Below are 1,040,856 nucleotides of genomic sequence, written 5' to 3'. Positions count from 1 at the left end.
AGTCGTGTAATAATTGATATTACAGTAAAATCGATTTCTCGTCTTTCTCGAAACTCATTTCGTCTTCTATCATTACTCATCCCTTAGGGCTACCAGTTTGCGCCACCTTGAACATTCGATCGTTTTTACCGCGACGATGGCGAGGTGGATGATTATTAATTTGTACTAGGAAAACAAAAAACAAAACTATAGTAATAGAGAACAAAAACAGGGAGAAAAGTGGAAAAACGTAATGAGGGGGATAATACAGAAGAATAGAAAGAAAGGAACGCGTCAAGAATATGCGTCGAGAAACGAGATAAAGAAATTATTGTATTGTACGCTTCGGTGCGACCTTTTCGTTGAAATTTTCTTATCTCGATATCTCGGTCGAACGATGATCCAGCATTGCAAGGAAATCCGATCAAAACCGTGACGAGTTGACCTTAATATAACTTAATTCCCAACAAATTCGATTAACTTTGGTCTTTGCTTTTCCCTAAAACTTACGTGAAAATTAGAAATTATTAAGTATCGAACGTTCCTTCCGGACAACAACTAGAAACACGCTCAACTCGTCATGGTTCCGAAACAAGCACGATTCGTCGCGGAATCGGACAACTTTGGTCTCGGTAATGTTACTCGATTTAAAAATCGACGAGAGGTTCAATACTGGATCAACACCGACACCGATAGTTGGTCGAGTATTCGGAATACCGTGACCCTCTTGGAGGGTCGTTAGGCGTCTATTTCCCCTAATTTCTCGCGATTGAACGATCAACGCGAGAGAAATCGTCGCGGTTTGTCCGGGCTTGCCTCTCACGTTCTCGCGTCTCGTCTTTCCAACGAGCCGTTATCGGACGACAGTCGGTACGTGATGATTGGATCAACAGAGGATTAGCAAGTCTCGGCGATTTCTGATCCCTGGATCTTGTTATAGGCCGTGAATCACCACTTGGTTCGTCGTAGTCCTTTGAAATCGATCGCTACGAACGTGATCGACGAAAAGAATTCAAGATTGGTAGATCGACTTCGAAGGAATACAATCCAACAGTCCGTTTGTACGATATAGCTTTGTAATCGTTTCGGTAATAACTGAAAGTAGCGCTCGTATGCCTTGTGCAATACAGTTTATGTCTACCGATTAAGTCATTTTTGACATTCGGATTTGGCAATCGTGTCTATGACGCAAAGTGCAGTTTTAATAACAGCATATTTATATTTGTATTAAAAAAATAGATTCAGAATTACTAATTAAACTTGTAGATCAAAGCTATATACGATAAATAAAAAGAATGTTTTCCGTATTAAAAAAGAAATATAGGAAATGTAAATAGCAGAACGAATTAATAAACAAAGTAAACTGTGCGAACGTTGCTTTCAGTTATTATTGATTCGATAAAATGACAAAATCGGTGAACGGACTATAATCCAGGGTTCCTCTGAAACCGTTTAACCGAAAATCTAGTCTAGTCCGAAATCGTGGAAGACGTAAATAAGAGAGGGTGATCGGTGAAGCCCGGTTTACTTAAAGCGCTCTCTAAGATGACGACGTTCTGTCGCAGTCTGTCGCAAAGTCGGTCGTCATCTGTTCAGTCCAAGTCTTCTCTCCTGTAATCGCGGCTGATCGTCTTCGATTCGTTTAGAGGAGAGTTTACGCGTCGAGGGACGATCAACAATTTGCTACCTTAAACACCTAGTAATGTCAGTAAAGCTCTCGTTGCCGACGAAGGTCGAATCCTCGTCGTGGCCCGTAGCGATCGACCTTCCCCTAAAGTTTTGTCTAAAACACGGAAAGCCTCTCTTCGGCTGATCCTTCGTCGTTCCCAATCTCCGCGAAGCTCCTTCGACCGAAGATGCCCGAAACTTTTCATCCAAGAATCGTCTCTTCGAGTTTCCTTTGCCCTCTGAAGCTTCGATAAATCAACCGGAACCGAAGGGCGTAACCTATTTCCGTAGGCCAACGTTTACGTTCACGTTCGGCCCTACCGTTTCTTGAATTGCACTTTAAAGGTCATCTCGGGCAACGCCAGGTTCCCGATGGGGATCGTGTAGTCCTCTTTCTCCAGAGGGACTATCGTGTAATTTTTCAACAACGTGGCCAGGATCGAGAAGCTCAAGTACTGGACCAGCTTGTAACCCATGCAGGATCTTCGTCCGCCGCCGAACGGCAGAAAGTGCTCGGGCTTCAGTAGCCTTCCGTTCTGCACGAATCTCTCGGGCACGAAGTCTTCCGGCGACGTCCAGAGATCCGTGGACATGTTCAGGTCGTAGTTGTTCAGGAAGATGAACGTGTCCTTCTTGATTCTGTAACCTGAAGAGGAAATCGCGGGATTAGCGCAATTGTACTTCCCGTGCTAAGCTTCGTCTAGTCTTTCAAACTTTCTCAAACTTACCAGCGATGGAGCTGTCCTGATTAGCCACGTGAGGAACGATAGGGCTGGCAATTATCCTAACTGTTTCCAGAATGATCGCCTCGACGTACGGCAGCGATCTCCTGTTCTCCAATCCGACAAAGTTCCCAGCGATGCCTACCGCGTCGAGCTCCTCTTGGGCAGCTTTCTGGACGTGTGGTCGCGTGGCGAGGAATCCAAGAACCTTCACCAGGAGATTTCCGATCGCCGAATGTCCGCCGATTATGTCTTCCATGACGAACAGCGCGGTGTTCCAGGACATCTGCGGCTCAGCGTCAGTCTTTACGTGATTTACCAGGCAATCGAGGTAATCGTTCTCCGGCATCAGTCCGTTCCACTTGTTTACTCTCTCGGAGATGATGTTGTCGATGACGAATTTGCGGATCTCGTGGCTCCAGTGCGCCATTCTCGCCATGTTCCAGTGATGAAGCGGCATCAGGAAGGGCAAGAAGTCGGCGGCGTAGCCTTGGTTCACCTCGAAGAACACTTTGTCAAAGTTCTCGACCATGTTGCGAAAGCCCGCGTGCTCCAGATGAAAGCTCTTCGAGCAGAGATAGGTGATGAAGATGTTGGCGCAACTGTGGAGGATCAACGGTTTCGTGTGCACGTCGGTGTTCGAGAGGGAGTCCAGATGGTTCAGCAGGGATTCCATCTGGTTGCCGATTATCCCGTTCAGCTCGTTGTACCGCGTGGAAAAGGCGCGAGGGAACGTGTACGCTCGCAGCATTTCTCTTCGATTTTTCTGTACGTCGGACCAGTTGCAGAACGCCAACGCTGTAACAGAAAGGAAATGGGATCCTTTAATCCACTTGGGATTCACGAAGGAAGAATATCAATGTAATACGACGAAGAAAAAAGAACTCTGAATCAACGAGGAAACTCTTATTTTGATAGTTCTCGGTATCGAACGGATTTAAGCGAACGTGGTTATACAAAGATGTCCGTTCGTGACACGCGAACAACAGGAAGAGATAAATCGATCGTCGGATTCGACGATTTCCATTGATGCCGGGCGTCAAGGTGGAATAAATACGCCGGCGCGTTAAACTTGATCGTGGAACGGCATTTCGTGACGCGATAACGCGCGTAGGAAATGCGTTTCGAAATATCGTTGTCAGGCGAAAAAGGGAAAAATTCGTCGACGCGTGTTCTTTCTCCTCTCCCTTTCCGTTCTCGCGCCGCCTGATCGCCGTCTCTTTCTCGCGTCGGGGAACGCGCCACGCGGAAATGCAAGCCGGCGGATGCCGATCGCGCGTACTCGGCAGAAAATCGATTCATTGGCGCGCGAGCAGCCGGCTCGATTTGAAAACGAAGCGGTTGCGAGCGGACCAGAACAGGAAGTGACCTGGTTTCTGCCCCGTGCAGGATTTCCACGCGAATCGCCGATCTTAAAACATTATCCGCACGATTCTGTTACAATTACGCAATAGCTTTGATTTACGATAGGATCGATAACGAGGATTATTCGTTAACCGTCGAGTAATAGCCGGGGCGAGCGATTCTCGCGATCTAAGCGCGAAATTGCCGATAGGACGAGGCGGACGTAGAGAAAGGGAGAAGGAAAATCGTGGTAGCTCGGGTGTCGGAATCGCCTCCGGTGGATCAGCCTTGATCCTGTTTGCCGGCTGCCAGGTGAGCCAGGAACGCGTGAAAGTGGTACCGTGACCTTTCCGGCTGCACTTGGTACCGCTTCGACGTTGACCTTAGCACGAGTTTCGGCGTTGGCTGAACGAACGAAAGCACGAGCCACGCGAAAAATAAACGGGCTGCGACTGTGTAGGACGGGCCGCTCACGTGTCGCGCGCGATGGCAAGGTCATTAGCATGGGGAACGAGTTTTCAGCGGCCGTAACGAGGTGTCGACGAATTCGATTCTCGCGTCGAAGCCTAATCGGTCGAGCCCGTATCCGAGAAACGCCGACACCGACCAACGAGGAAATTGATTTTTTTTTCTTTTCTTACACGATCGCGGCGCGGATCGTTTTAGGTTTTAGGCGCGCTCGAACGAATTCGACGACCGTTCCCGTGGCTCGGGTGGGGGATTTGTTGTGCACGGTGTTACGTAAGGCCGGTAGACGTCGCCGCTTTGAATAATTAAAAACGAAGATCGACCAGATAGTTTGTTACGGGGAAACGAGTTGTCTCGACGGGACGTCGAATTAATTCCGATCGTTCGGAACGGTTAAAACCTCGAATCTGCTGCCCGATGCAAAATCGACCGATCTATGATTTTCAAGAAAACGCGTGCTCGAACGAAATTCACCCCTTGTTCAGCGAACGATTCGATAATAAAAAGGGAGATAAAAGAAAGTTCCTTACAGTTTTCCTTGTTTCCACCGAAGAGCAGATGGTATCTGGTGAAGTTGGGCCTGGAATCGAAGTGATGTCCCTTGGTGGTAAGCACTTCCCTGATGTTCTCCAGACCGTTGACGACCGCGCAAGGCATAGATCCCATCCTGAGCTTGATCACCTGACAGTCGTAGTCTCTGACAAGGTCAGCGAAAGCTTTGTAAGGGACATCGTAGCGCCCCAGTATATGAAGGGAGCCCAGAATCGGCCAGGGTTTTGGTCCAGGTGGTTCCGGTAGGATGTCGCTCCCAATGATCTTTTTCGAGGTTTTCTTGGACCGTAGATGATCCAGCAGGATCAGAGCGAGGGCCAAGAACGTGACAGCGACGAGGAAACACGTGGTGGCTGTCAGAGGGATCATCGTTGGATGTTGTTGCTCCTCGATGCACTCACAACGTTCGTCACAGCGTGGCCTTTGTGCGTCTAGAGAAGAGCTGGTGGTACCCCGACCTACGGTACCTGGGTCACGAGGAAATCTCGGTCGCCTGGAGGAGCGGTATGTACGAAGCCCGGAAATCTAATCGCTCGCGTGCCGCGATGTCACGCGGAATCGACCGACGACGAACGCGACTAGTTTCTTTCGAAAATGTACGGACCAAGGAGCCAGGGTGTGCGCTCGGCTAGAGCGATACGAAAGCTCGAAACCGAAAATACGAATGTATCACTTTCTCCTCGGGCTGGGATCGAACGAATTACTTCGGACTGGCGTCCGACTGGAAACGAGTGTAATCCTAAAATCGGGTGTTCGCGGTCCCGTGAACGAAATGGATGTGTCGTGTCTGTATCGGTAGATCGGTTCGTTGGTCCGTCTGTGAACGGTCTGCCGATCTGGCTCGGTCTGTGGGGATAGGATGGTTGGCCGGCTATCTTATATAGGTGGTGGCGTAATATAGTCAGCACATTTGCGTCGCTGTGCGCCAACCCCATACATATGGATTCGTGTTGAGACGAGGGCAGAAGGGGGAGGAGGTGGTCTCTCTGTCGTACTCTGTCGTAAGTGTATACAACCCGGTGTGTTGCTTGTGTTGCTGGTGCTGCTACTGCTGGTAGAGAGACGAATTTCAAGAAAGCACCGAGAGAGCCAACTCTCCAACTCGCGTTCGTGTGTGGAACGGGAGAGCCCGAAGAAGAAGGGCTGGAAAGGTGGAGGGAGCGGACGGAGGGATGATAGAAGGTGTGGAGGGGAAGGAGGGAGATCCAGAAAGGTGAAGGGGCTGGAGGAGCAGGGGATTCTACAAGAGATACAGAAGAGGTATGGGGAGGGGGTGGACGCGGGCTGGAGTGGGGTCCAAGTAGGGCCCAAGCTGGGCCAGACTGGGTAACGAAGGGACGCTTCTTGCCCTTGACTTCTCTCCTTAAGGTGCCATCGGGTTTTCTGGCAGCATGGTGGTGTGCCTCCAGTCCAGCGAGTACCTCGTGAGACCGGCTGCGCTCCCATCCAGACACGCTTTATTCCGCCTTTATTTCGATGTACTTGACGTTTATCGATTCGGGACGCTACTACGGTTCATCATGCTTCCAAAGTGGCCCTTCGCTCGCGGCACCGGCTCCCGAAAATCATTCGTTTTTCCCGGGGAGACGTGCTCCCGCGTTCACGTACGTGGCTGCCTGTGGTCTTTTCGATGGGCCTTTTAGGGCCATTGGGGTGCCTGAGGGACGCGAGACGAGAAAAACCTACGCGACGCGAGCCGAGCTCGCCTTTTACGACGGAATTTCGCCAACTGGAAAACTGGAGTAAGCTACGCTTTCGCCTTCTGTATCTTCGATCCTATTTACTTTCCGGCCTACCTTTAACCTACTCGACGCATCTCCGACCTCGATGGAAAACTATTCTTTCTTGTTTAAACATTTTCCATTTGAAATAATACGAGAACCGGAAAATCGAACGATTCCGTCCTTCGTGACTCACTGTTTTTACACTGGACGCCGTTTAGGTCTGCAAAATTATACGCCGTCATCGATGCGACATTTCTATCGTCGACCATCGAGAAAATCGATCGATCTTGAATCTGAAATTTCCTTCTGCAGGATGTTGAATGCAAGTTACGTAACACTGTGACGAGCACTTTCCGCCGAATGCGTTCGACGCGATCGTTGAAAAAGGAGAAAAGAATGCTTTCACTAACGTTTCGTATGATGCAACCACGCAGAATTCAGACCGAATCTGTGAGTGACGTTTGAAACGTAGCAGGTATAAATATTAGGTGACAAACCGACCTTATTGAAAATAAAAGGAAACTCGTGCTCCGTCGTAGCACGGAATAAGTGCGAACGAAATTTATCACGGTTAATGTCATAACTTTCTCGCCGAACGGCAACAATCTATTATGACGTTTCAGCGGAATATTACAACGTTCGAGATTCTAAAAAGAAAAAAATATTAGAGTGATTCGCAACGAGTGAGGATATCGGATTCGATTGCCAGTCAGCTGAATCGATCGGTTGAATTATTGCAAACGCGTAGCCGTTGTTACAATGTCTCCGAAACGAATATAAATTTTGTTAATCGCACATTTTCTATCACGTGACGCGTTATTAATTTTGGTCTCGTTTGGTGTTTAAATCGACAAAGTTTCACGGTGAAAAATCGAGCGAATGGACAGCATAAGACGAACGAAACAATGCCAAGTTTCGATTTCGAATGTGCGAGAAACAGTCTGGATCGTACAACGACCAGATACGAGCGTTTTATTCGCTCGAATGTCTTAGAAATGTTGCATATTTTCTAGCAAGTTCGAGAGACATTCGCGAGTCGACCGTCAACATTGGACGCGGCGATCATAGTAGGTCAGGTCAGTAGAATCGAATTTAAGTCAGACGCAATTACTCGAGACGTTGAATCTACCTGATCCACTTTGCTATTCGAGAACATTCCTCGGAACAGCCCGAATTGCCAAACAGTTTTTGAGAATCCGTAAAAAAATACATGGCAGCGAGACATTTGTATATCAACGAAAATCTGTCTTCTCGTCGTTTCAAAAATCGCTCGCAAACGTTTCACTCTCTGCGAACAAAATAATAAAAAATGTGAAAAAATGGTACAGTACTGGTATAACTTTTTTAAATATTTTCGTGACACGTATAATACAAATGTAAATTCACGGATGCGTATGTTATAGATCGAAGAAGAAATGTTATTGCTCTGTTTCTTTAGAAAATTGTTTACGAGGCTTACGATTCTTAAATGCATTTAAAATGTAATGCTTCTCAAAGAATTATAAGGGCCTTGAAGAGGTTTCTAAACGAAAATGGGACAAAACGTATATATTAACGGGTTTATTCGACTCGAAAAATTGTATAGACTTGTAGATTTAACCCTTAAATGCATGATTTTTCCTTTTTAAATACAATAAATTGAAACAGGTAGATAATTAAACATAGATTAAGGGAAAAATAAAGAAAAATTTTTTTTTTCTAAAAAGTATATTTTTATAAAGAAAACTTACTGATGTAGATCTACATCAGTATGCATTACAGTTACTATTAATAATGTACCCTAAGTACTATTCTATTATACGATTGTCTTCGAATTAGGCTTACTGCAGTGAATGACTTTTTGCACGTAATAATACTATTTAGTATCCACTAAAATGAAATTACAATTTCACCGCCAAAGTGTGTATTTGAAAGTGTTGCGCCAAACTGCCAAATTTTGTCAGTTAAAAAAGTGAACTGCCATATCATGAAAGTTTGCGTTCAAAAACTAACATAGATATTTTTAGCACCTATTAAAAGTAAAAAATACTGTGTTTGAATTACCGTTTAGAAATTATGTAAGGAAGAAAACACTGATGTACATATACATCATCATGCATTTAAGGGTTAACGATGTTCGATCATTTGCCTGAGTTTTTAAAAATATAATTAAAATTTAGAAAAGTGTAAGGTATTTTTTAACCCTTAAATGCATGATGATGTATATGTACATCAGTGTTTTCTTCCTTACATAATTTCTAAACGGTAATTCAAACACAGTATTTTTTACTTTTAATAGGTGCTAAAAATATCTATCTTAGTTTTTGAACGCAAACTTTCATGATATGGCAGTTCACTTTTTTAACTGACAAAATTTGGCAGTTTGGCGCAACACTTTCAAATACACACTTTGGCGGTGAAATTGTAATTTCATTTTAGTGGATACTAAATAGTATTATTACGTGCAAAAAGTCATTCACTGCAGTAAGCCTAATTCGAAGACAATCGTATAATAGAATAGTACTTAGGGTACATTATTAATAGTAACTGTAATGCATACTGATGTAGATCTACATCAGTAAGTTTTCTTTATAAAAATATACTTTTTAGAAAAAAAAAATTTTTCTTTATTTTTCCCTTAATCTATGTTTAATTATCTACCTGTTTCAATTTATTGTATTTAAAAAGGAAAAATCATGCATTTAAGGGTTAAAACTGAAGATGGTTTTATTTGTATGGGTCTCGATGTGGTGAAATAGGGAGGAAGCCCTGCAAGCTCGATCGGGAGAAGGACATCGTCGCGTTATCGGTCCGCGATGGCGATGAGGAAGCGCGCGATGAGGAGTACACCTCGAATTCGTTTAACCGATGAATAAAACATGAGCCGGTGGTGTTGGTTATATGTGCGACTTCCCCCCCTCCGGTGGACGTCGATTCCCCACCCTCTGTCGCGGGGCAGTCTTTTTTCCCCTCTCGCGCGGTGCGACAGTAGGAGATTGCTTCATCCGTATCGAGAGGCATTATCGAGCGTCGATTTCTGGGAAGCTAGCGGTACCGGGCTCTGGCCGGCAGCTCGAAATCAGCTTAGAGAGGAGGCGCATAACGGGAAAGCTCTCGACTCTCCTGCTCGACCCGAAGCTCCTTTTTGCCGGCCATCTCCTCTCCCCGCGCGCCGCGAAATTTTTCATTTCGCTTTCGATCGACCGTGCAAGTCGAAAGCGGCGACTCCCTTCCGCGCACCAGTCTCGATCCTCTCTTTCTCTCTGCCAGCCTCGAATAACGCGCGATTTTTCGCTAGCCGACAGACACGTGCTCGGATCGCGACGCCCGGAGATCGTCGTTTCCAAGGGGAACGCCTAACGACTTTCGAAACAGTACCAATTGGATGAAAATGAAATTTACCGCCGCGAAAGCAACGCGCCCGGCCGGGGCCCTCGTCAGCTGCACGCGAAATAAAATTGCTCGCTATTATCTATTCAAATATCCCGAGTCACGCGAGAACCGACGCGCTTCGTGCGAACATGCTCCCTCGGCGACTACCCGCGAAAGTGCCAAAAACGTGTGCAAGAAAATTTTTATCTCAGACAAGTGCCCCCTTCCACGATCAAAAAGAAAGACGAGCCGCTTTCAAGGTTCTCAAACGCGACCAAAGATTATCGATCCAGGTCGATTTCCGACGCGCAGTGGGGCGTTTACCCCGAAAACGCGGTAAAAGTTATTTTACACCCGAATCGTTCTTTTGATATCATGTACATTCGATTACATTATACGTAAAATACATTATCGTCTGAGTGACTCTTTTACTTTATAGTACTATTACTGGGTCACCCATTTTAAAAGAATATAACTTTGATTCAATATTTTTATTATAATTAATTACATAGAAATCTTTCCAAGATTTTGGAAGAAATCGCTGAAAGGCGTTTGTGATTTTCTCGTGATTCCTAAATCGTCTTCCTCTAAGAAAAGTGTCAAGTGAACGGAAAAAGTGAAAATCAGGTGATAAGTCTGCCATTGGAAGGGTTAATTTTTTGTTGGCAAAAGATAGGTGTATTTTATAGATGAATTTGAATCGTTGTTGTAATCGTGAATAATCGTGATTTGAAACAGACATTGAGGAGCTGCGATAGAAAATTGTTACTAGACTGTGGATCTTTATACAAATTCATATTTTTATTAATAGAATTAATGAAATGGGAGCTTCGTAGAGGGTTGTCTCAGCCCCTAAATATAATAATTCGTATCTTATTTTAAGTATTTCTTATATTTTTGCATATTAAGTGCATACTGTAGTTTTTTGAAGATTAAAATTTCCCACGAATACATAAACATCCGCAGTCTAGTGATAAATCAGGGGAATGTGGGGGATGAGGTAAAACATTGACACCTAAATAATGTAATTTTCGTACTATTCTGTTTGCTATGTGCGGTCTGGTATTGTCGTGTTGCATTTTCAATTTTTGGTAGACCATTTCCCATTTGTGACTATAGTGATTCCTCGTTAACGTTCGCTGGCTCTATTCTCGGAATTCTCAGCTGTTATCTCTGATCGACTCGATTTCGGGGGTATGTCTATTCACTAAAAATGATTGTAATTGACCCCCGGAGCCAAAAATAATTATTTTAAAACGATTTGAAATTTTTTTTTCTCGTCGAAAAATTTCACACCTTCTCGAATTTTTTTCTCCAATCTGGGTAGGATTTCCGGGGTATATCTATTCACCAAAAATGATTGTAATTGACCCCCGCAACCGAAAATAATTTTTTCAGAATTAATTAAAAATTTTTTTTTTCGTCGAAAAATTTAAGCACCTACCCCCTGTCGATTTTTCTTAAAAATTACTTTTTCATTTTTAGTAATTTTGTTTGACGTCCTACAGAAAAGTTGCCTAATACTTTTATGTAGGTACCCATGAGCTCTACTTCAGAAAAAAGTTTCATTGAAATATATTCACTATTGTAGAAGTTACGGATGTTTGAAAATTGGACCATTTTTATGGGGTTTTTCTCATTTTGCGGGGTCAGGGACCAATTTTTCGAAAATTTTTGCGATTTGTACATATTCTACACTAAAATACGCGTAGTTTGCTTTTTCAAACATTAAAATCGTCCAATCCGTTCAGAAGTTATGACGTTTTAAAGATTCGCATGAATATTCGGGCAGACATTTCTAGCCAGAAATTAGATTTTCGGTAAGGAATTTTTTTCTCGAAAGCGCGTAGGATTTCGAGGGTATGTGTAATGACCAAAAATGCTTGCAATTGATCCCTGCAGCTAAAAATAATTTTTCCAAGGCGATTCGAAAGTCTCTTTTTTTCACCCAAAACTTTCAGCACTTACTCGAATTTTTTTTTCGAAAGTGGGTAGGATTTCGGAGGTATGTGTAATGACTAAAAATGATTGTAATTAACCACCGCAACTGAAAATAATTTAATTGTTAATAACTTTTTAACGAAGCCTCCATCAAGAAATTGGTATTCTTGATTTTCGTCTTATTTTGGCCTCTAGAATCCTCCATTAAAATTTTTCCCAGGGGTGGCCAAACACCCTGTATAATTACGCTAATCATACGTTTTCAATTAATACTTTGGGTTACTATAATACAAAATTAGGAGTATAACTAGAATACTGGACCGAAAACGATCGTTTTTACGATTAGTTTCCTTTGGTAACTTTTTTCTTCTTCCTAATCTATCGAAATAGACAAATTTATTCTTCGAGGAATAAAATAGACATATTAGGTCGTATCATGTGTTCGTGCCGAGTTTTCTACTACAACTTAAAGCAATATTTTAAACAGAAACTCTTCTCGTTTGACACCTTCCTACCCTTCTATTGGTAAAGCCATTTTATTGTCGTTACAAAACTTCTTTGACTTTGTATTAAAATGTAGTTTCAACCCTTTTCATTAAAACGTTGACATTTTCAAATTGTTTTCCCACTAATAGGCCTAGCGATTGTTCTATTTTATTTATTATAAGGTTCGGTTTTATTATACGCTAACGAAAATATTCAAGCAATCAGGTTCAAGCACGATCAAGAAAATTTCGTTCCGCAAGCCAGTGTGGATTCCAAACTTCGAGCTTTGACATAATATCTATTTATTTCAAATGTCTGAATTGTTGATGTTAGGTATGTATAAAATTTCAGAAATCCCTCGAACTGACAAATTTTGTTTTGTTTTTGTTGTAATGGATTTGTTGAAGATTCTAAATTAGAAAACTCTCTTCACCTCTTCAAGGATGCTGACACATATATGTACGCCTAATATTTAAAATAATTTAAAATAATTTAAATATTATATATCATAATAGTAACGACTAAGAAAATTTCGTTCCGTAAGCCAGTGTGGATTCCGAATTTCGAGCTTTGACACAGTATCTCCTGAGAAAGAAATCTCCTGAACTGACAAATTTTGTTTTGTTTCTGTTGTAATCGATTTGTTGAAGGTTCTAAATTAGAAAACTCCCTTAACCTCTTCAAGGATGCTGACACATATATGTACGCCTAATATTTAAATTATTTTAAATATTATATCATAATAGTGACGATCAAAAGTGTGGATTCCAAACTTCGAGCTTTGACACAATATCTATTTATTTCAAATGTCTGAATTGTTAATGTTAGGTACGTGTAAAATTTCAGAAATCCCCCGAACTGACAAATTTTGTTTTGTTTCTGTTGTAATGGATTTGTTGAAGATTCTAAATTAGAAAACTCTCTTCACCTCTTCAAGGATGCTGACACATATATGTACGCCTAATATTTAAATTATTTCAAATATTATATCATAATAGTAACGACTAAGAAAATTTCGTTCCGTAAGCCAGTGTGGATTCCAAACTTCGAGCTTTGACACAATATCTATTTATTTCAAATGTCTGAATTGTTGATGTTAGGTACGTGTAAAATTTCAGAAATCCTCCGAACTGACAAATTTTGTTTTGTTTCTGTTGTAATGGATTTGTTGAAGATTCTAAATTAGAAAACTCCCTTAACCTCTTCAAGGATGCTGACACATATGTGTACGCCTAATATTTAAATTATTTCAAATATTATATCATAATAGTAACGACTAAGAAAATTTCGTTCCGTAAGCCAGTGTGGATTCCGAATTTCGAGCTTTGACACAGTATCTCCTGAACTGACAAATTTTGTTTTGTTTCTGTTATAATCGATTTGTTGAAGGTTCTAAATTAGAAAACTCCCTTAACCTCTTCAAGAATTCTGACACATATGTGTACGCCTAATATTTAAATTATTTCAAATATTATATCATAATAGTGACGATGAAAAGTGTGGATTCCAAACTTTGAGCTTTGACACGAATTCTCGAAGCTGACCACCAAATTGTTAGCATGGCCCTGCTTGGTAATAACAGAAAATGTAAAAAAAATGAGGAAAACATTTGTTTGATTATTTTGAAAGGAGAGAGGCCTGTTGGGAAACGAGAAAGTAACGAATGAAAACGAAGAGTAAGAGAACGGAGAGAAGGGGCAGTTGGTTTCGCACGATGGAGATTCGGTCCAGCACGTGGCTGGGTCGGAATTAACTGGAATCGTCGGTTGGATTCGCAGAATACGGCCGTGTTTTCTCGCGATCCTGCCTCGATCTTGATCCCACGCAGCGGAACGCCTTGGGCACACGGAATCTCAAGATCGCGGCGCGTCCGCGAAATGTGAATCGGCGACGACTCGGGGAGGGTCGAGAGGTGAGACGGATCGATTCGATCTGTTCCCAACGAAGGTCCCGCGTCGGCCAAAATCAAGGCTCCGCTTCGTCCAACAACGAAACGATACCGGATGTCTTGACTTATCCTTTATGCCGTGCCGCCGACGATTGGATTTACGTAGTGAACGAGCAGGTTTTATTTTCGCCGATCGCGCGAAAATGCGCCGATTTACGTCCGAGCCCGTAATTACCCGGAATTTTACGCGCGTCTCTTCTTTATGGCGCAAATCGAATACCGATGCTGTTCCTCGCAGAAAGAAAACAGAAATCGAGTATAAACTTCCGAATATTAGAAGTCTAGGTTAGAATTTGTCGATTAAAAATAAAATGGACACTTGGATATTCGAATATCTGGATTTTTTGGGAATTCTTCGATTATTCGGATAGGTCTAGATCTAATAGATAGAACAGAAATATTCTGCATCGTCAGTTTCCCTTTTTAAGGCTGTGATAAATTGAGGGTCCTGAAATTATGGCTAAACTCCAGTGAAGGGCTGGGCTCTTCGTATAACACGAACCGTGGGACTGGAGCATTGGAAAATCGAAAAATTTCGTAAATAAAAATTTGTTTTTTATAACATACTGCATTTGTTTAGTTTTCTTAGCTGTTTCATATTAGATATCACTTTCTCAAACTACCGAGCGTTGGAAAATCGGAAAATTTTATAAATAAATATTCGTTTTTACTATCAAACTGAGTTTGTTTAGTTTTCTTAGCTGTTTCATATTAGATATCACTTTTCAAACTACCGAGCATTGGAAAATCGGAAAATTTCGTAAATATATATTAGTTTTTTATAATAAACTGAGTTTATTTAGTTTTTTTAGTTGTTGCATATTAGATATCACTTTCTCAAATTATTGAACAATGGAAAATCGGAAAATTTCGTAAATAAATATTCGTTTTTTATAATAAACTGAGTTTATTTAGTTTTTTTAGTTGTTGTATATTAGATATCACTTTCTCAAATTATTGAACAATGGAAAATCGGAAAATTTCGTAAATAAATATTCGTTTTTTATAATAAACTGAGTTTATTTAGGTTTCTTACCTGCTCCATATTAGATATCACTTTTCAAATTACCGAGCATTGGAAAATCGGAAAATTTCTTAAATAAATATTAGTTTTTTATAATAAACTGAGTTTATTTAGGTTTCTTAGCTGTTTCATATTAGATATCACTTTCTCAAACTACCGAGCATTGGAAAATCGGAAAATTTCGTAAATAAAAATTTGTTTTCTCCAATAAACTGAGTTTATTTAGTTTTTTTTAGTTGTTCCATATTAGATATCACTTTCTCAAACTACCGAGCATTGGAAAATCGGAAAATTTCGTAAATAAAAATTCGTTTTTTCTATCAAACTGAGTTTATTTTGTTTTTTTTATTATTCCATATTAAATATCACTTTCTCAAACTACCGAGCATTGGAAAATCGGAAAATTTTATAAATAAATATTCGTTTTTACTATCAAACTGAGTTTGTTTAGTTTTCTTAGTTGTTCCATATTAGATATCACTTTCTCAAACTACCGAGCATTGGAAAATCGGAAAATTTCGTAAATAAAAATTCGTTTTTTCTATCAAACTGAGTTTATTTTGTTTTTTTTATTATTCCATATTAAATATCACTTTCTCAAACTACCGAGCATTGGAAAATCGGAAAATTTTATAAATAAATATTCGTTTTTACTATCAAACTGAGTTTAATTAGTTTTTTTAGTTGTTCCATATTAGATATCACTTTCTCAAATTACTGAACATTGGAAAATCGGGAAATTTCATAAATAAATATTCGTTTTTTATAACATACTGAGTTTGTTTAGTTTTTTTAGCTGCTCCATATTAGATATCACTTTCTCAAACTACCGAGCGTTGGAAAATCGGAAAATTTCGTAAATAGAAATTCGTTTTTTCTATCAAGCTGAGTTTCTTTAGTTTTTTTTATTATTCCATATTAAATATCACTTTCTCAAACTACCGAGCATTGGAAAATCGGAAAATTTCGTAAATAAAAATTCGTTTTTTCTATCAAACTGAGTTTAATTAGTTTTTTTAGTTGTTCCATATTAGATATCACTTTCTCAAATTACTGAACATTGGAAAATCGGGAAATTTCATAAATAAATATTCGTTTTTTATAACATACTGAGTTTGTTTAGTTTTTTTAGCTGCTCCATATTAGATATCACTTTCTCAAACTACCGAGCGTTGGAAAATCGGAAAATTTCGTAAATAGAAATTCGTTTTTTCTATCAAGCTGAGTTTCTTTAGTTTTTTTTATTATTCCATATTAAATATCACTTTCTCAAACTACCGAGCATTGGAAAATCGGAAAATTTCGTAAATAAAAATTCGTTTTTTCTATCAAACTGAGTTTATTTAGTTTTTTTAGCTGCTCCATATTAAATATCACTTTCTCAAACTACTGAGCGTTGGAAAATCGGAAAATTTCATAAATAAATATTTGTTTCCTCCAATGAACTGAGTTTATTTAGTTTTTTTTAGTTGTTCCATATTAAATATCACTTTCTCAAACTACCGAGCATTGGAAAATCGGAAAATTTCGTAAATAAAAATTCGTTTTTTCTATCAAACTGAGTTTATTTTGTTTTTTTTATTGTTCCATATTAAATATCACTTTCTCAAACTACCGAGCATTGGAAAATCGGAAAATTTCGTAAATAAATATTCGTTTTTTCTATCAAACTGAGTTTATTTAGTTTTTTTAGCATATTAGATCACTTTCTCAAACTACCGATTTTTTCCTCTGTTATATATTTTAAATATGATTCCTTATTAGTCTTCTCGTCTTCTCGCGTTGATTTCATTACTCTGTTTTTGACAAACTTTTAATATCGAGTGTTCCATATCAGCTGCCTTGTCTCTAAAATTTCACAAATATAAACAATAATATATGTAGGTACCTATATTATGTATACGTATACAGTCGTAAAACTCTCAATGAATCTCACGATATACATATATTGACAACGCATCCAAGACTGTTAACGAGAAAATTATTAGTCAGAAAAACTTAACCGAACAGTCGATATAAAGATGGAGTTTAAAGAGACTAATAATATCGAAACTGGCATCGATTGTTCTGGAAAGAACAGCAAAGCTCGGTGGGATACTTTTCATAAAACCCAACAACAACGATGACCGATCCTCAGAGATGCAATTAAATTTCCTTCTGGTCCTCAGGTGACTACTAGAATCGAACAAATATTCAATGATTATTATTGAACAAGGAGACAGTCCAGGTGCATATTTTCAGCGCTTCCTTCGTTCGAAGGTGCCAAGGTGTCGGGGAAATAAAAAATTTTAGACCAAAAGGGGGTCTCCATGCTTCTTCTTTTTTGGGAGATTTGAATGATGGCACCGTCGTCGCTGTCGTAGATAGATGGTCAAGATAAGGGGCACGTTTGGTATTCGTATTCCTTGATACGAAGGCGACCAATGTCGAAAATCAAGGCTGGCCGGATTAGCAATGAATAAAACCGGCAGACGGTGCTCTTCTGCTTCGCGCTAGACTGTGAAGCAGCCCTCGTCCTTTCGTCAAGGCTTTTGGGGCAACAGAAACTGGGATATCGGTACGTTTTGAATGTCGGATAATCCGACACTAGCAAACGGGAGCGAATTTACCAATGGCGGATCCAGCAGAAAAGTGATATGAGAGATCGTTCTCCTGAGAGTTATGAAATCTTAAGAAAATATCTTTATTGTTCATTTTAGATTGCATTTGAGCAGGCATTTGAATTTAAATGAAGCATAATCATAAACTATGGACTATGATCGCAGTTCTGTGGTAAGTTTTCTGTACTCGATTAAAATACCTCGATTAGATGCGAAAGTTGATCTAATGAGCGAGGTTGTCGGAAAATTGGTGACATTTTGTTTTAAATAAATTTGCTTTAAGTCTCTATTCAACGACAACAATGTCACTGTTATGTAAATTTATATAATATATCATAATATCGTTTCTAGGAAATAATCAATTATGTAATTTACATTTGTTTCTTTTCGTTTGCCAAAAATTCGCGAATCTTATTTGTCGACTTTCTGACGCGTCGAAAAGTTTTTAATACATTAAAAAATTAATGAAAATCAAGTTCTGTGGTATAATTACTTATCAGTGGAGTTTTTGCTATTGTACATTGGATTTCAAATGCCTTATATTTAGTTTGTATTTTGTCACATTTAATAAAACACATGATGAAATAGATTTATCAGATATTCTACTTTATGAACTATCTTTTATAACATTCATATCGGAGAATAATGACTCGCAAGCATACATAGAAGCGAAACAAATTTGGAGACGATTTAATCTACATCTTAATGTTACAAAACAATCATTTCAGGCATGCTAGAAAATATTTATAAAAACAAAAATTTCCTTTTACATATTATAAAAAGAAAAGAATTGACTGGAGGGTGTAAACCCTACTGGTGCAACTCATTAATATTTTCGGAAAGTTAGGTCATCCAGAATTCATTGTGCCTACTATGGAATATTAAGTTTTTATAACACTACTGTAAAAAAGCAATTAAAGTAATGGTTACGTAGAATTATTTACAGGGCAATTTATTTTAATCTAAAAATATATTGAACTAAAAAACCTTATTTTTGAAAGACATATTACGTCAATCTCAATATTAGGAGTACGATCTAGACCCAGAGGGGGGCAATTTGTAATATTTTAGGGAGAATTATAAAATTATATTACATTCGTTGTCTTCATGATATAGTCAAAAAATGACCATTGTTTTCTACGTTAGGAGACGTTTCATTTAATCAGAAGAAACATATTGAAGTTGAAAATTTTACTTTCTTCCATACATCTTACATCAATCTCAATATTAGAAGTGCAATCTAGACCCAGAGGGGGGCAATTTGTAATATTTTAGGGAGAATTATAAAATTATATTACATTCGTTGTCTTCGTGATATAGCCAAAAAAGACCATTTTTTCTACGTTAGGAGACGCTTCATTTAATCAGGAAAAATATATTAAACTACAAAATTTTACTTTTGAGAAGTTATGTTGAAGACATTTTACGTCAATCTCAATATTAGGGGTGCGATCTAGACCCAGAGGGGAGCAATTTGTAATATTTTAAAGAGAATTATAAAATTATATTACTTTCGTTGTCTTCATGGTATAGTCAAAAAATTACCATTGTTTTCTACGTGAGGAAACATCGGGAAAAATATATTAAACTACAAAATTTTACTTTTGAGAAGTTATGTTTAAGACATCTTACATTAATCACAATATTAGAAGTGCAATCTAGACCCAGAGGGAGGCAATTAGTAACATTTTAAGGACAATTATAAAATTATATTACATTCGTTGTCTTCATGGTATAGTCAAAAAATGACCATTGTTCTCTACATTAGGAGACGTTTCATTTAATCAGAAGAAACATATTGAACTAGAAAATTTTCCTTTGTTCAAGACATCTTACATCAATCTCAATATTAGGAGTGCAATCTAGACCCAGAGGGGGGCAATTAGTAACATTTTAAGGACAATTATAAAATTATATTACATTCGTTGTCTTCATGGTATAGTCAAAAAATGACCATTGTTCTCTACATTAGGAGACGTTTCATTTCATCAGAAGAAACATATTGAAGTTGAAAATTTTACTTTCTTCCATACGTCTTACATGAATCTCAATATTAGAAGTGCGATCTAGACCCAGAGGGGAGCAATTTGTAATATTTTAGGGACAATTAGAAAATTACATTCGTTGTCTTCGTGATATAGTCAAAAAATGACCATTGTTTTCTACGTTAGGAGACGTTTCATTTAATCAGAAGAAACATATTGAACTAGAAAATTTTCCTTTGTTCAAGACATCTTACATGAATCTCAATATTAGAAGTGTGATCTAGACCCAGAGGGAAGCAATTAGTAATATTTTAGGTACAATTATAAAATTATATTCGTTGTCTTCGTGATATAGTCAAAAAATGACCATTTTTTCTACGTTAGGAGACGTTTCGTTTTCATACCATCGTTATCCAAAAAAAGGTTGAGAAATACTGATTTAGTAAGACAGATCAGCCGAAATGCTTGGGAATATTCCACTGTCCTGGATAGAGTCTGGTTCCGGCTACTGGGTTACGAGTTATGTAAGAAATTATTGAAAATGTAACACTCTGTCCCCCTCTTCCTTGCTCCTTATCTCTCCTCTCCTGCATCGGGAAAGAGCTCGTCCCGATGACGTTGATTTGCAAGCAGCGATCGTGCGTTACGCGCTAACGGTCAGAGGCGGCTGATACATAAGCGCATACGGTCGCTCGACCATTTGTTGCAAGCATCTGTATATCTCAACAAATTTTTTGTATCGTCGATTCACGACCATCCTAATCTTCGCGAATAGTAGGAATTATTTAGTTGTTTCGGTGTAACGCGTTGCCGCGACCTACAAATTAAGGATCGTATATTCCGCGACAATGTAGCTCGCGAATACATTTCCTTCGAGTCGTGAAACATGAATTAAAAGAAAATTAAAATAAAAAGAGTCCGGACAAATAGTATCATTTAATTATTTCTTCGATTGCATAGCATTTTAACATAAAAACGAACCGAATATCAGAAAATATTATGTATTTAATAAAATTTTTAACGAATGTTATAATTGATGTAATATCGGTCAACAGATTCGAGTTAGGCGATCCTCCAATTACACTGTTCTACAAATAAAATTTTTTTTTCTGTTTTTCAATATTCACTAGGTAATTCTTATAGAGCTTAGCTCCCTAAACACGAATCTGGAAACGGAATTGCTGTATCACCCTCAGTTTTCGAATAACACGAGTTTTTGTAAAAACGTCCAATTTTGGGCAAAAACGAGGTATTACGCGAAAATTAAAAACATCAGAAATTTCCACTTTGTCTTAAAAGATAGAGGAGAGATTCCTGAATATGCTAACATCAATAGTTATAATATTTTGTGCTTTTGAATCGTTGTAAATGATCGCCAAAATTTAAAAATGTGTCAAAGTACATACTTTATACACAATACTTTTGCATATTTACGAAAAGTTCTTTATCTGACACGAAAACTATACACAGGATCTGATTCTGCAAACATTTCTGAGGAAGAAACTGTCCAACAGAGGTGTAGAAGCCGTCCTGAATTGTCACAAGTCGAGAAAATGTTCGTCGGCAACGCGTGCACGGCGTTTTGCCGCCACATGACCATCGCTAGCCTACCAGCGCCGTAGCTACGCATAATCGATGCAACACTGATAATATATTAGGTTCCCAATCCCTGTATATGTTCATCATGTTTAATTTTTTAATCTGTTTGTGGATTTGTAAAAAACATTTTCCGATCATTTCCATTTCTAAACAATTTCGATGTTCATTGTATGTATATGATCTTTCTTAGAAAAGCGTACATGTTCGAGTGATTCCATTGATGGATTTACATGAATTTTGAAAATATAATTCAGTGATTAGTATCATACAGTGTACAACAATATTAAGCAATAAAAGTTAGAAAAATAAAATGAAATATATTATGTACAGAGTGCATACCCTATTGTACCATTACACCAGTTTCGCTTGTAGGTAGCTACGGCACTGCCGCGCCGAGATAGGCAAGCGATGGTCGCGTGGCGGTAAAACATCGTGCACGCGTTGCCAATGAACATTTTTTCGACCTCTGACAATTGAAAACGGCTTCTACACTTCTGTTGGACAGTTTCTTCTTCAGAAATGTCTGCTGAATCAAATCCTGTGTATAGTTTTCATGTCAGGTAAAGAACTTTTCGTAAATATGCAAAAGTATTGTGCATAAAGTGCGTACTTGGACACTTTTTCAAACTTTGGCGATCATTTACAACCGTTCAAAAGCACAAAATATTATAACTATTGATGTTAGCACATTCAGGAATCTCTCCTCTATCTTTTAAGACTAAGTGGAACTTTCTGATGTTTTTAATTTTCACGTAATACCTCGTTTTTGCTAAAAATTGAGCGTTTTTACATAAACTCGTGTTTTTCGAAAACTGAGGGTGATACAGCAATTCCATTTTCAGATTCGTGTTTAGGAAACAGGGCTCTACAAGAATCACCTAGTGGTTATAAGAAAACAAAATTCGTGTTAAACAGTGTTATTTTCAGCAGCACGAATTCCTACTGGTCCGTAACTGCATCCATAACGCAACGGGCTAAACGGGGGCAGATATTCCAAACGGTGGAAATGCATGCTTGCAAAATTCGCGATGGATATATTTATTAAGCCTTGGGTTCTATTGCTCAGATCGCGACTGAATTACCAAAATCCAATGGTATTTCAGTTCGGATTGCAATCCGTCGGCAAGTGTGACTGATTCGATTTTACTGAACTTCAAACTCGAACACTAAATGGAGATTTTGGAAAGATGGAAACTTCAGATTTTGGTCAAATTTTAGGATCACGTAGTTTTTAGCAGTATCTAAACATATCTCGAAGGATTTTTCAAAATTTTGAAAATTGTAGATTCTACAGTTGTTTGAAGAATAGAGCCTTTTGTTCAAAAAATTATAGTTGCCAAACTGGCAAACGGACAGGATTAAGATTTTAGGAGCTTATATTGAAAACATTGGAGTATTAAATAGAAGCTACGTCAGCTTAAACAAAAATTGTTTACCTCTTTTTACAATTGTTTTAAGCAACTGTTACGTTTTTATCGTGGGGACAATTTTAAAAATTTAAAAAAATTCCAGAATATAGTTCTATTTGTTTAATTATCGTGTTTTAAAAATGGTGTCATTTTTGGCCGTGTGAAAATTATTTGAAGTTAACGCTGCATTGAGAAGTTTATTCTTACAGCCAAAAGCCTGAAATTCTGATTTAATTTAATATTATAATTGGTTATTCTTTTAATTAGACACTCGTGAATATTGTAGAATACTCTTTGTCCTTTAACCCCATCTTATCACATTTTATCTTAAAATACTTTATCCTATTCTGATGGAAGAATACTCAACACCTTTTGGTGGTTTCCATTAAACAGTGACAGCTTGAATGTTTCCAATAAAAAATGCCATTGACGAACAGTGAGTTCTCTAAGAATTTTTTTCCAAATTTTTAAATTTGTCCCAACTATTAAAAAATGTATGCACCTCGCCTCAAGTATAGGTACGATGCATGGTAACTTGAAATAATTTTGGTTCTATTTTAAAATGACACTATTTTTAAAAGTACGATAATTAAAGGTGACAAATAGGGCTATATTCTCACATTTTTCTAGGTTTTTAAAATTGTTCCCGCGATAACAACATGGCATTTCAAACAATCGTAGAAAAAGATAAAACAATTTTGTTTTAAGCTGAAGTAATTTTGATAAAAACCACAGAATGTGCTTAATATGTAAAAATATAAGAAACACTCAAAGTAAGATACGAATTATTATATTTAGAGGTTGAGACAAATCTCTACAAATTCTCCATTTCGTTAACTCTATTAATAAAAACATGAATTTGCATAAAGATCCGCAGTCTATTTATAAATATTATAAAATTTATAAGCTCCTAAAATCTCACTCCTGTCCGTTTGCCAGTTTAGCAGCTATAATCTTTTGAACAAAATGTAGCATTATTTTTCAAGTAGCAATAGAACTGACAATTTTCGAAATTTTGAAAAATCCTTCGAGATATGTTTAAATACTGCTAAAGGCTACATCATATTGAAATTTCACCAAAATCGAAAATGCTGCTTCATTGAATGGCCTTATTGTTAAAACTAATGCTAATCGAATCGCAGACCTTTTCATTTTATTCTTGCTACATATGAGATTGATTAGTTCTGGCTGTTAGTAATTCTTATAAAAGCATTTGCGAGTCAAACGATAGAGATGAAAATAAAATACATAATATTGTTTCTGTCCTTCCTATCGAACACACCTGTCACAATTCATAATTCTTAAAAATTCGGATTCAGACAATTATTAGGTTAAATGCTATTTTATATCTTTTCTTATAGCATAAACACTACCGCTGATTCTATCTGCCTAAACCAACGCACGTCAGATGAAACCAAACCGATTTGGTCTCGTTGGAGTGGAATCCACGGAAAGTTGACTAAAAATTTGGCACGTACGCTACTATAAGTTTCGTGTCAGTTCGTTTGCGATCTCAATTTTTGGTTTTCGCCTTCATTCCGGCGGAATTTCTACATAGAAACCGTGTTTATCGTTTGAAATCACTCGATCCGGTGACATGGACGATCTCGCGATAGAAACCATAGCTTTAGCCGGCCGCTACCGATCCGTCGTTGTGACATATGCATTCGATGGATCATTTTATTCTTGCTACATATGAAATTGATTAGTTCTGGCTGTTAATAATTCTTATAAAAGCATTTATAAATCAAATGACAGAGATGAAAATAAAATACATAATATTGTTTCTGTCCTTCCTATCGAACACACCTGTCACAATTCATAATTCTTAAAAATTCGGATTCAGACAATTATTAGGTTAAATGCTATTTAATATCTTTTCTTACAGCATAAACACTATCGCTGATTCTATCTGCCTAAACCAACGCACGTCAGATGAAACCAAACCGATTTGGTCTCGTTGGAGTGGGATTCACGGAAAGTTGACTAAAAATTTGGCACGTACACTACTATAAGTTTCGTGTCAGTTCGTTTGCGATCTCAATTTTTGGTTTTCGCCTTCATTCCGGCGGAATTTCTTCATAGAAACCGTGTCTACCGTCTGAAATCACTCGTTCCGGTGATATGGACGATCTCGCGATAGAAACCATAGGTTTAGCCGGCCGCTACCGATCCGTCGTTGCGACTTTTGCAATCGATGGATCATTTTATTCTTGCTAGATATAGAATTGATTAGTTCTAGCTGTTAGTAATTCTTATAAAAGCATTTCTAAGTCAAATGACAGAGATGAAAATAAAATACATAATATTGTTTCTGTCCTTCCTATCGAACACACCTGTCACAATTCATAATTCTTAAAAATTCGGATTCAGACAATTATTAGGTTAAATGCTATTTTATATCTTTTCTTATAGCATAAACACTTGCAACGCACATCAGATGGAACCAAACCGATTTGGTCTCGTTGGAGTGGGATCCACGGAAAGTTGACTAAAAATTTGGCACGTACGCTACAATAAGGTTCGTGTCAGTTCGTTCGCGATCCCAATTTTTGGTTTTCGCCTTCATTCCGGCGGAATTTCTACATAGAAACCATGTCTACCGTCTGAAATCACTCGTTCCGGTGACATGGACGATCTCGCGATAGAAACCATAGGTTTAGCCGGCTGCGACCGATCCGTCGTTGCGGCTTATGCAATCGATGGATCATTTTATTCTTGCTAGATATAGAATTGATTAGTTCTAGCTGTTAGTAATTCTTATAAAAGCACTTCTAAGTCAAATGACAGAGATGAAAATAAAATACATAATATTTTTTCTGTCCTTCCTATCGAACACACCTATCACAATTCATAATTCTTAAAAATTCGGATTCAGACAATTATTAGGTTAAATGCTATTTTATATCTCTTCTTACAGAATAAACACTATCGCTGATTCTATCTGCTTAAACCAACGCACGTCAGATGGAACCAAACCGATTTAGTCTCGTTGGAGTGGGATCCACGGAAAGTTGACTAAAAATTTGACACGTACGCTACAATAAGGTTCGTGTCAGTTCGTCTGCGATCTCAATTTTTGGTTTTCGTCTTCATTCCGGCGGAATTTCTTCATAGAAACCATGTCTATCGTTTGAAATCACTCGTTCCGGTGACATGGACGATCTCGCGATAGAAACCATAGGTTTAGCCGGCCGCTACCGATCCGTCGTTGCGACTTATGCAATCGATGGATCATTTTATTCTTGCTACATATGAGATTGATTAGTTCTGGCTGTTAGTAATTCTTATAAAAGCATTTGCGAGTCAAACGATAGAGATGAAAATAAAATAAATAATATCTTTTCTGCCCTTCCTATCGAACACACCTGTCACAATTCATAATTCTTAAAAATTCGGATTCAGACAATTATTAGGTTAAATGCTATTTTATATCTTTTCTTATAGCATAAACACTTGCAACGCACATCAGATGGAACCAAACCGATTTGGTCTCGTTGGAGTGGGATCCACGGAAAGTTGACTAAAAATTTGGCACGTACACTACTATAAGTTTCGTGTCAGTTCGTTTGCGATTTCAATTTTTGATTTTCGCCTTCATTCCGGCGGAATTTCTTCATAGAAACCGTGTCTATCGTTTGAAATCACTCGTTCCGGTGATATGGACGATCTCGCGATAGAAACCATAGGTTTAGCTAGCCGCTACCGATCCGTCGTTGCGACTTATGCAATCGATGGATCATTTTATTCTTGCTACATATGAGATTGATTAGTTCTGGCTGTTAGTAATTCTTATAAAAGCATTTCTAAGTCAAATGACAGAGATGAAAATAAAATACATAATATTTTTTCTGTCCTTTCTATCGAACACACCTGTCACAATTCATAATTCTTAAAAATTCGGATTCAGACAATTATTAGGTTAAATGCTATTTTATATCTTTTCTTACAGAATAAACACTACCGCTGATTCTATCTGCTTAAACCAACGCACGTCAGATGAAACCAAACCGATTTGGTCTCGTCGGAGTGGGATCCACGGAAAGTTGACTAAAAATTTGACACGTACACTACTATAAGGTTCGTGTCAGTTCGTTCGCGATCTCAATTTTTGTTTTTCGCCTTCATTCCGGCGGAATTTCTTCATAGAAACCGTGTCTATCGTTTGAAATCACTCGTTCCGGTGACATGGACGATCTCGCGATAGAAACCATAGGTTTAGCCGGCCGCTACCGATCTGTCGTTGCGGCTTATGCAATCGATGGTTCATTTTATTCTTGCTACATATAGAATTGATTAGTTCTGGCTGTTAATAATTCTTATAAAAGCATTTCTAAGTCAAATGACAGAGATGAAAATAAAATACATAATATTTTTTCTGTCCTTCCTATCGAACATACCTGTCACAATTCATAATTCTTAAAAATTCGGATTCAGACAATTATTAGGTTAAATGCTATTTTATATCTCTTCTTACAGAATAAACACTATCGCTGATTCTATCTGCTTAAACCAACGCACGTCAGATGAAATCAAACCGATTTGGTCTCGTTGGAGTGGAATCCACGGAAAGTTGACTAAAAATTTGGCACGTACACTACTATAAGTTTCGTGTCAGTTCGTTTGCGATCTCAATTTTTGGTTTTCGCCTTCATTCCGGCGGAATTTCTTCATAGAAACCATGTCTATCGTTTGAAATCACTCGTTCCGGTGATATGGACGATCTCGCGATAGAAACCATAGGTTTAGCCGGCCGCTACCGATCCGTCGTTGCGGTTTATGCAATCGATGGATCGTTACGGTTACGTGAGCCATGCTAATGTCGATCGAAGGTAAAAGTTTTTTCTGTCTCGCGACCGGGATACAGGAAGTCTTCCACGTTTCACGGCGTGTGGAATTGGGACGTTGCGTAACACGGCGCCGAGCAGCACCGAGATCGCGTTTGCACCGGTAAATCGATCATTAGAATCTATCGAGGTTGCCGAGTCCGTGATCGCCTCTCCCTTGAAATCGTTGCATCGCTGCCGATGTTCGAGCGTCTCGATGCACATCGTTGCAACTCCAACCGAACGCATCGAGCACTTTCCGTACATTGATTACCGATATCGAAACGATCTATGAATCGTAAACATTTCTTTTTTAAATTTCAATTAATATCGGGGTAAATTTTGAAAAATCTATTTCCATTTTGGCGAACGATTAGGTGAATCGAGTGAATCGTTGCGTCCTTGCAGCTCGTAATGGACGAGATGCAGATGTATTTGGTTCTAGATCGAAAATTACCATCGTCCGTAACGGGGACTCGAGCTCGTTCGGCTTGAAGGGAATCGACAAAATTGGGAGCAAGAAAAAGCGACAACGGTAAAAAGTAGTCCGTGCATCTTTGCTCGCGGTGTGTGCATCGGCCCCCCCCCTTTTTATCGAAGCTGCATCATCTTCTCCTTCATTATCGAACCGCTGGATGAAATCCTGTTGCTCGCAAGGCTGATACGGGCCCTCTGATATTGAAGGACGTGATTCTCCGCAATCTTAAGATCTCGAAAAGAATCCAAAACGAGAGAGGAAGAGGATGGTCAAGTTTTTCAAGCGACGTTCGTTCGAGGAATTAGATTCTAGCCGGATTCGAATGGTCGATTTTGAAAAGCGTGTACAGTAATGAAGTTTAAATGGAAATGTTTAAAAAAATGTCACGTTCGAAACCAAGGTCTCGACGAGGTTTCGAGAAGAGATGTTTTTATTCGAAACAGGGTTAGAGAATTGAACTAGGGGGCAACGAAATTTCAAATAAAATTCCACGATGATATTGAGAAAATATATTTGACGCGAATATGCTTGCACGATCGGTGAATAAATCAGGTATACCAAGGGGGGAAAGAAGAAGAAACGGAGGAAAAGGGAGAAAGAGAGCATAACGCTGTTGCACCTGCGTCACCCACCACGTGGGGTACCACGGTACCCCGGCCCCGATTACGACACTCTTCCGTGTCGATTTATCTCTGAGCCGACCGGCCGGCTGCCCACGGGAGCGACAAAGACGAACAGAGCGCCTCGAAACCGGTTTTCGGGGCCTCTTTCATTTGAATGTCGCGCCGTTTAATTTCACCCGGGGACGAACTTTCGCGATGAGCGTCCAATTACTCCGGCCGCTCGATAAAAGGGAAATTAGTTTGGGTCAGTTTGGTACCATTCGAGCAGCTTCTGTCGAAAATCGAAAGTACCAATCGCGGAATGGTCTACGATCGAACCGGGAATCGGTCGATTTCGGCGGCCGTTTATATTTGGGCCACGACCGTTCCAAACAAACAAGAATATTCTGTCGATATTTAATATTCATTGACAGTTTTTTACAACGACCTTTTCTATTTCATTTACAAATATCAATACAATACTTTTAATCGGGGTAGAATCTACGAGCTTGGAGGAGGGGACGAAATATGTAAAAAGTGTATTCCTGAATCTTCTATCAAGTTTATTTATTTCTACTAATGCATACTCAGCAATGATCATAGAATCAAATGTAAAATAATCAATGTTTTTATCTATATTTGCCTTGAATAATGTGAACAAATGCATTAATAATTCTTTATAAACCAACTTTTTCCGGAAGAATGATGACTGGTATTGTAAAATTTGATCGAATCCATCCAGAAAGAATCACTTCTTCTAGAAAAAACACTATTTAATTTTTGCATTAATTCGAAATTTCAAATTCTGGACTTATTATTATTAAAGTTTATCGGAGAGATGATTATGCTTTCGAAGTAGAAATTCTGGAGAATCTTTTCAATTAACTATATTCGTTCCTATTAATCTTTGCCTTCAATTTTTGATTAGCATTATTCATTTAATCGTTCGTAGTTTGGTAAATATAATAAGATCGTAACGATCAAAAGAAATATTTAATATTTTACTAATACAAATATTTAAACCAGAATTATATGCTTTGAAAACTATCAATTAATTAATATAAATATCTTGATGTTAAACAAAGTTAGGCGTTGTTGTATTACAATTAAGTAAGGCAAACAAATATTTAGATACGTTCCGGGGTTTGGACACTGTTGCAAGTCAAATTATTATATTTAATTTATATTTTATAGTATGCAAAAATTTAATCTTTCGAACTCGTCAAATTACGCAATTTAAGTATTCCTTTTATTTGATTTCCCAATCGACGTTGAATTTTCTTGAATGAATATTATTAATAATATTTAATTCCTGATGAATTTTTTTTTATCACCAATCTAATATTATTGAAACTTCGCGAAATCATATTACGACCAATATTTGCAACATTTTTAGTCTTTAGTTCTCGTGCAATATACCCTGCAGTTTTTCGAACGTCCATCATGAATTTTCTTTATATAAAATTAGCTATTCGAACTGTGGTTTTCCACGGTCTTCCAAATTTTGGTAAATTTTTCGTAACAAGACCAGGATTAAGTTTCTTGATTATTTTATTAACTGTGTTTTTTCCAATGTATAACCTGAGTACTGTTTTACGCAATCGCATATTTGTATAACGAGCCATCATAAAACAAAAGATTAGCGAGAGGTTACTAGGAAACCAAGTCAAACTTGGCCCGATACTTTTGCACGCATAAATTTTACATTGTTACAAAAATCAGTCGTTACGATGTTGTTAAAAATATTTAACTCAGACAATAATGCTTCAATATCAAGAATTATTTGCATGTTAAGGAACTTAAAATACAACTTTGCACTTAGGATATATGTATTACGAAAAAATGACGTGATTCGATACTTTTGCACGCCACTGTAGAATTCAAAACGTTAATGTCGGATGATTTGATGATCGATACAATACCTTAGTCATTCGGAATGTCAATTTTCGCACGTGCATTCCCTTCTATAAGTCATCAGACACTCAACGAAAGTAGAATAGAAACAAATCAATACCGAAGCGTTAAAAATGATAAAATTCAATGTATTTATTCATTGAAGGAAATGTAATTTATATTGTATGTCATGAATTTCCTAAAATGTTAAATAACCATTCATAATTTTCATTTTACGATGATCGTTCAAATTAATGGTAAAATTATATCGACAATTACTTTTTAGAATTTTTTGTATTAGAATCATTCAACCTTTCTGTGATATTACGAGTAATTATTATAATACGAGCCCTTCTTCAATTTGAACGCGTTTATCTTCAAAATTTGCCTCCTCGTACAATTTTGCTTGTTGCGTATTTATCTTAATTTCATACGAATGTTATAAAATTTATTTTACAATAGTAATTTAAAATGACTAAATGTAAGAAAGCGAGACAATAAAATCGAATCCGTATTTTAATTTGCATTTTCCAAGTCGGACGAGCAAATTTGAACTTGACAATTGAATCTAGGCGAATTGTTACATGTCATTCTTATTCAGCTTGATTAACAATTCATTTGTTAATCTTTATATGTTATATTCACACAAGGACATTTAAATTCTCACGCATATTTCTCCTTGATGTCAATAGATCCAGATTTGGAGCGGTAGATCCACTCAATCGTCTCTGTCTGATCGTAAACTCTTATTCTACCATCTTGGATTTTTTTACCAACATTATTGCACCATTCGAAAACTGTGTATTTTTAATAATCTGTCTTTACGTTGCTTACCTAATTCGCATTAAAATTATCTTTGTAACTAAATCGTCTCTGTCTGATCGCAAACTCTTATTCTACCATCTTGGATTTTTTTACCAACATTATTGCATCATTTGAAAGCTGTGTATTTAAACAATTTTAACAATTTATCTTTACGTTGCTTACCTAATTCGCATTAAAATTATCTTTGTAACTCAATGGTCTCTGATCGCAAACTCTTATTCTACCATCTTGGATTTTTTTACGGACACTACTGCACCATTCGAAAACTGTGTATTTTTAACAATCTGTCTTTACGTTGCTTACCAAATTTGCATTAAAATTATCTTTGTAACTCAATCCTCTCTGTCTGATCGCAAACTCTTATTCTACCATCTTGGATTTTTTTACGGACACTATTGCACCATTCGAAAACTGTGTATTTAAACAATTTTAAGAATCTGTCTTTTTGTTGCTTACCTAATTCGCATTAAAATTACCTTTGTAACTCAATCCTCTCTGTCTGATCGCAAACTCTTATTCTACCATCTTGAATTTTTTTACGGACACTATTGCACCATTCGAAAACTGTGTATTTTTAATAATCTGTCTTTACGTTGCTTACCTAATTCGCATTAAAATTACCTTTGTAACTCAATCCTCTCTGTCTGATCGCAAACTCTTATTCTACCATTTTGAATTTTTTTACGGACACTATTGCACCATTCGAAAGCTGTGTATTTAAACAATTTTAACAATTTATCTTTACGTTGCTTACCTAATTCGCATTAAAATTATCTTTATAACTCAATGGTCTCTGATCGCAAACTCTTATTCTACCATCTTGGATTTTTTTACTGACACTATTGCACCATTCGAAAACTGTGTATTTTTAACAATCTGTCTTTACGTTGCTTACCTAATTCGCATTAAAATTATCTTTGTAACTCAATCCTCTCTGTCTGATCGCAAACTCTTATTCTACCATTTTGAATTTTTTTACGGACACTATTGCACCATTCGAAAACTGTGTATTTTTAACAATCTGTCTTTACGTTGCTTACCTAATTCGCATTAAAATTATCTTTGTAACTAAATCGTCTCTGTCTGATCGCAAACTCTTTTTCTTCCATCTTGAATTTTTTTACGGACACTATTGCACCATTCGAAAACTGTGTATTTTTAATAATCTGTCTTTACATTTCTTACCTAATTCGCATTAAAATTATCTTTGTAACTCAATCCTCTCTGTCTGATCGCAAACTCTTATTCTACCATCTTGAATTTTTTTACAGACACTATTGCACCATTCGAAAACTGTGTATTTAAACAATTTTAAGAATCTGTCCTTACGTTGCTTACCTAATTCGCATTAAAATTATCTCTGTAACTCAATCCTCTCTGTCTGATCGCAAACTCTTATTCTACCATTTTGAATTTTTTTACAGACACTATTGCACCATTCGAAAACTGTGTATTTAAACAATTTTAAGAATCTGTCCTTACGTTGCTTACCTAATTCGCATTAAAATTACCTTTGTAACTCAATCCTCTCTGTCTGATCGCAAACTCTTATTCTACCATCTTGAATTTTTTTACAGACACTATTGCACCATTCGAAAACTGTGTATTTTTAACAATTTGTCTTTACGTTGCTTACCTAATTCGCATTAAAATTATCTTTGTAACTAAATCGTCTCTGTCTGATCGCAAACTCTTATTCTACCATTTTGAATTTTTTTACAGACACTATTGCACCATTCGAAAACTGTGTATTTTTAACAATCTGTCTTTACGTTGCTTACCTAATTCGCATTAAAATTACCTTTGTAACTCAATCCTCTCTGTCTGATCGCAAACTCTTATTCTACCATTTTGAATTTTTTTACAGACACTATTGCACCATTCGAAAACTGTGTATTTAAACAATTTTAAGAATCTGTCCTTACGTTGCTTACCTAATTTGCATTAAAATTATCTTTGTAACTCAACCGTCTCTGTCTGATCGCAAAACTCTTATTCTACCATCTTGAATTTTTTTACGAACACTATTGCACCATTCGAAAGCTGTGTATTTTTAACAATCTGTCTTTACGTTGTTCATCTAATTCGCATTAAAATTACCTTTGTAACCTTATTTTGATTATCATATTCTACTACTTTGTACGCTACTGGGGTACCGTTTATTGACTAAATAAAATAAAATGAAAACATCCGTTGATTTACGGACAGTAGGGTACGTTCGTTCCATCGTTGTTTCTAGTATGCGTAATTTTTGATCGTCCGTGTACAGGTACAATGACAATAATTCGCTTTCTAAGCCAGGCGCTCTTCGACGTCGAACAAGTTCACGTGGATTTGCGTCAAGGTAGTCGAGTTTGCCTCCGGAACCTAGGACAAGAAAGCAGTACTCCGTGCTCGTCTATCGACCAATCCGAGGTCACGACCAAGTGCTTGGACTAAGCTAGTCGGCCGTTTACTATCCACTGGATCTACAAGAAGCGCTAGGGGATTCACTAGAGCGTTCAGGTTAAACTAGTCCCTGGCTGTCGAACGTCGAAACTCGTCGAGTATCAGCTAACGACGAGCTTTTCCGATGGATAAGCGTATGATCCCGTTTCAAGGTGACCGCGACCCTTTTTGCAGAATCAAGGCCGGACAAAAATAGCGATCGCTTATTACGAGATATCGGCCGACGATGTCGTGAAATCCATTTTCGTCGATCGACGATACCATCATTCATCCGTTTCTCCGAAGATGGTCCCCGTTTCCTCGGAAAACCTACGACAAACGACATTTGCATCGTCTGGTACTGTTTGTTCGGCAAACGGCGAGCTGAGGTTAAACGATCTGCTGTGAGCGTCGAGTAGACCAGGAATATTAGCATAACGTTGCTCGCGAGAGTGGACCAGATCCAGCCTGGGATCGTCCATCATTTTCACGCTCGAGGCGATCCGACGATCCGGAATCCAACGAGGGCCGAAAAACAACGGACAGGGACGAAGAAAAAGAGAGAAATAAATGTATTCGCCGGCCGACAACCGGTGATTTTGATGCAGCAACGCTGATTTGGATTTCAAATCGTTGGCCCGGGTGCATCTGCCTAACTTTCGGGGGTCTAGCCGCGATCATGTCACATTGGACCAGCCGCGCTGCATCCGAAAGATATTCCGATTTCGACTTCCAGCCATTCGGGAATATATCGAACTTGCAAAATTCCCCAAACGTGTCTACTGAATATTTCCTGCGAAAAGATTTATTTTTATTGGTTCGAACGACAAGTTCTAGCGTTCGATTATTTCTACAGAAATTTTTACACCGAATCGGTCATACAGGGTGTTCCGTAAAGCGTAGTGCAGTGATCGTTAACGTTCGTTGGCTTGGCGTACTATTGAATCGTCGATCGTTACCTTTTGAAGTGGGAAACACTAACAATGTGTATAATAGAGAGAATGTTTATTTACTTTACAGATTTTAAAATCGTTTAAAAACCAAAATACGTACGTAGTTTTTTTTATAAATTGCATGATTTTTGTATAGTAGCGCAGCTTTAAAATGGTAAAGACTGAATTGTTAATAACGTTGCACCTTTTAACACATTCACCATCGCATTTTTAGTGCGTTCAACATCCAGTGCTTATTAATTTCTTCTTTCATATTTTCAAGGAAGTTTGGTTAGTCCTACATATAAATATTTGCAACATTCGAGGATGATTTTAACTGCCGAATTTCGTTAGTCTGTTATGTGGGTTTAAATAAGAACAAAATATTATGTAAACATATACAGTCACGTCGGAAAGTTTATCAGCCATACTCGCGAATAAAATTTGCCCAACTCTCGACAAAAAAGGATATTCTATATTAAATCGAAATGAAAACGCCTTCGATGAGAGATTTCTGTCGAGTCTGTGGAAAACACAGCAGCCCGAGATAAATTTAGATCGTTTGAGAAAAACAGAAATACAGAATGGTAGGAAGCGACCTCGTTAAACCAATAACTGTTGTTCGATGTTCTTTATTTTGTGAAAAACCGAGGCTCGAACTCGTTCTTGCTCGATATAAACCTTCGCTGCTTAACCCGTATTCCAATTACATCTTGACGAGTAATCAGCCGCGTTGAACTGCATCTCGTCTGAAAAATTACGGCACCCAGATACCACGCCTTATTCGAGATCAAGTTAACGACGCGGCCGTAGCTATGCTATAATCAGGACTGTAGCGCTGTAAACTCCGCAATATGTCCGCTGATTAAATTATGCATTAGGTAAGTGTTACTCGGGAGAAAACTCAATTAAGCGTTCGCGTTCCGCTATCACTTTTCCTCGAAGAAAGCGATTTCGTTTTTTTTTTCCACCATCTTCCGATAATAGCGTTGGACCTCCGATCGTCAGAAAATCTCTTTCTAAGAAAACTGGATCTTGAACTCTGCCTCGCATTTCTCGAATTTTGCACTCGCTGTAACTTCTATTGGCAAAATTTTAAGTAACGATCGGTAGATTAAAACGTGCGATGTGAAGCTGTTAGCTCGTAGTAGAGGTGGAAAAAACTCTTATCTGAACACCAAATTTCAAATAACAGATAAAAGATTACGTTCGATACGTTATTTGTCGAGTGAAAATTGTAATTTGAATTCTACAACCAAAACAAATTTCAAGTTGATCAAATACCCGAATAAATCGTTATATTTCTATTTGATCACCTTTGACTGTAGATATACAATGTCTCGTTGCAAACAATTTATGCAAATAATTATTAAGATATATAATTTGCTAAAGATATTAAAAACATCTGGATGATTTGTTTATTCTGTAATTTAATTTATAAGTGCTTACAAAAAGTGTACTGGTCATTTGTTGAAAGTTCCAAAGAGACAAGAAGAATATTAGCAAAGGGCGGTTATTAAAAAATGTTATTTATTTTTGTGATCGAAGCAAATTTACATTTGAAAGAGCAATGGGTTTTCAGACAAGATATAATAGAGCTTCGATTGTTGCACGAGCGCCTCGTTCATTGCACGATGTCGACAAATGGAGGGGATTGTTAAACCTCCAGTAATTCGAATAAGATTTTTTGCAATAATCGAGGTCCTGTAATGTCATTATCTGGTGAAACTTCACCATCGTGATAGCCTTTATTGAGTTTAGAGATCGTTATTCGTCGTATTCGTATAGTTATCCTTAAAAGACTATCAAATTCTGTTCAACGACCGCAAGAAAGTTTCAAGTTCCAAGTCAAGAGTGTTCTTGGTAGGCAATAATGAACCAACCATGGCATGGAAAGTAATTCGATACCTTCGAATAAAGATACAAAAATCTTTACTTACTCGTCAAATAAATTTACTTAAAATACATCATTTTATCAGTACTCGAATTAATTTATTTCGAATGAATATTAGATATTTTTTAATTTCAATTTTAGTAAATATTTTTAAACGATAATCGTCGAATAAAGATGAAGATAAAGTATTTAGATAATGCCCACCTCTGATCAAAGGTGATCCAATTTCGCCATATGAAGGTTATGTTTTTAACTTTGTTCTTATGTTTTTTTAAATTATTCATTTCAAATTATAGATCTCGATAGAAAGAAAGAAAGAACGTTGAAAATAAAACTATTGAATTTCTTGTGAGTTTTCTAAGTTTCCAGATTCAGATTCAAATCAATTTTTCCTTTTTTCTGCAATATAAAATTTCGTAGCGTATCACGTTTAATTACATTTTATATACGTCAATAAAATATTCCAATAATAATTGTGATTATTGAGACTATATAAACGTCTCAATAATCAAATAAGTACGTTTTTGGGAATTGGAATAATTTAACGAGTCACGAAAAATCTAATTTGACGAAGAAATTGGACGATATCGAGGAAGGGGTAAAAAATAAAATGAACATTGCAGGATTTAAACGCGAAAAGGTTTCGGTTAGCGCACGTGGAATTGAAATCCAAAGATCCTACGAAAGTAAGTGACAGGATCTCCTGGGTAGAAACGTCCCACGCTTGTGTGATCTCCTTTTTCGTTAACAGGTCACAGCCAGGTCAGATTGTTTGGTTAAAATTCGAAGGAGGCTCGACGTGTTTCCGGATCTGCGATGCGATTCGATCCTGCGATTCGGAGTCAGCTGTCCACGCAGCAGGATCCCTAGTGGATTTATGTGCATTTTAATGCGTAACTGATGTGCCGTGGGCGTACCAAATCCACCTAAACGCACTTACATGCACGTATTTCGGTATTGAGTTCAACATACGTTGCATATCGACGGTTTCTATCGAGTATCCGCGTTACTTGAAAGTGTCCTTCGATCGTGCTCGATATTCAACTAGACGGTCGCGTAAAATCGTCCGCAAGAGGAACCGGACTCTCGTTAGAATGTTACAAAGTCGACAAGATTTCGTCGGACACACCGTTTAAAATAAATTCAATCGATATTCTAAAAGCTGAACATTCAATAAAAATCTAATAATCCAAGCTCATGTAAAATAATGTAAGATATACTATAATGAAACCATATTCGAAAATAAAGAGAAAATTTCCAACTTTCTATAATTTATTCAAAATGATCGCCTCTAGGTTTATGAAAAAACATTTCTAACAATTTGGTATACTTTGTATTCGATAATATCCAATTTCGGAAGTTTAATTTTTAAGTTTAACGAATGTCGAAATGTAGGTTTTCAATCAAAGATGATAACGATAAACTGGAAAGATAAAACAAGTGCTTTTTTTATAAAAATGTAGAGTACGAAGCATTGTAACAGATTTTAGAATATTAGCTGCTTTTTATTTGTCGAAGATTAGATTAATAACAATATACCGTGCTTTTGTATTAAAATTTACACCTCTATTTATAATTTACTCTTTTCAGACAATTCTAATTTCAGAATGTTTATCAATTTGGTACTATAAAAACGTATTATTATTTCTTTTAATATCTAAATAATATATTTAAAAATTTGTTCTATCGTTATGATTTTAAAAATAGTTTGATTCTGCAATAAAAGGTTTTACATACGATCATAAATAATTTTGAAATATTAACTTGTTTTGTGCTACAACTTAAAGCAGTATTTTAAACATATAATGGAATTTTATGAAAAACAGTAAATCTCTTCTCGTTTGACAACTCCCTTTCCTTTGGCAAAGCTATTGTCGTTAGAAAACTTGTTTGATTTTTTAATTAAAATGCAATTCAACGCTTTTGACATTTTCAAATTTATATATTTTATATTTATATAAAATCTTTATATAATAATATTTTTTTATATATATAAAAATATATATAATATAAAATCTTTATATAATATTTAAATAAAGTATTTTATATTATATATTTATATTATTTTATTTCTTATAAGGTTCGGTTTTATTATATATTAACAAAAATATTCATGCAATTAGGTTCAATTACGATCAAGAAAATTTCGTTTCGTAAGTCAGTGTGAATTTCAAACTTCAAGCTTTGACACAATATCTGTTTTTGTACGAATTCTTGATGTTAGTTTAAAATTTCAGAAATTCTCTGAACTGAGAAATTTTGTTTGTTTTCTATTAAATTACAAATTTTATACTCGTCAATTTTCTCAATATTTTCGAGAGAGCATACTTTGAGAAAGTAAAATAAGAAAGAGATGAATTTCTTTAAAATTCTAAGTTAGAAAACTCTCTTAACCTCTTCAAGGATACTGACACATATATGTACGCCTAATATTTAAATTATTTTAAATATTATATCATAATAGTGACGATCAAAAGAATTTTGTTCCGTAAGCCAGTGTGGATTCCAAACTTCAAGCTTCGACACAATATCTATTTGTTTTTATATGAATTCTTGATGATAGTTTGAAATTTCAGAAATTCCCTGAACTTAGAAATTCTGTTTGTTTTCTATTAAATTACAAATTTTATCCTCGTCAATTTTCCCAATATTTTCGAGAGAGCATACTTTGAGAAAGTGAAATAAGAAAGAGATGAATTTTTTGAAGGTTCTAAATTAAAAAACCCCCTTAACCTCTTCAAGGATACTGACACATATATGTACGCCTAATATTTAAATTATTTTAAATATTATATCATAATAGTGACGATCAAAAGAATTTTGTTCCATAAGCCAGTGTGGATTCCAAACTTCGAGCTTTGACATATTATCTATTTATTTCAAATGTCTGAATTGTTGATGTTAGGTATGTATAAAATTTCAGAAATCCCTCGAACTGACAAATTTTGTTTTGCTTTTATTGTAATGAATTTGTTGAAGGTTCTAAGTTAGAAAACCCCCTTAACCTCTTCAAGGATACTGACACATATGTGTACACCTAGTATTTAAATTATTTTAAATATTATATCATAATAGTGACGATCAAAAGAATTTTGTTCCGTAAGCCAGTGTGGATTCCAAACTTCGAGCTTTGACATAATATCTATTTATTTCAAATGTTTGAATTGTTGATATTAGGTACGTGTAAAATTTCAGAAATCCCTCGAACTGACAAATTTTGTTTTGTTTTTGTTGTAATGGATTTGTTGAAGGTTCTAAGTTAGAAAACCCCCTTAACCTCTTCAAGGATACTGACACATATATGTACGCCTAATATTTAAATTATTTTAAATATTATATCATAATAGTGACGATTAAAAGAATTTTGTTCCATAAACCAGTGTGGATTCCAAACTTCGAGCTTTGACATAATATCTATTTATTTCAAATGTTTGAATTGTTGATGTTAGGTACGTGTAAAATTTCAGAAATCCCTCGAACTGACAAATTTTGTTTTGCTTTTGTTATAATGGATTTGTTGAAGGTTCTAAATTAGAAAACTCTCTTCACCTCTTCAAGGATACTGACACATATATGTACGCCTAATATTTAAATTATTTTAAATTATTTTAAATATTATATCATAATAGTAACGATCAAAAGAATTTTGTTCCATAAGTCAGTGTGGATTCCAAACTTCGAGCTTTGACATATTATCTATTTATTTCAAATGTCTGAATTATTAATGTTAGGTACGTGTAAAATTTCAGAAATCCCCCGAACTGACAAATTTTGTTTTGTTTTTGTTGTAATGGATTTGTTGAAGATTCTAAGTTAGAAAAGCCCCTTAACTTCTTCAAGGATACTGACACATATATGTACGCCTAATATTTAAATTATTTTAAATATTATAGCATAATAGTAACCACTAGAGTTACGAATGAATATTGTTTATAGTTAAATTTTCCAATGGCATGACACGGCAGCATTGCCACGAAATCGATGAATGTCATGGCTGAATATCAATTTGCATTTTTGTTTATCAGGAACAAAATAATTTGATCCCGAAGAGGTTAACGAGTTCCCTGATAAAATGTATTGAATCCAGGGAGAATAAACGATGAAATTCCTCGAGATAGAGCGTGCTAAGGTTGAGATTAGTCCCGCGCATCAAGCGGAGGATCGCCAATCAGAAATTGCGCGCAGATAGAACGGACGTCGATTGCCTTAAGGAGGAGGACTTTTATTTTCCCTGCTCGAGGGATTCCTGACGAAGCGGTGTGCTTAGAAGCCTGGCTTCTATACGCTAGCTGAATGCACTGACTAGGAATCCGGTCTCTAAGCAGCAGTGCTAGTGCTAGATACGACGTACTAAAACCTGTAAGCACAGGTACTAGCACTAGACCCTACGATAGTCCACCACAAAGACACCGAGTTCTTCTACATCGCACACACGAGTGTTTCTAAGCAGGGATTCGTGACTGCGAGCAAAATCAACGCCTAGTTTCTCTATCGTGGATGATGGAATCCTGCCTGGACAGTACCCGGCAAAACTCTGAAGATTCTGACGAACGAAACTTTACTTCGTATCGTCCGTTAAAGCAACAAGGTATAACGACTCTCTCGTGACGCACGTATGTAGATTTACTTTTTCTCTGAAAAACTTTCCACCACGCGTCCGGGTTAATTGTCCTGTTCCCCGGAGCAAAGGCGAAGAGAAACCGATTATGTAACGTGGAATCAAGGGGTCGAGAATCTTCTAAAATGAAGTTCAACGAACTGCAACTGGTTCGGTTCTCCTACAAATGGTAAGGTATTCCTATGACGTCGATCGTCGAACATGATGCATTTACCAAATCCTTGTCCATATCGTTAACCTTTCCAGCGATGTAGCTGCAGTATCGGTGGCACGATACCGACGTAAACCGGGCCTACGTTTCTAATCTAGCCTAAAAGTAGCATCATTGGCAGAGTTCAACGGACTGCTCATTCGTGTTCTAACTACGAAATCGTCATCGATCAAAACAAATCGTGACTAATCCGATTGCTTCGTAAATTGTCGAAAACGTCTTCGAATCGAAGTTTCTCGTGCTCGCCGCCGAGGTACGAATACCGAGTCGACGGCGTATGTTACGATTCCGAGAAACCATGGATATTATCACGAATCACGCGTTCCCTAACTTCCTGGTCTCGAGAACCTCCGATACGTGAATTCCTAACTCGAAACTTTCCACGACGTACGACTATTTCATCGAAAGAGGAAGGGTAATTGGATCTGCGTGGCGAGCGTCCCCGAGATCGGCGGGGTTTTGGCGATTGCCTGTCATGGTACCGTTTATGGTCGGTTTTCTACGCGCAGGCGGAGGAGAACGTCCACGACGATGCCCTCCGACGATCGAAATGCCGATTGCGTCATTGGTGTAACAGAGATTCCACGGAGGTGCGATGAATCACTGCCGGGTTCCCTTTCTAGTCGACCGCACCTGGAATGTTTGACCACTGTTAACGTAACAGTTCATCCACGGTGGAATCTTGGAGCGACGTTTCCAATTTTTATCAGACGATCCTTCTTACGAGTCGAGACTGCTCGAGAGGGAGCTAGGTGAAATTTCATTTTGTACGCATCGAGGACGAGAGTGACAACCTGACAGGGAATACTGTTACTCCGAAGCAGCGTCTCTTTTTTTTACATCTTGACACACTTGGGGAGGCTAACGTTTACACGGCACAGTTTAATTTGAAAATTTAGTTTTCGATCGAGTTTACGCTTTGTCTCGAACGCGCCCCAGCGTTATCAACATCGATGTCACCTTTCTCGAGGCGTTTCTTTTTCGTCGGATGTGCGATCGAAGCCGAACCCACGAGAGCGCTTCCGGGGTAATGGCCGCCGGCCAATGGGAACGAGGATGCTGGCCTTGACATTCACCGGCTCCTGCACGAGCATCGGAGGAAACAAATTAACGACTACCCAGAACCTCGACGTTCCGGATTATTTATGGGGCAACGTCGTCCAAGAACCGGGGGCAATATTTGATCAAAATATCGTCCTTTATAATATATTTTAAAATTAACAAAATTCACAACGAGAGGCATCAGCTTCACCCTAAATTCTTGTAATGTATTAACTTTTACCGTTGTGAATATTTTACATAGGCGACTATACACGCTGTTTGGATATTCGAGGTTCATATAATAAAGCTTCTACTGTAATTAGATACAAAGGGTCTAGCCGAATAAGCATGGTAAAAGTGCCCCCAAACCAAATGGAACGGGGTTAATACCACTCGATAGGTGGTTCGAAGAAACCCCTTTTCCCAAAGTTTCAATCCGGTATCTCTACTACAGGGGTAGTTACGGGGTGAAAATCATTTTTTGGTTTATCCTTAATATCTCCCGTTCTACTCAATTAAAGATTATGAAAAAAATCATGGTTATTCTATCGATTGATGTACATGTTTGAGAATTTTTTCAGAATTTTTGGATGCAAATTCGATTTTTAAAAAATTCGAAAATATTTTAACCATCGATTTTTTGTCGAAGTTATCAAGTGACCACATTTGTTTTTATACAGTATATTGCTCTCGAAAGAATTAGTAATCCCTAATTTTTTCAGATTTTTCGAAGGGGTGGAACGTAGTGAAAAAAATAAAAAATGATTAAAAAATAGTGAAAAAGCTTTATATTGTCTTAATTACTTACGTGACCATGCTCATATTTTTACAGCTATAGCGTAACATTATGACTATTATTGCGTAATTTTTTCAGATTTTTTGGAAAAGTGCATTATTGTTAGATAAATATGAATTCATATTTCGTACGTTTTCATACCAAAAAAGGCCGCACATGCCTTTAAAATAGATATAATTAAAATATATTTGTTTACATACTTTGTTAACTGGTCGCTAGATGTAATTTCAAATATGTACGTGTGATACTGGACTCCTGTTGCGCGATGCGCTGATCATTTTGGTACAGCATCCTTGTGTATATAATATATAAAATTAATATTATAATATATATAATATACATATATTATATACATGAAGTTTTTTAAATATTCCTTAAATATTTGTGCTTTAATTAAAATAAATGATCTAAACAAGGTTTACCTGCTATTATTTTTATTGCCAGCATTAATAACTCGGTTTGTTCTTCAATCTTCATCGCTGTCATCATTTATTACAGGATTTACTATTTCACTTTCAAGTAATTTACTCAGTATTTCTGCAGGTTTTATTATTTTTGAATTGTATCTGGCATGCGATAGATAATAAATTATCGCAGCTATATGGGAGCAGCATCCAATTGTCCTGTTACCACTTGCACATTCGCAAAAATATCGTCTAATTCCCGAGTAGCCCGTTGAATTTGATGTATAGTCTATGTAGCACTTGTACAGTTTTTTATTAATATGTCGTGATTGCACTTTGAACTGAACTATATTTTCGTTTTGTTTTAGATAACTGAGGTTTATTTCATTTTGTTCATTCATTATTTCGGCAAGATAGGATATTGCTTGGGAAAATTGATACGATCCCGTAAAAAATATTTTTAGATCTTGTTCGGTCATTTTTGGGAAGTCGAGTAAATCGGTTAATAATAATAGCAGGTAAACCTTGTTTAGATCATTTATTTTAATTAAAGCAAAAATATTTAAGGAATATTTAAAAAACTTCATGTATATAATATATGTATATTATATATATTATAATATTAATTTTATATATTATATACACAAGGATGCTGTACCAAAATGATCAGCGCATCGCGCAACAGGAGTCCAGTATCACACGTACATATTTGAAATTACATCTAGCGACCAGTTAACAAAGTATGTAAACAAATATATTTTAATTATATCTATTTTAAAAGCATGTGCGGCCTTTTTTGGTATGAAGAAGTAGGAAATATGAATTCATATTTATTTAACAATAATGCACTTTTCCAAAAAATCTAAAAAAATTACGCATTAATAGTCATAATGTTACGCTATAGCTGTAAAAATATGAGCATGGTCACGTAAGTAATTAAGACAATATAAAGCTTTTTCACTATTTTTTAATCATTTTTTATTTTTTTCACTACGTTCCACCCCTTCGAAAAATCTGAAAAAATTAGGGATTACTAATTCTTTTGAGAGCTTTATACTGTATAAAAACAAATGTGGTCACTTGATAACTTCGACAAAAAATCGATGGTTAAAATATTTTCGAATTTTTTAAAAATCGAATTTGCATCAAAAAATTCTGAAAAAATTCTCAAATATGTACATCAATCGATAGAATAACCATGATTTTTTTCATAATCTTTAATTGAGTAGAACGGGAGATATTAAGGATAAACCAAAAAATGATTTTCACCCCGTAACTACCCCTGTAGTAGAGATACCGGATTGAAACTTTGGGAAAAGGGGTTTCTTCGAACCACCTATCGAGTGGTATTAACCCCGTTCCATTTGGTTTGGGGGCACTTTTACCATGCTTATTCGGCTAGACCCTTTGATCTTTTCGAATAACATCCAACGAAATAAAATATATTGTTCTAAAATAGCACACAAGTATATTCTAAAACCCCCAAAAGAAAAGAAAGTACAGTGAAAAGATACAAAATAATATAAAGCAAATGCAATTACGATATATCGTAATTATAAAAGGTGAGATTCGGCAAAATACGTTCAATAATCAATGTTTCGAGTAAAAATTCGATCCTAAAATATGCGTTTATGAAGTTGGCGTTCAATCCTGTGGGCTGTATACAATTTTTATTGGTCTTTTATTTGGACCATTTTTCTCGTATTTTCTCAGGGATCATGGTATTCGCCGAGGATGGTCCTTGGATACAATAACGTATTCTTCGTCTGTCTCTTTCTGTATCCGTGCCGCGGAGGTATGCACATTTAATACGAACGTACACGCCCATACGTTTTTGCGAGATAAGTGAATGAAACTGAGCGCAAAAAGAACTAATAAGATGCGGGAGATGATGTTGGCCTTGACCGACCAGGAAGGAAGGGTAGGGATGAACGAGTCCCGATCGTCTGGGTCAGGTAGTACTTCAGAAACTTCCTTGCTCAAGTTTTACACGAAGATAAACACTGTAACATTTTGTTTAACCAACTCCCTGTCCATTTGCATATCGATTTCTCCTTTTTTATGGATCACCCTCAATTGGCAACCTTTCTCCTTAAATTATCTAGTCGCATTCCTCGTGATCGTTCGCACGTAAATTCTACCAGAAACTGAGGACTCGGTTGGATAACGACAATCCTTCGAAGAAATATTAGTTTATCGATCGTCGCGTTAAGGAAAGATTTTACATAGTATAGCAGGTTCAAAAAATAGAAGAACACGATATTTTAAGAATACGTTCTAAAAATAATGCCGAAATTATAGAAGGCAAAAGTAAGTCTGTGTACCAATTCGAACGTGTTGAAGATGATTTATTAGAAAAATGTTTAGATGGATATATGCACTTACGCAGAATCTCAACCAAAATTTCAACTCTCGAACTCAACACAGGGTTTCTGATCGAGTCGTTAATTTTCCAAGCCTTATTGTTACTTATTAAAAACTAAAACTTCAAGGCTCCGAAAGTTAAGGCTTTGAAAAATCATGAGTCAGTAGAGTCATAATTGTTCGAGAATAGATTTCCTCATTTGCAAAGCAGAGTTCATTTAAGAATAAGGTTATGAAACTTGACAACTTTTTTTCAAACTACGCGTTGAAACGTCAGCTTTCAGAATACATGTATATTTTATAAGAACGGCGCTTCTCGTAGAAAAAACAAAAAAATTATGTCCATTTTAAAAATTCGACCCAGACCTAACAGATAATTAGCGCGGTGAAGGAAGAATGACGATTCAGCCCCTTCGATCGTGAATCGTCTTCTGATTAAAAGATCCGGTAACTCGGTCCGAATTAGAGTCCCTTTTGCGCGATGAAAACGTGTCAACGATTGCGGCTTTCGATACAACCGGTCTCCTGAAACTCTATCACACATCATTTAATCCGGAATGACCTAATCGTTCAGTACTTCGTCGACTGGATCGCACGTAATTAAACGACGCAAAAATCAGCGATCTGACAGGCTGGTACGGGACTTGTGGGTTTCCACACACTTCTCTGCTTGTGCACAGACTGATTCTAGAAACTGGGACAAGCTGTAGCTCTTTGCCAAGCGAAAATAAAAGCAATTTCACGGAGAAAAATGTCGGGTACTCCCACGCGGAGCCATATTTCGACGACACATTTTTATCAGCCAACATTTCCACTTGTTTTTCAAATCGAACTATGCATTTTTCTCACAAATCGATTCTCTTCATCGTTTTGCAAGACAAAAGTGTTATGACCATTAAAAAGGCAATACTTTACAAGATACATTGTATTTTATGTCATAATATTATTTCGATTCGAGCATTCCACTGTGAACGTTTCAACGTGTTTTACTCGCTTCCTTACACTTTTCGTCGTGTCATCGAACGAAAGAATAGTTTGTTTTTTAATTCTACGCGTTTAGAGGCGTCTATAATTTGTTTCGATTATATTCCTCTAGAATCATCCGGTATAGTGTTTACGCACGTAGGCCACGTCAAAGGGTAAATAACTGGGTCTCCGTGACAGTAACGGGGAGGTGAATCAGTGGACACTTTCGAAAACAACACGTCAGATAGATCGACGATTGCACCGACGATTCCCAGAACAAAACGGTAATCTGGGACTCGTGTGCCGTTCCTCGATTCGCGAATCGAAATGTTTGCATACGTTTCGCAGAAAACGCAAACGAAACGTTTGCCTTTCCGTTATTATTGAACGCTCGTTGTCATGAGCTAGTTTTAACGACAAATAATGCGCAGGTACAGCCACGCGTTACAATCAAAGTTGGACGACATTTTGTTCGGATAACGGATAACGGATAAAAATGAGAAATAAATATATTTATCCGAAAATTTACTCGAATAACTCGTTCGAATACAAAATTTACATTATAGACGAAGTAATGTTTAATTTTCCAAACTTCATCTTTGAAATTTTATCATGTTGGTTTTTATAATTAATTTTCGTTCAACCGTTGAATCACACAGTTTTTATTTATAATTATTCATAGATATAATTGTGTATAGATGCTTTAAAAATCACTTGAACCATGTCTTTGTACGACTAATTTATTCGAAGAAATAGAGAACAATTTGTTACGTTCGACTAAAAGGAATTTATTCGAAATAGTTCGAATAATGCCCAACTTTGGTCTGAATCAATAGAAATATAACTCTATCGGATTGCAAGATACGATAATAATAAATACAATAAATTGGTATGCTTTCTAATTTATAGTAATGACATTTGATGTATTTTATAATTCAATAACACATATGTATAAATTTTTGAAATTAAAAATTTGCAACGTAGGAAGACGTTAGATGTTGTTGAATTTGAAATGAATTTTTATTTTGCAATATAATAATGAACGTATCTTGTATTTTAAAAATACTTAAAATTTATGCGTGGCCCAGAGTCGCATTAGGATTAGGATTAAAAAAAGAGGACCATTGGAAGTCGTTGGAATTCTTCCTTAAATTGACGATGATTTCGGAACTTTAGATTGTACAAGAATTTGGACCAACGTATCGACACGTGATATTATGATCCCTTGAACCTAGTCTTTCTGCGCTTGACCGATGCTGACCTTATTCGAGCGGAACAGTCGGTCGTGTCCGATGATTTTCGAGAATCATTAGCCCCGAAAGAATCTTTCGAGCTCCTCTTGTCGCTTCTTTTCGATGTGTTTCAATGCTTACTCTGCCTATCGAAAGAAAAATAATAAATTGTTCCAAATAATTGGAGTATCCGCAAGCTATAGGTGTGTCAATCGTCATATCCGCCATGTTTGTTATTTAGTACTCAATAGTGGTTTACAAGTAATTGTAGAGAGAAATTATTGAAATTATAAAAATTCTTGCTCGATTCCAGCTACGTTTCGTGCATTTGGTTCGATTTATGGCCAAAAAAATCGATTAAATTCTCAGAATTCGTCGTTTAGTGGAAAAATTCGAAGCCACTGGTTCGGTTATCGATCAACACATTCCAACGCGTCTACGTAGCGCAAGAAGCGAGGAGAATGTTGCTGAGAATCCAAATTTATCTATTCCATGACGTTTTTCAGAATTAGGCATTCCTCGGCGAATTTGCGCGTCTTCGTCCTTACAAGACCTAGTTGACTCAAGAATCGAAGCCCGCTGATAAAATGAATGGCTCTGTCGATAAGCAAAACTGTCAAATTTGGGTGGTACCTTTAAGCCCTTCTACCAGCAAACATTTTATTTCAATACAAGTTAGAATTTATCGAGAAACGCGATCCCTAGAATATTTGGAGCAGCGTAGAAAAAATTGTTTCGTTTGGTTCGCCGGGGCGTTTCGAGGAGGCCAAAGATGCCCTTTTCGGGGTTAGGTTTATTACGTGTTTCGCGATAACTGGACGATCGTTATTTTCTTCCGCGAACGGAACGGAAAGTAGTAAAAGCCGAGGATCTGGGTTCGTTGGACCCCAGGTCGATCTGACGTAATTTGCTTCCAGGTCGTCCACGGGTGGATTTCCTCTCTGTTCAACGCGCGTGTTGTCGGACGAACGTTGTGTTGGTTCGAATTTCACCGAAACCTGTTATGCCACCGATGAGACGGGTTTACAACTGCAGTGGAATCCTCTGGATCTGGGTGTCGTCGACTTTTGCTGCTTCAATTTGCATGGTGACACAGAAGACTGGCCCTTTTTGCCCTTCACTTTGCCCATTGCTGCGGCTTCCGTGGCGTCTTGCGCCTCTCGATTCGCCGATTTTACTCTCGCACCTCGTATCACGATCCAACGTTTCTACTCTGCCCTACATCTACAATTCTGCTTCTACGAATCCATCGATCGATCGATCCGGGGACAGTTTAATGGAATCGGTGCGTTCTACGTGAATAAACTTTCGATTGAGAATTCTGTTCTGATTGTTGAGCAGGTGACAGTCTCTCGTGACGTGTCTCGTAGCCTGAAACAACATTTCGATCACGTTTGACCGACTGTTCTTACGTCAACGGACGTCACCAGGCGTGTTTGTCGTTCTTATTTACGTCGCTCTCGCGCGCGATTACCAATTGAACGGAACGTCGACGCGTCGAGCTTGGACTATACAGGGTGTTCGACCACTCCCGGGAAAAATTTTAATTGGGGATTTTAGAGGCCAAAATAAGACGAAAATCAACAATACCAATTTCTTGATCGAGACTTCGTTAAAAAATTATTAACGTTTAAAGTTCCGCCCATAATGAATTTTTTTCTAGAAAATGCGCAACATTTCGAGGGTATGTGTAATGACCAAAAATTATTGTAATTGACCCCTGCAACTAAAAATATTTTTTACAAAACGATTTGGAATTTTTTTTTTCCGTCGAAAAATTTCACACATTCTCGAATTTTTTTCTCGAAAGTGGGTAGAATTCCGGGGGTATGTCTAATGACCAAAAATTATTGTAATTGACCCCTGCAACTAAAAATATTTTTTCCAGAACGTTTTGAAATTTTTTTTCTTCGTCGAAAAATTTAGGCGCCAAATTAGATTTTCGGTAAGGAATTTTTTTCTCGATAGTGCGTAGGATTTCGAGGGTACGTATAATGACCAAAAATGATTGTAATTGACCCCCGCAACCGAAAATAATTTTTTTAGAACGATTTGAAAAATTTTGTTTTCGTCGAAAAACTTCAACACCTTCTCGAATTTTTTTCTCGAAAGTGGATAGGATTTCGGGGGTATATGTAATGACCAAAAATGATTATAATTGACACCTACAGCTAACAATATTTTTTTCAGAACGATTTGGAATTTTTTTTTTCCGTCGAAAAACTTCAACACCTTCTCCAATTTTTTTCTCGAAAGTGGATAGAATTCCGGAGGTTTGTCTAATGACCAAAAATTATTGTAATTGACCCCTGCAACTAAAAATATTTTTTCCAGAACGTTTTGAAATTTTTTTTCTTCGTCGAAAAATTTAGGCGCCAAATTAGATTTTCGGTAAGGAATTTTTTTCTCGATAGTGCGTAGGATTTCGAGGGTACGTATAATGACCAAAAATGATTGTAATTGACCCCCGCAACCGAAAATAATTTTTTTAGAACGATTTGAAAAATTTTTTTTTCGTCGAAAAACTTCAACACCTCCTCCAATTTTTTTCTCGAAAGTGGATAGGATTTCGGGGGTATATGTAATGACCAAAAATTATTGTAATTGACCCCTGCAACTAAAAATATTTTTTCCAGAACGTTTTGAAATTTTTTTTCTTCGTCGAAAAATTTAGGCGCCAAATTAGATTTTCGGTAAGGAATTTTTTTCTCGATAGTGCGTAGGATTTCGAGGGTACGTATAATGACCAAAAATGATTGTAATTGACCCCCGCAATCGAAAATAATTTTTTTAGAACGATTTGAAAAATTTCTTTTTCGTCGAAGAACTTCAACACCTTCTCGAATTTTTTTCTCGAAAGTGGATAGGATTTCGGGGGTATATGTAATGACCAAAAATGATTATAATTGACACCTACAGCTAACAATATTTTTTTCAGAACGATTTGGAATTTTTTTTTCTTTCGAAAAACTTCAACACCTTCTCCAATTTTTTTCTCGAAAGTGGATAGAATTCCGGAGGTTTGTCTAATGACCAAAAATTATTGTAATTGACCCCTGCAACTAAAAATATTTTTTCCAGAACGTTATGAAATTTTTTTTCTTCGTCGAAAAATTTAGGCGCCAAATTAGATTTTCGGTAAGGAATTTTTTTCTCGATAGTGCGTAGGATTTCGAGGGTACGTATAATGACCAAAAATGATTGTAATTGACCTCCGCAACCGAAAATAATTTTTTTAGAACGATTTGAAAAATTTTTTTTTCGTCGAAGAACTTCAACACCTTCTCGAATTTTTTTCTCGAAAGTGGATAGGATTTCGGGGGTATATGTAATGACCAAAAATGATTGTAATTGACCCCTGCAACTAAAAATATTTTTTCCAGAACGTTTTGAAATTTTTTTTCTTCGTCGAAAAATTTAGGCGCCAAATTAGATTTTCGGTAAGGAATTTTTTTCTCGATAGTGCGTAGGATTTCGAGGGTACGTATAATGACCAGAAATGATTGTAATTGACCCCCGCAACCGAAAATAATTTTTTTAGAACGATTTGAAAAATTTTTTTTTTCGTCGAGAAACTTCAACACCTTCTCGAATTTTTTTCTCGAAAGTGGATAGGATTTCGGGGGTATATGTAATGACCAAAAATGATTGTAATTGACCCCTGCAACTAAAAATATTTTTTCCAGAACGTTTTGAAATTTTTTTTCTTCGTCGAGAAATTTAGGCGCCAAATTAGATTTTCGGTAAGGAATTTTTTTCTCGATAGTGCGTAGGATTTCGAGGGTACGTATGATGACCAAAAATGATTGTAATTGACCCCCGCAACCGAAAATAATTTTTTTAGAACGATTTGAAAAATTTTTTTTTCGTCGAAAAACTTCAACACCTTCTCGAATTTTTTTCTCGAAAGTGGATAGGATTTCGGGGGTATATGTAATGACCAAAAATGATTATAATTGACACCAACAGCTAACAATATTTTTTACAAAACGATTTGGAATTTTTTTTTTCCGTCGAAAAATTTCACACATTCTCGAATTTTTTTCTCGAAAGTGGGTAGAATTCCGGGGGTATGTCTAATGACCAAAAATTATTGTAATTGACCCCTGCAACTAAAAATATTTTTTCCAGAACGTTTTGAAATTTTTTTTCTTCGTCCAAAAATTTAGGCGCCAAATTAGATTTTCGGTAAGGAATTTTTTTCTCGATAGTGCGTAGGATTTCGAGGGTACGTATAATGACCAAAAATGATTGAAATTGACCCCCGCAACCGAAAATAATTTTTTTAGAACGATTTGAAAAATTTTTTTTTCGTCGAAGAACTTCAACACCTTCTCGAATTTTTTTCTCGAAAGTGGGTAGAATTCCGGGGGTATGTCTAATGACCAAAAATTATTGTAATTGACCCCTGCAACTAAAAATATTTTTTCCAGAACGTTTTGAAAATTTTTTTCTTCGTCGAAAAATTTAGGCGCCAAATTAGATTTTCGGTGAGGAATTTTTTTCTCGATAGTGCGTAGGATTTCGAGGGTACGTATAATGACCAAAAATGATTGTAATTGACCCCCGCAACTAAAAATATTTTTTCCAGAACGTTTTGAAATTTTTTTTCTTCGTCGAAAAATTTAGGCGCCAAATTAGATTTTCGGTAAGGAATTTTTTTCTCGATAGTGCGTAGGATTTCGAGGGTACGTATAATGACCAAAAATGATTGTAATTGACCCCCGCAACCGAAAATAATTTTTTTAGAACGATTTGAAAAATTTTTTTTTCGTCGAAGAACTTCAACACTTTCTCGAATTTTTTTCTCGAAAGTGGGTAGAATTCCGGGGGTATGTCTAATGACCAAAAATTATTGTAATTGACCCCTGCAACTAAAAATATTTTTTCCAGAACGTTTTGAAATTTTTTTTCTTCGTCGAGAAATTTAGGCGCCAAATTATTTTTTCGGTAAGGAATTTTTTTCTCGATAGTGCGTAGGATTTCGAGGGTACGTATAATGACCAAAAATGATTGTAATTGACCCCCGCAACCGAAAATAATTTTTTTAGAACGATTTGAAAAATTTTTTTTTTCGTCGAAAAACTTCAATACCTTCTCGAATTTTTTTCTCGAAAGTGGATAGGATTTCGGGGGTATATGTAATGACCAAAAATGATTTTAATTGACCCCTGCATTGAAAATAATTTTTTCAGAACGATTTGAAATTGTTGAATTTAATTGTTAATAACTTTTTAACGAAGCCTCCATCAACAAATTTGTATTCTTGATTTTCGTCTTATTTTGGCCTCTAGAATCCCTCATTAAAATTTTTCCCAAGGGTGGCCGAACACCCTGTATAAGAAGAAAATCGAGAGGTTGGCCGTGAACAATTCGAACAGGAAGGAAGAGCCTCTTCCGTTGGAGAGGAAACGGATGCAAATGAGTCGTCGCTTTGGCCTCTGGCTTACGCGTGAATTCACCGCCGAAGTAGGAAATAAAGACCTGTTCCCGAACGATATCCGCTACGTCCAGTTTGTTTCTCTTATTGCTCGTCGAAGATGAATACTTTGCGACGACGATATTCGCATAATATGAATACATCTTCGTGTCCCCGGTAAGTATTATGCAGGCGCTATTCAACACGAATGAAGAAACCCTGGTAGCCCATTGACAGGCTTTTCCTGTCGCCGTTAAAGTTGAATGGATAATTCACGATCAATGATAGCGACCTTACCCCACATATTCTCTATCAATTCCTGCCTCGTCGAAAACAATGAAAATGGTACCCTTGAAAATATTAATTTATAACTTGGGTGAATTTATCATCGCCGCGTGGGTATAGTTTTATGAGAATGCATACATGCAGAAACGATCGAACATCGGAATATCTAGGTGATTACGTTCGCCTAGATGACTTCGATACTGGTCTTTGCCTAGAAATTGTTCTTAAAACCTCAACATATCTAGACATTGGCATGCTAGACATTAATAGACGGAGTCAACCGATACGTCTAAGTAACAGTATATTCATTAGTGTAATTTACTAGTAACCCCTTTAACTAGTAGTCCACGAAATAGGATATCTAGGAGTCAGAATACCTAACCCAGACACACTGGGGCACTAATGTCACTAGGCATCGGTATCCTTAGGAATTGGTTTACTTTATTGAATCGACTAGCCATCCTCGATAACTCGAAATTATAAATTTTAAACAGATGCGTACGATAAATCTGTTCATTACAGAATAATCAATTTTAACACCTTCACGAACGATTTAAGTTTTTTTTAAACTATCTAAGGAAAAAGTTTACTCTAAGAGAAGTCAAATAAAAAAATATAATTATTATCTGTACTGAAAATGTCGAATTTGTTCCAAGTTATCGAGACAAATGACAAGACAGAAAATGTGGTGGGATTAAATACGCATGACAGTTAACACTTTGACGGCTACTATCGTATATACGTGATTTTACCAGCCAATCTAATCAACTTATTACGTTCGTTTAGGTCATATATTGTATGTTTATTATAATGCATCTTCCTGTGCCTCACTTTGTTCTACGATGTCAGTATAGAAAGTTATCTCAAGCTGTACATATCAAATCAATCGTCTTTGAAAGTAGTTGATAGTTCATACAGTTAAATTGACACGGAAATTGTTTATAATGAAAATTTCTAAGGATAACGAAGCTACGTGAATTAATAAAATTGATACTCGTATGTTTATTTATCGATAAAACTATGTAAGGATAATATTTAAGTATTTATAAAATATTGAATTTAAAAATTTTGCGTAGAAGGACAGTTAGGAAGCTTTCATTATACTACTGTTAAATTTTACAGACATTAATACAAGCGTCCAAGTGAAATATAAGACACAAACGCAAGTGTCTAAGAATTAAGTGAACGATAGATTAACAAAATTCTCATCCAATGGATGCGTTCTTCAGGAATCTTCAAAATTGCTTTTCTGGAAAACAAATCTTCGTAAGTGGTGGCATTCTCCTTTGGTGGCTGTGGCACCTTGTATACGCCAGTTTGTTATAAGAAAGAGGAGACGTTTAGTACAGGAAGGAGTTGCAGATCAAGGGATGATAGGGATTAGATGCTTCATCCTGATTATACTGACCACAGTGACCAACAAAAAAGGAGTTATCCAAAAAACCCTGAATCGATTTCAATATATGCTGATGTTAGATTGAAGCATGATCTGAGGTCAATCCATGCATAATGAAATTCTGCCTTGCATACACATCCATCTGACGATTATGCTTACGCGTAGTCGAAGCAGGTTCACACGCATCTACGTGCTCCACCAAACGTAACGATACTTACACTTTGCTTCGTTACGCGAAAGAAGGTCACGGAGTCTTTATACGTTATTTGGAATTCTTACCTGTAATAATATCGAATATCTAGCAGTCCTAAATAACCTGTTATTTGAATTACAGTTGTTGACTCGTTTCATTTTTAGATCTTCGCGAATATACTCGTTACTTTTGTACCACGAAACTCGAGTGATTATCAGCAGTACTTTATTTTGGAACCTTCGAAGTATTTTTCTATTTGCTCGTGCATCTCTGTAATCGTATAAGAATTTAGAGTCGTATCCATCTTGTTCTATGTCGGATGTCGGAACGAAACGGTCGAAAACATTGGCTGGCTCTTTTCTCGCGGTACGGAGCGTACGTAGGAAGAAGAATGCAGTTTCTTCCTAGCAGCTGCATCAAAGCCGACTCGAGATTCCTCTTCCTTTTCTGTGCTCGTCGGACGCGCTGGAGATGGCTTCGCAACGGGAGGATCGATCTGCGTCCTTGAATACAGAATTACTGGAGCCCTGGGAAGGGCGAGTGTTTACTTTGTAACAATCTCGGGACTCGGTCTCTCGGTCGGCTGCATTTGTATGCGTCTGCATTAGCCTTAATCGCTATATTATGAGCAACAGGTGGTCCCGAGTCAGATGGATTTCAAGGGTGAACCAGCATTTCACGTTTCTTCTTGGACGTTTTTCTCTTTGTCTTCCCCGAGGATGGCTACTACGCTCGGTCGGCTTGCAGCCAGTCCCGCCGTTCGTACCTTCCCACACCCTTGACCTAGCCAGACGTATTTGAATATTCAGGAGGTGACCGATCTCCACTTGGTACACTTTGTTGCATTTGAACCGCGGTCTCTGCTACCGTCAGCGCAGTGTCTCGTTCCTTTTTCCCTTTAGACGGCCGAAACGATACTGACAAAAAGAACAAACCAGACGTGAAAATTGGTGGTCACCTTGAGACCAAAAGAGCATTCGTGAGCAGCTTGTCGATTTATTCATACGTACCTCTAGGACAGTGCTTCCCAACCTTTCTCGAGTCGCAACCCCCTTACACAGGATTTCCCAATGAGAGCCATACAACTTTCAATTTAAAGAAAATTAAACATTACAAAAGATAATCCAGTTAATATAACCCTTACGACCCTAACGGGACACATACATCCCATCAATGGTTTCTGACCGTCTTCTAGGACATTTTTCATTGTTTCAGTCTACTACTACTTTTGATCGATGATCATGACAATAAGAAACGTAGTAAAATGTATGAAACCTTGTTTCTTACAAATTACAATTCAATTTCTAATATAAAGTGACCATTTTGTTCAAATTTGTTTTTATTCGTGTTATGGACCATAGAAGTATCTGAGCTTTCCTTGGATTACACATGTTACATTAGGTTTTTCATTTCTATTTCCAAAATAGATTTACTTCATTATTATTAGGCGTAACGAAAAATATTTCAAGTAAAGTTGAATGGTTTCGAGAGGATAGCATTTTGATGATACTAGTTTTTTTGTAGGTGGACGTGTAGAGGACACATGAAGGATATTAACACATTACCGACGGGAAACGAGTATTCTCGTTATACGATAAGTTTGTGTTTTTTTAGTAATGTCTCATATAGCTCCTGAAAATTTTAATAAACCATATTAATTACAAAAATACTTATCACATTTTTAGTATACACATGTTGAAGGAATTCTATTTCATTAAAATCATCGTATAGGAACGTTTTAAGAAAAATTCCCCGTCGTTAATGTGTTAACATTTTTTTAAATGGAATCATATAGTTATTATCGTATCAGTTGATGCACCTTGACATTTTTGACAAAAAATCATTAGTTTAGGAGACATTTTAATTTTAGTATTGTTAGGAAATATTATGAATTGAATGCACGTTACACGACACTTTCTGCAACGATAAGACTTACCCTCATACTTAATGCTAGCATTATTTTATTCAATGGTGTTACGAAATGTAAACATTTGAGAATAGTTCAACTCGAAAAATAAGGTGTATGCTAACACTACAATGCCAAATATGAGAGATCGTATTAACACTGAGTGTAATAAAATAACACCATACACATTACACAATGTGAGTAAATCGTTAATCTAACGGTTTAGAAAATGTCGTAATGTAAATGGTCGTCGCATTGAATCTGTTCTGTAAATAAAATCATGACAATATTAACAAAAGAGTCATGCATACATTAAAATTAAAATATGTCTCAAACTAATGGTATTTTAACATAAACAGGTGAATGTTTTTGTAAATATCAAGGTGCAATATAAAATATATAATTCAATTTAAATCGTGTGTCCTTTACACGTTCATCTACAAGAGAACTATCATCAGAATGTACCCCTTTCGAAACCATACAAAGTATTTGCATAAATCTAGATGGTAATATGTGGTAACCCACTCTGCATAGTAAAAATTAGATAAAATAAAGAAAGAGCCAAAGCACTACTGAATTCAAACGTCACGTGACTCGAATACGTGGTGTAACAAATATGGCGGCTATGACATTGAAAGTTCTATCGCTTTTATTGGAAAACCGTATATTAGATCATCCCATAAAGAATATTTTTTCTGATGCTGAAGAAATTAATACTTACGTTTATCATTCTATGACCTCATTCAATCTATCAATTTTAATTTTTGAATTACACTTTCAAACAATTTCATACTGATTTTCTATGTTCACAATTCTTAAAATTTGTACCAGTTAGATAGTGGTTTGGCACTGATCGAAATATGTAGGTGCAAATTGCTTGGTCTAAGGTCAATTTAACGCGATGGTTGCACGAGTTTCAGAATTCGCGATTGAGTATTCGTCGAAACCAATCTTGCGTCGTAATGAACGCCGACGTGACTTTTAATATTTTTTAAATATTTCCTTCCTTTCAATTAGCAACAAATGATATTTTCTGTAAAAATAATTTTCGCGATCTCCGTGGGATTGCGATTCACAGGTTGGGAACCAGTGCTCTAGGACGATCAAAATGCAGAACGTATACTATTGATCTTCCTGCCGCTGGCTCGATACGGAGATTCAGAATTAGATAACCCTCGATCGAAGACGCTTAAACGTATCGTAATTACGGCATATTAAATCCCTATATTGTATAATTCCGATTTGTTTATGTTAAATGTATTAGCATACTTCGGGTACCGGTGTATCCAGGTCATAATGTATTTAGACATTTATTGGTAACAATTTAATGTAAACTTTAATATATCTAGATTGTAATAGATTTATTATCTTCGTTAAATAACATCTATTATTCATAGAAACATATAGAGACAGGTTTAAGTTCTTGCCGTCCTGCAATGAAAGGAAAGAGTAGGGGGAGGAGGATCATACAAACTTAAAATGCTAGATCTGAAAGTATTTTTTGTGAAAATTTCTCGTTTTAAATTTTATAGTATGTAAAATTTATTATTTCGATTTTTCCCCCTGCCTTCCTAGGCTATAACCTAGTATTCAGTCTTGCAACAAAACAATGATCCCAACCACAAGGTATTATAAAAATAACAACGAAATTTGGGCTGGCCTCCACAAAGCTCAGATTTAAACGAAAGAACTAATAAAACAATTTTTATTAATGCATTGTATATGAGGAATGGAATAATATTGGTCCAGATATAATTAAAAAATTAATTCAAAGCATACCAAACCGTCTGCAAATCGTTATAGATGCAAAAGGTTATCATACAAAATATTAAGATATGATTTATTGTAAAATATTAAACAAAGTAAGGTACGTTAACTTTCTTTCCGACTCTATCATTGTAGTTACATTGCATATATTATTTCTCCTTTCCTTAATTGTAAAATATTATGTTATTACTCTGAGATCATTCGTTCACTATATAACTCTACTAAATATATGTACATCTCTAAGAATCAACTCATCAAACATATTATCTCATTCATTTCTTCAATTTTTATGCACGACGCGGCTCTAACTCTGAAGTTACATATCTATTATTTACATTCTTAAAGTATGATTTAATCTTATTCTTAATATGTATGAATTGTGGTTTTTGAATTAATAGTATGGTTGATAAGAAATTGGTATATATCAAGTATTTTAAAATAGTCTCACACTAGGGTGCAATTGAATATTTGGTATTGCTTTTATCTTTCAATTTGCATCTCGTTATCACTGTTTGTCAATGGTCTTATCGTGCAATTTTTTAATAATCTATTATTTACATTCTTAAAGTCTGATTTAATCTTATTCTTAATATGTATAAATTGTAGTTTTGTATCAGTAGTATGGCTGATAAGATATTGGTACATATCAAGTATTTTAAAATGTCTCACGCTAGGGTACAATCGAATATTTGATCTTGTTTTTTTTTTTCAATTTGCATCTCGTTCTCACTGTATGTCAATGGTCGTATCGTGCAATTTTTTAATCATCTATTATTTACATTCTTAAAGTCTGATTTAATCCTATTTTTAATATGTATAAATTGTGGTTTTGAAACAGTAGTATAGCTGATATGAAGTTGGTATATATCAAGTATTTTTAAATGCCTCACACAATCGAATATTTGATCTTGCTTTTATCTTTCAATTTGTATCTCGATATTAGTGTTTGTCAATGGTCGTATCGTGTTATTTTTTAATCATCTATTATTTACATTCTTAAAGTCTGATTTAATTTTATTCTTAATATGTATAAATTGTAGTTTTGAATCAGTAGTATGGCTGATATGAAATTGGTACATATCAATTATTTTAAAATAGTCTCACAGTAGGGTACAATCGAATATTTGATCTTGCTTTTATCTTTCAATTTGCATCTCGTTATCACTGTTTGTCAATGGTCGTATCGTGCAATTTTTTAATAATTTATTATTTACATTCTTAAAGTCTGATTTAATCCTATTCTTAATATGTATGAATTGTGGTTTTTGAATTAATAGTATGGTTGATAAGATATTGGTATATATCAAGTATTTTAAAATGTCTCACGCTAGGGTGCAATCGAATATTTGGTCTTGTTTTTATCTTTCAATTTGCATCTCGTTATCAGTGTTTGTCAGTGGTCTTATCGTATCATTTTTTATCATCTATTATTTACATTCTTAAAGTCTGATTTAATCCTATTCTTAATATGTATAAATTGTGGTTTTGAATCAGTAGTATGGCTGATAAGAAATTGGTATATATCAAGTATTTTAAAATAGTCTCACACTAGGGTGCAATCGAATATTTGGTCTTGTTTTTATCTTTCAATTTGCATCTCGTTATCAGTGTTTGTCAATGGTCTTATCGTGCAATTTTTTAATAATCTATTATTTACATTTTTAAAGTCTGATTTAATTTTATTCTTAATATGTATAAATTGTAGTTTTGAATCAGTAGTATGGCTCATAAGAAATTGGTACATATCTATTATTTTAAAATGTCTCACGCTAGGGTACAATCGAATATTTGATCTTGTTCTTTTTTATCAATTTGTATCTCGTTATCAGTGTTTGTCAATGGTCTTATCGTATCATTTTTTATCATCTATTATTTACATTCTTAAAGTCTGATTTAATTCTATTTTTAATATGTATAAATTGTGGTTTTTGAATTAATAGAATGGCTGATAAGAAATTGATACATATCAATTATTTTAAAATAGTCTCACACTAGGGTACAATCGAATATTTGGTATGGCTTTTATCTTTCAATTTGCATTTCGTTATCACTGTTTGTCAATGGTCGTATCGTGTCATTTTTTAATCATCTATTATTTACATTCTTAAAGTATGATTTAATCCTATTCTTAATATGTATGAATTGTGGTTTTTGAATTAATAGTATGGCTGATAGGATATTGGTACATATCAATTATTTTAAAATGCCTCACACTAGAGTACAATCGAATATTTCGTCTTGTTTTTGTCTTTCAATTTGCATCTCGTTATCAATGTTTGTCAATGGTCTTATCGTATCATTTTTTATCATGTATTATTTACATTCTTAAAGTCTGATTTAATCCTATTTTTAATATGTATAAATTGTGGTTTTGAATCAACAGTATGGCTGATAAGAAATTGATGCATATCAACTATTTTTAAATATCTCACACTACAGTACAATCGAATATTTGATCTTGTTTTTATCTTTCAATTCATATCCCGTTATCACTGTTTGTCAATGATGATGTCATGTAATTTTGTTCAGTAGCCTAACATAATTTTCGTTATAGAGGGTAAATTGGCAGTTCGGTAAGTAACGTTAAAGGAAAAATAGCATTGGGTTTGAATGATGTGTAGGTGTAGTCAGGTGGCACTGCGTTTAGAATTCAATGTGCCTGATATTATTAGATTAATAGAACGTGTCGGGTCGTGCGGCAAACTGGGTCTCGGGGTCTCGGTTTCGCACATAACCGAGCGATCTAAGTCGCGCTGGTAGCCACGACGTCACCGGAGAACGCGGTGGACCGGGTGAAAGTCTCAGCTTGCGGAAAATGTGCGGTCGCAACGATCGCGGTTGCGCGAGACTCGGCGTCGATTGCAAGAGAACTCGAAATTGCCGATCGGGGCCACCTGTTCTGTGCCACCTAGACGACCGGATTAGCGACGACTTTTTATTCTCCGTGCAAGAAATGCCCTGGTTCCAATGGTGTCTCGAAACTGACTAACGTTCCCGTGTTCGAGTCTAGAACGGTCGCGTGTCTAACTGGAAGCTGAATTCGAACTACACAGTGACTGGTAAACGTTACCACGGGAAATATATTTGGTAGAAACTGCATAGACCATGTTAAACTCTTTTCTTCACTGAACACCAACTCATACTCTCTCAGGACTTCTCAAACTTTGCTGGCCCGAGATACACTTGTAATGAATATTACAACGTTAGATCTATCAAGAGAAAGTTACTTCTTCTGTCGTTTTTATCTAATAATAGTTAGCCATTTTTAGTACATTTTGTTTTCGAAAATTTTTCATGACTCTTACTGGCGTACACTACCATAAGTATTAGGACACTTAATTGAAACGTTGTCGTATTTGAACTATTGCAACTTTGTGAAAAGAAGTAGTACAACAATCTACTTGGAGCCTTTCTACAGGTCGAACTATCTACTTTCACGCCCCTAAGTTGAAGTTTTAATGGTTTTAATCTGAAAACATTTTTTATGCAATTAAAACTAGCATACATTTAAAACCTCCCTTTTATAGCGATTCCCTTAAAAGTTGATATTTTAGATTATTTTCTTTTCCATTTTGAAAGAGAAATGTACTGTCATTCATTTTAACGAAACTCTATATTTAAATTCTACATTTCCCTTTTATAACGACTCCCTTAAAAGTTGATACTTTAGATTATTTTCTTTTCCATTTTGAACGAGAAATATGCTATCATTCATTTTAACGAAACTCTATATTTAAATTCTACATTTCCCTTTTATAACAACTCCCTTAAAAGTTGATATTTTAGATTATTTTCATTTCATTTTGAAAGAGAAATATGCTGTCATTCATTTTAACGAAACTCTATATTTAAATTCTACATTTCCCTTTTATAACGACTCCCTTAAAAATTGATATTTCAGATTATTTTCTTTTCCATTTTGAAAGAGAAACGTGCTGTCATTCATTTTAACGAAACTCTATATTTAAATTCTACATTTCCCTTTTATAACGACTCCCTTAAAAGTTGATATTTTAGATTATTTTCTTTTCCATTTTGAAAGAGAAACGTGCTGTCATTCATTTTAACGAAACTTTATATTTAAATTCTACATTTCCCTTTTATAACACCTCCCTTAAAAGTTGATACTTTAGATTATTTTCTTTTCCATTTTGAACGAGAAATGTGCTGTCATTCATTTTAACGAAACTCTATATTTAAATTCTACATTTCCCTTTTATAACACCTCCCTTAAAAATTGATATTTCAGATTATTTTCTTTTCCATTTTGAAAGAGAAATATGCTATCATTCATTTTAACGAGACTTTATATTTAAATTCTACATTTCTCTTTTATAACACCTCCCTTAAAAGTTGATATTTTAGATTATTTTCTTTTCCATTTTGAACGAGAAACGTGCTGTCATTCATTTTAACGAAACTTTATATTTAAATTCTACATTTCCCTTTTATAACAACTCCCTTAAAAGTTGATATTTTAGATTATTTTCTTTATCATTTTGAAAGAGAAATGTGCTATCATTCATTTTAACGCAACTCTATATTTAAATTCTACATTTCCCTTTTATAACAACTCCCTTAAAAATTGATATTTCAGATTATTTTCTTTTCTATTTTGAACGAGAAACGTGCTGTCATTCATTTTAACGAAACTCTATATTTAAATTCTACATTTCCCTTTTATAACGACTACCTTAAAAGTTGATACTTTAGATTATTTTCTTCTCCATTTTGAAAGAGAAATGTGCTGTCATTCATTTTAACGAAACTTTATATTTAAATTCTACATTTCCCTTTTATAACAACTCCTTTAAAAGTTGATACTTTAGATTATTTTCTTCTCCATTTTGAACGAGAAACGTGCTGTCATTCATTTTAATGAAACTCTATATTTAAATTCTACATTCCCCTTTTATAACGACTCCCTTAAAAATTGATATTTCAGATTATTTTCTTTTTCATTTTGAAAGAGAAATGTACTGTCATTCATTTTAACGAAACTTTATATTTAAATTCTACATTTCCCTTTTATAACGACTCCCTTAAAAATTGATATTTTAGATTATTTTCTTTTCCATTTTGAAAGAGAAATGTGCTGTCGTTCATTTTAACGAAACTCTATATTTAAATTCTACATTCCCCTTTTATAACAACTCCCTTAAAAGTTGATATTTTAGATTATTTTCTTTATCATTTTGAAAGAGAAATGTACTGTCATTCATTTTAACGAAACTTTATATTTAAATTCTACATTTCCCTTTTATAACACCTCCCTTAAAAGTTGATATTTTAGATTATTTTCTTTATTATTTTGAAAGAGAAATATGCTATCATTCATTTTAACGAAACTCTATATTTAAATTCTACATTTCCCTTTTATAACGACTCCCTTAAAAGTTGATATTTCAGATTATTTTCTTTTTCATTTTGAAAGAGAAATGTGCTGTCATTCATTTTAACGAAACTCTATATTTAAGTTCTACATTTCCCTTTTATAACGACTCCCTTAAAAGTTGATATTTCAGATTATTTTCTTTTTCATTTTGAAAGAGAAATGTACTGTCATTCATTTTAACGAAACTCTATATTTAAATCCTACATTTCCCTTTTATAACGACTCCCTTAAAAGTTGATATTTCAGATTATTTTCTTTTTCATTTTGAAAGAGAAATGTACTGTCATTCATTTTAACGAAACTCTATATTTAAATTCTACATTTCCCTTTTATAACGACTCCCTTAAAAGTTGATATTTTAGATTATTTTCATTTCATTTTGAAAGAGAAATGTGCCGTCATTCATTTTAACAAAACCTCACATTCAAACTCTATATTTCCATCTTGAGATTTGATCAAATTTTGTGCAAAATAATAATTTTATTGTTTCAGTTTCTCTGACGTGTCTGTAATAATTATTTTCAACTAAAATAATATTAAATCAACGTAATAGAGACACATTAGTTTCCATTAATTATTTTAACAGTCAAGACGCGATCAAGGGGTTTCGAAATATGTTTTTCCACAAGAAAAATTATCCCGATTACTTTGTTTCCGCGCAGATCGGAAGGTAAAGAAGTTCGTATCGGTTTCTCGTTCGAAAAATAAAATAATGAGCGGCTTAACGAAGAATCTGCGGAGAAACGAAATTCGCGAACGGCAGTGAATCGGTGATGTGGGTCACAGAGTTCGTAACGAGAGGCAGCCGTAAAACGATTCGAACGAACGAGAGGCGATTTAAAAAAAAGTGGAACGTGCCGCCGATTAGATCGAGCACGTTTCGCTGTGACACTTTCTCCTTCGTTTCTGGATTGCGAACGATAATTTACTTCCTTAGAAAGCTCACTCCTCCAGGCTTACGCTCAAGAAACTTCATTCCGCCAGTCATTCTCACCCCCCGTCGAGCATGCGTTTTAACTTCGTCACACTTTGCACAATCTTTGCAGACAGCGAAGTTGTCGGTCGGTTTTACTTTCTCTTTCATTTCGTGCACGGTGATTGGCTCCTACAGAAGTTTATGCATTTTTCATCGGTTCTTAGAAGAGGGAAAAATTTTATTCGTTTCTTCGGCGATATTTCCTTTTATTCGTCCGCTTTCACAAAATCTGTGCATACGAATCGAGACGTGGCGTAAAATATCTCAGGTATAATGCGACTTTTAATCAGAAACTACAGTCGAATAACTGCGAAAAACACGAAATCTTGCAGTTATAGAAGCATGGTTAATTTTCAATTTCCAGAAAAGCACAACTTTTGTTTGTAAAAAAGGACAGCAAAAGAAGGATAATTAAGAATAACACAATGTGAAACTTTTTTATTTTTTGTTAATGGGACCTTTACTAATATATTTCTGAGGTTTTCCTGATTTAAGGTAAGAACAAACATGATATAACTTGGATCGTATTTGCGTATTTAATGAGTTCGTATTTAATCGTATTTAACACGAATTCACACTCTATTAGAAGTAAGTTAAAAACGAATTATATCGTGTTTGGTCTTATTTTAATCGGAAAACTCTCACAAATACATTGGTAAAAGTATTATAAAAAAAAACACAAAAATAAAAAAAGTTTCATTTTTGCATTATGTACTATGTAAACAGAGTGTTCGGCTACCCCTGGGAAAAATTTTAATGGAAGATTCTAGAGGCCAAAATAAGACGAAAATCAAGAATACCAATTTCTTGATGGAGGCTTCGTTAAAAAGTTATTAACGTTTAAAGTTCCGACCATACTGAATTCTTTTCTCGAAAATGCGCAAGATTTCGAGGGTATATCTATTGACCAAAAATGATTGTAATTGACCCCCGTAACCGAAAATAATTTTTCCAAAACGATTTGAAATTTTTTTTTTTTCCGTTGAAAAATTTCACACCTTCTCGAATTTTTTTCTAGAAAGTGGGTAGGATTTCGGGGGTATATCTATTCACCAAAAATTATTGCAATTGACCCCCGCAACCGAAAATAATTTTTTCAGAATTAATTAAAAATTTTTTTTTTCGTCGAAAAATTTAGGCACCTACCCCCTGTCGATTTTTCTTAAAAATTCCTTTAATTTTTGTTTGACGCCCTACAGAAAAGTTGTCTAATACTTTTCTGTAGGTACCCATGAGCTCTACTTCAGAAAAAAGTTTCATTGAAATATATTCACTATTATAGGAGTTATGGCTGTTTGAAAATTGGACCATTTTTATGGGGTTTTTCTAATTTTAGGGGTTCAAAGACCAACTTTTCGAATATTTTTGCGATTTGTACATCTTCTCCGCCAAAATACGCGTAGTTTGCTTTTTTAAACATTAAAATCGTCCAATCCGTTCAGAAGTTATGACGTTTTAAAGATTCGCATGAAAATTCGGGCAGACATATCTGGCCAGAAATTACATTTTCGGTAAGGAATTTTTTTCTCGAAACTGAGTAGGATTTCGGGGGTATGTCTGTGGACTAAAAATGCTTGCAATTGACCCCTGTAACTAAAAATAATTTTTCCAGAACACTTTGAATTTTTTTTTTTGGTGGAAAAATTTCAGCACGTGCCCGATTTTTTTCTCGAAAGTGGATAGGATTTCGAAGATATGTGTATACACCAAAAATAATTGTAATTGATCCCCGCAACCGAAAATAATTTTTAATACCGGAACACGTAGGCATTCCAGGAAATGAAAAAGCCGACCAGGTAGCAAAACTAGTAGCCAACTCACCAACTAGCTACCAAAATATCCCCACCAAAGAGGACTTAATTAAAGAAATCAGAATCAAGTTAATATGTCAGTGGGAATCTGAGTGGAAAAACACAGCTCCATCACACACCAAAAACATAGATGACTACTTTTCTACAGAAAACAAAACAACTACTTTAACTAGAAAAGAGCAAATTGCTATAACCCGAATAAGAATTGGACACTGCAAAATCTTCCATTCATACTTATTATCAAAGGAACCCACCCCAATATGCGAACACTGCAACACAACAATTACAACGGACCACCTAATCCTTGACTGCCCATATAAACATATTATATTATATTACATCGTGTCACAAGTTGTCAGCAGTGGTCAGCAGTGGTCAGTGGTGGTCAGCTGACGTCGGAAGATGCTGGCAGAGGTCAGCAGAGGGTGGCAGTAGCAAGTAGTAATCGTTGTACGTTGGCAGAAATATAAACGGTGGTCAGCAGTGGTCAGCAGCGGTCAGTAGAGGCAAGTAGAGTCCAGCAGGGGCAGGCAGTAGCAAGTTGTAATCGTTATACGTTGTCAGAAATTCCAGGAGTGGTCAGCAGTGGTCAGTAGTGGTCAGTGGTGGTCAGCTGACGTCGGAAGATGCTGGCAGAGGTCAGCAGAGGGTGGCAGTAGCAAGTAGTAATCGTTGTACGTTGCCAGAAATATAAATGGTGGTCAGCAGTGGTCAGCAGCGGTCAGTAGAGGCAAGTAGAGTCCAGCAGGGGCAGGCAGTAGCAAGTTGTAATCGTTATACGTTGTCGGAAGCATCAGGGGTGGTCAGCTGTGGTCAGCAGAGGCTAGCAGTGGCAAGCAGAGGCTAGCAGAGGCTGGGAGAGGCTAACAGTAGCCAGTCGTAATCGTTATACGTTGTCAGAAGTATCACGAGTGGTCAGTAACGGTCAGCAGAGTCCAGCGGAGGCAGGCAGAAGTCAGTCGTAATCGTTATACGTTGTCAGAAATTCCAGGAGTGGTCAGCAGTGGTCAGCAGAGGCCAGTGGAGACCTGTTGACGGGAGGTCGGATATTAGTTGTTCAAGAGCGAGAAGGGAAGTGTGAGTCTTTCTCTCTCGACTCCCACGAGACGGTCCAAAATTACTTTGGGCAACTTCGGAGAATCGAGAAAGAGGGCACGCGTCATTTTGCCTTTGTCAGGTTTTTGAAACGCCATGAGTTCACGTACACGTGATCTGACATAGTGTGAGAGAGCACCTTCGGTGCCTTTCTGGTATCTCTGCAATGACACGCGTTTGCAGGCGCACCTATAGCTATGGCGCCGGTAGCACGTGGTCGAAGCACACACGTGCTGCCGATGGGAGCTTAACTTCGCGCTGATTCTAAATTTACCGTCGGAGAAGAGGCTAAGCCAGTCATCCCGGTGTCTTCTTTCATCTGCCTCGTTCGCGATTTTGCAAAAAACTGCATCGCGAGTCGACCCGGGGCAAGTTTCGAGGCCCTCGAGGAAGGACTCTTTGTTCGACTCGATCTGGACGCCATAATGGCGGTGGTCGCAGGTGATCTGGCGCCATAGAGACGATTTCGCAAATCTCGCGAGATCGCTTGCTACGTTGACCAAACTTGGGGATCGTTCGCGTTTGAAATACTGCGGTTAGAACATTCTCTCATTCACAAATACATATGTCTCGAGAGCTAGGAGTGTTTCAGGTAGAGATCACTTTTGGGTGAAAAATATATAATGTTTCCTTCAATGAAAAGATATTAAAACAAATTCAAATCATAGTTTAATATCATCTCTGTATAATACCAACAAACATCACGTTTGAAAATATTTTAAAAATGTTTTTAAAAGTTTTCCAATTTTCAATGTTTGCACATTTTATTTGAATCGTTAACTCGATAAAAAGTATTTTTAAGTACGATTTGAGGCTTTATGTTTAAACACTGTGAGTCAAAATTGATATGAGAATATTTGGGTGATGAAGTCACAACGTATCAAATACGTGTACACACATTTTTAGGAGACATGCCCATCGTAAGAAGAAAGAAAAATTTAATCAAAATATAATATATTAAAATAAAAAAGAAAAATTCGTGCAATAAAGTATCTTCGATAACTCGGAACGAACAAACAGACAAACAGAGAAAAATGTTGAAAACGAAATCGCCTGAAGGGTTTTAAAATTACAAACAATGTTACAATTTTATTTATATGGATTCATTTGTACTCAATCTACATTCGCGTGATTCTTTTTATATAGATAAATTGGACATTTGCAAAAAATGTTTCTATTAGAAACATTGATTGAAATGTGAAAATAAAGAGAAGATTTGAAACTGCATTGTACGTAATGTCGCCAAATAATAGATGGTGCCAGTTTTCAGCACAGGTGCTGAAGGCTTCGCGGCCTAGAGAGATGAATTCGCACTCTAACGCATTGAAATCTGCATACGCAAACAATTATGCGACCTTGGTAAATAATACGACGAATATACGAATATCATGTCACACCAAACGGGTTTAGAGTTCCATCCTTGAACTAAAAAGGAGGGTCTGAGGTATCGAGTCCCAAAGTACACTTTTTCCTCTCGTATTTTGTACATTTACTTCATTGCTAAGGAAGAAAATGCGTCGATCGAAGAGACAGCTCGTAATAATAACAGCACAGCTAATTGACAGAAATTCTTCGCGTAGTGACTGTTATCACTCGATCGCGATCAGTCGAAGCGGGAAAGTTATGTCACCAATGGCGTAATGAGACCGCGTTTGCCAGCATTTGCGTCTACTTGAATGTACGATCGTCTGTAATTTGAATTTTCAGGTCGAAAAATCGCTCGATACGCTATGGAGATCTAAGGATCTGGGCCTTCGGATTCTTCAAAATGTGAGATCGACGCGTAGGGCTCTGAAAAAGTTTCCCGGCCAAAATTCAATTTTTCAACTTTAATATAAAATTTTAAATGTACGTATAACGCAAGATAATAAAAATCGTTTAAATAAAACAAATTTTGCAACATCTTTGGTAGTATTTATCTCATTAATTTTTTGGCATAATATTTAATAGAAGTTTTATTGCGTTACCACCACTTTTAAAGAGACAATCTAGTTCAGGAACACTTTATGTATTAGAAGTAATTGCTGTAGCTTCTACTAATCTATACAAATAGTTATCCAGGACTTATCAAACGAGTGAATTCACTGGAACGAGAACGAAGTTTTTGCAAAGAATAGTGCAACGTTGTGTCCGATCCCCTCCGCAGAAAAAGGTTCTAACGTCCGTCGGTACCATTTTTAAATCACCGATATTAAGGTCGACGGGTGTTGTTTACGTTCTCGTTTTTCGAGTTGCGCGCGGGAGAGTTCTACGGTGCTCCAATTTTCCAGAAGTTACGGTTTTCAACGGCTGTTGAATTCGACGTAAAAAGGCATTACCGATACAGAAGGAGCTGTTGATAAGGATCACGGAGGCCGAAGAATAGCGGTACTTTCCTTTTGCTCCACTGACATCGCCCAACGTGCGCAGGGCGCGCGTGAATAACGACACAGATTTTGTTTTGACACCACGGACGTCACCGATTTGCAGTTTACGAGCTCAACGACAAAAACAATCGAAAAATACAGAGGGAATCAGGATAGACTGCCAGAATCGCACTTCATCCGCGACAGAGGACGTCGAATCAATTTCACTCTGGTCTTAAAAAAGAAACGGATTGCAATTATCTAAAGATGTCCTCGATATTTGTGAAACTCGGAAATATTCGATGATTCGGTATACCTGTTATTTTACATTCTTAACTAATTAGCGTTATTTACAATTGTACGAGAAGTAGGATTCTTTCATTGTAATCAATATTGTACGTTTTAAGTTCAAAGTGCTGGTCACCAGCGACCACCATGGCAATTAACAGTGTTGACACAATACGAACATTTGTATCTTATTTGTTACAAAAGCTACGACTTTGTTTTTATCGAAAAATAGGAGACGTTTTTTATAACTTGGAAACCTAAAAATATTGGTGCAATATTTCAAAAGCAAACAAAAACAATTTCTTGCAACGTTGAGGATTGAATATGGTACTTTTTTAGGGTATACGCAAACTATTATTGAAAAATGGTAAATTTATATTTTATGAAATCAAAAAAACTAAGAATTGTATTATAGTTTATGTTCGTTACTGTTGGTTCACCGAAACACGAGGATAAATTTATATTCCAAAATTTTAGTGACAACATTGATCGATTGCTTTTGTTATAATAAATGAAATTAAAAAATGGTAAAACCGTTCGTGAACAGATGTGGGATTTTATAAAAAGTAAAATTTCATAATCTAATAGCGTTTTCCGTTGGCCTAACAAGATGTAATTTATTTAAAATCATGCCTTATAATATCGAGTCAGACTCGTGGCCCATATTTCTAACCAATTATAGTCCTAAAATGACAAAAAACGAGTCATATTTTTATTCTGTATACAGTGCTTACAATTTGATGTTTTTTTAAGAGTTAATGTTTCTTTCGACGCGTAAGAAATTCAGTGCCTGATTATGATACATGCAATCATAAATTAAATCGTAAGGGAAGAGATCAATAATGGATGAAAACGATGGACTATATTCTTATCGAGATAAAAATTTCGAATGACGTATAAAATGAACGTTTTTCTATTACAACAAAAATTCGATTTATCTATAGTATGGAAAATTTCACAATGAATGAATAAAAATTTAACTGTTCGATCGAATAGACGTCAGAAATAAATTACGTTCTAATAAAATTCTATTTGTCTCTGCTTCGAACTAGAAATGTAAGGAAAAAAATATTGTTTCGGAACTAGATAGTTATTTCTTTTGTGTGTTTCCCCGAATTGAACTAGGAAAAAGTGAAGAACAGGAAACGGAAAGTGAGCACCGCACGAATCTTCGATCTTAACATTCAAACGGCACCGACGATAAGTCCACAGCCTTTGATCCAACAAAATAAAAGTTTCGTCTCGTCGCAAAAAGTTGTCGGCCTTACTCGGCGTACAGGTGTATTCAAAACCTTCTCCGTACGAATTGTAGCTAATGTCGATATGAATATAGAATGTCCAAGGCCGTGGTTCTGAAGGCAGCCTCGAGGAAGCACACGAGATTCCCTGTGACTTAAACCGATCGTCGAAACTGTTCATCTAGATCCAAATCGTGCGATCACCCACACTCGAAAACCTCGAATCACAGTTAACGGTTTAATAAAAGATGACTCGATTTTACAAAATAATTAAAGGGAAGTAATTCTTTGCATTCAAAGACTTTTCTCCGATCATTTGCCAACATCTCGACCGCCGTATAGCGTTAGAATTATTTTTATTTTAAAAAAATTGAACTTTTATATTTTTCTTTGTAGTCTTTCACCTGGAATTTTTCTATTTGAAAATATCCTTATCGCTACCTCCCGTTACAAAGAAGATTTTGTTTAATTTATAGGGGACATTCGAATGCAAAGAGTCGAATTTCATTGAAGGAATGAATTTGAAAATTTTCCAAACGTACTAGTATTATTGGTTTTAGTAGTACGTGGGAATTCCAAGAGGATCGCGGGAACGGAATACCGTAATTTTTCATCGAGTTCTGGGAGACGAGTGGTGTTCCGCTGGTACGAAGAATTCGAGCAAAACATAACGGGAAATTACGAAGACAATGACGAAACGTGGAGGCCAAAAGTTTAGGAAAAAACCCAGAAGAGAATCACGAGCGGTTTTGCACGTATGCTAATCCTTTTCCGACAAATCGTTGGATCGATTTTGTTTTGGTGACCTGATTCCGGGAGATCTGGCTCGTGCCAGGACGAGATTCACGATGTCCTGAGTGGCGAACCGCCGCGCCGGAACTCTCGCGAAACAACAGTTTTCACATCGATGATTTATACATTCTGTATTCGCCACGGCAATCGAAACGGAAAGAATTTTACGATGCTCCACGCGCGATCAAGGTATCGATCGTTCGAATGAAATTGAGGAAGTATTGCTATCTAGGCTGTCATATCTTCGGCCTTCTTTGTGATTTTTTTTTTAACAACAGGTAGGTTGTTTTGTAGTGACATTTTGCAGATATACTAATTTGTCTTATAGGTATGTACACTATTTTTTTCATGAAAAAATATTAAAAATTGCGAGAGTTATAGCTTTTTGTTTGAAAAAACGCATTTAAACTGGCTTACATGATATTTCAAGATTTAGTAAACTGATCGACTTCAAATTTGGAGAGAATATTCAGCAGACACACCTTTATAGCTGGAACTAGAGATTTTAAAAAATATTGAGTTTTACTATTTTTTTTGATACGCTAAAGACAAGAGAACGATTAACAAATAGAAATTCGAAACTTGAAGCGTCGCCATTTCTTTATTTATCAGGATTTTGACTTCTCCCTGGTTCCTGCTGTACCTACAACCTTCCTTATGAAGATACTTGAACCCCCTCTGTTTCAAATTATCTGGAATCTTGGAAGCCATTGTAGCACCTTTTCCAAAAGAGCCATTAAATAAGAAGTTATAATTCCCAGGATTTTTAATATTTTTCCATGAAAAAAATATTGTACATGCTTAGAAGATGAATAAATATATCTACAAAGTCTCAGTACAAAACAGCCTATCTATTATTAGAAAAAAAAACACAAAAAGTGCAGTGAAATTGACATACCTCCTTAAGGGAGTATTACTGTCTAGGCTGTCATTTCTTCGGCCTTTCTTTGTGATTTTTTTTTTAACGACAGGTAGGTTGTTTTGTAGTGACATTTTGCAGATATATTTATTTATCTCATAGGTATGTATTGTATTTTTTTCATCAAAAAATATTAAAAATTGCGAGAGTTATAGCTTCTTGTTTAAAAAAACGCATTTAAACTGGCTTACATTATATTTCAAGATCTAGCAGACCGATTGACTCCAAATTTGGAGAGAATATTCAGCAGACACAACTTTATAGCTGGAACTAGAGATTTAAAAAAATATTGAGTTTTACTATTTTTTTTGATGCGCTAAAGACAAAAGAACGATTAACAAATAGAAATTCGAATGAAGATACTTTAACCCCCTCTGTTTCAAATTATCTGGAATCCTGGAAGCCATTGTATCACCTTTTCCAAAAGGTTATAATTCCCATGATTTTTAATATTTTTCCATGAAAAAAATATTGTACACGCTTAGAAGATGAATAAATGTATCTACAAAGTCTCAGTACAAAACAGCCTATCTATCATTAGAAAAAAAATCACAAAAAGTGCCGTGAAATTGACATACCTCCTTAAGGGAGTATTACTGTCTAGGCTGTCATTTCTTCGACCTCTTTTTGTGATTTTTTTTTTAACGACAGGTAGGTTGTTTTGTAGTGACATTTTGCAGATATATTTATTTATCTCATGGGTATGTATTGTATTTTTTTCATCAAAAAATATTAAAAATTGCGAGAGTTATAGCTTCTTGTTTAAGAAAACGCATTTAAACTGGCTTACATGATATTTCAAGATCTAGCAGACCGATTGACTCCAAATTTGGAGAGAATATTCAGCAGACACGCCTTTATAGCTGGAACTAGAGATTTTAAAAAATATTGTGTTTTACTATTTTTTTTGATACGCTAAAGACAAAAGAACAATTAACAAATAGAAATTCGAATGAAGATACTTTAACCCCCTCTGTTTCAAATTATCTGGAATCTTGGAAGCCATTGGAGCACCTTTTCCAAAAGGTTATAATTCCCAGGATTTTTAATATTTTTCCATGAAAAAAATATTGTACATACTTATAAGATGAATAAATATATCTACAAAGTCTCAGTGCAAAACAACCTATCTATCATTAAAAAAAAAATCACAAAAAGGGCCGTGAAATTGGCAGTCTAGACAGCAATGCCTCCTTAAGGCGGAATACGGTTGTTTCGAAATTCTACGAGCAACAAAATTCCATCGATAATTAGAAACATCGGCGTTAGGGTTATCGTTAGGGGAGACGACGTCAAATTGTTGAACGTACGTCGAAGACTTCCTTGGAAACTTCACACGTGTGAAATCGATTGCTGATGTTTTAAGATACGGTAACACTGACAGCAATTGCAATTCCAGCACGTAAGTGATCCTTACTGAGAAAACGGGTATCGCGTTTGTCGCTGCATAAACTCATAGATCGCGAAGAAAGAGAAATGGCAGGAGAAAAGAGAAGAAGGGGCTCGCGATTGAGATGGTGGGGACCTGCAAAGGTGATTCACGTGCTTCCTCTTACATTTGATACGTAAATCCGACGTGCACCGTTCAAATCGTACATCTCTAGATAGTAAACAACAATCCAGCTGACAGTTTCTCGTCTAGCTTTCCAGGAACATTAATAATTATACTTCCGGATGTTTATGTCAATAAAATAGGTCCAAAAATATGTAAGTGACATGTGTCAAATATATATCAATAATATGCTAAAATATAGTTTTATTACTTAAACGTAATAATAATCAATTATAATTTAAATTACAATATGTTACGAGTATTTTTCAATATTGTTGTTGAAATATGTCTGGACAGAGTCTTGAAAAAAGTAACTGATATATTTTAACACAGAGGAACGATACAGAACAATAAAATCATGGTTACATCGCGACGGTCAGAACAAGAAGAAGGGTCTGTTATACAAACGACGAGCAGATCGCCCATAAAGACGAAATAAACAACTGAACTATTTACAATAGGAATACCACAGATATCGCGATTAGTAATCAACAATTGTCAAGAGTTAGTTGATGATGTTTATCGCTTAAAGTAAATTTATAAGCTGAGAACAAACGCTCAACATTGCAAGATGTGATTGGGGCATATTTGAATTTGCTGAAGTAGCGAGCTTTAATTGTTTTAGGTTCTTTAAGAATCTGATCTCATAAAATTAAAACTATTCGTAACATCTATGAACTGTTACCACTAATGATTCACTATAGGTAAACACGAAACGTATAAATAGCTATGTTCTCATTTCTGCCATGACTATCGTATACGAATGTTAAATTAGTAGACTGAAATACATGTTCGGAAGAATTAATCCAGAACCGTCACTTTAACTCGTTTACTCGTCAGTCGATAACCAAATTGAGACCGAATTAAATTTAAGAACATGAAAGCATCAAACTAGTTGTCGATATCCAATTAATCGAATGCTATACCAGTCTAATTAAACAGTAAATGTTTTGTAATGAAAAACAAATTGGTCGTATACGTAGATAATAAAATTTTAATGGAAGATTCTAGAAGCCAAAAGAAGACTAAAATCAAGAATACCAATTTGTTGATGGAGGCCTCGTTAAAAAGTTGTTAACGTTTAAAGTTCCATATCGACCGGAAAATTTTTCGGCGACAAAAATAGTTTCAAATTGTTCTGGAAAAAATATTTTTGGCTGCAAGGGTCAATTATAATCATTTTTGGTGAACACACATACTTTCGAAATCCTACCCACTTTCGAGAAAAAAATTCATTACTGAAAATATTATATGTGGCCAGAAATGTTGCCCTGAATTTTCATGCGAATCTTTAAAACGTCATAACTTCTGAACGGATTGGACGATTTTAATGTTTAAAAAAGCAAATTACGCGTATTTTGGTGGAGAAGATGTACAAATCGCAAAAATATTCGAAAAGTTGGTCCTTGACCTCGCAAAATGAGAAAAATCCCATAAAAATGGTCCAATTTTCAAACAGTCATAACTCCTACAATTGTGAATATATTTCAGTGAAACTTTTTTCTGAAGTAGAGCTCATGGGTACCTACAAAAAAGTATTAAACAACTTTTCTGTAGGGCGTTAAACAAAATTACTAAAAATGAAAAAGGAATTTTTAAGAAAAATCGACAGGGGGTAGGTGCCTAAATTTTTCGACGAAAAAAAAAATTCAAAGTGTTCTGGAAAAATTATTTTTAGTTACAGGGGTCAATTGCAAGCATTTTTAGTCCACAGACATACCCCCGAAATCCTACTCAGTTTCGAGAAAAAAATTCCTTACCGAAAATATAATTTTTAGCCAGAAATGTCTGCCCGAATTTTCATGCGAATCTTTAAAACGTCATAACTTCTGAACGGATTGGACGATTTTAATGTTTAAAAAAGCAAACTACGCGTATTTTGGTGGAGAAGATGTACAAATCGCAAAAATATTCGAAAAGTTGGTCCTTGACCTCGCAAAATGAGAAAAATCCCATAAAAATGGTCCAATTTTCAAACAGTCATAACTCCTACAATTGTGAATATATTTCAATGAAACTTTTTTCTGAAGTAGAGCTCATGGGTACCTACAAAAAAGTATTAGACAACTTTTCTGTAGGGCGTCAAACAAAAATTAAAGGAATTTTTAAGAAAAATCGACAGGGGGTAGGAGTCTAAATTTTTCGTCGAAAAAAAAAATTTTTAATTAATTCTGAAAAAATTATTTTCGGTTGCGGGGGTCAATTACAATCATTTTTGGTGAATACACATACTTTCGAAATCCTACCCACTTTCGAGAAAAAAATTCCTTACCGAAAATATAATTTCTAGCCAGAAATGTCGGCCTGAATTTTCATGCGAATCTTTAAAATGTCATAACTCCTGAACGGATTGAAAGATTTTAATGTTTCAAACGAGAAACAACGCGTATCTTGGTGAAGAATATGTAGGAATTCTAACAATATTAAAAAAGTTGTTCCTTAACCCTGTGAAGTGAGAAAAACCCCATAAAAATGGTCCAATTTTCAAACGGCTATAACTCCTACAATAGTGAATATATTTCAATGAAATTTTTTTCTAAAGTAGAGTTCATAGGTATCTACAGAAAAGTATTAGACAACTTTTCTGTAGGGCGTCAAACAAAAATTAAAGGAATTTTTAAGAAAAATCGACAGGGGGTAGGTGTCTAAATTTTTCGTCGAAAAAAAAAATTTTTAATTAATTCTGAAAAAATTATTTTCGGTTGCGGGGGTCAATTACAATCATTTTTGGTGAACACACATACCCCCGAAATCCTACCCACTTTCTAGAAAAAAATTCGAGAAGGTGTGAATTTTTTCGACGGAAAAAAAAATTTCAAATCGTTTTGGAAAAATTATTTTCAGTTGCGGGGGTCAATTACAATCATTTTTGGTGAATAGACATACCCCCTAAATCTTGCGGATTTTCGAGAAAAAAATTCAGTATGGTCGGAACTTTAAACGTTAATAACTGTTTAACGAAGCCTCCATCAAGAAATTGGTATTCTTGATTTTCGTCTTATTTTGGCCTCTAGAATCTCTCATTAAAATTTTTCCCAGGGTGGCCGAACACCCTGTATACAGGGTGGGGCGATAACTATGTCCACCTTGAATATCTCCGTTAAAAATAAAAATGTACCATTAAACATTCGTCAATTGATGTGATTACAGCATGACGGATACCCAGCACATTATGCTAGGAGAGTAAGAGATTCACTTATCGAAGTTTACCCAAATCGATGCATAGAACGTGGAGGATTAGATTCTTGGCCAGCTCGCTCTCTAAACTTAACTTCGTTAGATTTTTTGCTCTGAGGAACATTGAGAAATGTTTATCAAGAAGTGCCCACTACACCAAAAAATATGAAACAACGGAGAATTGCAGCATTGCAGAATTGCAGTACTAAAATAAGTTCAGAGACGATAAGACAGGCACATGATGCAGCGATACGAAGATTGCAACTTTGCATTGACGCTAACGGTCACCATTTCGAACATCTTCTGTAATGTAAGAATTAATAAGTATTTTACTACCACATTTGACCTTGCATGACCTTCAGGGATAGCTTGACTCAACACCCGCTGTCACATCGCAATAGCATTCCTTTTAAAAAAATGAAGATGACCTTGAAATCTCCTGTATGCCTTCACCCACACGAAAAATGTTTATATCACAATGTATCCCCCCTGTACCGTGCATAATATGTATAAGTATTATTACAAATAACGGAGATATTCAAGGTGGACGTAGTTATCGCCCCTGTATACATGTGTTTATGTTTGTTCCAGAATTACCAGAAAAAGTTTAAATAAAATTGATGATCCTACAAATGCGTCTTCTTCTTGTAAACCCTATTCACGAGTACGAGTTATCAACCCTACCACCAACCGAAATAACCGTTCCGATACCATGTCAAGACCTCATAAACCACATAAAAAAAACCACAAAAGAAGAATGGAACAGAATTTGGACCAATACAAAATTTCTACCAACCAATCCCTATCTGCAATTTAAATAGAAAAGAAAAGGCCATAATGTCTCGACTAAGGTCAGGCCATACAAAGATAACACATGAACATATAATAAAAAAGGCCGATGAACCTTACTGCAACTACTGCCCCACTGAAATTCTCACAGTAGACCACATCCTATACCAGTGCAGAAGAACCGAACTACAAAGACAGAAATATTCTATAAAACCGGACACAGCCCTTACAGCTCAGAACAGCATAAGAGACACCATAAAATTCCTCAAAGAAACAAACATATACAACAAAATATAACGCTGAAGTACGCATCCGCCGCCAAGGACCTCGCAGTCGACGCGGCGTAAAAAACATCCATGAAGAAGAAGAAGAAGAGTACGAGTTATCGTTCAGTTTAACAATGCCAGAATTTCAAATTGTAGAGTTTATGGAATGAAAGTGACGGTTCTGACATAAAGGGAACGATATTTGTTGACCTTAGACAAACCGAAACAAAGACTACGATCGAACGGACTGTAATGCCTGAAAAAAAATGAAATTCTTTTTGCATAAACACGTAGGTCACGAAGAAAGAGAAATGGCAAGATACCTGATAGAGAGGGGCTGTCGCGAGCAAGAGGGGGCCAAAACGGAGAGATGGAGTGGTGGCAAAAGGTGATCCACGTGTTTTGCAGATTTTTCTCCGCGATCGACTTTCAAATCTGCTCAACTCGATGCGCCGCAGAATTTCGTCCAGGAGAGCCTATTAGAATGCGAAACGGGACGACGATTTCTGACCGTTTCCGCGTGATTTTGGCGTACTGTTTCAACTTTCCAAACACGTTTTCCAGGAACCACGGTCCGGCTCGAATCGAATAACGAAACTACAGCCAAACGCGACGACCGGACGTTGCACTTTTTACTTTCCGACCTATCAGCAAACAAACCGAAGCGTTCCGATCGTACAACAAATTCTGGAAAATACTTCTTTTACCAAAAAAAATTCTCGAATCACATTATGATTGTTAATTCTTCGAGTATGACAAGTACAACGCATCAGCCCACAAACTTTCGTTATTTTATTACCTAAAGACCGTTTAGTAGATGCCATATTTGCCTATATTTTAACCCTTTGCACTCCACTGGCGACGCTATGGCGACAAACATAATACGTACCATAGCTCGATTGAAGTTTCATTTATGATGACACAAACTGAATTTAGAAAATATATAAATAAAATTTAAGTTATAGGTATTCATATACATGTTTATGGAAAGAAGAATGTTTTTTTATTTTTAGAAATCACATCACAAGATTTAATTTGGTATTGCTAATCGTTCATATTAATAAATACTCTCGGAGTGCAAAGGATTAAATAACTTTTCTATCATGTAACTCCTTCAAGAACCATTAAAATTTTAATGACAAACTTTATCGTATTGTTTGCGATTGAAAGTTGCGCCGTACTTCAGAGGTTAAAGAACAATTTTCATTAGCAATAATCTCAGTTTTCGAAGTATTTCGACTGTAATTTTTCAATGAATAATTTTTCTTGAGATATGAATCTATCGACCTGCCCAACTTCATTGAAATCGATAAGAGTTAACCCTTTAAGCGTATGATTTACAAAATTTTGCACACTTTTTGTCATCCTTGTTTCTTCATAGTTTTAAAATACAGAAAGTTGTAATAAAGAAATCAAGACTCGGTAATAAACTATAATGTATACAATTCTGAACATTGTTTCTCTCAGTTTTAACAATAACTAATGCCCATTTACATCTTGCTTTTGCTCATTTTATCTCAGAACGATGTGTGCAATAATTTATGAAAAATATAGTCTGATTTCTTTAAACTAAAGGAACACTGAAGGGAGTATTTTACTGTAAAACGTGTATATTTTAGCTCCACTTCAACTATACAACTTTTTTTAACGAAATATCTCACACATATTTATTGATATCTGTAAAATATTTACAAATTTTTCAAAGTAAAATATTAATAGTTGGCCATTCTGCATGTTCTAAAACGTAGTTAAACAAAAGAAACATTGTCTTATGCTTTCCATGATTCCATGAAAAATGAAAATGGATTCTTAATTAAAATGAGTTTTATGATAGCACAAATTAGAGTAAAAGTAAAGAAATTATCAATTTTTTAATATTCTATCACTTTTGCGGATTGAAAAAAATATGAAAAGAACGAGACATTCGATTGATTTTAATGCGAACTAGAATGATACATGTGTCGAAGATTTACATATACTAAATCTTGTACCAATCGGTTAAGTAAATGATGAGATATCATGGAAACTAGTTTAAACAATATAGTTTTGCCGAAAACGAGCTTAAGGTTTTTTTATTATTTTCATTGATTAAAAAATAGGGATGAAACGAAGAGTTTGGACATTGGATTTTACACATATCGAAGGTTTGCAGTAAAATAAACAGTATAGTAGTATACCTCTTTAAGGATTAATAACATTACTATATTTATGACAATATCGAATTGTTTGAATAATTATTTTCTGTTAACTTTTTTGATCGTGCTTCCGCGACGAAGCATATTATAATTCGAGCACGACGTTAGAGGTATCTTGCTCATCAAAACAGCGTGTTGAAAACTTTGAGTCACTTGATATACTCGCTTTCAGTTTATAAACAGCACGAGGAAAGGAAAACTACCCCAAAGAAAACCGATACGCGGCGATCGGAGATCTTCTTACTTGCTGACTTTAAGCGAGGAACGTGTTCGAGAAAGAAAGAAACTTTTCTACGAATTTGGACTTTGATTCACAGGCAATTCGTTATTAGATACGTGTTTAGCAGATATTATATCAAAATGTCCTCTTGGATAAAACCAAACGTATTTTATACATATTATTTGACAATAGAATTTATATTTTATACATATTATTTGAATTAGAAGACTCGAAGTTAAGAAAAATTGATTTTAAAGCAGCATTGCAACGAAAGACATTAATTCTTTCAGGCTGATTATGGCTTGTTTAAATAGATATTTTGCCAAGATACGATGATATGTCTTTATCTACTTTCATATTTGGAAATATTCTAGAGTATATCCAGATTATGTGTTAACACCTACATGAAAGTAATTAAACGATAGGTAATGGCTAGAGTTAGCATTAGATTTAGGTCAGGCTAGTTTCTTTCGACACCATGCCAGTTTTTGCTAATATTTTGAAAACTAAGATCGATCGACACTAAATGGAAGGTGACAAAATTGCAAAAATTGCAACAAGGACGCCTCTGATAATATATTTTAAGCTCATTTGAACCCGTTTTAATCGCATTGGAAATAGTACCAAACACGGCCATATTTGTTCTCACGGGTAAGAATTAGGAAAAAAATGCAAAATAAATTATATACGTTTTATGATAGTAAGGTGAGAAATACCAACCAAAGTAAGAAGAAAGTAGTACAACTTTCACTATAATGCAAGTATAAAAAAATGTTTATATATAAAAAATACATAATATTTTTGATAATAATAATCTATTAAAACCTTGAAAGAAACTATTGAGAATAGAAAATGTAGAAAATGAAATGAAAAAATTCACAAAATAATGTAGAGAATAGAATAGAGTAGAATCTCACAAGTCTGACCATTAAATGTTCAAATATATGACTATTAAAAATGGAAAAGAAGAAATGCATAATATGTTAAACGCGCTAAAAATTAGAAAAGGAATGCAAAATAAATTATATACTCTTTACGATAGTAATGTAAGTAAACTAAGAAATACCAATAAAAGTAGTACTATAATGCAAATATGATAAATTGATTATATTACAGGGTGTTCGGCAAATCGATTTTAGAGGCAATTTCTTGACTGAGGCTTCGTTAAAAAGTTATTTAAAAAATTTGAAATCATTGTGAAAAAATTATTTTCGGTTTCAAAGGCCGATTTCAATCATTTTTGGTCATTAGACATACCCTCAAAATCCTATCCACTTTCGAGAAAAAAATTCGGGCAAGTGTTGAAATTTTTCGGCAAAAAAAAATTTTTCAAATTGTTCTGAAACAATTATTCTTGGTTACGAAGGTCGATTTCAATCATTTTTGGTCATTACACGTACTCCCAAATTCCCACGCATTTTCGAGAAAAAATTCCTGACCGAAAATCAAATGTGAGGCCAGAAATGCACCCCCGAAATTTCATGCGAATCTTTAAAATATCATACCTCCTGAACGGATTGAAAGATTTTAATGTTTCAAACGAGAAACAACGCGTATCTGGGTGAAGAATATGTAGGAATTCTAACAATATTAAAAAAGTTGTTCCTTAACCCTGTGAAGTGAGAAAAACCCCATAAAAATGGTCCAATTTTCAAATGGCTATAACTCCTATAATAGTGAATATATTTGAATGAAATTTTTTTCTAAAGTACAGTTCATAGGTATCTACAAAAAAGTATTAAACAACTTTTCTGTACAGCGCCAACCAAATTTATTAAAAATGGAAAACAAATTTTTAAGAAAAATCGACAGGGGGGAGGTGCCTAAATTTTTCGGCAAAGAAAAAATTTTTCAAATTGTTCTGAAACAATTATTCTTGGTTACGAAGGTCGATTTCAATCACTTTTGGTCATTACACGTACCCCCAAATTCCTACGCATTTTCGAGAAAAAAATTCCTGACCGAAAATCAAATGTGAGGCCAGAAATGCACTCCCGAAATTTCATGCGAATCTTTAAAATGTCATAACTCCTGAACGGATTGAAAGATTTTAATGGTTCGAACGAGAAACAACGCGTATCTTGGTGAAGAATATGTAGGAATTCTAACAATATTAAAAAAGTTGTTCCTTAACCCTGTGAAGTGAGAAAAACCCCATAAAAATGGTCCAATTTTCAAACGGCTATAACTCCTACAATAGTGAATATATTTCAATGAAATTTTTTTCTAAAGTAGAGTCCAAAGGTATCTACAAAAAAGTATTAAACAACTTTTCTGTACAGCGCCAACCAAATTTATTAAAAATGGAAAACAAAGTTTTAAGAAAAATCGACAGGGGGTAGGTGTCTAAATTTTTCGGCGAAAAAAAAAATTTCAAATCGTTCTGGAAAAATTATTTTCGGTTGCGGGGGTCAATTGCAATCATATTTGGTGAATAAATATACCCCCGAAATCCTGCGCATTTTCGAGAAAAAGATTAAAAACTGGCGAAACTTTAAACGTTAATAACTTTTTAACGAAGCCTCCATCAACAAATTGGTATTCTCGAGTTTCGTCCTATTTTGGCCTCTAGAATCTTCTATTACAATTTTTCTATTTACAAGTTTTAATATAACATTATTTTTATTAATAATGATCTATTAAAATCCTAAAAGAAGCTCTTATTCTCTTATACAATATGAAAATCATGTAATTCGTAAAAAGGGCTACATATTTTAACTTCTGAATGATTTTCGACCCTGTAGTGTAAACAAACATTGAACATTTTTCTCTATTTCACTCGTTTTCAGTGTTTTCCACTTTCGTCTGCAATATGACCGAGCCTTACAGTTAGCAATTAGCAAGTACCTCCCTCGATAACGTTCACTGGCTCGATTCAAATGGCTGGCAATTATGTCCAAAAATAGTTACAATGATATAAAATACATACATTTGTATATTTTTAAAGTAATAACAAATTGTGAGCCAATTAAAGATAATAGTTGGCTACTCCCTTTCTAATGTTCGCGTCGCGGAACCAAGTCAGCGAACGTTACAGAGGAATTAATGTACCTACCTTGAAACGTACGCGTGAATTTTTTTTTTAATTCTGAGGGGTTGTAAGACCCTCTTAACCGTCGTGGTACGCGGGTTCCTAGGCCGTCGCTCGCCAAATTAATATTGAGCGACTACTTAATTGTGCCGGAAGCTGTCTTTTGCGACACGATTGCTATGTCCTTTATGATGATCGAACAACGAATGGTTCACGAGACGATTGAACTTTCTGAGTTGCGATTTCTTCGAAGATCGAATGACGAGTGTCCTCCGTTTCCTCCTCAGCGCGAACCCCCTTCGAAACGCGATTTTGAGGGTTTGTCAATCGATTCGCGTTGATTAGCCATCGACTTGGAGGAGGAGGATCAATTTTCCTGCCCCGTTGGACAGAGAACTCATCCCTCACACCCGATCGTGGTGCAGGAAAAGTCCCAGGTCACCCTGGACGAGGGTGATCGAGATCATTTCCCCAAGTCGAAAGCCCCGTTAATTTTGTCGAGGAAAAAACGAAACTCCGGATTAAGACGCGTAGCTGCACGTGCATTGCAGCCGTTTTATGGTTGTATTGTTCCACGAGTTGGCGATGGCCGTTGTAAAGGACTGTACCCCCGCGGAACAATACAGCCCTTCGTTGGTCAACTCGGGTCTATCACTTTTGGATCGCTAAAGTGCTTGATCGCTTTACAGTGAAATTTGCTAGATGTGGAATATTCAGACTTTTTCGACAAAGTCACGTTTCCGCATCTGACAACATACCTCATCGAGTTTATAAAAAAAACTTCGACAAAGCAATATTTAACGAGCTCTAAAACATTCAAAAGGGTGATTTTTAGAATTATTTTGTTTGGTAAATGCAAGAAATTAATTTTCGCTACTAATAAAAATTATTTAATTTCCGATGGCTAGGATTATTCACCCTCTGCTTAGAATTGAAGGGTGCAGGTGCTCAGGACCGTTACGAGGTAATAATTATTCACAGTTCGGTTGTCCGCATCTCGGCCAGAGCGTGTCAGAAGGTGGAAAGAAAGGAAGGGGAACCGGTCGTTGAAGAAAAGCGCATTAAAATCGATTCGTCAAACTAGAACGAGACACCGAGAGTCTGTGATAATGAACTAGAGAAAGAGACACGAAACAACTACGAGTAATAGATACAAGAAGGATAATAGTATGCGGGATTCGCCTGAATAAGAATGCAGAATCCTTCCTTCTAAGGGCGAGGTCACCGTGACGGGCTTATCGTTGCTCGCATTGTCGTCCGTCTCGCTGGTGGGGGGCCACGCGGTAGCGCAGGAAGTGAAAAATGTTATTCAAATTTATGGAAAACCCGCAGCCGATGCAATTTATAGTTGCCTATATCGCGGTGGAATCAGCGAAAATCTATAAAACAATAAACGAATCGGAAGTCTCGGGGACGCGCTGCAATCTCGTCGCCTGCCTCCTCGTTTCGTATCAATTATTTATGAATTTTCCATGACGCGATAACGTTCGTTCGTCTCATAAAAGCAGACTTTTCCGACTTCGTATTCGTCTCCGATCGCTTCAACGAACTTCCGATATTTCCTGACAACTCGTTCGCGCGATACGGTCTTTTCACCGAATCGTTGATACTCGAAAACACCATTCACGCGGTTCCACATCGCCATTGAAAATGTCATTTTCACGCGAGTGTATGCCTATTTCCTTTGTTATTTTAATTTTTAGGAAATGGTAGAGAGAAATTACCGCCGTCGTCGTCCAATTTCTCGAAAACTTCTTTCAGTATGGGATAAAGGAGGATATTAAAAAGTGTCCATTCTTGACATCGCCTGGAAATGAAAACTTCATTCAGAATCTTTCAGAGTGGCGTTCGCAGAACAAAAACTGTCCTCTGCTCTAAAAAACGATGGGAAAGGGATGAAAAATGAGTCGAAAGTATAAATTACCTATATGTTATGTTTTAAATGTTTTAAGAACTGTAAGAACTTCCTTGGCAGATAAAGCAACTCTTGAAAACTTCTCGAAAACTTCTTTCAGTATGGAATAAAGGAGGATATTAAAAAGTGTCCATTCTTGACATCGCCTGGAAATGAAAACTTCATTTAGAATCTTTCAGAGTGGCGTTCGCAGAACAAAAACTGTCCTCTGCTCTAAAAAACGATGGGAAAGGGATGAAAAATGAGCCGAAAGTATAAATTGCCTATATGTTATGTTTTAAATGTTTTAAGAACTGTAAGAACTTCCTTGGCAGATAAAGCAACTCTTGAAAACTTCTCGAAAACTTCTTTCAGTATGGAATAAAGGAGGATATTAAAAAGTGTCCATTTTTGACATCGCCTGGAAATGAAAACTTCATTCAGAATCTTTCAGAGTGGCGTTCGCAGAACAAAAACTGTCCTCTGCTCTAAAAAACGATGGGAAAGGGATGAAAAATGAGCCGAAAGTATAAATTGCCTATATGTTATGTTTTAAATGTTTTAAGAACTGTAAGAACTTCCTTGGCAGATAAAGCAACTCTTAAAAACTTCTCGAAAACTTCTTTCAGTATGGAATAAAGGAGGATATTAAAAAATGTCCATTCTTGACATCGCCTGGAAATGAAAACTTCATTCAGAATCTTTCAGAGTGGCGTTCGCAGAACAAAAACTGTCCTCTGCTCTAAAAAACGATGGGAAAGGGATGAAAAATGAGCCGAAAGTATAAATTGCCTATATGTTATGTTTTAAATGTTTTAAGAACTGTAAGAACTTCCTTGGCAGATAAAGCAACTCTTGAAAACTTCTCGAAAACTTCTTTCAGTATGGGATAAAGGAGGTTATTAAAAAGTGTCCATTCTTGACATCGCCTGGAAATGAAAACTTCATTCAGAATCTTTCAGAGTGGCGTTCGCAGAACAAAAACTGTCCTCTGCTCTAAGAAACGATGGGAAAGGGATGAAAAATGAGTCGAAAGTATAAATATGACGGTCGAAATTACCTATATGTTATGTTTTAAATGTTTTAAGAACTGTAAGAACTTCCTTGGCAGATAAAGCAACTCTTGAATCATGTGGAATTAGAAAATTGCTATTCTCTCCACATCTACAACGACCATATGTATTATTTGGGACAAAAAGATCTTTTTCTATATCTATATTAAGATACTCTTCTTTACTTAACTTTTAAAAAATGCACTTACTGAAGATGACTCACAAATGAATTCTCTGTAACACTTTGTCCTACATTAGAGTTTCCTTCAATATTTTTTTCAAAGCTGACACGTTGCGTCGATGAATTAGAATGAACTAGGATGATTCACCACTGTTTGTCAGACACGCAAATCTTATTCATTTTTTCGTTACTATTTGCACAAAATTTTTAACAGGATTCCGAGCAATTTAATCCTTGCTCTGTTTAAAGCTACGATTCAAACTAATGCAACGAGACCTCAAACTCTCTGGTTTCAAATTCAATATTAATCGTATTACGAGATTCTCGACATAAACAAATCTTTGAGTGCGAGAAAATGAAATAATTATACGATAACGAACATCAGACCTTACAGCTAGCGCAGAAGACACTTGTGATTGTTCTAGTTTTTTTATACTATTTTGTACTACTTTAAAAATATGCAAATGTACGTATTTTATATCATTTTAACTATTTTTGGACAGAATATTACAGTAATCCCTTGCTAATTGCTACTATTATTTGTATCAGGCAAAGTGAAAAACACTGAGAATCAGTGAAATAGAGAAAAATATTCAACGTTTGTTTATTCTGAAATAGTTCAGAAATCAGGATTCTCGTATGGTAGTTTAATTTAAAAATAGTAAAGGTTGATTTGTTAATAACGTTACGCCATTTAACACATTCAACAGCAATCGTCAATCTACTTTGTGTCGTATTTTTAGCTGCGTTCAATATTTCCTTATGTATTTCTTCCTCATTTTAAAATTTCGTTTTCCTTGTTCTCGAGGAAGTATGGCTAGTCTTATGAACATTTAATGACCAGACTCGCAACATTCACCTCGTCGATACAATTCCAGAAGAGGGACTACTGTATTGGGTACCCGAAAAATGTTCGTGTTGTTTTCTATCAGTGTTGAATTCGCTACTATCTACTTTCCCAATTGATTTCCAATTGATTTTAAATTCTCTATAAAAAGATAAAGGTGACGAGCAGAAACATAAAAAGCCTTTTCGCTCCACGAATTGGAATTTAGTAATTCAGTCTCCAGTCAAAACAAGACAAACTTGTAGTGTTTGCAAGGAAGATTAAATAAACGAAAGGACAGTACAAAAATAATTGAAACGATTTTTAAAAAAGTAATAAAATGCTAGGAAACGAGTCACTTTCAATGCGTCCACTCGTTATCAGTGATGGAATAATTAGACGAAGGATGACGGGTGCAGTTTTACCACATTTTCCCTATAGTTTAAATCTCTCTTTTTGCGACTATCACCTGTTTTTGTCAATTACAAACTTTCTAACAAATAAGCATTTCAAAAATAATGATAATATCAAAATAGCCTTTACCTAATTTTTCGCAAAAAGAACTCAAAATTTGTACAATATTGAAATGTGAAAACTTGCGGAACATTGAAAAAAGATTGCAATATTAAACAATGAATATTTTGTTGAATAAAATTATATTGCAAGAAAGTTGTGATTGTTTGAAATTTTCTCAGACAAGAGTAAAAATATTTGGGGTTCAAATAAACGAAAATTAGTATATACAAAATAAGGAAAATCTTTGAAGCACAAAAATATTAAATCAACAGTTAAATATGGTGGAAGTGGACTCGAAAACTTGCATTTCATCGGTGAAATATTGGAAAAATAGATATACAAAATTATTTAAAAGCAATCTATTACTTAAAATTTTTAATAATTCATTAATTATTCCTCCAACTCCATTAAATATTAATATTTTATGAAATTTTCTCAGACAAGAGTAAAAATATTTGGGGTTCAAATAAACGAAAATTAGTGTATACAAAATAAGGAAAATCTTTGAAGCACAAAAATATTAAATCTACAGTTAAATATGATGGAAGTGGACTCGAAAACTTGCATTTCATCGGTGAAATATTGGAAAAATAAATATACAAAATTATTTAAAAGCAATCTATTACTTAAAATTTTTAATAATTCATTAATTATTCCTCCAACTCCATTAAATATTAATATTTTATGAAATTTTCTCAGATAAGAGTAAAAATATTTGGGGTTCAAATAAACGAAAATTAGTGTATACAAAATAAGGAAAATCTTTGAAGCACAAAAATATTAAATCAACAGTTAAATATGGTGGAAGTGGACTCGAAAACTTGCATTTCATCGGTGAAATATTGGAAAAATAAATATATAAAATTATTTAAAAGTAATCTATTACTTAAAATTTTTAATAATTCATTAATTATTCCTCCAACTCCATTAAATATTAATATTTTATGAAATTTTGGTTGTAGACAAATATAAATATTTTTATTGGTTGATCTGTCATAATCTGTCACTTTCATTTTTCAGAAAGGAATATATGTATACTTTGCGTTCGAGTTCGTATATTCTTATCGATCTTCCGCACGCGCAATGATTCACTGATCTTTTCCGCGTCAAGTTCGCAAATGTTATGCAATATTGTGCAGTCGGTATCAGACCGATTTCTTTCGCCTCGCTACCCGGTCATGCCATTCTTTCTATCACTTCAGACATCTCGATGACCGAGACAACTCTGCTGTGTTCCATTACAAAGTAGTTCGACATTATACATGGAACGTTTATAGCTAATAGACTTGCCGATCGATCGTCAAGCCTAGATACGAAATTACGTGGGCAAATATATCGGTATATGATATAAATGCTCAAAACTACTAAACAAATTGATTTTAAGAAAATCTGTTGACATAAAGAAGCAATAATATAAATAAAGTACATTTTATGAGTGAACGAAAGTATTGGCATAATTAATTAACACAAATATTATGTCATTTCTACAGAAGAACCGTTTTTAATCCGATTTTATTTGCTACATTGTATTCCCTAATTCTTTTTTCAATTCCACCTGTTTTCGACATACGTGTGAGGTTCCTACTGAAAATAAAAATCCCTGAGTAGATTTAATTTTCTAGCACTCCTCGAAAGATCTTCTTTCATTGCATTTAAATACATACATACATAAATAAAGTACATTTTATGGGTGCACGAAAATATTGGCACGGTAGAATAATAATAGTTATAATTATTCGTCAAGCCTAGATACGAAATTACGTGGGCAAATATATCGGTATATGATATGAATGCTCAAAACTACTAAACAAATTGATTTTAAGAAAATCTGTTGACATAAAGAAGCAATAATATAAATAAAGTACATTTTATGGGTGAACGAAAGTATTGGCATAATTATTTAACACAAATGTTATGTCATTTTTACAGAAGAACCGTTTTTAATCCAGTTTTATTTGCTACATTGTATTCCCTAATTCTTTTTTCAATTCCACCTGTTTTCGACATACGTGTGAGGTTCCTACTGAAAATAAAAATCCCTGAGTAGATTTAATTTTCTAGCACTCCTCGAAAGATCTTCTTTCATTGTATTTAAATACATACATACATAGATAAAGTACATTTTATGGGTGCACGAAAATATTGGCACGGTAGAATAATAATAGTTATAATTATTTAACACAAATGTTATGTCATTTCTACAGAAGAACCGTTTTTAATCCAGTTTTATTTGCTATATTGTATACCTTAATTCTTTTTTCAATTCCACCTGTTTTCGCCATACATGTGAGGCTCCTACTGAAAATAAAAATACCTGAGTAGATTTAATTATCTAGCACTCTTCGAAAGATCTTCTTTCATTACATTTAAATATATATATTTATCCATAATATCGTTAGTAAATACGAGCTCTCCTACATTCAATGGCGCCATATACCTATCAACACAAGTGCTTTAAATATACAGGGTGTTCGGACACTCCTGGGGAAGAATTTTAATAGGGGATTCTAGAGACCAAAATAACACGAAAATCAAGAATACCAACTTGTTGATGGACGGTTCGTTAAAAAATTATTAACAGTTAAATTCAAAAATTTCAAATCGTTCTGGAAAAATTATTTTCGGTTGCGAGGGTCAATTACAATCATTTTTGGTGAATAGACATACCTTCGAAATACTATCCACTTTCGAGAAAAACATTCGAGTAAGTGTTGAAAGTTTTGGGTGAAAAAAAAGACTTTCGAATCGTCTTGGAAAAATTATTTATACTTGCGGGGGTCAATTGCAAGCATTTTTGGTCAACAGACATAACCCCGAAATCCTACTCAGTTTCGAGCCAAAAATTCCTTAACGAAAATCTAATTTCTGGCCAAAAATGTCTGCTCGAATTTTCATGCGAATCTTTAAAACGTCGTAACTTCTGAACGGATTGGACGATTTTAATGTTTAAAAAAACAAACTACGCGTATTTTGCAGGAGAATATGTACAAATCGCAAAAATATTCGAAAAGTTGGTCCTTGACCACGCGAAATAAGAAAAACCCTATAAAAGTGGTTCAATTTTCAAACAGCCATAACTCCTATAATAGTGAATAGATTTCAATGAAACTTTTTTCTGAAGTAGAGCTCATGGGTACCTACAGAAAAGTATTAGATAACTTTTCTGTAGGTCGTCAAACAAAAATTAAAGGAATTTTTAAGAAAAATCGACAGGGGGTAGGTGTCTAAATTTTTCGTCGAAAAAAAAAATTTTTAATTAATTCTGAAAAAATTATTTTCAGTTGCGGGGGTCAATTACAATCATTTTTGGTGAATAGATATACCCCCGAAATCCTACCCACTTTCTAGAAAAAAATTCGGGAAGGTGTGAAATTTTTCAACGAAATTAAAATATTTCAAATCGTTCTGGAAAAAATATTGTTAGCTGTGGAGGTCAATTACAATCATTTTTGGTGAATAGATATACCCCCGAAATCCTACCCACTTTCTAGAAAAAAATTCGGGAAGGTGTGAAATTTTTCAACGAAATTAAAATATTTCAAATCGTTCTGAAAAAAATATTGTTAGCTGTGGGGGTCAATTACAATCATTTTTGTTGAATAGACGTACCTTCGAAATCCTACCCATTTTCTAGAAAAAAATTCGAGAAGGTGTGAAATTTTTCGGCGAAATTAAAATATTTCAAATCGTTCTGAAAAAAATATTGTTAGCTGTGGGGGTCAATTACAATCATTTTTGGTGAATAGACGTACCTTCGAAATCCTACCCATTTTCTAGAAAAAAATTCGAGAAGGTGTGAAATTTTTCGGCGAAATTAAAATATTTCAAATCGTTCTGAAAAAAATATTGTTAGCTATGGGGGTCAATTACAATCATTTTTGGTGAATAGATATACCCCCGAAATCCTACCCACTTTCTAGAAAAAAATTCGAGGTGTGAAATTTTTCAACGAAATTAAAATATTTCAAATCGTTCTAAAAAAAATATTGTTAGCTGTGGGGGTCAATTACAATCATTTTTGGTGAATAGACGAACCCCCGAAATCCTACCCATTTTCTAGAAAAAAATTCAAGAAGGTGTGAAATTTTTCGGCGAAATTAAAATATTTCAAATCGTTCTGAAAAAAATATTGTTAGCTGTGGGGGTCAATTACAATCATTTTTGGTGAATAGACGTACCTCCGAAATCCTACCCACTTTCTAGAAAAAAATTCGAGAAAGTGTGAAATTTTTCAACGAAATTAAAATATTTCAAATCGTTCTGAAAAAAATATTGTTAGCTGTGGGGGTCAATTACAATCATTTTTGGTGAATAGACGTACCCCCGAAATCCTGCCCATTTTCGAGAAAAAAATTCAGTTCGGGTGAAACTTTAAACGTTAATAACTTTTCAATGAAGCCTCAATCAACAAATGGGTTTTCTTGATTTTCGTCTTATTTTGGCCTCTAGAACCCCCCATTAAAATTTTTCCTAGGGGTGGCCGAACACCTAGTATATGACCTTTGGAAATTAATTCTTGTCTAATGGCTAATTACTTACGGAACAAAATTTTCGGAAATTTTCTTTATTATGCTTGAGCCTGATTGCACGAATATTCTTATTAACATATAATAAAACCGAACCCTTTAACGAATAAAATACAATAATCTCCAGGCCTATTAGTGGGTAAACAATTTAAAAATGTCAACGTTTTAATGAAAAACGTTGAAATACATTTGAATAAAAAGTGAAACAAGTTTTATAGCGACGATACAATGGCTTTGCCAAAGAAAGGGTTGTCGAATTAGAAGATGTTTACTGTTTTTCATAAAATTCCAATATCCGTTCAAAATATTGTTTTAAGTATAGTTGAAAACTCGACACCAACATATGGGATGACCTACTATTGAAAAGGGAAATCTCCCTGATCGATTGAGAACGCGTTAAGATAATATTCTCGTGTTTGAATACGTTTTATCAGTGGCCTCAGAATATCGATAAATCGTCCACGATTTTCTGTCGTAATCCACGCCCAGCCACGCAAAATTTTCGTCCCTTCGAATCTGTAATTCGTTTCGACACACAGGGCTTCCCTTGGCCTACAAAGTAGACGAATTTCGATTCGGATGACACATTGTCATAGGTCGGCTGATCGTTCATTATACTTGCTGATATCGTTGGTCTGATCGTGATCCGACGTTCGTGGATGTTCGATAATTTATACAAAATTACGCCATGCCCTTTGAATGATGACAGGGCTACGTTGTCATAGGTCAGCCGACGACTGATTATAATTGCTAATTGCCCTTTTTCGTTTTCTTTTCATCGGCGCTCCTTCAGGATTCTCGATATAGTTGTCTTCGGAACACGTGTACGCCTCGGAGCTTTTCGATTCACCGTGAAACTTCCCATGAAATTTCGTTGCACAAGATCGTGGCGAAAGGAAACGGCTTACTTCGACCAAGTTATCTCGCGGCAACGAAGATGGAATTGCTCAATTGGTCGTTGCAAAATAGATAACTAGAGTCGCCTAATGGTTTACCAATCCGGCGTGCTCGGTCTCGATTATTTATTTCATTCATAAACTGGACGAATCCCGTTGTACAATAAAATTAACATGCACAAAGGGCATGTTACAATTTAATATAGAACACTATTTAAATACTGAATATTTGTATTCTTTGCAACATAATTTGAACTCCAGGACATCCTTAGATAAGAAAAACTGACGTCAACGTGTTAAGAATTCTAAAGCCAGAGTAGGTTAAAATCTGACTGCGGCGTTTGCTGGGTCAACCTTGCTGACGAATCCATCAGCATTATCTGGACAAAACGCCAATTTGTGTTCTTATAAACTTTTATTTGCCGCTCTCAAGCATGGAACTAATTATTGAATGTATTTAATGCACAATCGTGCTTCTAGAATTTTTTATGCAAATTTCGGAAGTATATTCGCGTTTTATAGCCGTTACACTTTCAATTTTTATCTATCGCTGATCGTGTATAATATGTTTCAATAAGGAACTACCAGCTATTTGTAGTTATTCTTGTGTCATTTTTAAACATTTCGACGTAAATTTGTTTAAAAACTCAGTGTTAGAGTAAAGAAAAAATAGAACATCCTTTATCTATGTTCATTCTAAGAAAATTACATAAATATTAGTAAACTTGACCAACGGCTGAGGCATTTTCTTAGTCAAATTGAAAGTTTTATCTAAGTATTTACTTTGTCATAGCTGAAAAATTTTACATTAAATCGGACCTCTATAACACATAAGGTGTCATTTAATAGAGAACTTTGCTAGTTTAAAACTTTATAATCTACTTTATGACCAATATTTTCGCAAAGTAAGTAACTTATTTTTCCTATTTAGTAACCGATCAGTCAAAAATAGGAATTATAGGGGAATTACAAACACACAGATTTTAAATGTGGGTAGGTATCTGCAGTGTCGGTATATAGAATTTGGTGGCGCTATCTGGCATCAGGAATGGGAACTATTTCGTTACATATTTGAACATCACAAACACACCGATTTTGAATTTTATATTAACAATGTTGCTTGACTTTCGCCATTTTCTGTTTAGAATTAATCAAGTTGGCTAGAAATAGGTGAATTTTGAATTGACTAAAATAAACGTAATAACAATTTTTTCTCGTATACCCTAATAATGATTTAATGAACATCAGTCCGGTAGATTTTGAGTTAACCAGGAACGAGCGAACAAACAGAGAAATAAGTCTAAAAGATTTACAATTTTATTTATTTGCATAAGGCAAGTATAATTTAAAAAATATATTCTATGACACGTTTTTGTACGTTTGGAATTGTTAATTTGCATATAAAAATTTTAAGATCGGCTGTGTTTAAAATTATCGTTGCAATAATCGATAAGAAGCTTCCGAATGGATGGAGTAACGTCGCGGGTATATGTCAAATAATCAGCTAACAGAGAAATTACACTTTAAAATGAGCCGGTAGTATGGTCGATTGACAAGCGAGGATGGATCTCGTGGCTCTTTAAATCGACGAATTTCGTGCGTTCGGAAACTGCTCATGGCCGATCGCAGATTTAAACTACATTCAAATACGATTCCGCCTCCCGCGCTTTAGCCTCGTGAGCCTTAATTCTCAAGGAGAAGAAGCTGCCCACCCACGGTTACTTTGCTTTTCAAAAGCACGAACGAGACTAGAGCCAAGCCGGAGGGGGAAAGGGGAAATCGTCAATTACATAATGTATTCGAATCGTGATCCATGCAAACGGTCCGATCGAACGTCTCGATCTTGCTGCGTATAGGTACACAAAACGGGATGTGTCGGTGTGCGTGATGGGCGATCCTCGAGGTCACGGTCACCAGGCGTCTCGCGGAGAATGAATTTAATCGCGTCCAAAAATTTCGGCTGTTCCTTCTGTCAAACAATTTGCAGCTGCCTGGACTCCTTTTTCAAATCATTACTTTGCAACGTTTAATCACTAAATCATTCGAAATATAACAAAAAGAAATCAAGGTAGGTACTCTTGTAACTTGTATTAGCGTACGGACACCATTTCTTAATTTTTGCAGAAGTTTAACGTATAAGTTTGAGTCGTTATAAAATATCGAATAATAATAATGAAAGAAATTGATTCGGTTGATTACAGCGATATTTTTAATTTCAGAGTTGGTGATACAGATTAGATATTTTATTAAAATTTACTGGATTTGTAGGCTAACTTTTCGTAACTTTTTCAAAATATTTATCTATACTGTAAAATAATAAGTACACCATTGATATATTGAATGATTCTAATATTAACATAATAATTTGAACAAATATGGAGGATAACCCAAACAAGACTGTTCTAAATTTAATAGTGATCGAGGTCACGATAAATTTCACAGCGTGAATGAATTTCTTCAACTTCGCAAGTATCGATTAATCAAATTAACTTTTCGTTACGAAGACTTCGGTTAATCTTCGATGGTTTGGCATGCGGAGATCGGCGATACTTCTATACTGTAAAATAATAAGTACACCATTTATATATTGAATAATTCTAATATTATCATAATAATTTGAACAAATATTGAGGATAATCCAAACAAGACTGTTCTAAATTTAATAGTGATCGAGGTCACGATAAATTTCACAGCGTGAATGAATTTCTTCAACTTCACAAGCATCGATCGATCAAATTAACTTTCCGTTATGAAGACTTCGGTTAATCTTCGATGGTTTAGCATGCGGAGATCGGCGATACTTCTATACTGTAAAATAATAAGTACACCATTGATATATTGAATGATTCTAATATTAACATAATAATTTGAACAAATATGGAGGATAACCCAAACAAGACTGTTCTAAATTTAATAGTGATCGAGGTCACGATAAATTTCACAGCGTGAATGAATTTCTTCAACTTCGCAAGTATCGATCAATCAAATTAACTTTCCGTTACGAAGACTTCGGTTAATCTTCGATGGTTTAGCATGCGAAGATCGGCGATACTTCCGAAGGACCTTCAAAGAAACTGATCTTCGAAATCAAGGTCGCGCGATATCCATCGAGAAGTAAATTTAGCCGGAGTTGAATATTTGTCTCGCTTCGCCTCTTGAAATTCTAATATCTCTAGTCTTTTAATCCTCCTAGTTCCCCCAGCGAGCACTTCAATAATTCAACGCCGAAAGGTTTCGTGACAAATTACTTGTCCGTTACTTCGCGCGCTAATCGTTCCTCGCGAAGGTCGAAGGTTCGAAATGATCGACACGAAAGAAGCTCCCCGGAGGATCTGCGACTGGAAAAGATTTGTTTTTCCGGTTCCAGGAGCTCGACGCCATTATCGGTTTTTGTCGAGTAACACGGATGCAGGACTGGAATCGACAAGACGTCGGAAAAAAGTAATTGAAAGCGGGGTGAAGTCTGTTTAGAGGCGCGAGACGCTGATCGTCGAGGTCATGGTCACGCGCCAGCTCATGAAAACTAAGAGACGCGATTCGAAATTATTTTCTAGTCATTGAATCGCTTTACCCTAACAAAAATCCTTCCCCTCGCTTCAAGTGTCTTACCATCTCATCTCGTTCGAATTTTCCAATGTCCATGTATTTCCTTCTGTACGGTTATTTTTATTTAAATTTAATTTTTAGTATTTATATTCACGAGGATTACGAGAGCTCGAGCTTCCTCTCGTTCACCAAGAAAATCGGCGTATTTCAATCGAATGGACTTGCATTAGCCACAATCCACGAAAAATGTGAAAGTCAATTTGGACGTTGTACAAACTCAGACCAGTGGCTAGAATAAAATTATTTTCTTGATAGAGACGGGATTCCTGAATTCTTCGAACAATTTTTAATTAGTAATTAATTATAACATACGATCCCATATACAGAGTGTTCGGCCACCCCTGGGAAAAATTCTAACGAGAGATTCTAAAGGCCAAAATAAGACGAAAACCAAGAATACTAATTTGTTAATGGAGGCTTCGTTAAAAAGTTATTAACATTTAAAGTTCCGACCATACTGAATTTTTTTCTCGAAAATGCGCAAGATTTAGGTGGTATGTCTATTGACCAATAATGATTGTAACTGACCTCTACAATTTGACATTTGACAAACGATTTGACATTTTTTAATTTTGTCGAAAAATTTCACACCTTCTAGAATTTTTTTCAAAAAAGTGGGTAGGATTTCGAAGCTATGTCTATTGACCAAAAACGATTGTAATTGACCCCCGTAACCGAAAATAATTTTTCCAAAACGATTTGAAATTTTTGTTTTTTCCGTTGAAAAATTTCACACCTTCTCGAATTTTTTTCTAGAAAGTGGCTAGGATTTCGGGGGTATATCTATTCACCAAAAATTATTGCAATTGACCCCCGCAACCGAAAATAATTTTTTCAGAATTAATTAAAAATTTTTTTTTTCGTCGAAAAGTTTAGGCACCTACCCCCTGTCGATTTTTCTTAAAAATTCCTTTAATTTTTGTTTGACGCCCTACAGAAAAGTTGTCTAATACTTTTCTGTAGGTACCCATGAGCTCTACTTCAGAAAAAAGTTTCATTGAAATATACTCACTATTATAGGAGTTATGGCTGTTTCAAAATTGGACCACTTTTATAGGGTTTTTCTTATTTCGCGGGTTCAAGGACCAACTTTTCGAATATTTTTGCGATTTGTATATATTCTCCTACAAAATACGCCTAGTTTGCTTTTTTAAGCATTAAAATCGTCCAATCCGTTCAGAAGTTATGGTGTTTTAAAGATTCGCATGAAAATTCGGGCAAACATTTCTGGCCAGAAATTATATTTTCGGTAAGGAATTTTTTTCTCGAAACTGAGTAGGATTTCGGGGGTATGTCTGTTGACCAAAAATGCTTACAATTGGCCCATGCAACTAAAAATAATTTTTCCAAGACGATTCGAAAGTCTTTTTTTTCACCCAAAACTTTCAGCACTTACTCGAATTTTTTTCTCGAAAGTGGGTAGGATTTCGGAAGTATGTGTATTCACCAAAAGTGATCGTAATTGACTCCCACAGATAAAAATAATTTTTTAGAGCGATTTGAAACTTTTCAATTTCGCCGAAAAATTCAGGCATCTACCCCTTGTCGATTTTTTTTTAAAATTCGTTTACGATTTTTAGTAATTTTTTTTGACGCTCTATGGGGAAGTTGTCTAATACATTTTTGTCGGTATCCACGAGCTCTACTTCAGAAAAAGGTTTCATTAAAATATATGCACTAGTGTAGGAGTTATGGCCGTTTGAATATTGAACCATTTTTATTGGGTTTTTCTCAGTTTACGGGGTCAAGCAACAATTTTTTAATGTTATTAGAATTCCTACATATTCTTCACCAAAATACACGTTATTTGCATTTTGAAACATCAAAATTCTCCAATCCATTCAGAAGTTATTCGTTAATTATAACATACGACTCCATATATGCTTAACAAGAGGACAAAAATAATTGTAGCTTGGTTGGGATGTTTTACCACAACTCGTCTATTTTTATTTTCTTCGTACATTTAGAAATTTTCCAAATTACAAATCGTTCAAACACACCAAAGGAATAAATATACATGAATTTGAATATTTTAATAATTAATGAGTTTTACTGTGAAGAAATCAAGTAAGTTCTATGTAAAATTCAATATTCTAATAAAGAAACTCGAACGTACTTATTACGCGACCCAATAAATCGACTGCTCGTCGAATCGAACTTTCGTCAATTATAACATACGACCCCATATATGTTTAACAAGAGGACAAAAATAATTGTAGCTTGGTTGAGATATTTCACCTCAACTCGTCTGTTTTTATTTTCTTCGTACATTTAGAAATTTTCCAAATTACAAATCATTCAAACACACTCAAGAAACAAATACCCGCGTATCTGAATTTTTTAATAATGAATGCAATGAATTTTACTGTGAAGAAATCAAGTAAGCTCTATATAAAATTCAATATTCTAATAAAGAAACTCGATCGTACTTATTACGCAACCTAATAAATCGACTGCTCGTCAAATCGAACTTTCGTTAATTATAACATACGACCCCATATATGTTTAACAAGAGGACAAAAATAATTGTAGCTTGGTTGAGATGTTTTACCTCAATTCGTCTATTTTTATTTTCTTCGTACATTGAAAAATTCTCCAAATGAAAAATCATTCAAACACACCAAAGGAATAAATATACATGAATTTGAATATTTTAATAATTAATGAGTTTTACTGTGAAGAAATCAAGTAAGCTCTATATAAAATTCAATATTCTAATAAAAAAACTCGAACGTACTTATTACGCGACCTAATAAATCGACTGTTCGTCGAATCGAACTTTCGTTAATTATAACATACGACCCCATATATGTTTAACAAGAGGACAAAAATAATTGTAGCTTGGTTGGGATGTTTTACTTCAATTCGTCTGTTTTTATTTTCTTCGTACATTTAGAAATTTTCCAAATTACAAATCGTTCAAACACACCAAAGGAATAAATATACATGAATTTGAATATTTTAATAATTAATGAGTTTTACTGTGAAGAAATCAAGTAAGCTCTATGTAAAATTCAATATTCGAATATAGAAACTCGATCGTACTTATTATGCGACCTAATAAATCGACTGCTCGTCGAATCGTACTTTCAGTTGCTAGGAAAGTCAGAGTTGCGCAATATTAACGCACGAAAAGCTTCGGTATCGCTCACGTTGCTATCATCGGAGGGAAAAGTATCTTATTACGCGGTGTCAAGTACACGTGTAACTTCCTTGTAATCTTCTCCCCTTTCCGTGTCAGCAGACCTCAAACGTTCCAGAAATATTATCTGCTAGAGGTGCATTGTCACTAACGGCGATCGGAATTTTGTCACGCGTATCAGAATTTTCGGATAGTCGACCATAATAGTAATACGATCGTCGATTTTTGCGAAACGCATTTCGGGGGGCCATGCATGTTCCCGCGAATATTATTTTCCAAATTAATAAACACACGTTTAGTCGCCTGAATTAGTTATTACTAAATAATAATTTGCACGTTTAATTCTCCAAAATTTGTATCCGATAGATAAATATAATTATTTTATATAAAATTCTGTGGCGTTTGAACGCAGATCCTCAACCTACCTCTATTACATAAAGATTCTATCAAAGATGCAGACCTAGTCAAGGATGAAACCGTTAATTTTGGAAATTCTCCTTCGAAAGACAGTGATTTAACTAATTTTTAAGAACATTATTCTGAGGAACAGTGCATAGAAAGGGTCTATGAACTCCATTAGACTACCAAGAGGGTTCTGTGGAAGAAAAAGATTAAAAACAACTGGAATAAACTACCCAAAGTATCTCGAAATGAACAAGCATACATTCCAACAAGTTTCTATGCAAATTAAGTGATCTTTAGTTCCTTTTAAACGAGTATAAGGCTGCATATCAAAGTTTGGAACTTTGGCGATTGGAATGACACTACTGAAAGGCAATGACCAGTGACTCAACAAACGCTATGTCTATGTCTCGTATTTATTGGAATAAATAGAGATCCTTAACGCGCCACGTATAGGCGGCATGATCTTAATTTTATTAACGCTAGGTTTACGGTACGCGTAAATTTGACGCATTCAGATTCTAAACTTAACGTTATAGGACTCATAAATATTATTTGTTAGCAATTTATGTCGAATTGAACTGATGTAACGATATGGATGTATACTCTAATTAAAAGAAATAATCGTACTTTAAGGTAATCGTCAACGTAGCGAATTCTAATAAAAATATGCGCAACGAGTGTCCGTAAAGCTAGTGTTAAACACGTTGCTCTAATTTTTCCGACAGAAAATCATAACGAGTCTCGTTGTTTTCCTGTAAAGTTCGAGGACAGACGTCACTGGCTCAATTGCATGCTACCACCGGGTATCTAATTTCCACACGGTTTGAGATAGCGACGCGGAGAGAAGAAAAGTGCGCAGGAAGAATCGTCTGAGAAAAAAGGAGGGACGCCTCGAATATGGAGCTGTGGTGCAATTTCCCGTTTCCGTCGACCCTGTGGCGAGTTGTCTACTTGCATCCGCAAGAATGAAATCTCGTATGCGATAATACGGTCGTAATTTATTTTAATTCTGGCCACCTGATATTTTGCATCGTGCCCCGATGAATAAAACAAAAGGACAACCAGAGGGAAACCGTGCAAGATTCATATTTTATTTTTCGTTTCCTTTCCTCCGGTTCTTCTACCGACGCTTCCTCTTGGAACCTTGGCTTGATTATCCCGACACGGTAACACAGAGTCCTTCGACCGAAGAGAAAGGAGACGTGGAATGGGGAAGAATTAAGAGTAAATAGGGTTGAATAATTCCAATACCTAAGCGAACCACTAAAAAATTCTTTAATAAATTAAACAGAAGATGCAAGTTTCTTCGTAACAGAATCGAGATGGAACTGAGATAGAAAAATAAGACGACAGGTGCCTTGAAAAACTGTAGACAAATGATCAAAGGATCGTGCATTTCGAGAGTGAACTTAAAAGTATTAGTAGCTCATAACGATACTTTAAAATTGAATAAATCATTTATAACTCTAACAGAAGCTATTTAATTTAAAGAGTTGTAAGTTTAGCGAAAGAAAATTGATAATAAAGTATCGAATTATGTGCTACGCATTTGTATACTTTTATAGAGGAGACAGAAGTTTAATTTACAAATTACGAAACAATTAAAATAATAAATTATTGATATGAAATGTCTCTAATTTCTATGTCGTATTTAAATTTTGCACATTCGCGATAGATGCTAGATGTCTTTTATAATATTGTTTATTTAACGAGTCCCCTATGTTTTCAAGATTGAACGATATTAAACTGCTTAAAATCTTTATCCAAAATATTATATTTACCCTGCATAACTAATGGTAATTATTGTAATATTTAGCTCGATGCATTGTGCTATGTCATGGAAAAAAATGTACGTATCATTCTGTTAACTTCGTAAGGTCGAGGTTTTTTTTCGCCATTTCAGCAATAATGCCGACCCTCTGGAATTCTCTACTCTCCTATGTTTACTTTCTTTCCTTACCAACGTGTGCGTCGAAGCAGATTTGTTACGAACGTCTGCTTTTCATAAATTTCGTATCTATTACTTTCTAGCGAGTTGTTAACCAAGTTGAATGTTTATTATAAAAACTCGATACAATTTCTGACGGCTTTCATCCCAAAGAAAATAGTGGCCTTTGACATTACGCGACTCAAATATTGCAAAATTATAAGCAAATAATTTATGTCTATAATAGATTTAACTATCACCGATAACAAGTATAATCGTTTGTAATGCATCGAATACGTCAAACGTTCGAAGTACAGTAGAACCTCGATTAATGAATGACAGTTTGATTCATTACATAGCGTCGACGAGTGGAGGGAATGGTCGCTAAGCAACAAGTAAGTTAGGAAACACCACGTACGAGCCATAAGTGGGGATATAGGGTATGGGGCTACTCATTGAATTTAGTTTTGTTTTAATGGTATTTCCTACTTAACGCTCGTTTAACGAAGAGACGAAAGTCACTCATTCTTTAATTAAAACTGTTATTAAATACTGAAATAGTCACTTTTTTTTGTTGGGGGAGGGGGGTTAAAAGTAGTCTTCCAAGCTTGTGACAAATTGGCAAGTTATTGCAATAGATTTGGTTTGTCACTTTACTTTTTAACCGAATTTGTTTGGTAACTTTGCACGATAAATACTGAAAAACGAAATCATTTGTCACCATTATGGCCGACTCATGAACCTGGATGTGTTGCTGGTAAATTATGGACTCAACCGGAACGAAAAAACCCCAAGAGAAAATGTCTTTACGTACAATTGTGTTTGGAATTAAGATGAGTGGCTCGTGTACCCTTTTTCGATGATATGGGAAGCAGATGGGGAGGGCAGATAATTCTGGGTTGTGGCAGCAGGTGTGGTGCAGCCAAGGGGTAGATTTCCTGCTCGAGATCTTCGAAACGTGGTGGCAGAGACGGACCAACCCGAAATGTACTAAAAGCGTCGAGACGCGAGGCAACACTGTCATCATCGGGGTGAAAAGACGAGGGAGGGGAGGCGAAGACGGGTAGCTGCGCAGAAAGATGCGTCTTGGCAAGCAAACGACCGGAGATCGCCTTGAGGGAAAAAGGAGGATGCGGGTCGACTCGCTGAAAGCAACGAATCCGTCGATCTCGATTCGTCGCGACGCCTGCGAATCGGTGCTGAGCTTTTTCCGCTGAATTATGTTGATAGCATTCATTCACGAACATCATCGTCGGTTCAGGCTGAAACCGAGTGGAAAAACAAATGCCATCGGGGGGCACCCAGACGCAACGAAAGCAAAGCGAAGTACCCGAGGAATAGATACGAGACAAGATACCCTATAAACAAAATAACAAAGTCTAGCCCCCTGGCAATCAGGTGTTTCTTATTTCCGAGTTCCAAATGGCGACGAATTCGTCCATGTTTCTTTGGGGGTAGATGCTGTTTAGCTAAAACATTTGTAAAACATTCGATAAATTACTATACAAATTGATAGAGTGGAAGTTTAAATTTACCCCTCGTTTTACGTCGCGTTTAATCGTATTAATTTTAATTTCAATGACCCGTTCCCATTCAGCAATTGTCCAGTTTTTATTATATAGGGCCCAGAAATGGCGTTGATATCATACTTAGGTTACAAAATTATGATCAACCGAAAGATTACAATCAAATTTCGTTTGATTAATTCAAGTTTATATTTCTTCTGTGTATATTTGTATCTTCCCTTAATAATTCTGCAGCCACATTGCTACTCGAAGTTTCATCGGACACGACAAAACGTACGTAATATTTTTTCCTCCAACATTTAATACTAAAGTACAATATTTTTTTTCTTATTCTTTAAACTGTTGATTCACTAGCACTGGATTTTTTCACAAGAGGCGTGATTTTTTTTAAGTGGTTTAACAAAATTAGCTTTATATTTATTTTTATTTTACTTGCTTACCTTTTTGTTCGACTGATTGCGAGCAGCTGAGTATTACGACATATAATAACATTATGAAGAAACGGAACTCTTAGATGTAAATATATTGCTAAAATATTTGGTGTAAATGTCTTTGTTACAAGTCGATGCAGAAGCGATACATTTTTGTATATTACCAGAAATAATAAAAATATTATATACAGGGTGGGGCAGTAACTATTAGCACCTCAGATATCTTGGAAACTATAAGTTTCACAGAAATGTTTGCTAAAGTAAATTGCACAGTACGAAGGGCGCTATTGGGTGGCGATAATAGTTTTTTTGCAGGTGGAGGTACTTCGGACATTTCAAGGTCACATCCATTTTTTTAAATGGATCGGTATGTTTTTGCTTCCGTATCACGATAGAGGATCTTAAAACGAGTTCAACGACCTATTACACAAGGTCATCGAAGGTCATAGAAAGTAGAGAAAGGCGATAATACTTACGGTTTTGGTAGTAAATGAAACATGTTTATAGTAGGTGTTCGAAATGATGACCATCACTGTCAATGCACCGTTGGATTCTTTTTACGATTCATTGACTTGCAAGTCTTACAGCGTCAGAACTTATTGATGCACAGGCTGCAATAATTCGCTGTTGCATATCGTCAGATGTAGTTGCTACTTCTTTGTACACTTTCTCTTTCAGTGTTCCCCACAGAAAGAAATCTAAAGGTGTTATGTCTGGTGAACGAGCTGGCCACGATATTAGATTCGAAATTTTTCATCGAGTTCCCTTCGCGCAATCGATGAATAATGTGCTGGGCATCCATCATGTTGATACCACATGGTTCGTCGTGTCAATAAAGGTAACTCTTCTAGCAAAAGACCCAATGTATCCTTAATAAAATTAGCATAGACGTTGCCATTGAAATTTCCATTGATAAAATAAGGTCCAATAATTTGATCACCTATGATACCGCACCATACATTCGCAGACCATTGTTTTTGATGTTCAACCTGTCGCAGCCAATGTGGATTTTCCGCTGCCCATAAATGCACGTTATGCAAATTAACATTCCCGTGATTTGTGAATGTTGCTTCATCAGTAAATAAGACGGTATTAAAAAAAAGCTCATTGTTTTGAATCTGACGTATAGCCCATCGAGAAAACTCAACGCGATTCATGAAGTCGTTCCCATGCAATTCTTGGTGAAGACTAACGTGATGTGAGGGTGCAAAATGCGAAGTACGCTCCTCCTACTAATGCCAGATTCGCGTTCAATTTGTCGCCAAATAATATGAGAATTTCTAGAGCACACCGATTTCCATTTCTTCGTTAATTACTCGTTTCTGGCGTTCACTTTTACGAACACTTAAACTACCGGTTTGCCTAAGTTTATCATACACATTTTTAAATGTTTGACGCGAAGGCTGAGACCGATGTGGATATCGTTCAGCATACAAGTTTTTCGCACTTACAGAATTTTGTTGGCATTCGTCATAAATAAGAAGCATAAAAACCTGCTCTTCAAACGGATACATAGTGCCGGATTGACCGATTTATCGATACTAATCTTATGATGTTCATCTTACTCTGCAAACTATTAAAGTGTCCTTCAAGCAGTGTTTATTCTCAGTGAAGTAAACGGTAAGCATTACGCATTCCTCTACTGTTGACAATACGTATGTTTCATTTACTACCAAAACCGTAAGTATTATCGCCTTTCTCTACTTTCTATGACCTTCGATGACCTTGTGTAATAGGTCGTTGAACTCGTTTTAAGATCCTCTATCGTGATACGGAAGCAAAAACATACCGATCCATTTAAAAAAATGGATGTGACCTTCAAATGTTCGAAGTACCTTCACCTGCAAAAAAACTATTATCGCCACCCAATAGCGCCCTTCGTACTGTGCAATTTACTTTAGCAAACATTTCTGTGATACTTATAGTTTCCAAGATATCTGAGGTGCTAATAGTTACTGCCCCACCCTGTATATTTACGATAAAAAAACACACCCTGTCTTTCGCAGTTAAAGGGCTAAAAATCACAGGAACTCGAAAATATCCACCTGAATGAAATTAAAAGAACGAAATCGAAATTTGCCGCAAAGTATAAAGTGTCATATCGTTCTGCAAATATCGATCAAACGAAATCTGCGCAACGCACCCCGCCATTACGAGCATCTTGTGTTTTCAGCTGGCGGCCGTGGCGAAATATATTTTTCCTGAAATTTTAATAAACCGAAGAGTCGCAGAAAGTTTAATTCCAATATCGTGTAATTATTGTTGGGAGATAGCTAGTTTTTGTTAAAATGGAGAAGGACTGTAATTTTCAATCCAACTTCATCGAGGAGAAACTTTCGTCGGAGACCAAGCTCGATGTTTTCGTTAGCAATGTCTCCTTATCTGAAACACAGGTAAGTAAATTGCTTAGAATCTGTCGTTATAGTCAGTTTTTTAATAAGTCGTCACTTTTTCGGAGAAAAAGTTAAGAAATAAGATCAATACTTCACGAATTATGTATGGAATTTAACCCTATTGTTAACACGAAAGAAAATTCTGTTTCCTTCGTATAACGAAAATATTAAGAATTTGTACTATGGTTATTATAGTCCAGTAGAAATCGAATAGTTTCGTACGAAGTATTTTTTATTTTGTCGTTAAGAAATTTAACATTTCACAATCTTAAATATGCGTTTTGCACGAAATTATCGAAACAAAGAAGAGTCAGGAATAAATTATTCTTTCTAAACGATTTCGAATAATTTCGATCGATCATTAAACCCAAAGAAACGTATTTTACTAAAAAAAAGACACGAAATTATTAAACGATTCGGAAAACTTTATCTTTGTCTTTATTTTTAAAGGCGCTTAAGGAATCGTCGGTGGACCTTGATGTACTGGCGTCCCTGTCGATGGAGATTTTCACAAGGATGGAAACAGAGTTGCAAAAGAAAGAGTACTCGTTCGACGACCGAGTGTCGAACAGTAAATCAATATCAAAATCGATACCGGAAGTCGACAACGTAGACAACCCTAACTCGTTGTCCTACTCGGACTACGACACGATGTTCGACGTTACTTGCGAAAATCTGTCCTACTATAATTCGACAACGGCGGAGAAAGACAGCGACAGCGATTCGGACAACACGTTGATCTTCGACGATGCGGAGGATGGAGAAACTTCGGTCCAAGACGAAAACGCAACACAGAGCTGTTGTAACAATTCGTGCTACGAACAAAGTATCGAACAAACCTGTGAAGACTTGGATTCCTTGGACCAAGCGACGAACGACGCTTCGATCGTCTCGAAACTTTCCACAATCGAGATAATAAGCGTCGACCCTGACAACACGGCCAAGAATCAAGATGACAATGCGATGGCAAACGATCGTTGCTCGAAAGATGGCGAAGAAGAGCAACCGTTGCCAAACTTCGACCATGAAATGGAAAATCTGATTTATTCCTCGCCCAATGCGAGCATCTCCAACTACATCAAATTCAGGGAGACTATTAAAGAGCCAGAGTTGGAAGCAATTTTGAATCGGTCGGACGTATTAAAGCTTTCCATCGAAAAAGTGTGCGAGACCGAGCAAACGTCATCAGACAATTACGCGAGTGATTGCAACGCAACGGAAAACGAGGACGAAGATAACTGTGTAGCAAAGTCGAAGGTAACGTCTCCGGAAAATTACCTGGAGAAGTTAGCAGAGATTACAGAATCGAACTGCCCCAAATCGGAAGAAGAGATTCGCGAAACGTTGAAGATGATCGCCGAAGGGAAGGCGAAAATAGAGGACAGGAAGAACGAAGCGCTGAAGAATCTCTCGATGGAGTTCAACGAGGTGGAAAGGCTCGTTGCGGAACAAAGAGTTTTCGAGGAAAGCTCGTCGCCTGGCGTGAAATCCATCAACGGGGATAACGAATCCGACGAAAGCATGGACGAAACGAACGCAGAAACAGATAATTTCGAAATGCCTCTGACGAAGGACGAGGTAGCTGAGAGTTTCAAGATCAAAACTATGCGAAAGGATGTTATAGACGAGGAACAGTGTCGCGCAGAGTTGTTGTTAGAATGTTTGCAAGTCATCCCGAAGACGGACAAAACCGAGGAGCCTGTTCGAAACGAAGTAGCAGTCGATCCTGAAATGAACGTCGAAGAAGAGAAAAGCAAGGTTGCTCGTATTTTCGCGACAATTTCATCGGAAATAGCCAAAGAGAATCTGGAATCTGACGAACCGGAAAAAACTGATTCTTCGAAACCGACGGAACCGGTGATCAGCAGCATCGTCGAGGACATTATCGCTGATACCGAAGACTCCTTGTTTTGGAAGACGTGGAAGGAACCGGAGAGAACGTACATCAAAGGAAAAGTTTACGATTTTGACAAGAAGAAACACGGCGTGAGGTAGAATTAAAAGCCCATTGACGCGTAGCAACGACTATCTGACAACATTTTCACGATGTAACAACTTTATGTTTGGTAAAGTAAATGCTGTCTGATTCTAGGATGACGGAGAACTTGATCAAGAACCATTGCAAATTGGAAAAGCTTTATCAGACACCGTATCTGAACAACGTGCTGTATCTTCACTGCAAAGGTTAACCTCAAAAATAAGGATTTCTTGCTCTAAGAAGCAGACCACCTAAAAAGGCCATTAAAAAGTCTTTTAGGTATTTAGTATACAGGGTGGGGCAGTAACTATTAGCACCTCAGATATCTTGGAAACTATAAGTTTCACAGAAATGTTTGCTAAAGTAAATTGCACAGTACGAAGGGCGCTATTGGGTGGCGATAATAGTTTTTTTGCAGGTGGAGGTACTTCGGACATTTCAAGGTCACATCCATTTTTTTAAATGGATCGGTATGTTATTGCTTCCGTATCACGATAGAGGATCTTAAAACGAGTTCAACGACCTATTACACAAGGTCATCGAAGGTCATAGAAAGTAGAGAAAGGCGATAATACTTACGGTTTTGGTAGTAAATGAAGCATACGTATTGTCAACAGTAGAGGAATGCGTAATGCTTACCGTTTACTTCACTGAGAATAAACACTGCTTGAAGGACACTTTAATAGTTTGCAGAGTAAGATAAACATCATAAGATTAGTATCGATAAATCGGTCAATCCGGCACGATGTATCCGTTTCAAGAGCAGCTTGATATGCTTCTTATTTATGGCGAATGCCAACAAAATTCTGTAAGGGCTACAAACTTGTATGCTGAACGATATCCACATCGGTCTCAGCCTTCGCGTCAAACATTTAAAAATGTGTATGATAAACTTAGGCAAACCGGTAGTTTAAGTGTTCGTAAAAGTGAACGCCAGAAACGAGTAATTAACGAAGAAATGGAAATCGGTGTGCTCTAGAAATTCTCATATTAGTTGGCGACAAATTGAACGCGAATCTGGCATTAGTAGGAGAAGCGTACTTCGCATTTTGCACCGTCACATCACGTTAGTCTTCACCAAGAATTGCATGGGAACGACTTCATGAATCGCGTTGAGTTTTCTCGATGGGCTATACGTCAGATTCAAAACAATGTCTTATTTACTGATGAAGCAACATTCACAAATCACGGGAATGTTAATTTGCATAATGTGCATTTATGGGCAGCGGAAAATCCACATTGGCTGCGACAGGTTGAACATCAAAAACAATGGTCTGTGAATGTATGGTGCGGTATCATAGGTGATCAAATTATTGGACCTTATTTTATCAATGGAAATTTCAATGGCAACGTCTATGCTAATTTTATTAAGGATACATTGGGTCTTTTGCTAGAAGAGTTACCTTTATTTACACGACAAACCATGTGGTATCAACATGATGGATGCCCAGCACATTATTCATCGATTGCGCCAAGGGAACTCGATGAAAAATTTCGAATCCAATATCGTGGGCAGCTCGTTCACCAGACATAACACCTTTAGATTTCTTTCTGTGGGGAACACTGAAAGAGAAAGTGTACAAAGAAGTACCAACTACATCTGACGATATGCAACAGCGAATTATTGCAGCCTGTGCATCAATAAGTTCTGACGCTGTAAGACTTGCAAGTCAATCAATCGTAAAAAGAATCCAACGGTGCATTGACAGTGATGGTCATCATTTCGAACACCTACTATAAACATGTTTCATTTACTACCAAAACCGTAAGTATTATCGCCTTTCTCTACTTTCTATGACCTTCGATGACCTTGTGTAATAGGTCGTTGAACTCGTTTTAAGATCCTCTATCGTTATACGGAAGCAAAAACATACCGATCCATTTAAAAAAATGGATGTGACCTTCAAATGTTCGAAGTACCTCCACCTGCAAAAAAACTATTATCGCCACCCAATAGCGCCCTTCGTACTGTGCAATTTACTTTAGCAAACATTTCTGTGAAACTTATAGTTTCCAAGATATCTGAGGTGCTAATAGTTACTGCCCCACCCTGTATAGTGTACACGCGTCTAGAATTTTGAAAAGACATAGGGCAATACGTCGTTTTTTATTTTGATTAATTCGATAGCTGATAATTCTCGGAAAGATGTGATCGTAATCTTTCGGTTGGTCATAATTTTGTAGCCTATAAGTTTGCGAGTATGACATCGACGCCATTTTGGAGCCCCATTGAAAACATCGACGAAGTACACTCGATTCTCAAACTGTTAAATAGTCACGTGTCTGGTAGATGGAACGTGGGTTAAAAAAAAGATGCGTGTTGCAGGTTTCTCCTTCATCGAGAACCTCGAGAAGTATACGGGTTTGTCGTGTCTATGGCTGCAGAACAACGGGATCCGTGAGATCGCCAATTTGGAGAATCAGAGCAACCTGCGATGCTTGTACCTTCATAACAACCTGATCGGCAAAATCGAGAATCTCGAGCACCTGACCAAGCTCGATACTCTGAACCTCTCGCACAACACTATACGGCGAATCGAGAATCTTGGTGATTCGAGTCGACGGTGTGTATCTTCGGTGACCTTGACCTTGACGTGCCTTTGCTTTCAGATAGCCTGAAGTTCCTGAATACTCTAAACCTGTCGCACAACTACCTACAAGAAACCGCTGACATTGAGCATCTCCGATTGCTGGACAGTCTCTCGATACTGGATATTTCTCACAACAGGATAGACACCGACGAAGTCGTTAATGTGAGTCCGTTATGTTTCCTTAATCGTATGCCTCTGGCGTCTCTTCGACGGCTACCTCGGGTGCTCGGGACGCGAGTGATGTAATTTAAAACTTTTACGAAAGCGGTCGTTACATTTTATAACGAGACGCGTCACGCATTTAGCGCTCGAACCGCCTCTTAACTACGAGCTTCTAATATTATTCAATTGATCGTTAAACGTGGAAATTTTACGAATAATTGTTTTACCAAAGATTTACCGGAGGCCTTGGTGTAAATGTTAGAAAATAAGGGAACTTCATTTTGGAAATAATCATCGTGACAATTCCTAAATTCATTCACATTTTCAGCGACGTCGACGATTTAAGTCTATCGTTCCTTTCATATTTTGTTTATATTATATTGAAATCTGGCCAGAAAAAATGAGGTTAACCCTTATGTCAATAGCCAGATACCAGGGTACCCTTTTCCATATTTCGTTTAAAAAATTTCAATGTTCTTGACAATTCTAATTTCTCTTATTATCAGTATCATATCCAAACTAGGTTGACCCTCGACTGGTTCGGATAAATGGAGTTCTATTGTAGTTTTAAACGCTTGAATTTAACGTGTACATTTGTTAAAATTTGCAAATATGTTTTTTTGTGTTTATCGAACGCAGTGTTAAATAAATAAAATTATAGGTCATGGGAGATATGAAAGGATTGTGCGTGTTGTCTTTGATGGGAAACCCAGTTCTAAGGAGAATACAGCTGTATCGAAAGACAATGATCCTGAAATGCAAGAACCTAAAATATTTGGACGACAGACCAGTGTTCCCGCGGGATCGTGCTTGCGCAGAAGCTTGGTAAATCATAGTTCATTTTGACAATCGACAAGTGTGGATATTTCCCTTATCGAATCATGCTCTAAACCAGGGGTGCACAACTTAAATATCGACTGTATTAATAATTAAGCAGGATGCAGTTTCTAGAATTTGAATATTAAACAAAAATATCCCCATCTCTGTTTAGAATTATTCAGTGATATGTATAAAAGAATATTGTATTTCTATAGTAGATTTACTTTTAATATCAATAGACGAATATTTCTGTTTTTTTTTTTAAATTGCCTGTATTCGAAGTAAATTTGTTTTTTCTTTTCATTCATATTTAAGGGTAAATTATCTACAACGCATGAAATAGTTGTAGGAATTACTCTAAAAACTGGCGAATTACATTTCTAGGGCCGTTTTACGTAAACATGAAATTTTTGTGACTGTTTTATATAAATATGGAATAACTCGTTTTTTAAATACGAGTGGCATCCATTTGTCTAATTGTGAACAGTAGTTATGCAGTGGAAGTTTCTAATAAAGTATTAACTTAATAGTTTCTGTTGTCAAAAGTCTGTTCCTAAGATAGTTGTTAATATAAACAATTTCATAAATTTGATGGGTGATCTGGTGATCCAACTTTTGTCACGGCAGATTTAACGGAGTTATTTTTTTTATTGAAAACAGGTCGTCGGCCATATTAAATCAATGCGGCGCGCCGTATGTTGTGCATCTCTGCTTTAAACAGCGTTAACACCCTTCGATTTCTAAGAAACCACGAACAACTTGAACGTCGAAAAATTTACATATTGCCTTAGCTGAAACGTGAAATATAAGATACCGACGTGAAACTGAAATGATTAATATTAACAAAAATGTCACCAAGACAGGATGCGCGGAGGACCAGACGAAGAAGTAGCCGAGAGGAGGCGTTGGATCGAGGCGGAGCAGAAGAAAATCAACGATAGCGTGCAAGGTAAGTAAAAATCGAAAGTTTCGACGATCCTCTATCTTTATTCCCCCAAGTATACAGGGTGATTCTAAACAAACATCGCAAAATTTACAGGCGTGCACTCTGGATCTAAGAAAAAAGTTCTATGAAATATGAGTTTGAAACCTTTTATTTCCGAAATATATCGATTTTGTTTTAGCTCATCCTAACGCAATTAGTCGTTGCAGGAGATGTTCAAAATGGCGTCCAATGCGAAAGGCCATCCTCATAATATTCAGATCTCAAATGGACCTACAAATAGATATCCAGGAAGTTTAAATCAAACAGCTAGTTAATTGGTTCGTCGCGACCTGTCTACCTTTTATGAAATTTACGATCGAGATATTCTCTAGTCAAAATATTGAAACGTGTAACCACGTGTTCACTTTTCTTTCTGATAGAACATCTTCTACTAGGACGTTTTCTATCAAAATGTCCAACACCTCGCAGTGCAGAGATCCTCTGTCGGATCCAGTTATCCATCTTCAAGGTTTGAGGTTTGATTCTGATATCGTGATTAGGTTTAAACATGCGCGTTATGGTAATTGACAATAATTGTAAACAGCACATAACGGAGAAAGAAAGAATTCTTTACACATTTATTCAACCATCAGTGGCAAAATAATAGTGTACTAGTATCCAGTAATGGAAACAAAGGTCCTTCCTTATCGATTACAAGAAATATATTATCTGAATTTTAATCACTTTGAGCTGATGTCTGTCCGTTGACAAATGTTGTATAAGACTTTAATATTTCCATTTATAACTTCTAGGGGTTGAATTCTCGAATTTTAGAAACCTTAAACTTTTTTGCAATTTTTTGTTAGCTCTTTCCACCCATTTTTTGAGCTTATCTCGATTCACCACTGCTGGTATTAGGTTCTAATAAAGCTTGTACGCTTCGTAAGTATCAGGGATGCAATCTATTTCCACGTCCGGAAATACTTTTATTTGTTGAAATTCTTCAGGAACTTCGAAACGAAACCGTGAACCCAAGCTTTTGTAGCTATGTTTATCAGAACGCTTTTCTCAGATTGTAGGTGCAGAGTACACCTGCAAATCGTATAACGTTTGTTTAGAATCACTGTGTATATCGCGACGAGTCCTAGAGAAATGATAAATCAACCTAATCTATCATCCGTTCGATCTATCTCTGTTTACCCGTGGACCTGCGTCCGCCCTCGAAAGCCCTGATAAACAAAAGGAAGCTGTACAAACCGGTCGGGACGTCCGAAAAGGAGGCGGAGGGTAAGAAGAAGACGAAGGAGGACGAAGAAGTAGCCAAGCTTGTATGCACGAGCAAAGAACTGGTAAGAACTAGTTTTGTCAAGGTCTGGTACAGAATTCGTGCTTCGAATAATATCACCCATCGGCCCCATCGACTATTTGATCATTCACCACGTGAAACCCCTCGTGCCGGCTTGATGAACCTTCAAGCTCAACCTGGAGAGGAAGAAAAAGTCGGACGTCTCATCCTCCTGCAGTTCCTCCGCGTCCTCGTCATCGGACGAAGAGGTGGAGAACGATGGAACGGGGCAAAAAGGAGCTGAGAAAAGTGACGGAAGGAGGCCAATGGCGGAGGAAGAAAGGAAAGCCTACACCGAGATCGTTCCCGAGCTTTTGTTACCCCGGAGAACAGAGGTATTTTGGTGTTTCTCGCACTGGTGCTTTCAACCACAAACTAAGTTTCCATTTAAACCAGACCAAACTTGCTTTTCACTTGGAATTTCGACATAGCAAACCTAAAAAACGAAGCCCTAAAGCTTCGATAATTTCTTTCCTCTTATTAAACATTTATGCTTGTCACGTTATGCATTTCTATTGCAATGTTCTCATTGAACAATCTTCAAGATCTTGACATTATTTCCTCGTACGTACTATGCTTTGTGGAACATTTGAAAATTACATTAGTTAGAGGTACTATGTTTTAAATTTTATGGTTCCCAGACAATGACAAGTAGGATACACAAATACCTGCGATAGTCACATGATCATCGAGGTAACTTAAGTGCGACGTCTGTGAATAATTCAACATTAATAGAATTTTATAGCAGTGTTTCAGTACTTTGTACTTTCGCCATTAACAAATATTAATTCGAATACTCTATTTGGTAAAGTGTCATCAATAAATACTTTTTATTAGAGATACAAAAACAAATTGCACTTTTTAAGAACATGCTTCACAGTTTGTCACACTTTCAAATCACATTTTTCATTTGCCCACAGAAACATAGTTACACGCTAGACAAAAGCTTTGGTTACCCTAATCTTTGTAGACACCATGTTATACAGGGTGTTCGGCCACCCCTGGGAAAAATTTTAATAGGAGATTCTAGAGGTCAAAATAAGACGAAAATCAAGAATACTAATTTCTTGATGGAGGCTTTGTTACAAAGTTATTAACGTTTAAAGTTCCGCCCGTACTGAATTTTTTTCTCGAAAATGCGCAAGATTTCGGGGGTACGTCTATTCACCAAAAATGATTGTAATTAACCCCCACAGCTAACGATATTTTTTTCAGAACGATTTGAAATATTTTAATTTCGTTGAAAAATTTCACACCTTCTCGAATTTTTTTCTAGAAAGTAGGTAGGATTTCGGGGGTATGTCTATTCACCAAAAATGATTGTAATTGACCCCCACAGCTAACAATATTTTTTTCAGAACGATTTGAAATATTTTAATTTGGTCGAAAAATTTTACACATTTTTCGAATTTTTTTCTAGAAAGTGGGTAGGATTTCGGGGGTACGTCTATTCACCAAAAATGATTGCAATTAACCCCCACAGCTAACAATATTTTTTTCAGAACGATTTGAAATATTTTAATTTCGTTGAAAAATTTCACACCTTCTCGAATTTTTTTCTAGAAAGTGGGGAGGATTTCGGGGGTATGTCTATCCACCAAAAGTGATTGTAATTGACCCCTGCAACAGAAAATAATTTTTTCAAAACGATTAAAAATTTGTTTTTTCGTCGAAAAATTAGGTACCTAATTAGATTTTCGGTAAGGAATTTTTTTCTCGAAAGAGCGTAGGATTTCGAGGGTATGTGTAATGACAAAGAATGATTGTAATTGACCCCCACAACCGAAAATAATTTTTTCAGAACGATTTGAAATATTTTAATTTCGTCGAAAAATTTTACACCTTTTCGAATTTTTTTCTAGAAAGTGGGTAGGATTTCGGGGGTATGTCTATTCACCAAAAGTGATTGTAATTGACCCCCACAGCTAACAATATTTTTTTCAGAACGATTTGAAATATTTTAATTTTGTCGAAAAATTTCATATTTTCTCGAATTTTTTTCTAAAGAGTGGGTAGGATTTCGGGGGTACGTCTATTCACCAAAAATGATTGTAATTGACCCCTACAACCGAAAATAATTTTTGCAGAACGATTAAAAATTTGTTTTTTTTCGTTGAAAAATTTCACATCTTCTCGAATTTTTTTTTAAAAAGTGGGTAGGATTTCGTGGGTATGTCTATCCACCAAAAATGATTGTAATTGACCTCCGCAACCGACAATAATTTTTCCAGGACGATTTAAAATTGTTGAATTTAATTGTTAATAACTTTTTAACAAAGCCTCAATCAACAAATTCTTGATTTTCGTCTTATTTTGGCCTCTAGAATCCCGTATTAAAATTTTTCCCAGGGGTGGCCGAACACCCTGTATGTTACAATTACTAATATTGTGTATTAGTGAAAATGTTGAAACCCTTTTGTTTTGCGTATATCAAACCGCGTTTGGTCGATGCTGAGTCCCGTTTCTTTTTCTAAGATATTGGAGACACCAGCAAAGTTGATAGAAGAAATAACGGAGACGAAGGAATACGCGGTGGGAGACGTTGATCCGGAGAGACAAGGAAAGAAAATTTTGGACGAGCGAAGAAGCATCAACGATCCACCAGGTGGTTATGCTCTGGGAAGAGAACTGGCCCATTACGAGAAACTTGTCCTGGGGACGACCAACGAGACCGAAATTGCGCCTGGATCTTGCATGACTGACCAGAACAAGGACGACGATAGTAAATTACATACCATTTCCGAATACGATTATTACAAGAAAAACTTCGTTACGGCTCACGGAATATTTCGGGCGTTACAGAAACGCTTCGTGCTGTTCTTATTTGGTAATCGAGCAGTCGGCTCAGCTAATAGTACTTTTTTATTTCAGCGAACGGTCGAACGAAGCTTTTTAAAAGTTCGTCCGTTTCCCGCGACGATTTGGACTGTAATGGCAGCGTGAAAAAAAAGGAAATGAAAATGATGGAGAATCAAGGCTCGTGCAACGATTATCAAAGAAAGAACGATAGACATCCTTTGAGCAGTCAGTTGAGCGGAATACGAAAGGACATGAAAGAGTTCTGTGCCGACATGGACAAGTTCGTCGAGGAGCATAAAATCTGCTTTAAAAATGGCGACGTTGAAGGATTCTGGGGCGAGAAAGGGTACGGTAATTCTCAATCTGCGCCCGATACGAACGACAAACAGGAAGAGAAACAATCTTCGATGTCGATAAAGGGAGAGGATGATTTTAAATGGTGGAACACGAAGGAAAGAAAGTCGAAGGTTGTGGAAATTATGAAACGAAGAGAAGAAGAAGCGAAGAAGGAAACGGAGGTTACAGTGATTACCGAAGAATTGCATAACGTCAGAAAAACTGACATCGTTGAAGATGTTCTAGAAAAAGTTTCGGTCGAACGAGCTTCGCAGGATGAAGGAGCCGAAGAAAAGAAGAGGGAAGTTTCATCCTCGCAAGGAGTTTACGACATGCTAAATTTAAAGGTGTGTTCCAAGCTTATTATGCAGGATATAAAAACTTACGCCGAAAATGAAGATAATTCCACGTTGTGTAAATCGCCAACGGAAGAAGAAAAAGGAGAAGCAACTACGGCCGTGTTTCATTCTCTGTTTCACGAGCTGGATCATAAAAATTTAAAAAACACTAAATTCGAGAGGATGCTGAAATCGCACAGCTCTCACGAATTATTTGCTATAGAAGAAACCGAGGAGACTGCCGAAGAAATTGCACGAGATCCCAGTAGTGTAAGAAGATGCGTTTCTACCGGCACGATTCTCTCAAACACAAATAGTTTAAAGACAGAAAACGAACGATGCGCGGTTAAAAAAGAACCTGTTCAAACTGATATATCGAAAGTGAATTCTGACGAGGCCACATTTGTGAATTCAACCGACGACGACGATTCGGATAACGAATCCGTGAAAACTGTGATCGATCTTCACGAGAGATCTGTTAAGAAATTAGGTGTTGTTGGAAATGCACTAGAAAAGAAGGAGTCTTCGATGAATGTTCAGGTTGAAAAAAATGAGGAAAAAGGTCAGAGTTCTGATATTCAGGCTTTAAATGCGCTGATAAGTTCGTTCCACGCGGATAAGTCGAATCACGTTTCAAAATCTTGTAAAAGAGCACACGATTGTGAGTATTTAGACGTGGCTAGCAAAAAGTCGCATTTAATCGAAGAAGTGGATTCTGAAACAAATCCGAGCGATCGAGATAATGGCAGAGACACGGCTAATAAATGTAAAAAGCATTTAAAGAGAGAGGCGAGAAAGTTTATAAAAAAGGAATTGTCGTTGATCGACAAATGCATAGAGAACTTGATAACGAACAAAGCTCAGGGAAATTGGAAATCCACCGACTGCGATCAGACAGATTTTTTAACGAGTACAGCAGTCGGTTTAACTTCAACGAAATGTTCTTCTCTCGATATTTCAGAAAATTCTAAAAAATCTATTTCATCCAACGAACGATCCCAAGGAGAAGAATCCGTACGGAGCGACAAGGGTAAGTACAAAATAAAATAATAATATGGTAGCACGTTTGTTAATTTGCAAATTTTTATTTATTTATTAATCTTTACCTGTAAGTACGAGGGTTCGTTGATAACTAAGGCCTTCGAAGAGGGATTAATGAAAATGATCTCAAAATAAAGTTTCGTTGCATCGGAGACCTTACTTATTAATCAACCCCCGTACTAATATGTTAATATAAAATAAAATTCGCTTTTAAAGTTCAAAAATTTTAGAATACTTCGACGAAAGTTTTATTTCAGACATACAATCGATCGCGCAGCTTCTGAAAGAGTCCGAAATTGCCGAAAAACAAGATTCGTTGATAACGAACGGTCTAGATTTCTATCAAGAATTTTGTCAGCACTTGGAGAAATTAAAGAGCGGCAGGAAGTTACTGATCGAACCAGATTTCACGAAGGGTAGCAAAATAGATCTCGAGGAAAAAAAACGCGACGTTCTATCGCCAAGGGAGACCAAACAGTCGAAGAAGAAACAAACAAAGCCATTGATCGAGGAGATTTCACAGAATCCAACAAACGTAGACGACATCGAAGGGCCTGAAGAACCACTTGTCCATCCTGAAGATTCTACGATGGACGCGGTGTTAAAAGATAGAATATTAAAGAGTATAAGTGCTCCAAAAAGCGAGGAACAAATGGAGAAGGCCAGAAAATCGGCTGAAAAGTTGATGAAAATTTCCAGGGACGCCATGGCCGTAAGAAAATCGTTCCTTCAGCAATCATCCACCACCTGCAATCAGGAACTTGTTAGTACTTGAAATTTTTACCATTAATCTTTATTTCTTTTATTTTGGTTTTAACACTTTTATGGCCGCGGTCACATGTACATGATTTAACTTTTTCGATCACTAAATCAACATCAACTCGACTAATTCAGTTTGACTTAGATTTCAGTCTTGCATTCATTATGATATCTACATTTACGGTTCCTTATAATCATATTAGTAGCATTCTCGTGTGCTTTATTTTTGTGTACAAAATTTTAATTCTTTAATTTTTTCAATTTTTAAAATATTTTTGGGATAACGAGAAAAAATAATATTTCCAAACGAATAATATTTGTTTAATTTTATTTAATTGTTATAGTATGTAGTGAAAATATTTGAGTATTCATAAAACGGTAAATTAACATTTTTTGGAACAGCAAACAGTTTGGAAGTTTTTATTATAACGTGCGACCGTCAAGGCGTTAACGTTTGCATCGATATTGTAGAGATATTTGTAATTTGTTGATTATGCTTACCAGATTGCCAATTTTATCGATGGTCTTAATATTCGCTATTGGTTTTAGCAATTCGACGATAGTAGAAAATTCTTCATGAATCTGATGCGGGAGGATCCTGCACAGGACATCAACAGCGCCAACGAAAAGAATGAATTGAACGCGGGAACTGAAAAAGTTGTAGAAATTTCGGATAAGGACCCAGAGACAGATGGAATACCGGAAGAATTACCGATCGACGATATCGGTAAGCAGGAAAACGAAATTTCAGACACGAAAGTCGGGAAAACGAGGAAAAGTTTGGAGATGCAGGTCGTTCAAGAAAAATGAAAGGAATTTGAAAGTATGATACGGTTCTTAAGAAATGTTCAAACTTAGAAACCAACTTGTGCACGTTAAAATTGATGAAAAATAAAAAACCATAAAAAAACGATCAATTTTGTATATTGTAAGAAATGATTTCTTGCAGATAATTATCGTAGGTTTTATAAGTCAAGCTGTACCCGAAACTCTGTGCTTCTTTTTTTGCGTTTTGAAATAAAACTGTTATCTTCTAATTTCCTGTGCGTTGAAACTACAAAAAAAAGAAAAAAAATAGATTTTAAAAAACTTTCTATCATCGAATAAAAATTGTAGACCCTTTAAAATATGTTTATTCTTCGTAAAGGTGAAATTTAATCGACGAAATCGAAAGAAAAAAACAAAAACGTCCGTAGAAGAATTAACCCAAACGACGGATGGCAAAGTAGATGGAGCTTCTACTACGTACACTTTATTTTTTTTCTTTTTGTCCACACTCACATCAATTATATAATAATAATAACGATGATGGCGATGATCTGGTGAACTGTAATTAATAGTAAGAATAATTAATCCGTAATTATGTGTAATGACGATCGGTTGCTTGCAAACGAAACAATAGTCTCCGACGTTCTTACGTTTTTCGTCGTTTCTCGAGGACAACGGATGGGAATTCTGCTCGAATCGTCCGCGTCCTCGCAAAAGCTTGGCAAAAAGCTCATGATAACTTTATACGTTTATATAGGATGATATCGGAACGAAATTTTTTTCCGTCGCATCATTTTCCTCCGTTTTTTATTTCCTCCTATCGGCGGTCGTTCTTTTTGTTTCTATTCGACCATTTCCCTTTCCGTTCGTTTAACTCGTTTAACTTCGTAATATACGTTATACGATTTTTTTTTTCATTTCGCGTGCTCTTAAGAACTACGTTACTGCTTTCTGGCTCACCGCAGGAAGTAAAGAAACGTACAGATACATTATGCTCCACTGTCTCTATAATTATTACAATAATAGATTTATAAATGTCCAATCTCCCTCTCTTTCTCTCACTCAATCGCTCTGTCTTTCACGCCAACTGACATTAATCGAACGTGCACACTCAGTCGCAGAATTCTTCGTACAGCGTTTTTTGCTTTCATACACGCCACGTATTCGGTTGCTCCCTAATTGTAACTTATTTTCTGAACTATACCGAGCGTCGAGAAGTATCCCGATCGACGATCAGAAACGAGACGCGCGGAAAGTTTGCCCGACCGGTTCGATTTCGAGATCGGTTACCGACATTTCGACTCGGCTTGATCGTCGATCGAAACTTGACGGGCTGCATCGTGTATACGTCTCTTTGGGCTTATTTTCGCTTATTATCGTATTGTAATAGTGGTGGTTGCCTTTACTTTAGTCGCAATTAATTCATTATGTGATGCATGACAGCCCTTACACGTTACGTTACAGAGAGAGTACCTTAACGCCTATGCTTTCAGTATTAAAGAGTTTCCTCGAATCGCTGTAAAAGTTTCGGGAAGCTCGCCGCTCTGAATTCTGTACCTTCTCCCTCCCGGGGGGGGGAAAGTTATCAATTTCTTTTCGCGATCCAGAAGTGTGACGGCGACTTCGCGGTGGGGATAAAGGACGATTAAAAATCGAACAGCGCGAATGGAACTGTGTGAGTGTGCGATGGACCTGCGTACGTCAAAAACGCGAGCAATCCGTCCAATTTGCAATCATGTCGGGAGGAAACGAACGGAAAAACCTCGTCGGGAACATCTTGCGAAAATTTCGAACACCCATCGTTCGAGCGCTTGTCAGTCTTCTTTATTCTAGTCCGTGAAAAATAACGTCGTTCTCGTTGATTCTTCGCGTACTCTTGATCCCTATTTTTAGACGAGCCTTTGCGCGTCGGTCCGCCTTTATTGTGCAAAGATAATGCAAGCAGCTCGTGCACTTTTCTTCCAGTCGAGTGCAACGAGCTTCTCACGGTCCCCGTGAAAATTGCTCGTCTTTGTACTACGATCGTTACGTTTTTTTTTTTTTCATTTATTTTTTTTTAAGGAGGATTGTCATCGTGCGTTGGTGTTCTCGCGTCGCTGCGTGCGCAAGGTTCAACGAAATATTCCGGAAACGATGCATCGAGATGCGTAATACAATATAAATGCTTTCCAAAGATATGTTACGACGTACCGTTCGATCGTATTTTGAAAACGTTTTCGTGCCGCGGATTAAAATTTTTTTCCAATTTCAAATAAAACTTGCAACCAACGGCGAAACATTCCCTCGACAAAGTTCAACGACACGTAAAACAATATCGAAACGTTTGGAATTGTTTTACACCGTTACCGAACGAACAACGATTCTATCCGACAATTGCAATGAAAAATTATATCCAAAGTTCCGATGCCAAATCGCAATGTGGCATTAGAAAAAGAAATTTAAATGCAGAAAACAACACGGATTCGTCGTGATCCTTGTGTGACGATGATTTCTCGGTATCATCGACATGATTGCAAATTCGAACGAGTATGGCGGAAAAAATAAAATTCACGCTGTGCTATGTATACGACTCGCAACGCGTTGAAAAGTGTCTCCTCAAACAATGACGATCTACGGATAAAAATCTAATTCTCGAAAAGACAATTTTCTTGTCCCATGCCTACGATCATTGTAAAACATTTCGAGAGAAAAGAAAATTTCAACAATTTCGATGAAACGCGTCGTTCTCATTGTGCGAAGCAACCAATTCGCAAAGTCCGCATCGAATAAAAAAATCACCGTACATTCGCGCACGAGTTCCCTTGAAATTGCTTAAAAGAATATTCAATTTCATTGAACATCGTGTAGAAATCTTCGTATTTCTTGTCTCTTTGGCATTCTCCTCTCGTGAGTTTTTCTTTGCTCTGTAAATCGGCCCTAAATTTTCCAAAATTAAAGCCAAAGCGCCGTTCTTCCGCGAGGCTCTCGAACGAAATCATTATACAAAGTGTACTCGCCGTAGAGTGTCTACAAAAGATGTACGAGAACGATTATTATGAAAAAACGTTATCTTGTAAACAGTGTTAAAATCTTAAGATAAACAATGTAAGACTATTCGCAACAGTATTGATAGAAATGGATCTGACTAATAGGATGCGCGATACTTGTGTTAATTGGCCCGTCGATGTCTTCTTCGGTCGTCTTCGAATTTAATATTTCACGAACGAGATCGTTCAAGGATCGATCGAATTCGTTATTAAATTTGACAACGATCGCCTTATCTCTGTTCGCTGTATCGAGGGGGAAAAATTGAATCTTCGCTCGACGAGCACGCAAATTATTCTAAGCGAAAGTTCCAACATTTCTCTTCCCTCTGATTATCAAAAAAATTATCGCTCTGACGCGCTAAATTAGATAATCGGCCATCGTTTATAATCGAAGCGGCGTTCCTCGTTTGTGCACGTTCCCTGGAAATTTCACGACTAATTCTAATTTCTCGAGCGTCTGTGCGTAGTTCGACAACTTGAAAAACATTCCTGTGGAAGTATAATCATCCCATACTGTTCAAAAAAAGAAGAATAACGACGAAATTGTTTCGTCAATTAACATTTAAAAAAAATTGGAACATAATGGTCGTAAGAATGTACGGATACGTTTGGAACAGCGTTCTCCCAGCATGAAACTATTTTCCAAGTTGTCAAATTCTATCATCGAATCGATAGAATGCGGGATGTGTCACCGTATACGTTTCTCGTGACAATCAGACACCTCGATACGTTCGCGTGTACACGCAGCAGGGAAAAAAGGGAACATAAAGAATAATAGTCTCCGGTGATTCTGATCTCGGTCTCGCATAGAAATCATCCAGCATCGCGGTGGATCGCTCTGATCGAATGTATTGGTCGATTCGTGTTTCGTATTTCATGGATTTCTACGCACGATTTCCCTGAAAAAAGCACGTGGCGATATACAGATACAGCTAGGGCGATACCTAAGTGTACGGAGAAACATTCATCGGGCGACGATATCCTTAACGGCGGTTTCGGAACAAACGCGCTGCGCCGCGCATTTTTTCTCTAACTTGTTTAGCTACTTAATGGCGCGAATGGCCTCCGGAATGTGCTGACCTCCAAAGGATCGTTTCGAGACCATATTCCACTCTTCCTTTCCAACTTTTCATTCGGCTTTCGTCGTGGCGACGAAGGACTACCTCGGAACTCGGGCCACGCTGCGTTGTCCGCGTGTTATTCTTCGAGTTCGGAGCGCTCCACGTAGCACCTGTCGTACTTTTGTTGCTCCCAAGGGTATGTCTTCTTCCTTCCCTCGTTTCGTTTTATTCCAATCCGTGGAAAAGATTTCCTCCCACGGCGTGTCGCATGAGTGACGATGACGATGACAGGAACACCCACGAGACTTAAAACGTATCGCGACAAGGACCAAGGACCATTGTCGTCGAATTCATGAGAAATTTAACGCTTTCCTGGAGAACACGGACTATAGTTTCTACGTTCACAAGGACAGTAAAAACACGGGAATTGCCGTCTTCGCACCCTGTGAAAGCAACGACCGCGAAAGATGATACTCGAATGAGCTAGTCTAACCGTCGATAATAATTTATCATTATTATTGTTGTTATTATCATTATATGTATGTATATGTATATATACATATATACTTTTATATATAAAAAAGTGATGAAATTCTTGTAACTATCTATCATTTAACAGTGATTTCGTATGTCTCTCGGTTGTCTTTTGTTGGTTTTCGGGCGTACATATCGATCCTCTTCTTGCAGTTACGTTTCAACTTTCATCGTCCTCCGTGTTACTTGGACGCGTCTTGGCGTTCAGCTTAACAGCATATAACGCGTTATTTATACGTCTCTTTGTGTATATGACACACGTTTACTACATGTATATTATGTGTATCGTACTTTGTATTCGCTCGTAACTCAAAAGAGGCAGTTTTCCTGATGGCTTCTTGTCGTCCATCGTAAGTGACTCTTGTCGGCATCTTTCCTTCTTTCCCTTCGTTTCTAGTCTCACGCCGCGCGTCCAACGATTTTCACGTTGAAATAGAACCCAAGAGAACTCCCTCGATCTCTCTCCGACCGATCGGAACGGAAATCAACGCGGACGGAAGCCGAAAAAATTAGGCGGAGTCGAGTGTATCGTTCAGAAGATGTCGGGGTGATAACGAAAGCTGAGCAGCGGTAAAAAAATAACTAAAACGCCACGTTTCATTTTTCCAAGTACTTTTATTCACCTTTATGCTCTTACGATTTATAAAAAAAAAAAAAAAAAAAAAAAAAAATTAAAAAAAATTAAAAAAAAAAATTAAAAAAAAAATTAAAAGACTGATTCTTTCGTTTACTTAACGCCGCTAATGCGTCACAATAGATTCGATAATAAACGTGTGTTCCCATGCACTCGACAAATTAAATGGTTAAAAACAGTTCTCGCATTCTTGTTCGTGGACGAGGAGACTATTTCGATAAAAATCAAATGAAAGGAAAAACTTAAAAGAACGACAATGTGTTCTGCTCACAAACTTCTGTCTCTCCTTCCTATTTTCCATTTTTTGCATTCCCTTGCGCGTGCCGTTACTATGACTAGAGACTTAAGAAATCGTTAATTTTGCATGCTATTCGTCGACAGTATATGCATGTATATATATACACACACATATACATATGTATACTTGTATTCGTAAAAAGAATAAGAAACCATATTGCTTCTGTGGCTCGAGGCTTCGAAATACAAAAACGGGAAGCCTCTTCCGAGAGGCCACGGAGTCGCGAAATACAAAAAGCACAAATCTATTTCCATATTTCCCCCAAAGTATGCTTCTTCCTTCGTCTTGAACTCTCTTAATGTTCCGTAGATTGATTAGCGGTCACTATGTCTTTTCATTGTTCTTGTTTTGAAACGGTGGGCCGAATTTATCATCGTAACGTCCGAAGGAAGAAGGCTCTCTTTTTTTGGTTGATGCAGAGAAAAGATCGTTTTCTTTTGCCTAATTGGTCGCTAGAAGATACAGAGGCGTGTGACACAAGCGAGATTAGTCGAAAAAAGTTATATTAAAAAACCGATTATAAACGTTACTGTTCAAGAGAGAGAAGTTTCTCTTCATCTCGTAACATGTAGTAGAGTTAACGTCTTTAGATTCTCGTCAGAGATTTCTTGGTTCTGCTCTTAACGGTTCTTAGTCAGATTACGTACTTGTTCTGTTAGGAAAACAATTGTTGCTATTCGCGTTCCGAAAGCCACGCTTCTCTTTGCTCGCGATTCAGCTCTTTTTTCCAACAATCAACAGCCAGAATATTTTACACGTTTTACTTAAAGTTATCTAAGAGCGTAATAAACGCTCGTCCAAATAAAAACCTTGTATTGTTCACTTCGCGAATATCAAAGACCGATACGATACGATAAAATATACAAAAAGAGCAACACTGTTAGAAAACCGAAGAACAGTTTATTAATAATAATAATAATAATAATTAAAAAAAAAGAAAAAAAAAAGATGGCGAGATAGCGTGGTCGCCGGAAAGCGATTGGGCCATAAGTCTACGGTACTGAACAAGTGGATCCATCGCTATCTCCTTAGATACTTATATATTAAATATTAATAATTATAAATTACAATCATCATTAATATTAATATTAAACATTATCATTAATATTATTACTTTAAATGCATACACAGTTTAAACACCTATTTTTTTGTTTCGACAGAAAGGGGACAGAGAAGGTGAAAAGGGGGATGACGAGGGAGTAAAGATAGATGAACGAGGAAAGTCGACGGTACAAGTAAAAACACAATCGTACGAAAGAATCGGCGAAAAAATAAAACTTCTAAGGAGAGGAGCTAAAGACAGAAAAGAAGAGAAGAATACGACGAGGGTGAGAGAGAGAGAGTTTAGTCTCGCGGTCCATAGCTTCGATTCGTTATTCTTTGGGTCCTATTTCAAAGGAACTTCTGGGACGACATTTTCGTCGAGAACACGTGCCTTCCTCGCAGGTTCGAGGACTCTTCGGTGTTGGACCGATACTGGAGAAAGATCTGGGACTCTGCTTTGGCGAGAGTATAAGAGGAACTCTTCTCGGTCTCGCTGTTTCTATATAGAGGAATAGGGAATAGAGGCTACAAACTAAACGATTACACGTTACATTAAATATTCCCTTCTCTTCGTACTTTATGCTGGTCCCTCGCGTGTGTACGTAGACTCACGACGAGGCGAAGTACATAGAATTTAGGATATCTCCGTTTCAACTGGCCTTATCGCGACATTTTCTTTTCAACGATGTGTCCTTTCATGCATGACGATCCAAATTACGACGAAAGGTGTGTAACAATCGACCGGAGGAACAACTTAGGAGTATCATCATTATTTGTTTTTGTCTCTCTCGTTTGGATTCTCATTTTGATTGGCAATGGGCCACGCCTTCGAGATCTTTCGCTCATTCTTGCACATCCGAACTCGTTCACTCTCGAACAATATTTCTTAACTCGAACATTCACTCAACTTTTCAAAACAAAAGAAGAAAACAAGAACGTATAGGGTGGTCTATATAGCAGAGGTCTATACAAAATAAATAATGATACATCTATAAAAATTAATCAAAGGTATTAATGCAAACTCGGCGGATACAGATACAAGAAACGATGCAATCTTCGCCAATCCTTTATCCTCCGTTTCTGTTCTTTAATTTACGTCTGACTTAGCCCCTCAAAAGAGGATGAGATTTACGAAAGAGATCGAAATTTAAAGAATAAGACAAAAGAAATAGCAAAAAGAAAAATTTAACGTGATCAAGAAATAGTGACTTATACGTCGGGGCTCGTGGATGACCAACTCTGTATACTTAATGGCAGATGCCTTTTGTTTACGATACTTCGCGTTTCTGTGCAAATGTATGTATGTAGTTTCCTATGTACGTATTAATACACGTGCGTACGGTGTGCGTGTAGGTTGAATGCAATATGCGAGATTATCGTAACCTTGGCTGCTCGTCGTCGACATACGTATATGTATATATAGTTTTCATGATCGCGTTTGCTTTTGTGCAGTGCACGAGCGACTGTTTTCGTTCCTTCATCGTGTGACTTGGTACGACTTGCTTCGTGCGTGTCGAAAAGAACATAAAATCTACCGCCGGAGCAGCCATGTCGGCGCTTCATCGGCAGTGAACGCTCGGAACCTTTTGTTCGAATAAAACGCTTCCAACGACACCCGACCCGCGGCGGTGCCATCATCGATTTCTTGTCTCGACCCTCGAGGCAGGAAAAGGTCTTCGAGGAGAAGCTATCAAGGTGTGAAACAGCACGTGCTCTTCGGAGGTTCGCCGAGTGATTCTTGAGAAAGGGGAGGAGAAAAAGGAAGCGTGTACACGACACCAGAGAGATTTGGCTGTCAGCCTTGGTGCTCCTCTCCGTTCTGTCGATCTTCCTTTCGCCATGCTTCTTTCTCAATCATCGTTATATACGTTCGAGTGTCAAATGTACGATATTCATACTAGAAGCGTTGATATTCGCGAGTGATTTTATCGCCGACTTTGCCACGTCGCCAGCTCAAATCGACGACGCGCCTCCGGTAGTCTTTTTTACCACCACAACCCAAAACGTTTTTAAATTCGGTGCTGCTGCTGCTGCTGCTGCTGCCGACGCTATCGCCTTTCTTACTGCTTTTCTTCTTGCTGTTGCTGCTGTCTATCGGATGTTGAAACTTTCTGATCAACGTCAACTCTGGTGAACCTGGCGAGTAGTTCGACTCCATCGAGGATACGGGCACGCCGACTTCGGTGGTCAAGTGGTGGTACTTAATGCTTATACTGTATGCTGATTGGCTGCAGTTGGTTCTTTGGAGGAACGTATTGGGATGAACCCCAAGTTAGTTCCAAATACGCAGGAACGAGTCCCAGGAGCCCGTCGCTATCGCCATACCATCCTCCGTAACGCCCAGGCAAGACACGCGATTATCGTGGCCAGCAAGGATTCCTACAAAATAAAAACGAAACACTTCGCAAAGATCTATATCTCGACACATCGAATCGGTGCAGGTTGTGCCTGGAATGCAAAGTGCCGTATACATATAAATAAGGTAATACGAAGATAATCAAATTTCTGTAAACATTAGAGAAAAAGGAAAGAAGAGCATCATTCTGCAAGAGTGCAATTTCAGAGACACGGTAAGAAGTTAACGAAAAATCCAATAACAGAAAAATGAACAGAGAGAGAAGGGCTTGAAAGAAAATTTCTCTTCTCTCCTGAAATGTATTTTATCAATCGAAGCAAAAACGCACCAGCTCGTTCGGCTTTCATAGAATCCCAAACGTTGCAATTGAAGTCGTCATATCCGGCCAATAATAATCTACCGCTCTTGCTGAACGCTACACTCGTGATACCGCAGATAATATTGTCGTGGCTGTACATCGCCAGTTCTTGATCCGCCCTAATGTCGAAGAGTCTGCAAGTAGCGTCATCCGAACCCGTCGCGAAAGCGTATCCATTCGGGAAGAACTACACATGATAAAATGTTTCACATTGAACATTGTGTCGAATTTAAAAAATTTATCTTCCAGCACGAAGGGTGTATTCTCTTGTCGCCTGGGTCAAAGGTAACAACCAAAATATTGAACGTGACGAGAAGCTCGATATTAAAAAAGTCAAGCTCTTACCGTAACAGCGTTTATATCGCTCTCATGGCCTGGGAAGGTTTGTTTACAAGATCCCTCGCGAATGTCCCAGAGTTTTGCACTAGCGTCACACGCGCCAGATACGAATGTACGCGTGTCTGGTGCCAACGAAAGAGACATTACATCGCCCGTGTGCCCGATGAAGGAGGTACACTGTTGACCAGTTTCTATGTCCCACAGGGCACTGATTGAAAACAAAAAATATGCCATTGCGACGCGGTTCAAACATTTTTCCGAGCGACATAATTACCGATAGGAGAAGGAATACCCGTGGGAACCGAGGGAAAGGGTGAATACTCGGAGTATACTTTTCTCATACATTCACTGTAACCTTTGTTACTACGTTGCAGAGAAATTCCCTAAACTGAATAAAATTGTTCTCGTTGTTTTAATGCCTAGTCAAATTTCTATGTAGATAATAGGAATTGTAAGTAGTAACTTTTTACTCGATGGAGATATGAAAAATGGTTCTTACCAAGTCATGTCGCCGGAACTAGTGACAATCTGGTTGTCATCATAGAATCGGCAGCAGGATAAGTATCCAGAGTGACCTGGGAGTTCTCTGCTAACTCTTACATTTCCTTCTCTAGTTTTAAGACTATAGATAGAGCAAATGTTATCTAGCCCACCGCAAGCCACATAACTACCCGATGGTGCGTACGCGCAGGTCATTACCCATGACGAGCGTAAGGGAATCGCATGAACTTTGTTAGTGGTGTAACTGTCCCAAACTATCAGTTTTCCATCTTGCGACGCTGATACTAAATTTCTATAAATCAAACAAAATAAAAACGATGTCTTTATTTAAAGTTCTGGCTAGTGAAGTTTCTATTGAAATCGGGTCTCATAGGTCAAGTTACCTTGAGTCACTGCCCCAGTGCATCGCATAAATCTTGGCTAAGTGACCACGAAGCGTGCGTCTCGTCCGCATCTGTATCCGGCCAATAGGCTCCATGCCCGACGTGGCCTGGACCAACGTCGTGTCGCATGCTGCTTTTCTGGCATCCTGCATTAACAGAAAAAAGAACAAATTAATCAAATAACCGAATTTCATAAAATAGGAAAAGCTTAGTTGTCATGTACTTTTGCAATGAGAATGACGGTGCAGTCCAGATGCTACTAACATCGGCATGTTATTTTTTAGGTGTACACCAATTGAGTTGGTTAATGAGTTTCACGTGAAAATTTCGCTCAAGCACATGGTGCGCGTGCACAAATTTAGCCGACGAAAGGTCAAATGTCGTATTCGAACGAGTTACGTCAATGAAACAAGCAAAATGTCGAAAATTCCATAAATTACTGGGATTCAATAAAGAAATTCATGACCTGGAGAAAACGAATTTTAGAGAGTCAATGGTACTTTGGATCGACCTTTCGAAGTAACACAGAATGCAACAAGCGTGTTCGTAGATTGCGTTTACAATCTGCTTGAAGAGACTGAATTGACAGTGTTTCTCATCGATACGAGAAACGAACGTTTCCAGCAGAATGCTTATGACTATTTTTCTACGAGGTTGCGTTTCATCGTATCGAATTGGAAAGTAAATGCCAATAAATAGGAGAAACGCGCGAATCGTTGAAATATTGTCGCGAGATGTTAAAAACGTTCATTCTATTTATCGCAGCCGCATATTACCGTGCACGCCTGACGATGCGTGTAACTTCACGCACGCTAGAAAAAGGGAGAAAGAGCGAAACATGCGGAGAGAAGAAACAAGACAGAAAGCGCGCGCGAGAGAGAGAGGAATGGTGGCGTATTGATCAGAGAGAAGCGACGGTTATGCCGCGCCCTACCACCACCACACACCACACCACTACCACCTCTGGCTTCTACGTTTCCACCATACAGGGAACCCACCGATTGCCATCGATGAGGATATTCCACCAGCAAGAACTTCTAATTCGCGCTAAATCCTAACCGCCATGCTCGACAATAGCCGGCTGATGACTATGACGACAGTGATAAAACAAATTGATCGAAAATTGCCGGTTTTAAAAACAGTTTTATGGTTAATATATGGGGATGAAAGTTCTAGCGCGAATTACTCTTTTGAACGAAGTATAAAGGAATAGCATTGTTCGGATCATACATGCTTGAATAGGATAAGTGCCACGCGGCCCAATTTTAAGGAGATTTTAAGGGGGTAGAGCAGACGATCTCATAATACTATTTATAAAGGGATTCTGTCGTGATAGCGAATATTGATTTTAAGAGTTCGAAGAAATGAACATACCCGACCAACACATCACACACGTGTAACAAGTATAATATGATGTAAGTAAGAGAATAAGAATTTCGAATAAATAAAACCGACATCAGTGAGATGGATACGAAAATTGCGTTGAAAAGAATTGAAAAGTACCAGCAAAAAATATGTGCCAAAATTAATTTTTTTTAAATAATGTTTACGATTTTATTGAAACCCCTTAGGGTCGAGCACGGTGGAAAATAAAAAATCGCTGACTCGTTAGGAGGAGAATAGGGGTCGGTTGTTTAATGCCAAGTGCACTTCGAGCCGAGAGACGCCCTAGACTTTTTTCTTTTAAGACAATACACCGCTGTTGCATGGAGAACTGTTGCTTTGTCCTCGATGTTGCATAGATTGCCAGCAAACATGGAGAATGTGTGAAACTGTCGGCCGATTTTCAGCAACGGACCACCGTGTCTGGTAACAATGAGTGAACGAAATTATTAGAAAATCGATGTGATTCCGAAATCGTGCAAAAATGCTGGAGATTAAAATCGAATGAATCACTGCTTAATGCTATCAGAAGTCACTATCGCTTATGGTTTAGAGATAATTCGTTGACAGGAAACTGCCGCGATATGAAAGCCCGCTCCACAATAAATACAAGGCAGTTGCGTGGCTCAGAAAACTAAGAAAACTCCCAAAACCTCATTTTATAAATTAAACTACTATAGACGATAAGAAATCACCTGATCGAACAACTTTATCGCTTCAACATATTAAATGCCATGTTATCGATACTTTTCACTAAGAAGCTAAAAACGTCAAGTCTCAAAATGAGGTATTTAAAAAACTATATCTAGATAGGGCTCATCAAGTTATGACGAGGTAACAGAAATAAGTACTACGGCAGATTTTTAGTTATATAGTCTCCAACCGTTTAAAAATAAAATTTTGGCCTCGTAGAAGATTTCACCGGTATTTGTTTAGCAGTCAACGCGTTAAACGTTCAAGGAAAATATTATACAGGGTGTCTCAGCGTCGGTGGTACAACCGGAGAGGGGGTGATTCTACATGAAAAAACAAATTGAAAATAAACAATAACAATAACATATTTTTATTTGAGGTTTCGTTGTCGAGAAAACGAACTCTGAATATTTCACGAGGTCGCGCGCATTTAACTATGTTTTTTGCATTTTTACACACTCGTATTGACACGATCCCCTCAGCACGTATCACAATTTTATTTATTGTCTTAATATGTTATTATCTTATGGGATTACGTTAAAATAAAAGAGTATAAGAAGAATATTTTAAGCCTTCAATTGAAAATAAGAATCATTTGGCACTTGAAGAATTAGAGACACAGAATATCTTCTACAAATCTAATTCAGAGAGTACAGTTGCCTATGCAGCAAAATAGACAATTTTCAACAATTTTTGATTAAATTACATGCCCTATTTTCATTTAAATCCACTCTAAATTCATGAGCAAAGGTAACACAGCACATCATGTTGCTAGTAATGGTATTAGTGCTATTTGTATCACGATCCATCCATCTAATCCCATAGTTATATTTTATTTTTTATTTGTTTTTTTTCATGTAGAATCACCACACCGCTAGTTGTACCATCGATGCTGAGACACCCTGTATATTCGTTTGGATCTGACTCTCTCAAATTCATTTTTGTAACGCACGCTCCAGAGAATTAAAGGATCACTCGATCAACGCAACATTATCGTACAAAACATTAAAAGCTTCGCTACAAGTTACATATATTCAATGGTGTTTCATTCATCCCTGGTGCTTGGTTCGTTCTTTCAAATTATCAAGTGATCCCCTAATTGTTTTCAGCATTGTCGACGTATTGTAAATGCTGAAAATAGCTGAAAATAGCTTGAACATCCAACAAAGTATATAGCAACAATCAACTTCTTTTACGGAATAAGGAAGGCCAACTTACTCGTATGGCATTCTTCAACGCGTCCGCCTCCTGACGAAGGTTTTCGAGCTCGCTCATGATGCCTGTCTAGCGATACGCCAATCGTGTGAGCACCCGGTTAAGGGTGAAAAGGGTGTCTCGTGAGAAGCAGGAGGTGGAGAAGGAAACGATGCACTCCCAACGAAGCTTAAAACGTAGTTCTTGAGGGATGAGTGGCTCCTTATTTCGCTTGCCTTCTCACACGAAGGTGGTCGGGGCCCAGTGTCACGCCGCCGACGCTTCTTCCGGTGGCCAACGGAGGTTCTCGAGCTTTCCACCACCGGGAACGGGAATAAGAGGAAGAAAAACGAGAAGAGGAAGATCGAATCTCCACCTCCAGCAAGTTCCAACGGCCTTTCCCAGTCCTCTCTGATCTGCTGCTGTCGCGGCTTCCGTTTCCGCCGCTACCACCGGAACCAGAGCCAGGCCACCGCTGACTCTCCCGCCCCTCGCGCCAGCTTCGACACCTCCTAGCGAGACCGTTGCCACCCCTAATAACAAATTCAGAACAATTATTTGCTTAAATGTTCCGGTTCTTGTGTACAGTTTTCGCTTCCGCAGGAATAGGGATTCAAACGTAACCTGCTCGAAAAATGAGCCATGCAGATTTCTCTCCGAGTTAAATATTTGACAATGGCCGCAATCTACACCTCTATTTTTAAGCGTTTGATTGATTTGGTACAGCCACAAACTGCGCTACAATAAAACGAGAAATTTTATAGATTTAAATTGCAAGCAACGAATGTAGAATACTCGATAAATCAACAATAATATACTGGTTGATGTATATTAATTTTTATGAGCATTCGTTCTTTGGGTAAAGAACTAGTAACATTATTAACATTTTGTAAAAATGCTATAATTACTAGTACAGCTAACTCGTTTTTACAGTTCTATTTTCATCCACCTTGGCACATTCGTATCACGGAGAACATATTTTTTCGTTTATACAGTACTAGAGTGTCATTAATCATTCATTGCTGGATAAAATCAAATAGCATATTGCTTTCAGTTTCTACCAATATTAACCCTTGCCTATCTATTCTGAACTTCCAAATTCACTCGGCTTACTCTACAAAAAGAGAAAAAAATGTGTTCGAAATGTGTGCACGAGAATATCGTGCTAAACGTTTGCCAGCTATTTTTAACTAACGACTGCGTCCAAACCACGGTTAATCTATGAAGTTTCCGGAAACTTATTCAACGAACGTAGTCGTCCGACGCTCTGAGAAAACCGAACTCACCATCTTCCTTTCGATATTGAACAACATATTTTTCACAATTTGTTATCAACTTATGGGAACACGCTGTTCACTCTACCGAGTGAGTAGCTTCTTCCCAATCGGTTAATTTTTCAGCCTGCATCGGAATTCGGTGGCAACGAGCGTCCTTCACCTCCAAAAGGTCTCACAACCCGGGGAATCCGAGGGTTGTCGATCTAACGCAAGGTGTTCTCATTTTCCGGAACCAACAGAATCGCTCGGCGCATGAGCAATCACGAAACCGAGTATAATACCGGGTGTCCCGATACTAAAAACCCCGTCACCCTCGGAAACTGATAATATCCTCTGCCTCGAGGGTTTCTAACAAAAACCAATCGAACGAACCATTTTAACCAACTCCCGAAATATTTGGATTAATATCGCAACGTAGAATGCCCGACAGCTTTGGCGGAGCACACGCGAGAGAATTTGAACGAATCGAAGGGAGTAACGAAAAGCCAACACTTACACGCTCCGTCCGTCTTGCACTCTTGTCAGAGCGTCATGGATCTCGAGCGAACATAACCTCTCTGCGTGGAACGTTCGTACGGAGGGGCGAAGAGCAACCTCTCTGAACCCGACTTCTACCGCCAGATCGCGCCGTCGATGGAACGCCGGAAATTCCCGCGAAGATGTTCCGTCAGAAAGCCGAAAAGAGGAGCACTTCTCTACCACGGTAGGTCCACACGTATACACACGTACGAGGACCGGTGAAACGCGCCCATTGGTGCGAGTTCTCTTTTCATGCCGCGTTCACAGAACCGTCGAAGCAAAGAATCGATGAACAGTCGTGGCTCGCCCCACTCGTCTGTCTCTCTCGTGCTTTCACCCTCTCCTCTCTCTCGCTGTGTCTCGCTCTGACGCTAGTACTCTACCCTACTCTCTCTCTTCGTCTGTTGCACGTTACCCTCTCGGTAAGGGCACGCGCCAGCGAATCGGCGTACACGTTCGTCACCACGTTCGAGGCGGACACGTTTGAATTTATTCGAACAAGACACGAAACACACGACTTTAAAATCGTACACGATCTTCGGACGCGGTTTCGAACCACACCCAGGGAGGACGTGGTTTCGAGAGAAGACCGCCTGGGCGGATGAAATCAAGAGGGAAGGGATAAGCGACACTGGCGCCACGGCGCCCGCGTACCGGCTGACTACCGGCGTCGGCAGGACGCCATTGTCGAGCGTGTGACAGGTTGCCGTTGGCGGCACACCGTCCTGATACTACGATAACCGTTCCGAGTTCGAAAGCTTGGAACAGGAATCGACTTAAAACGGATACACAGCTCAAACGTCGGGCTGGGTTTACAAATCTTTCACCCCTCGGTTTTACAATAGAAACGAAGAGTCGGGCGTTGTTTGATCTATTTCTTGAAATAATGCAAGAATTATTCACATGGATATTATAACATCCTATGCTGATTTTAATAATACTGAATTCCACACGTAGCAAAGTTCTTTTTACACTCTATGAGATCGCCTATCACCGTTTTACAATCAAGAGGAAATACAGCATATTTGAAATACTGGTTTGGTTAGGATGAATATAAAATTACAGTAGGGGATAGAAATAAATAAAATTGCATAATATCATAAAGGGGCGACTTTTTAAAGATGCATTTGGAATAATGATACTCCAAATAACCTTAATAAAATTAAAAACCTAAGTAGATAATAAAATTAAGTCCTAAAATTTATTTCCGGTAGTCAAAAGTGTAACTTTCAAAGTCATAACCAGCCCATTTACAATGTACCCACATTTCACACAGCACTCATTTTTCTCCTATTTTGTCTTTACTGTAATTCACGTTGCAGGAAAGCATTGCTATGTTTTGGAATATTTCTAATTACATTCATCTTCGGTATTCTGAATTCGCAACACGCCATTGACATTTAATATTTCATATTACATTTTGTATTCTCGAAATGATCACAAAATTGACACCAAACCATAAAATTAAACTGTAAACAGATTAAATAATTTACTCTAGAATTTTATACATATATTAATCATGATGCAACGATTGAATACTTGCTGAAAAATATTTATACACTGACATTTTTTTATTTCGAAGACTGAGTCGAAAATGTCAAAATTACATGTCACGAGCGTGATTTGTTAACTGGTCACTCGCCCCTCTTATTTGGGATATTACAAATTAGATAACATTAGTAGTTCTTTAGATACTTTACTATACTATTACTTCACAAAGAACATTGTATAAAAAGAAGAAAAAAATTGGGCAAAATCAGATATTAATTATGACAAAATAGAGGATATATGCCATTTATAGCTTTATAAAATAAAAATAAAAAAAAATGACTATTTATAAAACCAAAGAACATGTAAGGTTTTAACATATGTATATATTTAACTGTACTTGGATAAAATTCTTTCCGAATTTCTAATCAAAATTAAATTTGGAATTAAATATATTTCAAAGAGTTGAAAATCGAATATAAATAAAAAAGTAGACTCTGTAGCTGTACACATTTCAAAAGGTAGAAAATAGAATGCAACTATTATTTGTCACTTAAAAATAAACGCGTATGTTTGTGAAAAGCTGGCCTAAAAACACTGTCATCGCTAGAAATACCTAGCACATTAGATCAACTCGTATCCAATGGAGACTTTCGTTCAATATTAACTCGAACGGGATTAGATGCACTAGTTTCTGGAATTTCCTGCAATGTTATTTTTCTTTGCTTAAAAGATTAGTTATTAGCTGTTGCGATTTTCACTTAATTAGTTTTTTCTATAATCCTCGATAAACAGCCTGTACCATCGAAAATTGTTCACCGAATCTTACACGATAATATAAGGGTTATAATCAAAGAACAAAATTAAAAAAACCTAACATTTCTAAAACAAAATCCATTAAAATACTTAGAATTTGCATAAAAAAATATATAAATTATTTTCCATGTTTCTGAAACAGTGTAATGTTTTTTGGTAAAGTAAAAGTTAATTTATTTAATCCGAATAATAAAAGTATTATATGGATGAAAGACAAATATAAAATACAATAAAAATAAAACAGTTTTAACGATAAAGCATCGATACTGAGGAGGTTGTATAGTAATTAATGAAGATAACAATATGGAATTTATCGATATAATTATAACAAAATTAAGTATCTTAATATTTTACAAAATAAACTTGCAGTTTTCTACTGAAAAGTGGCAACTGTTCAGTGTATATTATTTTCTGTACAACAAAACTGAGCATCTGAAGTAATCAAAAACAAAATAAAACTGTTTGTAATTAGTAAAAAAATTTTGTCATTAACAATAAGAAATTAGTAGCAGCTATACTCAAACGTTAAAAAATTGTTGTTTACCAAAGGATATACTATTTCTTGTAATGCAGTATTTTGTGTTCTCGTTTGAGCAACGAAAGAAATATTTTATATCTTTGGGAAAAAGCACTTAACGTTTTGACTGTCCTTCGCAATCCTCTTCAGACATCTAATACCTACATGGTGTAATGTATACAATGTGTTTACCCACTGGTGGTAAATATTTTAGGAGATCAAAAACATGACCGTATAGGTCAAAATAAGAAGAAAATCGAGAATAATGAAATTGCGTTGAGGCTTTTTTACTTTCCACTTTATAAAGAAAGTATCGTGCTTAAGAAAAACTTCGAGAAAATTTTGTTTACGGGTAAACACTATGTAAGGCTCCCTGATCATGTTTCGACTAATACAAACAGAAAATATTTTTTATATGTACGTATGTACGCATGATTGCACGGCTGTTAATTTGATTATGTTTAAACAGCTGAATGTGTTTAAATGAAACTTATATTTAAATGTTATATTGTATATATTAATGATAATTGCCCCTTGTATGTAATTTATTTTAAAATATTTTTAAAAATATTTAAAAACACATTAAAGAGAATTACATTTTACATAAAAAGGTAAAATAAATTTTTTGAAAGAAATCGTAATTTTTTCGCGTATTATCAGTAATTAATAATTCGGAAATAAAGCCTGAAATATTTCTTATTTTTCTCTGTCGAATCATTTCTTAAAATATTTACCATTAGCAAGTAAACAACCGCCATATATACAAATTTAGAAGAAACTCATAATACAAATGAAGTAAAAATGTAAAACTCAAAACTCACAGTAATAAAAATTCACGAGACGCAATTGTTTTATCTGTACGTACTAGTAGTATATACTTTCCTGACAATTTTTTGTATAGATAATAATAATTGGACACGTGTCCGTGACTATGACAAGTTAAAACTGGAAATAACTAATTTTATACTATTTAGGTTACGGTAAAAATTATGACAATAGACAAAGAAGGAAATAAATTTTGTTGTAATTTCAAAGCCACTATTTTTATTTACACTATGAAATTTCAAACACAGTGACTATGGAGAATATTTGTGGATATGATGCTAAATGTGCAGTATTCGACAAGTGGGAAGTTATATTAGATATTATGTGATTGTTATAAATAAACTTGAAGGCAGTAGCAAATAATGTTGATAAAATGATTAATGATATTTGAATTGTTCTTATATTGTGCATTGTCTGGCAGTTATTCAACAATTGTAGTTAGTAGACAGAAACATATATTAAATTTAAAACATCGTTTACCATTTTACCAACATTATGTACTATCCGAATGAAATATGTTCTAACCAAAAATGAAATGACATTTAACTTTCTACTTACGAGTAATAGGGATAAAACAACAAGAACTTCTAATAAAGGATTAAATATTTTTGAACAATATTCGATTAATTTTGTAGATAAAATTTTGAAATTATTTTGAGCAGAGTATCATCGTCCTTCGCATGTCGGTTCAAAATTAGAATCAATTTTGAGCGGTTCTTCGATGTGTTACTTGGAATTAGGGATATCATCGCTTGTTGCGGCCCATCAGGCGCTTCTAAAATTCTATTAATTTCTGAGCGACTGGTATTGTGTATCGACCACCCTTGCAAAGAAACAATCTCGGAACAATTTAGTTACGGAAAACTAACATATCTTCTGAAAAGAAATAATAACGTTGTTAGAGAACTTTACCAGCATTAATTCAGAAAGCATACAATTTTCTTGCTTTTAATATTCCAAACTTTTAATCAAAAATTTAGGACCACAGAAGAAAAAGGATGAAAATTAATTTCTTGCTTTTGAATTTGTGTACACACGACCGTATTTTTCTATTTTATAGTTTATTTTTACTTTTAGAGAAATCTCTCGGTTATTGTCATTTCAAAAATACTTTTGTATTTGTTTTGCATTTAGTGAATTTCTCTCGTCGAGTACTAAGCTCTTAAAGACTTGGATATTTTTTCTATATCGAATTTTCTGAATATTTGATGAACTATTTTGTATCAAAATATTCATAAATGAGAAATAACGGAATTGGAGGGTTGATAGCAATACTTCTCCTTCTTTTTTTTACTGAAAATATACTAGCAACAAATGACGATTACTATTTAATGTAAATATTATTATATTTCAAAATAATATAGTAAATATAACAAAAAATATATAAAAACTCTCTGTCTCTCCATTCACCTTAGAATTCGCATAATTCTTTCGCCGTTGTTGGTTCGATTTCTTGTTACCGGCAGATGTCTTAAAAGTACTTTCAAACACGATTCCTTCAAATATTTTTGATCGAAAGTAACATAGAATATAAAAGAGAATTTCGCGATATCATCCATATAAATGAAATATTTCGATTAGAAAAGTTATGCAAATATGAATACTGAAACAAAACGAAAGAACTTATGGATCACCGTAGTGTTCGATAATAGAGGAGAAAATAAAATACACAAACAAACCCCGATAGTGTCTCTAACAAGGGGAGGTCACGACCTGTCAACCTGGGATTTGAACGAAATTTGGCAGAGTTGTAGGGGCTGGTGTCCAAACGCAATCTGTAAAATACTAGACGTTTATGGCCAGCCGTTTGTTTAAAAAATGGCTGTAAAGTGTAAAGTTTCGAAGTCGTCGGATCAACGTTTTTTTTTTAAAAAAAAAATTGTAGGTCTCAACGAGGGGAACACAAAAGTCCAATACATTTTTGCCGTAACATCAATAGTTTAAACAAAAATTTAAGTTTTTGTAACGAAACAAAAATTGCATATGTACCGTGTAGTTTGACCGTGCTTTCAACAGCCGTAGAGTTAGCGTCGAGGAATTCGGCCCGGAAAACTCGGGTTCGGTCCCCGGAATTTTAGAGCATTTTGTTTTGTTCCTTTTTTCGCTTATTTTTGAATTTTTATTTATTTTTAATTTCAATTTTTAATATTATGAAAAAAGTTGGCTGTTACAAATAAATAAAATACTGTTATGGTTATAAATGTTTATTTTCACACATATTTACATCTCACGTATTAATAAATACAAAAATTAAATAAGTATTTCATACGAGTTTTTTGTATGTTTTCCACACGACCTAAAAAATAAAAAATGCTGTACAGAACAAGCATTTATAACATGCCCTTGCTGTATGAAACCATTTTGTTTTTCTTGTTTTCGTGATAAAAATCATACAATGCCTTGTAAAACTCGTATGAAATACTTATCTAATTTTTGTATTTATTTATACGTGAGATGAAAATATGTGTGAAAATAAACATTTATAACCATAACAGTATTTTATTTATTTGTAACAGCCAACTTTTTTCATAATATTAAAAATTGAAATTAAAAATAAATAAAAATTCAAAAATAAGCGAAAAAAAGAACAAAACAAAATGCTCTAAAATTCCGGGGACCGAACCCGAGTTTTCTGGGCCGAATTCCTCGACGTTAACTCTACGGCTGTCATGGCTGTTGAAAGCACGGTTAAACTACACGGTACATATGCAATTTTTGTTTCGTTACAAAAACTTAAATTTTTGTTTAAACTATTGATGTTACGGCAAAAATGTATTGGACTTTTGCGTTCCCCTCGTTGAGACCTACAATTTAAAAAAAAAAAAACGTCGATCCGACGACTTCGAAACTTTACACTTTACAGCCATTTTTTAAACAAACGGCTGGCCATAAACGTCTAGTATTTTACAGATTGCGTTTGGACACCAGCCCCTACAACTCTGCCAAATTTCGTTCAAATCCCAGGTTGACAAGTCGTGACCTCCCCTTGTAAGTAGTGCATAGAAATCTGCAAACGTATATTCTTGACACTCAATCTTCATAGGCAGAAAAGAATCCGAGGAATGTGTAATTAACGAAGTAGAACGCGTTTACGAGATTCAACATAGAAAAACTTCATCCTAACGCGTTCGACCTAGATTCCGCTTATCACCCTTATCAAGGAAAACGCAGAGAACGATTCTCATGTAATATCTGCACGAATCGTGGACCCATCTAACAGAGGACTTCTCTATCATCGGGATCCCTAGGCCTTCCTACACGCGTTCCCGGATGCACGAATGGGAGCAACAGTTGAACCACGCGGGTCAACGTCCAATACGATCTCTCTCTCTCTCTCTCACAGTGCCTCTGTCTTTCTCTATCTATCTATCTATCTCTCGCACTTCCCATCTGTCTCGAGCCGGGTGTATACAACCGCGAGGCTGCCAAGTACCTCACACCAAGTGTGTACTTCGACCAAGTCCCTGGCACGGCCCAACGGTCTTTACAGCTGCGTGAAAGAATGGGAGAAGCCACCAAAGGTCTACCTAATATACAACGTGCCGACGGTTGTCGTTGGACGCCTGTTGGAGAGCTGCACCTGCCAAGAATCGGTTCCAACGAGTAGGTCAACTATATCCCTGTTTTTGCTATAAGCCTCTGTTTACCTATCCACCGTGTTTCGATATCTCGAGGAGTTTTCCCTTTCGAGAGAACTGCTCCTGGGTATTGGAGAAACGGCACTTCGACAGTCTTTGTGTTCCACCGATCCGGCCATTGTTCCCATACTTCTTCTCTACGAGACAAGTTAATCGTTGCACTTTAACTAACGACGATAGCATCAATGTCTGTACTCTCATTCTTTGCGAACGCTGTTTTTCAAATGCACAGAAATATTGATACGAAATCGAGTTTCTTACGATTGATATGGTAATTCTCGAATAGAAAAATGACCCCCTCTTTCTGTTGTACATTCCAAAATTATCACACTTGGTGAGAAAATAATTCTTACTAAATTCTAGACTGATTGGATAATGAAAACGTTAACTTATTAGTGACTATTTATTAATCCTTTGCGGACGGAACTTTAAGTTAGCTCACGTTTTTTACTGTACATTATGTCGTCCATAACACTTCAAGGTGCCAAATTCTGGATATGTATACAGAAACCCATGCATTTCAGGTGTTTAAATGTTTTTCAAATTTGTTACTAGTGAATTGTAGTATTTTATCCTGTATGAAATTCAGGTTTAATAATACTGTGTTCATAGTTATAATTTCTGCTAACAGTTGCTTACGTGATTATTAGAAAATAAGATGTAATCAAGTTTTGTATATGGCACAGCCAATGCGTGAATAAGTGAATGCATACATTCACTACTTTCACCGGTTAAAGCACACATGCGCATAAGTAACAATACTTTCACTAGTGAACGTATACACTGACTGTTTACAAAATGTAAAAGTATACATATATCATCGCATTTAATAACTCTCATCGTTTTGGTGGAATATTATTCACACAAATGAGCAAAATTTTATTCGAATGTGCAACGAACAAATTCCAACGCGCAGCAATTTATTTACATTCGTTACTCGAAATATATTCCAAGTCTAACCTTGATTTAGTTTTTAACCATTTATCGAATATATTCGTCTTTTCATTCATGATAAAGAATTAAGGTAGGTATTAATTAATGGCGTTGATTCACTATAACTCTGACCAGGAATGAAAACATGATAAAAACGGTTAAAATCTAGTGGTCTGTTTTGGTTCTCTAAATGTAAAAAGAACACTTACGAAACTATATATAATTACTATGAAATTCATAAATTTGTACGAATTATCTATTAATATTTATGTGTAGGTAAAGCTGCATACTTAGTATACATATATTCACTAGTATACAGGGTGTTCGGCCACACCTGGCAAAAATTTTAATGGGAGATTCTAGAAGCCAAAATAAGACAAAAATCAAGAACACTAATTTGTTAATGGAGGCTTCGTTCAAAAGTTAACGTTTAAAGTTTCGCCCATACTGAATTTTTTTCTAGAAAATGGGTAGGATTTCAGGGGTAGGTCTATTCACCAAAAATTATTGTAATTGATTCCCGCAACCGAAAATAATTTTTCCAGAACGATTGCAAATTTTTTTTTTCGCCGAAAAATTTAGGCAGCCTCCTGTCGATTTTTCTTAGAAATTTGATTTTCATTTTTAATAAATTTGTTTGACACTCTACAGAAAAGTTGTCTAATACTTTTTTGTAGGTACCCATGAGCTCTACTTCAGAAAAAAATTTCATTGAAATATATTCACTATTGTAGGAGTTATGGCTGTTTAAAAATTGGACCATTTTTATTGGGTTTTTCTCAGTTTACGGGGTCAAGGATCAACTTTCCGAATATTTTTGCAATTTCTACATATTCTTCATCTAAATACGCGTAGTTTGCTTCTTTAAACATTAAAATCGTTCAATCCGTTCAGGAGTTATGACGTTTTAAAGATTTGCATGAAATGTTGGGGAACCATTTTGGCCTCAAATTAGATTTTCGGTAAGGAATTTTTTTCTCTAAACTGAGTAGGATTTCGGGGGTATGTCTGTTGATCAAAAATGCTTACAATTGGCCCCTGCAACTAAAAATAATTTTTCCAAGACGATTCGAAAGTCTTTTTTTTTCACCCAAAACTTTCAGCACTTACTCGAATTTTTTTCTCGAAAGTGCGTAGGATTTCGGAAGTATGTGTATTCACCAAAAGTGATCGTAATTGACTCCCACAGATAAAAATAATTTTTTCGAGCCATTTGAAACTTTTCAATTTCGCCGAAAAATTCAGGCATCTACCCCTTGTCGATTTTTTTTTTAAATTCGTTTACGATTTTTAGTAATTTTTGTTGACACTCTTTGGGGAAGTTGTCTAATACATTTTTGTAGGTATCCACGAGCTCTACTTCAGAAAAAGGTTTCATTAAAATATATTCACTATTGTAGGAGTTATGGCTGTTTAAAAATTGGACCATTTTTATTGGGTTTTTCTCAGTTTACGGGGTCAAGGATCAACTTTCCGAATATTTTTGCAATTTCTACATATTCTTCATCTAAATACGCGTAGTTTGCTTTTTTAAACATTAAAATCGTCCAATCCGTTCAGGAGTTATGACGTTTTAAAGATTTGCATGAAATGTTGGGGAACCATTTTTGGCCTCAAATTAGATTTTCGGTAAGGAATTTTTTTCTCTAAACTGAGTAGGATTTCAGGGGTATGTCTGTTGACCAAAAATGCTTACAATTGGCCCCTGCAACTAAAAATAATTTTTCCAAGACGATTCGAAAGTCTTTTTTTTCACCCAAAACTTTCAGCACTTACTCGAATTTTTTTTTCGAAAATGCGTAGAATTTCGGGGGTATGTGTAATGACCAAATGTGATTGCGATCGGCTCTTGCAACCGAAAATAATTTTTTTAAAACGATTTGAAAAATTTTTTTTTCTGCCAAAAAATTTCAACACCTACCCGATTTTTTTTCTCTAAACTGAGTAGGATTTCGGGGGTATGTCTGTTGACCAAAAATGCTTACAATTGGCCCCTGCAACTAAAAATAATTTTTCCAAGACGATTCGAAAGTCTTTTTTTTCACCCAAAACTTTCAACACTTACTCGAATTTTTTTCTCGAAAGTGCGTAGGATTTCGGGGGTATGTCTATTCACCAAAGATGCTTGTAATTGATCCCTGTAACTAAATATAATTTTTTTTAGCATGATTTGAAATTTTTTAACTTCGTCTAAAAATTTCAGTGTCTACTCGAATTTTTTTCTCGAAAATGAGTAGAATTTCAGGGATATGTGTATTCACCAAAAATGATTGTAATTGATCCCCACATCCAAAAATAATTATTTCAAAATGATTTGAAATTTTTTAATAACTTATTAATAAAGCCTCAGTCAAGAAGTTAATATTCTTGATTTTCGTCTTATTTTGGCCTCTAGAATCTCCCATTGAATTTTTCCCAGGAGGGTCCGTACACCCTGTATAGTTAAAGTTGGATTACATGTGTCAGTGTTTACTTTGACTAAAATCCTCAGTAAATGTATACATTTACTACAGTATTCTAACTGTAACATACATAAGAAGTGTTTTAGTCTGATTCACGTTACAGTACACAGAGGTATAGTCCGGGCCACGATATAGCGAGGTCGTAAACTCAAGTAGGTGTCAAAGTTTACACGTTTCAGCTCCCGAAACAAGTGATTTGACAGAAATACGAGCAGCTAAGGGCCCTAGACCATAGTCAGGGCCGTACGAAGAAATGTTTTATCTAGTGTCGCCATTTTTAGAGGTATCGTAACAGGTAAAGATCTTACTCGAGTCTTTAATATCTTAATTTACCTGCTTATAATATATGCATGTAGAAAATGAAAAAAGGTAGTGCAATTACGAACACAGAAAGACATTCAGAAAGGCACCCTCAAGCAAGATGTCATGTAGTCGGTCTCAACCCTCAAGAGTTTAATTTAAAAAAGTCATACACAAATGTTGATGTTATACATCTAAGGAATTATGCTTTTATTAATAAATATTTATTGATACTTCTGTAATAGTGAAACACATTTATGTTCGAAACGTGAAACCAATAAAAGTTAACAACTTTAACTCAAATGCTGCACGGGTTCTTATCCAATCGTACTGAAATTTTGCACGTCTTATTTTCTCATCAAGCGTCACAGTTTCGAGAAACATGAAAAGAAAAAGAAAAAAAAAATCACCTGCTGAACGTATTTCGGATTTCAATTAACGTTGTAGAATACCATTTTGGAAAATATAACATCGTTCGAATATTTCAACTAATTCTAAAAATGTTCGATCGCACGCGTGACGGATAATTGAATACAAAAGATGATCGAATGGATACTAACGATATTAATTACAAAGTATTCTTAGATAAAGCTACTTCGTTACTGTGTGCTGGTTCTGTCTAAAGAATGATATACTAGTATTACAGCTGATGACTGCAATTCACATCACCACGACCTACTTTTGAAACGCGTAGAATCGGAGAGGATCAGCTTCCAGTAGTAATACGAAGTGCCTAGCTTTTAGTCGTGTTAATAAACGTCTTGCCAATTTGAGCAAGATCAGCAAAAGTAAAGGCTGAGAACTGCTTCTGATCGCACCAACAAATTCCACGATCGGTTACGATCGGCACTTGCAGTCCCGAATTGCGAAATCCACCACGCGGATATTCGACATTTCTAAGGAAACACTCTCCATGCGAGTCTTGGACTTTTGGCACACACTCTCGGAATAGGACGCGTATAAAGAACACGTTCGCCTCAAATAAGCCGTGACGCAAAGCCGATCGATCTATCAATCAATCTGCAAACTGCACCGCAAAGAGAAACACTTGTTCGTTTTGTTCGACGCCTTTTCCCTTTGAAAGCATCGATTGCAAAGACGGACATAAATTGTACTCGCCATCATGGCAAGCCCATGAAACGAAACTAATCTTGCCGCGTTTCACGCGTGTCCACTAAGAATCAGTATTAAGTAAATGCAGCTAGAGTTGAAACTGTATTGTCACTGCGAAAAAGAAACTCGATCGACTTCTATGGTCTTCTACTCCCAAGTATTTGCAAAGGCACTTCTTTCTGAATGTTTTATTCAAATATTATTGGCAACAGCTTCCTGAAATTTTGCATATTTCAAGGAAACGTATATTTTTTCATAATGAAGTATTAATTTATTGAAAAAATATATTATTACAGGTGCTTCAGAGAAAAAAGCACACTATCTTTGTGCCCCTAGGTTTTAAAATTTAATTAGTGTGCAAAGAAATACCACAGCCATTGATGGTTACCTCTTGTAGTTTTTTGGTTTCCTAAAAATAAATTTTAGAGGGGAAAAAGTTAATTTTACATAGAAAAAATGTGATTAAGACACACACTTGGTTTCTAGGTGTGCTAAAGGGTATAGCCGAATAAGGGGGTCAAATGTGCCCCCAAACCGAATTGAACGAATGATGGGTCATTCGATAGCTCATCAAAAAAAAACCATGTGTGCAAATTTTTAACTTGAAATCTCGACCGTGGGGGTAGTAATGGGGTGAAAACGAAAATCATGTTTTTGAACAATTTCTCTTAACCTATTGAGTAAAAAAATGTAAAAAAATTCAGAGACACTTCGGGTACTGGGATACATATTTTGGGAGATTTTCAGATTTTTTGATCGAAGAACCAGGTAGTAAAAAATAAAAAACCGCAAAAAATGCCGAAAAATGCCAATTACGTATTGAAGGAGGCCCGGAACTACTTTTATACTTTTACAGTAAACACGTATTGCTATTACTATTATTCTCAATTTTTTTCAGATTTTTCATTTTGGTGCGCCGCAGTGAAAAAAAATAAAAACCGATTTTTTCCTCATTTTCTGCGTATTAGAGTAACTTACACGTTGAATTTTTATGCATTCTTCAATATACGAGTGTTTTGTACACTGTTTAATGTTTCTACACTAAGCAAAATTACATAACAATTGAAAGTAATAAAATAAACCAATCGTTGAGCGCAACATATCCTAAAAAATTAACGATGTTTTCAACAGGGTCGTTGGCGCAGCGTTAAAGTGTCCGACTGTGGAACCGCTGGAAGTTTTTTTATCGTAGGTTCGAGTCTCTCTTTGGGACTTAGAATTTTTTTTCCCAAATTCTAACTATATAACAATGGTTTATATTTATTTATAAATATTCTAAAGGCATTTTACAAATATTTTAACCTGAAATATGTATAAATATAATTTTGGAGCGATTTTTGCGTAGGATGATTTTCTTATCTCCACATCATTTAAAAATAACTTCAAAAAAATTAAGGATACATATTGTTAAACTATAGCAATATTTAATATACTGTTAAAATCCAAAGTGATTTGAGAATTCGGTTTATGACACAGTTTTCTGGTACATTGTAGTTATTAGGAATCGTTTTTTTCGTAAGATTATTTTTCGTTATTAGTCACTCTTTAGCAAGTTACTCTGTAGCAAACATTCATATTTATCAAAGAAAAAGAAAAAAAAGGAAAGATCTGCTTGATCGAAGGGGGAGAAGAAGTAATAGTAAGCCAGTATAGAATCTTCTGTTCTAATCCATTCACAATAGTCAAAGGTAAGAGATTTGAAAACTAACATTTCACATTAAGTTCAGTTTAAGAGATGTTAAACAATAATCGTGGTTGACAAAAAAAATAAGGACGCAAAGACGCTCCAAAATTATATTTATACATATTTCAGGTTAAAATATTTGTAAAATGCCTTTAGAATATTTATAAATAAATATAAACCATTGTTATATAGTCAGAATTTGAAAAAAAAATACTAAGTCCCAAAGAGAGACTCGAACCTACGGTAAAAAAACTTCCAGCGGTTCCACAGTCGAACACTCTAACGTTGCGCCAACGACGCCGTTGAAAATATCGTTGATTTTTTAGGATACGTTGCGCTCAACGGTTGGTTTATTTTATTTCTTTCAATTGTTATGTAATTTTGCTTAGTGTAGAAACATTAAACAGTGTACAAAACACTCGCATATTGAAGAATGCATAAAAATTCAACGTGTAAGTTACTCTAATACGCAGAAAATGAGGAAAAAATCGGTTTTTATTTTTTTTCACTGCGGCGCACCAAAATGAAAAATCTGAAAAAAATTGAGAATAATAGTAATAGCAATACGTGTTTACTGTAAAAGTATAAAAGTAGTTCCGGGCCTCCTTCGATACGTAATTGGCATTTTTCGGCATTTTTTGCGGTTTTTTATTTTTTACTACCTGGTTCTTCGATCAAAAAATCTGAAAATCTCCCAAAATATGTATCCCAGTACCCGAAGTGTCTCTGAATTTTTTTACATTTTTTTACTCAATAGGTTAAGAGAAATTGTTCAGAAACATGATTTTCGTTTTCACCCCATTACTACCCCCACGGTCGAGATTTCAAGTTAAAAATTTGCACATATGGTTTTTTTTGGATAAGCTATCGAATGACCCATCATTCGTTCAATTCGGTTTGGAGGCACATTTGACCCCCTTATTCGGCTATACCCTTTCATGAAGATTGGTTCACTAGTGTTGGGAGTTTTTAAGGACGCCAGCTTGGACTGAGAAGTTTTGAGAAAAGCGACGTTAAAGTTGGGCACCGCGGCAAGCAACGGTTTCATTCGCGCAAGCAATTGTATATACTGCAATAAAGTTCGCTACTCAAATTCAGTGATTAGTTTGATCGCAGCACGACCTTCGCTGAATGCGACGAAGGATACCAAAAAATAAACCACGCCACTTTACTGTTAAATCTTTAAGCAAGCTCTTTCGATTACATTTCAATTCCCATAACTTCGTAAATTTTTTCGAATTACAATTTAGAAACATATTTTCAACGCATAGAGCTTCCGAGAAATGCAAAGGAAAAAGGCAATTTTCTTGAAAGTTGAAATAGAAAAACTCACTTAACCCATTTCCTGTGTACATACCAGTCCTCAAGCTTTAAAAAGATGCAATAATTAGACGTAGATGTTTTATAACGTTAATGAGTGTACATAGATACGAATTTCGCGTATTTCAGTGTGTAGAAACGAGTTTACAAGACATAACAAAAAATAAATAAGAGAACATTTTCACAAACTCTGTATATATCTCCAAAGCTATGCAGAATTTCGCAAAAAGGTGAAGTAATTTTTTTGTAATTATTTTTCTACGAAAAAATGAGAACCTGCGGAATTCTCTATGACGAAAAGAGCCGGAGATATAGTGTATCAAAGTTTAACTAAAAAAGTGAAAAAATCAGATTCGACGACGCAACTTATAAAAATGAGGTTTTTAAATGTAATTTTTGCACTTTCTCCATCAAATTTTGAAACTCTACAGCTCGTTTCATTAATACATTCTACTCCAAAATTACAAATGTTTAATAACGATTCTAATTCCAACGAAACATCAATGTTTGTGGAAGCTTAGGTCGACCGAGTGAAAAAATTGACGACAGAAAATATGTTTGTTTCTTTTGTAACAGAAGAAACAGCGTAACGATCATTTTCGCGATTAATTTGCCTAAGATCGATGCTACTGTCGTAATCAAGCGAATCAAATCGTAACCAACTAATTAACGTTTAATTATAAACAAGGATCACAGAAATAGAATTCTTACTTAAAGGTTATCAAGTTTATGACACAACTTTTTTATGAGACGTAGAATTTCGATGCTTCTGTAACTTGATATAAATTTTTACTAATTTTTTTTATTATTATATTTGTTGTTTAAAGTCGCATCAACCGCTAAGGGTTATTAGCGACTCGGAGAATACATTATTAAAGCTTGTTGTACAATTTAGTCGTTTTGAGGTACTGTAGTAAATTTTGGGTCGATGTGTTGTCCTTCAGATTGTCCTTTAAGGTTGGTTTTATTTATCATTATATATTTAAAAGAAAAAAATGAAAAAGAACAATAACGATTGAATAAATAGCTATACATTAGTGTTTTTTTATGTGCATAAAGTTCAGTGCCGCGTCGATTACACCTCAATAATTATTAACGGCGATTATTTATTACTCTAGACGAAGTAATATTAATTTAATACTGTTTAGACGGAGTAGTATAAATTATTATATGTACCATTTACACGGAGTGACATAAATTAAATACTATTTTTATCTGCTGTGTGCAAAAATCGATCGCTATAGAAGAGAGTGTAAAGACACAAATCGACTTTGATAGAAGAAATCACCTTTGAAAGCTGAAGTCATTTGTCCCCTACAGCAAGGGGCGAGGGGATATATATCTGGTGGAGGGGTAACGCGTATTCGATCGATGCTTTCTCTTAAGAAAAATATTATCCCCGGTATACATACAGGGTGTTCGGCCAACCCTGGGAAAAATTCTAACGGGAGACTCTAGAAACCAAAATAGCACGAAAATCAAGAATATCAATTTCTTGACTGAGGCTTCGTTAAAAAGTTATTAAAAAATTTCAAATCATTCTGAAAAAATTACGTTTCGTTGCAGAGATCAATTAGAATCATTTTTGATGAATACACATACCCCCGAAATCCTACGCACTTTTTAGAAAAAAATTCTATTAGGTCGTCCCATAAGTTCGTTCCGTTCGATATTCTGAAATTGACGAGGATAAAATTTGTAATTTAATAGAAAACAAACAAAATGTGCAAGTTCAGAGGATTTCTGAAATTTTAAACATACTAATATCAACAATTCATAGAAATTTGAAACAAACAGCTATAGTATCAAAGCTCAACTTATGGAATCCACGCTGGCTTATGGAACAAAATTTTTTTGATTGTGCTTGGGTCCAATTGTATAAATATTTTTGTTAGAATATAATAAAACCAAACCTCATAAGAAATAAAATAAAACAATCTCCAGACTTATTAGTGAGTAAACAATTTGAAAATATGAACACTTTAATAAAAAGCATTGAACTACATTTCAATAAACAATCAAAGAAGTTTTCTGACGACGATACAATGGCTTTGTCAAAATAAGAGGGAGCTGTCGAATAAGAAGAGATTTACTGTTTTTCATAAAATTCCATTATGTATCTAAAATATTGCTTTAAGTTGTAGTACAAAACTCGGCACGAACATACTGGACGACCCAATAGAAGGTGCTGAAATTTTTCTACGAAAAAAGAAATTTTCACATCGTTCTAAAAAAATTATGTTCAGTTGCAAGGGTCGATTACAATCATTTTTGGTCATTACACATACCACCGAAATCCTACCCACTTTCGAGAAAAAAAATTCAAATAGGTGCTGAAATTTTTCGGCGAAAAAAAAAATTTTTCAAATCGTTCTGAAAAAATTATGTTCAGTTGCAAGGGCCGATTACAATCATTTTTGGTCACTACACATACCCCCGAAATCCTACGCACTTTCGAGAAAAAAATTCAGGAAGGTGGACAAACTTTTCGACGAAAAAGAGAAATTTTAAAACATTTTGAAAAAATTATTTTCGGTTGCGGGGATCAATTACAATCATTTTTGGTCATTACACATACCCCCGAAATCCTACGCACTTTCGAGAAAAAAAATTCAAATAGGTGCTGAAATTTTTCGGCGAAAAAAAATTTTTTCAAATCGTTCTAAAAAAATTATGTTCAGTTGCAAGTGTCAATTACAATCATTTTTGGTCATTACACATACCCCCGAAATCCTACGCACTTTCGAGAAAAAAAATTCAAATAGGTGCTGAAATTTTTCGACGAACTTAAAATTTTTCAAATCGTTCTAAAAAAATTATGTTCAGTTGCAAGGGTCGATTACAATCATTTTTGGTCATTACACATACCCTCGAAATCCTACCCACTTTCGAGAAAAAAATTCAGGAAAGTGGACAAATTTTTCGGCGAAAAAAAATTTTTTCAAATCGTTCTAAAAAAATTATGTTCAGTTGCAAGGGTCAATTGCAATCATTTTTGGTCATTACACATACCCCCGAAATCCTACGCACTTTCGAGAAAAAAAATTCAAATAGGTGCTGAAATTTTTCGACGAACTTAAAATTTTTCAAATCGTTCTAAAAAAAATATGTTCAGTTGCAAGGGTCGATTACAATCATTTTTGGTCATTACACATACCCTCGAAATCCTACCCACTTTCGAGAAAAAAATTCAGGAAAGTGGACAAATTTTTCGGCGAAAAAAAATTTTTTCAAATCGTTCTAAAAAAATTATGTTCAGTTGCAAGGGTCAATTGCAATCATTTTTGGTCATTACACATACCCCCGAAATCCTACCCACTTTCGAGAAAAAAAATTCAAATAGGTGCTGAAATTTTTCGACGAAATTAAAATTTTTCAAATCGTTCTAAAAAAATTATGTTCGTTTGCAAGGGTCGATTGCAATCATTTTTGGTCATTACACATACCCCCGAAATCCTACCCACTTTCGAGAAAAAAAATTGAAATAGGTGCTGAAATTTTTCGACGAAATTAAAATTTTTCAAATCGTTCTAAAATAATTATGTTCAGTTGCAAGGGTCGATTGCAATCATTTTTGGTCATTACACATACCCCCGAAATCCTACGCACTTTCGAGAAAAAAAATTCAAATAGGTGCTGAAATTTTTCGACGAAATTAAAATTTTTCAAATCGTTCTAAAAAAATTATGTTCGTTTGCAAGGGTCGATTGCAATCATTTTTGGTCATTACACATACCCCCGAAATCCTACGCACTTTCGAGAAAAAAAATTCAAATAGGTGCTGAAATTTTTCGACGAAATTAAAATTTTTCAAATCGTTCTAAAAAAATTATGTTCGTTTGCAAGGGTCGATTGCAATCATTTTTGGTCATTACACATACCCCCGAAATCCTACCCACTTTCGAGAAAAAAAATTCAAATAGGTGGACAAACTTTTCGACGAAAAAGAAAAATTTTAAAACATTTTGAAAAAATTATTTTCGGTTGCGGGGATCAATTACAATAATCTTTGGTGAATAGACACACCCCTGCAATCCTGCGCACTTTCGAGAAAAAAATTCAGAAAGGGCGGAACTTGAAACGTTAATAACTTTTTAACGAAGCCTCCATCAAGAAATTGGTGTTCTTGATTTTCCTTTTATTTTGGCCTCTAGAATCTGCCTTTAAAATTTTTCCCAGGAGTGGCCAAACATCCTGTATACGGATCTTCGCCCACTAATATGGACGCGTGCGCGTGCCTATAGATCAAGACGATCAAGATTCCCTAGAGCTGAAACACGACCACTCAGGGTAACGAAGCAACCCAAAATTCGTGCATTCCCCTTAGTCTCTAACATATACTCACGGTGAGATATTAGGATGAAAGGATAGAGAGGCGAAGAGAGGTCGAATAGGGTTGACGAATTCCAAGCGAGGCAGAGTGGGACGGCCGATACATTGCGGAGAGACGACGGCAGGTGAATGACGTCAGAAGGCGTATCGTGACGTCAAAAAGTAACCTGAATACGGGACTTCTCCTATTGGGATTTTCTTCCCATGATCTGCACAATTTCAACAATATCTCGTCGATAGATTCCCCTTCTATGATACGTATTTAGCTCGTTATTAAATATCGCCAATTTACAATTAGTTTTTAAGGAAATATTTGTTGGGGTTTAGCGTCTGCTTGAACGCGCAATTCTTGGTACGGTGTTAAATTTGACCCTTTGCGCTTCACTGCACCACAATTCCGGTTAAGTTTTATTTATAGAAACACAAATTGAATTAACGAATAAAATTCTAATTACAAGCATTTATACAGTTTGGGGAGGGGGGCTGAAGATACCATAAAATTGCCTTAAAATTGTTGGTCGTTTATATTGAAAAAAATCTGAGAGCGCAAAGGATTGACGACTAATCAACGACAGTCGAGAGAGCAGAAAATGTATCGTGGAACAAATTCGATTTCGATGGCATCGACGGTATCACGAGGATGCAGGACCGTGTTAAGAAATTAAGCCGCGAACAGACCGTTTCGCTATTTTTACGAATCATTGTGACGTCAGGGGAAGGGAGCGAAGCGAGCACTTGAATGTTTGGATTATCCAAGAATCCAGAAGGCTCGTGGACCAACTTAGAGGAAATTAGATTCTTGTAAAAAGAGATATGGTTGCTCGATCGTCCTAAATCCGGTCACTATCGCTGCTTTGGCTGTTATATTCCACTTAATTTCGCTGTTAATGCTTGCAAATTAATGGCAAATTGACTTCTTAATTTTCACATTCAATTAAAGCCTTGTACCGATTCAAACTACTGTATTCTTTCAGCGATCAAATTTCTTCGCATCCTCACGGGCCACCGACAAAATTTACAAGAAAATAGTTGCGTTAACGATCCAGAAACTCGAGAAACAAACTCTTTAAACCTTCCAAGAATAATTCAACAACTTGGTAACTTCGTCGCCTGGAGTTCAACTTGAACTCGAGCAGTCGACGCTACTTGTGCCTTTAAAATCAACAACCCTTTCTCTCGCTGGCTCGTTTCCTACTAGCTGGTAGAATTGAACAAGCAGAAGAAGGGACAACCTATGGCGAACGAGGGGAACGTGTAACAGGACGTGACCCCACAAATGGAGAGGAGGGTTGGAAGGTGACAGGAAGGAAGGGAACAGGGGTTTGCTAGTGGAATACATCATTGGCATTGCTTTCGCGTTGGCTAAGTAGCTGGCGACCTACTAACCGTCCTATGAAACGCGATCATCATTAGAGATCGTGTTTTCCATCGAAAAGACGTCTCACCTACGCAACGCACGCTGTTATCACCGAGGATTTTGACTAGCCCGAACGCAAGATAAGCATTATTTGCACACAGTGAATTCTACAGTATTTGCTGAGCATTATCACAGTTGCGAATTACGTTTGCGCCTATCGTTTAAGAAAACAAAGTGCATACTTCGCAATATTACTCAGAACATGTTCGGCACTCCTGCTCAACGTTAAATAAATTTTATCGAATTTTTCCCCCAGTAAATGAGAAAAACGAGACCGATATATATCAAATATTATACAAGGGTACTACGTTGAAATTTTAACAACTAATTTACAAGCGGCTAATTCTGTAATTACACTTGTTAAACCACTAAACAAATGTAGGTTTTTATTAAAATTGTTAATGGAATCGATATATCTAAATCTAGAGTAATCACGGTTTTAACAAAAGAAAAGGTTTTGCTGATCGTCTAGGACCATTTAAAAAATTATACAGAGTTATATACACGAAAAGGAAATTTTTTTGAACTAATCAAAAGTACAGTTCTCAATTAAGAAAAAAAGATTACGCAATAGTATATTTTGGATTGTTGAAATGACCCTCGATTTCATCCATCGATCGTTAATGATACTCTTTTTGCCCTCCACGATTTCGCGGCTATCTGCTAAATCTGTGAGTCACTTGCGGTCGAACGCAATCGATTTCTGCCCAATCAAAGGTGCAGGCATCGATAAAAGATACTATCGTCGGCGCATCTCTCGAGTGGAACGTCGGCAATCGAGCAGAAGACACCACTTGTCTTCGAGACTGCGACGACTTTATATTTCGAACCAATTAAAGACGATTAAGACAGCTGCCGCGGCAATTGGTCGGCCAATCGCGACGCGGAGCTCGTCGTGCTCTGGCTAGCCGTCTTTTTTCTACTTTGTCAGTATTCGAACCGACACGATCGCATTGTTTTATCTGCATAGCAGCCAACCCTTTCTCCGGGTTAATCGATTTCATGAGAAATCACCGGAGCTCGATCGTTCGAGACAATTACGTATCTTGGTACTTCTATGAAATGTCAAAGAACATTCGACTCCACGCAATGCTATACCGTACTGTTTACAAATAGCCAGATAGATAAATATAGAATGTTGCTGCGGATGCGCTGGGCTGGACATCAGGTTTAATTTTGGTTCGCGAAGCAGAACCAATTATAGAACAAAAGAAAATTATAAATGTATAAAAACTGCAATGGCGATTATTTTACGAACACGTCAATGCCTGGTATCGCAGCATTTTCGAAGCAGAACATTTTATTAAGAATCATTGGCTAAGTCGTTGGGTAACGCTGGAAGATCCAGCGTTGTACTCGGCTGTTTCATTGCCTTTGTCGTACATTTTCTCTGTGTGACTCATTGACAAAGTAAATAATGTAGCCGCAGAAGTCCATGAAGAGTACCGCAACGATAACGAAAGCAGACACATTACGTGCAATTCTGGTCGTTTGCATCCCTTTCGCTATCGATCGCTTTTAAATTGACTCCAGGACCGGAACATTGTTTTCGTGGTTCTCAAGAACTCGACACTCTGTACACTAGTAATTTCCAATCGTTTCGAAAGGTGCCCACGCCCCTAAAAAAAAGAATTTTTGCGTACAAGATTTAAAGACAAAATATATTCGTTACGGTTAAATTAATATTACGAATCATTTTGAAAGAGCATTAATAAATAAATTATATAGTGATACGGAACAAAAAATCATAAAAATGCAAGTAATATATTTCTATAATATAAGTGTAAAAATGGAAGTACTTATTAAATGAGATATAATAAAATTTTCTTTCGCGATCCTTTTGGATTGTAAGACTCCTCCCCCAAGGTTGCGCCTTTTACTTTGAAAAGACCGGTGTACACGGTAAACCTTGAATTACAATGCTTGTAATTTTATTGCAACTCTTCGGAACGTTACATATTTTTGTAATAAAAATATGAGAGCGAGGGTATATTTGGGCGCACGATTAATAATCGTCAACCAAAGTCATCGGTGGTCGTCCGATACGTAGCCCCGAGCAATAATTATGAAACGTACCCGATGATGAAAGTGTCATATTTTTGGAGAACACGTGTACTAGATGTACAAAGAGGCTCGGCGGTATTTTTATCCGGCGGATTCACGTTTTTGCAAAAGCGGCGCGGCGCCGCGCTGCCGATACCGATGGTTTGTTTTCGCGCAAATTTCGGCCTCGTCGCATATTATGCAAGACACCTTTTATTGCACTCGCCGTGTCGTGAGATAACTCAACACAGACACGCTCGTAGTTGGATAAACGACAACAACACCGTGTCACGGTAAAATTATTTCCCGACATCTTGTCGTTAATTTCAGGCCGCGAGTCACGTCAATTTAGCAGAATTCTTTGGAATAATTAAGAATCGTGACAAGTGATGCCGATACGTGACCTAAAATGAAAAATTAAACATAGTCATAGTTAGAAGCACGAAATATGTATATAATATAATACTTTTAAAGATTTTATAACGATCGTACTATGTACTTTCGTTATTTCGGTGAGTACATAGTATTATTAAAATGTTGTTATATAAAATACGCGGTAGGATATTAATAATCAATCTCTTGTTTGTTCTTAACGTTCTGTTAAAAAATCACGTAAATATTTAAGAGGCTATTAATAGAAAGATACGATAAAATTGTTGTCCTCGATGCGTATTTACCATATCGTGTATGTAATGCGATTTATACCATTCGAGCTCACAATGAAAATCACTCGAACATGTTGATTATTCATGTAGTATAAGAGAAAATGATAAACAGCACGTTTGGAATCTCTTGCTATGTAGTATATAGTATACGACGATATATGAGAATTTAACAGTTAAAAGATCGTTTATTCTACGCTATCGTGAACAGGAAAATTGTAACTTCGGAAAACCGACACTTGGCGAGCACCAAGCTAATAAATACGAAACGCAGGCGAGCATTAACAGATAATGAAATACCGACGCTCGCACCGTGAATTAATGGCTATTGATCCCCTATGTAAATTTGCAGTAATCTTAGATATCACCAGCCAACCAGAGCTTCTGTTAAAAGGCGGTTCGCCGCGCAATAATTCTGTGACCGCTTGCTACGCTCGTTAACAGCTTCCATCTCTCGGTTCCTTTTACGTCGTGAAAATTCTTGAACGAGGAAAGTCCAGCTTAAGCAGGAAGAATCTCATTACCGTCATGTTCTGACTCACGAATGGAGTCGATAAAATGTTCGATCTTCGAGATACCTCGCATCCGTGCTGAAAATATTTCCAACCGGAACACTGTCAAATATTATCGTGGGACAACCAATCGGGTGAAATACAGTCTCGGGTGTTAAAATAACCGCGATGACGGAACAGGAAAATTTGACAGCGTAGCCTAGGTGGCCGCCATGTTTGCTGCTCGTATCGAGTCGAAGGGCCGACCAGGGCCGCCGCTATAAAGGCGTTTTATGCCCGAACGAAAATGCAACAAGGGCGAAATATCGTCGATGAAACTGAAACGATCGTTATCGTACCTGGAGCTCCCTAACGGAGCTACGATTGCCAAAATTCCCGGCTCGATGTATCGGCCTCTCTGTTCCACGAACGGCACCTCTCTCGCTCTCTCCCTCCTGCTGCGGCGGGCCTTCTTCCTAGCCTCGATCTCTCACATCGATGACTGTGCACTTTCCTTTTCACACGTCTCCGTCTCGAAACACCGTCTCGACGAACAGAGCGAAAACTCACTCGACGACGACAATGACGACGCCTAACGACCGAGACGAGTCTCTTTCCACCACGGGACTATCTCACGACACCACCGCAACCGTCACTTCTTTTAAGGTTAACCTAGTCACTGCGTGCTATCGAAGGACACGAACACGGGCACAACGTATCCGGCGTTACGTTACGACCAGTCGAACGACACCGGCGTTCAGGCGATTGTTTTCATGAATAAAAACTACTACACGAAGCGAGCGGAGCTGCTGTTGCTGCTACTGCTGCTGCTTCACGGCTCTGGCGGGCGGCAGGGCGGGGCTCCGTGCTTCGAGTCCCGTAGACCCCGTACACCCCGTAAGAAGTCGCCGGTTCACGAACAAACCCGAACACCGGTGGCGCTTCGTTCGTCTACTCCCGCACGCCGCCATTTTCGAAATATGGCCGGTCTTCGGTTTCTAGTAACGCCAATTATCACTCTACCAGTAACAACGTTAAACTTCTATATAAAGAAATCTACGAAAGCTGACACGTTGCCTAAACATCAGAGAAGTAGCAATGTTAGTGATATCTCGATACACAAGAATTCGAAAGAGATAAACACCCAACGATCGAATCCAATATGTTGAATAAACATTTATCAGTTTCATATTTAGCGTAGAATTTAGTGTTATCGGAATCAGCGTTCATTTTACATCAGTGTAGACAGAGAGCAATCACAGGGTATCAAAATTTCAACATTTATTTTCGGGATTATACGTATGTAACGACGTCATTAACGAATTACAGGTATCAAAAAAAGGTTATGGATCAAGATCAAGATCGACAAGTATACGTAAACATGATTTAAACTTTAGCATTTAACGGAAGACTGTCACATGACTCGATGTGCCTCAGAGTTATATACAATGTGACAGAACATACACATCTGTACTGGAGCCCTCTTACCGTAGCAATGTTGAATACAACGTTATCGAATCAGAGTAGAATATAAAACTTGTATTATTAGCGATTAAGATTGAAACGAACAGTTTCAGAAAATAGTTTGCGATTAAGCTTTAAGTGTAGTTTGTGCAATCACCGCTAGATGCCTATACCATTTCAATGTACGTTTCCTTTGTAAATAGGTTATCAATTTAAGCATTAAACTATTATCGTAGGCAATGTATAGGATAGCCATTAAATGGACTTTCTGACTCTTTATCGTTTTGGTGACACATCCAAAGTTATCGATTCAGAATGGAATAAGATAGCAGTGCTATCAGCTATGAGAATTCAAACTAAATGTTGCGAGAATTACGATTTGAAAAACTATATGGCATTTTATAGTGTTTTGCATTAATTTCAGAAAAAAAAACATTAGTGATTTACATAGGAAGTTACATTACAGTTATTAATAAAAATAATAGATTATACACATTTACATAAATAATTTATTCTCTTACTGATGATATTAAATTCAATAATTCTTATTTTAAGGCTATTATAAAGTTAAGGAATTTTTAAAAATATTTATTTACTCTACTTGTGAATACTGTAAATATTGAACTTGAGGATATAGTAGAAATTAATAAGAATTATAGAATAAATTCGAGTTCGTACATTAAACGGAATTAATTAATTATAATTATGAATATTTAAGCACAAAAATGTTTTTAAAATGGTGTGTAGACTATCCACTCATGAATTGTCTTCACTGTCCAACTATTGGATAGTAAAATAATTGTATAAGTTATACTTTTCTAATTGCAGTTAATACTGCCTAATAGCTATATGTATTGTGAAATGAAAAGATTTATCTATTAATGTTTTCCATTCACACAAAATTATTATTGGTTTAAACAACGAAATATTGAAAATATTAATTTTAAAAGACGAAGATACCTTGTTACACGCATATTTATAAAGCAGAATAAAATTGTGACTTTGTAATTTTACTCTTTATTTTATAATTTAAATCAATGGAACAAGTGTTATATTGGAATTATCAATAATATTTCTGCGACTTACAGTTAGTTATTTTTGCACTTGGCTTTCAAAACATAAAGTATGAACTTTTAAAAATTTTGTTTTATCATTTTCACTTTCGAAGCCTGACGTTAGCTTCCTCGTTTTGATGGAATTTTTTTTTGTTCTTGTATAACGAACAGTTCTGCTTTCTAAACTCGTGTTCCATGTCGACACGCTACAATGTGTTTTGTGAGAGCTCACCGATCGATGATATGTCGTGTACAATAATCCGCATTCAAGTTGTACCGGATATGATCCTGGACTTTCTTGTAAGAAGTTGTAAGTTTCTCAAGTCGCGAACCCGACTTGCTCGTTCGGCAAATTAATGTCGGCGGAGCAGATTTCGAATAAGTAATGCAATGAGACAGCGGTTTCGTGTGTTCTTTATTTTTGTTGCTCAGGTTGACTTTGCAGAGGAAAGAGTGACATTTTCGACGGTGCTCGCGGTTTACATAATCTCGTGTAAGAAAACGCTTAAAAAGTAGTACAATGATAATATCGTTATGTCGCTGAGTAATGTAATTGTTAATTAAAAACTAAATAATATGAGCAAATTGGCTGCGATCCATCTTGCATGGGTCATCATAAATATAGAGCTTTTTCCCTAGATTAGTTTTGATTTTCCTAGTTGGTAGCGCTGTTGTCTTATTCCATTCTGAATCGATAACGATGGACTGGACATCGAAATGATAGAAAGATTCTAGAGTATTGTCACAATCCAGATATGAGATAAATTCAAAGAGTGTTAAATTCGAATTCCAGTGTGAACTGTTAAAAAAAAGCAATGCATGCAACCACAGACGAGGTGTACGAGTAAATTTTACACCACAGACGAGGTATACGAGCAGACCTTTCACCACAGACGAGCTATACAAGTAGACCTTACACCTTATGGACTTTCGCTGCCGGATTTGACTGCCATACCGACTTGAAAATTCGGAGGTGATTTTAGCGGCCTCTTCTCATAGATGGCGGTCAGTTGACAAACTATTCACTGAATTAGCATTGATAGGTAAACAGCTGTAGTGTTTGCGTAAATACATGAGAGTTGACTATGGAAGGTATTGAAATTCATTTCTAAATCCGATGGTAACGTTGTGAGTGACACGAAAATGGTAATAGGGTATCACCACAGACGATGTATACGAGTAGACCTTTCACAACAGACTAGATATACGAATAGATTTTTCACCTTATGGACTTTCGTGGCCCAATCTGACTGCCATACCGACGTGAAAATTCGGAGGTGATTTTAGCGCCCTCTTGTCATGAATGGCGGTCAGTTGACAAACTATTCACTGAATTAGCATTGATAGGTAAACAGCTGTAGTGTTTGAGTAAATACATGTGAGTTGACTATGGAAGGGATTGAAATTCACTTCTGAATCTGTTGGTAACGTTGTAAATGACACGAAAATGGTAATAGGGTATCACTACAGACGATGTATACGAGTAGACCTTTCACAACAGACTAGATATACGAATAGATTTTTCACCTTATGGACTTTCGTGGCCCAATCTGACTGCCATACCGACGTGAAAATTCGGAGGTGATTTTAGCGCCCTCTTGTCATGAATGGCGGTCAGTTGACAAACTATTCACTGAATTAGCATTGATAGGTAAACAGCTGTAGTGTTTGAGTAAATACATGTGAGTTGACTATGGAAGGGATTGAAATTCACTTCTGAATCTGTTGGTAACGTTGTAAATGACACGAAAATGGAAGTAGGGTTTCGAAACCCCATAAAAATGAGCTGAAAAAATACATTGGGTGAAAGATCTACTCGTATACCTCGTCGGTGCTTTCACCTAATGTATTTTTTCGGCCCGTTTCTCTGGGGCTCTAGAACCCCATTATCATTTCCGTGCCACTCGCAACGTTACCAACAGATTTAGAAATGATCACAAGAGGAAGTGAGACAGAAAACTAAATTACAGAAATTTTATTATTTTTTAACGGAATCAAAGCTGTATGGTTCATAATTTGACATTAATCGATTAATTTCATTGGAGTAATCAATCGATTAAGATTATTTAAAAATTTCAAGATTATTAAAATACCTAAGGATGTATCTCATTGATACGTATACCGCAATTCACATGTATTTATGCATGGACAGCTTCGAGAATTCAAGAAAGAAGGCGAATGGGAGTCTTGATTTCTTGCTTTCGAAACAGCTGAAATCCGAGGTAAAGAATAGACCTATCGTTAGTGGGATGAACGCTATCGCTGTACCACGAGTGTCTTATAACATAAGATACTCTCCTCCAAAGTGGAACAAAATGTTAAAAAGACCATGCATCAAATTGTAAGGGGATCCTCGTAAGAAGGCTTTAATCTTCGTAATGGTTTTAATGGGTCACTAACTTATGGTCACTGGTGGTCAACAGTGAGGTGGACATCAAGGTCAGCGGTCCAGTGAAGATTCAAAAATGGTCAAGAGGTGGGACCAATCGAAATAGTTTGTTCTCTAGACCAAGCGGTTCTTAACTCTTCACGTTGATATTGTCTCCCCACTCTTCGACTTCCCCACTCGAAGACTACCGCTGGACAAATTCTTCAGTACCCCTGGAGCATCCAGGGGAATCGGGTCTCGCGGGCCAAAGTCAGGCCATTCGTGGAGCGCTGACCACTGGGGGGACCAGGACTGACCAGGACTGACCAGGACTGACCAGAACTGACCACCTACTGACCAGTGCTGACCAGTGCAGATCCGAATACTGACCACTACTGACCACTACTGACCAGTGCCGGACCGTGATGACCACTGGTAAGAATTATTTAAAATTGCTCTCCCCACTTCTATTTTGTCGTTTGATCCCAATTGAACGTTATGGAACTGTTCATCGCTTTTGCTAAATTACGAATCGTTTCTTATGTTACAGCTGGACCTTTGGTGCTTCCTTGGTAATGGTAACTAATGCTCAACAAGTAGTAAGTTCAGTAAGTTCTTATTTATGTTATTATCACAAAATTGACCAGTTTATTTTATTTGTTTGGTCATAATTCAATGTTGTTTGACTGTCCGGTTTTATCTCATTATTATGTTTTCCTCCTCTATTTCTTCTGTTGTCTTATTTTTTAAATTGGCAAGATTGTGGTGAATCATATACCATTTTTGTTTGCATATTATTTTATGAATTTTGTTGACCCATGTATAATTTTTCTTTGCATACTATTTTATGGATTTTAATGTCACTAATTAGAATAAGATTTTTATTCTTGTTCTATTTCGCTAAGACATTTTGTTTAATTCTTGGGTATTTCCACTCTTCCATTTCATCGTTGGATTTTCAATTCTGCTCAATCTTCTCTGTTTCTGTTCGTCTTCGTTTCTATGATTCTTCAGATAATTTTTGTGATCGTTTGCTATTTTACTTCGACATTACACCATGACTTGTTATCTCTCGTTACGCAGGTATAGGTAGGATGCTTTGTTTGTATCATGTGTAAATTTTGTACATTTTCTTAGGTAGGTCTAACATCGAGAATCTTATAGATTCTCACTCTTAGCTACATCAGCACGACAAATTATTCCATCGCTTCGTCTAGTTTGCATGGTGTTTATTAAATTTCCTTTCGTATGCCACTAATATGGGTATCAATTTTAGTTTCAGATTATTCGCAGGGACATCGAGGGAAGACGCCACAACCGCCGAGGGACATTTAATTCTAAGTCGATTAGATTTAAGCGTCGTCGCGAATCTTAAAATTAACGTCGAAGATTTCTTTATTGTACATATTTCCGCGTCCTACCAAGCAATTATTAAACAAGTAGCTTCTCGTTTTCTCGTTCCCTCGTTCCTAGCTTCGGTCACCGCTGTTTCATCGATTGAAACATGTGATCGGCCGTGTATCTGGTCCTACAGATCTAATCGCCTTCCCTTGGTAAGCTTGATTGAGGGAAAACGGCACTTCGCTGGAAGGTGTGGAGTTTCCGTATTCTGCGGAAACGCATACCTTCCAGCGGAAGTCGACTCTGTCTCAGGTACTCTCTCTTTGTCAGACAGCCTAAGTCGGGTCCTTCGGGCTCCCGGCGGGTTGCGTTGGAGAAATGGAGACCTCGATTCGGAGTTGCAGTTCTCTGTTTTCTTGTTGAGATCGAGTTAGCCAGGGCAGTAGGTTCGATCCTCGGATCCGCTGCACGGTTCAGCCTCGCGTCGCGTCGCGTATCCCACGATTTAGCTTCATCCCTCTTTTTAACCACATAATTGCTTGGTACAAGGAACTTTGTTTCCTTCTATCGTCCGAATTTTAGCTTCAACTTGACTAGACTTGAGCTTCGACGTTAATTTTAAGTCCCTATTGCATGCGTCTCCCAATAATGCCAAGTAATTATTTAACAAGTAGCTTCTCTCGACTCGTTCTCTCGTTTCTTGCTTCGGTCACCACTGTTTCGTCGAACGAAACATGTGATCGGCCGTCCAGTTTGTCCGAAAGATCTAGTCGCCTGCCAATGATAGATCGATTTCTAGAAATAGAAATCAATCTACCAAGGGTAGTGTTGATTCGATCCTCGGGATCTGCTGCACGGTTCAGCATCGCGTCGCGTCGCGTCTCCCATAATTTAGCTTCATCCCTTTTTAAACAAAATAATTACTTGGCATGACTAATCTAGTTTCTAAGGATGTAAAAGGGAGATCGATGGAACTTGGATTCCATCTATCTCCCTTCGGGTCTCCATTCGCAGCAACCTCCTCGTGGTGAGACCTGGGTAATATTATTTACCGTTTAATTAATAATTGCATCACTCTTAGCTGGGTAATGCAATTATTAATTAAAAACTAAATAATATTAGCAAATTGGCTGCGATCCGCTTTGCATAGGTCACCATAAATATAGAGCTTCTTTTAAAAAATCAAAAATCAAAAATTCTAGAGTATTGTCAGAGACGAGGTATACAAGTAGATCTTTCACCCAATGTATTTTTTCGGCCCATTTTTATGGGGTCTCGAAACCCCATTACCATTTTCGTGTCATTCGAACGTTACCAACAGATTTAGAAATGAATTTCAATGCCTGCATAGTCAACTCACATGGATGTATGCACACACTACAGCTGTCAGCCCATCAATACTAATTCAGTGAATAGTTTGTCAACTGGCCACCATCCATGAGAGGAGGGCGTTAAAATCACCCCTGAATTTTCCGGTCGGTATGGCAGTCAGATTGGGCCACGAAAGTCCATAAGGTGTGAGGTCTATTCGTATACATCGTCTGTGGTGAAAGGTCTATTCGTATACCTCGTCTGTGCTTACACCTTATGGACTCCCGAGGCCTAATCTAACTGCCATACCGACCTGAAAATTCAGAGGTGATTTTAGCGTCCTCTTCTCATGGATGGCGGTCAGTTGAGAAACTATTCACTGAATTTGTGGGTGGCAAACAGCTATAGTGTGCGTAAATACACGGGAGTTGATTATAGGAAGGATTGAAAAACGTAATCTAGTGTTATCAGAGGATAGATCAGTACCCAAAGAAACCTGCCCTTCCACTTACATACAGTAATGCATAGCCACTTTGTATATGAGTTCTGGCGCTTCGTATAGCTTCGGGAATCTTCCCTTCTTGATGTTAATACAATTAAAATCCGATCCTAGCATGTATAATATGTATATGTATATAGCACACTGTCATCTTGGTATGGAAAGTCAACGAATCTTCAAAAAGCGCCCATGTCTGCTTTCGAGAAATGTAAGCGACGTCTTCTTCTTTCTTTACTCCTTAAAACAGTCCAAAGTGCCGCGTTCAGTTTAGGTAATTTCGAAGAGTCCCAAATTTCATAGAAATACCCTAGATGACTGAGCATTTGTTTGCCCTTAAAGACAACAAATTCTTCCTAGTGCACCATTAAACGTCCACCAAAGTATCTTTACGGCACAAAATCATTACAAATTTTCGTAACAAACAAAACATCAGTAATGGAAACAATGTTTAAACATTATTCGTACGCATATTTGCCGTTTCTAATGTGACTTTATTTACGACAAACGATTGTAATTGATTGTGTGGCGCTGCTTCGCTGCGGTGTGGGTCTCGTGAGAATCGTAGGAGGACAGAAAAGGAGAGGGGGCACTAGTGGACTCATCAGTAAGGCTTTCTAGCAGGCCCTGCCTTAGATGACTGGGATATTGAGAAGTCATTCGAGGAGTGTAAACATATACAGGGTGTTCGGCCACCCTTGGGAAAAATTTTAATGAGGGATTCTAGAGGCCAAAATAAGACGAAAATCAAGAATACAAATTTGTTGATGGAGGCTTCGTTAAAAAGTTATTAACAATTAAATTCAACAATTTCAAATCGTTCTGAAAAAATTATTTTCAGCTGCGGGGGTCAATTACAATCATTTTTGGTCATTACATATACCCCCGAAATCCTATCCACTTTCGAGAAAAAAATTCGAGAAGGTGTTGAAGTTTTTCGACGAAAAAAAAATTTTTCAAATCGTTCTAAAAAAATTATTTTCGGTTGCGGGGGTCAATTACAATCATTTTTGGTCATTATACGTACCCTCGAAATCCTACCCACTTTCGAGAAAAAAAATTCAAATAGGTGCAGAAATTTTTTTAAAACTCCATAACTTCTGAACGGATTGGACGATTTTAATGTTCAAAAAGCCAAACGCCGCGTATTTTAGTGTAGAATATGTAGCAAGTATAAAAATATTCGAAAAGTTGTTCCTTGACCCAGCAAAATGAGAAAAACCCCATAAAAATGGTCCAATCTTCAAACAGCCATAACTCCTATAATAGTGAATATATTTCAATGAAACTTTTTTCTGAAGTAGAGCCCATAGGTACCTACAAAAAAGAATTAGACAACTTTTCTGTAGGGCGTCAAACAAATTTATTAAAAATGAAAAACTCATTTTTAAGGAAAATCGACAGGGGGATAGGTGTCTAAATTTTTCGGCAAAATTGAAAATTTTCAAATCGTTCTGGAAAAATTATTTTCGGTTGCGGGGGTCAATTACAATCATTTTTGGTCATTATACGTACCCTCGAAATCCTACGCACTATCGAGAAAAAAATTCCTTACCGAAAATCTAATTTGGAGCCTAAATTTTTCGACGAAAAAAAAAAATTTCAAAACGTTCTGGAAAAAATATTTTTAGTTGCAGGGGTCAATTACAATAATTTTTGGTCATTACATATACCCCCGAAATCCTATCCACTTTCGAGAAAAAAATTCGAGAAGGTGTTGAAGTTTTTCGACGAAAAAAAAATTTTTCAAATCGTTCTAAAAAAATTATTTTCGGTTGCGGGGGTCAATTACAATCATTTTTGGTCATTATACGTACCCTCGAAATCCTACACACTATCGAGAAAAAAATTCCTTACCGAAAATCTAATTTGGCGCCTAAATTTTTCGACGAAAAAAAAAAATTTCAAAACGTTCTGGAAAAAATATTTTTAGTTGCAGGGGTCAATTACAATAATTTTTGGTCATTAGACATACCCCCGGAATTCTACCCACTTTCGAGAAAAAAATTCGAGAATGTGTGAAATTTTTCGACGGAAAAAGAAAATTCCAAATCGTTTTGTAAAAAATATTTTTAGTTGCAGGGGTCAATTACAATAATTTTTGGTCATTACACATACCCTCGAAATCTTGCGCATTTTCTAGAAAAAAATTCATTATGGGCGGAACTTTAAACGTTAATGATTTTTTAACGAAGCCTCGATCAACAAATTGGTATTCTTGATTTTCGTCTTATTTTGGCCTCTAAAATCCCCAATTAAAATTTTTCCCAGGAGTGGTCGAACACCCTGTATAGCAACGGAGGGGTCGGTCGAGCACTTGTGAGAGCGCAGCCCCTCTGGTGGCGAGCATGGGAGGCGACGCCACAATTGTATATCTGCAGTGATCTGTTCAGTTTGTATCGTATTTGAAAAACATTATTAAAGTCCAAATGCTGCACTAGTTGCACGATAACGCGTGTAGTTAGTTTAGAAATAAAATGCAGACATGTATTCAATCGTAAAAGCTTACTGCTGTTTTTGGGCGAAGTGCGACCGCGGAAGGCTATTGTGCTACCCATAAACGAATTCGTTTAATCAATACGCCAATCGACTCGACGTTTTCAGTGAAAAATGTGAGTTCTGTCGTCTTGCATTTGTTTTATTTCTTATTTTACAGGCACCGAAAATTAAAGTTAGAAGTAACGTTATGTTTTGCCAATATTAGTGTGTTTCTTTTGTACGTACATGCATCGTATCAGACATGTACCGTTACGTAATATAATAGAAATATACATTATTTTTGTCGACATTTCGGATTTCTTCGATTTTTAATTCATTATTTCGGATGGGTTTGAAATAACTACGATTTATCATGGAAGGCTGCATCACGGTAAAATGGCTCCACGCCAATACCGGCCGTAGTTTCTTGGAATTCGTATTTCTTCATATTCGAACGGTTCCTGTGAGATACGATGTTTCAACGGAAGGTGTCGAAATGGTCGACGTTGACACAACGCTATCGATAGACGATATCGATAATGTGTCGGGGATCTCGGAAATCGCGTTAGACGCATAGTTGTAACGCATAATTGTTGGTGCAGCTATCAGTGCTATCAAGAACAGAAAAGGAGAGAAAAATAATATCCATAGATGTTCACGAATATTTGGTAAATTGATATAATCGTGTTCGTTTGGAGATGGTTATTTTCAGATTGTACACTTTTGCTCCGTAGAATTCACCAATTAACCTGGTTGATCTGCAAAATGGCAGCCAACGCGAATACTGTAACCGTTTGTCTCGGCGACAGTTAATTTACGCTTGTGCGCGCGTTCTTTGTTGGAATGCGATCGTTCGCAACGATTTATAATTAACCTTTATTCATGCAAGAAGTACAACAAAACGTAGGCGCGACGGTTGAATGAAAAGAGACGATACGGTGCACAAGAACTGCAACAGAGACCGGAAATCTGCGAGCTAATTGAAATAAAGTAAACAATAAAGCTTTCGCGGCTAGCAATTTCATTGGCACTGAAATATTAAACTGCCCGTCTAATCGCTTCTTTCTCGCACAGATCGAACGATCTTTCACCGATGTGTACACACGTACAGGGTGGCTTAGAAATAACGCGAACCTAGGATCGAGATTTTAATTTTATTCAAAAATTGTATTATTAGTTCGGTAATTTTTACTTTCTGAAAAAAGTTTCTCTGGTAAAAAAACGCGTTTCTAAATCTTGTAATCATGCTTCGAGTATCGAACGAAATTTTTTGTTAGTTTACGTATATGCGTTGGGATATACAGAAAATCAAGAATACCAATTTGTTGATGGAGGCTTCGTTAAAAAGTTATTAACAATTAAATTCAAAAATTTCAAATCGTTCTGGAAAAATTATTTTCGGTTGCAAGGGTCAATTACAATCATTTTTTAAGAATACACATGTCTTCGAAATCCTATCCACTTTCGAGAAAAAAAATTGGATAGGTGCTGAAATTTTTCGGCGGAAAAAAAATTTTTCAAATCGTTATAAAAAAATTATTTTCGGTTGCAGAGGTCAATTACAATCATTTTTGGTCATTATACATACCCTCGAAATCCTACGCACTTTTGAGAAAAAAATTCCTTACCGAAAATCTAATTAGGTGCCTAAATTATTCGATGAAAAAATAAATTTCAAATCGTTCTGGAAAAATTATTTTCGGTTGCAGAGGTCAATTACAATCATTTTTGGTCATTACACATACCTCCGAAATCCTACGCACTTTTGAGAAAAAAATTCCTTACCGAAAATCTAATTAGGTGCCTAAATTATTCGATGAAAAAAAAATTTCAAATCGTTCTGGAAAAATTATTTTCGGTTGCAGAGGTCAATTATAATCATTTTTGGTCAATAGACATACCCTCGAAATCCTATCCAGTTTCGAAGAAAAAATTCCTTACCGAAGATATAATTTTAGGCCAAAAATGCTTTCCGTGAGTTTTATGCGAATCTTTAAAACGTCATAACTTCTGAACGGATTGGACGATTTTAATGTTTAAAAAAGCAAACTACGCGCATTTTAGTGTAGAATATGTACAAATCCTAAAAATATACGAAAAGTTGTTCTCTGACCCCCTAAAATGAGAAAAACCTCACAAAAGTGGTTCAATTTTCAAACAGCCATAACTCCAACGATAGTGAATATATTTCAATGAAACTTTTTTCTGAAGTAGAGCTCATGGGTATCTACAAAAAAGTATTAGACAACTTTTCTGTAGGGCGTCAAATAAAATTATTAAAAATCAAAAACGAATTTTTAAGAAAAATCGACAGGCGGTAGGTGTTGAAATTTTTCGGCCAAAAACAATTTTTTCAAATCGTTATAAAAAAATTATTTTCGGTTGCAGAGGTCAATTACAATCATTTTTGGTCATTACACATACCCTCGAAATCCTACGTACTTTTGAGAAAAAAATTCCTTACCGAAAATGTAATTAGGTACCTAAATTATTCGATGAAAAAAAAAATTTCAAATCGTTCTGGAAAAATTATTTTCGGTTGCAGAGGTCAATTACAATCATTTTTGGTCATTACACATACCCTCGAAATCCTACGCACTTTTGAGAAGAAAATTCCTTACCGAAAATCTAATTAGGTGCTTGAATTATTCGATGAAAAAAAATTTCAAATCGTTCTGGAAAAATTATTTTCGGTTGCAGAGGTCAATTACAATCATTTTTGGTCATTACACATACCCTCGAAATCTTACGCACTTTTGAGAAAAAAATTCCTTACCGAAAACCTAATTAGGTGCCTAAATTATTCGATGAAAAAAAAAATTTCAAATCGTTCTGGAAAAATTATTTTCGGTTGCGGGGGTCAATGACAATCATTTTTGGTGAATAGACATACCCCCGAAATCTTGCGCATTTTCGAGAAAAAAATTCAGTACGAGTGGAATTTTAAACGTTAATAACTTTTTAACGAAGCCTCCATCAACAAATTGGTATCTTTGATTTTCGTCTTATTTTGGCCTCTAGAATCCCCCATTAAAATTTTTCCCAGGGGTAGCCGAACACCCTGTATGTATATCTGTCAATAGTATTGCATTTAAACGGCTGAATGAATTCCAACCAAGTTTTATATTTAAGTGCAATGTTTTTAGTAAACTCGGTACATATGTTCGTTATTAGTAAGAATGACAAATGAAATTTTGAATTGAAAAGTTAAACGAACGCTTTCTCTATTATGTGAAATGTTATTCGTTTCACAGTAAAACCACGTTAATAAAACGCACCGTAAATATCGTTCGATCGAAATAGAATTAATGTGAATTTTGACTCCGGTTATTACGCGATGAATGGGCGAATTCGAAAACGTTATCGACGGGGACGTATCCTGTTATTTGCTGTTTCTAATATCGTGATCTTCGACAGGCACCCGGTCATAATTCAGTCACCGTTGGAGCGTCAGACTAGGAAGAAAGCGCGAACAAACTGGCGCAATAATTAAAGCGATAATTTCCCCCATTCTTTGCCAAGAATCCACATTATCCGCGACTTGCCAGTGGCCGTGCATCCGGCTGGATTCCAGCGGAACGAGGACGACACGGTGCAGAAAGGGACGCGGGACCTTATCAATATTATCACTGGCTGGCGAGGGGGTATGAAAGGGCGGCGTAATCGGGTGGTGAGTGACGGTGGTGGGGAGGGGCGTACGACGCAGGCGCCGCGAACGACCCCCCTAACGTACCGTCGTCGCCGGCGTCGTCCTCGTCGTCGTCGTCGTCGCCGTCGCCGAGAGAGACGTCGGCCCGTCGTGCCTCCTCGTATTTTCAGTACCGACCGAACGACGGCGACTAACGAAACCACGGAAAATCCCTCCCAGAAGAAGCCACTGTTCGCGTCCCTCGGCTGGTTCGCTCGGCACGCGGGTTTGTGACGCCTCTGGACGCCGGTAAACGCATCCGATTAAACGTGGGAGCACGCGGGAAAGCAACAGTGTTTAGCCAGCTAGCCCGAGTTGCCAGTGCCGGGTTGAATGGGACTCTTCTCCGACGGAACGTCGCGATACCCTCGAGGACGATCGGACGGGCAGTGACGCAGGAACGTCGATTTCGGTCTGATCCGCGAGGCGTGGTGCAAGGATACACGTTCGAGAACGAGGATCGCGACCAGGAGGTTTCCCGGAAAAGGGTGGAGCAGCTTTTTCATCGTTTTTTATCGTCGATGGTCCCGATTGGATCCGGAAGAGAAGTACGCAGCAGGAACGAACGGAAAGTCGAGAGTGGTGAAAGGTGGGCAGTGTCAGTGGCCGTCGCCAACAGGTTACACGAACCCGATGAGTATTTCGAGAATTATCGGCGAGAACAAGTCGTAAGAGTCGCGCTCGCGCTGCCAAGTTATTGTCGCGGAGAATGAAGAAGAAGTATAAAAATAACTGTCCCTGAGCTCGAGCTGAAATGCACAACCGGCTGACCCCCGCGAAGCAGGACATTCGATTCAAGGGAGCGTGCGTTACAGCGTATCGTAGCGACCGGGGTTCGTCGCAGTGAATCTCACGGATCACGGCTCGTCGTTACGGATAAACGCGACCGCATATCCACCACGTGCCTTTTCTCGTCGTGATCGAGATCCACCATTATTCTCTCGTCCACTGTTTTTCTCCCCCACCGACACGAACGGCCATGACACTCGCAATTTTTTACCATCTCGCGGTCGAGAAACAGGTGACCACGTTCGGAACCTCGGTGGCGTGTCGTCGTTGAACTCGTGAAACGCACCGCAAAGCACGTTTACCAGTTACTCACCCCGCCCACCTCTCCCCGTACCCTTCCTCTTCCTCCCCCTTGAGCCCCTCGGTTCGTGGAAATGTCCGCACAATGCGCGTCTCTGAGACGTCCGGACGTGGACAAGTTTGACTTGGAGCCGACGAGGTCGAATCTCTGCGAGGCGTCCGTCGCCGACGAGGTGCGGCCACTCTGGCCGAAATCTACGAGACAGCTCTCCAATTTCTGCGAACACGTCGAACCGTCGTCGCGGTGCTCGCGATACCTCGTCCTTTGGTCCTGGCAATAGATCAGAGGGGAACGGCAGGTGTAGATCGTGCGTGCAGTGTAATTCGGATTCGAGGATAAGAAAGGGTGTCGCAAAGCAAGCTCGAGTGACGATTCGTCGGTACCTTGTTCTGAAATTTGTGGGAACACCGTGTGGCGCAGGGTACATCGACTATAAATAGATGTTTTCTCGCGTGGATCGTACGTCTTCGGCCGGGGCAGAGAGATACGTACAGTGGGGCCTCGTGACACGCACGTCGCGAGACGACGCGATACCGACCTTCTCTGTGTCCTTGGATCAACGGGTAGGAATGAACCATAAGTCACCGCTGCTGCAGCCTGCTCTGATCTTTAGATATATCTAGGATAGACGAGAACCGGGTCCAAAGGAAGTCGAACCAAAGACATCCAGCCTTTTTCAAAGGGGCGTAAGCGCGCTGACTCTGTCCAGAACTGTATGCCCGAATTTTCTACTATCGAAACACCACGAAACAACGATCGTCTCGCGTAGAAGAAGCAATTTAGGGGATGTTCCTCGAACCGAGAGCCAAAGGCACCACGCGTCACCGTTAACTCGAACTTCCTTGGTGGCCACTTCTCCTCCTCCTTTACTATCCAACTCCTTTTGTACGTACGTAACAAGTCTAAAAGCTGAACGAAAAGGAATACCGTCGTCCGACTAGCAACGAATCTTCTTCTTCTTGTTCGTTTTTTCGTTTCTCGCCTGTCGTTCCTTCGCCAAGAACACACAGGGCACAGAAACGAACTGTGACGAGCGTCGCCGTTATTAGCTGGTGCTTCTCTCTGTCCTCGATAATCATTATGCTCAACTCGTGCTGTGCTTTTTTCTACCGTGCTTGTACGCATGCTGCGAGTGTTTTCTCAGTGCTCTAGTGTTACGCGTTAATTATCACACCGGGCTTAACGAGCCCTCGATCGAACGCCAAACGTCTCGTCGGCCCAGGTACCTGGGAATATTCCTGAGATGCCTGTTCGACGAGGTCACGTGGCGCCTAGGACAACGATCATCGAAACCATCATCAGAAAGTTCGACACCCACGGTGAGTTCTTAAACTTACTGCTTTCGCGTGCAGTTTGTCGAATTTAAATAAATAAAGTCCAACAGACTGCTCGGACAAATATCAATTTCCGTAGAATTACACCGGTAGTCGCTCAAACCAATTTAATATAACGTTCTTGATCCTCTTTTAGTACATTTTAATACGATTAAAATACTCTCAGAGTAAATAAATAAACAGATTCTGGACTGACGTTAAAATATAGAACGTTTAATTCAAGTAGAAAAGGATAACCAACCAACTATGTATCAAATAAATTATGTACAGTAGATTCTTTCGACGATAACAATGTCCTTCTGGCAAATTGTGATAAGTGTAATTGAAATATGTAAGTAAGTCCATAATCGTGAGAAATTAGAAACATTGATAAGAAAAGTGGAGCACAATAAATACGGTATTAAACACGGCGATAAATTTAAAAACACAACAAACGTTTAGTGTATTCCTTCGTCGTAGATAATGTATCCCAGATAACTTTTGAAACTTCTGTAACGCGAAGGATAAGAAGCAACAGTAAATTACATTATACAATTCCGCAAAATTAGCTTGAAGAACGGACTAGAGTTTTGCTATACTTTTTACGAACTTTTAGCAATTGTAGAATGAAGGAATTCTAGCTCATCTTCTTCACTTCTATAAAAGTTACGAAACCTTACAATTCACTTCTAAACTGAGACTGGTTGTCCTTGATTCGTTTCAGTTTTATAACTTTCTATCATTTGTTATTGTACTTGAGCTGTTGAGTAATGTAACGATTCACGAAAGTACATGTCTCCATTAGCTTCAATGCAGTCATCTTTTTTCCAATACGTGTCTGTTTAAGTAATGAGAGATAGCTTCGTACGTCTTTCGTCTGCGACAACAGAAACGTATTATGAGGATAGAGAAAGATTAATTCTGGGTTAAGGGAAATGTGCTACCAACGTTCATCTTTCTTTCTACAATAACTGTTTGTACACGTGATGAATTAACTTGTAACCAAGTTCTCAATTAATTCATCACGTGTTGTTTACACGCAATCGTATAATAAAATTTTATTTAAATGCGGACGATCAATTTTACGGTTCAACGTCCAACTCGCGCATCCTCGTCTTTCTATTTTAATTTACAAAATTTATTTGCTTTTTTGCTCGATGTAAAAATACTTCAACTACCCTGTTACTTGTAAAGTGATTGATATATGCCGGAATGTAGGGGAAAATAACTAAAAGTTGCTCGTTTGTAACGTTTGTTAATTTTCTGAACAGAAATATCTGCTGTCAATCGTTCAGTTCATTTTTAAAAGATGCAAACTACAATGACATGGAATGGAAACTATTGATTTTTCATCGTAAGCAAGGAAAATCTTAACGCGCAGCTGCAAAAATCGAATCTAAATAATCGAAACGCAGAATTCAGTGTAATGGATATTGTCTGTTGAACTAAAAATCAGGTTTCAGCGATATTGCATATTAAACAAAGAATATATATAAAAAAACTGTTATCTGCAGAGTGAGCATGCAGTAAATATATTAAAAATTCAGTAAAATCGATTGACAGTCATTCTAAACGAGTGGACAATACAAAAGATATTCTATAAAAGGTTTGGTCTATATTTTTCTAAAATTAACATTTATATTTTTAACGTAATGAACCGTACGCGATTTCTATTGCGTGATTTTTTATTTATTAGGTCATTCCATAAGTTTGTGCTGAATTTTGAGCTAAAATCCATAATAATCCCTACTTATTTTTTTCTATTAAAATGTTACTCAATACTGTTTTCAGTAGAATAGTAGTTTTTGCTTCATGTTGTCTAGCATTGGTAAAATATTACTTTGTTTCTAGTGAATAATCTTTCAACTTTTACACGTAGTCATTTTGGTAACTTTTCTGATCGGTCAATGTTTATACTAGACAGAATAATTTCATTATTTGGTCTCAAAATAGAAACTGCTTTTATGATTTCACCAAACACGTATAAAAATTTTACGAGGACGTAAACCTAACTTGGAATATCGTGATCGTTCTTATTTAACAATGTTTTTATCGAGGAATGTCGTATAAAATCCATCTATCTAGTTTCTAGATACCTTGGAAAATGTTCCTTTTTATTAGATGCGAGCAAAGATGTGCAAGCTGTTACGCGATTAAATAGGTTTCACTCCATAAGCTAGTGCGAAACCCGTACTTTGAGCTTCGACACCACCGCCATTTCTCCCCAAATCTCTACAATTATTCACGTTGAAAGAAATATCGTAAATTTTATTTTCTCCTACTATGTTACGAAGCTAATATACAGGGTGTTCGGCCACCCTTGGGAAAAATTTTAATGAGGGATTCTAGAGGCCACAATAAGACGAAAATCAAGAATACAAATTTGTTGATGGAGGCTTCGTTAAAAAGTTATTAACAATTAAATTCAACAATTTCAAATCGTTCTGAAAAAATTATTTTCAACTGCGGGGGTCAATTACAATCATTTTTGGTCATTACATATACTCCCGAAATCCTATCCACTTTCGAGAAAAAAATTCGAGAAGGTGTTGAAGTTTTTCGACGAAAAAAAAATTTTTCAAATCGTTCTAAAAAAATTATTTTCGGTTGCGGGGGTCAATTATAATCATTTTTGGTCATTATACGTACCCTCGAAATCCTACCCACTTTCGAGAAAAAAAATTCAAATAGGTGCTGAAATTTTTTTAAAACTCCATAACTTCTGAACGGATTGGACGATTTTAATGTTCAAAAAGCCAAACGCCGCGTATTTTAGTGTAGAATATGTAGCAAGTATAAAAATATTCGAAAAGTTGTTCCTTGACCCCGCAAAATGAGAAAAACCCCATAAAAATGGTCCAATCTTCAAACAGCCATAACTCCTATAATAGTGAATATATTTCAATGAAACTTTTTTCTGAAGTAGAGCCCATAGGTACCTACAAAAAAGAATTAGACAACTTTTCTGTAGGGCGTCAAACAAATTTATTAAAAATGAAAAACTCATTTTTAAGGAAAATCGACAGGGGGATAGGTGTCTAAATTTTTCGGCAAAATTGAAAATTTTCAAATCGTTCTGGAAAAATTATTTTCGGTTGCGGGGGTCAATTACAATCATTTTTGGTCATTATACGTACCCCCGAAATCCTACCCACTTTCGAGAAAAAAAATTCAAATAGGTGCTGAAATTTTTTTAAAACTCCATAACTTCTGAACGGATTGGACGATTTTAATGTTCAAAAAGCCAAACGCCGCGTATTTTAGTGTAGAATATGTAGCAAGTATAAAAATATTCGAAAAGTTGTTCCTTGACCCCGCAAAATGAGAAAACCCCCATAAAAATGGTCCAATCTTCAAACAGCCATAACTCCTATAATAGTGAATATATTTCAATGAAACTTTTTTCTGAAGTAGAGCCCATAGGTACCTACAAAAAAGTATTAAACAATTTTTCTGTAGAATGTCAAACGAAATTATTAAAAATCAAAAACGAATTTTTAAGGAAAATCGACAGGGGGTAGGTGCCTATATTTTTCGGCAAAATTGAAAATTTTCAAATCGTTCTGGAAAAATTATTTTCGGTTGCGGGGGTCATTTACAATCATTTTTGGTCATTATACGTACCCTCGAAATCCTACGCACTATCGAGAAAAAAATTCCTTACCGAAAATCTAATTTGGCGCCTAAATTTTTCGACGAAAAAAAAAAATTTCATAACGTTCTGGAAAAAATATTTTTAGTTGCAGGGGTCAATTACAATAATTTTTGGTCATTAGACATACCCCCGGAATTCTACCCACTTTCGAGACAAAAATTCGAGAATGTGTGAAATTTTTCGACGGAAAAAAAGAATTCCAAATCGTTTTGTAAAAAATATTTTTAGTTGCAGGGGTCAATTACAATAATTTTTGGTCATTACACATACCCTCGAAATCTTGCGCATTTTCTAGAAAAAAATTCATTATGGGCGGAACTTTAAACGTTAATAATTTTTTAACGAAGCCTCGATCAACAAATTGGTATTCTTGATTTTCGTCTTATTTTGGCCTCTAAAATCCCCAATTAAAATTTTTCCCAGGAGTGGTCGAACACCCTGTATTTACAGATATATAAACGTTGTGCTTTAGTAATTATTCCAAAAAATTTGGCATATTTCCGTTATATCGTGTAAAAATCATCATCGAACGGTTCCGTGTTGATTACAGACATGTTTTTATCCATATGCGACGCATTATTCAGTGAAAAATACGCAAAAGAGACTGGTGGACGATTTTCAGCGCGAGCGACTGTTTGTTGATTGAATTAACGCGACGTTCGTGCAACAAATCTAATAAAGTAAAATTGATTCCACCGTTTATCCTCGAGAGTGCATTGACGCTTCTTTTCATAATATCCGGGGCCGCGCAAAGTTTAATGAAAGTTTCTCAAGTGGCGGCGGCGTTCCTTTCCCGCGGAAGATTAAAATAAAGTTAGTTGCTTCGGAGGATTGTCGTTCTGGGCAGCTCGATATAATCGAAGTTTTTAGAAGTGCTCCACCTGGGATATGGAACGAGCAGGCATCGAGCCAGAACTCCGTTTTCAATATTATTTAAAACATCTCGACGGAGGCGAGGCTGTATGGTAGGGGAGGGTTCGGTTAAATGGAGGAAAGGGGTAGTTCTGTTTCACAATGGGACAATGCATGTCACTGGCAATATCACTCGAGGCATGCTCGAAGTCCTTGCAAGGGAGCAGACCTGGAGAAAACCGACAGGGTTGGGGTTTAGATTGATTGTGGAGGAAAGAAGGAGAGCCGGCGATTTCTTTCGCATTGTCGTGATTCACTGACGTCAGTTTTCTCAAGGAAGATTAGTCGTTGGGAAAATTCTAACCCGAACTTGAGAATCGCATTCTCGCTCGAAAGCGTCGTCCGTTTATCGTCTTTGTTAAGAGCAGCGTTGACGAAGGGTTCCCCGCGTTTCATTGTCTTTAAATTAAATACAGGGTAAACAAAGTAAATGTTTAATTAACGAACATTCTCGCAACAGAGGCGAATTTACGTTTATATCCGATCTCTGAAATGAATTCTGTGAATTTAACTTTTCCTGCTATATCGAATCAAGTAAAAACATTTAATCCTCGGAATAATCCCTTTAGAATTTCTCTGGTAGTTTCGGAACCATTGTTTCCATTCAAGTGGAAAAGTTCAATTCGCGACAGCCACGCGTTCGAACGACGGAAATAAATAAAAAAAGAACGCAATATTTGATGGAACGTTTTCTCGTCGAACAAAGTCGCGAAGGAATTGAATTAGAAACGAGAGAGCAGAGAAACGCGGGAGCAACGATTCTATTTCATAGATTATTACGTCGCGTTTGACGTATCGCGGATTTAAAAGGACAGAGCAATTGAAACGTTCGCTTTGCATTCTCGTTGATTAGTTCTCTTTCTGCGTCGAGCAATGTACATACAAGGAAGCACGGATCCGTCAATAACAAGACGGATGGTCCTTGTTCGTGCCTTAGCACGGAAGAAAGTTAAACTAATGGCATCTGGATAAAAAGGCCATCTGAAAAATCTTGCCCCGGTGGCGTGGTTTTGTTGCATGCCCGAGAAAAACAGTGTGCGCCGAAGAATTTGCGTGGCGGTGACGTGCTAACAAAGGCCATAAGTCGATGATAAAGTGCCGAACTCTCATTTTTACGTTCGTGTCTTACGCCCTTAAACGTACTCCCGAGTTCTCTCTTCTTCGATCGGTCCAACTTTTTGTCGTTCGAGCACTGGCCACGGAAATGCAAAATAAATTGGGACTAAACTCGTTCGTTCGTCGTGAAACGCACTCGGTGAAACCGCTCTTTGGATTCTGATTTTCATAAATGTAAATTCAATAGTGTCGCTATAAGTTTGGGGAGAAAGTGTAATCGCAAACGAGTCTGTGTGGATATCGTCCAAGTTTAAAAACTATCGAATAACTGCTTATTCATTAAAAAAATTTTTAAACATAATTTAATGTGAAAGAATAAAGGTTAATCAACGGAGATCGCAACTCGTTAGAGGAATAAGGTTAGAGGGTACAAAGGCTTTTTTAGCCGATTGTAAATTTAAAGTTTCCTTTAATGTAATTGTATGGCACGCTCGATATTTCAGTTTGCATAATGTCCGAGTCAGGGTTTTAAATTGAAATTAATTTCCATCACCGTCAACAACGTATACATATTCGCTAAGTCGTTGAGATACGAGTGCATTCATAGTTGAGCTTGCGCGGATTAAGTGCTTAAAAGAGCCCGTAATTCTTTGCATAAAGCAAGCGTGGTGCCAAAAGATGCGATTCCCAGCAAAACATTTTGTCGCTTCAACGAGTCCGCTCGTTGAAGCGTCCAAATTCGGGAAAGGAAGATCGTGACCTACTTCGTGCGAATTTCGATATCTGTTTATTATTACAATAAATTCATTACTCACTTACTGCAACTGTGATCGTGATGTCGGTAATAAGAAGAGCAGTCGTAAAATTATCATAGCATAAATAATCTCCGATAGTCCGCTTTGTTCCTGCTGAAACGTCACCATCCTAATTAACGATTTCCATTTACGCAGAGAACAATTTATACGGTAGACGCACGATTATTCGAACGTCGTCTATCCGAATGTTGGGTTATCCAAACACTAGTCGATCGTTTGATTATCCAAACTTCGATTCACCGAACAATGTTATTTAGGAAAGGAAAACAAGCATTCTGTTTTACACTTCGTACCTCGTATATTTTGAAAATTGTACGAAATAAAGGAAATGTTCGCAATTTTACGCAACATGCCGCAGCGTAGAAATTGTAACCAGAGTGATGTAAGTGAATGGATGGGAAAACAGTCGGATCGATAATTCCTCTAATATTCGTACACGCTTCTAAGCATTTGCTGCATTAGAAATAGTTTTGGAAAAGTATTCGACCCAAATGGAAGAAATATTCCATCGAAGCAACGATGTTGAAAAGAATATGTCAGATGAGAACAATTGGGAAATGGGGACGACGAACGTGAGAAATTGCTACATTTTATCTTGCCTTGAAATTAGAATACACTGTTTCTCTGTGTAAAAATATAACTATCAGTTTATGAAAAAAGAGAAAAAAATTGATTATCCGAATATCGTGGACTCGATTAGTTCGGATAACCGAGGTTCTACGGTATTTCATCACGAACTGCCTTGTTTGCTTGCTCTTTTCTGTTCCAATTTGCCCCTCATCTTCCACGAGAAGATTCAGGAAGTGTTTAACAGAAAAACAAGTTGATGAGGTTGAGTATCATCGTTCGTTGACAAAAGCTGCGGCTGTCGTACAGAAGGGCGCACGGTAATAGGCATTAACACGATAAATTCTTGGGAAACCTTTGGAACGCCAATTTATATAATAAAAAATATGTATGCCAGCCCCTTCAGGGTGGGCTTTTGTCCCAGTGGCATTGCTGTCCGTCAAGCCTTGGCTTCTAATCTGACGTCCTCTCTATAGCACAGTACATCCAACCGCGTTCACTCATTTTTTTCCCTTCCACCTTTCTCCGCTCCTTCCTCATCAGCCAGCCATCTTTTCGATACTCTTCAGCTGTCCTCTTGTATCGTAATCGAATACGACGTTGGAGGGCAATCTATCTCGCACGCAAATACCGACAAATTGCATCCGAGGGCCTTGAAAAAGCTAAATAGTTCCTAACGACGACTGCGTAATCGATGAAGCGTCTGTAACGCCAGGATTTCTTTCGCCGAATGACAAATGAGTTTCGTTGACGACTTCTCTTTCGACTATTCCAGACGTTTAACCATAAAACGGTGATCTTTGTCGCGTTTGCGAGCGAAATTTAGAAAAGAGTTCGCCTCCGCTCCGATCGCTTTCGAGTTAAATTTATCATCATCTGTGCATCTGTGTATCAACGTTATAGAATTTTATTTTCATTTTATGCTTATTCTCGAGTTGTTATATAATTTTGCTTGGTATGGGCTTAAATCCAAAACATTGCAGAGAATAAAATAATTCTTCTAAATAATTTCATATCTTATTCGTTCAATTGTTATTGATCGAAGAAAAGAAAACTATGCGGTTCTTTATGATTGTTACATTTTAATGAAAGAACAGTTGAACAAGCCTTATTAATTTGGATACTTTTACACAACAATTTAATATGAAAATAGTATTCCTCTTTATTTCGTTACTTTTTTGAAACAACATTTTAATACTGTTATGAACGAGAGTTAATTGAAGCTTTCAACATTTTATTCTTGTTGCAAACTCCCTTCAGGAAATATTACATAGTTAAAATGAATAATAAAATTACCATATACAAAAGGTATCAACATACAAAGGTATGATGATCACGATATAGACTGGTATGTAATGCATATTTTAAAAGACAAGTTGGTTGAATAAGAAATATCACTTTACCAAATTTAAATTAATATTTAAAAAAATGAATAATAATATTTAATTGAAAATCTATGATCTAAAATATTAATGGAAATATGTAAGTTGCGATCTGCTAATATGGATTTTTTACTTTTCGAACAAAAACTTCGATCGACGAATCTTGTACCACGTGTCTGCAAATTAATAAGATGAAACTTTCCGGTTTCGCGATAGTTACGGAGGACGAATCGTAAAATTCCGAGGAATTTTAAAATGACATTTGAACGAACTTCAATTTAAACAGAAGTGTCGCATGAAATACGGTCGGTTCAGGACGCTAAGATTAGGGATAATCGTGGTATTAATCATGTTTAGGGGGTTATTCGTGTCAAGGACAGGTGGTTCGTTAAGCCCGCCCTGAATTGTGTTCACGCGTACACGACTCGGTCGAAAATGTGACACCAGGAACCTGGCACGAGCTTTCGTTTTCGTGTACGAAGCTATTAAAAGTCAACAATTGGTACCAGCGGTGCTTTAAATTGTACTTCGCGGCAGGAAGCTGATATAGTTGTTGTTGCTTATAAATTTTAGCTTATCTGAGAACAATTTAATTCCTTTCTTTTTCGTGGCTATAAAGGCGCGTTCAATTTTTGACGAAATTGTCAGAGGACAGTAAATCCTTGCGTGATTTCTCAAAGTCTCGATAGATTTGTTAGCGGGCCAGACTATAGCTCTAATTTAAGTTGGAACAAAATCGCAGAGGGAAACTTTGTATAGTTTGTAATCGACTACCACACAAAACAAAACAGTTGTTATAGACTTGTCAACTTTATTTTTTGGGCAATTTTGTTAGATAGTGTATCGATGCAAACTGAGCGCCTGAGTGATGTAGAAGATTCCAGTGTTTTGCTTCGAAGAAATATATACAGGGTGCTTGGCCAGAATGATTGAAAATCAAGAATACTAATTTATTGATAGAGGCTTCGTTAAAAAGTTATTAACGTTTAAAGTTCCGCCTGTACTGAATTTTTTTCTCGAAAATGCGCAAGATTTCAGGGGTATGTCTCTTCACTAAAAATGATTGTAATTGACCTTCACAGCTAACAATATTTTTTTTAGAACGATTTGAAATATTTTAATTTCATTGAAAAATTTCACATATTATCGAATTTTTTTCTAGAAAGTGAGTAGGATTTTGGAGGTAAGTCTATTCACCAAATATGACTGTAATTGACTCCCACAGCTAACAATATTTTTTTCAGAACGATTTGAAAAATTTCACACATTCTCGAATTTTTTTCTAGAAAGTGAGTAGCATTTCGGAGGTACGTCTATTCACCAAATATGATTGTAATTGACCTCCACAGCTAACAATATTTTTTTCAGAACGATTTGAAATATTTTAATTTCGTCGAAAATTTAGACAGCTACCCCCTTTGTCGATTTCTTTTAAAAATACATTTCTCATTTTTAGTAACTTCGTTTGATGCTCTAGAGAAAAGTTGTGTAATACTTTTTTGTAGATATCCATGAACTCTACTTTCCCCCAAAATTTCAATGAAATATATTCACTATTGTAAGAGTTATGGTCGTTTGAAAATTAGACCATTTTTAGGGGGTTTTCCTCACTTTACGGGGTCAAGGAACAACATTTTCATTATTGTTAGAATTTCTACATAATCTCTACTAAAATACGCGTTGTTTGCTTTTTTAAACATTAAAATCGTCCAATTATTTCAAAAGTTATGACGTTTTAAAGATACGCACGAAATTTTGGAGTGACATTTCCGACCTGAAATTATATTTTCGGTAAGGAATTTTTTTTTTTTAAAGTGCGTAGGATTACGGGGGTATGTTTAATGACCAAAAATGATTGTAATTGATCTCCGCAATCAGAAATAATTTTTTCAGAATGATTTGATATTTTTTAATTTAAGTTTTTAATAACTTTTTAACGAAGCCTCAGTCGAGAAATTGATATTCTTTCGTCTTATTTTGGCCTCTAGAATCTCCCATTAAAATTTTTCCCAGGGATGGCCGAACACCCTGTATGTATAAATTTGCTTTTCGACCTATTCTATCAACCCCCGTACTTCCCCAATCTTCCTACATCCCTATATATACATATATATATTTTTATATAAAAAACTTTTTATAAAACTGTCAGATATTTGTACAGATGAAAATTTATGCGTAGACATGGATGGGTATATTACAGGTTTAATGATCTCTATTATCCTATAATACGACTTTTTTCCCAAGAATATCGGTGCACTTTTTTGTAAACATTTTAGAGTTAATTTCCACTCTTTAAAGTGAATTTTCGTAGTAAAGAATTGCATAATACATATTCACCTACCTATATATTTTCAAAGTTGCAAAATTTGTTGAGTTTCCGGGTCGTGGGATTATTCCTTATTAAAACAAAGTTCTGATCGAGAATCACTCTGTAGAAGATTATCACGTAACATTCTGCACGCGCGAGTTTATCAAAAATTCCCTATTTTCTCCTGTATTCAAGATGGTCCTTGAAAGACAATCCTCTTTCGAAATCGTTTAAATCAACTTACCAAATTCACGAGAATTAGACTCCCTAAATTTACAGTCGATTTCTGGCGTCAGGGGTGGCAAAACTTGAGGATATCAGTCTCCAGCTCGATCGTTCACTCGACGACGTCGAAACGCTCGTTCCCGTAGAGCAAACAGTCCGACGCGTTCAAATCCATAAATTCCAATCGGATCGGTGATTCATCGACGACGATGGACCATAGCTGGTTAGATCGGGATCTCGAAGAAGCTCTCTGACCCACTTATCCCGTTGCTCGATCTCGAAAATCGTGCGACGAGGGGAGGAAGAAATGGCTTTGTGTACGTCACACGACTTTGACCGTCTTGCGAGAGGTTTCTTTCGGACGTTATCGCTGGAAACCAACTTGTATAAACGGAATTCACGGAAATTACAATGAACCGGACAGCAGGCTACCGCGTCCGCGTTTCTGATTTCCTTTCTGTTCTTCGACTTTTCTTTCCTCGCCGTTCACGTGCGCCGTACGTGTACATAATAACGAGGATACGTGTGCTCTGCCACGCGATAAATTCGACCAGAAACTTTGGGCTGTTGCCAGGATGGATATTTAAAATTCTCCGCGGTCCTCCACGAACCCCCTGGTTTTTTCTCCTCAGTGGAGGCACAAGAGGAGGAGGTATCGCAATCTATGGATCTATAGATGCTAATGGATCGGCTCATCAAGGCGGTTGCCAATCGAACCGATTGCTATAATTACTCCGGGTTGGAATGCATTAGCCACGGTTACCTGTCGCCGGGACGATTATGAATAATTTTATAACACACTGCTTTTTAACCGTGAAAATGTCTGATGTTATCGCTGGTATAGTCCGGACCACAATATAGCGAGGTCGTAAACTCGAGTGGGTGTCAAAGTTTACACGTTTCAGCTCCCGAAACAAATGAATTGACATAAATACGAGCAACTAAGGGTCTTAGACCATAGTCAGGGCTATACGAAGAAATATTTTATCTAGTGTCGCCATTTTTAGAGGTATCGTAACAGGTAAAGGTCTTACTTAAGTCTTCAATATCTTAATGTACCTGTTTATAATACAGGATGTTCGACCACCCCTGAGAAAAATTTGAATGAGAAATTTTAGAGGCCAATATAAGACGAAAATCAAGAATACCAATTTCTTGATGGAGGCTTCGTTAAAAAGTTGTTAACAATTAAATTACAAAGTTTCAAATCGTTCTGGAAAAATTATTTTCGGTTGCGGGGGTCAATTATAATCATTTTTGGTCAATAGACATACCCTCGAAATCCTATCCAGTTTCGAAGAAAAAATTCCTTACCGAAAATCTAATGTGAGGTCAGAAATACTTCCCTGAAATCTCATGCGAATCTTTAAAACATTATAATTTCTGAACGGATTGGACGATTTTAATGTTTAAAAAAGCAAACTACGCGCATTTTAGTGTAGAATATGTACAAATCCTAAAAATATTGGAAAAGTTGGTCCTTGACTCCGTAAATTGAGAAAAACCACATGAAAATGGTCCAATTTTCAAACAGCCATAACTCCTACGATAGTGAATGTATTTCAATGAAACTTTTTTCTGAAGCAGAGCCCGTGGGTACCTACAAAAAAGCATTAAACAATTTTTCTGTAGGACGTCAATAAAAATTATTAAAAATCAAAAACGAATTTTTAAGAAAAATCGACAGGGGGTAGGTGTTGAAATTTTTCGGTCAAAAACAATTTTTTCAAATCGTTCTAAAAAAATTATTTTCGGTTGCGGGGGTCAATTACAATCATTTTTGGTCAATAGACATACCCCCGAGATCCTACCCATTTTCTAAAAAAAAATTCGAAAGGTGTGAGATTTTTCGACAAAATTAAAAAATTTCAAATCATTCTAAAAAACTTATTTTCGGTTGCAAGGGTCAATTACAATCACATTTGGTCATTATACGTACCTCCGAAATCCTACACATTTTCGAGAAAAAAATTCTTTACCGAAAATCTAATTTGAGGCCAGAAATGGTTCCTCGAAATTTCATGCAAATCTTTAAAACGTCATAACTCCTGAACGGATTGGATGATTTTAATGTTTAAAAAAGCAAACTACGCATATTTTGGTGGAGAATATGTACAAATCGCAAAAATATTAGAAAAGTTGATTCTTGACCCCGAAAAACGAGAAAAGCCCCATAAAAATGGTCCAATTTTCAAACAGCCATAACTCCTATAATAGTGAATATATTTCAATGAAACTTTTTTCTGAAGTAGAGCTCATGAGTACCTACAAAAAAATTTTTAGACAACTTTTCTCTAGGGCGTCAAATAAAATCATCAAAAATAAAAAACTAATTTTTAGGAAAAATCGACGGGGAGTAGGTGCCTAAATTTTTCGGCGAAAAAAAAAGATTTCAAATCGTTCTAAAAAAATTATTTTCAGTTACGTGGGTCAAATACAAACATTTTTGGTGTATAGACATACCCTCGAAACCCTGCGCATTTTCGAAAAAAAAATTCGAGAATGTGAGAAATTTGTCGACAAAATTAAAAAAATTCAAATCGTTCTAAAAAAATTATTTTCGGTTGCGGGGGCCAAGTGCAATTATTTTTGGTCATTACACATACCCTCGAAATCCTACCCAGTTTCGAGAAAAAAATTCTTTACCGAAAATCTAATTTGAGGCCAGAAATGGTTCCCCTAAATTTCATGCAAATCATTAAAACGTCATAACTCCTGAACGGATTGGACGATTTTAATGTTTAAAAAATCAAACGACGCGTATTTTAGTGTAGAATAAGTAGAGATTCTAAAAATATACGAAAAGTTGTTCCTCGACCCCCTAAAATGAGAAAAACCTCACAAAAATGGTCCAATTTTTAAACAGCCATAACTTCTATAATAGTGAATATATTTCAATGAAACTTTTTTCTGAAGTAGAACCCATTTGTACCTTCAAAAAAGTATTAAACAATTTTTCTGTAGAATGTCAAACGAAATTATTAAAAATCAAAAACGAATTTTTAAGGAAAATCGACAGGGAGTAGGTGCCTATATTTTTCGGCGAAATTGAAAATTTTCAAATCGTTCTGGAAAAATTATTTTCGATTGTGGAGGTCAATTATAATCATTTTTGGTGAACAGACATACTTCCGAAATCTTACCCACTTTCGAGAAAAAAATTCAGTACTGGCGGAACTTTAAACGTTAATAACTTCTTAACGAATCCACCATCAAGAAATTGGTATTCTTGATTTTTGTCTTATTTTGGCCTCCAGAATCCCCCATTACAATTTTTCCCAGGGGTGGCCGAACACCCTGTATATGCATCTAGAAAATGAAGAAAGGTAGTGCAGTTACGGACACAGAAAAACATTCAGAAAGGCACCCTCAAGCAAGATACCATGTACGGCCCTAAGTGCCGCAGCAATAGTCGGTCCCAACCCTCAAGAGTTTAATTTACGACCTCGTTATATTTTGGCCCGGACTATACCTGTTGTTGGTTATTCTTTGTCGTTCAAAACGTTAGAAAGATCACAAGCTCTTAATATTGACAGACTTTATTGACTTCGATTTTAAATTTTTACGTCGTTATTTCACGCAACGTCTCAGACTGAAACGTTCGTAAACAATTGTCTGGAAGCTGTTGAGGTGTATAAGAAACGTCTGTAAAGGGTCGTTTTAAATGTCTTCTACTTACAAATTGCACAATACTTGCAGGTTTTGCCTTTGCGTAATGTGTACTCGTATTTACTTTCTCTCGGCTGACTCTCGACTGTCTTTTAACGAAATGCATACTCTCGCTCGTTTTTCCATATAAACAAAACGACCCTTTAACATAACTCGAGACTAATTAAGGCTGGGGCTGTCGAATAAATATTTTTATAAGTCAGGTTTCGTGGAGGTTCCTTTCCAACGACAGATGGCCTAGACCGCCAAACGTGAAATCTCGCGATGCTACTACGAATCCCGTAACCAGAACTCGGAAAAACGCCGCCAAAAATAATACAAGCCGAGTCGAAGCAGGAAACATTTACGAAATAATTGCTTTTCCAGTATTCAATACTAGATTTACGGATATTAATTGCACATATTTTCATTAAAACCTGCCACGTTTACGGGTAATTTAAAATGCAGCATTTCTTTTAGGACATATGTTCGTATTGTTGCATTAAAAAAGACAAAAACGAAATGATTGTTCATTGGATACTTCGGTCAATGTTTTCTGCAAAGATGCCTTACAACACCAAAAAAATGTTCGACAATATGGTGCATATTGTGTTAAGAAAAGAATCTACGCAAAAAACCCCATTTTGTGTTATGTAACATCAACCAACTACATAATTAGTATCTACTGTTAAGAGATTTCGTAAATCGACCTTTCTCCGAATAGAACTGTTATCCTGGTGAAACGGCGCGGAAGATACAATGATCCCTCGTTATTGTTCGCTAGCCCAGGTTTGCGACACGAATGTTATCGAAGGAGGTACTATTGAATTGTCGACTATTACTTCTGTTAGGCTTGATCGTGAGGCGAAAGTGAAAAACACTGAGAATGACTGAAACAGAGAGAAACATCCAATGTTTGTTTATTCTACAGATACTAAATTCGTTGAAAAATCAAAGTACATATCTAACTTTTTTAAAAATTGTATGGCTGATTTGTTAACGTTACACCGTTTAACGCATTCACTAATCATCAATTTATTTTGTATCGTATTTTTAATTGTTTAATGCTTATTTTTAAACTTTGTTTTCCATGTTTAGTTTTATCTGTTCCCTTCTCTAAAAAACGATGGGAAAGGGATGAAAAATGAGTCGAAAGTATAAATATGATGGACGAAACTATCTATATGTTATGTTTTAAATGTTTCAAAAATTATAAGAACTTCCTTGGCAGATAAAGCGACTCTTGAATCAGGTGGAATTAGAAAACCACTTTTCTCTTCATATCTACAACAACCACATGTATTATTTGGGACAAAAATATATTTCTCTATACATATATATACAGGGTGTTCGACCATCCCTGGGGAAATTTTAATGAGAGATTCTAGAGGTCAAAATAAGACGAAAATCAAGAATACTAATTTGTTGATGGAGGCTTTGTTAAAAAGTTATTAACGTTTAAAGTTTCGCCGGTACTGAATTTTTTTCTTGAAAGTGAATCGGATTTCGGGGGTAGGTCTATTCACCAAAAATTATTGTAATTGTCTCCCGCAACCGAAAATAATTTTTCCAAAACGATTTGAAAAATTTTGTTTTCGTCAAAAAATTTAGGCACCTACTCCCCGTCGATTTTTCCTAAAAATTAGTTTTTCATTTTTGATAATTTTATTTGACGCCCTAGAGAAAAGTTGTCTAATACTTTTTTGTAGGTATCCATGGGCTCTACTTCAGAAAAAAGTTTCATTGAAATATATTCACTACTGTAGGAGTTATGGCTGTTTGAAAATTGGACCATTTTTATTGGGTTTTTCTCATTTTGCGGAGTCAAGGATCAATTTTTCCAATATTTTTACGATTTGTACATATTCTACACTAAAATGCGCGTAGTTTGCTTTTTCAAACATTAAGATCGTCCCATCTGGTCAGAAGTTACGACGTTTTAAAGATTCGCACGAAATTTCGGGGTAACATTTCTGGCCAGAAATGATATTTTTGGTAAGGAATTTTTTTCTCGAAATTGGTTAGGATTTCGAGGGTATGTCTATTGACCAAAAACAATTGTAATTGTCTCCCGCAACCGAAAATAATTTTTCCAAAACGATTTGAAACTTTTCTATTTCGTCAAAAAATTTAGGCACCTACTCCCCGTCGATTCTTCCTAAAAATTAGTTTTTCATTTTTGATAATTTTATTTGACGCCTTAGAGAAAAGTTGTCTAATACTTTGTTTGTAGGTACTCATGAGATCTACGTTAGAAAAAAGTTTCATTGAAATATATTCACTACTGTAGGAGTTATGGCTGTTTGAAAATTGGACCATTTTTATGGGGTTTTTCTTATTTTCCGGGGTCAAGGAACAACTTCTCGAATATTTTTATACTTGCTACATATTCTACACTAAAATATGCGACGTTTGGCGTTTTGAACATTAAAATCGTCCAATTCATTCAGAAGTTATGACGTTTTAAAGATTCGCACGAAATTTCGGGGTAACATTTCTGGCCAGAAATGATATTTTTGGTAAGGAATTTTTTTCTCGAAATTGGTTAGGATTTCGAGGATATGTCTATTGACCAAAAACGATTGTAATTGACCCCCGCAACCGAAAATAATTTTTCCAAAACGATTTGAAAAATTTTGTTTTCGTCAAAAAATTTACGCACCTACTCCCCGTCGATTTTTCCTAAAAATTAGTTTTTCATTTTTGATAATTTTATTTGACGCCCCAGAGAAAAGTTGTCTAATACTTTTTTGTAGGTACTCATGAGCTCTACTTCAGAAAAAAGTTTCATTGAAATATATTCACTACTGTAGGAGTTATGGCTGTTTGAAAATTGGACCATTTTTATTGGGTTTTTCTCAATTTACGGAGTCAAGGACCAACTTTTCCAATATTTTTAGAATCTCTACATATTCTACACTAAAATACGCGTAGTTTGCTTTTTTAAATATTAAGATCGTCCCATCTGGTCAGAAGTTACGACGTTTTAAAGATTCGCACGAAATTTCGGGGTAACATTTCTGGCCAGAAATGATATTTTTGGTAAGGAATTTTTTTCTCGAAATTGGTTAGGATTCCGAGGGTATGTCTATTGACCAAAAACGATTGTAATTGACCCCCGCAACCGAAAATAATTTTTCCAAAACGATTTGAAACTTTTCTATTTCGTCAAAAAATTTAGACACCTACTCCTCATCAATTTTTCCTAAAAATTAGTTTTTCATTTTTGATAATTTTATTTGACGCCCTAGAGAAAAGTTGTCTAATACTTTTTTGTAGGTACCCATGGGCTCTACTTCAGAAAAAAGTTTCATTGAAATATATTCACTACTTTAGAAGTTATGGCTGTTTGAAAAATTTTGTTTTCGTCAAAAAATTTAGACACCTACTCCCCGTCGATTCTTCCTAAAAATTAGTTTTTCATTTTTGATAATTTTATTTCACGCCCTAGAGAAAAGTTGTCTAATACTTTTTTGTAGGTATCCATGGGCTCTACTTCAGAAAAAAGTTTCATTGAAATATATTCACTACTGTAGGAGTTATGGCTGTTTGAAGATTGGACCATTTTTATTGGGTTTTTCTCAAATTTTCACTTGCTTTCGAGAAAGTATGGCTAGTCTTATGTATGAACATTTAACGACCAGGCTTGCAACGTTCATCTCGTCGATACAATTCCGGAAATTGGTGGGGATCACTCCGCGAACAATATCGAGGGAAATGGCGAACGTTAGCGAGGGACTACTACTGTATTTCGTTCGTGGCGACGCACGAACGACATTGCGGTGCGAGATATCTCGTCCATAGTTACGTAGCGATTTTAAAGGTAATTTCGACTGAACGTATGAACCCATTTTATTACTCTGAAGCACGATAGAATGACGTTTACAATCGCGATCGCTCAGACTTTTCAAAATCTCGCCGTCCGACAGCACTTTTCTCAACTGAGATTGTCCGTAACCTGTGTTTCATTTACTCCTCGAATCCCGTGCTCGCGTATTTATTTCGTTTAAGCTATTTTTAACCGTTTCGAAATATACAGGTGCAATTCGCGCGGTTTCTTTTCCTTTCCTTGAAGTAAGTCGTCAAATTTTCGACATATTCTCTCGTTCTCGCGTTCCGACGCAGATTACGCGATCGAGCTTAACGTCTGCGAGAACTTTGGTAGAATCGAGGGATCCGTGGACGTGGAAATAGAAGCTGAAATTGTTCTAGCTAAATCGGGACCACCCGGTCCGTCAATTTATCGCGGAATCAATTGGCGCCTCTGATTTTTGTTTCTTTTGCGCGGCGACGACGCGCTCCAACATCAGATGAATCGGTTTTGTTTGTTTTGCTGGATAGTTCGAGTGACGGGTAAGAGATCATTAATTTTGGAACGCTTTCCCCCGCCAGGAAAGATTCGCTGGCTTTGAAGATCGCATCGCGCAGTGCGTTGACACGCGTGGAAAAAACGGCAAGTTTTCTGGAAATTTATACGATTGAATAAATGTGAAGGGTGAATTCCTACGCTTTCAGATTGTTTACACTTCCCGAACGATGGTCAACCAATAAAATCGAACTGCGAATTTGGACAACGTTCAGCGGAGTCGAGTTAATTTTATTTATGAACAACCGATAAAAATTTTTAATTTATTCGAATTGTACAATGATATATCAGCCGTTATACGAATGCCATTTTGTCTATCTCTGATCTGTAGAGGTCCTTGATTTGTAGTCCGTGAAGTCCATGCCTTAATTCGGACCCGACTGTCATATCGACTAAACTGTTTAGTCGAGTCGAGTACCATTTTATTACTCCAGTAGAAATTGAGTTTGCTGCGCATACTAGCAATTGAGAATCATTCGATGCCTTCTGCAGTAGCATCTCTCATTTGTGCATTGATTTACCGATAAAATAAACAAAAAGAAAATACGTCTCTGTGTTCATTCTGTCTACAGAGACGGTTTATTGAAAATATGTTTCGTTTGCTACATTCTAAATCGTTGTATTATTCGCGAAAATTCTTTCATTATTATCGTACGAGCATATCGAGTTCTAAATATTATCCATCTGTAACTACTGAATGCCAATTTTAATATCTGGAATTGATATTTACCCAACACGATCGTTCGTATTCGTAAGTGGACATCATTTTATTATCTATTTGCTTTTCTTCTTGATTTTATAAAGCGAAAGTAAATTGGAATTCTGTTATTGCAAATTGCCTGCACAATCGGTACTTTATTTCATTCTTGGATATTACACAGCTTTAATTTCGCTACGATATTATGCGGTATTATTTATATTTTATTCATCTTAAACAAAAATATGTTTCTAAACCGCATCTTCATCAATGTCGATAAGCATAGTAAACTAATCTTTTTTTGTTTCTTTGAAAATTTCGAGTATAATGATTTCTCGTCTTTCTCTGGCCTAAAACAACTTCGTCTAATTTAATTTTAATATAGTTTTCCCTGTAAATAGATAAAAATAAATATTTAGTTTTCATACAGCTTTTTTTTATCAAGAATTAACGCACTTCGACTTAAATTTTTCTTAAATGCATCTTCATCAATGTCGATAAGCATAGTAAATTTCGAGCATAATGATTTCTCGTTTTTCTCTGTCCTAAAACAACTTCATCTAATTTAATTTTAATATAGTTTTCCCTGTAAATAGATAAAAATAAATATTTAGCTTTCATACAGCTTTTTTTTTATCAAGAATTAACGCACTTCGACTTAAATTTTTCTTAAATGCATCTTCATCAATGTCGATAAGTATATTAAAATCTAATCATTTTTTGTTTCTTTGAAAATTTCGAGCATAATAGATAATACAGATAATACAGATTTTCTTTTATCAAGAATTATTCGAACGCACTTCGACTTAAATTTTCTTAAATGCATCTTCATCAATGTCGATAAGCATAGTAAATTTCTAATCTTTTTTCGTTTCTTTGAAAATTTCGAGCATAATGATTTCTCGTCTTCCTCAGGCCTAAAACAACTTCATCTAATTTAATTTTAATTTAGTTTTCCCTGTAAATAGATAAAAATAAATGTTTAGCTTTCATACAGCCATTTTTTTTATCAAGAATTATACGAACGCACTTTGACTTAAATTTTTCTTAAATGCATCTTCATCAATGTCGATAAGTATAGTAAAATTCTAATCATTTTTTGTTTCTTTGAAAATTTCGAGCATAATGATTTTACGTCTTTCTCTGTCCTAAAACAACTTCATCTAATTTCATTTTAATTTAGTTTTCCCTGTAAATAGATAAAAATAAATGTTTAGCTTTCATACAACTTTTTTTTATGAAGAATTAGTCGAACGCACTTTGACTTAAATTTTTCTTAAATGCATCTTCATCAATGTCGATATGCATAGTAAATTTCGAGCATAATGATTTCTCGTCTTTCTCTGGCCTAAAACAACTTCATCTAATTTCATTTTAATTTAGTTTTCCCTGTAAATAGATAAAAATAAATGTTTAGCTTTCATACAGCCATTTTTTTTATCAAGAATTATACGAACGCACTTTGACTTAAATTTTTCTTAAATGCATCTTCATTAATGTCGATAAGCATAGTAAATTTCTAATCTTTCTTCGTTTCTTTGAAAATTTCGAGCATAATGATTTCTCGTCTTTCTCTGTCCTAAAACAACTTCATCTAATTTAATTTTAATATAGTTTTCCCTGTAAATGAATAAAAATAAATGTTTAGCTTTCATACAGCTTTTTTTTATCAAGAATTAGTCAAATCAATGTCGATAAGCATAGTAAATTACTAATCTTTTTTCGTTTCTTTGAAAATTTCAATCCTAATGATTTCTCGTCCTTCTCTGTCCTAAAACAACTTCATCTAATTTAATTTTAATTTAGTTTTCCCTCTAAATGAATAAAAATAAATGTTTAGCTTTCATACAGCTTTTTTTTATCAAGAATTAGTCAAATCAATGTCGATAAGCCTAGTAAATTACTAATCTTTTTTCGTTTCTTTGAAAATTTCGAGCATTAATGATTTCTCGTCTTTCTCTGTCCTAAAACAACTTGATCTAATTTAATTTTAATATAATTTTCCCTGTAAATGAATAAAAATAAATGTTTAGCTTTCATACAACTTTTTTTTTTATTAAGAATTAGTCAAATGCACTTCGACTTAAATTTTTCTTAAATGCATCTTCATCAATGTCGATAAGTATAGTAAATTTCTAATCTTTCTTCGTTTCTTTGAAAATTTCGAGCATAATGATTTCTCGTCTTTCTCTGTCCTAAAACAACTTCATCTAATTTAATTTTAATTTAGTTTTCCCTGTAAATAGATAAAAATAAATATTTAGCTTTCATACAGCTTTTTTTTTATCAAGAATTAGCCAAATCAATGTCGATAAGCATAGTAAATTACTAATCTTTTTTCGTTTCTTTGAAAATTTCGATCATAATGATTTCACGTCTTTTTCTGTCCTAAAACAACTTCATCTAATTTCATTTTAATATAGTTTTCCCTGTAAATGAATAAAAATAAATGTTTAGCTTTCATACAACTTTTTTTTTTATTAAGAATTAGTCAAACGCACTTCGACTTAAATTTTTCTTAAATGCATCTTCATCAATGTCGATAAGTATAGTAAATTTCTAATCTTTCTTCGTTTCTTTGAAAATTTCGAGCATAATGATTTCTCGTCTTTCTCTGTCCTAAAACAACTTCATCTAATTTAATTTTAATTTAGTTTTCCCTGTAAATGAATAAAAATAAATATTTAGCTTTCATACAGCTTTTTTTTATCAAGAATTAGTCAAATCAATGTCGATAAGCATAGTAAATTACTAATCTTTTTCGTTTCTTTGAAAATTTCGATCATAATGATTTCACGTCTTTTTCTGTCCTAAAACAACTTCGTCTAATTTAATTGTAATTTAGTTTTCCCTGTAAATAGATAAAAATAAATATTTGGCTTTCATACAACTTTTTTTTTTGAAGAATTAGTCGAACGCACTTCGACTATTCCGTCTAGTCGTGAAGGAGCGCGCAAGTACGCGTACTTCCATGTAGGTCCACGTCTTTTACCACGTTGACTAAATTGTCGTGTGACAGAAAGTCGATAGTATGCGCTTAGCCTAAATGTCGTCGGGTCGGGCGCAAAATCCGCGTTCACGGCGCGTGATTTAACGTAGACCACATGTGTCGCAGAAATATCTTTCGAAATTGAGTACTGGCCTAGGCACCATTCAAATTAGCGTTATAAATATGCGCGATACGTCGCTGGAACGATTTTCACGCGAGTCTCCCGAATTCTTTCGTCTCGAAAAACAGTGCAGACTTATTTAAGCAACGCGGAAACGATTAATTTGATCACTCGACGGTTAAAGAAATTAAAGAAATTTGAAATGTTTGCGAACGCGACTCGTATTCTGTTGGGTTTGAAATTTTTCGAGCACTTGGTAATTGTAATCGACTAATTAGCCCGTTTTGTGGAATTTTCGTCCATCCGGTGGTTCTCTTTGAGCGTCCAGCTGCGCGGTTTATTATTTTCCATTCTCTCGATGCTCCGCAGTCGATTTACAGCTCTTTGAAGATCCCTCCCTTCGTTCGTGCAGTGCACTTCTCGGTGCATTTGCAACACCACATGGTAACAATCGTTCAAAGCGTTGGTTCGCGCATTGGGGTCATGAAACCAGATGAATCCGCGGCTTTATTGGCGATCAGCTTTGGAAGAATCACCGATAAGCTTATTTTTCTTGAAACGAAAATTTGCTATCGAAGAATACCATCGTACTCGATAGTACGGTCGTTATTCGCGATTCTATGAGATGAAAATAAACCACGTTGAATGTGAAGCTTCCCAGAAATCTCTATTCAGTGATGTCTTGGCGTTCAACGTTCAAATATCAACTCTGCTTCAAAATCGTTACAATTTTCCTCTATTGTTTGCGTCTTGTTCCAAATCATTTCCCCCTTTCTTTCACTAGATACGTTTTATAATAAATATATTATTCGTATAATTTTGCATCGATATACATTACAGATATTTAATAATCTTTATTAAGTTTACAATTTATAAATATATTTAAAACTGATAAAGAATTCTCGAAGAACATTAAAAGAGAGTCAAAATGAAATTAGTCCGGAAATAGGGGAAAATCGTCAAAATTATTCCATTTAAAATATTTTAACTCATACTTCTTATTCGATACTAAATTGCATTCAAATTAATATTGAAAATTTAAGCTTGATTTAGCTTTCGCGCCAATTTTGGACATTACTGTACTCCGCTATTATAGAAAAGTTTTAGTATACAGGGTGTTCGGCCACCCTTGGGAAAAATTTTAATGAGGGATTCTAGAGGCCAAAATAAGACGAAAATCAAGAATACAAATTTGTTGATGGAGGCTTCGTTAAAAAGTTATTAACAATTAAATTCAACAATTTCAAATCGTTCTGAAAAAATTATTTTCAGTTGCAGGGGTCAATTCCAATAATTTTTGGTCATTACATATACCCCCGAAATCCTATCCACTTTCGAGAAAAAAAAGTCGAGAAGGTGTTGAAGTTTTTCGACGAAAAAAAAATTTTTCAAATCGTTCTAAAAAAATTATTTTCGGTTGCGGGGGTCAATTACAATCATTTTTGGTCATTATACGTACCCCCGAAATCCTACCCACTTTCGAGAAAAAAAATTCAAATAGGTGCTGAAATTTTTTTAAAACTCCATAACTTCTGAACGGATTGGACGATTTTAATGTTCAAAAAGCCAAACGCCGCGTATTTTAGTGTAGAATATGTAGCAAGTATAAAAATATTCGAAAAGTTGTTCCTTGACACCGCAAAATGAGAAAAACCCCATAAAAATGGTCCAATCTTCAAACAGCCATAACTCCTATAATAGTGAATATATTTCAATGAAACTTTTTTCTGAAGTAGAGCCCATAGGTACCTACAAAAAAGAATTAGACAACTTTTCTGTAGGGCGTCAAACAAATTTATTAAAAATGAAAAACTCATTTTTGAGGAAAATCGACAGGGGGATAGGTGTCTAAATTTTTCGGCAAAATTGAAAATTTTCAAATCGTTCTGGAAAAATTATTTTCGGTTGCGGGGGTCAATTACAATCATTTTTGGTCATTATACGTACCCTCGAAATCCTACGCACTATCGAGAAAAAAATTCCTTACCGAAAATCTAATTTGGCGCCTAAATTTTTCGACGAAAAAAAGAAATTTCAAAACGTTCTGGAAAAAATATTTTTAGTTGCAGGGGTCAATTACAATAATTTTTGGTCATTAGACATACCCCCGGAATTCTACCCACTTTCGAGAAAAAAATTCGAGAATGTGTGAAATTTTTCGACGGAAAAAAAAAATTCCAAATCGTTTTGTAAAAAATATTTTTAGTTGCAGGGGTCAATTACAATAATTTTTGGTCATTACACATACCCTCGAAATCTTGCGCATTTTCTAGAAAAAAATTCATTATGGGCGGAACTTTAAACGTTAATAATTTTTTAACGAAGCCTCGATCAACAAATTGGTATTCTTGATTTTCGTCTTATTTTGGCCTCTAAAATCCCCAATTAAAATTTTTCCCAGGAGTGGTCGAACACCCTGTATAATAACATTCGTTTGAGTAGAAAATTAGGTCACTTTTTAATTAAAAAAAATTGAAACGATCATCTGGGTAATTATTAACAAGAAATATTGTTAAAAATTGACGCGTGCAGGCACATTCGACATACATTTCGATACGGAGTTTCCATCGGAATCACTTATTGAAGTCTCGCAGAGGTAATCTTTCGTGATACGAATAGATTTCGATTAATCTCGGTTCACCGATGGGATCGATCGACTCGAATGTACGGCCGGTTTAACATGCTGTGACGCAGTCCCTCGAAATATTCCGATGCGTTGAGTTACGAGTCGCGGATCTTAAAACTGTCGTTCTTTCGTAGAACTTCTATTTTCTTCGGCGACACAGGCGCACCGCAAGTGCGTTCTTGGCACGGAAAGCTTGCTGCACACTTGAACGAAGTCCCCGTGGACACCGGTTTAAAGAAACTGCAACACGACGATGACTAACGTTACCGCGGGAGGAAGAAAAAGCAACATGGAAGGAAAGTTACTGGACCCCATTCACATCCCGCGATTCCAATAGCTTCTATGATTGCCAACAGGAGACGCCATTTTTCGTGTTTTCGTTTCTGTTTTCTTCCGTTGCTGTAAACTTCAACCTTTCATGCATACCGTACTAAAATATTCAGCTGGAATTTAAAATACTAAAGACCAAGCTTTCAGTTATCATATCCCAACGATAAGCAACTGATTTTTAAGATGATAGTTGTGATTCTGTTAAGGATAACTGAAATCGATACGGTAGTACGCGATCTACGTACGAAATAAACAGACGCGTGACATCTATTGTTCAAATATATCTACCATGTATGTTTGTATGTATGTATTGTATCAGTAACAAAGTAATTTACTTGTCGTCTAAAATAATAAAAACCTAAAGATAAAAATTAACAGATTCTTTGGCGAAAATTTTTTTCCATAGAAAGGATAATTCGGATCCTTATAGTATATCTATAGTCTAAATTAGAATAACATTTTTATATTTGCCCCGTTTCTTTTGATCGAACCACCCAATTTGAAAAAATACAAATAAATATATATACAATGTCTTAAACGAATGTGTTCGATAGTTTTTTTTTTTAAATTAGACAGACTCTTTAAGTTAGTATTTTAAAGACTACTATTGGGGGAATCCTATAATTCTAAGGGTTCGCGAGGGAATACTTCTAATATCGAAAGGTGCAGATAACTTTTTTGTAAGGGGAGCTTTCCAAAAAGTTGAAAAACCACTGCCTTAAGTAGTGCACCTCAATAATACTCATCGCTACTATGTAAACAACGTGTTAACTGAAACGTGTGAACATCCGTACAAGACGTAATTGCTTTATCAATTTAAGCGTGATAATTCTTTTCATGTTCCAGCGTGTGTGTTTCATGACAGTCCTATTTTTGAACTTCGTTGTTTTTGGGTTGTCCAGTTTTATTCTTGGCAAGGTACCTAACGCGATGCGGTGGATGCATCCAAGGGGTAGGATACGATACTTTAAGGGAGTATTCTACTCCAAAACGCAATTTTTTGATGGTACTTTGAAAGTTTTTGGCGGAAAAGGTAAAATATTCTCGTGTCAAGTTCGAACACATATGTTGTTAGATGTGTGTTTGAAAAATGTGCACAATTTTTTTCATATTAGCAAAGGTCCTTTAAAAAAAGATACCTCCATGGTTGCCACAGTTCTGATTGTTCTGCTCATTGAAAATGGAAAAGTTAAAAAAGTATATTACTCAGTATAAACGTGGTTATAACTGAAACATATTAAAAAATAGGCATTTGGCAACACTTTGAAGTCAAAAAATCCACTCTCTGTGTCTTTTTTTATATTTAATGTGCTAAATAGAATAGCAAAAAACATCGGATTTGGAAAAGTATATTATTCAAACTGAAACATATTAAAAAATAGGCATTTGGCAACACTTTGAAGTCAACAAATCTACCCTCTATGCTTCTTTTTATATTTAATGTGTTAAAAAGCATAGCAAAAAGTATCGAATTTGGAAAATTATAGTTGAGACGATAGAAACACGTGTGCTGAAGATTCCCTTCAAATTTATTACCAGTCAGTACAATAGAACTTGAGATATCATTGCATCCATTTCGGAAAATATGGTTTCGAGAAAATTGCATTCAAAGTTTTACACTACTGTGCATATAACTCCGTTATTTTTCTGAATCATGAATATTATCGAGGATATATACTTTCGGAAAGTAATATAAAAAGTTTAAAGTAGAAATATAAAAATGCTCGTTGTGACTATACAGGGTGTTCGACTACTCCTGGAAAAAATTTTAATGGGAGATTTTGGAGGCCAAAATAAGAGGAAAATCAAGAATATTCATTAAAAAGTTAATAAAAAATTTAAAATCATTTATGGAAAAATTATTTTCGATTGCGGGGGTCAATTACAATCATTTTTGGTGAATAGACACACCCCCGAAATCTTACGTACTTTCGAGAAAAAAATTCTTTACCGAAAATATACTTGATTCCGTATTCTTGATTTTCGTCTAATTTTGGTCTGAAAAATCTCATTAAAATTTTTTTCCAAGGGTGGTCGAACACCCTGTATATTAAGATTATAGTTATTGATAAAATGACGGTGTTAGGCGTAATCGTTTTATGAATTTCAACCGTGAAAACTTTTTTATCGTTTCGTAAATGATAACTGAGGGTACACGAATGGCGAGCGTTTCTGTTTCGATCCTTGAACTACTTTTAATATCTTATCGCAAAACCAGTTAAGAAATTGAGCTGATTATGCGAATTTTTGATAAAAAATTTCTTACCTTTGACTCGTACCTTGTACGCTCGTGTACATACCTATTCAATTCTGACGAACTATTGCGTTCCCATGGTGGCTAGCGAAATTCCGGGCTCTTTCAATTTTTGGTCCCTAAAGCGATGGAAACAAAAAGTGAACAAAAGGCCCGCGCCATAGTTTCACGTGCAAACACGTTAGCCTCGTCCGGGCGACATTGTGATTCAGCTACCCTCTTCGTTGTAGCACAATATCGACAGGTTAGAGGCGTTCCGTCTTTCTTTTTCTCTTTCCTTTGGCCTCCATCGCGGTATCGGGAACCCCTTCTACCTGGGTCACAGTCGGATCACGGGCCAGTTCTATGTTTATATATAGGATGTTTAAACCGAACCGCGTGCGCGGAGTTAACTTTAAAGCGACGACAAGGTCGCTTCCAGCTTGTCACAACACTGCTGGTCGCTAGCGTGACTCCATCGTATTTTCGGGTTTTCGGTAAGACGAATCAACCACTCGTTTGTCGTTCAAGGACGCCCGTAGGGATAAACCGAGTATCGACGACGACGATCTGCCATATGCAAAGTGTAACCCCGGCTGAGTTTAATTGAACTGGACGATCGTTTGTAAATGCGCCGCGAAAGAATTTCGTGGCTGAAAGCGTCTGGAAGATCTCATTGTCAGTTCCAGCGTTGAATCGGAACGCGTAGCACCTTTTGCCGTAGTTGCAACGAAACTCGGAATTCATTGCGAAAGGAAAACATTTATTTTAGCTCTTCGCACTTATTTATTTGTTTTAAAACGTGCGCGTTTAATACATTTTTCGATGCTTTATTTGCGTGAAAAATTTTGTAGAAATTACCAGTTGGATTATAGCTTTGTACACAAAAATTGTTATTTAAATAAAGAATTTTATATAATCAATATGAGATAAATGTCCTTTAATCTGTTACTCGTTTAAGAAAAATTACGGTCTCGATAAAAGCTTATCCGTATAATTGTTCGATGGAATAAATATTGCAAATAAATTGCTGTATTAAGACTTTTTATCGGTAGTATATTATTCGAATAAAATTATAGCGCACTCTGATATTTATAGAATATAAGTTACGCGTAAAACTCCGGAATGAACTAATCTCGTAAGTCGAGGACATATTGTAGTTTAGTTCAGAAAACCTGCTTAGGTTGAAGAGGAAATGCGAAGTGGATTTGAAGATAGGAGAAATTATATACAGTGGGGGACTAAAGTATTCGTACACTTGGAATATAGAAGTAAAAACAACAATATTTTCTATATTGTTAATTATATTCAAACATATGTTACTGTGTATCATACATAACACTTATAACAACAAATGAGTAAAAAAATAAAGGCAATAACATCATTTAGTAACTTAATATGAATTGACATTCACACGACGGTCAGAAATCGCTGGGACAAAAGTATTCATACATTTAATTTTCTAAATTAATATTTTGTAGGATAGCCCTTCTGGCGAATTACTTCTTGTAATCTATTAGGCATTGACAACACTAAACTTTTTACGAAGTCTGGTTCTATATTATTCCATTCTTTTTTTAATATTTCTTTTAAGTGTTCTTTACTTGTTATATCATGTTTTCGTACATTTTTTTCAAGTTTCGCCCATACGTGCTCGATGGGATTTAAATCAGGCGATTGTGGAGGAGTTGTTAACATGTGGGGAGTATTATATAACAACCACTGATGCACTATACAGGGTGTTCGGCCACCCCTGGGAAAAATTTTAATAGAGGATTCTAGAGACCAAAATAAGACGAAAATCAAGAATACCAATTTGTTGATGGTGGCTTCGTTAAGAAGTTATTAACAATTAAATTCAAAAATTTCAAATCGTTCTGGAAAAATTATTTTTTGTTGCAGGGGTCAATTATAAGTATTTTTGGTGAATACACATACCCCCGAAATCCTACCCATTTTCTAGAAAAAAATTCAAGAAGGTGTGAAATTTTACGACGGAAAAAAAAATTTTTCAAATCGTTCTAAAAAAATTATTTTCGAATCTCGGAGTCAATTACAATCATTTTTGGTGAATATACATACCCCCAAAATCCTACTCAGTTTCGAGAAAAAAATTCCTTACCAAAAATATAATTTCTGGTCAGAAATGTCTTCCCGAATTTCCATACGAATCTTTAAAACGTCATAACTTCTGAACGGATTGGACGATTTTAATGTTTAAAAAAGCAAACTACGCGTATTTTGATGGAGAATATACACAAATCGCAAAAATATTCGAAAAGTTGGTCCTTGACCCCGCAAAATGAGGAAACCCCCATAAAAGTGGTTCAATTTTCAAACAGCCATAACTCCTACACTAGTGAATATATTTCAATGAAACTTTTTTCTGAAGCAGAGCTCATGGGTACCTACAAGAAAGTATTAGACAACTTTTCTGTAGGATGTCAAACAAAATTACTAAAAATCAAAAACTAATTTTTAAGAAAAATCGACTGGGGGTAGCTGCTTAAATATTTCGACGAAAATGAAAAAAGTTTCAAATCATTCTGAAAAAAATATTTTCGAATCTCGGAGTCAATTACAATCATTTTTGGTGAATATACATACCCCCGAAATCTTACTCAGTTTCGAAAAAAAAATTCCTTACCAAAAATATAATTTCTGGTCAGAAATGTCTGCCCGAATTTCCATACGAATCTTTAAAACGTCATAACTTCTGAACGGATTGGACGATTTTAATGTTTAAAAAAGCAAACTACGCGTATTTTGATGGAGAATATATACAAATCGCAAAAATATTCGAAAAGTTGGTCCTTGACCTTGCAAAATGAGAAAAACAGCATAGAAATGGTCAAAACTTCAAACGACCATAACTCCTACAATAGTGAATATATTTCAATGAAACTTTTTTCTGAAGCAGAGCTCATGGGTACCTACAAAAAAGTATTAGACAACTTTTCTGTAGGGCGTCAAACAAAATTACTAAAAATGAAAAAGGAATTTTTAAGAAAAATCGACAGGGGTAGGTGCCTAAATTTTTCGACGAAAATGAAAAGTTTCAAATCATTCTGAAAAAAATATTTTTGACTGTAGGGGTCAATTACAATCATTTTTGGTGAAGAGTCATATCCCCGAAATACTACTCATTTCCTAGAAAAAAATTCGAGGTGTGAAATTTTTCGACGGAAGAAAAAAATTTCAAATCATTTTGGAAAAATTATTTTCGGTTGCGGGGGTTAATTACAATCATTTTTGGTGAATAGACATACCCCCGAAATCCTACCCACTTTCTAGATAAAAATTCAGTATGGTCGGAACTTTAAACGTTAATAACTGTTTAACGAAGCCTTCATCAACAAATTGGTATTCTTGATTTTCATCTTATTTTGCCATCTAGAATCCCGCATTAAAATTTTTCCCAGGGGTGGCTGAACACCCTGTATACGCTGTATGTTTCGGGTCACAGTCTTGCTGAAAGTAAAATGTTCTGCCAATACCTAATTTATCTGCACTATCTTGCAAATTTTCTTTTAAAATGTTTAAATATAAATGTTTATCCATTATCCTATCTATTATCGCTAATTTACCGACCCCAGAAGCAGCAATACATCCCCACACCATCACACTTCCACCTCCGTGTTTCGTCGTCGGTTGCATATTATATTTTTGGGATCCAATTCCGTATTAGTTCTCCGCCACACTTTTTTTATTACCATCCGACTAAAAAATATTAAATTTTGACTCGTCGGAAAATATTCTATTCTTCCAGAAGTCGTCACTAGCATTTATATATTCTTTTGCAAATTCTAATCTCTTTTTTTTATTTACTTTATTGATAAGGGGTTTCCTCCTCGCAACTCCGCTGTTGTATCCTGCCCGATGCAGCACTCTTCGTACTGTTTTCGGATGTACTTCCTTGTGCATATATTGCCGAAGGTTTGATGCAATTTCCGATGCACTGGTATTCGGATTTTGTTTAATAATTCGTACAATTTTACGCTCTTCTCTAATATTTAGTTTTCGGGGTCTTCCAGTTCTTTCTTTATTTCGTAATGTTCCGTCTTCTTTATATTTATTTATTATACCTTGTACGGTGGATCGACTTCTTTTTAATATTTCTGAGAATATTTTTAATATCTCTTGGTATAACCGAATAACTAGTTTTCTTTCTTCTAACGTTGTTTCACTACCTTTTCTCCCCATATTGCAAGTATCTGATATTAATGTTTACTCGTCACGACTAGTACTAACCCAAACCAACGTGAAATCTACTAATGTAATATTTACGTTAATCGGAATGTCCTGATTTCATCGTAACTATCATATTTATCAACATAAATGATAATGTATGAATACTTTTGTCCCAGCAATTTCTGACCGTCGTGTGAATGTCAATTCATATTAAGTTACTAAATGATGTTATTGCCTTTATTTCTTTACTCATTTGTTGTTATAAGTGTTATGTATGATACACAGTAACATATGTTTGAATATAATTAACAATATAGAAAATATTGTTGTTTTTACTTGTATATTCCAAGTGTACGAATACTTTAGTCCCCCACTGTACATAACCATAAAAACTCTGTACATAAATCAGCCTTATCATTTAACTCGTGACATCAATTAATCATCGGTCGAGAAATACATAAGGTATACCAGGAGCCTCGTTATTGTGGAAAATTGAGGAACAACATGAATGAAAAGGAAACTAATTTCTGGGTTCAAAGAAGGTCACACTTAATAGCGCAATGAGGAACATTGTTCCGTCGGTTCGTCGAGTATAAATTTCACAGGCGTTACGACCTGTTGGTAATTGAAATATTGTTAGTTTAATAGTCGAAGACTTAAACAAAAACTACCTCGAGGGGACGATAAATTCCGTCCGCTTATAACATGAAAGACATTAAAGGCCTCCGTTATATTACCGTCCCCGAAAGATAATAGGAACGTAATTCTGTCGGTTGTAAATATGAAGTATTGATTTGGAAGTGCCAGATTGTATAATTTAATACACGTCATCTACGTCATTCGCCGCAACTCTAAGTTCTCGTATTGTCGCGGCAGGAAACGAAGTTCGTTGTAAGTTGCGATTCTACGTATTTATAACTGACCAAGTGGCAAAATAAACTCGGGACGTCGTTCGTTACGATACAAATGGCACGCGTAACCAATTCGTGTCTCGCGAATTCGTAGAAAATCTATAAACGTCGTTTGCATCCGATGCATTTCAAAAAATAACAAGAATACTTTACAAGTTGCCATCTTCACTTATCTAGATGGTTATTTTTTGATAATTCTGATGTACAAAAAAGGATCTATCTATAAACCATCGAGAATTTACACAAATACTCGAGTTTCTATTAATTATTGGCACGTAATTATTCGAATCAACTGATTCAAATTATGTGTATGGTAATATCGTCTGAAGTGAAGTGTATAAATGGTTTATCTTGCTGACTTTTTGCAACCATTAGATTTTCTTTTAACGCAAATATTGTAAAGCACAGTTCAAAAATAAAATACCCACGATATGGCTAATTATTTCATTTTTGATCATTTCTGCGTCGGACTCGGTTTCGATTTCACCATTTATGTCGTTTATATAAATTATACTTACCTTGTCCATCTCTTTTAAAATGATTCGTCCGTTCCGATCCTTCCGTACCGGAAATTGTATGCTTTCAAAGATTGAACCATGATTTGACGATAGTCTCGTCCGAATTTCCCGATTACTTGACTTTTATTTATTTCTTTCGGATAGAAAGACGTCGTCCAACTTGCTTGCAAAATGTTTTTCGCGAATGTCAGCCGTTAACGACGGTATCTTTTTGCGTTCCCAGAATCTGGTAGATTAAGGGTCTGTGGTTTAGCGACTCGGAAAGATAAGAGCTCAGGCGGTCAGTATTCTGGAACGGCACGGATAGCAAAGTAGTTCTCGCGTCTAAGTGACATCCTTGGCAAAGGGCCCAGCCCTGCGAAGCTGTCGAGGCTGTCTCCGATGCGAACTCGGCAAAATCTATTTCTAGTTCGGCCGATAAACTCGGCCCAAGATTCGTGAAAAGAACTGCGTCGGGTTCCTCGTCATCGTCTCGCTTTCTGTATTTGTTTTCCACGCGTCTTCGTTTCGTGACTTTGGCCAAACTTGGGCAAATTTTCTTCCAAAATAGCGAATAAAAATTTTAGATTCGTTTAAAAGTTGTCTGCTGCGATTTTTTTTCGGCCACGATGTTATTAAATTCTTGAAAGAGGACCATATTTTTATTTTCGTCAGAAGTTTTAATTGTTGAAAAACGAGAAAATTTGAAACGTTGAAATAACGTTGCTAGTGTTTCAGTTAGAATTTCGAGAATCTGATCTTTATCTGACATTCATCCACCATCATCTGCAGTGTCATATTCGAATCGATAGGGATGATTCCATGTACTTTCTGCACGAGTTCATCGCTGTTCGTCGACTTCGGTCGACATGGTCGTTTGACGTCGTTTAAATTCCCTCGGTAGTTTATGAAGCATCCATGCCACGCAATTACTTCGTACGGGACGTACAATTATCGCCATAAACTTCCCTCAAGCATTTGGCCGATCATTTTCCAAAATTTGATGGTGCAAAATTTAATACTTGCTCTGTGCTCGTTCGAAATATCAATAACGTTTAGACGTTTAGTTCATTTTATATGCATGTATTTGGAAAATACTTCCCCAGTTGCAGTAAAATTGTCTTAGGATTTAATTGTATGTTTATTGCAATACGCATTCGACTTATAAATTTTTATGTTGTTTTTCTTAACGTAACGCGATGACACCAAATAACTCGTAAATTATGGCTGTCTGTAAACCTGTTTAAATAAAAATTGCATAATTTTTTCATCACAATATGAAGATCATCTTCAATTTGTTTAATGGAATGTCGAATATTTTTTCTTAAATTTCAATAAAGCGTCAAACTCTACGTAAAAATGTATTTTATTACATGTGATCTAAAATTAATGGGTACTGGGTTATTATTAAAATAAGCTATGAATTCTTATTGAACTTTTATTGAACTTACTTACTTTTACTTTTATTGAACTTAATAAGTATTTCATGATGATAATGTCTAACGTCTAACAAGGGCTGTGTTTACAAACATAATTTATCTTTGTAAATAAAATTAATTTACGTTGTGTTTTTCAATGAGATATTTTAATAATATCTCAATAATCATTCGTTTTAACTCGTACGTGGTACGATACTTTTATACGTAAAATTGTATGCTTTTTCTAAACCTCAAAAGAAATATTGGGAATTTACTTAAAAAATTAGAGTTGACCTTCGTATCTCGATAAAAAAAGCAAAATAATACAAATCTGAACATTGTGCTGTGTCTTCCAGAAAATTATGCAACTTTTATTTGATACATTTTTTGATAAAGTAAATACTTTATAAATGTTTTAAAATCGTCGCGTTACGATCCTGTATATTCTATTTGTAAAAATATTGTAAGAGTCAAACAAATATTTTATTCATTGTATAATTATTCATTGTATTGTTTTGACACATTTATGCACCGCATATAATTTAGTTTATACGTTAATGAAAATATTGTTTCTTTTTAAGAAATATTCTTTTCAATTAAGGTAGTATTAAAGGGATGAGTCGAAATGTTTACTGTTAATTTGAAGTTCAATTTATGTAAATAAACGTCGTGTTATATTTAGGATGATCTGGTACTTCTTTATGACGAATAAGATATGTTTTTTTTAAATAAACGTAAATGAATAAGCAACGCTTGAGAACGCTTTTTTAGAGTTTCAGACCATTTAATCTTTCGAAATTTCATTTGAAATTCCTCTGTTACGAGATATTTCAAAGGAAACGTGTGTCTTTAAAGACGAAAAAAAGATTTGAAAATTGGAAAATGAAATCTCGACGGAAATTGCTAAGAATATGGCACTTTGCGCCGTTTTTTAAATCTTCGAGTATGGAACCGTTTTTAAACAAATAATTAGAACAATTGGTATGTGAAATTCTGAAATTCAGATTTCAATCGAGCCCATGCTCGTTGTGGAATCGTTGACAAATATTCGACCCTAAAGACTGATATACTTGTGCCCTGAATATGGCAGTCTCGTAATGGAGGAAGAAATTTGTTGCTCCAGGTGCGATCTTGAGTGATTGATTTTGCGTCGATTTCGCAATGTAAGCGTCAAAAATTGCTGGTAATTAATCTCTGCCGAACGAAGGGAAACGATGCTTCGTTTCTATTCTAACTATGGTCGAATAACAGAGAGGAGTATTAATCATGGTTAAACCACTGAACGTAACGCTGTCGTGTCCAGCACCGTTTAGAATTAGTCTGTAATTACCATCGATCAGTCGTTATTACAGAATAAACCGACGTCGAGTTTATTACGGAATGATCGTCGGTAAAATTGGAAAATCAAAATAAATTATATCGTTTCGCTGCTTGAACTCCGCGACTGCGTACTTATTTCCGAAGGAATGTTCGATATCCGTTCTGGTAATTAAACGAGCTCGCGTAGAAACAAATTGGAATTCTCTTACAGAGTAAAACATTCGATACTGTATACAGCAGCAACGTCGACGAAACTTTTGATCGCTGTTGCGATGACGTACCGAGTTATGCGAAACTTTTGCGATAAATATTTGCAGAGGTTGTTTACAAGTCGGGGGGTTAATTAGCTAAAGAAACACGCGGCGTACTGTTATCGTACTTTCGAAACTGTTCTTGCGATCGTTGCTCTCCGCAATTGCGAGCATTTTAGCTGAAACGATGCCGGAAAATCTAATATCTGGGGAACAAAAAGAGCAGAGGAAGCGAGAGGGAGCGCGAGAAAATGAAAACGAGAAGCAGGAATTTATGACTTAACGAGGAAGATTAAATTATTCCTACGGTTAGGCGAAAGCGCCGTTTTAATTCTTTCGCGGTACGAAATATTCGATTGTCCCCGCATTAAAAACAAAATGCACGCGAAACAGTGAACACCGTGTTCTATTTCTCGTGTTGCAGTTTCGAATTTACAACCGTCGAATAAATTAAATTCGTCTCTAGAAACGTGAACGCGTCGTGAAAACGTCGAAGACAAGCTTGTCAGCTCGACCGGAACTTTTCCTTTTTTTCAATCTTTCCATTCAATTTTCCGCGACGTTCTATCAAAACAATCATTTGCACTCCTCGTTTCGTATATTTGGGCCAATACAATATTTCTTTACGACGAGAGAGATACAGTTTCTTGACGTGTGTCGTGGTTTTCGTAATTACCGCGGCAAGTGTTGTATTTATTTTTATGAAGATGGCGTGCGTAGACGTTTGCGCGAGTTGTTGGACAATTCATAAAGTTAGGTTAGTTCGACCGGAAACGTGTAAGCGTGGAGTGAGTGTGCAGTGCATCAATTAATAAAAGAAGGATATTTGATTCTGATTTGTGAGTGAAGACTATTTGCTTCGCCTGATACAATTAACAACGTGAATGTAAGTGGTAAAACAACATTTGAATAAGTTATTGTCAATAGCGTTCGAGTAACAAATTCAAGAAGGTATGCTTGTTTGAACGTTCCAGACTATTTAGATTAATATGTTAGTTCGTCCGGAAAATTCGTGTCGTTTCCATGTTAGTATCTTTAAATTACATCCTGCGTGTAACTTCTGTCCAAGTTAGTCGTGAATTTTTGAAAGGAAGGTTCATTTTCACGACATCGTGTGACAAAGATTGTATTCTTCGTTTTCGACTTATTTTTCCCCGAAGAATCGTCTACCGTTATTGTAGAAGCACTCTATATACAACTCTATTAACAAAAATTTTAATAGAGGATTCTAGAGGCCAAAATAAGACGAAAATCAAGAGTACCAATTTATCGATGGAGGCTTCGTTAAAAAGTTATTAACGATTAAATTCAAAAACTTCAAATCATTCTAAAAAAATTATTTTCGGTTGCGGTGGTCAATTATAATCATTTTTCGTCAATAGACATACCCCCGAAATCGTACCCACTTTCTAAAAAAAAAATTCGAGGTGTGAAATTTTTCGACAAAATTAAAAAATTTCATAATCGTTCTAAAAAAATTATTTCCGGTTGCAGGGGTCAATTACAATCACTTTTGGTCATTACACATACCCCTGAAATCCTACGCATTTTCAAGAAAAAAATTCTTTACCGAAAACATAATTTCTGGCCAGAAATGGTTCCCCGAATTTTCATGCGAATCTTTGAAACGTCATAACTCCTGAATGGATTGGACGATTTTAATGTTTAAAAAAGCAAACTACGCGCATTTTAGTGTAGAATATGTACAAATCGTAAAAATATTGGAAAAGTTGGCCCTTGACTCCGCAAAATGAGAACAACCCCATAAAAATGGTCCAATTTTCAAACAGCCATAACTCCTACAATAGTGAATATATTTCAATGAAACTTTTTTCTAAAGTAGAGCTCATGGGTACCTAAAAAAAAGTATTAGACAACTTTTCTCAAGGGCGTCAAATAAAATCATCAAAAATGGAAAACTAATTTTTAGGAAAAATCGACAGGGGGTAGCTGAAATTTTTCGGCCAAAAACAAGTTTTTGAAATCGTTCTAAAAAAATTATTTTCGGTTGCGGTGGTCAATTATAATCATTTTTGGTCAATAGACATACCCCTGAAATCGTACGCATTTTCGAGAAAAAAGTTTCTTTCCGAAAATCTAATTTCAGGCCAGAAATGGTTCCCCGAAATTTCATGCAAATATTTAAAACGTCATAACTCCTGAACGGATAGGACAATTTTAATGTTTAAAAAAGCAAATTACGCGCATTTTAGTGTAGAATATGTACAAATCGTAAAAATATTGGAAAAGTTGATCCTTGACTCCGCAAAATGAGAACAACCACAAAAAAATGGTCCAATTTTCAAACAGCCATAACTCCTACAATTGTGAATATATTACAATGAAACTTTTTTCTCAAGTAGAGCTCATGGGTACCTAAAAAAAAGTATTAGACAACTTTTCTCTAGAGAGTGAAATAAAATCATCAAAAATGAAAAACTAATTTTTAGGAAAAATCGACGGGGAGTAGGTGCCTAAATTTTTTGACGAAAACAAAATTCTTCTAATCGTTCTGGAAAAATTATTTCCGGTTGCAGGGGTCAATTACAATCACTTTTGGTCATTACACATACCCCTGAAATCGTACGCATTTTCGAGAAAAAAAGTTCCTTTCCGAAAATCTAATTTCAGGCCAGAAATGGTTCCCCGAATTTTCATGCGAATCTTTAAAACGTCATAACTTCTGAACGGATTGGACAATTTTAATGTTTAAAAAAGCAAACTACGCGCATTTTAGTGTAGAATATGTACAAATCGTAAAAATATCCGAAAAGTTGATTCTTGACCCCGAAAAGCGAGAAAAACTCCATAAAAATGGTCCAATTTTCAAACAGCCATAACTCCTGCTATTGTGAATATATTTCAATGAAACTTTTTTCTAAACTAGAGCTCATGAGTACCTACAAAAAAGTATGAGACAACTTTTCTCAAGGGCGTCAAATAAAATCATAAAAAATGGAAAACTAATTTTTAGGAAAAATCGACAGGGGGTAGCTGAAATTTTTCGGCCAAAAACAAGTTTTTCAAATCGTTCTAAAAAAATTATTTTCGGTTGCGGTGGTCAATTATAATCATTTTTGGTCAATAGACATACCCCCGAAATCGTACCCACTTTCTATAAAAAAAATTCGAGGTGTGAAATTTTTCGACAAAATTAAAAAATTTCATAATCGTTCTAAAAAATTATTTCCGGTTGCAGGGGTCAATTACAATCACTTTTGGTCATTACACATACCCCTGAAATCGTACGCATTTTCGAGAAAAAAATTCCTTTCCGAAAATATAATTTCAGGCCAGAAATGGTTCCCCGAAATTTCATGCAAATATTTAAAACGTCATAACTCCTGAACGGATTGGACAATTTTAATGTTTAAAAAAGCAAACTACACGCATTTTAGTGTAGAATATGTACAAATCGTAAAAATATCCGAAAAGTTGATTCTTGACCCCGAAAAACGAGAACAACCCCATAAAAATGGTCCAATTTTCAAACAGCCATAACTCCTACTATTGTGAATATATTTCAATGAAACTTTTTTCTGAAGTAGAGCTCATGGGTACCTACAAAAAAGTATTAGACAACTTTTCTCTAGGGCGTCAAATAAAATCATGAAAAATGTAAAACTAATTTTTAGGAAAATCGACGGGGAATAGGTGTCTAAATTTTTCGACGGAAAAAAAAAATTTCAAATCGTTCTAAAAAAAATATTTTTGCCTGCAGGGGTCAATTACAATCATTTTTGGTGAATAGTCATACCCCCGAAATCCTACCCATTTTCTAGAAAAAAATTCGAGGTGTGAAATTTTCCGACGGAAAAAAAAAATTTGAAATCGTTTTGGAAAAATTACTTTCGGTTGCAGGGGTCAATTACAATCATTTTTGGTAAATACACATACCCCCGAAATCTTGCGCATTTTCGAGAAAAAAATTCGGTACGGTCGGAACTTTAAGCGTTAATAATTGTTTAACGAAGCCTTCATCAACAAATTTGTATTCTCGATTTTCGTCTTATTTTGTCCTCTAGAATCCCCCATTAAAATTGTTCCCAGGGGTGGCCGAACACCCTGCATAATGAAAAAGGAGAATCAGGTAGTAGATATACAGGTTCGAATAAAAATAGTCTCCCCTGAAACGTCACTTGTATACAAATAGATGTTCTAAAATTTACAAGGTACAGAACATGGTGGAGAAGGAAGCGTGTTATTCCAGGCGCGATTTTTATCGATTGATTTCTATTTTTGTATCTCGTTTTGATGGGTATAAGAAATATTACGTTTCCAACAATATGGATAGAAGAGAAGATGACATACTGTCATGGTATTCTGAAGTCGTTCGATCACGCGTATCGGCGTTGTCATCCTTCGCGTGCACGTTCCGATTCGACTCGATTCGTAAAGAGGTATTCTCCGTGAGCACGGTGTATCGAATCGACGATTTTGCGTCCCTAAACGGTCGAGCTAACCGGTCACGTAATATTCCGCGATAATTTCACCCGGCACGTTCGCGTAATGTTGATCAACAATAGGCACGGGCCGCGCGTTCCTCCGCATTTTCAATTTCCCTTCATTAAACGCGTTTGTCCTTCGCAGAATGTTTAGGGATTAGTGGGGGTAGACCGATGGTAGCCGTGGCACGCGGCGCAATTCGATGTGCACGAGACTGACATTTCTCTCGGATTCTGGTACGACGACGGTACTCTTGCAACGCACTTGAAAATCGTCCTCGAATTAGCGCGTGCGGACTCGTCGTTTGTTAGAAATTTCAGTCATCCTCCGATCGGTAAGTCTCATGCGAGAGAAACATACAGTGGTGGATTAAAGTATTCGTACACTTGGAATATAGAAGTAAAAACAACAATATTTTCTATATTGTTAATTATATTCAAACATATGTTACTATATATCATACATAACACTTATAACGACAAATGAGCAAAAAAATAAAGGCAATAACATCATTTAGTAACTTAATATGAATTGACATTCACACGACGGTCAGAAATCGCTGGGACAAAAGTATTCATACATTTAATTTTCTAAATTAATATTTTGTAGGATAGCCCTTCTGGCGAATTACTTCTTGTAATCTATTAGGCATTGACAACACTAAACTTTTTACGAAGTCTGGTTCTATATCATTCCATTCTTTTTTTAATATTTCTTTTAAGTGTTCTTTACTTGTTATATCATGTTTTCGTACATTTTTTTCAAGTTTCGCCCATACGTACTCAATGGGATTTAAATCAGGCGATTGTGGAGGAGTTGTTAACATGTGGGGAGTATTATATAACAACCACTGATGCACTATACAGGGTGTTCGGCCACCCCTGGGAAAAATTTTAATAGAGGATTCTAGAGGCCAAAATAACACGAAAATCAAGAATATCAATTTGTTGATGGTGGCTTCGTTAAGAAGTTATTAACAATTAAATTCAAAAATTTCAAATCGTTCTGGAAAAATTATTTCTTGTTGCAGGGGTCAATTATAAGTATTTTTGGTGAATACACATACCCCCGAAATCCTACCCATTTTCTAGAAAAAAATTCAAGAAGGTGTGAAATTTTACGACGGAAAAAAAAATTTTTCAAATCGTTCTAAAAAAATTATTTTCGAATCTAGGAGTCAATTACAATCATTTTTGGTGAATATACATACCCCCGAAATCCTACTCAGTTTCGAGAAAAAAATTCCTTACCAAAAATATAATTTCTGGTCAGAAATGTCTGCCCGAATTTCCATACGAATCTTTAAAACGTCATAACTTCTGAACGGATTGGACGATTTTAATGTTTAAAAAAGGAAATTACGCGAATTTTGATGGAGAATATTTACAAATCACAAAAATTTTCGAAAAGTTGGTCCTTGACCCTGTAAAATGAGAAAAACCCCATAAAAATGGTCCAATTTTCAAACGACCATAACTCCTACAGTAGTGAATATATTTCAATGAAACTTTTTTCTGGAGTAGTGCCCATGGGTACCTACAAAAAAGTATTAGACAACTTTTCTGTAGGGTGTCAAACAAAATTACTAAAAATCAAAAAGTAATTTTTAAGAAAAATCGACTGGGTAGCTGCTTAAATTTTTCGACGAAAATGAAAAGTTTCAAATCATTCTGAAAAAATTATCTTCGAATCTAGGAGTCAATTCCAATCATTTTTGGTGAATACACATACCCCCGAAATCCTACTCAGTTTCGAGAAAAAAATTCCTTACCAAAAATATAATTTCTGGTCAGAAATGTCTACCCGAATTTCCATACGAATCTTTAAAACGTCATAACTTCTGAACGGATTGGACTATTTTAATGTTTAAAAAAGGAAACTACGCGAATTTTGATGGAGAATATTTACAAATCACAAAAATTTTCGAAAAGTTGGTCCTTGATCCTGCAAAATGAGAAAAACCCCATAAAAATGGTCCAATTTTCAAACGACCATAACTCCTACAATAGTGAATATATTTCAATGAAACTTTTTTCTGAAGCAGAGCTCATGGGTACCTACAAAAAAGTATTAGACAACTTTTCTGTAGGGCGTCAAACAAAATCACTAAAAATGAAAAAGGAATTTTTATGAAAAATCGGCAGGGGGTAGGTGCCTAAATTTTTCGACGAAAATGAAAAGTTTCAAATCATTCTGAAAAAAATATTTTTGACTGTAGGGGTCAATTACAATCATTTTTGGTGAAGAGTCATATCCCCGAAATACTACTCATTTCCTAGAAAAAAATTCGAGGTGTGAAATTTTTCGACGGAAGAAAAAAATTTCAAATCATTTTGGAAAAATTATTTTCGGTTGCGGGGGTCAATTACAATCATTTTTGGTGAATAGACATACCCCCGAAATCTTGCGCATTTTCAAGAAAAAAATTCAGTACGGTCGGAACTTTAAACGTTAATAACTGTTTAACGAAGCCTTCATCAACAAATTGGTATTCTTGATTTTCGTCTTATTTTGACCTCTAGAATTCCCCATAAAAATTTTTCCCAGGGGTGGCCGAACACCCTGTATACGCTGTATGTTTCGGGTCACAGTCTTGTTGAAAGTAAAATGTTCTGCCAATACCTAATTTATCTGCACTATCTTGCAAATTTTCTTTTAAAATGTTTAAATATAAATGTTTATCCATTATCCTATCTATTATCGCTAATTTACCGACCCCAGAAGCAGCAATACATCCCCACACCATCACACTTCCACCTCCGTGTTTCGTCGTCGGTTGCATATTATATTTTTGGGATCCAATTCCGTATTAGTTCTCCGCCATACTGTTTTATTACCATCCGACTAAAAAATATTAAATTTTGACTCGTCGGAAAATATTCTATTCTTCCAGAAGTCGTCACTAGCATTTATATATTCTTTTGCAAATTCTAATCTCTTTTTTTTATTTACTTTACCGATAAGGGATTTCCTCCTCGCAACTCTGCTGTTGTATTCTGCCCGATGCAGCACTTTTCGTACTGTTTTCGGATGTACTTCCTTGTGCATATATTGCCGAAGGTTTGATGCAATTTCCGATGCACTGGTATTCGGATTTTGTTTAATAATTCGTACAATTTTACGCTCTTCTCTAGTATTTAGTTTTCGGGGTCTTCCAGTTCTTTCTTTATTTCGTAATGTTCCGTCTTCTTTATATTTATTTATTATACCTTGTACGGTGGATCGACTTCTTTTTAATATTTCTGAGAATATTTTTAATATCTCTTGGTATAACCGAATAACAAGTTTTCTTTCTTCTAACGTTGTTTCACTACCTTTTCTCCCCATATTGCAAATATCTAATATTAATGTTTACTCGTCGCGACTAGTACTAACCCAAACCAACGTGAAATCTACTAATGTAATATTTACATTAATCGGAATGTCCTGATTTCATCGTAACTATCATATTTATCAACATAAATGATAATGTATGAATACTTTTGTCCCAGCGATTTCTGATCGTCGTGTGAATTTCAATTCATATTAAGTTACTAAATGATGTTATTGCCTTTATTTCTTTACTCATTTGTTGTTATAAGTGTTATGTATGGTATACAGTAACATATGTTTAAATATAATTAATAATTTAGAAAATATTGTTGTTTTTACTTCTATATTCCAAGTGTACGAATACTTTAGTCCCCCACTGTACAGTGCTGGACATAAGTATTGGCACAGCATGGTTCTTGTACAAATGCTTATAACTACTAAACGAATTAATTTTAAGGAGAAACTTTTTTACATATTCATTTACTATCTATTTTAGTTTATTACATAACAAAAGCAATAGTATACAGTGAGTAACTTTAATATTCGGACACTATACAATTGTTACATTATCGCGCTGTAATTTTATTCGCGACGAAGAAAAAAAGTATTGAATCCAAAATTACATTGCTACATAAGGTCTAATTAATAAAAGTATAAGTTTTATTTATTTACAAATACAGATTGGTATTGTTGATTTTCGTCTTATTTTGGTCTCTAGAATCCCCCATTAAAATTTTTCCCAGGGGTGGCCAAACACCCTGTATAAAAAATGTTTCAGGTAAAACTTAAGTGGTTTCAAGAGTCACGTAGAATTGGACGTTTTTACAAAAACTCGTGTTTTTCGAAAACTGAGGGTGACAGCAATTCTGTTTCTAAGCTCTATAAGAATTACCTAATAGATATTTGTTGAGATTTTACTGCACAGTATATTATTTTAATTGCATATGTTTTATTTATAACAACTAATAAGAAGACAATAGGCGGTACGACACGTGTTACAGTACATTACAGACTGATCGAAAAATCAATACATGATCCAACAGGTGGCGATCGATTACCTGCTCTACTTTATCGACGCAAGTGAGATTTACGATTAAGTTTTGTCTTGGCACTCCTGACAATATTGAAAAACAGAAAAAAAAATTTTATTTGTAGAACAGTGTAATTTGATCAACTTTGTTTTTTTTTTAATACATTGACTGGCATGGTGGTCACTGGTGACCGTAAATGTGTGTTATTGGTACAACCCATCGTTCCCTACGTGAAGTATAATGAAAACGCTTTAGTTTAGAAGATATTTCAATTGTAATATTGTTGCTGGTGGCATTACAAGTATTAGAATTGAAATATCTTCGAAATTATTGATTTAATTTCAGTTGATCAACTTGGAACGAACAGTGGTATGGTATTTTGAACTTTACGTTCGGTATGACGGTATGCTACGAGAAGTCTTGGGTTCATTGAACATCCGAGAGTCGAAAACACCTGGTAAACTTCTCTAACGACCCTCATCAAATTTGCTCAGTTTGTCCGCGTGTGATATCGCAGACGTCCACTCACAGCTTCCACCGCAGTTGTTTCGAATAATGTGTGCAGTCTGTAAATACTTCGGATCAACGAAACGTAAGGAAACCTCCGCAATTAGGTTTGTCAACAGGGAATAAAGTTTTCTTACGGAGGATGCTTCGTGCACTAGAAACAAGCTTCTCGTTCTTCGTGACATTGATTCAGAGGTTTTGGTCATCAGCTTTTAATGCTATCGCTATATTTACAAAATTTATTTCTCAATAAATAGTTGGAAAATTATTCGTAAAATATTTTACGACTCTCGCATATACATGTATCGCAATTCTTATACCGAATGTGAAATAATTCGTATATCATATGTATTTATATAGCAATAAAATGTTAAATATGTCAAATTAGCTCAGTCCGTAAATATAGTGTTAAACAGATACACATAATCAGGATTTCTAAACACGGTTCTCTTTTACTTTTCGGGAAACGTAGTCATAGAGAACTTGTATTTCCGATCAGATAGGGCTCCGTCTCATAATTCGAGAAACGTTTAAAGACTTTTAAACAACACGTTCGACGATGAATGGATAGGAACAAGCAGACCTGTGAAATGGCCGCATTGCCGTTAATTTCGTTTCTCGTAAAAGTCTTCGAAATACTGAGAGCGACGGAGAATAACGAAACTGCTCCGATAGGGCAACAGGAATAAAGTGTCTCGCGTATCGAGTTGTGTGGCAATAAGAGGTTCTGAAATAGCAAAATCGCGAAATTTCGCGTTCCCATTGCGACCTTCGTCCTAAATTCGGCATCAGCATTTACAGTGCACACCATAAAATATTTTGGTACCAAGCCGTTAAGCTTGTCTGCTGCAGACGTCGTAAGCCTCGGTTAATTCGCCTCGTTTCACACGGCGGCGACACTTTTGGACATTTTTTACGACACGTGTCAAAGAAGCTCCCTGCCGTGTGAAGTATACACGCGTAATACTAAAGTCGACAAGCACTGACACGCTTGCATCCGCTTCAGCTAGAGAGAGACTAATATCGCGACTGGTAAGGCGGTTGTTTATTTCACGCGTTAACTGCCAGACCAAATCCGTGACATTTTCTACGAAATGAAAATTTGTTTTCACAAAATTTCAAACTACTTAATCAAAAATTTATTTTCTCCGACGCTTTGCATTATGAATTAATTTTGTCGTCTGTATACAGGGTGTTCGGCCACCCCTGGGAAAAATTTTAATGGGAAATTCTAGAGGCCAAAATAAGACGACAATCAAGAATACTAATTTATTGATGGAGGCTTCGTTAAAAAGTTATTAACATTTAAAGTTCTGCCAATACTGAATTTTTTTCTCGAAAGTGGGTAAGATTTCGGGAGTATGTCTATTCACCGAAAATGATTATAATTGACCCCCGCAACCGAAAATAATTTTTCCAAAACGATTTGAAGCTTTTCAATTTCATCGAAAAATTTAGGATTCTACCCCCCGTCGATTTTCCTTAAAATTGAGTTTTTCATTTTTAATAAATTTGTTTGACGCCCTACAGAAAAGTTGTCTAATACTTTTTTGTAGGTACCTATGGGCTCTACTTCAGAAAAAAGTTACATTGAAATATATTCACTATTATAGGAGTTATGGCTGTTTGAAGATTGGACCATTTTTATGGGGTTTTTCTCATTTTGCGGGGTCAAGGAACAACTTTTCGAATATTTTTATACTTGCTACATAATCTACACTAAAGTACGCGGCGTTTGGCTTTTTGAACATTAAAATCGTCCAATCTGTTCAGAAGTTATGACGTTTTAGAAACTCGCATGAAAATTTGGGCAGACATTTCTGGCCAGAAATTATATTATCGGTACGGAATTTTTTTCTCGAAAGTGCGTAGGATTTCGGGGGTATGTGTAATGACCACAAATGATTATAATTGACCCCCGCAACCGAAAATAATTTTTCCAGAACGATTTGAAACTTTTCAATTTCGCCGAAAAATTTAGGCATCAACCCCTCGTCGATTTTCCTTAAAAGTTCGTTTTTATTTTTAATAATTTCGTTTGACGTCCTACAGAAAAGTTGTATAATACTTTTTTGTAGGTACCTATGGGCTCTACTTCAGAAAAAAGTTACATTGAAATATATTCACTATTATAGGAGTTATGGCTGTTTGAAGATTGGACCATTTTTATGGGGTTTTTCTCATTTTGCGTGGTCAAGGAACAACTTTTCGAATATTTTTATACTTGCTATATATTCTACAATAAAATACGCGACGTTTGGCTTTTTGAACATTAAAAACGTCCAATCTGTTCAGAAATTATGACGTTTTAGAAACTCGCATGAAAATTTGGGCAGACATTTTTGGCCTGAAATTAGATTTTCGGTAAGGAATTTTTTTCTCGAAAGTGAGTAAGATTTCGGGAGTATATCTATTCACCAAAAATGATTATAATTGACCCCCGCAACCGAAAATAATTTTTCCAAAACGATTTGAAACTTTTCAATTTCGCCGAAAAATTTAGGCATCTACCCCCCGTCGATTTTCCTTAAAAATTCGTTTTTGATTTTTAATAATTTCGTTTGACGTCCTACAGAAAAGTTGTTTAATACTTTTTTGTAGGTACCTATGGGCTCTACTTCAGAAAAAAGTTACATTGAAATATATTCACTATTATAGGAGTTATGGCTGTTTGAAGATTGGACCATTTTTATGGGGTTTTTCTTATTTTACGGGGTCAAGGAACAACTTTTCGAATATTTTTATACTTGCTACATATTCTACACTAAAATACGTGGCGTTTGGCTTTTTGAACATTAAAATCGTCCAATCCGTTCAGAAGTTATGACGTTTTATAGATTTGCATGAAATGTTGGGGAACCATTTTTGGCCTGAAATTAGATTTTCGGTAAGGAATTTTTTTCTCGAAAGTGAGTAAGATTTCGGGAGTATATCTATTCACCAAAAATGATTATAATTGACCCCCGCAACCGAAAATAATTTTTCCAAAACGATTTGAAGCTTTTCAATTTCATCGAAAAATTTAGGATTCTACCCCCCGTCGATTTTCCTTAAAAATGAGTTTTTCATTTTTAATAAATTTGTTTGACGCCCTACAGAAAAGTTGTCTAATACTTTTTTGTAGGTACCTATGGGCTCTACTTCAGAAAAAAGTTTCATTGAAATATATTCACTATTATAGGAGTTATGGCTGTTTGAAGATTGGACCATTTTTATGGAGTTTTTCTCATTTTGCGGGGTCAAGGAACAACTTTCCGAATATTTTTATACTTGCTACATATTCTACACTAAAATACGCGGCGTTTGGCTTTTTGAACATTAAAATCGCCCAATCCGTTCAGAAGTTATGACGTTTTATAGATTTGCATGAAATGTTGGGGAACCATTTTTGGCCTGAAATTAGATTTTCGGTAAGGAATTTTTTTCTCGAAAGTGCGTAGGATTTCGGGAGTATGTCTATTCACCGAAAATGATTATAATTGACCCCCGCAACCGAAAATAATTTTTCCAGAACGATTTGAAACTTTTCAATTTCGTCGAAAAATTTAGGCATCTTACCCCCCGTCGATTTTCCTTAAAAGTTCGTTTTTATTTTTAATAATTTCGTTTGACGTCCTACGGAAAAGTTGTGTAATACTTTTTTGTAGGTACCTATGGGCTCTACTTCAGAAAAAAGTTACATTGAAATATATTCACTATTATAGGAGTTATGGCTGTTTGAAGATTGGACCATTTATATGGAGTTTTTCTCATTTTGCGGGGTCAAGCAACAACTTTTCGAATATTTTTATACTTGCTACATATTCTACACTAAAATACGCGACGTTTGGCGTTTTGAACATTAAAATCGTCCAATTCGTTCAGAAGTTATGACGTTTTATAGATACACACGAAATTTTGCAGTGACATTACCAGCCTGAAATTATATTTTCGGTAAGGAATTTTTTTTCTCGAAAGTGCGTAGGATTTCGGGGGTATGTGTAATGACCAAAAATGATTATAATTGACCCCCGCAACCGAAAATAATTTTTCCAGAACGATTTGGAATTTTTGAATTTAATTGTTAATAACTTTTTAACGAAGCCTCCATCAACAAATTGGTATTCTTGATTTTCGTCTTATTTTGACCTCTAGAATCTCCCATTAAAATTGTTCCTAGGGATAGCCGAACACTCTGTATATAAAACTTAAATATTATTTTTTAAATACATGTGTTGGTTTTTAGTTATGTAATGAAATATATGTATACTGACCTCTCCATTTCGCATTGTCGAATCTGGTATACTTATTTTTACGGTTATGAGCCAATTTGACTCATAAAATGATTCAACAGTTAATTCTCTTAAACACATGTATGATTTACATGAAGAAAGTTTTTATCAGAATTCTAAAAACACCTAATGCGTAAACATTCATGTTCAATTTTGTCAATTTATTAGTTAGTTGAGACCGAAGAAAGCTCTTTCAGAGCTTTTCACAATACTCAGAGTATTTTTAGTGCAATAATATAATTTTATAAAATCAATTTTTTGTCAAATAATTTGATCCACCAAGGTAATTTCGATATTTATTTGTAAAAGGTATTTCGATTGATATTTATTTTACATCTAATTACGTAGAGTTGCCATCGTTGGAAAAAATCAGAAAAAATTTCTTTTGCTAATCGTATTTTGAAAACAGAGTGTATATGTAAAAATTGTTTTTAATGAAATTTTTAATAATAAGTCTTTCATTTAAATTGATTAGGAACTATTGTTTTTGCAAACAACTTGAATTTTGTTGTACGAGTCAGACTGGCTCACTTCAGTAAAAATAGGTATATAATCAACATCCGTAAATCTAGTGTTAATATTTCGTCAAAATTCCGTTCCATTAGTATTTCAAGGAGGTTTCGTTTCTAAGGAAACGTTTAATCGCGGTTCTTGATTTTTGTTTCCTTTCGACGAAAATCGTCGCGTTTTCCGACTGCTTCCCACGCGATTCGCCCCCGTCTCAATTTTGAAGAATCGTCGATCTATAAATACTTGAACGTCCAGAACCGTTCGTTCCCGTTAACTTGTCCATCTCTACGTCGCGTTTAACGAGAAAAGTTAATTTCGGATATACTCAGAAGGCATGCCAACTACGCGCGCTAATGAGCCGATGAAAATTCACTGTTGCCGAGGTTCTCTCTGTTCTCTGTCCTTCTGAACATTCCAGCGATTCCAGATTTATTTTGACGCTCTACGCTCGTTCGACAAATATACACTCGCCCTCTTAACAAACATTTGAAATTTGCGACACAGAAGCGAGTCTCGCGAAGACTGGAGTAGTTAAGGAAGATAGCTTTTCAAAACTGCGTGTCCTAAACAATACCTTCTTGGCCTCCCGCTCTTCAGAAACTTCTTTCTTGAGTCTTGAACCAGGGACGAAGTAAAATAATTACAATTCCTCTTTTATAAAAATCACTTGACTGTTATGCAAGGAATCGAATCGACTGCGTTGTCATTTAAAAATTTTGTCAGATTTGATCGAACCACCGATCGTTCGAGCTAATCGATTGCTGTGTTTTCGTTTGCAGATCGAAGTTTTTTAGTGGTCAACGCTCAACACGGACTATGTCACATAATATACTGCTCGGACAGTTTCTGCCGGTTGACGGGCTTCTCGAGGGCGGAAGTGATGCAGAGACCGGCAATCTGCGAGTTCCTTCATGGGCCAATGACGTCGCCCCATGCGGTCGCGGCCCTTCGCGACGCCCTCGCCGCTGGCGTCGAAAAGCATTTCGAGATCCTCTACTACAGGAAAGACGGTGAGTCTTATGCATCTTTCATTTCTTAAATATCCAATTGCATCTTGGAAAGGGTCTAGCCGAATAAGCATGGTAAAAGTGCCCCCAAACCAAATGGAACGGGGTTAATACCACTCGATAGGTGGTTCGAAGAAACCCCTTTTCCCAAAGTATCAACCCGGTATCTCTACTACAGGGGTAGTTTCGGGGTGAAAATCATTTTTTGGTTTATCCTTAATATCTCCCGTTCTACTCAATTAAAGATTATGAAAAAAATCATGGTTATTCTATCGATTGATGTACATGTTTGAGAATTTTTTCAGAATTTTTGGATGCAAATTCGATTTTTAAAAAATTCGAAAATATTTTAACCATCGAATTTTTGTCGAAGTTATCAAGTGACCACATTTCTTTTTATACAGTATAAAGCTCTCAAAAGAATTAGTAATTCCTAATTTTTTCAGATTTTTCGAAAGGGTGGAACGTAGTGAAAAAAATAGTGAAAAAGCTTTATATTGTCTTAATTACTTACGTGACCATGCTCATATTTTTACAGCTATAGCGTAACATTATGACTATTATTGCGTAATTTTTTCAGATTTTTTGGAAAAGTGCATTATTGTTAAATAAATATGAATTCATATTTCCTACTTCTTCATACCAAAAAAGGCCGCACATGCTTTTAAAATAGATACAATTAAAATATATTTGTTTACATACTTTGTTAACTGGTCGCTAGATGTAATTTCAAATATGTACGTGTGATACTGGACTCGTGTTGATTAGAACCACTACGGCGCCGCGCGATGCGCTGATCATTTCGATAAATCATGCGCGACATTGCCAACATTTTGTCTGAATCTGAATAATATTATGTACTGATAAACATAAAGATGAGGATGAGACTAACGCAAACAATATTATAAATATAATATTTTATTATATTAAAAAGCACATAGACGCACACAGCGTGGTTACAACACATAGCTATATACAGGGTGTTCGGCCACCCCTGGGAAAAATTTTAATGGGGGATTTTAGAGGCCAAAATAAGACGAAAATCAAGAATACCAATTTGTTGATGAAGGCTTTGTTAAACAGTTATTAACGTTTAAAGTTCCGACCGTACTGAATTTTTTTGTCGAAAATGCGCAAGATTTCGAGGGTATGTCTATTCACCAAAAATGATTGTAATTGACCCTTGCAACTGAAAATAATTGTATCTATTTTAAAAGCATGTGCGGCCTTTTTTCGTATGAAGAAGTAGGAAATATGAATTCATATTTATCTAACAATAATGCACTTTTCCAAAAAATCTGAAAAAATTACGCATTAATAGTCATAATGTTACGCTATAGCTGTAAAAATATGAGCATGGTCACGTAAGTAATTAAGACAATATAAAGCTTTTTCACTATTTTTTAATCATTTTTTATTTTTTTCACTACGTTCCACCCCTTCGAAAAATCTGAAAAAATTAGGGATTACTAATTCTTTTGAGAGCTTTATACTCTATAAAAACAAATGTGGTCACTTGATAACTTCGACAAAAAATCGAAGGTTAAAATATTTTCGAATTTTTTAAAAATCGAATTTGCATCCAAAAATTCTGAAAAAATTCTCAAACATGTACATCAATCGATAGAATAACCATGATTTTTTTCATAATCTTTAATTGAGTAGAACGGGAGATATTGAGGATAAACCAAAAAATGATTTTCACCCCGTAATTACCCCTGTAGTAGAGATACCGGGTTGAAACTTTGGGAAAAGGGGTTTCTTCGAACCACCTATCGAGTGGTATTAACCCTATTCAATTTGGTTTGGGGGCACTTTTACCATGCTTATTCGGCTAGACCCTTTATACCCGACATTTTGTGACAGTGACCCAAAATTCATACAAATAGGGAAATATTCAATAAGTAATTGCATTAATATTCTTCCATAATACGTTATTTTCATCACTTTTCTTTATTAATTACATTCTAGAATTCTCTATAATGCTGTAATTGCTGAAATTAATGTGATTAATTTTAATATTATTACAAGTGAAAAGGGTTAAACTGCCACAGTGATCAAGTTATCAAATACAACACATTTCAATTATGATTATTATTTTATATTATTATATGAACATCGTCATTTTTAACAAAATGAAAATGTTTCTATTCGCTTTGCTACCTAATTATTGGAGTACAAATTGGTATAATTTTTTGTGAACATTTATAATTTGTCTTCTAGCAGGTTCTGATAATATTTCACATAGTTTAGTTTCTTACGTTAAAGTACATACACAGACAAATATTCGTTAATTAATTTTTTCAATTATTCTACATACTATTAGTAAGTTACTCATAATAGTATTACAAGTATAGTTTACTTTACACCTGATGTAATTGGGTTTAAAATTATTAACAGTTTCTTCAATAAACGAACTTTATTTTTTTGCTTTCACTGATTTGTATTGTCTAGATATTGTAATCATGGAAATTAGATTACGATTAGTTATTTGCCAATTAATTCTTTGAAAGATTATTTTACTAATGCATTACCATCGAAAGAGGTCTACGAAGATTAACAAGTTGTATTTTTTACAACTTTTTATTCAGTTCCGAACTCTCGAGTATTCGAAAACAAATAGTTACAACTAAATTCATAAACAAGTATAAATCCAGCGAACCTTTCTAGAAGCACGTACCAGCAATAAACTCATACGTCATTCGATGTAGCAGCAGTCACCCTTCAAAATTATTTCCGAGAATTTATCGAAATCTTTCTCTTTTACGATTTAACGAACCTATGATTTTATTGCTTACGTCTCTACCGATGCCCACCATCTGGCTTCGATCTTATCGACGACGACGTAGGGTCAACCCTTGGTAAGGTTCGCGTCACTCAGGTTTATAGTTAGAACATCTGTTTGTAATTAGCTAGTTGAGCGTTGAAAATCGACGAATTGTTCTTTGTTATTCGCACACCCTTCGATTCTCTGTTGTCGATTATTGGCCTGGGACTCGTTACGTCTGGGTTTTTCTTGAAAACCGTCAGCAGCAGCGCATCAATAGAAACCTCCCTAAATCCTGATTGGTCGATTGCCACCCTCCAGAAACCATACTTAAAAAGAGGAATTTGTACTTTACGCATCAGAAAGTGAATAGAAATACACCAAGCAACAACTTTGGTCTGATCATTTGAACATTGGCAGCATTTTACGCGCGACTTTTTCAAAAACTTGAAGATCATCACAAACCCAATCAATTCTTGTATCGACAATCTCCTCCCATACACTAAGTGATAGTCTGAAAGCGGATCCTCCGTTTTACGAAGTTACACTCCCATTTTTGCTTCCTTTTTCCTCAAATCAACAGTGTTTAAATAATCAATATCAACTCCAAATCGACAGTTAGAAATCAATTACGGAAAATCTAATACATTTCAATTCTTTCATGCTGTGACATAACAATTTTTAGTCGGATTAACAACTTGTGATTATAACAAATGCTTAAGAATCGCCTTTGTATACAGGGTGTTCAACCACCCCTAGGAAAAATTTTAATGGGTGATTCTAGAGGAGAGAGAAGACAAATTTGTTGATGGAGGCTTCGTTAAAAAGTTATTAACGTTTAAAGTTCCACCCGTATTGAATTTTTTTCTTGAAAATGCGCAAGATTTCGGGGGTATGTCTATTCACCAAAAATGATTGCAAATGACCCCCACAACCGAAAATAATTTTTGCAAAACAATTTGAAATTTTTTTTTCCCGTTGAAAAATTTCACACATTTTCGAATTTTTTTCTAGAAAGTAGGTAGGATTTCGTGGGTATGTCTATTCACCAAAAATAATTGTAATTGACCCCTGCAGGCAAAAATATTTTTTTTAGAACGATTTGAAATTTTTTTTTTCCTTCGAAAAATTTAGACACCTATTCCCCGTCGATTTTTCCTGAAAATTAGTTTTCCATTTTTGATGATTTTATTTGACGCCCTAGAGAAAAGTTGTCTAATACTGTCTTGAGGGTACTCATGAGCTCTACTTCAGAAAAAAGTTTCATTGAAATATATTCACAATAGTAGGAGTTATGGCTGTTTGAAAATTGGACCATTTTTATGGAGTTTTTCTCGTTTTTCGGGGTCAAGAATCAACTTTTCGGATATTTTTAGAATTTCTACTTATTCTACACTAAAATACGCGTCGTTTGCTTTTTTAAACATTAAAATTGTCCAATACGTTCAGAAGTTATAATGTTTTAAAGATTCGCATGAAAATTCGGGCAGACATTTCTGGCCAGAAATTATGTTTTCGGTAAAGAATTTTTTTCTTGAAAATGCGTAGGATTTCAGGGGTATGTGTAATGACCAAAAGTGATTGTAATTGACCCCTGCAACCGAAAATAATTTTTCCAGAACGATTTGAAATTTTTTTTTTTTCGTCGAAAAATTTAGGCACCTAATTAGATTTTCAGTAATTAATTTTTTTCTCGAAAGTGCGTAGGATTTCAGGGATATGTGTATTCACCAAAAATGATTGCAAGCGACCCCCACAACCGAAAATAATTTTTGCAAAACAATTTGAAATTTTTTTTTCCCGTTGAAAAATTTCACACATTCTCGAATTTTTTTCTAGAAAGTGGGTAGGATTTCGGGGGTATGTCTATTCACCAAAAATAATTGTAATTGGCCCCTGCAACCGAAAATAATTTTTCCAGAACGATTTCAAATTTTTTTTTTTTCGTCGAAAAATTTAGGCACCTAATTAGATTTTCAGTAATTAATTTTTTTCTCGAAAGTGCGTAGGATTTCAGGGATATGTGTATTCACCAAAAATGATTGCAAGCGACCCCCACAACCGAAAATAATTTTTGTAAAACAATTTGAAATTTTTTTTTCCCGTTGAAAAATTTCACACCTTTTCGAATTTTTTTCTCGAAAGTGGATAGGATTTCAAAGGTATGTCTATTCACCAAAAATAATTGTAATTGACCCCTGCAACCGAAAATAATTTTTCCAGAACGATTTCAAATTTTTTTTTTTCCGTCGAAAAATTTAGGCACCTAATTAGATTTTCAGTAATTAATTTTTTTCTCGAAAGTGCGTAGGATTTCAGGGATATGTGTATTCACCAAAAATGATTGCAAGCGACCCCCACAACCGAAAATAATTTTTGTAAAACAATTTGAAATTTTTTTTTCCCGTTGAAAAATTTCACACCTTTTCGAATTTTTTTCTCGAAAGTGGATAGGATTTCAAAGGTATGTCTATTCACCAAAAATAATTGTAATTGACCCCTGCAACCGAAAATAATTTTTCCAGAACGATTTCAAATTTTTTTTTTTTTCGTCGAAGAATTTAGGCACCTAATTAGATTTTCAGTAATTAATTTTTTTCTCGAAAGTGCGTAGGATTTCGGGGGTATGTGCATTCACCAAAAATGATTATAATCGACTCCTACAACCGAAAATAATTTTTTTAGAACGATTGTAACATTTTTTTTTTCGCCAAAAAATTTCAGCGCATACACTAATTTTTTTCTCGAAAGTGGATAGGATTTCAAAGGTATGTCTATTAGCCAAAAATGATTACAATTGACTCCTATAACCGAAAATAATTTTTTCAGGACGATTTGAAATTTTTCAATTTTCAGGGTACCAAACAGTTATAATCAGACATTCTATTTTCAGTAACGAATTTTTTTCTCGAAAATGCTTACGATTTCGTGGGTATGTCTATTCACCAAAAATAATTGTAATTGACCCCTGCAACCGAAAATAATTTTTCCAGAACGATTTGAAATTTTTTCTTTTTCGTCGAAAAATTTAGGCACCTAATTAGATTTTCAGTAATTAATTTTTTTCTCGAAAGTGCGTAGGATTTCGGAGGTATATGTAATGACCAAAAATGATTGTATTTAACCCCTGTAACTAAATGTAATTTTTTTAGTATGATTTGAAATTTTTTAATTTTGTCTAAAAATTTCAGTATCTACTCGAATTTTTTTCTCGAAAATGGGTAGGATTTTAGGGATATGTGTATTCACCAAAAGTGATTGTAATTGACCCCTACAGACGAAAATAATTTTTAATAACTTTTTAACGAAGCCTTTATCCACAAATTGGTATTCTTGATTTGACCTCTAGAATCCCCCATTAAAATTTTTCCCAGGGGTGGCCGAACACCCCGTATAGTTTACACTTAATTTATTTTTGCATAAACAGAATTAGATTGTATAAAAAGTGTTGATATAATCATCGTCGCGGATTCGCGGGGTGATCTTGCAAATCACTCAATTTTAGAATTGCAATAAACAGGACTGTTCACATTCCCATAGTTTTCAGGGTAAATACTTGTGTATTTCTACCTTTCTTTTACCTATTTGTTATCGTTGCGTTCATTTTTATTCGATCGATGCTCATTTTCCCCAAGCCCTAAAGTTCCATTTGCAACGAGAAATTTAATCTGTTTTGTATGATTCATAGAAATATATTTTCGTCGGGCAATCTCGAACGCGGATCAAAAACGTAACACATTCACAGGGAACGAAAGCCAAAAATTTGGAACGCAAACTGGCAAGACTACTGGCCGAAGTGTTCGTACGTAACGGGAAACCGGACATCCCGAATTCCGATCCAGTGTGTCGACTAATCCCGTCTTGGCAAGCCCTTTTAGCTTTCTAGGGACATTGTTTCTCGGATTCTCGAGAATAGACAAAGCGGTTTGTACTTCTGCCAAGCGCTCTCTTAGAAACCTCTTGCCGTTTTCGCGATTCTTCGTCGACGTGTATTCCAAATCAATATTTATTCCGAGCGATTATCCAACTGGGGGGCGTGAAAACTTGTACACATCTACGAAAACAGAAAGCACGAATGTTTTTTTAAATTCGCGGATTGCATTATTTCAGAGAACATTATTGTTTCGTTAGCAAATTGTAATTACACTTCTTCGTATCGAAATACTCTTGTGTTTCTTCGTTCAATTTATTTAGTTTAGACTTAGAGCGTGAATGAATATACAGGGTGTTCGGCCACCCCTGGGAAATATTTTAATGGGTGATTCCAGAAGCCAAAATAAGACGAAAATCAACAATACCAATTTGTTGATGGAGGCTTCGTTAAAAAGTTATTAACATTTAAAGTTACGATCATACTGAATTTTTTTCTCGAAAGTGGGTAAGATTTCGGGGGTATGTCTATTCACCGAAAATAATTATTATTGACCCCTGCAACTAAAAATAATTTTTTAAAAACGATTTGAAAATTTTTAATTTTGTCGAAGAATTTGACTACACTCCTGAATTTTTTTCTAGAAAGTGGGTAAGATTTCGAGAATATATCTAATGACCAAAAATGATTGTAATTGACCCCTGCAACCGAAAATAATTTTTCCAGAACGATTTGAAATTTTTTTTTTTTGCCGAAAAATTCAGGCGTCAAATTAGATTTTCGGTAAAGAATTTTTTTCTCGAAAGTGCGCAGGATTTCGGGGGTATGTGTAATGACAAAAAATGATTGTAATTCACCCCCGCAACCGAAAATAATTTTTTTAGAACGATTTGACAAATTTTTTTTTCGCCGAAAAATTTCAACACCTATCCGATTTTTTTTCTCGAAAGTGGATAGGATTTCGAAGGTATGTGTAATGACCAAAAATGATTGTAACTGACCTCTGCAACTGATAATAATTTTTCCAGAACGATTTGAAATTTTTGACATTAATTGTTAATAACTTTTTAACGAAGCCTCCATCGACAAATTGTTATTCTTGATTTTCGTCTTATTTTGGCCTCTAGAGTTACCCATTAAAATTTTTCCCTGGGTTGGCAGAACACCCTGTATATCGAATGCTCGATCGAATGTTTATTTAAACGCGCTTCACGTTAGCAGTTGCAAAGTTCTTTATAAAGTACTTTGCAGTCCTAGAAACACTCATTGGTTTTAAAATGCTTCTACCACTGGCATAGTTTCCAACGATCTTTACATCGCTGCTATACCTGGTCTTATAATTTCTTCTGCAAAGTTTATCGTTTTAAATAATTCCTTTCGCCCATGTGTTTCTGCGAATGCGTGGAAAATTCAATGACATCAATTTACCTACGTCATTTAAATAATGAATAGCTGTGGTCGCTGCTTTTTGCACTTGCATATTTTTCAATTCGGAACGAACCATGATTTTAGGGACAACATAATTCTTCGAGTAATTATTTTTTAATATCAATTAGCGAGGAATTGATACTTTCATCAAATGTAAATAAATAGTTTCGATAAAAAATTTTATATTCTGTATAATTTGAAATCCTTATAATTAACTCACTCGATCCTAATATTTGAAACTCAAGGCAATGTAAAATTGTCCAAAGAATGAAAATTCAAAATTTGGCGGTATTACAAGAACGTTAACGTTCTTTTAATGAAATATGGAGAATGGTACTTTAGTAAGTTTGCGTGTAATCTGGAGTAGGAATTTCTTTAAGAACTCAAATTCATTCTACTGTGTTTTAGAAAATGGAAGTGTTGTAGTATCGGCGGAGTTTTCGATAATAAGACTTCCTTCGCATTTCGACGCCGACATCTTTGATTCTTCTTAAGTGAGATTTAAAGTAGCTTTCCAAGACAACTTTATCGGCACGCAATAACCCTGAATTTACATATTCCAGTGGTGATCGTGATTTTCCGGACACAAGTCGCCGGTAGAGCTCTCGAGGGTTTGTAAGAACCGTTACGTTATTTAGAGCGGGAAAATTGAATTTATTCGCGGGCCGATGGTTGGCTCGGACTCGATTTTGCCGTAGTGTCTGACCTTAGGCGCGGTGAGATCAATAGTCACTACTGTATAATTTATCATAGTCATAGCTCGAGGCCTCTTGGCCCACCTGAGTTCCTAGTTCGGTTCCCCTCAACTTTAGACACAGACTTTTATGTGCAAATACTGCTTTATTAAAATTTCTTCGGATCATTTCGTAAATATTTTTTCTTCTCTCTGGCTTCATAAGGTAAAATACCAAGTATGGTTGAGGTTTACAAAAAATATATTTTAGGTTATTCTTTGTTGTAAAAGAATCTTGGTAAAACGTGAAGAACACATTAAAATAGTATCATTCGGATAACGAAATTGTTTCTCTATTTTGACTATTGACGATTGAAAATACTCTGAAAATGGTATTATATTTTAATAAAAATTTTATTCTTTGCTCTTTGCTAATGTCATATAACATAATCTGAAAACTTGAGATATTTATACTTTTTAATAAATGATTTTTTAAAAAGAATAAGTGCACCCATATTAATCTTTTAATTTCTTCTAATTGTATTGTATAATTTTATGTACATACATGGAAGCAAGATTGATAGGTTATTTTCAGAGACGGGAAAAATTCTTAATTAACGTTTATTCGTTACTCGTTGAATGAAAGTAAAAATTTAAAAATAAATCGAACAAATAAATATATAACAATATAAGTATAAAAAATAGATAAATTTAATTGTATTTAACTTTCGTTACACTGGGTATTGAAAACAACAATTTTATAGTTTTCTGCGTTTCAAAATATTGTAATTGGGGACATTAAGTATTACAGATTCAAGCTTTGCAATTAAATAATAATCCATAACTGTTATCCATAATTAGTACACTATTCTATCTAGTGTAATTGTTTTCAGTTATTTCAGTAACTGAACATGCATATTAATAAGCAGTGGCTGCATTTAAACGAAATTCAACTAGATACGGGAAATTTAATAACAAGAGTTCTCGAGATTCATCAAATTTCTCGTAGATTGCTAAATGTGTCAACTTATTATTAAGAGAACCGACGTGAAAATGGGATGTACACGTAATTAAAGATAGTTATAGGATTAAGATGTTTTCGTATTATCGACATTTATGTTTAATATAATTACTTCGTTCTAAGGAATGTCTTCAAAAGATTTAGGACTTCAAGTTTGATTCCAGTTTAATCGTTTTCACAGTTTAAGAAATGAAATAAGCGACGGTAGCACATGACAATCGATCGTTTTTGAATGATTCAACATACTCAACTATGATAAATTTATCAGATTCTGATCTTGGTATGTTATTAATTATGCTTGATCTATAGACCGATTAGTAATGATACGTTTTTTCTTTTACTCGACAATTCCCAAGCGGTTAACAAATAAAGTGAGTAATCCTTTTGGTCAATAAAGCAAGACATTTTTCTCGAAAAATTTATTTTTCAATATAAATGTCACTGCTTTATATTCTCTTATTATTATATGTATATGTTACATTAAATTTTCCAAAGTGAAAACCACTTTTATTTGTAAACAAAGATTTAATAATTTAAAAGCCAATTACTGGAATTATTGTATAACATTATAGTAATTATTTAAAAAAATTATTTTTTCTACTATTTTATCATTAAGTTTTCTTTATTTTTCATGAGTAATAAAAATGATGGCTGTAATACATAAAAAATAATTAGAAACGATTATCTAGATCAACGTTTCGTAACTATTGAAAATATGAAATGAAATAAGTAAGTTTTAATATTAATTTTTTTTCAGTTACGGATTAAGTCGTCTTCGAGTTATAAAAGTTTTGTTTTATCGAGGTTTCGACTTATGGTCGTATCAAAGAAAAATTAATAGAATTACAACTACTGCAATGAGCACAAATTAGTAGAACCAATTGTTCTTAAGTTTAATGATTAATGATTTAGATTATCTTGGTTGTTCTAGATTTTATCAACTAAATTTTTAAATGTCATTCCAAATCTTTAAAGAAATTCAGTACCAATATACAGGGTGTTCGGCCACTCCTGGGAAAAATTTTAATGGGAGATTCTAGAGGCCAAAATAACACGAAAATCAAGAATACCAATTAAAAAGTTATTAACAATTAAATTCAAAAATTTCAAATAGTTCTGGAAAAATTATTTTCAGCTGCGGGGGTCAATTACAATCATTTTTGGTCATTACACATACCTTCGAAATTCTATTCACTTTCGAGAAAAAAATTCGAGAAATTCGAGAGTGAAATTTTACAAAAAAAAAAAAAAAAATTCAAATCGCTTTGGAAAAATTATTTTCGGCTGCGGGGGTCAATTACAATCATTTTTGGTCATTACACATACCTTCGAAATTCTATCCACTTTCGAGAAAAAAATTCGAGAAATTCGAGAGTGAAATTTTACAAAAAAAAAAAAATTTCAAATCGCTTTGGAAAAATTATTTTTGGCTGCGGGGGTCAATTACAATCATTTTTGGTCATTACACATACCTTCGAAATTCTATCCACTTTCGAGAAAAAAATTCGAGAAATTCGAGAGTGAAATTTTACAAAAAAAAAAAAGATTCAAATCGCTTTGGAAAAATTATTTTCGGCTGCGGGGGTCAATTACAATCATTTTTGGTGAATAGACATACCCCCGAAATCCTGCGCATTTTCGAGAAAAAAAATTCAGTAGAGGCCGAACTTTAAACGTTAATAACTTTTTAACAAGGCCTCCATCAAGAAATTGGTATTCTTGATTTTCGTCTTATTTTGGCCTCTAGAATCCCCCATTAAAATTTTTCCCAGGGGTAGTCGAACATTCTGTATATCACATTAATTGATAAAAGTGAAATTTTATTCTACTTTAATGTACTATATTTATACCGAGGCAGAGAATTGAAACGAGAAACGAAACATAGTGAAAGATAAATGTAGAGGAAACAGAAACAAATTACAGTCGTGTTATAAGCCGGCGAAATATATTTCGATTTGTGGAAGTCAATTTATATAAATTCGATTTGTAGTTGTCAAGTGTGTGCTGCGTAGCTTCGAGTTAACTTTTATTTATTTGAGTTATCGAAGCCTTACGAAGAGAAAGGAATAAAGCTTTGACTTACAAAGGGCTATCGACTTATAGAGTTTCGTTGTAAGAAAGTTCGAGTTATCGAGGAACGACAATATTAGTATACCGATAGACAGTAATAATTGAACAGACCGTATAATCATTGTTCCTTTTCAAATATTGCAATTGATGCTGCTCAGGTATGTGGATATGCATATTTTTGTATAGATTAAAATTAAAATTTTCAATTGATCTTATCATTTACACATGTATACACTACTGTTTATAAATATGCAAACACTTGGCCAAAACGTTAATCTTCGGATTATTATAACTCCAAGGAAAGAGGTCTTCTAATAATCTTCCTAAAGTTATTTTAAAGGTCGATCTTCATTTCATATTTTTAAGTTGAACTTCCTTAGAGAGCATTTAACATTAGAAAACGAGCAAGAAAGTGGAAAACTAAAATTATTTAAATTTTTTACCCATTTAAAACTATCGTGTCTGTTAAAATAACACGGTAAAATCAAATTTATTACTTCGCTCTGTAATGTATCTTAAATTAGACATCTTTTTCTTAATAATTGCGGTTCTTGGTCTTTTTTCAGAAGCGTAACTATTAAATGTAATACTGAAATATTCACCTATCTCCCCTCCTCCCATAAGCGACTTAACAAATTTCAAAAAAATTGTTCGTCCACGGTCAAAATTCCAAATGATTTGAACGGAAATTGTAACATGAAGCGTGTGCGGCACTTCCCGCAGTCGCCAGCAGAGGGCTACGTGCAACTTATCTCTCTCACAAGTATTCGACCGACTTCCTATTTTGTCCATTGAATGGTCCGGCGCCTAAAACAGGGCCAGGACTAGGGATGGCTAGAACTGCTACTTTAGAATCACTCGTGATTGGATCACGTTCATTCCCAATCACAGTGATTTTTCACAGTGATCCGTGATTCTTCGTGATCGCTTTTGATTGGTAGGGAGGGAACCAGTGATGGACATTCGTGGGAATTTGGGCATGCGCACTGGAACGCATGATCACTACAGTATACACTTAACTAGAATTTAGAGTACCGTTGGATCCCGGTAAGGAACAAAATTTAAGGAAGTTACAGGGAAAGAGACAAAAACAAAAAATTTTCTCTTAATCTACATGAGTATAGCTAGAGAAATACGTAGGGGATCTTCGATAAGTTAATTTTTGTGTGATTGGCGAACATTTGAAGTAGAAAGTTCAAATACAAAACATGGGAATTCCCAACATGCACCTCTTTTTGCGCTAAAGATACATCTATGGCATACAGAATCCCACGAGGGAAAATTCCAGTGCGCATGACCAAAGTTCCCACGAATGTCCATCACTGTTACGGATACTTGATATTTGTTATTGATTAATAATTCGATTTTCAAAATTATTAGCGACAATAATATTAATGTTTTCATATGAATGAACATAAGAATTTTCATTACTGATGATTTATACTTTTTCTTATTTTTAAAGCGAGTGTTAACACCTAAGCAATACTTTTTCTTCGTAACAACAAACTTATCATTTATTTAAATAATCGACTCTAACAATTAGACATTTGAAATTTACAAAATATGCAATTAAGCAGCCTTTTTCATTGCTTAGACTACATTACTATACAATTTAAAGGGTATAGCCGAATAAGGGGGTCAAATGTGCCCCCAAACCGAATTGAACGAATGATAGGTCATTCGATAGCTTATCCAAAAAAAACCATGTGTGCAAATTTTTAACTTGAAATCTCGACCGTGGGGGTAGTAATGGGGTGAAAACGAAAATCATGTTTTTGAACAATTTCTCTTAACCTGTTGAGTAAAAAAATGTAAAAAAATTCAGAGACACTTCGGGTACTGGGATACATATTTTGGGAGATTTTCAAATTTTTTGATCAAAGAACCAGTTAGTAAAAAATAAAAAACCGCAAAAAATGCCGAAAAATGCCAATTACGTATCGAAGGAGGCCCGGAACTACTTTTATACTTTTACAGTAAACACGTATTGCTATTACTATTATTCTCAATTTTTTTCAGATTTTTCATTTTGGTGCGCCGCAGTGAAAAAAAATAAAAACCGATTTTTTCCTCATTTTCTGCGTATTAGAGTAAGTTACACGTTGAATTTTTATGCATTCTTCAATATACGAGTGTTTTGTACACTGTTTAATGTCTCTACACTAAGCAGAATTACATAACAATTGAAAGAAACAAAATAAACCAACCGTTGAGCGCAACATATCCTAAAAAATCAACGATGTTTTCAACGACGTCGTTGGCGCAGCGTTAAAGTGTCCGACTGTGGAACCGCTGGAAGTTTTTTTACCGTAGGTTCGGGTCTCTCTTTGGGACTTAGAATTTTTTTTTATTCGTTATTTTTTTTTCAAATTCTAACTATATAACAATGGTTTATATTTATTTATAAATATTCTAAAGGCATTTTACAAATATTTTAACCTGAGATATGTATAAATATAATTTTGGAGCGATTTTTGCATAGGATGATTTTCTTATCTCCACATCATTTAAAAATAACTTCAAAAAAATTAAGGATACATATTGTTAAACTATAGCAATATTTAATATACTGTTAAAATCCAAAGTGATTTGAGAATTCGGTTTATGACACAGTTTTCTGGTACATTGTAGTTATTAGGAATCGTTTTTTTCGTAAGATTATTTTTCGTTATTAGTCACTCTTTAGCAAGTTACTCTGTAGCAAACATTCATATTTATCAAAGAAAGAGAAAAAAAGGAAAGATCTGCTAGCTCGAAGGGGGAGAAGAAGTAATAGTAAGCCAGTATAGAATCTTCTGTTCTAATCCATTCGCAATAGTCAAAGGTAAGAGATTTGAAAACTAACATTTCACATTAATTTCAGTTCAAGAGATGTTAAACAATAATCGTGGTTGACAAAAAAAATAAGGACGCAAAGACGCTCCAAAATTATATTTATACATATTTCAGGTTAAAATATTTGTAAAATGCCTTTAGAATATATATAAATAAATATAAACCATTGTTATATAGTTAGAATTTGAAAAAAAAAATAACGAATAAAAAAAAATTCTAAGTCCCACAGAGAGACCGAACCTACGGTAAAACAACTTCCAGCGGTTCCACAGTCGGACACTCTAACGCTGCAGCAACGACACGGTTGAAAACGTTGTTAATTTTTTAGGGTACGTTACCCTCAACGGTTACGTTATTTTATTTCTTTCAATTGTTATGTAATTCTGCTTAGTGTAGAAACATTAAACAGTGTACAAAACACTCGTATATTGAAGAATGCATAAAAATTCAACGTGTAACTTACTCTAATACGCAGAAAATGAGGAAAAAATCGGTTTTTATTTTTTTTCACTGCGGCGCACCAAAATGAAAAATCTGAAAAAATTGAGAATAATAGTAATAGCAATACGTGTTTACTGTAAAAGTATAAAAGTAGTTCCGGGCCTCCTTCGATACGTAATTGGCATTTTTCGGCATTTCTTGCGGTTTTTTATTTTTTACTACCTGGTTCTTCGATCAAAAAATCTGAAAATCTCCCAAAATATGTGTCCCAGTACCCGAAGTGTCTCTGAATTTTTTTACATTTTTTTACTCAATAGGTTAAGAGAAATTGTTCATAAACATGATTTTCGTTTTCACCCCATTACTACCCCCACGGTCGAGATTTCAAGTTAAAAATTTGCACACATGGTTTTTTTTGGATAAGCTATCGAATGACCTATCATTCGTTCAATTCGGTTTGGGGGCACATTTGACCCTCTTATTCGGCTATACCCTTTGGCGCATTTTTACTTCCTTGAATGCCCACTAAGGGGAGTTAGCGGAACACTAGAATCACAGTTAACGTGAACTGCTACTAAGACGCCATCATTCGGATCACGGTCGTGAATGGAGTTAATCACGAGCGTGATCGTGATTTTGTGATCACTGTGATAAATCACAGTTAGTGATTTTGCACGCCATCTCTAGCCAGGACGAAATGCTCTCCTCTCCTTTCCTTTTCTTTCCTCCTGCTATCTCGCGTATTCACTTCCGCCACAGTAGTTATTCGAGTAATCCAGACTCATTGCAATGAAATATTTCTATGGTAACTTTATCGAGGTTACTTGTTAAAAGCGTAGAGACATTACAAGAAATATAAATAAATCGTATTTAATATCAGTGGCGATTTTTTGAGATAGCTGTTTGATAAGACAATGCTCTGGAATTGACGGAAGTATCAAGTAGTAATGAGAATGCCATTGGATTGGCGTCATCACTAGCCACGTGTGACGAGCACAAAGGGATAGAAAGGGGGCCCGCGTGAAAGAGTTTGAAAAGCGGAAAGTAGTCTGCTCCGACCACCTGCAGCCGTTTCTAGACGGTCTGGCACAGTACGTCGCGTTTCCACTGAATCCGCACGGGCATATTACACGTCACGGATTTTCCCACTTTGACGGGACGAACTCTCATTGTTCCCTCTCATATCTGTTCGGCGAGAGGGACGTTGGAGAAATTGATCGCTGGGGGGATGAAACGCATCCTAGCACTTTGCAATTCTCATTGGGGGGTTGCGGCGAAACATTGACCGCTGCGGGAAACAGTTGATTTCGGCCTCGTTTTTCCACTTGCTGTTTCCGGCCTACTGTTCAACGTCAATTCGATGCTCGTGTCCGTTGTTTCTACTACGGGAGTGGCGGACGTGCACCCTTGGGGACGGCTATCGAAATGTCAAAGGTCACGGAACCAGGAAATTCTGCCCGCGTTGATTACAGACGTTTCGTAGCTGTCTACTCTTCGTCGATGCGAAGGAAATTAATGCCTATCGACGTTGTTGGGACTGTGAAATGTCAGGCTTTTATTACGTGCTTCCGCGCGCAGTATGTACACGCATTGGCGCGAGTGTAAAGTTTCGCTGAACTGACCTTGAGCCTCGATTTACAACTCTGAAAGATTCCGAGAGTATGGAAAATTGATCGTTGAAGCGCGGAGTTTGAAACTATGACTGGCTGCGTCGAGTGGACGGGCTAATTACGCCGGGGTTGGATTAAAGGGACCCTGATAGACTGCCGTTCAAAATATTAATGGATTTCTGTCGCTTAGAATCGAGTTTGCGTAGTCGATACCGTTTAACGGAGGAAAATTTTCCTCCTTTTTTGGATTTTCGGACGCGATCGTTCGCAGCATGGTCCCTCGTATTTCTTTCCAATTTCATCTCTGCGAATATACTTTGGATTTGATTACGCGTTCGCGGTACGAATATTCGATTCTACAGAGATAAAAGAGCGGTTTGCAATTGCAATAACTTCCACCGACGCAGCACCTAAATATTCTGTTATAAAAAGCCTGGCACAGTGAGAATCAACGATTTCGTTCGAGAGTATCGATATCTCTTTTCATCGGCCCCATCAGCAGCTGTGGCCATTTCGCGAAGACCTCCTCGAGAGTGCTCTTTCGCGTTGTTACGCAACCGTACGAGCGCGAGGACGCTGTTTCAACCGGCCAAGAATAGTCGTGCTCGTGTTCCACCCCCTTCTCTTCTTCCTGAAACGCCCAGCATTCTCCCCCCTTCTTGCGTCGATTGTACCCCTTTTCGTGTTTTCCCATCAGGCACAGCGCGTAGTCAATGACATCACTGTAAGGCACTTGGCCACCCCTTCCTGCGCCATTCGCCCACCACGGTGTCGGCACGTGACGTCACTCTCGACGCTCTCTTTTTCGCTGCTTCTGTGCTTCTGTGCGTCACTTTTCTTCTTCGACGGTGTTCGGTAAATAGCTGCACCGAGGATAAGCTCCAAAACAGATGGTTCTTTCGTTTCTACTTTCCGACCTACAACGAACTATCGTAATCGAGCAAAATGTTGAAAAACATTTTTTTTACGGAGAAATATGCTTTAAGATTTATTCATTACGATTTGACTACTAAACAAAAATTTATTAGTCATCCCATAAGTTCGTGCTGTGACAGATATTTTTTAAATATCAACGTAAACGATTGTAGAGATTTGGAAAAAATGGGGGTTGTATCGAAACTTATTTATCTTTGATTGTATGAAATAAAAGAATTTTTTACTTATTATAATGGGAGCCAGATGTATCTAAAATTTGGGGATTCTAGAGGCCAAAATAAGACGAAAATCAAGAATATCAATTTCTTGATGGAGGCTTCGTTAAAAAGTTAATAAAAAACTTAAAATCATTCACGGAAAAATTATTTTCGGTTGTGGAAGTCTATTATAGTCATTTTTTATCAATACATATACCCTCGAAATCCTACGCACTTTCGAGAAAAAAATTATTTACCGAAAATATAATTTATGGCCCAGAAATGCCTCCTCGAAATTTCATGCAAATGTTTAAAATATCATAACTTCTGAACGGATTGGACGATTTTAATGTTTAAAAAAGCAAACGACGCGTATTTTAGTGTAGAATAAGTAGAAATTCTAAAAATATTCGAAAAGTTGTTCCTTGACCCCGCAAAATGAGAAAAAACCCCATAAAAATGGTCCAATTTTCAAACAGCCATAACTCTTATCATAGTGAACATACTTCAATGAAACTTTTTTCTGAAGTAGAACCCATAGGTACCTACAAAATAGTATTAAACAACTTTTCTGTAGGGTGTCAAACAAAATTACTAAAAATGAAAAAGTAATTTTTAAGAAAAATCGACAGGGGTAGGTGTCTAAATTTTTCGGTGAAATTGAAAAGTTTCAAATCGTTCTGGAAAAATTATTTTCGGTTGTGAGGGTCAATTACAATCATTTTTGGTCATTACACATACCCCCGAAATCCTACGTGCTTTCGAGAAAAAAATTCCTTACCAAAAATGTAATTTCTGGTGAGCAATGTCTGCTCCAATTTTCATACGAATCTTTAAAATGTCATAACTTCTGAACGGATTGGACGATTTTAATGTTCAAAAAGCCGAACGTCGCGTATTTTGCTAGAGAATATGTAGCAATTATAAAAATATTCGAAAAGTTGTTCCTTGACCCCGCAAAATGAGAAAAACCCCATAAAAATGGTCCAATTTTCAAACAGCCATAACTCTTATCATAGTGAATATATTTCAATGAAACTTTTTTCTGAAGTAGAGCCCATAGGTACCTACAAAATAGTATTAAACAACTTTTCTGTAGGGTGTCAAACAAAATTACTAAAAATGAAAAAGTAATTTTTAAGAAAAATCGACAGGGGTAGTCTAAATTTTTCGGCGAAATTGAAAAGTTTCAAATCGTTCTGGAAAAATTATTTTCGGTTGTGAGGGTCAATTACAATCATTTTTGGTCATTATACGTACCCTCGAAATCCTACGCACTATCGAGAAAAAAATTCCTTACCGAAAATCTAATTTGGCGCCTAAATTTTTCGACGAAAAAAAAAAATTTCAAAACGTTCTGGAAAAAATATTTTTAGTTGCAGGGGTCAATTACAATAATTTTTGGTCATTAGACATACCCCCGGAATTCTACCCACTTTCGAGACAAAAATTCGAGAAGGTGTGAAATTTTTCGACGGGAAAAAAAAATTCCAAATCGTTTTGTAAAAAGTATTTTTAGTTGCAGGGGTCAATTACAATAATTTTTGGTCATTACACATACCCTCGAAATCTTGCGCATTTTCTAGAAAAAAATTCATTATGGGCGGAACTTTAAACGTTAATAATTTTTTAACGAAGCCTCGATCAACAAATTGGTATTCTTGATTTTCGTCTTATTTTGGCCTCTAAAATCCCCAATTAAAATTTTTCCCAGGAGTGGTCGAACACCCTGTATATTGTTAAACTTAACACAAGATATTGGTATTATTAATTATTTATGTTCTTCATGGGGCAGTGTTTTGAAATATTCATGATGCACAGGAGGTATATAAGGTAATACCTTATATTTTTCGTATGTAATAGGCTTGGTATCGTGATACAAAGGCGCCAGGGCGATTTTTTCAAATTTTAGCGGTCTTCCCCGACATGTAGCTGATAAATTTAGAGTCTTAAATTCTGTGTCCTCCATTGATGTTTTATATGAAATAGTATACGGTGCAGTTTTGCAGAATCTCATCCAACATATTTCCAACCAATTTACTTTTCCTCCATTAGTGTTTCTTCTTATCTGTTTTTTAATTGCGTTTCGTAGATTTTTTGTTGAAACGAAATTCTCTCGTTTCATTTCGTGTAAAATAAATTTCTTATGTCGCCTACATTGGTTTATAACGTCATAATAATCCTGTGGTGTGTCCAGGAAATTCTTTTTCGGTAATAAATACCAAAATCTGCATCGTTTGGAAGATACGAATGTCCGGAGAGTAAAAATTTATGATCAATTACCTCAATGTTATTTTCCAAAGACTGGACAACCCTCAACCACATCAACGCCATTTGTAAATTTCAATTTTGCCCAGTACACGTATCACTATATGCAATAACATAATCAATGGTTACGTAATTTCTTTTACTGTCAAATTTTAAATTGAACAAAGCATTAGCATTTTTTAAGATATTAAATACTAACTAGTTATAAACAAAAAGTTTACACTGAATTAAGCATAAATCACATCATATCTCATTTTTTTTAAAAAAAGGACTTACACCACTTTCAAAATAAACGGTCCATATATTGTTTGTATTTGGTGGGGATTGGACATTTAACCCTTAGTCCTAGGATGACTAACGTAGCTATCTCTAGGAGTTTAAACTATGAGTAACGAAAACAAGAGTGACTCAGTCGTCAAAGTCGCTGGGTTGAGATTATCAGTAACTAAAGGATCAGGAAGTTAGTCATCCAACAGAAGGTATTGTACCCTTTTCCAGACAACATGTCCTTTACATCTCCCTTTTCTCAGAATACGCACCCTCGCCCCACCAAAGGGGTTTTCCAGCCCCTTAAATAGGAGCTCCACACAAGAACCGGACCACTCTTAGTTGCAACTCCGTCAAGTGCGGGACATACTCGTACAATTGTTAAAATAAGTCTTAAGAAAACTTCAGCGTAGTCTTACGACAATAGCAAGACGGTTAGGAAATCCAACATATTTAAATTGTATAAAATGGTGTCGCGCCCAAATGGATGAAAAAAAGATTTGTGGGATGGCAGAGACCGTTGGATTTGAAAATAAATATTTAGCTGTTTGCACACCCGTGCGGTTTTGCACGAGCAAACCGTCGCACAGTGGTCCCAAATGCCGAAAAGATGGCCAAAATATGAAGGAGTTCTTCGATTTAGCTAAAAATTTGTGGATAGCTGTTATCGAGGTCGCTGATTAAGAATCAAAAGTCATAATTAGAAAAAACATAATGGCGTCTCCAATAGACCTCACGCATATGCGAAGGAAATGTAGGAATCACGTGAAATTTGGTACATAAGTGTTATCGAGGTCGCTGATTACGAATCAAAAGTCATAATTGGAAAAAACAAAATGGCGTCACCAATAGAGCTCACGCGTATGCGAAAAAAATGTAGGAATCACGTGAAATTTGGTACATAGGTGTTATCGAGGTCGCTGATTATGAATCAAAAGTCATAATTGGAAAAAACAAAATGGCGTCTCCAATAGAGCTCACGCGTATGCGAAGGAAATGTAGGAATCACGTGAAAATTACAATATATAATTATACATAAGTTATAATATATTTAAAACACACTGTTCAAGAATTAAAGCAAAGGTCTTAAGATTATTGATTGTACGCTATTTTTTGCTCGCTCTCTATTGGTTTGCTATACAGGGTGTTCGGCCACCTCTGGGAAAAATCATAATGGGAGATTCCAGAGACCAAAATAAAACGAAAATCAAGAATACAAATTTGTTGATGGAGACTTCGTTAAAAAGTTATTAGCGTTTGAAGTACCGCCCGTACTGAATTTTTTTCTAGAAAATAGGTAGGATTTCAAGGGTATGTGTATTGACCAAAAATTATTGTAAATGACGCCCGCAACCAAAAATAATTTTTTCAGAATGATTTGAAATTTTTTAAATTAATTTGTTAATAACTTTTTAATGAAACCTAAGTCAAGAAATTGATACTCTTCATTTTCGTCTTGTTTTGGCCTCTAGAATCTCCCATTAAAATTTTTACCAGGGGTTGCCGAACACTCTGTATAAGTAAAAAATCTACATGAAAACGAAAGAAAGAGAAAACAGATATTTCGTGACCGTCATAAAGTAAGGCAGGTATAAGGTACAATTTACAACTTGCAGCAAGGCCTTCGTATTTTTTGATTCTTAGTGCTTTTACATGACAAATGCGAAAAAATGTTGTAGTTAGGAATTCTCAAATTTTATTAATTGTTTTCGAAATAAATAATTTTTCATCTAATTAGTTTAATACAGATTTATAGTCAATAATGAGCTAAATCAACTGGTTCATTAAAAAATATACAATTTTTAATAATAAAAAGTTATTTATGCATTAGTTTCAAGATTTATTAAAGCTAATAATAAGTCCACCCAAAATTATAAATTATTTATTTGAAAAAATTTGTTGCATCTGCCACAGTTTCCAAGAAAAAACCGCTTGATTTAGTAACGCAGCCACCCTGCATTATAAAATAGGGCTGTACGATCAAAAGGGGCAAAAAGTGGCAGCTAATTTTTGCAAATTCTATAAGATCAATGTATCAAATACAAGTCTGAAGAGGAATTGTACCGTGATATTGTGGGATATGCAACTTTTTGCTTACATGTTTGCGATGCATGCATGAAATTTCACGTTCTATTTACAGTATTAAATATACCGGTTTACAAACTTACTGGATAACAATTTTCAATATATCACTACTCAGAAATGTTGTACCTACTTCCAGGAACAGCATCCATTTTGCAGAATTGATATTGATGTCTTCTAAAAAAACTTATTCACTTTTCACTTGGTCGCAAGTATTCACGCTTACGCTTTCGCCAAACGACTGACTAAAGAAGCCGAAGTTTGGATCGCAATTGCCATCTAGCTAGAAAAATATGACACATTTCATTTTCCCTACCCTAAAGGGACATCATTAAACTAACGATTCCGACAGGTCAAACCTCCCGTAGCGAAAAATTATTTTTGGGGTTTTGGCCACGATTTCACGATTTGGGACCACTGTGCGACGGTTAGGAAATCCAACATATTTAAATTGTATAAAATGGTGTCGCGCCCAAACGGATGAAAAGAAGATTTGTGGGATGGCAGGGACCGTTGGATTTGAAAATAAATATTTAACTGTTTGCATACCCGTGCGGTTTTGCACGAGCAAACCGTCGGTGAGGGTAATCAATCATTTTTATCCGTGCAAGTAATTTGCGGCGCAGCGGCGAACGTAGATTCGCGAGCACGCTGGCAAACGCTGTCTGTCGAATTTCGAAAGCTCCGCCAGGGGACCAGAGCGCTAAGATACCGCCTAAGGTGCTTGCAGTCTCCCCGACGACGGCGAGCCGAGTTTAGTGTCGCTCCATCGTCCACGGTTTCGTCGAATCGTCGTCGTCGTCGCGCGAGTTCTCGCGCCGTGACTCCTTCCGCGATAAATTCTCGTCTTCCCTCCTCGGATCTTCTCGGAGTTTGGTGCGGTCGAAACGGTCGGATATATACCGGGTGTGCACGCGAGTTAAAATAAACGGGCGGGAATTTGCGTGGCCGCGCGGAGGAAATGCGGGTGCCCGATCGTCGCCGGAGCGATTATTCGGAAACGTAAATACGCGGATGTGCGCTCGGGGTGAGATTAAAACGAACGCTCCGGATATTACCTGTTGAGCTATAACGGTGCCCGTCAATTTCTGAGCCTCCGTCGCTAGCGCCGCGGCGCACTCGTGGAAATTCCGCTTTCACGGAAACGATTCGTTGCATGAGAAGCGGCCGGGATGCGAGAGAAAGCGATGAGCTGCGTCGTCGAGAGCCCGGAAGAACAGCGCGAATGGATCCCCATGAAATTGTAGGTTAATTTTACTTGCTCCCGTGATTTCTCGGTCTCCCTCCCTTGTTCTGGCACCGAGGCTCCAAGTTCCCTCATTAAGAACGCTATTAGCCTGTGGGGAACACTGCTGGATGTTCATCGCGAAACACGGACCGGCCACGACCGACGGAACTTTTATGAATTTTTCCTCTGTTCCCTTTGCGCCACTGCGCTACGTTGTTGCTTGTCTTATTGTTTCGCGAGTGCAACAAGACACGTGGAACCGTGCACTATCCGCGCAAGAAACAAACGATCCGAGCTCTCGTTGAAATTACGATTAATTGCGACACGGTTGCTCCAAGCACCAACAAATTTTAGTTATTTTTCGCCAGACGTGCCAAGTGGTTCGCGAGAAAAAGGGAAATGTCAAGTTTTAACGTTTCTCGCGAAACAAACATTCACTTCTCGATTTAATGTCGCGGCTATATTTTTATAGAAATATTTAACCTCGTTTTATTTTGTATCGTTCTAAGCTTTTATTTTGAATTTTATTTCTACCTCTGTTTATTTCACGTACACCTCAATTTCTTATAATTGTTAAACTCATAGCCAGTGATATAAATCGTACGTAAAAGCGTTAAATATGTTTAGCTCGGAATTCGTTAAAATTGATATTCCTCCATTTTTCCTGTAGACTCTCCAAGTGTGTTATATTTCAGAAAGTGGGTCAATTTTTACACGTAGTCTGTTTCTGTCACCGAATGTTAGAAGATTGAATTTGTTTTATAATTGTGGCTTTTGTCATCAAAGAACGCATGCACCAAAAGCAGTACTTTTATTCAAAAGGGGCCATTAAATGGCTTCGAATTAGTTTCTTGCAGAAAAAGAAGAATTTTTACAAACAAGCAGTAACGGAGCTGTCCGAAAGATAAAGATAGATTATAAGTTACAACGGAAAATTCATTATTGAATAAAGACACCAATCCTATCATAAAAGAATTACTTTCTATCTTGGCCAATCTAATACAAAAATAATTAATGCGATATATTATAGTTTTTTCAATATCAACCAGGAAATTAGAAATTATAGTTTTCAAATACATCTGCTTCACTACGTATGTCCAATAGTTTTTAACTTTTTCCTTAAATTAAAGAATAACGTAGATATTTCAATTTCCAAATCAATTGCTAATTATAAAGTTAAAAAATCTACTTTCAAATTCCGCAAGCAATTTTTTTTATGCATGGTGAAAGTTTCGTAATTCTAATTTTCTTTTTCAGTTCATTATTTGAAAAGAATTTATAACGTGCTGACAAATATACCACTTCGCCATTTTATAACTGTGACATAAATAATTAGATTTACGTTTAAAGCTCTCAAGTGCTGAAACATATTAGTAAAATTGATTATGTCTTTGCAACTATCGCATTTGTTATTTATTTAAGAAATAAATTTGTCAAAATGTCTTTTTATATTATACTAATATTTGAACTAGTTTTTGCCACGCATTTTACAAACTATATTACTCTAGAGTTATTCCTAGCTTTCAAGTACCATCTGTCTTTTTTCAATCGTAGTAATTTAGATAACTAAATGCAAATTCTATTGTTGGAAATTCTTGAGTTGAATCTAATTGTAGTAAGGCACTGAGTTAGCGACGGCTTTCGCATAATTCTAAATAGGAACACACGATGTCAGTGTCGAAAACCTCCAGATATAGAATTTCGGTACAGTCGAATAAAATTAGATTTTGTGACCCATCGAGACAGTACGAGACCTCTTTCAAGCCATATATTTGGTCCTTATTAACATTTTTCATGATTTTTCTATTATTCTTGGCTGCCCAAGAAATCTCGTACCATATGTCAACGGTCTAATTCAAGGATCTTGTCATAAAAATTTATTTTTAAATTCTTTAAAACAATATTTGCATGCCTATTCCTTTTTAAATTATCTATGTTTAGAATCTATCTTCCTCTTCTTTCTATTCATATTTAAGGATAAATTATTTGCAACACGAGAAACTTTTTTAAAAATTACAGTCAAAATTGATCAATTTAATTTCATATAAACCAATCTGGAAAAATGTAGAATTACTGTAGAATATTCACCGAGGCTGGAAATCACGATTACGTTTTTCTTTAAACGGTTGCAATACGTTTCTTTCGTTGCTTCAATAAATAATTTTATTTATTACGCGGAATAGTAAACAGAATTTTCAATCAAATCAGGACGTATCTACATAAGATTATTATTAACGTTTCAGTCGAGTATAATTATATAACTTTGTTTTGAAGAAAATGATACTCAACATGGTCGAAACGTTGCTCTAACGTCCAATAAGCGATTGTTTGAACGAAACAAGATACAACATGTTTCTGGTGTTATACGACACTTGTGAAATAGTTTGTCTTTAAATAATCGCAAACCGTGCTTGCTGGTTGACTATCTTTGTCCGTTCTTCATCAGTAATTATTTAAACCGTATAAACGATCCTTCCAGGAATAACTTTGAATTCGAGTTCGTTGAGGGAACGTTTTTGTCGATAAAGATCGAATAATGAGCGAAAGCTCGAGCCATTGTTAAGCTTCGACGGTGTCGTGTTTCGCTTTCCAATGAAGAATGGCCAAAACTGCCAAGCGTCTCGCGACGGAGACTCTTACGACCTGACAATCGTCGATGATATTTCTGAATTTGATGACCAGGCGGCTTTCAAAGACTATCGCCATCTTCGTGGGCACCTGAAGAGGACTCCTCGAAGGACGAGAAACGAGACAAGGGAAGCGAAAAGGTCAGGCGACGACCAGGCTCTTTTCGTAACAAAGGGTGGTTCCTTTGCAGAAGGGGAAGGTCGAATTCACGGCAGTCCGTTCGATATAATCCAGTCTCTGTTACACGGAGGGACGAGGAAGAATCGCGTAGATAAGGAACATTGTCGGGGGCAAACGTCCACTTTTCGCGATAGACTGGCTCGACGGCTATTCGAGATCGTAGACCTCGTGTTTGGAGAACCTTGAACGATTTCCGTGCGATTTAACGCGCGTACTTCTCGAGCTACCTTGACTTCGTACAAACAGACTCTGTTCCATTTTCCTACGTCCGATCTGGAATTACGGGATAAAAAATAACGTTAGATCGTTGAAAGTGATACAAACTGACCGTATCACGGGAGTACAAATTCGATGCTTCGGACGTTGCCAAAGGGTTTCAATTTCGTGGGAACGAGCGTCGTTTTCTCGATCACGATACTAAAGATAGGCAAGTTCGACGAAGGTAAATTGGATCGTTTTTGGAGATCGTTGAACTCCAATTCGAGAAACCTTGGGAGATTTCGTCCTCGAGAGCCGATATACGTATTCCCACGGCGCATTGACTTCGCGAAAATAGATGGCTCCTGTCCATCTCTCGTCATCCCGATCGGGTCTGCGTTATAGTCGCGCGTAATTAGGGTCATCCGGAGTAAACCAGGTGAACGTCTCCCTTCCCGTTGCCTCTTTTCGGACGCTTGACATTTTCCTGGGACGGTCACGTGGCCGTTTTTGGCAAGTACACCGGACGGACGGGGTTCTCGCGATTCGCAAGCCCGAAAGCACACTTCGAAAAGGGAGCGAACCTGAGAGAGAAGGAGGGACAGAGAGACACGAAGGAAGGAGAGGAAAGCGCATGCTATTTCTGTGCACTGCTTGGCCTGCAGCACACGTTGCCACGTCACAGGGGCATTGCACTCGGTGACGTCACGAGGGCACAGCGTCATCGACCAATTGGAGGGAGCCGTTAACCCATTAACCACTCGGCTGTTCGTTCCACTGCGGTATCGTGACCTCCTCACTATCCGCCAATCGTTTCGCCAGGTACCGGGACCTCATCACGTGATAATTGACAGATATTACTCGATTATTCCAATTCCTATTTTTAATGCTACCTTCCGTCGTGTCAATCGCACACAAAACTTTGCACAATTTTTATTCCAATTCGTTCCAATTTCCAAGGTTTTGCACACTTGTATGGTTATACAGGGTGGGGCAGTAACTATTAGCACCTCAGATATCTTGGAAACTATAAGTTCCACAGAAATGTTTGCTAAAGTAAATTGCACAGTACGAAGGGCGCTATTGGGTGGCGATAATAGTTTTTTTGCAGCTGGAGGTACTTCGGACATTTCAAGGTCACATGCATTTTTTTAAATGGATCGGTATGTTTTTGCTTCCGTATCACGATAGAGGATCTTAAAACGAGTTCAACGACCTATTACACAAGGTCATCGAAGGTCATAGAAAGTAGAGAAAGGCGATAATACTTACGGTTTTGGTAGTAAATGAAACATACGTATTGTCAACAGTAGAGGAATGCGTAATGCTTACCGTTTACTTCACTGAGAATAAACACTGCTTGAAGGACACTTTAATAGTTTGCAGAGTAAGATAAACATCATAAGATTAGTATCGATAAATCGGTCAATCCGGCACGATGTATCCGTTTGAAGAGCAGCTTGATATGCTTCTAATTTATGGCAAATGCCAACAAAATTCTGTAAGGGCTACAAACTTGTATGCTGAACGATATCCACATCGGTCTCAGCCTTCGCGTCAAACATTTAAAAATGTGTATGATAAACTTAGGCAAACCGGTAGTTTAAGTGTTCGTAAAAGTGAACGCCATAAACGAGTAATTAACGAAGAAATGGAAATCGGTGTGCTCTAGAAATTCTCATATTAGTTGGCGACAAATTGAACGCGAATCTGGCATTAGTAGGAGGAGCGTACTTCGCATTTTGCACCCTCACATCACGTTAGTCTTCACCAAGAATTGCATGGGAACGACTTCATGAATCGCGTTGAGTTTTCTCGATGGGCTATACGTCAGATTCAAAACAATGTCTTATTTACTGATGAAGCAACATTCACAAATCACGGGAATGTTAATTTGCATAACATGCATTTATGGGAAATCCACATTGGCTGCGACAGGTTGAACATCAAAAACAATGCTCTGTGAATGTATGGCGCGGTATCATAGGTGATCAAATTATTGGACCTTATTTTATCAATGGAAATTTCAATGGCAACGTCTATGCTAATTTTATTAAGGATACATTGGGTCTTTTTCTAGAAGAGTTACCTTTATTTACACGAGAAACCATGTGGTATCAACATGATGGATGCCCAGCACATTATTCATCGATTGCGCGAAGGGAACTCGATGAAAAATTTCGAATCCAATATCGTGGCCAGCTCGTTCACCAGACATAACACCTTTAGATTTCTTTCTGTGGGGAACACTGAAAAAGAAAGTGTACAAAGAAGTAGCAACTACATCTGACGATATGCAACAGCGAATTATTGCAGCCTGTGCATCAATAAGTTCTGACGCTGTAAGACTTGCAAGTCAATCAATCGTAAAAAGAATCCAACGGTGCATTGACAGTGATGGTCATCATTTCGAACACCTACTATAAACATGTTTCATTTACTACCAAAACCGTAAGTATTATCGCCTTTCTCTACTTTCTATGACCTTCGATGACCTTGTGTAATAGGTCGTTGAACTCGTTTTAAGATCCTCTATCGTGATACGGAAGCAAAAACATACCGATCCATTTAAACAAATGGATGTGACCTTGAAATGTCCGAAGTACCTCCACCTGCAAAAAAACTATTATCGCCACCCAATAGCACCCTTCGTACTGTACAATTTACTTTAGCAAATATTTCTGTGAAATTTATAGTTTCCAAGATATCTGAGGTGCTAATAGTTACTGCCCCACCCTGTATACAGGGTACTCCACATTTTCCCGTACACGCTTCAGCAGTGTGTTCTACAAGTAAAACTAAGTGTTAAGGCGCGCAATAACCATGGCGATTTCGTCTGTATTGCATAAAGCCATCGGATGTATGGGTCTTGTCACCCATATACATATATTTAGACATTTCGTGTGTGCAGTATTCGAGTCACTCGCTACCTGTGAACACACTATGCTTTCTTACGCGTTCAATATATATTTTTACTTATTCTAAAGTTTTCGTTTTTATATTGCCTATCTTCTTAAAGGTCTTTTCCCTTACTTTCTTATGTGGAATTCCTGTTTATTATTATTCGTTTCGCCAGCCGATTGAAGTACTTGAAATCCTCTTCTGAGGCTATTAGTCGTTGAGGGGAATCCCTGTTTATTCCGATTTATTCGTATCCGTGTTCTTCATATTCCAAGCATTCGAAGATATGCATTGTGCTGTTTCTCTTCCTGTATTACACGCGGGGCATTTTATGTTGTCAACTGCTCCCCTGTCAAAGAGTGAACCATTAATGGGGCCATACCCCGACATCAGGTACACGCACTCTCTGCCCAGAAATAACCATTGGTTTTCTCTTTTAAAAGATACGTGTCCTATGAAAGAGAATGGTGTCCATCGGAGCCACTTTTCGGTTGGGTGTGCCTCTATTCTGATTGTTTCTTCTTTATATCAGCTGGGTTACTTGAATAGTTAGCTAACTTCGCCCATAATAATAATAATATTTCTCCCCCACCTCCCGCGAGTAGGCGTCCTTACAGATCCGTCGTAGCACGCAGACATAGTCTATTGTGTCTCTTCCGTAGCTCGTCGCCCACCTTCCTCCAAAAGAGGAGCAGCTGATCTGTTCCAGGTTCCAGAAATCCAGATCCCAACACTAACTCCACCCATAGATTCTTTAAATCTTTTCGTTCGTTACATGGGCGAAATGTTTATTTGGATTTCATTCCAAATTGCAAGGCTTTTGAGATTTACTTGGCTAGATAAATTCGCTATTAGTTCCTCCAAATGCTGGGGTATTCAGCTGCATAGAAGCCTGCTACCGTTTCAACCCTGGGTGGAGTTTTATAGAATTTTTATTTCAAGTTAACTTCCAGTTGCAAGCCGTTTGAGATCTGTTTGGTTAGGCAACTCTAGCGATACTCTCCTAATATCCTTTCAAAGTGGAAGTATGATGCTTCAACTTCAGGTGAATCTTTAAAGAATTTTTCTTTAAATTTAATTACAAGCTGCGAGGTTTTTAGGATCTACCTGGTTAGGTCGATTCAGTAATAGCGTCGTTAAATACTTACATGTTGGGACACAAATCGAACCAGTAAAATAATGTTATATTAATTTGACTTGTTTTAATCAGAAAAAAATGAACGCCCTTTCCTTTTGAAAATGGTCATGAGGTCAAGTAGAAGCATTTTTCCAATTGTTTTTGTCTACAGAGCTAGTGGCTAGTAAAATACGTGATTTTTTATTTCGCTTTACATCTAAACTTGACTTCTCTCCACATATTTAAGCTATTGTTGCAGAAGTTAATAAAACTTCTTGGCTCTATCAAGTGGTTTTTATCAACTCTTACTGTTTACTTGTGAGGTCATGGTTTGAATATGATCGATCAAACATAAACGGATAATAGAAAGTATACAATATTTATTCCACTTAAAATAGGACAAGCCATGCCTATAATTGATCGTAATTATGATCTGAGCTCGATTTCGAACCTTCGAACATTTCTTTCTAATTTAATCAGAAGAGATATAAGATGCCAGTCTCTCTTAAAGTCACTAAATTTCTATCCACCTCAGAGATCTTTTCACGCGTATTTTTATGCCATAGATTTACATTTTTAAATATGAAAATTCCGATCCAATAACTGAATTCACCGAGCCAATTCAGAAAAAACTTGTTAGCATTATTACAAACCATATTATTTGTAATTCTTATCGTTTTATTTTTCTGTACTGTGTTATATTTATACTCAAATGGGGTTAGTTGTACAATAAATTATCATTATTATTCAAATAAACGTTATATATAAATTTGGGTCTAAAAAGAGCTAGTGCAAGGCTTAAATGTTTTCGCGTTTGATCTATTCAGCTGCACAGGAATCTCTCGACGCTTTGACTGCAAGTGGATTGTCACGGAATTTTTATTTGAATTCAATTTCAAGTTGCGAAACTTTTGAGATCTATCGGATTAAGTAAATCCAGTGTTAGACTCCTCGAGTGCTTTCATGTACGGGATATTCATCTTCATAGGAATTTCATAACGCTTCAACTTCAAGTGGACTTTTACGCAAAGGTAGCCACAACTCTTATCTGAATAAACGATTGAATAACGAATAACAACTATTTTTAATTATAGAATGAAATATTTCGTAATTAATAGATAATATCTTAAATATTATACAGGGTGTCCGGCCATTCCTGGGGAAAATTTTAATGCGAGATTCTAGAGGCCAAAATAAGACGAAAATCAAGAATACAAATTTGTTGATGGAGGCTTTGTTAAAAAGTTATTAACGTTTAAAGTTCCGACTGTACTGAATTTTTTTCTAGGAACTGGGTAGGATTTCGGGGGTATGTCTATTCACCAAAAATGATTGTAATTGACCCCCACAACCGAAAATAATTTTTCCAGAACGATTTGAAATTTTTCAATTTTGTCGAAAAATTTAGGCAATAAGATTTTCGGTAAGGAATTTTTTTCTCGAAAGTGCGTAGGATTTCGAGGGTATGTGTAATGACCAAAAATTATTGTAATTGACCCCCTTAACGGAAAATAATTTTTTTAGAACGATTTGAAATTTTTTAATTTTGTCGAAAAATTTGTCCACCTTCCTGAATTTTTTTCTCGAAAATGCGCAGGATTTCGATGGTATGACTCATGACCAAAAATGATTGTAATTGACCCCTGCAACCGAAAATAATTTTTCCAGAACGATTTGAAATTTTTTAATTTCGCCAAAAAATTTCAACACCTACCACCTATCGATTTTTCTTAAATATTCGTTTTTTATTTTTAGTAATTTGGTTTGAGGTCCTACAGAAAAGTTGTCTAATACTAAAAGTTTCATTGAAATATATTCAATACTGTAGAAGTATTGGCTGTTTGAAAATTGGACCATTTTTATGGGGTTTTTCTCATTTTACGGGGTCAAAGAACAACTTTTTTAATATTGTTAGAATTTCTACATATTCTACACCAAAATACGCGTCGTTTGCGTTTTTGAAAATTAAAATCGTCCAATCCGTTCAGGAGTTATGGTGTTTTAAAGATTCGCATGAAATTTCGGGGAACGATCTCGCCTGAAATTAGATTTTCGGTAAGGAATTTTTTTCTCGAAAGTGCGTAGGATTTCGATGATATGACTTATGACCAAAAATGATTGTAATTGACCCCCTTAACAGAAAATAATTTTTTTAGAACAATTTGAAATTTTTTAATTTCGCCGAAAAATTTCAACACTTACTCGAATTTTTTTCTCGAAAGTGGGTAGGATTTCGATGATATGACTCATGACCAAAAATGATTGTAATTGACCCCCTTAACAGAAAATAATTTTTTTAGAACGATTTGAAATTTTTTAATTTTGTCGAAAAATTTGTCCACCTTCCTGAATTTTTTTTCTCGAAAATGCGCAGGATTTCGATGGTATGACTCATGACCAAAAATGATTGTAATTGACCCCTGCAACCGAAAATAATTTTGCCAGAACGATTTGAAATTATTTAATTTCGCCGAAAAATTTCAACACTTACTCGAATTTTTTTCTCGAAAGTGGGTAGGATTTCGATGATATGACTCATGACCAAAAATGATTGTAATTGACCCCCTTAACAGAAAATAATTTTTTTAGAACGATTTCAAATTTTTTAATTTTGTCGAAAAATTTGTCCACCTTCCTGAATTTTTTTCTCGAAAATGCGCAGGATTTCGATGGTATGACTCATGACCAAAAATGATTGTAATTGACCCCTGCAACCGAAAATAATTTTTCCGGAACGATTTGAAATTTTTTAATTTCGCCGAAAAATTTCAACACTTACTCGAATTTTTTTCTCGAAAGTGGGTAGGATTTCGATGATATGACTCATGACCAAAAATGATTGTAATTGACCCCTGCAACTGAAAATAATTTTTCCAGAACGATTTGAAATTTTTTTTTTCCGTCGAAAAATTTAGACACCTAATTAAATTTTCGGTAAGGAATTTTTTTTTTCGAAAGTGCGTTGGATTTTGGGGGTATGTGTAATGACCAAAAATTATTGTAATTGACCCCCGCAACTGAAAATAATTTTTCCAGAACGATTTGAAGTTTTTGAATTTAATTGTTAATAACTTTTTAACGAAGCTTCCATGAACAAATTGGTATTCTTGATTTTCGACTTATTTTGGCCTCTAGAATTCCCCAGTAAAATTTTTCCCAGGGTTGGTCGAACCTTGTATATTGCTATACGATAGTTTTGTTGGTTACCTATTGTTCGGATAAAGTTTTGCCAAACTCTGCTTTTATGACATTTTCATTAGAATTTTACCCCAAATTGCGTGGCTTTTGATATGTGTCTGGTAAAAGCCAGCGCTAGACTCCTCGAGTGCTTCCAAGTTCGGTGTACTCAGCTGCACGGGAACCTTCTGAAGCTTTTAATTCCAGGTGGTCTTTTCCTGAATTTTTATTTCGATTTCATTCCAAATTGCGAAGCTTTTGAAGTCCACTTCGTTGAATAAATTCGGAATTGGATTCTTTTAGTGGTTTAAGTTTGAAGTACTCGACTGCACAAAAACTCTACTGAGTGCGTTAGATGTATTAATGCTCGAATAAGGAACAATCAATTTCGTAATTCTGTCAGTACGAGGTAATTGTTTTTTTCGATAACTTCAAAATTTAATTCAGAAACGAAGATTTATTGGCCTACGACTGATGGTCTTCTTTCTGAACAGTAAATCACATAAACATGAGCACTGATCTAAACAATTCATTAACAAAGTGAAGTACTGATTTAATATTTATTTAATCCTTGCTTAGTGCGCTTAGGATGACTTTCAGTTTACATGTTTACTTTTTCTATATAATAAGCTATAATTATCCATAACCCTTTCATAGAAATAATTCATTACGTTAAAATAAAATTCATACACTAGATAAAGTAGTTTCCAGATGTACGTTAGTTTTCTACATTTTCTTGATGTTCGTGTTTCAACGTGTCTATTCGCTAGGCGTCAATACACTAAAAGCAACAAAAGTAGGGAAAAATATAGATGAAAAATACTGGGTGTTCGGCCACACCTGGGAAAAATTTTAATGAGGGATTCTAGAGGCCAAACTAAGACGAAAACCAATTTGTCGATGGAGGCTTCGTTAAACCTAACCCAGACCTAAAACTATAAATCAATATTTTTTTATTCATTTATAGATATAAATATGTGTATACAAGGTGATCGGCCACCCCTGGGAAAAATTTTAATGGGGGATTCTAGAGGCTAAAATAAAACGAAAATCAAGAATACCAATTTGTTGATGGAGGCTTCGTTAAAAAGTTATTAACTATTAAATTCAAAACTTTCAAATCGTTCTGGAAAAATCATTTTCAGTTCCGGGGGTCAATTGCAATCATTTTTGGTGAAACACATACTTCCGAAATCCTACCCACTTTCGAGAAAAAAATTCGAGTAAGTGTTGAAAGTTTTGGGTGAAAAAAAGACTTTCGAATCGTCTTGGTAAAATTATTTTTAGTTGCAGGGGTCAATTGCAAGCATTTTTGGACAACAGACATACCCCCGAAATCCTACTCAGTTTAGAGAAAAAAATTCCTTACCGAAAATCTAATTTGAGGCCAAAAATGGTTCCCCAACATTTCATGCAAATCTTTAAAACATCATAACTCCGGTACGGATTGGACGATTTTAATGTTTAAAAAAGTAAACTACGCGTATTTAGATGAAGAATATGTAGCAGTTATAAAAATATTCGGAAAGATGATCCTTGACTCCGTAAACTGAGAAATACCCCATTAAAATGGTCCAATTTTCAAGCAGCTATAACTTCTACAATTGCGAATATATTTCAATGAAACTTTTTTCTGAAGTAGAGCTCATGGGTACCTACAAAACAGTATTAGACAATTTTTCTGTAGAGTGTCAAACAAATTTATTAAAAATCAAAAACCAATTTTTAAGAAAAATCGACAGGGGGTAGGTGCCTAAATTTTTTGATGAAATAAAAAATTTTGAATTAATTCTGAAAAAATTATTTTCAGTTGCGGGGGTCAATTACAATCATTTTTGGTGAATAGATATACTCCCGAAATCTTACTCACTTTCGAGAAAAAAATTCCTTACCAAAAATCTAATTTCTGGCTAGAATTGTCCGCCCGAATTTTCATGCGAATCTTTAAAACGTCATAACTTCTGAACGGATTGGACGATTGTAATGTTCAAAAAGCCAAACGTCGCGTACTTTAGTGTAGAATATGTAGCAATTATAAAAATATTCGGAAAGTTGTTTCTTGGCCCCGCAAAATGAGGAGAACCCCATAAAAATGGTCCAATTTTCAAACAGTCATAACTCCTATAATAGTGAATATATTTCAATGAAACTTTTCTCTGAAGTAGAACCCATATGTAGCTACAAAAAAGTATTAAACAACTTTTCTGTACAGCAGCAAACAAAATTATTAAAAATCAAAAACCAATTTTTAAGGAAAATCGACAGGGGGTAGGTGCCTAAATTTTGCAGTGAAATTAAAAATTTTTAATTAATTCTGAAAAAATTATTTTCGGTTGCGGAGGTCAATTACAAGCATTTTTGGGGAATAGATATACTCCCGAAATCTTACTCACTTTCGAGAAAAAAATTCCTTACCAAAAATCTAATTTCTGGCTAGAATTGTCTGCCGGAATTTTCATGCGAATCTTTATAACGTCATAACTTCTGAACGGATTGGACGATTTTAATGTTCAAAAAGCCAAACGCCGCGTATTTTAGTGTAGAATATGTAGCAATTATAAAAATATTCGAAAAGTTGTTCCTTGGCCCCGCAAAATGAGAAGAACCCCATAAAAATGGTCCAATTTTCAAACAGTCATAACTCCTATAATAGTGAATATATTTCAATGAAACTTTTCTCTGAAGTAGAGCCCATATGTAGCTACAAAAAAGTATTAAACAACGTTTCTGTACAGCGGCAAACAAAATTATTAAAAATCAAAAACCAATTTTTAAGGAAAATCGACAGGGGGTAGGTGCCTAAATTTTGCAGTGAAATTAAAAATTTTTAATTAATTCTGAAAAAATTATTTTCGGTTGCGGAGGTCAATTACAAGCATTTTTGGACAACAGACATACCCCCGGAATCCTACTCAGTTTAGAGAAAAAAATTCCTTACCGAAAATCTAATTTGAGGCCAAAAATGGTTCCCCAACATTTCATGCAAATCTTTAAAACGTCATAACTTCCGAACGGACTGGACGATTTTAATGTTCAAAAAGCTAAACGTCGCGTATTTTATTGTAGAATATGTAGCAGTTATAAAAATATTCGAACAGTTGTTCCTTGACCCCGCAAAATGAGAAAAACCCCATAAAAATGGTCCAATTTTCAAACAGCCATAACACTTATAATAGTGAATATATTTCAATGCAACTTTTTTCTGAAGTAGTGCCCATAGGTACTTACAAGAAAGTATTAGACAACTTTTCTGTAGGGCGTCAAACAAAATTACTAAAAATAAAAAACGAATTTTTAAGGAAAATCGACGGGGGGTAGGTGCCTAAATTTTTCGACGAAAAAAAAAATTTCAAATCGTCTTGGAAAAATTATTTTCGGTTGCGGGGGTCAATTACAATCATTTTTGGTGAATAGATATACTCCCGATATCCTATTCAGTTTCGAGGAAAAAATTCCTTACCAAAAATATAATTTCTGGCCAGAAATGTCTGCTCGAATTGTCATACGAATCTTTAAAACGTCATAACTTCTGAACGGATTGGACAATTGCAAATCGTTTTGGAAAAATTATTTTCGGTTGCGGGGGTCAATTACAATCATTTTTGGTGAATAGACATACCCCTGAAATGCTATCCACTTTCTAGAAAAAAATTCGAGAAGGTGTGAAATTTTTCGACGGAAAAAAAAAATTTCAAATCGTTCTGGAAAAATTATTGTCGGTTGCAAGGGTCGATTGCAATAATTTTTGGTAAATACACATACCCCCGAAATCTTGCGCATTTTCGAGAAAAAAATTCAGTACGGTCGGAACTTTAAACGTTAATAACTTTTTAACGAAGCCTCCATCAAGAAATTGGTATTCTTGATTTTCGTCTTATTTTGGCCTCTAGAATCCCCCAATAAAATTTTCTCAGAGGTGGCCGAACACCCTGTATAATAAGAATAATCATCTAACATACCGAATTAACTATTTTATTTTTTCCTCCCCATTTCTAAGCACTGTACCGTTGACCAGTTTGTTCGATGTGTAAACCTTTGCGGGTAACAGCGACCCTAACTCTAGTTTCGATGTTTCCAAGCGATTTCGAATTCAATCTATTCGTATGCAAAAGGGCTTCGTTTGGAATCCAATTAGAAATCAGTATAGATCGAGTTCCGTAATTTAGTGTTTCTATCGTAAGTGAAACGTGAATTCTTTTCGAAGGTTTCTTAACTCAGGTGTGGCGATTATCAATTTCGGCAGCTCGTGCACAAGGTCAGCGTGCAAACACGCAATAGCTGGATCAGGAAGGGCCATGTGTAAATTAGTCGCACGAATTAGAGTGGACTCGATGTATTTTCGGAGAAGGGGACCACCCCGTGTGGATGCTTATTTATAGTAACCGCTCGGTAGTACGCCGGTGCAATTTTAGAAGTTCATTTGGCTATCTTCGCTCTGATCGTGTTATTATCGATGCCCTAGCCTTCTTTTTCTGTCGATCAGTCGTGACACGAATTTCTTTGATTGTTCGCCAGCCAGGTTGTCCCGTTCGAGCACGCTGTTTCGCGCGTTGCGCGACGAACATCGATTTCCACGTTCCGATTTCAAACTTGCGCTATTCGATTACTGTCGCCCGCGAAATTATACCGTCCCTTTCGGACCTTGAGGCGCGCGATTTTCGTTTAAAAATGTGGCTAAACGTTTCACTTCGTGTCGTGACGTCTAAAAATATAGCAAGACGACCTTCGAGATTGTGCCGGATATTGCAACTGTGTCGAACGAATTCCGAAGGAAGAACCGTTCGCGTAAAATACATGCAAGGGGCAAGTTTCTGTCAAAAGATTCGCGTCACATTGTTTAAATAATTGCGCAAAATTTGCGTCGCTTAGGAATCGTTGACCGATTTGAAATCAGCGTGTCGCAAGTCTAAACAAATGATATCCAACGTGTCAAGAAATGGTATTAAATAATTCCAATTTAAATAAAAAATTTCAAGTTTAGCATATAATTCCAAGGATTATATTTTTCTAATTTTACCTTATTTCATGACACGTTAGCTTTAATCTAAACAAAAAATCATCTCATTATCTCGTTTGTATCAAAAGTTCTACGATATTCAACCTGTCAAGAAGTGGTATTAAATAATTCCAATTTAAATAAAAAATTTCAAATTTAGCATATAATTCCAAGGATTATATTTTTCTACTTTTACCTTATTTCATGACACGTTAGCTTTAATCTAAACAAAAAATCATCTCATTATCTCGTTTGTATCAAAAGTTCTACGATTTTGACGCTAACTTGATCAATTTTTCGATTGATGAGATAAATACACTTGTCTTTTATTTGCATGAATTTAATCCCCCTTTCTCTATACTTGACGTATTTTTATTTTCTGAAATTACTTCTCTATAACGAAAACGTTATAGTAAGAAAATATTATAACAAAATTTATTAAATTTTCGTAGAGGACCACCCGATCGACTTGTACGTTCGTGCAATTACCATTTTGATCGACGAGAGCGGAACGATTAGAAATTTTTCTTTTAACTTTCGTTTGAAGTTTGGGGGAAGCTAGAGTTCGACGAAAGACGAGAGACCGCGGAAGAATTTTTTTCCAGCACGCGTTCCTCGGGTATTACAAAGCACCTTAGAATTCTGCACGTGTGAGAACATTAGAAGTATCAACACGAGTTTATTAGTGTCTGCACATCGCCGAGCCGTCTCGAAATAGATACAGACCATTGGACTCTCTCGAGGGCGTAGTCATCACAAAACTGTTACACGCTCAGGAACTGTTACACTAACATTCGTCATACAGCGGTCCGACGTGCAAGAAGTTATCATCGAGTTCCTAACATCCACCCCAGTTTACCGAACCAATAGTTAAATCTTGCCTTTGTTGCGTCGGAGACGTCATCTCGCGTCGCAAGTTTGTTGCTCTTCCAAGAAAATATCAATCCCTCCGACGAATATTTTCCCCGAACAATTTCAGCTCTAGTATTCGTATTGTGATTTAGAATTCGATAAACGCCTCAAAATTTATCTCCACTAGAAGCACCAGACACCTGTCCACGACGACGAACATCGCTGCAACGTAAAAGCTTAGAAATTGCTTCAGACACCGTCCTATAGTGTTCGCGAGGCTTACAAGCCACCCCTGTATTTCTAACTATGCCGAAAAGGGTTCATCGATTCAGCTAACATTGAAATATGCTACTTCGAGTAACATTTTCGTAGATACAGGGTGTTCGACAACATCTGGGAAAAATTTTAATGGGGGATTCTAGAGGCCAAAATAAGACGAAAATCAACAATACCAATTTGTTCATGGAGGCTTCGTTAAAAAGTTAATAATTAAATTCGAAAATTTCAAATCGCTCTGGAAAAATTATTTTCGGTTGCGGGGGTCAATTATAATCATTTTTGGTGAATACACATATCCCTGAAATCCCAACCATTTTCAAGAAAAAAAATCGAGTAGATACTGAAATTTTGAGACAAAATTAAAAAATTTCAAATCATACTAAAAAAATTACATTTAGTTACAGGGAATAAATACAATCATTTTTGGTCACTACACATACCCCCGAAATCCTACGCACTTTCGAGAAAAATATTCCTTTCCTCAGGCCGGTAATGTTACTGCAAAATTTCGTGCGTATCTATAAAACGTCATAACTTCCAAATGGACTGGACGATTTTAATATTCAAAAAGCCAAACGTCGCGTATTTTATTGTAGAATATGTAGAAATTATAAAATTATTCGAAAAGTTGTTCTTTGACCCCGCAAAATGAGAAAACCCCCATAAAAATGGTCCAATTTTCAAACAGCCATAACTCTTATAATAGTGAATATATTTCAATGTAACTTTTTTCTGAAGCAGAGCCCATAGGTACCTACAAAAAAGTATTAGACAACTTTTCTGTAGGGCGTCAAACGAAATTACTAAAAATGAAAAAGTAATTTTTAAGGAAAATCGACAAGGGTGTAGATGCCTAAATTTTGCAGTGAAATTAAAAAATTTCAAATCATTCTGAAAAAATTATTTTCAGTTGCGGGGGTCAATTATAATCATTTTTGGTGAATAGACATATTCCCGAAATTTTACCCTCCTTCGAGAAAAAAATTCGGGTAGGTGCCTAAATTTTTCGACAAAATTAAAAAATTTCAAATCGTTCTAAAAAAATTATTTTTGATTGCAGGGACCAATTATAATAATTTTTGGTCAATAGACATACCCTCGAAATCCTAACCACTATCGAGAAAAAAATTCCTTACCGAAAATATAATTTCAGGCCGGTAATGTCACTGCAAAATTTCGTGCGTATCTTTAAAACGTCATAACTTTTTAACGAATTGGACGATTTTAATGTTCAAAAAGCCAAACGTCGTGTATTTTATTGTAGAATATGTAGAAATTCTAAAATTATTCGAAAAGTTGTTCCTTGGCCCCGTAATATTAGAAAACCCCCATAAATATGGTCCAATGTTCAAACAGCCATAACTCCTATAATAGTGAATATATTACAATGAAACTTTTTTCTGAAGTAGAGACCATAGGTACCTACAAAAAAGTATTAGACAACTTTTCTGTAGGACGTCAAACAAAATTACTAAAAATAAAAAAGTAATTTTTAAGAAAAATCGACAGGGTGTAGGTGCCTAAATTTTGCAGTGAAATTAACAAATTTCAAATCATTCTGAAAAAATTATTTTCAGTTGCGGCGGTCAATTATAATCATTTTTGGTCATGAGTCATACCATCGAAATCCTGCGCATTTTCGAGAAAAAAAATTCAGGAAGGTGGACAAATTTTTCGACAAAATTAAAAAATTTCAAATCGTTCTAAAAAAATTATTTTCTGTTAAGAGGGTCAATTACAATCATTTTTGGTCATGAGTCATACCATCGAAATCCTACCCACTTTCGAGAAAAAAATTCCTTACCAAAAATATAATTTCTGGCGAGAAATGTCTGCCCCAATTTTCATACGAATCTTTAAAATGTCATAACTTTTGAACGGATTGGACGATTTTAATGTTCAAAAAGCCAAACGTCGCGTATTTTATTGTAGAATATGTAGCAGTTATAAAAATATTCGAAAAGTTGTTCCTTGACCCCGCAAAATGAGAAGAACCCCATAAAAATGGTCCAATTTGTAAACAGCCATAACTCCTATAATAGTGAATATATTTCAATAAAACTTTTTTCTAAAGTAGAGCCCATAGGTACTTACAAAAAAGTATTAGACAACTTTTCTGTAGGACGTCAAACGAAATTACTAAAAATGAAAAAGTAATTTTTAAGAAAAATCGACAGGGGGTAGGTGCCTAAATTTTTTCGACGAAAAAAAAAATTTCTAATTAATTCTGAAAAAATTATTCTCGGTTGCGGGGGTCAATTATAATCATTTTTGGTGAATACACATACTTCCGAAATCCTACCCACTTTCGAGAAAAAAATTCAGTATTGGCGGGACTTTAAACGTTAATAACTTCTTAACGAAGCTACCATCAAGAAATTGGTATTCTTGATTTTCGTCTTATTTTGGCCTCTGGAATCTCCCATTAAAATTTTTCCCCGTGTTGGCCGAACACCCTGTATATCGTTTGGCTTGATTTGTTATTTTTTTATTTACTCTGTTATATTGTTGAATATCAAGATAAAAAATGTGTTTTAATTGTTTCAACCAACTATCAACGATTCTTCAACAGATAAAACTTCTCGAATTATAATATTTTTCTTTTCAACACACGGTGAAATTAAATATAGAGCACTAGAACAACTTTAGCTAAAGTAATTTAAAAAAATCTTTAAGCACGTTTTGTCGAAATTTTGTTAACCCCTCGCACTAGGCTGAAATTCGGAGGAAACCGTGACTAACCCATACGCCCGATTGATCGGAACGAGCCCTAATATCGGAACTTGAAACACGATATGTCGATCGACGGAATATCGATATTTACGAGTTCGTCACGTGATATTCAAGTTTAGCCTAAAATCTTCATCACGAGTCGGACTCGTGAGAATAGCGCAAGGGGTTAAAGGTGTATCGCGATAAAATTGTTTTCTAGCAGACAGCATGTGGACAACGCGACAGATGTGGTACTGGTTATCATAGATGTGAAGCGAGTGATGTATTGTATGCGGGATGAGTGTGATACGGAGTGTATGATCTAAATAGTTTGTATACTTTATGATTGAAGAGTGAAGGAAAGAGCGACGTGTGTGAAACTGGTCACTTGTAAGCGAGCGTTGTGAGAGAGAAGATGTATAGAGCGAAACGTCATTGATTTATGTAATTTGTACAAACAGTTATTCATAATAAATATTCGTTCAGTTTATCCAACCTCAACAGAGACCTCGAGTCATGCCACTAGGCATACGCCGTACCGTAGCTCTCTTAAACGGGCCTTGCGAGAATCGATCGGCAGTGTTTTATCTGCCACACGGACTATTGGTTTTTTTTCGCAAGGAAGAAATCCTCGAGACGATACGTTTGTACTCTCTGCGTCCCTCCGATACTCGTGTTCCTTTTCTTAGGAAGAAAGTTGCGCTGAATGGGCTCCGGGTACGTTCACCCACGTTGGTTGCGCATCCCTTCCGTTTCTCAGGGCCTGCTCTCTTTTTCTCTAGCTTGTCCGGCCCTCCCCCGTCTCGGTTCAACCAGGGTTCCGTTAGCCTCCTCGTCGGTTTGAAAGCTACAGCCACGAGGACGTAACGAGACCGGACTACTCGACCGAAACAAAGCAAGTGTTCTCAACGTCCCCCGGGTAACGCCTCGCGGTCCTTTAAACTACATCTTGGATTTTGATCAACAAAGTCGTTCGCGTGCCGGCTTTTACAGATTTTTCTCCGCGCGGAATTAACGAAGAGGCGTGTACACGAGTCGCGAGAACGAACGCCTCGCTGGAATCGTCGAGCGACTCTCTTGTTCTTCTTTCTTCCTTCGCGCTGACTGGAGGGTGGCTTCAATTAAGTTAGAGTACCACTGGAATTCTCGCTGGTTACTTGTTTCGTTTAGACATTCTCCAAGGTTCAACTTTTCCGCGACCAAGAGGGGAGAAAATAAGGCTACTGAGGACGCGTCGGCTATTCCCTCTGCGAGTTTTCTCGCGGGTCGTTTGGTTTTACTCGCGAATGGTAATCGATCACGCGACGCTGGAACCGTAACCGTGTACTTGGCTCCCGGCAGTCCCTTCGGCGTCACTTTAATTAACATTATTTCGTCATGCTGTTCCTTCCTTCCGCCCTTCGAGCGACCTGTAACTTAAACAACCAGAACCTAATGAAGCCGGAACAAAAGCAAGCGTCCTCGTCTTCTCGGCTGCGCTTACTTCGCTGACTGTAATTGAGATCATCATTAAGGGGAATTTCTACTTTGCCGTCCGGAAAAATAGATAATGTTTGGGACGTTCCAAAAATAACAACCACTCGACACGAAAATCTCAATTTTTATTCACTGATTCTCTTAAACTCGAATAACGCAAATTTCTACAAAATTCTTTAAAGAATTATCTACGACTCGTTAAAAAAGTCAAGAACAAGTCGCAGCAATTCGAAAATCGGATACAAAATGTACGAATCTCATTCGATTAAATGAAGTTGTGATTTGTAGTAAAATTAAGAGAAATTTTTCTTCTTCTTTTGGTTTTCTTTTACATCGCATCGCCATCTGGGTCATTAGCGACGATTAACGGTGCTGTTTCTCACATTTGTATCCTTAAATTTTGTGCCATAGATTTGAGTTACTCTCGAATTTCAAGGTGTCCCTTATACAGGGTGATCACCCCAGGGAAAAATTAGTTTTTCATTTTTAATAAATCTGTTTGGCGCTCTACAGAAAAGTTGTCTAATACTTTTTTGTAGCTACACATGGGCTCTGCTTCAGAATAAAATTTCAATGAGATACCTTCACTATTGTAGGAATTGTGGCCGTTTGAAAATTGGATCAGTTTTAGGGGGTTTTTCTTACTTTACGATGTCAAGGAACAACTTTTCCAATATTGTTAGAATTTCTACATATTCTCCACTAAAATACGCGTTGTCTGCATTTTGAAAAATTAAAATCCTCCAATCCGCTCAGGAGTTATGACATTTTAAAGATTCGCATGAAATTTGAGGGGTGCATTTCTGGCCTCACATTAGATTTTCGGTAAAGAATTTTTTTCTCGAAAATACGTAGGATTTCGGGGGTATGTGTAATGATCAAAAATGATTATGATTGATTCCCGCAACCGAAAATAATTTTTCCAAAACGATTTGAAATATTTTTTTTCCGTCGAAAAATTTCACACCTACACGATTTTTTTTCTCAAAAGTGAATAGGATTTCGAGGGTATGTCTAATGACCATAAATGATTGTAATTGACTCCTGCAACCGAAAATAATTTTTTTGAAACGATTTGAAATGTTTGTTTTGTCGAAAAATTTAGGCACCTACCCCGTGTCGATTTTTCTTAAAAATTGGTTTTTCATTTCTAATAAATCTGTTTGACGATCTACAGAAAAGTTGTCTAATACTTTTTTGTAGCTACACATGGGCTCTGCTTCAGAATAAAATTTCAATGAGATACCTTCACTATTGTAGGAGTTGTGGCCGTTTGAAAATTGGATCAGTTTTAGGGGGTTTTTCTTACTTTACGATGTCAAGGAACAACTTTTCCAATATTGTTAGAATTTCTACATATTCTCCACTAAAATACGCGTTGTCTGCATTTTGAAAAATTAAAATCCTCCATTCCGTTCAGGAGTTATGACATTTTAAAGATTCGCATGAAATTTGAGGGGTGCATTTCTGGCCTCACATTAGATTTTCGGTAAAGAATTTTTTTCTCGAAAATACGTAGGATTTCGGGGGTATGTGTATTCACCAAAAATGATTATGATTGATTCCCGCAACCGAAAATAATTTTTCCAAAACGATTTGAAATATTTTTTTTCCGTCGAAAAATTTCACACCTACACGATTTTTTTTCTCAAAAGTGAATAGGATTTCGAGGGTATGTCTAATGACCATAAATGATTGTAATTGACTCCTGCAACCGAAAATAATTTTTTTGAAACGATTTGAAATGTTTGTTTTGTCGAAAAATTTAGGCACCTACCCCGTGTCGATTTTTCTTAAAAATTGGTTTTTCATTTCTAATAAATCTGTTTGACGATCTACAGAAAAGTTGTCTAATACTTTTTTGTAGCTACACATGGGCTCTGCTTCAGAATAAAATTTCAATGAGATACCTTCACTATTGTAGGAGTTGTGGCCGTTTGAAAATTGGATCAGTTTTAGGGGGTTTTTCTTACTTTGCGATGTCAAGGAACAACTTTTCCAATATTGTTAGAATTTCTACATATTCTCCACTAAAATACGCGTTGTCTGCATTTTGAAAAATTAAAATCCTCCAATCCGTTCAGGAGTTATGACATTTTAAAGATTCGCATGAAATTTGAGGGGTGCATTTCTGGCCTCACATTAGATTTTCGGTAAAGAATTTTTTTCTCGAAAATACGTAGGATTTCGGGGGTATGTCTATTCACCAAAAATGATTATGATTGGCCCTCGCGACGGAAAATAATTTTTTTAGAACGATTCGAAACTTTTCAATTTCGCCGAATTTCAGGGGAATCATCATTGATGGTCAGACATTGTATTTTCGGTAAAGAATTTTTTTCTCGAAAATGAGTAGGATTTCGGGGATATGTCTATTCACCAAAAATGATTGTAATTGACCTCTGTAATCGAAAATAATTTTTTTAGAACGATTTGAAATTTGTAAAAAATTTGTCCACCTTCCTGAATTTTTTTCTCGAAAACGCATAGGATTTCGAAGGTATGTCTATTCACCAAAAATGATTATGATTGACCCTCGCAACGGAAAATAATTTTTTTAGAACGATTTGAAACTTTTCAATTTCGCCGAATTTCAGGGGAATCATCATTGATGGTCAGACATTGTATTTTCGGTAAGGAATTTTTTTCTCGAAAATGAGTAGGATTTCGAGGGTATGTCTATTCACCAAAAATTATTATAATTGACCTCTGTAATCGAAAATAATTTTTTTAGAACAATTTGAAATTTGTAAAAAATTTGTCCATCTTCCTGAATTTTTTTCTCGAAAACGCATAGGATTTCGAAGGTATGTCTATTCACCGAAAATGATTGTAATTGATCCTCGCAAATTTTAATGGGGGATTCTAGAGGCTAAAATAAGACGAAAATTAAGAATACCAATTTTGTTGACGGAGGCTCCGTTAAAAAGTTATTAACAATTATATTCAAAAATTTCAAATCGTTCTGGAAAAATTATTTTCGGTTGCGGGGGTCAATTACAATCATTTTTGGTGAATACACATACTTCTGAAATCCTACTCACTTTCGAAAAAAAAATTCGAGTAAGTGCTGAAAGTTTTGGGTGAAAAAAAAGACTTTTGAATCGTCTTGGAAAAATTATTTTTAGTTGCAGGGGTCAATTGCAAGCATTTTTGGTCAACAGACATACCCCCGAAATCCTACTCAGTTTCGAGAAAAAAATTCCTTACGGAAAATATCATTTCTGGCGAATAATATTTGCCTGGATTTTCATGCGAATCTTTAAAACGTCATAACTTCTGAACGGATTGGACGATTTTAATGTTTAAAAAAGCAAATTACGCGTATTTTGATGGAGAATATGTACAAATCGTAAAAATATTCGAAAAGTTGGTCCTTGACCCCGCAAAATGAGAAAAATCCCATAAAAATGGTCCAATTTTCAAACAGCCATAACTCCTACAATAGCGAATATATTTCAGTGAAACTTTTTTCTGAAGTAGAGCTCATGAGTACCTACAAAAAAGTATCAGACAACTTTTCTGTAGAGCGTCAAACAAAATTATTAAAAATGAAAAACGAATTTTTAAGCAAAATCGACAGGGGGTGCCTAAATTTTTCGACGAAAACAAAAATTTTGAATTAATTCTGAAAAAATTATTTTCGTTTCGGAGGGCAATTAGAATCATTTTTGGTGAATAGACATACCCCCGAAATCCTACCCACTTTCTAGAAAAAAATTCGAGAAGGTGTGAAATTTTTCGACGGAAAAAAAAAATTTGAAATCGTTTTGGAAAAATTATTTTCGGTTGCGGGGGTCAATTAGAATGATTTTTGGTGAATAGACATACCCCCGAAATCTTGCGCATTTTCGAGAAAAAAATTCAGTACGGTCGGAAATTTAAACGTTAATAACTGTTTAAGGAAGTCTTCATCAACAAATTGCTATTCTTGATTTTCGTCTTATTTTGGCCTCTAGAATTCCCCATTAAAATTTTTCCCAGGGGTGGCCGAACACCCTGTATATTGTTTCTCAGTCAATTCTTGGAACTTATTCTGGCATTCTAGTCTGCTGATTTTGGATTTTGATCTATCAACAAGGTCTGTAAGGGTCTCTACCATCCAGGAAGCTATTTTTCCATGGTTTCGTTTTATGGTTAAGAAGGTTTTTGTGTCTTGCAACCATTTGTTTATTTTCACGTAAAGTGGAACAAGTAGTTTCGGCTTCGTTTTGCGTAGGATATTGTATTTATCATCAAATAGACAGTGGTAAGTGGGATTGTCCGGTGTGGGGGCAACTTTTATAGCATACTTTATGGTTAGGTATTTCCTTCGTAGTTCTAGCGGCATTTCTTTCGTCTCGAAGAGGATACTGCTTGTTGGGCATGTACGATGTGCATCTATGCATATTCTTAAGACTATGATGTTTGGCTGAGTTATAAACTAGGGAACCATAGTCGATTTTGGATCGTATCAATGCTTTATATGTTTTCCTGTTGGTTAGTATTTTTCAAAAACTTTTGTTCGGTACAAGTAACGGGAATTATAAGTAAAGGAACAGAAACTCTGAACTGATGTCGTAGAGTTCCGATTAATTAGAAACCTTGGTCGAGGTTCGCTGGAAACGACACAGGGTTCGTCTCTCTGTTCCTTTTTTGCTAAGTTCGTTCCACGGTTCCAACAAGAAACTCTTTCCACTGTCCGCTTTTACAACTCGTTGCGCGTGTATTTTTGAAACATCGACCTCGTAAAGTCAGCTGGTCGCGCTTCTTGTTCCTTTCTTGCACGTGAGTCGACGACGTTCGCAGGAAACCATTCATCCGTTCAGCGGCGAACGACCCCTTGCCTTCTGCCAGAGTGGAAAACGCTGTTTCTGGTAATATCATTTAATACTTCCGGATTACGTGCAGACACCTGTCCGACGATTTATGTATTTCCTATGTTCGCGATCGAAACACCGGTGGTATCGATCAGGTGTCTAGGAAGTTATTCCTCGAAGCAAACACTCGGGGCTAATTCTCGCTTTGATTTCAATTAGCGATTCCAAAGCGTTCGATTCCCCGAATATACGTAAGCGGTTGTTCGAATTATTTTCGATGTCGATCGTCGAGAATAAAACGAAACCCATCGCTGAACGGCAGAACGATAGAACGAACTTTGATCTTTCGAGATCGGGGCTCGCAATACGCTCGAGCGTTTGGAAGATGAACAATTAAATCCTATCCCCGAAGCCTGGAAGTGCCATCAGCTAACGACGAACAGATTGAGTTACTCGAGGGACTTTAAAATTAATCAGCGCGCCGAGCTACGAGAGTTAACTGATAATGGTTAACTGATCAAAGGAACAAAGTGTCGGAAACGTCTCCGAGGCGAGACTCGTCTTCCCAGGTGATTCATCGACGACGTGAAACTTTAATGCGACGGTCGTCGACGAGCTGCGCGAAAAATAGAACGAAAATGGAAGATGCGAAAAGTACAACGATATGGTTCGCTCTTCCAGTGTTTCTTCCTCGCATGCTTGCATTTCAGTCGGATCTAACAAGCCAGCTGTGCGTGACCCGTCTGCGTGCGTAATTCCACCGAGACAAAGAGGAAAGGATGGAAAATGGAAACAGAGAAAGAAAGCTGCCAGCGGATCGATAGGACAGCTTGCTGTGACGTTGCCGAAGAAACCACACGTATTGCACATATTAGCCGCTATCTAGACACGAGGAGCGACCTGGAAGAACAGGGGATGTTCCTCGTTGACCGACCACTCGATTTTATTATCCTCCATCTTCTTTTAACCCTAACACTAACGAAAAGCTAATAAGTGTCCTACACCAAATTTAAATAACCCTAAACTTTCTATGCAGATATATATGCTAATGATATTTTATGTATTATTACATTTTTAAATATATATGGACCGTTTATTTTGAAAGTGGTGCAAGTCCATTTACTTTTGTTTCGAGAAAATTGAATGTTAGCAGATCTGACAATTAAAAAATATAGGTTAATTATGTGAAGTCTGGGAATGTTTGTACTAATTTATCAATATGTAATTTAATTATATAAATTTCTTTTAGGCGAATTTAACTAAAATAATGTACAATTTCCAGGCTGCAAATGGACTTGCACCACTTTCATAATTAGTCAATTGTAAATATCATTTAATTTCAATTTTGAAATAACAAATATCACTTAAAATATATCTCATATTAATCCAATTTTCTTTATAAATAATAACAAGAAATAAAATAGGATTAGCATTTTTTATTTTGAACGTTAATTATATTTCTATATTGTTAAACTTAACACAAGATATTGGTATTATTAATTACGTATGCTCTTCGTGTGGCAGTGTTTTGAAATATTCATGATGCACAGGAGGTATATAAGGTAATACCTTATATTTTTCGTATGTAATAGGCTTGGTATCGCGATACAAAGGCGCCAGTGCGATTTTTTCAAATTTTACCGGTCTTCCCCGACATGTAGCTGATAAATTTAGAGTCTTAAATTCTGTGTCCTCCATTGATGTTTTATATGAAATAGTATACGGTGCAGTTTTGCAGAATCCACAATAACCTTCGGTTTTATAACAATATTCCCCCTTTTCTGCATTGCCACAGTTTCGTTAGAGTGTTTCGTTGATAATAGAAGGACATCACGCTTGTCCTTCCATTTCAGTATTGTCAAACCATCATTGCTTTCCTTAGCGATATATTCATATCGCTGTAATTTTTTTGAAAGTAGGTCTTTTGGAATTCCACGGCGATTTGATCGTATTGTTCCAACCAGATGTGTCTTTTGAGCAACTAACTTTTTGGCTAATTCGATACTTGTGTACCAATTATCGGTACATATTGTACGACCTTTACCCAATATACTTTTGCACAATAATAGAACAACATTGGTAGGCGTTGTTTTCTCTATATCCGTTTTTTTTCCACAATAAATTTTGAAGGCGAGCGTGTATCCCGGTGCTGAACATAATTTGAATATTTTGATACCGTACTTATGTCTTTTTTGTTTTATATATTGTTTGAAGACAATGCGACCTCGAAAAGGAATCAGAGATTCGTCTACACAAACAATTTCGCCTGGGTCAAAATACTTTTCAAAATTTTCATTCAACATATCTATGACTGTTTTAATTTTATACAAGCGGTCGTTTACACTTTCCTTGTCATTGTCGTTAAAATGCAACATTCGTAACAAAATTTCAAACCGATTTCTTGACATTATCGAAGAAGGAAGAGTCAACGAATATGCCGGATCTTTAGACCAATACAAACTTATTTCTGGAAGCTGTACAATTCCCATCCACATAATAAGTCCAAAAAAACGTTTTATCTCGTTTTTGTCTGTTGCTTTCCATTCATCTAATCGAGATGATGTTTGTTTAGATAGACATTGCTGCGCATACCGATTCGTTTCTATAACGACCAGATCGAAGAATTCATCACTCGTAAACAAAAAATAAATATCTTCCGGTTTTTCATAAGTTTGATTAAATATTTTGAAACCCGGTGTACCAACGAAAGGCGTAAGGCGCGGTTGGCTTCCGATGGTATCAGCCCAATCTATATGCGAAGTAGTTATATTGTTTAGAGAACGTTCGGTATCTTCGACTTCACTACTGGATAAAATGCGAGTGCCGCGTGTGGAAAGGCAATGAAAAGGTATGATTTCCTCTGAACTGTCTGAAGAATCTTCAAAAAGGTTTCCTCGTGTAATCCTACGGCGTTTTGTTAGAACTTCTGCGAGTGGCACGTCAGAATCATCATTAGAAAAACTGTTGCTGCGTGATGCCATATCTGCTTATAAGGAGTAATTATTGTAAAATTTGGAAAAAGACTGAGAAAGAAAAGGCGGGAAAAATTGCAAACATTTTTAAATGCAAAATATTCGAATTTATAACACTGAAATAATATGTACGTACCGTATTTCCTTTGTTTAACACACTGAAGTATAACAATCCCAGCTTCAGTGAAGCAGTAAGTATTGTTACAACGACACGCGAATAAATGACTGATCGAAATACAAGAAATGCAGTAAAAACAAGTTATGGTGAAAAAAAATTGCCCATCACGCCGCGTGGGGCGTATACGCCCCACGATTAAATGAAGGCGTCAACAATAGTATTAAGATGCCCATAATTGACTGCATAATGAATTTTTAAAAAATTCTTCATTTTACAGTGATAATACCAAATGGCTTGAACGCATACGCGCCACGCGGCAGGGAACGTGTTAACCAATTATTTGAACTTTCACTTCCGTTACCTTCGATCCCGTGTTTTTGTCACGATTAAAATGCCCTCTGGTAATCATTTTCTCCAAGCGTCTAAAGCACCTTTTGCGATTCACTTTGTGTTCGCTCCAGAGTATGGAAACTCCATCCCTTGAGTTTTAATTTCGTTTCAGAGAGTAAAAGGAAGTCACAAGGGGGCAAATCAGGCGAATATGATGGGGTAACTGTTATGTTGTTCGCTGTAAGAAATGCTCTTCGTCGAAGCACGTTACAATAAAACTTTGCATTTACAAATTCTTTTTGGGCCCTAAAATGAAACTAAAACTCGAGGGATGATGTTTCGATACTCTGGAACAAATACAAAGCGCTTGAAGAAAACGTTGGTATTGGTATAGCGATGCAGAAGGGGGTTACTTTGAAGGTGAAGGAAGCCAAACTTCAAATAATTGTTCGGTTTATTTTTGATGCCATCTTGTATTTACCGAAAATAATGAAGAGGAAATAATGTGGAGGAAAATATTTAGATTCCTCGAGTTTTGTATAGAGTTTCGATCATAGTACAACTAAGAAGGGGTGATTCTATGTAAAAAAATAAGTTGAAAACGTGGAATAGTATTTTTTTTGCGAGGTTTCGTTGTTGAGAATATCGATTTTGAAAGTTCATCGAGGACGTCTGCAGTGGAATACATCAGCGCAAGTAGAAATAGCGAGTATTGGACGGACGAGACGCGGCAGGGAACGTGTTAATACAAAGAATTTTTCTGGAGTTGTCAAAGACCCTGACGCGTCGTTGAGGAGTTAAAACGCTTGTCGATAGGTTTGCACTCTTTCCGACGAAGTGGGTAGGCTCTCGATTCGCAATCTGATCCCGCGTGCGATGCCCATCGTCGCTGACGATCCACGTCGATGACGTTCGGCGTGGAGGGTCCAGGTGGCCAGTGGCACTCTTGGCACGCTTATACGGCCGATTACGCGCCAACAACGTGCCAGGGTGTATTCCATCTGAGCCGATTGCGCAACCAGGCCCGCGTTCGAATCGGGAATCTGAAGGCCTGCGCTTTCGTCCGCGGGACACACTTTCCTTTTGTCGAGCCCTTTTGGATCCGGTCCAAGGTACCTTGACTCGTAAACACGCTGGCTAATTAGTTGCGTCCGTGGAGCCGCGACAAAAGCTGCCTCGTCGTTGTCGTTGTAGTTAATCGTGTTCCCGTAGCTACGGGCTTCCGTGACCTTGACGCTGCCCACAAACGCCGCGAGGATGCTTTTTACAACGGTAGCTCGTATCATATTTGCCGCGGCAGGCGGAAAACGCGAAAGAATTCGGATTCGAGTTCGGCTTTTCCGACGGAACAGCTGCGCAATATCGAATCTCCGGTGTTTTGACATCGTCGATACGTTTACGTTCGAAATCGATATACCGTACGAGGAACGCCTTCGAACGATCATCGAGACACTATTTTAACGTTACCCTTTAAGTTGCATCGAGTTACGCTTGTTTAATTCTATTCAACATCTGTGCTGTGGGAATTTTGGGGATGCAAATGAGCAACACACAGCTAACTTTCGGCAAACACATTTATTTGGCACGAGGTTTTGTTAGAGACAAAAGAAGGTAAGTAAGATTGTCTCTAGGTGGCGCAGAAACAAATGGCGCTTTATTTTCAACATGTGCGTACGAGTCGCCGAGGTTAGGTATTTTTGTGATTTGCTTTCTCCTTGAATGTTGCTTATTTTGATAAGCTAAAGTATTCTTAAAAAAAATTTGGATAAAACTTCGTGTATGTGTAAATATTCTTCTATCTTAAGGGGGGTTTCCACTGTAAAACGCGTTTTGTTTTTGTTTTCTTTGGGATCTTTTTATAAAGAAACTATACAATTTCTTGCATTGGCGTTTTTCATATATATTTGTTGCACTTTCAATAATATTTGTAAATTTTTACAATGTGAAATAGTAAAAATTAGTGGTAATACAGAGTCTCGTATGCAATCGTGTATCGAAAAAGTGTTGCCATGGTTTTCAAGATTCGAGCCGTTCTGTTTGTCTAAAGCAAACAAAAGGGAAAAGATTCTCAATCGCATTAATCAAAACGCATCTGGTTCCAATGTTCAAACAGGTATAGCTCGATCGAGCAATAAGTATACGTTCGTCAATTTTAGGAGTTCGATGATACGCTTTTGCACATACAGGGTGTTCGACCATTTTAAAAATTTTAATGGGAGATTCTAGAGGCCAAAATAAGACGAAAATCAAGAATACCAATTTGTTCATGGAGGCTTCGATAAAAAGTTATTAACAATTAAATTCAAAAAATTCAAATCGTCCTGGAAAAATTATTTTTGATTGCTGGGGTCAATTACAATCATTTTTTGTGAATAGACATACCCCCGAAATCTTACCCACTTTCGAGAAAAAAATTCGGATAGGTGGTGACATTTCTCGGCGAAAAAAAAAATTTTTCAAATCGTTCTAAAAAAATTATTTTCGATTGCAAGGGTCGATTATAATCATTTTTGATGAATAGATATATCCCGGAAATCCTACCCAGTTTGGAGAAAAAAATTCGAGAAGGTGTGAAATTTTTCAACAAAATTAAAAAATTTTAAATCGTTCTAAAAAAATTATTTTTGAATGCAGGGGTCAATTACAATCATTTTTGGTCATGAGTCATACCATCGAAATCCTGCGCATTTTCGAGAAAAAAATTCCTTACCGAAAATCTAATTTCAGGCGAGATCGTTCCCCGAAATTTCATGCGAATCATTAAAACACCATAACTCCTGAACGGATTGGACGATTTTAATTTTCAAAAACGCAAACGACGCGTATTTTGGTGTAGAATATGTAGAAATTCTAACAATATTAAAAAAGTTGTTCTTTGACCCCGTAAAATGAGAAAAACCCCATAAAAATGGTCCAATTTGTAAACAGCCATAACTCCTATAATAGTGAATATATTTCAATGAAACTTTTCTCTGAAGTAGAACCCATAGGTACCTACAAAAAAGTATTAGACAACTTTTCTGTAGGACGTCAAACAAAATTACTAAAAATAAAAAAGTAATTTTTAAGAAAAATCGACAGGGGTAGGTGCCTAAATTTTTCGACGAAATTAAAAAGTTTCAAATCGTCCTGGAAAAATTATTTTCGGTTACGGGGGTCAATTATAATCATTTTCGGTGAATAGACATACCCCCGAAATTCAAACAATTTTCGGGAAAAAAATTCTTTACCGAAAATCTAATGTGAGTCCAGAAATGGTTCCCTGAAATTTCATGCATATCTTTAAAACATCATAACTTCTGAACGGATTGGAGGATTTTGATGTTTCAAAATGCTGACAACGCGTATTTTAGTGGAGAATATGTAGAAATTCTAACAATATTAGAAAAGTTGTTCCTTGACATCGTAAAGTAAGAAAAACCCCTTAAAACTGATCCAATTTTCAAACAGTCATAACTCCTACAATTGTGGATATATTTCAATGAAACTTTTCTCTGAAATAGAGCCCATAGGCACCTACAAAAAAATATTAAACAACTTTTCTGTAAGATGTCAAGCGAAATTATTAAAAATCAAAAACGAATTTTTAAGGAAAATCGACTCGGGGTAGGTGCCTAAACTTTTCGACGAAATTGAAAAGTTTCAAATCGTTCTGGAAAAATTATTTTCCGTTACGGGGGTCAATTATAATCATTTTCGGTGAATAGACATACCCCCGAAATCCAAACAATTTTCGGGAAAAAAATTCTTTTCCGAAAATCTAATGTGAGGCCAGAAATGGTTCCCTGAAATTTCATGCATATCTTTAAAACACCATAACTTCTGATCGGATTGGAGGATTTCGATGTTTCAAAATGTAGACAACGCGTATTTTAGTGGAGAATATGTAGAAATTCTAACAATATTAGAAAAGTTGTTCCTTGACATCGTAAAGTAAGAAAAACCCCTTAAAACTGATCCAATTTTCAAACAGTCATAACTCCTACAATTGTGGATATATTTCAATGAAACTTTTTTCTGAAGTAGTGCTCATGTGTAGCTACAAAAAAGTATTAGACAACTTTTCTGTAGTGCGTCAAACAGATTTATTAGAAATGAAAAACCAATTTTTAAGAAAAATCGAAAGGGGGTAGGTGCCTAAATTTTTCGACAAAACAAACATTTCAAATCGTTTCAAAAAAATTATTTTCGGTTGCAGGAGTCAATTACAATCATTTATGGTCATTAGACATACCCTCGAAATCCTATTCACTTTTGAGAAAAAAAATCGAGAAGGTGTGAAATTTTTCGACAGAAAAAAAATATTTCAAATCGTTTTGGAAAAATTATTTTCGGTTGTGGGAATCAATCACAATCATTTTTGGTGAATAGACATACACCCGAAATCCTGCGCATTTTCGAGAAAAAAATTCAGTAAGGGCGGAACTTAAAACGTTAATAACTTTTTAACGAAACTTCCATCAACATATTGGTAGTCTTGATTTTTGTTCCATTTTGACCTCTAGAATCTTCCATTAAAATTTTTCCCAGGGGTGGTCGAACACCCTGTATATTACTTCGATTTTTGTAATTCGTTATTTTGTATCATTTGTAATATACAGTGTAGTAAATATTTATTTACTGGTGAGAGCGTTTTAACACTATTTCAATACAATCCTTGGGAAGTGATACCTGGCGCTATTCATGAATATGTCATTGTGTTAGTTTCATCACTATCTCTGGTTGATGGAAAACACGAGAGAATTCTGATTGGAGTTCGCTTTTTCGCTTTTTCTCTTTTCGACCCTGTTTCGATCGTGAATAGCACCCTGGTGCGAAAAACCTATTCTTCGTTTTTCGTTTGGTATAACTTTCTGGAGTTTTTGTCCTTCATTTCTTTGGGATTTAGACAGTACTTGAACCTGGGTGTTAAAGGATTGACCCGAGAGACCGTTCGGTTTAAGTTCTTGTATAAATGGTTTCGTTGTTAATCGCTCCAAGTTATTGCGAGTTGTAAAACTAATTTTATTCTGTTAAAAATCTATCGAAATGGTGCGTGAGGTCTGTGTCCATTGTGGTTCGGATTATCTACCATTCAGCTTCGAAATCTTTTGTTTTATTTAAGTTCTCACGTGAAGTGTTCCACTCGGAATAATCACGGTAAATCACTAAAACTTCAGGTGCTATGCTGTTACAAGTAAGTACCACGTAGCGAGTTTCACTTTGTTTTCTCAAGGAATATACAATTATCCACTCCTACTGCGAGCTGAATTTTATACTGTAAGTGTAATATTCTATTGGATTGCCTGAGAAATTTGTGATGCATTTTTAATCGAATAATGAAACTCTATATTTCAATTTAATTGCTTCCTGCTTCTACAAAATACGTGCCATTTTGTTTTACAGTATTTTAGCATCTTTGAGACATTTTAAAATTTCCGTTTTACTTTCCTTCTCATAAAGAAGGAAAGAATTGTTTTTATAATCGGTAAATATTTCAGTTTCAATTACTTTCAGCAATCGGAAAAGTGACAATTTGAACGATTTTCATTATTATTTTTAGTATATCTTTTAAAAGGATTTCCATTTTGAAAGATATAAAGAAAAAGAACCGAAACATATTTTTTATTCGATGAATATAACAGAAATCTCGTGTTTATTGGTTCGGAATATAGAAGTTATGACTAAAATGTCGTGCTGTTTATTGAAAAATTGGCTTTCAATTTCACGGTTATTATTGTCAACATGAGTAATAAAATACGTTTTTGTCAATGATTTCTTTGAGACAAATTTTTAGGATAAATGTTATTTTTAGTTCTTATTTAAAATCGTTAAAAATGGCTGGAATAAATTTATTTTCTCTTTTTATGCGAGTAAATCAGAGTCGAGCAAAATGTAATCTGATAACATTTGCCACGATAAAATCACACGTAATCGTACAATAATTAGATAGCCTTTACACGCTTTGAAGATTTACAAATATAATTACACCGCAATTGGACGGCAATTACTGTGTGATTACATGGAGTCATAGCGTGGTAAGTGTAATCAGATTACATTTTTTCCAACTCTGGTGTAAAATGTCATAAAACCATATTTCCGCTTTTGTGTGACTTCGTATCGTGTAACACGGAACGAATTAACCCTATTATAGGTCGATTGTACAACGAATCAGTTCTCTAAAGATACCTGAATAAATAATCAATTAATTTTTCTTTTGCTTTTTTTGTTTTTATTTAAGGGGGGATTCTCCTGTAACAGCGTCAAAATTAAAGTTTCCTTTATAATATTCTTCGTAAAGAATTAAAAGTTCTAATGCACTCAACTTTTAGGAACATGAAGAGAGACCCTTAAACTATACGAAAATATTTTTTCAAGTCATTTCTGTTGGATGCTACGCGATACACCAACTATGGTTACACTGTTGGATAGAATTAAAAGACTTAATTGGACCGTTTATTTTGAAAGTGGTGCAAGTCCATTTACTTTTGTTTCGAGAAAATTGAATGTTAGCAGATCTGACAATTAAAAAATATAGGTTAATTATGTGAAGTCTGGGAATGTTTGTACTAATTTATCAATATGTAATTTAATTATATAAATTTCTTTTAGGCGAATTTAACTAAAATAATGTACAATTTCCAGGCTGCAAATGGACTTGCACCACTTTCATAATTAGTCAATTGTAAATATCATTTAATTTCAATTTTGAAATAACAAATATCACTTAAAATATATCTCATATTAATCCAATTTTCTTTATAAATAATAACAAGAAATAAAATAGGATTAGCATTTTTTATTTTGAACGTTAATTATATTTCTATATTGTTAAACTTAACACAAGATATTGGTATTATTAATTATGTATGCTCTTCATGTGGCAGTGTTTTGAAATATTCATGATGCACAGGAAGTATATAAGGTAATACCTTATATTTTTCGTATGTAATAGGCTTGATATCGTGATACAAAGGCGCCAGGGCGATTTTTTCAAATTTTACCGGTCTTCCCCGACATGTAGCTGATAAATTTAGAGTCTTAAATTCTGTGTCCTCCATTGATGTTTTATATGAAATAGTATACGGTGCAGTTTTGCAGAATCTCATCCAACATATTTGCAACCAATTTACTTTTCCTCCATTAGTGTTTCTTCTTATCTGTTTTTTAATTGCGTTTCGTAGATTTTTTTGTCGAAACGAAATTCTCTCGTTTCATTTCGTGTAAAATAAATTTCTTATGTCGTCTACATTGGTTTATAACGTCATAATAATCCTGTGGTGTGTCCAGGAAATTCTTTTTTCGTAATAAATACCAAAATCTGCATCGTTTGGAAGATACGAATGTCCGGAGAGTAAAAATTTATGATCAATCACTTCAATGTTATTTTCCAAAGACTGGACAACCCTCAACCACATCAACGCCATTTGTAAATTTTGATTTTGCCCAGTACACGTATCACTATATGCAATAACATAAGTATGGAAATTGGACTTACACCACTTTCATAATCAATGGTTACGTAATTTCTTTTACTGTCAAATTTTAAATTGAACAAAGCATTAGCATCTTTTAAGATATTAAATACTAACTAGTTATAAACAAAAAGTTTACACTAAATTAAGCATAAATCACATCATATCTCATTTTTTTTAAAAAAAGGACTTACACCACTTTCAAAATAAACGGTCCATATTATAAACGGTACCAGACTCTAGGTGCCCAACTCAAACTCACATCACATTCTTGGTAAATTAAAATAAATAACTGTAAAGTTATATGCTACTGATATTTATGTATTATTAAATTATAAAATATATATAACTTGGTGCGTGAAAATTATTATAAATGCGTGTAGATTACTGAAATTGCCTATTTTCTTTCCATATTAAAAGAAATCAGGGTGTGTATACAGGCTGTTCGGTCACCCATGGGAAAAATATTAATGGGGGATTCTAGAGGCCAAAATAAGACGAAAATCAAGAATACCAATTTGTCGATGGAGGTCTCATTAAAAAGTTATTAACAATTAAATTCAAAAATTTCAAATCGTTTTAAAAAAATTATTTTCTGTTAAGGGGGTCAATTACAATAATTTTTGGTCATTACACATACCCCCAAAATCCAACGCACTTTCGAAAAAAAAATTCCTTACCGAAAATTTAATTAGGTGCCTAAATTTTTCGGCGAAATTAAAAAATTTCAAATCGTTCTGGAAAAATTATTTTCGGTTGCGGGGGTCAATTACAATCATTTTTGGTCATGAGTCATATCATCGAAATCCTACCCACTTTCGAGAAAAAAATTCGAGTAAGTGTTGAAATTTTTCGGCGAAATTAAAAAGTTTCAAATCGTTCTGGAAAAATTATTTTCGGTTGCAGGGGTCAATTACAATCATTTTTGGTCATGAGTCATATCATCGAAATCCTACCCACTTTCGAGAAAAAAATTCGAGTAAGTGTTGAAATTTTTCGGCGAAATTAAAAAGTTTCAAATCGTTCTGGAAAAATTATTTTCGGTTGCGGGGGTCAATTACAATCATTTTTGGTCATGAGTCATATCATCGAAATCCTACCCACTTTCGAGAAAAAAATTCGAGTAAGTGTTGAAATTTTTCGGCGAAATTAAAAAGTTTCAAATCGTTCTGGAAAAATTATTTTCGGTTGCGGGAGTCAATTACAATAATTGAACCACATTAACGCCATTTGTAAATTTTGATTTTGCCCTGTACACGTATCACTATATGCAATAACATAAATATGGAAATTGGACTTACACCATTTTCATAATCAATGGTTACGTAATTTCTTTTACCGGCAAATTTTAAATTGAACAAAGCATTAGCATCTTTTAAGATACTAAATACTAACTAGTTATAAACAAAAAGTTTACACTAAATTAAGCATAAATCACGTCATATCTCATTTTTTTTAAAAAAGGACTTACACCACTTTCAAAATAAACGGTCCAATTATTCTTTAATAAAAGATAATAAGAATCTCTTTTCATGTTCCTAAAAATCTAGTACAATAGAACTTTTAATTTTTCACGAACAAAATTAAAAAGGAAACTTTAATTTTAATGCTGTTATACGAGAATCCCCCCTTAACGACTTTACTCTTCAAATTTTGGACAAGTAAATCATTAATTTCCGTCTCATTGCAACGTCTCTTCCGCATCCAGCAACGTGATTTTTCGCCCTTAATAGAAGCGAGGCTTCATGTTTGCGACACGTTGCAGGATCACGACCAAATCGTCGCAAATTCCAAGATCAACGAAGTGACGCAATCGCGCTTACCCCACTTAGTAGTTTACACGGTTATTGCAACAATCTTCGGTTTACGGCTGCACTGCCGTTAACGGCGGTCAGGATAAATATTTGGATCGAATCCAGATGCGTTTTATAGGAAGTCGGTCAGAGTTTTATTGTCGGTTCTTTTATTCGTTGCGCGCGTAGCTTCAAACAAGACGCGCGCGTTTTAACGAGTCTGGTCTAATAGACATCCACTAAACGTCGATTCCGAATATTTATCGCGCCAGATATCCGTGGCCTGTGGCCGTTTAATGCGACCAATAAGAGCGGATTTTCTGTTGTGCGTACCAACGGATCTGTCTGTCTGCATAATTTCTTCGTTTCACACGAAAGATCAATACTTCTTACTCGACGACAGAGACGAGCAAAATTCTTATTTCTTACGACGAACGATTCGGTGGGCCCTTTCGATAAGAAAAGCGGAGGACAGCTGAAGTTATGGACGTTTTTAAAAGGGAAAGCTTCTTCCCATAAATTATTTATCGACACTCTCCTCCGTAAGTCACCGGATGTTTAATTAATGCGGAGCAAAAACGGATTGACACCGTAAGGCGATGCAAATTATAAAATGAAGCTGTCATTTATTCATTACGTTATAAAGCAAACTCGTATTATATATCTTGGATTTTTACATGTGTGGATGTATGCATAATTTTACCACATGACTTAGTATTTTGAATTATACATGGTGTTCGACCACCCCTGAGAAAAATTTTAATGGGGGATTCCAGAGGCCAAAATAAGACGAAAATCAAGAATTTCTCGATGGAGGCTTCGTTAAAAAGTTATTAACGTTTAAAGTTTCGCTCGTACTGAATTTTTTTCTCGAAAATGCGCAAGATTTCGGGGATATGTGTAATAACCAAAAATTATTGTAATTGACCCCCGCAACAGAAAATAATTTCTCCAGAACGATTTGAAATTTTTTTTTTCCGTTGAAAAATTTCAGCACTTATCCGATTTTTTTTCTCGAAAGTGGGTAGGATTTCGGGGGTATGTCTATTCACCAAAAATGATTGTAATTGTCCCCCACATCGAATATAATTTTTTCAGAACGATTTGAAATTTTCGAATTTAATTGTTAATAACTTTTTAACGAAGCCTCCATCGACAAATTCTTGATTTTCGTCTTATTTTGGCCTCTAGAATCCCCCGTTAAAATTTTTCTCAAGGGTGGTCGAACACCCTGTATAATTAAGAAATTTTATTTAGACTTAATAACATCAAGATTTTTTCGTAGATACTACCTTGGAAGTACTATTTATTAATGTATTTTTCTAAAATTATTATACATTGAAAAAAAATCTACCGAAGAAGACCCATATATGGGTAGAAAGCACTATAATAAATGATGAATGTTCAATCGACTATAAATATATTTATGTTTTATTCATAATCGACGAAACTCCCGTCTCTCGCCCATATAGATTTACTTCAAGTTTTGCATATTCGTAGATCTGTGTCAGAGGTCAGCAAACCTTCGGGCAAAATTCCATATGCAACAAAAAAAGCTGGCAACGTTGTTGCAGAAGCTTTCCGATATTATTTTTGAACATCTCCAGTTTTCTCGTTTTTAACAAGCGAAACTATTAACTGTACCTTTTATGGCAAGAAATTCTTCCTTTTCATTTTTAAACTTAATAGCAGTAATGTTCTGTATACAGTAGTCATCGAATAAACTACTACTAAAATACAATGGGGAAAGGGATTAAAATACTTTCAACAAAATAGAATATCTGTCAATATCACTCCACTCTTTCGTCAAATATTTTCAAAAACTGAATATCTTGAATAATTCATTTATAAAAGTTACTAAATTAAATTTCATAACATTGTGATTAAATACTTTCAAGGTACAAAGAAAATTAAATAATAATAAGTTAAAATAATAACATTTCGACCATTATTTTGAGGTCCCCTTTGAATGACACCTATTTCAACAAATAAGTATACTAATGAAACTTATATTCTCTTCGAGTACCTAGGGAATTATTATTGGAAAAATTAATGAAATAACATCGATTCGACAACGCCTTATTTTAGTCTTAAGGGGGGAACCTCATGTAAAATGAGATTTTTGAGCATTTTTTTTGTTTTGGTTAAATTGATAGGAAATTTCCTCAGGAATACGATAAAAAAGTTAGAAACTGATCAGAGATTTCCTTGTACCTTATTTTAAAAATAAAGTAAATAGTTGTATTGGGCGCAGCGCCTCGGGTAGTCGAATGCTCGTCGAACACTTGGTCTTATGGTTGTATAAGCGATCACCGCAGTCGGGCGACGGATGTTTAGGTTTTAGAGATATGAGGTGTCGATTTCGGAAAGAGAAGCGAGCGTTTTGCTGGCGGTCGAATAAAGACTTTTACGAAAGAAGCAGCTCGGAACGCTCAGAACGCTTAGAAACAGACATTGAAGAAATATAGAAGTAACTCCAAGAGACCGTGTAATCAACAGTGAATATGAGTCCATAAGTGCAAAATCATCTGTCTTCAACAAATAAAAAACTGCAGCACGACGACTGTTCTCCTGGTACCGATTCGTGGTGTAAGTGGTGCGTTGCATAGGCCTTGGGACAAGAATTTTACCATCCACCTCCATTACACGAAGATATGCAAAAACATATTTGTCCAATTTACAAAGATTTCTCACGAGATGTTTAGGTGGCCATACACAAAATGCTAACGAGAGCTTTAACGCCATCATTTGGCGTTTAGCTCCTAAGCATTTCAATTGTCGCATAAAAATTATTGAAATAACTGCTTTTTTGGCTGCCGGCATATTCAACGAAGGATTTTCGTTCGTCCTTCAAATAATGCAAGAGCTCAGTATAGTAATTGGACAGCAGAGTAAAACATTCATTGATCGTGAAAATAAACGCCGTATTAAATAGCAGTAGCGCCGCAGTCTTCATTGCACAAAAGAGACTCACGCTTCTCTAAAAAAAGAAAAAATGGCTAAATCACAACTTTTCGAAGAAGAGGAAGATCTGTTTCATGGCCCTGGAATCGTAGATTAGTAAAAAACCACGGTAAATTGAAATGAATTACGAATTTTTCACGATTTTTCTATTACTCAAACTTTAAACGCGTTTTTCTCGAAACGCAAAATTTCGCACGCCGTGCAACAAAGCTCAAAAACTAATCACTCGATCTTTATGAAACTTGGCACAAATATTCTATAAATAATTGGCCTCAGCATGACGAGCTCCGATTTTTTATTTTTGTATTTAAAACACTGATATTAACAATTATTCATAACAAAAAAATCCTTCTTTTCTTCATAACTTCGCCATTTTTGCAATTTTGCAAATTTTAACAAAAGAAAAACGTCATGCTGAGCGTTCTTCCATAAACTAAAGAATCCATCTTAATTTTTTGGTTTCGGATCATTTTTGAAACCTGTACGCTGCACGGCGCATTTACAAAATGCCATTTTCAAGTCGCCATTGTACCGTCCTTATTAACAATTACGGCTTAAAAAAAATACTCATGTTACATTATAATATTAATAAATGATACCTAAAATTTTAAATCAATCTATGCATTAGATTTTTCACAAAAAATTCTTGAAAAACAGGCCATTTACATGAGGTTCCCCCTTAATACTTTTTGCCTAATACTTGCGATGTTTCTTAAGCAGAAAATATTACAAATTATGTGTTTGAAAGATCTAAAGATAAAATTATCTTCAAATTCTTGCTTTACCGAGTAATGTTACATGTGTTTTTATTCAACACCCTCCTTATTCAAAAGTTCTGCGGTGAGATTTGTATGAACGAAATGACACTTTTAAAAGTATTAAAGATGTGCATATGTATGCCGGCAATGTTGGCGGGCTGTGGCCGATGGCGGCAACGTCGCGCGAGGTTCTTCCCCGTTCGACTTGACTTGTTAACATGTGACGATCATGGTTTTGTCGAGACGATGTAACGGACGAACTGTTTTAATAAGCTGTTTTTAATAGGTTATAGGCCCACAAGCCACGTGTTAATTGAAAAAGGTAAATCAGTGAATGTGAACATGGAATCAAAAATAGAACACTTAGGAAGAGATAATTATGAATCGTGGGCGATTCATATGCGTGCAATTCTACGAAAAAAGAAATTACGGGCGTACGTAGAAGACAGTATCAAGGAACCTGTGATTAGTGCCGAACGCAGACAAGAAGAACTTGCAGCGCATAAAACGTGGTTTGAAAAGGATGAAGAGGCTCGATTGGAAATAGAATTGGCTATTTCGTCTGCACAGGTAAATGTGGCAAAGAATTGCAGAACCTCGAGAGACATGTCGACAAAATTGGGTGAGACGTATCAATCTAAAGGGCCTGCTAAAAAGGCAATGCTAATATTACACACTTAATCTTAAATAAAATGTCAGAAAGTGAAAACATCAGAGACTATCTCAAAAAGTTCTTTGATGTAGTTGACCGGTTAAGGGATATGGAAGTTTGAATTCATGAAGATTTGATAGCAGTGATACTGTTGTATAGCTTGCCAGCTGTTTTTGAAAATTTCAGGTGTGCCATAAAATCACACGATGAATTGCCTGATCCTGAGACATTGAGGATAAAAATTATGGAACAGTGCGATATTAAAGGAAGTAATTCAGACAAAGTGTACTTACCTGGTGCTAACGCAGCCTTTCATAAATCAGGTAAGAAACCTATGAAGCCTCAATTCTATAAATCTGATACTACTAAAACTGATGCTACCGCTGCAACAAAATGGGGCACAAGGCAGTTGATTGCAGAGTTAGGATGGATGTTAAAGGACATCCATCATCTTATTCTGGCCACAAGGAGGAAAAGTACACGCTGCTTATGTCGACAAAAGATGGAAATGTGTATAATGCAATAGAGAATAGAAATATTAATAAGAAATCACTGTGGTGTTTAGATAGCGGTTGCACCAGTCATATCTGCAATGATGCTGACAAAATAATGGAAATGAAAACATGCGACGTAGGAAAATTAAATCTGGCAAACAAAGAATCTGTTGAGATCCAAGCCAAAGGAAGGGCACAGTTGAAGACGTTAGATGGTCAGGGTGGTATAAATAATATAACCATCGAAGAAGTACTGTATGTGCCAGATGTAAGGATGAATTTATTATCGGTCAGTAAAATGACCCAAAAAGGTACGAAGGTCGTATTTAATAAAGAAAGAGCCACAGTTTTAAACCAGGAAGGACGAACAGTATTAAGAGCAAATAGGATTGGATTATATTTATATTATTTATGTAATAATTCTGTTTTAGAGGTTAACCAAGTAACCTGTAATCTTAATAATCTAGAGAAGTGGCATCAAACCATGGGACATCTGAATGTAAAGGATATTGCCCAACTGATCCGTCAAGGTATCATACCAGATCTAAATTTCAGGGATTATAAATTGGAATGCGATATATGCTTGAAATATTTCATAACATTTACCGACGATTGTTCAAGGTTCACGGAAATTTACTGCATAAAGAAGAAAAGTGGTGATGCTTTCCAGCAATTTCTGAGGTTCAAGGCCAAGGTGGAAAATCAAATGGGAAAGCGCATTAAATGTTTGCAGAGTGATAATGGGACCGAATATGTAAATCGCGAGTTTGAAGAATACTTAAATAAATCGAGAAGCCACCATTAACAAATTGATATTCTTGATTTTCATCTTATTTTGGCCTCTAGAATCTCCCATTAAAATTTTTGCCATGGATGGTCGAACACCCTGTATAACGTTTATTAATTTAGAAGATTATTTTACATTAAGAAATAATCTTAAAGTTCGCGTATAGAAACCAGACCCAAAGAGGTTAAAGAGATAGAGAGAAAGTTACACTTACAGAGAGGAAATCGGTTTGTTAAATCCGTGGGACACGATATTTATGCAAAGTATCGCAACGCGCATGTATACTAATCGAATTTGCGAATTGTTTGTTGCAGGCACCAAGTTCTTGTGCAGCGAAGTGATAGCACTGATAAGGAGCGAGGTGGACGACGTCTGCTTGCAAATCATAAACTTCGAGGATTTGAGCTCCCAACCACCCCCGCCGCCTGCAATTCCGCCCCCAAGCCAGACCAACAACAGGCTCGTCACACGCTGTAAGTTTCGATTTTGTTCTTTGTCTCCCTTGATGTTTCTCATCTTCCAACGTAACTGTTTCTTTTTCGACGTATTATCCGTAACATGATTCTTGGAAAATTTCGCGTTCGATCCGTGTTCGTGTAACCGTTAGACTCCCCCCTAGAAATCCCCTTGATTTCATTTGTATCATTAACTTGGCGACTAAAGGAACGCGCGTACCAGACTTTTATTCGATTTTTAAATATTCACACATTTATCAGCAACGTCATTCGATCGTTGTACGCTCGACGGTTCTTGATTCGCAATTTACAATATGAATGGGGAACTCGAGGATCGAAAGCAATTCGATTCCAGCAGCGTCGCGAGGATAGATAGGCTCGAACGTGGCCACCGACGAAAGATGTCACTCCCTCGGTTCTGATTGTCCTATTTATTTCCACATACATTCCGTGTGATTTGTTTGTGTGTGTGTGTTTTTATGCTTTGCTTTCGTTGTGCAACGACGGGGACACTAGGTCACGTAGTTAAGTGTTAACACTGGGTGTGTCTGTAGGAGCGTACTTGAAGCGCACTGTGACCTTCCTTGCCACAGACTGATGTACGAAAAGTGCTCGTAAAAATTACCACCGAGTCCGCTTTTTGTCTGGCAGAATGGAACACACGAAATTCTTTTCTCCGCGCGCCTAATGAAATTTCGTCGAACAAATTTGAATCCTTTCGTCGCCGGTGCCCCGGAACGATTAAAAATCTAATTTTACTTAAAACCGGTTAACCCGCTCGACTGAAGCGTTAGACGAAGCTCGCGGATTGATCGGATGAACCGTTAAGCGAATACTAAGTGAATTGCTGGAATTAAGTTTCGCGAACGTAAAAGCGGAATATAGTTGTTAATAAGAGCAATCTAATCCGACGGGTCGTCCCTTGTTAACATTGTCTAAAGAAGATTTATGACGTTTGTTCTACGTTAAAGGGGTCCTTTCTATCCCTAAGCTGTTCTTATTTGCGCGATTAAAAAATGAGCAGCAGATATTGTGGGGAACGCGAGCACTCGGCTCGCCAATTTTTTCGCGGAAACTCTGCTTCGAGTGCAATCTCCCGAGCACCCTTCGCATAATAAAACGAGTTGAAACTACTTAAAATGATTAACCTCGCAGCAGCCGGTGTTTAAGCGTCCCGCGGATTAACTCAAACGTAATATTCAATAGGAAATTAAACAAATAGCTCGGGCAGCTGATTTCAATTACCGATCTATCAACTTTACGTACGCATACCAAAAACATGTTATTGTTTGCTCCGTCAAATAATTATGTAAATGTCATGTTTGGTTAATTGGTGATCTGGGCGCGTATAGAGCGAGAAATGTCCATTTATCGTAGCGCGTATATTGGACTTCTCAATTACGTTTCTACCGTTCGTATTACGGGCCTCTTTGTTTATCAAACACAAATATTTAAACCGAATAAATGAGATTTTTCCAGCGTGAATAATAACGATAATGAAATGAAAGAAGGAAAAAGTAAAAAGAAGAAACTTACTTTTTTATTCCAAGAGTTAACGAAGATGTGATCCTAGTGGTGATTAAATTTGTTAAACTTGACAAAATTTCAAGTTAATGAACTTGAATCTTAAATGTTATGAATTCCTTTTTTGTGTTCATTATTTCTTGAATAAAGGGTGATAAGGTCGACCTCGTGCTTATTCAAAAGCAAGTTTCTTTGTTCCCTTCCTCTTTCTCAGCTATCTTTTCCTCTTATTATCTTCTTACGTCTTTTTAAACAAATAATTTTCTTTTTGTCTTTTTATTATCATTATAGTTTACACTACAAGATCTCATTCATTTATTCCAGATATGAAGATCTGTCGTTTTTGTCTAAACAAGTTAGTATAGGCGGTCAAATCATTGCAATTAAAAAGTCCAATGTACACATTAAGATAAATTGACTTGTATATGAAGTTATCAAGAATATTTAGAATTTTATATATAATTGCACTTTTTTAAATACATCGGCTGACAGTTATTATACTGTTTGAGTTCACTAAAACATTCAAACAGTTCCGTGGACTGTCACCCTCTTTGTAAACAGCAATACGAGGAACATAAACCATGGTATTACAAAATTAGCTCAGCAAACACATTGTGTTTCCCTAAACATTTGTACCAATTTCGAAATTCGTTAGTATAATCGTTATTAACAGCTTTGAAACAACGTTTCCCATATAAAAACATACGACGCTTTAGAAGTGGAACTGATTGTGAGAAAATTTGAAAATTCTAGAAACTTTTTTTCATTCCAGAAAATTCAGATTCAGAGAATATGGAAATTCTAGACCTTTATCGTTTTTCTCTTCCAATTGTTTAAAAATCATAATTTTGAAGAGTTAGTTACGCCTTAATGAGGTATTCACATTGGTAGCCATCGTTTTTAGACAGATAATTGGTATAAAATATTTATTATAATTATAGATGAATAATCTTGAAACTGTGCGTACATATTTGGTCATGTTTAGAGTTAACACAGATAATTTTTTATGCTATTATCCATATTGTTATATAAATAATCGCATATTTTCTTCAATATGGTACTTTAAATTAAACGATTGACGTTGTTGTATTTACTCGAAATAAAACATTCATAAAAGATATTAATCTATAGATCAGTCACTATTATCTGAACCAAAACGAAGCAAAGAAAAATTTTTCTTGACAAAATGGCGGATGTATAAAGTAAAAAATTATAGAATTGTTTACTTCTTTAGATGATAAATAAAAGACTATTACAAATATTAACATAATTTTGATTCACACGATAAAGAAACCTTTATTTAATATGTATGAAAAATTTGAAGATTCATCGATTCGATAGTAATAATTACATGAAAATTGCACCGTGAAGAATAACTAAACTCATGGGAAAAATTTTAAAGTCCTCTATATTTATATGATAATTCTTTATTTTAAAAATTGTTTAAAATCGACGTCTCCAAATGGGAATACCTTGTTAACATTCGTCCGGCGGTCGGTGGGTCTTGTTGGACCCAGATAACACTTATTTTCACTCATTCTTTTCCTCTATTTTCTAAAACGTTAATGTTTCTGGTATTCATTATGCAGCCTATGATTGTTTATATTTCACTGGTATTTTAAGAGCAAGGATCTAATAATATTCTTTTAATAAAACTAAAAACTATTTAGGACAAAATTAAGATCCTTGTGTCTTCTAGCAAGTGGGTAAAACAAATATTCTACATTATTGTAGGTTACAAGTTTAAATACAGGGTGTTCGGCCACCTCTAAGAAAAATTTTAATGAGGGATTCTAGAGGCCAAAATAAGACGAAAATCAAGAATACCAATTTCTTGACTGAAGCTTCATTAAAAAATTATTAATAAATTTAATTAAACAATTTCAAATCATTCTGAAAAAATTATTTTCGGTCGCGGGGGTCAATTGCAATCATTTTAGGTGAATACACATACTTCCGAAATCCTACCCACTTTCGAGAAAAAAATTCGAGTAAGTGCTGAAAGTTTTGGGTGAAAAAAAAAGACTTTCGAATCGTCTTGGAAAAATTATTTTTAGTTGCAGGTGTCAATTGCAAGCATTTTTGGTCAACAGACATACCCCCGAAATCCTACTCAGTTTCGAGAAAAAAATTCCTTACCAAAAATCTAATCTGAAGCCTAAAATGGTCCCCCGAATTTTCATGCGAATCTTTAAAACGTCATAACTTCTGAACGGATTGGACGATTTTAATGTTTAAAAAAGCAAACTACGCGTATTTTAGTGGAGAATATGTACAAAACGCAAAAATATCCGAAAAGTTGATTCTTGACCCCGAAAAACGAGGAAAACTCCATAAAAATGGTCCAATTTTCAAACAGCCATAACTCCTACAATAGTGAATATATTTCAATGAAATTTTTTTCGAAAGTAGAGCCCATAGGTACCTACAAAAAAGTATTAGACAACTTTTCTATACAGCGTTAAACAAAATTGCTAAAAATAAAAAACGAATTTTTAAGAAAAATCGACAGGGTGCTTAAATTTTTCGACGAAAAAAAAAAATTTCAAATCGTTCTGGAAAAATTATTGTCGGTTGCGGGGGTCAATTACAATCATTTTTGGTGAATAGATATACCCTCGAAATCCTACCCACTTTGTAGAAAAAAATTCGAGAAGGTGTGAAATTTTTCGACAGAAAAAAAAAGACTTTCGAATCGTCTTGGAAAAATTATTTTTAGTTGCAGGGGTCAATTGCAAGCATTTTTGGTCAACAGACATACCCCCGAAATCCTACTCAGTTTCGAGAAAAAAATTCCTTACCGAAAATATAATTTCTGGCCAGAAATGTCTGCCCGAATTTTCTATGCGAATCTTCAAAACGTCATAACTTCTGAACGGATTGGATGATTTTAATGTTTAAAAAAGCAAACTACGCGTATTTTAGTGGAGAATATGTACAAAACGCAAAAATATCCGAAAAGTTGATTCTTGACCCCGAAAAACGAGAAAAACTCCATAAAAATGGTCCAATTTTCAAACAGCCATAACTCCTACAACTGTGAATATATTTCAATGAAACTTTTTTCTGAAGTGGAGCTCATGGGTACCTACAAAAAAGTATTAGACAACTTTTCTATACAGCGTCAAACAAAATTACTAAAAATAAAAAACGAATTTTTAAGAAAAATCGACAGGGTGCTTAAATTTTTTCGACAGAAAAAAAAAATTTCAAATCGTTTTGGAAAAATTATTGTCGGTTGCGGGGGTCAATTACAATCATTTTTGGTGAATAGATATACCCTCGAAATCCTACCCACTTTCTAGAAAAAAATTCGAGAAGGTGTGAAATTTTTCGACAGAAAAAAAAAATTTCAAATCGTTTTGGAAAAATTATTGTCGGTTACGGGGGTCAATTGCAATAATTTTTGGTGAATAGACATACCCCCGAAATCATGCGCATTGTCGAGAAAAAAATTCAATACGGGCTGAACTTTAAATCCAAATCCATCAACAAATTGGTGTTCTTGATTTGACCTCTGGAATCCTCTATTAAAATTTTTCCCAGGGGTGGCCGAACACCCTGTATAAGATATGGGTCTAAAGAGACCCAGGGATCGCCGTTCGAGTGTTAAACGATACTTCATCGTTGGTCATTTGTGACAAACGCTGCGCTGAAACTTGCATTAGAAAAGAAAACCGAAGCTACTAAACCGCAGAATTGGCAAAAATGGTAAATGTTGGGCCTGTGAGAGAAAAGGGCCCCGTGCGAGTGTCGATCAGTTGGCAATCGAGTTACAGTGGCCCTCGAGTCCCGTGAAGACGGAACGCACGCTTGACGCTTAACACGATATCCTGGCAAGACGTTTCGTGCCGCGCTCGCATATAGTTTCCTGCGGCTTTTAAGCTGGAGGATCATTATTTTCTGCTGCACCGATCGGTATAAGACAGCGTCGCCGACATTCAGGGCCGGCCCGCTGGCAACTGGGCCATCTAACACACGACGTAGCTCTCATTGTGACGAAGATTATTACAATCGGAGATCGGGGTCAGATTTGTCCGCATAATGAGCCGTGGCAACGATATCCTGCGCCATTCTCGAATTACTCGTTTGCACGTCCTTCCGCGTGTCACGTTCCGGTCGAGCGTGTTCGATCCAAACGCGTCACAAGCCGAACATGTTTCGTTTTATTTTATTCAATTCTGATCGGAACGTGGGCGACGTCGGGCTCTTATGAGCAAAGTTTTTTCTGTTTCCTGTCGAGAGCCCCTGTTCGACACCGAAAGACCGTAATTGATCCACTAGCTTCCCGCGCTTTTCTTTTTCTACCAACTTTCCCGCCGTTCGACGTGTAATTCGGAGCACAGTACGCGTGGATTAAACCTGCTGCAGTCTTTCGGACGTTTTTGTCCTACCGCTTCTTGCATTCAATTTTTCTTTCAGTAATTTTTACTATTATCGATGAATGTATCTAAATTATTACGAATATACTGGTTTACGTTCCTTTGACGTTATATTAAACTCCCATTGTTCTCAATCAAATAGTATGTCGGAGAAACCATTTCATTGGCCATTTCTCTAGGGCGACCAAGACTCTGTCTCGTCGCTCTATGCATATCTTATTTTTTTAACTCTTTAAACTAAATAAATTAATAACTGTTAACTATAACACAAACACTTTAATAACACGAAAGAATGTGCAACGTCAACCGATGAGTCCTTTGCAGGGGTTCTTTTTCTAATTTTTCCCGCACGTCCTTTCAGTCTGGAAACCCTTTTAATTCTGTTCTTTTCTTTTTCGAATATTTTCTGTTAATTCTTCTGACGTGTTGTTTATTAGTTTTTGAATGCCGTCAGAATTTATAGTGCCGTAAAATTTTATTGCCCACTTTACTTGCCATATCCACAATTTCTTCAGTGACTTTCCTGATTAGTTCTGCTACAAATCTTCCAAAGTATTTCATATACATATATTTTCCAACAACCGTCTTTTCCAGCAAAAATTTCGACTACGAAAAATTGCAAGAAAAATAGAATTCACGTGTAATTAGAATCATATTGCTAGAATTTGCGTTGTCGAATAGGCAATACTGCGTTGCTTATAGGCAAGTGGGAAATTAAAATAGAAAACAACAAAGTGACTACAAGTAGATCCTCGATAATTTCAAGAAATGGGAGCTGAAAACTCCTGTAATAATCAAAGTAGCAATTCTTTTCTTATATTTTTTAATGCCCCGAGGACAACAGCAAAATAGCTATTTTAAAAGACTTAAATAGGAAAATAGGATACAAACTTGATATCAATGCTTATTGACTGAATTTATAAAAAGTATTTTGGTTTATAGCCATTTAAATACGCCTCTCTTGTTTTAGAAAAGCTAATTTTCTTGCAGTGTTTAATAGAAACTTACACATTGTTAACTTTTAAAAAAATTCTTCGAATAAAAGTTATAGAAAATTAATTTATAAAGAGATTGGTAGAGAGTGTTACATTGCAATTTACAGATAACAGCAAACGCAAATGCTACTGTTTGTAACTCTTTTGTTGACGCGTTAAATGTATGTTCGAGAAACTGTGCGTTCACTTGTCGTGTTAACGAATTCCGTTACATTTTGCGATTCCAGCGATTAAATATAAATTCCTCTGACCATTTCATTTTGTATGCAGCTCATTATTAAACAAAGGTATGCAGTTAATCTTTTAACTGCTGCGCTCGAGTATTCTGGGGCATGAGTGCACTATTCTAGGCGCTCCAGTTAAAGAAAGCAGTACATATAGGGTGTTCGGCCATCCCTGGGAAAAATTTTAATGGGAGATTCTAGAGGCCAAAATAAGACGAAAATCAAGAATACTAATTTGTTGATGGAGGCTTCGTTAAAAAGTTATTAACATTTAAAGTTACTAACTAAAATTACTTAGAATTTTTTTCTAGAAAGTGGGTAGGATTTCGGGGGTAGGTCTATTCATCAAAAATTATTGTAATTGATCCCTGCAACCGAAAATAATTTTTCCAGAACGATTTGCACATTTTTTAATTTCGCCGAAAAATTTCACACTTTCTCGAATTTTTTTCTAGGAAATGAGTAGGATTTCGGGAATATGACTATTCATCAAAAATGCTTATAATTGACCCCTGCAGCCAAAAATATTTTTTTTTAAATTAATTAAAATTTTGTTTTTTCGTCGAAAAATTCAAGCACCTACCCCCTGTCAATTATTCTTAAAAATTACTTTTTCACTTTTAGTAATTTTGTTTGACGCCCTATAGTAAAGTTGTTTAATACTTTTTTGTAGGTAGCTATGGATTCTACTTCAGAAAAAAGTTTCATTGAAATATATTCAATATTGTAGGAGTATTGGCTATTTGAAAATTGGACCATTTTTATGTGGTTTTTCTCATTTTACAGGGTCAAGGAAACACTTTTCGACTATTTTTATAATTTCTACATATTCTACATTAAAATACGCGTAGTTTGCTTTTTTAAACATTAAAATCGTCCAATCCGTTCAGAAGTTATGGTGTTTTAAAGATACGCATGAAATTTCGGGAAACAAATCTGGCTTGAAATTATATTTTCGGTAAGGAATTTTTTTCTCGAAAATGTGTAGGATTGCGGGGGTATGTATAATGACCAAAAATTATTGTAATCGATTCTTGCAACCGAAAATAATTTTTCCAGAACGATTTGAAATTTTTTAATTTTGTCGACAAATTTCACACCTTCTCGAATTTTTTTCTAGGAAATGAGTAGGATTTCGGGAATATGACTATTAACCAAAAATGATTGTAATTGACCCCTGCAGCCAAAAATATTTTTTTTTAAATTAATTAAAATTTTGTTTTTTCGTCGAAAAATTCAAGCACCTACCCCTGTCAATTATTCATAAAAATTACTTTTCCACTTTTAGTAATTTTGTTTGACGCCCTATAGTAAAGTTGTGTAATACTTTTTTGTAGGTACCCATGAGCTCTACTTTAGAAAAAAGTTTCATTGAAATATATTCAATATTGTAGGAGTTATGGCTATTTGAAAATTGGACCATTTTTATGGGGTTTTTCTCATTTTGCGGGGTCAAGGAAACACTTTTCAAATATTTTTATCATTGCTACACATTCTACATTAAAATACGCGGCGTTTGGCTTTTTGAACATTAAAATCGTCCAATCCATTCAGAAGTTATGGTGTTTTAAAGATTCGCATCGAATTTACGGGAAGCATTTCTGACTTGAAATTATATTTTCCGTAAAGAATTTTTTTCTCGAAAATGGTTAAGATTGCGGGGGCATACCTATTGACCAAAAGTGATTATAATTGATCCCTGCAACCGAAAATAATTTTTCCAGAACGATTTGAAATTTTTTAATTTTGTCGAAAAATTTCACACCTTCTCGAATTGTTTTCTAGGAAATGAGTAGGATTTCGGGAGTATGACTATTCACCAAAAATGATTGTAATTGACCCCTGCAGCCAAAAATATTTTTTTAAAAATTAATTAAAATTTTGTTTTTTCGTTGAAAAATTCAAGCACCTATCCCCTGTCAATTATTCTTAAAAATTACTTTTTCACTTTTAATAATTTTGTTTGACGCCCTATAGTAAAGTTGTGTAATACTTTTTTGTAGGTACCCATGAGCTCTACTTTAGAAAAAAGTTTCATTGAAATATATTCAATATTGTAGGAGTTATGGCTGTTTGAAAATTGGACCATTTTTATGCGGTTTTTCTCGTTTTTCGGGGTCAAGGACCAACTTTCCGAATATTTTTGCGATTTGTACATATTCTCCACCAAAATACGCGTAGTTTGCTTTTTTAAACATTAAAATCGCCCAATCTGTTCAGGAGTTATGGTGTTTTAAAGATACGCATGAAATTTCGGGAAACAAATCTGGCTTGAAATTATATTTTCGGTAAGGAATTTTTTTCTCGAAAATGCGTAGGATTGCGGGGGTATGTATAATGACCAAAAATGATTGTAATCGAGTCTTGCAACCGAAAATAATTTTTCCAGAACGATTTGAAATTTTTTAATTTTGTCGACAAATTTCACACCTTCTCGAATTTTTTTCTAGGAAATGAGTAGGATTTCGGGAATATGACTATTCACCAAAAATGATTGTAATTGACCCCCGCAACCAAAAATAATTTTTCCAGAACGATTTGAAACTTTCCAATTTAATTGTTAACTTTTTAACGAGGCCTCAGTCGAGAAATTGATATTCTTGATTTTCGTCTTATTTTGGCCTCTAGAATCCCCCATTAAAATTTTTCCCAGGGGTGCCCGAACACCCTGTATATCAACTTTTTCACTTTGATAAACAATTCTGAACGATTGTTTGCTTCTTGATCGAATTTTTACGTACATTTACAAACATGAATAACAGAAAATAAATTGTGCAATTTCTTAGACACGAAGGTTGGTACTACCACTGATTAATTCAGCAGTGAAAAGGTTAATCATTGTAGTCGTAAATAGTTCAGTCATTTCCCTATGACGTTGAGCATTCAAAGTTTTGTTTAAGACTCCTAACCTCGACATACATTAGAATGCATGAAATGCCGATCGAAGGGGCTAGTTGTGGTACATTGCTTGGGACATGTTGTGACAATTTCAATACTTACCTCAAACGACAGTTTGTGGAATATGTCGTCTTTTCCTCGGAAACTATAGTTCGAACTTATGAAAGAACAACAGATAGAGGTAAAGCAAGCATAGAAAATTATGAAAATGTCGTTGAGAAAGTACAACTCCGTATACTGCGATATTGTTTCTGTTTGTTATGCTTAATGTTAATGTCTAATACTCGTTTAAGGCTTATTTATCTAATGTTTCGTACTTACATTGTTTAATGTTTTGTGTTCGATACTGTGTTTCACGATTTAATGTTTAATATTTTGTTTCATTCGTGTTAGGTATTTTCTTGACTATGTTTACGGTACTTCCTTTCTCTTTTATACAAAAATCATACATGGTTTGATAATATGATAATTGATGAAAATATTTTTCAATGCGTTACTTTGTTTTTAATTCGTTCAACTAGGAATTAATAATTATGCTTTTGTTAAAAATAAAAATGGAAGTAAAGTGTAATTATTACTGGAAGAGAGCAGAAAAAAATTTACAAAAAGGAAAATAGTATTTTGTAATAAAAGAACCAGGTAAAAAGGTACAAATAGTCACTGTCTATCCTATTTAATGTCGATATGATATGATGTCGTAATTTTTTATTTATAAAATTTGTGTAAAATATATATGCACACACATTGTCACATAAACGAATAAGCGCATTACGAACAAAATTTATAACAGAAAAGAGGAATTAAGTGTTAAATTGTTTAGTTTTTTTTTCTTATAATTGATATAATACACAATGTACTAAGAGAAATATAAGCAAAAGTGCTACATTTATAAAGTTAACAGTTATAATAACAGACTTAATATTGTATCCGAAAAATTAGGCGATTTTATAATTTCTTATCAGCTGTTCACTCACTTACTGGCTGTAGTTCTGCATCTGGGCTGTTCGAAATTGAAAAGAATCAGTAATTTTGTCATTGAATGAAATTACTAAAGATGATTTAAACGATTCTGCTAATGTGAAAATAAAAATGGAAGTTGAGTATTTATTTCATCATGGTGTAAATACCATCCTGTAAAAAGATAGCATTAATATTTCTTCCTTCACGAATTGATTTAATGCAGCATATTTTGCGAGCATTATGTCAATTAAATGCGAAGAATCAAGCCACGGTTCTTGATATTGAATTAAAAAATTTACAGATAGCGACTGGCTGGAAAAAGAATATGGTAGTCTAACAATAAGTCTGTACTATTACGATACCATCACGACACTGGAACTATTGCAAAACTATTTTTGTTCGTGCAATGGGAAATTTACATGTGTAACGGTTGTATGGCCTTGTATTCAATTTAATTGGAAACGTGATATTCGTAGGTGTAAAGATGTATGTAATAGTGGACACAATACACATACAGAGCGAATAGACGTTGTGAAATTAATAAGATTTTGAAGATTGACATTGATTTCAGACTACTATTAAGAAATTGATGTTTCACCTTTGTAATTTCTTTTAAATACCCTCGTTTAAACTGAAAAATATAAGAAAAGACTATAATTAGATAGGATCTAAAAATTACACAACAATGGAAGTTTCCCTCTTGTCTATTAAATTCGCGATTGACGAAGGGACGAGGGAAGGCTAAAATGTTAAAATTGCCAAGAAATTGAAATAAAAGTAATTCATTTGAGCATTTAGTTCTTCGTTGATACTTAACCAGGAAGTGACTTTCCAATATGCAATATTTTGTCGGAGAAATTCAGGGCCGCGAAATATTGCAGTTCCTCGAATAGCTCGGAACGCAATTTTTATCGTCGATGTTTACACTGACCGGGGATTCTTCCAACGATTGCGTGGCGGGACCGTGTGTCTATAATTTGAAATACACGCGTGTAAATACACGCTGCGCACACGCAAAGAGGAAGAGACACGCGTGGTCACGTTTTATATCTGGAGTGTTCGCGAAACTATTTTTAGAATGACGCCGCAGAACAGTCGCTGGACGTGTGTGGCGCGCCTAACAGTTAACCCTGACCCGGTAATAAATGTTCTATCCCCGTATAGGATGCTATAGACACCCCACCTGCGGGTTGATAATCCACCCTCAGCCCCTGCGGACGAATCAGCTGATGGTTACAACGCTGGAAACGAAATTGATTATTAAAATGGACACGGAGCTGTTGGCCGAACGTTCGAGCCACACGTGCGTCTTATTCCTATACACTCTTCGTAATTTTCGCGTGAATTTTATTCCGATTCAATCGCCTACAGACACACTGCGAGTTGCTGCATCGCACGTTAGGCCACAGATTGGCAAACTTTTAGCGACACGTCAGCTTTCGGTCCCTCTTTACAGAATCATTATTAACACGTTCCCTGCCAGACCGTTTTTTGAAGACTTCCCGTTCAGGCTTTACAATTGTATTATTTTGTTTCTGGCGTATGCCTTACAATAATTAAAATAGTGCAAAAATCATAATTATCAAGGAAAGGTTGTATAGTTTAACATGCATAACACAACAAACCAATAAATTTATTTTTCTAGGTATTAGTTCAACAAATACCTGGCTGAACATTACTATGCCAAGCGAGTTGCATTCTCATATATAATTTTTTTTATCATGCCTATATCAGTTTAAAATATAACATTTTAGTTGAATTCAAGTTTGTATGCAATTACAAAGGGATGTTACGATGAACTTTGTTAAAACATGGCAAACATAAGTGTTGTTACCCACACAACTATCGCAGAATGTTGCAACTTTTACAGTACAGTTTCTTGCCGATTGGGAACCTAAATTTTTAACATTTCTTTCGTAACAAATTTTGCAGCGCCTTCTTATCGAATTAAAGTGGCCTTCCTTCTTTTTAATTTCGTGTCGATTCCTTCTTGGTACAATTCGTGAATTATTATTATTATTATTGTTATTATTATTATTGTTACACGACATCAGATTCATTGCTAATTTTTTTCGGAATTCGATGCTTGTTATTTTTCGGTTTGTAAGACTGTTATATATAATCCATGAATTCACTACAGCTGTGTTCAGACAAAGTTCAAATACAATTTTTTTATACCACTTTACTGTTTTTCGTAGAGGACTGCAATATGAAGCCATTTAATCGGAGATATCTACATAAGACTTCCCTTCATTATAATCCACAATAACCTTCGGTTTTATAACAATATTCCCCCTTTTCTGCATTGCCACAGTTTCGTTAGAGTGTTTCGTTGATAATAGAAGGACATCACGCTTGTCCTTCCATTTCAGTATTGTCAAACCATCATTGCTTTCCTTAGCGATATATTCATATCGCTGTAATTTTTTTGAAAGTAGGTCTTTTGGAATTCCACGGCGATTTGATCGTATTGTTCCAACCAGATGTGTCTTTTGAGCAACTAACTTTTTGGCTAATTCGATACTTGTGTACCAATTATCGGTACATATTGTACGACCTTTACCCAATATACTTTTGCACAATGATAGAACAACATTGGTAGGCGTTGTTTTCTCTATATCCGTTTTTTTTCCACAATAAATTTTGAAGGCGAGCGTGTATCCCGGTGCTGAACATAATTTGAATATTTTGATACCGTACTTATGTCTTTTTTGTTTTATATATTGTTTGAAGACAATGCGACCTCGAAAAGGAATCAGAGATTCGTCTACACAAACAATTTCGCCTGGGTCAAAATACTTTTCAAAATTTTCATTCAACATATCTATGACTGTTTGAATTTTATACAAGCGGTCGTTTACACTTTCCTTGTCATTGTCGTTAAAATGCAACATTCGTAACAAAATTTCAAACCGATTTCTTGACATTATCGAAGATGGAAGAGTCAACGAATATGCCGGATCTTTAGACCAATACAAACTTATTTCTGGAAGCTTTACAATTCCCATCCACATAATAAGTCCAAAAAAACGTTTTATCTCGTTTTTGTCTGTTGCTTTCCATTCATCTAATCGAGATGATGTTTGTTTAGATAGACATTGCTGCGCATACCGATTCGTTTCTATAACGACCAGATCGAAGAATTCATCACTCGTAAACAAAAAATAAATATCTTCCGGTTTTTCATAAGTTTGATTAAATATTTTGAAACCCGGTGTACCAACGAAAGGCGTAAGGCGCGGTTGGTTTCCGATGGGATCAGCCCAATCTATATGCGAAGTAGTTATATTGTTTAGAGAACGTTCGGTATCTTCGACTTCACTACTGGATAAAATGCGAGTGCCGCGTGTGGAAAGGCGATGAAAAGGTATGATTTCCTCTGAACTGTCTAAAGAATCTTCAAAAAGGTTTCCTCGTGTAATCCTACGGCGTTTTGTTAGAACTTCTGCGAGTGGCACGTCAGAATCATCATTAGAAAAACTGTTGCTGCGTGATGCCATATCTGCTTATAAGGAGTAATTATTGTAAAATTTGGAAAAAGACTGAGAAAGAAAAGGCGGGAAAAATTGCAAACATTTTTAAATGCAAAATATTCGAATTTATAACACTGAAATAATATGTACGTACCGTATTTCCTTTGTTTAACACACTGAACTATAACAATCCCAGCTTCAGTGAAGCAGTAAGTATTGTTACAACGACACGCGAATAAATGACTGATCGAAATACAAGAAATGCAGTAAAAACAAGTTATGGTGAAAAAAAATTGCCCATCACGCCGCGTGGGGCGTATACGCCCCACGATTAAATGAAGGCGTCAACAATAGTATTAAGATGCTCATAATTGACTGCATAATGAATTTTTAAAAAATTCTTCATTTTACAGTGATAATACCAAATGGCTTGAACGCATACGCGCCACGCGGCAGGGAACGTGTTAACCAATTATTTGAACTTTCACTTCCGTTACCTTCGATCCCGTGTTTTTGTCACGATTAAAATGCCCTCTGGTAATCATTTTCTCCAAGCGTCTAAAGCACCTTTTGCGATTCACTTTGTGTTCGCTCCAGAGTATCGAAACTCCGTCCCTCGAGTTTTAATTTCGTTTCAGAGAGTAAAAGGAAGTCACAAGAGGGCAAATCAGGCGAATATGATGGGGTAACTGTCATGTTGTTCGCTGTAAGAAATGCTCTTCGTCGAAGCACGTTACAATAAAACTTTGCATTTACAAATTCTTTTTGGCCCCTAAAATGAAACTAAAACTCGAGGGATGATGTTTCGATACTCTGGAACAAATACAAAAAGCTTGAAGAAAACGTTGGTATTGGTATAGCGATGCAGAAGGGGGTTACTTTGAAGGTGAAGGAAGCCAAACTTCAAATAATTGTTCGGTTTATTTTTGATGCCATCTTGTATTTACCCAAAATAATGAAGAGGAAATAATGTGGAGGAAAATATTTAGATTCCTCGAGTTTTGTATAGAGTTTCGATCATAGTACAACTAAGAAGGGGTGATTCTATGTAAAAGAATAAGTTGAAAACGTGGAATAGTATTTTTTTTGCGAGGTTTCGTTTTTGAGAATATCGATTTTGAAAGTTCATCGAGGACGTCTGCAGTGGAATACATCAGCGCAAGTAGAAATAGCGAGTATTGGACGGACGAGACATCAAATTTTCAAATTCAATTATCTCGAAAACGAACAAATTTCGCTCTACTTTTTTGACCTATTTTTTCACGTGTAATCATCACTTTTCGATTATACTGATTACTGGGGCTGCATCTAAATCAGATACATTATATATAGGGTGGGGCGCCTAAAACAGGCTACTTGAATAGCTCGCCTACTTTTCGTGATAGAAAAAATGCTTTAAAAAAAGGTCATTTTTTGAAGATTTCAAAGTTAAAAGTAATTGAAAGTCAGTAACGAAAATAATTTTACATCAAGAAACCGAACATTTTAATGAGTTATTTATTTATATACAGGGTGCCCCCCCCCCCCTAGAGGGGAAAATTTTAATGAGAAATTCTAGAGACCAAAGTAAGACGAAAATCAAGAATATCAATTTCTCGACTGAGGCCTCGTTAAAAAGTTAATTAAATTCAAAAGTTTCAAATCGTTCTGGAAAAATTATTTTTGGTTGTAGGGGTCAATTATAAGCATTTTTGGTGAATAGACATATCCCTCAAATCCTACTCATTTTCGAGAAAAAAAATCGGGCAGGTGGCGAAATTTTTTTGGCAAAAAAGAAATTTTTCAAATCGTTCTAAAAAAATTATTTTCGGTTGCAAGAATCGATTACAATCATTTTTTGTCATTACACATACCCCCGCAATCCTGCGCATTTTCGAGACAAAAATTCCTTACCGAAAATATAATTTCAAGCCAGATTTGTTTCCCGAAATTTCATGCGTATCTTTAAAACACCATAACTCCTGAACGGATTGGGCGATTTCAATGTTTAAAAAAGCAAACGACGCGTATTTTGGTGTAAACTATGTAGAAATTATAAAAATGTTCGAAAAGTTGTTCCTTGACCCAGTAAAATGAGAAAAACCCCATAAAAATGGTCCAATTTTCAAACCGCCAATACTCCTACAATATTGAATATATTTCAATGAAACTTTTTTCTAAAGTAGAGCTCATGGGTTCCTATAAAAAAGTATTAGACAACTTTTCTGTAGGGCGTCAAAAAAAAATTACTAAAAATCAAAAACGAATTTTTAAGAAAAATCGACAGGTGCCTTTTTTCAGCGAAGTTAAAACGTTCCAAATCACTTTGGAAAAATTATTTTCGGTCGTGGGTGTCAATTATAATCATTTTTGGTCAATATACATACCCTCGAAATCCTACCCACTTTCGTGAAAAAAATTTAGGAAGGTGGACAAATTTTTCGATAAATTTAAAAAATTTCAAATCGTTCTGGGAAAATTATTTTCGGTTGTGGGGGTCAATTATAATCATTTTTGGTCAATACACATACCCTCGAAATCCTACGTACTTTCGAGAAAAAAATTCTTTACCGAAAATATACTGTGTGACCGGAAATGTTTCTATAACTTTGTAACGAACCCTCAATCAACAAATTAGTATCCTTGATTTTCGTCTTATTTTGGCTTCTAGAATCTCCCATTATAATTTTTCCCAAGGGTGGCCGAACACCCTGTATTCACTACTGATACGACTGTTAAAAATAGCGATTTGGAATATCGATGCTTCATCTAAAGCGATTTTGTATAGATTATACTGTTCTTCATATACACTCTTCCGTATCTTCTCTAATTGTTGGTATCTTGTTGTTTACTTTTTTCAATTTTCCTCAAAATCAAAAGCTCGAAGATGTCAAGTCCCGTGAACATAGAGGCCATTCTTGATTTCCTTCTCAACTAGTTTAGTAGTCTTCAAAGTTCCTCTTGTAATGGCCTGTGAACAGGATATTCTTCTTACTGGTACCATATTAATTGTTGTGTGTATAATGGAGTATGTCCTAACTCTTGTAGCGGAATTTCTATTAAAATCTATTTTCTGTCAATTTCCTATTGACAAGTAGTGCATGTTACGAAGATTAACTTGTCCATGATTTTTGTAAACGTCGCTTCGTTCGTGAATAAAATTTTGGGCAAGAACACTTCATCATTGTACAATTTCTAAGCAATTTTAAGACTCATTTCCGTGTAATTCTTGAAAAGCTGAAATGTGGATAGAACGGAGTATTTGCAAGACACTTCGTCGATTAGTGCCACTCTTACGTTAAAACGGTCCTGAACTGACATGTGGATTTTATGCTACAGCTGCTAAAATGTTCTTTTTTTATCTACGCTTTCGGATTCTTAAAAATGTTCTATTATTTTTGAAAATAAAAATCTGGAGGATTTCAGACGCACTACTTATTTTGTAATTTGGCAAGATTCGCCATGAATGAAAATCGTATTAACTTTCTTCTGTTCAATACGAAGCATTTTGGTTGATAACATATCGCAGATTAATAATAATATTCATAGATATAAATAAACATGAAGTATACAACCTGTCAACAAAATGATCGTTCAGTTCCTCGAAGTAAAATTATTTTCCATTACCACGCTTTATTAGACGTGAAAAAACATTATTTTATTTAAACAAACGAAATTGGCTTGGTAATCCCAAAAATAACTTTGAGAAAATGTTTTGCGAATAATATTAGGTATCCCTCCGAACCAAACAATATTGATCTGATATATTTTTTTAGGTAACCTGTTTAGGTGTCCCAGTTTGTTTTTAACCGAACCAAACTCAAATATTACTTAAAATTACCGAAAATTTTGAATTTTGTTCTATCGTTTCTTCATTTTATAAAATCAAATTCAAAGTTGCCCGATCTAATTTACGTACGAAAACGTCTGTTCACACGTAAGGGTGAATCACTTAAATTTACAACCTTATCTATTACTGTCAAATCAACTATTATACAGGGTGTTTGACTAACTCTGAGAAAAATTTTAATGGGGGATTCTAGAGGCCAAAATAAAACGAAAATTAAGAATATCAATTTCTCGACTGAGTCCTCGTTAAAAAGTTAACAATTAAATTCAAAAGTTTCAAATCGTTCTGGAAAAATTATTTTTAGTTGCAGGGGTCAATTGCAAGCATTTTTGGTCAACAGACATACCCCCAAAATCCTACTCAGTTTTGAGAAAAAAATTCCTTACCGAAAATCTAATTTCTGGCCAGAAATGTCTGCCCGAATTTTCATGCGAATGTTTAAAATGTCATAACTTCTGAACGGATTGGACGATTTTAATGTTTAAAAAGCCAAACGACGCGTATTTTGCTAGAGAATATGTAGAAATTGTAAAAATATTGGAAAAATTGCTCCTTGATCCCGTAAAATGTGAAAAATCCCATAAAAGTGGTCCAATTTTCAAACAGCCATAACTCCTACAATAGTGGATATATTTCAATGAAACTTTTTTCTAAAATAGAGCCCATAGGTACCTACAAAAAAGTATTAGACAACTTTTCTATACAGCGTCAAACAAAATTACTAAAAATGGAAAAGTAATTTTTAAGAAAAATCGACAGGGTGCCTAAATTTTTCGCCGAAGAAAAAAATTTTTAATTAATTCTGAAAAAATTGTTTTCGGTTGCGAGAGTCAATTGCAATTATTTTTGGTCATTACACATACCCCCGAAATCCTACTCACTTTCTAGAAAAAAATTCGAGAATGTGTGAAATTTTTCGACGGAAAAAAAAATTTCAAATCGTTTTGGAAAAATTATTTTCGGTTGCGAGAGTCAATTGCAATCAGTTTTGGTGAATAGACATACCCCCGAAATCTTGCGCATTTTCGAGAAAAAAATTCATTACGGTCGGAACTTTAATTGTTAATAACTGTTTAACGAAGCCTTCATCAACAAATTGGTATTCTTGATTTTCGTCTTATTTTGGCCTCTAGAATATAAATATGTATATAAAACGTTTTCATATAAAATTTGCATTGTATTAAGGAGGACATATAATGTATGAATGCCTTTTTTTGTTATCTTACTCTTTTAGTTATCAAGATCATGCTCAACTTTTCAAATGAAATATTCAACTTATTAATCCTCCATAATAGAGTTTAATTTAAAAAGTTTCCCATACAAAGACTGTCGATGAACGACACAGTGAAAAATCATTGGATTATCTGATTCTAAAACAGTTTGTCTGTGGAGGGTTAATGTAAGTTTTGGTTTTTTCACGCAAATTTTGCTCCTTTCGTTTCATTGGTTCATCGTCCTATTTACGAGTCAGATTCATTTCAGCCTCTTTTTTCTCCTCTCAGCGTCACAACGACCGGCTACGACGATATCGAGAGAAACCATCCTCGATCTCTCGGCGTGTCCTGTTAGAAGGACATTTCGGAGACACGATCCAATCAATTTTCAGACTTCGATTTCTAAGGAAATGCTATTTCGATGGACACCGTGCAGGACGAAGCCCTGGTTCTTTCGATATTTAATAACGATCGACGATGGCACGCACTAAAGAAAATTACTACCATCATTTTCGAACACCGATATCGCGCATCTCGTGTCTTTTTATTAATCTTTGCTTTCCACGATTCTCATCATTATAAGTTCGTTTTATGCGCAGTTTGCATCCCCTCCAATGCAGTCCTATTATAGGGTGATTCTTGAAACTGGAGCAAGCTATAGCTATTTTCTAAGCGATAATACCACAAATTGATGCCGGACGAAGTTGAATTACTCGGTATAAACTAGTTTCTAACAATATCATTTTTATTTTCGCTACTTCCACTTACCATACATCTTTGCTCACTTAAGTCGATTCTTTCCAATAGTCCGCATATTAAAATATTAAGGTATGATCGTTAAAAAAGTTCTCGTGATACTTTACGGAATATTTCATGTTTTACGTTACGAAACTTCTTTACTCCAATCGATATTCAAAGGTGTCACTATAAACACTTAAACGTTTTATTAGTTACTTCCTTACATTTTATTTAAAAGTGTAGTAATTGTATATTTGTAATTAGTTTTAATTGTATTCTGTATAACATTGATTTAAATACAGGGTGTTGGGCCACTTCTGAGAAAAATTTTAATGGAAGATTCTAGAGGTCAAAATAAGACGAAAATCAAGGATACTAATTTATTGATTGAGGCTTCGTTAAAATGTTACAAAAACATTTCTGGTCACACAGTATATTTTCGGTAAAAATTTTTTTTCTCGAAAGTACGTAGGATTTCGGGGGTATGTGTATTCACCAAAAATGATTGTAATTAACCCCCTTAACTAAAAATAATTTTTTTAGAACGATTTGAAATTTTTTAATTTTGCCGAAAAATTTGTCCACCTTCTCGAATTTTTTTCTCGAAAGTGGATAGGATTTCGCGGGTATGTCTAATGACCATAAATAATTGTAATTGACCCCTGCAACCGAAAATAATTTTTTCAAAACGATTTGAAATTTTTTTCCCGCCGATCAAATTTAGATACCTACCCTGTCGATTTTTCTTAAACATTAGTTTTTCATTTTTAATTTTGTTTGACGCTCTACAGAGAAGTTGTCTAATACTTTTTTGTAGCTACACATGTGCTCTATTTCAGAGTAAAATTTCAATGAGATACCTTTACTATTGTAGGAGTTATGGCCGTTTGAAAATTGGATCAGTTTTAGGGGGTTTTTCTTATTTTACGATGTCAAGGAACAACTTCTCTAATATTGTTGCAATTTTTACATGTTCTCCACTAAAATACGCGGCGTTTGGCTTTTTGAACATTAAAATCGTCCAATCCGTTCAGAAGTTATGACGTTTTAAAGATACGCAAAAAATTTTGGAAGGACATTTCTGGCCTGAAATTATATTTTCGGTAGGGAATTTTTTTCACGAAAATGGTTGGGATTTCGAGGATATGTGTATTCACCAAAAATGTTTGTAATTAACCCCCTTAACTAAAAATAATTTTTCCAGAACAATTTGAAATTTTTTAATTTTGCCAAAAAATTTGTCCACCTTCTCGAATTTTTTTCTCGAAAGTGGATAGGATTTCGCGGGTATGTCGAATGACCATAAATGATTGTAATTGACTCCTGCAACCGAAAATAATTTTTTCAGAACGATTTGAAATTTTTTTCCCGCCGATCAAATTTAGATACCTACCCTGTCGATTTTTCTTAAACATTAGTTTTTCATTTTTAATAAATTTGTTTGACACTCTACAGAGAAGTTGTCTAATACTTTTTTGTAGCTACACATGGGCTCTATTTCAGAGTAAAATTTCAATGAGATACCTTCACTATTGCAGGAGTTATGGCTGTTTGAAAATTGGATCAGTTTTAGGGGGTTTTTCTTATTTTACGATGTCAAGGAACAACTTTTCTAATATTGTTAGAATTTCTACATATTCTCCACTAAAATACGCGGCGTTTGGCTTTTTGAACATTAAAATCGTCCAATCCGTTCAAGAGTTATGACATTTTAAAGATTCGCATGAAATTTGAGAGGTGCATTTCTGGCCTCACATTAGATTTTCGGTAAAGAATTTTTTTCTCGAAAATACGTAGGATTTCGGGAGTATGTGTATTCACCAAAAATGATTATGATTGACCCTCGTAACGGAAAATAATTTTTTTAGAACGATTTGAAACTTTTCAATTTCGTCGAATTTCAGGGGAATCATCATTGATGGTCAGACATTGTATTTTCGGTAAGGAATTTTTTTCTCGAAAATGAATAGGATTTTGAGGGTATGTCTATTCACCAAAAATTATTATAATTGGTCCCTGCAGTCAAAAATAATTTTTTTAGAACAATTTGAAATTTGTAAAAAATTTGTCCACTTTTCTGAATTTTTTTCTCGAAATCGCATAGGATTTCGAAGGTATGTCTATTCGAAAGTGGATAGGATTTCGCGGGTATGTCTAATGACCATAAATAATTGTAATTGACCCCTGCAACCGAAAATAATTTTTTCAGAAAGATTTAAAATTTTTTGATTTAATATTTAATAACTTTTTAACAAAGCCTCAATCAAGAAATTGATAGTCTTGATTTTTGTCTTATTTTGTCCTCTAGAATCTTCTGCCCAACCTGCTTTGTTTTTTAAAAAAAGCTAGTATTTAAAAAAAGTACAGTATATTTCGCAAATTTCTGATTAAATCGATGAAGTTAAGATTAAACTCAATTATATGCATAACAATGTAACGAGAAATGTGAAGGAAATGAAAAAATGATAATACGCTTGAGTACTTATTGGAATAAAGTAACGTTCAGAAGTGAAATATGAAATATCTGCCAAAGTATTACGTTTCGAATGGCCATGCTTTAATACTTTTATATGCAGAACGGCGAGAAGAATCGATTTATGCCAACAAAAAAGAAATGGTTCCATTTAAAGAATAAGTGCAAATGCACATTGGAGAAACAACAGATTGTGCCATGAAAAGATGGTCTCCATTACGGGATTCAAGTTTTTCCTGTATCATTTGTATCCATGTTTGGAAATGGGCAACAGCTTGTCCCAGTTTCTCGAATCATCCTGTATGCTATCTATAGTTGCGTATCTCTATTGCCGAAATCAATACTTATTGTATTCGCGGAATTAGATTATATTTCCCACTTTAAACCGGGCAAATTTCACGAAATTTCGGTCACAGAATTCCACTAGATTCCTCATCGTCGATTTTTCTTTTTCAACTCCCGCCAGTACGTACCTCGTTGCCAGGCCCCAAAATCAACGACATTGTATTCTCGCGCTCGAAGTTCAACAACTCGGGTTTGGCGCAAAATCAAAGAACTTTACTACGATCGTACGGAATCGTCGAATTCTCGTGCCAACGATTCAATCATCCGTACGATAATAAATGAAAAATGTCACGGTGACTTCCGTCTAAGATGTCACCAGAAATCGGCGTTTCTTAAATCGTAGCTCTGCGCCTTCTATCTTGGACATTTTTTATTCATATTCCGCATACCCAAAGCGACAATTTCCCGAACAAAATCGTCGTCCGTGTCCTCGTGCTCCCAGGTGTCCAGACGCAACGCGATTCATGTTCCAATTTCCCTGCACTCCGGCGAAAGTTTGTTTAATTCAACCGGTGACTAACTTCGTTTACGTGTAACTCATTCCAAGTCCCTTGCTCGCCGAGAAAAATATATTGCGTAAAGTCACACGTATAGAATGCCACGGTGGCGCACGAAAAGTTTCTCGCGGAACGTTACACGATGTAGAACGCAACGAACTCGAGAATCTGCTCAAACAGTTCTAATAGGACGGAGTTTAACGGAAAAATTAAAAAAGTCTGACGAGAATCGGAATATATATATATATATTTGCTTTCGAGCGTGGAATTGAAATCGATTCGACGAAGATGACTGTTTTCCGCGAGAAACGAGCAGCCTGTGTGATCGACGATACGGTAAATTTCCGCAATATATTTTCTCTGGTGTATAGTTAGCAGTTTTTACTAACAATCACTAATAAGATTCAATGACGTTGACTCGAGCAGTCGACTGGGCAAGGGCGTCCTTTCGTGCTGGCCTCTCCAGGACCGGTGTCGTTGGTCCACCGAGGGTCAGGAATCGACCGAGAAACACGACCAACTTACCTCATCGACTTGCTGACGGGACCATCCTCGACGAGGACGCTTCTGAGAACTGGTGAGTCTTGAAACTTTCCTTAAACATGCTCTGAAACTTCGCTTATCGAATCACGGTTGAAGCCACGGTACTTGATAAATAGTCCGTAATGCCATTTGCACTCGTATTATTATTTTCTTTTTTTTCCTGGAGAAAGTGCTTGGTTTCTGACGCCTTGGCTCGTAATTAAACGGGAGCCAGTGATGTCAACGGCGGTACTACTCAATATAACGATCGACAACGAAGCGTTTCGTTTATCGAATTGTAATCGAAGTTATGAAGGTTGATAGTCATCTATTGGAAAGTTTCTAGATACGTATCACCTTATTTTATTTACGAGCTTCGCGAGGGTAGAGAATATCAGGCTCACGACGAAGTTTTGGCTTGCAACTAACTAAAAATAGCCGACTTTAAGTTTAAGGGGAAAGAACTTTAGCTCGTAGAAACAATTCTCGAGTACCTGGGACAGAAACAAGTTGCGTTAGTTCAAAGTTTTGAATATCTGATATAATTAGAAGTACACAAGAAAAACAGGACTTGTGCTAGCGAGGATATACGCGTGATCAAATTAATGCGATCGTGCAAGGAAATTTATATTTATAAAATAGGTTGGTATTTCGTAAATGGACATTAGAAAAGTAGAATCAATATTTTGGGTATATTGCTTACAGTGTTAATTAAACATTCTATTATCAGTACTATTTCTTATTAATATTAGGAGTAGTATTTTCTTTATATCTATTGTATACATAGTTATCGTGTAAGAGAAAGTTTTTAATTTTTAAATCTTATATTTATTCCGTAATAAAACCCTTATTCATAAAACCTAGCTTCAAAAAAGGACTGCTACAAAATTAGTTATTTAGACAAAGTTTAAAATATCTGTACTTCCATGCAATTTTCGACATTGAATTGAAATTTCGTGACGATAAATTTGAAAAATGAATTTTCTCCGTTATTTCGAAAACAAATAATTGGACTCTAAAGCCAAAAGCTTCGTGTTTACTCGCAAATCATGCGTGAAAATGGTCCACAATAGCGAGCATTAAGTAATTCCAATACTAACTCGTTTAATTATTAATTATTTATTTAATTTTTTGAAAACTTTACGTTGGACGTTCCCTATTCTAATCGTGCAAGTCGTTTATAGATTTGCAGGGTTAGTTAAAAAGTGAGTAATCACTGTATACAAGCTGCCCCGTAAAATGTGGAATTCACTTCAGAGATAGATTCTACACAAGAAAACGATAACAAAAGTTCGTATAAACATGTGTGTTATTTGACTTTGTTTTTAAGTTATAGCAAGTTTCTTCTTGAAAGCGTTTTACCTATTTATCTTAACAATAGGTATTCAAAATGTCCTCCTAGCATCTAAACATAAGTCTGGAGACGTTCTACCATTGGCTGGTTTACCCTCTCTGTTTCTCAAGATATTATTTATAATAATAAATCCAGACTCAAGATATATTCATCAGACAAACTTTCCATTTTCACACACGACGTACTTTAACAATCTGACACCTAGTACTCTAATGTTCACAGGAAATATTTACAAGATAATTGAGTGAAACTAGTTAAACCATCCTTACTTTTCAAAAGAGTTATTCCAACAGAACTCGCTATAACTTGAAAACAGGGTCAAATAGAACACACATTTGTACGAACTTTGTTATTGTTTTCTTGTGTACATCTGTATATTGTTAAAATTCGCATTTGGTTGTTTCACTTTCGATGAGCTTAGTTTTTTAAGCGTTCAAAAAATTGAATTGCAATTTCAAGACATAAAGTTAACCTTCGTTTGACCTTGATGTTTCCAGTTGAGGTTAAACGTTGTGCTTTATCGAATTAAAAAATTGGCAGCGCAATTTATTTTCACTCTACGTATTATTTTACGATCAATACAAGAATGGAAAATATTTGTTTTTAAGTTATAGCAAGTTTCTTCTTGAAAGCGTTTTACCTATTTATCTTAACAATAGGTATGCAAAATGTCCATCTAACATCTAAACACAAGTCTGGAGACGTCCTACCATTGGCTGGTTTACCCTCTGTTTGTCAAGGTATAATTTATAATAATAAATCCAGACCCAAGATATATTCATCAGACAAACTTTCCATTTTCACAGACGACGTACTTTAACAATCTGACACCTAGTACTCTAATGTTCACAGGAAATATTTACAAGATAATTGAATGAAATTCAGCCATCCTTATTTTTCAAAAGAATTATTCCAACACAGAACTTGCTATAACTTGAAAACAAGGTCAAATAGAACACACATTTGTACGAACTTTGTTATTGTTTTCTCGTGTACATCTCTATATTGTTAAAATTTGCATTTGGTTGTTTGACTTTCGATGAGCTTAGTTTTTTAAGCGTTCAAAAAATTGAATTGCAATTTTAAGAGATAAAGTTGACCTTGATACTTCCATTCAAGGTTAAACGTTGTGCTTTATCAAATTAAAAAATTGGTAGTGCAATTTACTTTGACTCCACGTATTATTTTACGATCAATACAAGAATGGAAAATATTTGTTTTTAAGTTATAGCAAGTTTCTTCTTGAAAGTGTTTTACATATTTATCTTAACAATAGGTATGCAAAATGTCCTCCTAGCATCTAAACATAAGTCTGGAGACGCCCCACCATTGGCTGGTTTATCCTCTCTGTTTCTCAAGGTATTATTTATAATAATAAATCCAGACTCAAGATATATTCATCAGACAAACTTTCCATTTTCACACACGACGTACTTTAACAATCTGACACCTAGTACTCCAATGTTCACAAGAAATATTTCCAAAATAATTGAATGAAATTCAACCATCCTTACTTTTCAAAAGAGTTATTCCAACAGAACTCGCTATAACTTGAAAACAGGGTCAAATAGAACACACATTTGTACGAACTTTGTTATTATTTTCTTGTGTACATCTCTATATTGTTAAACTTTGCATTTGGTTGTTTCACTTTCGATGAGCTTAGTATTTTAAGCGCTCAAAAAATTGGATTACAATTTTGAAAGATGAAGTTGACCTTTGTTTGACCTTGATGCCTTTATTCAGGGTTAAACGTGTTGCTTTAACTAATTATATCCTCCTCGATACCATACGATCCAGTTGAAACAGGATTTCGATGACTCGCATAGTTCCAGAGAAATTCCATTGCATTGGTTAAAATGGGACACCCTGTACGTGTTTGGCGCAGGAAAAGAGTGAACACCCATCTTGCGCATCGTGCAATATAGAAATGCAGTCTTCTTCGTTGACATTTATATCGTGTATCTGAAGAAGTAGAACGATATCTTCGCATCGAACGTCTAAACGAATTTTATATTATTGAATTCTAAGCTGAATAGTTTGCAATTCTTTTAGTTTATGATGTTAGTGATATTTACTTTAAATCGAATAACGTGAAATAATTGGAGTTTTTCAATTATATTTTAAAACCATTTTTTTCTCGCAAGTTACGTATACTTAATATTGGACATTTATTTTTTTTAATAATTTAAGAATGAAGCTTCATTTAGCTGAAATGTCCTGAACACCCTTTTATAGATTTATAGATTTTGGGATCAAATTATTGTTTCTTAAAATTTTTGTTAAATGGCGAAGAGAATTGTTTTCTTTTTACGTGAAAGTATAATTTTTCAAAATTTTGTCTCAGTAAGCATCTGGATTTGGTAGCTGATTTTTGTCGCAGTGTCCGACCTTCGATAACCGCTCATTTTCTGTAGGATTCATGTCAGAATTGTTTCTAGGCCATGGCAGTATATTATGAAGCATCGAATGTTTCTCTTGGTTACGTTATAATTTGAAAAAATGTCGAGCATATCCCGAAACAGAGAAAACTGATGTGGTAATAGAAAATACAAGCGAATGTCGATAGTCGATCACCGGAGAATAGAACACGTCAGACTCGCTTCAAACGTGGATCGTGAACGTGAAAACGATCGTATGGAAACCATTGTCTGTAAAAACATATTGGACAATATGAACATCCAGGCGAAAGGAGGAGCGATACAATTAGCAAAATATTCACCCTCCGTTTGCATTCTTCGAGATAAGCTGCAACACAATCTGAGAGTTCGGGTCGACCCACTTCTTTTCCATATAAAAGCAAAAACATGTTCAACTAAAATCTTAACACCGGCGTGAAGCATACTCGATGCAAAATATTGAAACGAACGCCGGCGTGGATATCGATCGCCGACGAACGAAGGAAACTCGCGTTGATTTTCGATGTAATTCGTCTTACAAGGGGAGGTCACGACCTGTCAACCTGGGATTTGAACGAAATTTGGCAGAGTTGTAGGGGCTGGTATCCAAACGCAATCTGTAAAATACTAGACGTTTATGGCCAGCCGTTTGTTTAAAAAATGGCTGTAAAGTGTAATGTTTCGAAGTCGTCGGATCGACGTTTTTTTTTTTTTAAATTGTAGGTCTCAACGAGGGGAACGCAAAAGTCCAATACATTTTTGCCGTAACATCAATAGTTTAAACAAAAATTTAAGTTTTTGTAACGAAACAAAAATTGCATATGTACCGTGTAGTTTGACTGTGCTTTCAACAGCCGTAGAGTTAGCGTCGAGGAATTCGGCCCGGAAAACTGGAGTTCGGTCCCCGGAATTTTAGAGCATTTTGTTTTGTTCTTTTTTTCGCTTATTTTTGAATTTTTATTTATTTTTAATTTCAATTTTTAATATTATGAAAAAAGTTGGCTGTTACAAATAAATAAAATACTGTTATGGTTATAAATGTTTATTTTCACACATATTTACATCTCACGTATAAATAAATACAAAAATTAGATAAGTATTTCATACGAGTTTCACAAGGCATTGTATGATTTTTATCACGAAAACAAGAAAAACAAAATGGTTTCATACAGCAAGGGCATGTTATAAATGCTTGTTCTGTACAGCATTTTTTATTTTTTAGGTCGTGTGGAAAACATACAAAAAACTCGTATGAAATACTTATTTAATTTTTGTATTTATTTATACGTGAGATGTAAATATGTGTGAAAATAAACATTTATAACCATAACAGTATTTTATTTATTTGTAACAGCCAACTTTTTTCATAATATTAAAAATTGAAATTAAAAATAAATAAAAATTCAAAAATAAGCGAAAAAAGGAACAAAACAAAATGCTCTAAAATTCCGGGGACCGAACCCGAGTTTTCCGGGCCGAATTCCTCGACGCTAACTCTACGGCTGTTGAAAGCACGGTCAAACTACACGGTACATATGCAATTTTTGTTTCGTTACAAAAACTTAAATTTTTGTTTAAACTATTGATGTTACGGCAAAAATGTATTGGACTTTTGTGTTCCACTCGTTGAGACCTACAATTTTTTTTAAAAAAAACGTCGATCCGACGACTTCGAAACATTACACTTTACAGCCATTTTTTAAACAAACGGCTGGCCATAAACGTCTAGTATTTTACAGATTGCGTTTGGACACCAGCCCCTACAACTCTGCCAAATTTCGTTCAAATCCCAGGTTGACAGGTCGTGACCTCCCCTTGTTAGTTCGCGTACGAGTTTTCTCGATTTGGAAGTTGGTCGCGTCCTCCCGCCGGTGGGCGTTTTCGTCGTACTGCGGTGTTGCACAGAAGCCAATTAAGAAACTGACGAAGCTGACCTAACTAAGTGCACTCGGCTCGTTAATGATACACTGCATTGTTCTGTGCGCGTTCGCAGCATCTCGACAACGATGCTGGCATTCGGCATGGACCTCCGCGAACTCCAAATGGCCATTTCGATACCCTCGTTAACCCCTTCCCGCGGTTTCCTTCGGTGTAATCGATTTCCGGATAAGGTGGCCAACAACTCGCGGCAGGGTTCCCAATCGTTTTACGCGACGTTTCGTCCAATTGAAATTCACCGACATCGCGAATCTTTTTCGCGGCAATAATTTTCAATACGTCGCGCCGCCGCGGATTCATCGTAACTTTTCTCGGCTATTCGATGGCGCAACATGTTTTTTTATACAGGATGTTCGGCCACCCCTGGGAAAAATTTTAATAGAGGATTCTAGAGGCCAAAATAAGACGAAAATCAAGAATACTAATTTCTTGATGGAGGCTTCGTTAAAAAGTTATTACCAATTTAAAAATTTCAATTCGTTCTGGAAAAATTATTTTCGGTTGCGGGGGTCAACCACAATCATTCTTGGTGAATACACATATCTCTAAAATCCTACCCACTTTCTAGAAAAAAATTCGAGAATGTGTGAAATTTTTCGACGGAAAAAAAAAATTTCAAATCGTTTTGGAAAAATTATGTTCGGTTGCGGGGGTCAATTGCAAGCATTTTTGGTCAATATACATACCCCCGAAATCCTAATCAGTACCGAGAAAAAAATTCCTTACCGAAAATATAATTTCTGGCTAGAAATGTCTGCCTGAATTTTCATACGAGTCTTTAAAACGTCATAACTTCTGAACGGATTGGACGATTTTAATGTTTGAAAAAGCAAACTACGCGTATTTAGATGAAGAATATGTAGAAATTGCAAAAATATTCGAAAAGTTGTTCCTTCACCGCGTACTGTTAGAAAACCCCCATAAAAATGGTCCAATTTTCAAGCAGCCATAACTCCTACAATTGTGAATATATTTCAATGAAACTTTTTTCTGAAGTAGAGCTCATGGGTACCTACAGACAAGTATTAGACAACTTATCTATAGGGCGGCAAACAAAATTGCTAAAAATGAAAAATTAATTTTTAAGAAAAATCGACAGGGGGTAGGTGCTTGAATTTTTCGACGAAAAAAAAAATTTTGAATTAATTCTGAAAAAATTATTTTCGGATGCGGGGGTCAATTAGAACCATTTTTGGTCAACAGACATACCCCCGAAATCCTACTCAGTTTCGAGAAAAAAATTCCTTACCGAAAATATAATTTCAGGGCAGAAATCGTTCCCCGAAATTTCATGCGAATCTTTAAAACATCATAACTTCTGAACAGATTGGACGATTTTAATGTTTAAAAAAGCAAACTACGCGTATTTTGATGGAGAATATGTACAAATCGCAAAAATATTCGAAAAGTTGGTCCTTGACCCCGCAAAATGAGAAAAACTCCATAAAAATGGTCCAATTTTCAAACAGCCATAACTCCTACAATTGTGAATATATTTCAATGACACTTTTTTCTGAAGTAGAGCTCATGGGTACCTACAGAAAAGTATTAGACAACTTATCTATAGGGCGTCAAACAAAATTACTAAAAATGAAAAAGTAATTTTTAAGAAAAATCGACAGGGGGTAGGTGCTTGAATTTTCCGACGAAAAAAAAAATTTTGAATTAATTCTGAAAAAATTATTTTCGGATGCGGGGGTCAATTAGAACCATTTTTGGCCAACAGACATACCCCCGAAATTCTACTCAGTTCCGAGAAAAAAATTCCTTACCGAAAATCTAATTTCTGACCAGAAATGTCTGCCCGAATTTTCATCCAATTCTTTAAAACGTCATAACTTCAGAACGGATTGGACGATTTTAATGTTTAAAAAAGCGAACTACGCGTATTTTGGTGGAGAATATGTACAAATCGCAAAAATATTCGAAAAGTTGGTCCTTGACCCCGCAAAATGAGAAAAACCCCATAAAAATGGTCCAATTTTCAAACAGCCATAACTCCTACAATTGTGAATATATTTCAATGAAACTTTTTTCTGAAGTAGAGCTAATGGGTACCTACAGAAAAGTATTAGACAACTTATCTATGGGGCATCAAACAAAATTGCTAAAAATGAAAAATTAAAAAGCTATCAAAAGAAGTCACCGATAAATCAGTACTTTTAAAATTATTAAGAATTTAATAATAAAAAAATATCAGTAACAACAAACTGTCTTGACGTAGACTTTATTAAGTAAAGAACGATACAGTACAATTTGACAGTTGCAAAATGAAATTACAGATTTAGAAAAGAATGAAACTCACCTTTTAAACAGAAATCAATTCTCTGAGACAATTCATCTCAAAACAAAAAGTACCAGATGAAGTCGCCGGTAACTCAGTACTTTCAGAATTTTTAACAAGAAATTATTATCGGAATTAAGGGGTTTAGAATTTTAAATTTGGTGACATCTTTGTTTGCTTTAATCGCTGCACGGTATAATGTTGACGTAGATTTTATTAAATTCTCATTCAAATTTTATCCAGTAGGCTGCTCCAAATATTAAGTAGTCCTTTGAAACGTAATTCGGAAATTATTAATACTTCATTAAACTAATTGATTATCCATTTCGGAGCACATTGGAAATACTTCTCTCGTTTCATTATTCAAATTGGAATTTAAATGTTGGTTGAAAATTGTCGTGTACGTCGCGTCAACGTTGAAATGGTTGGCTCACGACGAAGTATAAAATGCTGGTTGTTTTCTAAAATAATTTATTAGTGAAGCGCGATTGATTTAGTCCACGACGAGGACCTTTACAATAATCTATCTCGGATTTTTAGAATAATCTATTTCCAATAATCAAGAATACCAATTTGTTGATTGAAGCTTCGTTATTAATGTTTAAAGTTGAGGCCGAATTTCAAAATTGGACCAAAAAGGAAAAAGCAATTTATGAGGCAACAGGAGAAATAAAAGTATAAATAAAATAGATTTTAGGAAATTTTCGTTTCCTTTTCGATTTATTTTTCTATTTATTTCTACTGTTATGATCTACCTTATATTGTTTGTTTTTTAGTATATAAAATCGAAGAAAATAATTGACAAAGCATTGTAATGCTTGTCGTCTGAGAATATGGTCATCTTTAATTACATTCTAATATCCCTAAAATCAATTACAAAATAATGATGTTCGTTGATAATTTCATTTAGAATATGCAAACGTTTGCTTGTAATCTAATAGTATGTTAATTTATGTTGAAAAATAGTTTTAACGTCTGCAAACGGAAACGAAACTGTGAACGAAACGACAGAGATGAAATTTTGAAAGGAGCTTACCCGGGAAAAGGGACTCCTGGCACCGTGAATCGTCTCGCTGAAAAAATTCTGAATTAAATTGAAAGTTGATACGCGAGTGTGCAATTGAGCTGCAGCGGAATAGAAATATTTCGTCGTACGGATTTCTGTTTGCCAACGTAGGAAAAACACGACACTCAAGCTGGAACGATCGAAACCAAACGTGAGACCAAATATTGGCAGTCGCTCGGGTAAACAGTAGCTCCGTTTGGTACCATCGAATTGATTAAGGGTTTCGTAAACAACCCTCGTCGATAAGCAATCGCGCGATATCTTCCGCATGAATGGGTCACGCATCGATGAACGAATTCCTTTCGTGTTGATCGCTATCACCGGAGAAATGATTTGTACGTTCTTCGTGTCGCGAGGCGATTAATCCGAATGCCGAATGTCTCTCGAATAGTGTATCTCGACCTTTGGCGGATCATAAATCATAACAAGTTATCGTTAAGACAGAAAAAATCTGTAGCTTCCGTGGGTCCCGGAAATATCTGTTCGTTATATTATTAGAACTTTTCAACGCTTTCTTTCGACGAAGATACACCTCTAGTTTATATTTATTCATTTTTCAAGGGGTACGTTTGTGAACAAGAAGCTCCACGTGTCACTTTAGGAATTCCTTATAAGATCTAGCAATTTTCCTAAAATTCGTGTCTAAATGTTTCAGTTTAAAATTTTTGGTCTATATCATTTTTTTCTGGTTTTTGTCCATAGATCAAACTAGAAAAAATTGACATGAACAGAATTTTATTCGAGTAATAGATGAATAGAAACTCTAACTATTTATTTGCAACGTTTATTCAATGACCAGTTTAAAATTTTTAGTCTATATCATTTTTTTCTGGTTTTTGTCCATAGATCAAACTAGAGAAAATTGACATGAACAGAATTTTATTCGAGTAATAGATGAATAGAAAATGTAACTATTTATTTGCAACGTTTATTCAATGACCAGTTTAAAATTTTTAGTCTACATCATATTTTTCTCATTTTTGTCCATAGATCAAACTAGAAAAAATTGACGTGGACAGAATTTTATTCGAGTAATAGATGAATAGAAAATGTAACTATTTATTTGCAACGTTTATTCAATGACCAGTTTAAAATTTTTAGTCTACATCATGTTTTTCTGGTTTTTGTCCATAGATCGAACTAGAAAAAATTGACGTGGACAGAATTTTTATTCGAATAATAGATGAATAGAAACTCTAACTATTTATTTGCAACGTTTATTCAATGATCAGTTTAAAATTTTTAGTCTACATCATATTTTTCTGGTTTTTGTCCGTAGATCAAACTAGAGAAAATTGACGTGGACAGAATTTTATTCGAATAATAGATGAATAGAAAATCTAACTATATATTTGCAACGTTTATTCAATGACCAATTTAACATTTTTAGTCTACATCATGTTTTTCTCGTTTTTGTCCATAGATCAAACTAGAGAAAATTGACGTGGACAGAATTTTATTCGAATAATAGATGAATAGAAACTCTAACTATATATTTGCAACGTTTACTCAATGACCAGTTTAAAATTTTTAGTCCATATCATGTTTTTCTGGTTGTTGTCCATAGATCAAACTAGAAAAAATTGACGTGGACAGAATTTTATTCGAGTAACAGATGAATAGAAACTCTAACTATTTATTTGCAACGTTTATTCAATGACCAGTTCAAAATTTTTAGTCTACATCATATTTTTCTCATTTTTGTCCATAGATTAAACTAGAAAACATTGACGTGGACAGAATTTTATTCGAATAATAGATGAATAGAAACTCTAACTATTTATTTGCAACTTTTATTCAATGATCAGTTTAAAATTTAAAAGTCCATATCATTTTTTTCTCATTTTTGTCCATAGATCAAACTAAAGAAAATTGACATGAACAGAATTTTATTCGAGTAATAGATGAATAGAAAATCTAACTATTTGTTTGCAACGTTTATTCAATGACCAGTTTAAAATTTTTAGTCCATATCATTTCTTTCTCATTTTTGTCCATAGATCAAACTAGAGAAAATTGACATGAACAGAATTTTATTCGAGTAATAGATGAATAGAAATGTAACTATTTATTTGCAACGTTTATTCAATGACCAGTTTAAAATTTTTTGTCTATATCATTTTTTTCTGGTTTTTGTCCATAGATCAAACTAGAGAAAATTGACATGAACAGAATTTTATTCGAGTAACAGATGAATAGAAACTCTAACTATTTATTTGCAACGTTTATTCAATGACCAGTGTAAAATTTTTAGTCTACATCATTTTTTTCTCATTTTTGTCCATAGATCAAACTAGAAAAAATTGACGTGGACAGAATTTTATTCGAGTAACAGATGAATAGAAACTCTAACTATTTATTTGCAACGTTTATTCAATGACCAGTTAAAAATTTTTAGTCTACATCATATTTTTCTGGTTTTTGTCCATAGATCAAACTAGAAAACATTGACATGAACAGAATTTTATTCGAGTAATAGATGAATAGAAAATGTAACTACTTATTTGCAACGTTTATTCAATGACCAGTTTAAAATTTTTAGTCCATATCATTTTTTTCTCATTTTTGTCCATAGATCAAACTAGAGAAAATTGACATGAACAGAATTTTATTCGAGTAATAGATGAATAGAAAATCTAACTATATATTTGCAACGTTTATTCAATGACCAGTTTAAAATTTTTAGTCCATATCATTTTTTTCTCATTTTTGTCCATAGATCAAACTAGAGAAAATTGACATGAACAGAATTTTATTCGAGTAACAGATGAATAGAAACTCTAACTATTTATTTGCAACGTTTATTCAATGACCAGTTTAAAATTTTTAGTCTACATCATATTTTTCTCATTTTTGTCCATAGATCAAACTAGAGAAAATTGACATGAACAGAATTTTATTCGTGTCAGGAGTAACAAGACAAAACTTAATCGTAAATCTCACTTGCGTCGATAAAGTAGAGCAGGTAATCGATCGCCACCTGTTGGATGATGTATTGATTTGTCGATCAGTCTGTAATGTACTGTAACACGTGTCGTACCGCCTATTGTCATCTCATTAGTTTTTATAAATAAAACATATACAATTAAAATAATATACTGTGCAGTAAAATCTCAACAGGTTATGGGCCCAGTGGCATAAAAAGTAAAATCTAAAATAATTAAAAAAGTGATAGATTAATCGGATTTCGTAATACAGTAAAACGTGGTCGTAGAACAATGGAAAAATGGTCGTGTGTGAAAGTGAACAGCATGCTCAGATAGAAAAATTAAAAGATGAATCGAATTTCCAAATATGGAAATTTCAAATTTCTATCATATTTAAAGCAACAGGTGCCGGAGAAATAATAAGTAAAGGAAATGTAGGAAAAGTCTTCGACTGGGAAACTAAAGATGCAAAAGCACAGTGATTAATAATTGCCACAGTAGAAAGAAAACCTCAGATGCATCTCTTAAATTGCAAAACAGCGAAAGATATGTTAGATAAATTAAATACTATATACGGTCAATATACAGAGCAACAAAAATGCACTCTTCTACAAGAGTTCTTCTCCTACACCTATAAAAAAAAAAGGTGATATTTCAACCCACGTAAGTACACTAGAAAACTTCGCATATCGCTTAAACGCACTTAGTCAACCAACGATACTATGATAATGACGAAAATTTTGGTCACCTTACCTAGCCAATATGGTCATTTCGTCAGTGCATGGGAATCAACTCCCACTGAAAACAAAACTTTAACTAATCTAATAGCTAGGTTGAAACTTGAAGAGCTAAGAATTAATCAGACTGACACAAAGGAAGAGCAGGTAGCCTTCAGATCATCTACAAAAAAATGCTATAAATGTAACAACCTAGGACACTTAGCAAGGTATTGTAAGAACAATTTTCCTAGACAAAACAACTTCAAGTATGTTCAAAGGGCACAATCCAGTAGCAACATAAGAAATTATCCATCGCAAAATAGATGTTCCATTTGCAGTAAAACAAATCACCTAGAGAAGGACTGCTACTTTAGAAAGGCCAGAAATACAACAGAGAGATACCAAAAGGACAAGGTATGTTTTTTGACTACAAATATAAACAAAAACTCATGGGTAGTTGACTCTGGTGCTTCCAGTCACATGGTCAATGATATCAATCTTTTTAAAAAAGCAACACCAACTAATATGGAAATAGTTACAGCCAAAAATTCAGTAACAATGAAAGGAGAAGCTCTGGGTAAAATTGAAACTGAAAACTTTATTTTGAATGAAGTAATATTAATTCCAGAATTAACTAAAAATTTGTTGTCAGTAAATGCCATAACAGAAAACGATGGTGAAGTGAGATTCACTAAAGAAAAAGTTAAAATACTAAAAAATGACACGACGATTATGGAAGGAACACGAAGTAAAAATGGACTGTATCTTGTGAATATTAAAATGCCAAAACGAATGGAAAGTCTACTAGCAAGAAAACCAGATGTGATGGACTGGCATAGAAAACTGGGACATCTAGAATTTTCAAATATGGAAAAATTAACGAAATTAAGTAAAGGTATGAACTTATAGAGCCTAATACATGGGATGACATGAAGTATTTTATTACGTTTTTAGACGATTACACACACTTTGCGGCAGTATTTTTATTAAGAGGAAAATATGAGGTAGCAGACACCGTAAAAATGTACATCAAACAATGCGAAGTAAAATGGAACATGAAAGTATCACGACTAAGGTGCGACAATGGAAGAGAATATGCAAACGAAAAGTTAAAAAACTGGTGTACAAATAATGGAACCATCCTTGATTTTACAGTACCTTATACGCCACAATTAAACGGCAAAGCCGAAAGGCTCAATCGCAGTATTCTAGATAGATCGAGAGCCTTGCTTCTAGACTCCAAACTCAATAAAAAAATGTGGGGTGAAGCAGTACGCACAGCTGTGTATCTGCTGAATAGGAGCCCTACAGTAACAAGCAGCAAAACACCAGCTGAAAACTGGTATGGTAAAAGTCCTGATCTTTCCAATCTTCAGTTTTTTGGGTGTGAAGCCTATGCCAAAGTGCTCTTACAAACAAAGAAATTAGAAGAAAGAAGTAGAAAATACATATTTGTTGGGTATTCTACATGTGGATATCGACTCTGGGATGGCCGTAACAAAATAATAATCGCAAGGGACGTCATTTTCCAATGCACACCTGAAATTGATCATCAAGATCTAGGCAAAGTAAAACATTATGAAACTATAAATATAACAGATCAAGGAACCGAGGTTGATAACCCCAATATACCTGAAACAGAAAGCTCCGAGAATACACAAGACACCGAAGAAACAGAAAGCTCCGAGAATACAAAAGACATCGAAGAAACAGAAACAAACGTACAAAATGTATCTGAAGCTAAAGAATCTGCTAGAAGAGGAACACGAGAAAGAAGACTAACTAATAGATACGGAAACTATTATGTTCACTTAACTTATAAAGAAGCAGTAACTGGCCCAGATTCTGAAAACTGGATAGAAGCAATAAAAGAAGAAAAAGACTCTTTAGTGACAAATCAAACTTGGATTGAAATAGATCCAACTGAAGCAAAAAATAAGAAGATATTGAGCACAAGATGGGTTTTCAAAGTGAAAGATGATGGAAGATTCAAAGCTCGCCTCGTAGCAAGAGGTTGTGAACAAGTAGAAGGGATTGACTACTTGGAAACATATAGTCCAGTACTGAATTTTAGCATTCTTAGGTTAATAATGTCTCTGTATGCAAAAGAAAATTATAAAATAGTCAAATTCGATATTAAAACTGCATTCCTATACGGAAACGTAAACGAAGATCTTTACATAAAACTACCAGAAGGTTTCGATAACCCGGATAAAATATATAAGTTGAAACGAGCCATTTACGAACTAAAACAGGCTCCAATAATGTGGAATCAACGATTTAAACTCTTTCTAAAACAGAATGGTCTTGAACCAATTCCCTCTGACTTATGTACATTCAGGTCAAAGAATGGATTTACAGTTCTATTACTATATGTAGATGACGGTATAATCTTATGTAAAAGCACAAAGGAATTAGAATACATTAAGAGTCAGTTATCTAATGAATTCGAAGTAAAAATTTTTAATAATTTAGAGTCCTTTTTAGGTATCGATATAAAATTAACCAGCAACCATGTCGAATTAAACCAATCAAACTACATTAAAGGTATGCTACAAAAATTTAGAATGGAAAATTCAAATAAGGTCGAAACACCGATTGTAAGTACAACTAAAGTTGTAGATGAAATTAGTAGTAACTTTAAAACAATTTTTCCGTATAGAGAAGCTGTTGGTAGCCTTCAATATTTAGCTGCTAAAACACGACCAGATATTTGTTTTGCGGTCAACTATATTAGCAGATTTATGGAAAATCCTACAGAACTAGATATAACTAATATAAAGCATATTTTTAGATATTTGCAGGGCACTATAAATCAAGGACTTAAGTACATTAGAAACTCTTGTCGCACAGAACACGAACTTGTGGGATACAGTGACTCGGATTTTGCCGGAGATGTAGTAACAAGAAAAAGTACCACAGGGTACATAATCTTTTATAACAAAAATCCGATCAGTTGGTCCTCCCGAAAACAGCCTATTGTATCCCTGTAAACAACTGAGGCGGAATTCATAGCCGCAGCTGAATGCTGCAAAGAATTGTTATATTTAAAAAATGTAGCAGAAACAATATTACACGAGAAGGTAAAAGCCAAATTATTGATAGATAATCAGAGTGCCATTAGTTTTATCAAAAACGGTATTATACATCGAAGAAGTAAACACATAGATGTAAGGTATCAATTCATATGTGACAAACATAATGAAGGACTAATAGAAATAGAACACTGTCCTACTAATGAGCAAATTGCTGACATTCTCACGAAACCGACAGGCAGTGTTAAATTCAAATATCTACGAAACAAAATGTTAAATATAGAATAAATAATTATCTTCATTGTAAAACCTAGATATTATAAACTTAAAACAAAAGGAGATTTACGATTACAGGGGAGTGTCAGGAGTAACAAGACGAAACTTAATCGTAAATCTCACTTGCGTCGATAAAGTAGAGCAGGTAATCGATCGCCACCTGTTGGATGATGTATTGATTTTTCGATCAGTCTGTAATGTACTGTAACACGTGTCGTACCGCCTATTGTCTTCTCATTAGTTTTTATAAATAAAACATATACAATTAAAATAATATACTGTGCAGTAAAATCTCAACAATTCGAATAATAGATGAATAGAAAATCTAATTATATATTTGCAACGTTTATTCAATGACCAGTTTAAAACTTTTAGTCTACATCATATTTTTCTGGTTTTTGTCCATAGATCAAACTAGAAAACATTGACGTGGATAGAATTTTATTCGAGTAATAGATGAATAGAAACTCTAACTATTTATTTGTAACGTTTATTCAATGACCAGTTTAAAACTTTTAGTCTATATCATATTTTTCTGGTTTTTGTGGATAGATCAAACTAGAAAACATTGACATGGACAGAATTTTATTCGAGTAATAGACGAATAGAAACTCTAACTATTTATTTGCAACGTTTTTCATATAAGCTGTTATATGTTCAACGAAAAACACACTTTGTCCAATTCAGTTTGTAATCTTTATGAAAGGAATAAGAGGTCAAACTTGCTTATATGTTTATCTTTTATTTGTTATTCGAAATTTTTCATCGACATGTGTAAATAGATCGATAAGAAATTGTGTGCTTTGTGGTTTTATCGAGTAATAAAAGTTCTCTTCAGGCGTAGTATGGGGAAGAAAAATGCAAAACGATGAACAGAATAATTGAAGAAGAGACGTTGCAATCGTCAGAAATAAAGAAATTACTTTTTGCAGTCAATTAAAGGAAAAAATTTCGTTTTATACGAAATACTTTTAATTTAATCCGATGTAAGACATTCAAGTATTGTTGATGTTTTTATAATTGCAGTACGGCCTTTCTGTATAAAATTTCTAAGTTACAATGTTCTTTGAAAAGTCTAAATGTGACAAGATGAAACGCCCATTATGAGGCTGTTCCAGTTAAAAACGTTTAAATCTGTTTCTGAAGAGAGCGAAGAAAAAACTGAATATAAACGAGAAGCTTGTATTCGATAAATTAAATTAATTAACTAATTTTGCTATAATTTAGCTACGTATTTTATAACGATTTAATAATAAATTGTAGATATTGCGACCTTAACTACATTTGTTAAAATTCTCAGAGAAAATTCTGACAAGAATTGTAGCAATATAAATAAATGAGAGAAAATTTTATTCAGATAGCGAAAAAGGCACAGATTTTCTAGAAGCCAAGGCCACGTTTCGTGTAGAAGTCGTAAACGTTTTATTTGATGCATTAATCATCGAATTTAACAAAAGAGGTCAAGTGTATGAGAAATTAAACGAAGGTTTTGTTTTCTCATGGACCTTGGAAATAATCGTATTACAGATATTGACACCAATAGCCTTAATTTAACTATTCTCTATTATAACGGCGATCAAAATTCAAAACTTATTAATAAACGTATGGAATTTAAAAAATATCTGAAAATAACAGATACTATTTTTACAAAATACGTTGAGAATCGTGTCTAAATCCTGTTTATGGATTCTCTAACATCTTAGAAATTCCTTCAAAGCGTACACTACGGTGAGTGAAATGCTAAATTCTTAGTTTTAGAAATTAGAGAACCACTCATAATCGCATATTAGAAAGTGTAATTTATCGATTTGTTAAAAATATGTGGTAAATTTTGTGAACGTAAGGGCGAAATATCGTGAAACTCTCCTATGCCAATGTGTTAAGGATATTTCATAACATTGCCTATAACACATTGCACAATTGAAGTTGTTTATTAAATATTGGTAGTGCAATTTACTTTGACTCCACGTATTATTTTACGATCGATACAAGAATGGAAAATATTTGTATTTAAGTTAGAGCAAGTTATTATTTTCTTGTGTACATCTGTATATTGTTAAAATTCGCATTTGGTTGTTTCACTTTCGATGAGCTTAGTTTTTTAAGCGTTCAAAAAATTGAATTGCAATTTTAAGAGATAAAGTTGACTTTGATGCTTCTAGTCAAGGTTAAACGTTGTGCTTTATCGAATTAAAAAATTGGCAGCGCAATTTATTTTCATTCTACGTATTATTTTACGATCGATACAAGAATGGAAAATATTTGTTTTTAAGTTATAGCAAGTTTCTTCTTGAAAGCGTATTACCTATTTATCTTAACAATATGTATGCAAAATGTCCACCTAACATCTACACACAACTCTGTTTCTCAAGGTATTATTTATAATAATAAGTCCAGACTCAAGATTTATTCATCAGACAAACTTTCCATTTTCACACACGACGTACTTAACAATTTGACACCTAGTACTGTAATGTTCACAGGAAATATTTACAAGATAATTGAATGAAATTCAGCCATCCTTATTTTTCAAAAGAATTATTCCAACACAGAACTCGCTATAACTTGAAAACAAGATCAAATAGAACACACATTTGTACGAACTTTGTTATTGTTTTCTTGTGTATATCTGTATATTGTTAAAATTCGCATTTGGTTGTTTTACTTTCGATGAGCTTAGTTTTTTAAGCGTTCAAAAAATTGAATTGCAATTTTAAGAGATAAAGTTGACCTTGATGCTTTTAGTCAAGGTTAAACGTTGTGCTTTATCGAATTAAAAAATTGGCAGCGCAATTTATTTTCACTCTACGTATTATTTTACGATCGGTACAAGAATGGAAAATATTTGTTTTTAAGTTATAGCAAGTTTCTTCTTGAAAGCGTATTACCTATTTATCTTAACAATATGTATGCAAAATGTCCACCTAACATCTACACACAACTCTGTTTATCAAGGTATTATTTATAGTAATAAGTCCAGACTCAAGATTTATATTTGCCATTTGTTGACTAGACAAACTTTCTACTTTCACACACGACGTACTTTAACAATCTGATACCTAGTACTCTAATGTTCACAGGAAATATTTACAAGATAATTGAGTGAAACTAGTTAAACCATCCTTACTTTTCAAAAGAATTATTCCAACACAGAACTCGCTATAACTTGAAAACAGGATCAAATAGAACACACATTTGTACGAACTTTGTTATTATTTTCTTGTGTACATCTGTATATTGTTAAAATTCGCATTTGATTGTTTCACTTTCGATGAGCTTAGTTTTTTAAGCGTTCAAAAAATTGAATTGCAATTTTAAAAGATAAAGTTGACCTTGATGCTTCTAGTCAAGGTTAAACGTTGTGCTTTATCGAATTAAAAAATTGGCAGCGCAATTTATTTTGACTAGATCATAAAATATTTGTAGAAGCGGCTCCGATAGACTGCTAGCCCGTTAAGTATCGATGAAAGAGTCCCCCGAGAAGAAATTATTTTCACTAGTTTAAAAATGAATCGCGACTCGTAACTAATGGATTCCGTCGAGTCAAACGGTGGTCGAGGAAGGAAAGAAACGTCGACAGAGGATAAATTACGAAGGAACAAGATCCTTTGGCTGGTTTTTTCGGTGCACCGAGACTCGACTCGATTTCGCTATATTTCCTGTTCCGCGTTCTTCATCGTAGCTTGTTTCCTCGCTTTCGTAGTCGACGATCGATTGGATATCCCTAGCTAGAAGCGATTCCGGCCTTGGCAATTGTATCGCAACAATTGCTATCGTCGACGCCAGCAATCTCACGACCGATCTCTCGACAGCGTTATCTTACGGATCGCTTTTATCACCGGACGCTTCTTAAACTTTCCACGTACCTTTTCCCGTTCCGTTGATCATTGCAAGTTTCACGCTAAGGGAAGCAACTTCTATTTTCAGCCGTAGTCCGGGCAATAAATCCGTTAGCGTGAATTCTAGTGGATCTTCTCGAAACGATATTTCATTCCGTTCCGCGGACTGCGGAAGGAGGCTCGCTAATACTCCCAAGAACTTTCCACCGAATTAAGGATCGTTACAGTCGAACGTCGACTACGAGTTGTATCGTTGCATGAAACCGCTATCTAAGCCAGTTTCGTAATTCGAATCTCACATGCATTCTTCGATTCAATGAATCAGGCACTTCAACGTACTTACAAGCTAATTAAGGTCACGTCTTATCAAAAGACAATGCGGGACACTTAACATTTTTTTCACCTTGAACCTGTCTGCACGATCTAGTAGGGAATAACCTCCGGACTTGTTCCTCCTTCCTTCTTGTTGCGAGTATCAAAGATAAATGAGAATGTTCCACGCGAAAGACTGTTTATAATGATTTATATTCACGTTCAATTTGAACCTTTTGTCTCGAGTACTAGTTCAACGTAAAAACGATGTAAGAAAATTAAAAACAAACTTGTTACTGTAAATAATGATAGAAGAAGAAGAGGAAGTTCGAGCAAAATTAAATTTATACGTTACAAACTGTTATTACAGAATCGAGTTTTTCTTAACGTGTACAAAAAACTTTTTCTTGTCTGATATTGCTGTCTAGACTGTCAATTTCACTGCCCCTTTTGTGATTTTTTTTTTTAACGATAGATAGGCTGTTTTGTACTGAGACTTTGTAGATATATTTATCCATCTTCTAAGCATGTACGATATTTTTTTCATGGAAAAATATTAAAAATCGTGGGAATTATAACCTTTTGGAAAAGGTGCTCCAATGGCTTCCAGGATTCCAGATAATTTGAAACAGGGGGTTAAAGTATCTTCATGAGGAAGGTTGTAGTTATAGCAGGAACTAGGGAGAAGTCAAGTTTCGAATTTCTATTTGTTAATCGTTCTTTTGACTTTAGCGTTTCCCTCCAAATTTGAAGTAAATCGGTTTGCTAGATCTTGAAATATCATGTAAGCCAGTTTAAGTGCGTTTTTTTAAACAAGAAGCTATAACTCTCGCAATTTTTAATATTTTTTGATGAAAAAAATACTGTAGATACCTATAAGACAAATTAATATATCTGCAAAATATCACTACAAAACAAGCTACCTGTCGTTAAAAAAAAAATCACAAAAAAAGATCGAAGAAATGACAGCCTAGACAGTAATACTCCCTTAAGGAGGTATGTCAATTTCACGGCACTTTTTGTGATTTTTTTTCTAATGATAGATAGGCTGTTTTGTACTGAGACTTTGTATATATATTTATTCATCTTCTAAGCATGTACGATATTTTTTTCATGGAAAAATATTAAAAATCCTGGGAATTGTAACCTTTTGGAAAAGGTGCTCCAATGGCTTCCAGGATTCCAGATAATTTGAAACAGAGGGGGTTCAAGTATCTTCATAAGGAAGGTTGTAGTTATAACAGGAACTATGGAGAAGTCAAGTTTCGAATTTCTATTTGTTAATCGTTCTTTTGACTTTAGCGTTTCTCTCCAAATTTGAAGTAAATCGGTTTCCTAGATCTTGAAATATCATGTAAGCCATATTTAAATGCGCTTTTTTAAACAAGAAGCTATAGCTCTCGCAATTTTTAATATTTTTTGATGAAAAAAATACTGTACATACCTATAAGACGAATTAATATATCTGCAAAATATCACTACAAAACAACCTACCTGTCGTTAAAAAAAAAATCACAAAAAAAGGCCGAAGAAATGACTGCCTAGACAGCAATACTCCCTTAAAGTAGATTATGTAGGCAGACGTAAACGGAACATTAAAATGTAACGTATTGCTAACAAATAAGATCTATATAGAAAGGTTTGCAGTAAGTATTAATAAAGTAGAATGTGTAATTCATACTCGACATTGCATGATGCTAAAGCAATTTCTCAGTGTAGTATCGACCGACGATCGAAACTGTTAGATATTACAATGCTACCTTCGATACACGCAACAGCAGAAAAGAAAAAACGACTAGTAAGCTCATTCCTTACTTTGCGATGTAACACAAGTTCAAGGAAACAAAACTGTTTAGCCCCTTAACGTTCATGCCCGAGTCTGACTGCTTTGAAAAACGATATTTGTTTATTCCAACGGTTTAAGGGATGGTAATATTTGTTTTCCTTCAAATTATACGTTAGATACAACATTGTAATTAACAAAAACTGCATTTTTAGAAAGAAATCCAATAAAGAAAACTGATCATTCTTGGTTAACCCGAAAAATATGAGCGTTAAGTATCCTCTACTGTATTTTGATGTGACGCGACCTTAATAATCAGTCGAGTGTGTTGAAATACCTGATAAATTGAATCGAAGAATGCACGTGAAATTACAATTCCTTCTAACGTTCTTCGAATTTTAACAATTCCCTCTATTCAGTGCATCTTTTTGGCTAAAATTCTGTTCTACGATGTCCAATAAGTAGACTGCGGATGTTTACTTAATATGCAAAAATGTAATTATATTTAAGGGTTGCAACAACCCTCTACAAAACTCCCGTTTCAATAATTCTATCAATAATAATATGAATTTGCATAAAGTTCTGCGCTCTACTAATAAGAAACTGCATAACATAGCACTGCTAATTCGCTTTTATTGTACAAATTTTATAAACAATTATGAAGAAAGGTATAAATTTAGGTAGAAAGACGAGGTATATTATTAACTAAACCTTGACGTTTAAATGAAATAATTTAATATTAACGCGAGACTATGATCGTACGTATTTACACCGATTAAATTGTGGATTACCGATTAAATTTTTTCTCGACTCTGTTAAACGATACGTCGAAGGAACGAGCGTGAATTCAGTTTCTGGGCTGCAGAAAAGTTTCTCGTATTTGTCAACGTTGTAGACTGAAGTTATGTTTACTATGACCCGGACCGATAGCTCTAAGAAAAATATGTTTTCGACGGTATTTCCGATAAAAGGCACCTGACCCAGTCGCAGTTCCCCGTCGAGCTTGAATTTCGAAGACAAACGCGATTTATAATTCTGGACAACTATCGCGAAAGGAACGTCATAAGCAACCGGAATGTTCAGGATCATCCGTTTCTCGTTGGCACGTTCAGCTTTAGCGCCGTGCGAAGTTCGAGGGGACCAATAAGGGGTGGGACTATTGTAAATTCGATCTCCATTAACCCAATTCTTGAAGGGGATGATCTAGCGAGATTTTCCTTTGACGTAAAAGAATCTTCCTGTTACATAGCATAATCCTTTGCAGACGCATCGGACTCGTAAATATGTATAGCTCTAGTGCATCGGAGCGTAATATCCGCGGAAAATAATTGAAGCATTGGATAAAAAAAGGGCACATACTACTGTGTCCAAAAACTAAGGTGACATTTGTTATAAAATGCTAAATCTTTATTTATTCTTACAAATCAATTTCATCCCCTTCAAAGTAATCCCCATTCGTTTTTCCCCATTCCTCGAAACAGCTGAAAAAGTCCTCTTCTGGAATGGCCTTTGAAGCGCGCAGCGATTCACGTTGAATCTCTTCGATAGTCTCAAATCGGTATCCCCGGAGTAATCTTTTGAGTTTACTAAATAGCCAGAAGTCGCGTGGTGCTAAATCAGGCGAATACGCTGCCTGTGGAACGATATGAGTTGAAGTTTTGGCCAAATGATCACGAATAATCAACGCAGTGTAAGACGGCGCGTTATCATCGTGCAAAAACCAACAGTTGCTTCGCCACAATTCCGGCCTCTTTTTGCGAATAGCTTCACGCAAACGACGCATAACGCTTAAATAATATTCCTTATTAACAGTTTGACTCGACGGGAGGAATTCATGGTGCACCACACCACGATAATCGAAAAAAACTGTTAACATGACTTTGATTTTTCAACGACTTTGGCGCGAGTTTTTCGGTCTTTCTTCGCCTTTAGCACGATATTCGCTCGATTGGTCAGCTGTTTCCGGGTCGTAGGCATAGATCCAAGTCTCATCTCCCGTAATGATGCGTTTCGTGACTGATTCATAGTCGGAAATCATCTGTTTACAGATGTTAATACGACGCTCTTTTTCGAACAAATTCAGTCGAGACTTGACACGTTTCAAGCCCAAAACATCTTTCAAAATGGTATTCACTGACCCTTTTGAAATGCCAACAGTGTCTGAAAGGTCTCTTATTGTTAGTCGACGATTTTGTAGCACTAGTTTCTTGATTTCATCGACGTGGCTTTGATCGGTAGACGTTGATGGCCGTTCTTGGCGCTCTTTGTCTTCAACGCTTTCTCGGCCATCTTGGAACTCTTTATAGCACTTGTAAACATTTCTTTTCGACATAGCCTGGTCTCCGAAGGGTTTTCAGACAAAATTTAATGCAAACTTTTTGCTCGACAAAAATATTCATTATGAAAATCGCCGAATGCACTTTTACTGTTGTGGATAAACAAGCGTATCTCAAAAACAACTGAAGAAAATGACGTGAAATTTGAAATAGACGACAGTAACAGAGCTACCAAGCTATAGAAAAAAAAGTTTATTAGTTTGAATAAAGCCGCGAAGTTTAAATTGAAAAGTCACCTTACTTTTTGGACACAGTAGTATTTCATTTCGATAAAATCAATATCAAAGTTTTCGTTAAAGATCGAATTTTTTAACAACGTAGTAGTATACTTTTAACACGTTAAGACCAAACCTCTCAAATTGTCCACGAGAATGAAACTTTATTTTTAAACGGTTGGAAACTAGCGTAGCCAAAATTTATCATTGAACTAGTATTGTTTTCATTAACATCTAATCTTGAGAATTAATTTTGTTAGCTTCTTAGTGAAATCATGTAATCCATATATGGATGAAACGTGAAGTAAAAATAATGTCATATTTATCACAAATTCTTCAAAGTATTATTTTGAAAATAAAGTAAAATTAAATGAAGAAATCATAATATAAATTAATTTTCGTTAGATTCGTTTGGTGCAGTTTTCTGCTGTCCTTTTCTTTATTAGCTTTCAAACCAAATGATTCGACTCGCCTTAATTGAATATTTTTCTGGTCTTTATTGTACATTTTTTTCCAGAATTTGGAAGGTGGAATTACATAGATAGAATCACATAAAGAACGTAGTTACAAACGTCTCAATTATTATGTATGATAATTCCAAGTCGACATAGTCAATATAGATGATTTCCATCCAATCGTTACCAGCATTGCCAGTAAGCCCAAACAATAACTTTCCATTAATTTTTCGCAGTATTTACGTTCTTAGGAGTAGGAACAAACATTGTGGAGGTGTAATGAATATGCAACGCGTGTCCCATGTATATCATTTAACGGGAATCGCGTACACGTGCACACCATTGCAGAACACGTCGATCTAATCGAGTACGATTCAAATGGATAGCATCGACCTGACGCCGACCATATTCACGCTATTTCGGTTTTAATGGTTTTATGGTCGAAATCGTATCTGTCATTTAAGAATTATTGTAAACCAATGAGGATCAAACGTGACAGTTTTATCAACATACGGTCGAAACGAATAATTCCATTTGTAACGTAATTTAAAAGCGGTCATGGACAAATTATTTTTATCAATGATGCAAATAGATACCGATGCCTGTCGTCACACGTGACATGTGCGATCGAAACACGCGTAGCATAATTCATATTGTTTTGTTGTACCATGTGCAGTGGAAATAACTTTAAACGAAGATAAATTATAAACTAATATTACAAAAGGATTTATTATTCTTTTATACAAAAAATCGTTAATTAGGGATGTATTTATTTTTTCTTGTTGATTAAATTTAAGTTAATTTAAGATTTAATTCTATATTTAATTTAATACTTGACAATATATTGACTTTTTCTTTTCATCGCAAGGTCGTATCAAGTACAATAATCGATAGAAAGATTTTGAGAGTTTACTTTTATGATTATTTCTTAAAATATAGATTATAATAGAAAGAAACATTTTTCTAATTCGATATTTTCACAAATGAAACTATATTATAGGGTGTTCGACCACCCCTGGGAAAAATTTCAATGCGAGATTCTAGAGGCCAAAATAAGACGAAAATCAAGAATATCAATTTGTTGATGGAGGTTCCGTTGAAAAGTTATTAACAATTAAATTCAGAAATTTCACATCGTTCTGAAAAAATTATTTTCGGTTGCGGGGATCAATTACAATCATTTTTGGTGAATACACATACCTTCGAAATCCTAACCACTTTCGAGAAAAAAATTCGGGAAGGTGTTGAAATTTTTTGGGAGAAAAAAAATTTTTCAAATCGTTCTAAAAAAATTATTTCCGATTGCAAGGGTCGATTATAATCATTTTTAATGAATAGATATACCCCGGAAATCCTACCCAGTTTGGAGAATAAAATTCGAGAAGGTGTGAAATTTTTCAATAAAATTAAAAAATTTTAAATCGTTCTAAAAAAATTATTTTTCATTGCAGGGACCAATTATAATAATTTTAGGTCAATAGACATACCCTCGAAATCCTATCGACTTTCGAGAAAAAAATTCATTTGCGAAAATATAATTTCTGGCCAGAAATCTTCCCTGAAATTTCATGCGAATTTGTAAAACACCATAACTTCTAAACGGATTGGACGATTTTAATGTTCAAAAAGCCAAACGACGCGTATTTTGCTAGAGATTATTTAGAAATTATAAAAATATTCGAAAAGTTGTTGCTTGACTCCGTAATGTTAGAAAAACCCCATAAAAATGGTCCAATTTTCAAACAGCCATAACTCCTATAATAGTGAATATATTTCAATGAAACTTTTTTCTGAAGTAGAGCTCATAGGTACCTACAAAAAAGTATTAAACAACTTTTCTGTAGGGCGTAAAATAAAATTACTAAAAATCAAAAACGAATTTTTAAGAAAAATCGACAGGGCGTAGCTGCTGAAATTTTTCGACAAAATGAAAAAATTGCAAATCGTTTTGGAAAAATTATTCTCGGTTGTGGTGGTCAGTTACAATCATTTTTGGTCATTACATATACCCCCGCAATCCAACGCACTTTCGAGAAAAAAATTCCTTACTGAAAATCTAATTAAGTGCCTAAATTTTTCGACGAAAAAAAGAAATTTTAAATCGATCTGAAAAAATTATTTTCGGTTGCGGGGGTTAATTATAATTATTTTTTGTGAATAGACATACCCCCGAAATCCTACCCACTTTCTAGAAAAAAATTCGAGAAGGTGTGAAATTTTTCAACAAAATTAAAAAATTTCAAATCGTTCTAAAAAAATTATTTTTGATTGCAGGGACCAATTATAATAATTTTTGGTCAATAGACATACCCCCGAAATCCTACCCCCTTTCGAGAAAAAAATTCAGTACAGGCAGAACTTTAAACGTTAATAACTTTTTAACGAAGCCACCATCAAAAATTGGTATTCTTGATTTTCGTCTTATTTTGGCCTCTAGAATATCTCATTAAAATTTTCCCCAGGGGTGGTTGAACACCCTGTATACTTTTATTATTATAGCTCAATAGTGGAGGTCAAGACCAATCGAATGATATTTATATGTGCTCCAGCACTTCAAATATTTCCGGTTAGAAATATTATTTTAAACAAAATAATAGGAATGAAATTGCTCTGAATGTCTGTTTAAAAATATTTCAAAGTCATTAACGTGTTTTAAAATAGAAATTCTCTACTCTCTTGTCTACGTTTTTATAAAGAATACAAAGACAGATTTAACGACTGTAATAACATTCTATTCCGATCATCTAAGCTGATAATGTTTTAATATGAACATAATTAATATTTCCTAAAGGTACACGTGACGTATCGTGATCATATCGCGGTCACCGTGACGCTATCAAGATTTCTCAAAACGTAATGAACTTACAGACTTAAAACTTACATAGTTCATTCTCAAATATAATATATCATTCGATTCGAAATACGAAAAAAATTACAAATATAAAATCTTTTTTTATTGTGAAAAAATCAAAATTCCAATTTATCCGTATTTTGTACATGGATGTGTAGTTTCTCTGTACAAATGGAGAAAAAAAAATCATTAATATCCAACGAGAAAAATAAAAAAATGTGCTATTTTTTAACATATTGTTTAAAGAAATAAAAGTTTTGCAAATCTCTTTACACCATCAAATTCGCCGTTTAAAAACATAAATTTCATCCATTTGAAGCACACCCCTATCTCTAATAGTTTCCGAGATATTCAACAAAGTATGTTTCGAACCCCTAACTTTGAGGGCTGATTTCAACGCCTTAAAGTGAATATTAGCAGCTGCAAAAAAATACGTGTCTAATAGATTTATGAGAACCACATAATTGCGAAGTTTCATCAAAATTGGAGATATGTATTTCGGGATGGTCCCTTGTTAGTATATCTGTGTTTCAATCATAGATTTTCTTGTAAATTAACCTTGAACGAATTTAAAAATGCACAAATGTAAAATTGACACAAAACAATAGAATCTAAAAAAGTTCTGCAAATTGAGTCGGCAACATTAAAATTACGGTTCGTCCACAAATGTCATTGATTAAGGGGGGAACCTCATGTAAATGGCCTGTTTTTCAAGAATTTTTTGTGAAAAATGTAATGCATAGATTGATTTAAAATTTTAGGTATCATTTATTAATATTATAATGTAACATGAGTATTTTTTTTAAGCCGTAATTGTTAATAAGGACGGTACAATGGCGGCTTGAAAATGGCATTTTGTAAATGCGCCGTGCAGCGTACAGGTTTCAAAAATGATCCGAAACCAAAAAATTAAGATGGATTCTTTAGTTTATGGAAGAACGCTCAGCATGACGTTTTTCTTTTGTTAAAATTTGCAAAATTGCAAAAATGGCGAAGTTATGAAGAAAAGAAGGATTTTTTTGTTATGAATAATTGTTAATATCAGTGTTTTAAATACAAAAATAAAAAATCGGAGCTCGTCATGCTGAGGCCAATTATTTATAGAATATTTGTGCCAAGTTTCATAAAGATCGAGTGATTAGTTTTTGAGCTTTGTTGCACGGCGTGCGAAATTTTGCGTTTCGAGAAAAACGCGTTTAAAGTTTGAGTAATAGAAAAATCGTGAAAAATTCGTAATTCATTTCAATTTACCGTGGTTTTTTACTAATCTACGATTCCAGGGCCATGGAACAGATCTTCCTCTTCTTCGAAAAGTTGTGATTTAGCCATTTTTTCTTTTTTTAGAGAAGCGAGAGCCTCTTTTGTGCAATGAAGACTGCGGCGCTACTGCTGTTTAATACGGCGTTTATTTTCACGATCAATGAATGTTTTACTCTGCTGTCCAATTACTATACTGAGCTCTTGCATTATTTGAAGGACGAACGAAAATCCTTCGTTGAATATGCCGGCAGCCAAAAAAGCAGTTATTTCAATAATTTTTATGCGACAATTGAAATGCTTAGGAGCTAAACGCCAAATGATGGCGTTAAAGCTCTCGTTAGCATTTTGTGTATGGCCACCTAAACATCTCTCCAACAAATCATCTCGTGAGAAATCTTTGTAAATTGGACAAATATGTTTTTGCATATCTTCGTGTAATGGAGGTGGATGGTGAAATTCTTGTCCCAAGGCCTATGCAACGCACCACTTACACCACGAATCGGTACCAGGAGAACAGTCGTCGTGCTGCAGTTTTTCATTTGTTGAACACAGATGATTTTGCACTTATCGACTCATTTTCACTGTTGATTACACGGTCTCTTGGAGTTACTTTTATATTTCTTCAATGTCTGTTTCTAAGCGTTCTGAGCGTTCCGAGCTGCTTCTTTCGTAAAAGTCTTTATTCGACCGCCAGCAAAACGCTCGCTTCTCTTTCCGAAATCGACACCTCATATCTCTAAAACCTAAACATCCGTCGCCCGACTGCGGTGATCGCTTATACAACCATAAGACCAAGTGTTCGACGAGCATTCGACTACTCGAGGCGCTGCGCCCAATACAACTATTTACTTTATTTTTAAAATAAGGTACAAGGAAATCTCTGATCAGTTTCTAACTTTTTTATCGTATTCCTGAGGAAATTTCCTATCAATTTAAGCAAAAAAAAAAAAAAAATGCTCAAAAATTTCATTTTACATGAGGTTCCCCCCTTAACAGGCCATTCGTTCCCAGTATTTGCAGCGTTAAAAATTAGATAACAATAGTAGGTTTTTAGATGCTTCAAATATTCTGCACTTGGTTTTTGGTTATGAAAGAATGTCGTTGTCTTTTTGAGATTGTTTGGTATCGCTGATTCGAAGTGGAAAGAAAGAGTTTTGGCCAGCCGTTGGGGATTTGGTGGCTGGAAATATCTAGGGATCGTTTCGGAGGTGCGACGTTTATAGCCTAAAGCTCGGTTCGCACGCGAGAGGAACCGTGCGACATAAACAACCCCTGGAACCGGGAAGCACGAGGAACGACAGAGAATAATGCGATCGTGACTACGACCTTGGGATTCGGACAGGAACTAGCGGAGACAGTGCGCATGGTGGGGTTCCTCTCTTCAAGGTGAACTCGGTGTACGATCAACACGCGACCAAACGGGGAACGATCAGAAAGTTGCGCGACGATGACGGATACCTTGGAAATTCTGACGAATAACCAAAGGAAAAGTTTCTAGCCAGGCAACGGGACACGCGACGGTAATTTCCGTGGCGACGATACGGATCTGACGGAAGAAAAAGGGCCGACGAATTTCGAACCGGGCGCTGGTCGTCCAGAGTTTCGTACAGGACCGTGACAACGCAGAAACAGAAAGGCCAGGTACCCCTGGCCGCCATCTTACAAAACCATCGACCACCAATTACGGTTCTAGAAGCCTTGCAGACGACGAAATATGTAAAATTATATTTTTGAATATCTTCTATCGCATTAATTCCTTTGGGCCCATGCCAGGCAACAGGCACACGAATTGATTTATTGCTTTGTAATTCGACTGTATTGTTTTTATAGAAGATTATTTATTCAATCAGTAACATAATATTTTTAATTCCATTTTCGTAAATTTTTTCATTTATTAAGTTTATTGATTTGTAGGGTCAAGAAAAACAAAAGTTATACAGGGTGTTCAGCTAACCCTGGGAGAAATTTTAATGGGAGATTCTAGAGGCCAAAATAAGATGAAAATCAAGAATACTAATTTGTTGATGGAGATTTTGTTAAAAAGTTATTAACGTTTAAAGTTCCGCCCGTACTGAATTTTTTTCTAGAAAGTGGGTAGGATTTCGGTGGTATATCTATTCACCAAAAATGATTGAAATTGACCCCTGCAATGGAAAATAATTTTTTCATAACGATTTGAAATATATTTTTTTCGTCGAAAAATTTCAACACCTACCCCTTGTCGATTTTTCTGAAAAATTCGTTTTTCATTTTTAATAAATTTGTTTGACGCCCTATAGAAAAGTTATCTAATACTTTTATGTAGGCATCCATCAACTCTACTTCAGAAAAAAGTTTCATTGAAATATATTCACAATTGTAGGAGTTATGGTCGTTTGAAAATTAGACCATTTTCAGGGGGTTTTTCTCATTTTACGGGGTTAAGAAACAACTTCTCGAATAGTCTTACAATTTCTACATATTCTTCATCTAAATACGCGTCGTTTGCGTCTTTGAAAATTAAAATCGTCCAATCCGTTCAGAAGTTATGATGTTTTAAAGATTCGCATGAAATTTCAGGGAAGCATTTCTAGCCTCACATTAGATTTTCGGTAAAGAATTTTTTTCTCGAAAATGCGTAGGATTTCGGGGGTATGTGTAATGACCAAATGTGATTGCGATCGGCTCTTGCAACCGAAAATAATTTTTTTAAAACGATTTGAAAAATTTTTTTTTCTGCCATAAAATTTCAACACCTACCCGATTTTTTTTCTCGAAAGTGAATAGGATTTCGGGGGCAGGTCTATTCACCAAAAATGCTTATAATTGACCCCTGCAACCGAAAATAATTTTTCCAGAACGATTTGAAACTTTTGAATTTAATTGTTAATAATTTTCGTCTTATTTTGGCCTCTAGAATCCCTCATTGAAATTTTCTCCAGGAGTGGCTGAACATCCTGTATAAAGAAAATATCGCTTACAAAATTTTGAAAATAATTAATGTACAATACGCTGTAAGAATAGTTTTAGACTTCTTAGTGATTTATATCTGTTTTCACGTGTATGGAGTCAGCATAAATAATTTATACAATTTTGAAATCAATATGTTGAGCAGTAGTTTACAGAATAACCACTTCGTAAGTTTCGAAGTTTTTCCCTTCGCATAATTTTTTAACAGCTCTGAAGAGGTGATTATTACGACGGGATAAAATTAGGGGAGTATGAGGGAGTTTTATAATTTTCCAATTTAAGTCTTCAATTTTGTTTTGAATCATAACGCTCTCATTATCCTGATGGAACGCAATTGCTTTTCTATCGACGAGATATAGACGATTTATCGTTAAGTATTTGTTCACCCCTTACAATTATAGACAGAAAACTTCAGAATTAATGGTCTGGTTCGATGGCAAAAGTTTATAACAAATTACTCCTTTCGTGTCGAATGATTCATTTTTCATTATGGGTCGTTACCGATTCCAATTTGTTTAGAAGGTTGAATTACAATGCAAATTCTGCAGTCGTAACTCAACGATTTAAAGTTAATACAATTTCCATTAACGCTTCATTTCATTTCATGGTTATTTCACTTTAGAAATACCTCTTGGAAATAATTATTCGCGCTTACAAGAAATTCTCTAGGCCAGAGGCAAAAGAAATAACATTGCGACGAAACATATTTTCAGTCAAAGCTAAACATGAAAAATCCTTAAACATTATCAAACTGTCAAATGATCGATCGATTATCTGTTATTCGATGTGTACGAAGATACAGACACGTTTGTTTTCTTGTAACTTTGGGATAAGTTTGAGACGGAGGGGTTTATTGTACAGCTCCGTGGAAATCTGTAAAAGAAACTGTAGTCGGAGCTACTGATTAAACTCGAAGCTTCATTAAAGCCGCAGCTTTACGGTGACAAAGAGAAATGTCCCGGTTTTACTGCGCACTTCAAGGTGAGGCACGTTAACACGCAACGTCGCGGCACGGGGATTGAGAAACGGCCAGGTGAATGCGACAAGGCTACTCAGAAAGAACAGAAACGCGTTTTGCTCCTCCGTGTTTCGAACGTTCCACTATTCCAGACATCGTTCGTTTGAACTTTGACTGAAAGCGTTTCCGTGCTCGCGTTAATGAGCAAGAATTCTTTTCGGTTTCCTTGAGTTCATTCTTCAAGAGTAATACTTTTCTCTCGTACGCGTCTCTAAAAGTGAAGCTCGCTCTATAAAAATAATTCGAAGAGCCGTTTCATACAAAGCGTCGTTTTCCTTAGGGTATTCAGTTTTCAAAATACGTAAACTCGCTCTATATTTAACCCACGCGACTTGTTTATTTATTTATGGACTCTTTAGCATGTACAGTGAGGCAACGTATAATAGTTCCTTAGTAACGAAACGAATAATAGCGTTGTTGATTTCTTTTAATAATAAAACTGACTCTGATAATCCACAGAGTAAGTGGATTCTTTCTCTAGAAATAAAAGAGACATTTTATTCTATCTGTATTTCAAATTATACAGGGTGGGGCAGTAACTATTAGCACCTCAGATATCTTGGAAACTATAAGTTTCACAGAAATATTTGCTAAAGTAAATTGTACAGTACGAAGGGCGCTATTGGGTGGCGATAATAGTTTTTTTGCAGGTGGAGGTACTTCGGACATTTCAAGGTCACATGCATTTTTTTAAATGGATCGGTATGTTTTTGCTTCCGTATCACGATAGAGGATCTTAAAACGAGTTCAACGACCTATTACACAAGGTCATCGAAGGTCATAGAAAGTAGAGAAAGGCGATAATACTTACGGTTTTGGTAGTAAATGAAACATACGTATTGTCAACAGTAGAGGAATGCGTAATGCTTACCGTTTACTTCACTGAGAATAAACACTGCTTGAAGGACACTTTAATAGTTTGCAGAGTAAGATAAACATCATAAGATTAGTATCGATAAATCGGTCAATCCGGCACGATGTATCCGTTTGAAGAGCAGCTTGATATGCTTCTAATTTATGGCAAATGCCAACAAAATTCTGTAAGGGCTACAAACTTGTATGCTGAACGATATCCACATCGGTCTCAGCCTTCGCGTCAAATATTTAAAAATGTGTATGATAAACTTAGGCAAACCGGTAGTTTAAGTGTTCGTAAAAGTGAACGCCAGAAACGAGTAATTAACGAAGAAATGGAAATCGGTGTGTCTAGAAATTCTCATATTAGTTGGCGACAAATTGAACGCGAATCTGGCATTAGTAGGAGGAGCGTACTTCGCATTTTGCACCCTCACATCACGTTAGTCTTCACCAAGAATTGCATGGGAACGACTTCATGAATCGCGTTGAATTTTGTCGATGGGCTATACGTCAGATTCAAAACAATGTCTTATTTACTGATGAAGCAACATTCACAAATCACGGGAATGTTAATTTGCATAACGTGCATTTATGGGCAGCGGAAAATCCACATTGGCTGCGACAGGTTGAACATCAAAAACAATGGTCTGCGAATGTATGGTGCGGTATCATAGGTGATCAAATTATTGGACCTTATTTTATCAATGGAAATTTCAATGGCAACGTCTATGCTAATTTTATTAAGGATACATTGGGTCTTTTTCTAGAAGAGTTACCTTTATTTACACGACAAACCATGTGGTATCAACATGATGGATGCCCAGCACATTATTCATCGATTGCGCGAAGGGAACTCGATGAAAAATTTCGAATCCAATATCGTGGCCAGCTCGTTCACCAGACATAACACCTTTAGATTTCTTTCTGTGGGGAACACTGAAAGAGAAAGTGTACAAAGAAGTACCAACTACATCTGACGATATGCAACAGCGAATTATTGCAGCCTGTGCATCAATAAGTTCTGACGCTGTAAGACTTGCAAGTCAATCAATCGTAAAAAGAATCCAACGGTGCATTGCCAGTGATGGTCATCATTTCGAACACCTACTATAAACATGTTTCATTTACTACCAAAACCGTAAGTATTATCGCCTTTCTCTACTTTCTATGACCTTCGATGACCTTGTGTAATAGGTCGTTGAACTCGTTTTAAGATCCTCTATCGTGATACGGAAGCAAAAACATACCGATCCATTTAAAAAAATGCATGTGACCTTGAAATGTCCGAAGTACCTCCACCTGCAAAAAAACTATTATCGCCACCCAATAGCACCCTTCGTACTGTACAATTTACTTTAGCAAATATTTCTGTGAAATTTATAGTTTCCAAGATATCTGAGGTGCTAATAGTTACTGCCCCACCCTGTATAATAAAATGCTGAGGTCGAAAATACTTAAATTGATAAAATCTTGAAAATCGTAGGATCCTTGTAGGGCACATAATCGTTCGTCTTACGATGTTTTCGTAAGTACAGTCTTGATTTTGAACGACCCCAAATGCTATTTAAAACCAATGGAACCAAATCGTGAACGATCTACAAACGCTTGGTCCTTTGAATGGACATATACGTTACAGAATCTCGGCTCCTTTGACCGAGTCGATCCAACAACCAACAGTAGCAATCTACTTAACCAAACCGCCGTAAGGAAATCGGGACCTGATCACCATAAATTCCTTGAAGAAACTGCTCCTCAAAACTAGGCTGAAAGGAGTTGGTTACGTATATAGGCCGGTTCTTTCAGCGATCGTGAAAAGACAGGGACCTCGTGTGAATAAATAGGTCTGTGAATGAACTGGCTGAATAAAAAAAAAAGGAAAAAAAAAAAGAAAGGCACGGGAGGAGGATGAATGAAGGCGTTCGTCCGAGCCTGAAGATTTTATCTCGCATCAGAGAACGTGCGTGACCATGATGCAAGTCGAAAGCTGCATTAAAGTGTTTGCCTAGTTTGGTGCCCTAAAAATTGGGTGACATTTCAAATTCCTTTTTCGATTAAAGCTAGAACTGTAACAATTTCTTACTTTGCACGTATATTTATTAGCGTATTGTCGAATCATAGGAATTTTGCCAAGCTTAAATAACTGATTTTGTCGGTATAATATATGGTTGCACACAGTGTATTCGTGGAAGCTTATACTTCTTAAAAGTTTGAAAGATACTTTGACCTTTACGAAAATGGATTCTTATTTTACGTATACAGGGTGTTTGGCCACCCATGGGAAAAATTTTAATGGGAGATTCTAGAGGCCAAAATAAGACGAAAATCAAGAATACCAATTTATTGATGGAGGCTTCGTTATTTTTCAACAAAAATAACAAATTTTAAATCGTTCTAAAAAAATTATTTTTCATTGCAGGGACCAATTATAATAATTTTTGGTCAATAGACATACCCTCGAAATCGTAACCATTTTCGAGAAAATCGACAGGGGGTAGCTGCCTAAATTTTTCGACGAAAAAAAAAAAATTCAAATCGTTCTAAAAAAATTATTTTCAGTTACGGGGGTCAATTACAATCATTTTTGGTCAATATATATAATCTCGAAATCCTGCGCATTTTTGAGAAAAAAATTCAGTATTGACGGAACTTTAAACGTTAATAACTTCTTAGCAAATCCACCATCAACAAATTGGTATTCTTGATTTCCATCTTATTTTGGCCTCTAGAATCCCCCATTAAAATTTTTCCCAGGGGTGGCCGAACACCCTGTATACTAGTTTCTTTGAAAATTATGCTCCTTTATATAGAATGGACATTAAGTGATATAATGTAAGATGAAAATTGCATATCATAATTATACTTTCAAATAATGATAAAAGTTTACGTATTGTTCTTTGAAGAAAGTTAATTTGTAAGTATCACTTTTTCTATTGTTCTGATTAGTGTTGTTAACACTAGGTTTACAGTACACTACAATTTGATACGTTCAGATTCTAAACTTAACGTTATGGGACTCATAAATATTATTTGTTAGCAATTTATGTTAAATTGAATTGATGTAATGATATGAATATACATTCTAATTAAAAAAAAAAAAATTGCATTTTAATGTAACTGTCAACGTAGCAAATTATAATAAAAATATGCGCAACGAGTGTCCGTAAACCTAGTGTTAATGGACATATCGGTCTATAATTTCTAGAATTTTATTTATTCTTTCCTGACTTTGGAAAATTAGTGTACTTGATAATTGCATTCATAATATTCGCTAAAAATAAAAAAAAAAAAACTGTTTACAGTAATTCCATACGCAACGAGAATTAAGAACAATTCAACAAAAACTAAGAGTAATCGAACGAATCGATTCTTTTACAAAAATGTCGACCTTTGACCGTTCACGGGACTCGATTCTTCTATTTTCATTCAATATCCGCTCGCGTATCGGTTGGTCCTAACAATATGTCAACTAGACTATTGCTGTCTTTGATCAAGTTTTTACTAAAATATGTTATATTCTACCATTACCAGAGACTTTTTGTACACTCAATATTTTAATTATTTGCCATATTTTCTGAGACGATGAACATACATATTTGATTTATTTTTAGATTGAATTTCTTCGTATAAAAAATCTCGCACTAGTTGCATCACATTGTGATGCTTTCCATTAAAATGTTGACATTTTCAAATTGTTTACCCACTAATAAGTCTGAAGATAGTTGTATTTGATTTCTTACAAGGTTCGATTTTATTATATGCTAACAAAAATATTTACGCAATCAAGCTCAAACACGATCAAGAAAATTTTGTGGACTCCAAACTTCGAGCTTTGACACAATATTTATTTGTTTTCTATGAATTCTTAATGTTAGCTTAAAATTTTAGAAATCCTCTGAACTGACGAATTTTGTTTATTTTCTATTAAATTACAAATTTTATCCTCGTCAATTTCAGAATATCGAACGGTACGAACTAATATTATTCGTTAAATTTTAGTATGTTAATAAATTGAAATGAAAAAAATTATAGAGCACGCATGTATCTTTTTTAGCTACGGTATTTCAAATTTAAAGGGTGAAACCACCCTCCTAAGTGCTAATCCAGAAACGGTTGGAGATAGAAAAGGAGTCTACGATCTAATATTACTAGTTGAACCTACGTTATAAATTCTTTCCATTTCGTTTGCAACCATATTTACTTTATCTCGAACCGTTACTGCTATTTCACGCGAAATTAGACATTGTGAATTATTATTAGGGTGGTATTCTCTCTTGAGTTCGCAATCACGTAGACGGGAAGCAATGCTTCGGCATTCAACGCGCGTGTCGATTCCGGCAGAATGTTGCTGGACCGGAAACGGCAACGAGCGTCGATTAATACACATTTCGAAGCGATTCCGGCAAGCACGCGACGCACGCCGTGAAAGTAAATGGAGAATGGCTCGTTAGCTCGAGACCATCGCGATTACTCGCGACGTTAGAGAAACGGTCCGAGCGAAACGGAGCTTTAACCTACCTCCCATAACTGGACAACTAATTTCATCCGACGAAACTAACAAACAGTCCAAATGGCTGGAGTTCGACGACACGAGGGTGTATCGGCGGCAAACTTAGCTTTTTAGATTTCGAGAACATGGAAGTTCGGGGAAGTTTCTGATTTTCAGACTGACACGCTCTTTCGGTATACTTTCTTACTGATTTCGAAGAATCGATCAAAGGAGTTCGAAAGTTTGATCCGTTACTGTTGTTTTCGAATTTGAACAAACGCAGTTGAAAGAACAGTCGTGAATTTAATTCTTTGGGAGATCGAAATTATCGTACTGATTTCGAAGAATCGATCGAAGGAGTTTGAAAATCTGATTTGATACTGTTGTTTTCGAATATGAAGAAACGCAGTTGAAAGAACAGTCGTGAATTTGATTCTTTGAAAGATCCAAACTATCGTACTGATTTCGAAGAATCGATCGAAGGAATTTGAAAGTCTGATCTGTTACTGTTGTTTTCGAATTTGAACAAACGCAGTTGAAAGAACAGTCGTGAATTTAATTCTTTGGGAGATCGAAAGTATCGTACTAATTTCGAAGAATCGATCGAAGGAGTTCGAAACTTTGATCCGTTACTGTTGTTTTCGAATTTGAACAAATACAGTTCAAAGAACAGTCGGGAATTTGATTCTTTGGAAGATCGAAATTATCGTACTAATTTCGAAGAATCGATCGAAGGAGTTTGAAAGTCTGATCTGTTGTTTTTGAATTTGAACAAACGCAGTTCAAAGAACAGTCGTGAATTTAATTCTTTGGGTGATCGAAATTATCGTACTAATTTCGAAGAATCGATCGAAGGAGTTTGAAAGTCTGATCTGTTGTTTTTGAATTTGAACAAACACAGTTGAAAGAACAATCGTGAATTTAATTCTTTAGAAAATCGAAACTATCGTACTGATTTCGAAGAATCGATCGAAGGAGTTTGAAAGTCTGATCTGTTGTTTTTGAATTTGAACAAACACAGTTCAAAGAACAGTCGTGAATTTAATTCTTTGGGTGATCGAAATTATCGTACTAATTTCGAAGAATCGATCGAAGGAGTTTGAAAGTCTGATCTGTTGTTTTTGAATTTGAACAAACACAGTTGAAAGAACAATCGTGAATTTAATTCTTTAGAAAATCGAAACTATCGTACTGATTTCGAAGAATCGATCGAAAGAGTTCGAAAGTTTGATCTGTTATGTTGTTTTCGAATTTGAACAAACACAGTTGAAAGAACAGTCGTAAATTTGATTCTTTGCGAGATCGAAACTATCGTATTTCGAAGAATCGATCGAAGGAGTTTGAAAGTCTGTTCCGTTACTGTTGTTTTCGAATTTGAACACACGAAGTTGAAAGAACAGTCGTGAATTTGATTCTTTGGGAGATCGAAACTATCGTCGTGCAGTGTACGCGGCTATTCATTTGGAAGTTGGAACAATGAGGAATGTTTAACATAGTTGCAGGTGTAATATGCCTGGCGAGGGAGTTCCAGATGGCTAGTTTCGAGAGAGTATTACTGTATCGTGACAAGTGGGTTCGATATAGTCCGAAACCGAAGCCATTTGCGGGCAGGCTTTATTGAATGGTTTAGAGCCGAGGCGAACTGGCTACAGACCTCATTCATCTCACTGTTCGACCAGAAATTGCAGTTTAATAATTCCAAGACTACTGGAAATTATGAATCCTGAAATTCGATCGGGAGATTTGAATTCTACTTCTCTGTTGATCAGAAAAAATCAAAATTCCAATTTATCCATATTTTGTACATGGATGTGTAGTTTCTCTGTACAACAGGAGAAAGAAGAATCATTAATATCCAACGAGAAAAATAAAAAATGTGCTATTTTTTAACATATTGTTTAAAGAAATAAAAATTTTGCAAATCTCTTTACACCATCAAATTCGCCGTTTAAAAACATAAATTTCATCCATTTGAAGCACACCCCTATCTCTAATAGTTTCCGAAATATTCAACAAAGTATGTTTCGAACCCCCAACTTTGAGGGCTGATTTCAACCCCTTAAAGTGAATATTAGCAGCTACAAAAAAATACGTGTGTAATAGATTTATGAGAACTACATAATTGCGAAGTTTTATCAAAATTGGAGATTTACACCTCCAAAAAGCATGCATTTGGCAAAGCGCACGTTTTTTAAAAAAGAAATTCTACTATTTTTTTTTTTAATTTCAACCGTCCGTCGTGCTGGATGAAAGATTATACTAGTTAAAAGCAACACGAACAAAATCTTTAAACGTTTCCAAAGCATATGCCCGATGAAACAGGCGATTTGGCTTTCCTGTGACTTTTTAATTGCTTGAGGAAAGAAGTGAAGTTAGAACCTTCGAGGATTTTAAAATGATTGATAGGTCGACAGTGATTAACAGTTGGACAATGGATGCGTGTAAGACCGGAAACGGAGTGGAACCTCTGCAGCGCATTTCAAGGCAACGCTGACTATTTCAGGGTGAGCTTTGCATGCACGCGACCACTGCGTTTCAGAATTTCAGACACGAGTGACAAAGGAGAAAGCTCCGAGCGAAGCTCGGAAGCTCGCGATGCGCGCTATTTATTGAAACGCGACGTCGTGTAGATTTTCCCGAAAGTAAGCCGCGATAAATTGCCACGATAGGTCCACAGAACATTTCGAAAGCTCGCGTCGCCGGAAAATCGTGCGAACGAAACGTATTTGGAGCATTCGGTTGTTTCGGAGTAATGTATTGTCCACGTATGCAATTCAGAAATGTTTCGACGCGTAAACAGTCCGCTACAGAACATTGAAAATGAACGGGTCATGCGTCCGCAATTAAATATAACGTCACTGCAATCGGAACTGGGTAAAACTGCTAGCGAAATCTGCAGAGCGAAACTGAAAAGTACCTCCAAACTTTGGGGAAATATCAACCGTCGAACGCGTTAATGTTCTTTCGTATACAGGGTGTTCGGCTATCCATGGGAAAAATTACAATGGAGGATTCTAGAGGCCAAAATAAGATGAAAATCAAAACTACAAATTTGTCGATGGGGGCTTAATTAAAAAGTTGTTAATGTTTAAGGTTCCGCCAATACTGAATTTTTTTCTCGAAAGTGGGTAAGATTTCGGGAGTATGTCTATTCACCAAAAATGATTGTATTTGACCCCCGTAACTGAAAATAATTTTTTTAGAACGATTTGAAAACATTCTTTTTCGCCGAAAAATTTAGGCACCTACCCCCTGTCGATTTTCCTTAAAAATTAGTTTTTGATTTTTAATAATTTCGCTTGACGTCTTACAGAAAAGTTGTTTAATACTTTTTTGTAGATACCCATGAGCTATACTTCAGAAAAAAGTTTCAATAAGATACCTTTACTATTGTAGGAGTTATGGCTGTTTGAAAATTGGACCATTTATATGGGGGTTTTCTAACATTACGGGGTCAAGCAACAACATTTCGAATATTTTTATAATTGCTACATATACTACACTAAAATACGCGTCGTTTGGGTTTTTGAACATTAAAATCGTCCAATCCGTTCAGAAGTTATGACGTTTTAAAGATTCAAATGAAAATTCGGGCAGACATTTCTGGCCAAAAATTATGTTTTCGGTAAGGAATTTTTTTCTCGAAACTGAGTAGGATTTCGGGGGTATGTCTGTTCATCAAAAATGATTGAAATTGACCCCCACAGATAAAAATAATTTTTTAGAGCGATTTGAAACTTTTTAATTTCGTCGAAAAATTTAGGCAGCTACCCCCTGTCGATTTTTCTTAAAAATTCGTTTTTTATTTTTAATAATTTTGATTGGCGTTGTACAGAAAAATTGTTTAATACTTTTTTGTAGGTATTCATGAACTCTACTACCCTCCAAAATTTCAATGAAATATATTCACTATTGTATGAGTTATAGCTATTTGAAAATTGGACCACTTTTATGGTGTCTTTCTAACATTACGGGGTCAAGCAACAACTTTTCGATTATTTTTGCGATTCCTACATATTCTCTAGCAAAATACGCGTCGTTTGGCTTTTTGAACATTAAAATCGTCCAATCCGTTCAGAAGTTATGATATTTTAAAGATTCGCATGAAATTTCCGGGGAATATTTCTGGCCAGACATTATATTTTTGGTAAACTTTTTTTTTCTCGAAAATGCGTAGGATTTCAGGGGTATGTGTATTCACGAAAAATGATGGTAATTCAGCCCCGTAAACGGAAATAATTTTTTCAGAACGATTTCAAAACTTTTTTTTTCGCCGAAAAATTTAGGCACCTACCCCTTGTCGATTTTCCTTAAAAATTGGTTTTTGATTTTTAATAATTTTGTTTGCCGCTGTACAGAAAAGTTGTTTAATACTGTTTCGTAGGTACCCATGAGCTCTACTTCAGAAAAAAGTTTCATTGAAATATATTCACTATTATAGGAGTTATGGCTGTTTGAAAATTGGGCCATTTTTATAGGGTTTTTTAAACATTACGGGGCCAAGGAACAACCTTTCCAATATTTTTATAATTGTTACCTATTCTACACTAAAATACGCGTAGTTTGGCTTTTTGAACATTAAAATCGTTCAATCCGTTCAGAAGTTATGGTGTTTTAAAGATTCGCATGCAATTTACGGGAAGCATTTTTGCCCAGAAATTATATTTTCGGTAATGAATTTTTTTCTCGAAAGTCGATAGGATTTCGGGGGTATATTTATTGACCAAAAATGATTGTAATTGAGCCCTGCAACCGAAAATAATTTTTCCAGAAAGGTTTGAAATTTTTCAATTTTGTCGAAAAGTTTGACACCGTTCCGAATTTTTTTCTAGAAAGTGGATAGGATTTCGGGGGTATGTCTATTCACCGAAAATGATTATAATTGACCCCCGAAACCGAAAATAATTTTTCCAGAACGTTTAGAAACTTTTCAATTTCGCCGAAAAATGTAGACACCTACCCCCTGTCGATTTTTCTTAAAAATTCTTTTTTGATTTCTAGTAATTTAGTTTGACGTCTTACAGAAAAGTTGTTTAATACTTTTTTGTAGGTACAAATGGGTTCTACTTCAGAAAAAAGTTTCAATGAGATACCTTTACTATTGTAAGAGTTATGGCCGTTTACAAATTGGACCACTTTTATGGGGTTTTTCACATTTTACGTGATCAAGGAGCAACTGTTCCAATATTTTTAGAATGTCTATATATTCTCTACTAAAATACGCGTCGTTTGCCTTTTTGAACATTAAAATCGTCCAATCCGTTCAGAAGTTATGGTGTTTTAAAAATTCGCATGAAATTTCAGGGAAGATTTCTGGCCAAAAATTATATTTTCGCAAATGAATTTTTTTCTCGAAAGTCGATAGGATTTCGAGAGTATGTCTATTGACCTAAAATTATTATAATTGGTCCCTGCAATCAAAAATAATTTTTTTAGAACGATTTGAAATTTTTTTTTTTCGCCGAAAACTTAGGCACCTACTCCCTGTCGATTTTCCTTAAAAATTCGTTTTTGATTTTTAATGATTTCGCTTGACGTCCTACAGAAAAGTTGTTTAATACTTTGTTGTAGGTACCTATGGGCACTACTTCAAAAAAAAGTTTCATTGAAATATATTCACTATTATAGGAGTTATGGCTGTTTGAAAATTGGGCCATTTTTATAGGGTTTTTTAAACATTACAGGGCCAAGGAACAACCTTTCCAATATTTTTATAATTTCTACATATTCTCTACTAAAATACGCGTCGTTTGCCTTTTTGAACATTAAAATCGTCCAATCCGTTCAGAAGTTATGGTGTTTTAAAGATTTAAAAATTTACGGGAAGCATTTCTGGCCAGCAATTATATTTTCGGTAAGGAATTTTTTTCTCGAAAATGGTTAGGATTTCGATGGTATGTCTATTGACCAAAAATTATTATAATTGGACCCTGCAATCAAAAATAATTTTTTTAGAACGATCAGAGATGTTTGAATTTAATTGTTAATAACTTTGTAATGAAGTCGCCATCAAGAAATTGGTATTCTTGATTTTCGTCTCATTTTGGCCTCTAGAATCCCCCATTAAAACTTTTCCCAGGGGTGGTCGAACACCCTGTATAAGTTTGTTACACGTACATACTATTCTCCTATTTACTTTCATCCTTTATATTCGTATACTTTTTATTTATTCTCGTACATTGGTTTATATTATATTCATAATTAGCTGGTAACCACGGCTTCGCGTATCGAAAATTTTTATACGACAGAAAAGATTTGAAATTTAATTTCCGACAAATTATTTCATAAATGCTTTTGTTGCGGAAGCAAGTATACGCGAGATATCATACATTCTATAGTCGGTGTCTCCGATAACCGATATTTTAAATTGTTCTACTTCAGGGATACGGTCTAAATTCTATTCTTCCAATTATTTTAATGTAACGCGGTAGGAAACTGACAGCTGTAGCTTCTCGAAATAATCTTATCATTGAACTTCGATCTCAATAAAGCGATCGTTTTATCTTGTTAAAATCACGACTGAAATAAATCAAATTTGCGAACATAGAAGCTAATGACTTTACCAGTCAAAAAGCCACACCAAACGAAAACTTTATGGGTACAACGGTTGCTTGATTATTGACCGAGGATTAACAACTCCCCCAATTCGGCAATTTTATTTATTGACGAAGCCATCTATCCAAATGTGAGCTTCATCGCCGAATATGATTGTTTTGGCAAAATCAGGATCAGGTTCGATCTACTCTAGAGTCCAATCAGCAAACTCACGACGCGTATGATTGTCAGCATGCTTCGATTCTCGTATTAACTAGATCTTGTAAGGATGAACACTTTACGCAGAAGTCTGAAAAATGCCTAATTGTCTAATTTTTGAGGACACTTTGAAATGCGTTGATCATTAGTCGAATTTTTCTATTAAACGACGAATTGCCTACTCTGTCGGCCATAAATCAAACGAAGTACACGAAACATTGGAATCGAACGAGAATTTTAATAATAAACTTGAATAATTACAACGCGTCTCGCCACGATAATTTGTAAAGCACTGCTGAATACGAATGTAGCGAACAACAAACATGGCAGTCGTGACGATCGAAAGTTCTATCGCTCTTATTGGAAAACCATACACAAGCTGTCCCGAAATTAGACAACTATGACGACGATAGGTTTGCCGCGAAACGGAACGTGCTAGTTTCCTATCGAGCTGCATCGTTGTAGTTGTTTCCAGAGGCCTTCGCGTGCGAACACGCACTCGTCGATTCGAAGGTGCAAAAGTATTCCGTTTGGTCTGCAATTAGCAAGAAATTGCAAAGCAAATCTACCAGGTCAAAGTAATATTTATCGACGGTGCGGACGACATCAAAACAATATTGAAATATTAACATTTTCGAAATCACGATCCACAAATTCTGTGCTACTTCGTTCCTTCTCCAAATTAATCGTGAACTTAACATCAGCGCGAAAAATATTTTTCTTTCTGTTGATATATTAAAACGAAAAGCGGTAAAGATAGCATATTTTAATCTAAACTTACGAAAACATTTCTATATTTCTAACTATTTACACAATTTCCTTTTACATTGAAAGTGAAAGACAGTAATGATTTTTAAAATGAACACCAGACGTGATTCGTAAATTGAACATTTCTATTCCCTCCAACTGGGGGGAATTTCCTTTTAATTTGCTCATCCGTTTTATTTTAGATTATTTCTTTCACCTATAGTAATGGTTCTTAAAATGAACACCAGACGTGATTCGTAAATTGAACATTTCTATTCCTCCCAACTGGGGGAAATTTCCTTTTAATTTCCTTTTAAATTGTTTTATTTTAGATTATTTATTTCACCTATAGTAATGGTTCTTAAAGTGAACACCAGACATGATTCGTAAGTTGAACAATTCTATTCCCTCCAACTGGGGGGAATTTCCTTTTAATTTGCTCATCCGTTTTATTTTAGATTATTTATTTCACCTATAGTAATGGTTCTTAAAATGAACACCACACATGATTCGTAAGTTGAACATTTCTATTCCTCCCAACTGGGGGGAATTTCCTTTTAATTTGCTCATCCGTTTTATTTTAGATTATTTATTTCACCTATAGTAATGATTCTTAAAGTGAACACCAGACATGATTCATAAGTTGAACATTTCTATTCCCTCCAACTGGGGGGAATTTCCTTTTAATTTGCTCATCCGTTTCTTTTAGATTATTTATTTCACCTATAGTAATGGTTCTTAAAGTGAACACCAGACGTGATTCGTAAATTGAATATTTCTATTCCTCCCAACTGGGGGGAATTTCCTTTTAATTTGCTCATCCGTTTTATTTTAGATTATTTATTTCACCTATAGTAATGATTCTTAAAATAAACACCAGACGTGATTCGTAAGTTGAACAATTCTATTCCCTCCAACTGGGGGGAATTTTCTTTTAATTTGCTCATCCGTTTCTTTTAGATTATTTATTTCACCTATAGTAATGATTCTTAAAGTGAACACCAGACATGATTCGTAAATTGAACATTCCTATTCCTCCCAACTGAGGGGAATTATCTTTTAATTTGCTCATCCGTTTCTTTTAGATTATTTATTTCACCTATAGTAATGATTCTTAAAATGAACACCAGACGTAATTCGTAAATTGAACATTTATATCTCTTCCAACTGGGAGGGGGGGGGGGATCCCTCTCGGAATAAGTGTGACGTCATTTAAGACACGATAAGAGCATGAGTACTGACGACGATTTGTACTTAAAGACAACGCTGTACGAAAGATGAACAGACCAACCTCGGAGCAATGTCCATTTTAAGAATCATTACTGTAGCAGAAGGAAAAGAATCAAGTCCTACCTTCGAATATACAGGGTGTTCGGCCACCCCTGGGAAAAATTTTAATGAGGGATTCTAGAGGCCAAAATAAGACGAAAATCAAGAATATCAATTTCTTGATCGAGGCTTCGTTAAAAAGTTATTAACGTTTAAAGTTCCGTCAATACTGAATTTTTTTCTCGAAAACGCATAGGATTTTGGGGGTATGTCTATTCACCAAAAATGATTGTAATTGACCCATTCAACTAAAAATAATTTTTTTAGGACGATTTGAAACTTTTCAATTTTGTTGAGAAATTTGTCTACCTACTCGAATTTTTTTCTCGAAAACGCGTAGGATTTCGGGGATATGTCTATTCACCAAAAATTATTGTAATTGACCCCCGCAACCGAAAATAATTTTTTCAGAATTAATTAAAAATTTTCAATTTCGCCGAAAAATTTAGGCACCTACCCCCTGTCGATTTTCCTTAAAATTTCGTTTTTCATTTTTAATAATTTCGTTTCACGTTCTACAGAAAAGTTGTTTAATACATTTTTTGTAGGTACATATGGGCCCTACTTCAGAAAAAAGTTTCATTGAAATATATTCACTATTATAGGAGTTATGGCTGTTTGAAAATTGGACCATTTTTATGGGGTTTTTCTCATTTTGCAGGGTCAAGGACCAACTTTTCGAAAACTTTTGCAATTTCTACTTATTCTTCATCTAAATACGCGTAGTTTGCTTTTTTGAAAATTAAAATCGTCCAATCCGTTCAAAAGTTATGACATTTTAAAGATTCGCATGAAATATCGGGGAAGCATTTTTGGCCTGAAATTATATTTTCGGTAAGGAATTTTTTTCTCGAAAATGGTTAGGATTTCGAGGGTATGTCTATTGACCAAAAATTATTATAATTGGTCCCTGCAATGAAAAATAATTTTTTTAGAACGATTTAAAATTTTTTAATTTTGTTGAAAAATTTCACACCTTCTCGAATTTTTTTCTCCAAACTGGGTAGGATTTCCGGGGTATATCTATTCATTAAAAGTGATTATAATCGACCCTTGCAATCGGAAATAATTTTTTTAGAACGATTTGAAATTTTTTTTTTTTCGCCAAAAAATTTCACCACCCACCTGAATTTTTTTCTCGAAAGAGGGTAGGATTTCGGGGATATGTGTATTCACCAAAAATGCTTATAATTAACCCCTGCAACTAAAAATAATTTTTCCAGAACGATTTGAAACTTTTGAATTTAATTGTTAATAACTTTTTAACGAAGCCTCCATCAAGAAATTGGTATTCTTGATTTTCGTCTTATTTTGGCCTCTAGAATCCCCCATTAAAATTTTTCCCAGGGGTGGCCGAACACCCTGTATAGGATTTGGTGGTCGGTCGAGTACTTGTGAGAGACCGTAGCCCTCTGTTAGCTAGTGCAGAAAGTATCGTCATAATGTTGTAGAATTTCTTTACAAACTTCATTCTGAGTAAAAATTGTGTTGTCTTTTGAAAGGTTTCCTTGCTGTCTTCCCTAAGTAATAGAGATTATAATATTGTTTCGATTTCTTGAACGGGACAAAGTATTATATGTAGAATCGACCGTAAGAAAATCCAAGAGCAGCTGAAGAAAATTTCAGCTGGGTTTGATAAAAATAATAAAAGTTCTAATTAATAGGTATCTAAAGTATTAGTGCATAGAATTAGATCGCGCTGTCTAATGTTTCGAATGAGAATTATTTTACTACAAACTTAATTGTTTTGTTGTTGAGAATTTTAACCATAGGTTTGAGACTATTAGTTTTACGTTAATATTATAGTAATTATAGGTAATAATTCTTCAAATTAAGTAGCCCATACTTTCCACGTCAGAATAATACAAAACCACTAAATCAAATTTCATCTGTTTGTAGTAGGACGCTAGAAAAATCACAAACACACAGATTTTGAATGTGAATTTGTATCTGGAGTGTCAGTATGTGGCCACCATTCGTAACTTTGGCGCTCCAACATTAATACAGTCATGCCTCTAGTGGCCAAATAATAGAAACAGTTTCACCATCAAGATCACACAGTCACTCTATACACTCTCTCTCAGTTCTTCTCGAACCTTACACAAGGACACACGCCACAGCTGTAGCTACATACACAAGTATCTGTTGAGTTTCGCCACGTTTTTTAATCATCAAGTTTATGTAACGTTTTCATTTGTGTTTTATTAAATTAATAAATAAATATACGTTTAATTCAATTCACCTCGTTCACTAGTATATTTGAATATAGCCACAAGCGCTATAAGTATACGTTTGGTGGCGCTATCTAGTGTCGAAAGTAGAAACTATTTCGCTAGAACCTTGATTAACCATTGATTTAAGGTCATTCATTTTGTATTATTTAATATAATAACAATTAACCTAATATTTTTAAGAACAGGTAGTAAACATAAACAGGAAGTAAAATTTCATCATTCTGGATCGGACAAAAGTAACAGAAGATATAGGGCGATTAAAAACGCACAGATTTCGTATTTTATATTCATAATTTTTAAGAAATGCAGCGAACGCAAATTTTGAAAAAGGTTGTGTGTTGGAAGAATGCACACGCAAATAGCGTTGGATCCCGTGTAAATAATTTGAACGCGTTAGCGTGCGAAAGTAGAGTAGCCAGAACGGAGCGTAGTAACGCGGCAAAAAAGTTGTGATTCATTAGCTATTCTCCTAACAAAACACCGCAGGCTGATTAAAATTATGAATATTTAACGGTGACTACTGCGATCCGCAAAATGCGATTAAAGTTGCGGGAAAAATTGTACGAACGCTCGTGCAACCTTCGATGGAAAACGTTTAAACGGTTTTCTGAACTTTTTCTCGACGGAGCTTTTGATTGAAATTTTATTTAAATTCTGTTGAATTTTCGCGGCGTCGAATCGATTCTCGATCAGCGAGGAACTTTCTTTTCTATCCTGAAGGAACGAGAAGGAAAGTCTTCGCGATACTTTTACGAGACGATGGTAAACTCACGTTTGACTGAAAGGTGTACGCGCAAGGATCGCAATAATGAATCATATTAAACCAGCAGCTATGCAAATGTACGACAGCAATTTACCAGTTTTTAGACATGTAAATTCCTTGAACCCACCCAACAATAGCGTGCAACGGTGCAAGGTAACGTTGCCCCGCTGAAAGGAGGGCGGGAAACGGCTACCAAGAGGGGGTTGTGACGAAGAAAAAAGCGGCAGTCCATTATGTGGATCTATTTGTATTACGAAATCATTCTGTCAACACGGCGGCCGACGAATCGATGTCAGGGTTGTCTAGCCGTAAACGTCGATAAATCCACCGCGTTTTCGATGCGATCTCGATCACAACCAGCGAGAAAGTTCAATCTCTCGAACTGTGTGGCGATTCGGAAGTCTAGAAGAAACCGGAAATGAGACGAAACGAGGCAGAAAAGGAAGATCTTTCGCTTCATTCTTTATCGGTTCTTTCATAGAAATATATTGAGTTCTTCCTTAACACGTTCGCTGCCGGATCGGACCGGAGAAATTTTTTACGAAGACAAAATTTTACTCGTTCACAATTGTAAACTACGTAACTTAACATTTGTCGCGATACTTATTTGCGAAATTTCTTTTCTTTAGCATCCCACCTCGGGAATTTTGTTGAGTGCAAGGCTTTCGTATCACCGATTAAACTGAAACTTTGTGCATCTTTATTATAGATTTCGACACACTCTTCACGAAAATATACCATTACAGGATCAGAAACTCATTATTTATTTAGTTATTTGTTATTAAAGTTGTCAGTAGCTTCAAGAACTTTGTCCATTAAAATAATCAGTAATTAGTATTGTATACAGGAAGTTCGGCCAACCCTGGGAAAAATTTTAATGGGAGACTCTAGAAGTCAAAATAAGACGAAAATCAAGAATACCAATTTGTCGATGGAGGCTTCGTTAAGAAATTATTAACATTTAAAGTTCCGCTCGTAATGAATTCATTTCTCGAAAGTGCGTCAGATTTCGGGGGTATATTTATTCATCAAAAATGATTGTAATTGACCCCCGCAACAGAATATAATTTGAATTTTTTTTCTTCGACGAAAACTTTAGGCACCTACCCCCGTCGATTTTTCTTAAGAATTCGTTTTTCATTTTTAGTAATTTTGTTTGACGCCCTATAGAAAAGTTATCTAATACTCTTTTGTAGGCACCCATGAACTCTACTGCACATAAAAAATTCATTGAAATATATCCACTATTGTAGGAGTTATGGTCGTTTGAAACTTGGACCATTTTCATGGGGTTTTTCTCATTTTACGGGGTTAAGAAACAACTTCTCGAATAGTCTTACAATTTCTACATATTCTTCGTCTAAATATGCGTTGTTTGCATTTTGAAACATTAAAATCCCCCAATCCGTTCAGGAGTTACGACATTTTAAAGATTCACATGAAATTTCGGGGAACCATTTTAGGCTTCAGATTAGATTTTCGGTAAGGAACTTTTATCTCGAAAATGTGCAGAATTTCGGGGGTATGTCTGTTCACCAAAAATGATTGAAATTGACCCCCACAGATAAAAATAATTTTTTAGAGCGATTTGAAACTTTTCAATTTCGCCGAAAAATTCAGGCACCCTGTCGATTTTTCTTAAAAATTCGTTTTTCATTTTTAGTAATTTTGTTTGACGCCCTATAGAAAAGTTATCTAATACTTTTTTGTAGGCACCCATGAACTCTACTGCACATAAAAAATTCATTGAAACATATCCACTATTGTAGGAGTTATGGTCGTTTGAAACTTGGACCATTTTCATGGGGTTTTTCTCATTTTGCGGAGTCAAGGACCAACTTTTCGAATATTTTTATAATTTCTACACATTCTACACAAAAATACGCGTAGTTTGCTTTTTTAGATATTAAAATCGTCCAATCCGTTCAGAAGTTATGACATTTTAAAGATTCACATGAAATTTCGGGGAACCATTTTAGGCTTCAGATTAGATTTTCGGTATGGAATTTTTTTTCACGAAAATGCGTAGAATTTCGGGGTTATGTGTAATGACCAAAAATGATTGTAATCGATTCTTTCAACCGAAAATAATTTTTTTAAAATAATTTGAAATTTTTTTTCTGTCGAAAAATTTAAGCACCCATCTCCAGTCGATTTTTCTTAAAAATTCGTTTTTCAGTTTTAGTAATTTTGTTTGACGCCCTATAGAAAAGTTATCTAATACTTTTTTGTAGGCACTCATGAACTTTACTTCAGAAAAAAGTTCCATTCAAATATATTCACTATTGTAGGAGTTATGGTCGTTTGAAAATTGGACCATTTTTATGTGGTTTTTCTCACTTTACGGGGTCAAGGAACAACTTTTCGAATATTCTTGGAACATCTACATATTCTACACCAAAATATGCGTTACTTGCTTTTTGAATTATTAAAATCGTCCAATCCCTTCAGATCACATTAGATTTTCGGTATGGAATTTTTTTTCACGAAAATGCGTAGGATTTTGAGGTGTAATGACCAAAAATGATTGTAATCGACCCCTGCAACTAAAAGTAATTTTTTTAGAACGATTTGAAACACGTGAAATTTCAGGAAAATCATTCATTCATTATATTTTTGGTAATGAATTTTTTTCTCGAAACTGAGTTAGATCTGGGTTAGGGGATATTTTGGGGATATGTGTATTCATCAAAAATGCTTATAATTAACCCCTGTAACCAAAAATAATTTTTCCAGAACGATTTGAAACTTATGAATTTAATTGTTAATAACTTTTTAACGAGGCCTCAATCAATAAATTGATATTCTTGATTTTCGTCTTATTTTGCCCTGTAGAATCTCCCATTAAAATTTTTCCCAGGGGTGGTCGAACACCCTGTATAAACGTTGTTCATTACTTTTATTTTTATGTGTTTTTCACTTTCATTTCAAATTTTTATATAATTTTTATATAAATCCGAAATAAATCCTTTAGAATAATTTTTCTTTTAAAATTTTACGATTATTGAAATCAAATGTGTGTTTCTTTTTTTAACAATTCATAGTATTGTTACATGTTTCTTAATTTTTCTGAATAGGAATATCCCTAGTCAGTCCATATAAATTCCTTCGCAAGTATTGTTGAAATTAGTAAATCGTTGTCAATACTTTAAAGAACTTTGTCGATTAAAATAATCAGTAATTAGTGTCGTAATCTCAACAATAGCTTTTTCTTAATTTTTTTTTACATGTAGCGAAGCATGAACATCATTGTAATATAATTAAAAAGAGAGTGAATTATAAGGGCAAATTCTTACGTAATTAAATATAAGACTAGATACGAAACAAATTTGTTGGCAGTATTTAATAAATTGTGGAACGTACAAAAACCAAAAAAAGTATCGTCTTGTCAAAGGAAACAAACTCAATAAAGTTGGAAATGTTCAAGGATTAAAATTGGAGCCAGACAAGTTACATCATGCAACCTTTAAATCTTAAGAATAATTGATAAAATAAATTAAACGAAGAATATTTTAAATTGTATACGGATAATTAAATAATTACAATTAATTGGAGCTAATAATTGGTAAAATAAATTAAGTAATACATTATAAATAATAAATTATAAAGAAATAAATTAAACGAAGAATATTTTAAATTGTATACGGATAATTAAATAATTACAATTAATTGGAGCTAATAATTGATAAAATAAATTAAGTAATAAATTATAAAGAAATAAATTAAACGAAGAATATTTTAAATTGTATACGGATAATTAAATAATTACAATTAATTGGAGCTATACCATGAAGTGTAAATATGTTATTTATAGCATCAACTTAGAAAGAATAATTGGAAAAGTATTTGACTAGAACAACACGGTTAAAATTGAGCGAAGATTGAAAAGGTATTTACCGATTAATGAAGTGAAATAAAATTCAAAGAAAATTCGTGCCAAGCAAATGGTACGAGTATTGTGCAAGAACAATGGCATCATTAAGGAGGCGGGAGCCATTTGGAACAGTAGTAATAAATATTGAATTTGGCGAGAAATTGGATTGTACGTACTTTCCTAATTGTTATCGATGTTAATAATAACGTGGTACGTACTACGTACTAAGTGATATTTTTGTAAATTTCCTCTCTTCTTCAGCCTTCTCTTTCATCATTCATATTATTGTACTTTATTATTGAAGGTTGATTCAAAGAAGATCAATGTTTTTTTACTCAAAGAATCGGTGTTAATAAATTGTTAAAATTGTTTAACCCCGTAATTATCTTAAAAGACCATTCTGACGGTTTCAAAAAATCGAATATTTTGTACATTTTATTATTATTCATTTATTAACGGCAATAAAATCATTAGTAGAAAAGATGTAATATGTAAGGAACTACAAATGTGGATTTTACATAGTCAAACATTATCGCTTATAAAATTTTAACAAAATAAATTAATTTATAATAGGTTGCGAGGATTTTTTTAAAAGTATCAGTGTAGAAATTGAACCACATAGGGAAACGCCTCGTGTCGTAGATTTATAGTGCTCTTGGCAACGAGCAAAGTCGAGCAATGTCTTGAAGGACTATAACCACAAAAATCCTCTTTCTCAAGCTGTTCAAGTTGCGATTCATTCGATTTACGAGGACTTCAACTCGGTCGAGCTTTTAAGAAGCGAAGATAAAGTCGCACAAAATCGTAACGAGAACTCAAATTCTAAAAATTACAATATCGCGTTAAGGATCGCCACTATTGGAAGAAATAGTTTCTTCCATAAGCGTCGACCGAATAAAGCTGAAGAAGTGTACTAAAACAGGTCGACAACTGCTTAGAGCTACTGAAAAAGAGTCATCCGTCAGTTTTCTGAGGCATATTACGCTGTGTGGATCCGGAACAGTTGATTGAAAACTGTTATTTTAAAGCATTCTTCTACGTTTCTATAAAACCGTAAGTCGAGGAATCTGATAAAGAATTTTGTTCAATTGTTCTACGTAACATTTTTCTTTTGCAAACTGCAGTCATTATAATTATTAGATTACGCTACATCAAAGGTAATAGATTCTTAGTTACGAATCCAAATTCTTTATTTCTGAAAGTGAATAACTCCGTCAGTTTTCTGAGGCATATTACGCTATGTGGATCCGGAACAGTTGATTGAAAACTGTTATTTTAAAGCATTCTTCTACGTTTCTATAAAACCGTAAGTCAAGGAATTTTGTTCAATTATTCTACGTAACATTTTTCTTTCGCAAACTGCAGTCATTATAATTATTAGATTACGCACCATCGAAGGTAATAGATTCTTAGTTACGAATCCAAATTCTTTATTTCTGAAAGTGAATGACTCCGTCAGTTTTCTGAGGCATATTACGCTGTGTGGATCCGGAACAGTTGATTGAAAGCTGTTATTTTAAAGCATTCTTCTACGTTTCTATAAAACCGTAAGTCAAGGAATCTTAGAAAGAATTTTGTTCAATTATTCTACGTAACATTTTTCTTTCGCAAACTGCAGTCATTAGAATTATTAGATTCTGTGAAAAAGAAGCTACATCGAAGGTAATAGATTCTTGGTTACGAATCCAAATTCTTTATTTCTGAAAGTGAATAACTCCGTCAGTTTTCTGAGGCATATTACGCTATGTGGATCCGGAACAGTTGATTGAAAGCTGTTATTTTAAATCATTCTTCTACGTTTCTATGAAACCGTAAGTCAAGGAATTTTGTTCAATTATTCTACGTAACATTTTTCTTTCGCAAACTACAGTCATTATAATTATTAGATTCTGTGAAAAAACATACGCTACATCGAAGGTAATAGATTCTTAGTTACGAATCCAAATTCTTCATTTCTGAAAGTGAATAACTCCGTCGCTTTGAAACGTTCTTGCTTTCTAGAAATTGGAAAATACAGTTAAAAGTTACTTTAACATCTTCTGGAAAGAATTTTTGAAACTCTTAGAAAAAAGAAACGTTTCCTACAAGAAAAATTCGCTACAAGCATTACCTATTTCAAGACACATCGGGTCAGTGTCCAGCCTTAAGATGTTTCCTTTTATTCGAATTTTTTCTTCGTTCCGTGAGTATGCGATAAATTGTCGCGACACAAAGACTCGCGACTTGACCTAACGAAATTACGAGCAGTTCCCTCGTTCCAATCCCTCGATGCATACAAATAGCTGTTCAGAGACAGACCGGCGCGGCTCCGAAAGTAGAGAAAGGTCGTCGAATGGGGTTGATTCGTTCCTCCCTTGATATATGTGCGCCGATGGACATATCGTAACGAGAGTCCCGGGCGGCGCGCGGGAAATTCTCATTTCGCGTTCGAAATGGTTGGAAATGTTCCAAACGAAACTACCCTGAACTTGTCTCCGCCCTAACAGCGCCGATACAAGTTTTCCCGTGTTCCTTCGTACGGGGGTGGCGCGGTATGAAATTTTTCCAGGCCTCCGCGGCGTCAGCCTGGCCGATCCCGCGCGCCAGAATTTCCGCGAAATTAACCAAACCCCTTTCACCATTTCCAGGTTAACGCCGCTGCCGTTCCCATAGCGCGGTTTTTATGCCCAATTACCGAATACGCTTCATCTTCCGGTGACGTTCCGTGGCAAATGTTCCAGAAAACGTCAGCAATGCGTCAAAATCTTGTGAAAAATTACACGCGTGTGCTTGATATTTTTCCCCCCCGCGCAGTTCGTACTCCTGAATTTTACGTCCAAGTGATTTTAGAAATTTTATGGACAAAATCCAGTTTTTAGAAAATGTTAAGGTGTGAATTAAATTTTTTCAGCGACGTCACTTTCAGCAGGAACTATTGTTTTATTGTTCTATAATTATGTATACAAGGTGTTTGGCAACTACTGGGAAAAATTTTAATGAGAGATTCTAAAGACCAAAATAAGACGAAAATCAAGAATACCAATTTGTTGATGGAGGCTTGGTCAAAAAGTTATTAACAATTAAATTCAAAAATTTCAAATCGTTCTGGAAAAATTATTTTCGGTTGCAGGGGTCAATTGCAAGCATTTTTGGTGAATAGACATACCCCCGAAATCCTACCCATTTTCGAGAAAAAAATTCCTTACCGAAAATATAATTTCAGGCCAGAAATGCTTCCCGTAAATTTCATGCGAATCTTTAAAACGCCATAACTTCTGAATGGATTGGACGATTTTAATGTTCGAAAAGCCAAACGTCGCGTATTTTAGTGGAGAATATGTAGCAATTATAAAAATATTCGAAAAGTTGGTCCCTGACCTCGCAAAATGAGAAAAACCCCCATAAAAAGGGTCCAATTTTCAAACAGTCATAACTCCCACAATTGTGAATATATTTCAATGAAACTTTTTTCTGAAGTAGAGTTCACGGGTACCTACAGAAAAGTATTAGACAACTTTTCTGTAGGGCCTCAAACAAAATTACTAAAAATGAAAAACGTATTTTTAAGAAAAATCGACAGGGGGTAGGTGCCTAAATTTTTCGGCGAAATTGAGAAGTTTCAAATCATTCTGGAAAAATCATTTTCAGTTTCGAGGGTCAATTATAATCATTTTCGGTGAATATACCTACCCCCGAAATCCTACGCATTTTCGAGAAAAAAATTACGTACCGGTAATCTAATGTGTGGCCAGTAATGCTACTCTGAAATTTCATGCGTATCTTTAAAATGTTATAATTTCTGAACGGATTGAAGGATTTTAATGTTTCGAACGGCAAAACAATGCGTATTTTAGTGAAAAATATGTAGGAATTGTAACAATATTGAAAAAGTTGTTCTTTGATCTCGTAAAGTTAGAAGAATCCCATAATAATGGTTCAATTTTCAAACGGTCATAACTCCTACAATTGTGAATATATTTCAATGAAATTTTGGGAGGAAGTAGAGCTTATGGATACCTGCAAAAAAGTATTAGACAAAATTTCTGTAGAGCGTCAAACACATTTATTAAAAATGAAAAACGTATTTTTAAGAAAAATCGACAGGGGGTAGATGCCTAAATTTTTCGACGAAAAAAAAAGTTTGTAATTAATTCTAAAAAAATTATTTTCGATTCCGGGGGTCAATTACAATCATTTTTGGTCAATACATATACTCCCGAATTCCTACCCACTTTCGAGAAAAAAATTCGAGTAAGTGCTGAAAGTTTTGGGTGAAAAAAAAAGACTTTCGAATTGTCTTGGAAAAATTATTTTTAGTTGCAGGGGTCAATTGCAAGCATTTTTGGTCAACAGACATACCCCCGAAATCCTACTCAGGTACGAGAAAAAAATTCCTTACCGAAAATATAATTTCTGGCCAGAAATGTCTGCCCGAATTTTCATGCGAATCTTTAAAACGTCATAACTTCTGAATGGATTGGATGATTTTAATGTTCAAAAAGCCAAACGTCGCGTATTTTAGTGGGGAATATGTAGCAATTATAAAAATATTCGAAAAGTTGGTCCCTGACCTCGCAAAATGAGAGAAACCCTATAAAAATGGTCCAATTTTCAAACTACCATAATTCCTACAATAGTGAATATATTTCAATGAAACTTTTTTCTAAAGTAGAGCTCGCGGGTACCTACAGAAAAGTATTAGACAAAATTTCTGCAGAGTGTCAAACAAATTTATTAAAAATGAAAAACGTATTTTTAAGCAAAATCGACAGGGGGTAAGGTGCCTAAATTTTTCGGCGAAGTTGAAAAGTTTCAAATGGTTCTGAAAAAATTATTTTCAGTTGCCAGATTCAATTACAATAATTTTTGGTGAATAGACATACCCCAAAAATCCTGCGCATTTTCGAGAAAAAAAATTCAATTTAAACTTTAAACATTAATAACTTTTTAACGAAGCCTCAATCAAGAAATTGGTATTCTTGATTTTCGTCTTATTTTGGCCTCTAGAATCTCCCATTGAAATTTTTCCCAGGGGTGGCCGAACACCCTGTATATGGAATAATAGGACAAGTGTTCGCAAATAAAATGTATCGGAATTTCCGGCGGTTGACAGAGGTATTGAAATCTCCGTGAAAGGGGTTGTCGTATATTTGAAAATCGTCGAGAAATTTCCGCGGAAAACAGGAACTTGGAAATTCCGGAATAAACAACCGCCTCCTCGCGACCATTTCTCACTTGCTCCCCAGAAATGTCCATTTCGCTTTGAGGTTCGCAAACTCCTCGCGGAAACTCGTCTATAAAACACCAGGCCGGTCGTTCGTTCGCTTCGAAGGAGGGGTGGGGTAGGATGGTCGGAGGGTGCACAAGTGCATCGGTTGGAGGTTAACAAAACAAAGTCCAACCCCGTTTACATTACGGTTCACACGCACAGACCGTTTCTCTGTATCGCGTTGCGGCCCGTCAGCTTCTGTATCGATTGGCAAGTCTGACCTAACACTGACACACTTCACTCGCCAAGTCTGACCTCTGTTCCGTATCGACCATTGCCATAATCTTAGGGTTTCCACGATTTATCGCGGAACACTTTTCCCGAGCATTTTCGGGATTAAAGTCACGCGTCGTTGCGCTGTGCCATCGACTTCGATTATCGACGAGACGATTCGCCCGTCCAGACGCATTTCCTTGATGGAACGGAGGCGTCATCGTCGAGCGTTCGGTTGCAGCGGCGTGTTACGGTCAATGTTATTGAATAAAGCAACGGCCACACCGCGATAAAAGCGGGATTTCGAGGCTGTAGCGAGCAACGTCGTTGAATGTTTCAGTGCAGCGGAGGGAGATATCAATATTGATTTTTTTCAAGGAAGAATCGTCCACCGAGAACTACGTGCCACGAATTCCTGCGATGATGTTGATGATATCTCCCTATACAGGGTGTTCGGCCACTGTTTCTGGGAAAAATTTTAATGCAAGATTCTAGAGGCCAAAATAAGACGAAAATCAAGAATACCAATTTCTTCATGAAGGCTTTGTTAAGAAGTTATTAACGTTTAAAGTTCCGCCAGTTTTGAATTTTTTTCTCGGAAATGCGCAGGATTTCGGGGATATGTCTATTCACCAAAAATGATTGTAATTAACCCCCGGAACCGAAAATAATTTTTCCAGTACGATTTGAAATTTTTTTTTTTCACCCAAAACTTTTAGCACTTACTCGAATTTTTTTCTCGAAACTGAATAGGATTTCGGGGGTATGTCTATTCATCAAAAATAATTGTAATTAACCCCCGGAACCGAAAATAATTTTTTCAGAATTAATTAAAAATTTTCTGAAAACATTTCTGGCCTCACATTAGATTTTCGGTTAAGGAATTTTTTTCTCGAAAATGGTTAACATTTCGGGGGTATGTCTATTCACCAAAAATGCTTGTAATTAACCCCTGTAACTAAATATAATTTTTTTAGTATGATTTGAAATTTTTTAATTTCGTCTAAAAATTTCAGTACCTACTCGAATTTTTTTCTCGAAAGTGAGTAAGATTTCAGTGATGTATTCACCAAAAATGCTTGTAACTAACCCCTGTAACTAAATATAATTTTGTTAGTATGATTTGAAATTTTTTAATTTCGTCTAAAAATCTCAGTACTTACTCGAATTTTTTTCTCGAAACTGAATAGGATTTCGAAGGTATGTCTATTCACCAAAAATAATTGTAATTAACCCCCGAAACCGAAAATAATTTTTCCAGTACGATTTGAAATTTTTTTTTTTTCATCCAAAACTTTTAGCACTCACTCGAATTTTTTTCTCGAAACTGAATAGGATTTCGAAGGTATATCTATTCACCAAAAATAATTGTAATTAACCCCCGGAACCGAAAATAATTTTTTCAGAATTAATTAAAAATTATCTGAAAACATTTCTGGCCTCACATTAGATTTTCGGTAAAGGAATTTTTTTCTCGAAAATGGTTAACATTTCGGGGGTATGTCTATTCACCAAAAATGCTTGTAATTAACCCCTGTAACTAAATATAATTTTTTTAGTATGATTTGAAATTTTTTAATTTCGTCTAAAAATTTCAGTACCTACTCGAATTTTTTTCTCGAAAGTGAGTAAGATTTCAGTGATATGTGTATTCACCAAAAATACTTGTAACTAACCCCTGTAACTAAATATAATTTTTTTAGTATGATTTGAAATTTTTTAATTTCGTCTAAAAATTTCAGTACCTACTCGAATTTTTTTCTCGAAAGTGAGTAAGATTTCAGTAATATGTGTATTCACCAAAAATGCTTGTAACTAACCCCTGTAACTAAATATAATTTTTTTAGTATGATTTGAAATTTTTTAATTTCGTCTAAAAATTTCAGTACCTACTCGAATTTTTTTCTCGAAAGTGAGTAAGATTTCAGTGATATGTGTATTCACCAAAAATGCTTGTAACTAACCCCTGTAACTAAATATAATTTTTTTAGTATGATTTGAAATTTTTTAATTTTGTCTAAAAATCTCAGTACTTACTCGAATTTTTTTCTCGAAACTGAATAGAATTTCGAAGGTATGTCTATTCATAAAAAATAATTGTAATTAACCCCCGGAACCGAAAATAATTTTTCCAGTACGATTTGAAATTTTGTAATTTAACTTGTTAATAAATTTTTAACGAAGCCGCAAGAAATTGATATTTTTGATTTCCATCTTACTTTGGTCTCTAGAATCTCGCATTAAAATTTCTCCGAACACCCTATACAGGGCGAATCACTTTACTCGATCACTTAAAATTATAGAAGACAATAGAAACTGTTAGGAAACGAATTTATAATCCGTGCCGCTTAATTGCATCAAGTGAAGTAATTTCATTAGTAACCAAAGTGTTAATGATGATTGATTGTCTGTTATTATTCTAATTGACATGATTTACATGATTTGTATTAATATATAATATTTATTTAACTCTAAAAGAAGCAAATGTACGATATTTAAGGGGTATTCCAATATGAAGTGCGTTTCTTTAAACTTTCTTAGAGAATTTTTTGTAACTAAACTATAACACCTTTTGCAATTAAATTTTACAAGGTCCATTTATACATATTTTAGTGTCATTTAAACATTTTTTTTGGATGAAAGATAGTTAAAATTGGTGACAGTGCACACTCTCAAACATAGTTGCTTTTACAAAACGTCGTCTTGCGGCGTCCATGATTCCAGCCATTTTGTTCGTTTGAAATGAAACAACATGAAAGTTGACTGCAGCGGGTACTAGAACAAACTGCAAAAGTTGATAATTAAAATGATGTAAACATTTTGAAGTTTTATTATTTTTTTTTAAATTTCTAGAGCTTAGAGAAAGATAAAAAATAAAAATTTTGGGTTCATTCTGGTACGAACTATGGCCATACATGTACTGAATATACATCTAAAATTTTAAGCCATTTGGTTAAATAAATTTTGAGATATCATGAACACCGTTCTGGTAAACATAGTTTCGAGAAAAACGTTTTTAAAATTTTGTATCCCTATAACAATAATGTTAACCATCATGCCCTTTAAACAGCCTAATAACTTCGATAATTTTAGATGTTCGGAAAATGTAAAAAAAGGAAATCGATTTTTTCAAAGGTTCACACTAGAATACCCCCTTTAGCGGACTTTTTTCTTATATTATTTGTTTTCTGAGACACCAAGGTCGCCTTGAGTTTTTTTTAATTTGATCGTGCAATTTAAATAATAAATTAATGATCCTGGGGCGGTCGATGAATTGAGAGTTACAGGGGTGGCCGACCTTGGATCCTTTATGAATTACTGTACCAAGGTGTAGTAGGCATTTATTACTTTCTGTCGTTTGCGTTTCATGCTGAAATTATACGGAATTGTCGCTGTCAGTTCAAATATTCTTTTGCGTACACATTGGGATTATTTCTCATTTCTTATTATTACTGAATTCCATCGATTCACCATGTTTAGATTTATGGTGAAATTAATATTAATTTACGTATAAATGCTCCACTCATAGTAACCATGTTAATAAACACTCCGTTTTTTAATCACCTTTACTGAAAAATATTTTCGTAATTAATTATAATTTTTTTACTCATTTTTCACATTGCTTGATAAAATGTAAAAATGCAAAATAATAAAAACGAATTATTAACTGCACGCCGTCCTTGATACTGTATGCATTTAATTTTTAATATTTCTTCATACGATAAAGAGTTTATAAGTAATTTGAGGCGGCCAAGTTAGTTGATTCATTCTATAGAAAGGATTCATAATTTCGGAGATTCATAAATTACATTTTCCATTCTTATCTCGACAAGCATTGAACACTGAGAATGTATTGCGATGACAGTACAATATTTTTGTCATAAATCTGATACTTTTGAGATACGAGCTGTGTGGATATCGCTGCATCGTTGTATCGATTTTTCATAAATTTCTGTCTTAATCTCTGCTACCTTGTTTTTTCCCTTTTTTTTCAAATCTCGAATCGCCTGATATGCGAACAAGAATACATTTTTCTACGATAAACTTCAAAACTTCAACGAATATCTGAACTATATTGTTATTCAAAAATCAACGATTTAAACGGTACTAAATCAATTTTTATTCGAAATCGTACTATTTCGACAAATATATTCATGTTTTTTTTCGATACATAGTACAATAGAATCTCCATAATCCGTGTTGAAAACTCTTTCAGTGATTTTAACTAATTACAACTACGTGAATATAGGAATGTATTTTTATAGAAATTATTGGATACGAAATTTTTAACTTTTTAATGTACACTTTATTCATATTTAAATATATTATACAAATTTCTTATAATTATGTTATATTTATTTATTTATCTTTTAATATAATGTCAACTCATTTTCTCATATATAGGGTGTTCGGTCACATTTGGGAAAAATTTTAATGGGGCATTTTAGAGACCAAAGTAAGACGAAAATCAAGAATACTAATTTCTTGATGGAGGCTTCGTTAAAAAGTTATTAACGTTTAAAGTTTCGCCCGTACTGAATTTTTTTCTCGAAAATGCGCAAGATTTCGGGGGTATGTCTATTCACCAAAAATTATTGTAATTGACTCTCGCAACTGAAAATAATTTTTTCAGAACGATTTCAAATTCTTTTTTTTCCGTCGAAAAATTTCACACCTTCTCGAATTTTTTTCTAGAAATTGGGTAGAATTTCGGGGGTATGTCTAATGACCAAAAATGATTGTAACTGACCCCCACAACCGAAAATAATTTTTTCAGAACGATTTGAAATTTTTTAAATTTATCGAAAAATTTGTCCACATTCCTGAATTTTTTTCTCGAAAGTGGGTAGGATTTCGAGGGTATGTGTATTGACCAAAAATGATTGTAATTGACCCCCGCAACCGAAAATATTTTTTCCAGAACGATTTGAAATTTTTTAATTTAATTATTAATAAGTTTTTGTGGAAGCCTCCTTCAACAAATTGGTATTCTTGATTTTCGTCTTATTTTGGCCTCTAGAATCCCCCATTAAAATTTTTCCCAGGGGTGGCTGAACACCCTGTATAGCAAGGGAAGGGTCGGTCGAGCACTTGTGAGAGCGCGATCCCTCTGGTGGCGAGCATGGGAGGCGATGCCACATTTCTTTCGTCTAAAAGTGTACAATTATCGAAATCAAATGTGTGTTTCTTTTTTAAATAATGTATACCTATTGTATTCGTCGTCGTAACGAATTTTGGATTAATAGTATTGTTACATGTTTCTTAATTTTTCTGAATAGGAATATCCCTAGTCTGTCCAATATAAATTCCTTTGCAAGTTATCGATGATAAATACCTCAACCTGATATGGGCAGAACCGAATAATAGTAGGTTAAGGGGGGAATCTCATGTAAATGGCCTGTTTTTCAAGAATTTTTTGTGAAAAATGTAATGCACAGATTGATTTAAAATTTTAGGTATCATTTATTAATATTATAATGTAACATGAGTATTTTTTTTAAGCCGTAATTGTTAATAAGGACGGTACAATGGCGGCTTGAAAATGGCATTTTGTAAATGCGCCGTGCAGCGTGCAGGTTTCAAAAATGATCCGAAACCAAAAAATTAAGATGGATTCTTTAGTTTATGGAAGAACGCTCAGCATGACGTTTTTCTTTTGTTAAAATTTGCAAAATTGCAAAAATGGCGAAGTTTTGAAGAAAAGAAGGATTTTTTTTTTAGGAACAATTGTTAATATCAGTGTTTTAAATACAAAAATAAAAAATCGGAGCTCGTCATGCTGAGGCCAATTATTTATAGAATATTTGTGCCAAGTTTCATAAAGATCGAGTGATTAGTTTTTGAGCTTTGTTGCACGGCGTGCGAAATTTTGCGTTTCGAGAAAAACGCGTTTAAAGTTTGAGTAATAGAAAAATCGTGAAAAATTCGTAATTCATTTCAATTTACCGTGGTTTTTTACTAATCTACGATTCCAGGGCCATGGAACAGATCTTCCTCTTCTTCGAAAAGTTGTGATTTAGCCATTTTTTCTTCTTTTAGAGAAGCGTGAGCCTCTTTTGTGCAATGAAGACTGCGGCGCTACTGCTATTTAATACGGCGTTTATTTTCACGATCAATGAATGTTTTACTCTGCTGTCCAATTACTATACCGAGCTCTTGCATTATTTGAAGGACGAACGAAAATCCTTCGTTGAATATGCCGGCAGCCAAAAAAGCAGTTATTTCAATAATTTTTATGCGACAATTGAAATGCTTAGGAGCTAAACGCCAAATGATGGCGTTAAAGCTCTCGTTAGCATTTTGTGTATGGCCACCTAAACATCTCTCCAACAAATCATCTCGTGAGAAATCTTTGTAAATTGGACGAATATGTTTTTGCATATCTTCGTGTAATGGAGGTGGATGGTGAAATTCTTGTCCCAAGGCCTATGCAACGCACCACTTACACCACGAATCGGTACCAGGAGAACAGTCGTCGTGCTGCAGTTTTCCATTTGTTGAACACAGATGATTTTGCACTTATCGACTCATTTTCACTGTTGATTACACGGTCTCTTGGAGTTACTTCTATATTTCTTCAATGTCTGTTTCTAAGCGTTCTGAGCGTTCCGAGCTGCTTCTTTCGTAAAAGTCTTTATTCGACCGCCAGCAGAACGCTCGCTTCTCTTTCCGAAATCGACACCTCATATCTCTAAAACCTAAACATCCGTCGCCCGACTGCGGTGATCGCTTATACAACCATAAGACCAAGTGTTCGACGAGCATTCGATTACCCGAGGCGCTGCGCCCAATACAACTATTTACTTTATTTTTAAAATAAGGTACAAGGAAATCTCTGATCAGTTTCCAAATTTTTTATCGTATTCCTGAGGAAATTTCCTATCAATTTAAGCAAAAAAAAAAAAATGCTCAAAAATTTCATTTTACATGAGGTTTCCCCCTTAATTAAAATCGATTCAATACATTTTGAGTTATCCCAAAACGAACAAACAGACAGACGTAGAATAAAAAATTACTAAAACTGTGAAATTCGGTTTAGATACTCTATAAACTATTTGTCTAAGTCAAGGTGGCCTAAAAATTGTACAACTACAAAGTTACAATTTTATTTACATAAATATGTTTCTCCAGTTGTAGAAAAGTGTTTCAATAGGAGGACCGATATTTTACAAGAACGTGTTCTGTTTAAGCAATCGAACGTTCGAATAGGAGATTCTTGAGATGGCAAAGCATTAGAGTAACGATGGTTCGAGTAAAAAAGATTCTACTGCATTTGAAATATCGTTTATTCTTGGTACCCGGTCGACCACGGACGTCTGCTTGCATCTAATGGAATCGATTTCTATATTTTCCAGCCCACTAACATGTGGTTCGCCCACAATGATGGAATCTTGGGGTCCTGGAAGGACTGGCACACCCCCGCCCGCTCTTCCACCCCCGCCAGCTGGGAGCAACAATGGTGGTGCAGCGTTTGCAGTAACCGCAAACGTTGCACAGCCCAGCACCACAGCGCCGATTGCCAGTCCCGAGGGGGTGAGCGACGTAAGTAACAAGAACAGACTTGAAACTAAATGGCTATAAGAAAAAAGAATGTTACGAAACACTTTTAAAAAACATCGAATCGAATTCAATCGAACCTGTTACCGATTGTGAAATATTTTTATCGTGAGAATTTTTACATTCTTTATGGTCTTCGCTTTAAGTTTTATTACTTTATTTCAAGTTAAATTTATTATTATAATTCTTTCTACGTACTGGACTATCGGAATATTTTTATCGACTGAAAGCAACGTTATCGTATTAATTTTATTATCTTTTCCTTTTGTGTATTTGTTGCAAAAGTTATTGCAATAATGGAGATTTATTATTTAAGCTGTCGTGGACTGAAACGTTGTCAAAATTGAATACAATCCCCTGTATTCGAAAAGAAAATTGTTTCATGTTGCGTAAAATTATCAATATTTCGGTCCAGCGTGTGCAAGGATAACTTTCGGTGTAGAGATTCTGGTAAAATGCAAGGTTATGGTATCGTAAAAAGCTCGATCTAATAGCGCGCAGCTAAGTTATACAATTGGAGCGCACGTATAGCCGTTTAGAGTATCGGGGATGAAACCACCCCTCGCGCTTACTGCTTCCATCCGTTTCAATTTCACAAGCATCCCCGATGGTCGAACGTAATGGACGTCGGTTGCGTTATCGAGCCGAGCTAATAGAATCAGCGGCAGATATCCGGAATTGTCCATTCCCGCGAGAATCGTCGAATTTTAAAGATTCCCATGTGCCTCCGCCAGTGTCAACGTCACACTAAGGATACCGTTTCCACCTCCATTATCCCAAGCATTTTCCTTCTTTTCGTCCATCGTTATACAGAGTGCTCTATGCAACTTGTGCATCTCTATAACTTCCAAAGTATGCGTTACTCAAAAAAATTTTCTACAAAAAAGTTGCATTGTGTGTTAGAAATAAAGCGGCATTTACTGCGCCATCTACAGTCCTCCCGACTTGCTATTACTACTATCTTTTATGTCTGTAACGAACCCTCGTATAACTATTACTAATTGTAAGAGAAAATCGCATTGTGCTCAATTGAACCCCCAAAGGGTATAGCCGAATAAGGGGGGTCAAATGTGCGCCCAAACCGAATTGAACGAATGATGGGTCATTCGATAGCTTATCCAAAAAAAACCAAGTGTGCAAATTTTTAACTTGAAATCTCGACCGTGGGGGTAGTAATGGGGTGAAAACGAAAATCATGTTTTTGAACAATTTCTCTTAACCTATTGAGTAAAAAAATGTAAAAAAATTCAGAGACACTTCGGGTACTGGGACACATATTTTGGGAGATTTTCAGATTTTTTGATCGAAGAACCAGGTAGTAAAAAATAAAAAACCGCAAAAAATGCCGAAAAATGCCAATTACGTATCGAAGGAGGCCCGGAACTACTTTTATACTTTTACAGTAAACACGTATTACTATTACTATTATTCTCAATTTTTTTCAGATTTTTCATTTTGGTGCGCCGCAGTGAAAAAAAATAAAAACCGATTTTTTCCTCATTTTCTGCGTATTAGAGTAACTTACACGTTGAATTTTTATGCATTCTTCAATATACGAGTGTTTTGTACACTGTTTAATGTTTCTACACTAAGCAGAATTACATAACAATTGAAAGAAATAAAATAAACCAACCGTTGAGCGTAACGTATCCTAAAAAATCAACGATATTTTCAACGGCATCGGTGGCGCAACGTTAGAGTGTTCGACTGTGGAACCGCTGGAAGTTTTTTTACCGTAGGTTCGAGTCTGTCTCTCTTTGGGACTTAGAATTTTTTTTTTTCAAATTCTAACTATATAACAATGGTTTATATTTATTTATAAATATTCTAAAGGCATTTTACAAATATTTTAACCTGAAATATGTATAAATATAATTTTGGAGCGTCTTTGCGTCCTTATTTTTTTTGTCAACCACGATTATTGTTTAACATCTCTTAAACTGAAATTAATGTGAAATGTTAGTTTTCAAATCTCTTACCTTTGACTATTGTGAGTGGATCAGAGCAAAAGATTGTATATTGGCTTACTATAACTTCTTTTCCCCCTTCGATCAGGCAGATCTTTCCTTTTTTTTCTCTTTCTTTGATAAATATGAATGTTTGCTACAGAGTAACTTGCTAAAAAGTGACTAATAACGAAAAATAATCTTACGAAAAAAACGATTCCTAATAACTACAATGTACCAGAAAACTGTGTCATAAACCGAATTCTCAAATCACTTTTGATTTTAACAGTATATTAAATATTGCAATAGTTTAACAATATGTATCCTTAATTTTTTTGAAGTTATTTTTAAATGATGTGGAGATAAGAAAATCATCCTACGCAAAAATCGCTCCAAAATTATATTTATACATATTTCAGGTTAAAATATTTGTAAAATGCCTTTAGAATATTTATAAATAAATATAAACCATTGTTATATAGTTAGAATTTGAAAAAAAAAATAACGAATAAAAAAAAATTCTAAGTCCCAAAGAGAGACTCGGACCTACGGTAAAAAAACTTCCAGCGGTTCCACAGTCGAACACTCTAACGTTGCGCCAACGACGCCGTTGAAAATATCGTTGATTTTTTAGGATACGTTGCGCTCAACGGTTGGTTTATTTTATTTCTTTCAATTGTTATGTAATTCTGCTTAGTGTAGAAACATTAAACAGTGTACAAAACACTCGTATATTGAAGAATGCATAAAAATTCAACGTGTAAGTTACTCTAATACGCAGAAAATGAGGAAAAAATCGGTTTTTATTTTTTTTCACTGCGGCGCACCAAAATGAAAAATCTGAAAAAAATTGAGAATAATAGTAATAGCAATACGTGTTTACTGTAAAAGTATAAAAGTAGTTCCGGGCCTCCTTCGATACGTAATTGGCATTTTTCGGCATTTTTTGCGGTTTTTTATTTTTTACTACCTGGTTCTTCGATCAAAAAATCTGAAAATCTCCCAAAATATGTGTCCCAGTACCCGAAGTGTCTCTGAATTTTTTTACATTTTTTTACTCAATAGGTTAAGAGAAATTGTTCAAAAACATGATTTTCGTTTTCACCCCATTACTACCCCCACGGTCCACATTTCAAGTTAAAAATTTGCACACTTGGTTTTTTATGGATAAGCTATCGAATGACCTATCATTCGTTCAATTCGGTTTGGGGGCACATTTGACCCCCTTATTCGGCTATACCCTTCCCACAGTTCGAAGGGATACATTATGCAGTGCATTTATCTTTTCTATAGATGAAGGCGTTTCGAGGATTTCAAGGTCAAACACTATACTTTTTATAGAAAAATTAGGAAGAACATCAAATTCTGAGTAAAAACGTGTTGATCTCTATTAGCCCTAAAGCTAATAACTAACGAGTAATTTCACTTTATTTCTTGACAATTTTCACTGTTCTGCAGAAATCTGTAATATGGTTGAGTCTCCAATTTGATATTACGCGAAGAAAATTTTCAAGAAATAAAATAAAAGTACTCGTTAGCTATTAGGTACAGCGCTAATATAGGTCAATACTTTTTTACTCAAAATTAGATATTCTTCCACAGTTTGGTACAGAAAGTATAGTATTCACTTTAAAAAAATAAAGTTGACCTTCAAATCTCCAAAACGCCACCTATAAAAAAGACAAATGTCCTACATAGTGTACCCCTTCGAATTATGCAACTTTTTTATATTTTGGAAATTATAGAAGAGCACACTATATTATCTTGTACTCGTACTAAAAACATTATAAGACTACGTAGTGATTCGCTACATCCTGCAATACGCGCATGCAACAAAGCATAACATTTCGATCGATGCAAGGTTAACATTTTGCGTTCGATCGAAGTACAAAATTGACGTTGGCGTCTCGTTCCACTTTTATTGCTTTACTGGCTGTTATTGGATTTAACACAGCCAAGTATTTTTGCTGTTTGACAAAATTTAACATCCCCCGCATTTTTCACCGTTCAATTTAGCGTCGAAAATTACGCAAGAGTGGAAATTTTCAATAACTACTGGCAGCTGATATAACTTTGTAACGGGCGTGTGCGCACTAGTTTTACGACCAAGTCACTTTTTTTTACAATTTTCTTTTCCCTGAAAGAGCCAGTTGGCTTGTCGTTTATTTTTGTTCCCGGAACAAATTTTCCCCTACAGAATAATCTGGATTACAGAATAAATTTCGAAAAGTAAGACGAAAATTCCATTAAAAAATCATAAACGTCATATTTATGTTTTTACATACTTTCCATATGCATAGTTACTGTCCGACCCCACTTTCGGGTACAGTTATACTCTGAACTTATACTAATTAGTTTCAGAATAGCTCACGTAAGTCGAGGTAAACACTACCGTCCATAAATCACCGGACATTTTGCTCGTTCGTCTTGGAAAATGTAAATTAAGATACATACACAATTTTCCAAAGCGACCTCATTATCTCGCTATCTCACATTTTAAGTTACTATTTTACTATAAATATTATAACGCTGAATGAAATTAAAATGAATGGAATAAGTAGAATTGTTCAAGGAAGCAAATTTTTAAGATTTTAAATATATTACAGAAAGGTTTGAATGGTATTAATGATACTTAAAAATAATTGTTGATAGAATCGTACCATTAATTTGAAGGATCGTTATCAATGAGGCTGATACACTCATACAACGAAAATTTGGATTGTTCGCTAACATTTTGGTAATAATCCATGACATACGATATGAGTTGCGTTCTCTTTATAATGCTGTGGCGACACTTTCCACACTTGCCAGCAGAGGGCCAGGCGCAACTTATCTCTCTCACAAGTACTCGACCGATCATCCTATTTCTATAGGAGGTTTTAGAGGCCAAAATATGACGAAAATCAAGATTTTTTTCTCGAAAGTGGGTAGGATTTCGGGGCTGTGTCTATTCACCAAAAATGATTATAATTGACCCCCGCAGCCGAAAATAATTTTTTCATAAAGATTTGAAACTTTTCAATTTCGACGAAAAATTTAGGCACCTACCCCCTGTCGATTTTTCTTAAAAATTCGTTTTTTATTTTTAATAATTTTGTTTGACGCCCTACAGAAAAGTTATCTAATACTTTTTTGTAGGAACCCCTGAGCTCTACTTCAGAAAAAAGTTTCATTGAAATATACTCACAATTGTAGGAGTTATGGCTGTTTGAAAATTGGACCATTTTTATGGGGTTTTTCTAACATTACGGGGTCAAGCAACAACTTTTCGAATATTTTTACAATTCCTACATATTCTCTAGCAAAATACGCGTCGTTTGGCTTTTTGAACATTAAAATCGTCCAATCCGTTCAGAAGTTATGACGGTTTAAAGATTCGCATGAAAATTCGGGCAAACATTTCTGGCCAGAAATTACATCTTCGGTAAGGAATTTTTTTCTCGAAACTGAGTAGAATTTCGGGGGTATGTCTGTTCACCAAAAATGATTGAAATTGACCCCCACAGATAAAAATAATTTTTTAGAGCGATTTGAAACTTTTCAATTTCGCCGAAAAATTCAGGCAGCTACCCCCTGTCACTTTTCTTAAAAATTCGTTTTTTATTTTTAATAATTTTGATTGGCGTTGTACAGAAAAATTGTTTAATACTTTTTTGTAGGTATTCATGAACTCTACTACCCTCCAAAATTTCAATGAAACATATTCACTATTGTATGAGTTATAGCTATTTGAAAATTGGACCACTTTTATGGTGTCTTTCTAACATTACGGGGTCAAGCAACAACTTTTCGATTATTTTTGCGATTCCTACATATTCTCTAGCAAAATACGCGTCGTTTGGCTTTTTGAACATTAAAATCGTCCAATCCGTTCAGAAGTTATGACGTTTTAAAGATTCGCATGAAAATTCGGGCAGACATTTCTGGCCAAAAATTGTTTTCGGTAAGGAATTTTTTTCTCGAAAATAGTTAGGATTTCGGGGGTTTATCTATTGATCAAAAATGATTATAATCGATCACTGCAATCAAAAATAATTTTTTTGGAACGATTTGGAATTTTTTAATATTGATGGAAAATTTCACACCTTCTCGAATTTTTTTCTCCAAACTGGGTAGGATTTCGGGGGTATATCTATTGATCAAAAATGATTATAATCGATCACTGCAATCAAAAATAATTTTTTTAGAACGATTTGAAATTTTTTAATTTTGATGAAAAATTTCACACCTTCTCGAATTTTTTTCTCATAACTGGGTAGGATTTCGGGGGTATATCTATTCATCAAAAATGATTATAATTGACCCCCGCAACTGAAAATAATTTTTCCAGAACGATTTGAAATTTTTTAATTTAATTGTTAATAACTTTTTCACGAATCCTCCATCAACAAATTGGTATTCTTGATTTTCGTCTTATTTTGGCCTCTAGAATCCCTAATTAAAATTTTTCCCAGGTATGGCCGCACACCCTGTATACAGGGTGAGTCATTTAACTCTTTTACCTTAATTTTTCTTATGAACTGCACGTTGTATAAAAAAATGTTTCAAACGAAAGTTGTTTGGTATAAAGAGGGGCACATACACGGCAACAATGAATTTTTTGCTATTTTCCTTTTTTATCAAAATATGAAGGTCACCTTTTTTAAATATAATGTGCAACATTTAATCATGCAATTCGAAAGTCTATTGAATATAGAATAAAACAATTATTAAGATGCATAGAGTCAGAAATAAAGGATGGTGAAACTCAATGTTTACAAACATGTAGAATCTTCTAATGTTATTGCTGCATGAGTCAATTCCACAGTGATAAATCATCAGCAGACGCGAACGTGATGAATATCTCCGTCATAAAGAAATTTAGTAATATTAAAAAGCGGGATGTGGGTCTCGCTTATGGTGCCTCTGAGTGAAACTCTGTCAAAGCAAAACGTTTGTATGCAGAAAAATTTAATGAAAAAGGAAAATAGCAAAAAATTCATTGTTACCGTGTATGCACCTCTTTATACCAAACAACTTTCGTTCGACACGTGTTTTGTACAACATGTGGTTTGCAAAAAAAATTAAGGTGAAACAGTTAAATGACTCACCTCGAGTGAACATTGTTTCTCGAGTGACCATTGAATGTCTGCTAGGGTTTGTCTTAGTGATGAATGCACTAGCAGGCCCTTTATTTTTCTTTCCTCCTGCTATCTGGCTTACTCACTTCCTTCATACAGCAAGTTGCCATAATATAATGGATGAATAAATGTTTTCTCATATTTTAATTTACATTGATAGAGTATTAATTCGTTTTTATTCGACGGTCGTCAAGTGTCCGGAGACTTATGGACGGAAGCATTTTTGCCACCCTTGAGAAAAATTTTAATGAGAATCTAGAGGCAAAAATAAGACGAAAATCAAGGATATCAATTTGTTGATTGAGGATTCATTAAAGAGTTATTAACGTTTAAAGGTCCACTTGTAGAACTCACAAAACTGTATGGCTGTCGACACGTCAGGCGGAAATTTAAACGTTAATAACTTTTTAACGAATTCTCAATCAAGAAATTGGTTATTAAAGAATTAAATTAAAAAATTTCAAATCATTCTGAAAAAATTATGTTTGGTAGCGGAGATCAATTATACTCATTTTTGGTGAAATCCTACCTACTTTCGAGGAAAAAATTTGGGTATGTGCTGAAATTTTTCGGCGAAAAAAAGGTTTCGTAATTATTTACTTTAGCGATTCCTCGCCAGTTTCGATAACCTTGAAGTGTGTTGTCAAGGTCACTGTTACGAAGATTCTTTCTCTATACATATAACCGCCGCTCGACCTTAGTTTCCGAGATTTTTCATCAAAAAGATTGCTGCTACTACAATGAATTCTGTCTATAGGTACGTGACTGTGGCATCGTGTGTGTAAGCGTTGAATCGCCGATTGTTTATTGTTGTAATGGATGCGTATAACGGATTTGAAAACCCGTTTGAGTAGACCAGTTTGACCCAGACCTAACTTATTCTACCTAGTAATTAACACTAGGTTTACGGACACTCGTTGCGCATATTTTTATTATTGTTGCATTAAAATGCAGTTTTTTCTTTTAATTAGAGTATACATCCATATCATTACATCAATTTAATTCAACATAAATTGCTAACAAATAATATTTATGAGTTCTATAACGTTAAGTTTAGAATCTGAATGCGTCAAATTTACGCGTACCGTAAACCTAGTAATTAATATAATGGATTAGGTTCAGGTTAGATTTTCTTACACCGGCCACCACAAGGCCACGCATTCATCTTCTATTTCAATTTTCTTTATTGATATTATCCGATAATAGCTTGACACAGTATACATTATTTATCGTTGGTCGTCAGGATTTTAATACAAGAATTATCTGCAGTTTTTGATACAATGGCAGACGTTTCTCCAATTTCTGTTAATAATAACAATAACAATAATAATATTGGCAACAGTAAGAATAACAACAATAATAGCAATAACCATAACAACAATAATAACATGGACAACGATAATAATAATAATAAAGAATAAAGTTTAATATTTTATCTCGAACTCAACCCGAGGCAAATTCAGACATAAAACTATTTTTGCGAATATCTCAAAAACGAAGGGCCAGCGGCGGTAACATGCATAAAGGGAAAATCATCGTAACAATGACCTTGACAACATACTTCAAGGACATCGAAATTGGCGAGGAATCACTACAGTAAATAATTGCCAAAAGTTTTTCAAATCGTTCTAAAAAAATTATTTTTGGTTGCGAGGGTTATTTACAATCATTTTTCGTGAATAGATATACCCCCGAAATCCTCCCCAGTTTCGAGAAAAAAATTCGTTACCGAAAATATAATGTCTGATCATGAATGAATGATTCTTCAGAAATTTCACGTGTTCAAATCGTTCTAAAAAAAATTGTTTTTAGTTGCAGGGATCGATTACAATCATTTTTGGTCATTACACATATCCCCGAAATCCTACGCACTTTCGAGAAAAAAATTCCTTATCGAAAATGTACTGTGAGCTAGAAATACTTCCCTGAAATTTCATGCGAATCTTTAAAATGCCATAACTCCTGAACGGATTGGACGATTTTAATGTTTCAAAAGGCAAACAACGCGTATAGTACTGTAGAATATGTAGATATTCCAAGAATATTTGAAAAGTTGTTCCTTGACCCCGTAAATTGAGAAAAATCCCCAGAAAATGGTCCAATTTTTAAACAGTCATAACTCCTACAATAGTGAATATATTTCAATGAAATTTTGGGTGGAAGTAGAGCTTATGGATACCTACATAAAAGTATTAGACAACTTTTCTATAGGGCGTCAAACAAAATTACTAAAAATCAAAAACGCATTTTTAAAAAAAATCGACAGGGGGTAAGTAAGTAGTAGGTGTTGAAATTTTTCGAGAAAATTAAAAAATTTCAAATCTTTCTAAAAAAATCATTTTCGGTTATGGGAGTCAATTACAATCAGTTTTGGTCATTACACATAGCCCCGAAATCCTACGCACTTTCGAGAAAAAAATTCCTTATCGAAAATGTACTGTGAGCTAGAAATACTTCCCTAAAATTTCATGCGAATCTTTAAAATGTCATAACTCCTGAACGGATTGGACGATTTTAATGTTTCAAAAGGCAAACAACGCGTATAGTACTGTAGAATATGTAGATATTCCAAGAATATTTGAAAAGTTGTTCCTTGACCCCGTAAATTGAGAAAAATCCCCGGAAAATGGTCCAATTTTCAAACGACCATACCTCCTACAATAGTGAATATATTTCAGTGAAATTTTGGGAGGAAGTAGAGCTTATGGATACCTACATAAAAGTATTAGACAACTTTTCTATAGGGCGTCAAACAAAATTACTAAAAATCGAAAACGCATTTTTAAGAAAAATGGACAGGGGGTAAGTAAGTAGTCCCCGAAATTTCATGCGAATCTTTAAAATGTCATAACTCCTGAATGGATTGGACGATTTTAATGTTTCAAAAGGCAAACAACGCGTATTTTAGTAGAGAATATGTAGAAATTCCAAGAATATTTGAAAAGTTGTTCCTTGACCCCGTAAATTGAGAAAAATCCCCGGAAAATGGTCCAATTTTCAAACGACCATACCTCCTACAATAGTGAATATATTTCAGTGAAATTTTGGGAGGAAGTAGAGCTTATGGATACCTACATAAAAGTATTAGACAAAATTTCCGTACAGCATCAAACAAATTTATTAAAATTGAAAAACGAATATTTAAGAAAAATCGACAGGCGGTAGATGCCTAAAGGTGAACAAAAAAAATATCGTATCATTCTAAAAAAATTATTTCTAGGTTCTAGGGTCAAATGCAACTATTTTTGGTGAATACACATACCCCCGAAATGCTACGCACTTTCGAGAAAAATATTCATGAAGGTGGACAAATTTTACGACGAAAAAGGAAAATTTCAAATCGTTCTGAAAAAATTATTTCTAGGTTCTGGGGCCAAATGCAACCATTTTTGGCGAATACACATACCCTCGAAATAAAATAGTACTCGTTAGCTATTAGGTACAGCGCTAATATAGGTCAATACTTTTTTACTCAAAATTAGATATTCTTCCACAGTTTGGTACAAAAAGTATAGTATTCACTTTAAAAAAATAAAGTTGACCTTCAAATCTCCAGAACGCCACCTATAAAAAAGACAAATGCCCTACATAGTGTACCCACATAAAAGTATTAGACAACTTTTCTATAGGGCGTCGAACAAAATTGCTAAAAATCAAAAACGCATTTTGAAGAAAAATGGACAGGGGGTAAGTAAGTAGTAGATGCTGAAATTTTTCGAGAAAATTAAAAAATTTCAAATCTTTCTAAAAAAATCATTTTCGGTTATGGGAGTCAATTACAATCATTTTTGGTCATTACACATAGTCCCGAAATCCTACGCACTTTCGAGAAAAAAGTTCCTTATCGAAAATGTAATGTGAGGCTAGAAATACTTCCCTGAAATTTCATGCGAATCTTTAAAATGTCATAACTCCTGAACGGATTGGACGATTTGAATGTTTCAAAAGGCAAACAACGCGTATAGTACTGTAGAATATGGAGATATTCCAAGAATATTTGAAAAGTTGTTCCTTGACCCCGTAAATTGAGAAAAATCCCCGGAAAATGGTCCAATTTTCAAACGACCATACCTCCTACAATAGTGAATATATTTCAGTGAAATTTTGGGAGGAAGTAGAGCTTATGGATTCCTACATAAAAGTATTAGACAAAATTTCCGTACAGCATCAAACAAATTTATTAAAATTTAAAAACGAATTTTTAAGAAAAATCGACAGGCGGTAGGTGCCTAAAGGCAAACAAAAAAAATATCGTATCGTTCTAAAAAAATTATTTCTAGGTTCTAGGGTCAAATGCAACCATTTTTGGCGAATACACATACCCCCGAAATGCTACGCACTTTCGAGAAAAATATTCATGAAGGTGGACAAATTTTACGACGAAAAAGAAAAATTTCAAATCGTTCTGAAAAAATTATTTCTAGGTTCTGGGGCCAAATGCAACCATTTTTGGCGAATACACATACCCCTGAAATCGTCAAACGTTAATGAAACTTTTTAACGAAGCCTCCATCAACAAATAGGTATTCTTGATTTTCGTCTTACTTTGGCCTCTAGAATCTTGCCAGAGGTGGCCAGCACTCTGTAGGAATTTTCGTTCTTTAGTAAAAGCGACTAGGGTGATAAAGTTTATCGTACAAGACAAGTGCGAAACGACGTAAATCGAGAGAAGGTAAGCCCAGTGTATGACTGTGCCCGAATTTGAGGAACGTTCGGGACCGGAGAAATGTCGGATACGCGTGCACGCGACTATTTATAGGACAATACTCGGCATTTTCGAGACCGTAATATCTTGTGGTACGGGGGAGCCTTAGCCTTAAACCGTGCCCTCAACCCCGAAAGCGGTCCCTCCCCGACACCCTGTGTAAATCGAGCCTGATCGCGTGCAGTCGGTCGAAAACACGGTATCTGGGCATCGATCGTGCGTGGTGGGAGCGTACGGCGATGCCAACGATATTTCCCAGCCGGTTGTCACGTGAAACGGAAGTCCGAGTCAAGGGTAGGTTGTCGGTACACGGGACACGGTTCTTTGTTCACGTTTCAGGTGTCCCAGAAGTCCGGGATTTGGGAGGGCGGGAACTTCTCGTCGGCTGGGGGCGCGGAGGGCCGGTCGCGGAGCGTCTCGCACGCCGCCAGCTTGGACGCGATCTCGAGGAGGGCCGTGAAACCGGAAGCAGCGAGGACGCCGTGTCGCAGCCTCACCTGCAGCGTTTGTAAGTATGTCGTCCAAGCCCCTGTCTGCTCGTTGTTACGTTCTGTTTTCGTGTTATCGGTATTTCGTGGGTTGCCTATTTACGTATTAGCTCGAGCTTATTTTCTGTGGAACGGCGAGTTTCTTTTACTTTTTTTCATGGCCGTTCGATTACACCTAGGTGTTGCATTTTGCTCCGTGTGTCACCGTTTCGTTCTGCGACCAGACAGGACGACAGCTTTTCACGCTCGTCCCTGGGTCGAGTTCGATCGTGTGCGACAAAACTCCGACCAACCGTCGAGCGACAGAGTCTCGGGTCGTTGCTTTCGCAGAGATTCGACTTCCGGTGACCCCCCCCTCCCCCGTGTTTGCTCGTGCAACGCCGTCGAACGTGGATGTACGCGTGTTTCAACGAAATTGCAATTAACGACGCAGAGGATAATGCTGCCGCATGCGATGTTTCGTGTCGCGAATGTTGACAGATAGTGGCCGCGCGTGTCCAATGGTTGCCGGTGGAAGCTTTCGTGTGACGGAGCTACCGATGATGGATGGCCTTTGTTCCAACCGGTTTTCTGACATTTCACAATCCATAAACTGTCACAGAAACACACTTGTTTCGTGCAAACTTCCTCTTTCTTTTGATCTTTCGATAATCGAGCGATCCAGGTTTCCCCTTACGCGAGAAGAAGCTAAACGAGATATCACTAAGTTGCTTACCCCTGGTCATTCAATTAGGACCACTCGAAACTTTCAAACATTTATCAGCCTTCTAGAGAGCGAAGTAACGAATAACTAAAGCTAATAATTTATACACATTTTTAACGGTCTCAATTGTGGATCCACTCTCAATTTTAATGTCATCGAAATAAAAATAATCCTTTAAACAGTGGCTTGTTCGTTATCCACGTGAATTATCACTTTATCAATAGTAATAGATATGAATAATTTGACATTTATGAGACAGTATTGTAGTTAGAAAAGTGAAATTCTTGTATGTGATCCCAATTAGATGACCAGAATATGGTAGAACTTGCAACGAAAAATAACACATTTACTCCGTATTTTCATCAAGTATAGAGACTAACAGTTGTTTCTTAAATAAAATAGCATTATAAAATTATGTGAAGAGTTCTCACTCTAATGCTGAAAATTTTTCGTATCTCGTTTAAGTTATCTAGTTCAGAGTTTCCTTCAGGAGTTTGTATTCAATTCTTTACGATCCCGGACAATGTTGACAAATATAAAGTACAATTTTATTTCCTAGGATATCATAAAATATTATCTGTAAATTTTAAAGAACTAAAAATCCATAATAATTGCGTTTCAAGAGAAGTGGTGAGGAACGTGAAAAGTTTAAGAAGCACAGATCTATGCAGATATTAATACGAGATAATCGACTCATCCTGCATTCGTACACTCTTTCGCATTTTCGAAAGCTTCGACGTATATCTATTCAGTTGCCCCTAGAGAATACCGTAACAAATGGAGCGTTGCTATCTGTCAACGAGAAAAGCTTGAAAATCGAAAGTACCGCGCGCTGAATCCAAGTCTCGGAAAATTGGCGCGAGTTGGCGCCTGTTTACCGAGCGCAACCCCTCTTTTAACTACCCCCGGAGTCTCAGCAGCGTTGAGGAAACGTCGTGTTTCCGTTCCCGTCGATCATCCCCCTTTTCTCCATGACGTACCCGCGTGCATTTCCGTGTTCCTTGTTAAATCAGGCCCGTACCCACCGGTATAAAGTGTAAATTCACAAGTCAAACCACAGAAACGTATTTTAGTAGCGGGCCGAGGGAGCGAACACGTCACCCTCGAACGACGGCCAGCGACAGTCGATAATCTCACCGAAGGTAAAACAGAATGGAGCAGCCACCCTGCTCCCCCTTTGGTTTTTCTTATAACCGACCGAGCGCCGGCGAGTTTGCACCCCTTTTACAACTTACCAAGCGCTTGCGGCTTACTTTTTTTGGTCATGAGCTTACCAGAGATAACGTACCGTTGTCCAATTGAGCTTTCATAGGCCTGTTTTTTTATATTGTCACCACCACCCACCTATATATACTTACTTACTCTTTACCTGTTTACATTATTCTATTCTCTCATCTTTCGCGTACCTTTACGCCGTATTGTTTACGAGACGAGCACCGTAGCATCGCTTGATCAGCCATTTTGTACTCCCGTTTCATTATAAAACAAGCATCTCGACTTTAACTTACAGTAAAGCGTATTCGTACAGCGACTAACTAGAAATTATATTAGGTTGGGGAAAAAGAAATCCATTATTTTCACGTTTATTTCAAGACTTTAACATGATTTGGATTGTCCGACTTGGGTTAAATAGGTACCATTTTGTTTTATAGTCTATTGGCATTTCAAAGGTAACTTCGTAATGCCGCTCTCATAGAAGTCTTGGTACCTATTGACGAAAAACTCGACCAAGCGATTTTCACAATCTTCTCTTGATACCAATTTCTCATCACTAAGGAAGTTTTGCAACTACAACAAAAGATGATAATCGCTTGGTGCCAGGTCCGGACTATAAGGTGGATGCATCAAAACTTCCCAACCAAGCTGCCGGAGTTTTTGACAAGTCACTATAGACGGGTGCAGCTTGGTGTTGTCCTGATGGAGCACAACACCTCTCTTGTTGGCCAATTTTGGCCGCTTCTGGTCGATCGCTAGCTTCAAACGGTCCAATTGTTGACAGCAGAGGTCTGAATTTAGTGTTTGGTCATGTGGAAGCAGCTCATAGTAAATGATACCTTTCCAGTCCCATTGACCATCGTTTGAGCCGCTTCACCATGCTTTCACCACAATCATTTTCACACAATATTGTCGTGTGTGATCTATTTCTCATCTTCAGTCACCATCCGTTTAAGAAATGGGTCGATTTCATTCCGTTTGACCAAGTCATCGCACATAGAAATTCGATCCATCGTGTTTTTTCTGTCAATTCGTGTGGCATCCAAACATCGAGCTTCTTTTTGAATCTAGCTTTATGCAAATGATTTGAAACTATTTTATAGTCGAGTTTTAGCTTCTCGGCGATGATACGACTGCTAACATGTCGGTCTTCTCCGATCATTTCCATGATTTGATCGACATTTTGGACGACAAGCCTACTCGTGCAAAGTGCATCTTTAACATCGAAAATACCAAAACGGAATCGACAAAACAAAAAATTGCGCATAATTGGCTGCGACAGTATCGAGGTCATAAACACTATTCACAATTTCAGCTGCCTAGCTTGAATTCTCGCCTTTATCAAAGAAAAATTGTAAAATATACCGACTTTTCTCTTTGTTAACCCTTTTAGTGCCAGTGGGCCGATCTATCGGGCCGTGCCACTGCTATGCACGGCTATGTGGCAAAACCATTTCTTTCTCATTCTATCAATAGTGAAACGCAAAATCTCTTTCGTAAATGGTGCTGATTTCTCTTATTATAAAAATCTTTTTATTCAATAAAAAATTAAAATCACCTTAATTTTTGTAGTAAAATTATATTTTTGTATCTCGATGATGGTTTTGGAACGAAATTGACATATTTTATAACTAAAAATTTTGCTGCACAACATTATATTCCATATTCTTTAAGTTTCACAAGAATACATAGCAAAATTTTCCTCCAGGAAATCGGAATTTTATTCCTTATCCAAATCGGCCCGTGGCATTCTTTGCATGTACTCCGCAAAATGCCTGGCACTAAAAGGATTAATTTCCCTCTTTTACATCCTATAACTCACAGCTGAATCGACCAACCAAAAAACTGTAAAAGAATTTTTTTTAGTGCGGAATGTCACTTTTCCAACGAGCACAAATCTCAATTTGTTTGACCAATACTTTACGAAATATGTATCACTACAACCATCTAGGTGAAAAATAATGGATTTCTTTTTCCCCACCCTAATATTTTACGGCAAGCAACAGTCCCAAATATCGACTTATTCTTAGATATTCGTCACTTTTAATTATAATGGAATATTTTAAGTATATTTGTCAATTTATAACGGTTACAGTATCATCGATATCAAGAAATTCAATATATATAATTCACTAATAATAAAAAGCATAATGCTTTTATCGAGCTGCTAATAATCATATTAATAAAGTATTAAAATAGAAAGTGTCGATTACTGGATCAATGACGAAGTGGAGTACTTACTTTAATTAGTTTTATTAATAACTTTTTATGAAAATACAAAATAAAGCGAAGATTACTCTTAATGGATTTACTGGGAAATAATAATCCATTAAAAGCTTTTCATTGCATCGAATCGATAGATTAAATGTAAAGGAGAAGACCATTCATAAAAATTATTCGTTCCTGGTTTGGAACGTAAATTCAAATTAACGAACACAATTTTCCTAAATACATTAATCAAAATATTTAAAAAATGCAAATAAAAAGTATGGGAAAGTAGGTTTGAAATAACAAACTAGACATTTTTATGTTTGTCGTTTTCAATTATTCTTCGACCAAGATAAAAACCAATTTATTTAACTTTCTCGCGTAGAATTTAATTCTCTCTAATATTTTAGTATTGTTTACGTGGCAATTTGTCGAAGAACCTCGAAGAATATCTACAAAACTGTTAGTTATACGATTCTTTCTAAAACGAACATATATTGTATAATTATTTTGCTGTACGAATACTTCTTACGCCCATTGTAATTCCTCCGGGAATGATCGTGGCTCCACGTATAGATTATGCCATTCGTTCAAAGATTTACGAAGTCGTTCGAGTCTAGATGAGAGTGGCAGGGTTAAAGGTACCGACCTCTTAAAATTCTTTCTGTTAGTGATGGGACCAATCTAACGACAAAGTCGTTCTCAAACGATGTGTAGGAACAATTACTTTTTTGATTAATTACTAGAAAATTAATCCTAGAAAGGCAACGGTGGGGCTTATCGAGCTTACCAGTCAGAAATTCTTAAAGATATGCCATTCATTTTGTAAAATATATTTTCAACAAAATTGTCTCTTGTGTAATTAGAATTGATGTTTAACGAAACGACTGAATAATTTAAAACAAGCAACAGAATACAATTGCTACAACAAGATAACAATCCAGGAACAACATAACTTTTTTTAAATTGGAAAGGTTTTCCTATAAGTATTGTAGGTTTCAATATAGTTAATTTTACTAGAAAAATTATTATTTGTTTCTTAACGCATGAATTTATCATTTGCTCTTAAACTACTAATATTAAAAATTATTTTCAAACCGAAAATGTGGTAAACGCGAGTGAGCTCGACGAACCCTGCCCTCCCTTTGGTTTTTTACGTAAGAGCTTGTGATTTATTCTTTTTAGGGTTAAAAATACCAAGTATGCAAATTATTTGACTTCATGAATCATTATTTGGGTACAATTATTATTTCTATTGAACGTACAAGATGCTTGTTAGTTGTATAAATTGGACACAACCTATCCAAAGTGACTTCGATAAGTTTGTTTAAATATAATTAAAATTTCGCAATGTAATATTAATATAATATATTTTAAGTGTACATTTGGCATATAATACGTCACGTAAAATATTCGTTACATTGTTGTTGGCATCTTTTGATGTTAAGATAAACAATTTTTATGAATTTTCAATTCGAATTTTGTCAAGTTTATAAAATTGCACTGTAGTATCTCAAAATCATTTTTTATATTTTGTAATGAGTTAAACAAACTTATTGAACCTGTTTTTAGAAAGGTTATCAAGTATTGTTTCTTTTGTTGTATCTGTCACGTCCCTTTGTTTCCTTTTAATAAGAAAAATTCAGCACGATCGACTATGTAAAATTGAACAGATTTTAATCTTAATAGGTTACTAATACTGTTCGTCATTTAGATTGGTTGATTAGTGTTAGAATCGCCCCTTTTATTTCAGGTGAGTTGTCAACGTTATTATAGAGTTATGAGACTATGCGACTGATAAGTATCGATACGATAGCCGCATGTCCCGGTATGTCTCAAAACGCTTGACGGCATTTTGGATGGTTTGATGCAACAGTATCAATTTTAAACGTAATTGTATCGACGGCATCGAAACGCGTTTCAGTCCCATCACTACTCGGTACCGAATATTCAAACGTTATTATCGAATCTATCGTGTTATCAAGACTGATCGAGGCATGGGAAATAAAAACATATTAGTTGAGCTTTTGTCATGACGGGGCAAAACTGGCTGACCTGTACACGGCTTATTCTTTCTCCAATCACGAATTCGCAACTTCCGGGCGGCCCTTGAAATCCCTGGAATCGGTCTAGGAAGGCAGAATCGACAGAACCTACACGACTTCATTGTACAAATCATCATTGAAGCGACCCCCATTATTTCCCTCATACGTATACAAGATCTTCCATTTTTAGCGATTCTCTCTGAAACTAATAATATTTTGAGAAAAATGTTTCCTAAGAGGAGAATGGAACGAACGTTTTTTGCAACATTGGATACGATTAATTAAAACAGATAATTATACTGGCTCTAGTGCTGTCAAGATAGCAACTAGCAACAAAAGATTCAATATTTTAAAACAAACGATATTAACTTTAAATTTTGTATAAAAACAGCTAATATTCTGAGATCCGTTTCAATCCATCGTGTCCTACGTTTCTGGTCTAATTTTATCTAGAAAATACTCGTTCCATTCGTATCCTCTTGTCAGTTGAAAATTACTTTGCTTCAAGGGCTGAACATAATTTTTTTCCAGGTGGAGGCACTTCTGGGAGTTCAAGGATACCTTTATTTTTATTTTTAAATCATTATCTTTTTTTAATTGGACATGCAGTTTATAAATAGACAAATCCAACGAGCTACAATATGCTAGATTCTAGGTTAAGCCAGTAAATATTAACAATTTTTTATGCAACGACTTATTTGATCTCCGAATGATTGCTTGAAATCCAGGGAAATTAAAACCGAGAATTTATTTTTAAAGAAATGAAATTACAATCTTAAATTTTTACGTTAAAAAAATATTGTTCTTTCAAATTATAATTTTTATGCAGTATACCTGAAGACGTACGAGGCACCTAAAAATACTTATATCGTAAATTAAACATAGCTCACTCAGTATGAATTTTGTAACTTTTCGTCTGTCAAAAATCTAATGTAGAGAAATTTTATTTCCAGATCTGAATTTAAGACGTAAAAATTTCTAAAGCACGCGAGGTTTTGACCGATGGAGGATTTTGTTGTCGAGTAATATTATTATCACTCTTACAACTGCAATTTACAGATCTTTGGACGGTCGTGCTAACGACGTCGCACAGTGGTTCGAACTACCAATATTTAGGAAAAAATACAATAGCATCAATGTGACAGATTCAATTTGCGTAAAAATTGGTATTCCCGTGTTTTTGAGGTTGCTAATTATAAATCTGAAGTGAAAATTGCAAAAAACGAAATGACTGATCCAAAATGAAGTAATAATTTGCGGTAAATGACGAAAAATTGAGAAATGTTTTTCTCGTTGCAAAGTATATCACATTTTTATAAATGCAACAAATAGTTTACTGATTTGTAAAGAAAAATACGTTATAAATTAAATATGAAAAACAAGGATAGTTATATTTATGTAATTATTATCTTGTAATTACCTAACCATTGCCTTCTGCAAGTAAAGCCATCGCATCGTTGTCGAGTTCAAACATCTTTTTCTTTGACACTGTTCGTAAACTATTTATGTACGGATCGGAAGAAGCTAGAAGCATGTGCATATCCGAGAACATTTTCTCGAGTATTTCAACCGATTTTTTCAGTACAGCCCTTTCTGAGAATCTGTTTATTTTTGAATCCTCTGAATTGTATCTGTTAAAATTTTGTCGTCTTCAACGGCTAATTGTAGGTATCATAAACGTGAGATTGGACCTAATGGTCATTGACCAGGTCACGTCCAGGGGCCCAAGCCTGCCGGAAATTCCATCAGATTGCAAAATCATCTTTGTCTTGCCTTCCACCCCCATTGGTACTGCTTGCGCGGAATAGGTGGATGTCATTGGGTTTGTCATTTGATTGGTTCAGCAAAGATTACCAATCAAGTGACTAGACCTGACTAGATGGAATGTATTATTCTCTACGAAAAAGTATCAACATATTTATGTCAAAAAACTATTACTTTCGGAGAATTTTGAATATTAATATTAAGTCATTAAATTAAAACTAATGATCTCCCAATATAAATATGTTAGTACTTTTTTGTAGAAAATAACAAATACAATGAAATAATAAGTTAAAAAATACAGGGTGGGGCAGTAACTATTAGCACCTCAGATATCTTGGAAACTATAAGTTTCACAGAAATATTTGCTAAAGTAAATTGCACAGTACGAAGGGCGCTATTGGGTGGCGATAATAGTTTTTTTGCAGGTGGAGGTACTTTGGACATTTGAAGGTCACATCCATTTTTTTAAATGGATCGGTATGTTTTTGCTTCAGTATCACGATAGAGGATCTTAAAACGAGTTCAACGAGCTATTACACAAGGTCATCGAAGGTCATAGAAAGTAGAGAAAGGCGATAATACTTACGGTTTTGGTAGTAAATGCAACATACGTATTGTCAACAGTAGAGGAATGCGTAATGCTTACCGTTTACTTCACTGAGAATAAATACTGCTTGAAGGACACTTTAATAGTTTGCAGAGTAAGATAAACATCATAAGATTAGTATCGATATATCGGTCAATCCGGCACGATGTATCCGTTTCAAGAGCAGCTTGATATGCTTCTTATTTATGGCGAATGCCAACAAAATTCTGTAAGGGCTACAAACTTGTATGCTGAACGATATCCACATCGGTCTCAGCCTTCGCGTCAAACATTTAAAAATGTGTATGATAAACTTAGGCAAACCGGTAGTTTAAGTGTTCGTAAAAGTGAACGCCAGAAACGAGTAATTAACGAAGAAATGGAAATCGGTGTGCTCTAGAAATTCTCATATTAGTTGGCGACAAATTGAACGCGAATCTGGCATTAGTAGGAGGAGCGTACTTCGCATTTTGCACCCTCACATCACGTTAGTCTTCACCAAGAATTGCATGGGAACGACTTCATGAATCGCGTTGAGTTTTCTCGATGGGCTATACGTCAGATTCAAAACAATGTCTTATTTACTGATGAAGCAACATTCACAAATCACGGGAATGTTAATTTGCATAACGTGTATTTATGGGCAGCGGAAAATCCACATTGGCTGCGACAGGTTGAACATCAAAAACAATGGTCTGTGAATGTATGGTGCGGTATCATAGGTGATCAAATTATTGGACCTTATTTTATCAATGGAAATTTCAATGGCAACGTCTATGCTAATTTTATTAAAGATACATTGGGTCTTTTGCTAGAAGAGTTACCTTTATTTACACGACAAACCATGTGGTATCAACATGATGGATGCCCAGCACATTATTCATCGATTGCGCGAAGGGAACTCGATGAAAAATTTCGAATCCAATATCGTGGGCAGCTCGTTCACCAGACATAACACCTTTAGATTTCTTTCTGTGGGGAACACTGAAAGAGAAAGTGTACAAAGCAGTACCAACTACATCTGACGATATGCAACAGCGAATTATTGCAGCCTGTGCATCAATAAGTTCTGACGCTGTAAGACTTGCAAGTCAATCAATCGTAAAAAGAATCCAACGGTGCATTGACAGTGATGGTCATCATTTCGAACACCTACTATAAACATGTTTCATTTACTACCAAAACCGTAAGTATTATCGCCTTTCTCTACTTTCTATGACCTTCAATGACCTTGTGTAATAGGTCGTTGAACTCGTTTTAACCCTTAAATGCATGATTTTTCCTTTTTAAATACAATAAATTGAAACAGGTAGATAATTAAACATAGATTAAGGGAAAAATAAAGAAAAATTTTTTTTTTCTAAAAAGTATATTTTTATAAAGAAAACTTACTGATGTAGATCTACATCAGTATGCATTACAGTTACTATTAATAATGTACCCTAAGTACTATTCTATTATACAATTGTCTTCGAATTAGGCTTACTGCAGTGAATGACTTTTTGCACGTAATAATACTATTTAGTATCCACTAAAATGAAATTACAATTTCACCGCCAAAGTGTGTATTTGAAAGTGTTGCGCCAAACTGCCAAATTTTGTCAGTTAAAAAAGTGAACTGCCATATCATGAAAGTTTGCGTTCAAAAACTAAGATAGATATTTTTAGCACCTATTAAAAGTAAAAAATACTGTGTTTGAATTACCGTTTAGAAATTATGTAAGGAAGAAAACACTGATGTACATATACATCATCATGCATTTAAGGGTTAAGATCCTCTATCGTGATACGGAAGCAAAAACATACCGATCCATTTAAAAAAATGGATGCGACCTTGAAATGTCCGAAGTACCTCCAGCTGCAAAAAAACTATTATCGCCACCCAATAGCGCCCTTCGTACTGTGCAATTTACTTTAGCAAATATTTCTGTGAAACTTATAGTTTCGAAGATATCTGAGGTGCTAATAGTTACTGCCCCACCCTGTATATGACTCCATTTAAGACAATATCAATGACCCAAAATGAAAGCGAGATATTTCAGACATTGATCAACATTACAGAAAAAATGCTCCCAATATCGAAATCGCAGATTTACGCAGCTGAAACCTATTTGGATATAAACTTAAAAATATAGTGCACAATTAGCATCAAGTCTCATTTTGACGCTAGCTGACGCAAAAAAGTTATGTCTAATTAAACTTCAATTCTATTCTTAAAAATACCGTTTTGTTCAACATATGTCCTATTGAAATAAATGAGATTGTCGTTAACTTTATTTATGTAATTTACTTACTTATTGTCAACATAATCAAATTACATAATTGTATTTTTTCTTAAATTTGTCAGATACTTGTAACTGCGTTTATTTGTAGGTGCACTTGTAGCCCAAAATAGCCGATTCCCTATTTGCTAACTTCCATGTTATAATATATTTGCAATCAGGTGGGTATTTACAGAAATCTTTGTTGATTCTGATACTTAAATCATCTTCATTCGCAATTATAATAAACAGAAATTGGTTATACAACATTGCAAAAATCGACTTTTTTCCTCGCTCGAACCACTGCACGTCGTTGCAAATGTTGTTGAATTCCAAATCACCCCATGATTTGGGCGTCTGTCATGATGTAACGGTGCTGTTGTGCGACAATTTTGCCTACATTCTCCCAATAGCAGCGTCGTATCCATAATTTCACTCGATGTGTAATCCGCCATCGTTCATGGACGCGATCACCTCGCAATAATAGCATACTAAGGAGCAAAGCACAAGCAGTACCAAAGGTATGAAGAGAAGGAATGCTATAACGATCGAATATCCTACGAATGTCTGCTCTTTGTTTGTAAACAACGATACTAAACATTCGTGTAATGTTCACGAATTTATGTGCCAAGGTTGAACAAATTTTAGATTTCATAAATCCAATTGAAAGAAGTAAATAGATAAAAAAAGAAACAAAAGAAACCTTGAAACCTCATAAGTGTCTTAGCGTGGAACAAAGTTGTGCTCTTCGTGAGATGTTACTCTCGAAACAGAGTAATTATCATTTAAAACATTCTTTTGGAACATCGTTAGTTTCAGAGATGACCAAGTGGATCGACTAAAATGGAACATCCAGTATACAGGGTGGGGCAATAACTTTGATTATCTTGAATATCTCCATTATTTATGAAATCGTGAAGGAACGTTGTTTACAAAAATTGTATGATACAAAAGGAGCTAAAATATGACAGTAATCTTTGTCTCGTAAAGTAAAAACTTTTTAAACATTTCAAGATTATACTACACTTTTTTATTCTTAATAAAATAACGGATGTTTAGTTCTTTATATATTTACTTAAAATCGTCTAAACATTCGCTATTCTGCTAGGGATAAAACGAAATATAGCATTAAGAAAATGTTTCACCTACAAAAGACAAAATTGCCACCATACTACCATCCCCTCTTTGTCGCGCAATTTGTGTAAACAAAGTTTCTTTATAGTTGCAAAAATAACGAAGACATCGAAGGCGGTGAAAGTTATCGTCTCACTCTGTACACACATATATAAATGTTACAAATAATTATACATACTACTCGAGAGTAGCAGTTACTGCATCGTCATCTTTGAAAATAATTACACGGTCTTTTTACAAACATTTAAACGATTTCTCTTTCACAGGTATGCAGCTTCTAGTGCGAATTGACTAACTTGTTAACGACACACTATTTAACGCTTTTAGATTCGGAGATATAGGCTCGGTTGTTCCGTTGGTTGGTTTCTACACTACACATAATCCGTAGGCTCTACGTTGGCCACCATTTTTTTAATTTTCACACACACGTCAAGTAATTGTAACCTTTTGTTGGACCGTTTACTGTAAAATAGCATCGATTACGAGATCTGTGGCGCTTCGTCATCGCATCGTATTTTACATTTAGACTAGTGCGTGTGATTGTAATTGGTGTTACTGTAAAGGTTTGTCGGAATACTGTAACGTTGACCTGCGAGTTTGATTTTGTATAGTTTGTTAGAAATCAAAGCCGATCTATTTGTTTTTCATTTTTCGTTTTACGCCTCGAACGCTTTCGACGAGAGAGAAAGTGTAACGCACCGAAGTTTGCCAAATTATTTCGCGCAGACTGCGTTAGTACGCCAGGTTTATTGCGTTTACCAATTATCTTGAGAAACACACGTTGGATAGTTTTTATTTAATCGAGCCTGTATTTCACACGTATAGTTTTTGTAATAATAATAGGTTAAAGAATATCGTCGATCGGCACGAAGCGACCATTTGCCGATGTTTAACGCGAGCATTTGTATTTTTAGCAACTAAACATTCGAAAATCTTTCCTGGCGTCGCGTCCGAAAGCGACTTGCAGAAATGGCGGACATCCATGGACCGGAAATCGCCATCCCTCAGCCAGATGGGACCGTATTCCATCAAACACAAAGTAAGATTATACAAACTCAGATAACAATATACTGATTACATTAAGGAGGTTAATTAATTATTTATTAATATATATATTATTAGATTTTAGTAATAGCAGTAAGATAAATCAGTTTAAAATACGAATATATTTGAGAGGAAAGATGACAAGTGCTGTTTACTAAGTTCTCGGCTGAACGTACAAAATATACAGGGTGTTGGACCACCCCTGGGAAAAATTGTAATGGGAGATTCTAGAGGCCAAAATAGGACCAAAATCAAGAATACCAATTTGTTGATGGAGACTCAGTTAAAAAGTTATTAAAGTTTAAAGTTCCGTCCGTACTGAATTTTCTTCTCGAAAATGCGCAGGATTTCGTATGTGTATGCATTCGCCAAAAATGGTTGCATTTTACCCCAAAACCTAGAAATAATTTTTTCAGAACGATTTCAAATTTTTTTTTTCATCGAAAAATTTGGGCACCTACACCTTATCGATTTTTCTTAAAACTTCGTTTTTGATTTTTAATAATTTTACTTGACGCTCTACATAGAAGTTGTCTAATACTTTTTTGTAGGTATCCATGAACGCTGCTTGCTCCCAAAATTTCACTGAAATATATTGACTATTATAGGAATTATGGCTGTTTGAAAATTGGACCATTTTTACGTGAGTTTTCTCACTTTGCGAGGTCAAGCAACAACTTTTTCAACATTGCTAGAGTTTCTACATATTCTTCACTAAAATACGCGTAGTTTGCTTTTTTAAACATTAAAATCGTCCAATCCGTTCAGAAGTTATGACGTTTTAAAGATACGCAAGAAATTTAGGAGTGACATTTCTCAGAAATTATATTTTCGGTAATGAATTTTTTTCTCGCAAATGCGTAGGATTTTGAGGGTAAGTGTATTCACCAAAAATAATTGCAATTGACCCTCGGAACCGGAAATAATTTTTTCAGAACGATTTGAAATTTTTTTTTTCGTCGAAAAATTTGGGCACCTACACCCTATCGATTTTTCTTAAAACTTCGTTTTTGATTTTTAATAATTTTACTTGACGCTCTACATAGAAGTTGTCTAATACTTTTTTGTAGGTATCCATGAACGCTGCTTGCTCCCAAAATTTCACTGAAATATATTGACTATTATAGGAATTATGGCTGTTTGAAAATTGGACCATTTTTACGTGAGTTTTCTCACTTTGCGAGGTCAAGCAACAACTTTTTCAACATTGCTAGAGTTTCTACATATTCTTCACTAAAATACGCGTAGTTTGCTTTTTTAAACATTAAAATCGTCCAATCCGTTCAGAAGTTATGACGTTTTAAAGATACGCAAGAAATTTAGGAGTGACATTTCTCAGAAATTATATTTTCGGTAATGAATTTTTTTCTCGCAAATGCGTAGGATTTTGAGGGTAAGTATATTCACCAAAAATAATTGCAATTGACCCTCGGAACCGGAAATAATTTTTTCAGAACGATTTGAAATTTTTTTTTTCGTTGAAAAATTTGGGCACCTACACCCTATCGATTTTTCTTAAAACTTGGTTTTTGATTTTTAATAATTTTACTTGACGTTTTACATAGAAGTTGTCTAATACTTTTTTGTAGGTATCCATGAACGCTGCTTCCTCCCAAAATTTCACTGAAATATATTGACTATTATAGGAATTATTGCTGTTTGAAAATTGGACCATTTTTACGTGAGTTTTCTTACTTTGCGAGGTCAAGCAACAACTTTTTCAACATTGCTAGAGTTTCTACATATTCTTCACTAAAATACGCGTAGTTTGCTTTTTTAAACATTAAAATCGTCCAATCCGTTCAAAAGTTATGACGTTTTAAAGATACGCAAGAAATTTAGGAGTGACATTTCTCAGAAATTATATTTTCGGTAATGAATTTTTTTCTCGCAAATGCGTAGGATTTCGAGGGTAAGTGTATTGACCGAAAATGATTATAATTGACCCTTGCAGTCGAAAATAATTTTCCAGAGTGATTTGAAACTTTTCAATTTCGCCGAATTTAGGTATCTACTCGAATTTTTTTCTCGAAAGTGGGTAGGATTTCGGGGGTATGTCTATTCACCATAAATGATAGTAATTGACTCTCGCGACAGAAAATAATTTTTTCTGAACGATTTGAAATTTTTGTTTTTCATCGAAAAATTTAGGCACCTACCCTCTATCGATTTTTCCTAAAAATTCCTTTTTCATTTTTAGTAATTTTGTTTGACGCCCTACAGAAAAGTTGTCTAATACTTTTTTGTAGGTACCCATAAGCTCTACTTCACAAAAAAGTTTCATTGAAATATATTCACAATTGTAGGAGTTATGGCTGTTTGAGAATTGGACCATTTTTATGGGGTTTTTCTCATTCTACGGGGTCAAGGTCCAACTTTTTGACTATTTTTGCGATTTGTACATATTCTCCACCAAAATACGCGTAGTTTGCTTTTTTAAACATTAAAATCGTCCAATCGGTTCAGAAGTTATGACGTTTTAAAGATTCACACGAAAATTTGGGCAGACATTTCTGGCCAGAAATTATATTTTTGGTAAGGAATTTTTTTCTCGAAACTGAGTAGGATTTCGGGGGTATGTGTAATGACCAAAAATGCTTGCAATTGACCTCTGCAACTAAAAATAATTTTTTCAAGACGTTTTGAAAGTCTTTTTTTTCACCCAAAACTTTCAGCACTTAATGGAATTTTTTTCTCGAAAGTGGGTAGGATTTCGGAAGTATATCCACACCAAAAACGATTGCAATCGACTCCTTTAACCGAAAATAATTTTTTCAGAATGATTAGAAATTTTTTAATTTAATTTTTTAATAACTTTTTAACGAAGCCTCAGTCAAGAAATTGAAATTCTTGATTTTCATCTTATTTTGGCCTCTAGAATCTCCTTTTAAATTTTTCCCCAGGGATGACCGAACACCCTGCATACATATGTTATAGTTAAATAAAATAGTAGAAAAGAGAATACTTAATATCAAAAAGTATACAGCAAAAAAGATGATTTTATGTCGAAAAATAAATGAAAAATGGAGAATAAAATTTGTTCGTGTAATGCTTTGTTCTCGAAACAATTGAATTTAAAAACTGGTTAAATACACGTGGGAATACTTAATATAAAAAATTATACAGCAAAAAAGATGATTTTATGTCAAAAAATAAATGAAAAATGGAGAATAAAATTTGTTCGTGTAATGCTTTGTTCTCGAAATAATTGAATTTAAAAAGTGGTCGAATACACGTTGAGAATACTTAATATCAAAAATTATACAGCGAAAAAGACGATTTTATGTCAAAAAATAAATGTAAAGTGGAGAATAAAATTTGTTCGTGTAATGCTTTGTTCTCGAAATAATTGAATTTAAAAAGTGGTCGAATACACGCGAGTTTGAATACTATTTGCTTGGCGCGTCCGTCCATTACTCGCTATTTCTACTTACACTGATTCTCGAATCGTATTCTATTGCACGCGTACTCGATGAATATTTCAAGCCACTTTTCTCGAAAACAAAGTCTCATATGGAAAAAATTTAATCTACATTTTCAAATAAAATCATCTCTTTGCCGGTTTTACGATAATTACCGGAGCGCTTTTGTATAAAACTCCAATTTCAACGTTAATTTTCCCAAGCGCCGGATGCTAACAAAATTTGAATTTAACGCAGTAATTACATTGCGTTTAAAATAATAATTTAATGAACATCCAGATAACTTGGACCATGTTGTTTTAACCTCCTTAATTAATTACGTTCATCGTTAGTTTTCTACTCGAATGTTGACGTTTCGCTTTTCCCCGTCTAACTTTCCTCGCTGTTCTCTGTTTCAGTTTTCCTTGCAGGACAACGGGTCTGCAAAATACTTCCAAGGAGCCATGCATGCATCGAACATGGGAGAAAAGGTTGCCCAGGTAAGCCAGCTACTAGCAGAAATCCTTCCGAGACGGAGTTTCTTAATAGCCAACTCGTCACGCCGCTGGGAGTTGAAAACTATGAAGACTCGCATCAAAGTATCGGCTTATAGAAAACTTGGTCGAAAGCAAGACGCAGGATACCGCGAATTTATATGGAAATTACGGGCTTATCTTGCGAGCCGCGTTGTCGCCTTGGAACTTTGTCGGAAGGACGAAACGTGACACTCTCTCGCACGGAGACCTTAGCTTCTAATAGAGTCACGTTACCAAAACTTTTTCCCACGAACACGAAAGTAGTCTCAGGGACATCAGGGATTCTTTTCTGTCGCGGTTTCTGCGGTCTCTGGTGCAGCAGTTTTCTCGATTCGTCGATTGCGAAACAGGCGCGGTGGTTGCGTCGATTGGCTGTTAAGAAACTCGGTTCCGTGCCTTCGTTCGCTCCAGGCGAAACTTTTCCTTGTAATTTCGTGTTTCGTAAATAAAGGGTCTAGCCGAATAGGCATGGTAAAAGTGCCCCCAAACCAAATGGAACGGGGTTAATACCACTCGATAGGTGGTTCGAAGAAACCCCTTTTCCCAAAGTTTCAATCCGGTATCTCTACTACAGGGGTAGTTACGGGGTGAAAATCATTTTTTGCTTTATCCTTAATATCTCCCGTTCTACTCAATTAAAGATTATGAAAAAAATCATGGTTATTCTATCGATTGATGTACATGTTTGAGAATTTTTTCAGAATTTTTGGATGCAAATTCGATTTTTAAAAAATTCGAAAATATTTTAACCATCGATTTTTTGTCGAAGTTATCAAGTGACCACATTTGTTTTTATACAGTATAAAGCTCTCAAAAGAATTAGTAATCCCTAATTTTTTCAGATTTTTCGAAGGGGTGGAACGTAGTGAAAAAAATAAAAAATGATTAAAAAATAGTGAAAAAGCTTTATATTGTCTTAATTACTTACGTGACCATGCTCATATTTTTACAGCTATAGCGTAACATTATGACTATTAATGCGTAATTTTTTCAGATTTTTTGGAAAAGTGCATTATTGTTAAATAAATATGAATTCATATTTCCTACTTTTTCATACCAAAGAAGGCCGCACATGCTTTTAAAATAGATACAATTAAAATATATTTGTTTACATACTTTGTTAACTGGTCGCTAGATGTAATTTCAAATATGTACGTGTGATACTGGACTCCTGTTGATTAGAACCACTACGGCGCTGATCATTTTGGTACCGCATCCTTGTGTATATAATATATAAAATTAATATTATAATATATATTATATACATGAAGTTTTTTAAATATTCCTTAAATATTTTTGCTTTAATTAAAATAAATGATCTAAACAAGGTTTACCTGCTATTATTTTTATTGCCAGCATTAATAACTCGGTTTGTTCTTCAATCTTCATCGCTGTCATCATTTATTACAGGATTTACTTTTTCACTTTCAAATAATTTACTCAGTATTTCTGCAGGTTTTATTATTTTTGAAGTGTATCTGGCATGCGATAGATAATAAATTATCGCAGCTATATGGGAGCAGCATCCAATTGTCCTGTTACCACTTGCACATTCGCAAAAATATCGTCTAATTCCCGAGTAGCCCGTTGAATTTGATGTATACTCTATGTAGCACTTGTACAGTTTTTTATTAATATGTCGTGATTGCACTTTGAATTGAACTATATTTTCGTTTTGTTTTAGATAACTGAGGTTTATTTAACAATAAAATTAAATAATAAAATAATAGCAGGTAAACCTTGTTTAGATCATTTATTTTAATTAAAGCAAAAATATTTAAGGAATATTTAAAAAACTTCATGTATATAATATATATTATAATATTAATTTTATATATTATATACACAAGGATGCTGTACCAAAATGATCAGCGCATCGCGCCGCGCCATAGTGGTTCTAATCAACACGAGTCCAGTATCACACGTACATATTTGAAATTACATCTAGCGACCAGTTGACAAAGTATGTAAACAAATATATTTTAATTGTATCTATTTTAAAAGCATGTGCGGCCTTTTTTGGTATGAAGAAGTAGGAAATATGAATTCATATTTATTTAACAATAATGCACTTTTCCAAAAAATCTGAAAAAATTACGCATTAATAGTCATAATGTTACGCTATAGCTGTAAAAATATGAGCATGGTCACGTAAGTAATTAAGACAATATAAAGCTTTTTCACTATTTTTTAATCATTTTTTATTTTTTTCACTACGTTCCACCCCTTCGAAAAATCTGAAAAAATTAGGGATTACTAATTCTTTTGAGAGCTTTATACTGTATAAAAACAAATGTGGTCACTTGATAACTTCGACAAAAAATCGATGGTTAAAATATTTTCGAATTTTTTAAAAATCGAATTTGCATCAAAAAATTCTGAAAAAATTCTCAAACATGTACATCAATCGATAGAATAACCATGATTTTTTTCATAATCTTTAATTGAGTAGAACGGGAGATATTAAGGATAAACCAAAAAATGATTTTCACCCCGTAACTACCCCTGTAGTAGAGATACCGGATTGAAACTTTGGGAAAAGGGGTTTCTTCGAACCACCTATCGAGTGGTATTAACTCCGTTCCATTTGGTTTGGGGGTACTTTTACCATGCCTATTCGGCTTGACCCTTTCCTCCCTATGCGTTTATAGTTCGGAGCACGCTAAACGTGATGGTCGAGTTTTCTTCGTGAACGTTATGAATCTCGATTATACGACGCGTCTGGCAAATGGGTTTGGCTTTTAATAAAGTAGGAGGGATCGAGGAAGAGTTTCAGGAAATTGACGGCCGCTTCATTTTCGATGTTAAATATTTAAACGCCTTCCGGGCGTGTTCCGTTCGCCGGAAGAATTTCTTTGCGAGCTGGAAAGTTTTGTTAAGCACAGCCAGACAATGTTTAAAGATTCTGTTCGTGAATTATTCTTCTCCCGTGACTCGAGAGCGTACGTGCCATTTTGCAACGCCACCTTCCCGCATGACCGACTCGTACTGCGAATTCTCCTGGCGATTTCCTACTTGTCTGACAGCCGCCATCTTATTCTACTGAACGGGGCAAACTCCGCGTCGTTGTTCTATCTTTCATCTCGCGGTATCAGTGTACCAACTACACTCAGGGGAACGTTCCTTGTTCACCACGCAAGATACGCTCTAAATAAGCGTCGCGTCTTCCGTCTGACGTACCCATTCTACTGATTTAACAGAATACCGTAAAACGAAATACCATCGTTGCTTTCTCATCCACTTACGTCACAATAGGAAAATAAAAGTTTTAGTTTACCGTTCGATACAGATATACCGCGATACAAATTGTATGTCTGACGTGTACTGAACTATTCTACCGACGTTAAGGAGAATTGGACGTGACATTATCGATTGCTCCGAATATCGTACAAACAGAAAATAAGGACCTGATGCGAACAGAGATTTCGCGTTTCGGGGGGAAAGTACACTTTTATGTAGGTCATTCGACGTGTCTGATGTATTACATCCTATACCACTGAATCTTTAAACAGGTTTAAGTCGATGCGAATTCTTTCGAATCACAGGTGTATTCTATTAACACTAGATTTAAACGAACGCGTTAATATTATTTGTTCACAACTTATGTTGAATTTAATTGATGCAATGGCACGAATATATATTCTAGTTAAAAGAAAAATCGTATTTTAAGGTAATCGTCAACATGAAAGGTATCGATAAATATATGTACGATGCCTGTAAATCTAGTGTTAAATACGAATCGAGTATATTCTTTCAAAAGAAATTTGATCTTTTGTTTAATTATCTCGTTTTGTAAGATGCCGTTGACGTTTCTCGAGCATCGAACCAACGATGGACCAAGAATTTCTTGGTTCGAATCCGTTGTAAAGGACGTATTAGAAACGGTAGTAGCTAACTCTTGGTTTCGTTAACAATAGTACGGGAGAAGTAGGCTGTTTACCGTGACACCCTATTGTATCACGGCCCTGACTGACGCCAATCAGTCTGCGTCGCAGTCTTGTGGGCGGGTATCCTCCGCAGCGTGGGATTTCCACGAATTGTCGGCAGTTTTACAACGTTGATACACGGCTACCTTACAAAGTTTCTTACACAGAAACGAATTGACACATTTATTATTAAATAATCACAATCTATCAATACCCGAATATCTAGAAATTATAGAAGAGGTTTCTGAGAATTCTTTCCAAAGTGTTAGGTTCCACAAAAAGAAATTACCGCTTAATCAGGACTTTCAAATTGTAATTCAAAGTGTAAAACATTTTTGCATTTTGCATCGTGCTCGTAATAATTGTGGATACTATTTACAGACTAAAATATCTTTTCATCGAGTATGACTGGCGACTATGATTTGGAAAAACATGTTTTTACTTCTATTCATTTATATTAAAATATAATGTACAGTATTTCCTTGTAAATTACATTCCGTGCAAAAATTTTCTGTATGATAAAAGTCTAAATATTGTTTCTGATTCCTGAACAGGATAAAGCAATATGGAGCTGGCCGTGAGAAAATGCCGGTTCGTTAAAACAAACTCCCGCATGATCGTATATCTGTCCCTGAGATTTATTAATAGTCGAAGCAAGAGTTGGAATAATGGTGAAACGTCGACGTTTTAATACGAATGGCAAATTTCCATCGTCAGGAGCTAAATCAATACGTAGAATATCCACAATATCATCTCGATTGCAGTCGGGCTACGTTTCAGCTGTAATTAAACAGACTCCAAACTTATTACCATAAGCCTTGTTCCATCGCGAAGATCCATTTTTTGGGCACAAATTTCGTATAAGTTATTTATTTATTTATTATTTCGCATAGTATTTATAAACTCTGGTTCATTGGGATATTGGGATCATCAGTTACTGTAGAATTGAAGCTCTAGTAAATGTATTCTTCTTCTAGTATAATGGGTCACTCGATATTTCTAAATGAGTCGAAATTTATCGTCGATCGCTTGCAATTTACCATGGATTGCTTGAAACTTATTGTGAATTACTTGAAGCTTACAATGAGCCACTCGAAACTTCCCGTGGGGCACTCAAAACTTATCGTGGGTCATTCGAAGCTTGTCGTGGGGCACTCGAAACTTGTCGCGGCCACGCAAAACTTACTGTGAGTCACTCAAAACTTACCGTGGGGCACTCGAAACTTATCGTGGGCCATTCAAGGCTTGTCGTGGGGCACTCGAAACTTATCGTGGACCATTCCAGGCTTGTCGTGGGCACTCGAAACTTATCGTGGGTCGTTCGAGGCTTGTCGTGGGGCACTCGAAACTTGTCGCGGGTCACGCAAAACTTACTGTGGGGCACTCGAAACTTACCGTGGGCACTCGAAACTTATCGTGGGCCATTCAAGGCTTGCCGTGGGGCATTTAACACTTATCATGGGTCGTTCGAAGCTTGTCGCGGGCCACACAAAACTTATCGTGGGCCATTCGAGGCTTGTCTTGGGGTATTCAAAACTTATCGTGGGTCGTTCGAGGCTTGTCGTGGGGCACGCAAAACTTACTGTGAGCCACTTGAACCTTGCCGTGAGTCACGCAAAACTTAACATATATCGGTTGTATCGCAATAGATTTGACAAATTATGAATACGAATAACTATTTACATTATCGGTATGCAGAATTTGGTGACGTTATCTAGCGTAAAAAATGGTTAATGATTTTATAATTGTTTAAAAAGGACCTAGAAAGAGGATCGAAACGTAACGTTTGATACAATTATGTAGTCGAACGATTTGCTATAAACTCTTGAAATATTATCAGCAAGCATCTGTTTAAAGTCGACGTTTATGAAGAAGTTTGGAGAACAGTTTAGTGCAGATCATCAATATGCAAATGGATGTTGTGGGATCGATAAAACATATGGGAACGATGGAGATTTTATAACTTTTGATGCATGACCGTCAAAGACTGGTTGACTCTCGCACAGTTAGGGAACAAAGATTCTCGTAAAGTTCTCGTTGAAGATCAAGTGTCGGTTTATACTTTGCATGCTCTCGTCATTGCTTTTCTCGTCGGTCGAGGTTGGATGGATGGATGGAGAAGCCACTTGATCGGCCTCGCTTAGGGACGCCGGCCTTTAAACAATTTTCTTGTTTGAAATAGCTTCGATGCCTCGGCCAACATGCTTATCGACTTGTAGAGGGTCGAATGTCTCGAGCTTTTCAGTCTGGAGTGAGGAAAGCTTGGGTGTTTCTCGTCGAACGTTTGGCGACGCGACTGTCGAATTATTCTTTCAACTAAAGAGGAAGATTTCGATAAATTTCAAAACTAAAATTAAAACTTAACGTTGGGAAAGATTTTCCAAAAATATTCTAACCAAGTACTGCTGATTTTGTATTGACCAAGCCTTGGAAAGCTTCTGCAAAGATAACCGCATATATTTTTGTAATCAATACGTATGGCAGCAGTTATGGAAGTTTTAACGGTTCACGTGAAATGACGACGAGACATGAGAAGAAATATTTATGACTGATATGAGAGACCCGAGGAACATTAAAAGCTCTTTAAAATTTCAAAGGTGTTCGGCATTAAATTCCCTATATATCGCAATTACGTAGTTCTTGAAGGTCTCAGTCCATTAAAGCTTGAAAAATGACTTCCTTGAGTCTTTGAAGTGCAAGTCTTAAGGGTCTGTATACACGTTTAATGTTGGTTAAATCGAGTCATTTTCAGCAACGTGTATTTTGATCAAAAATTATTGCACAAAGTTTAACGTTAACATCGTAATTTGTTAATTTTCAAAGCCATAAATACATATCATCAGAATTTTAAAAACTTGAGACATTATATTAATTTTAAAGAGCATCAAGGTATAGAAACAAATTCTAAAAGTCGCCCTGCAATAGGAAACTAAGAGAAGTTACTCTAGAATTATTTAAACGTCAAAAATATAATATAAGAACGCAAAAAAATGGCGGCTTTCGAAAGAAAAGAGGTTGAATTTTATCTATGAATTGAACTAATTTAGTACAATAAATCAAAAACAATGATCGACGCTGCAATAAATCCAGTACCAACCATATTTTTTGGGCATGTGTTATAAAATTTCAAGCCAAAGCTTCGCAAAATTTTAGATTCTATTCTCTGGTTCGTACTGTATTCTCTTTAAAAAGCTATAACTTTTATAAATCATCAAATTTTAAGAGTCGATTTCTCATCCATACCAAAAAGCATATTCGCGTATCTGGACGGTACAGCAAACGATAGATTATTTCCGAATAACTGCTAAACCTTGAACGATAAAGTTTATAGAACAATATGCCGATAGCGTTCCAATTGCCGACACATAGTCTGCGGTAACTGTATTTTAAGTCGACTTCGTTCAGCCTATCGACATTTTCTTTGTAAAGGCGACGAGTCGGTTCGAATTGCATTTAAACTGGCAGAGACTTTTCCTCGCCTCGACATTCAATCGGCGAAGCTCATCATCGTTTTTAAATCTATTTACGTCGGGCGAACCCAAAGCCGCCGATATCGATAACCGATACTGCGCCTGTTTTTTCAGCCTCGACTCAAACAATGTTGCGATGATCTCGCGGAAACTATTACGGTGAATTAAAGACACGCCTATTGTTACCAGGTAACAAAGAGGTCTGATCTTGGGAATCCCTTAAGGGGGGAACCTCATGTAAATGGCCTGTTTTTCAAGAATTTTTTGTGAAAAATGTAATGCATAAATTGATTTAAAATTTTAGGTATCATTTATTAATATTATAATGTAACATGAGTATTTTTTTTAAGCCGTAATTGTTAATAAGGACGGTACAATGGCGGCTTGAAAATGGCATTTTGTAAATGCGCCGTGCAGCGTACAGGTTTCAAAAATGATCGGAAACCAAAAAATTAAGATGGATTCTTTAGTTTATGGAAGAACGTTCAGCATGACGTTTTTCTTTTGTTAAAATTTACAAAATTGCAAAAATGACGAAGTTATGAAGAAAAGAAGGATTTTTTTGTCATGAATAATTGTTAATATCAGTGTTTTAAATACAAAAATAAAACATCGGAACTCGTCATGCTGAAGCCAATTATTTATAGAATATTTGTGCCAAGTTTCATAAAGATCGAGTGATTAGTTTTTGAGCTTTGTTGCACGGCGTGCGAAATTTTGCGTTTCGAGAAAAACGCGTTTAAAATTTGAGTAACAGAAAAATCGTGAAAAATTCGTAATTCATTTCAATTTACCGTGGTTTTTTACTAATCTACGATTCCAGGGCCATGGAACAGATCTTCCTCTTCTTCGAAAAGTTGTGATTTAGCCATTTTTTCTTTTTTTAGAGAAGCGAGAGCCTCTTTTGTGCAATGAAGACTGCGGCGCTACTGCTGTTTAATACGGCGTTTATTTTCACGATCAATGAATGTTTTACTCTGCTGTCCAATTATTATACTGAGCTCTTGCATTATTTGAAGGACAAACGAAAATCCTTCGTTGAATATGCCGGCAGCCAAAAAAGCAGTTATTTCAATAATTTTTATGCGACAATTGAAATGCTTAGGAGCTAAACGCCAAATGATGGCGTTAAAGCTCTCGTTAGCATTTTGTGTATGGCCACCTAAACATCTCTCCAACAAATCATCTCGTGAGAAATCTTTGTAAATTGGACGAATATGTTTTTGCATATCTTCATGTAATGGAGGTGGATGGTAAAATTCTTGTCCCAAGGCCTATGCAACGCACCACTTACACCACGAATCGGTACCAGGAGAACAGTCGTCGTGCTGCAGTTTTTCATTTGTTGAACACAGATGATTTTGCACTTATCGACTCATTTTCACTGTTGATTACACGGTCTCTTGTAGTTACTTCTATATTTCTTCAATGTCTGTTTCTAAGCGTTCTGAGCGTTCCGAGCTGCTTCTTTCGTAAAAGTCTTTATTCGACCGCCAGCAGAACGCTCGCTTCTCTTTCCGAAATCGACACCTCATATCTCTAAAACCTAAACATCCGTCGCCCGACTGCGGTGATCGCTTATACAACCATAAGACCAAGTGTTCGACGAGCATTCGACTACCCGAGGCGCTGCGCCCAATACAACCATTTACTTTATTTTTAAAATAAGGTACAAGGAAATCTCTGATCAGTTTCTAACTTTTTTATCGTATTCCTGAGGAAATTTCCTATCAATTTAAGCAAAAAAAAAAAAAAATTCTCAAAAATTTCATTTTACATGAGGTTCCCCCCTTAATAACCGCAGAAATATTCCATTGTCAGCGCAAATCTTCTGTTTCCTGTCTGCGAAAGTAAGAAAACAATTTCCAAATCGCGTAGATTCGTAGATTCTACTCCACTGCAATAATTAGTGTGAAATGTGAAATCTTTGTGATTTCGCATTCTGACGAAAAGCATAGATCACTTATGACAATATTGGTTACAAAACAGACTGTAAGGCATTAGACGTATAAACTGTTCTCTGTATCAAATAACACTCGTCCTTGTCAACTCTGTGTATTTGCAAAGCTATAATCTACAGCATGAATAATTTAGCTTCATCTCGGCTGTAACAAAATACCTATTTAAATTTTCAAAAAACTCTAATTTGCTTAAGAAGATATTGCTGTCTAAACTGTCAATTTCACGGCCCTTTTTGTGATTTTTTTTCTAATGATAGGTAGGCTGTTTTGTATTCAGACTTTCTAGATATATTTATTCATCTTATATGCATGTACAATATTTTTTTCATGGAAAAATATTACAAATCGTGGGAATTATAACTTCTTATTTAATGGCTCTTTTGGAAAAGGTGCTCCAATGGCTTCCAGAATTCCAGATAATTTGAAACAGAGGGGGTTAAAGTATCTTCATAAGGAAGGTTGTAGTTATAGCAAGAACTAGGGAGAAGTCAAAATCCTGATAAATAAAGAAATGGCGACGCTTCAAGTTTCGAATTTCTATTTGTTAATCGTTCGTTTGTCTTTAGCGTATCAAAAAAAATAGTAAAACTCAATATTTTTTAAAACCTCTAGTTCCAGCTATAAAGGCGTGTCTGCTGAATATTCTCTCCAAATTTGAAGTAAATCGGTCTGCTAGATCTTGAAATATCATGAAAGCCAGTTTAAATGCGTTTTTTTAAACAAGAAATTATAACTCTCGCAATTTTTAATATTTTTTGATGAAAAAATTACTGTACATACCTATAACACGAATAAATATATCTGCAAAATGTCACTGCAGAACAACCTACCTATCGTTAAAAAAAAAAATCACAAAAAAAGGCCGAAGATATGACAGCCTCGACAGCAATACTCCCTTAATGAGGTATTTCAATTTCACGACTCTTTTTGTGATTTTTTTTCTAATGACAGGTACGTTGTTTTGCACTAAGACTTTGTAGATACATTTATTCATCTTCTAAGCATGTACAATATTTTTTTCATGGAAAAATATTACAAATCGTGGGAATTATAACTTCTTATTTAATGGCTCTTTTGGAAAAGGTGCTCCAATGGCTTCCAGGATTCCAGATAATTTGAAACAGAGGGGGTTAAAGTATCTTCATAAGGAAGGTTGTAGTTATAGCAAGAACTAGGGAGAAGTCAAAATCCTGATAAATAAAGAAATGGCGACAATAGATAAAATATTTCTTTGCACGGCCCTTAGCTGCTCGTCTATCTGTCGATTCACTTGTTTCGGGAGCTGAAACGTGTAAACTTTGACACCCACTCGAGTTTACGACCTCGCTATATCGTGGCCCGGACTATATAATATATTTCGCAGTGGTTTCTAATATTACTCGGTTACAGCAACTAGAGTTCTACGACAAGACTAAACGAGGAAAAGACGTGACGTGAACTGATCGTATTCGAATGCGTACTGACAATCGAAGAGCCTGTGTTTTGGCTCCTATATACACCTATATTCTGGTAAATCGATGGGGAAGGGCGAGCCCTTAGCGACAGAGGTGATGGAAGTTGATTTTTTTCACGAAATTGTACTTTGAGCGACTTAGTCAGCGTGCTACGCTATTTGACGGCAGAGTATTGTGACTCAGGATAGATACAGATAGCAAACAGGGGGCTGGTCCTTCAACACACTTAGGAAAAGAATGGGTAATAAATAAAGGGATTGTGCAACGTCCTGCAGACCTTGATTTGCAGGACGAAAGAAACCAGGCTGTGGGCGTTGCACAATCCAAAAACTGTTCAAAATTCGAATTGGACAGGACAAGGCCCAATTCGAAGATCGACGTCTCCAAGGAGGCACTAAGGCAGAATTTGGTAGATTCTCGAAACAGTTGGACGTTCATAAGAATTGCTTGCTCTCTCAAGAGAATTACTTGCTTGTAAAAGGACTTGGACATTTTGAACACGTGAATAGAACATTACAATCGGAGTTGTTAATTTGGACATCAGTAATAACATCACCTTACAAGTGATCGTTAAACTTGAATATTTCTTGTTATTGTTTGAATAAATTGTTGTTTTTGTGAATGAAGAAATTAACTCCCCGAGCCAACTACGGAGTTAACGTACGCTGATTTTAATATTTCTTCTACGTCGAAGAGACGAAATGTAAAAATAGGGGTGGTATTAGAGCGTATTACGATTGCTTCGATTAGGGTGAACCTTTAATTCTGCACATGCTTGGACAATACGTAACTCGCGAGTGATAGCACACGATGTTTTTTCCGAGTTTCGCACGTGTCGTTAAATAATAACAGGCGCACCGTCTACCTTCCTCTTTATCTATTTACGCTAGATTAGGTCATGCTTCGATATTCTTGCTACCTGTGAGTATATTTTACGAGAATGTGCCAGTGATTTACAGCACACATATAGTACGCCGCTCTTTTTGTTACCTTACCGTTTTTTCTAAGCTACAAACAGCTCCTAGCTGTTCCTTTTTATTGTATTGATACGATGCCTCTTTTACACTGTATAAATTTGTTATAACAAATATTTTTGTTTACTGTAAACTACTTTATACAATACCTTTAATTTAAATCCTCCAGTAATAAGAATGTACGATTACACATTTCACTATTCTTTTTCTCTGTTCTTTACTATTATTTTTGTCAATATTTTTTACTAAAATCTATACACTTTTTACGATAAGCATGACAGTAATAATGTATTTTTAGTTCATCAATTTATAAATATTTATTACAAACTTTAGTCTGAAATATTAATCTGAATTTCTAAGACTGATTCTGAACATTTTATGCCAAAGATTAGTATTTAAGCTTTACAAGTTCGCATAATTCTTGATAGTCACACCCTCGATACTAGTGCTGAAAACCTCTAGATCTAGAATTCAGTCTTGATTTTTGGTCAATTAAACTAGCATGGAATCCTTTTTGGGTCACGTGTTCAGCCGTTCTTTAAATTTTTTAGGTTTACGATTTTCTCCATGATTCTCGGATGCCCAAGAAATCCCACGCAAAATTTCAACGGTCTGGAAGGACGAACAGACGGACGACTCAGGGATTTTATTATACAGGATGATTCTAGAAAATAAAACAAGCTGTGGATCTTTTCTAAATGATGGTACGAGAAATTCGTAGAGAAAATAACTAAATCCTCCGTGCGAGGCTGATTTTTGTATCTATTGCAACGGGAATATGCACTTACATCAATTTTTCAAATTGGATTATGCATTTCGTTACATAAATCAATTTTTATATAAATCTTTCTACACTTAAAAGTGTAATATGTTGCAAGGTATTTTACATTTTATGTTTTTACTTAATAGTTTTATCTTTATTTTGAAATTGTATTCATCACACTTGGGTGATTATGGATGTTAAGTAAGAAACACAATTTTTAAACGATATTTATAAAATTTAATTCGATTTGCGTAAGGTTTGCTTTCCATATTTTAACGAGTTTTACTAAAAATGAAACAATTTATATGTTCAGTGTATTTGAAGATATACAAGTTACAATTAAAACTAATTATGCAAGTATAACTGCTACAGGTGCGAAGAAAATAATAAAATATGCATGGAAGCGATCAATATCTAAACGTTCATGGTAAAACTAACACCTACTGGGACAAAGTAATATTTTAACATGGAATATAAAATACCTCGTAAAGTACCTTGCACATCGTAGTCATGGTTTACTACTTTTATATGCAGAATAATGAAAAGTATCGATTTATATAATAGAAATTTATAGTGGAATTTAAAATAAAAGAGTGCAAGTGCATATTGAGTGAAACTAAAAAAATCTCATCAAAAGATTGCTCCGCATGGGATTCAATTTTTTTCCTGTATGAATTTTTTGTATCTTCGCTTTGAAAAGAGCGGATTGTCCCAGTTTCTAGTATCATCCTGTAATATTACTCAAATTGAAATCCGGAGAAAACCTCCGTGTGCGACCTCTTACATTATATGCGACAGATTAAATTTATCGAAATCAGCAAAAACGTATAATTTCGTTGGTTATTGCGCGAGCAATTTTTAGACGATCATTTATTTTTAATTGTAGAGACACCTTGATTTAACGTAGATCTTCAATTATAACGCAAAAATGATTTAAAAAACATTCAGAAAAGCTGTTATTAAATATATTACCATTAAACGATTATTTTCCGGGATAGTTAAAAATATGTTATTATATTTTTAAGCACGTTAGATGTAATTCGGTATGTCTGTTAAATTAATATTGTAATGATCTTATCGTTTGCTCCGACATACTGTCCAGACTCAAAATTTTTGTTTTGCCTAAATCTTTCAATTTCGCAATCAATATTTACTTGAATTTTTGTTGTAGTTTTTTACTTGCTTAAAGTGCTCTATTGTTCTGATAAATTTAATTTATATTGCTTTGTTTTTGTACGTTCTTTGGTATTTTGTATCAACTATTCATATTATACACATTTTTCTAATGTATTGTTTCATTGTAACCGTTTATTTATTCTCATATGTATATATATTTTAATCGTTTTCTGTTGTATCAAAGGTGATATTGCCCGTTAAATAAATAAATAAATAAAGTGTTATAAAAAGGACATCCATATTGGTCGATAAAGTTTAATTAGTTTGGATGATACTTGGAAAAATAAATGACAATGTAAAAATTGCTCTTAAAAACCAAAAAAACTACATCTTTTGGTTTTTACAACGATTATACTGATCCCCACTGAGTAAAAAATCATGCCATTTGGATGAATGGCTGAATTTAATGTAAATATGATTTTTTATTTCAAGTATATGTTCACGTAACAGTCCAAATTTTGATTCATTCTCATCCTTATTTATTTCTGTCAAAAACTCAGTTCTCATGTTTGTTAAAAATATATAACTCATATTTCTTCTAAAATACTAACTTACTGTTATATTCTAATTTATATTACAGAATTATTATTTTTATCGATTAAGTGTTTAAACAAACATAAGGATAATGTTTTCTATTAAATTTTCAGTCGTCTTCGGTGCATCTACAGAATTAATTAATACTGACAGAATGAATATTTATCTATTGGAAGTTAGTTAAAACTATATAAATAGTTCAGCAGACTTACACGTGACTAAATGTTATTATTATTGAAACACTTCAGAATTGAAATTGAAAACTGAAAATTAGAAAATTCTCCTTTGTTTTCTATAATTCCCCATAATATTATAATTAAAAGCACGTGATTAACATATATTCTTTAAGATATGAAATTTATTTTCATAATAAATGTACTCTATATGTATATTTTATATTAGAAACAATTTATATTATTACCTATCACCAAATACGTGATTTTTATGTTTCATTTTCATTTTTTAGATTATATCAGTAAGCTATGCATTCTCTACATCCCGTATAAATCTTCTGTACTATTTATACTATACTTTGAACTAATTCACAATAAGTTAGTATTCTTTGTATAATCTCCGCAATATCCAATTTGACATTTACGTGATTCTTCTTGTGATTCTCTAGCAAGCTCCTCGGTCAATTGAAATCAAAAATTTTCTATAAATATACAGGGTGTTCAGCCACCCCTGGGAAAAATTTTAATGGGGGATTCTGGAGGCCAAAATAAGACGAAAATCAAGAATACCAATTTGTTGATGGAGGCTTCGTTAAAAAGTTATTAACAATTAAATTAAAAAATTTTAAATCGTTCTGAAAAAATTATTTTCGGTTGTGAGGGTCAATTATAATAATTTTTGGTCAATAGACATACCCACGAAATCCTAACCATTTTTGAGAAAAAAATTCTTTACCGAAAATATAATTTCAGGCCAGAAATGCTTCCCGTAAATTTCATGCGAATCTTTAAAACACCATAACTTCTGAACGGATTGGACGATTTTAATGTCCAAAAAGCCAAACGCCGCGTATTTTAGTGTAAAATATATAACAATTATAAAAATATTGGAAAGGTTGTTCCTTGGCCCCGTAATATTTGAAAACCCCCATAAAAATGGTCCAATTTGTAAACAGCCATAACTCCCATAATAGTGAATATATTTCAATGAAACTTTTTTCTCAAGTAGAGCCCATAGGCGCCTACAAAAAAGTATTAGACAACTTTTCTGTAAGACGTGAAGCGAAATTATTAAAAATGAAAAACGAATTTTTAAGGAAAATCGACAGGGGTTAGGTGCCTAAATTTTTCGGCGAAATTGAAAAGTTTCAAATCGTTCTGGAAAAATTATTTTCGTTTGCGGGGCTCAATTACAATCATTTTTAGTGAATAATCATACCCCTGAAATCTTGCGCATTTTCAAGAAAAAAATTCAAAACTGGCGGAACTTTAAATGTTAATAACTTTTTAACGAAGCAACGAATGTAGAAACTCTAGCAATGTTGAAAAAGTTGTTGCTTGACCCCGCAAAGTGAGAAAAACCACATAAAAATGGTCCAATTTTCAAACAGCCATAATTCCTATAATAGTCAATATATTTCAGTGAAATTTTGGGAGGAAGCAGCGTTCATGTATACCTACAAAAAAGTATTACACAACTTCTATGTAGAGCGTCAAGTAAAATTATTAAAAATCAAAAACGAAGTTTTAAGAAAAATCGATAAGGTGTAGGTGCCCAAATTTTTCAACGAAAAAAAAAATTTCAAATCGTTCTGAAAAAATTATTTCCGGTTCCGAGGGTCAATTGCAATTATTTTTGGTGAATACACTTACCCTCAAAATCCTACGCATTTGCGAGAAAAAAATTCATTACCGAAAATATAATTTCTGAGAAATGTCACTCCCAAATTTCTTGCGTATCTTTAAAACGTCACAACTTCTGAACGGATTGGACGATTTTAATGTTTAAAAAAGCAAACTACGCGTATTTTAATGAGGAATATGTAGAAACTCTAGCAATGTTGAAAAAGTTGTTGCTTGACCGTGCAAAATGAGAAAACTCACGTAAAAATGGTCCAATTTTCAAACAGCCATAATTCCTATAATAGTCAATATATTTCAGTGAAATTTTGGGAGGAAGCAGCGTTCATGTATACCTACAAAAAAGTATTACACAACTTCTATGTAGAGCGTCAAGTAAAATTATTAAAAATCAAAAACGAAGTTTTAAGAAAAATCGATAAGGTGTAGGTGCCCAAATTTTTCAACGAAAAAAAAAATTTCAAATCGTTCTGAAAAAATTATTTCCGGTTCCGAGGGTCATTTGCAATTATTTTTGGTGAATACACTTACCCTCAAAATCCTATGCATGTGCGAGAAAAAAATTCATTACCGAAAATATAATTTCTGAGAAATGTCACTCCCAAATTTCTTGCGTATCTTTAAAACGTCATAACTTCTGAACGGATTGGACGATTTTAATGTTTAAAAAAGCAAATTACGCGTATTTTAGTGAAGAATATGTAGAAACTCTAGCAATGTTGAAAAAGTTGTTGCTTGACCGTGCAAAATGAGAAAACTCACGTAAAAATGGTCCAATTTTCAAACAGCCATAATTCCTATAATAGTCAATATATTTCAGTGAAATTTTGGGAGGAAGCAGCGTTCATGTATACCTACAAAAAAGTATTACACAACTTCTATGTAGAGCGTCAAGTAAAATTATTAAAAATCAAAAACGAAGTTTTAAGAAAAATCGATAGAGTGTAGGTGCCCAAATTTATCGACGAAAAAAAGAAATTTCAAATCGTTCTGAAAAAATTATTTCTAGGTTTTGGGGTAAAATGCAACCATTTTTGGCGAATGCATACACATACGAAATCCTGCGCATTTTCGAGAAGAAAATTGAGTACGGGCGGAACTTTAAACTTTAATAACTTTTTGAAATTGGTATTCTTGATTTTCGTCTTATTTTGGCCTCTAGAATCTCCCATTAAAATTTTCCCCACGGGTGGTCGAGCACTCTGTATATTTCACTGTTGTTTCATTATATAGTATTCAGACATGTATAGTAGGGAGATTTAAAATATTATAAAAAAACATGATGAGACCATTTACGAGATCTAGCTTTTGTGCTATATTTCCTTGTCAATACAATGTTCGTAGAGTACATTTAGAAGTTTTACTCGACACTTTTGTTTATGTGCATGTAAGTTATTTATCCTTATGTTTTAGAAATTGCAGTAAATTCTACATAATTTATCTTTATCCACAGTACATACAATCGTCAAATACTAATTGAAATGAAATACAAAATAACATTACAATGATTTTAAAAAACGCATCTCTTGCTCGAGTACTGCACCATTCAAAACGTTTGATGTTAATGTTGTGTGTTTGAGAGAGGGGAAGATAATCTGATAATTTATCCTCTTTAGATATTCCAATAAATCTAGCGTCGAAGACAAGATCGACGAATTTAATATTCTTTCGATAGAAGCTATCCCTGCAATATACTAAAGTATTCTTCATATTCTACAATATCCTCATTTAAATAAATAAATAAATAAAGCACCGAGAATAGGAAAGGGGACATAATGGAAAGAGAATGTAGTATGCAGAATCGAGACGGGACTCCGGAGAGAAGCACGGAGCAAAGTAACAAAGAGATTTTTAAACGAAAGCGCAAGCTTTCAACGGAAAAAGACGTTTACCGATTCGCGTACAAAGGAAGGACACCTCTATCGGAGCGCGGAAAGATAAAAACAGCACAGAGTAGCTATCAGGAAAAACGAGAGAAACCAGTGGCGAAGAGGGACATCGCGATGGAGGGGGGATCGGGGGTTGAAGGGAGATAAAGGTAGCCCCGTCACCCTAAAAACAGACTATCTGGCGTCGAGCGCGATAGACGGACACGGCCGCGGGAACAGAAAGAGGTAGAGTGTGGGGGGGTGCAGAGGGGGCGGCAGAGGGGGCGGCAGAGGCTCGCCGACAGAAGGCGCTACTGTCAGTGTCGCAGTATCCCCCGTCCTGCCCGGCAGGTTGCACCGTCGCCACTCCGTCCACATCGTCCCCACAGAAACAAGCGGCACATGTAAAAACGGTGAATAGGACTGGAAAAGTCGTAGACGGTCGCGCGGTACACATCGAACGAGAATTGCACGGGGGAGAGAGAAAGGTCGTGCGAAATGAGGAAACGCAGGCACGCAGAGAATCGTAGCGACGTGTCCCCGTGATCGTCGATCGATGACGCTCGAAAGAAACGCCGGAAAGTGTCGGTTCGCCGGCGATCTCACTCGATTTAGACCGCGTCCATTGAACGTCGGGGTTGGGAAGGGTCGCGGCGCGCGAGACGAGATCCTCGATCGATCCGTGCTCGATCGGGAAAAGAAACAAAGGGGACGGAGAGGCCGTGACAAAGGGAAGAAAACGAGCCAATGACCACGCCGCTGGAGACTGGTGTGCTCAACGGTGGTGAACGTGATGTGGATGTGCATCGGCGTGGTGGTGTGCAGCCCTTTGAAAAGTCACCCCTTTGATCGCGACCAGGCAGCTTCGCGGAAAGCAGCCTCATCGGACGCCACGTGTTCTTCGAAGATTCTTGACCGAGAGACGGAAATCGATGGTGATCAACGGACGTAGTATACATATATTTATTTCCAGCTTTTTTTCGCGAACGGGTTAAACGTGCTCGTGCTTGCCTGCCGTTACTCTCGCCCCCCTCTCACGTGCTTTGAGCGTTCGCGTCGCGCGTTACGAATGCGTAACTGCGTTCAGTAGGGAACCGATATCGATAAAATGGCGGTAACCAAAGTTTCCACGATTAGGTTTCCACCCTCGCTCGTGGGGATAGTCGAAACGGGGCGAGGCAGAACTATGTGCCAGATTACACTCAATGGGTGACATTAGGAATCAATAACCGCGCGTAAACTTATTAGCAACAGTACGGAAGCAGAATATCGTCTTTCTCGGAATTTAATCTCTAAAAGTATTTGGAATCTTGTTTCAAGCGAAACCAACCCTTTATCGTCCGCGGGTTGCGCAATCTCCACGCGAGTCTTCCCGCTTGACCCAGTCGATCGACGATCCTATTCCGAGGAGGGTGTCGAAGCGACGATTCGCGCCCGAAGTTAGTCGGATTTAAAATGGCCACGAGCGCGGAAGAAGGAAATGTAGGACATCCGAAGCGGTCGTTTCCGCTCGTTTCGTCCTAATGAAGGCGCTAAGTAGGCTGCCAGGGTATTCCGTAGGAAACGGAGCGCATAATGCGCCGGGGACACGCGGCGCGCCGTGCCAAATGCGTCTCGTTGAGAGGGTCCACTTTCCTTTCGTCGACAAAATCAATGGCCTCCATCCCGAGCGCGGGCCACCTGCCAAAATATTCCCTGACCCAGAAGACACCTTGGTAACCGAAGCCAGATGCACGGGGGTGGGTGGTGGGAAAATGTTTCTAGATTTTCTTGGTGCTGGACCTTCGCAAATCGGCGCACTACGCGAGCGTCGAACGGTAGCGCGGGACCGCTTATATAAGGGACTGCATCCGAATCGGCCGGCATAGTGTCCAATTTGACAGTGACAGCTCGATAGTCGACCAACAAACGTATCTTCACCGCGGGAAATCATCTCGCGTGTTTTTCAGTAAATTTCTCCTTCCCGAACGGTGGTATTCGTTCAATTTTTCATCGAGTTTCGCATAGGTTCTTCGTTTCTTGTGTGATTCGAAGTGCATTTTTATCGCAATAGTGAGTTCATTCGTGGGAATCGAGCGCTCGTCGATGTAAATTCCTCCTCGAAGGTACCCACACGCACATGGGCGGCGTGAATTACGACGCGTATCGCGAAATTGCATAAGGCGGGCAGGAATTTCTCAAAAATCGATAGTACGCTGCATCGTGATATTCTCCGCGTAGAAACGTCTGGATCGAAGTCGTCTTTACCTGCTTGAAAAATTCATTCCTTAAGTTTTCTTTAAAGGCTAATTTATTTTCCATCGATCTCCTCGTTAATGTTTCTTTAATTTATCATTTCTTCCGTCTGATAGAGATTCGTTTGTGATTTGTTGAGGCCTCGAATGATTTAACGACATCGAATCGACTGGTCGAGATACCGAATATAATTAGACCGTTCCTCGATCGATCGACTTTCCATTAGGAATGTTCTCGGTCGATTCCACGATGAAAGATTCATAAATCTCCGATCATTCGATTCTCTTCAAATTATTTTCGGTAGCAATTTTGATCATTCGAATTTGTTTTTGTTGATCAAGACTAAGTATGAAGTAAATCGTTATATTCGGCGATCAATTAATTTCATTCAATTCAGATATTAAAGAACGATTAAAGATCGCGATTAATTTATGAGAGAAAGCACGACAAGCTTTGATTTCATTAATTAATTTCTCGATCAAACATTCCTAAAGGACACTAGACGCAAGTAAACGAATCAATCGACTTCCCGCGAGTGACTTTTCCGTCGAACCAAGAATCTAAAAATTCTCATATTTTGTCCGTGTTAGCTTCTTTCCTTTGGAAGACAAGTCGGTACGTCGCAAATAATGTACGAGTGTAGTAGAACGTGGATTATCATCGACAATAGTCAACACATTTCCGAGAAACGAGTTTTCTTGTAATCGATGGATCGAAGCAAACATGAAAAGGTCGAGCATTTGAAGAGTACTATAATTTTTATTATCGAACACAGGTATAATATTGTATTAATACACTTAGATACTGCACGTGTTCATAGAAAAATATTTTTCTCTCATATTACAAAGAGTCATAAACGCATTTGAGATTATATTATGGGATTTTTAGCGATAAAAAATATACACTGTATTAAGATTTCGATTGATACACATTTTTGAAAAATAACAATTTAATACAACAAAAATATAAAGCAAAATGTACTAAACAGTTAGTTCATTATATACCAAATCGTTTGAAAAGTGTAATTAAATCTAAAAGTGCCAAAGTGAGTACTTTTGTGAATATTAGTTCGTTTATAGTTTACTTAAATTCTTATTTTTCTTATACAGGGTGTTCGACCACCCCTGCGAAAAATTTTAATGGTGGATTCTAGAGACCAAAATAAGACGATAATCAAGAATACCAATTTCTTGATGGAGGCTTCGTTAAAAAGTTATTAACAATTAAATTTAAAAATTTTTAATTAATTCTGAAAAAATTATTTTCGGTTTCGAGGGTCAATTACAATCATTTTTTATGAATAGACATACTTCCGAAATCCTACCCACTTTTGAGAAAAAAATTCGAGTAAGTGCTGAAAGTTTTGGGTGAAAAAAAGATTTTCGAATCGTCTTGGAAAAATTATTTTTAGTTGCAGGGGTCAATTGCAAGCATTTTTGGTCAACAGACATACCCCCGAAATCCTACTCAGTTTCGAGAAAAAAATTCCTTACCGAAAATCTAATTTCTGGCCAGAAATAATGGTTCTCCGAAATTTCATGTGAATCTTTAAAACGTCATAACTTCTGAAAAGATTGAACGATTTTAATGTTTAAAAAAGCAAACTACGCGTATTTTGGTGCAGAATATGTACAAATCGCAAAAATATTCAAGAAGTTGATTCTTGACCCCGCAAAATGAGAAAACTCCCATAAAAATGGTCCAATTTTCAAACAGCCATAACTCCTATAATAGTGAATATATTTGAATGAAACTTTTTTCTGAAGTAGAGCCCATAGGTACCTACAAAAAAGTATTAAACAACTTTTCTGTAGGGCGTCAAACAGTATTACTAAAAATGAAGAAGGAATTTTTAAGAAAAATCGACAGGGGATGGATGCCTAAATTGTTCGACGAAAAAAAGAAATTTCAATTTATTCTACAAAAAATACTTTTGGTTGCGGGGGGCAATTACAATTATTTTTGGTGAATAGACATACCCCCGAATTCCTACTCAGTTTTGAGAAAAAAATTCTTTACCGAAAATATAATTTCTGGCCAGAAATGTCTGCCGAATTTTCATGCGAATATTTAAAACGCCATAACTTCTGAACGGATTGGACGATTATAATGTTTAAAAAAGCAAACGACGCGTATTTAGATGAAGAATATGTAGCAATTATAAAAATATTCGAAAAGTTGTTCCTTGACCCCGTAAACTGAGAAAAACCTAATAAAAATGGTCCAATTTTCAAATAGCCATAACTCCTATAATAGTGAATATATTTCAATGAAACTTTTTTCTGAAGTAGAGCCTATAGGTACCTACAAAAAAGTATTAAACAACTTTTCTGTAGGACGTCAAACGAAATTACTAAAAATGAAAAAGGAATTTTTAAGAAAAATCGACAGGGAGTAGGGTGCTGAAATTTTTCGACAAAATTCAGAAATTTCAAATCGTTTAAAAAAAATTGTTTTCGGTTGCAAGAGTCAATCGCAATCATTTTTGGTCATTACACATACCCTCGAAATCCTAACCATTTTCGAGAAAAAAATTCTTTACGGAAAATATAATTTCAAGCCAAAAATGCTTCCCGTAAACTTCATGCGAATCTTTAAAACACCATAACTTCTGAACGGATTGGACGATTTTAATGTTCAAAAAGCCAAACGCCGCGTATTTTAGTGTAGAATATGTAGCAATTATAAAAATATTCGAAAGGTTGTTCCTTGACCCCGTAATGTTAGAAAAACCCCATAAAAATGGTCCAATTTTCAAACAGCCATAACTCCTACAATAGTAAAGATATCTCATTGACACTTTTTTCTGAAGTAGAGCTCATGGGTACCTACAGAAAAGTATTAGACAACTTTTCTGTAGGGCGTCAAACAAAAATTAAAGGAATTTTTAAGAAAAATCGACAGGGGGTAGGTGCCTAAATTTATCGACGAAAAAAAAAATTTTTAATTAATTCTGAAAAAATTATTTTCGGTTGCGGGGGTCAATTACAATCATTTTTGGTGAATAGACATACCTCCGAAATCCTACCCACTTTCTTTACAAAAATTCGAGAATGTGTGAAATTTTTCGACGGGAAAAAAAAATTTCAAATCGTTTTGGAAAAATTATTTTCGGTTGCGGGGGTCAATTACAATAATTTTTGATGAATAAACATACCCCCGAAATCTTGCGCATTTTCGAGAAAAAAATTCAGTACGGTCAGAACTTTAAACGTTAATAACTGTTTAACGAAGCCTTCATTAACAAATTGGTATTCTTGATTTTCGTCTTATTTTGGCCTCTAGAATCTCCCATTAAAATTTTTCCCAGGATTGACCGAACACCCTGTATATAAAGAACCTTAATATGTTGGTTTTTAATTCCGTAATGAATTATACATAAATATGAATTCCTCCCCTCGACTCACCGCCTCATTTCGTATTGTCGAATGTGGTATACCTATGTTTACGACTGTGAGCCAATTTGACTCATAAAATGATTTAACAGTTAATTGCTTTGCAAATGAAATTTCTGGCTTACATAAAGAATCAGAATTCTAACACCAATTACGCGTAAACATTCATGTTCAATCTTGTAAATTTATTAGTTAGTTGGGGTCAAAAAGTGTCTTATTTACCCACCTTTTTCATCATTCCGTTTTATACATCGCGGGTGAACAGAGCGTTTTTAGTGAAATAATATAATTTTATAAAATCAATTTTCTGCTACAAAAATTTTGTCCACCGAAGTAATTTCGCTATTTATTTGTAAAAGGTATTTCAATTGATATTTATTTTACATCTAATTACGTAGGGTTGCCATCGTTGGAAAAAATCAGACAAAATTTCTTTTGCTAAACGTATTTTAAAAACACAATGTATACGTAAAAAATATTTTCAATGAAATTTTTAATAATAAATCTTTCATTTAAATTGATTTGAAACTATTTTACTTTGCAAACAATTTGAATTTGGTTGTATGAGTCAAATTGGCTCATTTCAGTAAAAATAGGTGTATAATCAACATCCGTAAATCTAGTGTTGATTTCAAAGAACCAACTAATCGTATAGAAGAAACAGTTTTTATATTTTTCTTATTTTCATGATCTCGCGATCCATAAAACGAATCTTAGCTACTCCATCTTCGATCGAATAGTCTTGGCAGTAAATAGGAAACCGCGAGGCTCGGTGGCTGTCGAGCCCAAAATGGCCCAGACACTGGAGGGTTCGAATTAATCGACGCTGTACGGTTACTAGCTCGTAATTACCGACGCCGACAATTACTCGTCCCTTTCCACGAGGCAACCGACGAAGGTCATAGCCACGAAGTGATCAATGACTGACGTCCTTGCGTCGCGGCCGTAACCACCGACTATATCCTCTGGGCTTACGTACGATCGCAATTGCTTACCGTACCCCCCTCCCTTGAGCTCGCAAACACTACATTATTTCTCAGCTTAAGTCTCAGTTTCGCGTACGAGCGAGCAGGTCGCGCAGAATCGAGCGGATCGGAGGCGGTACGCGTGCACAGACAGACGCGTGCAGTGGCGCGCGCGTTCTCGCGACCGAAACGCAACGCCGTCCGCGAAACTTGGACGCCGGGCGTCGCCGCGGGAAATTCGATAGGCTTGCACGCTCGACGGAGCGTCGTTCATTGGCCAGTTCGATCGCTCAGCCGTAGGTTTCGATGCGTGCGTGCAGCGCAAGGCCGAACCGCGTGGCGTACGAGACCGTCTCGATTCCTGCACGAATGAAGGGGCGTTTGGTGTCCAGAACGTTTCTCCGCCGAATCGAGGGGGGGATCTCAGTGCAACGTTGATAGTAGGAACCGTTGAGCGAAGGGCGCAAGTGCTTGTCAATTAACGAGGTACAGTCCAGCTAGCCCGCCGACGTGGCTCGATATCGACAGTGTTTCGCCTTGGCAATAAAGCGTGCAATAAGTCCCGTGTTATTCAAGCCTAGACTGTTCCACACGATCACTGCTCAACTCGACAATAATAATCCGTGACCACGTAGCGTACGATTTCAACAATTTCCAACCGAATCCTGAAAGACTGCCGCGAGAACAGTCGAATCTGCTCCGTACCATGCCCGCGTGAACGAGTAGCTTCCGTACAAAAGCAGCAAATAGTCAATTAACATAGGAATTGAGAAGAGTTTGGAAAGATTTTCTAGAAGACGGAAGAACGGTCAGTTTAAGACTTGGTTGATTTTTTAATACGCAACGAACGGATCTCGAGAGAAGTTGGATATACGAATCTCCTCCCTGAATAATATACGAAGAGTCCAAGTTGATCCGTTGAAAGTAACGAATATTGCTGTTCCCCCGAGTTCCTGTTTGCCCGCGAAGAGGAGAGCCAAAGGTCTGATTTGTATGAAAACCGCCTGAATGCCCTAAATGAGCGATGCCGACGAAAGGGTGACCGACAGTGATCAGGAGTGGTCTCATAGAGATTGCTGGGAAGACGAAAGCGATAGGAATACCGAGGGTGAAGCTGCGGATTCTTGTGAACTGGCGCCCCATAGTGCGATGAGCATGGGGGCTGGCAGGGTCGATTCCCCCAGCCCCCAGGATATCAGACTCCTCCACGATCTCGTCGAGGACCTCGCCAAGGAGCAGGACGAAAAGACCAAACCGCGTGCTGAGCAGGTGAGCCATTTCATTCCCACTCCGTTCGATAATAATCGGTAAGTTAGCGTTACATAAAAGACACGTACTCGATAGCAGGATATTCGATGTATTCTTTCCTCCTCTAATCGGATAGCTATTTTATCCTAATTAGTTTCTTCTAAAAATTACTATTAGGTCGACCTATAGTGCCTCTCGATATTCTGAAATTTACGAGGATTAAGTGTGTAATTTAATAGAAAATAAACAAAATTTCTCAACTCGGGGGATTTCTGAAATTTTAAGCTAACATCAAGAATTCATAGAATTTTTAAACAAACAGATATTGCATCAAAGCCCCGATGTTTGAAAATTTTCTTAAGGGAGTATTGCTGTCTAGGCTGTCATATCTTCAGCCTTTCTTTGTGATTTTTTTTTTAACGACAGGTAGGTTGTTTTGTACTGACATTTTGCAGATATATTTATTCGTCTTATAGGTATCTACAGTATTTTTTTCATCAAAAAATATTAAAAATTGCGAGAGTTATAGCTTCTTGTTTAAAAAAACGCATTTAAAATGGCTTACATGATATTTCAAGATCTAGCAGACCGATTTACTTCAAATTTGGAGAGAATATTCAGCAGACGCGCCTTTATAGCTGGAACTAGAGATTTTTAAAAATATTGAGTTTTACTATTTTTTTTGATACGCTAAAGACAAACGAACGATTAACAAATAGAAATTCGAAACTTGACTTCTCCCTAGTTCCTGCTATAACTACAACCTTCCTTATGAAGATACTTTAACCCCCTCTGTTTCAAACTATCTGGAATCTTAAAAGAGCCATTAAATAAGAAGTTATAATTCCCACGATTTGTAATATTTTTCCATGAAAAAAATATTGTACATGCATATAAGATGAATAAATATATCTAGAAAGTCTGAATACAAAACAGCCTACCTATCATTAGAAAAAAAATCACAAAAAGGGCCGTGAAATTGACAGTTTAGACAGCAATATCTTCTTAAGCAAATTAGAGTTTTTTGAAAATTTAAATAGGTATCTACAGTATTTTTTTCACCAAAAAATATTAAAAATTGCGAGAGTTATAGCTTCTTGTTTAAAAAAACGCATTTAAAATGGCTTACATGATATTTCAAGATCTAGCAGACCGATTTACTTCAAATTTGGAGAGAATATTCAGCAGACGCGCCTTTATAGCTGGAACTAGAGATTTTAAAAAATATTGAGTTTTACTATTTTTTTTGATACGCTAAAGACAAACGAACGATTAACAAATAGAAATTCGAAACTTGAAGCGTCGCCATTTCTTTATTTATCCGGATTTTGACTTCTCCCTAGTTCTTGCTATAACTACAACCTTCCTTATGATGATACTTTAACCCCCTCTGTTTTAAATTATCTGGAATCCTGGAAGCCATTGGAGCACCTTTTCCAAAAGAGCCATTAAATGAGAAGTTACAATTCCCACGATTTTTAATATTTTTCCATGAAAAAAATATTGTACATGCTTAGAAGATGAATAAATATATCTACAAAGTCTCAGTGCAAAACAGCCTATCTATCATTTAAAAAAGATCACAAAAAGGGCTGTGAAATTGACAGTCTAGGCAGCAATACCTCCTTAAGGGAGTATTACTGTCTAGGCTATCATATCTTCAGCCTTTGTTTGTGATTTTTTTTTTAACGACAGGTAGGTTGTTTTGTAGTGACATTTTGCAGATATATTTATTTGTCTTATAGGAATGTACAGTATTTTTTTCATCGAAAAATATTAAAAATTGCGAGAGTTATAGCTCCTTGTTTAAAAAAACGCATTTAAAATGGCTTACATTATATTTCAAGATCTAGCAGACCGATTTACTTCAAATTTGGAGAGAATATCCAGCAAATGCGCCTTTATAGCTGGAACTAGAGATTTTTAAAAATATTGAGTTTTACTATTTTTTTCGATACGCTAAAGACAAACGAACGATTAACAAATAGAAATTCGAAACTTGAAGCGTCGCCATTTCTTTATTTATCCGGATTTTGACTTCTCCCTGGTTCCTGCTATAACTACAACTTTCCTTATGAAGATACTTTAACCCCCTCTGTTTTAAATTATCTGGAATCCTGGAAGCCATTGGAGCACCTTTTCCAAAAGAGCCATTAAATGAGAAGTTACAATTCCCACGATTTTTAATATTTTTCCATGAAAAAAATATTGTACATGCTTAGAAGATGAATAAATGTATCTACAAAGTCTCAGTGCAAAACAGCCTATCTATCATTTAAAAAAAATCACAAAAAGGGCTGTGAAATTGACAGTCTAGGCAGCAATACCTCCTTAAGGGAGTATTACTGTCTAGGCTGTCATATCTTCAGCCTTTGTTTGTGATTTTTTTTTTAACGACAGTTAGGTTGTTTTGTACTGACATTTTGCAGATATATTTATTCGTCTTATAGGTATCTACAGTATTTTTTTCATCAAAAAATATTAAAAATTGCGAGAGTTATAGCTTCTTGTTTAAAAAAACGCATTTAAAATGGCTTACGTGATATTTCAAGATCTAGCAGACCGATTTACTTCAAATTTGGAGAGAATATTCAGCAGACGCGCCTTTATAGCTGGAACTAGAGATTTTTAAAAATATTGAGTTTTACTATTTTTTTTTGATACACTAAAGACAAACGAACGATTAACAAATAGAAATTCGAAACTTGAAGCGTCGCCATTTCTTTATTTATCCGGATTTTGACTTCTCCCTGGTTCCTGCTATAACTACAACCTTCCTTATGAAGATACTTTAACCCCCTCTGTTTTAAATTATCTGGAATCCTGGAAACCATTGGAGCACCTTTCCCAAAAGAGCCATTAAATGAGAAGTTACAATTCCCACGATTTTTAATATTTTTCCATGAAAAAAATATTGTACATGCTTAGAAGATGAATAAATGTATCTACAAAGTCTCAGTGAAAAACAACCTATCTATCATTTAAAAAAAATCACAAAAAGGGCTGTGAAATTGACAGTCTAGGCAGCAATACCTCCTTAAGGGAGTATTACTGTCTAGGCTGTCATATCTTCGGCCTTTGTTTGTGATTTTTTTTTTAACGACAGTTAGGTTGTTTTGTACTGACATTTTGCAGATATATTTATTCGTCTTATAGGTATCTACAGTATTTTTTTCATCAAAAAATATTAAAAATTGCGAGAGTTATAGCTTCTTGTTTAAAAAAACGCATTTAAAATGGCTTACGTGATATTTCAAGATCTAGCAGACCGATTTACTTCAAATTTGGAGAGAATATTCAGCAGACGCGCCTTTATAGCTGGAACTAGAGATTTTTAAAAATATTGAGTTTTACTATTTTTTTTTGATACACTAAAGACAAACGAACGATTAACAAATAGAAATTCGAAACTTGAAGCGTCGCCATTTCTTTATTTATCCGGATTTTGACTTCTCCCTGGTTCCTGCTATAACTACAACCTTCCTTATGAAGATACTTTAACCCCCTCTGTTTTAAATTATCTGGAATCCTGGAAACCATTGGAGCACCTTTCCCAAAAGAGCCATTAAATGAGAAGTTACAATTCCCACGATTTTTAATATTTTTCCATGAAAAAAATATTGTACATGCTTAGAAGATGAATAAATGTATCTACAAAGTCTCAGTGCAAAACAGCCTATCTATCATTTAAAAAAAATCACAAAAAGGGCTGTGAAATTGACAGTCTAGGCAGCAATACCTCCTTAAGGGAGTATTACTGTATAGGCTGTCACATCTTCGGCCTTTGTTTGTGATTTTTTTTTTAACGACAGGTAGGTTGTTTTGTACTGACATTTTGCAGATATATTTATTCGTCTTATAGGTATCTACAGTATTTTTTTCATCAAAAAATATTAAAAATTGCGAGAGTTATAGCTTCTTGTTTAAAAAACGCATTTAAAATGGCTTACATGATATTTCAAGATCTAGCAGACCGATTTACTTCAAATTTGGAGAGAATATTCAGCAGACGCGCCTTTATAGCTGGAACTAGAGATTTTTAAAAATATTGAGTTTTACTATTTTTTTTGATACGCTAAAGACAAAAGAACGATTAACAAATAGGAATTCGAATGAAGATACTTTAACCCTCTCTGTTTCAAATTATCTGGAATCCTGGAAGTCATTGGAGCACCTTTTCCAAAAGGTTATAATTCCCATGATTTTTAATATTTTGCCATGAAAGAAATATCGTACGTGCTTATAAGATGAATAAATATATCTACAAAGTCTCGGTACAAAACAGCCTACCTATCATTAGAAAAAAAATCACAAAAAGGGCCGTGAAATTGACAGTCTAGACAGCAGTACCTCCTTAACTCTAGATTTACGGAAGCCGTCAATTTGACGGATGCCAGATTCCATTTTTAAAATTGCAGAACACGTAAATATTATTTTTTAACAACTTACGTTGAATTTGATTGATGCAATGGCACGAATACATATTCTGATTAAAAGAAAAATCGTATTTTAAGGTAATCGTCAACATAAAAGGTATCAATAAATATACATGCTATCAATGCCCGTAAATCTAGTGTTAAAAGCCACATCCACAAATTAAGAATTAAATACTATTATACTACATTAGATATTTTACTATTATTAAAACTGCTTCTTGGTAACTGACAATGGGACGTATGTGTATTGACAACATAGCACAAATGTGTTTGTTTACATTTTTGTGCATAGTAAATGTTCATACAACTGGAGTGACGCTCGGTAGTAGTTCCAATAATATAATAGTAATTCACTAAAACAGGCATTGACGAAAACATCGTTCGAATAAATGGAGTTGTACCGAATACTTCTGGTTGTAAGACAAACCCAAGTTTTCGAAATAACAGGTATTTCCGAAATCTATTTTTGGTATTTTATAACATTCCAAATGATAGTAGCGTTCTTTAACACTAGGTTTACGGACACTCGTTGCACATATTTTTATTATAATTCGCTACGTTGACGATTACCTTAAAATACGATTATTTCTTTTAATTAGAGTATACATCCATATCGTTACATCAATTCAACTCAACATAAATTGCTAAAAAATAATATTTATGAGTCTTATAACGTTAAGTTTAGAATCTGAATGCGTCAAATTTACGCGTACCGTAAACCTAGTGTTAAAATTGCAGAACACGTAAATATTATTTTTTAACAACTTACGTTGAATTTGATTGATGCAATGGCACGAATACATATTCTGATTAAAAGAAAAATCGTATTTTAAGGTAATCGTCAACATGAGAGGTATCAATAAATATACGTGCTATCAATGCCCGTAAATCTAGTGTTAATCGTGTTTGACCCTGATTGCATGAATATTTTTGTTAGCACATAATTAAATCGTGCCCTATAAGAAATAAAATACAACAATCTCCACACTTATTAGTGGGTGAACAATTTGAAAACGTCGACGTTTTAATGAAAAGCATTGAACAACATTTCAATAAAAAATTTGAAACGTTTCGTAGCGACGATACAATGGTTTTTTCCAAAGGCAGGGAAGGGAATTGTCATTTTTTCATAAAATTCATTCTAATACAAAAATAGTCAAAATTGCAGTTGCACTAATCCAGACCTAATATAATCGTAACAAATAAAAATGTGGGGGTTTCCAATGAGAATAATAAAACTTTGAATCGAAATAAAATAGAAACTACAAAAGATAATATGAAGCTCATTGTTTCATATTATTGTGCATTCGATGACATTATACATGAAATACAATGTAATTTCAATGACCACCACGATTGCGTTTGATCGGAGTGAATACATACAAAACATGTGTGCTTTAAACCAACGTTCTTGCTTAAATCATTTAGTAAAGCAAGAAATAGTAACGATAAAGGTAAATAATTATATCTGAAAATGTACCGTTAAGGAATATTTGCATTTTACGATACATTTTTGAGCAACGTTTTAGCAATTTTCTATTTGATTATTTTTATCGCCTACTGTGTATTCGTACCTTGAAATATAACAAGGTATACGAAGAAACGAATGGAAAGTTTTATACATTCCTTTAACGACGTGCAAAAGTTTAGGAACTGAAGCGTAACAACACTTCTTTTCCACAAATTGTACAAACTTTTAAAAATATCTGGCGCAACCAGGTTCATTAAAAATGTTCACATATCTCGAAGAAATTTCGTTAATTCCGCGCCAAAGGAGGGTAGCAGATGATTAAAATGTACAGCCGAGCAAGTAGGTGAAAAATGCCATTAAATCAAACTGAACTTGTGATATATCGATTAGTAGCTCTCCGTAAGATAACAATTTCTACCAAATTATAACCTTCTATTTTTAATATTTTTACTGAACGCATAGTAATAAGGTAAAACGTGATATTCAATTTATCTGTTATAATTATTGTTCTATTATAAAGTCAGAAACATTCTAAATGTTGAGATACAACAAATCTGATTTTGAAAAAGTTCAAATCATTAAAAATATTGATTTTTTTACTGAAATTGTGGAGATCGCTTGTATACATATACTACTTTTATATTTTGCCAGTTGAAACATTTGATTATTTATTCAAAATATTTTCAAATTCTTTGAAATGGTGCAACATTTTCCAAAAAATTAAAAACCGATATTTTGTACTCTTCTCGCGCAAAGAAATTGCTTATGTGATTGGTACACATAGTCTTCCATTAAACTAATATAATATTTTGTGCAGCTTCAAATATGTATTTCTCAAATAATTATATGCATATATACATTAATTCCTTTAGAACTTATAAATTGTTATAGAATAACAATTCAGCTCAGCGGTATGGAGGTGAGTTTTCTAAAAATCATATTTGCAGCTAAAAAATCTGAAAAAATTCTCTAACATGTATCCCAGCATCTAAAATACTTCTGACTTCTCCATAATTTTCCATATACTAGAACAATAGTTATCACAAATAAACTAAAAAACAGGATTTTTCTTATTGCTACCTCCACAGCAAATAGAGGGTTGAAATTTGGTAGAAATTACTATCTTGTGGAGAGGTATTAATTGGTATGTCACAAGTTCAATTTGTTTAAATGCATTTTTTAGCTACTCATAATAATGTTAATAAAGCACCATTTCAAACGCCATGATAAATTGTTAAAGTATTTTATTATTTCACTAAAAAAGAGAATAGACTAAACCTAACAATTATTCTTTGTGTCCCATAATCTTAGTTTTGTAATTAAATTAAAATATAATTACAAACATATTTCCTCCAATATGTACATCTTAATTATCACTTTCTGCAATCATTAAATAATATTTCTAACCATGTTTATTCATGCATAACATAAATGTCCATTTTCATCTATGGAGCAGTGAAATTTTCGCATTTTACCAAAGATAAGCATAATTTAATTCGAATAAGAGTTTTTCATCAGTAAACCAATGTATAACAAATTATTCATGACGTTTGATCGATCAAAATACAATTTATCTTTTATTCGTTATTCAACACTTTTATCTAAGAATGTTTTGCCTATTCGTGCTATGCATTTTCCACTTTATCTGCTTTTTATAACTGCTCCATCATATTTTCCATAAATGATTATACTTTTACAATTCCTTAGGATTTGTAGAATGACGCCTTAGTTAAATTCTAGTCAGGTATGAAAGCAACGCAAGATTTTGCACCACGTGTTTTTATCGTTAAGTGTTCGTCGTAAAAGCAACACGGAAGGATCCCACGAGAGACTTGCTTTTTCTTACACTTCTAGAGTGCATTCGTTGCGTTACACGCTACCGTGAACACGAGATCTTTCGTCTGTGTACTGACTCGTGCATGTTACACTTCAACATGGTGCATGGAGGACAGAACATATATGCATAATATGTGTAGTATGAGGTTCAAGATATTCCGAAACGTTCAGCCCGTACAACGAAAGCTTCAAACTGCTTCTAACAATATTCTGAAAAATGCAAAATATTTTAACTTCTCCTACTTACAATGGACTATTAAATTTAGTAAAAATTTAGCAGATTAGTAGAACAGCCAAAAATATTCAAGGGGTGAAATCACATAACCCAGATTGAACCCTTTTAAAGTTGTTGTCATTAACCAAGATACTCACGGTTGTTCAATAATTAGAGTACTAGAGTGCCTGAAGTGCTTTGTTCGAATCAGTCAGATATAAAATAATGATTGTAGTTCCATGTTTCCCTCCAACTTTTTTTTGAAGGAGAAAACATAACGTTTTGAAAGCTTTTAGCAAACAAATATTTAGAATTATAATTTAATTCGAACCTGTCCTCGATACTTAACGATTACTTTTGACAAAGCAGCAAACGAAACATTATATTATATTATAACTATTTAAAACAAGCTTTTGCTCGCGCTCGCACAGAAAACCGTTTAGTTCCCTCGGAAATTGATATTGTTTCTCCATAAAATAATGGATATTGATATTGTTTCTAATGGGCCTCAATATACAGAAAACAATTGAAAAGACACGCTTAAGCGAAATAAGTGTGTCAATGAACATTCGGACCAAGTATCAGGTAACTCCAACCACGAACAAAATATGTCCCATACAAACGTTGCAACCCCTTTTCACCCCCTCAGAAGTTGAATTTTTAAAAGAACCGGAGTAAGTGTTTGATTAATTATATCAAAGAGAGACCAAGTTTGAAGTGAATCTGACCACAAATAAAATATTCTTCATACAAACGTTGCAACCCCTTTTCACCCCTTCAGAAGTTGAATTTTTGAATAAACCGAAATAAGTGTTTGATTAATTATATCAAAGAGTATTAAGACCAAGTTTGAAGTGAATCTGACCACAAATAAAATATTTTTCATGCAAACGTTGCAACCCCTTTTCACCCCTTTAGAGGTTGAATTTAAAAAAAAACCGAAATAAGTGTTTGATTAATTATATCAAAGAGTATTAAGACCACCTTTGAAGTGAATCTGACCACAAATAAAATATTTTTCATACAAACGTTGCAACCCCTTTTCACCCCTTCAGAGGTTGAATTTTTGAATAAACCGGAATAAGTGTTTGATTAATTATATCAAAGAGAGACCAAGTTTGAAGTGAATCTGAACACAAATAAAATATTCTTCATACAAACGTTGCAACCCCTTTTCACCCCTTCAGAAGTTGAATTTTTGAATAAACCGAAATAAGTGTTTGATTAATTATATCAAAGAGTATTAAGACCAAGTTTGAAGTGAATCTGACCACAAATAAAATATTTTTCATGCAAACGTTGCAACCCCTTTTCACCCCTTTAGAGGTTGAATTTAAAAAAAAACCGAAATAAGTGTTTGATTAATTATATCAAAGAGTATTAAGACCACCTTTGAAGTGAATCTGACCACAAATAAAATATTTTTCATACAAACGTTGCAACCCCTTTTCACCCCTTCAGAGGTTGAATTTTTGAATAAACCGGAATAAGTGTTTGATTAATTATATCAAAGAGAGACCAAGTTTGAAGTGAATCTGACCACAAATAAAATATTTTTCATGCAAACGTTGCAACCCCTTTTCACCCCTTCAGAGGTTGAATTTTTGAATAAACCGGAATAAGTGTTTGATTAATTATATCAAAGAGAGACCAAGTTTGAAGTGAATCTGACCACAAATAAAATATTTTTCATGCAAACGTTGCAACCCCTTTTCACCCCTTCAGAAGTTGAATTTTTAAAAAAACCGGAGTAAGTGTTTCATTAATTATATCAAAGAGAGACCAAGTTTGAAGTGAATCTGACCACAAATAAAATATTCTTCATACAAACGTTGCAACCCCTTTTCACCCCCTTAAGGGTTGAATTTCGGAATATCCTTTCTTATTCCTTGTATACATCATAAAGGAAATCTCTGTGCAAAACTTCAGCTTTTTATGTCCAAGGGCTTAGCCTGGACGATGAGTTTGTGAGTCAGAACTTTCATTTTGTATACACTATACATTGTATATAGACTATACAGGGTGTTCAGCCACCTGTGGGAAAAATTTGAATGGAAGATTCTAGAGACCAAGATAAGACGAAAATTAGGAATACCAATTTGTTGATTGAGGGTTCGTTAAACAGTTAGTAACGTTTAAGTAACGAAAAAAAAAATTTCAAGTCGTCCTGGAAAAAATATTTTTGGCTGCGGGAGTCAAAATTTTAATGAGGGGTTCTAGAAGCCAAAATAAGACGAAAATGAAGAATACCAATTTATTGATTGAGGCTTCGTTAAACAGTTATTAACAATATTATTGTTAAAAATTATTAATAAAATTTATCCACCTACACGAATTTTTTTCTAGGAAATGAGTAGAATTTCGGGAATATCACTATTCACCAAAAATAATTGTAATTGACTCCTGCAGCCAAAAATATTTTTTTTAGAACGATTTGAAATTTTTTTTCCCCGTCGAAAAATTTAGGAACTACCCCCTGTCGATGTTTCTTAAAAATTCGTTTTTCATTTTTAGTAATTTTGTTTGACGCTCTACAGAAAAGTTGCCTAATACTTTTTTGTAGGTACCCATGAGCTATACTTCGGAAAAAAGTTTCATTGAAATATATTCACTATTGTAGGAGTTATGGTCGTTTGAAGTTTTGACCATTTCTATGCTGTTTTTCTCATTTTGCGGGGTCAACGACCAACTTTTCGAATATTTTTACAATTTCTACATATTCTACACTAAAATGCGCGTAGTTTGCCTTTTTAAACATTAAAATCGTCCCATCCGTTCAGAAGTTATGACCTTTTAAAGATTCGCACGCGGGGTAACATTTTTGACCAGAAATGATATTTTTGGTAAGGAATTTTTTTCTCGAAAGTAGTTAGGATTTCGAGGGTATGTCTATTGACCAAAAACGATTGTAATTGTCCCCTGTAACTAAATATAATTTTTTTAATATGATTTGAAATTTTTAATTTCGTCTAAAAATTTCAGTACCTACTCGAATTTTTTTCTCGAAAGTGGGTAGGATTTCGAGGTTATATGTATTCACCAAAAATGATTGGAATTCAGTCCCGTAACCAAAAATAATTTTTTCAGAATGATTTTCGTCTTATTTTGACCTCTAGAATCTCCTATTAAAATTTTTCCTGTAAACACCCTGTATATGTATATGTCACAATGATTTTGCTAGAAAACGCAGAAATACCCTAGGATTGTCTCTGAAGGAGTACGAAAATTCATTTACAAGATATAAGAATTGCTTTCCATTAAAAGTAACTAAATAGTTTTAATCGAAAATTGTATATTCTGTATAATTTACTGATAAAACGTTTTTATGATATTCTTTATAATAAACATAACTACAACTTCCGTCATATACTCAGGTACCTCGGTTATTGAACTAATCTATGGTTATTTAAAATAACATCTAACCATATAAGATAATATTTATCTGAAATCATAATTTTTCAAATGTTTTATTTCAATAATGTCTAAGCCTATTCAGGTACCTCGGTTATTGAACTAATCTATGGTTATTTAAAATAACATCTAACCATATAAGATAATATTTATCTGAAATCATAATTTTTCAAATGTTTTATTTCAATGTCTAAGCCTGTTCACACGTTAGTAAAACTCTCGGTCATTTTATGCTCAAGTTAGATCATAAGTTAGGATCAAATTGGGTTAGGTCGTGAAACAGCCTTGTTTGCTGAACCCCGTTCTTTCACCCTGTTCATACTTCGTCTATGTACATTTAGCATCTCTGTTTTCATTTGGTAAACAAAGTCGTTAAATAAAAAAAGCGAAACAAAATTCTTTGAAGCTTTTAAAAGTCTTGAAGACCTCCCGGTACGTAGTCCACGAATCACGAAGGGCGTCGAAATCAACAACCGTGTTAAAGTGTTTGAAATTTCACGACTTCCAATCTCCGAAATTGCCAAATGATTCTGCAGCTTCCATAGATTTCAAGATTAACATTCCCAGTAATTGAAATCTTTCTATAACGAGTGCTGTAAAGAATTTTCCAAGAGAATGAATTGAATGCTGGAAGTAGGTCGACGAACTCCGAGAGAAAAATCGTTGAATGTCTACCATTAGCCTGAAGCGAAATCCTCTGGTTCTTATAGACGTCGGTGGGTCAAGTACTTTCGTGTTTTCAGTATCGTTTCGAACGATGCTCGTCGAGCCAGAAGGAAAAATAAACGTCTTGGTTTTCACTGAATCCGACCTCGAAGAGCGTTCGTCTGTTACTCTCCGTACCTTTGCAAGGTTAGTCGTGACTGACCGACCCAGATCGCATGATTTATGCGTTTCGATGGCGTCGACGCGAGCATTGATACGAGTAACAATGCAGCGACTTAATTCGATCGAAGCCGTTTAATTTGCAATGGAAATGGGTGGACGACTGCACTTAACCAGTTACGGTGCTCCGTGTTTGTGAAAAAACAATTCATGATGTTATTGTTCGGTTTGAATGGGTATCGTTATTGGGAAAATTATTGAAAATACTCCCGTCGTCCTGGGGCTTTGTAAAAACGGTGAAATTCCCCAACATTATAGGATTGTGTTAGAGTTATGGATAAAATTTAGGAACTACCCCCTGTCGATGTTTCTTAAAAATTACTTTTTCATTGTTAATAATTTTGTTTCACGCTCTACAGAAAAGTTGCCTACTACTTTTTTGTAGGTATCCATGAGCTCTACTTCAGAAAAAACTTTCATTGAAATACATTCACGATTGTAGGAGTTATGGCTGTTTGAAAATTGGACCATTTTTATGGGGTTTTTCTCATTTTGCAGGGTCAAGGACCAACTTTTCGAATATTTTTACAATTTCTACATATTCTCTAGCAAAATACGCGTCGTTTGGCTTTTTGAACATTAAAATCGTCCAATCCGTTCAGAAGTTATGACGTTTTAAAGATTCGCTTGAAAATTCGGGCAGATATTTCTGGCCAGAAATTATATTTTCGGTAAGGAATTTTTTTTTTCGAAACTGAGTAGGATTTCGGGGGTATGTCTGTTAACCAAAAATGCTTGCAATTGACCCCTGTAACTAAAAATAATTTTTCCAAGACATTTCGAAAGTCTTTTTTTTTACCCAAAACTTTCAGCACTTACTCGAATTTTTTTCTCGAAAGTGGGTAGGATTTCGGGGGTATGTGTAATGACCAAAAATAATTGTAATTGACCACCGCAACCGAACATAATTTTTTCAGAATTAATTAGAAATTTTTTTTTTCGTCGAAAAATTTAGGCAGCTACCCCCTGTCAATTATTTTTTACAAAATTACTTTCATTTTTAGTAATTTTGTTTGGCGCCCTACAGAAAAGTTGCCTAATACTTTTTTGTAGGTATCCATGAGCTCTACTTCAGAAAAAACTTTCATTGAAATACATTCACTATTGTAGGAGTTATGGCTGTTTGAAAATTGGACCATTTTTATGGGGGTTTTCTCATTTTGCAGGGTCAAGGACCAACTTTTCGAATATTTTTACAATTTCTACATATTCTCTAGCAAAATACGCGTCGTTTGGCTTTTTGAACATTAAAATCGTCCAATCCGTTCAGGAGTTATGACGTTTTAAAGATTCGCATGAAAATTCGGGCAGACATTTCTGGCCAGAAATTATATTTTCGGTAAGGAATTTTTTTCTCGGAACTGAGTAGGATTTTGGGGGTATGTCTGTTGACCAAAAATGATTGTAATTGACCCCTGCAACTAAAAATAATTTTTCCAAGACAATTCGAAAATTTTTTTTTACCCAAAACTTTCAGCACTTACTCGAATTTTTTTCTAGAAAGGGGGTAGGATTTCGGAAGTGTGTCTATTCACCAAAAATGATTGTAATTGACCATCGCAACCGAAAATAATTTTTTCACAATAAATTAGAAATTTTTTTTTTCGTCGAAAAATTTAGGCAGCTACTCTCTGTTGATTATTTCTTACAAAATTACTTTCATTTTTAGTAATTTTGTTTGGCGCCCTACAGAAAAGTCGTCTAATACTTTTTTGTAGGTACCCATGAGCTCTACTTCAGAAAAAAGTTTCATTGAAATATATTCACAATTGTAGGAGTTATGGCTGTTTGAAAATTGGACCATTTTTATGGGGTTTTTCTAACATTACGGAGTCAAGCAACAACTTTTCGAATATTTTTACAATTTCTACATATTCTCTAGCAAAATACGCGTAGTTTGCTTTTTTAAACATTGAAATCGTTCAATCTGATCAAAAGTTATGACGTTTTAAAGATTCGCATGAAATTTCGGCCAGAAATGATATTTTTGGTAAGGAATTTTTTTCTCGAAACTGAGTAGGATTTCGGGGGTATGTCTGTTAACCAAAAATGCTTGCAATTGACCCCTGTAACTAAAAATAATTTTTCTAAGACGTTTCGAAAGTCTTTTTTTCACCCAAAACTATCACCACTTACTCGAATTTTTTTCTCGAAAGTGGGTAGGATTTCGGGGTATGTCTATTCACCAAAAATGATTGTAATTGACCCTCGCAACCTAAAATAATTTTTCCGTGAATGATTTGAAATTTTTGAATTTAATTGTTAATAACTTTTTAACGAAGCCTCCATCAAGAAATTGGTATTCTTGACTTTCGTCTTATTTTAGCCTCTAGAATCCTCTATTAAAATCTTTCCTCAAATTAAATTTATAAGAAATGTGTACTGTAAATGATGATGTATAATTCAATCTAAATATTGAGAGCAACTGCCAAAAATATTCGTATTAAAATGATTTTGTATTATAGCTACATATTGAGTTGTAATTTACAAGAAATGATGATAAATAATATGTCGTATAGTCGGAAATTGCATGGTTAAACAGTGTTACGAAGCGACAGGCCCGTGTCGTGTCTAGTCTGAAAGAATTAACGAAATCACGGAAGAAATCAGAAAATTACGGAAATTATTAAAATAATTACACGATGTAGTAGGAGGATCGACATAAGAACAGGTAGTTCTGAAATTTCATATTCGGGAAAGTAGAGTGAGAACGTAATTGGCTTTGGCAAGCATTAACCCTTAATGGCATCGTGTTACCGTTTGGCAACATTCCAATATTTTCTAATGTACCAAGAAAATAACACCTATTAGATAGCGGTTTCGAAGGTATTCGTACTACCAACGTATAAAGTATCGATGTAAATAGATATATGGTCCCTATGTTTACGAGTAAACTATCTTTTATTTTATTATCTTCAACGTGGGAAGTCTTGGAGATTCTTACTGATTTCAATGTAATTTAACAGGTTGGTAAATCCATATCTACAATAAATGTAATCGCAATTATAACCGTAGATGGTCATAATTATGGTTATACTTACTGTAAATCTATTATCCAGTTAAAAATTAAAATCGTTAAAAATCACATTCAAGACCTCCCTTGCCGAGTATCACAACTTGAATTTATTAGTTGTTGTTCGTAACTATTACATCTTTCTATATTTGGAGTGTCATTACAATGAGTTATTTTAGAAATAATGCTATACAAACGACAAGGTACGTATTGTAGTTTATTGTGGTGGATATTTTTCATTATTTCTTCTTCCATTTGGCATTTGGCAATAAATCTCTTTCTGTGTACATTTTCCTATTACTCTTACACAATACTGGAGCATATAATTTGATAATGTCAACATGTTTTATTAAATTTGGAGTAATCGTGCATTTAAGGGTTAAAACAAATTAATTCCTCGAAAGCATTTTCTTCCTTTTTTAATAAAAAAAAGAATTTGCTCTAATATATTAGAGCTTGTAGTCTTCTATTAATGTTCAGGTTTTTTATTTACATAACATGATTATGTATGTATTTCTTCAGGTCTAACATCTTAATTAATATTAAAAACAAAATAAATTCATCGAGATTGTAATCGTAAGTCTGCTAGCCACAAATCCATATGCAGAATTAGATATGTGATTTTTAATAGAAAAATTTATTTTTTTCAAAAATCTTGGCAAAACTCGCTACATATCGAAAGGGATCGATAACTTCTTACATTCAATTTATCTCCAGACCTAAAAACAAACATGATTGAGTTGTATTCCCCACTGGAAAATTTAATAAAAATGAGAGTTACATCATTGCAATCATTGCAAACAATTAGCTTAAAAATATCATGTATTCTTATACGGAGGCCAGATAAAAGTATTGCTCACAAGCTCTCAATATCGTTGTTTCAAATTGTATCTAAATTGGAATCAAGGGATCGGTGGATTAATTTTCATATTTTTTATAACTTATCCGCGTCGAAAAAAGAACTTGTTTATCGTGTTTTTGTCGAACCCCGTAAGGAATTGTTTAAATAGAACAGGGAACAAACTAGGAAAATGCTATCTTTCGCTGGTATATTGATAATGCGGAAGACAGCAGTTGTTACGTTTTAATATTGTTTTCACTGTCTCTGTGGGTCATCTTACGGAGACGTCGATGAGCAAGTCGTCGAGAGCGGATAATGTTTCAACTTCAACGCGTCCGAGCGTGAACAGGGCAAATCTAATAAGTGACCAAGTGTCTTGCAAGTACTATGACTTGTCGAACATACAGGGTGTTCGGCCACCCCTGGGAAAAATTTTAATGGGGGATTCTAGAGGCCAAAATAAGACAAAAATCAAGAATACAAATTTGTTGATGGAGGATTCGTTAAAAAGTTATTAACAATTAAATTCAAGAATTTCAAATCGTTCTGGAAAAATTATTTTCGGTTGCAGGGGTTAATTATAAGCATTTTTGGTGAATAGACATATCCCTGAAATCCTACCCACTTTCGAGAAAAAAAATCGGGTAGGTGTTGAAATTTTTCGGCGAAAAAAAATTTTTCAAATCGTTCTGGAAAAATTATTTTCTGTTGCGGGGATCAATTACAATCATTTTTGGTCATTACACATACCCCCGAAATCCCACGTATTTTCGAGAAAAAAATTCCTTACCGAAAATCTAATTAGGTGCCTCTAGACGAAAAAAAAAAATTCAAATCGTTTTGGAAAAATTCTTTTCGGTTACGAGGGGCAATTACAATCATTTTTGGTGAATAGACATACTCCCGAAATCCTACCCACTTTCGAGAAAAAAAATCGGGTAGGTGTTGAAATTTTTCGGCGAAAAAAAATTTTTCAAATCGTTCTGGAAAAATTATTTTCGGTTACAGGAGTCAATTACAATCATTTTTGGTCATTACACATACCCCCGAAATCCCACGTATTTTCGAGAAAAAAATTCCTTACCGAAAATCTAATTAGGTGCCTCTAGACGAAAAAAAAAAATTCAAATCGTTTTGGAAAAATTCTTTTCGGTTACGAGGGGCAATTACGATCATTTTTTGTGAATAGACATACCCCCGAAATCCTACCCACTTTCGAGAAAAAAAATCGGGTAGGTGTTGAAATTTTTCGGCGAAAAAAAATTTTTCAAATCGTTCTGGAAAAATTATTTTCGGTTACAGGGGTCAATTACAATCATTTTTGGTCATTACACATACCCCCGAAATCCCACGTATTTTCGAGAAAAAAATTCCTTACCGAAAATCTAATTAGGTGCCTCTAGACGAAAAAAAAAAATTCAAATCGTTTTGGAAAAATTCTTTTCGGTTACGAGGGGCAATTACAATCATTTTTTGTGAATAGACATACTCCCGAAATCCTACCCACTTTCGAGAAAAAAAATCGGGTAGGTGTTGAAATTTTTCGGCGAAAAAAAATTTTTCAAATCGTTCTGGAAAAATTATTTTCGGTTACAGGAGTCAATTACAATCATTTTTGGTCATTACACATACCCCCGAAATCCCACGTATTTTCAAGAAAAAAAATTCCTTACCGAAAATCTAATTAGGTGCCTCTCGACGAAAAAAAAAATTCAAATCGTTTTGGAAAAATTCTTTTCGGTTACGAGGGGCAATTACGATCATTTTTTGTGAATAGACATACCCCCGAAATCCTACCCACTTTCGAGAAAAAAAATCGGGTAGGTGTCGAAATTTTTCGGCGAAAAAAAATTTTTCAAATCGTTCTGGAAAAATTATTTTCGGTTACAGGGGTCAATTACAATCATTTTTGGTCATTACACATACCCCCGAAATCCCACGTATTTTCAAGAAAAAAAATTCCTTACCGAAAATCTAATTAGGTGCCTCTCGACGAAAAAAAAAATTCAAATCGTTTTGGAAAAATTCTTTTCGGTTACGAGGGGCAATTACGATCATTTTTTGTGAATAGACATACCCCCGAAATCCTACCCACTTTCGAGAAAAAAAATCGGGTAGGTGTTGAAATTTTTCGGCGAAAAAAAATTTTTCAAATCGTTCTGGAAAAATTATTTTCTGTTGCGGGGATCAATTACAATCATTTTTGGTCATTACACATACCCCCGAAATCCCACGTATTTTCAAGAAAAAAAATTCCTTACCGAAAATCTAACTAGGTGCCTCTCGACGAAAAAAAAAATTCAAATCGTTTTGGAAAAATTCTTTTCGGTTATGAGGGGCAATTACGATCATTTTTTGTGAATAGACATACCCCCGAAATCCTACCCACTTTCGAGAAAAAAAATCGGGTAGGTGTTGAAATTTTTCGGCGAAAAAAAATTTTTCAAATCGTTCTGGAAAAATTATTTTCGGTTACAGGGGTCAATTACAATCATTTTTGGTCATTACACATACCCCCGAAATCCCACGTATTTTCGAGAAAAAAATTCCTTACCGAAAATCTAATTAGGTGCCTCTCGACGAAAAAAAAAATTCAAATCGTTTTGGAAAAATTCTTTTCGGTTACGAGGGGCAATTACAATCATTTTTGGTGAATAGACATACCCCCGAAATCCTACCCACTTTCTAGAAAAAAATTCGAGAAGGTACACAAATTTACGACAAAATTAAAAAATTTCAAATCGTTTTGGAAAAATTATCTTCGATTACAGGAGTCAATTACAATCATTTTTGGTGAATAGACGTACCCCCGAAATCCTACTCACTTTCTAGAAAGAAATTCAGTACCGGCGGAATTTTAAACGTTAATAACTGTTTAACGAAGCCTCCATCAATAAATTGGTATTCTTGATTTTCGTCTTATTTTGGCCTCTAGAATCCCCCATTAAAATTTTTCCCAGGGGTAGCCGAACACCCTGTATAACCAAAGACGAATTTCCACTGCAACAGAGTGAACATATTAGAAACTGTGATCGAACTGTGACATGATTTAACGTCCAGTTTTCCCTAATTAAATTCTTGCAAATATTCGGAAAATTATTCGAGCTGAAGTAAATAGAATTATAACGCCAAACGAACGCGAGATTCGTTCAAACATCTCCGTTTTAACATCGTACACGATATTGCGCGAGCAGCGTTTTCCACCAAATCGAACCATCGCAACCAGCAAATGGGAAATCGAATAACATGTGGTTCATAAAATCTCTACGAAGATGATTGCATTGTGACTTTCAGTGGGTTAACGAGCGGAAAATTGGACCAATTGAATCGCTATTCGTGATTTCATTGCTAGGCAATGGACGATCCATATATTTTTATTGCAACGAAGTTCGCGAAGTTATGAAACTTGTTACGCGCGATAATAACTGACTAATATTCGTAGAAATATAATTGTTTCGACAAATACGCAAATGAAACTCTTATTATAATCGATATTTAAATATTTTTAATTTTCCTGATTAACGATAATAGCATTTCATCGTGAATGAATGTACTCTTTTATGAAAGTTGATATGTAATAATCATGTCAAGATTAGATTTTTACTTTTTATTTAGATTATTACATCTTCCCCGTAAACGTGTAAATATTACTTCGAGGGAAGTGTTATCATTCATTTTAAAAAATCAATTTTTGCGTACTTACAGGGTGTTCCGCCACCCCAGGGAAAGATATTAATGGAAGATTCTAGAGGCCAAAATAAAACGAAAATCAAGAATATAAATTTCTTGATTGTGGCTTCGTTAAAAAGTTATTAAAAAATTTCAAATGATTCTAAAAAAATTATTTTTGGTTGCGGGGCTCAATTGCAATTATTTTTGGTGAATAGTCATACCCCCGAAATCCTACCCAGTTTCGAGAAAAAAATTCGTTACCGAAAATATAATGTCTGATCATGAATGAATAATTTCCCTGAAATTTTACGTGTTTCAAATCGTTCTAAAAAAATTATATTTAGTTGCAGGGATCAATTACAATCATTTTTTATCAACACACATGCCCTCAAAATCCTACGCAGTTCCGAGAAAAAAATTCGTTACCGAAAATATAATGTCTGATCATGAATGAATAATTTCCCTGAAATTTCACGTGTTTCAAATCGTTGTAAAAAAATTATATTTAGTTGCAGGGATCAATTACAATCATTTTTTATCAATACACATACCCTCAAAATCCTACGTAGTTCCGACAAAAAAATTCCTAAGCGAAAATGTAATTTATGGTCAGAAAATTTCATGCGAATCTTTAAAATGTCATAACTCCTGAACGGATGGGAGGATTTTAAGGTTTCGAAATGCAAACAACGCATATTTTAGTTGAGAATATGTAGAAATTCTAACAATATTGAAAAAGTTGTTCCTTGACACCGTAAAGTAAGAAAAACCCCCAAAACTTGGTCCAATTTTCAAACGGTCATATCTCCTAGAATAGTGAATATATTGCAATGAAACTTTTTTCTGAAGTAGAGCTCATGGGTACCTACAAAAAAGTATAAGACAACTTTTCTGTAGGGCGTCAAACAAAATTACTAAAAATGAAAAAGGAATTTTTAAGAAAAATCAACAGGGGTTGGGTGCCCAAAGTTTTCGGTGAAAAAAAAATTTCAGATTATTTTGAAAAAATTATTTTCTGTTGCGGGGATCAATTACAATCATTTTTTATGAATAGACATATCCCCGAAATCCTATCCACTTTCGAGAAAAAAATTCGAATAGGTGATGAATGTTTCAACGAAAAAAAAATTTTTCAAATTGACCTAAAAAAATTATTTTCGGTTGCAGGAGTCTATTACAATCATTTTTAGTGAATAGACATACCCTCGAAATCCTACGTACTTTCGAGAAAAAAATTGTTTACCGAAAATATACTGTGTTGCCGGAAATGTTTCTATAACTTTTTAACGAATTCTCAATCAACAAATTAGTATCCTTAATTTTCGTCTTAGTTTGGCCTCTAGAATCCCCCATTATAATTTTTCCCATGTACAGAGCGAGTCTCATAACAAGACAGTTTCAAATAATTCATAAATTCCTTTCCGCATGAAAAAATGTTTCATATGAAAGTTGCATGGTGTCAATGGGAACATACAATACTGTAATACATTTTTTATGACTGTTTTTTGTCGAGATACAAAGGTTAATAACAACAAATTTCAAATAAAAATATATTACACCAAGAATGATCTAAAATAAATAATTACTAGGATATTATAAACTCTATAAATATGACTTGTCGTTGTAAACGAAGTTGCTAACGATCATGTTGATTTAACGTATTTTTTAATACAGGGTAATTTATTTAAAACTATCTCGATAACTATTTCAAACCCTATTTGACGCAATTTCGGGAAATGTTAATGATTTTATTTAAAAAACTGAAGTTAGCCTACATATCTAAATAAAAAAAGTTAGGAAACATTTATTGCAATATTGCATGTTTTCCTTGATGAAACATTTTTCCGTAGAGTAAATAATTTATGAGTTCTTTGAAGTTGTCAAGTACGAGACTCGTTCTACATTGTATATACATATGTGTGCGATTTGCATTCATAAATATGAATTGCTCGTAAACTATCCGTTGTATGAAAAGATGTCTCAATAATTCGCATTGATATATTAAAATTGCTCACTTTGGGCAATTTCTTGTAAAGAAATAAGTCGAACAATTCTTTCATACGAAGCATCGTTTCCGAGAAAATGGAGTTTGAATATTTATGGAGTCGCGTGTAATAGAGTTCGACTTGTAATAAGTAATGGACAGACTCGACAGTCAAATCGTATTTAATCATACGCAAATCCGACAAATTTTCAAGTAGCATTATCTCGAACAAGAAGCATCGTAAAAAATATTTTATTCTACATTTTTATCTTATTTTTCCGTGAAGAATCATCTCCACACCAGTTATACCACGAATACTTTGCGTGATAATAAATTAAATAAAAATATAACAAAAATTGAAAGGATAGAAACCTACGTTCAAGACACATTGCATCAAAGTGTTCTTTCATACATAATAAATATTAATTTGACGTTTATATAAAATTAAAAAGATTCAAAATATTAGATAAAATCAGTATTAGCCGAGGGTCTTCTGGTCCTGGTTTTCTAACGAAGTCAACTGAAAGGAACCGAAGTTGTAGGCGTGTAATTAGATATGGTCGGAACGAGATGTTGAAAATTGGGGAAATCGTGGAAAGTGCTCTCAAAAGAAGTGGGCTGAAAGAATAGTCACGAACAATAGAGGTGAAAAAGTCGAGGAAAAGGGCAGAGGGTGGTTGGTGAGAACTAAGCATATTTTTTCAGTGTTCTTTGTGTTTCGAACGTGCGATTGAACTGTTTCCAAAATATTCGTGCGTCGAAGTGGGTCTGAGAGTTTTGGAAAATTCCATTGGTTTTGCGACTCTATTGAAAGTATGGTCGCAGCTAGAACAAAGAAAGGAGAGAAGCTGTACTGGCGCGGCTTTAATTGATTCGCAAAAGTCTTTTCGCGAAGAAGACAAAGGTCGCGTGCTCGAGGGAACGAGATTTAAAGGTGACGTCGCGATACGGATTCCCGATGCAATTTTCTCGCGCGTTGAAAAAACAACGGGAGCACGCCGTGAATAATGCGAGACCGTAGGCACAATAGAAGAATAATGAGATCATGTTGGCGCATAAATAGAGCCCGAATATCAGAGGGTCAGAGAGTCCGTTCGATAAGAAGCGGAAACTGAAGGATATTGGCACGCGGAATCGACATTGTATCCAGGACATGCGTCATTTGTCGGAAAGTTGGACGACGAAATGCCGGCAATAACAAGAGGAATATTTATTGTCAGCTTTTGTGTCGTATCGTGGCGATCAAAAAGCCGACGTTAACGGAATTGCTTTCGAAGAAGTTGTGGAATTGGAAGGAAACTCGGTTCCGAGCATACGAGAAAACAGAGAATAATTCTAGATAATATACTTTATGGAAATAATGTTTGCAACGTTGGGGGAATGGTGGAGCGAACGACGCGTGGATTCGAAACTAGCGGCTAACATACATTTATCCTCGTCTCGTGAAGAGCTTTCCTGCCACGAGAGGCACACAACAAAAGAAATAAGTTGATCCGATGTAAAGCTACTCAAGTGTCCAGAACGGATCGTTTGTCAAGAGGTGGTATGAGAGAAACGCGAGAGTGGAAGGAAAAGAGTAGAAATGGAGATCGACATTGCGGAACGGCAGCTATTACACGGCGCATTGTGGCGATTAAAGGGATCGATTGCAATACAATGGATACTTTAAAGTATCGATCGCGTCAATGAAGCATCGGGACGGAAAAAGTGAAAAGAAAAGTGAGTTCGGAATTAAACCCGATGGCTCGAAAGCTTCGCATTGTTAGTTTGCTGATTTCACGAACTGAGAAACCTAGGTTGGGGAAAAAGAAATCCATTATTTTCACGTTTATTTCAAGACTTTAACATGATTTGGATTGTCCGACTTGGGTTAAATAGGTACCATTTTGTTTTATAGTCTATTGGCATTTCAAAGGTAACTTCATAATGCCGCTCTCATAGAAGTCTTGGTACCTATTGACGAAAAACTCGACCAAGCGATTTTCACAATCTTCTCTTGATACCAATTTCTCATCACTAAGGAAGTTTTGCAACTACAACAAAAAATGATAATCGCTTGGTGCCAGGTCCGGACTATAAGGTGGATGCATCAAAACTTCCCAACCAAGCTGCCGGAGTTTTTGACAAGTCACTATAGACGGGTGCAGCTTGGTGTTGTCCTGATGGAGCACAACACCTCTCTTGTTGGCCAATTTTGGCCGCTTCTGGTCGATCGCTAGCTTCAAACGGTCCAATTGTTGACAGCAGAGGTCTGAATTTGGTGTTTGGTCATGTGGAAGCAGCTCATAGTAAATGATACCTTTCCAGTCCCATTGACCATCGTTTGAGCCGCTTCACCATGCTTTCACCACAATCATTTTCACACAATATTGTCGTGTGTGATCTATTTCTCATCTTCAGTCACCATCCGTTTAAGAAATGGGTCGATTTCATTCCGTTTGACCAAGTCATCGCACATAGAAATTCGATCCATCGTGTTTTTTCTGTCAATTCGTGTCGCATCCAAACATCGAGCTTCTTTTTGAATCCAGCTTTATGCAAATGACTTGAAACTATTTTATAGTCGAGTTTTAGCTTCTCGGCGATGATACGACTGCTAACATGTCGGTCTTCTCCGATCATTTCCATGATTTTATCGACATTTTGGACGACAAGCCTACTCGTGCAAAGTGCATCTTTAACATCGAAAATACCAAAACGGAATCAACAAAACAAAAAATTGCGCATAATTGGCTGTGACAGTATCGAGGTCATAAACACCATTCACAATTTCAGCTGCCTAGCTTGAATTCTCGCCTTTATCAAAGAAAAATTGTAAAATATACCGACTTTTCTCTTTGTTAACCCTTTTAGTGCCAGTGGGCCGATCTATCGGGCCGTGCCACTGCTATGCACGGCTATGTGGCAAAACCATTTCTTTCTCATTCTATCAATAGTGAAACGCAAAATCTCTTTCGTAAATGGTGCTGATTTCTCTTATTATAAAAATCTTTTTATTCAATAAAAAATTAAAATCACCTTAATTTTTGTAGTAAAATTATATTTTTGTATCTCGATGATGGGTTTGGAAAGAAATTGACATATTTTATAACTAAAAATTTTGCTGCACAACATTATATTCCATATTCTTTAAGTTTCACAAGAATACATAGCAAAATTTTCCTCCAGGAAATCGGAATTTTATTCCTTATCCAAATCGGCCCGTGACATTCTTTGCATGTACTCCGCAAAATGCCTGGCACTAAAAGGGTTAATTTCCCTCTTTTACATCCTATAACTCACAGCTGAATCGACCAACCAAAAAACTGTAAAAGAATTTTTTTAGTGCGGAATGTCACTTTTCCAACGAGCACAAATCTCAATTTGTTTGACCGATACTTTACGAAATATGTATCACTACAACCATCTAGGTGAAAAATAATGGATTTCTTTTTCCTCACCCTAATATTTTACGGCAAGCAACAGTCCCAAATATCGACTTATTCTTAGATATTCGTCACTTTTAATTATAATGAAATATTTTAAGTATATTTGTCAATTTATAACGGTTACAGTATCATCGATATCAAGAAATTCAATATATATAATTCACTAATAATAAAAAGCATAATGCTTTTATCGAGCTGCTAATAATCATATTACATATTCTACACTAAAATACGCGTCGTTTGCTTCTTTAAACATTAAAATCGTCCAATCTGTTCAGAAGTTATGACGTTTTAAAGATTCGCATGAAAATTCGGGCAGACATTTCTGGCCAGAAATTATATTTTCGGTAAGGAATTTTTTTCTCGAAACTGAGTAGGAATTCGGGGGTATGTATAATGACCAAAAATAATTGTAATTACCCACTGTAACTAAATATAATTTTTTTAGTATGATTTGAAATTTTTTAATTTCGTCTAAAAATTTCAATACCTATACGAATTTTTTTCTCGAAAGTGGGAAGGATTTCGTAGGTATGTCTATTCACCAAAAATGATTGTAATTGACCCTCACAACCGAAAATAATTTTTCCAAAACGATTTGAAATGTTTTTTTCCGTCGAAAAATTTAGGCACCTACCCCCCCTGTCGATTTTCTTTAAAAATTAGTTTTTCATTTTTAATAATTTTGTTTGACATCCTACAGAAAAGTTGTCTAACACTTTTTTGTAGGTACCCACGAGCTCTACTTCAGAAAAAAGTTTCATTGAATTATATTCACTATTGTAGAAGTTATGGCTGTTTGAAAATTGGACCATTTTTATGAGGTTTTTCTCATTTTCCGGGGTCAAGGAATAACTTTTCGAATATTTTTAGAATTTCTACATATTCTACACTAAAATACGCGTCGTTTGCTTCTTTAAACATTAAAATCGTCCAATCCGTTCAGAAGTTATGACGTTTTAAAGATTCGCATGAAAATTCGGGCAGACATTTCTGGCCAGAAATTATATTTTCGGTAAGGAATTTTTTTCTCGAAACTGAGTAGGATTTTGGGGTATGTACAATGACCAAAAATAATTGTAATTACCCACTGTAACTAAATATAATTTTTTTAGTATGATTTGAAATTTTTTAATTTCGTCTAAAAATTTCAATACCTATACGAATTTTTTTCTCGAAAGTGGGTAGGATTTCGTAGGTATGTGTATTCACCAAAAATGATTGTAATTGACCCCCACAACCGAAAATAATTTTTCCAGAACGATTTGAAATTTTTGAATTTAATTGTTAATAACTTTTTAACGAAGTTTCCAGCAACAAATTGGTATTCTTGATTTTCGTCTTATTTTGGCCTCTAGAATCCCCCATTAAAATTTTTCCCAGGGGTGGCCGAACACCCTGTGTATTAGGTTGGGGAAAAAGAAATCCATTTTTTTCATGTTCAAATATGTACCGTTTTGTTTTATAACTTGTTGCCATTCGATTTCGTTCCGTTTAGCCAAGACTTCGCAGATGAAAATTCGATCTGTCATGTTTTTTTGCGTCAATTCGTGTGGCACCCAAACATCGAGCTTCTTTTTGAATCCAGCTTTATACAAATGATTTAAAACTGTTTTGAGGTCGATCTTTAGCTCCTGGACGGTGATACGACTGCTAACATATCGGTATACTTCGATCATTTCCATGATTTTGTCGACATTTTCGACATTGGCTATGAGAATATCGGGACCATAAACACCATTCATAATTTCAACCGCCTGGCTTGCATTTTCGCCTTTATCGAAGCAAAAATCGTAAAATATACCGAATCGAAATCTCTTTGTTAACTTCCACAATTGAATCGACCAACCAGAAAACTGTAAAAGAATTTCTTTTACTGCGGAATATCACTTCTCCAACGATCACAAATCTCAATTTGTTTGACCAATACTTTACGAAATATGTATCACTACAACCATCTAGGTGAAAAATAATGGATTTCTTTTTCCCCAGCCTAATATTTTAAGCGCAAGTAAACAGAATTGGTCGCCTACCGCGAGAAGTCTGCGTTAGATGCAAATTGAAGTGAAATAGGACAAGCGAGAATTTGAAGAACACTCGGGGCAGCAACATCCGCGACAATGCAAACTCTTAGATCCTCGAGAGAATGTAGGTCAGACTGTGCCCGAGCGCGTCGAGAGGAAAACAGCCTCCCGCTGGCAAAGAAAAGCAAAGAAAGTCGAAAGTTTGGTCGGTAGAAAAAGCTGGAGCCTTCGAGACGGAGTGAAGCGTGTTCGGCAAGAGTTGAAAAGTTGGGGGCAAGAACGTTTGTAGTTGGCGGATAAAAGGCGCGGGAATACAAATGTCAAGTTCCCCGAAAAAAGAATCTGGGGCAGATTGTTTTGGGGTAAAAAATCGGCGCAAGCGGCCGAGACGAAGAAAGGGCGAAGTCGCGGAGCGCGCGACTGCACATTGTGCAGTCGAATGGCAGAACGGGGGGCTGGCCGGCCGCGCAGAATCTCCGCTCGGGCGCACAGGCGCAGAGGCGCCGCGTCGGTACGCTCGCGAATCAATAAGCGTAAGTACAGGTGGGTCGTCGTCGGTGGCTCGGCGTCGGTGGCGGCACGGCGCGTATCAGATAGCAACGCTGAGGACACGGCTGCCTCCGGGACGAGAGCGGCTCGCACGCTGCGCCAGGAGAGAGCAAACGGTAGTGGTGCTTTATCCAGATTCTATTTCGGAGGGGACAGGAATGTTGCCCGCGGAGGCAGTCCAGACGACCTGGAGCCGGGGACGCGGCCGTAGCGCGTCCTCCGACCTCCCTTAACTCGGTTCAAAGTTCGCTCGGTGGTGCAAATGGAACGAGCCATCCCCAACGCAACATGAGCCTAGAAGCTACGTGTAGCTGCGCCCGAGACTATCTCGACGTCCGCTGAGCATCCCAAGACGCACCGTTGTTTGTTTATCGGTCCGGCACGCGACATGGACTCGCTCGGCATCGTTCCCGCGTCCTCCGTCCCGTCAAACGATCGACAGCAGAGCGACGCGCGAGATTAACGCGGGCTCTCTATGCGAACGGTCGAGATACCCGCTGGGTGAAGAATGCGAACGACACGAGGTCCGAGCGGGTACGTCGAACCGGAAGAATACGTCGCGGCGAGGCGAGAGATCGATGCTGGTTGTTGGAGTGCAGTGATCGGTTGATTCGCTTCCTTCCGATATAAACGTTTCTCGCTGCCGTCACGGGTGGAAGGATAAGAGGAACCGTCGGAGTTTCGTCCACGTTCACGAGGTAAATCGATCGTCGGCTGCGTGGAATTCGCGTTAGCCTTGGACTCGCGCGGGGAACATCCCGGCCGCTGAAACAAGGCCGCCAGGGAGTGTTAGACTCTGCGTCGGGGAAGCATGGTGCGTAGTCCAGATCAGCGAGGATATTAACGATGGAACCTCGTGCATCCGCGGAGAATTCGTCAGTATTATCTTGTGCCAAATCCATCGAAGGCTTTGCTCGCAGTGGATCGGTGTTTCGCGCCTCGCGACGACATACAGAACGTTCGACGGGACTTTGAAGCTTCCGCTCGTACACGCGTCTCGTTGAGGATCGTTGTTCGATCGTCGATCGCGTTGCCGAGCCAGCGAGCAACTTTCGAAAAGAGGAGACAAAGGAAGAGCGGAAAGAGAAGAAGGAACGAAGACGCGAAGGCCCTTTGTTTTTCTCGTGTATTTTTTTTTCTTTTTGCAATATCGTGCTTGCGCATTGCGTAATATTTCCGTGAAAGGCGAGAGCAAGCCGAAACGGGGCTGGAGTAGGGAGAAGCACGGAGAAACGGAGACAGAGAAGGTAAAAGACGAACCGTAGATAGGCTGGGTGAATGCTGCGAGCCGGAGAGAGACAAAGAATATAATAAAAATCGTGATCGAGACTGACACTTGAGAAAGTCATTATTTTCCAACTGAGACTGTCGTCGTGTTCCATCCATTTCGTATTACTAATTACTAATTATTAATTCTCGCAGATCAGGCGGGCGATTAAACGTTAAGTTTAAGTCAACGACCCTTTTACATTTTATACCGATGTTTTAAGAGAAGAACAAACGACTCGTCAACCTGTCCAACGATCAGCTAGGCAAGGACAACGATGCCAGGAACTGACACAAGTTTTGCGCGATTTAACTTTTAGGTTAACGAGAGATCGTCGTAAGTAATAAACGATTAAGCGGATAATCGTAAACGGTCGGATCTACTTGGAGTAACGAAGCCACCGCGAATCGGACGTTAATCGAGGGATCCGCGGGTCTAATGACCGCAGGCCTGAATCAACGTATCGCGTAAATACATTAAACAACCAAAAGAATCACCCGAGAACGTAAACGCTGCCTAGCACAAGACTCGCAGCAAAGATACCCAACTGTCTTTCAAAAACGTCAAAGTACTAGACTAGAAACACTTTTTGTATTTACTCGTAGCGGGGAGCTAGAAACCCGTGAGCCTCTGTACGATAAGCGTACCGAGAAGAAAGTCGATCGCGACCGAGAGATCCTCGAGGATACGAGGATCCCAGTGTGAAATAGGTCAACGAACACTCCGTCAAAATTCAGCTGTTCAAGGAAAAACTGTCCAAGTCCCAGCCTCCGGGATTACCCTCGAGGGAAGAGCAGATAGCACTGAGATCGGTGAAAGGTCAATTGGAGACGGCTGGCCGGCCGACCCATCGTCTGCCGCCTCCGGTGGTGATAAGGAGGAAGCAGATCCCGTTCAAGTCCGTGTCAGCTAAACAACAGGACTCGAGTGTCGCGGAGTCTAGTATCTCGGACGAGGGTGCTAGACCCGTGAAAGAAGAATCGAACGTCATCGCCGACAGCAGGAATTCGTCCGAGTGGTCGCCGCAGGCCGCGAAGCGTCAGGAACAGGCTTCCTGGCCGTTGTCGGAGACCGACAAGTCTCGCGCTCAGCAGGAAGCACGACGAAAGTGGGGCTTCCTGGCCAAGTCAGCGTCCGTAAACGGCACGGCGAGGGTGTTCACGGAGGCTGGAACGACTTCGACCAGTTCCTCCTCTTACGACCGCGATCTACCGGGACTGTCTCGCCGCCCGATCGAGAACGTTTCGTTGGAACTGGTTAGGAAGGAGGCTGGAACGTCCGGGGGCCGGTTCGTCAGCAGAATCAGTGACAGTACTTCGTCGGACTTCCAAGAGGAGAGCGAGCTATCGTCGGAGGAGAGAGACGCGTTGATAGAGGGCGCCAGAACTCCGTTGACGGTTTGCAGGAACAGGTTAACCAAGTTTGGCGCGAGAAGGAAGATCGTAGCTGCTTCGTCGACCGCGAGGGAACATTTCGTGGCCGGTGATCGTTTCCTCGGTCTCAGGGAGAACGTTTCCTTCGACTCGTCGACGATCAAGTCCCCGTCCGAGGACGTACGCGACTGCGACGAGCTTCGCCCGGACAAGGAGAATCTCGCGGTCGATCTGTCCTCCGCGCCCAACGCTTTGTCCCTCGGTAGGAAGATCTCATCTTGGACGAAGGAGGGCAAGGATCTGCTGGTCAAGTCGGTATCCTCGGCAAACACGCTCGCCCCGACGACGATGACCTGCATAAAGTCCCCTCGAGCGATGTCGGAGCATCTCTTGGGGCAATTGGAAGTCCCTGTGACACCGGCGGTGCTCGGCGCGCTGCGTGTTAAAGGTGGATCGTTGAAGGAGGGGGAGAAAACCGAAAGGGTGACCGATGTGCCGCGACAAAGATGGAGCAGCGTCAGGGTCAAGGGTGGTAGTACCAAGAGTCTCTTACTGGAAAACGGAGGACCGCAAGCCAAGCCGCTGAAGGGTGCTCTCAAGGCAGAGGTATTCTTTATAGTTGATTAAGATGTTTACCGCATTAATTAAGGCCCACTTCTCTTTGCATTCTCCGAAGTGGCTCGCACTATAGAACATGCGCGGTCTCGGACTCTTTACAATACTTGCTCGCAAGAAAGACACTCCATATTTGCCTTTTACTTGCTAACAATCACTTGGAAAACTTATTCCGCGTTACGATGCTTGTCCTAACGATCTTCTTTCCTTTTATTCCGACCTTCTATCCGTCCAACACTTTCTACAGGGTAGGCAGTATATCACCGATTGAACACAATTTATCGATACTTGGGAATTGTTTATGAAATATAACGTCAGGAAGATGTCAAGTACGAGCTGTCTCGATTGCATATTTCATTTCCTTTTTACAGGTTTCGGAAGGTATGTTCGCCATAGCTGCTTAATTGTGTTTAGTTTATTGGCGTACACGTCGCTTTTAAGATAGCCCCATAAAGGGAAGACTGGAGCAGTTAAGTCGCGCGATCTAGATGGTCGGGCGAGGTCGTTAAAAGGGAAGAGTGAATCCTCTGGAAATTTTACCTTTAATCATCCCGCTGAAACCACTTGCTTTGGAAGCTTAGTTCTTCCATTTGAATTGTAAAAAATTGTTTATTATGTGGCCTAACTGTCGCCCAGCGGGGATCCGATAGACGTTAAATACGACTGAAATTTTTTAGTCGACTAAACTTTATAATACAGTTGGCCCAGTTCCTCGAGAATTGTCTTGTAAAGGTCTTAGGATTCAGAACTAATGAACCTTTTTCATATTTTTACAGGCGTAGACAATTCGAGCACCATTCACATTGCCCTAATTTCGTTATTATATACTTGACACCTTAATTCGAATCTTAGTTTTTAATCAGTTGTTTCGATAAAATATTTGAATAATGTTTGCTCGTTGTTGAACGATCCATGAATATATTACCAGCATTTCTTAAACATTTGGTAAAGAAAAACACGACGTTCAGATTAGTAAGTCATCAGAAACGTAATTGAAAACTGTAATACTTGTATGACTGAATTGAAGCTGAGCCCTGCGAGTGATCCTAGAAATTACTGTGTTTACCTTTGGAAGATTCCTTGAGCAAACGGAGACGTCCTGCAATATTCTAAATTGACTCTATTCGCAGTTAAGTTATGTATACCGTACGATCTATTCTCAAATCCCATATTTGCTGTAAGTTCACTTGTGGAATTGATTTGGTCTTGCAATCGAACCGCTATTGAATCTTGCACAATACGTGCTTTCAGAATCAGCTGTAAAGAGCCACTTGGCAAGACTTTTGCGTTTCAATCTGCTACAGCAGTTCGCGTCCACACAGATGATCGAACAATAGAACGCCAACGATCGTAGTCTACTTTTCTCTGCTCTAGAAGGAACTTCTTACGAGAGGTTTCTTTGCTTTGGGATATAATTTTATTCCCTTGTCGATGGGATATGCAAGCTTTCTTAACTTTTCATTGTATTTGTCTTTCGTTCTGTAGCCAAGTTTTGTCGCAAAAACACCGACACTCGAAAAACCTGACCCTCGAGTCAAGTGTCTGTCGAATTAATTAAGTGTTTGCAGGGTCGTGCTGAACTCCGTCGACGATTCTTCAACACACGTTCGATCCCCTAAGCCCCTCCTTGGCGAGTTCGACGCAACCACCTGAAACTTTCTTTCAGCCCTATTGACTTACGACAATCTTGCAAAAGTTACTGGCCTCGATTTATCTTTCGTAATCGAGAACTTGTCCTTTGATATTTCGCGTGCTCGTAACAGTACGCGGCTATTGATACGGCCTACTTTGGCAAGTTATCATTATGCCGTGGAAGGAACGATCGAGGCTCGTTTCTTCGAAAGAAGGAACAATGTCTTTGACCTCGTTAACGTAATCGCCCTCGCGTTCCCGATAGCAACCCGGTCGCTAAATCGTAGTCGGTTACGTTGTTCGGTTAAACGTCGATTTTCTTGGCGTTGTTTTCTCAGGAAACACTATCGATGACTTGAATCGACACGTTGGTTACAGCCAAGAGAATAAACACCCATCTCCGTCTTCTCGGCGGCAGTGCTCGTATTTACGCTATTTCCAGAACGCATATATGCATTCTGGTGTAATACCAACCTGCTCAAAGACACGAGATGTTTCCACGAGCGTCAGTCTTTGATCTTTCTTATTTTGCACGCTACGATCGTATTCGTCTCATACACTATGGGGTCGTTAAAGTTTATGGAGTACACTCCCGGACTAAATGACAGGAAATCTTTATTTTATTTCCATTTCACAGTATTAATCATCGTACGCTGTCCCTAATAATTAGACATGCTCCAGTTTTCGGACACGTGGCATAGTTATTTTTAATATTAGGAAAACTAGTTGTATTTGACAATGTCTGGGAGTTTCATTGGATAATGTGACACGATGAAGATATTTTAAATAATAAATTCTGGAAATAGAATACTTTTATTTTTGGACTCCATGATATATCACTGACAGAATATTTTTTTTGGTAATTTAAATTGTGAAATAAAATATTTTCCTTTTGAAAGGGATAATACAAAAAATTATATTTATTTGCTTCCTTGTACGTATAATATAATGTAAATATGTTTTAAGATATTTCCAACAAAATTAAATGAAATAACTTAAACCATTCAGTGACCACTATAGCAATGTGTTAATAATGGAGAAACGTGAATGAAATTCTGTTAACGTCGGTCCAAATTTATTTTAAACTACTTTATTCGCAATTTATTGTAATGCCAAATTAAGAAATCACACTTAAAATTCACGACTGTCTTTAATTGGCGGCCACTTTCTTTGCACACATTTCTATTTTTATTTGAATCGAAATTAGTTCACATTGAAAATTAAGAATTTTTCGTTTCAATACTAAATTAGTGGTCGTCGCAAACGTCTGTAGAAAAAGCTACATTTTACGCCCGACGTCGAGTCTTGTTAATCATTCGCATAAATGAAGTGTGTTCTCCGAGATGAAAAACAATTATTTGCAGGTTAAGTATTTGAAAAGTTAAGCACTGAATAATAATTGTAACGATAAGAGTAAAATTTTATTTGATTTATAACTGAAACGTCGAGTAAAAGGCGATAAGGGACTGTCAGTTGGACGCGTATCAAACCACACGTGTATAGTTCGGGCCACGCTATAGCGAGGTCGTAAACTAAACTCTCGAGGGTTGGGACCGACTCTACATGACATCTTACTATTTTCTAGATACGTATATTATAAGCAGGTAAATTAAGATATTAAAGACTCGAGTAAGACTTTTACAGTCTGTTTGACAAGAGCGTGTACGGCAAAATCTTTTTCTGTGAACCGGGGGAGGGGGGATTCCACCTCGAGCAGGTAACTTGGGCTTTTCCCTAAAATGCTTTGTATAGAAATCCTCAGTTTTTACCCAAGCTTGATCGTAGAAGTACATATTTCACCATGAGTGCCGCGTACGCATCACGTTACGAAGCAGTGTTTCTGTGTTCTCATCCTAAAGGACCAAAAATGTCCTACACAGCGGCTTCTAAATACATGAAGAAGTCCAAGACATTCGTTAGTAAGTGGGTGAAACGATGTTTGGAGGTAAAAAATATCGATGACCTGCCAGATCGGGGCACTACGCCGAAGACGTCAAAAAAAGAAGACAAATTGATTTTACGAGAATTCGAGAAAAATCCACGTTTATCCTTACGTGGTGGACAAGCAGTTTTCTGTAAGAAGGGTTTGAATATATCATGTGATACTATACGAAGACGATTATTATACAATAAAGAAACCGTTACTATCCAAGAAACATGTCGAGAAAAGACTCGCTTGGGCGAAAGAGAATTTGGCTCGCAATTGGGACAATGTAATTTTTTCTGACGAAGCTTCATTTTGGGCACGTTCTTCCATCACCCATACCTGGTGTACCCACGCCAATAAACTTATCCAGCGGACCGTTAAACACCCGGTAAAGGTGCATGTTTGGGGTTGTTTCTCGAAGCAGGGATTCGGCACTTTACACATATTCACGGACAATTTAAACGCTGCTAAAATGGTTGAAATCTATCAGAGAGCTTTGTTAACATCCGCCAAAAGGTGGTTTATAAGGAAGAACAAATACTGGCTACTACAAGAAGACGACGACCCAAAACACCGAAGTCGACTCTGTACTGCGTGGAAAGAAGAAAATCACATTGATGTGCTGGATTGGCCTTCACAGTCACCGGATCTAATCGAAAATGTTTGGGCAATATTGAAGCTCAGGCTTAGGGGAAAGAAGATAAATACAATTAACCCTTTCGCTATGGGCGGGTTCTCCGCCGTGGTACTCCCGCTGAACGGGCCGACGCACCAAAAATGTACACGGTGCTCGAGTAAGGTCATCAGCGGCGCGTTTTCGCTTCACTGGAATCCGAGTTAGTTTGACGGTGTTTATTGAAAAAAAACTTTTCACAAATTAAAATATTTATAACTTTTAAACATAATCACTTTTAATTAAACTTTGAAATTAAATAACATTAGAGAATACAATTGTATTATAATAATTACTGTTAATAATCACGTAGTGTGTGATATTGCTCGAAACATGGTACTACGCATAGACCAACATCGCAAATTTGGCACTGGTAGCGTGATTCGCTCCTCCTGTCATTTTTTGCACATACAACGCACTTTCGCAATGGATTTTTTTGTTTTGTGGTTGTACTTGTATACAGCGAAGGAAAGTGTCTTCCAGTGAGCCGAAGTGGATTTGTTTGTCCTGATTTGTTTCAACTATTGTTGTTCGTTTCTTGCATATAATGACTTAAAAGTTGGCGAATTAATTGTAAGTGAAATTTTGCCATTGATATATCTTTACCAGTTTTAATTTTATATAGGCAGTAAGCGTTCCATACGCATATATCTATTAAATGAAAAAAATATTTTTTGTACCATTTCATATTTTTTCGCTGTGAATGAATTGTACTAATGACCATGTCTGTTTTGTCAACACTTCCCATTAAGCGATTATAATCGACAACACACTTTGGTTTCGTTATCATTTCGTGTGTGCGATAATGCCGTTTCGTGTCGACAAATTCTTTGTTGTGGAAAGTGGACAACATATACACTTCCCTCTTGTCACACCATTTCATAGCCAATAGACAATCAGAAGAGCGGAAACTCGCTTCACCTTTTTTTAATTTATTTTCGATCACTGACATACCCTTTCGTCGTTTTCGTACTGTTCCGCAAGCATTAGTTCCATTTTGGTGTAAATGAATAAAAAGGGCCGGACTTGTGTACCAATTGTCCACATATAAAGTATGGCCTTTATTTAAATATGGTTTCAATAATTCCATGACTATAGTGCCCGTTTTTCCAATAATTACATTTTCGCTACTTATAGTCAATGTTCCACTATAAATTATAAAATCCTGTATGAATCCAGATTTGGTATCACATAAAATGAATGATTTGATCCCAAATCTGTTTCGTTTAGAGGGAATGTACTGTTTAAATGACAGTCTACCCTTATATAGAAGTAAACTCTCATCTATGCATAAGTTTTCAAAAGGGTAAAATACGTTTTTAAAACTTTGTCGAAGCATATCGCAAATTTCCCGAATTTTGTATAATTTGTCGCTCTCTGCAGTTATTTCGTTAGAATTAAAATGTAAAATTTTTAGCAAATATAAAAATCGGTCTCGACTCATCATTTTTCCAAAAATTTTGCTCTTCAACAATTCATCGTTAGACCAATATTCATTATATGATAATTTTTTATTTCGCGACATTAATAATTTTATGGCGAGAAAATAATAAATTTCTGGGAGAAAAGTGCTTCGCGAATTTATCGTATTTGTATCCTTATTAATTCTACTCCGATAATCGTTTGTCGTGCCAACAATGAAATTTATAAAATTTTCGGAACAGAATAATTTGAAAAAATCTAAAGCTGATGCCGAATAACCAATTGACGTTTTTATTCCCGAATGATTGCATTGAAATTTATGAATGTTCGGCCGGAATAATTTGGTAATCCATGTAATTTCTCTTCCTATATCTTTTCCAGATTCAATTAAATAGTCTTCTTCGGATTCGGAGTTTAATATATTTGCTCGAATTCTTTTATTATTTGTATTTCGTCTTTCTTGTGCCAAATTTAAATTTATTTGATCATGATGATCATCCTCATCATTAATACGTCTTACTCTCTTATTTTTCATCATTTTAAGGAATGGGATAAAATCTACTAAAAAATAATTAATCTAAATAAAGGTAAATAAATTTAAAAAATAACGAACTATACCTTTGTGTTTGTTGTCGGAAAAAAAGTAAATTATATATCTTCAGTAAGCACTAACTTTATTCGATGTAAACATTCGGACGAGCGTCTCCAAACTGAATTGGCATTTTTTTTTTTTGTGATTGTTATTCTTGAGCAAAATTTCATAAGAAACAAATGATAAAAACAAAATACTGACGATACATTCCAGGAAAAGATATTCGATATGAAATAACTCCAATCGCTGGTTATATATCCAATACGCGGCATTTTATGCAGAGCGACTATAGTCGCCCGTAGTAGCGAAAGGGTTAAACAGCTGTTTCGTCAAATACGATTAAGTTAGTAGAAAGTATGCCTCGAAGATGTCAATTAATTATTGATAATGACGGTGACTGGACAACGTATTAATAATAAAGCATCTTAGTATACATCATAAAGAATTTGTGTATTTTTTTCCAAATTAATATCTCAAATAGTTTTCGAGTTTTGCCGTACACGCTTTTGTCAAACAGACTGTACCTGTCACAATACCTCTAAAAATGGCGACACTAGATAAAATATTACTGCTCGTCTATCTGTCGATTCACTTGTTTCGGGAGCTGACACGTGTAAACTTTGACACCTACTCGAGTTTACGACTTTGCTATATCGTGGCCCGGACTATAGATTCCGAGGATAATTTTGCGAGAAATTGCGATAGATTCGCGCGGAGGCGACAGTAATCACGGGAGAGACGTAATTTAATTAAACGTCAAAGACAGGCGCGCGCGATGAAACTGGAGACGGATGAAATTAATTTAGTCGATACGCTCTTTTCTTCCGTTGGTTCGCGGAGAACGCGCGCGCGAATTAATACCCTGAAAAGCCATTATGTCATCCGGCCGAAGACAAACGGAGACGCGGCGCAGCTTGTTTTCCGCGAGTTGGAAATGAATGCCGCAAAATCCGATCCCGCAGTCACGGATCACAATTAAGGAACTCCTTCAGCGCCGCGGCTGCTCGAGGGTGTTCCGTTTTTTTAATTAATTCGGTCTCACGTTTACCCGCTTCTCTGAATATAACGAGGCTGTTTCCTTGGCCGCGTTAAGTGCAACTTTTCCTGTCGATCGTTTCTTTTTTATTCAGTCAGTCAGCCATCGTCGCGACGATATTGATCTACTGGAAGTGATCGCGAAGAACGTGGCTACGAAATAATAAATTGCAATAGAACAATTTCATAATTATAGAAAATAGTCTCCCCCCTGGTTTTGCGTGGATCCGACTTTTTGTTTACTAGGGGATGATTCTCGTGTAACGGCTCTGAACCTGATATTAACGATTTCCTTTTTTTTTTTAAATGAACTAGTGTTAGTTTGAATTGTACTATTTTGCAAGTATAACGAACCATCTTTAAATCGCGGAAAATACTTATTGATTAATATAGAATTTTATTAACCCCTATTTGGGCCTTCTGTAGCATCTGTCATAGTGATCTGATTGTGAAAAATAATTTCCTTAGAGTTAAATGGTTTACGCTAATAGTGAGCATATTTTTAAAGCGAAAGAAAAATGAACTTTTTATAAAGGAGCGTGTAATCCCAGCGTCTTTACCATTAGGTATTTCTTTGCTTTCTATCTCAAGGGATTTTAATATGCATCCGTTCAAAGCCACAGTTGTACAAGATGGTGGAATTGACGCTAAGTTATAAGAGCTATTTGATGGTGCAACCATCCAAACATTGATGTAAATAATGTTTTCCTCTTTCCTACTAACTAACCTCTACAATCACACTCCTTTAATTCTCTTAATTAAACATACTTAACAATTATTTTACTCATCCTCCCTACGATTTGCTTCCAACCAACCTTTAACTCCTTCAAATACTAGCTCTTTGTTAGTCTTTTCCTCATTTTGTTTCCTTTTTTGTAAGTTTTGTCCCTGAACTTCATTTTATCCTGTATTTTAATTATACTCCTTTTCAATGTTGTTGTACCCCATATTCATGTTTTCCTTTTCACTAAATTTTAATTACGTAACATGTACAAGTTTGCTACAAAAAACACATCTATTATTACTATTTAATAGGTGCAAAAGTGTGAAGTTATTAATTTTTTAACTTTTAAATACTTTTATACGTATATTGATCAACTTCCAAAAGCAAAATGTTTAACTGATGTTGATGCAACGTAATTGAAAATTTTTGTAATTACTACATGGAATGCCTCAAACAAATTTATTTTGTAGAAAACATTTTGGATATTTGACGAAATGTCGATATTTTATTCTCTAAATTAGAAAAATTAGACTAGACTAGATTAAAAATATTTACAAAACTTTTTCCAAAAAAATATAAACGCCATTGGATAGCACATAATATTCCGTACATTGCATCTCAAAACGAGAATCAAACAGCTCATAATCATTCGGTGACAAATCTAAAATTTCACGTTTTCGAAAAAAGCACAAACTTTCTTCTAAAATAAGACATTCCTTATCATTACTGTTTACAGCTTTATAATGCATATTCTGAACTATGATAGACAGATTTTCAAGGGCATCCTAGTAGTATTTTTACAATTTTAATCAACAATTTTAATGATTGTTTCTTTCAACGAAATACTAAACTTAAAATACAAAAAATTTACTAAATTAAATACTAAAAAATCTTTTTAATTTGAAGTGCAGAATACCAGTACTCTGTGAAATGTGTTTAAATTACTATTTAAGTTGCCCAGAATATTTTTGGATATAGCCAACATTTTGCTGCAATGGGTCGTTCAAAATACATGTGAAAAATGTCCCGCAGCTTAAAAATTAATGACATCACATTTTTGCAATAATGAAGCGATTATTAGACGCGTTTAATTAAGGAAATTAACGAGACGCATATAATTATGAAACTTCGCAAAATCGGTTTTTAGTACAGTAACGTCTTTGTACATTTTAGAGTGCCGTAATTTTTTGTGAAAATACGTTAATTACGAGCCCACGTAATATGGTAACATGCAGCGTTTCAACCAATTAACAGGAAGTCGGATATACGGAAAAATCTGAGGACCGCATATAATTACGAGGCACTGTATTTGCGGGAACGAACCAGTTAAATAAAACCTCGGTATAGTTAGTTTTTTAAAATTTTATTTAACTTTGTTTACCAGATAAATACAAACAAAATATTTCTACAAGTACGTGCACAGTATCGAAAAGCTGTTTCGTGAAATGATAAATTAAAATTTATTATTTAAATTCAACGTAAAATGAACGAAAGAATGCTGCTGTGTGCAAGAAGACAAAAATGCGTTATGAAACAACGAAACGAGCGTTAGGAATCGAATACAATGTCAAATGTGCCCCCAAACCGAATTGAACGAATGATAGGTCATTCGATAGCTTATCCAAAAAAAACCATGTGTGCAAATTTTTAACTTGAAATCTCGACCGTGGGGATAGTAATGGGGTGAAAACGAAAATCATGTTTATGAACAATTTCTCTTAACCTATTGAGTAAAAAAATGTAAAAAAATTCAGAGACACTTCGGGTACTGGGACACATATTTTGGGAGATTTTCAGATTTTTTGATCGAAGAACCAGGTAGTAAAAAATAAAAAACCGCAAAAAATGCCGAAAAATGCCAATTACGTATCGAAGGAGGCCCGGAACTACTTTTATACTTTTACAGTAAACACGTATTGCTATTACTATTATTCTCAATTTTTTTCAGATTTTTCATTTTGGTGTGCCGCAGTGAAAAAAAATAAAAACCGATTTTTTCCTCATTTTCTGCGTATTAGAGTAACTTACACATTGAATTTTTATGCATTCTTCAATATACGAGTATTTTGTACACTGTTTAATGTCTCTACACTAAGCAGAATTACATAACAATTGAAAGAAACAAAATAAACCAACCGTTGAGCGCAACATATCCTAAAAAATCAACGATGTTTTCAATGACGTCGTTGGCGAAGCGTTAGAATGTCCGACTGTGGAACCGCTGGAAGTTTTTTTACCGTAGTTTCGAGTCTCTCTTTGGGACTTAGAATTTTTTTTTATTCGTTATTTTTTTTTTTCAAATTCTAACTATATAACAATGGTTTATATTTATTTATAAATATACTAAAGGCATTTTACAAATATTTTAACCTGAAATATGTATAAATATAATTTTGGAGCGATTTTTGCGTAGGATGATTTTCTTATCTCCACATCATTTAAAAATAACTTCAAAAAAATTAAGGATACATATTGTTAAACTATTGCAATATTTAATATACTGTTAAAATCCAAAGTGATTTGAGAATTCGATTTATGACACAGTTTTCTGGTACATTGTAGCTATTAGGAATGGTTTTTTTCGTAAAATTATTTTTCGTTATTAGTCACTCTTTAGCAAGTTACTCTGTAGCAAACATTCATATTTATCAAAGAAAGAGAAAAAAAAGGAAAGATCTGCTTGATCGAAGGGGTTGAAGAAGTAATAGTAAGCCAGTATAGAATCTTCTGTTCTAATCCATTCACAATAGTCAAAGGTAAGAGATTTGAAAACTAACATTTCACATTAATTTCAGTTTAAGAGATGTTAAACAATAATCGTGGTTGACAAAAAAAATAAGGACGCAAAGACGCTCCAAAATTATATTTATACATATTTCAGGTTAAAATATTTGTAAAATGCCTTTAGAATATTTATAAATAAATATAAACCATTGTTATATAGTTAGAATTTGAAAAAAAAAATAACGAATAAAAAAAAATTCTAAGTCCCAAAGAGAGACTCGAACCTACGATAAAAAAACTACCAGCGGTTCCACAGTCTAACGCTGCGCCAACGACCCTGTTGAAAACATCGTTGATTTTTTAGGATATGTTGCGCTCAACGATTGGTTTATTTTATTTCTTTCAATTGTTATGTAATTTTGCTTAGTGTAGAAACATTAAACAGTGTACAAAACACTCGCATATTGAAGAATGCATAAAAATTCAACGTGTAAGTTACTCTAATACGCAGAAAATGAGGAAAAAATCGGTTTTTATTTTTTTTCACTGCGGCGCACCAAAATGAAAAATCTGAAAAAAATTGAGAATAATAGTAATAGCAATACGTGTTTACTGTAAAAGTATAAAAGTAGTTCCGGGCCTCCTTCGATACGTAATTGGCATTTTTCGGCATTTTTTGCGGTTTTTTATTTTTTACTACCTGGTTCTTCGATCAAAAAATCTGAAAATCTCCCAAAATATGTGTCCCAGTACCCGAAGTGTCTCTGAATTTTTTTACATTTTTTTACTCAATAGGTTAAGAGAAATTGTTCAAAAACATGATTTTCGTTTTCACCCCATTACTACCCCCACGGTCGAGATTTCAAGTTAAAAATTTGCACACTTGGTTTTTTTTGGATAAGCTATCGAATGACCTATCATTCGTTCAATTCGGTTTGGGGGCACATTTGACCCCCTTATTCGGCTATACCCTTTATAGAAACGCGACGAAAGTAAAGCAACGTTTAGGTAAACTTTCTCTGGAAGTAGTAATTTCCGAATCGGGGCTACGACTAGGAGCTCGGTCGATATTTTGTTATCGATTAACACCCAAAATTAGCCCGCTCGGCCAACAAACTTCCTTCTAATTGATAAACAAAGGTACGCGACCAGCGAACCTGGATTCCACGAAGTTGTCGGCACGTTTTTAGGTTAACGATCGCAGAGAATGCAATAGGATATTGGACGTGTTTCCGGAGAGCTGCCGGCAGATACTCATTTATGTACACGCCGAGGGTTTCTGTGTTTCGTCTGGAAATGGCCCGTACACACGGTCGAGCCATATTTACGAATTAGATGCCTGAAAACACATCCGTAAGACCGTCCCATCCTGTTACCATCGGTAGTAATGGTGCTTTACGGTGTTTCCCTCGGCTCTACCACGAAATATCGCAATAGCCGACGGTGTCTGAATCATACGGAATATACAGAACGTACCGAAAATTGCGGTACAACGAAAAAGGAGGTAATTCGTCGTACAAAAGTACACCTGATCCTTTTTTTACACGGTGAAAGCGTGAAAAGAGAGAATCGTGTAAAAAGGGGTATGCAAATTCTGATTGTTATAAATATACAGGGTGTTCGGCCACCCCTGGGAAAAATTTTAATGGAAGATTCTAGAGGCCAAAATCAGACGAAAATCAAGAATACCAATTTCTTGATGGAGGCTTTGTTAAGAAGTTATTATCAATTAAATTCAATAATTTCAAATCGTTCTGGAAAAATTATTTTCGTTCGCGGGGGTCAATTATAAGCATTTTTGGTGAATAGACATATCCCTGAAATCCTACCCATTTTCGAGAAAAAAAATCGCGTAGGTGTTGAAATTTTTTGGCAGAAAAAAAAATTTTTCAAATCGTTTTAGAAAAATTATTTTCGGTTGCAAGAGTCAATTGCAATCATTTTTGGCCATTACACATAACTCCGAAATCCTACGCATTTTCGAGAAAAAAATTCTTTACCGAAAATCTAATGTGAGGCAAGAAATGGTTCCCTGAAATTTCATGCGAATCTTTAAAATGTCATAACTTCAACGGATTGGACGATTTTAATTTTCAAAAACGCAAACGACGCGTATTTTACTAGAGAATATGTAGAAATTGTAAAAATATTCGAAAAATTGTTGTTTGACCCCGTAATGTTAGAAAATCCCCATAAAAGTGGTCCAATTTTCAAACAGCCATAACTCCTATAATAGTGAATATATTTCAATGAAACTTTTTTCTGAAGTAGAGCCCATAGGTACCTACAAAAAAGTATTAAACAACTTTTCTGTAGGACGTCAAACGAAATTATTAAAAATCAACGACGAATTTTTAAGAAAAATCGACAAGGGGTAGGTGCTTAAATTTTTCGACGAAAAAAAAAAATTCAAATCGTTCTAAAAAAATTATTTTCGGTTGCGAGGGTCAATTGCAATCATTTTTGGTCATTATACATACCTCCGAAATCCTACCCACTTTTGGGGAAAAAATGCCTTACCAAAAATATAATTTCTGGCCAGAAATGTCTGCCCGAATTTTCATGCGAATCTTTAAAACGTCATAACTTCTGATCGGATTAGACGATTTTAATATTTAAAAAAGCAAACTACGCGTATTTTGATGGAGAATATGTACAAATCGCAAAAATATTCGAAAAGTTGGTCCTTGTCCCCGCAAAATGAGGAAAACCCCATAAAAATGGTCTAATTTTCAAACAGCCATAACTCCTATAATTGTGAATATATTTCAATGAAACTTTTTTCTGAAGTAGAGCTCATGGGTACCTACAAAAAAGTATTAGACAACTTTTCTGTAGAGCGTGAAACAAAATTACTAAAAATGAAAAAGGAATTTTTATGGAAAAACGACAGGGGGTTGGTGCCTGAATTTTTCGACGAAAAAAAAATATTTCAAATCGTTCTGGAAAAATTATTTTTAGTTGCGGGGGTCAATTGCAAGCAATTTTAGTCAATAGACATACCGCCGAAATCTTACACAGTTTCGAGAAAAAAATTGTTTACCGAAAATCTAATTTCTGGCCAGAAATGTCTGCCTAAATTTTCATGCGAATCTTTAGAACGTCATAACTTCTGAACGGATTGGACGATTTTAATGTTCAAAAAGCCAAACGATGCGTATTTTAGTGTAGAATGTGTAGCAATTATAAAAATATTCGAAAAGTTGTTGCTTGACCCCGTAATGTTAGAAAAACCCTATAAAAATGGTCCAATTTTCAAACAGCCATAACTCCTATAATAATGAATATATTTCAATGAAACTTTTTTCTGTAGTAGAGTTCATGGGTACCTACAAAAAAGTATTAGACAACTTTTCTGTAGGGCGTCAAATAAAATTACTAAAAATCAAAAACGAATTTTTAAGAAAAATCGACAGGGGGTAGGTGCCTAAATTTTTCGACGAAAAAAAGAATTTCTAATTAATTTTGAAAAAATTATTTTCGGTTGCGGGGGTCAATTACAATAATTTTTGGTGAATAGACATACCCCTGAAATCCTGCCCATTTTCGAGAAAAAAATTCAGAATGGGTGGAACTTTAAACGTTAATAACTCTTTAACGAAGCCTCCATCAACAAATTGGTATTCTTGATTATCGTCTTATTTTGGCCTCTAGAATCCCCCATTAAAATTCTTCCCAGGAGTGGCCGAACACCCTGTATGTTGAAACTCAGTAACCTTTGTGCCACGTACAATCGTTGAAGAATAATTAATATTGTATCGCTTCATATGCTTACGAACGCCAACGCAAGTCGAAATAACCAATAATGGATAGACATGCTACCCACATTGTACACTAGTGAAGATTCTTTTTTAACATTCTGTATTACTTTTACATTTAGAATCACCTTTTGTTTGGTTATGCTGAAATGTTCAATGCATTTTGTACTTGTATGATAGAAGAGTATTCGAGGAAATAATAGAATCGAAAAGGAATAGGAATACAATTATGCACGTATCGATTCGCTATAAATTATGTTTTGCACCTGGCTGTTTTCGACCCAGATCACCTTCAAATGTAACGAAATCTGTATTAACAAAAATTATAATGAAGAATCACTTCGCAATCAAACTACTAATTCTCAAATAATTCCTGTCGCTATTGTCTCACTGAAAAGTGGCAATGATTTTGTTATAATAATGGGCTATCTTAATAAAACATTGATAATAAATTCTTCCTCGTAAGAGATAATTATTATTTAGCAAAAATTTTCTGCCACGCGAAGTTTCACGCGACTGAAAATATTCAAGTAATTTCTATTGAAGCGACGCTAGTAAAAAAATCAACAAATTTTCCATTAGTCGAGTTCTGTTTTTATCAAAGTGACGCATCCTCGTTGTGCTAGGATGTTCATTACACTAATTATTCGGTTAGCAGCGTGTCGTGGTAAGCATCGCTGACTACACTGGAGTTTTTTTTCATCAAAAAATTGAAGTACAAAGTTGAGTAATTAATAACAAGCGACGAAAATGATGAGTTTCGTGCTTTGTGCGAGCGACGGGTGCTCCCTTTTACATAATAACACGCTTCTTCCTTTTGACTCATCGGGGAAATTATTTATTCCATTTAGCGAGCTTCGCTGGTTCGAAGAATGTCGAGATAGATCGCAGTTCATGGTTGCGAAATGTCAATAGTGCGTTTAATATGACCTTTCGATACGTCACGATCAATACATTACGAGCTTAACGTGGTGTAATGAAGAGTTGGCCAATGACCCGCAAATAAGCTGTTCGTGCGACATACATTCATCAGATATCACAAACGTTCACTCAGTTCGTCGACCAATTTTTATCATTTATTTTAAACTTAGTCTTAAATGATATTTTGTTTATGCTCAATAAATTGAAATACGAAAATGTTTCTTATCAGAATTCTACTACTAGTGTTAGGCCACCCCTTTATTGGGAGATTCTGGAGACCAAAACAAGACGAAAATCAAGAATACTAATTTGTTGATTGAGGCTTCGTTAAAAAGTAATTAACGTTTAAAATTCCGCCTGTACTGAATTTTTTTCTAGAAAGAGGGTAGAATTTCGAGGGTATGTCTATTCACCAAAAATGCTTGTAATTGACCCCTCTAACTAAATATAATTTTTTTAGTATGATTTGAAATTTTTTAATTTTGTCGAAAAATTTCACGCCTTCTCGAATTTTTTTCTCGAAAGTGGGTAGGATTTCGAGGGTATGTTTATTGACCAAAAATGATTGTAATTAACCCCTGCAATCGAAGATAATTTTTCCAGAACGATTTGAAATTTTTTTTTTCGTTTAGGCACCTACCCCCCGTTGATTTTTCTTAAAGATTTGTTTTTCATTTTTAATAATTTTGTTTGTCGCACTGTAGGAAAGTTGTCTAATACTTTCTTGTTTGTATCCATGAGCTCCATTTTAGAAAAAAGTTTCATTAAAATATATTCACTATTGTAGGAGTTATGGTTGTTTGAAAATTGGACCATTTTTATGAGGGTTTTCTCATTTTGCAGGGTTAAGGACCAACTTTTCGAATATTTTTGTAATTTCTACATATTCTTCATCTAAATACGCGTCGTTTGCGTTTTTGAAAATTAAAATCGTCCAATCCGTTCAGAAGTTATGACATTTTAAAGACTCGCATTTTTTGTGTGACATTTCTGGCCAGAAATGATATTTTCGGTAAGGAATTTTTTTCTCGAAACTGAGTAGGATTTCGGGGTTATGTGTAACGACCAAAAATGATTGTAATTGACCCGCGCAACAGAAAATAATTTTTTTGGAATGATTTGAAAATTTTTTTTTTCGTCGAAAAATTTAAACACCTACCCCCTGTCGATTTTTCTTAAAAATTCGTCGTTGATTTTTAATAATTTCGTTTGATGTCCTACAGAAAAGTTGTTTAATACTTTTTTGTAGGTACCTATGGGCTCTACTTCAGAAAAAAGTTTCATTGAAATATATTCACTATTATAGGAGTTATGGCTGTTTGAAAATTGGACCACTTTTATGGGGATTTTCTAACATTACGGGGTCAAGCAACAATTTTTCGAATATTTTTGGAATTTCTACATATTCTTCATCTAAATACGCGTCGTTTGCGTTTTTGAAAATTAAAATCGTCCAATCCGTTCAGCAGTTACGACATTTTTAAGATTCGCATGAAATTTCAGTGAAGCATTTCTGGCCTTACATTAGATTTTCGGTAAAGAATTTTTTTCTCGAAAATGCGTAGGATTTCGGGGTTATGTGTAATGGCCAAAAATGATTGCAATCGACTCTTGCAACCGAAAATAATTTTTCTAAAACGATTTGAAAAATTTTTTTTTCTGCCAAAAAATTTCCACACCTATGCGATTTTTTTTCTAGAAAATGGGTAGGATTTCGAGGGTATATCTATTGACCAAAAATGATTGTAATTAATCCCCACAACCGAAAATAATTTTTTCAAAACGATTTGAAACTTTTCAATTTCGCCGAAAAATTTAGGCACCTATCCCCTGTCGATTCTCCTAAAAAATTCGTTTTTGATTTTTAGTAATTTTATTTGACGTCCTACAGAAATGTTGTCTAATACTTTTTTGTAGGTACCCATGAGCTCTACTTCAGAAAAAAGTTTCATTGAAATATACTCACTATTGTAGGAATTATGGCTATTTGAAAATTGGACCATTTTTATGGGGTTTTTCTCATTTTGCGGGGTCAAGGACCAACTTTTCGAATATTTTTGCAATTTCTACATATTCTTCATCTAAATACGCATCGTTTGTGTTTTTGAAAATTAAAATCGTCCAATCCGTTCAGAAGTTATGACATTTTAAAGACTTGCATTTTTTGTGTGACATTTCTGGCCAGAAATTATATTTTCAGTAAGGAATTTTTTTCTCGAAACTGAGTAGGATTTCGGGAGTATGTCTGTTGACCAAAAATGCTTGCAGTTGACCCCTGCAACTAAAAATAATTTTTCCATAACGATTTGAAATTTTTTAACTTAATTGTTAATAATTTTTTAACGAAGTCTCCATCAACAAATTGTTATTCTTGTTTTTCGTCTCATTTTGGCCCCTAGAATTCCCCATTCAAATTTTTCCCAGCGGTGGCCGAACACCCTTTATTTTCAAATTGTAGTACCGAAAAATTCTCTACTAGAATTCTATTTTCAATTCTTTAATCATCTTTGACTTGATTTTGAAGGACATGTTTGCAGAAAACTGTGAACATAGTAATTTCTTCATAATTTTCTCTCCTTCATTATAATTCTTGTTTGCTGCATCGATAGTATGCAAACACTTTTATTTCGAGTAGCTGTTTAAAAACACAATCTTCGTACGCACGCAATATGGAAACGATATTTCTCTAATTACGAATAAAAGTAAAATAACGTGTCCATGATTTTCCAGCGCACGAACGTCTTGCAAAACATTTTCAAATTATCGTCTATCAGAATTCTTGGTGGTCTCGGAGCAATTTATACTCTCCCTCGATTGACTTAACCAGCTTTTCTACAGGAACTGTTCTATTTCTGATTTTTACGATGTGGCTCATTGCTCGCGCGGCCGGATGTCAGCACGTAACATTAACGCTTGCTTTCTCCCCCTTCCGATATTGTATTCCGGAGCGATCAATTTTTCAAACGCCACTCGAACAAGAAGATCCATATCGCATCCGCCCCCTCATCTTTTATTCTAGATACGTTCGACCGTTTTATTTCTGTGCTACGAAAATCTTTCGTCCCAAAGCCGCTGAAAAATCTTATATTTTACAATTTCGTTTCGTATCAGTTCCGAGTTCCAAATTACTCAAATATCGTGGAACGTTCTTAGGGCTATAATAAACATTCCAAGGCCTTTTTGTTAGATATATTCCATGGAAACTAATTGTAATTTCAGTGTTATAAATTATAAATTTACGTCTAGCAATATAAAATACTCTATCATTTATAATTCTATTAGAAGTGCAAGAAAAACGGATGGATGAACGTCGATGATAATTGATCTATAATTTAATTTAGAATATTTTGTTTACACCTGATGATCGTGTCTTTGATTATAGTAGGTATTATAGTTCAAATTAGGCAAATATCGTAGAACGTTCTTATGGCTGTAACATTCCAAGGCCATTTTTCACTACTTTTTGTTAGATATTATATTCCATGGAAACTAATCGCAATTCCAGTGTTGTCAATTATAAATTTACGTCTAGCAATATCAAATATTCTATCATTTATAATTTTGTTAGAAATGCAAGAAAAACGGATCGATGATAATTGATTTATAATTTAATATAGAAAATTTTGTTCACACATAATGATCGTGTCTTTGCTTATAGTAGGTAGTATAGTACAAATTATGCAAATATCGTAGAACCTTCTTAGGGCTATAATAAACATTCCAAGGCCACTTTTTCACTACTTTGTGTTAGATATTATATTCCATGGAAACTAATTGCAATTCCAGTGTTATAAATTATAAATTTACGTCTAGCAATATAAAATATTCCATCATTTATAATTTTGTTAGAAATGCAAGAAAAACGGATCGATGATAATTGATTTATAATTTAATTTAGAAAATTTTGTTCACACATAATCGTGTCTTTGATTATAATAGGTACTATAGTTCAAATTAAGCAAATATCGTAGAACGTTCTTAAAACTGTAATAAATATTCCAAGGCCTTTTTTCACTACTTTTTATTAAATATACTCCATGGAAACTAATCGCAAATACCTAAACTAAAATCCAAAATACCATTTACGGAGGATTTCTAGTGTAAAGTTCATTTTTTTAGATTTTCTCATGGAATTTTTACGAATAAACTACAGCACCCTTGCAGTTTAGGTTTATTTCTATATGTTTCAGTGAAAGTTAAAAATTGTATGGATGAAATAAAGTTAAAATTGGTAGACCTACATACTCTCAAACATTCAAACTTGGAACATTCATTCCAAGGCCTTTTTTTCATTACTTTGTTAAATATTATATTCCATGGAAACTAATTGCAATCGTTCGTGAAAAATTCCAGTGTTATAAATTATAAATTTACGCCTAGCAAAATAAAATATTCTATCATTTATAATTCTGTTAGAAGTGCAAGAAAAAAGTATCGATGAACGTCGATGATAATTGGTCTATAATTTAATTTAGAAAATTTTATTCACACATGATGATCGTGTCTTTGATTATAGTAGGTACTATAATCCAAATTATGCAAATATCGTAGAACGTTCTTAGGGCTATAATAAACATTCCAAGGCCTTTGTTTCACTACTTTTTATTAAATATACTCCATGGAAACTAATCGCAAATACCTAAACTAAAATCCAAAATACCATTTACGAAGGATTTCTAGTGAAAAGTTCATTTTTTTAGATTTTCTTATGGAATTTTTACGAATAAACTATAACACCCTTGCAGTTAAGGTATATTTCTATATGTTTCAGTGAAATTTAAAAATTGTATGGATGAAATAAAGTTAAAATTGGTAGACCTACATACTCTCAAACATTCAAACTCGGAACATTCATTCCAAGGCCTTTGTTTCATTACTTTGTTAAATATTATATTTCATCGAAACTAATTGCAATCGTTCGTGAAAAATTTCAGCGTTATCAATTATAAATTTACGCCTAGCAATATAAAATATTCTATCATCTATAATTCTGTTATAAGTGCAAGAAAAAAGTATCGATGAACGTCGATGATAATTGATCTATAATTTAATTTAGAAAATTTTGTTCACACATGATGATCGTGTCATCGCTTATAGTAGGTACTATAGTCCAAATTATGCAAATATCGTAGGGCTATAATAAACATTCCAAGGCCTTTGTTTCACTACTTTTTATTAAATATACTCCATGGAAACTAATCGCAAATACCTAAACTAAAATCCAAAATACCATTTACGGAGGATTTCTAGTGTAAAGTTCATTTTTTTAGATTTTCTCATGGAATTTTTACGAATAAACTACAACACCTTTGCAGTTAAGGTTTATTTCTATATGTTTTAGTGAAATTTAAAAATTTTATGGATGAAATAAAGTTAAAATTGTTAGACCTACATACTCTCAAACATTCAAACTTGGAACATTCATTCCAAGGCCTTTGTTTCATTACTTTGTTAAATATTATATTTCATCGAAACTAATTGCAATCGTTCGTGAAAAGTTCCAGTGTTATCAATTATAAATTTACATCCAGTAATATAAAATATTTTATCATTTATAATTCTGTTAGAAATGCAAGAAAAACGGATCCATGAACGTCGATGATAATTGATCTATAATTTAATTTAGAAAATCTTGCTCACACATGCTGATCGTGTCTTTGATTATAGTAGGTACTATAGTCCAAATTATGCAAATATCGTAGAACGTTCTTAAAACTGTAATAAATATTCCAAGGCCTTTTTTCACTACTTTTTATTAAATATACTCCATGGAAACTAATCGCAAATACCTAAACTAAAATCCAAAATACCATTTACGGAGGATTTCTAGTGTAAAGTTCATTTTTTTAGATTTTCTTGTGGAATTTTTACGAATAAACTACAACACCCTTGCAGTTAAGGTTTATTTCTATATGTTTCAGTGAAATTTAAAAATTGTATGGATGAAATAAAGTTAAAATTGTTAGACCTACATACTCTCAAACATTCAAACTTGGAACATTCATTCCAAGGCCTTTGTTTCATTACTTTTTATTAAATATTATATTCCATCGAAACTAATTGCAATCGTTCGTCAAAAGTTCCAGTGTTATCAATTATAAATTTACATCTAGCAAAATAAAATACTGTATCATTTATAATTCTGTTAGAAATGCAAGAAAAACGGATCCATGAACGTCGATGATAATTGATCTATAATTTAATTTAGAAAATTTTGTTCACACATGATGATCGTGTCATCGATTATAGTAGGTGCTATAGTCCAAATTATGCAAATATCGTAGGGCTATAATAAACATTCCAAGACCTTTTTTCACTACTATTTCTTAGCTATCATATTCCATGGAAACTAATTGTAATTTCAGTGTTATAAATTATAAATTTACGTCTAGCAATATCAAATATTCTATCATTTATAATTTTGTTAGAAGTGCAAGAAAAACGGAACGATGAACGTCGATGATAATTGATCTATAATTTAATTTAGAAAATCTTGCTCACACATGATGATCGTGTCTTTGATTATAGTTGGTACTATAGTCCAAATTATGCAAATATCGTAGAACGTTCTTAGGGCTGTAATAAACATTCCAAGGCCTCTTTTTCACTACATTTTGTTACATATTATATTCCATGGAAACTAATTGCAATCGTTCGTGAAAAGTTCCAGTGTTAACAATTATAAATTTACATCTAGCAAAATAAAATACTCTATCATTTATAATTTTGTTAGAAATGCAAGAAAAACGGATCCATAAACGTCGATGATAATTGATCTATAATTTAATTTAGAAAATCTTGTTCACACATAATGATCGTGTCATCGCTTATAGTAGGTACTATACTCCAAATTATGCAAATATCGTATGGCTATAATAAACATTCCAAGGCCTTTGTTTCACTACTTTTTGTTAGACATTATATCCCATGGAAACTAATTGCAATTCCAGTGTTATAAATTATAAATTTACGTCTAGCAATATAAAATATTCTATCATTTATAATTCTGTTAGAAGTGCAAGAAAAGTATCGATGAACGTCGATGATAATTGATCTATAATTTAATTTAGAAAATGTTGTTCACACATGGTGATCGTGCCTAGAAGGTAATAGTAAATTGACGCATGTTCTTAATTCGTCGCGTCGCTTAAAGCTGGATTAAGACGGTGTAAGATTAAAAAATCGATTGGTTAATTAAGCATGATTTACGGAGTAGTTAAGGCGTGGTTTAAATGTGAGTCACTATTGTCACGCGATAATTATGTAAAAGTGAAGTCTTTTCCAAGTCGTAACTGGGTTAAGTCATGCTTGCTATACGATGCACGAAGTGAAATGTTCGCTGCGAGTCGTGACATTAATGTACTGCACCGAAGTGGAAGAATATAATTCGCACGAGTTACGTTTAGCTGACGCCTCGCGGCCGTTTCCGACATTGTGAGGCTGACATTTTTGCGAGTATCTGCAAGACATTTTTCATATTGAATTCGTCCGTCGATCTTAATTTAGCTCGAAGGACGGTTCTCATCGAATAAACTCGAAAGAAGACATTGGATGGAATAATCGTTTGAAAAATAGTTTCAATATTTTCGTTATAATTGGATCAAGAATTTTATTAATTTCTATCAATTGAACGTGTAGAAAAATTTGTTTGCACATTTCATGTCTTCGTATTTCCAAGTTGTTAATTTTCAGTACTTTCGAGTTTTAATCAAAATTGTGCTTATATTTTAATTAACTCATTTTCCAATACAGGTGGAAGTTTATGAATATTTTTAAAATACTATAAACATTGCTAGTTTTGCGAGCAAACACATATTTTCAACGTTCCTACCAATGGTGTCATTTTCAAAACTGCGAGAACAGTCAGACTTCTAAACATACTTAGAAAACGAAAGTTATTATTTGTGAAAGATAGAGCGAATTTTAAAAAGGAAAGAAATGCGACATAAGTTTGTATAAATAAGAAAGGAATAATATATACAACAAAACTGGTATGTGAAAATGTAAACATGAAGAAACAAGAATTAAATATATTAACACGTCAAAGAAATTTTTCGATGTAAATTATATTCTGACACTATTAAAGAATTGTGCATGGATTTTTAATAAGTATGCAACAAAATATGGAAGTATCGAATTTAAGTAAATTCGATCATTGTGAAAATATAATATCTAAAAATCTAAATTCAAAGCGTAAACAAAATAATTGTCATTATCTTTTAGAGATTCTTAAGAAAGAATTCAATTATACAGGGTGTTTAGTAACTGGTGGTACAAGCGAAAAGGGGATGATTCTACATGAAAAAATAAGTCTAAAATATGGAATAAAAATTTCTCATGTGAGGCTTTGTTTTCGAGAAAATCGGCTTTGAATTTTCATTGATAGATCATTGATTATTGTCTCGATTGAAGTTTATGTTGATAAACACTTCCAGTGTCATGGAATTGTTTATTAACTTAAACTTAAACTGCAATAATACCCATCGAGACAATGATCTACAGCGAGATATGTTGTAACAAGACATGATCAAGTGTACGCGTAACTGGCGAAAATTCAAAGGCGATTTTCTCGAAAACAAAGCCTCACATGAAAAATTTTTATTCCATGTTTTAGACTTATTTTTTCATGTAGAATCATCCCCTTTTCGCTCGTACCACTAGTTACCAAACACCCTCTATAAAACGAAAAATTACATTGTACGTTTAATCGTGAATCCTGAATTACTATTATATTTGTTCACATTTTCCCATGAATAATTTTAAATATTTCGTACCCAGGTTTAGTTCAGACAGGAATCAGCTTCGTGCTTGGTAATCACTGTCGCACAGCTAAACTCGGTCACGTTACGGGATTAGCGTGGCATAATGCGGGATCTACAGCCAATCCATTGATAAGCTGTGTTTCGTACATATTCTTATCAAATTATTCAATGATCGGTTATTTCTTTCCCTTAATTGTTTTGCAATTCCTCCATCTTAATTCTGAGCAATTTTCACATACAATATCAATTTTCTTTGATACAAATATACAGGGTGTCCGGCCACCCCTGAGAAAAATTTTAATAGAGAATTCTAGAAGCCAAAATAAGACGAAAATCAAGAATACCAATTTGTTCATGGAGGCTTCGTTAAAGAGTTATTAACGTTTAAAGTTTCGCCCTTACTGAATTTTTTTCTCGAAAATGCGCAAGATTTCGCGGTTATGTCTATTGACCGAAAATGATTGTAATTGACCCCCACAGCTAACAATATTTTTTTCAGAACGATTTGAAATATTTTAATTTCGCCGAAAAATTTCACACCTTCTCGAATTTTTTTCTCGAAAATGGGTAGGATTTCGAGGTTATGTCTAATGACTGAAAATAATTGTAATTATCCCCCGCAACCAAAAATAATTTTTTCAAAATGATTTAAAATTTTTTTTTTTTTCGTCGAAAAATTTAGGCATCTGATTAGATTTTCAGTAAGGAATTTTTTTTCTCGAAAATGCGTAGGATTTTGGGGATATGTCTATTGACCGAAAATGATTGTAATTGACCCCCACAGCTAACAATATTTTTTTCAGAACGATTTGAAATATTTTAATTTCGTCGAAAAATTTCACACCTTCTCGAATTTTTTTCTCGAAAGTGGGTAGGATTTCGAGGTTATGTCTAATGACCGAAAATAATTGTAATTGACCCCTGCAACCGAAAATAATTTTTTCAAAATGATTTAAAATTTTTTTTTTTTTCGTCGAAAAATTTAGGCACCTGATTAGATTTTCAGTAAGGAATTTTTTTTCTCGAAAATGCGTACGATTTTGGAGATATGTGTAATGTCCAAAAATGATTGTAATTGAGCCTCGCAACCGAAAATAATTTTTCCAGAACGATTTGAAATTTTTGAGTTTAATTTTGAATTTAACTTTTTAACGAAGCCTCCATCAAGAAATTGGAATTCTTCATTTTCGTCCTATTTTGGCCTCTAGAATCCCCCATTAAAATTTTCCCCAGGGATCGTCGAACACCCTGTCTAAAAAAATATTTAAACACCGATAAAAAATAATTTGATTGCAATAGAACGAAGACTAGTTGGTTATAAAGAGCAGTATAGTAAGGTAGCTAGCAGAGTAATCGAATATGCCCCAGTTGTCGGACACTTGGCATAGTTTTTCTTTAATGTTAAGGAAATAGGTCACATTTAACGATATTTGTGAGTTTTAGATGATAATATAATATTATTAATTGGATACTTGACCCTTGTTTCCAAATATAATTAGCGGCGATTGCATAAATTTCAGAGAAAAATGATTTCCATACATATTAATAAAACGAAGAACTACAAGATTATACAACTTTTAATCGAGTTTGCCCTTTAATTTTGTTTATTTCTTAGGCTAAAACGTAAAAACAAATTGTTATCATAAATCTTTTTGTTTAATTTAACTGTGGCTGATAACTAGATCGGTTTTGATTCGATCATCGGTAAATAGTTAATTTTGGGAATCCAATTACTGGGACATTTACTTTAACTGATTAAATATAGAAATTAGATATCGCAGAAATGAATGTAATAAGATCAATAGTAAGATCGTCTGCTTTAATTAATATCTCTAACATTTATTAACAACTTCAATATGGATTGCAATTTTTTAAAATGCAAAATACCATTTATGGAGGATTTCTAGTGTAAAGTTCATTTTTTTAGATTTTCTTGTAGAATTTTTACGAATAAACTACAACACCTTTGCAGTTAAGGTTTATTTCTATATGTTTTAGTGAAAGTTAAAAATCTTATGGATGAAATAAAGTTAAAATTGGTAGACCTACATACTCTCAAATATTCAAACTTGCAACATTCATTCCAAGGCCTTTGTTTCATTACTTTGTTAAATATTATATTCCATTGAAACTAATTGCAATCGTTCGTGAGAAGTTCCAGTGTTATCAATTATAAATTTACGTCTAGCAATATAAAATATTCTATCATCTATAATTCTGTTAGAAATGCAAGAAAAACGGATCGATGAACGTCGATGATAATTGATCTATAATTTAATTTAGAATATTTTGTTCACAACTGATGATCGTGTCTTTGATTATAGTTGGTACTATAGTCCAAATTATGCAAATATCGTAGGATTATAATAAACATTCCAAGGCTTTTTTTTCATTACCTTTTGTTAGATATTATATTCCATGGAAACTAATTGCAATTCCAGTGTTATAAATTATAAATTTACGTCTAGCAATATAAAATATTGTATCATTTATAATTTTGTTAGCAATGCAAGAAAAACGGATCGATGATAATTGATTTATAATTTAATTTAGAAAATTTTGTTTACACATGATGATCGTGTCTTTGATTATAGTAGGTACTATAGTCCAAATTAAGCAAATATCGTAGGACGTTCTTAGGGCTGTAATAAACATTCCAAGGCCTTTTTTGATTACTTTTTATTAAATATACTCCATGGAAACTAATCGCAAATACCTAAACTAAAATCCAAAATACCATTTACGGAGAATTTCTAGTGTAAAGTTCATTTTTTTAGATTTTCTTGTGGAATTTTTACGAATAAACTACAACACCCTTGCAGTTAAGGTTTATTTCTATATGTTTCAGTGAAATTTAAAAATTGTATGAATAAAATAAAATTAAAATTGGTAGACCTACATACTCTCAAACATTCAAACTCGGAACATTCATTCCAAGGCCTTTGTTTCATTACTTTGTCAAATATTATATTCCGTCGAAACTAATTGCAATCGTTCGTGAAAAATTCCAGTGTTATCAATTATAAATTTACGCCTAGCAATATAAAATTCTCTATCATCTCTAATTCTGTTAGAAGTGCAAGAAAAAGGATGGATGAATGTCGATGATAATTGATCTATAATTTAATTTAGAAAATTTCGTTCACGCATGACGATCGTGTCTTTGATTATAGTTGGTACTATAGTCCAAATTATGCAAATATCGTATGGCTATAATAAACATTCCAAAGCCTTTTTTTCACTACTTTTTATTAGATATTATATTCCATGAAATCTAATTGTAATTTCAGTGTTATAAATTATAAATTTACGTCTAGCAAAATAAAATACTCTATCTATAATTCTGTTCGAAGTGCAAAAAAAACAATGGATGAACGTCGATGATAATTGATCTATAATTTAATTTAGAAAATTTTGTTCACACATAATGATCGTGTCTTTGATTATAGTAGGTACTATAGTCCAAATTATGCAAATATCGTAGGGCTATAATAAACATTCCAAGGCCTTTTTTCACTACTTTTTATTAGATATTATATTCCATGGAATCTAATTGCAATTCCAGTGTTATAAATTATAAATTTACGTCTAGCAATATAAAATTTTCTATCATTTATAATTCTGTTACAAGTGCAAAGAAAGGATCGATGAACGTCGATGATAATTGATTTATAATTTAATTTAGAATATTTTGTTCACACATGATGATCATGTCTTTGATTATAGTAGGTACTATAGTCCAAATTATGCAATTATCGTAGGGCAATAATAAACATTCCAAGGCCTTTGTTTCATTACTTTTTGTTAGATATTATATTCCATGGAAACTAATCGCAATTCCAGTGTTATAAATTATAAATTTACGTCTAGCAATATAAAATTTTCTATCATTTATAATTCTGTTAGAAGTGCAAAGAAAGGATCGATGAACGTCGATGATAATTGATTTATAATTTAATTTAGAATATTTTGTTCACACATGATGATCATGTCTTTGATTATAGTAGGTAGGATAGTCCAAATTATGCAAATATCGTATGGCTATAATAAACATTTCAAGGCCTTTTTTCACTATTTTTTATTAGATATTATATTCTATAGAAACTAATTGCAATTTCAGTGTTATAAATTATAAATTTACGTCTAGCAATATAAAATATTCTATCATCTATAATTCTGTTACAAGTGCAAAGAAAGGATCGATGAACGTCGATGATAATTGATCAATAATTTAATTTAGAAAATTTTGTTCACACATGGTGATCGTGTCTTTGATTATAGTAGATACTATACTCCAAATCATGCAAATATCGTAGGGCTATAATAAACATACCAAGACCTTTTTTTCACTACTATTTCTTAGATATCATATTCCATGGAAACTAATCGCAATCGTTCATGAAAAATTCCATTGTTATAAATTATAAATTCACGTCTAGCAATATAAAATATTCTATCATCTATAATGCTGTTAGAAGTTCAAGAAAAATGTATAAAACATTGATTTTAGTTTTGCAACTTTTGTCCATTGCTGGACACACTATGCGTGGATGAGGTTGCCGATGGCGTCGCGGCGTCGGACAATAAAGCGGTGCTCCCATCTCGTCCCACCCCCGCGTGACATCTAGTTTCGGCTGGCGGAGCAGATGTTTTCTGAAAGCATCTCGCGGCGTGCGGCGTTGCACGCAGAAACGGGCCTTCTCTGCTCTTTAGTCGAAACGCGCGTACGCGAGCGTGCGGCCGCGACGCTGGGAAAGCACCGCCGAAATTAGATCGTCTGGCTGGAATTGTCCTCGGTCCTCGTCGTCGAGGGCTTTGGTGCACGATTCCGTGGCTTCTCGCACGTTCCACGAAATATTCCTTCGCGATGAAATCATCGTCCTCCCCCTCCCGCCGAGGGACCGAGTATCCGATCGTAGTTGACTTTCTATCCGTCGGGACGCCTAAATCTCGATGAAGCTCGGTAAGATCTTCCATCGAGCGTCGCCGTAATCCAATTCCTGATTCTTCACGGTCTTCTGGAGTCGAAAGATTCGCTCTATCAGACGAGCTACCGACTAACCCCGCGGGAATCCGGAAGCTCCGTGGGAATATTCTCCGAAAGTATTTCCACGAAGAAGAAGAAATTTCCCGAGCCATCCGGCAGCGGAGACTTCGTCGAAGCCGTTTTGTCCGGGCGGATTCGCTGGCGTGGAATCAATCGTCCCGACGCAAGAGGATGTTTCCATTGTGCTGGATTTCACGGAATCGATCGTTTTTCACTGTGCTCTTTTAACGCCGCGTAACACACAGCTTGTCGACTTCGAGCCGACAAGAAGATCACACGTTGTACATCGCGATAAGGTTTCAGCCTAATTGGATTCGACTTTGAACGTACTGTGGAGATAAGCCGAAAGATTTTCTAGTATCGATGAACCGATCTCGTTGAAAACGAAAGGGAATCGGCGGGGAAGGTCAGCCAGAAAGCTCCGCTCCGCTGCTCAGATGCTAACCAGACACCGGAAGTGCTCGATGCCGGTAGCGATATTCGAAGGAAACGTCACAGAGAGAAAGCATACTGTCGGGTTACTTTCGCGGGCTCTAACGATGCTACCGATTCGGCGCGAGTCGTTCCTCCGCGAAATAATCGCGCGTTCGTGACAGTGGTACGAAAGGGGAAAGGTCGTAGCTGCCAGTGGGACAGTGTGCAAGAGTGTGGAACAGGTGGTTCCTTGAACGTTGCTTATTTTCACTGTCGAGTTTGAAATACGTCGAGCACTCGAGCTGCCGGCGCCGTGGAGAGACGCTCTCTAGTTCGTCTGAGAATGACTCTGGAATTTTTTATCAAAGTCTCAGCAATCATGATGCGCTCCTACTTCGCGAAAGGCAAGAAGCAGAAGTTCGGCTCGACCCTGTCGACGGTAATCGACGTTCGTATGCGTTACGCATTATCAGTTCTCGACCCAGTCCTAACGACTCGTTGGGACTGAGACGAAATTCGTACCTTGTCAATTAATGTGATGCACTCATTTACAATATTTACCACCCACCAGAAATGGAAAAAACGCGTATATTCATATTAACGAGTATTTTATTTGGATCCGGTCTACTTCTAGTTTTTTCTTATTACGATTATAATTATATTGACTGACATTTTAACTATACAGGGTGTTCGACCACACCTGGGAAAAATTTTAATGGGGGATTCTAGAGGCCAAAATAAGACGAAAATCAAGAATACCAATTTCTTGATGGAGGCTCCGTTAAAAAGTTATTAACAATTATATTCAAAAATTTCAAATCGTTCTGGAAAAATTATTTTTTGTTACAGGAGTCAATTATAAGCATTTTTGGTGGAGAGTCATATCGCCAAAATCCTACGCATTTTTGAGAAAAAAATTCAAGAAGGTGTGAAATTTTTCGACAAAATTAAAAAATTTCAAATCGTTCAGAAAAAATTATTTTCGGTTGCAGGGGTCAATTAGAAGCATTTTTTATCGTTACACATAACCCCGAAATCCTACGCATTTTCGAGAAGAAAATTGAGTACCGAAAATCTAATGTGAGGCCAGAAATGTTTCCCTGAAATTTCATACGAATCTTTAAAATGTCATAACTGCTGAACGGATTGAACGATTTTAATTTTCAAAAACGCAAACAACGCGTATTTAGATGAAGAATATGTACAAATCGCAAAAATATTCGAAAAGTTGATCCTTGACCCCGTAAACTGAGAAAAACCTAATAAAAATGGTCCAATTTTCAAACAGCCATAACTCCTATAATAGTGAATATATTTCAATGAAACTTTTTTTTGATGTAGTGCTCATAAGTACCTATAAAAAAGTATTACACAACTTTTCTGTAGGACGTCAAATAAAATTACTAAAAATAAAAGACGAATTTTTAAGAAAAATCGACAAGGGGGTAGGTGCCTAAATTTTCCGACAAAAAGAAAATTTCAAATCGTTCTAAAAAAAATATTTTTGGCTGCAGCGGTCAATTACAATCATCTTTGGTAAAGAGTCACATCGTCGAAATCCTACTCATTTCCTAGAAAAAAATTCAAGAAGGTGTGAAATTTTTCGACAAAATTAAAAAATTTCAAATCGTTTTAGAAAAATTATTATCGGTTGCAGGGGTCAATTATAAGCATTTTTGGTGAATAGACATATCCCTGAAATCCTATCCACTTTCAAGAAAAAAAATCGGGAAGGTGTGAAATTTTTCGACAAAAATCAAAAATTTCAAATCGTTCTGGAAAAATTATTTTCGGTTGCAGGGGTCAATTATAAGCATTTTTGGTCGTTACACATAACCCCAAAATCCTACGCGTTTTCGAGAAAAAAAATTCTTTACCGAAAATCTAATGTGAGGCCAGAAATGCTTCCCTGAAATTTCATGCGAATCTTTAAAATGTCATAACTGCTGAACGGATTGGACGATTTTAATTTTCAAAAACGCAAACAACGCGTATTTAGATGAAGAATATGTACAAATCGCAAAAATATTCGAAAAGTTGATCCTTGACCCCGTAAACTGAGAAAAACCTAATAAAAATGGTCCAATTTTCAAACAGCCATAACTCCTCTAATAGTGAATATATTTCAATGAAACTTTTTTCTGAAATAGTGCTCAGGGGTATCTATGAAAAAGTATTAGACAACTTTTCTGTAGGACGTCAAACGAAATTATTAAAAATGTAAAAGGAATTTTTAAGAAAAATCGACAGGGGGTAGGTGCCTAAATTTTTCGACGAAAAGAAAATTTCAAATCGTTCTAAAAAAAATAGTTTTGGCTGCAGGGGTCAATTACAATCATTTTTGGTGAAGAGTCGTATAGCCAAAATCCTATTCTTTTCCTAGAAAAAAATTCGATAAGGTGTGAAATTTTTCGCCAAAATTAAAAAATTTCAAATCGTGCTGGAAAAATTATTTTCGGTTGCAGGGGTCAGTTTTAAGCATTTTTGGTCGTTACACATAACCCCGAAATCCTACGCATTTTCGAGAAAAAAATTCTTTACCGAAAATATAATTTCAGGCCAAAAATGCTTCCCCGAAATTTCATGCGAATCTTTAAAACACCATAACTTCTGAACGGATTGGACGATTTTAATGTTCAAAAAGCCAAACGCTGCGTATTTTAGTGCAGAATGTGTAGAAATTATAAAAAGAGTCGAAAAGTTGGTCCTTGATCCCGCAAAATGTGAAAAACCCCATAAAAATGGTCCAATTTTCAAACAGCGATAACTCCTATAATAGTGAATATATTTCAATGAAACTTTTTTCTGATGTAGAGCCCATAATTACCTACAAAAAAGTATTAAACAACTTCTCTGTAGGACGTCAAACGAAATTACTAAAAATGAAAAAGGAATTTTTAAGAAAAATCGGCAGGGAGTAGGTGCTGAAATTTTTCTACAAAATTCAAAAATTTCAAATCGTTTAAAAAAAATTGTTTCCGGTTGCAAGAGTTAATCGCAATCATGTTTGGTCATTACACATACCCTCGAAATCCTAACCATTTTCGAGAAAAAAATTCTTTACCGAAAATATAATTTCAGGCCAAAAATGCTTCCCCGAAATTTCATGCGAATCTTTAAAACACCATAACTTCTGAACGGATTGGACGATTTTAATTTTCAAAAACGCAAACAACGCGTATTTAGATGAAGAATATGTACAAATCGCAAAAATATTCGAAAAGTTGATCCTTAACCCCGTAAACTGAGAAAAACCTAATAAAAATGGTCTAATTTTCAAACAGCCATAACTCCTATAATAGTGAATATATTTCAATGAAACTTTTTTCTGATGTAGAGACCATAGTTACCTACAAAAAAGTATTAATCAACTTTTCTGTAGGACGTCAAACGAAATTACTAAAAATGAAAAAGGAATTTTTAAGAAAAATCGACAGGGGGTAGGTGCCTAAATTTTTCGACGAAAAGAAAATTTCAAATCGTTCAGAAAAAATTATTTTTGGCTGCAGGGGTCAATTACAATCATTTTTGGTGAAGAGTCGTATAGCCAAAATCCTATTCTTTTCCTAGAAAAAAATTCGAAATGGTGTGAAATTTTTCGACAAAATTAAACAATTTCAAATCGTTCTGGAAAAATTATTTTCTGTTGCGGGGTTCAATTACAATAATTTTTTATGAATAGACCTACCCCCGAAATCCTACCCACTTTCTAGAAAAAAATTCAGTACGGGCGGAACTTTAAATAACTTTTTAACGAAATTTCAATCAACAAATTAGTATTCTTGATTTTCATCTTATTTTGGCCTCTAGAATCTTCCATTAAAATTTTTCCTAGTGATGGCCGAACACTCTGTATACATAACTGTTTCTCTTAACACGCCGACTGTGGTGGATCAAGACGATTTTTATATTAATGTCCCTGAGCCGTATACATATAGGTCAGGGCTATTTCGATCCAGGGATCCACGAACCACGTGCAATTTATGTTCTCCACCTTCATCGTTGGTGTTAGTATTTCTGAATTATTACGCGCATAGATACGGGATTTATTGGAGAAAGGAAATACAGAACGAAAGTATAGAGAAACATAATATTTTTGTTATTTGGTATACTGTTTCCGAAATATATACAAAAGACATAGTATTCTCAAAATGAGGTAGAATATTTATCTTCTGAGAGTCATCTGTGAGACTTACCGCTCCTCTGAGCATGAAAACGATATTTACTCACGCTTGTAGAGGCAGTTAACGCGTTAATATTGGTTTCATACTATGGATCTTTGTTTTATGAATCGAATCTAATTTCGGATCGGTATTATAGCTATTAACGAGTATGTCATTCGATTACATCCTACCGCTTATCAACCTTCGAGGTCACTTTTGATCCACAGTGGAATTATATGCATTTCAGATTTACATTTTACATTTTAAATATGGTACAAAATGCAAATATTCTACGAACATGTTTATAAAATGTAAGAAGATCGTTCAATAAATAAGGAAACGAGAAAGGTACCTAAATATGAGGTACGATATTTTCAGGCTCATATCACTGTCGTCGATTTAAAACAGCTGTTCGACAGTTATTTTAGTACTCATAAACTCTATCGTTTATTCGACGATATCCTCTTGAAAAGTACACTTTCGAAAACCGACAAATTAATTCTCAGACGCTTGAGAAACACGGTATAAGTCATAAAATTCGTGTAAATGTTTACACGTGGGTTGTTCGGTTCCAAAGTGACCAGACGAATGAAGTTTCAATATCAGCCCCAAAATATCACATTAATGAATTTACTGGAGATAACAGGCAAAATCTTCTGTGACTTTTTAAAAAAATAATCTACAAAGGTGTGTTTGGAGATAAAATGAAGTCTATGTTAGATCTGAGACATTAGGAAATTATATTTGGGAGGATCTGTCACGTTCATATTATATCCTAAATCTTGTTACATCAGATTTCTTTTTATTTGTTCCGTTCGTTACATAGGTCAAGTAAAGTATGTTCTTTGGTGATGATTAACCCTTCAAGTATGATGTACTATGTACCAATTCACAAACCTTCGAACTGTGTACTGTTATGTTTATTGATTAAATTTTATTACCTAAAGACCGTATAATACAATAAATGTCATACCTATTTTGATAATATGGTTTCCGTGAATTCTTTCAAAACTCACTCAAATTTAAACAATAAACTTTATCTTAAGACGATACTGGAGACTACTAGGATCTACTAGGAGAAACGTAGTAGAAGGATAGCACAAGTATATAATTACAGCAAGTGATTATTTCGAAAAATAGATAAATCACGAGAGCAAAAGATCGTTTCTCTTTTTACTCATTAAATTACTCTTGTACATACAGGGTGTCCGGCCACCCCTGGGAAAAATTTTAATGGGAGATTCTAGAGGCCAAAGTAAGATGAAAATTAAGAATACTAATTTGTTGATGGAGATTTCGTTAAAAAGTTATTTAAACCGTACTGAATTTTTTTCTAGAAAGTGGGTAGGATTTCGGTGGTAGGTCTATTCATAAAAAAATATTGTAATTGACCTCCGCAACCGAAAATAATTTTTCTAGAATAATTTGAAATTTTTTAATTTGGTCGAAAAATTTCACACCATTTCGAATTTTTTTCTAGGAAATGAATAGGATTTCGGCGATATGACACTTCACCAAAAATGATTGTAATTGACCCCTGCAGCCAAAAATATTTTTTTTAGAATGATTTGAAACTTTTCATTTTCGTCGAAAAATTTAGGCACCTACCCCCTGTCGATTTTTCTTAAAAATTCCTTTTTCATTTTTAGTAATTTCGTTTGCCGTCCTACAGAAAAGTTGTTTAATACTTTGTTGTAGGTACCTATGGGCCCTACTTCAGAAAAAAGTTTCATTGAAATATATTCACTATTATAGGAGTTATGGCTGTTTGAAAATTGGACCATTTTTATGGGTTTTTTCTAACATTCGAGGCCAAGGAACAACCTTTCGTATATTTTTATAATTGCTACATATTCTACACTAAAATACGCGGCGTTTGGCTTTTTGAACATTAAAATCGTCCAATCCGTTCAGAAGTTATGGTGTTTCAAAGATTCGCATGAAATTTCGGGGAACGATTTCTGGCCTGAAATTAGATTTTCGATAATGAATTTTTTTCTCGAAAATGGTTAGGATTTCGGGGGTATGTGTAATGACCAAAAATGATTGCGATTGACTCTTGCAACCGAAAACAATTTTTTTTAAACGATTTGAAATTTTTTTTTGCCGTCGAAAAATTTAGGCACCTACTTCCCTGTCGATTTTTCTTAAAAATTCGTTTTTCATTTTTAGTAATTTCGTTTGACGTCCTACAGAAAAGTTGTTTAATACTTCTTTGTAGGTACCTATGGGCTCTACTTCAGAAAAAAGTTTCATTGAAATATATTCACTATTATAGGAGTTATGGCTGTTTGAAGATTGGACCATTTTTATTAGGTTTTTCTCAGTTTACGAGGTCAAGGATCAACTTTTCGAATATTTTTGGAATTTCTACATATTCTTCATCTAAATACGCGTTCTTTGCGTTTTTGAAAATTAAAATCGTCCAATCCGTTCAGAAGTTATGGTGTTTTAAAGATTCGCATGAAATTTCGGGGAAGCATTTTTGGCCTGAAATTATATTTTCGGTAAAGAATTTTTTTCTCGAAAATGGTTAGGATTTCGGGGGTATGTGTAATGACCAAAAATGATTGCGATTAACTCTTGCAACCGGAAACAATTTTTTTTAAACGATTTAAAATTTTTGAATTTTGTAGAAAAATTTCAGCACCCTACTCCCTGTCGATTTTTCTTAAAAATTCCTTTTTCATTTTTAGTAATTTCGTTTGACGTCCTACAGAAAAGTTGTTTAATATTTTTTTGTAAGTAGCTATGGGCCCTACTTCAGAAAAAAGTTTCATTGAAATATATTCACTATTATAGGAGTTATGGCTGTTTGAAAATTGGACTATTTTTATTAGGTTTTTCTCAGTTTACGGGATTAGGGATCAACTTTACGAATATTTTTATAATTGCTACATATTTTACACTAAAATACGCGGCGTTTGGCTTTTTGAACATTAAAATCGTCCAATCCGTTCAGAAGTTATGGTGTTTTAAAGATTCGCATGAAATTTCGGGAAACGATTTCTGGCCTGAAATTAGATTTTCGGTAAAGAATTTTTTTCTCGAAAATGCGTAGGATTTTGGGGTTATGTGTAACGATCAAAAATGCTTCTAATTGACCCCTGCAACCGAAAATAATTTTTTTTAAACAAGTTTTTTTCTGCCAAAAAATTTCAATACTTACCTGATTTTTTTTTTCGAAAGTGAGTAGGATTTCAGGGATATGTCTATTAACCAAAAATGCTTATACTTGACCCCTGCAACCGAAAATAATTTTTCCAGAAGAATTTGAAATTTTTGAATTTAATTGTTAATAACTTTAAGTTCCGTCAGTACTGAATTTTTTTCTCGAAAATGCGCAAGATTTCGAGGATATGTCTATTCACCAAAAATGATTGTAATTGACCCCCGCAACCAAAAATAATTTTTCCAAAACGATTTAAAATTTTTTTGTTTCGTCGAAAAATTTAGGCACCTAATCGGATTTTCGATAAGGAATTTTTTTCTCGAAAATGCGTAGGATTTCTGGGGTATGTGTAATGACCAAACATGTTTGAAATTGACCTCTGCATCCAAATATAATTTTTCCAGAACGATTTGAAATTTTTTAATTTTATCGAAAAATTTGTCCACCTACTAGAATTTTTTTCTCGAAAGTGCGTAGAATTTCGGGGGTATGTCTATTCACCAAAAATGCTTATAATTAACCCCTGCGACCAAAAATAATTTTTCCAGAACAATTTGAAATTTTTTAATGTAAGTGTTAATAACTTTTTAACGGAGCCTCCATCAATAAATTGATATTCTTGATTTTCGTCTTATTTTGGTCTCTAGAATCCCCCATTAAAATTTTTCCCAGGGGTGGCCGAACACCCTGTATATATAGCAAGAAAATTCTAAATGAGTAAAATTGGCTCAATCCGTAAATCTAGTGTTAATCGTTTAATTGTATATTATATTTAGAAACGAATAACAGCATTTTTGTTAGTTTCTCGACAAAATTCTGATTGCACCCTTACTGGATGAAGTAATCTAATGCGAGCACTAGGATGAAGAGGACTACACGGTGGTAGTTAAATCACGCCGTGACCTGGAATCATCGAATAGTTCCTGCCGGACGTAATAGTTTCCCGGAACCGTTTAACGAACCGGAGAAGGAAAAAGTGCAACAGTTTCGCTCGAGCAACTAAGGTCATCGCGTTAATTAAAACGTTCTGTCGTTAGAGGAGTCTCGGAAGGTCAAACGGGAAACCTTTCGTTAAACCTTTTGCTCGTATCGTCGATTTTAGCGTAGATTCGTTCATTTTCGCGTTTCGTAATATTTTCGCGATAAACGAAAAATAATTTGTTACACTTGAACGTGATTTGTCAAACAGAAAATCATATAATAAAACCAATGTAGTTCATTGACACTATTTAAGAAACTTCAACATTAATAATTTTCTTATTTAAAAAAGAATCAACATATTACATGTAGATTTGTATAAATTGATAAGTTACAGGCATAATGGAAAGCAAACAGTATTTTCAAAATTTGTAATTGTTTTATCGATCGTGTGCAGTTATATTTTCGATTAAATCTATTCGTATTATCTATTAATGTTAGTTCTATCTTTTTCTTTTGTTTGAATCTGAAATGTTTGAAACGAACAAGTACGTATCGGATGATAAAAATCATTTACGTTTGCAAATTAAACTAAGGAGGATAATAAAATAGATAACGATATCTTGGATGGTAAATGTAAGATAGATAACGATGTTTGCTGAATCTAACTACGTAGTAAAATTGTAAAACAAACTGCAATTACTGCAAGAATAAATAATACGTATTAGTTTAAATTTAAACATGTAAATTACAAAATTTAAATAAATTTCATCGAAGTAAAATATTAAATTAGTTCATAAAAATGGTAAATACACAGGTTGATTAATCAATTTGTATACGAACTCTCCATAAACAGATAATTAACCTTGTCAATTTTAAGCAATAATTTACAAATTTACATGTAATGCATAAATTGTTTATAATTTGTTTAACACCATTTACATATGCCTATATGCACATTCAAAAATCAATATACATATTAATTTCAATACTTACGGTGTGAATTATATTAATGTGATTTAAGATACGATGAATAAAATTTCGTTAGATCCTTTCTTTATTAGATAAAGACAATTATTTATTCAACTTCTATTTACAATATTTTCCGACCTATAACGAAGGTATTTCGTTTCCTGAATGTTAGGCGACTTTGCTATAGGGATTATTTTACCTTAACACTAGGTTTACGGAATACGTTACAGAACTCATAAATATTATTTTTTAGCAGTTGGATTTAATCGATGTAATGATATACACTCTAATTAAAAGAAAAATTGCATTTTAATGTAACTGTTAACAAACTACTATTATTCTGCGAAACCATCGAAATTCTAGACAATATATGAAGACTACGACACCACCCTTCGCTGATCCTGTAATTTTTCCTCGACAAGTTTCCAACCAAATAGCTATCGTAGACAGATAATTCGGGCCAATAATAGTCGCTAATAAATAATAAATAAATAATGTGCGCAACGAGTGTCCGTAAACCTAGTGTTAAAGCCGGAAATTAGTTGTAGGTCGAACCAATGAACACTTGATCAAAGTTTGATGAAAATCGGTGTCTGACAGTTTGCAATGTTCCTTTAGAAGAGAATGAAGGTACGAAGAATCGCCAAGAGCATTTGCGAGCGATCAGTTGGCGCATTCCTTTGGAACTTCATTCCCAGAAGTCACGCGGAAATGACCTCTTTTCCTTTAATGTATGCATGGCCGATCCCTTTCGGGCTTCCTCTCTGAAATTCTAAACCACACGTGCCACATTGGGAATCGAGGCGAAACACTGGACATAATCGAACGTGTGTTAGGAAATGATAGGTTCACATTTATTATCGTAACTTATAGAAAAATGTATCGACTGCTCTGAAACTTTCAAGATATAATGTCCTTGTATTAACAAATCTGATTGCTAAATTTCGTTTTCGAGTAATATTCCAAAATGATGTAACATAAGAATATCATAATTTTAAAAAAAATGAGATATGATGTGATTTATGCTTAATTTAGTGTAAACTTTTTGTTTATAACTAGTTAGTATTTAATATCTTAAAAAATGCTAATGCTTTGTTCAATTTAAAATTTGACAGTAAAAGAAATTACGTAACCATTGATTATGTTATTGCATATAGTGATACGTGTACTGGGCAAAATTGAAATTTACAAATGGCGTTGATGTGGTTGAGGGTTGTTCAGTCTTTGGAAAATAACATTGAGGTAATTGATCATCAATTTTTACTCTCCGGACATTCGTATCTTCCAAACGATGCAGATTTTGGTATTTATTACGAAAAAAGAATTTCCTGGACACACCACAGGATTATTACGACGTTATAAACCAATGTAGGCGACATAATAAATTTATTTTACACGAAATGAAACGAGAGAATTTCGTTTCGACAAAAAATCTACAAAACGCGATTAAAAAACAGATAAGAAGAAACACTAATGGAGGAAAAGTAAATTGGTTGCAAATATGTTGGATGAGATTCTGCAAAACTGCACCGTATACTATTTCATATAAAACATCAATGGAGGACACAGAATTTAAGACTCTAAATTTATCAGCTACATGTCGGGGAAGACCGCTAAAATTTGAAAAAATCGCACTGGCGCCTTTGTATCACGATACCAAGCCTATTACATACGAAAAATATAAGGTATTACCTTATATACCTCCTGTAAATCATGAATATTTCAAAACACTGCCACACGAATAGCATAAATAATTAATAATACCAATATCTTGTGGTAAGTTTAACAATATACAGGGTGGTCGACCACTCCTGGAAAAAATTTTAATTGGGGATTTTAGAGGCCAAAATAAGACGAAAATCAAGAATACCAATTTGTTGATCGAGGCTTCGTTAAAAAATTATTAACGTTTAAAGTTCCGCCCATAATGAATTTTTTTCTAGAAAATGCGCAAGATTTCGAGGGTATGTGTAATGACCAAAAATTATTGTAATTGACCCCTGCAACTAAAAATATTTTTTACAAAACGATTTGGAATTTTTTTTTTCCGTCGAAAAATTTCACACATTCTCGAATTTTTTTCTCGAAAGTGGGTAAAATCCCGGCATATGTCTAATGACCAAAAATTATTGTAATTGACCCCTGCAACTAAAAATATTTTTTCCAGAACGTTTTGAAATTTTTTTTTTTTCGTCGAAAAATTTAGGCGCCAAATTAGATTTTTGGTAAGGAATTTTTTTCTCGATAGTGCGTAGGATTTCGAGGGTACGTATAATGACCAAAAATGATTGTAATTGACCCCCGCAACCGAAAATAATTTTTTTAGAACGATTTGAAAAATTTTTTTTTCGTCGAAAAATTTCAGCACCCATTTGAATTTTTTTTCTCGAAAGTGGGTAGGATTTCGGGGGTATGTGTAATAACCAAAAATGATTGTAATCGACCCCCGCAGCTGAAAATAATTTTTTCAGAACGATTTGAAATTGTTGAATTTAATTGTTAATAACTTTTTAACGAAACCTCCATCAACAAATTTGTATTCTTGATTTTCGTCTTATTTTGGCCTCTAGAATCCCTCATTAAAATTTTTCCCAAGGGTGGCCGAACACCCTGTATAAATATAATTAACGTTCAAAATAAAAAATGCTAATCCTATTTTATTTCTTGTTATTATTTATAAAGAAAATTGGATTAATATGAGATATATTTTAAGTGATATTTGTTATTTCAAAATTGAAATTAAATGATATTTACAATTGACTAATTATGAAAGTGGTGCAAGTCCATTTGCAGCCTGGAAATTGTACATTATTTTAGTTAAATTCGCCTAAAAGAAATTTATATAATTAAATTACATATTGATAAATTAGTACAAACATTTCCAGACTTCACATAATTAACCTATATTTTTTAATTGTCAGATCTGCTAACATTCAATTTTCTCGAAACAAAAGTAAATGGACTTGCACCACTTTCAAAATGAACGGTCCATTTATAGATAGTCATTAAATAATTCTTAACAAAGTAAAAATTAAAATTAATATTTAACAGGTTTTCCAGCACTTTTAATTAACAAATTGATTCGCTTCGGCATAGATTCGACAAGATTTGCGAGTTGCCGAGTAGCAATGCGATCCTAAGCGTTCGTAATTGTCGTTTTGAGCTCTTTTACACTATTGAATTGGCAACAATCATCGTAAACATCGCGTACTAGTTGTCCCCATAAATTCTCAATCGGGTTAAGATCAGGAGACCTCGATGGCCATATTAACGTGTCTATATTTTTAGTTTTTAACCATTGTTTAGTGCTTGATGAAGCGTGCACTGTCGCGTTATCATGCATCAATGTTAATTTTGCAAACGAAAAAAGGTGTTCTTCTAAAACAGCCTGATATTTTTTTTAATCGAGTCGTGTATCAAGGAAGGCTAATGTCGTCTTGCCAAATCCAGAGAACCTCCAGCAAAGTTACGCTTTGAAAAATAACGCGGTTCTGTACATAGATTGTGCCAATAGTTCACCAACCCATCTGCTCCATCCAAGTTGAATTTCTTTTCATCGAACCAAATAATCTAAAAATTAAAAAATATGTAAATTGCAACGTCCTCGCTAAAAAATGTGCACATACCGAATGCCACTGATGGGTCCACGTTTTATGCAAATCTGCAAATGTTACACGTGTTTTACAATGCTCCTTTTTAAGCGTTGGGGCAGATTTCATTTTCTCGTATACAAGATTAGAAGATTCTTTTAAAACATTCCATACTGTCACGTGTGAAACATTCGCCGCGAATTCGTTGCGTAATCGTCGACTTCCTATCGTTGAATTTTATGCACTCGCGATAATTGCTCTTTTATCGCGTGGTGTCGATTTTCCTGGTCTTCCAGGTCATTTTTTCATCCCCATTTTTTATAAACTGATTCACCACATTGCAAGATTTGCTTATACGACGACCAATTTCTCGATCAGACATTCCAGAGTCTTTATACGCCGATATCTGTCCTTTCTCTTTTTCGTTCAAAACTTTACCCCTGGCCATTTTTAAAAAAATGCTTCAACACCTTAATTACTCGATACTTGGATACTTTAATACGTATCTTTTCCACTGTAAATGCATGGGAAGATTCATGAGAAATTGTTTCCTTTGTAACCAGGATACGTAACAAACGACACGCAAACAAAATGACGGTGTCAAGCAGCCAAATTCACAATGAATGCATTATAACGAAAGAATATCGTGATGTATTAAATTTTGGTACATTAACAAATCGTTTAATCGTCCTTTTAGCAAGTGAACCTATCATTTATTAACGGTTAAAAGCTGGTTACATTCGGTAAAAGATTTCTAGTTTCTTTTTGAACCGTTATTTCCGTATACTGTTTAGCAGAACAGTTTGTTAATATGAAAGCTAAAAATTCTGAAAATTTGAAACTGATTCATGCACTTCTTTCTAAATTATCATTTCCTAACACACTGTTGGAATACACCACGATGACGTAGAAACTGATTTCTACTCTCTTTCCCGGATAATCTTCGATAAATATCTGTAATTTCTTAAAACGGAACCAACGTGCCGTAAAAACTGCATTTAATTCTCAACGGACAGCTCGATGCTAACGACAGCTACACGTTGATAAATTTTTGAATCCAACGGCCTTTTAAAATTGTCCATTCTTTGCGTAGAAGTTTCTAAGCCCGATGAAGAAATCAGAGGAGTTCATCAGGCATATCGACAGTTGGACGCGCGATTCCGAAATCAGGTCGCGTCAACGAGAAACCTCTCGTTCGCATTCGGATATAATCCAGCCTCCGTGAAAAGGAAACCGCTGTCAAAGTGTGATAGTTGAATCCCCTGTCGCCAGGCCTGCCTTGTAAATAACAGGTCGGTTTAATGAAAGCTCCTCGACCCAGGATTCACCCGGGGTGACCGTGGTCGATTTAATGCTCCACGTATTTCGGGCTGGATCGCGTATGTTCGCGCGTATCCGCCCCAAAACGCGTTCCCGTATTAATGGTCCCATGAATACGCGCAGACACGACGCTTTGATTTACGTCTCTGGTAATGTAACGAGCCGTGTTACGAGAATTCAACACGGAATTGCATAATAGGAGGATTTACTGCGCCAAAGACATCACAAGTCGTTTAAATCCTGTGCGGTCGGAAGAGTCCAAAGGCAAAGAAATTCAAACGAAAGTTAATGAATTGCATCGTTCGACGAAAAAAATCATAGACCAATTATTATTATCTACTTCCGACCGGGTCTGGGCCCTTCGATTTACGTCGAGAGTATAGTTTAATCCTCGCTTAGACGGCCAAAATCAAAGTCGCTTAATCAATCAAAAGACAAAAACGATCGTAACTGGCTGAATTACGAAGAAGATTTAAATATTATCAAATATAGATAGTGACAATGAACAAAACGTGAATTGTGTGAATTATCAAAAATTCGTGTGTACGTAATATGGTATAAAGCAAAATGATTGTATACAGGGTGTTCAGAATACTAATTTAAAATCAATAAAATTATAAAATCAAGAATACTAATTTCTTGATGGAGGCTTCGTTAAAAAGTTATCAACGTTTAAAGTTTCGCCCGTACTGAATTTTTTTCTAGAAAGTGACCAGAACGAATTGAAATTTTTTAATTTTGTCGAAAAATTTCACATCTTCTCGAATTTTTTTCTCAAAAGTGGGTAGGATTTCGAGGGTATGTCTAATGACCAAAAATGATTGTAATTGACCCCCGCAATCGAAAATAATTTTTCCAAAACGATTTGAAATTTTTTTTTGCCGAAAAATTTAGGCACCCTACCCCCTGTCGATTTTTCTTAGAAATATGATTTTCATTTTTAATAAATTTGTTTGACACTCTACAGAAAAGCTGTCTAATACTTTTCTGTAGGTATCCATGAGCTCTACTTCAGAAAAAAATTTCAATGAGATACGTTCACTATTGTAGGAGTTATGACCATTTGAAAATTGGACCACTTTTATGGGGGTTTTCTCATTTTACAGGGTCAAAGAGCAACTTTTTCAATATTTTTAGAATTTCTACATATTTTTCACTAAAATACGCGTTGATTGCTTTTTGAAATATTAAAATCGTCTAATCCGTTCGAAAGTTTTGACGTTTTAAAAATATACATGTTTCAGGGAAGCATTTCTGGCCTCACATCAGATTTTCGGTAAAGAATTTTTTTCTAGAAAGTGGGCAGGATTTCGGGGGTAGATCTATTCATAAAAAATTATTGTAATTGACCCCCGTAACCAAAAATAATTTTTCCAGAATGATTAGAAATTGTTTAATTTTGTCGAAAAATTTCACACCTTCTCGAATTTTTTTCTAGGAAAAGAATAGGATTTTGGCTATACGACTCTTCACCAAAAATGATTGTAACTGACCCCTGCAGCCAAAAATATTTTTTTTAGAACGATTTGAAATTTTCTTTTCGTCGAAAAATTTAGGCACCTACCCCCTGTCGATTTTTCTTAAAAATTTCTTTTTCATTTTTAGTAATTTCGTTTGACATCCTACAGAAAAGTTGTCTAATACTTTTTTATAGGTACGCATGAGCTCTACTTCAGGAAAAAGTTTCATTGAAATATATTCACTATTGTAGTAGTTATGGCTGTTTGAAAATTGGACCATTTTTATTGGGTATTTCTCAGTTTACAGGGTCAAAGAGCAACTTTTCCAATATTTTTAGAATTGCTACATATTCTTTATCTAAATACGCGTTGTTTGCCTTTTTGAACATTAAAATCGTCCAACGCCGTTCAGAAGTTATGGTGTTTTAAAGATTCGCATGAAATTTCGGGGAACGATTTCTGGCCTGAAATTAGATTTTCGGTAAGGAATTTTTTTCTCGAAAATGCGTAGGATTTCGGGGTTGTGTGTAATGACCAAAAATGATTGCAATCGACTATTGCAACCGAAAATAATTTTTCTAAAACGATTTGAAAAATTTTTCTTTCTGCCAAAAAATTTCAACACCTACCGGATTTTTTTTCTCGAAAGTGGGTAGGATTTCGGGGGTATGTCTATTCACCAAAAATGATTGTAATTGACCCCCACAACCGAAAATAATTTTTTTAGAATGATTTGAAATTTTTTAATTTAATTTTTTAATAACTTTTTAACAAAGCCTCCATCAACAAATTGTTATTCTTGATTTTCGTCCTATTTTGGCCTCTAGAATCCCCCATTAAAATTTTTCCCTGGGATGGCAGAACACCCTGTATATAAAACTTGAATATTATTTTTTAATAACATATGTTTGTTTTTAATTCCATAATGAATTATACATAAATATGAATTCCTCCCCTCGACTCACCGCCTCATTTCGTATTGTCGAATGTGGTATACCTATTTTTACGATTGTGAGTCAGTTTGACTCATAAAATGATTTAACAATTAATTGCTTTGCAAATGAAATTTCTGGCTTACATAAAGAATCAGAATTCTAACACCAATTACGCGTAAACATTCACGTTCAATCTTGTAAATTTATTAGTTAGCTGTGGTCAAAAAGTGTCTTATTTACCCACCTTTTTCATCATTCCGTTTTATACATCGCGTGTGAACAGGGCGTTTTTAGTGAGATAATATAATTTTATAAAATTAATTTTTTGCTACAAAAATTTTAATAAAAGGTATCTCAAATTACTGAATTGTCAAGTTCAAGCATCATGCAGGAGAAATAGAAGTAAGGGTGTTTGTGCTAAATGTAATAAAAAAATCTGCGGAAAATGTATTTTAAATGCAGAATATATATGCAAAAAGTGTTTTGAATAAAGCTTGTTTATAATAGAATTTTATCTTTTTAAAAAAGCTTCATTTTTTATGTTTGAGTCAAATTTACTCATTTCAGGCAAAAGGTATATAACCAACATCCGGCAATTTAGTATTAAACCTCATTGAATGCTTGTGATTCTCATGTTTTGTTATGTATATTTATTGGGTCGTCCAGTATGTTCGTGCCGAGTTTTGTACTACAACTTAAAGCAATATTTTAGATACATAATGGAATTTTATAAAAAACAGTAAATCTCTTCTTATTCGACAGCTCCCTCCTCTTATTTTGGCAAAGCCATTGTATCGTCGTCAGAAAACTTCTTTGATTGTTTATTGAAATGTAGTTCAATGCTTTTTACTAAAGTGTTCATATTTTCAAATTGTTTACTCACTAATAAGCCTGGAGATTGTTTTATTTTATTTCTTATGAGGTTTGGTTTTATTATATTCTAACAAAAATATTTATACAATTGGGCCCAAGCACAATCAAACAAATTTTGTTCCGTAAGCCAGCGTGGATTCCATAAGTTGAGCTTTGATACTATAGCTGTTTGTTTCAAATTTCTATGAATTGTTGATATTAGTATGTTTAAAATTTCAGAAATCCTCTGAACTTGCACATTTTGTTTGTTTTCTATTAAATTACAAATTTTATCCTCGTCAATTTCAGAATATCGAACGCAACGAACTTATGGGACGACCTAATACATCACTTCGCAGCCATTTATTTAGAAAAAAAATTGATTTGTGCCATTCCTTTTCAACCAGTCTATTAGTCAGCCTACGCGACTATTAATTAATTCATCAGGGATTTCTCGGCGCGCTCGTCACGATGACAGCCGCCCCTGAGCTCTAATTACTAATTAAATTTTTGTGCTCGAATTGGAATCAGTTGATTTAATTCAGAGCCAGACGATCGCTCCGAGTCTGGAATTACTTTTTGACCAGGAGTTCCGGTGCAATTGGATTCTTGTTTTGCAAATATCTCTTTTGACGCGGTTTTAATTGATTAGGAGTTCTCGGAGGCACCAGTCGAGGCATTAGATGCCGCATCCCGTGCTCTAATTAGCAATTAAACCTGAGTGCCAAGCCGTCTCGTTCGAAATGAAACTTCCAGGTTTTGTTCAAAGAGAGACCCTTTTACGGCTGGAATTAATTTTATCAAAATGTTCAGCCACTCGTTCGGAAAGCAATTCAAAGAATTATAATAATAGACTAATAAACGAAAGAACCCAACTAAAGTAATTGTTCTGTCTTTCATCGATCAACGATTCCTCAATTTCTGAATTTACTTATATGCGTGTTTACTACGCAGATACTCAGCCCTTCGCTTGGAGAACTGGGGCAACAGACTGTACCTAAATATAGTGCTGATTCAAGATTAATCGATTTAGGGTTGGAATCGACTTGGACGATGTGTAACAAACATTCTACACAGTTCTCGACGATTATTATTCGTAGGCATTGTCGTTCTATGAAATTCTTCTCCATCGATCTACAGTGGGAGACTAAAGTATTCATACACTTGGAATATAGAAGTAAAAGCAACAATATTTTCTGTATTATTAATTATATTCAAACATATGTTACTGTATATCATACATAACACTTATAACAACAAATGAATAAAACAATAAAGGCAATAACATCATTTAGTAACTTGATATGAATTGAAATTCACACGACGGTTAGAAATAACTGGGACAAAAGTATTCATACGTTATCATTTATGTTGATAAATACGATAGTTACGATGAAATCAGGACATTCCGATTAATGTAAATATTACATTAGTAGATTTCACGTTGGTTTGGGTTACTACTAGTCGTGACGAGTAAACGTTAATATCAGATATTTGCAATATGGGGAGAAAAGGTAGTGAAACAACGTTAGAAGAAAGAAAACTTGTTATTCGGTTATACCAAGAGATATTAAAAATATTCTCAGAAATATTAAAAAGAAGTCGATCCACCGTACAAGGTATAATAAATAAATATAAAGAAGACGGAACATTACGGAATAAAGAAAGAACTGGAAGACCCCGAAAACTAAATACTAGAGAAGAGCGTAAAATTGTACGAATTATTAAACAAAATCCGAATACCAGTGCATCGGAAATTGCATCAAACCTTCGGCAATATGTGCACAAGGAAGTACATCCGAAAACAGTACGAAAAGTGCTGCATCGGGCAGGATACAACAGCGGAGTTGCGAGGAGGAAACCCCTTATTGGTAAAGTAAATAAAAAAAAAGAGATTAGAATTTACAAAAGAATATAGAAACGCTAGTGACGACTTCTGGAAGAATAGAATATTTTCCGACGAGTCAAAATTTAATATTTTTGAGTCGGATGGTAATAAAAAAGTGTGGCGGAGAACTAATACGGAATTGGATCCCAAAAATATAATATGCAACCGACGACGAAACACGGAGGTGGAAGTGTAATGGTGTGGGGATGTATTGCTGCTTCTGGGGTCGGTAAATTAGCGATAATAGATAGGATAATGGATAAACATTTATATTTAAACATTTTAAAAGAAAATTTTCAAGATAGTGCAGATAAATTAGGTATTGGCAGAACATTTTACTTTCAGCAAGACTGTGACCCGAAACATACAGCGTATACAGGGTGTTCAGCCACCCCTGGGAAAAATTTTAATGGGGGATTCTAGATGGCAAAATAAGATGAAAATCAAGAATACCAATTTGTTGATGAAGGCTTCGTTAAGAAATTATTAACTTTTAAAGTTCCGCCAATAGTGAATTTTTTTCTTGAAAATGCGCAAGATTTCGGGGGTATGTCTATTCACCAAAAATGATTGTAATTGACCCCCGCAACCGAAAATAATTTTTCCAAAATGATTTGAAATTTTTTTCTTCCGTCGAAAAATTTCACACCTCGAATTTTTTTCTAGGAAATGAGTAGTATTTCGGGGATATGACTCTTCACCAAAAATGATTGTAATTGACCCCTACAGTCAAAAATATTTTTTTCAGAATGATTTGAAACTTTTCATTTTCGTCGAAAAATTTAAGCACCTACCCCCTGTCGATTTTTCTTAAAAATTCCTTTTTCATTTTTAGTAATTTTGTTTGACGTCCTACAGAAAAGTTGTCTAATACTTTTTTGTAGGTACCTATGTGCCCTACTTCAGAAAAAAGTTTCATTGGAATATATTCACTATTGTAGGAGTTATGGTCGTTTGAAAATTGGACCATTTTTATGGGGGTTTTCTCATTTTGCGAGGTCAGGGACCAACTTTTCGAATATTTTTATAATTGCTACACATTCTACACTAAAATACGTGTCGTTTGGCTTTTTGAACATTAAAATCGTCCAATCCGTTCAGAAGTTATGACGTTTTAAAGATTCGTATGGAAATTCGGGCAGACATTTCTGACCAGAAATTATATTTTTGGTAAGGAATTTTTTTATCGGAACTGAGTAGGATTTCGGGGGTATGTGTATTCACCAAAAATAATTGTAATTGACTCCTAGATTCGAAAATAATTTTTTTAGAATGATTTGAAACTTTTCATTTTCGTCGAAAAATTTAGGCACCCTACTCCCTGTCGATTTTTCTTAAAAATTCCTGTTTCATTTTTAGTAATTTAATTTGACGCCCTACAGAAAAGTTGTCTAATACTCTTTTGTAGGTACCCATGAGCTCTGCTTCAGAAAAAAGTTTCATTGAAATATATTCACTATTGTAGGAGTTATGGTCGTTTAAGGTTTTGACCATTTCTATGCTGTTTTTCTCATTTTGCGGGGTCAAGGACCAACTTTTCGAATATTTTTGCGATTTGTACATATTCTCCATCAAAAGTCGCGTAGTTTCCTTTTTTAAACATTAAAATCGACCAATCCGTTCAGAAGTTATGCCGTTTTAAAGATTCGTATGGAAATTCGGGCAGACATTTCTGACCAGAAATTATATTTTTGGTAAGGAATTTTTTTCTCGAAACTGAGTAGGATTTCGGGGGTACGTATATTCACCAAAAATGATTGTAATTGACTCCTAGATTCGAAAATAATTTTTTTAGAACGATTTGAAAAATTTTTTTTTCCGTCGTAAAATTTCACACCTTCTTGAATTTTTTTCTAGAAAATGGGTAGGATTTCGGGGGTATGTCTATTCACCAAAAATACTTATAATTGACCCCTGCAACAAAAAATAATTTTTCCAGAACGATTTGAAATTTTTGAATTTAATTGTTAATAACTTCTTAACGAAGCCCTCATCAGCAAATTGGTATTCTTGATTTTCGTCTTATTTTGGTCTCTAGAATCCTCTATTAAAATTTTTCCCAGGGGTGGCCGAACACCCTGTATAGTGCATCAGTAGTTATACATATAATACTCCCCACATGTTAACAACTCCTCCACAATCGCCTGATTTAAATCCCATCAAGCACGTATGGGCGAAACTTGAAAAAGATGTACGAAAACATGATATAACAAGTAAAGAACACTTAAAAGAAATATTAAAAAAAGAATGGAGTAATATAGAACCAGACTTCGTAAAAAGTTTAGTGTTGTCAGTGCCTAATAGATTACAAGAAGTAATTCGCCGGAAGGGCTATCCTACAAAATATTAATTTAGAAAATTAAATGTATGAATACTTTTGTCCCAGCGATTTCAGACCATCGTGTGAATTTCAATTCATATTAAGTTATTAAATGATGTTATTGCCTTTATTGTTTTACTCATTTGTCGTTATAAGTGTTATGTATGATATACAGTAACATATGTTTGAATATAATTAACAATATAGAAAATATTGTTGCTTTTACTTGTATATTCCAAGTGTACGAATACTTTAGTCCCCCACTGTATCTAATGCCTACTTTTAAGATAACGAATGGACGAGTCTAGTCTCGTCCAACAAAAGCTATAGAACAAAAGGCTCCTTCGACAGCTTTTGCTCATCAAAATCGTCTTATTCTCCGGTAGGAAATCCATGATTCATCGGGCATGTTCCCGATACACGTCGCAACACAGCCTTCTATAGCCCTCCGCCTACGTTTCCATTTCATCGGACGGCAAATCGATAGCAATACTTTAAAAAGCCACTTTTCCTCAACGAAACCTTATTGTTTGCGTTCCCTAGATGAAATCCATATACACGGCCCTCGTTATTTCCCTGGCTGAAACTCGTACCCCCGTATTAGTTTGTGCCTCGTTAGGAATAACGAACATTCTTGAACGCTTCAATGACGAAGGGTCATTGAAACGAGGCTGCCAGGTCGCGACCTCACGTCCTCGTGCACACATATGTACAGGAACATGTTCTAAGTAACACGCTTGCTCACCTGGTGAGCGCAGGTGCATGAATAAAAGATAATCCATCCGGATTTACATTTTCCCAGGTCGTCCGTGACGAGCTAAGATTTTCCGTTTTTCTTCCTCCCTCCTACTCATGCTCAGAATCGAGGATTCGCAATAAGAAATTTACTGGAAGATCCTGTTCGCGACAGGGGTACGTTTCTGCGGCTAACAAGGAGCTACTTTTAGTCATCTGCCTTCGATTGTTTTTTTATTTTGACTCGTTTTCATATTTAGGGGATGAAACTTTATCTTTACATTTGAATATTCTTATCGTATTGTTAGCTTCGAGAATATTATAAAACTTGATATGAGTTTAATTTACGTCGTACTTTATAAATGATATTCTTATAGTCGGCTACCCTTATCAGGGGTAAACTATTCCTAGTCGTTTAGATATCTATGGAAGGGGCAAGAAATAAAATTCTCAAGAAATCTAAGCAGTAGTTATAAATTATTTCGTGATGATGAATATTAATTTTATAACCTCTCGTCGCCACTGAGGGATGAATCCACCCCTTAAAATTTATAGGGGAAGGTATCAAAATTCTTATAGTTAATTTAGACATAACTTCTTGTACGAATAACGTCGTCAGTGACGTAAAATAATCCATGTCCAATTATTAGATTTCTTAAGAATTTTTATACACGTTTCTAGCCTCTTTCACGCGTATTTAAGCAATTAAGGGTAGTTTAGCCCCTAATAAGAGTAACTGACGACAAGAAAGTATCTCTTCTCGTGAATTTCAAAGGATGGTTTCACCCCCTAAACATGAAAACATGTCAAAATAAAAGAGTGCGTATAAAGTATTTTACTAAAAACACTTTGTAAAATTTTCAGACTTTTATCGAGGTGAAAATATGTCGCGTGCTACACTTCTCATTAACGATCGTTTTTTTATTGTTATCGAATTACCATTAATCGAATTACTAGCCACGAGCATGTCGACCAGGTGGAAAATAGATTCTCAGTGAGTCGATGGGTGGTCGTTGGGTCGATGTTTCGCACGATGAACACTCTCGGTTAGGGCGAATTTCAGGTACGTGCGAGAACCCGAAACTTTCCGACGAGGAAGCTTTATTTGGGATCCTAAAGGTATCTCGATGCATAAATATATCGGTGTACTTGAGGCACGGTTCGAATTTCGATCGATACGGCCATGGGCTAAAATTTTCAAGCCCATGAATGTTTTCGTGGTTGCGTGTAATTTAGTTGCCCCGAAACTTTCGCTGGCCCGATGTATTTATGCTTGGGATATACAGGGTGTTCGACCACCCCTGGGAAAAATTTTATTGGGGGATTTAGGAGGCCAAAATAAGACGAAAATCAATCAATTTCTAGATTGAGGCTTCGTTAAAAAGTTATTAACGTTTAAAATTCCAGAATTTCGGGGGTATGTCTATTCATAAAAAATGATGGTAATTATCCCCCGCAACCGAAAATAATTTTTCCAGAACGATTTGAAATTTTTTTTTTTCCCCATTGAAAAATTTCACACATTCTCGAATTTTTTTCTCGAAAGTGGGTAGGATTTCGGGGGTATGTCTGTTCACCAAAAATGATTGTAATTGACCCCCGCAACCGAAAATAATTTTTCCGAAACGATATGAAATTTTTGTTTCCCGTCGAAAAATTTAGCCATCTAATTAGATTTTCGGTAAGGAATTTTTTTCTCGAAAGTGTCTAGGATTTTGGGGGCATGTGTAATGACCAAAAATAATTGTAATTGACCCCCGCAACCGAAAATAATTTTTCCAGAACGATTTGAAATTTTTTTTTTTCCCATTGAAAAATTTCACACATTCTCGAATTTTTTTCTCGAAAGTGGGTAGGATTTCGGGGGTATGTCTGTTCACCAAAAATGATTGTAATTGACCCCCGCAACCGAAAATAATTTTTCCGAAACGATTTGAAATTTTTGTTTCCCGTCGAAAAATTTAGCCACCTAATTAGATTTTCGGTAAGGAATTTTTTTCTCGAAAGTGTCTAGGATTTTGGGGGCATGTGTAATGACCAAAAATAATTGTAATTGACCCCCGCAACCGAAAACAATTTTTTTTAAACGATTTGAAATTTTTGAATTTTGTCGAAAAATTTCAGCACCCTACTCCCTGTCGATTTTTCTTAAAAATTCCTTTTTCATTTTTAGTAATTTCGTTTGACACCCTACAGAAAAGTTGTTTAATACTTTTTTGTAGGTACCTATGGGCCCTACTTCAGAAAAAAGTTTCATTGAAATATATTCACTATTACGGGAGTTATGGCTGTTTGAAAATTGGACCATTTTTATTAGGTTTTTCTTAGTTTACGGGATCAGGGATCAACTTTTCGAATATTTTTATAATTTCTACACATTCTACACTAAAATACGCGGCGTTTGACTTTTTGAACATTAAAATCGTCCAATCCGTTCAGAAGTTATGGTGTTTTAAAGATTCGCATGAAAATTCAGGCAGACATTTCTGGCCAGAAATTATATTTTCGGTAAACAATTTTTTTCTCGAAAGTGAATAGGATTTCGGCGGTATGTCTGTTGACCAAAATTGCTTGCAATTGACCCTCGCAACTAAAAATAATTTTTTCAAGACTATTTGAAAGTTTTTTTTTTCACCCACAATTTTCCGCACTTACTCGAATTTTTTTCTCAAAAGTGGGTAGGATTTCGGAGGTATGTATAATGACCAAAAATGATTGCAATTGACCCTTGCAACCGAAAATAATTTTTTCAGAATTAATTACAAATTTTTTTTTTCGCCGAAAAATTTAGGCACCCCCTTGTCGATTTTTCTTAAAAATTCGTTTTTTATTTTTAGTAATTTTATTTGACGCCCTACAGAAAAGTTGTGTAATACTTTTTTATAGGTACTTATGAGCACTACATCAAAAAAAAGTTTCCCTGAAATATATTCACTATTGTAGGAGTTATGGCTGTTTGAAAATTGGACCATTTTTATTGGGTTTTTCTCAGTTTACGGGGTCAAGGATCAACTTTTCGAATATTTTTGCGATTTGTACATATTCTTCATCTAAATACGCGTCGTTTGCGTTTTCGAAAATTAAAATTGTCCAATCTGTTCAGCAGTTATGACTAAAGTAAAAGTAAAAAGTAAAGAATTTTTTTCTCGAAAATGCGTAGGATTTCGGGAGTATGTGTAATGGCCAAACATGATTGCAATCGACTCTTGCAACCGAAAATAATTTTTCTAAAACGATTTGTGAAATTTTTTTTTCTTCCAAAAAATTTCAACACCTACCCGATTTTTTTTCTCGAAAGTGGGTAGGATTTCAGGGATATGTCTATTCACCAAAAATGCTTATAATTGACCCCTGCAACAAAAAATAATTTTTCCAGAACGATTTGAAATTTTTGAATTTAATTGTTAATAACTTTTTAACGAAGCCTCCATCAACAAATTGGTATTCTTGATTTTCGTCTTATTTTGGCCTCTACAATCTCCTATTAAAATTTTTCCCAGGGTGGTCGAACACCGTGTATAGAATCCATTCAAGGTCAGACTTAGGTTAACAACTAACAGTAGCTACATGACTGAGAATGTTGTATCTGTTAACCTTTTACGTGATCGTTTAGGAAAATCAATTAATAGGCTCAAATTCATATTATTTACTAAACTTTCTTGTTTATAATTTCCTTATTTAAAACCTTAAGAAAAATCATATATTTGGAAAAAACTGATAAAATGAGAAATTTAATCTGTTCTTGCAGAATGATATTGTTTAAAATTAGACAAGACTCTATTCGAATATTATTTATTAAACGTTGCATATCCTTTCGCGAAGGCTTCATTTTTACTATGTAATTTTAAAATTTTGATATTTAATGTATCTGTTGAATTTATATCTTCACTTTCATGTAATTCAATAGAGCTTTCAATATATTAGAGCAAAAAATTTACGTTAATCTTTCATCGTCTTTTTTCATCTGACAAAAAGAAATTTAAGCAATATTTTAAACATGCAGAAATATTTTTTTTATTTCGTTCTTATCTGAAAATATTCTAAAATTTGGATATATGTTTCAATTTTCTCTAAAATTATAATTCAAATAGCAAGTGGTGATAACTTTTTTTCATGAGAAAAGAAAATTACATTAATATTTCTTTTTCTCTATCATAAACTTCGTTTTAGTACGACATGGTAACAAACTTCGTACACGTATTCACGTTGACATACTTCTGACAGAGAATATAAACATTAATAACCCCTGAACCGGAAGTGAAGGACTTGGAACATCAAAAAGACATAACTCCGAGCCAAGACCTTTCGAATGGCGTCCATCTTGTCTACTTTATATGTACTATAGCATGTACTGTAGCTATCATAAAATATTTCTCTATTTTATTGACTGTAATCCTTCTGGTATATGTCTTTGGTTCATATACCAAATTTGAGTGATTAAAGGATCTATGAGTATATTTATATAGTAACGATATTTTATATATTTTATAATTTAATCTCTACAAACATATAAAAAACTAGAGATTGTGAGTTTGGTTATTTATGTTCCATAATCTGAAAACCCACTGGACCGATTTAATTGAGGCTTTCATTGCTGTCTTCTTTATAATTTCTGAAATACCATAAGATATATTTCGTTACGCTATTATACATATGAAAGGGCTGAACAATAAAGGGAACTGTTTGAGCCAGTGAAAGAAAAAACACGCTCATTCTACTTAAAAGGCACACAATACTCTTCTTATGATTCTCTTTCGTTCAAACTGGATCTGACGTTCGCCATTTTAAGTTGAACATTCTTCACGAAACAGAACCTCGAACGAGCAAACACGACGTCATAGTTATCTATACTAACTTCGTACAAATATACGAATATAGATTCTAGTTCGCTTATCTCGAGCAACAGCTGGTATTTCAGCTAGTAAAGCATAACGTGCCATTAGTATATGGATTTACTTACAGATTCAACAGTTACTCAGACTTAGTATGTAATCTACAGACATACAGCGGTTTGTTTTTCAGAATAATTTTCCCAATTCATGGTATTTGCGTACAATTGAGTACGACTTGGATAACGTGTCTGTCCATAATATGTTATTTCTACTTGTGTTGATGTTTTTAAATGTTAAATATAACATTGTGTACTTTTTATTAAACGTATAATATTCTAACTAGTTGAAACAAATAGTACCAGAGTAACGTCAGTAAGTAGAAACGTCCAACGCAAGTAGAAATAACGAGTAATGGACAGACGCGTTAGGCGAGTCATACTGAATCGCGTACTCGCATGAAAAAACTTTGTTTTATATTTTTCATTCGTTCTTTCGTGTAGAATGGTCAAATCTTAGAATTAGAACGCGCTTATGTTTGCAAACAAACTTATGTATTTAACAATTGAATAAAATAAGACAGTGCAATGTAAAATAAACAGAAACTCAATTTGTATAAATAAGTCGAGGGAAGTCAACTTATATAAACTGAAAAATCTATAAAAGTTTTATCTTCAGAAACAATTATTATTTGTTATATTAGTTCAATTTATTGTAAAATAAGTGTGAAAAAAATATACAGGGTGTCCAACCACCACAGGGAAAAATTTTAATGAGAGATTCCAGAGGCCAAAATAAGACAAAAATCAAGAATACAAATTTCTTGACTGAGGCTTTGTTAAAAAGTTATTAACAATTACATTCAAAAATTTCAAATCGTTCTGAAAAAATTATTTTTAGTTGGAGGGGTCAATTACAATCATTTTTTATGAATAGACATATCCCCGAAATCCTACGCATTTTCGAGAAAAAAATTCAAGTAGGTGGATAAATTTATCGATAAAATTAAAAAAATTCAAATCGGTCTGGAAAAATTATATTTGAATGCAGAGGTCAATTACAAACATGTTTGGCCATTACACATATCCCAGAAATCCTACGCATTTTCGAGAAAAAAATTCCTTATCGAAAATCTGATTAGGTGCCTAAATTCGACGAAAAAAAAATAATTTCAAATCTTTCTGGAAAAATTATTTTCGGTTGCGAGGCTCAATTACAATCATTTTTTATGAATAGACATATCCCCGAAATCCTACGCATTTTCGAGAAAAAAATTCGAGTAGGTAGACAAATTTTTCAACAAAATTGAAAAGTTTCAAATCGTCCTGAAAAAATTATTTTTAGTTGAAGAGGTCAATTGCAATCATTTTTGGTGAATAGACATATCCCCGAAATCCTACGCATTTTCGAGAAAAAAATTCGAGTAGGTAGACAAATTTTTCAACAAAATTAAAAAGTTTCAAATCGTCCTGAAAAAATTATTTTTAGTTGAAGAGGTCAATTGCAATCATTTTTGGTGAATAGACACACCCCCGAAATCCTACCCACTTTCGAGAAAAAAATTCAGTACTGGTAGAACTTTAAACGTTAATAACTTTTTAACAAAGCCTCCATCAACAAATTGTTATTCTTGATTTTTGTCCTATTTTGGCCTCTAGAATCTTGCATTAAAATTTTTCCCTGGGGTGGCAGAACACCCTGTATACAGATCAATTATTCTGAATCCATACATACAATGAAACCATAAAATTCGAGTCGTTTTTGAAAGTCAAAAAATCTGTCAATTTATATAATTAAAGAGGTTCAAGTTATCAAAGTCCTATTGCAATTTACAGACACTCGACTATCTGTAACCAGTAATTGATATAATAGAAAATTTGAGGTAGCCAGCAGGGTGAAATATTAGTTACAACTAAATGTCATTACAATTTTTAATAGAAATAGAAATCTTACACAACCTACCGATTCAATGATTCAGTATAAATCTTAAGACACTAGTATAAGTATTTCACTATTCATTTCACTAAATAAGAGTTTATATTAGAAAAAAAGAGGAGGTGTTACATAGAATTTTTAGATGTTCGCAAATTTCGTTTTCTAAAGAAATTGATAGAAAGCTTTGAATTTCAACTGTGTCATGGTAGCACTTCCGATAGTAATTCCTCGGTACAAGACATAATGGAGACTTTAAGACATTGACAGATTTATTACATTATAATAGCTATTATCGTTTTACCCGTTTGAGTGCTATTCCATGTCAAAAAGTCGCAAATACTGCCCCCGATAGGTTCCACTAACGGTGCACTTGATTCCTACTAGCAACAAAGTTTTCGTTATATAATTATTTAAATCGATGTTCGTCAAAGCATAACGTATGAGACCTCTGTGACATTTAGCACAAATTAAATTTAATCTCTTAATACGGTTAATGCTATTGGCTTGATATTTTTCGACACGAGTCAAAATTGGCGCTATCGCACCTTGTGACACTATTCGACACGATTGAAGCACTCGAAACATCATGTTAATATTCTTAAATATAACATAATTTTTAGTAACCCCCACATTGGCCCTTTGGGGTCTGTAGGCTACATTATGTTTAGAAAAGTGTTTATCGCTGAGCATAACAACTTTCTGAATGATTCACTGGAGTATTGAATATATTCGAGACTTTGTGCCAGTCGTGAGAATAGAAATTGCCATTACCTTTGGGGTTCGTGAATTACATTATGTTTAGAAAAGTGTTTATCGTTGAGCATAACAACTTTCTGAATGATTCACTGGAGTATTGAAGATATTCGAGCTGTTGTGCCAGTCGTGAGAATAGAAATTGCCATTACCTTTGGGGTCCGTGGACTACATTATGTTTAGAAAAGTGTTTATCGCTGAGCATAACTGTGGTAATATGATTATCACAGATAAGGATGTGAATTTCGTTTGTAAGTTGTGGTCGAGTGTTTGTATTTGTAAGAGAGCGCGAGCGACCGTACGTTAGGTCGAAGGAACAGTTCGAATTGAGGATTGACAGAGAGAGGATGGAAACATATGTGAGATAAAGACGAGTGAAAGTGAGAAAAAAGAAAAAGGAAAAATTATACACTTACATCAGTGGTTATTTGATTGTCCTGTATCTTTTGTGTAGTGTGGTTGTTTTTTGTTAACAAATATATTCTCGTTCATATAACTCACAATAACAACTTTCTGAATGATTCACTGGAGTATTAAAGTTATTCGACATTTTGTGCCAGTCGTGAGAATAGAAATTGCCATTACCTTTGGGGTCCGTGGACTACATTATGTTTAGAAAAGTGTTTATCGCTGAGCATAACAACTTTCTGAATGATTCTCTGGAGTATTGAAGATATTGGACATTTTGTGCCAGTCGTGAGAATAGAAATTGCCATTACCTTTGGGGTTCGTGGACTACATTATGTTTAGAAAAGTGTTTATCGCTGAGCATAACAACTTTTTGAATGATTCACTGGAGTATTGAAGATATTCGAGTTGTTGTGCCAGTCGTGAGAATAGAAATTGCCATTACCTTTGGGGTCCGTGAATTACATTATGTTTAGAAAAGTGTTTATCGCTGAGCATAACAACTTTCTGAATGATTCACTGGAGTATTAAAGTTATTCGAGATTTTGTGCCACTCGTGAGAATAGAAATTGCCATTACCTTTGGGGTTCGTGGACTACATTATGTTTAGAAAAGTGTTTATCGCTGAACATAACAACTTTCTGAATGATTCACTGGAGTATTAAAAATAATGGAGACTTTGTGCTAGTCGTGAGAATAGAAATTGCCATTACCTTTGGGGTCCATGAATTACATTATGTTTAAAAAAGTGTTTATCACTGAACATAACAACTTTCTGAATGATTCACTGGAGTATTGACGATATTCGAGATTTTGTGCCAGTCGTGAGTGTTACACGGTAACAACATTCACAGCGCGATCCATAGAAAACCTTACACGTCATTTCATTAAAAACCTCATAAACCAGTTCAGGCTTTCAAACATTGTAAATAGATTCGAATATTCTATAGAAAGCGTGAACTGACCCGTAGCAACTATAAGTTTATGAAGCCATCGACCATCCATCGCCTTCTACGACCTTTACAATTTGCAATATGCTTCCTTATTTTCGGCTTAAATAGTTTTCAGTTTTATTTTGTTTCGCATGTCTTTTAGTAGGGTCAAGGCGCTTCATAAAATTATTACCTGCTACGGTCGAGGCACGCGGAATTTCCCGAACGTCACTCGATGGTGCCCTCGGTACCTGAGGGTGTCCGATGAGTTGGAGGCGGTCGTTACATTAACAAATCCCACCAAATATACTTCTCCAATCAGGGAAAACGATCGCCTTCCTTGACAAATTTAACCATATACGCAACAACCAATCCGCTTGCCTCACCCCCGCCGGAACACTTGAAGAAATTATATTTAAGGGCAGAATTTCTGACCAACGAGGCAAAGAAATATAAAATCGACCAAACACGGGTCATATTCAAAGTTAAACATAAAACCACAATGTTGGATTCCAATGAATTTAACAACACTTTTATTAAGAAAACTCTTACAAATGTTGGGTCGGCTGAATGCTGAACTCTTTCTGAGAGGTTTCTCGGGTTTTCAGGCGTTTTTATGCTATTGCTGGAAATAGGCAGAGGTAGGGACGATGGTCAAGGGAGAGTGTGACTCAGGAGGGGTACGAGGTTCAGGATGAGTAAGGTTTGGGAATCGTGACTAGGATGTTTGGATGAGTAATGTTTGTAATGTGACGGAGTGGTGTTTGTTGGGTCGTGTTGGTCATCCAACAACAAGTGTAAAGCATACTGTGCTAGCATTAAAATAGATTGTTAAATTTTAATATAATACTCACTTCAAACCTTATTGCACCACCCTCAAATATTCAAGCAATATTAATTTAACGCTTGAAGCGCAAATTGATATAATTTAAAAATTAAAAATTATAAACATCGATTGTGCGCGCTGAACAGTGAGAATAGAAATTGCCATTGGGTCGGGAGCACCTAGTTAGACGATATTCGGCGGGAAAGGAAGACGGTAAAAGATCGTAGGCGATAAAAAGTGTGGCGGTGTCTAGAGCGACGAGAATATATCGTTCGCGGAGCAGATTCCCGATCAGGGATCCCGAACGGGTGATAAACAGACCGTTACTCCCGGTATCGGGTCGGGGGCGGCGATGTCCAAACAAACGCGCGGAATAAACCGCGAGCCGGCGCGGAGAAAAATAAATGGAGCAGCGCCGTCAGCGCCATTGGACGGGCGGGAAGCGAGCCGGAATGGAGGAAGCATCGTCCGGCGGCGATTAGGTCCGATTAGAAAGGTGGCAGGGAATCCTGGGAGGCCTGTTGTTGGTATAGGTGAGGTCGCGAAGACTGCCACTATTAAGGTAATAAGGCTAACCCTTCTAAGGTTGTATACTTGGAATGGTGGCGTAGGGTGTGACGACGACGGTTACACGTAGTCTCTCGGTCTATTTCTCTCTCTCGCTCGCTCCCTCGTCCTCCCCTTCGCCAATCGAACGCCGCCACCCTTCGCGGTCCGCATTGCATCAGTGTGAGGCTAGCACTCGACCAGGACTCTTCCGGTTCTTCCTCGGCGCGTTGTAAACAACCGACGTCGCGGTATTCGGGACAACGTTCGTCCAGCGGATCGATGTCCCCGGCTCGTCGAGTCCTAGACGCCCCCGCTGGAATCGACGGTTTTTCGACCCGCCGTTTCGCGCTCGTAACACGGGAAACTCTGTCTCCTTTGATCTCCAACGTACACACGTGCACGTCCGTCGACTGGCCCGTGGTTTCGCCGGTCGAAACTCACTTGGGGCCGAGTGCACGTGTTCGGGCTCTGTGCCAATAAGAACCATAGTGCGTGACAAGTGTTTACTTATGGTCGATTGCTGGCTGTGGTTTAGTTGCAAAACCTCCACAAAGGCCGGATTAAATGGCAGAGAGTCCGATTAGTAGCTCGAAACGCTACTATGCCAGGCAGGTTAGCTGCTTTTATTTACCTCGGATGTCATTTTTGGCTACGGTCCATCGTCTCCAGTACAAACGTTGTTTATTTTACTTCTCAATTATATATTAAATGTATTAACCCTTTGCACTCCACTGGCGCCGCTATGGCGACAAACATAATACGTACCATAGCTTAATTGAAGTTTCATTTATGACGACACAAATTGAATTTAGAGAATATATAAGTAAAATTGAAATTATACGTATTCATATACATGTTTGTGGAAAGAAGAATATTTTTTTATTTTTAGAAATCACATCACAAAATTTAATTTGGTATTGCTAATCGTTCATATTAGTATATATTCTCGGAGTGCAAAGGGTTAATTATTTTATTTACAAATTCTTTTTCGAGACCTCCTGGATAAATTTACTTTCAACATCGGGGTTATAAAAAGATCCAACTAACGATAACTTCTTTTCGAGTGACTTGCAATGCAGAAACAGATTAAAATTACGAAACGTATAAGTGACAGCAAAGAACGTGTGTATTTTGTTCATTTTTCCCCGCGTTTGCATTCGATGAAAGGCCTAGAATTTGCAAATATGAAACAAAAGCAGGGTATTTTTGATATTGTTTATTCCGTTATTCCACGAAGAGGAAACTGAATATACACCGTATCGAGTGAAACGATGCGTGAAATATTTTCCTTCTTATTCACGTTGACATAGGATAAACGTGAAATCGCGTTACTTCGGCCTCTGTTTGTATCAAATGTCGGAACAAATGATCGATAGCAGCTTCTTCGTTCTTTTTTGTAACGTTCGGTAAAAGTATTTCTACCATAAAAACAATTCTGCGTGCAATTCAAGGAAAACATTAGTAAATCAAGAAGGAACAAATTCAAAAAATAACGTAACGTCGCTGTTCGTGTGGTTTTTTGGCTCAAATCCAACGTATTGTAAAATAACTTAAACGCGAAACCGAAATCTTCGGATTCCTCGTTTGTTTAATATTTTTACGAGAAGCTTCTCAGTGTCCTGTAAAGTTTGAATAGCAAAAGTTCCACTTTGCGAAGGAAAGTCAGCATCGAATGTTGAATGTTTCCCCTAATACTTGTACCGATAGAAATGAAAACTTTTCGTCGAACATCTCCACTTCCAAGGTGTTGATACCTTGTGCTCCAGGTGCTGTCCCTTGGAAACGATATCCTCCCAGAGTACAAATTACAGTCTCCTAGAATCGGCAAGTGGACCATACTGCACTACTCACCTTTCAAGGCGGTTTGGGATTGGGTGATACTACTGCTCGTAATGTACACAGCCATATTTACTCCATACGTTGCCGCCTTCGTCCTGTCGGATTCGGATTACAACAGCAGGAAGAACAAAAAGTACAGTGACGACCCCATCGTCATCATAGACTTCATAGGTGAGACAAAGATCAATATTCCTCGCTGTCTGACCAAAGACATTATACCGTCTCGATTTATTGTACACTTAGAATTGTTCGATAATCTCCAACTTCTTGAGTAAATCCAAATAAAACAGGGTGTATGTAACAGGTGGTGGACTTTAGGACGAAAAATCGTGATACGAACGCCTGCAAATTTCTTTAGTATTTTAAACTTACCTTTCAATTAAAATGCCCCTTAACAAATATTATTATCTGAATGATACACGGACAAAAAGATTACTGGCAAACTAAATATTTCTCTGAGTTTCACAATTATCGGAAATTGCAATATACAAGGTGTTTGGCCACCCCTGGGAAAAATTTTAATGCGAGATTCTAGAGGCCAAAATAAAACGAAAATCAAGAATATCAATTTCTTAACTGAGGCTTCATTAAAAAGTTATTAACAATTAAATTCAAAAATTTTAAATCGTTCTAAAAAAATTATTTTTGTACGCAGAGACCAATTATAATAAATTTTGGTCAATAGACATACCCTCGAAATCTTAACCATTCTTGAGAAAAAAATTCCTTACGGGAAATATAATTTCTGGCCAGAAATGTCTGCCCGAATTTTTATGCGAATCTTTAAAATGTCATAACTTTTGAACGGATTGGACGATTTTAATGTTCAAAAAAGTAAACTACGCGTATTTTAGTGTAGAATATATAGCAATAATAAAAATAGTCGAAAAGTTGGTTCTTGATCCCGCAAAATGTGAAAATCCCCATAAAAGTGGTCCAATTTTCAAATAGCCATAACTCCTATAATAGTGAATATATTTCAATGAAACTTTTTTCTGAAGTAGAGCCCATAGGTACCTACAAAAAAATATTAAACAACTTTTCTGTAGGGCGTCAAACAAAATTACTAAAAATGGAAAAAGAATATTTAAGAAAAATCGACAGGAGAGTAGGTGCCTAAATTTTTCGGTGAAAAAAAAAATTTTTAATTAATTCTGAAAAAATTATTTTCGTTTGCGGGGGTCAACTACAATCATTTTTGGTCATTATACATACCCTTGAAATCCTACTCAGTTTCGAGAAAAATATTCCTTAACGAAAATAAAATTTCTGGCCAGGAATATCTGCCGAATTTTTATGCGAATCTTTAAAATGTCATAACTTCTGAACGGATTGAACGATTTTAATGTTCAAAAAAGTAAACTACGCGTATTTTGCTAGAGAATATGTAGAAATTGTAAAAATATTTGAAAAATTGTTCCTTGACCCCGTAATGTTAGAAAATCCCCATAAAAGTGGTCCAATTTTCAAACAGCCATAACTCCTATAATAGAGAATATATTTCAATGAAACTTTTTTCTGAAGTAGAGCCCATAGGTATCTACAAAAAAGTATTAAACAACTTTTCTGTAGGACGTCAAACGAAATTATTAAAAATCAAAGACGAATTTTTAAGAAAAATCGACAGGGTGTAGCTGCCTAAATTATTCGACAAAAAAAAAAAATTCAAATCGTTCTGGAAAAACTATTTTTAGTTGCAGGGGTCAATTGCAAGTATTTTTGGTCAACAGATATACCCCCGAAATCCTACTCAGTTTCGAGAAAAAAATTCCTTACCGAAAATATAATTTATGGCCAGAAATGTCTGCCCGAATTTTCGTGTGAATCTTTAAAACGTCATAACTTCTGAACGGATTGGACAATTTTAATGTTCAAAAAGCCAAACGACGCGTATTTTGCTAGAGAATATGTAGAAATTGTAAAAATATTCGAAAAATTGTTGCTTGACCCCGTAATGTTAGAAAATCCCCATAAAAGTGGTCCAATTTTCAAACAGCCATAACTCCTATAATAATGAATATATTTCAATGAAACTTTTTTCTGAAGTAGAGCCCATAGGTACCTACAAAAAAGTGTTAAACAACTTTTCTATAGGACATCAAACGAAATTATTAAAAATGAAAAACGAATTTTTAAGAAAAATCGACAGGGGGTAGGTGCTGAAATTTTTCGACGAAAAAAAAAAATTCAAATCGTTCTAAAAAAAATATTTTCGGTTACGGGGGTCAATTGCAATCATTTTTGGTCAATATATATAATCTCGAAATCCTGCGCATTTTTGAGAAAAAAATTCAGTATTGGCGGAACTTTAAACGTTAATAACTTCTTAACGAATCCACCATCAACAAATTGGTATTCTTGATTTTTGTCTTATTTTGGCCTCTAGAATCTCCCATTAAAATTTGACCCAGGGGTGGCCAAACACCCTGTATAACGAAAAGATGGAGAATATCGAAGAAAAACTATGCAAGAACGAAGAGTGTTTCGTAATATTTATTTTGATACATATAGGAAAATATGAAATTGTGACTTTGTAATGAAAAATAAATTTTCAATCATGTAACGTGCTTTTAAAAGAAGAATTTTACATAAAATTTGTTTCAACGTTGAACAACCTTTTACATACGCCTTGTTTATTCTTGAAAATTTGATATATCTGCAAAGTCGATACGATGCACTGAAATCGGTAAGTCGAAACGTTCGTTTGCTTACGAGTCGAGGGACGACAACAGCTTCTTCGATCTTTTTGTACGTGGCAGGCGTTCTTATTAGACTTTTGGGTTTTCAGTTGACGTCACTTTCATAGTGGACATCATCATAAATTTTCGCACGACTTTCGTGAATAGCAACGATGAAGTGGTGTCCCACCCTGCAAAGATAGCCGTCCATTACCTGAAGGGTTGGTTCATCATCGACCTGGTGGCTGCCATACCCTTCGACCTGTTCCTCGTTGGCTCCGATACTGACGAGGTAAGTTACGTCGCACGCTCCACGTTTTCTGAGAATCTTCTTTACAGGCTGACTCTGATCGCCGTGAAGTCACTTCCAATGAATCGTTTCGATTCAACGAACTTCTATGAGTCCAAACAAACAATGGAACACGTGTTCTCGGACTCTCTTAACACTCGAGTCTACGAAAAAATCGATTGCGTTTACAGGAAGATTCTAGACGTTACAGTATCTTCAATAGGAATAGCTTTCAGATGCTACAGTACCGTAACGTTCGTGTATCGTTATTATTTAGAAATAAAAAAGGAAGTGGTTTCACGAACGATCAGATCTTCGGCTGAAGTTTCTAGAATGTCGATGTTAGCTCGTAAATATGATTAGGATGACATGCCGAGCCCAAGTTAAGTGCCCATAGGTGTGTCTTACCGGATTGGTGCTTAGTTCGTTTTTCCTTTTTTCGACGTTTCTCGGTGTTGAATGAGTTCTTTTTTTCTTTGTCGAAAAGTTAGTCGGTTCGACATACATATATTTAATGTGCACACAATGTATAATACGTACCGGCAGACGAGAAGGAACTTGAACGGATTCTCGTTGTCTGGAACGATTCCACACAAGTTTCACGAGTGGTACACGTACGTCATGTGTCAGACATACTGAGCAAAACAAAAAGTAAATAAATACGTTTGTCCAAAAGAAGAAGAATTCAATTAGACGCAATTCGCTCGAGAAGATACAAATTGGCATTCGCGTTGCAACGATCAACTCCTGTATTTGAATTTTTTTTTTTTAAGAAACGACGAACAAGGTAAATATCCGAGTAAAATTCTTTCGTTTGAATCTGTACCTGTACACACACGTATGCATATACACTTAATCTATACACGTGTAAGTAAGTCTAGTCTCTCGCTATGAAGATTTCTGCTCTCTGATTGTCAAAGTGTTAGACATTATTTGTCAATTCCTTGTCAAGAATTCTCTTCTACGTATTCTTTTCCCCGTGTCTTATTCCGTTCGCTGTTTTATTATGTTTTTGATCGATTCTCGTTTCCGTTTACCGTACCGTTTATTCTGTCTCGTGATTTTCGCGTCTCTTCGCCGCTCCTCCGTGAAGGAAGTCAGCGTACGCCTTTTCGTCAGGCAATTTTCTCTTTTTGGTTTGAAAATAGAAAGATTCAGACGCAGAACTGACCGTGCGATAAAGCTGCACCTGCGAGTAATCTATTCGACCCCCCACCCCCCGATCTTCCCTCAAGTTCCTCTCGATGGAGAAGCTGAAATAGGGCGGCGTAATTTTAATTGCGCGCGCAGGAAAGGTTATTACACGACCACGATGTTTAAATTAATTATTCCGCGAGCGAACCGGCAGGAGTTTCATGTCCCGGCAAACGAATCGAATCGTTTTCTAGCGAATTCCGACGAGAGGAAAGAAATTTTTTAGCGACCCACGTAAATTATAAGGCTCGTCATTGCGATGATAACTTGTTCGATGAAAAAAAAAAAAAATGAGTGAGAGCAATCCCCGTTTTATTTTTCCATTTTTCTTTTTTCTCTTTTTTTCTTGAACAATTAAATCACAATATCATGAGAGAACGAATTTTAACCTCAGTTTAACGTTTTCGTAGCTCGGCTTGGACAAGGACGAGGTTAGTTGACACACATACCACACAGAAAAATTACTCACAGGCTGACGTTTATTTCTTTTTTTTTTCTCTTTTTTTATTATTATTATTAATGGAAACGCAGATTTTTGACTCACACGTTTTTTACACACCAATGATTGAAAATCACCAACGCAACCATGAATTTCTTCTATCTGTTTCTATTTCTTTCTACTACCTTTACGTCACTCTCACACTTTCTCACTATATCTGTCTGTTCCTATCATGTACAATTTAACTGCTTAAGAACACCTCACACGTTGCGATATCTCTACTCTTTTAATGCACAAGTTTATTTTCAATAATGGAACTCATTTTTTCTCGATGTGACACACGTTCAAGTCCCACCGTATTCACTCGACTAATAACACGCGTACACTCACTTACACACACGCACACGTACATGTACAAACACACGTACACGAAAGAAGAAGTTGACTCAACCAACTGCAATCCCACGATTTGTCAAGAAAGTCCGAGCGAAGTCGATCGACACTTTGAGCAGCGTCGAATGCCATCGATCATTTTTTAAACGAAAATGTTATATGTTTCGCAATATATAATATAAAAGTTGCGAAGGATCTAACATTCACTGTGACTTTTGAACGTAAAAGGGTATAGCCGAATAAGGAGGTCAAATGTGCCCCCAAACCGAATTGAACGAACGATGGGTCATTCGATAGCTTATCCAAAAAAAACCATGTGTGCAAATTTTTAACTTGAAATCTCGACCGTGGGGGTAGTAATGGGGTGAAAACGAAAATCATGTTTTTGAACAATTTCTCTTAACCTATTGAATAAAAAAATGTAAAAAAATTCAGAGACACTTCGGGTACTGGGATACATATTTTGGGAGATTTTCAGATTTTTTGATCGAAGAACCAGGTAGTAAAAAATAAAAAACCGCAAAAAATGCCGAAAAATGCCAATTACGTATCGAAGGAGGCCCGGAACTACTTTTATACTTTTACAGTAAACACGTATTGCTATTACTATTATTCTCAATTTTTTTCAGATTTTTCATTTTGGTGCGCCGCAGTGAAAAAAAATAAAAACCGATTTTTTCCTCATTTTCTGCGTATTAGAGTAACTTACACGTTGAATTTTTATGCATTCTTCAATATGCGAGTGTTTTGTACACTGTTTAATGTTTCTACACTAAGCAAAATTACATAACAATTGAAAGAAATAAAATAAACCAATCGTTGAGCGCAACATATCCTAAAAAATCAACGATGTTTTCAACAGGGTCGTTGGCGCAGCGTTAGAGTGTCCAACTGTGGAACTGCTGGAAGTTTTTTTATCGTAGGTTCGAGTCTCTCTTTGGGACTTAGAATTTTTTTTTATTCGTTATTTTTTTTTTCAAATTCTAACTATATAACAATGATTTATATTTATTTATAAATATTCTAAAGGTATTTTACAAATATTTTAACCTGAAATATGTATAAATATAATTTTGGAGCGTCTTTGCGTCCTTATTTTTTTTGTCAACCACGATTATTGTTTAACATCTCTTAAACTGAACTTAATGTGAAATGTTAGTTTTCAAATCTCTTACCTTTGACTATTGTGAATGGATTAGAACAGAAGATTCTATACTGGCTTACTATTACTTCTTCTCCCCCTTCGATCAAGCAGATCTTTCCTTTTTTTTCTCTTTCTTTGATAAATATGAATGTTTGCTACAGAGTAACTTGCTACAGAGTGACTAATAACGAAAAATAATCTTATGAAAAAAACGATTCCTAATAACTACAATGTACCAGAAAACTGTGTCATAAACCGAATTCTCAAATCACTTTGGATTTTAACAGTATATTAAATATTGCAATAGTTTAACAATATGTATCCTTAATTTTTGTGAAGTTATTTTTAAATGATGTGGAGATAAGAAAATCATCCTATGCAAAAATCGCTCCAAAATTATATTTATACATATTTCAGGTTAAAATATTTGTAAAATACCTTTAGAATATTTATAAATAAATATAAATCATTGTTATATAGTTAGAATTTGAAAAAAAAAATAACGAATAAAAAAAAATTCTAAGTCCCAAAGAGAGACTGGAACCTACGATAAAAAAACTTCCAGCGGTTCCACAGGCGGACACTCTAACGTTGCGCCAACGACGCCGTTGAAAATATCGTTGATTTTTTAGGATATGTTGCGCTCAACGATTGGTTTATTTTATTTCTTTCAATTGTTATGTAATTTTGCTTAGTGTAGAAACATTAAACAGTGTACAAAACACTCGCATATTGAAGAATGCATAAAAATTCAACGTGTAAGTTACTCTAATACGCAGAAAATGAGGAAAAAATCGGTTTTTATTTTTTTTCACTGCGGCGCACCAAAATGAAAAATCTGAAAAAAATTGAGAATAATAGTAATAGCAATACGTGTTTACTGTAAAAGTATAAAAGTAGTTCCGGGCCTCCTTCGATACGTAATTGGCATTTTTCGGCATTTTTTGCGGTTTTTTATTTTTTACTACCTGGTTCTTCGATCAAAAAATCTGAAAATCTCCCAAAATATGTATCCCAGTACCCGAAGTGTCTCTGAATTTTTTTACATTTTTTTACTCAATAGGTTAAGAGAAATTGTTCAAAAACATGATTTTCGTTTTCACCCCATTACTACCCCCACGGTCCACATTTCAAGTTAAAAATTTGCACACATGGTTTTTTTTGGATAAGCTATCGAATGACCCATCGTTCGTTCAATTCGGTTTGGGGGCACATGTGACCCCCTTATTCGGCTATACCCTTTATCTTTGATATAGCAAAATTGCAAAATATTCATTTTTGCGATCGACTTCCTCCCATCCTGAAGCATACTAAATTTCTTGATGGTGAACCTCGAAGAAGTCTGCATGTTTACAGTAATGTATTTACCAAGAATGAGTCTGTAAATAATCTATCTACGTTACGATCACTTACGCGATTCTCATTTGGTAGGAGAATCGACTTGCATCAGAGTATGATACCGTAGCGTTAAAAATACCTTCTTTATTTCTGAGCCTTGTATCCCTGAGCATACAAGTGTTTCTGTAAAATATATCGTCAAAAGTACGAGTACGTATGGAGCAAAGACGCGAAAGATATTTCGTAACCAGTATTTTTATAAAAATATTATACATACGTCCTGATTAGATAGTTGATAGTTTTAGATGATTATTCGTAACAACTATTGATACACTGTTAATATCAAGCGAACGATTCTCCCCCTGACTATTTCTATATTTTTATCGTATTCGCATTTTGCTCTTCGCCTTGTTTTCAAGTAGCAACGTAGATGTTCGTTGGGTATCAATACTTGTTGAGAATAACGCCAATAGTTAGAGTGTTCTTTGTAGTTAGTCGATCGACGAGTTTTGACTAACTATCGATGCTCAGGAACGAATAACTTTCCATTTTTTCTCCATCGACCGTATTTCACTTGAACTGTGTAATATTGTGGCACGAATTAGATAATTCCATAAATCGGAGCCGTTCGAGCCTGATTGAAACATTGAAACTAAAGTGAAATTAGAATCTTGAAAGGTCCTGGTTGTTTTCTAACGAACGTTTCAATAATCTCTAGAGAACGTTCGTACATTTTGTCTCTTTGTTTAAACCTGTTGCATACCAGCTTGTCCGTTTTATTTTCAGAAAATGCAAGGTACAGTTATATATACGTCTGTTTCTTCGGAAAAACGTTCATTTACGTTTCGAAACTTTCGTGAAGTATGAAAACGTTTCTCGAATTCAATCTATCTAGTATTATCTTGTAATTGAACTCCGGGATTACAGGATAACTTATATTTAATCAACGACGAAGGCAGAAAGAATAACGAAAGTTTAACGAACAAACATATCGTTCTAAAAGATCGATCTCTCGCGGACAGAATCAGCTGTTCCAGATGTCACTGGCACGTATACGCCCACACGTACGATACACACGGACTTTTTAACGATATCTATCCATCTAAAGATTTAATCGCTCAATTTTGTAAGATATAGTCCAGGCCAAAATATAGCGAGGTCGTAAACTCAAGTGGGTGTCAAAGTTTACACGTTTCAGCTCCCGAAACAAATGAATTGACAGAAATACGAGCAGCTAAGGGCCTTAAACCATAGTCAGGGCTGTATGAAGAAATATTTTATCTAGTGTCGCCATTTTTAGAGGTGTCGTAACAGGTGAAAGTCTTATTCAAGTCTTTAATATCTTAATTTGCCTGCTCATAATACAGGGTGTTCGGCCACCCCTGGGAAAAATTTTAATGCGGGATTCTAGAGGCCAAAATAAGACGAAAATCAAGAGTACCAATTTGTTAATGGAGGCTTCGTTAAAAAGTTATTAACAATTAAATTAAAAAATTTCAAATCGTGGAAAAATTATTTTCGCTTGCGGGGGTCAATTATAATAATTTTTGGTCAATAGACATACCCTCGAAATCCTAACCATTTTCGAGAAAAAAATTCTTTACCGAAAATATAATTTCTGGCCAGAAATGTCTGCCCGAATTTTTATGCGAATCTTTAAAACGTCATAACTTCTGAACGGATTGGACGATTTTAATGTTCAAAAAAGTAAACTACGCGTATTTTGCTAGAGAATATGTAGAAATTGTAAAAATATTTGAAAAATTGTTCCTTGACCCCGTAATGTTAGAAAATCCCTATAAAAGTGGTCCAATTTTCAAACTGCCATAACTCCTACGATAGTAAATATATTTCAATGAAACTTTTTTCTAAATAAGAGCTCATTTGTACCTTCAAAAAAGTATTAAACAACTTTTCTGTAGGACGTCAAACAAAATTACTAAAAATGAAAAAGTAATTTTTAAGTAAAATCGACAGGGGGTAGGTGTCTAAATTTCTTGGCGAAAAAAAAAATTTTGAATCGTTCTGAAAAAATTATTTCTAATTTCTGGGATCAAATACAACCAGTTTTGGCGAATACACATACCCTCGAAATCCTACCCAATTTCTAGAAAAAAATTCCAGAAGGTGTGAAATGTTTCGACGGAAAAAAAAAATTTGAAATCGTTTTGGAAAAATTATTTTCGGTTGCTGGGATCAATTATAATAATTTTTGGTCAATAGACATACCCTCGAAATCCTAACCTTTTTCGAGAAAAAAATTACTTACCGAAAATATATCATGCGAATCTTTAAAACACCATAACTTCTGAACGGATTGGAGGATTTTAATTTTTCAAAATGCAAACAACGCGTATTTTAGTGGGGAATACGTAGGAATTCTAACAATATTGAACAAGTCGTTCCCTGTCAGAGTAAAGTGAGAAAAACCCCCTAAAACTGGTCCAATTTTCAAATCGCCATAACTCCTACAATAGTGAACTTAACTCATTGAAATTTTTTTCTGAAGTATAGCCCATAGGTACCTACAGAAAAGTATTAAACAACTTTTCTGTAGGACGTCAAACGAAATTACTAAGAATCAAAAACGAATATTTGAGTAAAATCGACAGAGGGTAGGTGCTGATATTTTTCGGCGAAAAAAAAAATTTTTAATTAATTCTGAAAAAATTATTTTCAGTTGCGGGGGTCAATTGCAATCATTTTTGGTCATTATACATACCTCCGAAATCCTACCCACTTTCGAGAAAAAAATTCGAGTAAATGCGGAAAATTGTGGGTGAAAAAAAAAACTTTCAAATAGTCTTGAAAAAATTATTTTTAGTTGCGAGGGTCAATTGCAAGCAATTTTGGTCAACAGACATACCGCCGAAATCCTATTCACTTTCGAGAAAAAAATTGTTTACCGAAAATATAATTTCTGGCCAGAAATGTCTGCCTGAATTTTCATGCGAATCTTTAAAACGCCATAACTTCTGAACCGATTGGACGATTTTAATGTTCAAAAAGCCAAACGACGCGTATTTTAGTGTAGAATGTGTAGCAATTATAAGAATATTCGAAAAGTTGGTCCCTGACCTCGCAAAATGAGAAAACCCCCATAAAAATGGCACAATATTTAAACAGCCATAACTCCTATAATAGTGAATATATTTCAATGAAACTTTTTTCTGAAGTAGAGCTCATTTGTACTTTCAAAAAAGTATTAAACAACTTTTCTGTAGGACGTCAAACGAAATTACTAAAAATCAAAAACGAATATTTAAGAAAAATCGACAAGGGGGTAGGTGCTTAAATTTTTCGACGAAAAAAAAAAATTCAAATCGTTCTAAAAAAATTATTTTCGGTTACGGGAGTTAATTACAATCATTTTTGGTCAATATATATAATTTCGAAATCCTGCGCATTTTTGAGAAAAAGATTCAGTATTGGCGGAACTTTAAACGTTAATAACTTCTTAACGAATCCACCATCAACAAATTGGTATTCTTGATTTTCGTCTTATTTTGGCCTCTAGAATCTCCCCTTAAAATTTTTGCCAGGGGTGGGTGAACATCCTGTATATGCATGTAGAAAATGAAAAACATAGTGCAGTGACGGACACAGAAAAACATTGAGAAAGGCACCCTCAAGCAAGATGTTATGTACGGCCCTAAGTGCCTCAGCAGTAGTCGGTCCCAACCCTCAAGAGTTTAGTTTACGACCTCGCTATATTTTGGCCCTGACTATACAACCGAGTTAAATACAGCTGTTTTCAAGCACAGTAAATATTTCATAGATGGTAATAATCCCTAGATAATAGTATAGTCCGACAAAGGAGAACTATGATAAAAACAGGAATAATGGAATTGAAAGCGTTCTTTAACGCGAATAAAAATTCTGGAATTCGTGTCACCCTGGTCGACTAGGCACACGCACACGCACACATGCCTCACACGTACATACACACGATACACGATACATGAAACACGCGCATAGACACAGAACGACATCCGAGAGACGCAGCTGGATCACATAGCGACACAACGAAAGCATCCCCCGTATACAAATGATTTTCCAACGGAATTTTGTAACGATCGTATGTAAGCTTTTGGCGTTTTCTCTCTGGATTCAATTAAAAGACTCTGTTGGTCCTGTTTTTACGTTGTCGAGCTTTGTTTTGTACCTTTTATTGTTACGCTTATGTTGCAAGCTGTATAAAATCGTACAAGCCCGGCCTAATAAAATGAGTTCTGCGTGCGTTATCGTCGAGCGACTCATTAATTCGGTTGTTTCTAACGATGTGTTTGTAATTTTTGCGCTTTGATACAGACTGAGAACTCATCCTGTTGTCTATCACGTTTTTTATACATGTATCTATTTACGTACACGAATATCTAAATAATTTTTTTCGACACGATAAGTGACTATGTGTGTGTTTTCTGTCGCTTGTACGCTTCGTCTTCTTTCCACCTACGTGTAATGTGTTTTGTATAAAATGTATGGGTTGCTAGGAGATTTTTACGCGCAACACCGTTATTTGCCATTAGGTTTTCCTTCAAGATTACCCTGTACAATAATATACTTCACACCGAAGTATTAGACGTATAAATAAAGCTGTACAAAGATTCGTGGAAGCTTGAAATAATACTTCGTAGAGTCGGATTGTGTATTTACGTAGCAAACGTTGAAAGGCTCACTATGCCAGAAACTATATATGTAGAGAAATGTCGTTGATAATTACGTAGCATTTGCTCTTCGATGAATGCTCTTCTGGAAATCAATGACTTAATAAATTCTTCTAACAGAGCATAGTAAGCAGTGAGAAATTAAACTATACATTGACCACCACTGGGAAAAATTTTAATGGAAGATTCTAGAGGCTAAAATAAGACGAAAATCAAGAATATCAATTTCTTCACTGAGACTTCGTTAAAAAGTTATTAATGGTTAAACATCTGCCCGTACTGAATTTTTTTCTCGAAAATGCGCAAGATTTCGGGGGTATGTCTATTCTCCAAAAATTATTGTAATTGACCCCCTTAACCGAAAATAATTTTTCCAGAACGATTTGAAATTTTTTTTCGCCGTCGAAAAATTTCACACCTTCTAGAATTTTTTTCTAGAAAGTGGCTAGGATTTTGGGGGTATGTCTAATGACCAAAAATGATTGTAATTGACCCCTGCAACCGAAAATAATTTTTCCAGAACGATTTGAAATTTTGTTTTGCAGTCGAAAAATTAGGCACCTACCCCCTGTCGATTTTTCTTAAAAATTCGTTTTTGACTTTTAATAAATTTAATTGGTGCTGTATAAAAAAGTTGTTTAGTACTTTTTTGTGGATATCCATGGTCTCTACTTCAGAAAAAAATTTCAATGAGTTAAGTTCACTATTGTAGGAGTTATGGCGATTTGAAAATTGGACCAGTTTTAGGGGGTTTTTCTCACTTTACTCTGTCAGGGAACAACTTGTTCAATATTGTTAGAATTTCTACGTATTCCCCACTAAGTTGTTTGCATTTTGAAAAATTAAAATCCTCCAATCCGTTCAGGAGTTATTACATTTTAAAGATTTGCATGAGGGAATCATCTCTGGCCTTACATTAGATTTTTTTTTTCGAAAGTGCGTAGAATTTCGAGGTATGTCTATTCACCAAAAATGATTGTAACTGATCCCTGCAACCGAAAATAATTTTTTCCGAACGATTTGAAATTTTTTTTTGCCGTCGAAAAATTAGGCACCTACCCCCTGTCGATTTTTCTTAAAAATTCGTTTTTGACTTTTAATAAATTTAATTGGCGCTGTATAAAAAAGTTGTTTAGTACTTTTTTGTGGATATCCATGAGCTCTACTTCAGAAAAAAATTTCAATGAGTTAAGTTCACTATTGTAGGAGTTATGGCGATTTGAAAATTGGATCAGTTTTAGGGGGTTTTTCTCACTTTACTCTGACAGGGAACGACTTGTTCAATATTGTTAGAATTTCTACGTATTAATTATAAAAATTGTTAACCGAAAAACTAATTTCTGGCCAGGAATGTCTTCCCGAATTTTCATGCGAATCTTTAAAACGTCATAACTTCTGAACGAATTGGACGATTTTAATGTTCAAAATTTTTCGTATTTTAGTGTAGAATGTGTAGCAATTATAAAAATATTCGAAAAGTTGTTCCTTGACCCCGTACTGTTAGAAAAACTCCTTAAAACTGGTCCAATTTTCAAATCGCCATAACTCCTACAATAGTGAACTTAACTCATTGAAATTTTTTTCTGAAGTAGAGCTCATGGATATCCACAAAAAAGTACTTAAAAACTTTTTTATACAGCACCAATTAAATTTATTAAAAGTCAAAAACGAATTTTTAAGAAAAATCGACAGGGGGTAGGTGCCTAATTTTTCGACGGCAAAAAAAAATTTCAAATCGTTCTGGAAAAATTATCTTCGGTTGCAGGGGTCAATTACAATCATTTTTGGTCATTAGACATACCCCCGAAATACTACCCACTTTCTAGAAAAAAATTCTAGAAAGTGTGAAATTTTTCGACGGCAAAAAAAAATTTCAATTTCAAATCGATTTCAAATTTGGAAAAATTATCTTCGGTTACAGGGGTCAATTACAATCATTTTCGGTCATTACACATACCCTCGAAATCCTACCCACTTTTTAGAAAAAAATTCTATTAGGTCGTCCCATAAGTTCGTTCCGTTCGATATTCTGAAATTGACGAGGATAAAATTTGTAATTTAATAGAAAACAAACAAAATGTGCAAGTGCAGAGGATTTCTGAAATTTTAAACATACTAATATCAACAATTCATAGAAATTTGAAACAAACAGCTATAGTATCAAAGCTCAACTTATGAAATCCACGCTGGCTTATGGAACAAAATTTGTTTGATTGTGCTTGGGCCCAATTGTATAAATATTTTTGTTAGAATATAATAAAACCAAACCTCATAAGAAATAAAATAAAACAATCTCCAGGCTTATTAGTGAGTAAACAATTTGAAAATATCAACATTTTAATAAAAAGCATTGAACTACATTTCAATAAACAATCAAAGATGTTTTCTGACGATGATACAATGGCTTTGCCAAAATAAGAGGAGGGAGCTGTCGAATAAGAAGAGATTTACTGTTTTTCGTAAAATTCCATTATGTATCTAAAATATTGCTTTAAGTTGTAGTACAAAACTCGGCACGAACATACTGGACGACCCAATAGAACGTGTGAAATTTTTCGACGGCAAAAAAAAATTTCAAATCGTGTAGGTCTGGGTCATGATTAGTTTCAAATCATTCTGAAAAAAATATTTTTGACTGTAGGGGTAAATTACAATCATTTTTGGTGAAGTCATATCCCCGAAATACTACTCATTTCCTAGAAAAAAATTCGAGGTGTGAAATTTTTCGACGGCAAAAAAAAATTTCAAATCGTTTAGGAAAAATTATCTTCGGTTGCAGGGGTCAATTTCAATCATTTTCGGTGAATAGACATACCCCCGAAATTCTACCCATTTTCTAGAAAAAAAATTCAGTACGGGCAGATTTTTAAACGTTAATAACTTTTTAACGAAGCCTCTGTCAAGAAATTGATATTCTTGATTTTCGTCTAATTTTGGCCTCTAGAATTAAAATTTTTCCCAGGGGTGGCCGAACACCCTGTATTACAAGCATGGAACATGCAACATTAATGGAATTACCTAACAGTAGAGGTATTGAAAGCCTGAAATATATCCTCAAGCATGGAACATGTAACATTAATGGAATTACCTAACAGTAGAGGTATCGAGAGCCTGAAATATACCCTCAAAGAATTAATCACACGTTTGCACCAGACGTCCAAAGCACCAAACATCCTATAAATTTTTAACACAACCGTCGTTTAAGGAATACGTAACTTGTCTAATCTACGGATAGTGGATTATTCAAGGTATTCCCTTGAATAGGAAGTATTCGACCAGGGTATCAATTATACAACGCTTATCTCCGAGGCAGCGAACATCCACGACATTCAAACCGTTTCATCAGAAGATAAGATCACCCACGGACAATAAGACGCGCTATCAAGTGTTCCAAGCTTCCACGATCTTCGCCGATGCGCTGGCTCGCGTGTACATCGTAATAACATTTCTTGTACTATCGGTCGTGGCTATCAAGCGTCCTCGGATATTCTTGGCAATCCGAGGCCGAATAAAAGACGAACCGACACGTACTCATCTCCCGTCAGGTCGATCGCGGACCGATTTATCGTGTTAAATCTGCGAACAGAATCTTCAAAGCACCGCGACCATTCCGGCCAAATAGAAACGATAAAGTACAGGAAAATTTTACAGTGTTCTTTTTTATCGATAATAAAGTTTAATATTCGAGAGTTTGCTGGATCCGATTAATATCGGAATACTATGAAGACAATGTTTAACGATAGTATAAATTTGATAGAAATACGGTCGATCGGTTTCTTAAACGCAGTTAACGAAATTGTTACGTCTTGCAAACGGATGATTAGAAATAACTGTATCCTGTTCGCATGTAAAAATCACTAAGCAACCCGTGCACCCAAGTTTCAAGTTGGAGACTATATCGTTAGCAAACAATTAGACGAATGGTTCAGTTTTGGTTGGAGCGTAGTCGACTTTGCATGATAGTCGGTACGAAGCATTGTTTGATCGAACGACGCGTCTTCCACGGTATTTTCGGCATGTCGGGGCTTCGAATCGAAGACCGCTATCGAATTTCAAACCCATCGCAGGTAAGAAGTTGGAGGGAAGCATGTAATACTACCTCTGTTCGAAAGGAATGTTTGCAACGACGGCTGTGTATGCAAATGTCACTTGCAACGATTCTTAATCGCGACTGCTCGTGAGTTGGATTTTGATCGAAGAAAGAGAGAGTCCAAAAAATTCGAAACCTTGGCCATCGATTGAAGTATATTTCTTACGATAATTAACGAGTAACCTGATCTCTAATCTCGTATGGTAGCTTCTGTCACTGTGAATAACAAGGTCCTCTTATAGTGTTATGTCCTTTAATTACTTCTTATTAGCTATGATATGTTTCGAGCGGATCTTAGTAAGTACTCTCTGTCTATCTTTTTTCTTTTTTTCTTACACGGAAAGATTTGTACATAATCGTAATGAATCGAACCCAAGTAACTGAATAGTAAATAGGGGTTTTGCAAGTTAAAGTTAATGCTCATTAGATTTGTCATTGGGAATGCACCTAACGAAGCAGAATGTCTGCTCACGAGTCAGCTGATTGTTTCCGCGACTGTCGTTCTCGGAGTCCTTGATACGTTTTGCCATTGACTTTTATTCCGATTACAGTTAAATCAGAATTGTCCTTATTAATCCGAACAAGTGTCTCGTTCAGTGACAGTCCAATGTTCCAGAAAATGTCACACATGGAATATGCATTGGTTTCTGTCTGACCTAAAAATGACCGGAGACGTCTCGATCGATCGAACACGGGAACGACAGTCGCGTATTAGACATTCCTCGTAAGACTTACAATAACAACAATAACTTGGACTATAGAACTGACTTTGGCGACGTTAAAACAAAAAGGACGGTTCGATAAGGAACTGGTTACGTGGAACACTCGGTTACGGATTGTCAATGAATCCAGGATGAATTAATTATTTCTAACTATCGCAACAAGTAAAACAAGCTTTGCTTATATTGTAAAAATCAAGCAATTGATCGATCCTAATACACGCATAGTTTAACTTTCTTATCGGATAAATGTCTCAAACCATTTATCGAATGTTCTTAGTAACGATTTTCTGGCTTTTAACGTACGTGTTTTTACAAAAAAATATTTCTTTTTTAATTGCTTACATTACTTAGTATTGTGTCTTAACACTAGAAACACCATACCCGTCAAAATGACGAGTTTCAGGTATTTTTCTTTAAATTTAGATACAAATATAGCAATTTATAACTTTAAAAAGATGGAACGTCGGTTACATTTCTTTATTTTTTCTTTTCAAATGTTCTAATTGTTGATTATTTATAAATTAATATTTTTTTATTCATTTATAGATATAAATATGTGTATACAGGGTGTTCAGCCACCCCTGGGAAAAATTTTAATGGGGGATTCTACAGGCTAAAATAAGACGAAAATCAAGAATACCAATTTGTTGATGGAGGCTTCGTTAAAAAGTTATTAACAATTAAATTCAAAAATTTCAAATCGTTTAGGAAAAATTATTTTCTGTTCCGGGGGTCAATTACAATCATTTTTGGTGAATAGACATACTTCCGAAATCCTATTCAGTTTCGAGAAAAAAATTCGAGTAAGTGCTGAAACTTTTGGGTGAAAAAAAAGACTTTCGAATCGTCTTGGAAAAATTATTTTTAGTTGCAGGGGTCAATTGCAAGCATTTTTGGTCAACAGACATACCCCTGAAATCCTACTCAGTTTCGAGAAAAAAATTCCTTACCGAAAATATAATTTCTGGCCAGAAATGTCTGCCCGAATTTTCGTGTGAATCTTTAAAACGTCATAACTTCTGAACGGATTAGACGATTTTAATGTTTAAAAAAGCAAACTACGCGTATTTTGGTGGAGAATATGTACAAATCGCAAAAATGTTCGAAAAATTGGTCCTTGACCCCGCAAAATGAGGAAACCTCCATAAAAATGGTCCAATGTTCAAACAGCCATAACTCTTACAATAGTGAATATATTTCAATGAATCTTTTTCCTGAAGTAAAGCTCATGGGTACCTAGAGAAAAGTATTGGACAACTTTTCTGTAGGGCGTTAAATAAAATTATCAAAAATGAAAAAGTAATTTTTAAGAAAAATCGACTGGAGGTAGGTGCTTAAATTTTTCGACGAAAAAAAAAATTTTTAATTAATTCTAAAAAAATTATTTTCTGTTCCGGGGGTCAATTGCAACCATTTTTGGTGAATAGACATACCCTCGAAATCCTACCCAATTTCTAGAAAAAAATTCGAGAAGGTGTGAAATTTTTCGACGGAAAAAAAAGAATTTGAAATCGTTTTGAAAAAATTATTGTCAATTGCGGGGGTCAATTGCAATAATTTTTGGTGAATAGACATACCCCCGAAATCTTGCGCATTTTCGAGAAAAAAATTCGAGTAGGTACTGAAATTTTTAGACGAAATTAAAAGTTTCAAATCATACTAAAAAAATTATATTTAGTTAGAGGGGGCAATTATAATGGTTTTTGGTCAATAGACATACCCTCGAAATCGTAACCACTTTCGAGAAAAAAATTCCGTACCGAAAATCTAATTTCTGGCCAGAAATGTTACCCCGAAATTTTGTGTGAATCTTTAAAACGTCATAACTTCTGAACGGATTGGACGATTTTAATGTTTAAAAAAGCAAATTACGCGTATTGTGATGGAGAATATGTACAAATCGTAAAAATATTCGAAAAGTTGGTCCTTATTCCCGCAAAATGAAAAAAACAGCATAGAAATGGTCAAAACTTCAAACGACCATAACTCCTACAATAGTGTATATGTATATTTCAATGAAACTTTTTTCTGAAGTAGAGCTCATGGGTACCTACAAAAAAGTATTAAACAACTTTTCTGTAGGGCGTCAAATTAAATTACTAAAAATAAAAAAGGAATTTTTAAGAAAAATCAGCAGGGGTAGGTGCTTAAATTTTTCGACGAAAAAAAAAATTTTTAATTAATTCTAAAAAAATTATTTTCTGTTCCGGGGGTCAATTGCAATCATTTTTGGTGAATAGACATACCCTCGAAATCCTACCCAATTTCTAGAAAAAAATTCGAGAAGGTGTGAAATTTTTCGACGGAAAAAAAAGAATTTTAAATCGTTTTGAAAAAATTATTGTCAGTTGCGGGGGTCAATTGCAATAATTTTTGGTGAATAGACATACCCCCGAAATCCTACGCATTTTCGAGAAAAAAATTCATTACGGGCGGAACTTTAAACGTTAATAATTTTTTAACGAAGCCTCCATTAACAAATTGGTGTTCTTGATTTTCGTCTTATTTTGGCCTCTAGAATCCTCCATTAAAATTTTTCCTAGGGATGGCTGAACACCCTGTATACTGTAACAAATGAATAACTAATAAAAAAAAATAAAGCACGCTCTATAATGTTATTATGGACAAAATTATAAAGAAGTATAAAGTTTTGCAGAAGCTGTTATATAATTAATATATTTACAGTTTCCTGCGAATATGTTACTTAAAATTGAGTCAAAGTAAGATTATTAAAGAATTTAAAATAGAATTCTAGAAGAGAATCTTTCAGTATTACAATTTAAAAATATACTGTGATAGGGGGGGCCGAACACCCTGTATATGTAGGTTAAAAACCAACAAATTGTTACCATACATGATCCGAACAATGGTCTGAAACATTCAAGTAATAAAAAAGTTAAAGTCAATTATTTATCATTGTAACAAGTGTTGCATTTTGTACTTAGTTCTCGCATTCGCTGGAAGCCATAGTTGTATATAATTGAAGTCTTGGTTGACTAAATCTTTAAAACTGTCGATACAGATCATAGTCGTTTAAATACACAATTACATTAACAAACACTTTAATCGTAATGACGTTATCGAGTGTCCATTTTTGGTCTTCGTCAGCTACAAAAATAATGTAATATTTAACTAAATGAAATTATTTGTTAAACACTTATACAAAACATTATTAAATCCATTTACAAATAAATATTGATTAAATCTTACATTTAATTGATGTATATAGAGTGACTAATTTATAAGTGCAATTATCCCCGTCACAATTTTTCGAAAAATGTTTCAAATAGGACTTGCTCTGTTTCAAATGGAACATTATCTGAAGGATAAATAATTTATGTAGCTTCTTGTAGATGGTTACCTTGCAATTCGTTTTTTAAACTGAATAATATATTTTAGAATACATCGCTCGTCGCAGCTCGTCTTTATCTATAGAAAGATATTAAACTATTTATACAAAACGACTACTAGTTTAACCTCTTAACGCTCATATTTTTCGAGTTAACCAAGAATGATCAGTTTTCTTTATTGGATTTGTTTCTAAAAATGCGGTTTTTATTACTTACAATGTTGTATCCGATGTATAATTTGAAAGAAAATTTGAAAAATAAAATAACGAAAAATAGACATTCCATTCGATAATGTAAATAGGTATCTTATACCAATTGTTACGATCCTATTGTGTTTACTTGTCCACTGAGAAAAGAATTATTTAGATTAAATATCTTGTCTCTCGAATCAGAGTAAGTCCCATTTAAAATATTTTCCGAATAAAGAACGATTTGAAAAATAATTGCATTAATAAATCAAAATGGGCCACTGCGATTCGCTGAAACGTAAGCATGTAAAATACATAGCGATTACAGTAAAAATTTACAAATCCTCTAAAAGTAATATACAGGGTGAGTCTCGTAACATGAACAACTTCAAATAACTCATAAATTATTGTTGTACAAAAAAACGTTTCAGATAAAAGTTGTATGGCTTTTCGGTGGACTATAATCGGTTTTGTATTATTTTGTTTTTTTATCAACATATGAAGGTCCCTTTCAGTTTTTTAAATAATATGGTTAATATTCCCACATTTAGATAAAGGGTCTAAAATAAATAATTATTGAGATACTAAAGATACAGTTCATCACATGTGTTAGGGGATAATCTCCTGTGAATGACATAAGTGGTGATTTGGTTGTGGAGGTTGGCAGTGATGTTGGGTGAGGTTGGTAGCAAGGAGTGAGAGAGGAATACCGGAGGGTGTCGAGGATACAAAAGAGTTACATAGGTGTTAAGTTTTTAGTTAAGGTGGTTTTTTTTTTTTGTATATTATTATAAATAAATCTGTTATTTAAAAGAAGATAATACAACAGGTTATGTGCCCAGTTAAGGCGGTTACAGGAAGACTATAAATAAAAAAAAGGTCGGTGGAGACACGGAAAAGTTCCAGAACGTTCGATTCGAGCACGTGGCAAGAAGAAATCGGAGAATGAAGTGAGTCAGTTTTAAGAGAATAAAAAAAAAAAGGGAAAAGATACTGATAAAAATGCCTAAAGCAAGCATGGGAGAAATTCAACAAATTGAAAAACTCTTCAGCCATGAAAATTTTCAATTATGGAAATTTCAGGTGAGCATTCTGTTAAAAGCCAACGATCTATTTGAATGTATAATGTCTGATCAACCAACACAAGGTGACTCGAAGCAACTGACAGATAAAGATGCAAATGTGCAGAAAATATTAACTATGTCTGTGGATAAAGGGATATTGATGCATTTAATGATATGTGCAACAGGAAAAGAGATGTGGGAAAAATTGTGCCTGATGTTCGAGAGGGACTCGGAGCAACAAAAATGTAATGTTCTCCAAGAATTCTTTAGCTATTCCTATGATAATGCGTTGAATATGTCATTGAACGTCAGCAAACTAATAAATTTAACCCACAGACTTAAGAACCTAAACAAAGTTATAGACGATGATATGCTCGTTACAAAGATTTTAAGTATACTACCCGAGGAATTTAAACACTTCAGGAATGCGTGGGAGTCTACCAGTGTGAAGGATAGAACAGTTGAAAATCTAAGTGCTAGGTTGGCTGCTGAGGAAGATCGGTTAATACCATCAGGAGAATAATTAAATTTGGTAGCTTACAAAACAAGCGAAAGAAAATGTTACAGATGTAACAAGGTAGGACACGTGGCTCGAGACTCTAGAAACAAAATGAATGAGGAAAATAAAACAAAGTGCTTCAAGTGCAACAAAGCTGGACATGTTACAAGCTCGTGTAAGAAAATTGTAAGTAGTAAACAATGTCAAATCTGTAAAAAAATTAATCACACAGAGCAAGAGTGTTATTTCAGAAAGAAATATGCCAAAAGAACAGATCATTCAGCCTCCAGGGATAAAGTGGCATATTTGACAAATTTGATCGCAACTAAAAGGGAAACCAGTGAATGGATTGTTGACTCTGGAACATCAACTCATATGACCAACAGTGTCAAAAATATGACTAGCGTATGTAAGAAAGAGTCGAAAATAGAAGTGGCAAAGGCTGATGCTTACATGAAGGCTGAAGCAGTTGGAAAATTGGAATTTCAAGAATGTATATTGAAAGATGTAATGGTGGATCCGGATCTGTCTTCAAATCTGCTGTCAGTCAGTGAAATTAACAAGAATGGAGGAGAGGTGACATTTAAAGGAGAAGAAGTAATAGTAAGGAACAACAATCTGGAAGCTCTAAAGGGGTATAAATCACCTGATGGTCTGTATAAAGTGTTATTTAAAAGAAGATAATACAACAACGATTATGATATTGTATTTCTCGCAATTACTGAAGATTGCAAAAGTGAGACCTTTCAAACAATTTTACAGTCACTAAGCTTATTCTTAGTTGGTTGATGATACCTAGCATCTAACAAGAACTATGCTGTGTTAACAATCACATTGATTAATATGAAACTTTCTAATACAAGATAATTTATTGTTGCTAGTATCTCAGTAACTATTTTTTTCAGACTATTTAGCATAATACTTTCTTATGTAGAATTTAATGTTTTATCTAAATTCGAGAAAAACTATTAACCATCCATTTAAAAAATTAAAAGTGTTCTTCATATCTTCAAAACGTTTACAGCACTATGTGTCCCTCTAAAAACTATGCAACTTTTATCTGAAACACTTTTTTGTAGAACAAATAGTTCATGAGTTATTTGAAATCGTCATGTTACGAGACTCACCCTGTATACATATCTAAAAATGAAAAGCATTATAACGTAAGTCGATATTAATTGTTTGTTAATACGACTATGTATTAACCTGTTATTCGTACAAAATAAAGTCTTCTTGTAAATCGCGATGATTTCAAGAAGAATTTGACAAAACTCCTGATTCAACGATAACGTTTTGAAACGAAACGTCCAAAATGGCATTCGAGGAAGAGCGTCATAGAGTTCGATTGTGAATAAATTGCTGGTGCCAGACCGACAGCCAAAGTCAGTTCTCTGTACCTTGGACGGAAAACTGGAGTAAAGAACAAGAGACTCGTACGGCCGAGTGTGAGATCGACAAAGTGTGACGTGTTCTTTGCAGACGACCACCTTGATAGGACTCCTGAAGACGGCACGTCTTCTGCGACTCGTCAGAGTAGCTAGGAAGATCGACAGGTACAGCGAATATGGAGCCGCGGTTTTGCTCCTTTTGATGGCCACCTTCGCTCTTATTGCTCACTGGATGGCGTGCATATGGTAAACTATATCCCCGCCCCATTGTGCTATTCTCTATAGTATTGAAAGCCCCTCGAACATGAGATACTAGCGATAGCAGTAGACAGTCATTAAATGTCGAGAATGTAGTTATAGAGGATCTTTATTTTTTTATTTCTAACATCCATGCTTTATTCGATTAATGTTATTTACGTGATAGAACTTTTACCAGCGTAGTAGTCATTGTTTATTGCATCCGAGAAGAATCTCGACGATGCGAGGTCGCAAACGATGTATTCTTTTTCGTTGAAGGTACGCTATAGGAAACGCGGAAAGACCATCGTTAAAGAGCAAAGTCGGCTGGCTCGACATTCTGGCCAACGATACGCATCAGTTTTATTTTCACAACAACACCGGAGGCCCGAGTATAAAGGTGAACAAACTCTCATAATCTCTGTTTAAATGTTGCTGGCACGCTCGCGACAAGCCTGATATTACTCGGAAGGGAATCGAGGCTGCTTCAGCTTGCCAAACGAACCAAATCGTTTCTTTGTTCGATTCCAGAGCCGCTATATCACAGCACTGTACTTCACCTTTAGTAGTTTAACGTCTGTGGGCTTTGGAAACGTGGCTCCAAACACGGACGCCGAGAAGATATTTACTATAATCGTTATGTTAATCGGATGTAAGTAAACTACCGTGCCAATTAATTTGTTTACGATTACTCGTTGCTCGTTGAACTGACCAGAAGACGCGCTATTTTCCCAGCTCTGATGTACGCCAGCATCTTTGGTAACGTATCAGCGATCATTCAGAGGCTTTACAGCGGCACGGCAAGATACCATACGCAAATGCTTCGAGTTCGTGAGTTCATAAAATTCCATCAGATCCCGAATCCGCTTCGTCAACGGTTGGAAGAATACTTTCAGCACGCTTGGACCTACACGAACGGGATCGACATGAACAGTGTTCTGAAAGGATTCCCTGAGTGCCTTCAGGCGGACATCTGTCTTCATCTGAACAGAAACCTTTTAATCAACTGTAGAGCCTTCGAGGGTGCCAGTCAAGGTTGTTTAAGGTACTGGAAAGTACTCAATCTACCTGTTATTAACATTGTTATCGCAATATAAAGCGCATTTTAAACGTAAATTATAATATTGTAAATAAGATCAAAATTCAGACAGAGTAGTGACAAATTAAATAGTTTCCAAATTAACAGTGACAATTTACCACTTTCTATTCTAGTTTATAACAAATACGATCCAAGTTCGGTACCTGTAAGTTTATTTAATCCATTCTTTTTCCTACTAGGGTATTATCGTTAAAATTTAAAACCACACACGCACCACCCGGTGATACATTAGTTCATAGAGGAGACGTGCTGACGTCTCTGTACTTCATATCGCGTGGAAGCATAGAGATATTAAAGAACGACGTGGTGATGGCTATTCTGGGCAAGAACGACATATTTGGAGAGAATCCTTGCATATATCCGACCGTCGGCAAATCGTCTTGCAACCTGCGCGCTTTGACTTATTGTGATCTACACAAGATACACAGGGACGATTTGCTGGACGTTTTGGCTCTTTATCCTGAGTTCGCCAATCACTTCAGCCAGAACCTCGAGATCACTTTTAATCTGCGAGACGTACGTAATGTTTATCTGCTTCTTTTCTACTGTTAACCCCTTCCCGTACTTTAACGAGTCTGACTCGTGACAAAGATTTTGGCCCAAACGTAAACATCACGAGCCAGACTCGCGGACAGCAAATGACGATCGTGATTGAGCTTTAGTTCCTATCAGTACGCCACAAGAGTCGGTCACGATTCTTATAACCTCTGTTGCAAAGCAATTTAGCATCAGTCTGGTCCCAGATTTCGAGTTAAATGCTACGGGAAGGGGTTAATAGCTCTTAATGAGAGTATTAGGTGGTCACGGTGGAACAGAGATCAGTGATGTCTTTAATACTTCTGTATAAAATATACTTATTTTCATCTTCCTTGTATTTAAATATTTCCATTTGGAGACGTTGATTTTAAACAGTTTTTAAAATAATGAATTGTACATCAGAGTCTACCGTTTTGACAATGAGCTCGATGACTTGCAGGAGGAACAGGCTGGTGTCGATCCAGTATCAGCAAGATTTCCTGTCAGCACTCCAACGGACGTTGACGTCGACGCTAGGAGATTCGCTTTCCGTCCACCAAGATACCGTCGAGGACTCGGAGGTCCTGGCACCAATCTTATCCCCACTGGTCGACAAGACTCCTTACAGGGTGATCAGGAAGACTAGTAAGTTCTTTCACGATATATTCACAGGGAAAATGTCCGCTGTATTATCTATTTTATTATGAAAACGTACAATGTGTCTTTCATCGAAACGTTCTTCTTTATGAAATAACACGTGTAGGGAAAAGAATTTCAATTTCCGATATTTCGATTCTGATAAGGATCCTCTTCAGAGTTCCAGTTTATTGAATTGTTAAAAGAAAACGGAAGAAAGCACAAATTAGGATAAATTTTAATGGAGGATTCTAGAGGCCAAAATAAGACGAAAATCAAGAATATCAATTTCTTCACTGAGACTTCGTTAAAAAGTTATTAACGTTTAAAGATCTGCCCGTACTGAATTTTTTTTCTAGAAAATGGGTAGGATTTCGGGAGTATGTATAATGACCAAAAATGCTTGTAATTGACCCCTGTAACTAAATATAATTTTTTTAGTATGATTTGAAATTTTTTAATTTCGTCTAAAAATTTCAGTACCTATTGGAATTTTTTTCTCGAAAATGAGTAGGATTTCAGGGGTATGTGTATTCACAAAAAATGATTGTAATTGAGTCCCGCAACGAAAACTAATTTTGTTAGAATGATTTGAAATTTTTTAATAACTTTTTAATGAATCCTCAGTCAAGAAATTGATATTCTTGATTTTCGTCTTATTTTGGCTTCTAGAATCTTCCATTAAAATTTTTTCCAAGGATGGTCGAACACCCTGTATATACAGCTTTTAATCCTTGAATGTTTCCATTCTTTTAAATTGATAGTTAAAAACTCTTTAAACTATATAACAAATATAATGTAGTTTTTATACTAGTTAACACTTTTAAACTCAATTAAAATCAGTTTAGCAACTGTCGTCACAATTTTTTAAACACTTTGACTTCGCAAAATTACTTCTGGAAGTTAAACATTTCAATATCTTCCCCAATAAAGAAAAAATTTGACGAAATATTTGTTTTCCCCGTATATTCAGTAATTAATAATTCGGACGCGAAGCCACAAACACAATTTCGTCCATTCTCTATTGTCATCTTATTTTGGCCTCGAGAATATCTGAAATATTTACATATACATGAATTTTGAAAACATTAATTAGTTAATAACATTAATAATGTCTTAGATGAACCTGTATACAATTCATAAGAGTAAGAATCACATGAAACCCAAAAAGCAAGTAATCTACATGCGCCATATAAGTGCACGTGTCATTCTATAATGATTCCTCTTTTTCTTCGCCTTCTCATACCAAGTCAATAAACTAAGACTCTATAAGGATCTAAATGTCAACAATTGAAATTCTTTTCTTTATTAATTTGCACCTATGCGTATTATTTCAGAAGGAAGGTGGTTAAGTAATATTCTTCTTCGTGAAACAATAGTTGCTCTGTCGAAAAGAAATATTACAAGGGTCGTTCAATAAGTCTTTAGAAAATCCAAAACCTGGCGTTTGTAGCGTCGAAAATGGTTAGTTTTTAGTAAACATCATGACTTACTAGACAACTCTTAAAGTTTCAGTTATATCCACCAAATGGTTTCATTTTTATTGTCGATCGAAGCAAGGAACTTCCTCTTCCATCAAAACAATGCACAACACCTGTGCAGTTTCGATGGCCAAAATCATGGAATTAAAGTTCGAATTATTACAACATCCATGACTTTTTTTATTTCCAAACTTAAAAAAATGGCTGCGGACAACGGTTTACGTCGAACGAAGAGGTCACCGCCAAAACAGATGCCTATTTTGAGGACCTTCCGAAATCTTATGGCTTAAAAAAGTTGAAGAAACGCTTGGAAAAGTGTATGGAGCTAAAAGGAAATTATGTTGAAAAATAACAAAAAAATCTACGTAAAATAATTTGTTTTCTATCTTTTTCTAAGGACTTATTAAACGACCCTCGTATATTGTGCACATTCAAACTTTGACCCGAATATTTTTTTGTTCGACCAACAGCGACAAAGCAAGTGGTCATGGAATTTTGGAGTTCAGTACCGACAAAGCCGGCCAAGATGTAACGCCTTTGAACCTGGAATTCGACGAACCGAAGCAAAGGAGCTCCACCTTGAACTCTATAACCGGTAAGAACGATCATGTTTGTCCGTCCATCGATTTTACTCCGTTTCTTCTTCCTCTCGGAGTAATGCCTTCTTCTACCGATACTCTCTTGTTTGCCTCTACTTTTTGTCTGAGGAATGTTGTTCTTTGCACGACAAATAGAATTTTTAATATTCGATAAAGATATCTTACAATTTTCGGTCTCGTTACGAATGGAGAGTTTGCTATTATACGGTTACGGAAGATCCTTATGATTCAAGAAGGTACATTTGAGTCATGCTTCGCCATGCCCGCAACATTGACGCTTATCATTACAGAATATCAGTGATACGAAATATATAGAAGCATCTTGAGATATTGTGTACATAAAAAGCTCGGCTTTCCCCCCATTTCCCGTTTCTCTTATTAACTCGACTCGTTACACGATTCTAGACCATTTAGTATCTTACAAAGAGAACAGTTTTTCTGGATCAAATAACAACTTTATTGCGAAGAGGTAATTCCGATTCCCCACGTTGCTGATTGCGGTAATTACAGTTTGCTCTAATTGCGCTGTAGTTGTGGAGTGGAAACGGAGAGACGAGAAACATTTCCTCTAATGCTTGGATCGAAGCTTTATAATTTCTTTATCGCTCTTCACGATACAGTAATTAAATCGAAGGACAACTTCCGCTTGAGAAATCGTAACTTGTTATATTTTAAGCGTTCATCGACGATTAAAATGTTTGTTTCACGCGTCGAAAGAGATGATTCTATAACAGTTCGATATAAAGTCTTAGCAATTAATCTCTGCAATCGTTTTGAAATATTAATTTAATTAAAGTCAAGCACGAAATAATTTCTAAAATAACTTATTTAGGAAGACAAAGAATTTAAAACTTACAACCTCCTCCCCGTTTCCACTACACGTGTGCCAGACTACGATTTTGATTACATCCATCTTGATTCAATTGCCACTTGCTCGTGTTTCATAAAGATCTTCATTCGTCCGTAGACATTTTCGAAATTCTCGTCTCCATAACCGTAGTTCATTTGTCACGAGCTTTATTCAATCTACCTGTCTGGGCCCTTACGTTTCCCCCGTTTTTTTGTCCGCTAAAACATCCCCTTAATCCAACCGCCTCGATCGACAGAACCACGTTCTCTAGATCGATCATCGAAGTCCTTTGAAAAGCTCGAATCTTAATCCGAACAGTTCTACGGACACTGACTTTGACAAAATGTAGTTCGCACGAAAATTGTACAGTCATATAGCATGAAGTATACTGTTCATATGTTAATATTTCGCGCTACTTTGAAGATTTCATTTAAAAGAAAGTCAACTTTCTTTTAGAGACAAACAAATGTAAATAATATTGGTACACATACAATAATAGTTTCTCGTCGGTAAAAAATATAGTTTGATACTGTTAATTACTGTACATATTCACCATATAAACTGTGGTGCAGAATTATAACCATACAAGGGGAGAATACAAATGAATTCCCATCTTTTAAAAGATTTAACACGATAAATCTACATTCAAAATAATTCGACATATGTTACTTTTTTATACTATTTTTTCATTGGACCTCAATGTAGAAGTATTATTCTGTTTTATTTAACGATTAAACGTTTTCATGTTATGAAAGATGTATCAGTACTAGGAATTGTCCTTGTTCCAGTTCACTTTTTATCGATCACATTACTTTTTATTTGGCCAACTTAGAAGTTAAAAACTGTTATATTATTTTAATGGACTTTACATATAACCGGAACGAACGATGTCATATTACTTTAATGTTGTAATATATACCTTTAGAACGGATTTACTAACTTTCTCTTGGCCATTGCTACTTTTCGTGATCACTTTTATATCGAGCAGTATCACTTTAACGCCATATATAAAGTCCAACGAATGAACCCAATGAATGAATGAATGAATTTAGTCTTCGTCCAACAGACTTCGATTTCATTTTGGCCCACGGAATCTGTTTTAAGATCATAAAGTTTCGATTTTTACTTAGGTAATAATAGCAATAGTTGTAAAAATGAACGATAATAATAAAATCAGAAATTTTATATAAGAATACAAAAATTTCGTTCAAATTGGACCCAGAGTCCGCCATTCGTTGGTTCATAAACTTTCAAAATGGAGAATTTCGATATACTTTTGCACCACAGTATACAGGGTGTTCGGCCACCCCTGGGAAAAATTTTAATGAGGGATTTTAGAGGCCAAAATAAGACGAAAATCAAGAATACCAATTTGTTGATGGAGGCTTCGTTAAAAAGTTTTTAACAATTACATTAAAAAATTGCAAATCGTTTTGGAAAAATTATTTTCGGTTGCGGGAGTCAATTACAATCATTTTTGGTCATTATACATACCGCCGAAATTCTATCCACTTTCGAGAAAAAAAATCGAGAAAGTACTGAAATTTTTAGACGAAATTAAAAAATTTCAAATCATACTAAAAAAATTATTTTCGGTTGCGGGGGTCAATTGCAATCATTTTTAGTCATTAGACATACCCTCGAATTCCTACCCACTTTCGAGAAAAAAATTCAAGAAGGTGTGAATTTTTTCGACGAAATTAAAATATTTCAAATCGTTCTGAAAAAAATATTGTTAGCTGTGGGGGTAAATTACAATCATTTTTGGTGAATAGACATACCCCCGAAATCCTACGCATTTTCGAGAAAAAAATTCCTTACCGAGAATCTAATTAGGTGCCTAAATTTTTCGATGAAAAAAAAAAAAAATTTCAAATAGTTCTGGAAAAATTATTTCCGGTTGCGGGGGTCAATTGCAATCATTTTTGGTTATTATACATACCTTCGAAATCCTATCCACTTTTGAGAAAAAAATTCAAGAAGGTGTGAAATTTTTCGACGAAATTAAAATATTTCAAATCGTTCTGAAAAAAATATTGTTAGCTGTGGGGGTAAATTACAATCATTTTTGGTGAATAGACATACCCCCGAAATCCTACGCATTTTCGAGAAAAAAATTCCTTACCGAGAATCTAATTAGGTGCCTAAATTTTTCGATGAAAAAAAAAAAAAAATTTCAAATAGTTCTGGAAAAATTATTTCCGATTGCGGGGGTCAATTACAATAATTTTTAGTCATTAGACATACCCTCGAATTCCTACCCACTTTCGAGAAAAAAATTCAAGAAGGTGTGAAATTTTTCGACGAAATTAAAATATTTCAAATCGTTCTGAAAAAAATATTGTTAGCTGTGGGGGTAAATTACAATCATTTTTGGTGAATAGACATACCCCCGAAATCTTGCGCATTTTCGAGAAAAAAATTCATTACGGGCGGAACTTTAAACGATAGTATTCTTGATTTTCGACTTATTTTGGCCTCTAGAAACCCCCATTAAAATTTTCTCTAAGGGTGGCCAAACACCCTGTATACCTTTAGAACGGATTTGCTAACTTTCTTTTGAACATTGTTACTTTTCGTGATCACTTTTATATCGAGCAGTATCACTTTAACACTATAAATAAAGTCCAACGAATGAATTTACCAAGTAACGGTAATAATAATAATTTTTGTAAAAATGAAAGATAATAATAAAATCAGAAATTTTATACAAGAATACAAAAATTTCGTTCAAATTGGACCCAGAGTCCGCCTTTCGTTGGTTCATAAACTTTCAAAATGGAGAATTTCGATATACTTTTGCACCACAGTATATAATGTAAAAGACTGCATCGTCGTTTTACCGAAACATCTGTAGACGAAGCCTGTACGCAGTTGCATATACGATGAATAGTCGAATGAAATTAGAACGAAAGTACCAGTTTGTCCAGCGAACGAAGAACAACGTAAATTCGAGGCGTTTGGGTTAAGCGTGCAGCGTTAAGCTTTGCGTTTGCGTTTGACTCCCGAGTTCGTTAACACCTTGAAACCTGGTTGTTCAGGCATGCTAACCCATCTCAAGCGCAGCATACCGGACCTACGACAGCACAAGATCCATCTGCAGCCACTTACGAGTCACGATTACCTCGCCAAGCAGAGTAAGTATCCATCTGGCCGTGTAGACAGGTCAGTTTCGTAAGAAATCGTCGCCCAGGACGTACTTGTTTAGCAAAGTTTCCCGTAGTCGGCTGGCGAGCGTCAACGTGCAAGACACGGTACGCTTATTGCGTCCCTGGAAATTCTTGCGAGAGTCTCGAGCTTTCAGTTTCTCTTTCTTTTCCGTATCCCCTTGTTTCCATGCTCTTGAAGATAAGAGGCAGTTTTAGAGGGTAGGAAGGCTCGCGCTGCCTTCAATGGCGGTACTGATTCTGTAACTGGGTTTATCCAGTGACCACGCCGTTGACGAAGCCAGCACGGAGAAGCTCCGCAGCCGGTGAAAGCAGCCTCAGCCAGAACGTGGTGCATCCGACGTCGACAACGTCCAGCCATTACACCACGCCGTCGCCACCGCAACATCCACAGTCTCATGGTGAGTGACATAATCTCAACCTTTCAAGTACTGTGCCGGAATCACTTTTGACTCATTACTTTCCTCAAGACTCGTGCACAGTGTTAAATCTCACTATTGTGACAGAGATAACACTGTTCTACAAATAAAATTTTTTTTTCTGTTTTTCAATATCCACTAGGTAATTCTTATAGAGCTTAGTTCCCTAAACACGATTCTGGAAACGGAATTGCTGTATCACCCTCAGTTTTCGAAAAACACGAGTTTTTGTAAAAACGTCCAATTTTGGGCAAAAACGAGGTATTACGCGAAAATTAAAAACATCAGAAATTTCCACTTTGTCTTAAAAGATAGAGGAGAGATTCCTGAATGTGCTAACATCAATAGTTATAATATTTTGTGCTTTTGAACGGTTGTAAATGATCGCCAAAGTTTGAAAAAGTGTCCAAGTACGCACTTTATGCACAATACTTTTGCATATTTACGAAAAGTTCTTTACCTGACATGAAAACTATACACAGGATTTGATTCAGCAGACATTTCTGAAGAAGAAACTGTCCAACAGAAGTGTAGAAGCCGTTTTCAATTGTCACAGGTCGAAAAAATGTTCATCGGCAACGCGTGCACGATGTTTTACCGCCACGCGACCATCGCTTGCCTATCTCGGCGCGGCAGTGCCGTAGCTACCTACAAGCGAAACTGGTGTAATGGTACAATAGGGTATGCACTCTGTACATAATATATTTCATTTTATTTTTGTAACTTTTATTGCTTAATATTGTTGTTCACTGTATGATACTAATCACTGAATTATATTTTCAAAATTCATGTAAATCCATCAATGGAATCACTCGAACATGTACGCTTTTCTAAGAAAGATCATATACATACAATGAACATCGAAATTGTTTAGAAATGGAAATGATCGGAAAATGTTTTTTACAAATCCACAAACAGATTAAAAAATTAAACATGATAAACATATACAGGGATTGGGAACCTAATATATTATCAGTGTTGCATCGATTATGCGTAGCTACGGCGCTGGTAGGCTAGCGATGGCCATGTGGCGGCAAAACGCCGTGCACGCGTTGCCGACGAACATTTTCTCGACTTGTGACAATTCAGGACGGCTTCTACACCTCTGTTGGACAGTTTCTTCCTCAGAAATGTTTGCAGAATCAGATCCTGTGTATAGTTTTCGTGTCAGATAAAGAACTTTTCGTAAATATGCAAAAGTATTGTGTATAAAGTATGTACTTTGACACATTTTTAAATTTTGGCGATCATTTACAACGATTCAAAAGCACAAAATATTATAACTATTGATGTTAGCATATTCAGGAATCTCTCCTCTATCTTTTAAGACAAAGTGGAAATTTCTGATGTTTTTAATTTTCGCGTAATACCTCGTTTTTGCCCAAAATTGGACGTTTTTACAAAAACTCGTGTTTTTCGAAAACTGAGGGTGATACAGCAATTCCGTTTCCAGATTCGTGTTTAGGGAACTAAGCTCTATAAGAATTACCTAGTGGATATTGAAAAACAGAAAAAAAAATTTTATTTGTAGAACAGTGATATCGGCGCCGGCGTCAACGTGTTAAGCAATCCCGTAAAAGTAGATGTTAAATAAATATCCCGAAATGGCGACGAAAAGAGACGTAAATATTATTCCATCAAGAAAACAATGTTTGAATACTTGAATACATCTTCGTTGGTTGAAATTTTCAGGTGACTTTCAAAGCGGACCAGGCCGGCCTATAGAAGAAATGAACGCCAGAATAGACCAGTTGTCGAGGCAAGTGTCTTCTCTGGAGCACTCGATGGCCGGAGACATTAGATTGATCTTGACTTTGCTTCAACAAACGATTAATTCGTCGAGGGAAAGCTCTAGCATCGAGATGATGCCTGGTACCGCTCCAGCTGGAACAGACAAACAAAGTAGTAGACCTCCGGCGTTGGTCCAACGATCAGCCAGCGAACCACAGCCCCCAACAATTCCGCCGCAGAGCAATGGAAACGGGAAGATCCAGCCCAGCACGTCTCACGGTTTGTTCAGGTGAGTGATCGCGATTCGCAGTGATTTAGAAATGTCGATGATCCTCGTGGTAACGCGTGAAAAAGATTGGCGTTTTGGTGACGACACCTGGCCAACGAGCGAATCCTTTATTCTGGCAGTATTTTTTAACACAGGAAGTATTTTCTCAAACATTCTATCCCCGCTGTGTAATTTTTTAAAGAAATACTTGGTTCAATGATAAAATAGTCATAGAAAGATGGAACTTTGGAGAATAGCTTTATTTACAGACGAGTCTCTGTCCAATCAAAATGCACGGTCCTATAATTGTTTTCCACCTTGCAAATATACAAAGTTTCATCGAAATCGGTATACACCAAACGATGGATATTTCTGATAAGTTTGCTTCTGTTAATTTGAGATCGCGTTGGTTTCTACCGATTTTCAGTCGATAAATATGTCTCTCCTATACCCTCTCCTGAAAGTATACATATATCGTAGTTTCCAGTGTTTTTTATTTTTGAAATTTAAAGGAAAAGACGCCGTCTTTTTCGCACGCTACTATTGCTGTTAGACTGTCTGTCATAGCGAAAATAACATCTGAGACCAACTCTCTCTCCCTTTGTTTCGCTCTATATCTCTCTATCCAAATCGATTCGGCCAAGATGTTCGAACCATCGGCGTGACCGATTTCCGGATACGTAGAGAACGTTGCGTGCGTGTATACGTGTGTGCGCGCGAGTGTGTTCTTAATCATTTTTTCAAGTAGAAATTGATTCTGTTTTTCCTAGGAAGTAATCGATGTTTTTATTCTTGGAAAGCTTTCTTTCGAAATCCCTGGATCAGTTGCATTTGATTTCGGCGTCTTTTATTTTGGAAAGGTTGGACAAGTTCCGAAGGTGACCATACTCATACTCTTCTTTGAAACCCTTTTGCGAGCAGTGTCGCGCAAGTAGAAACAAAACAGGAACATCCAAATGCAAATGAAAGTTGCAAAACGGTAACGCTGCTAGTTTCCCTGCGTTCATAAAATTCGCTAATTATTTTCCTTTTCCGTAAATCACGTTGAACGATGGCTCGTTTCTCTTTTTACGTCTTTACCTTGGACTTTCTTACCTTTTTTTTTACTGAATAATTTCTTTTTCTAAAACAATTAGAATCGATAATCGACATCGACATTTATTCGAGAATCGTTTCGACACCTCTTAGAATGGTTTATTACTTTTTACTTGTTTGGGGATACTAGTGCTAGATATTTTGTTACTTTGTACATTGTGATCGATCCTCCTTGCGTAATTGCTGATCCGATTTTTCTTTGTTCGTTACTAGACATCGATCGAGCATTTTTCACACGACGCGTTCGTAGACGATTTGATTTATTTTGTAACGTAGCACGTTTCGAAGCTTGAGAGTAATAAACATGTGGAAGAACGAAGACAGTTTTCTTGATTCGTTTGTTCCTCGATGACGCCACTTCAATTACGATACCATTGATGAGCAATTTGAAGGAAAATTTCCAAGAAAATCGTTTTAGAGCGTTTCTGTGTGTTTCTTTTTTTTCTTAATTCATACACTAGAACAGTCGTTAAGACAATGCTTACTATTTAACATAAAAATGTACACACGCTTGGAGAATTTTAAAAATGATAGTACCGAACTTTTCAAAAATTGAATACATATCGAACAAAGTATTTATAATTTATAGTCGTACGAGTACTAAGTATTAATATTATATCAATAATATTGATATTTATCGTAAAGGAATGAAAATTCTTCACAGAAATTTTAGAAAACATTTAGTAAAACTTTGCACGAACAATATAGAAAGTTTCTAACATCCACGAGGTTCCTATTTAGGAAATCTTAACAATCACAGAACTATACACAACAGTTTCTGATACTTGAATCGCTTCACTTATAACTCACGCGACACACAATATCACTCTTTAACGATAGTACACTGCTTAACAAAACTTGCCTTCATAGCAACATAAAATATCCCGTCATGGAAAGAGGTAAGAAACTCAACTAGTAGCTGATTCCCGCGAGTATGAACCGCCACTATGTAGGACATAATTTATCATTAGTGCACAAGCATACGTATGTTTTGCTAGACCCGTTTAGAAATGTGCAGTATAGTCTTGATAGTTTTATTATTTATAATTTCAGTCATCGAGAGATTTTCCAGCGAGTGGACGAAGAATTTTGGTAATTATGCAGAAAAGGGGCCGCCTCGCCGATTTCGATGACATTGAAATACGTTGTCGAGGACACTAAGCACTTTGAGTAAATTTTTTCTATACATGTTACCGCCACTCGGCTTCACTTTTCGAAATGTTTGCAAAATGTCTCGGTTAAATATAGATTAAGATTACGCTACCTTCCGGCCTATGGAGCCATCGTACATTACACTGCGAAACATGTAGCCACTTAATAATGACAAAAGCATACATGACGAGATTACTTGTAAATAAACACACATGTAAGACACTTGTAAGAGTATTCCTTTATTTTTCTACGATTTTTCCAACCAATATTACAATCCAAAACCAGATATGGGCAAAATTCTTATCGAAATAAAAATTTCATGTAAAGAATAAAAGATAATAAACCATTCGTTGTTAGCTAAATAAAAATACAACGTTCATTTATCGAGTTAAGTATTCTGCAATAAAAAAAATAGAAATTTAATTGTACGATAGAATAAATTACTATATATGTTGGTCTTATCGGTTATAAATTATGAGAATAAAATTTTGCTCGTTTCTGTCTAATGGGAACTTTAATGTACATTCTAATGATGCTTTTATTTATTACCATTTACTAAAACAAAGAATGCAACATTTAATATCTGTATGAATTATTCGATGAATTAGTTTCTGAATTAATTAATTAACTGAGTTTGAGTTTAGCTTATATTACAATTATATTGTCAATCCGACCGAGCTGTAATTAAGTTTTTCCTAAGTTTCGCTTGAATTTATTGTGACATTTGCGACATTAATTAAGCGTAACGAAAACACATTTATTGCAGGCAACCTCTTTCCAACCTAATTTAACCTAAGCCTAATTCAAACCAAACCAAATCTATTCCAAGCATCACAAATTGATATTTTATAGATACTTTTGTATACAACTCGAAAGTAACTTCAGAATGTTTACCTTGACAACATGTTCTTCAGAGTATCAATACTGACAACGAGCCCCCTTTTCTGCATAATTACCAGAATTTTGTACGGCGTTTAAAAAGTTAAATAGTAACACGTGAAATTTATTTAAAAATAAGAAAAATTCCTAATCTCTTCGAGGATAGTATTATAGTAATAGTAATATATTCGTAACATAAAATTCGATTACTAAAATTGTGAATTAAATAATTAAATTATCCAATCCTATAACATGACAATGAATTCATAAAATTAATAGTTGTTGTAGGACAATAACAGTAACAGTAACAAGAACAATAACAATGATCACTCATTACCCAGTTATTTATTATAGTTGTTATGTTTTTACAAGCTTGTTGCAGTTCAAAACATTCAAGAGATATCAAACTGTATTTTTCTAAATACAGGGTGTCTTGAAAGTCACTATGTATTTTCAGAAATATTAGGACTTCTAAAAGAACGACTATAAGACATAAAAGTATACATATGTACGCATATAGAAACAGAAAGGATTTCCAAATGTTGACTTCCATGCAATCAATTGAAACAAAAGACTGCGAATACACTTTGTATTTTAAGAAAAGAAAAAATGGTCAGGATTAAATTGCAATATCTTGTACCATTAATTATCAAAAATATTAAATTCAAGTGAATCCCCTAAACGATCTTACTGGAGTGTAAGAAATTTTCTTTTCCAACGAATGCCAAATAGTTCACAACAAAAAAATCCTCTCAAATTTTTGTTTTACTTTAATGAGAAATTTGGTAAAATTAATAAAACATTTTACAATGAAGAAATAAAAATTTAAATAATCGACCGAATAAGCATCATGGATAAAATTTAATACATTGATTTTATTATTTGTCCGTTATTCGAATAAAATTTCATCCCTTTCTGGTTTTAGTATACATTTTCAAGTCTATTGGAAGATTCTAGTCTTAATATACATATTATATACAGTAAATATATTATATTAAATATAATTATCTATTAATCTTGAGATCTACATACATCTATCAATATACATTGGGAGTTTAATAATATATAATTATACAGGGTGTCTGGCTACCCCTGGGAAAAACGTTAATGGGGGATTCTAGAGGCCAAAATAAGACGAAAATCAAGAATACCAATTTGTTGATGAAGGCTTCGTTAAACAGTTATTAACGTTTAAAGTTCTGACCGCACTGAATTTTTTTCTCGAAAGTGAGTAGGATTTCGGGGGTATGTGTATTCACCAAAAATGATTGTAATTGACCCCCACAACAGAAAATATATTTTTTAGAACGATTTGAAACTTTTTTTTTCGTCAAAAAATTTAGGCACCTACCCCCTGTCGATTTATCTTAAAAATTACTTTTTCATTTTTAGTAATTTTATTTGACACCCTACAGAAAAGTTATCTAATACTTTTTTGTAGGTGCCCATAAGCTCTACTTCAGAAAAAAGTTTCATTGAAATATATTCACAATTGTAGGAGTTATGACTGTTTGAAAATTGGACCATTTTTATGGGGTTTTTCTCATTTTGCATGGTCAGGGACCAATTTTTCAAATATTTTTGCGATTTGTACATATTCTCCACCAAAATACGCGTAGTTTGCTTTTTTAAACATTAAAATCCGTCAATCCGTTCAGAAGTTACGACGTTTTAAAGATTCGCATGAAAATTCGGGCAGACATTTCTGGTCAGAAATTATATTTTCAGTAAGGAATTTTGTTCTCGAAACTGAGTAGGATTTTGGGGGTATGTGTAATGACCAAAAATTATTGTAATTGACCCTCACAATCGAAAATAATTTTTTTATAACAATTTGGAAAAATTTTTTTTCGCCGAAAAATTTCAACACCTACCCGATTTTTTTTCTCGAAAGTGGGTAGGATTTCGGGGGTATGTTTATTCACCAAAAATAATTGCAATTGACCCCCGGAACCGAAAATATTTTTTTTAGAACGATTTGAAATTTTTAAATTTAATTGTTAATAACTTTATAACGAGGTCTCAGTCAAGAAATTGATATTCTTGATTTTCGTCTTATTTTGGCCTCTAGAATCCCCCATTAAAATTTTTCCCAGGGGTGGCCGAACACCCTGTATATGTTAAGTATAAGAGTTTTATACTGTTTATTAATATTCATTAATATTAGCAAATTCTTCCCACTTTAATGGTAAAAAAACACATTTTTTATAAAACATTCTACGCATCTGAAATAATTATACGATAAATGACCAGAATTTTCCGATAGACCTAATTTCTATTTACTTCTGTCTTATAGTTATTTTTCTAAAAGTCCTATTATTTCTGAAACTAGATTGAGTATCTCAGAATTAGATTAACACTAGATTTACGGAAGCCGTCAATTTGACGGATGTCAGGTTCCATATTTAAAATTGTAGAACACGTAAATATTATTTTTTAACAACTTACGTTGAATTTGATTGATACAATGATATGAATACATATTCTAATTAAAAGAAAAATCGTATTTTAAGGTAATCGTCAACATGAAAGGTATCGATAAATACACGTGCTATCAATTCCCGTAAATCTAGTGTTAATGAACCTTCAGAGTTCATCGAACATCCGAAACACTCGCTGAAAGATCTCTCTGCCGACCCGAAACCACCATGCTTCCGGTTTCCAAACTTTCCGTTGTTAAAACTATCGAGATTCTACCGTATTCCCTCTTAGCGCTCGATAAGAGTTTCCTCGTGCTCCTTTCGAACACTAGCGTGACAAGAAACAACGACGACTCGGTATCGAGGGAGCCGATCTTGTAGAGTAACCATAATGTCGATGTCAGATTACCAAGGTTACAACAGGAGTCCCAATCAGCCAGACTTGCGACACTGTTCGGGACACTTAGAGGAATTAGAGGCCTATCGAATCCCCTTGTACATAATCACGTGCTTCAAGTATAATTCGCTGCTATTCGTAGCGGGACGCGAGTGCCGCTGCCCGGGCTTACGATAAACGATTCATTCTGTCATTTCCATCTGCAGCAGACCTCCGACGAGGGAGCCAACGGCGACGTCTTCGGGAACGTCACGACTGACGGTGACGTCCGACATGTCAGCGTTGGCTACTGCCCTGCAGACGGCGTTGAACGGAAGAATGGCACCGACGAGGTCGCAGAGCCAACCTGTTGACCTGGCGGTCCCATCCAACGCGCAGCATGGTCACCTGCCGCACGCGTGGCACAGCCAACCTGCTGCATTTAGGAGAGGAGAATTTAGAAGCGGGTATGTTACACATTTATTATAGCTTAAACCTTAACAGATTCAAAGTACTCGCTAAACAAAAAATAATCAAACGTAGACTACCGTTCGTAATTCACCGGACATTTTGCTCGTCTGTTTTAGAAAATGCTAATTAAAATATAGATACGATTTTTCGAAGCGATTTTATCTTGCTTTCTTACATTTAGTCATTTTAAGTTACTACTATAATATAAATTATATGATAGCGCGAATTCAAATTTACGCGGTACAAGATGCGCGCAGATAAAATAATGTATCAATACGGATATACTATTCGTAATATTATATGTGGTTGATATACTAACCAGCTGAACAATATACAGGGTGTAAATCTTAACAGATTCAAAGTACTCGCTAAACAAAAAATAATCAAACGTAGACTACCGTTCGTAATTCACCGGACATTTTGCTCGTCTGTTTTAGAAAATGCTAATTAAAATATAGATACGATTTTTCGAAGCGATTTTATCTTGCTTTCTTACATTTAGTCATTTTAAGTTACTACTATAATATAAATTATATGTTAGTCAAATTTACGCGGTACAAGACACGCGCAGATAAAATAATGTATCAACACGGATATACTATTCGTAATATTATATGTGGTTGATATACTAACCAGCTGAACAATATACAGGGTGTAAATCTTAACAGATTCAAAGTACTCGCTAAACAAAAAATAATCAAACATAGACTACCGATCGTAATTCACCTGACATTTTGCTCGTCTGTTTTAGAAAATGCTAATTAAAATATAGATACGATTTTTCGAAGCGATTTTATCTTGCTTTCTTACATTTAGTCATTTTAAGTTACTAATATAATATAAATAATATGATAGCGCGAATTCAAATTTACGCGGTACAAGATGCGCGCAGATAAAATAATGTATCAATACGGATATACTATTCGTAATATTATATGTGGTTGATATACTAACCAGCTGCACAATATACAGGGTGTTCGACTATCCCTGGGAAAAATTTTAATGGGAGATTCTAGAGGCCAAAATAAGACAAAAATCAAGAATATCAATTTATTGATGGAAGCTTCGTTAAAAAGATATTAACAATAAAATTCAAAAATTTCAAATCGTTCCGGAAAAATTATTTTCGGTTACGGGGTCAATTACAATCATTTTTGGTGAATACACATACTTCCGAAATCCTACCCACTTTCGAGAAAAAAATTCGAGTAAGTGCTGAAAGTTTTGGGTGAAAAAAAAGACTTTCGAAACATCTTGGAAAAATTATTTTTAGTTGCAGGGGTCAATTGCAAGCATTCTTGCTCATTACACATACCTCCGAAATCCTACGCATTTTCGAGAAAAAAATTCCTTACCGAAAATATAATTTCTGGCCAGAAATGCCTGCCCGAATTTTCGTGTGAATCTTTAAAACGTCATAACTTCTGAACCGCTTGGACGATTTTAACGTTTAAAAAAGCAAACTACGCGTATTTTGATGGAGAATATGTACAAATCGCAAAAGTATTCGAAAAGTTGGTCCTTGACCACGCAAAATGAGAAAAACTCCATAAAAATGGTCCAATTTTCAAACAGCCATAACTCCTACAATTGTGAATATATTTCAATGACACTTTTTTTTGAAATAGAACTCATGGGCACCTACAAAAAAGTATTAGGCAACTTTTCTGTAGGGCGTCAAATAAAATTACTAAAAATGAAAAAGTAATTTTTAAGAAAAATCGACAGGGGGTAGCTGCCTAAATTTTTCGAGGAAAAAAAAATTTTTAATTAATTCTGAAAAAATTATTTTCGGTTGCGGGGGTTAATTACAATCATTTTTTGTCAACAGACATACCCCCGAAATCCTACGCATTTTCGAGAAAATAATTCCTTGCCGAAAATCTAATTTCTGGCCAGAAATGTCTGCCCGAATTTTCGTGTGAATCTTTAAAACGTCATAACTTCTGAACCGATTGGACGATTTTAATGTTTAAAAAAGCAAACTACGCATATTTTGGCGGAGAATATGCACAAATCGCAAAAATATTCGAAAAGTTGGTCCTTGACCCCGCAAAATGAGGAAACCTCCATAAAAATGGTCCAATCTTCAAACAGCCATAACTCTTACAATAGTGAATATATTTCAATAAATCTTTTTCCTGAAGTAAAGCTCATGGGTACCTAGAAAAAAGTATTGGACAACTTTTCTGTAGGACGTCAAATAAAATTACTAAAAATGAAAAACGAATTTTTAAGAAAAATCGACAGGGGGTGGATGCCTAAATTGTTCGACGAAAAAAAGAAATTTCAATTTATTCTAAAAAAATACTTTTGTTTGCGGGGGGCAATTACAATTATTTTTGGTGAATAGACATACTCCCGAATTCCTACTCAGTTTTGAGAAAAAAATTCTTTACCGAAAATATAATTTCTGGCCAGAAATGTCTGTCCCAATTTTCATACGAGTCTTTAAAACGTCATAACTTCTTAACGGATTGGACGATTTTAATGTTTAAAAAAACAAAATACGCGTATTTTGGTGGAGAATATGTAGAAATTCTTAAAATATTGGAAAAGTTGCTCCTTGACCCCGTAAAATGAGAAAAACCCCATAAAAATGGTCCAATTTTCAAACAGCCATAACTCCTACAATTGTGAATATATTTCAATGACATTTTTTTCTGAAATAGAGCTCATGGGTACCTACAAAAAAGTATTAGACAACTTTTCTGTAGGGCGTCAAATAAAATTATCAAAAATGAAAAAGTAATTTTTAAGAAGAATCGACAGGGGGTAGCTGCCTAAATTTTTCGAGGAAAAAAAAATTTTTAATTAATTCTGAAAAAATTATTTTCGGTTGCGGGGGTCAATTACAATCATTTTTGATGAATAGACATACCCCCGAAATCCTACCCACTTTCTAGAAAAAAATTGGAGGTGTGAAATTTTTCGACGAAAAAAAAAAAATTTCAAATCGTTCTGGAAAAATTATTTTCGGTTGCGGGAGTCAATTACAATAATTTTTAGTGAATAGACATACCCCCGAAATCTTGCGCATTTTCGAGAAAAAAAATTCAGTATGGGCGGAACTTTAAACATTAATAATTGTTTAACAAAGCCTTCATCAACAAATTGATATTCTTGATTTTCGTCTTATTTTGATCTCTAGAATTCCCCATTAAAATTTTTCCTAAGGGTGACGTGACCCCTCTGATGGCGAGCATAGGAGGCGACGCACAAAAGTAATTTATTTATTTCGCCAGTGCGCTATTATCAACTTACGAATTTGATTTGGGAATCCTTTTCTTACTGGCATTCTGCTGTTTCCTTACAAATAATCTATTTTATGCAAAGCTTACACATCAAGCAAATAGTTCATTTGAGACTACTGTGTGAAGGTGAAAAGAATGTCTGTGTCTGTTAATCGTAATATATCATCAGATAAGTGTCCATTTATTTTTGTCCTTCTACAATCAGCCAACGTTTTCGTTAAGTATACCTTATTTCAACCCAAATGTATATGCATATTAATTTCAATTATTCGCTAAATAATCTATGGATCATAAAAATATATAATATATAAAACCTAAGTGCATAATAGTTATACTACTTTAATTAAATTTAATTCATACCTAGTTCTTCTACCTGTCCACTTAATTTTGTCCGCAACTCTATGTATCAGAGTCGAAAATTAAGTTTGCCATATTTACTTCATCAAACGCAATCTTGATGGTCATTTAAACGATCCACTAGATTATCTCTTGTAGTTTTCATTTCATTTTATTTTATATGCAACATTTTCACCTAATGACCAACCAAGAAAGTCGTTACGATCGTTCTACAAGAAACGTGTTTGTTGTAACTACAGGTACAGCTCGTTCAACAAACGTTCGGAGCCAGAAGGGGATGATCCCTGGAGCTGCGTGGTGTCCGTGTCGGATCGAGGCGGTATCCCACGTCCTCGAAGTAGCGAATCTCGGAAGGACCCAACGAATCACCGCGGTTCTAGCGATCTAGCGAGCAGGGATCAGCGTGGAGGAGAGAGCAGGCAACCGACTCAGGATGGCACAGGACAGGCGTCGGGCCCACGACAAGAGTCCTCGAGACAAACCAGCGAAGATATGTCCTGGGAGTTCACGATAAACGAGGCGCCGATCGCGAGATTAGAGTCCTTGGACGAGCTCGACCAGGATCACGGTAGTTAAGACCAAGGTTTCGCTTCGTTTTGAAGTAATTTCGGCTCGCTTGCGACTGAAACGCGAGAGCGTCGCCGAGCAGACGACTCGACTCGACGACCAATGATCATTCGGATGGCTGTGGACTCCTTCCGTTTCCTTTTCGAAGGATCTAGCCAATATGGCGCCAGGATACGTAACGCGCCAGCCGCTCGATTTTTTTCTAAAGATCCTGTAATCGAACTGTCAAAAAGATATACAAATTTTATTATTATATAAACCACTTTTGATACTCGAAACGCGAATAATTCGTTTCTAAGATTTTCCATCGGAAACATCAGCGCCTACATTTAGCGGATTTCGAACTTTATTCAATTGCGTCGCGATATTGTGTTATCGTTCGTGGCAACTTTCGTCCAATTTTGTCATTTAATTTAGTTCTCTACTTGTATTAAAACCGAGCGTTTAATATTTTAAGTAGATCTGTTTACTTGGATTCAAGTGTCTTTCTTTCAGCTTCTTTTTAATACACTGTGTTACTAATTGCGGAATAATGTGAAAAATTAGCGACTTCAGTACTTTATTACGATAATAATTTGTAGAAAATACGGTCGAAGAATTTGTAACTGTTGAATTATCGGTTCTGGACGAGATATAGTTGTACATTTTTTTGTTTAAATGTTTCGATCAACTGCCGAAGGATCACTAGAAAAAAATTGATCGGCAGGCGTTCAACGATATCGACGTGGTACATGCAAGACGTAAGCTTAAGGAGCGAAAAGACATGAGAAAAGAGTGTGAATAGAGAGCACCAGCGGCGTTGCAGAACAAAACGAAAGTTCAATACACACAAATACACACAGTTCCGTAACATCGTCTCTTAATCCGACCGCAGAAGCGAGAAATTGCCTTCGAGGTTTCTACTCTCGTATCGATGTTATTTCCTCCGAGCAATTTTGTAATCGAATAACCGATATACACGTATATACACACAAACAAAAAACACACGCGTATATATTTATATGTATATATATATACATATATTCCCATCGAAGGAGCGTGAAACGTGTGATCTTTTCGTTTCTGGATAATGAAAGCTTTCGTAGGTCGATGTCGCGAACGATTTTCGCGGGGAAAATAACGTAGACGGGATATATAGTGGGGGGGAGGGGGAATTTATAATAAAATAATGAAAGTACAAGACGGCGGAAGATCGACTTTCGTGAAATTAAAAATAAAAGAAAAAAAAAAATAGAAAAGTTACGGCGAGTGGGGAGAAAGCGGAGCTCGTGGAATTTCTCGAATTTTTCGGAGTCCTTTGCGTCACGGTGAGAACGCGTAGTTATTGAAAAATTAAAATATATTGACTGAGAGAGCACCTTCTTTTTTTAATGCTTATAGGCGACGTTTAAAATCGAAATAAAAAAGAAAAAAAAAATTTAACGAGAAGGAGACTAAAGAAACGTAAAAGTTTATCGGAGCGTACGATGCGTACATTGAATAACGTTGCGACTTTCGGGAGATATCATACGTGTAAGTTAAGCAAGGGCATTGTCTGTGAATGAAAATGTTAAACAACTCCAAAAAAAAGAAAAACAAGAAACATTTAAACACGAGAAACAATTCTGAGTGCCACCTACGAGCAAAACTGGAATGTCCTTTATACAGACAAAGAAACAATTAACGAGAAAATACGAGGCTAGGGAGAAATGGAAAATTATTAAGAAGAGAATTTAGATAATTACTAATATTCTTACTATTATTATTGTTATTATTATTATTATATTATATTATTATTGCCATAAAAGTAGGGAAGAAACGCAAGCGCGATGGAGAGGAGGCGGAAAAATATAATATCGACGGTATAAAATCGCAAAAATGAAAAAAAAGAGTAACAATTGCCTGCGCAATAATGATATATAAATAATTATACATATTATATATACATATATATATAAATATGTGCGTGTGTACGTATATACATTCGCGCGTGTGTATGCGTATACACGTTGTAAAAATTTTTTACGAAGTATCTCGAATGAATTATTGCTCTTAAGCATACATACGTTGATTTCTCTTCCTCTCTTTTCGTTCTCGACCTCCCAAGTTTACTTTTTCACCCCCCTCCCCGCGATTTATCACACAGTGATGAGGGTGAAAAGAGCTGATCGATGATCCCTTGAATAATCTCTGGAATGATTCTGTTAACCGCTTCGATCTTCGATATCACATTTTTTATTCGTTTGTAAGTCAGTTTAGGTTGTTTTCACGTAGCTATTTAAGCGATATTTACTCTGTTCAATTTTATAGGATCTCTTATGATACGTGTTTACTGGAAATCGATTTCGAATTATTTGAGGTTCGTCGTAAATTGCATTCATATTTCAATAACCAACAATCAAAGTCAAATATCAGTTTGAATCGATAGCAATCTTACCACGAACATGTATGTATTTTGATAGGAAAATCATTAATGTTCAAAGTCAGATGAGTCTTTGGAATCACAAGTCTAAGTTACCAATGATCGAAATCTCCAGAGTAGAAATTTAAATAATCAGTAATTAAAAGTCAGAATTACGCGTGCGTTACCAACAGTGAGAAACGTATGAAAAATTGTCGTGCAATAAAGAAACACAGAAGTAAACGAAAGAGTAAATCGATAAAAGAAACGTAAGACGAATCAACGTGATTGAAAGAAGCGTGGAAGAGCTTGATCAAGGATCATCGGTCACTGATCTATTCGTTCTTTGCTCAGTATTTTAGGCTGTAAATGATACCGATACATTCGATGTAACGATTAAACGACTCGTAACTACTTTGTAACGAGAAGAGCAGCGGCGCAGCGCTAATGAGAAGCAGCTTTTTAATTACAAATAGATGATTATCTTTGATTATTACTTACCAGTAGTACACGCAGCACACGTGGATTTTCGCACCTAGGTATACGGCGAAACGATACGGTTTTATTGTTCTTTGAAACGGATATTCAATATGGTCCAGAGGGGGGGCAGCAATGGTCGAACAAAACGTTACATATGTCTTTTGCATTCGTTGTTTCTTAAATTCAATGAAATAGAATTGTTTTCTGGCTATAGATATTCAGGTGTCGAACAATTTTGTTCAAATACAAATAGTTATTTTATTATAAATTTCATTATAAAAATAATGCAAAAACTGACAGAGTAAGTTCTAGATTTTTTAAATTCATTTTCTGTTCTGATAAAATATTTACGTTTGTAGTATCAATGTCATTGCTGCCCTCGAATTCCGCTCTACAGACGTATCGACGAAGATGTGACGAGAGCGAAATAGATAATACTTTCATCGATGAAGGAGTATCACGATAATTTTCAATATATCCGCTATTTTGTTCTGCCCACGGGAGATTCAGAATCGAGAGAATGGATAAAAGCAGGAACCCATCTATGAATTTATTTCTTCACCTTTTGACCGATTTCGAGCAGAATTATCTACAAAATGGACGTACCATTTGCCATTTTTTCAAATAAAAGTAATCGAATCTCTTTAAATGAGAATATAATTTCCGTTAATTACATTAAATATGTCATAGATTCATGATTTTAACATTTAGGAATGGGACGCTTCCAATGAACAGTAGAAACATTACACACACATATAAGTAAAAATACTATTATGCTTGTTTTAATTATATTTTAATTTAATGTATCGTTAAATACGCATTAAAAAAATCAATTTCTGCTAATTTGTGGCAACGAATTTCTAAAGAATATCCTGATGGACGTCCAAAACGACAAAAGTACGTAGTTTAGTATATGCAGACGTCGTTTGCAAAGCATTAATAATTAACATATAATTAGGACAAATTCTGTTTCGTAAGAAAAACATAATTACTGTGGAATCATGATCGAAATCGAGCAGAAGGTGACTTTTCCGAGTTCGTAATCGAGTTCTTTAAAAAACTATCGGTCCTTTCTCGATGTTCAATGAAGTCCAATCGTTCCGACATTGAAATATTGTTAGATTGGGCGTCGATTTTGTAAAAAAAATCACTGTCAGCGACTCTATCGTGTTTCTAGTGTTGAAAATTGCTCGCGTGCTCTTCGTCCTTAGTCGTCTTCAGCGAGCGAGGGCGAACGTTTCTTGGGCCGCAAAGTCCTCGCACGAATGACTTCGGGTATCTCGATTAACATTTCCGAGACGAACGAAAAAAAAAACGAGATAACGCCCATACACAACTGTCATTGATGATATGTACATACATACATACATGCATATATATATATATACATATGTATCCGTTTTTTTTTTTTTTTTTTTATCGAAGCTGCCTCTCGCTTTTGAATTCTACCGCGGCTGAATCGAGAGAGGAAGGGAGATGTGATGAGGAAAAATGATCGAGACGTTCGAAAGGATGTTGTTCGAGGTAGATTCGTGCCAGGACCGAGATTATGTCGTCACGACCAGGCTGTGTGACGAAATTTCGTCAGGGGTGCACCTCGATGAACTACTTGTGAAATTGGTCGAGAATCGTGTCACACTTGGCACAAACATTGATTAGCATACTTACACTATCGTGCAATATTAAAATCTATCATTACATGAAGCTTGACAAATTCTTAATTCACCGGATGTTTGATAATGGGTGTCGGAAACTTTAACAAACTTCAAGATTAACCATTGAGAATACCCGAAAAAACTAAGAAACAGTAGAGCTTGTACATTTATCATTGTACAGTTTTTTGATAAATTCAAAGGAATCGACATTTACTTCTTCATTTAAAATTTATTTAACACATTATGTTTAACGTTTACTAATGAGTATATGTATATCAAAAAAATTAAAAACCTACAATGGTGACCATTATTATTTAATCTCGTTCAAAATCTAATCACATCTTAAATCTAAATTTTATTCAAATGAATTCAAAAAATAGTTTCTTATTTAATTGTCAAAATTTGATTATAATATCTTCCTAACACATAGTAGGTATTTAGGCATATAGAACCACCCCTTAAAGTTTCTGGCACTCTATATATGTATGTATAGCTTATGCATTTATCATTGTACAATTTTTTGATAAATTCAAGGGAATGTACGTTCGACGTATTGAAAAGCCAATGTAATAACAAGATCAGTCGAATAATTAATAATTCAGGAAGTGTATGGCATAAAATGGAGGTGCAAAGGATCGCACGAGAGATCGAGGATCGCCCTTGCGGAATGCGTCTTTCGTTTGTAAAGAAATTAAGCGAATCAATAATATTAAGAAAAGGACGATGGAGGAAAAGAAATTAAAATCCTACCCGCGGTAGATGAACTTACTCGCGTTTTTTCCCAGATTACGCAATTTAAGATTGTTCTGTATATATACATATATGACATACTCTTGGATCGTATCGATTATAACGGTGAGCGCACTGATTTGTAACACGTAACAAGAAAATTTGTTCGAGAAAAACAGAGATTGAGAAAGAGAGAGAGAAATGGGGAGAAAAAGAGAAAGTAAGAGAGAGAGAGGGATGGAGAGATTTGTGTGTGGATGTGCGTGTATGGGCGTGTGTGTGTGTGAAGAGAGTAAAGCGAAAGGAAGAGCGAGAATGTGAAAACGAACGAAAGGGAACGAACGAGAACGAGAGCATGACGTGAATGTGTGCGTGCGTGCGTGCATGTGCGTATGTGTATGTGTGAGAGGAAGGGAGAGACAGAATCAAGCACGAGAAGAAAAGATTTTTGTACCACCCCCGTAATCAATTCCTGCTCTTCACCGAGCACCCTACGATTAAAGAAAATCACACGAACGTCTTTATTCTTACCCACGTTTAGAAAGAAATTCTTTAGGGAAAGATTTATCCGAAGAACGAAACGAATTCGCTTTGAAAGATAAAATCGCCACGAATTTTTTACAGCATGGCTCAATAAAAACGTTGGCATTCAACAACCGTGTTTTTTTTTCATGCATCAATGTATTGCAACCGTACCGATCAAATTTAATTCTTTTCTTCTTTGTTTTTCATTCTTTCGTCGCCACGCACTCAATTTTAATTTATAAGTAAATTTTAATACGGCATGAGTGTCATTGGGAATATTATACAATAATAAAAACCGCATTAAAGTGATACAAATTTTTATTTTTTTCGCGTTCTAATGAGATAAATATAAATTGAAGTTGGTGATAAGTGCATTAAGCAATATAATTGTCCTTAGTTTTTCTCTTTTGATTCAAGCTTCGTTTAATTTTCGTTAATAATTAAACAGAATCTTCTTCGAATTATAATCAGGAAAAAGAAATCACTTCAAATTCTCTCCACATTAAATAATAAAAACTGAGAGAACTGAAATGGAAATTTTATTTAGTTTTAAAGTTTTTTTAATTAGACGGATATATTACGAAAATTTTGCGACAAATTATAATTGAAAACTGCTTAAAACACTTGCAATTGGAAAAAATAGACGACGAATTGGCACGCAATTAATACCAAACTTGTCGTAAAAAGATATATAAAAAAAAGAGAAAAAGTAGAATTTATTTTATTGTATATAAAATCTCCCTCTTTTCAAAATTAACTGATTGAACACGATAGTGTCTTTGATATCGATGCACCAGGTTCACAAAAACATTCTGAAACGATTAATGATTTCGGTTATCGTGCAATGGTCAATTATTCGATGCAATCATTTAATGGAAAAAAAATATGAAATGTATGAAATAGAAGGGTGACGCGGTGGTGGGTGCAGGAAATGGTGAGGGTGGCGGTGGTGTCCCGGTAGCGACGAAGCCGTGTTGTGTAAATCTATAAGTTTTCATATATTGCATAAAATATGTTTATTACATATTTTCACTACGCCGATACGTATTTGTGTGCCTCACTACCCTCCTGCCACTTATTTATCCTACGATTTTTACCTTTTACAACCACGCATTGGAACGAGATTTGCCTTCGAGGGTTGAATTCGAACAACAAAATGGCAGAATACAGATCAAAAGGATGATCTAACGGACGGGGAAAAAATGAAGAAGAAGAGAAAACGCAGCTGTAGGATAAGAAACTATGACGCTCGCTACTAACAAAGTATTATCAGTTCAGAATTAATCGCGAGAGAAGTGGGATGAACTCTTATAAATAATATACATATATTATGATTACTATTATTTATTATTATCACTAGCAACATCATCATTATTATTATTGTTATTATTATTATTATCATCATCGTCATTATTATTATTGGTTTCGACAGAGAAAAATTACTGTATTGAAGGAATTTGTATCTTCTTTTCTCACTTATAGTTGCTTACATTTGTATACGGCAAGAATATATTAAAAGATTATGTACGTAGTTTTTTAAACGATCCGACAAGAGTATCCTTTTTCACACTGTCTCGTGCTTGTGATTTCTTTTTTGTTTTCATTGCCTTTTTCGAGGGATAATCTTTCAATCTTTTCCGATCGAGATCATGTAACAAAGAAAAGTAGGTACGCATAGATCCAGAATCAAATTTCTTCGAATTTAGGAGTAAGAATTCGAGAAAAATACATGCAACTCTCGGTTTGTAATCTGAAAATACTTTACAACGGTAGAACCGAATGTCGGAAAATTTGCCAGAGTGGTTTTCAAAATCTCCAAGTATCTTCCGAAGCTATTTAGTTCCACGTTGGTACCAGACCAATGTAACAATTGGAAAGACGACAGGATCGAAAGAAGAGTCATGATTGACTGAAAGGTAAATCATCTTTTTTAGAAGAGCGTTATAGTTGTACAGTTTTATAGCACAAACAAGGTACAGAATAAACCTAGCAATCGGTGGAAGGATATCATACATGTTGCTGTGCTCTAGAATCAAAGATGGACAAAAATTTATTATAAATAACAAATTTTAAATAAAGCATGGAGGATGAACAACTTTTGATCCGTTATTTGTTCAATCAAATTATGTTTTATGTTGAACGAATAGAAACTTATCCGAATCCAGTGACGAATCCAGAGGATCGTCCCCCTCTTCAAAGCTACGAAATATTAAAAAATATATATTTACTATTCATTTTTCATTACATTCTATAAATGTTTTTGAACATTTTATTTGTACAAATAAATAACTAATGTATTTAAATAATTAAAATATTAGTAAATAAATTACAAACAAATTTCAAATCGTGCAAAAAAGGTTCCAAAATAAACTTTGACGTATTTCGTATCCATCACAAGCAAACCCACTCCCGATTCAACCAAATAAACGTTGCGAATAAATAATACTAGAATTTCTATTTTTCATTTATTATTCCAATAAAATTATAGGTGAAGTTATCGATGATGTCCTTCATCATGGATCTTGTCCACTTTTAAATATATTATAAAGAACCATATTTTGAACAATTTTTTTCTTTTCCTATAATAAGCGGTAGGCCATAGTTAACAAAATGTTTATAAAAATCTTAGCCTAGACTCAATTCACACCTAATTAGTTAAAATAATTACGAGTTAGGTCTGGGCATAGACGAGATACAGAGTAGACGTTGCATACAATGCTTTTTTCTGTCACGGAATCTCATTACTGAACTCCGCAAATTACTCCTGGTTTCTATTTGCCTCTGATGACCTCTGATGACCAGTGCTGACAAAAGTACAGAACTCCTGACAACTTTTTACACCATACAGCGACTGTTACTGACTGCTCCTGATTACTGCTTGCCTCTGCTGGACTCTGCTAACCTCTGTTGGTCTTTGCTGATCTCTGTCAGCGTGTGCTTGTCTCTGCTGAGCTTTCCTGGCCTCTGCCGAACGCTACTGACCACTACAGGTATTTCTGATAATCTATAACGATTAATACTTACTACTGCATGCCCTTACAAGTCTCTGCTTGCCTTTGCAGGTTTCTGCTTGCCTGTGCATGCCTTTGCTGCCCTCTACTGAACACTGCTGACCACCTCTGATGCTTCTGACATCGTATAACAATTACTACATGCTACTGTTCGCCCCTGCTGATCTCTACTTGCCACTGCATGCCTCTGCTCGTCTCTGCTGACCGCTGCTGACCACCTCTGATGCTTCTGACAACATATAACGCTTACTACTTGCTACTATTCGCCCCTGGTGATCTCTGCTTACCACTGCTGACCACTGCTTATATTTCTGGCAACGTACAACGATTACTACTGGCTACTGCCACCCTCTACTGACCTCTGCCAACATCTCCCGACATTGCTGACAAATTCAGACACGATGTAATATAATATAATATGTTTATATGTATTAAAGTGTTGTATAATGTAAATCTATGGCAATAAATGATATAATTTCAAATATTTCTATGTGTTCTCATCATTTTTACCCTTCTTTTCCTATCGAAATCATTTCCTTAGTTATAAGACACTCCAAATCTTTTAAAATTTTCCAAGTTCTTCGGACAGATTTCAAATTTCGCGCCACGAGGAATTTTTGCAAATTCCTGGAAATGACGTCATTTCTAAGAATTCCTGAAAATTCTCGGAATCCCTGGAACTTACCGGCGTCCCTGAAACTTCTCGGAATCCCTGGAATTTCCAAGAAGCTTCAGCCAACGGCAAAAATTCCGGCCGGAGAAATTTTAAAGAGCTATTACGTAATATTACGTAATTTTTGCCGAAAAATTCAGGTCGGAATTTTTGCCGCTGCCTGAAACTTCTTGGAAATTTCAGGGATTTCGAGAAGTTTCAGGGACGCCGATGAGTTTCAGGAGTTCTATTTTTGATTCCATGTTCACATTCACTGATTTACCTTTTTCAATTAACACGTGGCGTGTGGGCCCATAACCTATTAAAAACAGTTTATTAAAACAGTTCGTCCTTTTTTTTAATAGTCACAATATGCTCAGAAGGTCTTAAAACGTGTATTTCCGCCACAAAAATTTTCGAAATTTTTCTTTCATTATGGTACTTTCCTTATATCTTACATAGGTTGGAAAGTAAAAATGCTGGGGCAGTCGAGACTTGGAATCGTATGCCGATTATCGCGAGCTCGTATTTCAGCTGTTTTTCTTTTACAAGAGCAAGAAGAAAAGACTCATACTAGCGTTCTTTATCGATTTCCCGAAGTTGTGCGAAGTGCCGAGCTCACGTGTAGGTGGCTCGTGCGGTAGTATATGCCTGCTATCCCCACCACTCCGTTAGACGCTAAAGAAGTTCGTCGTCACTATTGTCGATTTCGATACACTCAATTATACCAGATCTGGCCACATTGGATCACACTGATCCCAGTCACTAGGCCACACTGTTGGTACCACGAATTGTAGGCGAAAACATTTATTTGAAGATAGTTACCCTTGAATACTTTCACTGTGCGTTTATATAAACTTTTTTGTTATCTTTAGTCGCTGAATCAGTACATCAAGTAGAGCTCTATTTTATTTGTTTTTTTAGAAAAATGAATTATTTTGGAGATTATACGCAATGTCCATTTGACAAGTCACATCGCATTATACGTGGTAGACTGCAAACACATTTAGTTAAATGTGCGAAGAATTATCCGGAGGGTATCAAGCTTGTATGCATTTTTGATGCTTCACATAAAGTGGATCCACAGAATTACGAGGTGAATTTTTATATCATTGGTTTCTTTTTTCTTTGAAATTTTAATTTTTGCACATTTCTTTCTTCTCGAAATGTTTCAACTACTTTGCGTGCCGAGATTCGTTTTATTCTCTATCTGTCTCTGTTCCTATTCCCTATTTGTTTTTCTCTTCCTTTGTTCTTTTTTGCTTGAATTCTTCTATTGCCCCTTTTCTTCTTTCTATTCTGTTAATTTTTTCTTATTTATGTTTAGAATCATCTTAAAGAATGTGAAAGCAGTGGAAATATAAAATGTTATGAATTCTCATTCGAACCAGAAATAAAACTTGGAACAATTTCTTTAGAAAGTGTATGCAATGTGGAAAGTACTACAATAAATGACGAGGACTGGTCTGGGGTATGTAATCAAACTTTTACTTTATTGTTACTTATATTTTAATTTCTATACAAATTCTTACCTTTTAAACAATTTTTAAAATTATTAAATTTGTTCCAACTTTTAATTTTTTCTAATATTAATAAAATTTCAGATGTATTATTATTTCTATGAATTTATTGTAAAAGCATTTTTAGACATTTATTATTTAAGGAATACAAATTTGTATTTAGCATATAGAGATTACCTGTGTAACCCTTATTGAAAATAATTATACGTCTTAGAATAATCCTACATACGATCCATGGGTTGCATCTGAAAAAAAAAATGTACTGAGGATAGGAATGGGTTTGTCAAAGGCACAAAGAAAGAAATATAAACAACGTGAACGAGAAAGAGTTGCTAAACTTGTTGACCACAATAATATTACTAGTGTTAAACAATCAGTAAGTATATACTACTTTTCATCATTTTTTACAATCACATTTATGATATTTATGATATTCTTTACCAATATCATATTTATTTTTTCTTTAACAGGAATTAGAAGCACCTTTAAGAGTTCCTAAGAAAGCTATTAAAGCATTATCATGTGATTCAAATTCTTTGAATACTGTTGCAAACAGCATCTGCTATAACGAGATAATTTCTAAATTGAAAAAAGTTTCCATGGAGGAAACTATGGAAAATGCTCGGTCGGAAAAAGAATCTGAAGGAAACATTTTGAATAATACTTTTAATGAAAAATCTAATTGTTCCGTGAATTTGAAAAATATTTCTCTATGCGAAGATAAAGAAGAAATGAATACATCTGTGATTCGACAAAATACCTTTGAAACAAAAATAAATATTTCAGAGTTAAAGAATGACAATTCTTTAAAGATCTTTAAAGAAAACGAAGTTGAAAAAAATATATCTCATCAGACTTTACATGAAGAAAAGATCACCCATTTAAATCTAAAAATAGCACCTACATTGTATCGACAAGCAAAGAAAATTAGTACTGGGAGAGGATTTACTATTGCTTATGAAAATTTGAAAACTAAGGCAAGAGACAATCAGGAAGTCCTTAAAACTTCAGAGAATTTCTATAGTATCTATGGCTATGATGAAGATGAAAGCGACGATAATGATACAGCGGTACAGAATAAGTAAAGTTAAAGTTCTAGTATTATTAGATTATATTATTGTTGTAAGCAAAAGTAAATTTTTCTTTCCATACTGTGACGTATGTACATACTATTAGGAATAAGAAATACTTTGACTTTATACAGTGGTACAGATTAAGTAAAATTGAAGTGTATTATTATTAGATTATATTATTATTGTAAGCAAAAGTAAATTTCTCTTTTCATACTGTGACGTATGTATATACTATTAGGAATAAACAATACTTTGACCTTAATAAAGTTTATCTTAATACCAATTTACTATTCCTAAAGTAGCACATTTGACATCTCTTTTCACATCTACTACAAAATGAATGTTATATTTTGATGTTTTTGTCTGTGATTTGAATTGTCTGCATTTATATAGGAGATTGTGGGTATTCGTTATTCACGAATAATATTAAATTTATTTTATATTTTATTCGTTTAAAGGAAATACATTAATAAAATAAACAAAGTAATATTATTATTTTTATTAAAAACTTGTTTTTGTAATTTATTCGTAGCAATTGTAATATATAAATTTATTACATAAATAAACATTATGTAAATTATGTTGTTTTGGTCTCGTTTTTATTAGAAAATTGTCACGAATATATTAAAAACATTTTTATGAAAAAAATGAAAAAGAAAAAAGGATTTTGCCTTTTTCTTAACACTAGATTGCCTAAGGAAGTCATTTTGACTGCTTTTCAATTTCAATTAGAAAAACAATTATGTATATAATGACACAGTTTCTTAGAATTTTATGACTTTTTATACAACATATAAATGCGTTTATTAATAATTGTAGTTGCCTTCCCCCTCCTTCATTTCCGATATATGTATATGTATATGTGTTATACCTATATTGCCCAAAAGCAGTCATTTTAACTACTAAGGAAATTTTAAATAATCAAATGACTTTTATTATTGAATTGAGTAAATTTCTTATATGACCAGATCGGCTCTAGAAACTTTTCGATTTGTACCTTATGGAATATCCCATTTCCATTTTTTATTTTATGATGAATATGGTACAATGGAGTTATCTTTTTTACTTTATTTTAAAAAAAGAATTAATTGCTACTATTTAAACAAAATAATATATGTATAAACTAGCTTAAATGAATTTCTTTTTACCTAACAACGAATAGAAAATTTATTGTTTATAATAAGTATACTAATTGCAATTAATTTATAGTTTTATTTTCTTCACTCTCCATCACATACATTTGCAAATTTAAACAATCAGTTTTAATAGTTTTTAATGGAAGTAACTTTTGATTTGTCATTTCGAAGGCATCTTCATTAATAATCCATGGAAAATCTTCGCAATGAGGATTTTCACTCAGAGCAACATGTGCTGTTTCATACGTTTGAATTTCAATAGAGAAAGTTGAATCCTCTGGTAATGGTTTCAGGTATGCTTCACACACGGATAATTTTAAACAAATTGTCCTAAGTCCTTCTTCTGTCTTTAAATAATATGGATCTTTTCTATAACAATTGTCTAATTAGATAAAAATTTTCATCGCACAATTAACAAATTATTTAAAAAGCACATACTCTCTAGTATTTGCTTGTAATTTAATAAGATCAAAAACAAATTTTTCAATTGGTTGCTTATTTTTGTTGTAAAAAATAAGGTTCACCAATTTCACGTTGGTTTCATTTTCCTTCACCAGTTCCCTAATAGCGTTTAAAACATTTTTTAAGTATTCGTTGAGCTCTGGATGTTCAGAAACATACACCGTTGTATCATATATTTTTCTCTTTACAAAAATTTCTTTAGGATATAAATTCCTAAAGAACAATATATGATTAAATGCTACTTCTAGAAATTCTAACAGGATATCACTGCCAACTGTAAACAAATTTCATAAATTTATAAATCTGTTTATTATTTTTACTTTTTTAAATGGTATTTACCTATTTCATCTTGAGACATTTTCGATTGTATTTATAATTACAAAAATAAAAATGAAAAGTATTGAGAAATATCCCCTTTTATAATTAATAATTTTGTTAATAAATTAAGTTTTAATAAAAGTAGATGATAAAACAAATTTATAAATTGAATAATATATTTATTAAAAGTAGGACATTTTACGTAGTAATTGAAATATTTAATAACCGCAGATATATTTCAAATTCAATAATGTACCTACGATAAAAAGTTGTTTAATTTTAGAATTTATCGTATATCATTAAATGGCGTTTTATTTTATTCGTTTATTCGCGCAAAAATCTTTTGCATAAAATGTATTTTTTATATTCTGAATTACGAAATTATGATTTTATCGCAATAAATATTACAATATGTACATTATTCTTTAAAGATGCATTTTTGTTAATTTAGATGTATTGTATTATTTAGAGATTGATTTGACGCGCGCCTTCAGAGAAACCGATTGCATATGGCGATTAGTGTACAACAGACGTTTAGAGTGTTTTGATGATACTTTTCTATCCATTCGTGAAAAGTATCAATAAATACTAGTGTTAAGTGAGTTTGCAAACGTGATAACTTTTTTTTACAACTAGTTAATGTTATAGGGGAAGAACAGAATGTTGTAAAGATTGTAGCGGCGTTTTTCATAACCTCGAAAAGCAGCAACGAACTATACTTGCGTGCAGGTATAAAATCAACGATTTTTCAGACGTGCAAGATTTTTCGTGTATTAGATTTTTGTTACTAATTGAGTATATCACCCACGTTTATTCTTCTACCTCTGTTTTCGATTGCAAAATTTTAGTAAAATCGATTGTATCAAGTGCCACTTTTGTTCCATTTTTACGTTGCTAGTAAATCGCGATTTTCTCATGGCGCGAAATGAAACGAATCATGTACTCCATTGAATGTAAGATAGGCGTTGTATACCTACTTAATGCAATTTTTCGCAACATTTTAAGATACAAATGTTTGTTTTAATCAAAATAAAGAACATGTAATTTTTAGAGTTACACGTTTTTATCTTTTAGTTCTTTTTTGTAGAATTGTAAACGTTAGAATGTTAAAACCTGTTTTAATAAAAGCATTCAAATTTTGTAAAAAAGATTACTTTGTTAAAAGGTGTAAAGTGATGTATTTTCTTTTTTGTCCAAACAAAATTGGAAATAAACAAATTATAAAGAAGTTCGTAAATTTTATAGTATTTGTAAGACCAATTTATAAAATTATTACGAAGAGAATAAAAAATGTTATGTTTCTAAAGTTCACTGAATTCTTAAATTTGCAAATTAAAATTAGTTATTTTATTTCATAATTTAAGGTTTAGGTTAATATGTTTTAGATAAGAATGCCGCCAACAAAGAAGACTGATTTGGACAAATTAGCATGGGCTTGGGTAAAAAGTGTTTTACCAGAACAAATTCAAAATATACATTTGGAAACTGCTTACAGAATAGGTTTAAAAGCATGTAAAAATTGCAAGTAAGTTATATGTTTGTTGAAAACACGTTTATGTTTTTTGTTTTTTAATACTTTAAAGTAACTATTTTGTTTTCAGACGCAATTGCACAAATAATCCGCAATGTCTAACAGGACTAGGGGAAGAAAAGTATCTGAAATCACAACCTGTAGAAGTAATGTCTTTAGAAAGTTCTTTATCCGAATTACGAGATCCTACCGAGTATGTTGGGTTAAAGAATCTAGGTGCAACTTGTTACGTTAACAGTTTAATTCAAATGTGGTTTCACAATGAAGATATGAGGTATGTATTTGCAATTAGTGATATTCAGTTAATGTATTTGCAATTAACTTACTTATGTGTATTTGTCCTGAAATGCGATTTGATATTTTTAGGAGGATAATATACAAATGGAACATCACAGACGATCCAGAAGAACGGGAGGCAGTATGTCAAGCTAAGAAGGGAGGAGTACCATTTCATCCAGTGACAGCGGTTGGGCAGTTGCAATACATATTTGCAATGATGCAATTTGGGAATCGGCGTCTCCTTGATCCAATGAATCTTGCTGTTGCGTTGTCTTTGGATACTAGAACTCAACAGGATGCACAGGAATTCTCCAAGCTACTCCTCTGCCATATCGAAGGGAAACTGCAACAAACCGCAGAACTGAAGCAGATGCTGCAGACGCTGACTCAAGGGAAATACAGCTATATCAATTGGTGGGTTTTCTGAAGTGGAAAACAAATGAGAATTGTCCTAAACGATGATGATGCTGATGATCTTGACGATGAGAACATGGTAGGACACGTTGCTCGCTACGGTGACTGGTGCGATCAACTGATCTGACCGAGAGAGAAGCCAATTTTTCCTGAATAACTTGGATTTTATGTCTGACGCAGTTGTTCGAAATGCGGTACCGAATATCCGACTTCCACTACATTCTACGAATTGGACCTGCAGCTTGCAGCTACCCTGAAGGAGGCAGTAGAGAAATACTTGTCTGTGGAACAACTAACTGGACCAAATCAATATCATTGCGTTACCTGCAATGACAAAAAGGATGCGCGTCGTTTTATACGCTTGGAATCTCTCCCAGAAACGTTAAATATACAATTGATGCGTTTTGTGTTTCATAGGTATATATTTCTGATTTCGATACTAAACGCTTAAAATATTTATACCTTTCATATTACCAATATGTATTATTTTGTTTGACAGAGATTCTGGCCAGAAAAGAAAGCTGAATTCTTTTATACAGTTTCCAGAAGATCTTGATATGTCTGAATATGTAAGATGTCCGCCACAATCTCAGTTGTACAGTCTTGTCGCAGTTCTGAGTCATAAAGGTTCATCTGCGCATTCGGGCCATTACATTGCCAATATATGTAATTCGAATGGAGAATGGTATCAATTTAGCGATGATAAAGTTGAGAAAATGCAGAACAAAAGAATCGAAGATGGTGTTAACGGTGAGCACAAATCTTATTGCAACATATTCAAAGAAGTAATCTATGATGTAATTATCAGACGCTATTACATATTTTTTTCCTTTCTTATAGAAACTTCGAAGATTGTTAGACGCGGGCGTATACCAAAAGGTTGTCTTTCCTCTAATACCGCGTATATGTTAGTTTATAAAAAAGTTACGGTCGAATGGCGGATGAACAACGGGAAGAAAACAAAATCGAAGAAAGGGGAAATAGAAACAAACAATCATAACACGGAGATGTTTATCGATAAGGAGAAACCGGACTCGTCGGACGAAAGACAACGTAAAAACGGACCAGATTCTACAGTTTCCGATTCGAGTGGCCCTGATGAAGTACTGGAACTGGATACAGAAAATAAAATGGACGCTGAAACTGAAGCGTTGTCTTCTCAAGACATTACAGTACAGGAAAAGATAACGTCTCTGATGCTGGATTCTAATATCGACGAACACAATGGTAAACACTACGAATCTGATAACAGAGAAGATCAACACGAAGCACAAATTAAGAAATCGTTCGCAAATAACACAAAATTAGACTACAAACAGTTGAATGGTGCTGCGCATAGAGCTATGAGTTGCGGAGAACGTGATTTTTACGAAGAAGTAAGTTCGCTTTTTTCTTGCTTTTGTTACATATTCATCGCATTTGCGAGGATACACTTTTAACATTTTGCAGATGGAGTTCGAGAGTTGGGAAGTTAGTCCTACACTCCGCGATTTGGTGAGGCAAGAAAATGTGAAGCACGAATTAAGTTTATTAGCTATTCAACAAGAAAAAGTACGTATTAACGAGTAATGCAGATTGAATTCAAAGAAGTATAGAGGTATACACTAATTAAAAACTTTTTCTCATTCAGCAAAAGGAAATCGAAGATCAGAACTTAAAGAGGCAGCTCATTATAGATGTGTATAATATTGTTTCCAACGCAGTCACGTGGGAGAAATATCAGTGGATTCCTACTGATTGGTTATCAAAATGTCTTACTGGTCATTCATCCTCCGATGGAGTGCCGCCAATTGACAATTCCAGCTTAATGTGTTCGCATTATCGACTCGATCCGTTAAAGGTGAACCGTGCGAAATGTCTACCTGTACTGGCTGCTGAAATGATCTATGCGAAATATCGCGGAGGGCCACGATTAAATCAGAACTCTCTTTGTGAAGTTTGCGTGAAACGTCGATATAAATTGCTCCGTTTCAAACTGTCGCTTGAACGCGATCATAAGGAGGTCAACGAGCTTGTGCGCAATTTCAAAGAGCCGTGAGTCTTCCAAACTGTTTGTAGTTTAATAAAATGCGGTAATCTATTGAAAAATATTCATTTTTATATTCTTAGAACTGAAACGAGTTACATCGTGGGTGCTGACTCCTTGAAGTCCTGGCGAAGACTCGCGATGGAGAAATTCACGGAAGACATGGAACATGAAATAGAAGAAGAAGACTGTCAAGGTCCGAACGGTCCTCGAATCGATAGCAAAGCCACGAGTAAAGAAAACGAGGGATCGAAGGAAATTGAGGAAAGCGAAAAGAACGAAGTCATAATCTACTTCAACGAGGATTTGCTTTGTGAGCACAATTCGCTCAAGACGCCTGATTCTACGAGAAAAGTTGTGCCCTGCGAAGCCTGGATTATTCTACGGAAATATTTCCCGGAGTCTAAAGAATATCTGATCGGTTCTGCGTCTTGTTCAATTTGCGAAGTAAGATTTTTTTTTTTCATTTAAATTCAAACGAAAGATTAATATTCTTGCAAAATTATATACAGGGTGATCGGCCACCCCTGGGAAAAATTTTAATGGGAGATTTTAGAGGCCAAAATAAGACGAAAATCAAGAATAATAATTTGTTGACGAAGGCTTCGTTGAAAAGTTATTAACGTTTAAAGTTCCGCCAATATTGAATTTTTTTCTCGAAAGTGAGTAGGATTTCGTAGGTAGGTCTGTTCACCAAAAGTAATTGTAATTGACCCCTGCAACTGAATATAATTTTTTTAGAACGATTTGAAATTTTGTAATTTAATTTTTTAATATCTTTTTAACGGAGCTTCAATCTAGAAATTGATATTCTTGATTTTCGTCTTATTTTGACCTCTAGAATCTCCCATTAAAATTTTTCCCAGGGGTGGCTGAATATCCTGTATATTAGGGAGTTTAGTTATAGATGGTCGACAATATTTTTACAAATTTGTTTGTTTTCATTCCACAAATGGGTCCAATTGATACAACAAAATTTCTGTAGTATTTACGATTACTGAATATACATACATATTAGTTAGTGGTGTTTTGTTCTGCAGGAAAAGATGGAAAACGCGCAAAGAGCGAAGAAAGATGTAAAGATAAAAGCGAAACAACAAAAGGATGAGCTGAACGAGTTGTATCATGGTAGAAACAGAAACGAGATACTGAAATGCGAGGATCCAGAGAAGAAGTTCTACATCGTGGAGAAGAGCTTCCTGGACAGTTGGCGTTCCTTCGTTCGGTGAGTTTCTTCTATTAACGTATTTACATAGGATGCCTCAGAATTTCAGGATGAGCCGAGACATGCATATTTTTCGTGCCAAGAGAAACATAATGGTTCTTTACCATTGTGCCACGCACGAATTAATTTGATTATTGGCGTGGCGGCATTGACAATTAATATTGCAAGAAAGGAAAGGTCTATTTAATTTGTGGCGCTGCGTCACTGCGGGTAGGAACCCGTGAGAACCTCGTAGGAGGGCAGAAAAGGAAAGGAGGGGGTGCATTTCGTCCGGGCCTGCTAGTGGACTCAGTAACACTGCCTAGCAGGGCCTGCCTTAGTCGACTGGGATATTGGGAAGTCGTTCGAGGAATATACTATTCAGAGATGACTTGTTGGCTAGGAACCTACAAACTAAACGGGGCAAGGGCAAGGAGAGAAGGTCTTCGCGCCGCCTTATTCCCACTGGAGAGGCTCTACTGGAGGTAGTAGGGTCTCCATAACCACGAGAGATACATTTTTGTTCTATTCATGGCTAGTATTTTGAGCGTACGGTTACGTCAATGTCACACTAATTCTTGTCCTATCCTACTCTGTCCCTATACGTTTTGTTCACGTCCTTTGCCACGCGATGGAATTGTAGTTGTGAGCAGCTCAGCCAATAACGATAATGCGTGTGAGGACGGACGTCGCTATTACGCTACGGCCAATCGGGGTGCCTAGCCAACAAGTCATCACTGGACAGTGTACAAGGTGTTCGGCCACACCTGGGAAAAATTTTAATGGGGGATTCTAGAGGCCAAAATAAGACGAAAATTAAGAATACTAATTTCTTGATGGAGGCTTCGTTAAAAAGTTATTAACAATTAAATTCAAAAATTTCAAATCGTTTTGGAAAAATTATTTTCGTTTGCAGGGGTCAATTACAATCATTCTTGGTGAATACACATATCCCTGAAATCCTACCCATTTTCGAGAAAGAAATTCGAGTAGATACTGAAATTTTTAGACAAAATTAAAAAATTTTAAATCATACTAAAAAAATTACATTTAGTTGCAGGGGTCAATTGCAAGCATTTTTGGTCACTAGACATGCCCTCGAAATCCTACTCAGTTTCGAGAAAAAAATTCCTAACCGAAAATATAATTGCTGGCCAGAAATGTCTGCCCGAATTTTCGTGTGAATCTTTAAAACGTCATAACTTCTGAACCGATTGGACGATTTTAATGTTTAAAAAAGCAAACGACGCGTATTTTAGTGTAGAATATGTAGAAATTTTAAAAATATTCGAAAAGTTGTTCCTTGACCCCCTAAAATGAGAAAAACCCCATAAAAATGGTTCAATTTTCAAACAGCCATAATTCCTACAATTGTGAATATATTTCAATGAAACTTTTTTCTGAAGTAGAGTTTCCGAGTACCTACAAAACAGTATTACACAACTTTACTGTAGAGCGTCAAATGAAATTACTAAATATCAAAAATTAATTTTTAAGAAAAATCGACAGGGGGTAGGTGCTTAAAGTTTTCGACGAAAAAAAAAAATTTCAAATCGTTCTAAAAAAAATATTCCCGGTTCCGGGGGTCAATTGCAATTATTTTTGGTGAATACACATACCCCTGAAATCCTACCCATTTTCGAGAAAAAAATTCGAGTAGATACTGAAATTTTTAGACAAAATTAAAAAATTTCAAATCATACTAAAAAAATTACATTTAGTTACAGGGGTTGATTACAATCATTTTTTGTCATTACACATATCCCCGAAATCCTACCCACTTTCAAGAAAAAAATTCCTTACCGAAAATCTAATTAGGTGCCCAAGTTTTTCGACGAAAAAAGAAAATTTCAAATCGTTCTGGAAAAATTATTTTCGTTTGCAGGGGTTAATTACAATCATTTTTGGTGAATACACATATCCCTGAAATCCTACCCATTTTCGAGAAAAAATTTTGAGTAGATACTGAAATTTTTAGACAAAATTAAAAAATTTCAAATCATACTAAAAAAATTACATTTAGTTACAGGGGTTAATTACAATCATTTTTTGTCATTACACATATCCCCGAAATCCTACCCACTTTCAAGAAAAAAATTCCTTACCGAAAATCTAATTAGGTGCCCAAATTTTTCGACGAAAAAAGAAAATTTCAAATTATTCTGGAAAAATTATTTTCGGTTGCGGGGGTCAATTACAATCATTTTTTGTCATTACACATATCCCCGAAATCCTACCCACTTTCTAGAAAAAAATTCCTTACCGAAAATCTAATTAGGTGCCCAAATTTTTCGACGAAAAAAGAAAATTTCAAATTATTCTGGAAAAATTATTTTCGGTTGCGGGGGTCAATTACAATTATTTTTGATGAATAGACATAACCCGGAAATCCCACCCACTTTCTAGAAAAAAATTCGAGAAGGTGTGAAATTTTTCGACTGAAAAAAAAAAATTTCAAATCGTTTTGGAAAAATTATTTTCGTTTGTGGGAGTCAATTACAATCGTTTTAGGTGAATAGACATACCCCCGAAATCTTGCGTATTTTCGAGAAAAAAATTCAGTACGAGCGAAACTTTAAATGTTAATAATTTTTTAACGAAGCTAAATTGATATTCTTGATTTTCGTCTTATTTTGGCTTCTAGAATGTCCCATTAAAATTTTTCCCAGGGATGGCCGAACACCCTGTACATATACAGTTGACTCTGGCTCAGAAGAGTCAAACGGAGGAAGTTCTAGAGTCCTTAAAAATCGTCTGAAACGAAAAATTCGAAAACGTTTAGTTAGTTTATATCATTATGCACCGACTGTACTAAGAAAATGTAAAAAATGGGACAAGTAAATGGGCTCAAATTACCTCTTGAAACTATTTAAGTATGGTGAATGGCTTAATGGTCTTAGGGTACGGTAATTTCTATTGTCAGAAAAGGTACATCTGCCAGATGACCAAATTAAGTAATTTAAGCAATATTGAAATACATGACGCGTCCTATAATATAAAATGTTTGGAATTCGAAACAAAGTGCACATATCTGTGTGCAAGATAGTAACGTATCACTTTACTTTCGAAACGAACGATCATCGAGATTTTACGCACGCCATTTCAGCGCAAGTGGTTAATCTCGTCCAAGATTCATCGTTCGAGCATATTTTTGCCAAAAGTTGTACGATTTTTACACGAACGTGGTCATTTTTACCCACTGTGCGCCGGATCAAAAGGCAGCGTACCAAACGAGGCAGAAAAAGCGATAAATCATTCTAGCCAGTGAGAAAGCGTCCTCGATCTTCGTTCGAGCGCGCAATTAAGCAACCGAAGACGCGAGTCCAGGTCTCGGGGATGAACGGTTCCAGGGACCAGTGCGGAAAAGCGGTCCGTGAAGGGCAGAGGGGATGGAAAAGGGCGAAATTGCGCTCGCGATGAGCGTCGAATAAGGCGAAACGGTATTAAGACGGCGGGGCTGCTTTCCTCGAGGCTGATGTATCATTTGCCGGCGGGTCGTTAGGCGGTTTCAATTAGTTTTCCGTTCTGGTCTCTGGCCCGGCATCCACACGAGGTTGGGGGAGAGCCCACCGCAGCCCTTAATCGCGCGGTCCAGTTTTTTCTTATAATTAGGAAAAGCTCGTTAATGCGACCCTACAGTCTTTCTATCTCTCTTTACATCGTTGAACTTCTGTAGCGTACTACTGCTGTAGTATACTTGTACAAGTTGCTCCATCTACGCTTCGGCATTTTGATTTTTCCCATTCACTCTTAGGAGAAGTTTAATCATTGATCGTCGGTCTTTAATTATTGGTGCATCATGAGCGGGAATTAGGATGGTTAATTCAACTATAAAATTTGAAAAGGTTGTTGTTTGTTGCGTAGATTCTTAGGAAGCTTGATTTGGTTGAGTAGAAGAAAAGGAGTCATGCTGTAAAGGATAGCTTTTTCAATAGTTTTAATTTCAATTGAATTAGGATGGTTAATTGAACTATAGAATTGGAAAAGGTTGTTGTTTGTTGCGTAGATTCTTAGGAAGTTTGATTTGGTTGAGTAGAAGAAAGGGGATTATGCTGCAAAGGATAGCTTTTTCAATAGTTTTGATTTTAATTGAATTAGGATAGTTAATTGAACTATAGAATTGAAAAAGGTTGTTGTTTGTTGCGTAGATTCTTAGGAAGTTTGATTTGGTTTGAGTAGAAGAAAAGGAATTATGCTGTAAAGGATAGCTTTTTCAATAGTTTTGATTTCAATTGAATTAGGATGGTTAATAGAACTATAGAATTGGAAAAGGGTGTTGTTTGTTGCGTAAATTCTTAGGAAGTTTGATTTGGTTTGAGTAGAAGAAAAGAGATCATGCTGTAAAGGATAGCTTTTTCAATAGTTTTGATTTCAATTGAATTAGGATGGTTAATAGAACTATAGAATTGGAAAAGGGTGTTGTTTGTTGCGTAAATTCTTAGGAAGTTTGATTTGGTTTGAGTAGAAGAAAGGAGATCATGCTGTAAAGGATAGCTTTTTCAATAGTTGTGATTTCAGTTGAATTAGGATGGTTAATTGAACTATAGAATTGGAAAAGGTTGTTGTTTGTTGCGTAGATTCTTAGGAAGTTTGATTTGGTTGAGTAGAAGAAAGGGAATCATGCTGCAAAGGATAGCTTTTTCAATAGTTTTGATTTCAATTGAATTAAGATGGTCAATTGAACTATAGAATTGGAAAAGGTTGTTGTTTGTTGCGTAGATTCTTAGGAAGTTTGATTTGGTCGAGTAGAAGAAAGGGGATCATGTTGTAAAGGATAGTTTTTTCAATAGTTTTGATTTCAATTGAATTAGGATGGTTAATTCAACCGTAGAATTGGAAAAGATTGTTGTTTGCTGCGTAAATTCTTAGGAAGTTTGATTTGGTTTGAGTAGAAGAAAGGGAATCATGCTGGGAAGGATAGCTTTTTCAATAGTTTTGATTTCAATTAAATCAGGATGGTTAATTAAACTATAAAATTTGAAAAGGTTGTTGTTTGTTGTGTAGATTCTTAGGAAGTTAGATTTGGTCGAGTAGAAGAAAGGGGATCATGCTGTAAAGGATAGCTTTTTCAATAGTTTTGATTTCAATAGAATTAGGATGGTTAATTGAACTATAGAATTGGAAAAGGTTGTTGTTTGTTGCGTAGATTCTTAGGAAATTTGATTTGGTTGAGTAGAAGAAAGGGAATCATGCTGTAAAGGATAGCTTTTTCAATAGTTTTGATTTCAATTGAATTAGGATGGTTAATAGAATTATAGAATTGGAAAAGGTTGTTGTTTGCCGCGTAAATTCTTAGGAAGTTTGAGTAGAAGAAAAGGAATCATGCTGTAAAGGATAGCTTATTCAATAGTTTTGATTTCAATTGAATTAGGATGGTTAATAGAACTATAGAATTGGAAAAGGTTGTTGTTTGCCGCGTAAATTCTTAGGAAGTTTGAGTAGAAGAAAAAGAATCATGCTGTAAAGGATAGCTTTTTCAATAGTTTTGATTTCAATTGAATTAGGATGGTTAATTGAACTATAGAATTGGAAAAGGTTGTTGTTTGCTGTGTAGATTCTTAGGAAGTTTGATTTGGTTGAGTAGAAGAAAGGGAATCATGCTGGGAAGGATAGCTTTTTCAATAGTTTTGATTTCAATTGAATTAGGATGGTTAATAGAATTATAGAATTGGAAAAGGTTGTTGTTTGCCGCGTAAATTCTTAGGAAGTTTGAGTAGAAGAAAAGGAATCATGCTGTAAAGGATAGCTTTTTCAATAGTTGTGATTTCAGTTGAATTAGGATGGTTAATAGAACTATAGAATTTGAAAAGGTTGTTGTTTCTTGTGTAGATTCTTAGGAAGTTTGATTTGGTTGAGTAGAAGAAAAGGAATCATGCTGTAAAGGATAGCTGTTTCAATAGTTTTGATTTCAATTGAATTAGGATGGTTAATTGAACTATAGAATTGGAAAAGGTTCTTGTTTACCGCGTAGATTCTTAGGAAGTTTGATTTGGTTGAGTAGAAGAAAGGGGATCATGCTGCAAAGGATAGCTTTTTCAATAGTTTTGATTTCAATTGAATTAGAATGGTTAATTGAACTATAAAATTTGAAAAGGTTGTTGTTTGTTGCGTAGATTCTTAGGAAGTTTGATTTGGTTTGAGTAGAAGAAAGGAGATCATGCTGTAAAGGATAGCTTTTTCAATAGTTGTGATTTCAGTTGAATTAGGATGGTTAATAGAACTATAGAATTTGAAAAGGTTGTTGTTTCTTGTGTAGATTCTTAGGAAGTTTGATTTGGTTGAGTAGAAGAAAAGGAATCATGCTGTAAAGGATAGCTTTTTCAATAGTTTTGATTTCAATTGAATTAGGATGGTTAATTGAACTATAGAATTGGAAAAGGTTGTTGTTTGCCGCGTAAATTCTTAGGAAGTTAGATTTGGTTGAGTAGAAGAAAGGGGATCATGCTGCAAAGGATAGCTTTTTCAATAGTTTTGATTTCAGTTGAATTAGGATGGTTAATTGAACTATAAAATTTGAAAAGGTTGTTGTTTGCTGCGTAAATTCTTAGGAAGTTAGATTTGGTTGAGTAGAAGAAAGGAGATCATGCTGTAAAGGATACCTTTTTCAATAGTTTTGATTTCAATTGAATTAGGATGGTTAATTGAACTATAGAATTGGAAAAGGTTGTTGTTTGTTGCGTAGATTCTTAGGAAGTTAGATTTGGTTGACTAGAAGAAAGGAGATCATGCTGTAAAGGATAGCTTTTTCAATAGTTTTGATTTCAATTGAATTAGGATGGTTAATTGAACTATAGAATTGGAAAAGGTTGTTGTTTGTTGCGTAGATTCTTAGGAAGTTAGATTTGGTTTGAGTAGAAGAAAGGGGATCATGCTGCAAAGGATAGCTTTTTCAATAGTTTTGATTTCAGTTGAATTAGGATGGTTAATTGAACTATAAAATTTGAAAAGGTTGTTGTTTGCTGCGTAAATTCTTAGGAAGTTAGATTTGGTTGAGTAGAAGAAAGGAGATCATGCTGTAAAGGATAACTTTTTCAATAGTTTTGATTTCAATTGAATTAGGATGGTTAATTGAACTATAGAATTGGAAAAGGTTGTTTTTTGCAGCGTAAATTTTTAGGAAGTTTGATTTGGTTTGAGTAGAAGAAAAGGAATCATGCTGTAAAGGATACCTTTTTCAATAGTTTTGATTTCAAATGAATTAGGATGGTTAATTGAACTATAGAATTGGAAAAGGTTGTTGTTTGCTGCGTAAATTTTTAGGAAGTTTGATTTGGTTTGAGTTGAAGAAAAGGAATCATGCTGTAAAGGATAGCTTATTCAATAGTTTCGATTTCAATTGAATTAGGATGAAATTCATTAATATTAAACATACTAACATCAAGAATTCATTTGACTGTTAATATAGATTATACTTTTCTTCAGAGTTTGTAACTTTTATCCAAGTATCACGTTGAGAATTACTCGTGTTGTGACAGACACTGTAACGTAACGTTTTCATTGGGATTGAAGTTGTTGCGTTCTTACCTTTACCGTTAGCGTTACTGTTGACAATTCCAAGAGGATATAGAGGCCTATAAATTTTCATGACCTAAAACCCTACCGAAACCCGATAATTACCGTCGCGAGAAAAAGGGCTCTGAAAAATTAATCATCGAGAGACACGAACGGAGACAATGCCACCGGGCCGGAAAAATATTTTCCACCTTTTCCCTTCCTCTACTATGGCCGAAGTTTCTACAATGGAACTGTAACAACATTTTAAGGGGATTGGGGAGTCGTTGTAGTGGGAGGAATGAAAGAACGTTGCGAAAACGTGTGCCTTGCTGGCCCAAGCAGCGATGAATGCCGAGGAATGCGCCGATTGGAATTCGCGAACGTTCTTTGAATTCTTGCAAATTTTTTCATTCCGTACCGGTTAAAACAGTGTGGAATCGATCGATCCAGTTGTTCGAATTATACAGGGTGTTCGGTCAACCCTGGGAAAAATTTTGATAGGGGATTCTGGAGGCCAAAATAAGACGAAAATCAAGAATACCAAGTTGTTGATGGAGGCTTCGTTAAAAAGTTATTAACAATTAAATTCTAAAATTTCAAATCGTTCAGAAAAAATTCTTTTCAGTTGCGGCGGTCAATTACAATTATTTTTGGTGAATAGACATACACCCGAATTCTTACTCAGTTTCGAGAAAAAAATTCGATTAAGCGCTGAAAGTTTTGGGTGAAAAAAAAAGACTTTTGAATCGTCTTGGAAAAATTATTTTTAGTTGCAGGGGTAAATTGCAAGCATTTTTGGACAACAGACATACCTCCGAAATCCTACACAGTTTCGAGAAAAAAATTCCTTACCGAAAATATTATTTCTGGTCAGAAATGTCTGCCCGAATTTTCATGCGAATCTTTAAAACGTCATAACTTCTGAACGGATTGGACGATTCTAATGTTTAAAAAAGCAAACTACGCGTATTTTGGTGGAGAATATGTATAAATCGCAAAAATATTCGAAAAGTTAGTCCTTGACCCCGCAACATGAGAAAAACCCCATAAAAATGGTCCAATTTTCAAACAGCCATAACTCCTACAATTGTGAATATATTTCAATGAAACTTTTTTCTGAAGTAAAGCTCATGTGTACCTACAAAAAAGTACTAAACAACTTTTTTATACAGCGCCAATTAAATTTATTAAAAGTCAAAAACGAATTTTTAAGAAAAATCGACTGGGGGTAGCTGCTTAAATTTTTCGACGAAAAAAAAATTTTTAATTAATTCTAAAAAAAATACTTTTGGTTGCGGGGGGCAATTACAATTATTTTTGGTGAATAGACATACCCCCGAATTCCTACTCAGTTTTGAGAAAAAAATTCTTTACCGAAAATATAATTTCTGGCCAGAAATGTCTGCCCGAATTTTCCTGCGAATCATTAAAACATCATAACTTCTGAACGGATTGGACGATTTTAATGTTTAAAAAAGCAAACTACGCGTATTTTAGTGTAGAATATGTAAAAATTCTAAAAATATTCGAAAAGTTGGATCTTGACCCCGCAAAATGAGAAATACCCCATAAAAATGGTCCAATTTTCAAACAGCCATAACTCCAACAATTGCGAACATATTTCAATGAAACTTTTTTCTGAAGTAAAGCTCATGGGTACCTACAAAAAAGTATTATACAACTTTTCTGTAGTGCGTCAAACAAAATTACTAAAAATGAAAAAGAAGTTTTTAAGAAAAATCGACAGGGGGTAGGTGCCTAAATTATTCGACGAAAAAAAGAAATTTCAAATTGTTCTGAAAAAAATACTTTTGGTTGCGGGGGGCAATTACAATTATTTTTGGTGAATAGACATACCCCCAAATTCCTACTCAGTTTTGAGAAAAAAATTCTTTACCGAAAATATAATTTCTGGACAGAAATGTCTGCCCGAATTTTCATGCGAATGTTTAAAACGTCATAACTTCCGAACGGATTGACGGATTTTAATGTTTAAAAAAGCAAACGACGCGTATTTTGCTAGACCATACGTAGAAATTCCAAAAATATTCGAAAAGTTGATCCTTGACCTCGAAAAATGAGAAAAACCCCATAAAAATTGTCCAATTTTCAAACAGCCATAACTCCTACAATTGCGAATATATTTCAATGAAACTTTTTTCTGAAGTAAAGCTCATGGGTACCTACAAAGAAGTATTAGTCAACTTTTCTGTAGGGCGTCAAACAAAATTACTAAAAATGGAAAACGAATTTTTAAGAAAAATCGACAGATGCCTAAATTTTTCGACGAAAAAAAGAAATTTCAAATCGTTCTAAAAAAAATACTTTTGGTTGCGGGGGGCAATTACAATTATTTTTGGTGAATAGACATACCCTCGAATTCCTACTCAGTTTCGAGAAAAAAATTCCTTACCGAAAATATAATTTCTGGTCAGAAATGTCTGTCCGAATTTTCATCCAATTCTTTAAAACGTCATAACTTCTGCACGGATTGGACGATTTTAATGTTTAAAAAAGCAAACTACGCGTATTTTGGTAGAGAATATGTACAAATCGCAAAAGTATTCGAAAAGTTGGTCCTTGACCCCGCAAAATGAGAAAACCTCCATAAAAATGATCCAATTTTCAAACAGCCATAACTCTTACAATTGTGAATATATTTCAATGAAACTCTTTTCTGAGGTAGAACTCATAGGTACCTACAAAGAAGTATTAGACAACTTTTCAGTAGGGCGTAAAACAAAATTACTAAAAATGAAAAACGAATTTATAAGAGAAATCGACAGGGGGTAGATGCCTAAATTTTTCGACGAAAAAAAAAATTTTTAATTAATTCTAAAAACATTATTTTCGGTTGCGGGGGGCAATTACAATTATTTTTGGTGAATAGACATACCCCCGAATTCCTACTCAGTTTCGAGAAAAAAATTCCTTACCGTAAATCTAATTAGGTACCTAAATTTTTCGGCGAAAAAAAGAAATTTCAAATCGTTCTAAAAAAAATACTTTTGGTTGCATGGGTCAATTACAATCATTTTTGGTGAATATACCTACCTTCGAAATCCTATCCACTTGCGAGAAAAAAAATCGGGTAGGTGCTGAAATTTTTCGACGGAAAAAAAATTTCAAATCGTTTTGGAAAAATGAAATACTGAGTAGGATTTCGGGGGTATGTGTATTCATCAAAAATTATTGTAATAGACTCCCGCAATCGAAAATAATTTTTTCTGAACGATTCGAAATTTTTGAATTTAATTGTTAATAACTTTTTAACGGAGCCTCCATCAACAAATTGGTATTCTTGATTTTCGTTTTGTTTTGGCCTCTAGAATCTCCCATTAAAATTTTTTCTAGGGGTAGCCGAACACCCTGTATAGACAATATTAAAATGTTAAACACAACCACTTTAATTATTCTTTACATCTTACATAGGTTAGTATAAATAAATTGCAGTAATGCCGATCATACGGCTCGAACAAACGTCTCGAAAATTCCCGCGCGATCTTCAAACTTTATTATAGGTGTCGCCACTTTGGTCGCGTATTTATTGCGCGAGATTATAAACGGCTCAACAGTTCTTCAACTCAAAAACTATTTATTAAAAGAATGAAAAAAAAATTGATTTTTTGAACCTCTTAGACGAGAATCTCCCCTTAATCACTTCGAGCCGTTAAAATTTCATTATCGTCCGTTTTCTCGCGCGTTATGATCCTTTTACAAGCACACGATAAGGCTCCACCCTTACCCTGTCGAAATACTTAGGCATGGGTGAGACGACCGCCACTTATTTCGGGTTTTCACGAGCCTTTGGTCGGTACCGAAATCAAGTATGACATGACACACGCTGTAATCCGCGCAAAGGGTTGATCCCAGTTTAGCCGACTGTCCGTAAACCGTGCGGAACCAGCGGGACTTAAGCCCCGGCAAATTTGAATCCGTCAATCTTGAGCGTCCAGGAGGAAACACATAATCAGCCCGCGTGCGCTTTCGTAATACCCCGTCCGGGCATTAAAGGCTTTTTTCCACCGGTGTCAGAAAGATTTAACACTCCCGTTTCGAGGCCGGCTTAATTTAGCGCGTGACAACGACACTTCGGACCACTGTTTTCCAAGGGTGAGTTCTTTCTCGCGAATCGTCAAGCGACGATCGTCTTCGAGGCGAACAAGGCGGAAGACCTAAAACTTTACTTGGACCACAACTTATTAGACTCTTAATCCTTTGCGATTTATCTATTCAAATTGTCTTACAAGGGGAGGACATGACCTGTCGACCTGGGATTTGAACGAAATTTGGCAGAGTTGTAGGTGCTGATGTTCAAACGCAATTTGTAAAATATTAGACGTTTATGAATTTTTTGAAAAAATGGCTTTAAAGTTTAAAATTTCGAAGTTGTTGGATCGACGTTTTTTTTTTAAATTGTAGGTCTCAACGAGTGGAACACAAAAGTCCAATACATTTTTGCCGTAACATAGTTTAACAAAAATAGTTTAAACAAAAATTTGAGTTTTTTTAACGGAACAAAAATTGCATACAGGGTGTACCGCCACCCCTGGGAAAAATTTTAATAGGCGATCCTCGAGGCCAAAATAAGACGAAAATCAAGAATGCCAATTTGTTGATGGAGGCTTCGTTAAAAAGTTATTAACAATTAAATTCGACAATTTCAAATCGTCCTGGAAAAATTATTTTCGGTCGCGGGAGTCAATTACAATAATTTTTGGTGAATATATATACCTCCGAAATCCTATCCATTTTCGAGAAAAAAAATCGGTTAGGTTTTGAAATTTTTCGGTGAAAAAAAAATTTTTCAAATCGTTTTAAAAAAATTATTTTTAGTTGCAGGGGTCAATTACAATCATTTTTGGTCAATATACATACCCCCGAATTCCTACCCATTTTCGAGGAAAAAATTCCTAATCAAAAATGTAATTTATGGCCAGAAATGTTGCCCGAAAATTTCATACAAATCTTTAAAATGTCATAAATTGACGGATATTAATATTTAAAAGAGTGAACGACGCGTATTTTGCTAGAGGATACGTAGAGATTCCGAAAATATTCGAAAAGTTGATCTTTGACCCCGAAAAATGAGGAAAACCCCATAAAAGTGGTCCAATTTTCAAACAGCCATAATTCCTACAATTCTGAACATATTTCAATGAAACTTTTTTCTCAAGTAGAGCTTACGAGTACCTACAAAAAAGTATTACACAACTTCTCTGTAGTGCGTCAAATGAAATTACTAAAAATCAAAAACGAATTTTTAAGAAAAATCGACAGGGGGTAGGTGCCTAAATGTTTCGACGAAAAAAAAATTATCCAAACTGTTCTAGAAAAATTATTTTCGTCTTCGGGGGTCAGTTACAATTATTTTTGGTGAATAGACATACCCTCGAAATCCTAACCAGTTTCGAGAAAAAAATTCAACAAGTGGACAAATTTTTTGACGAAATTAAAAAATTTTAAATCGTTCTGAAAAAAATATTGTCAGCTGTGGGGGTCAATTACAATAATTTTTGGTGAATAGACGTACCCCCGAAATCCTGCGTATTTTCGAGGAAAAAATTCCTAATCAAAAATGTAATTTATGGCCAGAAATGTTGCCCGAAAATTTCATACAAATCTTTAAAATGTCATAACTTCTGAACGGATTGACGGATTTTAATGTTTAAAAGAGCGAACGACGCGTATTTTGCTAGAGGATACGTAGAGATTCCGAAAATATTCGAAAAGTTGATCTTTGACCCCGAAAAATGAGGAAAACCCCATAAAAATGGTCCAATTTTCAAACAGCCATAATTCTTACAATTCTGAACATATTTCAATGAAACTTTTTTCTGAAGTAGAGCTTACGAGTACCTACAAAAAAGTATTACACAACTTCTCTGTAGGGCGTCAAATGAAATTACTAAAAATCAAAAACGAATTTTTAAGAAAAATCGACAGGGGGTAGGTGCCTAAATTTTTTGACGAAAAAAAAATTATCCAAACTGTTCTAGAAAAATTATTTTCGTCTTCGGGGGTCAGTTACAATTATTTTTGGTGAATAGACATACCCTCAAAATCCTAACTAGTTTTGAGAAAAAAGTTCAACAAGTGGACAAATTTTTTGACGAAATTAAAAAATTTTAAATCGTTCTGAAAAAAATATTGTCAGCTGTGAGGGTCAATTACAATAACTTTTGGTGAATAGACGTACCCCCGAAATCCTGCGTATTTTCGAGGAAAAAATTCCTAATCAAAAATGTAATTTATGGCCAGAAATGTTGCCTGAAAATTTTATGCGAATCTTTAAAATGTCATAACTTCTGAACGGATTGACGGATTTTAATGTTTAAAAAAGCAAACGACGCGTATTTTGCTAGAGAATACGTGGAGATTCCAAAAATATTCGAAAAGTTGATCTTTGACCCCGAAAAATGAGGAAAACCCCATAAAAATGGTCCAATTTTCAAACAGCTATAATTCCTACAATACTGAATATATTTCAATGAAACTTTTTTCTGAAGTAGAGCTTACGAATACCTACAAAAAAGTATTACACAACTTCTCTGTAGGGCGTCAAATGAAATTACTAAAAATCAAAAACGAATTTTTAAGAAAAATCGACAGGGGGTAGGTGCCTAAATGATTCGACGAAAAAAAAATTATCCAAATTGTTCTAGAAAAATTATTTTCGTTTTCGGGGGTCAGTTACAATCATTTTTGGTGAATAGACATACCCTCAAAATCCTAACCAGTTTCGAGAAAAAAATTCAACAAGTGGACAAATTTTTTGACGAAATTAAGAAATTTTAAATCGTTCTGAAAAAAATATTGTCAGCTGTGGGGGTCAATTACAATCATTTTTGGTGAATAGACATACCCCCGAAATCCTGCGCATTTTCGAGAAAAAAATTCAGTACGGGCGGAACTTTAAACGTTAATAACTTTTTAACGAAGCCTTCATCAACAAATTGGTATTCTTGATTTTCGTCTTATTTTGGCCTCTAGAATCCCCCATTAAAATTTAATATAGCTCTTGGTGAATTTTAATGACATTTTTGTGGTACGCGTAGAAGTATTTACTATTTTAGCGGAACGCATGGAATAGCATACATATCTGCGTATGTAGATGTATGAACTAACTAATTTTAATACCTTAAATATTTAATTTGTTTTTGACGATAGAATAAAGCATCGGAAGAAAATGTTAATAGTTTCGAAACGGTAAATAAACAATTCAGTCAATTATTCTCTTTTCATATTATTTTTCTAATAAGTTCAGAAATAAAATTAAACATTTCTTGTAATATATAAACAAATGACTAATTAGTTATTACCAAATCCAGAAAATTATACTGTGCTTTTTACGCAAGATAAATAATTTTTTTCTCTTTTCCATTTCGTCTTAGTCTTTTGTCCGCTATCGTAGGTGGGATTCCCACCCTGTATATGGACATACAATTACATACACAGTTCGCTGTTGTTCGTGGAAAGGTTGGTACCGAATCTCCGCGAATACGGAGGTTTAGCTGTTTAATTATTATTTTTACTTAAAATAGTATTAAAGCGGGGCGTGGTAAAGCATTCTAATTGCTCTTTTTATCTGAAAAACAAATGATTCGCGTACGCATGTTTATTAGATCCTTCTTCGTTAGTTTTAAAGAATTAAAAGTATATCTGCAAATTTCCTGGCGCGAGTTTTAAATCACTCTGGTATTTTCCCATCAAACAAGCAATAACGTTTGGCAATAAATATTAACACAGCGCGCTTTGTCGAGCCAGAGAAGCTGGACCGAAAGCGCGGAATTAATTCGACGTTTCCTGCTTTTCGCGTGAAGATCGTCGTCCGGCTTTCGTTCTCTTTATCGGCAATTAACGAAGACCCGTTAATCGGCCTCGACGAGCTCGTCTCCCTTCCCAAGTAGCCAGGAAGCTCTTCACGGCCCAAGGAAACAAATGGTCCCGTGGGTTGCAATCTGTTCAGGCTGCTTCCATGCAAAGTCCTCCTCCAATCCGTCAACGTCACCTGGACGGATCCGCGAAAGGATTAGGTATTTGCATAGACGATCGCTCAACTTCTATCGAAAAGAGGACCTCCCCCCTATGTGCCTTTTTACTGTCCTCGATACGTCGTGAGTATTTTCGCCGGCTATCAAGCTTTCCGCGTTGCATCGCAATAGCACGGATGTTTTCTTCGAATCTTTTTAGTGCATGAAATTTTCGGAATTCGGGCGTTTTGTTGACAACCCCTTTTCGAACGTTAGATTTCACGTATAGGTCATTTAATAGAACTGTCCGGAAATAGAGAGATTCAGGTTTGTCCTTTCATCCTGTAGAATTTGTTATTGTCCTTAATTTCTTCAAAGGTACTGATATACAGGGTGGGGCAGTAACTATTAGCACCTCAGATATCTTCGAAACTATAAGTTTCACAGAAATATTTGCTAAAGTAAATTGCACAGTACGAAGGGCGCTATTGGGTGGCGATAATAGCTTTTTTGCAGGTGGAGGTACTTCGGACATTTCAAGGTCACATCCATTTTTTTTAATGGATCGGTATGTTTTTGCTTCCGTATCACGATAGAGGATCTTAAAACGAGTTCAACGACCTATTACACAAGGTCATTGAAGGTCATAGGAAGTAGAGAAAGGCGATAATACTTACGGTTTTGGTAGTAAATGAAACATGTTTATAGTAGGTGTTCGAAATGATGACCATCACTGTCAATGCACCGTTGAATTCTTTTTACGATTGATTGACTTGCAAGTCTTACAGCGTCAGAACTTATTGATGCACAGGCTGCAATAATTCGCTATTGCATTTCGAGAGATGTAGTTGGTACTTCTTTGTACACTTTCTCTTTCAGTGTTCCCCACAGAAAGAAATCTAAAGGTGTTATGTCTGGTGAACGAGCTGCCCACGATATTGGATTCGAAATTTTTCATCGAGTTCCCTTCGCGCAATCGATGAATAATGTGCTGGGCATCCATCATGTTGATACCACATGGTTTGTCGTGTAAATAAAGGTAACTCTTCTAGCAAAAGACCCAATGTATCCTTAATAAAATTAGCATAGACGTTGCCATTGAAATTTCCATTGATAAAATAAGGTCCAATAATTTGATCACCTATGATACCGCACCATACATTCGCAGACCATTGTTTTTGATGTTCAACCTGTCGCAGCCAATGTGGATTTTCCGCTGCCCATAAATGCACGTTATGCAAATTAACATTCCCGTGATTTGTGAATGTTGCTTCATCAGTAAATAAGACATTGTTTTGAATCTGACGTATAGCCCATCGAGAAAACTCAACGCGATTCATGAAGTCGTTCCCATGCAATTCTTGGTGAAGACTAACGTGATACGGATGAAATTTGTGACGGTGCAAAATGCGAAGTACGCTCCTCCTACTAATGCCAGATTCGCGTTCAATTTGTCGCCAACTAATATGAGAATTTCTAGAGCACACCGATTTCCATTTCTTCGTTAATTACTCGTTTCTGGCGTTCACTTTTACGAACACTTAAACTACCGGTTTGCCTAAGTTTATCATACACATTTTTAAATGTTTGACGCGAAGGCTGAGACCGATGTGGATATCGTTCAGCATACAAGTTTGTAGCCCTTACAGAATTTTGTTGGCATTTGCCATAAATTAGAAGCATATCAAGCTGCTCTTCAAACGGATACATCGTGCCGGATTGACCGATTTATCGACACTAATCTTATGATGTTTATCTTACTCTGCAAACTATTAAAGTGTCCTTCAAGCAGTGTTTATTCTCAGTGAAGTAAACGGTAAGCATTACGCATTCCTCTACTGTTGACAATACGTATGTTTCATTTACTACCAAAACCGTAAGTATTATCGCCTTTCTCTACTTTTTATGACCTTTAATGACCTTGTGTAATAGCTCGTTGAACTCGTTTTAAGATCCTCTATCGTGATACGGAAGCAAAAACATACCGATCCATTAAAAAAAATGGATGTGACCTTGAAATGTCCGAAGTACCTCCACCCGCAAAAAAACTATTATCGCCACCCAATAGCGCCCTTCGTACTGTGCAATTTACTTTAGCAAACATTTCTGTGAAACTTATAGTTTCGAAGATATCTGAGGTGCTAATAGTTACTGCCCCACCCTGTATAAAGGGTTTTCGATTATATCTTAAGATTAAAAACCAAGATTTATATGTATTTGAATTTGTTTCGCTGCTACTATTGCATTAAAAGAGTTATATTCTAATAAAGTATAACATATTTATCGTAATATTAAAGTCCACATTTTTAAGCATAAATAATGTATGCAACGAAAATAAACATTAAAAATGTAGAAGTTCGTAGACCTCCCAGAACCTATCTACGGTGTACTTAGGATACGCGGACCACAGGTTAAGAACCACTATTCTACATAAAAGGAAAAAACTCAACACCATCGACGAAAAAGTCCATGGGAAATATCATTTATTATTTCATTAACACAACTGCACCGGATGACGCACATACGTGTCATTTTGATTCTTTCCCAAAATATGGACGATGCATATGTACTTCACCAAAACTTTCATCAAAGATTTACAGTCTCTTCGTTAAGAGCGTGGACGCGATAAATAAAAAAAAAAATAATTTTCTTCATAATTGTGTACAAATCGCAAATTCTCCTCGAAGTTTATATTTCATTACAGACCAAACACGACATTGCTTTAGAGCGATCAAAGATTCTCGCGTGTCCATGCCAGTCGTTTTTCAATGTGCAACGGTTTGACAATTGTGCTTTGCTATACAACACTATTTAAAATACCAATATTTATGCCTTCTCTTGCTAGAAGATTTTGCCCCTTACATAAAGAGAACGACAGATTCTTGAAAAAGAGAAGGGCGACCGCTTTGTCTTGTGTTTCTGTAGTTGCCCTGTTTAATCCTCGATGAGGGAGGTCATCTTTATATCGTTGTACCCAGTTATTAACCAATTTTGTTGCACTTCCAACACTCATTTTTAACCGTGTTGGATGACAGCACAAGAAGGCTGCTCCAAATCGTTTAGCATATACGACACTCACATTCGAAAACGAAAGAAACTGCGAGTGTTTAAACTAACACAATCTCCCTCTAATTAGGTATCAAAAATTGTCGAAAACCACTCATATTTAAATAATTTACTCGAGTCTCTGTCCTTAAACAATTAAGAATCAGGAAGAACCGCGAAAGGACGGTTCCTCGGAACACTGACGATCGCGGCGCGAGACTCTAAATAATTATTAATGACCACCAGCCGAAGATGTGACTCCAATCGTGTTGACACTGCATTGTAAGCCGCAGACAATGCTCCGGTGGCTTTCTGAAGCGTGTGCCGGCAGTCTTGATGGAGGACCAGAACGGTGGCGTCGGAGGCCAGGGGCCGTAATTAATAACTTGGAATTGATTAAGGTGTCAGATAAGTCCATGGAGCCGGTGGCCCGTGGCTCTTTCTCCCTTTCTCCAGCCACTCCTTTCTCCGTCGCCACGACACGTTACGATATGATTAATAATTTTGAGATAACGAGTCCCTGTGCCGTTGCCCCTTTGAGAGGGACCGATTTGCGGCCCCACTTACGGCCTCATAAATGACTAATTATTCTCTTACCGTCCTCGCACCGTTTCTGTCCACTAAAATGAAATTTTTGAGCATTTTTTTTTTTTTTGCTTAAATTGATAGGAAATTTCCTCAGGAATACGATAAAAAAGTTAGAAACTGATCAGAGATTTCCTTGTACCTTATTTTAAAAATAAAGTAAATAGTTGTATTGGGCGCAGCGCCTCGGGTAGTCGAATGCTCGTCGGACACTTGGTCTTATGGTTGTATAAGCGATCACCGCAGTCGGGCGACGGATGTTTAGGTTTTAGAGATATGAGGTGTCGATTTCGGAAAGAGAAGCGAGCGTTTTGCTGGCGATCGAATAAAGACTTTTACGAAAGAAGCAGCTCGGAACGCTCAGAACGCTTAGAAACAGACATTGAAGAAATATAGAAGTAACTCCAAGAGACCGTGTAATCAACAGTGAAAATGAGTCGATAAGTGCAAAATCATCTGTGTTCAACAAATGAAAAACTGCAGCACGACGACTGTTCTCCTGGTACCGATTCGTGGTGTAAGTGGTGCGTTGCATAGGCCTTGGGACAAGAATTTTACCATCCACCTCCGTTACACGAAGATATGCAAAAACATATTTGTCCAATTTACAAAGATTTCTCACGAGATGATTTGTTGGAGAGATGTTTAGGTGGCCATACACAAAATGCTAACGAGAGCTTTAACGCCATCATTTGGCGTTTAGCTCCTAAGCATTTCAATTGTCGCATAAAAATTATTGAAATAACTGCTTTTTTGGCTGCCGGCATATTCAACGAAGGATTTTCGTTCGTCCTTCAAATAATGCAAGAGCTCAGTATAGTAATTGGACAGCAGAGTAAAACATTCATTGATCGTGAAAATAAACGCCGTATTAAATAGCAGTAGCGCCGCAGTCTTCATTGCACAAAAGAGGCTCACGCTTCTCTAAAAAAAGAAAAAATGGCTAAATCACAACTTTTCGAAGAAGAGGAAGATCTGTTTCATGGCCCTGGAATCGTAGATTAGTAAAAAATCACGGTAAATTGAAATGAATTACGAATTTTTCACGATTTTTCTGTTACTCAAACTTTAAACGCGTTTTTCTCGAAACGCAAAATTTCGCACGCCGTGCAACAAAGCTCAAAAACTAATCACTCGATCTTTATGAAACTTGGCACAAATATTCTATAAATAATTGGCCTCAGCATGACGAGCTCCGATTTTTTATTTTTGTATTTAAAACACTGATATTAACAATTATTCATAACAAAAAACTCCTTCTTTTCTTCATATATGAATTAATAAAATCAATATTTGTCTGTTTGCTTGATACAATTATGTACAGCCAATATACGAGTGTTTACAAAACATTAAATTTAAAAATACCGAATCGAAAACAGTTTGAGAGTATCTGGGCAGGCAACAGTCTTCGTGAGAAACGTGCGACCATTAAAGTGTTAAAGTAAGAATCAAAACCATACGAAAAAGGCGATAGTTATGTGGCGTCACCTCCCATGCTCGCCACCAGAGGGGTCGCGCTCTCACAAGCGCTCGACCGACCCCTCCATTGCTGCATATTAGGATGTCCTATAAGTTTCTTCCGCGCCATGCTATGAATGACTCTAGCTGGCTATGTTTATACAGGGTGTTCGGCCACCTCTTAGAAAAATTTTAATGGTGGATTCTAGAGGCCAAAATAAGACGAAAATCAAGAATACCAAATTGTTGATGGAGGCTTCGTTAAAAAGTTAATAACAATTAAATTCATAAATTTCAAATCGTTCTGGAAAAATTATTTTCGGTTGCGGGGGCCAATTACAATCATTTTTGGTCATTACACATACTCCCGAAATCCTATGCACTTTCGAGAAAAAAATTCCTTACCGAAAATCTAATTAGGTGACTGACAAAAAAAAAAATTTCTAATCCTTCTAAAAAAATTAATTTTGATTACAGGGATCAATTATAATCATTTTTTATCGATAGACATACCCTCGAAATCTCACCCACTTTCTAGAAAAAAATTTGAGAAGGTGTGAAATTTTTCGACGGAAAAACAAAATTTCAAATCATTCTGGAAAAATTATTTTCGGTTGCGGGGGTCAATTACAATCATTTTTGGTGAATAGACCTATCCCCGAAATCTTATTCACTTTCGAGAAAAAAATTCAGTATTGGCGGAACTTTAAACGTTAATAACTTCTTAACGAAGCCACCATCAAGAAATTAGTATTCTTGATTTTCGTGTTATTTTGGCCTTTAGAATCTGGCATTAAAATGTTTCCCAGGGGTGTCCAAACACCCTGTATAAGAATGTTATTCTGAGGATCAGAACGGGTCCATGGACTCCATTAGACTACAGGAAGGGGTCCGTGGAAAAATGAAAATGTTAAAAACCACTGCTCTAATCTATCAAAGGCTCAAGTCGTTGCGAACTCTTCCGACACGAAAACTGTCCCGAATATGAAACGCGAAAACGCCCATGAATGCAAAATTAATGAAACAATGGTGGCAACCGAGTAGCGTAAACCGATCCATCAATCACTCAATCTCTGTCTTCCTATTTTTTCCCCCGCAATGCATTATTGAATATCCAATGGTCGTTCTGTTTTTCAGGCGTCGATTTTAAAACCGTATTAATCGAGACCTCGTTACTTCATATTCGATCGCTCCACTCCATCTTTCTACCGGGATTTAAGTTTGGCCGGGGCGCTTGCGAACAAATTCCGACTATTTTGCGTACATTTGGCAGAGGGGTGCCGTTTGCACGAGGGAGGAGTGGGGTCGAAGGGTGAGTAGGTGGATGGGTGGCCACGGAAGGAAAACTATAAATCATTCTACGAGGCGTGCTGTGTCGGAGAAGGGACACCAAGGGGTTGTAGGGGTGGTCGGTAGTCGCCGTGCATCGACTCGCGAAATCCAACTACCCTTAAATAAGTTGATTCATTGCAGGAGGCCTCTGCAGCCAGCGTACAGTCGAACCCCCTTGTTTCTCTTATATGGAACCATTCCCGACACTTCTTATCCTTTTCTCGGCTCTTTCTGTCGTTTCGTCGTCTATCGTTGCTATTAGATCTTACAACATTCATTATTTTCAAATAGTTATTACTTATTTTCATTTCAAAAACAATGTTCTAATGAAACAAATTAGATATACTTCTTAAAAATATAAGCCAAAACCAAAATGACCAAACCCGATACAAAAGTGTCATAGTTCTTTTTTTCAATACGTCTAGACTAGAATACGCCTCTCAAGGGATGAAATAAACTGATACTTTGATTATTTTCAAATAGTTATTACTTATTTTCATTTCAAAAACAATGTTCTAATGAAATAAATTAGATATACTTCTTAAAAATATAGGCCAAAACCAAAATGACCAAACCCGATACAAAAGTGTCATAGTTCTTTTTTTCAATACGTCTAGACTGAAATACCCCTCTCAAGGGATTAAATAAACTGATACTTTGATTATTTTCAAATACTTATTACTTATTTTCATTTCAAAAACAATGTTCTAATGAAACAAATTAGATATACTTCTTAAAAATATAGGCCAAAACCAAAATGACCAAACCCGATACAAAAGTGTCATAGTTCTTTTTTTCAATACGTCTAGACTAAAATACCCCTCTCAAGGGATGAAATAAACTGATACTTTAATTATTTTCAAATAGTTATTACTTATTTCCATTTCAAAAACAAAGTATCAGTTTATTTAATCCCTTGAGACGTGTATTTTAGTCTAGACGTAAATATTTTATGAGTTCTTTGATATCGAAAAACAGAACTATGACACTTTTGTATCGGGTTTGGTCATTTTGGTTTTGGCCTGTATTTTTAAGAAGTATATCTAATTTGTTTCATTTAAAAATATTTAAAATCGTTGAAGGAACAGTTGTTTCAATGGAGTCCCATTTGTTGAATATTCCTTCACAGTTACTACGATTTCAATCATTTTGCTTATCTAAAATGAATAAATCAAAACCTGTTTTGCTCGGTATAAACTTTTGGCTATGGTCGTTTTTGTAAAATTGTGCAAAAATTTGCTGCATTTTAAAGCAGATTCATTTATTTTTTAATTTTATATTTTACATGTAAAAAAGAGGAGTAGTAAAAAAACGGACTTTTTACTTTAGAATTCCTTTTCTGTACAATGTTGTTACTAATTTGGTAATCTTTGGAAGATTTCCAACTCCCCTACGAGGGCCTTCTACCCTGATTTGTTGAAATTTAACCAGGCGTCTCCGTGTCTTTTTCCGTCGATGAAATATCGACGTTTTCGGCTCGAGATTCGTTTATGCCGTTCCATAAGTTGCCGTCTTGTTTGATATTGGCTTGGGGTGCAGCTCTTTCCAACGTCTCTCGGTAATTGACATCCTCAACTTTATGAAGCACTTCTAACTGGGAATATACAATTTGCAGTCGTTCTTTGCTTCGATCAGTTTAATCGAAACAATTCATCCTGGTATTTTACAACGTTTCTATCTTTTTTTTATGGTCGCGAATGATTCACCGTTCCTGTACGGTAATTGATGGTTAATTCCTGATCAAGAATTCTTCTGTTATCGATCGACGTGCATTACGAAAAGTAATAGTGCGAAAGAAATATACATTTTTATATTCTCCAACAATGAAACATCCAAATAAAATCCATTTCCATAAACTTCTGCAGTTTAATAATGACTTGTATTTATGGGAGTAGTTTTTTTTTATTTAATTTTTACTGTTGCATCAACCCATTAGGGTAATTAGCAACCACAATGCCTTACAACCGTTGGATTAGGTTAAATTAAATGACAAAATTTATACGCTTAACATAGAAATATACGTTACACACAGAGATTAAGTTAAATTGAATGAAATATGTTTATATGTTTAAGGGAGTATTGCTGTCTAGGCTGTCATTTCTTTGGCCTTTCTTTGTGATTTTTTTTTTAACGACATGTAGGTTGTTTTGTACTGACATTTTGCAGAAATATTTATTCGTCTTATAGGTATGTGCAGTATTTTTTCCATCAAAAAATATTAAAAATTGCGAGAGTTATAGCTCCTTGTTTAAAAAAACGAATTTAAACTGGCTTATATGATATTTCAAGATCTAGCAGACCGATTGATTTCAAATTTGGAGAGAATATTCAGCAGACACGCCTTTATCGCTGGAACTAGAGATTTAAAAAAATATTGAGTTTTACTATTTTTTTTGATACGCTAAAGACAAGAGAACGATTAAAAAATAGAAATTCGAAACTTGAAGCGTCGCCATTTCTTTATTTATCAGGATTTTGACTTCTCCCTAGTTTCTGCTATAACTACAACCTTCCTCATGAAGATACTTTAACCCCCTCTGTTTCAAATTATCTGGAATCCTGGAAGCCATTGGAGCACCTTTTCCAAAAGGGCCATTAAATAAGAGGTTATAATTCCCACGATTTTTAATATTTTTCCATGAAAAAAATATTGTACATGCTTAGAAGATGAATAAATACGTCTACAAAGTCTCAGTACAAAACAGCCTACCTATCGTTAAAAAAAAAATCACAAAAAGGACCGTAAAATTGACAGTCTAGGCAGCAATACTTCCTTAAGAAATTTTAGTACTCTTGAGGAAGAATCTGCAGTCCTGGTTACTTCTTTGAAGTTTCGTGAACTACGAAAGTATGATATAAATGAGGAGTTTGAAGATACATTGTTCAAACCAAATACTTCAGAAAATTTTAAAACAAAAAGAACAGTTTTTTTGTAAGATTCACAGTAGAATCCACATTGATGGTTTAAGAGTAATACAAGCATGTCAAAACACTGCGATTCTCTGTATACAGGGTGTTCGACTATCCCTGGAAAAAATTGTAATGGGAAATTCTAGAGTCCAAAATAGGGCAAAAATCAAGAATACTAATTTTTTGATGAAGGCTTCGTTAAAAAGTTATTAACGTTTAAAGTTCCACCCGTACCGAATTTTTTTCTCGAAAATGCGCAGGATTTTGGGGGTATGTCTATTCACCAAAAATAATTGTAATTGACCCCTGCAATCGAAAATAATTTTCCCAGAACGATTTGAAATTTTGTAATTTTGTCAAAAAATTTCACACCTATTCGAATTTGTTATGCTTATGAATTTTAAATTAATAAGCTTAGAGATAAACAAAGGCCCAATATTTTTTAAATCTTGTCATTATGTCTCGTATTCACTGGATTCTCTTTAACTTATCTTTATCAACCGGAACTTTCATAAACCATCTATAAATCTGGTGATAAAGCTCCATTAAAAATATAATGCGAAAAATATTGAATGCCATAGTAGCAGGTAAACTTTCGTCACTGATTTCCGACCTCATCATAAACAAGCAACATGGTTTTGTCACCAAAAGATCCACTCTTACTAATCTTACAATTTATACTAATTATATTGCCAGTAGTCTTGACGGAGGTGGTTAAATGGATGTTATGCAGGGTGTTCGACTACCCCTGGGAAAAATTGTAATGGGGGATTCTAGAGACCAAAATAGGACAAAAATCAAGAATAAAATTCATTAAAAAGTAAATTAACGTTTAAAGTTCCACCCGTACTGAATTTTTTTCTCGAAAATGCGCAGGATTTCGGGGGTATGTATATTCACCAAAAATAATTGTAATTGATCCCTGCAATAGAAAATAATTTTCCCAGAACGATTTGAAATGTTGTAATTTTGTTAAAATATTTCACTATTCGAATTTTGTATGCTTATGAATTTTAAATTAATAAGCTTAGAGATAAACAAAGGCCCTATATTTTTTAAATCTTGTCATTATGTCTCGTATTCATTGGATTCTCTTTAACTTATCTTTATCAACTGGAACTTTCATAAACCATCTATAAATCTGGTGATAAAGCTCCATTAAAAATATAATGCGAAAAATATTGAATGCCATAGTAGCAGGTAAACTTTCGTCACTGATTTCCGACCTCATCATAAACAAGCAACATGGTTTTGTCACCAAAAGATCCACTCTTACTAATTTTACAATTTATACTAATTATATTGCCAATAGTCTTGACGGAGGTGGTCAAATAGATGTTATGCAGGGTGTTCGACTACCCCTGGGAAAAATTGTAATGGGAGATTCTAGAGACCAAAATAGGACAAAAATCAAGAATAAAATTCATTAAAAAGTAAATTAACGTTTAAAGTTCCACCCGTACTGAATTTTTTTCTCGAAAATGCGCAGGATTTCGGGGGTATGTCTATTCACCAAAAATAATTGTAATTGACCCCTGAAATAGAAAATAATTTTCCCAGAACGATTTGAAATGTAATTTTGTCAAAATATTTCACTATTCGAATTTTGTATGCTTATGAATTTTAAATTAATAAGCTTAGAGATAAACAAAGGCCCTATATTTTTTAAATCTTGTCATTATGTCTCGTATTCACTGGATTCTCTTTAACTTATCTTTATCAACTGGAACTTTCATAAACCATCTATAAATCTGGTGATAAAGCTCCATTAAAAATATAATGCGAAAAATATTGAATGCCATAGTAGCAGGTAAACTTTCGTCACTGATTTCCGACCTCATCATAAACATGTAACATGGTTTTGTCACCAAAAGATCCACTCTTACTAATCTTACAATTTATACTAATTATATTGCCAATAGTCTTGACGGAGGTGGTTAAATGGATGTTATGCAGGGTGTTCGACTACCCCTGGAAAAAATTGTAATGGGGGATTCTAGAGACCAAAATAGGACAAAAATCAAGAATAAAATTCATTAAAAAGTAAATTAACGTTTAAAGTTCCACCCGTACTGAATTTTTTTCTCGAAAATGCGCAGGATTTCGGGGGTATGTATATTCACCAAAAATAATTGTAATTGATCCCTGCAATAGAAAATAATTTTCCCAGAACGATTTGAAATTTTGTAATTTAATTTTTCAATATCTTTTTAACGGAGCTTCAATCTAGAAATTGATATTCTTGATTTTGACCTCTAGAATCTTCTATTAAAATTTTTTCCCAGGAGTGGCTGGACACTCTATGTACTGTCTTGATGAAATACTGGAAGAACTGGTTAGGGAAAATAATCAATCGAAGATTACCGTTAGCAGCAACAAACGCAACCCAGAAATTGGCGACGCCCGCGCTAACGATCGCATTGGCGTTTGAAACACAAATGCACGCGCACGTACATAAGGAATTCTTCCGAAATCAGGATGTATCTCCCTCGTCTCGTCTCTTTTTCGCTTTCTGCTTCTCCCAGCGGGGGTGGCCAGTGTCTCGGGGGCGGTCATATATCATTCACCCCCTGGGGGTGGTGCGGGGGTGGTGGCAAAAAATCTTGCCGAGCAAAAACTATCATCAGTGCTCGGGCAAAGCGAGCTGAACGCCTCTTCTTCGTCTTCTTCTCTTCCACGTCCCACCTCTTCGTCTCTTGCCGTCCTCTGCTTTTCATTCTTCTTTTGTATATTCTCGGCTCTTTCAGAAGTTTCTGGAAAGGAGAGGAAGAACCGAAACTGTGCACTTCGAAAAAGGTTGAGACCCGATGTTCATTAGGTTTCCAGAGTTTGCTTGTGGCAGCGTTTAATGAGAAGAATGACAAAATGTCCCTGGTACAGAAAATGCTTCAACTTCTGCCGAGGGTTCGCGCTTTTCTTCGCTCAGTTTCTCCTTTCATTTGTAGTTTTAGTCACCTTGTGCGCTTTGTTCTTCAATTTACTTCCACAATTCCCATCTACGCGGTGTCTAAAATTCGTAGCTTCTGCCTCTTAGACAGTGGTTGGATTGTTCAGGATTCTCTTCTATTTTAACGATGTTTTGTAGAATAAAATATTTGTACTAGCATTTAAGATACTGTTACGGCGCGCAATAACCATTTCATTCGTAACAGTAAATTTTTTAACGAAGTCTCCATCAACAAATTAGTATTCTTATTTTGGCCTGTAGAATCTCCCATTAAAATTTTTCCCAGGAGTGGCCGAACACCCTGTACGGCACTCATATTCGAAAACTGCTGCATATCGAAGGTGTTGGGTTTTGTAATAAGCTGACACATTCGATATAAATGTATATTTAGAAGAAAGTTAAAGAAACACGTGTGCATTCAGAGGCAATGCGTGCACTCTAGGAGACATATTCGGACTGAGCAAAAGAAGAACAAAACAATAAACGCTGCCTCTCAATATTGATCGCTGTCGCATCGACAACGGCCATCGTCGATTCTCTAACAGAAGGAAACTGCAAATGTTTAAACTAACACGATCTCCCTCTTATCAAGTTTCGTAAATTTCGCGTCCACTGTTCAGCGCGCACAATCGATGTTTATAATTTTTAATTTTAAAATTATATCAATTTGCGCTTCAAGCGTTAAATTAATATTGCTTGAATATTTGAGGGTGGTGCAATAAGGTTTGAAGTGAGTATTATATTAAAATTTAACAATCTATTTTAATGCTAGCACAGTATGCTTTACACTTGTGGTTTTATGTTTAACTTTGAATATGACCCGTGTTTGGTCGATTTTATATTTTTTTCCTCGTTGGTCAGAAATTCTGCCCTTAAATATAATTTCTTCAAGTGTTCCGGCGGGGGTGAGGCACGCGGATTGGTTGTTGTGTATATGGTTAAATTTGTCAAGGAAGGCGGTCGTTTTCCCTGATTGGAGAAGTATATTTGGTGGGATTTGTTAACACGTTCCCTGCCGCGTGGCGCGTATGCGTTCAAGCCATTTGGTATTATCACTGTAAAATGAAGAATTTTTTAAAAATTCATTATGCAGTCAATTATGGGCATCTTAATACTATTGTTGACGCCTTCGTTTAATCGTGGGGCGTATACGCCCCACGCGGCGTGATGGGCAATTTTTTTTCACCATAACTTGTTTTTACTGCATTTCTTGTATTTCGATCAGTCATTTATTCGCGTGTCGTTGTAACAATACTTACTGCTTCACTGAAGCTGGGATTGTTATAGTTCAGTGTGTTAAACAAAGGAAATACGGTACGTACATATTATTTCAGTGTTATAAATTCGAATATTTTGCATTTAAAAATGTTTGCAATTTTTCCCGCCTTTTCTTTCTCAGTCTTTTTCCAAATTTTACAATAATTACTCCTTATAAGCAGATATGGCATCACGCAGCAACAGTTTTTCTAATGATGATTCTGACGTGCCACTCGCAGAAGTTCTAACAAAACGCCGTAGGATTACACGAGGAAACCTTTTTGAAGATTCTTCAGACAGTTCAGAGGAAATCATACCTTTTCATCGCCTTTCCACACGCGGCACTCGCATTTTATCCAGTAGTGAAGTCGAAGATACCGAACGTTCTCTAAACAATATAACTACTTCGCATATAGATTGGGCTGATCCCATCGGAAACCAACCGCGCCTTACGCCTTCCGTTGGTACACCAGGTTTCAAAATATTTAATCAAACTTATGAAAAACCGGAAGATATTTATTTTTTGTTTACGAGTGATGAATTCTTCGATCTGGTCGTTATAGAAACGAATCGGTATGCGCAGCAATGTCTATCTAAACAAACATCATCTCGATTAGATGAATGGAAAGCAACAGACAAAAACGAGATAAAACGTTTTTTTGGACTTATTATGTGGATGGGAATTGTAAAGCTTCCAGAAATAAGTTTGTATTGGTCTAAAGATCCGGCATATTCGTTGACTCTTCCATCTTCGATAATGTCAAGAAATCGGTTTGAAATTTTGTTACGAATGTTGCATTTTAACGACAATGACAAGGAAAGTGTAAACGACCGCTTGTATAAAATTAAAACAGTCATAGATATGTTGAATGAAAATTTTGAAAAGTATTTTGACCCAGGCGAAATTGTTTGTGTAGACGAATCTCTGATTCCTTTTCGAGGTCGCATTGTCTTCAAACAATATATAAAACAAAAAAGACATAAGTACGGTATCAAAATATTCAAATTATGTTCAGCACCGGGATACACGCTCGCCTTCAAAATTTATTGTGGAAAAAAAACGGATATAAAGAAAACAACGCCTACCAATGTTGTTCTATCATTGTGCAAAAGTATATTGGGTAAAGGTCGTACAATATGTACCGATAATTGGTACACAAGTATCGAATTAGCCAAAAAGTTAGTTGCTCAAAAGACACATCTGGTTGGAACAATACGATCAAATCGCCGTGGAATTCCAAAAGACCTACTTTCAAAAAAATTACAGCGATATGAATATATCGCTAAGGAAAGCAATGATGGTTTGACAATACTGAAATGGAAGGACAAGCGTGATGTCCTTCTATTATCAACGAAACACTCTAACGAAACTGTGGCAATGCAGAAAAGGGGGAATATTGTTATAAAACCGAAGGTTATTGTGGATTATAATGAAGGGAAGTCTTATGTAGATATCTCCGATCAAATGGCTTCATATTGCAGTCCTCTACGAAAAACAGTAAAGTGGTATAAAAAAATTGTATTTGAACTTTGTCTGAACACAGCTGTAGTGAATTCATGGATTATATATAACAGTCTTACAAACCGAAAAATAACAAGCATCGAATTCCGAAAAAAATTAGCAATGAATCTGATGTCGTGTAACAATAACAATAATAACAATAATAATTCACGAATTGTACCAAGAAGGAATCGACACGAAATTAAAAAGAAGGAAGGCCACTTTAATTCGATAAGAAGGCGCTGCAAAATTTGTTACGAAAGAAATGTTAAAAATTTAGGTTCCCAATCGGCAAGAAACTGTACTGTAAAAGTTGCAACATTCTGCGATAGTTGTGTGGGTAAACCACACTTATGTTTGCCATGTTTTAACAAAGTTCATCGTAACATCCCTTTGTAATTGCATACAAACTTGAATTTAACTAAAATGTTATATTTTAAACTGATATAGGCATGATAAAAAAAATTATATATGAGAATGCAACTTGCTTGGCATAGTAATGTTCAGCCAGGTATTTGTTGAACTAATACCTAGAAAAATAAATTTATTGGTTTGTTGTGTTATGCATGTTAAACTATACAACCTTTCCTTGATAATTATGATTTTTGCACTATTTTAATTATTGTAAGGCATACGCCAGAAACAAAATAATACACTTGTAAAGCGTGGGGCGCATACGTGAAGCGCCTTGACCCTACTAAAAGACATGCGAAACAAAATAAAACTGAAAACTGTTTAAGCCGAAAATAAGGAAGCATATTGCAAATTGTAAAGGTCGTAGAAGGCGATGGATGGTCGATGGCTTCATAAACTTATAGTTGCTACGGGTCAGTTCAGGCTTTCTATAGAATATTGGAATCTATTTACAATGTTTGAAAGCCTGAACTGGTTTATGAGGTTTTTAATGAAATGACGTGTAAGGTTTTCTATGGATCGCGCTGTGAATGTTGTTACCGTGTAACATCCACGCTGTTATCAAAGAGACTGTACATCGTCGGCGATTATGCAAGTTCGATGCGCGTTTCACGAAGCGAATCGAAGATTTTCGTCCAAGTGGATAGAAGGCACGTCCGAGCGGGGTTAGCTCGTTCTCCGCAACGGTGCCAATGTAAATAGACGTGAGCGACTGAGCATGGCGGGCGGCTGTCGTTTTTCGTGGTGTATCGCGGTAGCCGATGGTCACGCCTGGCGTGCAAGCTACGCGTGTTGCTCCCCGATCGGGAACGCTCGATCGGTTTTGAGAAATCGAGCAAAAACGCAGCCCAGCCGGTGCAACGATTCGCCGGTTCTGTCGGCCTCTCGCCGCAGCCTCGTTTCGAGAATCGGCTGCATCGATATTTTCCTGATGCTCCCAAGCTTTCTTTCTTTTTTTATCTTTGCTCATTTTTTCCCCGACTTCCGTTCTTTTCATCTCATTCTCTGCCGTCGATAATCCTCAGTCGGGAGAGTTTCGATGAAATCCAACTTCGACGACGACATGGAAAAATCGCTCGAGACTCGAGCAAAACGAAGTTGATCCGTACAAAGATCTTTACCTATTGGAAAAAGTTATTTATTTACGGGCTTTGATATGATACAGTTGCATAACATAAAAATCTCGTTAATTGCGTATGTTAGTGACGGGCTTTTTAACACTAGGTTTACGGACACCCGTTGCGTATATTTTTATTGTAATTCGCTGTGTTAACAGTTACATTAAAATGCAATTTTTCTTTTAATTAGAGTGTATATCATTACATCGATTAAATCCAACTGCTAAACAATTATATTTATGAGTTCTGTAACGTTAGGTTTAGAATCTTAATGCGTCAAATTGACGTATTCCGTAAACCTAGTGTTAAAGGAATACAGAGAACCGCTAAACAAGTCCAGACGCTGGCTGAACTGGTTAGCTTGAATAAGGATACGATTAATACAATTATTGTATGGTTAATGTCGTTTAAATGTTAGAGTATGGAATAATTCCATTTTTCGGCTAATTCTCGCCGAAGCATTAAATTTAACTAATTGTAAAATTTCGGAACAATTTACATAGTTATTCCAATTTTCAAACAGCCATAACTCCTACAACAGTGAATATATTTCAATAAAACTTTTATCCTGAAGTAGAGCTCACGGGCACCTACAAAAAAGTATTAGACAACTTTTCTGTAGAGCGTCAAACAAAATGACTAAGAATAAAAAACAAATTTTTAAGAAAAATCGACAAGGGAGTGTAGCTGTCCAAATTTTTTGGCGAAAAAAAAATTTTCAAATCGTTCTTGAAAAATTATTTTTGGCTGTAAGGGTCAATTACAATCATTTTTGGTCAATAGACATACTCCCGAAATCTTACCCAGTTTCGAGAAAAAAATTCGAATAGGTGTGAAAGTTTTTGGCAAAATTAAAAAATTTTAAATCGTTCTGGGAAAATTATTTATGGCTGTAGGGGTCAATTATAATCATTTTTTATCAATAAACATACCCCCGAAATCCTACCCAGTTTCTAGAAAAAAATTCGAGAAGGTGTGAAATTTTTTGACAAAATTAAAAAACTTTAAATCGTTCTAAAAAAATTATTTTTGATTGCAGGGACCAATTATAATAATTTTTGGTCAATAGACATACAATCGAAATCCTACGCATTTTCGAGAAAAAAATTCCTTACCGAAAATATAATTTCTGGCCAGAAATGTCTGCCCGAATTTTCGTGTGAATCTTTAAAACGTCATAACTTCTGAACGGATTGGACGATTTTAATGTTCAAAAAGCCAAACGCCTCGTATTTTAGTGTAGAATATGTAGAAATTCTAAAAATATTCTAAAAGTTGTTTCTTGACCCCCTAAAATGAGAAAAACCCCATAAAAATGGTCCAATTTTCAAATAGCCATAACTCCTATAATAGTGAATATATTTCAATGAAACTTTTTTCTGAAGTAGAGCCCATAGGTACCTACAAAAAAGGATTAAACAACTTTTCTGTAGGACGTCAAACGAAATTATTAAAAATCAAAAACGAATTTTTAAGGAAAATCGACAGGGGGTAGGTGTCTAAATTTTTCGGCGAAATTGAAAAGTTACAAATCGTTCTGGAAAAATTATTTTCGATTGCGGGGGTCAATTACAATTATTTTTGGTGAATAGACATACCCTCGAAATCCTACTCACTTTCGAGAAAAAAATTCAAATAGATGTGAAAGTTTTTGACAAAATTAAAAAATTTCAAATCGTTCTAAAAAAATTATTTTTGATTGCAGGGACCAATTATAATAATTTTTGGTCAATAGACATACACTCGAAATCCTACGCATTTTCGAGAAAAAAATTCCTTACCGAAAATATAATTTCTGGCCAGAAATGTCTGCCCGAATTTTCGTGTGAATCTTTAAAACGTCATAACTTCTGAACGGATTGGACGATTTTAATGTTCAAAAAGCCAAACGCCTCGTATTTTAGTGTAGAATATGTAGAAATTCTAAAAATATTCTAAAAGTTGTTTCTTGACCCCCTAAAATGAGAAAAACCCCATAAAAATGGTCCAATTTTCAAATAGCCATAACTCCTATAATAGTGAATATATTTCAATGAAACTTTTTTCTGAAGTAGAGCCCATAGGTACCTACAAAAAAGGATTAAACAACTTTTCTGTAGGACGTCAAACGAAATTATTAAAAATCAAAAACGAATTTTTAAGGAAAATCGACAGGGGGTAGGTGTCTAAATTTTTCGGCGAAATTGAAAAGTTACAAATCGTTCTGGAAAAATTATTTTCGATTGCGGGGGTCAATTACAATTATTTTTGGTGAATAGACATACCCTCGAAATCCTACCCACTTTCGAGAAAAAAATTCAAATAGATGTGAAAGTTTTTGATAAAATTAAAAAATTTCAAATCATTCTGGAAAAATTATTTTCGGTTGTGGGGGTCAATTATAATCATTTTTTGTCAATAGACCTACCCCCGAAATTCTACCCACTTTCTAGAAAAAAATGCAGTACTGGTGGAACTTTAAACGTTAATAACTTTTTAACGAAGCCTCCATCAGCAAATTAGTATTCTTGATTTTCGTCTTATTTTCGCCTCTAGAATCTCCCATTAAAATTTTTCCCAGGGGTAGTCGAACACCCCACATAACATCCATTTAACCACCTCCGTCAAGACTACTGGCAATATAATTAGTATAAATTGTAAGATTAGTAAGAGTGGATCTTTTGGTGACAAAACCATGTTGCTTGTTTGTGATGAGGTCGGAAATCAGTGACGAAAGTTTACCTGCTACTATGGCATTCAATATTTTTCGCATTATATTTTTAATGGAGCTTTATCACCAGATTTATAGATGGTTTATGAAAGTTCCAGTTGATAAAGATAAGTTAAAGAGAATCCAGTGAATACGAGACATAATGATAAGATTTAAAAAATATTGGGCCATTGTTTATCTCTAAGCTTATTAATTTAAAATTCATAAGCATAACAAATTCGAATAGGTGTGAAATTTTTTGACAAAATTAAAAAATTTCAAATCGTTCTGGAAAAATTATTTTCTGTTGTGGGGGTCAATTACAATTATTTTTGGTGAATGGACATACCCCCGAAATCCTGCACATTTTCGAGAAAAAAATTCGGTACGGGTGGAACTTTAAACGTTAATTTACTTTTTAATGAATTTTATTCTTGATTTTTGTCCTATTTTGGTCTCTAGAATCTCCCGTTAAAAATTTGTCCCAGAGGGTGGTCGAACACCCTGTATAAGTATATTTGATGTTTTCGTACTCGACACTTTCTTTTAGAGTTAAATAAATATTATATATATATATTAATTCAAATTCAATATATTACAAATCATGTCAATCATGTCAACTCGAATAATAACAGACAATCAGTAACACTTTGGTTACTAATGAAATTACTTCACTTAATACAATTACGCGGCACGGATTATAAATTCATTTCCTAACATATTCGATATAACTAACAAAATACAAATAATAAATGAACCAATCGAACTATGGTGACTAAAATGGATATGACTTTAGGATGAACTTGAATTCACCTTTTGCAATCAACTGTATGCCACGATGGTCGAATTTCTAGTGACGCTTCCAGAACTTTACCCATCTTAGATTATCCAAATTTATTAATTTACTATTTCACACGTATGCATATTCACATACATACATTCTTACACGTCTCGATACTTACAACCGGCAGTGTCTATGTGGCAATCGTTCGTAAAGGATTAAAAATGCATCGATGGGTACAGGTGGTTGGAAACCGGAAGCGGGTGTGGTGGAATGTTCTGGCCGTGGTATTGGCGATCAGCGGCGCAAGGATCGCCGAGATCAGGGAACGTTTAGTCAAATACCGTTGGGAGGAGCGGTAAATCAGGGAAAACCTGGGGACAGTCGTGTTCCCTTCTTCCCGGCCGGAAGACAAATGTCACCGGCGGAGGGAGTTCGCGGAGTGGGAGGCTTGGCCTCTCTTACACGCGTTGGATGCATGGCCTTGCGTCGGTAAATCAAGCCTGGTGATATTAAAAGGCCGCTTATACGCGAAAACACAAGATTTATTTCTGCTGAAGAGGAGAGACGGCAAGAAATCGGCTGTATACGGGCGCCCAATCAATGGACAGTGGGACGGGGTGAAATGGAGAAGGACGAAGACGGACCCCGATTCGAAATTAACGGTATGGAAGTGGAAAAAAGCTTCTACGCCGTAGAATCTACGGGGCGGTCGAAGGAGTCACGCGGAGAGCCGAGAAACCCAGACATCAGGGGGTAGCAGGAGATTCTTCTACAGTTAGGATCAATTTCTTGCGGAGCTGAGATCTCACGAAACCAGAGTGATTTAATTTTGTAGATCCTCCAAGACGGAAGCAAGAAGTTCCGCTGAGTCTTTCGTAATCGTTCAAAGAAATTAAGGGAGTATTGCCGTCTAGGCTGTCATTTCTTTGGCCTTTCTTTGTGATTTTTTTTTTTACGACAGGTAGGTTGTTTTGTACTGACATTTTGCAGAAATATTTATTCGTCTTATAGGTATGTGCAGTATTTTTTCCATCAAAAAATATTAAAAATTGCGAGAGCTATAGCTCCTTGTTTAAAAAAACGAATTTAAACTGGCTTATATAATATTTCAAGATCTAGCAGACCGATTGATTTCAAATTTGGAGAGAATATTCAGCAGACACGCCTTTATCGCTGGAACTAGAGATTTAAACAAATATTGAGTTTTACTATTTTCTTTAATACGCTAAAGACAAGAGAACGATTAATAAATAGAAATTCGAAACTTGAAGTGTCGCCATTTCTTTATTTATCAGGATTTTGACTTCTCCTTAGTTTCTGCTATAACTACAACCTTCCTCATGAAGATACTTTAACCCCCTCTGTTTCAAATTATCTGGAATCCTGGAAGCCATTGGAGCACCTTTTCCAAAAGGTTATAATTCCCACGATTTTTAATATTTTTCCATGAAAAAAATATTGTTCATGCTTATAAGATGAATAAATACATCTACAAAGTCTCAGTACAAAACAGCCCACCTATCATTAAAAAAAAATCACAAAAAGGGCCGTGAAATTGACAGTCTAGGTAGCAATACCTCCTTAAAAAGAAGATAGAAGAAGTCTGATAGATCTTAGGTTGCAAACTAACAAGGAACCTTCGCGAATAGTCCGGCTTCGATTCTGATGAAACTTCGTACACTTATAAAGCAGCCAAAAATAATCGACACGTATTTTTTTTTAGCTGCGGTAACTCGAGTTTAAGGGGTGAAACCACCCTTTGAAGTTTTGCCTCGAAACGGCTATCTCGAAAATTGTTAATGGGCGAGGTTAATGGTTTCTTATTGTATACAATAACATGGTGTTAAAACATTTAACAAAATACAATTTGTTTACAACAAAAAAAAATGTATTAACTTAATTTATCATTTTATTGAAATTTTCATAATGACAAATAATGTCTATTGACCAAAAATTATTATAATTGGTCCCTGCAATCAAAAATAATTTTTTTAGAACGATTTAAAATTTTTTACTTTTGTTGAAAAATTTCACACCTTCTCGAATTTTTTTCTCCAAACTGGGTAGGATTTTCGGGGTATATCTATTCATAAATAATGATTATAATCGACCATTGCAACCGAAAATAATTTTTTCAGAACATTTTGAAACTTTTCAATTTCGCCGAAAAATTTAGGCACCTACACCCTGTCGATTTTTCTTAACCATTCGTTTTTCATTTTTGATAATTTTATTTGTCGCCCTACAGAAAAGTTGTTTAATACTTCTTTGTAGGTACCTATGGGCTCTACTTCAGAAAAAAGTTTCATTGAAATATACTTACTATCGTAGGAGTTATGGCTGTTTGAAAATTGGACCATATTTATGGGGGTTTTCTAACATTACGGGGTCAAACAACAACTTTTCGAATAATTTTAGAATTTCTACATATTCTACACTAAAATACGCGTCGTTTGGCTTTTTGAACATTAAAATCGTCCAATCCGTTCAGAAGTTATGACGTTTTAAAGATTCGCATGAAAATTCGGGCAGACATTTCTGGCCAGAAATTAGATTTTCGATAAGGAATTTTTTTCTCGAAAATGCGTAGGATTTCGGGTGTATGTCTAATGATCAAAAGTGATTGTAATTGACCACCCTAACTAAAACTAATTTTTCCAGACCGATTTGAATTTTTTTTTCTTCTTCGAAAATTTAGGCATCTAACCCCTGTCGATTTTTCTTAACCATTCGTTTTTCATTTTTGATAATTTTATTTGTCGCCCTACGGAAAAGTTATCTCATACTTTTCTGTAAGTACCCATGAGCTCTACTTCAGAAAAAAGTTTCATTGAAATATATTCACAATTGTAGGAGTTATGGCAGTTTGAAAATTGGACCATTTTTATGCAGTTTCTCTCATTTTAGGGGGTCAAGAAACAACTTCTCAAATATTTTAAGAATTTCTACATATTCTACATTAAATTACGCGTCGTTTGCTTTTTTAAACATTAAAATCGTCCAATCCGTTCAAAAGTTATGACGTTTTACAGATTCGGATGAAAATTCGAGCAGACATTTCTGGCCAGAAATTGGATTTTCGATAAGGAATTTTTTTTCTCGAAAATGCGTAGGATTTCGGGTGTATGTGTAATGACCAAAAATGATTGTAATCGACTCTTGCAACCGAAAATAATTTTTCCAGAACGATTTAAAATATTTTTTCTTCGTCGAAAATTTAGGCACCTACCCCCTGTCGATTTTTCTTAACCATTCGTTTTTCATTTTTGATAATTTTATTTGTCGTCCTACAGAAAAGTTGTCTAATACTTTTCTGTAGGTACCCACGAGCTCTACTTCAGAAAAAAGTTTCATTGAAATATATTCACAATTGTAGGATTTATGGCAGTTTGAAAATTGGACCATTTTTATGGGGTTTTTCGCATTGTAGGGGGCCAAGAAACAACTTTTCGAATATTTTTGGAATTTCTACATATTCTACACTAAAATACGCGTCGTTTGCTTTTTTAAACATGAAAATCGTCCAATCCGTTCAGAAGTTATGACGTTTTACAGATTCGGATGAAAATTCGGGCAGACATTTCTGGCCAGAAATTGGATTTTCGATAAGGAATTTTTTTCTCGAAAATGCGTTGGATTTTGGGGGTATGTGTAATTACCAAAAATGATTGTAATCGACTCTTGCAATCGAAAATAATTTTTCCCATTAAAAGTTTTCCCAGGGGTGGCCGAACACCCTGTATATTTCCGTTTATGACAGGTGTACACGTCACATTCCTACAAGATGGTATAATCAACGTTGTATGAGAGAAGGTAGTACAAGAATCTATTCAAGAATCTCTCAGGCAGCAACAAACATAAACCTCACGATTCTAAAGTTGCATCAATTGCGTTCACACGCGTTCCTCGATCGAATCGAGCGCGCACGTACAATCTTTGGACCGAAGTCTACTTTTCAGCTTCGCTGATTTTACTGGTCGCGCCAAGGTGAGCCTATTTAACGTAGGTCGGAACCTCGAACCGCTTCCAACTCGAGGTAGCGGCGAAAGGCTGTTCGCACTGAACGAATGTTTCTCTTTTTTGCCAATCAGTGATTAAGACGTTAAACGTCAAATTAATTTTGTTTTATTTTTCACTTAGGCAGCGTGTAAATACGGAAAATACGTCTGTTTTAAGCAAAAGGCAACGAACAGAAAACCTTATTTTTCTTTAAAATAAACATATTTGTAACGATTAAGCATAAATGTCATTGGTTAATAAATAATTCTCCCTTATTATTTGATGTGTTACAAATTAGATAACATTAGTAGTTCTTCAGATACTTCAGTATTCCGAATATGTTGCACTTTCTCTATTATATAAATTATAAAGTATTATTTTTTAACACTAGATTTACGGGTATTGATCACACATATGTTTATTGATACCTTTCATGTTGACGGTTACCTTAAAATACGATTTTTCTTTTAATTAGAATATGTATTCGTGCCATTGCATCAATCAAATTCAACGTAAGTTGTTAAAAAATAATATTTACGTGTTCTGCAATTTTAACACTAGGTTTACGGTACGCGTAAATTTGACGCATTCAGATTCTAAACTTAATGTTATAAGACTCATAAATATTATTTTTTAGCAATTTATGTTGAGTTGAATTGATGTAACGATATGGATGTATCCTCTAATTAAAAGAAATAATCGTATTTTAAGGTAATCGTCAACGTAGCGAATTCTAATAAAAATATGTCCAACGAGTGTCCGTAAACCTAGTGTTAAAGAACGCTACTATCATTTGGAATGTTATAAAATACCAAAAATAGATTTCGGAAATACCTGTTATTTCGAAAACTTGGGTTTGCCTTACAACCAGAAGTATTCGGTACAACTCCATTTATTCGAACGATGTTTTCGTCAATGCCTGTTTTAGTGAATTACTATTATATTATTGGAACTATTACCGAGCGTCACTCCAGTTGTATGAACATTTACTATGCACAAAAATGTAAACAAACACATTTGTGCTATGTTGTCATTATACATACGTCCCATTGTCAGTTACCAAGAAGCAGTTTTAATAATAGTAAAATATCTAATGTAGTATAATAGTATTTAATTCTTAATTTGTGGCTGTGGCTTTTAACACTAGATTTACGTGTGTTGATCGCACATATATTTATTGATACCTTTCATGTTGACGATTACCTTAAAATACGATTTTTCTTTTAATTAGAATATGTATTCGTGCCATTGCATCAATCAAATTCAACGTAAGTTGTTAAAAAATAATATTTATGCGTTATGCAATGTTAAACATGGAATCTGACATCCGTAAATCCAGTGTTAAGCGTGATACTGTTGATTCCTAAAGATCGATGCCGCCGCGTAAACGACAAGTGCAGTATCGATCCTCAAGAGATCGGTACGACGTTCAATGCATTAAGGGGGGAACCTCATGTAAAATGAAATTTTTGAGCATTTTTTTTTTTTGCTTAAATTGATAGGAAATTTCCTCAGGAATACGATAAAAAAGTTAGAAACTGATCAGAGATTTCCTTGTACCTTATTTTTAAAATAAAGTAAATGGTTGTATTGGGCGCAGCGCCTCGGGTAGTCGAATGCTCGTCGAACACTTGGTCTTATGGTTGTATAAGCGATCACCGCAGTCGGGCGACGGATGTTTAGGTTTTAGAGATATGAGGTGTCGATTTCGGAAAGAGAAGCGAGCGTTTTGCTGGCGATCGAATACAGACTTTTACGAAAGAAGCAGCTCGGAACGCTCAGAACGCTTAGAAACAGACATTGAAGAAATATAGAAGTAACTCCAAGAGACCGTGTAATCAACAGTGAAAATGAGTCGATAAGTGCAAAATCATCTGTGTTCAACAAATGAAAAACTGCAGCACGACGACTGTTCTCCTGGTACCGATTCGTGGTGTAAGTGGTGCGTTGCATAGGCCTTGGGACAAGAATTTTACCATCCACCTCCATTACACGAAAATATGCAAAAACATATTTGTCCAATTTACAAAGATTTCTCACGAGATGATTTGTTGGAGAGATGTTTAGGTGGCTATACACAAAATGCTAACGAGAGCTTTAACGCCATCATTTGGCGTTTAGCTCCTAAGCTTTTCAATTGTCGCATAAAAATTATTGAAATAACTGCTTTTTTGGCTGCCGGCATATTCAACGAAGGATTTTCGTTCGTCCTTCAAATAATGCAAGAGCTCAGTATAGTAATTGGACGGCAGAGTAAAACATTCATTGATCGTGAAAATAAACGCCGTATTAAATAGCAGTAGCGCCGCAGTCTTCATTGCACAAAAGAGGCTCTCGCTTCTCTAAAAAAAGAAAAAATGGCTAAATCACAACTTTTCGAAGAAGAGGAAGATCTGTTCCATGGCCCTGGAATCGTAGATTAGTAAAAAACCACGGTAAATTGAAATGAATTACGAATTTTTCACGATTTTTCTATTACTCAAACTTTAAACGCGTTTTTCTCGAAACGCAAAATTTCGCACGCCGTGCAACAAAGCTCAAAAACTAATCACTCGATCTTTATGAAACTTGGCACAAATATTCTATAAATAATTGGCCTCAGCATGACCAACTCCGATTTTTTATTTTTCTATTTAAAACACTGATATTAACAATTATTTATAACAAAAAAATCCTTCTTTTCTTCATAATTTCGCCATTTTTGCAATTTTGCAAATTTAAACAAAAGAAAAACGTCATGCTGAGCGTTCTTCCATAAACTAAAGAATCCATCTTAATTTTTTAGTTTCGGATCATTTTTGAAACCTGTACGCTGCACGGCGCATTTACAAAATGCCATTTTCAAGCCGCCATTGTACCGTCCTTATTAACAATTACGGCTTAAAAGAAATACTCATGTTACATTGTAATATTAATAAATGATACCTAAAATTTTAAACCAATCTATGCATTACATTTTTCACAAAAAATTCTTGAAAAACAGGCCATTTACATGAGGTTCCCCCCTTAATCGAGCAGCGATCGAACACGCCTCGATCGGTTCGCGGCAACGAGATCGTTGATCGTTTAACGTGGATCGGCACGGAGCCTCGAAAATCTCAGCATTCTTTCGAAAGAGCGGAATCCGCGGTTCTTCAGCCGCGAAGACGAAGATCCTCCCGCCAATAACTCGAAGAATGTGGGTCGACTGCAACTCGAGCGATTATTGCTTCTCGTACCGTTAACGAAGCCTCGTTACCGGCGAACTTTGTAAATACCTGACGACAGGAAGAGGCCAGGATCGCTTTTTCGAACAATGAACGCGCCGCGAACTTCTCTGGAATGCCCGTGCATTAAATCATCGTGAGCCGGGTTAACGGAAGCTGAAGTCATAATTAAGCTTCTATCGCATGCCGCTTTTGTGTTTTGTCATAGATGATCGGCAATCTGTCGCGGACTGCGGAGCTCGTTGTTAATTGTCGCGCCAATCCTTCGTTACGGCTCGTTCCACGCCAAATCGGTCCCATTTACACCTCGAGGTTAGGAATTTTTATGATACTGAAATATACAGTCGCCGCGGAATGTATGTTGACACGTCTCAAAAGTGCATATTTTCTATTTCAAATCAATAATTTAGGAATTAATCGAAAATATACAGGGTGTTCGGCCAGCCCTGGGAAAAATTTTAATGGGAGATTTTAGAGGCCAAAATAAGACGAAAATCAAGAATACCAACTTGTTGATGGAGGCTTCGTTAAAAAGTTATTAACAAATAAATTCAAAAATTTCAAATCGTTTTGGAAAAATTATTTTCGGTTGCGGGGGGCAATTATAATCATTTTCCGTGAATAGCCATACCCCTGAAATGCTATCCACTTTCGAGATAAAAATTCGAGTAGGTACTGAAATTTTTAGACCAAATTAAAAAATGTCAAATCATACTAAAAAAATTATATGTAGTTACAGGGATCAATTATAATCATTTTTGGTCAATAGACATACCCTCGAAATCCTAACCATTTTCGAGAAAAAAATTCCTTACCGAAAATATAATTTCAGACCAAAAATGCTTCCCGCAAAATTTCATGCGAATCTTTAAAACACCATAACTTCTGAACGGATTGGACGATTTTAATGTTCAAAAAGCCAAACGCCTCGTATTTTAGTGTAGAATAAGTAGAAATTCTAAAAATATTCGAAAAGTTGTTTCTTGACCCCCTAAAATGAGAAAAACCCCATAAAAATGGTCCAATTTTCAAATAGCCATAACTCCTATAATAGTGAATATATTTCAATGAAACTTTTTTCTGAAATAGAGCCCATAGGTACCTACAAAAAAGTATTAAACAACTTTTCTGTAGGACGTCAAACGAAATTATTAAAAATCAAAAACGAATTTTTAAGGAAAATCGACAGGGGGTAGGTGTCTAAATTTTTCGGCGAAATTGAAAAGTTACAAATCGTTCTGGAAAAATTATTTTCGATTGCGGGGGTCAATTATAATCATTTTCGGTGAATAGACCTACCCCCAAAATCTTACCCACTTTCTAGAAAAAAATTCACTACGGGCGGAACTTTAAACTTTAAATAACTTTTTAACGAAATCTCCATCGACAAATTAGTATTCTTGATTTTCATCTTATTTTGGCCTCTAGAATCTCCCATTAAAATTTTTCCCAGGGGTGGCCGAACACCCTGTATATGCTGTATGTTTCGGGTCACAGTCTTGCTGAAAGTAAAATGTTCTGCCAATACCTAATTTATCTGCACTATCTTGTAAAGTTTCTTTTAAAATGTTTAAATATAAATGTTTATCCATTGCCCTATCTATTATCGCTAATTTACCGACCCCAGAAGCAGCAAAACATCCCCACACCATCACACTTCCACCTTCGTGTTTCGTCGTCGGTTGCATATTATATTTTTGGGATCCAATTCCGTATTAGTTCTCCGCCACACTTTTTTATTACCATCCGACTGAAAAATATTAAATTTTGACTCGTCGGAAAATATTCTATTCTTCCAGAAGTCGTCACTAGCGTTTATATATTCTTTTGTAAATTCTAATCTCTTTTTTTTTATTTACTTTACCAATAAGGGGTTTCCTCCTCGCAACTCCGCTGTTGTATCCTACCCGATGCAGCACTTTTCGTACTGTTTTCGGATGTACTTCCTTGTGCACATATTGCCGAAGGTTTGATGCAATTTCCGATGCACTGGTATTCGGATTTTGTTTAATAATTCGAACAATTTTACGCTCTTCTCTAGTATTTAGTTTTCGGGGTCTTCCAGTTCTTTCTTTATTCCGTAATGTTCCGTCTTCTTTATATTTATTTATTATACATTGTACGGTGGATCGACTTCTTTTTAATATTTCTGAGAATATTTTTAATATCTCTTGGTATAACCGAATAACAAGTTTTCTTTCTTCTAACGTTGTTTCACTACCTTTTCTCCCCATATTGCAAATATCTGATATTAACGTTTACTCGTCACGACTAGTAGTAACCCAAACCAACGTGAAATCTACTCATGTAATATTTACATGTGATATGAATGTCCTGATTTCATCGTAACTATCGTATTTATCAACATAAATGATAACGTATGAATACTTTTGTCCCAGTGATTTCTAACCGTCGTGTGAATTTCAATTCATATCAAGTTACTAAATGATGTTATTGCCTTTATTTTTTACTCACTTGTTGTTATAAGTGTTATGTATGATATACAGTAACATATGTTTCAATATAATTAATAATATAGAAAATATTGTTGCTTTTACTTCTATATTCCAAATGTACGAATACTTTAGTCTCCCACTGTAACTGAGACTTTGAAAGCTGTCTAGTAAGTTACGATGCTTACTAAAAACAAACTATTTTTAATGCTACGAGCGCCAGGTCTTGGATTTTCTAAGGACTTATCGAACGACCCTCGTACTGATAACGAACAGAACCGAGTGAACGTTAATAGCTTATGAAAGACCAAGATTCTTGGAGGATTTGACAACTTCGTGGAGGTGGATGGGACCGAAGATGAAGAAAGATGAAAGCGACTCGTTGAATCGTTTCTGAATCGTTGTCAGCGGGCGGAAGCCGGTTCGGTGCGCGCTAGAATAACGAAAGCTAATTAGGCGCTCGGGACGAAAAAGGGAGGGAATCGCGGCAAAAAGCGTCGATAATCGACATCCTGCCGCAGTCCGTCGGTCAACTACGCTACTCGGTCGGCGTAAATTTAGTCCCGGCCCTCGCCCCGTCCGCAACGGAACGCTATTCCTCGCGACCGGAGAAGTCCCCCTGAGCAAACAAGAAGATCGGCCGGAGGACCTCGGTCGGTGTAAAAACAAAATCCGTGGACGATGCTCCGACGATCACGGTATGCAGCCACCCCGGACCTGCGATCCTGGAAGCGGAAAGGAGCGTGCTCGACTCGAAATCGGTCGGTACGCTCGGACCTCGCGACCCTCTTTCCTACGTTCCTGGAAGCACGCGAACGCCGCGCAAGAAAATTTCACCAGGCCCGGAGAAGGTGAAATCTTCGCGATCGCGAGGCCTTTTTTTCCTTGGCTGATTCTTTTTTCATTCTCGCGAGTATCTGCTAGCCCAGGCGATTCGAGGAGGATTCTGTGTGCCACGATATATTATTCCAACAAATTCTGTTAATTTCCATCTTCTCCACTTTTGACGTTCGTTAGCAACGTTTGCTTCTGCATATACAGGGTGTTCGGCCACTGTTTCTGGGAAAAATTTTAATGGGCCATTCTAGAGGCCAAAATAAGACGAAAATCAAGAATATCAATTTCTTGACTGAGGCTTCGTTAAAAAGTTATTAACGTTTCAAGTTTCACCAGTATTGAATTTTCTTCTCGAAAATGCGCAGGATTTTGGGGGTATGTCTATTCACCAAAAATGATTGTAATTGACCCTCACAACCGAACATAATTTGTCCAAAACGATTTGAAATTTTTTTTCCGTCGAAAAATTTAGGCACCTACCTCCTGTCGATTTTTCTTAAAAATTAGTTTTTCATTTTTGATAATTTTATTTGACGCCCTACAGAAAAGTTGTCTAATACTTTTTTGTAGGTACCCATGAGCTCTACTTCAGAAAAAAGTGTCATTGAAATATATTCACCATCGTAGAAGTTATGGCTGTTTGAAAATTGCACCATTTTTATGGGGTTTTTCTCATTTTAGGGAGTCAAGAAACAACTTTTCGTATATTTTTAGAATTTCTACATATTCTACACTAAAATACGCCTAGTTTGCTTTTTTAAACATTAAAATCGTCCAATCGGTTCAGAAGTTATGACGTTTTAAAGATTCACACGAAAATTCGGGCAGACATTTTTGGCTAGAAATTATATTTTCGGTAAGGAATTTTTTTCTCGAAAAATGCGTAGGATTTCGGAGGTATGTGTAATGACCAAAAATGCTTGCAATTGACCCGTGCAACTAAAAATAATTTTTCCGAGACGATTCGAATGTCTTTTTTTTCACCCAAAACTTTCAGCACTTACTCGAATTTTTATCTCGAAAGTGGGTAGGATTTCAGGGGTATGTCTGTTGACCAAAAATGATTGTAATTGACTCCCGCAACCAACAATAATTTTTTCAGAATTAATTAAAAATTTTTTTTTCCTCGAAAAATTTAGGCAGCTACCTCCTGTCGATTTTTCTTAAAAATACGTTTTTCATTTTTAATAAATTTGTTTGACGCCCTACAGAAATTTTGTCTAATACTTTTTTGCAGGTATCCATAAGCTTTACTTCCTCCCAAAATTTCATTGAAATATATTCATTATTGTAGGAGTTATGACCGTTTGAAAATTGAACCATTATTATGGGATTCTTCTAACTTTACGAGATCAAAGAACAACTTTTTCAATATTGTTACAATTCCTACATATTTTTCACTGAAATACGCATTGTTTGCCGTTCGAAACATTAAAATCCTTCAATCCGTTCAGAAGTTATAACATTTTAAAGATACGCATGAAATTTCAGAGTAGCATTACTGGCCACACATTAGATTACCGGTACGTAATTTTTTTTCTCGAAAATGCACAGAATTTCGGGGGTAAGTCTATTCACCAAAAATGATTTTAATTGGCTCCCGCAACCGTAAATAATTTTTTTAAAACGATTTGAAATTTTTTAATTTTTCGAACTATTTCACACCTACTCGAATTTTTTTCTCGAAACTGGTTAGGATTTCGAGGGTATGTCCATTCACCAAAAATGATTGTAATTGACTCTCGCAACCAACAATAATTTTTTCAGAATTAATTAAAAATTTTTTTTTCCTCGAAAAATTTAGGCACCTACCTCCTGTCGATTTTTCTTAAAAATTAGTTTTTCATTTTTGATAATTTTATTTGTCGTCCTACAGAAAAGTTGTCTAATACTTTTTTGTAGGTACCCATGAGCTCTACTTGAGAAAAAGTGTCATTGCAATATATTCACAATTGTAGAAGTTATGGCTGTTTGAAAATTGCACCATTTTTATGGGGTTTTTCTCATTTTAGGGAGTCAAGAAACAACTTTTCGTATATTTTTAGAATTTCTGCATATTCTACACTAAAATGCGCGTCGTTTGCTTTTTTAAACATTAAAATCGTCCAATCGGTTCAGAAGTTATGACGTTTTAAAGATTCACACGAAAATTCGGGCAGACATTTCTGGCTAGAAATTATATTTTCGGTAAGGAATTTTTTTCTCGAAAAATGCGTAGGATTTCGGAGGTATGTGTAATGACCAAAAACGCTTGCAATTGACCCGTGCAACTAAAAATAATTTTTCCGAGACGATTCGAATGTCTTTTTTTTCACCCAAAACTTTCAGCACTTACGCGAATTTTTTTCTCGAAAGTGGGTAGGATTTCAGGGGTATGTCTGTTGACCAAAAATGATTGTAATTGACTCCCGCAACCAACAATAATTTTTTCAGAATTAATTAAAAATTTTTTTTCCTCGAAAAATTTAGGCAGCTACCTCCTGTCGATTTTTTTTAAAAATTCCTTTTTCATTTTTAGTAATTTTATTTGTCGTCCTACAGAAAAGTTGTCTAATACTTTTTTGTAGGTACCCATGAGCTCTACTTCAGAAAAAAGTGTCATTGAAATATATTCACCATCGTAGAAGTTATGGCTGCTTGAAAATTGCACCATTTTTATGGGGTTTTCCTCATTTTAGGGAGTCAAGAAACAACTTTTCGTATATTTTTAGAATTTCTACATATTCTACACTAAAATGCGCGTCGTTTGCTTTTTTAAACATTAAAATCGTCCAATCCGTTCTGAAGTTATGACGTTTTAAAGATTCGCATGAAAATTCGGGCAGACATTTCTGGCCAGAAATTAGATTTTCGGTAAGGAATTTTTTTCTCGAAATTGAGTAGGATTTCGGGGGTATGTGTATTCACCAAAAATGATTGTAATTGACCCCCGCAACCGAAAATAATTTTTCCAGAACGATTTGAAATTTTTGAATTTAATTGTTAATAACTTTTTAACGAAGCGTCCATCAACAAATTGGTATTCTTGATTTTTGTCTTATTTTGGCCTCTAGAACCCCCCATTAAAATTTTTCCCAGGGGTGGTCGAACACCCTGTATTTTTTTTTTCCCTTAATAATTCTGCAGCCATACTTGAAGCTTCACCAGATACGACAAAATGTACCGTTCTTCAAACATTTAATACTAAATTTTTACATTTTCTTTTATTCGTTGATGGATCAACACTACGCTTCTGTTATTTATTTTAGCTTGCATATTCTTACCGATTTCTGCGTGTGGTAATTGCGTAAAATCGAAAATTGCAAGAAATCGTGGAGTCGTACCTCGACGATAGCAATACTTGCCCTCTGTTATAGTTCCGTAACTGCCGGGTAAGTTAAATTGTTGAGATTATTTGAAGGAAGCCCTACAACTTGGAATGATTTTCCGCAAACGGTTTTGTAAAATCTCGATCGCTAGTCGGAGGAGCATCGGAACACAGGCAACCGTTCAGAAACAAACTTCTCCCATAAACGCACGATGCCCTTCCAGTCGATTCGATCGAGGAAAAAAGTCCGGAGCCAGCATCTTCGGCTCGGCGAAACCGCCAGCGCTGGTGCTGTGTGCCACGGTAATAACACGATAATAATTTATAACATAACAATCGAGGAGCCACTGTGTGGTGGTTGGGCAACAACCGGATGGACGGGACGGTTTGGTCCCGGGTAGCTAGAGCCGCGGAGGCCGGGTGCACCAGAGCGTTGCGATCATTACGAGGGGGCCCCCGAGAAGTATACGTGTCCGTGGTAAAAGGTCCACCGGTGTCCGGCCGGCGAAAAAGGAATCCCAAAACCCTGTCCACAAACGGACAGAGAAGGAAGGGAGAAAGGACGAGGAGGGAGAAAAACAATGTTGCACCCGGTACCGCGGGACATTCTGAAAATAAGAAGAGACCGATAGGGGGGACCAAGGATGATGAGAAACAGACCGTCTTCCCTCCCCCTTCCCCGACGGACGACCAGTTGCATCAACGAGAGCGAATTTAAAGCGATCGCGAGAGTTCCTCACGGTCCCTTCGTAAATGGAGGTGTAAGGATAAACTGTAAATCATCCGGCTCGTTATCCGAGCCGACGCGATCATACTCGCTTCTATTATTTTCTTGCACTACTTTCAGCGTGCCGCGGTACGATATCATCGGGCTCCGACGTTTTATGTCCGCCATTGTGTTGCCGTGATGGAGAGATGACGCTTCGTCGATGCCGCGTCACGACCATTTTTGCGATGGCGTGGCGCGCGGAACTCGTGGTCTACGGGGGTTGCAGGGGATCGAAACAGTTATAATAGCAAAATACGTTGACTATCAAAGTGATCGTGACTCCACAAACTGGATAAAAAGATTCACTATCGCGCCAGAATCGAATGTACCGTACTAGATACCGTCGAATGACAGTCATTGACTAATTTATTGACAAATATTGGTAATTTTAATAATCGCATTCATATTGGAATATTTGAAAGTTTTCATCGCAAGACTAAATTTAAATATATTTCGATTATTTGTAAGTAGAAATTAGGGAAATCAAAATCGACTAACTTTGAACATTTGTGGTCACAATCGAATGTACCGTACTAGACACTGGCAATGACAGTCATTGACTAATATATTGACAAATATTGGTAATTTTAATAATCGCATTCATATCGGAATATCTGAAAGTTATCATCGCAAGATTAAATTTAAATATATTTCGATTATTTGTAAGTAGAAATTAGTGAAATCAAAATCGACTAATTTTGAACATTTGTGGTCAGAATGTAAACTGAATAAAAAGATTCACTATCGCGACAGAATCGAATGTACCGTACTAGACACTGCCAATGACAGTCATTGACTAATTTATTGACAAATATTGGTATCTTTAATAATCACATTCATATCGGAATATCTGAAAGTTATCATCGCAAGATTAAATTTAAATATATTTCGATTATTTGTAAGTAGAAATTGGTGAAATCAAAATCGACTAACTTTGAACATTTGTGGTCAGAATCGGATGTACCGTTCTAGACACTGCCAATGACAGTCATTGATTAATTTATTGACAAATATTGGTAATTTTAATAATCGCATTCATATCGGAATATTTGAAAGTTATCGTCGCAAGATTAAATTTAAATATATTTCGATTATTTCTAAGTAGAAATTAGTGAAATCAAAATCGACTAATTTTGAATATTTGTGGTCAGAATGTAAACTGAATAAAAATATTCAGAATCGTGTCAGAATCGGATGTACCGTACTAGATACCGTCGAATGACAGTCATTGACTAATTTATTGACAAATATTGGTAATTTTAGTAATCGCATTCATATCGGAATATCTGAAAGTTATCATCGCAAGATTAAATTTAAATATATTTCGATTATTTGTAAGTAGAAATTGGTGAAATCAAAATCGACTAACTTTGAACATTTGTGGTCAGAATGTAAACTGAATAAAAATATTCACTATCCCGTCAGAATCGAATGTACCGTATTAGACGCCAATGACAGTCATTGATTAATTTATTGACAAATATTGGTAATTTTAATAAATATTCATATCGAAATATTTGAAAGTTATCATCGCAAGACTAAATTTAAATATATTTCGATTATTTCTAAGTAGAAATTGGTGAAATCAAAATCGACTAATTTTGAATATTTGTGGTCAGACTGTAAACTGAATAAAAATATTCACTATCGCGTCAGAATCGAATGTACCGTACTGGATACTGCCAATGACAGTCATTGACTAATATATTGACAAATATTAGTAATTTTAATAATCGCATTCATATCGGAATATCTGAAAGTTATCATCGCAAAACTAAATTTAAATATATTTCGATTATTTCCAAGTAGAAATTAGTGAAATCAAAATCGACTAACTTTGAATATTTGTGGTCAGAATGTAAACTGAATAAAAAGATTGACAATCGCGTCAGAATCGAATGTACCGTACTAGACACTGCCAATGACAGTCATTGACTAATTTATTGACAAATATTGGTAATTTTAATAAATATTCATATCGAAATATTTGAAAGTTATCATCGCAAGACTAAATTTAAATATATTTCGATTATTTCTAAGTAGAAATTAGGGAAATCAAAATCGACTAATTTTGAATATTTGTGGTCAGACTGTAAACTGAATAAAAATATTCAGAATCGTGTCAGAATCGGATGTACCGTATTAGACGCCAATGACAGTCATTGATTAATTTATTGAGAAATATTGGTAATTTTAATAATCGCATTCATATCGGGATATTTGAAAGTTATCATCGCGAGATTAAATTTAAATATATTTCGATTATTTCTAAGTAGAAATTAGTGAAATCAAAATCGACTAACTTTGAACATTTGTGGTCAGAATGTAAACTGAATAAAAAGATTCACTATCGCGTCATTGACTAATATATTGAGAAATATTGGTTAATTTTAATAATCGCATTCATATTGGAATATTTGAAAGTTTTCATTGCAAGACTAAATTTAAATATATTTCGATTATTTGTAAGTAGAAATTAGGGAAATCAAAATCGACTAACTTTGAACATTTGTGGTCAGAATGTAAACTGAATAAAAAAATTCACTATCGCGTCATTGACTAATATATTGAGAAATATTGGTAATTTTAATAATCGCATTCATATTGGAATATTTGAAAGTTTTCATCGCAAGACTAAATTTAAATATATTTCGATTATTTCTAAGTAGAAATTAGTGAAATCAGAATCGACTAACTTTGAACATTTGTGGTCAGAATGTAAACTGAATAAAAAGATTCACTATCGCGTCATTGACTAATATATTGAGAAATATTGGTAATTTTAATAATCGCATTCATATTGAAATATTTGAAAGTTTTCATCGCAAGACTAAATTTAAATATATTTCGATTATTTGTAAGTAGAAATTGGGGAAATCAAAATCGACTAACTTTGAACATTTGTCGTCAGAATCGAATGTGCCGTATTAGACGCCAATGACAGTCATTGACTAATTTATTGACAAATATTGGTAATTTTAATAATCGCATTCATATCGGAATATCTGAAAGTTATCGTCGCAAGATTAAATTTAAATATATTTCGATTATTTCTAAGTTGAAATTAGTGAAATCAAAATCGACTAACTTTGAACATTTGTGGTCAGAATGTAAACTGAATAAAAAGATTCACTATCGCGTCATTGACTAATATATTGAGAAATATTGGTAATTTTAATAATCTCATTCATATTGAAATATTTGAAAGTTTTCATCGCAAGACTAAATTTAAATATATTTCGATTATTTGTAAGTAGAAATTGGGGAAATCAAAATCGACTAACTTTGAACATTTGTCGTCAGAATCGGATGTACCGTTCTAGACACTGCCAATGACAGTCATTGACTAATTTATTGACAAATATTGGTAATTTTAATAATCGCATTCATATTGGAATATTTGAAAGTTTTCTTCGCAAGACTAAATTTAAATATATTTCGATTATTTGTAAGTAGAAATTAGTGAAATTAAAATCGTCTAACTTTGTACATTTGTGGTCAGAATCGAATGTACCGTACTGGACACTGCCAATGACAGCCATTGACTAATTTATTGACAAATATTGGTAATTTTAATAATCACATTCATATCGAAATATTTGAAAGTTATCATCGCGAGATTAAATTTAAATATATTTCGATTATTTCGAAGTAAAAATTAGGGAAATCAAAATCTACTAACTTTGAACATTTGTGGTCAGAATGTAAACTGAATAAAAATATTCACTATCGCGTCAGAATCGAATGTGCCGTATTAGACGCCAATGACAGTCATTGACTAATTTATTGACAAATATTGGTAATTTTTATAGTCGCATTCATATCGGAATATCTGAAAGTTATCGTCGCAAGACTAAATTTAAATATATTTCGATTATTTCCAAGTAGAAATTAGTGAAATCAGAATCGACTAACTTTGAATATTTGTGGTCAGAATGTAAACTGAATAAAAAGATTCACTATCGCGTCAAAATCGGATGTACCGTACTAGATACCGTCGAATGACGATATCTAAAGTTTCCAAGCAGTCAAGTATTGTGCCTTATTCGCAGGCAACTACCCCCAAAGAGAAATCTCATCTCGGTCGGTCGGTGCTTCACTCTTGCTACCCCCAGAAACGACACAGTGCTGGCTCGAAAAGAATTGCAATTTACGAAGTATTGCCCTTTAAGCTCGATATGGATGGCAGATGAAAAATTCATAATTTGCATCTTTAAAGTGGTTAAAACACGTAGATAAAAGGATATTTTCATATCTAAGGTATTTTAGAATTTACAACCTACTAAGCGGAACCGTGCACCGATTGGAAAATAAGTAGCTGAGACGTTTTCTCGCTTTCTATTAATGAATAGTTTATTTTGCCATGCCAATATATGGCCTTCAAATGAAGTTATATTATCTATGGTCGGTTAGAAAAATTCATACCTAACATATTCTTACAACAAATTAGTATCCTTGATTTTCGTCTCATTTTGGCCTCTAGAATCTTCCATTGAAATTTTTCCCAGGGGTGGCCGAACATATCGTTTTGCAAAGTTGACACGATTAAGCCTATATTATATCAATAATATAAAGTCTATATTATAGGTATTAATGCAGGTTTTCGTTTTAATTTTCGTTGTATAATATCGTCATATGTCTGGAGAACATGTATATAAAAAATTTCTGATTATGAGACACGAGTTGCACACAAAGATACAAATATGTCTAATCCCATCAGATGGTGTATTCTCGACTCAAATACTCAACAGATGATTAGAAAAATTTGCATTTTTCTATATTAACACTTTGACTGCCACGACATTCATATATGGGTCACAGGACTTTTCACTATGGAACAAAAACAATTAATTCTCAAGTTGAATTGTTGAAGGAAGTAAACTTGAGTAGGATCCATAAATTTTAGCGAGGTTGCGTAAGCACTAAGACAAATTTTAAGCTTTAAAATTGCCTAAAATAATTGGTTGAGTAACAAACTTTACAACTTTGGTCTGGCAGTCAACGTGGTAATAAATCGATACATGTTACGTGTTATTTCCATTATTATGTAGCATCGTAATTGTATACCAGCCACGGAAATAACAGTACTTAACTAAAAGTACGAGAAGCGTTGATGAATGGGCCATTATTAAGTACTATTACGTTTATGTCGTATTAAAATTAATTCTACATCGAACGTTATAATATTTGAAGAAATTCTTAGCGGAAAACGCACGTAAATGGCTTGATAGCAGATAAGCATAATAATTGAGAAAAGTGCGAGCGAACGAGTTGAAATAAATCGAAAAATTAGTAAACAGAGGAATTTGTTATTGTGAAGAATGTCTAGACGAAAAGAGTGAGAAAAGTGGGATACTAGAGAAAGAAAAGATGGTGAGGGGAGCGTCGCAAAGGTTATCAGAGTGTTGGTGAATGAAACGGAGAGGTTTCACCCCTGTTTCGGTCGAATAATCGTGTCCTCGTCGAAAGCGGTTTGCTCGAGCTAATATTGAACCATCGCCCACGTTCAAAGGGATGTCAGTAGAGGAATGGTATTGTTGTCCCCTTCGAGGCGATTCTTCTTCGACGCGTGTCACTTTTGGCATTTCTAATGGAAAGATTGGTGTATCAAGAAATATCCGCTCATTCCGACGGAACTTTCGTTACATTATACAGGCTGTTCGGCCACCCATGGGAAAAATTTTAACGGGGGATTCTAGAGACCAAAATAAGACGAAAATCAAGAATACCAATTTCTTGATGGAGGCTTCCTTAAAAAGTTATTAACAATTAAACTCAAAAATTTCAAATCGTTCTGGAAAAATTATTTTCGGTTGCGGGGGTCAGTTACAATAATTTTTGGTGAATAGACATACCCCCGAAATCTTGCACATTTTCGAGAAAAAAATTCAGTACGGGCGGAACATTAAACGTTACTAACTTTTTAATGAAGCCTTCATTAAGAAATTGGTATTCTTGATTTTCGTCTTATTTTGGCCTCTAGAATTCCCCATAAAAATTTTTCCCAGGGATAGTCAAACACCCTGTATATTCCTGCCTTATTTCCCTTTTAAAATCGATATAATCATTTTTAGTCATTACACATATTTGAAATAATAATAATTTTTTAATTGACGGATAGATTCCTCTCTGTATATACAGGATGTTTGGCCACCCCTGGGAAAAATTTTAATGGGAGATTCTAGAGGCCAAAATAACACGAAAATCAAGAATACCAATTTGTTGATAGAGGCTTCGTTAAAAAGTTAACAATTTAAACTCAAAAATTTCAAATCATTCTGGAAAAATTATTTTCGATTGCGGGGGTCAATTAGAATCATTTTTGGTGAATAGACATACCCTCGAAATCCTACCCACTTTCTAGAAAAAAATTCGAGTAGGTACAGAAATTTTTAGACGAAATTAAAAAATTTTAAATCATACTAAAAAAATTATATTTAGTTAGAGGGGGCAATTATAATGGTTTTTGGTCAATAGACATACCCTCGAAATCGTAACCACTTTCGAGAACAAAATTCCTTACCGAAAATCTAATTTCTGGCCAGAAATGTTACCCCGAAATTTTGTGTGAATCTTTAAAACGTCATAACTTCTGAATAGATTGGACGATTTTAATGTTTAAAAAAACAAATTACGCGTATTTTGATGGAGAATATGTACAAATCGTAAAAATATTCGAAAAGTTGGTCCTTCACCCCGCAAAATGAAAAAAACAGCATAGAAATGGTCAAAACTTCAAACGACCATAATTCCAACAATAGTGAATATATTTCAATGAAACTTTTTTCCGAAGTAGAGCTCATGGGTACCTACAAAAAAGTATTAGACAACTTTTGTATAGGTTGTCAAATAAAATTACGAAAAATGAAAAACGAATCTTTAAGAAAAATCGACAAGGAGTAGGTGCCTAAGTTTTTTGGCGAAAATCAATTTTTTCAAATCGTTCTAAAAAAATTACTTTCAATTGCGAGGGTCAATTACAATCATTTTTGGTCAATAGACCTACCCCTGAAATCCTACCCACTTTCTAGAAAAAAATTCGAGAAGGTGTGAAATTTTTCGACGGAAAAAAAAAATTTCAAATCATTCTGGAAAAATTATTTTCGGTTACAGGGGTCAATTACAATCATTTTTGGTAAATACACATACATCCGAAATCCTATCCACTTTCGAGAAAAAAATCGAATAGGCGCTGAAATTTTTCAAGGAAAAAAAATTTTTCAAATCATTCTGGAAAAATTATTTTCGGTTGCGGAGGTCAATTACAATCATTTTTAGTCATTACACATACCCTCGAAATCCTACGCACTTTCGAGAAAAAAATTCCTTACCGAAAATCTAATTAGGTATCTAAATTTTTCGACGAAAAAAAAAAAATTTTAAATCGTTCTGAAAAATATATTGTTAGCTGTGGGGGTCAATTACAATCATTTTTGGTTAATACACATACATCCGAAATCCTATCCACTTTCGAGAAAAAAATCGAATAGGCGCTGAAATTTTTCAAGGGAAAAAAAATTTTTCAAATCGTTCTGGAAAAAATATTTTCAGTTGCGGGGGCCAATTACAAGCGTTTTTAGTCATTACACATACCCTCGAAATCCTACGCACTTTCGAGAAAAAAATTCCTTAACGAAAATCTAATTAGGTATCAAAATTTTTCGACGAAAAAAAAAAAATTTCAAATCGTTCTGAAAAAAATATTGTTAGCTGTGGGGGTCAATTACAATCATTTTTAATCATTACACATATCCTCGAAATCCTACGCATTTTCGAGAAAAAAATTCCTTACCGAAAATCTAATTAGGTATCTAAATTTTTCGACGAAAAAAAAAAAATTTCAAATCGTTCTGACAAAAATATTGTTAGCTGTGGGGGTCAATTACAATCATTTTTAATCATTATACATACCCTCGAAATCCTACGCACTTTCGAGAAAAAAATTCCTTACCGAAAATCTAATTAGGTATCTAAATTTTTCGACGAAAAAAAAAAAATTTCAAATCGTTCTGAAAAAAATATTGTTAGCTGTGGGGGTCAATTACAATCATTTTTGGTGAATACACATACCTCCGAAATCCTATCCACTTTCGAGAAAAAAATCGAATAGGCGCTGAAATTTTTCAAGGGAAAAAAATTTTTCAAATCGTTCTGGAAAAATTATTTTCAGTTGCGGGGGCCAATTACAATTATTTTTAGTCATTACACGTACTCTCGAAATCCTACGCACTTTCGAGAAAAAAATTCCTTACCGAAAATCGAATTAGGTATCTAAATTTTTCGACGAAAAAAAAAAAATTTCAAATCGTTCTGAAAAAAATATTGTTAGCTGTGGGGGTCAATTACAATCATTGGTGAATAGACAGACTCCCGAAATCCTATCCACTTTATAGAAAAAAATTCAGTTAAAAAGTTAATAACTTTTTAACGAAGCCTCCATGAACAAATTGGTATTCTTGATTGTCGTCTTATTTTGGCCTCTAGAATTCCCCATAAAAATTTTTCCCAGAGATGGTCAAACACCCTGTATATTCCTGCCTTATTTTCCTTTTAAAATCGAAATTAATATTTGAAATAATAATAATTTTTTACTTAACGGATTGATTCCTCTCTGTATATATTTAAAAAAAAGGAAAAATTTTAAGATTGATTAATGCAGAATTAACTTACTTTGAAAGAAATTCAGTTGTTCGGAATGAAAATTGCAAATTGATGTATACGAACTATTGTGCGTTTTGTAGAATTATATTTGGAAAATGATAGGAAATTTAAATGTTAATTCTGAGCACAGAGTATCGGTGTCTGTTTTATGTTTCGTTACGCTCGAAGCTCTTCGTTGTCCTGCAAATACTACTCCTCTCTTTCGTTTCGCAATCAGCCATGACAATTTGCGTCTGCTTACGGGGCCACCGAGCTTAGGATTCCTCGGCCTGATACGTTCATCGCGTATCGCGAGTTTTTGCACGATGGAAAAATAAGGTATCGTCAAAGGAAAAGCGATTTACTCTGCCGCAACGGGGAGGGTTAATACGACCGACAGCATGAAATTGAAATCGTTCTGTGTCGTTGCGCAGAGTGCAAAGAACGTCCTCCGGTGTCGTTTTCTACAGGAAGACGCGCGCGCGCGACTCAGTGGCATCTTTCTGTTGATTAAAGTTCTGCACCGATCACGGCGTTGTCTCCAGGTTCGTTCGTGCATAGAGCAGGATATTACGCACCGGTACTGAATAATGATATTTCGACCGCAAGTGATCATATAAACCGCAATGATTACAACGATATCTGAGAAGTATCGACGTCTCATCAGCTATGTCGCTCCTGTTGCTCTCTGCCCGGCTTAATTGAAGTTTTCTCGTGGAGTTTCTCTTTCAAGGTAGATCTTGCGAATATCTTCGTGTTTCGTAGCTAATTTCAAATCTGAATAATGTTTAACCCCTTGCACTAGGCTGAAACTCGGAATAAACCGTGCCTAACCCATACGCCCGATTGATCGGAACGAGTCCCAATATCGCAACTTGAAACACGATGATGGAATATCGATATTTACGAGTTCGACTCGTGATATTCATCTTTTGTTGAAATGTCGATTACGAGTCACACTCGAGTTGTTCACGTTTGAAATTGAACAACGAGTCTGACTCGTGATATTCAAGTTTGGCCTAAAATTTTCATCGCGAGTCAGACTCGAGAAAATAGTGCAAGGGGTTATGATATGTTGCTTCCCACAAGATTCGTGGAGCCGAGTTATTTGGTAAATAGATAAGTCCAATAACTATTTACAAACACTTTAAATTTATTAACAAATATATATATATATATATACACGTGTTAACAATTATACATATTTATATAAATGATTCGTAACTTGTAACTTGCTCTTGTGTAACTGTTAAGTGTTCTGATTGTAACTTGGTTCTGTTCTGGGTGTCACTTGTAAAGGTTCTTGTGTAACTTGTAACTGACAGTGTCCTATAATATAAATTGTTGGAATTTCCAACATACAGGGTGTTCGACCAACCCTGGGAAAAATTTTAATGGGGGATTCTAGAGGCCAAAATAACACGAAAATCAAGAATACCAATTTCTTGATGGATGCTTTGTTAAAAAGTTATTAATAATTAAATTCAAAAATTTCAAATCGTTCTGGAAAAATTATTTTCGGTTACGGGGCTCAATTACAAGCATTTTTGGTCATTACACATACCCTCGAAATCCTACCCACTTTCGAGAAAAAAATTCGAGAAAGTATTGAAATTTTCAGACGAAATTAAAAAATTTCAAATCATACTAAAAAAATTATATTTAATTACACGGGTCAATTACAAGCATTTTTGGTCATTACACATACCCTCGAAATCCTACCCACTTTCGAGAAAAGAATTCGAGAAAGTATTGAAATTTTCAGACGAAATTAAAAAATTTCAAATCATACTAAAAAAATTATATTTAATTACACGGGTCAATTACAAGCATTTTTGGTCATTACACATACCCTCGAAATCCTACCCACTTTCGAGAAAAAAATTCGAGAAAGTATTGAAATTTTCAAACGAAATTAAAAAATTTCAAATCATACTAAAAAAATTATATTTAATTACTGGGGTCAATTACAAGCATTTTTGGTCATTACACATACCCTCGAAATCCTACCCACTTTCGAGAAAAAAATTCCTTACCGAAAATATAATTTCTAGCCAGAAATGTCTGCCCGAATTTTCGTGTGAATCTTTAAAACGTCATAACTTCTGAACGGATTGGACGATTTTAATGTTTAAAAAAGCAAACGACGCGCATTTTAGTGTAGAATATGTAGAAATTCTAAAAATATACGAAAAGTTGTTTCTTGACTCCCTAAAATGAGAAAAACCCCATAAAAATGGTGCAATTTTCAAACAGCCATAACTTCTACAATTGTGAATATATTGCAATGACACTTTTTTCTGAAGTAGAGCTCATGGGTACCTACAGAAAAGTATGAAACAACTTTTCTGTAGGACGACAAATAAAATTACTAAAAATGAAAAAAGAATTTTTAAAAAAAATCGACAGGGGGTAGCTGCCTAAATTTTTCGAGGAAAAAAAAATTTTTAATTAATTCTGAAAAAATTATTGTTGGTTGCGGGAGTCAATTACAATCATTTTTGGTCAACAGACATACCCCTGAAATCCTACCCACTTTCGAGAAAAAAATTCGAGTAAGTGCTGAAAGTTTTGGGTGAAAAAAAAGACAGTATTGAAATTTTCAGACGAAATTAAAAAATTTCAAATCATACTAAAAAAATTATATTTAATTACACGGGTCAATTACAAGCATTTTTGGTCATTACACATACCCTCGAAATCCTACCCACTTTCGAGAAAAAAATTCGAGAAAGTATTGAAATTTTCAGACGAAATTAAAAAATTTCAAATCATACTAAAAAAATTATATTTAGTTACTGGGGTCAATTACAAGCATTTTTGGTTATTACACATACCCTCGAAATCCTACCCATTTTCGAGAAAAAAATTCGAAAAAGTATTGAAATTTTCAAACGAAATTAAAAAATTTCTAATCATACTAAAAAAATTATATTTAATTACTGGGGTCAATTACAAGCATTTTTGGTCATTACACATACCCTTGAAATCCTATGCACTTTCGAGAAAAAAATTCCTTACCGAAAATCTAATTAGATGCTTAAATTTTTCGACGAAAAAAAAAGAAATTTCAAATCGTTTTGGAAAAAGTATTTTCAGTTGATTTCGAGTTTCCATAATGACCAAAAATGCTTGTAATTGACCCCTGTAATTAAATATAATTTTTTTAGAATTATTTGAAAATTTTTTTCCCCGTCGAAATATTTCACAGCTTTTCGAATTTTTTTCTCAAAAGTGGGTAGGATTTCAAGGATATGTCTAATGACCAAAAATTATTGTAATTGATCCCCGCAACCGAAAATAATTTTTCCAGAACGATTTGAAATTTTTTAATTTAATTGTTAATAACTTTTTAACGAAGCCACCATCAACAAATTGGTATTCTTGATTTTCGTCTTATTTTGGCCTTTAGAATCTCCCATTAAAATTTTTCACAGGGTTGGTCGAACACCCTGTATATTTTATATTGTATTATTTTTATACAATGGGAATCAAATCAGTAAATAAAATATGTAATATTATTATATATTAAACAAAACATTAGATAGGCATTTCTAACAGTATACAAGTATTAGCCTAGTTTTCTTTGTCTTGCAATTGAAAATAACCAAGAAAGTCATAGCCAATCTTGACTGTCTTTGTTGCTTTAATCGTAAAACAAAGGAAAATGTGCGTATGTGCAATGATTACCTATTACGAAACAAAGAAAGTCTTTTCGACAGCACAGCGAGATGGAAATAGCAAAATTATCGAGGTATTTCCAAACGATTTCCTCGACGATCGCGAATGACCCTTTCTCTCCTACCCTTGGTAGTCAGAACCACCCCCTTGTACAGGAGTTCTCGGCTCCTGTTTTCCTCCTCTATCTCCTGGGAGCAATAATCGCCGCGAGCCGGAAAAATTCCGCGACAGAAGTTAAACAAAGCCTCGAATGAGAAATAAAAAAAATGAGAACGAGGAGCATCGGGGCGAGGAGGGGGGAAGAAGAGAGAAATAGAGGGACACAGAGAGTCCGGACAACAGAGTGTCCCTGGTTCGACTGTAATAAGGGTGACCAATTTTCTCCATCGTCCCGCGCCTCCCTACGTTCGACTGTTTGAACAAGCCTCATAATTAATACGCGTATTCGCTTCTGGAAAACCCACTCGAGGGTATCCGGCGGGGAGACATTTTTTAAATACTCCGCCACGGATATTTGCTTTTCCACGACGTCCTCGCGGTTTCCGAACGCGTTTCGCGAGCTTCCTGTTTCATGCTTCTTTTTCATCTCCACTCTAGGTGGACGCGTTTCTGTCACCGGCGATTTTGGGGGTTTTTACGCGGCGAGGGGACAAGACTGGGAAGACCACGTCGCTCGCGATACTGGGATTTTCATATTTCCATTCAGTGTCGGGATTAGGACGTTTTTTCATCACGAGAAGATTAAAAATTGTTCCTGGACTGCATATTAGGTTTAAATATGACAAATAGGAATTCTGTCTTTAACGATACTGGAATTTTTAGCTTTCCACTAATTTCTTGGACGACTTGCTGGATTAGAGTGTACAGTGGCTCACAGTGAAAATCGTTCACTGCATTAGCTTTCTTAATTTTGACCAAAATATGCATTATATTAACCCTTTGTCCTACAACGATGAGGCTACACTCGACATCGAGTCTCATATATTAAAATCATCAGATTTTTATATTAGCAAGGTATTCGTAAAACAAATCTGTTCTTTTTTGTGGTTATTCCTTTTACGAATAAATTTAGACAAAATTAAATAGTGTACATTTGAAAAATAATATGGAATTAAGTCGTACGTCAAGGGGTTAACATGAGATTTTTATAATTAATGTAATAATATTTCACCTCAATTGTTACTTGTTTCCATATAAAACGAAGCCCAAATATATGAAGCAAAATGAATATATGTAATGACATCTGTGAAATTTGACTCACATTAAAAATCGTCCATTTATAATATTCTGGGATTCCTCTAACTAACATACAGGGTGTTCAGACACCCCTGGGAAAATTTTAATGGGAGATTCTACAGGCGAAAATAAGACGAAAATTAAGAATACTAGTTTGTTGATGGAGGCTTTGTTAAAAAGTTATTAACGTTTAAAGTTCCGCCCGTACTGAATTTTTTTTCTAGAAAGTGGGTAAGGTTTCGGGGGTAGGTCTATTCACCAAAAATTATTGCAATTGAGCACCGCAACCAAAAATAATTTTTTTAGAATGATTTAAATTTTTTAATTTAATTTTTTAATAACTTTTTAATGAAGCCTCAGTCAAGAAATTAATATTCTTGATTTTCGTCTTATTTCCCCAGGGTTGGCCGAATACTCTGCTTGTAATGACATCTATGAAATTTGATTCACATTAATAATCGTCCATTTATAATATTCGAGGATTCCTCTAACTAACATATGTTAATGTGTGTTCAACTGTTTTCCACATTTTTTCGATTAATAAGCATTAGATGAGCATAGTTTTATCACAGAATTTCATGAATTTATCGATTTGGAAGAATGGAATCTCAAAAAACAAAACGAATAACAATAGAGATACGAAAATTAGTAATTTTCCATTATAATGAAGATAAATCTCAACGTGAAATTGCACGAATTATAAATAGAAATCGTACTACAGTAGAATACATTCTTAAAAGATATAAAAGTGAAAACCGCATATCAAACAAATTAAAAAAAAATGAGATTTTAAACAATCATGATGAGCGATATGTTTTGCGACAAATTAAGAAAAATCCCAGGAAAAGTGCTCCAGAAAAAGTTGCAGATGTTAAAATATATTTAAATAAAAAGGTGCACACAGAAAATATGCGTAGAATACGAATACGTTCGCGATACTGGGATTTTCATATTTCCATTCAGTGTCGGGATTAGAACGTTTTTTCATCACGAGAAGATTAAAAATTGTTCCTGGACTGCATATTAGGTTTAAATATGACAAATAGGAATTCTGTCTTTAACGATACTGGAATTTTTAGCTTTCTACTAATTTTTTTGGACGACTTGCTGGATTACAGTGTACAGTGGCTCACAGTGAAAATCGTTCACTGCATTAGCTTTCTTAATTTTGGCCAAAATATGCATTGTATTAATATGAGATTTTTATAATTAACGTAATAATGTTTCATCTCTATTGTTACTTGTTTCCATATAAAAAGAAACCCAAATATTAGCAAATATATGAAGCAAAATGAATATATGTAATGACATCTATGAAATTTGACTCACATTAAAAATCGTCCATTTATAATATTCCGGGAATCCCCTAACTAACATATTTTAATGTGTGTTCAACTGTTTTCCACATTTTTTCAATTAATAAGCATTAGATGAGTATAGTTTTATCACACTATTTCATGAATTTATCGATTTGGAAAAATGGAATCTCAAAAAACAAAACGAATAACAACGGAGATACGAGAATTAGTAATTTTCCATTATAATGAAGATAAATCTCAACGTGAAATTACACGAATTATAAATAGAAATCGTAGAATACATTCTTAAAAGATATAAAAGTGAAAACCGCATATCAAACAAATTTAAAAAAAATAAGATTTTAAACAATCATAATGAGCGATATGTTTTGCGACAAATTAAGAAAAATCCCAGGAAAAGTGTCCCAGAAAAAGCTGCAGATGTTGAAATATATACAAATAAAAAGGTGCACACAGAAAATATTCGTAGAATACTACGGAAAAATAATTATCATGGTCGAGTAGCAAGAAGAAGGCCGTTCATCAGTGCAAAGAACAAACTTAACAGAATCGAATTCGCTCGGAAGTACATTAATCGAGGCTTTTCGTTTTGTAAAAACGTTCTTTTTGCAGACGAAAGTCAATTTCACATATTCGGTTCAGGTGGGGGGGTCATAGTCTGGAGGAAATCGAACACAGAATTAAATGTAAAGAATACATCAGCCCCACAGTTAAAAAGGCGGCGGTTTTGCCATGGTTTGAGGCTGCAGCCAACGATGTCAGTGCAATATATTTTATTAAGGGCAATATGGACAGATGGATGCACTTAGATATTTTAAGGAAGAATTTGAAAGTGTCGAAAAATTAGGAATTTTGAATACATTCCATTTTTATCAGAACAACGAGCCTAAACATAAGTCTGCAATCGTTCGAGAATGGTTACTCTATAATTGCCCAAAGGTAATTGAAACACAACCTCAGTCGTCGGATTTAAATGTTATTGAGCATATATGGTACGAATTAGAGACCAGAATTCGACAACATTTCATACCAAACAAAGATCAATTAAAAGAAGCGTTGAAAATAGAATGGAATAAAATTTCTTCTGAATATACCGAAAAATTAGTTAAATCGATTAATAATAGGCTTAGAGAAGTAGAGAACAGCGAAGAAAACCCGGCCAAATATTAGAAATAAAACTATTTACAATTAGTGTTAAGTTTTTGATTTACAATTAGATGGACGATTTTCATTGTGAGTTTCATTTCATACATATACATTTAAAATGCTGTAATATAATTGTTGGGAATTCCAACATTTATTAGCGAACACCACATTTAGTTTAATATTAGTTTTAAACTACTTAATTAGCAATTTGGCAAGTACCTTCTGCTACAAAGCAAATTGCCATACTATACATATATTAAGACGTTAAACACCGCACTTTGGGAACATAACTGCCCCTTGGAACCGCGGACACCCACCCCTGCACCACCCTCAGTGGGTGGGATTTCGAATATCAGAGGACTGGCCCACGAGGGTTTGATTGACGACACCGAATCTCCACCTATTTTGAAATAAGTATAAAATTGTGGGGCATAACACTTTTCAAGTTAGAACACCACAAGAATCTAAAATTAAACTGTTAACACATATGTATGTATTTGTAAATAAAACGGCTCCACGAACCTAGAGAGAGCAGTAATTATGATTTTACAAAAATTTGTATTTTTGGGTTATATTACGTAATAATAAAAACAAAATAGTTCTCTATTCACAACATTTTTAACTCGTATTTAGACTTATAAGTGGACGATTTTCACTGTGAGGCACTGTAGAAACATCTTTTTTCATTGTTCGTTACATTTCGCGGGACATCCAATAGATATCCAATAGAGCTCTATAATAGAAGTATCCAATATAGCTATCAAATGGAGAAATCCAATACAGGAATCTAATACAGGAATCCAACAGACGAATCCAATAGAGGCATCCACTGTAGCTATATAATACAGCTATCCAATAGAGCTCTAATAGAGATATCCAATAGAGCTATCCAATAGAGCTATCCAATAGAGCTCTATAATAGAGGTACTCAATAGAGCTCTATAATAGAGGTATCGAATAGAGCTATCAAATGGAGGAATCCAATAGAGCTATCAAATGGGGGAATCCAATAGAGAAATCCAATCGAGGAATCTAATAGAGGAATCAAATAGAGGAATGTAATAGAGGAATCTAATAGAGGAATCCAACAGAGGAATCCAATAGAGGCATCCAATATAGCTATAGAATACAGCTATCCAATAGAGCTATCCAATAGAACTCTATAATAGAGGTACTCAATAGAGCTCTATAATAGATGTATCCAATCCAGCTGTCAAATGGCGGAATCCAATAGAGGAATACAATAGAGGCATCCACTGTAGCTATAGAATACAGCTCTCCAATAGAGGTCTATGATAGAGGTACTCAATAGAGCTCTATAATAGAGGTACACATATGTATGTATTTGTAAATAAAACTATTTACTAAATAAAACGGCTCCACGAACCTAGAGAGAGCAGTAATTATTATTTTACAAAAATTTGTATTTTTGGGTTATATTACGTAATAATAAAAACAAAATAGTTCTCTATTCACAACACTTTTAACTCGTATTTAGACTTTTATAAGTGGACGATTTTCACTGTTACATTTCGCGGGACTCGCAGCATGGCGATCCTCGACGAAATTTTTATCCGCGTTGGAATGAAAAATTGCGCTCTATCCAATTGTCGCGACTGCTGTGGGGGGGTGGAAGCGCTCCGTACGTAAAAATCCAAGCAGATTTTCCGTTCAACTGTGCTCTCCGCCTCGGCCCGATCGCGTACCTGGCTCGTTTCGCGGGAGATATCTGTCTTTAAGAGCATTATCTGGATGGCAGACGGGTAGGGAGACGGCAAAAACCGTCCGCCCTCTCGTGGTATGTGAAAAATGATGCACAACCCCAATCCCCCGACACATCTCCACCCCCGCCGGAATGTCCCGAAGGAAGCGTTCCTCCTCGTCGTCTTTCTGGTCCACGACCCCGAAAGACGTGTCACGGGCGAGGTTGCGTTATTCGAAACGATTAACTGGCTGACAGTGTTCGTAAAAAATAATCCTGAAAATATATTTTTAATGCCGCGGGGATTTATCATACCGGGCCGGCGGTTGTCGTTTGAAACGCTTGTTCGAGAAGAGAGGGATTTGGAAAAAGTAATGACTGTTTTACAAAGGGGTGGTCGTGGGTTTCTTTTTTTTAATGATACGCGACCTATTTTGTAGATCTTGCCCGTGACTGGTAACCGGTTTCTAACAGCTGTTGTAATTTTTTGTTTCAGATACGCGGAAGTATTTTCGAAAGCACCGCCAGTTGGAGTTCGGAATGCCACGCTTCTCTGCGAACCACATAAAGGGTTTCTGTATCCGCCCACGATTAACAACGAATTGTAAGTCATTTTTCTTCCCCTTTGTTTTCTTAACGAATTTAACAAATACACATATCGAAACATACTGTTATAATGCATCGAATAATCCACAAGCTGAATGTACTTTTGTTCATTTTTATGCATTGATATCTCTAAAACCTGCAATTGCATCCTTTTTTGGATGTAGTTTACGTACATCCATGTCGATTTTCCATAAAAATTCGTTTTTGATTTTTAATAATTTCGCTTGACGCCCTACAGTAAAGTTGTCTAATACTTTTTTGTAGGTATCCATGAACTCTACTTCCGCTCAAAATTTCAATGAAGTATATTCACTATTATAGGACTTATGGCTGTTTGAAAATTGGACCATTTTTATGGGGGTTTTCTCAGTTTACGGGGTCAAGGATCAACTTTTCGAATATTTTTGCGATTTCTATATATTCTTCATCTAAATACGCGTCGTTTGCGTTTTTGAAAATTAAAATCGTCCAATCCGTTCAGCAGTTATGACATTTTAAAGATTCGTATGAAACTTCAGGGAAGTATTTCTGGCCTGAAATTATATTTTCGGTAAGGAATTTTTTTCTCGAAAATGGTTAGGATTTCAAGGATATATCTATTGACCAAAAATTATTATAATTGGTTCCTGCAATCAAAAATAATTTTTTTAGAACGATTTGAAATTTTTTTTCTTCGTCGGAAATTTAGGCATCTACCCCCTGTCGATTTTTCTTAACCATTCAATTTTCATTTTTGATAATTTCATTTGACGCCCTAGAGAAAAGTTCTCTAATACTTTTCTGTAGGTACCCATAAGCTCTACTTCAGAAAAAAGTTTCATTGAAATATATTTGCAATTGTAGGACTTATGGCTGTTTGAAAATTGGACCATTTTTATTGGGTTTTTCTCAGTTTACGGGGTCAAGGATCAACTTTTCGAATATTTTTGCGATTTCTATATATTTGTCATCTAAATACGTGTCGTTTGCGTTTTTGAAAATTAAAATCGTCCAATCCGTTCAGCAGTTATGACATTTTAAAGATTTGTATGAAATTTCAGGGAAGTTTTCTGGCCTGAAATTATATTTTCGGTAAACAATTTTTTACTCGAAAATGCGTAGGATTTCGGGGTTATGTGTAATGGTAAGAAATGATTGCAATCGACTCTTGCAACCGAAAATAATTTTTCTAAAACGATTTGAAAAATTTTTTTTCTGCCAAAAAATTTCAACACCTACCCGATTTTTTTTCTCGAAAGTGGGTAAGATTTCAGGTATATGACTCTTCACCAAAACTGATTGTAATTGACTCCCGCAGCCAAAAATAATTTTTCCAGAACGATTTGAAGTTTTTTTTCTTCGTCGAAAATTTAGGCACCCTTCACCCTGTCGATTTTCCTTAAAAATTAGTTTTTGATTGTTAGTAATTTTATTTGACGCCCTACAGAAAAGTTGTGTAATACTTTTTTATAGGCACCCATGAGCTCTACTTCAGAAAAAAGTTTCATTGAAATATATTCACTATTATAGGAGTTATGGTAAATTGAAAATTGGACCATTTTTATGGGGTTCTTCTCATTTTAGGGGGTCAAGATACAACTTTTCGAATATTTTTAGAATTTCTACATATTCTACACTAAAATACGCGTCGTTTGGCTTTTTGAACATTAAAATCGTCCAATCCGGACAGAAGTTATGATGATTTAAAGATTCGCTTGAAATTTACGGGAAGCATTTTGGTCTGAAATTATATTTTCTGTAAGGAATTTTTTTCTCGAAAATGGTTAGGATTTCGAGGGTATGTCTATTGACCAAAAATTATTATAATTGGTCCCTGCAATCAAAAATAATTTTTTTAGAACGATTTAAAAAATTTTAATTTTGTTGAAAAATTTCACACCTTTTCAAATTTTTTTCTCCAAACTGGGTAGGATTTCCGGGGTATATCTATTCATAAAAAATGATTATAATCGACCCTTGCAATTGGAAATAATTTTTTTAGAACGATTTGAAATTTTTGAATTTAATTGTTAATAACTTTTTAACGAAGCCTCCATCAACAAATTGGTATTCTTGATTTTCGTCTTATTCAGAATTCCTATTTGTCATATTTAAACCTAATATGCAGTCCAGGAACAATTTTTAATCTTCTCGTGATGAAAAAACGTCCCCACGTTCTAATCCAGAAACTGAATGGAAATATGAAAATCGCAATATCGCGAACGTATTCGTATTCTACGAACATTTTCTGTATGCACCTTTTTATTTAAATATATTTCAACATCTGCAACTTTTTCTGGGATTCTTCTTAATTTGTCGCAAAACATATCGCTCATCATGATTGCTTAAAATCTTATTTTTTTTAAATTTGTTTGATATGCGGTTTTCGCTTTTATATCTTTTAAGAATGTATTCTACAGTAGTACGATTTCTATTTATAATTCGTGCAATTTCACGTTGAGATTTATCTTCATTATAATTACTAATTTTCGTATCTCTATTGTTATTCGTTTTGTTTTTTGAGATTCCATTCTTCCAAATCGATAAATTCATGAAATTCTGTGATAAAACTATGCCCATCTAATGCTTACTAAGCGAAAAAATGTGGAAAACAGTTGAACACACATATGTTAGTTAGAGGAATCCCAGAATATTATAAATGGACGATTTTTAATGTGAGTCAAATTTCATAGATGTCATTACATATATTCATTTTGCTTCATATATTTGCTAATATTTGGGTTTCTTTTTATTATGGGAACAAGTAACAATAGAGATGAGACATTATTACGTTAATTATAAAAATCTCATGTTAATACAATGCATATTTTGGCCAAAATTAAGAAAGCTAATATAGTGAACGATTTTCACTGTGAGCCACTGTGCACTCTAATCCAGCAAGTCGTCCAAAAAAATTAGTAGAAAGCTAAAAATTCCAGTATCGTTAAAGACAGAATTCCTATTTGTCATATTTAAACCTAATATGCAGTCCAGGAACAATTTTTAATCTTCTCGTGATGAAAGAACGTTCCCTCGTTCTAATCCAGAAACCAAATGGAAATATGAAAATCCCAATATCGCGAACGTATTCGTATTCTACGAACATTTTCTGTATGCACCTTTTTATTTAAATATATTTTAACATCTGCAACTTTATCTGGGACACTTTTCCTGGGATTCTTCTTAATTTGTCGCAAAACATATCGCTCATCATGATTGTTTAAAATCTTATTTTTTTTATATTTGTTTGATATGCGGTTTTCGCTTTTATATCTTTCAAGAATGTATTCTACTGTAGTACGATTTCTATTTATAATTCGTGCAATTTCACGTTGAGATTTATCTTCATTATAATTACTAATTTTCGTATCTCCATTGTTATTCGTTTTGTTTTTTGAGATTCCATTCTTCCAAATCGATAAATTCATGAAATTCTGTGATGAAACTATGCTCATCTAATGCTTATTAATTGAAAAAATGTGGAAAACAGTTGAACACACATTAAAATATGTTAGTTAGGGGATTCCCGGAATATTATAAATGGACGATTTTTAATGTGAGTCAAATTTCATAGATGTCATTACATATATTCATTTTGCTTCATATATTTGCTAATATTTGTGCTTCATTTTATATGGAAACAAGTAACAATTGAGGTGAAATATTATTACATTAATTACAAAAATCTCATCTTCATATAATGCATATTTTAGCCAAAATTAAGAAAGCTAATGTAGTGAACGATTTTCACTGTGAGCCACTGTAAATCTGCTACAATATAGTATTAATCACCGTCCTTCATAATATTGCCTGAATACAATCGTATATAGTTAAAAAAATAACAAGTGCATACGTACGCGATGAATTTTCTCGAAAATCCAGCCGAGAACAAAGAATTGTTACTAGATATTCTCGATATAATTTCTCATAAAGAATACGCCCGAGTCTGATTTACTATTCGTACCGAAACACCTTCTATCAATAGAATTATACAAAGTATAGTGTCCTATCCACAACGATCAATTTATCCTTTGGAACGTTTTTTCTTTCGAAGATTCTGAACGGGAGTGTCAGGAAAAGTCGACGGACTTCCGAGGCCACTGTATTATAAAACGAAAGTGAGTGACCTCCTGGCACTGGTTTCTTCCATTTCTCGAATCCTTGGAGGTCGCGTGACGTGATGGATACGCGAAAATGTCACCAGCACGGCCTCGGGGCCAACGTGGCAGCCGACCCTCTGACCATTATGCTAAACCATTGTCCACTATCTGCCTAAGATAGCCGACGGCTCGAGTCGTACGCCTGTTCACCCTCGACTCTGTCGAGACCGTTAAAAAATCATTTTTGCCAACGATCTTCGACCTTCTTCCTCGCAACGCTTCTCGTCGATTCTTGGCTATTGAATACATCGATCAAATTGTTCGAAACGGGCTCGATAAATAAATTGTTTCACCTAGGGATTGTAATTTATTATAACGGGCTTTCCAATAGAGCGATAGAACTTTGAATTTAAAGAAAATAGTTGTTTCGTTTTGATGTACATATACAATTACTTTGAAATTAATGTACACTTAAATGAAACTCTTTTTATTTCGATATAAGTAATTTTAACAGAGTTGATAATGTTCGAAAGTAAAAAAGAAGAAACGATACCGTTCTCTGAAGAACGAGAAATCTTATTTCTGATCGCCAACGTGTGTTCAATGGAAACTACAAAATAACAAGTACTTCATGGAGCAGTTAAACATTTATATTTGTTGCACTATAATTTGACAAAATTTTGAGGATATTCCTATTTAGTTAACGCGTTAAGATGATTTTAATTTTGATATTACACCTATGAAGGTTTAATTGCATGTAACGAAAAAATCTACGGTCTAGTTTATTTGTATCTAAATAATCGATAATCTACTACTGTGCTTCGTATGTTTTTCAAACCACACCGTACAGGTAATAGACGTTTTATTTAGATATTGTATCGGTTTAATTATCACGAGCGGATGGCGAATTCGATTCTCGTCGTTAGCTCGAATTATATTCAATAAACGGAGGCGATATCCTGTCTTGTTGGTTCGTGTTCTTTTTTTCCATCTCGACGAGGATTTCTCTGATTCCCTCCATTTTTCTCTGGCTCACCTCGATGCATCCGCCATTATTCGGGCGTTAGGCAAATACACGAGGAGAGACGACAAGCTCGTCCGGGGTGGTTTTTGCCTCGTGAAAATTCAAATGAGACCGCGCGGCATATTGCGCTGAATCGAAATTAATGTCGCGCAACTAATTATCGGTCGACAATCATCGTCGTCCCGTATCAGTTTGTCGTTCGTTTCGCAGCGTCGAATCGCGCGTCCATAAATTTCTGCTTACGCCGTTGGGGACGTATTGGCGTTAATTTTTATTATCCGCTGCGCGACAATTTCAAATTAAATCGTTTAACGAGCGTCGTTCCACTTTTTCGCCGCGACGGTACATCTCTTCGCGCTCGTTCCGTTCGTAAACGCGCATGGAATTTTATAAACGTTGCTAACATCGATACTTCTGACTCCGTCGACAGAATCTCAGACGTTAGAATTTGTTTATTCGAGCCTGAAGACCAGTTTTTGTCAGTTAATAAATACCAGAGGTTGCTTAAAATATATTATACCTGTGCTTCTTAACCTTTTTATTCCTCGGATCCCTTTTGGCAGTCTAATGGAACTCGTTTCTTTATGTGGTGTTTCTCAAAGTAATGTTCTTAATACGTGACGTCTGTAAAGAAATATTAAAAAAGAGTGAAATGGTAGAGAACGCTCTAATTGATATAGTAGATACGTCCAATAGAGCTCTATAGTAGAAATATCCAATAAAGCTATCCAATAAAGCTCTATAATAGAGATATCCAATAGAGCTATCCAATAGAGCTCTATAATAGAGGTACTCAATAGAGCTCTATAATAGAGGTATTCAATAGAGCTATCAAATGGAGAAATCCAATAGAGGAATCTAATAGAGGAATCTAATAGAGGAATCTAATAGGGGAATCCAATAGAGGAATCCAATAGAGGAATCTAATAGAGAAATCTAATAGGGGAATCCAACAGAGAAATCCAATAGAGGCATCCACTGTAGCTATAGAATACAGCTATCACATAGAGCTCTAATAGAGATATCCAATAGAGCTATCCAATAGAGCTCTATAATAGAGGTACTCAATAAAGCTCTATAATAGAGGTACTCAATAAAGCTCTATAATAGAGGTACTTAATAAAGCTCTATAATACAGGTATTCAATAGAGCTATCAAATGGAGGAATCCAATAGAGGAATCTAATAGGGGAATCCAATAGAGGCATCCACTGTAGCTATAGAATACAGCTATCACATAGAGCTCTAATAGAGATATCCAATAGAGCTGTATAATAGAGGTACTCAATAAAGCTCTATAAGACAGGTACTTAATAAAGCTCTATAATAGAGGTACTTAATAAAGCTCTATAATAGAGGTATTCAATAGAGCTATCAAATGGAGGAATCCAATAAAGGAATCTAATGGAGGAATCCAACAGAGAAATCCAATAGAGGCATCGACTGTAGTTATTAAATAGAGCTCTGATAGAGATATCCAACAGAGTTCTATAATAGAGGTACTCAATAGAGCTCTATAATAGAGGTATCCAGTAGAGCTATCAAATGGAGAAATCCAATAGAGGAATCCAATAGAGGAATCTAATAGGGGAATCCAATAGAGGAATCCAATAGAGGAATCTAATAGAGGAATCTAATAGGGGAATCCAACAGAGGAATCCAATAGAGGCATCCACTGTAGCTATAGAATATAGCTATCACATAGAGCTCTAATAGAGATATCCAATAGAGCTATCCAATAGAGCTCTATAATAGAGGTACTCAATAAAGCTCTATAATAGAGGTACTTAATAAAGCTCTATAATAGAGGTACTTAATAAAGCTCTATAATAGAGGTATTCAATAGAGCTATCAAATGGAGGAATCCAATAGAGGAATCTAATAGGGGAATCCAATAGAGGCATCCACTGTAGCTATAGAATACAGCTATCACATAGAGCTCTAATAGAGATATCCAATAGAGCTGTATAATAGAGGTACTCAATAAAGCTCTATAATACAGGTACTTAATAAAGCTCTATAATAGAGGTATTCAATAGAGCTATCAAATGGAGGAATCCAATGGAGGAATCCAATAGAGGAATCCAATAGAGGAATCTAATGGAAGAATCCAACAGAGAAATCCAATAGAGGCATCGACTGTAGTTATTAAATAGAGCTCTGATAGAGATATCCAATAGAGCTCTATAATAGAGGTACTCAATAGAGCTCTACAATAGAGGTAGCCAGTAGAGCTATCAAATGGAGAAATCCAATAGAGGAATCCAATAGAGGAATCTAATAGAGGAATCTAATAGAGGAATCCAATAGAGGAATCTAATAGAGGAATCTAATAGGGGAATCCAATAGAGGCATCCACTGTAGCTATAGAATACAGCTATCACATAGAGCTCTAATAGAGATATCCAATAGAGCTATCCAATAGAGCTCTATAATAGAGGTACTCAATAAAGCTCTATAATAGAGGTACTTAATAAAGCTCTATAATAGAGGTATTCAATAGAGCTATCAAATGGAGGAATCCAATAGAGGAATCCAATAGAGGAATCTACTAGAGGAATCCAATAGAGGAATCTAATAGAGGAATCTAATAGAGGAATCTAATAGAGGAATCCAATAGAGGCATCCACTGTAGCTATAGAATACAGCTATCACATAGAGCTCTAATAGAGATATCCAATAGAGCTATCCAATAGAGCTCTATAATAGAGGTACTCAATAAAGCTCTATAATAGAGGTACTTAATAAAGCTCTATAATAGAGGTATTCAATAGAGCTATCAAATGGAGGAATCCAATGGAGGAATCCAATGGAGGAATCCAATAAAGGAATCTAATGGAGGAATCCAACAGAGAAATCCAATAGAGGCATCGACTGTAGTTATTAAATAGAGCTCTGATAGAGATATCCAATAGAGCTCTATAATAGAGGTACTCAATAGAGCTCTACAATAGAGGTATCCAGTAGAGCTATCAAATGGAGTAATCCAATAGAGGAATCTAATAGAGGAATCTAATAGGGGAATCTAATAGAGGAATCCAACAGAGGAATCCAATAGAGGCATCCACTGTAGCTATAGAATACAGCTATCACATAGAGCTCTAATAGAGATATCCAATAGAGCTCTATAATAGAGGTACTCAATAAAGCTCTATAATAGAGGTACTTAATAAAGCTCTATAATAGAGGTATTCAATAGAGCTATCAAATGGAGGAATCCAATGGAGGAATCCAATGGAGGAATCCAATAAAGGAATCTAATGGAGGAATCCAACAGAGAAATCCAATAGAGGCATCGACTATAGTTATTAAATAGAGCTCTGATAGAGATATCCAATACAGTTCTATAATAGAGGTACTCAATAGAGCTCTATAATAGAGGTATCCAGTAGAGCTATCAAATGGAGAAATCCAATAGAGGAATCCAATAGAGGAATCTAATAGAGGAATCTAATAGAGGAATCCAACAGAGGAATCCAATAGAGGCATCCACTGTAGCTATAGAATACAGCTATCAAATAGAGCTCTGATAGAGATATCGAATAGAACTATCCAATAGAGCTCTATAATAGAGGTACTCAATAGAGTTCTATAATAGAGGTACTCAATAGAGCTCTATAATAGATGTACTCAATAGAGCTACTCAATTTTAACTTTACGAAGACAACAAGAATTTTTGAAAGAGTTCTGCAGCGTTGGTATCTGTTTGCTGGATGTAAACTAATTTCCTAAAAAGGATATTCTCAGAAAATTTTGGATTTCAACTCCAAACCTTAGTAAAGTACTTCCGAATATGAAAATTGTCAAAGACGTAAACTTCTATGTTTCTCTTCTATGTATATCAGCAATTTGGTGAAGAAGACTTACAATTTCTCTGTATAATACATAGTAGTAAATTCAGTATATGGGTAAATAAATATTATGAACCTTTTTGTTTAATTTTACTGTGTTTGATGGCTAGGTTGACTCTGATTCGAGCATCGATAAAAAGTGGGACGTTAAAATCTCTAGTTCCAGCGATAAAGGCGTGTCTGTTGAATATTCTCTTCAAATTTGAAGTAAATCGGTCTGCTAGATCTTGAAATATCATATAAGCCAATTTAAATGCGTTTTTTAAAACAAGAAGCTATAACTCTCGCAATTTTTGATATTTTTTTATGAAAAAAATACTGCACGTACCTATAAGACGAATAAATATTTCTGCAAAATGTCAGTACAAAACGACCTACCTGTCGTTAAAAAATAAAACACAAAGAAAGGCCAGAGAAATGACAGCCTAGACCAGATTATTGGTACAGTTATCTTATTTCTAAATGAAATCCAACAAATGATTTCTAGCTGGACACCCTGTATAGGGTGTTGCAAGTTCTCTTCGTCGAACGAAATATTACGACGCCACGTATTTAGCGGGATTTTTCAAAGTGTTATTGATCATAGCGGTGCGAGATGCCGGTGCGGTACGCGAGCTTCAGGAACCACGCCAGGATCAGGCGAACAATTGCAGGGCAAAAAGCTGGAGCCGCTGCACGGCAAGAAATTTCTAATTTGCGGTATAATTAAGGGAGACGGAGCAAAAACCATCACGGATTCTACGCCGTTGCCGGAAAATCGTGAATTCCGCCTTGCGCGAATACGCCCCTGGCTCGTTCGTAGACCGACTCTGTACGCGTTTCATCCTTGCAGATTGTTAAGTAAATAATTCATCGAGCAGAGCTTCGTTATATACAGTGACTCGCGAAACTTCTCGAACGTTCGCTACTAAAATTTTAAACAATAGAAATATCCATGTTATACTTAAGTTCTGAAAGTAACGTAACTATTATAAGGCCCAAGTATCGAGATTATACACGCGTTAACTTAATGCGGTATAAAATAATATTTGTTGGTATGTGTCTTATGTTAAAATAGATTCGAATACAGAAATTATAAGAATTACATTACTTAACATTTACAGCTTTATAACAACTTTATGAATGTATAAAGTATGTGTCTTATGTTAAAGTAGATTCGAATACAGAAATTATAAGAATTACATTACTTAACATTTACAGCTTTATAACAACTTTATGAATATATAAAGATTGACGAAGCTGTAAGTTTAATAGAATTACAGAAATTTTGCGGATGATATTTTACACCAGAGAGTGCAAATTATGCACAGTATCGATGATGCAACCGAGAAAAGTGTGATTCTGCATGAAAAAAACAAATTAAAAATACGAAATAAAAGTTGTTCATTTGGGACTTCGTTTTCGAGAAAATCGACTTTGATCATTCATTTTGTATATCTGTAACAAAGTTCGATTTGAACTTTAGCATAAGTAGAAACAGTATGTAGCAGACTTTTCAAATTCAATTATCTTCTCATTCGTGACGAAGACTTCAGACTTACAATTTAAAATTTGCAAAAGAATACATAAACAAAGAATGCTTTTTGGGGCAAAATTATCTTTTCAGACGAAAGCAAATTTGAAATAAAGAAATTTGATTCAGGCTTGACTATTTATTTAATGGATCGTTTGTGCTTCCATTTGTTGTTCATTGATATATGTAATTGTAATTTTATTACGTATTGTTGCTATAAACATTTTTGAGGAAAACTACCAATCTTTTTAAAATTCTACAGATTTTGTACTTCCAGAATTTGATACTGCAAAAATGACGAAAGTGCACAAATAACACAAAATAGTTTCTACATGCGTTATGTGAAAACATTAAGTACAAATGTATGTTTGTCGGTGTTTTTTATATCTTATAATTTATATTTCCAAATTTTGTTGCAGATATTCCGTAGTAACTGCCGAGGAGTGGTCAAAGTTGATGCAATTTTACGACGTCGACTATCCAGTCACCATCAAGAAGACTGGATGCGAGTTTTACACAGATCCAAGTGAGTAGAAATATATTATTTTTGCTAATAAAAATTCAATTTTATCTTTGCTCCATTTGATATCATTGATGAAATTGTTTGGAGTACGCGTAATCGTTAGATTCTTTAGAGCACTGCAAATTATATTCGTCACATTTGCTGAAATATATTTATTAAGTTTCATTGCTACTGGATGTTTCGTTCCTTTTCTGTGGGACATTTTCGAGAATACAACTTTAAAATAATTTGTATCAGTTAGCCCACATTTCGACGATATGTCGTGCGATAAATCTTTAAAGAGTAAAAGAGTTGTATTAACATTTAAAAACACGTATGAAGTGTCTCAAACGGATAAAGAAATTAACAATCGCTTTCTCAGAAGAATATGAAGTCATTTATAAAATGGCTTCAAGCCGTGTGGGACAATATTCGAATAAAAGTAACGAATAAATAATTAATCGTTATTCGTTCATTTATTATTCGAGTTATTCGTGTGACAAGTTTTTATTCATTATTCGTTATCGTCATTTCTTACTCGCATTTAGCTCTTGACAAGGTAATATTATTTTTATTACTTATGTTATAATATAAATTAGCTGTATTGCACTGTTATTATTACAGATTCTGTAACTAGTAGTATCTATTTTTATACATCAGAAAATGGCGATTGTTAAGCTAGATTGCTTGCTAAATATAATTCGAGGTTTATGTTAATATTTATTTTTAATCTTTGCCTACTAGGCTTAGTATAATTTTCAGTTTACATATTTACATTACTCATGTTTTATTTATTTAACTACTAACTTATTCTACCTTCTTTACTATACAGGGTGTTCGGCCACCCCTGGGAAAAATTGTAATGGCAGATTCTAGAGGTCAAAATAAGACGAAAATCAAGAATACTAATTTGTTGATGGAGGCTTCCTTAAAAAGTTATTAACGTTTAAAATTCCGTCCGTACTGAATTTTTTTCTCGAAAATGCGCAAGATTTCGGGGGTTTGTCTATTCACCAAAAATGATTGTAATTGACCCCCGCAACCGAAAATAATTTTTCCAGAATGATTTGAAATTTTTGAATTTTGTCGAAAAATTTTACACCTTCTCGAATTTTTTTCTTGTAAGTGGGTAGAATTTCGAGGGTATGTCTAATGACCAAAAATGGTTGTAATTGACCCCCGCAACCGAAAATAATTTTTTCAGAATGTTTCGAAATATTTATTTTTCGCTAAAAATTTAGGCACCTAAATTGTCGATTTTCCTTAAAAATTCGTTTTTAAATTTTAATAATTTCGCTTGACGTCCTACAGAAAAGTTGTTTAATACTTTTTTGTAGGTACCCATGAGCTTTACTTCAGAAAAAAGTTTCATTGAAATATACTTACTATCGTAGGAGGTATGGCTGTTTGAAAATTGGACCATTTTTATGGGGTTTTTCGCATTGTAGGGGGTCAAGAAACAACTTTCCGAATATTTTTAGAATTTGTACATATTCTCCATCAAAATACGCGTAATTTGCTTTTTTAAACATTAAAATCGACCTATCCGTTCAGAAGTTATGACGTTTTAAAGATTCGCACGAAATTTCGGGGTAACATTTCTGGCCAGAAATGATATTTTTGGTAAGGAATTTTTTTCTCGAAAGTAGTTAGGATTTCGAGGGTATGTCTATTGACCAAAAACCATTATAATAGCCCCCTCTAACTAAATATAATTTTTTTACTATGATTTGAAATTTTTTAATTTCGTCTAAAAATTTCAGTACCTACTCGAATTTTTTTCTAGAAAGTGGGTAGGATTTCGAGGGTATGTCTATTCACCAAAAGTGATTGTAATTGATTCCCGCAAGAGAAAATATTTTTTCCAGAACGATTTGAAATTCGTTAATTTCGACGAAAAATTTTAGTATCTATTCGAATTTTTTTCTCGAAAGTGAGTAGGATTTTGAGGGTATGTCTATTCACAAAAAATGATTGTAATTGATCCCTGCAATAGAAAATAATTTTTCCAGAACGACTTGAATTTTTCTTTTTCGTCGAAAAATTTAGGCACCTACCCCCTGTCGATTTTTCTTAAAAATTCATGTTTTATTTTTAATAATTTTGTTCGATGTTCTACAGAAAAGTTGTCTAATACCTTTTTGTAGGTACCCATGAGCTCTACTTCGGAAAAAAGTTTCATTGAAATATATTCACTATTGTAGGAGTTATGGTCGTTCGAATTTTTGACCATTTCAATGCTGTTTTTCTCATTTTGCGGGGTGAACGATCAACTTTTCGAATATTTTTACGATTTGTACATATTCTCCATCAAAATACGCGTAATTTGCTTTTTTAAACATTAAAATCGACCTATCCGTTCAGAAGTTATGACGTTTTAAAGATTCGCACGAAATTTCGGGGTAACATTTCTGGCCAGAAATGATATTTTTGGTAAGGAATTTTTTTCTCGAAAGTAGTTAGGATTTCGAGGGTATGTCTATTGACCAAAAACCATTATAATTGCACCCTCTAACTAAATATAATTTTTTTAGTATGATTTGAAATTTTTTAATTTCGTCTAAAAATTTCAGTACCTACTCGAATTTTTTTCTAGAAAGTGGGTAGGATTTCGAGGGTATGTCTATTCACCAAAAGTGATTGTAATTGATTCCCGCAACAGAAAATATTTTTTCCAGAACGATTTGAAATTCGTTAATTTCGACGAAAAATTTTAGTATCTATTCGAATTTTTTTCTCGAAAGTGAGTAGGATTTTGAGGGTATGTCTATTCACAAAAAATGATTGTAATTGATCCCTGCAATAGAAAATAATTTTTCCAGAACGACTTGAATTTTTCTTTTTCGTCGAAAAATTTAGGCACCTACCCCCTGTCGATTTTTCTTAAAAATTCATGTTTTATTTTTAATAATTTTGTTCGATGTTCTACAGAAAAGTTGTCTAATACCTTTTTGTAGGTACCCATGGGCTCTACTTCGGAAAAAAGTTTCATTGAAATATATTCACTATTGTAGGAGTTATGGTTGTTTGAAGTTTTGACCATTTCTATGCTGTTTTTTTCATTTTGCGGGGTGAAGGACCAACTTTTCGAATATTTTTACGATTTGTACATATTCTCCATCAAAATACGCGTAATTTGCTTTTTTAAACATTAAAATCGTCCAATCCATTCAGAAGTTATGACATTTTAAAGATTCACACAAAATTTCGGGGTAACATTTCTGGCCAGAAATTAGATTTTCGGTAAGGAATTTTTTTCTCGAAAGTGATTACGATTTCGAGGGTATGTCTATTGACCAAAAACTATTATAATAGCCCCCTCTAACTAAATATAATTTTTTTAGTATGATTTGAAATTTTTTAATTTCGTCTAAAAATTTCAGTACCTACTCGAATTTTTTTCTAGAAAGTGGGTAGGATTTCGAGGGTATGTCTATTCACCAAAAGCGATTGTAATTGATTCCCGCAACAGAAAATATTTTTTCCAGAACGATTTGAAATTCGTTAATTTCGACGAAAAATTTTAGTATCTATTCGAATTTTTTTCTCGAAAGTGAGTAGGATTTCGAGGGCATGTCTATTCACCAAAAATGATTGTAATTTTTTGGCTGCCGGCATATTCAACGAAGGATTTTCGTTCGCCTTTCAAATAATGCAAGAGCTCAGTATAGTAATTGGACAGCAGAGTAAAACATTCATTGATCGTGAAAATAAACGCCGTATTAAATAGCAGTAGCGCCGCAGTCTTCATTGCACAAAAGAGGCTCTCGCTTCTCTAAAAAAAGAAAAAATGGCTAAATCACAACTTTTCGAAGAAGAGGAAGATCTGTTCCATGGCCCTGGAATCGTAGATTAGTAAAAAACCACGGTAAATTGAAATGAATTACGAATTTTTCACGATTTTTCTATTACTGAAACTTTAAACGCGTTTTTCTCGAAACGCAAAATTTCGCACGCCGTGCAACAAAGCTCAAAAACTAATCACTCGATCTTTATGAAACTTGGCACAAATATTCTATAAATAATTGGCCTCAGCATGACGAGCTCCGATTTTTTATTTTTGTATTTAAAACACTGATATTAACAATTATTCATAACAAAAAACTCCTTCTTTTCTTCATAACTTCGCCATTTTTGCAATTTTGCAAATTTTAACAAAAGAAAAACGTCATGCTGAGCGTTCTTCCATAAACTAAAGAATCCATCTTAATTTTTTGGTTTCGGATCATTTTTGAAACCTGTACGCTGCACGGCGCATTTACAAAATGCCATTTTCAAGCCGCCATTGTACCGTCCTTATTAACAATTACGGCTTAAAAAAAATACTCATGTTACATTATAATATTAATAAATGATACCTAAAATTTTAAATCAATCTATGCATTAGATTTTTCACAAAAAATTCTTGAAAAACAGGCCATTTACATGAGGTTCCCCCCTTAATAGAGTGAAAAAGAGTAAAGAATAACGAAAAGGTCAATCGAGTCACATGTTCGATACACAGTAGGAAATCGTACAATGACCGTTACGTATGATCGTCCAGAAGAAAATTCCAGTGGCAGATATTGATGTCTAGCGATTACCAATTAGACATGACGAAGAGATTACTCGGTCCCACGTTTCGTGTCACGTAAATACATGGAGAAGGAAAAAAGTGACGGTATAACGAATCGTGGACGTAAATTGAAAAGATTATAACGTGACGGTTATCGTTGCACATGTGCGACACGATAGGCGTATCAATTTCCTGGTAAAGTGCAGAACCGAAGACCGATCGCGCAATTAACGGCTTTCTCTTTATTCCATCCTGGGACTGTTCGATCTTATCGGCAATTAATTTTCGTAGGATTCCGGGGGGATCATTATGTAAACGATCGTCCCTAGACGGATCGTTACTGGTGCTCTCCCCCGTGTGTACGTGCTCGGTCTAATTATTGGTACACAATCTCACGCACACCACGCGGCCCCCGACGCGTCGGTGATTTTTCTTTTTTGGGTTTAAACGGAAACCACTCGATGCGTGTAGAATATATTTGTGACTTAATCGGATCCAGACAGTCGCGGATACTTCTAACGCTGTCACCGGGTTTCAGCTCCTTTTTTTCTAGCCTTCTGCAAACTTCGTTAGAATTGTGATAAATCTTGGCTACGGCTTAACCGGCCCTCTGGAATTTATTTGTAACTCAATCGAGTCAAGTTACGTGATACGTACGTACTTCTATTGCTCCGGACAAGCTCCAATTCTGTTTTTTAGCTTGCAAAACTTTGTTAGAATACATCTTTGCTTAGGGACAACTGGGTCACCGAAGGGGCCATTTTTCTTTCTTTTCAATTTTCGAAAGTTCATTTACATACAGGGTGTTCGGCCACCCCTGGGAAAAATTTTAATGGGGACTTCTAGAGGCCAAAATGAGACGAAAATCAAGAATACCAATTTCTTGATGGAGGCTTTGTTAAAAAGTTATTAACAATTAAATTCAAAAATGTCAAATCGTTATGAAAAAATTATTTTCGGGTGTGGGGGTTAATTACCATCATTTATGGTGAATAGATATACCCCCGAAATTTTACCCATTTTCTAGAAAAAAATTCGAGAAGGTGTAAAATTTCTCGACGGAAAAAAAAAATTTCAAATCGTTTTGGAAAAATTATTTTCGGTTGCGGGGGTCAATTACAATCATTTTTGGTCATTATACATATCCGCGAAATCCTACGCACTTTCGAGAAAAAAATTCCTTATCGAAAATCTCATTAGGTGCCCAAAATTTTTCGACGAAAAAAAAAAAATTTCAAATCGTTCTAGAAAAATTATTTTCGGGTGTGGGGGTTAATTACCATCATTTATGGTGAATAGATATACCCCCGAAATTTTACCCATTTTCTAGAAAAAAATTCGAGAAGGTGTAAAATTTCTCGACGGAAAAAAAAAATTTCAAATCGTTTTGGAAAAATTATTTTCGTTTGCGGGGGTCAATTACAATCATTTTTGGTCATTACACATATTCCCGAAATCCTACGCACTTTCGAGAAAAAAATTGCTTACCGAAAATCTCATTAGGTGCCTAAATTTTTCGACGAAAAAAAAAAAATTTCAAATCGTTCTAGAAAAATTATTTTCGGTTGCGGGGGTCAATTACAATCATTTTTTGTGAATAGACATACCCCAGAAATCCCACCCATTTTCTAGAAAAAAATTGGAGAAGTTGTGAAATTTCTCGATGGGAAAAAAATATTTCAAATCGTTCTGAAATAAATATTGTTAGCTGTGGGGGTCAATTACAATCATTTTTGGTGAATAGACATATCCCCGAAATCCTACGCACTTTTGACAAAAAAATTCTTCACCGAAAATATAATTTCTGACCAGAAATGCTTCCTCGAAATTTCATGCAAATGTTTAAAATATCATAACTTCTGAATGGATTGGAGGATTTTAATGTTTCAAATGGCAAACAATTCGTATTTTAGCGAAAAGTATGTAGAAATTCCAAGAATATTCGAAAAGTTGATCCTTGACCCCGCAAAATGAGAAAAACCCAATAAAAATGGTCCAATTGTCAAACAGCCATAACTCCTACAATAGTGAACGTATCTCACTGTAATTTAGTAGAGATGTAGACCTCATGGATACTCATAAAATTGTATTAAACAACTTTTCTGTACAGCGCCAACCAAATTTATTAAAAATGTAAAACGAATTTTTAAGAAAAATCGACAGGGAGAATAGGTGCCTAAATTTTTCGACAAAAAAAAAATTTCAAATCGTTCTAGAAAAATTATTTTCGGTTGCGGGGGTCAATTACAATCATTTTTTGTGAATAGACATACCCCTGAAATCCCACCCATTTTCTAGAAAAAAATTGGAGAAGTTGTGAAATTTCTCGATGAGAAAAAAATATTTCAAATCGTTCTGAAATAAATATTGTTAGCTGTGGGGGTCAATTACAATCATTTTTGGTGAATAGACATATCCCCGAAATCCTACGCACTTTTGACAAAAAAATTCTTCACCGAAAATATAATTTCTGACCAGAAATGCTTCCTCGAAATTTCATGCAAATGTTTAAAATATCATAACTTCTGAATGGATTGGAGGATTTTAATGTTTCAAATGGCAAACAATTCGTATTTTAGCGAAAAATATGTAGAAATTCCAAGAATATTCGAAAAGTTGTTCCTTGACCCCGCAAAATGAGAAAAACCCAATAAAAATGGTCCAATTGTCAAACAGCCATAACTCCTACAATAGTGAACGTATCTCACTGTAATTTAGTAGAGATGTAGACCTCATGGATACTCATAAAATTGTATTAAACAACTTTTCTGTACAGCGCCAACCAAATTTATTAAAAATGTAAAACGAATTTTTAAGAAAAATCGACAGGGAGAATAGGTGCCTAAATTTTTCGACAAAAAAAAAATTTCAAATCGTTTTGGAAAAATTATCTTCGGTTGCAGGGGTCAATTACAATCATTTTTGGTCATTATACATATTCCCGAAATCCTACGCACTTTCGAGAAAAAAATTCCTTATCGAAAATCTCATTAGGTGCCCAAAATTTTTCGACGAAAAAAAAAAAATTTCAAATCGTTCTAGAAAAATTATTTTCGGGTGTGGGGGTTAATTACCATCATTTATGGTGAATAGACATACCCCTGAAATTTTACCCATTTTCTAGAAAAAAATTCGAGAAGGTGTAAAATTTCTCGACGGAAAAAAAAAATTTCAAATCGTTTTGGAAAAATTATTTTCGGTTGCGGGAGTCAATTACAATCATTTTTTGTGAATAGACATACCCCCGAAATCCCACCCATTTTCTAGAAAAAAATTGGAGAAATTGTGAAATTTCTCGATGGGGAAAAAATATTTCAAATCGTTCTGAAATAAATATTGTTAGCTGTGGGGGTCAATTACAATCATTTTTGGTGAATAGACATATCCCCGAAATCCTACGCACTTTTGACAAAAAAATTCTTCACCGAAAATATAATTTCTGACCAGAAATGCTTCCTCGAAATTTCATGCAAATGTTTAAAATATCATAACTTCTGAATGGATTGGAGGATTTTAATGTTTCAAATGGCAAACAATTCGTATTTTAGCGAAAAATATGTAGAAATTCCAAGAATATTCGAAAAGTTGTTCCTTGACCCCGCAAAATGAGAAAAACCCAATAAAAATGGTCCAATTGTCAAACAGCCATAACTCCTACAATAGTGAACGTATTTCACTGTAATTTAGTAGAGATGTAGATCTCATGGATACTCTTAAAATTGTATTAAACAACTTTTCTGTACAGCGCCAACCAGATTTATTAAAAATGTAAAACGAATTTTGAAGAAAAATCGACAGGAGAATAGGTGCCTAAATTTTTCGACAAAAAAAAAATTGAAACAATATTAAGGTCTCTATTACTCAAATAAGACAACAATGAAATCTTTTAAAAAGCAATTCAATAAAATTTTCCCTTCAATAAAATTTTCACTCAGAACGTATAATAGTTTATAACGAAATTCTAGAAATAAATAGAAGTACAAATATATTTTTTTCAAACCTTAGCTGTCCGTCATACTTAACAAGAAATAATATATTAGTTATAATCTGCAGAAAAGAATTTTACAAGCAACATTGTCCTTTAATGTTAAATCACAGTGAACTGAACACACACGTTGAGGCATGTTTTGTGAGAAAGTGTGCGTGAAAGTGCGCATTTTTTCTACTTTCCGGCCCTTCCCTTGCGGCATCTAACCCAAGGAATAATGCCAGAAGACATTAGCCGTCGATTTACATAAATCTCCTCCCCGCGTTTGTTTCGTTGGATTCTCTGGCAGATCCCAAAGTGTCTCATTATAATTAAGAAGTATCCTGAAAATTAACCGTCAGAAAAAGCGTCATTGTGGGGAGAGCAGTGGATGGTGCCAGTCGAAATGGGGTTCTAAAAGTTTCTCAACCCCTAGCCTTCGCAATTGGTCTTCGTTCTACGGTTCGTGCAATAGGGATTATTTTTACTGCGAAGGTCTTTAGCGTTTTAACAACTACGAAATCGTTATTCGATTCTAAATTACACATATTAAAGCATTTTTAATTGATTGATTTTAAACATTTATAGCCTACGCTAACAATGAAAAATATGCAGAATGTATTTTAAGAATGTATACAATAATATTTTGTATTGCATAAATATATACAGGGTGTTCGATCACCCCTGGGAAACATTTTAATGGGAGATTCTAGAGGCCAAAATAAGACGAAAATCAACAATATCAATTTCTTGATTGAAAAACTTCAAATCATTCACGGAAAAATTATTTTCGGTTGCAGGGGTAAATTATAATTATTTTTAGTCAAAATAAGACGAAAATCAAGAATACTAATTTATTGATGGAGGCTTTGTTACAAAGTTATTAACGTTTAAAGTTCTGCATGTAATGAATTTTTTTCTCGAAACTGGTTAGAATTTCGAGGGTATGTCTATTCGTCAAAAATAATTGTTATTGAACCCCGCAACCGAAAATAATTTTTCCAAAACGATTTCAAATTTTTTTTTTTCCTTCGAAAAATTTCATCACCTACTCGAATTTTTTTCTAGAAACTGGGCAGGATTTCGAATATATGTCTATTCACCAAAAGTGATTGTAATTGACTCCCGTAACCGAAAATAATTTTTCCAGATCGTTTTGAAATATTTTTTTTCGCCGAAAATTTAGGCACCTACCCCCCTTTGTCGATTTATCTTAAAAATTCATTTTTTATTTTTAATAATTTTGTTTGACGCTTCAACAAGCAACGAGGGTACGAATACTTACGAGACTGACCATAAGCTTCGCGATGGTAGATATCTTCGCGTTCTGTTTAACGAACAAAAATTCGATTAATTTCGAAGCGTAGTATCTTTTTTATTAGCGAACGTGTTGTGTGGATAGAAATGACGAACACGGGAATATTTATATAAAATAATATATTCGATATAATTAACAAAATCCAAATAATAAATGAACCATTCGAACTGTATAACTATGGTGACTAAAATGGATATGACTTTATGATGAACTTTAATTCACTTTTTGCAATCAACGTACTGTATGCCACGATGGTCGAATTTCTAGTGACGCTTCCAAAACTTTCCTTCCCTTTTTCCCCTTGTCAGTGAACACACTCTGGTGGGGAGAGGCTATTACAATGCCATCTTAGATTATCCAAATCTATTAATTTACTATTTCACACATACAGTGACTCGCATTAATATTCGGACACCATGCTGTGTGCGAGATTATTGCTCTATATATTTGTTTACACTAGTGTTATTGAATTGTTTTTTTCGTAATATATTAAAACACTTATTGTAGTTAGTAGAAACATAAACTTTATTTATTTCACACACATAGTTTTTTGCAAAATACGTGATAAAGTCAAGAATGTCGAAATTTAACATCGCAAAAATATTCGGACACAACAGTTTATTGGCTGTAGTAAGTCGTTGGATCCAGTCGGTTATTTTGCTAGTGTACATTGTTTGTAAACATAACGTCTAGCGTGCATCCAAGAGTCAGTACTGTTATTCACTTCGTTAATAGTAGACGTATTATTAGTGAATATGGGACGAAAAGGCAAAAATACATCCTTTGAAATTCGACAACTGGTTATTTACCACAAAGAAAAGGGAAAATCATATCGAGAAATAGCCAAATTGGCAAATGTAAGCAAGAGTACTGTAGCAGATATTGTACACAGGTATATTCATGAAGATCGAGTCGATTCAATTCGGCAAAAGGGACGTCCAAAATTATTAGATTCTCGCGAAGAACGCAAGATTGTTAGAAAAATAAAGAATGATCGTAAAAAAGTGCTATAAAACTAGCTGCCGAATTATTCCAAGAATCTGGAAAGAAAGTGCATCCCGACACAGTGCGTCGGGTATTAAAAAACCATGGATACAACGGCAGGGTTCCACGAAGAAAACCATACATAAACGAAGTGAATCGTAAGAAACGATTAAATTTTGCTAAAGACTACGTTTCTAAAGACCAAACATGCTGGAACAATGTAATATTTGCGGATGAAAGCAAATTTAATCTTTTTGGGTCAGATGGACGAAGAACGATATGGCGTAAAGTCAACGAAGAATTGAAATTAAAAAATTTTAGAGCAACAGTGAAACACGGCGATGGCAGTGTAATGGTGTGGGGTTGCATCTCAACTGCAGGTGTTGGTGAACTAGTTTTTATCCACGGCATTTTAGATAAGATGAAATATTTAGACTTATCGAAACAAAATTTAATCAAAAGTGCTGTTAATACGAACATACGCAATAGTTTGAAGTTTTATCAGGACAACGATCCTAAGCACAAATCGAGAATCGTTCAGGAATACTTACTATATAACTGTCCTAAAGTGTTACACCCTCCGCCTCGATCGCCAGATTTAAATCCTATTGAGAATTTATGGAATCAATTGGATCGTAAAATTCGAACAACACCCATAAAAACAATAAAAGAATTAAAAGAACGTTTATTACAAGAATGGAAATGTATAACACAGGAATATTTAAATAAAATTATAACAAATATGCCCAAACGATTACAGGAAGTAATAAGACAAAAGGGTCAACCTACAAAATATTAATACTGTTCAAAAAATATGTATATTTTATATAAAATTTATGTAAGTTATTCACTGTCCGAATATTTTTGCGATGTTAAATTTCGACATTCTTGACTTTATCACTTATTTCGCAAAAAATTATGTGTGTGAAATAAATAAAGTTTATGTTTCTACTAACTACAATAAGTGTTTTAATATATTACGAAAAAAACAATTCAATAACACTAGTGTAAACAAATATATAGAGCAATAATCTCGCACACAGCATGGTATATGTGATTCTTGTCGAGGATGGTCAATAAAGTTACGCGTACCAACAAAACGCAAACACTTTCTTAATATCTTTATTAAAAATGCTTATCGACTATATCTTTCTTTCCACGCATGCACGATCCCTTTTTACCTTCTTCCCGTTCTTCCTTTATTTCTCTCGCCTTCTTCTGTTTTTCCCGCTCATCATTTTTCTCTGTTCGGCTATTCTCGACCGCCTCCACACACATACACATATCCACTATTTCTTACATATGCATATTCATATACATCCATTGTTACATTTTTATTCCGCGGTGTTCCTGATGAAAGGAGAACGATAAACAGGGACGCGTTTGGAAACGTGCAAGTTGAAACGGTACGATTCAATTCCCATGGACCCGTTTCGACAAATACAATGGCTCCCTTCAACTTCGAACCCCGAAAGTCCGATCAGATTTACGCGGAACCGTAGCCGAGCCACGCGCAAGGCCACTTTGTCGAACGACTGATCCTTGTCGTCGGCTTGGCAGGCAAATTGGCTCCCGAAGGTAGCACCAGGGGGATCCTGCGGATCGATGTTCACGTCCTTGCGCTCGAACGAGCCACAGCGTGTCCCGCGTTCAAGATAGCCGGAGGCCTCTAAACATCCCATTGTCTTGTCCGTCTCTCGATCGCGGATGGCGCGGCCTTTTTTCCCCGCGACATTTGTCAAGGCCCTGGTCCGAAGGGGGATCGTCCTGCGGCCGATTTGAATTGCAAAGCCGGACTCCGAACGGCTGCCGTCTCGACTCGGGATGTCCAGCGGCCGGACCGCGGATCGCCCAGATGGAGATGTCGTTTAGGGTTAAAACCGTGATATCTTCTCCGCGACGAGTGCTCGCGGACTCGTGCCGGTTGATCTACATCCCCCGATCGATCCCTCGTTGCTAGTTCTTGTTCGTCGAGTGCGAACCTGCTTCGATCTTGCCGCGTGTTGCACGGAACAAGCTCGGAACTTTAACTCTTCTGTCAACCACGCATTATGGCTTTAATTATTCGTGTTCAGCGCGCACAGTAGAATGTAATTCGAATTTCTTTTTAATTATATTACGTATGCGCTTCAAGCGGTAAATTAATAGCGCTTGAATATTTCGGGTGAAATCACAGTTAAACTTATATCGAATTTAATAATCTATCTTAAAGTACAGTATGGTTTACATTTGATTTTAACTTGTATGTTTTACTTGGTGTTTGTATTCTCATGTTTCCCGTCAGAAATTCTACCCTTAACACTAGATTGCCTAGGGAAGTCATTTTGACTGCATTCAATTTCAATTAGAAAAACAATTATGTATATAATGACACAGTTTCTTAGAATTTTGCGACTTTTTATGCAACATATAAATGCGTTTATTAATAATTGTAGTTGCCTCCCCCCTCCTTCATATATATATACAGGGTGTTCGGCCACCCCTGGGAAAAATTTTAATGGGGGATTCCAGTGGCCAAAATAAGACGAAAATCAAGAATACCAATTTGTTGACGGAGGCTTCGTTAAAAAGTTATTAACAATTAAATTCGAAAATTTCAAATTGTTCTGGAAAAATTATTTCCGATTGCAAGGGTCGATTATAATCATTTTCGATGAATAGATATACACCGGCAATCCTACCCAGTTTGGAGAAAAAAATTCGAGAAGGTGTGAAATTCAACAAAATTAAAAAATTTTAAATCATTCTAAAAAAATTATTTCAGATGGCAGGGACCAATTATAATAATTTTTGGTCAATAGACATACCCTCGAAATCCTAACCATTCTCGAGAAAAAAATTCCTTACCGAAAATACAATTTCAGGCCAAAAATGCTTCCCGTAAATTTCATGCGAATCTTTAAAACACCATAACTTCTGAACGGATTGGACGATTTTAATGTTCAAAAAGCCAAACGCCGCGTATTTTAGTATAGAATATGTAACAATTATGAAAATATTGGAAAGGTTGTTCCTTGTCCCCGCAAAATGAGAAAAACCCCATTAAAATGGTCGAATTTTCAAACAGCCATAACTCCTACAATTGTGAATATATTTCAATGAAACATTTTTCTGAAGTAGAGCTCATGGGTACCTACAGAAAAGTATTAGACAACTTTTCTGTAGGACGTCAAGCGAAATTATTAAAAATCAAAAAGTAATTTTTAAGGAAAATCGACAAGGGGGTAGGGTAGGTGCCTAAATTTTTCGGCGAAATTAAAAAATTTCAAATCGTTCTGGAAAAATTATTTTCGGTTGCTTGGGTCGATTACAATCATTTTTGGTCATTAGACATACCCTCGAAATCTTACTCACTTTCGACAAAAAAATTCGAGAAATTTGCGAAATTTTTCGACGAAAAAAAAAAATTTCAAATCATTTTGGAAAAATTATTTTCGGTTGCGGGAGTCAATTACAATCATTTTTGGTTAATACACATACTTCCGAAATCCTACCCACTTTCGAGAAAAAAATTCGAGTAAGTGTTGAAAGTTTTGGATGAAAAAAAAGACTTTCGAATCGTCTTGGAAAAATTACTTTTAGTTGCAGGGGTCAATTGCAAGCATTTTTGGTCAACAGACATACCCCCGAAATCCTGCGCACTTTCGAGAAAAAAAATTCCTTACCAAAAATATAATTTCTGGCCAGAAATATCTGCCCGAATTTTCATGCGAATCTTTAAAACGTCCTAACTTCTAAACGGATTGGACAATTTTAATGTTTAAAAAAGCAAAGTACGCGTATTTTGCTGGAGAATATGTACAAATCGCAAAAATATTTGAAAAGTTGGTCCTTGTCCCCGCAAAATGAGAAAAACCCCATAAAAATGGTCAAATTTTCAAACAGCCATAACTCGTAGAATTGTGAATACATTTCAATGAAACTTTTTTCTGAAGTAGAGCTCATGGGTACCCACAAAAAGGTATTAGACAACTTTTCTGTAGGGCGTCAAACAATATTACTAAAAATGAAAAACGAATTTTTAAGAAAAATCGACAACGTTTTACTGCTTGTAAAACATCTTCTTGAATATCAATATCCACGGATGAATTGTTCTATTCGGAATCGACAGTCTTCAGCAGTGTGTTCTACAAGTAAAACTAACACCAAAATGTTATAAATGCTTTGTTAAGAAGTTGTGTTGGTTTTGGACAAAACTATTTCTTTCTCATTCGATTAATAGTGAAACGCAAAATCTCTTTAAACGATGTTGATTTTTCTAATTATAACTGTTGAATCGTATGAACGAACTCTCGTATTGTATTGTGGCAGAAAGAACGCAGTCAGGCCACGCGCGAATAATTTATGCAAATGTACCGACGGATCCCACTCGTTTCATACTTTTTATACTTTCTATTGGACAGTTTATACAGATCCGATCAACGACAGACGCAGCACACCACACAGTACAGCACACAAGCGCACGGATGGTGATTATTTTTTCACACCCTCTCTATCATCATCCTCGCTATTCACGCAAGTCCTATTTGAACAACGTAGACCCAATGACGCTATACACCTTTCGTGTTTATCCTTATACAATGCTTTCGTTAATACATCCGCCAACATATTTTCGGTACTAATATAAGTTACATTAATTTGAGCATTTTCGTAGGCCTCTCTACAAAAATGATGTCTTATGTCTATGTGCTTACTTCTATTATGACTGTCGCATAGAACTTCTGACGGATTTTTCGCTAAGCTACCTAGATTTATATAATTCAAAAGTCTTCTTAAATATATGATCTCTTTCGATACTTCCGTGAGCGCCATATATTCTGCTTCCATGGTAGAAAGCGCTACAGTTGGTTGTTTTTTAGCTTTCCAACTTATTGGTCCACCTGCTAATATTAGTACGTTACCAGAGCATGACCTCCTATCGGTAATGTCTCCTGCCCAATCGGAGTCAACGTAGGCTTTTAATTCTTCGCCAGTAGGTTTGTAATGTATACTGTAGTCCACAGTACCTTTCAGGTATCTTAATACCCTTTTTGCATATTTCCAGTGTTCCATATTGTAATTTGAACAAAACCTGCTTAGTGCACTTACGGCAAATGATATGTCGGGACGAGTGGCATTGGCTAAATATATTAATGCGCCAACTAATTCTCTGTAAGGGATGCTACTCATTTGATCCCTCTCTTCCTCCGATAATGACTTCCCTTTTTGTAATTTTAATCCAGGTTCCATGGGTGTTGATATTGGTTTGCAATTTTGCATTGTAAATTTTTCTAGTAAATCTAAAATATACTTTATTTGGTTTAATTTTATATCTCCGGTATCACCATTCCGGATAACGTTAATTCCTAAGATGCTGTTAACAGGACCTAAATCATGCTCTTCCAGATTGCTTCAATCCATACAATGGTTTTTGGAGAAGGCATACTAAGTTTTCATTGTTTGTTGAAAATAATTCCGGTTGCTCCATATAAATTGTTTCTTTTAATTCGCCTTGTACGTAGGCTGATATGACGTCCATTTGGTGAACGTACATTCTCTTCTCGACTGAAGCAGCTAAAATTGCTCGCACTGTCTCGTACCTTGCTACTGGAGCAAACACTTCTTCATAGTCTAAGCCGTATTTTTGTTGATGGCCTCCAGCTACTAATCTTGCCTTATATTTATTTATAGATCCATCATGGTTTCTTTTTATTTTGAACACCCATTTGTTCGATAAAACCTTTTTATTTTTAGGTCTTGGAACCAGTTTCCATGTTCTGTTCTGCATTAACGTTTCGTATTCTGCGTCCATAGCTTCTAGTCAGAATCGTCTATCAGTTCGATTTTTAATTTCACTTGGGTTCATCGGCTCCATAACTTCAGCTGTTTGATAGTGCTTCTTTGGCCTTCCAGGTTTACCTGTCTTAATCATTTTAGGTCTGCCAGGCCCTCTCTTGATTGATTTTTGATTACTTGTTTGGATATCTTCTTCTCCTCCTTCTTCTTCTTCTTCCCAAATTATTTCTTCTTCTTCTCCTTCCCAAATTATTTCTCCTTTTTCTTCTTCTTCCCAAGATATTTCTTCTTTGTTTCCTATTTCAGTAACAGTTTCGTTTTTGTTTTCATTTATCAATAAATTCTTATATGGGGTTGTACGTTTGTTTCTCAACAATTCAGAATTTTCGTCATATTCTATAAAACGTACATCACGTCTTTTTACAACAGTATTAGTTCCAGTTAACCATAATCTGTACGCCTTGGATTCATTCGAATATCCGACCATTACATATGATCTACCTTTTTGGTGGAATTTTCCAATTTCAGGCCCCTTTTCCAATGCTATCACTTTGCATCCAAACGTCTTCATAAATCCGACGTGTGGTTTTCTCTTGTTGTATGCTTCGAGTGGGGTCATATTATTTAACGTGGAAGTTGGGCTTCTGTTTCTAATGAAACAAGCTGTATTTATAGCTTCGGCCCATAATGACTCAGGTACTCCTGATTGTATTATCATACATCTTGCCATTTCGGTAAGTGTCCTATTAGCTCTTTCAGCCACTCCGTTCTGTTCTGGCGTATACTCCACGCTTAATTGTCTCCGGATTCCATGCGTCTCTAAAAATTGTGTGAATTCTTTCGAAACATACTCCTTAGCATTGTCAGATCTGATACCTTTTATTTGCTTTCCTGTTTCCTTTTCGACACGTGCTTTGTAATTTTTTAATGCATTGACTGCTTCGGACCTGTTTTTTAACATCGTTACCTCCGTATATCTTGTTGCATCGTCGATAAAAGTGATGAAGTATCTGGCGCCACCAAGTGAATTGACCTTCATGGGTCCACAAATATCTGTGTGTACTAAACCCAAAATTTCAGATCTTCTTTCTGTTGAGGGTTTGAATGGTAATTTGTGTATTTTCCCAAGATGACATACCTCACATTCAAAGTTTTTGTTTTGACCAAACAACTTCAAACCTGTTACCATATTTTCACTTTCCAATTTTCTTAAATCATTCTGGTTGAAGTGGCCCATCCGTTCATGCCACCGTTTAAAATGGTTTTGACTTTTGTCTTCTGTATTCATGGCCTGATTATACACCGACTCTGTTACGACATATAATTCCCCTCTGCGAATTAAAGGTTACATTATATCCATATTTTGTGATTTGTGGGACAGAGAGCAAGTTATGTCTTAAATTTGGTACGTACATGACATCGCAAAGTCTTATGCTATCAATTGTATTCGAATAACTTGTAATTTTTAATTTAACGTCACCAATACCCTTGCATCGTATGTATTCTTTGGCAACAGTATATACATTAGTGCTTATTTGTTGTTTCATATTAATAAAATTATTGCTGTGTTTACACATGTGTCGTGTAGCACCGCTGTCCAAGCACCATTCATTCCAATCTTGAATCGTTGGATTAGTACTCAAGGTAATAGCACTCATAGCTCTTTCTCTGGTATATTGATTATGCTGCTTGTTTTTGAACCAACATTTGTCAGCTCTGTGACCGTTCTTGCCGCACACAGTGCATTTTATTACAACTTTATTAAACTTATTTTTGTTGCACTTACTATGAGAGTTTTCAGTCTTCATTCTCAGTTTGGTTCTTGTTAGTAATGCGTCATTATTTTCTTCACTTTGATTATCTGTACCTTTCTCTTGAAACCTTGCTTCCAATTCAATTAATTTTAGTTTTAAGATGTCTATTGTCGGTAAATCATCCCTAGATTCTATTGCTATACAGAAGTTTTCATATTCTGGTGGGAGAGAATTTAATTAACATTATTGAAAGTAGCTCACCTGGGATCCTTATACCAGCTTCTTCCAATTTTTCAGCAACGTTTACAAATTTGTTTATGTATTTCCCCATTGAGACATTTGATTCTTTCTTCATCCTGTATAATGTTTTGTACAGAATGGCTTTCCTCACCAGGCCCTTTGACTCGTATATATTTCTTAATGTGTCCCACGCTGCTTTTGAGGTTTCACACTTCTTGATGTTATTAATTTGATTGTTATTCACGCTTAAGAATAAAAAGGCAAGGGCTCTCTCGTCCTTGCTGTCCCACTCTATTGCATTTGCTTCAGTTTTTATATTCTTTCCATTCACATACGACCATAGTTCATTACATACTAGTATACATTTCATTTGTATCTTCCAGCTTTCATAATTGTCGTCATTTAATTTTTCAATCGTATGAGTTCCAAAATTTCCCGTAGCCATATTTTTTAGGTTACTTTAGCACGTGGTTTTCAGCTATGCTCCTGGGCCCATAACCTGTTGAATCGTATGAATGAACTCTCGTATTGTATTGTGACAGAAAGAACGCAGTCAGGCCACGCGCGAATAATTTATGCAAATGTACCGACGGTCCCACTCGTTTCATACTTTTTATACTTTCTATTGGACAGTTTATACAGACCCGATCAACGACAGACGCAGCACACCACACAGTACAGCACACAAGCGCACGGATGGTGATTATCTTTTCACAATAATAAACGATAATAATTGTGGGGTAGCCTGGTTGAGTGATCATTTTACCTCCTAGCCCCCTCAGGTTAAACTCTGAAAAATAATAATTAATATTAAGATAATTGGAAATAGGTGGTGGAATAAAAAACAATTTACTTGATATAACTTTTACTAAGCTTTATTTCTAAACACGTGGAAGGCACGTCTTGACGCTTTCAAAGGAACATACAGAATGAATAGGTCAGTGACGAAAAATTCGTCCCGTACCCTCAGACCCAATCGGTCCTATACTTTGCCTAAACAAGCCAAGCTAGGGTTGCACCCTCTTGACTTGTATTTCGAAACATACGCGTTGATGGTTTTTGTCACATAAAGAAAACTTTCTCTTTTAGAAGAGAAAAACCAACAGCTTGCAATTGGCGAGAGCCTAAAACAATAAACAATAGCAATGTAGTAAGTCCTGTTCTTCATATGTGGGTGAGGAGGCAGTCGAAGCGTCAAATGCGTCCATTTTCTCTGAAAAAGATCCTGTTTTGTGAGGATTTTTCGGACGTTTAATATCAGCGTGTGACGAGCGGCTCGTTAGCTAGCGATCGTCTTTCGCCTGTTGGCCATTAACCGGGTGCAGTCGCACGAGAAACATTTCCTTCCAGGAGCGTCGTCATCGTGGCGGTGGTCCGGGCGAAGCCCGGAGGGTGGTATTCAATCGCGTCACCTCCGGTTCTGTCAACCGAGGCCGACGAAGGAGCCGAGCGATCAGGGTTGTCGAGTGATTGATACGAGGTTGGACGGTGCCTAATGCGCCTCCGCGACCGACAGAGAAGGAAACGGCAAACGCAACGGAGGAGAAAAGAAGAAGGGACCACCCCTTCGAGGCTTTAAGAGTGGAACGATCGTCCGGCGGAGGCTCGTTAGTCAGGGCCGTATCAGTCACCCAAAGCAACCCCCGATTTTTTGTGCCACGGGGCCAAGTGCTCGTCCCTTGGTTCACTTTTGTTCGACCAGACGCGGCGTGTGCGTGCCCTTAAAACGAGCTAAATTGTCTGTTTGTTCTGGACCAACCGCGGACTCTGTCTTTCCGAATCCTTCTCTACGTGATACGAGGCCTCGTGGAGGGATTTCGTGAAAACCGTAGACCGTTTCTGTTCATCCTCGTGGACTCGAAATTAAACTTTATTACTTTTTAGCCTCCAACGTGCTTTATCTCCGAGTCAAAATGACGTCCGTTCGAGCGGGATTTGTCGCGAGTGCCAAATTCGGTGGATACGAGAGGTGGTTAAGAACAGTAAGGCTTTTCTTTGCAAGAAATTCCTCGACATAGTCGTGTTACGAAAGGGCGTATTTATGCGCAACAAGAACCAATTACCGTTTGTGTTCTCATGGAGAACGGATCTCCATAATATCTACGTAATATCTAGACTTAATCGTTTGCTTCGCGTTTTTCATTCTAAAAGCGAAAGACCACTTTTTTCGTTTTCATCGGTGTCTTTTCGCCCGTTTCGAAACTATCCATACAAGCAGGAAATGTTCGATCGTGCTACTTCATTACTTCCAGATACTAAACGCAATATTTTAACCATTCCTTTTAACGTTTTACCTATTTTCAAACAAAATTTTACGGTCAATCGTTGTTCGACATTTGAATCCGCGATACGGTATAAAACGGTTACGTTCAACGCATATCTACTTTCAAACGCCCGTGATTAAACTTATGAAACTTGGCACAACTAAGTGTGGAAGTGTGTTATTTTGGATAATAATGAAATACACCCTCCGTCCGAAAAATAACCGGAATGGCCCTAGTTTAAAAAATCTAGTGGCGCCATCTATTAATGGCAAGTTGATTCATGATCGGTACACTATTGTTTGTAACCTCTGCAGATTTCATGACATTTCGTTCACTAGAAGCTAAGATACACGAATTTGTTGAAAATAAAGCGCCATTTGTTTCTGCGCCACCTAGAGACAATCTTACTTACCTTCTTTTTTTTACCGGAACCGTGTGTCTTTGGTCTGGAACAAAGCCTCGTGCCAAATAAATGTGTTTGCCGAAAGTTAGCCGTGTGTTGCTCATTTGCATCCCCAAAATTCCCACAGAATTTAAGTGGCAGTAATTCATACACATGTAAAGAAAGAAGACTTGCTTTAAATTCAAAGTAGCCGCGCTTTAGTAGCTCAGCGCCCTCTAATCGAAATATATCGAGACGGGAGAGTGAGGAAAATATGGAGACACGAGGTAAGACGACACAGGTTCAAGAAGTGAAGGGATTAGCTATAGAAAAAATAATAGGACTACGAGTTAGTAAGGAAAATAGACGTTAATTGTCGTTTCTCGTTTTTAGAGCAACACATTTTGGTCATTCCCTGGAAAGTTCCAATCATTATCCCTCGTCTTATACAGGGTGTTTGGCCACCCCGGGGAAAAATTTTAATGAGAGATTCTAGAGGCCAAAATAACACGAAAATCAAGAATACCAATTTGTTGATGGAGGCTTCGTTAAATAGTTATTAACATTTAAAGTTTTGCCTCTACTGAATTTTTTTTCTGAAAATGCGCAGGATTTCGGGGGTATGTCTATTCACCAAAAATTATTGTAATTGATCCTTGCAATTGAAAATAATTTTTTTAAAACGATTTGAAATTTTTCTTTTTCCGACGAAAAATTTCACTTCTCGATTTTTTTTCTAGAAAGTGGGTAGGATTTCGGGGGTAGGTCTATACACCAAAAATGATTGTAATTGACCCCCGCAACCGAAAATCATTTTTTCAGAATTAATTAAAAATTTTTTTTTTTGTCGAATTTAGGCACCCTATACCCCCCCTCTGTCGATTTTTTTTAAAAAGTCGTTTTTCATTTTTAGTAATTTTGTTTGACGCCCTACAGAAAACTTGTCTAATACCTTTTTTGTAGGTACCCATGAGCTCTACTTCAGAAAAAAGTTTCATGGAAATACATTCACAATTGTAGGAGTTATGGCAGTTTGAAAATTTGACCATTTTTATGGGGTTTTCCTCATTTTGCAGGCTCAAATACCAACTTTTCGAATATTTTTGCGATTTGTGCATATTCTCCATCAAAATACGCGTAGTTTGTTTTTTTAAACATTAAAATCGTCCAATCCGTTCAGAAGTTACGACGTTTTAAAGATTCGCATGTATATTCGGGCAGACATTTCTGGCCAGAAATTATATTTTCGGTAAGGAATTTTTTTTCTTCAAACTGAGTAGGATTTCGAGGGTATGTCTAATGACCAAAAATGATTGCAATTGACTCCCGCAATCGAAAATAATTTTTCTAGAACGATTTGTAAAATTCTTTTTTCGTCGAAAAATTTCAGCATCTCCGCGATTTTTTTTCTCGAAAGTGGATAGGATTTCGAGGGTATGTGTAATGACCAAAAATGATTGCAATTAACCTCTGCAATCGAAAATAATTTTTCTAGAACGAGTTTGGAATTTTTGAATTTAATTCTTAATAACTTTTTCACGAAGCCTCCATCAACAAATTGGTATTTTTGATTTTCGTGTTATTTTGACTTCTAGAATCGTCTATTAAAATTTTTCCCAGGTATGGCCGAACACCCTGTATATTAAATACAAAATAAGATGAAAATCAAGAATACCAATTTGTTGATAGAATCTTCGTTAGAAAGTTAAATTCAAAAATTTCAAATCGTTCTGGAAAAATTATTTTCGGTTGCGGGGGTCAATTACAATCATTTTTGGTGAATAGACATATCCCCGAAATCCTACGCACTTTCGACAAAAAAATTCTTCACCGAAAATATAATTTCTGACCAGAAATGATTCCTCGAAATTTCATGCAAATGTTTAAAATATCATAACTTCTGAATGGATTGGAGGATTTTAATGTTTAAAAAAGCAAACTACGCGTATTTTGATGGAGAATATGTACAAATCGCAAAAATATTTGAAAAGTTGGTCCTTGACCCCGCAAAATGAGAAAAACAGCATAGAAATGGTCCAATTTTCAAACAGCCATAACTCCTACAATTGTGAATATATTTCAATGAAACTTTTTTCTGAAGTAGAGCTCATGGGTACCTACAGAAAAGTATTAGACAACTTTTCTGTAGGGCATCAAACAAAATTACTAAAAATGAAAAATGAATTTTTAAGAAAAATCGGCAGGGGGTAGGTGCCTAAATTTTTCGACGAAAAAAAAAAAATTTTTAATTAATTCTGAAAAAATTATTTTCAGTTGCGGTGATCAATTACAATCATTTTTGGTCATTACACATACCCTCTAAATCCTACCCACTTTCTCGAAAAAAATTCGAGAAAGTTTGAAATTTCTCGACGGAAAAAAAAAAATTTCAAAGCGTTCTAAAAAAATTATTTTCGGTTGCGGGGGTCAATTACAATCAGTTTTGGTGAATAGACATACCCCCGAAATCCTGCGAATTTTCGAGAAAAAAATTCAGTATGGGCGGAATTTCAAATGTTAATAACTGTTTAACGAAGCCTCCATCAAGAAATTGATATTGTTGATTTTCGTCTTATTTTGGCCTCTAGAATCCCCCATTAAAATTTTTCCCAGAAGTGGCCGAACACCCTGTATAGGTAACATAAATTTTCTGCTGTACAGAACTCTCACAAGACAATGGAACCGACGCGTAGATCCCCTCGCGTGCCAGTGCTGCCAACATTAAGCTTACTTCGCACTACATTCACTCACCAGACATACAACTGATAAAAATAACCCTACAATAAGATCAGCGAAAATAGAATATTCAACTTATAAAATGACTTTATTTAATTATTTAGTCAAGTGTCTCAATATTTGCGATGTCAATTAATCGATCCTTCGTCATAGACAAAACTCCAACGCGACAAAGCGTGAATATTAAAGTTACTGCGCCGTAAGTTTCACGCTCTCATTGACGGAGGAAATGGAATTAGGTTGATTCTCGAGTCCCGCGGTAGGTTGGTCGTTCGTGTCTGGTTTTTATCCCGGGTCGCGATTCGAAATCGGTTTCCAGGAAGCCGGGCTTTCCGACGCGATTAAAAGCGATGCTCCCGTCGCGTAGCACGGTGTTTCGATTCCGTGAACGGCAGTCGTAAATATCGCTTAGGCGCCAGCCGGTGCCACAAATCAGCCTAGCTACAGCACTGGCTGTATCGCAAAACCTAGAGGAACGGTGGAAGGAGGCCGCCGTGGACGCCCGTGGAACGGAGACAGAGCGGTCTCGAATTAATATTCGGACGGCGATTTAGATTTAGAACACGAATTTGCTGATTAGTTTCCTCCGGTGGCTGTGCGGTCGGCTCTGCTGCACCGGGTTCCATAAACGCCAAGCCTGGAGGGGCCGCGTTGCCCGCCTTTCGACTCGAGATTTAGTCTCCCAGGGGGTGGTTGAACTTACCAGGGGTCAAACGCTTCAGGAGGGACATTTGTTAGCCTTTCCACCCCCCACTGCGACAAGTGCGCCGGACACGTCTTAATATATGCATTCACCGACCAATGAACACGACTTTACGACTTGTTCCCTCGGATCGCTGAATCCTCTCGAAAATGAGTTTCCGCTTCACTTGATTTCCGCGGAGGGTCGCGGCAGACTAATCTGCAGACTTTCCGTTTGTTGCCAACGAGTTAAACGCGTATTACGGTACCGTGATCTTGCCGTTTAGGCTAGCTGAAAACAAGCTTGACGACTTGGGGTTGTCAAGATCCGCTCCTGGGACCCAGTTTTCGAATTTCAGTACGGAGTTGTAGGCTCCCACGTGATTCGTGGAGCCGCGTTATTTAGTAAATAGATAAGTCCGATACTATTTACAACACTTTACATTTATTCACAAATATATACACGTCTGTTAACAATTAACAATTAACAATGTTCTTATGTAACTGTGTTCTGTTCTCTTAACTGGTAACTTCAAGTGTCCTTGCTTGACTGTGCGTATTCTAACTAACTGTTCAATGTTCTGCGATTACACAGAGTGAGTCTCCTAACATGAGGACCTTAAATAATTCGTAAGGTATTTGTTGTACGAAAAAATGTTTCAAACAAAAGTTGCATAGTATCTAGGAGGACATACAATGCTTTGAATCTGGTTCTTTTACCTTACTTTTTCATTGAGATATTAGGGTCATCTCCAGTTTTTTAAATGGAATGTCTAATATTTTCTTTCGAATTCGGATAAATCGTCAAATTTTGCGTAAAAAGGTATTACACAAAGTGGGACTTCAAATGAATAATTACTGAGATATTTTTTAGACAAATTTTATTTCAAGCGGTGTTTGAAATGCTGTCAATTTGTTGATTGAAGCTTCGTTAAAAAGTTATTAACAAAATTATTGTTAAAAATTATTAATAAAATTTGTCTACTTACACGAATTTTTTTCTCGAAAATGCACAAGATTTCGGGGGTAATTTTGGGATTTAGGCACTTTTTTTCCCTGTCAATTTTTATTAAAAATTTGTTCATTTTTAGTAATTTTGTTTGACTGTGCGTATTCTAACTAACTGTTCAATGTTCTGCCCTGTGATTATACAGAGTGAGTCCCCTAACATGAGGACCTTAAATAATTCGTAAGGTATTCGTTGTACGAAAAAATGTTTCAAACAAAAGTTGCATAGTATCTAGGAGGACATACAATGCTTTGAATCTGGTTTTTTTACCTTACTTTTTCATTGAGATATTAGGGTCACCTCCAGTTTTTTAAATGGAATGTCTAATATTTTCTTTCGAATTCGGATAAATCGTCAAATTTTGCGTAAAAAGGTATTACACAAAGTGGGACTTCAAATGAATAATTACTGAGATATTGTTTAGACAAATTTTATTTCAAGCGGTGTTCGAAATGCTGTCAATTTGTTGATTGAAGCTTCGTTAAAAAGTCATTAACAAAATTATTGTTAAAAATTATTAATAAAATTTGTCTACTTACACGAATTTTTTTCTCAAAAATGCACAAGATTTCGGGGGTAATTTTGGGATTTAGGCACCTACCCCCTGTCGATTTTTCTTAAAAGTACGTTTTTCATTTTTAGTAATTTTGCTTAACGCCCTACAGAAAAGTTGTCTAATACTTTTCTGTAGGTACCCATGAGCTCTACTTCAGAAAAATATTTCATTGAAATATGTTCAGAATTGTAGGAATTATGGTCGTTTGAAAATTGGACCAGTTTTATGGGGGTTTTCTCATTTTAGGGGGTCAAGGAACAACTTTTCGAATATTTTTGGGATTTCTACATATTCTACACCAAAATACGCGTTATTTGCCTTTTGAAATATTAAAATCTTCCAATCCGTTCAAGAGTTATTATAAATATAAATTTCGGGGAACCATTTCAGGCCTCAGATTAGATTTTCGGTAAAGAATTTTTTTCTCGCAACTGCGTTGGGTTTCGGGGGTATGTGTAATGACCAAAAATGATTGTAATTGACCCTCGCAACCGAAAATATTTTTTCGAGAACGATTTGAAATATCTTTTTTTCGTCGAACAATTTAGGCACCAACCCCTGTCGATTTTTCTTAAAAATTCGTATTTCGTTTTTAATAAATTTGTTTGACACTCTACAGAAAAGTTGTCCAATACTTTATTGTAGGTATCCATGAGCACTGCTTCAGAAAAAAATTTCATTGAAATATATTCACTATTGTAGGAGTTATGATCGTTTGAAAATTGGACCAGTTTTATGGGGGTTTTCTCATTTTAGGGGGTCAAGGAACAATTTTTCGAATATTTTTGGGATTTCTACATATTCTACACCAAAATACGCGTTATCTGCCTTTTGAAATATTAAAATCCTCCAATTCGTTCAAGAGTTATTATAAATATAAATTTCGGGGAACCATTTCAGGCCTCAGATTAGATTTTCGGTAAAGAATTTTTTTCTCGCAACTGCGTTGGGTTTCGGGGGTATGTGTAATGACCAAAAATGATTGTAATTGACCCTCGCAACCGAAAATATTTTTTCGAGAACGATTTGAAATATCTTTTTTTCGTCGAACAATTTAGGCACCAACCCCTGTCGATTTTTCTTAAAAATTCGTATTTCGTTTTTAATAAATTTGTTTGACACTCTACAGAAAAGTTGTCCAATACTTTATTGTAGGTATCCATGAGCACTGCTTCAGAAAAAAATTTCATTGAAATATATTCACTATTGTAGGACTTATGATCGTTTGAAAATTTGTACCAGTTTTATGGGGGTTTTCTCATTTTAGGGGGTCAAGGAACAGCTTTTCGAATATTTTTGGAATTTCTACAAATTCTACACCAAAATACGCGTTATTTGCCTTTTGAAATTTTAAAATCCTCCAATCCGTTCAAGAGTTATTATAAATATAAATTTCGGGAAACCATTTCAGGCCTCAGATTAGATTTTCGGTAAAGAATTTTTTTCTCGAAAATGGTTTGGATTTCGACGGTGTGTGTATTCACTAAAAATGCTTGTAATTGACCCCCGCAAATGAAAATAATTTTTCCAAAACGATTTGAAATTTTTTTTTGTCGTCGAAAGATTTAGGCATCTAATTAGATTTTTGGTAAGGAATTTTTTTCTCGAAAGTGCGTTGGATTTCAGAGGTATGTGTTTTCACCAAAAATGATTATAATTGACCCCCGTAACCGAAAATAATTTTTTTAGAACGATTTGAAATTTTTGAATTTAATTGTTAATAATTTTTTAACGAAGCCTCCATCAACAAATTGGTATTATTGATTTTCGTCTTATTTTGGCCTTTAGAATCCCCCATTAAAATTCTTCCCAGGGGTGACCGAACACCTTGTATACTAAAACTATTTACAAATAGAAATTTCTATTTCTCTCGTAAATATTAAACATAAACACATAATTAAAATCACACGTTTCATTTACACTACAAATAATAAAAAAAGTAATCATGTTGGAATTGACAAACAATTAAAATTTAAGAAAAATGTGAATGATCGAAACAGTAACTATCCTCAGAGAGCGAATAAAAAGAAACAGAAATGTTTTTCAAATTTTCATTTTAAAAGAAATTTAAAAGAAATTAAAAGAAATTTTAAAAGAAATAATAAATCTAATAAAATTCAAGAATCGTTAATATATCAAGTTTACATGATTGATAATCGAAACAAATTTATCATTATTGTTGGGAATTCCCAACATTTATTAACGGAGCTCGGTTAGTGAATAATATATTGGCAGAATTTATCACACAGTATTTGTTTAAATAAGTAATACATTTAATACAACAGGAAATAAATAAATATGTTGCAGCTGGTAATGCAAATCAAAACATAACATAAGAGAAACGTCGCGAGAAGGCGTCTCCAAGACGAAAGAAACAAAACAGTCAACGATGCGAATGACGCGCATCTCAACGACCTATTTAAATCAAACACATATAGATCGCTTTCTCACATACATCAATTTAGCGTACACCTTATTAGTTAAACTACTTAATAAGCACTTTGGCAACCTTTTGGTACAATGCAAATTGCCATAGCATAGCGTCGTAAAGGAACCATCCTTCGGGACCATAACTGCCCTTGGGACCGCGGTCACCTACCCCTGCACCACCCTCAGTGGGTGGGAATTCGAATCTCTGAGGACTAGCCCACGAGGGATGGGCAGGGGTTTGATTGGCGATTACAAATCTCCACCTATTTTGGAATGTGTTTAAAAACGCGGGGCATAAGACTTTACAAGTGAGAACAAGAACTGTTACGATTAGAATCGAATCAAGGACACTGAAAAGTGAACTGTCAACACCTATGTTATTGGTTATTAAACGCAGTTAAGGGAATATTAATTAAGTGCCCGATATAATAAACGCCATAAAAAGAACAATTCGTCAGAGATACAATATTTAACACATACAGTTGGATAAACATTCATAAACAAGAACCAATTACCGTTTGTGTTCTCATGGAGAACGGATCTCCATAATATCTACGTAATATCTAGACTTAATCGTTTGCTTCGCGTTTTTCATTCTAAAAGCGAAAGACCACTTTTTTCGTTTTCATCGGTGTCTTTTCGCCCGTTTCGAAACTATCCATACAAGCAGGAAATGTTCGATCGTGCTACTTCATTACTTCCAGATACTAAACGCAATATTTTAACCATTCTTTTTAACGTTTTGCCTATTTTCAAACAAAATTTTACGGTCAATCGTTGTTCGACATTTGAATCCGCGATAGGGTATAAAACGGTTACGTTCAACGCATATTTACTTTCAAACGCCCGTGATTAAACTTATGAAACTTGGCACAACTAAGTGTGGAAGTGTGTTATTTTGGATAATAATGAAATACACCCTCTGTCCGAAAAATAACCGGAATGGCCCTAGTTTAAAAAATCTAGTGGCGCCATCTATTAATGGCAAGTTGATTCATGATCGGTACACCATTGTTTGTAACCTCTGCAGATTTCATGACATTGCGTTCACTAGAAGCTAAGATACACGAATTTGTTGAAAATAAAGCGCCATTTGTTTCTGCGCCACCTAGAGACAATCTTACTTACCTTCTTTTTTTTACCGGAACCGTGTGTCTTTGGTCTGGAACAAAGCCTCGTGCCAAATAAATGTGTTTGCCGAAAGTTAGCCGTGTGTTGCTCATTTGCACCCCCAAAATTCCCACAGAATTTAAGTGGCAGTAATTCATACACATGTAAAGAAAGAAGACTTTCTTTAAATTCAAAGTAGCCGCGCTTTAGTAGCTCAGCGCCCTCTAATCGAAATATATCGAGACGGGAGAGTGAGGAAAATATGGAGACACGAGGTAAGACGACACAGGTTCAAGAAGTGAAGGGATTAGCTATAGAAAAAATAATAGGACTACGAGTTAGTAAGGAAAATAGACGTAATATATTTAATACAACAGGAAATAAATAAATATGGACGAGCGCATGCTGGCTGTTGCAGCTCGTAATGCAAATCAAAACATAATACAAGAGACTCGTCGCGAATGACGCGCATCTCAACGACCTATTTAAATCAAACACATATAGATCGCTTTCTCACATATATCAATTTAGCGTACACCTTATTAGTTAAACTACTTAATAAGCACTTTGGCAACCTTTTGGTACAATGCAAATTGCCATAGCATAGCGTTGTAAAGGAACCATCCTTCGGGACCATAACTGCCCTTGGGACCGCGGACACCTACCCCTGCAACACCCTCAGTGGGTGGGAATTCGAATGTCTGAGGACTAGCCCACGAGGGATGGGCAGGGGTTTGATTGGCGATTCCAAATCTCCACCTATTTTGGAATGTGTTTAAAAACGCAAGACTTCACAAGTGAGAACAAGAACTGTTACGATTAGAATCGAATCAAGGACACTGAAAAGTGAACTGTCAACACCTATGTTATTGGTTATTAAACGCAGTTAAGGGGATATTAATTAAGTGCCCGATATAATAAACGCCATTAAAAGAACAATTCGTCAGAGATACAATATTTAACACATACAGTTGGATAAACAGTCGTTAGAAACAGTAATAAGAACAAATGAGGCTAATGGCTGCACGAGTACGTGTAGGCGCCTGAAAGACGCGTTCATAAAATGTCCGTAATTCTGTCAAATTCTCACATATGTAAATATTGTAAATAGCATCGAACTTTCTATTTACTAAATAAAACGGCTTCACGAACACAGTGGGAGGCTAGAATTATGCTTGCTCGGTTGTTGGATACCTTATGTGCTTCTTTCATATTTTCCGTAGTTGGGATCATAAAAATATACGAGTATCTGTCGATGTGGTTTTGTCTATAACGTCGATGCATCTCAGAAAACATATCTCGTTTAGTTTGAATGTTTATAAAGGAAACACAGTTTTGCGTCGTAATACTAGTTCTTTAAAAAAACAAGTAATTTTGACCCCTTCTGGTAGAAGCAGGTAGATGTCAATCGTCGTTAATTCTAGCGTTAAGTTTTATTAATTGCATATGCTCGGACTGAAAGTAATTCCCTTTTTGATGCACTCGTAAAGACGATGCATAAACGATAGTGTTAGCCACGGGTAATTAAAAAGATTCATCAGTCCGCGGAGCAAAAAGTAATGTCGTAAATTAAAGTGGACGCGGACTCAGGAAGTCGAGCAGGTTAAGTTTCGAAGGGTCGAATTAGCGACATCCCGCCGGTTTCTGTCTCTCCCTCCTCTTCGTCTTGGTCCTTCTCTTATCCTCTAGGATATCCCCACTTGTCTCCGCGCTGCAGGGGGTTCTTTTCCAGCAGGATTAAATGGAGCGCTTAGATGACCGATGCTCGTCCTTCGGACCTTACTCTCGCGGAGGGGTGGTTGGAAAACAAGATAAAACGAGGATAAAGCTCGCTTAGAACCTTTCTCCCTTTACTACTGACAACGCCGTGGGGTGTGTACCTCGACACTGACAGCAAGGAGCCTTCGTTAATCCAGAAGCCTAATCGTCCAGATCGCTGAACTCGAGTCGTTGTTCCAGTTTGGCTTTTTCACTTCTCTCCTGGGGAAACGGGAGCTCGATTTCGAAGCGAACAGGTTTTTTCGACGTGAAATTTAGGTTTGACAAGTGGTTTATGAAAATTTCATCTTCTTCTTCGTTAGTTTACAGTCGAATAGTTTAACAATTCTTTACGTTCGGTTGCTTTGTATGATTTTATCTCCTAATATTAAATACAGGGTGTTCGGCCACCCCTGGGAAAAATTTTAATAGACGATTCTAGAGGCCAAAATAAGACGAAAATCAGGAATACCAATTTGTTGGTGGAGGCTTCGTTAAAAAGTTATTAACAATTAAATTCAAAAATTTCAAATCGTTCTGGAAAAATTATTTTTGGTTGCGGGGGTCAATTACAATTATTTTTGGTAGATACACATATCCCCGAAATCCTACCCTCATTCGAGAAAAAAATTGGGGTAGGTGGTGAAATTTCTTGGCGAAAAAAAAAATTTTTCAAATCGTTCTAAAAAAATTATTTTTGATTGTAGGGACTAATTATAATAATTTTTGAACAATAGACATACCCTCGAAATCCTAACCATTTTCGAGAAAAAAATTCCTTACCGAAAATATAATTTCAGACCAAAAATGCTTCCAGTCATGCGAATCTTTAAAACACCATAACTTCTGAACAGATTGGACGATTTTAATGTTCAAAAAGCCAAACGACGCGTATTTTAGTGTAGAATATGTAACAATTATAAAAATATTGGAAAGGTTATTTCTTGGCCCCGTAATGTTAGAAAACCCCCATAAAAATGACCCAATTTTCAAACAACCATAACTCCTATAATAGTGAATATATTTCAATGAAACTTTTTTCTAAAGTAGAGCCCATAGGTACCTATAAAAAAGTATTAAACAACTTTTCTGTAGGACGTCAAGCGAAATTATTAAAAATGAAAAACGACTTTTTAAGAAAAATCGATAGGGGGTAGGTGCCTAAACTTTTCGACGAAAAAAAAATTTTTCAAATCGTTCCAAAAAAATTATTTTTAGTTGCAGAGGTCAATTGCAAGCATTTTTGGTCAACAGACATAACTTCGAAATCTTACTCAGTTTCGAGACAAAAATTCTTTACCGAAAATATAATTTCTGGCCAGAAATGTCTGCCCGAATTTTCATGCGAATCTTTAAAACGTAATAACTTCTGAACGGATTGGACAATTTTAATGTTGAAAAAAGCAAACTACGTGCATTTTGATGGAGAATATGTACAAATCGCAAAAATATTCGAAAAGTTGGTATTTGAGCCTGCAAAATGAGAAAAACCCCATAAAAATGGGTCCAATTTTTAAACAGCCATAACTCCTGCAATTGTGAATATATTTTAATGTAACTTTTTTCCGAAGTGGAGCTCATGGGTGCCTATAAAAAAGTATTAGACAACTTTTCTGTAGGGCGTCAAACAAAATTACTAAAAATGAAAAACGAATTTTTAAGAAAAATCGACAGGGGGTAGGTGCCTAAACTTTTCGACGAAAAAAAAATTTTTCAAATCGTTCCAAAAAAATTATTTTTAGTTGCAGAGGTCAATTGCAAGCATTTTTGGTCAACGGACATAACTTCGAAATCTTGCTCAGTTTCGAGACAAAAATTCTTTACCGAAAATATAATTTCTGGCCAGAAATGCTTCCTCGAAATTTCATGCATATTTTTAAAATATCATAACTTCTGAACGGATTGGACGATTTTAATGTTTAAAAAAGCAAACTACGCGTATTTTGATGGAGAATATGTACAAATCGCAAAAATATTCAAAAAGTTGGTCCCTGACCACGCAAAATGAGAAAAACCCCATAAACATGGTTCAATTTTCAAACAGCCATAACTCCTATAATAGTGAATATATTTCAATGAAAGTTTTTTCTGAAGTAGAGCTCATGGGTGCCTATAAAAAAGTATTACACAACTTTTTTGTAGGGCGTCAAACAAAATTACTAAAAATGAAAAAGGAATTTTTAAAAAAAATCGACAGGGTGGAGGTGTCTAAATTTTTCGACGAAAAAAAAATTTTTCAAATCGTTCCAAAAAAATTATTTTTAGTTGCAGGGGTCAATTGCAAGCATTTTTGGTCAACAGACATGCCACCGAAATCCTACTCAGTTTCGAGAAAAAAAGTCAGTACAGGCGGAACTTTAAACGTTAATAACTTTTTAACGAAGCCGTCATCAACAAATTGGTATTCTTGATTTTCGTCCTATATTGGCCTCTAGAATCCTCCATTAAAATCTTTCCCAGGGGTGACGGAACACCCTGTATACAAATAAAAATAAATTCTTTTAGCAGGAAATAATTTTGGATTTTTTCTTTTGGAAATGTGTCCTTTGATAAATTGAGAAGTGCGTTATCTGGTAATTTTATAAGTCAAGATACTGTACTATTTATTATCTTAAATGCTTCAGTACAGCACGATCAGTTTAATTTCTAAGGAGTTTGTGGAAACCAGAAATTTTGACTCGTTCTTGAATCGTATAAAACACAGAGTTCTCCAGGTAAATGGTTTTCAGTTGCTTCTCCTTAAACCGAGGGAACCAAAACCGCGGCTTTCGTTTAATTAACTCGTCGATCAAGAATCCATTAGCGACGAGAGGAAGTCCTTTCGATTTTCTCGAAACGTGCGCCAGTCCCGCTTGCGGATCCGGAAAGCCGCGTGTAATGCTCGCTTTTAAGCCCCGATTACACGCGCAGCTACCAGTTCTCGCGGTAAGAGGATTATATTTCGACTTTGTTGTGGCGCTCGAAGACGTTCGTTAGCGAAATCATTGTTACGACGATGATCTTCTCCTTCTTCGGCAGGCATCGTTAGAGTCGCCCAAAACGAGAAACCGCGCTCCTTGGATTCACTAAATACCTTCTCTGCTAACGTTGTTTCTGGAGACTGTTTGTTTTCAGTTCTTGGCTGCAACCTGTATTTATTTTTTACATCCTCGTTTGAAGTTTTAGATCGACAAATGCCGTTAACGTATTTTCGATGATTTTTCGTTCACGCCGCATTATGAGGAATTAAATTGATTTTGGACCATAGTGTCAACGAACAAGTTTATAGAGTATTTTAAAGAGTATTTTTGTATCTTACGATGTCTATGCTTGTTCTGTGCGTAGATAAGATGTTTCTATCAAATTGCAATTATAGGTGATCTTTCTGTTTATGTCCAGTGGTTCCTCTCGAATTTTCGCTGGCTCAGATCCGTCACGCGAAAGTTATCGAAGGGAAAAATAGTGAATATTAGCGAGGGACCACTGTATACAGGGTGCTCGGCCATCCCTGGGATAAATTTTAAAGGCAGATTCTAGAGGCCAAAATAAGACAAAAATCAAGAATACCAATTTGTTGATAGAGTCTTCGTTAAGAAGTTATTAACGTTTAAAGTTCCGCCCGTAATGAATTTTTTTGTCGAAAGTGCGTAGGATTTCGTGGTTATGTATAATCACCAAAAATGATTCTAATCGACCCTTGCAACAGATAATAATTTTTTTAGAACGATTTGAAATTTCTTTTTTTCGTCGAATAATTTAGACACCAACCCCTGTCGATTTTTCTTAAAAATTCGTTTTTCGTTTTTGATAAATTTGTTTAACGCTCTACAGAAAAGTTGTCTAATACTTTATTGTAGGTATCCATGAGCTCTACTTCAGAAAAAAATTTCATTGAAATATATTCACTATTCTAGGAGTTATATACATTTGAAAATTGGAACATTTTTATGGGGGTTTTCTCATTTTGCGGGGTGAAGGAACAACTTTTCGAATATTTTTATAATTGCTACATATTGTCTACTAAAATACGCGTTAATTGCTTTTTTAAACATTAAAATCGTCCAATTTGTTCAGGAGTTATGACATTTTAAAGATTCGCATGAAATTTCAGGGAAGCATTTCTGGCCTCACATTAGATTTTCGGTATGGAATTTTTTTCTCGAAAGTGAATAGGATTTCGTGGGTATGTGTAATGACCAAAAATGATTGTAATCGACCGTTGCAACAGATAATAATTTTTTTAGAACGATTTGAAATTTCTTTTTTTCGTCGAATAATTTAGACACCAACCCCTGTCGATTTTTCTTAAAAATTCGTTTTTCGTTTTTGATAAATTTGTTTAACGCTCTACAGAAAAGTTGTCTAATACTTTATTGTAGGTATCCATGAGCTCTACTTCAGAAAAAAGATTCATTGAAATATATTCACTATTGTGGGAATTATGGCTGTTTGAAAATTGGACCCATTTTTATGGGGGTTTTTTCATTTTGCGGGGTCAAGGAACAACTTTTCGAATATTTTTAGAATTTCTACACATTCTACACTAAAATACGCGTCGTTTGCCTTTTTATACATTAAAGTCGTCCAATCCGTTCAGAAGTTATGACATTTTTAAGGTTCGCATGAAAGGGTCTAGCCGAATAAGCATGGTAAAAGTGCCCCCAAACCAAATTGAACGGGGTTAATACCACTCGATAGGTGGTTCGAAGAAACCCCTTTTCCCAAAGTTTTAATCCGGTATCTCTACTACAGGGGTAATTACGGGGTGAAAATCATTTTTTGGTTTATCCTTAATATCTCCCGTTCTACTCAATTAAAGATTATGAAAAAAATCATGGTTATTCTATCGATTGATGTACATGTTTGAGAATTTTTTCAGAATTTTTGGATGCAAATTCGATTTTTAAAAAATTCGAAAATATTTTAACCGTCGATTTTTTGTCGAAGTTATCAAGTGACCACATTTGTTTTTATACAGTATAAAGCTCTCAAAAGAATTAGTAATCCCTAATTTTTTCAGATTTTTCGAAGGGGTGGAACGTAGTGAAAAAAATAAAAAATGATTAAAAAATAGTGAAAAAGCTTTATATTGTCTTAATTACTTACGTGACCATGCTCATATTTTTACAGCTATAGCGTAACATTATGACTATTATCTGAAATTACATCTAGCGACCAGTTAATAAAGTATGTAAACAAATATATTTTAATTATATCTATTTTAAAAGCATGTGCGGCCTTTTTTGGTATGAAAAAGTAGGAAATATGAATTCATATTTATTTAACAATAATGCACGTTTCCAAAAAATCTGAAAAAATTACGCATTAATAGTCATAATGTTACGCTATAGCTGTAAAAATATGAGCATGGTCACGTAAGTAATTAAGACAATATAAAGCTTTTTCACTATTTTTTAATCATTTTTTATTTTTTTCACTACGTTCCACCCTTTCGAAAAATCTGAAAAAATTAGGGATTACTAATTCTTTTGAGAGCTTTATACTGTATAAAAACAAATGTGGTCACTTGATAACTTCGACAAAAAATCGACGGTTAAAATATTTTCGAATTTTTTAAAAATCGAATTTGCATCCAAAAATTCTGAAAAAATTCTCAAACATGTACATCAATCGATAGAATAACCATGATTTTTTTCATAATCTTTAATTGAGTAGAACGGGAGATATTAAGGATAAACCAAAAAATGATTTTCACCCCGTAATTACCCCTGTAGTAGAGATACCGGATTAAAACTTTGGAAAAAGGGGTTTCTTCGAACCACCTATCGAGTGGTATTAACCCCGTTCAATTTGGTTTGGGGGCACTTTTACCATGCTTATTCGGCTAGACCCTTTATATAAGAATAAATCTGGCTGCACAGAACTGTTCTGTTTTACAGTTGACGATCTAATGCGACGATTTCTCGTCGCAACCAAACACTTACGCAACAAACGTGCTCAAACATGTACTGCTTCTCAGCAGGCGATGAGTGGACATCTATCCAGTGTCTGAAAAGAATGCTAGCCCATTTTTCTAACACAGTTCACTTATAATCATTTTTCTTTCATCGCGCATCCCTTTCACCATTTAAATTCCTCCCCACAACGAAAATTATTTTTTTCTGATATATCGCGTCCACTCTCTTAACCAACAGACTGTATTTAATTTGCCAATTACCGTTTTACCACTACGTATTGAATCTCGAAAAATACTAGAGAAGAAGAAAGTGTCGCGACGAGTTTCAAAGTGGAGGAAACATACCACGGAGAAGACGAGGCGATTCGAAAGTCGAGGATGAATCTGAAGAGGCACTCGTGCGTGTCTCGAGCAAACAGCAAGCGGGTTTTATTGGCTAATAATATACAATAGGCTCTACTGGTTCCCAATAGAGCCAAACAGTGGCGCGGGTTTTCTCGTGTATTTCCCTAAAGTGCCATCCGAGGGCAGTGAAACCATAAACGGGCGTCGAAAGGGGGCAAAAACTTGGACAGGATCGACCGGAGAAGTTTCCTCGGTGCGACGGGATCTCCTGTTCCTTCGGATTTTATCGCGTGCATGGAAACGGCCCGTTGCCGAAATCCCTCGTGGGACAGGAATCGAACTTTTCTTTGAGACTTCTGCGACACGATTTCCCATGTAATTTCGAGAGCACGATAAGCAACTTTAACTCCGAATCTACATTGCAAAAATATTGTTCTTCCCTTCGTGCACAGGGCCTTCCCGTTCCTCTTCGTTCAACTTTAACGACGACATTTAGCAACCTCATTCGATGCGTTGGTCTTGTAGATTTCTAACAAGGAAACCTCGATGTGAATGTGTCATTTCGTTCAATTTTCTCGAAAAACACAAATTTAAACAAGGCCACCTAAATATCTCCTTCAATTCTGGGGTACATGAAGTATTCTCTATGCTATTTGAATAGTTTTAAGAAACCATTATGTTGCAAAAAATATTCTTCTTCCCAAGACCATTTTTTTCGGAATTTCTAATGTTACCTGTCTTTTGCACATAATTGTATAATTTTTTGTATTACATCGTGTGGCCGATTAAAAAAACATTCAGGTATGTACATTCGCCGAAAAATTTACCCATTGTCGATTTTTCTTAGAAATTTGTTTTTCATTTTTGATAAATTTGTTTCACGCTCTACAGAAAAGTTGTCTAATACTTTTTTGTAGATACCTATGGGCTCTGCTTCAGAAAAAAATTTCAATGGGATACCTTTACTATTGTAGGAGTTATGGCCGGTTGAAAATTGAACCAGTTTCAAAGGGTTTTCTCACTTTAAATTTCAGGGAAGCATTTCTGGCCTCACATTAGATTTTCGATAAAGAATTTTTTTCTCGAAAGTGCGTAGGATTTCGGGGGTATGTGTAATGACCAAAAATGATTGTAATTGACGCCTGCAACCGAAAATAATTTTTTTAGAAAGATTTGAAAAATTTTTTTCCCGTCGAAAGATTTCAGCATCTACCTCCTGTCGATTTTTCTTAAAAATTCCTTTTTCATTTTTAATAAATTTATTTGATGTCCTACGGAAATGTTGTCTAATACTTTTTTGTAGGTATCAATAAATTCTATTTCCATACTAAATTTCATTGAGATACGTTCACTATTATAGATGTTATCGATGTTTGAAAATTGGACCATTTTTATGGGGTTTTCTCACTTTACGAGGTTAAGGATCAACTTATCGAATATTTTTGGAATTTCTACATATTCTTCATTAAAATACGCGTGGTTTATCTTTTGAAAAATTAAAATTCTCCAATCCGTTCAGAATTTATGATATTTGAAACATTTGCAATTTGAAATTTCGAGGAAGCTTCTTTGGCCAGAAATTATATTTTCGGTAAAGAATTTTTTTCTCGAAAGTGCGTAGGATTTCGGGGGTATGTGTAATGACCAAAAATGATTGTAATTGTCGCCTGCAACCGGAAATAATTTTTTTAGAATGATTTGAAAAATTTTTTTTCCATCGTAAAATTTTAGCATCTACCTCCTGTCGATTTTTTTTAAAAGTTAATTTTTGATTTTTAATAATTCTGTTTGATGCTTTACGGAAAAGTTGTTTAATACTTTTTTGTAGGTATCCATGAGCTCTACTTCAGCAAAAAGTTTCACTGAAATATATTCACTATTGTAGGAGTTGTGGTCGTTTGAAAATTGGATCATTTTTATGGGGGTTTTCTCATTTTGCGGGGTCAAGGAACAACTTTTCGAATATTTTTAGAATTTCTACACATTCTACACTAAAATACGCGTCGTTTGCCTTTTTAAACATTAAAATCGTCCAATTCGTTCTGAAATTATGACGTTTTAAAGATTCGCATGAAAATTCGGGCAGACATTTTGGCCAGAAATTATATTTTCGGTAAAGAATTTTTTTCTCGAAAGTGCGTAGGGTTACGGGAGTATGTGTATTGACCAAAAATGCTTGCAATTGATCCCTGTAACTAAATATAATTTTTTTAATATGATTTGAAATTTTTTAATTTTGTCGAAAAATTTCACACATTCTCGAATTTTTTTCTAGGAAATGAGTAGGATTTCAGGGATATGACTCTTCACCAAAAATGATTGTAATTGACGCCTGCAACTGTAAATAATTTTTTTAGAATGATTTGAAAAATCCTTTTTCCGTCGAAAAATTTCACACCTTCTCGAATTTTTTTCTAGAAAGTGGGTAGGATTTCGGGGGTATGTCTATTCAACAAAAATGATTGTAATTGACCCCCGCAACCGAAAATAATTTTTTTAGAATTAACTAAAAATTTTTTTTTTCGTCGAATAATTTAGGCACCAACCCCTGTCGATTTTTTTTAAAAATTCGTTTTTCATTTTTAGTAATTTTGGTTGATGCCCTACAGAAAAGTTGTCTAATACTATATTGTAGGTACCCTTGGGCTCTACTTTAGAAAAAAGTTTCATTGAAATATATTCACAATTGTGGGAATTATGGCTGTTTGAAAATTGGACCCATTTTTATGGGGTTTTTCTCATTTTGCGGGGTCTAGGACCAACTTTTCGAATATTTTTGCGATTTGTACATATTCTCCACCAAAATACGCGTAGTTTGCTTTTTTAAACATTAAAATCGTCCAATCCGTTCAGAAGTTATGGCAGACATTTCTGGCCAGAAATTAGATTTTCGGTAAGGAATTTTTTTCTCGAAACTGAGTAGGATTTCGGGGGTATGTCTGTTGACCAAGAATGCTTATAATTGACCCCCACAACCGAAAATAATTTTTCCAGAACGATTTGAAATTTTTGAATTTAATTATTAATAACTTTTTAACGATGCCTCCATCAATAAATTGGTATTCTTGATTTTCGTCTTATTTTGGCCTCTAGAATCCCTCATTAAAATTTTTCCCACGGTTTTGCACCTTAATTGCATTTATACAAGTGTCTGGCCTGTCATTATTAACCTTTCTCCCATACTGGTTTCTAACAAGTTCTACTATTAATAAAAAGTAAAGTTTACTTTGTGACAGCCATATAAACGACACCTTGAGAGTCTCGGCGTTTCCAGGAATCGAAAAGTTCACTCATACCCCCGAAATTCCGTGGGTCGTCGATCAAAATCTAAGCCGCATTAAGCGAGAGGACAAGCAACACGATATTATATTAAAAGATCAGGGCGGCTTTCATTCATAACTTCGAATTTGTCCCGAGAATCAAAGATTGATGCTCCCAAAACCCCTCAACGATGAACAGTGTGCCACCCTCGAATATGCTTCGAGTTTTTCTGTGCTTGAATCGTAGGCTGGAAGCAAATAATGATTTTTTTTTTTTATTCGACGAACTAAACGATTTAATCTTCATCGACAGCACTGTAACGATTCGCGCACTGTAGTACTATTTTCCTTATGGTATGGCAAGCAAAATGGAAAGAACAGACCTAAATTAAGAAAAATATGGTACTACGAGTAAGTAGAATTGCGAACAGTGTTGAAAGTATCCCACGAAGGCTGACGAAAACATATGACTGGCACAGGAAGAGTTTCTTCATAGAATATCAACATCTTAATCCCAGATTTTCCACGATTAACTGAAACCTATATAGGGTGCTCGACCACCCCTGGGAAAAATTCTAATGGGAGATTCTAGAGGCCAAAATAGGACGAAAATCAAGAATATCAATTTTTTTAGAGTTAAATAAATATTATATATATTATTCCAAATTCCATATAATACAAATCATGTGAATCATGCCAACTAGAATAATAACAGACAATCAATTATCAATAACACTTTGGTTACTAATGAAATTACTTCACCTGATACAATTACGCGCAACGGATTATAAATTCATTTCCTAACAAATTTCTTGATTGAGGTTTCGTGAAAAAGTTATAAATAAATTAATTTAAAAAATTTCAAATCATTCTGAAAAAATTATGTTTGGCTACGGCGATCAATTACAATCATTATTGGTGAATACACAGACCCCCGAAATACTATTCACTTTCGAGAAAAAAATTCGGGTATGTGCATAAATTTCTCGGCGAAAAAAAAATTTTTCAAATCGTTCTAAAAAAATTATTATCGGTTGTAAGGGTCGATTACAATCATTTTTGGTCATTACATATACCGACGAAATCCTACACATTTTCGAGAAAAAAATTCCTTACCGAAAATCAAATTAGATGCCTAAATTACTCGACGAAAAAAAGAAATTTCAAATCGTTCTGGAAAAATTATTTTCGGTTGCGGGGGTCAATTGCAATCATTTTTTGTGAATACATATACCACTGAAATCCTACACATTTACGAGGAAAAAATTCTTTACCGAAAATACAATGTCTGGCCATGAATGACGATTCTCCTGAAATTCGACAAAATTAAAAAATTTCAAATCGTTCTAAAAAAATTATTATCTGTTGCAAGGGTCGATTAGAATCATTTTTGGTCATTACACATGCCTACGAAATCCTACGCCTTTTCGAGAAAAAAATTCCATACCGAAAATCTAATGTAAGGCCAGAAATGCTTCCCTGAAATTTCATGCGAATCTTAAAAATGTCATAACTTCTGAACGGATTGAACGATTTTAATGTTTAAAAAGGCAAACGACGCGTATTTTAGTGTAGAATGTGTAGAAATTATAAAAATATTCGAAAAGTTGTTCCCTGACCCCGCAAAATGAGAAAACCCCCATAAAAATGTTCCAATTTTCAAATGTATATAACTCCTAGAATAGTGAATATATTTCAATGAAATTTTTTTCTGAAGTAGAGCTCATGGATACCTACAATAAAGTATTAGACAACTTTTCTGTAGAGCGTCAAACAAATTTATTAAAAATGAAAAACAAATTTTTAAGAAAAATCTACCAGGGAGGGGGTAAGTGCCTAAATTATTCGGCGAAAAAAAATTTCAAGTCGTTCTGGAAAAATTATTTTCCATTGCAGGGGTCAATTTCAATCATTTTTGGTAAATAGATATACCACCGAAATTCTACTCACTTTCTAGAAAAAAATTCGAGGTGTGAAATTTTTTGACAGAAAAAAAATTTTTGAAATCATTCTGAAAAAATTATTTTCGGTTGCAGGGGTCAATTACAATCATTTTTGGTCATTATACATACCCTCGAATTCCTACGCACTTTCGAGAAAAATATTCCTTACTGAAAATCTAATTAGGTGCCTAAATTTTTCGACGGAAAAAAAAAATTCAAATCGTTTTGGAAAAATTATTGTCGGTTGCGGGGGTCAATTACAATCATTTTTGGTTAATAGACATACCACCGAAATCCTGCGCATTTTCGAGAAAAAAATTCAGTACGGATAGAACTTTAAACGTTAATAACTGTTTAACGAAGCTTTCATCAACAAATTAGTATTCTTGATTTTCGTCTTATTTTTGCCTCTAGAATCCCCCATTAAAATTTTTCCCAGGGGTGGCCGAACACCCTGTATAGCTGGGTTTTTCTCGGTTTGCAGTTAGTTGTGCGACAACCCTGACCGCGGAGAAAAGTCTTCCATATATTTTGTCGCCCCCGTGTCTTACACCTTATACCGTTTCAACAAATTATTTTTTCTTCTTTGGGAAAATCTATCACAAAGATAGATCTTGAATAAAATGCATCGAGCACCGTTGTCAATTTCAAGATTCCTTTAACACCCTTTTCGAATCCATCCTTCGTTAACACCCGCAAGGGTCAGATTATATCGTACGTCGAAGTTACAAAGTCACCAATGGGGGTTGCAGGGCTCTGGGCAGGCATTTTGACGACGACACCAGGCTAGCTCAGTGGCTCTTATCCCATGTATAATAGATTGCTTACGGCCGGCGAGATTAATACAGTAATTAATAATATACGATGACCAGAACGCTGGTAAGAAGCAGCCATTGTTGCTGGCCGTACAGCGCAAAAACCAGCTCGAAACCGCTCCTATCCGAGCGGCTTTCAGGAGCGTTACGTCATGTTCAGACAGTTTTCCGCTAAAGGGGCTGTCGGCTAACCCCGGAGGAGCGCTCCGACCCCGAATGAATTCGAATGTCCACCACCCTTTTGCCAGGGGGGGAGTCCCTAATTACCGACGTACCGCCGCGGTATCGCGCTGCTCGACCAGTACTCCTGCAAGAAGAGCCTCTCGACCGACGACCTGACGCTCAGCGACCTGTTTCGAGCTCGATGCTGCCAGAAGATTCAGAACAGTTCGAACAAACTGGCCCTTTGGGAGTTGGACGAATTTTCTGTTAGAAATTCGGATTTCAGAATTTGATAATGTTGGCTTTTCTCTTCTAAAGCTGCGTCTCCACTGCTATGCACGTCTACGTGACAAAACTATTTCTTTCTCATTCGATTAATAGTGAAACGCAAAATCTCTTTAAACGATGTTGATTTTTCTAATTATAACAATTATTTTGTTCAATAAAAAATTAAGATCGCCTTGATTTTTTTAGTAAAATTGAATTGTTTGTTTTTTTTCATAAATTATAATAAATATTAGAGGCTTTAGGTGGAAGGTTGAATGGCTTAAGAGTTATTAGTTTAGTCCTGAACTTCCATATACAGGATGTTCGGCCACCCCTGAATGAAATTTTAATGGCAGATTCTAAAGGTCAAAATGTTAATAAAAAGTTATTAACATTTAAAGTTTCGCCCATACTGAATTTTTTTCTCGAAAATGCGCAAGATTTCGAGGGTATGTCTATCGATCAAAAATTATTATAATTGGACCCTGCAATCAGAAATAATTTTTTTAGAACGATTTGAAACTTTTCAATTTCGTCGAATAATTTAGGCACCTACCCCCCGTCGATTTTTCTTAAAAATTCCTTTTTCATTTTTAGTAATTTCATTTCACGCCCTACAAAAAAGTTGTGTAATACTTTTTTGTAGGTATCCATGAGCTCTACTTTAGAAAAAAGTTTCATTGAAATATATTCACTATTGTAGGAGTTATGGCTGTTTGATAATGGCTGATTGAAAATTAATTTTTATGGAGTTTTTCTCACTTTACGGGGTTAAGGAGCTATTTTTCGAATATTTTTAGAATTTCCACATATCCCACACTAAAATACGCGTTGTTTGCTTCTTTAAACATTAAAATCGTCCAATCCGTTCAGAATTTATGACGTTTTAAAGATTCGCATGAAAATTCGGGCAGACATTTCTGGCCAGAAATTATATTTTCGGTAAGGAATTTTTTTCTCGAAAATGGTTAGGATTTCGGGGGTATGACTATTCACCAAAAATGATTGTAATTGACCCCCGCAACCGAAAATAATTTTTCCAGAACGATTTGAAATTTTTTTGTTTTTTGTCAAAAAATTTAGGCACCTACCCCCCGTCGATTTTCTTTAAAAATTTGTTTTTGATTTTTAATAATTTCGCTTGACGTCCTACAGAAAAGTTGTTTAATACTTTTTTGTAGGTACCCATGAGCTCTACTTCAGAAAAAAGTTTCATTGAAATATATTCACAATTGTAGGAGTTATGGCTGTTTGATAATTGAACCATTTTTATGGAGTTTTTCTCACTTTACGGGGTTAAGGAGCAATTTTTTCGAATATTTTTGGAATTTCTACATATTCTCGATCAAAATACGCGTCGTTTGCATTTTGAAACTTTAAAATCGTCCAATCCGTTCAGAAGTTATGATGTTTTAAAAATATGCATGAAATTTCGAGGAAGCATTTCTGGCCAGAAATTATATTTTCGGTAAGGAATTTTTTTTCTCGAAACTGAGTTGGATTTCGAGGGTATGTATAATGACCAAAAATGATTGTAATTGACCCCCGCAACCGAAAATAATTTTTCCAGAACGATTTGAAATTTTTTTGTTTTTTGTCAAAAAATTTAGGCACCTATCCCCCGCCGATTTTCTTTAAAAATTCGGTTTTGATTTTTAATAATTTCGCTTGACGTCCTACAGAAAAGTTGTTTAATGCTTTTTTGTAGTTATCTATGGGCTCTACTTCAGAAAAAAGTTTCATTGAAATATATTCACTATTGTAGGAGTTATGGCTGTTTGATAATAGCTGATTGAAAATTAATTTTTATGGAGTTTTTCTCACTTTACGGGGTTAAGGAGCAATTTTTTCGAATATTTTTGGAATTTCCACATATTCTCGATCAAAATACGCGTCGTTTGCATTTTGAAACTTTAAAATCGTCCAATCCGTTCAGAAGTTATGACGTTTTAAAAATTTGCATGAAATTTACCGGAAGCATTTTTGGCCTGAAATTATATTTTCGGTAAGGAATTTTTTCCTTAATGCTGGATAGGATTTTAGAGGTTATGTCTATTCACAAAAAATTATTGTAATTGACCCTCGCAACTGAAAATAATTTTTCCAGAACGATTTGAAAATTTTTTTTTCGTCGAAAAATTTAGACACGAGTCCTTCAATTTTAAACACGTTTATCTTCAAAATTTGCTTCCTCGTACAATTTTGCTTATTGCATATTTATTTCAATTTCATACGAACGTTATAAAGTTTATATCAAACTAGTAATTTAAAAGGACTAAATGCAAGAAAACGAGATAATAAAGTTGCTTCAGAAAATTATATCTGTATCTTAATTTGTACGTTTCAAAAGGATTTTTACTGTGAGAAGTATAGGAAAATCAAAATTTTCTTGCTTGTACTTTAATTTATTGGATATCTTAAATAATAAAACGTACAGATATGAGGTATTATTTCATCATTTGTATTTCATAAAAGCATTTTTTGCTATTAAAAATCTTTTTCTTCGATACTATTTGCATATCCTAAGAATTTTGATTATCAATTTTCTACTATTCTGCAGTAGTTCTCAGAGATGTTTCTTAGACGCAATTAAACATTCTTAGAATGATACACTTACCCAACTATTTAAATACAGTGTTCTTAAAGTGTTAAATTTTTTAAAAATGCAAAGAGAATCACTTTTAAAAAATTTCAAAATATACCTACACATCACAGATAAACATATAAATTGATTAGTCTCGGTTCTTTGGAGTTGTGAGATACAATTCAGACCGTTATAATTCAATTACACTCACTACTGAAATAATTAGAAATTGAATTAACTGAATTACGATCTAATTAAAATATGATGTAATGGAAAAAAATTTCCCATAGTAATTTCCAGTGTCTCTAGCACATTGTAACGTTACTTTTACCGAGAGAAAATCGAAACGGTGATTCAACCCTCATCGAATTCAAATTCTGACCAGTGAATCCCTAATCACGGTGGCTGCATCGTTTCAATGAACTCCTCGATTAGGCAAAGAGAGTCCGAACTACTAATGAGTTGAGGAAATTCGGCCGGAATTTACGATCTTCGTTTCACCCTTGGCCGGTAAATTTTCGCGAACGAAATTGCGCAGGTAATCTTCGCGCGATGCGTTCGCTGAACAGAGCCGGCGAAGAAGCCGATTGCGGGAAAATAACAAGAAACAAAATAATTAGTTTACCGCGACGCTATTTCCGGTAAGCACGAAGGGACAGGTCGACGGAATAGCTACTCGAAATGAATTCAAATGTCCACCCTTGGACCTCCAATTACAGAGCTGCACGAGGGTGCACGATAGGATCGTTTGCTATCGAGTTTAATCGGAAATACGAGGAACCTAAGCTAATCAGGGATGCGTAGGGATGACTGAGAATCAGCAGCCACCCTGAAGGAGCCCCTTTTCAAGTCTTTTTAACTCTGTCGCCGCGTCGTATCGCTGTGAATCGTTCTAATTTTAAACTAACTATTTACGTTTCTTTAAACAAGTGAAAAAATGGATGGACCTAGGAATGAGATATTTCTATCGAAAAAAACGTCGAGTCGTCGTTATAGTTTCCAAAATTGATAACGCGGTTGAGTGACTCACGAAAATATTCGAATGCTCGCTATTACAACTTTAAACGACAAATAATACAGGGTGATCGGTCATCCCTGGGAAAAATTGTAATGGAGGATTCTAGAGGCCAAAAAAAGACGAAAATCAAGAATACCAATTTGTTGATGGAGGCTTCGTTAAAAAGTTATTAATGTTTAAATTTCCGTCCGAACTAAATTTTTTTCTCGGAAGTGGGTAGGATTTCGGTGGTATGACTATTCACCAAAAATGAATGAAATTGACCCCTGCAATGGAAAATAATTTTTCCAGAACGATTTGAAAGTTTTCAATTTTGTCAAAAAATTTCAGCACCTATGCGAATTTTTTTCTCGGAAGTGGGTAGGATTTCGGTGGTATGACTATTCACCAAAAATGAATGAAATTGACCCCTGCAATGGAAAATAATTTTTCCAGAACGATTTGAAAGTTTTCAATTTTGTCAAAAAATTTCAGCACCTATGCGAATTTTTTTCTCGGAAGTGGGTAGGATTTCGGTGGTAGGACTATTCACTAAAAATGATTGAAATTGTCCCCTGCAATGGAAAATAATTTTTCCAGAACGATTTGAAAGTTTTCAATTTTGTCAAAAAATTTCAGCACCTATGCGAATTTTTTTCTCGGAAGTGGGTAGGATTTCAGGGATATGTCTTCCACCAAAAATGCTTATAATTAACCCCTGCAACCAAAAATAATTTTTCCAGAACGATTTGAAAGTTTTCAATTTTGTCAAAAAATTTCAGCACCTATGCGAATTTTTTTCTCGAAAGTGGGTAGGATTTGAAGGATATGTCTATCCACCAAAAATGCTTATAATTGACGCCTGCAACCAAAAATAATTTTTCCAGAACTATTTGAAATTTTTGAATTTAATTGTTAATAACTTTTTAACGAAGCCTCCATCAACAAATGGAAGATATGGAATACATGGTATTCTTGATTTTCGTCTTATTTTGGCTTCTAGAAACTTCCATTAAAATTTTTCCCAGGGTTGGCTAAGCACCCTGTATATAGTAATAAAATTTTTAATGATTCAAATTGGTTCAGTCCGTAAATCTAGTGTTAATATAAAGTTCTAATAACACAATGTTATGAAATATTCAGACTTCTTTTATTCCTGATTTTCTATAACTTCGAAGGTCGTCAAATAAAAAAATATATGGCATTCTATTAAAAAAATTAAAGGTCGCCTTCATTTCTCACATCATAATATAAATATGCAAAATTGTTATACGCTGTCCTATTTGCCATAAAAAACTATAAAACTCTTTTCTCTCTCATTTTTTTCTAATCACAATAGTTTTCGAAACTGGCTAGCAGTAGCGTGAACATCCTGTGCATTTTAGTCATTATTTCACTAAAATGATGTGCGTTAACGTAAATACTACTCATAACCAATAGTCAAATACTATGAGTTGCGTATAATATAAAATAAAAACCGAAATTGTGGACCAATCCAATATAAAAAAAGTAATTTTCTGGCGAATAACGGGTAAACATAGTAGTTGGTTTATTCATTTTTCTTTGTTTTCGTATCTTCCTCGTTGTCATAAAAAGCTACAAAACTTTTTCCCCTCTCATTTTTTTCTAATCACAATAGTTTTCGAAACTGGCTAGTAATAGCGTGAACATCCTGTGCATTTTAGTCATTATTTCACTAAAATGATGCGCGTTAACGTAAATACTATTCATAACCAATAGTCAAATACTATGAGTTGCGTTTAATATAAAATAAAAACCGAAATTGTGGACCAATCGAATATAAAAAAAGTAATTTTTTGGCGAATAACGGGTAAACATAGTAGTTGGTTTATTCATTTTTCTTTGTTTTCGTACCTTCCTTGTTGTCCTATTTGCCATAAAAAACTATAAAATTCTTTTCTCTCTCATTTTTTCCTAATCACAATAGTTTTCGAAACTGGCTAGTAATAGCGTGAACATCCTGTGCATTTTAGTCATTATTTCACTAAAATGATGCGCGTTAACGTAAATACTATTCATAACCGATAGTCAAATACTATGAGTTGCGTATAATATAAAATAAAAACCGAAATTATGGACCAATCCAATATGAGAAACGTATTTTTCTGGCGAATAACGGGTAAACGTAGTAGTTGGTTTAATAATTTTTGTTTGTTTTGGTATTTTCCTCATTGTCCTATTGATCATGAAAAGCTACAAAACTTTTCCCCGTTCATTTTTTTCTAATCACAATAGTTTTCGAAAAAATCACTGGCTAGCAATTGCGTGAACATCCTGTGCATTTTAGTCATTATTTCACTAAAATGATGTGCGTTAACGTAAATACTATTCATAACCGATAGTCAAATACTACGAGTTGCGTATAATATAAAATAAAAACCGAAATTATGGACCAATCCAATATGAGAAACATAATTTTCTGGCGAATAACGGGTAAACATAGTAGTTGGATTATTCATTTTTCTTTGTTTTCGTATCTTCCTCGTTGTCCTATTTGCCATAAAAAACTATAAAATTCTTTTCTCTCTCATTTTTTTCTAATCACAATAGTTTTCGAAAAAATCACTGGCTAGCAATTGCGTGAACATCCTGTGCATTTTAGTCATTATTTCACTAAAATGTTGCGCGTTAACGTAAATACTATTCATAACCCATAGTCAAATACTACGAGTTGCCTTTAATATAAAATAAAAACTGAAATTGTGGAGCAATCCAATATGAGAAACGTAATTTTCTGGCGAATAACGGGTAAACGTAGTAGTTGGTTTAATAATTTTTGTTTGTTTTGGTATTTTCCAGGTCTCTGTGCGGCATGTATGTTGGCAAGAGTGGAGCAAGAACGCCTGGAGAGTCTAAAGTACGAGAGAGCGACGATTTATGTAAAGTGCGTGGAAGAAAACGAGGATCCGAAGACGGAAAGCGACGTGGAGGTCAGTAAGAGAAAAAAGAGTGTATATAAAAATCCGCCATTTTGAGATCGAATCGACACGAAATTACATGAATTGGCCGACGTCGGGGGCAGCGACAAGGGAGTTTTGTTAATGGGCCAGCGTGCCGAGTCACCGACTGTCCTGGAACCGGTCGACCGATTCAGATTGATGTCGGCCGATAAGGAGATTGGCCCAATCTCATTCATTTCACGATAATAATCGTCATTACGTTTCCACGGGTCGATCCTTAAGGCCACCTGCTTCCCACTCTTCGTCTTCGAATTAGTTTCCTTTCGTTCGCCTTCGGTTCACAGCAACTCCAAGGCGCTAGAAATTACACAAGTACCTAATAACCACGATCTTACGGAACCATTTATCCCGTGGATAAATGTTAAATTCTTCGAGGATATTGGTTACGCATCGAGTCATTCGATAAATGAGCCGTTCATTTTGAAAGTAGCGTAAGTCCATTTTCCAAAAAAAATCGAGTTAGCTATCTTAATAGTTTTTTACATGATCTTTTCATTCTGAAGCAATTTGTTGAAATCATTAAGATTTTCTAACATTCATAACAGCTATCTTAATAGTTTTTTACATGATCTTTTCATTATGAAGCAATTTGTTGAAATCATTAAGATTTTCTAACATGAAAATTTGCTCGTTAATGAAGTGATGAAAAAGTTTATTTTGAAAGGTGGTTTGGAAAAGTCCATTCTCCAAAAAAGTCGAGTTAGCTACCTTAATAGTTACATTTTTACATGATCTTTTCATTCTGAAGCAACTTGTTACTAATATATTTAAAATCATTAAGATTTTGTAACATGAAAATTTGCTCGTTAATGAAGTGATGAGAAAGTTTATTTTGAAAGTGGCGTAAGTCCCATTCTGAGAGTTTCAAATGGATATGGAAAATATGCAATACAATTTTTAGAGATTCCAGCTTGTTTATTTTATTGCATAGCGTTATCAAAGTAGCAGTTGAATTATCAATGTGCAATGAATTTGTTATAAACACAAAACATCGCCTGTCTGCGTTGAAAACCAGAGTGATGAACAATGTTGTTTCACTTGCTGAGTATTTTTACTTTTTTCTACAGTTTTTTTAAAATTCGGATTGCTTAATTTGTGCTTTACTTGTAATATTATAACTTGTTGGAAAATGTTCACCTTCAAGATAGTGGCGCAGGTAATTAAAATAACTGCCCTACACATGTTCACGTAGTAATTATTATTAAAAATTTGAAGGAAATTTGTTTTTTTCTTTGTTATGTACAGAAATTATACCCATGCGAATTACTAGCAAAAAAAGATTTTTGGAATCAGAAAGTGAAGATGATCTAACAATTACTCATTCTAATTTTGGAAATATTCGAAAAAGAAGAAGAATTATAGAAACATATTCATCAACAGAGAGTGAATCTAAAAATTAAAATAATAATTAATAAAACAATATTAATTTTAATGTAAATATTATTTAACAAAGAATAAAAGTTGAATATTTTTTTGATTTTATAACACAAAAGTGTATACATATAGTTTTATTTCAAGGGAAATTTACTTTCCCTCTGGACTTGTGCATCCTTGAGAATTGAAAACGTCATTTCATTGATTTTTAAAGTGGCGTAAGTTCAATCATAGCCATCAAAAACATGTTTCTTAAATAATGTTAATCATGCTAATTGGGATAATAAATGTGACACTCTTAGAAATCTAAAAACATTATTCTACTATGTCATCTGTTGCCCATATTTTTAAATTTAATCCAACGCAAACCCTTCGATATCTCGATTCGAACATAAATGGACTTACGCCATTTCCAAAATAAAGGGCTTAAATTTCTGTATTGTATACGTAGTAAATGAAACTACCGTTTCCGACGCTTAAAATGAAAACGCTATATTTAACAAAAATTAAATTTCACTATATCGAATTATGCATTCAAAACATTTGATTTGTTTGATCGTTTATGGATTCAATTTGAACAAAGAGAAGTTAATAAAAATTCTTTTTGGGGCCAAGAATCGGCATTTTCTTGATATTTCTGAGAGGAATTTTCTTAATAATTTAATAGCTTGTTCGTTATGTTATTAAGACAATTTTTGCGTTCGATCATTAATTTGGAATCAGAAGAAATGAAATGTTAAATAATTAAAAATAGTTGAAGATTGGTAGATGTCGTGGGACAATATGAGTTTGAACTTTTGTTTATTCCAAACAAAATAGCTGGACAGGTTCCCGAGGAGTATAATTTTGTCTATTTTACAGCAGGTGGCTGCAAAGAGAGCCAAGATAGAAAACGTGAGGCCGTCGAGAACTCGGAGGAACTTGAAGGGATCTCATGAACTCAAAGTTTCTTCGGAGATCACGTTGAAGGAGCTCAAATTAATGGTGAGTGTAGATCATTTGAAGATTCAGGTACTTTTTGTTTCACGAACGCTCCGATTGCTCGGGGTCTATTGAAATTTACAGTTTTCATTACATTGACTTTAACGTCACACGAAGCAAAGCATTTTTACAAGATTGTGTTTCTTGGGCGAATAGATTTTTTGCGAAATAATTAAAGAGATTTTTTTTATCTACACTTTATACAGGGTGTTCGGCCACCTCTGGGAAAAATTTTAATGGGGGATTCTAGAGGCCAAAATAAGACGAAAATCAAGAATACCAATTTCTTGATGGAGGCTTCGTTAAAAAGTTATTAACAATTAAATTAAAAAATTTCAAATCGACCTGGAAAAATTATTTTCGGTAGCGGGGGTCAATTACAATCATTTTTGGTGAATACACATACTTCCGAAATCCTACCCATTTTTGAGAAAAAAATTCGAGTAATTGTTGAAAGTTTTGGGTGAAAAAAATACTTTTGAATTGTCTTGGAAAAATTATTTTTAGTTGCAGGGGTCAATTGCAAGCATTTTTGGTCAACAGACATAGCCCCCGTAATCCTACTCAGTTTCGAGAAAAAAATTCCTTACCGAAAATATAATTTCTGGCCAGAAATGTCTGCCCGAATTTTCATGCGAATCTTTAAAACGTCATAACTTCTGAACGGATTGGACGATTTTAAAGTTTCAAAATGCAAACGACGCGTATTTTGATCGGGAATATGTAGAAATTCCAAAAATATTCGAAAAATTGCTCCTTAACCCCGTAAAGTGAGAAAAACCCCATAAAAAATAATTTTCAATCAGCCATTATCAAACAGCCATAACTCCTACAACAGTGAATATATTTCAATGAAACTTTTTTCTAAAGTAGAGCTCATGGGTACCTACAAAAAAGTATTACACAACTTTTTTGTAGGGCGTGAAATGAAATTACTAAAAATGAAAAAGGAATTTTTAAGAAAAATCGACAGGGGGTAGGTGCCTAAATTTCTCGGCGAAAAAAAAATTTTTCAAATTGTTCTAAAAAAATTACTTTCAGTTGCGGGGGTCAGTTACAATAATTTTTGGTGAATAGACATAACCCCAAAATCCTATCCAGCTTCAAGAAAAAAATTCCTTACCGAAAATATAATTTCTGGCCAGAAATGCTTCCTCGAAATTTCATGCATATTTTTAAAACATCGTAACTTCTGAACGGATTGGACGATTTTAAAGTTTGAAAATGCAAACGATGCGTATTTTGATCGAGAATATGTAAACATTCCAAAAATATTCGAAAAATTGCTCCTTAAACCCGTAAAATGAGAAAAACTCCATAAAAATGGTTCAATTATCAAACAACCATAACTCCTACAATAGTGAATATATTTCAATGAATCTTTTTTCTAAAGTAGAGCTCATGGGTACCTACAAAAAAGTATTACACAATTTTTTTGTGGGGCGTCAAATGAAATTACTAAAAATGAAAAAGGAATTTTTAAGAAAAATCGACAGGGGGTAGGTGTCTAAATTTTTCGACGAAAAAAATATATTTCAAATCGTTCTGGGAAAATTATTTTCCACTGCAGGGGTCAATTACAATCATTTATGGTGAATAGTCATACCCCCGAAATCCTAACCATTTTCGAGAAAAAAATTCAGCAAGTGGACAAATTTTTTGACAAAATTGAAAACTTTCAAATCATTCTGGAAAAATTATTTTCCATTGCAAGGGTCAATTTCAATCATTTTTGGTGAATAGACTACCACCGAAATCTTGCGCATTTTCGAGAAAAAAATTTAGTACGGACGAAAATTTAAACGTTAATAACTTTTTAACGAAGCCTCCATCAAAAAATTGGTATTCTTGATTTTCGTCTTATTTTGGCCTCCAGAATCTCCCATTCCACTTTGTATAATTGTAAGTCTCAGACAAAACTTTATTTCGCAGTGCAATATAGCCAACGATAAAGAGCACGCAAAAACACGTTGCACTGAAAATTCGTTAAAAATGGCATTCTTTCCATTTTTAATGAATTTTCTAATTTGACTTAAATGTTATTCGGATTCATTTCATTCCTCGAAATTTTACGTTATTACAAGTAATTTCAGGGTGGGGGGAGTTTGTAATTTCCCCAGAATAACCCCTGAGATTTTCTGAATTGCTTATCGTTAACGTGAAAAATTACTAATTGTCGCATATCAAATGTATTCTTACTTTTCCGACCCCTTTCCCCCAAATTTTGAACAAGACTGACAAATATTCAATCTACAATATACTTCGTACATAGTATGAATGATATGTTTACTAACAGTGTTTCAGTCAGTTTCTGGAACCTAGAAACTTGGCAAGTATAGCCAGTGTCCGAATATTTCAGTGACATGAAAGTGAGCGTACTTTCCATATTTCTTATATTTTTGTAAACTACACACTGCATAGTAACATACGTGGAACCTCTTTTTGTTCTCATTGTTTAAATTTCTGAAGTACGAACTATAGTGGTGTGGGAATATTTTCGTGACCGACTGTAATTTATTAAGAGATTTACCAAGCATGTACCAGCATTATTTGTTGTGTAAACAACTCTTCCTACGTGAACCAGCATCTTTCATCGTATTAAATTACTAAAGGGTTAAACCGCGTACTCCGATCGTAGTTGCTGACAATGACAGTGATCCCGTAGCAATTGAAGGAGATTACGGCAGCCAGCGAGAAAGGAACCGTTTTACGAGGTCTAACCGTTTTCGAAGTGGACAAAGAGAGAGAAAGAGGGAGATGTTTCCAAAGTCAGACACTCCGCGAGCAGGTTGGCCGGTTCGTTCGCCGGACCGAAAGTAGTAAAGCCGTAGTTATGGCTGGTTAGCATATGCCTGGGCTCCGGCAGTGTGCTTAAACTATTAAGCGTATTTATATTGCGAGGCTGTGGTCATCTCCTTCTCCCATCGTCTCCGGGGCCACCAGCAAAAACTCGAAAGAGCATAAACCTCGCGCTAATAACAGGCCTCCGACTTCTCCACTCCACTTCACTCCACTTCCTTCGACTCTGGATCTTCCATACCGATGGCTATTCAATCCTTCCTCTCTCTCTCTCTATACTGTAAATTTTCGTGTTGTTTATTCGCTCGAAGGTGTTCCAACAGCGAAATTTCCACAAAATTGAAAATTGCAATTGACCCCTCGACTTACGATTTCATTTCAAATAATTTTTCAAACGTATACTATTTAATTTTACTCACATTTGCTCGTACAAGGAATGATCACGAAAAGTGCAGAGTTGTTTTACGAATACTTCGTGAATGTAAAAACGTGTTGATTTTAATTTATAAGACTTGACGACGAGCGAGTGGCCTCGTAATTGTGAAACTTGTCGCGAGTCAGACACGCCATTGTATGGCAAGGGGTTGAGCAAAATCGCTCGAAATCTCGTGAAATTAGTTGAAATCACAATTGTGCCCATAATTACGAAAGTGGTCCAAGTCATATATTTCTTGTTTCGAGATATTTAATGAATTGCATTTGGAGAAATTAAAAAATATTTTGCAACATTTTAATTTAGAATTTTATTAGTCTTGATTAATGGAAACTTGTCATAAATATGAAATTTTGTGTGAATTTCATATGAAAATGTTGGTTTTAAAGTTTGAATTAACTTAAATTGACTTAAAGTAATAAAAAACTACGAGTTTTGTTCGAAACAATAATTTTAATTAAATAATTCATGAGCATTTATTAATTATTTTTAAAAAGTAATCCACTTTTATCATTTTAGGTTTTTATGAGTTTTTAAGATTCTTAAAATGTTTCACAAAACGGTATGCAGAATTACTCCAGTTCTAATTAATCAATTGCTTTGAAAATTTACAGTTATCTTTACTATTATACTTAATAAGCATTGACGATCCCTTTTCTTAAAAATTGTCTAATAATTCTGCAAGATATTAGTAATAAAAAATTCGATTTTAGGTTTCAAATATCTGCCATATTGTTCATTTTTCTACAAATTGAAATGTTTGCACACCAGTTAGGCATCAAAAAATGAAGTGGCTCGGGAACATGGCGCCGTGTAGACTTAATTATAAACATTTTTTAAACATTTCCACAAAATTGAAAATTGCAATTGACCCCTCGACTTACGATTTCATTTCAAATAATTTTTCAAACGTATACTATTTAATTTTATTTACATTTGCTCGTACAAGGAATGGTCATGAAAAGTGCAGAGTTGTTTTACGAATACCTCGTGAATGTAAAAACGTGTTGATTTTAATTTATAAGACTTGACGACGAGCGAGTGGCCTCGTAATTGTGAAACTTGTCACGAGTCAGACACGCCATTGTATGGCAAGGGGTTGAGCAAAATCGCTCGAAATCTCGTGAAATTAGTTGAAATCACAATTGTGCCCATAATTACGAAAGTGGTCCAAGTCATTCATTTCTTGTTTCGAGATATTTAATGAATTGCATCTAGATAAATTGAAAAATATTTTGCAACATTTTAATTTAGAATTTTATTAGTCTTGATTAATGGAAACTTGTCACGAAAAATGCAGAGTTGTTTTACGAATACCTCGTGAATGTAAAAACGTGTTGATTTTAATTTATAAGACTTGACTACGAGCGAGTGGCCTCGTAATTGTGAAACTTGTCACGAGTCAGACACGCCATTGTATGGCAAGGGGTTGAGCAAAATCGCTCGAAATCTCGTGAAATTAGGTGAAATCACAATTGTGCCCATAATTACGAAAGTGGTCCAAGTCATATATTTCTTGTTTCGAAATATTTAATGAATTGCATTTGGATAAATTGAAAAATATTTTGCAACATTTTAATTTAGAATTTTATTAGTCTTGATTAATGGAAACTTGTCATAAATATGAAATTTTGTGTGAATTTCATATGAAAATGTTGGTTTTAAAGTTTGAATTTACTTGGACCATTTTCAAAATTAACTGAATGTCCTATAAATGACTTAAAGCAATAAAAAACTACGAGTTTTGTTCGAAACAATAATTTTAATTAAATAATTCATGAGCATTTATTAATTATTTTTAAAAAGTAATCCACTTTTATCATTTTGGGCTTTTATGAGTTTTTAAGATTCTTAAAATGTTTCACAAAACGGTGTGCAGAATTACTCCAGTTCTAATTAATCAATTGCTTTGAAAATTTACAGTTATCTTTACTATTATACTTATTAAGCATTGACGATCCCTTTTCTTAAAAATTGTCTAATAATTCTGCAAGATATTAGTAATAAAAAATTCGATTTTAGGTTTCAAATATCTGCCATATTGTTCATTTTTCTACAAATTGAAATGTCTCATCGTCAATGCTAAGGACTTTTATCATAGTTAATGGAATATTTCGACAACCATTTTACCATAATCCTGCACACCAGTTAGGCATCAAAAAATGAAGTGTAAATATTTTATTAAACATTTCCAAGGGTATTTTTCAATATTTCTTATACCTAAATACAGTGCAAAGTCTCAGGATAATTGACTGCTTACTTTTTCTTAAAAAATTGCCTTTTCCATACCGCTGGAGTTACCTAACCTCTTAATGACGGTTGAGTGGTATGTTCTATAATTTTGTCCACCGGTACGCGTGATCTTCTCCTTATAAATCATGATCATTACTGCGATAAATTCTTTTCCACTGGATGCGACAACCTATCCTATCCCATTTATCATACATCCAAATACCACAATTCTTACGCTAACTACTGTCATTGACACCCCCTCTCTCCACGATTCGCTCGTTCGAAACCTCTAACTCCTTCAGGCGTGCAGTTACCGCTTTCATCGCCGAGCATTATTACGAATGATAACTCTTCATTATTCTGTCGCTGATTCTGTTTTCCTTTTCTAACTTTTCCCTCGGAATTTCATTCTAAGATGCTTATCTCGTCATATTTCTCTCACCTTTAGCGTGCATTATTTTATTACTTTATTTGTCTTCCTTTCATCTTTCCCATTTCACTTTCTTTTCTTCTGGTTCTCAAGATTAGGCTAATAGCAGCATACGGTTGTGCTTCCTATTCGTACTCAATGCATACTCGTGTTTGTAATTTCTTTTAGTCGATTAATTTTAATTTCTTAATGTTTACTAGTTTGGTACAATAAAACACGTTATTATACAAAATGAGCATGAAGTTTTATTGTAATTTCAAATAAATTTCTGCAGTTAACTTTTCTAATGTTCATGGTAATATTGACTTCTATAGTTATAATAATTGAAATTATTTTGATCGAATAAGTACATTTTACGCGAAATTTGGTAGCAGAAATTTCTAGCAGAAGCTATAATTATCTAAGCTCGCGATAATTCAGTTTTTCGAGTTCTTCTGTTCCGAAATTGACAATTGTGTGTTTCGTAAGGATACGCTTTCGTCACGTTACCGAAAGAAGAGGTCCCAAAGACAAAAGAGCTGTCTAATTAACAAGGAACGTTCGCGAACGGTCCAGCTTCGATTTTGATGAAACTTCGTACACTTATAAAGCAGCCAAAAATAATCGACACGTATTTTTTTTAGCTGCGGTAACTCGAGTTTTAGGGGTGAAACCACCCCTTGAAGTTTTGCCTCGAAACGGCTATCTCGAAAATGGAAAGACATACGAAAAAATTGTTAATGGGCGAGGTTAATGGTTTCTTATGTACAATAACATGGTGTTAAAAAATTTAACAAAATACAATTTGTTTATAACAAAAACAAATTTATTAACTTAATTTTTCATTTTATTGAAATTTTCATAATGACAACAAATGACGAGCATTTTATTCCAAATCCATTGGTATGTAATATTTTAAAATTGCCTCCTACAGTTTTGCAGATTTTTATGATTTACATCTTGAGCGCACATCCACTATGGTAGCAGCCGTTCTAACTTTGATTTTAATGAAGCACTGTAGGCTTGCACTAAATTATACAATAACAAGAAACAAGTAACAATAACAGTGACAAGTTTCTTAACAGCAATGAAAAGATTAATTGTTTTTATTACCCTCCTATGACATAATGGCAAAGGTGAAGCGATTTATAAATTATAAATACATACAGTGTGTATGGCAATTACTCTATGTAGTTTCGATAATAGTGGTACTCGTCGAAAAAATGTTTGAAACATAAAGATTTATTACACCATGCGCATTTAATTATTGCCACGTCACCACAAATATGGCATCGTGATTCATTTTTAACAGAATAGCAGTACTCAACAGAATTCTGGATGCATTTGGTTTTTCATCTGTACAGGGTATTCGGCCACCCCTGCGAAAAATTTTAATGGGAGATTCTGGAGGCTAAAATAAAACGGAAATCAAGAATACTAATTTGTTGATGGAGGCTTTGTTAAAAAGTTAACAAAAATAAATTAAAAAATGTTAAATTATTCTGGAAAAATTATTTTCGGTTGCAGGGGTTAATTACAATCATTTTTGGTGAATAGACATACCCCTGAAATCCTACCCACTTTCGAGATAAAAATTCGAGTAGGTACTGAAATTTTTAGACCAAATTAAAAAATGTCAAATCATACTAAAAAAATTATATGTAGTTACAGGGATCAATTATAATCATTTTTGATCATTAGACATACCTCCGAAATCCTACGCATTTTCGAGAAAAAAATTGTTTACCGAAAATCTAATGTGAGGCCAGAAATGTTTCCCTGAAATTTCATGCATATCTTTAAAACGTCATAACTTCTGAACGGATTGAAGGATTTTTATGTTTAAAAAAGCAATCAACGCGTATTTTAGTAGACAATATGTAGAAATTCTAAAAATAATCAAAAAGTTGCTCCTTGATTCCGTAAAATGTGAAAAACCCCATAGAAGTGGTCCAATTTTTAAACAGCCATAACTCCTATAATAGTGAATATATTTCAATGAAACTTTTTTCTGAAGTAGAGCCCATAGATACCTATAAAAAAGTATTAGACAACTTTTCTGTAGGACGTCAAGCGAAATTATTAAAAATCAAAAAGGAATTTTTAAGGAAAATCGACAGGGGGTAGGTGTCTAAATTTTTCGTCGAAATTGAACAGTTACAAATCGTTCTGGAAAAATTATTTTCGGTTGCAGGGGTTAATTGCAATCATATTTGGTGAATAGTCATACCTCCGAAATCCTACTTACTTTGGAGAAAAAAATTCTTTACCGAATATATAATTTCTGACCAGAAATGTCTGCCCGAATTTTCATTCGAATCTTTAAAACCCCATAACTTCTGAACGGATTGGACGATTTTAATGTTCAAAAAGCCAAACGCCGCGTATTTTAGTATAGAATATGTAACAATTGTAATAATATTGGAAAGGTTGTTCCTTGGCCCCGTAATGTTAGAAAACCCCTATAAAAAAAGGCGTAATTTTCAAACAGCCATAACTTCTACAATAGTGAATATATTTCAATGAAACTTTTTTCTGATGTAGAGCCCATAGGTACCTACAACAAAGTATTAAACAACTTTTCTGTAGGACGTCCAGCGAAATTATTAAAAATCAAAAACGAAGTTTTAAAGAAAATCGACAGGGGGTAGGTGCCTAAATTTTTCGACGAAAAAAAAATTTTTCAAATTGTTCTAAAAAAATTACTTTCAGTTGCGGGGGTCAATTACGATAATTTTTGGTGAATGGACCTACTTCCAAAATCATACCCACTTTCTAAAAAAAAATTCAGTACGGGCGAAGCTTTAAACATTAATAACTTTTTAACGAAGCCTCCATCAAAAAATTAGTATTCCTGATTTCCGTCTTATTTAGGCCTCCAGAATCTCCCATTAAAATTTTTTCCAGGGGTGGCCAAATACCTTGTATAGATGAAAAACCAAATGCATTCCAGAATCCTGTTGAGTACTGCTATTCTGTTAAAAATGAATCAAGATGCCATAATTGTGGTGACGTGGCAATAATTAAATGCGCATGGTGTAAGAAATCTTTATGTTTCAAACATTTTTTCGACGAGTACCACTATTATCGAAACTACATAGAGTAATTGCTATACACACTGTATGTATTTATAATTTATAAATCGCTCCACCTTTGCCACGATGTCATAGGAGGGTAATAAAAACAATTAATCTTTTCATTGCTGTTAAGAAACTTGTCACTGTTATTGTTACTTGTTTCTTGTTACTGTATAATTTAGTGCAAGCCTACAGTGCTTCATTAAAATAAAAGTTAGAACGGCTACTAGCATAGTGGATGTGCGCGCAAGATGTAAATCATAAAAATCTGCAAAACTGTAGGAGGCAATTTTAAAATATTACATACCAATGGATTTGGAATAAAATGCTCGTCATTTGTTGTCATTATGAAAATTTCAATAAAATGAAAAATTAAGTTAATAAATTTGTTTTTGTGATAAACAAATTGTATTTTGTTAAATTTTTTAACACCATGTTATTGTACATAAGAAACCATTAACCTCGCCCATTAACAATTTTTTCCTATGTCTTTCCGTTTTCGAGATAGCCGTCTCGAGTCAAAACTCCAAGGGGTGGTTTCACCCCTTAAACTCGAGTTACCGCAGCTAAAAAAAAATACGTGTCGATTATTTTTGGCTGCTTTATAAGTGTATGAAGTTTCATAAAAATCGAAGCCGGACTGTTCACGAACGTTCCTTGTGAGTTTCTCGCCTTTCGAGCGTCACCGATCGCCTGAGGACGGCAGAAGAAATCGGTCGGCTGGCAAGAGAGCCCAATCGGAGGGCCGAAAAAAGCACTGCGGATCGGTGACACGGAATGCGGTAGAAAGTAATATTTACAGGCGACAATCGGCGTTACAGCGATTACGTAAAATGATCGTCGGACGAAGCGCGCCGACTATTGTCCCGATTTGCTAGCTTGCTCGCGACTTGTCGCGCATTCGACCATGAAACTCAAGCATTTTTGCCGTCCGGTAAAAACCGGCGAGCTCTCATTTTTGTCAAATGCTGCCTGATCCGTGAACAACCGGCACCCTTCGGTCCGTCGATACTTTCGAACCGAAATGGCCGTCTAATCATTTGTTTAAGGCCTGATTCCCACTAACAATCGAGACACTTTTCAATAGACTTCGCGTGAAAATACGGGGACTCGCGAAACTGATCGAACGCTCACCACTGAAACTTTAAACAATAAAAATGTGTACGTTAAACTTAACAGAGTATTCTCTTTAAGAATTTTTTTTACAAAATAGTATTTTAAAAATTATTGTTTTTCCAAGAAGATTTACTGGAACGAATCAGAGTATTTTCCTTTAAGCTGTGCCATTTTGTCAATTGTTTATTTAAATTATTCGTTGTGGTACGATGGTTCGTTTATTTCAGATGACCAAGTATTCCGTGACACGATTCTTTTGCTACTAAAACAGATTATTAGGTCAGAAGTTTGTTGGCAACGATTACTAGTGAACAAATGCTTAACAATAAATAGCCTATATACAGGACGTTCAGCCACCCCTGGGATAATTTTTAATGGTAGATTCTAGAGACCCAAATAGAGATTTCGTTAAAAAGTTATAGGAACATTTCCGGTCACAGAGTATATTTTCGGTAAAGAATTTTTTTCTCGGAAGTACATAGGATTTCGGGGGTGTGTGTATTGACCAAAAATGATTGTAATTGATCCCCGCAACCGAAAATAATTTTTCTATAACGATTTGAAATTTTTGAGTTTAATTGTTAATAACTTTTTAAGAGCCTCCATCAACGAATTAGTATTCTTGATTTTCGTCTTATTGTGGCCTCTAGAATCCCCCATTAAAATTTTTCCCAGGGGTGGCCGAACACCCTGTATATAAAAAACTTGAATATTAGTTTTTAATAACATATGTTGGTTTTTAATTCCGTAATGAATTCTACATAAATATGAATTCCTCCCCTCGACTTACCCCCTCATTTCGTATTGTCGAATGTGGTATACCTATTTTTACGGTTGTGAGCCAATTTGACTCGTAAAATGATTTAACAGTTAATTGCTTTGCAAATGAAATTTCTGGCTTACATAAAGAATCAAAATTCTAACACCAATTACGCGTAAACGTCAATTTATTAGTTAGCTGGGGTCAAAAAGTGTCTTATTTACCCACCTTTTTCATCATTCCGTTTTATATATCGCGTGTGAACAGAGCGTTTTTAGTGAAATATAATTAAATTAAAAAGTCAATTTTTTGCTACAAAAATTTTGTCCACTAAGGATATTTATTTTACATCTAATTACGTAGGGTTGCCATCGTTGGCCAAAATTTCTTTTGCTAAACGTACTTTGAAAACACAGTGTATACGTAAAAAATGTTTTCAATGAAATTTTTAATAATAAATCTTTCATTTAAATTGATTTGGAACTATTTTTATTGCAACTTGAATTTCGTTGTATGAGTCAAATTGGCTCATTTCAGTAAAAATAAGTGTATAATCAACATCCGTAAATCTAGTGTTAATACATATGGTCTCTTTGTAATTGTTAAGCATTTGACTCAGACTAGAATCGAACAATTTTTCGATCCAAGATTCTTTAATACCACATCTTGAATTTTGTTTAACTTTGGAATTCCTTTCTCAGTGTATTTTTAATCTTATTTAAGTTGTCGATGTTAACGTTCAGGAAACGATAAAATTCTACGACACCGAAGCAACTGTGCAGCCCTTCTTCGTAACCTTGTTACAACTCGCCTCTATTTATCCCTCTGGTTGAGCACCTTCCGTGCTCGAGCAGGAGACTTAACGAGGAAGCATCGGTTTCTTGTTACGACTGATCATTTCTCTCGTTGCCTTTCGTTATTTTCTTTGCCCGATAAACGCCGGTATTATCCCATAAGTCTCGTCACTTTGTCCTCGGCGAAGATCTTCGAAGTCTTCGGATTTTAAAATTGGAAATTGTGACGCGCTTAGACAAAGAAATTGGCAAACGTTTGGCTCGTAGCAGATTCTCAAGATTTAAAGGTCCAAGATCGTTTAACGCCAGCTTTGAGAACCGGATACTCTTTTCATGAAAATAGGTACGTCGGAACGAATTTCTGGAATTCAGTTTAAAATCAATTTCACGGATGACTCTCTTGCTGCGTCACCATGGGTAATTAGCCCACCTTGGTTCCAAATTTCGACAAAAAATTGCGTCGCACTCCGGCCCACGAAACCTCATTTAAGAGAATCGTCGATAGAGAGATCTCGTGCGAGTTTACATCTAAAATATTCATTCTAATCGATCTATTTTCTATGTGTTTTCTAGTCTAAATATTTCCTTGGTACGAAATGGATTGGACGATATAGATATTCTCCAATATGTTCAAGTAATTATGTAACTAAATATTCCTGGATAGCTCGCATCATCGAAATGGAAAATTGCTATTTACTTTAAAAGAATTTACATATACATTTTATTTTTTAATATAAGAATTTTAAATTGTTTTTTTCACTGTCACTTGATATTGCGTTAAAATTGTAGTACTTTTAATTAGCCTTTTCAGAATAAAGAAAGATATTGTAGAATACTTCGATAGGTTCTGTTAAGAAATATTTATCTAATCTAGTGCAATTGCCTACACGGCTAGATTAAATATACAGAGTGTTCGGCCACCCCTGGGAAAAATTTTAATGGGGGATTCTAGAGGCCAAAATAACACGAAAATCAAGAATATCAATTTCTTGATTGAGGCTTCGTTAAAAAGTTATTAACGTTTAAAGTTCCGTCCGTTTTTAATTTTTTTCTCGAAGCTGAGTAGGATTTCGAGGGTATGTCTATTCACCATAAATGATTGTAATTGACCCCCGCAACCAAGAATAATTTTTCCAGAAGAATTTGAAATTTTTTAATTTTGTCGAAAAATTTCACATCTTCTCGAATTTTTTTCTAGAAACTGCGTAGGATTTCGGGGATATGTCTGTTCACCAAAAGTTATTGTAATTGCCTCTCCTAGCTAAAAATAATTTTTTCAAAATGATTTGAAATTTTTTATTTCGTCGAAAAATTTCAGCACCTACACGATTTTTTTTCTCGAAAGTGGATAGGATTTCGGAAGTATGTGTGTTCACCAAAAATGATTGTAATTGACCCCCACAACCGGAAATAATTTTTCCAAAACGATATGAAATTTTTGAATTGAATTGTTAATAACTTTTTAAGAAAGCCTTCATCAACAAATTGGTATTCTTGATTTTCGTTTTATTTTGGCCTCTAGAATCCCTCATTAAAATATTTCCTAAGGGTGGTCGAACACCCTGTATAATAGAAACTAATGCCGAAGCAGTCAAACACAATAAAGAAATAGTATTCATATGGATTCTATCGCACGTTGGAATACAAGGTAACGACACAGTTGATGCTGCAGCTAAGGAGACGGCCACCAGTCTAACAGCAGGAATCCAAAATCTTTTTACCATGAATGACCTTCTAAAAGAAATTAAAATGAAACTAAAAATGAAACGGGAAGAAGAATGGATATGTAAAGCTCCTTCTCATGTTAAAAGATTTACTGTGAGTTTTTTTGATCAATCTACCGGAGAAAGGAAATTAATGACACCTAGAAGGGAACAAGTGATAATTACACGCATAAGAATCGGACATTCTAGAATGACTCACTCTTACTTATTGTCACGGGACTCTGCACCTATATGTGATAAGTGCTCGGAGAGAATGACAATTGAACACCTCATAATAAGCTGTTCCAAATACAACAGGACCCGTTTGTAACATGTTGGAATATGCGACATCTTCAATCACTTAAGGAAGACACCAATTAGTCAGTGTCAGTGTCGATAAAGTAGATTATGACAATATACATATAAAGTGATGTACCAACGCCCTCCTTTTTCTTCTTGTAAAAGTGTTCCATCAATAAACACGTGTTCAGTTGCGTAGCAGAGTTTACATATGTTTACATTGTTTAACTTCTCCTAATATTTTATATTATCAATAAAGTGAAAGTTCTGTATATAATTATTGCCTATCTGCTGGGATCACGGCACAGTTTTTGGATTTAATGTGCAACACAACATAGTTTGGAACCTGAGCTCGAAGACATCCTCGTCGGTCAAAAAATGCGTCACGTACTCTCATTTCTTAGAGAAACTGGACTTTTCAGTAAATTATTATAAATACTGTGCATTGTGCCAATGTCGCTAATAACCAAGCTGTCGATGCGACGTTAAACCATTAATTAAAAAAAAAAAGAATTAACGTTGAGAACTTCGAATAAGAATATCTCGAAAGTTGAAACATGCGACGCATGGCGTTTTTCTTTGCAACCGCAGATATGACACGTGAGTTAATTTAAGGGAGGAACCTCATGTAAAATGAAATTTTTGAGCATTTTTTTTTTTTTTTTGCTTAAATTGATAGGAAATTTCCTCAGGAATACGATAAAAAAGTTAGAAACTGATCAGAGATTTCCTTGTACCTTATTTTTAAAATAAAGTAAATAGTTGTATTGGGCGCAGCGCCTCGGGTAGTCGAATGCTCGTCGAACACTTGGTCTTATGGTTGCATAAGCGATCACCGCAGTCGGGCGACGGATGTTTAGGTTTTAGAGATATGAGGTGTCGATTTCGGAAAGAGAAGCGAGCGTTCTGCTGGCGGTCGAATAAAGACTTTTACGAAAGAAGCAGCTCGGAACGCTCAGAACGCTTAGAAACAGACATTGAAGAAATATAGAAGTAACTACAAGAGACCGTGTAATCAACAGTGAAAATGAGTCGATAAGTGCAAAATCATCTGTGTTCAACAAATGAAAAACTGCAGCACGACGACTGTTCTCCTGGTACCGATTCGTGGTGTAAGTGGTGCGTTGCATAGGCCTTGGGACAAGAATTTTACCATCCACCTCCATTACACGAAGATATGCGAAAACATATTCGTCCAATTTACAAAGATTTCTCACGAGATGATTTGTTGGAGAGATGTTTAGGTGGCCATACACAAAATGCTAACGAGAGCTTTAACGCCATCATTTGGCGTTTAGCTCCTAAGCATTTCAATTGTCGCATAAAAATTATTGAAATAACTGCTTTTTTGGCTGCCGGCATATTCAACGAAGGATTTTCGTTCGTCCTTCAAATAATGCAAGAGCTCAGTATAGTAATTGGACAGCAGAGTAAAACATTCATTGATCGTGAAAATAAACGCCGTATTAAATAGCAGTAGCGCCGCAGTCTTCATTGCACAAAAGAGGCTCTCGCTTCTCTAAAAAAAGAAAAAATGGCTAAATCACAACTTTTCGAAGAAGAGGAAGATCTGTTCCATGGCCCTGGAATCGTAGATTAGTAAAAAACCACGGTAAATTGAAATGAATTACGAATTTTTCACGATTTTTCTATTACTCAAACTTTAAACGCGTTTTTCTCGAAACGCAAAATTTCGCACGCCGTGCAACAAAGCTCAAAAACTAATCACTCGATCTTCATGAAACTTGGCACAAATATTCTATAAATAATTGGCCTCAGCATGACGAGCTCCGATTTTTTATTTTTGTATTTAAAACACTGATATTAACAATTATTCATAACAAAAAAATCCTTCTTTTCTTCATAACTTCGCCATTTTTGCAATTTTGCAAATTTTAACAAAAGAAAAACGTCATGCTGAGCGTTCTTCCATAAACTAAAGAATCCATCTTAATTTTTTGGTTTCCGATCATTTTTGAAACCTGTACGCTGCACGGCGCATTTACAAAATGCCATTTTCAAGCCGCCATTGTACCGTCCTTATTAACAATTACGGCTTAAAAAAAATACTCATGTTACATTATAATATTAATAAATAATATCTAAAATTTTAAATCAATCTGTGCATTAGATTTTTCACAAAAAATTCTTGAAAAACAGGCCATTTACATGAGGTTCCCCCCTTAAGTGTGGCCGTAGCTTCTAACTCGCACACCGAAAGCAACAAATTCCGTGAACGTATAAAATTCCGGAACTCCATGTTCTTCCTTCGCCAGGCATTGAACTCTAAAGCGTGGTCCCGGCGAGCGAGAGAGAAGAGACGAAAGCGAAGAAAAGGACCACGTCTCGAAGTCGGAATCGAGGAGCATGCGTCCGGGTAATTGCTTAATTTGTGGAAGCCGCCTCGAGAACGGTTTCGCGTTGCCCTTCGTCCGGTTCCTCGTGCAGGAGACCAGCTTCCCCGGTGCCGGTGTAAACGCGCAAGTTTCTGTTTTACGAGCGAGCAACCGTCGGGAAAAAGAGCCACGGACAGGGAGGACCGCGCACACACGGAATACTCTGGTTATACCCTGCCCGACGTAAACCGAGTTAAACTGTCGGCAGAAGGATCTTTTCAACTCTGTCTTTTTCTGCCCCTCCCGCAAACCTAGCTCGTGTCTCCTCGATTCGCTGCTTCCACTCGAAATTTCCAGACGAGGACCATTCGAAGACGCGAGGTTCGTTTAATAAATAAAATATGATTTTTATGGAGGGTGTTACACATTTTTCAGTGCACACTTCAGCAGTGTGTTCTATAAGTAAAACCAAGAGGAAAGTGTGATATAACTGTATTGTACGCGTATTGAAATGCGTATTTGCTCTCTTGAACGCGTACCTCACACGCCTACTTAAATTAGTGTGAGTGTTTAGGGTTTCGTGAAACAGCAAGACTTGTTAATGTACGTTAACCTTTTTATTTACAAAATTAAAGCTGACGAGGTCTAGAGTGATGGTCTGTCTCAATCGGAGTTCGAAAAGGTTCTCTGGTCGGAGTTGTGTTTGCGCGCTTTTCGACTTGGTCACGGTTACGATTGGTTAGATGTATTTTGTGGAAAGGTGAGATGTATGAATTCTAATAGGCTGGTTGCGAAGAGGGTGGATCAGGAACTAATCTTGGGGCGGAGCTTGAATGTTTAAACATTTTGGGGAAATTTGTACGTTTAATTAACCAGGAAGGTTTATTGGGGTAATTAACACGTGAGGTGCAGCTGTCGAGGAACTCTGGATTTATGGACGGTTCTGGTCGCAAAAATACTTGATGGTCGCAGTCCTAAAAATCCAGCTACCTGTATTGGGCTCAAATGCCCTTCGTTCTAAAAAGACCTATTCTTAAGTATTTTGCTTCGCGACAATAACATAAAGTCCATAAATGATTTGTTAAGAAGTTATAACAAGAATATAAAATGTAAACGCTGTTGAATATACTATTCAGTGACGACTGGTTGGCTGAGCACCTACAAACTAAACGTGGCAAGGGCATGGAGAGAAGGTCTTCGCGCCGCCTCATTCCCACCATAGAGGCCCTGGCCTCATGCTACATAATAGTAGGATCTCCATAACCACGAGAGATACATTTTTCTTCTATTCATGGATCACAAGGAACGTTCGCGAACGGTCCGGCTTCGATTTTTATGAAACTTCGTACACTTACAAAGCAGCCAAAAATAATCGACACGTATTTTTTTTAGCTGCGGTAACTCGAGTTTAAGGGGTGAAACCACCCCTTGAAGTTTTGGCTCGAGACGGCTATCTCGAAAACGGAAAGACATACGAAAAAATTGTTAATGGGCGAGGTTAATGGTTTCTTATGAACAATGACATGGTGTTAAAAAATTTAACAAAATACAATTTGTTTATAACAGAAACAAATTTATTAACTTAATTTTTCATTTTATTGAAATTTTCATAATGACAACAAATGACGAGCATTTTATTCCAAATCCATTGGTATGTAATATTTTTAAATTGCCTCCTACAGTTTTGCAGATTTTTATGATTTACATCTTGAGCGCACATTCACTATGGTAGCAGTCGTTCTAACTTTGATTTTAATGAAGCACTGTAGGCTTGCACTAAATTATACAGTAACAAGAAACAAGTGACAATAACAGTAACAAGTTTCTTAACAGCAATGGAAAGATTAATTGTTTTTATTAGCCACCTATGACATCGTGGCAAAGGTGAAGCGATTTATAAATTATAAATACATACAGTGTGTATGGCAATTACTCTATGTAGTTTCGATAATAGTGGTACTCGTCGAAAAAATGTTTGAAACATAAAGATTTCTTACACCATCCGCATTTAATTATTGCCACGTCACCACAAATGTGGCATCTTGATTCATTTTTAACAGAATAGCAGTACTCAACAGGATTCTGGAATGCATTTGGTTTTTTATCTGTACAGGGTATTCAGCCACCCCTGGGAAAAATTTTAATGGGAGATTCTAGAGGCCAAAATAAGACGGAAATCAAGAACACTAATTTGTTGATGGAGGCTTCGTAAAAAAGTTAGCAAAAATAAATCAAAAAATGTTAAATCATTTCGAAAAAATTATTTTTGGTTGCGGGGGTGAATTATAATCATTTTTTGTGAATAGCCATACCCCTGAAATGCTACCCACTTTCGAGATAAAAATTTGAGTAGGTACTGACATTTTTAGATGAAATTAAAAAATGTCAAATCATACTAAAAAAATTATATGTAGTTACAGGGATCAATTATAATCGTTTTTGGTCATTAGACATACCCCCGAAATCCTACGCATTTTCGAGAAAAAAAATTGTTTACCGAAAATCTAATGTGAGGCCAGAAATGCTTCCCTGAAATTTCATGCATATCTTGAAAACGTCATAACTTCTGAACGGATTGAAGGATTTTAATGTTTAAAAAAGCAATCATCGCGTATTTTAGTAGGGAATATGTAGAAATTCTAAAAATATTGGAAAAGTTGCTCCTTGATCCCGTAAAATGTGAAAAACCCCATAAAAGTGGTCCAATTTTTAAACAGCCATAACTCCTATAATAGTGAATATATTTCAATGAAACTCTTTTCTGAAGTAGAGCCCATAGATACCTATAAAAAAGTATTAAACAACTTTTTTGTAGGACGTCAAGCGAAATTATTAAAAATCAAAAAGGAATTTTTAAGGAAAATCGACAGGGGGTAGGTGTCTAAATTTTTCGTCGAAATTGAACAGTTTCAAATCGTTCTGGAAAAATTATTTTCGGTTGCGGGGGTCAATTATAATCATTTTCCGTGAATAGCCATACCCCCGAAATGCTACCCACTTTCGAGAAAAAAATTCGAGTAGGTACTGAAATCTTTAGACGAAAGTAAAAAATTTCAAATCATACTAAAAAAATTATATGTAGTTACAGGGATCAATTATAATCGTTTTTGGTCATTAGACATACCCCCGAAATCCTACGCATTTTCGAGAAAAAAAATTGTTTACCGAAAATCTAATGTGAGGCCAGAAATGCTTCCCTGAAATTTCATGCATATCTTTAAAACGTCATAACTTTTGAACGGATCGAAGGATTTTAATGTTTAAAAAAGCAATCAACGCGTATTTTAGTAGACAATATGTAAAAATTCTAAAAATATCGGAAAAGTTGCTCCTTTATCCCGTAAAATGTGAAAAACCCCATAAAAGTGGTCCAATTTTTAAACGGCCATAACTCCTATAATAGTGAATATATTTCAATGAAACTCTTTTCTGAAGTAGAGCCCATAGATACCTATAAAAAAGTATTAAACAACTTTTCTGTAGGACGTCAAGCGAAATTATTAAAAATCAAAAAGGAATTTTTAAGGAAAATCGACAGGGGGTAGGTGCCTAAATTTTTCTACGAAAAAAAAAATTTCAAATCGTTCTAAAAAAATTTATTTCAGTTGTGAGGGTCAATTAGAAGCATTTTTAGTGAATAGACATGCCCTCAAATTCCTACCCACTTTGGAGAAAAAGATTCGAAAATGTGTAAAATTTTTCGACAAAATTAAAAAATTTCAAATCGTTTTGGAAAAATTATTTTCGGTTGCAGGGGTCAATTACGATAATTTTTGGTGAATAGACCTACTCGCGACATCCTACCCATTTTCTAAAAAAAAATTCAGTACGAGCGAAACTTTAAACACTAATAACTTTTTAACGAAGCCTCCATCAACAAATTAGTATTCTTGATTTCCGTTTTATTTTAGCTTCCAGAATCTCCCATTAAAATTTTTTCCAGGGGTGGCTGAATACCCTGTATAGATGAAAAACCAAATGCATTCCAGAATCCTGTTGAGTACTGCTATTCTGTTAAAAATGAATCAAGATGCCATATTTGTGGTGACGTGGGAATAATTAAATGCGCATGGTGTAATAAATCTTTATGTTTCAAACATTTTTTCGACCAATACCACTATTATCGAAACTACATAGAGTAATTGCCATACACACTGTATGTATTTATAATTTATAAATCGCTTCACCTTTGCCATGATGTCATAGGAGGGTAATAAAAACAATTAATTTTTTCATTGCTGTTAAGAAACTTGTTACTGTTATTGTTACTTGTTACTTGTTATTGTATAATTTAGTGCAAGCCTACAGTGCTTCATTAAAATCAAAGTTAGAACGGCTGCTACCATAGTGGATGTACGCGCAAGATGTAAATCATAAAAATCTGCAAAACTGTAGGAGGCAATTTTAAAATATTACATACCAATGGATTTGGAATAAAATGCTGGTCATTTGTCGTCATTATGAAAATTTCAATAAAATGAAAAATTAAGTTAATCAATTTGTTTTTGTTCTAAACAAATTGTATTTTGTTAAATTTTTTAACACCATGTTCTTCTACATAAGAAACCATTAACCTCGTTCATTAACAATTTTTTCGTATGTCTTTCCGTTTTCGAGATAGCCGTCTCGAGCCAAAACTTCAAGGGGTGGTTTCACCCCTTAAACTCGAGTTACCGCAGCTAAAAAAAAATACGTGTCGATTATTTTTAACTGCTTTATAAGTGTACGAAGTTTCATAAAAATCGAAGCCGGACCGTTCGCGAAGGTTCCTTGTAAGAAAGTGACAGACTGCCAGAAATGCATAAGCGCCCGATCGACGTCATGATCCGTAAAAAATTTCTTAAGGGTTCCACAAGAAAGAAAGTTTGGGAAACCCTGCTCTGGCAGATATCGTTCACAAAAATATAAACTGTTCTTATGTTGTGTGTCTTCAGACGATGCAAATCTGTGGCGCAGGACCGTACGATCAACACCTGATGCTGGGCGAACACGAGCTCACCGATCACAGTCAAAGTCTCGCGGCGCTTGGTATATTTCCCGGGGCACTTCTCACCTTGAAGGTAGGATTTAATTATTTTTTTGTTGTCTTTCACGCGCCTTGAATAGCGTGTCTCATGAATGAAATCATAGGATCGTGGGATAGACCTAGCTAAAAATCTCGCCTGGAGTCACTGGAGTCGTATTAATCATTTTCCTGCGACAGGTGGAACGACGAGTTTTGTAAATTTTTTAGTAATCTGTAATTGGAAATTTCTACGAATGAAAAATTGTGACTGTTTACTCGAAACAGAGACTCAGGGTTTTCTGAAAGTCCTAGCTAATCTTACCTAGTTGAAATTTTTTTGTAAGACATGGAGCAGGCATATTAAACATAGCTCCGCTCGGTAGAATTTGCAATTCACTAGATTTTTATTGTTACTTTTGTATTCGTATATTATCTGTATTTGGAAGTACATGTTTATGTAAACATTCTTTTCTTTTTGAGAAGAACAACAATACTCTTGAAAGATCAAGATTGTCTGATTAATACGTTCCTAGAATAAGAAAAACAACATTGAGCTACAAAACTCTTAAAGTATCAAATGCTATAAAATTTTCAAGTTTCCATTTTTTGGCTTGAAAACAGGTTCGATACCAATGTAAACTATATAACTTTAGGAAAATTGTTTTCTTTCGTAATCTGATAAATGCAACAGACCCTATACAAAAAATGCAAACAGAGGTTGCATAATAGAAAAAGCTAAGAAAATTCTACATTAATTAACAAATGATAAAAACAATTAACATAAAAAAATTATTTTCTCTAACTTAAAGATGTCACTTTATAACTAGGGAAAAAGTTTAAATCAAATTAACAACATTTTCTAAGAAGAAAATTCATAAATACGAGATACTTTTAGAGCTGTTACACGATAATCTCTGTTTGAAGAAGGTACTCCAGTCTAGATAAAATTTTTTTAGGTATTTCTTGGAATTGAAAAAAAACTGACATTTTTGTATCACATTCCAACGTATGTTTTTTATACAGGGTGTTCGGCCACCCCTGGGAAAAATTTTAATGGGGGATTCTAGAGGCCAAAATAAGATGAAAATCAAGAATACTAATTTGTTGATGGAGATTTCGTTAAAAAGTTATTTAAAGTTTAAAGTTCCGCCCGTAGTGAATTTTTTTCTAGAAAGTGGGTAGGATTTTAGGGGTAGGTCTATTCACTAAAAATTATTGTAATTAACCCCCGCAACCGAAAATAATTTTTCCAAAATGGTTTGAAATTTTTTTTTCGCCGAAAAATTTAGGCACCTACCCTCTGTCGATTTTTCTTAAAAATTCATTTTTTATTTTTAATAAATTTGGTTGGCGCTGTACAGAAAAATTGTTTAATACTTTTTTGTAGGTACCCATGAGTTCTACTTCAGAACAAAGTTTCATTGAAATATATTCACAATTGTAGGAGTTATGGCTGTTTGATAATTGGACCATTTTTATGGGGGTTTTTCTCATTTTGCGGGGTCAAGGAACAACTTTTTCAGTATTGTTAGAATTTCTACATATTCTTCACTAAAATACGCATTATTTGTATTTTGAAACATTAAGCTCCTTCAAGCAGTTCAGAAGTTATGACGTTTTAAAGATATGCACGAAATTTTGGAGTGGCATTTGCTGGCCTGAAATTATATTTTCGGTAAGGAATTTTTTTCCTGGAAATGGTTAGGATTTCGAGCGTATATCTATTGACCAAAAATGATTGCAACTGATTCCCGCAACCGAAAATAATTTTTCCAGAATGAATTGAAACTTTCCAATTTTAGACACCTACCCTCCTTGTCGATTTTTCTTAAAAATTCATTTTTTATTTTTAATAAATTTGGTTGGCGCTGTACAGAAAAATTGTTTAATACTTTTTTGTAGGTATCCATGAGTTATACTTCACTACTAAATTTCAATGAGATACCTTGACTATTGTAGAAATTATGGCCGTTTAAATATTGAACCACTTTTATGGGGTTTTTCACATTTTACGGGATAAAGGAGCAACTTTTCCGATATTTTTAGAATTTCTACATATTCCCTACTAAAATACGCGTTAATTGCTTTTTTAAACATTAAAATCTTTCAATCCTTTCAGAAGTTATGACGTTTTAAAGATATGCATGAAATTTCAAGGAAACATTTCTAGCGTCACATTAGATTTTCGGTAAAGAATTTTTTTCTCGAAAGTGCGTTGGATTTCGGGGTATATCTATACACCAAAAATGTCTGTAATTGACTTTTGTAACTAAATATAATTTTTTTAGTATGATTTGAAATTTTTTAATTTCATCCGAAAATTTCAGTACCTACTCGAATTTTTTTTTCGAAAGTGGATAGGATTTCAGAGGTATGTGTATTCACCGAAAATAATTGTAATTGACCCCCGCAACCAAAAATAATTGTTTCAGAATTATTTGAAATCTTTTAATAACTTTTCAATGAAGCCTCTTTCTGGCCTGAGATGATATTTTCTGTAAGGAATTTTTTTTTTAAAAACGCGTAGGAATTCGGGGATATGTTTATTGATCAAAAATAATTGTAATTGACCCCCACAACCAAAAATAATTTTTTCAGAATGATTTGAAATCTTTTAATAACTTTTCAATAAAGCCTCTTTCTGGCCTGAAATTATATTTTCGGCAAGGAATTTTTTTTTCGAAAACGCTATGTTTATTGATCAAAAATAATTGTAATTGACCCCCGCAACCAAAAATAATTTTTTCAGAATGATTTGGAATCTTTTAATAACTTTTCAATGAAGCCTCTTTCTGGCCTGAAATTATATTCTCGGTAAGGAATGTTTTTCTCGAAAATGTGTAGGAATTTGGGGATATGTTTATTGATCAAAAGTAATTGTAATTGAGCCCCGCAACCAAAAATAATTTTTTCAGAATGATTTGAAATCTTTTAATAACTTTTCAATGAAGCCTCTTTCTGGCCTGAAATTATATTTTCGGCAAGGAATTTTTTTTTTGAAAACGCTATGTTTATTGATCAAAAATAATTGTAATTGACCCCCACAACCAAACATAATTTTTTCAGAATGATTTGAAATTTTCTAATAGCTGTTTAATGAAGCCACGGTGAAGAAATTGATATTCTTGATTGTCGTCTTATTTTGGCCTCTAGAATCTCCCATTAAAATTTTGTCCCAGGGGTGACCAAACACCCTGTATGTCCATCAGTAGTATGCTAGCCAAACGCCGTTGGGCGTTCACCGCATGCAGCTAGAATGTGCTTTCTGGTCGAAGCCTCGGTGAAGAAATCGATATTCTTGATTGTCGTCTTATTTTGGCCTCTAGAATCTCCCATTAAAACTTTGTCCCAGGGTTGGCCAAACACCCTGTATGTCCATCAGTAGTATGCTAGCCAAACGCCGTTGGGCGTTCACCGCAAGCAGCTAGAATGTGCTTTCTGGTCGAAGCCTCGGTGAAGAAATCGATATTCTTGATTGTCGTCTTATTTTAGCCTCTAGAATCTCCCATTAAAACTTTGTCCCAGGGTTGGCCAAACACCCTGTATGTCCATCAGTAGTAAGTATGCTAGCCAAACGCCGTTGGGCGTTCACCGCATGCAGCTAGAATGTGCTTTCTGATCGAAGCCTCGGTGAAGAAATCGATATTCTTGATTGTCGTCTTATTTTAGCCTCTAGAATCTCCCATTAAAACTTTGTCCCAGGGTTGACCAAACACCCTGTATGTCCATCAGTAGTATGCTAGCCAAACGCCGTTGGGCGTTCACCGCATGCAGCTAGAATGTGCTTTCTGGTCGAAGCCTCGGTGAAGAAATCGATATTCTTGATTGTCGTCTTATTTTGGCCTCTAGAATCTCCCATAAAAATTTTGTCCCAGGGGTGGCCAAACACCCTGTATGTCCATCAGTAGTATGCTAGCCAAACGCCGTTGGGCGTTCACCGCATGCAGCTAGAATGTGCTTTCTGGTCGAAGCCTCGGTGAAGAAGTCGATATTCTTGATTGTCGTCTTATTTTGGCCTCTAGAATCTCTCATTAAAACTTTGTCCCAGGGGTGACCAAACACCCTGTATGTCCATCAGCAGTAAGTATGCTAGCCAAACGCCGTTGGGCGTTCACCGCATGCAGCTAGAATGTGCTTTCTGGTCGAAGCCTCGGTGAAGAAATCGATATTCTTGATTGTCGTTTTATTTTGGCCTCTAGAATCTCCCATTAAAACTTTGTCCCAGGGGTGGCCAAACACCCTGTATGTCCATCAGTAGTATGCTAGCCAAACGCCGTTGGGCGTTCACCGCATGCAGCTAGAATGTGCTTTCTGGTCGAAGCCTCGGTGAAGAAATCGATATTCTTGATTGTCGTCTTATTTTGGCCTCTAGAATCTCCCATTAAAATTTTGTCCCAGGGGTGACCAAACACCCTGTATGTCCATCAGTAGTATGCTAGCCAAACGCCGTTGGGCGTTCACCGCATGCAGCTAGAATGTGCTTTCTGGTCGAAGCTCCGTGACGCGTTCCTGTCTGGCCGGGAGAACTGGATTCTACGCAGTCCAGCAATTAGAATTCGCGGCTGGCGCAAAACGAAACCAGTCCGTGGAAGAAGAGATTCGTGTCTCTCTCGTTTTGTCTCGGGGTTTAACGGTTTTGACTCGGCTAGCTGGAGCGCGGCTAGCTGGAGCTGCTTTCATAAAATCAGTCGACTGTGAACGGAGGAATGCGCAGGAATGCCGGAATTATTCCGGCGGTCTCGCGTCCCGAGCGGACGGGCAGAATTTTTCTTTCGGCCGTAGCAGTCGGCGACGTCGCCGACCAACGGCGACAGCTTCTGACCTGACAAAAACCGGCCACGTCCGCTGAATTTTTGGCCGAATCTTCGATCCTCGCGGGCCGCGCGAACTGGCAGATATGCGGCCGGAGGAATCGCGAATGGCGATCGCATATGGCGTCCTCTCCCTCTCGGGGAGGATCGCTTTCCTGCAACAAAGGAACGCGCGGCGTCGTCGACCAATTCGTGCCGTGCAAGCCGATCGATCGATCGCACCGGAGATTGCTTCCGAGCTCCACGGACTCTCGTCTTCGTGCTAGACTTGGACTCGGATTTATTAAAATTTTTTATTCGGCATCATTATGCAGGGCGTGGCACCAGTCGCACCAACAGGACCGTGCAGCACTGCCATAAATGGGACAGTTTTATTTGGAACAAGATTACAGAAAAATTAAATGACATTTACACTGCTGAACTAAATGGTAATGGTACCTCAATATTTTATCAAATGAACAGTGACTGTCACTTAAAATTGTACATCTAGCGGTTCCGCCGATATTTTGTTCAATTAAACATGAAAATTGTACTAAATTATTGAAACTCGTATAGAGGTATATAGTGCAATGTTTCTTTATTTGATACAAAACAACAATACAAAAAACCTTTAATAGTATAACGGTAAATTATATAAAATTTGAGGTTGCGTATGAAACTTAGCTGTCAGTAAAAATTGTGTACAGGGTGTTCGACCACCCCTGGGAAAAATTATAATGGGAGATTCTAGAGGCCAAAATAACACGAAAATCAAGAATACCAATTTCTTGATGGAGGCTCCGTTAAAAAGTAGTTAACAATTAAATTAAAAAATTTCGAATCGCCTTGGAAAAATTATTTTTAGTTGCAGGAGTCAATTGCAAGCATTTTTGGTCAATAGACATACCCCCGAAATCCTACTCAGTTTCGAGAAAAAAATTCCTTACCGAAAATCTAATTTCTGGCCAGAAATGTCTGCTCGAATTTTCATGCGAATCATTAAAACGTTATAACTTCTGAACGGATTGGACGATTTCAATGTTTAAAAAAGCAAACTACGCGTATTTTGGTGGAGAAAATGTACAAATAGCAAAAATATTCGAAAAGTTGTTCCTTGACCCCGCAAAATGAGAAAAACCCCCATAAAAATGGTCCAATTATCAAACAGCCATAACTCCTACAATAGCGAATATATTTCAATGAAACTTTTTTCTGAAGTAGAGCTCATGAGTACCTACAAAAAAGTATTAAACAATTTTTCTGTAGGGCGTCAAACAAAATTACTAAAAATCAAAAACGCATTTTCACGAATAATGGCCAAGGAGTAGTAAGTAGTAGGTGCCTAAATTTTTCGACTAAATAAAAATTTTTCAAATCGTTCTAGAAAAATTATTTTCGGTTGCGGGGGGCAATTACAATCATTTTTTGTGAATAGACATACTTCCGAAATCTTACCCAATTTCGAGAAAAAAATTCCTTACCGAAAATATAATCGGAGGTCTGAGGCCTAATGGTTCCCCGAAATTTCAGGTGAATCTTTAAAGTATCATAACTCCTGAACGGATTGGACGATTTTAATGTTCAAAAAGCCAAACGCCGCGCATTTTAATGTAGAATATGTAGCAATTATAAAAATATTCAAAAAGTTGGTCCTTGACCACGCAAAATGAGAAAACCCCTATAAAAATGGTTCAATTTTCAAACAGCCATAACTCCTACAATTGTGAATATATTTCAATGAAACTTTTTTCAGAAGTAGAGCTCATGGGTACCTACAAAAAAGTATTAAACAATTTTTCTGTAGGGCGTCAAATGAAATTACTAAAAATCAAAGACGAATTTTTAAGAAAATTCGACGGGGGGTAGGTGCCTAAATTTTTCAACGAAAACAAAAATTTCAAATCGTTCTAAAAAATATATTTTTGCCTGTAGGGGTCAATTACAATCATTTTTGGTAAAGAGTCATATCCCCGAAATCCTACTCATTTCCTAGAAAAACAATCGGGTAGATGTTGAAATATTTTGGCAGAAAAAAAATTTTTCAAATCGTCTTGAAAAAATTATTTTTAGTTACAGGGGTCATTTTGCAAGTATTTTTGGTCAACAGACATACCCCCGAAATCCTACTCAGTTTCGAGAAAAAAATTCCTTACCGAAAATACAATTTCTGGCCAGAAATGCTTCCCTGAAATTTCATGCGAATCTTTAAAACGTCAAAACTCCTGAACGGATTGGACGATTTTAATTTTCAAAAACGCAAACGACGCGTATTTAGATGAAGAATATGTAGCAATTGTAAAAATATTCGAAAAGTTGTTCCTTGACCCCGCAAAATGAGAAAACCCCCATAAAAATGGTCCAATTATCAAACAGCCATAACTCCTACAGTTGTGAATATATTTCAATGAAACTTTTTTCTGAAGTAGAGCCCATAGGTACCTACAACAAAGTGTTAAACAACTTTTCTGTAGGACGTCAAGCGAAATTATTAAAAAAGAAAAACTGGTCATTTTTGACCCCGCCTGAAAATGAAAAATTTTTACAGGACCATTTACAGCAACATACAAGGAATAAAATATATCTATCACTTTGTCGAGAAATGTTAGAAAAGTTGTCAAAAATGGATGCAATTATAGTATTGTGACATTGATCGAACTGACCTAAATGTTAGGCTTCACCTTAAAGAGAGATTCTCGTCTCAGTGCTTAAAATAAAGCTAATCTTTAGGATTTTGTTTTTTGTCGAGAGAAGATTGTTAAAAATGACTGAAAACTCTGTCGAGGTGGTGTAAAAATTGCAAGACATTCTGCAGCATCGAAGGGATTGTTAGAGCACAATTCGTTAGGTGCAGAAGATCTCTCGAGGCTGAATCTCGGCTTAGAGAGCTAATCTTCCCGTAGTAAGAGGCCAATTAACACTTCTAATCTCGAGAGGCGACGTTTTCGGTTAATCCTAAGACAAAATCGGCGGTCTTGCCGTTATCTTGGACCATTGCCGACGTTACTTATCCATTGTCTCGGGCTTAAGGGAAACGGTAGCTAGATCTTAAATCTAAATTGCATCTGTTTGTCACTGTCCACTGTCTTTGCGCAACAAACGTATCGTTCTGACAACAATTAACACGCCACCTGGGACTATCAAGAAACCGCCTATATTTTGACGAAGTTGGAAGAATTCTTTCTTAGAAAAATTTAAGCTTTTTTTCAGTCTCGATTACCATCGAACCAATAATGCCAGTTATGCTGATTCAGTTCTCCTCTGTTATTAAAATTCACCTCGTCAGAAAACAAAACATTATTTTTAAAATGGATCTCGACACGTTATACAATGAGTCCGTTGAAGAAATCGAAGACGTTGGAAGAAGTCTTGGTGGCAATTCAATAGGTCAATCCAACGATTTGGAAAAATGTCATTCAACGTAGCTCGAAATCTACGATCATAACGAAGTTGGAAGAATTCTTTCTTCTTAGAAAAATTTAAGCTTTTTTTCAGTCTGGATTACCATCGAACCAATAATGCCAGTTATGCTGATTCAGTTCTCCTCTGTTATTAAAATTCACCTCCTCAGAGAACAAAACATATTATTTTTAAAATGGATCTCGACACGTTATACAATGAGTCCGTTGAAGAAATCGAAGACGTTGGAAGAAGTCTTGGTGGAAATTCAGTAGGTCAATCCAACGATTTGGAAAAATGTCATTCAACGTAGCTCGAAATCTACGATCATAACGAAGTTGGAAGAATTCTTTCTTCTTAGAAAAATTTAAGCTTTTTTTCAGTCTGGATTACCATCGAACCAATAATGCCAGTTATGCTGATTCAGTTCTCCTCTGTTATTAAAATTCACCTCCTCAGAGAACAAAACATATTATTTTTAAAATGGATCTCGACACGTTATACAATGAGTCCGTTGAAGAAATCGAAGACGTTGGAAGAAGTCTTGGTGGCAATTCAATAGGTCAATCCAACGATTTGGAAAAATGTCATTCAACGTAGCTCGAAATCTACGATCATAACGAAGTTGAAAGAATTCTTTCTTCTTAGAAAAATTTAAGCTTTTTTTCAGCCTGGATTACCATCGGACCAATAATGCCAGTTATGCTGATTCAGTTCTCCTCTGTTATTAAAATTCACCTCCTCAGAGAACAAAACATATTATTTCTAAAATGGATCTCGACACGTTATACAATGAGTCCGTTGAAGAAATCGAAGACGTTGGAAGAAGTCTTGGTGGCAATTCAATAGGTCAATCCAACGATTTGGAAAAATGTCATTCAACGTAGCTCGAAATCTACGATCATAACGAAGTTGAAAGAATTCTTTCTTCTTAGACAAATTTAACGGCGTTATCGAGAACGTTAATTTCTGAATATTGAAGTATTAAATGAGCTGTTTATTTTTAAAGTGGTTTGAAAAAGACCATTTTTAAAAAAAATCGAGTTAGCTACCTTAATAGTTACATTTTTACATGATCTTTTCATTCTGAGGCAATGTGTTGAAATCATTAAGATTTTCTAACATGAAAATTTGCTCGTTAATGAAGTGATGAGAAAGTTTATTTTGAAAGTGGTTTGGAAAAGTCCATTTTCAAAAAAAATCGAGTTAGCTACCTTAATAGTTACATTTTTACATGATCTTTTCATTCTGAAGCAACTTGTTACTAATATATTTAACACTAGATTGCCGGATGTTGGTTATATACCTACTTTGCTTGAAATGAGTAAATTTGACTCAAACATAAAAAATGAAGCTTTTTTAAAGCAATAAAATTCTATTATAAACAATCTTTATTCAAAACACTTTTTGCATATATATTCTGTTTTTAAAATACATTTTCCGCAGATTTTTTTTATTACATTTAACACAAACACCCTTAACTTCTATTTCTCCTGCATGATACTTGAGCTTGACAATTCAACCGTTTTTCAATATTCTGTATACTTCAGCCAATTGTAAAATAAAATCATTTCTTGGGATTTTTACTTGAGTGACGTCTTTATGTAAAACCCAAGCATTGATTGCTGCTAAATTAAAATTGTAGAATACGTGAAGGGGCCATCTGCGAGAGCCTGCTTTTGTATTTTCGCGCCATTTGTTCAAGTATATCGACTCCATACTTACAAGGGACCATCCTGAGGTGTAACTCTCCAATTTTGATGAAACTTCGCAATTATGTAGTTCTCATAAATATATTAGACACGTATTTTTTGTAGCTGCTAATATTCACTTTAAGGGGTTGAAATCAGCCCTCAAAGTTGGGGGTTCAAAACATACTTTTTTGTTGAATATCTCGGAAACTATTAGAGATAGGGGTGTACTTCAAATGGATGAAATTTATGTTTTTAAACGGCGAATTTGATGGTGTAAAGAGATTTGCAAAACTTTTATTTGTTTAAACAATATGTTAAAAAATAGCACATTTTTTTATTTTTCTCGTTGGATATTAATGATTTTTTTTTCTCCATTTGTACAGAGAAACTACACATCCATGTACAAAATACGGATAAATTGGAATTTTGATTTTTTCACAATAAAGAAAGATTTTATATTTGCAATTTTTTTCGTATTTCGTGCTGTAGGAACTACCAGATCGCATACAGGGTGTTCGGCCACCCCTGGGAAAAATTTTAATGGAAGATTCTAGAGGCCAAAATAAGACGAAAATTAAGAATACCAATTTGTTGATGGTGGCTTCGTTAAGAAGTTATTAATGTTTAAAGCTCCGCCAATACTGAATTTTTTTCTCAAAAATGATTAGGATTTCGGGAGTATATCTATTCACCGAAAATGATTATAATTGACTCTGGCAACCGAAAATAATTTTTCCACAACAATTTGAAATTTTTCAATTTCGCCGAAAAATTTAGGCACCTACCCCCTGTCGATTTTCCTTAAACATTCGTTTTTGATTTTTAATAATTTCGTTTGACGTCCTACAGAAAAGTTGTCTAATACTTTTCTATAGGTACCCACGAGCTCTACTTCAGAAAAAAGTTTCATTGAAATATATTCACAACTGTAGGAGTTATGGCTGTTTGAAAATTGGACCATTTTTATAGGGTTTTTCTCATTTTGCGAGGTCATGGAACAACTTTTCGAATATTTTTATAATTGCTACATATTCTACATTAAAATACGCGGCGTTTGGCTTTTTGAACATTGAAATCGTCCAATCCGTTCAAAAGTTATGCTGTTTTAAAGATTCGCATGAAAATTTGGGCAGACATTTCTGACCAGAAATTATATTTTCGGTAAGGAATTTTTTTCTCGAAACTGAGTAGGATTTCGGGGATATGTCTGTTTACCAAAAATTCTTGCAATTGACCCCTGCAACAGAAAAGAATTTTTCCAAAACGATATGAAATTTTTTAATTTAATTGTTAATAACTTTTTCTAGAATCCCCCATTAAAATTTTTCCCAGGGGTCGCTGAACACCCTGTATAGTTTTATTTCAAGGGAAATTTAGTTTTCCTATAGACTTGTGCTTTCGTAAGAATTGAAAACGTCATTTCATTGATTTTGAAAGTGGCGCAAGTCCAATCATAGCCATCAAAAACATATTATTTCTTTAATAATATTAATTATGCTGATTGGAAAGATAAATTTGACTTAGAAACCGAAGAACATCATTCTACTATATTATCCGTTATCCATATTTTTAAATTTAATTCAACGCAAACCCTTCGATATCTCAATTCGAACATAAATGGACTTACACCACTCTCAAAATAAACGGCTCAAATTATTATTTAAATAACTCTATCGAATATAGACATCGAATCAAACGTCATTAATCTATTTTGTACGAATTTTGGAAGGATAAAAATATAATTTTATTAATCTCAGGTACTGTTGACGTTCCAGCTCTAATCACAATGTAAAATTGATTTATTTCGTATGATTAATTCTAGAGAAAGAAAAATATCATTTTAGAGGCTTAGGCAGGAAAAAGTCATGCTCACAGTAAAAAAGGTAAATCGATCGTTTGTCCGTGGCGAATGTGGCTGACTAAGCCAGGAATTATGCTCACGGCTCTGCACATTTACGTAGCGTTATTTATCGGACCGTTCAACACACTTCTTTTCTCTCTCTCTGTTACTTTCAACGGTTGTGGAACTTGCTTCGATCGGTATCTTTGCTGAATTTTTCAGATAATCACCGGTGTAGCGATCCGTTTCAACAGCGATAATTGATTTCCAACTACCGACGCAATGAAACCCCCGCAAAAATTCGCGACGAATTAGCGACGCTCGCTTCGCAAAAAAAAAAGTAACAAATCTATCGCTTCCATTTGCACTGTTTCCGAACGCGATCGAATCGGCGATTGAATAGAAAAACGAATGTAATGATTAGAAGTCGTCGATTCTGTGAGAATATCGGATGAAAAAGTTGCAAGCGAACGTTCTGGGAGTCAAATATTTCGTTTCACTTCAATGAGTATAAATTTGTAGCAAATTAGAGAGTACTGGTTTATTTTCAGACTAATTAAAAGATTCTGTAGGTACATATATTTTTATAACACAACTAGAAAGAAAGTGATTTTTCATATAAAATTAAATCGTCGGAACAATATTCGTTAAATATGCATGCACTTGACTAATCACAATTTGCTTAATTCTGTTTGAATGTACATGTTTATTTTAATAATTTGTAGAACGCTGAGAATGTCTTCGCTACTCTAGCTTTTGATATGTATATATTTGATATCTACTTTGATACTTTATAATAAATTTTTACTGCATAACCAGACTATAAATTATAAGCAGTCATCAAAAAGCAAGACCATCACTTATGTTTAGAAAAGGAGTTATTTTTTACCCTGTATGGAGGTTATTCCACCATTCACGACACGAGAGTGATTCTACGTAAAAAGATACATCGAAAGTGCAGAATAAATATTTTTTCGCCTAATAACACTGTTTAACACGAATTTTGTTTTCTTATAACCACTAGGTGATTCTTGTAGAGCCCTGTTTCCTAAACACGAATCTGAAAATGGAATTGCTGTATCACCCTCAGTTTTCGAAAAACACGAGTTTATGTAAAAACGCTCAATTTTTAGCAAAAACGAGGTATTACGTGAAAATTAAAAACATCAGAAAGTTCCACTTAGTCTTAAAAGATAGAGGAGAGATTCCTGAATGTGCTAACATCAATAGTTATAATATTTTGTGCTTTTGAACGGTTGTAAATGATCGCCAAAGTTTGAAAAAGTGTCCAAGTACGCACTTTATGCACAATACTTTTGCATATTTACGAAAAGTTCTTTACCTGACATGAAAACTATACACAGGATTTGATTCAGCAGACATTTCTGAAGAAGAAACTGTCCAACAGAAGTGTAGAAGCCGTTTTCAATTGTCACAGGTCGAAAAAATGTTCATCGGCAACGCGTGCACGATGTTTTACCGCCACGCGACCATCGCTTGCCTATCTCAGCGCGGCAGTGCCGTAGCTACCTACAAGCGAAACTGGTGTAATGGTACAATAGGGTATGCACTCTGTACATAATATATTTCATTTTATTTTTGTAACTCTTATTGCTTAATATTGTTGTACACTGTATGATACTAATCACTGAATTATATTTTCAAAATTCATGTAAATCCATTAATGGAATCACTCGAACATGTACGCTTTTCTAAGAAAGATCATATACATACAATGAACATCGAAATTGTTTAGAAATGGAAATGATCGGAAAATATTTTTTACAAATCCACAAACTGATTAAAAAATTAAACATGATAAACATATACAGGGATTGGGAACCTAATATATTATCAGTGTTGCATCGATTATGCGTAGCTACGGCGCTGGTAGGCTAGCGATGGCCGTGTGGCGGCAAAACGCCGTGCACGCGTTGCCGACGAACATTTTCTCGACTTGTGACAATTCAGGACGGCTTCTACACCTCTGTTGGACAGTTTCTTCCTCAGAAATGTTTGCAGAATCAGATCCTGTGTATAGTTTTCGTGTCAGATAAAGAACTTTTCGTAAATATGTAAAAGTATTGTGTATAAAGTATGTACTTTGACACATTTTTAAATTTTGGCGATCATTTACAACGATTCAAAAGCACAAAATATTATAACTATTGATGTTAGCATATTCAGGAATCTCTCCTCTATCTTTTAAGACAAAGTGGAAATTTCTGATGTTTTTAATTTTCGCGTAAAACCTCGTTTTTGCCCAAAATTGGACGTTTTTACAAAAACTCGTGTTTTTCGAAAACTGAGGGTGATACAGCAATTCCGTTTCCAGATTTGTGTTTAGGGAACTAAGCTCTATAAGAATTACCTAGTGGATATTGAAAAACAGAAAAAAAAATTTTATTTGTAGAACAGTGTAATTAGTTTTCGAGATTACTGAATTTGAAAATTCGTTCTGTGTACGACTGAATACGATTTGCTTGGCGCGTCTGTCCATTATTCACTACTTCTACTTACGCTGATACTCAAGTCATATTGCACGGGTACTCGATTAATTTTCAAAGTCGATTTTTTCGAAAAGTTTCGTACGACTAAATTTTATCCCAATTTTCGGCCTATCTTTTCACATAAAATCGCCTCTTTCTCGTTTTTACCATGATTACTGGGGTATCCTGCACATTCAACGATGAAACAAGTATTATTGCAGCTTGGTTGGTACATTTCACCCTAATCATTCTATTTTTTAGATCTTGCCTTGTCTAATTTTTACTTATTTCATTAAAAAATTCTCTCGATGGAAAATCGCTCAAAAACACTGTATGGGAAACAATTTATGGGATCAAGTAGAAAGAAGACTGAGAAATACAGTTATTACTTCGAAAGAAGCGTTAAAACGAAATATTACTGAAATACGACAATCAATTGATTCAAATGTTACTTCTAAGTTAGTCCACTCAATGGAAAACCGACTTAGGGCCGTTATAAAAGCCAAAGGTGGGCCAACTTCCTATTAAAACTTTCAATTATTCAATTTAAATAATTATTAAATGTTCCGTTCGAATACTTTTGTGAGCCGCTTCTGGTACGTGTTTGCAATAAATGTGGTGTAAACACAGTACAAATCGTTGAATTATTGTCTAATCTTACTTATGTAGTCTTAAGACCAATCCCTTGCTATATGTGTCATATTACATCAAATGCTTCAATTTAACATACATATTTCATTAGTTGAATATTAGAATTGTAAGCGTTCGAATACTTTCGTGTATGAGTGTATATAGAAATGTTTCATCACTAGAGGTCCTTAAAAGTATATTTTTCATTTTGCATATTTTGCATATGACATGTTTTGTATAATTTGTATAAAAAATATTGTCAAATTCGTTATCGTAAAAAATGTGCATAAAGTTCAATTGACTATTCGAATAGTACTGATTATATTTAGTTATTTTATAGATCATGTTCTTCAAACTTTTATAAGTCTTAAGACCAATCCCTTGCTATATGTGTCATATTACATCAAATGCTTCGATTTAACATACATATTTCATTAGTTGAATATTAGAATTGTAAGCGTTCGAATACTTTCGTGTATGAGTGTAGGTGTCACTCTTCCTAGAAACATATGCGTTTGCATAAACATCCGCAGTCTAATAATCGCTATAAACCGAAAACAGGAAGCGTTCGGTCGCGTTTCAGATCTGCAACTTTCTTGCAGAATGAAACGCGTCAGTGGATCGGCCTTCCTGAACCTTTGGTACAATCTTGGGGGTCTTGCTCGGATGCTTTCGCGCGTGGAATGCGATGCCTGGAATAACAGAAAGAGAGGGGCTGCGGTGTGTCTTACTAGAGGGACTATTGAGACCGTTACCGAACCAGTTGCTGCTAATTACGTCAAAATTTCGCGGACAAACGAATCTGAAACCAACAAAATGCAAGCTAATTGTAGGCGTTGATTTGACTTTTTTTCTTTTTTTTTTATTGACATCTTTAACACTACATTTAACATTTCAAACTTCATATTCAAGATGGTATTGTTGAATATTTTGTAAGTAAACTATAACATCTTTTGCAGTCAAATTTACAAGATTTATGTATGACATTGTACAATTTTTTGGTCGAAAGAAAGTTAAAATTGGTGGCATTGTATACTTTCAAATGTAGTTGCTTTTAAAAAAGATCGTCTCACAGTGTTCGTGATTCTGGTCATTCTGTTCGTTTGAAATGGAAAAACGTTAAAGATTCTTTATTAGTATGAGTTTAGTTATAGCTGGTACTAGAATAAAAGAAAAAAAGTCGATAATTAAAAAGATGACAACACTTTTGAGTTTATCAATTTTTTCATGGTTTGTTTTAAATTTTAGGATCATAAAGAAATATGTATAAAGAATGAAACTTTTGGGTTCATTCTGTACATATATATAGTCATATATGTACTAAAAGTGCACCTAAAATTTTAAGTCAATTAGTCAAGTAGATTTTCATATATCATGGACACCGTACTGATAAACATGGTTTCGAGAAAAACGCTTTTAAAGTTTTGTATCCCTATAACCATAACGTGTTAAACATTGCATCTTTTAGATAGCCATAATTTCTTAGAAGTTATTCGCTTCTTTTCGAAGTTGAGGCATAAAGTTTTGCAGATATATTTTTCAAATTATATTTTTTAAGACAATGCAAAAAAAGATTGATTTTTTCAAAGATTTACTATTTGAAAAACGTGTATCTATGCTGTGTTACAGAAATAAAAACATAACGAGTACACTTGTTAAACACAGCATGCATGTTGTAATTAATGGCAGCTTTTTAAAGAATCAATAACATTGTTGTTCAAATGCATATACAGGGCGTTCGGCCACCCCTGGGAAAAATTTTAATGGGGGATTCTAGAGGCCAAAATAAGACGAAAATCAAGAATACTAATTTCTTGATGGAGGTATCGTTAAAAAGTTATTAACGTTTAAAGTTCCGCCAATACTGAATTTTTTTCTCGAAAATGCGCAAGATTTCGGGGGTATGTCTATTCACCAAAAATGATTGTAATTGACCCCCGCAGCCGAAAATAATTTTTTTAGAATTAATTAAAAATTTTTTTTTTCATCGAAAAATTTAGGCACCATCCCCCTTGTCGATTTTTCTTAAAAATTACTTTTTCATTTTTAGTAATCTTGTTTGACGCCCTACAGAAAAGTTGCCTAATTCTTTTTTGTAGGTATTCACGAGCTCTGCTTCAGAAAAAAGTTTCATTGAAATATATTCGCTATTGTAGGAGTTATGGCTGTTTGATAATTGGATCATTTTTATGGGGGTTTTCTCATTTTGCGGGGTCAAGGATCAACTTTTCGAATATTTTTATAATTGCTACATATTCTACATTAAAATACGCGGCGTTTGGCTTTTTGAACATTAAAATCGTCCAATCCGTTCAAAAGTTATGCTGTTTTAAAGATTCGTATGAAAATTTGGGCAGACATTTCTGACCAGAAATTATATTTTCGGTAAGGAATTTTTTTCTTGAAACTGAGTAGGATTTCGAGGGTAAGTCTATTGACCAAAAGTGATTATTATCGACCCCCGCAACCAAAAATAATTTTTCCAGAACGATTTGAAGCTTTCCAATTTCGCCGAAATTTTTGGGCACCTACCCCCTGTTGATTTTCCTTAAAAATTCGTTTTTGATTTTTAATAATTTCGCTTGACATCCTACAGAAAAGTTGTTTAATACTTTGTTGTAGGTACCTATGGGCTCTTCTTCAGAAAAAAGTTTCATTGAAATATATTCACTATTATAGGAGTTATGGCTGTTTGAATATTAGACCATTTTTATGGGGTTTTTCTCATTTTGCGGGGTCAAGGACCAACTTTTCGAATATTTTTATAATTGCTACATATTCTACATTAAAATACGCGGCGTTTGGCTTTTTGAACATTAAAATCGTCCAATCCGTTCAGGAGTTATGATATTTTAAAGATTCACCTGAAATTTCGGGGAACCATTTGGCCTCAGACCTCCGATTATATTTTCGGTAATGAATTTTTTTCTCGAAAGTGGGTAAGATTTCGAAAGTATGTCTATTCGCAAAAAATGATTGTCATTGCCCCCCGCAACTGAAAATAATTTTTTTAGAACGATTTGAAATATTTTTATTTCGTCGAAAAATTTAGGCACCTACCCCCCGTCGATTTTTCTTAAAAATTCGTTTTTGAGTTTTTGTAATTTCATTTGACGTCCTACAGAAAAGTTGTCTAATCCTTTTTTTAGGTACCCACGAGCTCTGCTTCAGAAAAATATTTCAATGAGATATCATTACTATTGTAGGACTTATGGCCGTTTAAAAATTGAACCATTTTTATGGGGTTTTTCTCATTTTGCGGGGTCAAGGACCAACTTTTCGAATATTTTTGCGATTTGTACATATTCTTCACCAAAATACGCGTAGTTTGCTTTTTTAAACATTAAAATCCTTCAATCCGTTCAGAAGTTATGACATTTTAAAGATTCGCATGAAATTTTCGGGCAACACTTCTGGCCAGAAATTATACTTTTGGTAAGGAATTTTTTTCTCGAAACTAAGTAGGATTTCGGGGATATGTCTGTTGACTAAAAATGCTTGCAATTTATCCCTGCGACTAAAAATAATTTTTCCAAGACGATTCGAAAGTCTTTTTTTTCACCCCAAAACTTTCAACGCTTACTCGAATATTTTTCTCGAAAGTGAGTAGGATTTCAGAAGTATGTGTATTCACCAAAAATAATTTTAATTGACCCCGGCAACCGAAAATAATTTTTCTAGAACGATTTGAAATTTTTGAATTTAATTGTTAATAAGTTTTGAACGAAGCCTCCATCGACAAATTGGTATTCTTGAGTTTCGTCTTATTTTGACCTCTAGAAGCCTCTATTAAAATTTTTCTCAGGGGTGGCCGAACCTGTATGTACTAAAAGTGCATCTAAAATTTTAAGTCATTTAGTCAAGTAGATTTTCAGTTTAAAAGTTTCACTTTTAAAGTTTTGTATCCCTATAAGCATGACGTGTTGAACATTGTGTCTTTTAGATAGCCACAACTTCCTAGAAGTTATTCGCTTCTTTTCGAAGTTGAGGCATAAAGTTTTGCAGATGTATTTTTCAAATTATATTTTTTAAGACAATGCAAAAAAAGATTGATTTTTTCAAAGATTTACTATTTGAAAAACGTGTATCTATACTGTGTTACAGAAATAAAAACATAACGAGTACACTTGTTAAACACAGCATGCATGTTGTAATTAATGGCAGCTTTTTAAAGAATCAATAACATTGTTGTTCAAATGCATATATATATAATTCATAAAACTGAAATATTCAAGAAAAATCAAATAAAAATTAAGAGAGTCTAATAGTCGGACGAGATCAAAGTGAATGAAGTTTCCGGAGTGGTCGAACTAGATCGAAAAACATGTGGTACACAACAATACACGTTGTTTCGTTAGAAAAGAAAGTGTAGTTATTATACATCTATTTTTGCAATAAATCTCACCGAACCGTACAATATTTTTTCCAGCGTTTTTTTTTGGAAGTCTCAATTTCTGCTCCGTACACAAAGAATTCTTTTTTCGAATCAGGATTTAAGAAACATTCGTTTCGCGTCGCTCTCGCGCGCATTCTCGAAACATTTTGCCTGAACGGTTTTCTCTGGTCGATAGCTTTCACAGTGCCCAGACGAAAAACACCTGTCTTCCACGATTGGGGACTAAATTTAACCTGTGATATAAGTAATACGCGCACTTCTTTCGAGCAGACACGCCGCGAAACGGTCCGCTGGCTTTGCGGTCTCGTTCGGAAGCCGCCTTCGTTCCGTCGTCGTTCGTCCACTGTCGACAATTTTCGACTCGTGTCGTGCAAAAAATGTTTATATTTGACTTATTTACAAATTTATCTCCTTCGAAATAGTTCTCATGAGAAGCTTTCACACACATTTTTTTATTTTTCTCGTTGGATATTAATGATTTCTTTTTCTCCATTTGTACAGAGAAACTACACATCCATGTACAAAATACGGATAAATTGGAATTTTGATTTTTTCACAATAAAGAAAGATTTTATATTTGTAATTTTTTTCGTATTTCGTGTTCTACGAATTACCAGATCGCATACAAGGTGTTCGGCCATCCCTGGAAAAAATTTTACTGGGAGATTCTAGAGGCCAAAATAAGACGAAAATCAAGAATACCAATTTGTTGATGATGGCTTCGTTAAGAAGTTATTAACGTCTAAAGTTCCGTCAATACAGAATTTTTTTCTCGAAAGTGGGTAAGATTTCGGAAGTATGTCTATTGACCAAAAGTGATTATAATTGACCCCCGCAATCAAAAATAATTTTTCCAGAACGATTTGAAACTTTCCATTTTCGCCGAAATTTTTAGGCACCTACCCCCTGTTCATTTTCCTTAAAAATTAGTTTTTGATTTTTAATAATTTCGCATGACGTCCTACAGGAAAGTTGTTTAATACTTTGTTGTAGGTACCTATGGGCTCTACTTCAGAAAAAAGTTTCATTGAAATATATTCACTATTGTAGAAGTTATGGCTGTTTGAAAATTAGACCTTTTTTATGGGGATTTTCTAACATTACGGGGCCAAGGAACAACCTTTCCAATATTTTTATAATTCTTACATATTCTACACTTAAATACGCGGCGTTTGGCTTTTTGAACATTAAAATCGTCCAATCCGTTCAGAAGTTATGGTATTTTAAAGATTCGAATAAAATTTCCGGGGTACATTTCTAGCCTGGAATTGTATTTTTATTTAGGAATTTTTTTCTCGAAAATGGTTAGGATTTCGAGGGTATGTCTATTGACCAAAAATTATTATAATTGACCCCCGCAACCAAAAATAATTTTTCCAGAACGATTTGAAACTTTTCAATTTCGCCGAAAAATTTAGGCACCTACCCCCTGTCGATTTTTCTTAAAAATTCGTTTTTCATTTTTAATAATTTCGCTTGACATCCTACAGAAAAGTTGTTTAATACTTTTTTGTAGGTACCTATGGGCTCTACTTCAGAACAAAGTTTCATTGAAATATATTCACTATTATAGGAGTTATGGCTGTTTGAAAATTAGGCCTTTTTTATGGGGATTTTTTAACATTACGGGGCCAAGGAACAACCTTTCCAATATTTTTATAATTCTTACATATTCTACACTTAAATACGCGGCGTTTGGCTTTTTGAACATTAAAATCGTCCAATCCGTTCAGAAGTTATGGTGTCTTAAACATTCGCATGAAATTTACGGGAAGCATTTTTGGCCTGAAATTATATTTTCGGTAAAGAATTCGGTAAAGATTTCGAGGGTATGTCTATTCACCGAAAATTATTATAATTGGTCCCTGCAATCAAAAAAATTTTTTTTAGAACGACTTGAATTTTTTTAATTTTGTTGAAAAATTTCACATCTTCTCGAATTTTTTTCTCCAAACTGGGTAGGATTTCCGGGGTATATCTATTCATTAAAAATGATTGTAATCGACCCTTGCAATCGAAAATAATTTTTCCAAACCGACTTGAAATTTTTTAATTTAATTGTTAATAACTTCTTAACGAAACCACCATCAACAAATTGGTATTCTTGATTTTCGTCTTATTTTGGCCTCTAGAATTTCCCATTTAAATTTTTTTCAGGGATGGCCGAACACCCTGTATGCGATCTGGTACTTGGTACAACACGAAATACGAATAAAATTATAAATATAAAATCTTTCTTTATTGTGAAAAAATCAAAATTCCAATTTATCCGTATTTTGTACATGGATGTGTAGTTTCTCTGTGCAAATGGAGAAAAGAAAATCATTAATATCCAACGAGAAAAATAAAAAAATGTGCTATTTTTTAACATATTGTTTAAACAAATAAAAGTTTTGCAAATCTCTTTAGGCCATCAAATTCGCCGTTTAAAAAGATAAATTTCATCCATTTGAAGCACACTCCTATCTCTAATAGTTTCCGAGATATTCAACAAAGTATGTTTTGAACCCCCAACTTTGGGGGCTGATTTCAACCCTTTAAAGTGAATATTAGCAGCTACAAAAAAATACGTGTGTAATAGATTTATGAGAACTACATAATTGCGAAGTTTCATCAAAATTGGAGATTTACACCTCGAGATGGTCCCTTGTCAGTTATAATCAAGTCTAAGATTTCTGTATTCAAAAAAATTCAAAATAACGTGATATTGTCCCTCACCATCATTATCAAATTGTAAATTTACACCAGGTGTATTATCGAAAGGGAACCTTGGCGGAGGAGGTGGTAAATGTTCTATATTTATTTCACAAAATTCTCTGAATGGAGGTACATCTTCATTCTCTAATTCAGAATCATCTTCCGATAATTCTGATAAATCACTCTCGTTGTCTGATTCACTTATCAATATTTCCTCGTCACTTTCATAATCAAACTCAAACATTTTGGGAACCTAATAATATAAAATAAAACTAAAATATAAATGTATAAACAACATATATTACCTACGTCTAAAACGTAAATAAAAACTGCATAAAAAGTAATGAAATTCTAACAAGCTACAATAGAAATAATACTCGGGCAAATCACTATCTACAAGTTAAAACAAAACTTGCCCGAACGAGACTCGGGATCGTCAGTGTACGGGAAAACGCCCAGTCCAAGTGCAGTTCGGGCAAAACTGTCAAGTGATTAATGGGATTGCTTTAAATGGCGTCGTGTTTAATTTTCAAAATAAAATTTTTCACCCGAATCATTCTCGAAACTTTATCGTCGCGTGCCTGCTCCAATGCAACGAGCTCGTTCTCCATAAATTTTCCCTTGGAATTCGGAGCATCGAGTCGGTGTAAAATTCGTGAAAAAAATACTACAACCATCTTGGTTTCTTTCGTCACCGTTCAGCTTGCCTGTTTCCTTATTCTTTCCCGCGAACGGATTAATTGCCAGGCGCAATTTGTTCAGCGGCTAGGGACAACAGTAATCTGCGCTTAACTAAATTTCATACGATTATGCTGAGCGTATTTTACGACGAGAAGATTTCGCGAAACAATCCCGCAACATGGTGGAGCTTCTTACCGCGGGATTGGCCCGCGGTTATCTGCGTAACTGCGAACAATTATCCCTCGGTTACCGATTTTTCACTCGCGTTACGGCCGTTAAAAGCAGCTAGACGTTCCTTAAAAGGATTTATCACTATCGTTACATCGACTGTGAGGATCGATAGACGCTGCTCGAACTCGACACTGCCGCTGGAGTAATTACAGTCATCCCGCGACGGGAAATTTGCGAACGTTTTTGCTCCGGAACCGTTCCATGGATTCGACTGGTAGCCATTTTTTCTTCCCTCGGATTTAGGCAGCAAGAAATCGTTAATTCGAACCGCGTCAATGTTGGAAAACCCGTGACCTTTTTGCTGATAGAACCGGCTTGATGAATTTGCCGGAAATTAGCGTGAGCGCTGTTGCGTCTGTCCCAGAAATTTTGTTGTTTCGACGTCTGGAAACCTCCGATATCAGACGATGCAGTAATTTTACGTAACGATTGGCAACTCTGAGTGAATGGGAAGTATTTTACGTGCTAAGAGAGTAAAACAATTTATGTAAACATATGTCCTAGATCACCTTGTTTACGAGGTGTAGCAAATGTTGCACACTTTCATTTTGTGCGTAGTTTTGATGAAAGCTCAGATGATTATATGAATAACATTAAGATTCGCGAAAACTAAAAAAAATACATATCTTTCAAATATTCATTGTAGATGAAATTCGAAATTTAATTAAATTCAAGTGAAGGGATCACCGCGTTCATTTTGTGGGAATTTTGGGGTTGCAAATGAGCAACACACAGCTAACTTTCGACAAACACATTTATTTGGCACGAGGCTTTGTTACAGACCAAAGACACAGTTCCAGTGAAAACAATAAGAGGTAAGTAAGATTGTCTCTAGGTGGCGCAGAAACAAATGGCGCTTTATTTTCAACACATTTTCGTAGTTCTTTATTTCTGTGAAACGTCATCCTCGAGCAACGGTTTCCAGAGAACTCTCTGTCTTGTCTTTTTACATTCTTTTCGTGGCTCTCGCCGTTTTCTTTGGCCAACCCCCTAAAAGATGGGGTTGACCAGTTACCGACTTCGAATTCCGCCAAATCGTACCGTTCCCCTTGTATTGTACGCGTATTGAAATACGTATTTGCTCTCTTGAACGCGTACCTCACACGCCTACTTAAATTAGTGTGAGTGTTTAGGGTTTCGTGAAACAGCAAGACTTGTTAATGTACGTTAACCTTTTTATTTACAAGATTAAAGCTGACGAGGTCTAGAGTGATGGTCTGTCTCAATCGGAGTTCGAAAAGGTTCTCTGGTCGGAGTTGTGTTTGCGCGCTTTTCGACTTGGTCACGGTTACGATTGGTTAGATGTATTTTGTGGAAAGGTGAGATATATGAATTCTAATAGGCTGGTTGCGAAGAGGGTGGATTAGGAACTAATCTTGGGGCGGAGCTTGAATGTTTAAACATTTTGGGGAAATTTGTACGTTTAATTAACCGGGAAGGTTTATTGGGGTAATTAACACGTGAGGTGTAGCTGTCGAGGAACTCTGGATTTATGGACGGTTCTGGTCGCAAAAATACTTGATGGTCGCAGTCCTAAAAATCCAGCTACCTGTATTGGGCTCAAATGCCTTCGTTCTAAAAAGACCTATTCTTAAGTATTTCGCTTCGCGACACCCCTTCTTGTGCTCTTCTTGAAGCGGGGGTTGCGTTTGCTGGCGAAGGTGGCAACGCCGCGACGCAATATAACACTTAGGGTAGGCCCAATCACTTGCTCGCCTCTTTATTAGGTATTTTTCGTCGCCTGGGCAAGTGGTATTCTTATGACCAGACGTCTGCTAGGTGGTTGGAGGCGCCGCTCGACCGCCCATATTTCTAATATGTTTAGATTCACCCTGGTGTCCTCTTAACCGACTTTCCTTTTCCAAAACAGCCTTATGCATACCTCCACTCCTTTTCCTAGGTCCCAGCCTACATTTTTTCCAACTAGCCAATGCCTGATAAACCACTCCCAATTTTCCATTCCGATTCTGGCGTCTCCACCCACTAAAATTAGATATACAGGATGTTCAGCCACCCCTGGGAAAAATTTTAATGGGGGATTCAAGAGGCCAAAATAAGACGAAAATTAAGAATATCAATTTCTTGATTGAGGCTTCGTCAAAAAGTTATTAAAAAATTAAATTAAAAAATTTCATATCATTCTGAACAAATTATTTTTGATTGCGGGGGTCAATAATAATCATTTTTGGTCAATAGACATACCCTCGAATTCCTAACCATTTTCAAGAAAAAAAATTTCTTACCAAAAATCTAATTAGGTACTTAAATTTTTCGACGAAAAAAAAAATTTCAAATCGTTCTAAAAAAAATATTTTTGGCTGTAGGGGTGAATTGCAATCATTTATAGTGAAGAGTCATATCCCCGAAATCCTACCCACTTTCTAGGAAAAAATTCGAGGAAGTGTGAAATTTTTCGTCGGAAAAACAAAATTTTAAATCGTTTTGGAAAAATTATTTTCGGTTACAGGGCTCAATTACAACCATTTTTGGTGAATAGACATACCCCCGAAATCCTACTCACTTTCGAGAAAAAATATCGGGTAGGTGTTGAAATTTTTTGGCAGAAAAAAGACTTTTTCAAATCGTTTTCAAAAAATTACTTTCGGTTGCAAGATTCGATCGCAATTATTTTTGGTCATTACACATAACCCCAAAATCCTACGCATTTTCGAGAAAAAAATTCCTTACTCAAAATGTAATTTCAGGCCAGAAACCGTTCTCCAAAATTTCGTGCGAATCTTTAAGACATCATAACTCCTGAACGGATTGAACGATTTTAATTTTCAAAAACGCAAACGACGCGTATTTAGATGAAGAATATGTAGAAATTGCAAAATTATTCGAAAAATTGGTCCTTGACCCCGTAAACTGAGAAAAACCCATTATAAATGGTCCAATTTTCAAACAGCCATAACTCCTACAGTAGTGAATATATTTCAATGAAACTTTTTTCTGAAGTAGAGCTCATGAGTACCTACAAAAAAGTATTACACAACTTTCCTGTAGGGCGTCAAATAAAATTACTAAAAATTAAAAACGAATTTTTAAAAAAAATTGACGGGGAAGTAGCTGTCTAAATTTTTCGGCGGAAAAAAAATTTCAAATCGTTCTAAAAAAAATATTTTTGTCTGTAGGGGTCAATTATAATCATTTTTGGTGAAGAGTCATATCCCCGAAATCCTACTCATTTCTTAGAAAAAAATTCGAAAAGGTGTGAAATTTTTCGACAAAATTAAAAAATTTCAAATCGTTCTGAAAAAATTATTTTCCGTTGCGGGGGTCAATTATAATAATTTTTGGTCAATAGACATACCCTCGAAATCCTAACCATTTTCGAGAAAAAAATTCCTAAATAAAAATACAATTCCAGGCTAGAAATGTACCCCGCAAATTTTATTCGAATCTTTAAAATACCATAACTTCTGGACGGATTGGACGATTTTAATGTTCAAACAGCCAATCGCCGCGTATTTTAGTGTAGAATATGTAGCAATTATAAAAATATTGGAAAGGTTGTTCCTTGGCCCCGTAATGTTAGAAAACCCCCATAAAAATGGTCCAATTTTCAAACAGCCATAACTCCTATAATAGTGAATATATTTCAATGAAACTTTTTTCTGAAGTAGAGCCCATAGGTACCTACAAAAAAGTATTAAATAACTTTTTTGTAGGACGTCAAGCGAAATTATTAAAAATGAAAAACGAATTTTGAAGGAAAATCGACAGGGGGTAGGTGCCTAAATTTTTCGGCGAAAATGAAAAGTTTCAAATCGTTCTAGAAAAATTATTTTCAGTTGCGGGGGTCATTATAATAATTTTTTATGAATAGACCTACCCCCGAAATCCTACCCACTTTTTAGAAAAAAATTCAGTACGGGCGGAACTTTAAACGTTAATAACTTCTTAACAAAGCCTCCATCAACAAATTGGTATTCTTGATTTTCATCTTATTTTGGCCTCTAGAATCCTCCATTAAAATTTTTCCCAGGGGTGCGGGGACTGCGAGTAACGAAGGCAGATTTTACTCCAAAAATTCGACATAGTTTACTCTAAAACTCCTAGCGAGATTAGTCTAAAAATCCGAGACAGATTATTGTAAAGGTCCTCGCCGTGAACTAAATTCAATCGCGCTTCACAAATAAATAAATTATTAAACCAACCAGCATTTTTTACTTCGTCGTGAGCCAACCATTTCATCGTTGTCGTTTCGTACACGACACTAATATGGAGAAAAATTCGTTCTAATAATTGATTTTTTGGTTAACCAGTTTGATAAAACCAAAGTAAATTAGTTTTAAAAGAGACATTTTTATCGTGTAAAAGAATATATGGTAAATACGATATAAAAAGTAAATTAATAATTTTTGGATTTAGTTAAATTTCGTATTTCTTCCACAATGGATATTGGTAAGGTATCTATTTCTTTTTTAGTTTTCGTTAACTTTAATGCAATATTTATTTTTCCATTATTATTTTGTTCCTTAACAGTTTCGATTCACCGTTTTTAAATTTGACGTTAGAAACCCTTTCCAACATAACCCTTCTTTTATCACGCATGCTGTAAGTAAAACGTGTAATTTTAATTATGTGCTTATGACTGAAGTAATAACTGGGCTCATGTGTTCCATTTTTATTTCGATAATCGATCGTTCGTACAGTCTACGGGGTTTCGATAATTAATTTGTTACTGTATATTCTTTTATACGATAAAGATATCTTCCTCAAAATCATTTTACTTCTTTTTATTTTATCACACAGTTGCAACTTTGGTTTTCACAAACCAATTATCCAAAAAATCGGTTATCTCTAGGACAGAATTGGTCTCTTCGTTAGTTTGAATAATCACTGTTTTACTGTAATTTATTATGTTTCGCTGCTGTACACCTAAAGTTCGCCTGAGTTTTTAGATATTCTGGTTGTCCCCAAACATTAGACTGAAGTCGAAAGATCTATACTAGATCTCTAGAAATAGTTTTTCGTGTTAAGCTGTCTTTATTGATGTCCAGTTTGGCTACTAGAACAGTTCTCAGCGCATTGTGTACTGAACGATCAACGACGGCAGCGAGACCAAGGTTGCTACCGGTTCAGAATCCTGGAACATACAATGACGGGGATGACTTGCCAGTAGATTCAGCTACGGAACGTCTTTTGATACGTTAAATACCGTCTCGTCATCGTTCGTGCAATAATTCAAGGTCGCGATTACCAAGTCAGTGCACGCCGCCGCGTATCTGCATCTCGTGATCTCGGTCTTCTTACCATCGATGTTGCTGGATAGTTTTTGGAAAAAAAGAAAAAAATAATCGATTGTAGTTCTAATAGTACGGTCATCAGTCTAGCACTTAGCAGATTCGGTACAACGTGGATAAAAAATCTTGACGAATATATTAAATAAACCGTAGATCAAGAAGTTCAATAGTTAATGGATAACTAAGGTCTTTAACGACGCCGAGTAATAACGAATTTTAACCTGCGTCTGATATTCTCGACTGGCTAGTTTAAACGCGCAGACTTTCAATTTCCTTGTAGTTTATGTTAGAGATATGAAAAAATGGATAGAGCATTTGAAAAAATAAATATGCACGTTTGACGTAGAGTCAATTTTTTGTGAGATCACTTTCATTGATTCCTCTTATTTCAACTATATTTTATAAAATGGAGACCTTAGTTATTAATCAAGCCATGTATATCCAATTCTTTGGCGTGATATTAGTAATAAGACTAAATACAGGGTGTTCGGCCATTCCTGGGAAAAATTTTAATGGGAGATTCTAGAGGCCAAATAAGACGAAAATCAAGAATACCAATTTCTTGATGGAGGCTTCGTTAAGAAGTTATTAACGTTTAAAGTTCCGCCAATACCGAATTTTTTTCTCGAAAGTGGGTAAGATTTCGGGAGTATGTCTATTCACCGAAAATGATTATAATTGACCCCCGCAACCGAAAATAATTTTTCCAGAACGATTTGAAACTTTCCATTTTCGCCGAAAAATTTAGGCACCTACCCCCCTGTCGATTTTCCTTAAAAATTCGTTTTTGTTTCTTAATAATTTCGCTTGACATCCTACAGAAAAGTTGTTTAATACTTTTTTGTAGGTACCTATGGGCTCTATTTCAGAAAAAAGTTTCATTGAAATATATTCACTATTATAGGAGTTATGGCTATTTGAAAATTGGACCATTTTTATGGGGTTTTTCTCATTTTAGGGGGTCAAGAAACAACTTTTCGAATATTTTTACAATTGCTACATATTCTACACTAAAATACGCGGCGTTTGGCTTTTTGAACATTCAAATCGTCCAATCTGTTCAGAAATTATGGTATTTTAAAGATTCGAATAAAATTTCCGGGATACATTTCTAGCCTGGAATTGTATTTTTATTTAGGAATTTTTTTCTCGAAAATGGTTAGGATTTCGAGGGTAAGTTTATTGACCAAAAATGATTATAATTGACCCCCGCAACCGAAAATAATTTTTCCAGAACGATTTGAAACTTTTTATTTTCGCCGAAAAATTTAGACACCTACCCCCAGTCGATTTTCCTTAAAAATTCGTTTTTGATTTTTAATAATTTCGTTTGACGTCCTACAGAAAAGTTGTTTAATCCTTTTTTGTAGGTACCTATGGGCTCTACTTCAGAAAAAAATTTCATTGAAATATATTCACTATTATAAGAGTTATGGCTGTTTGAAAATTGGACCATTTTTATGGGGGTTTTCTAACATTACGGGGCCAAGGAACAACCTTTCCAATATTTTTATAATTGCTACATATTCTACACTAAAATACGCGGCGTTTGGCTTTTTGAACATTAAAATCGTCCAATCCGTTCAGAAGTTATGGTATTTTAAAGATTCGAATAAAATTTCCGGGGTACATTTCTAGCCTGGAATTGTATTTTTATTTAGGAATTTTTTTCTCCAAACTGGGTAGGAATTCCGGGGTATATCTATTCATCAAAAATGATTGCAATCGACCCTTGCAATCGGAAATAATTTTTCCAGAACGATTTGAAACTTTTTATTTTCGCCAAAAAATTTAGACACCTACCCCCTGTCGATTTTCCTTAAAAATTCGTTTTTGATTTTTAATAATTTCGCTTGACGTCCTACAGAAAAGTTGTTTAATACTTTTTTGTAGGTACCTGTGGGCTCTACTTAAGAAAAAAGTTTCATTGAAATATATTCACTATTATAAGAGTTATGGATATTTGAAAATTGGACCATTTTTATGGGGGGTTTCTAACATTACGGGGCCAAGGAACAACCTTTCCAATATTTTTATAATTGCTACATATTCTACACTAAAATACGCGGCGATTGGCTGTTTGAACATTAAAATTGTCCAATCCGTTCAGAAGTTATGGTGTTTTAAAGATTCCCATGAAATTTACAGGAAGCATTTTTGGCCTGAAATTATATTTTCGGTAAGGAATTTTTTTCTCGAAAGCGCATAAGAATTCGGGGGTATGTGTAATGACCAGAAATGATTGCAATCGACCCTTGCAATCGAAAATAATTTTTCCAAAACGATTTGAAATTTTTGAATTTAATTGTTAATAACTTTTTGGGACAAGAATTTTACTATTCACCACCATTACACGAAGATATGCAAAAACATATTTATCCAATTTACAAAGATTTCTCACGAGATGATTTGTTGGAGAGATGTTTAGGTGGCCATACACAAAATGCTAACGAGAGCTTTAACGCCATCATTTGGCGTTTAGCTCCTAAGCATTTCAATTGTCGCATAAAAATTATTGAAATAACTGCTTTTTTGGCTGCCGGCATATTCAACGAAGGATTTTCGTTCGTCCTTCAAATAATGCAAGAGCTCAGTATAGTAATTGGACAGCAGAGTAAAACATTCATTGATCGTGAAAATAAACGCCGTATTAAATAGCAGTAGCGCCGCAGTCTTCATTGCACAAAAGAGGCTCACGCTTCTCTAAAAGAAGAAAAAATGGCAAAATCACAACTTTTCGAAGAAGAGGAAGATCTGTTCCATGGCCCTGGAATCGTAGATTAGTAAAAAACCACGGTAAATTGAAATGAATTACGAATTTTTCACGATTTTTCTGTTACTCAAACTTTAAACGCGTTTTTCTCGAAACGCAAAATTTCGCACGCCGTGCAACAAAGCTCAAAAACTAATCACTCGATCTTCATGAAACTTGGCACAAATATTCTATAAATAATTGGCCTCAGCATGACGAGCTCCGATTTTTTATTTTTGTATTTAAAACACTGATATTAACAATTATTCATAACGAAAAAATCCTTCTTTTCTTCATAACTTCGCCATTTTTGCAATTTTGCAAATTTTAACAAAAGAAAAACGTCATGCTGAGCGTTCTTCCATAAACTAAAGAATCCATCTTAATTTTTTGGTTTCGGATCATTTTTGAAACCTGTACGCTGCACGGCGCATTTACAAAATGCCATTTTCAAACCGCCATTGTATCGTCCTTATTAACAATTACGGCTTAAAAAAAATACTCATGTTACATTATAATATTAATAAATGATACCTAAAATTTTAAATCAATCTGTGCATTAGATTTTTCACAAAAAATTCTTGAAAAACAGGCCATTTACATGAGGTTCCCCCCTTAAGTTAAATTAATCCCAACTCGTAGGATGTTCGCATTTTTGATGCGTTCGTTCTCGGGTCAGAAATCAGGATGTCTTCTCAGCGCAAGAATGTACGAACTCTTTAGTTTTCACACCCCCGTGTGCTGTCCACGTAGTCGGCTAATTAAAGAGGCAATTATCAATCTGCCACCTGCGCTCGGAAACACATTAAATTAATGGAGCAAGAATAACGAGGAGGCCAACAGAGTTGCTTACAAAGTCGGTCTCGCTCGTTTCCTCCTTCCACTCATTTTTCCCCATAATTTTTTTTTGCAATTCCTCCTCACTGTGTGCCCTCTCTTCATGGCTGATCGACCGGAGTCTTTAGAGTCGGTCGGTCGAGTCTCCAACGGGCGGCAGCCGCGTTTGATGTCGTGTGACGAATGTCCGCGTTCGACGCGCTTCTCTCTCTCTATTTTGCTGCCTGTTTCCACTCTTCACGGCCATTTCTCTCTCCTTTCTGCGTGTTTGCCCGTAACTTCGTTCTTCGTTCGACTTTCGCAGGATTCCTCTATTTCGTTCGGACGATCTTCGCTTTTGGCCTTTGCCAAAGCTCCTCTAATTCCGTTGCGCACCTTTCCTCGCTCGATTCTTGGCCCTTTGCCTCTCCTGCTCCTATTATATGTATATTTTCTTTTCTTCTTTTTATATCCGATCAGTCACGAATTCGATCGTTGGCTCCCTGGACCTCGAATCCCGGTGGAAACCTCGTGAATTTTTCTCCCTCGATTTGGTACGAAGACATTTTTAATAGACGTAGGTAGAGTGAGTCAAAATCGTACATCACATATACGAAAATATTTCATATTCATTCAAAAATTTAGGAATGATTTGGAAAAAAAATAAGGCAGACATATTATTGTAAATATATCTGTATTTATTGTGTAATAATGACAAAAGAAATGAATCTTGCTTAACGTAAAAAAAATAAAGTTACTATAATACGGTGCAGAAAACATCTCACAGCTAAAATCGTACACATTAAGAATATTGTTTTATATTTAAATTAAATTAAAAATTAGTACTTTGTAGGATATTATCGGCTGTATTCTACGGCATGTAACTTTTTCGACATTGATTTTACTAGGTTTTGTGTAAAATCGGGTTCAATTTTTCTCCATTCTTCTTGCAATTCTAATCCTTACTTCTAATTAATTCGGCCACTCCTGGGAAAAATTTTAATGGGAGATTCTAGAGGCCAAACTAAGACAAAAATCAAGAATACCAATTTGTTGATGGAGGCTTCGTTAAAAAGTTATTAACGTTTAAACTTCCGCCAATACTGAATTTTTTTCTCGAAAGTGGGTGAGATTTCGGGGTTATGTCTATTCACCAAAAATGATTGTAATTCACCCCCGCAACCGAAAATAATTTTTCCAAAACGATTTGCAATTTTTTTTTTCCGTCGAAAAATTTCACACCTTCAATTTTTTTCTAGGAAATAAGTAGGATTTCGGGGATATGACTCTTCACCAAAAATGATTATAATTGACCCCTACAGACAAAAATATTTTTTTTAGAACGATTTGAAATTTTTTTTTCCGTCGAAAAATTTAGACAGTTACTTTTACCCCGTTGATTTTTCTTAAAAATTCATTTTTAATTTTTAGTAATTTTATTTGACGCCCTACAGGAAAGTTGTGTAATACTTTTTTGTAGGTACTCATGAGCTCTACTTCAGAAAAAAGTTTCATTGAAATATATTCACTACTGTAGGAGTTATGGCTGTTTGAAAATTGAACCATTTTTATGGGGTTTTTCTCATTTTGCGAGGTAAGAGAATAGCTTTTCGAATATTTTTGGAATTTCTACATATTCTACACTAAAATACGCGGCGTCTGGCTTTTTGAACATTAAAATCGTCCAATCCGTTCAGAAGTTATGGTGTTTTAAAGATTCGCATGAAATTTACGGGATGCATTTTTGGCCTCAAATTATATTTTCGGTAAGGAATTTTTTTCTCGGAAATGGTTAGGATTTCGAGGGTATGTCTATTGACCAAAAATTATTATAATTGGTCCCTGCAATTAAAAATAATTTTTTTAGAACGATTTAAAATTTTTTAAATTTGTTGAAAAATTTCACCTTCTTGAATTTTTTTCTCCAAACGGGGTAGGATTTTCGGGGTATATCTATTCATCAAAAATGATTACAATCGACCCTTGCAATCGGAAATAATTTTTCCAGAACGATTTGAAACTTTTCAATTTTGCCGAAAAATTTAGACACCTACCCCCTGCCGATTTTCCTTAAAAATTCGTTTTTCATTTTTAATAATTTCGCTTGACGTCCTACAGAAAACTTGTATAATACTTTTTTGTAGGTATCTATGGGCTCTACTTCAGAAAAAAGTTTCACTGAAATATATTCACAATTGTAGGAGTTATGACTGTTTGAAAATTGGACCATTTTTATGGGGTTTTTCTCACTTTGCGAGGTCAAGGACCAACTTTTCGTATATTTTTACGATTTGTAAATATTCTCCACCAAAATACGCATAGTTTGCTTTTTTAAACATTAAAATCGTCCAATCTGTTCAGAAGTTATGACGTTTTAAAGATTCGTATAAATATTCGGGCAGACATTTCTGGCCAGAAATTATATTTTCGGTAAGGAATTTTTTTCTCGAAAGTGCGTAGGATTTCGGGGGTATGTGTAATGACCAGAAATGATTGTAATTGACCCCTGCAACTAAAAATAATTTTTCTAGAACGATTTGAAATTTTTTAATGGAATTGTTAATAACTTTTTAACGAAGCGTCCATCAAAAAATTGGTATTTTTGATTTTCGTCTTATTTTGGCCTCTAGAATCCCCTATTAAAATTTTCCCCACAGGTGGCCGAACACCCTGTATGTGTGTGAGGTAGATGTGTTTTTTTTTTTGCTAACCTTCATCGAAAATACGGAAAAACAACCCCAGAGAAATTCAACTTAGGAATGTGAAAGAATATTCAACCCTTAAAATAAAAGGAAAATTGTTGGACGACTTCTTTTTTTGGAGTTATAATAATTACTTGAAGTTAATACTTTGAGTTTATACCTTTTTGACATATAAATGAATATAGGAACTGTTATAGTTTGAGAAAGGCCGTCATTAACACGAAGGTATTTGACCTTAATATTATATAGTGTAACTTTTACGGAAATAAAAAAAGAGGCATGATGTTTCACTATTGAGTACTACTAACATTCCAGGCGTTGCGTCGCGCGGGGAAGTCCCATTCGGATAAATCTAATAGATGGCGACGCTGCATTCCTCAACAGGAGCAAATAATCTAAATCTTACTGTTTCTATTAACACGTTGAGCCTGATTTTCGCTTATAAAAATGGATTCGTTCAAATTTTAATCTCAAAAGCAGGAAAATTCAGTAATTCGATAGTCCACTTGGAATTTTATAGCATTCTTGAAATACTAATATTATTTAAAAATTTATAAGTACTGGGGATGATTCGCTACGAGTGTTCGAAAGAAAGGTGGAAAGCTTGAAACGCTGGTCGCCAATGACCACTGTGGCAATCAACGCGTTAAAAATCTTAAACATTCCCGCGAAAACAATATTCCAACCGAGTATACGTTGGTACACGGAACAAAAAATTAATAACACGGCATACAGTGTTTGAAAATTGTACCAACAGGGTCAGAGAGAACGAGATTAATTTCTAAAATGCGGTATTTGGTTTGATCGTTGGTGTTTCCATTGAACGTCGCCGGAATTCAGGATCAAGCGGGTCCTAATATCCGAAGACACGTCTCCCGGGTGTCCTGTGGAGCACGTACGACTTCTATTAACGACAGCCCCCCCCCCCCTTTTTGGCAAAACACACGCCGGGGCTGACTCGACGCAGCCCCGAGTAATAATTCGTCGGCCGAATTAGCGCCATAAGTTTGCCGTCGAGACAGCCGCGGGGACAATATTAATCTACTTTGAATTTATACACTGTGCGGTCTTCCACCGCGTAACTTCCTTCGTATTAAGTCCTCCCGCGGCTTTTCGCTCTCTTTCGGCTTGAAACGTTACTGGAAACGTAGATCGAAACGTTCTGGAATATCTTTGATCCCGTAGAGACTTCATTTATAGGATCAATAGATTCAATCTTTCGGAACTCGTTCCATCCCTGACGAGAAGTTTCCGATCAGATGCGTTAACCCCTTGCCGTACAATGACGAGTCTGACTCGTTACAAGTTCTTGGTGTCAAGCTACTCACTGGTCATCGAGTCTTATACAGGGTGGGGCAGTAACTATTAGCACCTCAGATATCTTGGAAACTATAAGTTTCACAGAAATGTTTGCTAAAGTAAATTGCACAGTACAAAGGGCGCTATTGGGTGGCGATAATAGTTTTTTTGCAGGTGGAGGTACTTCGGACATTTCAAGGTCACATCCATTTTTTTAAATGGATCGGTATGTTTTTGCTTCCGTATCACGATAGAGGATCTTAAAACGAGTTCAACGACCTATTACACAAGGTCATTGAAGGTCATAGAAAGTAGAGAAAGGCGATAATACTTACGGTTTTGGTAGTAAATGAAACATGTTTATAGTAGGTGTTCGAAATGATGACCATCACTGTCAATGCACCGTTGGATTCTTTTTACGATTGATTGACTTGCAAGTCTTACAGCGTCAGAACTTATTGATGCACAGGCTGCAATAATTCGCTGTTGCATATCGTCAGATGTAGTTGGTACTTCTTTGTACACTTTCTCTTTCAGTGTTCCCCACAGAAAGAAATCTAAAGGTGTTATGTCCGGTGAACGAGCTGCCCACGATATTGGATTCGAAATTTTTCATCGAGTTCCCTTCGCGCAATTGATGAATAATGTGCTGGGCATCCATCATGTTGATACCACATGGTTTGTCGTGTAAATAAAGGTAACTCTTCTAGCAAAAGACCCAATGTATCCTTAATAAAATTAGCATAGACGTTGCCATTGAAATTTCCATTGATAAAATAAGGTCCAATAATTTGATCACCTATGATATCGCACCATACAGTCACAGACCATTGTTTTTGATGTTCAACCTGTCGCAGCCAATGTGGATTTTCCGCTGCCCATAAATGCATGTTATGCAAATTAACATTCCCGTGATTTGTGAATGTTGCTTCATCAGTAAATAAGACATTGTTTTGAATCTGACGTATAGCCCATCGAGAAAACTCAACGCGATTCATGAAGTCGTTTCCATGCAATTCTTGGTGAAGACTAACGTGATGTGAGGGTGCAAAATGCGAAGTACGCTCCTCCTACTAATGCCAGATTCGCGTTCAATTTGTCGCCAACTAATATGAGAATTTCTAGAGCACACCGATTTCCATTTCTTCGTTAATTACTCGTTTCTGGCGTTCACTTTTACGAACACTTAAACTACCGGTTTGCCTAAGTTTATCATACACATTTTTAAATGTTTGACGCGAAGGCTGAGACCGATGTGGATATCGTTCAGCATACAAGTTTGTAGCCCTTACAGAATTTTGTTGGCATTCGCCATAAATAAGAAGCATATCAACCTGCTCTTGAAACGGATACATCGTGCCGGATTGACCGATTCATCGATACTAATCTTATGATGTTAATCTTACTCTGCAAACTATTAAAGTGTCCTTCAAGCAGTGTTTATTCACAGTGAAGTAAACGGTAAGCATTACGCATTCCTCTACTGTTGACAATACGTATGTTTCATTTACTACCAAAACCGTAAGTATTATCGCCTTTCTCTACTTTCTATGACCTTCAATGACCTTGTATAATAGGTCGTTGAACTCGTTTTAAGATCCTCTATCGTGATACGGAAGCAAAGACATACCGATCCATTTAAAAAAATGGATGTGACCTTCAAATGTCCGAAGTACCTCCACCCGCAAAAAAACTATTATCATCACCCAATAGCGTCCTTCGTACTGTGCAATTTACTTTAGCAAACATTTCTGTGAATCTTATAGTTTCCAAGATATCTGAGGTGCTAATAGTTACTGCCCCACCCTGTATACAGGGTGTTCGGCCACCCCTGGGAAAAATTTTAATGGGGGATTCTAGAGGCCAAAATAAGACGAAAATTAAGAATACCAATTTGTTGATGCAGGCTTGTTAAAAAATTATTAACAATTAAATGCAAAAATTTCAAATCGTTCTGGAAAAATTATTTTTTGTTGCAAGGGTCAATTATAAGCATTTTTGATGAATACACATATCCCCGAAATCTTACCCTCCTTCGAGAAAAAAATTCGGGTAGGTGGTGTTTCTCGGCGAAAAAAAAAATTTTTCAAATCGTCTTGAAAAAATTATTTTTAGTTGCAGGGGTCAATCGCAAACATTTTTGGTCAACAGACATACCCCCGAAATCCTACTCAGTTTCGAGAAAAAAATTCCTCACTGAAGATATAATTTCAGACCAGAAATCGTTCTCCGAAATTTCATGCGAATCTTTAAGACATCATAACTCCTGAACGGATTGGACGATTTTAATGTTCAAAAAGCCAAACGCCGCGTATTTTAGTGTAGAATATGTAGCAATTATAAAAATATTGGAAAGGTTGTTCCTTGGCCCCGTAATGTTAGAAAAACCCCATAAAAATGGTCCATTTTTCAAACAGCCATAACTCCTATAATAGTGAATATATTTCAATGAAACTTTTTTCTGAAGTAGAGCTTACTGGTACTTATAAAAAAGTATTAAACAACTTTTCTATAGGGCGTCAAGCTAAATTGCTAAAAATGAAAATGGAATTTTTAAGAAAAATCGACAGGGTACCCTTTTGGCGAAAAATAAAATTTGCAAATCGTTCTGAAAAAAATATTTTTAGCTGCAGGGGTCAATGACAATCATTTATGGTGAATGGACATACCCCCGAAATCCTAACCATTCTCGAGAAAAAAATTCCTTATCGAAAATATAATTTCAGGCCAGAAATGTCACTCGATTGCTTATTTTTAAAACGTCATCACTTCTGAACAGATTGGAGGATTTTAATGTTTCAAACGGCAAACAACGCGTATTTAGTGAAAAATATGTAGGAATTCGAATAGTGACGAGAAAGTTGTACCTTGAGCCCGCAAAGTTAGAAAAACCCCATAAAAATGGTCCAATTTTCAAACAGCCATAACTCCTATAATAGTGAATATATTACAATGAAACTTTTTTCTGAAGTAGAGCTTATGGATACTTACAAAAAAGTATTAGAATACATTTCTGTAGGGCGTCAAATAAAATTACTAAAAATCAAAAACGAATTTTTAAGAAAAATCGACAGGGGGTAGGTGCCTAAATTTTTCGACGGAAAAAAAAGATTTATAATATTTACAAACAATACAAGTAGAAATAACGAATGATAGACGAACGAATCAGCCCTGTCGTATTTAGTCGCAACACGTCCCAAAAATGTTCAAATAAGATTTCTTTGAGGACAGAGCCTTTTACGAATAAAGTTTTTTTCTACATTCTTGGTTTACTTTTTTATGAAAAATCAACCCTCAGGTTGCTGGAATTGTATTTTCAGGTACAGCCTATATTATCAGGTTTTTGATTTTACAGTTACGATTATAAAACGACACGATCGCAGAGGGGATTAATTTAATTTTCGAATGAATGCGTCAGAGTGTGAGTAGCAGCGGGTTTATTTACTCTGCAGCGTATTAAGACGCGGTCAGAAGGGAGGAGTGAGATTCACCCCTTTTGGTGTAGACAGATAAATAACTCAAGACAGCCTGAGAATAACTTAAGATACGCATCCGTGACGGGAGCATGGAAAGCACAAGGAACTCCTGTACCAGGAATTGTTCAAGATCGTCGTAACGTTTCACATTATCATTCGTATAATTATCTTAGGGAGAGCAACCATCGATCGAAACGTTGAGATAAGACGATTATAAGTGCTGATACTCTTACTATTAGTACCAAATCGAATTTCTTTATCAATTCAAGCATAAAAAAAATTAAAATTTTATACATTGCGTGACAATTTTAAATATATACAGGGTGTTCGGCCACCCCTGGGAAAAATTTTAATGGGGGGTTCTAGAGGCCAAAAAATAAGACGAAAATCAAGGATACTAATTTGTTCATTGAGGCGTTGTTAAAAAGTTATAGAAACATTTCCACACAGTATATTTTCGATAAAGAATTTTTTTTCTCGAAAATGCGTAGGATTTCGGGAGTATGTGTATTCACCAAGAATGATTGAAATTGACCCCTGCGACCGAAAATAATTTTTTCAGAATGATTTAAAACTTTTCAATTTTCAGGGTAACAAACAGTTATGATCAGACAGTATATTTTAAGGGGGGAACCTCATGTAAATGGTCTGTTTTTCAAGAATTTTTTGTGAAAAATGTAATGCATAGATTAATTTAAAATTTTAGGTATCATTTATTAATATTATAATGTAACATGAGTATTTTTTTAAAGCCGTAATTGTTAATAAGGACGGTACAATGGCGGCTTGAAAATGGCATTTTGTAAATGCGCCGTGCAGCGTACAGGTTTCAAAAATGATCCGAAACCAAAAAATTAAGATGGATTCTTTAGTTTATGGAAGAACGCTCAGCATGACGTTTTTCTTTTGTTAAAATTTGCAAAATTGCAAAAATGGCGAAGTTATGAAGAAAAGAAGGAGTTTTTTGTTATGAATAATTGTTAATATCAGTGTTTTAAATACAAAAATAAAAAATCGGAGCTCGTCATGCTGAGGCCAATTATTTATAGAATATTTGTGCCAAGTTTCATAAAGATCGAGTGATTAGTTTTTGAGCTTTGTTGCACGGCGTGCGAAATTTTGCGTTTCGAGAAAAACGCGTTTAAAGTTTGAGTAACAGAAAAATCGTGAAAAATTCGTAATTCATTTCAATTTACCGTGGTTTTTTACTAATCTAATACCAGGGCCATGGAACAGATCTTCCTCTTCTTCGAAAAGTTGTGATTTAGCCATTTTTTCTTCTTTTAGAGAAGCGTGAGCCTCTTTTGTGCAATGAAGACTGCGGCGCTACTGCTGTTTAATACGGCGTTTATTTTCACGATCAATGAATGTTTTACTCTGCTGTCCAATTACTATACTGAGCTCTTGCATTATTTGAAGGACGAACGAAAATCCTTCGTTGAATATGGCGGCAGCCAAAAAAGCAGTTATTTCAATAATTTTTATGCGACAATTGAAATGCTTAGGAGCTAAACGCCAAATGATGGCGTTAAAGCTCTCGTTAGCATTTTGTGTATGGCCACCTAAACATCTCTCCAACAAATCATCTCGTGAGAAATCTTTGTAAATTGGACGAATATGTTTTTGCATATCTTCGTGTAATGGAGGTGGATGGTGAAATTCTTGTCCCAAGGCCTATGCAACGCACCACTTACACCACGAATCGGTACCAGGAGAACAGTCGTCGTGCTGCAGTTTTTCATTTGTTGAAGACAGATGATTTTGCACTTATCGACTCATTTTCACTGTTGATTACACGGTCTCTTGGAGTTACTTCTATATTTCTTCAATGTCTGTTTCTAAGCGTTCTGAGCGTTCCGAGCTGCTTCTTTCGTAAAAGTCTTTATTCGACCGCCAGCAGAACGCTCGCTTCTCTTTCCGAAATCGACACCTCATATCTCTAAAACCTAAACATCCGTCGCCCGACTGCGGTGATCGCTTATACAACCATAAGACCAAGTGTCCGACGAGCATTCGACTACCCGAGGCGCTGCGCCCAATACAACCATTTACTTTATTTTAAAAATAAGGTACAAGGAAATCTCTGATCAGCTTCTAACTTTTTTATCGTATTCCTGAGGAAATTTCCTATCAATTTAAGCAAAAAAAAAAAATGCTCAAAAATTTCATTTTACATGAGGTTCCCCCCTTAAGTAATGAATTTTTTTCTCGAAAATGTGTAGGATTTCGGGGGTATGTGTGTTCACCAAGAATGATTGAAATTGACCCCTGCAATCGAAAATAATTTTTTCAGAATGATTTGAAACTTTTCAATTTTCAGGGTAACAGACAGTTATGATCAGACAGTATATTTTAAGTAATGATTTTTTTCTCGAAAATGGTTAGGATTTCGAGGGTATGTTTCTTGACTAAAAATGATTCTTATTGACCTCTGCAATCGAAAACAATTTTTTTTAAATAATTAGAAATTTTTTAATTTAATTTTTTAATAACTTTTTAACGAAGCCTCCATCAACAAATTGGTGTTCTTGATCTTCGTCTTATTTTGGCCTCTAAAATCTCCCATTAAAATTTTTCCCAGGGGTGGCCGAACACCCTGTATAACTTCCTCATCACAGTCCAAAAGCATTAACGTTGGTAAATATTAATAAAATAAGTTTAGGGCGATTTACACGCCGATCTTACTGATAATGAATCCCTCTCATTATTTTGTGGAATTAACACTATGAAATTTTCTAAAGGATGAAAATTTTTTACTTATTTATATAACCTTATAAAAATTTATGATTTCAATTGAAATTTATTTTCTTTAACGTATCACCTTGAGAAATAATTTTTGTAAAGCCTTAGTGAACAGTTTTGCCACCCCCAAATGGTTGAACTGGACATAAATATAGTTAATATGCACATACTTGACATAACCAGAATCTTTCTACGTATACTCGAATGTTACCAAATAATTAAAGGGTAAAAGTTAACATGTAGAATGTGTAAATCATTTTATAAAAATTTTATAGTATATCGCGTTGTCGTGATCCTGGTTTCCCGATAGAAATGAATTTGCATTGTCATACTAATCCCGAGGGGTGGATAGAGGCGGGGGCGAGGTTCGCGGTAGTCTTTTAAGAAAATTACGGAGCCCCTGCATTGTCTCTCGTTTGGTGGCTGCTTCGAGAAGAGGAGCGTAGACAACAGCTGTTTAGCATCCTCGATGAAAAAGTAGAGCCGGTAATTATTCAAATTATTTTCAAGAAGGGCAGCGGTGTTCCGTTCCGGCCGTTGCGGCGGATGTCTTTATACATCCCTCCGTCTACCGGGTGTGAAGAAAGTGCACAGTGGTCCACTCATCGGTTACGAACCGACGAAACGAGAGAGCACACAACAGCCACTTTGTGGCGCGATCCGGATGAACGCTGGTCGAAATCTTTAAGGGGGCATTGCTGTCTAGACTGTCATTTTTTCGACACTTTTATGAGTTTTTTTTTCTTTTTTAAATAATAACTAGGCTATTTTATATTGAAATTTTGCATATACATTTATTCATCTTATAGTTATATACAGTATTTTTTTTATTAAAAAATACAAAAAATTATGGGAATTATTATTTCTTGCTTAATGACTCTTTTAAAAAAGGTGCTTTTTTTTAATGATAGGTAGTCTATTTTACATTGAAATTTTGTTTCATTATAACTATATACAGTATTTTTTTTATTAGAAAATATAAAAAATTATGGAAATTATTATTTCTTGGTTAATGACAATTTTAAAAAAGGTGCTTTTTTTCTAATGATAACTAGCCTATTTTATATTGAAATTTTGCACATACGTTTATTCATATTATAACTATATACAGTATTTCTTTCATTAGAAAATATAAAAAATTATGGGAATTATTATTTCTTGCTTAAGGGAGTATTGCTGTCTAGACTGTCATTTTTTCGACCCTTTTATGAGTTTTTTTTTCTTTTTTAATGATAACTAGGCTATTTTCTATTGAGATTTTCTTTCATTAGAAAATATAAAAATATATGGGAATTATTATTTCTTGCTTAATAGTTCTTTTAAAAATGTTTTTTTTTTAACGTTAACTAGGCTATTTTATATTGAAATTTTGCACAAACGTTTATTGATATTATAACTATATACAGTATTTCTTTCATTAGAAAATATAAAAAATTATGGGAATTATTATTTCTTGTTTAATGACTCTTTTAAAAAAGGTGCTTTTTTTTAACGATAACTAGGCTATTTTATATTGAAATTTTGCACAAACGTTTATTGATATTATAACTATATACAGTATTTCTTTCATTAGAAAATATAAAAAATTATGGGAATTATTATTCCTTGCTTAATGACTCTTTTAAAAAAGGGGCTTTTTTTTAATGATAACTAGACTATTTTACATTGAAATTTTGCACAAACGCTTATTCATCTTATAGCTATATACAGTATTTGTTTTATTAAAAAATATAAAAAATTATGGGAATTATTATTTCTTGCTTAAGGGAGTATTGCTGTCTAGGCTGTCATTTCTTCGGCCTTTTTTTGTGATTTTTTTTTTAACGACAGATAGGTTGTTTTGTACTGACATTTTGCAGACATATTTATTTGTCTTATAGGTATGTATAGTATTTTTTTCATCAAAAAATATTAAAAATTGCGAGAGTTATAGCTTCTTGTTTTAAAAAACGCATTTAAACTGGCTTACATGATATTTTAAAATCTAGCGGACCGATTTACTTCAAATTTGGAGAGAATCTCCAGCAGACACGCCTTTATTGCTGGAACTAGAGATTTAAAAAAATATTGAGTTTTACTATATTTTTTTTATACGCTAAAGACAAAAAAACAATTAACAAATAGAAATTCGAAACTTGAAGCGTCGTCATTTCTTTATTTATCAGGATTTTGACTTCTACCTAGTTCCTGCTATAACTACAACCTTCCTTATGAAGATACATTAACCCCCTCTGTTTCAAATTATTTAGAATCCTGAAAGCCCTTGGAGCACCTTTTCCAAAAGAGCCATTAAATAAGAAGTTACAATTCCCACGATTTTCAATATTTTTCCATGAAAAAAATATTGTACATGCTCAGAAGATGAATAAATATATCTACAAAGTCTCAGTACAAAACAGCCTATCTATCATTAAAAAAAAATCACAAAAAGGGCCATAAAATCGGCAATCTAGACAGCAATTCTGACAGCTTAAATAAAAATACTATAACTACAATCTTCCTTATGAAGATACATTAACTCCCTCTGTTTCAAATTATCTGGAATCCTAGAAGCCATTGGAGCACCTTTTCCAAAAGAGCCATTAAATAAGAAGTTACAATTCCCACGATTTTCAATATTTTTCCATGAAAAAAATATTGTACATGCTTAGAAGATGAATAAATATATCTACAAAGTCTCAGTACAAAACAGCCTATCTATCATTAGAAAAAAATCACAAAAAGGGCCATGAAATTGGCAATCTAGACAGCAATACTGACAGCTTAAATAAAAATACTATAACTACAATCTTCCTTATGAAGATACATTAACTCCCTCTGTTTCAAATTATCTGGAATCCTGGAAGCCATTGGAGCATCTTTTCCAAAAGAGCCATTAAATAAGAAGTTACAATTCCCACGATTTTTAATATTTTTCCATGAAAAAAATATTGTACATGCTTAGAAGATGAATAAATATATCTACAAAGTCTCAGTACAAAACAGCCTATCTATCATTAAAAAAAAATCACAAAAAGGGCCATAAAATCGGCAATCTAGACAGCAATTCTGACAGCTTAAATAAAAATACTATAACTACAATCTTCCTTATGAAGATACATTAACTCCCTCTGTTTCAAATTATCTGGAATCCTAGAAGCCATTGGAGCACCTTTTCCAAAAGAGCCATTAAATAAGAAGTTACAATTCCCACGATTTTCAATATTTTTCCATGAAAAAAATATTGTACATGCTTAGAAGATGAATAAATATATCTACAAAGTCTCAGTACAAAACAGCCTACCTATCATTAGAAAAAAAAATCACAAAATGGACCGTAAAATTGACAGTCTAGACAGCAATAGCTCCTTAAGGAGAACTCTATGAACAGCACAATTCTTTGGTTAGGCGCAGACTGTTACATTTCTGGCGCATTAATTGTATTTTCCAACAAAATGCACTTGCTAAGTTGATTGTAAGATTGAGTGAAAATGATTGCTTAGTCGATAGAGGCGCCTAATGAATTTCAGATTCCTTTTGCGAGGAACCGTAGTGCAATCAACGCGTTGGATTCGTTGGATATTCAGGTCGAACTGTAAGGGGTGGAAGAAGATACAAAAATGAGCGAGTTGGCCCGTCATCCAATCGACTGGAAAACTCATCAGTCATTTCACACACAACACCCACGCTGCATCATTGGTGATCGTCTGAAAACATTCTTCTTCGTCTAATCTCTACCCTTGCGTCTCCATTTCCCTTTTTTCCCCAGGATTTCTCTCGTCCTGCTTTTTTCTGACCATTACCAACAGTTTGATCCACTCTTTGGAGCTCGAACCCTTTAACAGTAAAATATGTGATAACCCAAGACGTTCGATGATATCCAATGGTGTTTGGAACTCTTCGAAAATTATTATTTACATTCCTTCCGTTTGGCGTCAACTTTTTGTTGTACCTTCATTCGAGATAAAAATCGCTACCTAACCCACTTTCAAGCAAATACGCGGTCCTGATTTTGTCACTTCAAATCGAAAATTTAATCAATAATAGCACTTCTCCAAAAATTGATATTTTATTTGCATAATTACGTAAAATTTAACAAAAGCGTATCATACATATTGTCTTACGCTTGTTCTGCTTTAATCAATTTATAGCAGTTCCATTTTACAGAAATTAATTTGCTGATTACAAGGTTTTATCTTTGGTAAATAGCAATTTGAGTTTTGGTTCAAAGTTTTATACAATTCTTGCGGGATTAAATTCCACTATTCTTGAACTCTTTTTGTAATATTTTTCATAGATTTTCTAGCATGTCGATCGAGTGTGTTTTTAACGGTTGTAATGTTGTCGTACATTTGAATCGTTACCTAAATTCACTAGACTGGTGAAATATCATATTGCTCGACGTCCAAAATCAAGGAAACCGAGGGACGAGCACGTCGAGAATCACTTTAGACACGTTGCCTATCAAGAGTTGAGCCATGCTTCCGGCAAAACACAAAGACCGCCTTGATGCCCACGCACCGTCCTCCTCCTAGTCGTCTTTGCCGTCGCGCTCTTTGACGACGACGAAGCAATCGAGCGACGAAGCAACTTGTTATCGTCACATTGCCACCACGTGTCTGTTATATATGTCGGAATCCATTAAAAAGTTTTTGTTTTATTGTTCTTAAATTGTATATTACTTCACGTTGTGCAAATAAAGTTATATTGGCTCTAATCGATATTTAAATGTAATCGATGCAAAGAATGTCACCGGAAACGCAAACGTGCGTCTGGTTGGCGTCGACGTTTGGATGTGGCCTTTGAAGGTAGTCGAGTTGGTTGTCTGGTTACCGGAACGTTTGAAAAAAAGAAGGATTCGAAAAAGAAACGAACAGATTTGAAAAGGTTTCCAGACTGTAAAGACGTGCGGGAAAAGAAAAATTAGTTAAAGAATCCCTGCAAAGGACTCATCAGTTATCGTTGCACATTCTTTCGTATTGTTTAAGTGTTTGTGTTTGTGTTATAAAAATTTATTTAGCTAAAAAAGAGTTTTTAAAAAAATAAGATATGCATAGAGCGACGAGACAAAGGCTTGGTCGTCCGAGAGGACCTAATGCTAGTCGCATTAGGGAGATTATGAACGATAATGTTTCTCCGACATTGAACGATAATGTTTCTCCGACATATACTAGTCCGGGAGGCAGTGAACATTTTTATACGCGATAAGTAGGAAGTTTAGCTCATGATTTTTTTCGTTATATCTAAAGGTAACGATTAATAAAATGGCGGTTTGGCAACGCACTTTTAGAACGTCTCTCGTCGACACCTCTTCAAGTGTGTCGCAGAAAACAATATACATACGTGCGTTATAGTATTGGGAACCGGATAAAAAATTCGTAGACTGTCTGTATATTACAGATATAGTATATTTTACAGTGGTTTCCAATCCTACTTGGTTACAACTACAGTTCTACGTGTTCACGCATGCGCAGGTTATATTGGTGAAGTAAAAGGAAAACTTTTATGTGATTTGGTTATCAAACACATTGATTTTATACAGGGTGTTCGGACAACCATGGGAAAAATTTTAATGGGAGATTCTAGAGGCAAAATTAAGACGAAAATCAAGAATATCAATTCCTTGACTGAGGCTTCATTAAAAAGTTATTAACGTTTAAAGTTCCGCCCATACTGAATTTTTTTCTCGAAAATGCGCAAGATTCCGGGGGTATGTCTAATCACCAAAAATGGTTGCAATTGACCCCCGCAACCGAAAATAATTTTTCCAGAATGATTTGAAATTTTTTAATTTTTTCTAAAAATTTCACACCTTCTCGAATTTTTTTCTAAAAAGTGAGTAGGATTTCGGGGATATGTCTATTCACCAAAAATTATTGTAATTGACCCCCGTAACCAAAAATAATTTTTTCAGAACGATTTGAAATTTTTCTTTCTCGAAAAATTTAGGCACCTAATTAGATTTTTGGTAAGGAATTTTTTTCTCGAAGGTGCGTAGGATTTCGGGGGTATGTATAATTACCAAAAAGGCTTATAATTGACCCCTGTAATTGAATATAATTTTTTTAGAATGATTTGAAAATTTTTGTTTCCGTCGAAAAATTTCACACATTCTTGAATTTTTTTCTAGAAAGTGAGTAGGATTTCGAGGGTATGTCTATTCACTAAAAATGATTGTAATTGACCCCCCCCCCCATTCGAAAATAATTTTTCCAGAACAATTTGAAATTTTTTTTCTCGAAAAATTTAGGCACCTAATTAGATTTTCGGTAAGGAATTTTTTTCTCGAAGGTGCGTAGGATTTCGGGGATATGTATAATTACCAAAAAGGCTTATAATTGACACCTGTAATTAAATATAATTTTTTTAGAATGATTTGAAAATTTTTTTTTTCCGTCGAAAAATTTCACACATTCTCGAATTTTTTTCTCGAAAGTGAGTAGGATTTCGGGGGTATGTATAATGACCAAAAAGGCTTATAATTGACCCCTGTAATTGAATATAATTTTTTTAGAATGATTTGAAAATTTTTTTTTCCGTCGAAAAATTTCACACATTCTCGAATTTTTTTCTCGAAAGTGGGTAGGTTTTCGGGGGTATGTCTATTCACCAAAAATTATTGTAATTTACCCCCTTAACCGAAAATAATTTTTCCAGAACGATTTGAAATTTTTTTTTCTCGAAAAATTTAGGCACCTAATTATATTTTCGGTAAGGAATTTTTTTCTCGAAAATGCGTAGGATTTCGGGGGTATGTATAATTACCAAAAAGGCTTATAATTGACCCCTGTAATTGAATATAATTTTTTTAGAATGATTTGAAAATTTTTGTTTCCGTCGAAAAATTTCACACATTCTCGAATTTTTTTCTCGCAAGTGAGTAGGATTTCGGGGGTATGTATAATGACCAAAAAGGCTTATAATTGACGCCTCTAATTGAATATCATTTTTTTAGAATGATTTGAAAATTCTTTTTTCCGTCGAAAAATTTCACACATTCTCGAATTTTTTTCTCGAAAGTGAGTAGGATGTCGTGGTTATGTATAATTACCAAAATGGTTTATAATTGCCCCCTGTAATTGAATATAATTTTTTTAGAATGATTTGAAAATTTTTTTTTCCGTCGAAAAATTTAGGCACCTAATTAGTTTTTCGGTAAGGAATTTTTTTCTCGAAGGTGCGTAGGATTTCGGCGAGATGTATAATGACCAAAAAGGCTTATAATTGACCCCTATAATTGAATATAATTTTTTTAGAATGATTTGAAAATTTTTGTTTCCGTCGAAAAATTTCACACATTCTCGAATTTTTTTCTCGAAAGTGAGTAGGATTTCGGCGGTATGTATAATGACCAAAAAGGCTTATAATTGACCCCTGTAATTGAATATAATTTTTTTAGAATGATTTGAAAATTTTTTTTTCCGTCGAAAAATTTAGGCACCTAATTAGATTTTCGGTAAGGAATTTTTTTCTCGAAAATGCGTAGGATTTCGGGGGTATGTATAATTACCAAAAAGGCTTATAATTGACCCCTGTAATTAAATATAATTTTTATAGAATGATTTGAAAATTTTTGTTTCCGTCGAAAAATTTCACATCTTCTCGAATTTTTTTCTAAAAAGTGTGTAGGATTTCGGGGGTATGTATAATGACCAAAAAGACTTATAATTGCCCCCTGTAATTGAATATAATTTTTTTAGAATGATTTGAAAATTTTTTTTTCCGTCGAAAAATTTCACATCTTCTCGAATTTTTTTCTCGAAAATGGATAGGATTTCGGAGATATGTGTATTCATAAAAAATGATTGTAATTGACCCCCGCAACCGAAAGTAATTTTCCCAGAACGATTTGAAATTTTTCAATTTAATTGTTAACGAAGCCTCCATTAACAAATTGGTGTTCTTGATTTTCGTCTTATTTTGGCCTCTAGAATCCCTTATTAAATTTTATCCCAGGCGAACTCCCTGTATGTCGTACTTTAAACACACTCGTTCTGCGATATGTCTAATGGTAAGAGAATACAAGTTAGAAGGCGATTAGGTTGTGGATCTATGTTTACACAAACTTTTCCGTGTAACCAGTTAAGGGTTTACCTACAGTTCTGCTACTCCCCCGTGCAAGGCGATTGGAACGATAAACTCGCTACTAGCAACAATTCAACACCCTTTGCGCCCCAAATCGAGGGTAAAGGGAAACACCCTGGCAAATTGCGGACCGTAAAAGATCGCGGGCGGCCGAGTCGCCAAGAAGGAGGGTTGCGTGACAAAGACATCCCCCCAAAAAAGGAATTTCAGTGACACAAATAAAAAAAACTCAACCTGTGGTTCCGAAACAAAAGTTCTATTCAATACCACAGATTTATAGGCTTGAAACGATGTAGCAAGAATACAAAGTTGTCTTACCAGTGAATAACTAGCATTTCACCGTTACTAAGGTTTAGGTATAAATAGACTGAGGATCTTTATGCAAATTCATATCTTTATTAATAGAATTAATGAAATGACAGCTTTGTAGAGGATTAAATATAATAATTTGCATCTTACTTTAGGTATTTCATATACAGGGTGTTCGGCCACCCCTGGGAAAAATTTTAAAGGGAGATTCTAGAGGACAAAGTAAAGCGAAAATCAAGAATACCAATTTTTTGACTGAGGCTTCGTTAAAAAGTTATTAAAAAATTAAATTACAAAAATTTCAAATCATTTTGAAAAAATTATTTTTGATTGCGGGGCTCATTTACAATCATTTTTGGTGAATACACATATCCCTGAAATCCTACCCACTTTCGAGAAAAAAATTCGAGTAGGTACTGCAATTTTTAGACGAAATTAGAAAATTTCAAATCAGAATAAAAAAATTATATTTAATTACAGGGATCAATTACAAGTATTTCTGGTGAATATGACATACCCCGAAATCCTACGCACTTTCGAGAAAAAAATTCGTGTAGGTGGACAAATTTGTCGACAAAATTAAAAACTTTCAAATCGTTCTGGAAAAATTATTTTTAGCTAGGAGGATCGATTACAATACTTTTTAGTGAATAGGCATAGCCCCGAAATCTTACTCACTTTCGAGAAAAAAATTCATTACCGAAAATATAATTTCTGGCCAGAAATGTCTGCCCAAATTTTCATGCGAATCTTTAAAACGTCATAACTTCGGAACGGATTGGACGATTTTAGTGTTTAAAAAAGCAAACTACGCGTATTTTGATGGAGAATATGTACAAATCGCAAAAATATTCGAAAAGTTGGTCCCTGACCCCGTAAAATGAAAGAAACCACATAAAAATGGTCCAATTTTCAAACAGCCATAACTCCTACAATGTTGAATATATTTCAATGAAACTTTTTTCTGAAGTAGAGCTCATGGGTACCTACAAAAAAGTATTAGACAACTTTTCTGTAGGTCGTCAAACAAAATTATTAAAAATGGAAAACGAAGTTTTAAGAAAAATCGACGGGGTGGTAGGCTGCTGAAATTTTTGGGCGAAAAAAAAAATTTCAAATCGTTCTAAAAAAATTATTTTCGGTTGCGGGTGTCAATTATAATAATTTTTGGTGAATAGACCTACCCCCGAAATCGTACCTACTTTCTAGAAAAAAATTCGAGAAGGTGTGAAATTTTTCGACGGAAAAAAAAAATTTCAAATCGTTTTGGAAAAATTATTTTCGATTGCAGGGATCAATTATAATTATTTTTGGTCAATAGACATACCCTCGAATTCCTAACCATTTTCGAGAAAAAAATTCCTTACCGAAAATATAATTTCTGGCCAGAAATGTCTGCCCAAATTTTCATGCGAATCTTTAAAACGTCATAACTTCGGAACGGATTAGACGATTTTAGTGTTTAAAAAAGCAAACTACGCGTATTTTGATGGAGAATATGTACAAATCGCAAAAATATTCGAAAAGTTGGTCCCTGACCCCGTAAAATGAAAGAAACCACATAAAAATGGTCCAATTTTCAAACAGCCATAACTCCTACAATGTTGAATATATTTCAATGAAACTTTTTTCTGAAGTAGAGCTCATGGGTACCTACAAAAAGTATTAGACAACTTTTCTGTAGGTCGTCAAACAAAATTATTAAAAATGGAAAACGAAGTTTTAAGAAAAATCGACGGGGTGGTAGGCTGCTGAAATTTTTCGGCGAAAAAAAAAATTTCAAATCGTTCTAAAAAAATTATTTTCGGTTGCGGGTGTCAATTATAATAATTTTTGGTGAATAGACCTACCCCCGAAATCGTACCTACTTTCTAGAAAAAAATTCGAGAAGGTGTGAAATTTTTCGACGGAAAAAAAAAATTTCAAATCGTTTTGGAAAAATTATTTTCGATTGCGGGGGTCAATTACAATAATTTTCGGTGAATAGATGTACCCCTAAAATCCTGCGCATTTTCGAGAAAAAAATTCCGTACGGTCGGAACTTTAAACGTTAATAACTTTTTAACGAACCCTTCATCAACAAATTAATATTCTTGATTTTCGTCTTATTTTGGCCTCTAGAATCTTCCATTAAAATTTTTCCCAGGGGTGGCCGAACACCCTGTATGTTTCCTTGGTAAATGCATTCTGTAGTTTTTTGAGAATTATGAAATGTTAAGCAAAGAATCAAACGGCATTTATATATTTAAACGACATAGAATTAAAAATAATCGAAGGAAAATGTAGCCATTTTCTTAATTGTGATTTATCCCAGTTGACTCAATTAAATAATCCAAATAAACGGATTTCACTGAAGCTACTAGTACTAGTCCTGTTTTTCGATAGAAAATTTTCGTTTATTAAAATGTAAATTGTTATGACGAGCTAATGAGAGACAGAAGAATGTCCACTGAAGGCTTATCGTTAACAGTTGCAAAGGCCTCGAGCGTAGAGAGGGATTTAAATTCACAAATATTTAGGAGAGAAGGGGTAAAAAGTTTCTCCTCTGTAGAATGCAGTGATAATAGGTGGAAAGAACACGCGAAGAAGGATAGAAGTTGAAGTTGAAATCTTGAATCCAGAAATTCTCAGAAGAAGAAAAACAAGAAGTTTCTCCAAGAAAGGAAACAACACAGACGATGGCTCGATTCCAAACATTCTTGCGCGCAAAAACACGGAAACTTTGTTCAAGGCAGTAGAAGGATATTAGTTGGATAGGAAATATGAAAAAAAAGGAGTTAAATCGAATCGAAAAATTCTCAGAAGGGAAGATCCGGAAGACTCGTTTAAAGCGAAAGAAGATAGTGGCGTTGGATCGAAAGGCAGAAGGATATTAGTTTTGAAGAAAATATGAAGAAGAAAAGGTGAGAAAAGGAAGCTTGCGAAAGGAGAGAGTGGCGTTAGATCGAAAAGAAACACGGGAGAGAGGATGGCGGAGATGAAGAGGAGTGAAGAGCAACCCTCGAGAAGACGCGGAGATAGTCAGCGGTCTTAGCGTGTCGCTTAGCACCCTATCTGCTGGGATCTTCTCCCGAGTCCCAACCCCTCTTCAACCCCCTCCGGCTGCGTTTGTCGTGAGCATTACTCACTTTCTAGACGCCTACTTGCGAACCCCATCGTCGAGCCGTCCCCGAGGCTCACTGACTACATTAGGGGACAAATCTTGCAGCGCTCGGCCAGGCCAGGATTCGACGGAGCGAAGGGGGTGGCTCTGATCTCACCCTCGCGCACCGACCGGACACTTTCCTCGGCCAGGACCAACGCGAGTACGCGCGTGGACGAAAGAGCCAGCGATAGGCGTGAATCCTTCCCTCAGATTTATGGCTCCGCGACCAGCTTTCGTGATACATACTCCGGGAATGGTTTGTGCCTCTGATGAGACGTTTCCCGTTTCATCGCGAAAACATTCGTCATATTGGCTGGTTCCATTATTCATTTATTAACGGGGATAAAATCATTAGTAGAAAAGATCTAATATGTAAGGAACTACAAATGTGGATTTTACATAGTCACAAAATTATCGCTTATAAAATTTTAACAAAATACATTAATTTACAATACGTTGCAAGGGTAATTTTACTTTCAAATGATTGCTCAATTATATCAGTTTTAGTGTGTACAAAAGTTGCATTACTAATCATTCTGTTTACGCAATTCTGAGATCCAAACGTTGTGCGGTAACTTTCAGAATAAAATAGAAAGTGATTTCTTAAGACAAAAAGAAGGAAAGACGAGACCAAGCAGGTATTCGGATGAGGTGAAAGGATTACTTTGATATAAATTAAAGAGATTAAAATAGTTACAAACTTCAGATTGTTTTTCAGTGGGACAAAAAACGATAGAAGAGTGTGTCAATAGTCCATCTTGATCATTAAATATTACAATAATAATATTAATTAAATAGACAATAATAATATCAGAGTTATTATTTGAAAGAATGACTTCCTCAACCGTTATGCCATGAGCCTCGTAAATAGATGAATCGGTGCTTGACAATAAATAAATAGCACCAATAACAATACATTCGAAATCTGTTATACACTTTGAGAAACAGCTGTCCAATAAGAGCTACAGATACGTTATATATTACCACAATTCTTATCCATCCTATAAACAAGGTGTTCGACCACCTCTGGGGGGGGGGGGGGAAATAGGACGAAAATCAAGAATACCAATTTGTTGATGGAGACTTCGTTAAAAAGTTATTAACGTTTAAAGTTCCGTTCGTACTGAATTTTTTTCTCGAAAATGCGCAAGATTTCGGGGGTATGTCTATTCACCAAAAGTGATTGTAATTCACTTCGAGAACCAAAAATAATTTTTCCAAAACGATTTGAAATTTTTTTTTCGTCGAAAAGATGTAGGCACCGAATTAGATTTTCGGTAAGGAATTTTTTTCTCGAAAGTGCGTAGGATTTCGGGTGTATGTGTAATAACCAAAAAGGCTTATAATTGACCCCTGTAATTAAATATAATTTTTTTTGTTTGATTTGAAAATTTTTTCCCCCGTCGAAAAAGGTACCTACCTACCCCCCCTTGTCAATTTTTCTTAAAAATTCGTTTTTCATTTTTAATAAATTTAGTTGGCGCTATACACGAAAGTTGTTTAATTCTTTTTTGTAGGTATCCATGAACTCTAGTTCCCCCCAAAATTTCAATGAAATATATTCACTATTGTAGGTGTTATGGCCGTTTGAAAATTGGATCATTTTTATGGGGGTTTTCTCATTTTGTGGAGTCAAGGAATAATTTTTCAAATATTTTTGGAGTTTCCACATATTCTTCACCAAAATACGCATAGTTTGCATTTTGAAACATTAAAATCGTCCAATTCGTTTAGGAGTTATGATGTTTCAAAGATTCACATGAAATTTTGGGGAACCATTTCAGGCCTCAGATTAGATTTTCGGTAAGGAATTTTTTTCTCGAAAGTGCGTAGGATTTCGGGTGTATGTGTAATAACCAAAAAGGCTTATAATTGACCCCTGTAATTAAATATAATTTTTTTTGTTTGATGTGAAAATTTTTTTTTCCGTCGAAAAAGGTACCTACCTATCCCCTGTCGATTTTTCATAAAAATACGTTTTTCATTTTTAATAAATTTGGTTAGCGCTGTACAGAAAGGTTGTTTAATACTTTTTTGTAGGTATCCATGAACTCTAGCTCCCCCCAAAATTTCAATGAAATATATTCACTATTGTAGGAGTTATGGTCGTTTGAAAATTGGATCTTTTTTATGGGGATTTTCTCATTTTGTGGAGTCAAGGAATAATTTTTCAAATATTTTTGGAATTTCCACATATTCTTCACCAAAATACGCGTAGTTTGCATTTTCAAACATTAAAATCGTCCAATTCGTTTAGGAGTTACGATATTTCAAAGATTCACATGAAATTTTGGGGAACCATTTCAGGCCTCAGATTAGATTTTCGGTAAGGAATTTTTTTTTAGAAAGTGGGTAGGATTTCGGGGTTATGTCTATTCACCAAAAATTATTGTAATTGACCCCCGCAGCCGAAAATAATTTTTCCAAGACTTCTTGAAATTTTTCTTTCGTCGAAAACTTTAGACACCTACCCTCTTGTCGATTTTTCATAAAAATTCGTTTTTCATTTTTAATAAATTTGGTTAGCGCTGTACAGAAAGGTTGTTTAATACTTTTTTGTAGGTATCCATGAACTCTAGTTCCCCCCAAAATTTCAATGAAATATATTCACTATTGTAGGAGTTATGGCCGTTTGAAAATTGGATCATTTTTATGGGGTTTTCTCACTTTACGGTGTGAAGGAACAACTTTTTCAATATTGTTAGAATTTCTACATATTCTCCACTAAAATACGCGTTGTTTCCAATTTGAAAAATTAAAATCCTCCAATCCGTTCAGGAGTTATGATGTTTTAAAGATTCACATGAAATTTAGGGGAACCATTTCTGGCCTCACATTAGATTTTCTGTAAAGAATTTTTTTCTCGAAAATGCACAAGATTTCGGGTTTATGTCTATTCACCAAAAATTATTGTAATTGACCCCCGCAGCCGAAAATAATTTTTCCACGACTATTTGAAATTTTTTTTCCCGTCGAAAAAGGTACCTACCTATCCCCTGTCGATTTTTCATAAAAATACGTTTTTCATTTTTAATAAATTTGGTTAGCGCTGTACAGAAAAGTTGTTTAATACTGTTTTGTAGGTATCCATGAACTCTAGTTCCCCCCAAAATTTCAATGAAATACATTCACTATTGTAGGAGTTATGGCCGTTTGAAAATTGGATCATTTTTATGGGGGTTTTCTCACTTTACGGGGTCAAGGAACAACTTTTTCAATATTGTTAGAATTTCTACATATTCTCCACTAAAATACGCGTTGTTTGCATCTCGAAAAATTAAAATCCTTCAATCCGTTCAGGAGTTATGATGTTTTAAAGATTCACATGAAATTTCGGGGAACCATTTCAGGCCTCAAATTAGATTTTCGGTGAGGAATTTTTTTCTCGAAAACGCGTAAGAATTCGAGGATACGTGTAATGACCAAAAGTGATTGTAATCGACCCCGGCAACCGAAAATAATTTTTTTAGAACGATTTGAAAAATCTTTTTTTCGCTGAAAAATTTCAGTACCTACCCGAATTTTTTTCTCGAAAGTGGATAAGATTTCGAGGCTATGTGTATTCTTCAAAAATGATTATAATTAATCTCTGCAACCAAAAATAATTTTTTGATTTAATTTTTTAATAACTTTTTAACGAAGCCTCAGTCATGAAATTGATATTCTTGATTTTCGTTTTATTGGGTCTTACTTGGTCCTCAATTATCTTTTACGATGATTGGTTCCTCAATGTTCCCCTTTGTCATCCATAAGAATTCTACCACTTTGGCAATAGTAATAGATCAATTGTTACGTATACGTGATCGTTTACATTTTTAGTAGATAATTTGCCATTTATGACATACGTAAATAGCGTAGTAGACAGAAATTCTGTAATTCTTAAACCGATTTTATTTAGAATGTGTTTATATTTCGTGATTGAATATAAAGTAAATACCTCGAAGTAATTTGCTTGTCGTCTAAAATAATAAAAACTAAAGATAAAACTTAACATAGCCATTAAAAATGTAATTCGTCTAAATCGGAATGTCCCGCGATAAACAACTCGTGAATTAGTCGAGAAGATGCTCCACGATTTAAAAACAATGGGAAAAGTGCAGCAACTCATAATTTGTAATAAAAATCAGTATACTAAAAAACCGTGAATATATGGATCAACCCAATAAAAATGAATATTTATATTGTACGTTAGAATTCCACTGGAAGTTGAAACTATTTCGTAATGGATTATCTAAAATAATTATTATTAGTTCCATTGTCGGTGCTAGGATCGCTGGTCAAGTTAAAATTCAAATAATTATAACTCTGGCGAACGTTAATCCACTGTTAATTATACGCAGTAATCCCCATCCGTCGTCGGAGCTAAAATCGTAATAATTAGAACGTCCGTGAAAATCGAGTCGCTATTAATTGACTACTTTCGATACCGCTATATGTCGACATTGTAATCGGGTCCGGGGCGTAGTTTTTTTGGTCGTCGCAAGACCGGTAGCCGGAGATCAGTAGCCGGAACACCGTAATTATTATCCTTAATTGTCGAGCCTTTCGAGGATAAGATCGAAGAAAGGGTTCCGAGGAGAAAGAGGTCCTTCGAGGCCGATCGTTCTGTCTGACACGGTCCCCTCTTCGTCGGCCAATCAGCCGTCCCGGTTCCTTGACTTCTAGACCCTCTCAGAAATAAATCAATTAAGCCGATGCAGGCTTAAAAGGCATCGTCATCATCATCGTGGCCGCTCCGACCCGAGAATAATCGAACCGTCGAACCAGAGACGAAGAGATTCTTCTTTCCCGCCACTTAAAACGCATCAATGTATCTACGAGGATAGACGATATCGCGTCGGCGATCAATGGAACCTCGAGAAAAAAATCACAAACGCCACGATTCTCTACTATTTTTTATCGATGGCTTGGTAATGTTACGTTTCGACGCGGGGGTGGAGATTATCGAGCAGATCTCTCGACAAGAACCAAGCTTAAGCGAAGATTTAACCGATGAAAAATCGATTACACGCTTGGTGTTCTGGATATTAATTTACCAACGCAGTATCAGATATATTCTCAGGTTTCGGATAAATATATTTTCTTTTCTACGCAATTTTCTATCGCTCGAGGTTTTAAGAAAATATTTCATTAGAGCAGAAACAATATATATCAATCTAACGATCCAGATTTGGTGTTGGATTTATGAGGAAAATTCTATATTGTAATAAATATCTAGATCGATCGAATGGAAGTTACGAATAAATTGCTATACGTCGATCTTGCTATTTATTATTTGAATAAAATTTTACCGAAGACTCGTTTACTGTCGTTGGTCCATGGTTTTGCCTAAGAACGGACAATCCTCGTTCTCCTGAGGAACCAAACGCAAAAAATTGAAGCAACGAGTAAGCGTCTTACGTCCTCGGACTTTTTGCGACGTAGCTACCTTCCCCAGAGGTGTCGCGAAACTCGCTGGTTAATTATCCCCTTAAGTTTCGTTGCAACGTGACTGAAAGAAAATTCAACTCTGGATTCTCAATGCGAGACTTCGTCGCGACTTTACACCTATTTTTTGTGCAAATACAGACATCGTAATTCCACCTTTTAACCCAACTACGATGTTAAATTATTTACGCGTATGGTTCGAAAATTGTTATTACTTTTCTATCAAATGTGATCAGTGCTACTGATCTTTGCTAGCTGCCATCTTTATTTTCTGTTTCAACACTTGCGCATATTCCGTCAATTGAGGTTATAAGAACTATTTATCTTATTGATCTGTTAGTGTTGATGAGGTACGTGGCAGGAATTCAACAGGGTAAGCATTACTTTGCACAAGGTGACCTTTTTATACTAATATTTTATAATTTCTGTCAATTGAGGTTATAAGAACTATTTATCTTATTGATCTGTTAGTGTTGATGAGGTACGTGGCAGGAGTTGAACAGGGTAAGCATTAGTTTGCACAAGGTGACCTTGTTATACTAATATTTTATAATTTCTGTCAATTGAGGTTATAAGAACTATTTATCTTATTGATCTGTTAGTGTTGATGAGGTACGTGGCAGGAGTTCAACAGGGTAAGCATTAGTTTGCACAAGGTGACCTTTTTATACTAATATTTTATAATTTCTGTCAATTGAGGTTATAAGAACTATTTATCTTATTGATTTATTAGTGTTGATGAGGTACGTGGCAGGAGTTGAACAGCATAAGCATTAGTTTGCACAAGGTGACCTTTTTATACTAATATTTTATAATTTCTGTCAATTGAGGTTATAAGAACTATTTATCTTATTGATTTATTAGTGTTGATGAGGTACGTGGCAGGAGTTGAACAGGGTAAGCATTACTTTGCACAAGGTGACCTTTTTATACTAATATTTTATAATTTCTGTGAATTGAGGTTATAAGAACTATTTATCTTATTGATTTATTAGTGTTGATGAGGTACGTGGCAGGAGTTCAACAGGGTAAGCATTAGTTTGCACAAGGTGACCTTTTTATACTAATATTTTATAATTTCTGTCAAATGAGGTTATAAGAACTATTTATCTTATTGATCCATTAGTGTTGATGAGGTACGTGGCAGGAGTTGAACAGGATAAGCATTAGTTTGCACAAGGTGACCTTTTTATACTAATATTTTATAATTTCTGTCAATTGAGGTTATAAGAACTATTGATCTTATTGATCTGTTAGTGTTGACGAGGTACGTGGCAGAAGTTCAACAGGGTAAGCATTAGTTTGCACAAGGTGACCTTTTTATACTATTTTATAATTTCTGTCAATTGAGGTTATAAGAACTATTTATCTTATTGATTTATTAGTGTTGATGAGGTACGTGGCAGGAGTCGAACAGGGTAAGCATTAGTTTGCACAAGGTGACCTTTTTATACTAATATTTTATAATTTCTGTCAAATGAGGTTATAAGAACTATTTATCTTATTGATTTATTAGTGTTGATGAGGTACGTGACAGGAGTTGAACAGGGTAAGCATTAGTTTGCACAAGGTGACTTTTGTATACTAATATTTTATAATTTCTGACAATTGGGGTTATAAGAACTATTTATCTTATTGATCTGTTAGTGTTGATGAGGTACGTGGCAGGCGTCGAACAGGGTAAGCATTACGTTGCAAAAGGTGACCTTTTTATACTAATATTTTATAATTTCTGTCAATTGAGGTTATAAGAACTATTTATCTTATTGATCTGTTAGTGTTGATGAGGTACGTGGCAGGAGTTCAACAGAGTAAGCATTAGTTTGTACAAGGTTTTTATTCTAAACTGTATTTCAATTATATCTTCTCTCTCACGTGTCGTAAATACTAACCTAGGTGGCGCAGCCGCTTGCATTATAGTGGCGCCCCCACTGATCGACCACGTGACGCTCTCGATCTACAATCGACCTCGATAATTAGTATTTTATCTAATATCTCAACTAGTATCTGTTTGAAAAACATTTTCATTTAATTTTAAAGAAACGTTTCGAAGTGTAGTCTTCTACTTTATATTTGTACCAGGAAGAAGTTACAAAGGGTGATCCAATTGAGTGTGCAAGCAATAATTAGTTCGACTAAATTTAGAAAGAAATTGATGGTGTCAAATAAAAAAATTGAAACGAAATTTAAATTTGTATTACGGATAATAAACAATTGTAGAGGAAATGTATAGAAGAAAAATCACAGATATTATGTTTGCGAGTAAGCTCAATTGTTTCCTTTGTATGCACCATCAAGATATTTAAGAAATCACTTTTTATTTTATTCTGAAAGGTACCGCACAACGTGGATCTCAGAATTGTAAAAATAACGTTTTTGTTGTAAAATTAGAAGTGTACGAATACTTATTACACGTATATTTCACGCCAATTTCTGGAAATTTGTTAGTATTTTCATAATAAATATAAATGAATAATTTGTAGTTAATGACATTTGTTCCAGAGATTTCTAAGAATATGTACGTATGTTTTTGTTAACATAAAGTTCTGCAAAGTTTTTGTTCATACTTTTTACACTCACTGTATTTAGTCGAAAGAATTCGAATAATGGGCAACTTTGTTTTCAAATTAAAAGGTATTCCACGGTCGGAAGAGGAAGTGCAGAAATGACAGAAAGATAAAACTAATATTCCGTCCCTTGGACTTTGGTTGTTCGATGGCGACACGAGGAGAGTGGAACCACCCCTTCGAAATTTCGGTTCACCATGAATTTTTCGATCGGCCAATTCCCAGCTGCGTCCAATATGAGATTCGTCCCCGGCATACGAGATTTTTTTCCTCCGGTTGGTTCTAGCGGCCGCAGCGCACCCCCTGACCCCGATTTTTTGCCGGCTCGTTTCGGTCACTCGCGATTCTCGCCTTCTAGCCTAGCCTAAGTTAATATTAATGGGGATATTTATGGGCGCGGGTCAACGGTAGTCACCGCCAGAGCATCACTGATAAAAGGAAATCTGAAAATGCCATGATTTATGGGCTGCACCCGCCTCCTCTTCCGCGGTATCGAACTTCCCTTAAACGCTGAATAAGTTATGGAGGGAGTTGTATTCTTATTTCGATCCGTGTACGTATGTTTCGGCTTCCGGACCCCTCCAGTAATTTCGAAAACCACGAATCACGCGTGAAATCGTCGGCTTTCCGAAACGAGCCGCGATTAAACGGCGATATCGTTTCTTTGCTTGATTCCTGGTGATACTCGTTGGGGCTGAAACGAAAGAACGATAGTCTCTTCGGTGGAAAAAGGAAATTCGACAATGTCGACTGCGAGCATTTTTGTGTTTTCAAAACATACCTTGATATAAACAGAAATATAATCGTCGTTTTTTCGTACCAACTTTACTTCTTTTTTAAAACAGTTACGGAACAACTTAAAACGTATTCTCCATCGTTACATACAGGGTGTTCCCCATTTTTCCGTACACCCTTGTGTTCTACAAGTAAAAATAAGACTAAAGTATTGTATAACAAAAAATTCATAAATGATTTGTTAAGAAGTTATGACAAAAATATGAAATGTGATGTTTTTTTATTTACTAAAATTTTGTTTAAAGAAAGCAACTGGTAATCGAGGCACGAAAAAATATTTTTAACGTAGAATTGTGTGGATAAGTTAAACATTTCTTTATCAGAGTTTAGTTTCTATTATTTATCTTGAATGCTGAAGTATTCTTTCTTCGAAGATAACTTTTTATTTTCATAAAATTTTCAACTATTTTTCAAGTTTATGTTCAGTAAATTGCAAAGACACTCACGATATCGAATGCTTGCAAAAGATTGATCTATTTATTTTATTATCAATTGTATTTCTTATTTTAATGTCCTGAATCTCAACTGAGTTTCATAGTTCATATTTTTGTTATAACTTCCTAACAAAGCATTTATGGATTTTTTGTTATACAGGGAATTCGGCCACCCCTGAGAAAAACTTTAATAGGATATCAAGAATATCAGTTTCTTGATTGAAGCTTCGTTATTAAAAAATTGAATTAAAAAACTTCAAATCATTCTGAAAAAATTATTTTTGGTTGCGGGGGCCAATTACAATTATTTTTGATCAATAAACATATCCCCGAATTCCTACGCGTTTTCGAGAAAAAAATTCCTTATTTTAGGCCAGAAATGCATCCTTGAAATTTCATGCGAATCTTTAAAACATCATAACTCCTGAACGGATTGGTGAATTTTAAAGTTTCGACACGCAAACAACGCGTATTTTAGTGGAGAATATGTAGAAATTCTAACAATAATGAAAAACTTGTTTATTGACCCCATAAAGTGAGAAAAATTAGATAAAAATGGTCCAATTTTCAAATGACCATAACTCGTACAATAGTGAATATATTTCAATGAAACTTTTTTTTGAAATAGAGCTCATGGGTACCTACAGAAAAGTATTAGACAACTTTTCTGTAGGGCGTCAAACAAAATTATCAAAAATGAAAAACTGAAATGTGTTTGTCAGTTTTAAAAATAGACACTCCGGACACTTGTTAATCGAGCTTCTGTTTGTTGACGTCTGACAGCGATCTCTGTTAGTGTTCCTTTTCTCCTCGCGGCTCTTTCGACGGCAGATGACGCAACGAAGAGTCACTTTTCGTGGGGAGACATGTGGCGTGCCTTCGTGGAGAGAGGACGCTTTATTTCGTCAAACAGAATGTGCCTCGGAGTATTCTGGGAACCGCACTTGTATCTGGAACTTGGAATAATTACTTTCGAATAATGTCAAAACGTGTCGCTCCGTAAAAAAATTGTCTCCAAATTATTCTTGACTGTAATTCTCTTTTTTACAAAATCTTTTCTATATTTCTCTATTAAGGGAGTATTGCTGTCTAGGCCTCTCTTTGTGATTTTTTTTTTAACGCCAGGTAGGTTGTTTTGTACTGACATTTTGCAGATATATTTATTCGTCTTATAGGTATGTACAGTATTTTTTTCATCAAAAAATATTAAAAATTGCGAGAGTTATAGCTTCTTGTTTAAAAAAACGCATTTAAACTGGCTTACATGATATTTCAAGATCTAGCGGATCGATTTACTTCAAATTTGGAGAGAATATTCAGCAGACACGCCTTTATAGCTGGAACTAGATATTTAAAAAAATATTGAGTTTTACTATTTTTTTTTGATACGCTAAAGACAAAAGAACGATTAACAAATAGAAATTCGAAACTTGAAGTTAAATAAGAAGTTATAATTTCCACAATTTTGAATATTTTTCCATGAAAAAAATATTGTACATGCTTAGAAGATGAATAAATATATCTACAAAGTCTCAGTACAAAACAGCCTATCTACCATTAAAAAAAAATCACAAAAACAACCTACAGTGACTCGCATTAATATTCGGACACCATGCTGTGTGCGAGATTATTGCTCTATATATTTGTTTACACTAGTGTTATTGAATTGTTTTTTGGTAATATATTAAAACACTTATTGTAGTTAGTAGAAACATAAACTTTATTTATTTCACACACATAATTTTTTGCAAAATAAGTGATAAAGTCAAGAATGTCGAAATTTAACATCGCAAAAATATTCGGACAATGAATAACTTACATAAATTTTATATAAAATATACATATTTTTTGAACAGTATTAATATTTTGTAGGTTGACCCTTTTGTCTTATTACTTCCTGTAATCGTTTGGGCATATTTGTTATAATTTTATTTAAATATTCCTGTGTTATACATTTCCATTCTTGTAATAAACGTTCTTTTAATTCTTTTATTGTTTTTATGGGTGTTGTTCGAATTTTACGATCCAATTGATTCCATAAATTCTCAATAGGATTTAAATCTGGCGATTGAGGCGGAGGGTATAACACTTTAGGACAGTTATATAGTAAGTATTCCTGAACGATTCTCGATTTGTGCTTAGGATCGTTGTCCTGATAAAACTTCAAACTATTGCGTATGTTCGTATTAACAGCACTTTTGATTAAATTTTGTTTCGATAAGTCTAAATATTTCATCTTATCTAAAATGCCGTGGATAAAAACTAGTTCACCAACACCTGCAGTTGAGATGCAACCCCACACCATTACACTGTCATCGCCGTGTTTCACTGTTGCTCTCAAATTTTTTAATTTCAATTCTTCGTTGACTTTACGCCATATCGTTCTTCGTCCATCTGACCCAAAAAGATTAAATTTGCTTTCATCCGCAAATATTACATTGTTCCAGCATGTTTGGTCTTTAGAAACGTAGTCTTTAGCAAAATTTAATCGTTTCTTACGATTCACTTCGTTTATGTATGGTTTTCTTCGTGGAATCCTGCCGTTGTATCCATGGTTTTTTAATACCCGACGCACTGTGTCGGGATGCACTTTCTTTCCAGATTCTTGGAATAATTCGGCAGCTAGTTTTATAGCACTTTTTTACGATCATTCTTTATTTTTCTAACAATCTTGGGTTCTTCGCGAGAATCTAATAATTTTGGACGTCCCTTTTGCCGAATTGAATCGATTCGATCTTCATGAATATACCTGTGTACAATATCTGCTACAGTACTCTTGCTTACATTTACCAATTTGGCTATTTCTCGATATGATTTTCCCTTTTCTTTGTGGTAAATAACCAGTTGTCGAATTTCGAAGGATGTATTTTTGCCTTTTCGTCCCATATTCACTAATAATACGTCTACTATTAACGAAGTGAATAACAGTACTGACTCTTGGATGCACGCTAGACGTTATGTTTACAAACAATGTACACTAGCAAAATAACCGACTGGATCCAACGACTTACTACAGCCAATAAACTGTTGTGTCCGAATATTTTTGCGATGTTAAATTTCGACATTCTTGACTTTATCACGTATTTTGCAAAAAACTATGTGTGTGAAATAAATAAAGTTTATGTTTCTACTAACTACAATAAGTGTTTTAATATATTACGAAAAAAACAATTCAATAATACTAGTGTAAACAAATATATAGAGCAATAATCTCGCACACAGCATGGTGTCCGAATATTAATGCGAGTCACTGTATATGTATAATCTTTCCATAAACTTCATGTCACCTTTTCCAAGCAATATCTTAATTTTCGAGCATGAGATTAATTTAACAATGATGACGATATTAAACGTCTATACGTCGAAATATTTTGCAGCCACGTGCAATTGCTTTGAAACTGATAACAGAAGATTTTTCAAATTTTGTTCTACTGTAGATACCACTTAATAAATGAAGTTTTTGACATATAGCGATGTGCAATGCAATAATTCATTGAAACGGTTAAATAGTTTCCCGCGAATTTAATGATCATTTCACGCTAATTAGAAGACTCGAATCGCGAGGCAAGCGCCAGTAAAGGAACAACTCGGAATAGCATTGTTTCGAAGCGGAGAAGTAACGAGTACTTCCATACTTCGGCTGGAACGCCTCTGTTCGTTGAAAGTAATGAATATTTACATGGGCGTTTGACCGCGTTTACCTTTTCCATTGAACTTTATATTTCCGGGTTCCAACGAAGGCGGTGTTACGACTAGAAAAGTGGTAGTTTGAGGAAGAATGGGCACGTTCAACGCTCAAGCGTTTCATTGATGTCAGCGGAGGCATTTCGCTGGTAATTGCACGTATTTTTTGGCAACCGATGATCTATTCTTACTGTTGGGAGCTCGAGAGACGTTGAAAGGAATGCGAGTCCTGTTGGTCAGAGTTTGCATCTCTCCTAACTGAAACTACAGTGTGATTTACTGGTCGGTATTCAATAAACGTAAACCGCTACACCAGACGATAGCCAAACATTTTTATCGCTCACGGTCACTGAGGGTTACATTCCGCTCTACGGTAGAACCTCGATTATTCGAACATCGATTGTTTAAACAGTATAATCTAAGAAATGAAGAGAATGTTTCCGTTTTGATTGTGCTTCTTCGTCAGGCTGCGGAAGATCAGATAAGAATATTAGAATTACATAGCTAAATAGTCAAATTTTATTCGAATTCATTTAATATTCGCTACTTTAAGGTTCCTGGAACTGCATCGACAAGGTGAAAACGCGAAAAACGAAGTTTAAAAATAATAAGAAGAAATACATACGGATGTTGATTCACTAAAAAGATGCAAAGCAATTGGAAATGCGATATAAATGTGTTTAAAGACGTGACGTTATTAAAAAATAAGACTTCACTATTTTAAACTATCATACGTGAATCGTACAATTTGTTAAAAAAGCTACACGTGTAGATACTTTGATTTTTGGGCGATCGTGGTCCGATAATAATATAAAATGTAATTTACTCAGGTCTGATAAACCATACAGCGAAATTACAAAGGTAGCGAAGAAGAGATGTTTTATAAAACTGTTTCAATAGTGATACACATGCACGGGAATTCCTCGCGATCGATTGGTGACCTTTACTTGGGGGTTTCCCTAGTACTGTGGCCAGTGTCCGTAGCTTTGGCGCTGCGTACGCTGTCGCGCCTCTACCGACGAAGATGTGAACTGTTTTTCACACCAACACACAGTGGTTCGAACTACCTATATTGAGGAAAAAATACAATAGCATCAATGTGACAGATTCAATTTGTGTAAAAATTGGTATTCCCGTGTTTTTGAGGTTGCTAATTATAAATCTGAAGTGAAAATTTCAAAAAACGAAATGACTGATCCAAAATGAAGTAATAATTTGTGGTAAATGACGAAAAATTGAGAAATGTTTTTCTCGTTGCAAAGTATATCACATTTATATAAATGTAACAAATAGTTTACTGATTTGTAAAGAAAAATACGTTATAAATTAAATATGAAAAACAAGGATAGTTATATTTATATAATTATTATCTTGTAATTACCTAATCATTGCCTTCTGCAAGTAAAGCCATCGCATCGTTGTCGAGTTCAAACGTCTTTTTCTTTGGCGCTGTTCGTAAACTATTTATGTACGGATCGGAAGAAGCTAGAAGCATGTGCATATCCGAGAACATTTTCTCGAGTATTTCAACCGATTTTTTCAGTGCAGCCCTTTTTGAAAATCTGTTTATTTTTGAATCCTCTGAATTGTATCTGTTAAAATTTTGTCGTCTTCAACGGCTAATTGCAGGTATCATAAACGTGAGATTGGACCTAATGGCCACTGACCAGGTCACGTCCAGGGGCCCAAGTCTGCCGGAAATTCCATCAGATTGCAAAATCATATTTGTCTTGCCTTCCATCCCCATTGGTACTGCTTGCGCGGAATAGGTGGATGTCATTGGGTTTCTCACTTGATTGGCTCTGCAAAGATTACCAATCAGGTGACTAGACCTGACTAGATGGAATGTATTATTCTCTACGAAAAAGTATCAACATATTTATGTCAAAAAACCATTACTTTCGGAGACTTTTGAATATTAATCTTAAGTCATTAAATTAAAACTAATGATCTCCCGATATAAATATGTTAGTACTTTTTTGTAGAAAATAACACATACGGGTGTTCGGTCACCCGTGGGAAAAATTTTAATAGGGGATTCTAGAGGCCAAAATAAGACGAAAATCAATAATACCAATTTGTTGATGGAGGCTTCGTTAAAAAATTATTAATGTTTAAAGATACGACCGTACTGTATTTTTTTCTTGAAAATGCACAGGATTTCGGGGATACGTCTATTGACCAAAAATGATTCTAATTGACCCCCGCAAACGAAAATAATTTTTCCAGAACGATTCGAAATTTTTTAATTTTGTCGAAAAATTTCACACCTTCTCGAATTTTTTTCTCGAAAATGGGTAGGATTACGAGGGTATGTCTAATGACCAAAAATTATTGTAATTGACCCCCGCAACTGAAGATAATTTTTTCAAAACGATTTGAAATTTTTTTTTCTCGCCGAAAAATTTAGGCACCTACCCCCTTGTCGATTTTTCTTAAAAATTCCTTTTTCATTTTTAGTAATTTTGTTTGACGCCCTACAGAAAAGTTGTCTAATACTTTTTTGTAGGTATCTATGAGCTTTACTTTAGAAAAAAGTTTCATTGAAATATATTCACTATTGTGGGAGTTATGGCTGTTTGAAAATTGGACCATTTTTATAGGGTTTTTCTCATTTTGCGGAGTCAAGGATCAACTTTTCGAATATTTTTATAATTGCTACATATTCTACACTAAAATACGCGGCATTTGGCTTTTTGAACATTAAAATCGTCCAATCCGTTCAGAAGTTATGATGTTTTAAAGATTCGAATGAAATTTCCGGTGTATATTTCTAGCCTGGAATTATAGTTTCATTTAGGAATTTTTTTCTCGTGAATGGTTAGGATTTCGGGGGTATGTCTATTCACCAAAAATGATTGTCATTGACCCCTGCAGCTAAAAATATTTTTCTCAGAACGATTTGAAAATTTTATTTTTCGTCGAAAAATTTAGGCACAAAATTATCGTGAAATTATTAGTACGTACAAAAAAAAATTACTTAATAATAGAATTAAATCATTCAATTTCATCTGATCATTGAAATTGAGTGAATATTTAATTATTAGGTATATAATAAATATATTCTTGCTAAAACTCGTATTTCACGTATTCCTCAATAAATAATTATTAAAAATATTAAAATTACCCCCTGTCGATTTTTCTTAAAAATTCCTTTTTCATTTTTAGTAATTTTGTTTGACGCCCTACAGAAAAGTTGTCTAATACTTTTTTGTAGGTATCCATGAGCTCTACTTCAGAAAAAAGTTTCATTGAAATATATTCATAATTATAGAAGTTATGGCTGTTTGAAAATTGGACCATTTTTATGGGGTTTTACTCATTTTGCGAGGTCAAGGACCAACTTTTCCAATATTTTTGCGATTTTTACATATTCTCCACCAAAATACGCGTAGTTTGCTTTTTTAAACATTGAAATCGTCCAATCCGTTCAGAAGTTATGACATTTTAAAGATTCGCATGAAAATTCGGGGAGACATTTCTGGCTAGAAATTATATTTTCGGTAAGGAATTTTTTTCTCGAAACTGAGTAGGATTTCGGGGTTATGTCTGTTGACCAAAAGTGCTTGCAATTGACCCCTGCAACTAAAAATAATTTTTCCAGAACGATTTGAAATTTTTTTTTTTCGTCGAAAAAAGGCGCCTAATTAGATTTTCGGTAAAGAATTTTTTTCTCGAAAGTGCGTAGGAATTCGAGGGTATGTGTAATGACCAAAAACGATTATAATTGACCCCTGCAACCGAAAATAATTTTTTAAGAGTGATTTGAAAATTTTTTTTTTCACCGTAAAATTGCACCACCTACCTGAATTTTTTTCTCGAAAGTGGGTAGGATTTCGAAGGTATGTGTAATGACCAAAAATTATTGTAATTGACCCCCGCAACCGAAAATAATTTTTCCAGAACGATTTGAAATTTTTGAATTTAATTATTAATAACTTTTTAACGAAGCCTCCATCAAGAAATTGGTATTCTTGATTTTCGTCTTATATTGGCCTCTAGAATCTCCCATTAAAATTTTTCCCAGGGGTGGCAGAACACCCTGTATAACTTATAACATATTAGATTTGTTGAAACTTTTGGATACTCATTCTCAGACTTTAATGTCATTTTTCTATCCAGTATCAAATTTTCCATACAAATGGCACTCGTTTCAGTTATTTAGTGGCCATTGATTAATTATTTTTAAACTAATTGATCATCCGGGTAGCTTCCCTTGTTAATTCCATCTTGGCAAGAGGTAAATGTTAGAGATCCGCGCTGAATTCTTTTTGATAGATGACAGTACGCGTAGACCGAATAAATGATGATATTCAAGGTGTGGTAGCGCAAGAAAATTATATAAAATTTCAGAGTATGCGGATATAAAAGTGATTAGTTGAACGCATTTGAAAACTAATCGATTTGGAGGCAACGCTACACTTATAATTTATATGCCCAGCAAATGTTAGTTTCGATGTGAAAAACTCGGTGATCGTAGCCCGTGTTTGTAACTCTGTGCGTAGTTGTTCGTAAGTTGTAGGAAGTAATTATTGGGAGCTTCTTTACGCGCGTACTTCACGGTAAAACCATTTCGTTGCATCGAGTGCAATGTCATTATAGTTACTTCGGATCACAAGATTATTCAAGTGTATTTACTATTTATTTTTTTTATTTTACGTCTTTATCGGACAAACTAACGGCGTTATACGTATGAAGTAAACATTCATTTACTACGAGAGGCGAGATACGAGAAAATAAAGTGTGCAGATGATATTTCTAAATCAAACCTTAATATTTAACAGTCACATTGGACTGAAATCGAGGAAACTTGATCAACTGAAAAGTCACAGAACGGTTCAAAACTCTGAGATATACCTTAGCGTATTTAATAAAGAGCGTTAATAATTCTACCAGTAATTATTGTGTTTTTAATCAATCATACGTTCCACAACCCTATCTATTCCAATATTTAGTCAAAGATTTAAGGAAAAAATGCATAGAATGACGAGACAGAGGCTTGGTCGCCCGAGAGGACCTGATACAAGTCGCCCTAGAGAAATGGCCAATGAAACGGTTGCTCCGACATATATTTTGATGAAGTCTACAATTTTTATCTGAAGTATTTCTCAAAATTCCCATTATTTACGAAAGTAATTAAGAAAACTATGATTTTTATGGTTTTTCATGGTTTGAAAATATGTTGGAGGACTAGTCTGAGTCACAATACCCTGCCGTCAAATAGTCGAATAGTAAAAACATCTTAGCGCAGCACGCTGACTAAGTCGCTTAAAGTTCAATTTTGTGCAAAGATCATCCTCCATCACCTCTGTCGCTAAGGGCTCGCCTTTCCCCATCGATTTACCAGAACATAGAATGGGAAAATTTTAATAGAGGATTCTAGAAGCCAAAATAAGACGAAAATCAAGAATACCAATTTGTTAATGGAGGCTTCATTAAAAAGTTATTGACAATTAAATTCAAAAATTTCAAATCGTCTTGGAAAAATTATTTTTAGTTACAGGGGTCGATTGCAAGCATTTTTGGTCAACAGACATACCCCCGAAATCCTACTCAGTTTCGAGAAAAAAATTCCATACCGAAAATATAATTTCTGGCCAGAAATGTCTGCCCCAATTGTCATGCGAATATTTAAAACACCATAACTTCTGAACGGATTGGACGATTTTAATGTTTAAAAAAGCAAACTACGCGAATTTGAGTGTAGAATGTGTAGCAATTATAAAAATATTCGAAAAGTTGTTCCTTGACTTCGAAAAATGAGAAAAATCAAATAAAAAATGGTCCAATTTTCAAACGTCCATAACTCCTACAATAGTGAATATATTTCAATGAAACTTTTTTCTAAAGTAGAGCTCATAGGTACCTACAAAAAAGTATTAGACAACTTTTCTGTAGGGCGTCAAACAAAATTACTAAAAATGAAAAAGGAATTTTTAAGAAAAATCGACAGGGGGGGTAGGTACCCAAATTTCTTGGGGAAAAATAAAATTTTCAAATCGTTCTGAAAAAAATATTTTTAGCTGCAGGGGTCAATGACAATCATTTTTGGTGACTAGACATACCCCCGAAATCCTAACCATTCACGAGAAAAAAATTCCTAAATGAAACTATAATTCCAGGCTAGAAATATACACCGGAAATTTCATTCGAATCTTTAAAACATCATAACTTCTGAACGGATTGGACGATTTTAATGTTCAAAAAGCCAAATGCCGCGTATTTTAGTGTAGAATATGTAGCAATTATAAAAATATTCGAAAAGTTGATCCTTGACTCCGCAAAATGAGAAAAACCCTATAAAAATGGTCCAATTTTCAAACAGCCATAACTCGTACAATAGTGAATATATTTCAATGAAACTTTTTTCTGGGGTAAAGTTCATAGGTACCTACAAAAAAGTATTAGACAACTTTTCTGTAGGGCGTTAAACAAAATTACTAAAAATGAAAAAGGAATTTTTAAGAAAAATCGACAGGGGGTAGGTGCCTAAATTTTTCGACGAAAAATAAAATTTTCAAATCGTTCTGAAAAAAATATTTTTAGCTACAGGGGTCAATGACAATCATTTTTGGTGAATAGACATACCCCCGAAATCCTAACCATTCTCGAGAAAAAAATTCCTTATCGAAAATATAATTTCAGGCCAGAAATATTACTCGATTGCTTATTTTTAAAACGTCATCACTTCTGAACAGATTGGAGGATTTTAATGTTTCAAACGGCAAACAACGCGTATTTAGATGAAGAATATGTAGAAATTGTAACATTATTCGTAAAGTTTATCCTTGACCCCGTAAACTGAGAAAAATCCCATAAAAATGGTCCAATTTTAAAACAGCCATAACTCCTACAATACTGAATATATTTCAATGGAACGTTTTTCCGAAGTAGTGCTCATGGATACCTACAAAAAAGTATTAGACAACTTTTCTTTAGGACGTCAAACAAAATTACTATAAATGAAAAAGGAATTTTTAAGAAAAATCGACAGGGGGTAGGTGCCTAAATTTTTCGACGAAAAAAAAAATTTTTAATTAATTCTGAAAAAATTATTTTCGGTTGCAGGGGTCAATTACAATCATTTTTGGTGAATAGACATACCCCCGGAATCCTACCCACTTTCTAGAAAAAAATTCGAAACGGTGTGGAAATTTTTCGACGGAAAAAAAAAATTTCAAATCGTTTTGGAAAAATTATTTTCGGCTGTGGGAGTCAATTACAATCATTTTTGGTGAATAGACATACCCCCGGAATCTTGCGCATTTTCAAGAAAAAAATTCAGTACGGTCGAAACTTTAAACGTTAAGAACTGTTTAACGAAGTCTTCATCAATAAATTGGTATTCTTGATTTTCGTCTTATTTTGGCCTCTAGAATGCTCCATTAAAGTTTTTCCCAGGGGTGGCCGAACACCCTGTATATAGGAGCCAAAACACAGGACACCTCTCATTCTCAGTACGAATTTGAATACGTCACGTCACGTCACTCCTCGTTTAGCCTTATCATAGAACTTAGTTGTTGTAACCAAGTAAAATCAGAAACCACTGCAAAATATTGTAGGATTTAACGGAGAGAATATAGTTGAGGAACAAATATACAACGAATATAATTTTAATAAACGAATTAGAAACACACAAATTAGCAATTAACAATTAACAACACAAATTCAAATCTCTTCACAATCACTCGTTTCCAACTCCTAGTTTCCTCGCTGTCCCTGGTTACCCATTCCTTCTCGAACAAAACACTCCCAAACCTTTTGCACATAAATTAACATTTAACAAAACTACAGTGTGGCACAAATATTCAATACAAATCTCCTACAATATATTATATCTATAGTATACCAACGGTCTACGCGTGTCTGACCCGGTTCCCAACAAATAAAGTTTGCGCCAATTTTCACCATCGTGCTGGCAAGCAGCACGTCAAAATACGTAAGAATCTAGAGGTATGTCCTTTTCGGAAGTTTATCCCCAGTTTCGACCCTTCATTTTCTCCTCTCGAATGCAGAAAAAAGAAAATGGAGTCGACTGTCAGCGGGTTAATAGGGGCATCCAATTATTCGTAGGCGCATCTGTAGTTTGGTCGCAATGCGCTCTTATTGCGCTGACGAAACGTAAAGGAGATATTTATGGCCGCGTACACGTGTTCCCACATATACTCCGATCTATATTTGGCCGCGCGGCTAACCCTGAATTCCTGCTTCAGTTTCTCGTGCGCGCGGTTATGCGAGCGGTGCGGTATGCCAGCCTCTACAGGTTGCTCCCTCGAACAAGTGGTCTTGGGTGCGTGCCGATAATACCAGACGCATGGATCTCGTTAATCTCTTATAAAGATTCCTTCATGATTTTATTGCGCGTATAGCTTCTTTTTTCTGCACAGGTTCCAGCATAAGATTTGTTCAGCGCGCACAATCGATGTTTATAATTTTTAATTTTAAAATTATATCAATTTGCGCTTCAAGCGTTAAATTAATATTGCTTGAATATTTGAGGGTGGTGCAATAAGGTTTGAAGTAAGTATTATATTAAAATTTAACAATCTATTTTAATTCTAGCACAGTATGCTTTACACTTGTTGTTGGATGACCAACACGACCCAACAAACACCACTCCGTCACATTACAAACATTACTCATCCAAACATCCTAGTCACGATTCCCAAACCTTACTCATCCTGAACCTCGTACCCCTCCTGAGTCACTCTCTCCCTTGACCATCGTCCCTACCTCTGCCTATTTCCAGCAATAGCATAAAAACGCCTGAAAACCCGAGAAACCTCTCAGAAAGAGTTCAGCATTCAGCCGACCCAACATTTGTAAGAGTTTTCTTAATAAAAGTGTTGTTAAATTCATTGGAATCCAACATTGTGGTTTTATGTTTAACTTTGAATATGACCCGTGTTTGGTCGATTTTATATTTCTTTGCCTCGTTGGTCAGAAATTCTGCCCTTAAATATAATTTCTTCAAGTGTTCTGGCGGGGGTGAGGCACGCGGATTGGTTGTTGTGTATATGGTTAAATTTGTCAAGGAAGGCGGTCGTTTTCCCTGATTGGAGAAGTATATTTGGTGGGATTTGTTAATGTAACGACCGCCTCGAACTCATCGGTCACCCTCAGGTACCGAGGGCACCATCGAGTGACGTTCGGGAAATTCCGCGTGCCTCGACCGTAGCAGGTAATAATTTTATGAAGCGCCTTGACCCTACTAAAAGACATGCGAAACAAAATAAAACTGAAAACTGTTTAAGCCGAAAATAAGGAAGCATATTGCAAATTGTAAAGGTCGTAGAAGGCGATGGATGGTCGATGGCTTCATAAACTTATAGTTGCTACGGGTCAGTTCAGGCTTTCTATAGAATATTGGAATCTATTTACAATGTTTGAAAGCCTGAACTGGTTTATGAGGTTTTTAATGAAATTACGTGTAAGGTTTTCTATGGATCGCGCTGTGAATGTTGTTACCGTGTAACAAGATTAACGTTCGGCCACCCTAATCAGGCGACGCTTGCGTTGTTCGTCCGCTCGGGAAACCCGATTTTCCAATGAAAGCGATTCAACTTTGAATCGAAATAAAACGAAAACTACGAAAGATAATTGGGGGCTCGTTTTTTTATTTTATTATTATTCATGTATCAACGAGATTAAACCCTTTAGTACAAAGATGTAATATGTAAGGAACTACAAACGTGGATTCTACATAGTCAAACATTATCGCTTAGTGAATTTAACAAAAAAAAAATTTATTTACAATATGTTGCAAGGATAATTTTAGACTTTTAATGATTGTCTAATGATTTTAATGCACATTCGATGACATTATCATTTAAATGTAATTTCAAACATCCCCTCTATTACCCAGTTTTCTATTTTATTATATACAGGGTGTTCGGTGCCACCCCTGGGAAAGATTTTAATGAGGGATTCTAGAGGAAAAAATAAAACGAAAATCAAGAATATCAATTTGTTGATGAAGGCTTTGTTAAACAGTTATTAACGTTTAAAGTTCCGACCGTACTGAATTTTTTTCTCGAAAATGCGCAAGATTTCGAGGGTATGTCTATTCACCAAACATGATTGCAATCGACCCTCGGAACCGAAAATAATTTTTCCAAAACGATTTGAAATTTTTTTTTTCCGTCGAAAAATTTCCACACCTTTTCGAATTTTTTTCTAGAAAGTGGGTAGGATTTCGGAGGTATGTGTATTCACCAAAAGTTATTGTAATTAACCCCCGCAACCGAAAATAATTTTTTTAGAATTAATTAAAAATTTTTTCCTTCGTCGAAAAATTTAAGCACTTACCCCCTGCCGATTTTTCTTAAAAATTCCTTTTTCATTTTTAGTAATTTTGTTTGACGCCCTACAGAAAAGTTGTCTAATACTTTTTTGTAGGTATCCATGAGCACTACTTCGGAAAAACGTTTCATTGAAATACATTCACTATTATAGAAGTTATGGCTGTTTGAAAATTGGACCATTTTTATGGGGTTTTACTCATTTTGCGGGGTCAATGACCAACTTTTCAAATATTTTTGCGATTTGTACATATTCTCCACCAAAATACGCGTAGTTTGCTTTTTTAAACATTAAAATCGTCCAATCCGTTCAGAAGTTATGACCTTTTAAAGATTCGCATGAAAATTCGGGCAGACATTTCTGGCCAGAAATTATATTTTCGGTAAGTAATTTTTTTCTCGAAACTGAGTAGGATTTCGAGGGTATGTCTGTTGACCAAAAATGCTTGCAATTGACCCCTGCAACTAAAAATAATTTTTCCAAGACGATTCGAAAGTCTTTTTTTTCACCCAAAACTTTCAGCACATAATCGAATTTTTTTCTAGAAAGTAGGTGGGATTTCGGGGGTATGTCTATTCACCAAAAATGATTGCAATCGACCCCCGCAACCGAAAATAATTTTTTTAGAATTAATTGAAAATTCTTTTTTTCGTTGAAAAATTTAAGCACCAACCCCCTGTCGATTATTATTAAAAATTCCTTTTTCATTTACAGTAATTTTGTTCGACGCCCTACAGAAAAATTGTCCAATACTTTTTTATATATACCCATGAGCTCTACTGTAAAAAAAAGTTTCATTGAAATGTATTCACAATTGTTGGAGTTATGGCTGTTTGAAAATTGGACCATTTTTATGGGGGTTTTCTCATTTTGCGAGGTCAAGGACCAACTTTTCGAATATTTTTACGATTTGTACATATTCTCCACCAAAATACGCGTAGTTTTCTTTTTTAAACATTGAAATCGTCCAATCCGTTCAGAAGTTTTGACCTTTTAAAGATTCGCATGAAAATTCGGGCAGACATTTCTGGCCAGAAATGATATTTTTGGTAAGGAATTTTTTTCTCGAAACTGAGTAGGATTTCGAGGGTATGTCTATTGATCAAAAATGCTTGCAATTAACCCCAGCAATTAAAAATAATTTTTTTAGAACGATTTGAAATTTTTTAATCTTGTCGAAAAATTTCACACTTTCTCGAATTTTTTTTCTAGAAAGTGGGTAGGATCTCGAAGGTATATCTACTAAAGATAATTGTAATTGATCCCCGCAACCGAAAATAATTTTTCCAGAATGATTTGAAATTTTTTAATTTCATCGAAAAATTTCATCACCTACTCGAATTTTTTTCTCGAAACAAAGTAGGATTTCGGATATATGTCTATTCACTAAGAATGCTTGTAATTGAACCCCGCAATCGAAAATAATTTTTCTAGAACGATTGGAAATTTTTTTTTTCGTCGAAAAATTTAGGCTCCTAATTAGATTTTCGATAAGGAATTTTTTTCTCGAAAGTGCGTAGGATTTCGGGGGTATGTGTAATGACCAAAAATGATTGTAATTGACCCTCGCAACCGAAAATCATTTTTCCAGAACGATATGAAATTTTTGAATTTAATTGTTAATAACTTTTTAACGAAGCCTCAGTCAAGAAATTGATATTATGGATTTTCGTCTTATTTTGGCCTCTAGAATCCCCCATTAAAATTTTTCCCAGGGGTGGTCGGACACCCTGGATATTATAAGAGAATTGTTCACGAAGAAGAAAGAGGAAATTACTTTCCGAACAACTCAATATGTTGTATTAGTATTATAACTAAATTAAATTTCATTGATATTAATTTTTGTGAGAATTTGGGTGTGATCGCACGACGATGTACGGACATTTTATGAACGCGTCTTTCCGGCGCCTACTCGTACTCGTACTCGTACAGGCATTAGCCTCATTTGTTCTTATTACTGTTTCTAACGACTGTTTATCCAACCGCATGTGTTAAATATTGTATCTCTGACGAATTGTTCTTTTTATGGCGTTTATTATATCGGGCACTTAATTAATATTCCCTTAACTGCGTTTTATAACCAATAATTTTCATCGTCTGTCCACGTTTGTTCTTAACTGTAAGTCTCCGAAGACTAGAAACGAAAAGTAATAGTAAAAAGGTAGGCGCGCGATGGCGGTTGCGGAGGTACGACAGGTCCACGAGCTCCATTAGGCTGGAAAGAGTGGTGTGTGGGAAGAAAAAGTTAAGAATCGGTGATCTAACCGTTGGAAGAGTCGAGGCGCGATCCGCTCCGAATCTGCGTGGCTGATAAGGTGTCGAAAAATGCCGCGGTTCGCGATAAAAAGCGTGGTCTCGGTCTTAAACGTCGCCCGACGCCTCGCATGCATTATGCACCGACGCGTAGCACTCGCGTTTTGCACCGCCTCGCAGAAACAGCTCGCGTTTCTCCGCGCGTCGGAGGGAAAAAATTTATGTTAACCAGAGCACCGCGAGTCTTCGGTCCGTTGTCGGGAATTAAGACATTCCCGGGCTAATAATTTTCATCCTCGGCCTCGGAAATATTTTGTCCGCCGCGCGTCAGCTTTTCTTTCTTCCCCGTCTGTGGTTTCCAATCCCTTCGATGCGTCGCGAAATGGTAAATTCGCGATAACCACCCCTGACGTAACATCGACGGAACCTGGTCTTCCGATCGCGTGAATTCCATTGGAAATCGATCGATTCTCGGGGCACCGAATTTTCCTGCGGTCAATAGGTGTCAGGCCAGGAGGAACGACGTGCCCCAAGGTGCGCGGCTCGAAACCCAGCTCTACAATTATGAGCTATACCACGTCGGCCCGAGCCTCGTAACGAACTCACTATATTGCCGAGCATTTCAAAACTGGCCGCGCGTAGACGCTCTTTACCTGACCCCTCCCTGGCCCCGCCCGGTCCCTGCTCCTCGCTCGGGAGACGGGACGGGCCCGCTGTTAGTCCTGAGAATAATGTTTCGGAGATGAAAGAAAGAAACTTCGGGGAACTCGCGGTGCACCGTGCATTCCCGATGTTGGTGACCTCGATCCGGGGAGATTCTGGACGTTCCTCGCCTACTGCGAACCAGCCTCGACCCTTGGATCATGCCTCGAAACGCGGACTTACACTACCGCTCATAAATGCTTAGGCACTCCTCTTTTTGGGACCATTTTTCATTCCTGATTCTATAGTCCTTACTTCCTTACATTTGGCTTTAAATTAGTTGCCTATGTTTTGGTAGTCCAGTTGTTTGCCATTTCTTTCTACTTCTGTTTCTCTGCTTAATTAGATTTAATATTGCCTCTGATAGCTCTGTGTCCTGAGCTATTGTTTGATTTTGATTGTTTTTTATCCCTTGCCTCTTGTATAGCTTTTGGGACCATTTTTCATTCCTGTATTCCCTGATTCTATACTCCTTACTTCCTTACATTTGGCTTTAAATTAGTTGCCTATGTTTTGGTAGTCCACTTGTTTGCCATTTCTGTTTACTTCTGTTTCTCTGCTTAATTAAATTTAATATTGCCTCTGATAGCTCTATGCCCTGAGCTATTGTTGTTTGATTTTGATTGTTTGTTAACCCTTGCCTCTTGTATAGCTTTTAGGACCATTTTTCATTCCTGATTCTATAGTCCTTACTTCCTTACATTTGACTTTAAATTAGTTGTCTATGTTTTGGTAGTCCACTTGTTTGCCATTTCTTTTTACTTCCGTTTCTCTGGTTAATTAGATTTAATATTGCCTCTGATAGCTCTATGCCCTGAGCTATTGTTTGATTTTGATTGTTTTTTAACCCTTGCCTCTGGTATAGCTTTTGGGACCATTTTTCATTCCTGATTCTATACTCCTTACTTCCTCACATTTGGCTTTAAATTAGTTGCCCATATTTTGGTAGTCCACTTGTTTGCCATTTCCTTTTACTTCTATTTCTCTGGTTAATTAGATTTAATATTGCCCCTGATAGCTCTGTGTCCTGAGCTATTGTTGTTTGATTTTGATTGTTTTTTATCCCTTGCCTCTTGTATAGCTTTTGGGACCATTTTTCATTCCTGTATTTCCTGATTCTACAGTCCTTACTTCCTTACATTTGGCTTTAAATTAGTTCCCTATGTTTTGGTAGTCCACTTGTTTGCCATTTCTTTCTACTTCTGTTTCTCTGCTTAATTAGATTTAATATTGCCTGTGATAGCTCTGTGCTATTGTTGTAGCTAGTATTGAGCTCTTGTATAGCTTTTGTTAGTTTTGTGGTTTCTTTTTCTGTTTTTTCTGAATTGCTTATTCTATTATTAACGACAATGTTTCAATTTAGTATCTCTCTCCCAGTGTGTACTCTTATAGTCAAATATACGCCTTTCTATTCAGTAAGGATTTCTAGTAGGCCTTGCTTTACACAACGGGATATTGGAAAGTATCCCATAAGTTTCTTCCCTTTTTTTGATGCGAAATGATCACACGATATTTGTTGTTTAAGGTTGATTTATCGTGTTATATATGAACCGTTCTGTTCTGTAACCTTCTTCCATCTCTCAGGAAGCCTCATTATGCCCTATTTCCAAAATTGTTGAGGCTTACTTGCAAAATATTCATCTAGGTGCGTTTTTATTTCGCTTATGGATTTGAAAGATTTATCACGGAGAGAATTTTTTAAGGAGAGGAACGAGTAATAATCGGATGGAGCAAGGTCTGGGGTGTACGGAGGATGAGGTAGAACGCCCCAATCAAACTGTAATAATTTTTGCCTTACGACACAACATTTTTGATGAATACACGTATCCTCGAAATCCTGCCCTCCTTCGAGAAAAAAATTCGGTGAAATTTCTCGGCGAAAAAAAAAATTTTTCAAATCGTTCTAAAAAAATTATTTCCGATTGCAAGGGTCCATTATAATCATTTTTGATAGATAGATATACCCCGGAATTCCTACCCAGTTTGGAGAAAAAAATTCGAGAAGGTGTGAAATTTTTCAATAAAATTAAAAAATTTTAAATATTTCTAAGAAAATTATTTTTGATTGCAGGGACCAATTATAATAATTTTTGATCAATAGACATACCCCCGAAATCCTAACCGTTTTCCAGAAAAAAATTCCTAAATGAAAATATAATTCCAGACTAGAAATGTACCCCGGAAATTTCATGCGAATCTTTAAAACACTATAACTTCTGAACGGATTGGACGATTTTAATGTTCAAAAAGCCAAACGCCGTGTATTTTAGTGTAGAATATGTAACAATTATAAAAATATTGGAAAGATTGTTCCTTGGCCCCCTAATGTTAGAAAACCCCCATAAAAAAGCTCTAATTTTCAAACAGCCATAACTCCTACAATAATGAATATATTTGAATGAAACTTTTTTCTGAAGTAGAGCCCATAGGTACCTACAAAAAAGTATTAAACAACTTTTCTGTAGGACGTCAAGCGAAATTATTAAAAATCAAAAACGAATTTTTAAGGAAAATCGACGGGGGGTAGGTGCCTAAATTTTTCGGCGAAAATGAAAAGTTTCAAATCGTTCTGGAAAAATTATTTTTGGTTGCGGGGATCAATTATAATCATTTTCGGTGAATAGACATAGTCTCGAAATCTTACCCACTTTCGAGAAAAAAATTCAGTATAGGCGGAACTTTAAACGTTAATAACTTCTTAACGAATCCACCATCAACAAATTGGTATTCTTGATTTTCGTCTTATTTTGGCCTCTAGAATCTCCCATTAAAATTTTTCCCAGGGGTGACCGAACATCTTGTATGCGATCTGGTAGTTCGTACAGCACGAAATACGAAAAAAATTACAAATATAAAATCTTTCTTTATTGTGAAGAAATCAAAATTCCAATTTATCCGTATTTTGTACATGGATGTATAGTTTCTCTGTGCAAATGGAGAAAAAAAAATCATTAATATCCAACGAGAAAAATAAAAAAATGTGCTATTTTTTAACATATTGTTTAAACAAATAAAAGTTTTGCAAATCTCGTTACACCATCAAATTCGCCGTTTAAAAACATAAGTTTCATCCATTTGAAGCACACCCCTATCTCTAATAGTATTCGAGATATTCAACAAAGTATGTTTTGAACTCCCAACTTTGAGGGCTGATTTCAACCCCTTAAAGTGAATATCAAATTTCCAGTGAAAATAATCTCTCTACACTCACTTACAATATACATATTTATAATCCATATGTAATTGTTTCAGAACCTAAATGATTAAAAATGTCAAAATGAAAGTTCTTCGTAATTGTTTCGAGAACTAGAACCGATATTACTCCAGAAAAATGAACTTTATCGAGTCGTGTCAAAATGTCAAAATGAAAGTTCTTCGTAATTGTTTCGAGAACTACAACCGATATTGCTCCAGAAAAATGAACTTTTTCGAGTCGTGTCAAAATGTCAAAATGAAAGTTCTTCGTAATTGTTTCGAGAACTAGAACCGATATTGCTCCAGAAAAATGAACTTTATCGAGTCGTGTCAAAATGTCAAAATGAAAGTTCTTCGTAATTGTTTCGAGAACTAGAACCGATATTACTCCAGAAAAGTGAACTTTATCGAGTCGTGTCAAAATGTCAAAATGAAAGTTCTTCGTAATTGTTTCGAGAACTAGAACCGATATTACTCCAGAAAAGTGAACTTTATCGAGTCGTGTCAAAATGTCAAAATGAAAGTTCTTCGTAATTGTTTCGAGAACTAGAACCGATATTGCTCCAGAAAAGTGAACTTTTTCGAGTCGTGTCACTTTCGTAGCCCACATACGATGCGTTCGCTCGTAATATGAAAAACGGGTTCTAAAGTATTGCAAAGTATCGTAAAATAATCGCGCCTGTACGAGACGGTTGTAAAGTGTAAATTGGTCCTTGGGCAAAAATGAGTTTGAGATGCCTGTCTTAAGTGCACGGTGAATCTCTGGGATTCCTTTGGTCGAAAATAAATCATATCGCATAAGATGCCACGGCTAGCAGGAAACAGCGACCAGATGTGGCCCGCTATAGGAGACATGTGTGTCCAGGCCATCGGATGACATTCGCTATATTTAGTTCTGTGGGAAAAAGGGGTTCCAGAGACATAATTACACCTACGCGAAACCCCGCCGTCGCTCTGAGAAATCGTTTCGACTCCATCTAACCGCGATCAACGATCTTTTGCTCGGTTGCTTTTACTCAGATATCTCCATCGATCCTTGTAGCTTGTGGCGCCACTCTTCTTTCTTCGCTTTTTCATGTAAGGATCGACGAATTTTTAATGACAAATAATGCAACGTACAACGTACCAAACGTTGAGGGTAACAAGGGTGAATTCAAGAAAGGCACGATTACAGAAAAAGTATTTTAAACATTTTTCACGTCTCGTTTTATTTTTATACAGGGCGTTCGGCCACCCCTGGGAAAAATTTTAATGGGGGATTCTAGAGGCTAAATTAAGACGAAAATCAGGAATACCAATTTGTTGATGGAGGCTTCGTTAAAAAGTTATTAACGTTTAAAGTTCCGTCCATAATGAATTTTTTCCTCGAAAATGGATAGAATTTCGGAGGTATGTCTATTCACCAAAAATGATTGCAATCGACCCCCGCAACCGAAAATAATTTTTTTAGAATTAATTAAAAATTTTTATGTTCGTCGAAAAATTTAAGCACCTACCCCTGTCGATTTTTCTTAAAAATTCCTTTTTCATTTTTAGTAATTTTGTTTGACACCCTACAGAAAAGTTGTCTAATACTTTTTTGTAGGTACCCATGAGCTCTACTTCAGAAAAAAGTTTCATTGAAATATATTCACTATTGCAGAGGTTATGACTGTTTGAAAATTGGACCAGTTTTATGTCGTTTTTCTCATTTTACAGACTCAAGGAACAACTTTTTCAATATTGTTAGAATTTCTACGTATTCTACACTAAAATACGTGGCGTTTGGCTTTTTGAACATTAAAATCGTCCAATCCGTTCAGAAGTTATGACATTTTAAAGATTTGCATGAAATTTCGGGGAACGATTTCTGGCCTGAAATTACATTTTGAGAAAGGAATTTTTTTCTCGAAAATGCGTAGAATTTTGGGGGTATGTGTAATGACCAAAGATGATTGCGATTGACTCTTGCAACGGAAAATAATTTTTCCAAGACGATTTGAAAGTCTTTTTTTTCACCCAAAACTTTCAGTACGTACACGAATTTTTTCCTCGAAAATGGATAGAATTTCGGAGGTATGTCTATTCACCAAAAATTATTGTAATTGACCCCCGCAACCGAAAATAATTTTTCCAGAACGATTTGAAATTTTTGAATTTAATTGTTAATAACTTTTTAACGAAACCTCGGCCACACTTGGGAAAAATTTTAATGGGAGATTCTAGATGTCAAAATAAGACGAAAATCAAGAATACCAATTTGTTGATGGAGGCTTAGTTAAAAAGATATTAACAATTAAATTAAAAAATTTCAAATCGTTCTGGAAAAATTATTTCCGATTGCAAGGGTCGATTATAATCATTTTTGGTCAATAGACATACCCTCGAAATCCTAACCATTTTCGAGAAAAAAATTCCTTACCGAAAATATAATTTCAGGCCAGTAATGTCGCTGCAAAATTTCGTGCGCATCTTTAAAACGTCATAACTTCTGAACGGATTGGACGATTTTAATGTTCAAAAAGCCAAACGCCGCGTATTTTAGTGTAGAATATGTAGCAATTATAAAAAAATCCGAAAAGTTGTTCCTTGACCCCGTACTGTTAGAAAATCCCCATAAAAATGGTCCAATTTTCAAACAATCATAACTCCTACAATAGTGAATATATTTTATTGAAATTTTGAGGAAAACTAGAGTTCATAGATACCTACAAAAAAGTATTAAACAATTTTTCTGTACAGCGCCAACCAAATTTATTAAAAATGAAAAATGAATTTTTAAGAAACATCGACAGGGGGTAGGTGCCGAAATTTTTCGGCGAAATTAAATAGTTTCAAATCGTTCTGGAAAAATTATTTTCGGTTACGGTGGTCAATTACAATCATTTTTGGTGAATAGACATACTCCCGAAATCCTACCCACTTGCTAGAAAAAAATTCGGGAAGATGTGAAATTTTTCGACGGAAAAAAAAATTTTCACATCATTCTACAAAAATTATATTTAATTACAGGAGTCAATTACAATCATTTTTGGTCATTATACATACCCCCGAAATCCTACGCACATTCGAGAAAAAAAATTCCTTACCGAAAATTTAATTAGGTGCCTTTTTTGAACGAAAAAAAAAAATTTCAAATCATTCTAAAAAAATTATTTCCAGTTGCAGGAGTCGATTACAATCATTTTTGGTCATTACACATACCCCCAAAATCCTATGCATTTTCAAGAAAAAAATTCGAGAAGGTGCCTTAATTTTTTGACGAAAACGAAAAATTTTCAAATCGTCCTAAAAAAATTATTTTTAGTTGAAGGGGTTAATCACAATAATTTTTGGTGAATAGACATACCCCCGAAATCCTGCGCATTTTCGAGAAAAAAATTCAGTACGGTTGAAACTTTAAACGTTAATAACTTTTTAACGAAGCCTCAATCAACAAATTAGTATTCTTGATTTTCGTCTTATTTTGGCCACGAGAATCCCCCATTAAAATTTTTCCCAGGGGTGACCGAACATCCTGTATATTTCTGTTACATGATAAAAGCAACAAATCCACTTTTGAATGATAATATAAATTATTTTAGTGAAGAAACGTGTATTTCTGCGTAAGGAATTCGGTTGCTGGATTCCATCGTTTTTCAAAGAGTAGAAAATACAAGTGATTTCTTGCGCGACGATCGGAGGGTTAATCCGTAAAGCAAATAAATAGATTGTGTTATTGTGAACATTTGGTAATGTACGAGGACGGTTTCCTGGACGAAACAAACGAATCGAGAGATCCACGTGGCTCCAGTTCCATGTGGAGACGCGTGATCCCACGTGTGATCTACGAAGACGCGTGGGAAGACACTCGTACGGATGTCGGCAGCTGTCCACACGTGTCCTTTATGTGCATCGCTAAATATCCATGACTCTTTTGCTTTCTTTCGATAGCACTTCTCAAGGAGGATACTATCGTGAGATTCTACAAGGGAGATCTATCGTGACGTTTCATGTGTACTTCCTGTTCCTGAACTGTTTCTAGAAAATAATTGTTGAATTTAGCGGTAATTAGCGAGTCCGGGTATTGACTGCAAACGTTTTGTTTTATTGATTGCCTGTGGTGTTGCTTGTTTAATTCTGTTCAGCTGACGGGCATCCATGTTTTTCTGTTACAAACTATTATTATCTATTTTTCTATTTCGTCCACAATAAATAAATTCTAACAATAATATAAGTGCCAAAGTTAGAAATTTTATTTTTACCATGTACCAATATGAATACGGTAGTATGTATACCATTTAAGTATCATATTTAATTTATAGCAATTATAAAAATATTCGAAAAGTTGTTCCTTGACCCCGCAAAATTAGAAAATCCCCATAAAAGAGGTCCAATTTTCAAACGGCCATAACTCCTGTAATAGTGAATGTATTTCAGTGAAACTTTTTTCTGAAGTAGGGCTTACGAGTACCTACAAAAAAGTATTTGACAACTTTTCTGTAGGACGTCAAACAAAATTACTAAAAATGAAAAAGGAAGTTTTAAGAAAAATCGACAGGGGGGGGTAGGTGCCTAAATTTTTCGACGAAAAAAAAATATTTCAGTAATTCAGAAAAAATTATTTTCGGTTGCGGGGGTCAATTACAACCATTTTTGGTCAATAGACATACCACCGAAATCCTACTCAGTTTCGAGAAAAAAATTCCTTACCGAAAATATAATTTCTGGCCAGAAATGTCTGCCCGAATTTTCATGCGAATCTTTAAAATACCATAACTTCTGAATGGATTGGACGATTTTAATGTTCAAAAAGCCAAACGCCGCGTATTTTAGTGTAGAATATGTAGCAATTATAAAAATATTCGAAAAATTGTTTCTTGACCTCATAAAATGAGAAAACCCCCATAAAAGAGGTCCAATTTTCAAACGGCCATAACTCCTATAATAATGAATGTATTTCAGTGAAACTTTTTTCTGAAGTAGACCTTACGAGTACCTACAAAAAAGTATTAGACAACTTTTCTGTAGGGCGTCAAACAAAATTACTAAAAATGAAAGAGGAATTTTTAAGAAAAATCGACAGGGGGTAGGTGCCTAAATTTTTCGACGAAAAAAAAATATTTCATTAATTCAGAAAAAATTATTTTCGGTTGCGGGGGTCAATTACAATCATTTTTGGTGAATAGACATACCACCGAAATCATGCGCATTTTCGAGAAAAAAATTCGAGTAAGTGCTGAAAGTTTTGGGTGAAAAAAAAGACTTTCGAATCGTCTTGGAAAAATTATTTTTAGTTGCAGGGGTCAATTGCAAGCATTTTTGGTCAACAGACATACCACCGAAATCCTACTCAGTTTCGAGAAAAAAATTCCTTACCGAAAATATAATTTCTGGCCAGAAATGTCTGCTCGAATTTTCATGCAAATCTTTAAAATACCATAACTTCTGAATGGATTGGACAATTTTAATATTCAAAAAGCCAAACGCCGCGTATTTTAGTGTAGAATATGTAGCAATTATAAAAATATTCGAAAAGTTGTTCCTTGACCTCACAAAATGAGAAAACCCCCATAAAAGAGGTCCTATTTTCAAACGGCCATAACTCCTATAATAGTGAATGTATTTCAATGAAACTTTTTTCTGAAGTAGAGCTCACTGGTACTTATAAAAAAGTATTAAACAACTTTTCTATAGGGCGTCAAACTAAATTGCTAAAAATGAAAAAGGAATTTTTAAGAAAAATCGACAGGGTACCCTTTTGGCGAAAAATAAAATTTTCAAATCGTTCTGAAAAAAATATTTTTAGCTGCGGGGGTCAATGACAATCATTTATGGTGAATAGACATACCCCCGAAATCCTAACCATTCTCGAGAAAAAAATTCCTTATCGAAAATATAATTTCTGGCCAGAAATGTCTCTCGATTGTTTATTTTTAAAACGTCATCACTTCTGAACAGATTGGAGGATTTTAATGTTTCAAACGGCAAACAACGCGTATTTAGTGAAAAATATGTAGGAATACTAATAGTGATGAGAAAGTTGTACCTTGAGCCCGCAAAGTTAGAAAAAACCCATAAAAATGGTCCAATTTTCAAACAGCCATAACTCGTACAATACTGAATATATTTCAATGAAACTTTTTTGTGGAGTAGAGCTCATGGATACCTACAAAAAAGTATTAGACAACTTTTCTGTAGGGCGTCAAACAAAATTACTAAAAATGAAAAAGGAATTTTTAAGAAAAATCGACAGGGGGTAGGTGCCTAAATTTTTCGACGGAAAAAAAATTTTTAATTAATTCTGAAAAAATCATTTTCGGTTGCAGGGGTCAATTACAATCATTTTTGGTCAATAGACATACCACCGAAATCCTACTCAGTTTCGAGAAAAAAATTCCTTACCGAAAATATAATTTCTGGCCAGAAATGTCTGCCCGAATTTTCATGCGAATCTTTAAAACGTCGTAACATTTGAACGGATTGGACAACTTTAATGTTTCGAAATGCAAATAACGCGTATTTTGGTGTAGAATATGTAGCAATTATAAAAATATTCGAAAAGTTGTTCCTTGACCTCACAAAATGAGAAAACCCCCGTAAAAGAGGTCCAATTTTCAAACGGCCATAACTCGTATAATAGTGAATGTATTTCAATAAAACGTTTTTCCGAAGTAGTGCTCATGGATACCTACAAAACAGTATTAGACAACTTTTCTGTAGGACGTCAAACAAAATTACTAAAAATGAAAAAGGAATTTTTAAGAAAAATCGACAGGGGGTAGGTGCCTAAATTTTTCGACGAAAAAAAAATTTTTAATTAATTCTGAAAAAATTATTTTCGGTTGCAGGGGTCAATTACAATCATTTTTGGTGAATAGACATACCCCCGGAATCCTACCCACTTTCTAGAAAAAAATTCGAAAAAGTGTGGAAATTTTTCGACGGAAAAAAAAAATTTCAAATCGTTCTAAAAAAATTATTTTCGGTTGCGGGGGTCAATTACAATAATTTTTGGTCATTACACATACCCTCGAAATCCTACCCATTTTCAAGAAAAAAATTCCTTACTGAAAATCTAATTAGGTGCGTAAATTTTTCGACGAAAAATAAAAATTTCAAATCGTACTGGAAAAATTATTTTCGGTTACGGGGGTCAATTGCAATCATTTTTGGTGAATAGACATACCCCCGGAATCCTACCCACTTTCTAGAAAAAAATTCGAAAAGGTGTGGAAATTTTTCGACGGAAAAAAAAAATTTCAAATCGTTTTGGAAAAATTATTTTCGGCTGTGGGAGTCAATTACAATCATTTTTGGTGAATAGATATACCACCGAAATCTTGCGCATTTTCAAGAAAAAAATTCAGTTCGGTCGAAACTTTAAACGTTAAGAACTGTTTAACGAAGTCTTCATCAATAAATTGGTATTCTTGATTTTCCTCTTATTTTGGTCTCTAGAATCCCCCATTATAATTTTTCCCAGGGGTGGCCGAACACCCTGTATAATATATAATATTTTGCGTGATTGTTCGTGCAGAACATTCTTATCTTGGTTGTGAAGTGTCGAAGATGTTCGAAGAAAATTTTTATTTGATTTCAGATCGACACACCGATAGAAAACGAGGCAGACGTCACGGCGGATGCGAGCAACCCCGAGGTTACCTCCCCGGAAAAGGGCTTCAAGGGTGAGTGAAATATCACGCAAAATTATACCATACTCGCCGAAACTATTTTCACTAATTACCATTTGACGTATTATCCCGCAGAGAATACTGATTTGCTTTACACGCTTTAAAAACCTTATTTTCGCTTAAGTTCATCTACCTGTATAATTTCACGGAAATGTTTTCATAGAATTTGCAATTCACTGTTTGAGACTTCGTGGATCATTTTTCTTCCTTTACAGTTTGTGGAATATCGCACATTCGCGACTGAATTCTTGGATTTAAAATAAAATCATTGTCCAAATTATTACACAATCTAAGGGATCATTCATCTCTGTGACATTTTTAAAAAATTGATTTCTTCAGGTGTTGTTCAAGTAATGTTTTCGAAAATTTAGTTCTTAATTTTAGTATAAAAGTTTAAATGTGTTTTTCTCGGAACGTAATTTTTTCATCTGGTGTAGATAAAATTTCAGAAACTGTATGGATGATTACTCCGAACAAGTAATTCCAAGCATTACTAACTCTCGTCGGTACCAGAATTATATTTTTATGTTGAGTATATCAGTTTTTTTTATTCAAAATTTGCTGAAAAAGATATGAAATTCTAGAATTTTCACTTTCAGCACTTGCCATTTTACCAAATTTCACTATAAATTATTTATATTTGCGCGGGCGATAACGATAGGCATACTAATTAAGAATCTTTCCAACTTTTTGGTTTTAAACCATCCTGAGAACTTCAACGACTTCGACAGGGGGTAGCTGTCTAAATTTTTCGGTGAAATTGAAAAGTTCCAAATCGTTCTGGAAAAATTATTTTCGGTTGTGGGGGTCGATTATAATCTTTTTTTATGAATAGATATACCCCCGAAATCCTATCCAATTTCGAGAAAAAAATTCCTTACCGAAAATATAATTTCAGGCCAGAAATGCATCCCTGAAATTTCATGCGAATCTTTAAAACGTCATAACATCTGAATGGATTGGCCGATTTTAATGTTCAAAAAGGCAAACGACGCGTATTTTAGTGTAGAATATGTAATAATTATAAAAATATTCGAAAAGTTGTTCCTTGACCCCACAAAATTAGAAAACCCCCATAAAAGAGGTCCAATTTTCAAACGGCCATAACTCCTATAATAATGAATGTATTTCAGTGAAACTTTTTTCTGAAGTAGAGCTTACGAGTACCTACAAAAAAGTATTTGACAACTTTTCTGTAGGGCGTCAAACAAAATTACTATAAATGAAAAAGGAATTTTTAAGAAAAATCGACAGGGGGTAGGTGCCTAAATTTTTCGACGAATAAAAAAATTTTTAATTAATTCTAAAAAAATTATTTTCGGTTGCGGGGGTCGATTGCAATCATTTTTTATGAATAGATATACCCCCGAAATCCTATCCAATTTCGAGAAAAAAATTCCTTACCGAAAATATAATTTCAGGCCAGAAATGCATCCCTGAAATTTCATGCGAATCTTTAAAACGTCATAACATCTGAATGAATTGGCCGATTTTAATGTTCAAAAAGGCAAACGACGCGTATTTTAGTGTAGAATATGTAGCAATTATAAAAATATTGGAAAGGTGATTCCTTGGCCCCGGAATGTTAGAAAATCCCCATAAAAATGGTCCAAATTTCAAACAATCATAACTCCTACAATAGTGAATATATTTTATTGAAATTTTGAGGAAAACTAAAGTTCATAGATACCTACAAAAAAGTATTAAACAATTTTTCTGTACAGCGCCAACCAAATTTATTAAAAATGAAAAATGAATTTTTAAGAAACATCGACAGGGGGTAGGTGCTGAAATTTTTCGGCGAAACTCAAAAGTTTCAAATCGTTCTGGAAAAATTATTTTCGGTTACAGGGGTCATTACAATCATTTTTGGTCATTACACATACCCTCGAAATCCTACGCGTTTCCTAGAAAAAAAATTCCTTATTGAAAATGTAATTTATGGCCAGAAATGTTGCTTGAAAATTTCATGCGAATTTTTAAAATGTCATAACTTTTCAACTGATTGGAAGATTTTATTATATCAAACGACAAACAAGGCGTATTTTGGTGCAGAATATGTAGACATTCCAAAAATATTCGCAAAGTTGTTCCTTAACCCCGTAAAGTGAGAAAAACCCCATAAAAATGGTTCAATGTTACAACAGTCATAACGCCTACAATAATGAATATATTTCAATGAAACTTTTTTGGGAAGTAGAGCCCTTGGTACCTACAAAAAAGTATTAAACAACTTTTTTGTAGCACGTCAAACGAAATTACTAAAAATCAAAAACGAATTTTTAAGAAAAATCGACAAACGGGGTAGCTGTCTTTCGATGAAATTGAAAAGTTTCAAATCATTCTGAAAAAATTATTTTCGATTGCAGGGGTCAGGTATAAGTCTTTTTGGTTATTACACATACACCCGAAATCCTACGCACTTTCAAGAAAAAAATTCCTTACCGAAAATATAATTTGGTGCCTACATTTTTTCGACGAAAAAAAAATTTCAAATCGTTTTGGAAAAATTATTTTTAGTTCTCGAAGTCAATTACAATCATTTTTGGCGAATAGACGAACCCCCGAAATCTTGCGCATTTTCGAGAAAAAAATTCAATACTGTCGGAACTGTAAACGTTATTAACTTTTTAACGAAGCCTCCATCAAGAAATTGGTATTCTTGATTTCCGTCTTATTTTGGCCTCTAGAATCTCCCATTAAAATTTTTCCCAGGGGTGGCCGAACACCCTGTATATCACTATAGCCATCTAAGTGAAAAATAATAGATTTCTTTTTCCTCAACCTAATATGTATTAAATATAGTGTTGTTGGCTCCCAAAAAGTTCCTGGAGCCGATTTATGTAACAAATAGATATTATAGTAACTATTTACAATCAGTAAATTTATTTATTAACAAATGTATATATACAAAATTATGTGTTAACAATGGTTCGTAAAGTTCTTGAAGTCTACTTGTTCAAACTTGCATTCTCTTGTACACTCTGGTAATTGTTCGCTTGTAACTGATGTAACTTGTAACTTGTAACTTAAATTCTGTTATAATTTGTAACTTGCTCCCTGTTCTATTGTAATTTGCTCTGAGTTCGTTCGGTTCAGTGGTGATTATATACGGAGTTCAAAAATAGGAGATTCTATTAACAAATCCGAAGTTTAGGCCAGTCCTCTCGAGACTCCAAATCCCACCCACTGGGGGTTGTACAGGGATGGGTGTCCGCGGTCCCAAGGGGCAGGTAAATGGGCCCAAATTACGGTGAAACTAATTAAGTACGCTAAATAGCTTTAGGGTACGGAAATTTCTATCGTCAAAAAAGGTACATATGCCAGATGACCAAATTAAGCAATTTAAATAATATTGAAAGTAAATGACGTGTCCTATAATATAAAATGTTTGGAATTCCAAGCAACTGGATACCCAGTTGTTCATCTGTTATTCGTTATTAAGAATGTTTATTTAGATAAGAATTTAGCCTATATTTGTTAGTGCACCTTTTGAAAAAATCGGAACCATTCGCCGGAAGACAGGGTTCGCGCGTCCCGACGAATCGGAAATCGTGGAATCAAGTGTTCCTGGCAGTGGAGGGCTCGAATTAAGTTGGTCGCGTTCAGACGCTCGTACCGATCTCCGACGAAACCAATCCACTTAACTCCCAACCCCCCGAACCCACCCCCTCCGTCAGGAAGAAGGAAGGTCGTCGAGGTTTTGTTCTCGAACAAAAATCTGACAAATATGCCGCGATTTACCGAAGAATGGAGGCGAAGTGCAGTCACCCGTCCTCTCGCCTCTCTTTTCCCTACCCCGAGAGATCCTCGTCCCTCTCCACGGCGTATCTCCGTGGCCTACGGGGGCGGCGAGCAAAGGGTGACTCTTAAATTACTTAGACCCGAACAAAACGTAACAAATGACGGCGAATCGGGCCACTTATGCGATATTGGCCCATCACCGGCACCCACGTATATTGATACATCGCATTAGGGCTGCCAGACACCACCACCTTTCGAACGTCTTCCTCGTTCCTGCTGTCCCACGCGAGGGTGAGAACCGTTTCGCAATACCGTTTCTGTGCTCTTTGATAGAATTTCGTGTCCCTTGATGAGACCGTCTATCGCTTCGCGTTTGTCTTCCTGCATTTCTTGTTGTTAACGGAGAGTTTATAGAGGGTGTCCCGCATAAAGTAATAGCAATAGCGATTCTTCCTAAAAAAATACATCGAAAGTATAGGATGACATATCTTTGTGCGTGTCTCCGTTTTCGAAGAGATGAAATTTTTAATTGTTAGAGCACGTGCCACTGTATTCAGTTATTTATTATTCATTACTACCAAGTCAAATTGCTGGGGAAAATTTTAATAGGGGATTCTAGGGGCCAAAATAAGACGAAAATCAAGAATACCAATTTCTCGATTGGTCCCTACTGAATTTTTTTCTCGAAAATGCGCAAGATTTCGGGGGTATGTCTGTTCACCAAAAATGATTGTAATTGACCCTCACCACCGAAAATAATTTTTCCAGAACGATTTGAAATTTTTTTTTTTTCGTCGAAAAATTTAGGCATCTAATAAGATTTTCGGTAAGGAATTTTTTTCTCGAAAGTGCGTAGGATTTCGAGGGTATGTCTATCCACCAAAAATGATTGTAATTGACCCCTGTAACTAAATATAATTTTTTTAGTATGATTTGAAATTTTTTAATTTCGTCTAAAAATTTCAATACCTACTCGAATTTTTTTCTCGAAAGTGGGTAGGATTTCAGGGGTATGTGTATTCACCAAAAATGATTGTAATTCAGCCCCACAATCGAAAATAATTTTTCTATAACGATTTGAAATTTTTGAATTTAATTATTAATAACTTTTTAACGAAGCCTCCATCAACAAATTGGTATTCTTGATTTTTGTCTTATTTTGGCCTCTAGAATCCCCCATTAAAATTGTTCCCAGGGGTTGCCGAACACCCTGTATAGTAAGTAGAGAGGAAGGTCAAAATTTGGGTTATCCTTCTATAAACCAAATTATATTTGGTTTTTTAAAATAGTAATATTTCGTAAATAAAAATAGTTGATATAAATAGTTCGTTTATACGTCATATTGCTTTAAAGCCATAATTGTTACTTATTGATCTTAGAATTAAATCATATTTTAAGAATGAATATATTATGTATTTACAAGTATGAAAATATAAGGTGCCCCTCGAAATATAGTTTCAGTGACCAGGGGCGTCGATTCTTTATGGAAAAGTAAATTAAAACTGCGGAATGAAATTTTATCGAACGTGGTTTGGTTTTTGAGAAAATCTTCTTTGAAAATTCTTGGGGTAGAATTCAGTATGACTCGCCTGATTCGTCTGACCATTACTTGATATTTCTACTTGATATTGCGTTGTTGTTCGTGAATATACAGGGTGGGGCAGTAACTATTAGCACCTCAGATATCTTCGAAACTATAAGTTTCACAGAAATATTTGCTAAAGTAAATTGCACAGTACGAAGGGCGCTATTGGGTGGCGATAATAGTTTTTTTGCAGGTGGAGGTACTTCGGACATTTCAAGGTCACATCCATTTTTTTTAATGGATCGGTATGTTTTTGCTTCCGTATCACGATAGAGGATCTTAAAACGAGTTCAACGACCTATTACACAAGGTCATTGAAGGTCATAGAAAGTAGAGAAAGGCGATAATACTTACCATATAAGTAGAAATATTCAATAAAAGTCAGACGTGTCAACGCGTGATCTAAAACCATTCAAAATTAAATATCTCAAAAATGAATCCACGAATGAAAAAATAATATTTCACATTTTCGACTTACTTTCGGAAAAGGAATTCTTCCCTCGCTAAAATTGGGCAAATTTTATTCACGAATAAACAATGTTTCGTTCATAAACTAGTTTTTATTTGAAGCTTTGCTCGCTTAAACATTCTAATTTACGAATGATTTTTTGAATAAAATTTCCTGTACCACGGATGCTTGGAAGATTTTCACTAAAGTACAGTTTCTACTACTTTTTCTGTCAATTTTTCGTCCAATGATTCGCGTGGAATGTTGAACTTTTGAATTCTTCTTCCTTCGAACGAAAGTATTTCCGGTGAACACTCGGAGGGGTTCTCACGGGGTTGGAAGTTTCCATCCCTTTCACGGCACAGTTCTCTCTCTCTTTCCAGGACTTGGCTTTCGGTTATTAATGGTTTTCGCGAACTCGGTTCATTAAGGAGGAGCTCACGAAACTCCGCGGCACATTCATGAGACAGCCACCCCCTCAGTGGGGAGTGAACGTGTCAGAAACGGTGGTTGTGCTCGAAATTAGTAACGTATATTATTTTCAAGGGCCGCGGTGCAACTTTCTCGATCCTTTAACTTCCTCGAATTCAAGTCATCTCGATATTTCGCTGAGTGGTAACTTCCGAGTGGCCTTTTTCTACATATTTTCCATCTTTGTAAATAATTAAGGGGGGATTCTGATGTAACAACATTAAAATTAAAGTTTTCTTTCTTATCTTTTTTGTACAAATATCAAAACCTCCAAACAGCAAAAACAAAAGAAGGAAGGAAAAAAACTTAACCTATTATGACGCCACCTAGCGGCATTACTTAATGACAAAAAGAAAGGCGCGAAATTGAAACTGAATATTCCAACAGTTCTATTGTACTGGACTTTTAGAAACACTTAAACTATAGGAAAATATTTTTTTAGTCCATTTTTAAGCATCTTTTATTAAATATTAGACGATGTTAACGCAACCAATGAAAAATTTTCTTAAAGCTGATTGGTTTCCACTGGTGTTGAATCTATTTTAAACAAAAAGTATGGAAAGTTTAAAAAATTATCATTTTGAAAAAAAGATTTTTGTATCAGAAAACAATTTTCTCCTCAAAATGCTATAGTATTTTAAATTTTCCATATTTTTCTGTTCAAAATAAATTCAGTACCAGTGGAAACTAACCAGCTTTAAGAAAATTTTTTGTTTCCCCTCTTAACGCAAACTTATTATTTCATAAACGTGTTTCTAAGATGTATTTCATAAAATTTCTTAAAATTGTTGGTTTAAATTCTTGACTGTAACGTTATCAGAATCCTCTACTTTCGCATTTCGAAGTTGAATTTGTTCAAACATCACAAAATATGTTATACAACTAAAATCACCATGAATTCGAACATTAAAGTCTATTTTGCACAAATGATACTTTTGTAAATGATAGTGTATGAGTTATAGAGAAGGAGATATAGCAGCACAATAATTCATCAAAATAATAAATTAAAAAATTGATCGAAACTTTGGTCAAGTTTTGTTGGTGGATTCGTCAATAATGCTACATACAGCATTTCTTTTAACTTTCGCCCAACAGTAGATTCATCAAACTTTTTTTCTGCTTATTACGTATTTATACTTATATTGAAAATTTCACCTCGATCAAGCAACTAATTCAATTTGAAGATTGCAATTAGTAGAAACGTCGAATTTAATTTTTAACGATACGATAGTGGATCAGAGAAATCGGGTGGGGGGAAAAAATTATCATTCCTGATCAGGTTGATCGTTCGCGGACCTCGTCGAGGTCTTTCATAGCAGCGCCGTATCAATTTCCCCCCTCTTCGGACCTTTTTGCCAGCCGCTAGAATTACACGCGCTATTATCGCAAAAAGCTCAACGCAGATAAGAAGCGGGATCCGCGCGCGAGCAGTCCGCCGCTTGCGGAAAGTAAGAGATGAAGACATTATCGTGATCGTTGGCCGCGCGTTTAACAGTCACAAGAACGCAAAGAAGACTCCGAGAGAATGAGAAAGATGCACCTGTCCACCGTTGCACTAACAAGACCCGCGACCTGAACGCTTACAATTGTCGCCGGTCTGTTTGTAAAACATCTTCTTGAATATCAATATCCACGGATGAATTGTTCTATTCGGAATCGACAGTCTTCAGCAGTGTGTTCTACAAGTAAAACTAACACCAAAATGTTATAAATGCTTTGTTAAGAAGTTGTGTTGGTTTTGGACAAAACTATTTCTTTCTCATTCGATTAATAGTGAAACGCAAAATCTCTTTAAACGATGTTGATTTTTCTAATTATAACTGTTGAATCGTATGAATGAACTTTCGTATTGTATTGTGGCAGAAAGAACGCAGTCAGGCCACGCGCGAATAATTTATGCAAATGTACCGACGGATCCCACTCGTTTCATACTTTTTATACTTTCTATTGGACAGTTTATACAGACCCGATCAACGACAGACGCAGCACACCACACAGTACAACACACAAGCGCACGGATGGTGATTATCTTTTCACACCCTCTCTATCATCATCCTCGCTATTCACGCAAGTCCTATTTGAACAACGTAGACCCAATGACGCTATACACCTTTCGTATTTATCCTTATACAATGCTTTCGTTAATACATCCGCCAACATATTTTCGGTACTAATATAAGTTACATTAATTTGAGCATTTTCGTAGGCCTCTCTACAAAAATGATGTCTTATGTCTATGTGCTTACTTCTATTATGACTGTCGCATAGAACTTCTGACGGATTTTTCGCTAAGCTACCTAGATTTATATAATTCAAAAGTCTTCTTAAATATATGATCTCTTTCGATACTTCCGTAAGCGCCATATATTCTGCTTCCATGGTAGAAAGCGCTACAGTTGGTTGTTTTTTAGCTTTCCAACTTATTGGTCCACCTGCTAATATTAGTACGTTACCAGAGCATGACCTCCTATCGGTAATGTCTCCTGCCCAATCGGAGTCAACGTAGGCTTTTAATTCTTCGCCAGTAGGTTTCTAATGTATACTGTAGTCCACAGTACCTTTCAGGTATCTTAATACCCTTTATGCATATTTCCAGTGTTCCATATTGTAATTTGAACAAAACCTGCTTAGTGCACTTACGGCAAATGATATGTCGGGACGAGTGGCATTGGCTAAATATATTAATGCGCCAACTAATTCTCTGTAAGGGATGCTACTCATTTGATCCCTCTCTTCCTCCGATAATGACTTCCCTTTTTGTAATTTTAATCCAGGTTCCATGGGTGTCGATATTGGTTTGCAATTTTGCATTGTAAATTTTTCTAGTAAATCTAAAATATACTTTCTTTGGTTTAATTTTATATCTCCGGTATCACCATTCCGGATAACGTTAATTCCTAAGATGCTGTTAACAGGACCTAAATCATGCTCTTCCAGATTGCTTCAATCCATACAATGGTTTTTGGAGAAGGCATACTAAGTTTTCATTGTTTGTTGAAAATAATTCCGGTTGCTCCATATAAATTGTTTCTTTTAATTCGCCTTGTACGTAGGCTGATATGACGTCCATTTGGTGAACGTACATTCTCTTCTCGACTGAAGCAGCTAAAATTGCTCGCACTGTCTCGTACCTTGCTACTGGAGCAAACACTTCTTCATAGTCTAAGCCGTATTTTTGTTGATGGCCTCCAGCTACTAATCTTGCCTTATATTTATTTATAGATCCATCATGGTTTCTTTTTATTTTCAACACCCATTTGTTCGATAAAACCTTTTTATTTTTAGGTCTTGGAACCAGTTTCCATGTTCTGTTCTGCATTAACGTTTCGTATTCTGCGTCCATAGCTTCTAGTCAGAATCGTCTATCAGTTCGATTTTTAATTTCACTTGGGTCCATCGGCTCCATAACTTCAGCTGTTTGATAGTGCTTCTTTGGCCTTCCAGGTTTACCTGTCTTAATCATTTTAGGTCTGCCAGGCCCTCTCTTGATTGATTTTTGATTACTTGTTTGGATATCTTCTTCTCCTCCTTCTTCTTCTTCTTCTTCTTCTCCTTCCCAAATTATTTCTCCTTTTTCTTCTTCTTCCCAAGATATTTCTTCTTTGTTTCCTATTTCAGTAACAGTTTCGTTTTTGTTTTCATTTATCAATAAATCCTTATATGGGGTTGTACGTTTGTTTCTCAACAATTCAGAATTTTCGTCATATTCTATAAAACGTACATCACGTCTTTTTACAACAGTATTAGTTCCAGTTAACCATAATCTGTACGCCTTGGATTCATTCGAATATCCGACCATTACATATGATCTACCTTTTTGGTGGAATTTTCCAATTCCAGGCCCCTTTTCCAATGCTATCACTTTGCATCCAAACGTCTTCATAGATCCGACGTGTGGTTTTCTCTTGTTGTATGCTTCGAGTGGGGTCATATTATTTAACGTGGAAGTTGGGCTTCTGTTTCTAATGAAACAAGCTGTATTTATAGCTTCGGCCCATAATGATTCAGGTACTCCTGATTGTATTATCATACATCTTGCCATTTCGATAAGTGTCCTATTAGCTCTTTCAGCCACTCCGTTCTGTTCTGGCGTATACTCCACGCTTAATTGTCTCCGGATTCCATGCGTCTCTAAAAATTGTGTGAATTCTTTTGAAACATACTCATTAGCATTGTCAGATCTGATACCTTTTATTTGCTTTCCTGTTTCCTTTTCGACACGTGCTTTGTAATTTTTAAATGCATTGACTGCTTCGGACCTGTTTTTTAACATCGTTACCTCCGTATATCTTGTTGCATCGTCGATAAAAGTGATGAAGTATCTGGCGCCACCAAGTGAATTGACCTTCATGGGTCCACAAATATCTGTGTGTACTAAACCCAAAATTTCAGATCTTCTTTCTGTTGAGGGTTTGAATAGTAATTTGTGTATTTTCCCAAGATGACATACCTCACATTCAAAGTTTTTGTTTTGACCAAACAACTTCAAACCTGTTACCATATTTTCACTTTCCAATTTTCTTAAATCATTCTGGTTGAGGTGGCCCATCCGTTCATGCCACCGTTTAAAATGGTTTTGACTTTTGTCTTCTGTATTCATGGCCTGATTATACACCGACTCTGTTACAACATATAATTCCCCTCTGCGAATTAAAGGTTACATTATATCCATATTTTGTGATTTGTGGGACAGAGAGCAAGTTATGTCTTAAATTTGGTACGTACATGACATCGCAAAGTCTTATGCTATCAATTGTATTCGAATAACTTGTAATTTTTAATCTAACGTCACCAATACCCTTGCATCGTATGTATTCTTTGGCAGCAGTATATACATTAGTGCTTATTTGTTGTTTCATATTAATAAAATTATTGCTGTGTTTACACATGTGTCGTGTAGCACCGCTGTCCAAGCACCATTCATTCCAATCTTGAATCGTTGGATTAGTACTCAAGGTAATAGCACTCATAGCTCTTTCTCTGGTATATTGATTATGCTGCTTGTTTTTGAACCAACATTTGTCTGCTCTGTGACCGTTCTTGCCGCACACAGTGCATTTTATTACAACTTTATTAAACTTATTTTTGTTGTACTTACTGTGAGAGTTTTCAGTCTTCATTCTCGATTTGGTTCTTGTTAGTAATGCATCATTATTTTCTTCACTTTGATTGTCTGTACCTTTCTCTTGAAACCTTGCTTCCAATTCAATTAATTTTAGTTTTAAGATGTCTATTGTCGGTAAATCATCCCTAGATTCTATTGCTGTACAGAAGCTTTCATATTCTGGTGGGAGAGAATTTAATAACATTATTGAAAGTAGCTCACCTAGGATCCTTATACCAGCTTCTTCCAATTTTTCAGCAACGTTTACAAATTTGTTTATGTATTCCCCCATTGAGACATTTGATTCTTTCTTCATCCTGTATAATGTTTTGTACAGAATGGCTTTCCTCACCGGGCCCTTTGACTCGTATATATTTCTTAATGTGTCCCACGCTGCTTTTGAGGTTTCACACTTCTTGATGTTATTAATTTGATTTTTATTCACGCTTAAGAATAAAAAGGCAAGGGCTCTCTCGTCCTTGCTGTCCCACTCTATTGCATTTGCTTCAGTTTTTATATTCTTTCCATTCACATACGACCATAGTTCATTACATACTAGTATACATTTCATTTGTATCTTCCAGCTTTCATAATTGTCGTCATTTAATTTTTCAATCGCATGAGTTCCAAAATTTCCCATAGCCATATTTTTTAGGTTACTTTAGCACGTGGTTTTCAGCTATGCTCCTGGGCCCATAACCTGTTGAATCGTATTGTATTTGAACACTCGTTTCATACTTTTTATACTTTCTATTGGACAGTTTATACAGACCAGATCAACGACAGACGCAGCACACCACACAGTACAGCACACAAGCGCACGGATGGTGATTATCTTTTCACAATAACAATTTTTTTGTTCAATAAAAAATTAAGATCACCTTGATTTTTTTTAGTAAAATTGTATTGTTTGCTTTTTTTCATAAATCGATGCATCTTTGTATCCTTTTGAAAAAAATATTAGAGGCTTTAGGTGGAAGATTGAATAGTTCAGTCCCGAACTCCCATATACAGGATATTCGGCCACATCTGAATAAAATTTTAATGGGAGACTCTAGAGGTCAAAATAAGACGAAAATCAAGAATACCAATTTGTCGATTGAGGCTTCGTTAAAAAGTTATCAACGTTTAAAGTTGCGCTTGTAGATAGACAACCTGCGTACAGCTGCGTGCGCACGATAATGATTCTCACTCAGCTTGAGAGACTCTACTTACTGACGCATCGACAGCCTCACAGTTTTCTGAGTGAGAATCACTGTCACGCGTGCGCAGCTGTTCGCAGATTGCCGTTTTACAAACGGAAATTTAAACGTTGATAACTTTTTAACGAAGCCTCGATCAACAAATTGCTATTCTTGATTTTCGTCTTAATTTGGCCTCTAGAATCTCCCATTAAAATTTTTCTCAGGGCTGGGACCTTTCGCATAATGATTTTAAGCCAAAAAACAAAATATCGAATTTTTAAAAATTTTAGTTACCTAACCCCTTAACATATGTATAAACGCACATATTTAACAAACAAGAAGAATGAATGTAAGAAGATCGTTCTTAAAATATTATCGCGATGTGAACAAACAGAAACTGTAAAATCATTTTCCAGCACAATGTTCATGACAATGTCAAGATGTACACAAGAAATAGCATCATGCATTTTAATGCATATGGAGGAACACCCTGTATATTCGAATTGTTAATAAATTATTGTATTGGAAAATAAGTGTGGTTTTCTTTTCTATTTGCTAAATAATCGACTCTACGAACTTTGTGGCAGCCAACACGTTGCATCTAACGTTACCAGGCTTCAAAAGACATTGTCTGCATATCTATGAACTTGACTTAAGGGAGGAACCTCATGTAAATGGCCTGTTTTTCAAGAATTTTTTGTGAAAAATGTAATGCATAGATTGATTTAAAATTTTAGGTATCATTTATTAATATTATAATGTAACATGAGTATTTTTTTTAAGCCGTAATTGTTAATAAGGACGGTACAATGGCGGCTTGAAAATGGCATTTTGTAAATGCGCCGTGCAGCGTACAGGTTTCAAAAATGATCCGAAACCAAAAAATTAAGATGGATTCTTTAGTTTATGGAAGAACGCTCAGCATGACGTTTTTCTTTTGTTAAAATTTGCAAAATTGCAAAAATGGCGAAGTTATGAAGAAAAGAAGGATTTTTTTGTTATGAATAATTGTTAATATCAGTGTTTTAAATACAAAAATAAAAAATCGGAGCTCGTCATGCTGAGGCCAATTATTTATAGAATATTTGTGCCAAGTTTCATGAAGATCGAGTGATTAGTTTTTGAGCTTTGTTGCACGGCGTGCGAAATTTTGCGTTTCGAGAAAGACGCGTTTAAAGTTTGAGTAATAGAAAAATCGTGAAAAATTCGTAATTCATTTCAATTTACCGTGGTTTTTTACTAATCTACGATTCCAGGGCCATGGAACAGATCTTCCTCTTCTTCGAAAAGTTGTGATTTAGCCATTTTTTCTTTTTTTAGAGAAGCGTGAGCCTCTTTTGTGCAATGAAGACTGCGGCGCTACTGCTATTTAATACGGCGTTTATTTTCACGATCAATGAATGTTTTACTCTGCTGTCCAATTACTATACTGAGCTCTTGCATTATTTGAAGGACGAACGAAAATCCTTCGTTGAATATGCCGGCAGCCAAAAAAGCAGTTATTTCAATAATTTTTATGCGACAATTGAAATGCTTAGGAGCTAAACGCCAAATGATGGCGTTAAAGCTCTCGTTAGCATTTTGTGTATGGCCACCTAAACATCTCTCCAACAAATCATCTCGTGACAAATCTTTGTAAATTGGACGAATATGTTTTTGCATATCTTCGTGTAATGGAGGTGGATGGTAAAATTCTTGTCCCAAGGCCTATGCAACGCACCACTTACACCACGAATCGGTACCAGGAGAACAGTCGTCGTGCTGCAGGTTTTCATTTGTTGAAGACAGATGATTTTGCACTTATCGACTCATTTTCACTGTTGATTACACGGTCTCTTGGAGTTACTTCTATATTTCTTCAATGTCTGTTTCTAAGCGTTCTGAGCGTTCCGAGCTGCTTCTTTCGTTAAAGTCTTTATTCGACCGCCAGCAGAACGCTCGCTTCTCTTTCCGAAATCGACACCTCATATCTCTAAAACCTAAACATCCGTCGCCCGACTGCGGTGATCGCTTATACAACCATAAGACCAAGTGTTCGACGAGCATTCGACTACCCGAGGCGCTGCGCCCAATACAACTATTTACTTTATTTTTAAAATAAGGTACAAGGAAATCTCTGATCAGTTTCTAACTTTTTTATCGTATTCCTGAGGAAATTTCCTATCAATTTAAGCAAAAAAAAAAAAAAATGCTCAAAAATTTCATTTTACATGAGGTTCCCCCCTTAACATCCGAACAAACCACAATGTTGCGTTAACAATTGGCCGTACCGATCGAATGGCTTTACAGATTATGCGTGTTAAGTTCACGGGACGCGCATTTCCCTTCAGGTCTTTTTCGGTCTCTTCGTCTCGCGGCATTCTAGGTCGAAGGAGATAATGCAATAATAAGTATAAGTTAGGTGGAAAGAGGCCCGGCGATCGGGGAACCAGTGTTCCTCGCAATCTTCAGGTGCCGACTGATTATTATGTCGTTCCGAACGGGCCCCAAGCATTTTCACGAGCACTCTGAATGGCTTCGTTGCGTTTCCTCGCAAAGCGACTCCGTTTCTGATGGTCTTATTTTAAACGGTTTGCTGGGTTTTAAGTCGAGGTATCGGTTCTTAGCGACCAGTGAGACTCGAAGTAACCTAGTTCGAAGCAAAATCCTTGCAGGACAGTAGAAACATCGCATGGTGTCCATCGAGTTCTTTATTAAAATTAATAATTGTTTCTAATATTTTCACTTATCTTGATACAAAATTATGTAATCAAATATTAGTAGATGTCAAGCGAGCAACTGGTAGCAAAAGATGCACTCCAAGTTCGTTGAGGCCCAAAAAATACCGCTTTTTTGGAATTTATTTCTAACAAGGGACCATCCCGAGGTGTAAATCTCCAATTTTGATGAAACTTCGCAATTATGTAGTTCTCATAAATCCATTAGACACGTATTTTTTTGTAGCTGCTAATATTTACTTTAAGGGGTTGAAATCAGCCCTCAAAGTTGGAGGTTCAAAACATACTTTGTTGAATATCTCGGAAACTATTAGAGATAGGGGTGTACTTCAAATGGATGAAATTTATGTTTTTAAACGGCGAATATGATGGTGTAAAGAGATTTGCAAAACTTTTATTTGTTTCAACAATAAGTTAAAAAATAGCACATTTTTTTATTTTTCTCGTTGGATATTAATGATTTCTTTCTTATCCATGTACAAAATACGGATAAATTGGAATTTTGATTTTTTCACAATAAAGAAAGATTTTATATTTGTAATTTTGTTTGTATTTCGTGTTGTACGAAGTACCAGATCGCACACAGGGTGTTCTAGGCCAAAATAAGACGAAAATGAAGAATACCAATTTGTTGATGGAGGCTTCGTTAAAAAGTTATTTTGTTTGTTTGTGTTAAGAAAATAAATTAAAAAATAATTAATTTGTTGAACCTTATAAAGGTATATATTCCTTTAAAAGAATACTAAATATTAACTCGTACCTTTCTAAGGTATTCTTGCATCATAATATTTTTTTCTTTGTTCCTCTTTGTCATCATTTTAGTTTTTGTTCTCTTACGTTTCCACTAATCCATTTGTTTTTTTTTTCTTTTTATTAATACTATATGATAATGATCCGCTTAAATATTCAACAAATTAAAATAATTTCTAGTTTGAGTTTTCATTTCAGATAAATCGTATTTCATTTTTAGGATAACGAAGTACTGATTTACGAGGAAAAAAGTTTCGAATTTTTTAACTGGTCAAGGTGATTAACTCCTTAACGAGCTGAAATGTCTTCCTTCGCGTTGTTGTTCATCAGACACTTGCCTATATTTAAGTCTCGATTATTATGATTTTATAAACGTAAATTACGTTCATCAAGGAAAGGGAATTTTCTCTAGTATCAGACAATCTCCATTACACTTACAACATTGATAATCACACAGAATTTAGTATTATATAATATATTGTAAAACAGAAAGAAGTTATAAAATGCGAAGATTCATATTTTAATAAATAAATTCACCTTGAAACAAAAATATATTTCTTTAATTTTTCACGTAAGAAACGGCAAAAACTTTTCTTGGTACCTGATAACAAAGTTGGGCAAATTTTATTCTCGAATAACGAATAAATATATTAGATTCACTCGTAAACTATATGGAATTTTTTAGAGACCCATAAATAAGCTAGATAAATAGTAATCCATTTGATACAGAATAATATACCCACTGGGAAGATAAAATCTTTCATAAAACCAAGGAATAATGTTTTCTTTTTACCATTCTATAATCCAAATTATTTTCGACTTCTGAAAAAAATTATATGATTATTGATAAATTTCAAGACATACAAATTTTCAACTATACTTATTCCAGTGTAAGATATTGTAAAATAGTTGTATATCGACTGTTTGTAAACTATACTATTGCTTTGAAACTAAAATTGGTGTACAATAATGCTGATTTACGTAGAATCACGCTCGACTATAGACGGATTTATTAAAAACAGTGGTATACTATAATAGTAAACTCTTTATTTTAACAAGTTGACGCGTTGAAAACCTTGTAGAAGTATTTACAAGTAACAAACAAATAAATAGAAAGAATAATTTCTCGTACTTGTCGTTCTTTTACTTATTTGATGGAGAAATTTTTTACAATATAACACCGTTTTAATCAAAGAAATCGTTATTTCTTTATCTCATCGAATGAATAATAACCTGACCACCAGCGAAACTTTGACGAAATACCATTTAATTTTTGTAATCATTTACGTCGATATTCCAAATTCAGAACTTATTATTCAAATTTATCGATAACATAATTGTGCTTTTCAAATGAAAATTCTAGAGGTGTAGAAGCCATTGTTCCTAGTTATTGATTTATTTATCGAAGGAGCAATTACCTTTGGTGTTTTAACTATATACAAAACAACCATATTGGTGAAACTTTTTGATAAATATTCTGCACATTCTTTGAAATTGCAATTATAAACTAAAGAATGATTACTTAAGAAAGATTCAAATAAACAAGACGTTTTCACTCCATAGAAATGATATGTCCAATATGGCGACGAAAATACGAATTAAAATTCCATATTTACCAGATTTTGCTTTAAGACAAATTTTAAATAAGTATTTGCGTTTAAAACGTGAGAGTATTTCATCAACCACACTATTAAATTCAGGGGTAGAATATTTTTTTAATTATAGCAAATTAGGCACCTTTTTCAGAAGCATTCTTAGCAGTTTTGTCATGAAATCTAATTACAAGTTTAAAACCTAATTAGACTTATTGAATTTTAATTTATTGTGAGATACTAAGATGGATATACTCAAAATAATAGTCAGTAAATCAGAAGAAATATCTGGAAAGTGATTATTAATTCTGAATAAGATATTGTTCAACATTTTATATCACATTAACCAAACAGTTGCAACTTATTCCGTCTCCAGAAGGAAACACTTTTTCCTTGATATATCCAAGTCGTAATTAATGTAATATTCCTTTAACACGTTGACTGCCAGTCTAAAATCCAAAAATTGTTTACAAGACCAAAACTTTGATTTTAGTCAATTGTAAACTACACAACTTAAAAGTTGTCCTAGTAGTTGCTGTTGGAGGACAACGAATCTGAATGAATGAATGTTTTGTGTGTGTGTGTGATGAAGAAACACTCATTAGTTTCTCATTAGCTATTTTGTTCATTCATTTTCAGTTTGTTCCGTTTTGTACCAAAAAGAAATTTCGTGTCAATTAAAGTTTATATATTACTGCTTACGTTAAAATCCACTGTTATTATATTGTTAATAAATAAAGTTCAATCGTTACTTTCGTAAATTTCCTCGTTAAAATTTATTTTCTTTAACATTTCAACTTGAGAATTGTTTTAGTTCCACTGTTGAAAGTTCATATATGGGTGACGTGGCAAAGTGTTAAAGATTTCGTAAAAATGAATTTCAATTACAGAAATTGAAGTGAGCTAGTAGGCGAAATCCCAAATTTTCTTGTCGAGAAGTTCTTATTATTGTTGCATTCGAAACATCATCTATTTTTTTAGACAAAAATACAAATTAAAATTCCATATTTACCAGATTTTGCTTTAAGACGAATTTTAAATAAGTATTTGCGTTTAAAACGTGAGAGTATTTCATCAACCACACTATCAAATTCAGGGGTAGAATATTTTTTTAATTGTAGCAAACTCAGAAGCATTCTTAACAGTTTTGTCATGAAATCTAATTACAAGTTTAAAACCTAATTAGACTTATTGAATTTTAATTTATTGTGAGATACTAAGATGGACATACTCAAAATAATAGTCAGTAAATCAGAAGAAATATCTGAAAAGTGATTATTAATTCTGAATAAGATATTGTTCAACATTTTATATCACATTAACCGAACAGTTGCAACTTATTCCGTCTCCAGAGGGAAACACTTTTTCCTTGATATATCCAAGTCGTAATTAATGTAATATTCCTTTAACACGTTGACTGTCAGTCTACAATCCAAAAATTGTTTACAAGACCAAAACTTTGATTTTAGTCAATTGTAAACTGCACAACTTAAAAGTTGTTCTAGTAGTTACTGTTGGAGGACAACGAATCTGAATGAATGAATGTTTTATGTGTGTGTGTGTGATGAAGAAACACTCATTAGTTTCTCATTAGCTATTTTGTTCATTCATTTTCAGTTTGTTCTGTTTTGTACCAAAAAGAAATTTCGTGTCAATTAAAGTTTATATATTACTGCTTACGTTAAAACCCACTGTTATTATATTGTTAATAAATAAAGTTCAATAGTTACTTTCGTAAATTTCCTCGTTAAAATTTATTTTCTTTAACATTTCAACTTGAGAATTGTTTTAGTTCCACTGGTGAAAGTTCATATATGGGTGACGTGGCAAAGTATTAAAGATTTCGTAAAAATGAATTTCAATTACAGGAATTGAAGTGAGCTAGTAGGCGAAATCCCAAATTTTCTTGTCGAGAAGTTCTTATTATTGCGTTCGAAACATCATCTATTTTTCGAGGCGTCAAAGTAGAAACCCTCATTAGTTTCTCATTAGCAATTTTGTTCATTCATTTTCAGTTTGTTCCGTTTTGTACCAAAAAGAAATTTCGTGTCAATTAAAGTTTATATATTACTGCTTACGTTAAAATCCACTGTTATTATATTGTTAATAAATAAAGTTCAATAGTTACTTTCGTAAATTTCCTCGTTAAAATTTATTTTCTTTAACATTTCAACTTGAGAATTAATTGTTTTAGTTCCACTGTTAAAAGTCCTGACGTGGTAGTCAAAGTGTTAAAGATTTCGTAAAAATGAATTTCAATTACAGAAATTGAAGTGAGCTAGTAGGCGAAATCCCAAATTTTCTTGTCGAGAAGTTCTTATTATTGCGTTCGAAACATCATCTATTTTTCGAGGCGTCAAAGTAGAAACCCTCTTTAAACAATGGCGACTTAACCAGGGACGGATGTCCGCCTCGCACCAGGGACCAGTGCGAAAAAATTATGAATTTTTCCACAGCAGACACGGAATGGAAGTTTTTCCAGAGGATAGGTGGTTTCAGAACAGGCGGGATCCAGAAGATCTCTTCCGATTGTGTAGCACGCGGAACGGAAAGAGGACTTTGGACGCGTACGCGTAAAACTTCCCTCTATTCTCCCCCCTCTTTTTTGCTATTAGCTAAGTATACCGCCTCTGGCTTATGTTAAGCTTCGGCAATTATTTGTCATAGTCAACCGAAACGAAAGCGGAGACAAAAGCGCGAAGGAAAACCGGGGGCCGGAGCCCTCAGGCTAAGACGTTCTCATCAATTTCGCTGCTATCGTACTCGTTCTTGGTTTCCCTACTTCCGTTTCCGTCGCTGACCTTCGCCTCGCGCGATACAGCTACCGACACCTTCTTTTCATCATTTAACCTAATCCTCGTGTTGGTAACCAACATTTCATACTTTGATTGCTAAACTATGTTCATTAAATTTTTCCCTCCCTTACACGGTTAACACTTTTCACTTTCGACCAAGTATCTCCTCTCTGATGGTTATCTTCAGATTCCTAGAGAAGCATTGTATATATATTTAATCTAAATCAGCTGCTGATTTTCTGTAATTTATAATTTTGTATCGTTAACTGTATGCGGATAATCCCAATATAGTTATATATTCTATTTGTATTTGACAGAATTTACTACACAGTATTTGTTTAAATAAGTAATATATTTAACATAACAGGAAATAATTAAATAAATATGAATGAGCGCATGCAGGCTGTTGAAGCTCGTAATGCAAATCAAAAACATAACATACGAGAAACGTCGCGAGAAGGCGTCTCCAAGACGAAAGAAACAAAATCGTCAACGATGTGAATGACGCGCATTTCAACGACCTATTTTATATCAAACATATACAGGGTGTTCGGCCACCCCTGGGAAAAATTTTAATGAGGGATTCTAGAGGCCAAAATAAGACGAAAATCAAGAATAAAAATTTGTTGATGGAGGCTTCGTTAAAAAGTTATTAACAATTAAATTCAACAATTTCAAATCGTTCTGAAAAAATTATTTTCAGCTGCGGGGGTCAATTACAATCATTTTTGGTCATTACACATACCTCCGAAATCTTATCCACTTTCGAGAAAAAAATTCGAGAAGGTGTTGAAGTTTTTCGACGAAAAAAAAATTTGTCAAATCGTTTTGGAAAAATTATTTTCGGTTGCGGGGGTCAATTACAATCATTTTTGGTCATTACACGTACCCTCGAAATCCTACGCACTATCGAGAAAAAAATTCCTTACCGAAAATCTAATTTGGCGCCTAAATTTTTCGACGAAAAAAAAAAATTTCAAAACGTTCTGGAAAAAATATTTTTAGTTGCAGGGGTAAATTACAATAATTTTTGGTCACTAGACATACTCCCGGAATTCTACCCACTTTCGAGAAAAAAATTCGAGAATGTGTGAAATTTTTCGACGGAAAAAAAAATTCCAAATCGTTTTGGAAAAAATATTTTTAGTTGCAGGGGTCAATTACAATAATTTTTGGTCATTACGCATACCCTCGAAATCTTGCGCATTTTCTAGAAAAAAATTCATTATGGGCGGAACTTTAAACGTTAATAATTTTTTAACAAAGCCTCGATCAACAAATTGGTATTCTTGATTTTCGTCTTATTTTGGCCTCTAGAATCCCCCATTAAAATTTTTCCCAGGAGTGGCCGAACACCCTGTATAGATCGCTTTCTCACAGTATTACGCAGTTATATATGTTGCTAATAATCCTGTATAGGGTTACACAGCATTCAATAAAAAAAAACATTTCACTTTCGACCAAGTATCTCCTCGCTAATGGTTATCTTCAAATTCCTAGAGAAACATTGTATATACAGGGTGTTCGGCCACCCCTGGGAAAAATTTTAATGGGGGATTCTAGAGGCCGAAATAAGACGAAAATCAAGAATATCAATTTCTTGACTGAGTCTTCATTAAAAAGTTATTAAAAAATTTCAAATCGTTCTGAAAAAATTATTTTTGGTTGTGGAGGTCAATTACAATCAATTTTTATGAATACACATATCCTCGAAATCCTAGCCCCCTTCGAGAAAAAAATTCAAGTAGGTGGTGAAATTTTTCGGTGAAAAAAAAAAATTTTTTCAAATCGTTCTAAAAAAATTATTTTCGATTGCAAGGGTCGATTATAATCATCTTTTATGAATAGATATACACCCAAAATTCTATCCAATTTCGAGACAAAAATTCGAGAATGTGAGTTTTTCGATAAAATTAAAAAATTTCAAATTGTTCTAAAAAAATTATTTTTGATTGTAGGGACCAATTATAATCATTTTTAGTCAATAGATATACCCCCGAAATCCTATCCAATTTCGAGAAAAAAATTCCTTACCGAAAATATAATTTCAGGCCAGAAATGCATCTTTGAAATTTCATGCGAATCTTTAAAACGTCATAACTTCTGAACGGATTGGCCGATTTTAATGTTCAAAAAGCCAAACGACGCGTATTTTAGTGTAGAATATGTGGTAATTATAAAAATATTTGAAAAGTTGTTCTTTGACTTCGTAATGTTAGGAAAATCCCATAAAAATGGTCCAATTTTCAAACAGCCATAACTCCTACAGTAGCGAATATATTTCAATGAAACTTTTGTCTGAAATAGAGCCCATAGGTACCTACGAAAAAGTATTAAACAACTTTTCTGTAGGACGTCAAACGAAATTACTAAAAATCAAAAACGAATTTTTAAGAAAAATCGACAAACGGGGGGTAGCTGTCTTTCGGTGAAATTGAAAAGTTTCAAATCGTTCTGGAAAAATAGTTTTCGGTTACAAGGGTCGATTATAATCATTTTTGGTGAATAAACATACCCTCGAAATCCCACGCACTTTCCAGAAAAAAATTCATTACTGAAAATATAATGTCTGACCATAACTGTCTGTTACCCTGAACATTGAAAAGTTTCAAATCATTCTGAAAAAATTATTTTCGATTGCAGGGGTCAATTACAATCATTTTTGGTGAATAGACATACTCCCGAAATCTTACCCACTTTCGAGAAAAAAATTCAGTATTGGCGGAACTTTAATCGTTAATAACTTCTTAACGAAGCCACCATCAACAAATTGGTATTCTTGATTTTCGTCTTTTTTTGGCCTCTAGAATCCCCCATTAAAATTTTTCCCAAGGGTGGCCGAACACCCTGTATATTTAATCTAAATCAGCTGCTGATTTTCTGTAATTTATAATTTTGTATCGTTAACTGTATGCAGATAATCCCACTGACAGCTTAAATAAAAATACTATAACTACAATCTTCCTTATGAAGATACTTTAATCCCCTCTGTTTCAAATTATTTAGAATCCTGGAAGCCATTGGAGCACCTTTTCCAAAAGAGCCATTAAATAAGAAGTTACAATTCCCACGATTTTTAATATTTTTCCATGAAAAAAATATTGTACATGCTTAGAAGATGAATAAATATATCTACAAAGTCTCAGTACAAAACAGCCTACCTATCATTAGAAAAAAAATCACAAAAAGGGCCATGAAATTGGCAATCTAGACAGCAATACTGACAGCTTAAATAAAAATACTATAACTACAATCTTCCTTATGAAGATACATTAACTCCCTCTGTTTCAAATTATCTGGAATCCTAGAAGCCATTGGAGCATCTTTTCCAAAAGAGCCATTAAATAAGAAGTTACAATTCCCACGATTTTCAATATTTTTCCATGAAAAAAATATTGTACATGCTCAGAAGATGAATAAATATATCTACAAAGTCTCGGTACAAAACAGCCTATCTATCATTAAAAAAAAATCACAAAAAGGGCCATGAAATTGGCAATCTAGACATCAATACTGACAGCTTAAATAAAAATACTATAACTACAATCTTCCTTATGAAGATACATTAACTCCCTCTGTTTCAAATTATCTGGAATCCTAGAAGCCATTGGAGCACCTTTTCCAAAAGAGCCATTAAATAAGAAGTTACAATTCCCACGATTTTTAATATTTTTCCATGAAAAAAATATTGTACATGCTTAGAAGATGAATAAATATATCTACAAATTCTCAGTACAAAACAGCCTACCTATCATTAAAAAAAAAAATCACAAAAAGGGCCATGAAATTGGCAATCTAGACAGCAATACTGACAGCTTAAATAAAAATACTATAAGTACAATCTTCCTTATGAAGATACATTAACTCCCTCTGTTTCAAATTATCTGGAATCCTAGAAGCCATTGGAGCACCTTTTCCAAAAGAGCCATTAAATAAGAAGTTACAATTCCCACGATTTTTAATATTTTTCCATGAAAAAAATATTGTACATGCTTAGAAGATGAATAAATATATCTACAAAGTCTCAGTACAAAACAGCCTACCTATCATTAGAAAAAAAATCACAAAAAGGGCCATGAAATTGGCAATCTAGACAGCAATACTGACAGCTTAAATAAAAATACTATAACTACAATCTTCCTTATGAAGATACATTAACTCCCTCTGTTTCAAATTATCTGGAATCCTAGAAGCCATTGGAGCATCTTTTCCAAAAGAGCCATTAAATAAGAAGTTACAATTCCCACGATTTTCAATATTTTTCCATGAAAAAAATATTGTACATGCTCAGAAGATGAATAAATATATCTACAAAGTCTCGGTACAAAACAGCCTATCTATCATTAAAAAAAAATCACAAAAAGGGCCATGAAATTGGCAATCTAGACATCAATACTGACAGCTTAAATAAAAATACTATAACTACAATCTTCCTTATGAAGATACATTAACTCCCTCTGTTTCAAATTATCTGGAATCCTAGAAGCCATTGGAGCACCTTTTCCAAAAGAGCCATTAAATAAGAAGTTACAATTCCCACGATTTTTAATATTTTTCCATGAAAAAAATATTGTACATGCTTAGAAGATGAATAAATATATCTACAAATTCTCAGTACAAAACAGCCTACCTATCATTAAAAAAAAAAATCACAAAAAGGGCCATGAAATTGGCAATCTAGACAGCAATACTGACAGCTTAAATAAAAATACTATAAGTACAATCTTCCTTATGAAGATACATTAACTCCCTCTGTTTCAAATTATCTGGAATCCTAGAAGCCATTGGAGCACCTTTTCCAAAAGAGCCATTAAATAAGAAGTTACAATTCCCACGATTTTCAATATTTTTCCATGAAAAAAATATTGTACATGCTTAGAAGATGAATAAATATATCTACAAAGTCTCAGTACAAAACAGCCTACCTATCATTAAAAAAAAAATCACAAAAAGGGCCATGAAATTGGCAATCTAGACAGCAATACTGACAGCTTAAATAAAAATACTATAACTACAATCTTCCTTATGAAGATACATTAACTCCCTCTGTTTCAAATTATCTGGAATCCTAGAAGCCATTGGAGCACCTTTTCCAAAAGAGCCATTAAATAAGAAGTTACAATTCCCACGATTTTCAATATTTTTCCATGAAAAAAATATTGTACATGCTTAGAAGATGAATAAATATATCTACAAAGTCTCAGTACAAAACAGCCTACCTATCGTTAAAAAAAAAATCACAAAAAGGGCCGTGAAATTGACAGTCTAGACAGCAATACCTCTTTAAGTTGTAATATAAAACTCAATAGGAACATGTGGGACGACCTAATATGTATTTATAAGATCAACTTGACCGGCGAAGATCTGAATAGAGGATCAAGAACGCAGAATGAGGCCTCATCGATTAGAAAATTCTGGAAAAATAACCAGGAAGGATCGTTTCGCGACGTTCCTTTTTCGCGTCGTTCAAGCATCGCGGGCAAAACCTTCTTCCCGATCGGACCTTTTTTCCCCGCAGTATCGCGAGAAAGGATTCCGTGGTCGAAGACAAAAGAACAGCCTGAGAGAAAGAATGGAGTCCCGGTTATTTCCTGCTCGATGGAAAAACATTTCGGAAAAGTCAGTGGACCGCGACGTGCATTTCATTCGATTCCGTGGCCAGCAGACTAGATTCCCGCATACTCACACATAAGTTGCTCGTGAAAGGATAGACCCTTCATAAAACAATAGACGAAGTAAACTTGGAATGGCTCGTGCTCGGAGGAAAGTCTCTTTCGAAGGAGAGGAAAGTTACGGCGGAAGATTTTGTGCTGGACAAGAACTAATATTCGCGTTGCAAGAACGAATATGCTCGTACGTTAATATTTTTCGCCGTGAAATTGGACTAAATGATTCTTGTACTTTTGAACGATCGGAGATATGCAGAGTTCCTGCTATTACTAGTCAGAGATTTCTTTCGAAACAATTCTAATTAGAGAAAAATTAAAAAGAAAAAAGTTTTACAGTTCCTTATGATTAATAAGACAGTGTATATCAATTTCTCATATTTATACTATTTTTCAAGAAATGAAGTGATCATCAATTTTTTAAATGAAATGGCTTTGTTTTGTGTCATCTGAAAGCGTTTGGCAATACGAATTCATTTGTAAACTATTATACATGATGAACTTCGAAGTCGTAGAAGATTGGGAATGAAAGAAAGATTTTGAATATTTCATATAAGATTTTGAAGATTTTGAATATTACATATAAGATTTTGAAGATTTTGAATATTTCATATAAGATTTTGAATACTTCATATAAGATTTTAAAGATTTTGAAGATTTTGAATATTTCGAATATTTCATATAAGATTTTGAAGATTTTGAATATTTCATATAAGATTTTCAAGATTTTGAATATTTCATATAAGATTTTGAAGAGTTTGAAGATTTTGAATATTTCATATAAGATTTTCAAGATTTTGAATATTTTATATAAGATTTCGAAGATTTTCAAGATTTTGAATATTTCGTATACAATTCAAATTAGAGACAAATTAAATAGAGAAAAGTTTTACAGTTTCTTATGACTAATAGAACAGTATATATCAATTTCCCATATTTATATTATTTTTCAAGAAATGAAGTGATCACCAATTTTTAGGGATTTTTTTACAAAACAAAATATAAGTTTCATAATTTCAACATTTTGCATACATATTTATTTATGTTTTATGAATGTTCATAAAGGAAGCACAAATGATACCACGAAGGAAATACTAAATGCACAAATACGATCGATGGGTGTAACACAGTTGCTACTTTAAGATTAAGGGGGAATTTTAGTGTGAAGTGCATTTTTTTTTTATTTTCTTGGGGTGTTTAATAATCTGAAGTACTTTAATATAGTGTATACAGGGTGTTTAGCCATCCCTGGGAAAAATTTTAATAGAGGATTCTAGAGGCCAAAATAAGACGAAAATCAAGAATACCAATTTGTTGATCGATGCTTCGTTAAAAAGTTATTAACAATTAAATTCAAAAATTTCAAATCGTTCTGGAAAAGTTATTTTCGATCGCGGGGGTCAATTACAATCATTTTTGGTGAATAGACAAACTTCCGAAAACCTACCCACTTTAGAGAAAAAACTTCGAGTAACTGCTGAAAGTTTTGGATGAAAAAAAAGACTTTCGAATCGTCTTGGAAAAATTATTTTTAGTTGCAGCGGTCAATTGCAAGCATTTTTGGTCAACAGACATATCCCCGAAATCCTACTCAGTTTCGAGAAAAAAATTCCTTACCGAAAATATAATTTCTGGCCAGAAATGTCTGCCCGAATTTTCATGCGAATCTTTAAAACGTTATAACTTCTGAACGGATTGGACGATTTTAATGTTTAAAAAAGCAAACTACGCGTATTTTGGTGGAGAATATGTACAAATCACAAAAATGTTCGAAAAGTTGGTCCCTGACCTCGCAAAATGAGAAAAATTCCATAAAAATGGTCCAATATTCAAACAGCCATAACTCCTACAATGGTGAATATATTTCAATGAAACTTTTTTCTGAAGTAGAGCTCATGGCTACCTACAGAAAAGTATTAGACAACTTTTCTGTAGGGCGTCAAACAAAATTACTAAAAATCAAAAGGAATTTTTAAGAAATATCGACGGAGGTAGGGGTTTCTAAATTTTTCGAGGAAAATAGAAATTTTTAATTAATTCTACAAAAATTATTTTCGGTTGCGGGAGTCAATTACAATCATTTTTGGTGAATACACATACTTCCGAAAACCTACCCACTTTAGAGAAAAAAATTCGAGTAACTGCTGAAAGTTTTGGGTGAAAAAAAAACTTTCGAATCGTCTTGGAAAAATTATTTTTAGTTGCAGGGGTCAATTGCAAGCATTTTTGGTCAACAGACATATCCCCGAATTCCTACTCAATTTTGAGAAAAAAAATTCCTTACCGAAAATATAATTTCAGGCCAAAAATGCTTCCCGTAAATTTCATGCGAATCTTTAAAACGCCTTAACTTCTGAACGGATTGGACGATTTTAATGTTTAAAAAAGCAAACTACGCGTATTTTAGTGGAGCATATGTACAAATCGCAAAAATATTCGAAAATTTGGTTCTTGCCCCCGCAAAGTGAGAAAAACCCTATAAAAATGGTCCAATTTTCAAACAGCCATAACTCCTACGATTGTGAATATATTTCAATGAAACTTTTTTCTAAAGTAGAACTCATGGCTACCTACAGAAAAGTATTAGACAACTTTTCTGTAGGGCGTCAAACAAAATTACTAAAAATGAAAAAGTAATTTTTAAGAAAAATCGGCGGGGCTGCAAAATTTTTCAGCGGAAAATAAAAATTTCAAATCGTTCTGAAAAAATTATTTTTAAATCCGGGGGTTAATTATAATCATTTTTGGTGAATAGACATACACCCGAAATCCTACGTACTTTCGAGAAAAAAATTGGAGTAGGTGTCTAAATTTTTCGACGAAAATAAAAATTTTTAATTAATTCTACAAAAATTATTTTCGGTTGCGGGGGTCAATTACAATCATTTTTGGTGAATAGACAAACCCCCGAAATCCTACCCACTTTCGAGAAAAAAATTCAGTACGGGCGGAACATTTAACATTAATAACTTTTTAACGAAGCCTCCATGAACAAATTGGTATTCTTGATTTTCGTCTTATTTTGGCCTCTAGAATCCCCCATTGAAATTTTTCCCAGGGGTGGTCGAACACCCTGTATAGTGTAACTTTTACAGAAATGGATTGAAGCATGTAACTTTTTCTAGTACGGAGAGCGTTCTGGTTCGTCGCGTAGGTGGCGACACTGCATTCCTCGACAAAAGTTTTACATACAGTTGTTACACCTGCGCGTGGTACATTTCAGCGGGCCATAACTTCGTTAGTTTTCCGAATTTCAATTAATATTTGGTAGATATATTTTCGAGACTACGTAAATAAATTGTGGGATTTAAAAAAGAAAATTCGATTTTTTAAATCCCACAAAGTAGAAAGACCCCTTAAGAGGTTAGTCGAATCCTGACTCATTTAACCTGATGAAGCTGATTATATTGGTTATCACATTTCTCCTTAATTATTGTTTGTCTCGTGTATCATACTTATTGACGGTATTGTTTATTGTTTCAGGAACTGAATTGGTGCCAAGCTGATTTGCATCATCGAAAATCAGGGGATAGCCAATTGCCGTGTGGCGGGACGTTTAATAACGATAGTCGATTCAACATAAAATATTTTTGTACACGAGTTATAATATTCTCTATATATATATATATTATATATATATAAATAATCTGTATATACAATAATGTATACAGATATATTGACGAAATACCACGCTACTTAGCATACGTCATCGAGGAAACAATCTGAAGGAGAGTGTACTGTTTGGTCTTTATTATTATTATTATGACTTGTAATATTACTATTATTATTAATTTGCGTGCATACTGGAGTCGGAGGAAGCTGTGGAACAGAAAACGACGATAACGTAATCCAAAGACAATTCGATAATTCTTTTCTAACTCTGTGGAGAATTGTAACAGAAGTAAGAATCAGAATGCAAGGTATGTGAGAATAATATTAATAAGAATATGTATTCGTGGGGTTGGTTTAGCGGAAAAAGAAAATAAGGGGAATAGTTTTTTCTTATAAAATAGATATTGTTCTTCGCCAGTGAAAATAGAATTTTTCTACTACCGAATCGTGATTTCAGAAATCTTTTAGAAATTAATGATGCCTTTATCGCGCGATCTAGTGGTAGGTAACGGACTAACGAATATTTTTCCTAACAACATGTAATAAATAATTGTAAATTAATCAAACGAGGGGAAATATTCGTTGCTTAATAATTAAGAGTATTTAAAGAAGTAAGTATTATTTCGCCAATTTATTATTCATCGAACGACGTGGAAATGTTTGATACAAGAATGAAATTGTAAAAAAGAAACGAGAAAATACGAGATAAATATTCTAAGAGACTTCTGAATTATTCGCAGCAGTCGATAAAAATTATGTTTATAGCGGAATTGTAACATACTATCGAAGAAAGGTATTAAATTATATTTCTCGAACCGTATCGTGAGTCCTGGTGAACCATCCATTCTTTTACGTTCTTAAAAAAGAACAAAAAAAATGGAGAGTTTCGGAAGTTCACGTATTTTATCTTTAATAAGGTGCTGATAGGATATTATTGTATCACTTTTGAGAGTCTTTATTCGAGCTAGGGATCACACCGGTGCGTACACATTTTTACACTTGTATATGCGCGGAGAACTGTGCACATGCGTGTGCGTGCGTGTGTCTGTGTCTGTAAAAATATACTGGTGCCAACGCGCGAAAAAAAAAATGTCGTGAATGGTTTATTAATATTCGTGATGTTGTATATCGCTCCAAGAGCTTTTACGCAGTTTAAATTAACCATCGTACGGCTGCCTTTTGCCACATTATTTCGTTTCATTCGACATCGAGACGCAATTATCTGAAATCGTTCTGTCACTGTTATTATCTAGCGAATGGTTGCTGGCGCGTTCGAGGGGTCTAGAAGTCTTAGGAATAATTTACTGTTCGTCGTAGAAACTGGAAATAAAAGGCACAGTAGTACTGACCATCGAGTTTTATGAATGCTTTCGCCCTTGTCACTGCGGATGAGTTATTCAAATTTAAGGTAAAGTCATCTTTTGCTCTTTATTCGATACGATTTTCAGTAGAACTGGGAAAAATTTTAATGGGAGATTCTAGAGGCCAAAATAAGACGAAAATCAAGAATATCAATTTCTTGACAGAGGCTTCGTTAAAAAGTTATTAACGTTTCCGCCTGTAGATAGGCAACTTGCATACAGCTGCGCGCGGGCGATAGTGGTTCTCACTCAGCATGAGAAACTCTACTTAATTACAGTTTTCTGAGTGAGAACCACTATCACGCGTACGCCGCTGTTCGCAGATTGCAGTTTTACGGGCGGAACTTCAAACGTTAATAACTTTTTAACCAAGCCTCGATCAACAAATTGGTATTCTTCATTTTCGTCTTTATTTGGTCTCTAGAATCATTAAAATTTTTCCTAGGGGTGGCCGGACACCCTGCATATTCGAATTATTTATTTTTTCATTTGTAGCAGAGTGTGTTACATGATACTTTGTGTTAATCCTTGGATTATATGCATCCACATTCATGGACATCGGTTCAAGCAGCTATGTACTTCAGGTAAGGTGATTTATTATTAAAAATAGTTTCGTTAACGTCTTGTTAATTATTAGATTTAGAACGCATAAAATACAACACATTTTTCCTCGGAACTTACACGCCAATATCGAATTTATTTTTTTACGTAAAATTATAGTTTCATGATTGTTACAACTTGTTCACGTGACTCTCTTTGGAAAAAACTTTGTCTTTTCGTTAAATAATAATTACTTGTCTGCACATTGATATATGACAAATTGTTCTGTATCTTTTATTTATTTGAAAGGAGTACATTGTTCCATCTATGGTAAATGGTGGAGAATTACATGCCAGGGAGAAAATAGGCAATTACCAAGGATCCTGAATTATTTAATATTAGGACAAAACTTTTCATATCAGCAAGAATAATGAAAATAGTAGGATGTGCAAGGTAAAACAAACGTTTTATACAAGGGTGTTTGGCCACCACTGGGAAAAATTTTAATGGGGGATTCTAGAGGCCAAAATAAGATAAAAATCAAGAATACAAATTTGTTGATTGAGGCTTCGTTAAAAAGTTATTAACATTTAAAGTTTCACCCGTATTGAATTTTTTTCTCGAAAATGCACAGGATTTCGGGGGTATGTCTATTCACCAAAAATGATTGTAATTAACCCCTGCAACCGAAAATAATTTTTTCACAACGATTTGAAATTTTTTTTTTCTAAATCTAATGTGAGGCCAGAAATGCTTCCCTGAAATTTCATGCGAATCTTTAAAATGTCATAACTTCTGAACCGATTGGACGATTTTAATGTTTAAAAAAGCAAACTACGCGTATTTTGATGGAGAATATGTAGAAATTCTAACAATATTGAAAAAGTTGTTCCTTGACACCGTAAAGTGAGAAAAACCTCATAAAAATGGTTCACTGGTCAAACAGCTATAACTCTTGCAATAGTGAATATATTTCAATGAAACTTTTTTCTGGAATAGAGCTCATGGGTACCTACAAAAAAGTATTAGACAACTTTTCTGTGGGACGTCAAATGAAATGATTAGAAATAAAAAACGAATTTTTAAGAGAAATCGACAAGGGGTAGCTTTTTTGGGCGAAAAAAATAAATTTCAAATCGTTCTGGAAAAATTATTTTCGTTTGGGAGGATCAATTACAATAATTTTTGGTGAATAGACATACCCCCGAAATCCTACGCATTTTCAAGAAAAAAATTCGAGTAGGTACTGAAATTTTTAGACGAAATTAAAAAACTTCAAATCGTTCTGGAAAAATTATTTTCAGTTGCAGGGGTCAATTACAATAATTTTTGGTGAATAGACCTACTCCCGAAATCCTACCCAGTCTCTAGGAAAAAATTCTGTACGGTTTGGAACTTTAGACGTTAATAACTTTTTAACGAAGCCTCCATCAACAAATTGATATTCTTGATTTTCGTCTTATTTTGGCCTCTAGAATCCCCCATTAAAATTTTTCCCAGGAGTGACCGAACAGCCTGTATGTATAAGGAATAGAATAGTAATGGTTAAATCAGAATTAAACCAGGATAAAAAAATAAAGATTCTGAAAATTTGTAACTTGGTTTATATACCCTGAAAAACATCTAAATATTGCACAATTTCAAGTAATGTTACGATTTTATTTACGCAGATAAACATGAATTTCGAAGAAAAATAGCTCGACAAGACTGCAAACATTTCAATTAATTATGGAGGATGTTTATAAAGCACAAGGTGTTCAACGAACAGCCGCAAAGAAGCACTGTGCGTTCCGTCAAGATTAAGACTCGCATGCGGGCCGTTCGTAATACGAATTAGGGAAAAAAGCTTGATTGCCGTGGCATTTGTAAGGATTAGAAAGAAACGAAAAATGGGGCTTAAGCGCGAGGAAATCTGGCGCGCCCTAATAATCTGTCGCGACTTTTCCAAACACGAATCTCGATTTTCCTTTGGTACACCGGGTCGAATGAGACTCCTAAACCATTTCGTATCCGTTTAGAAACGTTCGACGCAACAAACTCGTCGGAGAAACTAATGTACCTACAGTGGCAAACATATACAGGGTGTTCAGCCACCACTGGGGAAAATTTTAACGGGAGATTCTAGAGGCCAAAATAAGACGAAAATTAAGAATATCAATTTCTTGATTGAGGCTTCGTCAAAAAGTTATTAAAAAATTAAATTAAAAAATTTCAAATCATTCTGAACAAATTATTTTTGGTTGCGGGGGTCAATAATAATCATTTTTGGTCAATAGACATACCCTCGAATTCCTAACCATTTTGAAGAAAAAAAATTTCTTACCGAAAATATAATTTCAGGCCTGAAGAAATGGTTCCCCGAAATTTCGTGCGAATCTTTGAAACGGCATTACTCCTGAACGGATTGGACAACTTTAATGTTTCGAAATGCAAATAACGCGTATTTTGGTGAAGAATATGTGGATATTCCAAAAATATTCGAAAAGTTATTCCTTGACCCTGTAAAGTGAGAAAAACACAATAAAAATGGACCAATTTTCAAACAGTCATAACTCCTACAATAGTGAATATATTTCAATGAAACTTTTTTCTGAAGTAGAGTTCATGGTGACCTACAAATAAGTATTAGACTACTTTTCTCTAGAGCGTCAAATAAAATTACTAAAAATGAAAAACGAAGTTTTAAGAAAAATCGACAGGTAGGGTAGGTGTCTAAATTTTTAGGAATTTTATTTGACGCTCTACAGAAAAGTTGTCTTATAATTGTTTATAGGTACCCATGAGCTCTACTTCAGAAAAAAGTTTCAATGAAATATATTCACTATTGTAGGAGTTATGGACGTTTGAAAATTGGACTATTATTTATGTGGTTTTTCTTATTTTGCGAGGCAAGGAACAACTTTTTCAGTATTGTTAGAATTTCTACGTATTCTCCACTAAAATACGCGTTGTTTGCATTTCGAAAAATTAGAATTCTGCAATCTGTTCAGGAGTTATGACATTTTAAAGATGAAATTTCAGGGAAGCATTTCTTGGCTTCACATTAGATTTTCGGTAAAGAATTTTTTTCTCGAAAGTGCGTAGGATTTCGGGGGTATGTCTGTTGACCAAAAATGCCTGTAATTGACCTTTGTAACTAAATATAATTTTTTTAGTATGATTTGAAATTTTTTTTTGGCCGAAAAATTTAGGCACCTACCCTCCCTGTCGATTTTTCTTAAAAATTCGTTTTTCATTTTTAATAAATTTGGTTGGCACTCTACAGAAAAGTTGTCTAATACTTTTTTGTAGGTATCCATGAGCTCTACTTCACTACTAAATTTCAATGAGATACGTTCACTATTGTAGGAGTTATGGACGTTTGAGAATTGGACCATTTTTTATGTGGTTTTTCTCATTTTACGTGGTCAAGGAACAACTTTTTCAGTATTGTTAGAATTTCTACGTATTCTCCACTAAAATACGCGTTATTTGCATTTCGAAAAATTAGAATTCTGCACTCTGTTCAGGAGTTATGACATTTTAAAGATGAAATTTCAGGGAAGCATTTCTTGGCTTCACATTAGATTTTCGGTAAAGAATTTTTTTCTCGAAAGTGCGTAGGATTTCGAGGGTATGTCTATTGACCAAAAATGCCTGTAATTGACCTTTGTAACTAAATATAATTTTTTTACTATGATTTGAAATTTTTAATTTCGTCTAAAAATTTCAGTACCTACTCGAATTTTTTTCTCGAAAGTGGGTAGAAATTCAGGTGTATATGTATTCACCGAAAATTATTGTAATTGAGCCCCGCAACCAAAAATAATTTTTTCAGAATGATTTGAAAGTTTTTAATAACTTTTTAATGAAGCCTCAGTGAAGAAATTTGTATTCTTGATTTTCGTCTTATTTTGGCCTCTAGAATCTCCCATTAAAATTTTTCCCAGGGGTGGCCGAACACCTTATATAGGGTGTCCCGTAGCATGTGGGATCCACTTCAGGACTAGATTCTACACATGAAAACAATAAACAAAGTTCATAGAAACATACATTCTATTCGACCTTCTTCTTTAACACACCGTATTTGCTCACCTTCGCAACAAATGTTCGAAATAAGCTTGCTAAGCAGCCGAATGCTAGCATACTTGTAAGAAAATAACAACAATGAAAGTGTAATTATTAGCATGTTCGTTATGTCCTATACTGTATGTACTATAGAAAAAGTAGCAACGATAGGTTCCCGAAAATCGGTAGATGTTTAATTAATTAACGCTCGAAGGAAATCTAGTCAGGCGTCCCGACGATTTACAACGAAGTTTAATTATGCGGTGGCAAAGTTTAATGCAGTTAGGTCCATTGAACTGCCGGCAAGATTGTTTTACGAAGTAAATGAGGCTATGATGACTCGAGGCTTCGGGACCACCTAGAAACCAGCCGTAGTCCTTCCAGTCTTGCCTTTAAACTCCTCGACAACTAATTAACGTGCAACACACAACGCCCCCTACGCTCCATCCTTCCATTTCGATCCTATTGTTGGGCCAGAAAATTTTGAACAAAGTCCGTCAGAGTTTTTGGCGAATTCTCGGCACTTTGCTTTTGGTCTCGCGTTAGGTTTTAGTCTGTCTGCGAAAGAAAGAAGCTGAATTCTCTGCTCCTACCCCAACTCTGATAATCTGCCGATCCGTGTATCGTAATTGAGTGAAATTTTGCAATCTTCCGAAGAATGTACGCGTTTTGTATCAACTTTATGCATAACATATCTTTCGACTTAAATATTTTTCGACCCTAAGATCTTGAGGGGGTTCTAGCCTAGAGTTTCAGTTTCTTCGTCTTCCTTTTTTACGAAAAAAGTGTAAGTTTCAAATTTACTTATGTTTTATGAATATTCGTAATATGTTTGAAGCGGAAATAATCAAAATTGACTGAATTATGTATCATTGAACAAGGTTCCTTTAAAAAAATGTCCTACTGATTGATACGATTCCGATCATTCTACTCATCTGAAATTAAACAGTCAAAAAGATTCTTGATTAGTATGATTGTGATTATGGTCTGAATCAAAATGAAAAAAAAAATAATAAAAATTTACAAAATAACGACACTTTGAATTTTTAATATCGATTCTCTTCACTTTTTTTCTTTCTTCAAAAATTCTTTTTTTGTATCATTTTGGTTCATACCATAATCACAATCATACTAATCAAGAATCCTTCTGATTTTTAATTTCAGATAAGCAGAATGATCGGAATCGTATCAGTCAGTCATCTTTTTCGTAAATGAACCTTGTTCAATGGCATATAATTCAGTCAGTTTTGATTATTTTCACTGGAGAAAAATTGTTAATATTCGTGAAACATAAATAAATATGCATGCAAAATATTGAAATTAAAAAACTTATACTTTTCTTATAAAAAAAATCCCTAAACAAGACTAAAAAAATGAAACTCTATACTAGAATCTCCTCTTAAACAAATTTCATTTCAATTTAAACAAAAAATGTTTAATATTTCTTTGCATCTAAGAGATAGATTGGATCTAGAAAATAGTAAATTCGATCGGTGAAATGCGGTACAAAGTATAATAACTCCGCAGAACAAAAAATAGAAAATGATGTGTTAAAATTCCAATTTACGAGATATCAGTAATACAATAATTTGAAAAAGCTCTCGTGGTCTTTGAATCTAATTAGAATTGCAATGGATATCGTTCCTTTGAATCCGTATAAATTCTAAATCCCTCATAAATATTGATATTAGATCTCAAGTCTCCACAACTACTTTTTTGGATTTTTGTCGATTAATTTTGTTTTTCTTTAAGGGGGTAGTTTAGTATGAGGAGCGTTTTTTAAAACTTTCTTGGGGAATTTTTTGTAAATAAACTATAATACCTATTGCAGTCAAAATTATAAGGTTTATTTATAAATGTTTCAGTGGCATTTTGAAATATTTTGGGCAAAAGAAAGTTAAAATTAATGGCACTGCATACTCTCAAACATAGTCAAACATGGTTGCTTTTAAGAAAAGTCGTTTCACGGTGTCAGAAAATAAAATTTAAAAAAAATTGATTTTGTTAAGGTTTTAATAAAGTGGATTTTTGAAACTTTTTTGAGGAATTCTTTGTGAACAATCCAACTCCCAAAGAACCACATTTTAGCGTACCTTTAAGGGGCTATTCAAGAATGAAGTGCATTTTTGTATTAACTTTCTTCAAGAATTTTTTGCAAATAAACTATAGCACGTTTCGCAGTTCAATTTAAAAGGTTTACTTATACATGTTTCTGTGACATTTTGAAATATTTTGAGCAAAAGAAAGTTAAAATTATTGGCACTGCATACTCTCAAACATAGTCAAACATGGTTGCTTTTAAGAAAAGTCGTTTCACGGCGTCAGAAAATAAAATTAAAAAAAAATTGATTTTGTTAAGGTTTTAATAAAGTGGATTTTTGAAACTCTTTTGAGGAATTCTTTGCGAACATTCCAACTCCCAAAGACCCACATTTTAGCGTACCTTTAAGGGGCTATTCAAGTATGAAGTGCATTTTTGTATTAACTTTCTTCAAGAATTTTTTGCAAACAAACTATAGCACGTTTCGCAGTTCAATTTACTAGGTTTACTTATACATGTTTCAGTGGCATTTTGAAATTTTTTGGGCGAAAGTAAGTTAAAATTAATGGCACTGCATACTCTCAAACATAGTCAAACATGGTTGCTTTTAAGAAAAGTCGTCTCACAATGTCAAAAAATAAAATTTAAGAAAACTTTTTGCGGATAAACTATAACATAGTTCGCAGTAAAATTTACAAAGTTTATTTATACATATATCAATGATATTTTTAAATTTTTTGGGTGACAGAAATTTAAAATTGATGGCACTGCATACTCTCAAACATAGTCAAACATAGTTGCTTTTAATACGTTCACTGCCAGATCAAAATCGTACAATATTCTGCAAAAGTAACATTTTGATTTTAAACTACATAACTACATTTTGATTGTAAACTACACGACCTAAAATTTGTTTCAGTACTTATTTTCGTACCCTTGTTAAAATTCATAAATTCTACCCAAATTTATTTTTCTCCACGTCTTAACTTGAGAATTAATTGTTCTAGTATCATAATGGAAAATTCTGTCACCCATATATGGCTGACGTGGCAGTGGAAGTGTTAAAAAAGGTTGTCTCACAGTGTCCAAGATTTCAGTCATTTTGTTTATTTTAAATGAAACAACATGAAAGATTCTTAATTAGTATAAGTTTCACTACACAGGGTGTTCGGCCAACCCTGGGAAAAATTTTAATGGGAGATTCTAGAGGCTAAAATAAGACGAAAATCAAGAATATCAATTTCATGACTGAGGCCTCATTAAAAAGTTATTAACAATTACATTAAAAAATTTCAAATCGTTCTAAAAAAATTATTTTCGATTGCCGGAGTCAATTACAATCATTTTTGGTGATTAGACATACCCCTGAAATGCTATCCACTTTCTAGAAAAAAATTCGAGAAGTTGTGAAATTTTTCGACGGAAAAAAAAATTTCAAATCATTCTGGAAAAATTATTTTCGGTTGCGAGAGTCAATTATAATCATTTTTGGTGATTAGACATACCCCCGAAATCCTACATATTTCCTAGAAAAAAATTCGAAAAGATGTGAAATTTTTCGACGGAAAAAAAAAAATTTCAAATCGTTTTGGAAAAATTATTTTCGGTTGCGGGGGTCAATCATAATCATTTTTGGTGATTAGACATACCCCCGAAATCCTACATATTTCCTAGAAAAAAATTCGAAAAGGTGTGAAATTTTTCGACGAAAAAAAAAAATTTCAAATCGTTCCAGAAAAATTATTTTCGGTTACGGGAGTCAATCACAATCATTTTTGGTGATTAGACATACCCCCGAAATCCTACCCACCGTCGAGAAAAAAATTCGTGTAGGTTGACAAATTTTTCGACAATATTAAAAAATTTCAAATCGTTTTGGAAAAATTATTTTCAGTTGCGGGGTGCCATAACCATCATTTTTTATCATTACACATACCCCCGAAATCCTACGCACTTTCCAGAAAAAAATTCCTTACCGAAAATCTAATTAGGTTTCTAAATGTGACGAAAAAGAAAAGTTTCAAATTGTTCTGGAAAAATTATTTTCGATTGCCGGGGTCAATTATAATCATTTTCGGTGAACAGACACTCCCGAAATCTCACCTACTTTCGGGAAAAAAATTCAGTATTGGCGGAGCTTTAAACGTTAATAATTTCTTAACGAAACCACCATCAAGAAATTGGTATTCTTGATTTTCGTCTTATTTTGGCCTCTAGAATTCTCCATTAAATTTTTTAGAACTGAGAAAAATGTCCAAGTTGAGCTTGCCAAAGCGTCGCGACGAAAAATTGCTCCGATCGACGAAGAAAATAAAGGATTCGATCTACAACGTCCAACAAGCACCACCTTGAGATAGAAAAGAAAAAATGGCCCTTGAAAATTCCAGTTTACGAGTTACATTGCCAATACAATAATTTCTGAAAGCCCTTGTGACCTTTGAATTCTAGATCTCCCAGTAAAATCGATACTTGGTTATAAATCTTTTCAGTCGCTCTATTTCAAAATGCTGAAAATTTTCAAAAATGTCTCTACCATTAGAGAAATTACCGTCTCGTGTTCGCCGAGCCGTAAGTTTCTCGAAAAATTGCTAGCACCCGCCAAGGAAGCGAAGGACTCGGTTGCAATGTCCAACAACAAGCACCACCTTGAGATAGAAAAGAAAAAATGGCCCTTGAAAATTCCAGTTTACGAGTTACATTGCCGATACAATAATTTCTGAGAGCTCTTGTGACCTTTGAATTCTAGATCTCCCAGTAAAATCGATACTCGGTTATAAATCTTTTCAGTTGCTCTATTTCAAAATGCTGAAAATTTTCAAAAATGTCTCTACCATTAGAGAAATTACCGTCTCGTGTTCGCCGAGCCGTAAGTTTCTCGAAAAATTGCTAGCACCCGCCAAGGAAGCGAAGGACTCTGTTGCAACGTCCAACAACAAGCACCACCTTGAGACAGAAAATAAAAAATGGCCCTTGAAAATTCCAGTTTACGAGTTACATTGCCAATACAATAATTTCTGAGAGCTCTTGTGACCTTTGAATTCAAGATCTCCCAGTAAAATCGATACTCGGTTATAAATCTTTTCAGTTGCTCTATTTCAAAATGCTGAAAATTTTCAAAAATGTCTCTACCATTAGAGAAATTACCGTCTCGTGTTCGCCGAGCCGTAAGTTTCTCGAAAAATTGCTAGCACCCGCCAAGGAAGCGAAGGACTCTGTTGCAACGTCCAACAACAAGCACCACCTTGAGACAGAAAATAAAAAATGGCCCTTGAAAATTCCAGTTTACGAGTTACATTGCCAATACAATAATTTCTGAGAGCTCTTGTGACCTTTGAATTCAAGATCTCCCAGTAAAATCGATACTCGGTTATAAATCTTTTCAGTTGCTCTATTTCAAAATGCTGAAAATTTTCAAAAATGTCTCTACCATTAGAGAAATTACCGTCTCGTGTTCGCCGAGCCGTAAGTTTCTCGAAAAATTGCTAGCACCCGCCAAGGAAGCGAAGGACTCTGTTGCAACGTCCAACAACAAGCACCACCTTGAGACAGAAAATAAAAAATGGCCCTTGAAAATTCCAGTTTACGAGTTACATTGCCAATACAATAATTTCTGAGAGCTCTTGTGACCTTTGAATTCAAGATCTCCCAGTAAAATCGATACTCGGTTATAAATCTTTTCAGTTGCTCTATTTCAAAATGCTGAAAATTTTCAAAAATGTCTCTACCATTAGAGAAATTACCGTCTCGTGTTCGCCGAGCCGTAAGTTTCTCGAAAAATTGCTAGCACCCGCCAAGGAAGCGAAGGACTCGGTTGCAACGTCCAACAACAAGCACCACCTTGAGACAGAAAATAAAAAATGGCCCTTGAAAATTCCAGTTTACGAGTTACATTGCCAATACAATAATTTCTGAGAGCTCTTGTGACCTTTGAATTCTGGATCCCCCAGTAAAATCGATACTCGGTTATAAATCTTTTCAGTCGCTCTATTTCAAAATGCTGAAAATTTTCAAAAATGTCTCTACCATTAGAGAAATTACCGTCTCGTGTTCGCCGAGCCGTAAGTTTCTCGAAAAATTGCTACCACCCGCCAAGGAAGCGAAGGACTCGGTTGCAACGTCCAACAACAAGCACCACCTTGAGATAGAAAAGAAAAAATGGCCCTTGAAAATTCCAGTTTACGAGTTACATTGCCAATAGAATAATTTCTGAAAGCTCTTGTGACCTTTGAATTCTAGATCTCCCAGTAAAATCGATACTCGGTTATAAATCTTTTCAGTCGCTCTATTTCAAAATGCTGAAAATTTTCAAAAATGTCTCTACCATTAGAGAAATTACCGTCTCGTGTTCGCCGAGCCGTAAGTTTCTCGAAAAATTGCTAGCACCCGCCAAGGAAGCGAAGGACTCGGTTGCAATGTCCGACAAAAAGCATCCCCACAGGAAGGAAAACAGAAACTCGTGGAGAAAGGAGTTCTGGGGAAAAAGGAGAGGCTGAAAGAAAGCGTACGAACAGCTACCAAGGAAGTGTTGACCATTTTTCTGACCTTGGCGAGTCTCTCGGCGATTCCAGGAACCGAGATCGCGACGATCTATCGCGAGAACCTGGCAGATAGCTCGATCGATCTCGAGATTTAGGCGACGGGCTGCCATTATCGGGACATCGTTCCGGTGATCCTACGCTGTTCTTGCGGAGGACAAAACTATCTCCGCGCGGCAGACAATAGGGGAGAAACTGGCGAGTCAAACGCAAAGCTGAGATGACAAATGAAAGGAGATCTCTTGTCGCGAGGGAGGCGAGATGTGACTGTTTCATTTGTACCACGGATATATCGCGAATTTCTCTCGTTTAGCTGTTTTCCTCATAGAAGCCTTTGGCTCCTTTTCTATTAACATTTTCACGGCCACTGTCGCGTGTACGTCATTTTAAAGTTTCAATGCCATCATCCGTTCAGCTCATTATGTTTATTCAGGCTCAAGTTTCATTTTGTACCCTCACTATAGCGTCTCTACATTTATAACTACTTATAATAATATACGTAAGGGGGATTCTCATGTAACAGCGTTCAAATTACATTTTCCTTTTTAATTTCTTTAGTAAAGAATTAAAAGTTCTATTGTACTCAACTTTTAGGAACATGAACAGAGATCCTTAAACTATGCGAAAATATTTTTTATTCGCTTTTATTAAATAGTAGTTAAGTCTTTTAATCCTATCAGACGATGTTATCATAGTTGGTGCACAGCTTAGCATCCATTGAAAATGGAATAAAAAAATTTTACGTTCTTAAAAGTCTAGTAGAACTTTTAATTCTTCACGAAAATAATTAAAAAGGAAACTTTAATTTTAATGCTGTTACACGAGAATCCCCCTTTAACACCTACGTGTATCTCACTTTGTGTTACAATATTAGTATAGAAAGCTGTTCTTTTCAAATCAATCAACGAATCGTCTGCAAAAGTAGTTGATAATTTACCAAGTAAAATTCATACTGGTTCACCAAAAATTTCATATGAATTCATAATTGAACGTTTGAAAAAAAAAGTACGCGAAAAAGAAAAGCAGAGAATAAAAAGGTTGTCCTGACGGAAAGGACGTACGTGAAAAGTTAAATGAACGTCCTGCAAAAGACTCATCCGTTTACGTTGAACATTCTTTCGAGTTGTTAAAGTGTTTGTGTGCTAGTTATCAGTTATTAATTTATATAGTTCAAAGGTTTAAGCAAAAAAATGCATAGAATGACGAGACAGAGGCTTAGAAAAAATTATTTTTGATTGCGGAGACCAATTATAATAATTTTTGGTTAATAAACATACCCTCGAAATCCTAATCATTTTCGAGAAAAAAATTCCTTACCGAAAATATAATTTCAGGTTAAAAATGCTTCACGTAAATTTCATGCGAATCTTTAAAACGCCATAACTTCTCAACGGACTGGACGATTTTAATGTTCAAAAAGCCAAACGCCGCGTATTTTAGTGTGGAATATGTAGCAATTATAAAAATATTGGAAAGGTTGTTCCTTGGCCCCGTAATGTTAGAAAAACCCCATAAAAATGGTCCAATTTTCAAACAATCATAACTTCTACAATAGTGAATATATTTCATTGAAATTTTTAGGAAAACTAGAGTTCATAGATATCTACAAAAAAGTATTAAACAATTTTTCTGTATAGCGCCAACCAAATTTATTAGAAATGAAAAATGAATTTTTAAGAAACATCGACAGGGTGCTGAAATTTTTCGACGAAATTCAAAAATTTCAAATCGTTCTGGAAAAATTATTTTCGGTTACAGGGGTCAATTAAAATCATGTTTGGTCATGACACATATTCCCGAAATCCTACGCACTTTCGAGAAAAAAATTCCTAATTGAAAATGTAATTTATGGCCAGAAATGTTATTTGAAAATTTCATGCAAATATTTAAAATGTCATAACTTCTCAACGGATTGGAAGATTTTAATATATCAAACGACAAACAAGGACGTATTTTGGTGCAGAATATGTAGACATTCCAAAAATATTCGCAAAGTTGTTCCTTAACCCCGTAAAGTGAGAAAACCCCCATAAAAATGGTTCAATGTTACAACAGCCATAACGCCTACAATAATGAATATATTTCAATGAAACTTTTTTGGGAAGTAGAGTTCCGGGGTACCTACAAAAAAGCATTAGACAACTTTTTTGTCGAGAGACGAACGATATTATTAAAAATGAAAAACAAATTTCTAAGAAAAATCGACTGGCTTGCCTTGCTGAAATTTTTCGACGAAATTGGAAAGTTTCAAATCATTCTGAAAAAATTATTTTCGGTTGCAGGGTTCAATCACAATCATTATTGGTCATTACACATACCCAAGGAATTCTATGAATTTTCGAGAAAAAAAATTCCTAATTGAAAATGTAATTTATGGCCAGAAATGTTGCTTGAAAATTTCATGAGAATCTTTAAAATGTCATAACTTCTTAACGGATTGGAGGATTTTAATATTTCAAACGACAAACAAAGCGTATTTTGGTGGAGAATATGTAGAAATTCTAACAATATTGAAAATGTTGTTACTTGACACCGTAAAGGGAAAAAACCCATATAAAAATGGTCCAATATTCAAACAGCCATAACTCCTACAATAATGAATATATTTCAATAAAACTTTTTTCTGAAGTAGAGCTCAGGGGTACCTACAAAAAAGTTGTCTAATACGACAAACAATATTATTAAAAATGAAAAACGAATTTTTAAGAAAAATCGACAGGGTTGCTTTGCTGAAATTTTTCGACGAAAAAAAAAATTTCAAATCATTCTGAAAAAATTATTTTCGGTTACATGGGTCAATTACAATCATTTTTGGTGGGTAGACATATCCCTGAAATCGTAACCATTTTCGAGAAAAAAATTCCTTACCGAAAATATAATTTCAGGCCAGAAATGTTGCTTGAAAATTTCATGCGAATTTTTAAAATGTCATAACTTTTCAACTGATTGGATGATTGTAATGTTTAAAAAAGCAAACGCCGCGTATTTTAATGTAGAATATGTAGCAATTATAAAAATATTGGAAAGGTTGTTCCTTGGCCCCGTAATGTTAGAAAAACCCCATAAAAATGGTCCAATTTTCAAACAGCCATAACTCCTACAATAGTGAATATATTTCATTGAAATTTTGAGGAAAACTAGAGTTCATAGATACCTACACAAAAGTATTAAACAATTTTTCTGTACAGTGCCAACCAAATTTATTAAAAATGAAAAATGAATTTTTAAGAAACATCGACAGGGGGTAGGTGCTGAAATTTTTCGACGAAATTCAAAAATTTCAAATCGTTCTGGAAAAATTATTTTCGGTTACAGGGGTCAATTACAATCATGTTTGGTCATGACACATATCCCCGAAATGCTACGCACTTTCGAGAAAAAAATTCCTTACCGAAAATATAATTTCAGGTTAAAAATGCTTCACGTATATTTCATGCGAATCTTTAAAACACCATAACTTCTGAACGGATTGGACGATTTTAATGTTCAAAAAGCCAAACGCCGCGTATTTTAGTGTAGAATATGTAGCAATTATAAAAATATTGGAAAGGTTGTTCCTTGGCCCCGTAATGTTAGAAAAACCTCATAAAAATTGTCCAATTTTCAAACTGCCATAACTCCTACAATAGTGAATATATTTCATTGAAATTTTGAGGAAAACTAGAGTTCATAGATACCTACAAAACAGTATTAAACAATTTTTCTGTACAGCGCCAACCAAATTTATTAAAAATGAAAAATGAATTTTTAAGAAACATCGACAGGGGGTAGGTGCTGAAATTTTTCGACGAAATTCAAAAATTTCAAATCGTTCTGAAAAAATTATTTTCGCTTACAGGGGTCAATTACAATCATTTTCGGTGAACAGACATACTTCCGAAATCTCAGCCACTTTCGAGAAAAAAATTCAATATTGGCAGAACTTTAAACGTTACTAACTTCTTAACGAAGCCTCCATCAACAAATTGGTTTTCGTGTTATTTTGGCCTCTAGAATCTCCCATTAAAATTTTCTCCAGGGGTGGCTGAGCACCCTGTAATATGGGAGAAAAAATTTAAAAACTATAACTTCCGGCGCAATTGACCGACCTCTTTCCCAGAAAGTTCCTCAATTATTATCGGATTACATGCGATCCAGTATCCGGTAGCTGCGTGAGTCATCCGTTGTCCGAGGGTTGACCGCGTGTATTACTCGTATTCGCGTTCGGAGGCTGGATCGTTAAAAAGTCTGGGAAATTAAAATTCCAGCAGACTGTCGTTCGAAAGACAAGAAAAAAGACGAGAGTAATAACCGAGGGATTGGAAAGTGGACGGTAAAAATGGAAACGATCGGGTTTCCTCGGGCCTCGGCGAACATTCCGAAGTAGTTGGCTGTAAACGGCGCTGACTTCGACCGGGCAGGAACATGTTAATTAGCGGTAATTAAAGCGCGCTCATCGACCACTATCCACCGTGCATCGGACGCTTCTGCGTTTCCTCCTCGACGTGGTTTACCTGTTACCTGGAATCCCCTTCGTTTCCTTCGTAGACACGCTCCCGCAGGACACGCGGGCATAATTAATTTGCCCGCTTCGCAGCTCGTTCGTCGGGCAATCCTCGCGAATAATTAACGAGGGGATCGTAATTATTGGGTCACTTCGTACGTCCGTGTGTATTTTTATAATTTTTCACGGATCGTTTACGTTATCTCGATGCACTAATACGGTGTTACCTGTCCCTTGCTTCTGACAGCCTGAAAGACAGGTAGGTGGGATTTTACAACGAGAACGAGTAGGATACAATTTGTTTATTTTAGTATTCTTTCAACGTGGATGTCTTATTCTCTACGTGATTTCATAATGCTGTTTTATTTGAGAAAGGTAACTTTGAAAAGAGAATAATTGTTAGACTCTGTAGTTGACAAAAATACTTATCAAAGATCTTCTTTGCAAGTTCTATCATGTTCTAGAGCCTCTGGCCATCGAATTAGAACCGACATGGAAAAATTTCAATTTTTTAAGGGATAAGACCACAGTAAAAATATGAAATAAAGCGTTTATATATTAAGTACAACAAACAAAATTTGTCAGTTCATGGGATTTCTGAAATTTTAAGTCAACATCAAGAATTCATAGAAATTTGAAACAAATAGATATTGTGTCAAATCTCGAAATTTTGGAATTCACACTACTTACGAAATGAAATTTTCTTTATCATGCTTGAGTTTAATTGCACGAATATCTTTTTTAGTGTACAATAAAACCGAATTTTATAAGAAATAAAATACAACAATCTCCAGGATTATTAGTGAGTAAACTTTTTAATAGAAAATCAAAGAAGTTTTATAGCGATAATAGCTTTGCCATAGGAAGAGGAGGGAGGTTTATTGTTTTTCCTAAAATTCCACTATATGCTTAAAATATTGCTTTAAATTGTAATATAAAACTTGGTACGAACATACAGGGTGTTCGGCCACCCCTGGGAAAAATTTCAATGGGAGATTCTAGAGGCCGAAATAAGACGAAAATCAAGAATACCAATTTGTTGATGGACGCTTCGTTAAAAAGTTATTAACATTTAAATTAAAAAATTTCAAATCGTTCTGGTAAAATTATTTTCGGTTGGAGAGGTCAATTACAATCATTTTTGGTGAATAGACATACCTCCGAAATCCTACCCACTTTTTAGAAAAAAATTCAAGTAGGTACTGAAATTTTCAGACGAAATTATAAAATTTCAAATCATACTAAAAAAAATTATATTTAGTTACAGTGGGCAATTACAATCATTATACATGCCCCCGAAATCCTACGCACTTTCGAGAAAAAAATTGTTTACAGAAAATATAACTTCTGGCCAGAAATGTTTGCCCGAATTTTCATGCAAATCATTAAAACGCCATAACTTTTGAACGGATTGGACGATTTTAATGTTTAAAAAAGCAAACGGCGCGTATTTTAATGTAGAATATGTAGAAATTCTAAAAATATTGTTAAAGTTGTTCCTTGACCCCCTAAAATGAGAAACGTCCCATAAAAATGGTCCAATATTCAAACAGCCATAACTCCTACGATAGTGAACGTATTTCAATGAAACTTTTTTCTGAAGTAGAGCTCATAGGTACCTACAAAAAAGTATTAAACAACTTTTCTGTACGGCGTCAAATAAAATGATCAAAAATGAAAAACTAATTTTTAAGGAAAATCGACAGGGGGTAGCTGCCTAAATTTTTCGTCGAAAAAAAAAAATTTCAAATCGTTCTGGAAAAATTATTTTCGGTTGTGGGGGTCAATTACAATCATTTTTGGTGAATAGACATACCTCCGAAATCCTACCCACTTTTTAGAAAAAAATTCAAGTAGGTACTGAAATTTTTAGACGAAATTAGAAAATTTCAAATCATACTAAAAAAAATTATATTTAGTTACAGTGGGCAATTACAATCATTATACGTGCCCCCGAAATCCTACGCACTTTCGAGAAAAAAATTGTTTACAGAAAATATAATTTCTGGCCAGAAATGTTTGCCCGAATTTTCATGCAAATCATTAAAACGCCATAACTTTTGAACGGATTGGACGATTTTAATGTTTAAAAAAGCAAACGGCGCGTATTTTAATGTAGAATATGTAGATATTCTAAAAATATTCGAAAAGTTGTTCCTTGACCCTCTAAAATGAGAAACGTCCCATAAAAATGGTCCAATATTCACACAGCCATAACTCCTACGATAGTGAACGTATTTCAATGAAACTTTTTTCTGAAGTAGAGCTCATAGGTACCTACAAAAAAGTATTAAACAATTTTTCTGTACGGCGTCAAATAAAATTATCAAAAATGAAAAACTAATTTTTAAGGAAAATCGACAGGGGGCAGCTGCCTAAATTTTTCGTCGAAAAAAAAAAATTTCAAATCGTTCTGGAAAAATTATTTTCGGTTGTGGGGGTCAATTACAATCATTTTTGGTGAATAGACATACCCCCGAAATCCTACCCACTTTTTAGAAAAAAATTCAAGTAGGTACTGAAATTTTTAGACGAAATTAAAAAATTTCAAATCATACTAAAAAAATTATATTTACTTACAGGGGTTAATTACAATCATTTTTGGTCATTACACATACCCCCGAAATCCTGCGCATTTTCGAGAAAAAAAATTCCTTACCGAAAATATAATTTCTGGCCAGAAATGGCTGCCCGAAATTTCATGCGAATGTTTAAAACATCATAACTTCTGAACGGATTGGACGATTTTAATGTTTAAAAAAGCAAACTACGCGTATTTTGATGGAGAATATGTACAAATCGCAAAAACATTTGAAAAGTTGATCCTTAATCCTGCAAAATGAGAAAAACTCCATAAAAATGGTCCAATTTTCAAACAGCCATAACTCCTACAATGGCAAATATATTTCAGTGAAACTTTTTCCCGAAGTAGAGCTCATAAACACCTATAAAAAAGTATTAGACAACATTTCTGTAGAGCGTCAAACGAAAATACTAAAAATGAAAAACTAATTTTAAAAAAAAATCGACAGGTAGGTGCCTAAATTTTTCGTCGAAAAAAAAAAATATCAAATCGTTCTGGAAAAATTATTTTCGGTTGCTGGGGTCAATTACAATTATTGTTTGTGAATAGACATACCCCCGAAATCCTACCCGCTTTCTAGAAAAAAATTCGAGAAGGTGTGAAAAAAAAAATTTCAAATCATTCTGGAAAAATTATTTTCGGTTGCTGGGGTCAATTGCAATCATTTTTTACGAATAGACATATCCTCGAAATCTTTGAGATTTTCGAGAAAAAAATTCAGTACGGACGGAACTTTAAACGTTAATAACTTTTTCACAAAGCCTCCATCAACAAATTGATATTCTTGATTTTTGCCCTATTTTGGTCTCTGGAATCTCCCATTAAAATTTTTCCCAGGGGTGGCCGAACACCCTGTATAGGACGACCTAATATTATTTTAAATGGGAAAGCAATAAATGGTTGGCTTTATTTTATCTTTTTTCAATTCTTATGTAATTTTACTTAGTGTGGGAATATTGAACAGTACACGAAATACTCATATATTAAAAAATACATTAAAATTTAACTTGTAAGTTACTCTAACACGCAGAAAATGAGGATAAAGTTGGTTGTTTTCTCACTGCGGTGCACCAAAATGAAAAATCAGAAAAAAGTTGAGAATAATAGTAATGACAATACCTGTTTACTGTAAAAATATAAAAGTTCTGCAATTGCTTCCATAAGTAATCAGCATTATTCGGCATTTTTTGCGGTTTGTTATTTTTTACTACCTGGTTCTTCGATCTAAAAATCTTGAAAAATTCCAAAATATGTACCCCGGTACTCGAAATGTCTCTGAATTCTTTTGCATTTTTGAATTCAATAGGAGAAGAGAAATTGCACAAAAATATAATTTTCTTTATGACTCCATTACTACCCCCACTGTCGAGAGTTCGGGTTAAAAATTGGCGCAAAGGGGTTTCTTTCGAATGATGCACGTTCAATTTGACCCCCTTATTCGGCTATACCCTTTGAAACAAATAGATATTATGTTATAGCTCGAAGTTTAGACTTCAATTTGCTCGAGCCTGATCGTATAAATATTTTTGTTTTTATAAAACCGAACCTTATGAGAAGTAAAATATAATAATCTCCAGGCTAATTACTTTTTTTTCTTTTTTTTATTAATTTAAATCTCAAGAAAGAGATTCTGTATTTTGCAGTGCTGTACGAACGTTTCAATACACTATAATACTTCACATAATACGATAAAAATTACAAACATTCGTATGCTTGCTAAAGAAACAGTTTAAAGATGAACTCTTTTCTTAAATGTTTAACTCGCGGTAATTCAAAAACGAGTAGATCAGTTTACATATCTCGGACGTCGGTCGGTAGAGTAAAACATTACATGAGAGCGGAGGCCAGGCTAATTAGTTGGTAAACTTTTTACGTAGAATGGCTTTGTCAAATGAAGGGGAGGGTTTACTGTTTTTCGTAAACTTCCATTACATGTTTAAAATATTGCTTCAAGTTGTAATATAAGACTCGGTACGATCGCACGAGACGTTCTAATATTGTTTTAAATGGGAAAGCAATAAACGGCACGAAGGTACGAAACAACTTAATAGTTGGTGATTATGTTCGAATCTTCGTCCAGTGTTAGGCTCTCGTAATAGCGTTTTCTTGTCACCGGTGGCATTTCCCTTCCATTTCAATCAGGGCAGCGGCCGCCACTGTCCTCCGCCAGCTCGAGTCCGCGGGAACGCACGCGAAACCGCAGATGGCGCTTAACGCGTTGGTAGAAAAGGATCAGAAGAAGGGCAAATACAGAGAAACGCATAAACGAGACACAGTCGTTAACCGGGAGGGTAGGAGCAATTCCAGCGGCAAGGGAACAATAAGAAATCATACGAGCCGTCCCGCGCGCTGGTTGCGCTATATAACCAACGGCTGCCATATTTCTTCCATTCCACGAATCCCGTGGACGTTGATAACCGATCGATTAATTCGAGCGGAGTCCCACGTCCATCGCCTCGGTCCCCGATCTCTTGCGCCCCCTTCTTTTTTCCGCGGTGTTCCGGGGCCTCCTCCTTAAGTCGGATCGCAGCAAGATGGCCGCGGGGCCCTCGGTAAATAAGCGACTGTCATCTGACGCCCGCAAAAACCGGATACACCGCGCCGGAGACTGGTCTCCGTTCTTCCTTCACCCTCTCTTTCTCCCTTTCTTCGGCTTTTATTTCCTTTCGTTTCGTTCCCTCTCCCCCGACTTTGCCTCTCTCTATCTGTTCTTCATTTTCTCCCCGTTTCTTTTCTTCTTCGTTCGCCGCGTCTTCATCCGCCCGGTCTCCTCCTCTTCCTGCCGCGTGTTCCGTCGCGATACACTCGAGGATTAATTACAAAAAATCCGCGGCGACGCGAATTGGAAACGTCGTTCCACGAACCGCAGCCCCGGAAAGAGACAGGGATGGCCGCAGCCTCCGGGACGGGGAACTTTTTGGTCACCCCGCGGAAGATGGCTCCAATAAGCGATCGATTATCCCGCAAACAGGTACCAGGGTTAACCGACGACAGCTGTCCGCCTGCGACTTTCGCTCCGTCGTGCCTGATTGAAATCGAAATCGATGGAATTTCGACCGGACGGGGCACCGTGACGCGCCCTCAATTTTATTTACTCTTACTCGCGAGCCAACATTTTTATCAATGCCGCTGGAAAATAATCTGACCCCTACAACACGAAACTTCACTTTTCCTATTTTATCCTCTACATGTGTCGTTACAGTGATCCCCCGTTAATGGTCGCTGGCTTGGATCGAGAGATCTATCGAGAACTGTCGGCTCTTGTCGCTGATCGACTCTATCTACCTACGAAAGTATACAGGCTGGTCCACCTAAATATCTCCTCCAATTGTGGGAGTACAAAAAATATTTTGCATGCTGTTTGAATGGTTTGAAAAAAACCGTCGATGTTTTTTTGCGTGTAAAAATACGTTCAGATATGTACATTACATGACCTTGAAATGACCTTTGAGATCGAAAATAAAATGGAAACGAAAAACTGTTGTCTATCGAGACGTCATTCGGGAATCTGTAAGAGTAAATAAACATGATTACTACCACGAAACCCCATTATGAAATTTGTAATACTTTTTCACGAACCGATTTTTCAAACTATCATTGTAATAGATATTCGAAACGGTGCCCCTCCGCATCGATGCATTTTTTGAAACGTAGAATGAGAGACTCTCTGGCCTTTTTCATGTTCTCTGGCGTTGTTGGTTGTTCGCAATAAACAACTTCTTTTAAATGTCCCCGTAAGAAATAATCCATAGGCGTGAGATCTGGTCCAGTACGTCCAATCCAAGACTTTGGAAATTTTCTACAGTGGGTGACTAAAGTATTCGTACACTTGGAATATAGAAGTAAAAACAACAATATTTTACTGTGTATCATACATAACACTTATAACAACAAATGAGTAAAGAAATAAAGGCAATAACATCATTTAGTAACTTAATATGAATTGACATTCACACGACGGTCAGAAATCGCTGGGACAAAAGTATTCATACATTTAATTTTCTAAATTAATATTTTGTAGGATAGCCCTTCCGGCGAATTACTTCTTGTAATCTATTAGGCATTGACAACACTAAACTTTTTACGAAGTCTGGTTCTATATTATTCCATTCTTTTTTTAATATTTCTTTTAAGTGTTCTTTACTTGTTATATCATGTTTTCGTACATTTTTTTCAAGTTTCGCCCATACGTGCTCAATGGGATTTAAATCAGGCGATTGTGGGGGAGTTGTTAACATGTGGGGAGTATTATATAACAACCACTGATGCACTATACAGGGTGTTCGGCCACCCCTGGGAAAAATTTTAATAGAGGATTCTAGAGGCCAAAATAACACGAAAATCAAGAATACCAATTCGTTGATGGTGGCTCCGTTAAGAAGTTATTAACAATTAAATTCAAAAATTTCAAATCGTTCTGGAAAAATTATTTTTTGTTGCAGGGGTCAATTATAAGTATTTTTGGTGAATACACATACCCCCGAAATCCTACCCATTTTCTAGAAAAAAATTCAAGAAGGTGTGAAATTTTACGACGGAAAAAAAAATTTTTCAAATCGTTCTAAAAAAATTATTTTCGAATCTCGGAGTCAATTACAATCATTTTTGGTGAATATACATACCCCCGAAATCCTACTCAGTTTCGAGAAAAAAATTCCTTACCAAAAATATAATTTCTGGTCAGAAATGTCTTCCCGAATTTCCATACGAATCTTTAAAACGTCATAACTTCTGAACGGATTGGACGATTTTAAAGTTTAAAAAAGCAAACTACGCGTATTTTGATGGAGAATATATACAAATTGCAAAAATATTCGAAAAGTTGGTCCTTCACCCCGCAAAGTGAGAAAACCCCCATAAAAGTGGTTCAATTTTCAAACAGCCATAACTCCTACACTAGTGAATATATTTCAATGAAACTTTTTTCTGAAGCAGAGCTCATGGGTACCTACAAGAAAGTATTAGACAACTTTTCTGTAGGGTGTCAAACAAAATTACTAAAAATCAAAAACTAATTTTTAAGAAAAATCGACTGGGGGTAGCTGCTTAAATTTTTCGACGAAAATGAAAAATTTCAAATCATTTTGGAAAAATTATTTTCGGTTGCGGGGGTCAATTACAATCATTTTTGGTGAATAGACATACCCTCGAAATCCTACCCACTTTCTAGATAAAAATTCAGTATGGTCGGAACTTTAAACGTTAATAACTGTTTAACGAAGCCTTCATCAACAAATTGGTATTCTTGATTTTCATCTTATTTTGCCATCTAGAATCCCGCATTAAAATTTTTCCCAGGGGTGGCTGAACACCCTGTATACGCTGTATGTTTCGGGTCACAGTCTTGCTGAAAGTAAAATGTTCTGCCAATACCTAATTTATCTGCACTTTCTTGTAAATTTTTTTTTAAAATGTTTAAATATAAATGTTTATCCATTATCCTATCTATTATCGCTAATTTACCGACCCCAGAAGCAGCAATTCATCCCCACACCATCACACTTCCACCTCCGTGTTTCGTCGTCGGTTGCATATTTTTGGGATCCAATTCCATATTAGTTCTCCGTCACACTTTTTTATTACCATCCGACTAAAAAATATTAAATTTTGACTCGTCGGAAAATATTCTATTCTTCCAGAAGTCGTCACTAGCATTTATATATTCTTTTGCAAATTCTAATCTCTTTTTTTTATTTACTTTATTGATAAGGGGTTTCCTCCTCGCAACTCTGCTGTTGTATCCTGCCCGATGCAGCACTCTTCGTACTGTTTTTGGATGTACTTCCTTGTGCATATATTGCTGAAGGTTTGATGCAATTTCCGATGCACTGGTATTCGGATTTTGTTTAATAATTCGTACAATTTTACGCTCTTCTCTAATATTTAGTTTTCGGGGTCTTCCAGTTCTTTCTTTATTCCGTAATGTTCCGTCTTCTTTATATTTATTTATAATACTTTGTACCGTGGATCGACTTCTTTTTAATATTTCTGAGAATATTTTTAATATCTCTTGGTATAACCGAATAACAAGTTTTCTTTCTTCTAACGTTGTTTCACTACCTTTTCTCCCCATATTGCAAATATCTGATATTAACGTTTACTCGTCACGACTAGTACTAACCCAAACCAACGTGAAATCTACTAATGTAATATTTACATGTGATATGAATGTCCTGATTTCATCGTAACTATCGTATTTATCAACATAAATGATAATGTATGAATACTTTTGTCCCAGCGATTTCTGACCGTCGTGTGAATGTCAATTCATATTAAGTTACTAAATGATGTTATTGCCTTTATTTCTTTACTCATTTGTTGTTATAAGTGTTATGTATGATACACAGTAACATATGTTTGAATATAATTAACAATATAGAAAATATTGTTGTTTTTACTTCTATATTCCAAGTGTACGAATACTTTAGTCCCCCACTGTATGTAAAATTTGTCTTGCAAGACGTGTAGAATGTCTAATGGAACATCATCTGAAAGCATCTGTAGTTCATCTTGCAAGAATTTTACATACTTTGTACCATTTATAAAATAAGGACCAATTATTTGGTTATTCAAGATGCCGTATTGATTTTCATCTTACTTTGGCCTCTATGATACGAAAGGATGAATAACTTAGTTGTGGTTCCGATGATAAGTTTGTATTTCTCACGAATTATAAAGCTGTAATTTTCAGTGAAGTCGTCGACTGTTACAAACTCACCTCTGTATTCTGACAATGTAAGCGTGTGTCCGCAGAATGACAACTTTTTCATTTAAGCAATTTGAGAACTCGTCGCAAGAAAATGTAACCATAAATAACAGCACCTACAGTGGGTGGCCAAATTATTAGTTACACTTGTTAAAAGTGCATTTTGAAACTGATGAAACGGGCATTCTCAATGCGGTTAAAATTACTTTACCAAGGTGAAACATTCAGTTTTCTCCGTTAAGAGTTTTCGAGACTCGAACACTATTAAGAACAGCTAATCATCATAAGCAAATGAAATTTTATAGAAGCAATGTCTAAGATTTGACATCGCCTATTCTATTCAATTTCTGCTTTTTCACAAACAAATTTTGTTTCTTACAAAATGATATCTATTTTGTCTAAAATTACATATAATAGTTCACGATACAATCACTGTTTTAATATTTAAGTAGCTTTGATTTTTTGTAGGTCAAACTTATGAAACTGATATTTCTCAGGTAACTAGAATTAACGAATCTTAACTATTATATGCATTTTTAGTCTCGATTTCCTACAATAATAGAAATTCTACTCTTCGACATTTCGAATTATTGCTTTAAAATCAATTTTATAAAATTTTAAAGCTCCCAAACATTTCGTTCAGTTTAAATAACATTATAGTTTATTTTTACTTACTTTTCTGTCATATAAGGTTTGAATGCCATTATTCTAAGTGGTATTAACAAAAGTCAACGAATTTAATTTATTTTCACCTTTCCTTTCTCATCACACTTCCAACTTCACCAAAGTTGGAAACTGTTACTCTTATATGTGACTCCGATCTTAATGTCCCACATGGCTAGTGTCCCTAAAAAGTTGTCGACCCCTTTTCTAGAGGAAGCTTCGAGGAATGCTGTCACCCTTTGAATTTTTTAACTTTAGAAAATCAGTGTTTCGACTCAAAATCTGTAAAATAAGAATTTGTTTGTCACTTTCGAAATTATAATTATAATTCGTCTTGCGTAACGCGTTATTATATACAATATTATAATTAACTACTCCAGTCAACAACGGTATTTTGTGCTATGTCTAAAACATTTTCTGTAAAATCAAATTTTATCTGTGAAAGCAGCAACCACGATTAAAGTAATGTCACTGTCCTTTTTAACGGATGCAAAGTAATTCCATTGTATTTTACACTTTTCATTATTCTTTTTGGCGTAGGATATGCTACGACAATGAAATATTAATGCTTTCCAATTTAATGTTAATTCGTTTCAGCATCGAGGACATATTACACTGTTTTTAAAAATATCTTTTTTAATTAAAAGCTCTACACACTTATCGTGACTAGTTTCCACGATATTGGAAAGTCTATTTGTCCGAATGGCACAACATTTGGTGCACATATTCAGTACACGTATCTTTACTAAAATCAATTCACTGTTTTCATATTTTCTTTGTTTACAAAAGTGATAATAAATACAAAAAAAAATTCATAAGTAAATTTCAAAATGTTACTATTTCTTATATTATTGACTCATCATTTCCATTTTGATACCTGCTATAGTTAAACTCGTTTTAAATTAAGAGTCTATTTTTATTTTTCATTACAAATATGTAGAACAATCGAAACCATAAGATGACGTACTTTTTGTTTCACTGCGCTCTAGAACATGCAGAATAGCCAATTTTTTATAGTACCTGCTATAGTTAAACTCGTTTTAAATTAAGAGTCTATTTTTATTTTTTATTACAAATATGTAGAACGATCGAAACCATAAGATGACGTTCGTTTTGTCGAACATGCAGAATAGCCAATTTTTTATAGTACCTGCTACAGTTAAACTCGTTTTAAATTAGGTGTCTATTTCTACTTTTCATTACAAATATGTAGAACCATCGAAACTATAAGATGACGTTCTTTTTGTTTCACTACGTTCTAGAATATGTAGAATAGCCAATTTTTTATATTACTGACTTATCATTTCTATTTTAGTACCTGCTATAGTTAAACTCGTTTTAAATTAAGAGTCTATTTTTATTTTTCATTACAAATATGTAGAACGATCGAAAGCATAAGATGACGTTCGTTTTATCGAACATGCAGAATAGCCAATTTTTTATAGTACCTGCTATAGTTAAACTCGCTTTAAATTAAGAGTCTATTTTTATTTTTCATTACAAATATGTACAACGATCGAAACCATAAGTTGATGTTCTTTTTGTTTCACTACGTTCTAGAATATGTAGAATAGCCAATTTTTTATATTACTGACTTATCATTTCTATTTTAGTGCCTGATATAGTTAAACTCGTTTTAAATTAAGAGTCTATTTTTATTTTTCATTACTAATATGTAGTACGATCGAAAGCATAAGTTGATATTTTTTTTGTTTCACTGCGTTCTAGAACATGCAAAATAGCCAATTTTTTATAGTTCCTGCTATAGTTAAACTCGTTTTAAATTAAGAGTCTATTTTTATTTTTCATTACAAATATGTAGAACGATCGAAAGTATAAGATGACGTTCTTTTTATTTCACTGCGTTCTAGAATACGCAAAATATTCAATTTTTTATAGTTCCTGCTATAGTTAAACTCGTTTTAAATTAAGAGTCTATTTTTATTTTTCATTACAAATATGTAGAACGATCGAAACCATAAGATGACGTTCTTTTTGTCGAACATGCAGAATAGCCAATTTTTTATATTACTGACTTATCATTTCTATTTCAGTACCTGCTATAGTTTAACGCCTTTTAAATTAAGAGTCTATTTTTATTTTTCATTAATAATATGTAGAACGATCGAAAGTATAAGATGACGTTCTTTTTGTTTCACTACGTTCTAGAACATGCAGAATAGCCAATTTTTTATAGTACCTGCTATAGTTAAACTCGTTTTCAATTAAGAGTCTATTTTTATTTTTTATTACAAATATGTAGAACGATCGAAACCATAAGATGACGTTCTTTTTGTCGAACATGCAGAATAGACAATTTTTTATATTATTGACTTATCATTTCTATTTCAGTACCTGCTATAGTTAAACTCCTTTTAAATTAAGAGTTTATTTTTATTTTTCATTACTAATATGTAGAACGATCGAAAGCATAAGTTGATATTTTTTTTGTCTCACTGCGTTCTAGAACATGCAAAATAGCCATTTTTTTTATAGTTCCTGCTATAGTTAAACTCGTTTTAAATTAGGAGTCTATTTTTATTTTTCATTACAAATATGTAGAACGATCGAAACTATTAGATGACGTTCTTTTTGTTTCACTGCGCTCTAGAACATGTAGAATAGCCAATTTTTTATAGTACCTGCTATAGTTAAACTCGTTTTAAATTGAGTGTCTATTTTTATTTTTTATTACAAATATGTACAACGATCGAAACCATAAGTTGATGTTCTTTTTGTTTCAATACGTTCTAGAATATGTAAAATAGCCAATTTTTTATATTACTGACTTATCATTTCTATTTCAGTACCTGCTATAGTTAAACGCCTTTTAAATTAAGAGTCTATTTTTATTTTTCATTTCAAATATGTAGAACGATCGAAACTATTAGATGACGTTCTTTTTGTTTCACTGCGCTCTAGAACATGCAGAATAGCCAATTTTTTATAGTTCCTGCTATAGTTAAACTCGTTTTAAATTAGGAGGCTATTTTTATTTTTCATTACAAATATGTAGAACGATCGAAACTATTAGATGACGTTCGTTTTGTCGAACATGTAGAATAGCCAATTTTTTATATTATTAACTTATCATTTCTATTTCAGTACCTGCTACAGTTAAACTCCTTTTAAATTAAGAGTATATTTTTATTTTTCATTACAAATATGTAGAACCATCGAAACCATAAGATGACGTACTTTTTGTTTCACTGCGTTCTAGAACATGCAGAATAGCCAATTTTTTATAGTACCTGCTATAGTTAAACTCGTTTTAAATTGAGTGTCTATTTTTATTTTTTATTACAAATATGTAGAACGATCGAAACCATAAGATGACGTTCGTCTTGTCGAACATGCAGAATAGCCAATTTTTTATAGTAGCTGCTATAGTTAAACTCGTTTAAATTAAGAGTCTATTTTTATTTTTCATTACAAATATGTAGAACGATCGAAACTATTAGATGACGTTCGTTTTGTCGAACATGCAGAATAGCCAATTTTTTATATTACTGACTTATTATTTCTATTTCAGTGCCTGCTATAGTTAAACGCCTTTTAAATTAAGAGTCTATTTTTATTTCTTATTACAAATATGTAGAACGATCGAAAGCATAAGATGACGTTCGTTTTGTCGAACATGCAGAATAGCCAATTTTTTATGTTACTGACTTATCATTTCTATTTCAGTACCTGCTATAGTTAAACTCGTTTTAAATTAAGAGTCTATTTTTATTTTTCATTACAAATATGTAGTACGATCGAAACCATAAGATGGCGTTCGTCTTGTCGAACATGCAGAATAGCCAATTTTTTATATTACTGACTTATCATTTCTATTTCAGTACCTGCTATAGTTAAACTCGTTTTAAATTAAGAGTCTATTTTTATTTTTCATTACAAATATGTAGAACGATCGAAACTATTAGATGACGTTCTTTCAACATGCAGAATTGCCAATTTTTTATAGTACCTGCTATAGTTAAACTCGTTTAAAATTAAGAGTCTATTTTTATTTTTCATTACAAATACGTAGAACGATCGAAACTATAAGAAGACGTTCTTTTTGTTTCACTACGCTCTAGAACACGCAGAATAGCCAATTATAAAAGCTTTTCATAGAAAAAATTTGTACAGATTTGATAAATATCGCGAAATATAAACATGTGTGTAGATATTTTGATAAAAAAGGATCTATAGTTCGAAAAAATGATGAAAGGAGACCTAAAAATGTACGCTTGACGGTAGAGTAGCCCCTTAAAACGTACCTGGAAGATATTGACCCGGTGATACGGTTCTCGTATCGATACGGACTGTCTAAAATTGGGAATCGCGCGAGTGGTTCCAAGGGGGGGCAGCGTTCTCTCGCGGAACCGGCGTATTAATTCACGATTGGTGAATTAGAAATGGTAATCGACGTTAAGAGGAACGCGCTCCGGGGGTGAGTAGTTTTTGCCCGGAGAGGGACTGCTGGCACTCGACTCAAATTAGTTCCTCGCTGCATGAACGTCCGCGGGACCGAAGGTGGACCAACGTCGAAAAGGGACGGATTGAGAGACAGATTGAGACAGAGTCGCGAAAGAGAAAGAAAGAAAGCAGTGTCGGACGGTGGGGAGGAAAGGGTGAAATAAGTGGGAGGGAGCGGCCTCCGAGAACATCACAAAGCACCCGGCAAAGAGAGTCTCCTCGTCGCTCTGCCTTTTGTTTTATTTCACTTCGTTTTTAATTCCTTCCAATTCCACTGTCAAGACCCTGGTCGCCGCCACGAAAAACCGACGTGGACGCGTCCCGTTCTCCTCTTTTCTATCCGCCCAACCTTCCACCCCTCGGCTACCGGTTAATCGTTAGACGATGGAACCGCTATCGAATCTCCAAACTAAACATTGCGGGTTTTAACGTGTATTCGATACATACGTGTACACATGTACCCGACAATTATTATTATTTATTTATTTATTTGTAATTGAAAGACGAGATCATTAGCGACCACGATATATAGCATATGTAATCACAAATTAATCGCGTATGTATATTTGCTTTATTTAATATGCAGGTTATTGGTGAATAACGAGTAGAATTGTTTCTCTGTAATAACAAAGATTTTATTATTTTGAACAAAATATTAATATAATAACTTAGACTAATTATTTATCCTATCTGTAATATCAAAGAAACAACATTCAATGCTATTATTCACACCGTTCTTTCTTGATTAATTTTCTTACATGTAATTTGTTATAATTCTTTTGTAGTTTCTATATCTTTGCACTTTGGCTTACCTTGTCGTACTGACGCCACCTGTCTATTCGATAAATTATCTTGATACAATTGGAGATCTAACTTATTGACCTATTTACGCGCTAAATTCAATATAACTAAGGATGCTTTCCTTACATGTATAATAGTTAAATCGTATTATACAGAGTGTTAAGCCAACCCTGAGAAAAATTGTAATGGAAGATTCTAGAGGCCAAAATAGGGTGAAAATCAAGAACACCAATTTGTTGATCGAGGCTTCGTTAAAAAGTTATTGATATTTAAAATTCCGCCCGTATTGAATTTTTTTCTCGAAAGTGGGTAGGATTTCAGGGATATGTCTACTCACCAAAAATTATTGTAATTGACTACCCAAACCAAAAATAATTTTTTCAGAATGATTTGAAATTTTTTTTTTCGTCGAAAAATTTCAGCAAAGCAGCCCTGTCGATTTTTCTTAAAAATTCGTTTTTCATTTTTAATAATATTGTTTGATACCCTATACAAAAGTTGTCTAATACTTTTTTGTAGGTAACCCTGAGCTCTACTTCACAAAAAAGTTTCATTGAAATATATTCATTATTGTAGGCGTTATGGCTGTTTGAAAATTGGACCATTTTTATGGGATTTTTCTCACTTCACGGGGTTAAGGAACAACTTTTCGAATATTTTTGGAATGTCTACATATTCTACACTAAAATACGCCTTATTTGCCGTTTGAAATATTAAAATCCTCCAATCCGTTGAGAAGTTATGACATTTTAAATACTTGCATGAAATTTTCAAGCAACATTTCTAGCCATAAATTACATTTTCAATTAGGAATTTTTTTTCTCGGAAATGCGTAGGATTTCAAGGGTATGTGTAATGACAAAAAATGTTTGTAATCGACCCCCGCAACCAAAAATAATTTTTTCAGATTGATTTGAAACTTTCCAATTTCGTCGAAAAATTTCAGCAAGGCAAGCCAGTCGATTTTTCTTAGAAATTCGTTTTTGATTTTTAATAATTTCGCTTGACGTCCTACAGAAAAGTTGTCTAATACTTTTTTGTAGGTACCCCTGGGCTCTACTTCACAAAAAAGATTCATTGAAATATATTCATTATTGTAGGCGTTATGGCTGTTGTAACATTGGACCATTTTTATGGGGTTTTTCTCACTTTACGGGGTTAAGGAACAACTATTTCAATATTGTTAGAATTTCTACATATTCTCCACCAAAATACGCGTTGTTTGTCGTTTGATATATTAAAATCCTCCAATCCGTTCAGAAGTTATGACATTTTAAATATTTGCATGAAATTTTCAAGCAACATTTCTAGCCATAAATTACATTTTCAATTAGAAATTTTTTTTCTCGAAAATGCGTAGGATTTCGTGGGTATGTGTAATGACCAAAAATAATTGTAATTGATTCCAGCAACCAAAAATAATTTTTCCAGAATGATTTGAAACCTTTCAATTTCGTCGAAAAATTTCAGCAAGGCAACACTATCGATTTTTCTTAAAAATTCGTTTTTCATTTTTAATAATATTGTTTGATACCCTATAGAAAAGTTGTCTAATGCTTTTTTGTAGGTACCCCTGAGCTCTACTTCACAAAACAGTTTCATTGAAATATATTCGTTATTATAGGCGTTATGGCTGTTGCAACATTGGACCAGTTTTATGGGGTTTTTCTCATTTTATGGGGTTAAGGAACAATTTTTCGAATATTGTTAGAATTTCTACATATTCTCCACCAAAATACGCGTTGTTTGTCGTTTATAATATTAAAATCCTCCAATCCGTTCAGAAGTTATGATATTTTAAAGATTAGCATGAAATTTTCAAGCAACATTTCTGGCCATAAATTACATTTTCAATTAGGAATTTTTTTTCTCGGAAATGCGTAGGATTTCGAGGGTATGTGTAAGGACCAATAATGATTGCAATTGACCCTCGCAACCGAAAATAATTTTTTTAAAACGATTTGAAAAATTTTTTGTTCGCCGAAAAATTTCAGCACCTAACCGATTTTTTTTCTCGAAAGTGGATAGGATTTCGGGGATATGTATGCTTACCAAAAATGATTGTAATTGAGCCCCGCACCCAAAAATAATTTTTTCAGAATGATTTAAAACCTATCAATTTCGTCGAAAAATTTCAGCAAAGCAACACTGTCGATTTTTCTTAAAAATTCGTTTTTCATTTTTAATAATATTGTTTGTCGTATTAGACAATTTTTTTGTAGGTATCCCTGAGCTCTACTTCAGAAAAAAGTTTCATTAAAATATATTCATTATTATAGGAGTTATGGCTGTTGCAATATAGGACAATTTTTATGGGGTTTTTCTCACTTTATGGGTTTAAGGAACAACTTTTCGAATATTTTTGTAATGTCTACATATTCTGCACTAAAATACGCCTTATTTGCCGTTTGAAATATCAAAATCTTCCAATCCGTTCAGAAGTTATAATATTTTAAAGATTCGCATGGAATTTCAGGGTATGTCTATTCACCTAAAATGCTTATAATTGACCCCCGCAACCGAAAATAATTTTTCCAGAACGATTTGAAATTGTTGAATTTAATTGTTAATAACTTTTTAACGAAGCCTTCATCAACAAATTGGTAGATTTTCGTCTTATTTTGGCCTCTAGAATCCCCCATGAAAATTTTTCCCAGGGGTAGCTGAACACCCTGTATACGTCTGTAGTTCAAGCATTGATCGAAATGCAAGAAAGAAAAAATTGACTGAATGAAAAAGAAATGCATATCCTAGTGTTTAGTTTTAGTAGAATTATGTTCGGGACCAGAAACAGAAAAAAAATATTCAAATTGTTGAAGCAACGACACTGTAAAGAAAAATGGTAAATTTGACAGAAAAAGTGGAATAATTTTTTGATTAGAAATAGAATGATTGACGATATCGTACTGCTTGTGGTCTCAGCCATTAAAACGCACTTATTTTATATCTGTGTCAAATTTCGTGAAGATTGGTTCATTAGTGTCGGAGTTTTTAAGAATAGCTAGGAAAAACTTGTTTTGACAAAAAAGTCGTTAAAATTATGACATTCCAACACGCGATGCACAGTGATGATGAAAAGACGTGTAGTGTCTAAAATTCTGTGCATCTGTTTCGTATTTCTTTATCTTATACAGTCAGTATATACGAATGTGATGTAAAATAATAAAAAATATCATTTAGAAAACCTTTTTTTACGCAAAAATTTAAACAAAATTAAATACAATATTAATTATATTAATCGAAACAGTTCTTTACATTTTCCGAAAATTCATTCGGAAGAAATAATTTTACGATCTTTTGGAAAATATGATTTCTTTTCTTCAATTACAAAATAAATTTTTAGTAAAAAGTAAAAAGATTGTAAGATTTTTTAAATTCAAAACATTATTATGCCATTCCAAGAAAGTATGTGGTTGCGATTATGTATATTAAAAGTAATGTTTTACTGTTTAAAATGCGATCAAAAGGAACGCGGAATTTCACTAAACTCGTAATTAAAAAATGCAATGAAAATTAAACATATTAAATTTAGTATAACTAAAAAAATATAAGCAATATAAAAGTATTCTCTAGCATAATTTAAGTACACGCAAGGTACAACAAATTTTGTCGTTCCTCATTTAATTTAAAAAAAAAAGAACGAAACAATTATAAACAACGATATAAGTTTCAAATGATATAGAGATAGGTAATTTTTAAACTGTGTAGTTATGACCACAATGACGAATAGTGGGAAAAAACCTCTAGAAAATCATGGCCTATACGTTTAATTAAGTATTAGTATAAAAATTGTTCATTCTGGTACTTTTAAAAATTACTTTTTCCCGTTTTCTTGGTACAAATATCCCACTGTGCGACGGTTCCATCTATACGTGCAATTATTATACTAACAAGTTATCCAATAAGTCTTTTTATAAGTATTGAAAAATTATTTAATTGCTCCAAAAAGTACATACAAGTTAATTAATTAAATATTTGTCACTGTTGTTTGCTGCCTTTTCTCTGACTCGACGAAACCAAGAAAAATGGCCGTTCTGGTGACGCGTAAACTATTTTCAAGATGGAAAGCTACATAATATTTCGAGTAGCTTACGACGCGATACATTTTTTCGACTCGACAGTCTATAATTTAAAATTTAAAGTACAAAAATAAAGATGCAAATGAGAAAAATTATTTAATTGTTCCAAAAAGCACATACAAATTAATTAATTAGATATTTGTCACTGATGTTTGCTGCCTTTTCTCTGACTCGACGAAACCAAGAAAAATGGCCGTTCTGGTGACGCGTAAACTATTTTCAAGATGGAAAGCTACATAATATTTCGAGTAGCTTACGACGCGATACATTTCGTGTTTTTCGACTCGACAGTCTATAATTTAAAATTTAAAGTACAAAAATAAAGATGCAAATGAGAAAAATTATTTAATTGTTCCAAAAAGCACATACAAATTAATTAATTAGATATTTGTCACTGTTGTTTGCTGCCTTTTCTCTGACTCGACGAAACCAAGAAAAATGGCTGTTCTGGTGACGCGTAAACTATTTTCAATATGGAAAGCCACATAATATTTCGAGTAGCTTACGACGCGATACATTTCGTGTTTTTCGACTCGGCAGTCTATAATTTAAAATTTAAAGTACAAAAATAAAGATGCAAATGAGAAAAATTATTTAATTGTTCCAAAAAGCACATACAAGTTAATTAATTAGATATTTGTCACTGTTGTTTACTGACTTTTCTCAGACTCGACGAAACCAAGAAAAATGGCCGTTCTGGTGACGAGTAAACTATTTTCAAGATGGAAAGCTACATAATATTTCGAGTAGCTTACGACGCGATACATTTTTTCGACTTGACAGTCTATAATTTAAAATTTAAAGTACAAAAATAAAGATGCAAATGAGAAAAATTATTTAATTGTTCCAAAAAGCACATACAAGTTAATTAATTAGATATTTGTCACTGTTGTTTGCTGCCTTTTCTCTGACTCGACGAAACCAAGAAAAATGGCCGTTCTGGTGACGCGTAAACTATTTTCAAGATGAAAAGCTACATAATATTTCGAGTAGCTTACGACGCGATAGATTTCGTGTTTTTCGACTCGACAGTCTATAATTTAAAATTTAAAGTACAAAAATAAAGATGCAAATGAGAAAAATTATTTAATTGCTCCAAAAAGTACATACAAGTTAATTAATTAGATATTTGTCACTGTTGTTTGCTGCCTTTTCTCTGACTCGACGAAACCAAGAAAAATGGCCGTTCTGGTGACGCGTAAACTATTTTCAAGATGGAAAGTTATATAATATTTCGAGTAGCTTACGACGCGATACATTTTTTCGACTCGACGGTCTATAATTTAAAATTTAAAGTACAAAAATAAAGATGCAAATGAGAAAAATTTAAATGTAACAAAATAGAGGAGTTGTCTTCGCAATGGCACGAACACGAAGCCAACATTAAGTTTTTTCTTCGATTTAAATTATTCATAAAACACAAATGGCACGAATTTATTAACTCTGATATCAAAGTTGAGTGATTTAATTATATCGCATTCTGTGTTGAATGCAAAGCAGAACAGGAAGAAATAAAAAGAAGTTACCTTTGCGTTGAATCGTTAAGCGAACGTTCATTCTCGATTCCCATCGTTTCACGAATTTTTCGAACTTCGATTTAATAATTCAGAAACATACAACATTATACGCCGCGGTGAATAATATAAATCTCATCAGCGATTTAATTGCACTCGAATCGTTCGAGTTGTACGGTCCAATTCGTACGTACGTCGAGAAACGTCATTTAGGCGAAGAGAATTCCTCGAGAATGTCGTTTCAAAGAAAGCGCAAAACGCAGGACAATCCTTTATTTTTCGGCAATTTCGAGACAAATGGTCGAATGTCTTGGGCGGGCCATTATAATGACATTAGCAAAGTCTCTGGCGCTCGTAGAAGGGAAACAGCAGTCGATTTCGTCCGACTTCATAAATTTCTCCGCGTTTCCTGTTTCGGAGCAAAATGTATTTGCTTTGCCTTGTAGTAAATATTTCAATGAAACCCACCGAGAAAAGTAGCAGCCACTAAGAACCATTAAAAACGTCTGCAACTACTTGATAAACTCTTAACATGTAACTTAATAAGTTTCTGTAGCATCTTGTTGAATGACGGGACACGAAACCTATAAAATTCCGTGAAAATGTAAACTACACATCGATATTGCTTTGCGGAATATTCTATACATTAGTAACGATTTTTCTACGCGTTTCGATACGTGATTCACGATCGTTCATGAATGGAGACATCTATTAAGTTCGTACGATTCTCGACATACAAATACAAGGGACATTCGATAAGTACAGAGAGAAACGAGGGTTGTTCCAAGGGGTTAGGTAACTCTAAAATTTTGAAAAATTAGATATTTTGTTTTTTGGCTTAAATAATAGTTTGAAGCCTTAAAATTATTATTTTAAAAGGTCCCAGAGTCGGAACAATGATTTTGCTGAAGATTTAGAGCCCCAAACAATGACATGTATCTGCTCACAGGGTGTTCGGCCACCCCTGGGAAAAATTTTAATGGGAGATTCTAGAGGCCAAAATAAGATGAAAATCAAGAATACCAATTTGTTGATAGTGGCTTCGTTGAGAAGTTATTAACGTTTAAAGTTCCGCCAATACTGAATTTTTTTCTCGAAAGTGGGTAAGATTTCGGGAGTATGTCTATTCACCGAAAATGATTATAATTGACCCCCGCAACCGAAAATAATTTTTCCAGAACGATTTCAAACTTTTCAATTTCGCCGAAAAATTTAGGCACCTACCCCTTGTCGATTTCCCTTAAAAATTCGTTTTTCATTTTTAATAATTTCGCTTGACGTGTTACAGAAAAGTTGTTTAATACTTTTTTGTAGGTACCTCTGAGCTCTACTTCACAAAAAAGTTTCATTGAAATATATTCACTATTATAGGAGTTATGGCTGTTTGAAAATTGCACCATTTTTATGGGGTTTTTTTAACATTACGGGGCCAAGGAATCACCTTTCCAATATTTTTATAATTGCGACATATTCTACATTAAAATACGCGTCGTTTGGCTTTTTGAACATTAAAATCGTCCAATCCGTTCAGAAGTTATGGTATTTTAAAGATTCGAATAAAATTTCCGGGGTACATTTCTAGCCTAGAATTGTATTTTTATTTAGGAATTTTTTTCTCGGAAATGGTTAGGATTTCGAGGGTATGTCTATTCACCGAAAATGATTATAATTGACCCCCGCAACCGAAAATAATTTTTCCAGAACGATTTGAAACTTTTCAATTTCGCCGAAAAATTTAGGCACCTACCCCCTGTCGATTTTCTTTAAAAATTCGTTTTTCATTTTTAATAATTTCGCTTGACGTCCTACAGAAAAGTTATTTAATACTTTTTTGTAGATACCTGTGGGCTCTACTTCAGAAAAAAGTTTCATTGAAATATATTCACTATTATAGGAGTTATAGCTGTTTGAAAATTGGACCATTTTTACGGGGGTTTTCTAACATTACGGAGCCAAGGAACAACCTTTCCAATATTTTTATAATTGCGACATATTCTACATTAAAATACGCATCGTTTGGCTTTTTGAACATTAAAATCGTCCAATCCGTTCAGAAGTTATGGTATTTTAAAGATTCGAATAAAATTTCCGGAGTACATTTCTAGCCTGGAATTGTATTTTTATTTAGGAATTTTTTTCTCGAAAATGGTTAGGATTTCGAGGGTATGTCTATTGACCAAAAATGATTATAATTGACCCCCACAACCGAAAATAATTTTTTCAGAACGATTTGAAACTTTTCAAATTCATCGAAAAATTTAAGCACCTACCCCCCGTCGATTTCCCTTAAAAATTCGTTTTTGATTTTTAATAATTTCGCTTGACGTCCTACAGAAAAGTTATCTAATACTTTTTTGTAGGTACCCCTGAGCTCTACTTCAGAAAAAAGTTTCATTGAAATATATTCACTATTATAGGAGTTATGGCTGTTTGAATATTGGACCATTTTTATATGGGTTTTTTCCCTTTACGGTGTCAAGTAACAACATTTTCAATATTGTTAGAATTTCTACATATTCTCCACCAAAATACGCGTTGTTTGTCGTTTGAAATATTAAAATCCTCCAATCCGTTAAGAAGTTATGACATTTTAAAGATTCTCATGAAATTTTCAAGCAATATTTCTGGCCATAAATTACATTTTCAATTAGGAATTTTTTTTCTCGAAAATGCATAGAATTTCTTGGGTATGTGTAATGACCAATAATGATTGTGATTGAACCCTGCAACCGAAAATAATTTTTTCAGAATGATTTGAAACTTTCCAATTTCGTCGAAAAATTTCAGCAAGGCAAGCCAGTCGATTTTTCTTAAAAATTCGTTTTTCATTTTTGATAATATCGTTCGTCTCTCGACAAAAAAGTTGTCTAATGCTTTTTTGTAGGTATCCCGGAACTCTACTTCCCAAAAAAGTTTCATTGAAATATATTCATTATTGTAGGCGTTATGGCTGTTGTAACATTGGACCATTTTTAGGGTGTTTTTCTCACTTTACGGGGTTAAGGAACAACTTTGCGAATATTTTTGGAATGTCTACATATTCTGCACCAAAATACGCCTTGTTTGTCGTTTGATATAATAAAATGTTCCAATCAGTTGAAAAGTTATGACATTTTGAAGATTCTCATGAAATTTTCAAGCAATATTTCTGGCCATAAATTACATTTTCAATTAGGAATTTTTTTTCTCGGAAACGCGTAGGATTTAGAGGGTATGTGTAATGACCAAAAATGATTGTAATTGACCCCTGTAACCGAAAATAATTTTTCCAGAACGATTTGAAACTTTTCAATTTCACCGAAAAATTTCGGCACCTACCCCTTGTCGATGTTTCTTAAAAATTTATTTTTCATTTTTAGTAAATTTGGTTGGCGCTGTACAGAAAAATTGTTTAATACTTTTTTGTAGGTATCTCTGAACTCTAGTTTTTCACAAAATTTCAATGAAATATATTCACTATTATAGGAGTTATGGCTGTTTGAAAATTGGACCATTTTCATGAGGGTTTTTTAACATTACGGGGCCAAGGAATCACCTTTCCAATATTTTTATAATTGCGACATATTCTACATTAAAATACGCGTCCTTTGCTTTTTTAAACATTAAAATCGTCCTATCCGTTCAGAAGTTATGGTGTTTTAAAGATTCGCATGAAATTTACGGGAAGCATTTTTGGCCAGAAATTATATTTTCGATAAGGAATTTTTTTCTCGAAAATGGTTAGGATTTCGAGGGTATGTCTATTGACCAAAAATTATTATAATTGGTCCCTGCAATCAAAAATAATTTTTTTAGAACGATCTAAAATTTTTGAATTTAATTGTTAATAACTTTTTAACGAAGTCTCCATCAACAAATTGGTATTCTTGATTTTTGTCTCATTTTGGCCTCTAGAATCTCCCATTAAAATTTTTCCCATAGGTGGCTGAACACCCTGTATATCTGCGTATATCAAACTTTAAATGCATTTTCCTCGGAATTATGTTCTACAAAACGGTGTGCAGAATTACTCCAGTTCTAATTAATCAATTGCTTTGAAAATTTACAGTTATCTTTACTATTATATTTATTAAGCATTGACGATCCGTGTTTTTAAAAATTGTCTAATAATTCTGCAAAATATTAGTAATAAAAACTCGATTTTTGATAAAATTCGATTTTAGGTTTCAAACATCTGCCATATTGTTCATTTTTCTACAAATTGAAATGTCTCATCGTCAATGCTAAGGACTTTTATCATAGTTAATGGAATATTTCGACAACCATTTTACCGTAATCCTGCTCACCAGTTAGGCATCAAAAAATGAAGTGGCTCGGAAACATGGCGCTGTGTAGGCTTAATTATAAATATTTTTCAAACATTGCCAAGGGTTTTTTTCAATATTTCTTATACCTAAATACAGTGCAAAGTCTCAGGATAATTGACTGGTTACTTCTTAAAAAATTGCCTTGTTTTCCATACTGCTAGAGTTACCTAACCCCTTAATACCGTTTAATCAATGAAACTCACAGTTTATCCATTTTTGGCATAATTGCCACAATTAGATATCTGTCTTAATGATTCTACTAGTTCTTAACCAACGACAACGAATTCTTTGTCTTCAGGTTTGAGCCAATTTTGAACATTTCTGTTTTGCTTCTTTGTCACTGTAAAACTTGTCCCGACATAATGACTCCTCGAAGGGACCAAAGAAGAAGAAATCTGATGGGATGAGGTCTGAAGTATAAGGCGGATGTGACAGAACCTCCCAAAGAAATTTTATCCCTTTTCTCTGCATGTCATCTCACTTTTTCAATATCCCAGATTTCATTTGAATTAACAGTACATTGTTCCAAAAAATCACAGAAAATTGGGTCTCTCCCTTCGACTATGTTCATTAATGAGAGATTTCGGAATTATTGTTGAAACAATTGGTCGTTCCGCGTAGAAAGCATCGATAACATTAGCCACTTTTGAACCGGTCAACTTCTACGTACAAAGCAACCAGAATTAAATATCAGATGCTTTTGCATTTTCAGAAATCGGAAAGCATATCACAGAACGCTTTTCTTTAACTTGTCTTTCAATTTTAAATTCAATTTAAATTGATGGCAGAGAAACAAACTTTACAGTGAAGCATAAAAATAAAAATTACAAGTGTATCTTAATTTACTCTTTTCAATTCGAACGAACATCTGTCTGTTGACTTATGAGTAACTTGTCTACTGTCTGCTAAACCTCTACACGCCAAAATAAGTAAGTAATATTACATATTTATTAATATTCTATCCTAGAATACTGGGCATGGGTTTAGTATGCCATTGATGGACGTCCTGTCGGAGGATCTCGTGGAACGCGGCGAAAAACTATCCTGCTTCGCAGCCCAGACGATTTTCGAGCGCGTTTATTGACCGCCTGCTGGGTTATCGATCGTTTATTTTTTGGCGGGAGCGTTTGTTTCGCTGCCTTTTTTCAAAATAAATTCTTTAACGTCGCATCAACTGCTGTATATGGTTATTAGCGACATCTGCTTTCAATTTAACTTCGAAGAGCGATATCGGTACTTGGCCAATATTTTTCAGCGAAATTATCCTCAATGTTTTCCATACTTTTCATTAAAGAAGACGATCTCTAGCCCTCCCAATGCAAACTGTTCGTTTCTATGTCGCGAAGTGCTACTTTTTAATAACTAACGATAATAATAATGTTAAGTGTGGTTCAAAAATGAATAATACCAACAAATGAACAATTAAAAAATACACTAACACAGCATTTCAATCAGAAATCTTGTACTGGAGTATGGAATAATAAAATTCAGATTTGGATCGAAATGAACGAGGATTAAACACAGATATTTTTATTTAAGTAAATGGTAGTTTGTACATTAGCAAACAAAAAGTACAGTAATGTTTTTAGTAAAATTTGCTCAATTTAAAACCTTACGAACCGTTACGTTACATTGTTTCTGTATCATTTTTTTTCTTTTGGTAAATCGAATCAAATCCGATTTTTTAACACGAATCCAATTGCATAAGCGACAATAAATAATTTTTTGGGAATATTTCACATCGATAGCTTATTTTTAAAAATGTCTGATCAGTGGAGACGTCAGACCTCCCCCCTTCTCGTTGGTCATTTTAGGGTTAGGTTACATTCAATTTGTTTAATTAATTATATAGAAACTAACACTAGAACATTTAGGACAATTTGCTTGATTTAACTAACCAAGTTCTCATTTTGACAAAATCGATTCAAAAATTGTCATGTTATTTCAATGTAACAAAAATGGAAACAAGTTATAAATAGTAATTTTTTGTTAAAAATACGTATACTAGTACCCTAGTGGCACAAAAATATTGGAAAAATGTTTTTTAAGCCGCATTCTTTCATCATTCTGAATATTGTATACATGTGCAAAAAATATAAATTGAATGTTTAAAAAATATAAGCTAAATATTCAGAGAATATAAACGAGATATTTAAAAAATGTAAAGTGAATATTCAGGGGGTATAAACTAGATATTTAAAAAGTGTGAATCCAATATCTGAAAAATATAAATTCAATATTTAAATAACATTCAGAGAAAACATTTATAGAATGTAATGTCAAATGAATATTGAATATATTTTTTTAAATTCCATGATCCTTAAAAGGGGGGGGAGGGGGTCAGCTCTTTCTTGGAACCCGACCCTGTTTCTACTTCGTTCCAAAAAATCGATTTGCGGACCGATTATGAAATCAACGCCAGTATCGTTTCGTGTTAATAAAACGCAAAAAAGAGTATTATCAACGCGTCGATAGTTTTAAAATGATCTCGGTAACTGCTCCTGGTGTTTAATTAATTGATCGCTGACCTCGTTATGCACCGTTTCAACGAATAATTCGAGCGTCAGACGGCGAAGCGTGGTCGCAACGGTGTTCGATCGAGAAATTGCGTGAATGGTGGGGAGAGGATCGTTGGAGGGCCAGTATTAACGATAATTAGACAATTAATTCCTCGTCCCAGGCGAATGGAGGAGATCGCTCGACCGGCGACCGAGACACGGCCGACTATAAATTCACCAATTATCACTCTAACGCGTAATTGGGCCGATCTTCCGCTTGGAACTTTGTGGGAAAGCAGTCGACCGCGACATTGGCGCCAATTTGCTGATTGCATTAACAGGCTAATTGGTCTTGCGTGGACGATCATCGTTTCACGATCGAGACACGGACCGATCGATCTTAGATTGCGGTTCAAAGAATGTACAGGGTGTTCGGCCACCCATGGGAAAAACTTTAATAGAGGATTCTAGATGTCAAAATAAGACGAAAATCAAGAATACCAATTTCTTGATGGAGGCTTCGTTAAAAAGTTATTAACAATTCAATTCAAAAGTTTCAAATCATTCTGGAAAAATTATTTTCGGTTGTGGGGGTCAATTACAGTCATTTTTGGTCATTACACATACCCATGAACTCTTACGCATTTTCAAGAAAAAAATTTGAGAAGGTGTGAAATTTTTCGACAAAATTAAAAAATTTCACATAATTCTGGAAAAATTATTTTCGGTTGTGGGGGTCAATTACAGTCATTTTTGGTCATTACACATACCCATGAATTCTTACGCATTTTCAAGAAAAAAATTCGAGAAAGTATGAAATTTTTCGACGAAAAATAAAAATTTCACATAATTCTGGAAAAATTATATTCGGTTATGAGGGTTAATTACAATCCTTTTTCGTCATTACACATACCCCCGAAATCCTACGAATTTTCGAGAAAAAAATTCCTTACCGAAAATTTAATTAGGAGCCTAAATTTTTCGACGAAAAAAAAATTTCACATAATTCTGGATAAATTGTATTCGGTTGTGGGGGTCAATTATAGTCATTTTTGGTCATTACACATACCCATGAACTCTTACGCATTTTCAAGAAAAAAATTCGAGAATGTGTGAAATTTTTCGACGAAATTACAAAATTTCACATAATTCTGGAAAAATTATATTCGGTTGCGGGGGTCAATTACAATCGTTTTTGGTTATTACACATACCTCTGAAATCCTACGCGTTTTCGAGAAAAAAATTCCTTATCGAAAATCTAATTAAGAGCCTAAATTTTTCGACGAAAAAAAGAAATTTCAGATAATCCTGGAAAAATTATATTCGGTTGCGGGGGTCAATTATAGTTATTTTTGGTCATTACACATACCCATGAACTCTTACGCATTTTCAAGAAAAAAATTTGAGAAGGTGTGAAATTTTTCGACGAATTTACAAAATTTCACATAATTCTGGAAAAATTATATTCGGTTACGGGGGTCAATTACAATCGTTTTTGGTCATTACACATACCTCTGAAATCCTACGCGTTTTCGAGAAAAAAATTCCTTACCGAAAATCTAATTGGGAACCTAAATTTTTCGACAAAAAACAAAAATTTCACATAATTCCGGAAAAATTCTATTCGGTTGCGGGGGTCAATTACAGTCATTTTTGGTCATTACACATACCCATGAACTCTTACGCATTTTCAAGAAAAAAATTCGAGAATGTGTGAAATTTTTCGACGAAAAACAAAAATTTTACATAATTCTGGAAAAATTATATTCGGTTGCGGGGGTCAATTACAATCGTTTTTGGTCATTACACATAACCTCGAAATTCTACGCACTTTCGAGAAAAAAATTACTCACCGAAAATCTAATTAGGAGCCCAAATTTTTCGACGCAAAAAGAAACTTTCACATAATTCTGGAAAAATTATTTTCGGTTGCGGGAGTCAATTACAGTCATTTTTGGTCATTACACATACCCCTGAACTCTTACGCATTTTCAAGAAAAAAATTCGAGAATGTGTGAAATTTTTCGACGAAATTACAAAATTTCAGATAATTCTGGAAAAATTATATTCGGTTGCAGGGGTCAATTACAATCATTTTTGGTGAACACACATACCCATGAATTCTTACGCATTTTCAAGAAAAAAATTTGAGAAAGTATGAAATTTTTCGACAAAATTAAAAAATTTTTCATAATTCTGGAAAAATTATATTCGGTTGCAGGGGTCAATTACAGTCATTTTTGGTGAACACACATACTCCCGAAATCCTACCCACTTTCGAGAAAAAAATTCAGTATGAACGGAACTTTAAATGTTATTAACTTTTTAATGAAGCCTCCATCAACAAATTGATATTTTTGATTTTCGTCTTATTTTGGCCTCTAGAGTCCCCCATTAAAATTTTTCTCAGGGGTGGCCGAGCACCCTGTATAAAGCGTTTGTTTTGCCTTGCACATCTTACTATTTTCATTATTCTCGCTGATATGAAAAGTTTTGTCCTAATATTAAATAATTCAGGATCCTAGGTAATTGTCTATTTTCTCCCTAGCATGTAATTCCCCACCACTTACCATAGATGGAACAATGTACTCCTTTCAAATAAATAAAAGATACAGGACAATTTGTCATATATTAATGTGCAGACAAGTAATTATTATTTAACGATAAAACAAAGTTTTTTCCAAAGAGAGTCACGTGAACAAGTTGTAACAATCATGAAACTTCACAAAATGAGAAAAACCTTATAAAAATGGTCCAATATTCAAACAATCATAACTCCTACAATAGTGAATATATTTCATTGAAATTTTGAGGGAAACTAGAGTTCATGGATATCTACAAAAAAGTATTAAACAATTTTTCTGTACAGCGCCAACCAAATTTATTAAAAATGAAAAATGAATTTTTAAGAAACATCGACAGGGGGTAGGTGCTGAAATTTTTCGACAAAATTAAAAAATTTCAAATCGTTCTGGAAAAATTATTTTCGGTTACAGGGGTCAATTACAATCATGTTTGGTCATTACACATAACCTCGAAATCTTACGCACTTTCGAGAAAAAAATTCCTTATCAGAAATCTAATTAGGTGACTAAATTCGATAAAATTAAAAGATTTCACATAATTCTGGAAAAATTATATTCGTTTGTGGGGGTCAATTACAATCATTTTTGGTGAATTCACATACCCCCGAAATCTTACCCACTTTCGAGAAAAAAATTCAGTACGAGCCAAACTTTAAACGTTAATAACTTTTTAACGAAGCCTCAATCAACAAATTGATATTCTTGATTTTCGTCTTATTTCGGCCTCTAGAATCCTACATTAAAATTTTTCCCAAGGGTGGTCGAATACCCTGTATATTAAATCTAGCAATTGGACTTTTATACTTTTTTTCCCGAATATTGCCTGTGAAAGTTTCACGAACCGGTTTTATTACATATAATTTTTATACTTGAAATAAAAAAAAAATGTCTACGGTGTATGAAGCGAGAATGGGTAACCATAGAACGTAAATTAATGCTCCCCTTAAATAGTCTAAATTTAACGAAACAAACAATTGACAGACGAATTCAGACGAACAATTTGTTGCTATGAAACGAGACTCTTTTTATCATGTAGTAGCTCTTCTTTCAAAACTGGAAACTACTGGCATTTTTTAATTTACACTGATATTCAAACGAACTTTTTGTTAACCATTACAATTTTTAGCCTCTATTACTTTATTAGTAACATACGAATGATATTCTCGTAGAAAGTGACAGGAACAGAACAATCGTGATAAATACAATATTTTAGATATATTATCTTTTCTGGAAAGTATAAATAAATTCAAACGTTCGAAGAATTTGCACATTGTCTTATGAAAAATCTCGCGACTCATGATCGATCACTTACGATAATATTTCTTTTTCGATCGTTAAATATACACTTGGTTAGGAATCGTACCGAAAGATCCTTCGAGTTCGAGATATCGAGGACCACCTTCGCTGGAACGCGAAGCCTTTTTCAGGACTTTCCAGGAAGCCCTTTGCTACCGCCGAATCGTTTGTCTCCGAAATGCCGTGGATCTTTAAAGGTCCTCTGGACCTTCCTAGACGACCCTTCGATCGGTGCATTCCTTCGTCGATCCCGATGATCTTCACATTCCTCGATCTGGTCCAACAAAAATCAGGTGGGTTTCTGCCGCTCGCGTGCAAATTCAATTAGCGACCAAACGATTTTCGCTTTCCTACGGTGAATGCAACGATTTATTTAGAACACAACAGATTTAAGATTTTAATAAAATCGTCTAATCTTTGACCTTTTCCTTTTGGGTTCTCAACGTACAAGAATCTCTGATCATCGAATTAGAACTGTCGACAAATAGACACGTAACTTTGTTACCATTTTCTTTTCATAGTTCGATTTTATTTCAGTCGACCCTTCAAAAAGGGAGTTGCCAAATTACAAAAAAAGTATGATTATTTTCCTTCGAAGCAAGTGAGATTCCATTAAAAAACACGTTTCCTAACGAAGTTACAGTTACGTATTTGAAGAAACGTCTGCATTTCCTAGCCATCAAGATCGGATGCAAAATTCTCACTTTCCTACAAAAGTTGTTCGAAGCAATTTTTGATTTGAAAAGAAATTCTGCGAAATAATAAACATTGGTAGTAATAAATACTTTTAAATCCAGAGTCGAAATGTCTTTTGGTATTGAATTATCATTGCTTATGTAGGACCGCAAATTTAGTTGCGTTTCGTGTCGTAATTGTTTCGTTGAAGAAGGTAATTAGAGTCGTTGAGAAGACGATATTCACGAGAAAGCCAGGCAGTAATTTCGGCGTTCCGTTGACCACGGATTAGTGGAATCTCTTAAAAAGGGAATCGGAAATCAGGTGGTCGGGCAGAAGAGGAAAATTACCCTTCTCGCTAATCCTAGGGTTAAAGTGACGGTTTAAGGTTTTGTGAAAGATTATATTTAAATTGTGTGGGCGTTGAAAGAATTCTTGTCGGACCAAAACGACCGACCAACAGAGAATTTTATCACCTTGTTAAACTTAAATTCAACGGTTATTGCTACGTATTTCCAACATTATTTTTATCGCCATCATTTAATTATTACACATCTGAAAACGCAAAGTAAAATATGCTGAGTTTTTTCATTTTTAAACGTCAATGAATAAAATTTCTTTTTGCTTGGAAAGACCTTTTAGTCGTTTGATTAATTTAGAATTAAGCACAAGAAAAACAATTACGCTTTGATTTAATTACATGGTTATATACAAACCTGTCAAACTTGTATATTTTTTTTTATTGCTGTGACAATTAACAAACTCACTTTTATTAAAATGATAGAGAAACTAGATAGGGGTATATAATTTATATCTTTTAAGTGATTTATTCCTCTTTTATTACGCATAGTCTTGTCGTAAGAGTATTATCAATGTTCATGAGTACATATTTATGCGAACAGCCTCTTTTGAATAACGAAGAATAATAGATCACCTGAAACGTCAAGATTTTCTGATCAATTTTAATCGATTGCTTCGTTTAATTGTTTAAATATTAGGTCCTTTTGTAAGTCCTTGCGTAATTAATTGTGCTAACTTTTGACCCATTCTAAACGTATAAAGGGTGTTTGGTTACACATGGGAAAAATTTTAATGAGAGATTCTAGAGGGCAAAATAAGACAAAAATCGAGAATACCAATTTGTTGATGGAGGCTTCGTTAAAAAGTTATTAACAATTAAATTCAAAAATTTCAAATCGTTCTGGAAAAATTATTTTCGGTTGCGGGGGTCCATTACAATAATTTTTGGTCATTACACATACCACCAAAATCCAACGCACTTTCCAGAAAAAAATTCCTTACCGAAAATCTAATTAGGTGCCTCAATTTTTCGATGAAAAGAAAAAATTTCAAATCGTACTGGAAAAATTATTTTCGTTTGCAGGGGACAATTACAATCATTTTTGGTCATGAGTCATACTATCGAAATCCTATCCATTTTTGAGAAAAAAATTCGAGTAGGTGTTGAAATTTTTCGGTGAGAAAGGAATTTTTCAAAACGTTCTAAAAAAATTATTTTCGGTTGTGGGGGTCAATTACAATAAACTTTAATATGAAATATAATAATATAAAAATATTTGGGAAGTTGCTCCTTAACACCGTAAAGTGAGAAAAACTCCCTAAAAGTTATCCAATTTTCAAACAGTCATAACTTTTACAATAGTGAATATATTTTAATGAAACTTTTTTCTGGGGTAGAGCTCATAAGTACCTACAAAAAAGTATTACACAACTTTTATGTAGGGCGTCAAACAAAAATAGTAAAAATGAAAAACGAGTTTTTAAGAAAAATCGACAGGGATAGGGGTGCCTAAATTTTTCGACGAAAATAGAAATTTTTATTTAATTCTACAAAAATTGTTTTTGGTTGTGGGGGTCAATTACAATCATTTTTGGTCATTATACATACCCCCGAAATCCTACGCATTTTTGAGAAAAAAATTGTTTATCGAAAATCTAACGTGAGGCCAGAAATGCTTCCCTGAAATTTTATGCATATATTTAAAACGTCATAACTTCTAAACGGATTGGACGATTTTAATGTTTAAAAAAGCAAACTACGCGTATTTTGATGGAGAATATGTACAAATTCTAAAAGTATTCGAAAAGTTGGTCCTTGACCTCGCAAAATGAGAAAAACCCCATAAAAATGGTCCAATTTTCAAACAGCCATAACTCCTACAATTGTGAATATGTTTCAGTGAAAGTTTTTTCTGAAGTAGAGCTCATAGGTACCTACAAACAAGTATTAGACAACTTTTCTGTGGGGCGTCAAATAAAATGACTAAAAATCAAAATCGAATTTTTAAGAAAAATCGACAGGGGGTAGGTGCTCAAATTTTTCGGCGAAAAAGAAATTTCAAATCACTCTAAAAAAAATATTTTTGGCTGTAGGGATCAATTACAATCATTTATGGTGAAGAGTCATATTCCCGAAATCCTACCCAGTTCCTAGAAAAAAATTCAAGAAGGTGTGAAATTTTTCGACAAAATTAAAGAATTTCAAATCGTTTTGGAAAAATTATTTTCAGTTGCGGGGGTCAATTGCAATCATTTTTGGTGAACAGACCTACCCCTGAAATTCTACCCACTTTCGAGAAAAAAAATCGGGTAGATATTGCAATTTTTTGGCAGAAAAAAGAATTTTTCAAATCGTTTAAAAAAAATTACTTTCCGTTGCAAGAGTCGATCGCAATTATTTTTGGTCATTATACATACCCCCGAAATCTTACGCATTTTCGAGAAAAAAATTCCTTACTGAAAATCTAATTTCAGGCCAGAAATCGTTCTCCGAAATTTCATGCGAATCTTTAAGACATCATAACTCCTGAACGGATTGGACGATTTTAATTTTCAAAAACGCAAACGACGCGTATTTAGATGAAGAATATATAGAGATTGCAAAAATATTCGAAAAGTTGATCATTGACTCCGTAAACTGAGAAAAACCCCATAAAAATGGTCCAATTATCAAACAGCCATAACTCTTACAATAGTGAATATATTTCAATGAAACTTTCTTCTGGAGTAGAGCTCATGGGTACGTACAAAAAAGTATCAGACAACTTTTCTGTAAGGCGTCAAACAAAATCACAAAAAATGAAAAACTAATTTTTAAGAAAAATCGACATGGTGGTAGGCGCCCGAAGTTTTCGGCGAAATTGAAAAATGTCAAATCGTTCTGGAAAAATTATTTTCGATTACGGGGGTCAATTACAATCATTTTTGGTCATGAGTCATACCATTGAAATTCTATCCACTTTCGAGAAAAAAATTCGAGTATGTGCTGAAATTTTTCGGTGAAATTAAAAAATTTCAAATCGTTCTGAAAAAATTATTTTCGGTTGCGAGAGTTAATTACAATCATTTTTGGTGAATAGACATACCCCCGAAATCTTACGCATTTTCGAGAAAAAAATTCAGTATGAACGGAACTTTAAATGTTATTAACTTTTTAACGAAGCCTCCATCAACGAATTGGTATTCTTGATTTTCGTGTTATTTTGGCCTCTAGAATCACCCATTAAAATTTTTCCCAGAGATGGCCGAGTATCCTGTATATTGCGCAACAAATCATTAAATATAAATCTATCGTGTTCCTTTACGCTCGTAGATTTTGCAATCTAAATGAGAGTAGTGTAGAAAAATTGAAAAACCGCACCAGTACAATTACATTGGAAATGAAAGGATTAATAAGAATAAAATATTACAAGAATCACGTCTCACGATGCAATAGAATTTGTAGAATTCGTTTGAGCGGACCTCGGTTTGAGAAACGCTGCTCCAGACTGTAATATAATGCAAACAAAAACTTGATCATTTCGGGCCCGTGATACGAAGAAAAAAAGAGTACAGAAAAGAACACGTTAAGGAGTTAATTTTAACAAGTGTATCGATTTCAAGCGTAAACGCATCCGACGATATCGCGTTTCGGTTCCGTTGCTAGATGATCTCTAGAAACAAAAGAGACATCGTCGAGAGATGCGTAAAAAAAAGAAAAAAAGAAAGAAAAAAAAAAGGAAGAAGAAATGTTCGGGATAGGCGCTTCACGGAGACCCGGGGGAGGGGCGGAGGCGAACGGAAGGTGAAAAAAGAAACGGGCAGAGAAAAGACGAAATCGTTTCGTAGCGGCGAACAGTAGCAGTATCCTTTCAACCCGGACTAACCGCCCTCTCCTTCTGGCATCCGTGCGTGGCGCACCCCTCTTTTTTCGTTGACCGAGGCGGCTCGAGCCGCTTCTTAAATTCATCCTTGCCTTGGCCAGGGCTGTAAAGGCTCGCGCGGGTGCTTTACGAGTGTGAATAGACGGCCGTCCAATTATGCGGCTTAATTTAAATGGGATAATTGCGTCCAGGGAGCCCTGGCTCCAGCGTCGCCCGGCATTATGCCTCGCGTGGATATTTCTGCATGTACACCGGGGACCGCGTTTGCGTGTTTGCGCAGTTTGAGGTGTCAGTTACACGACGATCAGCAAATGTACATGTAATTGGATCGCTCTCGGGAAATATTCGTTCGGTTTAACAGCGGCCCAGCGAGCTTCGCGGCTCACCCTCGCGTATTTATTTTAACGCGTTTCTTTGTCGTGCTCGGTTGCCCAGGCCGCTCTCTTCGGGCTCTTTACTCTCTTATTTCGCTCTCTTGGTATTCAAATCATGAGCCTCGAATGAATGATCTTGCTCGACGCGAACGTGTCGTCTCTTTTCGACGCGGTGAATCGCGACAGAATCGATCGATCCATTGCCACGGGACAATATCTGTTAGGAAATGAATTTATAATCCGTATTGCGTAATTGTATTAAGTGAAATAATTTCATTAGTAACCAAAGTGTTATTGATAATTGATTGTTTGTTATTATTCTAGTTGGCATGATTCACATGATTTGTATTATATGGAATTTGGATTGATATATATAATATTTATTTAACTCTAAAAATATCTATTTCCATTTTTAAATTATGCAAACAATATTTCTCTGTATTCGCTTGCATATTATTAGGTTGACATAAATTCGTGCTTTAAATCGCGATTTAAATTGATAAAAATGAACACCTTTTACACTTGCTCTCGTGTACGTCGCGACAACGTTGAAATGGTTGGCTCACGACGAAGTAAAAAATGCTGATTGGTTTAATAATTTATTTATTTGTGAAGCGCGATTGAGTTTAGTAAACTATGTCGGATTTTTGGAGTAAAATCTGCCCTCGTTGCTCGCAGTCACCTTATACAGGGTGTTCGGCCACCCCTGGGAAAAATTTTAATGGGAGATTCTACAGGCCAAAGAAAGATGAAAATCAAGAATACCAATTTCTTACTGGAGGCTTCGTTAAAAAGTTACTAACGTTTAAAGTTCCGCTGGTACTGAATTTTTTTCTCGAAAATGCGCAAGATTTCAGGGGTATGTCTATTCACCAAAAATTATCGTAATTGACCCCCATAACCGAAAATAATTTTTCCAAAACGATTTGAAATTTTTTTTTTTCGTCGAAAAATTTCGCAAATTTCTCGAATTTTTTTGTCGAAAGTGAGTAAGATTTCGAGGGTATGTCTAATGACCAAAAATAATTGTAATTGACCCCCGCAACCGAAAATAATTTTTCCAAAACGATTTGAAATTTTTTTTATCCGTCGAAAAATTTAGGCACTTACCCCCTGTCGATTTTTCTTAAAAATTCGTTTTTTATTTTTGAGAATTTTATTTGACGCCGTACAGAAAAGTTGTTTAATACTTTTTTTGTTGGTACCTATGAGCTCTACTTCAGAAAAAAGTTTCATTGAAATATGTTCACTATCCTAGGAGTTATGGCTGTTTGAAAATTGGACCATTTTTATGGGGATTTTCTCAGTTTACGGGGTCAAGGACCAACTTTTCGAATATTTTTGCAATTTCTACATATTCTTCATCTAAATACGCGTTGTTTGCGTTTTTGAAAATTGAAATCGTCCAATCCGTTCAGGAGTTATGATGTCTTAAAGATTCGCATGAAATTTCGGAGAACGATTTCTGACCTGAAATTAGATTTTCAGTAAGGAATTTTTTTCTTGAAACTGAGTAGGATTTCGGGAGTATGTGTAATAACCAAAAATAATTGCGATCAACTCTTGCAACGGAAAGTAATTTTTTTAAAACGATTGGAAATATTTTTTTTCTGCCAAAAAATTTTAACATCTACCCGATTTTTTTTCTCGAAAGTGGATAGGATTTCAGGAGTAGGTCTATTCATAAAAAATTATTGTAATTGACCCCCGCAACCGAAAATAATTTTTCCAGAACGATTTGAAACTTCTTTTTTTCGTCGAAATTGAGGCACCTACCCCCCTTTGTCGATTTTTCTTAAAAATTCGATTTTGATTTTTAGTCATTTTATTTGACGCCCCACAGAAAAGTTGTCTAATACTTGTTTGTAGGTACCTATGAGCTCTACTTCAGAAAAAACTTTCATTGAAACATATTCACAATTGTAGGAGTTATGGCTGTTTGAAAATTGGACCATTTTTATGGGGTCCAACTTTTCGAATACTTTTAGAATTTGTACATATTCTCCATCAAAATACGCGTAGTTTGTTGTTTTAAACATTAAAATCGTCCAATCCGTTCAGAAGTTATGACGTTTTAAAGATATGCATGAAATTTCAGGGAAGCATTTCTGGCCTCATGTTAGGTTTTCGGTAAACAATTTTTTTCTCCAAAAAGGGGAAGGATTTCGTGGGTATGTATAATGACCAAAAATGATTGTAGTTGACCCCCACAACTGAAAATAATTTTTCCAGAACAATTTGAAATTTTTTTTTTCGTCGAAAAATTTGGGCACTTACCCCCTGTCGATTTTTCTTAAAAATTCGTTTTTTATTTTTGAGAATTTTATTTGACGCCGTACAGAAAAGTTGTTTAATACTTTTTTTGTTGGTACCTATGAGCTCTACTTCAGAAAAAAGTTTCATTGAAATATGTTCACTATCCTAGGAGTTATGGCTGTTTGAAAATTGGATCATTTTTATGGGGCTTTTCTCATTTTAGGAGGTCAAGGAACAACTTTTCGAATATTTTTAGAATTTGTACATATTCTCCATCAAAATTCGCGTAGTTTGCTTTTTTGAACATTAAAATCGTCCAATCCTTTCAGAAGTTATAACGTTTTAAAGATTCGCATGAAAATTCGGGCAGACATTTCTCGCCAGAAATTATATTTTCGGTAAGGAATTTTTTTCTCGAAACTGAGTAGGATTTCGGGGGTATGTCTATTGACCAAAAATGGTTGCAATTGACTCCTGTAACTAAAAATAATTTTTCCAAGACGATTCGAAAGTCTTTTTTCCACCCAAAACTTTCAGCACTTACTCGAATTTTTTTCTCGAAACTGAGTAGGATTTCGGGGGTATATCTATTTACCAAAAATGATTGTAATTGACCCCTGCAATCGAAAATAATTTTTCCAGAACGATTTGAAATTTTCTAATTTAATTGTTAATAACTTTTTAACAAGGCCTCAGTGAAGAAATTGATATTCTTGATTTTCGTCTTATTTTGGCCTCTAGAATCCCCCATTAAAATTTTTCCCAGGGGTTGTCGAACACCCTCTATACTATAGTTACTGGCGTTACCTGGTTCTTTAATTTATTTGCAATTTCGTAACGTGCTTTTACCTTTGCATGACTTGTAACTGATATCATATAAAAATATATATATTGCCGCGACAGTTCGATTAGTTTCTTATTATACATTGCGGGTGGGGACAAAACTGAACAATACGTTAACCTCATACAACCGCTTCGTAATCATCATGCTACCAACAAAACAAGATTCCTACCTCTGTTGGAACGATGCACACGAGCATCGATGGTGTCTTGATGTCGACAAATGTTCATATTCAGCTCTTTATGGACGAGAAATATTTTTGATTCGCTTTCAGATGTATCAAAGTAGGGTAACTGTCCCAAAAAGTGAACTGTTGTACCCCCAGAAATGAATTAAAACAATCGCTCTTTATAATTTCTGTAACAGTTAAAATAATTAGAATTAGTATCTTTTTATTAGGTCAAACTTATTATGAGATTTTATGAAAAACAGTAAACCCTTTCCTTTGGCAAAATCGATTACATCGTCGCTACAAAAAGGTTTGGTTTTATTATATCCTAGCAAAAATAACATAAGTATAACAACAAGAAAATTTCGACACAATACGTATCTATTTGACTCTAATTTCTATGAATTGTCGATGTTGGTATGTTTAAAATTTCGAAAATTCCCTGAATTGAGAAATTTTATTTCCTTCCTGTTACATTATAAATTTTATTCTCAACAAAAATGTCGAATGGTACGAACTTATGAAACGACCTAATATTTATAAAAATTATTTTTATTAGAAATTATTGAAATATCCCATTAATCGGATTCTCAAAATTCACTCTACCGATGACCGAACCAAAATAAAGTTAAACAAAATGATTCATACTAATCGTTTATTTATTCTATTAACCATAAATTGGACGAAGTGCACGAAACATTATTCGAACTGAACCAAAATCATAGTTGGAACAAGCGAGTGAGAAATGTAGTGGCTATGACAATTGAAAGTTTGCTTTTATTGACACCTGTTGTTAGACGAAAAAATTCTGAAAGTGACAGCCATTGAATTTATTTACCGTTTCTGAAACAGCTGGTAATCGATGAACGAAAAGTCTGATACTTTCCAGACCATTTTTTCGAGATTTGTTCGTGTTCGACAACTCACGTGTGGTTAAACACACTCGAATCTCGAGTACCATCGAAACGTTACACGCCCATTAACGATGTTAAAATTCTTTAAACCCTTTAAAAACTCGTAGCGTAATTTCGAAAGTTTTATTTCTTAACCCCTTAACGCTCACATTTCTCGAATTAACGATTTCTTTATAGGATTTGATTCTGAACTATATAAAAATGCAGTTAATTTGAAGCAGAACAAATATTGTCATCCCTTAAACTGTTAGATTAAACAAATATCGTTTTTCAAAGCAGACAGACTCGAGCATGAACGTTGAGGGGTTAAACATCGTGCAGATAAAAAGAAATACTAAATTTAAATGGCGTTAGGTGTCACAGTGCTGAAATTTAATTTAGAACGTTGTGTCGTACAAATTGCAAGAAGCAGAAATTCATTCAGAATTATTTCCCTCGTATTTTTCTTGTGTTACACGAATTCTTGAGTAGCGATCTTCCTAAAGGCGAAGTCGTGGATCATCCGTGTCGGTTTTAAGTGAATGAAAGCTTCTCGGTTGGTAACGCGATAGGTGTCAATAACACCTAACGGTATTAGTTGACGCACGAGCCACAGATTTAAAGTTGGTCATTGGCTTTTTGTTCTCGTCTCTCTCCTCGAAGCGTAGGAGGCTTCACCCTGCTCTCCTCGTTTCGTTTTTGCTCTCCAGCTGGAGAAACCCGCGCTACGAACGTTACGAATCGAATTTCCACGCTGGAGTTGGATGTTGCCGTTCGTTCGATGATTTCGGATTCCAATCTTGGAGCAAACTGCGAACGTCAGATCTACTACGGATCTAATCGTACGGTTTTTCTAGAAATAAATGATTTCCAGGAAACACCCTTTCACATATAATAACGTTTTTCATTTTGCAATTCAGATCATCTACGATAAATATACAATTTTAAATGTATCAATTAAACAATTTCTTCAATCTGATGTTACACTATTCATGAGGAATAAAACGTCAGAGTTCAGTGCTCCCTTAACGAATAAATCAAATATTTAACAAAATGGTTTTCAAATTTAGAATTTTAAAACAAATTGTTACACAAATTGAATTGTAATTCGTCCAAATTTTACTAGTAAATTTATTGGTAAGGGTTCATTTAAGATATTTTAATGTGTAAAAGCATTATAATTTAGGCAAACTAAGTATAATTATGTCTAGAATAATAAGGAAATCAAAATAAGAGAAATAAGAGAGTTCATTGCTCCATTAATGAATAAATCAAATATTTAACAAAATGGTTTTCGAATTTAGAATTTTAAAACAAATTGTTACACAAATTGAATTGTGATTCGTCCAAATTTTACTAGTAAGTGTATTGGAAAGGGTTCATTTAAAATATATTAATGTGTAAAAGCATTATAATTTAGGCAAATTAAGTATAATTATGTCTAGAATAATAAGGAAATCAAAATAAGAGAAATAAGAGAGTTCATTGCTCCCTTAATGAATAGATCAAACATTTAACAAAATGGTTAATAGATAATAAGTATAATTATGTCTACAATAATAAGGAAAACAAAATAAGAGAAATAAGAGAGTTCATTGCTCCATTAATGAATAGATCAAACATTTAAAAAAATGGTTAATAGATAATAGTTTCTGAATTTAGAATTTTAAAACAAATTGTTACACAAATTGAATTGTGATTCGTCCAAATTTTACTAGTAAGTGTATTGGTAAGGGTTCATTTAAGATATTTTAATGTGTAAAAGCATTATAATTCAGGCAAACTAAGTATAATTATGTCTAGAATAATAAGGAAATCAAAATAAGAGAAATAAGAGAGTTCATTGCTCCCTTAATGAATAGATCAAACATTTAACAAAATGGTTAATAGATAACAGTTTTTGAATTTAGAATTTTAAAACAAATTGTTACACAAATTGAATTGTGGTTCGTCCAAATTTTAATAGTAAGTGTATTAGTAAGGGTTCATTTAAGATATTTTAATGTGTAAAAGCATTATAATTTAGGCAAACTAAGTATAATTATGTCTACAATAATAAGGAAAACAAAATAAGAGAAATAAGAGAGTTCATTGCTCCCTTAATGAATAGATCAAACATTTAAAGAAATGGTTAATAGATAATAGTTTTTGAATTTAGAATTTTAAAACAAATTACACAAATTGAATTGTGGTTTGTCCAAATTTTACTAGTAAGTTTATTGGAAAGGGTTCATTTAAAATATATTAATGGGTAAAAGCATTATAATTTAAGCAAACTAAGTATAATTATGTCTACAATAATAAGGAAATCAAAATAAGAGAAATAAGAGAGTTCATTGCTCCATTAATGAATAGATCAAACATTTAACAAAATGGTTAATAGATAATAAGTATAATTATGTCTACAATAATAAGGAAATCAAAATAAGAGAAATAAGAGAGTTCATTGCTCCCTTAATGAATAAATCAAACATTTAAAGAAATGGTTAATAGATAATAGTTTTTGAATTTAGAATTTTAAAACAAATTGTTACACAAATTGAATTGTGATTCGTCCAAACTTTACTAGTAAATTTATTGGTAAGGGTTCATTTAAAATATATTAATGTGTAAAAGCATTATAATTTAGGCAAACTAAGTATAATTATGTCTACAATAATAAGGAAAACAAAATAAAAGGAATGAGACTATTAGTTTTTCAATACCATAAACAGAAAATTATAAAGTTCAGAAAAATGAAACTTTTACATGGTTGACCTAATCCTAAATCATAAATCATAGGAGGATAATTATTTGTAATTTCATATAAAGAAGATACTTATATTAAAGCTACTTCGACAGTTGTTCGACTGAAACTTCCTGCAAATTATTAACATTATTAACATTTGCAATTCAGATCATGTACGATAAGTATACAATTTTAAATGTATCAATTAAAGAATTTTTTCAATCTGATGTTACACTATTTATGAGGAATAAAACGTCAGAGTTCATTGCTCCCGTAATGAATAAATCAAATATTTATATTATAATAAAAGTTTGTTTACCTATTTTCACTGCATTGATTACCACGATTAAATTAAATTATTTCCAACAGTATATGCGGCAGCTACGAGATAACTTGTAATAGAATTTTTTTTTACGAACGAACGATTCAGTTCACTAATGAATACTTACTGATTTTTATTCTTCTTTTAAACGCCCACTATCAGTTATTTACTCGTAGGTGGCGTCCAGTGATAGATCGTCAGCAGCGAGTTAATTCATACTTAGCAATCAACGTGTTAAAGACATTTCGCGCGTCCTATGAGAAATATTCTGATAAATCGTTTAGGTTCGTTCAGAGACTAAATTTCAAATTACCGTTAATTCAGTTAACATTAAATAATAATCGATTTGTTTAAAGGATGTTATTCGATGGAAGGAAGTGTTTTTTCATAAAGGGTGTTCCGTCCTTGGATCAGGATGATTTCTTCGAGAGACGTTATATTCTGTGACAAGAATAAATTCGATACTTTGGAGTCTGATAGCGCAGATCATGTTATGACGCAGGGTTGTAGGATATTTTATTTAGTTATATAAACAAAAAGAATTTAAAACGAAAATAGCGAATAATAACACTAGATTTACGGACTGAGCCAATTTGACTCATTTAGAATTTTGTTGCTATACAGGGTGTTCAGCCACCCTTGGGAAAAATTTGAATGGGGGATTCTAGAGACGAAAATCAAGAATACCAATTTGTTGATGGAGGCTTCGTTAAAAAGTTATTAACAATTAAATTCAAAAATTGCAAATCGTTTTGGAAAAATTATTTTCGGTTGCGGGGGTTAATTACAATCATTTTTGGTGAATAGACATAGTTCCGAAATTCTATTCACTTTCTAGAAAAAAATTCGAGAAGGTGTGAAATTTTTAGACGAAATTAGAAAATTTCAAATCATACTAAAAAAAATTATATTTAGTTACAGTGGGCAATTACAATCATTATACATACCCCCGAAATCCTACGCACTTTCGAGAAAAAAATTGTTTACAGAAAATATAATTTCTGGCCAGAAATGTCTGCCCAAATTTTCATGTGAATCTTTAAAACGCCATAACTTCTGAACGGATTGGACGATTTTAATGTTTAAAAAAGCAAACGACGCGTATGTTAATGTAGAATATGTAGAAATTCTAAAAATATTCGAAATGTTATTCCTTGACCCTGCGAAATGAGATAAACCCTATAAAAATGGTCCAATTTTCAAACAGCCATAACTCCTAGGATAGTGAACATATTTCAATGAAACTTTTTTCTGAAGTAGAGCTCATAGGTACCTACAAAAAAGTATTAAAAAACTTTTCTGTACGGCGTCAAATAAAATTCTCAAAAATGAAAAACGAATGTTTAAGAAAAATCAACCGGGGGTAGCTGCCTAAATTTTTCGACGAAAAAATAAAATTTCAAATCGTTGTCAAAAAATTATTTTCGGTTGTGAGGGTCAATTATAATCATTTTTGGTCAATAGACATACCCTATAATCCTAACCATTTTCGAGAAAAAAATGCCTTACCGAAAATATAATTTTAGGCCAGCAATGCTTCCCATAAATTTCATGCAAATCTTTAAAACACCATAACTTCTGAACGGATTGGACGATTTTAATGTTTAAAAAAGCAAACTACGAGGATTTTGATGAAGAATATGTACAAATCGCAAAAATATTCGAAAAGTTGTTCCTTGACCCTGCAAAATGAGAAAAATCTCATAAAAATGGTCCAAATTCCAAATAGTCACAACTCCTACAATTGCGAATATATTTCAATGAAATTTTTTTCTGAAGTAGAGCTCATAGGTACCTACAAAAAAGTATTAAACAACTTTTCTGTACGGCGTCAAATAAAATTCTCAACAATAAAAAACGAATGTTTAAGAAAAATCGACAGGGGGTAGCTACCTAAATATTTCGACGAAAAAATAAAATTTCAAATCATTTTGGAAAAATTATTTTCGGTTGCAGGGGTTAATTACAATCATTTTTGGTGAATAGACATACTTCCGAAATTCTATTCACTTTCTAGAAAAAAATTCGAGAAGGTGTGAAACTTTTCGACGGATAAAAAAAATTTCAAATCGATTTGGAAAAATTATATTTAGTCACAGGGGTCAATTACAATCATTTTTGGTGAATAGACATACTTTCGAAATCCTATTCACTTTCTAGAAAAAAATTCTTGACTGAAAATCTAATTAGGTGCCTCAATTTTTCGAAGAAAAAAAAAAATTTTAAATCGTTCTGGAAAAATTATTTTCGGTTGCGGGGGTCAATAACAATTACTTTTGGTCATTAGACATACCCTCGAAATTCTACCCACTTTCGAAGAAAAAATTCGAGAAGGTGTGAAATATTTCGACGGATAAAAAAACATTTCAAATCGTTTAGAAAAAATTATTTTTGGTTACGGGGGTCAATCACAATCCTTTTTGGTCATTACACATATCTCCGAAATCCTATGCACTTTCGAGAAAAAAATTCTTGACTGAAAATCTAATTAGATGCCTCAATTTTTCGAAGAACAAAAAAAATTTTAAATCGTTCTGGAAAAATTATTTTCGGTTGCGGGGGTCAATAACAATCATTTTTGGTCATTAGACATACCTTCAAAATTCTACCTACTTTCGAGAAAAAAATTCGAAAATATGCGAAATTTTTCGAAGGAAAAAAAAAATTTCAAATCATTTTGGAAAAATTATTTTCGGTTGTGGGGGTCAATTACAATCATTTTTGGTGAATTCACATACCCCCGAAATCTTGCGCATTTTCGAGAAAAAAATTCAGTACCAGCGGAACTTTAAACGTTAGTAACTTTTTAACGAAGCCTCCAGTAAGAAATTGGTATTCTTGATTTTCGTCTTATTTTCGCCTCTAGAATCCTCCTTTCCTTCGGAACAAAAGGGTTAATTACATTGCTAAGTCACACATATGATGTATACCAGGCTTTATTCCGTAGATTTGGGTCTTTTTTGACCCAGAGATCGTGAGCGCGAAACGTAGAAACGTTCCAGGGTTAATGATCGTCTCGAGGACGCGAAAAATCGCGAGTCACGGGAAAAGGGGAATCCCCAGCTTGAGGAAGAAGGGACGTGCAAGGAGGGTCACGAGAGATTACACGGCACAATCCGCAAATGAGCGAACTTAGGTCGCGTTCTAATTGCGAATATGACTATGCTTAATTTTCCCCTTCTGGCCGTTGCACATGGAATTAACGTCGCTCGATAGAATTATCGCGCCCGTGGTCTTTTATCGAAAGGTATCGCGTTAGAGAGCGATATTTCTTCGCGATCTCTCGAACCGTCACATATCTTACCAATCTTTTCTTTTAAAATACCTATTCTCTTGGAATATTCTTTCGACTATTCCCTTTTCTTCTACTGATGGCATATCGGATAAAAATATCACTCGAAACTAGCGAGTACAGTTTTAGCCACTGAAATTATTAATACTAAATAACAATTGGCATACTTACATACGATCTATAATTTTTTAAGAAAAATTAGAACACATTATTTAATGGAAACAGATTATTTTTTTAAAAGTACATTAAAAAAAGGAACCAAATGTTTAGACTAAGAATTTACAATACTTCGAAAAAAACAATAATATTATCACTTACAATCGTAAGCAAAAATGAAAAGATGTGATACGTGCATAATTTGACGCCATAAGAAATTAATAAGATTAACAGTGTTAATATTTTCTATGATATTTTGTTTTATCACTTGGGATAGTCCTGTCGATTCTATAATTTAAATAAAATAATTTTCTTATACATTACACCATTCCACTTTTAGTTTACTTTACAATTATGTTTTATTAGTAATTGAATATTTTTGTAATCATTTTATCTAGTCTGTCCCATCTCAATGGGAGTTGGATGAATGAAGTTATTAACATTTACAGTCTCACCAGTACTGAATTTTTTTCTCGAAAATACGCAGGAATTCGGGGGTATGTCTATTCACCAAAAATAATTATAATTGACCCCCGCAACCGAGACTAATTTTTTCAGAATTAATTACAAATTTTTTTTTCGTCGAAAAATTTAGGCACCATCCCTTGTCGATTTTTCTTAAAAATTCCTTTTTTATTTTTAGTAATTTCATTTGATGCCCTACAAAAAAGTTGTGTAATACTTTTTTGTAGGTACCCATGAGCTCTACTTCAAAAAAAAGTTTCATTGAAATATATTCACTATTCTAGGAATTATGGTCGTTTGAAAATTGGACCATTTTTATGGTGTTTTTCTCATTTTGCGGGATCAAGGACCAACTTTTCGAATATTATTGCGATTTGTACATATTCTCCATGAAAATACGCGTAGTTTGCTTTTTTAAACATTAAAATCGTCCAATCCGTTCAGAAGTTATGACGTTTTAAAGATTCACATGAAAATTCGGGCAGACATTTCTGGCCAGAAATTATATTTTCGGTAAGGAATTTTTTTCTCGAAACTGAGTAGGATTTCGAGAGTATGTCTATTGACCAAAAATGCTTGCAATTGACCTCTGTAACTAAAAATAATTTTTCCAGGACGATTCGAAAGTCTTTTTTTCCACCCAAAAGTTTCAGCACTTACTCGAATTTTTTTCTCGAAAGTGGGTAGGATTTCGGAGGTATGTCTATTCACCAAAAATGATTGTAATTGACCCCCACAACTAAAAATAATTTTTCTAGAACGATTTGAAATTTTTTAATTTAATTGTTAATAACTTTTTAACAAGGCCTCAGTCAAGAAGTGTACAATTTACGTATCATAGTTTAATGTCTCGAAAATATTAGACGCAGACATACATTCCAAGTTACATGATTCATCGCCCCATAAGTAACAAAAAAAATAACAAATATGTTCACAATTGCAGAAATGATAAATAATGAAAGAGGGTAAAATTAGATCAGGCAATAAAGAAATGGGTATCGTGAAAACGTAGTGTGAATATGCCAAGTATATTGCATTAAGATAGGCGAAAATTTAGTAAAAATATTTATATTAAAGGGAACAAAGAACTCAGCTGCATCTAACAATTATGAATTTGATAAACGCGTAGATCATTTTCAATATTTATTTTCAATGGTTTTATTACATACCACTTGGTTTATCCAGATCGAACGAACTTGCATCCTTATTAATTTGGATGATCGAGGTTCTACTGTAATTGCAATTGTCCACCTATGTTAATAGTGTTTCAGATAACAAAATAATAGTTGAAATTCATGTATAAATGTACATATATTTGTATGTACCTTCAAGTGTGGATAGTAAAAACGTTCAATAAGAGATAATAACAATAATAATAGAAGGAAGACCTTTGATTTTATAAATATTTGTATGTATCTTCAAGTGTGGGCAGTAAAAACGTTGAATAATAGATAATAACAATAATGATAAAAGGAAAACCTTTGATTTTATAAATATTTGTATGTACCTTCAAGTGTGGACAGTAAAAACGTTGAATAATAGATAATAACAATAATGATAAAAGGAAAACCTTTGATTTTATAAATATTTGTATGTACCTTCAAGTGTGGATAGATAAAAACATTGAATAATAGATAATAACATTAATAATAGATGAAAGACCTTTGAGTTTATAAATATTTGTATGTACCTTCAAGTGTGGACAGTAAAAACGTTGAATAATAGATAATAACAATAATAATAGAAGGAAGACCTTTGAGTTTATAAATATTTGTATGTACCTTCAAGTGTGGACAGTAAAAACGTTGAATAATAGATAATAACAATAATAATAGAAGGAAGACCTTTGAGTTTATAAATATTTGTATGTACCTTCAAGTGTGGATAGTAAAAAAGTTGAATAATAGATAATAACATTAATAATAGAAGAAAGACCTTTGATTTTATAAATATTTGTATGTACCTTCAAGTGTGGACAGTAAAAACGTTGAATAATAGATAATAACAATAATAATAGAAGGAAGACCTTTGATTTTATAAATATTTGTATGTACCTTCAAGTGTGGACAGTAAAAACGTTGAATAATAGATAATAACAATAATAATAGAAGGAAGACCTTTGATTTTATAAATATTTGTATGTACCTTCAAGTGTGGATAGTAAAAACGTTGAATAATAGATAATAACAATAATGATAAAAGGAAAACCTTTGGTTTTATAAATATTTGTATGTACCTTCAAGTGTGGACAGTAAAAACGTTGAATAATAGATAATAACAATAATAATAGAAGGAAGATCTTTGATTTTATAAATATTTGTATGTACCTTCAAGTGTGGATAGATAAAAACGTTGAATAATAGATAATAACAATAATAATAGAGGGAAGACCTTTGATTTTATAAATATTTGTATGTACCTTCAAGTGTGGATAGTAAAAACGTTGAATAATAGATAATAACAATAATAATAGAGGGAAGACCTTTGATTTTATAAATATTTGTATGTACTTTCAAGTGTGGATAGATAAAAACATTGAATAATAGATGATAACATTAATAATAGATGAAAGACATTTGAATTTATAAATATTTGTATGTGCCTTCAAGTGTGGATAGTAAAAACGTTGAATAATAGATAATAATAATAATAATAAAAGGAAAACCTTTGATTTTATAAATATGTTTTTCGAAAGCTTTCCACGTGTTGATTACTTTGATTTCTTTAGATTTAATTGACAACGGGAACCCTCTGTTTAATCGGAAAGTGAAGTTTTTCAGCGAAATCGTTCGCAAGTCTCGACGAGCTCTCGTCGAAGCTATTACGCGATCAAGTAGCGCCATTAAATGGCGGCGAAAGGCCGAGGATCTATCGATCGGCCGTGATATTCGTCGTTGGATGTCGCAAACGTCGAGAACGGTACTCAACGACCATGAGTCCGTTGACTTCTGTCTTTCCGGCCTCCAGGAAAGCCGACGACTTTGAACTCTGCGCGCCAAGAAAATTCCATTTCCCTCTATGGAAAACCACTCGTCGAATCGCTGTGCTGTAATTAGCACCGGTGTACATGGGAATAGGAAAAGGCACTGAGAAGTCGGAGATCGCCACGTCGATAGATTCTACCGACGATACCAAGTCGTTTCAATGTTTAACTTTATTGTTTATTAATACACCGGATGCATTTGATAAATAAGTAACATGTCAGTATTTTACAAACTGATCGACTTTCTCTACACTTACTATCCTTTCTCTAACGTACTATTTGCATAATTAGTCCAAGTACTATAAAGTATACCAAAAGTGTATATTAGTTTGATGAAAAAGAATAATAAATAGTTGATCCATAGTCTAAGACAAAGTTTAATGGGAAAATGTTTCTGTACTTTAAACAAGAACCTTAAAACAGGTCAATTCTTGGGAATGTTCGATGCATGAACTGTTTAAAGTAGAAAATTTGGATTTAAAATAAATATATACACTTTTAGGCACATCTTCTAAAATTTTTGTTAAGACATTAGAAAATGGAGTTGCATTAGCCGTTCACTGTAGCTTTTTCGACGACTTTTCGGGTCTAAACATTATTGATGACAGGTTTTATCTCATAAAGAAATATGCATCATACATTAATTCATCGAAGAGATGAGATATGTTAATCGAAAACCATCAATGAAAGAAAAAACATGCTGTGTTCCGTTGACGTAAAGGAAAAACTTGATATAGTTTCGAGTTTAGTACGAATACTACCTCTTGTTTAACATTTGTACAACTGTTTTTATAATTTTATCAACATTTGCTAGTTATGACATTTATATGAAAATAATAAAGACAGTAAAATTCATTGAACTGCTTGTTTGTAATGAAATTGTTTTATTTGGGAGTTGAGTAAGAAGAATCTTTTTAATATTATACAGTAAAAAAAATTGTATTATTTTATAGTTTTAAACAAATTGTAGGAAAAGTCATACGAGTCTACAAACTATGTTTAAAAGCTAGGAATCAATTCTAGTCTAGGAAATCTATTAACAATTCTTTTTAAAGGACGTGTAGTAGACATTTTCGAAATACTGCTTTACTGCATGAATTTTATTTTATTTTTGAATAATTGTAAGAAGAAATTGTTTCTAGGTTGTTTATACGTTCATGGTTTATTATTTTTTATTGTATTTATTTTTGTTACATTGTTCAGAAGCATAAAACTGTTCAAATTGAATGAAAATGGTTAAAACATCAATACATTATTTTTAAACATAGATTTAAATTGTGTTTAAAAAGTAAAAATTTCATTCTTCTGTAAGGAATCTGTTAAACCTTTTTATTTATTAAGTGTGTAATGTGTAACTTGAGAGACATAGATTTCACGTTGATCACACCAATTAGAGATATAGTAATCTAAGGATATGAGCTTTTTTAAGATTATTTGTTACAAAAAGACCTGGTCTTTTCATAGCAATATTCACCAATCATAGAAGAAATCAAGATTCTATACGCACACATGGTTAAGTTTATCCTTTCTATTACACTTGTTGATTAAAATGGAGCAAGTTCAGTATACGCTATCCTCGACTTAGGGAATGAATATAAGATTAAATGTATGCCAGCTGAAGAGGTGTTTAATTTCGACAATAAATATATATAATATTTATTTGATAATAAATTACCATAATAAGTAATACATAATAATAAACATAATACAAAATATAACGTATTATATTTGTATTGAATCCATTTTATAAGAAAGTACTATAAATCTATGGAGAAATTCTAAATTTATACTTCGTAAATATGTGTATTTTAATATAAAGAAATTTGCCATAGTTCATTCTTTGGCGTCTAACAAGCTTACGGGTGTGCTAAGTACTTTGATTATAGTTAGGCAAAGAAGATCTCGAATGGAATGGTATACCTGCCAACCTAAAATATCGAACATAGATTACGTAATAGTTAAAATTATTTTATCGATCATGTTCTATATCGTATCCTGTACTAATATTTTTGGACGTCCTTCGGATATAGGTCAAGATGTAGGATATATGTACACCCTTCAAAATGATTTGGGGTGAGTGTCATACAAAAATCGCAACGTTACATTATGGGAAAACAATGGTGTGTGGTTTTCCCCTACTCTCCACTATTCTTACTTAAAGCTACTTTAAGTGTCTACTACTTAAGTAGCTACTTTTGTATCTGAAATTTAAAGTAGAAATAATTGGTAGAGATTATTCTACTACTCTGCCTACTCTCCATTATACTTACCTAAAGCTACTTTCTATTTGAAATTTAAAGTAGAAATAATCGGCAGATATATGGTTTTATCCTATTCTTCACTATTCTTACCTAAAACTACTTGAAGTATCTACTACTTAAGTAGCTACTTTCTATTTGAAATTTAAAGTAGAAATAATCGGCAGATATATGGTTTTATCCTATTCTTCACTATTCTTACCTAAAGCTACTTTAAGTAGCTACTATTTAAGTAGCTACTCTTGTATCTGAAATTTAAAGTAGAAATAATCGACAGAGATGATGACCTCTCAAAATGCTTTGAAAAGGTGTTATATAAAAATCGAAACGTTACATTATGGAAAAACAATGGTATGTGGATTTACCTATTCTCCACTATTCTTACCTAAAGCTACTTGAAGTATCTACTACTTAAGTAGCTACTTTGGTATCTGAAATTTAAAGTAGAAATAATTGGTAGAGATTATTCTACTACTCTGCCTACTCTCCACTATTCTTACCTAAAGCTACTTTCTATTTGAAATTTAAAGTAGAAATAATCGGCAGATATATGGTTTTATCCTATTCTTCACTATTCTTACCTAAAACTACTTGAAGTATCTACTACTTAAGTAGCTACTTTCTATTTGAAATTTAAAGTAGAAATAATCGGCAGATATATGGTTTTACCCTACTCTCCACTATTCTTACCTAAAGCTACTTGAAGTATCTACTACTTATGTAGCTACTTTCTATCTGAAATTTAAAGTAAAAATAATCAACAGAGATGATAACCTCTCAAAATGTTTTGAAGAAGTGTTATACAAAAATCGCAACATCATATTATGGAAAATCAATGGTATGTGGTTTTACCTACTCTCCACTATTCTTACCTTAAACTACTTGAAGTATCTACTACTTAAGTAGCTACTTTGGTATTTGAAATTTAAAGTAGAAATAATCGGCAGAGATTATTCTACTACTCTACCTACTCTCCACTATTCTTACCTAAAGCTACTTGAAGTATCAACTACTTAAGTAGCTACTTTTGTATCTGAAATTTAAAGTTGAAATAATCGACAGAGATTATTCTACTACTCTACCTACTTTCCACTATTCTTACCTAAAGCTACTTTCTATTTGAAATTTAAAGTAGAAATAATCGGCAAAGATTATTCTACTACTCTACCTACTCTCCACTATTCTTACCTAAAGCTACTTTCTATTTGAAATTTAAAGTAGAAATAATTGGCAGATATGTGGTTTTACCCTACTCTTCACTATTCTTACCTAAAGCTACTTGAAGTATTTACTACTTAAGTATTTACTAATTTACTAACTTTAAGCTACTTGAAGTATTTACTACTTAAGTAGCTACTGTCTATTTGACATTTAAAGTAGAAATAATCGACAAAGATTATTCTACTATTCTACCTACTCTCCACTATATTTACCTAAAGCTACTTTCTATTTGAAATTTAAAGTAGAAATAATTGGCAGGTATGTGCTTTACCCTACTCTCTACTATTCTTACCCAAAGCTACTTTAAGTATTTACTATTTAAGTAACTACTTTTGTATCTGAAATTTAAAGTAGAAATAATCGACAGAGATGATGACTTCCCAAAATGATTTGAAGAGGTGTTATACAAAAATTGCAACATTACATTATGGAAAATCAATGGTATGTTGTTTTACCCTACTCTCCACTATTATTAACTAAAGCTACTTTAAGTATCTACTACTTAAGTAGCTACTTTCTATCTGAAATTTAAAGTAGAAATAATCGACAGAGATGTTGACCTCTCAAAATGCATTGAAGAGGTGTTATACAAAAATTGCAACATTACATTATGGAAAAACAATGGTATGTGGTTTTACTCTACTCTCCACTATTCTTACCTAAACCTACTTTAAGTATCTACTACTTGAGTAGCTACTTTTGGTATCTAAAATTTAAAGTAGAAATAATCGGCAGTGATTATTCTACTACTCTACCTACTCTCCAGTATTCTTACCTAAAGCTACTTTCTATTTGAAATTTAAACTAGAAATAATCGGCAAAGATTATTCTACTACTCTACCTACTCTCCACTATTCTTACTTAAAGCTACTTTCTATTTGAAATTTAAAGTAGAAATAATTGGCAGGTATGTGGTTTTACCCTACTGTCCACTATTCATACCTAAAACTACTTGAAGTATCAATTATTTAAGTAGCTACTTTTGTATCTGAAATTTAAAGTAGAAATAATTGGCAGAGATTATTCTACTACTCTACCTACTCTCCACTATTCTTACTTAAAGCTACTTTCTATTTGAAATTGAAAGTAGAAATAATCGGCAGGTATGTGCTTTACCCTACTCTCTACTATTCTTACCCAAAGCTACTTTAAGTATTTACTATTTAAGTAGCTACTTTTGTATCTGAAATTTAAAGTAGAAATAATCGACAGAGATTATGACTTCTCAAAATGATTCGAAGAGGTGTTATACAAAAATTGCAACATTACATTATGGAAAATCAATGGTATGTTGTTTTACCCTACATTCCACTATTATTACCTAAAGCTACTTTCTATTTGAAATTTAAAGTAGAAATAATTGGCAGGTATGAGGTTTTACCCTACTGTCCACTATTCTTACCTAAAACTACTTGAAGTATCTACTACTTAAGTAGCTCCTTTCGTATTTGAAATTTAAAGTAGAAATAATTGGCAGAGATTATTCTACTACTCTACCTACTCTCCACTATTCTTACCTAAAGCTACTTTCTATTTGAAATTTAATGTAGAAATAATCGGCAAAGATTATTCTACTACTCTACCTACTCTCCACTATTCTTACTTAAAGCTACTTTCTATTTGAAATTTAAAGTAGAAATAATTGGCAGGTATGTGGTTTTACCCTATTTCCACTATTCTTACCTAAAACTACTTGAAGTATCTACTACTTAATTAGCTACTTTTGTATTTGAAATTTAAAGTAGAAATAATCGACATAGATTATTCTACTACTCTACCTACTCTCCATTATTCTTACTTAAAGCTACTTTCTATTTGAAATTTAAAGTAGAAATAATTGGCAGATATGTGGTTTTACCCTACTCTTCACTATTCTTACCTAAAGCTACTTGAAGTATCTACTACTTAAGTAGCTAGTTTCTATCTGAAATTTAAAGTAGAAATAATCGACAGAGCTAGACGAATGTAAAGAATGTTCCAAAAGTTTGTGATTTCCAGATACGATCGATCGATAACGAGGAAGACACCTAACCTCTTGAACAGTTCCAGCGCGTTTCCTTCGACGCGTGATCGCCAACAGAGCGGTGAAATTACGTCAACAGACATCATCGTTGAAAGCTACTTCTTTCCTCTTAATCGATCGTTTTTGATCGAACAATTCGACAGGGCGGAGACGGTGGACGGGTCTTTCGGCGCTCCCCGCTGCCGTTTCTCCGCTTAAAATGCCGCCACCGAGTTTTTTCACCCTTGGACTTCTTTAGAATACTTGGTCTGGGATTACTTAAGGGCTGGCTGGATGCGATTCCGCGCGTATCCTTTCAGAATTTTAGTTCCAATTCCAGTTGCCGCAAAAGGACGAGGAATGCGCGATGGGCGAAGTCAATGTCTACCTGGAGACAGCCCGCTGCGGAACGCCGCGCGGCATCCTAATTTTATTTCAGACCGTTTTCAGCTCATTTCGGCCCCGGGGAGCCGCGCGAGCGGTCGTTAAGCGTCTCTTGCGCGAGTATTCGCTAATTTCGACTTTGGATTCGTCTCACGGTACGTCGCGGACCGCCTTCAACCTTTGCCGTCCATCGCTACGCAATTAACGCAACGCCGCATTCTGGAAACACACGCTTTAACCATTCTGGAGCTGAATACTTCAGCTGAATATTTCGCGACAGATCCATCCAAAATTATTATCGCGGTTCACGTGTCGTCGAATGGACCGACATTGTAGTTCAATTTCCAAAGTGTAAACATCCGTATATTGTGAAGGATACTCTAAATCGTTTGATTAGTTTATTTGGAAATGTACAGAAGAATGGTCAACGTCTTTTTCATGTGAAAAGAAAATTCAAAGAGAGTAATTGTGTAATATGAAAGAGCATTTTAGATGAGGAACTTTCGATGAAACTTCCTCAAAAGTTTCTTCCTCAAAGAATTTATTTACGATATAAATAAATAATTCTAATCTGCATTTGATAATCTCGAGTGTTTTGTCTAAACGCGTATACTTTCAGTTTCCTGTGTAGCTTCGTTGCATAACAGCGTCATTTATCATGAAAGCAACTTCCGAGTTGCGTATCAAGCAACGATCTGGTGATAGAATTTTTATCATTGGAAGATATATCGTTGCCAAAATTGAAGGAGGTATTGAAATAATAACATTTTCATATCGAAATTCGAGTTGCTGTACTGTTTCTCTCAGGTGACACTTTGCGAAATAAAGAACAATAGACTTTATGGGGGTATGTAAAATTAAGTATACAATATTTGTACGTTCAAATCAGAAATATTTGGTAGTTAAGAAAAGATTTTCAATGTTCACCTGCATGTCGTCCTTAGTATGTACATCTTCTTTGGAAGAATTGTACATCTCAGAGGTTAAAAATCGTTCCAAATTAGTATTTGAAGATATATTTCACTGTTTAAAGAAGACAAATATTGTTTTATATTAATAGAAAGAAGCGTGTACGTAATATTGCCTATTTGACGCGAGATTTACGTAGTAAATAATGTAAAATGAAACGTTCAAGGGGCCACGTTTGATTTACGACTCGTAGTTACTCATGCGTGGTCTAAACATTTTAAAAACTAACATAGGTATCCTTTTCCGTCTAGAAGGGCAGCCCTGCAGCTTCAGCTGGCAGAAGATTAATCCTCGAAGTGAAAACGAAGCTTCGTAGCGAGGACACGTCTTCATTCCGCTGAAAAATCCCGCTTGCACGCTAACTAGTCAATTAACCATCAGAATTCGAAACAACCGTCGCGGGATCCCAGGCATCCCAGGCGGCGAGCAAAAACCGGCCCCGCGAACTATCCATTTCCAAAAACAAACGGCTTCCCGAGCAAGTGCCCCAACCCCTTTTAAAACATTCAAGCTCCTTCAGAAATGATGAAACCCTCCAGGCAGAAGCGCGACGGGGGAAAAAAAGGAGCAGCTCCCGGAGCCGGGGATCCCGGATTCAGCGACACCCTGGAGGTGGATGGAGGGCGGCGATGGCGGCACTGGAGGGATGGTGGGACCTGGGGAGTCAACCCCCGGGCGGGGTTGGCCGAGGAACGGAGGACCTCGCCGCGGAGTCCCAAGCTGCTGTCTGGCTCCTTTTCGTGCCTCTCTCTCGTCCACCTTCGACTCGCTTTCCACCTTCTGGAGGGGGTCGGGATTTTTTCAGACTTGCGCCTGTGATGGGTGGAAACCGGGCTGCTCCAGTCCCGACCAATCGAGACGGAGCTGCCGGTTACGCCTCTGAGTGCGCCGACCGAGGCTCCTCATCGACCTCACCGCGGCCGGTCCTCTTCTCGCTCTCTCTCTCTCTCCCACAACACCCTCGCTCTGCCTTTCCCTCCGAGCGAACCTCCTCGTTCCTCTTGGTCGCCCCGCGGCTGGCATCTCGCTCGCCTCGCTCCCAACGCCGGTCTCTTTCGACGATTCTTTCGACTCTTTGTTCCTCCTTTGGTACTGATAGTGGGCTTGTTCGTCTCTCACCTCTGACGAGCTGCCTATATTCGAGGTTTTCTCTCGATGTCTCCTCCCTCCGTCCGTCAGACCTCCGGCCAGGTTGTTGCACAGGGGATCACGTTGCAATGGCAGCGCGTTGGGGCTGCTCGAACTTCTTTCGTGATTTTGATTATTTTATCGACGGCTGTTCGCTACGTTTTTTACCAGGCAGACGCTGGCACGCTACCTGTTGAAATTTGCGAAAATCGGCCCACGTGTTTCGTTAATCGCCACTTCGGAATTGGTTCGACGTTTTGCAACTTTTCGATAAAATTAATGAAATATTTGCACAAAGATCGAATGTTGATTATAATATGTCTTTATTCCACGAAATATTGAGTTGGAGTAACTAGAGTAGATCTCCTTGGCAAACGTTGAAGGGAGTAGAGGAATACAATCCCCAAATCTATTTGTACTCGTCTCTCGTCGCATCAATTCCACCGATCAATTATTCCGGTTCGAAGTCAACGTTAGTTTCTCAGAGCACGTCGAGGCGAAGCGAAATCGCACCCCGTGCATCGAGCTGCAGCTGCACAGGTGTGGCCGTCACGGTGGCATCGACCCTTCCTCCACCCCTCGCGGAGAAGGGGAAGGGTTTCATGATGGCAGTGAGGTGCGCATGGCCGCTTTTCGTACAACAGACCTGCAGGAGAACGGCTCCTCGAAAGGACCAACCCCTTCTTCGAGGGGGTGCGGCCTGGTCCAAGGCGTAAGTCTACGGTTATTGCAACCCCCTCGCGGTGGAGTTCGCGGCGCGAGAGCCGCGGAAACGAGTTTTAATTAATCACAAATCCTCCGGTGCACTCGCGCCATCTGCGAACGATTCTCTCGCGCACGACACCTCGAGACTGCGGCAAAAAGGGATCCTCCAACGAGGACCGAATCTATGGCCCCGTTTTTCTTTCACCGGTTTTCCTCTCCAGATCGCGCCACCTCGGGTACTCTGCGCCAGCAACGCACTGCGTACCGTTTCACAATTTACGTCTTACAGTACAATCTCACACTGTAAACCTCTACTTCTCCGTGATCGTTAACAGTTTTTCCAATTGGGTAGAATTCAAGCTGTTTCGTATGGTTAGATTTGGTACTTTTAGAATCTAACAATTTTCAGAATAACGCACAGTGTAGTTTGAATATCTTTGAGATTTTATCTCTGTGGAGTTACGGTTTACAATATTCGTTACAAGACGATTAATTCGAATTTCAAAGAACAGGGTGATCTCGCTCTTTTCCTGCCCGAGAGCCTGGTTAATGGCGACAGTCATAAACAAAATTCATCCCCCGACGGGCTTTAAAACGGCGAGCACGTCGATGTTCGTTGGCAACAAAAACCCCTCCATTTTCCTCGCTAGGGAACCGGAGGACGAGAGAAGAGTGGTCGGAGGTGGATCGAAGCGCTTGGACCTTCGAGATATCTAACGGGATGATGTAACGAGGTGCGCATGTTCCCGAGGAGGGTGCACGCCCTCTCGTGCAATTTCATTTTCTAAATGAGCAACCCAACCCTCTGAGAGGAACGGGGTGTGTACCGACCTCGCCATCGCTCGCGATCGAAATTGCATATCCATTTAATTAATTATGCATGTGGCCCGCTCCGACAGGGTCGCAGATCACTGTTATCAGCGGTCTGTAGCTTTAGGGGTCGGAGGAAAAAATCGACGGTGTGCGTGCGACTCTGAATTCACGCGAGATTTTTATGCGAATACGTAACAAGTTCAGGTGAAAACTTCGGATCCACGTGCTGCGATAATTGTTAAATAACTAGAGGGTAGTAGAGAAATCTTGTTTACTGTTAGAATAGTAATGTAGACCACGGGACGATGAAATTGCTGATGGAAAGAGTGCGAAACTCATCGGTGACCTAGCTTCTACCGGGATTCGAAAGATCGAAAAAACGAGCTCCGTAAAGATGGAGACGGTGCTATCTTTGTTCACCCAGGGGATCCTTGCTTAAGCAAACGATGCAGAAAGAACGAGGGAGCAAGAAGCGGTCGAGTCCTGGGTGGAAAAGTTCAGCGGTGTCTAACCCTGACCCGAGTCAATAGTACGAGGATGTCGTCTATATTTCCCATCCAACATGGCGAATCCTTTTGAAGGATCGGTTCGAAGACTCTGATCTTTGGTTCTCGTCCTGCTCTGCTCGTAGCTCTCCTCTCTCGTCCGGATTCGTTTCTCATTAATCTCCGTCTCCACCCTTTTGCTCTGTTTCAAGATTTCTTGTTACTCGCCCGGCCGCCTCTTTCGCTCCCCGTCTTCCTCCTCCTCCCCCGTTCGTGGCAACATGGCCGACCGGACCGACCAACGAGCCACCATCCGGACGATTCGTCCCGGGATTTTTCAAATTTCGCCCGGTTCGTCCGGTCGATTGGTCGGTGAAAACCGGCGCGGAAGATGGCCGCGATCCTGGACCAGCTTGCTCGATCGATGCGCCGATGGTTTCCAGGGTTTCGAGGCGGTTTCCTTTGCTATGGGATTAACGAGCAGAATCTAAATCTCCGACAGCTGCAATTTCAACGTTTCTTCTTGCTTTCGCAAATTTTACTCATTTTATTCATTCTTTTTCACTCAACCCTGTTGCCTGAGATGTTCAATGTTTCGAAGATACATTCAAGTTCTATCACGATTTCTTTGAACATTGGGAGCACTAGGTGTGCTAGTCCTAGAACACTGTCGCCAACCCAAGTCCTTTTCAATAGAATCGGACGTAACATAAACCAGTACTTGAAACTGATTCGATATCTTCAGATTTATCCTAGACGTAGCTCGACACCTTCTTTGTTTAAAGTCATCCAAGTATTCAGCGAGCGTCCCAAAGTTCAAGCGACGAAAGTGGAGGTCTGAAGCGCCACCTGAGCGGCCTGTCGCCGCGTCGTAAAATTTCATAAGAGGTCACCGACGCGGAAGAAGAACAGGTGTCGAAAAAATAGTCTGGTGACTGGGTGAGTAGACGTGGCGGCAACCAGCCGGGTCTGTCGGTCTGTCGGTCGCACTCGTAACGGAGCCAGGGAGCGGAAAACAAAAACGCGACCCTCTCTTTTCTTCGTCGAGGATAGCCTTGAACTTCGAGGGAGTCTCTTTCGTCGGCCGAAAAACCGTGTCATAGTTTTTCCTCGGGCCAGCAACGACGCCGCCGGCAGCTCTACGAGCACGAATCACCGGGCGAAACGGCTCTTCTTACAGGCTACTTGTTAGGTAGTTCAGAAGGTTGGGACAGACTCCCCCTTGAACCTAACCAGCCACCCCCTAGCGCCTTCTTCCACTTGGTCCCGCGGCTTGGCGATAAGATTTGTGGTTATAGCTTGTTTTTGGGCCACGCCGCGGGGGACGACGACGTCCGAGATTCGCATAGGTCTTTTCCACGGGCTTGGAAGCAACCAGGAAGTGGCTGATAGAATGAACTTCTAGGTCGACTTACTCGCCGTTTCAATGTTTTATCGGGAAATTGATTCTTTGTTCTTCTCGATGGGCTGAAACGGTTGGTTTTAACTCGTCGGCGTTTCGTTTGCCTTTAGTGCTTCTTACTTTTCTTAAGCTCACGACACAGCTTACGATAAGGTTCTTAATCTTGTTGGGTGCATATTTCTACGAAATATGGAAATTATTTAACAGAAGTGCTCGAGTTAATGTATACAAAAATCTATTCTACTAAAGAATCTGTGTCGCTCGAAATTGGATTCGTAAATAATAAATTGATGACCTTTGAGAACTTGGATCTGATTCTCTTAAAGATGTCTAACGAGCGCCGATAAAAAGAAGCAAAGCGTTTCTTGCACCCCTCGTAACTCGTTTTGAGACTGCTTCCTCGCATTCTGGGGTTTATCGGGGTCGCCCCCAAATTCGTTTCAGCAGAACTGACCTACGATGGCGATGTTAACTGCGAACGTTTAAGAAAGTGGAACATCTTGAGTCCAGTGACCCTGTAACCGTGACCATCAACCCCCGTTCTAACGTGCCTCCACCCTTGGCGATAAGATTTGTGGTTATAGCTCTTTTCTGGACCACGCCGCGGGAGTCGATGACAACGCTTCTTGCGGATGCCTTTTTACGGACCACCGGAGGGATGTTTGAGATTCAAGTTCGAAACTCACAGTTAAGGGATCCATAGGTATTAGTTTGCAGAGGGCTTCCAGAGAAATTAAGATTATTATAGAATTATAATTGGCAAAAGTTTCTTTATTCTTTCGCGCTGCTGTATCGTACAATGACAGCGCAGAATTCGGTTAATCGAGAGGCCCATGGGAGATGCTCGAAGCTGTGAATAATTGACGAATGACAAGTGCGAGACAAATGGGAGGAGATTGGTTCAAGAGATATTTCTGTGCACGCGTTCACCGACCCCTCGTCTCAGTGGGGTGACTTTTTATCCTAGGGACCGTTTTTTTCCCTTCCCACGAAGAAATTCCCCAGGAATTCGTGGACCGTTTCAGGGGCGGCTTTTTGCATGATGCCTCGCGATGCTCGTGACCTTTTCCAACCTATTCCTCGACGCGTGTGCCAGCGTGAAATTAAGTTGTACAAGGTCAGGGTCTAGCCTTGCGTTCTCCATTCAGGAGACCGTTTCTTCGTTCATCCAGAACTTACTTTTCTCTCTTTAAACACTGCATCCAGACGAAGATAAATTTCACACCGAACTGTATCTACTTTACAGTTCATTACTCTTTGTAACATGATTAATTGATAGCATGCACAGTGGGCCGGTTTGTACCTGTCTATCATATAGATTTTTTACATTTTTATTATTAGAAGCTTTCGGTAAAATTTGAAGCTTTACTCAGAATACTTTGAACTTATAAATTCTAATACGAAGTCCAAGTTGGTTAAACATCATTGATTGTTTAGATTGATTTTCATGTACAGGGTATCCCTGAAAGCGAGTCGAAATTATAGAATAAAACTTACTTGTTGAATCTTAATCTTGCACAGTTCTATGCGCAATAACGTGGTAACTTCTTAGATAATTATTCTAATGAAGGTTAAGGAAACAGTATACACGGTTTAATCACTATTTTGGAATCATCTTCGAATGACAACTGTAAGAGCATGTATTGTTTATAATCGATAGTGAAAATAGTAATAAAGAAGAATGAACTTAGTATTCCACGATAAACATAGAAATGAACAAAAATCGAGACTTGTGATTTGTAATTTAAAGCATAAATATAATCCATGCATCTGTTACTACGTATTGTGGCACAATTCTAATGAAATTAATGTTCTCTTATAGTGAACATATACGCACGAAACTGTAATGCTGTACTGTATATAAAACTTATAACACGTTTTCATCGAAATTATACTTTTCAACATGATGCCAATAATAATTAAAAATCTGTTAAACGGAATTTAATGAAATTAGATTTACATATTTTTAATGATAATCTCTACAGTATGGTGTAAACTTTTTTTAAATTAGTTGTTAAGATATTAGAAATAAAAATCGGCGAAGAAACTAGTTTCATTTAAAATGCTATTATTTTTACAATATTTTTTGATTTTAACAATATTCATATGTGAAACGATAAAGAATACTTTTAAACATAATAAAACAGATCAATTTCCAATCTGAAGAAGTCAAAATTTATTAGGTTGTTTCTTTAATAAAATACATCACCGTACATAAAGCCAAAGTATATTTATTTTTAAGATTTAAAATATGTATGGTTTTAATAAAGGATCTATAGTATATCTATCAAATTTTAGGTGAATTAAAACAGTTACTTCCTGCTACAGAATCTTCAAACTTCTTGATACTTACCAATTTGTATCTGTACTTGTTCGACACTGATTCTCTTCCTTACTTTATCAATTTTATCCGCACCAATCTTTCATGTCAATTCCTTAATTCTCACCCTAATCTACTAGTTCATAGTTATCTATTTCCACTTCATTCCAAATGGTACTTGCTTAGACACTCCAAGCTTTATTTCTCTCTTTTTCTCCAAGAAACTTGTGATTTACAATGCTTCTCTGTATTCAAAAGTGCCATCAGTTCTAATATTTGTTTACGTTTGTTTAACATTTCATTTCATTATATTGTTTTGCTTATCTTATTTTAATCTGTTTGTATTAATTTGTTTGATAAATCTTTCTTAGCTGCACAAATTTAGGAGGAATTTGTCTTTCGTTTTTACGTATAGTGTCAATTATTGCTGATTTCTATAAACCTAACACTAGTTGTTTATCACGATGTTTCACAGCAAAATTTGTCGAATAATATTTAATATACATATATCCTCTGATTGTCAACTAACGAAAAAATGTTTACTATATTTAGCAGTTTCTATTTAGCAGATTGTTAGCTATTGTATGCATATTTCGAGAAAAATGTGAATATTTATTATAACTAACTGTTATCTGCAACTTTGTCGGGGTTTAAAGTTTTTATATTTAATTTCCAACAAATTATGTCGTAAATGCTTTGGTTCTGAAAGTATTCCCCATCCCGATAGGAATTTTGGGATGTTTCGGTTTAATAAAAATCAGTTCGGTAAATTTTGAATTAACCTGGAACGAATAAATGAATAGCAAAGAGTGAAACTAAAATATCTAAAGATATGTAATTCGGTTTAAAAATATTACAAACTACATATCGAAGTCGAAATATTATTTCTGCAGATTTCACAGAAACCGGAGAAGGTACATTTTAATTCATCCACGTACATAAATATACGGAAGAAATAAAGCAATTGATTGTATTGGGTTTGTTATACTCAGGATATTTATTGGAGGATTAATAATAATAGAGAAAGTGCAGTATATTTAGAATTTCAGTTTGTTTAAGATGAATAGAAACTTACGGCAAGGGATGGAAACAAGTAAAACTGTATAATATCCTGGGAAGCCAACAAACTTTTATATTTTAAGCTTGCAGGAACAATGACAAAATGTACGTGAAACTTTGGTCTAATCGAAGAAATAAACAAAGTAACGGATTCGTTACGATACACGCAATTTGGAATAACAGTAGGTATTCCAATTTAGCTTTGTTTAATAAAATTTAGAAAACAAGTAAATTATGATCTAATCAGGTACTTAGATAAATATTAATTTTGTCCGAGTTTTAAAATTTACTTGTAGTAGGTAAATTCTTTCACATTTTATATTGCAAGAAAACATCGCTATGATTTGTAATATTCTCAATTACATTCATCTTCAATATTCAGCATGCATTTGAATTTTCATAACGATTGCAAAATTGCGATTGAATACTTGCTAAGAAACTTTAACAAATTGCCATTTTGTTACAAATTAGACGATATTATGTAGTGGTTTTTAAAATGTTTCTGTATTCCAAATAAACAATAGTTCGCTTCGTCGACGTTGTAATGTATCAGTAGTAATGAAATCCAAAAACCGATCCTCGCGATTAAAAAGGGCCACGCGAAATTGTTCTTGTGTAGCAGGCAACGAGTGGAACGAGGATGGAGACAGCGGTAAAGGGAGGGGGTTAACAAGTGAGAGAGAAAACCCGCCCGCCTCCCCACCCTTTTCATCACTCCCCCCACGGATCCTCGTTACCCCCACCGTGCGGTGAGCAGCACGAGCGAGTCGCGGTGTAGCGCGCGGAGCAAAGCCGGCGGCGGCCGAGGAGGTCCGAGCACGGCCGAACGGTTGTTCGAATCGTGACTCCCGCGTCAGTGCTGAAACCGCGTCCGCGGTCCACGGTTCACGATTTCCGGACCCCGCCGGTTCTGTTTTTTCCTCACCCGGTGAACGGCGAGCAAAAAAAAACACGAAAAGAGAAAGAAGAGGCAAGGGCGGTCTCCGGGTTTTCCAGGAGGAGACCGTCGTACGCGAACGGTGAGAAGAGTGGCAAGTTCGATCGATCGAGATTCGTCCATGAGAGGAAGCTGGCGAAAAGAGAAAAGCTCGACCGTTTTTCCGGCGATTCGTTTTCCCGCCACTTCTGCGTCGCCGGTAAAATGGCCGCGGTCGCGACACCGTCCTCTCCGCGGACCTGGGCGTTCGAATCACCTCGCGAGTGAGCCAGGACACCCGCGAGTGCATCTCCGCCGTGACTAGTGGAAGAAAACGATAGGATCGGCGTGCTCGCGCAGGCGGTGGTCGTTACGACGTCGAGGAATTTAGATTCGCGAGTGATCGAGCGCTTTCCGGAGACACGAGGACCGCGATCATGGAACGCGTACGTCGCGAGATTCTGCAATGCGATGGCGAGTGACGGTCGCCGGCAACAGTGAGGAGTACGATGACAGCGCAACGGTTCACGGAACCTGTCACGAGGACTACCTGAAGCAGCTCGCGAACGCATCAAATAACTCAAGTGCAGTTTTTCGAGTGCAATTACGCGGGAATGCGTATTAACACGGTGTGCAATATTCGTTAATAATCAACGTTACGAAACATTTTTCGTAAGAGAATCGCGAAGACAGAGGAGCAAAAGTGGGAGCCCGGGAATAATCTAGTCAAAAGAAAGACCCGTGGAACGATTTATATTTTCAAGCAGGACTGTGTCTATCCTCGTTACCTACAACAAAGAACATCTGGTCGAAGATCGTCAACGAATTTCACGGTAGGAGAAAGACGGACAGTGAAAACACAGGACAGGCAAGTGTGTTTACCCTTGACGTTCTCGTGTTACGGACGCGGTGTTGTTTACATTGCGCCGCGTCTCTGCCCGCAGTTGATTTGTATCCGAGTGGCGCGTGCCACGGTAATACCGCGCTGCTCGAACGTGTGCTCTGGATACAGTCGTCGAGTCAGTGTGTATTCGAACGAATTTACAGCGAGTGAGAGATGCGTGGAAACGGCACGAGACTGTCGATCGGGATACGTTGAATCTTTTCTCCGAACAGTGGATTCTCGCGTGTAATAGGACTCGTCGCGCTCTCGTCGACGTTATCGACGCGACGATACGCGTATATGTATACTAGCCAGCCGGCGAATATTTGTGCCGGCTGTGCAACGGAAAGTGATCCCGATCGCCGCGCTAAAAGGAAAAGGATTTTATCGTTCGTCGAGGAGTGGTAGAAGAAGGATATAGATTGTCGAGCGATTTTCCCAAGTGTCTAGTGAAAAATGTATCCGTGGTATCGAGACAGCGTCGCGGCGGCGGCGGCAGCCGGTCTTGGGGGCCCCGTCGGAGTCGTCGGTTCCGGGTTCTGCTCCACCGGACCAGGACAAGCCGGCACCACGATCAAGACCGAGAGCGGATATTCGGATTGCATGCTGGCCCTCGACTATGTGCAGAGCAAGGTAAGATTTCACTAATAACCATCGACATCGACAGCTACGTTCTTCCTAACCTCCGAGTTGGACAAATTTTATTCGCGAATAACGAATAACCATTTATAATCCATCTGTAAATTAGCTTCCGCTCGAGTGTCTTTTTTGGTAGACTCGTCGAGATGAATTACCTCAGATTTCGATGCTTTTTAATATCTTGTCGAAATAAACATTTTTAATATTTTCCTCTACCGTTTAGTGGACACTTGAAAAAATATTGTACGATGTATTAGGTTTGTACTATATTGTATAAATTACCTCAGATTTCGATGATTTTTTAATATCTTGTCGAAATAAACATTTTTAATATTTTCCTCTACCGTTTAGTGGATACTTGGAAAAATATTGTACGATGTATTAGGTTTGTACTATACTGTATAAACTACCTCAGATTTCGATGATTTTTTAATATCTTGTCGAAATAAACATTTTTAATATTTTCCTCTCCCGTTTAGTGGACACTTGGAAAAATATTGTACGATGTATTAGGTTTGTACTATACTGTATAAACTACCTCAGATTTCGATGATTTTTTAATATCTTGTCGAAATAAACATTTTTAATATTTTCCTCTCCCGTTTAGTGAGCACTTGGAAAAATATTGTACGATGTATTAGGTTTGTCGTTACTAGATAAATTACTTTACCACTAAGACTGCCACGTCACATGGGCGACAGAATTTACTACTATGATACTAGAAAAATTCATTCTCAAGTTAAGATGTCGAGGGAAATAAATTCGGATAGCCTTTGTGAATTTTAACAAGGCTACAAAAATAAGTAGGGAAACAAATTTTAGGTTATGTAGCTTACAATGGTCTGAAATAAAAATGTTCTGCAGAATATTATACGGGTTTGATCTACTACATGATCTAAATATATCAATATAAGGCTACAAGAATAAGTAGTGAAACAAATTTTAGGTTATGTAGCTTACAATGGTCTGAAATAAAAATGTTTTGCAGAATATTATACGGGTTTGATCTACTAAATATATCAATATAAGGCTACAAGAATAAGTAGTGAAACAAATTTTAGGTTATATAGCTTACAATGGTTTGAAGTAAAAATGATTTGGAGAATATTATACGGGTTTGATCTACTAAATCATCTAAATACACCAATATAAGGCTACAAAAATAAGTAGTGAAACAAATTTTAGGTTATGTAGATTACAATGGTCTGAAATAAAAACGTTTTGCAGAATATTATACGAGTTTGATCTACTAAATGATATAAATATATCAATATAAGGCTACAAAAATAAGTAGAGAAACAAATTTTAGGTTATGTAGCTTACAATGGTCTGAAATAAAAATGTTACTTTTGTAGAATATTATACGGGTTTGATCTACTACATGATCTAAATACACCAATATAAGGCTACAAAAATAAGTGGTGAAACAAATTTTAGGTTATGTAGCTTACAATGGTCTGAAATAAAAATGTTTTGCAGAATATTATACGGGTTTGATCTACTAAATGATCTAAATATATCAATATAAGGCTACAAGAATAAGTAGTGAAATAAATTTTAGGTTATTTAGCTTACAATGGTCTGAAATAAAAATGTTTTGCAGAATATTATACGGGTTTGATCTACTACATGATCTAAATACATCAATAGAAGACTACAAAAATAAGTAGTGAAACAAATTTTAGGTTATGTAGCTTACAATGGTCTAAGATAAAAATGTTACTTTTGCAGAATATTATACGGGTTTGATCTACCAAATGATCTAAATATATCAATAGAAGGCTACAAGAATAAGTAATGAAACAAATTTTAGGTTATGTAGATTACAATGATCTGAAATAAAAATATTTTGCAGAATATTATACGAGTTTGATCTACTAAATGATCTAAATATATCAATATAAGGCTACAAGAATAAGTGGTGAAACAAATTTTAGGTTATGTAGCTTACAATGGTCTGAAATAAAAATGTTTTGCAGAATATTATACGAGTTTGATCTACTACATGATCTAAATACATCAATATAAGGCTACAAAAATAAGTAGAGAAACAAATTTTAGGTTATGTAGCTTACAATGGTTTGAAATAAAAATGTTTTGCAGAATATTATACGGGTTTGATCTACTAAATCATCTAAATACACCAATATAAGGCTACAAAAATAAGTAGTGAAACAAATTTTAGGTTATATAGCTTACAATGGTCTGAAATAAAAATATTTTGCAGAATATTATACGAGTTTGATCTACTAAATGATCTAAATATATCAATATAAGGCTACAAGAATAAGTGGTGAAACAAATTTTAGGTTATGTAGCTTACAATGGTCTGAAATAAAAATGTTTTGCAGAATATTATACGAGTTTGATCTACTACATGATCTAAATACATCAATATAAGGCTACAAAAATAAGTAGAGAAACAAATTTTAGGTTATGTAGCTTACAATGGTTTGAAATAAAAATGTTTTGCAGAATATTATACGGGTTTGATCTACTAAATCATCTAAATACACCAATATAAGGCTACAAAAATAAGTAGTGAAACAAATTTTAGGTTATATAGCTTACAATGGTCTGAAATAAAAATATTTTGCAGAATATTATACGAGTTTGATCTACTAAATGATCTAAATATATCAATATAAGGCTACAAGAATAAGTGGTGAAACAAATTTTAGGTTATGTAGCTTACAATGGTCTGAAATAAAAACGTTTTGCAGAATATTATACGGGTTTGATCTACTAAATATATCAATATAAGGCTACAAAAATAAGTAGTGAAACAAATTTTAGGTTATGTGGCTTACAATGGTCTGAAATAAAAATGTTTTGCAGAATATTATACGGGTTTGATCTACTACATGATCTAAACACACCAATATAAGGCTACAAAAATAAGTGGTGAAACAAATTTTAGGTTATGTAGCTTACAATGGTCTGAAATAAAAATATTACTTTTGCAGAATATTATACGGTTTTGATCTAGCAGCGAACGTGTTAAAATGTCGCGGTTTCGTTAAAAATACATCAATATAATCGTTTAAATAAATATTCTTCTAAACAAATTTTCCTCTTTGTTATTATATTTGAGTATATTTTTTCGAATTGCCATTTACGCAAATATGTAAAATGGAATCCATTTGCGATTTTTCTAACGATATAAATATATCGCGATGTTGAGAAGAAAACCAACCTTAACCTAAGTTATTTACATACGTATTTCTCCTTAAAATAAAGGATATAATACACAAAGGAATTTCGCTAGTAAATGTCTCGAAAACCAAGACCGATCGACAGTAAATAGTAGAGGAAAAGGAAAAAGTTATTCAAAATTCTTGCAACATATTAAAAAATCATCGAACTCTAAGTTGTGTAATTCATCGTTAATCCATCGTTCAAATAATTACTACACTAGAGCTGTTTGGATCTTCGTTTATAATAAATGATTTATCACTAATATAGGACAAGTAATAATATGAAATTTATAATATTATAAAAGGTGAAACCTTCCTAACTTTCCACGCTGAACGTCTCAGAAGCTTATTAAAAATTCGAAACGATATTTTAATGATACGTTTATTATTTTACGGTGTTCCTAATGACATTAATGTTATTAAAAAGTTTACAAATATTAGAGTGTCGGTCACCGGTGTCCGACACGACACACAACGTGTTATACATATAAACTTCTGTATAAAAGTATTTTATAAAAGCAGTACATACAAGTTCAAAAGCTATAAAGTAATAAAGTTAGGTGATTCATTCTTTAAAAAGAAAAAAAAATGATACTTTTATATTTTAATTTTGCTTGTTTCACTTCTAGGTTGGAAATTATGAATATTATTAGTTTAATTAAAACCGAATCAAGATATTTATTTGAAATTAAGTTATGTACGATATAAAGTAAAATTTATTTAGGTATTTTTCATTTACAATAATAGAATGTTTTATTATCGACGGCGATCTTATTTTCGATTTTAAATTACAAATGATATCTATAAATTGCTTGGATATTTTGACTTTCAATAACAATTCATTTTTTGGTAATATAATTTATTAGACACTTGTGGTTTTACCAAATAATACACGAGTGTTATAAATTCGTCCAAGAATTCTAATTTATGAATGAATTTTCGAATAAATCTTAAATGGTAGTTAGTTTACGAATATATCTGAAATGTTTCTTTGTTATTGGCGAATAAAAATTTGTCCGATTCTAGGTAACCTCCACAAAGGTGGATGATTTACGCGTCATTTATTAAGGTGTTCCAGAAAATATTGTGTATTTTAAAACTACAATTTATTAAATGGTAATTACAACGAAACGTAATTTCAAGCGTGATAATGTATGGTTTTCTTCTATCGTTCGTTAAGTGTTGAATATCCCCCGTTCAAAAAGTGCGCCATTATACGGAAAAAATGGAGGTCGAGCAGAGTCTAGACTATAAGCACAATGAATTATACTTATTTCTAATTTAAAAATTATAATTTTGTTTACAATAATGAGTGCAAGGGCGTCGAAATCTTAATTTACTTCGTAAATAATTTAAAAATGGAAAGAAATACAAAATATGATTTCATATTCATTCCAAAGTAGACTATTAATTCAATAGATAGTTTGTAAATAATCAGCAAAGTGGATAAAATGCAAAATATTTTCTAAAGCATTCTAATCTAATTGTTAATCATTGTAAGTTAGTTATTTATGACTTTTGATAATTCAAGATTTAAAACCCATTTTTGCACACAATTTACAATAACATAATAGTTTTAATTAGACATAGCGAAGGAAGTATATATTATCAAATGATTTTAAAATCATTTACATAATTGTTGACAGAGGATTATGTAGCTCATAATATCCATAATTATGTTTAGAAGTTAGACAGTGAAAAAATTGGAATTTTTCTAGGTGACACGTTTCACCTGCCCAGTAATAATTTTAGAAAGAAAGATTAAATCTATTATTATTTTGAGATACAACAAATCTAGTCGTAATTTAGATAGAATATGGTGTTATATATTTTATTTCTAAGAATTATAAATGTGGTATAACCGACGTTTCACATATTAATTTAATAGCGTGTACATTCTTAAAATCGAATAAAATGTCTTCTATAAAGTATGGTATTCTCAGTGTAGTAAAATTTAATATTAATGTTATTATACAAACTATGCCATCTACGATTTCTTTGACTCTTATTGACGCAAAATGCAATTGGGAAATTACTTCGAAACTAAAATAACTTAGTTTGATTACATTCTTGATACACCATCGATCCAATTTAGAATTATTGAAAATTGTCAAGATTAAATATCTTCGTGTTAGAAGCCTTTGAATGTCTTTTTGTGTTCCTAATGTGATGCCAAATCTATAAATGTACACGTTAAATAGTTAAATTCGAAGCTTGTTTTATAATTATGGGTTATTGTTCAGTTTAATAATGCCAGAACATTCAAGATTTATCATATTGCACATTCATAGTTCTGATATAAAAGAGACAATATCTTGTGGTCGTTATCATATAGAATAAACATTAGATTTTGAAAAATTTTCGACATAACATAGGAGCAATTAGATTCGTTTTCCAATAACCTGTGTTTAAGGAAATATTACAAAATATCCAACGAGGGCAAAATAATACGAAATTATAGTACTTAAGAGAATTGGAATGCTATCAATACCATAATTCTTTGATATTTTCCTTGAAAAATAGGAACTATATAAAGCAGACCTTAAATATTACGTAAAACAATTAGAAATATAAGATGCATAGGTTAATATTTTGACGATAATATTAAGGACGATGTTTAAAATTAAAAAAGATTTACTGTCGAATTCGATCGAGGATTTAGCATTATATACATAATTTGCACAACACTGATTTACTATTCTTTGATTACTTGAATTACCTTGTACCATAGGTATATTTAGATATTTATTGTTGGTCGTTCGAACACTGAAAACTTATAAATTCGGACTGTAGATAGGATCGAGAGAAAACTGTTATTTATTAATTTCTTTAAAAAATTGAAAGTCAGCCTTTAAAGAGAATAACAAAGTTGTAGTTTATTGCATTAAAACAAAATTTTAATCGTTTAACGATGCTTTATAAGTAACGAATTATGACGAATAAATTGTTCGAGATTAAAAATAATTATAAAGAATTGTCAATTTCTATCTAATAAATGGGTTTCAAATATTATAAAACAGACGCATTAAACCGTTAAAGTACTGGTTTCTAAACTTTTTGGAAATTGGCCCTCTTAAAAGAAAAACATGTCTACCTCAGGGATAAGTAGAAGGTTTAAAACGATTAAAGAAAAATATGCACGCTAATATTTCATGAACAATGTGTTAGTTATACATCTTTTCACGTTAAAAATTTAGCTCTTGGTTTGAAAGACACTGCGTTAAAATCAAGTTTGTTGTTTAAAAAATAGGTATTCTCTGTGATTGCATTATTAGATGAAAAAACAAGCGATTTAACGAAAGAACTTAGAATTTTCTGCATCATGAAAAATACGATCTGTAACATTTACCGGTATTACTGTGCTGTCGACCTTAATCGTTTCCTGGAAAATTAAGATTCAATCTTTCACGAGAATTGAAGGATTTTCCACACAAGTGATTCGTGTTTACCTGCGTCGTGGAAAGTTTCAAAATAGAAGCGGTGTTTTGATTATGTACTTAGCCTTGTTGCTTTCTTTTTCTTATAAATCCGTGGTTTATATCTTAGGACTCGAGGATATTTAGTGAGAGTAAATTTTGGTATAAACTCGCTTATCGTTCTGTTAATATTACGATTCAATTTTTATATTTCTTAATCGATGCTTTTCATATAAATCTCTCGGATTAAAAACTTAGCATATTAATTAAAACGAGAAGTTTTTATTTTGCGGTTTCTACGTTTGCAATTTTGAAATTTTTGCAAGGTAAATCAAATCTTTTGCGCGAACAGTTTACTTCCAGCGAAATAATCACGCAAAAACGAACCAACACTTTACATTATGTACTAATTTTATTGTAACATAGTGAACGAGACACTTCTTTTTATGTTTTATTGCTAATATAGTAATTCATGTGCTCGGTTTTTATTTACAAAGAAGTTTTGTCATCGTTCGTACTTTTTTCGAAGTTTTAGTATTTACATCGAAAATATCGACACTTTCAAACGGCACTTTAAGAACAGTGTTTCTAATTATTTATTCAATTCCGACAGTTCAAATTGCAGTTTGCATTGCAGAAATATTATTAAACAACGTTGTTAATATCTCCAACAAGTTTAATACGAATATTACCAATGAATCGATCGATTATTATTGATTACGTGTCTGTACATTTAATTCGATTTCATTTCAACTTGCTTCCAGTATAGCAAAAAGTATAACTGACTAGTCGTTAGCGATAATAATATTACAAACTGTAATAAATAGTTTATCAATGTCGATTTCTCTAGATTCGAATTAATTCAGTCCGCTAATTGTGTCTAATTATTTTCTGCAAAGGAGAGCTAACGACTAGATCGATTATTACCGATTGGATAAATACGATCTACTTGTCACGAAGAATTAGATGATCTTGATTGCTTTAAATTCTATTTTACAATGATTCCTTCGTAATAATTGTATTTTACTTTGCAGAACTAGAATTCACGCTATATTTTACATTATTCGTGGTTACTTCAAGAAAGTGGTCACACTACGATCGAAACTCGTTTGTTTATCCATCGCTCGCTCTTTTTTGTTTAACCTTTGTTCGACAACAGTCGGATTACCTCAGCGATTATTACATGTAGCTTCGAAACAGATCGTCTTGCTCGCCATAAAAACAAACTCATCCAACTGCAGAATATTTTCTCGATGTTTCGAAAAGTACACGTTCATAAAATATTTACATAAATAAGACACATTTATACTTAATGTAGATTCCACCTATATTATTACAATTTGTACAATTTTCAAGAAACTTTTAGACGAAAAGAAACTCACGAAAATCGTTTGTTTCACTTTACGTGAGAAATTTAAACAGTAATCGTATAAAGAAATAATCTTGATATTTTATAGAATGTTTTATTGTTAATCGATTTTACTAAACTGTTCGTAGAGTAATTAAATATTTGTATTCACTCTCCAACACCTATTTTACAAAGTGTGATTTCTGGTTCATGCTCACTTTAGATTAGATGCGAATTCGTTTATTTAAACTCAATTTTTGCAATTTTACGTTAAGATTTTCTTGATCACAATGAAAAATCAATAGTTTTCATCCTAGTTCGTTTCTTTCTTTCTTCTATTTTAATAAGAACATTTGAAACGTCTAATACGATCAAATAAAGACGATTTAATCATTAATTACCATGATATAATTAAAGACAGGGATCTGCGAATTAATAAATAAAAATCTAAAGTAGTATTTTGTGCTTGTTCGTGAATGTTTCAAATGATTTAAATAGTTTGATTTTTTTGGGGTATCCAAACATTTTTTATTATCCAGATAACTATAAATTATTATTTGTTTCAAGTAAAATCATTACAAGCTGAAGTAATTCCAAGCATTTTTAATGTTTCAGCAGTTTTATTCTGCTTCTCTTCAGAAACAGTACAATAAACAATGAATTAATCGATAAATTATAATAATCATCGTTGGAAAATACATTTATATAACAAAGTACAGAAAGTTTTATTGGTCACAGATGATAGTATGTTATAAATAAAGTTAGTGTCGATGAAAATAGGAACAAACGATAGGCTTTTATTTTAAAGTTTTAATATATAATCATTTATATTTTTCACGTAAATACATATTTTCTATTTTTATTAAATCTAAAGCGAGCTTTTAATTAATACTTATGCGTGAAACTTATGTAGTTTGCAACAAATTTATTAGTATATGTCAATAACCTAACTGAAATATTAATATTAATATTTATTCGATAATATGCTGATACTCTCTAAAGATGGTCAAATTGTTATTCGAATAACAGATAATGAACAAAAACTAACATACAGCAATTTATGTGAATTGAACAGTCAAAGTTTTATTTATTATTTATTCAGAATTATTTCATTCTATAATTAAAATTCTTACTTTTATTTCGATACAAGTCTTGGCGTTAATATTCAAAGGTCTATTAAATAGATAAAATATTTATTATATATATATATATATGTTTAAAATATTAATTTAACTCGGAATTGAATATAAAAATATTACGTTTGGCAATTTGTTCGTCATTTCTATTCATATATTCGTTTCGAAAATTAATTGAAAAGTATATTCGACGTCTTGCTGTATTTTCCTAAATAACCTTGTAATGATTTCCAGGAATTATAATAAAAGCAATTTATGTTTCTAAAGTAGTGTATTTATATATCATTATTTAATTATTCTTAAATAAAATGCTTAAGGAGGTATTGCTGTCTAGACTATCAATTTCACAGCCCTTTTTGTGATTTTTTTTTTAACGATAGGTAGGCTGTTTTGCACTGAGACTTTGTAGATACATTTATTCATCTTCTAAGCATGTACAATATTTTTTTCATGGAAAAATATTAAAAATCGTGGGAATTGTAACTTCTTATTTAATGGCTCTTTTGGAAAAGGTGCTCCAATGGCTTCCAGGATTCCAGATAATTTAAAACAGAGGGGGTTAAAGTATCTTCATAAGGAAGGTTGTAGTTATAGCAGGAACCAGGGAGAAGTCAAAATCCTGATCAATAAAGAAATGGCGACGCTTCAAGTTTCGAATTTCTATTTGTTAATCGTTCGTTTGTCTTTAGCGTATCGAAAAAAATAGTAAAACTCAATATTTTTTAAAATCTCTAGTTCCAGCTATAAAGGCGTGTCTGCTGAATATTCTCTCCAAATTTGAAGTCGATCGGTCTGCTAGATCTTGAAATATCATATAAGCCAGTTTAAATGCGTTTTTTTAAACAAAGAGCTATAACTCTCGCAATTTTTAATATTTTTTGATGAAAAAAATACTGTAGATACCTATAAGACGAATAAATATATCTGCAAAATGTTACTGCAAAACAACCTACCTGTCGTTTAAAAAAAAATCACAAAGAAAGGCTGAAGATATGACAGCCTAGACAGTAATACTCCCTTAAGGAGGTATGTCAAATTCACGGTCCTTTTTGTGATTTTTTTTTTAATGATAGATAGGCTGTTTTGCACTGAGACTTTGTAGATAGATTTATTCATCTTCTAAGCATGTACAATATTTTTTTCATGGAAAAATATTAAAAATCGTGGGAATTGTAACTTCTTATTTAATGGCTCTTTTGGAAAAGGTGCTCCAATGGCTTCCAGAATTCCAGATAATTTAAAACAGAGGGGGTTAATGTATCTTCATAAGGAAGGTTGTAGTTATAGCAGGAACCAGAGAGAAGTCAAAATCCTGATAAATAAAGAAATGGCGACGCTTCAAGTTTCGAATTTCTATTTGTTAATCGTTCGTTTGTCTTTAGCGTGCCAAAAAAAATAGTAAAACTCAATATTTTTTAAAATCTCTAGTTCCAGCTATAAAGGCGTGTCTGCTGAATATTCTCTCCAAATTTGAAGTCGATCGGTCTGCTAGATCTTGAAATATCATGTAAGCCAGTTTAAATGCGTTTTTTTAAACAAAGAGCTATAACTCTCGCAATTTTTAATATTTTTTGATGAAAAAAATACTGTACATACCTATAAGGCGAATAAATATATCTGCAAAATGTCGCTGCAAAACAACCTACCTGTCGTTAAAAAAAAAATCACAAAGAAAGGCCTAGACAGCAATACTCCCTTAATGTCATGTATAAATAATAATTTCGTGCACTAAATATATTTTTCAACCGTATATAATTTTTATATGATATTTTATCTATCGCGTACACGTACAATAAGCATATTTACTTTCTTGTAGATTCTCTTTTTATATCGTTCCTGAGGAGTAATATTAAGATTGAAGGGTACTTTGTAATAAACCACTAAGCTAATTTCACAACGATTTTTAGAGCTGTTGTAGAGTGGCAAGGATAACGAACAATTTTAATCGCGATTTATCGGATCGTGTCGCTGATTTATCGAGAGTCAATGTCGCGAATCGCCTGACGGAATTCGCGTCTGATTTTTCTCGCTATTCGCGAACGCAATGTCGTTTCTCGGTAGCGAGTCCTCATACCAACGCGCTGACATAATCGCAGAGAAATGAAGAGCAGAGGCTAGCTGCCGGACACATTTTTATGGAAAAAGGAAATCTTCTCGTTGTCGTTGGCACTAGAAAGTTTTCCATCGGCTATTAATCATCCGTGATATCGACAAACTGTTTTGCTCGATCGTGCGCTTTTTGGAGAACGTTTAATTATTTCCTAGAATTCTTGAATGGATTGCAATGTCGAGTGAATGCCAACGAGAAGAGTTTTCTCCTTCGTAGATAATTCATGTCCTTACGCCGTCTCGAGGAAATAATTTATATCTGTTAACTTGGAAACTTATATGTTGTAAGTTGCAAATTATTCCGTTCGAAGCTCTTGTCATCTCTTCGCTAGAATATTCACCTCTCCGCTGAGTATTAGAAAGTTTTCCACTAAACAGTTATTTCTCATCTTTAATTTGTCCAATCGACTGTAGAAACATGCTGCATATCTAAAATATTACTTTATCCAATGTATATTGGATTTTGTTTCATGTCGATCCAACGATTTTCTTTTAATTAATTTGTACTCGATCGCTCGAATCGGGTATTAACGACTCGAAAAGAACTATCGATCGCAAGTTACAGTTTTTGAAAAAGTTTAATTTCTTTTGGAAATTTATAAATCTGAAAAGCTTTAGAATATTACAAGTTATCTTTGACAGTGTTATTATAGAATTAATATTAAAGCGTATTTTTACTTGTAAAACAATTTTTGTTAACTCGTGAATTTTACGATGTTCAAAATAGTTAAAGTCCATTATAATTTTATGTTAAAATACTATGTTATATTGAAATATCAGTAATTATTAGTTGGATTGCACAAATTTATTAACATTTTTCGGTTTAACTGAATTACTTACATATACAGGGTGTTCGACCACCCCTGGGAAAAATTTTAATTCCAGAGGCCAAAATAAGACGAAAATCAAGAATACCAATTTGTTGACGGAAGCTTCGTTAAAAAGTTATTAACAATTAAATTCAAAAATTTAAAATCGTTCTGGAAAAATTATTTTCGGTTGCGGGGGTCAATTACAATCATTTTTGGTCATTAAACATACCCTCGAATTCCTACCCACTTTCGAGAAAAAAATTCGAGTAGGTATGAAATTTTTCGACGGAAAAAGAAAAATTTCAAATCGTTGTAAAAAAATTATTTTCAGTTTCAGGGGACAAGTACAATCATTTTTTGTCATTATACATACCCTCGAAATCCTACGCATTTTCGAGAAAAAAATTCCTTACCGAAAATCTAATTATGTCCCTAAATTTTTTCGACGAAAAAACAAAATTTCAAATCGTTCTGGAAAAATTATATTTAGTTACAGGGGTCAATTACAAGCATTTTTGGTGAATAGACATACTCTCAAAATCCTACGCATTTTCAAGAAAAAAATTTTTTACCGAAAATCTAATGTGAGGCCAGAAATGTCACTCCAAAATTTCATGCGAATCTTTAAAATGTCATAACTCCTGAACGGATTGGACGATTTCAATTTTCAAAAACGCAAACAACGCGTATTTAGATGAAGAATATGTAGAAATTGCAAAAATATTCGAAAAGTTGATCCTTGACCCTGTAAACTGAGAAAATCCCCATAAAAATGGTCCAATTTTCAAACAGCCATAATTCCTACGATAGTGAACGTATTTCAATGAAACTTTTTTTTGAAGTAGAGCTCATGGGTACCTACAAAAAAGTATTAAATAATTTTTCTGTACGGCGTCAAATAAAAATATCAAAAATGAAAAACTAATTTTTAAGAAAAATCGACAGGGGGTAGCTGCCTAAATTTTTCGACGAAAAAAAAAATTTCAAATCATATTAAAAAAATTATATTTAGTTACAGGGGTCAATTACAAGCATTTTTTGTGAATAGACATACTCTCAAAATCCTACGCATTTTCGAGAAAAAAATTTTTTACCGAAAATCTAATGTGAGGCCAGAAATGTCACTCCAAAATTTCATGCGACTCTTGAAAATGTCATAACTCCTGAACAGATTGGACGATTTTAATGTTTCGAACGGCAAACAACGCTTATTTTGGCGGAGAATATATACAAATTCTAAAAATATTCGAAAAGTTGTTCCTTAACCCCATAAAATGAGGAAAAACTTCATAAAAATGGTCCAATTTTCAAACGTCCATAACTCCCACGATAGTGAACGTATCTCATTGAAATCTGGTAAGAAGGTACAGCTCACGGATACCTACGAAATAGTATTAAACGACTTTTCTGTACAGCGCCAACAAAATTTATTAAAAATGAGAAACGAATTTTTAAGAAACATCGACAGAATAAGGTGCCTAAATTTTTCGACGAAAAATAAATTTTTCAAATCGTCCTAAAAAAATTATTTTTTGCTAGCAAGGTGAAATATAATCATTTTTGGTGAATAAACATACTCCCGAAATCCTGCATATTATCGAGAAAAAAATTCAGTACGGGTGAAACTTTAATCGTTAATAACTTTTTAATGAAGCCTCCATCAACAAATTAGTATTCTTGATTTTCGTCTTATTTTGGCTTCTTAAATCTCCCATTAAAATTTTTATATGTATTTTTATATATTTTTTATATTTTTATATTAATATGTAATGACCAAAAATGCTTGTAATTGCCCCCTGTAACTAAATATAATTTTTTTAGTGTGATTTGAAATTTTTTAATTTCGTCTAAAAATTTCAATACCTACTTGAATTTTTTTCTCGAAAGTGGGTAGGATTTCGAGGATATGTCTAATGACCAAAAAGGATTGTAATTGACCTCCACAGCCGAAAATAATTTTTCCAAAACGATTTGAAATTTTTCTTTTTCCGTCGAAAAAAGGCATCTAATTAGATTGTCGGTAAGGAATTTTTTTCTGGAAACTGCGTAGTATTTCGGGGGTATATGTAATGACCAAAAAGGATTGTAATTGCCCCCTGTAACTAAATATAATTTTTTTAGTGTGATTTGAAATTTTTTAATTTCGTCTAAAAATTTCAATACCTACTTGAATTTTTTTCTCGAAAGTGGGTAGGATTTCGAGGATATGTTTAATGACCAAAAAGGATTGTAATTGACCTCCACAGCCGAAAATAATTTTTCCAAAACGATTTGAAATTTTTCTTTTTCCGTCGAAAAAAGGCATCTAATTAGATTTTCGGTAAGGAATTTTTTTCTGGAAACTGGCGTAGTATTTCGGAGGTATATGTAATGACCAAAAATGCTTGTAATTGCCCCCTGTAACTAAATATAATTTTTTTAGTGTGATTTGAAATTTTTTAATTTCGTCTAAAAATTTCAATACCTACTTGAATTTTTTTCTCGAAAGTGGGTAGGATTTCGAGGATATGTCTAATGACCAAAAAGGATTGTAATTGACCTCCACAGCCGAAAATAATTTTTCCAAAACGATTTGAAATTTTTCTTTTTCCGTCGAAAAAAGGCATCTAATTAGATTTTCGGTAAGGAATTTTTTTCTGGAAACTGCGTAGTATTTCGGGGGTATATGTAATGACCAAAAAGGATTGTAATTGCCCCCTGTAACTAAATATAATTTTTTTAGTGTGATTTGAAATTTTTTAATTTCGTCTAAAAATTTCAATACCTACTTGAATTTTTTTCTCGAAAGTGGGTAGGATTTCGAGGATATGTCTAATGACCAAAAAGGATTGTAATTGACCTCCACAGCCGAAAATAATTTTTCCAAAACGATTTGAAATTTTTCTTTTTCCGTCGAAAAAAGGCATCTAATTAGATTTTCGGTTAGGAATTTTTTTCTGGAAACTGCGTAGTATTTCGGGGGTGTATGTAATGACCAAAAATGCTTGTAATTGCCCCCTGTAACTAAATATAATTTTTTTAGTGTGATTTGAAATTTTTTAATTTCGTCTAAAAATTTCAATACCTACTTGAATTTTTTTCTCGAAAGTGGGTAGGATTTCGAGGATATGTCTAATGACCAAAAAGGATTGTAATTGACCTCCACAGCCGAAAATAATTTTTCCAGGACGATTTTAAATTTTTGAATTTAATTGTTAATAAGTTTTTGAGGAAGCCTCCTTCAACAAATTGGTATTCTTGATTTTCGTCTTATTTTGGCCTCTAGAATTAAAATTTTTCCCAGGGTTGGCCGAACACCCTGTATTTTGACTCTGGCATGAGCATTCAAGAGTTTAACTGGTCGTCCCGAATTAATCGTTCGAAAGCGGGAAACAGTGTAAGATCGATCTCAGGGAGAAAAATTGGCGAAATGCTTGGTAGGAGAATATTTTTAAAGGTCTTCGAAGTTTACGATGTAAATGGTTCGAGTTATACGAAAATGAAATTGAACGTAATTTCGCGCCACTTCTCTTGCGCGCAGTGTACATTAATTACAGAAACGACGCGATAATTCATTCCCGACCGGAGATGCAAATAACACGCGGAACTCCGTTCGACGCGATGAATGTCCGGCGATTAACTTTCGAGCCATTGAGGCAACGACGCGATAATCTCGATATTAATCTTCGTCTTCGAAGAGGCATAACGCCATTATTGTCTATCAACCTCGATGATAATCCGTGAACGAGAAAAAAACTCGACCGTCGAGTCGTGAAAGATTCTTTCTAATGAACGACACACACCGGAAACAAAAAAGTCGATCGACCTGCAAAGTCTGTTCAAAGAGTAAGGAGACTGCTTGTTTCGTAACTCATTGTCAGATTGGCAGTTAAACGTTAAACGACCGACAAAAAGGTGGGACAACCTTCGACGTAATTAATATCTTTTCTATTTTATTTTTTTTTTACTCGATTACGTAAGTTTCACGCGTTGACACTCGGCTAACCTATTTTCGAAGGCTCCATTTTATTTCTCATTTCTATTTTGCTTTTAATCCATTAAAGGGTCTAGCCGAATAAGCATGGTAAAAGTGCCCCCAAACCAAATTGAACGGGGTTAATACCACTCGATAGGTGGTTCGAAGAAACCCCTTTTCCCAAAGTTTCAACCCGGTATCTCTACTACAGGGGTAATTACGGGGTGAAAATCATTTTTTGGTTTATCCTTAATATCTCCCGTTCTACTCAATTAAAGATTATGAAAAAAATCATGGTTATTCTATCGATTGATGTACATGTTTGAGAATTTTTTCAGAATTTTTGGATGCAAATTCGATTTTTAAAAAATTCGAAAATATTTTAACCGTCGATTTTTTGTCGAAGTTATCAAGTGACCACATTTGTTTTTATACAGTATAAAGCTCTCAAAAGAATTAGTAATCCCTAATTTTTTCAGATTTTTCGAAGGGGTGGAACGTAGTGAAAAAAATAAAAAATGATTAAAAAATAGTGAAAAAGCTTTATATTGTCTTAATTACTTACGTGACCATGCTCATATTTTTACAGCTATAGCGTAACATTATGACTATTATTTGAAATTACATCTAGCGACCAGTTAACAAAGTATGTAAACAAATATATTTTAATTATATCTATTTTAAAAGCATGTGCGGCCTTTTTTGGTATGAAAAAGTAGGAAATATGAATTCATATTTATTTAACAATAATGCACTTTTCCAAAAAATCTGAAAAAATTACGCATTAATAGTCATAATGTTACGCTATAGCTGTAAAAATATGAGCATGGTCACGTAAGTAATTAAGACAATATAAAGCTTTTTCACTATTTTTTAATCATTTTTTATTTTTTTCACTACGTTCCACCCCTTCGAAAAATCTGAAAAAATTAGGGATTACTAATTCTTTTGAGAGCTTTATACTGTATAAAAACAAATGTGGTCACTTGATAACTTCGACAAAAAATCGACGGTTAAAATATTTTCGAATTTTTTAAAAATCGAATTTGCATCCAAAAATTCTGAAAAAATTCTCAAATATGTACATCAATCGATAGAATAACCATGATTTTTTTCATAATCTTTAATTGAGTAGAACGGGAGATATTAAGGATAAACCAAAAAATGATTTTCACCCCGTAACTACCCCTGTAGTAGAGATACCGGATTGATACTTTGGGAAAAGGGGTTTCTTCGAACCACCTATCGAGTGGTATTAACCCCGTTCAATTTGGTTTGGGGGCACTTTTACCATGCTTACTCGGCTAGACCCTTTATTCTTCGTTCCTTTCTGGGTTCAATTTTGCTCGACTTGGCTTTATTACTGAATCGTGACAAGAACGAGAAACATTTATCGCAAGAGTATGCGTTAATTATGCTTGCAGAGGCTTTCTTAAGTCTAACAGGAACTTCTAGATCTATAGTACTTCGATTGCATATTGATCAGCATCGTCTAGAAATCAAATAGATTTGCAGTTACTCTACAACATTCGCCTTGTAACGTCTCTAGCAAAATTATTGCACTTTTTGCCTTAACTTTTTCCACCTATACCGTCCGAAACGACACCCTGTATATTTGTGATTTCAATAAGTAATTGCCGTATCGCGTATTTGAAGCTACAAGCACGTATAATGAGAGATACGATGAATATGCAAAATATATTTGTTACGCTAATTTCTTCCTTTCTTTAAATCATTATCATTCCACCTGTTTAATGACGCAGATCTCTATAAATCCACCTATTATACGATTTCGAAACATTATCCAAAGTATTTTAATTATTTGCAAAATTATTTTAACCCCTTAACGTTCATGCCCGAGTCTGACTGCTTCGAAAAGCGATATTTGTTTAATCCAATGGTTTAAGGGATGATAATATTTGTTTTCTTTCAAATTATACGTTGGATACAACATTGTAAGCAACAAAAACTGCATTTTTAGAAACAAATCCAATAAAGAAAGCTGATCATTCTTGGTTAACCCGGAAAATACGAGCGTTAAGGGGTTAATATTTAAAATACAGAAAATTCAAAAAAATTTCGTATTAAGAAGTAGGGTTTCGGTTTAACAAAGTATTTTGCAATATATTTATTGTCTAAAAAAACTTGTTTTTTTAGACAATAAATATATTGCAAAATACTTTGTTTTTTTAGACCACCACTGTATCCAGTAAATTAATTTAAATAGAAAATTGAATCGACTAAAATCGAAATCTATACGATTTATAATTTGAAAAGAAGAGGAAAATTACTTGTATAAACTTGTATAAATACAAGTTTTTTTAGACCACCACTGTATCCAGTAAATTAATTTAAATAGAAAATTGAATCGACTAAAATCGAAATCTATACGATTTATAATTTGAAAAGAAGAGGAAAATTAATTTCCTAATAAACAAATAATTTACAAAATAAGTGTTTCGTGCAGAAAAATCACAAGTATGAAAGTTGATTGTTCATTTTATATTGGGAAACGAAGAACGAAACCTTGGTATCTCATTTCCTATAGAGTTGTTGGTCTCAATTTAAATGAAACTTTAATGAAACCGATCTACCGTGTGAATCAAGGTTACGTGCATACTGATCACTGTATTACTCTATCAGTATTGCTGTATCGAGCAGTACTAATTAAATAACTGTCCACTCGAAGAAATTCCAGTTTCTATTTGAACACTGAACTGAAAGTAACAGAAACTCTTATTTCAAGAGAAAATGTATAATTTGCACGTTTTACAGGAATACTTTATCTTATACTATAGTAATTTCACTAATTTGAGAACTCGTTCGCAGTTCGCTTCAATTTAGAGAATGGTCATCGATTTTATAATCATGTTTGATTTACGTTTGTCGAACGTTAGCGACAATCTTATTTTCTACGACGTACCGAAGTGTCGATTAATTTTGAATATTTCCTAACAATTATACCGACTTTCATTCTTACATTTCTTTATTTTGCATAATAATTCTCGACGAAAAGTGTAACAAAACAATACAGGGTGTTCGGCCACCCCTGGGAAAAATTTTAATGGGAGATTTTAGAAGCTAAAATAAGACGAAAATCAAGAATACTAATTTGTTGATGGAGGCTTCATTAAAAAGTTATTAACGATTAAAGTTTCACCCGTACTGAATTTTTTTCTCGATAATATGCAGGATTTCGGGAGTATGTTTATTCACCAAAAATGATTATATTTCACCTTGCTAGCAAAAAATAATTTTTTTAGGACGATTTGAAAAATTTTTTTTTCGTCGAAAAATTTAGGTACCTTATTCTGTCGATGTTTCTTAAAAATTCGTTTTTCATTTTTAATAAATTTTGTTGACGCTGTACAGAAAAGTCGTTTAATATTATTTTGTAGGTATCCATGAGCTGTGCCTTCTTACTAGATTTCAATGAGATACGTTCACTATCGTGGAAGTTATGGACGTTTGTAAATTGGACCATTTTTATGAGGTTTTTCCTCATTTTATGGGGTTGAGGAACAATTTTTCGAATATTTTTAGAATTTGCATATATTCTCCGCCAAAATAAGCGTTGTTTGCCGTTCGAAACATTAAAATCGTCCAATCCATTCAGAAGTTATGACATTTTAAAGAGTCGCATGAAATTTTGGAGTGACATTTCTGGCCTCATATTAGATTTTTGGTAAAGAATTTTTTTCTCGAAAGTGCGTAGGATTTTGAGAGCATGTTTATTCACCAAAAATGATTATATTTCACCTTGCTAGCAAAAAATAATTTTTTTAGGACGATTTGAAAAATTTAGGCACCTTATTCTGTCGATGTTTCTTAAAAATTCGTTTCTCATTTTTAATAAATTTTGTTGGCGCTGTACAGAAAAGTCGTTTAATACTATTTCGTAGGTATCCATGAGCTGTACCTTCTTACTAGATTTCAATGAGATACGTTCACTATCGTGGGAGTTATGGCTGTTTGAAAATTGGACCATTTTTATGAGGTTTTTCCTCATTTTATGGGGTTGAGGAACAACTTTTCGAATATTTTTAGAATTTGTATATATTCTCCGCCAAAATAAGCGTTGTTTGCCGTTCGAAACATTAAAATCGTCCAATCTGTTCAGAAGTTATGACATTTTAAAGATTCGCATGAAATTTTGGAGTGACATTTCTGGCCAGAAATTATATTTTCGGTAAGGAATTTTTTTCTCGAAAGTGCGTAGGATTTTGAGAGTATGTCTATTCACAAAAAATGCTTGTAATTGACCCCTGTTACTAAATATAATTTTTTTAGTATGATTTGATATTTTTTTTCGTCGAAAAATTTAGGCAGCTACCCCCTGTCGATTTTTCTTAAAAATTAGTTTTTCATTTTTGATAATTTTATTTAACGCCGTACAGAAAAATTGTTTAATACTTTTTTGTAGGTACCTATGAGCTCTACTTCAGAAAAAAGTTTCATTGAAATACGTTCACTATCGTAGGAGTTATGGCTGTTTGAAAATTGGACCATTTTTATGGGGATTTTCTCAGTTTACGGGGTTAAGGATCAACTTTTCGAATATTTTTGCAATTTCTACATATTCGTCATCTAAATACGCGTTGTTTGCGTTTTTGAAAATTGAAATCGACCAATCCGTTCAGGAGTTATGATGTCTTAAATATTCGCATGAAATTTCAGGGAAGCATTTCTGGCCTGAAATTATATTTTCAGTAAAGAATTTTTTTCTCGAAAGTGCGTAGAATTTTGAGAGTATGTCTATTCACCAAAAATACTTGTAATTGACCCCTGTAACTAAATATAATTTTTTTAGTATGATTTGAAATTTTTTAATTTCGTCTAAAAATTTCGACACCTTCTCGAATTTTTTTCTAGAAAATGAGTGGGATTGCGGGGGTTAGTCTATTCACCAGAAATGATTATAACTGACCCCCGCAATCGAAAATAATTTTTCCAGAACGATTTGAAATTTTTTTTTTTGCGTCGAAAAATTTGGGCACCTAATTAGATTTTTGGTTAGGAATTTTTTTCTCGAAAGTGGATAGGATTTCGAAGGTATGTATATTCACCAAAAATGATTGTAATTGTCCCTCGCAACCGAAAATAATTTTTCCAAAACAATTTGGAATTTTTGAATTTAATTATTAACTTTTTAACAAAGCCTCCATCATCAAATTGGTATTCTTGATTTCCGTCTTATTTTGGCCTCTAGAATCCCCCATTAAAATTTTTCCCGGGGTTGGTCGAACACCCAGTATATTTATCGGTCCTTTCGCCTGAATAGTCGTCCGTAACACTTGTTTCAGTAGAAAACAACAAACAGAAAGAATCTGAAACGCAAGAAGTCGAGCAGCGTCTATCAATTATACAGCTTCTTTTTCTGGATATCGATTAACGGTATTTCACAAGAAATTCATTCTCGAAAAGAGGAGTTCTTCGCGGCAGACGTGTTTCGATGCGTCGCGATCAAGCGACTTTGTAATTAATCGATTTACTGATATCGACTCTGGATTTTTTCCCGCGACTGGTTCGACTCGCAGCCAGAAAAACTCTGAAATCGACGGCGCGGCTCGGCCGACAAGAAAGTAATCCGGCGTGTCAACCTGTGAAAATGATTTGTCGGCGAAAAAAAAGTCGCGTACGGCGGCGATCTAGCCGCGAAACGGTTTTTGAAACGTCGATGATCTAGAAAGCGCGCGGTCCCGCATTTTTCCCCGATTTTTTCCCGCCGCAGGAATGTAACGGTGCGTCCGGATATTCGAGAATCGTGGAAATCGATTCGAAACGGTTGCGAGATTTCTACGGCTCTTTGGCGCGATTCTTTAAACTTCGCGTTGATCCGCGATCGATAAGCACGGAATTCGAAAGGTCGCTTCTTAAAACTTTCTTTCTTCACCCCATTTTAAATTTTAAATATTATATTATGGCATTTCATTTCTACAAATTTTCTTTTACGGAAATATACGTTTTCAAACAACTTAATCATTGCGTTTAAACGGTTGATATACAGGGTGTTCCCCATTTTTCCGTACACACTTGTGTTCCACAAGTAAAAATAAGACTAAAGTGTTGTACAACAAAAAATTCATAAGTGATTTGTTAAGAATTTATGACAAAAATATGAACTGTGATTTTTCCGTACACACAAGTAAAAATAAGACTAAAGTGTTATACAATAAAAAATTTATAAATGATTTGTTAAGAATTTATGACAAAAATATGAACTGTGATTTTTCCGTACACACAAGTAAAAATAAGACTAAAGTGTTATACAATAAAAAATTCATAAATGATTTGTTAAGAATTTATGACAAAAATATGAACTGTGATTTTTTCGTACACACAAGTAAAAATAAGACTAAAGTGTTGTACAACAAAAAATTCATAAATGATTTGTTAAGAATTTATGACAAAAATATGAACTGTGATGTTTTTTATTCGCTAAAATTTTGTTTGAAGAGAGCCACTGCTAGTTGTGGCACGAAAAAATATTTTTAACGTAGAATTATGTGAATATCATTTATCTTGGATGTTGAAGTATTCTTTCTTCGATGGTAACTTTTCATAAAAGTTTCAACTACTGTTCAAGTTTATGTTCAGTAAATTGCAAAGAAACGATATAAAATGCTTACAAAAGATTGATTTTATTTTATGATACATTTTTTTCTTATTTTAATGTCCTGAATCTCAACCGAGTTTCACAGTTCATATTTTTGTTGTAACTTCTTAACGAAGCATTTATGAATTTTTTGTTGTACAACACTGTTTGGACACAGCTTCGTATCCCATTCTACTTTTTCGAACTGCAAAAATCATATTCGTCATACCTTCTTTAGCCCGTGACTTTATTTTAATCTTATTGAAGAAATATGCATTGTGGAACACGTTTCACAATTTCACTATTTCTCAGCCTTCGAACAGTGTTCAGACACGAAAAGAAATATGTACACTTCGTTTTCGCTAATGGCTACTCGACTGGGGTTCATTTGTCAGTGCAAAGTACCATATTAACACTAGGTTTTATTATAATTCGCTACGTTGTCAGTTGCATTAAAATGCAACTATCATTAATCATAAATTGCTAACAAATAATATCTATGAGTCCTATAACGTTAAGTTTAGAATCTGAATGCGTCAAATTGACACGTACCGTAAACCTAGTGTTAAAGAAAGGGCATATTAAAGACCAAAAAGAATACATGTCGCAAGTTTAAAACAGTAAAGAAAAGTTGCTTCAAGAAAGGCAGTTAATGTGAAACATCTATCAAAAATAGAGTAAGTTGATTCTGGTTCTCCTTACAATCGTACTCGATCATATTTTTGCGATCAAAATTATAAATTTCCATTAACAAGACGCTTAATTATACCAAATAGAACCAGCATCTCTTTAACACTAGATTTACGGAAGCAGTCAATTTGACGGATGTCAGATTCCATATTTAAAATTGCAGAACACGTAAATATTATTTTTTAACAACTCCTGTTGAATTTGATTGATGCAATGACACGAATACATATTCTAAAGAAGAATCGTATTTTGAGATAATCGTCAACATGAAAGGTAACAATAAATATACGTGCTATCAATGCCCGTAAATCTAGTGTTAAAGAAAGGGCATATTAAAGACCAAAAAGAATACATGTCGCAAGTTTAAAACAGTAAGGAAAAGTTGCTTCAAGAAAGGCAGTTAATGTGAAACATCTATCAAAAATAGAGTAGGTTGATTTTATAATTGAAATCCACGCCAAGAGACGAGAAAGCTAATAAAGAATCGTATTCGAAGTGTACAAAACTTTAATTTATTATGGAATGGGTACGAAATGTGTAAAGAAAACTGAATCAAAAATCGAATTTTTATTTAATTAAACGAGAGAAATATCTTTTTACATACCTTTTACTAAATTCTTCGTGTTCCCATCGAAAACAGTAAACTGCCTTTCACCTATTTTATTTCTTGGATCGTCGTCGTTACCTTCGGAATTTCGCTTATTCTTTTCGAGTTTATCACGTAAAACATATCTACGTTTAAAACTATAATTTCTGGTGTTCCGTACTGTTTGGACACAGCTTCGTATCCCATTCTACTTTTTCGAACTGCAAAAATCATATTCGTCATACCTTCTTTAGTCCGTGACTTTATTTTAATCTTATTGAAGAAATATGCATTGTGGAACATGTTTCACAATTTCACTATTTCTCAGCCTTCGAAAAGTGTTCAGACACGAAAAGAAATATGTACACTTCGTTTTCGCTAATGGCTACTCGACTGGGGGTCATTTGTCAGTGCAAAGGACCATATTAACACTAGGTTTTATTATAATTCGCTACGTTGTCAGTTGCATTAAAATGCAACTATCATTAATCATAAATTGCTAACAAATAATATTTATGAGTCCTATAACGTTTAAATTTAGAATCTGAATGCGTCAAATTGACACGTACCGTAAACCTAGTGTTAAAGAAAGGGCATATTAAAGACCAAAAAGAATACATGTCGCAAATTTAAAACAGTAAAGAAAAGTTGCTTCAAGAAAGGCAGTTAATGTGAAACATCTATCAAAAATAGAGTAGGTTGATTCTGGTTCTCCTTAGAATCGTACTCGATCATATTTTTGCGATCAAAATTATAAATTTCCATTAACAAGACGCTTAATTGTACCAAATAAAACCAGCATCTCTTTAACACTAGATTTACGGAAGCAGTCAATTTGACGGATGTCAGATTCCATATTTAAAATTGCAGAACACGTAAATATTATTTTTTAACAACTCCTGTTGAATTTGATTGATGCAATGACATGAATACATATTCTAAAGAAGAATCATATTTTGAGGTAATCGTCAACATGAAAGGTATTAATAAATATACGTGCTATCAATGCCCGTAAATCTAGTGTTAAATGTACGTACATAGTAACGTACGCGCTATAAAATCCCGTTTTTTCCCCTAGGAGAAAAAGCATTGTTTACGACTATGATATTGTCCTTGCTTTTGCCATCGACGCGAGACTTTCTGTATCGAACACAAAAAATGCGACTTTGCCAGCATCCTGCTACTTTTGCTTCAAGACACGTTAATTGAAACGCTGTTCAATCACAGCATTGAAAATAAAAAAAGGAGGAACGCACTCGTAACACGACGTTCCTCCAAAAAAAAAAGCCACGAAACAAATGACGCCGTAACTGTCTACCCACACGATTATTTATATCCAATGACTAATTGTCGGGAATTATGATCGATGCTAGATCTTAATCGCCGGCTACTGGGTCCGCAAATTGTCGATAATACGTTTAATCGATGTCGTTAACCGTTAAACACCGCATTGCATCGTTAATGTCGCGACTAATTATCAGTTTGCACTTCAACAAAAATCACCAAATTGCTTCCTTGACGAATAGATTCTTTATTGCACGATATCTATACGCGAAAACTCACGAAACCACGCGCGACTTGTTTCTCGAAAGACTTGCATCGCAAGAAAATAAAGTATACACTTGTTTTAATTATTTTCACGTTGATGCTTCTCTTCCTGATGTGTTCTTGATTATAAGGAACATTTGGTATTCGTGGTATAAAATATTTAGATCAGAAAAAAATGGGAAGATTCTATATTTTCTTTAATCATTATGCGAATATTTGAGCATTTTAAATACAGGGTGTTCGGCCACCCCTGGGAAAAATTTTAATGAGGAATTCTAGAGGCCAAAATAAGACGAAAATCAAGAATACCAATTTCTTGATGGAGGATCCGATAAAAAGTTAACAATTTAATTCAAAAATTTCAAATCGTTCTGGAAAAATTATTTTTGGTTCTGGGGATCAATTACAATCATTTTTGGTGAATACACATACTTCCGAAATATTATCCACTTTCGAGAAAAAAATTCGAGTACGTGCTGAAAGTTTTGGGTGAAAAAAAGCCTTTCGAATCGTCTTGAAAAAATTATTTTTAGTTGCAGGGGTCAATTGTAAACATTTTTGGTCAATAGACATACCCTCGAAATCCTAACCATTTTCGAGAGAAAAATTCCTTACCGAAAATATAATTTTAGGCCAGAAATGCTTCCCATAAATTATATGCGAATCTTTAAAACACCATAACTTCTCAACGGATTGGACGATTGTAATGTTTAAAAAAGCAAACGACGCATATTTTAGTGTACAATAAGTAAAAATTCTAAAAATATTCGAAAAGGTGTTCCTTGACCCCCTAAAATGAGAAAAACCCCATAAAAATGGTCCAATTTTGAAACAGCCATAACTCCTACAATAGTGAATATATTTCAATGAAACTTTTTTCTGAAGTAGAGCCCATAGGTACCTACAAAAAAGGATTAAACAACTTTTCTGTAAGACGTCAAGCGAAATTATTAAAAATCAAAAACGAATTTTTAGGGAAAATCGACAGAGGGTGGGGTGCCTAAATTTTTCGACGAAAAAAAAAATTTTTAATTAATTTTGAAAAAAATATTTTCGGTTGCGGGGGTCAATTACAATAATTTTTGGTGAATACACATACTTCCGAAATCCTATCCACTTTCGAGAAAAAAATTCCTTACCGAAAATATAATTTTACGCCAGAAATGCTTCCCATAAATTATATGCGAATCTTTAAAACACCACAACTTCTCAACGGATTGGACGATTTTAATGTTTAAAAAAGCAAACGACGCGTATTTTAGTGTAGAATATGTAGAAATTCTAAAAATATAAGAAAAGTTGGTCTTTGACATCGAAAACGGGGAAAACCTCCATAAAAATGGTCCAATCTTCAAACAGCCATAATTCCTACAATTGTGAATATATTTCAATGAAACTTTTTTCTGAAGGAGAGCTCATAGGTACCTACAAAAAAGTATTAAACAACTTTTTTGTAGGGGGTCAAATAAAATTATTAAGAATCGAAAACGCATTTTTCAGAAAAATCGACAGGGGGTAGGGTGCCTAAATTTTTCGATGAAATTGAAAAGTTTCAAATCGTTCTGGAAAAATTATTTTTGATTGCAGGGACCAATTATAATCATTTTCGGTGAATTGACATAGCCACGAAGTCCTAAACATTTTCGAGAAAAAAATTCCTTACTGAAAATATAATTTCAGGCCTGAAATGTCACTCCAAAATTTGCAAACGTCATAACTTTTGAACGGATTGAACGATTCTAATATTTAAAAAAGCAATCAACGCGTATTTTAATGAAGAATATGTAGAAATTGCAAAAATATAAGAAAAGTTGGTCTTTGACACCGAAAACGGGGAAAACCTCCATAAAAATGGTGCAATTTTCAAACAGCCATAACTTCTATAATAGTGGATATATTTCAATGAAACTTTTTTCTGAAGTAGATCTCATGGGTACCTACAGAAAAGTATTAGACAACTTTTTTGTAGGGGGTCAAACAAAATTATTAAAAATCGAAAACGCATTTTTAAGAAAAATCGACAGGGGGTAGGTGCCTAAATTTTTCGATGAAATTGAAAACTTTCAAATCGTTCTGGAAAAATTATTTTTGATTGCAGGGACCAATTATAATCATTTTCGGTGAATTGACATTGCAAAAATATAAGAAAAGTTGGTCTTTGACCCCCTAAAATGAGAAAACCCCCTTAAAAATGGTGCAATTTTCAAACAGCCATAACTCCTATAATAGTGAATATATTTCAATGAAACTTTTTTCTGAAGGAGAGCTCATAGGTACCTACAAAAAAGTATTAAACAACTTTTCTGTGCAGCGCCAACCAAATTTATTAAAAATGAAAAATGAATTTTTAAGAAACATCGACAGGGGGTAGGTGGTGAAATTTTTCGGCGAAAATGTAAAGTTACAAATCATTCTGAAAAAATTATTTTCGGTTGCGGGGGTCAACTTCTATCATTTTTGGTCAATACATATACCTCCGAATTCCTATGCTGTTTGGAGAAAAAAATTCGAGAATGTGTAAAATTTTTCGATGAAAAAAAAAAAATTTCAAATCGTTTTGGAAAAATTATTTTCGGTTGCGAGGGTCAATTATAATCATTTTGGTGGTCGAACACCCTGTATATTAAATCTAGTGATTGGACTTTGATACTTTTTTTTCCGAATATTGCCTGTGAAAGTTTCACGAACCGGTTTTATTACATATTAATTTTTATACTTGAGATTAAAAAGAAATGTCTACGGTATATGAATCGAGAATGGGTTAAAATTCGAAGCAGATAAATTATTTTCTTTATTATAATTACGCCATTTCTTGAAGAATAACGAAACGAATATGAACTGAAATTTTTTGGGAAAGTTCATTAAAAAATATTTTCGTATTCGGTGGATTGATAAAAGTTTGTCGTGAAATTATTTACGACGGTGGAGAACTAGGAAAATTAGGAAATCTAGTAAAACTGGGTTAAACTTGACGCGCGCAGTTTGAATTGAGGATTATGAAACGAGTTACGTCTTTCGTGCATCCTGTAACTTGTTTTAGTAAACGAACTTTCTTTTCCTTTTCGACAACCATGTCGTGTTATCGAGTCCTCGTTTTCTATCAGACTGTTAGAGAAAATCGACGACGACTTCTAAATTACGTGTCCAAGATTTCTAGGTTTTCCATGATTCGAGCAAATTTTTCTGGCGATTTCTTAACGGTCGCAAACTTTTCGAGAGAGCGATTGCACGACGATCAATTCTAACGTACAAAATCTATTCAGATTATAAAATTAATGGGTCCAAAGTTGCACCTGTACTCTGCTCATATTATTTAATTAATGGCATCAATAACGAAGGTGACGTATAATATACATCTCTCGTAAGTATCAATTAATAATTGTTCTGCTTGCTCAGATGTGAATAAATTAGTCCGAATTATTATATTAAATCAATAATATTAAACGAATTCATTTTTACTTTTGTATTAATTAATTATTACTCGAACATCGTACATTTCCTCAATTGTTTATTGATATAAGGCATTTCTTTAATTTTTTTCGCCCCGAAACTATTAATTACATCCTGCTTGTATTTCTACATTAATTATACCAAAACATCGTATATAAAATGGGACTCAAACGTCAAGTTTGAGTAATGGTCTGTATAAGCATAATTTAATGACCAAAAACTAATTTTGTATAAACTTAAAATTCTTGTATATTATTTTGAAAAGTTAACAATTAAATTAGACACTTTTTTAAACTTTCCAAAACTAGTTTTAATAATTTTTTTATATAAAAATTTTTCATTTTACTATTATTTTTCTTGTGTGTTGCACCTGTACTCTGCTCATATTATTTAATTAATTGCATCAATAACGAAGGTGACGTATAATATACATCTCTCGTAAGTATCAATTAATAATTGTTCTGCTTGCTCAAATGTGAATAAATTAGTCCGAATTATTATATTAAATCAATAATATTAAACGAATTCATTTTTACTTTTGTATTAATTAATTATTACTCGAACATTGTACATTTCCTCAATTGTTTATTGATATAAGGCATTTCTTTAATTTTTTTCGCCCCAAAACTATTAATTACATCCTGTTTATATTTCTACATTAATTATACCAAAACATCGTATATAAAATGGGACTCAAACGTCAAGTTTGAGTAATGGTCTGTATAAGCATAATTTAATGACCAAAAACTAATTTTGTATAAACTTAAAATTCTTGTATATTATTTTGAAAAGTTAACAATTAAATTAGACACTTATTCAAACTTTCCAAAACTAGTTTCAATAATTTTTTTATATAAAAATTTTTCATTTTACTATTATTTTTCTTGTCTGTTGCACCTGTACTCTGCTCATATTATTTAATTAATAGCATCAATAACGAAGGTGACGTATAATATACATCTCTCGTAAGTATCAATTAATAATTGTTCTGCTTGCTCAGATGTGAATAAATTAGTCCGAATTATTATATTAAATCAATAATATTAAACGAATTCATTTTTACTTTTGTATTAATTAATTATTACTCGAACATTGTACATTTCCTCAATTGTTTATTGATATAAGGCATTTCTTTAATTTTTTTCGCCCCGAAACTATTAATTACATCCTGCTTGTATTTCTACATTAATTATACCAAAACATCGTATATAAAATGGGACTCAAACATCAAGTTTGAGTAATGGTCTGTATAAGCATAATTTAATGACCAAAAAATAATTTTGTATAAACTTAAAATTCTTGTATATTATTTTGAAAAGTTAACAATTAAATTAGACACTTTTTCAAACTTTCCAAAACTAGTTTCAATAATTTTTTTATATAAAAATTTTTCATTTTACTATTATTTTTCTTGTCTGTTGCACCTGTACTCTGCTCATATTATTTAATTAATAGCATCAATAACGAAGGTGACGTATAATATACATCTCTCGTAAGTATCAATTAATAATTGTTCTGCTTGCTCAGATGTGAATAAATTAGTCCGAATTATTATATTAAATCAATAATATTAACCGAATTCATTTTTACTTTTGTATTAATTAATTATTACTCGAACATTTCCTCAATTGTTTATTGATATAAGGCATTTCTTTAATTTTTTTCGCCCCGAAACTATTAATTACATCCTGCTTGTATTTCTACATTAATTATACCAAAACATCGTATATAAAATGGGACTCAAACGTCAAGTTTGAGTAATGGTCTGTATAAGCATAATTTAATGACCAAAAACTAATTTTGTGTAAACTTAAAATTGTTGTATATTATTTTGAAAAGTTAACAATTAAATTAGACACTTTTTCAAACTTTCCAAAACTAGTTTCAATAATTTTTTTATATAAAAATTTTTCATTTTACTATTATTTTTCTTGTCTGTTGCACCTGTACTCTGCTCATATTATTTAATTAATGGCATCAATAACGAAGGTGACGTATAATATACATCTCTCGTAAGTATCAATTAATAATTGTTCTGCTTGCTCAGATGTGAATAAATTAGTCCTAATTATTATATTAAATCAATAATATTAAATTCATTTTTACTTTTGTATTAATTAATTATTACTCGAACATTGTACATTTCCTCAATTGTTTATTGATATAAGGCATTTCTTTAATTTTTTTCGCCCCGAAACTATTAATTACATCCTGCTTGTATTTCTACATTAATTATACCAAAACATCGTATATAAAATGGGACTCAAACGTCAAGTTTGAGTAATGGTCTGTATAAGCATAATTTAATGACCAAAAACTAATTTTGTATAAACTTAAAATTGTTGTACATTATTTTGAAAAGTTAACAATTAAATTAGACACTTTTTCAAACTTTCCAAAACTAGTTTCAATAATTTTTTTATATAAAAATTTTTCATTTTACTATTATTTTTCTTGTCTGTTAGAAAATTAATAATATCGACGATAATAAAAGAAATTTTGGACGCGTAATTAAGAACAAAATGGCATTTTTTCGACAATCTAATAGAAAACGAGGACTCGATAACAGGATCTACGAAAGATCTAACTCTTTCGTAATCTTCAATAACGTTAACAGCAAAATTAATGCAGAAACGCAATGAAGTAATTAACGGCTCCAAAGAGAATATACTCGTAGTCATTTTTTTACCTATGTCAAATGTGTAATAATTTTCCAATCTTGAAAAACTCTCGTGCAACGCGTGATACTTTGAACAGTGTGTCGACAAAATAAATATTGTCAAATTCGTTATCGTAAAAAATGTGCATAAAGTTCAATCGACTATTCCAATAGTGCTGATTATATTTAGTTATTTTATGTATCATGCTCTTCAAACTTTTATCATTTTTACAGTTTCTTGAATTTGCCAAAAATTAAATAACTGCGTATTGTATAGTTTTTAAACTATCAACTTATGAAAACAAAATTCTTTCAATGTTTTGACCGGAGAAACTACTGTTCCCTTAAAAATTTAGGGAATATACAATGTTCGAATTATAAATCATATTAATGATACCTATCTAGTGATTGTAATATAATTCTGCTTTTCTTTTCTACGCAATCTCTATTGTTTATATTATTAATATGTCTGCTAGTAATTATTTATAACGTATATTTCTCGATCCTTATAACTTGTTAACCCCCTCGGTCATAATCTTTCTTCGACCGATGCATTAGCTGATTAGTTTTACCAACGCAACGTTAAACTGTAATTTCTTTTCAATTTTTCACTGAAAAGCAGATGACTGCACGCAACACAGTTATTAGTGTAAGTGTAGAAAATGTAGAAAAGGAGCAAACTAATGGGTACCGTCTGATTAGTTTTAACACAAATGGAATTAAACTAAGCGCGCATTGACAAAGAGAAGAAGAAGAATCCTATTGTTAATAGAATTTTTTGCTAGGAAACTATCAATACTGACAACTAAAAATTATAAGGTTCTAGAGTACATTTACTATATTCTGACAAAGCTCTCGAGTTCACATCGGTAGAAAGAATAATTTCAAATAAATACTTGTACTCGAATAAACAGTGTAAGACAAAAAGTATCAAAATGACGTCTATTAAAAGGTCAAGAATCCAATTGTGGTAAAAGAATTCACTACGTTATTATTACTGTAAACAAATATTACGTGTTTTCAGTTATTTCTAATACAAGCAAAAGAAAATGGGTTTTTTATGCTGATACAATTTCAAGTTAATATTTTCGTCACTTTTAAATATCGGTTTCGCTAATTTAAAAACCCTTGATTCGAGAAAATAGAGTGTAAAATTTTAAATGTATTTTTTTCTAATTTTTGGGGTCAACTATTCCAAGGTCTTACACGAGGTATAATAGAAACCTTCATTATCGACAGTTATTAATTTTAGCCTCTAATTCAATTGTGATTTCCATCACTTTCACAATCTTTCAAACAAAACGGAAATACATATTTACTTTAACCTGACGTTTCAGGTTTATTTACGAAGCTTTCTCTATAGAAATAAAAAAGCGTAATTCATAAACTACGATAATAATTCTCTCAAAAGTGGTTAATGCAGAAAACCAGAAAGTTAGGTTAAAATGAATGTTTGACGCCCTACAAAAAAGTTGTCTAATACTTTTCTGTAGGTACCCATGAGCTCTACTTCGGAAAAATGTTTCATTGAAATATATTCACAATTGTAGGAATTATGGCTGTTTGAAAATTGGACCATTTTTATGGGGTTTTTCTCATTTTTCGGTGTCAAGGACCAACTTTTCGAATATTTTTAGAATTTTTACTTATTGTATACTAAAATACGCGTCGTTTGCTTTTTTAAACATTAAAATCGTCCAATCCGTTGAGAAGTTATGGTGTTTTAAAGATTCGCATGAAATTTCGGGGAAGCATTTCTGGCCTAAAATTATATTTTCGGTAAGGAATTTTTTTCTCGGAAATGGTTAGGATTTCGAAGGTAGGTCTATTGAATAAAAATGCTTGTAATTGACCCCTGGAACTGAAAATATTTTTTTCAGAACGATTTGAAATTTTTTTTTTCCGTCGAAAAATTTCACATCTCGAATTTTTTTCTAGGAAATGTGTTGGATTTCGGGGATATAACTGTTCACCAAAAATGATTGTAATTGAACTCTGCAGACAAAAGTATTTTTTTTAGAACGATTTGAACTTTTTTTTTTCGCCGAAAAATTTAGGCACCTACCCCATGTCGATTTTTTTTAAAAATTCCTTTTTCATTTTTAGTAATTTTGTTTGACGCCCTACAGAAAAGTTGTGTAATACTTTTTTGTAGGTACCCATGTGTTCTATTTCAGAAAAAAGTTTCATTGAAATATATTCACAATTGTAGGAATTATGGCTGTTTGAAAATTGGACCATTTTTATGGGATTTTCCTCATTTTGCGGGGTCAAGGATCAACTTTTCGAATATTTTTAGAATTTTTACTTATTGTACACTAAAATACGCGTCGTTTGCTTTTTTAAACATTAAAATCGTCCAATCCGTTTAGAAGTTATGGTGTTTTAAAGATTCGCATGAAATTTCGGGGAAGCATTTCTGGCCTCACATTAGATTTTCGGTAAAGAATTTTTTTCTCGAAAGTGCGTAGGATTTTGAGAGTATGTCTATTCACCAAAAATGCTTGTAATTAACCCTTGTAAGTAAATATAATTTTTTTAGTATGATTTGAAATTTTTTTTTTCGTCGAAAAATTTAGGCAGCTACTCCCTGTCGATTTTTCTTAAAAATTAGTTTTTCATTTTTGATAATTTTATTTGACGCCGTACAGAAAAATTGTTTAATACTTTTTTGTAGGTACCTATGAGCTCTACTTCAGAAAAAAGTTTCATTGAAATACGTTCACTATCGTAGGAGTTATGGCTGTTTGAAAATTGGACCATTTTTATGGGGATGTTCTCAGTTTACGGGGTCAAGGATCAACTTTTCGAATATTTTTGCAATTTCTACATATTCTTCATTAAAATACGCGTTGATTGCTCTTTTAAATATTAAAATCGTTCAATCCGTTCAAAAGTTATGACGTTTTCAAATTTTGGAGTGACATTTCAGGCCTGAAATTATATTTTTAGTAAGGAATTTTTTTGTCGAAAATGTTTAGGATTTCGTGGCTATGTCAATTCACCGAAAATGATTATAATTGGTCCCTGCAATCAAAAATAATTTTTCCAGAACGATTTGAAACATTTCAATTTCGCCGAAAAATTTAGGCACCCTACCCCCTGTCGATTTTTCTGAAAAATGCGTTTTCGATTCTTAATAATTTTATTTGACCCCCTACAAAAAAGTTGTTTAATACTTTTTTTGTAGGTACCTATGAGCTCTCCTTCAGAAAAAAGTTTCATTGAAATATATTCACAATTGTAGGAATTATGGCTGTTTGAAGATTGGACCATTTTTATGGAGGTTTTCCCCGTTTTCGATGTCAAAGACCAACTTTTCTTATATTTTTAGAATTTCTACATATTCTAGACTAAAATACGCGTCGTTTGCTTTTTTAAACATTAAAATCGTCCAATCCGTTGAGAAGTTGTGGTGTCTTAAAGATTCGCATGAAATTTCAGGGAAGCATTTCTGGCCTGAAATTATATTTTCGGTAAAGAATTTTTTTCTCGAAAGTGCGTAGGATTTTGAGAGTATGTCTATTCACAAAAAATGCTTGTAATTGACCCCTGTAACTAAATATAATTTTTTTAGTATGATTTGAAATTTTTTAATTTAATTGTTAATAACTTTTTAACGAAGCCTCTATCAAGAAATTGGTATTCTTGATTTTCGTCTTATTTTGGCCTCTAGAATCCCCCATTAAAATGTTTCCCAGGAGTGGCCGAACACTATATTATAAGTAGGTAAATTAAGATATTATCGAGTAAGACCTTTACCTGTTATAATCCCTCTAAAAATGGCTAGACTAGATAAAATATTTCTTCGTACGGCCCTGACTATGGTCTAAAGCTTTTAGCTGCTCGTATTTCTGTCAATTCATTTGTTTCGGGAGCTGAAACGTGTAAATTTTGACACCCACTCGAGTTTACGACCTCGCTATTATGTGGCCCGGACTATAGAAATCACAACAGAGAGTCGCGAAGCGGCACGGCGGTGTCGGTTATATCGATACTCGAGATTAGCATAAAAATATGGGAATCCCTAGTTGACCCGAGATCACGGGAACGATTGCCTGTAAGCACGGCAATTAGTCACGGCCTTACGACCCGCGTGCGCGCACGTTACACCGCAATTATTCTCATAATCTGCTGTCATCGCGTTTTCCCAGTAATCGTCCGCATTAAATTCATCTCCGCGGTTCGAGTAATCGCTACGAGCCGTGGAAGCGCTCGCGAAGGGGAAACAGTAGCAGAAACGGGCAGAAAACTTGCCACGGGATATACAATATACATAATTAAAAGAGTGACTGAGTAATTAACCCGTAGCAATTACACGATGCAACCGGGGATGCGAATTCGTCCCGTCGCCTTTATTCAATTACTGGCAAATCCATGCACCGTGAACGCGTTACCCGCCAATTTCCATCCCATCTTCCACTTCCTTTCTTTAAAATACACAATCGAAATTTTATAGTCAAACTAGAACTCAATTTAACTCACATACAACAAATAAATAGGTTATACGTTCATTGAATGAAAATTTCCGTTCTTTTCATTAATATTCCATATCAGAAAAGAATAATTTTATAGTCAAACTAGAACTCAATTTAACTCACCTATTAACTATAAAATTATTCTTTTCTGATAGGGAATATTAATGAAAAGAACGGAAATCTTCATTCAATGAACGTATAACTTATTTATATTAGTAGCGCTTGTTTAGCTTTTTATGGGAATTATGGAGCTATCTAAATGATGGGAATAGGTTATATGTTCATTGAATGAAGATTTCCGTTCTTTTCATTAATATTCCATATCAGAAAAGAATAATTTTATAGTCAAACTAGAACTCAATTTAATTCACCTATTAACTATAAAATTATTCTTTTCTGATAGGGAATATCAATGAAAAGAACGGAAATTTTCATTCAATGAACGTATAACCTATTTATATTAGTAGCGCTTGTTTAGCTTTTTATAGGAATTATGGAGCTATCTGAATGATGGCAATAGGTTATACGTTCATTGAATGAAGATTTCCGTTCTTTTCATTAATATACCATATCAGAAAAGAATAATTTTATAGTCAAACTAGAACTGAATTTAACTCACCTATTAACTATCAAATTATTCTTTTCTGATATGGAATATTAATGAAAAGAACGGAAATCTTCATTCATGAACGTATAATCTTAAAAATTTTCACAAGACAATTGTTTTTCCTCTCATAATACACTTTTATATATAAAATAGAGTTTATACATAACTATCTTCACGATGAAGTTTATACACACGGTATTTTAGACAGTAAATTAATTAATTCCTATATACAGGGTATTCGACCACCCCTGGGAAAAATTTTAATGGGGGATTAATTTGTTGATGGAGGCTTCGTTAAAAAGTTATTAACAATTAAATTAAAAAATTTCAAATCGTCTTGGAAAAATTATTTTTAGTTGCAGGGGTCAATTACAAGCATTTTTGGTCAACAGACATAACCCCGAAATCCTACTCAGTTTCGAGAAAAAAAATTCTTTACCGAAAATATAATTTCTGACCAGAAATGTCTGGCCGAATTTTCATGCGAATCTTTGAAACATAATAACTTCTGAACGGATTGGACGATTTTAATGTTTAAAAAAGCGAACAACGCGTATTTTAGTGTAGAATATGTAGAAATTCTAAAAATATTCGGAAAGGTGTTCCTTGACCCCCTAAAATGAGAAAAACCCCTTAAAAATGGTGCAATTTTCAAACAGCCATAATTCCTACAATTGTGAATATATTTCAATGAAACTTTTTTCTAGAGTAGAGTTCATGGGTACCTACAAAAAAGTATTAGACAATTTTTCTGTAGGGTGTCAAACAAAATTACTAAAAATGAAAAAGGAATTTTTAAGAAAAATCGACAGGGGGTAGGTGCTTAAATTTCGCGGCGAAGAAAAAAAATTTCAAATCGTTCTAAAAAAATTATTTCTAGGTTCTGGGGTCAAATACAACCATTTTTGGTGAATAGACATATCCTCGAAATTCTACGCTCTTTCTAGAAAAAAATTTTTAACGAAGCCACCATCAACAAATTGGTATTCTTGATTTTCGTTTTATTTTGACGAATCTACCATTAAAATTTTTCTTAGGGGTGGTCAAACACCCTGTATATACGTTTCTAATGGCTTATCTCAAATACGATATTATCATTACTAATTATAGCATTCCACGCGTTCCAAGTCAAGTAACACGCAATAGAAAATTCATTTTACTTAACCTTTTTATTATATTTTATCGATTACTTGACTTTGTCTGTTATCTACGACGAAATTGAGTTATTTTAGAGTTAAATAAATATTATATATATATTAATCCAAATTCAATATAATACAAATCATGTGAATCATGTCAACTAGAATAATAACAGACAATCAGTAACACTTTGATTACTAATGAAATTACTTCACTTGATACAATTACGCGGCACGGATTATAAATTCATTTCCTAACAAGTTACATTGCAAAACAGCTCTATTTTCCGAACCTCGCCCTTTCACTCTGTTTGGCGTACCCTTTTCTTATCTGATAAATAAAATCGTTAAATAAATAAAAAAGTCGGAATTCAAACTAATTCATTTTAATTCCTTTAAAAAAAACGAACTAAAATAATTCATATGGTATTATACGCGTGATTTTGATGAGGATCTTGAATAAAGTTGAAACGTTGAGATAATTACAGATAAATTAGGTTGTGTAAGAAGCCTGTTCGCTTCGACACAGGTGCTTTAATTATAAATTGTAGCTTGGTTGGGATGTTTCATTAGACCTTAATTAATCCGACTTTTACTTATTTTGTAGATTGAAAAATTGTTCAAAAACACCGAAGAAATAAATATACCTTTTTTCGTAATAAGAGGAAGAGCAATTTTTATTGTAAAGGAATATTCAAAGTTATGAAAATATTCAAGTTATGAAGGTTATAGAAACGAAATGACATGTATGTATATCATTCATTAAATTATTTATAAAGAAATTTTACATATCCCCAGTAACTTTGGTCTAGAAAATAATAAAATAAGTTGCTACAAAAGTCCAAAAAATTTGTAACTAACACTAAATTGATAGCTTCCATATTGACGATTACCTTAAAATGCGATTTTTCTTTTAATTAGAATACGTATTCATACCATTGCATCAAACAAATTCAACATAAAATAAAAAATAATATTTACGCGTTGTACAATTTTAAATATGGAATCTGGCTTCTGTAAATCTAGTGTTAAGAAATAATATTTTTACGAAGAAATTTTACATATCCCCAGTAACTTTGGTCTAGAAAATAATAAAATAAGTTGCTACAAAAGTCCAAAAAATTTGTAACTAACACTAAATTGATACCTTCCATATTGACGATTACCTTAAAATACGATTTTTCTTTTAATTAGAATACGTATTCATACCATTGCATCAAACAAATTCAACATAAAATAAAAAATAATATTTACGCGTTGTACAATTTTAAATATGGAATCTGGCTTCTGTAAATCTAGTGTTAAGAAATAATATTTTTACGAAGAAATTTTACATATCCCCAGTAACTTTGGTCTAGAAAATGAAAAGTCCAAAAAATATACTTGCTAAAACGGTATTTAATTTCGTCGAAGGTTTAGTCGAATGTTCGTTACGGTAATTATTATCGTTGTATAGATTCGGTAGATTGTTGGAGCACATGTCGCGAATTGTGACCGCGATTTCTTACCTGTCGCGAATCGGCGCCGGCAACGGGAACGTAGAAAAGGAGAGAGCACCATAAAGACCGAACGAAAGAGAACTTCATTGGCTCCTCGAGAGGACTGACTGACAAAAAGCCTCTGAAAGTGCAACGTGCAACCAATTTCCCCTTCGTCCTGTCCCACCACTTTTCCACTCAGCGACCGTAAGTGTGATCGCTCGCGGTACCACGAAGCGGAAAGCTCTCCCGACGTTAATGGTCGCTTTTTACGCGACTTTTCGTTCTCAGTGTTAGCAACATAGATCTATTTTCTCTGCTCCCAATCGCGCATCCTTCGCAATTCGTACGATTTTCGGTCATTTCTGTCTTTCTCTCGATTCGTTGCACTTTTATCGGTCCGCTCCAAGTTGGAATTTTCGTGCGATTTTCGGTGAAATCTCGATAACTTTCAGCTTTTCTGGTCCAGTTTAGGAAAATAATGAATTGAAACAAGATACAGGGTGCTTGGCCACTCCTGGGAAACATTTTAATGGGGGATTCTAGAGGCCAAAATTAGATGAAAATCAAGAATAACAATTTCTTAACAATTAAATTAAAAAATTTCAAATCATTTTGGAAAAATTATTTTCGGTTGTGGGGGTCAATTACAATCATTTTTGGTGAATAGACATACCTTCAAAATTCTACCCACTTTCGAGAAAAAAATTCGAAAATATGCGAAATTTTTCGAAGGAAAAAAAAAATTTCAAATCGTTCTGGAAAAAATTATTTTCGGTTGCGGGGGTCAATTACAATCATTTTTGGTGAATAGACATACCTCGAAATTCTACGCACTTTCGAAAAAAAAAATCTAATGTAAGGCCAGAGATGATTCCCTGAAATTTCATGCAAATCTTTAAAATATAATAACTCCTGAACGGATTGGAGGATTTTAATTTTTCAAAATGCAAACAACGCGTATTTTAGTGGGGAATACGTAGAAATTCTAACAATATTGAACAAGTTGTTCCCTGTCAGAGTAAAGTGAGAAAAACCCCCTAAAACTGGTCCAATTTTCAAATCGCCATAACTCCTACAATAGTGAACTTAACTCATTGAAATTTTTTTCTGAAGTAGAGCTCATGGATATCCACAAAAAAGTACTAAACAACTTTTTTATACAGCGCCAATTAAATTTATTAAAAGTCAAAAACGAATTTTTAAGAAAAATCGACAGGGGGTAGGTGCCTAATTTTTCGACGGCAAAAAAAAATTTCAAATCGTTCTGGAAAAATTATTTTCGGTTGCGGGGGTCAATTACAATTATTTTCGGTCATTAGACATAACCTCGAAATCCTACCTACTTTCGAGAAAAAAATTCGAGAAGGTGTGAAATTTTTCGACGAAACTAAAAAATTTCAAATCATTCTAGAAAAATTATATTTAGTTATAGAGGTCAATTACAATCATTTTTGGTCATTATACATACTTCCGGAATCGTACGCACTTTCGAGAAAAAAATTCCTTACTGAAAATCTAATCAGGTGCCTTAATTTTTCGACGAAAAAAAGAAATTTTAAATCTTTTTGGAAAAATTATTTTCAGTTGCGGGGGTCTATTACAATTATTTTCGGTCATTAGACATAACCTCGAAATCCTACCCACTTTCGAGAAAAAAATTCCTTACTGAAAATCTAATCAGGTGCCTAAATTTTTCGACGAAACTAAAAAATTTCAAATCATTCTAAAAAAATTATTGTTAGTTATAAGGGTCGATTACAATCATTTTTGGTCATTAGACATAACCTCGAAATCCTACCCACATTCGAGAAAAAAATTCGAATAGGTACTAAAATTTTTAGACGAAACTAAAAAATTTCAAATCATTCTAAAAAAATTATTTTCGGTTACTGGGGTTAATTACAATTATTTTCGGTCATTAGACATAACCTCGAAATCCTACCTACTTTCGAGAAAAAAATTCCTTACTGAAAATCTAATCAGGTGCCTTAATTTTTCGACGAAAAAAAGAAATTTTAAATCGTTTTGGAAAAATTATTTTCAGTTGTGGGGGTCTATTACAATTATTTTCGGTCATTAGACATAACCTCGAAATCCTACCCACTTTCGAGAAAAAAATTCCTTACTGAAAATCTAATCAGGTGCATAAATTTTTCAACGAAACTAAAAAATTTCAAATCATTGTAAAAAAATTATTTTCGGTTGCAAGGGTCGATTACAATTATTTTCGGTCATTAGACATAACCTTGAAATCCTACCCACTTTCGGGAAAAAATTCGAGTAGATACTCAAATTTTTAGACGAAACTAAAAAATTTCAAATCATTCTAAAAAAATTATTTTCGGTTGCAAGGGTCGATTACAATCATGTTTGGTCATTACACATACCTCCGAAATCTAACGCACTTTCGAGAAAAAAATTCCTTACTGAAAATCTAATCAGGTGCATAAATTTTTCGACGAAACTAAAAAATTTCAAATCATTCTAAAAAAATTATTTTTAGTTATAAGGGTCGATTACAATCATTTTCGGTCATTAGACATAACCTCGAAATCCTACCCACTTTCGAGAAAAAAATTCGAGTAGATACTCAAATTTTTCGACGAAACTAAAAAATTTCAAATCATTGTAAAAAAATTATTTTCGGTTGCAAGGTTCGATTACAATCATTTTTGATCATTACATATACCTCCGAAATCCTACGCACTTTCGAGAAAAAAATTCCTTACTGAAAATCTAATCAGGTGCCGAACGACGAAACCAAAAAAATTTTAAATTGTAATTAAATTATGAATCCAACTAAAATTATTTATAATTTTCATTTGTTTGTTTCATTTCGTCTTCACCTCTAAACATTTTAAACATATTAAAATTGACGAATATAATTTAGTTTTCGCCAGAATTACAATCTAAATATCAAATTGTAACAAAATCTTACGCATGACGGATATAGTCGTGAAACACACTTGACTGGTTAAAAGAATTTAATTAAAAAACATATTGCAAACCTCTACATGTATATACACGTATGAAGATTCTATTTAAGTCGAAATAAACCTTCCCAGAGATTTCCAATGTTAAATGAAAAGAAAACTTACGATTAAGTACTTATTTACGATTAATTACTTACGAAAAAGAAAGAGTACGATTTGGATAACAGCACAAGTAGAAACAGCGAGTAATGGACAGACCGAACCAAATGCAACTGCACGCGTAAAGTTTCATACTGTCGTGTCTGACCATTGCTTGCTGTTTCTACTCAAGTTGTAAACATTGCCTGTAGTCGTACCACGCTCGTAGCTTTCGAATTTGTTATTTCTGAGGATGAAACAGCGTCGGGGTATCCGGAGAACGGAAAACTTTGAAAAATGATCGATTGAAGTTGCTTTCCGGTAGCGAGAAGTCGAACGATGTCGACGACCCCTCTCTCGAAGGCAGAAAACTCGTGGGACTGCGGTCTCGGCTCGCCGCGAAAGGAAATTAAGGGATCGAGGAGCGTTCATTAATTCTCATAAATCTGAATGAAATTAACTGGCCGTGTTGATTTTTCCGCTTGGAAAATTTCCTGTTGGCCGCCGGGACGGGGTAGGTGAACGCAGCTCGCTTAAGTAATTGTTAGAAAAACATTGTATTACCGTCGAGTTGCGAACACGCGGAAGAGGAATCCGTTTCCAGAGCGAAAATCCGCTTCGCGTGAACGTCGCGCTCGTGCGTTGGGATTCATGCGTGCGGATAGATCGTTTTCTCTGCCTTTTTCCCCCCCTCGGATTACGTACCAATGTGAATTTTTCTTGTCCGCTGGCTCGAAACGAATTTTTATTTTTATTACCGAAGGCTCGTGGTCAGGGGTAGATTTGCATTTAGGGGTTGGTTTCATTAACGCAACGGGAGAAATTCTCGGTATCGGTCTATTAGCCAATTTTTATCTTGAGATAAAGATTTATTATACAGGGTGTTCGGCCACCCCTGGGAAAAATTTTAATGCGGGATTCTAGAGGCCAAAATAAGACGAAAATCAAGAATATCAATTTCTTAACTGAGGCATCGCTAGAAAGTTATTAACAATTCAATTCAAAAATTTCAAATCGTCCTGGAAAAATTATATTTACTTACAGGGGTTAATTACAATAATTTTTGGTGAATAGATATGCCTCCGAAATCCTATCCACTTTCTAGAAAAAAATTAGAGAATGTGTGAAATTTTTCCACGAAACAAAAAAATTTCAAATCGTTCTGAAAAAAATATTGTTAGCTTTGGGGGTCAATTACAATCATTTTTGGTGAATAGACATACCCCCGAAATCCTATCCACTTTCGAGAAAAAAATTCGAGTAGATACTGAAATTTTTAGACGAAATTAAAAAATTTCAAATCATACTAAAAAAATTATATTTACTTATAGGGGTTAATTACAATAATTTTTGGTGAATAGACATACCTCCGAAATCCTATCCACTTTCGAGAAAAAAATTCGAGTAGATACTGAAATTTTTAGACGAAATTAAAAAATTTCAAATCATACTAAAAAAATTATATTATTTACAGGGGTTAATTACAATCATTTTTGGTCATTACACGTACCACCAAAATCCTGCACATTTTTGAGAAAAAAAATTCCTTACCGAAAATATAATTTCTGGCCAGAAATGGCTGCCCGAAATTTCATGCGAATGTTTAAAACGTCATAACTTCTGAACGGATTGGACGATTTTAATGTTTAAAAAAGCAAACTACGCGTATTTTGATGGAGAATATGTACAAATCGCAAAAATATTCAAAAGTGGATCCTTAACCCCGCAAAATGAGAAAAACCCCCTAAAAGTGGTCCAATTTTCAAACATCCATAACTTCTACAATAGTGAACGTGTCTCAATAAAATTTAGTATGGAAGTAGAGCTTATAGATACCTATAAAAAAGTATTAGACAACATTTCCGTAGGACACCAAACAAATTTATTAAAAATGAAAAACGAATTTTTAAGGAAAATCGACAGGGGGTAGTTACTGAAATTTTTCGGGTGAAAAAATAATTTCAAATCGTTCTGGAAAAATTATTTTCTGTTGTGGCGATGAATTACAATCATTTTTGGTCAATAGACACACCCCCGAATTCCTACCCATTTTCTACAAAAAAATTCGAGAAGATGTAAAATTTTTTGACAAAATTAAGAAAATGTCAAATCGTTCTAAAAAATCTAGTTTTGGTTGTAGGGGTAAATTATAATCATTTTTGGTGAATACACATATTGCCCAAAATCTTAGCGAAAATATAATCTGAGGCATGAAATAATTCCTCGAAACTTCATGTGAGTCTTTGAAACATCATAACTCCTGAGCGGATTGGATGATTTTAATTTTTCGAAATGCAAACAACGCGTATTTTGGTGAAGGATATGTGGAAATTTCAAAAATATTCGGAAAATTATTTCTTGACTTTGAAAAATGAGAAAAACCCCAATAAAAATGGTCCAATTTTCAAACAGTCATAACTTCTACAATAGTGAATATATTTCATTGAAATTTTGAGGGGAACTAGAGTTCATGTATACCAGTAAAAAAGTATTAAACAACTTTCCTGTACAGCGCCAACCAAATTTATTAAAAACGAAAAACGAATTTTTAAGAAAAATCGACAGGGTGTAGATACTGAAATTTTTAGACGAAATTAAAAAATTTCAAATCATACTAAAAAAATTATATTTACTTACAGGGGTTAATTACAAAAATTTTTGGTCATTACACGTACCACCAAAATCCTGTACATTTTTGAGAAAAAAAATTCCTTACCGAAAATATAATCTGAGGTCTGAGGCCAAATGGTTCCCTGAAATTTCCGGTGAATCTTTAAAATGTCATAACTTCTGAACAGATTGGACGATTTTAATGTTTAAAAAAGCAAACTACGCGTATTTTAGTGGAGAATATGTACAAATCGCAAAAATATTCGAAAAGTTGGTCCTTGACCCCGCAAAATGAAAAAAACCCCAATAAAAATAGTCCAATTTTCAAACGACCATAACTCCTACAATAGTGAATATATTTCATTGAAATTTTGAGGGGAGCTAGAGTTCATGGATACCAGTAAAAAAGTATTAAACAACTTTCCTGTACAGCGCCAACGAAATTTATTAAAAATGAAAAATGAATTTTTAAGAAACATCGATAGAGGGTAGGTGCTGAAATTTTTCGACAAAATTAAAAAATTTTAAATCGTTCTAGAAAAATTATTTTCGGTTACGGGGGTCAATTACAATCATTTTTGGTCATTACACATGCCCTCGAAATCCTACGCACTTTCGAGAAAAAAAATTCCTTACCGAAAATCTAATTAGTTGCCTAAATTCGACGGAAAAAAGAAATTTCAAATCGTTCTGGAAAAATTATTTTCGATTGTGGGGGTCAATTACAATCATTTCTGGTGAATACACATACCCTCGAAATCTTGCGCATTTTCGAGAAAAAAATTCAGTAAGGGTGGAACTTTAAATGTTAATAACTTTTTAACGAATCCTCCATGAACAAATTGGTATTCTTGATTTTCGTCTTATTTTGACCTCTAGAATCCCTCATTTCTCTCAAGGGTGGCCGAACACCCTGTATGTGTACAAATAATTTAATGATTTTTTGTTATTGAGTTGGTTCATATGTTCAATTTTTTTAAATGTGGAATTTTTAGTTTCTCCTGTGTTCCAAGTTTTCGTACTTTTCTCAGTTTTCAAATGGTAGACCGCTGTTTCATAAACGCATCTTCTCGTCTAATTCATGATTCTTAGCAGCTTTAAAACCATGATTATATGAATATATCAAAATTTGTCATTGATATTCATTTCTAAGGCTTGCAACTTCAAAGATTTTGGCAAAAATTCTTTCTCCTTGTTAGTACAGAACGAGAAACTTGACATTAATTTAAAAAGATACTTGAAACTATCGAATGATGTTACAATTAATATAAAACAATAACTCTACGAACCTATGATCCAAATATATTGTAATATTTTTCAGGTATAATATAACTTTATTATCAAAAATTAAAACGAAATTTCTGATTCTTTATTTTCTTCAAATTAACATATATTATAGAATAAACAAATAAATATGTTGCTTAAACTATTAGATAAGAACTAACTAACCCTACGAACCTATGGTCCAATCCAATATATTATAATATTTTTCAAGTACAACTTTATTATCAAGGATTAAAACGAAATTTCTGATTTTTTATTTCCTTCAAGTTAACATATATTATGGAATAAACAAATAAATATGTTGCTTAAACTATTAGATAAGAACTAACTAACCCTACGAACCTATGGTCCAATCCAATATATTATAATATTTTTCAAGTCAACTTTATTATCAAGGATTAAAACGAAATTTCTGATTTTTTATTTCCTTCAAGTTAACATATATTATGGAATAAACAAATAAATATGTTGCTTAAACTACTAGATAAGAAAGCAAGCTGTTACTTAAGAATACAGAAAAAACATTTAAAATATGTCAATAAAATTACATTCAGATAACTTTTCAATCCGTAAGCATAAATACAAATGACACATTTTCGAAGAACCAAGTATCTGTATATTGTTCTTACAACCAGAGAAACAAAGAAAAACAATCACATTTGTAAAAGAATGATTTTATTCTATCAAAACAAAGAATAATTTAGTTTAGAAAGAAGTCATAGGCAGGAGTAGATAAACAGTGCCCAGATAAATCACGATTGTGCATTTTCAATATTCGTAAACACAAAAATTCCATTGAGTGGGCATGGTGCATCGATAAAAAGAGACGTGGGACGGAGTAAACAAACAGAACTCGAATTTGTAAACATAAAAATTCCATTGATTTGCCACATTCGTGAAAAATGGTAATTGGAAGAAGTAGAGAAATAGTACAGGAATAAATGGCGACTCGAAAATCCGGATTGTTCGATAAATGCTGCCGAAATACGTCGTCCATCGGCGATATTCCCATGACGTTAATCGCCCGAAGCTTTTCAGTGAGAGGATCGAGTACAATATCAACACGCTTGTCGAGTAAAAGGACGACAGGCCATGTCGCATTCGTAGGCGTTAAAACACGAATCCGTCGTCGATCAGGCCGCTCACGATTTTCAAGTTGAAGACGGCCATTGGCGGCCTGGAGGCCGTAAAAGGTCGTTCCAGGGCCCGGCCAGCTTTCCAAATTTGGCAGCCACGAGGGCCTTTTTGCCCAGTCTGTCGCAAAAATGGCCGTGAAGCGACGCGACGCACGCTCCTCCCTCGTGCGAGCACGCTCAAGTTCAAGGCGCGCGACTTTTCTACCCTTTCCCGCGCTCGCGTGATTTCTCTGCTCGGATATCGACACACGGGACATCTTTCTTTATTAGCACAAGCAACGTCCAAACACCGAATTTCTCCAAATTACCGATACGCTACATTAGTACGAAAATACAGGGTGTTTGGCCACCCCTGAGAAAAATAGGAGATTCTAGAGGCCAAAATAAGACGAAAATCAAGAATACCAATTTGTTCATGGAGGCTTCGATAAAAAGTTATTAACGTTTAAAGTTCTGATCGTAAAAATGATTATACTTGGTTCCTGCAATCAAAAATAATTTTTCCAGAACGATTTGAAACTTTTCAATTTCGCCGAAAAATTTAGGCACCTACCCCCTGTCGATTCTTCTTAAACATTCGTTTTTGATTTTTAATAATTTCATTTGACGTCCTACAGAAAAGTTGTCTAATACTTTCTTGTAGATACCCATGAGCTCCACTTCAGAAAAAAGTTTCATTGAAATATATTCACTATTGCAGGAGTTATGACTGTTTGAAGATTAGATAAGTTTTAGGGAGGCTTTCTCACTTTACGGTGTTAAGGAGCAACTTTTCAAATATTTTTATATTATTATATTTTATATTAAAGTTTATTGTAATTGACTCCTGCAACCGAAAATATTTTTTCTAGAACGATTTGAAATTTTTCAATTTCGCTGAAAACTTGGGGCACCTACCCCCTGTCGATTTTTCTTAAAAATTCGTTTTTCATTTTTAGTAATTTCATTTGACGCCCTATAGAAAAGTTGTTTAATACTTTTTTATAAGTACCCATGAGCTCTACTCCAGAAAAAAGTTTCATTAAAATACATTCACTATTATAGAAGTTATGACTGTTTGAAGATTAGATAAGTTTTAGGGAGGTTTTCTCAATTTACGGTATTAAGGAGCAACTTTCCAAATATTTTTATATTATTAAATTTTATGTTAAAGTTTATTGTAATTGACCCCTGCAACCGAAAATATTTTTTCTAGAACGATTTGAAATTTTTCAATTTCGCTGAAAACTTTGGGCACCTACCACCATGTCGATTTTTCTTAAAAATTAGTTTTTGATTTTTTGTGATTTTGTTTGACGCCCTATAGAAATGTTGTCTAATACTTTTTTGTACGTACTCATGAGCTCTACTTCAGAAAAAAGTTTCATTGAAATATATTCACTATTGTAGGAGTTATGACAGTTTGAAAATTGGATAAGTTTTAGGGAGGTTTTCTCACTTTACGGTGTTAAGGAGCAACTTTCCAAATATTTTCATATTACTATATTTTATATTAAAGTTTATTGTAATTGACTCCTGCAACCGAAAATATTTTTTCTAGAACGATTTGAAATTTTTCAATTTCGCTGAAAACTTGGGGCACCTACCACCATGTCGATTTTTCTTAAAAATTAGTTTTTCATTTTTTGTGATTTTCTTTGACGCCTTATAGAAATGTTGTCTAATACTATTTTGTACGTACCCATGAGCTCTACTTCAGAAAAAAGTTTCATTGAAATATATTCACTATTGTAGGAGTTATGACAGTTTGAAAATTGGATAAGTTTTAGGGAGGTTTACTCACTTTACGGTGTTAAGGAGCAACTTTCCAAATATTTTTATATTATTATATTTTATATTAAAGTTTATCGTAATTGACCACTGCAACTGAAAATAATTTCTTCAGCACGATAAAAATTTTTTTTTTTCCTCGGAAAATTAGGCACCCCCTGTCGATTTTTCTTAAAAATTCGTTTTTCATTTTTAGTAATTTCATTTGACGCCCTATAGAAAAGTTGTTTAATACTTTTTTGTAGGTACCCATGAGCTCTACTCCAGAAAAAAGTTTCATTGAAATATATTCACTATTATAGAAGTTATGACTGTTTGAAAATTGGACCATTTTTATGGGGTTTTTCTCATTTTGCGGGATTAAGGATCAACTTTTCAAATATTTTTGCGATTTCTACACATTCTCCACTAAAATACGCGTAGTTTGCTTTTTTAAACATTAAAATCGTTCAATCCGTTCAGAAGTTATGACGTTTTAAACGTTCGCATGAAATTTCGGGCAGACATTTCTGGCCAGAAATTAAATTTTCGGTAAGGAATTTTTTTTCTCGAAAATGCGCAGGATTTCGGGGGTATATGTAATAACCAAAAATGGTTGTAATTAACCCCTGTAAGTAAATATAATTTTTTTAGTATGATTTGAAATTTTTTAATTTCGTCTAAAAATTTCAGTATCTACTGGAATTTTTTTCTCGAAAGTGGATAGGATTTCGGAGATATGTGTATTCATAAAAAATGATTGTAATTGACCTCCTCAACCGAAAGTAATTTTTCCAGAACGATTTGAAATTTTTGAATTTAATTGTTAACGAAGCCTCCATTAACAAATTGGTGTTCTTGATTTTGGTCTTATTTTGGCCTCTAGAATCCTCCATTAAAATTTTTCCCAGGGGTAGCCGAACACACTGTATATGCTAAACTTGTATAGAATATATGTCTGCACGCAAAACGCAGTATCATTATTATTAGACGTGTTAATGTAGCGAAAATTTATTTAATACGAATCGGTAACTTTTAGTGCTCGTTACTCGAAACCAATTAAGTAATAATGTCTTATTAGAAATTGAGGCGGTATTGGTTTCTTCCATATTGATATCTTGCAGCAGTTAAACTGAGAAGAATATTGAAACGAGTGTATATTCGTTATTGCGTAACGTTTCATCTCTGTTCAACGTTATTTAACACTAGATTTACGGGCATTGATAGCACGTATATTTATTGATACCTCCCATGTTGACGATTACCTTAAAATACGATTTTCCTTTTAATTAGAATATGTATTCATGCCATTGCATCAATAAAATTCAACATGAGTTGTTAAAAAATAATATTTACGTGTTCTGCAATTTTAACACTAGGTTTACGGTACGCGTAAATTTGACGCATTCAGATTCTAAACTTAACGTTATAAGACTCATAAATATTATTTGTTAGCAATTTATGTTGAATTGAATCGATGTAATGATAGTTGCATTTTAATGCAACTGTCAACGTAGCGAATTATAATAAAACCTAGTGTTAATGTGGTACTTTGCTCTGACAAATGAACCCCAGTCGAGTAGCCATTAGCGAAAACGAAGTGTACATATTTCTTTTCATGTCTGAACACTTTTCGAAGGCTGAGAAATAGTGAAATTGTGAAACGTGTTCCACAATGCATATTTCTTCAATAAGATTAAAATAAAGTCACGGACTAAAGAAGGTATGACGAATATGATTTTTGCAGTTCGAAAAAGTAGAATGGGATACGAAGCTGTGTCCAAACAGTACGGAACACCAGAAATTATAGTTTTAAACGTAGATATGTTTTACGTGATAAACTTGAAAAGAATAAGCGAAATTCCGAAGGTAACGACGACGATCCAAGAAATAAAATAGGTGAAAGGCAGTTTACTGTTTTCGATGGGAACACGAAGAATGTAGTAAAAGGTATGTAAAAAGATATTTCTCTCGTTTAATTAAATAAAAACTCGATTTTTGATTCAGTTTTCTTTACACATTTCGTACCCATTCCATAATAAATTAAAGTTTTGTACACTTCGAATACGATTCTTTATTAGCTTTCTCGTCTCTTGGCGTTGATTTCAATTATAAAATCAACCTACTCTATTTTTGATAGATGTTTCACATTAACTGCCTTTCTCGAAGCAACTTTTCCTTACTGTTTTAAACTTGCGACATGTATTCTTTTTGGTCTTTAATATGCCCTTTTTTTAACACTAGATTTACGGGCATTGATAGCACGTATATTTATTGATACCTTTCATGTTGACGATTATCTCAAAATACGATTCTTCTTTAGAATATGTATTCATGTCATTGCATCAATCAAATTCAACGTGAGTTTTAAAAAAATAATATTTACGTGTTCTGCAATTTTAAATATGGAATCTGACATCCGTCAAATTGACCGCTTCCGTAAATCTAGTGTTAAAGAGATGCTGGTTTTATTTGGTACAATTAATCGTCTTGTTAATGGAAATTTATAATTTTGATCGCAAAAATATGATCGAGTACGATTCTAAGGAGAATCAGCCTCGATTTAGGTCAGATTTAGAAACAGTGAATAAGTTTCGCGACGCCACCTTCGTGCGCTATATCATCAAGTATCACGTCATTTCATTAGTCTTCGTGTAAGTTTTGTTTAAGTAAATTATACTCGAGGAAAATATATAGAGTGGGTGCACGCAATAACAAACACCGCAACGAACTCAACCTACAACCATCTAAATTACTTTCTTGTAGTTAGATAGCAGCCATACTGACTTTTGTCCTTAATTTTTTATCGAGGATCGAAGACAAAGAAAGTCAATATAATATAAAATAAATTTATAAATAATCATTTCTTCTATCAGAAATAATGTTTCTCCAGTTTTCTTTAGAAAATAGCCGTTCCTTATCGGATACTTTCATTTTTTAAACCATCCACGTCCACTTATATATACTTTGTTCAATTTTAGCTATTTCTTTAAAACTCCAAGTACTACATTATCAATGAATTATTACACTCTTTACGGTCATTTTTACATATGATTTTCTCGTAAGTTCTTCTATGACTTCGTCTTAACATTTTTCAATAATCATTTATTATAAATTTCAGATTATAGTAATATTATGCTTAACAATAGATTTACGGAAGCCGTCAATTTAACGGATGTCAGATTCTATATTTAACACTAGGTTTACGGACACTCGTTGCGCATATTTTTATTATAATTCGCTACGTTGACAGTTGCATTAAAATGCAACTATCATTACATCACTTCAATTCAACATAAATTGCTAAAAAATAATATTTATAAGTCCTATAACGTTAAGTTTAGAATCTGAATGCGTCAAATTTACGCGTATCGTAAACCTAGCGTTAAAGAAAGGGCATATTAAAGACCAAAAAGAATACATGTCGCAAGTTTAAAACAGTAAAGAAAAGTTGCTTCAAGAAAGGCAGTTAATGTGAAACATCTATCAAAAATAGAGTAGGTTGATTTTATAATTGAAATCAACGCCAAGAGACGAGAAAGCTAATAAAGAATCGTATTCGAAGTGTACAAAACTTTAATTTATTATGGAATGGGTACGAAATGTGTAAAGAAAACTGAATCAAAAATCGAATTTTTATTTAATTAAACGAGAGAAATATCTTGTTACATATCTTTTACTTCATTCTTCGTGTTCCCATCGAAAACAGTAAACTGCCTTTCACCTATTTTATTTCTTGGATCGTCGTCGTTACCTTCGGAATTTCGCTTATTCTTTTCGAGTATATCACGTGAAACATATCTACGTTTAAAACTATAATTTCTGGTGTTCCGTACTGTTTGGACACAGCTTCGTATCCCATTCTATTTTTTCGAACTGCAAAAATCATATTCGTCATACCTTCTTTAGTCCGTGACTTTATTTTAATCTTATTGAAGAAATATGCATTGTGGAACACGTTTCACAATTTCACTATTTCTCAGCCTTCGAAAAGTGTTCAGACATGAAAAGAAATATGTACACTTCGTTTTCGCTAATGGCTACTCGACTGGGGTTCATTTGTCAGTGCAAAGTACCATATTAACACTAGGTTTTATTATAATTCGCTACGTTGTCAGTTGCATTAAAATGCAACTATCATTACATCGATTCAATTCAACATAAATTGCTAACAAATAATATTTATGAGTCCTATAACGTTTAAATTTAGAATCTGAATGCGTCAAATTGACACGTACCGTAAACCTAGTGTTAAAGAAAGGGCATATTAAAGACCAAAAAGAATACATGTCGCAAGTTTAAAACAGTAAAGAAAAGTTGCTTCAAGAAAGGCAGTTAATGTGAAACATCTATCAAAAATAGAGTAGGTTGATTCTGGCTCTCCTTACAATCGTACTCGATCATATTTTTGCGATCAAAATTATAAATTTCCATTAACAAGACGCTTAATTGTACCAAATAAAACCAGCATCTCTTTAACACTAGATTTACGGAAGCAATCAATTTGACGGATGTCAGATTCCATATTTAAAATTGCAGAACACGTAAATATTATTTTTTAACAACTTACGTTGAATTTTCTTGATGCAATGGCACGAATACATATTCTAAAGAAGAATCGTATTTTGAGATAATCGTCAACATGAAAGGTATCAATAAATATACGTGCTATCAATGCCCGTAAATCTAGTGTTAAAGAAAGGGCATATTAAAGACCAAAAAGAATACATGTCGCAAGTTTAAAACAGTAAGGAAAAGTTGCTTCAAGAAAGGCAGTTAATGTGAAACATCTATCAAAAATAGAGTAGGTTGATTTTATAATTGAAATCAACGCCAAGAGACGAGAAAGCTAATAAAGAATCGTATTCGAAGTGTACAAAACTTTAATTTATTGTGGAATGGGTACGAAATGTGTAAAGAAAACTGAATCAAAAATCGAATTTTTATTTAATTAAACGAGAGAAATATCTTTTTACATACCTTTTACTACATTCTTCGTGTTCCCATCGAAAACAGTAAACTGTCTTTCACCTATTTTATTTCTTGGATCGTCGTCGTTACCTTCGGAATTTCGCTTATTCTTTTCAAGTTTATCACGTAAAACATATCTACGTTTAAAACTATAATTTCTGGTGTTCCGTACTGTTTGGACACAGCTTCGTATCCCATTCTATTTTTTCGAACTGGAAAAATCATATTCGTCAAACCTTCTTTAGCCCTTGACTTTATTTTAATCTTATTGAAGAAATATGCATTGTGGAACACGTTTCACAATTTCACTATTTCTCAGCCTTCGAAAAGTGTTCAGACACGAAAAGAAATATGTACACTTCGTTTTCGCTAATGGCTACTCGACTGGGGGTCATTTGTCAGAGCAAAGTACCATATTAACACTAGGTTTTATTATAATTCGCTACGTTGTCAGTTGCATTAAAATGCAACTATCATTAATCATAAATTGCTAACAAATAATATTTATGAGTCCTATAACGTTAAGTTTAGAATCTGAATGCGTCGAATCTAGCGTTAACTGCCTTTATTGTATACTAAAAGATATTCAAGACGTTATCGACTCCGGTCGCCCTTTAGAAAGGTCGGTTCGTTGAATTTTGTGACGTCGGGCGTCCAAATTGTTTAGCTGTAGGCAGACTGTGCTTGGGTAATTAGGCGTGGGGCCCGGTGAGTCTAGATCCGTTGCAGTCGAGGCGGCGCAAAAAGCACCCCCGAAAGTGTCGCGAGGTGGGAGAGGAAAACAAAGTCCCGAGTCGATCGAGGAGAGAACGCGTCGGAGAATGCATATCGAAGTCTCTGGGCAGGGGAGGGCGATGGAATAAGAGGAACGAGACGGAGACGCGTCGAAGAGGAGCTGGCTGGTGAGAGGGTTGGAAGAAGGTGGTCGGGAAAAAGGAAAGCTTGGAAGAAGAGAGGAAGGTGAGGTCGGAGCGTGCGCGTCGTCGAGCGGAGGACGTCTCTGTTGGCCTCTCTCCCTCCCTCGAGAGGCTCCTCTCGTCGTTTCCTTGTCTGTCGGTCGCGCTGTCGCGGGTTCACCGGCACAGGTAGCGCGTCCTCCGATTGGTGGGCGGGAACGCAGGTGCGCGTGGGTGGGGGAGGCGTGGTGGACGGTTCCCATTGGTCGTCGGATCCGACCGAAGAACCGAGTCGGACCGGAAATGGGGAAGCGAGGCGGGAGAGGGGCTGCCGCGGCTCCTCCACTCGGACTCCCCGCAAAAACAATATCGCATCTCGCGCGCGGCCGCGCAAAAAGCTGCCAGGTGGCATTTCGCCTTACCTTCAGGGTTACTACTGCCTCTTGCACGCGAGCACACCACGGCGAAACGTACCGGATACTTTGCGAGCCCGCCGCGCGCCGAGGGGAACAGACGTCGCGGCAACAGTATTATTCTTTTTCGTTTTTTACAATCGGGCGAGAACTCGCGCTGGCTTCATTCTGGGGATGACGGGGACACGACGCGACGGTTCAACACCGAAATATCTACAGTTACCGAACAAAGTCTCCCTACACCACGGAAATTTAATACTTATTCACGAAATACTTGATAAATTAAAGACTAATCTTAAAGAAAGTGGAAACTAGGATTATTGGAAGATTTCCACTTACAACAACATAATTGCAAAAGAATGGATCGTCTATAACATGTTAATTACTCCACCGCAAAGTCCAGACGTAAATCCAACTGAAAATTTATGGGCTGAAATAAATAAATTTCAAATAACATCAAAGTAAACACTGAAAAATAAAATTATAGAAATATGGAACTCCTTTGAGTGTAGTTTAGCTGCTAAATGTGGTCCAACAAAATATTGATATTAAATAATTTAATAATACATGTTCGAATACTTTTGTGAGTCGCTTACCATGCGTGTTTCTAATAAATGTATCATAACTCCTCTTTACGTTGTTGAATCCTTTTCAAATTTTACTTGCATACTCTTAAGACTTTCATCTTCCTATTGACACCTACTTGTTCCAGCAAATTACTTTAATGTACAGTTACCGAAGAAAGTGTCCCATACACCACTACACGGAAATTTAATACTTATCGACGGAATACTTGATAAATATAAGTATTTGAATATCTTAAAGACTAGTCTTAAAGAAAGTGCCAGTAAACTAGGATTATTGGAAGATATCCACTTCCAACGAGACAATTGTAAAATAATGGATCGTCTGTAACATGTTAATTACCCCACCGCAAAGTCCAGACGTAAATCCAATTGAAAATTTATGGACTGAAATAAATAAATTTCAACTAACATCAAAGTAAACACTGAAAAATAAAATTATAGAAATATGGAACTCCTTTGAGTGTAGTTTTAGCTGCAAAAGGTGGTCCAAGAAAATATTAATATTAAATAATTTAATAATACATGTTCGAATACTTTCGTGAGTCGCTTACCATGCGTGTTTCCATTAAATGTATCATAACTCCTCTTTACGTTGTTGAATCCTTTTCAAATTTTACTGGCATACTCTTAAGACTTCCATCTTCCTATTGACATCTACTTGTTCCAGCAAATTACTACACTACACGGAAATTTAATATTTATCGGCGGAATACTCGATAAATACAAGTATTTAAATATCTTAAAGACTAATCTTAAAGAAAGTGCCAGCAAACTAGGATTATTGGAAGATTTCCACTTCCAACGAGACAATTGTAAAATAATGGATCGTCTATAACATGTTAATTACTCCACCGCAAAGTCCAGACGTAAATCCGATTGAAAATTTACGGGCTGAAATAAATAAATTTCAAATAACATCGAAGCAAACACTGAAAAATAGAATTATAGAAATATGGAACTCCATCGAGTGTAGTTTTACAAACTCATTGGTTTCTAGTTTGGGACGTCGGCTAAGAGACATTATAGCTGCTAAAGGTGGTCCAACAAAATATTGATATTAAATAATTTAATAATACATGTTCGAATACTTTTGTGAGTCGCTTACCATGCGTGTTTCCAATAAATGTATCATAACTCCTCTTTACGTTGTTGAATCCTTTTCAAATTTTACTGACATACTCTTAAGACTTTCATCTTCCTATTGACACCTACTTGTTCCAGCAAATTACTTTAATGTACAGTTACCGAAGAAAGTGTCCCATACACCACTACACGGAAATTTAATATTTATCGACGGAATACTCGATAAATACAAGTATTTAAATATCTTAAAGACTAATCTTAAAGAAAGTGCCAGTAAACTAGGATTATTGGAAGATTTCCACTTCCAACGAGACAATTGTAAAATAATGGATCGTCTATAACATGTTAATTACTCCACCGCAAAGTCCAGACGTAAATTCGATTGAAAATTTACGGGCTGAAATAAATAAATTTCAAATAACATCAAAGCAAACACTGAAAAATAGAATTATAGAAATATGGAACTCCATCGAGTGTAATTTTACAAACTCATTGGTTTATAGTATAGAACTTCGGTTAATAGACATTATAGCTGCTAAAGGTGGTCCAACAAAATATTGATATTAAATAATTTAATAATACATGTTCGAATGTTTTTGTGAGTCGCTTACCATGAATCCTTTTCAAATTTTACTGGCATAATCTTGAGACTTTCATCTTCCTATTGACATCTACTTGAGGTTGGATAAACTGAACGAATATTTATTATGAATAACTATTTGTACAAATTACATATATCAATGACGTTTCGCTCTATACATCTTCTCTCTCACAACGCTCGCTTACAAGTCGCCAGTTTCACACACGTCGCTCTTTCCTTCACTCTTCAATCATAAAGTATACAAACTATTTAGATCATACATTTGTGTCACACTCATCCCGCATACAAAACATCACTCACTCCACATTTATGATAACCAGTACCACACTACTTGTTCCAGCAAATTACCTTAATGTACAGTTACCGAAGAAAGTGTCCCATATACCACTACACGGAAATTTAATATTTATCGACGGAATACTCGATAAATACAAGTATTTGAATATCGTAAAGACTAATCTTAAAGAAAGTGCCAGTAAACTAGGATTATTGGAAGATTTCCACTTCCAACAAGACAATTGTAAAATAGTTAAAATAATTGTAAAATTCAGTTTAAACAATATTTCTTTGCTACTCGTGCGAAATACACTGATTCTTTAAGTTTGTTTGATATCGTTTTTGCACTTGTTACCAGTTTTTGCTTCTAATTCCGCTGCGATTTTAGCTGCACTTTCAAATGGATTTTCTCTTATTTTCTTTGTAATAAATCTTTCATCCCTTTCAGTTAACGTACTAATTAAAACGATGAATACATCTTGTCGAATAGCTGTCACTATATTGGAAGCAACAAAAGGTTCATTAGAGCTGTTTCATCTAACCAATAGATTTAGAATCAGAAATTGAATAATTTAAAATTAAGAGGTTTGAGCCATCCTACTGATAGTTAATATTGGAATGTTACGTTTTTGAATTTAATACCTTAAATTAACTTCATAATATATAACACCATGTTAGGCCCAAAACATTGAGAAGATTGAAAAATATGAGTTGACCTGTTAAAACTCAAAGTTTGATCTTGCCTTGTATTAATAATTGTTATAATCTGAGCTGAAAATTTAATATAAATTTTGAAGTGAAGATTCTGTAGTAAATTACATTTATGAGTTGGATTATTGAGAAATAGGAGTTGAGCTGTTGAAACTCAAAGTTTGATGTTGCCTTATATTAGTAATTGTTATAGTCTGAGCTGAAAATTTAATATAATATAACGCTGTGTTAGGCTCAAAACATTGAGAAGATTGAAAAATAAGAGTTGACCTGTTGAAACTCGAAGTTTGATCTTGCCTTGTATTAATAAATGTTATAGTCTGAGCTGAAACTTTAATATAAATTTTGAAGTGAATGTGCTGTAGTAAATCACATTTATGAGTTGGATTATTGAAAAATAGGAGTTGAGCTGTTGAAACTCCAAGTTTGATCTTGCCTTGTATTAATAATTGTTATAGTCTGAGCTGAGAATTTAATATAAATTTTGAAGTGAAGATTCTGTAGTAAATCACATTTATGAGTTGGATTATTGAGAAATAGGAGTTGAGCTGTTGAAACTCGAAGTTTGATCTTGCCTTATATTAATAAATGTTATAGTCTGAGCTGAAAATTTAATATAATATAACGCTGTGTTAGGCTCAAAACATTGAGAAGATTGAAAAATATGAGTTGACCTGTTGAAACTCGAAGTTTGATCTTGCCTTATATTAATAATTGTTATAGTCTGAGCTGAAACTTTAATATAAATTTTGAAGTGAATATGCTGTAGTAAATCACATTTATGAGTTGGATTATTGAGAAATAGAAGTTGAGCTGTTGAAACTCGAAGTTTGATCTTGCCTTATATTAGTAATTGTTATAGTCTGAGCTGAAAATTTAATATAAATTTTGAAGTGAAGATGCTGTAGTAAATCAGATTTATGAGTTGGATTATTGAGAAATAGGAGTTGAGCTGTTGAAACTCGAAGTTTGATCTTGCCTTATATTAATAATTGTTATAGTCTAAGCTGAAAATTTAATATAAATTTTGAAGTGAAGATTCTGTAGTAAATCACATTTATGAGTTGGATTATTGAGAAATAGGAGTTGACCTGTTGAAACTCGAAGTTTGATCTTGCCTTATATTAATAAATGTTATAGTCTGAGCTGAAAATTTAATATAATATAACGCTATGTTAGGCTCAAAACATTGAGAAGATTGAAGAATAGGAGTTGATCTGTTGAAACTCGAAGTTTGATCTTGCCTTATATTAATAAATGTTATAGTCTGAGCTGAAAATTTAATATAAATTTTGAAGTGAAGATTCTGTAATAAATCACATTTATGAGTTGGATTATTGAAAAATAGGAGTTGAGCTGTTGAAACTCAAAGTTTGATCTTGCCTTATACTAATAAATGTTATAGTCTAAGCTGAAAATTTAATATAAATTTTGAAGTGAATATGCTGTAATAAATCAGATTTATGAGTTGGATTATTTTGAGCTAGGAAATTAGATTTGGAGTGGTACATGTACGAAAAAATATAACGTTCATAATTAAAAATGCATAATTTTTGTTCCATCATGGAAACTTTTTACTTGGAATCATGTTAATTTTGATCTGAATGTTACTGTCTGATTACGAACGGTCTTTTACCACTTGCTATTCGTATCCACTGACTGACTGAATTCCAGTTAGTACATAGTCTCCGCCATTAGATACGGACCATTATTGTTTCCGCGAATGGCAGCGAATTATAAAGAAACAACTGCATACGAAACGCAAATTAAGTTTCTATTCCTCGTATGCGAGTCGTTTCTCGGAAACCGTTTTCTATTTCGGGAACCGTTACTGAATTTGCAATTCGTAATTGTTTAATTAACCCCTCCGCCGTTGGCGATCTAAGCTGTTCATTTTTTCCAAACGATCGTTCATTTTTCTTCGAGCAAACGTTGCGAAAACCAAGTTGTATCGATAACAAAAACGAGAAACTTTTTCTTGAATTTCTGGATAGTTATATAAAGAACCTGGCGTGTCTAACGATAATCTTAGCACAACTACCGATCTGTTTTATGAATTGTACGGAGAAGGCTTTGGTATAAACTCATTTGAAAGAGCGTCGAGTAGAATGATTAATGAAGTCTGAAATTTTTTAGATTTACGTGATATGGTAAATATAGTAAAGAGGTTGATTTCATATTAAAAAATAGTCCACGTATATTATTATATAGAAATCATAACTGTACATTGCACGCAATTGTGGTGTAAATGGTAACATTAAGTAACAGTTTGTAATGCACGAAAGAGAAACATTTTATTCAGACTGCCAAGGAACAACGAGTGTTTAAGAACACTTAAATATTTAACTGTTAGTTGTTGATACTGATAACGTATGGTTTTAATCGTAGAAAAATTTCATTTCGACACATTTACCCCTTCATGTTTGCATCTTATTTTGTGTGCGTGTTCGTGATTAGCAACAGAGTGAAAGTTCAACTTTTTAGAACGGAGAACAATAATGAATCAAAACAGTTGAATACTTATTGTCGATTATTACGATACAATTATCTTTTGGCGTGCATAGTCTTCCACGCGAACTCTTTCAAGCACTAATTCACAAACACGCGTATTTTCTTACATATTCTCTACATATTAGTGAAACATACATTAAAGTATAATAACGGGTCATTTATTAAACGGTGATTGCAATTAATATACGACATAGTAATCTTTTTTGTTACATATTTTGTAATTTTCACTGATAGCTTTCACACGCAAATAATTAGAATTTTGTCAGAAACCAATTAAAATAATTGCTCTTTCACACGCAAATAATTGGAATTTTGTCAGAAACCAATTAAAATAATTGCTCTTATACTTGAATTCTTTACTTTTATCTTTGTAAAATTTTATTTCCACAAATAAAATAAATAAATCTGATATCTTTCTATTTGAACAGAATATTTTTATTAGAAAATATCAAGATCCTAAAATTCACCCTGCGGTATTGATCGAATGCAAGAAAACAACAAAATCAAACAGTTATACAGGGTGTTCGGCCACCCCTGGGAAAAATTTTAATGGGAGATTCTAGAGGCCAAAATAAGCCGAAAATCAAGAATACCAATTTGTTGATGAAGGCTTCGTTAAAAAGTTATTAACAATTAAATTCAAAAATTTCAAATCGTTCTGGAAAAATTATTTTCGGTTGCGGGGGTCAATTACAATCATTTTTGGTGAATAGACATACCCCCGAAATCCTACCCACTTTCGAGAAAAAAATTCGAGTAAGTGCTGAAAGTTTTAGGTGAAAAAAAAGACTTTCGAATCATCATGGAAAAATTATTTTTAGTTGCAGGGGTTAATTGCAAGCATTTTTGGTCAACAGACATACCCCTGAAATCCTACTCAGTTTCGAGAAAAAAATTCCTTACCGAAAATATAATTTCTAGCCAGAAATATCTGCCCGAATTTTCATGCGAATCTTTAAAACGTCATAACTTCTGAACGGATTAGACGATTTTAATGTTTAAAAAAGCAAACTATAGTCTGAGGCATGAAAGGGTTCCCCAAAACTTCATGTGAATCTTTGAAACATCATAACTCCTGAACGAATTGGAGAATTTTAATTTTTCAAAATGCACATAACGCATATTTTGGTGAAGGATCTGTGAAAATTTCAAAAATATTCAGAAAGTTACTTCTTGACTTCACAAAATGTGAAAAACCCAATAAAAATGGTCTAATTTTCAAATAGTCATAACTCCTACAATAGTGAATATATTTCATTGAAATTTTGAGGGAAACTAGAGTTCATGGATACCTACAAAAAAGTATTAAACAATTTTTCTGTACAGCGCTAACCAAAGTTATTAAAAATGAAATATGTATTTTTAGGAATCATCGACAGGGGGTAGTTGTTGAAAGTTTTCGGCGAAAACAAAAAATTTCAAATCGTTCTGGAAAAATTATTATTAGCTGTACGGGTCAATTACAATCATTTTTGGTGAATAGACATGTCCCCAAAATCCTGCACATTTTCGAGAAAAAAATTCCTTACCGAAAATATAGTCTGAGACATGAAATGGTTCCACGAAACTTCATGTGAATCTTTAGAACGTCATAACTTTAGAACGAATTGGACGATTTTAATGTTTAAAAAAGCAAACGACGCGTGTTTTAATGTAGAATATGTAGAAATTCCAAAAATATTCGAAAAGCTATTCCCTGACCTCGCAAAATGAGAAAAACCCCATAAAAATGGAACAATTTTCAAACGACCATAACTCCTACAATAGTGAATCTATTTCATTGAAATTTTGGGGAAAACTAGAGTTCATGGATACCTACAAAAAAGTATTAAACAATTTTTTTGTACAGTGTCAACCACATTTATTAAAAATGAAAAATGAATTTTCAAGAAACATCGCCAGGGGGTAGTTGCTGAAATTTTTCCATGAAAACAAAAAATTTCATATCGTTCTGGAAAAATTATTTTCGGTTGCGGGGGTCAATTACAATTATTTTTGGTGAATAGACATACCCCCGAAATCCTACCCACTTTCGAGAAAAAAATTCGAGTAAGTGCTGAAAGTTTTAGGTGAAAAAGAAGACTTTCGAATCATCATGGAAAAATTATTTTTAGTTGCAGGGGTTAATTGCAAGCATTTTTGGTCAACAGACATACCCCTGAAATCCTACTCAGTTTCGAGAAAACAATTCCTTACCGAAAATATAATTTCTAGCCAGAAATATCTGCCCGAATTTTCATGCGAATCTTTAAAACGTCATAACTTCTGAACGGATTGGACGATTTTAATGTTTAAAAAAGCAAACGACGCGTATTTTAGTGTAGAATATGTAGAAATTCTAAAAATATTCGAAAAGTTGATCCTTGACCCCACAAAATGAGAAAAACCCCATAAAAATGGTCCAATTTTCAAACAGCCATAACTCCTATACAATTGCGAACATATTTCAATGAAACTTTTTTCTGAAGTAGAGCTCATGGGTACCTACAAAAAAGTATTAGACAACTTTTCTGTAGGGCGTCAAACAAAATTACTAAAAATGAAAAAGGAATTTTTAAGAAAAATCGACAAGGGGTGGTGCCTAAATTTTTCGACGAAAAAAAAAAATTTCAAATCGTTCTGAAAAAAATATTGTTATCCGTGGGGGTCAATTACAATCATTTTTGGTGAATAGACATACCCCCGAAATCCTACTCAGTTTCGAGAAAAAAATTCAGTACTGTCGGAAGTTTAAATGTTTATAACTGTTTAACGAAGCCTTCATCAACAAACTGGTATTCTTGATTTTCGTCTTATTTTGGCCTCTAGAATCTCCCATTAAAATTTTTCCCAGGGGTGGCCGAACACCCTGTATAGTAATCATATACTTTTGTATTTTAGTCTAATAAGTGAATAAATTTAAAGAGCAGATAATATTAAAAGCCATATTGTAGGTTATGTTATTCTTGTCAAGAATGGTTGGAAACAGTGGCAGTGTTCAGATTGAATACTATTTTATTCTTTCACGAGGCTAAATATCACAAATATCACTAAATATCTCCTGTTTCCTTAATATTAATAAAGAAAACATCGACTCTAATTTCTCATTGTTAAAAAATTCGATAAAGATATATTATTACTACCATAAACGGCTGATATTCTAGGAACTGTTTCAATTCATTCTATATTTAACTCGTGTCTTATAGTTAGGTAAAACCGTCCACGTCCTTGAGAATAAATCAAATTTGTCCTAATTTAATAAGAATTTTCGGCCCTTAATTTTATATATTATATACACAAGGATGCTGTACCAAAATGATCAGCGCATCGCGCAACAGGAGTCCAGTATCACACGTACATATTTGAAATTACATCTAGCGACCAGTTAACAAAGTATGTAAACAAATATATTTTAATTGTATCTATTTTAAAAGCATGTGCGGCCTTTTTTGGTATGAAGAAGTAGGAAATATGAATTCATATTTATTTAACAATAATGCACTTTTCCAAAAAATCTGAAAAAATTACGCATTAATAGTCATAATGTTACGCTATAGCTGTAAAAATATGAGCATGGTCACGTAAGTAATTAAGACAATATAAAGCTTTTTCACTATTTTTTAATCATTTTTTATTTTTTTCACTACGTTCCACCCCTTCGAAAAATCTGAAAAAATTAGGGATTACTAATTCTTTTGAGAGCTTTATACTGTATAAAAACAAATGTGGTCACTTGATAACTTCGACAAAAAATCGATGGTTAAAATATTTTCGAATTTTTTAAAAATCGAATTTGCATCCAAAAATTCTGAAAAAATTCTCAAACATGTACATCAATCCATAGAATAACCATGATTTTTTTCATAATCTTTAATTGAGTAGAACGGGAGATATTAAGGATAAACCAAAAAATGATTTTCACCCCGTAACTACCCCTGTAGTAGAGATACCGGATTGATACTTTGGGAAAAGGGGTTTCTTCGAACCACCTATCGAGTGGTATTAACTCCGTTCCATTTGGTTTGGGGGCACTTTTACCATGCTTATTCGGCTAGACCCTTTTCCCAGCAATAAATACCGCAGCCGCGAACAATTCGAGAAACGTGTTTCCCTTATCCGTGGCGACTCCGCGGCAACTTTTAATTGGATCGAACGAGAAGGGAAGAAACGCGGACCAGCGCGGGAAAAGGACGCCGGGGCCGTCGAGTCGCGGAGGTTGTCTCGGTCGTTATTACGAAAAAGAAACGCGCGGCGTGGGTGAGATGAGGAGAGGCGATATTCCGCGCGCATTCCAGTGTCGACGCCGGAGTCTAGGATTGATGGACGGAAACGCGAGAAGAATGGCAGCGAAGTCGTCGTGGTCGTTGCGGGTCTTTTCTGGGGTCGTTGTCAGTCGGACAGATGCGTCCACGGGGCCGTAGAAACAGTTCTACGCGTTCTGCTCGTCCATCAGGAGACGCGGTTTCAGCGGCCACAGGTCGCGTGTCAGGATAGGAGTTAACCCTCCGCGACCCTACCCCGTAAATTATACACTCGCGAAACAAAACGATAGTAAACGGGTACTATCTTTAACTTCTCAGCCTGTGATTATGGTAGCTCGAACGTTTCGACTGATGTGTATGTTGGAAATAAAGCGCCATTTGTTTCTGCGCCACCTAGAGACAATCTTACTTACCTCTTGTTGTTTTCACTGGAACTGTGTCTTTGGTCTGTAACAAAGCCTCGTGTTAAATAAATGTGTTTGCCGAAAGTTAGCTGTGTGTTGCTCATTTGCAACCCCAAAATTCCCACAGTGTAAACGTTGCGGTAGCATATTATAGGAATTTGCACGCTTATCTGAACTGTTTGTTGAGTTAGTAGTATTCTAAAGTGTTCGATGCAACGAAATCAACAATATGTAATGTTAAAAATAACAAAAGTAAACTAGAAAACTAGAAGTGACGAAAAACGGAAGTAAATAAAACGTGCTTTTGTAACACCTATTAAGTAAATCCTCTGTGGGTTACGATTAAAGGAAAAATGGAGTCCAAACAAAAGGGACTAGTAATTGAAAAGTTAACAGTAGCATATTATACGAATTTGCCCGGTTATCTGAACTGTTTGTTGAGTTAGTAGTATTCTAAAGTGTTCGATGCAACGAAATCAACAATATGTAATGTTAAAAATAACAAAAGTAAACTACAAAACTAGAAGTGACGATAAACGGAAGTAAATAAAACGTGTTTTTGTAATACCTATTAGTAAATCCTCTGTGGGTTACGATTAAAGGAAAAATGGAGTCCAAATAAATGGAACTAGTAATTGAAAAGTTAATAGTAGCATAATATACGAATTTTCCCGGTTATCTGAACTGTTTGTTGGGTTAGTAGTATTCTAAAATGTTCGATGCAACGAAATCAACAATATATAATGTTAAAAATAACAAAAGTAAAGTAAGCTAGAAAACTAAAGTAAATAAAACGTGCTTTTGTAACACCTATTAGTAAATCCTCTGTGGGTCACAATTAAAGGAAAAATGGAGTCCAAACGAAAGGAACTAATAATTAAAAAGTTAACAATAGCATATTATACGAATTTGTTGGGTTAGTAGAAATGTTGCAAGAAAAAAAAGTATTTAATTTTGGAAACGACGAAGCAACGCGAAGCAGGGGGATTTTTGATAGATTGTAGTACTATACAGGGTGTTCAGCTACCCCTGGGAAAAATTTTAATGGGAGATTCTAGAGGCCAAAATAAGACGAAAATCAAGGATACTAATTTGTTGATGGAGGCTACAAAAAATTTCAAATCGTTTTGGAAAAATTATTTTCGATTGCGGGGGTTAATTACAATCATTTTTTATGAATACACATATCCCCGAAATCCTACCCCCCTTCGAGAAAAAAATTCGGGTAGATGGTGCAATTTTTCGACGAAAACAAAAAATTTCAAATCGTTCTGGAAAAATTATTTTTATTTAGTGGAGTCAATTATAATTACTTTTGGTGAATACATATACCCCCGAAATCTTAACCTGTGTCGAGAAAAAAAATTCAATAATTAGATAAATTTATTGACAAAATTGAGCCATTTCAAATCGTTCTAAAAAAATCTATGGTTGGTTGTAGGGATCAATTAGAATCATTTTTGGTGAATACACATACCCTCGAAATTCTACCCACTTTCGAGAAAAAAATTCCTTACCGAAAATATAGTCTGAGGCATGAAATGGTTCCACGAAACTTCATGTGAATCTTTGAAACATCATAACTTTTGAACGAATTGGAGAATTTTAATTTTTCAAATTGGAAACAACGCGTATTTTGGCAGAGAACATGTAGAAATTCCAAAAATATTCGAAAAGCTATTCCCTGACCTCGCAAAATGAGAAAAACCCCATAAAAATGGTCCAATTTTCAAACACTCATAACTCCCACAATAGTGAATATATTTCATTGAAATTTTGGGGAGAACTAGAGTTTATGGATACCTACAAAAAAGTATTAAACAATTTTTCTGTGCAGCGCCAACCAAATTTATTAAAAATGAAATATGTATTTTTAAGAATCATCGACAGGGGGTAGTTGCTGAAAGTTTTCGGCGAAAACAAAAAATTTCAAATCGTTCTGGAAAAATTATTATTAGCTGCACGGGTCAATTACAATCATTTTTGGTGAATAGACATGCCCCCAAAATCCTGCACATTTTCGAGAAAAAAATTCCTTACCGAAAATATAGTCTAAGGTATGAAATGGTTCCCCAAAACTTCATGTGAATCTCTGAAACGTCATAACTTTTGAACGAATTGGACGATTTTAATGTTTAAAAAAGCAAACGACGCGTGTTTTAATGTAGAATATGTAGAAATTCCAAAAATAGTCGAAAAGCTATTCCCTGACCTCGCAAGATGAGAAAAACCCCATAAAAATGGTCCAATTTTCAAACACTCATAACTCCTACAATAGTGAATATATTTCATTGAAATTTTGGGGAAAACTAGAGTTCGTGGATACCTACAAAAAAGTATTAAACAATTTTTCTGTATAGCGCCAACCAAATTTATTAAAAATGAAATATGTATTTTTAAGAATCATCGATAGGGGGTAGTTGCTGGAAGTTTTCAACGAAAACAAAAAATTTCAAATCGTTCTGGAAAAATTATTATTAGTTGCACGCGTCAATTACAATAATTTTTGGTGAATAGACATGTCCCCAAAATCCTACCCACTTTCGAGAAAAAAATTCAAGATGAGAAATTTTTCGATAAAATTAAAAAATTTGATATCATTCTAGAAAAATTATTATTAGCTGCACGGGTCAATTACAATCATTTTTGGTGAATAGACATGCCCCCAAAATCCTGCACATTTTCTATAAAAAAATTCAGTATGGGCAGAACTTTAAACGTTAATAATTTTTTAACGAAGCCTCTGTCAACAAATACGGACACCCTGTATAGATACGTAGTAGGTACATTTGTCTCAAGAAAAGAGGTGTCACACGTCTGTTTACCTGCGTCCATATTAACGTAAATCGTGTACTACCTCATCGATATGATTTTCAATTATTCTCAACAAAATGAACCAAACGAAGAATGATAATACTCATAACCCTTTCCATCATCACTTATTCGTTTCTTCAGTCTTTGATCAGTCCAGTGTTCAGTGATCATCCTTTTTACAGTATCTTACAGTTGATATCGTTGCTTTCTCTTCTTCTTGTCATCATCGTTCCTGTTGTAAAATACTCGTACGCTAGAAAAACTGCATAAAATTTATCATAAAGGAAATCAATGAGCGTATCGCGAGTCCATTAATCACAAGGAGTAATTGTCAAGAACATTCAACGATCGAGACATAGAAACGACGATAGAGGAGGATCGAAAAAACCGACAAGTTCGAGGAAACGAGGCATTCGCGGATATTTCAGCGAGGAAAGATAGTTTTTAATTGGACGCCGGCCGGCGGTGCAATTATCAAAGCATCGGCTGATTCGTGGATAAATTTAATAATTGTGGCCTTGAGGCAACGGTATACAATGGCGCCCTCGCGATACCCTCTCACGGCCACGAATGAAAAGCTGTCGACACCGTGGTCGAGGTATAAGTTACACGCGCGATACATCGTGGGACCTCCAAGGCCCCGCACAATGGAAGCCAGAGCGAAACAGGAGCATGAATAAACATCAGAGCGTGTTTGCACGAGCGATCCTCTATGTCGGTCCGTATTACGCGATGTAATTGCGCCCCGATAGACCGTTTTTCGTAATTAAGTGGACGTCGCGAAGATGAGGGAACAGTTGTCGCGAAACAACGATGACGACTAACGAGGATCAGCCACGAAGAGTCCAACGCCTTTGCGCTATGAAACGAAGGATCAACGCCCTATAGTTATCCTTTTTAACTTATCTAACACCAGAACTACCAACGCAGTCAAAATGGCCATAATTTCTAACAAAACTTTTTTCAAAATTTACTGGAATTTTCCCGTTTATTAGGTCCCGTAAGTTTGTGCCTTTCAACATTGTCAAATTGATGAGGATTAAGTTTGTAAATCAGTAGGAAAATCAAAATTATTTGCAATCTAAGTATCGTTTCATTTTTTTCTGAAAACCGAAACTTTTCTAAACCACTTACAAGTGGAGATCAATTGAGTATATAATTTGAAAATGTCAACGGATTGGAAAACAGCGTCGAACAGCATTTTAATGTAAAATCAAGATTTTCGTAAAATTCCATGCTATATTTGACATATTGCTTTAAGTTCTAGTACAAAATCGTTTTTATTATTTTAGTACAAATAAATTCATTATAATTGTTGGTAGTTCCAGTGTTAACAGCCTGACGAAGCTCATGGACCATTCTCACAAGAGAATTTCGTGAAGTCGGACATTTTGTACACAAAAGTAGAATAGGTAATTCGTAACACATAAAACTATTTTTCGTTCGTGCCATGATGCCCATACGGGGTGAAATCTACCCTTGAAGGTCCATTTGTTTCCAAATATTTTGTTAATATTTTATATATTTTTATAAGAAATTATTCTTAGGATATTAGAGTAATATTCCTTTCGGGGTTTCTTGGGCGACCAATTCAATAACACGTTCCATAATATTTAATAAATTTCTAGTAAACTAGAAAACTAGAAGTGACGAAAAACGGAAGTAAATAAAGCGTGCTTTTGTAACACTTATTAAGTAAATCCTCTGTGGGTTACGATTAAAGGAAAAATGGAGTCCAAACAAAAGGAACTAGTAATTGAAAAGTTAATAGTAGCATATTATAGGAATTTACCCGGTTATCTGAACTACTGGTTGGGTTAATAGTAGTTTCTAAAATGTTCGATGCAACGAAATCAACAATATGTAATGTTAAAAATAACAAAAGTAAACTACAAAACTAGAAGTGACGATAAACGGAAGTAAATAAAACGTGCTTTTGTAACAACTATTAGTAATTCTTCTGTGGGAAAAGCTTTACGATTAAAGGAAAAATGGAGTCCAAACAAAAGGAACTAGTAATTGGAAAGTCAACAGTAGCATATTATACGAATTTACCCGGTTATCTGCACTGTTTGTTGAGTTCAATCAATCAACAATATGTAATATTAAAAATAACAAACTTAAAGTGAACTACGAAACTAGAAGTGGCGATAAATGGAAGTAAATAAAACGTTCTTTTGTAACATCTATTCGTAAATCCTCTGTGGGTTACAATTAAAGGAAAAATGGAGTCCAAATAAAAGGAACTAGTAATTGAACAGTTTACAGTAGCATATTATACGAATTTACCCGGTTATCTGGACTGTTTGTTGAGTTAGTAGTATTCTAAAGTGTTCGATGCAACGAAATCAACAATATGTAATGTTAAAAATAACAAACTTAAAGTAAACTACAAAACTAGAAGTGACGATAAACGGAAGTAAATAAAACGTCCTTTAGTAACACCTATTAATAAATCCTCTGTGGGTTACGATTAAAGGAAAAATTGAGTCCAAACAAAAGGAACAAGTAATTGAAAAGTTTACAGTAGCATATTATACGAATTTGCCCGGTTATCTGAGTTAGTAGTATTCTAAAATGTTCGATGCAACGAAATCAACAATATGTAATATTAAAAATAACAAACTTAAAGTAAACTAGAAAACTAGAAGTGACGAAAAACGGAAGTAAATAAAGCGTGCTTTTGTAACACTTATTAAGTAAATCCTCTGTGGGGAAGCTACACGATTAAAGGAAAAATGGAGTCCAAACAAAAGGAACTAGTAATTGAAAAGTTAACAGTAGCATATTATAGGAATTTGCCCGGTTATCTGAACTGTTTGTTGAGTTAGTAGTATTCTAAAATGTTCGATGCAACGAAATCAACAATATGTAATATTAAAAATAACAAACTTAAGGTAAAGTTCAAAACTAGAAGTGACGATAAACAGAAGTAAATAAAACGTCCTTTAGTAACACCTATTAATAAATCCTCTGTGGGTTACGATTAAAGGAAAAATTGAGTCCAAACAAAAGGAACAAGTAATTGAAAAGTTTACAGTAGCATATTATACGAATTTGCCCGGTTATCTGAGTTAGTAGTATTCTAAAATGTTCGATGCAACGAAATCAACAATATGTAATATTAAAAATAACAAACTTAAAGTAAACTAGAAAACTAGAAGTGACGAAAAACGGAAGTAAATAAAGCGTGCTTTTGTAACACTTATTAAGTAAATCCTCTGTGGGGAAGCTACACGATTAAAGGAAAAATGGAGTCCAAACAAAAGGAACTAGTAATTGAAAAGTTAACAGTAGCATATTATAGGAATTTGCCCGGTTATCTGAACTGTTTGTTGAGTTAGTAGTATTCTAAAATGTTCGATGCAACGAAATCAACAATATGTAATATTAAAAATAACAAACTTAAGGTAAAGTTCAAAACTAGAAGTGACGATAAACAGAAGTAAATAAAACCTTCTTTTGTAACACTTATTAAGTAAATCCTCTGTGGGGAAGCTTTACGATTAAAGGAAAAATGGAATCCAAACAAAAGGAACTAGTAATTGGAAAGTTAACAGTAGCATATTATACGAATTTGCCCGGTTATCTGAACTGTTTGTTGAGTTAGTAGTATTCTAAAATGTTCGATGCAACGAAATCAACAATATGTAATATTAAAAATAACAAACCTAAAGTAAACTAGAAAACTAGAAGTGACGATAAACGGAAGTAAATAAAACGTTCTTTTGTAACACTTATTAAGTAAATCCTCTGTAGGGAAGCTTTACGATTAAAGGAAAAATGGAGTCCAAATAAAAGGAACTTATAATTGAAAAGTTAACAGTAGCATATTATACGAATTTGCCCGGTTATCTGAGTTAGTAGTATTCTAAAATGTTCGATACAACGAAATCAAATGTAATGTTAAAAATAACAAACCTAAAGTAAACTAGAAAACTAGAAGTGACGATAAACGGAAGTAAATAAAACGTGCTTTTGTAACACTTATTAAGTAAATCCTCTGTGGGTCACAATTAAAGGAAAAATGGAGTCCAAACGAAAGGAACTAATAATTGAAAAGTTAACAGTAGCATATTATACGAATTTGTTGGGTTAGTAGAAATGTTGCAAGAAAAAAAAGAATTTAATTTTGGAAACGACGAAGCAACGCGAAGCAGGGGGCCAGTTTCATAAATTTAACGTCCGCGGAATGGCCGGGCATCGTCTAACGGAGCAGCGTGGACACGGTAGCTCGAAACATGTAACTCAATTAAACACCAGGTAGCGCGTTAATTATCCGCGGTGAATAGCTGAGCGATAGCAGCCGCGCAAATTTATCGCCGACGCGGGCAAACTTTTTGACACGGTCTATTTACCACGAGAAAGAAGAAGAAGAAGAAGAAGAGTCGAGGTACCTCGGCGCAGCTCAATTCGGCAATCGTGCGCGGCGTTCGGTCCAGGTATTAATTAATTAGATAATTAATCGTGTAATGGGTTTAATTGGGTCCTGTTAAGTGTCAGCGTGCTCCCTCGGGCGTAATCTTCCCGGTGGCATCTGCTTTATCTACGTGTATAGAGAGGAACACGGCTCCGCCATCTCGTTGTCCAGGTAAAACAGGCAGGCTACCTGCTGCCCGCGAGCACGGCTACCCGAGAAGTTGTTAAGATTACAGATAAGGATTACGGAGATTTCGCAGATCCGATATCCCGTTGATAAGCGAGCATGCACCCGCTTGTAGCCAACAGAGACACCGGCTACCTTGTCCTATGCTCTTCCCGTTTGCTCGCGTTGCACGTACCCGCTTCGCTCTTTTCACTTTTCTCCGTTCCTTTGATCTTTGCTCGTTCTGTTGGCCCGGGAAAAGAGTTCTGCGAGCTTCCGAGCCTTGATAACAGACGATCGTGTCCGGAGTCTGGGAATTTTTAGTCCATCGATTCTACGAAGTTCTAAAGCAGTAGGGTCAGATGCCCTAATATCGAATACTTCTTTTTTATACGCATATTTCACTTGTTTGCAGAACTTTTATGAAAATTTAAATATTACAAATTTATAGGAAATTTTATGCTATTCTGACTGGTAACAGACGAATTTAAAATATAATAACGGTTTAGGAAATGTTTTTCTTTTTTACTGAGGTCCTCATTTTCTATACTAGGCTCATAGTGCTTGTAATATGGAATATTGTATTTATACAGGATGTTCAAACACACCTGGGAAAAATTTTGATGGGAGATTCTAGAGGCCAAAATAAAACGAAAATCAAGAATAAAAATTTGTTGATGGAGGCTTCGTTAAAAAGTTATTAACAATTAAATTAAAAAGTTTCAAATCGTTCTGGAAAAATTATTTTCAGTTGCAGGGGTCAATTACAATAATTTTTGCTCATTACATATACCCCCGAAATCCTACGCATTTTCGAGAAAAAAAATTCCGTACCAAAAATCTAATTCAGTGCTTAAATTTTTTGACGAAAAAAAAAATTTCAAATCGGTTTGGAAAAATTATTTTCGGTCGCGGGGCTCAATTATAATCATTTTTAGTGAATGGACATACCCCCGAAATCCTACCCAGTTTCTAGAAAAAAATTCGAGAAGGTGTGAAATTTTTCGACAAAATTAAAAAATTTCAAATCGTTCTAAAAAAATTATTTTCAGTTGCAGGGATCAATTATAATAATTTTTGGTCAATAGACATACCCCCGAAATTCTACGCATTTTCGAGAAAAAAATTCGAGTAGGTATTGAAATTTTTAGACGAAATTAGAAAATTTCAAATTACACTAAAAAAATTATATTTAGTTACAGGTGACAATTATAATCATTTTTTATCATTACAGATACCCTCGAAATCCTACGCACTTTCGAGAAAAAAATTCCTTACCGAAAATCTTAGATGACTAAATTCGACGAAAAAAAAAATTTCAAATCGTTCTGAAAAAAATATTGTTAGCTGTGGGGGTCAATTACAATCATTTTTGCTGTATGGACATACTCCCGAAATCCTACCCACTTTCTAGAAAAAAAATCGTAAAGATGTGAAATTTTTCGTCGGAAAAAGAAAAATTTCAAATCGTTCTGGAAAAATTATTTTCAGTTGCAGGGGACAAGTACAATCATTTTTGGTCATTACAGATACCCTCGAAATCCTACGCACTTTCGAGAAAAAAATTCCTTACCGAAAATATAATTGCTGGCCAGAAATGTCTGCCCGAATTTTCATGCGAATCTTTAAAACGTCATAACTTCTGAACGGATTGGACGATTTTAATGTTTAAAAAAGCAAACTCCGCGTATTTTGGTGGAGAATATGTACAAATCGCAAAAATATTCGAAAAGTTGGTCCTTGATCTCGTAAAATGAGAAAAACACCATAAAAATGGTCCAATTTTCAAACATCCATAACTTCTACAATAGTAAAGATATCTCATTGAAACTTTTTTCTGAAGTAGAGCTCATGGGCACCTACAAAAAAGTATTACACAACTTTTCTGTAGGGCGTCAAATAAAATTACTAAAAATGAAAAACGAATTTTTAAGAAAAATCGACAAGGGGTGGTGCCTAAATTTTTCGACGAAAAAAAAAAATTTCAAATCGTTCTGAAAAAAATATTGTTATCTGTAGGGGTCAATTACAATCATTTGTGGTGAATAGACATACCTCCAAAATCTTACCCACCTTCGAGAAAAAAATTCAGTATTGGCGGAATTTTAAACGTTAATAACTTCTTAACGAAGCTTCCATCAACAAATTGGTATTCTTGATTTTCGTGTTATTTTGGTCTCTAGAATCTCCTATTAAAATTTTTCCCAGGGGTGGCAGAACACCCTGTATAAGGTGACTGCGAGCAACGAGGGCAGATTTTACTCCAAAAATCCGACATAGTTTACTCTAAAAATCGGAGACAGATTATTTTAAAGGTCCTCATTGTGGACTAAATTCAATCGCGCTACACAAATAAATAAATTATTAAACCAATCAGCATTTTTTACTTCGTCGTGAGCCAACCATTTCAACGTTGTCGCGACGTACACGACTTCAGCGATCGATTAATTGTAATAATCGGTCATGTCATCAAATCTCTACAATTTACTGTTAGACGAAACCAATAAGTCACTAATTATTATCAAAGCTGCTCCTTTCGCGAGGACCATAGAACCTGCTCGACGTTTTTCTATCGGCCTGCTACAATTAAGAAAACGCGTTCCGCGTGCTAATCGGTTATCAATCAATCCCTCCGCGTTAATTATACACGATTCGATCCAATTTCTACATTGTAGGCGCAAATTAAATAATACCAGAAAATCCAAAGTCGTTGGATTACTTATTAGACGGCGACTGTTCGACCGTAAAATCGGCGTGCAGCTGCGTTGGGTTTAAGAACGAGTCGCGGCGCGGTTTTTGCAACTCCCCTTGGCAATTATTCAAATCCTCCGCGAGATTTACGACAGACTCGTGATACACCACGTCGTCGCATTAGCTCGACCGATTTTGCTCGATCGATGCAATTCCTTCCTCGTTTCCAACTATAATTACCAACGCGATATACGGGGTGTAAGGCAACGCGTGCCAGAACACTTCCACGCGTTCACTGTCAGACCAAATCCCTGAAATTCTCAAAGACACCAAAGTTTTCGGGTAATTAAAGACTATAATCCACAATTTTACACAATATTTATCTATGGAAGTTCGTTCAAATTCGATAGTTCTAACTTTATTTATTTATTTTCTTCGAAATCTTTAGAATTACTATTTTCTAACTATCGTACTTATAGTCAGTGAAATGTCATGTCAGCCATGCACGAAAATTATATTTCGAGCTTTATATTTTGATCTGATTAGAATTCTATTGGAATTAAACTTTTTTTTACAGAAAAACTATTTTTCTACAAGTATTTTTGGAACGTACGTATCTGTTTACGCACTAAGTTCGTGTTTAGATAATTAAAGACTATAATCAACAATTTTTCACAATATTTATGTGTGGAAATTCATTCGAATTCGATAGTTCTGTCTTTATTTATTTATTTTCTTCGAAATCTTTGAAATTACTATTTTCTAACTATCGTACTTACAGTCAGTGAAATGTCATGTCAGCCATGCACGAAAATTATATTTCAAGCTTTATATTTCGATCTGATTAGAATTGTATTGGAATTAAACTTTTTTTTACAAAAAAATCCACAATATTTACGTGTGGAAGTTCGTTCAAATTCGATAATTCTGTCTTTATTCATTTATTTTCTTCGAAATCTTTAGAATTACTATTTTCTAACTATCGTACTTATAGTCAGTGAAATGTCATGTCAGCTATGCACGAAAATTATATTTCAAGCTTTATATTTCGATCTGATTAGAATTCTATTGGAATTAAACTTTTTTTTACAGAAAAACTATTTTTCTACAAGTATTTTTGGAACGTACGTATCTGTGTACGCACAAAGTTCGTTTTTAGATAATTAAAGACTATAATCCACAATTTGTCACAATATTTATGTGTGGAAGTTCGTTCAAATTCGATAGTTCTGTCTTTATTTATTTATTTTCTTCGAAATCTTTGAAATTACTATTTTCTAACTATCGTACTTACAGTCAGTGAAATGTCATGTCAGCCATGCACGAAAATTATATTTCAAGCTTTATATTTCGATCTGATTAGAATTGTATTGGAATTAAACTTTTTTTTACACAAATATCCACAATATTTATGTGTGGAAGTTCGTTCAAATTCGATAATTCTGTCTCTATTTATTTATTTTCTTTGAAATCTTTGAAATTACTATTTTCTAACTATCGTATTTATAGTCAGTGAATTGTCACGTCAGCAATGCACGAAAATTATATTTCAAGCTTTATATTACGATCTGATTAGAATTGTATTAGAATTAAACTTTCTTTTACAAAAAAATCCACAATTTTTCACAATATTTATGTGTGGAAGTTTGTTTAAATTCGATAGTTCTGTCTTTATTTATTTATTTTCTTCGAAATCTTTGAAATTACTATTTTCTAACTATCGTACTTATAGTCAGTGAAATGTCATGTCAACCATGCTCGAAAATTATATTTCAAGCTTTATATTTCGATCTGATTAGAATTCTATTGAAATTAAACTTTTTTTTTTACAGAAAAAGTGTTTTACAAGTATTTTCGAAACGTGCGTATCTGTGTACGTATATCTATACGTTTGTTAAAAAAATTGCATCGAAACTATTGCATAGATTTCAATGATGTTTTATATTTCAAGAACTGATTAAATTTTGAACAAAATGGATCCACGGGCGACAATGGTTATCGTTTATAATTTTCTGTCCATTTTGATGTGTATTCCTCATTTCTAAACCCTTTAGAAAATACTTGAAATGTTGATTCTGGTTTCGAACTGATTCATATTGTGAGAAAAATGATAAATAAATTCGACGGCAGTGAAATTATCGCATGATGGCTTCTTGGGATCTATCTTTTGGACAATTTCTAAATCGTTCCCGATCGAATTTATATTTTTGCATTTCCATTTCAAGATCTGATTAAATTTTGAACAAAATCGATCCACGGGCGACAATGGTTATCGTTTACAATTTTTTGTCCATTTTGATGTATATTCCTCATTTCTAAACGCTTTAGAAAATACTTGAAATGTTGATTCTGGCTTTGAACTAATTCATATTATGAGAAAAATGATAAATAAAATCGACGGCAATGAAATTATCGCGTGATGTGCTCTTGGGATCTATCCTTTGGACAATTTCTAAATCGTTCTCGATCGAATTTATATTTTTGCATTTCCATTTCAAGATCTGATTAAATTTTGAACAAAATGGATCCACGGGTGACAATGGCTATCGTTTATAATTTTTTGTCCATTTTGATGTATATTCCTCATTTCTAGACGCTTTAGAAAATACTTGAAATGTTGATTCTGGTTTTGAACTGATTCATATTATGAGAAAAATGATAAATAAAATCAAGAAACGAGCAGCTCGACATTGACGACAGTGAAATTATCGCATGATGGCTTCTTCAGATCTATCTTTTGG

At 34.9% G+C, this 1,040,856-nt stretch overlaps 9 protein-coding genes and 1 long non-coding RNA gene across 29 annotated transcripts; 6 read left to right on the top strand and 4 right to left on the bottom strand.

Moving 5' to 3' along the window:
• Positions 1 to 1,964: 1,964 nt before the first annotated feature.
• Positions 1,965 to 5,102, bottom strand: LOC143344475 (cytochrome P450 307a1). Its single transcript, XM_076770572.1, has 3 exons — positions 4,712 to 5,102; positions 2,376 to 3,167; positions 1,965 to 2,293 (listed from the first exon to the last, which is right to left on the bottom strand). Exons 1-3 carry the CDS (start codon positions 5,100 to 5,102, stop codon positions 1,965 to 1,967), a joined length of 1,512 nt encoding a protein of 503 aa, XP_076626687.1.
• Positions 5,103 to 108,580: 103,478 nt separating this feature from the next.
• LOC143344617 (uncharacterized) lies at positions 108,581 to 114,262 on the top strand. Its single transcript, XM_076770829.1, has 7 exons — positions 108,581 to 108,689; positions 108,822 to 108,829; positions 109,136 to 110,676; positions 110,778 to 110,869; positions 112,990 to 113,211; positions 113,274 to 113,441; positions 114,078 to 114,262. Exons 1-7 carry the CDS (start codon positions 108,581 to 108,583, stop codon positions 114,260 to 114,262), a joined length of 2,325 nt encoding a protein of 774 aa, XP_076626944.1.
• Positions 114,263 to 115,099: 837 nt separating this feature from the next.
• LOC143344615 (uncharacterized) lies at positions 115,100 to 121,937 on the top strand. Its single transcript, XM_076770825.1, has 6 exons — positions 115,100 to 115,184; positions 116,388 to 116,509; positions 116,637 to 116,840; positions 118,981 to 119,332; positions 119,377 to 121,008; positions 121,277 to 121,937. Exons 1-6 carry the CDS (start codon positions 115,100 to 115,102, stop codon positions 121,792 to 121,794), a joined length of 2,913 nt encoding a protein of 970 aa, XP_076626940.1. The 3' UTR covers positions 121,795 to 121,937.
• A 5,907-nt stretch (positions 121,938 to 127,844) lies between these two features.
• Gbeta13f (guanine nucleotide-binding protein subunit beta-1) lies at positions 127,845 to 163,047 on the bottom strand. Of its 2 annotated transcripts, none has more exons than XM_076772081.1 (7): positions 162,547 to 163,047; positions 136,375 to 136,883; positions 133,081 to 133,226; positions 132,696 to 132,989; positions 132,203 to 132,404; positions 131,828 to 132,044; positions 127,845 to 131,522 (listed from the first exon to the last, which is right to left on the bottom strand). In XM_076772081.1, the coding sequence occupies exons 2-7, from the start codon at positions 136,429 to 136,431 to the stop codon at positions 131,416 to 131,418; spliced, it is 1,023 nt and encodes a 340-aa protein (XP_076628196.1). In that variant the 5' UTR covers positions 136,432 to 136,883; positions 162,547 to 163,047; the 3' UTR covers positions 127,845 to 131,415. The 2 variants fall into 2 exon arrangements, with proteins under 2 accessions (XP_076628196.1, XP_076628197.1); XM_076772082.1 differs by lacking the exon at positions 162,547 to 163,047 and adding an exon at positions 138,124 to 138,690.
• A 13,442-nt stretch (positions 163,048 to 176,489) lies between these two features.
• Sei (potassium voltage-gated channel seizure) lies at positions 176,490 to 591,145 on the top strand. Of its 13 annotated transcripts, none has more exons than XM_076772048.1 (25): positions 176,490 to 178,797; positions 230,166 to 230,396; positions 298,039 to 298,197; positions 322,158 to 322,308; positions 389,130 to 389,316; positions 401,442 to 401,610; positions 403,370 to 403,435; positions 414,421 to 414,545; positions 418,371 to 418,451; positions 539,244 to 539,487; positions 542,105 to 542,286; positions 543,888 to 543,908; positions 562,851 to 563,005; positions 563,276 to 563,396; positions 563,528 to 563,648; positions 563,732 to 564,041; positions 564,275 to 564,611; positions 565,072 to 565,256; positions 567,199 to 567,323; positions 571,219 to 571,314; positions 571,605 to 571,745; positions 573,456 to 573,783; positions 574,563 to 574,640; positions 579,912 to 580,151; positions 584,006 to 591,145. In XM_076772048.1, exons 1-25 carry the CDS (start codon positions 178,722 to 178,724, stop codon positions 584,340 to 584,342), a joined length of 4,266 nt encoding a protein of 1,421 aa, XP_076628163.1. In that variant the 5' UTR covers positions 176,490 to 178,721; the 3' UTR covers positions 584,343 to 591,145. The 13 variants fall into 13 exon arrangements, with proteins under 13 accessions (XP_076628163.1, XP_076628162.1, XP_076628161.1 ...); XM_076772047.1 differs by having other exon boundaries at positions 403,367 to 403,435; positions 579,915 to 580,151; XM_076772046.1 differs by having other exon boundaries at positions 403,367 to 403,435.
• Positions 560,417 to 562,953, top strand: LOC143345183 (uncharacterized). Of its 3 annotated transcripts, XR_013080208.1 has the most exons (4): positions 560,417 to 560,891; positions 560,956 to 561,117; positions 561,209 to 561,557; positions 561,623 to 562,953. XR_013080208.1 is itself a non-coding variant. In XM_076772090.1 (3 exons), exons 2-3 carry the CDS (start codon positions 561,487 to 561,489, stop codon positions 562,053 to 562,055), a joined length of 486 nt encoding a protein of 161 aa, XP_076628205.1. In that variant the 5' UTR covers positions 560,417 to 561,117; positions 561,209 to 561,486; the 3' UTR covers positions 562,056 to 562,953. The 3 variants fall into 3 exon arrangements, 2 of the variants coding, with proteins under 2 accessions (XP_076628205.1, XP_076628203.1); XM_076772090.1 differs by having other exon boundaries at positions 560,417 to 561,117; positions 561,641 to 562,953; XM_076772088.1 differs by having other exon boundaries at positions 560,417 to 561,117.
• A 1,364-nt stretch (positions 591,146 to 592,509) lies between the features above and the next one.
• On the bottom strand, positions 592,510 to 594,386 carry LOC143345184 (uncharacterized). The gene is made up of 5 exons (XR_013080209.1): positions 594,049 to 594,386; positions 593,624 to 593,740; positions 593,401 to 593,496; positions 592,771 to 593,342; positions 592,510 to 592,681 (listed from the first exon to the last, which is right to left on the bottom strand). It is a non-coding gene; the product is annotated as an uncharacterized LOC143345184 (long non-coding RNA).
• A 90-nt stretch (positions 594,387 to 594,476) lies between these two features.
• LOC143345178 (uncharacterized) lies at positions 594,477 to 596,624 on the top strand. Of its 2 annotated transcripts, XM_076772078.1 has the most exons (5): positions 594,477 to 594,607; positions 594,690 to 594,861; positions 595,093 to 595,236; positions 595,500 to 595,661; positions 595,756 to 596,624. In XM_076772078.1, exons 2-5 carry the CDS (start codon positions 594,694 to 594,696, stop codon positions 596,368 to 596,370), a joined length of 1,089 nt encoding a protein of 362 aa, XP_076628193.1. In that variant the 5' UTR covers positions 594,477 to 594,607; positions 594,690 to 594,693; the 3' UTR covers positions 596,371 to 596,624. The 2 variants fall into 2 exon arrangements, with proteins under 2 accessions (XP_076628193.1, XP_076628194.1); XM_076772079.1 differs by lacking the exon at positions 594,477 to 594,607 and having other exon boundaries at positions 594,619 to 594,861.
• Positions 596,625 to 597,490: 866 nt separating this feature from the next.
• Polz2 (DNA polymerase zeta subunit 2) lies at positions 597,491 to 599,170 on the bottom strand. 2 transcript variants are annotated; one of them, XM_076771537.1, is made up of 4 exons: positions 599,097 to 599,170; positions 598,296 to 598,530; positions 597,933 to 598,230; positions 597,491 to 597,863 (listed from the first exon to the last, which is right to left on the bottom strand). In XM_076771537.1, the coding sequence occupies exons 2-4, from the start codon at positions 598,312 to 598,314 to the stop codon at positions 597,557 to 597,559; spliced, it is 624 nt and encodes a 207-aa protein (XP_076627652.1). In that variant the 5' UTR covers positions 598,315 to 598,530; positions 599,097 to 599,170; the 3' UTR covers positions 597,491 to 597,556. The 2 variants fall into 2 exon arrangements, with proteins under 2 accessions (XP_076627652.1, XP_076627651.1); XM_076771536.1 differs by having other exon boundaries at positions 598,969 to 599,162.
• Positions 598,537 to 879,637, top strand: LOC143344907 (ubiquitin carboxyl-terminal hydrolase 48). Of its 3 annotated transcripts, none has more exons than XM_076771516.1 (20): positions 598,537 to 599,003; positions 599,660 to 599,799; positions 599,876 to 600,079; positions 600,172 to 600,498; positions 600,679 to 600,915; positions 600,998 to 601,248; positions 601,339 to 601,874; positions 601,948 to 602,049; positions 602,129 to 602,532; positions 602,608 to 602,971; positions 603,565 to 603,749; positions 672,027 to 672,134; positions 683,022 to 683,128; positions 733,713 to 733,843; positions 736,112 to 736,231; positions 757,122 to 757,247; positions 847,511 to 847,595; positions 877,141 to 878,677; positions 879,126 to 879,214; positions 879,480 to 879,637. In XM_076771516.1, exons 2-18 carry the CDS (start codon positions 599,666 to 599,668, stop codon positions 877,161 to 877,163), a joined length of 3,444 nt encoding a protein of 1,147 aa, XP_076627631.1. In that variant the 5' UTR covers positions 598,537 to 599,003; positions 599,660 to 599,665; the 3' UTR covers positions 877,164 to 878,677; positions 879,126 to 879,214; positions 879,480 to 879,637. The 3 variants fall into 3 exon arrangements, with proteins under 3 accessions (XP_076627631.1, XP_076627630.1, XP_076627632.1); XM_076771515.1 differs by having other exon boundaries at positions 736,109 to 736,231; XM_076771517.1 differs by lacking the exons at positions 598,537 to 599,003; positions 599,660 to 599,799; positions 599,876 to 600,079 and having other exon boundaries at positions 600,410 to 600,577; positions 736,109 to 736,231.
• Positions 879,638 to 1,040,856: the final 161,219 nt, after the last annotated feature.

Source organism: Colletes latitarsis, chromosome 8 (genome assembly GCF_051014445.1).
Source record: "Colletes latitarsis isolate SP2378_abdomen chromosome 8, iyColLati1, whole genome shotgun sequence".
NCBI classification, from domain to species: Eukaryota; Metazoa; Arthropoda; class Insecta; order Hymenoptera; family Colletidae; genus Colletes; species Colletes latitarsis.
This window is presented reverse-complemented; position numbering and strand designations above follow the sequence as displayed.

Coding starts and splice junctions, on each gene's coding strand:
- LOC143344475 (XM_076770572.1), bottom strand. CDS start 5,102: ATGATCCCTCTGACAGCCACCACGTGTTTCCTCGTCGCTGTCACGTTC. Junction 3,168..4,711: donor CGGTGGAAACAAGGAAAACT/GTAAGGAACTTT, acceptor TTTCTGTTACAG/CGTTGGCGTTCTGCAACTGG. Junction 2,294..2,375: donor TCAGGACAGCTCCATCGCTG/GTAAGTTTGAGA, acceptor TTTCCTCTTCAG/GTTACAGAATCAAGAAGGAC.
- LOC143344617 (XM_076770829.1), top strand. CDS start 108,581: ATGGAGAAGGACTGTAATTTTCAATCCAACTTCATCGAGGAGAAACTT. Junction 110,677..110,777: donor AAGAAGAAACACGGCGTGAG/GTAGAATTAAAA, acceptor GTCTGATTCTAG/GATGACGGAGAACTTGATCA. Junction 113,212..113,273: donor ACGGCGAATCGAGAATCTTG/GTGATTCGAGTC, acceptor CTTTGCTTTCAG/ATAGCCTGAAGTTCCTGAAT.
- LOC143344615 (XM_076770825.1), top strand. CDS start 115,100: ATGCGCGGAGGACCAGACGAAGAAGTAGCCGAGAGGAGGCGTTGGATC. Junction 116,510..116,636: donor TATGCACGAGCAAAGAACTG/GTAAGAACTAGT, acceptor TGAACCTTCAAG/CTCAACCTGGAGAGGAAGAA. Junction 119,333..119,376: donor CTTCGTGCTGTTCTTATTTG/GTAATCGAGCAG, acceptor TTTTTATTTCAG/CGAACGGTCGAACGAAGCTT.
- Gbeta13f (XM_076772081.1), bottom strand. CDS start 136,431: ATGAGCGAGCTCGAAAACCTTCGTCAGGAGGCGGACGCGTTGAAGAAT. Junction 132,405..132,695: donor AGTTCCGGCGACATGACTTG/GTAAGAACCATT, acceptor GTTTTCAATCAG/TGCCCTGTGGGACATAGAAA. Junction 132,045..132,202: donor GCGATATAAACGCTGTTACG/GTAAGAGCTTGA, acceptor TATCATGTGTAG/TTCTTCCCGAATGGATACGC.
- Sei (XM_076772046.1), top strand. CDS start 178,722: ATGCCTGTTCGACGAGGTCACGTGGCGCCTAGGACAACGATCATCGAA. Junction 230,397..298,038: donor CCTCTACTACAGGAAAGACG/GTGAGTCTTATG, acceptor TGTTTGTTGCAG/GCACCAAGTTCTTGTGCAGC. Junction 573,784..574,562: donor ACGTCTCACGGTTTGTTCAG/GTGAGTGATCGC, acceptor ATTCTTGGAAAG/CTTTCTTTCGAAATCCCTGG.
- LOC143345183 (XM_076772088.1), top strand. CDS start 561,487: ATGAGGAAAATAAAACAAAGTGCTTCAAGTGCAACAAAGCTGGACATG. Junction 561,558..561,622: donor CAAGCTCGTGTAAGAAAATT/GTAAGTAGTAAA, acceptor GTGTTATTTCAG/AAAGAAATATGCCAAAAGAA.
- LOC143345178 (XM_076772078.1), top strand. CDS start 594,694: ATGAATTATTTTGGAGATTATACGCAATGTCCATTTGACAAGTCACAT. Junction 595,237..595,499: donor ATGACGAGGACTGGTCTGGG/GTATGTAATCAA, acceptor TATACGTCTTAG/AATAATCCTACATACGATCC. Junction 595,662..595,755: donor TTACTAGTGTTAAACAATCA/GTAAGTATATAC, acceptor TTTCTTTAACAG/GAATTAGAAGCACCTTTAAG.
- Polz2 (XM_076771537.1), bottom strand. Junction 597,864..597,932: donor TTACAAGCAAATACTAGAGA/GTATGTGCTTTT, acceptor CAATTGTTATAG/AAAAGATCCATATTATTTAA.
- LOC143344907 (XM_076771515.1), top strand. CDS start 599,666: ATGCCGCCAACAAAGAAGACTGATTTGGACAAATTAGCATGGGCTTGG. Junction 602,533..602,607: donor GTGCGCAATTTCAAAGAGCC/GTGAGTCTTCCA, acceptor TTATATTCTTAG/AACTGAAACGAGTTACATCG. Junction 757,248..847,510: donor GGGCACTTCTCACCTTGAAG/GTAGGATTTAAT, acceptor ATTTGATTTCAG/ATCGACACACCGATAGAAAA.